Here is a 1133082-nt window from a genome sequence, read left to right on the forward strand (position 1 = left end):
TGAGTCAAACTTTATTCTGAAAGCTAGTTAAATAATAGTGAATAACACACACAAAATTCTTTCTCCTAACAGAGCATACACAGAAAGGAATAACAGTAAAATTTCGATAAGTATATAATTTGAGATAGTAACAAGTCCTAAAGGAAAAAACAAATCAAGGACAAGGCATACAAAAGTACTGGGTGATATGTAATTTGAGAACAATTCTAGGGGTTCATGTAGGATCGTAAAGTTTGTGCTGGCATTAGTCAGAGTGAAAGTTCTCATAATACACAGGCATCAAGAAGAAAATACAGAGAAGCACTGCATTAGTACTATAGCTACATTAGCTCTAACCTAAAGGTTGCTCTGTACCCACACTAACAATGTTCAAAACAAAGACTTTAAAGGATCCAACAAATCTCAAGTATCATAGTTTACTGAATATTTTAAGCCCACTATTGGAGAACCACTGTTTAGAAAAAAAAAAAAAAAGATTATTCAAAATATTACTGCTCATTGAAAATGCACCTTGTTACCCAAGAGCTCTTAATGGAGATGTACAAGATTACTGTTGTTTTTATGTTCTAACACAACACTCATTGTGCAACCCATGGACCAAGGACTTATTTCAACTTCCAGGTCCTATTATTGCAGAAATACATTTCATGTGACTATAGTTGCCATAGGTAATGATTTCTCTGATGGATCTGGGCAAAGTCAATTGAAAGCCCTCTGGAAAAGACAAACCATTCTAGATGCCTTTAAGAACATTTGTAAAAAAGGAAATATCTTTTATATTTTTTATGTAAAAAAGAAAGTGAAATCACTCAGTCATGTCCAGATCAAATATATTGTTATGTATATCACTTGAGAAGGGATCAGGACCCTGCCCCAAGGCTGCACTTGCTCTCTTGACTGCTCCTCCCTTGTCTCCACATCCCCTCCCTTCCCTGATTAACAACTGTTTGAACTTGCCCTTTGAAACTCAGGAAACATCCTGGAAGCTGAATGAAGCCTGATTCTTGCAAATGAAATACAGGGGATACAGAAAGATTTTTGTACCCAGGAAACCCACAGGGTCCTACTCAGGTTCCATAGTCCTTATGGTATAATAAAAAGTATATCCCGTTTTTAGTCTCACTTTCTTGAAACCAGTGAAGTTGCTCAGTCATGTCCAGCTCTTTGAAATCCCATGGATTGTAGCCTACCAGGCTCTTCCATCCATGGAATTTTCCGGGCAAGAGTACTGGAGTGGGTTGCCATTTTCTTCTCCAGAGGATCTTCCCGACTCAGGGATCAAACCCAGGTCCTCTGCATTGCAGGCAGATGCTTTACCATCTGAGCTACGAGGGAAGCCCCAAAGAGCTTCTAAAACCCTTGGAATTCCATGAGTTATAGGAGTCTCTTTTTTTATCCATAATGAGTTCTTTCAACTGTACTGAAGTTTACACTAAGGAGGTTATGAGGTGCTCAAAATAACTTCAAGATGGGGGCTGGTCACCAAAGAAACCAACCACACGATGAAACAGTTAGAATATTCAACTCTGTCTCCAAACTTCTTCTATGGGACGATTCAGTAAGTTCAGTTCAGTTCACTCTCTCAGTTGTGTCCGACTCTTTGCGACCCCATGAACCGCAGCATGCCAGGCCTGCTTGTCCATCACCAGCTCCCGGAGTTCATCCAAACTCATGTGCATCGAGTCAGTGATGCCATCCAGCCATCTCAGCCTCTGTCATCCCCTTCTCCTCTTGCCCCCGATCCCTCTCAGCATCTGAGTCTTTTCCAATGAGTCAACTGTCCACATGAGGTGGCCAAAGTACTGGAGTTTCACCATCAGCATCAGTCCTTCCAATGAACACCCAGGACTGGTCTCCTTAGGATGGACTGGTTGGATCTCCTTGCAGTCCAAGGGACTCTCAAGAGTTTTCTCCAACACCACAGTTCAAAAGCATCAATCCCTCAGCGTTCAGCTTTCTTCACAGTCCAACTCTCACATCCATACATGACTACTGGAAAAACCATAGCCTTGACTAGACAGACCTTTGTTGGCAAAGTAATGTTTCTGTTATTTAATATGCTATCTAGGTTAGGTCATAACTTTCCTTCCAAGGAATAAGCATCTTTTAATTTCATAGCTGCAATCACCATCTGCAATGATTTTGGAGCCCCAAAAAATAAAGTCTGACACTGGTTCCACTGTTTCTTCATGTATTTCCCATAAAGTGATGGGACCAGATGCCATGATCTTAGTTTTCTGAATGTTGAGATTTAAGCCAACTTTTTCACTCTCCTCTTTCACTTTCATCAAGAGGCTCTTTAGTTCCTCTTCACATTCACCATGAGGATTGTGTCATCTGCATATTTGAGGTTATTGATATATTTCTCCCGGCAATCTTGATTCAGCTTTGATTCATCCAGTCCAGCGTTTCTCATGATGTACTCTGCACAGAAGTTAAATAAGCAGGGTGACAATATACAGCCTTGATGTACTCCTTTTCCTATTTGGAACCAGTCTGTTGTTCCATGTCCACTTCTAACTGTTGCTTCCTGACCTGAATGCAGGTTTCTCAAGAGGTAGGTCAGGTTGTCTGGTAGTCCCATCTCTTTCAGAAATTTCCACAGATTGTTGTGATCCACACAGTCAAAGGCTTTGGCATAGTCAATAAAGCAGAAATAGATGTTTTTCTGGAACTCTGTTGCTTTTTCGATGATCCAGCAGATGTTGGCGATTTGATCTCTGGTTCCTCTGCCTTTTCTAAAACCAGCTTGAACATCTGGAAGTTCATAGTTCACGTACTGCTGAAGCCTGGCTTGGAGAACTTTGAGCATTACTTTACTAGCATGTGAGATGAGTGCAATTGTTCAGTAGTTTGAGCATTCTTTTGGCACTGCCTTTCTTTGGGGTTGGAATGAAAACTGAACTTTTCCAGTCCTGGCCACTGCTGAGTTTTCCAAATTTGCTGGCATATTGAATGCAGCACCTTCACAGCATCATCTTTCAGGATTTGAAGTAGCTCAACTGGAATTCCATCACCTCCACTAGCTTTGTTTGTAGTGATGCCTCCTAAGGCCCACTTGACTCATAGTCCAGGATGTCTGGCTCTAGGTGAGTGATCACAGCGTCTTGATTAACTGGGTCATGAAGATCTTTTTTGTACAGTTGTTCGGTGTATTCTTGCCACCTCTTCTTAATATCTTCTGCTTCTGTTAGGTCCATACCGTTTCTGTCCTTTATCGAGCCCATCTTTGCATGAAATGTTCCCTTGGTATCTAATGTTCTTGAAGAGATCTCTAGTCTTTCCCATTCTGTTGTTTTCCTCTATTTCTTTGCATTGATTGCTGAAGAAGGCTTTCTTATCTCTCCTTGCTATTCTTTGGAACTCTGCATTCAAATGGAAACGTCTTTCCTTTTCTCCTTAGGGCCTAGAAATTGAGTGCAATTACCTGGCCAAAAATTTGTTCAGTCATACCCATGTCATGAAACTCCATATAAAATCCCAGGAACAATGAGGTTAAGAGAAATTCCTGGTTGGTGAACACATTGGTGTGTTGGGACGTGGAGTACCCAAAGAGTCATGGAAATTCTATCTCCTTCCCCCAGAACTTGCCATAAGGATTTCTTCATCTGGCTATTTAATCATTCCTTTTATAATATACTGGCAATTATTAAGTATAGTGTTTTTCTTCATCTTGTGAGTCATTCTACTACATTATCAAACCTGAGGTAGAGTTGGAGAAGAGTGTGTACTGTGCTTAGTCTCTCAGTCATGTCCAAGTCTTTGCAACTCCATGGACTACATCCCAGTAGGCTCCCTTCCATGGGAGTTTTTTTTTTTTTTTCATGGGAGTTTTCAGGCAAGAATACCGGAATGGGTTGCCATTACCTCCTCCAGATGATCTTCCCGACCCAGAGATCGAACCCACATTCCCTGTCTCTTGCATTGTAGTCATTCTTTACCCACTGAGCCATCAGGGAATCCCAAATTTGTAGCCAGCCCAGAAGAAGCACAAGCAGACTGGGGATACCTGAGACTTTCAGCTGGTGTCTGAAGCGGGGGCAGTGTTGTGCCCTTTAAACTGCAGGGTCTGTGACGACCCCAGGTAACATCAGAATTTAACTGAATCATAGGACACAGGGATAAGTGTCACAGAATTTTTGTTGGAATGGAGCTCTCTTCTCAGAACAATAGATTGCTCAATTGGGCAAACTACTTACTTGCTAAACTACTGTTTATTCATGAAAATGCACTTCAAAACCGTCCCTTCCCTATGTCCACCAATTCAAAACTACACTTGAACTTCATCTAATCTCAGGTCCAAGGTATTGAAATACCAATAACCCCTAGACATAAATATCTGTCTTTATCCTTCCCCAGATGTTGACCACTGAGTCAAAGTGGTGTTCTTTCCCCTTGCAGTGGGTAAATCACTTGGCTCTGCTCAATCTGTGGGTTATTTTGGTGGTATTTTTAGAGAGTTAGCAATCAACAAATCCTCTGAAGAAAGTATTATTACTATCCTCATTTTAAAGATATGAAAGCTGAGTCAGATATTCATTAGGAACCTTGCCCAAAGTCATATACCCGCTAAATGATAAAATCCTGCCTCCAGTTCAGGCTAATATGGCTCTAAATTCCAGTTTTTTAACCCTTAAGATGCTTGCCAAATCTCAATGCACCCTTAGCTCTCTGCCATAGGGAACTACACTATGTGTCTTCTTACACAATAACTTCTGACACTGAGAAAAATCTCACTGTTTGGAGATTACAGTTAGAAAAGAGGATGGATAAGGGGCAGGATTCCATAAAGATGGTGTAGACAGTGATAACCTAGCTATCTAGAATAGTCCACCTGACAGTAGTTCACATGAAGTGGAAGTGAAAGTCGCTCAGTCCTGAACGACTCTTTGCCACACCATGGACTGTATCCATGGAGTTCTCCAGGCCAGAATACTGCAGTGGGGAGCCTTTCCCTTCTCCAGGGGATCTTCCCAACCCAGGAATCAAACCCAGGTCTCCTGCATTGCAGGTGAAAACTTTAACAGCTAAGCCACAGTGAAGCCCAAGAATACTGGAGAGGGTAGCCTATCCCTTCTCCAGAGGATCTTCCCAACTGAGGAATTGAACTGGTGTTTCTCACATTGCAGGCAGATTCTTTACCAACTGAGCTATGAGGGAAGCCCATAGTTCACATTACTTGCTGGCAATTCATTTTCAAAAGATAGATGAAAGCAGAGATAAATTTTTATCTTTTCTTAATTCTAACTGCCAAAAAGGAGGCACTTGGTAAAATAGAAGTGTCAGAGCTATTGCTTTTCATTAGTTCCTAGCTTTTTGTGTTCCCAGTTACCATGGATATTAATAAGTTTTATCCTTGCCATTCCAGGTAATACAAGATAACTCCCTAATGGCTTAAGCTAGTTCGAGTTGAATTTCTGTCACTTGCAAACCATAAGAGTCTTTAACTAATTCAGGAGATAACAGAAATTTTGAAAGAAAATTGATGGATGAAAAAAATTATTTTGCATTATTTTGCGAAGATGAAAAGAAATTACTCATTACCATTTTACTTTTTAATTGTCCACTAGACAAAAATGACCTTCAAATTAACATGATCCAAGAATATGTTTTTAATTGATTTATTTTTAATTGGAGGATAATTGTTTTATGATATCGTGTTGGTTTCTGCCATACATCAACGTGAATCAGCCATAGGGATACATATATCCCTTCCCTAGTGAATCTTGCTCCCACCTCCTGCCCCATCCTACCCCTCTAGGTTGTCACAGAGCACTAGGTTCTAGCTACCCACATCACACAGCAAATTTCCACTGGCTGTCTATTTTGCATGTGGTGATATACATGTTTTGATGCTACTTTCTCAGTTTGTCCCACCCTCTCTTCCCCCCTACCATGTCACAAGTCTGTTCTCTATGTCTGCATCTCTTCTGCTGCCCTGCAAAGAGGTTCATCAGTACCATTTTTCTAGATTTCATCAGAAGTATTTAAAATTCAAAATACTGAGGTGATAACGAGACAGCACTTAATTTCTTTATCTAAGGGTAGGAATCCAGATCCAGACAGAATTCACATTAGGACCCTGAAAGTAATTGTAGACCGATTTATTATTGCCATCCCCAGAAGCATCATTTCAGCAATGCTGGAGCAAAAAGAAACTTGGGCATAGCCTGACCCTTACACTTGGCTGCAGAAAAGGTGTTTGCAGACATTTCAGAAAAACACTGGGCATACTCTTGTGGTCAGAGACTCTAAAAAGGCAGCATTTCAGGGTGAATTTGAAACCCTAAAGTTGGTTGATTCTGTGTCTATTTTCCAAAGTATCCCAATGGAGAGAAAAAGAGTTTGATGCTAAACTAGAAAATGATTTTTATACACAGGTCACCCTGTTCCTTTTGTTACATATTTTGGTTATTGATCCAAATGAAGTCATCAGAGACAACATATCAAGTTTGTAGATGACATATAGCTGATATCTGTCAGCATTTCATAGGACAGAATTAGAATTCAAACTGACAAGTCAGTATTAGGAGCCTTAATCAACAAGATGACATATTTAAAATCCATTGCCCATTGACATTATCCTAAATTATACCCTCATTATCTCTCATTTGGATGACTGCAACCTCTAGTTGTTAATGAACCAATTTCAGATTTGCTCACCTGATATGGAACAAAGCCAGTCTACAGACACCAGGTTATGGTAAAGCAAATTACAGCATTTATTTGCAGGGTGCAAAGTAAGGAGAATGAGTAGCTAATGCTAAAAAGATCTGAACGTCTTCATGGCTTTTGGGAAAGGTTTTTATTTTTTAATTTCATTTCTTTATTTTTAATTGGGGGACAATTACTTTAGAATGTTCTGTTGGTTTCTGCTGTACAACAACATGAATCAGCTGTAAGTATACATATATGCCCTCTCTCTTGAGGTTCCCTCCCTCTCCTTCTCCAGTCCCACCCCTCTAGGTCATCACAGAGCCCCGAGCTGAGCTTCCTGTATTACACAGCTGCTTCCCACTAGCTATCTATGTTACACATGGCAATGTACATACATCAAAGCTACTCTCTCAATTTTTCCTACCCTCTCTTCTCCCTGCTTTGTCCACAAGTCCATTCTGTACATCTTTGTACAGAATGCACATTCCAACCCCGCAAATAGGTTCATCAGTACCATTTTTCTAGATTCTCTATATATACATTAATATATGATATTTGTTTTTCTCTGGGAAAAGACTTTTAAAAGCAACATTAAATGTGAGGTTGAAGAGTACATGATCAGTTCATTGACATTTTCTGATTGGTTGTTGAGGTGATAGGGTAAGGTTTTGGGTATCTTAATCATCAGCGTCTGGTTCCAATCAGCCTGGAGTCTATATGTTTGTGGTCAGCAATTTCTATCACATAGGGTCCTGGTTTCTGTAAAACAAGTCAAAGATATGCCTCAGACCATTATCTACATCTGTTGAGGGAGAACTGGGGGGCCTCTGACCCTGTTTTATGGCTGAACTATTGTTCAATCTATTATTACCTTTCTTGCTTGACCACTTTCTTTTATTTTGGCATTTTCTACCACTCTAATTATTAATAGCTTGAGTCTGCCCTTTGTAACTCAGAGAAGGTCTTAGAGACTATAGCTTTCTCTATAAACAAGCAGCAAGGGGCATAGATGGGGTCTGTCCCTGGGAGGGCCCTGCAGGCTCATGCTCAGTTTCATAACCTCACTCCATCCTTACCTATGGCCTATACCTTTATACCTTACTCTGCTGCAATCCCAGAAAGTTTGTTTGTTTGTTTTTAATACAAATCTGATTATGCTTCTCTCATACTTTTGAAACTTCCTGTATGCCACCATTTCCTACAGGCTAAAATCTGAAGCTCATTTGCACAAGGTAGTTTAGTCTAATCTATCATTCCAGTTTTGCACTAAATGACTCCTTTGAATGTCTCCTTCTGTATAACCAACCAGGCAACTCCTCAAACAGAGTTGCACTGGCATCACTGCAAGTTTTTGCACACTTTGCTTCTGCAGCTCAGAGTCTCATAGCTTTCTCCACTTGGGAAATACATTCATCCTTCAAAATGGGACTGGCTGCCTCTGCCCAAGGGCATTTCTTTGCTCCTTCAGCCTATTGGCCGGCCATGCCTTCCACTCAGCACATTTTTTAGTCTATATTTTCACATTTATGCATGGTAAGTCTATTTTCTTGCCTGCATCATGAGTTCTTCCAGGAAAGGGATTAAATGATTTTTATATGACTCAAGAGTCTAAACACTTGGATTTGACTTCTAATTCTTCCATTTTTTAACTGCTTGACCTCAGTCAATTTACCTAATCCTTCTTTGCCTCAATTTCATCATTTCCAAAATGGGACTAACTATATTTCCTAATTCATAGGATTATTATATGGATTAAATGAGCCAGTATGTATCTGACTTTGCTGAAAAGTGGCAGTGTCAGTCACTCAGTCGTGTCCAATACTTTGCTACCCCATGGACTGTAGCCACACAGGCTCTTCTGTCCATGGGATTCTCCATTCAAGAATACTGGAATGAGTAGCCATTCCCTTCTCTAGGGATCAAACCTGGGTCTCCTGCATTGCATACAGATTCTTTACCATCTGAGCCACCAAGGCAGGAGACCTGGGTTCAATCCCTGGGACAGGTAGATCCCTTGCAGAAGGGAATAACTATCCATTCCAGTATTCTGGTCTGGAGAAAGAATTTCATGGACAGAGGAATCTGGTATGCTACAGTCCAGGGGGTTGCAAAGAGTCAGACATGACTGACTTTGCTGGCATGCCTTCAAATCCTCTTTCACTCTCTGACCAAGGGCTTCTTTGAATCTTTATCTGTGTTTTGGTAGGGGCTGGGAAAGTGCTAGTAAAAATACCTCTCAAAGTACTAGTGAGAAAGCAGATATGGGAGAGATTACACTCTAAAGAAAACTTATAACAAAGACTTTGATATGTAGCCTGCCCATGAAAGAATGAATAAAATTAATCAACCATCTAATAAGGGCATGCATAGAGGAAAGAACATGATGAAATAGATATGAATATGAAAAAGCCTGAAGATGCAAATGACTCAAGTTTCAGCAAAAATAACAATATAATATGCAAGCATCATTTCAAAATTGTGACACTTTGAGTGTTATGTAGAGTCAGTTATTTTACTTTATAATAGAAATATAAGCTCATGTTTATTGAGCACTTATCACACATAGAAGCATTCCAAATTCTCTGTATTTATTATCTCATTAAATCTTCACAACAACTCGGTTTCAAATGAGGAAATAGCATCAAGAGATTAAGTAAATTGCTCAAGGTCATACAACTGGTTAGACGCTGAGTTGGGAGTTGAATCAAAGCAGACTGGGCTCTTAGGCACTAGTTGCAATTCAAATGCATGCGAATCATGTATTCACTAAGAAATTTCAAATGCTTCAGAAAATGCACAGTGGTTAATGAGTAGGTGCCAGCCCCAAAATATGCAGCCAAAAATTCTCAGGCTTTAAGTTAATATGAGCCTCAAATGAAACAATCTATTTCCAAAACTCTAAGGTCAAATCATGTGAAATATCAGTATTCAGGTATACTTGGAATTTTCTGATGGTCATTGTGTGTAATAGAGGAGGAAGGGGAAGTGAAAGGGAGGGAAGAGAGAACAAAGAAGATTCATAATCACAACATAATTCTTCCAAAAGCTGCCTCCTATCTGATACAATAAGAAGCCTCAAACTAAGCAGCAGCCATTAAAACTAAAGTTGTTTCATTTCACCAATTCACTTCAACAAATGCTAATTGAGCATTATTAAGCGAATAAGTACTGCTGATTTGGGAGCACAGAGACTCTCAGTCTTCAGAAAGGGAAAGGAGTGAATAGAACAAATGGCACTCTGGCGAGTCCTGTGATGAGGGGACTGGAAGGAGAAGGAGCAGATGAAAGGTCCTGGGCTCCTGGAGATCTCCCTGAAGAAGCTTATCCCTGAGCCGAAACTTTGAGCCTGTGCTGATGGAGCCAAGGAGAGCTGGGCAGTGGCGACACTGGTCGGGTCGGGTTTCCTTCAGGGCAGAGGGAACAGAGCAAAGGCCACCAAGCTCTGTGACGCAAAGTGTTCTGTAGCAATACCTGATCTGCCACAGGCTCGGGGGCCTGCTGATCTTGCACTATACCCAAAGCTCATAGAAAGAAGGGGATGAGCTTGTTCGGGGGTTACTCCCACTTGAGCATGGAGAAAATATAGCTTTGCATATTTTCTCTTATTTTGTCCTCTTCTCATCCTCTCCTCCACTGCTCCACGCAATCTCTGTCTAAACCAATTATGGAAGAAAACAAATTTTTGTATAAGGTGGTTCTGGACTTTTTCTATTGCATATTCATTAAAATCCTTCAGAGAGATTTTTTTTGTAACTGGAATATGCATACTTGATCTGCTCTAACCTTGTGAGTGCTATTTAGGGTTACACCAATGGCTTCACATTTCTTTCCTGAAGGACTTATATCTGCAATAGAAAACTTAATTCTGGTACGAATTATCCAAGGATCTTTAGGCGCTTATATATTTTTAACAACAAAATTCATAATTCTCTTCGTTGGTCCATAAGTTTTTATATTTCTATATAGAAATAGTATTTAATATTCTAATATTTCTATATAGAAATACATATTATAAATAATATATTCTATAAAAATATTTCTATTTTCTGTGGAATGTAACATTTGAGACAATTCTTGAAATTCTGTAGAATCGTTTGTTCTGAAGTTGGGCTCATCTAAAGCAATATATACTCATATCCAGTGTAATCTCTGGCAGAATTATTAAAATACTAAACTGTGTTTTTATGAGTGTAGTGGACATTTGTTGGTTTGCTTCCCTCCATCCTTTGACTGCGTGGATCACAACAAACTGTGGGAAATTCTTCAAGAGATGGGAATACCAGACCACCTGACCTGCCTCATGAGAAATCTATATGCAGGTCAAGAAGCCAAAGTTAGAACCAAACATGGAACAACAGACTGGTTCAAAATTGGGAAAGGAGTCCTTCAAGATCACATATTGTCACCCTGCTTATTTAACTTCTATGCAGAGTATCATGAGAAACGCTGGGCTGGAGGAAGCACAAGTTAGAATCAAGATTGCTGGGAGAAGTATCAGTAACCTCGGATATGCAGATGACACCACCCTTATGGCAGAAAGTGAAGAAGAACAAGAGAGCCTCTTGATGAAGATGAGAGAAGGAGAGGGAAAACTTCATCACAGGACTCGCCAGAGTGCCCTTTGTTCTATTCACTCCTTTCCCTTTCTGGAGACTGAGAGTCTCTGTGCTCCCAAATCAGCAGTACTTATTCGCTAATAATGCTCAATTAGCATGTGTTGAAGTGAACTGGTGAAATGAAACAACTTTAGTTTTAATGGCTGCTGCTTAGCTTGAGGCTTCTTATTGTATCAGATAGGAGGCAGCTTTTGGAAGAATTACGTTGTGATTATGAATCTTCTTTGTTCTCTCTTCCCTCCTTTTCACTTCCCCTTCCTCCTCTATTACACACAATGACTTAAAACTCAACATTCAAAAAATGAACATCATGGCATCCAGTCCCATCACTTCATGGCAAATGGATGGGAAACAATGGAAACAGTGACAGACATTATTTTCTTTGCCTCCCTCCAAAATCACTACAGACGGTCACGGCAGCTACGAAATTGAAAGACGCTTACTCCTTGGAAGAAAAGCTATGAAAAACCTAGACAGAGCATTAAAAAGCAGAGACGTTACTTTGCTGACAAAGATCCCTCTAGTCAAAGGTAAGATTTTTCCAGTGATCACGTGTGGATGTGAGAGTTGGACCATAAAGAAAGCTGAGTGCTGAAGAATTGATGCTTTTGAACTGTGGTATTGAAGACTCTTGAGAGTCCCTTGGACTATGAGGAGATTAACCAGTCAATCCTAAAGGAAATCAATCCTGAATATTCTTTGGAAAGACTGATGTGAAAGCTGAAACTCCAATACTTTGGCCACCTGATGTGAAGAACTGACTCATCAAAAAAGACCCTGTTGCTGGGAAAGATTGAAGGCGGGAGGAGAAGGGGATGACAGAGGATGAGATGGTTGGATGGCATCACCAGCTTAATGGACATGAGTTTGAACAAGTTCTGAGAGTTGGTGATGGACAGGGAAACCTGGAGTCCTGCAATCCATGGGGTCACAAAGGGGCAGACACAACTGAGCGACTGAACTGAACTGAACTTTCCTCCATCCGTTTTGCTCATCTCCTTTCATAAGAGCGCTGAGATCTTTATTTCGATATCCCTCAATATACAGTGACTCAGCAGTAAAAAATCTGCCTGCAGTGCAGGAGACACAAGAGATATGGTTCCATCTGTGGGACAGGAAGATTCCCTGGAGGAGGAAATGACAACCCACTCTCGTATTCTTGCTGGAAAATCCCATGGACAGAGGAGTCTGATGTGCTACAGCCCATGGGGTCGCAAAAAGCTGGACATGACTGTGAGACTGAGCACACATACTACACACACAAAATACAATATACTTGACATGCAGTTGACTCCTTATCCAGCTTTAGAAATGGCCTTGATAGTTGTGACCTAATGAAGGTGATCTATTCTCCTTGTCACCAGAAGCCCAGACTTAAGCAAGTCAATGTATGGCATCCCTTGGGGTAGAATAATTGATTCACAAAAGGGCATATCGCCAATTTATTCCATAAAACTTAAGAGAAGTTTTCTGAGGGGATTATGAGAAAGAAAATGCATTCCTCTTCTGAGAATATCAGTAGAGGAGATAGCCTCTCTCCTTCTGATTTATATAGGATAGGAATGCAAATCCTTAAACTACAGCAGCTACTTTGCCATCTTGAGGAGAACTGGCCTGAGAATGATGATAATATACTGAGGCGAGCAGAGCTGAGAGAATCACCACAGGCAAATAGAGCTGGTATCAAACCATGCCTGATGCCCAAATTAAATCTGATTTTTTTTTCTTTTGTGAACTATTATATCTCTTCTCAAAAATTTTGTTAGTTTTAAAAAATGCATTTTACTTGTAACCAAAAGCACGTGCTATTCATAAGAAAAATGCCTCAATTAATTATAGCCATCACAAAATGGCAGGTTCTATTTGAGCAAATGATAATGGGTTCATATGTTTTATTACTTTATTTCACAGAAAGTAGCAACTTTCTGCGAATGAGAAGGGTTATTTTTATTTTCACCTTATAGACAAAAAATAGCATCCATGACTGTCACAAACTAATAGTAACAGCAAATTTTAGGTTTTCAAATTTTAGTATGAGAAATATTTCTTAAAAGTAGGTGTACATGAAGTTGAGTTTTGGGGCAATGAGCATAGAATCTGGTAGTCCAAACTTCCTTTCACCACACTCCTTATTTGCATGATCCCTGAAAAAGTTATACTGTAACTCTCATCTCTGTCTATACATGTTTTATTCCTCCCCACCATCCACTCCTACTTCTTTTAAGATTTTTTCTGTCTGATTTTCTGCAGTTTGAATACGATGTTCCTAAGTGTGGGCTTGCTTTTGTTTGGCTATGTTGTAGGTGTTCCTGTTTTGTTTGGGGTATTTGTCCTGAGCTTCCCAGGTCACTCTTGTGTTGTCTGTTATTAATTTTGGAAGGTTTCTGGCTGCTATTACTTCAAGTATCTCTCCTGTTTTGTTCTTTGTTTCCTCTTAATTTTAAAATTGCATGTTGGGCAGAGAAACCCAGAAGCTAGTAGATTTATGTTTCAGAACAAAACTGATGCTCACAGGAGCAGAGAATATGAAAGTCAGACCCAGGACCAGTGATGCTCCATTCAATCAACATCTTAGAGTGTTTGGATAAAGTTACAGTTAGCCATGTATCTATGGAAGAAATTACCAAAACCTTTCCTCAAAAAAATTATAGAGCCAATTGTTTTCAGTGGTAAATTTCAATTAAGAATTTAAGGAAGACTTGTATCCATCTTTCGTGACTCTTAAAAGAAAATAGAAGAGGAGAAGGTACTTTGTATTTATTTTATGAGACTTACTCTGATATCAAAATCAAAGATTTTACAAAAAAAAACTATAAAATCAATATTCATCATGAACATAGTAACAAATATTCTTATCTATGAGGAAATCAATACCGATGATATCTATAAATGGTAGTATGTCATGACCAAGTGACTGTTATGGATTTTCATGATTTCACTGAACACAATGGACTAAATACAGGCCAAATGGAGCTGGATATTTGTAGGATGCAAGGTGAGCTGGTCTATAACAAGCACAAGCCCTAAGGATGCCTGAAGTGCTCTGTATTTTCATTATTTTTTCTCTTTGCATTATAATTAGGGGTATTACTATTGACCCATTTCAAGTTGACTCGTTCTTTCCTCAGCAATCTCAAGTCCACTGAAGAGCCCATCAAAGGCATTCTTTGCTTCTGTTACTGTTCTTTTTATTCCTAGCATTTGCTTTTAATTCTATCTTAGTGTTTCCATCTCTCTGTTTATATTATACATCAGTTTTTGCATGTTATTTTTTCCATTAGAATCTTTAACATACTAATCATAATTATTTTAAATTCGATATTGTAAATGGTCTGATAACATTAACATTTAATACTGCTAATAAATATCTCATAAATCTGGTAATTGCAGCCTGCTTCTGGTTCTGATGATTGTTTTGTCTTTTCAGACTTTCTCTTTTGGCCTTCGACATGACTTGTCATGGTTGTAAGCTAGACATGCTATTTATGTAATAGAGGCTGAGGAAAATAGACCTAGTACGAGAATTTGTGTTAATCTGATGAGGAGTGTGGCTGTGTTTGATATCTGCTGTAGCTGTAAATTTTAAAAGCTTTAGATCCCTCCAGTGGCCTTCTTTTTGTCTCCTGCCTAGGTTCTTGGACCTTCCTGCGCTCTCCACTCAGAGGAACTCTGTCCTGCAGCCCTTTCAGCTTAAATCCACTGTTATTATACAAGAACCAACATGGTATGATGGTACAGTATGAAGGAGAGGGAGTATTCTATCAGCTTTTGACTAAGTCTCAGCTTTTCAGTGGGTCCATCTCTGGGCTGTGGCCTCCAAAGCATTTTTCATCCGTGTCCAGAGGAACACCTCTCCCCACCCGTCTCTCCACTACCCTCCTTGTCTGCAGGGTTCCCAGACGACTTCCTCAAAGACGTGCCTCTTTGGACAGTGTCTCCACAGTGCTCTCCCAACCTCCTTCTATGAGGCACAAAAGCTGGATGGGGTCAGAAATATTCCCTCACTGGTTTGGTGAGAACTGGAAGAGTTCCAAGCTCATCTTCTTGCTCAGCAAGTCCAGAAGCAGAGTAGTCACCACTTTAACCACGGAGATGCCTATTCTCCAGGTTAGGCAGGTTTCTCTGGGGCTGTGTCCCAGGTAAAGAGGTGTTTCGGAGAGGTGATGCCAGAGCGAGAAGAACACTGATGGAGATTCTGATTCAGGAAGTGACCACCTTAAGCCTCTCCCTTCAGGAAATCCTGGTTGTAAGTATTGGTGGTTTAGTAGCTGCTGAGTTCTCAGGGAAAGGCTGGGAAATACACTCATTGTGTGTGTATTCAGTCACTCAATCATGTCCAGCTCTTTGCAACCGCATGGACAGGCTGTTCTGTCCATGGAGTTTTCTAGGCAAGAATACTGGACTGGGTTGCCATTTCCTCCTCCAGAGGATCTTCCCAACCCAAGGACTGAACCCGTGTTTCCTGCATCTCCTACATTGGCAGGCAGATTCTTTACCACTGAGCCACCTGGGAATCCCAATACACTCATTAGGCAAACATTTAATGAAAGCCTCTACCTTTCAGATCACCAGTGAGGAACCAGAAGAGCTGGGTCCTACTACTTGGACAGGTCCTTGATGGAGCATCTCTTGAAGGAGGTGTTATGTGAACTACTTGATAGCTCAGTTGGTAGAGAACCCACCTGCAATGCGGGAGACCTAGGTTCAATCCCTGGGTTGGGAAGATCCCCTGGAGAAGGGATAGACTACCCACTCCAGTATTCTGGCCTGGAGAATTCTGTGGACTGTATAATCCATGGGACTGCCAAGATCTGGACATGACTGAGAGACTTTCACTTTCAGCTAAAGCTCATTAAGCACTTGCTAGAAAGGGATGGATATAGTTATATACTTAACAGTTGTTCTTAACCTGACCTTGGCTATTTGAGTTGTTTACTAGCTTTAATCACAGAAAGTTAAAATGCAGATTGCCACATAGCTGAGCCTGAATATGTCAACTGGGTAAAAATCCATAAACTGTTTTTGTAAATTGTAAACATAAATCCTTACCATCTAAATTCTTGCAAGGAGGGCATATGGTTTATGGTGAATCAGAGCTCTGTGACCTCTAGTACTTTCATTTAAAATAGTGTCCAGTGGAATGTTTCTCTTGGGCAAACTTTCACAACATGTGAGGCTCTGATGAGACGCAAAATGACTGGAATAGAGTATGCTGGAAATAGTCATTGTCTAAAGAAACTAAATAGTGGTTAATACAAATGTGCTCTCAATTTATATGCTTTTCAGACGTCTGAAATTTCTTACTTCCCTATGCTTGGTGCTCCAGCATGTGTCACTGATGTCCTTTGACAGACTCAGCAGTGCTAGACTGTCACATATGTAACCACGAGGTCAGGACAGGTAGGAGGGATCTGGGGTCCTTGCCTCTTAGGAAATATCTGAAGAATGTGTGGAAGAATCCCACTGCAGGCTGTGGCAAAGGCAGAGAGAATGGCTTCCTTTTTCTATTCAAAAAAGCAAACAAAAATGATGCTGGTCACGGTTAGGGATGGGAGAGAATTAAATATTGAGAATCTGTTCTACCATCAGCTTCGTTCTGACCTTTAAATAAGTCAAGCACACTGCCTCCCTTCATTTTTCCTTGACCCACTGCCTTCTCCAGTCTGCCAGGACCAGTGGCTTTCACCCTTGCTGACTGCAGGCTGCTCCTTGGAATTCTGTCAAGTATCGCTACCCCTGCTTACAGTCCTCCAGTCAGCCCTCTTTTAAGACAATTTAAATTCATTTTGCAAATAAGATTTCACAAAACACTGCATAATTGGCTTCAATAGAATCAAAACATATTGCATTTACTATATAGCAAATTAGCTTTCACACACATTATAAGTTTTTGTTTTACTTACGCACTTCATACCCTCTGCGTCTGTCTCTCTCTAACTGCACAAAGCTAGTGGCTGCTGAATAATACAACATCTTCTCTTGTTACAACTCAGTAGAAATTTTTCAGACACATGCTGCGTGGGTAATATTGAGCTATGCAATTTTACAGGAGTTCATTGAAGTCAAACTTTCAGAAGCAGTCAAGAAGGAAAATCATGTTTTATGAAATATACATGTAGAGTTCTGGGCTCAAAATCTAGGAGGGAAAAGAAAAAACCTGAGTCTTAGGCTTGTAAGAAAATTTTCCAAGGATCTTTAACTTACTTTGATGCTTATGACATTCTCATGCCTAAAAAGAAACTGGTGTCTTATTCTGGTTCAAATAAAATGATTTCAGTGTGCGAAAACCAGAACGTGAGCTACAAAGGACTGCAATGGTGCTCCAAGGAGCTGGTGCTTGCTGTTAGGCCTGCGAAGTTGTCCTCACCACAGCAGAATCAAAAAAAAAAAAAAAAGCTTCAGAGAGGAGGCAGCTTCCATCCCTGTGATGTCTGTAGCCACTCTGTGCTACGTGAGCATTCATGGAGCTTCTGAGCCCGACAAGTGGGAGCCGTATGACCTTGGTTTGCTACGTCTCCGTGATTTTGTGCTGTCCTACTTTGCTGTTGCTTCAACTCAGCCATAGATGTGGTCTGTCACCTCCAGGGAAGGGCAGCAAGGTTGCTTTCTGAGCACTGGACTTGGATGACTCATATGCAACCTAGAAAAGAAAGGTGAGTTAGGAATGGCAGATAGAGTGAGAAGTAACAGCACTTCTGAGTTATCTTTTTATGCAAGTGTCTGTTAACATACCAGATATCAGCGACACAGCTGCCTCTCTTGGCACTCCCTGTGGCTTAGAGCTAAGCGCTGGTGGGAGCAGGATGATGCAGGAAAACAGTCTCGCGTGTATGATCTCTTCAGCTCATGAAAGGTACTTATCCTAATTTACTGATGCAAGATGTCTCAAAATAACGTAACTGGCAGCAGAACAGTGAGGTCTGAATCCCTATGGAAAAATCGCTTGGGCTGTTTGGGAGGTTGTGTGGTATGGAGAGAAAAATTACCCACCTCCTCCTTTTTTTTTTTTTTTAACAAATCTTAGATTTATTTACTAGTTATGAGACCTTAGGCAAGTCATCTGAACCTGATGAACCTGTTTCCAATGTGTAAAATGGAAATAAAATGAGTTACTTTTCTAGGATGTTGTAACATTTGATAGATGCTGAAAATAACTGTTGCCTTCTTCTTGTCCCAGATACCAAATAATCAGCTCTTGAGGAACCTCTGCAGTGAATGTGGAAACAGATGCACCTGCTGGTCATTCTGTCTAGTCCTTCTGGAGCAGGGCAAGCTAACTCTTCCCCATGGGCCTGGAAATGCAGCACTGATTATTGACCTAATGAATATTTAACTCCTGTGAGATGAGAGTTACCTGAGTAGATGTTATGCATCATGAATCCTGGAAAATCTTTGTAACTCATTCTCTGTAACCTTCTTTGAAACTGTACTCATCTTCAGAGGAGATTCTACGTGAATCTCTTGGGATCCACCATCATCTTGTCCTAGGTACTCTAGAGGTACCTCAGGATGAAACTTTGGTTCGTGTCCAATCTTGGGAGTTCCCCAGGTGAAATCCCAAACTGGCCCCATACACAGAGGTTAAGGAGAGAGAGAAGAAAGAGAAGACCACTCCAGATTAGCAGGTGGCAGTTCTAACAAGCACGGGAACTTGGACACAATGCTTGTGTTGGTGGTACAAGATGAGGAGCTCCCCGCAACTGCTGCCAAAATCTTAAGAGTTTGGACAAAAGCCTTAACTGGGTTCAGCCACACATTCAGTTTCGAGAGTCTCAACTCATTGTTCTCTCAGTGCTTCCCCCTTGAAATCAACTCAGCTGTGGGAGCAAAGGGCAGAATATTTCAAGGTCAGAGGAGAGAGAAGCCTCTGACTGCCCAGGTCCAGCTCACAGGTCCAGCAACAGTCATGTCCTCTCCATGACCTCCTCCAACACCTGCCTGTCATGCAGTCAAACTGTAAATAAAAATAATAGAGAAACAGATGCATCATTGTGAATATTCTTCTTTTAAATGTAACATTAAGCAATGAAAATAAATTAAAATCACTGCCTTTCCTTCTCATTTTCTTTGATCTTTATAATGCCTCTGTTAGAGAAATCTAGAAATAATTAGATCCACCTAGTACTGAGCCCTAATGAATGGTGCTCTTGACTACAGGTATAATAGAATCTTCTGCAGTGATGGACTGTTCTAATATTTGTGCTGTCCCGTGTGGTAGCTACCAGCCATGTGTAATTGGTGTCTACTCTATTGGACAGACTGGGTCTGCACTGTAGATGAGGTTTGCCTTGAAGATTGAAACCCTAAAGCAAAGGAAGACTATTGATGCTGAGAAAGAATTCATGTATTGCTTCTACTTTTATTTATTAAATTGCTCTAGACTTCAAGGTTTCACAGACAAAATATGGTTATTGTTCAATACAACCACCACATTTCTAAGCAGAAATATCCCAAACAGGATCATGTCATTTTGCCATGTTTACAAGATTTCACATCAATATCAAGACTTCAGAATCAAACTTACTAGAATTAAGTTTCATTTTCACTTTCATATGAGAGTGTTTGCTGGTAGAAGTAAGGTGTACATAAATCACTGGGTCCAAGTGACTGAATTGGAAAAATAAATTCTTGCCCTTACCCTTCATCCTTTTCCTGATACACCACAACTACCACTGTTGTTCCTTAACCATAACTCACTATCTTAATATTTTCTTAACTTGACACATATATAGCACTTACAAGGTCAGGTACTATTTTAGGACAAATGCCTTAGCTACCCATCATCACACTGTTAAAGTGAACATACAAGATTGCCCTGAACTTTTTGTTGATATGCAAAATGTATGTTTTATTACATTTGAGAAAACAACAACTGAGGAAACTGCCTGTCATGGTGAAACCTGTGAGACAGAGCATTAGACTAAGTATCTCATGAGGCACGGGAACTCCTCAGGTTAGTAGGTGCCCAATATGCTACTGGAGAGCAGTGGAGAAATAAGGAAGAATGAAGGGATGGAGCCAAAGCAAAAACAGCACCCAGTTGTGAATGTGACTGGTGATAGAAGCAAGGTCCGATGCTGTAAAGAGCAATATTGCATAGGAACCTGGAATGTTAGGTCCATGAATCAAGGCAAATTGGAACTGTTCAAACAGGAGATGGCAAGAGTAAACATTGACATTCTAGGAATCAGTGAACTAAAATGGACTGGAATGGCTGAATTTAACTCAGATGACCATTATATCTACCACTGCAGGCAGGAATCCCTTAGAAGAAATGGAGTAGCCATCATGGTCAACAAAAGAGTCCAAATGCAGTACTTGAATGCAATCTCAAAAATGACAGAATGACCTCTGTTTATTTGTAAGGCAAAACATTCAATATCATGGTAATCCAAGTCTATGCCCCAACCAGTAATGCTAAAGAAGATGAAGTTGAATGGTCCTATGAAGACTTACAAGACCTTCTAGAACAAACACTCAAAAATGATGTCCTTTTCATTATAGGGGACTGGAATGCAAAAGTAAGAAGTCAAAAAACACCTAGAGTAACAGGCAAATTAAGCCTTGGAGTACAGAATAAAGCAGGGCAAACACTAATAGAGTTTTGCCAAGAGAACACACTGGTCATAGCAAACACCCTCTTCCAACAACACAAGGGAAGAATTTACAGATGGACATCACCAGATGGTCAACACTGAAATCAGATTGATTATATTCTTTGCAGCCAAAGATGGAGAAGCTCTATACAGTTAGCAAAAACAAGACTGGGAGCTGACTGTGGCTCAGATCATGAACTCCTTATTGCCAAATTCAGACTTAAATTGAAGAAAGTGGAAAAAAAAAAAAACCACTAAACCATTCAGGTATGACCTAAATCAAATGCCCTATGATTATACAGTGGAAGTGAGAAAAAGATTTAAGGGACTAGATTTGATAGACAGAGTGCCTGATGAACTATGGATGGAGGTTCATGACATCATACAGGAGACAGGGATAAAGACCATCCCTATGGAAAAGAAATGCAAGAAAGCAAAATGGCTGTCTGAGGAGGCCTTACAAATAGCTGTGAAAAGAGAAGCAAAAAGTAAAGCACAAAAGGAAAGATATACCCATTTGATTGTAGAGTTCCAAAGAATAGCAAGGAGAGATAAGAAAGCCTTCCTCAGAAATCAATGCAAAGAAATAGAGGAAAACAATAGAATGGGAAAGACGAGAGAACTCTTCAAGAACAATAGAGATACCAAGGGAATAGTTCATGCAAAGATGGGCTCAATAAAGGACAGAAATGGTATGGACCTAACAGAAGCAGAAGATGTTAAGAAGAGGTGGCAAGAATACACAGAACAACTACACAAAAAAGATATTCATGGCCCAGTTAATCACGATGGTGTGATCACTCACCTAGAGCCAGACATCCTGGAATGTAAAGTCAAGTGGGCCTTAGGAGTCATCACTACAAACAAAGCTAGTGGAAGTGATGGAATTCCAGTTGAGCTGTTTCAAATCCTGAAGATGATCCTGTGAAAGTGCTGCACTGAAAATGCTAGCAAATTTGGAAAACTCAGCAGTGGCCACGGGACTGGCCAATCCCAAAGAAAGCCAATGCCAAAGAATGCTCAAACTACTGCACAATTGCACTCATCTCACACGCTAGTAAAGTAATGCTCAAAATTCTCCAAGCCAGGCTTCAACAATATGTGAACCATGAACTTCCAGATATTCAAGCTGCTTTTAGAAAATCAGAGGAACCAGAGATCAAATTGCCAACATCCGCTGGATCATCAATAAAGCAAGAGAGTTCCAGAAAAAAAAAAAAAAAACATCTATTTCTGCTTTATTGACTATGCAAAAGCCTTTGACTGTGCAGATCACAATAAACTGTGGAAAATTCTGAAAGAGATGGGAATACCAGACCATCTGACCTGCCTCTTGAGAAACCTGCATGAAGGTCAGGAAGCAACAGTTAGAACTGGACATGGAACAACAGACTAGTTCCAAATAGGAAAAGGAGTACATCAAGGCTGTATATTGTCACCCTGCTTATTTAACTTATATGCAGAGTACACCATGAGAAACTCTGGGCTGGATGAAGCACAAGCTGAATCAAGATTGCCAGGAGAAATATCAGTAACCTCAGATATACAGATGACACCACCCTTATGGCTGAAAATGAAGAAGAACTAAAAAGACTCTTGATGAAAATGAAAGAGGAGAGTGAAAATGTTGCCTTAAAGCTCAACATTCAGAAAATTAAGATCATGGCATCTGGTCCCATCACTTCATGGCAGATAGATGGGGAAACAGTGGAACCTGTGTCAGACTATAATTTTTTGGGCTCCAAAATCACTGCAGATGGTGATTGCAGCCATGAAATTAAGAGATGCTTACTCCTTGGAAGGAAAGTTATGACCCACCTAGATAGCATATTAAAAAGCAGAGACATTACTTTTCTGACAAAGGTCCATCTAGTCAAGGCTATGGTTTTTCCAGTCATCATGTGTGGATGTGAAAGTTGGACTATAAAGAAAGCTGAGTGCCTAAGAATTAATGCTTTTGAACTGTGGTGTTGGAGAAGACTCTTGCGAGTCCCTTGGACTGCAAGGAAATCTAACCAGTCCATCCTAAAGGAGATCAGTCCTGGGTGTTCATTGGAAGGTCTGATGTTGAATCTGAAACTCCAATACTTTGGCCACCTGATGGGAAGACCTGACTTATTTGAAAAGACCCTGATGGTGGGAAAGTTTGAAGGTATGAGGATATAGGGATGACAAAGGATGAGATGGTTGGATGGCATCACTGGCTCAAAAGACTGAGTCTGAGTGAGCACCGAAATTTGGTGATGGACAGGGAGGCCTGGTTTGCTGCAGTTCATGGGCTCACAAAGAGTCAGAGACGACTGAGTGACTGAACTGAACTGATTCTGACAAACGTGAGGTGATATTTCATTGTGGCTTTGATTTGCATTTCCACGATGATTAGTGATATCGAGCATCTTTTCATGTGTCCCTTGGCCATCTGCATTTTCTCTTTAGAAAAATGTCTGTTCAGTTTTTCTATCCACTTTTTTTTTTCCAATCCACTTTTTTGTTTCTTTTGTGGGAGAGATTTGACTTTGAATTGCATGAAGTGTTTAAATATTTTGGGTATTAGGCTCTTATTGGTCACATTATTTGCAAATATTTTCTCCCATTCAGTAGGTTGTCTTTTTATTTTGTTGATGGTTTTCTTTGCTATGCAAAACTTTCAAATTTAATTGTCATATTTGTTTCTTTTTGCTTTTGTTACTTCTGCCTTAGGAGACTGGTTCAAAAAGGTACTGCTACGATTTATATCAGTGTTCTGCCTTGTTTTCTTCTTGGAGTCTTATAGTTTTCAGTCTTATATTTAGGCATTTAGGTCTTTAATCCATTCGGAGCTTATTTTTATACATGGCATGAGAAAATGTTCTAATTTCATTGTTTTACATGTAGCTGTCCAGTTTGAGTCCTCCAGTTTTGATGCTGGAGCTGAGATCAGAAAGCCACATTTCTGCTTTGCCATCTGATGCCCTGCTAGACAGCTTCAGGGAGTGCTGGTGGAAGGGAAGACATGCTGCTTTCCGCTTGCTCCCCGAGGGTTCTGCAGCCTTCCTGTTACTATTAGAGTCACCTCAGGAGTGTTCTTCAGTATAGCAGCAGTTCCCAGCAGCAACTGAATCTGTTTTGGGTTTTTCCAAATTTTCAGGATCAGCTTCACCATGCTCTCCCTCTGCCTAGAGAAAAGAACACCAGCTGAGCTGCAGATCCAGAACTGAGGTCCGTAGAACCGCACTTCTAAGTTTCTAAGTTCTAATAGCTACAGCCTTTCTGTTCCAACAGTGCTAAGGGTTGTAGTTCCTTCTTGCAGTTGTCATTTCCATGACACCCGAGTTTCTTTTTCACTCCTCCAGTTACCCATTAACAACTTTACGTTAGTTAACCATTCTTTATGTTAAATTCTCTCTTATTCAAATAACCGGTTTCTCTCTCTTGACTGGCATACTTAAGAAGTGGTTATGACAATGAGCAAATAGACACAGGATGCACCAAAAGTTATTGACACACTTTTTGGAACTATGAACGTGGTGATTTTACTAGGCAATGCCATGCCTGTGAGTCACCAGCAGTGCAGTACCTGAAGAATTTCATGGTAAAATGCAGTCAAGTCAAAGAGCTGGGCAAAAGCCTCCCAAACCATATTCTGATGAATTATCTAGTGAGTTACCTGTACTCTGGGATGAGGTTTTATGAGGGCCGGCATGGTGTCTGTCCATTCATGGTTTTATCTCAGTGCTTGTGTGTATTTACTGAATAAATGAATGGATGGAAATTAAACACAATGCAATACGGGGGAACCTGGTGGGCTGCCATTTATGGGGTCACATAGAGTCGGAAACGACTGAAGCGGCTTAGCAGCAGCAGATTTAACAAGTTCAAGGATATTCCTCTACAATAAAGTGAACACAATAATCCTTTTAAAAATTAAGGACGGATCCTCCACAGTCCCTTCTCTGTCTCCAAAATTTCCACTTCTCTGTTTGCAGGCATCTTTGTGAGTTCTTTAGGACCTTTGTTCATGTCGTATTATTAATTACCTTAAAACATCATTCAACTGTAGCAGTCTTGGCAATCTTATTATCTCAGAGGGACAAGGAGCAAAGATTAGTTAGTTTATCATTTAAGTAATGAGAATTTTACACTTCTCTAAAGAGATTTATGAGAGTAATTAGTCTAAGAAGAAGTTTCCAGCATGAGTATTATTAGGTGTAATAATTAACCCTAGTGGGGTGAGGTACTGACTAGCAACTTAGCAATCACTGAATTTCAGTTTCAAACATTCATGAAGTGAAGTGAAGTCACTCAGTCATGTCCGACTCTTTGCTATCCTGTGGACTGTAGCCCACCAGGTTTCTCCATCCATGCGATTCTCCAGGCAAGAGTACTGGAGTGGGTTGCCATTTCCTTCTGCAGGGGATCTTCTCAACCCAGAGATCAAACCCAGGTCTCCCGCATTGCAGGCAGACGCTTAAACCTCCGAGCCACCATCAGTTCAGTTCAGTTCAGTTACTCAGCCGTGTCCGATTCTTTGCAACCCCATGAATCGCAGCATGCCAGGCCTCCCTGTCCATCACCATCTCTCGGAGTTCACTCAGACTCATGTCCATCGAGTCAATGATGCCATCCAGCCATCTCATCCTCTGTCGTGCCCTTTTCCTCCTGCCCCCAATCCCTCCCAGCATCAGAGTCTTTTCCAATGAGTCAACTCTTCGCATGAGGTGGCCAAAGTACTGGAGTTTCAGCTTTAGCATCATTCCTTCCAAAGAAATCCCAGGGCTGATCTCCTTCAGAATAGACTGTTTGGATCTTCTTGCAGTCCAAGGGACTCTCAAGAGTCTTCTCCAACACCACAGTTCAAAAGCATCAATTCTTCGGCGCTCAGCTTTCTTCACAGTCCAACTCTCACATTCATACATGACCACAGGAAAAACCATAGCCTTGACTAGATGGACCTTAGTCGGCAACGTAATGTCTCTGCTTTTCAATATACTATCTAGGTTGGTCATAACTTTTCTTCCAAGGAGTAAGTGTCTTTTAATTTCATGTCTGCAATCACCATCTGCAGTGATTCTGGAGACCCCAAAAATAAAGTCTGACACTGTTTCCCCTGTTTCCCCATCTATTTCCGGTAAAGTGATGGGACCAGATGCCATAAATATATATAAATGTGAATTACTAATAATTATTTAATAAAACACTAAATTTAATTATAAAATTATCCATATAAACCATGATATATCTGCAAACTTTATATAACCTTAGCTTATTTTTTCATGTTTTTTATATTTTTTCATATTAAAAACTTATAACAAATGATAAGCATGATACACTAGCAGAGCACTGGTCTTGGAGTTTGCCCCTCGCTCTGCCTTTTACTGTGTCCATGACACTGGGTATGTCATTTAACTTTCTAAATGTTAGTCACTCAGCCATGTCTGACTCTGCGACTCCAGACTTTAGCCCACCAGGCTCTTCTATCCATGGGATTTTCCTAGGCAAGAATACTGGCATAGGTTGCCATTTCTTTCTCCAGGAGATCTTTCCCACCCAGAGACTGAACCCACATCTCCTGCATTGCAGGCAGATTCTTTACCATCTGAGCCACCAGGGGAGCTTCTAAATCTTGGGTTTGTTCAGCTGCAAAACAAAGAGGAGAACTAGCTATAAGGCCCCTTCTAACCCTGGCCATCAATAGCTATTGAAGATACAGACATTGCTTAAATCAGGCAGCAATAGTTAGTGCCTAGGCCATCCAGGTTATGACTTGAGCTCTTGATCCCTAAAGAGAAATTAGGACTTAATGCCTACTATGTTGAGGGTAAGAGAAGAAGGGGGCAACAGAGGGTGAGATGGTTAGATGACATCACCAACTCAATGAATATGATTCTGAGCAAACTCCTGGAGATAGTAAAATACAAGGAAGCCAGGGGTGCTGCAGTCCATGGGGTTGCAAAGAATCAGACACTACAGAGAGAATGAACAACAACAGCGTAGTGTCTACCTTAAGATCACTGGGAAAAAAAAAATAAAGCACGCATCAAAATTTCCTAGCAAAATATCTAGCCCAGAATAAATATTCTATAAATGGTAGCTATTACAATCATTACTGTGATTAATTTTAATGTCATACCAACAAGATGTCAGTCAAATTTAGAACCTATGTAATTTTGACTATAAACACCATAGACTCAATTAAAGCATCTTGACAAACTCTGAGAAATTGGAAAAGTTTTCTTAAATTACTATCCATCTCTCTATCCTATTTTGAAACTCAACTAATACTATATGCTTTAACCATTTTACAGTCATCAAATTTATTGTTAGTTAAAAACTACAAGCAAATCTCTCTGTGCTACTTCATATTCCATTAAATTAGGTTCTATAACTGATAAAATTTTTCAGACTTATTAAGGTTAGTATTTTAAAATATATTTTCAAGTAATTTAAATCTGGAAAATAATTTAATTTTAGTTCTTTGGTGTAATTTAACAAAACACCATAGATAACACCATAGAAATGACAGGACTTAATCAGTTGGCAGAGGAGGAATCTAGTGAGTACCTGCTGAATATTAGGTATTGTGTCATTACTTTAGCTAAGTCTAAGGCATTTGCCTTAATCTTTCCTATTGTAGATTCCTTATCTAAGCCACAAAATGCAGAAATTTATTGGAGTCCTTATTATCTCCACCTTCCAAAAGGTGGTACATAATTAGTAGTATAAAAGATTATTTTATTTTCCAGGGATGGAAAAAATATATCCTATCCTATATGCATTTTTTATAATGTGACAAGGCTAAGTCATAAAACCATTCTTTGCCTTCTCAGCTAACTTCTCTGTCCTCTTGGAAGCCTGCCCTTGGAATCCAATCACCATGTAGTGAGGAAGCCAAGGAACCATGGAAAAGATCACAGGTATGTGTTCTGGTTACAGTCTCAACTGAGTTTCCAGCTGAGATCCTGGCCAACAGTCAGCACTGAGCCCCAGACACGTGAGGGCTTAAGAAGTTTCAAATTCCAAACTTTGAGCTTTTGCAGCTGATGCTGAGTGGAGTAAGGACAAACTGTTCCCACTGAGCATTGCCTCAGTGCAAATTTGTGAGTGAATGTATGTCCTTGCTTAAAGCCAGCAAATTGTCAAGGGGTTTATCCTATAACAATGATAATCAGAACAAATACCATTCAAGATGCATTGAGATACATATAATGGATACCTTAGGGCAGTAGAACTCATTTTTCATTAAAAAGTAGTTGAGTAAACCTTAGAAAAATGATGGTTCTGAATGAACACATTCTTTCCTTTTGCAGTGATCTTACTCTTCATACAGATATTCATGTGGCTATGAATATTAAAGGTATAAAGTAATACTGTGAGAGAATACATTCTATAATTGATGTAATTTTTAAAAAATAGAAGAAATTGAATGTTTTTAAAAATATTAGAGACTCTTAGCATTTTTGTCATCTTCTAAAAGAAAAAAAAAAGATAGAATGGTAGGATACATGGAAGCCAATGAGAATTTACTAAATAACCTACAAGATTTCTCTGACCACTGATGTGGAAGAGTCCAGGGAGAAAGGTGCTCTGCAGCTACCTGACAAGATCTTTTATTCCCAACACTCAACTGTGAATTTAAAACAAACCAACCATCTTTCAGGTATTTCCATTTAATTCTTTTTCTTGTTCTCACAACAGAAAGTAACTTTAGCCTAGATATATATTTTTTTAATTTTTCCCTACCTCTTTTGGCTTTAATCAGTGTTAACCTTAGATAAAAGTCTTTACCTATATCTAACCCCCATGCTCCAACTTAATGCATGCCATTCCCCTTGGTGCCATCTTTGGCATTTCATCTCATTCCCAAATGTTGTGCAGTTTCCCTGGACAGATTCAGTTAGTTCAGTTCATTTCAGTTGCTCAGTCATGTCTGAATCTTTGCGACCCCATGAATCGCAGTACGCCAAGCCTCCCTGTCCATCACCAACTCCCGGAGTTCACCCAGACTCACATCCATCGAGTCAGTGATGCCATCCAGCCATCTCATCCTCTGTCATCCCCTTCTCCTCCTGCCCCCAATCCCTCCCAGCATCACAGTCTTTTCCAAAGAGTCAACTCTTCGCATGAGGTGGCCAAAGTACTGGAGTTTCAGCTTTAGCATCATTCCTTCTAAAGAAATCCCAGGGCTGATCTCCTTCAGAATGGACTTGGTGGATCTCCTTGTAGTCCAAGGGACTCTCAAGAGTCTTCTCCAACACCACAGTTCAAAAACATCAACTTTTCAGTGCTCAGCCTTCTTCACAGTCCAACTCTCACATCCATACATGACCACTGGAAAAACCATAGCCTTGACTAGACGGACCTTTGTTGGCAAAGTAATGTCTCTGCTTTTGAATATGCTATCTAGGTTGGTCATAACTTTTCTTCCAAGGAGTAAGTGTCTTTTAATTTCATGTCTGCAATCACCAACTGCAGTGATTTTGGACTCCCAAAAGATAAAGTCTGATACTGTTTCCACTGTTTCCCCATCTATTTCCCATGAAGTGATGGGACCAGATGCCATGATCTTCGTTTTCTGAATGTTGAGCTTTAAGCCAACTTTTTCACTCTCCTCTTTCACTTTCATCAAGAGGCTTTTTAGTTCCTCTTCACTTTCTGCCATAAGGGTGGTGTCATCTGCATATCTGAGGTTATTGATATTTCTCCCAGCAATCTTGATTCTAGCTTGTGCTTCTTCCAGCCCAGCGTTTCTCATGATGTACTCTGCATAGAAGTTAAATAAGCAGGGTGACAATATACAGCCTTGATGTACTGCTTTTCATATTTGGAACCAGTCTGTTGTTCCACGTCCAGTTCTCACTGTTACTTCCTGACCTGCATATAGGTTTCTCAAGGGGCAGGTCAGGTGACCTGGTATTCCCATCCCTTTCAGAATTTTCCAGTTTATTGTGATCCACACAGTCAAAGGCTTTGGCATAGTCAATAAAGCAGAAATAGATTTTTTTTTTCTGGAACTCTCTTGCTTTCTCGATGATCCAGCGGATGTTGACAATTTAATCTCTGGTTCCTCTGCCTTTTTAAAACCAACTCGAACATTGGTGTGATGGCACATATAGCACGGGTGGCTGCGACGGTGCACATAGCATACCCAAGAGGAGCTACCCCATGTCTGAGGTCAGGGGCAGAAGCCAGGAGGACCCCATGCCCGAGAGGCAGGGGCGGCGGCCGGGAGGAGCAACCCCATGTCTAAGGAGCAGTGGCTGCATGGGCACAGGAGGGCCTAGAGGAGCTATTCCATATTCAAGGTCAGGAGGGGCAGCAGTGAGGAGATACCCCTCGTCCAAGGTAAGGAGCAGTGGCTGTGCTTTGCTGGAGCAGCCATGAAGAGATACCCCACGGCCAAGGTAAGAGAAACCCAAGTAAGACAGTAGGTGTTGCAAGAGGGCATCAGAGGGCAGACACAATGAAACCATAATCACAGAAAACTAGTTAATCTAATCACACTAGGACCAGAGCCTTGTCTAACTCAATGAAACTAAGCCATGCCCTGTGGGACCACCCAAGACGGGCGGGTCATGATGGAGAGGTCTGACAGAATGTGGTCCACTGGAGAAGGGAATGGCAAACCACTTCAGTATTCTTGCCTTGAGAACCCCATGAACAGTATGGAAAGGCAAAATGATAGGATATTGAAAGAGGAACTCCCCAGGTCAGTAGGTGCCCAATATGCTACTGAGATCAATGGAGAAATAACTCCAGAAAGAATGAAGGGATGGAGCCAAAGCAAAAACAATACACAGTCGTGGATGTGACTGGTGATAGAAGCAAGTCTGATGCTGTAAAGAGCAATATTGCATAGGAACCTGGAATGTTAGGTCCATGAATCAAGGCAGATTGGAACTATTCAAACAGGAGGTGGCAAGAGTAAACACTGACATTCTAGGAATCAGCAAACTAAAATGGACTGGAATAGGTGAATTTAACTCAGATGACCATTATATCTGCTACTGCAGGCAGGAATCCCTCAGAAGAAATGGAGTAGCCATCATGGTCAACAAAAGAGTCCAAATGCAGTACTTGGATGCAGTCTCAAAAATGACGGAATGATCTCTGTTCATTTCCAAGGCAAACCATTCAATATCACAGTAATCCAAATCTATGCCCCAACCAGTAACGCTGAAGAAGCTGAAGGTGAATGGTTCTATGAAGATCTATAAGACCTTTTAGAGCTAACACCCAAAATGATGTCCTTTTCATTATAGGGGACTGGAATGCAAAAGTAGGAAGTCAAAAAACACCTAGAGTAACAGGCAAATTTGGCCTTGGAATGCGGAATGAAGCAGGGCAAGCGCTAATAGAGTTTTGCCAAGAAAATGCACTGGTCATAGCAAACACCCTCTTCCAACAACACAAGAGAAGACTCTACACATGGACATTACCAGATGGTCAACACTGAAATCAGATTGATTATATTCTTTGCAGCCAAAGATGGAGAAGCTCTATACAGTCAACAAAAACAAGACCAGGAGCTGACTGTGGCTCAGATCATGAGCTCCTTATTGCCAAATTCAGAATTAAATTGAAGAAAGTAGGGAAAACCACTAGACCATTCAGGTATGACCTAAATCAAATCCCTTATGATTATACAGTGGAAGTGAGAAATAGATTTAAGCGTCTAGATCTGATAGATAGAGTGCCTAATGAACTCTGGACGGAGGTTCATGATATTGTACGGGAGACAGGGATCAAGACCATCCCCATGGAAAAGAAATGCAGAAAAGCAAAATGGCTGTCTGGGGAGGCCTTACAAATAGCTGTGAAAAGAAGAGAGGTGAAAAGCAAAGGAGAAAAGGAAAGATACAAGAATCTGAATGTAGAGTTCCAAAGAATAGCAAGAAGAGCTAAGAAAGCCTTCTTCAGTGATCAATGCAAAGAAATAGAGGAAAACAACAGAATGGGAAAAACTAGAGATCTCTTCAAGAAGATTAGAGATACCAAGCGAACATTTCATGCAAAGATGGGCTGGATAAAGGACAGAAATGGTATGGACCTAACAGAAGCAGAACATCTTAAGAAGAGGTGGCAAGAATACACAGAAGAATTGTACAAAAAAATCTTCATGACCAAGATAATCATGATGGTATGATCACTCACCTAGAGCCAGACATCTTAGAATGTGAAGTCAAGTGGGCCTTAGAAAGCATCACTACAAACAAAGCTAGTGGAGGTGATGGAATTCCAGTTGAGCTCTTTCAAATCCTGAAAGATGGTGCTGTCAAAGTGCTGCACTCAATATGCCAGCACATTTGGAAAACTCAGCAGTGGCCACAGGACTGGAAAAGGTCAGTTTTCATTATAATTCCAAAGACAGGCAATGCCAAAGAATGCTCAAACTACCACACAATTGCACTCATCTCACATGCTAGTAAAGTAATAGTCAAAGTTCTCCAAGCCAGGCTTCAGCAATATGTGAACCGTGAACTGGACTGTTTACACCTGTCCAAGAGATTTAGCCTAGGTCTGTTTCAAATCCTATTATCAATGCTGCAGAACATCCTCTTTTCAGTATTCTAATGTTTTGGTGTTGTTGAATTTCAGGGAGACTTAAGACCTCTAAGAGACTCATTCTGTTCTCACTAGGGGCTGGAATTTTGAAATATGAAGTTGGATAAAGGGTAAAGTGAAAGTTGCTCAGTCATGTCTAACTCTTTGTGACCCCTACAGTCCATGGAATTCTCCAGGCCAGAATACTGGAGTGGGTAGCCTTTCCCTTCTCCAGGGGATCTTCCTAAGCCAGGGATTGAACCCAGGTCTCTTGCACTGCAGGCAGATTCTTTACCAGCTGAGCCACCAAAGAGTAAAGGGTAAACAATAAAAGAAAAGGCCATGTGAATTGTGTGAATGGGAGGGGGGGGAAAGGCCAACACAAAAGTTGTGAGTTAAGTTTTATTGGGGGCAAAATGAGGACTATAGTATGGGAGACAGAATTTCAGATAACTCTGAGATACTGCTCCAAAGAGGTTGAGGGGAAGGTCAGTACATTTATGATTTTGGTGAAAGAGGAGTACATACAAAAAAGCACATATTTTTTTTTGCAGAAACTTGCTGCTAGTCTCATGGAGGTTTCTGCTACTGATGAGGACCAGACATTACCATGAAGGATTTTAGTGCTTTTCTAGTCTTGACTAAAAAATATACCCTCAGCACAGAAGTTGAGAGTTAGTTTTTATTTGGTGGGAATGTTAGGACTAGAGCCTGGGAGACAGTATCTCAGGTGATTGCAAGAGAGCTGACTCCAAGGAGGTGGGGAAGGAGCCAGGCTATCCACAAATTTGCGGCAAGGGCAGGTAATCTGAATATTAAAAGATTACTCTTAATTAAGAAAAACTAAATCTCTCACATGAAAAGATGCAGTGATCTTCTATGTATGGGAAGATATAAGCATCTGGGCTTGCTGAAATCATTTCTCTCATATACATCTAGCTATCTGGGGCCAATCCTGCTTTCTTTATTGTTGACATCCTACTTTCTTGCTTACTGTAAGAGATGGTAGATGTAGTGGATGGCCACCTCTCACATCCCCCTAGTCCTCGCACTTAACTTGGCTTAGCTGATGGCTTTGTTTCACCTGGGCTCAGAAATTAGCATTTGGAAAAGGTTTGTTTTCTGATAGAGTGCAGAGCAGAAAACACTTCATTTCACACTAAATATGAGGAGATGCAAGATTTCGGCTCATAAGATCGTCTCTTGAAAATATCTAACTATCTGAAGACTTGTTCTGCTATTTTTTCCCAGAACACAGAGGGCCTCATTCCTGATCTCCATCCTGAACTCCTGTTAGGGGGAATTGAAGGTCAGCAGCTGCAGCAGCTCATGATTTAATCCTTGATCTAATCACAAACATCACTAAAATATTATGGTATCATTTTCTGCTAAGCCCTGATTTCCCTAAAAATGCTTCCTAAAAGAGTACTCAAGCAGCCATGACCAACTACCTAGAAAGAGAAAAGAGAAGAAACCTTCTTGCCAGCTTAACATGTAGCCACCAACAGACCATCACATGTTAGTATTTCTCCACTGAGAAAATTTTCAGTTTTGAGTGGTGCAACCAGTCCAATAAAACTAGCAAAATGATTGAGGTTTCTTTTTATTACCCTTATCCATGGACAGAGGAACGTGGCAGGCTACAGTCCATGGGATCACAAAAGAGTCATACACAACTTATGGACTAAACAACGATTTCATTTCTTACTGTTTTTCAACCTCCCACAAGTGCAGAATCTTCCTGATATCAGCATCCATCAAGATAGGTCCCACAGAAACAGAGATGTGAAGGAAAGAGGAAAAAAATTAACGTTTAATCTCTGCAACTATATTCTAACCCAATAAAATGACATTTTCATGCATTAAGAGTAACTTAAGAAATTATGGTTAGAAACCCCTCACATCTTACTAAAGCTCTGGGTGATAATAGTGCTCCTTGATGGTTGGGAAAATTTATTGGGCTGTAAGGGGGAATATGCTACCTGAACCCTGATACTGATTGTTTCTGATTAAGGGTATCACTTGAACATCTCTGCGGAAAAAACATTAATATGGAGTTTTTATCCCTCTCCATTCTGTATGTCTTTATTTTTAATGAATTTTATTAAGCAGAATATTCCCATAATGATTGCTGTCCAAAATTCAATTTACAATCTCTTTGAAGAGAGTTTCTTGTCCTTGGTGATATGTACATCTGCAATCCTTTCAGTAGGCATCTGTGCAGCTGCTTTTAGTTTGATATTTCATATCAGGTAGAATTGCCTGCCATCCTGCACCCCTAGTGTCTGATTAAAGTTACTCCATGGAGGAGAAAGAGAATCTATAATGTGAGCAAAATCATCATCTATCATCACCTGCAAACATTACGCTCTGAATAATTAGTCACTGCCAGACCTGGAAAACATAGTTATGATGTTTAGTTAAATGGGCCATTCTGAAAGTAAAATGATAAGCTTTCTGTAAGATGTCTCCTACATAGACACCAGCTCCGTCAGTAATGAAGCAAGCAGTTTCATCTACCCTAATTAATTTAGGAATAAAAGGTAGAGGGCACATCCCAAATGGTACTAGTCTGAAGAAATTCAGCAGCTGCCTTTGTTTACAGATTTGTAAACAGAGTGAGACAGAAAGACTTTTAAAAGAGCAGTAAATGGCAATCCACACGGATAATGAGTTGAATTAATGTAGCAATTAAAGTTTATTTAAATGAAGCATTACCCTTATAAAGAAGCTGACAATGATGTAAAAGCTGAAGATCTGCTTTCAAAAACTGAGGTTTAGCAAAGGAAATTTAAATTCACAAGAGGTTATAAGGTCCATTCTGAATATGAATGGCTATGCAAGACAAGACAGTTGAGGTTTAAGAAGTAATCTTAAAAGAGTGAAGGACTTAGAGCAAGGATAATTAAATATTACTCATCAGGAATATAGGTTTGCCTTAGACAAAGGGTACCAACATTTCTGCTGATAAAAGAATCTCTGGAGGTGTGGGGATGGGGGAATGATGCTTTTTTCTTAATGTGAAAAAGAAACCTGTGAATTATAAATATTTCACCTGAAATGCAAAAAAAAAAAAAAGGAAAATGGAAGTGTAACTAGGAAGAGTGATAGTGTGTAAATTATTTTCCAAATGTAAAATGAGGCACTGAGAGGTGAAGAAAAGCTAACAACAAAGCTAACCTCATTCTTAAGAGGCAGCTGAACACACAGATTATGCTCAAAACAAAAAGTGAATCCTGAATTGTGTCTATTGCTCATTGGCTCAAAATTTGGGACTCGGGAGGAATTTACTCCAGAGAGAATGGCATAGTCCCTTAAGTTTTACTATTACAATGTATCAGAATTTCACTATGGAATTTTCTTCTCTGCTCAAGATTATTATTATTATATCTATTATTATTATTATCTATTATACTATCAGTGGTACACAAACATGAAGCAGTTTTATTTTTCTCTAATGACCATCCCAACAAATGCTGTGTTAATTTTTTTTTTCTTGTCATGGTTGTAGACCTTCCAACAGTGTCCTGTATCCCTGATCCTGTCTGTGTGGCCAATTGTCTTGCTGTTCACACTGTTCACTGAACCCAGAGTAGGCAAGGCGCGAGCTAAGACCCTGGAAGGAGACTCAAGGAGCCAGCCGTAGGAACTGCAGACCCGTTCATTGTCTCCTGGCTGGTGTGGCAGCCATAACACAGCCTCTCTCCTGGCTGATGCCGTAGCTGTAGCAGCAGCCACAGCATAGTCATAAAGCAGCCATAACATAACCATGGCATAACCTCACATAACGTAACCATGATGTCACTGCAGGGTAGCCCCCGTGCAGAAGCAGCCAGGGCTCTCATGGTGGAGCTCCTACAGACATACTACACTAATAGCCCGTGACCAAGTGAGTGCTTCGTGACGTGCATGCACGGTGCTGTAAGTGACCTCAGCCTTTACTTAACTGTGCAAAGTGTTTGCAGAATGTGGGACGTGAGAGTGTGGTGCGAGGGAGCCTGACTGGTGCCATCTTGTTAATTTCCCCCAGATGTCTTACATGGAAAACATCAACTTCCAAGTTATTCTAGGCTTAATTTAAAATCTCACTGATTCAAGCCTTCCCCTGTGTGTCCAGACATGTGGTTTGAGGACCATGAGCTGGTAGTGGGGCGTGGATCTGCTTTTTGATTCTTCCTGTCCGACTGTCACCTTGAAGTAGAAGAGGACTTTGGTCTACTCCTGAAACACCTCTTGTATCCCCTCCTAAAGGACTTCAGACATTATTAACTCTAGTTTCTCACTAGCTTTATCAAGGGCTCTCAAAAAAATATCCATACCAGGGCTTGTCCTTGGTCTCACAAATAATTTTAACAGTGACTGAAAACAAAAGGGCAAGTGTCCATCATTTTAAAAGCCACTGGTTTTGTCCTCTATATTAGTTTTGACTGGCTTTGGTTTCCATGGCGGTATTGACTAACTGTTGATATCCTCTTGGAGGCAGGCATGCAAATGGCATGGCTAAGGAAAGCGGTAGGTATGGAAAAGTACTTCAGCAAACTCCCCGTTATACACAGAAAAGCATACAATTTCAAGCTTCTTCTCCTACCCTTCCAGAGTATAATCATTGACCTTTTTGGCACTGGGGCACAAAGACTTGCCTCAAGGCTGACTCTCTTGAAAAGCGTAATGACTCTTCATCAGCTACATCCGATACTTCTAACTGAACCTCAGGTTTCTCTGTGTACACACCAAGTGGTGAGGTGATAAGCAGACAACCCCACTGAGGCCCTTGCTTCTACTCTGACAGCTCTCTCCAAGTCTCTTCCCATTGTTCAAATAGTACCAGTGTCTGTCAGCGTAGTGTCTATAGCTTGCACAGATGAGCCAGTGATGCTCTGCTTTCTGGTGTAGCCCACTCTTTACAACTGATTTAGTCAATGCTATCTTCAGTCTCCTAGAGGGGAGTTCACGCCATGCTGACTTTACAGTTCAAGAGCTTTCCGCTAGGCATTAATGGAGGTTAAAGGAAACCAAGAACGCAGGAAGTAAGATGATGGGAATACTTAGGTTAGTAATCCCATGTTGGAAGCACACTCCAGGCATGGCCTTGTATTTATAGTCTGAAGGACTTGACATGTCTCTACATGTGCTCTGAACATTCTCTTGTGTTACATGAAAATATGGCTCAATGCAACATCTTTGAGCATAGCAACAATGAATAGTTTAGGCATAACACAAAAGTAGATACAGAAATCCCCTATCCAAACAATTACAGAATACTTGATAAAGAAGGAAAATGCATAGTTCCCTTCTCAGATGCACAAGTAGTGTCATGAGCATGTCCTGTAGGGGAACTTTAACACACACAATTTTTAAGCTTCACAAAGCTAGTAATCAAGTATGATGTCACAGTGACAGATTCATTTCAATTTGTTTTAAGGAAGAAGAAAACTTCAATAAGTTGATTATGAGAAGATTTATTTACACTGATGAGAAATTTTTACCTATGCAGCTTGGCACTGGATTCTAAAATTGTCCAAATATACAGACCCGAGAGAGACTTTTAACCGACATCTCCTCAGGGACATAGCAATGCTTTTGACTGAGATAGTCACCTAGAACTGATTATCTATGTATGAGAAGTCAGTGATTCCACTGTGAGGATGGCACAGATATATAGGAAATCAAAATTTTAAATTTAAGGAATAGGTATCAAATCAGTAAGTAGTTGACATATATACACTACCATGTGTGAAAAATAGATAGCTAGCGGCAACCTGCTATATAGCAGAGGGGGCTGAGCTCAGTGCTCTGTGGTGACCTAGAGGGATGGGATGGTGGGGTGGGAGGGAGGCTCACGAGGGAGTGGACGTGTGTGCGCGTGTCGCTGATTCACTTTGTTGTATAGCAGAAACTAGCAAAACTTTGCACAGCAACTATACCTTAATTTAGAAGAAAACAATGAGTAGAATCTCAAATATTAGAACAATTTTCCTTTTAAAAATTAATGAGGGTACTTCTTCTTTCAGTAATAGCAGGCTAGACTATTTAAGTCAACTTTCCCAGCAAAACAACTGGAAAATAAGGAGAAAACGTTTTAAATATTTTAATACATTGGGAATAACAAAGCACACAAAATTGACAGTGACAAATTAGAAAAAAGAAGAATCTAGAAAGATGGTATGGAGGAACCTATTTGCAGGGCAGCAGTGGAGATGCAAACATAGTGAACAGACTTCTGGACACAGTGGGGGAAGGAGAGGCTGGGTCGAATTGAGAGAGCAGCATTTAAACATATACATTACTATGCGTAACACAGATAGCTAGTGGGAATTTGGTGTATGATGCAGGGAGCTCAAACCCAGTAATCTGCGACAGCCTCTAAGGGTGGCATAGGGTGGGAAGGGGTAGGGAGGTTCAAGGGGAAGGAGACATGTATACCTAAGATACACCCATCTGAATGCAGATTTCCAAAGAATAGAAAGGAGAGATAAGAAAGCCTTCCTCAGTGATCAATGCAAAGAAATAGAGGAAAACAATAGAATAGGAAGGACTAGAGATCTCTTCAAGAAAATTAAAGATACCAAGAGAATATTTCATGCAAAGATGGGCTCAATAAAAGGTAAAAATGCTATGGAACTAGCAGAAGCAAAATATATTAAGAAGAGGTAGCAAGAATACACAGAAAAACTATACAAAAAGATATCAATGACCCAGATAACCACAGTGCTGTGATTACTCACCTAGAGTCAGACATCCTGGAATGGAGGCAAGTGGGCCTTAGGAAGCATCACTACGAACAAAGCTAGTGGAGGTAATGGAATTCTAGATGACCTATTTCAAGTCCTAAAAGATGATGCTGAGAAAGTGCTGCACTCAATATGCCAGCAAATTTGGAAGACTCAGAAGTGGCCACAGGACTGGAAAAGGTCAGTTTTCTTTCCAATCCCAAAGAAAGGCAATGCCAAATATATTCAAACTACCACACAACTGCACTCATCTCATATGCTAGCTAAGTAATGCTCAAAATTCTCCAAGCGAGACTTCAACACTATGTGAACTGAGGACTTCCAGATGTTCAAGCTGGATTTAGAAAAGGCAGAAGAACCAGAAATCAAATTGCCAAAATCCGCTGGATCACAGAAAAAGCAAGAGACTACCAGACTACTATATTTACCGCCTGAGAAATCTGTATGCAGGTCAAGGAGCAATATTTAGAATGAGACATGGAACAATGGACTGGTTTCAAATTGGAAAAGGAGTACATCAAGATTCTATATTGTCACCCTGCTTATTTAACTTCTATTCAGAGTACATCATAAGAAATGTCAGGCTAGCTGAAGCACAGGCTAGAATCAAGATTGCCGGGAGAAATATCAATAACCTCAGATATTCAGATGACACCACTCTTATGGCAGAAAAAGAAGAATTAAAGAGCATCTTGATGAAAGTGGAAGAGGAGAGTGAAAATGTTGACTTGAAACTTAACATTCAAAACACTAAGATCATGGCATCCAGTCCCATAGCTTCACGGCAAATAGATGGGGAAACAGTGGAACCAGTGAGACACTTTATTTTCTTGGGCTCCATAATCATTGCAGACAGTGACTGCAGCCATGAATTTAAAAGACTCTTGCTCCTTGGAAGAAAAGCTATGACCAACCTAGACAGCATATTAAAAACAGAGACATTACTTTGCTGACAAAGGTCCGTCTAATCAAAGCTTTGATTTTTTCAAGTAATCATTTATGAAGGTGAGAGTTAGACCATAAAGAAAGCTGAAAGCCGAAGAATTGGTGCTTTTGAACTGTGATGTTGGAGAAGATTCTTGAGAGTCCCTTGGACAGCAAGGAGATCCAACCAGTCCATCCTAAAGAAATGAGTCTTAAATATTCATTGGAAGGACTGATGCTGAAGCTGAAAGTTCAATACTTTGGCCACCTGAAGTGAAGAACTGACTCATTGGAAAAGACCCTGATGCTGGGCAAGATTGAAGGCAGGAGGAGAAGGGGACAACTCAGTAGAGATGGTTGGATGGCATCACCAGCTCAATGGACATGAGTTTGAGTAAGTTCTGGGAGTTGGTGATGGACAGGGAAGCCTGGCATGCTGCAGTCCATGGGGTCACAGAAAGTCAGACATGACTGAGGGACTGAGCTGGACTGATGGCTGATTCACATCAGAGACCAACACAATATTGTAAAGCAATTATCCCCTGATTAACTTTAAAAAAAAGAAGAAGAAGAAGAAGGAAACTGAGAGAGGAACACTCTGTGGTGGAGACTGCTTTCCGCACAGAGATGACTCAATTCTGGAACACGTGGCTGAGGATGGGAAACTAAGTAATACCTGTGATGGTCAAACAGAGCATGAGGAAAATTTGATATCCCAGTCCACTATCCAGGAAGGACTCTGGTACATTCCTCAGGCTTTAGGTTGGGACCCAGAAGGGCATCACCTAGAAATAAGGGGAAATCATATGTCTCTACTATGACTGAAGCCCAGTCTGAACCATCTCAAATTCCTGCTGCTGCTGCTAAGTCACTTCAGTCGTGTTCAACTCTGTGTGACCCCATAGATGGCAGCCCACCAGGATCCCCTGTCCCTGGGATTCTCAAGGCAAGAACACTGGACTGGGTTGCCATTTCCTTCTCTAATACTCCAACTTACCTGACCAAAGTAAATGTAAATCCTACATAGAGGAAAATTATATCATTCAGAATCTTAAATTGTGTCTTGAATTATGAATGGTACCCTATTGAATACAAATCACATAAAAATGTAAGAAATTGTAAACAAAAACAAGAGAAATACATCAGAGACTCTGATTAAGGGTTACTAAGTATAGCTTTTAAAACAAGTATGACTTCAAGGAAATGAAAAAGAAAAGATGAGAATTAGGAAAATAAATCAAGAATTTTTCTTAAAAAATCAAGTGGATGTTTTTGACCTTAGAAAAATGCAGTAACTGAAATTAAGAATACAATGCTTGCTCTTGGAAGCTTGTGCTCACTCAGTCATGTCAGACTCTTTGTGACCCCATGGATTGTAGCCCAAATTTCTCTCTGTGAAATTTTGTAGGTAAGAATATTGGAGTGGGTTGCCATGCCCTCCTCCAGCGGATCTTCCTGACCCAGGGATCAAACCCACATCTCTGGCACCTCCTACACTGCACGTGAATTCTTTACTCTGCACCACCTTGGAAGCCCAAGAATACAATGAAAAAAAGTGAAAGTGAAAGTTGCTCAGTCTTGTCTGACTCTTTGTGACCCCAAGGACTATACAGTCCATGGAATTCTCCGGGCCAGAATACTGGAGTGGGTAGCCATTCCTTTCTCCAGGAGATCTTCCCAACCCAGGGATCAAACCCAGGTCTCCCACATTGCAGGCAGATACTTTACCAACTGAGCCACAAGGGAAGCCCGAGAACACTGGGGTGAGTAGCTTATCCCTTCTCCAGCGGTTCTTCCCAACCCAGGAATCGAACTGCAATGCAGGTGGATTCTTTATCAACTGAGCTACAATGGATGAGTTTAAAAACATTGTTAGACACAGCTGAATAGAGATTTAGGGAACTGGACATGAGTAGGATGTAAATATCCCAAATATTAAGTACAGAAGCACAGAGAAATCAGTGAGTAAAATGCAGAAAGAACACAGAGTAAAGAGGATATAGTTAAGTCTAACATAAAGGCACTTGGGGTTCTAGATAGATAGGAGAGAATGAGCATAGCAATGCTTAATGTGATGTTGAGAATTTTCCAAACTGACAAAAATCATCAAATCAGATTCAAGAAGAATTTTAACCCTAAGCAAGATAAATCTAAGTGGGATTAAACCTGCCATGGTACATTGTGGTAAAAGCACTGAAACTCAAAAATAGAAACGTAATTTGTAAAACAGTCATGGTAAAAATATAAATTAGCATAAAGAAGCAATACACTCATTCTTAGGAAAACCTATTAAAGATACACTGTATGAAAGATATATCTTATGCACGAAGTTATTCATTGTGACATGATTTGTGACAGCAAACAATTGAGAATAAAATACAAATGTCTACCAACAGAGCACTAGTTGAATAAAGCAGAGTGCCTCCACAAGACACTACTCTGGGACATTCAGACACTGTATGCTTCTCAATATTATGTGACACAAAGTATACAGCACAACCTGTGAAATATCCTTGCCAAAAATAATTGACCCTTTCTTGAGTCTGTGGAATCAACTTCCAATTTATAGGATATACGGGGCTACAGCAACAAACAAATGACACTTCAAGAAAACAGACTAATCCAGACTATGGGACATCCTCCAGGACAGTAAATTCAGCTCTTAAAAGTGCAATGGCATGAAATGAAAAAAGTGATAGGAGAGAATTAAAAACAGTGCTTTTACACAATGAAGGAAACTATAAGCAAGGTGCAAAGACAGCCTCCAGAATGGGAGAAAATAATAGCAAATGAAGCAACTAACAAAGAATCTCAAAAATATACAAACAGCTCATGCAGCTCAATACCAGAAAAGTAAACGACCCAATCAAAAAATGGGCCAAAGAACTAAACAGACATTTCTCCAAAGAAGACATACAGATGGCTAACAAACACATGAAAAGATGCTCAACATCACTCATTATCAGAGAAATGCAAACCAAAACCACAATGTGGTACCATCTCACACCAGTCAGAATGGCTGCCATCATAAAGTCTACAAACAATAAATGCTGGAGAGGGTGTGGAGAAAAGTCAACCCTCTTACACCGTCGGTGGGAATGCAAACTAGTACAGCCACTATGGAGAACAGTGTGGAGATTCCTTAAAAAACTGGAAATAGAACTGCCTTATGACCCAGCAATCCCACTGCTGGGCATACACACTGAGGAAACCAGAACTGAAAGAGACGCATGCACCCCAGTGTTCATCGCAGCACTGTTTACAATAGCCAGGACATGGAAGCAACCTAGATGCCCATCGGTAGACCAATGGATAAGAAAGCTGTGGTACATATACACAATGGAGTATTACTCAGCTATTAAAAAGAACACATTTGAATCAGTTCTAATGAGGTGGATGAAACTGGAACCTATTATACAGAGTGAAGTGAGACAGAAAGAAAAACACCAATATAGTATATTAATGTATATACATGGAATTTAGAAAGATGGTAACAACTTATATGTGAGACAGCAAAAGAGACACAGACATAAAGAACAGACTTTTGGACTCTGTGGGCGAAGGCGAGGGTGGGATGATTTGAGAGAATAGCTTGAAACATGTATATTACCCATATGTGAAATAGATCACCAGTCCAAGTTCAATGCATGAAACAGGGCAACGAAAGTCGGTGCACTGGGATAATCCAGAGGGATGGGATGGGGAGGGAAGTGAGGGGGGTTCAGGATGGGGAACACATGTACACCCATGACTGATTCATGTCAATGTCGGCAAAAAACCATCACAATATTATAAAGTAATTAGCCTTCAATTAAAATAAATAAATTAATTTAAAATAAATAAATAAAATAAAAACAACTACCCAGTGATTCATGGGATTTTTCCCCTAATTGGAATAAACTAATTATAAAGATAGGGAAATCCAAATAATGGCTAAGCAATCAACACTAAAAGAAAGTGTGGTATTGTGCTTACATAGGAAAATAATCGTGATTTTAGAACTGTGTCCTAAAATATTCAGGGGTAAAATGTCATGAGTTCTGGGATTTGCAACAAAACTACAAAAGAGGAAATATAAAGCAAAGGTGACAATATTGATCTTGATCATTGCCAAATATGTGTTATGACTATATGAGATTTCCTTATAATCTTGTGTATTTTTCCTAAAGTCTCACAGTGAATTTTTTAAGTGAATGGGTTTCCCAGAGGTGAGACCTCAGAGTGCCATAACAATTAGATATACATTCAGACATGACTTCCCACACATCCTGCAAGTCAGGCTCTATTCTAGGGAACAGAGGCTGGCCCAGGCCCTTGGTGTCACAAGCTCACAGTTGTGCAGGAGTGGAGATGAGAGGGCAGACAACGACAGAAGAGCATAAAGAGTTCAGCGGTGGGCACGTTCAGGATGCTTTGGGCTCACACAGTAGCAAACACCCAGCCCAGAACTGGAGTGGACAGCGGGGTCAAGATAACTTTCTCAGGGTGTCACCTACGCCGAGATGTGAAAGATGAGCAGAATCTGGCCAAAGAAGTAAGTGGATTTTTTCTAACTACAAGCCAAGAGAAACTCAGTCCAGACACAAGGGATAGAAAGAATGCCACGCCTTGTCTTCTGTAACCAAGGCCATTGTAGTGCAAAAGGTAGATCCTGCCCCTACTCACTCTTCACAAGGATTCTAATAGCGCGTGGGCAATGAATCCCTGTAACCTGGAGCACCTGCCCTCAAGACTTGTATAGTGAAAGCAAAGTCGCTCAGTTGTGTCCAACTCTTTGCAACCCCATGGACTGTAGTCTAGCAGGCTCCTCGGTCCATGGGATTTTCCAGGCAAGAATACTGGCGTGGGTTGCCATTTCCTTCTCCAGGAGATCTTCCCAACCCAGGGACTGAACCCAAGTCTCCCGCATTGTAGGCAGATGCTTTACTGTGTGAGCCACCAGGAATGGTAGGTGAGCTCTTATTTGAAGCTGATACTCTGCTTCAATGTACAAATAATATGTCTTCATTGAACCTCAGTTTCAGCTATTCTGAAAGAAAACTGACTCTGGGGTCACCTCTGTGGGGCCCTCCAAGTGAATTTTGCTTTATAGAGTTTAAGCACACCTTTCCTGAACATACACCCCATCTTGGGTTATAATCTGCCTAACCAGTTTCACATGATGTGGTAACAAACTAACCAACACAAGCTTCATTTTCTTTATACAGTTTTGACCCTAGTAACAATCCCCTGGTAAAGTACTAACAGCCCTATTTTATGAATAAGGAAATGATGGGGAGACAATAGTTCAAGAAGATCAAGTAACTTGTTGGCAGTAATGACCTGAAATTCTTGTGAGTGAATTTAGTTATCCACTCCCCTTCACCAACATCCTAAAATGCGTCCCCTTAGCTTAGGGTTACATCTGAAATAGTAGCTGAAGCAGAAATTGCGTTTATAGTTTCCAGTATTAGCTATAGTGCTTGATGAGGGGCTAGTAATTCTCCACTAGTTGGAGACCAAATCTGGAAGTACTGGTTGAAGTGAAATGTCATCATGATCAGTACAAGACACTTTCAAGGAATTATAGTGAACAAATTAGCAGTTTTTATTGAATTTATGTTTACTTTCCTTATAAAAATGTGCTTTGTGAGTTCATACTACAATTTTTTAAGAATTGTAAAATATGTGAGAATATCACCTTTCTTTTCTCTCTCAGCTTCAGTCATCCTTATGTGCATCTCATCACTGGTCCTTGATTGGACTTAAATCTCCAACATGGTCCATGAAGGCATGAAATACCATCCTAGATAGAGACACGTCCAATTCCTAAGAGCAGAGAGAATGGCAAAAATGAGTATGTGGCTTAAATAAATTAAGCAACACAATCTATCCCCACGGTGAAAGTAATTAAGTATCCCTGTTCAGATAGCTCCTATTCTCCATCAGTTACCAGATCAGCAAGAAATCACATATTCCAGCTGAGCCACCTGGATCACTGTGGAAAGCATCTACACTTGTTTAACCAGAGATGCTGGGAAGAAGGCAGGGTCAAGAATGTTCCACTGAAGCAAAACAAACTTGCTCCTGGTTTTATTATCATTCTAATTCTGATGCAGTAAAGCGTGAACTATGTGGCATTTTTGTTTTATTTAAAATGTGGAAGGAAACAGGGTGGGATGAGTAAAATAAGAGATGGGGATTATGAGGAACAAACCTCCAGTTATATAATAAATTATAGGGATGTAATATATGGCACAAAGACTAGGTCAGTAATATTGGAATAACTTTCTGTGGGGACAGATGGTAACTAGACTTCCTGGTGATCATAATGTATGCAAATGTCAAATCATTGTGTAGTGTACCTGAAACAAGCATGATATTATAAGTCAACTATATTTCGATTTAAAAATTTAAATGAAATTAAAATGCAGGAACACTTCTTCAAATCAGAGTGCTGCTATGCTAACAACAGCTTCTACACCAGGGTGAAACTAGAATATTCTTTATCAGTAAGGTAATAGTGAAGAGCTGTTGTTGTCTAGTCACTAAGTCACATTCAGGTCTTTTGCAACCCCGTGGCCTGTAGCCCACCAAGCTGCTCTGGGCTGGCCCTAAGACCTTGCAGTGCTATCTGGGGTCCGGGCCCGCTCCAACTTTCTGCTTTGTCGTCCAATGGAGCCGCCGGATGATGGCTGCCGCAGACTCTGTCCTCACACAGAGCCTTCCAGACACCGAAAGAGGCGGGAGGAGGGTTTCTCCATGCACTATCATTTTTACAGGAAGGAAAGTCCTTTCAAGTAGCTTCTCAGGAGCGTTTCCTTGCTGTTTAATTGATAGTGCAGACACAGCCCAGGCTTCAACTGATGACTGTCGCTGATAACGACTGATTGGCTTTCTCTTGTCAATCCCCTTGAAGGCTGAAGAGAAGCCCCATGAACCGCATGCATTCTTAATGCTCGACGGAAATTGAAGTCTTTGAACAAGGCAGTGTGTAGTGGGAGCCAGGAAGCAGAGAGAGCTGCTAAGTATTTAACAATAGTTCACACCTTCCACTCTGGGCACCCGATACCCATATGTGCCATCTTTATGCTAAAATAGCAGCCTCACACTTACACGGTACTCATTCTTTCATTTCTTAAAGAAAACAAGCCTCAAGGATCCTCCAGTCTCTGGCTCCAGGTCTTGGACATCTGGGTGAGGCACAGTTTTCTTCACTGGGTCCATGTTTGCAAAAGTATGGTTCAAAGACCAGTTACCTGCCCATAACATGACAACGTGCACTGGAAGAAAAGGAAGAAGGTAAGTGCCACAGCAACATGTGTGTGGACAGAGTGGAAAAAGAGGCAAAGCAGAGAGGTGCAACCTCCTCCCTAGTCAGCTGGACAAGAAGGGGGAAGACTCCACTCCGGTGGCACAGTCAGCCCCAGGACAGCCAGCTAGAAGTCCAGGTTCTAGCCTGGGAAGATGCCCTTACTCGCTGTCAGTGGACTGACCTGTTTCTGCCCCTGGGGACCTGCCCTTGGCCCCTATCCTCCACAGACCTGGTTCTGCCTCACAGAGGGTCTCCCTGTCTCTTGTCCTCCACAAAACTGGTCCTGCTCTCCGGTGGTTCATCCTCCCTGACTACATCTAAGATGGACAGTGTGAAACAGCTTTTCTGAAGTATGCACTGAGTTAGCCACCCCATTCTTGTTGGTCCAGGTGTACAAACCTGCAGTTTCCCTTTGGGTTTAGTCTTCCAGAATCTGTGCTTGGCCAGGATCATATTTTCCTTGGCAACACAGTGATGCACAAACTTGTCACACCTGTCCAGTCATTCTCATGGTTTAGTAACTACAGGTAAAGTGTCTGATTCAATGTGGTCTTTCAAAACTTGCATTTGAACAAGTGCAGAGGTCTATTATTTGACCTCTGCCCTCTGACTTTATTCCTCTTCCTTAGGTTAATGATCCCTACCTTAAGACTTTTGAAAAGTATAGTCTTTGTTGGAGAAATTGCCAATCTTTTGATACAGCCTTGCCTCTCCTTCACTAAGAAATAATTAACAATGGGGGATATCTGCAAGTGGCCTGAGGCACCCAGCTTATTAATTTTATCTTCTGATAAATCCCCTGTTTCCCTGCTGCTTTATAAACTAGCTTTAGCTTGGAGGGCAGAAACTGACTTTTCCAGCACTGCAAGACTTCAAATTAAAAGACTCTCAGTCAACTCAACTTTCAGCCCATGCTCAAAAAGTGCCTCTCTTAGCAAAGCCTGTTTTCTTTTTCCTTGTTCTCACAGAGGCCACATGCAGACACTTTGTCTCTTATAGAACCTTAGTGGAGGAGTCTATAGACAGCCAATAAATCTCCATGCACTGAATTTTTCCTTCTCTTTCTTCTAAATTAGATCAGAATATAGTCTGAAACCCAAGAAACAACTGGTAGTTGAATCAAGTATTTTGTGCCTGCATAACAGGTATTACCTACTTCCCAAATGGGAGAGCTCTAGCCGCACTGTCGTTCTGTCGACTTAACTCTGCAAGTTTTACATTTTATGGTCTGTTCCTTATAGCTCTGCGGAACAAAATTTGTGTCATATATCTGCTCCAAGCTTTAAATTACAGGGTACCTAATTAAAAGGAGTTTAAATTATATGAGACATATTATCTCAACAAACCCAGAGACAAGATATTTCACAGGTTATTGTGATCATTAGCAATGTTACCAAGAGCTCATAGTTCTTCTCCATCATCCTCAGTGTGCTAGCTACTCTCTTTATGTTAGTATCTAGCTTTAGGGGCTCCAAGTACTATCTCCCACACAGCTTCATCCCACAGGCAGAGAAAATAAAAGCATTGGAGTATTTCTCTCTTCAATCAAAGTGAAAGTCTTTCCCAAAAGGCTTACCGTTTTATCATATTGACCAGAGTGACATCTCATGTCTATGCCTGTCAAGTGAATGCAATTACAGTTACTGATTTGAGCAAATCAACATTCATCCCCTTGAACTGAGAAAAGGCCTATAATACTGAAGAATCTTTGAGTTAAAAATACAGCTGGGAGTTGTTTGATAGGTAACTATGTATGCCAATAGCCTAAACTCTTATTTGAGAACAGTATTCCTCAAGGTCAGTCCAGAAATCTGTGCTCTGATTAATACAAACACATGCCTGGGCCTCACTCAAACCTAAATTAGCAGACTCTCCCAGGTAAAGTCCAAGAACTTGCATTTTAACAAGCTCTTGGATGATTCTTTAGCATATTAAAGACTGAGAGCTACTGCAAAAATCTTTGGGACCTCATCTGATGAAAATTCATATTCTAATGTCATCTGTACTTGGTAAATATTTAGCTGAGTATAATTACTGTCATATTCGGAAACTGATGAACTTTTCCTTCTTTTATTTTTCTTTCTCTTTTTTTCTATTTTTCTTTCCAGAAAGAGTCATCTAATTACATCATTATTTCCTGTAGGATTAAGCACTTCTCTCTGTGCACTGTGGAAACTCAATTTGTGTTACTCCTTCTTCTACTAATTTTATTCCCTGAAAAATCACAAAGAGGAAATGTAATTAAAACAAAGATAAAACTAGAAAGAAAAAATCCAAATGAGAAATCAGTTACTTCTTTTACTTTTCTCTGGACTCCCCTTGATGGAAATTGAGGTAGAATCTAGATTGGGAGTGAAATAGAGGTAAAAACATCATGAAACTTGGTCATTTTTAAACATTAGTCATTTGATGTCCACATAGAACATTCTTCTCCAAGGAAGGTTAACTTATTTCCTACTTCGCTTACCACCCAGATCCGTGCAAGTTTCTCATCAATTGTGGACAGTTGATTTCATGTCATGGGGCAGAATGATAATAAGAACTAATAATAAGTTCCAACTAGTGCTTACCATGCCCTGGGAGCACATGTTCAGGAGCTTTATCTATATTAACTCATTCAATCTTCATTCAAATAATTCAAGTCACATGTATGTGTGCTGAATTGCTTTAGTCTCTTTGTGACCCTGTGGACTGTAACCCACCAGGCACCTCTGTCCATGGGATTCTCCAGGCAAGAATACTGGAGCGGGTTGCCTTACCCTCCAGGGGATCTTCCTGACCTAGGGAACAAACCCAGGTCTCTTTCATCTCCTGCATTGGCATTCGGGTTCTTTATAACTAGCATCCCCTAGAAGCCCAAGTTGAGGCACATATCCTCATTTATGTCATAAGCCTGGTTTTACAGGCAAGGAAACTGAGGCGAATGAATGACTTACTCCCTCATGAGAAACGAGATGGGGTTTGAACTCAAAGTGTAGCCGCAGAGACTGTTCTTATAACCACAATGCAGTTAACACCTCTCAACCAACACCACAAACTTGTTCTATGAATTCCTGATAGCTTGTTTTGAGTTCTTAAAATTTTGTAGTTAGTTTGAAGCATCTGAAAATCAATAAAATACATTTAAAATTTTGAGTTCCAGCTTTTGTTGGAAAAATCAGAAAACGTGTGCTGACAAGATTAGGTCAGGGCCTTCCCTGGTGGCTCAGCGGTAAAAAAAAAAGAAAAAAAAAATCTGCCTGCCAATGCAGGAGACACAGGATGCAGGTTCAATCTCTGGATTGGGACATTTCCCTGGAGAAGGAAATGGCAACCTGCTCCAGTATTTTTGCCTGTAAACCAGGCAAGAGAAGCCTGGAGGGCTAAAGAGTCACAAAGAGTAAGACCCGACTGAGCAATGGGGCATGGACGTGATAAGTCATACAATGACCGTACAGTCATTTCCCCATTATTAGTGAGAAAATGAAAGATGGACCAAGAACACCTGGGGCTTCATGGAAAATGAAAGGGTACATATTGCTTCAGATAACCGAGGAATCTTCCTAAGTGAGGGTCAATGTAAAAAGACTGCTATTAATGTGGTGTAGGTGGAGTGGCCTCATGTCACTGCATGATCCCTGATTAATTTCTAAAAGCAGGGAGCAGGGGGACGTTTCCCCATCAGTCTCTAAGAGCACCCTGTTGAAGAAGCATTGTTTTAATCCTCTTTTTACATCTGTGGGACCGGCCACTCCCTCCAAAAGCCAGGCTTCCTCCCAACAAACCTCCCAGTCTCAAGTCCTACCACGTCCATGGTATGTCTGATAAAATGAATTCAAAGCATTAAAGTCAAGTTTGGTACTTTCTGTGTCCCTGGAACTCTAGTTCACTTGAAGTGGAAGAACCCCAGGGTACTTTAAGCTATTTGTTCCTGCGTCCATTTTTATGTCAGTAATTAAAGGTGAGGTGACTTATTTTTGCAGGGGGAGGATAAACTTTCACTTCAGTTCAGTTCAGTCACTCAGTCATGTCCAACTCTTTGCAACCCCATGGACTGCAGCATGCCAGGCCTCCCTGTCCATCACCAGCTCCCAGAGTTTACTCAAACTTGTCTCCATTAAGTCGGTGATGCCATCCAACCATCTCATCCTCTGTCGTACCCTTCTCCTCCTGCCTTCAATCTTTCCCAGCATCAAGGTCTCTTCCAATGAGTCAGTTCTTCACTTCAGGTGGCCAAAGTAATGGAGTTTCAGCTTCAGCATCAGTCCTTCCAATGAATATTCAGGACTGATCTCCTTTAGGATGGACTGGTTGGATCTCCTTGCAGTCCAAGGGACTCTCAAGAGTCTCCTCCAACACCACAGTTCAAAAGCATCAATGCTTCAGCACTCAGCTTTCTTTATGGTCAAACTTACACCCATACATGACTACTTGAAAAATCTTAGCTTTGACTAGACAGACCTTTGTTGGCAAAGGAATGTCTCTGCTTTTTAATATGCTGTCTAGGTTGGTCATAGCTTTTCTTCCAAGGAGCAAGTGTCTTTTAATTTCATGCTGCAGTCACACCTGCAGTCATGTTGGAACCCAAGAAAATAAAGTCTCTCACTGTTTCCATTGTTTCCCCATCAAGTTGCAATGAAGTGATGATGCCATGATCTTCATTTTCTGAATGTTGAGCTTTAAGCCAGCTTTTTCACTCTCCTCTTTCACTTTCATCAGGAGGCCCTTAAGGCCTCTTTGCTTTCTGCCATAAGGGTGGTGTCATCTGCATACCTGAGGTTATTGCTATTTCTCCCAGCAATCTTGATTCCAGCTTGTGCTTCATCTAGCCTGGCATTTTCCATGATGCACTCTACATGTAAGTTAAATAAGCAGGGTGACAATATACAGCCTTGGCATACTCCTTTCCCAATTTGGAACCAGTGTGTTGTTCCATGTCTGGTTCTAACTGTTGCTGGTTGACTTGCATACAGATTTCTCAGAAGGCAGGTAAGGTGGTCTGGTATTCCCATCTCCTCAAGAATTTTCCACAGTTTGTTGTGATCCACACAGTCAAAGGCTTTGGCATGGTCAATAAAGCAGAAGTAGGTATTTTTCTAGAACTCTCTTGCTTTTTGTATGATCCAACAGATGCTGGCACTCTGATCTCTTGTTTATCTTCCTTTTCCAAATCCAGCTTGAACATCTGGACGTTCTCAGTTCACATACTGTTGAAGCCTTGCTTGAAGAATTGAGTGTTACTTTGCTAGCGTGTGAGATGAGTGCAATTGTGTGGTAGTACAGGCATTCTTTGTCATTGCCTTTCTTTAGGATTGGAATGAGAACAAACCTTTTCTAGTCCTGTGGCCTCTACTGAGTTTTCCAAATTTGCTGGCATATTGAGTACAGCACTTTGACAGCATCATCTTTTAGGATGTGAAATAGCTCAACTGGAATTCCACCACCTCCGCTAGCTTTGTTCATAGTGATACTTCCTAAGGCCCGCTTGACTTCACACTCCAAGATGTCTGGTTCCACCATAATCACACTGTGGTGGTTATCTGGATCAGCAAATCTTTTTTGTATACTACTATGTATTCTTGCCACCTCTTCTTAATATCTTCTGCTTCCGTTAGGTCCATACTGTTTCTGTCCTTTATTGCGCCCATCTTTGCATGAAATTTTTCCTTGGTAGCTCTATTTTTTTAAAGAGATCTTTCCCATTCTATTGCTTTCCTATATAGTCTTTCCCATTCTATTGTTTTCATCTATTTCTTTGCACTGATCACTGAGGAAGGCTTTCTTATCTCTCCTTTCTATTCTTTGGAACTCTGCATTCAGAGGGGTATGTCTTTCCTTTTCTGCTTTAACTTTCCCTTCTCTTCTCTTCTTTTCTCAACTATTTGTCAGGCCTACTCAGACCTTTATTTTGCCTTTTTGTATTTCTTTTTCTTGGGGATGGTCTTGATCACTGCCTCCTGTACAATGTAAAGATAAACTTTACTGGGCCTTAAAATGTTATTCTTTTTTTTTTTTCAGCTTTATCCAGAAATTTGAAAGCTGACTGGTCATGCTAATTTCCATGTGAGGCTTCTATTGGCCATATGAAGCAGAAGGTCACAGGTCCTTCTAAAATGGGTAAAGAGGCACATTTTTAGTGACTCAAATACCACCATTCCTGATTAGCATATTTCTGATTGTTTTTTTTTTAATCTCAACAGTCATCTTATTTAAAACATTACCACTCTCATTTTTTTAAATATACTGAGAATCTAATCATTGGAGGAAAATGTCAGGATACCTAATACATCCTCACAGCATATACATTTTCCAAGTAGTGTTTGGAGGAATGAACTCACAGACTAAATAGCAAAGCCCTGACTTCTGATATGATATTTAAGACTCTCCACAATCCAGTACCAACATATGTCACGCTGGATGTCACACACATCCCTCACGGCCCTGTGCGTGGGGTTTCACTACATAGTTACGTGGAGACTTTCTGCCTCCAATGACCTCCTGCTCTGAGCTGCAACCCCACAACCATTATTGCTCCTCTGACTACATCTCAGACATTATGGGTTCTAGGGACTATTTTAGGGCATTTCCTTCCTACTCCGATAGGGTTCATCCTTCCATCCTTTGTTCTGGCTATTACTAACTACACTTACATTTGTTCCCATAATTATGTCTCTTCCACCAGGTCATAAGGTCCCTGAGGGTGGAGACTATGTCTTTGGTTTGTGTTTAAAATTATTTTTATTTAGTAATTTCATTTTTTACTTTACAATCTGTACTTATCACATTCTTTCAAGATAAATTGAAAGATCCCTTCCAATCCTTTCATATTAATTAAAGTTATTTATTTTCCATTGGACTTTTTCACTTCATTCCAAGTTTTTACTAACTTTACAATGTTATATATTGTCTATTATACAGATACCACACTAATAGTTGATATATGTAAAACTACGGGCCATGTGTTCTCTGAAGCACTTTATATTCTTTTTCTCATTGAAAAAAAGAGAACTGGAGTTCAAGTGAGTTATATAATGTGCCAAGATAAGTGGTGGGGTAAGAATTCATACTCCAAAGCTGTGTTTACTCATCCACTGATCTACACAGCCTCTCAAATCTTTGTAAGCTGCTCCTTTGATGCCTGACATCATCAACATCGCCATATCATTATCCCTAAAAAAGGAGTTTTTACTTATAACAATATAAACCATTTCAAAATCCAAATAACTATTCAAAAGGAGCAGTAATAGGGAATGTCTTATTCATTTCCTTCTCCCAAAACCTAACATGATGCTTTTTCCTGGAATTGTTGAATCTGTTGATTTGGTTTGATCGACTTCCTTAGATCTCTGCAGAAAAGTACAGAATCCTTGCCTAACAGGAAGTATTTTTCCAGAGACTGATGCCCTTCACAAGAGCAGGAAGCGTGTTTCCAGAGCTTGAGTGTCTACTTCATGCAACACTGCAGGACGTGACCTGTAACGTGTTTGATACACGTTCTTCTTCACCCAGCTGGCCAGCTGAATCAGTGTTGGCAAAGATTCTGAAATTTTGGACTGATTACATCAAAACATTTGCACTGTAAACAAATAGCTTGCAATCATGCATATTGATGGCCTTGGATGAGTCTCCCACTGTCTCTTGCCACATCTCCCTTCTTCCTGAATGTCATCTAAGGTGACAAGGAGACATGAGGAGAGGGGGCTCCTGATTTGCTGACAGGGCATTCAGTCAGGACTGTGTTGCTAAAATCCGGTTTTATCAAGTTACAAGTAACAAGTAATTATCATGCAGCACATCACCTAGAGTGCCATTATGCAAATTTACATATGGCTCAGCTGCGCAGTTTAGACAAATATTTATCATCATCCTAAAGCCTGCCTTGCAAAGAGGAAACAGGCCAAGTGGCATTCTATCATTGTGCATCTCTTATTTTTTGTACACCAAAAATTAACTAGGCTGTTTTTATCTAGGACACTAAACCATTATGGAGGAAATATCCTTTTATTAGTCTTTCACGGAGGAAAGAAGTTCTAAAGAAACTTTGATTAACCTGAAGAAGAGACAATTCAGAGAGAACAAGAGAGCTATTTTTGAATATGTGAAGACAGTCATTTAGAAGAGGGAACACACTTGACTTCTATTGCTCTGCAAGGTCATGTTTGAAAACATAGTTCAGAATCTCAGAATTACAAGAAGACAAGTCTCAATCCAATCTAAAGTGGAATTTAAAACAGAGGAATCTGTTCTTCAAAAGTTGAACTTTTTCTTACTGGTTATATGCAAAGTTTTATAGCATTGACTTTGTAGATTTGGAGGATTTTTTTTACCAAATAAATCAAGCATTCAGCTGAATAAGTTGCTTTTAAAATGGCCACATTGGAAATTTACAAAGTTATTCCAGGGAGGCTGCCCTTGACCAGGAAGAGATCAGAACACCTCTTTGAACTGTGGAGCATTTTCTCCTAAAACATCTTTGTGATGGCCAGTCCACCACTGTTGATTCCTGAATTAGTCAAAAGGAGCAGAAATGCTCTCCCACAAATGAAGTGAACAATGCGGGTGATGAGACTTTTGAGGAATCAGAATTTCAAAATCGAAGTGGTACTTTCACATTTGAGATGGAAGCATGTAAGATATTTCTAAAATGAATTCTTGCTGAGGCCCCCAAAGGTCTCCTGAATCCTTGCTGACTAACTTGGGGGATAGTGGGTCAGCTATTACTTAGAAGGAAAAAAAAATCAATACGTTCCTCTTTCATGACTCAAACCAAGACAGAACAAAAGAATCTGGAGACTCCTACCAAAGATGCTCTTTGAGCTGCTGGGAATAAAACGAGGGGAAATGTGGCAATCATGGCTCTGCGATCACCCGCCGGTCACAGGGACACACTACGCAGCGCAACCTCCTGGAGACTGTTGCCTTATCTGTAAACTAGAATGATGACAAATACCTCAGAGATTGTTGTGAGCATTTAAATATATAAGTGTTCAACATAATGCTAAGCCATATTAACTTCTCAACACATTTTAGATGCAACCATTACTATCACCATTGTTATTGTGGTTTTCGTTCTGAATCATCCTTCTCATTGCACTTCCTCACTTCTTCCATCCTGCTTTGTATAATTTTGAAATTAGTTTGCATAAAATACATTTTAATTATCCTACCAATTTTCAGCCCCCTATACTCTTTGAGGGATTTTGTTAAATCATGTATGATACCATTTTTATGCATAACATGACAATTTGAAAACAAAGCTGTTTTTAAAATCTTTTACCATTCAATTATACACAGACTACACTGAGTTTTTCAATGTCATACGGTTTCAAAGCTAGTGAAAATGTAAAGATTTGGGGCAAGATTACTGGGTTTGCTGTGAATACAAGACCAAGAGTGGGGACACTGGAACAGCTGACCCGGGACAAAACCTCTTTGGTTGTTCAATCTGTAAGTCATGTCTGACTGTTTGCAACCCTATGGAATGCAGCACCCTATGGGTTTCCCTGATAGCTCAGTTGGTAAAAAATCTACCTGCAGTACTGGAGACTCTGGTTCGATTTCTGGGTCAAGAAGATCTATCTGCTGGAGAAGGGACAGGCTACCCACTCCAGTATTCTTGGGCTTCCCTTCTGGCTCAGGTGGTAAAGAATCCTCTTGCAATGCAGGAGACCTGGATTTGATCCCCGGGTTGGGCAGATCCCCTGGAGAAGAGAAAGGCTACCCACTCCAGTATTCTGACCTGGAGAATTCTATGGACTGTATAGTCTATGGGGTCACAAAGAGTCAGACACAGCTGAGCAACTTTCACTTGCACTGTTTCAGTCTTCCCAATCCTTCACTATCTCCCTGCATTTGCTCAAACTCATTCCCATTGAGTCAGTGATGCCATCCAACCATCCCGTCCTCTGTCACCCCTGTCTCCTCCTGCCTTCAATCTTTACTCACTTTCTAATACTGGACAAGTTGCTTAATCTTTGTGTGTCCAGGCTGAGTAAAAACATTTTACTCCTGAGTAGAAAACACTTAGGAGACTGCCTGGCACAGAGTGAGAACTTGATGAGCTATGCTTACTGTTGCTCACAGTCCATGGTAACAGAGACACGGGGTTCAAAGTTATGGAAGAAAAAGACAGAATCAGAATAGTGGATGGCAGGCATGGTCTCATAGAAAATGGTGGTATCCAAATTAGTTGATAAAAGTTCTCTGTCCTCAGTTAACTGTGAACTACAATCCAAAGAGACTGACAAGCATGCTAGAGAGGGTTATACATGCTACAAGACATGAAGGGAGCAGAGGCCCTTGGACTTCACAGCCACGTTGTTAAAATCACTTTTCAATATTCATTAGATACTACATTGAACATTTTTGCAAATTATATTTTTATGTCTGATGCATTGAAATTAGATGCATGTTTTAGTAATACAAAAAAAAATTGAATTTGTGGTTATAGCAAAGAACACATTTATAAAAATGAAGAAAATGGTGAAAGATGAAGAGTTTCACATCCTGGGTTTAACCAAGTCTTACAGACATAGAGAATGAGTGTGGGGACACCAAGAGGGAGAAGTGGCTAGGATGAACTAGGAGACTGTGATTGACAGACATACACTATTGATACTACGTATAAAACAGACAGGTAGTGAAAATCCCGTGTATATCTCGGGGAACTCAACTCAGTGTTCAGAGGTGAAGTCGCTCAGTCGTGTCCGACTCTTTGCGACCCCGTGGACTGTAACCTACTAGGCTTCTCTGTCCATGGGATTCTCCAGGCAAGAATACTGGAGTGGATTGCCATTTCCTTCTCCAGGGGGTCTTCCCGACCCAGGGATCGAACCCCGGTCTCCCGCATTGGAGACAGAAGCTTTAACCTCTAAGCCACCAGGGAAGCCCCAGTGTTCAGTGGTGACCTAAATGGGGAGGAAATCCAAAAAATAGGGCATATATGTAAAAGTATAGCTGAGTTACTTTTCTGTACAGCAGAAACTAATACAACATTGTAAAGCAACTATACTTCAACAAAAATTAATTTTAAAGAAACCCGAGTCTACTAGGAATTAGCTATGCAACCTTAGACTAGTCACTTGTCTTCAGTGTCTCAGTTTCCCCAGCCATTGAAAGAAAGAATAGACATGTCAGTGTTCCCCAAACTTTAGTCATTCCCAAGAACCTTACAATTATTGACATAGCCATATACATATTCATCCTATACCATGGTATCCTTGAAATCATGGTTTCCTTGTACTTTATTAGTGCATATTTAAAACTTTATTAGTGCATATTAAAATAAAATTTGTGAAAATTTTAAAAACAATTCCTTCTTGTCCAAGCTAGAATCATACTGCCTATTCTTTGGGAAACATTAGACTAAATGACCACTGAGTTAGTCTCTGAATCATGTCTGACTCTCTGTGACCTCATGGACTGTAGTCCGCCAGGGTCCTCTGTCCATGCGATTCTCCAGGGAAGCATACTGGAGTGGGGAGCCATTCCCTTCTCCAGGGGATCTTCCAGACCCGCGGATCGAACCTGGGTCTGCTGCATTCCAGGCAGATTCTTTACTGTCTGAGCCACCGAGGAAGCCCAGTGACCACTTAAGTTCCTTATAATTCACAGATTTCAGCTATGTCTGAACGAAAAGAAAATAAATAAACAAAAGACAGTATGAAATAAGCACTCTTTAGCTGTTCAATCTCTTCATGACTTCCTTTTCAGTTAGAGGAGCCAGAAAGAACAACGTAAACTTTTATCTCCCAGTATGGAAGATTTCCTCTAATATCAAAGTCAGTTCTTTGACCAGCATATAATAGAGACTATTATTAATAGCTACAGCAAGGAAATTGAAACTACAAGACTATTAAGAGAACTGAATCACACCCTTCAGTCCAAATGAAGGGCAAGACAGCATGACTCAATTTCAACCTGGAAAAGAGTCAAGGCATACATCATAGGAAAGGGTAGGAGTTTCCACCATAAGAAGCAGGGAAGGCGTAATGTGAGGACAAGGAGAAAACAAAATGTTTGCTCCTTTGCTTCTCCACTTATTTTTCCCCAATTGTCATCTCTGTCACATAAAATTTCCTGTCTCAAGTGAATCAGAACATTCTAGTAGGTTGATAATGACCTTCATAAATCAGGTAAATTAGTTATTTTTTTCTTACAATTTTTCTTCTTCGATGATTTTCTGATCAATTTCTGTTGCCTCTCATTCAAGGGGCCCAGCCTTCTCTGTGCGTGGAAAAGGCTGGTGGAAACCAAGGGGCTGGCCTCACCCAGGGGCTGCTTCTGTGCTAAACTCAACGGTCTCTCCTTCCAGGTTGAAAGCTATACACAGGATGGCCAGAGGGAGAAATGGACCTTCTGTCTGAGAGCTGAGTCTAAGGTCCTCTGCTCATGTGAAATGCAGAGCTCGCACTGTGAAGTGTGAAGGAAGCCAGCAAGGACGGGCTGTGGTGTCCTGCCTGCCGTGCGGATTGAGGGGCCCTGGCTCTCTGCTTCCTTCCAGCCCACGTCACCAGCCATCGTTGAACAGGACCCTTGGATTCTCCCATGAGTTACTTTGTCAGACCTTTTGGGATACTTCAGTTACTTACAGCAAGGAAACCACGGTGCAAAACAACAGCCTCTAGCCAGTGTCACAGAAAATGCAGGAAGAAGCGTTGGAAAGGGCTCATGATTTCACTTGGTCTCTAGCTTCCTTTTCTTGTTCTTTTTCTTCTTCTCTCCCCTCAAGAGAATCACTTATTCTTTAGCATAAAATTCACTCCATCTAACTCATAGGTTATCTGTTTATAAAACACTGTGAAGACGTGTGGGTGTATTTTCCTGATGGTTTTCTTTCCTAAAATTAGTGACACCAAATCCCCTGTGACTGCATGAAAAAGGATAATATAGACACCCTAGACTTCCAAGGGGCTCCAAACACTTTCCATGTGGATGGGTTCCCCACACTTTGGGGAAAGGTACAGTCTGTTTTCCCAGAGCAGTGAGGTTTCTGATGTGAGTGTACACTCCAGAGCACACGTAGATCGTGGGTACATCTCAGAGAGATGGCAGTAACGACTCCCGTCACCTCTCTGCCTCCTCTTCCCCCAGAAACACTGACAAGCTGCCAGGTCGGGCGGTCAGTCTACCGACTGTGGGTCCATCACGTTTTACTCAGTGATTACCTTCCGACAGAGGGTGGTTGATACTTTTGGTTTATTAGTGGGGAAAATGAGTCCCAGAGCAGGAAGAGAATTCATCCCCAATCTCAAACCTCACATGGAAGTCGCTTCTTGCTCTTTGTAAGCCTCAGGCTCCCTCAGTCCCAGTACGCACCTTTCCATAAGTACTGTAGAACTATCATCAGGGTTTAAGCGACGCATCGAATTCCACGTAACTCAAGAAACAAAGAGCTCCAGCTAGAGAGAGAGTAACACGATAAAGATGACTGCTGTAACACAGCAAACTGATCACCATTTTCTAAACAGGGCTTGCCGTGCCATATGGCATTTTCCACCTGCCATTCATGCTGTTTAAAACATGTGTCTCTCTCCCTCTTTTTGGCTTGTCAAACTCCTGCTCACCCTTCAGGACCCAACTCAAGTGTTTGGTCAGAGAAGTTTCTATTGACTTCCACCTGGCTTCCACTGCCCTCTGTTGGTACAGCTACGGAAGCAGTTATGATACGTGTGAGAAATCCATAATGCTGAGAATATTCAAATTCTGTCATCACCAGAGGCACAGCAGCAGACCCAAGACCTTGTTGAGAAAACATAATTCTGCACTGATGAGCCTTTCATCTCATAGTAATCTAGCAGGGATAGGAAGCAGATTGTGTAAACGTGCACAATTAGAAAACCAAATCATACTTCACACGGGATTTGTAAAGAGAATTGGTGTCAATCACCACCCTCCTCCTCAAACAAGATTATAATAAATGCAACCGCAGTGCTGGGGGAATAGAGGGTAGAATGTACAATTGATGGTAATTAGAGAAGGATGTAGCACCTGAAAATGATTTTGGAGGCCAGGTCCACCCTTTTTTACAGAAGACCTCTGCACTGCTTTGATAACGCAAAAAGAGGCACTGTTTTCTACCTGTGAATACTAATGTGTCACACTATTATGTTATTTTCAAAATCATCACACAGAGTGACTTGTGAAGCTTATTTTTTCCCAGTTTATGGTTTGGCCAGCAAGAGCTTACAACCTCAGGAAAGGGCAGGCTACCTTTACAACAGTGTCATTGTGTGTGGAATCACGAAGTAGATGAACAGCACCCTGTAAAAGAGATAAGGTTATTATGTGACTTCAAAGAAGCTGTGTGGTATGACCCGAGGTGACAGTCCTAGTTATGAGTGGGCAGGATCAGTTCCCCATGATGGGTGAGGCCCGTGGGACCTTTAAGAAACACAGCAGGGCTGTGAGCAGTGCAGCGGGGGCAGGAGCACCAAGGCGGAGGATGCGGCTTTCCCCTCACGCTGTCAGCGTCCTGTCCTCCCATGCTGATGCAGAGCCCCGGTGCTGATGCAGAGGCTGTCAAACCCAGGCTCCGGCTGCTGCGGGCAGGACGGCCGTCAGCACTCATCACTCATACACAGGCAACTAGCTTCCTCTCGCTTCCTCGACCTGCGGCTTCTGCAGAAGCTCCGGGTGGAGACAGGTCACCGGCTTCTCGCTGTGATGCCCTGTGTTGTCCACTCTCCCCTCTCTGTGCTGCCAAAGGCCGCCTCACTGTTCCAGATGAAAGATCGTTCTATCATCATGGTAATTGCTGATCATTAGCCTGCACATAATCCCAGACAAATAAGCTTAATGGCATGCACAGTCATAGAAATGGTGGGCCCTTTTAGTTCCCAATATAAGAAGCTATCCCACTATGGTCCTTTGAAGGGCTTTTAAGATAATTTTCAAACAGCGCTGCAGATAGTTTCCCAAAAGGCATAGGCTGCCAACATCCTTTTGAAGACAACTGTGAATGCAGCCTGCTATAGCAGAAAAAATCTAGTTAACAATCCCAGCACAGCCTCTTATTAAATCTCTGACTTTTAATCATGTTAGTAATGACTCAGGCCCTGGATTTCTCATCTGGGAAACAGAGGTACTATTTTCTAGGGCTGTTGCGAAGGTAATATACACAGGTTTGGGGACAAAGTCAGCACACAGTAAGTAATAACTCTGAACATGATTTGTTTTATTATGATTATTACCTCTTTTCTTTCTTCAAATCTAGACCTACATCTAATAAGCCAGGTTCTCTGTCACATTCTTTGTAACAAGCAGTTCTGGGAATTCTCCTAACCTTAAATTTTAGTTAAATCTTTAAAGTAATGACAAATTTCATATACTTTGGAATTTGCCATATTAAAGTACTGTTTTCTTCACAACTCACATGGCAAAAGGGCTTCCCCGGTGGCTCAGATGATAAAGACTCTGCCCACAACATGGGAAACCTGGGTTCGAGTCTGGAAGATCCCCTGGAGAAGGGAATGGCTATCCACTCCAGTATTCTTGCCTGGAGAATTCCAAGGACAGAGGAGTCTGGTGGACTACAGTCCACCAAGGAGTGGGATGTGACTTAACGACTAACACTTTAACACTTTCAGGTGGCAAAATAAACCCACAGAAATGTAGAGGAAGCTCCCTGAAAGACACTGGACAGTCCTGCTAGGGCCATCAAACAGAGGGACCCAGGGCAGGGAGCAGGAGCGAAAGCTGAGCTGCAAAATCTAATGGACTTCTCTCACATCACAATCTAAGCAATGTAGTAGAGACGTTATATCAACAAATGTGCGGAGTGCTCTCTCCACGTCAGGTGCCATTCTAGGCACTGGAAATAAAGTAATTAACAGAATTAAGTTCTTGACATTATAGCTCTTGCCCTTCAGTTGAGGAAAGAGGCAATGAAGAAAGAAATGCACAGATCTGTGAATGTAAGTGCGACAAAGAGAAGTAAAATGGAGCAAGGAATTTCAGTTGTTGGCAGGGGAAGCGAGGAGCATGCCATTTTAAGATGACCTTTAAAATGGATAGAGAAAGCCTCACTACATGACGATACTTGAGCAGAGACCTAAAGAAAGTGAGGGAACAGCCAACAGCCATCTGGGGGAAGAGGATGCCAGGCAAAATAGCAAATGCTTTTGGAAAATTTTGAACAGAAGAGTAAATGGTGTGACGCGATGTTTTTAAAATCTTTCTAGATGATGTCTTAAAAATCTCTCTAAATGCTATATTGAGAGTAGATGTCTATATCAAGGTCAGAAACAGGGAGACCAATTGCGAAGCTAATCCAAGAGAAAAGAGACCATATCATGGACCAAGGTAGTAGTGGGAAAGATGTCAATATGTACAGAGTCTGGAAGAATTTTTTAATTGAAGTATTGATTGACAATATTATTAGTTTCAGTTGTACATTATGTTGATCCAATATTTTTATAGCTTATACACCCCTTAAAGTTATTATAAAATTGTATAATATATCCTTGTTGCTCATATTTGATATACAGGAGTTTGTACCGCTTAATTGCCTCCCCCTATCTTTCCCCTCCCACTTTTCCATTCCCCAGTGTAACCAACAGTTTTTTCTCTGTATTTGTGAGTTTGTTTACATTTTATTAAATACATTCTTTTGTTTAATATTTTAGATTCTATGTGTAAGTAACATCATACAGTAATGTCTTTGACTTATTTCACTAAGCATAATACCCTTTAGGTCCATCCACATTGTTGCAAATGGTAGCATTTCATTCATTTTAATAGTTGAGTAATATTCCATTGTATATCTATAATATCTCTTATTCATTCGCCCATCAGTGGGCATGTAGGATGCGTCCATATTTTTATTGTAAATAATTCTGCTATGAACTTTGGGCTGTATGTATCTCTTCAAATCAATATATTGCTTTTTAAGGAAATTCCATACTTTTATCCATAGTGATTGCACCAACTTACATTCCCACCAACAGTGTGTTATGGTTTATTTTTCTCCACACTCCCTCCAACACTTGTTATTTGGGTTCTTTTTGATGATAGCCATTCTGACAGGTGTGAGGTAATATCTTATTGTGAATTTGACTTGATTTCTCTGTTATTAACGATGTTAAACATCTTTTTATGTCACTGTTGGCCATCTGTATGTCTTATGTAGAAAAATGTCTATTCAGATCTTCTGCCAACTTAAGTTGTCTGTTGTTTTTTCATGTTGAGTTTATACGTTGTTTATATATTTGGATATTAATCCCTTATCAGTCATATCATTTGCAAATATTTTCTCCCATTCTGTAGGTTGTCTTTTCATTTTGCCATTGGTTTCCTTTGCTGTACAAAGGCTTTTAAGTTTAATTAAACCCTATTTGCTTATTTTTGCTTTTACTTATTTTGCCTCAGAAAGCTGATCCAAGAAAATATTACTAAAATTTCTGTCAAAGAGTGTTATGCCTAGGTTGTCTTCTAGGAGTTTATGATTTCAGATCTTTCACTTAGGTCTTTAATCCATTTTTACTTTATTTTTGTATTTGGTATGAGAAAATGTTTAAATCTCATTCTTTTACATGTAGCTATCCAGTTTTCCCAGCAGCACTTATTGAAGAAACTGTCTCTCCTTCACTGTGTATTGTTGTCTCCTTTGTTGAAGATTAACAGCCCATATACGTGCGGGTTCGTCTCTGAGCTCTCTATTCTGTTCTGTGTGTCTGCTTTCATGCAAACACTATGCTGTTTTGATTACTGTAGCTTTGTAGTATCAAAGCCAGGGCGTGTGATACCTCCAGCTTTATTTTTTGTCTCACGATCACTTTGGCAATATGGGGGGTTTTGTGGTTTCACATGAATTTTAGTTTTCTAGCTGTTCTAGTTTTGTGAAGAATGTCTTGGGTATTTTGATAGGGATTGCATTAAATCTGTAATTGCTCAAAGATTGCTTTGAGTGCTATGGACATTTTAACAATGTTAATTCTTCCAAATCTAAGAAAACAGAATATATTTTCATTTCTTTGTATCATTTTCAAATCTTTAAGCAGTGTCTTATAGTTTTCAGAGTATAGCTCTTTCATTTCCTTGGTTAAGCTTATTCCTGGGTATTTTATTCTTTTTTGATGTGATAGCCTTGGTTTATTTTAAAGAGAAAGTCAGAGAATGTCCCAATGGATTGGGTATGGTTGTGAGAAAATCATGGATAATGCTAACATATTATGCTGAGTATCTGAAAGAGTGATGATGCTATTTAATGAGTTGAGGAAGACTGATAAAGGAGAAGTTTGAGAGGCAGAGAAATAGTTCCATCTCAGACATGTAAGTTTAAAAGACCTATTAGACAGCTAAATGGAGATGTTGAGTAGGTAACTGGTTATTCGAATCTAGAATCTGGCAGAAGGTCTGGGATGTAGACACATATTTGGGAACCATTAGCTCACAGATGGTATTTACAGTTTTGGTGCTAAAGAAGATCTGGGAGTTGGTGATGGATAGGGAGGCCTGGGGTCACAAAGAGTCGGACACGCCTGAGTGACTGAACTGAACTGAACTGAACTGAAGATCTCCAAAAGAGTGAATACAGGATGGCAAGAGAAGAAATTTGAGAACTCAAATTTTGTTAAGTAGCTGAATGAAACAGAAGTCTGACATAATTAGAAAATCTTTAAATCCTATGTGATGTAGAAGGGCTTCCAGAATTTCTGCATGTTCTGGGGCAGACTTGGAGAGTAGCTGATGATGCTGGTTGGTGAACTTGTAAGGAGAGTAATTGATGATGCTGATTGGTGAACCTGTAAGGAAAGTAGTCAATCATGCTGGCTGGTGAACTTATACGGAATTGTGACTACACTGGGAACAAGTGGTCCCAAGGTGCAAACTATAGCAAAATGTTAATATCAATGAGACACTCAGCCTAATCCAGGACCAAGCTGGGGAACTGAATCCTTAGTCTCTGACTTCACCAGGATCTGACTTAACCAAGAAAGAAAATTTCCCCAGTTTATGAACTGTAGACTTAACAGCAGATGCCAGCAAGGCACCACTGACCAGAGGAAACATGGCATTGCCTGGGTCTAGAGGAGCCACAAAGATGCTCCAAGGACTTAGGCACTTAGCTCTGGGACGTCTCCCCTTCCCTCCCCCCACGTGCTCACCTAATCTCCGTCCTGCATATTCCAAGATCCATATTGGAGAGAAGCAGAAACTGGGGAAATATAAAAACAAATCTATCCAAAAGAGACTGAATTTTGCAACCCCATGGACTGTAGCCTATCAGGCTCCTCCATTCATGGGATTTTCCAGGCAAGAGTGCTGGAATGGATTGCCATTTTCTTCTCCAGGGGATCTTCCCAACCCAGGAATCGAACCCGGATCTCCTGCATTGCAGGCAGGCAGTTTACCGTCTGAGCCACCAGGGAAGCTCCAGGAGTTTTTATAAGATGGAATTATATATCAGATGCTATTTAAATTAGCAACTGAGTTTACTGAATTGGACTAAATTTAGTATCCTCTTGCACCTGCTACCAAATAAGGAAGGGCCTCTTTTGAGATGATTAGACGAATTATGAAAAGTACAGAAGCTATACTTTCTCTGCATATTTGAATGTGCTATGTAAATTTACAATCAGAAAAATTTATAAATGCATCTTGTCAACTGTGAACTACTTAGTCTGAGACATGTAGGAGTGTGGGCTGAGTGAAGAAACTCCGAAAGTTTCAAGAGGTTGGAACACAGGACACATACTCAGAAGTTTCTATAAGCTGGTGATTAGGTAAAACTATTAATATGTAAATTAGACTTCAGTGCCTGGGAAGATAATGGAATCAAAAAGGAAATAGTAAATATCTCAGGGAATTAACACAGTCACATCAAATAGTATTATAAATTATATGGTGTGCTTAGGGTTATTCTTTAAGAAGCAAAAATTAATTTACAGACATCTCCTCAGTTCAGTGAATCTTTTTGGATCACCTTGACACTATGTCACAACAAGCCTCCCAGCATTCCCACATGGCAGGAAAGAAGGGGTATGCCAAATATTTAGCCTCTTTTCAATTTACTAATGGAGCCACAAGTCAAAGGGCGGTAGAATACCATGGGTCAGTCTCTTCCGCTTCCCTACTCCAGCGTTCCCCTGTGCTGGGAAAAAGCATGAGAATATGCTCACAGGACTCTAACTTGGAGGCTTTTCAAACCCAGCAGGATCTGAACTGCTACTTAACACTCATTTTAAGCTTTAAGGAATAAATGTTACAAATATGTAAAGCTCGTATCAGTCCCACTCACCACACAAATACACACACACACACACACACACACACACACTCATGCACACATACACACAATTCTCCTTCACTTTTGTTCATTCTTTCATTTCCAAATTTCATTCAACAAACAGATAGTGAGAACCTACTCTAACATTGACCATGATGTCAGGTTCCAAGTGTAAAACAATGCCTCGCACCTGACCTTAAGCTGTTCACTGTTTAGTAAGAAGAGTCAAACACACCAATGACAAAAGATAATTCATCTAAATGTGATGGAGATACAAAGGAAAGAACAGTCTCTCTCTCACTTCATGCCTAGCCAAGGACAACACTTATTTTACCCACAGCCTGCCTACAGCTTTGTAACCACTTCCAAGATTTATTTTATCCATCATCTATTCCTTCCTATTAAAACCAGCTTGCTCTCTCAATTTCCCTATTTTTGTCAGGGTTATGGCCATTTACAAGTTGCACAAAATCGAATAACTTGAGTATCCCTCAATCTTCCTTACCTTTCATTATTTTTAATCAAAGTCAAACTAATCAAAGCCTCATAGGTCAAATTAGCAGAAAATCCAGGATCTCCCTTAGCAATTATGCAAGGACTATGGGAACCTGATGAGCTTCCCTGGTATCTCAGCTGGTGAAGAATCTGTCTGCAATGCATGAGACCCCAGTTCAATTCCTGAGTCACGAAGAACCCCTGGAGAAGGGATAGGCTACCCACTCCAATATTCTTAGGCTTCCCTAGTGGCTCAGACAGTAAAGAATCTGCCTGCAATGTGGGAGACCTGGGTTTAATCCATGGATTGGGAAGATCCCCTTGAGGAGAGCATGGCAACCCACTCCAGTATTCTTGCCTGGAGAATCCCCATGGACAGAGGAGCCTGGGGGGCAGAAGTCCATGGGGTCACAAAAAGTCCGACACGACTGAGTGACTGAGCACAGCCCAGGGGAAGCTGGTCCGCAGGAATGACAGACCCTGACCTGGCACCTGGCCTGCTGACAGCAACACAGGCGGTCTGGAAGTCAGAGCACCCGCTAGACACCTGGATGCTGACAAGGTGACTGGACCCCGTTCCCAAGCTGAGTGTTCCTCCCCTGGGGCAGAGTGCCCCCCACCCACCCCTGCCCAACACTTAATGTCCAAGCCCAACTATCAGCACACAGTCAGCGGCACAGACCTCAATCACTCTAATATCAGACACGGAGTGCAGTGGCTGACCTGCCATGTAGCCTAGATGTCCCTATTCTGTCCAAATTCCCCGATTTCCCTAGCTACCCAGAGTGCTGTCTGCTGAGGGCTCTTGATTGAGTCCCTGCCCAGGAGGAGCATGTCTTCTCTCTTAGCGCAGGCACTTTCCTCTCTGGTAACCTTGCACTCAAAGAGGCTTTGACCAGGCAAGGTCAAAGATCCAGCCGCCAGGGCTAAATTCAGGACATCTCCGAGGGGCAGCTCAGTTTTTAAGTCCCTGCATCACAGTTCACCTCCCTCTGTTCACTCCTGTTGGCTTGTGTTGCTCTATGGCCCTGAACATGAATCTCTGTCTCAGACCGCTTCCTGGACAAATCAACCCTGGCAGGTGGTAGGCGACTCAACTTTAGAAGACCTACCCAATCCCCCACCCTGCCAAACTCATCTTCCGTCGCCTAGACTTTGTGTTGAATTGGACTGACTTTTCAACAGTAAAATTTCTCCCATTCAGTGTTTCATCTCTGGCCTCTTAATCTTTATTTTGCCTTTATGAGGAGGCTGTTCTATCTGCAAATGCTTCTGGGAGCTGGAATATAGACCGAAGCCACCTCTTTCCACCTGCTTTCCCTTCTGCCACTTTCTCATGTTGTCTCTGTGAAAACTGGATCATTGAACCTTCAAAATTTCCATCCTTACTGTTACGTATTCAGGCACAACTCACAAAAAGGACCCCAGTTCCAGGATGGCTGGGCCTACTGAGCACAGTCACCAATACTAAAAGTAAGCCTTTCTGGTTAGCAACCCAGCCAAGATACTGAGGCCAAGGAGAGTTTCCTCTTGGGGCTCCATCTTTTTCTGTCTTTCAACCTCACCAGGAGCTTCTAAACTCAAAAGACTTTCTTCTAGCATTAATTTCAAGCATTTCAGAGACAAAGACCGTGAGAGTCTCAAATGTACTTCTGGCAGGAAGTTTCAAGAACCTGTATCAATTTGCCTATTTCCTAAGAATTTATGAGTGTTAGGAACACAAGAGCCTATTTATCTCACATTTGCCTCAACAAGAGGGCCCTGACCAGGACTCTAGAAACAGCACCCAGATGATAATGCAGCTGGCAACTTTTGCATAGAAGCTTTATTTTAAAAAAAAAAATCGTAAAAATCCATCAAATCAGGCAGCCCATTACATTACTCAATACTGAATTCTTGGTAATAATCAAAGTTTTAAATGGTAAATAATAAATCCCTTAATCCATTGCTTATTCTTATTTCCAATTTTTAAGTCATTTTCTGTCTTCTTCAGGAGTTTCTGATAGAAAATGTAGGCAGAATTTCTTTCCTCTGGTAAAATTAAAGATTTACAGAATATAAACATAATTTAACTGAGTAATAGACACTCAGTGGCCTAAAATAAGCTCATAATCTCTTCCACTGACAATTGCCTAGTTTGACTTGTACACAACAGTTTGTAAATGTGTTTATCATTGTTCCCTGCAGAGGATATTAACCTATCCTTGGACTTGGCCTGAGTTTTCCATTTTAGATCACTAAGTAAATACATGAGCAATAAATAAGGAAAGAGGGAAGGAAGATATGATAATAGATTTTTTGCTGCAATTCTTCTTTTGAGGCAAGAGACTCAATTTCATATCCTACACCAACTGCATAAATTTGGACTTTTCTTGCATTCTCCATCTTGGTAAATAGCACCATTTATTCCTAGCAAGTAATCAGGCTATTATTCTAGCCATCTCTCCCACACACTAAATCTTCCACCAAGGCCTGTATATGCCACATTCTGCAGAGCACTTAACACGTTCCCTCCTCTTATTAACTGAATTAAGCCATATGGACCCTGCTCTTGCAGCCTAACACAGCCAAGGCTCTCTGCTTTAGTGGGGAAGAGTTCTTTTCCCTTTCCATTGAAGCAGCTGAACAATAAAGCTGTAACTGACACAGCACAAGCTTTATTCAGTGTCCAAAGAATGGAGAAGCTGTAACAAAGTTTATAGATAAACTCCTCACTCACCTTGCAAGAGGGACTTTATTTTTAAGACTAAAGACAAAGGGAAGAGGAATGGGGTTAGTGATGGGGAGGCATGACCATTAATCTACTGGAGAAGGAGCAGGGCTTGTTCTAGAGCTTTGTGAAGAGAGTAAACTAGCCAAGACGACGTGTCCAGGCTCTCCCCCCACGTTTTGTAAATAATGATCATGTAATAGCTGAGGTCACTTGCAGCGCTGCAAGCACGTGCTTCATGAGGCACTCACTTGGCCAAGGGCTACTTTGTGCAGCACACTTGTGTAAGCTTCACCTGGAAAAGCCTGGAAGGCTTGTGCGCGGTTATGCTGTGTTATGTTGTGTTATGTTGTGCCTGCTGTGCCCACCAGGAGAGAATAAACGCGTCTGCCGTTCCTGTGACTGGTCAAGTTTTCTTCCAGCGTCTTCACTCACACCTTGCCTACCGTGCATTCAGCAAGCAGTGCGCTCAGGGAGGAACAGGGAGACACCTGGCATCATGAACAGAATCGGCGATACAATTGGCAGAGTCATTAGGATGCCCAGCAGCTAGGGGAGCCTGAGGCTCCGCTGGATGGAGGGAGCCAGTGGCCACCTCATGGCGTGTGGTACCACGCGGCCATGATCCTCTCAGCGTGGGCTCCAGTGGAGGTCTGAGAGGTGGTGGACACATCCCTGGATGGCACTGAAAATGTATTGCAGGTGGTGAGTTCCCATTTGCCGAACAAGGTGGCACGGTCTATCACTGGCACCACGGGCTGGGTTTTCCTGATTGCCCTGAAAGCAAATATGGATAGTGCCCTACATGATGCACCAGGGCATAGAGTGTAGAGATGCTTGGAAGAACTAGAGCAGCGTATATTGGTATTAGGGCAAGAACCCCATGGCCCTGGAGAACCCAGCATCTCAGTGAGGTGGTAAGTGACGGTGATGATGAACATTATGAGAACAAAGATGATGGTGGTGAACATTATGAGACTGCGGGTCCCTGCTTGGCAGAGAGGCCTGTTGTGAAGTGGAAAGTTAAGCATGAGTAGCCTATGGCCCAGTGGGGGACATCTTCAAGGGGCCCTCAATGTGACTGAGTTCATGATATATCAACCATATATTCAAGCGGAATTGGTCAACTTGTGTAGGCAATTTCAGCAAAAGCAAGGTGAATGCTTGGCAGCATGCCTCTTGCAACTTTGGTACCCAGGGGTGGACAGTATCCTGTGTTCTGGGGGCAAGGTGGAATGGCTGGCATCGATAACCCCTTGTTGAGACAAAAGTGAACCAGTGAAGTTGCTCAGTCGTGTCTAACTCTTTGCCATCCCATGGACTGTAGCCTACCAAGCTCCTTCATCCATGGAATTTTCCAGACAAGAGTACTGGAGTAGGTTGCCATTTCCTTCTCCAGGGGATCTTCCTGACCCAGGGATCGAACTCAGGTCTCCTGCATTGCAGGCAGATGCTTTACCGTCGGAGCCACCAGGGAAGCCCTTTGTCATTGAGACAAAGGTGCAGAATGCTAGGCGACTTCTGCAGGGGGCTCTCAGCCAAGCACACAACCTCATGGAATGGATTAACTCTGCCATCTGCACCGTGTGGGCGAACACAGGAGAAGTCCTGGGTACTGTGAGTGAATGGTATGCCTATGCTGAGTTGACCCACATGGTGAGGAACTGGGCATGAAGCCATCAATGTTTAACCCAAATACCTGAGGCCCAGATGATAAGCATTTTACTGGCAGCATTTGAGATGCCAGTTTGAACAATGCCCCGTCTACCACTTTCGGATCCCGGACTTATATTCTTGCACCCTATGTGGGGCGCCCCATCTATGAGGTGACCTCGGTGGTGGCTAGCTTGGGAGAACTCAAGGGATGGTGGCAGGCAAAGGGGATTAAAAGGGTGAAGACCCTGAAAGGCGCCTGAGCTGGTGAAGGCTGCATCTGGGTGATGAGAATGCAGATGTGGGCTGGTTTGCTGGCAGAGGGAGTAGGCAAAAATAAAACTTATAGACAGCCCAATGCTCTGCTGCTAGAGCTGTGGAGGCAACTGAGACCACAGCAGCAGTTTACCAAGCTTGGGCAGCACCCACAGCAAGAGGTAGAGGTGATTCAGTGAGCAGATTGCATGGTGCCCAAGGGTGTTCCTTTAGATCCAAAGCCCTTTTCTGCTTTGAATGGGCTAAGGCCAAGGTGTCCTCCTGAAAAGCCCAAGCAGGGACAGGAGGCCCACGTGGACCTTGCACTTCACTGGTCACTTGCTGATATACAGAGGGGAAGGGCCCTGGCTGACACCGGCGACGAATGCAGCCTTGTTTACAGCGAGCCGAAGCCGTTTCCCGGTCCTAGTGTGTGCTCTGATGGCTATGGCGGCCAAAGGATGTAGATGCAGGCTGTGTCCTATGGTGTAGGTTTAGAACAGTGTCCTATAAAGGCTGTGGCCTCAGATTTAGAAAAGTGTGACCATGTGGGTGGGCTGTGAAGGCTGCAAAAATCCCCTCCTGGAAAGGGTGGACTTGGCACCTCTGGGCACTTTTGCGGGTCCTGAATAAAACCACGCAGGATTGGAGCTGCCTCTGTGGAGGCTTTCCTGCAGTCTCACAAGGTCAGAGAGTGGACTTGGTCAAGGCAGATAAAGGCACTGCACATGCGGTGGGTGGCCCTTCTAGCCCCATGAAGGCGAGGACCACAACATGAGTTCCAGGGGATACCTGGTGTTGGGTTTTGCCGTGTGTTGCGGATGTGACTGTTGTTGTAGCTACCGCTGTTGCAGGATGTAAATCCATGGGTCAGTGTTACTCACCAAGGGAATATCACGGACGATGGACTGCACACAGAATGTGAGGTGAGAGACCCTGCAGGAGTGGAGTGTGGGGAGAGCAAATTGGCCAAGATGGCGTGTTCAGGCTCTCCTGCCCCACATTTTCTAAATAATGACTATGTATCAGCTGAGACCATTTATAGCACTGCACATGGTACTCACTTGGTCACGGGCTACTTTGTGTGGTACATCCGTGTAAGTTCCACCTGGAAAAGCCCAGAAGGGTTGTGCGTGGTTATGTTGTATTACGGCTGCCGCACCAGCCCGGAGAGAATAAACTCATCTGCAGTTCCTATGGCTCTTTGCATTTTCTTCCAGCCTCTTAGCTCATGACTTGTCTACTGTGGGTTCAGTAAACAGTGTGCACCATGAGATACAGTGAGACAGTTGGCGCTATGAGCATGATCAGCGATACAGCTTTCTATCCTTTTTTGATTCTCAATGTCTAGTCTAGGCTGCTGGTAGATGTGTCGTTTAATATGCTGATGGGCTTCCTCGGTGGTGCAGCGGTAAAGAATCTATCTGCAATGCAGGAGATGCAGGCTGGATTCTTGGGAAGATTCCCCTGGAGGAGGAAATAGCAACTCACTCCAGTAATCTTGCCCAGAAAACCCCATGGGCAGAGGATTCTAGTGGGCTATAATCCATGGGGTTGATAAGAGTTGGACATGGCTGAGCCCTGACTGCAGATAGTAAAAATCAGTGTATAACTCAGGGTCTGTTGGAAGTCAGAGTCATTGTCATCTTGGTCCTTAGCCGGCTCCATTTGAATTTTTTTGTTTATAGCTTCCTTTCTTGTCTCTGGACTCTTTAACTTAAAGATTTATGCTGAAAAAGTGAAGTGTAAGTGTTAGCCACTCCAGTCGTGTCCAAATCTTAGTGACCCCATGGACTGTAGCCTGCCAGGCTCCTCTGTCCTTGAAATTCCCAGGCCAGAACACTCGAGTGGGTTACCATTTCCTTCTCCAGGGGATCTTCCTGACCCAGGGACTGAACCCAGGTCTCCTGCATTGCAGGCAGATTGTTTACCATCTGAGCCACTAGGGAAGCCCTAAGATTTATGCTAATCCCTGCTAAAAGTGGGAGTTGGCAGATTCTGAGCAAGGACCTGGGGCAGCTCTGACAAGACTGTCATCACCTACTTCAGTTTCTTTCCTTCAGGCCCACTCTCTTCCTCAGTGACTTAGATTTTTGCAGTTATTTCCAAACTGATCTCCCTGCCCCTAATCTTATCTGCCTCTGGTATTTCCTCTACATTGCAATTAAACTGATCTTTCTAGAGTGAAAATTTGATCAAATCACTTCTTCCCCTTCCTTCTGTATAATATTTCAGTGGGTTCATCAGAACAAAATCTGAAATGATTATACTTAATTGTCCTTACTAATACTTACTCACCTCTCTGGTTTCATCTCTTGAAAATTTGCATGTCATGTTCTAGCTCTCCTGAATTTCTTACACCTCTCTGAATACTCTGTCTTCTCTCTTCACTCTGTGTCCTTGATATTCCTCAACCTTTGATTGAAAGTTTAAAAATGCCATCTTCGTTATAAAATCCTTTACAATACACTCCAATCTTTAACCCTTTAGGGCAAATACTCTCTTTCTATGTATTATCACAGTAGCTATTATAGTTCATTGGTCACATTAGTTACATTACACAACTATGAACCAGTTATTCTTGTCTTTGTCTTTAGGTTCTAACATCCTTAAGGATGAGGAAACATTTTCAGTTTTGATCCCTAGTGCTCAGTGAGAGCCTAGTATTTAATAATTTCTCAGTCAAAATTTATAGAATTGACTAATTCAACAATACGTAAGAAAAGTCTAGGCTCCCCAGATGGTGCTAAATCACTTCATGGTGACATCAACTCTTCACGATTAGCAGAAAATTTTGTAAAGATAAACGCTTAGTTGCATGAACTCCTCTTTCACCAAAATTACATATATTGACCTTTCCTCCCTAACTCTTTGGAGCAGTATCTCAGAGCTATGTGAAATGCTGTCTCCTGGGTGATGGTCCACATTTTGCCCCAGATAAAACTTAACTTGTGACTCTGATGTCATGTGTCTTTTTTAAGCTGACAAGAAGAAAAGAAAGAGTTTGCATCTTCCCTTTGAAAGCATCCTTCCAAACATCCCACTCAACATTTCAACTTACATCTTATTAGCCAGATCATAATAACCTAACTATATTCAGTGATAAGATAGAAACTAGACTTAGTCATTCTGGCACATGGCACATTGCCCTAAATGTCTATTTTGTATCATTTTAAGTAGGAAATACAGTATGCTGCATTGTTTTATTTCATAACACATTTAATACTCACAGCAACCTTGTGAGATATTTATAAGAGTAGTTCCACTTTAATAGGTGAGCTTAGACATCAAATACAAAAGGTGAAGTAATTTCCCCAAGGTCATGCAGCTGAATTTGTTAGAAATGTTGACTCAGGGATGCATCTAAGGAAAAAAAAAATAAATGTTAGTCCCTTGTCTAAAGGGATCCTTATTTCTTATTTAAAGACTATGTTTATTAATTGAACAAATATTTACTGACCTTTCACTGTTTTCCAGATAATATCTTAGGGTCTATGGAAATATCAATGAATAAGAGAGATAAGGTCCCTATCCACATAGAAGTTCCATTTCAAGAGCAAAAAAATCCATAAAGAGATTACAAATTATGAACTACAGTGTAAACAAACAATTTAATTTGCTATGAAGTGTGTCAGTCAGGATAGGCTAGGAGGTTATGCTACAGTAACAAACCAGCTCCCTCTTTGTTCACAGGGAGCCTGGCTCACGGTGTTATTGTGGGAGAGCCTTAGAGAGACACCATCTCTAAACTCCAACATCAACTCAGCAAGAGAATAGTGTCAACTTCACTGGTCATTAAATATTTCCTTTCAGGGGCAACATATCAACACATGTCATTTTGGCTCACATTTCGAATCATGTAAGTTCCTTAAGCTCATGTGGAAGGGGCCATGCTCCAGGCATGGGGACAGAGTAGGAGAATGGCCTGGCCTGATGGAAGGGCAGAAGTACCCTCTGTCTGCAGGGAGAGAGCTTGGGAGCTGCTCTTTCCTGGGCACCCCTCTAAGGTCACCAACACTTTTCATCCCCAGATTGGGTCCACTGATTAGGGCTTTGTTTGGGTTATTTTAGTATAAATACAGAAACAGGCAGTCATGCCCAGAAGTCCATCTGGTCTCCATTCTTTCCTTTACCATGAGGGCTTTTTATTATAGCCCATGAATTTGTCCAGTCATATCTCCATAATCTTGGCAGCACTGTTCTTCTGCCCCTAAACCCAGCCATGAGAATCTGGAAGAAGAAATTCACCAGTCTCTCAACCATTTTTGCTGAAATACAGAACAGAGAAGTCTGGTGTCACAGTGACCGCAGTGCTTCCTACAGCTGCAGTGTCAATAAAGTTTGTTTCACTGTGTATAACTTCAATTGATTGAGTCTCAATCAAGCTCATATTTCATTCTGAAGAACATTTTATAATCACCATTCAAAGTTTTCACTAGCAGGATGTGTCTATGTTCTACAACATTCTTTAAATCCGCTAAGAGGGAAATGACTGTGTCATTTCTTTGGAGGCACAATTGGTCCATACCAATAATTTAACTAAATGGCTTCAGTACCTGGTAGATTATTGTTATATTTTTTGGAAACTGTGATAAAAATGTTAGAGCCATTCATCTTGCCTTGGCACATTTGCACTCTTTGAGTCTCTAATGGTTTCCATTATTTCTTCCCTTATAATATACCTCTCTAATTTTTCTTTATTGCTCTGTGGTTACTGGTGCATTGCTATTTCTGTAAAGAAACTTTGAAACCTGCTATATCCTACAGGTTTTGTTCTGATTTATATTCATTTTTGTGAAATGTTACTAAAGCAGAATTAATTTAAAACTTGCCAATTCAAAACATTCCAAAGACCCACCTTCTAAACCTGTAATGGAGCCAATTATTTCATTTAAACAACAGAAAAGAACAGTAATTTCCATGTTCCATTAATGAAATGACAGTAGATTAGTTTTGTTCTTAAAAAAACTACTTTGGCTTTCAATATCTGTGGTGTGACTCACTTTAGCTGATGTCCCTGGTTCAGTAAGGTTCAATAATATGGTTCAGTCTGAACCGAACACGTGTTGTACCAGACACTATTTGCCCACCTAATAGTTATCCTCCCCTTTTTAGAACGACAGAATGTACTTGCACACTGGGAGGCAACATGCCTGTCTAGGAACTGTGTTTCCTGGCTTCTTAGTTGCTGCTGAATAGCCAAGTAACCCACTTTGGGTCAGTGGGAAGTAAGTGATAGTCACTGGACAGGAATTCTGGGGAAGGTACTTAAAGAGTACCTTAGATGGCTCACAGATTTGCTTTTTTCTCACCCCTCCTTCTTTTGTGAATTTCAAGTATGATGATGGATAAAAAACATCTCGTGTTAATGGAATTGTATCAGATACTAAACTGGTTTTTTTTTTGTTTGTTTTGTTTTGTTTTTTAAGCAAAGGCAGAAAAAGACTGGTCCCTGATGGCACTGTGGAGTTGCCATCAACCCTGGGCTGCTCATTTCTGGAGTTCTTATTCAATGAGATAAACAAAGGAACTAATTTATTTCAGGTACTGCTTTTCAAGTTTGTTACTCAGAATCTAAAAATCAATTGAGAAAAATTGCCATCTTAATAATATTGAGTTCTCCAGCCCATAAAAATGGAGTACCTCTTTGTTTATTTGGATCTTTAATTTCCATCAGCAATTTTGTAGTTTGCAGCATACATACCTTGTACTTATATTTGTTAAATTTATTTTTAAGTATATTTCTCTATTTCTCTCTTTGACACTATAATGAATAGAATTGTCTGCTTAATTTCAATTTTGGATTGTTCGCTAAAGGATATAGAAATACAATTGATCTGGATATATTAATCTGTTTGTATGGAGTATTACATTAATTGATTTTCAGGTGTTAAACTGACTATGGTGGACATAATCTTAATGTGACCCCCATGGCCCCTATATCCTGATACTAACCACCATCCCCTGAGTATGATCAAAACTTGTGGCTTGCTTGTGATAAATAGAATACAGTAAATATGACTGAATATATGAAATTACATGATTACATAAGATTGTAATACCTTGAGTCTCTTTGTACCTTGTGGGCTTTGAAGAAGCAAGCGGCTACACTGAGGAATTTCAAGTAGTAAGGAAATGGAAGCAGTTTCCAGAAGCTTAGAGTGGTCTCCAGTCAATGACCAGGAAGTAACTGAGGTCCTATAGCCATCAGGAACTGCCAGAAGCCTAAGTGAGCTTGTAGGAAGATCTATCTTTAGCTGGGCCTTGTGCAGCTCCGGGTATTTACGGATTGCAGCCTTGTGGGATGCTAACCCTGGGGCCCAAGGAAACTGTGCCTTGGCTCCTGACCCACAAAACCTGTGAGATAACAACTCAAACTGGGATAATTAAAATAAACTGCTGCTAAAACTATGGTAATATTCTTACTTGGCAATAGGTAGTGTACCAACTTTATGTCCTGAGATAAATGCTACCTCACCATATGTTTCTGGACTCCATTTGCTAATATCTTTTTGAATGTTTTTGTGTCTGTTTTTACATGTGACATTGATCTGTAGAGCTGGCTTTGTTATTAATGGCCCCAGAGAATTAATAGAAAAGTTTTCCTTTTCTATTTTCTGGAAGAATTTGTGGAGCACTGATAAGATTTATTCTTTAAGTGTTTGATATAATTCACCAATGAAACACCATTTTGGTTTCAGACTTCTCTGTATCTTTCTAGAAAGTTCATCTAAGTTGTCAAATTTATTGATATTAGTTGTCTGTGATATTCCATTTAATTTTAATTTTTGTCAGTAATTATGTCCCCAGTTTCATTTCTAATTTTGGAAATTTGTGTCTTCTTTTGTTTTTCTTGGTCAGTCTTGCTAATATTTGTTCATTTGAAAAATATTTCCAGAGAATCAACATTTAGTTTAGTTGATTTATCCATTGTTTTTCTGTTTTCTATTTCATTGATCTGTACTCAGATCGAAACTGTTTCCTTCCTTTTGCTTGATTTGGATTTTATTCGCTCTTCTTTTTCTGCTTTCTCAAGGCAGAAGCTTGGGTTATTGTTTCAGGATCTTTCTTCTTTTCTAATAAATGCCTTTAAAGCTATAAATTTCCTTTTAGTTACTGTGTCAGCTGCATCCCATAAATTAATATGTGTGTCTTCATTTTTGGTCAATTTAAAATATTTTCTAATTCTCTTGTGATTGATGCTTTTGAACTTGGTGTTGGAGAAAATTCTTGAGAGAGTCTCTTGGACTGCAAGGAGATCAAACCAGTCAATCCTAAAGGAAATCAATCCTGAATATTCATCAGGACTGATGCTGAAGCTGAAACTCCAACACTTTGGCCACCTGATGCGAAGAAATGACTCACTGGAAAAGACCCTGATTCTGGGAAACATTGAAGGCGGGAGGAGAAGGGGACAACAGAGGATGAGATGGTTGGATGGCATCATCGACTCAAGGGACACAAGTCTGAGTAAACGCCAGGAGTTGGTGATGCACAGGGAAGCCTGGCATGCTGCAGTCCATGGGGTCGTAAAGAGTCAGACACGACTTAGTGACTGAACTGAACAGATCTTCTTTGAGAGTATGATGTTTAATTTTCAAATATTTTGGATTTCACAGATTTTCTTCTGGTATTGATTTTTAATTTAATCCCATTGTGGTCAGAGAATATACTTTGTATACTTCCAATTCTTTTAAATTTATTGAGAAATTTTATTGCCAAGCATGTGGTCTAACCTGGAAATTGTTCTGTGTATGTATTAAAAGCATTTGCATCCTACTGTTGTTGAATATTCTATTGAGCCATGTTGAGTGAAACTATTCAGGTTTTTTATATATTTTTTGTTTATCCTGCTTGGAGCTCATTGAATTTTGTGAATGTGTTGATCAATGTTTGCATCAAATTTCAGAAGTCTTCAGCCATCATTTCATTGAATGTTTTTTCCATTTCCCTCTCTCATCTTCTTCTGTGATTGCCACTATGTGTTTGTTGGGATGCATCATGCTGCCCCCTATTTCGCTTCATTTTTCCTCAATCATTGTCTTCTGTGTTCTTAAGTTACATGGTCTTGATTGATCTGTCTTCAAGTCCACTGATTCTTTCCTCTGTCATCTGAAATCTACTGTAAAAACCAGGGTAGTAAATTTTTCATTTTTGTTATTTTACTTTTTAATTCTATTTAAAATTCAGAATTTCTATTTGCTCCTTTGAAAAATAATATCTCTTAGTTGATATTCCCTATTTGTAATAATATTTTTTTAACTTTAGAATGTTTTTATTTAGTTCTTTGAGCATATTTATTATACTACTTTGAAGTCTTTGCTAAGTTGAATATCAGGGGAAAATCAGAGATAATTTCTATTTTCTGCTTTTATGCTGGACACTCACTCGTGAGATTTTTTTCATACCTTGGTGAAAACTGGACCTTTGAAAAATATCATAGCAACTGTGGAATTTTATCACCTGCTATTTATTTCTTTGGTGATTTAGCTGAACTAAGTCTCTAGATTCTCTGTCCCACACTGTGTATGGCCTCTGAAGCCTCGATCAGTTTTGTAACTCTTTTGTTAAGATTTTAAGTCTGACATTCAAGTGGTCACTGTAGGGCTAGCCTAGCTGAGTGATCCACAATGATTGGTCAGATTGTGTGCTTAAACACTTTGAACCAGTAAACCGTCCACTCTTCACTAGTGGATCTGTGTCTGGGTTGAATACATTCAGAATTCAAACAGTCTTCAAGTTTCCTCTATTTTTCTGTTTTCTTTCTGTGCTTGAGCCATCGCACTGAGCCAGGGATACATAAGTATCTAGAGACCTCTTCAGTCCCTCCTGTGCATATATGCAGCCTTGTGCGTATTTTCAGCTCCCAGACCACCAGGGATATGTAGGAGCTTATCAGAGCTCAAATATTGCTGTTTAATTTTTGGCTGGTCTTCAATCTGCTGCTTGTCTCAAAGTATAAGAGTCTCAGGTTAGCTGCAATATTATAGCCTTGATTGCCATCTAAGATAAAACTATTGTTTTTAATAATGTCCGAGTGTGGGTCTTTTTCCAAGTCAATCCTGCAGAGAAGTGAAGCTGCCGTGCTCATGGCTTGCTCTTCCCTGGTTACAACCACTGCACCGTGGAGCTGGAGGGAGGAGAATGAGGATGAAGCCATCCTTGGTTAAAACAGCGCAGATTCTCATTGTTCTTACCAAGGTTTACTATTTTTTCTTTAAAATTCTTTCAACTTGTTGTATGATTGATTCAGAGGATATTCAGTGTCCTTAAGGACATTCAGAGTCCTTAAATGATTATTTGTATCTATTCCACTTTATCATTGCTTTTTGGTGAGTAAATGTACAGAACTCCTCCTTCAGTCAATCCAGAAATTATCCTTAAAATTTTCCCTCATATAACTAAAAGCTATCTACTTGTGCTACTTTTGAAGAGAATTCCTTAGTAGCCAGGTCTATTCTTTTTACATCCTTTGTTTGGGCTGTTTTGTATAAATGAGTCTGGGGTGGGGTGATGGGTGGCAATTGTGTATGTGTGTTAAATTTTCAAGTTTTTCTCTAGAGTTTTCCTTCTTATGAAGTCTTATTCTAATTTTATGATGAAATATCCTGTTGACATTCTCCAGGTAGAATTTTTAATTTCTCTGCCATTTTTTGCACTTTATTTCCTTCTGTCTTTTAGATAATCCATTTGCTGTCTCTGTGTTAATGGCAATAATTCTAGTGGCCTACTCCAGCCTCAAGGAGACAATTCTATTCTTCACTCATACACTGTTCATGAGGCATAGCAACTACCATCCTAAGAGCTGTTCTGAAAGCCTGTACTACAAGAACCAACCTCAGACTTTATTACTGAGGGGCTCCTTGCATGGCCAAACTTTATATGGTAGAGACAAGTTATCTAACAACTTGCTAAGATTTCAAGTATAAATATAATTAGCAACTACACTTGTTTAACTGCATAATTAAAAGGAAGTGCAGGTGGTAAGTAGTTTTCAGAATAATGGTAGAGCCTTTTTGGAAGCAGAACCTGTTCTAGAACTTTTTCAAAGTTTTCATGAGGAGTGGGAGGGGAGAAGAGTAGAATTGACATGTAGGTGTCAGTTCAGTTCAGTCGCTCTGTCATGTCCAACTCTGGACAGCAGCACACCAGGCCTCCCGGTCCATCACCAAACTCCTGGAGCTTGCTCAAACTCATGTCCATCGAGTTGGTGATGCCATCCAACCATCTCATCCTCTGTTGTCCCCTTCTCCTCCTTCCCTCAATCCCTCCCAGCATCAAGGTCTTTTCAAATGACTCAACTCTTCGCATCAGGTGGCCAAAGTACTGGAGTTTCAGCTTGAGCATCAGTCCTTCCAATGAATATTCAGGACTGATTTCCTTTAGGATGGACCGGTTGTGTCTCCTTGCAGTTCAAGGGAGTCTCAAGAGTCTTCTTCAACACCACAGTTCAAAAGCATCAATTCTTTGGCACTCAGCTTTCTTTATGGTCCAACTCTCACATGACTACTGGAAAAATCATAGCTTTGACTAGATGGACCTTTGTCGTAAAGTAATGTCTCTGCTTTGTAATATACTGTCTAGGTTTGTCATAGCTTTTCTTCCAAGGATCAAGCGTCTTTTAATTTCATGGCTGCAATCACCATCTACAGTGATTTTGGAGCCCAAGAAAAGAAAGTTTGTCATTGTTTCCATTATTTCCCCATCAAGTTGTCATGAAATGATGGGACTAGATGCCATGATCTTAGTTTTTTGAGTGTTGAGTTTTCAACCAGTTTTTTCACTCTCCTCTTTCACTTTCATCAAGAGGCTTTTTAGTTCCTCTTCACTTTCTGCCATAAGGGTGGCCTCATCTGCATATCTGAGGTTGTTGATGTTCTCCCGGCAATCTTGATTCCAGCTTGTGCTTCATCCAGTCTGGCATTTCACATGATGTACTCTGCCTATATGTTAAATAAGCAGGGTGACAATATACAGCCTTGATATACTCCTTTCCCAATTTGGAACCAGTCCATTGTTCCATGTCCAGTTCTAACTGTTGTTTCTTGACCTGCATACAGATTTGTCAGGAGGCAGGTAAGGTGGTATGGCATTCCCATCTCTTGGAGAATTTTCCAGTTTGCTGCAATCCGCACAAAGGCTTTAGCATAGTCAATGAAACAGAAGTACATGTTTTTCTGGAATTTTCTTGCCTTTTCTATGATCCACTGGATATTGGCAATTTGATCTCTGGTTCCTCTGCCTTTTCTAAATTCAGTTTGAACATCTGGAAGTTCTCGGTTCATGTGCTGTTGAAGCCTGGCTTGGAGAATTTTGAGCATTACTTTGCTAGCGTGTGAGATGAGTACAATTGTGTGGTAGTTCAGGCATTCTTTGGCATTGCCTTTCTTTAGGATTGGAATGAAAACTGACCTTTTCCAATCCTGTAGCCACTTGTGAGTTTTCCACATTTGCTGGCGTATTGAGTGCAGCACTTTAACAGCATCATCTTTTAGGAATTTAAATAGCTCAACTGGAATTGCATCACCTCCAGTAGCTTTGTTCACAGTGATGCTTCCTAAGGCCCACTTGACTTTGCACTTCAGGAAGTCTGGCTCTAGGCGAGTGATCACACCATCGTGGTTATCTGGGTCATGAAGATCTGCAGCACTTTAACATCATCATCTTCTAGGATTTGAAATTGAGAGCAGAGTCTTAGTGGCAGCCCAGAGTCTTAGCCACTGGTTAACCAGGGAAGTCCCACATATACACACTACCATGTGTAGAGTAGATAGCTAGTGGGAAGCTGTTGTATCACACAGGGAGTTCACCTCAGTGCTCTGTGATGACTTAGAGTGGTAGGATGGGGAGTTGGGAAGGAGGTTCAAGACGGAAGGCATGTACGTATACACATAGCTGATTCACTTTGTTGTATAACAGAATCTAACAACATTTTAAAGCAATTATACTTCAGTGAAAAATTAAAATTAAAATGAAAGACAGTCAATGAGGTATAATATATATTTCGTGACCTTTCTTAGGGGGCATTTCAAGAAATAGTTTTATGTAGAATGTATTCTGGACAAAGTTTATATATGCAATATGTAGATGTTATATTCATAATATAAAGAACACTACCAAGAATTAGATTAGTACTATTATTATCAATAGTCCTTATTAGATCAAAGGTAACAAACTACCTCTCTCCATAATAACGATTGTGATTAGATAAAATAATGCTTCATACAACATTAAAATTGACTAGCAATTATAAATTTAAATGTAAACTTTAGGTATAGTGGAATTATACAGACTTAAATTTTAATTTCTCAATGAAAGAGAAAAGTGGTTTTGCCTGACAAAGGTACATTCTGATGATGCCTAGTAAAATGACAATTATAAAGTTCCATAGTCTATACTTTAAACTATTTTTCATACTTGTTTCAAGATTCCTGAATTCCTTGGAGAAATAAAACCCAATTTCAAAAATAAACTTTGCATTTTAAAGCGAAAGCAGGCAAGTTTTCCCTTGTGTAGAACAAGCTATTTCTGAGCTGTAGTGAAATTAGTCAGCTTGTCAAAGGGCAGCATTAACAGGCAATGCAAGACATTTGTTGAACAAATAACTATGTAGACCTCTTCTATAAGAGAACCCTGACCTTAAGAATATAGCTATCTTATTGGGAAATTGCAAGAAAAACTCAAGAAAGTTTTGGTAAATGCCATATGACTCAAAGAAGCTTGGCAAGAATATTTACCTGAAATGAGTAGGAAAACTTCCTCGTAGATTTAGCACTTGGACAGAATTTTGAATCAAGGCATCAAAGAATGAAAGAATCTTGGATCTGGAGATCCAGGGTGCAAACTCAGATTCCAGGCAAGCAGTAAAAGTTAAACATGTGAGCTAAAGCCAAAATAATGGGGAATATTGGGACTGTGGTGAACTAGGAGGTGCTTGACCTGTCTAAAGGAAGTAATATGTTCTTTTGTTTGTTTGTTGGCTTTATTTTTTGTCACACTCTGTGGCAAGCGGGATCTTAGTTCCCTGTACATGTTCAGCCATATCCAGCTCTTTGTGACCCTATGGACTATAGCCCACCAGGCTCCTCTCTCCATGGGATTCTCCAGTCAAGGATACTGGAATGGGTTGCCATGCCCTTCTCCAGGGGATCTTCCTGACCCAGGGATCCAACCCACATCTCTTAAGTCTCTTGCATTGGCAGACAGGTTCTTTATCAGTAGGGATACCTTGGAAGTTCTATTCTTAGCAGCACCAACTACTGACAAATGAGAGTGCAGGCCCAGTGTTGTAATTTCTGAAAAATTTCCCCTAGAAAACCTGAAATATCAGGTTTTTCATGTAAATCTTGTATAAATCTTGAATCATAAATATTCACAACTAAACCCATCTGTTACAGCATCATGTAGGCCAGAGTGGCTGTGAGCTGTTAATCTGGTTTAACAACGGATTACTTCAGAATCCTTGGATTTCCTTCATAACTCTCCCACCAAGTGGTTATCCAGCCTCTACTTAAACTACTCCTGAAATGGGAATCTCAATGCCTGGCAAGGCAAACTGACTGCTAGAACTTTCTTTCTTTCATTTGTCCCCAAAATTATGCTAGTTTTTTTCTGTGCACTGTGCATTTTTTTCTACATAAGACTTGATGTATTTGAAAATAGCCTTTATGTTCCTCATAAATTTTGTCTAGTACCTTCCACTTTTGCTCAACTGGCACTATTTCAAGTTTCCTACCACCTTCAAGTGAATGGATTCAATGATCCATTTTCCTCAGTACATAATACCCAGAACTAAAAGAGGTAGTCTAGGCAAAGAAATGAATATTACCACCCTAGTTCTAGGTATTACAGCTAATATCACTCAGGTATCAAGTGCATGAAACTAAAGATAATCCCATATAGTTTAGTAGAAAGGGATTTACATATTATGAAATCACTAGAACTGTTGAAGGAGAGTGAGCTAGAAGGTCATTCCTGGGCTTCAAGTATATAGAACTGTCAAACTTTTGCAAAGCAACTCCACCTTTTTCCATTACACAGCACTGATGAGAACTCATTTCTCTACATTCTCAACAGCATTTTACATAGTCCATCTTTAGTTTCAACTCTTATGTTTTTAAAATAGTTAAACATGTTTCATTTAGATTCCACCATAGGAAGAGAGATGTGCACAATTTTTCTTTACTATTATTTTTTAAGAGTTAATCAATATTGAATTGATTATTTCATTACCATTACAAAAAAGCAAAAGTAATTTATTCCCTTTAAGCTAGAGAGAATGACCTCATCTGAGGCTTTGCCCCATCCAAAAGGCATTGTATGGTCCCAAACTGTCATATATAGATATTTTACTTAGCCCCCTTAACTATAATTTGGAACAATTCTGTTGTCAACCTAGCAATGGTGTTCCCTATAGATCTGACCAAGGCCTCAATCGCACTGAGGCATTGAAAGTTACCTTTTCCCTCAGCCCAATTCTGCTCTTATTTCCTAAGTGAAGTATATTCTGAAAGCACTCTCTAATCACCCTTCTACACAAAATTTTCCATCTTAAAGTTGTTTTAAGAACCCAATCTAAAATAGTCTCTGAATCTTAGTCCCACGATCCATTAAAGTGAGGACAGCAAACATTTCCTTGTAAAATTACTATACGTGCACGTTTGTCATTCCTCTGAACTCCTTTTCATGTTTAATAAATTGGTAGGAAATAAAGACTGTCCTCTGGGTAGGAGCTGAAAATGCTAGCTAGTTATTTTTCTAAACATCTTTGCTGCAAGTTTAGAGCCAAATGATGTCAGCTCTTCAACATAGTTCCATTGTCTCAAAAACTGGTAATGTAGCAGCAGTACAACAGTTAAACCTTCACGGGGGCAAAAATGGCAGTAATATTAATGGTACAAGCATCTGCTATAAAGTTTATTTTCTGGCATAGAAGGTGATAGTGGTGCACCACTCTAGTTGGTGGTAGAAGCTGTGATTTTTCTCATCAGACCAGTTTAGGTGGTAGAGGTATTGCCCTAGATAGCTCAGTCTTGAGCTTTGTTTTCCAGCCCTCCAAACATCTCTATGGAATGGCCAAAAAGGTGGACCTCTATATAATGGCATCCTTTTTGCAGAGTCAGTCAATTAGCATCTGCTGTTTGCAACTAAATACCTCACTGAAGATTAAATAGTGTAATGTGTGTAAAGCATGTAACATAATATGTAAAGAAGAACATAGTATGTATTAGTTCACTGCAAGTATTATAATTTGATAGCCTTTCTGATGGCTGTGTGCGGTTTTCAAATCATGGCTTTGGTATTGTGAGGAACAACTATGTTAATAAATGGAAAGCTTCTAGAAGAATGGCTTGCACATAATAATCATTCAGTACATGTTTACTCTTAACACTTTTGCCCTTTAGTCACACAATCATCTCTATATACCAAATTGTTAATTCAAGCTGGATAAGGAATTTGGGAACTTGGATTGAATCAAGATGGCTTTGTGTTGAAAAGGTGTCAGAAGCAGGACCTGAACCCAGATCTCCTTAGGAAGACCTGATTCCCAAATGTGCAGTGTTCTCTGATTAACTGATATTCTGGGCCAAGTCCTACCATCTATCCCATGTATTTGAAGCTAAAGGCTTTATGGAAAAGAAAATTAATCTCTCTGTTTACTCTCAAGCCACAATTGTAATGTCATTAGTTGCCATGAAAGAGAAGCCAGTGTTTTCAAAGGGCATTCACATCAGCATTTGTCAGAAAACTTTATATACTTGCTATGCTCGCAGTGTTTCCAAGAAGAACTGAGCATTTTTAACATTCTTTATTTGCCACAAGAAAACTTAATACAATTTTTTTGCAAAAAAAATGTAAATCAAAGATTTGGGAGTTGTCTCTTTGATGACTGATTTCCTAGATTTCACTAAACAAAACCTTTCTGTTTTCTATAAAAGAATATACATTTGGGCTTCCCTAGTGGCTCAGTGGTAAAGAATCCACCTGCCAATACAGGAGATATAGGTTTGATCTCTGATCTGGGAAGATCCCACATGCCATGAGCAACTAAACCTCTGTGCCACAGCTACTGAGACTGTGCTCTAGAGCCGGGGAGCTGCAAGTACTAAATCCACGTGGTGCAATTACTGAAGCCCGTGTGCCTTAGAGCCCATGCTCTGCAACAGGAGAAGCCACTCTAATGAGAAGCCCATGTACCGCAACTAGAGAAAAGGTCATATGCAACATGACCCTGTACAGCCAAAAATAAATAAGTCAATAAAAAATAATAAAATTATTTTTTAAAAAATATATATTTATTTTCCCTTTGTTGAGACTTGAATTTACACAGACTAAGTTTCTTAAGGTCAAGGCAACTATTTCCGACATGGGTCTTGATGAGAAGACATGATTCATTAGTCTTCATTTTCAATTATGTGAACAGGAAAAAAATCCTCAATTAAGTGGAAAAAGAGAGCCTCTCCAAATTTAATCTGTTTGTCTCTAGCACTCAAAGAGAGGATATGAAGAAAGAAGTGGTCTTGAATGTGTTCATTCTGCTTAGAAGTAGAGATTTTAGGAATCCAGTGTGTTTTCAGAAATAAATATTAGTATACTGAAATACAAAATAACTAAATATCTCAATTATACTTCTCCATGTAAGATGATGCATATGCTTTTAATAAGCTCTGATTATTTTTTCCAAGCAAATTAATTTTTGAAATTACAAAGTAATGGGACATACTTCTCTGCATTCTCCTTTTGTGAGGTGGCCACTCTTGGAGTCACAGCCTGGGCTTCTTCAGGGAACGTTGGTAAGGCCATCTTATCAGTGGCCACTGTTGAGAAATCCACAATAGTCTGAATCTAAGGCACATTCAACACCACTAATACTAAAGCTGAAATTTGATCTTCATTAGCCCTACTCCCAAGTATATCTCTATCAATTAAAAACTCAATAAGGAATAAAGAGGGCAATTTTTGTTTTCCCCACAAACCCCAACACCAAGGACCTTAAGGACACCATTGAAATGATGAATTAATCAGCCTCACTCCTATCACTTTGTTATGTGAGAATAGGAAGGTCTGCACTTAGAGCTAAAAGCAAGTGAATTGGTACACATAGCATTTTTTCTCCATACCTCTCCATGCCCTCCTCACTTATCTAGTTTTAAAATACCCAACATAGAGCTCCACCCTTCTTTCTTTTTCATCCACCCGAATACTTATTGAGCATCTTCTCTGTTTCAGGCATAAGGCTTCCTATGGGAAGCTACTTCATTAGGAATCCTGTCTTTCATCTACATTTTCTGCTTTCCCTCTTAATAGTTCCCTTACCTTCAAGCCAAGCAGCCACTCTCTGGTGGTCTTGCTTGCACCCCTGTGCTGTCCCCGGGACTCATCCTCACAGCGTCCTCCTCCACTTAGCATACTGTAAATGTTGGTGTAACACTGTAAATGTTGGTGTAATACCATAAATGTTATACTTAAATTTTGGTGTACCCCATTCCCATCATCCACAGTTACACTGCAGGCTCCTCCCATTTTCATTTCCATTCACATGAGAATTAAGAGACCCACCAAATCTCCCTTGTCAGATTAACAAATATAATGGTTTTGAAAGTGCTTCCAATTAAGAAAAGTGATTTATAGACTATTGTGGAGAAATATCAACAACTTCAAATATGCAGATGATACCAATTTAATGCCTGAAAGTGAGGAGAAATTAAAGAGTCTCTTGATGAGGTGAAAGAGGAGAGTTTTAAACTGGCTTAAAACTCAACATTCAGAAAACAAAAATCATGGCATGGTCCTATCCCTTCATGGCAAATAGATGGGGAAAATGTGGAAACAGTGTCATATTTCATTTCCATTGCTTTTGTGGAGGAACCCCTTAAGTAATGGTGTGGGGAAAATAAAAGTGGTCAGCAAGCTTATTTTGAATGTTTTAATATCTAACGATTGTATAATCAGAGGGTACTCCAGTCAGTTTGGGAGGCTACTGTAATGTAGAAACATATAATAACTATGAATAAAATATAACCCTCCCCTCTGGTGGCTCAGAAGGTAAAGAATCTGCCTGCAGTGCAAGAGACTTGGGTTCAATTCCTGGGTCAGGAAGATCGCTAGAGAAGAGAATAGCCACCAACTCCAGTGTTCTTGCCTGGAGAATTCCACGTACAGAGGAACCTGGTGGGCTACAGTCCATGGGGGTCACAAGGAGTGGGACAAGACTGAAGTGACCAACATTTGCACTTTCACTTTCTCTCAGTTAAATATAGCACTGAGTTTCCCTGGTGGCTCAGAGGATAAAGCGTCAGCCTGCAATGCAGGAGACCCGGGTTTGATCCCAGGGTTGGGAAGATCCCCTGGAGAAGGAAATGGCAACCCACTCCAGTATTCTTGCCTGGAGAATTCCATGGACAGAGGAGCCTGGTGGGCTACAGTCCATGGGGTCGCAAAGAGTCGGACACGACTGAGCTACTTTACTTACTTCAAACCAAGAAAGGGAAATTCCTAGTTTCATAGGTAAAGGAGAAACTCAAAGCCAGAGAAATGAGTGGCATCCAAGTTCAGATCCTCACAGAGGTTTTAGGCATAAACACTAGGTTGTGCAGGTGGTAAAGGATTTGGCTGCCAATACAGGAGAAACAAGAGATGCGGGTTCTGTCTCTGGATTGGGAAGATCCCCTGGAGGAGGGAATGGCAATCCACGCCAGTATTTTGCCTGGAGAATCCCATGGACAGAGGAGACTGGTGGGCTACAGTTCAAGCAGTCCACAAAGAGTCAAGCACAACTGAAGTGGCTTAGCACACGTACAGCTATAATGACCATAAAAGTAGGGGCATGTGGCCCTTGCTTATGGACTATATGTGAATCCAGCAGCCCTGTAAGGCTGATCCAAATGTGAATTGAGCTCTAGAAGACTTCTGTTTACCACCCAAGAAAGCAGATTGGATGTTTGTTAGTTTGCTAACAAATCAGAGTCCTAATAGGAAAAAAAAAAGTTATTTCTGAGATATTGTAGAATATTATCTCTTGAAAATAGCTTGCAAATTTAAGGCTTATACTTAATTTTCACAGCCTCAATACAGATAGATAAAAGGTCAGAATTAATTCTTCTCTTTTGCTACGAAAGTAAAGCATGGCCCGAGTCTTGTGTGTTCCACAGGTCCCAGAGGCAAACTCAAATCTTTGAGCATACTTTCAGCTTCACAACTCCAGAGAAGGTAACTAGCCTGAACAGGAGATTACAGATTTAAATAAAAAGTTGTAATGCACAAAAATAAACTACTATGACCAGAGAATTTGTACCATAAGATCTGAAGATGGTAAAATTACCTGAAAGAGACTTTAAAATAAGCATGATGAAATGTTCAAAGAGATGAAGGAAAAAATAAAAATCAATGAGAGGAAAGGAAAGTATGGGAAAAAAGAACAACTTGAAAAATAACAAAATAGAAATTTTATAAATGAAAAATAAAAAAACAAACTTCAAGTGGTGATTATTGTAATACAATTCAAGAGAAATAATGAATTAGAAAGAAAAAAATAAAGAGCCTAACATAAGATTGTGATAACAAATCTGAAAGAGAAGCTAAAAGACTAAGAAAATGTGAGAAAGGTTAAAAGACATGTGCACACACACACACACACACACACACACGGAGCTCCTGAAGAAGAAATAGAGAAAAGATATGAGAGGTGATATCCAAAGAGATACTAGCTAAGAAATTTCCAACAGTGATAGAAAACATGAGCAGAAATTATCAAAACAAATATACATCTGGACTCACGGTAATAAAGCACTAAATACTCTAAGTCAAAGTAATGAAAGCTACCAGAGAGGATAAACTCTGAAACATTGATTGTCTTTGCTAATGAAATAATGCACTACAATGAATTTTACAAAAATCCTTCTTTGTAGTTCAGGGTTATATTTAGTATTATATTAGAGTATTTCTGGGTTTCCCTCTTGGCTCAGATGGTAAAGAATCTGCCCAAAATGTGGGAGACCCAGGTTTGATGCCTGGCTTGGGAAGATCCCCTGGAAAAAGGAATGGCTACCCACTTCAGCATTCCTCTGGAATTCCATGGACAGAGGAGGCTGGCGGGCTATAGTCCATGAGGTCACAAAGAGTCAGATATGACTGAGGAACTAACACTTTCACTTTCACGGTACATCTAGTAAATGAGGAATTAAAAAATGAAGTTTTACTGTGCATTTACTAATTGGTAGCAACCCATTCCAGTGTTCTTGCCTGGAGAATCCCAGGGTCGGGGGAGCCTGGTGGGCTGCTGTCTATGGGGTCTCAACAGAGTCAGACACGACTGAAGCGACTTAGCAGCAGCAGCACCAGCAGTTAGGTCTTGGTATAATTACAGTCATTTTGCCTCACTTTTTAGCAAATCTCTCTTTTGCCCCTAAACCCATGCTGTGTGGTTTTATACACTCATCATATGGCAATGTTTCTTAGTTAAATTTACCCTCACTGTATCTCTGTCTCAACTTATTAGATCCTTGGCTAAGAGCTTCCTCAGAGAAGGTGAGGCAATTCAGTGTTCGAATTTAGAAATAATATTAAAATTTCATTTAGAGACCAGTGCTTGTCTATTGGGGTGGCAGATGCATGGCGCTGGAGTGACTTTGAGGAGATACTCCATATCCAAGGGCAAAGGAGAAGCCCCAGCAAGACAGCAGGAGGTGGGGGTGGGGAGGGAATCGTGTTTAGAATCAAACCCCATACCAGTCAGAGACGCTCAGAGGGCCCAAACAAACCTTGTGGGCACCAGGACCCAGAGAACCCAGAGAGACTGAGACAGAACTGTCTCTGAGCATCTCGTGCGTACGGGTCAGCAGTGGGCTACCACAGGGAGAGGGGCTGTGTGCAGCAGACCTGGGTATGGCATAAGCTCTCTTGGAGGAGGTCGCCATTAACCCCACCATAAAGCTGCCAGAATTTACACAGGACTGGGAAACAGACTCTCGGAGGGCACAAACAGAACTTTGTGTGCAGTAGGACCCAGGAAAATGGAGCAGTGACCCTACAGGAGACTGACCCAGACTTGCCTGTGAGTGTCCAGGAGTCCCTGGTGGAGGCATGTATCAGTGGAGGCTTGCTGCAGAGCCGGGGGCCCTGAGTGCAGCACCACCTGCATGGGACCTTCTGAAGGAGGTGGCAATTATCTTCATTACCTCTCCCATAGTTTGGCGTCAGGTAAACATCAAGGAGGGAACACAGCACCACCCATCAATAGAAAATTGGATTCAAAATTTACTGAACATGGCCCTGCCCATCAGAACAAGACCCAGTTTCCCCCTCAGTCAGTCTCTCCCATCAGGAATCTTCCATAAGCCTCTTATCCTTCTCCATCACAGGACAGACACTATGAAAGCCACAATCACAGGAAACTAACCAATCTAATCACATGGGCCACAGCCTTGTCTAACTCAATGAAATTATGACCCATACCAGGTAGGGCCGCCCAAGATGGACGGGTCCTGATGAAGAGTTCTGACAAAAGGTGGCCCACTGGAGAAGGGAATGGTAAACCACTTCAGTATTCTTGCCTTGAGAACCCCATGAACAGTAGGAAAAGGCAAAAAGAATGGACACAGAAAGATCAACTCCCCAGGTCGGTAGGTGTCCAATATGCTACTGGTTTTCAGTGGAGAAATAACTCCAGAAAGAATGAAGGGATGGAGCTAAAGCAAAAATAACACCCAGTTGTGGATGTGACTGGTGATGGAAGCAAGGTCTGATGCTGTAAGAGCAATATTGCATAGGAACCTGGAATGTCAGGTCCATGAATCAAGGCAAATTGGAAGTGATCAATCAGGAGACGGCAAGAGTGAACATCAACATTCTAAGAATCAGCAAACTAAGATGGACTAGAATGGGTGAATTTAACTCAGATAACCATTGTATCTACTACTGCGGGCAGGAATCACTTAGAAGAAAAGGAGTAGCCATCATGGTCAACAAAAGAGTCCAAAATGCAGTACTTGGGTGCAACTCAAAAATGACAGAATGATCTCTGTTTGTTTCCAAGGCAAACCATTCAATATCACAGTAATCCAAGTCTATGCCCCAACCAGTAACGCTGAAGAAGCTGAAGTTGAACAGTTCTATGAAGACCTACAAGACTTTCTAGAGCTAACATGCAAAAAGATGTCCTTTTCATTATAGGGGACTGGAATGCAAAAGTAGGAAGTCAAGAAATACCTGGAGTAACAGGCAAATTTGGCCTTGGTGTACAGAATGAAGCAGGGAAAAGGCTAATAGAGTTTTGCCAAGAGAATGCACTGGTCATAGCAAACACCCTCTTCCAACAACAGAAGAGAAGACTCTACATATGAACATCACCAGATGGTCAATACTGAAATTAGATTGATTATATTTTTTGTAGCCAAATGGAGAAGCTCTATACAGTCAGCAAAAACAAGACCAGGAGCTGACTGCGGCTCAGATCATGAACTCCTTATTGCCAAATTCAGACTTAAATTGAAGAAAGTAGGGAAAACCACTAGACCATTCAGGTATGACCTAAATCAAATCCCTCATGATTATACAGTGGAAGTGACAGATAGATTCAAGGGATTAGATCTGATAGAGTGCCTGAAGAATTATGGACAGAGGTTCATGACATTCTGCAAGAGGCACTGATCAAGACCACCCCCAAGTAAAAGAAATGCAAAAAGGCAAAATGGTTGTCTGAAGAGGCCTTACAAATAGCTATTAAGAGAAGAGAAGCCAAAGGGAAAGTAGAGAAGGAATGATACACCCATCTGAGTGCAGAGTCCCAAAGAATAGCAAGGAATAGATAAGGAAGCCTTCCTCAGTGATCAATGCAAAGAAATAGAGGAAAACAATAGAATGGGAAAGACTAGAGATCTCTTCAAGAAAATTAGAAAGACCAAGGGAACATTTCATGCAAAGATGAGCACAGTAAAGGACAGAAATGGTTTGGACCTAACAGAAGCAGATGGTATTAAGAAGAGGTGGCAAGAATACATAGAAGCACTACATAAAAAAGATCTTCATGACCCAGATAACCACGATGGTGTGATCACTCACCTAGAGCCAGATATCCTGGAATGTGAAGTCAAGTGGGCCTTAGGAAGCATCACTACAAGTAAAGCTAGTGGAGGTGATGGAATTCCAGGGAAGCTATTTCAAATCCTGAAAGATGATGCTGTGAAAGTGCTGCACTCAATATGCTAGCAAATTTGGAAAACTCAGCAGTGGCCACAGGACTGGAAAAGGTCAGTTTTCATTCCAATCCCAAAGAAAGGCAATGCCAAAGAATGCTCAAACTACCACACAATTGTACTCATCTCACACGCTAGCAAAGTAATGCTCGAAATTCTCCAACCCAGGCTTCAGCAGTACATGAACCATGAACTTCCAGAGTTTCATGTCAGGTTTAGAAAAGGCAGAGGAACCAGAGATCTAATTGCCAACATCCACTGGATCAATGAAAAAGTGAGAGAGACTTATAGAAGAACATCTACATCTGCTTTATTGACTCTGCCAAAGCTTTTGACTGTGTGGATCACAACAAACTGCGGAAAATACTTAAAGAGATGGGAATACCAGACCACCTGACCTGCCTCCTGAGAAATCTGTATGAAGGTCAAGAAGAAACAGTTAGAACTGGACATGGAACAACAGACTTGTTCCAAATCAGGAAAGAAGTACATCAAGGCTGTATATTGTCGCCCTGCTTATTTAACTTATATGCAGAATACATCATGAGACATCCTGGACTGGTTGAAGCACAAGCTGGGATCAAGACTGCTGGGAAAAACATCAATAACCTCAGATATGCAGATGACACCACACTTATGGCAAAAAGTGAAGAAGAACTAAAGAGTCTCTTGATGAAAGTGAAAGAGGAGAGTGAAAAAGTTGGCTTAAAACTCAACATTCAGAAAACTAAGACCATGGCATCTGGTCCCATCCTTTCACAGCAAATAGATGGGGAAACACTGAAAACAGTGTCAGACTTTATTTTGGGGGGCTCCAAAATCACAGCAGATGGTGACTGCAGACATGAAATTAAAAGACGCTTACTCCTTGAAAGAAAAGTTATGACCAACCTAGAGAGTATATTAAAAAGCAGAGACATTACTTTGCCAACAAAGGTCAGTCTAGTCAAGGTTATGGTTTTTCCAATAGTCATGTATGAATGTAAGAGTTGGATCACAAAGAAAGCTGAGCACTGAAGAATTGATGCTGGAACTATGATGTTGAAGAAGGCTCTTGAGAGTCCCTTGTACTGCAAGGAGATCCAACCAGTCCATCCTAAAGGAAATCAGTCCTGAATATTCATTGGAAGGACTGATGCTCAAACTGAAACTCCAATACTTTGGCCACCTGATGTGAAGAACCGACTCATTTGAAAAGACCCTGATGCTGCGAAAGATTGAAGGTAGGAGCAGAAGGGGATGACAGAGGATGAGATGGTTGGATGGCACCACCAACTCGATGAGCATGAGTTTGAGTAAGTCCAGGAGTTGGTGATGGACAGGGAGGCCTGGCATGCTGTGGTCCATGGGATTGCAGAGTCGGATATGACTGAGCAATCAAACTGAACTGAACTTGTCCGTTTTAGGTTCTAACACCCATTCTAAGACTCTGCTGCTGCTGCTAAGTCGTTTCAGTCGTGTCTGACTCTGTGTGACCCCATGGACGGCAGCCCACCAGGCTCCCGCATCCCTGGGATTCTCCAGGCAAGAACGCTGGAGTGGGTTGCCATTTCCTTCTCCGTTCTAAGACTATCTTGTCCTTTCCCACTGAAACTTTGTGATACTCAGCACACATGATCACTCTCCAACGTGGTTTTCTTTCTCTCCTTTGCTGTCTCCTCTTGCATCAGCATCCCTGGCTTCTTCCTTGACTTGCTTCTTTTCTCACTTCAGACACACTCGAATGCTGATCTCCTCGACCGCCTCAGTGTCAGTGTTTCCACACTAACGTCACCAGGCCAGCTCATTCCCTGGGGACCAGACCAGCATGTCAAAGGCAGCAAACCGAAAATAACCCTTTCTTCCTTCACTTTTCTCTGTGTGAAGCCCCTGCTTAGGGAGGACACCAGCCCCTTTCCTGGTTCATGAGGTGGATTCCAAGGAGCTCACGGTGGAGCAAAGAGCCCCCCTAAGTAGAGTGGGATGGGAAGACGCCAGAAACAGAGCCAGGACGCAGCCCTCCCAAGAGCACTGAGAGACAGTCGGGTCTGCAGGCCGTGTCCAGAGCGCCAGGGGGCTCCAGCATGGACGTGCACGTTCAAGAAGACTGCCACCTGTCACAAGTGGGGCACCTAGTTCTGGAGTCGGTTGGGTAAAAGTGAAATGGGTCCCAAGTGGGTGCCTTGGACAGCCCTTGGGTGTTCTGTCGGCCAGAAAGAGTGTGATCATGAGGATGTTGTCTGGCTGCTCAAAGCAATATAGACTGAGAGGACAGTCTCAGCCTCCTAGATTAGAAACTAGGAAGTCATTGGCTTCCTCCCTGTCATTCCAAGTGCCCTATCTGTCAATTTAAATTTTGTTATCTCCCTACCTCAGGCCCTTCCTTCTCATTTGACCATGTTCAGAGTTGGCCATCCAGATCTGCTGCGTCTAATCTGGCAGCCTCTCATCCATTCATCACACCAGTCCCAGAATATTATTTTCAAATTACTATGTGATTGTGTCATTTTTGTGGTTGAATCCTCCAGCAACTCCACCCATGACCCATATACAACCTTGGTGGCACAGTAATGGGATATTAGAAACTATTTTTGGAAGAAAATGTGGTTGAAAAGGTGGAAAGAAAAATTATATCCAAATTCTAAATTCCTTAGCATAACATATAAGACCCTGCCTAATTTCAAACCTTATTTCCTGCCTATCTTTCTTCTCCATGAAGATTAACCGCACAAAACTTTGTTTTTCCCTGTTAATGATGCTGACATAAAATAAATGGTGGTTGGATGAACACTGTCACATAAATAGTTGCCTGGGCCATGAAGCCTTGTGCTCCAGCTATGGAAAATGTTCTGTGTTTAAAAGAGATACCATTGAGCGCCTTTGCATGGGCTGACCTGCCTCACCCTTCAGAATTGCGGGTCCTGCTTTTGGTGCTGGAGGGATAAGCCTCACATCTAGCACAGTCTGTGTGTTGACTGTGGCAGGAAGCAGAGAAATACTTTTGTAAAAGATTGCAGTGTACTTGCTCGACAATATTAGTTTCTGCTGTACAATGAATTGAATTAGCTATATGTGTACATATATCCCCTCCTTCCGGAACCTCCCTGCCACCCCGTCATGCCATTTCTCTAGGTCATCACAGAGCACAGACCTGAGCTCTCTGCGCTGTACAGTAACTTCCCTCCCACTAGCTGTCTGTTTTACCTCTGGGAGTGCACATACATCGATCCCAGTCTCCCAATTCACCCCAAACACTGCATCTCTATTGCTGCCCTGCAAATAGGTTCATCATCATAATTAGAAGCGCTGTGGTTCCAAATTTCTGGTTGAGGTTTTGTGTAAAGATTTTGAGTGGATACTGTGACACTTCCATTTAAGAGTTGGAAACAAACAGACAAAAGCTGATTTTCCTCTTCTTTCCTTCCTCTCCTCCTTCCCTCCCTTCCATTTCCCTTTTTCTAAGTTTTATTTTAGAATTGTCAGGATAGAGAAAGCACTTTACAGTGATTTTTGAGCTCCCAGACATTTCCAGACATCCCTGCACTGATCGCAAATCCCTGGACACCCAACTGCTTTATTCTCCTTTTGCATGTTTCTACTCAGTCATTCGTATTCCACACAGGTTTCTTTTGCAGCACCTTACTCTTGGGTATAGCCAGCAACCTTCTTGTGTCTGCCTACCCAGATGCATAGAATGCAGAAAGGTGAGTGATTTAATTATGTTCTGTTTTGAAATCTGATTTGGGGAGTGACATTGGCATTACTAAGATCATGGCATTCGGTCCCATCACTTCATGGCAAATAGATGCGGAAACAGTGGAAACAGTGAAAGACTTTATTTTGGGGTTCTCCAAAATCACTGCAAATGGTGACTGCAGCCATGGTATTAAAAGACACTTGCTTCTTGGTAAAAAGTTATCATCAACCTAGAAAGCATATTAAAAAGCAGAGACATTACTTTGCTGACAAAGGTCCATCTAGTCAAACCTATGGTTTTTCCAGTAGCCATGTATGGATGTGAGAGTTGGACTATAAAGAAAGCTGAGCACCGAAGAATTTATGCTTTTGAAACGTGGTGTTGGAGAAGACTCTTGAGAGTCCCTTGGACTGCAAGGAGATCCAACCAATCCATCCTAAAGGAAATCAGTCGAATATTCATTGGAAGGACTGATGCTCAAGCTGAAACTCCAATACTTTGGCCACGTGGTGCGAAGAACTGACTCCCTGGAAAAGACCCTGATGCTGGGAAAGATTGAAGGCTGGAGAAGAAGAAGACGATACAAGATGAGATGGTTGGATGGCATCACCAACTCTATGGACATGGGTTTGAGTAAACTCTGAGAAGTGGTGATGGACAGGGAGGCCTGGTATGCTGCAGTCCATGGGGTCGCAAAGATTCAGACACAACTGAGTGACTGAACTGAACTGATGATGTTATTCCATAACACAATTGTAAGACAAACTTTAAAAATTAATGGACTCAAGGGAACTCCATTTACCTTCATCACCAGAAAGGCTAGGTGAACTCACCGAGGCTCCATATGGCTGGTGTGACTTTCCCAGGGCAGAAACAGAGAGCAGGGCCAGGAAGTCCTCAAAGGGGAAAGAGTCTTTTCCCCTCTATCTTAAGTTGCCATAAATCAGACAAAGATTATAGCTTGATAACGAAGCTATTTCTTCCTGACTCATGACTTTCTTTTAGGGAAAACAATCACAAGAGTCACCTTCTTTCCATGAGTCTGATGGTCCCATATCCCAAATCACACAGAGGAGACGTTCTCACCTCTCCTCTCACCCTCACACCGCCGGCCACCTGCTAGGGAAAATGCTCAGTGTCACCAGTGACTTGGAGAAAGAGAACGAGTCAGCTGTGCCTAATGACATGGACCCGTGACAGCAAATGCCCTATGTCCCTGGGGTCCGCTCCTAGTGAAGGCCCTGCTTCTAACAACCACTGCCCATCGCCAGCCCTCCCCAAACCAGTCACTGTTTTCTGCTTCCCCTGACATCTCCAAGTTTCTCCTGAAGCAAAACATGAACTTGAGAATGCTTCATGTAATGTGCATTGCCTTGGATTTTGCAACCAGAGCCTCCTCTTATGTTTGGGAATTAAGAAGGCAAAGAGCAGGAGGGAATAGGTTATGCAAATTTCCTGGGTAAACTGAAGACTCTGCAAATTTCTAGTTTAAGTAAATATGCAGAATATAAGATTCGCGTCAAAGGGATACTGAAGAACAGGAGGCTTAATGCTTCCCAGTACAGCCTTGCTTGTAGGAGACCCCTGTTTGGATGAAAAAGCGTTACTTAATATAGCTTCTCAGAGAAAGATTCACTGCAACCGTGGGAGCCACGGCACAGTCGATAAGGCTGGTGTGATCAGTGATGAAGAGTCAAGTCCCATTAAGAGCCGAGGTAGGAAAAATGCTAATGTAATTGCTTTGCAAAACAATACCAACTAAGTGAAAAGCCTTATCTCTATAGACGGTATTGCTTCTGCTTCCAGACCCCACGAATATAGCCAGACTCTCTGCTGATGCAGCCTGGTGCAATTTCCTCCCTACTAGCTTAGCAAGCACTCTGGCCGCTGCAGCTTCCAGCTCCTGGGAATCTGTTTTGACATTGCAGTTCCCAGTTTACAGCTAGGAGCTGTTCTTTTAGCTGGAAGTGTTCCAAATACCATCTTGTTCTTTTCAAGAAAACACAGTGTTGAATCTTCTCTTGCCTCCTCTGAGAAAGGAAGGAAGGAACTTCTATAGTCAAGGATACCTGGGGGAGCATGCAAGCGAGAGGATGCTTCGAGGAAATTCCAAAATAAGGGGGAAAGCCCACTGTGCTCCTAAAGAAATGCTAGTTCTAAGCCACGTGGCTGCAACTCACAAGGAGCAGGTCCTCTCCACTCCCAGCCTCTGAAAGAGGGTCCGCACTCCCACCTCAGCACCCCTATTCCTCAAGCGCCAGACTAGATTCCTCTACAGTCCAGATGGGGTTTGCTTTTAGCCTCTATTATAACTGTTCCATTGCCTTTCTGTGTTTTCTATCTTGTGTAATTTATCCATATCCATGCTGTCCATTTGACACTGAAACTAATTATTTTATTCATTCTTGCCTTCCATTTCTTTTTCAGAAAGTAATAGTCATTCAGAAAACTGGATTCCAATATTTCCAAAGGCAGGACAACATTATGTTTGGCTTTCCTGCTCCCTAGACAGGGTCAGGCTGACATAGATAGAGTGGTATGCTGGTAAATTCACTCTCCAGAGAGAAAAAAACTCCTGATTTGCAGAGTGTGAACGGTATGTACTCTCTGCAGTATAAGCACCACATTCACAACTGGAGTCAGCTACAAGCGTGACATCCCTGAGTGCGGAATTCAGCAGCAGTGTACACAATCAGCTCTCACAAGCTGACTGGTGCACACCACGTCTAATATATATACCACTTCCAGTGGCATTTCTGTGATCAAATTCTCTCATAGGAATGTAAGGAATTCAATTTCTAGGTGTCTTCTCAAACTTGATTAAACAATTTCCCTCCCTTCCTTCATTCCCAGCCCTTTGTGTGTGTGTGTGGAGGGCAGGGATGTAAATAGAAGGGAGAGGGGTTGACCATAAGAATAGGAGTAACATTAATTTTATTCTGCCTTTTTTTTTTTTCTCTGTTAAGAATGTACCCTCTTGGTGGTGGAGCCGAATCTTGAGAGTGAACTCCCCCACTCCGCCCCCACTATTTCAAGTTATTATTTTAAGCTTCAAGCAGTAAAGATGGCCTGAATTTGTCAGCATTCTTCTTACTGAGAAGTGGGATCTATGACGCATCTCCTCCCTCCTCCGTAACAGCTTAAGCACAGTATATGGTAAAAGTGAGGCCGTGCCAGCTTCCCAGCCTGAGCTGTCAGAGAGGAACAGCTCTCATTTCCCGGTTTTGGAAACACTTGGTCTTGCACCCACCTGCCATGTTGTGAGGGAGCCCAAGCAGCCCCAGGAAGAGCCTCCTCGTAAACCTGCCAGACAGCCCTGCCCGCCCACAGCCTCATTCAGCAGCCACCTCCGTGCGGGCTTGCTGCTGCGGCTGCTAAGTCTCTTCAGTCGCGTCTGACTCTGTGCGACCCCATAGACAGCAGCCCACCAGGCTCCACCGACCCTGGGATTCTCCAGGCAAGAACGCTGGAGTGGGTTGCCATTTCCTTCTCCAATGTGTGAAAGTGAAAAGCGAAAGGGAAGTCGCTCAGTCGTGTCTGACTCTTGGCGACCCCATGGACTGCAGCCCACCAGGCTCCTCCGTCCATGGGATTTTCCAGGCGAGAGTACTGGAGTGGGGTGCCGGCCTGCGGGGACTCCTGATAGAAGCAGCTTCCCCAGCCCCAGGGAACTGCCCCAGCCATGGCCACGTGACACAGAGATGAGCCATCCCCAAGCCACCCTCACACACATGAACAAAGGGAATGATCGTCGTTTTTCGACAGCAAGTGTGGAGATGGTGTGTACGCAGCAGTGAATAATCAGACCTTCTCCCTGCCCCTTCCCCACAACCTCACCACAGTTAGCGCCCAAAGTATTATCGGGGCAAGTGCACCTCTTCCCCTTCACATTCTAAGTCTTGCAGATCTTAAAGAGACCTCTACAGTGTCACTTTCTCCTTCTCCCCAGCCTTCTCCCTGCCCCATCTAGGATATATATCTGTATCTCCATTCTCTGTTCTGTAACACTATGTGAACCACTTATCATGTTTTGGATCTTTAAATCTTACCCAAAATTTTCAGGGCCAACTGTGTTTTGGCACTTACAATTTTTTCACATTTTAGATGGGTAATGTGGTACTATGATTTTTCCTGTAGTCATGTATGGATGTGAGTTGGACTGCAGAGAAGGCTGAGTACTGAAGAGTCGATGCTTTTGAACTGTGATGTTGGAGAAGACTCTTGAGAGTCCCTTAGACCCCAAGGAGTTCAAACCAATCAATTGTAAAGGAAATCAACCCTGAAGATTCCTTGAAAGGACTGATGCTGAAGCTAAAGTTCCTTTACTTTGGCCACCTGATGCAAAAAGCCAGCTCATTGGAAATGACTCTGATGCTGGGAAAGATTGAGGGCAGGAGGAAAAGGGGACGACAGAGGATGAGATGGTTGGCTGACATCACCAACTCAATGGACATGAGTTTGAGCAAGTTCCAGGAGATAGTGAAGGACAGGGAAGCCTGGAAGGCTGCAGTTATAGGGTCACAAAGATTCAGATGTGACTTAGCAACTAAACAACAATAGCAAAATATGGTACATATACTGGTTATTATATAAAATTTGCAGCGGTATCTGTAGCAGCACCTTGTAATTAACACAGTAATATTTTAGCAATAAATTATATAAATATTTGCCTTAATGTGATAAATTCATAAATAGAAAAAAATCTACCATCTTTCAGAGGCTTTGTCTTTAAGAAGTACAGAAAAGACACTGAAGACTACTACTCTAGATTGATCATCCATGTCCTCCACTAGGCACTGATACACGACATGCTGCTCATGATGTATCCTTTCTGCCTTGAAAGTTATAGATTCCAAAGAAAAGCATGCTGATTCACCACACACACACCAACACCTTTGGGTTTCTTGACAAAGCCTATAATTCTGGAACCATTTTTGTTTCTGAAAAGACTTCTTAACCAGAAAACACCTTGAATCTCCTTGTCATAAAACAGTGAATGATAACATGGAAATCTAAACACCTAGAAATACAATTCATGATGTTTCTACAGGATATAATAGTCTTGTTTACATTCCATAAGCTACTTAAACTACCTTTGGTTTAGAAAATAATGTCAAATCAGTAAGCATGTTCCAGTTAACTTAGTCCTGGAATTTGCAAGATCATCAAATGTTTAAATATTAGCTTTATTTACTCATCAAAAAGAATTCCATTTCAATAAGATAGATACTTGAATTGTTCAGTAATGACCAAAGTAGTGCCAAACTTCCAATTAAATTCATTTCTTTGAATTATCTGAAGTACAAACAAGAGGTGATATAATAAGAATAAAGAATTTATAGATCCTGAATGTTTCTAAATTCTAGTTATGTCTGAGTAAATTTGAAGAATGAAATGGAAAGGAGACAGTGCATACTACCATAATTCAAATGAGTTCCATTTGAGCTTCTTCTGACATAGGGCAGATCACTGAACTAAGGTAGATTTCTTTTTGCAGTCTTTACGTAAATTGTCAAAGAGAGTCACTCATAACCCATGCCTGGCTTGCAAAACTGTGTTAATTAAATCAGCATCCTTGGTACACTGTCAGTTTCAGATACTAATAAATTTGGATGTTTGACAGAGCTTTGGATTTCATTACAATCATATAAAACTCAAGTGGCTTTTTTATGATTTAGGGATAACTTTTAAATTTACACCAAACATCTGCTATAGGTAGTATTATTTTTCTATACCACTTGAATATTCAGGTTTTCAGTTTAGTTTAAAAAAAAAAAAAAAACAAGCCTGGAAATGGTTTCTATAAAATCACCAGCACTGACTCTTAGGCCTTCATCATTGTCAAATGAGGACAGGTTATATACAAACAGCACAGAGCAAGAGAGTTTATAGTGAGTCTTTAATGTGTCGCCCTACGCGCTAGATGGTATACCAGACATAAAAAGTGATTTGGGTCTTCAGGAGCCTTTGTGTTTTAGTGAGATTATAGCATTTCTTCCTTTTTCTGCTTCATTTCATTTTAGATCACTATTTGTAGGATTTCAAAAGCCTAGAGACAACTTGGAAAACCACAGAAGTGGGGTTGGTTATTACTCTGGAAGCTATAATCCGAAGCCATAGTTTCCTATTGAAAGTATTCTAGAATGAGGAACTGCCTATGTGACTGGGTATAGCCATTTACCAGCAAGGCACACAGCTCTTCACATCCCGGTTCCCAAACCCATCCCGATTTCTGACAAGAAGTAAAGCACAGACAAGTTCTCTTGCGCTGGTCACCCCAGCTCCCTGGCCACTGGTCATTCTTGCCCTTAGTCTGATCTGAGGTCAGGGTACCCAGGGAGTCCTTGCTCTGTTCCTGAGTTTCAGTCTCTCAGTAACCAGAAGGGAACAGCTGGATTCCTTTCTATTCTACTCTATACGTGCATTCACAACCCCCCCCCCCCCGCCCCTCCCCACACACACACACATACTCAGCTCACTTTCTTTTTTTTTTATTTTACTTTACAATACTGTATTGGTTTTGCCATAGATCAACATGAATCTGCCACGGGTGACCACGTGTTCCCAATCCTGAACCCCCCTCTCACCTCCCTCCCCATACCATCTCTCTGGGTCATCCCAGTGCACCAGCCCCAAGCATCCTGTATCCTGCATCGAACCTAGACTGGAGATTCTTTCACATACATACTATTACACACGCTTACCCTGGTTCACACACGCCCTCAGACATACTCTCAAGCATACAAATACTCATATCATACCTGCCCTGTGGTGCTCTGGAGGCATGGGCTTTTTGACTCAAGTCTTCCATAAACGAAATGACCTCAGGAATGTGTCCACAAAGAAGTTCAGTTTACTCATCCATATAATGGACTCTCTACTCTGGCCTTTGCAAAGATCAAAGAGGCTAATATACGCAAAATACTTAGCGTGGTGGCTAGCACATGATAAACATACAAGAGACAGCAACTGTTGTTAATAGGCTCTCTAAGCACACTTGAACCTCAGACTAACTTGGCCTGGTCCCCAGCAATGTGCCTTGGTTCTATAATTGGGTTTTTCATTCCATTCAAAAAAAAAAAAAGAATTATTTCCTCATCCAGTTCTGGTTATGGCCTGGAGCCCCGCCTTTGTCTGGGTGACCTCTTCCTCTGTGGATGTGCTTCTCATATCATTTTCCTTACTTACCTTGCAAATGTCACCTGCCACCCCTACTGGCAGCCCAGGGCCTGTCACTCAGGAAAGAGGACAAAGGGCCTGGACCCACCTCCGCCTACTGTAGCTTCTCTGGGCCAAGCCATTACCATTAAGCTTTGCTCTTAATGGTGTAGTCAAAAGGAACTTTATTTCTATGATGCATTTTTATTTATGAACAAATATAGGATCTAATGATTTGGATGAGCAAAGAAACATACGTATTATAAAAAACTCTATTTTGTCCAGAGAGATTTAAGAATGAGACACCCAGGAACATTCTTTTTAGAGACAATCCATGCAAGCTAACTGTAGGTTCCTAATTTTCTGAGAATTCTAGTGCATAAAAAAATGAAATTAAAACTCAATTAAGTCTAAATTGCCTATTAAACACAATTGTATTGATCGCTAATGACTCAAGAGGTGCTTTGTGATTTTAAAGTGACCATTACTTATCATCATTAATTTATAAGTGAAATATTTAGTTCAGTCAGACCTAACCATTACAAATTAGAGAGCATTAGATATTTTTCTTGGAGAAGGAAATGGCACCCCACTCCAGTACTCTTGCCTGGAAAATCCCATGGACGGAGGAGCCTGGTGGGCTGCAGTCCAGGGGTTGCTAAGTGTCGGACATGACTGAATCGATTTAGCAGCAGCAGCAGCAGATATTTTTCTATGTGATTTCTAGGCCCTCTGTCTCATAATTAGGCAGGCCTCACTTCAGGTTCTTTAGATCTGGGCTTACTGCTTATGTAATGTATTAACAGAACTGTGGGTCTAGTGGCTATTTTAATAAATCTCTAAAGTAATTTTTTTTTTAGTTTTTATGGTGTTCTAACCATGTAATCATCAATGTGATGCGGGAGACCACACACACACACACACACACACACACACAGCTTATTGTGTTTGGCCTCACCATTCTAACTCAGGATCTATTTGTCTGATACACTTTTAAACCGTTAATCCACCAGCACTCATTGCAGAGTCAAATGGAATAAAACGAGTCACTTAAAAGACAGAAAAATCAATAGAACTGATCATGTGAGGGTTGAATCAAAGACAAAACTAAGGTTTCAAAGTTAAGTTTAAGAAACATTTACAGTGAGGGGTATTTTTGAGTCTGAGGCAAGAAGCTGGAGAAAGATACTCATATCTCAATGAACCTGTAACATACTGTTCCACAACAGTGACACAATGTGGACATTATGTGGCTAGAAAGATTAGATATTAAGCTTGATAATTTGAAAACTGTAAACAATCCTTAGAACCTTAAAATTTTATGTATTCAACCTTCCTCCTTGACAATCCCAGGCATCTACATGTGTTCCTCTCCCAGAGAATTCTAATTTCCTTTTCTGGTAAAAATATAGTAATGCCTCAAAGTCATGACAGCTACTTCAGAGATCCCAGGTGTAAAAAGAGAAGTTAATAGGAGGTGGGTCCCGTGATCACTCCCAGGCTAGCTCTAGGCTGAAATGCGGCAGATCTGCTCATCAAGACAAGGAAAGCCACTTTCTTGTTTAAAAATGAGAGCCACTGAATAAGGCTCAGGTGTTATTTTTTGAGGCTGAAAATGATATAGAGTGTGGCCATGTCCACAGTAGCAGCTGTAGTAGCAGGGGGACTCGTCACATGCTTGAAGAAGAACTTTTAGTGGAAATAAATGTTTACTATCATCTTCAAGTTGTCTGGTCTTTGGATTTGAAGACAGTTTCTGAACTAAAAAAAAATTGTTCATATCTGCTGATGTTACAGTATTAGGATTCTCTAGAGAAACAGAACCAATAAGACGTATAATATGTAGAAAGAGATTTATTATGAAGAATTGGCTCATACGATTAGTGAAGTAAACAAGTCTCAAGACCCAGGAAAGCTGATGCTTCAGTTCAAGTCCAAAAACAGGATACACTGATGTCTCGGCTCAAAGAGGAGGAAATTCCCTCAAATTTGAAGAAAGAGTCAACCTTTTGTCCTATTTAGGCATCCCACTGATTGGATAAGGCCCAATCACCGTAGGGAAGGCAATCTGTTTTACTCAGCCTGTCAACTTTTAATGGTTCAACTCATTCCAAAACTCCCTCACAAAATAGTGTCTGACCAGATATCTGACACGCTGTGGTCCAGGCAAGTAGACACCCAAAAGTAACAATCATTTTCCCATTTGATAAGTACTTTTGGTGACTAAACACTCTTCTCAGTCAATGTCAAAACCACAGTCTTCCCACAGGAAAGCCTCTAGAAACCAAATCCATGAATTGAATTGTTGAAACTGTTAGTTCTGATATTGTGATTAGGAAGAGTTAAGGACCCAGATCTCCTTCAGAATGGACTGACTGGATCTTCTTGCAGTCCAAGGGACCCTCAAGAGTCTTCTCCAACACCACAGTTCAAAAGACCCAGAGAGATGTTATGGGGAGGGAGGTGGGAGGGGGGTTCATGTTTGGGAACGCATGTAAGAATTAAAGATATTAAAATTTAAAAAATAAAAAACTAAAAAAAAAAAAAAGCATCAATTCTTCGGCACTCAGCCTTCTTCACAGTCCAACTCTCACATCCACACATGACCACAGGAAAAACCATAGCCTTGACTAGATGGACCTTCATTGGCAAAGTAATGTCTCTGCTTTTGAATATACTATCTAGCTTGATCATAACTTTTCTTCCAAGGAGTAACCCTGGGATTTCTTTGGAAGGAATGATGCTAAAGCTGAAACTCCAGTACTTTGGCCGCCTCATGCAAAGAGTTGACTCATTGGAAAAGAGTCTGATGCTGGGAGGGATTGGGGGCAGGAGGAGAAGGGGAAGACCGAGGATGAGATGGCTGGATGGCATCACGGACTCGACGGACGTGAGTCTGAGTGGACTCTGGGAGATGGTGATGAACAGGGAGGCCTGGGGTGCTACGATTCATGGGGTCACAAAGAGTCAGACACGACTGAGCGACTGAACTAAACTGAAGAACCCAGAACTTAGAGAACATGCAAGACTGTATGGCGATGAAAAGACAGAGGCAGAAGAAATAGCTTCTAAGAAGATATTTCCTGGAGAAAAGGAAAATATCATAACCTCGTTATTCTCTTAAACAACCAAATTGTACAAAGGGAAGAGAATCCTTTCAAGTGGTATCAGTTCAGTTCAGTCACTCAGTCGTGTCTGACTCTTTGCGACCCCATGGACTGCAGCACACTAGGCTTCCCTGTCCATTACCAACTCCCAGAGCCTGCTCAAACTCATGTCCATCGAGTCGGTGATGCCATCCAACCATCTCATGTCACCCCTTCTTCTCCCACCTTCAAACTTTCCCAGCAGCAGAGTTTTTTCCAGTGAGTCAGTTCTTCCCATCAGGTGGCCAAAGTAGTGGATTCTCACCCTCAGCATCAGTCCTTCCAATGAATATTCAGGACTGATTTCCTTTAGGATGGACTGGTTTGATCTCTTTGTAATCCAAGGGACTCTCAAAAGTCTTCTCTAACCCCATAGTTCAAAAGCATCAGTTCTTCGGTGCTTAGCTTTCTTTACAGTCCAACTCTCACATCTATACAGGACTATGGGGAAAACATAATGTCTTTGCTTTTTAATATGCTGTCTAGGTTTGTCTTAGCTTTTCTTTTAAGGAGCAAGCATCTTTTAATTTCATGGCTGCAGTCACCATCTGCAGTGACTTTGGAGCCCAAGAAAATAAAGTCTCTCACTGCTTCCATTGTTTCCCATCTATTTGCCATGAGGCGATGGCACCAGATCCCATGATCTTTGTTTTTAGAATGCTGAGTTTCAAGACAGCTTTGTCAGTCTCCACTTTCACATTCATCAAGAGGCTCTTTAGTTCCTCTTCACTTTCTGCCATAAGGGTGATGTCATCTGCATATCTGAGGTTATTGATATTTCTCCTGGCAATCTTGATTCCAGCTTGTGCTTCATCCATCCCGGCATTTCACATGATGTACTCTGCATACAGGTTAAATAAGTAGGATGACAATATACAGCCTTGATGTACTCCTTTCCCAATTTGGAATCTGTTGTTCCATGTCTGACTCTAAATGTTGCTTCTTGACCTGCATACAGATTTCTCAGGAAACAGGTAAGGTGGTCTGGTATTCCCCTCTCTTTCAGAATTTTCCACAGTTTGTTGTGATCCACACATTAAAGGCTTTAGTGTAGTCAATGAAGCAGAAGATTTTTTTCTGGAATTCTCTTGCTTTTTCTTTGATCCAGTGGATGTTTGCAATTTATTCTCTGGCTCCTCTGCCTTTTCTAAATACAGCTTGAACATCTGGAAGTTCCCAGTCCAAGTGTTATAGCCAAAATTACAGCAACTAGATTGAAAATGGCAACTTCCTGTAACATAGACTTGATTTGAAATATTTTCATCTGGTAAAGAACCATACACAAAACTCTTAGCATACTTTTATAGTATTTATTGAGAATATAGTGAATGCAATAATTATATTGTGTCTTTAAGGATATTTGTAAGATATCAATATACCATAGTATCACCTCAAGGAATGTCTTCTCTCCAAATCAATAGAACCATAGAACCAGTATGAGTGTATCAGTTGCTAAAAACACTGAATATCACTTTTGGCAAGCAGAAGATACAAGTGTTGAGATCATCTATTTATTTATAGTGTGTTCTGCAACAGATACTCCTACACCAAGCACACAAATTAGGTTGTGATTTTTTTTCCAGACTAACTTTTAAAGAGAAAAATGTACAAATAATTCCTATCTTTGGTATGCGATATGTCCTTAAAATATATTTTAAAAGTGACTTTTTGAAAGTTAAGGGGAAAAACTTGGTGTGCGTGTCTGTGGGTAGGGGTGCACATACGTGTGCTAAGTCACTCAGTCGTGTCCGACTCTTTGCCACCCCACGGACTGCAGCCCACCAGGCTCCTCTGTACCTGGGATTCTCCAGGCAAGAATACTGGAGTGGGTTGTCATGCCCTTCTCCAAGGAATCTTCCCAGCCCAGGGATCAAACCCGCATCTCTTGTCTCCTGCATTGGCTAGTGGGTTCTTTACCACAAGTGCCAACTGGGAGGCCCCCTGGGTGGCCCCCTGGGTGGGGGAAGGTGTGTATTCCATTGAAACTAAACATTATGAAATTCTTAATAATACTTTGCTTTATAGAAATAATCATCAATAAGTATTTCCAACAATTCACTTTTTCTAAATTTTAACTTTTTTTTCCTTTTTTCATAATTAATATAGCCAGCCAGCTTAATTCATTAAGCATCTAATTGAGGCTAAAAAGTCACAGCTTCAGCTCATCTAATAATGGCCTCAATTAGGTTGAATGTATAAGTTCCGTGCTGTTTAATGCTGGTGTAAGAACTTTCATTTCCCCCATAATCACTTATGTGTATAAGTTAATAAGGGTAAAGACATTGAAATATCCAGCAAATACACAAACACTACTAAACAAAGACAGCAAACCATGTATAGCTCAAAATGTTCATCGACTCAGGGCCAAAGTTGGAATTTCAGCAAGAAGCAGGTGGGTATCAGTGTGCATGTGCGAAAGGGCAGGTGTTTAAAAGGCCATGACAAGGAGGACCCAGGGAGCTGCTCCATCATAGGCCACAATCTGCATTTAGTCCACGAGGAAGGTACACCTGCTGTTGGGGGGATATTCAGGGAGTACCAAGTAGTTTTACTTCAATAGCACAAACCTCCTCCAGCCATGATTAATCAGAATGACAAAAACATACTTTAAGGAAAACATCAGAGCTGTACACATTCAGAATATAGTTTTCTTTTAAAAACCATATATTGATCAACACAGGAAAGACCTAGTATGGAATCCTGAACAATAAATTGTAAAAAACAAAACAAAACATATATACCTTCATTGGATGCCTTGCGTATTAATCCACTGGATTTTGAGTCAAGCTGTTGGGCTGCTGGGGGTAGGTTTTGAATTACCTGTGTAGAGGGACATACCCGAACTTAGCATTAAGAACTGCTGAGAAACACTGCTGCTGCTGCTAAGTCACTTCAGTCATGTCTGATTCTGTGCAACCCCATAGACGGCAGCCCACCAGGCTCCCCTGTCCCTGGGATTCTCCAAGCAAGAGTACTGGAGTGGGTTGCCATTTCCTTTTCCAATGCATGGAAGTGAAAAGTGAAAGTGAAGTCGCTCAGTCGTGTCCGACCCTCAGCGACCCCATGGACTACAGCCTTCCAGGCTCCTCCATCCATGGGATTTTCCAGGGAAGAGTACTGGAGTGGGGTGCCATTGCCTTATCCCTGAGAAACACTACTCCTATGTAAATATTATCAAACAATGACCCTTTGGGAGGTGTTTCTAAGTTGCATAAAATTTGATAAGGGCACATTTTATGTAATATACAATGTAAGGGCAAGAATAAAATGCAAATGTCAAATAACCTACTTTAAATCTAGTTCTGCAGCCAACTTAAGCAGAGAGATTGTTTAAATGAACCAGGATTCTAACCCAGTCTTTGGCATAAAAACAGAAATTCAGGGAGTACAAGGATGAGAAGGAATCATCATAAAATACAGAGGCACTTGGGTTATATTTAGACTAAAGTGCCCTCTTCTACCACATTCTAAACAAAGCCACTCAAATGAGCTGGGAGTGGGTTGGGAGTAGGGGAGTGTCCATTGTATAAATGCCAAAATATTGCAACAGAGTCGTAAATATTTATGTCTGTCTCCCTCTTTTCCTGTTAGTCCATCTTGATTTTTTTCCTTGTTTTTAGGCTTTTTTCTTCCCACTTGTGAAAGCACCTATTTGTAACTACTGAACCTCACAGCCTTGCTCTCTCTCTGCCTGTATGCTGCTGCTCTAGCTCTGCAGTCTTCATATCTAAAACCCCCTTGTGTGTGTGTGTGAGCCCCTCAGCCATGTCTGACTCTGTGCGACCCTATGGACTGTAGCCTGTCAGCTCCTCTGTCCGTGGAATTCTCCAGGCAAGAATACTGGAGTGGGTTGCCATTTCCTTTTCTAGAGATCCCCCTGGAGAGACACAGATAGAGCCCATTATCCCTCTTTTTTCCTGTCACATTTCTGCAGAGAAGTTTCCCCTGCCCTGATGGTCCTGGTAGTGCCCCCCAACTGTGTCCCTAGCTGGAGGCGACACACATTAGACACAGACTTGAGCAGCACAGTCCTGATCCTCACCTCACTTGAGGCTGCATTAGCAAAAACAGATGGTCTGGCTGCAGAGCCACAGATGCCAATCAGGTACACTGTTGGCAAACATGTTCTCTAATCAGGCCCCTTTCAGATGGCATCTGCTGCTCTCTCCCTGTAGGCGTAGGGAGAGATTCAAAACCTTCTGTGCATTTTCTCTTGCACTTGGTGTCTATCAACACACTTACATAACACTGTTATCAGTTTAAGAAGGGCTGGCTCACCTAGGCTGAGACAGAAAGGACTTAAGACCAGAATTTTGTGGTCTGGTCTAAATCACCAGAATCTAAATTTGGCCTCACCCTGAGGGTGTGGAGCTGGAGTCTGGGAAGAAATAGTGTGAAGCAGAAAGAAGGAGCTCTAGGACTGGATGCTTCTAGTATTACAGAGGCCTGCCTACCAGCTTGAGGGAAAGAATAAAACTGTTATGCTGGAAGACAATGTAAGAGATTATACCCATTCATATGGTGTCTAAAGGGCTTCCCTGGTGGCTCAGCTGGTAAAGAATTTGCCTGCAATGTGGGAAACCTGGGTTCGATCCCTGGGTTGGGAAGATCCCCTGGAGAAGAGAATGGCAACCCACTCCAGTATTCTTGCCTATACAGTCCATGGGGTCACAAAGAGTCAGACTTTCACTTTTCACATGGTGTTTAAAAACAGATGAAACTGATCTAGAGTTATAGAAATCAAAAAGGTCATTACTTGCATGAAGTCAAGGCTGACCAAAGAGGAGCTTGAAGAATTTTCTGGGGTAATAAAATGTTCTGTATCTTGACAGCATATGCTCAGATGGCTAAATGCAATTGTCAGCCTCATCAAAACAGACATTTAAGACCTGTGTGTTTCAGAGCATGCAAATTTTACAGTATGATGCTTTCAGTATGAATGTTTATAGAGAATTTATAATGATACTAGGAATATCTCATAGTGTTAAAAAAGAAAGGCAGAAAATTTGTTATTAAATAAATCGTATAAACACAAATTTATTTTTTAAAGATTCATAAAATAAGATTTTGCCAAAATTATAATGAATTATTTTCTCTGATTTTTTTTCAAAAATGTAATGATTTATTTAGGAATAATTGAGGTTCAAATCCTTCACATGTTTAAAGTGTATATAATTTTATAAGTTTTGATGTATTTATACAATTGTGGAACCAAAACTATCAAAATAATGAACACACGCATTACACTCAAAAGCTCCCTCTTGCCCATTAAAGTCCATTCCTTCCTATATCACTCCATGCACCACTACCCCAAAACTACAACTGTCTATTTTATATCACTGTAGATTAATTTATATTTTTTAGAATTTTATATAAATGAAATCACATAAATGTATTTTTGTTTGATTTCTTAAATCCGTGTAATTATTTTGAGATTCATCTATGTTGTTGCAAGTATCAATGGTTCATTCCTATTTATTGCTGAGTGTTACTCCATTGTGTGGATGTATCACAATTCACTTATTCATTCACTATTTGATGGACACTTTAGATGTACTTATTGCAAACAAAGCTGCTATAAAAATTTTTGTACAAGTCTATATGTGGACATGTGTTTTCATTTTCTTGGGTAAATACCTAGGAATTGAATGGCTGGGTCATTTGGTAGGTTTATGCTGAACTTTTTAAGGAAAAGTCAAAATGTTTTCCAAAATGGTTGTACCAATTTACAACCTTGCTAACAATTTGTAACAATTTTAGTTACTTCTCATCTTCAAATCATTTGTTGAGTAGTCCTTATAAGTTGAGACTTTCTAATGTAGTCTCGGTGTCTCATTGTGAATTTAATTAAAATTCCCTGAATAACTAAAATGCTGAATATCTTTGTATGTGCTTATTTGCCATCTGTATTCTTAGGGAAGTGTCTATTCAAATAGTTTATCTATTTTTATATTCTTCCTTCAGTAAGAAAACAAGAAAAGTTCTTCACATAATGTTTTAAGTCCTTTTTCAGATTAATATTTTCCAAATATTTTATCTGAGGTCTCAGTTTGTCTTTTCATTTTTATAAGGATGTCTTATGACAAGCAAAAGTTTTAAATTTTTATGAAGCCCAATATAAGGCTTTTTTGTCTTTTACAGTTCAAGATATTTGTGTCCTTTTTACAAAATCTTTGTCACACTCAAAACTACTGGGAATATCTTCTGTTTGTTTTATTATATAGCTTTATAGTTTCAGAACTTACATCTCAGCCTATGATTTCTGGTTAGCTTCTGTGTTTAAAGAGAAGATCTAAAGATCAAGACTATGTTTGGACAAGGCTGTTCAATGGTCCCACACCATGCATTAAAAAGACTTTTCTTCCTCACTGAATGACTCGATGACTTTGTCGAAAACCTTTTGGCTATATAATTGTGTGTCTATTTCTGGATCTGTAGTTTGTTCCAAAGATCTCTCTATATATAATGTATATATATATATATATATGTGTGTGTGTGTGTGTGTGTGTGTGTATGCATGGAGAAAGAGACTAATTCTGTGTATCTAATGTATAGATCATTGGAACAAACTACAAATCCAGAAAGTGCTAGGTCACTCCAGTCCTGTCTGACTTTGCGATCCTATGGACTGTAGCCCAGCAGGCGTCTCTGTCCATGGGATTCCCCAGGCGAGAATAGTGGAGTGGGTTGCCATGCCCTCCCCTCCAGGGACTCTTACCCTCCCAGGGACTGAATCTACATCTCTTATGTCTCCTGCATTGGCAGGTGGCCACCTGGGAAACCCTAAAGCTTCATAAGTCATCGTAAAAGTGAGTAATACAACAGGTCCAATATGATGTTTTGTTTTTCTTTTCTAATTTGTTGAAACTGTTATAAGTTCTTTGATTTTCTACACAAGTTTCAGGATAAGTTTTTAAATTCCTACCTTAAAATGTCTACCAGTATTATAATTAGGACTGCAAGTTTCAGTTTGGAAATAATCAATATCTTCAGATAAAAAATCTTCCAATCCACTAAGCATAGTAATTGCTCTGTTTTAGGGGTGTTCTTCAGTTTCTCTCAAGAATCTTTTGTATACTTGTGAAAGTATCTTGCACATATTTTGACAACTGAGCTGTTAAATGGGGATCATAAAAGTCCACAAGGTTATAAATTAAGGGGATACATACAGAGTGTATCATAAGTATATAGTAATATGCTTACTATACATATACACCAATAACACCAATAGCACCACCTGTCAAACAACCAGACCATCAGAAAATGAAGGGGCAAAAAGCCTTAGTTCAGTTCAGTTCAGTTCAGTCATGTCTGACTCTGCGACCCCATGAATTGCAGCATGCCAGGCCTCCCTGTCCATCACCAAATCCCAGAGTTCACTCAGACTCACGTCCATTGAGTCAGTGATGCCATCCAGCCATCTCATCCTCTGTCATCCCCTTTTCCTTCTGGCCCAATCCCTCCCAGCATCAGAGTCTTTTCCAATGAGTCAACTCTTTGCATGAGGTGGCCAAAGAACTGGAGTTTCAGCTTTAGTATCATTCCTTCCAAAGAACACCCAGGACTGATCTCCTTTAGAATGGACTTGTTGGATCTCCTTGCAGTCCAAGGGACTCTCAAGAGTCTTCTCCAACACCACTGTTCAAAAACATCAATTCTTCGGCACTCAGCTTTCTTCACAGTCCAACTCTCACATCCATACACGACCACAGGAAAAACCATAGCCTTGACTAGACGGACCTTTGTCAGAAGAGTAATGTCTCTGCTTTTGAATATGCTATCTAGGTTGATCATAACTTTCCTTCCAAGGAGTAAGCGTCTTTTAATTTCATGGCTGCAGTCACCATCTGCAGTGATTTTGGTGCCCCCAAAAATAAAGTCTGATACTGTTTCCTCTGTTTTCTAACTATTTGCCATGAAGTGATGGGACCAGATGCCATGATCTTCGTTTTCTGAATGTTGAGTTTTAAGCCAACTTTTTCGCTCTCCTTTTTCACTTTCATCAAGAGGCTTTTTAGTTCCTCTTCATTTTCTGCCATAGGGGTGGTGTCATCTGCATACCTGAGGTTATTGATATTTTTTCCGGCAATCTTGGTTCCAGCCTGTGCTTCTTCCAGCCCAGTGTTTCTCATGATGTACTCTGCATAGAAGTTAAATAAGCAGGGTGACAATATACAGCCTTGGCGTCCTCCTTTTCCTATTTGAAACCAGTCTGTTGTTCCATGTCCAGTGCTAACTGTTGCTTCCTGACCTGCATACAGATTTTTCAAGAGGCAAATCAGGTGGTCTGGTATTCCCATCTCTTTCAGAATTTTCCACAGTTTATTGTGATCCACAAAGTCAAAGGCTTTAGCATAGTCAATAAAGCAGAAATAGATGTTTTTCTGGAACTCTCTTGCTTTTTCCATGATCCAGTGGATGTTGGCAATTTAATCTCTGGTTCCTCTGCCTTTTCTAAAGACTGGGTATTTCTCCTAAGGACTATTTAACCAAAGAATGATTTGACAAGTCTAGTTTGATTTCAAACCAGCTTTCTTAACCACTATGCTAATCTGTTTCCCAGTCAAAAACAGTGCTGCTTGTAGGATTTTTTGGTAATGGTTTCAATGTAGGAAATAATTTTAAAATATTTTTAATATACATAAAATTAATCCCATGGGCTTCCCCACTTCAGAACTCTGTTACTCATACCTTCCACTTCCCTACTCCCTCCATCATATACCATGTCGTTGTCCTTTATATTAAAACTCAGTGCTTCTTTAGACAATTAGTCTTTCTTTCAAATTAATTCTAAATGGAATTGCTAACATATAGGATACCTTGTAGGACCTTCAAGGGCCTAAAATAAAATACCTTCAATTTTTAAACATGAAAAGGTTAAAAGATGATCTATAATAAACTTTGTGTGATGAATTTCTAACAATACTTTCATAACTTACATAAATTACTTACCATCTGCTATAGTAATTTAGGATAGAGCTTGTTTAGAATAACATAGTTAATGCTCTGGATTTCATTGCATGAATAAAACACATTCTACTCTTTTCCGTGGTATACATTTCCTCCCCTGTGTGGATTCCCTAGGGTCCAGCCCAACAATGGTTGTGAGCACATTTCTAAGACAGGGCTCGATGCAAGATTCTCCATTTTGGAATTTTTTTTAAAAAAATGTCATCACTGCTGCTGCTGCTGCTGCTAAGTCGTTTCAGTCGTGTCCGACTCTGTGTGACCCCATAGTCGGCAGCCCACTAGGCTCCTATGTCCCTGGGATTCTCCAGGCAAGAATACTGGAGCGGGTTGCCATTTCCTTCTCCAATGCTGCTGTTGCTGCTGCTAAGTCGCTTCAGTCGTGTCCGACTCTATGTGACCCCATAGAAGGCAGCACACCAGGCTCCCCCATCCCTGGGATTCTCCAGGCAAGAACACTGGAGTGGGTTGCCATTTCCTTCTCCAATGCATGAAAGTGAAAAGTGAAAGTGAAGTCGCTCAGTTGTGTCCAACTCTTAGCAACCTCATGGACTGCAGCCTACCAGGTTCCTCCGTCCATGGGATTTTCCAGGCAAGAGTACTGGAGTGGGTTTCCATTGCCTTCTCCAATGCATGAAAGTGAAAAGTGAAAGTGAAGTTCCTCAGTCGTGTCCGACTCTTAGTAACCCCATGGATTACAGCCTACCAGTCTTCTCTGTCCATGGCATTTTCCAGGCAAGAGTACTGGAGTGGACTGCCATTGCCTTCTCTAATGTTACTTATTTATCTTGAATATTTCTTATGAAACAGAAGGTAACCCGCCCATTCCTGGCAGCTGATAAAATTTCATGCATTGTAAAAACTATGGCAATTTCTATTTTAGCTATTCAACAAAAAATGAATTGTTTTCTCTTTTTCTTGATGTCTCCCTCAGCTTTCTCAAATTCACTATGCTACTTTTCAGCCTTTAAGAAAGATAAATTGGGAAAGAAGGGAGGGGCCCTCAGTGGTCCACTTTTCAGCCTCTCTTAGAATTAAGCAGGTCCCCAAGGACATAACTTGAGAAACGTTGGAGCACAAACTGGAATCAAGATTGCTGGGAGAAATATCAATAACCTCAGATATGCAGATGACACCACCCTTATGGCAGAAAGTGAAGAGGAACTAAAAAGCCTCTTGATGACAGTGAAAGAGGAGAGTGAAAAGTTGGCTTAAAGCTCAACATTCAGAAAACGAAGATCATGGCATCCGGTCCCATCACTTCATGGCACATAGATGGGGAAACAGTGGAAACAGTGTCAGATTTTATTTTTTGGGCTCCAAAATCACTGCAGATGGTGATTGCAGCCATGAAATTAAAAGACGCTTACTCCTTGGAAGGAAAGTTATGACCAACCTAGATAGCATATTCAAATGCAGAGACATTACTTTTCCGACAAAGGTCTGTCTAGTCAAGGCTACGGTTTTTCCTGTGGTCATGGATGGATGTGAGAGTTGGACTGTGAAGAAAGCTGAGTGCTGAAGAATTGATGCTTTTGAAGTGCGGTGTTGGAGAAGACTCTTGAGAGTCCCTTGGACTGCAAGAAGATCCATCTGGTCCATTCTAAAAGAGATCAGTCCTGGGTGTTCTTTGGAAGGAATGATACTAAAGCTGAAACTCCAGTTCTTTGGCCACCTCATGCAAAGAGTTGACTCATTGGAAAAGACTCTGATGCTGGGGTGGATTGGGGGCAGGAGGAGAAGGGGACGACAGAGGATGAGATGGCTGGATGGCATCATTGACTCGATGGTCATGAGTCTGACTGAACTCTGGGAGTTAGTGATGGACAGGGAGGCCTGGCGTGCTGCGATTCATGGGTTCGCAAAGAGTTGGACACGACTGAGCAACTGAACTGAACTGAACTGAAGGCTTTAACAGGACACCTAATCTGAAACAAAACCTTAACAAGTTGACTATCAACCAAGACACATAAGACTTGTTCGTAGTGAGTTTACAATACAAGGGAAGTGCGGATTCTGGGTAAAGCTCACTGCTCAGTTGAATCCATGCCTCATTTGAATCCTACATTCAACTAAGATTTTAAGTTTTGTTCGAATTATGTTTAAGCAACTAAAAAACCATTATGTGGATGTACAAATACCATGTGTTTATAAGGTAATGTACACTTGCTTTCAAAGAAGTTGAGGTATTTGCAAGTGTTGGACAGTATTATTAGGAATATCTGGGTGTAGCAGTTTTTGTAAGTGAAGTTTAACTCAAAGTAAACTTTAGATTTAATTAGGCCAGGAACAAAAAGATGTTTGTTGTTTTCCCAAAACACGCATACTATGAATAAGTGTCAGGGGAGCAGCGGGTGTTGCTGGGGGGTGAAGGCTTGATAGGTATCCTGCTATAAGGATCAGAAGATTCATTCTCTCTCCTGACACATATTTAAAAGAAATACTTCTCTCCAAACCACTTGACTTCGATAACCTTGGTGGCAGCCTTACCAGGTCTGATGGAACAAGAGGCCAGGACACTCGATGCCACAGCTTTGCTTGTCATCTCCACCAGTTACTGGGCTGCACAAATCTGTCATGCACTAATTTGCTTGGAGTGTCAAGGAAAGCAGAGCTGAATTCTTGACATATGAATCTCCTGTCCCCAAAGCTCTCTGCTGGGCTCTGCCAAGTGCAGAAAGAGCTGGCAGCTGAGTGGAATTTTGATTAATTGCGCTGGTGTGTACCCACTCAAGCTTCAGCGAGATTGTGCATTGTCAGTCAGCTGTCTCCTGGGTGCTGAATTTTCATTTAAGCTTTTGTATTTAATGGAAGTTCTCCCACACTCTAGAGTTTCAAATGAAGTTCAAATCAGATGTAATTTACAATTTTATAACGGTCATGTAATATTTTCTGTCTCTGTAAGTAGCTCAGAAACAAAATTGCCTTTAGTGATTATAACTTCTCATTCTCAAATTTGCATTAATTTGAGCTCCCTAACAAGCTAAAAACATTTCTCCACCAAATACATCCATATGGGGGGTTATGGTTATGCATATTAGTGTTCCCAGTATACCTGCCACATTTTAGCTGCTTTGACTTGACTTCTATTGTTTGTTTTTTTTTTCTTGACTTCTATTGTTTTAAGGGCAATTTGAATGCATGGGATTCATTGAAACACAGATGCACTCTCCTTATCCTTTCAAACAATCAGCAGTTAGATTACAACAGGCTGTGATTTATGAGGGACTTGCATGGAAATACATTCCAACATGTGCCTAATTGTTTAGCAACAAACATAGACCCCATATAAGGCTCTGAAAGTTAAAGTTCTCATTAAAAGCAAAAGCAAATATTGCATTCTGGTCCTATAGAACACAGGTGTCTAACAGTCTACAGGTACTAGTGTTTCCCTATGGAATAACAGTGCTGTTTTAACATAACAAGATTTTTGGTGCAGATTTTAGCAAAGTCTTTAAAAAGTTTGTAGTGCTGCTGGCCTTATGCATACACTGGAATGTAGTATCAATACCACTTAATCAAGAACAAAGTCTCCGACTGGATAGAACAATTTCTGTAGGAAATGCACGCTAACAGAATACTAAAATCTGAACTAGGTAAGAGCAAGACAGTATTTACATTCTACTTTTTAACTGTTTGAACATGTCTCAAGATATAAGTTTCTGACTTTGACATTCTGACTTCCTTTCCTTAAAAAAACAGCTGGACTTTCCTGATATCCCCTGAAAGTCAAGACAACCCTAATAAAAGGGTTCCTGCTTATACAACTGCTAATATGAGAGGTCAGATAAGTCTCACAAGAAATTTAAGAACAATCAGTCAGAGTTCACTCAGGAAAAAGAGAAACCACACCTGTTATTGTAGTAAACATTTAAACAGGTACTGGAGAACAAACCAGCGAAAAGGGAAAGACTAAGGTAACACGCAGCAGTACTTACCAAAGGCAGCTAACTGTTTCATAGGGTCAGGGGAAGTCAGGGAAGAAGCTGGGCTCATCAGACCTGTTCATTCCAACCAGGGCTTCGTGGGTAAACTTATGCAGCCACACAGCACCCCATGGTCAGAAGGGCGCCAGGTGTGGTTACTGCTCTGCTCTCACCATCTTGTAATCCTTAATAATTTTTCAACAACCTCCTCATTTTCCGTTTGCACAGGCCTCCTCGACTTATAGAGTTGGTCTTTTTTAAAAAAAAAATTAAATTTATTTTAATTGGAGGCTAATTACTTTACAATATTGTATTGGTTCTGCCACACAGTTTGAATATTACAAAGTCAGTCTGTTTACAGATAAAAATGTTCATATCTCAGCAATTTCCTGTGGGTCAACACAGTACAGTTTATAGAGGCACCCTGAGGAACTCAGACTCAGATTGCTGAGAGAAGAGCATTATGGAGCTAGTACTGGAATCTCTGAGGGCCCATGAGAGTGTGGATGGGAGCGTGAGTAACTGAAATCTGAAACCAACCTTCTCTGCTGGGAAAAGGGGGGCTCCAGCCCTGAGAGAAACAAGGCAGCCACAGGAAGGAGGGCATCCACCTGCCTACTCCACTCTTCCTGTCTCCCTCTAGGGTCCTGTTGGCAAAACTGCACAGTGAGCCACCTGACAAAGAAGAAAACGTGGTTTGCAGAGGCCCACCAGGCCCCAATTCACAAAGAAATAATAGAAGGCTGGAGTCTACAAACAATAGCTGAGTGATGATAGTAAAGAGAAGAAAGCTCAAAGGATGCTAAGCCAAATAACAAGGAGGAGTGGCTCCTATGAAGTCAGAATCAAGAGAATAAACAGCAAGTAGACACACTGAAGATATTTACCTTAAGGTTCTCAAATAGAGAACACAAAAGACTTTCTGAGAATTTTAAAATACTTTATAAATTTTTAAAGATAAAGAGATTTAAAAAAAGAATGATCACTGTTGAAAAACTGCTGTATTATTCTGAAAGGTCAAACAGAAGAAATATAGCACAACAAAGATTATAAATTAAATGTCATAGAAAGCATGAGTGAAAAAGATAAGGAGCATAAAAAACAGATGGTCCAAATAAATACAATCAGAAGTGCAAAAGAGAACTAGCAACCAACACCACAGATATGCATAGGATTATTATATGCCAAGAAAATGAACAACCTAGAAAAAATTGACAAACTGCTAGAAAAATACAATCTACTAAGATTAAATCAGAGAGAAATAGGAAATATGAGCATACTGATTTCTAGTAATGAAATTGGGTAAGTAGTCTAACAAAAAATTTCCAACAAATAAAAATATGAAACCAAGTGCTTCACAGGTAAATTCAATCCAACATTTTTTTTAAAGTTAATACCTATCCTTCTCAAACTACTCCAACAAATTGTGGAAAAACACTTCTAAATCCATTCTATGAGACCAACATAATCCTGATACCAAAGCCAGAAAAACTATCACAAAAAAAGAAAATTACAGGACAATATCACTGATGAATACAGATGAAAATCATCAACAAAATATTAGCAAACTGAATCCAACAGTACATTAAATGAACCATACATCATAATCAAGTAGGATTTATCCCAGGGATGCAATAATGAATGATTTAATATCCACAATATAGAAAGCCTATAAATAAAACAAAATAACTTTGCATAATAGGGCTTCCCTGGTGGCTCAGAGGTTAAAGCTTCTGCCTGCAATGTGGGAGACCAGGGTTCAATCCCTGGGTTGGGAAGATCCCCGGAGAAGGAAATGGTAACCCTCTCCAGTATTCTTGCCTGGAGAATCCCTTGGAAGGAGGAACCTGGTGGGCTACAGTCCATGGGATGGCAAAGAGTCAGACACGACTGAGCAACTTCACTTCACTTCGAAGGGAATATAGGAAATAAATACACCAGTATGTTAATTGTAATTTTGTGTTTGATTGTGATTTGAGTAGATATGTAGACACTCTCTCTTCAAAAAGATTAAGCTTAATTATCCTCCTTCCCCCTTGGCTGTGGGCTGGCCTTAGCAACCTCCATCTAAAACAAACAAACACAGTGTATGGAAAGAGGTGAAGGGAGAAACCTGGTAAACACTGTCTCAGCCAGATGATCAGGATCAACATCAGCAGCAATATGTCACGTTGACAGCATGTACCTCCCCACAGGAAACGATCAGAAGGGCACCAACCCCAACCTAATCACGACAAAAACATCAGACAGAGGCACACTGAGGAACATTCCAGAAAATACCTGACAAATGCTTCTCAAAACAAGAAAAGAAGGAGAAACACTTACAGACCAGAGGAGACCGGGAACATGACATCTAAGCATGACATGTTATCTTGGATTAGCTCCTACTGCAGAACAGGACATTCATGGAAAAACTAGTGAAGCCACACAGAGTCTGTATTTTGGTCAATAATAATGTCCCTATGTTAGTTTCTTTATTGTGACAAAGTACCATGGCAATATAAGCTATTCACAGTAGGATAAACCACATGTGGGATGTGCGTATTTTCTGTAAACCTAAGGGTATTCGAAAATTAAAAGTTTATTTTTATAAAACCTATAAGAACTAATAAAAAACTGCTAAGGTGGATGAATATAAGTGTAAGGATTTAAAAATCAAAAGTTTTAATAATATTAACAATAAAAATAAAATCCACATACAATAGTGGAAATAACTACTAAAAATGTCCAGGAAAAATTATGAAATCTGTAAAACTAGGAAGATCTGAAAATATTGACTATTGTCCATATTTCTGAAGGGGAAGCTTTAACATTAAAAAATTATTAAGCCTTTCTCAATTAATAGATAAAATTAACAATTTCAAAACATTTTTTATATAACTACAAAATATTACTGTCTCGTGCAGGGACTTCTATTCAATACTCTGTAATGGTCTATGGATATATTAATATGTAAAACTGATTCACTTTACTGTACACCTGAAACTAGCATAGCATTGTAAATCAACTATATTCTAATAAAAAATTTTTAAAATGACACTAAAGACCATACTTGATAATTAATATGGAAGAATTAGCAAGAAAATTTATAAAAACACAAAGAGTCAAAGGAGAGTTATTATGTCAAATATTAAAATTTACTATTATTTTTCAGTAATCAAAAGAATATGATCCAGAAGTAGAAATAGATCAGTGGAACAGGTCACAATATCCAGAAACATACCTAGGTAACTTACTGGATAAAAAAGGTGACATTTGAGTTAAGTAGCTAATCAGTTATGCTGTTGTTGCTCAGTGGCCAAGTTGTGGCCTGCTCTTTGCAACCCTGTAGTCTGCAGCACACCAGGCCTTCCTGTCCCTCACCTCCTCCCAGAGTTTGCCCAAGTTCATGTCGATTCAATCAGTGATGCCATCTGACCATCTCATCCTCTGTTGCCCTCCTCTGCCTTCAGTCTTTCCCAGCATCAGGTCATGATACAAATAGATATACAAAATACAACCAGGCAGTGCTATGAAGGAAAATAGAGCATGTTAAGACAATTGAGAGTAACAAAGGAGTCAGAATGGTTTCTCTGAGAAGGTGACATATAACAGACCTGAGTAAAGAGAAAAGTTCATTCTTACAAATATTTGAGCAAGAAGTATATTTGAAATAGAATAAAGTAAGTACCATAACCCAGAAGGGATGAAGCTTGTCATGCTCCAGGAAAAGAATTAAAAGCAGGCAGGAATCATAGGAGATGAGATTGAAATGTTGCCCAGAATCAAAAAAAATGTCATATTTTCTTGACTTTTACTCAGAGTGAGATGGGAAGCTTCAGGGGTGGTTTGAATACAGGAAATTTGATATTTTGCAAAAGAATCAGTTTGACAGCTCTATGGCAAATAGACGATAGGAAGTCAAGGGCATAAATGAGGAGCCAAGTTAGGAATTTAATGCAACGTTCCAGGAGAAAAAAAGAGTGACATGGGTTAACTGCTAGAAATTGTGAAAAGTGGTTGGATTTTTAATATATTTTGCAGGCAGAGCCTCCTGGACTGCTTATAGATTGGATGTGGGATTTGAGATGTGGGATAAAAGCCCAGAGCCTCCCTCTACTATTCCTCAGGCCAAGAGAATAAAAGAGAAAAGGAATGATTAATCTATTAAATGCAGAAGACTGAGCAAGAAGCAGTCTTAGGATTTTGCAAAGTTGAAAAGTTGAACATCTTTTTGTTAACACCAGCACAACCTATTAATAAGACAAAGCTGAATTGATTGCTTGCTGGGTAAAAAAGAATATCACCTAGAAAAAAATAAAAATTAGACAGGTAGTCCACATCATATAAAACAATCTGGTTAATTATCTAATTGTAAACAATCAAACTAAAACAGTATAATGTTTATGTTACTATATTCTTGGGGGTTGAAGTGCAGAGGGAGAGTAGTCCTTAATTTACACAGGGAGCTCAGAAACCATTAAGGAAAATATTGATAGATTTTATCTCACGAAAACTGAAGAATTTCATAAGGCAATAGACCACTGAAAGTGAAAGTAAAGTGAAAGTGTTAGTTGCTCAGTCATGTTCGACTTCTTGCGACCCCCATGGACTGTAGTCTACCTGGCTCCTCTGTCCATGGAATTCTCCAGGCTAGAATACTGGAGTGGGTTGCCATTTCCTTTTCCAGGGGATCTTTCTGACCCAGAGGTCAAACCCAGGTCTCCTGCATGGCAGGCAGATTCTTTACGATCTAAGCCCACAAACCAAGAACAAAAGAAATAATGAGAAAAAAAAAAAACAGTTGGAAAACAAATGGCAGGGAAAGCGTGAATAGCACGACCATACAGTGAAGCCCTTCATATAAAAACTTGGCAAATTGTTGGAAAGAAAATAAACAAAAGGTTAAATTCAAATACCTAATAAATATATGAAAATGTGCTTAATCTCACTAACAGTCATTTTAATGCGAATTAAAACAATAATGACTGATTGTTGTTATCTCCATATTTGCAACAGTTAAAAAGATTGATTGCATTCAGTGCTGGTGAGGCTATAAGAAAATGAATTGTCTCATTTACTACCAGTAAAAGGATGAATTTATTTTCTTTTCATAAATTTATCTAGCAGCATCTGTTAACATTAAATGGTACACGTAATTTGGTTCAACAATTTTATCTGTAGTTATCTAACTTAGAGAAGTAAAAACATATACTTAGAGTAGTATTTAGTAGAGTATTATTGTTAATAGTAAAAAAAAATAACTGGAAAAATATGAGTCCAATCAAATATGAATGATGAAGTAAATTAGGCCAGATGCAGACTATGAAATGTTGTTTGTAACTACATGAGTTTTGTATGAAATGATCTGCAAAATGTCCATGACACATTTTAAGCAGCTTTAAACCACAAAGTTCACCCATTTAAAGTATACAGTTTAGGGATGTTCTGTATTTACAAACTTGTGCAACCATCACCATTAATTCCAAAACATTTTTATCATCCTAAAGAGAAGCCTTGTACCTATCAGCGGTCACTCATCACTTTCCTACCCTCCCAACATGGTTGAACCCCAGACAATAACTAATTTACTCTGGTGCTGGGGTCTGAATGTTTGTGTTGCCCCCAAATCCATATGGTGAAATCTTAATATGCAATGTAGCTGAATTAAGTGGAGTCCATGGGGGATGCTTAGATCATGAGCCTGGGGCCCTATGAATGGGTTTTGTGTGCTTGAAAAAGAGACCCCAGAGAGCTTTCTAGCTGCTCTCACCATGTGAGGATGCATCTAGAAGTGGTGATCCTGAAACAGTCAGGGTGCCCTGACCTTGGACCAGCTTCCAGAACTGTGAGGAATAAATAGCTATGGTTTATAAGTTTCCCAATCTGTGGTATTTTGTTACAGCAGTCCAAATGAATTAAGACTTATGGGTTTGTTGATCCCGGGCATTTTATGTAAATAGTTGCATAATATGTGGCCTTTTGTGACTGGTTTCTTTCATTTAATATGCTTGTTTTCAAGGTTCAGTCGTGTGATAGCCTACATCAGCTCTTGGTTCCTTTATATTGCTGAATAGCTCCAGAAAGAATGAAGAGGCTGGGTCAAAGCGGAAATGATGCTCAGTTGTGGACGTCTGATGGTGAAAGTAAAGTCCAGTGCTATAAAGTACAGTATTGCATAGGAACCTGGAATGTTAGGTCCACGAATCAAGATAAACTGAACATAGTCAAACAGGAAATGGCAAGAGTAAACACTGACATCTTAGGATCAGTGAACTAAAATGGAGGGGAAGGGTGAATTTAATTCAGATGACCATAATATCTACTACTGTGGGCAAGAATCCCATGGAAGAAATGGAGTGGCCCTCATAATCAACAAAAGAGTCCAAAATGCAGTACTTGGGTGCAACACCAAAAACAACAGTATGATCTCAGTTCGTTTCCAAGGCAAACCATTCAATATTACAGTAATCCAAGTTTATGCCCCAACCAGTGATGCCTAAAAAGCTGAAGCTGAACAGTTCAATGAGACCTATGAGAACTTATAGAACTAACACCAAAAATAGATGTCCTTTTCATCATAGGGAATTGGAATGCAAAAGTAGAAAGTCCACAAATATCTGGAGTAACAGGCAAGTTTGCCCTTGGAGTACAAAATGAAGCAGGGCAAAGGTTAACAGAGTTTTGTCAAGAGAATGCACTTCTCATAGAAGACACCATTTCCCAAGAGCATAAGAGACAACTCTACACATGGACATCATCATATTGTCAATACCAAAATCAGATTGACTACATTCTTTGCAGCCAAAGATAGAGAAGTTCTATACAGTCAAAAAACAAGACCCAGAGCTGACTGTGGCTCAGATCATCAGCTCCTCATAGCAAAATTCAGGCTTAAACTAAAGGGAGTGAGGAAAACTACTAGGCCATACAGGTATGACCTAAATCAAATCCCTTATGATTAGGCAGTGAAGATGACAAATAGATTTGATGGATTAGATTTGGTAGGGACAGAGGACAATGTCAGAGGCTCTAAGGCCTATGGGCAGGGGTTCATTATATAGGAGGCAGTGACCAAAACCATCTCAAAGAAAAAGAAATGCAAGAAGGCACAGTGGTTGTCTGAGGAGGCTTTACAAATAGCTGAGGAAAGAAGAGAAGCAAAAAGCAGGGAGAAAGGGAAAGATATACCCAACTGAATGCAGAGTTATAGAGAATTGCAAGGAGAAATAAAAAAGCCTTCTTCGATGAACAATGCAAAGAAACAGAGGAAAATAATAGAATGGGAAAGACTAGAGCTCTTTTAAAAATTGGAGATACCAAAGGAACATTTCATACAAGGATGGGCATAATAAAGCACAGAAGTGGTAAGAACCTAACAGAGTCAAAGCAGATCAGGAAGAGGTGGCAAGAATACAAAGAACAGTACAAAAGTCTTATCATCCTGGATAACCACAACGGTGTGGTCAGTCACCAAGAGTCGGACCTCTTGGAGTGTGAAGTCAAGTGGCCCTTAGAAAGAATTTCTACCAACAAAGCTAGTGAAGGTGATTGAATTCTAGCTGAGCTATTTTGAATCCTAAAAGATGATGCTGTTAAAGTGCTGCACTCAACATATCAGCAAATGTGGAAAACCCAGCGACGGCCACAGGACTGGAAAAGGTCAGTTTTCATTCCAATTTCAAAGAAGGGCAGTGCTAAAGAATGTTCGAACTACCTGACAGTTGTGCTCACTTCCCGTGCTAGCAAGGTTATGGTCAAAATCCTTCAAGCTAGGCTTCAGCAATAATTGAATTGAGAACTTCCAGATGTACAGTTGGGTTTAGAAAAGCCAAATGAACCAGAGATCAAATTGTCAACATTCGTTGGATCTTAGAGAAAGCAAGGGAATTCCAGAAAAACATCCACCTCTGTTTCTTTCGACTACTCAAAAACCTTTTACTGTGTGGAATGCAACAACCTGGAAAATTCTTAAGGAGATAGGAATACCAAACCAATTTATTTGTCTCCTGAGAAACCTGTATCAGGTCAAGAAGCAACAATCCATCACCAACTCCCAGAGTTCACTCAGACTCACGTCCACATTAAAAAAATCCCCATACATTAGCTGATATAAAATAATTTTGGGGGGGAGAGCTGTTATGAATAGTGCTACTTTGTTTACAAGTTTTTATGTGAACAACTTTTTCATTTCTCTTGGATACAAGTCGAATTGCTAGGTCATGTTGAAACTCTATATGAGTATATTGAGGAACTGCCAAATGGTTTCCAAAGTGGCTGCATGATGGTACACCTTTAAAAATGAAAATAAACAAGTTACTCTAGTAGTCAAATCTCACTTTTGTTGAAAAATGTAAATCTGTATATACAAATGTGCATATGGGCTTGTATATCTCTCTATTTAAAATTACACAAATATAATGCTGAGGGAAAGCATGGGAAAGTCTACTATATAATATAAATTATATTAGGAAGGAGGTAATCTCTGAATGGTTTGAATTGTTACAGTGAACGTCAATTTACTTTTACAATGAAAAACACTTCATAAAATATTTTGAAGTAGGAAAATACTTTAAATATTACCTAAATACACACCAGCAAAAGTCATATTATTGTAATCATTTAAGGGTTTTGTGCATAGGTAGTTTATAGTCTTATAAACTTCAGTTCAGTTCAGTCGCTCAGTCGTGTCCAACTCTTTGCAACCCCATAAATCGCAGCACACCAGGCCTCCCTGCCCATCACCAACTACCGGAGTTCATTTAGACTCACGTCCATCGAGTCAGTGATGCCATCAAGCCATCTCATCCTGGGTCGTCCCCTCCTCCTCCTGCCCCCAATCCCTCCCAGCATGAGTCTTTTCCAATGAGTCAACTCTTCTCATGAGGTGGCCAAAGTACTGGAGTTTCAGCTTTAGTATCATTCCTTCCAAAGAAATCCCAGGGCTGATCTCCTTCAGAATGGACTGGTTGGATCTCCTTGCAGTCCAAGGGACTCTCAAGAGTCTTCTCCAACACCACACTTCAAAAGCATCAATTCTTCGGCGCTCGGCCTTCTTCACAGTCCAACTCTCACATCCATACCTGACCACAGGAAAAACCATAGCCTTGACTAGATGGACCTTAGTCAGCAAAGTAATATCTCTGCTTTTGAATATGCTATCCAGGTTGGTCATAACTTTTCTTCCAAGGAGTAAGTGTCTTTTAATTTCATGGCTGCAATCACCATCTGCAGTGATTTTGGAGCCCCTAAAAATAAAGTCTGACACTGTTTCCACTGTTTCCCCATCTATTTCCCATGAAATGATGGGACCAGATGCCATGATCTTCGTTTTCTGAATGTTGAGCTTTAAGCCAACTTTTTTACTCTCCTCTTTCACTTTCATCAAGAGGCTCTTTAGTTCCTCTTCACTTTCTGCCATAAGGGTGGTGTGATCTGCATATCTGAGGTTATTGATATTTCTCCCGGCAATCTTGATTCCAGCTTGTGCTTCTTCCAGTCCAGCGTTTCTCATGATGTACTCTGCATATAAGTTTAATAAGCAGGGTGACAATATACAGCCTTGACGTACTCCTTTGCCTATTTGGAACCAGTCTGTTGTTCCATGTCCAGTTCTGACTGTTGCTTCCTGACCTGCATACAGATTTCTCAAGAGGCAGGTTAGGTGGTCTGGTATTCCCATCTCTTTCAGAGTTTTCCACAGTTTATTGTGATCCACACAGTCAAAGGCTTTGAAGTAGCTAGGAAGAACAGGATATTGATTATGAGTTCACTCAGCGCTAAAGTACGAACACGTATTGAGTCCTAAGTCAAACACACCTGCAACGTGAGATCTATTCAGCCCTGCCTGCCTTTGTCCTGCTGTTCCAGATATTGCTACAGGTGCCAACTCCCAGCAAATGGCACAATTGACAGCGCTGTGCAGTAGGCCACTTGCCTCCCTCTGAGGCATCTCCACTGGACCTATCGGTGGGACTCCCCAAGTCCTGCTCAGTGCCTAGAAATGTGAAGCCAAGAGTTCAGAGCAGTTTACATCCTGAAGATTGCACAACTTTTTATAAATATGTATATTCTGTTGAAGTATAGTTGACTTACAATGCTTCAGGTGCACAGCAAAGTGATTCAGTTATACAAATACACATATATTATTTTTGAAATAATTTTCTGTCATAGATTATTATAAGATATTGACCACGGTTCCCTAAACTATACAGTAAACCTTTGTTGCTTGTTGCATATCTATTTTTAATTAGAAATCTAACATTCTATTCATGCTAAGTCAAACAAGTGGAATCAAAATGTCATAATTTTATTAATTGGGCAAGAATTCATGTTTTCTAAAATATAATATTATACATATTTATATACATTTGTATACAAAAGCTTTTCTAATACACTTGATAAAGGCTTGAGAAAGAACATAAAAAAAGGATGGAAAAATTGGAGAACATAAATGAAATGGGAGCACTGAATATGAAATAGAAAAAGTAAAACTAGAAAAAAGTGAATGATCATCAAATCATCCAGTTGTTTTCAAACATGACTGCTCATTAGAAACATATCTGGAGCTTTGCAGAAAAAAAGTAATACCTGAGTATTTATATTTTCCAAAAAATTTCAAGCTAATTCTGATATGCCTCTGGATTTTAAAAAGTGATTACAAGTTTTCCTATTAGATCCTAGTTCTGGCGATGTAGAGTTCTATTATTTTTCTGTTGACCAATCATGGTACAATGGTGTTAAGAGTAATAGTTACATAATCACAATAGTAAAAGGTGTTTATCAGTTTTCACAATCAATATCTAAACAAAAAATAACAGACAATTACGATTGCAAGCCATAATGGGAACATGATTAACTTAACACTATAAAACAATTACATACAGATCGTGGGTTCAAGCAGAGTGATGTGCTTAACTGGAAGTGCATACATCTACATGTTTTCATTCACCCAGCCAGTTTATGTCTTTTCATTGGTGCATTTAATCCATTTACATTTAAGGTAATTATTGATATGTATGATCCCATTAACATTTCCTTAATTATTTTTGGTTTATTTTCAGTAGGTCTTTTTCCTCTCTTGTGTTTCCTGCCTAGAGAAGTTCCTTTAGCATTTGTTGTAAAGCTGGTTTGACAGTGACATTGACATTGAAATCGCTCAGCCATGTCCGACTCTTTGCGACCCCATGGACTATAGCCTACCAGGCTCCTCTGTCCATGCAATTTTCCAGGCAAGAGTACTAGAGTGGATTGCCATTTCCTTCTCCAGGAGATCTTCCCAACCCAGGGATCAAACCCAGGTCTCCCACATTGTAGGCAGACACTTTACTGTCTGAGCCACCAACAAAGCTGGTTTGGTGGCGCTGAATTCTCTTAACTTTTGCTTGTCTGGAAAGCTTTTGATTTCTCCATCAAATCTGAAGGAGAGTCTTGCTGGGTAGAGTATTCTTGGTTGTAAGTTCTACCCTTTCATCACTTTAAATGTATCATGACATTCCCTTCTGGCTTGTAGAGTTTATGTTGAGAAATCAGCTGGTAGGCTGATGAAAGTTACCTTTATGTTGTCATTTTTCCCTTGTTGCTTTTAACATTTTATCTCTGTCTTTAATTTTTGTCATTTTGATTACTGTGTGTCTCAGTGTATTCCTCCTTGGGTTTATCCTTCTTGGGACTCTCTGTGCTTCCTGGACTTGGTTGACTATTTCTTTTCCCATGTCGGGGAAGTTTTCAGCTATTATCTCTTCAAATATTTTCTCAGGTCCTTTCTCTCTGATTTCTCCCTTTGGGACCCATATAATGCAAGTGTTGGTGCATTTAATGTTGTCCCAGAGGTCTCTAAGGCTGTCCTCCTTTCTTTTCACTCTTTTTTCTATATTCTGTTCTGTGGCAGTGATTTATAGCCTTCTATCCTCCAGGTCATTTATCTGTGCTTCTGCCTCAGTTAATCGGCTATGAATTTCTTCTGGTGTATTATTCACCTCTGCTTGTTTGTTCTTTAGTTCTAGGTCTTCAGTAAACATTTCTGGCATCTTCTCAATCTTTGCTTCGATTCTTTTTCTAAGATTCTGAATCATCTTCTCTATCATTATTCTGATTTCTTTTTCTGGATGGTTGCCTATCTCTACTTCATTCATTTGTTTTTCTGGGGTTTTATCTTGTCCCTTCATCTGGGACATAACTTTCTGCTTTTTCATCGTGATTAACTTTCTGTAATATGTTTTTTGTTTTAGCCACTGTGAGATTGTGCTGCTTCTTGCATCTTCTTTCCACCCTCTGACGGATGAGGCTAAGACACTTGTGTAAGCATCTTGATGGGAGGGGCTGGTGATGGGGAAAAACTGAGTCTTGCTCTGGAGGGGGTCTGCCTGCAATGCAGGAGACCTGGGTTTGATCCCTGGGCCAGAAAGGTCCCCAGGAGAAGGAAACGGCAACCCACTCCAGTATTCTTGCCTGGAAAATTCCATGGATGGAGGAGCAAAGAGCATCTTGTAAGGGGTCATTCAAATGGTTGTCCAGGGAAGGGATAAAAGAGAAAGCCTTAATCAGCTGAACTGCATCTCCCAGTAGTTACTTATTTGTAAAATTTACAACCTTCATTTAAGCTGAAGATGGTGGAGTGAAGGACATGCACTCATCTTCTTCTGTGAGAACAACAAAATTGCAGCTGGCTGTTGAACAACCATTGATGGGAGGATTCTGGAACCCACCAAAAATAGACACCCCACATCCAAAGACAAAGAAAAAAAGCCACAGTAAGATGGTAGGAGAGGTCCAATCATGATAAACTCAAATCCCATACCCACCATGTCGGTGACCCACAGACTGGGGAACAATAATATCAAAGAAGTTCTCACACTATTGTGCAGGTTCTGAAGCCCACATCAGGCTTCACAGCCTGGGGATCCAACAAAAGAATTGAGAATGCCCAGGGAATCTGCCTGTGAGGGCCAGCGGAGTTTGGTTTTAGGCCTTCCAGAGGACTGAGGGAAACAGGGACTCCAATCTTGGAGGGCACAAGCAAGATTTTGCACACATTAAGACACAGAGGAAAAAAAAAAAAAAGACACAGAGGAGAGCAGCAGTGACCCCAGAGGAGACTGAACCAAAACTACCTGCTAGTGTTGGAGGGCATATCATATAGCAAAGGGGTGTGGGCACATGATCCACTGACGGACACTGTAAAAATAATCTAATCCAAATCCTCTCACCCAAAATCAATCTTCTGATATATTTTTCCTGAATAAAATTTATTTTGAGAAAGCCATTCCCCACGATAATTATGCAGCTTCTGTAGGAACACGTGAAGCAGGAGAAGAGGATGGATCACCTGCTCAGCAGCCAGATCTGTCAGACCAACCCTGGAAGCAGATGGACAGGAGCTCTCACAGCCACATGACTCACAGCTGCATCCTACAGTCTTATCGTGAAGAGATTTAACCGTGCAGAAAGTGATATTTTTTTTTGAATGCTCCTCACAAAGCTATGATTTTCCAAGCAGTCATGTACAGATGTGAGAGTTGGACCAAAAATAAGGCTGAGCACTGGAGAATTGATGCTTTCAAAGTGTGGTGTTGGAAATGACTCTTGAGAGTCCCTTGGACTGCAAGGAGATCCAACCAGTCAATCTTACGGAAAATCAACCCTGAATATCCATTGGAAGGACTGATGCTGAAGTTGAAGCTCCAATACTTTGGCCAGCTGACTGAAGATCTGACTCACTGGAAAAGATTCTGATACTGGGAAAGACTGAGGGCAGGAGGAGAAGGGGGCAAGAGAGGATAAGATGTTTGGATGGCATCATTGATTCAATGGACATGAGACTGATTAATTTAGGGAGATAGTGAAGGACAGGGAAACTTGGCCTTCTACACTCCATGGGGTCACAAAGAGTTGGATTCAACTTCAGTTCAGTTCAGTTCAGTTGCTAAGTCGACTGTTTGTGACCCCATGGACTGCAGCACGCTAGGCTTCCCTGTCCATCACCAGTTCCCGGAGCTTGCTCAAATTCATGTCCATCGAGTCAGTGATGCCATCCAACCATCTCATCCTCTGTTGTCCCCTTCTCTTGCTGCCTTAAATCTTTCCCAGCATCAGGGGCTTTTCCAATGACTCAGTTCTTCCCATCAGGTGGCCAAAGTATTGGAGTTTCAGCTTGAGTATCAGTCCTTCAAATGAATATTCAGGACTGATTTCTTTTAGGATTGATTGGTTTGCTCTCCTTGCAGTCCAAGGGACCTTCAAGAATCTTCTCCAACACCACAATTCAAAAGCATCAATTATTCTGTGCTCAGCTTTCTTTATAGTCCAACTCCTACATCCATACATGACTGCTGGAAAAACCATAGCTTTGACTAGTTCTTCACTTTCTGCCATAAAGGTGGTGTCATCTGCATATCTGAGGTTATTGATATTTCTCCTGGCAATCTTGATTCCAGCTTGTGCTTCATTCAACCTGGCATTGTGCATGATATACTCTGCATATAAGTTAAATAATCAGGGTGACAATATACAAACCTGATGTATTCCGTTCCTGATTTGGAACCAGTCTGTTGTTCCATGTTGGGTTCTGACTGTTGCTTCTTGACCTGCATACAGATTTCTCAGGAGGCAGGTAAGGTGTTCTGGTATTCCCATCTCTTTAAGAATTTTCCACAGTTTGTTTGTGATTCACACAGTGAAAGGCTTTGGTGTAGTCAGTAAAGCAGAAGGAGATGTTTTTCTGGAACTCTCTTGCTTTTTCAATGATCCATAGGATGTTGGCTATTTGGTCTCTGGTTCCTCTGCCTTTTCTAAATCCAGCTTGAATATCTGGAAGTTATTGGCTCACTTACTGTTGAAGCCTGGCTTGGAGGATTTTAAGCATTACTTTGCTAGCATGTGAGTTGAGTGCAGTTGTTTAGTAGTTTGAACATTCTTACTTCCCTGGTGGCTCAGACGGTAAAGCATCTGCCTACAATGCAGGAGACCCAGGTTTGATCCCTGGGCTGGGAAGATCCCCTAGAGAAGGAAATGGCAACCCGCTCCAGTACTCTTGCCTGGAAAATCCCAAGGGTGGGGGAGCGTGGTAGGCTACAGTCAAGTGACTTCACTTTCACTTGAACATTTTTTGGCATTGTCTTTCCTTAGGACTGGAATAAAAGTTGATCTTTTCCAGTGCTTTGGCCACTGCTAAGTTTTCCAAATTTGTTGGTATATTGAGTGCAGCACTTTCACAGCATCATCTTTTAGGATTTGAAAGAGCTCAACTGGAATTCCATTACCTCCACTAGCTTTGTGTAGAGATGCTTCCTAAGGCCCACTTGACTTTGCATTCCAGGATGTCTGTCTCTAGGTGAGTGATCTTTTTTCTATAGTTCTGTGTATTCTTGCCACCTCTTCTCAATATCTTCTCTGGTTCATTCATACCATTTCTGTCCTTTATTGTGCCCATCTTTGCATGAAATGTTCCCTTGGTATCTCTGATTTTCATGAAAAGATCTTTAGTCTTTACCATTCTATTGTTTTCCTCTACTTATTTGCATTGATCACTGAGGATGGCTTCTTATCTCTCCTTGCTTTTCTTTGAAACTCTGCATTCAGTTCAGTACAGTCGTTCAGCCGTGTCCGACTCTTTGCAACCCCATGAACTGCAGCACACCACACCTCCCTGTCCATCACCAACTCCTGGAGTTCACTCAAACTCATGTCCATTGAGTCGGTGATGCCATCCAGCCATCTCCTCCTCTGTTGTCCCCTTCTCCTCCTGCCTCCAATTCCTCCCAGCATCACAGTCTTTTCCAATGAGTCAACTCTTCGCATGAGGCGGCCAAAGTATTGGAGCTTCAGTTTTAGCATCGGTCCTTCCAAAGAACACCCAGGGCTAATCTCCTTCAGAATGGACTGGTTGGTTCTCCTTGAAGTCCAAGGGACTCTCAAGAATCTTCTCCAACACCACACTTCAAAAGCATCAGTTTTTCTGTGTTCAGCTTTCTTCACAATCCAGCTTTCATATCTGTACATGACCACTGGAAAAACCATAGCCTTGACTAGATGGACCTTTGTTGGCAAAGTAATGTCTGCTTTTGAATATGCTATTTAGGTTGGTCATAACTTTCCTTCCAAGGAGTAAGTGTCTTTTAATTTCATGACTGCAATCACCATCTGCAGTGATTTTGGAGTCCCAAAAAATAAAGTCTGACACTGTTTCTACTGTTTCCCCATCTATTTGCCATGATGCCATGATCTTAGTTTTCTGACTGTTGAGCTTAAGCCAACTTTTTCACTCTCCTCTTTCACTTTCATCAAGAGGCTTTTTAGTTCCAGGCCAGCGTTTCTCACGATGTACTCTGCATATAAATGAGTATATCCCTCCTTTTCTCCTTTGCCTTTCACTTCTTTATTTTCTCAGCTATTTGTAAGGCCTTCTTAGACATTTTGCCTTTTTTATTTTTTTTCCTTGGGGATGATCTTGATCACTGCCTCCTGTACAATGTCATGAACTTCTGTCCATTATTCATCAGGCACTCTGTCTAACCCCTTGAATCTATTTCTCACTTCCACTGTATAATCATAGGGCATTTGATTTAGGTCATACCTGAATGGTCTAGTGGTTTTCCCTACTTTCTTCAATTTCAGTCTGAATTTGGCAATAAGGAGTTCATGATCTGAGCCACAGTCAGCTCCCAGTCTTGTTTTTGCTGACTGTATAGAGCTTCTCCATCTTTAGCTGCAAAGAATATAATCAATCTGATTTCAGTATTGACCATCTGGTGATGTCCATGAGTAGAGTCTTCTCTTGTGTTGTTGGAAGAGGGTGTTTGCTATGACCAGTGCGTTCTCTTGGCAAAACTATTAGCCCTTGCCCTGCTTCCTTCTGTACAGGCCAAATTTGCCTGTTACTTTAGGTATCTCTTGACCTCCTACTTTTGCATTCCAGTCCCGTATAATGAAAAGGACATCCTTTTTGGGTGTTAGTTCTAAAAGGTCTTGTAGGTCTTCATAGAACCGTTCAACTTCAGCTTCTTCCACATTCCTGGTTGGGGCATAGACTTGGATTACTGTGATATTGAATAGCTTGCTTTGGAAATGAACGGAGATCATTCTGTCGTTTTTGAGATTACACCCAAGTACCGCATTTCAGACTCTTTTTTACTATGATGGCTACTCCATTTCTTCTAAGGGTCTTGCCCACAGTAGTAGATATAATGGTTATCTTAGTTAAATTCACCCATTCCAATCCATTTTAGTTCACTGATTCCTAAAATATCGATATTCACTCTTGCCATCTCCTGTTTCATCACTTCCAATTTGCCTTGATTCATGGACCTAACATTCCAAGTCCCTATGCAGTATTGCTCTTTACAGCATCAGACTTTGCTTCTATCACCAGTCACACCCACAACTGGATATGATTTAGCAACTGAACAGCAACAGCAACACATTTCTTAAAACAGACCCATACCTCAAAGTGTCTTCTAGAGTAAAATCTGCCAGAAGTCACTGAATTGACAACAGAATAGGTTGACTCAGTGGAAGCGAATGGCTGTCTTGCATTATCCTGGTCATTATGAAGCTACAAAGTTTGTAGGGGTGCTCAACCTTGGATGCACAGAGTCCTCTACTGACAGCAAAAGACCAGAATATAATGTGCAAGCAGCTTTCCAAATGACCAACAGCAACGACTGCTGGTACTTGCAACAATTGGAAAGATGTGTCTCTTTCTCCAGGGGCTGCAGTTCAACCCTAGGGTGACAGGTAAGCAGGGTGCAAGCTGGATACCAGGCCTCACCCCTCAGCCAGTACAGTCTGCACAGTCAGAGGCAGTGGCCCTGGCCGGTGGCCACAGATTGTCAAAGCAAGCGAGAGGGAGTGTGAGCAAGTAAGGAAAAGTAGTCCAGATGCAGTGGTGCAGAGGAGGCAGAAGATGCAGTAACAAACCTGCATTTCTGCCAGTTCTGATCCATCACATAGGTTTTCCTCATGAAATGGAACAATAAAAACATCTAATCTAATGGAAATATCTACAATCTATATTTAGGGAGACAGAGAATAGCAACAAAGTTATGAAACAAGGACAAATTCTCTGATTAAACAAATGCTCATTGGAATTTTGAGTAGTAGAATTAATAAAACAAAAACAAATTAATAGAACAGAAAATAGACTGGGTAAGCACACACAAAACCACAGAAGAAAATAACAAAAGTGACAATTCAAGAGAGGATGACAAAATTATAGACGACAGTACACGAAGAAGCAACGTAAGATTAATTAAATTCCCTAAAGGAGAATACAGAATAAGTGGAAGAAATTTGTCAGAGTGTAATTGAATAAAACTTCCCAGAACTTAAAAAAACCTGAAAAGTTAAAAACTTAAAATTGATATCTAGGTTCCAGTAGAAAAATAATAAGCAGACTCTAGCATCAGAACACAGTATACTGGCTTTCTTAATCTTTAAGAAATAAAATCCTTCTTATCTTTGAGCTAAACGGAAGGAAAAAAATTTACAAAAGTGCCTTTTTTAAAAGAAATCTTAACATACCCAGCTAAATTGCTAGAAGAAACAGATTTGACATTTCTGAGGAGAGACTGTGACACCGCAGTGCTATAGAAATAAAAACAAAGACATTTCTCAAAGTAGCAGAAAGACATAGATTTGCCAAAATATCCAAAAAAGTGAGTTACAGTCTAGAAACAATGTAGCATTTACATGCACTGTTTTACAAAATTTGTTCTCACTAAGAAGAAATGATGCTAAAGCTGAAACTCCAGTACTTTGGCCACCTCATGTGAAGAGTTGACTCATTGGAAAAGACTCTGATGCTGGGAGGGATTGGGGGCAGGAGGAGAAGGGGACGACAGAGGATGAGATGGCTGGATGGCATCACCGACTCAATGGACATGAGTTTGAGCGAACTCTGGGAGATGGTGATGGACAGGGAGGCCTGGCGTGCTGTGATTCATGGGGTCGCAAAGAGTTGGACACAACTGAGCGACTGAACTGAGCTGAACTGAAGGACTCCAATAATCTCCTAAATGTAAAATCCAGTGGTCAGTTTTTACTCCAGGGTTTGACTTTTTAATGGAATTTGACTCATCTTTATAATTTGAAAGTATTGCTCACTTGTTTCTTGAGAATATTTTCTGCCTTAGATTTATCAACCCTTCTTCCTACTATCAATTCAGTTCAGTCACTCAGTCGTGTCCGATTCTTTGTGACCCCATGGACGGCAGCACGCCAGGCTTCCCTGTCCATCACCAACTCCTAGAGCTTGCTCAAACTCATGTCCATCAAGTCAGTGATGCCATCCAACCACCTCATTACAATAGCGACTGTCATAAGAATAACCTGAGAAATTCATTAGGAATTATTGATAAATTCCTAGGTCTCACTCGCAGAGATTCTGATTATGAAGTTCTGATCAGGACCTAGGTATCCAAGTTTTTAAATGAACAGGCACATCTGCGACCATGGACATTCCTGCAGATGCCCTGCTGCACTGCTACTTCTCACTCCATTCTCTCCTGGGCTCCTCCACACCAGCCTCCTGAACACAGGTTGTCTTTGGGGTTCAGTGCTTACCCCACTGAGACTCTCCTCTCTTCAGTGGGACTCCACCGACTCCCTTACAGTCAATGGCTTCTTGTGTTTTGGACATTTATACAAAAATATCCTGCTGTAACCTCAAAATCCCTGTATCCAAAGCCAGATTCATTAATATCACTCCTTTGAACATGCTTCTTCTCCTGTATGCTCTGTCTCAAGCAGAAACAGCACCTGTCACCCAAGATGGAAACCTCAGCTTCCTCCCCATCCAGCAAAGCTATCATCATATAAATTGCTCTTTGCTGTTGCATAAGTGCTACAGTGAATTATGCACATGGGAGACCGTGTGATACAAGGAGTCTAACTGAGGCTGAGGGGCTATCTGGAAACATCTCACCAAGGAAGAGAGCTTGGGTGTGACTTTCACGCCTCTCACATTGCTGGTGCCAGGATGCCACGTGCCCGGCCCCACTCTGCCCAGTGCCTTCCACTCCAGCACACACCCACTCGGTCCACAGAGCAGACTCGCCCTGACTCGAAGGCCCCCTTGACCGTGAAACCGTTCCTGCCCGCTGTGGACGTGTCTTTCCCTACCTTTGACCTCTTCTTCCCTTGCTCTCCCTTTAGGCTTTAGCGTCCTAAATTTTTTTTTTCCAATATGGTCTGAATCCACTGGTTTTGATTTTCTCTTAGTTACACTGCTCACCTTTTCTCATTTAGTCTCCCTGTCATCTTCATTAATGCTCACTGCTTTCCACTTGAAAAGATATAACCTTTTGACATGAAAATTGTTTGATTTAACCTTATGACATGAAAATGCTTAAGTAGTATCCAAAAAAAAAAAAAGTTTTTCTTGTATTTAGAGAATTTTCTTTGTGAACTGTGGGCCAAAGAGCTAATTTGAAGTAGTTTGGTGACAGGCATGACCAATCGAACCCACATTTGTAATAGACACATTTAATAATATTGTTTTGCTGTAGCTCTCACCACTATTGTCCCTGGAGTTGAACCTTGAAAAATCGATGTTTCAGTTGAGAAAGTTGTATTAAGTTTTAAGAAAATATTGATTTTAATTTGACCTGGACTGACATTCTTTGCATTTTGGCTAAGGCTAAAATAATTTTCCCATCAGTTTTTTTTTTCTTTTCCATTTTTTTTTTCTTCTGGACAGAAAAAGTTAAAATGCTTTAAAGTATTTTCTAGTTGTTATTTCAATTGTGAAATATTTTGAAAGTTTATTGCTGTAATAACTGAAAAGTCGTTCTGAGTTAGGCTGTTCACTGACATTGAAATAAAATATGCTTTCTAATCAGTATTTCTGGGTATTCCTTGGGGATAAAAGGAGGTAATGTGGAAGGCAGTTAGACTTCCTGTCTCCTCTAATCCAAACTCTTGTTTCTTTTGACTACAGCTTCTATGCTTGGTGTCTGTTTTCTATATCTTGTCACCCTACTGGGCAAACCTTTGATCTTCACTCTCTTAAAAGTATACCTACTAAAAGGAACGTAGCAAACTTTGCTAAAGTTTTGGGTAGGAAAAGAGTGAAGGGGAATTACATAACATTGCAACACGGGAAGAAAAAAAGACTTATGGGTGAAATTCCTCAGTCTTTATTTCAAAGGTATGGACATGTCCTATTTTCTACTTAGGTTATTTAGTGTGACCTAAGATAAATTTTCCTACCACTTACTTTTAAACCAGTGAATTTTTGATCACCATTTGAAGTCAAGTGGGCCTTAGAAAGCGTCACTATGAACAAAGCTAGTGGAGGTGATGGAATTCCAGTTGAGCTCTTTCAAATTCTGAAAGATGATGCTGTGAAAGTGCTACACTCAATATGCCAGCACATTTGGAAAACTCAGCAGTGGACACAGGACTGGAAAAGGTCAGTTTTCATTCCAGTCCCAAAGAAAGCCAATGCCAAAGAATGCTCAAACTACCACACAATTGCACTCATCTCACACACTAGTAAAGTACTGCTCAAAATTCTCCAAGCCAGGCTCCAGCAATACGTGAACCGTGAACTTCCTGATGTTCAAGCTGGTTTTAGAAAAGGCAGAGGAACCAGAGATCAAATTGCCAACATCTGCTGGATCAGCAAAAAAGCACAAGAGTTCCAGAAAAACATCTATTTCTGCTTTATTGACTATGTCAAAGCCTTTGACTGTATGGATCACAATAAACTGTGGAAAATTCTGAAAGAGATGGGAATATCAGGCCCCCTGACCTGCCTCTTGAGAAATCTGTATGCAGGCCAGGAAGCAACAGTTAGAACTGGACACGGGACAACAGACTGGTTCCAAATAGGAAAAGGAGGACGTCAAGGCTGTATATTGTCACCCTGCTTATTTAACTTATAAGCAGAGTACATCATGAGAAACGCTGGGCTGGAAGAAGCACAAGCTGGAATCAAGATTTCCAGGAGAAATACCAATAACCTCAGATATGCAGATGATACCACCCTTATGGCAGAAAGTGAAGAGGAACTAAAAAGCCTCTTGATGAAAGTGAAAGAAGGAGAGTGAAAAAGTTGGCTTAAAGCTCAACATTCAGAAAATGAAGATCATGGCATCTGGTCCCATCACTTCATGGGAAATAGATGGGGAAACAGTGGAAACAGTGTCAGACTTTATTTTTGGGGGCTCCAAAATCACTGCAGATGGTGACTGCAGCCATGAAATTAAAAGACGCTTACTCTTTGGAAGGAAAGTTATCACCAACCTAGATAGCATATTCAAAAGCAGAGACATTACTTTGCCGACTAAGGTCCGTCTAGTCAAGGCTATGGTTTTTCCAGTGGTCAGGTATGGATGTGAGAGTTGGACCATGAAGAAAGTTGAGCGCCGAAGAATCGATGCTTTTGAACTGTGGTGTTGGAGAAGTCTCTTGAGAGTTCCTTGGACTGCAAGGCGATCCAACGAGTCCATTCTAAAGGAGATCATCCCGGGTGTTCTTTAGAAGGAATGATGCTGAAGGTAAAACTCCAGTACTGTGGCCACCTCATGTGAAGAGTTGACTCATTGGAAAAGACTCTGATGCTGGGAGGGATTGGGCATGCTGGGAGGAGAAGGGGATGACCGAGGATGAGATGGCTGGATGGCATCACCGATTCGATGGACCTGAGTTTAAGTGAACTCCAGGAGTTGGTGATGGACAGGGAGGCCTGGCGTGCTGCAGTTCATGGGGTCGCAAAGAGTCGAACACGACTGAGCGACTGAACTGACCTGAAATGAACTGAACTGAACACTCTTAACTGTGATCCCTATTTATTCAATACTCTGGTGATTCTCAACCCCTGCTGTACATTAGAAGGACTTACTGAGCTTTTTAAAAGGTATCAGTGCCTGGGGACCATCTCTACCGAGCTGAGTTGGGTACAGGAATATAGGACTTTTTAAAAAGCAAGTGATTCTAATGTGTAACCAATGCTTAGAGCCACTGTAGTATTCCTTCTTGATCTCTGAGTTTATAAAACTTTCCATTTCTTAGTCTTGGTATTTGTCAACTGTGGGCACCAAATAGCTAAAGAAAGCTAGTCTTTGTGACTAAAGTGACCACCTCAGAAGTCACCTGTGATTGTTATTGTTGTTTGGTTACTAAGTCATGTTGATTGTGACCCCATGGGCTTCAGCACATCAGGCTTCTCTGTCCTTCACTGTCTCCCAAATTTGCCTCAAATTCATGTTCATTTAGTTGCTGATGCTATCTAACTATCTTATCCTTTGCCACCCTCTTCTCCTTTTGCCTTCAATCTTTCCCCACATCAAGGTCTTTTCCAATGAGACCTACTCTTTGAATCAGATGGCCAAAGTATTGGAGTTTCAGCTTCAGCATCAGTCCTTCCAATGAGTATTCAGGGCTGATTTCCTTTAGGATGGACTGCTTGGATCTCTCAGGAGTCTTGCAGTCCAAGGGACTCTCAGGAGTCTTCTCCAGCACCGCAGTTCAAAAGCATCAGTTCTTCAGTGCTCAGCTCTTCTTATGATCCAGCTCTCATATCCATACCTGACTACTGGCAAAACCATAGTTTTGACTATACAGACCTTTGTTGGCAGAGTGATGTCTCTGCTTTTTAATACACTGTCTAGGTCTCTCATGTTCTTTCCAGGGAGCAAGTGTCTTTTAGTTTCTTGGCTATAGTCATCATTTGCAGTGATTTTGGAGCTTAACAAAATAAAATCTGTCAATGCTTTCACTTTTTCCCCTTCTATTCACCCCTTCTATTTTCCCCTTCTATATCTGTCATATATTGAGAAAAATATATAATCACTATGAGTAGCAAAACTAATAAAATGGACCCAGTACAAACCTGATGTGGGTTTCTCAAATGGTTCCAGAGGACAGGATTCATTTGTAGCAGATGAGTGATCTCACAGCAGCTTTGTATGAATTCTGTGCTTCAGCTGTGTTAGTGTTAATTCTCCTATTTTAAATATTTCTGTCACTCTTTTTGGTAAATAAAGAATAATCACAATAGAAGTTAACAGTCCACAGTGAATTATCTACTACCAGGCCAGAAGTCCCAAGTAGTATTTTTCCCCTCCTTGCACTGAACAGAATATTAAAAGCCCTTTTACGTTGGTGTGAGTGTTTCCCACCAGCCCCTAGCTTCAGTCTGCATAATGCATTTCTATTTTCTGTGCTGTTCATACTTGTCCTTAGTTAATGATGCCTCTTTCATCTTCTGGGTTTATTCTTGTTTGTTTGAGTTTATGGGGTTTCTAAAAATTGGGTCTCTAAAGATAGTTTGTAGAACATTCAAATAGTGCAAATAGGTATATCTGAACTGAGAGGTATATCTGAATGTGTGAGTTCTGAGGGTCACCATGGAGAACCGCAAGCAAGCAGTGCCTTAGCTGACATTCAATTATGAGCACCTTCAGGTCTAACACTGCTTATTTTTTTAATTTTATGTTCCCTTTTTGAAATCTTTCCTCTGAATATTTACAAGGAAATGCGACTAATTCATTCTCATTTTGGTAAGGGAATCAAAGAATCAAAATATTGGTTATCATATTATTTTTTAGTTATTTTTTGAAAAGATTTTCTTGGTTCTCATCTGTGATTTTGCTACTTCAAACTAGCAAATTCTAAGTCTATATGTTATTTCTTAAGACCATAATCTGAAATTTAGATTAGATTAAATTTAACTAGATTTGAGAAAAATGTTTTTTCTATATGTTTTATGATAAATTTATCCAAAACCACTTCTATATGTTAGCATGCATTTGTGACTAGGTATACAATGTGTCAAGAGTGTTGCCTCAATATTCAGGGTGAAGAATGGGGTGGCTGTGGCAACTTCTTAAAATAAGACAAAAGTGAAGTTTGCTGTATTGATTGACTCTTTCATGAAAATTTTCTCTATAGCTTGCACTCCTATTTGATAGCATTTTACCTACAGCAGATTCATTTCAAAATTGAAGTCAGTCCTTTCAAACATTGCCAATGCTTTACCAACTAAGTTTATGTAATATTCTGAATCATGTATTGTCATTTCAATAATCTTCACAGCATCTTCACCAGGAGCAGATTCTATCTCCAGAAGCCATTTTCTCTGCTCAACCCTAAGAAGCAACTCCTCATCCATGAAGTTCATATCATGAGATTATAACAATTCAATCACATCTGCAGGCTCCCCTTCCAGTTCTGGTTCTCTTGCTATTTCTACCACACTGGCAGTTACCTTCTCCACTGAAATCCTGACCCCTCAAAGTCATCTGTGAGGGTTGCAATCAACCTTTTTCAAACTCTTATTAAAGTTGACATTTTGACTTCTTCTCATGAATCACAAATGTTCTTAATGACATCTAGAATGGTGAATGCTTTCCAGAAAGTTTTCAATTTATTTTGCCCATATCCATTAGATGAGTCACTATCTTCAACCCTATAGTCTTATGAAATGTGTTCCTTAAATAAAAGGATTTGAATGGTGAAATTTTTTCTTTATCCATGCGATGCAGAACAGATATTCTGTTAACAGGCAAGAAAACAACCCAAATCTCATTGCACATCTCCATCAGAGCTCGCGGGTGACCAGATAGAATGTCAAGGAACAGTAGTATTTTGAAAAGAATCTTTTTTCCTGAGCAGTAGGTGTCTAGTAAACTGTGTTGTAAACAGCTATGCTGTCATCCAGCCTTTGTTGTTCTATTTATAGAGCACAGGCAGAATAGATTTAGCATAATTCATAAGGGCCCTAGGATTTTCAGGATGGTAAGTGAGCTTTAACTTATAGAAGTTACCAGCTGCATTAACCTTCAACAAGAGAGTCAGCCTGTTCTTTAAACTTTGAAGCTGGGTATTGACTTTTCTCTAGCAAAAGAGCCCAGCTTCTTCCAACAGAAGACTCTTTCGTCTATGTTAAAAAATCTGTTGTTTAGAGCAGCCATAGCCACCTTCATGAATTATCTTAGCAAGCTTTTCTAGATAACTTGCTGCAGTTCCTACTTTCCTATGTCAGCACTTGCTGCTTCACCCTGCACTTTTAGGTTATAGAGATGGCTTCATTCCTCAAACCTCATGAACCAACCTCTTCTAGCTTCAAACTTTTCCTGCCACTTCCTCACCTCTCTTAATAGTCACTGAATTGAACAGTCACGGTCTTGATTTGGATTAGACTTTGGCTTTAAGGGAATGTTGTGACTGGTTTGAACTTCTATTTAGACCTCCAAAACTGTCTCCACACCATAATGCTATTTCATGTTCTTATCATATGTTTGCGGATGAGAGTAGCATGTTTGACTTCCTACAAGAGTTTCCCTTTGCACTCACAGCTTGGCTAACTTGGTGTAAGCAGCGCAGCTCTCATTCTGTCTTAGGTCTCTGACATTCTCTCCTATTATTTCTCACTTCTGATTTAAAGTGAGAGACCTGTGACTCTCCCTTCCTCTTGAACATGTAGAGGCCATTGTAGTGTTATCAGCTGGCCTAATTTCAAAATTCCTGTATCTCAGGGAATAGGGAGGTCCAAAGAGAGGGAAAGAGGTGGGACAGCTGGAAATGGAACAGTCAGAACACACATTAATTAAGTTCGCCAACTTACATTGTTTGTCGCACCCCAAACAGTTACTACAGTAACATCAAGTGTCATTAATTACAGATCACCATGACAACACAATAGTAATAATAATAAAGTTTGGAATATTATAAGAATTACCGAAATGTGACACAGAGACTCAAAGTGAGCAAATGTTACTGGAAGAATGGAGCAGATAAACTTGCTCAATGGATGGCTGCCACAAATCTTCAATTCGTGAAAAATGCAGTATATGCAAAGTGCAATAAAACAAGGTTGCACTCAGCTCACACGCTAGCAAAGTACTGCTCAAAATTCTCCAAGCCAGGCTCCAGCAATACGTGAACCGTGAACTTCCTGATATTCAAGCTGGTTTTAGAAAAGGCAGAGGAACCAGAGATCAAATTGCCAACATCTGCTGGATCAAGGAAAAAGCAAGACCATTCCAGAAAAACATCTATTTCTGCTTTATTGACTATGCCAGAGCCTTTGACTGTGTGGATCACAATAAACTGTGGAAAATTCTGAGAGACATGGGAATACCAGACCACCTGACCTGCCTCTTGAGAAATCTGTATGCAAGCCAGGAAGCAACAGTTAGAACTGGACACGGAACAACAGACTGGTTCCAAATAGGAAAAGGAGGACGTCAAGGCTGTATATTGTCACCCTGCTTATTAAACTTATATGCAGAGTACATCATGAGAAACGCTGGGCTGGAAGAAACACTAGCTGGAATCAAGATTGCAGGGAGAAATATCAATAACCTCAGATGTGCAGATGACACCACCCTTATGGCAGAAAGTGAAGAGGAACTAAAAAGCCTCTTGATGAAAGTGAAAGAGGAGAGTGAAAAAGTTGGCTTAAAGCTCAACATTCAGAAAACAAAGATCATGGCATCCGGTCCCATCACTTCATGGGAAATAGATGGGGAAACAGTGGAAACAGTGTCAGACTTTATTTTTTTGGGCTCCAAAATCACTGCAGATGGTGACTGCAGCCATGAAATTAAAAGACACTTACTCCTTGGAAGAAAAGTTATGACCAACCTAGATAGCAAATTCAAAAGCAGAGACATTACTTTGACGACTAAGGTTCGTCTAGGCAAGGCTATGGTTTTTCCAGTAGTCATGTATGGATGTGAGAGTTGGACTGTGAAGAAGGCTGAGCACCGAAGAATTGATGCGTTTGAACTGTGGTGTTGGAGAAGACGCTTGAGAGTCCCTTGGCCTGCAAGGAGATCCAACCAGTCCATTCTGAAGGAGATCAGCCCTGGGATTTCTTTGGAAGGAATGATGCTAAAGGTGAAACTCCAGTACTTTGGCCACCTCATGTGAAGAGTTGACTCATTGGAAAAGACTTTGATGCTGGGAAGGATTGGGGGCAGGAGAAGAAGGGGACGACCAAGGATGAGATGGCTGGATGGCATCACTGACTCAGTGAACGCGAGTCTGAGTGAACTCCGGGGAGACCTGGCATGCTGTGATTCATGGAGTCGCAAAGAGTCGGACACGACTGAGCGACTGAACTGAACTGATGTCTATACAAGTGGTTGGAGCTTCCCTGGTAGCTCAGTTGGTAAAGAATCTGCCTGCCATGCAGGAGACATTTGTTTGATTCCTGGGTTGGGAAGCTCCCCTGGAGGAGGGGATGGCAACCCACTCCAGTATTCTTGCCTGGAGAATCCCATGGACAGAGGAGTGTGGGGGGCTACAGTCCCTGGGTTGCAAAGGATTGGACATGACTGAGCAACTAAGCACAGCACATGTAAGAGTTTAGCTATTTTTCAATTAAAGATATGTGATATCTAGTAAAGTTCTTTGATAACCCTATTCATACTCTTAGTTCAGTTCAGTTCAGTCATTCAGTCATGTCCAACTCTTTGCGACCCCATGAGTCGTAGCACGCCAGGCCACCCTGACCATCACCAACTCCTGGAGTTTACCCAAATGCATGTCCGTTGAGTCAGTGATGCCATCCAACCATTTCATCCTGTGTCGTCCTCTTCTCCTCCTGCCCTCAATCTTTTCCAGCATCAGGGTCTTTTCAAATGCTTAACATAGCTGCTATTTCTTCAGCTCCTGATATGTACTAGAGACTTGTCACAATATTATGTTATACCAACTGCAACCCTGAGCTGAGGATATTTATCTCCATATAACAGATGGAGAAACTTAACAGATGCAGAAACGAAGAGCCAAAATGACCATCCTGAGGCATACAGCTGTCACATAACAAAGCAAGAATTTGGATTTATGTTCCTAACTAAAAACAAAAAGTGGATACTTTAGATCTGAAACCTACATGTTGTAAACATGTTTTTGTTACAACATTTTATAAACATTTTTTAAAAAGACTAGTATTTATTTCATTTTCTTTTCAGCTTTTGTCTGGGAGAAAATATAAAGCAATTAAAATTTTTAAATTTAATTCATCTACAAAGTTGTGCTGGTTTTTGCACACTTATGGGAGGTATTGGTGGTGGTGACATCAGTGGGAATCAAAGTCAGAGACTCTCAAAGGGGAGGCTACCCTCAGTGGGATGATGTCAATGAGTTAAACTCTTAACTTTTTTTTTTTTTGAAAAAATAAAATGATTATTTGTTCAATGAAAGTTACAAAAATGATAAAGAATGCGCTATTTTTTTTTACCCAGATTCATCTATCATTAGTATTTTGTCCCATTTCCTTTCTTTGTATGTAAACACATGTTTTTCTTTTTCCTGAACATTTGAAAATAAGTTGCATACATCATGGTTTTTTACTCTTAGACAATTCTATGTGAATTTCCTAAGAAAAGTAATGGTCTTTTATATAGCAATAGTTTGGTCATCAACTTCAGTGAATTTAACTCAGTAAAATTATCAAATATAATTGTCTACTTCACTTTTGCTTGTTTACCTACATGGGAATGTCCTTTCTAGCATTGTTTTCCCTCCAGAAGAGGATGCAGCTAAGAACACACGTTGTATTTACCTCTTGTGCCTCCTTTAATCTGGAAGAGTTCTCCAGCTTGCTCTGTCTTATAAGACATTAATATTTCTGAAGAATACAATCAGTGGCCCATTTTCTAGTAACCCCTTATTTTCAAGCAGAAATTCTTTTTTCAGAGCTTATCTTTGCTTAAACTTTACAGTGGTTTTACATATGGCAGGTTAGGACTGGAATCAAGCCATGTATGTCAGTGCCGGAGATGCTAAGATGTATGGAGAATTTTTTTTTAGTTGCTTTTTTTTTTTCTTTTTAAAGAAAGATAATTGCTTTACAGAATTTTTGCTGTTTTCTGTCAAACCTCAACATGAATCAGCCATAGGTATATACATATCCCCTCCCTTTTGAACCTCCCTCCCCATCCCACCCCTCTAAGTTGATACAGAGCGCCTGTTTGAGTTTCCTGAGCCATATAGCAAATTCCCATTGGCTATCTATTTTACATATGGGAATGTAAGTTTCCATGTTACTCTTTCCATGCATCTCACCCTCTCCTCCCCTTTCCGCATGTCCATTAGTCTATTATCTATGTCTGCTTCTCCATTGTTGCCCTGAAAATAATTCTTCAGTACGATTTTTCTAGATTCCATGTATATGTTAGAGTACTATATTCATCTTTCTCTTTCTGACTTACTTCACTCTGTATAATAGGCTCTAGATTCATCCATCTCATTAGAACTGATTCAAATGCATTCCTTTTTATGGCTGAGTAATATTCCATTGTGTATATGTACCACAACTTCTTTATCCATTCATCTGTCGACGGGCATCTAGATTGCTTCCATGTTCTAGCTATTGTAAATAGTGCTGCAATGAGCAATGGGATACATGTGTCTCTTTCCATTTTGGTTTCCTCAGGGTATATGCCTAGGAATGGGATTGCTGTGTCAGATCATAATAAACTGTGGAAAATTCTGAGAGACATGGGAATACCAGACCACCTGACCTGCCTCTTGAGAAACCTGAATGCAGGTCAGGAAGCAACAGTTAGAACTGGACATGGAACAACCGACTGGTTCCAAATAGGAAAAGGAGGACGTCAAGGCTGTATATTGTCACCCTGCTTATTTAACTTCTATGCAGAGTACATCATGAGAAACGCTGGGCTGGAAGAAGCACAAGCTGGATTCAAGATTGCAGGGAGAAATATCAATAACCTCAGATATGCAGATGATACCACCCTTATGGCAGAAAGTGAAGAGGAGCTAAAAAGCCTCTTGATGAAAGTGAAAGAGGAGAGTGAAAAAGTTGGCTTAAAGCTCAACATTCAGAAAACAAAGATCATGGCATCCGGTCCCATCACTTGATGGGAAATAAATGGGGAAACAGTGGAAACAGTGTCAGACTTTATTTTGGGGGGCTCCAAAATCACTGCAGATGGTGACTGCAGCCATGAAATTAAAAGACGCTTACTTCTTGGAAGAAAATTTATGACCAACTTATATAGCATATTCAAAAGCAGAGATATTACTTTGCCGGCTAAGGTCCGTCTAGTCAAGGCTATGGTTTTTCCAGTAGTCACGTATGGATGTGAGAGTTGGACTGTGAAGAAGGCTGAGCGCCGAAGAATTGATGCGTTTGAAGTGTGGTGTTGGAGAAGACTCTTGAGAGTCCCTTGGACTGCAAGGAGATCCAACCAGTCCATTCTGAAGGAGATCAGCCCTGGGATTTCTTTGGAAGGAATGATGCTAAAGCTGAAACTCCAGTACTTTGGCCACCTCATGCGAAGAGCTGACTCATTGGAAAAGACTCTGATGCTGGGAGGGGTTGGGGGCAGGAGGAGCAGGGGACGACAGAGGATGAGATGCCTGGATGGCATCACTGACTCGATGGACGCGAGTCTGAGTGAACTCCGGGATTTGGTGATGGACAGGGAGGCCTGGCGTACTGTGTTCATGGGGTCGCAAAGAGTTGGACACGACTGAGTGACTGAACTGAACTGATGGTGGTTTTATTCCTAGTTGTTTAAGGAGTCTCCACACTGTCTTCCATAGTGGCTGTATCAATTTACATTTTCACCAACAGTGCAATAGTCTTCCCTTTTCTCCACACCCTCTCCAGCACTTATTGTTTGTAGATTTTTTGACGATGGCCATTCTGACTGGTGTGAGGTGATATCTCATTGTAGTTTTGATTTGCATTTCTCTAATAATGAGCAATGTTGAGCATCTTTTCATGTGTTTGTTAGCCATCTGTATGTCTTTTTGGAGAAATGTCTGTTTAGGTCTTTTTACCACCTTTTGATTGGGTTGTTTATTTTTCTGGTATTGAGTTGTATGAGCTGCTTGTGCATTTTGGAAATTAGTCCTTTGTTAGTTGTTTCATTTGCTATTATTTTCTCCCATTGTGAAGGTTGTTTTTTCACCTTGTTTATAGTTTCCTTTGCTGTGCAAAAGCTTTTAAGTTTAATCAGGTCCCACTTGTTTGCTTTTGTTTTTATTTCCATTACTCCAGGAGGTGAGTAATAGAGGATCTTGCTTTGATTTATGTTATGGAGTGTTCTGCCTATGTTTTCCTCTAAGAGTTTTATAGTTTCTGGTCTTACATTTAGGTCTTTAATCCATTTTGTGTATATCTTTGTGCATGATGTTAGGAACTGTTCTAATTTCATTCTTTTACACGTAGCTGTCCAGTTTTCCCAGCACCATTTATTGAAGAGGCTGTCTTTGCCCCATTGTATATTCTTGCCTCCTTTGTCAAAAATAAGGTACTCATAAGTGCATGGGTTTATGTCTGGGATTTCTATCTTGTTCCACTGGTCTATATTTCTGCTTTTGTGCCAGTACCATACAGTCTTGATGTCTGTATAATCTAGTATAATCTGAAGTCAGGAAGGTTGATTCCTCCAGCTCCATTCTTCTTTCTCAAGATGCTTTGGCTATTTGGGATAATTTGTATTTCCATATGAATTATGAAATTTTTTGTTTTAATTCTGTGAAAAGTACCATTGGTAATTTTATAGGGATCATATTGCATCTGTAGATTGTGTTTGGTAGTATAGTCATTTTCACAATATTGATTCTTCCTACTCAATAACATGGAATATCTCTTCATCTGTTTATGTCATCTTTGATTTCTTTAATTAGTGTCATAATTTTCTGTGTACAGTTCTATTGTCTCTTGGATAGGTTTATTCCTAGTTATTTATTTCTTTTTGTTGAAATGGTGAATGGAATTGATTCCTTAATTTCTCTTGATGGTTTTTCTCTGGAGATTCAGTCACTCCCCTTTTAGGTATGGCCCTAGAAGAAGTCTTGTAAGTACATGTCAGGAGACATACTAAGAATTTTTACAGGAACATAATTTGTCATAGTAAGAAAAAAATGACAATTAAAATGTTCCAGAAGAGACTGCATAAGCAAATCTGTTCAATTCATATTGAAAAAACAAAGGCCACAAGATAGATGTCATTCATATAAAAATAAAAAACAAAGGAAGGCAATGCCAAAGAATGTTCAAATAACCATACAATTGCACTCATTTCACATGCTAGAAAGATTATGTTCAAAATCCTTCAAGCAAGGCTTTAGCAGTATGTGAACTGAGAACTTCCAGATGTACAAGCTGAATTTAGAAAAGGCGGAGGAACCAGCGATCAAATTGCCAACATCCACTGGATCATAGAAAAGGCAAGAGATTTCAAAAAAACATCTGCCTCTACTTCACTGACTATGTTAAAGCCTCTGGCTGTGTGGATCACAACAAACTGTGGAAAATTCTTAATGAGATGGGAATACCAGACTACCTTACCCACCTTCTGAGAAATCTGTATGCAGGTCAAGAAGCAACAGTTCAAACCAGACATGGAAAAACAGACTGGTTCCAAATTTGGAAAAGAGCACGTCAAGGCTGTATATTGTCTTATACTCTGCTTATTTAACTTATATGCAGAGCTATTGTTGTTCAGTCCCTCACTCATGTCTGACTCTTTGTGTTCCCATGGACTGCAGCATGCCAGGCTTCCCTGTTGTTCACCATCTCCCCAAGCTTGCTCAAACTCATGTCCATCGAGTCTTTGATGCCACCCAACCATCTCATCCTCTGTCATCCCTTTCTCCTCCTGCCCTCAGTCTTTCCCAACATCAGGGTCTTTTCCAATGAGTCAGCTCTTTGCATTAGGTGGCCAAAGTATTAGAGCTTCACTTATCATCAGTCTTTCTAATGAATATTTAAGATTGATTTCCTTTAGGATTGACTGGCTCCATCTCCTTGCAGTCCAAGGGACTCTCAAGAGTCTTCTCCAACACTACAGTGCTCAAAAGCATCAAGTCTTCTTTATCGTCCAACTCTTCCATCCAAACATGACTACTGGAAAAACCATAGGTTCAGCTATACGGACTTTTATTGGCAAAGTAAAGTCTCTGCTTTTTAATACACTGTCTAGGTTTGTCATAGCTTCTATGCAGAGTATATCATGCAAAATACCAGGCTGGATGAAGCTCAAGCTGGAATCAAGATTGCCAGGAGAAATACCAACAACCACAGATATGAAGATGATATCGCTTTAATGGCAGAAAGTGAAGAGGAATTAAAGAGCCTTTTGATGAAAGTGAAAGAAGAAAGTGAAAATCTGGATTAAAGCTCAGCATTAAAAAACAAAGATCGTGGCATCCAGCCCATCACTTCATGGCAAATAGTTGGGGAAAAAGTGGAAACAGTGGCAGATTTTCTTTTCTTGGGCTCCAAAATCACTACAGATGGTGACTGCAGCCATGAAATTAAAGGATGTTCACTCCATGGAAGAAAAGCTATGACCAACCTAGACAGCATATTAAAAAGCAGAGATATCAATTTGCTGACAAAGGTCTGTCTGGTCAAAGCTATGTTTTTTCCAGTAGTCATGTATGGATGTGAGAGTTGGACATCCATGAAGAGTCTCAAAAGAATTATAAAAAACAAAGGGTTATTTTTCTTGAATGCAGAGTAGGATATGAGATCCTGAAAACATATGAAGGAGGTTAAGCGGTGCTAGTTAATGTCTTTTTTAAGCTGTGTTAGCACAGGCAATCATTCTGTTATTCTTTATGCTGTATACACACACTGTGCATATCTGTATGTTTGACATATTCACAGGGTTCTTTATAAGAAAAATAAAAGCATGGTCTTGATTTCATTATATCATGAAGGGAAAGCCCTCAAGGCCCCTTGAACTGTACGGTGCGTGCAAAAGACACTCTGAATTTGGAGTGTAGACTGAGAGTTGAGTTCTGGGAGCTGAGTTCACAATTCAAAATATTTCCTCCCCATATTCTCTTCCTAAGTTTTATGGAGGTGACTTTTCAATGAAAATACATAATGTAACAAGTATTTTGACTGGTACTGTCAATTCTTATCTTCTTGCCAGAAACTCTGCTGTAGTAAATATTTGTCAGGTTGAAGAACTGACCAACCTGTGGTGCTGAAGTGGCCCTGCTCATTTCCTTTTTTAGCAAACTCGCCAAAGAATGCAACTTTGCTGACTTTGTTCTTTCCTTGAGGGGAGGGAGTGCTGAGTGAGTTTTCTCCCTTGTATTTTACCAGTTTGTTAGCTGAGCAAGTCACCCAACCTGGCCTTGTTTTTCTCATTAGGAAAATGTTCATCATAAATGAATATAATTACCTGTCTACTTCTCTTTCATCTATCAATTATTTGGAGCAGTGCTTAGCTTGCAGTCAGTGCTAAGTCTTAGTTATTGTTATTATATTGATACATTGGTCATATACAGACTTGGTTTTGAACAAAATGCTACAGATGACAATATCTGGTAAAACTTTGGTTTATCTTGTGAACACAAAATGGATTTTTAACACTGGAAAAATAGTCACAAATAAGCCAGATAGTGGAAAACTTGAGAATACTACAATTAAATCATTCTCAGCTTGTTATTTCTAAATAGTGAATTAATGGTTACATAGATTGTGATTTATAATTTATTTTAGCATTTAAATTCACATTCAGCATCAAGATATTAAAACTGTAACTCAAAGTTAAATTTATACTAGTTTATATAATGTTATGATGTGACATTTCATTTGCTCTCCAAATTACACTTTGGAATGGGAACAGTGATTCACATCTCATAAATGAAGAAACCTAAGCTCAGAAGGATCCAATATCTTGGCAAATCTGGGGTAACATTAAGACTGGGAGCCTGGGGTCCTAACCCCATGTCCAGGACTCTTGCCACTCTGTAGTTATATATATGCCTTTAAATTGACTTCAGTAAACTCTCCCTTGACTCACTACTTCTCTTACCGCTGTAGATATTAAACTTTAAAGTTACATACATATCTGATTGCAGCTATATGCAAGGTAGAAATGTCCTGTTTGTTTTTGATTTAAAATAATTAATCACATACCAGTTATATACAAATCCCAATGAACCTATACTTGAGGTTGTAAAAAGTTGAATGAAATAATTTCTATAGCAACAGTACTACAAATAGACTAGAAAGCTTGCAAATAAAGGGACTCTGAAAGGAATGATCTCAGTATGTGAAAAGTTAATGTTCACACATTGTTTCAAGTTTATATTTTTATTTCCTTTCATTTAAAAAAACCTAGTGTTTTAGTTATGAAAGCAATACAGTCTCAGAGCATTTGAAAAATGTAAAAATATACCCAGTGTAAAGCAAAAATTACCTATCATTCTACTCAGAGATAAATATAATTAAATATTTTAAATACCTCCCTCTCAATCAGAGATATGCCATATACGTTTACTCATTAAATTATACGATATAACATATGGTATATCTTTTCCCACTATCATTATGTCATAAACATTTCTTTTTAAAATCATTATACGAAGGCCAAACACAATTTAGTCCAGGGATGCTTATCACAGTCACCACGGATGGTGAGTTGAGGCTGGTCTGAATGCCTTCCGGGGCCAAGATGGATGGCATTGATCACTTCAGCTGAAGATAGAACATATTTCCTACCACCATGTAGTTAGATGACTCCCCATATAGGCAAAACTGTCCACAAGGAGCACATAAATAATGAAGCAGTTATTCTCCACTAAGTAACCCTAGGCAGTCTCATTTTGGAAAGATCCACAAAGATCTTGTGGATCAGATAAAGATAAATGACCTATAGGTAGTGCTTTTCTATATACTTGTAGTTCTTCTAGGCAATGGCACCCCACTCCAGTACTCTCGCCTGGAAAATCCCATGGACAGAGGAGCCTGGTAGGCTGCAGTCCATGGGGCCGCTACGAGTCAGACAACGACTGAACGACTTCACTTTCACTTTTCACTTTCATGCACTGGAGAAGGAAATAGCAACCCACTCCAGTGTTCTTGCCTGGAGAATCCCAGGGACAGGGGAGCCTGGTGGGCTGCTGTCTATGGGGTCGCACAGAGTCGGACACGACTGAAGCAAATTAGCAGCAGCAGTTCTCCTGCGGCCACCCAGAAAGTGGCCAGAAGTGCAAGTGCCTTTGGAGGGAGGCAGGTTAATGTCTGCCTTTCACATGAGGACTGCAGTCCCAAAGGTACCCCTGGTGTCACTGGAAAAACAGTTTTTGTTTACAGCCATTGTCCACCCAGCTGGGTCCTGCCTCAGTCAGAGAGCTCAGGTTGTTAAGTGCTTCCAACTCAGGGTTCTCAGTTCAGTTTGAGAGTTAGAGTTGAGCCCTTGTTTTTGGAGGGACTGTCTGAGCCCTGTTCTATTTGTCCATGCCACTGATCAAGTGGTTTTTATACACTCCATCGAGGGTTTGTAGTCTCTCTTGATAAATGAAGTCAATGAAGTGCAGAGTGAAATGGTTCAGGGAGAGCATCTCTGCTCCAGTAAAAGAACCAGGGTCCTTCTGTGTTGCTGCTCTGCCTGTTGTGGCCATAAACAAGTCTCAAGATGACAGTGGCCTCATGCCCGGCAGAACAGAGGAAGAAATGAAGCGAGAGAATGACATATTGATTGTGTCCTATGAGGAGGGCTCTTAGAAGTTGCCATCTGATATCTGTGCTCACAATCTTTTGGGCAGAAGTGAGTCATATGGTCACACTTGAATCTAAGAGAAATTCGGAATTTATTTTATTCTGAGTACCCAGATAAACATTGCATTATGGCAATCAGTTCAGTTCAGTTCAGTCACTCAGTCGTGTCCGACTCTTTGCAACCCCATGAACCGCAGCACGCCAGGCCTCCCTGTCCATCACCAACTCACAAAGTCTACACAAACTCATGTCCATTGAGTCAGTGATGCCATCCAGCCATCTCATCCTGTCATCCCCTTCTCCTCAGGAGAATAAGTAGCAGTCTCTAACATGGGAAGAGTTGTGACTGAAATTATAAACCAGTTAGCAAATGCAGCATTGTTGAGGATATAGCAACTACAGCAGAACCAGCTCTGTTCAGCCAAATTCCTATTTTAATAACTGGTTGATATTTCAAATGGAAATAAAGCAACTTTCAAATCATATGGGTGTCACTGACTTTAATAAACATTCAGATTCTACATTTAGGCTATGATGTGATTCCATGATTCTTTCTGTGTGGTTCAAGTCAGTATCTTCGTTGCCATGTGAGCTTTCTATAAAATGCAAACTTCATGTTTCATTCTCTACCCTTACTTTGCTAACCAATAACTAGTCCCCTTTGAAAACAAGGAGAAATCAAACATTATCTATCCATCCACCCTCCTTTTCTTATTTTTCTACTGATTTAAAATCTTTTTAAATGGTTTTCAGGAACCGTTTTCCTTCAGGAAAAGAGGGAGGAGGATAAATTAGGCATAGAATAATCAGAAGTAATAAGGCCAACACAGTACTTTGGCTGATACTTGCTTTTCCCCTTTCAGTTAAAAAAAAATGCTGATCATCATGTCTACATGCATGGAAACTACCAGCATAAGTAGAGATGTTGACTCTATCTCAACAGGCTCTTTTTTTTTTTTTTTTCCCCCTTAGCTTAGGCTTATTTTTCTTGTCCTTCTACCAATGACTTACTATTTGAATATGTCTTGTGTGAGAGGCTTACAGTATTAACATTTGGAAGAGCTTCAGATAAACTAAGAGGTGATCTGGTTTGAGCTTTTGGACCCTGACAAGTATACCTCTACTCCTGATAGCACAGATTCTCTGGTGCCAATCACAGAATCCACCTCATTCATGATACTAATTTTCCTCCTAGCTGCAATGTTAGAAAATCTCAAGTTCCCAATAAACGAAAAGCATTTAGGAAGGTAGGACTATGAAGCAAAAATAAAACAGCATAAACAAAATTCCAACCAGTCTCTATCCAACCAGTCTTACCATTTCCGAAGAATTTTGATTTAAAAACTACATATCCAAATAAGTTATCTTCTTCATAGTTATATAGGGAAATTGAGGCTACCCTTGCTCGAATATTTTTAAAACTTCTCTCTCAAATTTCCTTAAGGACTTTTTTAACTATCCTTAATGATGGGAAATACACCAGGTTTGAGCATGCATTTGATTTTGGGAACAATCTAAACTTGAGACATACCTGATTATTAAGTTGTCTGGAAGTGGTTTTAGTCACTGATCTAATAAATATGTATTGAGCTCCAATGTAAATAAACCCAGCAATGTATGAAAAGTACACTTCCTACTCTCGAGATGCTTAACATGTAAGACGGCCAAAACCAAGGGGCAAGGTGGTGGATTTTGAGTCTAATGTACTTTATTCTGTATGTTTCCGGTGTGTCCCTGGGGCCCTCTGCAGTCTTGTCCTGGGCATGTTTGGGAGTTTACTGGTCAGATCCCTTTGTACTCACACTTTCCAGAGGAGATGGGTGGCAAGTAATAATTTATACACATTTTATTTTGGCAAATGGAAATGAGTGAACGGAAGTCAAATGTTAGAAACTCTCCACATGTCTCAATCACGTGGAGTGATTGTCATTTCTGTTTCCTTACATCAGTCTCTCTTTCAGGACTTACAGCACAAAGTCTCAGAACAAAAAAATAAAACGTTCACAGATTTCTGGAGAAACGCTTAACACTGTTAAACTCACAGTTTCTGCGCTTAAACTTTGTATGTCCAGGTGCTAAAAATTACAAAAATTAAAAGATGAACAAAGGACTGATGGGAGGGAGGGAGTGCTGTCTTCTTCCTGAGCATATTTTTCTTACTTGCTTTTGCCGTTTTAATTCTGCCTTTATTTTCATTTCTGCTAATGTCTTCTTTCTAAACATGGTTTTTTTTTTTCTTATTTGCTTTGACTTTTCAATTCCACTTTTATTTTTCTTGTCATTCTGTGCTGGTCAGGATCTCTGAAGAATTTTGAATAGATGTGATAAGCTGTATCTTCTTCATTTTAAAGAGAATGTTTCTATTTCCCCATTAAGAATGACCTTTGCTGTTTTTTGTTTATTTGTTTGTTTTCCCCTTAGAGATTCATTATCCATGAAAAGAAGTTCCTTTCTATTCCTGGTTTACTGAAGTTTTTATTTTTAAAATCATTGTCCCGATTGGGCCATTCCACCATCTCAGGGCCCGGAGATCTAAAACTATTGTTTGTTGCTTCTACTAATGAGAATTTCACTGTGTTTTTCTGAAGTTTCAGAGTTCCCATTCATTTAAAAAAACAAACAAAAAACTTCTCCTGTACTGTTTTTGGCCATACATTTTGTCATAATACTAATGGCTTGCATACACAGCAAATCCATTCCTCTGAACTGGGAAAGATGAAAATGTGACTGTAAAAGGAACATGAAGGGTTTCACTGGTTTAGAACTTGTTTAAAATTTTAAAAAATTCTTAAAAAAATATAAACACCAGAGCATGCTAATATTTGTTCATTTTGGAAGACCAATAAATGTATTTTCTATCCTTTGTAACTTAAATTTTCAAAGTTAGTTTTCCAGAAAGAAAGGAGCTAATTAGCCTACTCTTGATAAGCTTTGATTAAACAACATATACAGAAGTGGAATTAGTCACTCTGTCCTCTGAAATTCTACAGCCCTTTGCTGGTATGTCACATAATAGATTTCATTGTACTATAATTTTTTTTCTATATCTTTTTATGTAATATATATCAAATACAAGATATGACTGGGGAAGGAAATGGCTACCCACTCCAGTAGTCCTGCCTGGAGAATCCCATGGACAGAGGAGCCTGGTGGGCTGCTATCCATAGGGTCGCACAGAGTCGGACACGACTGAAGCAACTTAGCAGCAGCAGCAGTAATATGACTATCATTAAAAGAATTTACAGAGATATTGTTTTTACCTCTCACTGTCTTATTAGGTCTTAAATCTCTCAAAAGCATGGACAGTGTATTCAGCTGTGTATTCCTGGGATATGGCCAGTGTCTGGATCATGTTATTTTATTGCTCAGTGTTACAATTCACAAGCACAAGGTTTGGAATGAGATCAATTAAAGGCCTTATGCTTCTTTAATGTTTTTTCAGTCATTTTATGCCTTGTCTTGAAGGCATTTTAGGAGTGAGCTTTTGCTGCTGGATAGGAGGGGCAAGGACAGCTAGCGAGCCCCTCCCTGCTTCCATTCTCTGAGCTCCCCAGCTAGACCACATTTCCCATGCCCTAGAAAGCAGGTGCAGCCATGCGATTCAGTTCTCTCTAATGGAATGTAAACATAAGCTGTGTGTTACATTTCTAGACACAGCCCACAAAACCTTCCCTGTATACTCCCTCCTGCTTTTCCCTTTCTGTTTATTTAAAACTTTCAGCCATTGTAGAATTTTACTGTTCCACAGAAACACAAGGGAAAGCCATGTACTGGAGAAATTACAACTTTTCATCATTTAATTATTCTATTTGTAAAATTCTTATCCTGGATTCTGTGCAATTATTCCCCATTTCTTTTGCATTACTTTGAGATGCTGGGTTAACTAAAATATAATGCATCCTTCAATGTTTAAAAAGACATTTTACCTGTGACGGATTCATGTTGATGTATGGCAAAATCAATACAATATTGTAAAGTAATTAAACTCCAATTAAAATAAACATATTTTTAAAAAAATAAAGAAAAAATAAAAAAAGACATTTTACATATATATATGTACATATATGCATGCTGCTGCTGCTGCTAGGTAGCTTCAGTCACGTCCAACTCTGCGCGACCCCATAGACAGCAGCCTACCAGGCTCCCCCGTCCCTGGGATTCTCCAGGTGAGAATGCTGGAGTGGGTTGCCATTTCCTTTTCCAACATATATGCATATATATATGTAAAACCACGAAAGACTGAAACATTATATGTCATTAAATAATGATGATATAGAAATGATAGCCAAAATATTAGATTCCTTAAATAAATATTTTAAAACTCTTATTAACTTAAAACATTAAATTTTTGAGCCAGTGAAAGTGCAGTGCCTCACAGAAACAATACAGTAAGTCTTCTGCACGTGAACCTTCAAGTTGCAAACTTTTAAAAGAGAGAACGTGTGTTCCATCAACATCAGGCGTGAGTGAAGCTGCAGTTTGCCCTCCGCCTCCTTTGCTGATGATCCTTCAGCTCTGTCTCTCCCACCTCCTCTTCCTCACCTGTAACACAGCTTGCTGGTTCACTTGATGCCAGCCCTGTAAGCCAGCCATCATGATGGACTACTGCGCTTCTCAAGGTACTACAGTATATTAAGAATGTCTTATGTTTTGTTTTTATGTATTATTTGTGTGAAAGTATTACAAACCTATTACAGTACAGTACTATATAGCAGACTGCGTTAGTTGGGGACCTGTGCTGTGCACTGAGTCGCTCAGTCGTGTCTGACTCTTTTTGACCCCACGGCTGCCAAGCTCTGTCCATGGGATTCTCCAGGCAAGAATACTGGCGTGGATTGCCATGCCCTCCTCCAGGGGATCTTCCTAACCTAGTAATCAAACCCACATCTGCCACGTTGCACGCGGATTCTTTTACCAACTGAGCCACCCAGGAAGCCCAAGAATACTGGAGTGGGTAGCCTGGGCAAACTTTGTTGGACTTACGAACCAACTGAACTTACAAATGCACTCTCAGAATGGAACTTGATTGTATGTAGGGGACTTACTGTATTATATAAGGAATACTCTATTCTAACCTTGACTTAAGTTATTACTTTAAAAGGTACAAGGTGCTATCGTTATCCATTAAAGTAAAAACTCAAGATAAACAATACAGGACAACTATATGCTAATATTGTGAACCATGACTCATTACATATTTTATTCAAAGCTTAATTGATAAATGTTTCTTCTTGCTAAGACAGCTTTTATTGACATTAGGTTCTACTGATTTTTGAGAAATAGAGCTGCTCCACACTGAATCCACTGGTCTTGGTTGCCTCCACACGGAATGTTGATATTGATCACCACACGATCCCTTTCAGCACTTGTGTAAATAGGCAAAGATATGCACTCATCAGGGGAATATGGACCATATGCAGCCTGTTTAAAAGAATTAATTTTGTTTTAAAATACAGCAATATACTGTATTGAAGCAGATTATTAGATAACCAAAGATATAAACATAAAACCCTCCCAAATAATATGATTTATTTAACATTTTATTACAAAATAAAGATTAGCATAATAAACCCCATCATTCAGCTGCAACAATTATCAACTCATTGTATTTCATTTCAACCTTCCCCCAGCAACAAACATTACAGTATTTTGAACCAAATCCTACACAAAAATTTCCTTAAATATTAAAATGTCTATAAATAAAGTATAACTAATCACAGTATTATCACATAAAAATACTAACAATAATTCCTTCCTTAATATCACCTTATATCCATTATCTCATTAACCCATTCTTAAAAAAGATTTTTTTCTAAGAACAGTGGTTCAAATAGAGCCTTCATTTTGTGGTTTGCTATGTCTCTTACATCTCCTAAATTTACAAGTTTCCCTCCTTTATTCTTTGCAATTTGTTTGCTAAAGTACTATACCAAAGAGTTTCCCATATTCTAACTTTTGTTGGCTACATCCCCATGGTATCTTGTTCTTTTGTTCTCTTTATTCTTGTAAAGGGGATCTGGAGGTGAGTTCAGGTTCAGATTAAATTTTTGGTAAAAACACTGCATAGGTAATAGTGTATACTTCAATCAAGAAGCAAATAAAGTGTGGCTGTCTCTTTTATTTTTTATTGAAGGTTAACTGCTTTACAGAATTTTGTTGTTTTCTATCGAACCTCAACGTGAGTTAGCCATAGGTATACATATGTCCCCTCCCTCTTCAACCTTTCTTGCATCTCCCTCCCCATCCAACCCCTCTAGGTTGATACAGAGCCCCTGTTTAAGTTCCTGGAAACATAAAGCAAATTCCCATAGATATTAGGTGCCATTGATGATGATATAAATCTTGTTTATATTTAAGATTACAAAATGATGATCTAGTTACATTATTTCTTCATTTCCAAACAGAAACATATCTATAAAGAGGAAATTCCACTTGTCAATCATTTGATTACCATGAGGGAGGAAAGGCTAGATAAATGCTATCTAATTTCCCTTTATTTATGTGCTTTTAGAACAATGAATTTTTTTCCTGTTATACTGAAAAGGTGATCAGTGACTACCTATTTTTGAAGTATCATTATGAACTGGTAGATTTAAACATATTCAATGTGTTTCAATGTAATGTAATCATTATTTTATTGGTGTTCAAATTGTCAATCTTTGTGCAGTGGGAACTCATTAATTTGGCCCCTGAGGGTTTTGTTTCTACATGTATCTAATCTTAGGAAGCATCCCTAGGGCCATAGGAAGCATCACTACAAACAAAGTTAGTGGAGGTGATGGAATTCCAGTTGAGCTATTTCAAATCCTAAAGATGATGCTGTGAAAGCACTGCATTCAACATGCCAGGAAATTTGGAAAACGCAGTGGTGGCCAAAGGACTGGAAACGTCAGTTTTTATTCCAGTCCCAAAGAAAGGCAATGCCAAAGGATGTTCAAACTCCTGCACAATTGTACTCATCTCACACGCTAGCAAAGTAATGCTCAAAATTCTCCAAGTGAGGCTTCAACAGTATGTAAACCGAGAACGTCCAGATGGTCAAGCTGGACTTAGAAAAGGCAGAGGAAGCAGAGATCAAACTGCAAACATCCACTGGATCAAAGAAAAAGTAAGAGAGTTCCAGAAAAACATCTACTTCTGCTTTATTGGCTACACCAAAGCCTCTGACTATGTGGACCACAATAAACTGTGGAAAATTCTTAAAGAGATGGGAATACCAGACCACCTTACTGGCTTCCTGAGAAATCTGTATGCAGGTCAGGAAACAACAGTTAGAACTGGACATAGAATAACAGACTGGTTCCAAATAGGAAAAGGAGTACATCAAAGCTGTATACTGTCACCGTGTTTATTTAACTTCTATGCAGAGTACATCATACGAAATGCCGGGCTGGATGAAGCACAAGCTGGAATCAAGATTGCCTGGAGAAATATCGATAACCTCAGATAGGCAGATGACACCACCCTTATGGCAGAAAGTGAAGAAGAACTAAAGAGCCTCTTGATGAAAGTGAAAGAGGAGAGTGAAAATGCTGGCTCAAAACTCAACATTCAAAAGAAAGAGCATATCATCCAGTCCCATCACTTCATGGCAAATAGATGGGGAAACAATGGAAACAGTGAGAGACTATTTTCTTGGGCTGCAAAACCACTGCAGATGGTGACTGCAGCCATGAAAGGAGCCATTAGCTCCTTGGAAGAAAGGCTATGACCAACCTAGACAGCATATTAAAAAACAGAGACATTACTTTGCCAACAAAGGTCTGTCTAGTCAAAGAATTGCTGCTTTTGAACTGTGGTGTTGGAGAAGAATCTTGAGAGTCCCTTGGACTGCAAGTAGATCAAACCAGTCAATTCTAAAGGAAGTAAGGCCTGAATATTTATTGAAAGGACTGATTGATGAAGCTGAAGCTATAATACTTTGGCCATCTGATATGAAGAACTGACTCACTGGAAGACCCTGATTCTGGCAAAGACTGAAGGTAGGAGAAGAAGGGGATGACAGAGGATGAGATGGTTGGACGGTATCACCGACTCGATGGATATGAGTTTGAGCAAGTTCTGGGAGATGGTGATGGACAGGGAAGCCTGGCGTGCTGCAGTCCATGGGGTTGCAAAGAGTTGGGCACGACTGCTGACCTAACTGACTCTGTCCCTAGTCATCTTCAAAAGCTTTGTTTCTTTCTAGTGTCTCAAGACACTGTAAGTTCATCTTGTTTATCTGCTGTCTCAGAAATAAAGGACAGTCATTACTCTGAGGATCCTCAGATCCTTTAATGAAAAAATGGTGCCTGCATGCATGCTCATTTGCTGAGTCCTGTCCAACTCTTAGTGACACCATAGACTATAGCCTGCCAGGCTCCTTTGTCCGTAAGATTTTTTTCCAGGCAGGAATACTGGAGTGGGTTGCCATTTCCTCCTCCAGGGGATCCTCCAAACCTAGGGATTATTTCTGCATCTCCTCCGTTAGTAGGTGATTCTTTTCTACTGAGCCACCTGGGGTGGTACTAGGGACCACAGTCTGAGTGCTAGAAATGACCTATCATTTTCCTTCTAGGATTTTTTAGTGACTGAAGCTCAGAAATATGTATTTTTTAAAGAAAATCATCAGAAGTTCATAATAATTCCAGTTCAAATTTAGGATTAATATTGTTTATTGAATATATAATTTTATTTAAAGTATGGACTATGTTTTAGAGTTAGAATGAAACATAAGACAAAGTTGGACTCATCCTAGAATTTTACAAATGATAAATTAGAAACTTATGGAGAATTTTTCATGGTGACTTAGTTAAGCAAGTGGCAACGTTGTCATAGGTAGTACAGTTGAAAAAAAAAATTGGTATTTGAATATTAGCTTGTCTAGGAGCTCCTGACCGTAGTGTAGATAGATTATTCTCTGAGTATCAGTTTCCCTATCATAAAAGGGACATAAACAACACTTGAATCCAATGATGTATTTAGGAGTTTATTATTTATCCACATATCTTCAAATCTTAGGACTACATATGCATACATTTTCTTTAATTCTTACTAATTCTAAAATCAATTTAAGAAAAGTCCCAGCTTTTTACCATCTGCTACATGTCATGGATGGTTCTAGGATATAGAGAAATAAAAATATTTTTTGCTTCATGAAAAAATTTAAAACATTCTGTTTTTAAGAGTGGGATCATATGGAGTTTTGATTATCTTTTTCAAGCCTCATTTCTATTAAACAAACATGAAAATAATGTTCTAACTTTTCTAAGTCTTTGATACAAATCAGTTAAGTCCCTTTAAAACTCATTCATTTCTAAACAATAACATAAGAAATGTACATGAGAAAATGTATTCTTTATGAAGAATCATTATCTAAATAGATAAAAAAGCCATCTGCCTTGAATCTTTCTAATTTTTCTCTCTATGTTTGTATTGATGATTCTGTCAGTTACTTATCCACTCATTTACCAGCATTTATCTGCTAACATTGTCCTTGGAATTATAAAGATTAAGAATTTTACTATATATTCAGATAGGGAAAAGAATAATCATCTTTGAAACTTATAATTTAGTTTAGGAAATAGCATACACATCAAATATTAAGAATGCAATTTCTGGAAAAATTAGTACTTTACAAAATAAAAGTAAACTACTACTCTGGGATACATTAACCTAACAAGGATTAAAGAAGAGAATGAACCCTGAGTGGGGCCTCAGAAAAAATATGGAACTTGGAGTAAAGAGAATTTTCAACCATTATTAGTCACTGCCTAATCTCTTCCCTCTTTTCCAATTCTGCTTAAATGGCAAAGCTTTAGGATTCAGAAATTCCGGTAATTTTCATAACACCTTAGCCATTCCTAAAGTTAGTAACCTAGTGCAGGCTTTCTTTTGGTATTGCCTTTAAATTCTTTAGCAAAGAGCAGACAAACATTACATATTTGTTGAACAGAAATGATGTGAATCATTGAATGTCTATTTATAATCCCAGGAAAGGTCTTAAATTATCTTTCTCTGCCACCCGATATTTGCTTTGCTTCATCTAACTTCTATGGTCAAAAATGAAAATAAAACATCACATTAAAATGTTTTATAATGCTATCACTTTCTATTCAGAAGATTTCTTTATATCTCTTCATTTTAACACCAAGCAATTTTCTCTTTAAATCAAGAATCTAAGAATAAAGCAAAGTTGATTCTCTGAATATTCACTCTCAATTTACTAGTGTTTATATATATTTCCAAATCCTTCCTAACCTGCTTTTGGTTGTAGGCTTTATGTTTAAGTGAGGGTGCAAATCTCCCCAGCAAAAACTCACAGTGTTTTAAAAGCAAAGTACCACAGTTGCTTCTTAACATTTAACTTCTCAAAATCTCATAAATGGTAAATGTTAAAACCTCCTGTAGAAAAGTTAAATGGACTTGCTCTTAGGTAACCAATAAATAAATGATCAAAGTAATAGAGCTAAGTGCTTTGTCATTCTCACTCAGCATATCTTATGCAGACAGAAGTTTCATAAACATTGTTAACTGAATTAAATTCTTACGGCACAACTCCCTCTTTAATATGTTTATCTTAATAGAAAAAGCATAAGACCCTGCTGGGCAGAAATATTTGGATGAAACTAAAAGTTTATTAATTATTAATAAATATACTAAGAGCTCAATGCAAAAAAAAGAGATATATTAGAAGGACTTCAAATATTTCATATTATATTATATAAACAAGTTAGTTTATATAAAATTAAACATATAAAAACCTATATATTGTGATTACTCACACTCATGCCTAGGCCCCAGGGAAAGTGACTTAAAAATATATATGTACTGCAAATAGAAGGCAACATGCTAATAAGTGAAAGAAGCTGTTTATAATCATTTAGCCAACAAACCAAAGAAAATAACAAAATAAAATAACACCAGAGAACAACAACAACAACAACAAAAAAACCAAATTAACCCCAGGTGAATTACGATAAATATTTTGCCAATATCAATTCAAATTTCACTATAATAAAACATGTGAGGGCAAACTTCACATGATGAGAAATAGCTTTAGGCATAAGGTCCAACTTATTTATGCATAAGGTCCAACTAACTTCTTCTATTATGAACCAAGTCAATGAACAGCTATTCGCTTTAGAAAAGAAGATGTGAGAAAATCAGAAGTTAAGTGGCATACTTTTAAAGTAATGCAACCCTGAAAAAAATAACTATTTCATAACAGGAAATTAAACAACATGCCAACAATAAATATGTTGAAAGACTCTGTTCTATCAAGAATGTCTAGCTACTCTTTAAAATGTATTTTGGTGGAGAACTACTTCACTGTTTTTCAATAATACAATGCTAACAACATTGCTTTCAGAGTAAGTCCTTAAGAAAAAAGAGTCACATAGAAAAAATAGTAATACTTAATATTTTTAAATCAGAGTATATAAAAGGCAGCGTTTTCAGCATATATCATTTCATACTGTGAGTGGCATGTGTAATCATTTTATAGTCATAATTTCCCTGGGAATGAAACTGTTTCTAAAGTTGAACTGTCAATTGTGACACCTCTTGGAAGGTATAGGCCTGTGGGGTTCAGGCTGGTCCAGAATTTCTGTTACTGTGCGGCTGATAGACCCTAAGTAATGCTCTTCACTGGGAAAATAGATCAAAGGCAAACTGACTTCCTATGGAATGTAAGAACAGGGCATTATAAAGGCTGACCTACCTCAAAAGGTAGTATTGCCCTAACTGTTATGTGGAACACTAGATCCTCATGGAGGTGGGGTGCAGGTACAGGAAAAGGGTTGTGTGTTAGGAAACTTTGGGGAATTCTCAGTTTTTAACATTCTCAAAACCACTATAAATTTCTAAATTTAAATTTGTATACTGAACAAGTTTTCTGAGAACCATTATGGAAAAATGCAGTGTAGAACACTTTGGAGAAAGTGAACGCTTTTTGGGGTAAAATCCCTTAGGGGAATCTTAATTTGGACGTATGTTATTTTAACCCCCAGTACTGAGCTGTAACTGGAAGAACCTTAAGAATCTGCATCATGAATGAATGAGTCAATGAAGGCATAAAGGAATCATGTGAGTGTAGGATATATTACTTGCTGAACATAGACAATGGTAAACAGAAACACTAGGAAACTAGCACCAGCATTTTACCACCTTTTAATTCCTTTGGACATTTCTAATTAGAATTTTGTTGGCTGACAAAGTACATTACATATAACAGTTCAGTTCAGTTCAGTTCAGTCGCTCAGTCATGTCCGACTCTTTGCGACCCCATGAATCGCAGCACGCCAGCCCTCCCTGTCCATCACCAACTCCCGGAGTTCACTCACGTCCATCGAGTCCGTGATGCCGTCCAGCCATCTCATCCTCTGTCGTCCCCTTCTCCTCCTGCCCCCAATCCCTCCCAGTGAGTCAACTCTTCTCATGAGGTGGCCAAAGTACTGGAGTTTCAGAAGCAACAGTAAACCTCCCATTTTCCTCAATTAAAGTCTTAAGAATTAGCTGTTCATGTCCTTTGTTAAGTATTACCATGTAAGTTCTTCGGTCTTTCACAACCTAAAATGCTCTTTTACAATGAAAACACCATGCACCTCACAGCAATGCTGTGCGAGTGACTGGGTTACTGGGCCTGTTTCCGCTGAAGTAGAGTTGTTCAGGACCTTCAGGTGTCAGATGCACGTGTGCATGCGCGCTCAGTGCTGCCCGACTCTGTGCGACCCCAGGGACTGCAGTCCGCCAGGCTCCTCCGTCCATGGGATTCTCTAGGCAAGAGTACTGGAGAGAGTTGCCATGCCCTCCTCCAGGAGATCTTCCCAAACCAGGGATCAAACCTGATTCTCTTGTGGAACCTGCACTGCAGGCAGGTTCTTTACTGCTGAGCCATTGGGGTAGCCCTTCTTTCTCCTTAGGTATCAGATAATATGATGCAAATAATTTGTGGAATAACCTTATTCAGGCCCAAAAGGAACTAGTTACCAAAGTTCTGAACTTCATTATTTTATTTAAGCTTACTAAATGATTCTGCACTTTCTGCAATAAAGTAGCTGTAAGAGTAAGTGGAAAAGGAACTCGTTTACTTGTTTATGTAAGTTGATGTTGATGCTTCCCTCGATTTTATGTTGGTTCCTACCCTCCTGGTAAAAATGCATTAAACTATGATGATCCCCACCAAATTCTACACAGCTTATTAAAGATGGATATAGCTGGAATAAAAAATAATTTCTTGAACAAAATAATATTTAACTCAAGCAGAAGTTGGAGAGTTTGACAGTTTATACAGAGTCAGCAAACTTTTCCATAAGAGGCCAGATAGTAAATAATTTCAGGATTTATGGGCTATATGTCTGGGATGTAACTGCATCCTTAACTCTGCTGCAGCAGTCTGGAAGCGTCTACATAAATGAGCAGATCTGTTTTCCACACAAAATTTTCTTCATGGACACCAAAATTCACTTAATTCATTTCGGTTAACTTTTACATGTCATAAAATACTATCCTTCTGAGTTTTTCATCTGTTTAAAAAGATACAAGTCATTCATGATCACATTACTGTGGGCTGCACAGAAATAAGCTGTGCCCTGGATTTGGCCTGTGGACTGTAGTTTCCTAAACACTAGTTTATACTATAGGTTGACTCAGTATCAGGCCCAAGATTTAAGAGAAATAACCTGAATTTGAAACTTAGTTGCCTACCTTGATCAAGCTACACAGTCTTTTAAACTTATGTTTTCTGAGTTTACAAGGGAAATGATAACATTTTTAATGTTTTTAAATGTTTTTATAACATTTTCCTATTTCAGTACTTCCTATTTCAAATATTTTTGGAAGGCCTAACTATCTTATTTCTAAACATTCTGTACAGTGTTTGACACATAATCAATACAGATAAATATTCATTGCTATTATTCAAATACTAATGCTACTACTGGGGGACCCATAACAAGTCACTTAGTTTACCAGATTTGCAGTTTCTTCCTCAGGAAAACATAGAGAAAAACTGCTCTCCCAAACTCGGAGGATTACTGTGAAAACATATGTGATTGTATTTCACTCTATGTCAATCTTCAGTTCTCTCAGTGCTAGACCAATTTTCTAAAACTAAAAATCTGATCTTACCACACACCCGTTCTGAATTCTTAATGACTTTCTATTGATCATAAGACAGGCTCAACTCCTTGGCATGGCTCCAAGGCTTGTCATACTTGGGCTCAGCCTTTTTTTCTGACTACATCCCCTATCATTCTTCGGTTTGAACCATTCCAGTACATTTGTACTATATTTGCAGTTCCCAGAACAATCTAAATTCTTCTCCTATCTCCATGCATTCAAAACTACGTCCCCTTCTGTACGGAATGCCTTGGTCCTACCATTTTTGAATTTGTCCTTGAACTTTTCATACTTCTATTGTGAATACAGTTTGGGGAAGATGCTTCCTTTCCCTGTGAGATCATCAGACTTTCCCACTTCTGCTTACACATGACAGAGCTGAGGTCTCCTTCATCTGCCAAAACATTTTATCTAATCCTCCATAAATGCACTTCTGTAATTTTGAACTGAATGGTTTCTTTTCCCCTTTGTCTCTACTCAACAGAAGACTCTCTGAAGGAAGATATTTATTTTGTTACCCCACTGTTCAGAACATGGTATATAATAGGGACTTACGTATTGAATGATGATTGAAAGCACTCAGTGTACTGTAAAGTACCACATGAAATAATTATTATCATACTATTATAAAAACGTTTTAAAATGTTCACATCAGGATAAGTTAGACTTACCATGTGTACTAACTAACCATGTAAGTTAGTACTTACCCTGCTGGGTACTTCACAGATACAGGGCCTTAACATGGTTCTATAGGAAACGCCAGTCTCCACTTTCAAATGAGGCTCATTGAGACCGGGCAATTAGCCCCAAATCACCCAGATCTTAAGTCTGAGAGCTGGGAATGGGATTTAGTCTGTTAGACTCCAAAATTCTGTGTTCTGAAACATTTAGCAACATGCCCCATATTCTCTCCCCTCTTAGTTGATCCAGGAGAGGCAGTCAAAACAGGAAGGTTATATGGGAAAATGAGCCTCACTTAAGGAAGGCGGGGGAAAAAGAAGTGGGGAAGCACCTTAAATTCTTCCATTATGTGTCAGGAAAAAGTGAAAAAGCCTTGGAGGAAACCCCTTTTACAAAAATAATAAATTCACCTTATCTCTCAATAATCACTTTTATTGACTAGGCCAATCATTTTATCTCTCTTTACATGAGCTATTTTTCAAATTAAATTATTTTTAGCTTTCCATTCCAGTCCTGTTTTTTAAAGTATGGTAAATAAAATCGTATAGAAAAGATACTCAGAGCAAAATGTTGTAGAAGGATAAATTCCAAGTCTCACAAGGTTATGCTGCTTTTTATACAGCCCAGTACAGCACTGCATTTTTGGTTTGCATTCAGTTTATGGTCAGTTATGTGGGTACTGCTTGAGGTCATTGTCTTCTGCATTTATGCTCACTCAGGTAGTCTCCATGCTCTATTTTTATTGCTGGGATTTCTCCATAAGTGAGGAGAAGGCAATGGCACCCCACTCCAGTACTATTGCCTGGAAAATCCCGTGGACGAAGGAGCCTGGTAGGCTGCAGTCCATGCGGTCGCGAAGAGTCTGACACGACTGAGCGGCTTCCCTTTCACTTTTTACTTTCATGCACTGGAGGAGGAAATGGCAACCCACTCCAGTGTTCTTGCCTGGAAAATCCCAGGGATAGGGCAGACTGGTGGCTGCCATCTATGGGGTCGCACAGAGTCGGACACAACTGAAGCAACTTAGCAGTAGCAGCAGCTCCATAAGTGAACCAGTTTATACATGTCCTACCTTACCTCTTCATCAAGGTCACTATATGGCTTTTAATTTTGTTTGCCAAAGAATTAACACGTTACATAATTAAAAAATTGGCATCATATACAACTTTATATGTTACCTTAACCTTAACTTTTATATGTAACTTTCAATCTGGTTCACACACCTAATGTGTGTAATCCATAATTGCTTGATACACCAATTTCTTACATGAATCAATAGCTTGAGAAAAATAAAATAATTTCACCTCTCATTTCATGAAAGAAAATGAAGCTTATATGGCGGGGGGGAATGGAGAGTTTCTCAGAAATGTATGTTCTTTTAGGTCAGAGGATGCTCTTATATATCTCTGAGCAGTAACTGCTACGGTTTTATTAGTTTCTATTTTAAAATACATATTCTGATTTTTAAATTTTTTTACTTTACAAAAGGAATTATAATAATTGGAAAATTCAATAAAATATTTCCCAACTAGAAAATTATTTTTCTTATAGTAAATGGTATAAGAAATTGTTTTGTTGGTGACTATATATACAATCAAAACTTTAAGATTACATGTATTCATACTTACATTTAAAAATTCTGTTGTTAAGTAAGAGTTTCCCTCAAGTTCCATTGTTAAAAAATTGAAGGTTTTAAAAGGGAAAGTGAAAGTGGCTCATTTGTGTACGACTCTTTTGGAACCCATGACTACACAGTCCATGGAATTCTCCAGGCAAGAATTCTGGAGTGGGTAGCCCTTCCCTTCTCCAGTGGATCTTCCCAACCCAGGTATCAAACCCAGGTCTCCCGCATTACAGATGGATTCTTTCTTTACGAGCTGAGCCACAAGGGAAGCCCCTTAAAAGGGAAAAGTCAACTTAATAAGTCTCTGTCAAGACAGTTTTCTTCATTTGCCAAACAGGAGCATAATGACAAGGTATGATATAAAAGCCAGATGTGTATTAACATCATGCTGCTTTCGATTTCTGCATGCTTAGCTATATGAAACACATTTAAGTTATGTGACCACATATTTCCTCATTTACGCTATGTGAACACATTTCCATATTTGAAAATAGGAATAATAATTCCACCTTGCAGGGCTACTCAGAAAAGTATAAGGTAAAGTATATAAAGCATTTAGCACATTGCTGAAAATAACAGGAACATTGGTAGTCCACATAACCATTTAGCGTTTTTTTTTCTTTTTAGACTAAAGCTTATTTAGAAATTAAAATTATGATGTTATTCTTTCATAATAAAATAAAGGCTTTAAAATGTCCTATCAGTTCAGTTCAGTTGCTCAGTCGTGTCCGACTCTTTGTGACCCCATGGACTGCTGCATGCCAGGCCTCCATGTCCATCACCAACTCCCAGAGTACACTCAAACTCATGTCCCTTGAGTCAGTAATGCCATCCAACCATCTCATCCTCTGTTATCCCCTTCTCCTCCCACCTTCACCCTTTCCCAGCATCAGGGTCTTTTCAAATGAGTCACCTCTTCACATCAGGTGGCCAAAGTACTGGAGTTTCAGCTTCAACATCAGACCTTCCAGTGAATACTTAGGAGTGATTTCCTTTAGGATGGCCTGGTTTGATCTTTTTGCAGTCCAAGGGACTCTCTAGAGTCTTCTCCAACACCACAGTTCAAAAGCAGCAATTCTGCAGCATTCAGCTGTCTTTATAGTCCAACTCTCACATCCATATATGTGGTGAAAAACCACTAGAAAAACCATAGCCTTGACTAGACAGACCTTAGTTGGCAAAGTAATGTCTCTGCTTTTTCATATGGTGTCTACGTTGGTTACAGTTTTTCTTCCAAGGAGAAAGCCTCTTTTAATTTCATGGCTGTAGTCACCATCTGCAGTGATTTTGGAGCCCCAAGAATAAAAGTCAGCCACTGTTTCCATTGTTTCCCCATCTATTTGTCATGAAGTGATGGGATCAGATGCCATGATCTTAGTTTTCTGTATGTTGAGTTTTAAGCGAACTCTTTCACTTTCATCAAGAGGCTCTTTAGTGCCTCTTCACTTTCTGCCATAAGGTGTCATCTGCATATCTGAGGTCATTGATATTTCTCCTGGCAATCTTGATTCCAGCTTATGCTTCATCCAGCCCAGCATTTCTCATGATGTACTCTGCATAGAAGTTAAATAAGCAGGGTGACAACATACAGCCTTGGCATACTCCTTTTCCTATTTGGAACCAGTCTGTTGTTCCATGTCCAGTTCTAACTGTTGCTTCTTGACCTGCATACAGATTTCTCAGAAGGCAGGTCAGGTGGTCTGGCATTTCCATCTCTTTCAGAAATTTTCCACAGTTTGTTGTGACCCACACAGTCAAAGGTCTGGCACAGTCAATAAAGCAGAAGTAGATGATTTTATGAAACTCTCTTGCTTTTTCGGTGATCCAATGGATGTTGGCAATTTGATCTCTGGTTCCTCTGCCTTTTCTAAAACCAGCCTGAACATCTGGAAGTTCACAGTTCACGCACTGTAGAAGCCTGCCTTGGAGAATTTTGAGCATTACTTTGCTAGCATGTGCAATCAGTGCAATTGTGTGGTAGTTTGAGCATTCTTTGGCATTGCCTTTCTTTGGGACTGGAATGAAAACTGACCTTTTCCAGTCCTGTGTCCACTGCTGAGTTTTCCAAATGTGCTGGCATACTGCACTTTCACAGCATCATCTTTCAGGATTTGAAATAGGTCAACTGGAATTCCATCACCTCCACTAGCTTTGTTCATAGTGATGCTTTCTAAGGTCTGCTTGACTTCACATTCCAGGATGTCTGGTCCTAGGTGAGTGACCACACCTGGGTCATAAAGCTCTTTTTTGTATAGTTCTTCTGTGTATTCCTGCCACCTCTTCTGAGTATCTTCTGCTTCTGTTAGGTCCAGACCATTTCTGTCCTTTATTGAGCCCATCTTTGCATGAAATGTTCTCTTGGTATCTCTAATTTTCTTGCAGAGATCTCTAGTCTTTCCCAGTCTATTGTTTTCCTCTATTTCTTTGTACTGATCACTGAGGAAGACTTTGTTCTCTCTCCTTGCTATTCTTTGAAACTCTGCATTCAAATGGGTATATCTTTCCTTTTCTCCTTTGCCTTTCATTTCTCTGCTTCTCTCAGCTATCTGTAAGGCCTCCTCAGACAATCATTTTGCCTTTTTGCATTTCTTTTTCTTGGGGATGATCTGCTCCCTGTCTCCTGTACAATGTCACAAACCTCCATCCATAGTTCATCAGGCACTCTGTCTATCAGATCTAGTCCCCTGAATTTATTTGTCACTTACACTGTATAATCATAAGGAATTTGATTTAGGTCATACCTGAATGGTCTAATGGTTTTCCCTACTTTTTTCAATTTCAGTCTGAATTTGGCAATAAGGAGTTCATGATCTGAGCCACAGTCAGCTCCCGGTCTTGGTTTTGCTGACTGTATAGAGCTTCTCCATCTTTGGCTGCAAAGAATATAGTCAAGCTGATTTTGGTATTGACCATCTGGTGATGTCCATGTGTAGAGTCTTCTCTAGTGTTGTTGGAAGAGGGTGTATGCTATGACTAGTGTGTTCTCTTGGCAAAACTCTATTAGCCTTTGCCCTGTTTCATTCTGTACTCCAAGGCCAAATTTGCCTGTTACTCCACACATTTTTTGATTTTCTACTTTTGCATTCCTGTCCCCTAGGGACGGGGGAGCATGATGGGCTGCCATCTATGGGGTCGCACAGAGTCAGACATGACTGAAGCGACTTAGCAGCAACAGCAGCCCCTATAATGACTGTGGGCAAGAATCCCTTAGAAGAATTGAGTAGCCATCATAGTCAAGAAGTGTCCAAAATGCAGTACTTGGATGCAATCTCAAAAACAACAGAATATCTCTGTTCATTTCCAAGGGAAACCATTCAATATCACAGTAATCCAAGTCTATGCCCTGACCAGTAATGCTGAAGAAGCTGAAGTTGAATGGATCTGTGAGGGCCTACAAGACCTTCTAGAACTAACATCCCCTCAAAGAAAAAAAAGTCCTATACATCTTAAATATAATAAAGGACACAGTATTTTGAGTATAAATTTGTTCAAATGCAGTGAGATTAAAAAGTAAATAAAAAATTCATAGGCCAAGAACATCTTATTTAAACTATATAATCCAAAAATGAATTGATTAAAGTTGTCCCTGTTAAAAATGTATTACCTGTGGAATCCAGCCCATAAAACAAGGGAGAACTGACGATACACTAGGAGAATCATGCTGATTTTCACAAAGTCGATTTCCATCAAAACTGCATCCTTCCAGCAGTAAGCCACTGATCTGCCATAGAGATATACAAACCATTAAAATACATATTACAGTCTGAAATGACAGGAGTTACTCTGTTGTATCTTCAGAAGGAAGGCAACAATCTCCATTGTAACTACACATTTCAAACAGTGTTAAAACAAAGACTATGGTATTTTATCTGAGAATAATGAAGGAGAAGGCCTGGACCAGTGTTCACTGTGAGCTTCCTTCAGGCTTAGTCCTGAATTTTAGCAAATATTTGAGAAAAAAATACTTACAAATGTCATCAGTTATACAACTGCACGTGCTTTGGCACTAGAATAATAGAAATATAATGACAAAAGCCAAAATGTTACTCTTTTTACAGGAGGGGGAAAGACAAGCACACTAGAGAAAAAAACAAGTGCTCCTTGCTTGGAATTCTGACATTATTTTCTAAAGAACAGAACAACGTTCAGAAAGGTTAATGCAAAGTAATTTTTAACATGTCACACACAGCTGAAAGAATAATAAAAAAAAAAGGAAAAAAAAGAGTTCATCTCTTGGGGACTCCCCTAGTGGTCCACTGGTTCAGAACCTGTCTTCCCCACTGTAGGTTTGATGTATGAAGCAGGGCACCCAAAGCCAGTGCTCTGGGACCACCCAGATGGATAGGGTGGGAGGGAGGGGTTCAGGATGGGGGACACATGTGCACCTGTGGCCAATCAATGCCGATGTATGGCAAAGCCACCACAATATTGTAATTATCCTCCAATTAAGATTAATTAATAAATTAAAAAAAATCTGTTTTCCATGGGTTCAATCCTTGGTCAGGGAAGTAAGATTCCACATTCCACAGGGCAACTATACTCACTTGCCTCAACTAGTGTGGGTGACAGTAACTCAGTCATGCCCGACTCTTTGAGACTCCATGGACTGCAGCCCACCAGGGTCTGTCCATGGAATTTTCCAGGCAAGAATGCTGGAGTGGGTTGCCATTTCCTTCTCCAGCCACAACTAGAGACACAGCCAAAAATAAATATATTAAAAAAAAAACAAACAAACAAAAAAGGAGTTCCTCTCTTACTCTAAATTAACCTTAGTGTAAATTTATGAAATTATGAAAATAAAAATATAAATAATTTGGTAATGTTAGCTTCATATTTCTTAAGTTCATTCTTTCAGTTTCTGATAATAAATGTAGAGTCTGCATTTTGAATTCAGATCCATATCTATATTCTCACAATTTGAACTTGATAGAAAATAATACAATCTTATATTGTTTAGTGCCTTTGAAGTTTTAACATACTATAGAGTTTTAGAGGTAAGGGAATGCATGAAGTTGAAAGAGCTGAAATCATTTTCAACTACATTATAGTTAGGGGATGGTTATGGGACGAGTACTAGTAGAGTATGCCTTGACAAACAGTTCTGATTAGTTGCTTTACCATGGAAACATGAACAACTTGTTCGTCAGTGAAAGAGTTGGGATAAAAACAGAATTACTGAATTCCTAAGTTCAATATTCTTTCTGTACCACTGATATGATGTTATAAGGCCACTTTAAGGGTTGCTTAAGTATAGCCTTGAGGAAAAGTAAATTAAAAAATTTTTAATTAATTTTAATTGGAGGCTACTTTACAATATTGTGATTTTTGTCATACATTGATATGAATCACCCACAGGTGTACATGTGTTCCCCATCCTGAATCCCCTCCCACCTCCCTCCCCATCCCATCCCGCAGGGTTGTCTGAGTGCACTGGCTTTGAGTGCCCTGTTTCATGCATTGAACTTGGACTGGTGATCTATTTCATATATGGTAATATATATGTTTTAATGCTATTCTCTCAAATCATCCCACTCTTGCCTTCTCCCAGAGTCTAAAAGTCTGTTCTTTACATCCGTGTCTCCTTTGCTGTCTCGCATATAGGGTTATCATTACCATCTTTCTAAATTCCAAATATATGCATTAATATACTGTATTGGTGTTTTTCTTTCTGACTTACTTCACTCTGTATAATAGGTTCCAGTTTCATCCACCTCATTAGAACTGATTCAAATGCATTCTTTTTAATAGCTGAGTAATACTCCATTGTGTATGTGTAGCACAGCTTTCTTATCCATTCATCTGCTGATGGACATCTAGGTTGCTTCCATGTCCTGGCTATAGTAAGCAGTGCTGTGATTAACATGGGGGTACATGTGTCTCTCACAGTTCTGGTTTCCTTGGCGTGTATGCCCAGCAGTGGGATTGCTGGGTCGTACAGCAGTTCTATTTCCAGTTTTTTAAGGAATCTCCACACTGTTTCTCCATAGTGGTTGTACTAGTTTGCATTCCCACCAACAGTGTAAGAGCGCTGACTTTTCTCCACACCCTCTCCAGCATTTATTGTTAGTAGACCTTTTGATGGCAGCCATTCTGGCTGGCGTGAAATGATACCTCATTGTGATTTTGATTTGCATTTCTCTGATAATGAGTGATGTTGAGCATCTTTTCATGTGTTCGTTAGCCATCTCTATGTCTTCTTTGGAGAAATGTCTGTTTAGTTCTTTGGCCCATTTTTGATTAAAATTTAAGTGCTTCCTAATTTCAGTGCTAGAAAATCCCTATCTAGCCTATCCCTTCTCCAGGGGATCTTCCCAACCCAGGAATCAACCTGGGGTCCCCTGCATTGCAAGCAGATTCTTTACCAACTGAGCTATCAGGGAAGCCCTAGAAAGTCCCTAGGCAACATAATTCTTCTACGGCCTCTTTCAGAAATTTCACTGAGGTTTGAGCTCAAGTGGTCTCTATAGCAATTTGTAAAAGCAGTCCCCACAGATAGTGTCACAACTTGACTATGTAATATGCATAGTATATACGCTATTGTTGTGTTCCATCAGTAAGTCATGGTCAACTCTTTGCGACTCTGTGGACTGCAGCATGCCAGGCTCTTCTGTGTGTTACCTCCCAGAGTGTGCTCCAATCCATGTCCATTGTGTTGGTGATGCTATCTCTCATCCTCTGCTGCCTCTTCTCCTATGGTCTTCAATCTTTCCCAGTGTCAGTCTTTTCCAACGAGTTGGCTCTTTGCATCAGGTGGCCAAAGTGATGAAGCTTCACCTTCAGCATCAATCCTTCTAATGAATATTCAGGGTTGATTTGCTTTAGGCTTCACTGGTTTAATCTCCTTGCTGTCCAAAGGACTCTTCTCTGGCACCACAATTTGAAAGCATCAGTTCTTTGGCGCTCAGCCTTCTTTATGTTCCAAGTCCCACATTTGGACATGACTACTAGAAAAACCATAGCTATGACTATATGGGCCTTTTGTTGACAAAGTGATGTCTCTGCTAATACTGTTTAGGTTTATCATACCTTTCCTTCCAAGGAAGGAATTTAATTTACCTTTAATTTCATGGATTCAGTTACCATCTGCAATGATTTTGGAGCCCAAGAAAATACAGTTTTTCCCCATCTATTTGCCATGAAGTGATGGGACCAGATGCCATGATCTTAGTTTTTTGCATGTTGAGTTTTAATCCAGCCTCTTCACTTTCTTCTTTCACCCTCGTCAACAGGCTCTTTAGTACCTCTTCGCTTTCTGCCATTATAGTGCTATCATCTGCATATCTGAGGTTGCTGATATTTCTCCTGCGATCCTGATCTCAGCTTCTGACTCAGCCAGCCTAGCATTTCACAAGATGTACCTTGAGTGCATGTGTGCTCAGTGGCTCAGTCGTGTCTGACTGTTTGTGACCCTTTGGACTGTAGCCCACCAGGTTCATCTGTCCAAGGGATTTTCCAGGCAAGAATACTGGAGTGGCAACTGGACAAGGGGACAAGTGACAACTGGAGTTGCCATTTCTTATTCCAGGGGCTTTTTCTGACCCAGGGTTTGAGCCCATGTCTCCTGCATTGGCAGTGGATTCTTTACTGAGCCACCTGGGAAGACCGGATGTACTCTGCATTTAAGTTAAATAAGCAGGGTGATAATTACAGCCTTGTCATGCTCCTTTCCAAATACTGAACGAGTCCGTTGTTTGATGTCCGTTTCTATGGCTTCTTGACCCGTATATGGGTTTATCAGGAGACATGTAAGGTGGTCTGATACTCCCATCTCTTTAAGAATTTCCACAGTTTGCGGTGATCCACACAGTTAAAGGCTTTACGGTAGTCAATGAAGCAGAAATAGACATGTTTCTGAAATTCCCTTGCTTTCCCCATGATCCAACAAATGCTGGAGATTTAATTTTTCAATATGCATATACAGGGATATAAACTGAGATATATATTGAGCTTTCAGCTCAACTGGTCTCTACAGAAATTTGTAAAACTAGTCTCCACTGATAGCATCACAACTTGACGATGTAATATGTATATCGTTGTAGTTATGTCACTAAATTGTGTCCGATTCTTTGCAACCTCATGGACTACACAGCATGCCAGGCTCCTCTATCCTCCACTGTCTCCCGGATTTTGCTCAAGTTCAATTGAGTTGGTGACACTCTCTAACCAAGTCATCCCTACCACCCGCTTCACCTTTTCCTCTTTTAGAGGGTTGGTGGGGTGTTAAATACTGTCCTTTAGAGCCTTATTTCAATAACTGAAGCTACTGATCATGTAGTTGCTTGATCTGACACATGGGAGACATTCTTGGTCCCATCTCCTGAACTTCCGATATACTATCAACTACCAATGGCTGCCACCACCTTTAATCAAATCCTCTAAATTTGTCCTTTTCTCTCTCATCCTCTATCATTCTCCAACTGCAGAATTTAAAGAAAATTAAAACATGGAGTTTCAAAAAACAATATCTATTGTTTATATAATAAAATGATAATATTGATACATCAGAGATTGGAGTGGTATCAACAAATGGTACCCTGTTTCATCTGCAATTCTGTATCAGTGGAATGAGAAAAAGCACAGAGGCCTAAAATACTACTTTTTTTTCCTAGAAAAAGATAGTTTGATGGATGTGATAGATCTCCAGGCGAATGTACTTGCTGATATTAAACACAAGAATTTTGGAAGGCTTAACTCCTAGTTATGACAGTACTACGCTAAGGAGCCAGCTACACCAGATGCAGGGACTACCTTGAAGGGGCGAAGCAGAATATGTAACCCAAGAGAAAAGCATAGGAAGGCAGAGTATTCAGCCCTGGGTTCCTGACTCAAACTCATAATCAGATAAAGTGACACCTTTCCTGGAAAGGGAGGAGTCAGGTAGAAGGTAGAGAGCGTCTAGGAGTATGAACATTAGTAAGCATTCCTCCATACGGAAAAACTACAGGAAAGGGAAATAAAAGTTTTCCTCTAATATCATATTTAAAATACTTGGAAAATTGCCTGATATACAATAAGTGCTCAATATGTATTAGCTATTACTGTTCATTTAAGCTAATCCATCTACTAGTTTCTAGACACTGAGAATTATTTTATATAGTGCATCCATTTAAATAAGACAAAATAAAGGTTTTATTGGAAATTATTTGGATACCAGCAAATCTGGAAAACTCAGCAATGGCCACAGGACTGGAAAAGGTCAGTTTTCGTTCCAATCTCAAAGAAAGGCAATGCCAAAGAATGTTCAAACTACCACACAATTGCACTCATTGCACATGCTAGCAAAGTAATGCTCAAAATTCTCCAAGCTAGGCTTCAACAGTATGTGAACTGAGAACGTCCAGATGTTCAAGCTGGTTTTAGAAAAGGCAGAGGAACCAGAGATCAAATTGCCAACATCCGTTGGGTCATAAATAAAGCAGGAGAATTCCAGGAAATCATCATTCTACAGCAGAGGTGACCTTGATTCTGTAACAAACAGTGGTATGAAATAAAAAGATGAACTTGATTTAGATGTGAAGAGACATGAGGCACACAATAACCAAACACAGTGTCTGGACTTGGACCTGAATTTGAACACACTATTGGAAATCATTTTTTTTTTTTTAGACAGTGGTAAATATTGCTGTAACTGGCTATTAAATGATGCCAAGGAAATATTGTTAATTTTTTATGTGTGATAATATACTACATTTATATAAGAAAGTTTTTTTTGAGAAACGGAGAAGTAAAATACCTGGACTTTGCTTCAGCAAAGACAATAAAAAAAGAGAAAAAGAAGAAATATCTCTAAATTTTGAAAACTTTGAATATGGAGACTCATTTTACTATTCTTTCCTCTTCTGTATTTGTTTGTAATTGCTTAATAAGAAAAATAACTAAAAATGATTGGGAATAAACTTGAATGCCAGAAAATATTTAATTTTCTCTAAGGAATTACCTTCTCTGTCTAGAGCTACTGTCCAATACAGTAGCCAAGGTCACATATGTTATTGAGCACTTGAGATGTTACAAGTCTGAAATGAGATGTGCCATAAATACAGAATATATGATGGATTTCAAGGACTCTGTATAAGAAAAGAGAAAGTAATATGTTATTCATAATTTTAAAATATTTATTACATTCTGAAACAACAATATGTTGTATATATTAGGTAAAATAAAATAACACTAAAAATATTTTTATGTTTCTTTTATATTTTTAGTGTCACTACTAGAAAATATAAAATTATGTATGCGGCTTGATGTAGGTTGAAGAAAGGAGCATATGCTAGGGAAAGTTATATTCCAGAAAGAAATACAAACAGGTTTCTTAGAAGTTTTTGAAAGCTGGGGAAGGACTAGAACAGTTAATGGAACTTAGCACACAATCCCAGCACTTGGAATTTTTTTCAATAAGGTGTCAAGTAAAGTCAGAGGTTTTAGAGTAGAGACACATCCCAAACAGGAAATTGCAGCCAGTTCTCAGCCTCCTGCTATATTTGGAGGGCATGAGAAGATAGCATTAAGTTGGCCAGGCTATGAAACAGTATAGTCAACGACAAATTAAAAGCCTTTTACTTTTCTTTCTGAGAGTTTGTATCTATTTAGTTCTTTTTGGCAGTGCTGGGTCTCCGCTGCCGCCTGGGCTCTGCTCTAGCTGTGGCAAGCGGAAGCCACCCTCTCCTTGTGTTGTGCAGGCTTGTCACTGCAGCGGCTTCTCTTGTTGCAGAGAATGGACTTGAGAGAGCGTGGGCTTCAGTGGTTGCGGCACGTGGGATCAGTAGTTGCAGCTCCCAGGCTCTGCAGCGCAGGCTCAACAGTTGTGGTGCATGGGCTTAGCTGTTCTCTAGCATGTGGGATCTTCTGGGATCAAGGATCAGACCTGTGTCTCCTGCACTGGCAGGCAGATTCTTTATCACTGAGCCACGAGAGAAGCCTCTGAAAGCCCATTAAACTGGCGTAAATATAATAAGACGCTCAAAGCACTTAATGCTATGAGAATATCAGATTTAAAACCATTGATTGCTGCAGTCACTTGAATTTCTAAGAAAAATAATTTTTTGTTGACCTAGTTTTATATCACATTATCTTGGAAACACCAAATCATTTTAGAGATTGACTTTCAGAGAAAATCATATTGCTAAGCATTCTTAAAAGTTCCCCCATGATTTAAAAATAATATCTACTTGATGATGACAATATAAGGATATTCACATTAAGTGCTCAGTTTTAAAAATGAAAACTATCAGAAATATATGTCTTAAAATGACAAAAGTAAACAAGTGGGACCTCATTAAACTTAAAAGCTTTTGCACAGAAAAGGAAACTATAAGCAAGGTAAAAAGACAAGCCTCAGAATGGGAGAAAATAATAGCAAATGAAACTGACAAAGGATTAATTTCCAAAATATACAAGCAGCTCATACAACTCCATACCAGAAAAACAAACAACCCAATCAAAAAGCGGGAAAAAGACCTAAAGAGACATTTCTCCAAAGACATACAGATGGCTAACAAACACATGAAAAGATGCTCAACATTGCTCATTATTAGAGAAATGCGAATCAAAACTACAATGAGATATCCCCTCACACCGGTCAGAATGGCCATCATCAAACAGTCTACAAATGATAAATTCGGGAGAGGGTGTGGAGAAAAGGGAATGCTCTTGCACTGATGGGAGGAATGTAAATTGATACAGCCACTATGGAAGACGGTATGGAGATTCCTTAAAAAATCTAGGAATAAAACCACATGTGACCCAGCAATCCCACTCCAGGGCATATACCCCGAGAAAACCAAAATTGAAAATGTATCCCATTGTTCACTGCAGCACTGTTTACAATAGCTAGAACATGCAAAAAACCTAGATGTCCATAGATGGATGGATAAAGAAATTGTGGTACATATACACAATGGAATATTACTCAACCATAGAAAGGAGCACATTTGAGTCAGTTCTGATGAGGTGGATGAACCTAGAACCTATTATACAGAGTGAAGTCAGTCAGAAAAAGAAAGAAAAATATCTAGATTCTGTATATATTCTAATACATATATACAGAATCTAGAAAAATGGTACTGAAGAATTTATTTACAGGACAGCAGTGGAGAATCCCAGGGACGGGGGAGCCATCTATGGGGTCGCACAGAATCGGACATGACTGAAGTGACTTAGCAGCAGCAGCAGCAGTGGAGAAACAGACATAGAGAATAGACTTAGGGACACGGGGAGAGGGGAGGAGAGGGTGAGGTGTATGGAAAGAGTAACATGGAAACTTACATTACCATATGAAAAATAGATAGGCAATGGAAATTTGCTGTATGTCTCAGGAAACTCCAACAGGGGCTCTGTATCAACCTAGAGGGGTGGGCTGGGGAAGGAGATGGGAGGGAGGTTCAAAAGGGAGGAGATGTATGTATACCTATGGCTGATTCACGTTGAGGTTTGGCAGAAAAGAGCAAAATTCTGTAAAGCAACTATCCTTAAATTAAAAAAAAAAGAGGTCCTGTCACTGAATACTGGTTGGTCTATTTGAGTGGAAAGATGAAGAGAGAGAGGTTGTATTTTGTATTTTCTTCTGGACTGTAATTATCATATTTGGTAGACATAAGGCTATAGTAATGCTAATAAATGATTTCAAAATGTCAGTTAAAAATAAAAGAATTATTTAAAGGTTTTTTTTTTTTTTTAAAGTTTTCCACTGCTGGACTGATAAGCTACAACTGGCAGCTCACACTCATTTGGGGAAGATGTGTCTGAAGCTTGTAACTCCTAATTCTAATGAGCCCATTCTCCTCATGAAACCTCAAATGTCTAAATCTCCAATTTCCTCATTGTTTTAACTTTTATTTCCTGGTAAGCTCTAAAAGAGAGGGAGTTGAAATACAAATAGTAGAACCACCTGGTAAATGGGCCAACCCTAGCCTGGCATGAAGCAGCCAAATGACCTGGCAAGCACAAGTGGCTTTAATATGCTACTAGGTCCCAAAGTAGCAGCAGCTTTCAGGCATCTCAGAGAACCATGCATTATTAACAAGTGTATAATGTGTTTAATAAGCCTGATTTGCCAAGGTAGAAGACTTGATTTTGCCCTTTGTGTTTGGCGGCATTGGCAGTCAAGGAGGGAACTGGAAGTGGCCCAGGTCTGCCAGAGCCAAACTTTCACAGCCTTGGGCATGCAGGCTGAACAGGTGTGTGATGTGATGCATTTTCTAGTACTAAGTTTCACAACTGCTGTTAACAAATAACAAATCAATAATGGAAGTGAGGAAATTTTAGAGGGCCATGTTCAGGATCTAAAAAAATCAATATACATACATATTATCTTAAGCAGGTCTAAGGGGTTTGAGATATTGATTGATGTGGGAACTATAGCCTTGCTTAAAGATTTCACTAGTTGAATTCAGTCTAGGGTGGTAGAGACTGAAAAAATATAAAGCCAGTTAAGTTTTACAGTGACAATAAAATTTAAACATAATTCAAATTCAAAATTTTCCTCTCAAAACAATCCTTTCACTGAAAATTTAATTAAAAGGAACCTAAATCAATTATTTAAAACTTACTGATTATGCCAACTGCAGTGAGGGGCTGCAGTTATAACTATAAAAAGTTATAAAAACTTTTTATCTGAGAAATATAAACTGCAGGTAAGAAATTAGGAAATATGCTCCTATTGTTTACATGAATGAGGGGACAGAGAGGAAAAATTCTGTTGAAGCAACTCAAATCCCGTATGAAAGGATGTTTTTCTTAACTTAAAGTTTAAGACATAATTCTATAAAACTTATTCCTAAACATACTGACCAACAAATATTTTAGTTTTTAACAATAAAGTTGCTTTTATAAATGTCAAATGAAAAATGAAAGAATTCTGCTTCACTAGATAAAAGCAGAGAACTTTATACTAAAACATACTTTTGTTTCTGATTAAAAAAAAACACATACTGCCTAATAAAACCTAATCCAAACTAGAGAAATAAATAAAAACATACACACAAATATAGGTTTTCAGAGACCTTGTAATAAACATGTCAAGGAAATTATTATTTATATCCATGATAAAAAAGACAACAAAGGCTCAGACTGCTCTATTAGTTACTTTAAAAAGTCACATGGCTCTGTTGGGTGACTTAAGATCAGAATTGTGTTTTACTATCAACCTTCCCCCCTCCCATTTATAAAAGAAAACATATACACTTGGGATTTTCTGATTGTAGATAATTTTATTTCATTTTGTAAGAACAGGGGGATAATAGTTCAGGAAATATGAATACACCTTGACACAGAATTAAATAAAATTTGTTTCTCTTGTTTTTTATAGCAGTCTACCTAAATAATGATGCTACATTCTATGTGTATGCTAAGAGACCACACAATCAGGTAAGTGCATGATTCATGGGTTTCCTCCTTCTCCTTACTGACCAGGCCACAGTTTATGTGTACCAATAATAATTAAGGTAGCTTTTCTGAGCTACAGGTTAAGGTTAAGATGCAAAGGATGAACAAGAATCTGCTAATTCTGCTTCAAGGGAGAATGTTTTTGTAACCTATAAAGCCAAAAGGGAAAGACCTAACTTATTGTCAATGATCAAATTTCTGGCTCACTATACCATTACAGTTGATTTTGCTGCTGAAGGCAATGGCACCCCACTCCAGTACTCTTGCCTGGAAAATCCCATGGACGGAGGAGCCTGGTAGGCTGCAGTCCATGGGGTTGCTAAGAGTCGGACACGACTGAGCGACTTCCCTTTCACTTTTCACTTTCATGCAGTGGAGAAGGAAATGGCAACCCACTCCAGTGTTCTTGCCTGGAGAATCCCAGGGACGGGAGAGCCTGGTGGGCTGCCGTCTATGGGGTTGCACAGAGTCGGACAGTTGGTGTTAATAAGGCCTACTACAGTATCTCTCCTATTGTTGGTCCGCCACTCAACAATCCAACTAGAATATAATTGAGTATTTATTATGTATGAGGTATTGTTGGAGGTATTTGAGAAACAAGAAAACTGAAAAAAAAAAGACTATTCTCATGGGGCTTATATTCTAGTAGAGTAAGACAAACAACAAATATAATAAATTATATAGTATGTTAGAAAGTAGTAGTGATATGAAAAGAAAATCATTGACCTGGAAACTAGGATTATGAAACAGAATTTCTGATAGGTCAGTTGCCTAAGGTTAACTAAGTTAAAGAAATATAGTCTTGCATTAATTGTGTGTGTGTGTGTGTGTGCGCACGCGCGCGTGCACATGCTCAGGCATGGCCGACTCTTTGTGACTCCATGGACTGTAGCCTTCCAGGCTCCTCTTGTCCATGGGATTTCTCAGGCAAGAATATTGGAATGAATTGCCATTTCCTCCTCCAGCGGATCCTCCTGACTCTAGGATCAAATCTGCATCCCCTGGGTCTCCTGTGTTGCAGGCAGATTCTTTACCCACTGAGTCATCGGGAAAAGCCCTTACATTAACTTTAACTATATGTTAAAAACACTGAACTAGATGCGGAAGATCTGAAAATAGATAAGACAGTCTTTGCCTCCGATGACATTACTCTCTCAGATGACATTACTCTCTCATAAGACAGACCAATATAGATATATAGAGATAACCACACTAAAACATGCGGCATCACGTACTGCTGTTCAGTCACTAAGTCGTGTCTGACTCTTTGCGACTCTAGGAACTGCAGTGTGCCAGGCTTCCCTGTCCTTCACTACCTCCCTGAATTTGCTCAAACTCATGTCCACTGAACCAGTGATACCACCCAACCATCTCATCCTCTGTCGTCCCCTTTTCCTCTTGACCTCAATCTTTCCCAGCATCAGGGTCTTTACCAGTGAGTCAGTTTTTCACATCAAGAAGGCAATTCTATGTGTGAGAATGTGAAAGGGGAATGGTAGAGACGTGAAGAAGACAACGTGGAAGAAGGCTGGAGTTGCTGGGGAAAGGATTTCATTAGTTTTGTCATTATATTTGAATGGATATTATTATCTATTATTGCAAGAGTAATGAATGTACTTTTAGCAGTAAAGCTGCTATGAAAATTTATATGGCAAAAGATGGTTTAACTTTTTTTACTATGGTAGGTTTGATTTTAGCAGACACCTAATGCATTAACAAACTGTAAACTATCTAAGGACAAGATTTAATTTAAAATGTTAATATACATTTACACGTACTTTGAAAGTGAAAGTGACAGTAGCTCAGTCATGTCTGACTCTTTGCGACCCCATGGACTATAGTCCATGGAATTCTCCAGAACAGAATATTGGAGTGGGTAGCTTTTCCCTTCTCCAGGGGATCTTCGCAACCCCACATTGTGGGTGGATTCTTTGCCAGCTGAGCCACAAGGGAAGCCCAAGAATACTGAAATCGGTAGCCTGTCCCTTCTCTAGTGGATCTTCCCGACCCAGGAATCAAAGTGGGGTCTCCTGCGTTGCAGACGGATTCTTTACCAACTGAGCTATCACATTCTTTATTGTACAGCAAGTATTTATTAACTTGAATGTTAGAAGAGGTAATATAACAACTTCAAGATTCATATCATTTTTTAATGAGTTATATTATCAGATATGTTATATTCCTAATATTCTTATTTTGTATTAGAACAGGTTGTATTTTGTACAGGTTCATGTTAAATCTTAACTTACTTTGATTTTTCACATCACAGGTAATACAATCTATCTCTGGTGACTTTGAGACTGGAGGAGAATTTTTTTTATCATAGGTGGTACTTATATAATCTTTGACTCAGATAAATATCTAAATTCAGTCTCATACCTTAATTTGAAGCTTTGCTTCTTGTAGGCGACCTTTCCATGATGCCACAAATTTGAGGCTATCCACAGAACAGACCATAGCTCTGTAAAAGTGAAATGTCAAATGTCAGAAAGCAATAATTTTCAGGAGCTATAGAATATATTGACTATCACCCTTAATGCAGCTATATGAGGGGGTTTCAATAAATGTTTACCAGCTCAACTGAAATATTGATATTTATAATAAGATCTCAAGGTGAAACCAATCTGAAGATCCCCTAAAGCACAAAAAACAACTACATTTTTTCCCAGTGTATTTTTGGAAGTGTCTCTTTCATTACATTCCAACTTAAAAATTACAGACTATATATGACATGATAATCCATATTTGTTTTAAAACAGTTTGATATTAACCATCAAATACTGTTTTCCACCAAGAAGCCTAGTCAGCATTGTCTAAGAGGAATTTCATCTACAAAAAAGATGAAAATATTTTCATTCAGTTCAAAATGGCAGCCACTACTCACATGCGGCTTTTGAGAACGGCAATTGTGGCTAGTATATTGAGAAATCATATTTTTTCTTTGACCTCTTTCTTATGGGATTGTTTATTTCTTCTGATATTAAGCTGAACAAGCTGTTTATATATATATTTTGGATACTGACCCCTTGGCCATTATTTCCCGCATTCCATTTTGTTGATGGTTTTCTTTGTTGTACAAAAGCTTTTAAGCTTAACGAGGTCCAACTTGTTTGAGACCGTCTGTGCTTCCTATACTTGGATATCTATTCCCTCTTTCAGATTTTTGAAGTTGCAGCATAATTTCCTCAAATACATTTCCATTCTTCTCTCTTCTTCTGTAACTAATATAATGTAAAAGTGAGGATACAATGTTCTCAGGGATATTTGTTTCTTGAATTGCTTTTTTGTTTTCCTTTCTGATGTTCTGAATGAATGATTTCCATTATTCTATCTTCCAGATTGCTTATTTGTTCCTCTGTATCAGTCTGCTCTTCATTCCTTTTAATGTTTTTTTTTTTTTTAATTTCAGCTATTTAATTATTTATTTTTGACTGGGTCTTTATATTTTCTGGTTCCTAGTGAAGAAGCTCATCTTTTAGATCAATTCCTTTTCCTAATTCAGTTAACATTTTCACTTCCAATATTTCTAATAATTTATCTAATCAATTGTTTATTTCTCTTTCATGATCTGTTTTTTCAGGGGTTTTCTCTTGCTTTTTTCAGTTAGGAGTAGCTCCTCTGGCTTTTTCATTTTACTTACTGTTCTCTGCCTCTATGAATTTAGGTGAAACAGTTATTTATTACATCTTATAGGGGTATTCTTATGTGGGAGTATCTTGATGTAGACCCCATGTGCTCAATGCATTTGATGGGAGAGCTAGATCTGATGTGGGTGCCAGTCACGTCTTTCCTCAGAGTGTGCTGTCAGCTATCACTTTGGTAAGGCTTGAATCTGAAGACAGAGTTGGCCCGGGGTGTGAGGCAAAACTTCCTCTCTGGTCAGTGGCCATCCCCGCCCTATTAAAGGAAGGGTCTGATCCTCTGTGGCTGGAGTGGGGGATCTGTGCGTCAGGCATGAGTTGGCTCCATTTTCCATTCAGTGTATGTCTTCCCCTCTCCCCACACCAGGAATTTTGTCCCCGGAGGGGAGTGCTGAAGCAAGTGAGGTTCCTGTGCATAAAGCTGCCCAGTGTGCTTACTGTGTAGGCATCCGTGGTTCCGCTCAGATACAGCACACGGTCAAGTCTTTCCCTGCCCACATCTGCCCAGCTCCAGCGCTGTGCTGAGGCATGGACTGAGTGAGGCCAGAGTGTTTGCTTAGCTTGGGCTGTGGCGTGTGATGGGGTGGTCACAGCAAACCATGCATCCGCTACAGCAGCCCTCTCTTTGCCCCGTGGTGGGGGCAAGGCCTCTGTGTCTCTCACAGCTGATCACATCTTCAACACCCTCTATGTTCCACAGGGGAGGCGGGCCTGTGTGGTTTTCCTTCACCTCTGTGGGGTGGGAAGTTAAGCTGTAGGATACAGTAGCCACTCTCATAAATTCGGGATGCTTCTGGGGCGCCACTTGAGTCGGTGCCAACAATGGCCACCAAAGACCCCCCAGGGTCCAGCTCAGGACCGAGTCCCCTCTGCCTCCTAAGGCACAGTCTTTTCCCAGGTCCTGGTCATCTCAGATCCAGGGCCACACTGTGGCATGGAGCACGTGGGGCCAGAGATTTGCTTGCCTCGGGCCGGGGCGTACGATGAAGCAGCCATGGGAAGCCCTGCAGCTGCTCGAGCAGACCTCTGTCCACCCTGCCTCAGGGCTAACCAGTGTGCACACACTTGTCTTGCGTGGAGCCCCGCCTTCCTCATGCTTTCTGTCTGTCCCAACAGTCCTCCAACCAGCAAAGAGGGTTTGCCTCCTCCATGCAGGACCCCGGGAATGGGATGCCCAGTCTGTAGTTTGATGTAGTATGAGGGTCTGCCCATAAAATCCCCTTTTCCCCGAGTCTCCTTTTCAGGGTCACAGGTCCTGACTTGATTGCTTTTCCTTCCTTCCTACACAATTATACGTTTTTGGTTTTTTTTTTTCCTTATAGCCTTGATTATAAAGGAGTTCTTCTATCAGTTTCCAGTGAGTTTTCAGTGAGAATTGTTCCACACATAGATGTATTTTTGAAGTGTTCATGGGGGGATGTGAGGTCCACATCCTCCTACTCCACCATCTTGGGTCTCCTTGCTGCTGCTGCTAAGTCACTTCAATTGTGTCAGACTCTGTGTAACCCCATAGATGGCAGCCTTAATCCTATTTAATTTTAATTCATTAGAATTTAAATAGCTCTATTTGACTTCCGCCTACCATACTGGACACAATAAGTCTAGAAAGATAAATGACCAAAATGTTAAAAATTAGAGTTTGTTTATTTGAATTCTAATTAAAAAATCACTTCATTTTTCAAAAGCAATGCTCTCTAAAAGTTAACTGTTATTAACAGTAAAGTACTACGAAATAACACAACTATTTGGATTTAACAATAAATTTATTTCTTGACAATCAAGCAAATGTGATCAGAAGTGAACAAAGCGTACAATTAACCTCTCAGACAAATAAGTACTTCACTCTATTTACCTGGCAGTTTCCTGGCGAAGAGCGTTGAGAAACGTGTCTGGACGGAAAAGTTCTGATAGGTCAAGTGTGTCAGAGAGAAGAGTCTGTTTTTCAGCTCTCTCTACCCAGTTCTAGAAGGAGGGAAATACACAAAAACACGTTTAAAAACTTTGCAGATTTGAAAGATAAAGATCTATTAAAGAATAACTATGCAGAAATCATTTTCAATGAGGAAGTTATGTAATTTCCAAATGCTCTGAAATGATGTGTAGGGATAAACTTCCACTGTATGTTATGAAATCTACTGTAGCTTTTGGCATAATATCCATCTATCACACAAAAAAACTTCTCTGCACAACCTTTTGTCAGTACTTAGTGTTAGTTGCTCAGTTGCGTCCAACTCTTTGCGACCCTGTGGACTGTAGCCCACTAGGCTCCTCTGTCCATGGAATTCGCCAGGCAAGAATACTGGAGTGAGTTGCCATTCCCTTCTCCAGGGGATCTTTTTGTTAGTAGAGATCTACTCAGAATAAAAAGTGCAAAATATGACATTTAATCTTATATATGGCATTTAAGTCTGGACTAGTACTTCTACTGATGACTCACCTTTCAAAGTGTGCTCTGGAGATACTTAGTATCTAGGTCTAAAACTAGAGTTCCCAAGGTTGCTAATTCTTGGCAAGGCAAACTGGATTTGTGTTCCAGATTTAACTGTAAATTTGCCATTTTACTAAATCAAGTATTACAGTGGAGAGTAATGTCCAAGAAAAAATATTTTTTTTTTGTTTAAACAGGTTTTTTTTTAAATAGTCTTCTCTACTTATCTGCCACTTTGTAAATCAATTTATACTCCATTTGGAGAAAGAAACATTATCATAAAGTATGTTTGATAAGTATAATGAAAGATTGATATTTGGAACAAATAAAAACAACAAAGCCATGTCCAAATTTGTTATATTCTTTCCATGTATTGGCCAATTTTGTGCTTACCAAAGTCCTGAAATTGGTTAATATCCCCATTTTACAATCAGAAAATGGAGGCATGGTGAGGTTAAGGGTCTTGCCCAAAGTCATATAGTGTTGGAGTCAGATAATAAACTCAGATGATTTGTTTCTCTGCAATATTTCCTGGTGGTACTATTGTACCTTAAGAGATAGAGAGCTTTACTGACAATTTCTTAATCAGTTTGCTATTTCAGCTGGTACACAGAGATGGTACCACAGCAACTTTCAGAACTCTCATTTACTTAGTAATTAATTTTGCATGATTTATAAAGTCTAAGAAAAATAATTTAATGTATCACTGTGTAGTGGAGAAGGGACTCCTCCACTGGGACCACTCTAGTATTCTTGCCTGGGAAATTACATGGACAGAGGAGCCTGGTAGGTTACAGTTTATGGGGTTGCAAAGAGTCGGACATGACTTCGCAACTACAAGATTATTGTGCAGTCAGGCTGTGTTTCATGTCCTATAACACTCTGTTATCCATATAAGCATTTATATCTGTCAGCAGGTCTAGAATAGGAGAAATTAAAATCTCCAAAGCTAGTGTGCTTGCATTAATTAATATCTTATGCATTTAACTACTATTCCCACCTTACAACAAGTAGCAAAAATGTTCCTATGTCCATCCTACCAATTGATACTATGTTGATTTTATAATTAGAAAAGACTGTATTTTTCTTTTAAATTTTTGTTGGAGTATAGCTGATTTATAATGTATAATGTTGGATTAGTTTTAGGTGTACAGCAAGGTGAATTCTTACACATATACTATGTATATCCACTCATCTGTTTTTAGATTTAAAAAAACATAGACTTCACAAGTTATTACTAAAAAAGACACATACAGAATATCTGATGAAAATATGTTCAGAACTAATTATGTTAATGGTTAAATTTATGATTTTGGACTACTACTCATATAAAGTTAATTATGAGGAATTATTTAAAATTTCAAAACATGTGTTACTAAAATAAATCATTCAATCAAGACAAATTTACAGATAAATCAGTTACCTATTTGGGAGGAAAACATTCTTAATTAAAATAAAGCCTAAAACCTAGATTCATTTCTATTCTATATTCCTCAACTCCCCAAACTATAAATAGATATATACATATTTTTTAAAATATAGAAATGATTAAAAAGATATCTCTTTAACAAAGTATAATTACTTTTTCTTAGATATTATCCTTTTAATAATGACATTTTAAAATAACAGTCCATAAATTGGATATACCATAAAGCATTTATTTTTTCAATAAAATAATTTATAATTACATATAACAAAGATCATTTATTCCTTATCAAATATTTTATATCTGCCTTCTATTTTCATTATCTAACCACAGACAACAAATTATGCTTCCATGACCCATTTTTATTGTAAATATTAATTTCTATTATCTTAAAACAACTATTTAAAAATAATCACTTACTGTATAAATATATCAAATTATACTATTATTTCAAAAAATCCTTTAATTTTGAATTCAAAAACTCCAAGAGTTGTTGCTAACAATGGATGTGCATATGTTCAAATTAATTAAAATTTAGAGTGTGGCTGATAATCAGAATTTTACTTCATTAAAGTTTCAATTAAAGTAATTAGTCAAGAATAAGCTTCTTTAGTAAAAAGTTTTTATTAATCTATAGTAAAAATAACCTGTTAGTCTATTAAACTTAAACTAAAGCAAAAGTATATTTGATAAGATAAAGTTTAAATAAAAAAGATTCTTTTAATGTATAATATCTTTGAACAGGAAACTACACAAAATAAAGAGCCAGTACTGGAGTGAGTAGCCATTTCTTTCTCCAGGGCATCTTCCCAACCCAGGGACTGAACTCAGGTCTTCCGCATTGTAGGCAGATTCTTTATCAGCTGGGCCACTGGGAAAGTCCTTTAAATTTTTAATAACTACATTAAATCTGCTCATGTATGTTTATAGAAGCTTTTATTCATAACCACCAAAACTTGGAAGCAACAAAAATATATCCTTTAGTAGGTGAATGGACTAATCAACTCTGGTATATTGTGACAATCGAGTATTATTCAGTACGAGAAACAGATGAACTATCGAGCCATGAAAAGCCATGGAGAAAACGTAAACGCATACACCTAAGTGAAAGAAACAATTCTGAAAAAACCTTTACATACTATATGATTCCAACTATATAACATTTTGGAAAAGGCCAAGTTGTGGAGACAGTAAAAAGATCAGTGGTTAGCAGGGATGAGGGAGCAGAGAGAGATAATAAACAGGAAGAACAGAGAATTTTTAGGGCAGTGAAAACACTCTGTATGTTATTAAAATAATGGGTATATGCCACTGCATGCTAACCATCGTGTGAACCCTAAGGTAAACTATGGGCATGGGTGATTAGCTGTGTCAACAGATTCACCCTTGGTAAAAATGTACAGTTCTTCAGAGTTGATAATCAGGGAGTCTAGCATGTGTTTATGCAGGGAATATATGGGAAATCACTGTACCTTCATCTCAATTTTGTTGTAAGCCTAAGATTGGTCTAAGAAATAGTCATTTTTTAAAAATGACATTTATATTCATTTAAAAGAACAGAAATAAAGACAATTAAACAGCATAATCTTTAATGAGCTTTGGACTGAGCTTTCAACAAAGTTACAGACATTACTGGCAGTTGTTTTTCAGTAAATGTTTCTCCTTTATTCCACTCCAGATTACAGGCCAGGCCACAGTCCTTTTTAAAGGACTACACTAGAGACTAAACAGAAGACGTGTCCCTCTCTTATGATTATGAGACTACATCTCTATAATTCTTCAAATGCTATGTAATAGAGGTAATTATGGGTGTAAACAACCAAATAATAGAACTGAACAACTTAGTGGGGTTGGACAACTTCTTAAATACTCTAAACACACACACACACACCCCCCAAGATTCACAGACAGAAAAACTTCCAAGCTAGGATGAACCACAGAGATCATCGACATTTCCTTACTATAATATACAGAAAATGATTTTTCCCAGGTGATACAAGACAATTTAAAAATACTGCAAGATTTTATTTTAAAAAGGCTAATGATGAAGTAGAATGCATAAACAGAAAGGGCATTCCTTCACTCATTCAGAAACACTTGCTGAAGGCAAGGAGCTTATCATCTAGTTAGGAGAGACGAAACATGCAAAAATCACTGTGCTAAAAGAGGTAAGGGGAAAAATCATACTAGACATGAATAATGTGTATCATGAATGATCTGCTCCTATATGGACCAAAATATATACAATTTCGAAGGAAAATGACTGTTCTGCTAAGAATTTAACATCTAGTTAACTTACTGTTCATTTGTAAATACAGATGAGTATCATTCTTTATGCCAGAGTTCAGAAAATAAACAAACCATACCTCTGTATCTTTTTTCTTGTAAATACTACTCAAAAATGTTTTCCAACTATTTTATATACTACTCAAACCTAAGATTTTTAAAGATGTAGGAGTAAATTAAATCATTTAAATATAGAAATACATCTAAATGGTAGTGATCATAGACCACTGGGGAATGGAAAAGTTCAATAAATGGTGCTGGTGGAAAATGATTAACTTTTTAGAGGAAAAAAGTTTAAACTTTAATTCTTATCCAGCCTAAATTTATGTTAATTGCATTCAGAGTTGAACTAATATTGAAAAAGAGAAAGCCAATTCAAAACAAAGGAAAAATAAGATTATGTCTGATTAGAAAAATATATTAGATTATAAAAATTATCATAAAAAAGATAAAAGCCACTGAAATTAAATTTGGAAAAAAATTTCCACAAATATGGAAACGAATTAGTAACATTAAAATAACTATAGATTGCATACATGCTTAGTGAAACATAAAAGATAATACCATCCTTAATAGTTATGTTAATTTTAAAAAGTAAGATATGCTTTTAGTCCTTTAGCAGAATGAGAAATGAAAAGCTCAAATGTTGGTAAGTATACTACACGGACAAAATTTTTGTAGAGTATACACTGGTGCAATATTTTTATAAGTAGTTTGATTAATGTGCCAAAAGCTTTAAAAATATTCAAGCCATTTACTCAGTAATTCCTTTTATTGGGATGTAATTAAGGAAATTATCAAGAGATTATTAAGGTTTGCTCATTTAAGATTATTTGCAGTATGAAGAAATTCGTTGTTGTTGTTCAGTCACTCAGTTGTGTCTGACTCTTTGCAACACCATGGACTGCAGCAAGCCAGGCATCCCTGTCCTTCACCATCTCCTGGAGCTTGCTCAAACTCAAGACCCTTGAGCTGGTGATACCATCCAACCATCTCATCCTCTGTCGTCCCCTTCTCCTCCTGTCTTCAATCTTTCCCAGCATCAGGGTCTTTTCTAATGAGATGGCTCTTTGTATCAGGTGGCCAAAGCATTGGAGCTTCAGCATCAATCCTTCCAATGGATATTCAGGGTTGACATCCTTTAGGATTGACTACTTTGCTCTCCTTGCAGTCCAAGGGACTCTCAAGAGTCTTCTCCAACACCACAGTTCAAAAGCATCAATTCTTCGGGGCTCACCTTTTTTATAGTCCAACACTACATCCATACATGACTACTAGAAAAACCATAGATTTGATTAGATGGACTTTTGTCAGCAAAGTAATGTCTTTGCAGTGATTTTGGAGCCCAAGAAAATAAAGTCTGTCACTGTTTCCATTGTTTCCCCATCTATTTGCCATGAAGTGATGGAACCGGATGCCATGATCTTTGTTGTCTGAATGTTGAGTTTGAAGCCAGCTTTTTCACTCTCCTCTTTCACCTTCATCAAGAAACTCTTTAGTTCTTCTTCGCTTTCTGCCATAAAGGTGGTGTCATCTTCATATCTGAGGTTTTGATATTTCTCCTGGAAATCTTGATTCCATCTTGTGCTTCATCCAGCCTGTCATTTCTCATGATTTACTCTGCATGGATTTAAAATAAGCAGTGTGACAATATGCAGCCTTGACGTACTCCTTTCTCAATTTGGAACCAGTGCATTGTTTCATGTTCAGTTCTAACTGTTGCTTCTTGACCTGCACACAGGTTTCGCAGGAGGCAGTTAATGTGGTCTGGTATTCCCACCTCTTGAAGAATTTTCCACAGTTTTCTGTGATCCACATAGTCAAAGGCATTAATGTAGCTAATGAAGCATAAGGAGATGTTTTTCTGGAATTCTTTTGCTTTTTCTGTGATCCAAAAGATGTAGGCAACTTAATCTCTGGTGCCTCTGCCTCTTCTAAACCCATCTTGAACATCTGGAAGTTTTCAGTTCACATACTGTTAAAGCCTAGCTTGGAGAACTTTGAGCATTACTTTGATGGTATGAAAAATGAGTGCAATTGTGTGGTAGTTTGAACATTCTTTGGCATTGCCCTTCTTTGGGACTGGAATGAAAACGTACCTTTTCCAGTCCTGTGGCCACTGCCATGTTTTCTAAATTTGCTGGCATATTGAGTGTAGCACATTAACAGCATCATCTTTTAGGATTTGAAAGGAATGTATGTACACCTGTGGCGGATTCATGTCAATGTATGGCAAAACCAATACAATATTGTTAAGTAATTACCCTCCAATTAAAATAAATTTATACTAAAAAAAATAAATAAAAATAAAGATAGTAAAGTTAAAAAAAAAAAAAAGAAATACCTCAGCTGGAATTCCATCACCTCCTCTAGCTTTGCTCATAGTGATGCTTCCTAAGGCCCAGTGACTTCACACTCCAAGATATATGACTCTAGGTGAATCATATGACTCACATATGACTCTAGGTGAGTAATCACACCATTGTGGTTATCTGGGTCATTAAGACCTCTTTTTGTATAGTTCTTCTGTGTATTCTTGCCACCTCCTCTTAATACCTTCTGCTTCTGTTAGGACCGTACTGTTTCAGTCCTTTATTGTGCACATCTCTGCATGATATGTTTTCCTTGGTATCTCTAATTTTCATGAAGAGATCTCTAGTCTTTCCCGTTCGATGTTTTCCTCTATTTTTTCCCTTTAATTAAAAATAGAAATTATATATAACATATATGTGCTGTGCTGATTTGCTCAGTCATGTCCGACTCTTTGTAACCCATGGCCTGCAGCCCGCTAGGCTCCTCTGTCCATGGGATTCTCTAGGCAAGAATACTGGAGCGGGTTGCCATACCCTCCTCCAGGGGATCTTCCTACCCAGAGATCAAACTCAAGTCTCCTGCATTGCTGGTAGATTCTTTACTGACTGGGCCACCAGAGAAGCCCCTATGATAATGTACATAAAATAATATAAATTAGCTAATTAAATTGTGGGACATGAGTACAATAAAACATTATATAACAATAAAAACTAGTATTTGAAAAATATTTGATGACATTGGAAAGTGTACACTACTTAATATATTTATCAGAATGTATACACAGTAATTAGCCTAATTATGTAAAAATAATTGGACATATAAAAAACATTGATGAAAGTCGTTATCAACTTACATCATTTCAACTGGGTCTGGTCTAAACTCTACTAATGACTGTCTTCATTGATATTTTATAGCAATTATTTAGTATAAGATGAAATACATTAATAAACTGATAACATTTTTATTTTGTTTTAATGAACTGTGTTTCCTCAAAAAGTGGTTTAAGGCAAATAACAAATAATTCAGGCAATCATTTTTCTCAGTGTGACATCTTTTATGTTTCTTCATCTTTTGTCAAAATTACTTAGTATAAATTACAGATTTCAGAATTTGAGAACAAATTCATCTAGAATTAAAATCTAATATATCCAGATTGAAATTAAGTACATCCAGTCATTAACTGGAGTAAACAACACATTAAAAGTGATTAGCAGGTTGACAACTCTGAACATAAGAAGTTTCTCAGTTTATTGGACAAAAAGATAGTAATAAACTGCAGCTCATCAACAGGTAGATTATCAGGAATTATACTGGAACTAAAACTTCAGAATTAGTATTAAAGACAAATAACATAGTTCTTCCTAGGGAAGCCTTGCCATACCAACTTCAAAACAGTGGGTGTACTACTAGATATTTGCCGTTCTTTAGTCTAAATTTTTCCTAAATGCAAACCTAGGTTTACATCAACATTGATCAAATCTTGTACATTAGTACCAGTAATATAAGTAATATACTAGTAATATAAATAACTAGTACTAGTAATATAAGCATAGGAGAAAAGATAAATTAAGTAAGCTCCCCAAGTTTCAATTTCAAGTCATTACTTTAAGCAGCCTTGTGAGACTGAGATGTAAAACCTGGAGTTCAAGAGAACAAGACTGATTTGGACAAGCTTTCTGGAGATCTAATCATTTTGAGTTATGATCCTTAGAAAGATAATTTCTTGCCTCATGTACTCCACAAATAAAGTTACCTTGCATAGCAACTTTAGAGAACTGTTTTTCTAAAAGTGTATTAAATGTGCTGCAGTTAGATTCCATCCATTTATATTCTTCTAACCATTTAAATTGATTTTAACTCTTCATAGTAGCTCAGAATTTTGATGTGCTGTGTCTTGATTTTTACTCAGCTAAATTAATTCCTAATTTTCTTTTTGATATCCTATTCTCAAATCAGTTTAGTTCAGTTCTGTCACTCAGTCATGTCCAACCTGAGATCCCATGGACTGCAGCATGCCAGGCTTCCCTGTCCGTCATCAAATCCCAGAGCCTACTCAAACTTATGCCCATCGTGTCAGTGATGCCACGACATGATGGCATCCTTTGTCATTCCTTTCTCCTTTGTCATTCCCTTCTCCTCCTGCCCTCAATTTTTCCAGCATCAGGGTCTTTTCAAATGAGTTGGTTCTTTGCATCAAGTGGCCAAAGTATTGGAATTTCAGCTTCAGCATCAGTCCTTCCAAGGAATATTCAGGAGTGAATTCCTTTAGGATGGACTGATTGGATCTCCTTGCAGTCCAAGGGACTCTCAAGAGTCTTCTCCAACACCACACTTCAAAAGCATCAATTCTTCTGTGCTCAGCTTTCTTTATAGTTCAACTCTCTCATCCATACATGACTACTGGAAAAACCATAGCTTTGACTAGACAGACCTTTGTTGGCAAATGTCTCTGCTTTTTAATATGCTGTCTAGGTTGGTCATAGCTTTTCTTCCAAGGAGTAAGCATCTTTTAATTTCATGGCTGCACTCACCATCTGCAGTGATTTTGGAGCCCAAGAAAATAAAGTCTCTAACTGTTTCTATTGTTTCCCAATCAAGCTGCAATGAAGTGATGGGACCAGATGCCATGATACTAGTTTCCTGAATGCTGAGTTTTAAGCCAACTGTTTCATTCTCCTCTTCCACTTTCATGAAGAAGCTCTTTAGTTCTTCCTTGCTTTTTGCCATAAAGATCATGTCATCTGGCCATGTGAGGTTATTGATAATCCTCCCAGTAATCTTGATTCCAGCTTGTGCTTCATCCAGCCCGTTTCTCCTGATGTAGTCTGCATATAAGTTAAATAAGCAGAATGACAGCATGGACGTACCCCTTTCCCAATTTGGAACCAGTCTGCTGTTCCATGTTCAGTTCTAACTTGCTTCTTGACCTGCATACAGATTTCTCGAGAGGCAGGTCAGGTGGTCTGGTATTCCCATCTCTCTCAGAATTTTCCACAGTTTGTTGTCAAAGGCTTTGGCATAGTCAATAAAGCGAAAGTAGATCTTTTTCTAGAACTCCTGATTTTTCTATGATCCAGCGGATGTTGGTAATTTGATCTCTGGTTCCTTTGCCTTTTCTAAATCCAGCTTGAACATCTGGAAGTTCATGGTTTACATATTGCTGAAGCCTGGCTTGGAGAATTTGGAGCATTACTTTGCTACTGTGTGAGATGAGTGCTATTGTGCCATAGTTTGAACATTCTTTGCCATTGCCTTTCTTTGGGATTGTAATGAAAACTGACCTTTTCCATTCCTGTGGCCACTGCTGAGTTTTCCAGATTTGTAGGCGTATTGAGTGCAGCACTTTTACAGCATCATCTTTTAGAATTTGAAATAGCTCAACTGGAATTCCATCACCTCCTCTAGCTTTGTTTATAGTGATGCTTCCTAAGGCCCACTTGACTTCACATTCCAGGATGTCTGGCTCTAGGTGAATGATCACACCATCATGGTTATCTTGGTTATGAAGATCTTTTTCAGATAGTTCTTCTGTGTATTTTGTCATCTCTTTTTAATATCTTCTGCTTCTGTTAGGTCCATTTCTGTCCTTTATTGTGCCCATCTCTTTGCATGAAATGTTTCCTTGGTATCTCTAATTTTCTTGAAGAGATCTCTAGTCTTTCCCAGTCTATTGTTTTCCTCTATTTCTTTGCATTGATTGCTGAGGAATCCTTTCTTATCTCTCCTTGCTATTCTTTGGAACTCTGGATTCAAATGGGTATATCTTTCCTTTTCTCTCTTGCTTTTCTTTTTTTTTTTTTTTTAAAGCTTCCATCTTGCCTAACTCCCTCCATCATCAAACAAGAAAAAAGGACTCGGAAAATAATCAGTGACTTGTTTGAGGTCACAGTGTCCTTGAGCGTAACTTGTTGGCATGTTGGACAGTTCAGAGAGAGAGACAGAGAGACAATGAACAACAGAGAAAGAACTGAGACGTCTACCATATGGTTTGCATGCCCAGGGCTGGTGAATTCTCCATCACCTGGGACACCAAACCCATCTCTGGCTGCAAAGGACTGTGTGACTATGATCATAATATGTTCTGCTTTTATTTTTATTTTTTGGGTCTGCCAAAGGCTTTATTTATTTTTTCCTTTTTAAACTTTTTTTTATTATTTATTTATTTTTACTTTACAATACGGTATTGGTTTTATTTTATTTTATTTTTTATTTTTTATTTTTTTTAATTTTAGTTTTTTATTTTTTAAATTTTAAAATCTTTAATTCTTACATGCATTCCCAAACATGAACCCCCCTCCCACCTCCCTCCCCATAACAACTTTCTGGGTCATCCCCATGCACCAGCCCCAAGCATGCTGCATCCTGCGTCAGACATAGACTGGCGATTCAATTCACATGATAGTATACATGTTAGAATGTCATTCTCCCAAATCATCCCACCCTCTCCCTCTCCCTCTGAGTCCAAAAGTCCGTTATACACATCTGTGTCTCTTTCCCTGTCTTGCATACAGGGTCGTCATTGCCATCTTCCTAAATTCCATATATATGTGTTAGTATACTGTATTGGTGTTTTTCTTTCTGGCTTACTTCACTCTGTATAATCGGCTCCAGTTTCATCCATCTCATCAGAACTGATTCAAATGAATTCTTTTTAACGGCTGAGTAATACTCCATTGTGTATATGTACCACAGCTTTCTTATCCATTCATCTGCTGATGGACATCTAGGTTGTTTCCATGTCCTGGCTATTATAAATAGTGCTGCAATGAACATTGGGGTACATGTGTCTCTTTCAATTCTGGTTTCCTCGGTGTGTATGCCCAGCAGTGGGATTGCTGGGTCATAAGGTAGTTCTATTTGCAATTTTTTAAGGAATCTCCACACCGTTCTCCATAGTGGCTGTACTAGTTTGCATTCCCACCAACAGTGTAGGAGGGTTCCCTTTTCTCCACACCCTCTCCAGCATTTATTGCTTGCAGATTTTTGGATCGCAGCCATTCTGACTGGTGTGAAGTGGTACCTCATTGTGGTTTTGATTTGCATTTCTCTAATAATGAGTGATGTTGAGCATCTTTTCATGTGTTTGTTAGCCATCCGTATGTCTTCTTTGGAGAAATGTCTATTTAGTTCTTTGGCCCATTTTTTGATTGGGTCGTTTATTTTTCTGGAATTGAGCTGCAGAAGTTGCTTGTATATTTTTGAGATTAGTTGTTTGTCAGTTGCTTCATTTGCTATTATTTTCTCCCATTCAGAAGGCTGTCTTTTCACCTTGCTTATAGTTTCCTTTGTTGTGCAGAAGCTTTTAATTTTAATTAGATCCCATTTGTTTATTTTTGCTTTTATTTCCAGAATTCTGGGAGGTGGATCATAGAGGATCCTGCTGTGATTTATGTCTGAGAGTGTTTTGCCTATGTTCTCCTCTAGGAGTTTTATAGTTTCTGATCTTACATTTAGATCTTTAATCCATTTTGAGTTTATTTTTGTGTGCGGTGTTAGAAAGTGATCTAGTTTCATTCTTTTACAAGTGGTTGACCAGTTTTCCCAGCACCACTTGTTAAAGAGATTGTCTTTACTCCATTGTATATTCTTGCCTCCTTTGTCAAAGATAAGGTGTCCATATGTGTGTGGATTTATCTCTGGGCTTTCTATTTTGTTCCATTGATCTATATGTCTGTCTTTGTGCCAGTACCATACTGTCTTGATGACTGTGGCTTTGTAGTAGAGCCTGAAGTCAGGCAAGTTGATTCCTCCAGTTCCATTCTTCTTTCTCAAGATTGCTTTGGCTATTCGAGGTTTTTTGTATTTCCATACAAATCTTGAAATTATTTGTTCTAGTTCTGTGAAAAATGTGGCTGGTAGCTTGATAGGGATTGCATTGAATTTGTAAATTGCTTTGGGTAGTATACTCATTTTCACTATATTGATTCTTCCAATCCATGAACATGGTATATTTCTCCATCTATTAGTGTCCTCTTTGATTTCTTTCATCAGTGTTTTATAGTTTTCTATATACAGGTCTTTAGTTTCTTTAGGTAGATATATTCCTAAGTATTTTATTCTTTTCGTTGCAATGGTGAATGGAATTGTTTCCTTAATTTCTTTTTCTACTTTCTCATTATTCGTGTATAGGAATGCAAGGGATTTCTGTGTGTTGATTTTATATCCTGCAACTTTACTATATTCATTGATGAGCTCTAGTAATTTTCTGGTGGAGTCTTTAGGGTTTTCCATGTAGAGGATCATGTCATCTGCAAACAGTGAGAGTTTTACTTCTTCTTTTCCAATTTGGATTCCTTTTATTTCTTTTTCTGCTCTGATTGCTGTGGCCAAAACTTCCAGAACTATGTTGAATAGTAGCGGTGAAAGTGGACACCCTTGTCTTGTTCCTGACTTTAGGGGAAATGCTTTCAATTTTTCACCATTGAGGATAATGTTTGCTGTGGGTTTGTCATAGATAGCTTTTATTATGTTGAGGTATGTTCCTTCTATTCCTGCTTTCTGGAGAGTTTTTATCATAAATGGATGTTGAATTTTGTCAAAGGCCTTCTCTGCATCTATTGAGATAATCATATGGTTTTTATTTTTCAATTTGTTAATGTGGTGAATTACATTGATTGATTTGCGGATATTGAAGAATCCTTGCATCCCTGGGATAAAGCCCACTTGGTCATGGTGTATGATCTTTTTAATGTGTTGTTGGATTCTGATTGCTAGAATTTTGTTGAGGATTTTTGCATCTATGTTCATCAGAGATATTGGCCTGTAGTTTTCCTTTTTTGTGACATCTTTGTCAGGTTTTGGTATTAGGGTGATGGTGGCCTCATAGAATGAGTTTGGAAGTTTACCTTCCTCTGCAATTTTCTGGAAGAGTTTGAGGAGGATAGGTGTTAGCTCTTCTCTAAATTTTTGGTAGAATTCAGCTGTGAAGCCATCTGGACCTGGGCTTTTGTTTGCTGGAAGATTTCTGATTACTGTATCAATTTCCGTGCTTGTGATGGGTCTGTTAAGATTTTCTATTTCTTCCTGGTTCAGTTTTGGAAAATTGTACTTTTCTAAGAATGTGTCCATTTCTTCCACGTTGTCCATTTTATTGGCATACAACTGCTGATAGTAGTCTCTTATGATCCTTTGTATTTCTGTGTTGTCTGTTGTGATCTCTCCATTTTCATTTCTAATTTTATTGATTTGATTTTTCTCTCTTTGCTTCTTGATGAGTCTGGCTAATGGTTTGTCAATTTTATTTATCCTTTCAAAGAACCAGCTTTTGGCTTTGTTGATTTTTGCTATGGTCTCTTTTGTTTCTTTTGCATTTATTTCTGCCCTAATTTTTAAGATTTCTTTCCTTCTACTAACTCTGGGGTTCTCCAACTCTTCCTTTTCTAGTTGCTTTAGTTGTAGAGTTAGGTTATTTATTTGACTTTTTTCTTGTTTCTTGAGGTATGCCTGTATTGCTATGAACTTTCCTCTTAGCACTGCTTTTATAGTGTCCCACAGGTTTTGGGTTGTTGTGTTTTCATTTTCATTAGTTTCTATGCATATTTTGATTTCTTTTTTGATTTCTTCTGTGATTTGTTGGTTATTCAGAAGTGTGTTGTTCAACCTCCATATGTTGGAATTTTTAATAGTTTTCCTCCTGTAATTGAGATCTAATCTTAATGCATTATGGTCAGAAAAGATGCTTGGAATGATTTCGACTTTCTTGAATTTATCAAGTTTAGATTTATGGCCCAGGATGTGATCTATCCTGGAGAAGGTTCCATGAGCACTTGAAAAAAAGGTGAAATTCGTTGTTTTGGGGTGAAATGTCCTATAGATATCAATTAGGTCTAACTGATCTAATGTATCATTTAAAGTTTGCATTTCTTTGTTAATTTTCTGTTTAGTTGATCTGTCCATAGGTGTGAGTGGGGTATTAAAGTCTCCCACTATTATTGTGTTATTGTTGATTTCCCCTTTCATACTTGTTAGCATTTGTCTTACATATTGTGGTGCTCCTATATTGGGTGCATATATATTTATAATTGTTATATCTTCTTCTTGGATTGTTCCTTTGATCATTATGTAGTGGCCTTCTTTGTCTCTTTTCACAGCCTTTGTTTTAAAGTCTATTTTATCGGATATGAGTATTGCCACTCCTGCTTTCTTTTGGTCTCTATTCGCGTGGTATATCTTTTTCCAGCCCTTCACTTTCAGTCTGTATGTGTCCCTTGTTTTGAGGTGGGTCTCTTGTAAGCAGCATATAGAGGGGTCTTGTTTTTGTATCCATTCGGCCAGTCTTTGTCTTTTGGTTGGGGCGTTCAACCCATTTACGTTTAAGGTAATTATTGATAAGTATGATCCCGTTGCCATTTACTTTATTGTTTTGGGTTCGGGTTTATACACCCTTTTCGTGTTTCCTGTCTAGAGAATATCCTTTAGAATTTGTTGGAGAGCTGGTTTGGTGGTGCTGAATTCTCTCAGCTTTTGCTTGTCTGTAAATCCTTTGATTTCTCCTTCGTATTTGAATGAGATCCTTGCTGGGTACAGTAATCTGGGCTGTAGGTTATTGTCTTTCATCACTTTAAGTATGTCTTGCCATTCCCTCCTGGCCTGAAGAGTTTCTATTGACAGATCAGCTGTTATCCTTATGGGAATCCCCTTGTGTGTTATTTGTTGTTTTTCCCTTGCTGCTTTTAATATTTGTTCTTTGTGTTTGATCTTTGTTAATTTGATTAATATGTGTCTTGGGGTGTTTCGCCTTGGGTTTATCCTATTTGGGACTCTCTGTGTTTCTTGGACTTGGGTGATTATTTCCTTCCCCATTTTAGGGAAGTTTTCAACTATTATCTCCTCAAGGATTTTCTCATGGTCTTTCTTTCTGTCTTCTTCTTCTGGGACTCCTATAATTCGAATGTTGGAGCGTTTCATATTGTCCTGGAGGTCTCTGAGATTGTCCTCATTTCTTTTAATTCGTTTTTCTTGTTTCCTCTCTGATTCATTTATTTCTACCATTCTATCTTCTATTTCACTAATCCTATCTTCTGCCTCCGTTATTCTACTATTTGTTGCCTCCAGAGAGTTTCTGATCTCATTTATTGTGTTATTCATTATATTTTGACTCTTTTTTATTTCTTCTAGGTCCTTGTTAAACCTTTCTTGCATCTTCTCAATCCTTGTCTCTAGGCTATTTATCTGTGTTTCCATTTTGATTTCAAGATTTTGAATCATTTTCACTATCAATATTCGGAATTCCTTCTCCGGTAGATTCCCTACTTCTTCCTCTTTTGTTTGGTTTGGTGGGCAACTTTCCTGTTCCTTTACCTGCTGAGTATTCCTCTGTCTCTTCATCTTGGTTATATTGCTGTGTTTGGGGTGGCCTTTTTATATTCTGATAATTTGTGGAGTTCTCTTTATTATGGAGCTTCCTCACTTTGGGTGGGGTTCTATCAGTGGCTTGTCAAGGTTTCCTGGTTAGGGAGGCTTGTGTTGGAGTTTTGGTGGGTGGAGCTGGGTTTCTTCTCTCTGGAGTGCAGTGGAGTGACCCGTAATGGGTTATGAGACATCAAAGGTTTTGGGATAATTTTGAGCTGCCTGTATATTGAGGCTCAGGGGAGTGTTCCTGTGTTGCTGGAGAATTTGGGTGGTATGTCTTGTTTTGGAACTTGTTGGCCCTTGGGTGGAGCTTGGTTTCAGTGTAGGTATGAAGGCATTTGATGAGCTCCTATTGCTTAATGTTCCCTGAATTCAAGAGTTCTCTAATGTTTTCAGGCTTTGGGTTTAAGCTTCCTGCTTCTGGTTTTCAGTTTTATTTTTACAGTAGCCTCTAGACTTCTCCATCTATACAGCACCTATGATAAAACATCTAGGTTAAAGATGAAAAGTTTCTCCACATTGAAGGACACTCAGAGAGGTTCACTGAGTTACAAGGAGAAGAGAAGATGGAGGGGGTAGTTAGAGGTAACTGGAATGAGATGCGGTGAGATCAAGAGAGGAGAGAGCAAGCTAGCCAGTAGTCACTTCCTTATGTGCGCTCTATAGTCTGGACCGCTCAGAGGTATTTACAGAGTTATACGGGGAAGAGGAGAGGGAGGAAGTAGACAGAGGTGACCAGGAGGATAAGAGAGAGGAATGAGTAGGAGAGAGACAAATCCTGCCAGTAACCAGTTCCTTAGGTGTTCTCTACCGTCTGGAACACACAGAGATTCACAGAGTTGGATAGAGAAGAGATGGGGGAGAAAAGAGACAGAGGCCACCTGGTGGAGAAAAAGGAGAGTCCAGAGGAGGAGAGAGTGGTCAAGCCAGTAATCTCGCTCTCAGGTAAACTTGGGTAGTGAAGTTTGGGTTTTTAAATGTACAAAATTGACAACAAAAACCTAAGAGCAAAGATTAAAAATCTGGAGTAGAGGTTGGATTTTCAAAGATACAATATTAAAGAAAAGCAGAAGGAAAAAGGAAGAAAGAAAAAAAAAGAATTATTAAAAAACAAACAAACAAAAAAAAAACAAAACAAAACACCAACAACCATCCAAAGAGTATATATGGTGTTTGCCTTAAAAAAAAAAAAAAAAAGTCTTTTTTTTTAAAAAAAAATAGTAATGCTAGGTTATAGAAATAAAAATTAGAGGAGAAATAGAAGACTTAACAATTAAAAAAAAGCTCGGAAAAAAAAGGGAAAAAAAAAGCAAAAAGCAAAAAAAAAGAATGATTTTAAAAATATTAAAAAATTAAAAATATATCTGGCTCTTCTCTGATGTTATGGGCCGTGTGGGCTCACTTCCAAGGTGGTTCCCTCTGATTAACTTCTTCTGTTTGCTGGTTTTTAGGCTCACTAGTTCAGTCGCGCTGTGGGGAGGGGGGATGCTGCAAACAAATAGCACTGTCGTGTGTACACAGTATCTCTGCCCCGCTTGACCTGTCCTTTCTCGCGGCGCACAAACCGCTCCAGCTCTACGATGCTCAGCCGGGAACCGTCTGGGGCCGGCCCTAGGCTGCGCGCACTTCCCCCGTCCAAGCCGCTCAGGTTCGGCCCTCAGGCAGCCCTCAGAGGCACAAATGCGGCTGGGACTGTGCTTTGTGCCCTTCCCAGGTCCGAGTAGCTCAGGAGTTTGGCGAGCGCGATCGCCGGGGCTTGTCACCTTTTCCGCCGCTGCTGCTCAGCTTTCTGGGTGGACCGCTGGCGCACCCCGTGAGGCAGACTGTGACTGTCCAGCACCCCCAGAAGTCTTAGCAAAGGAGCCTGCTTGCAGTTAGGTAAGTAAAGTCTCTCCGGGTCTGCAATTGCCCCTTTCCAGTCCTTACGGCTCTGGCTGCCTGTCCCCGGCGGGGAATGGTCTGCAGCCGGCTTTTTCCGCTCCGTCCTTTGTTCTGTGCTCAGTCCTGGCGGCGTCTTATGTTCGAGCTTTTCGCGTGGTAGCTATCCCACAGTCTGGTTTGCTAGCCCAGGTTAGATCGTTCTGGTTGCGCGTGGGGCATTCCTGCCCGATTCTTGCAAAGCTCTGCAGCCCGCGCCTCCCGCGCGTCCCTGCCCTGCCCCCACTTCCCAATGGCGGATGCAGGCGTCTGTGCTGCTTTTCCGCTGGGGGAGTTACTGGTGGGCTTGTAATCTCTTGGTTTTAATTATTTATCTATTTTTCCTTCCTGTTATGTTGCCCTCTGTGTTTCCAAGGCTCGCCACAGACTCGGCAGGGAGAGTGTTTCCTGGTGTTTGGAAACCTCTCTTCTTAAAATTCCCTTCCCGGGACGGGCTTCCCTTCTCGGGACGGAGCTCCCTCCCCACCTCCTTTGTCTCCTTTTTCGTCTTTTATATTTTTTCCTACCTGTTTTTGAAGACAATGGTCTGCTTTTCTGGTTGCCTGATGTCCTCTGCCAGCCTACAGAAGTTGTTTTGTGGAGTTTGCTCGGCGTTGAAATGTTCTTTTGAGGAATTTGTGAGGGAGAACGTGATCTTCCCGTCCTATTCCTCCGCCATCTTTCCCTTTGTTCTTCTCTCTTGCTTTTCATTTCTCTTCTTTTCATAGCTATTTGTAAGGTCTCCTCAGACAGCCATTTTGCTTTTTTGCATTTCTTTTTCTTCGGGATGGTCTTGATCCCTGTTTCCTGTACAATGTCACGAACCTCCATTGACAGTTCATCAGGCACTCTGTCTATCAGATATAGTCTCTTAAATGTATTTCTCACTTCCACTATATAATTGTAAGGGATTTGATTTACACTGGACTGGGAAACAGGCTCTTGGAGGGCACAGTCAACCATTTTGCCTTTTTGCATTTCTTTTTTTGGGGATTGGTCTTGATCACTGCCTCCTGTACAGTGTCATGAACCTCCATCCATAGTTCTACTCCCATATTTTATTTAAAAGTAGATATTTTTTAAAAAGTAGATGTTTAACTTCCAAGTATTTTAAGTTTCTTAAAATCTTCTTGCTATTAATTTCTAACAATTATAAATACTTATAGATTATTTGAGACAAGTTTGATCTATCTACCTTAGTATAATTCTGTGTGCACTTGAAAAGATGTGTACTATACTGTTGTAGAATGTAATCAAGTGATTTTATAATTAAGTTATTTAATAAAGCTGTTTAAGTTTTCTATATTGCTACTGCTTTTCTGTCTAGTATTCTGGCAACTGTTGAGAGATACATCATATATTTTTAAACTCTGCTTTTAGATGTATAACAGTTTAGTATTGCTATATTCTTCTGATGACTTGATAACTTTATCATTATAAAATAACCTTCATTATCTCTTGTTATATTCTATGCTTTGAAACTTGCTTTCCCTGATATTAATATAGCTACACAATCATGGCATCTCTTTTTCTATTATTTTGCTTTCAACCTATCTCTGCCTTATTTAGAGTGCAATGCCTGGATGCGTAATGGCACCTTAGCTGGATTTTGTTGTATGCAATTTGACAAATTTTGCCAAAACGTTTCATTGGTAACTTTGAATATTATTTAATGATTTATTTTAAAATTATTTAGGGAATAAATGAGCTTATAAACAGCTACATATTGTAAATATAAGAAAAGTTTAGGGTTTAGGCTGAGCAAAAGAATTCCGTGAGTAAAATGATGGTGCTTTAATAATAGCAACTGTCACATTGGTAACATAATAACAAACATAATATTTATCACACGTATCTCACTCACACAAGTTAATGCCTTTAAAACAGCATACAAGGTCCTCATTGTCTGTCCCTACCCCAAGTCCAACGTCTTTCTGCCAACCATATCATTCTAACTTTTTACTTCTCTGACCACCTTTTCCTTATTTACCAGCCTTCAGTCACACTGGCTTCTCTTTCTCAAAATAATCTTTTGCCTCAGGGTACTTGCTGTTTCCTCTGCCTGAAACTTTCTTCTAGTTGATATCTTATCTGCAGGGCAATTCCCTCAACTTCTTCAGGACCTTGTCAAATACCAAAGATTTCTTCCATAATTCTACCATTTTAACACAAGAAATTTTCATATACATTTTACATTTATATATAGTGTTCTATATGCTATTAATAGAAATTAATGCCACAGCAAATGACTTGTAGAATCTCAGTCACCTGGCCAGAGATTAGGCCTGAGCCTTTGGAGTGGAAGCACTCAGTCCAGGACCCTTGGCTGCTGGAGAACTCCTGAGCCCAGGGAGTACTAGTGAGAACTCCCAGAAAGGGCTCTGTCTGTATATAAGACCAGCATCACTGGACTGCCAGTAGCACCCAGCGTAGAACGCCTCACTCAAACAAGCAAGATAAAAACACAAACCCAATTATCAGCAGACAGGATTTCCACAGACACTCCAAAACATACCACCTCACACAACCCTGTTCATCAGAGGGGGAAAAAAAAAAACAAAACTCACCTCCTCCAACCAGAATGCAGGCACAAGTCACACCCAACATGAAGCCTACAAAAATGACTAGACCAACTTTACCCACAGAGGGCAGAAAACAAAAGGAAGAAGGAATATGGCCCTAATGCCTGTGAAGAGAAGACCTCAAACCAGTAAGTCAGAAAAAAATGAAAAGAGAAACGGTGCACAGATGAAGGAACAAGGGAGAAACTCTCAAGCCCAAATAAATGAAGAGGGAATGGGCAAGTTATCTGAAAAAGAATTCAGAGTAATGACAGTAAAGGTGATCCAAACTCTTGAAAACAGAATGGAGAAAATGCAAGAATCAATGAACACATTTAGCAAGGACCTAGAAGAAATAAAGAATAAACAAACAGAAGTGAATAACATAATTACTGAAATTAAAAACACTCTGGAAGGAATCAATAGTAGAATAACTGAGGCAGAAAAATGGATACATGAGCTGGAAGACAAAATGGTAGAAATAATTGCTGAAGAGCAGAATAAAGGAAAAACAATGAAAATAATTGAGGACAGTCCTAGAGACCTCTGGGACGATATTAAATGTACCAACGTGTGAATTACAGGGGTCTCAGAAGAAGAGAAAAAGAAAGGGTCAGAGAAAATTTTTGAAGAAATTATAGATGAAAACTTCCCCAATATGGAAAATGAAATAGTCAATCAAGTCCAAGAAGCACAGAGTATCCCACACAGAATAACCCCAAGGAGAAACACGCTGAGATACACACTAATCAAACTAATCAAGGTTAAACACAAAGGAAGAATATTAAAAGCAGCAAGGAAGAAGCAACAAGTTAACATACGAGGGAAACTCCATACCATTAACAACTGAAATCTTTCAGCAGGATCTCTGCAGGTTAGAAGGGAATGGCAGGACATAAATTTAAAGTACTGAAAGGGAGAAATCTACAACCAGGATTACTCTACTTGGCAAGGATCTCATTCAAAACTGATGAAGAAATCAAAAGCTTTACAGACAAGTAAAAGTTAAGACAATTTAGCACCACTAAATCAGATTTCAAGAAATGTTAAAGGGACTTCTATAGGCAGGAACAAAAAAGAAGGAAACTATTTTCAAAAACAAACCCCAAACAATTTAAAAAAATATCAATAGGAACATATATATATATCAATAATTATTTTAAATACAATGTATAAAATGCTCCAACCAAAAGACAGACTGGATGAATGGATATAAAAATAATAACCATATACATTTCTGGCACAAAAACAAAAATTCTGATCAATGGAACAAGATACAAGGCCCAAAGATAAACCCAAGCACCTATAGGCAACGTATCTTTGACAAAGGAGGCAAGTATATACAATGGATAAAAGATAGTCTCTTCAGTAAGTGGTCCTGGGAGAACTGCATAGCTATGTGTAAAAGAATGAAGGTAGAACACTTCCTATCACCACACACAAAGATAAACCTAAGCTAAATATAAGACCAGAAATTAGAAAACTTTTCGAGGAAAATATAGGCAGAACTCTATCTGACATAAATTACAAGATCCTCTATGACCCATCTCCTAGAATAATGGAAATTCAAAAAAAAAAAAAAAGGAATCTGATGAAAAGTTTTGCACAGCAAAGGAAACTATAAGCAAGGTGAAAAGACAACCCTCAGAATGGGAGAAAATAATAGCAAAGGAAACAACTGACAAAGGATTAATCTTGGTGGGGAATGTAACCTGATACAGCCACTATGGAAGACAGTATGGAGATTCCTTAGAAAACTAGGAACAAAACTACCATACGACCCAGTAATCCTATTACTAGGCATATACCTTGAGGAAACCAAAATTTAAAAACACGTATGTACCCCAATGTTTACTGAAGCACTATTTACACTAGCTAGGTCATGGAAGCAACCTAGATGTCTGTCAACATATAAATGGATAAAGAAGCTGCGGTACATATACACAACAGAATATTAGTCACAAAAAGGAATAAATTTGAGTCAGCTCTAATGAGGTGGATGAACCTAGAGCCTGTTATGCTCTTCTACCTAGAGCTGTGGGAAGGGGTGGGAGGTGGGACGGAGGTTCAAGAGGGAGGGGACACACGTATACCTGTGGCTGATTGATGCTGATGTATAGTAGAAACCAACACAATATTGTAAAGCAATTATCCATCAATTAAAGATAAACAAATAAAAGAGTACATAACATGAACATTATGAAAAAATAAGTGGAAAAATTGTGACAAAAATAAATATACAACCTGAACATCCACATTTATTCTAGTGGAAAATCCTTCAGATAACAGAATAATCCAACCAATCCACCCTAAAGGAAATCAGTCCTGAATATTCACTGGAAGGACTGATGCTCAAGCTGAAACTCCAACACTTTGCCCACCTGATACAAAGAACTGATTCACTGGAAAAGATCCTGATGCTCAGAAAGATGGAAGGCAGGGGAAGGGGACAACAGAGGAAGAGATGGTTGGATGGCATCACCAACTCAACAGACATGAGTCTGAGTAAACTCCAGGAGTTGGTGATGGACAGGGAGGCCTGGTGTGCTGCAGTCCATAGAGTCACAAAGAGTCAGACATGACTGAGCGACTGAACTGAACTGAACTAAACTTTCTACCATGGAACACTGCTGGGAGGCTCCATATTGGAGAACTCTATCCCACCCATTATTGCTACAAGGTTACATACCATCTTGGCAAATAAATGGCAATGAAAACAGTGACAGACTTTATATATTTTGGGGCTCCAAAATCACTGCAGATGGTGACTGCAGCCATGAAATTAAAAGATGCTTGTTCCTTGGAAGAAAACCTATGACCAACCTAGACAGCATATTAAAAAGCAGAGACATAACTTAGATGACAAACGTCTGTCTAGTCAAAGCTATGGTTTATGCAGTAGTCATCTATGGATGTGAGAGTTGGACTATAAAGAAAGCTGAGCACTGAAGAATTGGTGCTTTTGAATTGTGGTATTGGGGAAGACTCTTGAGAGTCCCTTGGACTGCAAGGAGATCCAACCAGTCCATCCTAAAGGAAATCAGTCTGAGTATTCATTGGAAGGACTGATGCTGAAGCTCAAACTCCAATACTTTGGCCACCTAATGCGGAGAACAGACTTATTGGAAAAGACCCTGATGCTGGAAAAGATTGAAGGCAGGAGTAGAAGGGGATGTGAGATGGTTGGATGGCATCACCGACTAGATGGACATGAGTTTGGATAGACTCTGGGAGTTGGTGATGGACAGCGAGGCTTGGCGTGCTGCAGTCCAGGGGGTTGCAAACAGTCAGACATGACTGAGCAACTGAACTGAACTGAACTACATGCCATTGGTGGCTGGCACCAGTTCTAGGACCCACTGGCTAGTGCAGTCACCTGTGCAAGGTCCATTTATGGCCACCACCAACTAGGCAACTACAGTCTGAGATAGGACCTGGCAGCCAACCAGGCCAGAGCCACTCCTGCACACCAGCATGTCCACAGTAACTGGTCCTGACACAGTGAAGGACCCGGCAGCCCATACATGGGGCAGCCTAGAGCATCTAACTCTGAAGACCAGAGAGGTATCTGTTACTAGGCCCCACAGAACATCTCCTTTATAAGGCCATGTCTACAAGATCAGGAAATGTAACCAGCATACCTAATACACAGAAATAAGCACAGAGAATCAGGTAGAATGAGGAGACAGAGGAACATGTTCCAGATGAAGGAACAGGGCGAAACCTCAAAGGATGTATCAATAAGCAATTTAGGAAAGGATTCAATGTACCAATCACAAAGATGCTCAAAAAATGCAGAAGAATGGAAGAACACAGAAGTTTAACAAAGAGTTGGAAAATATAAAAGGGAATTAAACAGAGCATAAGAATACAATGAGTAAAATAAAAATGAGTTAAAAGGAGTCAACAAAAGATAAATTGATACATAGAAACAGAACAGTGAACTGTGAGACAGAGTAATGGAAATCAAACCATCTGAACAGAAAAGAAGGAATTAACAAAATGAGAATAACTTAAGACACCTCCGAGACAACATCAAGTATACAAGCTTTCATATTACAGGGGTTCCAGGAGTAGAAAAGAGAGAGAAAGAGGCAGAGAACTTATTTGAAAAAATAATAGCTGAAAACTCCACTAACATGGCAAAGGAAAAAAGCACCCATATCCAGGAAGGACAGAATCAAAAATAAGATGAGCCCAAAGATAGCCTCAGATATGCAAATGACACCACCCTTATGGCAGAAAGCGAAGAAGAGCTAAAAAGCCTCTTGATGAAAGTGAAAGAGGAGAGTGAAAAAGTTGGCTTAAAGCTCAAAATTCAGAAAACGAAGATCATGGCATCCGGTCCCATCACTTCATGGTAAATAGATGGGGAAACAGTGGAAACAGTGTCAGACTTTATTTTTGGGGGCTCCAAAATCACTGCAGATGGTGACTGCAGCCATGAAATTAAAAGATGCTTACTCCTTGGAAGAAAAGTTATGAGCAACCTAGACAGCATATTCAAAAGCAGAGACATTACTTTGTTGACTAAGGTCCGTCTAGTCAAGGCTATGGTTTTTCCTGTGGTCATGTATGGATGTGAGAGTTGGACTGTGAAGAAGGCTGAGTGCCGAAGAATTGATGCTTCTGAAGTGTGGTGTTGGAGAAGACTCTTGAGAGTCCCTTGGACTGCAAGGAGATCCAACCAGTCCATTCTGAGGGAGATCAACCTGGGATTTCTTTGGAAGGAATGATGCTAAAGCTGAAGCTCCAGTACTTTGGACACCTCATGTGAAGAGTTGACTCTGATGCTGGGAGGGATTGGGGGCAGGAAGAGAAGGGGACAACCGAGGATGAGATGGCTGGATGGCATCACGGACTCGATGGACGTGAGTCTGAGTGAACTCCAGGAGATGGTAACGGACAGGGAGGCCTGGAGTGCTCCGATTCATGGGTCGCAAAAAGTCGGACACGACTGAGCGACTGAATTGAACTGAACTGAACTGAAAGATAGCCATACTAAAAATTAATGCAAAATGGCAAAAATGAAGATAAGGAGAGAATTTTAAAAGCAGCAAGAGAAAAGCAGTTAGTTATACAAAAAGAACCCCCATAAGTCTATTTGTTAATTTTTCAGCAGTAACTTTGCAAGCCAAAAGAGCTTAGCATGATGTATTCAAACTGATGAAAGAATAAAACCTACAATCAAGAATACTCTATCTGACAAAGTAATCATTCATTACAAGGACAGATAGAGTTTTATGGAAAAGCAAAAGCTAAAATAGTTCATGCACCACTAACTCAGTGTTACAATAAATATTAAAGGGACTTCTCTAAAGAGAAAACACAACTGGAAACATAAAATTATGAAAGGAAAAATCTCTTTGTTAAAGGCAAACATGGAATAAAGGCAGTGCATCCATCACTTATAAAGCTAACAGGAATGTTAACAGACAAAAGAAGTAAAATCACCTATATCCACCAACAGACAGCACCACCAACTCAATGGACATTAATTTGAGCAAGCTCTAGGAGTTGGTGATAAACAGGGAAATCTGGCGTGCAGCAGTCCATGGGGTCACTAAGATTCAGACTGTGTGACTGAACTGAACTGAGAGGCAAATAAAAACGGAAATCCAAAATCTATTAAACACAGCTAAAGTAGTTCTAAGACAGACAAGTTTATAGCAATACTAGCCTACTGCAGGAAACAAGAAAATCTCAAATAAACAATCTAATGCCACACCTGAAGGAACTACCTAAAGGAAAACAGAAATCTAAAGTTAGTAGAAGAAAAGACATCACTAAGATTAGAGCAGAAATACACAAAATGAGACTTAAAAGAAAACAATAGAAAAGATTAACGAAACAGATGGTTCTTGGAAAAGATAAATTGATAAATTAGCCAGAAGTATCAAGAAAAAAGAGAGTGTATAATCAATAAAATAAAAAACAAAAATAGAAAAGTTACACCTGACACCACAGAAATACAAAGGATCATAAGAGGTTACTAGAAACAATTTTATGCCAATAAAATGAACAACCTAGAAGAAATGCACAAATTCCTGTACTCTGTAACCCCCCAAGATTGAACCAGGAAAAACAGAAAATATAAACAGACCAATTTCCAGTAAATGAAATGGAATCAGAAAAAAAAAAAAAAATCTACGAAAACAAAACTCCAGAACCAGAAGTTTTCACAGGTGAATTTTACCAACCACGTCAAGAAGAGTTAACACCTATCTTTCTCAAACTATTCCAAAAAATTGTAGAGGAAGGAACACTTCTGAACACATCATAAGGCCAGCATCACCCTGATACAAAAAATCAGACAAAGATACCACAAAAAAAAAGAAAAAAGAAAATTACAGGTTAATATCACTAATGAAATCTGAGGAAACCAAATCCAACAATACATTAGAAGGGTCATACAGTATGATCAAATGGGATTTATCCCAGGATGCAAGGGTTTTCAGCATCTGCAAATAAATCAATGTGGTACACCACATTAACAAATTACAACAAAAAACCATATGACAATATCAGTAAACCAAGAAAAATCTTCTGACAAAATTCAACATGATAAAAACTCTCAACAAAGTGGGCAAAGAGAAAATACCTCAACATATTAAAGGCCATATATGACAAGGCCACAGTTAACATCATAGTCAATGGTGAAGATTTGAAAGCATTTTCTCTAAGATCTGGGGCTAGACGGCAATGCCCATTCTCTTTTATTCAATATAGTACTGGAAGTGCTACACACAGCAATCAGACAAGAAAGAGAAATAAAAGGAATGCAAGTTGGAAAAGAAGGGAAACTGTCACTGTTTGCAGATGTCATGATACTATATATAGACTATGTTATTAACACCCAATAACAACACCAAAACATTGCTGGAAGTTACCAATGAATTCAGTAAAGTTGCAGGACACAAAATTAATATGCAGGCATCTATTGTGTTTCTATGCACTTATATAAAGTATCAGAAAGAGAAATTAAGAAAACAATCCCACTTAAAATTACATAAAAAAGAATAAAATGACTAGGAATAAATCTAAGGAGGTAAAAAACTTGTACTTGGAAAACTAAGACACTGATGAATGAAACTAAAGACAACAGAAACAAATGGAAACAAATATTGTTCTCATGGATTGGAAGAGTTAATATTATTAAAATGATGACAAAACCCAAGGCAATCTTCATATTCAATGCAACCTTATCAAAATCCCCATGGCATTTTTTTTAATAGAACTAGAACAAAAAATTCTAAAATATGTATGGCAACATAAAAGATCCTGAGTACTCAAATCAAGCTTGAGAAAGCTTGAGAAAGCTGGAATGACACTCCCTAATTTAAAACTACACTACAAAGCTACAGTAATCAAAACAGCATGGTACTAATAGAAACCAGACACATAATTCAAATGGAACAGAATAGAAAACCCAGAAATAGAACAGAATAGAAAAATCCAAAAACTCACACTTACATGGACAATTAATCTATGCCAAAATAAATGATTGAGAAAAGACAGCCTCTTCAGTAAACAGACAGCTACATTCAAAAGAGTCAAACCAGACTACTTTCTCATACCATATACAAATATAAACTAAAAATGGATTAATAACTTAAATACAAAGCCTGAAATCACAAAACATAGAATAATACATAGGCAGTATGCTCATTGATATTAGTGTTAGCAGTATTTTCTGGGTCTTTCTCCTCAGGGCAGGGAAAACAAAACTAAATAAATGAGACTATATCAAGCTAAAAAGCTTCTGCACAGTGAAGCAAAGTATCAGCAAAACCAAAAGGCAGCCTACAGAAAGGAAAGAAAATATTTGTAAATGATACATCTGATAAGGGATTAATGTCCAAAATATACAAAGGACTCATACAACCCCACACAGAAAAATTGTTTTAGAGAACCTGAATAGACATTTTCCCAAACAAGATACAGAGATGGCAAGTGGACATATGAAAAGATGCTCAACATTTCTAATCAGGGAAATGAAAATCAAAAAACTACAGTAAGAGACTATTGCACACCTGTCAGAAGAGCCTCATTAAAGAGATACTGACTGGTGATGAGGAATGGAAAAAATGGGAGCACTCGTGCACTGTGGGTGGGATTATAAATTGATGCAGCCATTATAGAAACATATAGAAACAGTGTGAAGATTCCTCAGAAAAGTACAAATAGAACTGCCACGTGAAAAAGTGAAAATGTTAGTTGGTCAGTCATGTCTGACATGGCCTGTGACCCGCCTGAATCCTCTGTTCATGGAATTCTCCAGGCAAGAATACTGGACTGGGTAGCCATTCCCTTCTCTGGGGGATCATCTCAACTCAGGAATCAAATTGCAGGCAGATTCTTTACCATCTGAGCCACCAAGTAGCACCAGAACTGCCATATGATCCAGCAATTTTACTTCTAGGTATTTATTCAAAGGGAACAAAATGCTAATTCACAGAGATATTTGTACTCTAATGTTCACTACAGGAATATTTACAATATGGAAGCAACCTAAGTCCATCAAGAGATGAATGGGAAAAGAAGATGTGGTATTTCATAAAAAATGAAATTTTGCTATTTGCAACATGGATGGATTTAGAAGGCATTCTGCAAATTAAACATGTCAGATTAAGAAATATAAATAACCACATTTTCTCAGATGTAGAATTTAAAAAGTAAAACAAATCCAAACAAAATAGAGCCATAGATACAGAGAACAAGTAGGTGATTGTCAGAAGGGCAGGGATGAGGTAGTGTATAAAACAAGTGAATGGAATTAAGTGGTACCACCCACCAGTTATACAATAAATAAGTGACTTCTCTATAATATACACCATATGGAATATATGGTCAATAATACTGCAACCATTTTGGATGGGGATAGAGGATTACTAGACTTATCATGGTAGTTTCATTATGTATACAAACATATAATACATGAAAATAACATTATATTGTATGCCATCTATATTTCTTTTTTTTTTAATTTAATTTTAGTTTTTTATTTTTTAAATTTTAAAATCTTTAATTCTTACATGCATTCCCAAACATGAACCCCCCTCCCACCTCCCTCCCCATAACATCTTTCTGGGTCATCCCCGTGCACCAGCCCCAAGCATGCTGCATCCTGCGTCAGACATAGACTGGCGATTCAATTCACATGATAGTATACATGTTAGAATGTCATTCTCCCAAATCATCCCACCCTCTTGCCATCTATATTTCAACTAAAAAAAAAAAGAACTTAGCTACAATAAAACTTTTAGAAAAACAATATCTGGCCATGTAGTTTGGTAATGGATAAAGATTCAGGGACAAAGTACTTTCAAACATGAATTTGCTAAGCGCATAATGGGGCTTCCCTGGTGGCGGTCATAAAAAACCCGCCTGCTAGTGCAGTAGACACAGGTTCGATCCCTGGGTCCAGTAGATTTCCTGCAGAAGGAAAACGCAACTCCCTCCAGTATTCTTACCTGGGAAATCCCATGTACAGAGGAGCCTTGAGTGCTACAGTTCATGGGGTCACAAAAGACTTAGACACTGCTAAGTCACTTCAGTCGTGTCCGACTCTGTGCAGCCCCATTGATGGCAGCCCACCAGGCTCCCCTGTCCCTGGGATTCTCCAGGCAAGAACACTGGAGTGGGTTGCCATTTCCTTCTCCAGTGCATGAAAGTGAAAGGTGAAAGTGAAGTCGCTCAGTCGTGTCTGACTCTTAGCGACCCCATGGACTGCAGCCCACCAGGCTCCTCCGTCCACAGGATTTTCCAGGCAAGAGTACTGAAGTGGGGTGCCATTGCCTTCTCCATAGACACAGTTAGTGAATAAACAACAGCAGCAAAAAGAATTGCATGATAGGCATCTAGAGGCTTACTTCTAACTCTATAAAGTTAACCAGTCTAATTTTGAAAATCTGAATTGCTTTCTAACTGGGTTCTACTAATGATCCCTCACATGTATATGTGATTTAAAAAAAAAATTCAAGGTGCATAAACATGTAAATGAAACTAATCTCTATAGTCATCTTGAATGAAATGATACCACTAGCTTTTTAAACTTCATTGAGTTAATAGACATGGTCCATCAGAGAGTAGACAGAATGAAAAACACAATCACAGGAAACTAACCAAACTGATCACATGGATCACAGCCTGGTCTAACTCAATGAAACTATGAGCCATGACATGTAGCACCACCCAAAATGGATGGGACATGGAGTAAAGTTCTGACAAGTCATGGTCCACTTGAGAAGGGACCACTTCAGTATTCTTGCCTTGAGAACCCCATGAATAGTATGAAAAGGTGAAAAGATATGACACTGAAAGATGAACTCCACAAATCAGTATGCCCAATATGCTACTGGAGAAGAGCAGACAAATAGCTTCAGAAGGAATGAAGAGGCCGAGCCAGACTGGAAACAACATCCCAGTTGAGGATGTGTCTGTGGTGAAAGTAAAGTCCGACGCTGTAAAGAACAAACACTGCATGGGAATCTAGAATGTTAGGTCCCTGAATCAAGGTAAACTGGAAGTGGTCAAACAGGAGATGGCAAGAGTGAATATTGACATTTTAGGAATAAGTGAAATAAAATGGATCAGAATGGGTGAATTTAATTCAGGCGACCTTTATACCTACTTCTAAGAATCCCTTAGAGGAAATGGAGTAGCCCTCATAGTCAACAAAAGAGTCCTAAATGCAGTACTTGGGTGTAGTCTCAAAAACAACAGAATGATCTCCATTCATTCCGAGTCAAATGATTCAACATCACAGTAATCCAATGTCCCAATCACTAATGCCGAAGAAGCTGAAGTTGAATGACCTACAAGTTGAATGACCTAAGATGACCTACAAGACCTTCTAGAACTAACACCAAAATATGATGTCCTTTTCATCACAGGAGACTGGAATGCAAAACTACAAAGTCAAGATGTATCTGGGGTAACAGGCAAGTTTGACCTTGGAGTACAAAACTGAGAAGAGCAAAGGCTACCAGAGTTTTACCAATAGAATGCACTGGTCATAGAAAACACCCTCTTCTAACAGCAAAACAGATGATTCTTCAAATGGACATCACCAGATGGTGATTACTGAAATGAGATTGATTATATTCTTTGCAGCCAAAGATAGAAAAACTGTATACAGTCAGCAAAAACAAGACCAGGATCTGACTGTGGCTGAGATCATGAACTCCTTATTGCCATCAGACTTAAATTGAAGAAAGTAGGAAAAATCACTAGGCCATTCAGATATAACCTAAATCAAATGCCTTATACAATACATATAAAATATGTATACTGTATATATACATATATTGTATATACAATATGTACAATACAATACAGTGGACAAACAGATTCAAGGGATTAGATCTGGTAGACAGAGTATCTAAAGAACTACGGATGTAGGTTTGTAACGTATAGAAGGCGGTGATCAAAAATATCCCCAAGAAAAAGAAATGCACAAAGGCAAAATGGTTGCCTGAGGAGGCCTTACAAATAGCTGTCAAAAGAAGAGAAATGAAAGGTAAAGGAGAAAAGAAAGATACAGCCATCTGAATGGTTCCAAACAATAGCAAGGAGAGATAATAAAGCCTTCCTAAGTGAACAATGCAAAGCAATAGAGGAAAACAATAGAATGGGAAAGACCAGAGATCTCTTCAAGAAAATTAGAGATACCAAGAGAACATTTCATGCAAAGATGGGCACAATAAAGGACAAAAACAGCAAGGACTAAACAGAAGCAGAAGAGATTAAGCAGAGGTGGCAAGAACACACGGAAGAACTGTACAAAACAGATCTTAATGACCCAGATAACCACAACGGTCTGATCACCCACCCAGACCCAGACAGCTTGGGGTACAGTCAGGCGGGTCTTAGGAAGTATCACTAAGAACAAAGGTGGTGGAGCTGAAGGAATTACAGCTGAGTTATTTCAAATCCTAAAAGATGATATTGTTAAAGTGCTAAAGTCATTACACCAGCAAATTTGGAAAACTCAGTAATGGCTACAAGACTGGAAAAGGTCAGTTTCCATTCCAGTCCCAAAGAAAGGCAATGCCAAAGAATGTTCAAACAACTGCACTCATTTCACACGCTAGCAAGTCAGCTAGCTCATTTCGCATTTCTCCAAGCCAGGCTTAAACAGTATGTGAACAGAGAGCTCTCAGATGTTCAAACTGGATTTAGAAAAGGAAGACGAACCAGAGATCAAATTGCCAACATCCGTTGAATCACAGAAAAAGCAAGAGAATTCCAGAAAAACATTTCCTTCTGCTTCATTGACTATGCTAAAGCCCTTGACTGTGTGGATCACAACAAACTGTGGAAAATGTTAAAGAGATGGGACCACTTGACCTGCCTCTTGAGAAATCCGTATGCAGGTCAGGAAGCAACAGTTAGAACTGGACATGGAACAACAGACTGGTTCCAAATCAGGAAAGGAGTATGTCAAGGCTGTATATTGTCACCCTGCTTATTTAACTTCTATGTAGAGTACATCATGAGAAACACTGGGATGGATGAAACATAAGCTAGAATCAAGACTGCTGGGAGAAACATCAACAACCTCAGATATGCAGACAACACCACCCTTATGGCAGAAAGTGAAAAGGAACTAAAGAGCCTCTTGATGAAGTTTAAAGAGGAAAGTGAAAAAGCTGGCTTAAAACTCAGCATTCAAAACACTAAAATCATGGCATCCAGTTCTATATTTTCATGGCAAATAGATGGGGGAACAATGGAAACAGTGACAAACTATCTTCTTGGGCTCCAAAGTCACTGCAGATGGTGATTGCAGTCATGAAATTACAAGATGCTTGCTCCTTGGTAAAAAAGCTGTGACAAACCTAGGTAACATATTAAAAAGCAGACTCTTTGTCAACAAAGGTCAGTCTAGTCAAAAATATGGTTTTTCCAGTAGTCAAGTGTGGATGTGAGAGTTGGACCATAAAGAAGGCTGAGTGCCAAAGAACTGATGCTTTTGAACTGTGGTGTTGGAGAACATTCTTGGACTGCAAGGAGATCAAACTAGTCCATCCTAAAGGAAATCAGTGAAGCACCAATACTTTGGCCTGATGCACAGAACCAACTCATTGAAAAAGACCCTGATGATGGGAAAGACTGAAGGCAGGAGGAGAAGGGGGCAAGAGAGGACGAGATGGTTGGATGGTATCACCAACTCGATGGACATGAGTTGGAGCACTCTCAAAGATGGTGAAGGTCAGGGAAGTCTGGTGTGCTGCTTCCATGGGTCACAATGAGTCAGACACGACTGAGTGACTGAGCAACACGCAGACCAAGGACTCCCTGATGTCAATGGCTAAGACTCTGTACACACAGGGGCTCTGGTTCAGTCAGGGAACTATATCTCACATGCCACAACTAAGAGTTTGCATGCCACAACTAAAGATGCTGCATGCTTCATGAAGAATGAAAGCTTCTGTGCATCGCAGTGAAGACCCAGCACAGCCAAATAAACAAATTAAATTAAAAAGAAATAGAATAGACCTCCCCTTGCCTTTAAAAAGGGATTCCCTGGTGGCTTAGGTGGTAAAGAGTCTGCCCTCAATGCAGGAGACCTGGGTTCGATCCCTGGGTCAAGAAGACCCCTTGGAGAAGGAAATGGCTATCCACTCCAGTATTCTTGCCTGGAAAATCCCATGGATAGAGGAGCCTGGTGGGCTATAGTCCATGGGGTCTGAAAGAGTCAGAAACAACTAAGCGACTTCACTTAAAAAGGGAAATCTTTACTCTTCCTCTGGTGACTGCAGCCATGAAATTAAAAGACGCTTACTCCTTGGAAGAAAAGTTATAAGCAACCTAGACCGCATATTCAAAAGCAGAGACATTACTTTGCCGACTAAGGTCCGTCTAGTCAAGGCTATGGTTTTTCCAATAGTCATGTATGGATGTGAGAGTCGGACTATGAAGAGGGCTGAGCGCCGAAGAACTTTTGAACTGTGGTGTTGGAGAAGACTCTTGAGAGTCCCTTGGACTGCAAGGAGATCCAACCAGTCCATTCTGAAGGAGATCAACCCTGGGATTTCTTTGGAGGGAATGATGCTTAAGCTGAAGCTCCAGTACTTTGGCCACCTCATGAGAAGAGTTGACTCCCTGGAAAAGACTGTGATGCTGGGAGGGATTGGGGGCAGGAGGAGAAGGGGACGATAGAGGATGAGATGGCTGGATGGCATCACTGACTTGATGGACGTGAGTCTGAGTGAACTCCGGGAGTTGGTGATGGACCGGGAGGCCTGGCATGCTGCGATTCATGGGGTCGCAAAGAGTTGGACACAACTGAACAACTGAACTGAACTGAACCCTTAAGATATCTATCTTTTAGAATACTGGGAAGTCTATTTAAATCTATAGTATTTTTTAATTTGAAAAAATAGAAACCATAAATCTAAGTTTCTAGGCTTAATATTTGATACAAGGAAGTGTTGTTTTTCAATAAAATCTCATGGTTTTCTTTTATACTCTTGTGGAGAAAATTTTGGAAATTATAGTTTGATTATCTAACATTTTTTCAATCACTGATGGCTTCCCCTGACTCTTCCAAAGGCAGGGCCGAGTCAACTCTTACAGGATTCAGGCAGAACCTGAACTACTGTGAGAAACAAGGTCATCTTTTACATATACTTATTTTTTAGTGTGGCAAGCCAGGAATTTATATAGTATATCCTATTTATAGGCCCTCTCTTAATAATCAATTATAATTTCTGATTATTTTAAGTTCTTATTAAGACCAATCCTTCACATATACACAGCAATCGATTTCCTCTTGTCTTTCCAAGAATTTTACTTCTTATATTATTTTCTTCCTTCTTGCACCATTATTTTTCCTCTTATATGGGATACAGACATGGTGATACAGGTCCCATTAAAAACCAAACCAAAAAACACTCCCTTGGTCCTTTTCCTTATCAGCTACTATCCTATTTATCTGTACCACTTCATAACAAAGCTCTTTTAAAAAACTGTCTAATCTCCTCTATAGTATTTGAGATAGCTGAGGACTTGGACCTTTTTAAACCACCTATTTTTTGGCTTCTGGATCACCTCAAGTGCTTCTTTTTCTGTCTTCCTGACTGTCACTTCTTGGTGTCATGATTGGCTTCTCTTCCTTTCCTGGACTTGCTGATACTGGAGTGTTCTAAGCACCATTCATTCTACAGTCGTAAAGATCAGCTGTCTATGCTCATGACTCCCACTCCTACCTGTTTCCTGTCACTTACTTTTCTGACATTTCCACCAGGATGTTTAAAAGGTATCTGCTGCTGCTGCTAAGTCGCTTCAGTCGTGTCCGACTCTGTGTGACCCCAGAGACAGCAGCCACGCAAGACCACCTTCCTCTTCTCTAAGGTATCTCCTCTACCACCAGAGTCCTTCAGCTCAGTGAAAAATTCAACTGATTGTTCAGGCCAAAACCTTGAAATCACTTTTGCGTCTTTCTCCCATGTCCCACAGACAAATTCACAGATCTGATGTAAAAATCTTAGCACGTCTTCATTTCCACAGCCACCATTTTGATCCATAACACCAACATAGTATCACTGGGATTATTGCAATAACTTCCTAACTAGCAAGCCTGTTTCCTGATTACAGTTGATTTTCCCTTAGATATGTTCATGGTTTGCTTTCTTAACTTCATTCAAGTCTCTAATTAAACATCACCTCCTAAGAAAAGCCTTACCTGACCACTCGTGCTGAAGTCTCACCCTCTTCAACCTACTTCCTTTCTAAGATCTTTAATCTTTATCAATTTACTCTACAGCATCTTGATACTTATTAGAAATAAAGTTCAGTTCAGCTTCAATATTTAGCCAGGATCTACTAGTTGCCTTCATCTTTTGGTAGGCTCAATAGACAGATGCTTACTTTAAAACTGTCTTGATATTTCCAGAAATGAAGAATATAAACAGATGTTACTACCCTATCTCATAAGTATAACAACATTACAAATGCTAAAAAGGTATGATATCAAGATAAATATTAGATTACATACTATCACATATAAATGGGCATTTTATATGCCACTTTGAGTGAAAATAACTCTTTATGTGCTCTGTAGGTTGAAATTCTCTTAGTCTAAACTGCAAATGTGTATTTGTTATTGTTAAGAGTTATGTTTTACAAATAATCAAGAAAACTGTAAATTTAAAATAAAAAGTTAAGAACTCTGAAGTGAAGTCGCTCAGTCGTGTCAGACTCTTTGCGACCCCGTGGACTGTAGCCTACCAGGCTCCTCCCTCCATGGGATTCTCCAGGCAAGAGTACTGGAGTGGGTTGCCATTTCCTTCTCCAGGGGATCTTCTCAACCCAGGGATCGAACCCGGGTCTCCTGCATTCCAGGCAGACACTTTAACCTCTGAGCCACCAGGGAAGCCTATAGCTTAATAAATAGAGAAATTGAAAACTGCAAATATTAAGAGAGAATATATTAATAATAGCTAGAAAAGTTTAAGGAAAAATGTTGAAAACATTTTCATCAAAACACATTAATAAAAATCAAACTAATATAAAGTATATTATACATATTTGACTATCTTAAAATCTAAACCTTTGTAAAATTGTTTGGGCTTCCCTGGTGGGTCAGAGGTTAAAGCATCTGCCCGCAATGCGGGAGACCTGGGTTCAATCCCTGGGTCGGGAAGATCCCCTGGAGAAGGAAATGGCAACCCTCTCCAGTATTCTTGCCTGGAGAATCCCATGGGCGGAGGAGCCTGGTGGGCTACAGTCCATGGGGTCGCAAAGAGTCAGACATGACTGAGTGACTTCACTTTCACTTTCTTTGACATATTTGCTTTTGCACACTAAATAAAATTATTTTTAAGAACAAAATTTAATTGTAGGTTATTTAGTAGTGTTTAAAATGAGTCCAAGAGAAGTCCTACTTGGGAATACTTTCTATCTTGTGAGAATGGAATATCATCTATGCCATCTTGAATTTTCTCAAGGAAAAAAAATGCCCTATTATCATTTACAAAAAAATTCAATATAAATCATCTTTAATTAGACAAATTTTTTAAAATATAGAAAATAAATTATATAATCAAAGATTTTTCACTTATACAGTTTCAAAACAATAGACAGTAAAAGAAATATTTATTTAGGAACAATTTTTCATTGAGGTTTTGAATTTGTGAAGTTTAAAAAAAGCTTGACAAAGTCATTAATATAGAGTAACAATCATTTTCAGGACATGAAGGACAAGGGGTTTTGAGATTTCTTTAAGCTGTGGATCTTACTTTCAAGGTTCTTCCTAAAAAACATATTACTGAAATATATTTTCCTAAACTATTTTTCTTTGCCAACAAAGGTCTGTCTAGTCAAGGCTATGGTTTTTCCAGTGGTCATGTATGGATATGAGAGTTGGAACTGTAAAGAAAGCTGAGTGCTGAAGAATTGATGCCTTTGAACTGTGGTGTTGGAGAAGACTCTTGAGAGTCCCTTGGACTGCAAGGAGATCCAACCAGTCCATCCTGAAGGAGATCAGTCCTGGGTGTTCACAGGAAGGAACTAAAGCTGAAGCTAAAGCTGAAGCTCAAATACTTTGGCCACCTGATGCGAAGAGCTGACTCATTGGAAAAGACTCTGATGCTGGAAGGGGTTGGGGCAGGAAGAGAAGGGGACGACAGAGGATGAGATAGTTGGATGGCATCACTGGCTCAATGGACATGAGTTTGAGTAAACTCTGGGAGTTGGTGATGCACAGGGAGGCCTGGTGTGCTGCGATTCATGGTGTCGCAAAGAGTCGGATACGACTGAGCAACCAAACTGAACTGAACTGAAACTATTTTTACTGTTCACAAACAAGCTAATATTATTAGAAGTATCATTAAGTATACTTTAATATTATGTTCAATAGACAAGTTAGTACATATATACACAAACATATGAAAGTTCTTTTAAAGTATGACAATATGTAAATTAGCAATGAAACCAATCACTGCTTTTCTTGTTCTTGAAAAGTTTTCCAGTTGCAGATAGCTAACAGAAAAGTGAAGCTGATAGAAGATATACTACCGAATGGAAAATCAGCATGCAATTATCACTGACAATGGAATACATGTGGTGAAGACTATGAATGATTTAGGAAACAAAAGTATATGTTTTGTTTGTAATTTTCCACTAGGTTTTCAGAAATAATACCAGTATTTGACAGGACAGACATTAACTACAGTAGAAAAACTGTCAACTACTTTTATTGTTCTTTAACCAAAGAATGATGCTAAAGCTGAAACTCCAGTACTTTGGCCACCTCATGCGAAGAGTTGACTCATTGGAAAAGACTGTGATGCTGGGAGGGATTGGGGGCAGGAGGAGAAGGGGACGACAGAGGATGAGATGGCTGGATGGCATCACTGACTCGATGGACGAGAGTCTGAGTGAACTCCGGGAGTTGGTGATGGACAGGGAGGCCTGGCGTGCTGCGATTCATGGGGTCGCAAAGAGTCGGACACGACTGAGCAACTGAACTGAACTGAACTGAACCAAAGATAAAACTGTATGACATAAAAAACATTTTGCAACTGTCTTACTATATATTACTAAACTCTGTTCAAACAAGATGTACTAGCACTCTTTAAATAGTAAAAATGGCTTCATGAACCAAGGAAAGCCTTGAAACATTGTTTTGAAGATAAGGGTACCAAGAGAGCAGATATTACTATCACTGGTTACTTGCAGAGAACGTAATTTGTTTGCTAGAACTTGCCAATTCTTCAAAAAATCAAATGTGTCTTCAGATTTTAAATTCTCTGCATGTTTTCATCTGTAAAGATCCTCCTACTATGATGCTCCAGGAAGATGCTGAAATTGGTATGCATGTAATAAAAGCTGAGATGCAGATAAAAATTCAGGGAAGATTCTGTTATCTTGAAAGCCAATTATATTGCTATATTATCACACGGTTTATAGGACTGCTTCTATAAAACCACAGATCATCATAGACCACTGTTTAGTATTCCAAATGTGCAAGACAGTTGACTATAGGCAGAATTTATCAGATGACAACACTGAGAAATTACTGTCCTCTACAAAATTTGACTCCTAAAATTCTATAATTCTACTGCTACAGTAACAGCTATATTTTAGTGGATAAAATTTCAGGTATACTATATCCTAAATTTATTCTATAATGGTCATAAGCTAGTTTAAAGTTTGACTGTATATTAATCTTACATCTCAGAATTTTGGCAAAGGTACATTTTTCTATGCTATTAAAATTTAATGTAATTATTTATTATATATCTCCTTCACTATGCAGAGATTCTTACTGGCAGAACAGTAAATGGCACATAATAAAGACTCAGTAAGTTCTCACTGAATGATGAACAAATTAATGAATATGAATAAAAAACACCCATAAGGTAGCTCTTTTAGGTGAGTATAGTACATAAAAATAAAGATGCTGGAGATTTTTGACCACATACAGACTACGTTTTCAATTTTGTTCACGTTAAGTCTTACTGAATACCTAGAATGTGTAAAACACTATAGAAACGGCTGTGAAAGTTCCTGGGTTAGGAAAAAAATAGTTTCCCTTTTCAGGAATGAGATGGATTCAGGAATGAGAGGATGAGATGGCTGGATGTCATCACCGACTCAGTGGACACAAGTTTGAGTAAACTTTGGGAGTTGGTGATAGACAGGGAGGCCGGGCATGCTGCAGTCCGTGGGGTTGCGAAGAGTTGGACACCACTGAGCGACTGAACTGAACTTTTCAGGAATGCAAAGCAGGGCAGAACCTTACAAAACAGATTAAGACATCTCAGAAAATGAATAAAAAGTAAACATGTAATTCTAATAAGATTACTTTTAAAGTTCAGGATCTTAGGAGAAAGTGAAACAAGTCTTCAAATGTTAGATGGTGGAGTAGAATTAAAGTTAAACTATAGTGTTTATTGGGTAGATTTAGACAGCTAAAATCTCAGAAATATATCATGGGTACTACAAAAATACATCTCTGCAGGGTGAATCATGATGGTTGGGAAACATGAAAGAGATTTACGTCACTTTGACTAAGGATAATCCAAATATTGACTGAATCAGTCATTTATCCAGCAGATATTTACTGAAAAAACCTACTTGTGTAAGCCACTATTCTACATGCTTGGACAGAGCAGTAAACAGACAAATAAATATCTCTGTCCATATCAAGTTTCCATTTTCATGGAGGGGTACAAATAAACAAATAAATAACCAAGTAAATATACAGAACACCACATGAATATATACGCTATGAAAAAAAAATCTGAAAGGGAAACAGGATGAAAAGTATCAAGGAAGGGGAAGGTTATGATCTGAAATAGCATGTCAGGGAAGGCCTTACTGAGAAGGTGATATCTGAGCAGAGACCTGAAGGAAATAAACTTCCTTCCTCATACACACACACATACACACACAAAAAAAAAAGAAAGAAAAAGAAAGAAAGAAAAAGGAGCTTCCTTGTAGATATCTGAGAGAGAGCATTCCAGAGAGAGGAAACAGCAAGAATAAAACTCCTTTGGGGGAGTGTGCCATGCTGTTCCCTGAAAAGCAATGCGACCAGTATAGTTGGAACAGAATAAATTAGGGGGCAAAAAGTAAGAGACGAAATCAGAGAGGTAACAGGCCAGATCTTGCCAGGATTTTGTTTCTCTGAAAGAGATGAGCAATCATGGGGAAATATCGAAGAGAGGAGTGATATCATCTGATACATTAGCCAGGATATTTAGACCGCTGGGTTGAGAACTGACCGGACAGGAAACTCGGGGGGCAGCAGGCCTATGCAGGAGGCAGCTGACATCAGTCGAAGCAGCAGCAGCCAAAAGTGGAGAGAAGTATCTCTGAATGCATTCTGAATACATAGCCAAGGTGACTTTTCTGACTGCCTGGATGCAGTGTATGAACAGAGTCCTCGATGATTCTAGGACTTTGGGCCTACGCCACTAGAAGGGGGGAGGTGCCATTTACTTTTAAGGAATGACTGCAGATAGTGCAAGCTTTGTAGTAAAGGGCAGGAGTTCAGTTTTGAATATGTTAAGTTTGAGATGTTTATTAAACATCCAAGTGAAAAACTGAGAATAACCAAAGTATAGATGGGATTCAAAGTCATGAGATCACTCTGGGAGATGGAAAAGGTCACAGGGCGGTGCTCTCCGGAATCCAGTTAGGGATGAGGAAAAGGAAAGCCAGAGAAGCAGACAGGTAAGGAAAAAAGAGAAGTGTGTGGTGACCCTGGGCCTAAATTATAAAAAGGTTTCAAGGGATAGAGTGATGATCTTTTAAAAGTGTTGCTGATAGGTGTGATCAACAACTTTGGATGTTATTATAGAAAGGGAACTTCAGTGTAAGTTCTGCCATTAATCATATAAATTTTGTAAATTATTCTAGAATATGGGGCTTACTTTTCCCATCTTTAAAACTGGAAATCAAAGTATCTACCACATATGTTAAATATTTCTGCTGCTGCTGCTGCTGCTGCTGCTGCTGCTGCTGCTAAGTCGCTTTAGTCGTGTCCGACTCTGTGAGACCCCATAGATGGCAGCCCACCAGGCTCCCCCATCCCTGGGATTCTCCAGGCAAGAACACTGGAGTGGGTTGCCATTTCCTTCTCCAATGCATGAAAGTGAAAAGTGAAGTCGCTCAGTCACTCAGTCGTGTCTGACTCTTAGCGACCCCATGGACTGCAGCCCACCAGGCTCCTCCATCCATGGGATTTTCCAGCCAAGAGTACTGGAGTGGGGTGCCATTGCCTTCTCCATTAAATATTCCTAATTCCACTTAAAGCACAAGAATGCCTGACAAGCAAAATGTGCTCACTTCACATAAATCTTCATTTCTCTTTCTATCCTTCACTGGATCCCTTAAAACGTTTGAAAATATGTTTGAAGTGGCACACCAAAAGGAAAGAAAGTGATCTGAAGCTCAAATACAGTTAAGTAGTATATGTTAATGCTAGGGAAGTGAGAAGAGCTATTTAGATGAATTCCAAAAGGGTGTAAAGAGCCACATTTCTAGATTTAGAAATTGTAGTCTGACATATTAAAGGAAATTCCAACCCACTACAGTGTTCTTGCCTGGAGAATCCCAGGGATAGGGGAGCCTGGTGGGCTGCCATCTATGGGGTCGTGCAGAGTCGGAAATGACTGAAGCGACTTAGCAGCAGTAGCAGCAGCAGGGTTAAAGGGGAAGAAATAAGAGCAAGAGGCTCACAGATTTGTTTCAATGGAGAAGTAGTTTTCTTGAAGTGGGTAGAAATAAAATATATGTGAAAAGTTAAAGTAATCCATGTTGTCAAGGTAACAACAAGCATTTTTACAGACATGCAAGAAACTACGTATCTATATCTGTTTAGTAATCTTCATTTGTTGGCTGTGCTGAGACTTCTGGGTTTTCTCCAGCGAATCTTCCTGTATCAGGGATCAAACTCAAGTCCCCTGCACTGGCAAGTGGATCCTTAACCATAGGACCACCAGGGAAATCCTATGTACCTGTATATTTGAAAGAAAGATGGGAAGTAGCATCTAAAATGATTTTCAGAAAAACACACAAGTAAAGGAAGTATAGGAGCTGATGCCTATAATAGGGAAAATTACGCTTCCCAGCATTCCATGGTGGAAGGGGTTGGAAGGAGAAAGAATTTTTAATTGCTAAATGAATGAATGTAAGAAATTTAAATTCTGTGAGGCAGAAACTGCACCTATTTACCAACCATTGTATCTCCAGTACTTCACTCAGAGCTTAGCATAAAGTTGCTGCTTACAATATGTTCAAGTCAGAATAAATGAATGCCACCTTGACCCTAGTCACTCTCACCTTATTTGCACAAAACCCCTGTAATGAATGGCATTATAAGTAACACTCAGAGAAGGCAATGGCACCCCACTCCAGTACTCTTGCCTGGAAAATCCCATGGATGGAGGAGCCTGGTAGGCTCCAGTCCATGGGGTCGCTAAGAGTTGGACATGACTGAGCGACTTCATTTTCACTTTTCACTTTCATGCATTGGAAAAGGAAATGGCAACCCACTCCAGTGTTCCTGCCTGGTGAATTCCAGGGATGGGGGAGCCTGGTGGGCTGCCGTCTCTGGGGTCACACAGAGTTGGACACGACTGAAGCAACTTAGCACCAGCAGCAGCATATGTAACACTTGCAGTAACTTCTTCTGTTTCTTATGTTATGCCTGAAATTAAAGGCTCTGGGATTTTAATCTATGGTTGGAACTGAGCTCAACCTGCTTCATACCTGTTTGGAAGCAGTCTGATCACTACAATTGCACAAAAAGACAAAAGCTGCCTTTTTCACAGATATCTGAAAATAGTACTTTGAATTTTCCCTGCCCTCCCAAAATTCTCAGTCCTTTCTTCCTCACCTAGGGAGCCATACTGTTCCTCTCAACTTTGTGAGTTGCTCTGGTTATTTCTCTGTGAAAAATAAAGGGCACAAATAAAATCAAAGAACCTAGAAGACCCTTGGAAAAACCAGATGGAAAGTGGATCCCAACATTAAAGTTTATCTCAGGGAAATGGATATCTGTACATTTATAACAAAAAACAAAATATTAAGGCAGAAAAACCATAGAAAATATATCCTTAAGTGGTGATACACTTATTATTGTTCCCTGCATAGGAAGATAAGATAAGCTATGGCCAAGCTGGAAAATTATCCTGAGGGTTAGAAGGATATTTCATCATTATAATTAAGGCTAAATGTATACAAAGCTTTTAAGAAAATCACACAGTGAAAAAGTTTTCAGTTTTGACGATCAGGAGATGGGAATACCAGATCACCTGACCTGCCTCTTGAGAAACCTACCTGCAGATCAGGAAGCAACAGTTAGAACTGGACATGGAACAACAGACTGGTTCCAAATAGGAAAAGGAGTACATCAAGGCTGTATATTGTCTCCCTGCTTATTTAATTTATATGCAAAGTACATCATGAGAAACACTGGGCTGGAAGAAGCACAAGCTGGAATCAAGATTGCTGGGAGAAATATCAATAACCTCAGATATGTAGATGACACCACCCTTATGGCAGAAAGTGAAGAGGAACTAGACAGCCTCTTGATGAAAGTGGAAGAGGAGAGTGAAAAAGTTGGCTTAAAGCTCAACATTCAGAAAACGAAGATCATGGCATCTGGTCCCATGACTTCATGGCAAACAGATGGGGAAACAGTGGAAACAGTGTCAGACTTTATTTTTTGGAGCTCCAAAATCACTGCAGATGGTGACTGCAGTCATGAAATCAAAAGATGCTTACTCCTTGGAAGGAAAGTTATGACCAATCTAGATAGCATATTAAAAAGCAGAGACATTACTTTGCTAACAAAGGTCCGTCTAGTCAGTCAAGGCTATGGTTTTTCCAGTGGTCATGTATGGATGTGGGAGTTGGACTGTGAAGAAAGCAGAGCGCCAACGAATTGATGCTTTTGAACTGTGGTGCTGGAGAAGACTCTTGAGAGTCCCTTGGACTGCAAGGAGATCCAACCAGTCCATTCTGAAGAAGATCAGCCCTGGGTGTTCTTTGGAAGGACTGATGCTAAAGCTGAAACTCCAGTAACTTTGGCTACCTCATGCAAAGAGTTGACTCATTGGAAAAGACTCTGATGCTGGGAGGGATTGGGGGCAGGAGGAAAAGGGGATAACTGAGGATGAGATGGCTGGATGGCATCACTGACTCAATGGACGTGGGTTTGGGTGAACTCTGGGAGTTGGTGATGGACAGGGAGGCCTGGCGTGCTGCAATTCATGGGGTCGCAGAGTCGGACATGACTGAGCGACTGAACTGAACTGAACTGATACAATATACTTAATATTAATCATCAGGCCAGAAATTTGTAATAAAATATGTAAATTGTTTTAAATGATATTAATTTCAGTATCAATGAAACATTTATTGTCCCATGTACATAGTATAATTATTAAGCACACTTATACATACAGTATAATAATAGCTACCAATGCAGCAAATAACAGAAACAATCTACTGTAAACAATGCATATACATAATATATACATAATACATAAAATAATAACAAATACATGAAATGATAAAGAATCACAGCCATGCAATTACGACACATCAAGGACTTCAGGGCATTTCCATATCTTTACGATAGCTGTGATGGGCTATCTGCCCTTCCTCTCCTGCCTTCTCTATCATTCCCTCCATTCTCTGGGCTTTTATTGATAGATCATATAGGTAGACAGACAGAGCAGCACACAGAAGACAAGTAAATCTGAGTCCCTGCCTCATTCTTCTCTACCTGCTAATTTTAATTTCACTTTCAGATCCTGTAATTTCTTCTCCAATGATCCTACAGCTGACAGATGGATTACACTAGAAGCCAAACCAACATTCAGACGAGCCCTGACCCCTTCAAAGGAGTACCATTTGCAGACCCGCAGGACAGAGTAAGAGGAGATGAAAACACAGAACAAGGCAAGGCCCCCCTAGAGGAAGTGTCTAAAGACACGAGAGCAGATGAAATCAAGTAGAAACCGCTAGGGATGAGCCTCAACAGCAGAAGGTCAACTAGTTTTACATTAGAACAAAGATGATGGGTGTGAGTTTAGTGGGTTAGGGTGGGCATTTGGAGAAGGAACTGGCAACCCACTCCAGTGTTCTTGCCTGGAGAATCCCAGGGCCAGGGGAGCCTGGTGGGCTGCCGTCTGTGGGGTCGCACAGAGTCAGACACGACTGAAGCGACTTAGCAGCAGCAGCAGCATATTCCATAGCTTGAATATTCTCTGCAAAGTGAAAAGCAGGGTGTTCTGCTAAGGGAAAAGTTACAGATGTGGATAGGTATGTGCACTACTGAAAAAAAGTAAATGAAGATTACTGTATCTAGAAGGACACTGATCAAGTTTCTCATAATAAGTTGTAATAAGTTGATGTGACAAAGAAGGTTATTTTTGAAGCAGTGTAATAAGCAAAGAAGAAGGCAGTAAGACAGTGCAAAAGCCACACAGGAAAAGGGGTACACCGCATATAGCAACTATTTATTATTACTTAAAAAAAATCACCCTGTCTTTATCCTTCTATCTCATTCCTTATTCTGTTCAATTTTCCTTCAGTTATTTGACTGGGTCACTCTGAAAACATTTGATCAATTTGGAAAAAAACAAACAAACAAACAGAAAAAGTAGCTCCCTATAAGGGGGGCACACCCTAAAGCAATTAGTCACAGTTATGAAAGAGTTTCAGTTGACATCTCTATGTTCCATCTAAATTAAAACTGTAGGCTTTTTCTCTAAATTCTCAAAAATTATGAAAACCCACACTACACAGAGAGAAGACAGTTTTTTGTTTTTTTTTTTTGAGTGCTATATAAAATCACAGATGACAGAACAAGGAAGGAATATATGGTGCTTTGTGTACAAAATCATAATACTCTCACTAAGTTGCTAGCAGAATGGCTAACAATATGAAAGTTTATAATGCAACTGTCATATAGTCATATAATACAATTACTAAATAATTTCATCTTACCTGTATTGCAAGGGCACGAGCTACAAGACCTCTAAGGTATTGTAACGGGTCTTCAGGACCTTCCCATTTGTTTTGCCATGTGAGAGGACACTGCAATTTTGAAAGGATAAAAATTAAGCTTACACATTATAATATTATATATAAAAGACCTTTCAACATTTGTGTGATGGGGAAAATATTTTGGCATAATTCACATCATGTGTATCATGAATTAATTTCAATAAGATATGTCTGTTTCTTTGATTTTATATCATTAAAACTGAATAATATATAGAGTCAGAACAAATTAATCTGTTTTCCAAAAAGGAAATATTCTTAAGTAAAAATTCTTGAAAGAATAAACAAATAACTTAAATGAGTATATTGAAAGCAGCAAATCATGTTTTCTTAAAATAATATTTAATGCATAATAAAATGAAACTAAATTTGACAAGTGCATTTTATAAGTGATAAAAGGCAAAAAACAACCAGTCTTGTGTCGCTACAGAATTTAAATTACAACTAAAGCATTGTAATGGAAATTTTATCTTCCAAACCTCACCAAGATATATTATAAAAAGAGAATAAAAAGAAAATAAATATTATAATTAAAAGCTTTCTGAAAAGTTATCTTTTAAATATCTGATCTTCTTTTAACTGACATTCTCCATGAATACATTCATTACAACATACCTTCTTTGCGAAAGCTTTACGTTAGTCACTCAGTCGTGGCCAACTCTTTGCGACCCCATGGACTGCAGCCTACCAGGCTCCTCTGTCCATGGGATTCTCCAGGCAAGAATACTGGAGTGGGTTGCCATTTCCTTCTCCAGGGGATCTTCCCGACCCAGAGATCAAACCTGGGTTTCCTGGATTGCAGGTGGACTCCTTCTCATAGTTTGAGCCAACAGAGAAGCCAATGAGAGTTTTATATATTATACAAATATTATGAAATGTCATTCAAACTTAATATTTACTTTTCTGAAGTGGAAATAATGAGGAGGAGCCATCAATTTCTTAACCCCAAACACTGTCTGATTACATAGCTGAACAACAAACCCACACTACAGTATATCAACAATGTATGGAAAATAGAAATTATAAGATAACAAATCTTACAGTGGAAAGCATCTTAGAAAACATCTAGTTCAATACTCTCGATGAGTGAAGTAAGCTTTCTTAGGAATATGTAGCTAAGTCCTGTGAACTGAAACAGGTGTGGTGATTTTATTTATGTTTATTTTAAATTTTTAAAATTTATTTCTAATCAGAGGATAACTGTTTAATAATGTTGTGTTGGTTTCTGCCATCACTTCCGCTACATTTACAGGACTGTATATAGATGTGGTAATTTTAAGATATGACCCCAGAACCTCTGACACTTTGCCCGTGAAGATGAAGTTTGCTCTCCTGAAATAAGAGTACTATGAATGTAACAGAAGTGATGGGGTACCAGTTTCCAGGTCCAGGTCTTAAGGAATTGGTTTCTTATTATTTTCTGTCTTTTGAGACTCTTGACCCTGAAATCTGTCCAGCATACTGTGAAGCCCAACTTTTGGAGAGTCCCATGTGGAGATGAACTGAGCTTCCCACCTCTTGGGCAGCACTGATTTGCCAGCCCATGAGTGAGCGGAGTGGAAGACACAAGCGTTCTCTACCAAGGTGTACCCAAATTTCAGATATGGAAGCTTAAAATAAATGACTTTTTGAAAATTATGATGTTTTAATCTACTAACTTTTGGTAAAATCTGTTATACAGTAAGACTTAACTGCCAAAGTTCTTTGGTCTCCAGAAGTAGGATCCTACCTTAACAAAAACCTAAAACACATGGCTTTGGATTTGAGACTAGGTGGTGGGCTGAAGCTGGAAGGACCTTCAGAAGAATGTAAGTGGAAACCTAAAGGACTTCTAAGAGAATAGCGGAGGCATAAGGGACTTTGAGAATGTAAAAGGAGGAAACAATCTCAGACAGACGGAAGTACTCTCAGCACCTAAAGGTCATGCCCTGCACACTCTTAAACAAAAAGGTTTCAGCAAATCTTAAGGGTGTTGTGCCACAGCCAATGCACAAGAAGCCTAAGGTAGAAAGAAAGACTTGTCTTGATGAGATTTATGGTCACAGCTTTTGTCTAATGTTGTGAATCTCAAGTGAAAGTCAAACTCTTTAAGATTTTAAGAAAACTGTTCTGTTTTAAGCTTCATCTGTGTGGGATTAATGATGAAAAGAGAGCGCAATTAAAAGAGAATTTAGAACCCCAGAATTGCTATAGGCAAGAAGCAGACTGAGAAAACCATTCAGCTGCAAACATGGCTCCATCTTACTGAAACATATGCATAATTAAGATGTGAGGATCAGCAGCTTAAAGCCAAGAGCCGTGGACAATCATAGCCAGTGAGCAACATGGAATCCTAACAAAACAACTGAAGACATAAGCTTGCTTGGATTTCTGAATTGTTAAGGACACATGAGCCTCCTATTTCCTCACTTTTTAAGTGGGAATGACTATTGCAGTTACCTATCCTACCACTCCAATACTCTTGCATGGAAAATCCCATGGATGGAGGAGCCTGGTAGGCTGCAGTCCATGGGGTTGCTAAGAGTTAGACACGACTGAGTGACTTCACTTTCACTTTTCACTTTCATGCATTGGAGAAGGCAATGGCAACCCACTCCAGTGTTCTTGCCTAGAGAATCCCAGGGACTGGAGAACCTGGTGGGCTGCCATCTGTGGGGTTGCACAAAGTCAGACACGACTGAAGCAACTTAGCAGCAGCAGATCCTACCATTTTATATTGGATTTGTAGGGGACAGATAACTTATCTGTGCAGTCCACAGGTCCTCAGGTGAGAACCATACTTGAGAAAGAGCTTTTGAGGAACCATACCTAAGAAGCCTCATCCATCCTTCCACCTGATCTAGATGACGTTTGGCCTGAGGCTGGAATGGAATGAGACATTTAGGGAAACTTAAAAGGAGATGACTGCATTTTACACGGAGGAGAAAGGCAAATAATTTGTGCCCAGAGGGCAGACTGCAGCAGCTTCAAAATATGGCCCCAAATAACTTGGCACTCTTCCCATTGAGAGGTGAGGTCTGTGTCCCCTTGCCCTTGACAACCTAACCAATACAATGAGGGGGAAGTGGCTCTGTGTAAGTTGTCAGATCTAGGCCTTAACAACTTCACATCTTTCATTTCCTCTTTCCTGGGGTATCCACTGTTAGAACCAAGATATGTTGTGAGGTAGCCAAGCAGTACATACAGAGAAGCCCAAGTGAAGACATCTAGAGAGCAACCAAAGCCTCTAGTCATCAGTCCCGATGAATACCAGCCAATAATCGGCACCAACTAGCCACTGCTGTGACTGAGCGCCTGGTAAGTAGATCCTCCAGCTCTACGATGAGCTTTCTCAGCTGGTGTCACATGGAGAAAAGACTAGTCTACTGCACCAAATTGTGCCCAAAATGCACACTCATGAGCCAATAAATGACTGCTCTTGTTTTTAGCGATTAAGCTTCAGGGTAGTTTATTACACAGCAATAGACAGCTGATAGATCAGGCTTTCACATTCTCAGTTTTATGCTTTTCCTATTGTAGAAAGATAGCTCCTTTAAATAGAGTTTATTAGAGACAATAAGTTACTGTGGTGCGCAATTGGTCCCAATGATCCCTGCACTTGGTATTCATGTCCGTCCTTGTGAAATTCCCTCACGTTGAGTATGAACTGCTTCTGGGACTTGCTTCTAGTGAAAGAATATGGAAAAAGTGATGAGAAGCCACTTCTGAGGGTAGATAACAAATACTGTAATGTCTGTCTAGCTCACTTTCTCTGCGTTTCTTCCTTGTTCACTTGAAGTGGAAAAGTTGTATGCTGTGCGCTGCGTTATGGAACGCTCATGTAGCAGTGAACTGGTTTGTCCAGTCAACAATCAGTGAGGACCCAAGGGCTGCCAACAGCCCTCCCATATGTGCTCCAAGATGCTCCAGCAATTGCAGCCCTGGTGACACCTGACTGAAGGTTTGCGAGCGACCCTAAAACAACATGCCCAGCTACATTACACCTGGATTCCTGACTCACAGAAACTGATGTGATAAAGCTTTGCTGTTTTATGTCACTAAGTTCTAGGGCAATTCATTATGCAGCAATAGTTAATAACAGAGCTATCATATATTAGTGTCCAATGTAATACATTCATTCCATAAATATTTAAATCCTCATTGTCCATTCATTCAGCATTTACTGAGAGCTTATAAGGTGCAGGCATCATAAGGTGCTTGCAATTACGGAACCTACATTTTACTGGGGGATAAAGGCAAAAATGTGTTATAAGAAAAAGATTACATAGTGTTAAACTCTATGTACGCAATATAATGTCTCTGCTTTTGAATATGCTATCTAGGTTGGTCATAACTTTTCTTCCAAGGAGTAAGCGTCTTTTAATTTCATGGATGCAATCACCATCTGCAGTGATTTTGGAGCCCAAAAAAATAAAGTCTGACACTGTTTCCACTGTTTCCCCATCTATTTGCCATGAAGTCATGGGACCAGATGCCATGATCTTCGTTTTCTGAATGTTGAGCTTTAAGCCAACTTTTTCACTCTCCTCTTTCACTTTCATCAAGAGGCCTTTTAGTTCCTCTTCACTTTCTGCCATAAGGGTGGTGCAGAGACATTACATTGCCTACAAAGGTCCATCTAGTCAAGGCTATGGTTTTTCCTGTGGTCATGTATGGATGCGAGAGTTGGACTGTGAAGAAAGCTGAGCACCGAAGAATTGATGCTTTTGAACTGTGGTGTTGGAGAAGACTCTTGAGAGTCCCTTGGACTGCAAGGAGATCCAACCAGTCCATTCTGAAGGAGATCAGTCCTGGGATTTCCTTGGAAGGAATGATGCTAAAGCTGAAACTCCAGTACTTTGGCCACCTCATGTGAAGAGTTGACTCATTGGAAAAGACTTTGATGCTGGGAGGGATTGGGGGCAGGAGGAGAAGGGGACGACAGAGGATGAGATGGCTGGATGGCATCACTGACTCGATGGACGTGAGTTTGCGTGAACTCCGGGAGTTGGTGATGGACAGGGAGGCCTGGCATGCTGCAATTCATGGGGTTGCAATGAGTCAGACACAACTGAGCAACTGAAGTGAACTGAAATGAAACCCTATGTAGAGAATTATAACAGGATCTGTGATATGAGATTCCTTGAAATTCCCTTGGTCAGCAAGGAGATCAAATCAGTCAATCCTCAATGAAATCCTGAATATTCATTGAAGGACTAATGCTGAAGCTCTGATAATTTGACCACCTGATGTGAAAAGCTGACTCATTGGGAAAGACCCTGTGGCTGGGAAAGATTGAAGGCAGGAGAAGGGGATGACAGAGGATGAGATTGGATAACATCACTGACTCAATGAAAATGAGTGTGAGCAAACTCCAGAACACAGTGAAGGATAGGGAAGCCTGCTATGCTTCAGTCCACAGGGTCCTAAACAGTCAGACATGACTTAGCACTGAAAAACATGTGGTATGATGGAAGAAATATGAAATGATAGTGATACGATAGAAGATTATAGGGAATAAAAAATGAATAAAGTATATTCTTTATCCTAAAGAGTATTCAGTTCAGTTCAGTCGCTCAGTCGTGTCTGACTCTTTGTGACCCCATGAATCGCAGCACGCCAGGCCTCCCTGTCCATCACCAACTCCCGGAGTTCACTCAGACTCACGTCCATCGAGTCAGCAATGCCATCCAGCTATCTCATCCTCTGTCGTCCCCTTCTCCTCCTGCCCCCAATCCCTCCCAGCATCAAAGTCCTTTCCAACGAGTCAACTCTTCGCATGAGGTGGCCAAAGTACTGGAGTTTCAGCTTTAGCATCATTCCTTCCAAAGAAATCCCAGGACTGATCTCCTTCAGAATGGACTGGTTGGATCTCCTTGCAGTCCAAGGGACTCTCAAGAGTCTTCTCCAACACCACAGTTCAAAAGCATCAATTCTTCGGTGCTCAGCTTTCTTCACAGTCCAACTCTCACATCCATACATGACCACTGGAAAACCAGAGCCTTGACTAGACGGACCTTTGTTGGCAAAGCAATGTCTCTGTTTTTCAATATGCTATCTAGGTTGGTCATAAGTTTTCTTCCAGGGAGTAAGCATCTAGCAACCAATAAAAGAGGTAGATGGCTAAAGTCCCTAATGGTGTTTTAAAAATCACTTATATAACACGTTTCTGGAGCTTAGTGGAACAGTGATTTAATCAAAGAAGTATCTGTTAAGTTTTGAAAGTTGTACTGAATTTTGACAAAGGTAGACAACTGGACGGGACTGTCTAAACTACCATTAATGTGTTAGTATCTGTGCTAAGTGCTGGATGTGCATCATCTCATATACTCCTCACAATAATCCTCAGAAGCAGATACTATTATAATTTCCATTTCACAGAGGAAAAAATACAGAAACAAAGAGAATAGCCTGTCCAAAATCACTGAGCTGGTAAATGACACGTCTAAGATTTGAACCCATGTAATCTAACTCTAGTGTCTGTCTGCAGCATCAATACTGCCTCCAACGTACTTTATATTTCTATACTGTACACATGCAACATTTGAGATCTGTTGACTGAATAAGAATACACCATGTGAGAGTTGTGTGTTAAGCTTTACTTGTGACAAAATGAGAACTATAGCCCAGGAGACAGCATTTCAGGTAGCTTTGAAAAACTGCTCCAAAGAGTTAGGGGTGGAAGGTCAGTATATTTCTGAAATTGGTGAAGGGGGAGTACATGGAATCAAGCACTTATTTTGCAAAAGGTTGCTCCTAGCCTCAGGAAGATTCAATATAAGACAATCATGTATTGGGAATTAATGTTCTAATAATGGGGAAACTAAGGCTCAGAGTAGTTTTAATTAACTAAACTTTTTAAATAAATCTAAATGGTATAGAACTTGAATCAAGGTCTAACTCCAAATGTAACATTTTTTGTTATCCCATGTTTTTCATGAAAGATGTCATAAAACCAAAACAGGATAAGAGCAGACTCTTTCAAGCATCAATCAATTAATTGATAACTCAGCAATCATCTGTTAAATAGCTGCTATTTGTCAATCATTTGTTAGGTGCTGGGGATACAGATATAACAGGATCCTAGTGCTAGAGGTGGAGATGGATAATAAAAGAAGGCAGCTACAGACAATACAGTGAGCTCACTGATAAAGATAAGCACGGTGCTTGTGAAACACGGATGTGTTTGGTGAGGCACACCAAATCTACATTGTGCACAAGGGCAAGTCAGGAAAGGCTTTCTAGTGGACATAATGCTAGAGGTGAGACTCAAAAGATAAACAGCTTACAGTAGAGAAAGACATGGAAAGCAGGAAAAGGAAGGGGCACTAATAAAAAAGACATGCACGAACTGGGCTGATGGCCAGAAGCTTTTGAATACTAATACTGAGGAGCTTAGTCTAGAAAGCGATGATAAAACTGAACATTAATTAGGGAAGTGACATAATCATATTTGGATTTTAGAAAGATTATCCTAGTAGAAGTAGGGACAACAGGCACTAGAGTGAGGAAACTGCAGTCAGAGAATGAATTTGGAAGGTACTGTAACACAGGGATGAATCAAAGGGGACATGCATCAGTGAGAATAAGGATAACAACAGAAACACTTCTGCAGCACTTACAAGTGCAGACCTGTTCTCACCATTTTATTTACATTAACCCTTTAGACTTCACATGGGCCCTCTGATATGGATACAGTTTTAGTATTCCTACTAGGAACATTTAGAAACTAAGGTGGTAGTGTTTAATTGCTAAGTTGTGTCTGACTCTTTTGTGATCTCATGGACTGTAGCCCGCCAGGCTCCTCTGTCCATGGGATTTCCCAAGAAAAAATACTGGAAAGGGTTTCCATTTCTTTCTCCAGGAGGGCGTTCCTGACCCAAGGATCAAACCCAAGTCTCCCGCATTGCAGGCGGGTTCTTTACTACTGTAAATCAGGGTAGAGAAAGCTTAAGTAACTTGGACCAGAAAACATTCCAGTACGTAATCCTGGATGTCTGATTTCCATTCTGCAATCTTAATATGTATATTATATGAACTTTTTAAAAAAGGACCACCGTTAGTAACTCTTTTCCCTTTTCATTTAATAATGTTAACTGTCTCTCCTACTGACAAACTCTACCCTACAGATTAAACTGATGTGCTGGCCCTCATACCTGAGTGGGACACTGGTAATCCATCATCTGCACACTGCTGAAGTTAAGCCAACACTGGCTTGTAGTGTACAGAAATGAACTGACTCTCACTTGATTCAAGCTTACTGCAGTGTCTGATACAGGGAGCAAGCTTTGTAATTGCTATTTATTTTGAGCACTATAAGTTGCATTGGGATTTCACAGTATGTGGAAAGAAAATAATTCAATTTACATATTTTAATGAAAAGGAGAAAGAAAAAATGAAAAAATATAATTCACTTCGATTTCAATTTTATAGGAAGTGCTTAACCCATATGTACAGTTTATCACTAACTCCTAAACTAGCCATAACTTACAACTTTCTACAATTGATTAAATTAGCTAAAATCCATTTCATACACATATACATCATGAGAGAATATTTTTCAGAAGGATAAATATAGCTTCAGAGTAAAGCACTTTAATGATAGAGCCCTTACCATCTATACAGAAGAGAAAGTACAACTCAGAAGATAGCTTGTGATAAAAGTTAGAATACATTCTGATTTAATCTTTCTAAGACCTTTATTTAGCTCCAAGGATTTCAATTTTCTTACCAGAGGAACAATTTATAAACCATCACCAGAACCAACTAAGGACTTTCAGATCCAAGAGATTTAATTAATTGAACTACTTTCTTTTCAAATATGAGTATTATTTCAAAAATCTTTTTATTTGTGTCTTTTCTTTTAAAGAGACTCATATTATTTGTTTTCTCAGGACACGTAATTTCAGTTTCCCATTAAAAATTCCCTGATATCTCAGTTGGTAAAGAATCTGCTTGCAATGCAGAAACCCCAGTTCAATTCCTGGGTTGGGAAGATCCCCTGGAGAAGGCTACCCACTCCAGTATTCTTGGGCTTCCCTGGTAGCTCAGCTGGAAAAGAATCCACCTGCAATGTGGAAAACCTGGGACTGATCCCTAGGGTGGGAAGACCCCCTGGAGAGGGGAAAGGCTACCCACTCCAGTATTCTGGCCTGGAGAATTCCATGAACTATATAGTCCATGGGGTCACAAAGGTTCATACGTAACTGAGTGACTTTCACTTTCACACTTTCATTAAAAATTATAAAATATGTATAAGAGATTACACTAAGTTATATACAAAGTTTGGAAAGGTAGAAGCAATCCACTGATGAATGAATGGATAAATAAAATCTGACACAGAACTAACTTGACCCAAAAAGAGTCTTGTCCAAATAAACCCACTCCAAGTTGAAAATATCCGGTCGAAAACACAATCTAATGGACCTGACTTACGGAACATCATAGCTTTTATCCCAACCTATTTTAAAAGTGCTCAGAACTCATACGTTAGCCTTCAATTGGGCAAAGCCATCTACACAAAGCCTGTTCTATAATAAAGTATATAACATCTCAAGTAATTTATGGAATGCTGCACTGAACGTGAAAATAGGATGGCTGTATGGGTACAGAATGACTGAACTGTATCGGTTGCTCACCCTGATGACTGTATGGCTGAGTGAGAGCTGCAGCTCACTGCTGTCGCCCAGCATTTCAAGAGAAAGGTACCACATAAGATCAAAATTCAAAGTATGGTTTCTATTGAATATATCACTGTTGCACTATCCTAAAGTGTAAACCACCTTAAGTTAGGGATCATTTTCATATATGTACAATGGAAAATTTTTCAGCATTAAAAAGAAGGAAATATACATGCTACAAAATGAATGAACCTTGAAGATAATATGCTTAGTGATACAAACCAGTCAAATAACTAAGATTCCACTTATATGAAGCACCTAGAATATTTAACTTCATAGGGATAGAAAGTAGAATGGTGGCCGTTGGAGGTGGGTGGTGGGGGAATGAGAAGGTATTCAGTGGGTAGTGTTTCCATTCCATTTTGTAAAATGAAAAAGAGTTCTGGAGATTGGTTGCACAGCCCTGTGAATGTACTTAACTTTACTGAACTGTACACTTAAAATGGTTACAATGATAAATTATGTACGTATATTGCCACAATTTAAAAACTTCATTAGAAAACCTGCAAAAAGAAAAGAAGAAACCAGTTTCCTTCCTGAGACTATGGCAGTATTGCTGCTATTGCTGCTGCTAAGTCGCTTCAGTTGTGTCCAACTCTGTACGACCCCACAGACGGCAGCCCACCAGGCTCCCCCGTCCCTGGGATTCTCCAGGCAAGAACACTGGAGTGGGTTGCCATTTCCTTCTCCAATGCATGAAAGTAAAAAGTGAAAGTGAAGTCGCTCAGTCGTGTCCGATTCTTACGACCCCATGGACTGTAGCCTGCCAGGCTCCTCTGTCCATGGGATTCTCCAAGCAAGAATATGGGATTGGGTTGCCATTTCCTTCTCCAGGGAATCTTCCCAACCCAGAAATCAAACCTGGGTCTCCTGCACTGCAGGCAGATTCCTTACAGACTGAGCTACCAGGGAAGTATTTTAGGTTGAACTGATACCCCCGAAGATTGGACCTGGTGTGACTCATGCACGCATGCTAAGTTATTTCAGTCGTGTCTGACTCTTTGCAAGCCTATGGACTATAGCCTGTCAGGGCCTCTGTCCATGGGATTCTCCAGGCAAGAATACTGGAGTGGGTTGCCATGCCCATCTCCAGGGTATCTTTTCAACCCAGCAATCAAACCCACATCTCTTATGTCTCCTGCATTGGCAGGCAGGTTCTTTACCATTCGTGCCACCTGTGACTCAAGTATTTTGGAGTGGGTAGCCTTTCTCTTCTCTAGGGGATCTTTCCAATCCAGGGATTGAACTCAGGTCTCCTGTATTGTGGGCAGATTCTTTACCAGCTGAGCCACAAGGGAAGTCCAAGAATACTGGAGAGGGTAGCCTGTCCCTTTTCCAGCAGATCTTCCTGACCCAGGAATTGAACTGGGGTCTCTTGCATTGCAGGTGGATTCTTTACCAACTGAGCTACGAGGGAAGCCCATCCAATGGATGTTGGCAATTTGATCCCTGGTTCCTCTGCTTTTTCTAAAACCAGCTTGAACATCTGGGATATCTTGGTTCACATACTCTTGAAGCCTAGCTTGAAGGATTTTGAGTATTACCTTGCTAGCATTTGAAATGAGCACATGATAGTATACATGTTAGAATGTCATTCTCCCAAATCATCCCACCCTCTCCCTCTCCCTCTGAGTCCAAAAGTCCGTTATACACATCTGTGTCTCTTTCCCTGTCTTGCATACAGGGTCGTCATTGCCATTTTCCTAAATTCCATATATATGTGTTAGTATACTGTATTGGTGTTTTTCTTTCTGGCTTACTTCACTCTGTATAATCGGCTCCAGTTTCATCCATCTCATCAGAACTGATTCAAATGAATTCTTTTTAACGGCTGAGTAATACTCCATTGTGTATATGTACCACAGCTTTCTTATCCATTCATCTGCTGATGGACATCTAGGTTGTTTCCATGTCCTGGCTATTATAAACAGTGCTGCGATGAACATTGGGGTACATGTGTCTCTTTCAATTCTGGTTTCCTCGGTGTGTATGCCCAGCAGTGGGATTGCTGGGTCATACGGTAGTTCTATTTGCAATTTTTTAAGGAATCTCTACACTGTTCTCCATAGTGGCTGTACTAGTTTGCATTCCCACCAACAGTGTAGGAGGGTTCCCTTTTCTCCACACCCTCTCCAGCATTTATTGCTTGCAGATTTTTGGATCGCAGCCATTCTGACTGGTGTGAAGTGGTACCTCATTGTGGTTTTGATTTGCATTTCTCTAATAATGAGTGATGTTGAGCATCTTTTCATGTGTTTGTTAGCCATCCGTATGTCTTCTTTGGAGAAATGTCTATTTAGTTCTTTGGCCCATTTTTTGATAGGGTCGTTTATTTTTCTGGAGTTGAGCTGCAGAAGTTGCTTGTATATTTTTGAGATTAGTTGTTTGTCAGTTGCTTCATTTGCTATTATTTTCTCCCATTCAGAAGGCTGTCTTTTCACCTTGCTTATATTTTCCTTTGTTGTGCAGAAGCTTTTAATTTTAATTAGATCCCATTTGTTTATTTTTGCTTTTATTTCCAGCATTCTGGGAGGTGGATCATAGAGGATCCTGCTGTGATTTATGTCTGAGAGTGTTTTGCCTATGTTCTCCTCTAGGAGTTTTATAGTTTCTGATCTTACATTTAGATCTTTAATCCATTTTGAGTTTATTTTTGTGTGCGGTGTTAGGAAGTGATCTAGTTTCATTCTTTTACAAGTGGTTGACCAGTTTTCCCAGCACCACTTGTTAAAGAGATTGTCTTTACTCCATTGTATATTCTTGCCTCCTTTGTCAAAGATAAGGTGTCCATATGTGTGTGGATTTATCTCTGGGCTTTCTATTTTGTTCCATTGATCTATATGTCTGTCTTTGTGCCAGTACCATACTGTCTTGATGACTGTGGCTTTGTAGTAGAGCCTGAAGTCAGGCAAGTTGATTCCTCCAGTTCCATTCTTCTTTCTCAAGATTGCTTTGGCTATTCGAGGTTTTTTGTATTTCCATACAAATCTTGAAATTATTTGTTCTAGTTCTGTGAAAAATGTGGCTGGTAGCTTGATAGGGATTGCATTGAATTTGTAAATTGCTTTGGGTAGTATACTCATTTTCACTATATTGATTCTTCCAATCCATGAACATGGTATATTTCTCCATCTATTAGTGTCCTCTTTGATTTCTTTCATCAGTGTTTTATAGTTTTCTATATATAGGTCTTTAGTTTCTTTAGGTAGATATATTCCTAAGTATTTTATTCTTTTTGTTGCAATGGTGAATGGAATTTTTTCCTTAATTTCTTTTTCTACTTTCTCATTATTCGTGTATAGGAATGCAAGGTAGTGATTGCCTTTTAGACCCTCAGCCTCACTCTCCATCTGAGGCAGTTGTTTTCAAAAGTGAAAAGGATGGCTAGAAATCAATGGGCAGGCCTTTGGGGAATGTAAAAGTGATCAATGTGGACACAGTCCATATCAGCAAAGCCTCTGATTGCAGAAGGAAAGGGTTCCTGGGCTTCCTTCAATTTGATCTGTGTTTCCAAACTTGAACAGGTAAATGCTTGCAGAAATTTTAACTTGTACAAAAGGACTTGTGATGTTAGCGTAGTACCTTGAGTTCTCTGGAGTCAAGGCAATGGCTAGATTTTCCTTGCTAATAAATATTTTGGTCACAAAGTCATATCCAATTCCATTGTCTGTTCTATGCATACAACTTTTTTTGGTTTATAGCAGACTATTTTGTATTAAAGTTGTTTACAAATCATGATCAGGGCTTCCTTGGTGGCTCAGTGGTAAAGAATCCACCTCCCAATGCAGGAGACACAGGTTCGATCCCTGGTCGAGGAAGATTCCACGTTCCATGGAGCAACTAAGCCCGTGCACCACAACTGTTGAGCCCGTGCTCTAGAGCCTGTAAGCCCCAACTACTGAAGCTCATGGATCACAGAGCCCATTCTCCACAACAGGAGAAGCCACAAGAATGAGCAGCCTGCACACCACAACTAGAGAGTAGCCTCTGCTCACCACGACTAGAGAAAAACCTGAGCAGCAGTGAAGATCCAGCACAGCCAGAAATAAATAATAAATTAGACCAGAGTCTCTGCTGAATTTAAAAGAAAAGATGGTGGATAAAATCTTGATTTGTTAATTTATCTCAATAAAAGCCCACTGGAACTCCAAAAAAAAAATCATGATCAATTGCTAAGATGTATCCTCATAAGCAATAAATCCATGTTGTGACCATAGAGATAAACAGGTTGTTAAAAATAACTTGACCATTGAAGTAAATAGACTATTCAAATTAAACCTTAGGAATAATTTAATCTAATCTGGTCATTTGACAGATGAGAGTACTGAGGCCCAAGCCAAGCCATTCATATGATTTGGTCAGAGAAAGTCAGTAGCAAATAGTATTAGCATAGAAGTGTTCTGAGGTCTGCTTGAAACCAAGATATTTTTTGATGTGATAATACTTGTACACCACACTGGAATAAATTGGAGGGGACTTGAGGACATCTGCATGGGCTAGGTGAAAATATTTATTACATTTTCTTTATATTTTATTACTATGATAATAAAAATAAAATGCACAGTGTTAGAGATGGATGTTAAATATTGAATTTGTGTAAAAGCCTCAAATAAAATTTTTTCCAAGAAAAAAAAAAAAAGAAATGAGCACAATTATATGATAGTTTGAACATTCTTTGGCATTGCCTTTCTTTGGGATTGGAATGAAAACTGACCTTTTCCAGTCCTGTGGCCACTGCTGAGTTTTCCAAATTTGCTGCCATAAGAGTGCAGCGCTTCTAACAACATCATCTTTTAGGTTTTGAAATAGCTCAGCTGCAATTCCATTACCTCCACTAGCATTGTTTGTAGTGATGCTTCCTAAGGCCCACTTGACTTCACATTCCAGGATGTCTGGCTCTAGGTGAGTGATCATACCATCGTGGTTATCCCAGTCATTAAGATGTTTTTTTGTATAGTTCTGTGTATTCTTGCCACCTCTCCTTAATCTCTTCTTCTTCTGTTAGGTCCATACCATTTCTGTCCTTTATCAAGCCCATCTTTGCATGAAATGTTCCCTTGGTATTTCCAACTTTCTTAAAGAGATCTCTAGTCTTTCACGTTCTATTGTTTTCCTCTATTTCTTTGCATTGTTCACTTAGGAAGACTTTCTTATCTCTTCTTGCTATTCTCTAGAACGCTGCATTCAGTTGGTTATATCTTTCCTTTTCTCCTTTGCTTTTTGCTTCTTTTCTTTTCTCAGCTATTTGTAAAGTCTCCTCAGATAACCATTTTGTTTTTTTGCATTTCTTTTTCTTAGGGATGGTTTTGCATAGCATACCAAAATAATTTTAAAGGCACATTGAGGAAAGAACTGATGATCAAAAATGGCTAGTGGTGGAGAACGATAAACTCTATTCAAAATATACATACATTTTAAAACAAATGTTGTTCAATGTCTGTCATTCCAATATGTAACAGACTCACAGTATCCACAGCATGTCATACACATATACTTGCAAGTATTAAAAATATTTATAATGAAGTTTTGGGAAAGATGATTAAGCTTATCTTCAAGTATGTTCAGTAATAAAGTTATAGTCTAAATTTTTTTTCATCTAATAAAATCTAATAAAAGCAGATCAAATGTATATTTACTTCTGTGAAATTTATTTCAAAATAATGTTCAATAAAAAACTCTATGCTTTTACATTCATTAAGATTTTATGACTTCATGGATTCTTTCTTTCTGTATTGTTTTCTGTGATAAATTCATTTAGGCCAATGTCATGTTGGTATAAGTAAATATATGTATATTTTCTTGATAAAGTGTCTATTCAAATCTTTTTTCTCATTTATAACATTGGGATGTTTGTCTTTGCATTTTTGAATTGATTTCTTTTTAATATTTCCATACATATACATGTTCTTTGGTTGGATGTATATCTTGCAAATCTTTTTTCCTAGTCTGTGGCTTATTTTTCATTTTCTTAACAGTGTGAACAATTGGGGGATAATTTTTTTATATGTTTGGAGATACAGGTGTATGCATTATTATTATTAGGCTTTTGGCTATTTAATTGTTCTTACCATTTGTTCTTACCATTTACTATTTAATTGTTAATACCATTTGTTAAAGAGATTTTCATTTCTTCATTTAATTGAGCTAGAATATTTGGTGAAATCAATTGATTATCTCTGAGTCTATTTCTGGGCTTCCCTGGTGGCTCAGAGTCTATTTCTGAACGCCTTATTCCATTTTACTGAGCTATGTATCTATCTTTATACCATTAGCACACTGACTTGATTATAATATCTTAATTAGTCTTGAAATCATGAAAAGTAAGATCTTCCATTTTGCTCTTTGTTTTCAAAATTGTGTAGACTACACCAGGTCTTTGCATTTTATTTGAATCAAATTCTCTATCACCAAAAAAAATGTTCTACACAGGTTATTTAAATTTTTTTTTTTTTATTGTGTCTGTGTGGAATCTCAGGATCAGTATGGAAAATACTAACATCTTAACAGCACTGGGTAACCTGGTGTGTGAGCACAGCACACCTTTCAGTGCATGCTTCCCTTTATTTAGGTCTTTTTAAGTTTCACTCATCAGTGTTTTATAGTTTTCAGTGTGTACAGAAGCTTTATAAATCTTTTGTCAATTTTATCCTGATATGTCATCTTCCTGTTACTTTTACATTTCAATTTTCAATAGTTTTTTTTTTTCCAGGATACACACTACATTTTTAATATATTTACTTAAACTCTCTTCCTAGCTTTTTAGATGGCTTTTAGATTTCTTAAGGTCTTAAGAGTAGTTGATCATATCCTCTGCAAAGAACAGACAGGTGTCCTTCTTCCTTTCCAGTGTGCATGCCTTTTATTTCTTTTTCTTAGTGTGGTGCACCAGGCAGCCCCTTCAATATAATGCTGAAAAGCAGTGAGACAGGACCTCAATATCCTATGCCCAATCTTTGGAGAAAAACACTCAGTCTTTTACTCCTATATTAGCTATAGTTTGTTCATAGATGCCTTTTCTCTGGTTAAGAAGGTTCACCTAAAATTCCAGTTTGGTGACAGGTTTTGTCATGACTAGATGCTGAATTCTGTCAAATGCCTTTTCTGCATCTATTAATAATGATTTCTAAAATTAGTTATTAAAATGGTAAATAATATTGATTTTTCATTAACTCAAATTTAAGATAAACTCCACTTGGTTATCCATTATTTTGAATTCAATTTGGTAATATCTTGGTGACAATTTTAGTATCTATATTCATGAAGGAACTCAGTCTGTAGATTTCTTTTATTATGATGTCTTTGTTAGGTTTTATTATCAGGTAATGCTAGTCTCACAAAAAAGCAGGGAAGTATTCCTGCCTCTTCTATTTTCTGAAATGGTTTACAGAATTGATATTATTTCTTCCTTATCTTTTTGTTAGATTTCACCAGTGAATTCTAGGTGTTCTCCTTGTGGAAAGGTTTTTAATAACAAATTTAACTTCATTAATAGAAAGATACATAAGTTACTATTTTTTCTTGACTGAGCTTTGGTAATTTGTATCTTTCAAGGAATTTCTACATTTCATCTAAGTTCATCTAAGTATAGTCTATTATGGCAAATGAAGGTTATAAGTTAAGGACGGGGTGTATGAAGGCCCCTTTGTTATTACATACATCAATAGGAACTGATTTCCATTTATTAATATAAGTACATCTAATTAATTTTTGATTATAAGTAAAGCTAGAAATGAGGAGATGGGGCAATTCTATGCTAATATTTGGTAGGCCTTTGGAGATGAGTATGTGGAGTTCGTTCTTCATAAAGCTGATCACTGCCTCTCATAATAAAGACTACCATTTAGCTGCATGGTCAAATTAACAAAACATTCAATGAGAGATGAAAAAGAAAGAACACTGAGGGGGCGGTCCTAAGATGGCAGAGGAATAGGACGGGGAGACCACTTTCTCCCCCACAAATTCATCAAAAGAACATTTAAATGCTGAGTAAATTCCACAAAACTTCTGAATGCCGGCAGAGGACATCAGGCACCCAAAAAAGCAGCCCATTGTCTTCGAAAGGAGGTAGGAAAATATATAAAAGACAAAAAAAGAGACAAAAGAGGTAGGGACAGAGCTCCGTCTTGGGAAGGGAGTCTTAAAAAGAGAGAAGTTTCCAAACACCAGGAAACACTCTCACTGCCGAGTCTGTGGCGAGCCTTGGAAGCACAGAGGGCAACATAACAGGGAGGAAAAATAAATAAATAATCAAAACCCACAGATTACAAGCTCAATGGTAACTCCCCCAGTGGAGAAGCAGCGCAGACGCCTGCACCCGACACTAGCAAGTGGGGACTGGGCAGGGAGGCTCAGGCTGCATTGCTTAGAGTAAGAATCTGGCCTGAATGCCCCGAGGGCAATCTGAGCGAACTATCTTGGGCTAGCAAACCAAACTGTGAGATAGCTACCACACGAAAAGCCCTAAGACACTGCCAGGCCTGAGCACAGAACAAAGGACTGAACAGAACTAGCTGGCTGCAGACCATCCCCCTCCGGTGACAGGCAGCCAGAGCCAGAAGGGGGCAATCACAGCCCCAGAGAGACATTATCTACCAAACTGCAAGCAGGCTTTTTCGCTAACTAAGGCTTCTTGGGGTTCTGGACAGTCAACATCTGCCTGAGAAGATGCGCCGGTAGTACACCCAGAAAACTGAGTGGCAGGGACGAGGGAGGCGATAAGTGGCAGCGACTGCGCTTGCCAAACACCTCATCACCTGAGCTGCCTGGACCTGGGAAGGGCATAAAACACAGACCCGACCGAGTCTGCGCCACTGAGGACTACCTGAGTGCCTGAACCTGAGCGGCTTAGACCTGCGAGGTACATGCCGCCCAGGGCCAGGCTCGGACAGTTCCCAGTGAAGCAACCTAGAGCCTGAGCAGTATGGGCAGGGAGGGTACACGTGCCGTGAGCGGGGGCAGGCCCAGTGTGGCTGAGGTACTGCGAGCACACGCCAGTGTTATTTGTTTGCAGCGTCCCTCCCTCCCCACAGCGCGACTGAACAAGTGAGCCTAAAAAAAGTGTCCACTACTGCCCTCTTTGTGTCAGGGTGGAAATCAGATACTGAAAGTGAAAGTGAAGTGAAGTCGCTCAGTCATGTTCAACTCTTTGTGACCCATAGACTGTAGCCCACCAAGCCTCTCCGTCCATGGGATTCTCCAGGCAAGAATACTGGAGTGGGTTGCCATTTCAAGAGACCAGCAAACAGAAGAAGCTAAAACAGAGGGAACCACCTTGGAAGTGACTGGTGCAATAGATTAAAACCCTGTCGTTAGTACTGACTACATAGGAAGGGGCCTATAGATCTTGAGAAATATAAGCCGGACCAAGGAACTATCCGAAAATGAACTGACCCCACAATACCCACAACACCACCACAAAAAGTCCTAGATACTATTTTTACGATCATTCTTTTTTTTAATTTTTAAAAAATTTTTAACTCCTCTATTACTCCTTTAATTTTCACTTTTATAACCTACTATTACTTTGCAAAAAAAAGACCCTATTTTTTAAAGCAAACTTCATATATATACATTTTTTATAATTTTTTTCTTTTTTTCCTTCTTTTCTTTAATAGTGTATTTTTGAAATTCCAAACTCTACTCTAGATTTTTAATCTTTGTTTTTTGGTATTTGTTATCAATTTTGTACCTTTAAGAACCCAATCTTCAGTACCTATTTTCACTTGGGAGCAAGATTACTGGCTTGACTGCTCTCTCCCTCTTTGGACTCTTCTTTCTCTCCACCAGGTTGCCTCTGTCTCCGCCCTACCCACCTGTCTTCTCTACCCAACTCTGTGAATCTCTGTGTGTTCCAGACAGTGGAGAACACTTAGGGAACTGATTACTGGCTGGATCTGTCTCTTTCCTTTTGATTCCCCCTTTTTATCTTCCTGGCCACTGTTGTCTCCTTCCTCCCTCTTCTCTTCTCTGTATAACTCCGTGAACATCTCTGAGTGGTCCAGTTGTGGAGTGCGCATAAAGAAGTGATTACTGGCTAGCTTGCTCTCTCCTCTATTGATTCCACCTCATCTCATTTGGGTCACCTCTAACTCCCTCCTCCTTTTTCCATGTAACTCTGTGAACATCTCTGGGTGTCGCTCACTGTGGAGAAATTTTTCATCTTTAACCTAGATGTTTTATTAATGGCGTTGTATAAAAGGAGAAGTCTTGAGACTACTGTAAAAATAAGACTGAAAACCAGAAGCAGGAGGCTTAAGTCCAAATCCTGAGAACAGCAGAGAACTCCTGACTCCAGGGAACCTTAATCGATAGGAGCTCATCAAACACCTCCATACCTACACTGAAACCAAGCACCACCCAAAGGCCAACAAGTTCCAGAGCAAGACATACCACGCAAATTCTCCAGCAACACAGGAACACAGCCCTGAGCTCCAAGATACAGGCTGCCCAGAGTTACTCCAAAACCACTGACATCTCATAACTCATTACTGGACACCTCATTGCATTCCAGAGAGAAAAAATCCAGCTCTACCCACCAGAACACTGACACAAGCTTCCCTAACCAAGAAACCTTGACAAGCCACCTGTACAACCCCACCCACTGCACGGAAAGTCCACAATAAAGAGAACTCCACAAACTGCCAGAATATAGAAAGAACACCTCAAACTCATCAATATAAACAAGATGAAAAGACAGAGGAATACCCAGCAGGTAAAGGAACAGGATAAATGCCCACCAAACCAAAGAGGAAGAGATAGGGAATCTACCTGATAAAGAATTCCAAATAATGATAATGAAAATGATCCAAAATCTTGAAATAAAAATGAAATCACAGATAAATAGCCTGGAGACAAGGATTGAAAAGATGCAAGAAAGGTTTAACGAGGACCTAGAAGAAATAAAAAAGAGTCAATATATAATGAATAATGCAATAAATGAAATAAAAAACACTCTGGAGGCAACAAATACTAGAAAAAGAGAGGCAGAAGATAGGATTAGTGAAGTAGAAGATAGAATGGTAGAAATAAATGAATCAGAGAGGAAAAAAGAAAAACAAGTTAGAAATGAGGACAATCTCAGAGACCTCCAGGACAGTGTTAAATGCCCCAACATTTGAATCAAAGCAGTTCCAGAAGAAGAATACAAAAAGAAAGACCATGAGAAAATACTTGAGGAGATAATAGTTGAAAACTTTCCTAAAATGGGGAAGGAAATAATCACCCAAGTCCAAGAAACCCAGAGTGTCCCAAACAGGATAAACCCAAGGCAAAACACCCCAAGACACATATTAATCAAATTAACAGAGATCAAACATAAAGAACAAATATTAAAAGCAGCAAGGGAAAAACAACAAATAACACACAAGGGGATTCCCATAAGGATAATAGCTGATCTTTCAATAGAAACTCTTCAGGCCAGGAGGGAATGGCAAGACATACTTAAAGTGATGAAAGACAATAACCTACAGCCAAGATTACTGTACCCAGCAAGGATCTCATTCAAATACGAAGGAGAAATCAAAAGCTTTACAGACAAGCAAAAGCTGAGAGAATTCAGCACCACCAAACTATCTCTCCAACAAATGCTAAAGGATACTCTCTAGACAGGAAATGCAAAAAGGGTGTATAAACCCAAACCCAAAACAATAAAGTAAATGGCAATGGGATCATACTTATCAATAATTACCTTAAACGTAAATGGGCTGAATGCCCCAACCAAAAGACAAAGACTGGCTGAATGGATACAAAAACAAGACCCCTATATATGTTGTATACAAGAGACCCACCTCAAAACGAGGGACACCATACAGACTGAAAGTGAAGGGCTGGAAAAAGATATTCCATGCAAATAGAGACGAAAAGAAAGCAAGAGTAGCAATACTCATATCAGATAAAATAGACTTTAAAATAAAGGCTGTGAAAAGAGACAGAGAAGGACACTACATAATGATCAAAGGATCAATCCAAGAAGAAGATATATGCACCAACATAGGAGCACTGCAATATGTAAGACAAATGCTAATAAGTATGAAAGGGGAAATTAACAATAACACAATAATAGTGGGAGACTTTAATACCCCACTCACACCTATGGATAGATCAACTAAACAGAAAATTAACAAAGAAACACAAACTTTAAACGATACAATAGACCAGTTAGACCTAATTGATAGCTTTAAGACATTTCACCCGAAAACAACGAATTTCACCTTTCTCTCAAGTGCACACAGAACCTTCTCCAGGACAGATCATATCATGGGTCATAAATCTAGCCTTGATAAATTCAAAAAAACTGAAATCATTCCAAGCATCTTTTCTGACCACAATGCAGTAAGATTAGATGTCAATTACAGGAGAAAAACTATCAAAAATTCCAACATATGGAGGCTGAACAACACGCTTCTGAATAAGCAACACATCACAGAAGAAATCAAAATATGCATAGAAACCAATGAAAATGAAAACACAACAACCCAAAATCTGTGGAACACTGTAAAAGCAGTTCTAAGGGGAAAGTTCATAGCAATACAGGCATATCCTCAAGAAACAAGAAAAAAGTCGAATAAATAACCTAACTCTATACCTAAAGCAACTAGAAAAGGAAGAAATGAAGGACCCCAGGGTTAGTAGAAGGAAAGAAATCTTAAAAATTAGGGCAGAAATAAATGCAAAAGAAACAAAAGAGACCATAGCACAAATCAACAAAGCCAAAAGCTGGTTCTTTGAAAGGATAAATAAAATTGACAAACCATTAGCCAGACTCATCAAGAAACAAAGGGAGAAAAATCAAATCAATAAAATTAGAAATGAAAATGGAGAGATCACAACAGACAACACAGAAATACAAAGGATCATAAGAGACTACTATGAGCAATTCTATGCCAATAAAATGGACAACGTGGAAGAAACGGACAAATTCTTAGAAAAGTACAACTTTCCAAAACTGAACCAGGAAGAAATAGAAAATCTTAACAGACCCATCACAAGCACGGAAATTGAAACTGTAATCAGAAATCTTCCAGCAAACAAAAGTCCAGGTCCAGATGGCTTCACAGCTGAATTCTACCAAAAACTTCGAGAAGAGCTAACACCTATCCTACTGAAACTCTTCCAGAAAATTGCAGAGGAAGGTAAACTTCCAAACTCATTCTATGAGGCCACCATCACCCTAATACCAAAACCTGATGAAGATGCCACAAAAAAAGAAAACTATAGGCCAATATCACTGATGAACATAGATGCAAAATTCTTTAACAAAATTCTAGCAGTAAGAATCCAACAACACATTAAAAAGATCATACACCATGACCAAGTGGGCTTTATCCCAGGGATGCAAGGATTCTTCAATATCCGCAAATCAATCAATGTAATTCACCACATTAACAAATTGAAAAATAAAAGCCATATGATTATCTCAATAGATGCAGAGAAAGCCTTTGATAAAATTCAACATCCATTTATGATAAAAACTCTCCAGAAAGCAGGAATAGAAGGAACATACCTCAACATAATAAAAGCTATATATGACAAACCCACAGCAAACATTACCTTCAATGGTGAAAGATTGAAAGCATTTCCCCTAAAGTCAGGAACAAGACAAGGGTGCCCACTTTCACCGCTACTATTCAACATAGTTCTGGAAGTTTTGGCCACAGCAATCAGAGCAGAAAAAGAAATAAAAGGAATCCAAATTGGAAAAGAAGAAGTAAAACTCTCACTGTTTGCAGATGACATGATCCTCTACATAGAAAACCCTAAAGACTCCACCAGAAAATTACTAGAGCTAATCAATGAATATAGTAAAGTTGCAGGATATAAAATCAACACACAGAAATCCCTTGTATTCCTATACACTAATAATGAGAAAATAGAAATTAAGGAAACAATTCCATTCACCATTGCAACGAAAAGAATAAAATACTTAGGAATATATCTACCTAAAAAACTAAAGACCTATATATAGAAAACTATAAAACACCGGTGAAAAAAATGAAAGAGGACACTAATACATGGAGAAATATACTATGTTCATGGATCTGAAGAATCAATATAGTGAAAATGAGTATACTACCCAAAGCAATCTATAGATTCAATGCAATCCCTATCAAGCTATCAACGGTATTTTTCACAGAGCTAGAACAAATAATTTCACAATTTGTATGGAAATACAAAAAACCTCAAATAGCCAAAGCAATCTTGAGAAAGAAGAATGGAACTGGAGGAATCAACCTGCCTGACTTCAGGCTCTACTACAAAGCCACAGTCATCAAGACAGTATGGTACTGGCACAAAGACAGAAATATAGATCAATGGAACAAAATAGAAACCCCAGAGATAAATCCACACACCTATGGACACTTTATCTTTGACAAAGGAGGCAAGAATATACAATGGATGAAAGACAATCTCTTTAACAAGTGGTGCAGGGAAAACTGGTTAACCACTTGTAAAAGAATGAAACTAGAACACACAAAAATAAACACAAAATGGATTAAAGATCTAAATGTAAGACCTGAAGCTATAAAGCTCCTAGAGGAGAACATAGGCAAAACACTCTCAGACATAAATCACAGCAGGATCCTCTATGACCCACTTCCCAGAATGCTGGAAATAAAAGCAAAAATAAACAAATGGGACCTAATTAAAATTAAAAGCTTCTGCACAACAAAGGAAACTATAAGCAAGGTGAAAAGACAGCCTTTAGAATGGGAGAAAATAATAGCAAATGAAGCAACTGACAACAACTAATCTCAAAAATATACAAGCAACTCCTGCAGCTCAATTCCAGAAAAATAAAGGACCCAATCAAAAAATGGGTGAAAGAACTAATAGACATTTCTCCAAAGAAGACATATAGATGGTTAACAAACACATGAAAAGATGCTCAACATCACTCATTATCAGAGAAATGCAAATCAAAACCACAATGAGGTACCATTTCATGCCAGTCAGAATGGCTGCAATCCAATAGTCTACAAGCAATAAATGCCGGAGAGGGTGTGGAGAAAAGGGAACCCTCGTACACTGTTGGTGGGAATGCAAACTAGTACAGCCACTATGGAGAACAGTGTGGGGATTCCTTAAAAAAACTGGAAATAGTACTGCCTTATGACCCAGCAATCCCACTGCTGGGCATACACACCGAGGAAACCAGTACTGAAAGAGACACGTGTACCCCAATGTTCATGGCAGCACTGTTTATAACAGCCAGGATGTGGAAGCAACCTAGATGCCCATCAGCAGGCGAATGGATAAGAAAGCTGTGGTACATATACACAATGGAGTATTACTCAGCCATTAAAAAGAATACATTTGATCAGTTCTAATAAGGTGGATGAAACTGGAGCCGATTATACAGAGTGAAGTAAGCCAGAAAGAAAAATACCAATACAGTATACTAACGTATATATATGGAATTTAGAAAGACGGTAATGATAACCCTGTATGTGAGACAGCAAAAGAGACACAGATGTATAGAACAGTCTTTTGGACTCTGTGGGAGAGGGAGAGGGTGGGATGATTTGGGTGAATGGCATTGAAACATGTATAATATCATATATGAAATGAATCACCAGTCCAGGTTTGATGCATGATACTGGATGCTTGGGGCTGGTGCACTGGGATGACCCAGAGGGATGGTACAGGGAGGGAGGTGGGAGTGGGGTTCAAGATGGGGAACACATGTATACCTGTGGCAGATTCATGTTGATGTATGGCAAAACCACTACAATATTGTAAAGTAATTAACCTCCATATAAAATAAATAAATTTATTATTAGAAAAAAAAGAACACTGAGCTAGGAAATACATTAGGACTGTAGTATGGGCTCTGATGCTTTACCAGGTTAGCAACTCCTTTCAGCTTTGGTTTTCTAACAGAAATAAAAGGGAGATGATAAGGGCAGAAAATCAGATGAGGGGACACAAGGGCTCCATAACTGGCAGTGTTACATGAAACATAAGCTACTACTCTCTTCTAATGGACAAATGCAAATTATTCAACATGAATAATTATCATTGGGTAAAATAGTTTGTATGTGACTTTTCTTAGAACTTATTTGTATGAAGGTAGGTAAATTTGAAAAGGGGGGCCTTTAAGAAAAGATGCGGTCTTCAACCATTTAATCTTTTCTTTTCCCCCAAAGACTGGAAGATGGATAATGGAGGTCGCACAGATGGTGACAGAGGTATGGGGATGGCACAAAGGTGAGGCAGCAGCTGCTGCTGCCCTTTCTGATGAGACTGTCTAAAGAGCAGCGTTTCTGAAACCTCGGCATGCAGCAGGCCCTCTCAAGGGACTGACAAAACACAGACTGCAGGGCGACATGTTCAGAATTTGTGACCAATTAGCCTGGGATGGGGCCTGAGAATCTGTAACTTTACCAAGTTCTCAGATGATACTGATGTTATTGTCTGGAGAACCTACTTTGAGAGACACTGCTTAAAGAAGACCACGGCAGAGAAAGGGGTGAAAGGAAAAACGTGTCTATCAGAGGAGCTCAGAGGCAATCTTAATAAAGCTCGTGTGTGTGTGTGTGTGGGTCTGTGTCTGTGCACATGCACGCATGCACACGTGTGTGTGTGTGTGCATGCGTATTTTTTTAAAGTGTAGCTCTTTCCTTCAAGTTTCAGAAGTGTCACTAATTTGATAAAAGGTAAAAAAAACAGTTGTTTGGAAACTTAATGACTCAAGATCTATTAGCAATTTTGCTGTACTGTTGAGTGACTCCTGTGATTTTTACAAAAAAGTTTCAGTAGATCACCAGAAATGTGTCAAGGAAAAAGTGTGATAGTTCTCCCTAGGAAAATTCTTACTCCAATCATTTCAGAGACTGTAAAGAAAATGTCAAGTACTGAACTATTTCCTAAATTAAATTAAGTCAAATCACATAATTCAGAACTTGTCACATTCAAATGTAATAAAACATTAAATTTTTATCCTGAAATAAATGGGATAGTACTAGATTCAAATTTTTGGTAAAATGCATTAGAAAGTAAATGTCAGAAACTATTTTACTGATCTTATCCCGGTGAAAGTCAGCCTTGTCTTATTTGAGTTTTACCAAACACCCTGAAATATTTCCAAAGATACTATCTGTGATATAATTTAAATGTGCTTCACAAAGCACATTTTTTATCCTTAGAAAGAATTTTAACAAATTCACTTTCAGGCAAATTATACAAATATTTTGAAAATAGTGATATTTTAGAGGCTATATTTCTTAAGTCAAAGTGTAATGTAGAATATAATAATTAACAATGAGATTGCACATCTTATATAAACATATTTTTAAGAAATAAGTCATCAGATCCTATATCAAGGACAGAAACACTTAGCAGAGCTTAATGGGCTAAGGTGAAGATAAGAAATGTTATAAACAATTAATACTTTAGAACCCTTCCCTAAAACATCATTCTTTGGTCTTATTCAAGAACCATGTTTCATATAACAAAAGCATTTAGGTTTTTTTTGTTATCTTTCAATAAGATCTATTGTAAACCATATTTTATTACAGTCATAAAAATAATTTATCCATTTTTTTTCAAATGTGTATGTCAAAGATTACCCAAATGGTTAATAGCAGAAACAAAACAAGAAATCACATTTGTCATTACCTTTCATACTTTTCATTAATATGATATAGAATTCTCAAGCACTTTATCCATGGTAACAAATTAACTTTCACAACAATCACATGATGTAGGTCCCTTTATTACTCTGATCTGACGCAAGAGAAAGTTTAAGAGGTTTAAGTGACCTGTCCAAAGTCACACAGCTATTAAATGGCAGAACAGAATGAAACAGGCAGACCTATTCTGGAAGCCACATTCCTAGCTTCTTTATTACATTATATTTACATGAAAATATTCTTATTTCCTATAACATTTAATACAAACTCTTTTCTTTGGCTTTAAAGACCTCAGAAATCTGATGTAACCTTAGTTTTACTACACTTCGTGGTACACCAGCTCCACTGGACTTACTATTCTCTTCTACACAAGTCGTGTTCTTCCAGCATCACCAGTCTCCTCTTACTCTTGATGCAACTGTAACTGTCTATACCATACATTTTATCCATATACAGCATGTAATTGGATTTAAAGATATACACTCTCATGAATATTTATATTTTCACAAATAAATTTAAATTCATTTACATTTATTTTGACAATCAGACCTGTCTAGATTCAAATCCTGACTGTGTAAATTACTCATTGTGTGACTGGTTAAATTATTTAATGCTCCTCTGCCCCAGGTTCCTCACAGTAAAATGGGGCTAACATAGCACCATCTCGTACTGTTAATGTGGTGATTAAATGAGTTAATTAATGTAATGTTAAAGTTCTTAGAACACTTTGCCACTGGTTCCTTCACTGTGTCATGAAGCTTTCATGATTGATAATATATCTACTTTAAATTGGTAACTAATTAGTTACAATTTGTCATACAGAACAGTACTACACCACTCTGATAACCACAAACAATTAATAGAGATAGTAATCTACAAAAAAAAAATGCAAAGCTGAGACTCTTTTTTCCAGGGTAAAGAAAAGAGGAACATACAGTTGCTACGTGTTTTTTTGAAATATTTTTAAAATTTTATTTAATTTATTGATTTCTTATGTTCAATTTTTGGGGCCATACCCTGTGGCATGCAAGATCTTATTAGGATCAAACTTGCCCCCATTTCAGCAGAAGTGGGGAGTTGTAACCACTGGATCTCCAAGAAAGCCCCTGGAATAGATCTTTTTATATATGTGAATAAAGAATATTAAGATGGGCTGAAAATACATATGTTGAAACCCTAAACCCTGCTATCATGGTCCTGAAGCTAAGGTCTGGGAGAGGTAATTAGGTCACATGGGTGAGGTCTGGGGGAGGTAACTGAGTTGTAAGAGTGCATGGAGACTTCATGATGGAATTAGTGTCCTGAGAAGGAGAGACAGGAGAGTTTGCATTTTCTCTCATTCCTCTATACCCTGCAAGGACACAGCAAGAAGACAGCCATCAGCAAATTAGGAAGCAGGTCTCACCAGACGCCAGATCTAACAGTAACTCAGTCTTCAACTTTCCAGCCTCCAGAATTGTGAGAAATAAATATTTGTTGTTTAAGCCATCCATTCTATGTTAATTTGTTATAGTAGCCTGAATTAAAACAGAAATCTTTTTTATGTTAGGGAGTGAGATACAGGCAGTTCTAGGAAGCCTATCTTTTATTTTCAAACACAGAAGACTTTTAGGTTGACTATCATTTTCTCTATATTGAGGGTAAACAGCAGGAAAAAAAAAAAAACCACATACATACATTTTTTCTTTCTAAATTCCTATAGAGCCCTAGTGACATCTTTTCCAAACGCCAGGTTCTGCAAAGTTTATATTCTCCAAATTAGCTAAAGTGAATCTACATAAGATACTCTAAATGCTTTGTTTTTATCCAAGAGATATGAAATAACATGGATTTTAATGTCATTTATAATGGTCCAATTATTCATCAAGAGATGTGTTGATTTCCTTTTCCTCTGCTTATGGTGTTTCTATTTGTTAAGTATCCTTCCCTTACTTGTAGTATATGAATTACAGATGGAGCAGAATCTCTCCCCAGATTCTGGGAGATGCATCTGGCTTAAGCCCCAGCCAGTGAGACCTCCGCACAAGCTGCCCACAGAACTAGTAAAGGACTAGGCACAAAACACAAGCCATTCAATTTGAAGCAAAGTTAATCCCAAGATTTTTGCTTGAGTTGCCAGGAAACGGGTACTCTCTCTTGGACTTAGACAACATAAGACTTGAACTCCTGGGAGACCACCATGTGTAGACGACCCATCCAAAAGTGAAGTTGTATGGAAGATGCATACACACACATACACACAGACACACACACTGTGACTAGAGGGGTAGATAAATAACACAAGCTGAGATCCTAATGACAATTTTAAGCTGCATCAAGCTGATTTAATGTGGCTACCCTTGGATCCTTCAGTTACAACAGCCAATTAATTCTATGTGGCTTAAGCTAGTTTACCCTGGAGGAGGGAAAAGCCACCCACTCCAGTATACTGGCCTGGAGAATTCCATGGACTGTATAATCCATGGGGTCACAGAGTCGTACACAACTGAGAGACTTTCACACTAAGCTACTTTAACTTGGATTTTCTGTTACTGTAAATTGTAAGACTTCTAACAAAGGTATACAAGATGGAGGAGTCATTTACATTAATGAAAATAAAACACATATATTTAATATTGGCTTACCTTTTGGTTTAATAAAGCACTTGCCAATTTTTGTACTTCTGAACTCAATAATGTGGTTCCTCTGATGACTTTGCTGAGAGCAGCAAGAGACTGATGGACACTCTGTACTAAGCGGATGGCGTTAAATTGTTCAAGAATGATGAAGGATAATATTGGAGATCCTTGTCGATCATTAGGAGGCAACAATTTCTGATGAATCAGGTTTGAATTCTAAAAGAATAATGTATCATGTAATATTTGCTGAAAAGTAACGCAAATGTATCAAAACATTCAAAAGTTATTTAAAGCTTTTGTTGGTATACCTGTTTTGAAATATTCTCTTATGAATGGCCAAATTTATTAAACCCATAAATACACAGGAAAAGAATTCTGGACTTCACCAACTTAAATGGGGTGAGAGTGGGAACTGAAAACGCAGCAGTTGATACAGCTGGAAAGTGTAAGAACAGCACGCTGTAAGCCAATGCAGAGAGAGCAGCACGGCTAAACTACCACTTGACCGCTACAGGGAAAGCAGAAGAAATCATGGCTTTGAAAAATATCCAAGCAAATACTTCAATTTGAAAATTACCTGTATGTAAACTTTAAAAAGTACATTAAAGATCTGTACCAGTGAATATTGTATCTTAGTATTTATTTCTACATCTACACTTTAAGAGGCTCTGATACATGGAACTTGGGGCTTCTCAAATTGTTAAAAAAAGAGTCAAGGAATCCCAGCCGTATCTAAACAGTCTACATAGCTAAGGAAAAAAAAAATCACCTCATTAGTATTCTTTAAGTGTCAAAAACCTGTCAAAGAGACAGCACTGGGAAGTCTGCACTCTTAGCTACTATCCATTTTCCTGACTTCCTCTGTATGTTCTGCTTACAGTCCTAATGAAGGGTCCCCTCTTCTTGTTCTAGTGGTTGTCACATTCCCATATTCTATGAGAGCACTGTCTGTTTTTCATGTTTTTGGTATGATGATTTAATATCATAATATGAAAATCTAGTCATTAAATAACTATGAAATAAATTATACTGGCATGAAGTCATTCCTGAAAATAGATTCAGACTATTGAGTTCAAATTTAGGCATTTTATTTGTATTAATAGTACATTTAATATATTAAAGCTGTTGGAGTCATCTTTGATAGACAAAAAAATGCACATAAATGTGCCTATAAAAGTACACAGTGGTAAACTCTAAATCTAGAAGAGAAAAAGAGTATATTACTAAAATTAACTATAAATATTATCCCCTAGATTGGAATTGGCATAAGGCAGTGGCACCCCACTCCAGTACTCTTGCTTGGAAAATCCCATGGACGGAGGAGCCTGAAAGGCTTCAGTCCATGGGGTCACTGAGGGTCGGACATGACTGAGCGACTTCACTTTCACTTTTCACTTTCATGCATTGGAGAAGGAAATGGCAACCCACTCCAGTGTTCTTGCCTGGAGAATCCCAGGGACGGGGGAGCCTGGTGGGCTGCCATCTATGGGGTCGCATAGAGTCGGACACGACTGAAGTGACTTAGCAGTAGCAGACTGGAATTATTTGAACCACAGCATGACATAAATAATACTTAACACACCTCCAACCTTAATCAAGTTATAAAACTGACATAAAATTTGGATTATAGACTTTCCATAATTCCTCATATTAAAAACCATTCCTGGAAGTGAATAATATGTGGTACTTAAATCTTTATCAATCTTACACTAAGACTGACAAAGATTCAGTTCAGTTCAGTCACTCAGTCATGTCCAAAACTGCAATCCCATGGACAGCAGCATGCCAGGCCTCCCTGTCCATCACCAACTCCCAGAGCTTGTTCTAACTCATGTCTGTCGAGTCGGTGATGCCATCCAACCATCTCATCCTCTTTCGTCCCCTTCTGCTTCCACCTTCAATCTTTCACAGCATCAGGACTCTTTTCCAATGAGTCAAATCTTCGCATCAGGTGGCTAAAGTATTGGAGTTTCAGCTTCAGCATCAGTCCTTCCAATAAACATTCAGACTGATCTCCTTTAGGATGGACCAGCTTGATCTTGTATTTCAAGGGACTCTCAAGAGTCTTCTCCAACACCACAGTTCAAAAGCATCAATTCTTCAGTGCTCAGCTTTCTTTATAGTCCAACTCTCACATCCATACATGACTACTGGAAAAACCATAGCTTTTACTATATGGACCTTTGTCAGCAAAGAAATGTCTCTGCTTTTTAATATGCTTCCTAGGTTGGTCACAGCTTTTCTTCCAAGGAGCAAGCATCTTTTAATTTCATAGCTGCAATCACCATCTGCAGTGATTTTGGAGCCCAAGAAAATAAAAGTCTGTCACAGTTTCCATTGTTTCCCTATCTATTTGCCATGAAGTGATGGGACCGGATGCCATGATCTTAATTTTTTGAATGCTGAGCTTTAAGCTGACTTTTCACTCTCCTCTTTCAGTTTCATCAAGAGCCTCTTGGTAAAGATTACTGAATAATAACTTAGTTTATAGATTTTTATCCATCCTATTAAACTGATTAGTCAAATTTGCACTGTCCACACTGTTACTTTATAGAAGAACACACAAAAAGGGAATCTCAGATCACTCAAACAAGATTGCATTTATTTATGATGCAAGAAAATAGAAAACTTAGTGTACTGAACTTTTTAAAAAGTTGATTTAAGAGAGTACCTGCCAAAACTACTTAAAATTGAGAGTTCAGATAAGAAGTATGGTCTAGAGACATGTAGTAAGTGTAAAATACCAACTGAATTTCAAAGACTTAATAAGAAAAAAAGGATGTGAAATACCACATTAACAATTTTATATTGATCATCTGTTGAAATGCTAATATTTTGAATATATCAGGTTAAATAAAATATATTATCAATTTTATTTCTTCATACTTATTTGAACATGGCTACTAGAAAATTTAAAATTACAACTATGGCATCTATTTGTGTTTTACATTATATTTCTATTGTATAGTGTTGGTCTAGAAACTATCAAGTAAAATGATATAAGTTCAGGAATAAGAACAGAACAACATGGGAGAAAACAGCACACAGTGGGGTCTTAAAAAAAGTGTTTGATTAATGAAAGATGAAAAAAATTATGAAAAAAATTAACAGTAAGAAGCCCCAAAGTGATATAAATTGTGATAAATGAATGACTGAGAGAAATACAGCAGAAGACATCAAAGAATATTATATTTTATAACAATTGATTTCCTATAAGCCTTCATAAAGCTTTATTAAAAAATTAATACAACTTTAACTATAAAAATATAGGTATTTTATACATTCTGAAAGAGTTAAGTATAGAGATTTATAGCAGTAGAAACATGTTAAAGTGTTACATTAATCTTAAAACAACCTCAAATTAAGTATTATTTATAATTCAAGTAGCTAAAATTGCCATGAACAAATTACATCACTGTAAAACATTTTTCAATGAAACTATCTAGGGATGGCAGTCATAGCTTTAGTAAGTTGATTATAAGAAAAACCTTTTTATGAACAAATATAATTGGTTGAATCATGTACTCTGGAAGGACATCTTTGACATTTTAAAGTTCATCTTATCATTAAAAAACTAAGTGTTCATAGGATATCACTATCTAATTATGAAGCTGCTGGAGAAGAAATGATTGTGGATTTTTAAAAACTTAACTATAAAGCAAGAAATATCTTTTGGGCAAGAAAAAAACTAGTCTAATTTTGGTACAATTTATGTATTAATCCAGAATTTTTGTGTTTTAACTAGAATAGTTTCTAAAGCGAGATAATAATTTAGACATAAGTAAAACAGATGACACATAGAAGTACTATTCTCTGTTGTTTTTTTTTTTAACAATTAAAGCTTTTTGAAAATGATTCCTTCTCAGAAAGAATTTTTGCCACTAAAGGAAATTCAAGCAATGAGTAAAGGTTAGCAAGTTTTTCTATAAAGATTCAGATAGCAAATGTCAGACTTTGTGGGACATAAATCTGTTATAACAAACCAACTCTGGCTGTTACAGTGTAAATTTAGTAACATACAATATATAAACAAACAGGCATGGATGACTTTCAATAAATCTGCATTTACAGAAACTGACGACAGTTTAGATTTGGCCCATGTGCTGTAGTTTGCCAACCACTCAGGTACACTACCACTTATTCAAAGCATTATGGAGATTCACATATTGCTCTAGATAACATCATAGTCCCTTCCAGATCTGCAGTTCAATGAAATTAGTAAGATGTGAACTGTAGTTTCTATGTGTGTATTTACCCATGACTCATCGAACAATAATCAACAATTGGACAGAAGTATTTTTCCTCTTGTCATATGATCATGTCTTTGTTGAAGATATATTTTTTATGATAAAAAAATACTAAAAGACTTAGCACAGTCATTTTAAAAAGCAAAAATGTAAGTGAGAGACATCAGAAAGAAAGGTGGGGTGGCTTGGAGTTACAGAAAAGGGGGCAATATCTTCATTTCCATGTGGCAGAAATTCTACTATGCCCTCCAGTAATCCTTCATTCCACTTCAGATAATAATTTCCTAATATCTCTCTGGGAAGAAACAAACTTTCCCAACTCTAAGTCCAAATGGTTCTGGTAGAGCTGACTCTGGTATATGAGTTGTGTGCACACTAGGTCCCTTCAGTCGTGTCCAGCATTTTGTGACCCAATGGACTATAGTTCACCAGGCCCCTCTGTCCATGGATTTCTCCAGGCAAGAACACTGGAGTGGGTTGCCATTTCCTTCTCCAGGGGATCTTCCTGATCCAGGGATTGAACCCGGGTCTCCCACATTACAGGCAGAATCTTTACCATCTGAACCACCAACTTCTTTAGAAGTTAACTAATCAGAGCATTCCATTCCTGACCATAGCCACTGGTTGAGAGATGGGCAGATTACCAGAGATAATAAAACATGGTAAGAATCTTGCCTGCATCTTCTGATAAACAGATAACTCTTCCTTTTCACTACATTTGAAAATATATATATTTTATATATAATTATATATATATATATATATAGAGAGAGAGAGAGAGAGGGGGAAGGAGAGAGAGAGATGCTGCTGACTAGCAGAGCCGGTAGGGTCAATGCCGAAAGACAGAAGAGGGGAGTACTTTGAGCTGCTACACTGAAGCTGATACTGTAAGCTATTATACCTTTCTAAAAGAAAAACTGAAATGAAGCTAGAGAGTGCTAATAGAAAGAAGCTTTTGTATTAAATACAAATTACTAATTTTACATGCCTGAGAATTTCATAACTTTTACTTATAATACTGTGATATTAATATACACCAAACACAGTACCCCTAGGGAGACAAGTACAGGATTGACAGCCATCACTCAACAGGACCTTTAGATCTGTCTGTATCTCTTGGGTTTCTAATAGAAAGTCATTATTCATTCATAACTTGGGTATGTAAAACAAAATGGCAATTTAAAAAAAATATGGATTAATATAGAAATGGCATATTATTAAAACCACATTTATTTCTAGGGAAGAACTTTAATAGGCTATCTGCTCCATAACTCCCACTCCAGTATTCTTGCCTGGAGAATCCCTTGGACAGAGGAGCCTGGTAGGCTGCTGTCCACAGGGTCGCACAGAGTCAGACATGACTGAAGTGACTTAGCACGCATGCATGCATTGGAGAAGGAAATGGCAACCCACTCCAGTACTCTTGCCTGGAGAATCCCAGGGGCAGAGGAGCCTGGTGGGCTGCCATCTATGGGGTCACAAAGAGTCGGACACAACTGAAGCCACTTAGCAGCAGCAGCAGCAGCTCCATAACTTGATTAGAGGAATGATTCTGCTGCTCTGTCAAACTACCAAGAAAAGAGGTAATTTAGTAGCATAAATTCTTCCTGGGTTTGGAAGATCCCCTGGAGGAGAGCATGGCAACCCACTCCAGTATTCTTTCCTGGAGAACCCCCATGGACTGAGGAGCCTGGTGGGGCTACAGCGTCCATAGGGTCACACAGAGTCTGACACGACTGAGCTAAACACACAGCAGAATAACAGAGTAATAACAAAATCTCAATTTAAAAGATCTACACAGATCATGATACTTAAATGGAAAAATGAATAACATTTGAGAATGCTACTATGTGCCAGGCACATCATGAATTTCATATGGAGCTTTTTTTTTTTTAACAGTTTCAGCAGTATAAAGAAAGGGAGTAAGAAGAGCAGATTATGAAGAATGTTAAGAAATGTCACAAATTTGAAAACTTATACCTGTTTAGAGGAAACACTAGAGCACATTTTATAAAATGGACCCACAATGAATAGTTTATTTTTCCTTCCATGTCATCCTTAAAAATGATGTATGTATTTTCATGACAGTGGAATGCTTTTTGGCATTCTTGTGTGTTCAGCTAACTGTTAGAAACACAATAAATACAACAGCATAAAATGCTTCTGTGTATTTATTCGTGTGCAAGTGTGTTGCTTAAAAGTTTGAATTGTTCTAATATAGTGAGCAAACTGGTTCATAATTTTAAGACTAAAAGGAACAGTCAGCATTTCAACAGTCAGTGCAGATATTCACTGAGAAAAAAAAACAAAAAACTTTGAAGTGCAACATTGCATAATATTACTTAATAGAAAAAGAGAGTCTACAAAGCATAATCACTTAAGAGACACACGTTAACTTACCATATTTTCATAATCAGAAGCAGATTTTCAGCTTCTGGTTTTAGCAGAGTTAAGATACTGCTGAAAACAACTAAATATGTTGAGTAAAATAGTAAAGCAACATCTTAAATACACTCAATTACAACTATGATCTGAGAAGAGATAAATATTCAAACAAGTGAGTGTTGGATTTTTAAACTTCATCTTTATTAATTACATCCTGAATGTTAACACAAAGTTAACATTAGTGAGATTATTTATCAGCTCACAGCAAATAATGTGCTGCTCCTACACCTTTGCTCCAGGTCTTACCTTTGGGGTGACTGAATGACAGCCAGATCAGTTATCGTATGCAAGCAGCCACACACTCAGTGAGCAAGGTGTGCAAAGGATGGGTGAAGAGGTTATTCTCTGCTTATAAAGAGGAAGAAGGACGCTGCTATGTTCCCCTCCAAAGAGGATGTCCTGGGAAATCTAACCAACCCTGTAGTATGTAAATAAAAGTCTCTTCTGGAGCCAAATGGTCTACTTGTTACTCAGTCGCTCAGTCATGTCTGACTATGCTATACAATGGACTGCAGTACCCCAGGCTTCCCTGTTCTTTGCTATCACCAGAGTTTGCTCAAACATGTCCATTGAGTTGATGATGGCATCTCATCCTCTGCTGCCCCCTTCTCCTCTTGCCCTCAATCTTTCTCAGCATCAGGGCTTTTCTACTGAGTCAGTTCTTCACATCAGGTGGCCAAAGTATTGGAGCTGCAGCTTTAGCATCAGTCCTTCCAATGAATATTCAGGACTGATTTCCTTTAGGATGGACTGAGTGGATCTCCTTGCAGTCCAACGGACTCTCAAGAGTGTTCTCCAACATCACAGTTCAAAAGCATCAATTCTTCAGTGCTCAGCTTTCTTTATAGTCCAACTCTCACATCCATACATGACTACTGGAAAAACCACAGCTTGGACTATACAGACCTTTGTCGGCAAAGTGATGTCTCTTGTTTTTTAATACGCTGTCTAGGTTGGTCACAGCTTTTCTTCCAAGGAGCAAGCGTCTTTTAATTTCATGGCTCAGTCACCATCTGCCCCAGTTATTTTGGGGCCCAAGAAAATAAAGTCTGTCACTATTTCTGGTTTTTCCCCATCTATTTGCCATGAAGTGATGGCACCAAATGCCATGATCTTAGTTTTCTGAATGTTGAGTTATAAGCCAGCTTTTTTCACTCTCCTCTTTCACCTTCATCAAGATGCTCTTTAGTTCCTCTTCACTTTCTGCCATTAGGGTGGTGTCATATGGATATCTGAGATTATCAGTATTTCTCCCAACAATCTTGATTCCATCCTGTGTTTCATCCAGCCTGGATTTTGCATGATGTACTGTACATACAAGTTAAATAAGCAGGGTGACAATATACAGCCTTGACAGACTCTTTTCCCAATGTTGAGCCCATCCATTGTCCCATGTTTGATTCTAAATGTTGCTTCTTGACCTGCATACAGTTTTCTCAGGAGACAAGTAATGTGGTTCAGTATTCCCATCTCTTTAAGAATTTTCCACAGTTGGTTGTGATCCACACAATGATCTAGAGATGTTTCCAAGTTTGGGCTTTATCCTTCTGTCATGGAAATACCTATGAAGATAATGCTCTAGTCTTGCCAGTGCCCTGAGGCTTAGAAGGAATTTACAGCTGTCACATATGTTGCTCTCAGAGAGGTAATACAAGTTTTATTATCCTTTTTTAATACAGCATGTAGCTACATAAATAGTTACAAAGTTAATTTCCATAGTATATGAAGAGTCACGTAAGGCTGGGTTGTTTTTTTATGAGAATACAAGACATCCAGAAAGGTTTTTATTTCTCCATACTAAGAATGAGAGAGTAGCAAACAAGCCACTGAAGTTCAAAGACACTGGTGAACCTGAGCTTTGGTATTCATATACACGGCTTGGGAGACCAGGGATAATGTCCAATATCCGCTCAAGGTGGAGAGGTAAAAATGATACATCCAAAAAACGTGAAACCCCAAATGATTACATCCTCGATAGAAGACTGAAATAGAAACCACCTGCCTTCCACCCATCACTTGTGTCTCAGGGACTACAGGAAAACTGCCTACACTGAAATCTGGTACTAACTGGAGTGAGGAGTTTATGTGTCGGAATCTCTTGTCAAAAAATAGCCACAATCAAAACATTAATGTTAGTTTGTATGCACTCCCTTGGAATTTCCAATAAATTTCAAGAAGAAACTTTAATTTATATGGTTCCAAACTAGTGCTATCGCCAAGTATTTGAAAGAAGCATGATCCTTATCTTAATACAAACCAAAGCCTACTCCTACACTCTAAATTGAAAAGGAGCCTGGCAGGCTACTGTCCATGGAGGTCACAGTCAGACATGACTGGGCGACACGACTTTCACTTTTTCTACTCCAAATAAGAGAACACCTATTCCTCAGTGCCCAATCTTAACTTGCTTAGTTTAAAATATGATTTTTATGGGAATTATTATGCAAATGATAAGTCTATACTACAGAAACATGAAGAGGGAAATGAGCAACAGCTGAGCAGGCTTCTGGAAGCTGCTGGGACTTTACCTGCCCATCCCTGGTTTAGCATAGCCAGGAGATTCCAGTAGAAGGAAACAGCATTTGGAAAGTCCTCATAGACAGAACCACTGAGGTCTGCCTGTCAGGCTTACAGGTTAGGTTGGATATGGAGCCATGTTGTGGAAAACAATTTTCTTTAGGAAAATTAATGTAATAATCTGAAATATGACTTCGAGGATGGACATATTATAAGGAGAGTCAAATTTGTTGTTTTCTGCAATAATATGTATGAGAAAGAATAAAAGCCTCAATTATGGCAATAGCGTTAGGAAGGAAATGGGAGAGAGAAAAAATAAAACATTATAACAGGATGAAGCACAAGATATTTGAAAGATTAATTTGACTATAATATATTATATGAATATAATATAATAACAACTATCTTTTAATGAATCTATAGTTATCTTACAAATAAAACAAAATGACATTTTAAAAGTTATGCTCCCACAGCTGGGCATACACACTGAGGAAACCAGAATCGAAAGAGACATGTGTACCCCAATGTTTGTTGCAGCACTGTTTATAATAGCCAGGACATGGAAACAACCTAGATGTCCATCAGCAGATGAATGGATAAGAAAGCTGTGGTACATATACACAATGGAGTATTACTCAGCCATTAAAAAGAATACATTTGAATCAGTTCTAATGAGATGGATGAAACTGGAGCCAATTATACAGAGTGAAGTAAGCCAGAAAGAAAAACACCAATACAGTATACTAACACATATATATGGAATTTAGAAAGATGATAACGATAACCCTGTATGTGAGACAGCAAAAGAGATACAGATGTATAAAATGGACTTTTGGACTCTGAGGGAGAAGGAGAGGGTGGGATGATCTGGGAGAATGGCATTGAAACATGTATATTATCATGTAAGAAACGAATTGCCAGTCTATGTTCGATATAGGATACGGGATGCTTGGGGCTGGTGCACAGGGATGACCTGGAGAGATGATATGGGGTGGGAGGTGGGAGGGGGATTCAGGATTGGGAACTCATGTACACCCATGGCAGATTCATGTCAATGTATGGCAAAACCAATACAGTATTGTAAAGTAAAATATAGTAAAAATAAAAATAAAAAAAAAATTCTGGACAAAATGGGCAACATATCTCCCACTTCTGCATTCTGTCTTGGACAAAACAAGAGGACAACGAACCCAGAAAATGGCACAAAAAGAATGTAAAACATCTGGGAGACAGAAAGGGTCTGGGTAACAGCCAAGTAGAGAATATAGTAACCTATGGCTGAGGGCTGGATGCATGGGTGGGGTCAAGCTAGGAGAATCCTGGGTTGCAAATTTATCTTTTCATGTTTCCCTGGAAAGAATACTGCTCACCATCTTACCATTTCAGGGCTGAAAATAGCAGTATTAAGCACCCACCAATGACAGCACAGTACTCGATATTTCATAGCATGCAGCCCAGCTATGTAAGGAATACATTGAAAAAGGTATAGCTAGGAAGGCTGGCTTTTAGAATTCCAAGTTCTCAGAGTATCAAACAGAATGGATGCAAAACAAAACAAAATCCACACCTGTATTTAATGTGGTGAAATTTAGGGAAAATAGAGACAAAATATTCTGCTGCTGCTGCTGCTGCTGCTAAGTCGCTTCAGTCATGTCTGACTCTGAGCGCCCCACAGACGGCAGCCCACCAGGCTGCCCCGTCCCTGGGATTCTCCAGGCAAGAACACTGGAGTGGGTTGCCATTTCCTTCTCCAATGCATGAAAATGAAAAGTGAAAGTGAAGTTGCTCAGTCATGTCCGACTCTTAGCGATCCCATGGACTGCAGCCTACCAGGCTCCTCCGATCATGGGATTTTCCAGGCCAAGAGTGCTGGAGTAGCGTGCCATTGCCTTCTCCGCGGGCAAAAAACTAATGAGTTACAAAGAAATAAGAATCAGATTAACAGCAAATTTCCTCAATAAATTTGTATAAATTTGATTTTAATGTATAGCAAGGGTTGGTTTAAGAAAAAAAAGGTTAAAGAATAATAACTTCAATATGAACTGATACGAAGAATGGAAATCAGGTCCATGACTTCATGGTCAGGAATCTGTGCAATGGGGTTACCTGTATGCCTCAGGCACTAGTGGAGAGTCTGGGTTTGGAACACCAAGGGATGCAGTGTATCTTTTCACTCTCTAATTCTTCCTCAAGCTTTATCAATCTGATGGTCTAAATAAAGTGGCAATTCCAGTTAGCTGAGGTCATTATTTATTCAGACTCCCAACAATCACCAATTGTTGACACTAAGAATAACTTGAAAACTAAGATTTGAGGGTTTGAAATTTTATAGGTTCTGAAATAAGCCTAATTTGACTTCCCTTATTGGAGAAGGCTATCGATATATAAACATTTTTATAGCATTACTAAACATATGAGTTGTAAAATTATATTTTTTAATTTCAGAAAGTAAGTCCTTATTCAATTAGAATAGTAACCATTAATACTGTAATGGTTTTGCCTAGTGAACAAGCAACCATCTATAATCTATAACTGTTCTGCAATATAGAAATAATTCTAGTCGATGAATTGCTTTTTCTTAGCACTTGGATTCCTTTGAAAATTTTCACATTTAAGAGAAGTCATTGACTTTACAGAAAGAGGGAAGAGAAGACAAAAAGTGAACAAAATATGTATCAGCCACAGAGGATGTCACAGTACATTACCAGGATAAGACAAACTACACTGGCGACACTACTTCTTGGGCTGATGTACTTCTATTACTATTATTTCCTTCATCTTTTTCCAGGATACTGCATACATTAAGGGCGCATCAATACCAAAATTTACCAACATACTTGGAGATAAAACTGGAAAAAGAAAAGGATATGGAGGAAAACAGAAAAAAACAAAGGAAAAATGTTCCACTACTAACCTGATTTAATTTCTTCCAGAGATTGAGGACAGGAGAAAGTTCATTAGACCAGATTTCTCTATCAAATTTGCAACCAGCTGTTACAGATCTGCCTAAGATCTTCAACTGTGAAATAACCTGAATGAAGAAAATAAAAAGCAATAAATGAACACGACCATTCAGTAGGATACAAAAACAGCCATATTTAACTTATAAAGACTATGTGTGTGTGTGTATATATATATATATATATATATATATTTATGTACATATTATAATGACTTTTCATTTGAAAAGCTACTTCTTTAGTTAGATCCATTCTTAATAACCTCTTTGCTCACTTCTGAAATAAAAATATTTTTCAATTGGAATGATTTAAATTGCATAACCTCAAAATACTGACATAATTTTTTGAAAAGATGAAACGACAGAAAAGATAGTAAATAGTATGAAAGTGAAGTGAAAGCGTTAGTCGCTCAGCTGTGTCCTACTTTTCATGACCCCATGGACTGTAGTCCATCAGACTCCTCTGTCCATGGAATTCTCCAAGCAACAATACTGCAGAGGGTAGGCAGTCCCTTCTCTAGGGGATCTTTCCAATCCAGGGATGGAACCAGGGTCTCCTGCATTGCAGGTAGATTCTTCACCATCTGAGCCACCAGGGAAGCCCAATAAATAGTATAGCAAACTATGAAATAGTAAAACAATTTTAAGTAACTGTTGGTACTCATTACAATAACTCTAAGCTTTTAGGATTCTATATTGATTTTAAGTTGCCATCTCAATGTTTCTTCTATATATATGACTCAAATGAAAGAAGTTATAGATCAATTAGTAAAAATCAAGCAAAATAAATTCTTTCCTGCTTAGGGCTTACACTTCTGTGAAAGGTGTCTGATGGCTCAGACAGTGAAGAATCTGCCTGCAATGCAGGAGACCTGGGTTCAGTCCCTGGGTGGGGAAGATTCCTTGGAGAAAGGAATGGCTACATACTCTAGTATTCTTGCCTGGAAAATTCCATGGACCGGGGAGCCTCCTGGGGTTGCAAAGAGTCAGACGCAACTGAGCAACTTTCACTTTACTTTACTTCTGTAACTTTCAAGTTATCAGCTTCTCTGTCACCATTCTCTGGAGAAGAAAACAGCAGCCCACTCCAGCATTCCTGTCTGGAGAATCCCATGGACAGACCATGGGGTCACAAAGAGTTGGACTCGACTGAGCGACTAATAAACACACACAACCTCATTCTCATCAAAATCAATTCACTCACATTTTCTTTTCAACATAGTGTATAATGGCTTCCATTTCAATAATATCAATGTCTTCTTAATCATTTACTAAGAATGATCCAGGATATCACTGAGTATTCTATATATTATATTACAGATATTAGACTAGGTGTATAAAATCAGTTAAGCATCTTTTGATGGTTTTTCATAAACATGTCAACTGAATATTAAAACTGTGCTAACTCACTGCTTATCTGACAGAAACAAAATAAATCCCCAAATCCAAACTATATGTTTCCTAAGCTAATATTTTATACAACAACATTTGCAGGGTATCAACTATTTCTTCTGTTTTACTTTTTGAGAGAAATAAGCTGCTTTTCCTTTTTAACAGATTCTGAGGGTTCTTATACTATTAAAGTTCGCAATAAAATAAGGACCATAAATCTTTCAAAATAAATGCACTAATTAACTGATAAACATACAGATTCCTGCTGTTAAACTCAAGTTCCTTATAGAGTTTTTTATTGATTCTCTAATCTAGAAAAAAGTGTGGTGATTCATTGTTTCATTTTCTTTGTTTTTCTGATAAATTATTTTCATTTGCTCTAGCTGAACCCTACAACAGCATCTAATTCATCAGCTCTGCTAGACCACAAACATCACTAGTTGGTAGTCAGAAGAAGTGCTATTTTGACTCTGGTAACAATTGCTATCACCTATTTGTGTTTAAAATTTGTCAAACATGACAGAAAACAAAATAAGAATGCAAAGAGATGTCTAAAGGAAAAAAGGTTCAAGTATTTTTCTACACATGATGTTTTTTACAGTTGATGTTAAAAACTATTTTAAAATAAAATGTTTACCAGCCCAAAAAGGTTTTCTTCCCAGAAAAATAACATATGAGCACTGTTATGAAAAGCAGATTTATATTTCATTTTCTTTGTTTTTCTGATAAGTTATTTTCATTTGCTCTAGCTGAACCCTACAACAGCATCTAATTCATCAGCTCTGCTAGAAAAAGAAAACACAATTATAATCTTTATTGAACAAATAGTAATGAAAAGGGATTTCAAATGCATAATAAAAATATTGTATAATGAGGACGGGATTATAACTTGTAACAATGGATCATCTTTTGTTTTTATAAAATCTGACACATTTATCTTTTTACAAAGTACAGATGATAAAATATCTTTTCAATACTTATGTGTTAAACCAATTAAAAATATTTTTTTCAATGATAATCCTTTAAAATGGTGTCAAAGGGAATGAAATTTCCCATGAAAAGCACATCACTTCTTCCATGTGCTAACCGTACTGCACAGCTTGCACCATGCCCCTGGCACGCTCCAGGGCAGCGGCAACGCTGTAGGGCCCACAGGAGGCACCACCACTGCTCTCCATCAGCGCTCACTAAAAACGACGAGAGACACCTAGGGAACGCCTAGGCTTCTCCTGAGCAGCTGTGTCTTTATTGCAGTATACTAAATCTTACAACTTTATTTTTCCTTTCTTTTTGATGTTGTAAAGCACACAGGAGAATTTCCAATCTAACAACAGCTTTACAGAACCTGAGAGTATGAGTTGTTGTTTGTCTTCTTTTGGCATAAACTATTTCCCTAGTTCTCTTTTCCTAATTTTCTCTTTGATTTCCTCAACTATTGATTTTACACAAATAGATTATTTTTATTTCTGTAAGTCACCTCCAGTAAGGTCCTTCTTGGAATGAGAAAGAATATAGACTTTACAAATGAATGCTCATTCTCAAATTACAGGTGAGAAAATGGATTGTCAAACAAATTAAGCAAATTACATGTTTGTCTCGGGGTATATGGCAGTAGATTAAATACCTGGAGAAAATTTTATAACAGTGCAATTTAAAATTATGCATAAATAAAGATATTAGCAACAAAAATCTTTTAAAATTTATCACTCAAATGCAAGGAAAATTGAGTTTGGAAAGCGTTAAATCGTAGAGCCAAAGAGGCAGAGTGGACCTAGAGACCTGGTGGGCTCGTAGGCCAGCATATGCCCTGGTCTATCTGCCTAAGGGGCCTACAGCTTGGTTGGTTTGTCTGTTTACTTTTTACTGTGAACTATTTTGAGATTTATATAAAAGTGGCAAAAATAGTACAGAAAATTCCAATTATACAGTTAATGATACTAATGATAGTAACATCTTACATAATCACAATATAATTAACAAAACCAGGAAATTAACACTGTACAATACTATTAACTAATCTAGCACAAACTATGTTCGAATTTTACCAGTTTTTCCACAGATTTCCTATTATTCTCTCAGGAAAATAACACATTGCATTTAGCTGTTATTTATCATAGTCTCACCCAAAACTGTGACAGTCATTCTTTTTCCTTCTGACCTTGACACTTTTGAAAAACACTGGTCAATTACTTTGTAAAATGTCCCTCGTTGAGTTCATAAGGTTCAAATTTTCAAAGAGAGAAAACAGAACTCCAGAACTTTCAATAAAAGTACTCAATAGGCTAGTTAGAAAACAAACTGCCTTGCAGAGGGAAAGAGCAGGGGCACTTGCTGTTTGTTACCTTGGCTTTTGGGTGATAATGTGATATGTCTAAATACAGTGATCAAAATTCAAACTACACACCATACACTGCAATCATGAAAATTATACAAATCAAAACTGATAGAACTACAGTGAATGAGATTCATAGAGGAAAATTAAAACAGAAACCACTTATCTTCAAACAGAAGCAATACTGAAAACCAAGCCAAACATAACAACTTATAAAGTTGAGAATGTAGATGGAAGAAAAAAGTAAGACTATAATTAATAACATAGAAAACAGATATAAAAGAGATCAGATTTTTAGAAGTAACTAAAATTATGAGACTTCTAACTAGATATATAGCTACATGATAAAACAAGAGAAGGCAAAAATATATTTAAAATTCTAATTTTACAAGGAATATAATTAGACATGTTGTGTAGGGTGACCCAAGATGGGACGGGTCATGGCGGAGAGTTCTGACAAAAGCTGGTCCTCTGGAGAAGGGAATGGTAAACCACTTTAGTATTCTTGCCTTGAGAACCCCATGTACAGCATGAAAAGGAAAAAAGATATGATACAAAGATGAACTCCCCAGGTGGGTAGGTGCCCAATATGCTAGTGGGGAAGACTGGAGAAGTAACTACAAAAAGAATGAAGAGTCAGAGCCAAAGTGATAACAATGCCCAGTTGTGAATGTGACTGGTGTGGAAATAAAGTCCGATGCTGTAAAGAGCAATATTGCAGAGGAACCTTGTATGTTAGGTCCATGAATCAGGGTAAATTGGAAGTGGTCAAACAGGAGATGGCAAGAGTGAACATCAACATTTTAGGAATCAGTGAACTAAAATGGACCGGAATGCTTGAATTTAATTCAGATAACCATTATATCTTCTACTGTGGGCAAAAATCCCTTAGAAGAAATGGAGCAGCCCTCATAGTCATCAAAGGAGTTCAAAAAAGGACCTGGGTACAATGTCAAAAATGACAGAATGATCTCTGTTCGTCTCCAAGGAAAACCATTTAAAATCATAGTAATCCAAGTCTATGCCCCAACCGCTAATGAAGTTGAACAAAGAAGCTGAACAATTCTATGAAGACCTACAAGACTTTCTAGAACTAACACCAAAAAAGATGTCCTTTTCATTATAGGGGACTGGAATGCAAAAGAAGGAAGTCAAGAGATACCCGAAGTAACAGACAAGTTTGGCCTTGGAGTACAAAATGCAGCAGGGCAAAGAGTAACAGAGTTTTCCAAGAGAATGCACTGGTCACAGCAAACACCCTCTTCCAACAACACAAGAGAAGACTATACACATGGACATCACCAGAGGGTCAGTACAGAAATAAGACTGATTATATTCTTTGCAGCCAAAGATGGAGAAGCTCTATGCTGCTGCTGCTGCTGTTAAGTCACGTCAGTTATGTCCGACTCTGTGCGACCCCATAGACAGCAGCCCACCAGGCTCCCCCGACCCTGGGATTCTCCAGGCAAGAACACTGGAGTGGGTTGCCATTTCCTTCTCCAATGCATGAAAGTGAAAAGTGAAGTCGCTCAATCGTGTCTGACTCTTAGTGACCCCATGAACTGCAGCCTACCAGGCTCCTCCATCCATGAGATTTTCCAGGCAAGAGTACTGGAGTGGGGTGCCATTGCCTTCTCCGGGAGAAGCTCTATACAGTTAGCAAAAACAAGACCAGGAGCTGACTGCGGCTCAGATTATGAACTCCTTATTGCCAAATTCAGATGTAAGTTGAAGAAATCAGGGAAAATCATTAGACCATTCAGATTGACCAAAATCAAATCCTTTATGATTATACAGTGGAAATGACCAACAGATTCAAGGTATGAGATCTGCTACAGAGTGCCTGAAGAACTATGGACTGAGAGGTTCGTGACATTGTATAGGAGGCAGTGATCAAGACCATCCCCAAGAAAAAGAAATGCAAAAATGCAGGCAAAATGGTTGTCTGAGGAGGCCTTACAAATAGCTGAGAAAAGAAGAGAAGCTAAAGGCAAAGGAAAAAAGGAAAGAAATACTCATTTGAATGCAGAGTTCCAAAGACTAGCAGGGAGAGATAAGAAAGCCTTCCTCAGCGATCAAACCAAGGAAATAGAGGAAAACAACAGAATGGAAAAGACTAGAGATCTCTTCAAGAAGAGATCTCTCTTTAATTAGAGACACCAAGGGAACATTTCATGCAAGGATGGGCACAATAAAGGACAGAAACGGCATGGATCTAGCAGAAGCTGAAGATATTAAGAAAAGGTGGCAAGAATACACAGAAGAGCTATACAAGATGGTTGGATGGCATCACCGACTCGATGGATATGAGTTTGAGCAGGCTCTGGGATTTGGTGATGAACAGCCTGGCATGCTGCAGTTCATAGGGTCATAGGGTCACAAAGTGTCAAACATGAATCAGCGACTGAACGGAACTGATCTGCACAAAAATATCTAGTAATCCCAAAACACGCTAAAAGCAATTAAATGTATACATATCAGAAAGAAAAATAGCTAAATCATCTTTTCTTCCAATGACAATTTACAGAAAAAGAATTTATAATACATTTCATATAAAGTATAACATTTTATATGCATACATTATATCTTTCTATTTGTATTTGAAATAAATATAAATTCATTAAATAATATTATTTTTAAAATTTCAGCTCAAGTATTATTAATATTTCCTTTTTCAATAGCTATTTGGGTGCCCGTAAAAGTTTACTTAGTCCATATTCTCTCTTCACTCACTCCCTGCCGTTGTCATCTTCCCTCTGGGTGCCTGGCTACGTACAATATGTTTCACTGTGTTACCAAAAGTATCAGGATGTAAGAAATTATATTAAATCTTGCTACATACTGTAAAACGAAAACAGTAGGCTAAGCTGTTAAAGTGAGATATAGGAGAAAATGCAGAGGTTTATCTTTCTACTGTTAAAAAATGCAAGATAAAGGGTGGAGAATCCTTTCTCTATGCCCCTCTTGTGCTCAATAATAATATTTATGCCAGTCACATTCAAGCCCAAACTGTAATTTATGTTGGTGATTTGACAGATAAGATTGCACTCAAGATCAAAAGTGAAATGTGCAGGCAATCTACCATATCAAGTACTCATATCACCATTTTTCTCTCATATTTCTAAGCAATATGATATTTAAAGCCTGAAAATGAATAGGAGGAGATCATCTAGCTTTTTCCATTTTAACAAGCAAATTAAGAATGAATTTCTCATCAAAAGATGTTTAAGTATTACTAAAACTAGTGAATATATCAGTTTTCAAATACTGAGGTATATATTATTTGAAGTGATAGCCTGAACACTTCAGTATAAATCATAGATATTGATGTTTTATGTGTATCTCTGGTTAATATTAAATAACTCAAATCTGCAATTAATCATTAGACTATATGAAATGTTTGGAACCATCTCTGCCTTGTGGAGATATATATAATCATGATGTTTTATAGAGTGATAATTTTTTGTATAATCATAAATTTTCATATAATTAGTGGCTCTAACAATCCAACTTGCTAGGAGTAAAACTGTACTTTGTTATTTTTTAGACAGACACAGAATATATGAATGCTTTACATGACATATACATACCTACACACACAGATATAAAAGACTTCATGTTTCCTAATATTTTCATATATTTATTATGAAAAATTTATTAACTGACATTTAAAAACAGTTTGGCAGTTAATTAAAAAGTAAACATATACATATCATATGATCCAGCCATTCACTCCTAAGTATTTGTCCAAGCAAAATAAAAGCATATGCTCACAGAAAACATAAAAGGTTCAAATGTTCAAAACTTAACTTAATCTTAGTAGCCTCAAACTGGAAACAATATAATGTCTTTCAAGAAGTGAATAAATAAGCAAGCTGTAGTATATCCATACGATGGTGTGCTGCTGCTGCTAAGTCACTTCAGCCATGTCCGACCCCATAAATGGCAGCCCACCAGGATCCCCCGTCCCTGGGGTTCTCCAGGCAAGAACACTGGAGTGGGTTGCCATTTCCTTCTCCAATGCATGAAAGTGAAAAGAGAAAGTGAAGTCACTCAGTCGTGTCCAACTCCTAGCGAAACCCATGGACTGCAGCCTACCCGGCTCCTCCGTCCATGGGATTTTCCAGGCAAGAGTACTGGAATGGGTTGCCACTGCCTTCTCTGTACGATGGTCTACTAATCAGCAATTTAAAAACCCATGGTCCCAATAATATCACACAGATGAATCTTAGAGTAATAATGTTGAATGAGAAAGAAACTAAACCAAAATGAGTACTTAACTCTTACTCTTATGTAAAACTCTAGAAAATGCAAACCTCACTCAAACTGACAAAACAGAAATCAGAGTTGCCTGGGATAGGGGAGGGAAGAGAAGACAAAGGGACTGTAAACTGTGAGGGAAAACTTTGGGGGTGATGGAAATGTTTGCTATATTGTGATGCTCTCACAATGCAACAATGCCAAACTTCATCAAATCATAAAAACCAAACGTGCAGTTCATTAAATTAACCACCATGGATTACACACCCTCTTCAACCAACACAAGAGAAGACTCTACATATGGACATCACCAGATGGTCAATACTGAAATAGGACTGATTATATTCTTTCAGCCAAAAGTGGAGAAGCTCTATACAGTCAGCAGAAACAAGACCGGGAGATGACTGTGGGTCAGATCATGAACTTCTTATTGACAAATTCAGACTTAAATCGAAGAAAGTAGGGAAAACCACTAGACCATTCAGTTCAGTTCAGTTCAGTTGAGTAGCTCAGTCATGTCCGATTCGTTGCGACCCCATGAATCGCAGCACGCCAGGCCTCCCTGTCCATCACCAACTCCCAGAGTTCACTCAAACTCATGCCCATCGAGTCAGTGATGCCATCCAGCCATCTCATCCTCTGTCGGCCCCTTCTTCTCCTGCGCCCAATCCCTCCCAGCATCAGAGTCTTTTCCACTGAGTCAACTCTTTGCATGAGGTGGCCAAACTACTGGAGTCTCAGCTTTAGCATTATTCCTTCCAAAGATCACCCAGAGCTGATCTCCTTTAGAATGGACTGGTTGGATCTTCTTGCAGTCCAAAGAACTCTCAAGAGTCTTCGCCAACACCACAGTTCAAAAGCATCAATTCTTTGGCGCTCACCTTTCTTCACAGTCCAACCCTCGCATCCATACATGACCACTGGGAAAACCATAGCCTTGACTAGACGGACCTTTGTTGGCAAAGGAATGTCTCTGCTTTTGAATATGCTGTCTAGGTTGGTTATAACTTTTCTTCCAAGGAGTAAGCCTCTTTTAATTTCATGGCTGCAGTCACCATCTGCAGTGATTTTGGAGCCCAAAAACATAAAAACTGATACTATTTCCCCATCTATCTCCCATGAAGTGATGGGACCAGATGCCATGATCTTCGTCTTCTGAATGTTGAACTTTAAGCCAACTTTTTCACTCTCCTCTTTTACTCTCATCAAGAGGCTTTTTAGTTCCTCTTCACTTTCTGCCATAAGGGTGGTGTCATCTGATTATCTGAGGTTATTGGTATTTCTCCCGGCAATCTTGATTCCAGCTTGTGCCTCTTCCAGCCCAGCATTTTTCATGATGTACTCTGCATGTAAGTTAAATAAGCAGGGTGACAATATACAGCCTTGAAGTATTCCTTTTCCTATTTGGAACCAGTCTGTTGTACCATGTCCAATTCTAACTGTTGCTTCCTGACCTGCATATAGGTTTCTCAAGAGGCAGGTCAGGTGGTCTGGTATTCCCATCTGTTGAAGAATTTTCCACAGTTTATTGTGATCCACACAGTCAAAGGCTTTGGCATAGTCAAGAAAGCAGAAATAGATGTTTTTCTGGAACTCTCTTGCTTTTTCCATGATCCAGCAGATGATGGCAATTTGATCTCTGCCTTTTTAAAACCAGCTTGAACATCAGGAAGTTCATGGTTCACATATTGCTGAAGCCTGGCGTGGAGAATTTTGAGCATTACTTTACTAGCGTGTGAAATGAGTACAATTGTGCGGTAGTTTGAGCATTGTTTGGCATTGCCATTCTTTGGGATTAGAATGAAAACTGACCTTTTCCAGTCCTGTGGTCACTGCTGAGGTTTCCAAATTTGCTGGTATATTGAGTGCAGTACTTTCATAGCAACATATTTCAGGATTTGAAAGAGCTCAATAGGAATTCCATCACCTCCACTAGTTTTGTTCATAGTGATGCTTTCTAAGGCCCACTTCACTTCACATTCCAGGTAGTCTGGCTCTAGGTGAGTGATCATACCATCCTGATTATCTTGGTCATGAAGATCTTTTTTGTACAGTTCTTCTGTGTATTCTTGCCACCTCTTCTTAATATCTTCTGCTTCTGTTAGGTCCATATCATTTCTGTCCTTTATTGAACCCATCTTTGCATGAAATGTTCCCTTGGTATCTCTAATTTTCTTGAAGATATCTCTAGTCTTTTCCATTCTGTTGTTTGCCTCTATTTCTTTGCACTGATCACTGAGGAAGGCTTTCTTATCTCTTCTTGCTCTTCTTTGGAACTCTGCATTTAGATGCTTATATCTTTCCTCTTCTCCTTTGCTTTTCTCTTCTCTTCTTTTCACAGCTATTTGTAGGGCCTCCCCAGACAGCCATTTTACTTTTTTGCATTTCATTTCCATGGGAATGTCTTGATCCCTGTCACCTGTACAATGTCATGAACCTCAGTCCATAGTTCATCAGGCACTGTATCTATCAGATCTAGTCCTTAAATCTATTTCTGATTTCACTGTATAATCATAAGGGATTTGACCATTCAGGTATGACATAAATCAAATCCCTTATGATTATACAATGGAAGTGACAGATTCAAAGGGTTAGATCTGCTAGACAGAGTGCCTGAAGAACTATGGACCTAGGCTCATGGCATTGTACAGAAGGCAGTGATTAAGACCATGCCCAAATGAAAGAAATGCAAAAAGGAAAAATGGTTGTCTGAGGAGGCCTTACAAATAGCTGACAAAGGACAAGAAACAAAAGGCAAAGGAGAAAAAGAAAGATATACAGACATGAATGCAGAATTCTGAGGAACAGCAAGGAGAGATAAGAAAGCCTTCCTCAGTGATCAATGCATAGAAATAGTGGAAAACAATAGAATGGGAAAGACTAGAAATCTCTTCAAGAAAATTAGAGACATCAAGGGAACATTTCATACAAAGATGGGCACAATAAAGTACAGAAATGGTATGGACCTAAGCAGAAGATATTAGAAGGGGTGGCAAGAATACACAGAAACTATCCAAAAAAGATCCTTCATGACCCATACAACAATGATGGTGTGATCACTCACCTAGAGCCAGACATCCTGGAATGTAAGGTCAAGTGGGCCTTAGGAAGCATCACTACAAACAAAGCTAGTGGAGGTGATGAAATTCCAATGAGCTATTTCAAATCCTAAAAGATGATGCTGTGAAAGTGCTGCACTCAACATGCCAGCAAATTAGGAAACCTCAGCAGTGGCCACAGGACTGGAAAAAGTCAGTTTTCTTTCCAATCCCAAAGAAAGGCAGTGCCAAAGAATGCTCAAACTACTGCACAATTCCACTCATCTCATACACTAGCAAAGAAATGCTCAAAGTTCTCCAAGCCAGGCTTCAACAGTATGTCAACCGTGAACTTCCAGATGTTCAATCTGGATTTAGAAAAGGCAGAGAAACCAGAGATCAAATTGCCAACATCCTTTGGATCATCAAAAAAAAAACAAGAGAGTTCCAGAAAAACATCTACTTCTGCTTAATTGACTGTGGAAATTTTTTACAGAGATGAGAATACCAGGCCACCTGACCTGCTTCCTGAGAAATCTGTATGCAGGTCAAGAAGCAACAGTTAGAACTGGACACGGAACAACAAACCAGGAAAGGAGTACGTCAAGGCTGTCCATTGTCACCCTGCTTGTTTAACTTATATGCAGACTACATCATAGGAAACGCTGGCTTGGATGAAGCACAAATTGGATCAAGATTGCTGGGAGAAATATCAATAACCTCAGATATGCAGATGAAACCACTCTTATAGCAGAGAGTGAAGAAGAACTAAAGAGCCTCTTGATGAAAGTGAAAGAGGAGAGTGAAAAAGCTGGCTTAAATCTCAACATTCAGAAAACTAAGATCATGGCATGCGGTCCCATCACTTCATGGCAAATAGATGGGGAAACAGTGAGAGACTTTATTTTGGGGGCTCTAAAATCACTGCAGATGATGACTGCAGCCATGAAATTAAAAAAACACTTGCTTCTTGGAAGAAAAGCTATGACCAACCTAGACAACGTATTAAAAAGCAGAGACATTCCTTTGCCAACAAAGGTCTGTCTATTCAAAGCTATGGTTTGTCCAGCGATCATGTATGGATGTGAGAGTTGGACTGTAAAGAAAGCTGAACGCTGAAGAATTGATGCTTTTGAACTGTGCTGTTGGAGAAGACTCCTGAGTGCCCCTGGACTGCAAGAAGATCCAATCAGTCCATTCTAAAGGAGATCAGTCCTGTGTGCTCATTGGAAGGACTGATACTGAAGCTGAAACTCCAATACTTTGGCCACCTGATGCAAAGAGCTGACTCATTAGAAAAGACCCTGATGCTGGGAGGGATTGGGGGCAGGAGGAGAAGGGGATGACAGAGGATGAGATGGCTGGATGGCATCACCAACTCAATGCACATGAGTTTGGGTGAACTCCAGGAGTTGGTGATGGACAGGGAGGCCTGGCGTGCTGCAGTTCATGGGGTCACAAAGAGTCGGACACGACTGAGAGACTGAGCTGAACTGAGATGAACCTGAACCATGATAATCATTAAAACAATGTTGGGGAGTTCACATAACAAACAGGAAAGTAGAAAAGTGGGCATTTAGGGCCAGTGAAAACACGGGTTGTTTCAGTCAGAATAAATAAGCAAAAGCTGACTCTTCTGGTGCACACAGAGGATGTGACTTTTCTCACTCTCTTCTCTGGCCTTGGCTCAGGAACCAAAGCTTGTCTCAGGTGTCCCTGCCTCCTTGATTCACTAGATCTGTGCTATCAGGCAGCTGCTGGTGCCTGTCATGCCGAAGGAGAAGTGGGCTCAGAATATTTGCTTTTTCCACCATCTACCATGGAGTGACCTGCTGCCTACTACCAAGAATTTTTTGGAGGTAAGTACTGAAAGCTGTCTCCATTTTAATTGGGTGACAAGGTGAAGAAGACCCATAAATATCTATCACATTTATTGTAACTCTGTACAATTAATTTTACTGTGGACCTTTTCAAAGATATACAGAAGTTGATTTTACTAAGAATATTTTTAAAGATACCTATCCAGATTCAACTATGGTCAAGATTTTCCTGAACTTACTTCCCTAATCTCTTATTTTCTTTCACTTTGGCATTTTTCCTTAAGTGTTTACAAACAAATTCAAGGACTTCCCTGGTGGTCCAGAATCTGCTTGTCAATGCAGGAGACCCATGTTCAGTCCCTGATTCAGGAGGATTCCACCTGCCACAGAGCAACTAAGCCCACGAGACACAACCACTGAGCCCACGTGCCATAACTCCTGACAGCTGCTCACCCTAGAGCCGTGCTCTGCAACAAAAAGCCCGTCACTGTGACCAGAGAGGGCCCCCAGTCCCCACAGCCAGAGCTACATGCCCAGGTGCAGCAACAAAGACCCGGCAGAGCCGCAAAACAAGACCCAGGGCATGTTATTTACTTCTCTTATTAGTAATACGCAGCTCAAAAAATAAAAGAACATAACCAGAACACTATTATTTCACCTAAAATGTTAATAAAAAATCATGGGTGTGTATCATACACAGCCTATATTTAAATATCCCTGACTGGTTTCAAAAGTTGTTTAAATTGTATTGTTCAACTCAGTATCCACAGAAAAGGTAAGCAGTTGTTCTGTATTTTGAGTCTCTTTAATGCAGAGGAGTCTCTGCCCTTCCTCTTTTGCATGCCCTCAACTGCTGATAAAACTGAGTTATCCTGCATGATGTCCCACATTCTGGAATGAACAGTGTCGTTTACATTGTTCCTTTACCCTCTGTGCTTTCTGTTAGGTAGCAATTATTTCTAAAGGCTTGATTAAGCTCAGGTTCACTTTGCTGAAAGAATATTTATGGAAAGCACTCTTCACAGTGCATCACATCAGCAGGCTCAGAGTCAGAGAACTTCCTGTGATGCAAAGACTGGTCGCTGGGGACCCGTGGTGAGAGCTGTTCCCTCGTGCACATTTCCCCATCAATTTTCCATCTAATGGTTTCAACCTTTGATAATAATTTTCTGAATCAGTTATTAGGGTTTGTAAAATAGTGACTTTTCAACTTCTTCATTCCTTTTATATTCATTATGTAGAATTATTCAATAAAGAAAAATTTTCTATTATCAACTTTTCTTTCATTGCCATAAAATATAATTTACAAAGGAAAGATGAAATAATGCTTAATTATTTCCCTTTAATTGCCAGCTTTTCAAACTAAGAGACATTTTTGCTTTTTAACTAAATGATCAATTATAGAAGTAAAAAATTAAGTATACAATATTAGTGACCTTAGTATTTCCTTATAAGCACTCAAAAGTAATAAATACAAAATCATTGCATATGCTACAAAATTAAGCAGACTGATAAAGTCTTCCAATCCACTTGTTTTTGTCTTGCTATGGTCATAAAACTCAAAATGTTACAAGTATTCAAACTCAGATTTGCTTACAGTTAGAAGCCAAAAGGTTACACATACATGCTGTATAAAAGTACATCTGTATTACTTCTTTTTGCCGGTGGTGCTACTGGCAGAGCTATAAATCATAAATGCTCCTGACATGTGAGTTAATATATTCAAATAGAAGGATATCTGCAAGAAAAGATTATCTTAAGCTTCCTGATTTCAAAAAATGAATTTACCAGGAACTTGTGACTTTTCTAATAACTGATGCAAAACCATTTGAGTCAGGATAACTGCAGCTGCTGAGTCTGAGTAACCACAGCTGCTGAGTTGATAAAAGCCATTCAACACAACGTTGCTAAAATTATTACACTGGCAATTAATCCTCCATCTTTGGCGACAGAAAAGCCATCGTTACATTTTAAGAATAAATATAACACATTTTAAGAATTTTGCTGTGAAACTACTAGTGAGTCTGTGAAAAAAAATAATAAACTTTTAGAACTTCAAAGCATGGTTTTTAGAAAAAAAATAAGTGAATACGTAGCTTTAATAGAAAAATAAAAGTTACTCTTACAGAACTTCTTGTTTACAGAAAAATTAAAGCAAACAAGGAAAATGATCAATAATAACTGCTTCTACAAATTCGCTACCATTTTCGAGCAATACAGCAGCCTACTGCAATTGTTTCTAACTTGCTTCAAGTCTTCAACCCCTTGTCGATTCTCTGTAAGTCACACAGCCCCAGACTGACCTCGTCATTACCGCAGCTCACTCATGAGGCTCGGCGTTATCCAGCGCCCCCTACCCCACCGACCCCACCCACATCATACCCACATTCTGCGTCTCCCTCACTGTGCTTCAGCCACAGCTCTCACTGTTGTCCCTCCAATTAAAACAGCAGGGATGGCCCACAGACGTGTGAAAGGATGTTCAATCTCATTAGTTATCACAAGTGCAAATTATTACTGTGGTGAAATACCATTTTAACTCAGTAGATTGGTAAATATGAAGGCACATCAAAATATCTAGCACTGGAGTGAATAAAAAGATGTAGGTATTACCTACTTCTGGTGATAGAGTAAATTAGTACAGTTACTGAAGACAGTTTTGACACAATTCTTTTCCTAAGTATTAACATAAAACCAAGAGAAACTCTTTCCCAGACATTCCAAGAGACAAGCACACAAATGTCTACAGTAACAATATCTGTAATAGCCACAACCCCCAAATTGTGTTATATTTACATGATGAAATATGAGCTAAACCAGCAACATGAACAATCTTAGAAAAACAAAGTGGAATGAAACAAAACCCTAGAATATCTAGAATAATATACTGTTTTATAAGGTTCAAAAATGAAACAATGAATTTTTAGGCACAAATGTGTCTGTGTAAGAACATGCATGGAACACAACTATTAAAACAGTATGAAGCTATAAAAAAGTTGTAAATAAAAGTCTGCTCCTTTAGCAGGAAGGTGGGGAAATAGGATTGAAGAGATTAATTTGATACAAGTTTCTATATCCTTGAGTCATTATTGGCTCAGTTTTCATTGTATCATCATGCTCTTGATGTTTACAAATATTAATATTTAAATTTTATATCTGTCATCTCTTATATGTATCAAAGACTGCATTTTGAGAGACAAATATGTAAAAGTCCCATTGGATCAAAATCCTATAGCACATTAAGTCTTAAGAAGAAAAACAGGTTAAGGGAATAAGCAATAACTGTTGAGGGAAATGGCTGCTTTATGTAAGTGGTCAAGAAAGGCCTGTTTGATAAGTTAACACTTAGGGAGTTAAGAGTAAGCCAAGCAGATATCTAGGGGATAAATGCTCCAGGCAAAGGAAACAGAAGGCAGAAGCTCAAGAAAAGTGAGGTGAGTGTGGCGGTCCTTGAGTGAGCAAGGAACAAAGGATTCAAAGACAAGGCAGAGAGGGAGCAGAAGGCCTGATCAAGCAGGTGCTGGGAGACCTTTGTAATAAATGTTTTTCTTCTGAGTTAGGTGGGAAGTGACCATAGGAAAATAACTATTGCTATCACCATTCATAAAATAGGAAAATGTCCTTCCTTTTGTTCAGTTCAGTTCAGTCGCTCAGTCGTGTCCGACTCTTTGCGACCCCATGAATCGCAGCACGCCAGGCCTCACTGTCCATCACCAACTCCCGGAGTTCACTCAGACTCATGTCCATTGAGTCAGTGATGCCATCCAGCCATCTCATCCTCTGTCGTCCCCTTCTCCTCCTGCCCCCAATCCCTCCCAGCATCAGAGTCTTTTCTAATGAGTCAGCTCTTCGCATGAGTTAGCCAAAGTACTGGAGTTTCAGTTTTAGCATCATTCCTTCCAAAGAAATCCCAGGGCTGATCTCCTTCAGAATGGACTGGTTAGATCTCCTTGAAGTCCAAGGGACTCTCAAGAGTCTTCTCCAACACCACAGTTCAAAAGCATCAATTCTTCGGTGCTCAGCCTTTTGTAAGAAGGCCTTATTTTCCAGCTAGAGTTGGATTGGCCTAAAATAAGGAAGTCTTTTTCCAGAAGCCAACCCTTATTTGACCATATCTAAAATCCCCATCCTGGAGGAGAGCATGGCAACCCACTTCAGTATTCCTACCTGGAGATTCCTCATGGACAAAGGAGCTTGGCGGGCTACTATTCATGGAGTCACAAAGAGCTGGACATAACTCAGCGACCTAGCACACACACATAAAATCTCCATAGAAAGATTCAAGAGTTTGTGTAAACGTGAATTCAAATGACTTTTAAAACTTTCTGAATCATGTAGGGTATTGACTAGATGTATAAAAGTGAGAATTATTTGCACCAAAATTTTACATGATTGCTCTAGAGATTCATTGATTTCTAAAGAAATTGATGGAGTGGTTTTGCTGAAGACTACTCTAAGAATTGCACTTTGCCATTTCCCTGAGTTTATTAATTCTATAAATCATAGCTTAAAATTGTTGAAGAGGAAAGTCTTAAATACCAGATTCAATAATGACTTTTTCCATTATAGCCATGGAATCGAACCACAAACTCAGCAATACTTTTATTTATCTATTTATTTTTTTGGCTTTAAATAGAAGAATGAAATTGGCAGTTACCAAATTTAGGAATTCCTATGCTTAGCAACTCATTTCAGAAAAAAACATTCCTAAAGAACTGAATTTTTGAAAACAAAAGTTTCCCCTAAGAGGGGAATACAATAATTTAAGAAACTTAAAATTAGAGTACTGGGTATACACTGCTTACCAATGTATAACAATAAGAACTCAATATGTCTCTAAACAAGTTCTGAATAAGTTATTTCTAAAGTCTGTTCTACTAGTATAAGGCCTTAGCATCTGTTTTGTTTTTCAAATTCTGAGTTTATAGTCAAGTAAGAAATGTGACATTGCATTGATCAGCCTGTAAAAAAGAAGTGATGTGCAGGCTTCAAGTCATTTAGGATACCAACGACCACACAATTACTTAACAAGTAAGATAAGAAGGAAACTTTCTCAATCTGATAAAGGACATCTATGAAAAACTCTCTGCTCACATAATATCTAATGGTAAGAATGCTTTTCCACTAACATATGGACAAGGCAAAGTCTATTCTGCCTAATCAACACTTACTGGCAACCCCTGTCACATCTGAAAGGCAAAAATTAATAATAAATAAAATACATAAGAATGAAAAGGAAAAGTCAAGCTGTCCTTATTTGTAGAAAAGATAATTGTTTACATATCAAAAGCTAAGTGTTAGTCACTTAGTTGTGTCTTTTTGCGACCCCATGGACTGTAGCCCGCCAGGCTCCTCTGTTCATAGAATTCTCCAGGCAAGAATACTGGAGTGGGTGAGTGAAGTCGCTCAGTCGTGTCCGACTCTTTGCGACCCCATGGACTGTAGCCTACCAAGCTCCTCTGTCCACGGGATTTTCTAGGCAATACTACTGGAGTGGATTGCCATTTCCTTCTCCAGGGGATCTTCCTGACTCAGGGATCGAATCTGGGTCTCCCGCATTGTAAACAGACGCATTACCATCTGAGCCACCAGGGAAGTCCTGGAGTGGGTAGTCATTCCCTTCTCCAGGGGATCTTCCCAACCCAGGAATCGAACACGGGTCTCCTGCATTGCAGGCAGATTCTTTACCATCTGAGGTGCCAAGGATGCCCATTAAAAGCTAAGGGAGCTACAAAAGAGCCTGTTAAAAGGGTGGGATGACTTGAGAGAATGGCATTGAAACATGTATATTATCGTATGTGAAACGAATCGCCAGTCCAGGTTCGATGCAGGATACAGGATGCTTGGGGCTGGTGCACTGGGATGACCCAGAGGGATGGTATGGGGAGGGAGGTGGGAGGGGGGTTCAGGGTGAGAAACACATGTACACCTGTGGAAGATTCATGTCAATGTATGGCAAAACCAATACAATATTGCAAAGTAATTAGCCTCCAATTAAAATAAATAAATTTATATTAAAAAAGAGTTGTTAAAATGAGTAATTTAGCTTTGCAAGGTTACAGAATAACAATATCATTTAAAATCACATCAGAAAAGACAGATAAATTCAAAAAGATCACAGAAATATATTTTAAAAGACCTAAAACTTGAAAGATTCTCTATGTTTAGGTCAGTAAAACTGAAGAATCAATTCGATTCTTCCTGAATTGATCTCATTTCAATATAATCCCAATCAAAATTCCAGTAAGGTTTTTTGTGTGGAAACTGACAGTAACTGATTCTAAACTTTCTATGGAAGGTCCAATATTATCCAAAATAATATTTGAGAAGAAAAAACTTAGAAAACTTTAGATTATCAGATTTAAAGACTCACTGCAAAATTATAATAATCAAGAAGTTGTTTTAACATACCAGTAGACATATAGATCTACTGAACAGTATAGTACTGAGTTCATTAAATATATGGTCAACCACCTCCCAGAATATTGGAAATAAAAGCAAAAATAAACAAATGGGACCTAATTAAAATTAAAAGCTTCTGCACAACAAAGGAAACTCTAAGCAGGGTGAAAAGACAGCCTTCAGAATGGGAGAAAATAATAGCAAATGAAGCAACTGACAAAGAATTAATCTCAAAAATATACAAGCAACTCCTGCAGCTCAATTCCAGAAAAATAAACAACCCAATCAAAAAATGGCCCAAAGAACTAAACAGACATTTCTCCAAAGAAGACATACAGATGGTTAACAAACACATGAAAAGATGCTCAACATCACTCATGATCAGAGAAATGGAAATTAAAACCACAATGAAGTACCATTTCACACCAGTCAGAATGGCTGTGATCCAAAAGTCTGCAAGCAATAAATGCTGGAGAAGGTGTGGAGGAAAGGGAACCCTCTTACACTGTTGGTGGGAATGCAAACTAGTACAGCCACTATGGAAAACAGGGTAAAGATTCCTTAAAAAACTGGAAATAGAACTGCCATATGACTCAGCAATCCCACTGCTGGGCATACACACCGAGGAAGCCAGAACTGAAAGAGACACGTGTACCCCAGTGTTCATCGCAGCACTGTTTATAACAGCCAGGACATGGAACGTAGATGTCCATCAGCAGATGAATGGATAAGAAAGCTGTGGTACATATACACAATGGAGTATTACTCAGCCGTTAAAAAGAATACATTTGAATCAGTTCTGATGAGATGGATGAAACTGGAGCCGATTATACCGAGTGAAGTAAGCCAAAAAGAAAAACACCAATACAGTATACTAACACATATATATGGAATTTAGAAAGATGGTAAGGATAACCCTGTATGCGAGACAGCAAAAGAGACTCAGATGTATAGAACAGTCTTTTGGACTCTGTGGGAGAGGGAGAGGGTGGGATGATTTGGGAGAATGGCACTGAAACATGTATAATATCATATATGAAACGAATCGTCAGTCCAGGTTCGATGCATGATACTGGGTGCTTGCAGCTGGTGCACTGGGATGATCCAGAGGGACGGTATGGGGAGGGAGGAGGGAGGGGGGTGCAGGATGGGGAGCACGCGTATACCTGTGTCAGATTCATGTTAACGTATATTGTAAAGTAATTAGCCTCCAATTAAAATAAATAAATTTATATTTTAAAAAAGTAAAGACTCCTGAAACCCCCCCAAAAAAAGTCATTATCGTAATAATATGGAGAGACTTCATAATAGAAACAAACTCTGAGTGCATACAAGTATAAGATCTTAAATAAATAAATAAATATATGGTCAACTAATTTTGTACAAAGGAGCCAAAGTAATTCAATGGGGAAAACAATAAAGAACACTTACAACTCAATAGTAAGATAACTGATAACTGAATTTTTTAAAAACATGCAAAAGATTTGATCAGACATGCATATTAAAGTAAGCATATTAAAAGTCTCTCAATATTAGTTATCAGGAAAGTATAAATTAAAACAATATTGTAATATCATTTCACATTCACCAGAATGGCTAATACTAAAAAGTAGGCAATACTAGTACATTTAGAGATGAAATTTTAATACATCTCAGTAGCAAGATAATTCACATGAGCACTAAAATTGTCTATATATAAAATTAAAGCTAATGATCCAAAAAGATTAAAAATATCTTTAGCATCCATTAAGTACTAGACAAAAAGTAGACGTTACCAACAACTAGAAAATAATTAGATATTTAAGAAAGGAAACAGGATAAGACATTTCACTACAAATTCATGCTATCCATTCTCACTGAACATTATTTGACGTATCACTGATTCTTTCTGAAAAAACCCTGAACACAGACACTTATCTAAACTTTTCCCACTTTCCTAAACTTCTAACCTTACCCTTTAGTGTAAAGATTCAGAAAACCAAGGACACGAGAATCCTCAAATTTCTCCTCTCTGCTTCAAAACACCTCATTTTGTGACCTGTGTTCTTTTTCATCTCATCTTTAAGGAACAATTATCCTTTCTGTTTTTACAAGGCTAGCATACCTGCCCAAGTCTCCCTGTTTGCATGTATCAACCCATTTCTTGCACATCCAATCTCCACCTCTACATTGGTTGCTTTATCTCAGTCATCAAACATGTTTAAGTTGCCCATCACCTTAAAATTTGTCATAAACGCATAGCTTACTCAAGACACATTCACCACTAATACTAACAAAAGTATTGCTGGGATTCAGGACACTACCCCTAAATATGGCACCTTGGCATATCGGGTATTATAAGTTACAGGCACAGCCAGTACAGGAAGGACCTTCTTCTCCTGAACAGTGATAACACCCTCAAGTGAGAGGTATCCTCACTATAATCTGGAGGAAAGGTGTATATTGATCTTTAAAGTCAGAAGAACACAGAGAAATCTTAACAAGCAGGCCATGCTTAATTTCCCCCAGCTTGTAATTCTTAGCTCATACCACTCTGTCCTATTCACATTTTTCCATGACCTTCCACCCTTCATCAGACCTGGCCTAAAACTGCTCAAGTTTAACAGCTTCTTTGTTTTCTTGTGAAGGTTCCTATGGTATGCAAAACATGAATTTGCAGGCTTTTCTCTTGTTAACCTGTTTTTCTAATAAAGTCACAGAAGAGAATCTAGAAGATTTGGAAAAAAAAAAATTTGTTTCCTCCCCTATAGTATTATACTTACAGTTCATTCTGTACATCACATTATTTGCACTCTGGATAAAAATATTCTGTTCTCAATGGTCATAAAATATGCTAATATCTAACTCTAATCTTCAATTGAGCACTTTTGTTAATTTATCTCCATATTACTTTATTATTTACAACTTGTTTAAAAAATAGTGGTTATCCTACAGTTTATACTCTACACCTTTAATTAATCAGTGTCAGCCTTCAAATATTATTATACTGCTCCACAGGACTTCCCTGGTAGCTCAGTGAGTAAAGAATCTGCCTACTAAGTGGGAGACCTGGGTTTGATCCCTGGGTTGGGAAGATACCTTGGAGAAGGGAACGGCAACCCATTCCAGTATTCTTGCCTGGGAAATCCCATGGACAGAGGAGCCTGGAGGACTACAGTCCATGGGATCACAAAGAGTCAGACACAAGTGAGCAACTAACGCACATATTGCCCTACATGTTCTAAGGAAGTTAAACTGTATACTCTAAATTCCTTCCTCCTAACTTCTGTGCTTTTGTTATTGTCTGATTTTTACATATACTATAGACCCACAGGAGTCTGAAACTATTAGTACTTTCTGTTTTAGGCTGTTATCTTTCAAAGAAATCAAATAAAAATTTAGTTTAACTCACTTTATTCCATGTCTGCTGCTGCTGCTGCTAAGTAGCTTCAGTCGTGTCCGACTCTGTGCGACCCCAGAGACGGCAGCCCACCAGGCTCCCCTGTCCCTGGGATTCTCCAGACAAGAACACTGGAGAGGGTTGCCATTTCCTTCTCCAATGCATGAAAGTGAAAAGTGAAAGTGAAGTCGCTCAGTCATGTCCAGCTCTTAGTGACCCCATGGACTGCAGCCTACCAGGCTCCACCATCCATGGGATTTTCCAGGCAAGAGTACTGGAGTGGGGTGCCATTGCCTTCTCCGTTATTCCATGTCTAGAGCTCTTCATTTGTTTGTATTGAACCAACATTCTGTCTGCAACCACAGCTCTTATGCCTGAAAAACTTCCTGTAACAATCTTGTAGAGTAAATCTGCTGGCAATAAATTCTGGTTTTATTTAAGAAAAACTTCAACACTTCAGTTTTGAAAGATATTTTGCTAGGCATTGAACTCAGGGTTGAACGTTTTTTCATTCAGCACTTTAAAGGCACTATTCTACTGTCTTCTGCCTTGAATAGCTTCTGAGAAAAAGGCAGCTCTATTACTTGTCTTTGTTCGTTTGTATGTAATGTGTCTTCTCCCCCTCTCACTGTCTTCAGTATTTTATACTTTTGTTTTCAACAGTCTAAATAGTCTATGCTTAGGTGGGCTTGTTTTTCTTGGTGTTAGTAGGATGGGGATTTATGCAGCAAGGTGCTCTTTGAACTTCATGGATTTGTGGATCCCAACTACATAATTGTTACACTGCTCCATATTATTCCACAATATTGGATGCTTTCTTCCATGTTTTTTTTTCACTCTTTTTTCTCCTCTGTTTCAGTCTGGGTAATTTTTATTGATTTACCTTCAGTTTCGGTGATTCTCCCCACGGCTGTTTCAAGCCTATTGATTATCTTGTCAAACACATCCTACACCTCTGTTAGTGTAGACTGTATCTCTAGCACTTTCATTTTATCCACGTTTATAATTTCTATATCACAGCTGAAACCATTTGATCTTGCATATAAATAAGTACAACTAACAGTCTTAGCTAGACACTGTGTCCCTGGGTCTTAGAGACGTGGCCTTCTCAGAGTCCCTTCCCTTGTCCCAGCTGTAGATCTGCACAGATTCCCGCCCCTTCCCATAGGGGTGGAGGATTTTTTCTCTTTGCCAGTGTGTCTCAGAGAGGGTCTGCCTGCACTGATGATAACCCCTGGCACTGAAATCACTGCCACTTCTTTCTTGATGGTGGCGAAGGGATGACAGCATTCTTGTCCTGATTTGCCTTCAGTCATAGGTGGATACTGTGCCCACAGAGCTCAGGGATGTGGCCCCTCTGAACTATAACTCAGGCATACATTCCTTTCCCTAACAGAGGGGTAGAGAGTTTTCCCTACTCCATTTTCCTAGTTGAGTTTCATTCAGTACTATAAGGTCAAGAGACTTTATTGACCTCTCTCCCCTTCCCTCTCTCTTTCCTCTCCTTAACCCTTCCTATCCTTCCCTGTGTTTCTAGTCCCCCGGTCCTGGATGCAGGAATCTGGTCGAAGGGCCCTCAGCCTGAGCTGAGGATTGGAGGCTGATCACCTCCTCTTGGCAGAGAACTCAAATTCTGGTTCTGGTCTGGTATGATTTCTGGTAGGGCCAAGTTCCAGTCCTCCCTTCTCTGGAGGCCCAGGGAAAAGTCCCATAACGCCTGGGCATCTGTAGGTGGCAGGAGACGTCTGTAAGGCCACCCCTTTCGCCCCCCTCTCCCGCCTCCTCCCCCTTCTTCTTTCAACCTGGCTTCCTTTCCTCCCTTGAAATCTTTGATGTCAGTACTTGGATTCTTGTATTTAAGGGCTTCTCTGGTGGTGCAGAGTTTAAAGCGTCTGCCTGCAATGTGGGAGACCTGGGTTCGATCCCTGGGTCGGGAAGATCCCCTGGAGAAGGAAATGACAACCCACTCCAGTATTCTTGCCTGGAGAATCCCATGGATGGAGGAGCTTGGTGGGCTACAGTCCACGGGTAGCAAAGAATCGGACACGACTGAGCGACTTCACTTTCACTATAAGGTCAAGAGCGGCTTTTATCCTTCTCATTGTGTTTCTTCGTATCTCTCCACAGATAAGGCTTCTGCCCAATGAAGTATACAGGGACAGAGTTCCAGGCCTCTCCTCCTTCCCAAATGACACTCTTCTCTGCCCTTGGGCCACCCACCACAAAGGAAGCTTTCTAAGTACTCTCACCATATAGAGGACCATGAGTAGAACTCACTGTTATCTGTGGCCTTCATTCTCTACCAGTCTGCCTGTGGCCTTGACCAATTCACTAAGCTTAATTCCTACCAGTGCCTGCTTGCACCTGCTCCAGGTAGACAAACCCTTCTATCTTATAATCACCTGTAGGCACCTGTCTCTCCTTAGATTTCACGTCATTGTTCTGTGAAGTCATCTTTCCAACAGGTTCAAGAAAAGTCATGAACTTGGTTTGGACTCTTTTATTGTAAGCATAGAAATAATGCTCTTTTCATCGCTCTATCTGTCTCTGAGGTTAATCTATTATTGATCCTTCTTTCACTCCAAGTATGGCCATAATCAAGAACAGATTTCTAACATTCCCATTTATATAATCCAATGAAAAGACAGCCTGTTTGGTCTCAGCATCTAAATATTAATCCAGGGAAAAAATTAGTGACTTTGCTGTTGTACTTCCACCAAGGATGTAAGAGAACTGCTTCCTGCTCAGTTTTGGTTGGAGGGGATAAGGGATGTGAAAGAGATGGATGGAGAAATGGCACTGTCATTAACAGTTCTACCAGAACCAAGCAAAATAATGGATCGACAATTTCCTGAGTGCTATTTTAAGTGTATCATGTATCTGGACAGACAAAAATCAATATATGTCCCCAGAAGATATTGCCTCACCTTGGTAAACAAGGACACACACTAATGATAACAATTTAGGGACTTATTGACTAAAGAACATCATTTTAAATATTTATTTGTTTGACTGGGTCAGGTCTTAGTTGTGGCACATGGGATCTTTCACTGTGGCACATGGGCTTTTTAGCTGTGGTGCATGGGCTCTGGAGTTGCCGCCCACGTGCCCAGCTGCTCCACTGCATGCGGGATCTTAGTTCCCTGACCGAGGGTCGAACCCACATCCCTTTCACTGCAGGGCAGATTCCCAACTAAATGGACTATGAAAGAAGTCCCAAGAACATGATTTTAAATATTAAACTTAATTATGTTTAGCTTTCATTTTCTTATATAAAAAACTTTTAACAAAACAAGGTGTATCAACTAGAACTTATTTTTAACAATAAAAAAGATAAAATTCAGCCATAAAAAGGAGAAAATAATGCCACTTGTAGGAACATGGACCTAGAGATTGTCATACTGAGTGAAATAAGGCAGACAGAGGAAGATAAATATCATATGATATCGCTTATACGTGGAATCTTAAAAGGGTATAAATGAACTTATCTATAAAACACAAATAGAGCTACAGATGTAGAAAATAAATTTATGATTTCCAGAGGATAACGGGGAGGTAGGGATAAATTGGAAGATTGGGGTTGACATACACTATTATTTATAAAATAGATAACTAATAAGGACCTACTAATATATTAACAGCACAAGAGCTCTACTCAATACTCTCAGCTTTTTCACTCTCCTCTTTCACCCTCATCAAGAGGCTGTTTAGTTTCTCTTTGCTTTCTGCCATTAGAGTGGTAACATCTGCATATCTGTTATTGATATTTCTCCCTTCAATCTTGAGTCCAGCCTGTGAGTTTTCCAGCTTGACATTTCCCATGATGTACTCTTCATATAAGTTAAATAAGCAGGGTGACAATATTCAGCCTTCTACTCCTTTCCTGATTCTGAACCAGTCAATGTTTCATGTCTGGTTCTAACTGTTGCTTCTGGTCCAGCGTACACATTTCTCAGGAGGCAGGTAAGAGTGAAAAAGTTGGTTTAAAACTCAACATTCAAAAAACTAAAATCATGGCGTCCGGTCCCATCACTTCATGGCAAATAGATGGGGAAACAACGCAAACCGTGACAGACTTTGTTCTTGGGCTCCAAAAACTGCCAACAGTGACTGCAGCCAAAAAATTAAAAGATACTTGCTCCCTGGAAGAAAAGCTATGATAAAGAAAACCTAGACAAGCATATTGGACTTCCCTGGTGGCTCAGACAGTAAAAGCGTCTGCCTATAATGCCAGGGACCCGGGTTCGATCCCTGGGTCAGGAAGATCCCCTAGAGAAGGAAATGGCAAGCATATTAAAAAGCAGAGACATCACTTTGCCGACAGAGGTCTGTCTAGTCAAAGCTGCGGCTTTTCCAGTAGTCATGGATGGATGTGAGAGTTGGACCATAAAGAAAGCTGAACACCGAAGAACTGATGCTTTCCATTTGGTAGTTTCAGGTATTCACTCAGTAAGTGAATGTTTGTTGAAAGCCTACCACATTCCTGGCAGTAGCTAGCAACCTAATCTTATACATATATCCCTCTGTTCTTGGGGAAATACACATGGAAACAGTTAAAAATCAATATAGAGTAAGAGCTCTATTGAACTAAGAACAGTATACCACAGAAACAAGTGAAAGTGAAAGTGAAGTCACTCAGTCGTGTTTGACTCTTTGTGACCCCAATGACCTGTAGCCTGCCAGACTCCTCCATCATGGGATTTTTCAGGCAAGGATGCTAGAGTGGGTTGCCATTTCTTTCTCCATGGGATCTTCCTGACCCAGTGATTGAACCGGGTCTCCCACACTGCAGGCAGACTCTTTACCATCTGAGCCACCAGGGAAGCAAGTCCAGATTTGAAGGGATAAGGAAACATCTTGTAGAGGAAGGAAAATCTCAGCTGAACCCTAAATTTAAAATAGGAGGCTGCTAGCTGAGTGCCACAGAATAGATGCCTTCAAATAGTGGTGCTGGAGAAGACTCTTGAGAATCCCTTGGACTGCAAGAAGATCAAACCAGTGGATCCTAAAGGAAATCAACCCTGAATATTCACTGGAAGGATGGATGCTGAAGCTGAAGTTCCAATAATTTGGCCACCTAATGCAAAGGGCTGACTCACTGGAAAAGACCCTAATGCTGAGAAAGATTGAGGGCAATCTTTGAGGAGTACAAGAACGTGGCAGAGGATGAGATGGTATGACAGCATCACCGACTCAATGGACTCGAGTTTGAGAAAACTCAGGGAGGTAGTGAAGGACAGAGAAGTCTGGTATGCTGCAGTTCATGAGGTCACAGAGTCAAACGCTACTTAGGGACTGAACAACAACAACAATATTCACTTGCACAACTTCCCCTCTCTCCACTTCCCCAAACACTGTAATTTGATATCTATCCTCTAAATTTCTACAGGAAGAGGCTGTAGAAAGTCTTGAAAAACTGGTCAAAGCCCGTGTGTGTGTGCATGGTATGTGCTCAGTCATATCAGACAGACTCTTTGTGACCCCATGGACTGTAGCCCACCAGGCTCCTCTATCTATGCAATTTTCCAGGCAGGAATATTGGAGTGAGTTGCCATTTCCTCCTCCAGGGGATCTTCCTGACCCAGAGATCACACCCTCAATTCCTGCAATAGCAGGCAATTCTTTATCACTGAGCCACCTGGGAAGCCACATGACTTACTCTCAGTTCTAATCAACCTTTAACACTGATAACTCCTCCTCCATTCTGGTTAAAACTCTTTGCCACACACTACCATCACCTTGGAAACTGCCTTTAAAATTCTGATTGTCTTATTTTCCGACTGCAGTTTACTCTTGCTAAAACCTTTCCAGGTTCACATATACGTTAAATGTAGGTATTTCCCAGGGTTCTATCTTCAGGTATCTTCGCTTTTTGCTCTGTCAGTGTTTTCTAATAATCTCTGATTCCCATGACTTTCTCTCCCACAAATATGTTGCTATTTGTCAACCCCTTTTAAATCATATCTATATCTGAATTCTCTCCTGTGTTTAATTAGTCAAAATTCCCAGTAGACATTTCAAACTAGATATTTTACATGGACACTTCAAATAAATATTAGAAATAATATTCATTTATATATCAAATTAATATATCAAGATGATATCTCCCCCTCCCCATCATCAAAAATAAAATGGTATGATCATATATGATCATCTATATCACTTTTCTAGATTCCACACATAGGTGTTAATATACGACATTTGTTTTTCTCTGACTTCACTCTGTATGGTAGTCTCTTGATCCATTGCTATACAGTAGAAACTAATACAATATTGCAAAGCAACATTATTTCAATAAAAAATAACTTTAAAAACAATGTAAACTAAAACCCATAGTTTCTTCCTTTTGGGGTTTCCCAGTGGTCCAGTGGTAAAGCATCCACCTGCCAGTGTAAGGGACTTAAGTTCGATCCCTGGTCCAGGAAGATTTTACATGCCATGGGGCAACCAAGCATGCATACCACAACTGCTGAAGCTGCCTGCACACCCCTACTCCCCAAGACAGAAAGCCAGGGCAATGAGCAGCCCGCACATGGCAACTAGAGGAGCCCCGCTCACCGAGGTGAGAGCCCACACAGCGACTGAAGACCCGAGGCAGCCAAAATCATTAACCAATTGAAGAATTTTCTTCCTTTTGACATTCACAATTTGACTACTGCTACAACATCCGTACAATATTTATAACATGGTGGAAGAATCGAAGGAAAAAGGGACAGTGTAATAGCTAGTGGCGATGAAATACCTTATTGTGGAGATACTGCAACAGATTAAAACAAAGAATCAGAAAGGTGACCACCAGCCTCATGGAAATATGAATCACTCCTTTTTTTCTCTCCTTTTTGATTTACAACTAACTGGACATCTCTAAATGGGGAAAAAAAAAAAAAGCAACTCTGCACGTCACACCGTGACACCTATGAGACCCACACACCTGCACCAGAAGGGAGCAGACAGCAGGAGAGCTCGGCTGCGGCGCTGAGGGGCCGCTGAGGGGGCGGAGGTGGCCTGAAGGGGCAGAGGTGGCACGGAGGTGGCGCGGAGGTGGCTGAGGTGATGCTGAGGGGGCAGAGGCGGCGCTGAGGTGGCGGAGGTGGCAGAGGTGGCGCTGAGGTGGGGCTGAGGTGGCGGAGGTAGCACTGAGGTGGTGGAGGTGGCTGAGGTGGTGCTGAGGTGGCAGAGGTGGCGCTGAGGTGGCAGAGGTGGCGCTGAGGTGGGGCTGAGGTGGTGGAGGTGGCTGAGGTGGTGCTGAGGTGGCTGAGGTGGTGCTGAGGTGGCAGAGGTGGCGCTGAGGTGGCAGAGGTGGCGCTGAGGTGGGGCTGAGGTGGTGGAGGTGGCTGAGGTGGTGCTGAGGTGGCTGAGGTGGTGCTGAGGTGGCAGAGGTGGCCCTGAGGTGGCTGAGGTGGCATGGAGGTGGCTGAGGTGGCGCTGAGGGGGCAGAGGTGGCACTGAGGTGGTACTGAGGTGGCTGAAGTGGCACTGTTGTGGCAGAGGAGGAGCTGAGGTGGCGGAGGTGGCGCTGAGGGAGAGGAGGTGGCGTGGCGGTGGCACTGAGGGGGCGCTGAGGTGGCTGAGGTGGCGGAGGTGGCGATGAGGTGGTGGAGGTGGGCTGGAGGTGGCGGAGGGGGGCAGACGGGGTGGAGGTGGCGCTGAAGGAGCGGAGGTGGCACTGAGGTGGGAGCGGAGCATCAGGCAGTGGAACTGCACGACATTCCTGGTGGAGCAGGCGGAGCGAGCAGAAGGCAAGGCAGAGCGTGCCTCACGCTCTGCAGCAAGGGCTCACTGCTGTCTCTGAGAACAGAGGGCAGTGACGGGGGAAGGGAGAGGGAGGCAGCTGACAAAAAGAAAGGAGGGAAGAGCTTCCTACTGTCTGTCCCAGGATGCTGGCCCTCCGACTGTTGGAAGCCCTCCGACTGAAACACCCCCTACTGGGCCATGGGTAAGCCAAATACACAAGTGCTAAGGACACACTTCCTCCAACTTAGCTGCCACCTTTTTACATTTTTTTAACGCATGCTCTTGTCCCCCAGCTTAGCAGCAGTCAAGTCCTCTCTAATAAGAAAAAACAAAAACTTGTGCTATACTGCCACCTTCTGGGAAACAAAAAGGCTCCTAATTACCAACCTATTGAACAGTTAGAACCACAGTAAACAAACTCTTTGACTAAGTGAGAAAGATATTCACTAACTCAAATGCGATGGCAAAGGCACTTTTCATCAAACACCATGAAAAATTCCAGCAATAAAGTATTACAAAAAGAAAACAGCAATTTTCTAGCAGTCAAACCTAAAGACACAGAATATTGCAATAATTGATAAAGAATTAAAAATAGCTGTTATGAAGAAATTCAGTGTGCTACAAGAAAACTCAAAATGACAGTACAATGACCTTAAGAATAAACTAAGGAGTATTTTACCAAAGGCTGAAATTCTAAAAAAGAACCAAACTGTATTGTACTCACACAAAAACAGACACATTGACCAATGGAACTGAATAGAAAGTCCAGAATTAAATTCCAGTAGATAAAGTCAACTAATATTTGACAAGAGAGCCAAGAATATGCAATGGGGAAAGAGTAGTCTCTTCAACTAATGGTGCTGGAAAACTGGAAAAATACATGCGAAACAATGAAATTATACTATCTCACATCGATCACAACAGTTAACTCAAAAGAGATCAAAGACATAAGACTTGATAGCACAAAACTCCTAGAAGAAAACGTAGGGAAGAAGCAATGTCTTGGCAGTGATTTTTTAATATGACACCAAAAGGACAAACAACAACAAAATCAACAAATGTGACTACGTCAAAATCAGAAGTTTCTGCACAGCAGAACCAGCAATTAACTAAATGAAAAGATAACTTACAGAATGTGAGACAATTTTTTCAAACCATATATCAGATAAAGAGTTAACATTCAAAATGTATAAAGAATTTAGTCACCTTCATCACACACACAAAAAAAGTCCAATTAAAAAATAGGCTGAAGAACAAGAGGCAAAGAGTACATCAAAATGGTCAACAGACACGTGAAAAGATGCTCATCACTGATCAGAGAAATGGTAATGAAAGCCACAACGAGATATCACCAAACGCCTGTCATAATGGCTATCATCAAAGGCAAAGAATAACAAATGTTGGGAAGGATCCAGGAAAAGGGAATCTTCATGTACCACTGATGAGAGTGTAAACTAGTGCAGCCACTGTAGTAAACAGTACGGAATTTCCTTAAAAAATTAAAAATAGATGTATTATACAATCTTGAAATTCCACTTCTACGTATATACCCCAAAAATGAAAATAGGATTTCCGCAGAATATATGCACTCTCATGGTGATGGCTGCATTGTTCCCAACAGCCAAGATATGAAGACAACCCAAGTGCCCATCAATGAATGAATAAGTAAAAAAGATGTAGAACATATACACAGTGGGATATTATTCAGGCACGACAAAGGAGGATAGCCTTCCATTTGTGACAACATGGATGTACATTAAACACATTATGCTATGTGAGATGGGCGTACCAGATGGTGCTAGTGATAAAGAACCTGCCTGCCAGCGCAGGAAGCCTAAGAGACACGGGCTCAATCGCTCAGAGTCAGACACGATTGAAGCAACTTAGCATGCACACATACTATTTGAGATGAGTCAGACAGATAAAGTTAAATGATTGAATCTGAAAAGTCAAAATGAAACACAGAGTAAAATGACTGTTACCAGGGGATGAGGGTGGTGGAGATAAGAGTGTTTAAGGGTACAAACTTACAACAAGTAATAAATAAGCTATAGAGATCTAATGCACAGTATAATGAATATAAGCAATAATGTGCTAAGTCACTTCAGTTGAGTCCAACTCTTTGTGACCCTATGGACGGTAGCCTGCCAGATGCCTCTGTCCATGGGATTCTCCAGGCAAGAATACTGGAGTGGGTTGTCATTTCCTCCTCCAGGGGATCTTCCCAACTCGGGGATCAAACCCACGTCTCTCATGCCTCCTGCATTGGCAGGTGGGTTCTTTGCCACTAGCACCACCTGGGAAGCCTCATAAGCACTAATATCATACTATAAATATGTAATATAATAAATATCCCTATCAGCAAGAAAGAAAAAAGGCTAGTAACAGCTGACTCACAGCACCTGTAAATACGCATCACTAACACTGTTATAAACCAGATGTGGTAACTGCCTAGGAGGGATGTACTCAGTTCATTTAAAAATGCCAAATCATCAAATACCTGCTTTAATATCAGTTCCATATCCCTGAGCTTGTATATGATCAATAAAGGAATTCTATTCAGTGTCAGTCAGGCTTCTTCATATCTGAACATTCACTTTCAAGAAGAACAAGCATTCTCAGTGTGGCTACAAATGTGACTTGCACTCTAAAACCTCTAAATATGCTCTAAATATAGACATTTTTATCAGTTTATATATAAATGTTTATAATTATGAAGAAGAGATGTTGCAGTAATTGATGTACTCTGAAAGCTGTTTAAGTATAAAAATTATAATTAAGAACTGTTAAATAGTTAAATAAATTAACAGTAAACCAGACTGACAGTTAAAATATAAAAAGAGTATGTCACCAAAAAACATCAAGGAAGAACATGTTATCCTTTTTTCACTTAATAAATATTTATCAAAACACTCTCCGACATACATCATAGCAGGATCCTCTATGATCCACCTCCCAGAATTCTGGAAATAAAAGCAAAAATAAACAAATGGGATCTAATTAAAATTAAAAGCTTCTGCACAACAAAGGAAAATATAAGCAAGGTGAAAAGACAGCCTTCTGAATGGGAGAAAATAATAGCAAATGAAACAACTGACAAACAACTAATCTCAAAAATATACAAGCAACTTATGCAACTCAATTCCAGAAAAATAAACGACCCAATCAAAAAATGGGCCAAAGAACTAAATAGACATTTCTCCAAAGAAGACATACGGATGGCTAACAAACACATGAAAAGATGCTCAACATCACTCATGATCAGAGAAATGCAAATCAAAACCACAATGAGGTACCACTTCACACCAGTCAGAATGGCTGCGATCCAAAAATCTGCAAGCAATAAATGCTGGAGAAGGTGTGGAGGAAAGGGAACCCTCTTACACTGTTGGTGGGAATGCAAACTAGTACAGCCACTACGGAAAACAGTGTGGAGATTCCTTAAAAAATTGCAAATAGAACTGCCATATGACCCAGCAATCCCACTGCTGGGCATACACACCCTGGAAACCAGAATTGAAAGAGACACATGTACCCCAATGTTCATCGCAGCACTGTTTATAATAGCCAGGACATGCAAGCAACCTAGATGTCCATCAGCAGATGAATGGATAAGAAAGCTGTGGTACATATACACAATGGAGTATTAATCAGCTATTAAAAAGAATACATTTGAATCAGTTCTGATGAGATGGATGAAACTGGAGCCGATTATACAGAGTGAAGTAAGCCAGAAAGAAAAACACCAATACAGTATACTAACACATATATATGGAATTTAGGAAGATGGCAATGATGACCCTGTATGCAAGACAGCAAAAAAGACACAGATGTGTAGAGCGGACTTTTGGACTCATAGGGAGAGGGAGTGGGTGGGATGATTTGGGAGAATGGCATTGAAACATGTATACTATCATGTAAGAATCGAATCACCAGTCTATGTCCGATGCAGGATACAGCATGCTTGGGGCTGGTGCACAGGGATGACCCAGAGGGATGTTGTGGGGAGGGAGGTGGGAGGGGGGTTCATGTTTGGGATCGCATGTACACCCGTGGTGGATTCATGTCAATGTATGGCAAAACCAATAGAGTATTATAAAGTGAAATAAAAATAAAAATTTAATAAAGAAAAAAAATTTAAATACTAACACAAGAAAAAACACCAGAGATTAACTCATAGTAAAATAACTTTTGGAGAACTATTTGTCATACTAACTAGAATAAGTAAAAAGCAAAAATGAAGCCTATGTTGTCTCAGGACTATCTGGGAAAATGAGATTGAGGTCTATCTTCCTACAGTGCTGTGCTAAGTTGTTTCAGTCATGTTCAACTCCGTGCAACCTTATGGACTGTAGCTGGCCAGGCTCCTCTGTCCTACTTCCCTAGAAACCACAGAGTTAACATAAATGTAAAATGTTTGTCTGCCTAGTTTGCTTTGAAATCCCTAATCTTGAGATTCCACTTAGACTGACGAACTTCAGGTTAGCATAACATGCAAACCCTGGACCTATGTGACTAAAATGTAATAGAAGATTTGTGGAAAACCAAGGCTATGATTGGGCTTCCTTGGTGGCTCAGATGGTAAAGTGTCTGCCTGCAATGCAGGAAACCCAGGTTCAATCCCTGGGTCAGGAAGATCCCCTGGAGAAGAAAATGGCAACCCACTCCAGTATTCTTGCCTCGAAAATTCCATGGACTTAGGAGTCTGGTAGGCTATAGTCCATGGGGTCACAAAGAGTTGGACACGACTGAGCAACTTCACTTTCACTTTTCAAGGCTATGATTTAGTGCCAAGTCCATACACTCTGAGCTCTCTTCAGTGGCAGCCATCTGTGGTCCAGGAGAAAAAGAAGGTACAAAAAGAAGGTGGTTGGTGGGCCCTTCCATATGATAAAGATGCTCAGTATTCTCTATTTCTTGTCTTCTATCCTTCCCTGATGTCTCCAAGGCTATATCTATCCTACTTTACTCTTTCCCTTCATTGGCTAAATTAAATTCTTTCAGAAGCTGAATGATACTGAGAAGTTGTGAAAGCCATGTTATGTTAATAACAGGAAGTTAAAGACAGACTCTTGAACTTCTATTTATAAGGTTCCTAAAGTAAATACTCCCTTGGATTCTATAAAATAAACTTTTATTCTTTTAATGACTTTTTAATTCTTTTAACCTTTTTGCTTAAGCATTGTAAAATTACACACAAACACATATACAACACACACACAGGCTCAAATGTACACATTCTTATGTTATTGGTGGACTTATTAAAAAATAACTATTTTAGGTCAACAAAAAGGATGGAGGGACAAGAAAAGAGTGTAATCAAATATGTTATGAAGCTAAGGAACACGTAGGAGTTTATATTCTCTCGTGGACTATCTGACTTAACACTTTGGATGACAAAGGGAAAAGGAACCAGAGAGTGTCTTCAGCTAGCACAGGTGAAGAGAGGTTGTTAAGATCTCATTTGTTCCAGAAAACAGTTATACATATTTATATATTATGCAAATAAGCATATATTTATATACTCGAACATTGTTTACAAAGATGTGAAAATGAACATTAAAATTCCACAAGGAACATTTCAGCAAATAATTAGAGGAAAAAATTAGTGAATAATAAGAGAGAAAACTATCAATTTTATAAATGTTGGCTGAAATAGTAAACAAATACAGAACTGTGGAGCTAAATATGATAATCTAGCTAGGATGCCCATAAATTACCAAAAGTAAATTGTTAAGAGCCTTAATAATTTTCCATAAGCTGACCCACAGTGAACCTATATATCAGTTCACAGTTTGGTACACATAGCTTAGCAGTACATTCATGCCTGAGGAGCAGCTGGAGAAGCCATGTCTTTACTCAGACAATTTAAATATCAGTCCTGCCTCTTACTGGCTCTATGGTCTTCGGCAAGTAAACTTAACTCTCTCCACCAGTTTCTTCACATACTGTGAGGGAAAAGTGACAGATCTTACCTCACAGAGTTTATGAAGACTAAAGTTTCTGAGTATAAAGCACTTAAAACACCAGGCACACAGTTAAATGTCAATAAATGTTAGCTCTTAATTACTTGACCAACTTATTCTTGGTCCAAACAGAAGCTAGAATATATACTGTTCTTGGCTTATGTTTTTCTGTATCTCAATAATTTAAAAATCCATACTTCCCTCAATGTTTTGCAATATTCAATCATTAAATAATTAAATATTTATCTTTTATCAAACAATACACAAATGAAAATATTAAATTTAATGATATATTCAATTTCTTAAACTAAATTTAAAATACCCTTAAGAAGATAAATTACAGGAGTAAAACCAATATATTTTGGATAAAATGGATCGTATTCAGCATTATTTTACTAATTTTAACAAATGTATTAAAATAGAAACATTTTAAATTCATTTAAGACAGAATCTATTATATTACATAAAGTTTAAAAACTAAATAAAACATATGGATCTGTACTATTAAATAATTTGTAATGTTTCTTTCAGGCTCAGTAGCAACATTTTTTCTAAAATGTTACCTGAGAACTGATCATGCGCTGAGATGAGCGAGCAATGTTAGCAGGCAGACCAAAGAAACTAGGTTTGTCATCCTCTGGAAGTTTCTCAATGACGGCACGATAGTCCTAAACATAGAAAAGTAAAAAACAGTTTTTCACCAAAAATCAAGTTTACAACCACTGAAATCAGAAAGAACCAGAATACCACTAAGTATGACTAGTATCACTAGTTATTGATGTCACACTGTCTAGGTAAACCTCACTTTCAGTGTGTATAGTATTAACTCAGTTATCTAATGGAAATTCTCTTTGTCGTGGCTTCTTCATACTTAAATTAGGTAATATTATACTTTCTTATCTGGCATTTCTCATAATTGAAGGGACCCTGGATTGATTAAAGCAAACATGTATGAGTGGCTATGTCTGTTGTTGTTCAGCCATTAGGTCGTGTATGAATCTTTGTGACCCTATGGACTGGCACGCCAGGCTTCCCTGTCCTTCACTATCTCCCGGAGTTTGCTTGAGTCGGTGATGCTCTTACCATTTTTCTGCTGCCCTCTTCTTTTGCCTTCTGTCTTTCCCAACATCAGGGTCTTTTCCAATGAGTCAGCTCTTCACATCAAGCGGTCCACATATTGGAGCTTCAGCTCCATCATCAGTCCTTCCAATGAATATTCAGGGTTGATTTCCTTTAGGATGGACTGGTTGGATCTCCTTGTAGTCTAAGGGACTCTCAAGATTCTTCTCCAACACCATAGTTCAAAAGCATCAATTCTTCAACACTCAGCCTTCTTTATGGTTCAACTCTCACATCCATACATGACTACTGGAAAAACCATCGCTTTGACTACATGAACCTTTTTTGGCAAAGTGATGTCTCTGCTTTTTAATATGCTGTCCAGGTTTGTCATAGATTTTCTCCCAAGAAGCAAATGTCTTTTAATTTCATGGCTGCAGTCACCATTCAAGGTGATTTTAGAGCCCACAAATAGAGAATGTGTCACTGCTTCCACTTTTTCTCCTTCTATTTGCCAGGAAGTGATGGGACTGGATGCCATGATCTTCGTGTTTTTGAATGCTGAGTTTGAAGCCAGGTTTTTCAATCTCCTCTTTCACCCATATCAACTGGCTCTTTAAACTGGAAAGGCAGTCACTCCCTCCCCCATCACAAATGGTATATGGGGAAGCTGGTGCTAAACTATTCCTAGACAACCTGTTTTTAGGTCAGGGTTTCATAGGCAGCAGAGCAGCTCCCTTGCTGCAATCTACTGAAAGTCAACCCTCAACACAAGGGTTTGTAGAAGAAAAAATTTATTCTTTAGAAATGAAAAATAATTTAAAAACAGCAAAATAAAATGTAAAAAAGAGGTTCTTTAATTCCTCTTCACTTTCTGCCATGATATCTGAGGTCGTGGATATTTCTTTTGCAATCTTGATTCCAGCTTATGCATCATCCAGCCTGGCATTTTGCATAATCTACTCTGCATATAAGTTAAATAAACAGGATGACAATATATAGCCTTGTTGTACTCCTTTCCCAATTTTGAACCAGTCTGTTGTTCTATAGAAGGTTCTAACCTGCATACAGGTTTCTCAGGAGACAGGTAAGGTGGTCTGATGTTCCTATCTCTTTAAAAATTTTCCACAGTTTGTTGTGATCCCATATAGTCAAAGGCTTTTGCATAGTCAGTGAAGCAGAAGTGGATGTTTCTTTTCAAATTCCCTTACTTTCTCTATGATCCAATGAATGCAATTTGATCTCCGGTTCCTTTGTGTTCAGTTGCTTCAGTCATGTCTGACTCTTTGTGACCCCATGGACTGTGGTCCACCAGGCTTCTCTGTCCATGGAATTTCCCAGGCAAGAATACTGGAGTGGGCTGCCATTTCCTTCTCCAGGGAATCTTTCCAACCCAGGAATCGAACTATAATCTCCTGTGTCTCCTGCACTGGCAGAATCTTTACCACTGTGTGGTACCTCTGCCTTTTCTAAATCCAGCTTGTACATCTGGAAGTTCTTGGTTCATGTACTGCTGAAGCCTAGCTTGAAGAATTTTGAACATAACCTTTTTAGCATGCAAAATGAGTGCAACTGTATGGTAGTTTGAGCATTCTTTGGCACTGCCCTTCTTTGGGATTGGAATGAAAATTGACCTTTTCCAGTCCTGTGGCCACTGCTCAGTTTTCCAAATTTGCCGACATATTGAGTAGCACTTTAACAGCATCATCCTTTAAGATTTTAAATAGCTTAGCTGGAATCCTGTAACCTACCAAAGACTAATCAGCAGAGTATAGCTCTGCTTATAATGAAATAAATACTCTAACAATCTTTTTTTAAAAATACTTATAGAACCCTCAGAAACATATACATACACAGTCTGATGTACAAGAACTACTTTGTAAATTGCTTTACTATAGAGCAGTTCCAGTTAGTCATCACTGGTGAGGTGTGATGAAATGCATTGATAATCCTATCCTTTCATCCCAAGACTTACTGTAAGCACTACAAAGGCTTGATTGTCAAGCATTCACCCGAACAGTTTCTACTTCAGAAGCTAGATAGGAAACTAAGAGTAGACCAAGATGATTTATTCAGTTTGGTCCAAAGATGGAAATTATTTTGTTTGTTTTCATGAAGAGACAAGTTTATTTTAAGGCAGGTATTCTATATGCATCTAAACTATTCTTGCTGAAGTGGGATAAATTGTTTTTAATGGAGCAGCCTCATCTTCTGCCCCCACCCCCTTCATCCTTTCTCATCCTTCGCAGCTGCCTCTCAAGAATTTCCAAGACACAGGTGCTGGAGTTAAACTCCAGGAAGTACGTCAAAGCTTGAAAAGAAATGCTGTTCTCTGAAATTTTTTCTCTCCTATAGTGCAGTAAACTTCCTTAAGGTGTTCAGTCACATCATATTAGTAGATATGCATAAATATATATGTATTATATGTGCGTGTATACTTGTGTATATGCACACATTTGTGTGTGTGTGTGTGTGTGTGTGTGTGTGTCTAAGTGTTCTCTCCTGGGAAACTTTGGCTTTCTCCTTCTATGTAACTCAATTAAATAGAAAGCTAAACATTGACTCTAGTGAATCATCTTATAATTTTTAAATTAAAAAAATTTTTTTTCTTGTTTTTTCTTTTTTCTTTTCATCATCTTTTTTGGATGTGCCTTGCAGCATGTGAGATCTTAGTTCCCTGACCAGGGATTGAACCCATGTCCGCTGCCTGTGGAAGCATGGAGTCCTAACCACTGGACCACCAGGGAAATCACATACTATCTTATAATTTTAAAACAACTGTTTTCTTTGTATTTATACATTTGGTTCATTTTTAAATATCTGTGAAACTTTCTCATTGAGACTGGGGAATCGTCTCTACTTTGGACATGTTTCCTAAGTAACAGACTTCTACGTATCCAAACTGATTTATTCTCACTTGGACACAAAAGAATGTATACCAAATGATATCCTTTACATGAAACAGAGAGGCAAAACTGAACACAGGTTTTTGGAAATTAGGTTAATGTATCCTGTGTGGGGAGACAGTAACTAAAAGTGGAAGGACTTCCGGGGAGCTGATAATGTTGTTTCTTGACTCCAGTGCTGGTTATACTCATGTGTTCAATGTACAAGTATGCACTGAATTGTGCACTTATGACATCTACTTTCCTATATATATTTCATTTTTCAATTTAAACTTCAAACAATAGAGACAAAAGTCTTGTCAGGGTATGCTAACACGTGTACTATGTATTTATCAGAAATAAATATGTAATAATAAATATCTGTGATATTTCTGTCTGCACACTGACTCCAAGTTTCTTCTACTAAAAAGTAAACTCTACCAATGCATCAAGAGATCCACAATTCTTGAACAGGGTTATTATTGAGCAAATGTTCAATAAGTATTGTTGAATGATTAAATGAATGGAAGATACTGAAAAATAAAATAAGATGGAATACTCAAAAAAACCAGATATCAATAAGAGTAACATATTTAATATTGGTAGTCAAGATTTTATTTTTTGATTTATGCTACTAAAACAAAGGCATTTTCTTGAAAAATATTTGAATGAGAGAAAAGGCACAATACTGAAAGAAGTATATAAATATATGTATATTTGTAATTCATGAAGAAACATGTAATTTAAATACTCCAGGCAATAAAAACATTTTTCGGGGGCATTTACACAAATACAAATTGGTAGCAAAATAACCGAAATCTTTGGGCTACATTTTGTACTATTTTTTGGAAAAGATGACTGCATTCTAGGAAACTTCTATAAGATGACTCAAAGCAAAAAGCTACAGTCAAATAAAATAAATTCATATAAACAAAAATGTTTCTATGAAATCTTTTTAGGTTAATATCTCTTGTAGCTTTAGAACTACTTTAAATTTATAAACCAGAATATGAAATAGATATCTGTTGAATAATATTTGCTTTTTTCAAATTTACTGTATCAGAGCACTATCATAATTACAAACAAGTAGTATATCCTCCCATTCCAGATCTTCACAACTGCCCTACAATTTAGAAATTTTCCTAGGCCACCGCTTTTAAGATTTATCTATCTATCAATACTATTATCATCAATCAGTGCTCAGTAAGTATCCAAAAGCAATAGGACACCTAACTAGAGTTTAGAGAATCAGGCTGCATATTGGCATAATAAATAATAATCTGTATTTGTGAGTGAAGACTGCTTGTACTTGTGAAAAGAAGCAACATATTTTAATAATGTAAGAAATTATGCAAGTTTCAATCTGGTAATAAATTGAAAACAATTAATTTTACCTACCAAAATGCTGCAGGATTTTGGCAGAGATATGGAGTATGGAAAAATGCTTTTCTTATTCCTTTGGCTTAATACATCAATTATTGAAGAATTAAAAAATTGCTTCAGGTATGATTGAAGAACTCTAAGGTCAAAGTAGTTATCTATGCGTCCTCCATAAATAGCATTTTCAAGCAAACCATGTACAAATTCCCACTGTACATCTTTGGAACCTATAATTTTAAAAAAAAAATTGTTTCATTTCTAAGATATTAGAAGTTTTCTAAAAATATTCTAAAATATTAAACAAATTTCAGGCTCTAGCTGTATTTATAGACTATAATAATACATATTTAAAGCATTTAAATTATTCCTTAAGGCTTGATATTAATATTAATGCTCATCAATATTAGGGCTTCTCTGGTAGCTCAGCTGGTAAAGAATCTGTCTGCAATGAGGGAGGCCTGGTTCAATTCCTAGGTTCGGAAGATCTCCCGGAGAAGGGACAGGCTACCCACTCCAGTATTCTTGGGCTTCCCTTGTGGCTCAGCTGGTAAAGAATCCACCTGCAATATGGGAGACCTGGGTTTGATCTCTGGGTTGGGAAGATCTCCTGGAGAAGGGAACATCAGCTGGAGAAGGAAATGGCTACCCACTCCAATATTCTGGTCTGGAGAATTCCATAAACTGTACAGTCCACGGGGTTGCAAAGAGTCAGACATGACTGAGCAACTTTAATTTTCTGGCCTTGATATTAACATTAATGCTCATTAATATTATTAATATAATCATAGAGGACCAATTCCAGGAAGGGAGTTATCACCATAGATAAGTACAGTATAAACTAGATATGGTGGTCAGGAAGGAACGTGGCAAAGTCTTTCAAATTTCCTCTCTGTTTCCCACTGCATAATCCAGAGATTTCCTTCTAAACATTTGCTTTTTTGCATCTCCACATAAACTGCCTTCCTCCCTTTTGAAGGCTAACACCACTACCCCCACTTCACTACTTTTTTGTCTTTAGTTGAAGATGGTATCTAGGGTGAGAGCTTCGGCCAGTATACAGGTTACTTAGTTTTCTTGACTCTCTCACATATACAAATATTATTATTTTGTTGTTGTTGTTTATTTGTTGTGCTGTGTTTACTCACTCAGTCATGTCTGACTCTCTGCAAACCCATGGACTGCAGCCCAGCAGGCTCCTCTGTCCATGGGATTCTCCAGGCAAGAATACTGGAGTGCTCTGTCATGCCCTTCTCCAGGGGATCTTCCCAACCCAGGGATCAAACCCAGGTCTCCTGCATTGCAGGCAGATTCTTTACCACCTGAGCCACCATCTTCCCTTATTAATTCATTTCATGTCAATTTAATTCTTTGACCAGCCAGAAGAACCTAGAAGGGTAGAGGAAAATTTCTTCCTCCACGACAGCAATAAATGCAGAAACACTATTTTAATCTACCTACTTAAGATCACTGATAGCATTACTAGCTTAGTTCTATTCTATTACTATAAAATTCAATGAACTTTTCCCCATTTTTGCATTTAATTCTCCAGATGTGGAAGTCCCTTAATATCAGGAAATTTTGTAATCATAAGGTTATACAGCAAAGACTTTTATCATGAGATTCAATATAATTTTAAAGCATCTTAATTTTATAATAATTTCAGTGGTATAATATATTATATATAAATCATGATGTTATTAATTAATTCCATCATAAGCTGGAAACATAATGAAATCATTCACTTTCTCTATGCTTTGGTTTCCTCATCTTAAAAGGGTGCTAATAATATATGCCTCATAGTGATATAATAAAAATAAATAAATGTTCAAAAGCCTTTTGGAAAATTACCAAGTTTCTAAGCAAGACAAAATACCCGTAAATATCCTCAAAAATATGTTTTAAAATAAACCTGAAAACAACTTAATTATAAAATGAATTGCCCCTTAGCACAAAATGGGGAAATGCTGTATCATGTGGAGAAAGGAATGGGGGAGATGCTTCCAGAATGCTGGTAACATTCTTTTTATTGATTCTGGACTAGTTACAAAGGTTCACTTTTTGAAAATCTATTGAATTGTACATTTATGTGTACTTTTCTGATGTATAATTTAAAAAAATTTAAATAAGCAAGAAAATCACCTGGAATACTATTTGGCATTAACTAGCAATGGGGAACAAATAAATTAATATCCTATCTACTGCTAATACATACCTGACAAATATATTACACCTGACAGAAGACATACAATCTCAGGATGGAATATTATATAGCACTGAGAATAAATGGACTATAATTGATATGTAACAATTTCTCAAATACAACATTAGCTGAAAGAATCTAAATATTAGAGTACATGATGTATGATTTCGATTTTATAAAAACAGGCAAACCTAGTCTATATACGTAGGTACCTGGTTTTATCACAGGAATAAGGGTGAGGGAACTTGGAGAACAGTACCGACTGAAAGGCAGCACTAGAGTATAATCTAAAGTATTGGTAATGTTTGTTTCTTGATTGGACACTCTCACCTCTTTCATACAAAACAGCTTAGAAATTCATAGCCACAGAAAAGAGAGAAGAAAAAGAAAAAAGGAATTCAAATTGTAAAGGATGAAGTAAAACTGCTGCTGCTTCCACATTGCATTCTATACACATAAAATCCTAAAGGTGCCACCAGGAAGCTACTAGAGCTCATCAGTAGGTTTAGTCAAGTTGCAGAATACAAAATTAATATATAGAAATCTGTTGTACTTCTATAAAATAACAAAATATCAAAAAGAGAAATTAAGGAAATAACCCCATGTACTATCACAATAAAAAGTATATATCTAGGAATAGACCTACCAAAGAAGGTGAAAGACCCATACCCTGAAGATACAAATGAAGGAAACTGAAGACAGCATAAACAGAAGGAAAGATATCCTGTGTCTTTACACTGTAAGAATCTATATTGTTAAAATGACCATACTACCCAAGGCAATCTATGGACTCAATGCAATCCCTATCAAATTACCATTGGCATTTTTCAGAGAACTGGAACAAAAACAAAATGTTTAATTCTGTGGAAACACAAAAGATCCTGAATAGACAAGACAACCTTGAGAAAGAATAATGGAGCTGGAGGAATCAAACTCCCTGACTCCAGACTATACTACAAAGCTATAGTAGTCAAAACAGTGTGGTACTGGCCCCAAAACAGACACCTAGATCAATAGATCAGAATAAAAAGCCAAAGAGCAAATCCACACACTAAGGGCCAATTAATCTATAGCAAAAGAAGCCAAGAATATACAATGGAGAAAAGACAGTCTTCAGTAAGTGGTTCTCAGAAAACTGGATAGCTATATGTAAAAGAATGAAATTGGAACATACTCTAACATGAAATACAAAAATAAGCTGAATATGGATTAAAGACTTAAATGTGAGACTGGATATTATAAAACTCCTAGAGGAAAACATAGGCAGGATACTCTTTGACATAAATCATAGCAATATTGTTTTGGACCTGTCTCCTAAAGAAAAATGAGTAAAAATGAAAAAGTGAGACTTAATTAAACTTAAAAGGTTTTTTATAACAAAGAAAACCATTAACAAAAACAAAAAGATAACGTATGGAATGGTAAAAAATATTGGCAAACAGTGAGACCAACAGGGGATTAACTTCCAAAATATACAAATAGCATTTTGTATACAAAATATACAAATATAATTCAATATAAAAAAAAAAACTGAACCAAAAAAACAGAGAGAAGACCTAAATAGACATTTCTCCAAAGAAGACACACAGATGGCCAACAGGCACATGAAAACATGCTCAATATTGCTAATTATTAGGAAAATGCAAAAGAAAACTACAATGAGGTCATAATGGCCATCATTAAAAAGTCCACAAACAATAAATTCTAGACTGTGTGAAGACAAGGGAAGCCTCTAGCACTGTTGGTGGGAATGTAAATCGATACAACCACTATGGAGAACAGTAAGGAAGTTCCCTAAAAAAACTAAACATAGCGTTACCATATGATCTTGCAATCCCACTCCTGGGCATATATCCAGGGATGATGAAAACTCTAATTAAAAAAGAAACTTGTACTCAACATTCATAAAGCACTATTTACAAGAGCCAAGACATGGAAACAGCCTAAGTGCCCATCAAAAGATGAATGGATAAGGAGGAAATGGTATATGTGTAAATATATATATATACCCACAGGCATGTGCGCACGCGCACGCATACACACACACACACACACACACACACACACACACACACACACACAGAGGAGAATACTACTCAGCCATAAAAAAGGATAAAATAATACCATTTGCAGCATATAGGTGGACCGAGAAATTATTATACTAAGTCATACAGGAAAACAAACAAACAAATATCATAAGATATCATTTATATCACTTTGCTGACAAAGGTCTGTCTAGTCAAAGCTATGGTTTTTCCAGTAGTCATATATGGCTGTAACAGTTGGACCATAAAGAAAGCTGAGCACCAAAGAATTGATGCTTTTGAATTGTGGAAAAGACCCTTGGAAGTCCCTTGGACTCAAGGAGATCCAACCAGTCCATCCTAAAGGAAATCAGTTCTGAATATTCATTGGAAGGACTGATGCTGAAGGTGAAGTTCCAAACTTTGGCCACCTGATGTAAAGAACTGACTCTATGGAAAAGACCCTGATGCTGGCAAAGATTGAAGTCAGGAAGAGAAGGGGATGAAACAGTATGAGATATTTGGATGGCATCACCGACTTGATGGACATGAGTTTGAGCAAGTTCCAGGACTTGGTGATGGATACGGAGGCCTGGCATGCTGCAGTCCATGGGGTCGCAAAGAGTCGGACATGACTGAATGACTGAACTGAACTGACTGATCACTTATATGTGGAATCTAAAAAAATGATGAACTTATTTATAAAACAGAAACAAACTCACAGACACAGAAAACAAACTTATGGTTACCAAAAAGGACATAGGGGGTGGGATGAATTTGGAATTAACAGATACACACCACTACATATAAAATAAACAATAAAGATATACTATACAGCACTGGGAACTATATTCAATATCTTGCCATAATCTATATAGAAAACAATCTGAAAAAGGACACATACACACACATATATATGTACAACAGAATCACTTCTCTGTACACATGAAACACTGTAAGCCAACTATACTTCAATAAAATTAAAACAAAAAGAAGAAAACTTCAAAAAAGCATGGCCACATGCTAGATGTCTATCCTTATTCTTTCGTGGAAACAAGTTACATAATAAATTCTCATGCCATTAATTTAACAAACAATAACAGTGCCTACTACCATGGGATATGCTCTGCTGCAGGTGTTAAGGACATAAAGAGCAAAAAACATAGTCAGAGACCTTGCTTAATATAGATTAAACTTAGTTGAAAGAGATGAACAAAATTTTAAAAATAAATGAATGAATAAGAAAGCACCTCTAATGTATTAAAACAATAAAGCAGAACAAGGGAATAGAGAACAATTGGAAGATTACTTTAGATTTGGCGGTAATAAAAAACTTTTCTGAAGAGGACACCACTCAGACAAGATGCGGATGAGAAAAGGAGAAAACCACATGAAGATCTGGAAGAAGAGCATTTCAGACAAAAGGCAGGAGACCTATCAAAACCTTCAGGTAGGAACAAGCCTGGTTTGTTCAAGGAACAGAAAGAAGCTAAATGTGGCTATAGGCTTTAAAAGGAAATTGTCTGCTTTACTTTACTTTTGGCCTCCCTGGTGGCTCAGCTGGTAAAGAACCAACCTGCAACACGGGAGACCTGGGTTCAGTCCCTGGGTTGGAAAGATCCCCTGGAGAAGGGAAAGGCTACCCACTCCAGTATTCTGTCCTGGAGAATCCTATGGACTATATAGTCCATGGGGTCACGAAGAGTCGGACACAACTGAGCGACTTTCACTTTCACTTTAATTTTCTAAAAAATAAATTTGGTTACTCTGCGGAGAATTTTTGAAAGAAGCTATTGCTTGGACCACCAAGGCATTGATGAAACTGAAAAAACTGAACAGAATCTCGATGTGACTTGGACATGAAGGGGACAGAAACTGCCAGAACACTGGATATCTGAGGATTAAAAAAAGAGAAGAATCCAGGGTGACTGATGGGTTTTGAACCTGAACAACGACATGGATGGTGGTACCACTTACTGGAATGTGGCAGACTCAGGGAAGAGTACTTTGGCAAGGCTGCAGGGTGGGAGGGAAAGACAAGAATCTAGAGTTCTGTTTGGGATGGTTTTAAGCTACATACTCTTCTCTTCCTCTACACTCTGGTGTCCCCTTGAGTTGGCCCTGAACAGTGACCCTCAGGGATTGGACCAGTCCTGTCTTCCAGAGGCAGCAAGTTAGGTGGTCTCAAGGGATCTTACTGTATGGTTTTGTTTGCTCTCCTATTTTACTCTATTATTTGTACCTTTATTCCTGATTTCACTTAATCACGCAATTATGATTCCACAGATTCTTAGTCTACCATATTCCTGAATTTTAATAGCTCCTTTAAAAATTATTAATAATTCAGTTATAAATAATTCAGTAGAAGCCTGAAACTGCTGAAGGCCACAAAGTAAAGACAAGGTCTTTCTAGCTTTCTGCTTCCTGGGAGCTACAGATCAATCAGGAATCTAACAGATTATATCAAAGCTAATGACCACAATCGATAATTTTCACAAGCATAGCATTCAGAACATAAAATACAAAATATAAAGCAAGTTTTATAATAGGAAGTCAAGTCACTCTTGAAAAAAACATATTTTTAATAAGACCTCAAGTTTTTCCATTGACACCAGAGATCAAAGTTTTCATCATGAGAACTTACCATCAAAGAGCCTGTCAATAATGTTGTACCCAGCTCGAAGATCTGATAAAGAAAACTCATAAAACTTGGTCCAACCCTATCAAAACAAATTTTAAAATGTTAAAGAACTATAAGCAGTATTCAAAGATATATATGCATGTATAACTGTCCTTATACTCTTTAAAAGAAAATTCAATATAGGCTAAAAGAAAAAATACAGCCCCTGAGAATTAATAAAAATAATAAGATAATACAGCTAAACTTTATTAAATATTACATAAAATATGTAAATTTATATAGCATTTTTGAAGGACATCCAAGAAATGGTGAAGAGTTGGTGTCTTGGGAATATAAACTGAGTAGCAGGGGATAAGGAAGGAGGAGACTAAATTTTAATTTGGAAGCATTTTCATTGCTTTTAAATTTATACTATGTATCACAACAAAAAAATGAACTCTAACTTTGTTTTTAAAATGTAAGTTTTGCTTTCTCAATAAAAGTGCATCACTATTTTTCATGTATCCATCAGGATTAATTGGTACATTAAGCTAATGACAATCGTCACAGAAATTAGGGAAAAAGGCTTTAGGGGAAGGTAAGCCTGGCCACTTCCAAACTCTACAGCTTTTTAGGAATGATTCCTTCAGCAAGTTAATTATCATTGAAATTCACTGTCCCACCTTTGTAAAATGAAAATAATAAGCATACCCTTTGATAAGTATCATACATAACTGTATGAAACAACACGCTGCTGTTATTATTTACTCTTCCACTGGTCTGACAAGTGTTTATTGTCAGGCTGTGTGCTAGGCACTGGGTTAAGCACTTCTAAACACACATTTATCTCATTTAATCCTCACAATGAAGGTAAATATGATCATTGTACAGTCAAGGGAACTGTTGCTAATCAGGAGTTAAAGTAATTTACTGAAGCAAGGAAATTCTAGAGTCAGGACTCAAACTGCAGAACCTTTGCTCTCATTTTGACATGTAACTGAAATATAGAGAAAGGCTCAAAGGTGGGCAGATGAGGAGGGCAGTTTGGGGAAAGGGTATCCCAACATAAGTAGACAAAGTTTAACAAAGAAGACAGGAAAAGTTTAAAGATGGAAGAGCAACAAAATTTGGGGCTAAGATAGGCATTTGGAGAGAAAGTGAGAGATTGGTACCAGGTAGGACTGCCATAGCAATGAAAAAACGTGGTCTATCGGTAGTTTGGGGCTTCCCTGGTGGCTCAGAGGTTAAAGCATCTGGCTACAATCTGGGAGACCTGGGTTCAATCCCTGGGTTGCGAAGATCCCTTAGAGAAGGAAATAGCAACCCACTCCGGAGAATCCTATGAACGGAGGAGCCTGGTAGGCTGCAGTCCATGGGGTCACAAAGAGTAGGACACGACTGAGCGAATAGTTCATTGGTGGTTTAGCAAAAAAAGCCAGAGGCTATAGTGAGAACACTCAATGGACTCAAAGACAATAAAGAAGTCTCGTGTGACTGTGGTGTCGAGTACAAATGGGAAGTGTAGGGAGGCTATGGATAAAACACTGTATCAAGAATAACTCCCATGCTTCTAACGTAAGTAGACAGATATTAATGCCTATTATTGAGCAGGCTATACTGAAGGAAAAATAGGTTATGAGAATTCAGTTTTTGAACACTGAGATGACCGTGAGAATTTAACCATAAAAACAATACCTTAACAATGATGGGTTATGATGGTTCACACATCGTTCTCAACACTTTAATTCAAAATGATGTAAACTAGATAGCCATACACAGTCCAGAAGATTAACAGAAAAGACGGAATTAGACATATACATTTATAAACCATGGGGCCTCCCTGGTGGCTCAGATGATAAAGAATCTGCCTGCAGTCCCAGGTTCAATTCCTGGGTCAGGAAGATCCCCTAGAGAACACAACGGCTACCCACTCCAGTATTATTGCCTGGAGAATTCCATGGACAGAGGAGCCTGGCAGGCTGCAGTATACGTGGTCACAGTCAGATACAACTAAGTGATTAACACTACACAAATCATGAATCAAATTAAGACATAATAGTTAGCTACTTACAATAAATTGTAAAAATATTCTAATAAAAAATGTTCTCCTTAGAATATATCCAAGACATGCTCTTACTCACCTGTGGAATGTAATTCCTTCTTTCTTGGCAAGCAGCATGAAACCATGCAAAACTAAAGAGAGCATGAGCCCGATGTATGTTATCTTTTTTGCTAATTTGCTCAGGAGTCCAAGATTCATAAGTACGCATTAAATTCTTCTTTAAACCTGGAGGTGACTAGAGAAAAAATAATGAATCTATTGTTTAAAACCTTACAAATAAATCAGTATTTAACATACTTGAAAACATATTTTAATGAAGAAATTTTTCATCATTACCAAGATTAATAAACTATTTTAATGTTAACTTCAAAATGTAGAAATATAAAACAAGTTTTAAAATCCTTACACCTAATAGCCCATCTCAAAATTTTAACCTAATTTTTTAATTTTAAAAACCTACATAACCAAATTGGTTCCAAATACTGTCACTCTGCTTCTTTAATTTATATGCAGAGTACATCATGCAAAATGCCGGGCTAGATGAAGCACAAGATGGATCAAGCTTTGCCAGGAGAAACATCAATAACCTCAGATACGCAGATGACACTACCGTTATAGCAGAAAGTGAAGAGGAACTAAAGAGCCTCTTGATGGAAGTGAAAGAGGAGAGAGAAAAAGTTGGCTTAAAACTCAACATTCAAAAAACTAAGATCATGGCATCCGGTCCCATCACTTCATGGCAAACAGATGGGGCAACAATGGAAACCATGACAGATTTTATTTTCTTGGGCTCCAAAATCACTACAGATGGTGACTGGAGCCATAAAATTAAAAGATGCTTGTTCCCTGCAAGAAAGGCTAGACAGCATATTAAAAAGCAGAGACATTTCTTTGCCAACAAAGGTCTGTCTATGGTTTTTATTGAAAAAAACCACAGCTATAGTTTCTCCAGTAGTCATGTATGGATGTGAGAGTTGGGCCATTAAAAAAAAACTGAGCACCAAAGAACTGATGCTTTTGAACTGCGCTGCTGAAGAAGACTCTTGAGAGTCCCCTGGACTGCAAGGAGATCCAACCAGTCCATCCTAAGAGAAATCAGTCCTGGGTGTTCATTGGAGGGACTGATGTTGAAGCTGAAACTCCAATAGTTTGGCCACCTGATCCGAAGTGCTGACTCACTGGAAAAGACCCTAATCCTGGGAAAGGTTGAAGGCAGGACGAGAAAGGGATGACAGAGGATGAGATGGTTGGATGGCATCACTGACTTGAGGGACATGAATTTGAGCAAGCTCCTGGAGTTGGTGATGGACAGGGAATGGTGATGGACAGGTGACGGACTGCATGCTGCAGTCCATGGGGTCACAAAGTCAGACAGGACTGAGCAACTGAACTGACTGACATAACCAGCAATATTCAAAATAACCAAATAAGTTTTATATGACTACTGAACTATTTTACTGAAACATTCATTTACATTACAAATAGGATACTGATTATTACAAGGCAGGTGTTTTACAGTTCAATATGTCAGTTCTTTCTCTCTAGTACTATTTAAAATTCTAGGAGGATTTCAAATTACTCTTTATAATATCAACTAATCTTCCTTGAATATTAGTCCACTTTACTAAGTGCTTATTACCTGGCCTTGCTAGGCTTATAACACAAACCAAAACCCAGGAACTGAAACTGTACATTAGACAAATACTACTCAAAAACACTTGTCCACATGTCCAGAATCCATTTATATTATATTGTTAAATTATAAAAATGAAAGAAGAAAAATTATATGAATTCTTAGAAAAAGAACAAAATAAATTTGTTTAATTTGTTTAACCCATTTCAAAAATTAGCTTGTTTTAAAAGTAAATTTTCATTGCATTTTTTCTTAAATAAAAACTTTTCTTAAATTAAAAGAAAAAATACCCAAGTACTTTTATTAAGTACATTTTCAAATGTACACTTTTAAAATGAAAATGTTTTGTTTATGAAACAGCTTCTAAAAATTCTCATAGAATAAACCAAATTTCTTGAGCACTAAGGGAACTGAACAATCACCTAGGGTTTTTAAAGCCCTATACTAAAGATTATGCAAAATGAATAAACCATATACAATTTCAGAGAAAATCATACACAAATAAAGACTATCAGAAAATGACAAAATGTAAATGGCAACCCACTCCAGTATTCTTGCCTGGAGAATTCCATGGACAGAGGAGCCTGGTGAGCTCCACAGGGCAAAGTTAAGTCCATGGGGTCACAAAGAGTCGGACATGACTGAGCAACTAAACAAAACACCAGTATGTCAAATTATAAGATAAATTAAAATATATACTCAACTGAAAATTCACAGGCTTAAAATAACTGAAATTATTTCAAGTTGATATAAATAAATTAAGCATTCCACATAAGAAATTAGAAATAACAGAAGCCAATACAAATCTAAGGAAATTATAACAAAAAAAGCAGGAAATTCAGTGATTAGAAAATAATAAGAAAAAGTAAATCAGTAAGTATGACATTGATTATTTGTAATAAATTTTAAAACAACTCATCAAAAAGATTAGAGATAATAAAATGATATTTAGCAATTTTTAAATATAATAATATATGTGTATACATATATGCACATATACAGTAATAATTTTGAACACAGTGAACTACACTATTTCTGGGAATAATTAAAATCTTTTATACTGATTTAAGAAATACAAAAAAATTCACCAATAATTTACATGAATCTGAAAATCTTCATAAAAATGTGATCAAATTACTTCCTAAAAAAGGATACCAGAAGAGGCTGTAGAGTAAGTTAAAATAGTCAAGGAACCTCTGATATACTGCATGCAGGCATGCTAAGCAGCTTCACTCATGTCCATCTCTGTTTGACCCTATGGACTGTAGCCACCAGGCTTCTCTGTCCATGGGATTCTCCAGGCAAGAATACTGGTATGGACCATGCCCTCCTCCAGAAAATCTTCCCAACCCAGGGGTTGAAGCCATGACTCTTGAGTCTCCTGCATTGGCAGGCAGGTTCTTTACCACTAGCGCCACCTGCGAAGACCTGATACATTAACTCTTCATTTATTGAAATATTACTGCATTCTTCCTACATGCCAGGTATTATATAAGTGAAAAAAAAAAAAGGCAAGAGAAACATAGCCCTTGCCTTTATGACTTGAACAATATAGTTCTTCAATATAGTTCAGTAGAAAAGTATACTGAGAGAGCGGCTGGAGAAGATCCTGGAACCGTTCTTTCTTATTAGATATTATAATTGACATTCATTCAATTAACATATTTTCAAGTATTAAATCATTTTTGCAGTCTCTGGATTCTTAGCCTTTTTCCTCCCTACATAAGGTTTAATGCCCTCAGGTGAAAAGCAGAAGTACTGATATAAAATAGCAAGTAGTTATAAACACTAAGAAGACATTTTTCATCTGAAAAGAGATTATATTCTACAAATTGAGAGAAGATGCAAGTAGAACATTTCAAACCAGTTTTCTTTAAGATTTAATTCAGTTTATTATTTTATTTATGATTTTTATCAGTTACATCATACCATTACTAACACATATAATTTTGGCTATATCATGTTCGGGGGATCTGTCAAAACATGTTAGAAGGATGGATGGATGGATGGAAGGAAAGAAGCAAGAAAAAAACAGAAGGAGACAAAGACTGAAAATCCAACTTATATATTTCAAAAAGCAAATGATATGAAAAATGGATACCCAAGTACAAAAGAATGAAATTGGACCCTTTACATCAAATACAAAAATTAACTCAAAATAGATTTAAGACCTAAACCTAAGACCTGAAACTATAAAATTTCTAAGAAAAGGCTTCATAACACCGGATTTGGCAATGACTTTTTCTGGGACGTGCCATGAAAAGCACAGGTAACAAAAGCAAAAACAGACAAATGGGACTATATTAAACTTAAAAATATCTATGCAGCCAAGAAAACAATCAACACAATTAAAAGGAAACCCTATGGAATGAGAGAAAATATTTTTAAGCTGTATACGTGATAAGGGGTTAATATGCAGAAAACCTAAGAAACTCGTAAAACTCAACAACAATAAAAAAAAAAAAATCCAATTAAAGACGGGCAAAGAATTGAATAGACATTTCTCCAAGGCAGATATACAAATAGCTGACAAGCACATACAAAGATGTTCAATAGTATTAAACTGCATAGAAATATAAATCAAAACCATAGTGAGTTATCACCTCATACTATTAGGATGGCCCCAATAAAAACAAAAACAGCAAATAACAAGTGCTGGTAAGGATGCAGAGAAATCGTGTGCTATTGGTGGGAATGTTAAATGGTACACCACAAGGAAACAGTATGGATGTCCCTCAAAAAATTAAAAAACAGGATTACCATATGATCCAGAAACCCCACTTCTGAGTATATGTCCAAAAATACTGAAAATATGATCTTGAAGAGATATTTGCCCACCCATGTTGATTGTGACATTATTCATAATAGGCAACAGGTAGAAAATCTAAATGTTTGTGGATGAATGGATAAAGAAAATGTAGTATACACAATATCATTCAGCCTTAAATGAGAAGGAAATCCTGTCATATGCTACAACGTGGATGAATCTTGAGGACATCACACCAAGTAAAATAAGCCAGCTACCATAAGATAAACACTGCATGGTTCCACCTATGTGAGTTATCTAAGTAGTCAAACTCATAGAAACAGAAAACAGAATGGTGGCTGCAAGGGTGGAGCAGGAGCAAACAGGGAGTTCTCTTCAGGAAACACAGGGTCAGTTCTGTGAGATGAAAAAATTCTAGAGACAAGGTACATATGGTTAACACTACTGTACTATACACTTACAAATGGTTAAGACAGTAAACTTTATGTCTTTTACTACAACAAAACACAACATTAAATAATATTTAAAAGAAAAAGGTAAATGCATTTTTGTAAATGTTGTATTAGAAGGTTTTGAATGTTTGTTATAGTAGACAGTTGTCTACGGGACTTTAGAAGGCTTGCAAAGGTTACTGCACTTACACAACTAGTGATTCAAATTTTAAACCTTCATACCTCGTATGTTATCTTCAAACTTGACTGTAACAAAATTGGAGTAAAGTTGGGATGGACTTCCGCAGTGAGCCAAAGACGAAAGGTATCTTTAGGTTGAAGAGTATTCAATTCCTTGTTTTCAAAAACAAGAATAAAATTCAACTTAAATACACACACGAATTTCCATTTTATAAATAAATATACTATTGATAAGTAAGTATCTTAATTAAATCTTTCTCTGACATTCTGATATGTTTCTTAATGTTCTGATTATATTCCCTTTAAATTTTCATCTTGTCTGTTACTAGCTCAGTGGAATAGGTAAGAACTTGGATCTAGAACTGGGTGAACTGGATTGAAATCCAAATTCTGCCACTTACTTGCTGTGTGACTTTGGGGGATTCTTTGATTTACACTCTCTAAACAAGGATAATAATAGTACCTACTCTCATAGGATAGTGTAAAATACTTAAAATAGGGCCCAACACAGAGTAAATACAAAATAAATATTAGTTGTAATCACTATGCCTAAACTACAAGCCATCTTCAGGCCTTCAAGTCCTTACTGCTTCCATTCACACTTTCACAAAGATATATAATGATATCAATTCCTTTTCAATACAATTTTTAGTATACCATATTGCCTATAATACTCAAAATTCACCATTCAAATTCACTCAAATTCTTCTGCCCGTGCTGTATGCTTTAGTCACTTATTCAAATATTTGTCTCTGTGTCTTTTTTCCTCAGATTCTTTCTGCCTGATAGGTGAATTTAAAAATAACCTGTAATTTATATCCATACAATTCATCCAAACTTCCCAAAAGAATAGCAAAACATTTAAAGTAATTTTTTAACTTTTATAATCTACCCTATATACACTGCAAAAACTTATGCAGCTCAATGCAAGGAAAACAACCAACCCAATGAAACAGTGGAAGAACTAAACAAACATTTCTCCAAAGAAGACACACAGATGGCCACCAAGCACATGAAAAGATGCTCAATATTGCTCATTACTAGAGAAATCACATCACTTAGAATGGACATCACCAAAAAAATCTACAAAAATAAATACTGGAGAGGGTGTGGAAAAAAGGGCAATGCTTTTGCGCTGTTGGTGGGAACGGAAATTGATACAGTCACTATGAATTTTAAGGAATCTCCATATTTTTCTCCATAGTGAAAACTACCATATGACCCAGCAATTCCACTACTGCACATACCCCTGAGTAAACCATAATTGAGAAAGACACATCTACACCAGCCCTGGAATTTCTTTGGAAGGAATGATGCTAAAGCTGAAACTCCAATACTTTGGCCACCTCATGAGAAGAGTTGACTCATTGGAAAAGACTTTGATGCTGGGAGGGATTGGGGGCAGGAGGAGAAGGGGACAACAGAGGATAAGATGGCTGGATGGCATCACTGACTTGATGGACGTCAGTCTGAATGAACTCCAACAGTTGGTGATGGACAGGGATGCCTGGCGTGCTGCAATTCATGGGGTCACAAAGAGTCGGACACGACTGAGCGACTAAACTGAACTGAACTGAACACCAATGTTCACTGAAGCACTATTTACACTAGCTAGGACATGGAAGCAACCTAGATATCCACTGGCAGATGAATGGATAAAGAATTTGTGGTACACATGCTGCTACTGCTGCTAAGTCACTTCAGTCGTGTCCGACTCTATGTGACCCCATAGACGGGAGCCCACCAGGCTCCCCCGTCCCTGGGATTCTCCAGGCAAGAACACTGGAGTGGGTTGCCATTTCCTTCTCCAACACAATGGAATATTACTCAGCCATAAAAAAGGAACAAACTGAGTCGGTTCCAGTTAGTTGGCTGAATCTAGAGCCTATTATACAGAGTGAAGTAGAAAAACAAATTTTGTATATTAACACATATATACAAAATCTAGAAAAAAATGGTACTGATGAGCCTATTTGCAGGGCAGGAATAGAGATACAGACATAGAGAAGAGACTTTGGACCTAGCAGGGGAAGGAGGTGGGACAAACTGACAGAGTACCACTGCCATCGACACACTACCACGTGTAAAACAGATAGCTAGTGGGAAGCTGCTGCACACACAGACAGCTCAATCCAGTGCTCTGCAACAACCAAGAGAGGTGGGGTGGGTCGCGGGAGTGGGGAGAGGTTCCAGGGGAGGGGACTTATGTGGACCTGTGCCTGATTCATGTTGTTCTACGGCAGAACCAACACAATACTGTAAAATAATTATTCTCCAGTTAAAAATAAATGAAAAAAAAACAAAACAAAACCAGAAACAGACTCATAGACATAAAGAATCAGACCTGTGGTTGCCAAGTGGGAGGGAGAGAGAGAGATGGATGGGGTCTTTGGGGCCAGTGGATGCAAACTACAGTATTTAGAATGGATAAACAACAAGGGCCTACCGTATAGCACAGGGAACTGTACCTAATCTCCCGGGATAAACCATAATGGAATGTATGCATGTACAACTGACTCACTCTGCTGTACAGCAGCAGAAATTAGCACATGTGGACAAAAACTAATGCAATACTGTAAAGCAATTATCCTTCAATTAAAAATAAATAAAGTTTTTAAAAGAAATTAGCACCACATTGTAAATCAACTATACTCCAGTTTTTTTACTTGTCTGCAGAACAGAAAAAGTTCCAATTAAGATTTGTTTCCAAAATTACAATTGTATTTTACATAGATTAATAGCTATCAATCTATTATTTAGAACAAAAAGCAGGATTCAAGTATTCACTAGTCTTCCTTATATGTTTTAAAACATGTATCATTCACCACACATGAATTCTATATTTTATACATTAGTGTTACATAAACCTGTAGGAATTACTTGAATATTTATATATACCTTCTTTTGACTATAAATAATGAGTCATCATGGTCTATCACTTCATTCACTCAATCATTAACTCATTCATCAAAGATTTATTTAATCTACCTATTTAACTACCTATTTTATCTAAATACATATTTTACATAGTTTAGGTAGCTTTTAACTACCTATTATTATAGCTGCCCATTTATTTTCAACAGATTATACAAATTTTCAACATTATACAACTAAGTGCTCATGGAACCTTCTCCAGGATAGATCACATCCTGGGCCATAAATCTAAACCTGATAAATTCAAAAAAATCGAAATCATTCCAAGCATCTTTTCTGACCATAATGCATTAAGATTAGATCTCAATTACAGGAGAAAAACTATTAAAAATTCCAACATATGGAGGATGAACAACACACTTCTGAATAACCAACAAATCACAGAAGAAATCAAAAAAGATCAAAATATGCATAGAAACTAATGAAAATGAAAACACAACAACCCAAAACCTGTGGGACACTATAAAAGCAGTGCTAGGAGGAAAGTTCATAGCAATACAGGCATACCTCAAGAAACAAGAAAAAAGTCAAATAAATAACCTAACTCTACAACTAAAGCAACTAGAAAAGGAAGAGTTGGAGAACCTCAGAGTTAGTAGAAGGAAAGAAATCTTAAAAATTAGGGCAGAAATAAATGCAAAAGAAACAAAAGAGACCATAGCAAAAATCAACAAAGCCAAAAGCTGGTTCTTTGAAAGGATAAATAAAATTGACAAACCATTAGCCAGACTCATCAAGAAGCAAAGAGAGAAAAATCAAATCAATAAAATTAGAAATGAAAATGGAGAGATCACAACAGACAACACAGAAATATAAAGGATCATAAGAGACTACTATCAGCAGTTGTATGCCAATAAAATGGACAACGTGGAAGAAATCGACAAATTCTTAGAAAAGTACAATTTTCCAAAACTGAACCAGGAAGAAATAGAAAATCTTAACAGACCCATCACAAGCACGGAAATTGAAACGGTAATCAGAAATCTTCCAGCAAACAAAAGCCCAGGTCCGGACGGCTTCACAGCTGAATTCTACCAAAAACTTCGAGAAGAGCTAACACCTATCCTCCTCAAACTCTTCCAGAAAATTGCAGAGGAAGGTAAACTTCCAAACTCATTCTATGAGGCCACCATCACCCTAATACCAAAACCTGACAAAGATGTCACAAGGAAAGAAAACTACAGGCCAGTATCACTGATGAACATAGATGCAAAAATCCTCAACAAAATTCTAGCAATCAGAATCCAACAACACATTAAAAAGATCATACACCATGACCAAGTGGGCTTTATCCCAGGGATGCAAGGATTCTTCAATATCCGCAAATCAATCAATGTAATTCACCACATTAACAAATTGAAAAATAAAAACCATATGATTATCTCAATAGATGCAGAGAAGGCCTTTGACAAAATTCAACATCCATTTATGATAAAAACTCTCCAGAAAGCAGGAATAGAAGGAACATACCTCAACATAATAAAAGCTATCTATGACAAACCCGCAGCAAACATTATCCTCAATGGTGAAAAATTGAAAGCATTTCCCCTAAAGTCAGGAACAAGACAAGGGTGTCCACTTTCACCGCTACTATTCAACATAGTTCTGGAAGTTTTGGCCACAGCAATCAGAGCAGAAAAAGAAATCAAAGGAATCCAAATTGGAAAAGAAGAAGTAAAACTCTCACTGTTTGCAGATGACATGATCCTCTACATGGAAAACCCTAAAGACTCCACCAGAAAATTACTAGAGCTAATCAATGAATATAGTAAAGTTGCAGGATATAAAATCAACACACAGAAATCCCTTGCATTCCTATACACGAATAATGAGAAACTAGAAAAAGAAATTAAGGAAACAATTCCATTCACCATTGCAACGAAAAGAATAAAATACTTAGGAATATATCTACCTAAAAAACTAAAGACCTATATATAGAAAACTATAAAACACTGATGAAAGAAATCAAAGAGGACACTAATAGATGGAGAAATATACCATGTTCATGGATCGGAAGAATCAATATAGTGAAAATGAGTATACTACCCAAAGCAATTTACAAATTCAATGCAATCCCTATCAAGCTACCAGCCACATTTTTCACAGAACCAGAACAAATAATTTCAAGATTTGTATGGAAATACAAAAAACCTCGAATAGCCAAAGCAATCTTGAGAAAGAAGAATAGAACTGGAGGAATCAACTTACCTGACTTCAGGCTCTACTACAAAGCCACAGTCATCAAGACAGTATGGTACTGGCACAAAGACAGACATATAGATCAATGGAACAAAATAGAAAGCCCAGAGATAAATCCACACACATATGGACACCTTATCTTTGACAAAGGAGGCAAGAATATACAATGGAGTAAAGACAATCTCTTTAACAAGTGGTGCTGGTAAAACTGGTCAACCACTTGTAAAAGAATGAAACTAGATCACTTTCTAACACCGCACACAAAAATAAACTCAAAATGGATTAAAGATCTAAATGTAAGATCAGAAACTATAAAACTCCTAGAGGAGAACATAGGCAAAACACTCTCAGACATAAATCACAGCAGGATCCTCTATGATCCACCTCCCAGAATTCTGGAAATAAAAGCAAAAATAAACAAATGGGATCTAATTAAAATTAAAAGCTTCTGCACAACAAAGGAAAATATAAGCAAGGTGAAAAGACAGCCTTCTGAATGGGAGAAAATAATAGCAAATGAAGCAACTGACAAACAACTAATCTCAAAAATATACAAGCAACTTATGCAGCTCAATTCCAGAAAAATAAACGACCCAATCAAAAAATGGGCCAAAGAACTAAATAGACATTTCTCCAAAGAAGACATACGGATGGCTAACAAACACATGAAAAGATGCTCAACATCACTCATTATTAGAGAAATGAAAATCAAAACCACAATGAGGTACCACTTCACACCAGTGAGAATGGCTGCGATCCAAAAATCTGCAAGCAATAAATGCTGGAGAGGGTGTGGAGAAAAGGGAACCCTCCTACACTGTTGGTGGGAATGCAAACTAGTACAGCCACTATGGAGAACAGTGTGGAGATTCCTTAAAAAACTGCAAATAGAACTACCTTATGACCCAGCAATCCCACTTCTGGGCATACACACCGAGGAAACCAGAATTGAAAGAGACACATGTACCCCAATGTTCATTGCAGCACTGTTTATAATAGCCAGGACATGGAAACAACCTAGATGTCCATCAGCAGATGAATGGATAAGAAAGCTGTGGTACATATACACAATGGAGTATTACTCAGCCGTAAAAAAGAATTCATTTGAATCAGTTCTGATGAGATGGATGAAACTGGAGCCGATTATACAGAGTGAAGGAAGCCAGAAAGAAAAACACCAATACAGTATACTAACACATATATATGGAATTTAGGAAGATGGCAATGATGACCCTGTATGCAAGACAGGGAAAGAGACACAGATGTGTATAACGGACCTTTGGACTCAGAGGGAGAGGGAGAGGGTGGGATGATTTGGGAGAATGACATTCTAACATGTATACTATCATGTAAGAATTGAATCGCCAGTCTATGTCTGACGCAGGTTGCAGCATGCTTGGGGCTGGTGCATGGGGATGACCCAGAGAGATGTTATGGAGGGGGAGGTGGGAGGGGGTTCATGTTTTTGAACGCATGTAAGAATTAAAGATATTAAAATTAAAAAAATAAAAATAAAAGCACATGCATAACTGGAAAAAAAATAAATAAAATTTAAAAAAACACACATTATACAACTAGGCTACAGCCTCCCACTCTGTTCCGCTTGGCTCTATTTCTCCTGCCAGATTAATTGATCAATTAATTAATTATTAACTCCCCTGCTAAGAAGCTCCTTTGATTCTATGTTTAGGACAAAAATTCTAAACACTTGTGCAGGATTTCCAGGGTATTCCACAACCTCGCCCCTTCCGAGCTGTGTAACTCCATTGCCCCACAGCACCCTGCCTGGCCTTCCAGTACAGTTAAGGACGTCTCCATTCTTGTACTAGGAAGCCACACTCCTGCTATTATGTTTCTACTTGTGCTGCTAGAATCAACCACAAACTTTCTCCCCCTACATTCAGCTAAATCCTATATGGCCATCAAGAAACATCTTGTCTTAGGAGTCATCTCTAACTACCCAAGACCAGATTTATCTTTCTTTAAAAAGTCCTAGACTTAATTCCAGGTTTTCATTTAAAAGCAATCTATCAATTAGTTCTGTCTTAAGGTTATTCTCATGCTGGGGCCATTTTAGTTAAATAAAATGAACTGCTTAGTTAAATAAAATTTTATTTAGTTAAATAAATATTAAAAATTAATATCAAAAATAATTTTAAATAAAATTTAGTTAAATAAAATGCAAACTGCTTTAGTTTACACCCCAGCTTCCTCAGCAGCAAGGAAGTTCTGCAGTTCCCTCTGACTCCTCTATATCTTTTCTCCCTATACAGACACAACAAAACAAAAGCATAAAGAGAATTTAATGTTCAAAACAGTCTTCTACAATTCTTTAAAGCATTTCCCTAATTTTCATCTGAAAGATTTCTCTAAGCCTCCATTCAGTCCTGATTAATTTTTTGACTCTCCCTAAATGCCTTTTAAAAAGGAGACTTTTATAGATTTTTTACTAAAAAATCCATTTTGGTTTGTACAAATGTACATATATTAAAGAAAATATAGATTTTAAATGATTCCCCATCAAATACTAATTCTTTAAAAACATCATAAATAATGCACAACATATCTTAATACTGTTGGTCCTTGGAGACTACTGAATTTAGTATGTGAGAAATTAGTTTGTGAATTTAGTCTGTGCCACACTGATCTAAGTCTACCTTTTCCAGAACTGGCAGCCAAGATACCACAAGATGTAAGTTCTTCAAACACAGCCAGTCTCCATTGCGGGCACATTCTTTTAGCACTTGAACCGCTAAATCAGCTTGACCTTGACCCATGGCAATCTGAAAAACAAAAACAAATTAAAAACTAAAAAAAAAAAAAATTCTGATAACATGTTGTAACATAAGCGTTTCAAACTATCCTGCCATACATACTGAACTAACTCAAGTACTGTAATAAAGCTTCCAAATTTTTACTAAGAAATATCAGACTCTGTTGCTGTTTACAATTGTCTTGCTTTTGTCCTTATATCAATGGCAGATTTATAACATTCTTCTGTTTAGGAGAGATATTATCATTACAAGTTTTCAAGTTACAGAATAAAGAATTATTCAACAGTGTGTTCATTCCTCATCTCACCATTTCCTGTAATTCTTACTCTGAAACATGGGCCTTAAAAAAAAAGTAATTTTTTATGACTGTTGTTGAACTCCTTGAGGGATTAAACATTAACAATAGCACTTCTTTGAATTCATTTTCTCTTTTTAAAAAACTTTCTCCAAAGTTGCATTTATTTGGCTCTCAAGCTACTTGGTCTATTGAACTGTGTCATTTCCCAAGCCCTTCATCATCTAGAAAATCCTAATATGTTGTTGGGCCTCAAGACTCTACATTTAACCCTCTGTTTTTCTATTCATTTTTAGAGAGAAGAGGCAAAAAGAGGCAGGAGAGAGAGAAGATGAGAAGGGAAAGGGAGGAAAAGAGGAGAGGGGAGAGGGAGGGGAAAGGCAGACCTGATCTCACTGGACTTCCACTCCAGAACTTCTGGTCCCTATCGTCTATCTGCACATAGGACACTGACGCAGTATGACAGGTCACGTTATAAAGCAGAAACTTCCAAGCAGAAGCCAAAGACCCCAAAAAATGGCTTCAGTGTGTAAGGCATCTGTATCTGAATGGACAGGTGACCACCTGGCGGCTCAGGTAGTAAAGAACCTGCATGAGGCCCGGGTTCATCCCCGGGTCGGGAAGGCCTCTGGAGGAGGAAAGGGCAACCCACGCCAGCATCCTTGCCTGGAGAATCCATGGACAAAGGGACCTGGCTGCTCCAGTCCATGGGGTCACAGAGGTGGACACGCCTGAGTGACTAGCACTAAGTCTAAGATTCTATAAAAAGTTTTAGTCAAGAATCTAAATGGTTACATGCTTAAACTCCTCGATATGGTTTTTTATGGATAATTTATGTAATATTTATGTATCAGTACAGCTGTGTCTGTCTTTGTATATATGACAGATATACGTGTATTGAGAGTCCTAGCTCAAATATTTTATTGAGTACGTGGTCAAAACACTTTGAAGAGAATTGTTACAGACTACTTCAAACCACAGTGATTTCTCTTTTCATAAAGAATACAAGACAGCCTTTCATTGTTTCTTAGATGACTTTCATAAGCATTGATTTTGTTTCTCAATTAGACTATAAAGTCTTAGAGAGTGGGAACCGTGTGTCTTAAGCAGGTAACAAACCAGGTAATAAATACTAATATATATTTCTTTTTAATTTTCAAGATCTAACCCAGAACTAAGCAAATATAAGGGATAAAAGAAACACTGGTTGAAATATTTAGAGACACATATTAGTTTGCCATTATTAAAATACAAAAATCCCCAAATGGAAGGCATGTACAAGAAAATCAGAGGGGGGGAAAAAATGTTTGCTGAACTGAAATGGTAGCTAAAACTAGGAACTCAAAATTTTCTATAAGGTATAAACTGTGTGAGAACAGCTTAAAGGTTCATGAAATCTTAGAAGAAAACATTTACTATAAGAAAAAACATTTAAAAAGCACAATAGGAAAGTGTCAGGAAGATGGTTAACCCCCACATTAAAAAAGTAAGACACATCAGACTTTCTTGAAATAAAAATTATTTTTTACATTAAGAATATATTATTATTATTATTAGCACATATATTCAGCATAACAACAAAACTTTTAAAGTAACAGATTTATGAATATCTGTATCTGTATTTAAAGGTTTTACAGTATTAAAAAATTGTGTAACACAAAACTCTAGAAATTTACATAGTTAAACTTACAATGAGTATAAGTGGTTTTATCTTTTTGCCAACATCAGAGCTAAGAGATACAGCCCATAGAACAGAGCTCCCTTTCCCCAAGACATCTCACTGACAACTGAATACTGTCCTGATGTATTAACACTATAACCAGGATTGAAGGAAACTCCCTAGAGTTAGTGCAACACCTAAATGCAACTAAGCCAAACTCGCTGCTATTTTGCTATCTTCCACTTACATTCCTCATAATATTCTCTTTTCAATTTTTGGTTTATTTTAAAGTAGTTTGCTTTCTTAATCATTATTATTTTCCCAATGAAAAAGATTTAAATTTTGATGTCAAAAATTGGGGATAAATTAATACACTTTAAAATGTGTATGCAAACTGAACTGAAAAAAACGGTGCTAATCTGAATAAACTAAAACTCAGAAATTTAGCTCAGGAAAAAAATCACATTATATTAGACAAGTTTATTATCTTATTAGACTTCTGCAGTTCAGAATCCCAGTAATCTATTGCTCTAAGGTGATACTACAGGGCTGTTCTTTCTAGGGGCTGTAGGAGAGACTCCTGTTATCTTTTCTACCTTCTGCGTTTCTCTGCTTGTGGTCCCTTCTACCATCTTCAAAGTCAGCAGCACAGCGTCTCCTCACCTCTTTGACCTATGCCTCATCACATCTGCCTCTTCCACCTACATTCTGCCTCTTCTACCTCCTTCTTAAAAGCACCTTTATGATTATACTAGGCTCAACTGAATAATCTCAGATAACCTCTCCATCTCAAAATGCTTAATTATATTTGCAAAGTTCTTTCTTCCATGTAAAATAACAAATTCACGGGTTCTGGGGATCAGAATGTGGACAATTTTCAGGGACATTAGTTGCCCTACCATAAAAACAAAAAACTGTTTTACTAATACAGTCAAGTATTCCAGTATTCTTGCCTGGAAAATTCCATGAACAGAGGAGCCAGGCAGGCTAAAGTCCGTTGGGTTTGTAGCCACAAAGAGGAGGACACAACTGATCGACTGAAAGCGCACACAAAGACACATACATACACACACACATACACACACACACACACACACACACACAGAGCAGGAAGATCAATAGCTGAAACAGAAACAGCAGAGTAATGTGCACTGACCTGGTGATAACACTCTCCACTTCTCTCAGCATTTGCAAGCTCTTGGAGTTCCTGAGAAGGATCAGCACCCGGGGAAATGATTATCAAGATGGGTTCAATTTCTAGTGTCTCTTTGTATAATCGTTTGAGATTTAGAGGAGGTGGGGACAACTCCTTTAGTCCTAAAAGATATATTAAATGCATTAAAAAAAAATGCAATGTGAACCAGAAGAAGTCTATTAAGACTAATTACATGAAACAGAATAACTAGGTGAACTACAATCCCATACATATTAAAGCTTTTTCACTCTAAAATCATTCACAGACTAGTAAGAGCTAACATTTATTGAATGCTTAAAGTGCCTAAAGTGCCAGGCATTTATCTAAATGCTTGGTATCTATGATATCATCTAACCCTAATAAGAACGTTAAGGAGTAGGAACTCTAATTACCATATTCAACAGATGAAGAAGCACACAATCAGCATTGTGTTAATATATAATTCTCTCCCTACAAGAGAAGACTGAACCCAACAATCTTTCCATACAGGTTTTCATTCATTTATATGATAACTGAGTGCCTACTCTGTGCCACATATTTGGGGAATCAGATTTCCACAAGATCTAGTAAACAATATCACTGTCATGATAAAAGATAAAAAAATTATTATGTCCATGCATTAAGAGGGAAGAAAAAGTAGTACTGAATGAAAAAAATGCTTAGTCTGGAGACAGAAACATATAGATCTCAGTTTATGCTTATTAGCTAAGTGATGCTATGCAAATCACTAAAATGTATTATGCCTTGATTTCCCCAACTGTAAAACAGGGATACAACAATTCATAGCTCATTTGGAGGCAAAACAGGATACAAAATAAAAACAGATTCCACTTATTTATCATCTACTCTATGCTAAGCATACTCAAGGAAATTGAATGCCTTCCCAAAGACCACCCAGTTGCTAACTAACTGTATTCAAAATAATTCATCTGTTCTTTTTTCTATTCTGAAGCTTTTTAAAAAATATAAAGTCCCATACACATAAGACTTCTGCTAAAATTTTAATGTTTCCATTACTGTATTTAGCAAAAACCAAGACAAAGACGACCAACTTTAAATAAAAATAAAAATATACATGTCTGAACTGAGCTAAAAAGACTATGACACAAGAGTTTAAAAATAGAGGATTAGAATGTAACAGAATGAGAACAGAGAAAGGAAGGCTTCCTTGTACTTTCTACTGTGGAAAGGAATAGATAACATTGCACCTCAGAAATCCTAAATATAACAGGAAGAGATATTCTTAAGGACTTCTGTAATGATCACATTAAAATACGAATCTGATGCCACAAAAATGGGCTAAAACAGGCATTTCTAGATGAGCATCCTGAAAAAACAAATTTCACACCTGAACTACTCCCTTCTAGTCTTCACAACAGCAACCAATAATATTATGAAAGCATTCTCAAAGGCATAAATATTCCTAATACTAGGTGATATTTACCCTAAAAACGGGTCAATTGCTTCTAGAGGTATATTTTATGAATTTTGCTTTTAACTAAACTTAAATTGGTACCACTCATGCTTCCTAATAGAAAAGAATTCTTATATACTTGTAGCAATGTAATAAGCATTTTATCTATTCAAATATTCCTTTACTTATTCATAAACTCTCATAAGCACTCTAGGCCAACCAAGTGTATTGTGATGTCATAAAATGCATCAAAAGTCTAAAATGCACACTGCCTTTGACTCAGAAATTTAAGTTACACTTAAGTTAAAAAATAATTCAGAAAATAAATGTAGAAGTATACAAAATTATTTTCATTTTAGCTGTTAATTTTAGTTTTAAAACCTGGGAGAAATAAATTATTTTAAAAAACAGTAGTCTGAATGAGTAATTTCTGAGTGATATAGCAGAAGTTACAAAAATGGTGAATTAAAAGAAAATTTACTTAAAAGCAGATTAGCACTGCTTGAAGAGAGCATCCTAGGATGCTCTCATCCATTTTCAAGTTGCTTTCTGCAACTTCCTTGGTGGTGGAGTGGATAAGAATCCACCTGCTAGTGCAGGGGAAAGGGGTTCAATACCTGGTTTGGGAAGACAACACATGCTTCAGGGCAACTAAGCCCATACACCACAACTACTGAAGCCCGTGTGCCCTGGAGCCGGAGCTCTTCAACAAAACCATGCACCGCAATGAAGAGCAGTCCCCACTCAGTGCAACTAGAGAAAGCCCTCACACAGCAGTGAAGACCCAAAGCAGCCAAAATAAATGAATTCAGTCAGTTCAGTTCAGTCGCTCAGTCGTGTCTGACTCTGCGACCCCATGAACTGCAGCACGTCAGGCCTCCCTGTCCATCACCAACTCCCGGAGTTCACTCAAACTCATGTCCATTCAGTGATGCCATCCAACCATCTCATCCTCTGTCATCTCCTTCTCCTCCCACCTTCACCCTTTCCCAGCATCAGGGTCTTTTCAGATGAGCCACCTCTTCACATCAGGTGGCCAAAGTATTGGAGTTTCAGCTTCAGCATCAGTCCTTCCAATGAATATTCAGGACTGATTTCCTTAAGGATGGACTGGATGGATCTCCTTGAGTTCAAGGGACTCTCAGGAGTCTTCTCCAACACCACAGTTCAAAAGCATCAATTCTTTGGTGCTCAGCTTTCTTTATAGTCCAACTCTCACATCCATACATGACCACCACTGGAAAAATCACAGCTTTGACTAGATGGACCTTTGTTGGCAAAGTAATGTCTCTGCTTTTTAATATGCTGTCTAGGTTTGTCATAGCTTTTTTCCCAAGGAGCAAGAGTCCTTTTTAATTACATGGCTGCAGTCACTATCTACAGGTTTTTGGAGTCAAGAAAATATAGTCTCTCACTGTTTCCATTATTTCTCCATCTATTCGCCATGAAGTCATGGGACCACATGCCATGATCTCCATCTTCTGAATGTTGAGTTTTAAGTCAGCTTTTTCACTCTCCTCTTTCACTTTCATCAACAGTCTCTTCAGTTCTTCTTTACTTTCTGGCATAAGGGTGGTGTGTCATCTGCATATCTGAGGTTACTGATATTTCTCCCGGCAATCTAGATTCCAGCTTGTGCTTCATCCAGCCCAGCATTTCTCATGATGTACTCTGCATATAAGTTCAACAAGCAGGGTGACAGTATACAGCCTTGATGTAGTCCTTCATCAATTTGGAATCAGTCCATTGTTCCATGTCCGGTTCTAACTGTTGCTTCTTGACTTGCATACAGATTTCTCAGGAGGCAGGTAAAGTGGTCTGTATCCCTATCTCTTTAAGAATTTTCCACAGTTTGTTGCGATCCACACAGTCAAAGACCTTAGCGTAGATAATAAAGCAGAAGCAGATGTTTGTCTAGATTTCTCTTGCTTTTTCTATACCAACGAATGTTGGCAATCTGATCTCCGGTTCCTATGCCTTTTCTAAATCCAGCTTGAACATTCAAAAGCTCTTGGTTCACATACTGTTGAAGCCTGACTTGGAGAATTTTGAGCAGTACTTTACTACTGTGTGAGATGAGCACAATTATGCGGTAGTTTGAACATTCTTTGCCATTGCCTTTCTTTAGGGTTGGAATAAAAACTGAACTTTTCCAGTCCTATGGCCACTGCTGAGTTTTCCAATATGCCAGCAAACAGAGTGTAGCACTTTCACAGCATCATCTTTTAAGATCTGAAATAGCTCAGCTGGAATTCCATCACCTCTACTACCTTTGCTCGTAGTGACGCTTCCTAAGGCCCACTTGACTTTGCATACCAGGATGTCTGGCTCTAGGTAACTGATCAGACCAATGTGGTTATCTGGGTCATCAAGATCTTTTTCGGATAGTTCTTCTGTGTATTCTTGCCACCTCTCCTTAATATCTTCTGCTTCTGTTAGGTCCATACTGTTTTTGTCCTTTATTGTGCCCATCTTTGCATGAAAAGTTCCCTTGGTATGTCTAATCTTCTTAAGTGATCTCTGGTCTTTTTCATTCTATTTCTTCCTCTATTTCTTTGCATGGATCATTGAGGAAGGCTTTCTTATCTCTCCTTGCTGTTCTTTGGAACTGTGCATCCAGATGGGTAATTTACTGCAGCTTCTAAATCAGCATTTGCTGCTGTACTCTGCACATTTATGTTTAAGGTTAGCCTCTGTCCTTAAAGTTCATTAACCGTTCTCTGCTAGCTTCACACTGTTCTCCGGCAGCATCCTCATCTCTCAGCCTTCACGGAATTGAAGAGAGTTAGGGTGTCTCTTCAGATTGTCGCTGTTTAGTCACCAAGTTGTGTGGGACTCACTGTGACCCCACGGACTACAGTCGGCCAGGCTGTCCCTGGGATTTCCCAGACAGGAATACTGGAGTGAGCTGCATTTCCTTCTCCAGGGGTCTTCCCAACCCAGAGACTGAACTCAAGCCTCCTGCACTGGCAGAAGGTTACTTGACTCGTGAGCCACCAGAGAAGCCCTCTCCTGTTTAGGTTTCAGCTTAAGAGAATGTCGTGGCTGATCTGGTCTATACAGACCTTTAAAACTCCCTCCATATCAGTAATAAGACTGTCTCACTTTCTTATCAACCACGTGTTCACTGGAGTAGCACTTTTTTAAAAACCTCTTCCTTGGTATGGGGGTATCGCTGACTAGCCGTACTGTGACAGCACTGTGACAGTTTCCGGTGAACAGTGAAGGGACTCAGTCACACACACATGCATCATTCGCCCCCAAACCCCCACGCCACCCAGTCTGCACATGGCACCAGGCAGAGCTGCACGTGCTGCACAGTATGTCCCTGCTGCTTGCTCATCTTATACACGGCACTCTGCACATGGCAACACCGAAGTCCCTAACTAGCCATTCCTCTGGCAACCATGAGTTCGTTCTCCAAGCCTGTGAGTTGGAGGAGCACTTTCAATGTCCTTCAAGGCTTGTTCCTCTCTAATCACAACTTGGCTAACAATTTGGCACAAGAAACCTAGCTTTTAGTCTGTCTCAGCTTTGGACATGACTTCCTCGCTAAGCTTAAGGAGAGACCTGTGACCCTTTGCCTTGAGGCCATTTTAGTGTTATTAACTGAACTAACTTAAATTTGTTGTTCCATATGAATGATGCTCAAGAAATTATACTTGAAATCAAATCTCTAAAATTTGATTTAAAAGATAAGTGCTTGTCATTTTGCAGAAGTATGAACTTTTAAAACTTATTCATGAAATAAAGTGCCCCATTTTACATAAAAACTGCATTAATAAAACCACTTGACCAAACAGTCACCCAGCCATACACCAGTATATATAACTTCTGCTTAGAAATAGAGTATAACTTTAAAAGTATATTAAACTTTCAAACAATTTGAATATGTGAATATTATGAGGTTTTTCACTTCATGACATTAAAACTTAAATATCATTTAACCTAAGATGACATAGTACAATACAGAAGTACTCCAGAGGACAGACAGAGGGTCAAACAACAGATTCAGTGAGAAAGGTCACGTGCATCGGGGCACAGAGAGAATACTTTCAATGACTAAACGGGCGAGGGAAGAAGAGTCTACTGAGAACCTTTCTGCAATTGCCTCATTTTACTTAAACCTCCATTTCACTTATACGAATAGACAGAAGTATATAAATGAGCAAGAAATATGTCAGTTAGTGTTAAGAAGTGGGTAAACAATTAAAGCAGGTAGATATGTTGGTACTGATTAGATGACCTAGAAAAGCCTCTCTGGAAATGTTAACATTTGAATGATACAGAGGAGACAACCATTTAAAAGAAAGGAAAAAAGCAGCAAGTAGGTAGGACAACTAAGATCAAGGCAGCACTTCATGGCAAATAGGGAAAACATGGGAAACATGGCAAATGGGGACACAATGGAAACAGTGAGACTATTTTGTTGAGCTCAAAAATCACTGCCGATGGTGACTGCAGCCATGAAATTAGAACATGCTTGCTCCTTGGAAGGAAAGCTATGACCAACCTAGACAGCATATTCAAAAGCAGAGACATTACCTTGCCAACAAAGGTCCATCTAGTCAAATCTATGGTTTTTCCAGTAGTCATGTATGGATGTGAGAGTTGGACTGTAAAGAAAGCTGAGTGCCGAAGAATTGATGCTTTTGAACTGTGCTGTTGGAGAAGACTCTTGAGAGTCCCTTGGACTGCAAAGAGATCCAACCAATCCATCCTAAAGGAAATCAGTCCTGAATATTCATTGGAAGGACTGATGCTGAAATTGAAGCTCCAAATACTTTGGCCACCTGATGTGAAGAACTGTCTCATTTGAAAAGACCCTGATGCTGGGATAATCACGATGGTGTGATCACTCACCTAGAGCCAGACATCCTGGAATGTGAAGTCAAGTGGGCCTTAGAAAGCATGACTACGAACAAAGCTAATGGAGGTGATGGAATTCCAGTTGACTTCTTTCAAATCCTGAAAGACGATGCTGTGAAAGTGCTCCACTCAATTTGCCAGCACATTTAGAAAACTCAGCAGTGGCCATAGGACTGGAAAACGTCAGTTTTCATTCCAATTCCAAAGAAAGGCAATGCCAAAGAATGCTCAAACTACCACACAATTGTACTCATTTCACATCTAGTAAAGTACCGCTCAAAATTCTCCAAGCCAGGCTTCAGCAATATGTGAACAGTGAACTTCCTGATGTTCAAGCTGGTTTTAGAAGAGGCAGAGGAATCAGAGATCAAATGGCCAACATCCACTGGATCATCAGAAAAGCAAGAGAGTTCCAGAAAAAAAAAACAACACATCTATTTCTGCTTTATTGACTATGCCAAAGCCTTTGACTGTGTAGATTACAAGAAACTGTGGAAGATTCTGAAAGAGATGGGAGTAGCAGGCCCCCTGACCTGCCTCTTGAGAAACCTATATGCAGGTCAGAAAGCAACAGTTAGAACTGGACATGGAACAACAGACTGGTTCCAAATAGGAAAAGGAGTACGTCAAGGCTGTATATTGTCAGCCTGCTTATTTAACTTCTATGCAGAGTACATCATAAGAAATGCTGGGCTGGAAGAAGCACAAGCTGAAATCACGATTGCTGGGAGAAATATCAATAACCTCAGATATGCAGATGATACCACCCTTATGGCAGAAAGTGAAGAGTAACTAAACAGCCTCTTGATGAAAGTGAAAGAGGAGAGTGAAAAAGTTGGCTTAAAGCTCAACATTCAGAAAACGAAGATCATGGCATCTTGTCCCATCATTTCATGGGAAATAGATGGGGAAACAGTGGAAACATTGTCAGACTTTATTTTTGGGGGCTCCAAAATCACTGCAGATGGTGACTGCAGCCATGAAATTAAAAGACGCTTACTCCTTGGAAGAAAAGTTATGACCAACCTAGATAGTATATTGAAAAGCAGAGACATTACTTTGCCAACAAAGGTCTGTCTAGTCAAGGCTATGGTTTTTCCTGTGGCCATGTATGGATGCGAGAGTTGGACTGTGCAGAAAGCTGAGCACCAAAGAATTGATGCTTTTGAATTGTGGTGTTGGAGAAGACTCTTGATTGAGAGTCCTTTGGACTGCAAGGAGATCCAACCAGTCCATTCTGAAGGAGATCAGCTCTGGGTGTTCTTCAGAAGGAATGATACTAAAGCTGAAACTCCAGTACTTTGGCCACCTCATACGAAGAGTTGACTCGTTGGAAAAGACTCTGATGCTCGGAGGGATTGGGGGCAGGAGGAAAAGGGGACAACACAGGACGAGATGGCTAGATGGCATCACCGACTCGATGGACGTGAGTTTGAGTGAACTCCAGGAGATGGTGATGGACAGGGAAGCCCTGCATGCTGTGATTCATGGGGTCACAAAGAGTCGGACACGACCGAGCGACTGAAGTGAACTGATGCTTTGAAAGATTGAGGGCAGGAGGAGAAGGGGACGACAGAGGATGAGATGGTTGGATGGCATCACCGACTCAATGGACACGGGTTTGGGTGGACTCGGGAGTTGGTGATGGACAGGGAAGCCTGGCGTGCTGCAGTCCGTGGGGTCGCAAAGAGTCGGACATGACTGAAGCCACTTAGCAGCAGCAGCAGAACTGATTTATAACTCTTAAAGAAGCCATATTCTCAAAATGTACTTTACAAATTAATGGCTCACTATCAAATTACTTAAATATGAAAATCAGCTAAAACAGATCATATGCAGTTTGACTATGATGGGTACCTACTGTTTTGTACCTTCACCCCTTCCCCTCATTTCTGAGTACAGCCCCACTCTACCTGTGACTTCTTTGGGGGGAAAAAATCTTGTTTCAGATATTACTGTTGGAATTAGCTGCAGAGGTGGATATGTTACCCAAGCAAGAAAATCAGAGTCCTTCTATAGAGTTTTTTATAGTAAAATTCAGAAAGTTTCTTTCACTACAAGCTTTAAACTACATGATATGATATCAGTAGCCTTATCCTTCAGCATATATATGAACCATGAGATTAAGGGCAACACATAAGCAGGAATCAGAGAGACAGAAAAAAAAGAAAAAGGAAAAGACAAAGATAGGGAGAGATAAAGGGGCAGAGATGTGCAGAGAGAAACTACAAGGCTGGGACAAAGGAAGGAAACCTCCTGCTGTTATCGGAGTCCAAAAAACCAACTGGCCCAGACGCCACCCCTACTTTTTCTACCCAAGAGTTTGGTGGATAAACACTCTATCAGATATGAGTAAAAAGTACCTAGCAAATAAACATTCAACAGGGATGCATACATAGCGATATTTTCTCTCCATGCTAAACAAAAGGAAAGCAAAGAATATATCCATAGACATACTTTGACATACTCTTCACTAACCAGACAAGTGACCATTCTAAATGGAGCCTCAAAAATATGTGCGGGCATATGTGTGAACATGTGTGCAAGTACGCCCACAGGGAAAAAGGACATCTTGTCAAAACAGAAAATAGCTATTACGTGAAACACTGGATTAGTGAGCATAATGGGCTGAAATGCAGCCCCCAAAAGAGACATGCTGAAGGCCTAACCTCAGGACCTCAGAAGATGACCTTACTGGAAACAGGGTCATTGTAGATATAATCTGTTAACTTCAGATGAGTTCACACCGACTAAGGTGAACTCCCAATTAAATACGACTGCTTTCCTTATAGGAAGACAGCTGTGTGAATTCTGAAACACACAGGGCAAATGTCAAGTGATAATAAAGACAAATATTCAAATTATACACCCTTACGTGCCAAAAAACATGGAAGATTGCAAGCAAACCACCAGGATCTGTGAAAAGGCAAGGAAGGATTCCTCTACAGGTTTCAAAGGGAACATGGCCTCGCAAAAATCTTGATTCAGACTTCGAACTTCCAGAATTATGACACCATACACGTCTGTTGTTCTAATCCACCCAGCTTGTGGTCCTGAGGGCAGCCTTGGAACACTGATACTGGTAAGAGTGGAAATGGAGGTGCATATGGAAAAATTTCATCGAAGGTTGAGGCAGATTTTTTTATGTTAGCATCTGCCAAGAACATCTCTCTAAACTGAGAATAAATCTTGAGTCCTTCAGTATTTAAAGAGCACAGACTTTGGAGCTGGGTTTGAATTCTATCATTTAGTTGTGTGACCTTGTTTCCTCATTTTTAAATGGGTGTAAAAATAGCCTCTCATATGGTTGCTGTGAGGATTAAATTATACACCACTTGTAACTAGTACCTGGCATACAGTAAAAGCTATTAAAATATTAGCAGTGATTATTATTGTGATAAACATTCACGTTTAAGGGAAGAATGAGTTCACTAGGGCAAAATTAATCCTTTGAGTTAAGAGATAATTTCTCAAATAATACCCTGATACATGTGAATATAATAGTTTTGCATATTAAAAACAGAATGACTATTTGGTACTGTGAAGTTTTTCTATGATAAGCATGGAAGGCCCAGTATATTTTTCAATTTCATCAAACATTGTGCTACCTCATTTATATGAGAAATTCAAATATAGAGAAAAACATGCATATGTTAGGTTTACTTGATTGAAATATATGTAAGCTTTGATTAAACACAGTTTATATATAATATTTCATATATATTATGTGGAAATATTAAATATAAATTGTCAGCATACTATTTTAATTGTGCCAACATATTTCCAACATAATTCTATAACCTCCTGTGGTTTAGAATAACAAAAATCTATTATTCTTGGATGACTGAGCTTCAAGTAAAATTCTTTTCATATTCTCTTTGACACAGTTTTTCCAAACTTTTCTAGTACAAATGTTAATACAAATGTTCAAATGAGTGATAACTTTAAATGCTTCCTTTAAGACTAATTAAAAGGCTTAACAAATACGTATTGCACAGATGTTTACAAACTAAAGATATACAAATTATTTTTGTTTCACAGCAAAAATAACTCATTTTGAAGGCTTTATTATCTAGGACTCTGGGACTTCTAAGGCGGTGCTAGTGTTAAAGAACCCTCTTGCCAACGCAGGAGCTGCAGGAGACGCTGGTTTGATCTCTGGGTCAGGAAGATCCTCTGGAGAAGGAAACGACAACCCTCTCCAGTATTCTTGCCTGGGAAATCCCATGGATAGAGGAGTCTGGCGGAATACAGTTCATATGGTCACAGAGTCAGATACTACTGAAGCGACTTAGCACATACGCATGGAATCTGTATATTTAATTTTATCTAAATCATACATCTGATGCCCTACTTTGAAATTCTGATCATAGATGAATATCTAAAAACCTAAAGTGTTTTCATAAGAAAAGAATTTTTAAAAGTTCAAACATTCTAGCTAGGTATAGGACGTCAATTATGCATCAAATTTAACACAGAATTAATTATGGTCATATCCAACACAAACAAATATTTCTTTAAACCAAGTAGAGTTGTAAGACAAATAGGATACAGGAGGAAAGTGTATAATCTTTCTAAACTAAGGTCAGCATAAAATAAAATGTAAATTAAAAACAAATAATTTAGATCTTCTGCCCCAAAGAAAACATACAGATGGCCAAGAATCATATGGAAGATGCTCAGCATCACTAATTATTAGAGAAATGCAAATCAGAACTACATAAGGTATCACCTCACACCAGCCGGAATGGCCATTATCAAAAAGTCTACAAACCATCAGTGCTGGAGAGAGTGTGGAGAACAGGGAATCCTCCCACACTTCTGGTGGGAGTGTAAATAGATACAGCCACTATGGAGAACAGTATGGAAAGACCTTAAAAAACTGAAACAGGGCCACAATATGATCCAATTACCCCACTGCTGAGCATATGCCCAGAAAAAAAAATTCAAAAAGATATATGTACCCCAGTGTTCAATGCAGCACTATTTACAATAGCCAGGACATGAAAGCAAGCTAAACGTGGATCAACAGAAGAATGGATAAAGAAGAGGTGATATATATATATATATATATATATATATATATATATAATTACTTAGTCATAAAAAGATGAAATAATGCAATCTGCAGCAACATGGATGAACCTAGAGATTATCATACTGAGTGAAGTCAGACAGAGCAAGACAAATACTGTATGATATCACTTACATGCGGAATCTAAAGAGAAAAAAATGGCTTAAATCTACTTATTTACAGAGCAGAAACAGAGCTACAGGTGTAGAAACAGAAAATTGTGGTTGCAAAGGGGGAAGGGGGGGGTGAACTGGGAGACCGGGGCTGACATACACGCTGCGCATGTGTTCCCCTCATGTCTGACTCTTCACAGCCCCATGGACTGTAGTCCACCAGGCTCGTCTCTCCATGGGGTTTTCCAGGCAAGGATACTGGAGTAGCTTGCCACTTTCTACTACAGTGGGTCTTCCCAACCAAGGGGTCAAATCAGTGTCTCTTGCATCTCCTGCGTTGGCAGGTGGATCATTTGCCACTAGTGTCACCTGGGAAGCCCATATACACACTACACGTATGAAATATACAACTAATAAGAACCTACCGTAGAGAACTGAGAACTACTCAGCACTCTGCAATGACCTATACAGGAAAACAGTTTTTTAAAAAGTGGATATATGTTTAACTGGTTCACTTTATTATACAGCAGAAAGTAACACAACACAGTATATCAACTATACTGTAAAAAAATTAATTAAAAAATAAAAACAAATAATTCAGGTCAGTGGTCTAGGTCTAGAAAAGAAGTGTACTTACCCAGAGTTTTACATGCAAATAGGGCCATGGCACTTTGCAGTCTGTCTGGTCTGAGCGCCTGTACCACAAGAACCTTAAAACGTAAGCGCAGAGAATTTTTACATAATAAAGTTCCCACAACCACTGTAATTGAGCAATGATGCCAATTAATTTAAAAAATGCTTACCACAATATTTCCTATGCCTAAAACTGTCATAATAGGTACATAAAAATACATTTCTTTAACAGCCAAAATATTACTAAAATCCATCAGATCTATTGCTGTTATTTAGTCTCTAAGTCGTGTCCAACTCTCGCTGCCTCTTGGATTGTAGCCCGCCAGGCTCCTGTCCATGGGATTTCCCAGGCAAGAACACCAGAGTGCCATTTCCTTCTCCAGGGGATCTTCCCAATCCAGGAATCAAAACTGCATCTTCTGCTTGGCAGGCAGGTGCTTTATCGCTCAGCCACCTGGGAAGCCCTCAGATCTATCGTCAAAGGTAAACATCAGCATATACCGGTCGCAGTGCTAGCTGTCTTCAGCAGCTAACAAAGGGCCTAGTGACAATGAAAATAAGAGTCTGTAGCTGAGGCATTCCTGGTGACAGCAGTGCAGAGACATAAAACTCCTAAATTTTTCAAATCACCGATTTTATGCTGAATCACGTCTATCTAGTTTTAGATGTTTAAGTTTTCAAATGAAGTCTTTCTTTTTTTTTTTTTCCTTTTTCTTAAACACACCTGATGAAACAGAACTTCAAAAGGAGAAAACAAAGAGGACAGAACAACAACCAGCAGCACAGTGGAGAGAAAGGGCAGAGTGATAAAGAAGCCGCCTGCCGATGCAGGAAATGCAGGAGACGAGGATTTGATCCCAGGTCCAGAAGATCCCCTGGAGAAGGAAACTGCAACCCACTCCGGTATTCTTGCCTGGAGAAACCAGTAAACAGAAGAGACTGGCGGGCTGCCATCCATGGAGCCGCAGAGTTGGCCACGACTCAGCACTGAGGATGCGCGCACACATAAACGGAACGGTCATCTCCTGGAGCATCAACTCCTCCATCCTCTCCAACGCTAAGGTTTGGTCTAGCCAACAGGGACACAAGCTCCCCATTCCTTAGCATAAGGTCTTTCTTTTCCTTAGACAGAACCCTGGGAAATGTGTGAAGAACCTGAACAATAAATACCTTAATCGCTTTCTATACGGATACTCTATTCCAAGATCCCCGTTGGGTCAGAGGCAGGGGGAGTAATAAAAGCTTGGTGGGAAACACGCTGCCCAGAAACACTGTCTGGGATTTCCCTGTTTGGATAGGGTGGCAAGACCAGAGAGCCCTTTCCCACATATGCCCCAAGGTTAAGGGACACCCTATGGACAAAGCTTTCATTTAAACGGCTTCTGAACAACAAGAGAAACATTTAAAACTTTTATGCATTTAGATAATTTACCTGCTGAAATAAAGAAACTTTCTTTATAAGAATAGATGGAAACTCTTGCTCACACATTGAATTATGATAATAGGTACGCCACAAAGCTACATCTTCAAAGCACAGGGTCTGATAAAGACTGGGAAGAGCAATCTAAAAAATAAAAATAAACATATATAATGAGCAACAAACAAATATAAATACATACATACAAACATACATACTAAATACATACACACACACGCATACTAGAAAACAGTAAGCGGAATTCCTGATAGACACTATGTTTTCTAACTCATGTTGGCTTATTCAATCACGTCTAAGTCAGAAATAGTATGGTGCATGTACCTAATCCAGAATTAAAAGCAAGTATTTCTAAAGTAATACGACACCAACTTTTGTACATTAACAAATCTTTTCTCTATGTAAAAACATGTGTACCTATCTCCCCCTTGTGGAGAAAAGAATACTTTCACTAAAACCAAGTAGCAAATTTTAAACACTGCCACAAGAGTTCCATGTTAGAGTGTAAAAATATGCCTAGTTACAACTTCAACTCTTTATTTTCTAAGTAACCATAAGTGACTATTATCATTTCATGCCTTAGCTACTTCATCTGTGAAATGGGTAGCAATGTTGCAAATATCTAATGAGAACATCCATTTTTAAATTCTGCATAATACCTCGAACATAAGAAGGTGGGAAGGGGAAAGAAGAGAAGGATAAAAGAGCGGGAAAAACCCCACTAAATTTGGAAAACATATATCAAAGGCATGGACTGTGGTATCAAAATGCTCAAATTAAAATCACAGTTTCAAAACTTCCCAGCTATTTGATCTTGGGTAAATTATTTAACTTGTCTATACCTCAGCCTGCCCTTCTCAAAAACAAGCATAACTATGACCTTTTGAGTATGTTATTGTGATATTAAGTAAGATAATACATCTGAAGCATTTAATATGATGCCTGGCACATAACAAGTCCTGAAAAATATGTGTGAAATTTAAGTGGAAATTCAGGTTCAAGCATTTAGCAATTCACTGCACAGATTCTCATTTCTTATCCATAAAAAGAAAGTTAATAATATCTCCCTTTTAAGATTTGTGTGATAATTAAATAGTTCATTTGAAAATGTTTTATAAACTAAAATGATAATAAAACATTAATATATATTATAAACATTCTCTGAAGAGGAAAACTGCCTTTCCTCAATGTTTTGCATTTCTTTTATGTGAAAAAAAATAACTATACTTTTATACGTTAATACAGTTAAGATTTTTTGCCAAGAATAACCTCTCAGTAGATCAATTGTTCAAACAATTTTAACTGTACCATAATGATTAATATTAATTTTTCATTAGGAGCTCATGAAATAGTTCACAGGTCCTGCCCAATAATCCAGAAATACCTTCAAATTCTCACTATTTTTTATAATTATTGATTTTTTGCATTTTAGTAAAGTTGTATAAAAAAAATGTTTCTTACCCTAAGTGAATAGTTGAGTGTGAAAGATATTAAAAGGTGAATAGAAGTGAGAGAAATAATTTGATTTTGAAACCTTTTCAACATAAGTATCATACTGTATTTTATTACTGATCCTAAATTACTCTATTAATAAAGCATTCACATACCATATTAGAGGACATTTCATTTACTTATCTTTCTATTCTCTATAGGTATAAAGCACAGAATCTTGACCATGTGGAGATTCAATATGTTATACAATGAATGAAAGATTCAATTAATTAATTATTCATTACAGAGCCAATCAGAATAATTCTTGGATATTCTTTTACCCACGGATTTTATGTCATTTTCACAGAAATATCAACACCGAGTATGAAGTGGTAGAACATAAAAATATAAACAGAATTAATGTAACTACTAAAAAATTAAATATCCTTCAAAGTAAGAAAGGAATACCTTTAATGTTGCCACTGCCCAGCTTCTTTCCTGATCTATCCAAGATGGAAGTTGATCACGTATTCTTTGTTGAGAGTCCTTTTTAATTAGAGCAATTATTTCCCTTAGTACATTTGGTAAAATTCAGACTTTAAAAAATTTTTGTTAAACTGACCAACTAATTTTATGAACACTACTTTGGTTTTTAAGAAGAACTTCATTCTATGTATTTTTCATTTATATCTATTTTACAAATCAATATGGTAAAATTCTACATAAGGTATAGATAACAATTTAGAAAAATGTAACATTTATTTTCATAATGTTTATTCCTTTGTAAAACTTCAGAAAAACTCAAATGTAATATGAAATTACCATAAGACTGCATTATTTTTTATTATATCTTGCATTTCCAACATAATCTAGGTTTTGCATTACAGTTTGGATAGACTGCTTTGAAGAATAATTTTATCCATTACCTATCGAGGTAGAAAATTACTGGAAAAAAAAGCTAATTTGAATAAAGTTTCAAAAGATAAGTGAAGTAATTTTTAATTTCACTTAGTTAAGAAAACTTTCCTAGCTATCCTACAAGATTTAATTTTCTTAGAGTTTCAAAATACATATACTGAAAAAAGAAACCATATTAATTTCGTATGTTTAATTAAATATTCTCAAAAAAAATATGTCCTCAAGGACAAAAAATATATATCAGTCCATTTTATATTAGGGCAATAGAGGGAAGGACATATTCCTCTAATTAAAATATAATTTCAACAGTAACTTAAAACTACTTTGAAGCAAATTATATTTCATGAAGTCAAAATCAGAATTACTTTCCCTAGGAATGAAATAATAATTTTAATTATTCTAACTTACAACTTTCCGCAACATGTCTCCAACCACCACACCTGTAAATGTATCCCATTCCTATTTAACAAAAATATGAGAAAGACAAAAAGATAAATATTCTAACCATTTAACAAATCTTTTTAAATTTCCCCATAAGACAGCTTACAATTTAGCTTTCTAAAAAACATGGAGGAAAAAACTCCTTTCATATCTTCCCAACTCTTAATATATTATGAGTTTATGTACCTTGCCAATATAAAACATTATGTTGGTAACATACCAACATTAAAATGAAATCTATTAGAATAATTAAAAGAAAAAATAGAACCACATTAAACACATGTGAGTCTCAACATCTAAAAATTAAAATGTCTATACAGTTAGCAGTCATTATCTTTAATTTGTCCTATTACATGCTATTCTTCACTAATATATAAGCAGTAAGATGCATCAGAAGTTTAAAAATTGTGTATACTGGGAAAAATAGAGAAAAGTCCCACCATTAACCTATCTTTTCCAACGTATAGGGAGAAGATGGCCATTGCTACTTTTTTTTCCTAATTAACTCACGGAATCAAAATTGATCAACTGTTGCAGAATCTAGAGCTCTTTGAAAATCTATGTCTTCACTCTGGGTTACCCGATCAGATAATTATGGGCACTACCATATTATTTGTTATACATTGGCCAGCATAAGAATAATAGTATTTGAGTGCAATATGAAAAAAATACCAAAGCAACATACTGCCTCTACTCACTCTTCCTACTGGAGTTATACAGTCACAAATAAATAAAATGCAAGTTATTATTACTATTTTATGTGAGTCAAGGAAAAGTGTTCTCTTTTCCCAATGATAATTTATTTATACTTCCACAGAGAAAACTAAGTCTCATACAACAGAGCTTATTGATCATGATGAAAAGTATACAGGAAGAGGGAAATGCATCAAAGTAAATGGTATAAATAAAAGTAGCCAAATCAAAATCAGGAGAAATTTATACAAGTCAACCAGAGTATTTGGAGTTAGAAATAAATAGAGAGAGAACCGTCATATGGAATGGCACGTATTCAAATGAGGAGAACCCAGAGCGTAGTTAAAATCTGATCATAGACTGTTAAAGGTTACCAGGTCACTAGGTCAAAGTGCACTGTCCATATACCATTCCCTGCCACTCTGGCTACTGCAAGCCCACTTTAATGAAAATGGCAGAATAATGAGGAAAATCACTTACAAAGAATTTTTTTAACATTAGAAGTAAATTAGAGATGGATTACTTAGCCCTATCTTAAAGGACATTTCTTTCAAGTCTGAGAGGGGGTTATATGGCAGAGCAGAAATGAAGACATAAACAAAATAAGATAAATTATACATTAAAAGATTAATATAAATCTTCAGACTCAAGAAGGAGGTTTCTGAGAATGACTCACTCTTGTTTCACATGCTGATTCTAAGCATGCCAATGTAAATGATAAACAATGTACTGCTTTACTCATATAGCTTCGTATTTTTATATATCAGCCCCCTGCTTAGATAAGGAAAATAATAAGGCTGATTCTTCTGGTATCCTGGAAAAGTACACTTGTGCTCAGAAAAATCTTGGTAGTACGGCAAGTTAGGGAGAAGGCAATGGCACCCTACTCCAGCACTCTTGCCTGGAAAATCCCATGGATGGAGGAGCCTGGTGGGCTACAGTCCATGGGGTCACTAAGAGTCAGACACAACTGAACGACTTCCCTTTCACTTTTCACTTTCATGCATTAGAGGGGGAAATGGCAACCCACTCCAGTGTTCTTGCCTGGAGAATCCCAGGGACGGAGGAGCCTGGTGGGCTGCCATCTATGGGGTCGCACAGAATTGGACACAACTCAAGTGACCTTGCATGGCAAGTTAGAGTTCTTTCCCTGCCTTATCATTCCTTCAGAATATGTGGCTCAACCACAGGAGAGTAGAACTGGAAATCAGCATCATACACTAAATTTCTGACTAAGTAAACAATGAATAGGCCGATATGGAATTTCCAGCCTTAAGCAATTTCTAATCTAACTAAAAGTCCACCCGTTACCAAATTTCTATGCAACTCATACTATTTTCCTCCTTTTCCTCTACTTACATTTTCTTGAAAAAGTTCAGGATGCATGCCTCGAATGAAATGCAAAGCGAACATCAACTGATCAGCCTGAGAAGAATAACAGATATTATTTTGCTTTTTCTAAATGTCTGTTTTTGGAAAAGCATAGTCCTTAAATTCTGGTTCATAAATTCTGTGCTCTATCATCTAATAATCTACTTTGATCAATATAAAAATGACTATTCAGATGGCATCTACATAGGACAATTCTTCTAAGTTGGCAGTGGAAGTATAGAGAGAGACCTAATATTTAGAAGCAGTGCTAAGGCATAATCAGTGTATATATCTCATTAAAAAAGACAAAAACAACAACAACAACAACAAAACAGATTTAACTATAAGGTTTAGATTAGACATTATTAACCACATCAACCTCTTGCATTAGTAATCTCCAATTTGTCATTGTGTACATTATATGCTCATGAACATCCTATATCCCCATAGAATGCAAGAAATTGCATTTCTAGAAATTTGTGCAAAGAGATTACAAATGTACTCTAAATAAGAGATGAGGGTGCTCATCGCAAGGCTTTTTACAGTGGAGGGGCGAACTGAAACAACATGAATGTTCAAAAGTCTATCATGAAAAGAGTCAAACTGAAGTACACAGCATGGTTCATAGTTTATTTAAACAAATATTCTTATATAAACAGACATGCATATATATCTGCAAAAGAAATTAGAAACAGATAATAAAGTTTTTATCAGTGATTTGAGATTACAGTTTAGTTTTGTTTCCTTATTTGATGTATTTTGCAAATTTTATAAAATAAGCTTCGGTCATTTCTGTCAAAGAAAGTAATGAGTTTACCAATATAAACAAAACCATCTGCTAAAGCACCATGTTTCCTACTGAATTCTAATATAAATTTTATTTAGCTTTTTCCATACTGTAAATCATACTTTATATCTAGTATTACAGGTATGTATGATTATAAACCTACAAATAGAAGGATATTATGATACAATATATATATATGATACATTCAACAACAACAACAAAAACAACACTCTCCTGTAATCATTACCAGCAAGTAATAGGAAGACTCTACACATGGACATCACCAGATGGTCAACACTGAAATCAGACTGATTATATTCCTCGTAGCCAAAGATGGAGAAGCTCTATACAGTCGACAAAAACAAGACCAGGAGCTGACTGTGACTCAGATCATCAACACCTTATTACCAAATTCACACATTCAGATATGACCTCAATCAAATCCCTTATGATTATATAATGGAAGTGAGAAACAGATTTAAGGACCTAGATCTGATAGAGTGCCTGATGAACTATGGAATGAGGTTCGTGACATTGTACATGAGACAGGGATCAAGACCATCCCCATGGAAAAGAAATACAAAATGCAAAATGGCTGTCTGGGGAGGCCTTACAAATAGCTGTGAAAAGAAGAGAAGTGAAATGCAAAGGAGAAAAGGAAAGATATAAGCATCTGAATGCAGAGTGCCAAAGAATAGCAAGAAAAGATAAGAAGGCCTTTTCAGAGATCAATGCAAAGAAATAGAGGAAAACAATAGAATGGAAAAGACTAGAGATCTCTTCAAGAAAATTAGAGATACCAAGGGAACATTTCATGCAAAGATGGGCTCAATAAAGGACAGAAATGGTATGGACCTAACAGAAGCAGAAGATATTAAGAAGAGGTGGCAAGAATACACAAAAGAACTGTACCGAAAAGATCTTCATGACCAAGATAATCATGATGGTGTGATCACTCATCTAGAACCAGACATCCTGGAATGTGAAGTCAAGTGGGCCTTAGAAAGCATCACTACAAACAAAGCTAGTGGAGGTGATGGAATTCCAGTTGAGCTATTTTAAATCCTGAAAGATGATGCTGTGAAAGTGCTGCACTCAATATGCCAGCAAATTTGGAAAACTCAGCAGTGGCCACAGGACTGGAAAAGGTCAGTTTTCATTCCAATCCCAAAGAAAGCCAATGCCAAAGAATGCTCAAACTACCACACAATTGCACTCATCTCACATGCTAGTAAAGCAATGCTCAAAATTCTCCAAGCCAGGCTTCAGCAATACATACCATGAACCTCCTGATGTTCAAGCTGGTTTTAGAAAAGGCAGAGGAACCAGAGATCAAATTGTCAACATCCGCTGGATCATGGAAAAAGCAAGAGAGTTCCAGAAAAACATCTACTTCTGCTTTATTGACTATGCCAAGGTCTTTGACTGTGTGGATCACAATAAACTTGGAAAATTCTGAAAGAGATGGGAATACCAGAGAACCTAACCTGCCTCTTGAGAAATCTGTATGCAAGTCAGGAAGCAACAGTTAGAACTGGACACGGAATAACAGACTGGTTCCAAATAGGAAAAGGAGTACATCAAGGCTGCATATTGTCACCCTGCTTATTTAACTTCTATGCAGAGTACATCATGAGAAACGCTGGACTGGAAGAAACACAAGCTGGAATCAAGATTGCTGGGAGAAATATCAATAACCTCAGATATGCAGATGACACCACCCTTATGGCAGAAAGCGAAGAGGCACTAAAAAGCCTCTTGATGAAAGTGAAAAAGGAGAGTGAAAAATTTGGTTTAAAGCTCAACATTCAGAAAATGAAGATCATGGCATCTGGTCCCATCACTTCATGGGAAATAGATGGGGAAACAGTGGAAACAGTGTCAGATTTTATTTTTGGGGGCTCCAAAATCACTGCAGATGGTGACTGCAGCCATGAAATTAAAAGACGCTTACTCCTTGGAAGAAAAGTTATGACCAACCTAGATAGCATATTCAGAAGCAGAGACTTAACAATGACTTTATAAAGAGGAAAACAATAATTCAAGAATGAACTTAAAAATATAGTTTACTGACAGAGAGAGAACACATTATTTCCAATTATACAGAAGCAAAATCAAGAATGAATTTAATCAAGCTTAAGAATTTTCTGAATATTTGTTTAAAAAAAAAAACCTGTCAATAACCAGGGTTTAAAAATAGTTTGTACCTACAATATCCTTGGATCTACACAGCTTATGAGTCAGAAAATGTGGGTATTTTACTTTAAGTTAAATTTATATCAGTCTGCTTGGGATCTGTTACAAAATAATTAAATATCAAGAGAATACATAATAAGGAAAATTTCAACTGATCATCTACATAATTAACTAGCTGAAAGAAAAACAGTAAGAAAAGTAGGCCACTGGATGATACCACCATGCCAGCACACACTCTAGTCAAAATTCCAAAAGAGCCTATTAGAACAGGATAAATACGAGGGAATCTCAAAGTTTACTTTACAGCTGATAAAAGAAAAATCACATTTCCAGATATAATGGTTTGTTTTAATGACATCCTATTACCAAGACATCTTTGACATCATGAAAAATGGGTTTGAATTGTAGCTACAACACCTACTATATCTGAGCACCCTAGAGAAAGGTTAGATCTCTATATCTTGGTTTCCTCCCTTATAAAACAGAACTGCTGAAGGAATCAATTAACACTATGTTAAAGGCACTCAGTTCCTGGAACACTGTAAATTTTAAAAAGCGACAGGTAAAAGCTACCTGCTTTACAGTAATAAGATATACTACATAATATTGGAAAGGAAATTTATTTCAAAAATATTTCATAAATCCCATAAATCTCAGAGACTAGTAAGAAGTGAAAAGTATTATTCATTCATTTGATTTATATTTTATAATATTCATTTTTTTCAAATATGTTTAATGAATAGATGTTACCATATGAAGAAAAGTCTTATTTCAATCTCAAAGAAGTTGATACAGGATAGATCCTAGGCACTCACAAGTGCCTAAGTTTGTGCCTGAACCTAAATCATGCATTTTTATAAAGCAGTCCATGCACATTCACCTAGACTTCCAGAAATTCTAAAGTGTTATATGTAATACTAAAAGTTTTTAGTTTATCAACACAGAAGTATCTAAATTATCAAGTCATTTAATAGTCACAGGTTACATAGTTTCTAAACATGCAACCAGAGAATTTCCACATTTTAAGAAAACTCTTTTTAATAGGAAAAATGCAATTCAAATTAAATGATATGTAAGATAAATACAATCATGACATGCTGTCAATATTCAAAATCAATGAACTAGCAAATTCATTTGAAGAAAGAGACGAGGTAAGCTGTATAAGCACAAGCTTAGAAGCACTTTCCTTGAAAAATTTTCTATTCACTCATCACCAGACAGTCTTCCCATACCACTTCAGATCTTACAGACATACTTCCACGAGGACAGGGAAACACCAAAATTCATATACTCCCCGCAAATTTCCTTAAACTCTTTTCCCTACTCTTGCCCAGTAGAGTTGGAAATTATTTAACCTTCCTACAAATTCCATTATTTTGTATCTATTCCAAGCAATAAACTGAGATGAAGAAATGATGTGTAAAGGTATTAACTTGGACACAGTTTTGCTATAATCATCATAAACACATTTGGCGGAGTCAAATGTGTTGCTTATCCTAGAATTGTCTAAAGTACTTAGGTTACTAAAATAAACACTTTTGACCTCATGAAGAAAAAAAAAGAAAGATACAGCAAATAATCAAAACTGACAATTTTCTCCATTTGGCTTATAGTTTATTAAAATTCTAAATTTTCTACTACAAGTCAATCATTTTTCTGTTCCAGGTCAAAATGCTTTCAATTCACTGTGATGTGAATACGAACAATCCTCTATTTCAAGAGTATATTGTTGTCACATTACCACCACTAACACGACAGCAAATGAGCATGAGAGAAGCTCTGGCACTCAGTTTAATGTGACGCTGACTGCTAAAAACCCCCAAACTTTCACTCAAATATGAAACTGTTTCCATCCTATGTAAGCTTAGAGTGCTAAATCTTGAGAATGTTTTACCACCTCATTTTTGTAATTGCCGTGCTTTCTGCATTTTTATTCACCACTGAAACTATGGAATGCTGAATTCACTATGAATAGATTTAATATTATTCATACAAAAATAAGGATTTTACAAAACAGATATTCCATCATCAATTAAAAACCTGTCTTAAGAATTACAAACTATAGCCCTTTTTAAAATAATTTCAACTGCTCACAACAAAAAGTATTATCAAGACAGCTAATGAAAAATTCCAGTTGGGTACTAAATGTTGAGGATAGTAAGCCTATAACCCCTCTCTTAGTGCAACAAAATGCTGGCTTTAAATCATGTTGGCACTGAAAAGCTTACTGCATCTAATTACATTATTAAAATAGGACAAAAAGGTTCAGATCTCATCAGTAAATATAATGCATCACTAAAAGTAAAATAAGAACATATATTCCCTGGAAAATACAAAGGATTACAGCTACACTCAGGAGGACTTGCTGGGCCCAGAGCCCAAGGCTGCTGCGGGCGCTGGCCCTCTCTATCCCTCAAGTGCCCTTTAGCTTTTTCACACTCCCTCCTAGGGTCAGACACTACAGCATGAAGTGCTGTACCAGGAGCCCCTACCCTCTTGGTGACAGCATCAGCAGCAATGAAGTAACTCCACGTTTCACTATCCCCGATCAGTCACCACTCTAACCACCCCAGGCCATCCCGGGGCCGCCCGCAGCTTGGGGCTCCCGTGTGCACTGCAGCAAGGCCTCTGGCGGAGTCAAGAGAAACAAGAGCGGCCACAGCAGGAAACCTCAATGCACATCGACTGCTGAAGGGCAAGTGTGTGAGCACAGACATTCAGACCAGCCCTGCTGGACATGAAACTGCATTGCATTTGGCTCTGGTTCTGAGATGAATCATTAAGTGAATGAGGATGGCAGAGTCTCTGGGAAAAGTCCTTCTGCTTAGGGAGGAAGAGAGGTAAGAGGAGAGAACACAAGTTCAGGGTATTCCTAAACTTGGTCAGGGGAAAGGGAGGGGAGAGGGCCAAGGGAGGAAGGGGGACAGAAGAGGCATTTTAAAACACACAATGACAACATGCACAAACCTTGAAAACATTATGCTAAGTGAATAAGGCAGTTACAAAACACAAATACGTACCTGACTCAACTTACACGAGATACTAAGAGCAGTCAGAGTCATAGAAAGAGAAAGTAGGCAGTGGTTGCCAGGGGCTAGGGGATGGGCAATTGTTTATTGGGTAGAGCATTCCAGTTTAAGACAAAAAGTAATTATATAAATTATATAATACAGAGATCAAAAATAAATCAATGATTAAAAATAAAATATTAAAAGTAATTAAAGTAGACATTCTATAAAGCAAAACTTATTCTTTAAAACACAAATAGGCAAATATGGCAAGTAAGGAAGGTTAAAAAATAAACAACTTTAAAAATAAAAGGACTCTCAAGAGTCTTCTCCAACACCACAGTTCAAAAGCATCAATTCTTCGGTGCTCAGCTTTCTTTACAGTCCAACTCTCACATCGATACATGACTACTGGAAAAACCATAGCTTTGACTATAGGAGATTTGTCGGCAAAATGCTGTCTCTCTTTTTTAATACACTGTCTAGGTTGTCATAGCTTTTCTTCCAAAGAGCAAGCATCCTTTAATTTGGTGGCTGCAGTCACCATCCAAATTGATTTTGGGGCCCAAGAAAATGAAATGTGACACCGTTTCCACTTTTTCCCCATCTATTTGCCATGACGTGATAGAAGCAGATGCTATCATCTTCATTTTTTTAATGTTGAGTTAGTTCTAAGCCAGCTTTTTCACTCTCCTCTTTCACCTTAATCAAGATGCTGTTTAGTTCCTCCTCACCTTCTGCCATTAAAGTGAATTTTCTAGCTTTTTCTATGATAAGGCAAATGTTGGCAATTTGATCTCTGGTTCCTCTGCCTTTTCTAAATCCAGCTTGAACATCTGGAAGTTTTCAGTTCATGTAATCCTGAAGCCTAGCTTGAAGGATTTTGAGCATAATCTTGCTAGCATGTGAAATGAGTGCAATTGCATGGTAATTTGAGCATTCTTTGGCATTGCCTTCCTTTGGAATTGAAATGAAAATTGACCTTTTCCATCCTGTGGCCACTGCTGAGTTTTTCAAATTTGCTGGCATCATGAGTGCAGCACTTTAACAGCATCATCTTTTAGGATTTGAAACATCACAGCTGGTAATCCATCACCTGCACTAGCTTTGTTCATAGTGATGCTTCCTAAGGCCCACTTGACTTCATACTCCAGTATGCCTGGCTCTAGGTGAGTGACCAGACCATCATGGTTATCTGGGTTATTAAGAGCTTTTTTGTTTAGGTCTTCTGTATATTCTTGCCACCTCTTCTTAATCTCTTCTGCTTCTGTTAAGTCCTTGCCATTTTCGTCCTTTGCATGAAATGCTTCCTTAAGTATCTCCAATTTTCATAAAGAGATCTCTAGTCTACCCTATTCTACTGTTTTCCTCTATTTCTTTGCGTTGTTCACTTAAGAAAGCTTTCTTGTCTATTATTCTCTGGAACTCTGCATTCAGTTTAGTATATCTTTGTTTTTCTCCTTTGCCTTTCAGTTCTCTTTTCTCTGCTATTTGTGAGGCCTCCTAAAACAACCACTTTCCCTTCTTGCCTTTCTATTACTTGGGGATGGTTTTGGTCACCGCCTCCTGTACAATGTTACGAACCTCTGTCCATGACACTTGACAGGCACTCTGTCTACCAGATCTAATCCCTTGAATCTATTTGTCACTTCCACTGTAGAATCAAAAGGGATTTGATTTAGGTCATACCTGAATGGCCTAATGGTTTTCCCTACTTTCTTCAATTTGAGCCTGAATTTTGCAATAAGAAGCTGATGATGTGAGCCACGGTCAGCTCCCAGTCTTGTTTTTGCTACTGTATAGAGCTTTTCCATCTTTGGCTTCAAAGAATATAATCAATCTGATTTTGGTACTGAGCATCTGGTGATGTCCATGTGTAGAGTCTTCTCTTGTGTGTTGGAAGAGGGTGCTTGCTATGACTGGCGCATTCTCTTGGCAAAACTATAATTACTTTAAATGTAAGTAGACTAAATGCTCCACTTAAAGGCTGTAGAGTGGCTGAATGAATAACGAAACAAGGGCCATGTATATGCTGCCTACAAGAGACTCACTTAAGAACTAAAGACAAATAGACTACATTGAAGAGACAGAAAATCTACTCCATGAAAATAAAGCTGAACTATCTTTAAAACATAATTTTACAGACTTTAAAACAAAGACTGTAACAAGGGACATAAAGAGACATTGTATGTGCATGCTAAATCTCTTCAGTCAGGTCCAGCTCCTCACGATGCTATGGACTGTATGTAGCCTGCCAGGCTCCTCTGTCCATGGGATTCTCCAGGCAAGAATACTGGAGTAGGTTACCATGTTCTCCTCCAGGGATCGAACCCACATCTCTTATGTCTCCTGCATAGCAGATGAGTCTATACCACTAGCACCACCATAATGATAAAGGGATCAATCCAATGAGCAGACATAACAACTTTAAATTGTTATTTAAAAAATGGACAGACGATTTAAATAGACATTTTTCCAAAGAAGACAAACGATTTCAACAGACACATGAAACGATGTTCAACATCACTAACCACTGAGGAAAGACCAATTAAAACCACAAAGAGGTACTACCTGACATCTGTCCAGAATGGCTATGATCAAAAAGACAACAAATAACGAGGGTTCACAAGGATGTGGAGGAAACAGAACCCACACTGTTGGTAGGATTGTAAATTAGTACAGCCACTATGGAAAATAGTATGGAGGTCCTTCAAATGCTAAAAAATAGAACTGTCATAGGATAGTGCAATTGCACTTTGGGGATATTTTTCCAAAAAAAATAAAAACAGTAATTTGAAAAGATGCATGCTTCTCTACGCTCAGTGCAGTATTATTTACAATAGCCAAGACATAGAAGCATCCTGAAGCATCCTAAGTGTCCATCCAAAGGTGAATGGATAAAGAGGTGTTGTATATATGGGGTGGGGGGAACATTCTCAGTTATGTCCAGCTCTTTGCAACTCCATGGACTGTAGCCCATCAGGCTCTTCTGTCCATGGAAATTTCCCAGCCAAGAATACTGGACCAGCTTGCCACTTTCTTCTCCAGAGAAGCTTCCTGACCCAGGGACTGAACTTGTGTGTCTGTTGCATCTCCTGCATTGGCAAACAGATTCTTTACCAGCTGAGCCACCATTTGGTATATATGTGTATGTATGTATACATATTTGCATATATGAATATGAAGAGAGAAGAAACAGACTATAAGGACATATCGAACGTTAAAGTGATTTACTCTAATGAAGGACTGAATTGGAGGAGAGTGCCTGGTGTGCTGCGATTCATGGGGTCGCAAAGTCGGACATGACTGAGCGGCTGAACTGAACTGAAAATAAGTGTTTACAGATTTTTCTACATGGCTCATTAAATTTGAAACATTTTATGACAATATTTTTAAATTTTGTGTAATTAAATTTTACAAAGTTTTATATGAGGCAGTGGATTATAGAAAATGTTTCAATATCTCGTGAACCTATAACCAATGAAGCTACTGACATATCATCCTTATATCTAGGATCATAACCGGTGACAAAATGGGCTTTGAGATTATTCTCTTACAATTCCTCCTTTTATACAAACTAAAATTGAAGGCTGAATGGCTGATTTTTAGAATGACAGCAAGCTATGAGTCCTTTCAAAAATATATATATATCCCCCATTTTCATTAGAGAAGGAATTCTGCAGAAATGCTCAACTATAATTCTTCGAATTTCCAATAACATTCCTTGTCAATAAACTCTTTGAAGGGTTTATTCTCTGTCTAAAGTAAACATCTTCAATAAACTCACTCTAATCATAAAAACTACTATCTCGTGCTAGAAAATATAAAAAGTATATCTTTTTCAAGATCTTCTAAGAAGTCTGTATAATTGGACCATAGTAACTCTATTTCTCTCTCATAGTTAACTGCCTTTACAAAGTGCTTTTTTAAAAATCATGTCTCAAGCTATTCCCAAGAACTGATTTTTTTTGATAAAATAGTCCTATGTGAAAACCTTCTGTATTTTCTATAATATTCTAAAATTTCTAAAAATGATTCGTTGTTTATTCCTCTGGTTGCCTTGCAATTTGAAGACGTCTATGACAGATTTCCTTCAAAACACAGAATCATGCATTAGTTTACCTTGTAACGCAGGGAAAGTTTTGTTCCCCAGCCCAGGCGACATCCGGCAGTGTTGAGGTATTTTTGATTGTCATAATGGGGAAAGGGAATGCTAATGGTACCAGAAGGTAGAGGCCAGAGGTGACATTAATACCATAACATGCACAAAATGACCCCCCACAACAAATAACTATGTGGCCCAAAATGTCCTGAGTACTAAGACTGAGAAACATCTGCTAGAAGATGATCTCCCTAGCCCACCCTCGTTCCCTCCCCTCTGGTCACTGACAAGTGCAGGGCTAAGCCAGCTAGTGAAGCTGTCACTCTTCTCTCCACTACATCCTGAGTACTCGAAGACATTCTGGAAAAATATCAGAAATGTCAATTCTAATACCTTTCCAGTAGGTAAAAGGATGTACAATTTAATATAATTTAACCTAATACTGTATTAAATAAAGGTTCAGGTAATATTTTATAAATGAAAGACAATATTTCTTACCTTAAATAGACAACGACATATATATTCATAAACCATATGTTTTAATGAGTTGATAAGAGACTTAATCCTCTGTTCTGTATTTTCAGAATCCTGCAGATGACAATTTGAAAATTGAGAAACCATTAGGAAACTCATGAACATTTAAAAAGTACCTTACAGTTTAACCATGCTTATAAACTGCTGTTCCACACTCAAAACTGATTCTGGAGCAATTATCTTCATCAGTCAGACTCAAGGGACTAAACAAATAAATATACTAAATTTCTACATTAACACAATAAAAAACTGATATTTTTTTAATGTATAGAGTTGAAGCTTTCAATAAATGAAAATTATAATCAATTATAATATGAATTGAATTTGGCCTACCATTTTTAATTTCTACTGGCATTAAAAATACTGCATCAACCTGGGTTAAACTCATTTAATGACCTGTATTATAATTACCAATCCAGTCTCAAAATAGTATGACCAGAACCATACTATAAAGAATTTTCTTATCCCCAGCATAAGAACCTAAATAATCTTAAATCTTGCTCATCTTTCATGAATTTGAAATTTAAGGTGTCAAAATTCATATAAGTTTTAGTTTTTTACCTATTTCTGTACTTTCACTATATATGATTGCCATAATTTGAAAAATATCACTAATGGCTATTTTATTTGATTAATGAAAAATGGCTTGGGTTAGGAATAGTGGACAAGGATGGTATAAAAGCTGGCCTTTTCCCTAACTGTAATACGAGCATTACATCTCACTTTATTCAGGGTACATTTGGAGACTACATGCCTTGTAAAATTCAATCCTGGTATAACATTTAGACAAAATTTGCTTACTTCCTTATGATGATAACAGACAAGAAAAATAACCAAGCAAAATATTTAGAGAAGTACACCCAGAATGAGAAATAAAATGTGTGAAATTAGCAGAAAATATTGTGACCTGGGACATAGATATAGCAAACATAGGTTTCTGACCTTGGTTTCAAGCTTCTGGTTAGTAGCATGTTCTAACCAAGAGAGCTCATTATTCACAGCTCACATCACAAACACTCTTGTTAATTCTACTATTTAATAACAAAGATCATATGTGAAATTAAAACTGGGATCCACTAAAAAACAAGCTAATGTGAGACAGAATACAGTACCTACAAGACAGAGCAGATTTTCAAAACAATGGAAAACAAAATTTAAGATTATATTACTTTTTTAAGTAAACTCAAATGCCCACCTAAACACACAGGTGCAAATACACATACATACATATTCAAAGGTAAATGTTATTCAACAGCCATATTATCACAGAACTATTGTCACTGACAAAATACCAAGCTATAAGCTTTTCTAAACAGTATAAAATAATCAGTATTTTTATTAAATTTAGACCTTGCAATGTGTTTTTCAGTTGTTATATTTTATGTGATCACTGAATTTTAACATAAATACCTTTTTACTAAAAAATAAAAATCAATTTTAAATGAACTTTCTACTATACACTCTCAAGTTTTATAAAAAATTATTAATGGAAAAGAAGTATAATATAGATGACTCTTTAGTTTCCTTGTTGACACAGTAAATTAGAAATAAGGTCAATATGTCATGAATGAGCTCTCACAAACTTCACACTATTGTTTTTGTAAAACTCTTCTACCAACACAATATTATAAACGGTATAACTAAAGTTAACAATTAAAACTCAAAATTCTTTAACACATTTAAGTATTCTGCAGCACAACCCTGCAACCTGAAACCTAGTCTTTGTCCGAAGGACATTATGAATATATGTGGGAGAAATGCTTATCTTATTTTCCAGGAGTGATACAATAGATTTGACTAAAAACGCCTACCTCCAAAATATAAGTTCTTTGTCAGCTGTCATTTTATTTCCAATCTGAATGTAAGAACTTTAGACGATTTATTTTAGTGGAAAAGACATTAGTAAACCTTAATCACGTACTCAAAGATTTTCTGAAATAATTTATTAATGAAAATGTTAATAGTCCCGCCAATGAAGACAATACTTTTTCTTGATTTATGCTCCAGTATATCACCCGTGCAACTAGAAAATGCCTGCCATATGCTAAGTTTGCAGTAAATATTAATTGAATGTCTTTCCTCAGAAAGACAGACTTAAGTAAACCTACTTGGATATGAAAATCTGCTCCCTAATTTATCTAAAAGAATAAACTATTTGCACCCAAAATATAATCCTAAAAATACTTATATTAGTGTTATACCAAACATAAAAACTATAAAAAACAATTTGTGAATTTGGTTTCATAAAAAATATTATTGAAATAAATTAAAAGCAAACAATAAGCCTTAAATATTAGTAACATATGACAAAGATTTAATGTCCTTAATATATAAGAATCTCTTATAAATCAAATTTCAAAATACTAATATAACAGAATATTAAAAAAATCATAATTCAGCAAAGAAAAAACACAAATAATCTGATTTCTACAAGTGATTTTACCTTACAAATGGCTAAAGACTTTCAAATATAGTGAAATATTTTTCAATTACCTAATAGGCTAATTATTAAAAGATATATAATATCCATTTTTGCTTAGTGAAAGTGTTAGTCATTCAGTCGTGTCCAACTCTGTGCAACCCTATGAACTGCAGCCTGCCAGGCTCCTCTGTCCATGGGATTCTCCAAGCCTGAATACTGGAGTGGGTTTCCATGCCCTTCTCCAGGGGATCTTCCCAACCCAGGAATTGACCTGTATTCTGGTTCTCCTTATTGCAGGCAGATTCTTAATCATCTGAATAAGGAATGATGGAAAAAGGTCCCTGTTGTTGTATTATTTTAATACACCAACAGCATATATTTCCAAAGGATGATTAGACACTATTTGTCTAAAGACTTACGTATATGCATTTTTATCCCAACTATCCAAGTCCAGGAAGTTAACTAGGAAAATAATTAGAGAAACAAAACACTAGGGAAAAACAATCCTATAAGTGTCTAGCTATTTTAAACATAACCCACAAATTCTCTGATGTCTGTCAGGAGGTGAAGTCCCTCCCTTTCCCCTTCTTAAATCTGGGCAGGCTCTGACTGCTTCAACCAAAAGAATACAGCAGAAATGACCCAAGGTTGGGTTATAAAGTGGGAGGTGGGAGGAGGGGTTCAGGATTGGGAACACGTGTACACCCGTGGCGGATTCATGTTGATGTATAGCAAAATCAATACAGTACTGTAAAGTAAAATAAAGTTTAAAAAAAAAAAAACCCACAATTCAGTTTCTGCCTTTTCCACTGGAATTCATGTTTGGTATCTCAGTGTGCACTATGAGAAACTCACCTACTCTGCACTGTGAGAAAACCAAGCCTCACACAGAGGTGCCGCAGTCTGCAGCCCGCCATCAGGTCCACCCGCCCCCGCCCCAGGGGCCTCTCTGAACCCACTCCCTCTCAGTTCCTCCCAGCCAGCCCCAGGCCCTGTGAGGCAGCCGTAAGCCAGCCCTGCCGGGCCCTGACCAAATTCCCCACAGAATCGATTAGCATAAAAGGAACACTGTTTAATCTGCCAACTTTAGATGTAAACACATATTCAGCAGAGATAACCAGAACACTCCACAGGAGGTAGTTAAATAAAGGATACAACTTCAAAGGAGATGGAAATGGCAACCACTCCAGTACTCTTGCCTGGAAAATTCCATGGATGGAGGAGCCTGGTAGGCTACAGTCCATGGGGTCGCACAGAGACAGACACAATTGAGCGACTTCACTTTCTTTCTTTCTATCTCCTTTGGAGAAGGAAATGGCAACCCACTCCAGTGTTCTTGCCTGGAGAATCCCATGGACAGAGGAGCCTAGTGGGCTACAGCCTATGGGGTTGCAAAGAGCCAGACGACTAAGCAACTAACGCACACACATACAGCCTCAAAAGTTCTCAAAAACATCGTGTAGGTTTATATTTATGGACATGAAAATTGTGTACAATATATTTTTAAAGCACAGTATTATCCCTTTTGGGTAAACTTATGTGTATTTTTTAACATATTCCCTCCAGTAGAATACAAACTTGATAAAAGAGTGTATATTCCTGTATTTCCATTTTCTAGAACAATACCTGTAACATACTACAGTCTCAAACATCAAGTGTGTGCTCAGTTGCTCAGTCGTGTCCGACTCTTTGCAACCCCATGGACTGTAGCCCATTAGGCTCCTCTGTCCATGGAATTCTACAGGAAAGAATCACTTTGCCATGCCCTCCTCCAGAGGATCGTTCCAACCCCAGGATCAAACCCAGGTCTCCTGAATTGGCAGGCAGGTTCTTTACTGCTGAGCCAAATGGGAAGCCCTCAAACAACAAGGGTATATTATGAAATTTTAAATGTTGTTTTCCCCAGGTAATGAGATTATGTTGTTAATTTCTGATCTTCCAGGTTTTTTTATGATCATCTTAGAACATAATCATTTATTAATTTATAATCATAAATCATTTCCATTAAGAGGGCTGTCACATTGGGACAGTTTGTTAAAAACACAAAATGCAACTAAGGAACCAACTTCTTTTAAACATAGTTTAAAGGTGTTATATTTGGTCTTGTGAAATGTAATTCTAAGCAACTTCACTCAAGAAATTATTATAAATTTAGCACCTAATAAAGCGATCTCTCTTATTCAGTCTCAGCTATAGGGTAACCACCAGCATACCTGTTTGTTTTGCAGAGCTCGCTGGAAAAGTCGGAGAAATGAAGCCAAGCTAAAGCGATACATGTTGTTAATTTTGGACAAGTCAGAGATAATGAAGTACATTTTGCTGGCACTCTCAGCCAGAGGGAGATAGGCATCCCGCTCCTGTGAAACAAGGCGGGGTGGAGGGGGGGATAACACCTTAGTACCAGTGTTCACAGCCACCTGCAGGCTCCTGTGCACATCCTTACTCTGCCAACACAGAGACAACGAATACAGATGAACCACAGAAGCCTACAACTCAGACATCATAATCCAGCTTTTATAATTTTTACACTTTTATACTTTTATGAAACTACACATCAATGTATTCTAAATACATCTCTACTCTGATTACAGAGCAGTACAAGGGATGGTTTTACTGAAGACCAAGCACACTTGCATTAGGAGAAAGAGGTAAACACTTGTATTGGGGTAAGATGAAATGGTAAACAGTTGTGATTAGAGGCCACGTCGGTCATGTGAGACAGCATGGCACTACGGCTATCCCTGAAGTGGATAAAAGTCAGAGCAATGAATGTAGCATGTGGGACTGGTACCAAAAGGATACTGATGGACGCAGAGTAGAGAAGAAGACTGCAACTGAGGGCCCACATTAAGATAATAGAGCACCTAGCACTGTCCAACATAAGCATAAAACGAACCAATAAGCACAAGGGCTTTCGTTCTGACTGAAGGTAAAGGATGATAAAGATGAAAGAATCATAGGATTAAATGGCCTTGAGGTTATGAATGGAACTCTGAGAAAGTTATCTATGTCACTCTGATCAAAGAAACAGGATTACAAATATGATATCGGCAAAATTATGTGCGTGAGTCAGGGATGCTTGTTCAGAAAGAGAATGCACAGAAAGGTCAAAATCCTTCTGGTAGAGAGTGACAGTTATGACATCTGCCATTTTAGTAGTGGTAGAGAAGGTGGGATGATTAGTTTGAAAAGAGGCTCTAAGCCTGTTCTAATTCTGGTTTCAACAGAGCGCTTTCTCAAGGGAAGAAAGAAATCTATGAATGTGCACAATTTGAGCAAGAACTGAAAAACACCTAAAATAAAATTTGGAAAAGTCGTTCAAGGAAATAGGAAAGAATTAAAGGATGTCAGCAAGGGACCACGTCAGGTTGGAGACTGAGAATTCACATTATCATTCACCTTTATTGCTTTTCCTCAGCAGATCTGTCGCCAAATGTAGGAGAAAAAAAGATACATTGTACTGATACAGGGTTGAAATTTTACTCTAGGAAATGTTAAAATAATGAAGTAAAAAGGATTTTAATTATTTATAAGAAAAGAGTTCATTTTAACAGCTGAGTAATACTCCATTGTGTATATGTACCACAGCTTTCTTATCCATTCATCTGCTGATGGACATCTAGGTTGTTTCCATGTCCTGGCTATTATAAACAGTGCTGCGATGAACATTGGGGTACATGTGTATTTGAATCAGTTCTGATGAGATGGATGAAACTGGAGCCGATTATACAGAGTGAAGTAAGCCAGAAAGAAAAACACCAATACAGTATATTAACACATATATATGGAATTTAGGAAGATGGCAATGACGACCCTGTATGCAAGACAGGGAAAGAGACACAGATGTGTATAACGGACTTTTGGACTCAGAGGGAGAGGGAGAGGGTGGGATGATTTGGGAGAATGACATTCTAACATGTATACTATCATGTGAATTGAATCGCCAGTCTATGTCTGACGCAGGATGCAGCATGCTTGGGGCTGGTGCATGGGGATGACCCAGAAAGATGTTATGGGGAGGGAGGTGGGAGGGGGGTTCATGTTTGGGAATGCATGTAAGAATTAAAGATTTTAAAATGTAAAAAATAAAAAACTAAAAATAAAAAAAAAAATAAAATAAAAAAAAAAGACAAAAAAAAAAAAAAGAAAAGAGTTCAGTCATCACATTCGTAGGGTAGAGGATGAAAAGGGAAGAAAGATGTTTTAATGTAACAATAACTTTTAACTCTTTTATTTATATACTTAATTTGCCTTAAGAAAAGTTTCAGGAATGGCAAAGATGCTCTTTAACAGCCAAAGAACTAAATAGACATTTCTCCAAAGAAGACATACGGATTGCTAACAAACACATGAAAAGATACTCAACATCACTCATTATCAGAGAAATGCAAATCAAGACCACAATGAGGTACCACTTCACACCAGTCAGAATGGCTGCGATCCAAAAGTCTGCAAGCAATAAATGCTGGAGAGGGTGTGGAGAAAAGGGAACCCTCCTACACTGTTGGTGGGAATGCAAACTAGTACAGCCACTATGGAGAAGAGTGTGGAGATTCCTTAAAAAATTGCAAATAGAACTGCCTTATGACCCAGCAATCCCACTGCTGGGCATATACACCGAGGAAACCAGAACTGAAAGAGATACGTGTACCCCAGTGTTCATCGCAGCACTGTTTATAATAGCCAGGACATGGAAACAACCTAGACGTCCATCAGCAGATGACTGGATAAGAAAGCTGTGGTACATATACACAATGGAGTATTACTCAGCCATTAAAAAGAATACCTTTGAATCAGTTCTGATGAGATGGATGAAACTGGAGTGGATTATACAGAGTGAAGTAAGCCAGAAAGAAAAACACCAATACAGTATACTAACACATATATATATGGAATTTAGAAAGATGGTAATGATGACCCTGTATGTGAGACAGCAAAAGAGACACAGATGTGTAGAGCGGACTTTTGGACTCTGAGGGAGAGGGAGAGGGTGGGATGATTTGGGAGAATGGCATTGAAACATATATATTATCATGTAAGAAACGAATCGCCAGTCTATGTTTGATGCAGGATACAGGATGCTTGGGGCTGGTGCATGGGGATGATCCAGAGAGATGATATGGGGTGGGAGGTGGGAGGGGGGTTCATGTTTGGGAACTCATGTACACCTGTGGTGGATTCATGTCAATGTATGGCAAAACCAATACAGTATTGTAAAGTAAAATAAAGTAAAAATAAAAATTAAAAAAAAATAGTCACTAAACACAAAAACACATTCAGTTTCAATTTCAGTACAAATTTATAGCAAAGGTCCGTCTAGTCAAGGCTATAGTTTTTCCAGTAGTCATGTTTAGATGTGGGAGTTGGACTAAAAGAAAGCTGAGCACTGAAGAATTGATGCTTTTTGAACTGTGGTGTTGGAGAAGACTCTTGAGAGTCCCTTGGACTGCAAGGAGATCCAACCAGTCCATCCTAAAGATCAGTCCTGGGTGTTCATTGGAAGGACTGATGTTGAAGTTGAAACTCCAACACTTTGGCCACCTGATATGAACAGCTGACTCATTTGAAAAGACACTGATGCTGGGAAAGGTTGAAGGTGGGAGGAGAAGGGGACGACAGAGGATGAGATGGTTGGATGGCATCACTGACTCAATGGACATGGGTTTGAGGAGACCGGGAGTTGGTGATGGACAGGGAGACCTGGAGTGCTGCAGTCCATGGGGTCGCAAAGAGTTAGACATGACTGAGCAACTGAACTGAACTGAACTGAGAACCCTAGTGTGCATGAGTGCTCAGTCATGTCCAACTCTTTGCAATCCCATGGACTGCAACTCACCAGGCTCCTCTATCCAAGAAATCCTCCAGGCAAGAATACTGGAGTTGGGTGCCATTTGCTCCTTCAGAGGATTTTCCCGACCCACGGACTGAACTTGTGTCTCCTGCATCTCCTGCACTGGCAGGCTAATTATTTACCACTGCACCACCTGGGCTTCCCTACGACTCTAGATAACGTGCCAGAAATCAGTGACATTCAGCAGGGGACAAAAATGACCAGCACTCTTTATCCTTGATACGCTCAACATCTACCACCCTCTCCATAATAACAAGAATTAGACCCAAGACCTGGCATTTTTGAATAGCTTTTTTTTTTGCAGTCATCATTCCACTGAAGTCTTGATACTATGATTTTTATTATATTAACATGAACATTTAAGAAAACAATATAAGATCATAAAGAAAATATTTACTTGATCAAGAGAAATTTGGAGTTTGTAAGATTCTTTAAGTGACTCCTGAATAAGTGCACTGCTTGCTTTTGTCTGATTCAAAGATTCAATCAAATCTTTATTTTCCAAAATATTACCTTGAGACGTGGCAAGTGTCTGTAGAAAAATTAATAAAATAATATGAACATTATTATATATACTAAAATGATCAATTAAAGGAAGTCCAAGTTAACTACTATTAATTTGATGATGTTTATGGGAACTTATGTACTTTTAAAAGAATTTCAATATTTTACAGGCTTGTATATGAAAAGATATTGCAAATCACTAGATGATACTATATCATTAGAGCTTTATATATATATTAACTTTATCAATTTAATAAAAATAAAAACCACTTAAAGTTACAGATCAAATCATAATCTCATGCTACTCAGAATGTTGTTCTGAGCATATAATTAAACATTCATGAAATACAGTATAAAGACAGTATTAGTTAAAAATCATTTGTCTTAAACATTACTTCCAAGTCTCATATTCCAAGATAGCTACCCTTTTTCTGTTTGAATTTTGATTTTAATATATATATAGATATTCTTCTGCTATAACCAAAAACATGCTGAAGGTATTATAACCTTTAAAAAAACAGCATTTGATTATAATCAAAATAATGTAATATGATCAACATCCTGAATAACTAAATTTTACCTCTAAAAGAGATTCTTCAAGCTTAGCTAACTGTATTTTCTTATCTTCTTCTTGTTGTAATAGTTTTGTTTTCTGTTCCTCTAAATCAGGTTTCTCATGTTGAATAGTTAATGCCAAAAGCTATATAAAAAAATTAAAAGGGCCAAGGTTATTTTAAGAATAAAGATTAAGCAAGACAAACCAAAGTGAAAACTTCCCATAAACAGACGTTATGTTTGATTGGATATTACAAATATGCTACTCTGTACACTTCATTCTTTCTGGTTAAACATATGAGACACTACCACAATTATTTCTGACAAAAAAGGCAAAAGGAATAGTGAAGCTAACTGATAAAATGTTACATATTATAAAAACAACTGTAAGAAATTACATCACTTAACGTATCAACATCTAATATTCAGTTCTTAGATTATATATAAAAACTATAAAAGCTAACTTTTTCCTGGCAATTAGTCACAAAAACAGATAAAGAGATATCTTACTTAAAATCAAAATCACAATGAGATACCATATCATACCTATTAAGATGGCTACAATTAAAAAGATGAATAATAATAAATGTTGTAACTATGTGTAAAAAGAAAAACCATTATATACTACTAATAAGAAACTAAAATTGTGCAGCTACTTTGGAAATTTTTTTCTATTCCTCAAAAATTTAAACATATTGTTACCATAGTGAAAATCACTCAGTCGTATCCGACTCTTTGCAACCCCATAGACTATACGGCCCATGGAATTCTCCAGGCCAGAATACTGGAGTGGGTAGCTGTTCCCTCCTTCAGGGGATCTTCTCAATCCAGGGATTGAACCCAGGCCTCCCACCTTGCAGGCAGATTCTTTACCAGCTAAGCCACGAGGAAACCCCAAGAACACTGCAGTGGGTAGCCTATCCCTTCTCCAGGGGATTCCTTCCCAACCTAGGAACTGGACTGGGGTCTCCTGCATTACAGGCAGATTCTTCACGAGCCAGACTACCGGGCAAGCACTGTTACCATGAGACACTGATACCATAAGACCCAGAAATCCCCCCAAAAAACACTGAAATGCAAACTTCCAAGGGCCAATCATATGCTACATGAGCTGAATCTTAATAAAGTTGTTGAAGACTGCTATGTCAAAGTCTTAAATTTAAAACTTTAAAATAGGGAATGACATTTGCATGTCATAAAATATGCTAATTTAAAATCTATTGTATAAACATGTTCAAATAGTTCTCATTAAAGTAATACCTAAATAGCACCTTTTAGCAATTATGGTGGAGATCTTTTATATAGAGGAAGCCATTCTGTCAAATTCTGCCAACCTTTGAGTAATTTGGACTTTGTTTTATTTATGACAAGAATCATCAAGGCTATCAAAAGACACTGTTGATGAAAACATGCAGTGAGTCATCTAATATGGTAAGAATAATATTCAAAAGGAGAGCTTTAAAAAATACAATAAAATAAAAAATCACAGCAAATATATATGCTACCATTTCAATCAAAAGAAAAAATATATACTATTGTTAAGTGAGTAAAAAAACAAGATGGCACTAAAAAATCAACAGGATATTTTTAAAAAGGAAATAAAATGAGTAACTGAGTGTGTAAGCAGAAGTCTGTACATGAAAATTATTTTGCAGTTTATGCAGTAATGATAAAATGTAATAAGCTGTATGCAGAAAAAGAGCATTCAAAGATTTTCCAGTCAAAAACAATGACATTCTAACATGTATACTATCATGTAAGAATTGAATCGCCAGTCTATGTCTGACGCAGGATGCAGCACGCTTGGGGCTGGTGTATGGGGATGACCCAGAGAGATGTTATGGGGAGGGAGGTGGGAGGGGGGTTCATGTTTGGGAACCCCTTTTAAGAATTAAAGATTTTAAAATTTAAAAAATAAAAAACTAAAAAAAATAAACAAAAACGTGAACAGCAAAAAAAAAAAAAGTTACTGCAGAGGTAAAGGAACAAAACAAATTTTCATTAAAGAAAGCAATTAATAAGAAAAAAAAATGCTGGATTTGGAATCAAAGATACTCAACTAGCTGAATAAGTCAACTAAATGAAATTTTAACACTAAAACTTCAGTTTTCACAATTAAAAAAAAATAAAGTTACTAATCTTAACATGTATGATCCCTCCATTTCTCAAATTCTAACAAATATAAGTAGACTGTAAAATAAAAGCTTTACTGGAAGAAGCAGCAATTTGACATTAGCAACAAATACATAATTCTAACACTAATGGACATACATTTCCAAGTATATTTTCAAAATCATGAGTTTAAATGCCAATCAGTTTAACAAAATAGCTTCTCACTCAAAGTATTTCACAAGTATACAAAGAAGATTTCTAAGATTTCTGAGGCAAATTATGACTGTCCACATATACCTGTCCTCGTAATCCACTTCTTGTTGTAGTAAAGTTAACCTCAGTAACAATGGAAGCCGCATCCGGTGGAATAAAGGGATTTGGGCTTCTTGTTGACAAAAACAGACGAAACTCTTCATTATAGTCGATAATTTTGTCACCTATTTGTACCACATAACGTGGTCCTATTTTTTAAAACGACATAATTAGCTGGTCTGAATATGCAGTATTTTGCTACATGACATTAAAAAAGACAATTTTTTAGTACTTCTAAATAGTTTTTACTACAGGCTTTTCAATACAGTCCAAAAGACAGCAACAGTGAGGCTACCCAAAAGACCGTTAACAAGAATGCTCTACTAATCAGTCAGCACTTAGGCAAACAAGGATAAATAATACTTATTAAGACAATCCTAGGATACTGAAGCATCGAAAGACTATCTACTTATATCTAATATGTGCTCAGTTATGTACAACTCTTTGTGACCCCCATGAACCCTCTGTCCATGGGATTTTCCAGGCAAGAATACTTACTGAAGTGGGTTGCCATTCCCTTCTCCAGGGATACAGTTTTAACATTAATTATATGTTTCATACTATCAAATTTTCTGAAATGTTTGATTATAAATGACAAAAATGGAAATGCTTAATTATTGTCTACTTCAAATTTTATCAGTTTCAAAGTATTTATTGTGCTAGTATTTAAGATGTAACACTTAAAAACAGAATGACTGGTAAAACCTGGAAAAAACAACATATCAGTAATTGCAAAGAATCCATTATTAATGTCAAAAAGAATTTATTCAGACTATCATGCACAGGAGCTTTGCAACAAGTGAAACTGAGAAAAAGTAAACTTCTGCCTCATAAAGAAGCTTTTTATATTCTAATATAAATAATTATTTTAATTATATATCATATACAGAAAAATCAATCAAATATTACACCCATTATTTATGATTTCAACTGATAAAAGTAATTTTTTAGGTAAAAAAACACACATTAGCAAAGATTATTTTCTAATGTTACAAAAACCAATGTAAAGAATTTTTGAGAATCGTAGAATAGATTTTTAAATTTTACTTACCTTTCTAAACTTAACATGAAAAGAATTCAAACATACTTTATGAAAGAGGATACTCAAAGGATCAAAAAAATCAAAATAATATTGAAAGAAATATACAAATTTAAAGAGTCAATGTAATAACTATATACCAAATAGAATGATTCAAAACAATACAAGCAGAATGCAAAGAAAACTAATCTAAGGACATCAGAGTAAAATCAATGAAAACCAATTACAAAGAAAAGTTATATATTATCCAGAGAAAAATGATGTATCACTTACAAAAAAGCAACAATAAACCAGCAGGCAATTTCTCAATAGGCATAAGCTAGAATAAGATGCAATAAAAACCTTAAAGTGCTACAGAAAATAGCTGTCAACCTAGAATTCTGTTAGATACAGAGAAAAAAATATCACTTAAAAATGAAAAAAATGCTTGTTTCAATAGATCTGCACTAAATGAAATGATAAAGGAAATTCTTCAGACAGAAAATAATAATCCCAGCGGAAATGAGACAATGGAAACACTGGGAGAACACCCTAAAGGTTAAACATGTATAAATACAGATCTTAAAATCAGTACTTATAACATCATATGGAGCATGATAATGCAGCGCAATAATGATGCAAAAGCAAGTATGGGGTGTATGGAATTAAAGATCACAGAAAAGTGGCCATCATTCATCTATTAAAGTTAAGCCACAGGTGCATATTGTTATACACAGAGTAGCCATGAAAAACAAACATCTGATTAAAAATCAATCAGGCTCCTTAAAAAACAGTATTAGTTATTGCAAGAATTGGTTAGCTAAATTATACATACAAAAAAGTAAGACTGTCTCATGAATAGAAATAAAAAACCAAATGATACACTATTTATGAGAAACACATTTTATAAAGAAAACCAATAGAAAGCTAAAATAAAAGAATTCAAAAATATTCTAATACCAATCTTCAAAATTAGTGTAATTATTCTAACACCAAATTCTAAAACTTGAGATATTTCTAAAGTCAAAGGACAGTTGATAATGATAAAGAAAATAACCAAGCAGAAAGACAGCACATATCAAAATATGTATGTATACAAACACGTAGCTTCAAAATATTTAAAATAAAAATTGACAGAACTGAAAAGCAAATCCAAAATCATAAGAGACTTTTTTTCTCAATACATAATAGGGCAAATAGAAGTAAAAAGTAAAGATAGAGAAAGTGTAAGCATTACAATTAACAAACATTTATGAATATGAGCCAATGCCAGATCATAAAGAAAACTTCAATAGGACTTAAAAAACTGAACACTTCAGAATAAGTTTTCTGACCACAACGGAGTTACGCTAGAAACTGATCACAAAAGAATACCTAGCAAATATCCAACTCCCTGGACATTAAATAAAAAAGCATTATGTAACTTATGATTTTTAAAAAAACACATATCCAAACTTGTGGTATAAAGCTGAAGAAGGACTTAGCAGAAAATTTATAGATAGAAATGACTATGTTAGAAAAAAGAAAATATTGAATTATCAATGCTTTTTATTTCTATTTCAACAATCTAGGAAAAAAGACAACCAAAAAAAATCTAAGGTAAATATTAGGAATAAAATCAATAAAAACAAAAATTGAAAATACAATAGAGAAAATTAACAAAGTTAAAAATTGATATCTGAAAAGTCAATAAAACTGATACACTGTTATCAAGACTAACCAAAGAAAAAGAGAAACAAAATATCATTTTTGATAAATGACACATTATTGAAAACCTCACTGAAGTTTTAAAGTTATAAGAATATTATATACAGATATAGCAAAACATTTGACAAATTAGATGCAATAGACAAATACCTAAAAAAAATTAACCTAAGTTGACATAAACATAATACAAACAAAACAACATTAACCCAGGGATAAGAAATCCAAACGGTAAAGGAGGAGGATGCAGAAAACATCAAAAATATGTCTACATGTGAAACAATCCTCACTGAAAACCAAATGCAGCAGCACTAGAAGATGTAAAAACACAGGTTTGTGTAAAAAGGCATGGGAAGTGATCAGGTCTATAGCTGTGCCCCTAAGAGATGACTCAGAAGAAGAGGGATCATACAGGCAGAGCTCCTCCCAAGGGAGTAGGTGGTCTGAGTCACAAACCATGCAAAGGTCTTGTCCAAAGGTCTGACACTGAGAAATGAGTCTCCGTGCTACCTGCTGGGACTAACGGGAGGACCGTGAGCAGCCTGGATGCTGTTCACAAGGAGCCACAATACATGCCTGCTTACTGCTAAACCAGGGGGAGAGAAGGGATTAAAGCTGCACGGGTAGCTGACTCTGTTCCTATGAAGGCTTCAGCACATACCCCAATCCAAGCCTACAACCGCTCAACTGGGGTAAGGGCTGCTACAGATGAGCAGAAAGCTCAGCTGGGAAAAAGAAAACTCAGACCTAAAGAAATGTCTGAGCAGGGTGCTATTGCTGCTAAGTCGCTTCAGTCGTGTCCGACTCTGTGCGACCCCACAGCAGCCCACCAGGCTCTCCCGTCCCTGGGATTCTCCAGGCAAGAACACTGGAGTGGGTTGCCATTTCCTTCTCCAATGCATGAAAGTGAAAAGTGAAAGTGAAGTCACTCAGTCGTATCCGACTCCGCGACCTCCTGGACTGCAGCCTACCAGGCTCCTCCATCCATGGGATTTTCCAGGCAAGAGTACTGGAGTGGGGTGCCATTGCCTTCCAGCTATTACAGGTACTTACACAGGCAGCACCTCAGAGCAGCCACAACTTCTGTCTCTGGTAAGACATCCACAATTTGCACCCAGGCCAATACCAAGGGCCCCATCCAGCCCCTCTTATCCAGGCATGGCTCCCTTCCTGGGAAAGGAGGCTGGTGCCGATCAGGGAGGGAACACACTTAAAGGGGATGGAACCAGCTCAGACCCAACCTTCAAAACTTCTGCTCCAACCACTTGGGAACAGGCCCTTTCCCCTCCAGAGCCAGTGATGGCCACCGAGCAGAGGACAAGCCCCAGAAACACCTGGCTGTGAATGAACAACTCCATCTCCAGCCTAACCTACAAGGCGACAGCTGTCAGCAAACCAGAGGAAAGGCAGGTCTGGGGTTTACATCAGTTTCAGCGCTCCCACGGAAGCCTCTAGGCACAAGCAGACTGCAGAGGGACACTCCTGCACAAAGGCAGCCACTAGAGACCGCAACAGAAGCAATGCAAGCCCACCTCCAGAAACAAGAAAAATCTGAAATAAGCAACCTAACCGACCATCTGGAGCACTTAGAAAATAAAAAACAAATAAAGCCCAAAGGCAGTAGAGACTTTGAGGAGGAACTATACCTTATTCTTCTTTTGGATCAATACATATTTGAAGCGATTTTTGAACTGCATAAATTTGAGGAGAAGTACATTCTATTCCTATTATTTGTACCTGTTTCAACATCACTATGCAGAAATGCAGTTATTGCTTAGATTAAAGCTTTGCTTTATGTCATTTTAGGACAACCATCCTCTGTCCTCAGCGGAAATGTACAATAACAAATGACTATTCACGAGGAACTCAAAACTGTGGAAAACGACAATGTGAAGTATAATTAAAGGGGATAACAGACTTCAGCTGAAGTCATATGAACACATCCAACTCTGGACTGAAGGTGGAAAAAGTAAGGTAGGGTCAAGACTTTTAACTGCCTTTTTCTCAATGAAATGAATAGAAATTAACAAATTCACCCAATCAGCCCTGAACAACTATCTGGAATAGTGGTTCATCACGTGAACCAATCATGACATAGAATATTATCATTTTTCAGCACATTCGATTTTAGGGGACCTTGTCAAACTCCATTCTCAGACAGTGAAGCAGATACAGTTAAGACCTAACACCAGTCAGAGCTCATTAAGACAAATTTAATGACCCCAAGGGACAACATATAAACTATAAAGAGAGTCAAATTCAGATGATCAAAAGATTCCTTTCCACTTCCTTGAAGATAGTATAGCAAGAGGTGGTTCAACAGATCTGAATTAGCTCTAGTAAAGAACAGACTGAGACCAGAGACTGCACTCTGGGAGGTAACTCCAGGTTACATCAGAAACCGTCCCACTCCTAGAGTTCTTTCCATAACTCATCAACCACTGCCTGCCAAGCATAACTATTAGTGGGATGAAAGGCGATCAGTAGATAGTGCAGGCTTTGCGATTCCATCACTTTGCCCCCCCAAAACTCCAATTTTCTAAACTCTGTGGTGCTAGCAAAGTGTGTCGTGCAAGTAACTATGTATTTATATATAAGTACACGTCTATGTATGTCCACATATACACTTTGCACAACATGCAAAGCTTAAGGGCATTATTTCCTAATATCAAAGTGTGGGTTAGGTACCTGCACAAAGAGGTGATGTAACATTCTAAGACCTGTATTCTCAGGGTGACCAGCTTGCAAGGCCCTTAACCACTGTCTGGGAATTGGGGATTTTGTTAAGGTTCGTATGTTTACCAGAACAGGAAAGAGTAGCTCACTGTGCTTAAACTGTTGTACAAACAAAATGGTGTATGCTGAACACCTGCTTTCCTTTGGGAAGTCTGGAATTTTGCTCCCTGCTGGGCAGACTATGCTTACATAATCAGCCCCCTTGAAATCTCTGGACACTGAGTCTTCCTTGGTGTGTAGACAACTTACACATGTGTTATCACAACTTGTCCTGGGGGATTTAAACAGAGCCTGACTGCGATCCAAAAATCTGCAAGCAATAAATGCTGGGAGGGTGTGGAGAAAAGGGAACCCTCCTACACTGTTGGTGGGAATGCAAACTAGTACAGCCACTATGGAGAACAGTGTGGAGATTCCTTAAAAAATTTCAAATAGAACTACCGTATGACCCAGCAATCCCACTGCTGGGCATACACACCGAGGAAACCAGAATTGAAAGAGACACATGTACCCCAATGTTCATCGCAGCACTGTTTATAATAGCCAGGACATGGAAACAACCTAGATGTCCATCAGCAGATGAATGGATAAGAAAGCTGTGGTACATATACACAATGGAGTATTACTCAGCCATTAAAAACAATTCATTTGAATCAGTTCTGATGAGATGGATGAAACTGGAGCTGATTATACAGAGTGAAGTAAGCCAGAAAGAAAAACACCAATACAGTATACTAACACATATATATGGAATTTAGAAAGATGGCAATGACGACCCTGTATGCAAGACAGGAAAAAAGACACAGATGTGTATAACGGACTTTTGGCCTCAGAGGGAGAGGGAGAGGGTGGGATGATTTGGGAGAATGGCATTCTAACATGTATACTATCATGTAAGTATTGATTCGCCAGTCTATGTCTGACGCAGGATACAGCATGCTTGTGGCTGGTGCATGGGGATGACCCACAGAGATGTTATGGGGAGGGAGGTGGGAGGGGGGTTCATGTTTGGGAACGCCTGTAAGAATTAAAGATTTTAAAATTAAAAAAATAAAAAACTAAAAAAAAAAAATTAAGCTCAAGAGAAAAATAAAAAATAAAATAAAATAAATAAACAGAGCCTGAGTGACTCCAATGAAAGAAGACTCGGAATTTGCACCTAGTTTCCCGACTCCTGACTTCACCCTACGTGCCTTTTCTCTTTGCTGACTTTGCTTTGTAGCCTTTCCTGCAATTAACATAAGCCATGAGTACACCCATGTGCTGAGTCCCTTGAGCCTTCCTCGTAAGACACTGTACCTGGGAATGGTGTGGGAGACCCTGATATGGCCCTTCTTGTATAAATACACGTTAATTAAAAGTTTTTTAACTGCTATTACTATTAGATTCTGACATTACTATCATCCACCTCCAAAAAGTTTTCATATCCTCAGATTCAGTGGAAAGACAAAAAAAAGTCAAAGGTAGTTGTAAAGTTGAATATTTTATATTTAAAAAATAGTTACTCTTTGGAAACTGTCAAATATTCATTTACCTTGAGCAACCAGATCTCGTCTCAATAGTGGATAAAGTACAGGTTCTACACCATCCATTTCTTGTATAATAAGGGTTTTCCCAAAACGTACTGCCAACTCAAGAGCTGTGATAAAGTTACTATCCTAAGAGAATAAATAAGAATACATATGAATTCCTTTATTACCTTAGATTTATAAAGGTCATATATATATTGAAAATATTAACAGGAATAATACAAACATTTTAAAATCAATATGTTAATAACATAAATTATTCATAATTGTCTTCATCAGCTTATAAGTATTTGATGATGAACCAAGTTTACTGGATAAATTATCAAATAAATTCATAAATAATTTAAATATATATATTAGAAAAATAAGAATTTTAAATTAATAATAAAAACAGCCTTTAAAATTTTCTAGAATTTCAAATTGACGCAGAAAAAAATTTTCAAATTCTATATGCAATAATTTACTCATCTAGTTATTAATAAAAACTATTTATATTAAATATCAAACATTGAATGGAGTAACAAAGACAAGCTGATGAATTCTAGTAAACTTATCTTGCTGTGATAGTTCTAATTATTTTGAAAAGAAACGTTTAGACAAAATTTTATAACCAGGCAAGAATTTTTAGTCTTTCTGAGTAGGCAAAAAGTCACTTTAAATACCACTCCAATTCTCCAACTTTGTTTAAAAAAGTTAAATATTTGGATTTATTATAATAATCATTATCTAAATATCCTACTCTCAGAGGTTAAAGCATCTGCCTGCAATGCGGGAGACCTGGGTTTGATTCCTGGGTTGGGAAGATCCCCTGGAGAAGGAAATGGCAACCCACTCCAGGACTCTTGCCTGGAGACTCCCATGGACAGAGGAGCTTGGTGGGGTACAGTCCAAAGGTCGCAAAGAGTCGGACACGACCGAGCAACTTCACTTTCACTACAACCCCCATAAGTGACATTAAATATTTTATATACTATATAAATAATTACATATTACAATTATTCTTAAACACAAATGAGTTAGATATCCCAATTTCATAAGTGAAGAACATTTTAAAGAGGTAATTTTTCAAGCATCTGAATTAAAATGATTAAAAACTTGATTAAATTCAAAAATTGATTAAAAAATTAATCATGCATTAAGATTTTCTCAAAAAACATGAAAAATAATTTCTCTGGCAAGATAAACATGACAGTGAGAAGTCACTACACAAAACACTATTACACTTCATTGACCAATTGTCAAATCTCGAGACACAACACAGACGATCACTGCTGAGTTACATGAAGAGGAAATTTAAAAATCCAGGGGATTTTCCTATCCCTAAGTAACTTACTTCTATAGCATCCTTCTATAGCACTTAACTTTAATCATAATTTAGTATAAATGCTTATTTGTTTAGTGGAACTAAACAAATTATTATCTCCATAAGGGCATGAACTGTGACTACTAACATAAATTCCTGGGGCTTAGATCAATACTTTGCATATAGAAGGAATCAAACAAAGATTCTTATTCCTTTTTACAAATTATAAAACTAAAGCTAAGAAAGCTACATTTCTTTCCCCAGGACCCATGCCAGGTTACCTTATAAGAACTCGGTTTGAACCTATGTTTTCTGATTGCAGACCCAGAGCTCTTGCTACCATAAGATGTCGTTACTCCATTACTACTTGGTACCTACATTATAAGTAACACATACCTGTACCTGGTATCTAGATTATAAGTAACACATACCTGCTGGTTAATAACTTCCAAGCGTGAGTCTTTCAAATGCGTCTTTAACCATTCTGTAGCTTGGGAAGAAGGGTCGATAAGAAATGGGCATACTCGACTCTAATTTAAAGAAAAAAATTATAAGCTTTCATTAAATGAAAGTAATTGCCTAAAAATTATTAAACAATTAATGAGTGAGCTTTTCTCTCAGGTTTTGAAGAACACAAATATACAACTATAATGAGGAAATGAAGGCAGTTTTTAGCTCCACTGGAGGCTAAATAAATTTTACCAGAAATTAATATTAGGTTATTAAATTTAACCAGAGTAAAGTTAGAACATAGTCTTATTTACTACTCAATAACACAGAAAATGTACATTAACAACACAGCAAGCGAGCATTCTAGTCCTAAGTAGATGCCATTTGCACTTCTCTTTTTGGTTTTAAAATATACAAGTCATTCCCTAAACTGTAGATGTTCTTTGGTTGAATAAACGAAGTAAGAGCTAATCATAAAAGTATTGCTGAAATAATCAGTGATATAATTATTTATATTTTAAGACTAATTTTTCTAAAGTAGTGTACATAATTACTATTAAAAAAGGATTATCCTAGAAGAGAAATTTACATAAGATGATTGGTTAAGATCTAACAAACTATGAACCAAATTCATTACTTCACACCTTGCACTAATTAAACTCTGAAACAAACATAAAATTAGAAAACTACATACACATGCCATTCAGAAAACGAAAGGAAGCCAATTATATATTTATATATCTTTACATATATACGTACCTATATAAAGCCAATTATATATTTATGTATATTTACATATATTTAAGTTGACCATATGTCATAAATATATGATAAATTTTAAACCATCTAATAGTCATTGTTACCTAGCAAATCAGATTTAAATAACAACTGACCCAATTTTTCTTAAATTTTCACATTTATTTGAAAAACATGCAGTTACAGGATATAAGGATAAGATAACACGTGAGGGCAACAGTGAAGTGAAGACTTAGAACTGGGGTAGATCTAATAAGGCCACGGATGTTACCGTACTGGCATCTCAAAAGGAGGGGGATGGTGGGATAACATGTCCTGGGGATCAACAGCATTTATCTGCAAGGATGCTGAAAACTGCCAACACCCGGTTATAATAAAGAGCTGACTGACTCTAAAACAGCTTTATTACTGTTTTAAAATTCTCTCTAAATATTGCAGCCTCTTTTTACCTGTATCTAGAGGAGACCACTAACACCACAAATCCCCCAGTGTTACCCCACTGTATGATCTTCACCCAGCATCTACTTCTGGAGGCTTCACTTACTGCTCCACCACATATATGTGCTATTGCAAGCAAAATAACATGGCTAGCAAACCTCCTAAGTATTATCAAAGTATTACACCCTAGGTTTTAGATCTTATTTTATGCCAGCATTCAATAGCCAACATTCCACAAGTAAACCAGATTTTGCTTAACTACAAAAACAATTATTTTAAATTTTAAAAAGTTCTTACCCATGATTTCAAGCCAATGATCTGAAGCAGTTAAAAAGAGAATAAGATAATGTTTCAAAAAATCATGTATTTAGCACAGAAAATATGCCTAAAAATTTCAAAGAATACTTACAAGTTTGTGTTCATCTTATTTATACTTCTCCAGAGACACAGAGAAGACCTCTAAGGTATACTTTAGGTGTGTGTTCCATGATTAAATGTGGTCAAATTCTACATTTAACAAATTATAGATCCAAAAATGTTGAGCTTTCATTCATTCATGCCATTCATTCATCTACCATACAATGCAAGGGATACAAAAACTAACAAAATACATTCCCTCACCCTTACTGGCCACCATCCAATAAAGAAGCAAAAAATGAAAAATTTTTTTAAATCAAAGATAACTCAAAATTATAAGTGGATCATAAGTGGAGTTAGGGGAAGCTGCTGGGAAGCAATTCAAGTCTAAATAGATTTAAAAAGATAGGACTTTGCCAGGGAAAGAAGCTAAAAAATAAAAGCAAATTTGGTCCAGACAACAGCATGATTGAGAGAAGAGTAAAAAGCCTGGGAGTATCTGGAAAACCACCAGTGACTTAGTATAGTTGGAGTAAAAGTACAGGCAGTTTTGTTATTTTTGAAATTTTATACATTGATTCTTTTGGCTCTTTGCAATAAATTATCAATATAAATAGTGATGGCCAAAAAAAAGTTTAGGCAAAGATGATGCATATAAAATGGTAGGAGTAATCAGAGGTCTTTCTGATCATAAAGAAGCTTTCATGCCATGTTTAAGGATAATGAAATTTTTCTTTTCAGGTGATGAGCAGTCACTGAAATATATTATTCAAGGAATTGTCATGATCAGATTAACATTTTAGGAGAATCAGTCCAAAAACAATAAAGGAACTGATACTGGGGGCAAGTGACCAGCTGCTGTGATGATGTATTTACCACAACATGAGGTAGGCCTCAGTGAAGCCACTGGCGGCAGGCACGGTTGGAACAGAATGAATTGAGGACACATTTGAGAAACAGATTTGAGAAGACTGGCTGAATAATTAACTGAGAGAACAATTAAAGAGACATAGCCAAGAATGAGTTGCAGTCTGCATTACTAGACCAAAACAGTGACATCTCCAGCATTAGGAAACAGAAGAGAAGCAGGTTATAATAAGTCAGAGGGAAGAGAAACAATTACTAGAGAACACAGCTACCTTTGCCTAACATGCATGCCCCAATCATACATTTCTCACGGGATTATCAATCCTCCAGAACTGCATACAAGGGGTGAGCAAGTGACCCAAACTAACCAATAAGAAACTTTTGTTGAGGACTGACATAAATGATGGAAAGGATGAGAAGCGATATCGTTAGTCCGAGAACAGAAACTGTGATACTGGTAAAACTCACAAGTCACCAATGTCTATCAATAACACATGGCAGAACCTATCGAAGAATAAATCCATCTAAGAATATGGAAGAATAAATCCATCTATTAAGATGGAGGAAAGAGAGAGAGAGATGTCCTGGTAATATCATTTGAATCCTGAAGCTAGTTTAAACCATTTGAACATCTCAGTTACTTTAAAGCATAAATTACTTTTTAAAAAGAAAATGTATTATATATACTTGGCCACTGATTCTAAACTTAAAAAAAAATTTTTTTTAATGATTAAAGACAAAGTTTGAACTGCATACAAAGCTCCAGAAAATAATATCTAATAGGAAATTAGAACTACAGATCAGGGGCTCAGAACAGACGTCAAACGTTAGAGTCAAACATGATATCAATTGTAATTCTTCTCTCCTTGGGGGGAAAAAAAAGATTAGTTAGGGGACATTTTTGAAAGCGATTTTTTTCTTCCACTTTTACTGAGATATAATTGACAATCATGTGTAAGTTAAGATGTACAAAACAGTGATTTCACTTACATGTATCATGAAATGATTGTCATAGTAAATTTAGTGAATATCCATAATATCATACAGGTGCAAAATTCAAGAAATAGTTTGTTTGGTTTTCTTCTTGCAATGAGAACTCTTAGGATTTCATCTCTAAGCAACTTTCATATATAACATAGAGCAGTGCTAATAATATTTATCATGTTGTACATAATGTCCCTAGTGCTTATTTATTTTATACTTGAAAGTTTGTCCCTTCTGACTTTCATCCAATAAGAAAGAAACTACTGTTTAAAACATTTATAAAACTACAACTTTATTTTTATTTTTAATAACCACAAGTGGGGTAAGGGTAGAAATATTTTGTAAATACAACTAAAAGTCATCTTTTGATAACATAAGGAGAATTACATTGATGGAAATAACACAAAATAAAAAAGTTAAAACATATACAGAACCATAAACACATGTCTCTCAAAGGCAGTCTTACAGCACAGACTGGCTAGGCAGCAATGTTTGAATCTTGGCTTTACCTTTAGACAGCTCTGTGACCTTCAACAAGAAACTTAACCCTTCTGCATCTCAACTTCCTTATCTACAAAAGGATATGTGTACCTAAAGGACAGAAATGGTATGGACCTAACAGAAACAAAAGATATTAAGAAGAGGTGGCAAGAATACATGGAGCAACTGTACAGAAAAGATATTCACAACCCAGATAATCACGATTGTGTGATCACTCACCCAGAGCTAGACATCATGGAATGTGAAGTCAAGTGGGCCTTAGGAAGCATCACTATGAACAAAGCTAGTGGAGGTGATGGAATTCCAGTTGAGCTATTTCAAATCCTGAAAGATGATGCTGCACTCAATATACCGGCAAATTTGAAAAACTCAGCAGCGGCCACAGGATGGGAAAAGGTCAGTTTTCATTCCAATCCCAAAGAAAGGCAATGCCAAAGAATGTTCAAAGTACCGCACAACTGCACTCATCTCACACACTAGCAAAGTAATGCTCAAAATTCTACAAGCCAGGCTTCAACAGTACGTGAACTGTGAACTTCCAGATGTTCAAGCTGGATTCAGAAAAGGCAGAGGAACCAGAGATCAAATTGCCAACATCTGCTGAATTATCAAAAAAACAAGAGAGTTTCAGAAAAACACCCACTTCTGCTTTATTGACTATGCCAAAGCCTTTGACTGTGTGGATCACAATAAACTGTGGAAAATTCTTAAAGAGAGGGAATACCAGAACACCTGACCTGCCTCCTGAGAAATCTGTATGCAGGTTAAGAAGCAACAGTTATAACTGGTCATGGAACAAACAACTGTTTTCAAATAGGGAAAGGAGTATGTCAAGGATGTATATTGTCACCCTACTTATTTAACTTATATGCAGAGTACATCATGAGAAACGCACAAGCTAGAATCAAGACTGCCTGGAGAAATATCAATAACCTCAGACATGCAGATAACACCACCCTTATGGGAGAAAGAAAAAGTGAAAGAGGAGAGTGAAAAAGTTGTCTTAAAACTCAACATTCTGAAAACTAAGGTCAGGCATCTGGTCCCATCACTTCACTGGAAATAGATGGGGAAATAGTGGAAACAGTGACAGACTTTACTTTTGGGGACTCCAAAATTACTGCAGATGGTCACTGCAGTCATCAAATTAAAAGATGCTTGCTCCTTGGAAGAAAAGTTATGGCCAACCTAGACAGCATATTAAAAAGCAGAGACATCACTTTGCCAACAAAGATTCATCTAGTCAAAGCTATGGTTTTTCCAGTAGTCATGTATGGATGTGATATTTGGACTATAAAGAAAGCTGAGCACCAAAGAATTGATGCTTTTGAACTATGGTATTGGAGAAGACTCCTCAGAGTCCCTTGGACTGCAGGAGATCCAACCAGTCCATCAAGGAAATCAGTCTTGAATATTCATTGGAAGGACTGATGCTGAAGCTGAAACTCCAATACTTTAGCCACCTGATGCAAAGAACTGTATCACGGGAAAAGACCCTGATGCTGGGAAAAACTGAAAGTGGGAGAAGGGGACGACAGAGGATGAGATGGTTGGATGGCATCACCAACTCAATGACATGAGTTTGCGTAAACTCCGGGAGTTGGTGATGACAGGGAGGCCTGGTGTGCTGCAGTACATGGGATCGCAAAGAGTCAAGATGCGACTGAGCGACTGAAATGACTGACTGACTAAATAGGGTTGATTTGAAAAGTAAATGAGTTAAGTATTTAAGTGCTTTACTTCTATTAATTTTTAAATAATAATATATGAACAAAATGGACTTCCCAGGTGGCTCAAAGATAAAGAACCCTCCTGTCAATGCAGGAAGCAGAGGAGACGCCAGTTGGATCCCTGGATTTGGAACATCTCTTGGAGAAGGAAATAGCAACTCACTGCAGTATTCTTGCCTGGAAAATCCCATGAACAGAGAAGCCTGGCAGGCTATAGTTTATAGAGTGGCAACGAGATGGAAACAACTGATCAACTGAGCATGCACAAACAACATAGTAAGTATACAAAAGCGTTTAATATTATTATGTATTGGGGATTTAATGACAAAGATATGTCTCAATGTAATTTACCTTCACAAGTCTATATTCTTTAGACTAATACCAAATTAGCTTGCATTGCCTCAACACACAATAAATGGCAGGAGGGAAAAACATTCTCAGATACGTGTGGGTGGTTTAAAGAAAACTAATTTGACACTGAACTGTCCATAAACAACAAAAAACAAATAGCTAGTACATGTCTTTACAAGAAAAATTTACAATACTGTGAAGATTAAACCAAGAAAAACTTATAAACTGTGAAATTTAAACGAATCATAGTTTCCATCTTCTTTCTGGATGCTCTTTACTCACACCTCTCCATAGTGTCTAACAGACATGTGCACGCATGCTCAATCGCTCAGGCATGTCCAACTCTTTGCAACCCCACAGACTAGCGCACCAGGCTCCTCTGTCCATGGGATTCTCTAGGCAAGAACACGGGAGTGGGTTGCCATTTCCTTCTCCAGGGGATCTTCCCAACCCAGGGACTGAACCTGCATCTCCTACATCTCCTGAACTGGCAGGCGGATTCTTTACCACTGTGCCACCTGGGTCTCATACTCTCCATTTATCCCCTGAGTTTCACAAAAGCAGGAAGATCATAAAATCACCCAAAACAAAATTTTTAATAATTACATCGGGATAACAAGTGTAACGGAGAAGGCAATGGCACCCCACTCCAATACTCTTGCCTGGAGGATCCTGTGAATGGAGGAGCCTGGTAGGCTGCAGTCCATGGGGTCGCTAAGAGTCGGACATGACTGAGCGACTTCACTTTCACTTTTCACTTTCATGCATTGGAGAAGGAAATGGCAACCCACTCCAGTGTTCTTGCCTGGAGAATCCCAGGGTTGGGGGAGCCTGGTGGGCTGCCATCTATGGGGTTGCACAGAGTTGGACACAACTGAAGCCACTTAGCAGCAGCAACAACAGGTGTAAATCATAGTCCAAGCAATCCAAGACATATGGTCACTGTGGCCAAATTTCTTCCCCCTCCTCAAGGACACAGTCATAGAAGCTTTCTGCTTATGTAACAGAACTAATGGCTTGTGTTACAAGGCCAGTGGTAGATAATTATTTGACTATTTCCTCACCCAAACAACACATATACTTCAATAGTTAACTGAACACAAATATGAGAACTCCAAAGCACCCTTTGTGATAATACAAAGGAATAATTTTGAATATACAAGGCACAAATAAGTAGTTAGCTTATAAGTGACAGAGTGGCTATAGGCCTTGAAACTGGGAAAGACTGCACTATGAGAAAGAATCTCTGAAATGCTTTATTATAGTTAAATGATACATAATTCATCACACCTTGTCATTTTTTCTCAGAAAATAATCCCAGAACCACATATTGTAAACATATAGACATCTAATTTCATATCATGTGGTAATGTTAATGAGTAGATGTTATAGAATTGCGCTATCCAACCACACCCTCAACTACAAAGTTTATTTTAGAACTCAGACAGAACGTTGAACACAATGGTAAACCCATTTCAACAAAATATTTAATTAATTACTCTAACAAAATCTTCCAGATGGTTTCATTTTGTCATGCTGTTTTAGTTGCTCAGTCGTGTCCGATTCTTTGTGACTCCATGGACTGTAGCCCCCCAGGCTCTTCTGTCCACGCCCCCCTCCAAGGTGTCTAGCCAACCTAGGGACTGAACCCAGGTCTCCTGCATTGCAGGTGGATTCTTCACCAGCTGAGCCACCAGGGAAGACCAAGAATACTGGAGTGGGTAGCCTATCCCTTCTCCAGAGGATCTTTCTGACTCAATAATCAAACCAGGGTCTCTTGCATTGCAGGTGGATTCTTTACCAGCTGAGCTACCAGGGAAGCCCTTTGTTTTGTCATATAAATGCGCATGTGTCTATAAGAAAGCTGGCAACATTAAATACAAAGTGTACTAAGCTTGTTATGAAAATGAATTTCAAAGACAGTATTTCCCAAATTCATCATGAAAGACAAATTCAGAATAGAAAAGTAAATATTTCACTTACTATTATTAGAAAAACAAAAACAATTGTGATAAATTTTTTTCTAAAGGTCTCTGATTTCTTATGGAATAAGAAAGAAAAATCTTAAACTAATCTTTTTAAATCTTCAAACAACTGCTTTCTTGGAATACTGAAAATGAAGAAGCAACTATGAAACCTTAGGAAAAGAATAGCAAACATGAGAAAAAGTACTAGGCTGTACTGAGTATATACACATTTAGAGTTCCAGATTTGTAATTCTAGTGTGAAAAATGATAAAAATGTTTAAAAAGTAAAGCTTAGGCCAAATCAAATTAAAAGAAGGTAAAATTGTTTAATCTTTGTTCAGTGACTCTTACACTAGTAACTCTAATGTAATGAGTCAAAGTAGAGTCAATTGATAGTTGAATAAAACAATAAATTACATGGGAATAAACAGGGACCCCAATATGAATCTTATAATAATATGACTTACACTCCCTAAGGAGAAGCATTTAGAATAAAGAAATGGTGTGTGGACAGAGAAAAGAGTTGTAGAGATAAAAGAAAATACTAGTAATATAAACTATTCAGATAAAATGAAGAGAAAAAAATGAAACATATTTTCAAGAGGTACAAGTTATCTTTCAAATTCTATATCAGAAAGGTAAATTAAATTAATGGTAAAAATTCAACTTCATACAAAGAAATGATTTGCTTGTACACAAGGTTTTGAGTTTAGTTTTCACATTCACTGCTAATTAAGGCATAATAGTTTCAATTCTAAATAATGACTTCTGGGAAACACATACTATGGAAAAGGAAAATTTTCCAAAATACACACATGGTCATCTTCAATTTATAACCCAAACTTACCTATCTTCATTCTGCATAACATTGTTTATAAAGCAAAATGAAATAAAAGTATAAAATTTTTTTAAAATATACTTTAGATGGAAGAGCTATATAGCCAAATAAATCAAGTATCCCTAAAATGTTTCTATTCATATCAGGAAGTTCAAATAATAATATCTGGCCATCAAAATAATACCATTTTAATTTATAATTTTATATGAAGGTAAAAATAAATTACACTAAAATTGTAGAGTTGCTAACTGAATCTTAAATGGGTTTTTGTTAGGAAAATATTTTTACTTTTAGATAACTAAAGACTAACTGTGAAAGCCTAAGGATTTTAAGAAGGTACTTCCTGCAGCAAGCTTCAAAAGAAACATTTCTAATGAGAAAAGTTAAGTAGATTAATTACCTGTAAGATAACAAGAGCATTTTCTATGGAAAGGTCATCTGATGGTAGGCCCTCACTTTTCCAAATTAACTGTTCACTTTCAGTACAAAGAAATCTCCTCAGATCAAATTCTAAAAAATTAAAGATATCAATGATAATAATAATCTTGTGATTGATGAAGAAAAGAGAATAAAACTATTTAAAATATACTCCAACAAAAGTCCAATGATCATTCTTAATATTCAATCCATCCTTCTGCATTTAGTACCAGAAGTTAAAGAGAAAAAAAAAATTAACGATGCAAAGAAATGAAACAACTGAATTAGTTTTCTTCTATTAAATAAATGTTTCACAACTATAATAATTCATTAAAAAACACAAAATTCACAAAGAATTTTGGGATTCCTACATCGCATTTTACCATATGAAATCAGTGTAAAAATTAATAAAATGTTTAACTGCATTCATACAATATCAAAATAATTCAGTGGTCTCAGTTTCAAAAGTGGTTTTAGGGGGACAAGAGTCAACATAATAGATTGATTCTCAGAACATTTGTAGAATTTAGCAAATCTAAGCACTTATGGTATCCATTAACTTACAGAAAGTTTTCCTAATCCTAAAAAAGTAAAATAACAAAAATCAAAAGATATGCTTTTCATATACTAAAACTTCAAATTTATGAATTAACTAAATACAAACTTTCAAGACCAGCGAACTTGGTCCATGCTTCCAAACAGGTTTTTCTCAGACCCTCAGGAGCAGCAGAAAGATATGTAATAAATGCAGCAGCTAGTTGAGCTCTTTTAGGAAGAGTAGCTAATTCCTCTGTCATCTCTGCAACCTGAAAAAGCGAGAGAGTGAGAGAGAGATGGATATGTCCTAAGAGGAAAAAAAAAAAAAGCTTCACAAATTCAAGCTTTGTTTCTAGGAAAAAATCATTCATTGGTTTAAAGTAATTACCTATCTTGAATACAATTTTCAAAATGTAGAAATACTAGCAAGACCTTAGATCTTGCTGTGATATTAAAACAATGTATGATATCCCAACATATCTATAAAGAAGAATATATTCTTTCATTGAAATTTCCTAATGATTATAATAAACATTGTGAAAATACCATCACTTTCTAAAATATGATTAAGGCACAAAGAGTAAGAACAAAGCCAAAAAACAAACATTAAGCAAGGAGACTTTTTTAGAAGCATAGGGGGCCTAAAGCATAAGCCTGCACAGAAAGATTACCAATAGAGGAATAATAAAAAGAGAAACAGTTGGCTAGAAGAAGGGGGATTTTAACATTTTCCCATGCCATGCAAAGTTGCTTCAGTTTTAACCTGTGATTAATAGTGAGCCACTGAAAGTGTTTAAACAGAGCAATGAGTGGTATAACGAGCCTAGGTTTCGGAAAGATTTCAGCTGACAAAGTATCAACTAGTTTCAGGGTCAGAGAGAAGAAAGACAAGGAGAATTCAGGTGAAAAAAAAAAAAAAACAAGAGCATTAAGGATGGAAGACAAATATGAGGAATATATGCAAAGGGATACAAATTAATAAAAGGAGTCTAAGAAAATCACATATTTTTCATTTTGATACATAGAAGAAGGATGCCTTACGACACTGGAAAAGAAAAGAGATTTGATATGAGACAAGAAAAAAATTCAGAGGTGTCTGAGCTCCTGAGACAGTTGAAGGCCAATATCTAAGTATAGTTAGAAATAGGAATTTAAAAGTCAGCATTCTAGAAATATACATCTGATCAAATATCATCATATGGGTTAATATTTTAAAGACTATATGAGAAACCCCAGAGTTTCTCTCTATTTGCTGAGAAGGGATCTGACAAGGAGAATACTAAGAGGCAATCAACATTACTGGATGAGCAGATGAGGATCACCCCGTGAGGGAAGGAATCTAACTGGTTAAAGAAAAGCAAAATCAAAACAAATGAGCAAAGTTGAAATAGAGGATTTCAAAAACAAATAAATGCCCAAAAGTGTCAAATCCTAAGAGGACTGTCTTGGTAAAGGAAATCCAAAAAAGGCTCTAAAGAGTACTAAATTTTCCATCTACTCATTTTCATTCCTATCCTTGATGAATGTGGAGAATGAAAAAGTTGGCTTAAAACTCAACATTCAGAAAACTAAGATCATGGCATCTGGTCCCATCACTTCATGGCAAAAAAGATGGGGAAACAACAGAAACAGTGACAGACTTTATTTGGAGGGGCTCCAAAATCACTGCAGATGGTGACTGCAGCCATGAAATTAAAAGACACGCTCCTTGGAAGAAAAGCTATGACCAACCTAGATAGCATATTAAAAAGCAGAGACATTATTTTGCCAACAAAGGTCCGTCTAGTTGAGGCTATGGTTTTTTCTAGTAGTCATGTATGGATGTGAGAGCTGGACTATAAAGAAAGCTGAGTGCTGAAGAATTGATGCTTTGAACTGTGGTGTTGGAGAAGACTCTTGAGAGTCCCTTGGACTGCAAGGAGATTCAACCAGTCCATCCTAAAGGAAATCAGTCCTGAATATTCACTGGAAGGACTGATGCTAAAACTGAAACTCTAACTTTGGCCACCTGATGCAAAGATCTGACTCATTTGAAAAGACCCTGATGCTGGGAAAGATTAAAGGTGGGAGAAGGGGACGACAGAGGATGAGATGGTTGGATGGCATCACCGACTTGATGGACATGAGTTTGAGTAAGCTCCAGGAGTTGGTAATGGACAGGGAGGCCTGGCGTGCTGCAGTCCATGGGGTCGCAGAGTTAGACACAACTGAGCGACTGAATTGAACTGAACTGATCTCCCCTAACTAAAAGAGAAATAGGTTGCTTTGTCTAAAATCCATTCATATAAAGATATTGTGCTTAAAGATTAATTCACAACAGGGCCATTAATATCTAGATCATTTATCCTAAGCCGGCTGACAGTTAATGGATATTTTGCCTTTCATTTTTGTTAACAAATACATCATAGATTTCCTGTCTTAAACAATGCCTCTTTATGGCCATGGACTGTATAGTCCATGGGGTTGCAAACAGTGCGACAGGACTGAGTGACTTTCACTTCACTGTGTGATCTCAGACAAACCTGTGCATTCCATCTCCTGTGTTCTCTATCGAGCTGATTAATTAAGACTTCTGCAGCTTTAATTGTTTCTTGTGCTTTGCTTACTTCAGCTTCAAGTTTGGCAGCTTCTGAAGTCCTGCTCTGAAATCTATGAAAACATTAAAATTTAATTAAAGACAATCAGATTTAAGATAGATTTAATACATTATGCTTAGGTAGTAAACTTTTATACTAGAATTTTAATTAACTATAATATTGATAATATTTACATATAAAATACCATTATTATAATAGACACGATCCCAATGCTTACATTTAAAGGGGAATATTCTCACAGGGCTGTGATATCCTACTACATTATGTATAAACATCAATACGACATTCAAAGTTCCTGTCATAAGATTGATCTAATTTGTCTTTTCAGTTTTATTTAATTTTATTCAGTCCAATAAAACTAGATGTCAACATCAGCAGAACTGTATATTTTCAAACAATGCACTGTCTTTCACCTGCCATGACTGTCAATGGGCTGCTCCATTATCCAGCTTCTTCCTTACACCCACCTCACCCCTCATTCTAACTCCCACAAATACACACCTATGAAAATTACAAATAAAATTTTTCAACTCACATCAAATAGTCATCCCATTAGATATATTCTCTCCCTATGTGCCCAACTGCCAAAGTTTAAAACTCCTTTTTAAATTATTTTCCTTAAAAATGCTTGTACAAATTTATTATTTTACTAAATATAATAGCAGATTCCATATGATTACTTAGTCCTTCAACAAATATGTAAGTGCCTTCAAAATGCCGAGGACTGGGCTTCCCTGGTGGTCCAGTGGTTGAGAATCTGCCTGCCAATGCAGGGGACACAGGTTCAATCCCTGGCCCAGGAAGATCCCACATGCTGCGAGGCAACCTGTGCACCACAACTGCTGAGGTCCACACACTCTAGAGCCCACAAGCCGCAACCACATCACAACTAGAGAGCAGCCCTTGCTAGCTGCAACTGGAGAATACCCACGGATAGCTACAGAGACCCAGCCCGGCCATAGATAAATAAATACATAAAAGAGAACACATAGGATCGTGCTGATTCTAGGAACAGTTCAAAATTAGTGCTATAATTCTCATTTTATAAATATGGAGACTTGGGTCCAAACAGACCTTGCCAATAGTAAGTCGAGGACCTGAAATTCATATACGGGTGTGCTATTAAGTTGCAGGCCCTCTATTCTTTATTGCCTCTCTAACTGCCCTGTTCTTCCCTCCCCGAGACATAAGACTCTAGGAGTCACTTGTCCAATATGGCAGCCACATGTGGCTATCTAAATTTAAATTAATTAAAATTAAAAATCCAATTCCTCAGTCACATTCTCCACAAGTCCTCAATCATATTATTCAGAAGGTTTTCATAATAATCCTCCCAAAATACTAGTAATATGATGCAGTGACTAAGAAAAGGAACTTAAACGAGCCAGACAAATATAGGATCTAATGCTTGCTTACTCGTTTACTACTTGTTCAACTTAAGCAAACCTTTCTAATCCTTAGCGTTCTAATTGCAAATAATGGAAGAATATCTGCCTCTCAATATTGTTCTAGATGCTAAAAACATGTATTATGTAAAGTGCCTAGGACAACATCTGACACTTGCAAACGGCTAATAAATGGAGTTAAAACACTGGCACTATAAAGCTAACTGCTCAATAAATATTCGATAATTACTTCAGTATGAGGAAGTGCTGATTCTGAGCATGTAATATTGAAAAGAATATATCATTTTCCTTATACTACTTTAATTAAATACCAGGAGGGAAATGATGTGATTTCATATCTATATGTCTAATATAAAAAAATTCAAGAATATTAAAAACATTGAATCTATAGCTTTCACTATATCTTTAATTTATGTATATTAAGTAAATATATAAAAATGTAAATAGAGATGATTGTTTCCTGACTATATATAGAAAAAACAATTAATAGATTTTAGTCTAATGGAACTTTTTCTTGGTACAATAATGTGCATTTCTTCCATAAGAAAAAAAGGAAATGTAATACATGACTTAAAGAAAGTAGCAAGTGATAACATATGCTATATTTAATGACATGTTCTCCAGTTTTCCAATCTTTACAATTCTTAAATGAAAATGTTTCCATATTTGTAAGTTCCATACCAGCATTTTTTTTTTGTCCTATATTAAAAACAATCACAGGAACAAAGAGGTACATGAGGGCTTTAAGATTAATTCCTTTTATAAAGAGATTTTAGATTTGAGCATATTTGCATGAAGGAACATTTTTAATACCAAAAAGAGCAAAACTAAAAAGATAAAACATTTTTAACATGATCATGTACCATTCACAATTCCAGACTATGGAATAAGTAGTACTGTAGCATCATCAGCAATACAGAAGTCTAAGATGCTGAGGTCAAAATAATAAAGAAGTAGGAATAACAAATGTAAACACTCCCAGCATTAACACGTACATTCACTTCTTCCTGCTCAGTTTTCCATTGCTTGGAAATATACACAGTGATAGCTATACAAATGGAAACTTATAATATTTTTGTTTTATTAAACTTTTTATGAAGGTATACAGTATGATTTTATATCATTCACCATTTTAAAGTGATAAATCAAAAAATCAATATATTAATTATAACAGTTTTTTAAAACTTAAGTATCAATTGCAGTAGGTTTTCAAATACTCAAAATATATTTCAAAACTTAACTTACTTTTCTTTGAGTTCTGATACTTTTTGACCAACAGAATTAAGAAGCTCTTCTAGTTTCCTTTTTCTATCTTCAGTTTTCCGCAAATTTCTAAAATATAATTCAATTTCATAGAAGTCACTCTAGTTATCAACAAAAAGCAGGAACGGCACTGTAATACATAATCTTGCAGTAAACAAATAACAACGAAAATTGTCAATAATTCATGAGTTTTAATACCTTCATTTAGCATTTTATTTGAAAAGCAATGCTAAAATTAAAAGTGTATTCTCTGACCTAACCACATCACTTCCAGTAATCTACATTTTAAAACACTTGTGCAAACAGATTTCTGGATAAAAATGGCTGTATGGTATCACCAACTCGATCCACATGAGTTTTGGTGAACTCCGGGAGTTGGTGACGGATAGGGAGGCCTGGTGTGCTGCGATTCATGGGGTCACAAAGTGTCGGACACAACTGAGCGACTGAACTGAAGAGAATGTTAAAAAGAACACAGATTCCAAATACGTTTTAGCTTCTGATAGACTGTGGATAAGTATGTGACACAAAAACAGAAAAAAGAAATCAACTGAAGAAAAAGGCAATTATTAAGAATCAAAAATGGTATACAAGAAAGGAAACATACTCATAAAATAATATTTAAGCTATAAAAATGATCACAATAATATAAACAGTATGATTTAACATGAAAATTTCATGCATTATATTGAGAAAAATAAGAAACTTAAGCAGCTAACATCTTCTTGTCTAGAGTAAGAAAGAAAAGCTAATTTCAAAAGTAGAACAATGAAAAACATGACGTACTTCTTAGTTCAAATTCAGAACAAATGAGATAAAATATAACACTAACTCAGTAGCAAATTGAAATTTAAGCCCCTAAAGTCATTAAATTTTTCCCACACCTGCCAGATAATATTTTAGAAAATATATGCTAAAAATTTTCAAAAACTTAGAGAAAAACAAAATATTAGCACTAAAGTTCTAGACAGCTCTTTAAGAATATTAGAGATACCAAAGGAACATTTCATGCAAAGAAGGGCTCTTTATTTCATGCAAATAAATGATAGAAATGGTATGGACCTAACAGAAGCAGAAGATATTAAGAAGCGGTAGCAAGAATACATAGAAGAATTATGCAAAAAAGATCTTCATGACCCAGATAACCACGATGGTGTGGTCACTCACCTAGAGCCAGACATCCTGGAATGTGAAGTCAAGGGGGTCTTAGGAAGCATCACTACGAACAAAGCTAACGGAGGTGATGGAATTCCAGCTGAGCTATTTCAAATCCTGAACGATGATGCTGTGAAAGTGCTGCACTCAATATGCCAGCAAATTTGCAAAACTCAGCAGTGGCCACAGGATTGGAAAAGGTCAATTTTCATTCTAATCCCAAAGAAAGGCAATGCCAAAGAATGTTCAGACTACTGCACAACTGCACTCATCTCACACACTAGCAAAGTGATACTCAAAATTCTCCGAGCCAGGCTTCAACAGTATGTGAACTATGAACTTCCAGATGTTCAAGCTGGATTTAGGAAGTTAGAGGAAACAGATCAAATTGCCAACATATGATGGATCACTAAAAAGCAAGAGAGTTCCAGAAAAACATACTACTTCTGCTTTATTGAGTACACCAAAGCCTTTGACTACATGGATCACAACAAACGGTGGAAAATGCTTAAAGAGATGGGAATACCAGATCATCTTACCAGGCTCCTGAGAAAATCTATGTAGGTCAAGAAGCAACAGTTAGAAGTGGACATGGAACAACAGACTAGTTCCAAATTGGGAAATGAGTACATCAAGGCTGTATACTGTCACCCTGCTTATTTAACTTCTATGCAGAGTACATCATGAGAAACGCTGGGCTGGAAGAAGCACAAGCTGGAATCAAGATTGCTGGGAGAAATATCAATAACCTCAGAAATGCAGATGACACCACCCTTATGGCAGAAAGTGAAGAGGAACTAAAAAGCCTCTTGATGAAAGGGAAAGAGGAGAGTGAAAAAGCTGGCTTAAAGCTCAACATTCAGAAAACTAAGATCATGGCATCTGGTCCCATCACTTCATGGCAAATGAATGGGGAAACAATAGAAAAAGTGAGAGATTTTATCTTCTTGGGCTCCAAGATCACTGCAGATGGTGACTGCAGCCATGAATCACCTTGCTTGCTCCTTGGAGGAAAAGCTATGACAAACCTAGACAGCATATTAAAAAGCAGAGACATTCCTTTGCCAACAAAAGTCCATCTAGTCAAATTATGGTTTTTCTAGCAGTCATGTATGGATGTGAGAGTTGGACCATAAAGAAAGCTGAGGGCCGAAGAACTGATGCTTTTGAACTGTGGTGTTGGAGAAGACTCTTGAGAGTCCCTTGGACTGCAAGGAGATCCAACCAGTCCATTCTAAAGAAAATCAGTCCTGAATATTCATTGGAAAGACTGATGCTGAAGCTGAAACTCCAATACTTTGGCCACCTGATGCGAAGAACTGACTCATTTGAAAAGACCCTGATGCTGGGAAAGATTGAAGGTGAGAGGAGAAGGGGACAACAGAGGATGAGATGGTTGGATGGCATCACCTCCTCAATGGACATGAGTCTGAGTAAGCTCGGGAGTTGGTAATGGACAGGCAGCCTGGTGTGCTGCAGTCCATGGGGTTGCAAATAGTCAGACACTATTGAGTGACTGAACTGAACTGAAATTTCTAGAATTTATTTTTTGTACCTTAACACTATTCCTTTACAAAATTTTGCTCTTTCTAAAGGAACTTCTCCCACTTTATCTATCCAACAACTTAATAGTAGGAAAAGAATGAGTGCATTCTGCTATCCATCTTTTAATTGCTTTTTCTTCATATTTTTGGTCTATTTAACTCTTCACTTATTCATTTTTTTCTTTTTTCTCTAATGATAAACAGTAACAATACTGTGTTACTTTCAAGTGTACAGCACAGTGCTTTCTCTAATGATATACAGCTAAAATATTGTGTTATTTCAGGTGTATAGCACAGTGATCCAGTTATTTTTTGCAAATTATATTCCATTTTAAGTTTATATGATATTGAATAAAATGTCTTGTGCTATATAATAAAACCATTTGCTTCCCTATTTTATGCATAACTGTTTGTCTTTTAATAATATACTCCTCATCTGTAAATAGTGCTGCACCCCAGTGCTAACAGGACCAGACGCATGATCCTACATGATCCTACGTGCATCTGGTCCTGTGCATGGAGGACAGGCATGGCATGTTTCTACATGTTTCTACTGCCTGGCAACAGAAAGGGAGAAGGTGGAAATGGTGACAGATTTCCTCTTCTTGGGCTCTAAAACCACTGCAGATGGTGACTGCAGCCATGAAATCAGACGACGTCACAGCTCCTGTGATGAGAAACCTAGGCAGAGTGTTGAAAAGCAGAGACATCACTCTGCCGACAAAGGTCTGCACAGTCAAGGCTATGGTCTTCCCAGTGGTCGTGTACAGCTGTGAGAGCTGGACCATAAAGGCGGAGCACCAAAGAATTGATACCTTTGAACTTTGGTACTGGAGAAGACTCCTGAAAGTCCCTTGGACAGCAAGGAGATCAAACCAGTCAATCTTAAGGGAGATCAACCCTGAATACTCGTTGGAAGGACTGATGCTGAAGCTGAAGCTCCAATATTTTGGTCATCTGATGTGAACAGATGACTCACTGGAAAAGTCCCTGACGCTGGGAAAGATCGAGGGCAGAAGAAGAAGAGGGCGCCAGAGGATGAGATGATTGGATGGTGTCGCTGATGCAACAGACACGAACTTGGGCAGACTTCAGGAGAAGATGAGCGACAGGGAGGCCTGGGGTGCTGCAGGCCATGCAGTCACAAAGCATCGGACATGACTGGGCTACTGAAAAGCAACAACCCAATTACGTACAGATCTTTCTTGCAAGTTTTGTTATCTAGCTCTTCTGCCAGTTTCTAATTAGTTTTCCATGATAATCGTTCCACACGGAGATGTGTTTTTGATGTGTCTGTGGTTTAGGCGAGGTGAGCTCTACAGTCTCCACTCCATTATCTTGATCTACATTCGTAATTTGTATTTAAATGACTCAGTGTTGTCAGCTGCCTTTTTAGATACAGACAATAAATAAATCCTAATAATATGTCATCAATTGATAAAAATGAAGGTTAGGGTTGTTTATATTTTATATTTAACTTACGATTCTAATCCTGCCTGTTCAGTTTCCAAAGGCTGAATTCGTTCCAAGACATGGGAGTACTGGACATTGGCTTTAACCCAGGCAGCTAAGGGAGCAGCTGCAGTACTGGCACGCTTAGCATTCTGAAAAAACACATCGGAAATCATCCCACATCCTAACTCCATTTGAAATAAAGGTAAGGTTAATTCCAGTGTGTTTTCTTTAGGATTTGTTTAATAATTTAACCCAAATAATGAAGTTTTTGGTTTACAGCAAAAATAAAAATAAAGTGAATTGCTGTTTTAGGTAAAAAATATATAAACTATTTTCCTTAAGAACAAATCTTTTTGAACCACATACAATCTTTAATAGAAATCTATCATTCTATTAACATAAATAATTATTAGACACATTTGTAATGAATACATGTGCCATCCACAACAATCTTCAAGCATCATTTCTCTCTCTTCAATACAAAGAATAGATCTTTATTAGATAAAAGCACTGTTGAAACAATTGCTATTGGCATCAAAGAAGTACATGACATTTTAAATAAAAGATCTAAGAAAGATAAGAATCATGAAATTGAAACTGTTTGCCGAATTAGATATAAGCATTCCAACAGAGAGATGTGTTATTATATGACTAATATACAAGAAGAAATAAAAGCATACAGGCAAATTGGAAGTTATGACTGTTTAGGAACTTACCAATGAGAGCAGATCGTAAGACTCAAACACCACCTAAGATAATAAACCTGTCTCCAACCCCCTAGATTCCAGTTTACCCAATTCTTCTGGTAAATACCTCCCAGCTATAATAGTTACAACTTATTATAAAAAACTTTTACTTTTTTTAAATAAAGTAAAAAACAAATAATGTAAACCATCACATTAAGACAAGAATAATATAACAAGAGTATGGAAAGGGAATTTAAGGTATCTGTAAATTACCTTTGGATCAAAAGATCCTTTATTTTTAAGTAGAAGTTCTTCAACACTCTCTCTTATTTCCTTTGGAATATTTCGTGCATCAAAGGTTGCTATGTCTTCTCGCACACCTCTCTTTGCAAGGAAGCTAGAAATAAAGCATATTAATTCAAATGAGGCTAAATATAGTTTGCTATTTTTAACAAAAATATCAATTTAACAGAGTGGTATATACAATACTTTCAATCTATTAGTTAACCAATAGAGTACTTTTAAAGTACTTAAGTTTCTAAAGTAACATTTCTTCATCGTTTTTTATAGACAAGGAGCTCCAGAAAGATGCACAACAGCTTTACTAAGGTTCTGTGAATACACTGAAGCAATACAATTAAGGAATTATAACACTGAACTCCATCCACATCCCTTTATGTGAACTCCTGAGTAACTAACACATTATAAGATATGCAAGAAAATATTCTGACTCCTTTATAAGAAAGATATTTTAAGTGCTCTCTCAATTTTAAATCTCCTCCCCCATTTCAGATTGAAAAAGAACTCTGCTATCAGAATGAATACCAGCACAAACTATAATGCCATTGCTATACTGTGAAACTGAATGTTCCACATTATATACTGAGTTAACAGTCAGCCTTTTCTCCTCTAGTTTACATCCCTTTTATATTTTCATGGAGCTCTCACTTGCTCTCTGTATCTCTCTGCCTCTGCCAAGAGTGAAAAACTCTTTGAGAACAGTGACTATATTTTCTCCATCAGCACACCACAGTAAATACATTACTCTGCACCATGTAAAGACTAAATCAATATTTATGTTTACTAAGATGTTCTTAAACACTTTAAGGCATTCGTCTTCTCCTTTGACACTTTTAACAATCACTTATAGAGGAAGAAAAATATAGTTCTTGAAATATGACTACATAGACCATCCTGAAATATTAGGGGAAAGTGTGTAACCCCTACTTAGATGAAGTTCAGTTTGAGAAACAATATAAGAAATTATAAAAATATGAAACAATGTATAATTTACTCATGAAATAACATTTTTCACAAATTAAAAAACTTACCTTTTCATGCTCACCCAAGATGTGTCAAAGATACCCATTAATCTCAAAACGCCTTCAAGAATGTCTCTGATTACATCAGGAGGCATACGCAGGGAACGGATTTCTGAAAGAGATTCTGGCTTAATGTTTCCGACTGCTAGTTTAGCTTCATTGACTAGAGGCTAGAAAACAAAAACAGTATTTAAACATTCAAAAAATATATATGGAAATATGCTAACTCTTTACAAATTATCTAATATTGTCATTTTATTTAAAACAACTAGTTATTAATACCCTTTCTCTTCCAATATAAAAATGCTCTAAAACACACAAAGTACAGAATGTTCAAGTGGGGAAAGCTAGAGTTTCTGGCACCATAACTTCCACAGTCTAATTTGGAAAATCTAATCTTTTTTGAGACAATCTGCCATTTTCAAGAGGTCCTTTCTTTTCTAAAACTTGCTTGCTTATTTAATCAAGCCTCAAGGGGAAAAAAGAAAAAAAGCCTAAGAGTTTGTCTTAATTTATCTGCAAAATATTTCTTCTTCTTACAGTGTAAACAATATGATTCATGGAAAACAAAGATTATTTTTAGCAACCATTAGCTAATTTGGTTACTTCTCATAGCAGACTTTCCTTCCTATTTCTCTTTTATAAACAGTATTAAGTGAAAGCCACACTGGTAATACTATTAGGAAATAACTTATGAAAATAATGTTTAAACTCCAATGTAAAGTTGAAAATCAAAACTATAAATGGCTCTTACAGTGTTTCCTGTTTTTATCTTACCTGTACTTCTTTCAATTCATCATCAATTTTGTTCTTCCTTTCTTCAATTTTAATGACTTCTTCTGCTATTTTGTGCTTCAGTCTTTCAAGTTCTGTCTTCTGCTCACTAGCATCCTATAGGAATATTTAAGCAGTATTCCAATTGATTTTAATGCACTCAACATTTAAAAGCATAATACCAAAAATTTTATTTTAACAGCACTATTAAATGCTTTTCTAATATTAATTGACATGAGAGTTTCTAACATGCCTAGGAAACTGATGCTATAATTTATAGTAATTTATATAATTTATAATTTACTCTATATTTCTATTAGGAAATATGCTTTAGTTTTTCTGAATAGCAAAGCAATAAATGTTTACTATATAAAAATCAAACTGTCAGAAATGCGTAATTTAGAAAATGATCATAATAATATACATTTAACACTTGTAACAACCCCAGAGAAATACTATTATGCTCATTTCATAAACAAGAAAACTAAAAATAGAAGTCTTCTCTAATTCTAATAGTAGAATAGTAATAATTCTTAGAGACAAGCTATAGTATTCTAAAACTTTGTTTCTATATTTTAGACAAAAACTAATTGAAATTATTATACAATAATATGCAAATATATGAACAAAAATTAGTTAAGATTAAAAGAACACAATGATATATTAATAACACATGATGTTTTTACTCATATATTCAAAAATCAAGAGTCCCACATATATAAACATGCTTAAACATTATGAATGTTTGTATTTATTTATACTATCAAAAAACCAAGGAGGAAATCTGTCAAGAAATCTTCCAAAGTTCTAATAACAGAAATTCTCAACCATATTATAATCATCCAAGGAGTTTTAAGACTAATGTTTGGTGTCCTTTCTACACCTATTGAGACAAATATATCACATTACATACATAAACAGAATCATTATCTTGTACACTTGAAACTAATAAAGGGGTGTGAGTCAATTAGATCTCAATTAAATCAAAAAGAGACCAGAGTCCCCTCCCTCTCTCTCTACCTGAACTGAAAGAAACAAATTTGCTGTTTAAGCTGGCAACAACAACAAAACTAATGCCTTGCGTCCTATTACCATATCCCTCAGGCACCTGACACATGAACTCAATTAAAATATTCTACATTCCACAAGTGTTTCTACCTGTGTTTCTCTGCTACCAGTCCTCAAAGGGGAAAGTTCTTTTCTCAAACTCCACAGTATCAAAATATTCCCTAAAGGCCCTACTCACGTGCTTCACGTTTTATTAACTTACTTTTCCAACTATAAGTTACAACTATTCTGAATATGTACAGCATTTAATATGTGTGTTCTTTCCTTATGTCGCAAACCTGGAGCAGCAGGCTTTAAAAGTCACACAGTTTGGTGAACTTATGAATGAGGCGGAGAGGGACAGACAGGGACTCTGGAAAGATCATGATACACTGCTATATTTAAACTGGAAAACCAAAAGGACCTAGTGTAAGCACATGGAACACTGCTCAACGCCAGCCTGGATGGGAGAATGGACACATGTATATGTATGGCTGAGTGCCTTTGCTGTTCACCTCAAACTACAACACTGTTAACTGGCTACATCTCAATACAAAAGGCCTTTTGGTGTCAAAAAAATTAAAATCAAGAGAAAAAAACAAGAAGTTGCACAATTCAGTATTTGTCTCTCTATGCCATCAGTTCAGTTCAGTTTAGTTGCTCACTCATGTCCCACTCTTTGCAACCCCACGAACCGCAGCACACCAAGCCTCCCTGTCCATCACCAACTCCCGGAGTCTACCCAAACCCATGACCACTGAGTCGGTGATGACATCCAACCATCTCATCCTCTGTCATTCCCTTCTCCTCCTGCCCCCAATCCCTCCCAGCATCAGAGTCTTTTCCAATGAGTCAACTCTTCGCATGAGGTGGCCAAAGTACTAGAGTTTCAGCTTCAACATCAGTCCTTCCAATGAACACATAGGACTGATCTCCTTCAGAATGGATTGGTTGGATCTCCTTGCAGTCCAAGGGACTCTCAAGAGTCTTCTCCAACACCACAATTCAAAAGCATCAATTCTTCAGCCCTCAGCTTTCTTTATAATCCAACTCTCACATCCATACATGACTACTGGAAAAACCACAGCCTTGTCTAGACGGACCTTTGTTAGCAAAGGAATGTCTCTGCTTTTTAATATGCTGTCTAGGTTGGTCATAGCTTTTCTTCCAAGGAGCGTCTTTTAATTTCATGGCTGCAGTCACCATCTGCAGTAATCTTGGAGCCCAGAAAAAATAGTCTCTCAATGTTTCCACTGTTTCCCCATCTATTTCCCATGAAGTGATGGGACCAGATGCCATAATCTTAGTTTTCTGAATGTTGAGCTTTAAGCCAACTTTTTCACTCTCCTCTTTCACTTTCATCAAGAGGCTACTTAGTTCCCCTTCACTTTCTGCCATAAGGGTGGTGTCATCTGCATATTTGAGGTTATTGATATTTCTCCCAGCAATCTCGATTCCAGCTTGTGCTTCTTCCAGCCCAGTGTTTCTCATGATGGACTCTGCATATAAGTTAAATAAGCAGGGTGACAATACACAGCCTTGACACACTCCTTTTCCTATTTGGAACCAGTCTGTTGTTCCATGTCCAGTTTTGTTGCTTCCTGACCTGCATACAGATTTCTCAAGAGGCAGGTCAGGTAGTCTGGTATTCCCATCTCTTTCAAAGTTTTCCACAGTTTTTTGTGATCCACACAGTCAAAGGCTTTGGCATAGTCAACAAAGCAGAAATAGATGTTTTTCTGGAACTCTCGTGCATTCTTGATGATCCAGCAGATGTTGGCAATTTGATCTCTGGTTCTTCTGCCTTTTCTAAAACCAGCTTGAACATACTTATGTATAAAATAATAAACAGAACTGTCGTCTATTTATCACTGAGCAAAATTATTAACTTATAATACAAGATGCAGAGTTATTTTTCTAGGTCTAATCTAGGTAATCTAGGTAGCTACAGTCTTAGAAATCTCTCTTCCCAGAACAGCCCAGAGAAAAGAGTAGCACAGTACACTATGTATCTCAATAATATTCACTAGTGTGGAAGTGCACAGGCTCACAGAGTACTGAATATTTTCCTTTGTTAATATACAGATATCAATGATATTATCTTTTATGGGTTTTTTTTTTTACTGTTTTTCAAATTACTAGTTAAAAGGTAAGTAACCCAAAAGTGTTCCAACTGCAACAACAGAAGTTAGAAGAATATGAAACAAAGCTTTCAACTTCCTGCAGAAAAAAACAATATTTGATAGATATTTTTACAATAAAAATGACTAGCTGCTTCAGATAAGTATTTATATTATTTTGTTTCTAAAATTCCTTGAGAAAAAGTATGCTAAAGTTTTACAGTATAAAAATTAAAATGATTTTCTGATCTGTTACTTCCAGGCCAGGTAGTCCATAAATGTATATTGTAAACACCGAATGTGAACATAATCATCAGTTATCTGAAAATACTATTGCTTCTGAAGATTTTCCATCTGCCAATGAATTAATTTTGACATGACAGGTGAAATCTTTTGCTTATGCCACCCTCAGTTCAGCCCAGATAACTCTCTTGTGAAATTTACAGACAATAAACTTCCTTTCCATGCTCATAAAGCTTTGGTGCAAAGAATTATTCTTTAACTAAGTACAAAGAATCATGTAAGAAAAAATAATAATGAAGCATGTTCAAGAAAAAGAAAACTTCATTAAATTCCCTCTGAGAGCTAGTTGTAGATGCTGCAACAAATGAAATACGACAGCAGGCACTACAGCCAAAAGGAAACACCTAGAGATTGTTTTACATCTTCTGAGAAACAATATGATAAAGGTGAAACACTGAATAGGAGGGTTAAAAGACAGACTAGGAAATTTTGAAGAAAGCAGAACAAATATAAAGTGAGAAAATATAAGAAAGTTAGAGAACCAGTCTAGTAAGCCCAAAGCCCAAATAAGAATTCTAAAACGCAAGAACAGAGAAATAAAGGAAAAGGAATTATCAATAAAATAATTTAAGGAAATTTCCCAAAACTGAAGGAGGCAAATTTCTAGGTAGTAAGAACTCACACTGGACACAGTGGATGAAAACAAACCTAAACCAAAGCAAATCACTGTAACTTTAAAACAATGAAAACCAAGATCTAAATGATTACAAGAGTGGGGGGAAAAAAAACCAAACAGGTTATCCAAACACAGATCAGAAATTAAAACAGTGCTTTAGTCACCAACAATGGAAGCTAAGAGAAAATGGAACAATGCCCTCAAACTCATGAAGAAAACATAAATATTCCACCCTAGAATACTATTCCTATCACACAACCAACCAACCAAGAACACAGCAGAACATTCATATACTTGAGATCTCAAAACTTATCTTCCATGTACCCTTTCTCCAGAAGCTTCTAGGGCCAAGCTCCAGACATGAGGCAGTAGACCAAGATGGTAAAGAAGGATTGCAGGACAGCAACTGAGACCAGGCAGAGAAGGAGGCAAGCCACAAGGCTCCAGGAGAGAACGCTACAGGGGGCTGAGGAAAACCATAAAACAGCAGAGGCTTCAGGAAGTCTTCACAGAATATTTAGAACACATTTTTAAATAGGCACTTTATGGAGTCATATTACCACTTCCCTTCCCAACTATCAGAAGTCAGGGGAAAAATGGTTATTCGTCTAACAAATTAAGTCAAAGAAGCTCAGGATTTGGAATCACCAGGCCAAGGACTACAAAGCTAAGGTTGAGAACAAGATTTTCAGATGAAAAACAAGGGCATCACATTTATTTGCTAATTAATGATGTTGAGTATCTTTTCATATATTTGTGAAACATATGACCCCTTTATATAAGTCTTTTTTCATGAAAGGCCAGTGCAAATCTTTTGCCTATTTGCAAACTGAATTGTTAGTTTTATTAATATTGAGTTGTAATCATTTCTGTACATGTTGGAAACAAGTTTTTTTTTTTTAAATCAAATACACATTTGTCAATATTTTCTCCCAGTCTGTGACCTGCCTTTTCATTTTCTTTTTTAATTTCTATGAGGTCCAATTTGTCATTTATTTTCCTCTTCTTCTTTGGTATTATATCTAAGAAATCCCTGCTTTACCCAACATCACAGACATTTTCTCCCTAATTTTCTTCTGAAGTTTTATAATTTTATGCTGTACATTTAGGTCTATGTTTCATGTCAAGTTATTTTTCATATGTCTGAGGTTTTTTTCCTCTCTTCATAGATATCTAAATATTCCAGTACCACTTCTTAGAAGAATATTCCTTTCCACATTTAAATAATATCATTGTATGAAATTAATTGACCACGTATGTTTGAGTCTGTTTCTGGATTCCATAGTGTTCTGATAAACACTATGCTTACCACACCAGTGTTACCCTACCTTGACTACTGTAGATTTATAGTAAGTCTTTATATATTAAGACTTTCTAAAAGTGTCATTTACTTTTACTGAGATATATACTCTAGTCTGAAAAACCCTGAAATTAGTTTAAATAAAAGAGGCATTAGACTTGAAGTAAGGTTAAGATCACCCACATGGAGATGGTGAAACATATTTAAGACACAATCATGGATGTAAAACTAACAGAATTTAAGGATCCTTTAGATGCATGGGTTAAGGGAACAGAAGTCTAACACAATTTATAAATTCTGTTTTGAACAATTAGCTATATTGTAGTGCCATAACTAAGAAAAGGAATACAGGAAAGGAAATAATGAGTTTAGTTTTGAACTGTTTTGAATTGTAAGGCTTACAGGACTTTCAAAAAGACCTATCTAACAGATTACTGATTATGTAAGTCTGAAGCTCAGAGGAGGAATAGGGCTAAAGGACAAAAAATTATGGACTTAGTGGCAGTAACTAATCAGTACCAAAAAGCAAGGTAATGGGCCGAAACACACAGAAAAGGTAGGCAAATGTGAAAGGATATCCTGGCAAGGGAGAACAAGATGGCAGAGGAGTAGGTGGACGTGGAGTACGTCTGTCTCCATGGACACATCAGGAACACACCTTCAGACACAGAAGTGCATGCAGAACACAGACTGAGAGTGGACAATAGTACCCAACCAGCAGAAGAGAATACATAGAACCACGCAGAACTCAGTAGGATGAAGGAACTAGGGAGGAAAACAGGACTGGACCTGCCCTCTGCAGTGAGGGAACTGAAGCTGGGGTCTGATGCCCACATCGGGGCAACTGACTGGGTTAGAGGAGAAACATTTAAGGCTGAGAGTGAAGCAGCTGATCTGTGGCAACCTAAATGGAATGGGAATCAGACAGTCCTTACCACAGCCATATATCCCTGGACAGGGACACAGGTCCCCTAGAAGGAGCAACAGCTAGGACCTGGAGCTTAGGGATTGTAGAGCAATCCCAGGGTGAGGGCTGCTGTTGACTAAAGAGAGACGGATCAAGAAAATGTGAGGGAGGAGACTGGTGGGAAATGCCCGTGGAGGAAAGCCAGGCAGCCACGGAAGCAAGGAGATATGCTGAGTCACATATATGGGGTGGAGCCATCACCCTAGCCTCTCTCTCCTGACACGCCAGTATCAGCAGCTGAACAGTAGAGAGGCTGGCCCACCTGATACCATGAACTACACAGTGGGACCCCACACAGGGTGCTCCTTTAAGTGTCTGACCTGTCAATCTACAGAGTAGTATCCTAGCCAAGGGGGCCCCTCTATGTGCCGGCTACTGCTGCTGCTGCTGCTAAGTTGCTTCAGTTGTGTCCGACTCTGTGAGACCCCATAGACAGCAGCCCACTAGGCTCCTCTGTCCCTGGGATTCTCCAGGCAAAAGCACTGGAGTGGGTTGCCATTTCCTTCTCCAATGCATAAAAGTGAAAAGTGAAAGTGAAGTCACTCAGTCGTGCCCAACTCTTAGCGACCCCATGGACTGCAGCCTACCAGGCTCCCCAGTCAATGGGATTTTCCAGGCAAGAGTACTGGAGTGGGTTGCCATTGCCTTCTCCGCTATGTGTCTGATGCCCTGAAAAACAGAGAAGGTCCTCAGGCAAGGAGGACCTCTAAGTGCCTGAACAGGCAGAGCTACAGAGAAAGACGGGCCAAAGAGGCCTTCTAATCGCCAGCTATAAGAAGCTCAAAAAAAGACTCTGACAGGGCCATAACTCCTGCAGCTGAGGTGGGCCATAACTCCTGCAGCTGAGGCAGCCCAAGTCTTTGAACACTTGGCGCTGCCAGGGTCCCCACAGGCCAGGCAGCTGTGCCAACTTCACGTTCAACCCTCACTGGGGCAGAGCTGCCATAGGCAAAAAAGTCTTTCATCTATGCACGCAGGGTCACTTCGGTCCTGTCCAACTCCGCAACGCTGTAGACTGTGGCCTGCCAGGCTTCTCTGTCAGGGGGGTTCTCCAGGCAAGAATACTGGAGTGTATTGGCCAGCATTGGTTGCCATACCCTTCTAGAGCACTGTATTTCCTGCTGCCCTAGCCACCAACTCTCTGAGTACCTGGTGCTGCCAGAACCCCTGCGACCCAAGCAGCTGCACCACCTCTGCACCTGGCCCTCACTGGGGCAAACCCAAGTCCTCCAGGGCAGCCTCAGGAGCAAACCCCAGTGGACGGACCCACATGCAGAGGTGGAAATAAAACCACAATTGAAACCCAGGGGCAGTGTGGCTAAGGAATAAGACCTAAAACCTTCCCATCAGCTGTACAAGCTGCAGATTAAATCCACACAAATAGGTAGACTCTGTCTATGGAAAATATAAAGGCCATTGAGAGCTCCCACAAAAGAAAACACACTAGTCTGAGAGCTGTGGACATTGGAGACAAGAACACACAGAAGTAGGACCAGATTCGAATCTGAGCTGCCCCCACAGCAGGTCGAGAGACCAGCAGAGTGTTGGAGGGCATTCTAGGGAGGTGAGGTGGACTGTGAGTCCCAGGGAGGGAAAGGACCCTGACAGCAGTGACTCAAAAAAAACATTTATTACTCTTATCTTTTCATTGTTCTGTAGATGCCTCTGGATTTTTTCTTTTTTATTCCTTGTTTTATGCTCCCCTCTGATATAACTGTCCATTTTATTGGCACTGTTCAGTTGAGTTCAGTCGCTCAGTCGTGTCCGACTCTTTGCAACCCCATGAACCGCAGCATGCCAGGTCTCCCTGTCCATCACCAAATCCCGGAGTTCACTCAAACTCACGTCCATCGAGTCAGTGATGCCATCCAGCCATCTCATCCTCTGTCGTCCCCTTCTCCTCCTGCCCCCAATCCCTCCCACCATCAGAGTCTTTTCCAACGAGTCAACTCTTCGCATGAGGTGGCCACAGTACTGGAGTTTCAGCTTTAGGATCATTCCTTCCAAAGAAATCCCAGGGCTGATCTCCTTCAGAATGGACTGGTTGGATCTCCTTGCAGTCCAAGGGACTCTCAAGAGTCTTCTCCAACACCACAGTTCAAACGCATCAATTCTTCGGCGCTCAGCCTTCTTCACAGTCCAACTCTCACATCCATACATGACTACTGGAAAAACCACAGCCTTGACTAGGCAGACCTTAGTCAGCAAAGAAATATCTCTGCTTTTAAATATGCTATCTAGGTTGGTCATAACTTTTCTTCCAAGGAGTAAGCGTTTTTTAATTTCATGGCTGCAGTCACCATCTGCAGTGATTTTGGAGCCCAGAAAAATAAAGTCTGACACTGTTTCTACTGTTTCCCCATCTATTTCCCATGAAGTGATGGGACCGGATGCCATGATCTTCGTTTTCTGAATGTTGAGCTTTCAGCCAACTTTTTCACTCTCCTATTCACTTTCATCAAGAGGCTTTTTAGTTCCTCTTCACTTTCTGCCATAAGGGTGGTGTCATCTGCATATCTGAGAACAAATACATGGCAATAAAATGGATAACCTGGAAGAAATGGATCGATTCTTAGAAAAATTCAATCTTCCCAGATTGAACCAGGAAGAAATAGAAACTATGAACAACCGAATTACAAGCACTGAAATCGAAGCTGTGATCAAATATCTCTCAAAAGACAAAAGCCCAGAAACAGATGGCTTCACAGGTGAATTCTATCAAACATTTAGAGACAAGCTAATGCCGATCCTTCTAAAACTCTGAAAGAACTGCAGAGAAAGGAACACTTTTCGAACTCATTCTATGAGGCCACCATCACCCTGATACCAAAACCAGACAATGACAACACAGAAAAAGAAAACTTCAGGACAATATCACTGGTGAATCAAAAAGATCCTCAGCAGAAGTTTAGCAAACAGAATTCAGCAACACATCAAAAAGGTCATACACCATGATCAAGTTGGGTTTATTCCAGGGATGCAAGGACTCTTCAATATATGCAAATCAATCAATGTGATATACCATATTAAATTGAATGATAAAAATCATATGATAATCTCAACAGATGCAGAAAAGCCTTTGACAAAATTCAGCACCCATTTATGATTAAAACTCTTCAAAAAAAGGGCACAGAAGGAACCTACCTCAACATAGTAAAGGCCATATAGGATAAGCCTACAGCAAACATTATTCTCAATGGTGACAAACTGAAAGCATTCCTCCTAAAATCAGGAACAAGACAAGGGTGTCCACTTTCACCACTATTATTCAACATAGTTCTGGAAGTCCTAGCTACAACAATCAGAGGAGAAAAAGAAATAAGAGGAATCCAGATCAGAAAAGAAGAAGTAAAGCTCTCACTGTCTGCAGATGACATGATACTGTACCTAGAAAACCCTAAAGATACTATCAGAAAATTACTAAAGCTAATCAATGAACTTCACAGTGTTTCAGGAAACAAAATCAATACACAGAAATCACTTGTATTTCTATATACCAACAATGAAAACTCAGAAAGAGAAATTAAGGACTCAATCCAATTCACCATTACAACAAAAAACAAATATCTAGGAATAAGCTTACCCAAGGAGACAACAGAAATGTACACAGACAATTATAAGACACTGATGAAAGAAATCAAAGATGACAAGAACAGATGGAGAGATATTCCATGTTCCTGGGTAAGAAGAATCAATATTGTGAAAATGATTATACTACCAAATGCTATCTACAGATTCAATGCAATACCTATCAAATTACCAATGGCATTTTTCAGAAAATGCCAAAAAACAAAAAATTGTATATTTCATATGAAAACACAAAAGATCCTGAATAGCCAAAGAAATCTTGAGAAATAATGGAGCTGGAGAAATCAACCATCCTGACTTCAGATTATACTAAAAAGCTACATTCATCAATACAGTATAACAGAAACAGAAATACAGATCTATGGAATAGCTACATGTAAAAGAATGAAATTAAAACACTTCCTAACACCATTCACAAAAATAAACTCAAAATGGATTAAAGACCTAAATGTAAGACCAGAAACTATAAAACTCTTAGAGGAAAACATAGGCAGAACACTCGATGACATAAATCAAAGCAAGATCCTCTATGACCCACCTCCTAGAGTAATGGAAATAAAAACAAAAGTAAACAAATGGGACCTCATTAAACTTAAAAGCTTTTGCACAGCAAAGAAAACTATAAGCAAGGTGAAAAGACAACTCTCAGGCTGAGAGAAAATAATAGCAAATGAAACAACTGACAAAAGATTAATTTCCAAAATATACAAGCAGCTCATACAACTCAATACCAGAAAAACAACCCAATCAAAAAGTGGGAAAAAGACCTAAACATATTTCTCCAAAGAAGACATACAGATGGCTAACAGACAAATGGAAAGATGCTTAACACGACTCATTATTCAAGAAATGCAAATCAAAATTACAATGAGATACCACCTCACACCAGTCAGAATGTCCATCATCAAAAAGTCTACAAAGAATAAATGCTGGAGAAGGTGCGGAGAAAAGGGAACGCTCTTGCATTGTTGGTGGGAATGCAAATTAATACAGCCACTATGGAAGATGGTATGGAGATTCCTTAAAAAGTCAGGAATAAAACCACCATATGACCCAGCAATCCCACTCCTAGGCATACACCCTGAGGAAACCAAATTGAAAAAGACACATGTATCCCATTGTTCATTGCAGCACTATTTACAATAGCTAGAACATGGAAGCAACCTAGATGCCCATCGAAAGATGAATGCATAAAGAAGTTGTGGTACATATACACAATGGAATATTCAGCCATAAAAAGGAACCAATTTTAGACAATTCTAATGAGGTGAATGAACCTAGAACCTATTATACAGAGTGAAGTGAGTCAGAAAGAGAAAGATGAATATCGTGTTCTAACACATATATGAGTGAGTGAAGTCGCTCAGTCGTGTCCAACTCTGCGACCCCATGGACTGCAGCCTACCAGGCTCCTCTGTCCATGGGATTTTCCAGGCGATAGTACTGGAGTGGATTGCCATTTCCTTCTCCAGGGGATCTTCCCAACCCAAGGATCGAACCCGGGTCTCCCACATTGTAGACAGATACTTTACCGTCTGAGTCACCAGGAAGTCCAAACACATATATATGGAATCTAGAAAAATGGTACTGAAGAATTTACTTACAGGGCAGCAATGGAGAAGGAGACATAGAGAACAGACTTATGGACACAGGGAGAGGGGAGGAGAGGGTGAAATGTAGGGCAAGAGTAGCGTGGAAACTTACATTTCCACATGTAAAATAGCCAATGGGAATTTGCTCTATGGCTCAGGAAACTTAAAACAGGGCTCTGTATCTACCTAGAGGGGTGGGATGGTTCAAAAGGGAGGGGATATATGTGTACCTATGGCTGATTCACGTTGAGGTTTGACAGAAAACAGCAAAATTCTGTAAAGCAATTATCCGTCAATAAAAAAATAATTTTTTTAAAAAAAGAAAACCCTGGCAATAAAGAATGCAGAGAAATCTCCCTTGGGATGGTTCAACCAAAGAAAGGCAATGTAAAAAGAAGATACAAAATATTAAAAATATCATGAAAGTATAAATAGAATAAATAGACATTTTATAAATCCTAAGAATATCAAAAACAGGCTTGAAGCCTGAAGAAGATAATATTAAGAAAAATAAAAGAAAATATTAACTAACAGAGGGTAAGCTAAAGCATTTACAGACAAATCTATACCAATCAAAATGTTTATACTTTTATATTTATAGGATTTAGATAAATTAGTGTATGAACAACTGAGGAGACTACAGTTGTGATTTTAAACAATATGGGAAAATAATACACTCTTTCCAAAAGTTCAAGTACACAACACTATCAATCTACTCAATATACACAAGCGATACTTTTTAAATCCATTTAAGTAAAATCATTATTTTTCACACTGAACCACAACCAGGTATAAATGGCCTTCCTGTTGTTTGCATCTCTGTGCTTCCTCTAAATGTTACCTGCATTGATACTGTGATCTCTTGAAGAGCAGCATCTGCTTCGTCTTGCTTAGTTTTAAGTAATACACTTTGTTCTCCAGCTGTTCTGTTCAATTCAGCCACAAGAGCTTTAGCTTCATTTAGTTTGGATACACCAGCCTACATTAATAGAAGAGACTGACAATATTAAAAGAAAAGGAATTTTACATACATAGGGTAAACAAAGTCTATAAGAATGAATGAAAAAAATATAAATGTGTACAAATACCATATCTGCAAGTGAACTTGGGTTTTTTCTTATTGCTAATTATAACAATTTAGTCAACTTTTTACCCATTAAGATGCAGAAAAAGACTCCACAAAGGCTTTAGAGGAAAATGGATCTTAAAGCATCACAGTAAAGCTGAATACATTAACATATATTAATTAGCTTAACCAGTGGGGTTTTACTCAACTGCATTAGACAGGAAAGAAAACAGAAAGAAAAATATTCAGTAAACCTTTCTAATTCTTCAGTCTCATTAATTGAACAAAAGGACCTCAGGGACCACTCTTTTTATACTGGACATGCCTTGGTTTTGTTTGTCCATTATCCAACTATTTTATAAGAGACTGCCTTACATAGGGTGCTGGTTAGCAATCACTCCAAATGCTTAGGCTATTCTTTGGGCGGGGGGTGGGTGGGTGACCCTGGTCTGGCCATTTTAACACTCTATTCCACTGTCCATCAATAATCCAAGGAATGAACATGAAAACTATTCTCTCTGTTCTTCAATACAATTGCATTTTTGCCACAAAACGAATCAGAAGAAAGATAGCAATGGCAAAAAAAGGGAATGTAAACTTGGTGGCTCAGATGGTAAAGCTTCTGCCTACAATGTGGGAGACCTGGGTTTGATCCCTGGGTCGGGAAGATCCCCTGGAGAAGGAAATGGCAACCCACTCCAGTACTCTTGCATGGAAAATCCCTTGGACCAAGGAGCCTGGTAGGCTACACTCCATGGGGTCGCAGAGTCGGACACGACTGAGCAACTTCACTTCACTTCACTTCAAACAGTATTTATTGAGCACCCAGTACAGAGGACAGGCATCATGCTGGTTCTTTACATTAGCATTTCATCTAACGTACACAAGACATTGACCCAATAAAGCTATAACTCAGTAAATTTACCTCAAATACAATAGAGAACTAAATCAGGAAATTAACTTTTCAAAGCATGTGCAGTTAGTGGCTTAATATAAATGAAAATAAATCAGTAGAAAGAAGGATAAAGATAACTCTGTCAATTAATGCTCCTGGTTTCCTACCCTTACAAAGAGAAGCAAGAACTCTGGAGACAGAATGCTCTCTGACAGAATCTGAGGTTAGCATTCTAACAGCACACTTAAGCTGAAGCTCTACAATTACAGAAATACAAAGAGTTCCAAATGTACTAAGTGACATAAATCAGAATATAATAAATTATACATAATAATGAAATAAATATAATAAAATATACTTTTAAGAATGTTTATAAAATATAATTATAAATATAGTCTACTATAAAACATAATATCATATATTATGTTTTAATTAATAATAGGCACTTTTGATTTCTAAAATAAGTTCATGTAAAAAAGACATTTAAAACCAGCACAATCAGCTATCAAAAGCACACAAATAACATGCATAGTGAAGTAAAGAAATAATTATTCAACCAAAAAAAATACAAAACCATTACTATAAGCTAATGGGCAATATAGATAGGTGAGACAGTTTTCCAGGAAACTTAATACAGTACAATATTTATGGCATGTGATTTATATAATCCTTGTCCCTTACACATAAATAAAATAATTTTAGATCACCAATAATGTACCTGCAAATGACTTTGTCTTTTTAATAATTCCTCTTTCTTGCTGCTACTAATGGCAGAATATACACGTAAAAAGGTCATATATCGGCTTGGTGTAGCACCATATGCTTTACAAGACTCATGGATTAATAAAAAAGATTTTAGAAAATCAGGATCAACTAGAAAGAGGAAAAAAAGATGACAATGTAAGTATGGTCCATTAAGAATTACAGAAAATAAATTTAACTATATCTTTTTCTACGCAAAGAAATTATGAGATAATATATTTGCTTAAAGGTGAACAGGTATTCCTAGGTATCCATGCATAGCTTCCATTTTCCTTATTAATTTGCATTATTTTTTCCAGTGGTCTCTACACTTCAACTGTATGTATATACCTTTCCCTGTATTTGCCCTAACAAGTTTTATTGCTGCAAGAAAGATAAATCTACAGTTTCCCATGTCAATTAATTGGGACTACGTAACAGGTAGTCTAAAAGTAAGCTTACTAAAAGCTGTATGAGTGGAAAAGATACACCAAACCAAATAACACCTATTCCCTCCTATGTACATGGGAAGAAACAGGGCTTCAAAAGTCAAAAAATTAAGAACAAGCTCTCGTTGGCTTCAATATACACATGTGTGCTCAGTCATGTTCCACTCTTTGCAAACCCATGCACAGTAGTAGCCCGCCAGGCTCCTCTGTCCATGGAACTTTCCAGGTAAGAATATTGGAGTGGGTTGCCATTTTCTCTCCAGGGGATCTTCCTGACCGAGGGATCAAACCACATCACCTACACCGGCTGGCAGATTCTTTATTACTTGAGCCACCTGGGAAGCCAACATATACATGACCAAATACATTCTCTCTCTCTTGTTGTCTCAACCTATTCCCCTTTGTATTCTCTACCCCAGTGAACAAAATCAACTTCTAATAAATTTTTCCAAGCAGAACCCTGAGAAATATTCTTGCATCCTTCTTCTTCCTTGCATACAGCAGCCATTATATAACCAAATCCTCTTTAGATTACCTCCTGATACCACCCAAGTCCATTCCTTCCTCTTGGATTAGAAGGCAATAGCCTTCTACACTGGAGAAGGAAATGGCAACCCATATACTGGTCTATAGAACCCCTGTTTCTCTGTATACCAATCTATTTCTAATATCTGAAAAAACAGGTGGATGCAGAGACTTTTCTTTCTAAAACAAGACTCTCGTTACATCTCTAACAAAAACCTGTCAATTATCCCAAATCACTAAGAAGTCAGAATCAAAATTCCTTCCGTAACATGACATGGAAGGCTCTTCATTACTGACCCTGCTTACCTTATGACATTAGAAAACGGCAATTATTTCATCAATAAAAGCCTGGTAAAATCAATTTCATTAAAATACTACCTGATTTCTTTTTCTTTTCTTCTTTTCTTTTTTTGTCACTATATCTTTCTTCACCACCCATTTCACTGAGCAACATTTCAGGTATCTAAAACAGGAAGAGCATTTCTTTAAACTTCAATTCAGTATGAAAAATGTTTAAGTAAATCCAGTATCAGATGTAAAAAAACACTTAACGTAACACATAAAAAGTATCAGTTGGACTTTTCTTCTAGGATTCCTTCCAGACTAAGGAAAAAAAACAGTATATCAGTCTTCGGAAAACATTTCCTAGCTGATGCTTTGACACATACATCAACCATTGACTGGAAATTAATAGCACACAGGAAAAGCTTCAATATCTCACTTGAAAAATGATTAGATTTATGAAATGAAGAAACTAACAATTTGACTGAATTAGAAAATAATCACAGATAACCATTTAAAAATCACAAAGTAATAAAATCAAATGTTTTATTTGGTTTCAAACTAATAAAATGCCTTCATGACATAAAGGAACAGGAAGGATTCTTAGATTTCTTAAACGAGAAATAAGGAAAAATAAATAAAAGTAACTTCATAATTGATATCAACATAATTGATAATGCTAAAAACTATTGTCTAGTCATAGCAACGTTTTTGCCATTATCCCTTAGGACAGAGTATTTTAAGGATAGCTTGATTGTGCTAATCATTTCACAACATAAAATAAAAACAACATGATGTACACCTTAAACACATACAATTTTTATGTGTCAATTACACCTCAATAAAGGTGGGAAAGAATCTATCCCTAAATAATATCCCACGTTAGGAAAGTTTTCTTGCCTGTTTTCAACCACATTCCACTTTGCTTCCACTCTACCTCCCAGGAGATCTAAACAGCACTTTGGAATTGAATGAGTATATTAACACTATTCATTCTTACTAATATCTTGACCTCTCAATTCCTTGAATTCTTCTCCTTCTGTTATCTATCACCTTTTTCCCAGCCACTCTCCCCTACCATGTCAAATGGTCACATCCTAATACCTTGTCATTAACAATAACTGCAATCATTTCATAATCTCACTTGTAAACATCCCCCTCATTTACCATTACATTCCTGTCTAACCAGCTCATTCCTTTTGTATGTTAATCAATGTAATTGGAATGTAGAAAAAGAAATATAGTAATTTTTATGTTAGCAATACTAGACTTTTGAGTTAATGAATTTTCTCTTTTGTTATAGATCACTGTACTCCTCTTTCTTTGTTATAAATCACTGTGTCCTTGCTATGTAAAAATGTAACTTTATCACTATCTTAGACTAAATAGATCTTAAGGGGAAACAAGTTTTCTGATCAATTAACCTTTATCAATAGAAAGAAAGGTGAGGCCATAAAATGTTAATCGGTCTCCAGACTAGAAGATATTGTAAAACAAATGTAAGACCTTTCTAAGAACAAAGATATGCTGAGAACACTGTCTTTAGATAAGGGTCGGAGCAGCTGACCCTACTTACTCTGTTTCTTACATTTATCTCTATGTAAAACTGAAAGTATAAAAGTGGACCTGGAAAATAAAGAAATGGACCAGTTCCTAGAAAGACTCGTTTCCCCCGTGTGGTCTTTGCTCGTTCTCTTCTTTTCTGGCTGAATTCCCATCTGGAGCGTGGAGGCTCGCCAAGCCTACTAATTTTGCCGGGGCTTCTAAGATCTCACCAGGGAGGCCTTTGTGTCTCCTCTCCTTCGGGAGAACGGGAAGGCACCTGGGGCCTACATAGGTGGTGCAAACTCCTTGTCTTGGAGTTTTATTGGTTTTCCACGTAAACCAAGTTATTCAGCCTCTTTTCTCCACTTATTTTCCTACTACACTATTCTTTCCTAATCTCTCTTTATATTTCTAATTAAATAGTTCTTTCCTAGGACGCCGACGCTGTCCCCTCTTCAAGCTACCCTGGATCCACCGGGGGTGGACCCCGGCACATGACTACTGGAAAAATCATAGCTTTGACTAGACAGGCCTTTGTTGGCAAAGTAATGGCTTTTTAATATGCTGTCTAGGTTGGTCATGGGTTTTCTTCCAAAGAGCAAGTGTCTTTTAATTTCATGGCTAGAGTCACCACCTGCAGTGATTTTGAAGCCCAAAAAATAAAGTCTCTCACGGTTTCCATTGTTTCCCCAACTATTTGCCATGAACTTAGCTTTTCGAATGTTGAGTTTTAAGCCAGGTTTTTCACTCTCCTTTCACCTTCATCCAGAGAAGGCAATGGCAACCCACTCCAGTACTCTTGCCCGGAAAATCCCATGGATGGAGGAGCCTGGTAGGCTGCAGTCCATGGGGTCACAAAGTCGGAGACAACTGAGCGACTTCACTTTCACTTTTCACTTTCATGCATTGGAGAAGGAAATGGCAACCCACCCTAGTGTTCTTGCCTGGAGAATCCCAGGGACGGGGGAGCCTGGTAGGCTGCTGTCTATGGGGTCGCACAGAGTCAGACATGACTGAAGCAACTTAGCAGTAGCAGCAGTAGCAGTTCACTTTCATCAAGAGGCTCTTTAGTTCCTCTTCACTTTCTGCCATCAGGGTGGTGCCATCTGCATATTTGAGGTCATTAATATTTCTCCCAGCAATCTTGATTCCAGCTTGTGCTTCATCCAGCCTGGTATTTTGCATAATGTACTCTGCATATAAGTTAAATAAGCAGGGTGACAGTATACCGCCTTGATGTACTCCTTTCCCTATTTGGAACCAGTCTGTTGTTCCATGTCCGGTTGTAACTTTTGCTTCCTGACTTGCATACAGATTTCTCAGGAGGGAAGTCAGGTGGTCTAGTAATCCCATCTCTTGAAGAATTTTCCACAGCTTGTTGTGATCTACACAGTCAAAGGCTTTGGCGTAATCAGTAAAAAGAAGTAGATGTTTTTCTGGAACTCTCCTGCTTTTTTGATGATACAGCAGATGTTGGCAATTTGATCTCTGGTTCCTCTGCCTTTTCTAAATCCAGCTGGTACATCTGGAAGTTCACGGTTCACGTACTGTTGAAGCCTCACCTGGAGAATTTTGAGCATTTCTTTGCTAGCATGTGAGATGAGTGCAATTGTGTGGTAGTTTGAACATTCTTTGGCACACACTCAAGCAGCAAAGCAAAGCCCCAATCTTGCTTAAATGCAAGTCACCACTATTGCAGGTCTGTAACCCTGAGTGCACATGTGACTGGAGAAAAAGCACACAACTATACTGAATGGCCTCAGCTGAACTTTACCATCACTAGCCTCATGTGAACCCGTAATGCTATCTAGCTATTACTGTCATACTCCACTCTCCTAAGCCTTTCACTCCTTCCTTCTTCCAAAACTATTTTGCACATCCTCTTACATCTCTTCAAGATTCCAAAATCTCTTTCCTCAACTTTTCTCTCAAGTGATTAATCTTAGTTCTGATTTCACTTGGAAAACAGAAACAACCAGAAGTGTCTAAAACTTCCCAATGCTACTCCTGCCCACCTGCATGGACCCAGATCCCTGTACTCTGCTTCCTTTCCTGTTGCTACAGATGACACTTCCGTTCTCCAAGCAAAGTGAAGTGAGAGTCGCTCCGTTGTGTCCAACTCTTCGCAACCCAATGGACTATACAGTCCGTGGAATTCTCCAGGCCAGAATACTGGAGTAGGTAGCCTTTCCCTTCTCCAGGAGATCTTCCCAACCCAGGGATCAAACCCAGGTCTCCTGCATTGCAGGCAAATTCTTTACCAGCTGAGCCACAGGGAAGCCCAAGCAAAGGCTTGTCCTCAATCCTTCCATGTGTGTAGTAGACCCATATGGTGTCTAGACCCAAGGACATTGCTCTACCAATTCGCCCCTTTCATATAAAATACATGTTTTGTTTCCTTTCTTGCATTCCCAATGGCATATGAGCATGCTCCAGTTTAGCCCATCTTAAAAATTTTTTTAAAGAAAAGAACTATTTTATTCCCACTTCCTGCAGTTACTGATCCATTTTATCTTCCACTTTATAACAAAATTCTTCAAAAGAGGTGACTATATTCACTCTCCACTCTTCTCATTCTTCCCAAAACACATTTCAATACAGTATTTTTTTCCACTACTAACTGAAACTGCTTCATTAAAGTCACTAAGGGACACAAGTTGCTAAACCCAATGCTCCGTTTCCAGCCTTCATGGGCTTCCATGTGTCACAGCTCATCCTTCCTTGCTCCTTCAGAATGCTATTTTCACTTGGTTTCCAGGCTTCACTTGTACTCACAACTCCTGTTTCCTATTTCCCTAGCGGTTCCTTCTCAGTATCCTTTGCTGGTTCCTGTTCATCTCAGCCTTTTAATGCCGAAAGTGCCCCAGGGGTCAGCCTTTGGATCTCTTCCCTTTCTGCCAACATTCACTCCTTCAGTAGTATTTGTTCTCAAAGCTTTAAATGCCACTTAAACTCTGATAATTCCCATAATTTTGCCTGTATGCCTGACCTTTTCCCCTGAACTTTTCAATCTTCCAATTCGGATGTCCGACACACCTCTTATTTAATAGATCTAAAGCTGAAAGCTTCATCTTCTCTTCTCAAAATCTTCCTCTCATAGTCTCCCTTCAACTGACAGGTATTCCAGTCTTTCCAGGAGCTCAAGCCAACAGACTGGCAGGTATCATCAACTCCTCACTTCCCCTAATAACTTATTACAATCTGTCAGCAAACCCTATCATTTCTACTGCAAAACATACCAGTATCTACCAGTTCTCACCACCTCTACCACTATACCCTGAGAGCAAGTCATCCTTGTCTTTCACCAAGATTACTGCAATAGCTTTATAACTGCTTCCTCCTGGTCTTCTACGGTCTATTTTCAAACAGAAGCCAGTGTAATCCCATAAAACATCAGAACAGTTTTGCTCACACGCCTCCAAGGAGTCCCTTACTGGTTTCCAGAAAAGTTGAAATCCTTATAATAGCATCCAAAGCCCCACCCTAACTGTTCTCTTAATCCCCCAACCTCATCTGCAACTACTCTCCACCTTGATCACTCTGTTACAAATGAACTGGCCCTCAAATCACCAGGCCTGCTCTCATTTCAGATTCTTCCTGTAGAAAGCTTTCCCTCCAAATATCCCCCAAAAGAATGTAAACTCCATGAGCGCAGGGACTTATGTCTCTCTTTTCTCTGCTATATCCCCAGTATATAAAAGAGTGACACATATTAAGCATCTAATAATTACTGCTTCTTAATGAATACTTCTTGTTCATGTAGCCTCTTCAGACTGGAATAACTTTCCTCTATCTACTTACTGAAATCTATTTAAAGGATCATCTCAACTGTAAAATGTTGTCTATTATCTCAAATTGCGCTCCTTTCTCTGAATCATGATAGGCAATAGTTTGCACATCTACTATACAAAAATAAATCAGTGATTGGAAATATGAGCATCATTCAAAGAGACAATATTGAAAATTATTATTTATTCAAATTAAGCAATGTAAAAGGCTTCCAGTCGAGATAGTTTTTGAGTTCACACTTTACATTCATACTCTTCCAAACACATATCATAACAATGAAAATTTTTTCTTAAGGCACCTAAATTTTAATTGAAACAACTGCTAAAATTATTGCTGTGATATTTTAATCATAAGCTAGTCTATAACAGACTAAGTAATGAAATTTATAAAATTTTTTAAATATAATAAATATCTCTGTGGTCCTTAATTAAGAACATAATCTTACACCTAACATTTTGTAGTCAACTAATCTGTCAAGTATAAGAGTATGAAAAAAAGACATTTATTTTCAGATATATGAGAGATGCTCAGTGCCACAATTAAGGATTATAATAAACACCAAGGGGAAGTTGTGACAATTAGTAACCTTAAAAAGAAAGTGAAACTGAAGTCGCTCAACCGTGTCTGACTCTTTGTGACCCCATGGACTATAGCCTACCAGGCTCCTCCATCCATGGGATTTTCCAGGCAAGAATACTGGAGTGGGTTGCCATTCCCTTCTCCAGAGATCTTCCCAACCCAGGGACTGAACCCAGGTCTCCCGCATTGTAGCAGACGCTTTACCATCTAAGCCACCAGGGAAGTCCTTGGTGTCTTAAAAACAAAAGGTGCTTATTTTTTATTTCCATATTTAAACATTAAACTTACTTTCTTCATACTGCTATCTGACCAAGCCTCCATCCACAACACCTGGCACTTCTTATGCAAAGCAGGATTGCTCTCACAGTTTATTATGAAGTTTAAATTTGAGGAATCCATTATCAAAACAATATGCAAGTTTTGTTGCACTCCTAAAAAAATAAGATAAATATAGTCATGGAATATTACAATAACAATATTTGAAGAAATCCATATATGGTCCGGTTTTATGAAATTAAAATTTTCTGAAATTGGATGGCAGAAGCTCTTTAACAAAAGAGCAATCTATGTAACAGAATTATACTCTAAGTGAAAAATCTGCCTGCAATGCAGGAAACAAGAGATGCATGTTTGATCCACCTCTTGGGAAGATACCCTAGAGAAGGAAACAGCAACCCATTCCACTATTCTCACCTGAAAAACCCCATGGACAGAAAAGCGCAGAGGGCTATAGTCCAAAGGGTCACAAAGTCGAACACAACGGAATGGACGAACATGCCTGCAATGCACATGATGTGCTGTTTGTGCAAGCTGAGATAAAATGTCCCAAAAAGATACGCTACTGCTGTTACTTTTCACATGTCATACCAGATTCTATTAAGTAATATTTTTCTTTTTAGGATTTTTGTTTCAATGTTCAGAAGCAAAACTGATCCCTGGATTGTTTTAGGAGAAATATTTTTCCTTGTTTCAATGTCAGTATCATTTTCCCTTCATAAAAATGAATTTAGAAACTCTCCTTTATTTTCTATGTTCTGAAGTAGTTTTAAAATAGCATTGAGATGATCTCTTTCTTCAAGGTGTGGTAGAAATCCCCTCTAAACTTAAAACAGAGAGAAGGGAAGGTAGCTCTTTAACAACTTTCTTTGTTCCATCAATAATAAACGTTCTTGCAGAAAAATAAAGATGATCACTGTAATAGCAGTGCCTGGGTGGTATCACTATTGCCTTATTTTTTGCTTATCAATTTTAGATATCCACTGTGTCCACGAAACTGCTTCTATAATAATATGTTTCTTTAGTTTCAAACAAACTACAGAATGTGAAGTGAAGTGAAAGTCACTCAGTCGTGTCCAACTCCTTACAACCTCATGGACTATACAGTTCAGTCCAGTTCAGTCGCTCAGTCGTGTATGACTCTTTGCGACCCCATGAATCGAGCACGACAGGCCTCGCTGTCCACCACCAACTCCTGGAATTCACTCAGATTCACGTCCATCGAGTCCACGATGTCATCCAGCCATCTCATCCTGGGTTGTCCCCTTCTCCTCCTGCCCCAATCTCTCCCAGCATCAGTCTTTTCCAAGGAGTCAACACTTCGCATGAGGTGGCCAAAGTACTGGAGCTTCAGCTTTAACATCATTCCTTCCAAAGAAATCCCAGGGCTGATCTCCTTCAGAAAGGACTGGTTGGATCTCCTTGCATTCCAAGGGACCCTCAAGAGTCTTCTCCAACACCACAGTTCAAAAGCATCAATTCTTCAGCGCTCAGCCTTCTTCACAGTCCAACTCTCACATCCATATATGACCACTGGGAAAACTAAAGCCTTGACTAGAAGGACCTTAGTTGGCAAAGTAATGTCTCTGCTTTTGAATATACTATCTAGGTTGGTCATAACTTTCTTCCAAGGAGTAAGCGTCTTTTAATTTCATGGCTGCAGTCACCATCTGCAGTGATTTTGGAACCCCCCAAAAAATAAAGTCTGACACTGTTTCTATTATTTCCCCATCTATTTCCCATGAAGTGATGGGACCAGATGCCATGATCTTCATTTTCTGAATGTTGAACTTTAAGCCAACTTCTTCACTCTCCTCTTTCACTTTCATCAAGAGGCTTTTTAGTTCCTCTTCACTTTCTGCCATAAGGGTGGTGTCATCTGCATATCTGAGGTTATTGATATTTCTCCCAGCAATCTTGATTCCAGCTTGTGTTCCTTCCAATCCAGCATTTCTCATGATGTACTCTGCATAGAAGTTAAATAAGCAGAGTGACAATATACAGCCTTGACGTCCTCCTTTTCCTATATTGAACCAGTCTGTTGTTCCATGTCCAGTTCTAACTGTTGCTTCCTGACCTGCATACAGATTTCTCAAGAGGCAGGTTAGGTGGTCTGGTATTCCCATCTCTTTCAGAATTTTCCACAGTTTCTTGTGATCCACACAGTCAAAGGCTATGGCATAGTCAATAAAGCAGAAATAGATGTTTTTCTGGAACTCTCTTGCTTTTTCCATGATCCAGCAGATGTTGGCAATTTGATCTCTGGTTCCTCTGCCTTTTCTAAAACCAGCTTGAACATCAGGGAGTTCACGGTTCGAGTATTGCTGAAGTCTGGCTTGGAGAATTTTGAGCATTATTTTACTAGCGTGTGAGATGAGTGCAATTGTGCGGTAGTTTGAACATTCTTTGGCATTTACTTTGGAATTGGAATGAAAACTGACCTTTTCCAGTCCTGTGGCCACTGCTGAGGTTTCCAAGTTTGCTGGCATATTGAATGCAGCACTTTCACAGCATCATCTTTCAGGATTTGAAATAGCTCAACTGGAATTCCATCACCTCCACTAGCTTTGTTCGTAGTGAGGCTTTCTAAGGCCCACTTGACTTCACATTCCAGGATGTCTGGCTCTAGATTAGTGATCACATCATCATGATTATCTGGGTCGTGAAGATCTTTTTTGTACAGTTCTTCCATGTATTCTTGCCACCTCTTCTTAATATCTTCTTCTTCTGTTAGGTCCAGACCATTTCTGTCCTTTATTGAGCCCATCTTTGCATGAAATGTTCCATTGGTATCTCTAATTTTCTTAAAGAGATCCATGGAATTCTCCAGGCCAGAACACTGGAGCTGGTAGCCTTTCCCTTCTCCAGGAGATCTTCCCAACTCAGGGATGGAACCCAGGTCTCCCGCATTCCAGGCGGATTATTTACCAGCTGAGACACAAGGGAAGCCAATAGCACTGAACCAACGTTAATTTCGCTGCCAGACAAATGTACTGTAGCTGTTACAGTAGGATGCTAACATGAGGGGAAGCTGGGTGAAGGCTACACAGGGACTCCCCCGACCATCTTTGCAACTTTTCTATAAATCTAGAAGTTTTCTTTAAAAAAAAAAAGATTATGAAGAGGTGACATGGAGCAGAAAGCTGAGAGCAGTGAGGGGCCTGGGCTGATGGAGTGAATATATGTTCTGTATTATGTGAGTCTAGGATGGGAAGGGGGAAGGCCACCCCTCCCGCACACCAGGACTCAATAATAAGGGCTTAGCTGATCACTTGCCTTCTGATGTGGCTTCCTGGGAAAGAGGAAGGACTCATGTGGTTGGTTTCCCTGGCAACCAGCCTCCACCCCTAGATGCTGGCCAAAAGTCATCTCATTAACAAAAGTCATCTCATCAACAGAATGTGAAGTCGCTCAGTTGTATCCGACTCTTTGTGACCCCATGGACTGTAGCCTACGAGGCTCCTCTGTCCATGGAATTTTCCAAGCAATAGTACTGGAGTGAATTGCCATTTGGCACAATCTAAATAATTCACTAACTCTCTAAGATAGGTACTAAGTTTACCACATGGAAACAAAAGCAGCAAAGTAAATATCCCAAAAGACATTACCATACTTTCATCCTTACCTTTTCCTAAAATTTTACTTAACATGCTTTTATTATAGGTTAGCCTTTAGTCTACTTAGCGGCTATTTTCTAAAGTTCTTTAAAAAGGAAAAAAATATAAATTACCAAATGGACCCCAAATTTAAGATACCTTTGCAATCTAAAGAGAAAATAAGGTAGATTCAATGGCAACTATTTCACATGAAGCACAGTTAAATTAATAAGTTCTATGGCACTTACTATATGTGAAGTAGTTGAAGACTGGTCCAAAAAATCCATCCTGCGAAGCCTGATCTTTAAGAGGCAAGAGCAAGGGCTCTAATTCTTCAAGAGTGTAGAGTCCAGGAACTTCACCTGCAGAACATTATATTTCTTCTGAGATTTAGCTACATTACACTAAATTCAACACACATTTTACATACACGATGCTTCTTCTATTTTTATATTAAATAATCTGCTGTTATTCAATCTTTGTTTCCAAAACCAGAAAGCCCTATCACCTCTAACCTGTAACCTTCATTCAAAAAAATTCAAACTCTTCCCACTAACCGTTCATCTACCTGCCTTTCCAAGTCCTTCTCTACCCTCTTCCAAGACTCTGTATTCTAACCTCAGTGAACTTTTTTGTGTTCTAAAACTTTAATGAAATATTCCCTCTTCCTGGAATACATCATACCACAGTCTTGCTCTGCCCCAAATCTTCCACTAAAAATACTGTTTAACCCTCAAGACACTACTTTGCCAACTGCCACGCCCATGAGCCTTTCCTGAATACCAACATGTTAGGGAAAGTACTCTTTTCTCTTGAATATAATATCCAAACATCACTGTTTGGCATTTATCACATCATTTAATAATAAATGAATTACTTCTCCCTGCCCACTTAGATTCTAAATTCCCAGAAGGCAAATATTTAATTATGATCAATGTTAACCTTAGGACATTCCTGGCAAAGAATCTAAACCATAAATACTTGTTAAATAAATGAATAAATTAATGAATGAGCTTGTTACTGGAAATCAGGAGAACTAGTCATGGGGTGCTACTATGCAACAGAATGATGAAAATCAAATAAAGGTGGTAAGACTATAAGAACTTGATAGAGGGCTTGCTCACCACCATAAATTCAGTTATTTAATAAATATGTATTAAATCAATATATCTGTAGTTCACAAGAAACTGTAAGATTAAATGAAAAGTTTTTTTCTGCATTCATGAAAAGTCCAACACAGTCTAAATTACTACTTTTCTTTATGTTTATCTCAGAGGTACCAGATCATGACCCAGCCATCAGTCGTGTACATATTCAAACACAAGCACATACATGTAAATATGCTCTGTCTTTCTATAAATTTGAGCCGTACCAAGACACCCTTGTATCCTTAAATTTAATAAAGAAAGTTAGTTCTATTTACATACTCTATAGAGAATAAGAATTTTAAATATAGAAAAGAGACCAAAGGGCCGATTAAGTACTTTCTCTGAAAGTATTTTTCACATAAATATTTTTGCAAAAAAAGTTAGAAAAATTAACAACCAAAATTTAAGTTTATTATTTTTGCTGTTATATGTTGATAATAAAGACCAATTTATCATATAATAAGTACTGGGTTAATGCTTATCTGAATGTTTGCTTTCACAAATTAAAACAAAAACCCTGAATATCTGGCCTACTACTTTACATCAGCCAAAAGGAACAAAGTCGCCATCTAGTGACAATTTAAGCAATATGCAGAAATAAGAACTTTAAAAATCAACATGAAGTGAAAGTGAAAGTCGCTCAGTCTTCGTGACCCCTGTACTATCCATGAGATTCCCCAGGCCAGAATACTGGACTGAGTAGCCTTTCCCTTCCCCAGGGGATTTTCCTGACCCAGGAATCAAACCAGGGTCTCCTGCATTGCAGGCAGATTCTTTACCAACTGAGTTATCTGGGAATCCCTAAAAAAATAGGTTATTTACAAGAGAGGCCTAGTACTTTCACTATAACATTACCTCCACTTTGACAAAAGTTGATCTTCTACTTGTCTAACTAGAGTCTTTCTCATTTGGGCACTAAAGTGTAGACACCTTACTTTAAAAACAAAATGATTTCTTCAACCAAAGCTATTAAATTTTGAAAACAAAAAGACTACTTCATGCAGAGTCTACGTAGCAGGATTAAAAACATGTATTATATAAAACCACAATGGCACAAGAGCATCATGTACATTTGTCCTCAGTCCCTGGAGTGGAGCAACTAAGAGAGCTGAAACTAGATTTAACAAAGTTTATTTTATACTTAAGTACCAAAACACTCTTGGTCCAAGTTCAAAGCAAAGCTGTGCCATGCTTAGTTGCTCAGTTGTGTCTGACTCTTTGTGACCCCATGGACTGCAGCCTACCAGGCTCCTCTGTCCACGGGGGATTCCAGGCAAGAATACTGGAGTGGGTTGCCATAACCTCCTTCAGGGGATCTTCGAACCCAGGTCTTCCACACTGCAGGCAGATTATCTACCGACTGAGCTACCATGAAAGACCCAAAACAAAGCTATCTCACACTAATTCTACTAACAACGATTATACATTACAAGCAGACTCTAATAACCACCATAAAGTCTGCAGGAAAGGAGAAATATAGGAAACTGCAGGTATTTTCCTCAGGGACTCACCAAAAAGATAAGCTGGCTCCAGAGACAAGAGTATACCACAATTCAAGAAATATGAGATCTAATATATCTGAAATATATCTGCTATTATATAGCCATATTTAAGGCCATATTACAATTATTAAATTATTCCACTAATGATGGACAGTGAGGTTCTAGGATATTTCTTATTTCTTACATATTTCTTTACAGTTCTTTTATTTCTACAAACTAAATTTCTATAATTTAATATAATGTTTATATCAGAGGGTATAGCACATTTTTAAAATAAATACTGGTTGATAACTTTCCTAAAAGGTGATATATATTATCTAATAGTCCTACCAAAAGTGTATAAGAAGGCAAATTATTCAGTATATTTACCGATATCAATATTTAATCATCATTTTTATATAATTCCACAATCTCTTGGTTTCATAAAAACAGGATTTCTCAGTTATCCTGCTCTGACCATATTTAATGTTTAACCTTCTATCACTTTAGTAGAAGCTATGCCAAATATTTTCTGAAACATAATTTCATATAAGATAACTTCACTTGAATAATATTTACATTATTTATTTTTCTTTAAATAAAACCCATTCACTTGCCTGAAGACAAAAGGCTATTGATCATCTCCAGAAATGTAGGATGTACAAACTGGTAATCCTCAAGAAGTAAAACTACCTGCTGGGCTTCAATACCGGCAAGATGCAGCACCTGCACAAAGAGAAAGTACATTCTGGAAACCGCTAAATATTTTTTGGCAAATATTGGTAAAAATGTTCATTCTGTAGGTAAACTAAGTTATTTTTATTGACTGATACTTTATTGAGTAATCAAAATATAGTTTGGAAAGTAAATTCAGTTCATAAGCAAATACTACTGGGAGAACATTTAATTGTTTTATAGCTAGAACATTAAAAGCTAGAGGATTATTTTTAAATACACCCACATATGTCTTAAATTCTACTTTCTGTTTATCTTACCAAGCCATATAACATCCCATAATCTGAGGTACTGAGAGCTAAAAACATAATTTTGCAAAATCATGAAGAAAACAATCATAAAAATAAAATAAAGACTATATTGTATATCAGAGACTTAAAGGCCATTAAAGCCTTTTAGAATAATAAATAATTAGGATTTAAAACCAAATAAAGTAAAAGACTGTGAGGCACTTACATGTTTGAGATCGTTCTTGAAATGCTTCAGTTCATATCCCCTGGAAATCTTCGGTGAAAACAGCACTGCTCCATGCATGTGACTGACTAAAGAAGTGATGGTCCGACGACCCACACCGCTGCGTCCTGCTAGCAGAAGTGAACCTCCAGGAACACTCAGCACTCTGTCAATTCTAGACATATATTCCAGGACTTCTTGGAAAAGCAAAATATCTAAATTCTGGTTATCTCGTCCATAATGAATAAGGCCCTTTAAAAAAAAACCCCAAACAATATTACATAATTAATGTAAGTCTCAATTATATAACAAATTGTTAATGATCTAGATTAAGATATTATATTTTTGGTGCACTCAAGAAAAGAGGTTAAGTAAATATGTGTTGTCTCACACTCTCTTATCTATTCAATAATCCAGCTGCATGGCACTTTCTAGGGAAAAATTTACATGATGTCAAACAAGTGCATGAGTCCACAACAGTCAGTTACTTTTGAATATCTTTAATATAACTAGTAAAAAGCAGTGTAAGATAAGCAGGTTGTATAAAGACTTCAAACTATCCAATTTTTGCCACTTGTTACCGAGGGAATATTTCATGCAAAGATGGGCACAATAAAGGACAGAAACAGTATGGACCTAAGAGAAACAGAAGACATTAAAAAGAGGTAGCAAGAATACAGAGAAGAAACTATACAAAAAAGATCTTCATGACCCAGATAAACACGATGGTGTGATCACTCACCTAGAGCCAGACGTCCTGGAATGTGAAGTCAAGTGGGCCTTAGGAAGCATCACTACGAACAAAGCTAGTGGAGGTGATGGAATTCCAGTTGAGCTATGTCAAATACTAAAAGATGATGCTGTAAAAATGTTGCACTCAACATGCCAGCAAATTTGGAAAACTCAGCAGTGGCCACAGGAATGGAAAAGGTCAGTTTTCATTCCAATCCCAAAGAAAGGAAATGCCAAAGAATGCTCAAGCTACCGCACAATTGTACTCATCTCACACGCTAATAAAGTAATGCTCAAATTCTCCAAGCCAGGCTTCACCAGTACATGAACTGAGAACTTAAATATGTTCAAGATGAATGTAGAAAATGCAGAGCAACCAGTGATCAAACTGCCAACATCCACTGGATCATAGAAAAAGCAAGGGAGTTCCAGAAAAACAACTACTTCTGCTTCATTGAATACACTATAGCCTTTGACTGTGTGGATCACAACAAACTAGAAATTTCTTCAAGACGTTGGTAATACCAGACCTCCTCACCTGCCTCCTAAGAAACCTGTATGCAGGTCAAGAGGCAACAGTTAGAACTGGACATGGAACAACAGACTGGTTCCAAATTGCGAAAGGAATACATCAAGGCTGTATATTGTCACCGTGCTTATTAAGCTTGTATGCAGAGTACATCATGTGAAATGCAGGGCTGGATGAAGCACAAGCTGGAATCAAGATTGCTGGGAGAAATATCAATTACCTCAGATATGAAGATGATACCACCCTAACGGCAGAAAGTGAAGAGGAAGAGCCTCTTGATGGAGGTGAAAGAGGAGAGTGACAAAGTTGGCTTAAAATTCAACCTTTAAAAAGCTAAGATCATGGCATCTGGTCCCATCATTTCATTGCAAATAGATGGGGAAACAATGGAAACAGTGAGAGACTATTTTCTTGGGCTCCAAATTCACTACAGATGGTGACTGTAGCCATGAAATTAAAAGACACTTGCTCCTTGGAAGAAAAGCTATGACAAACCCAAACAGCATATTAAAAAGCAAAGACATTACTTTGCCAACAAAGACCCATGCAGCCAAAGCTATGGGTTTTCCAGTAGTCACATACGGATGTGTGAGTCGGGCAATAAAGAAAGCTGAGCCCGAGGAATTGATACTTTTCAATTGTGGTATTGGAGAAGATTCTTGAGAGTCCCACTGCAAGGAGATCCAACCAGTCCATCCTAAAGGAGATCAGTCCTGGGTGTTCACTGGAAGGACTGATGCTGAAGCTGAAACTCCAACACTTTCATCACCTAATGTGAAGAGCTGACTTATTAGAAAAGACCCTGATGCTGATCGAAGGCAGGAGGAAAAGGGGACAATAGAGGATGAGATGGTTGGATGGTATCACTGACTCAGTGGACACGAGTTTGAGTAAGCTCCAGAAGATGGTGAAGCACAGCCTGGCGTGCTGCGGTCCATGGGGATGCAAAGAGTTGGACACGAGTGAGCGACTAAACAACAGAACAAAAGCCATGAAGTCAGTGTGCACAGAGTATAAGACAATTTCCAAACTCTCAAAACACAGTGCCTAAGTGAAAATATTTTGTGAACCCTCATTTTTATGTACTGCTTGGATATGAATCAAAAGCCTATAAAGAGGTAGTATGCCCTGCCAGGAGCCACTGATAGAGGGAAGGGAGAGAGAGAGGACAACTTTCGCACATTTAACAACATCTGCATATTCCCAAACTGCAATACCCATTCCAGTCAAATAAATCAGTTTACCAGACCATGAAAAGCTTTTCTTGGTATAAAATCCGTACTAACTTCCATACAAATATTAATCTTTGAAGCAATCATATGCAATACGGTTGCTTCTTATTACAATTAATATCAAAAAAAAACCACTCTGTAGGACAGCGCTGTTAAAAGTTTCAGTGAAACAGCAACATCAATATCATTTAGGAGCCCATCAAAAATTTGGATTCTTTTCTGACTTTTTTAAGTTCAGATTAGCACCTACTGAATCAGACTTCCCACGATGGGATCCAGTCATCAATATTTTCTAGTACTCAAAGTGATTCTAATGTTCACTAAAGGCTAAGACCACTGCTCTAGGGTGAGCAGTCAATAGTACATTAACTGCTACTAGCATATTAACAGTGGTATTTCCCAAATAATATTAAGTCTTTTTAATAGTTCCAACCTCAGATACCTTTTCCCAGCACGTATCTTAGCAATTTTAGACTTATCTCTGTAAGTACGTGTGCTTCTGGTTAGATCTGACACACTGGGCTGTCTTCTGTGTTTCTTCACAAACCAGTTTCTCCTGTTCTAAGATCTTTCACTTCATGCCCTCAGAAAGCTTGCAACAAATATTTTGAAAATGGCTTTAATCATAATCAAATCCCAACTCAAATTCATGATTCATATCATACCTTTTTAATAACATCCTTAAGATCTGAAGAATTTAGTTTTCCAAGTGGTTTTCCATGGGGAGGCAAAGGTTGTCCTGGGACTGACCTTGTTCCTGAATTATGTTGGGCTCCCCACGTAACGTAGAAATTATCTGTACAAATGAAAGATATTTTTTCTTCATATGTGTTATTTCTAATGGGAGTATCAATAAATATATTTCATACTAAACCATTTTTAACTTTATTAGTCCAAATAAGAATATCCCCCAAAAGGCAAAGATTACTTTGAAATGGCAAATAAATAAAACAATCTCAAAATTATTCTTGAAAAAGAACACAGATTTATAAATAATATCAAGAGCCCTATCTTTTAAAATGAAAGAAAAATTAATCAAATTGTAATTAGAAAAAAAAAACACCACAACTTTCCTTAAATTTATCTATAGCAGTATTCCTGTTACCATATAAGGAAAATCTGTTCACCATTATTGAAACGTCCCCTCCCAATTCCTCAGGGAGACTGTTCCATCAGTCTTCTTCTCATATAGTGCGTTCAGCAACAGACCTCCCTTCCCTAGACTCATATTCTTCAATCTTTCTCCATCACATTTCTCACATTTTCTACTTAGCAAAACCACTATCTAAACTCTTATTTGGGAACAACAATACTGCCATAAGTGCCCAACCCAAATCTTCCTTATAGTCATTATCCTAACATGACTTGTGTGCATCTCCTTAACAGACCTTTTTTCCTTGAGTCTATACTGGGCTCATCAAGTCACTACCACTATTCCTTTTCAGCTGTCCATTTATCACTCATATTTTTTAGTTTCATTGGGATCTAAAGTCACCCTGTTGTGCTTTAATTTTATAACAAATACTCCCTTAGAATTTAATCTTATTCTGTATATTAAATTATCAACTATCTAAATATATACCAAAATCTGATTCATGATCTATAGGCAGGCCTCCCAGCTCTAGTCTAGTCCCATATATCCAATTGCTTAACAGACATATAACTTGCAGATTCATTCATTAAACACATATCTATCACAGATCTGTATTTAAACACTGTACTTTGTTAGAAATAAGTAATGAATAAGACAAATCGAATTTCTCCCCTCATAGAAAGGGTAAACTTTATGTAGACTCCCAAAAGACACTTCAAAAACATTCAAACACATGTGAAAAACAGCTCATTGTCTTCATATCTCATCATTTCTCAACTTTAAGAGCATGCTCCTAACTCGTTTCCCTGCTACAAGCCTCTGCCCCATCAAATGTATCCTCACTGCTACTAGCGCAACAACACACAAACAAAATCTGGCAGTGCCACTGCCTTAAAAAATTATCCTCATCAAGGCAATCTGGCTAAAATTTGGCTTCACCGACTGCTTGAATCTCTTATCTTCCTCTGTATCCTACGACATACTCTGGTTTTCTCAAACGTTTGATTCTTTGCATATTCTTTTTCCTTTGTCTAGAATGCCTTTCCTCTCTTCTTCACTTAATAGAGTCATTCTTTAAGATACAGCTTGTGTACAGCTTAGTCGCTAAGTCACATCCAACTCTTGTGACCCCATGGACCGTAGCCTGCCAGGCTCCTCTGTCTATCAGATTCTTCAGGCAGGAATACTGGAGTGGGTTGCCATTTCCTTCTCCAGGGGATCTTCCTGACACAGGTATCAAACCTGGGTCTCCCGAATTGCAGGCAGATTCTTTACTGAGTGAGCTACAAGGGAAGTTCATGATAAAACTTCGTTTTCTGCAATCTGCTCAAAAAAAATTAAAATCTTAGGTGTTAATCTAACAAATATGTTACAGGACATATGCTAAAAGTTATACAACACTAACGAAAGAAAGCAAAGAGTAAATAAATGAATAAATATATTATGCCCATGGATTAGAAAAATCAACATAATAAAGAGATCAGTATTTCCTGAAAACAATATACAGAACTAATACAATTCTTACCATAATCCACAACACTGTATATAAAGACAAGATTATTCTAAAATTTATATGGAAAGGCAAGGGAACTGAAATACCTAGAACAATTCTGAGAAAGGAAGAATAAATAAGGGAACAGTCAATTGAATTTTAAGACACTAAGCTACAGCAATCTCAAAATGACAGAATGATCTCTGTTCCTTTCCAAGGCAAACCATTCAATATCACAGTAATCCAAGTCTATGCCCCAACCAGTAATGCTGAAGAAGCTGAAGTTGAATGGTTCTACGAAGACCTTTAAGACCTTTTAGAACTAACACCCAAAAAAAGATGTCCTTTTCATAATAGGGGACTGGAATGCAAAAGTAGGAAGTCAAGAAAGACCTGGAGTAACAGGCAAATTTGGCCTTGGAATACGGAATGAAGCAGGGCAAAGACTAATAGAGTTTTGCCAAGAAAATGCACTGGTCATAGCAAACACCCTCTTTCAACAACACAAGAGAAGACTCTACACATGGACATCACCAGATGGTCAACACCGAAATCAGATTGATTATATTCTTTGCAGCCAAAGATGGAAAAGCTCTATACAGTCAACAAAAACAAGACCAGGAGCTGACTTAGGCTCAGATCATGAACTCCTTATTGCCAAATTCAGACTGAAATTGAAGAAAGTAGGGAAAACCAATAGACCATTCAGGTATGATCTAAAACAAATCCCTTATGATTATACAGTAGAAATGAGAAATAGATCTATGGGACTAGATCTGATAGATAGAGTGCCTGATGAATTATGGAATGAGGTTCATGACATTGTACAGGAGACAGGGATCAAGACCATACCCCTGGAAAAGAAATGCAAAAAAGCAAAATGGCTGTCTGAGGAGGCCTTACAAATAACTGTGAAAAGAAGACAAGCAAAAAGCAAAGGAGAAAAGGAAAGATAAAAGCATCTGAATGCAGAGTTGCAAAAAATAGCAAGAAGAGATTAAAAAAGCCTTCCTCAGTGATCAATGCAAAGAAATAGAGGAAAACAACAGAATGGGAAAGATTAGAGATCTCTTCAAGAAAATTAGAGATATCAAGGGAACATTTCATGCAAAGATGGGCTCGATAAAGGACGAAATGGTCTGGACCTAACAGAAGCAGAAGATATTAAGAAAAGGTGGCAAGAATACACAGAAGAACTGCACAAAAAAGATCTTCATGACCCAGATAATCACAATGGTGTGATCACTCACCTACAGCCAGACATCCTGGAATGTGAAGTCAAGTGGGCCTTAGAAAGCATCACTATGAACAAAGCTAGTGGAGGTGATGGAATTCCAGTTGAGCTATTTCAAATCCTGAAAGATGATGCTGTGAAAGTGCTGCACATAATATGCCAGCAAATTTAGAAAACTCAGCAGTGGCCACAGGACTGGAAAAGGTCAGTTTTCATTCCAATTCCAAAGAAAGGCAATGCCAAAGAATGCTCAAACTACCACACAATTGCACTCATCTCACACTCTATTATAGTAATGCTCAAAATTCTCCAAGCCAGGCTTCAGCAATACGTGAACCGTGAACTCCCTGATGTTCAAGCTGGTTTTAGAAAAGGCAGAGGAACCAGAGATCAAATTGCCAACATCAGCTGGATCATGGGAAAAGCAAGAGAGTTCCAGAAAAACATCTATTTCTACTTCCTTGACTATGCCAAAGCCTTTGACTGTGTGGATCACGATAAACTGTGGAAAATTCTGAAAGAGATGGGAATACCAGACCACCTGACCTGACTCTTGAGAAATCTGTATGCAGGTCAGAAGGCAACAGTTAGAACTGGACATGGAACAACAGACTGGTTCCCAATAGGAAAAGGAGTACGTCAAGGCTGTATATTGTCACCCTGCTTATTTAACTTCTATGCAGAGTACATCATGAGAAACGCCGGGCTGGAAGAAGCACAAGCTGGAATCAAGATTGCTGGGAGAAATATCAATAACCTCAGATATGCACCACCCTTATGGCAGAAAGTGAAGAGGAACTAAAAAGCCTCTTAATGAAAGTGAAAGTGGAGAGTGAAAAAGTTGGCTTAAAGCTCAACATTCAGAAAATGAAGATCATGGCATCCGGTCCCATCACTTCATGGGAAACAGATGGGGAAACAGTGGAAACAGTGTCAGACTTTATTTTTTTGGGCTCCAAAATCACTGCAGAAGGTGACTGCAGCCATGAAATTAAAAGATGCTTACTCCCTGGAAGAAAAGTTATGACCAACCTAGATAGCATATTGAAAAACAGAGACATTACTTTGCCAACAAAGGTCCATCTAGTCAAGGCTATGGTTTTCCCAGTGGTCATGTATGGATGTGAGAGTTGGACTGGGAAGAAAGCTGACTGCTGAAGAATTGATACTTTTGAACTGTGGTGTTGGAGAAGACTCTTGAGAGTCCCTTGGACTGCAAGAAGATCCAACCTGTCCATTCTGAAGGAGATCAACCCTGGGATTTCTTTGGAAGGAATGATGCTGAAGCTGAAACTCCAGTACTTTGGCCACCTCATGTGAAGAGTTGACTCACTGGAAAAGACTGTGATGCTAGGAGGGATTGGGGGTAGGAGGAGAAGGGGACGACAGAGGATGAGATGGCTGGATGGCATCACAACTCGATGGACGTGAGTCTGAGTGAACTCCGGGTTTGGTGATAGACAGGGAAGCCTGGCGTGCTGAGACTCATGGGGTCGCAGAGTCAAACACGACTGAGCGACTGAACTGAACTGAAGCTACAGCAATCAAAACTATGTTATTGGCAGAAAGACTGACATACATCACAGAACAGAACTGAGAGCCCAGGAACAGACTTACACAACTTATTTTTGAAAAATGTGCAAAAGCAATTCAAGGCAGAGAGGTAACTACTCAACAAACAGTGCTAGATCAAGTAGATAACCACAGGCAAAGAAATGAACTCTGACCCAAGTCTCACACCTTACAGAGAAATTCACTCAGACTGGATCACTGATTTAAAACATGAAACTGTAAACTATTTAGGGGAAAACGGTAGGGGAAAATCTTCAAAATCTAGGACTACACCTAGTTCTTAAGTTTGACACCAAAAAAACCTTTGAAAGATTATTAAATTGAGCTTCATCAAGTTAAAACTTGTTATCTATAAAAGACTCTATTAAGAAGATGAAAATACAAGCTACAGAGTGAGAGAATATATTTGCTAGTCACTAAAAGAGCAGTATCTAAAATACATAATGAACTCTAAAAACTCAGTATTTTAAAAATCCCATTAGAATGTGGGCAAAAGACACAGAGACATTTCACTGAAGAGGACATGCAGAAGACCCTCAATGCTCAACCTCATTGAATGACTTCATTTCCAAGACACAAAACAAAACCACCACGACACATCAATATACATTTATCAGAATGACCAAAATAAAAAACAGTGATGACACCCAATGCTGGCAAGGATGTGGAGCAATTGGATCACTCATATATTGCTGATGGGAATATAAAATGAAGTACAGCTACTCTAGAAAAGAGTGTGGCAGTTTTGTTATTTGTTTATTAAGCATACAAGTACCATTCAACACTGCAACTGCATTCCTGAGCATTTATCTCAGAGAAACAAAAAAGTCCACAGAAAACCTGTACATAAATGGCTATACCAGCTTTCCTCCTAAGAGCCAAACACCAAAAACAATTCAGATGCCCTTCAGCAAGTAAACAGTGAAAGAAATGGTAGCATTTCAAAATACCTACTCAGCAATAAAAAGGAATAAACCACTGAAACACCTGAGAATCTGCACATATCTCCAGAGAATTATCCCGAATGAAAAGTAAGATACTTGAAATGGCAAAATTAAATACTGAAAAGATGGTCGTTTCCAGAGGAGGGGAGAGGAGTTGATCCATTTTAACCGTACCGATGTTGATACCCTGGTTGTGACCTTGTACTATAATTTTGTCAGATGCTCCCACTGGGGGAAAACAAGTACAAAGTTCACTCTCTCTCTCTCTTTCTCTCTCTCTCTATTAGTTCTTACAACTGTATGTGAATCTACAATTATCTCAAAATAAAAATTATTTTAAAAAATTTCAAAGTAACTTCCTCAAATAAGGAATTAGTCTCTAAACAGCTATACCCTAAATTCCATCATTTATCCCAAATATATTCAGAATGTATCTAGTTTATTTTTAAGTATCTAAAATTAATTTTTTCTTAATAAACTAATATTCTACTATGTGAAAATCCTATTTGCCAAGATCTAACAGATATCAAGTCTGTTTTTTTTTTTTAAAAAAATACAATCCTTTATTTAAAAGTAAAATACTGAGAAAAGACATTATGTACTGAGTCCTACATGAGACTCTAAAAGACACAAACTGTAGAGAAAAACACACTAATACTATCTAATGTCCAAAGGGTATATCATTTTCTTCACAGGAAGAGACATTATTAACTCAGTTTTCTGACTGAGAAAAGTGGTAGTATTTGAGAACAAAAGTTCTCCATGCTAAGCCATGAAAGCTACAGTATACAATGAATAAAACCTCACTCAAAATCAAGTCTACTTTGAACTATTATCAGGCTTCTCTTAGCATTTTATATTGTCTTATTTCCTGATTCTAAAACTCAAGCAGCACCTAGAAAATTCCTTCTATCAATCTTAACATCCCTTTCTTCTTTAAGACTCCCCTTCACTTATGTTATTATGACCCTGGAACCAATATCAAATGTAGAAAGATACAATATAATGTACTATATGTAATATTTTTGAAGCCTAGCTTTACACTCTAATACAACAGAAACTCATTTTGTAGCTTAAAAGCAGTTTTATTACGGAATAGATTCAAATGATAGTCTTCTTCTGTCAAAGTCCTTTTCACCATGTTGATTTTCCTATTACATGCATCACTGCCACAGCATTTTCATAATACAAATTGGTCATTAAGCAGTAACAGTTGCAAATGTAACATAGCTCCTTTGGTGCTATGCTTTGTTTATTATAACAACGGGTAAAGCTGCTAATAGGGTACCCGTTCTGTGCTAACGACACTAATAGAGACAGGAATGAGAATTGCCATTATTCTCAAATGAAAGTGCATTATAATTAAATATGGATCTTCACTATGACCTTTTAAGTATCACACATATATCGTTATTTTTATTAGTAAAAATCCTTCAGGAAATACAATTTTGAATTGCAAATATAAAACACTTGCAGTCTGAACAACTGTTTCCAAGAAAAAAATTACCATCATTATTTTGTTTGGAAAATAACTACTGAAATCTAGCACAAAAGACAAAGCAACTTCTTCTGGTTAAAACATTAAAATTATCCAAGGTTTTAGGGCTTTTCATTTTATTTTACTGAAGCACAGTTGATCTACAATGTTGTATTAATTTTTACTCCACAGTAAAGTGATTCAATAATACCTCAATTATCCAAAGTTTTCATTTGTTTAGACATATGAAATCATACTATCAGAAAGAAAAATAACTTGAAAGTTCTCATAAGATTTATATATTTACAAAAAACTCTGTAACTATATTACCTGCCATGTTATCTAGTACATCTGAGCCCCAATCTCCTTGAAACACTGATGTTAAAATGCTGTCAAATAAATGAAGTTCCTTTGCACCAACAATTTTGTCACGGAATAAGCGCCGTGCTTCATATGCTACAATTTCTAATACATAATCTAGAGGATGGTTTGAGGATCCTAAAAGAGACAAAATTTTCTTTAATTATAGTAAAATTCAAATGATTTAAAAATGGGCTATTTCAACATAATGTTAGAAAGAATTAGAGAATGAGAATCTACATACCATAATTTTGGCATCAGATAAATAGGAAAAAAAGGAGAAAAGAGTTAAAATTCATTTTATGAATGAGTAGTCAATTTTTTTGATTATTTAAAGGATATGTTAAACACTATTATCTCTATTAGTTTAATAAAAATATCAATCCCTAAAAGCATATTAAACTTGTTTTGGCTATAAAGAATAATGATTACATTTTTTCTCAAATCAAGTTTTAATAGTGACAATCATAGTTTAGAAAAGGAAGTGTACTAAAATATCACAATTTTCATACCATGTTTAAATTTAATATCAACATTATTTCAATTATAATTTTTAAAATATTATCATTACAATACTCATTTATCTATTATAAATATAATATACAGCATATATACACACAGAGAGACACACTACGACATTCTAAAGAAAGATAAGTGATTTGAAATCATAAAAGCAAAACTTACCTCCTTCTAAATCATATCTGAATAAGCCAAGAACCCATTGGGTAAGGATGCAAGGAGTAAAGAAATAATGACTATAATCATCAACTGTAAATTTGGCCCGCACCTGAAAAAAAAGGCAAATGATTTGTCCTATTCTTTTAAATTTATAATCATGATGTAAATTTTTCAGTCACTTTAAATTTACAGGAATGTCAGTTTCTACCAGTGAGTGGAACCGTATTTCAACATTACTGATTTCCTTAGTTATCTTGTATACTATATTTTATGCACCTAAAAAACATTATCTAAGGTAAGTTGTTCATAAACTTCAGTAAGATGATAAAAGGTTGTCCATGCAAGAAAACAAAATAAAAAGTTAAAAAGTCCTCCTAAAGAAAGGATTTCAAGGAAAGCCAGTTCAGTTCAGTCCCTCAGTCGTGTCCATCTCTTTGAGACCCCACGGACTGCAGAACGCCAGACCCCACGGACTGCAGAACGCCAGGCTTCCCAGCCTATCACCAACTCCCAGAGCTTACTCAAACACAAGCTCATCAAGTCAATGATGCCATCCAACCACCTCATCTTCTGTCGTCCCCTTCTCCTCCGGCCTTCAATCTTTCCCAGCATCAGGGTCTTTTCCAATGAGTCAGTTCTTTGCATCAGGTGGCCAAAGTATTGGAGTTTCAGCTTCAGCATCAGTCCTTTCCAATGAATAGTCAGGACTGATTTCCTTTAGGATGGACTGGTTAGATCTCCTTGCAGTCCAAGGGACTCTCAAGAGTCTTCTCCAACACCACAGTTCAAAAGCATCAATTCTTCAGCACTCAGCTTTTTTATAGTCCAATTCTCATATCCATACATGACTACTGGAAAAACCACAGCTTTGACTATACGGACCTTTTTCGGGAAAGTAACGTCTCTGCCCTTTAATTCACTGTCTAGGTTTTTCATAGCTTTTCTTCAAAGCAGCAAGCATCTTCTAATTTCATGGCTACAGTCACCACAGACAATGATCTTGGAGCCCAAGAAAGTAAAGTCTGTCACTGTTTCCATTGTTTCCCCACCTGTTTGCCCTGAAGTGATGGGACCAGATGCCAAAGGAAAGCCAACCTAAGTGTAAAATGGGAGCTATAATTCCAAGGTGCTCATGGGTGTAAGATAGACCCACTTTGTAACAGCAGGACAGAGCTATCTTATGTTCAAGAGGTCACAGAACTTTGAACAAATCAAAGTGCCACAACTCATATATTTCAGCAACGAGTGTACAGCCTGTGCCCTCCTCCCTACAGACGGGGCCACTTCTCTTGCTCTGGCCCTGATCACCTAACATATGAATTAATTTATAAAAACATAGTTTTTTCTTTCCTTATTCCTACTGTGGGCTTTCTGTGTGGTGCTAGTGGTAAAGAACTTGCCTGCTAATGCAGGAGATATAAGAGACTCAGGTTCAATTCCTGGGTCAGGAAGACTCCTATAGAAGGGTACGGCAACCCACTCCAGTATTCTTGCCTGGAGAATTTCATGGAGAGAGGAGCCTGGTAGGCTACAATCCATAGGATCACAAAGAGTCAGACATGAATGAAGCAACGGAGCATTCACGCACTTCTACTCGAATACTATAAAAGAGCATCTTCCACAAACACTTTCATAACTTTCACATGCTATTCCCTTTACCCAGGAAGACCCTCTTTCATCTTAGGTCACTTTGTGAATTTCTCTTCATTTTTCAAAACTTAGACCACATTTCCTCTTAAAAATATACCACACACAACAAAGTTACTCACTCGCTCTTTCATGCTGTCTCTGGAACTAGTACATACTGCTAATGATATACATATTGTGTGCTCAGTCACTCAGCTATGTCTGACTCTTTGTGGCCCCATGGATTGCAGCCTGCCAGGCTCCTCTGTCCATGCGATTTTTCAGGCAAGAATACTGGAGTGGGTTGCCATTTCCCACTGCAGGGAATCTTCCCGATGCAGGGATTGAACTCACATCTCTTGTGTCTCCTGCATTGGCAGGTGGATTCTATACCAATGTACCACCTGAGAAGCCCCTGATATACTTACTACACCTTATTAATAGTTTATTTATATGATCAGGTCCCTCATCAATGTGTGCACTCTCGAGGAACAGTGACGCAGTTATCTCTGTATCCTTAGGACCAGCAATGGAAACAGAAGGTACTCAATACATATCTTCTACATCCTTACTTTATCAGAGTATTTTAAACATTTCTTCACAGACAGAAGGAAAGAAATAAACATCAAAAATTACTCTCAGGTTTGAATCCCGGAAGACAGAAACTGACAGAGGTCAGGAGAAAGATCTAGTTTTAGAAAGAAAACAAACTCCATTGTAAATATGCTAAATTTGAGCTCAAAGCAGAATAACCACTGACCCACTGATTTGTTTTTTCAGTATTTGTTGGGTGTCTATTAGAAACTGTACCAGAAGATGTAATAGTGAAGGAGGTACACACAAACATCTACCCTTGCGAGTTACTCTCTAGGAGAAAAATATAAATGACAGGAAAATAAAGCCTGAGCATCAACACAGGTTAGGATTAAAGGCAGCCCTCTGGAAGTGATACTAATAGACATGAAAACTACAATATAAGTGAATATATACCTGTTCATACACTTGTACCATAGATCCTGCTAAGAGATAAATTTTTGAAGCAGAACCCCAAATAGAATGATTCTTCAGATTTTTATGTAGAACTGGTTCCAAATATGCTCCATAAATTGTCTGTAATTGCTCTCTTTCAGGGTAACTAAAAAAAAATCATACAAGAAGTTGAAATAAATATTCTAAATTATTATTTTAATGTTAAGGTATAGAATTGGTTTCCAAACTGCGTGGTTTTCAAACTGGGAGGCCTAGCTACCTCCAAGGTTTACTCAAAGGCTTAAGCCAGGCTCACGGCCCTTATTCTTACTTCAACTCAATTAGATTCCTAATTATCTGTTGTCAAAAACTAAGGATTCTAATAGAGGATTGTAATGAAATCACTTAAAAACATAATTGTTTAAAAGACCACTGATTGTTGGAAAGGGCCAGAGGAAAAGTTTGCTTAAGAAAAAAGCATTTTCAATTAAGTATAGTCTACACAGAGAACAGTAATCCACCTTAGAACTATGGAAGTAGAAAACATCAAATAAAATCAACCTTTCCTCCCAAACCAAAATCTATTTCAATACAGCTTAATTGGTGGCTCTAACATTCTAAAAGAAGAATGTTAATGGATGGGAGCAGTTTAGCACAACAGCATAAAAAAGAGTTGGAGGACGTCGCTGGTGGTCCAGTGGTGAAGACTCCATACTGTGACTGCAGAGGGGCTCAGGTTCAATCCCTGGGCAGGAAATAAGATTCCATATGTCATGTGCTGTGGTCAAAAAAAAAAACCTAAAACAGTACTGTGGTTACTAGAATATATACGGTTAAGTGTTATGGCATGTAAGTTATACCTCAGTAAAGTTTTTTTTTTTTAATTAAAAAAAGGTTTTGTAAAGCAAAATATAACCAAGGATAAAACATCATAAAATTCCAGTTCATGTAACAATCATGGACCATGGAAATGGATGGGTATAACAGGATTAATATCTGTTGTTGCTGTTTAGTTACTAAATCAGGATTAATATTATAGGACACTAAATGATCTAACTCTACCTTGCTCAGATATAAATTCTCTTTTTAGTTATCTCATAAAATTTGATTGTATTTTTGCTTTATATAACCCATAAAACAGTTAAGCCTAAAACTCATCATTCAGATTCCTGACACTGACATTTAGAGACAATACAAAGTCCCCACCTTATTTCTACTACATAAGAAGCATTGATTAAAGCCTTCGCCACCCTAACTTCTTACAGTTTAGGAAGGGTAGGAAAAAAGTAATATCAGAGCTTAAGTTGGACTGTTTTTATATTCTGTATTTTGAAGTAATATCATTAAGACTTTCATAAAATGCAATATATGTCTCTTCACATCAAAAACAAAATTTTAATACAATAATACATACTCTATAGCACAAAGACGAACAATAGAAGTAAATCTGGTAGTAAGCTGATGTCTTCCCAGTCTTCCTCCAGCTGACATAGAAGCCACAATTTGAATATTTTCTAAACCAACCCATTCTAAATTTTCATCATAAAATCCTTGATATGTCAGTACCTATTTAAAAATAAATATGTTTAAATGTTTTATGCTTAAGATTTTATAATCATAAGATATTTTGCGTAAAACAATTGTTTCTGAATGAAATCATCCTCTAACTCAAAAATTTGGCTGATATATACTTTAATTACTTATTTCATTAAAAATACTACTCTTCAAGATTCTGTGTTCAATGTCAAAAACAAATTTATGGTTACTGGCGAGGTGGTGGGATAAACTGAAGGTTGGAATTGACATATATACACTATATACCTACAAAATAGATAACAAGTAAGGATCTACTGCCTAGCACAGAAAAGTCTTCTCAATACTCTTTAATGACCTGTATGGACAAAGGATATAAAAAAGAGTAAATATATTCTATATGACAGATTCACTAATGCATAGCAAAAACCAACACAGCACGTCAGTCAACTATGAGCCAATACAAATTTTTTTTTAATTAAAAAAGACTCTGTTCAGTTAATGTTAGCTCAACTATGCTCACTTCTAAAATGCTTTTCAAAATAAATATTAAAGTCCTGATCATACTATTAATATAAATCTACTTGCAATTATCAAAAAAAGTGAAAAATAGGGGAAAATATAAGGAAAACAGTTTGGGTTTTTTCTATACATGTTTTAATATATTCAGCAGTTACATAGAAAAGCAAAATGTGAACCTAATTATCAAGCTTGAGTTCCCAGTGTGATATAAATCACATAAAGAAAACCTTCCCCAATGACTGAGGCATGCCTGAGGAAATATACTAATATTAATACAACTGCTTTTGGAAGACTGCACACGTAGAAGAATGAAGCCAAAACTTGTGCAACTCTAACACCATCCTCAGTTTCTGTTTTCAGGAATGAAGGGCAGGTAAACAGTGTGGGGTAACAGCTGTTTTCATTCTTTTGAAATAGCGTCTCTATGTAATACTAATTTTTAAATGTAGGAAGATCAAAGAAAGTAGCCCTGGGACAGGAATAAGGTGCTTCAAGTTTAATTTCCATTTAATTCCCACAATGGTCCTAAGGAGGGAAGCAGATTTTCTATCTATAAGAAAAGTTAGTGAAATTAAATTGTCTCCAATTATATCAAAACACTTCAAGGGATACTACCCACCTGCTGCAGGAAAGCTATCAAAGTACTGGTGCCCCATTTGTCCAGCCTGGGTAGGTTGATGTCTTTTAAGTACAGAACAAGTCTCTCACAGTCTCTCGGTCTATACACTCGGCCAGTGTTAGTACTGATGACCATGCAAGTCTGGCTCAGTTTCTGCAGGAGATGCTGGGAAGTAGTCTGTGTGCTACAGTGAACTGTGGCGATGTGAGTAGACCGGAGCTGGGAAAATGCATACCTGAGCAGCATCCTGTGAAAGGCAAACACTCGACCTCATAAATGCAACCAGAGAAATACTCTTCATACTCAAAATACAATTTCTATTGTTCAGTACATAAGTCCTTTTGGCTGTGCCGGGTCCTCACTGCTGCATGTCCTTTTCTCTAGCTGCAGCAAGCAGGGACTACTCTAGCTGCGGTTTGCAGGCTTCTCTTCGTGGGGGCTTCTCGAGGCTGAGCACAGACTCTAGGACACACAGACTCAGCAGCTGCGGCGCAGGGGCTCAGTAGGTGCGGATCCCAGGCCCCAGAGCCCAGGTTCAATAGTTGTGGCACACAGGCTTAGCTGCTCTGCGGCACGTGGAATCTTCCTGGACCAGGGATTGAACCTATGTCTCCAGCACTGGCAGATGGACTCTTTACTACTAAGCAAGCCACCAGGGAAGCCCCCAAGATTTCTAATTCTAAATATTTCCATTTCTAAATTATTTACAATGTTGTTTAAGGAAAAAGTAGTAACAACAGATATGATTTCTACAACTATCAATAGCTAGTAAACAAGATTTCTAAGTTTTAGAGTGGAAAAAAAAATAAATTCATATTTTAAGGCATTCTTGAGACTCAGCCAAAAAAATTATCAAGGTTCACAAAAAATAACTTCATTTGAAAAAAAGTATACATAAAAACCATTTATGTATACATAAAAAGTATACAAAAAATTTGTGATAGATTTTCATATACTCTAGAGTATGTGAAATTTTAATTCTTTAAAGTAAATGCTCCAAAGAGAATCATCTTACCTCTAAAAAAAAAAATGCTCAGTTCAGTTCAGTTGAGTTCGATCACTCAGTCGTGTCTGACTCTTTGTGACCCCATGGACTGCAGCAAGCCAGGCCTCCCTGTCCATCACCAACTCCCAGAGTTTATTCATAATCCATTGAGTCGGTGATGCAATCCAAAAAAATGTTCACATGCACTAATCATTTTGTTGTGATTCTATGCACAGATTTTTTTAAGGGTATTTTCTCAGATTTCTCTGATTCCATCAGGAAACACTTAACTTGGTGGGGAAAAAAGGGCATATTTTTCTCTATAGTAATATTATTTTTACAAATAGTGATAATAAAGAGTCCTTCATGAAAATGTACCTGCCACTTTAACCAAAAACATGTAACAAAATCTGTTAAATCATTTTAGAACAGGAGAGATGCATAAATCCATTACAGGCATATTGATTATTATTTTTCTGCTCTTACCCTTTGCCACATCCTTCTGGTCCAACAAGAATAAACGGCTGCTTAGTATCAGGACTTAACCAAGGTTTGAAATAGTCTAGACCTCGCTGCATGTCAGGAGTCTGAATAACTGGAAGAGTGTGGCTATTACTGAAATCATCAGCAGTCAAGTTTTCTGGCTTCTTCAGCACATAAGATGCTAATCGTCCTCTACTTGAGTCATAGTACGTGTCCAGTGGTTTGTGAGGGTCTGGAGGAGATTGTCGTGCCCAGTTAAAAACCTTAAGAAGAAAAAGTTTTGAGAGATTTTCATATACTCCAGACAGAATATGTGAAGTTTTAATTCTTTGAAGTAAATGCTCCAAAGAGAATCATCTTACTTCTTAAAAAAGTTCACATGCACGGCTGCTGCTGCTGCTAAGTCACTTCAGTCGTGTCCAACTCTGTGCGACCCCACAGATGCCAGCCCACCAGGCTCCTCCATCCCTGGGATTCTCCAGGCAAGAACCCTGGAGTGGGCTGCCATTTGCTTCTCCGTCACATGCACTAAACTTACTAAGTATCCTTAATAATTATAGTAACATTTTATCTCACATATTATTCTCTAAATGATCATTCAAGCAAATAAATAAAATTCATCTACGGCTGCCGTCTATGGGGTCGCACAGAGTTGGACACGACTGAAGTGACTTAAGAGCAGTCCGCACATATATTGTATAAACACATTCAATTTCCAATTGAGTTCTTATGAAAACTAAACTACAAATAACACAATGTAGGACTCCTAAACCTGTCATTTCCAGTATAACTGTCCACTACACTGTCACCACTACTGCTCCCAACCTGTTCCTCTTTCAAAAACTGTCATCCATACAGATACACAGCAGGGAGGAACCCTAATGCAACTCAATACCTTTATTGACTTTGTCAATAAGATACTGAGTGGTAACAAGAAGCAGCATCTGGCAACAGATGGGCTACGGAAAGAAAATCACAACAGAGAAAGTAATAAACGGTAGTATCAATGAAACAAAATAACAAAAATGCAGAAACATAATGTTGGAACCAACCTCAATGAATATGTGTTCAATTATTTCAGTGGAAGTCAATAGGAAGAAATTCCTTAATATATAGAATTTGGCTTTATAAACAATGTAGCTGAAACGACTTTTGCACTAAATAAAGAAAAGATCTATAATGATTGCTCCATCTAAGCATTTATAACTGAAAAACTCTTCTGGTTAAAAAAATGACTAAAAATATGCTACTTTAAGATTAAAATGAATAAAATAACTATATTTATTTATATAGCTGCTGCTGTTGCTACGTTGCTTCAGTCGTGTCCAACTCTGTGCAATCCCATAGATGGCAGCCCACCGGGCTCCCCCATCCCTGGGATTCTCCAGGCAGGAACACTGGAGTGGGTTGCCATTTCCTTCTTCAATGCATGAAAGTGAAAAGTGAAAGTGAAGTCGCTCAGTCGTGTGCAACTCTTAGTGACCCCATGGACTATAGCCCATCAGGCTCCTCCATCCAGGGGATTTTCCAGGTAAGAGTACTGGAGTGGGGTGCCATTGCCTTCTCCATTTATATAGCTAAAAAGGTACAAAAATATCTAACAAAAAACATAGTCCAATGTAGGGAACAAGGTATAAAGAAGGTTGAGAAGTGCTTGCAAACGAGACTCTCAACCAGGGCTGAACATTCTTGCAAACGAGATGTTCAGCTAAGAATCCTGTTTGTTCCCATGGGAAAAGAACATTTCTTGCACACAAGGATGTTTCTCTGATTCCTCAAAAGGAACAGACCCTGGGACAAAACGGATTCTAAGTTGATAAGGAAGTTCCCCAAAACAAAGTCTTAGCTGCAGTAAATAAGTCAAGGTAAAAGTTATCTCGCCCTGCGCCTGCGCACTGTATAGTCTTTGAATCATAGTGCTTGGCAACTTGCCCTGTAGGTTGTTGTGCAAGGGATATAAAATAAAGCAGCTGTAAGAAGCAAGTGTTAAAATATAAAGATTCAAACCACTCTGCAGTGTTGGTGTTTCATTCCGTCGCCAGCAGTCCAGACTTTAGCCTATTAAAAAATCTTTCATAATTTTATTTTTTAATCAAAGGATAATTGCTTTACAGAATTTTGTTTTCTGTCAAACCTCAATATGAATCAGCCATAGGTATACATATATCCCCTCCCTTTGGAACCTCCCTCCCCATCCCACCCCTTTAAGTTGATACAGAGCCGATGTTTTGAGTTTCCTGAGCCATACAGCAAATTCCCATTGGCTACCTACTTTACATATGGTAATGTAAGTTTCTATGTTATTCTGTCCATACATCTCACCCTCTCCTCCCCTCTCCCCATGTCCCTAAGTCTATTCTCTATGTCTGTTTCTCCATTACTCCCCTGAAAATAAGTTCTTCAGTGCCATCTTTCAGTACCATCTTCAGGATATATGCATTAGTATACGAAATTTATCTTTTTCTGACTTACTTCACTGTGTATAATAGGCTCTAGCTTCATCCATCTCATTACAACTGACACAATGTGTTCCTTTTTATGATTGAGTAATATTCCATTGTGTATATGTATTACAACTTCTTTATCCAATCATCTGTCAATGAACATCTAGGCTGCTTCCATGTTCTAGCTATTGTAAACAGTGCTGCAGTGAACAATGGTATACATGTGTCTTTTTCAATTTTGGTTTCCTCAGAGTATTTGCCTAGGAGTGGGACTGCTGGGTCATATGGTGCTTTCATTCCTAGTTTTTTAAGGAATCTCCATACCATCTTCCATAGTGGCTGTATCAATTTATATTCCTACCAACAGTGCAAGAGGATTCCCTTTCCTCCATACCCTATCCAGCATTTATTATTTGCAGATTTTTTGATGATGGCCATTCTGACTGGTGTGAGGTGATATCTCACGGCAGTTTTGAGTTGCATTTCTCTAATAATGAGGGAGGCTGAGCATCCTTTCATGTGTTTGGTAGCCATCAGTATGTTTCTTGGGAGAAATGTCTGTTTAGGTCTTTTTCCCACTTTTTCAATGGGTTGTTACTCTGGTATTGAGTTGCATGTATATTCTGGAAATTAATCCTTTGTCAGTTGTTTCATTTGCTATCATTTTCTCCCATTCTGAGAGTTGTCTTTTCACCTTACTTATAGTTTCCTTTGCTGTGCAAAAGCTTTTAAGTTTAACCAGGTCACACTTGTTTACTTTGGTTTTTATTTCCATTACTCTAGGAGATGAGTCATAGCGGATCTTGTGTTGATTTATGTCGAGTGTTCTGCCTATGATTTCCTCTAACAGTTTTACAGTCTCTGGTCTCACATTTACATCTTTAATCCCTTTTGAGTTTATCTTTGTGTACAGTATTAAGAGGTGTTCTAACTTCATTCTTTTGCCCGTAGCTGTCCAGTATTCCTAGCACCAATTACTGAAGAGGCTGTCTTTGCCCCATTGTATATTCTTGCCTCCTTTGTCAAAAATAAGGTACCCACAGGTGCATGGGTTTATGTCTGGGCTTTCTATCTTGTTCCATTGGTCTATATTTCTGTTTTGTGCCATTACCATACTGTCATGATGACTGTGGCTTTGTAGTGTAATCTGAAGTCACAATAGTTGATTCCTCCAGCTACATTCCTCTTTCTCAAGACTGCTTTGGCTATTCAGGGTCTTCTGTGTTTCCATATGAAATGTGAAATTTTTGTTCTAGTTCTGTGAAAAATGCCATAGGTAATTTTCATAAGGATCACACTGAAACTGTAGATTGCATTTGGCAATATAGTCATTTTCACAATATTGATTCTTCCAACACAGGAACATGCAATATCACTCCATCTGATTATGTCATCTTTGATTTCTTTCATCAGTGTCTTGTAATTTTCTGTATATATTCTTTTGTCTCCTTGGTACAGTTAATTCCTAGATATTCTATTCTTTTTGTTGCAATGGTGACTGGGATTGATTCCTCAATTTCTCTGATTATTCAGTTAGTATATAGAAATGCAAGTGATCTCTGTGTACAGATTTTATACATGTGACTCTGCTAAATTCATTGATTAGATCTAGCATTTTCTGATAGTATATTTAGGGCTATCGACTTCCCTGGTGGCTCAGACGGTAAAGCGTCTGTCTACAATGCAGGAGACCCAGGTTCGATCCCTGGGTTGGGAAAATCCCCTAGAGAAGGAGATGGCAATCCACTTCAGGACTATTGTCTGGAAAATCCTCTGTCCATGGAGCCTGGCAGGCTACAGTCCATGGGGTTGCAAAGAGTCGGACACAACTGAACGACTTCATTATATCCCTAGAAGTATAGTATCATGTCATCTGCACACAGTGACAGCTTTACTTCTTTTCTGATCTGGATTCATTTTATTTATCTTCTCTGGCTGCTGTGGCTAGGACTTCCAAAATTATGTTGAGTAACAGTGGTAACAATGGACAACCTTATCTTGTTCCTCATTTGAGGGGAAATGCTTTCAGTTTTTCACCATTGAGAATAATGTTTGCAGTGGGCTTATAATATATGGTCTTTACTATGTAGATTCATTCTATGCCCATTTTTTAAAAAGTTTCAATCATAAATGGGTGCTGATTTGTGTCAAAGGCTTTTTCTGCATCTACTGAGATTAAGCACAAGCTAGAATCAAGATTGCCTGGAAAAATACCATTAACCTCAGATATGCAGATGACACCACCCTTATGGCAGAAAGCAAAGAAGAACTAAAGAGTCTCTTGATGAAAGTGAAAGAGGTGAGTGAAAACGCTGGCTTAAAACTCAACATTCAGAAAATTAAGATCATGGCATTTGGTCCCATCACTTCATGGCAAATAGATAGGGAAACAATGGAAACAGTGACAGACTTTATTTTCTTAAGCTCCAAAATCACTGCAGATGGTGACTGCAGCCAGGAAATTAAAAGACGCTTACTCTTTGGAAGAAAAGTTATGACCAACCAAGACAGCATATTCAAAAGCAGAGACATTACTTTGCCAACAATAGGCCGTCTCGTCAAAGCTATGGTTTTTCCAGTAGTCACTATGGACATGAGAGTTGGACTATAAAGAAAGCTGAGTGCTGAAGAATTGATGCTTTTCAACATCACTGGTGGTGTTGGAAAAGACTCTTGAGAGTCACTTGGAGAACAAGGAGATCCAGCCAGTCCATCCAAAAGGAAATCAGCCCTGAATATTCATTGGAAGGGCTGATGCTGAAGCTGAAACTCCATTACTTTGGCCACCTGATGCAAAGAACTGACTCCTTGGAAAAGACCCTGATGCTGGGAAAGACTGAAGGCAGGAGGAGAAGGGGACAATAGAGGATGAGATGTTTGGATGTCATCACCAACTCGATGGACATGAGTTTGAGCAGCCTACAGGAGTTCGTGATGGACAGGGAAGCCTCGAGTGCTGCAGTCCATGGGCTCACAAAGAGACGGACACGATTGAGTGATGGAACTGAACTGATAGGTTTTGAGTTGTCGTGTTTTCATTGTTATTTCTAGGAATTTGTTGATTTCCCTTTTAATTTCTTCAGTAACCTGTTTATTATTTAAAAACACATTGTTTAATCTCCATGTCTTTGTGCTTCTTAGTCTTTTTTCTTGTAATTTATGTCTATTCTCATAGCATTGTGGTAGGAGAAGACACCTGATACGATTTCAATTTTCTTAAATTTACTGAGTTTTGACTTGTGACCCATGATATGGTCTATCCGGGAGAAAGTTCCATGGTCACTTGAGAAGAAGGTGCATTCTTCTGCATTTGGATGGAATGTCCTGAAGAGTCCAATGAGATCCATCTCATCTAATTTATCATTTAACACTTAATGTTTCCTTATTTTGTTTTGATGATCTGTCGATTGGTGTGAGTGGAGTGTTAATGTCTCCTACTATTATTGTGTTACTGTCAACTTCTCCTTTTATGTCTGTTAGTGTTTGTCCTATGTACTGAGGTGCTCCTATGCTGGGTCCATAGATACTTACCATTGTTGTATCTTCCTCTTGAATTGATCCCTTGATCATTTCGTGGTCCTTCATTCTCTCTTGAAATATTCTTTAAGTTCTACTTTGTCTGATATGATTGCTTCTCCAGCTTTCTTTTGCTTCCTATTTGCATGGAATAATTTTTTCCATCCTCTCACTTTCAGTCTATATGTGTCTTTAGGTCTAAAGTGGGTTTCCTGTAGACAGTATATATATGGGTCTTGTTTTTGCATCCATTCAGCCAGTCTGTGTCTTTAGGTTGGAGCAATGAATCCATTTTCACTTAAAGTAATTACTGATATATATGTTCCTACTGTCATTTTCTTAATTTGGTGTTTGCTTTTGTAGATCTTTTTCTTCTATTTCATGACTATATAAGTCCCTTTAATATTTGTTGTAAAGCTGATTTAGTGGTACCGAATTCTCTTAACTTTCCTTTGTCTGAAAAACTTTCAATTTCTCCATCAATTTTGAATGAGATCCTTGCCAGGTGCAGTAATCTTGGTTGTAGATTTTTCCCTTTCAGTACTTTAAATATATCCTACCATTCCCTTCTGGCCTGCAGAGTTTCTCCTGAATGATCAGTTGTTAAATGTACAGAGTTTCCCTTGTATGTTACTTGTTGTTTTTCCCTTGCTGCTTTTAATATTCTTTCTTTGTGTTGAGCCTTTGTTAGTTTGATTGGTTTGTGTCTTGGCATGTTTCTCCTTGTGGACATACAGTTTATACTGTAGAGGACTCTTTGCATCTCTTGGACTTGATTGACTATTTCCTTCTCCATGTTGGGAAAGCTTTCAACTATAATCTCTTCAAAAATTTTCTCACACCCTTCCTTTTTCTCTTCTTCTCCTGGGACCACTGTAATTCGAATGTTGATGCATTTGATATTGTCCCAGACATCTCTGAGACCATCCTCAGTTCTTTTCATTCTTTTTACTCTGCTCTTCAGAAGTTATTTCCACCATTTTATCTTCCAGCTCACTGATTTGTTCTTGTGCTTCAGATATTCTGCTATTGATTCCTTCTAGAGTATTTTTAATTTCAGAATTTTGCTGTTTGTCTCTGTATGTTTACTCTTTAATCCTTCTAGGTCTTTGTTAATTGATTCTTGCATTTTCTCCATTCTGTTTTCAAGGTTTTTGATCATCTTTACCATCATTACTCTGAATTCTTTTTCAGGTAATTTGCCTATTTCCTCTTCATTTACTTGAACATCTGTGCTTTCAGTTTGTTCCTTCATTTGTGCAGTATTTTTCTTCCTTTTCAGTTTTATTTATTTTAATTGGAGGCTAATTTACAATATTGTAGTGGTTTTTGCCATACACTAACATGAATCAGCCATGGGTGTATATGTGTTCCCTATCCTGAACTCCCCTCCCACCTCCCTCTCCATCACATCCCTCTGAGTCATTCATCCCAGTGCACCAGCCCTGAGCACCCTGTCTCATCCACTGAACCTGGACTGGTGATCTGTTTCACATATGATAATTTACATGTTTCAATGCTATTCTCTAAGATCATCTCACCCTCGCCTTCTCCCACTGAGTCCAAAAGACTGTTCTATACATCTGTGTCTCTTTTGCTGTCTCTCTCACATAGAGTTATCGCTACCATCTTTCTAAATTCCATACATAAATGCATTAGTATACTGTATTGGTGTTTTTCTTTCTGGCTTACTTCACTCTGTATAATAGCCTCCAGTTTCATCCACCTCATTAGAACTGATTCAAATGTATTCTTTTTTTTAAACTTATTGTGTTCGAGGTCTCCTTTTCCCAGGCTTCAAAGTTGAATTCTTTCTTCCTTTTGGTTTCTGCCCTCCTTGGGTTGGTCCGGTGGTTTGTGTACACTTCATTATACAGTGAGATTTGTGCTGAGTTTGTTTTCTCCCTCTGATGGGCAGGGCTGAGTGTGGTGGCAATCCTGTCTGCTGATGATTGGGCTTGTATTTTTGTCTTGTTTTTGTTTGCACAGGGTGTTACTTGGTGGTTAGTCTTGTATTCAAGTCGTTTCCTTTGTGGAAGTTCTTAATATTTGATACTCCCTAGGGTTAGGAGTTCTCTGGTAGTCTAGGTCTTGCAGTCAGCGCTCCCACTCTAAAGGCTCAGGGCTTGGTCTCTGGCTGGCTGTCTTCTTCCCATTGATCCTCACTCACTTCCTCAGGGTTTGAGGTGTGTGTGTGGCTACAGGAAGGTCTGACATGGTTGGGCTCTTTGGCTCTTCTGGATTTCTCCTGGCAGCCAGACTTGGATTCCTCAGCTCCAGACTGGTGGTTTATGATCAAGGACATAATCCAGGAACAGACGGTCAAGTGGAAAAGACGTACAGGGCAGGGTGTATGAAAGTTCCACTTTTGTCCAGGATACCAACCTCCTTCCACTGCCACATACTCAAGAGAGCTGCTCACCAAACACCACCCCCAATTATTTTATAAAATGTTAATAACACCATAAAATACCATAAACTAGTTCAAAGAAGAAAATAAATATATATGTATATAGGTACATATATATTTAGGCACATACATATATAGGTACTATATATATGTACATACATAATATAGGTACATAGGTACATACATATAGGTACATAGGTACATATATATTTATTTTCTTCTTTGAACTAGTTTATGGTATTTTACGGTGTTATTAACATTTCATAAAATAATCGGGGGTGGTATCAATAATCTCAGATATGCAAATGATACCACCCTTATGGCAGAAAGTGAAAAGGAACTAAAAAGCCTCTTGATGAAAGTGAAGAGGAGAGTAAAAAATTTGGTTTAAAGCTCAACATTCAGAAAATGAAGATCATGGCATCCAGTCCCATCACTCCATGGGAAATAGATGGGGAAACAGTGGAAACAGTGTCAGATTTTATTTTGGGGGGCTCCAAAATCACTGCAGATGGTGATTGCAGCCATGAAATTAAAAGACGCTTACTCCTTGAAAGAAAAGTTATGACCAATCTTGATAGCATATTCAAAAGCAGAGACATTACTTTGCTAAGGTCCGTCTAGTCAAGGTTATGGTTTTTCTACTGGTCACGTATGGATGTGAGGGTTGGACTGGGAAAAAAGCTGAGTGCCAAAGAATTGATGCTTTTGAACTGTGGTGTTGGAAAAGACTCTTGAGAGTCCCTTGGACTGCAAGGAGATCCAACCAGTCCATTCTGAAGGAGATCAGTCCTGGGTGTTCTTTGGAAGGAATGATGCTAAAGCTGAAACTCCAGTACTTTGGCCACCTCATGCAAAGAGCTGACTCATTGGGAAAGACTCTGATGCTGGGAGGGATTGAGGGCAGGAGGAGAAGGGGACGACAGAGGATGAGATGGCTGGATGGCATCACGACTCAATGGACGTGAGTCTGAGTGAACTCCAGGAGTTGATGATGGACAGGGAGACCTGGCATGCTGTGGTTCATGGGGTTGAAAAGAGTCAGACACAACTGAGCGACTAAACTGAACTGAACTGAACTTATGTACTTATACAGATGGTCCCCAACTTACAATGGCTTTACTTATGATTTTCCATGTTTACAACAGGGAAGAAGTGATAAGCATTCAGTAAAAACCATACTTTGAATTTTGATCTTTTCCCAGACTAGTGATATGAGGTATGATACCATCCTATGATGCCGGGCAGCAGCAGTGAGTGGAAACAAACTGCAGCTCATAGGCAGCCATACAATCACCAGGGTAAATAACTGATATACTTAAAACCACACTCTTTCACTTTCTGCATAGTAGTTGAGAAATTACACACTATTCAACACTTTATTATAAAGTAGACTTTGTGTTAGATGATTTGCCCAACAGTAGGCTAACATTCTGAGCACTTTGAGACAGACTGTATTAAGTCATGATATTTGATAGGTTAGAGGAGGTAAATACATTTTCAACTTAGGATATTTTCAACTTATGATGAGTTTATCTGGCTGTAATCCCATCATAATTCAAAGAAAATCTGTACATAAATGTATTCATGCATGCTCAGTGTCTGTTGTGTCTGACTCTTTACGACCCCATGTACTGTGGCCCGCCAAGCTCCTCTGTCTGGGGGGGCTTTTTCAGGAAGGAATACTGGAGTGGGTTGCCATTTCCTCCTCCAGGGGATCTTCCTCATTCAGGTATGGAACCCTCATCTCCCACATCTCCTGCATTGGCAGGCAGATTCTCTATCACTGAACCACCTGAGAAGTCCATACTAAACAGAGTCTGAGCCTTCTCAATCTAAAACTTCATTCACATTTGACAGGCCAAAGTGCAAATGTGGAAGAAGCAGATTTCAAAACATGCAGTCAGAGAGCTAGCGACTGAGGTTTGAGGTTTCTCAGAAGTGACAGCAGCAGTGAGAGAGAGAGACTTAGGAGCTTCCTACTCTACCTGGAGCATGTCAGTTTGCTCTGTTTTATTAAATATTGTGCTTCTAAGAATAATTTCTTTTGAGAAAGAATCCCACCACTTAATCTTATTAAACAATGGTTTAAGAGAATCAAATAATACATAGTATTTTGGCTTCATAAGTTTTAATTCTCTTTCTCAAAAAAAAAAAAAAAGAGTCCTTCCTATGAAGTCAAATTGGTCCACTTTTTTTTTAACTTTTTATTTTATGTTGGGGTATAGCCAATTAACAATGCTATGATGGTTTCAGGTGAACAGTGAAATGATTCAGCCATATATATAGATATACCCATTCTCTCTCAAACTCCACTCCAATCAAGGCTGAAAATTAGGCTACTTTTAAAGACAGGTACAGCAGCCAACATTGCTGTTTATTACTTGTTTCCAAGTGCACTTTACATTGATCATCTCATTTAGTCACATTTAACATCCCTCTGAAGAACCATTTCACTATAATACTGTCATTGTTTAATCACTAAGTCATATCTGACTCTTCTGAGACTCCATGGACTGTAGCCCACTAGGTTCCTCTGTCCACAGGATATCCCCAGCAAGAATACTGGAGTGGGTTTCCATTTCCTTCACCAGAGGTTCTTCCCAATCCAGGGATCCAACTAGCTTCTCCCACACTGGCAGGCAGTTTCTTTACCACTGAGTCACCAGGGAAGCCAAATATAAATGTATTATTATTGTATTAAACGTGTAACTTCCAAATGCTATATCCAGGTCTTCCCAGGTGGCACTAGTAGTAAAGAACCCACCTGCCAATGCAGGTAGAGGTAAGAGACGCAGGTTCGATCCCTGGGTTGAGATGATCCCCTGGAGGAGGTCATGGCAACCCACTCCAGTATTCTTGGCTGGAGAATCCCACAGAGGAGCCTGGCAGACCACCACCAATGGGTTGCACAGAGTCAGACACGATTGAAGCGACTTATTAGAACGCATGCATGCACATACCCAGGGTCAATGAAAATTAACAAAAAATGTTGATTAAACATGGGCTTTAAATGTGTACTACCTCTTTGGTGAATTCCAGACGTGACTTCAAGTTCAGATTTCCACCAAGACCCCTTATGAGATTAATAATAAATTGATCGTGATCTCTGCATCCATGTAGATGTGACAATCCATTCATCACAGTTCCAACCAAACTTGTTTCTACCACATAGTCATTCTGTTGATTAAAATCCATATTACAGACAAAGGGAAAATATTAACAAGCAAATTAACACCATACACAGATTGTTTACTCATCTTTTCAAGGATCATATTTAAATTTATCCCACTACTCAAGTTGTAGAAAATTTAGATTTCAACTTATACATAAACATTGAAAATAAAGAGTAATAATAAAAATACAATTGTGTATTTCTAGCTGTAAGTGTAAGTCCTCAAATAAATACACAGTTTGTTTACTTCCTAAACCTGAAAAAAAAATTTTTAAGGTAAATCAATGAATATCAGTCTAAATATAACACTTCCTCATTTCTTCTTGATAATTAAAAAAGAAGCTAGACACCTCAACTACAGAGTAGCCCCTGCTCACCACAACTAGAAAAAGCCCATACACAGCAATAAAGAAACAGCACAGCCAAAAATAAAAATAAATTAACTAATTTTAAAAAAAAGAAGCTAGAGGCAAAGGCTAGGTTAATGGTTCTGGACCAAAAAACATTAGTAAAGGCAGCTTAAAAACAATTTGGAGCTCTTCCTCTATACAGAATTTTAAAATGAAACTTTTGGACTCAGGTGGTATAGATTATTGAGATCCATGGGCCTCTGGGGCCCTGTGTAGTTAACAGGGAAAACCAGTAATGGTTAGAATCTGTATGTAGTGCTAGGTAGCTTTTTTTAAAGGGAGAATTAAACAGAGCACTTGTTTTAATTGGAGAAGGCGATGGCACCCCACTCCAGTACTCTTGCCTGAAAACTTCCATGGATGGAGGAGCCTGGTGGGCTGCAGTCCATGGGGTCGCCAAGAGTCAAACACGACTAAGCGACTTCCCTTTCACTTTTCACTTTCATGCATTGGAGAAGGAAATGGCAACCCACTCCAGTGTTCTTGCCTGGAGAATCCCAGGGACGGGGAAGCCTGGTGGGCTGCCGCCTATGGGATTGCACAGAGTCAGACACAACTGAAGTGACTTAGCAGCAGCAGCAGCAGCTTGTTTTAATGGAAGTCAACTCTAACAGACATACTATGCTATGTTAAGTCGCTTCTGTCATGTCCAACTCTTTACAACCCCATGGACTGTAACCTTCCAGGCTCCTCTGTCCATGGGATTTTCCAAGCAAGAATACTGGAGTGGGTTGCCATTTCCTTCTCCAGAAGTCTAGTAGAGAAAATAGTTAATTCATTGTGGTAGAAGTTATAGAGCAGAAAAAGAGAGTGTTTTGAGAAAGGATAACTCAGGCTGAGGACTCAAGGTGTCCTTAAGGAAGATGACAATTGTTAATATTTGAAGAGTGAGACCTATGTGGCATACAGAGAACTCAGCATATGCAATGGTAAGCAATGGGCACACTTAAGGAATTAAAAGAAACATATTCCTGAACAAGCAAAGCCAGAGTGATTCAAGACAGAGAGGCAGGCAAGGGCCAGAGCATGTGGAACTGCATAGGCCATGATAAGGAGTGCAAATTATATCTTCAGTGCCTTTAAACTTTAAGAGAATAAAATGACTAAATTTACATTTTAAAAAATCTCTCTGCCTGCATAATAAATAATTTTCAAAGAACAGAAATAGGATGGGAAAAGGGGGGAAAACAGAAGGAGATGGACAGAAATCCAGCGCCTTAGGCCATACTGAGTCCTAAGCTTTAAAGGCAAGATAAAGGAAAAGGAAACTGACATATCTTCCTCTAGATTGTCTAATTTGCTAAATATAAGAAAGCAAAGCTCTACTTATAAATAAAATCAACACTTGACTAGAGCATTCATTATGGTATCTCTCTCAGAATCTCAACATGGTAAACAAAGCACAGAATCAAGAAAGAAGGAACACTCAACACATAAACTCAAACAAGAACAAGGACCTGAGAATAGAATCACTTTATTTTCTAACTAAATCTTTGGTTATCCACTCTATAGTTTAAAAATATTATCCTGTCATCGTGTCTGTGTCACAAATCCCAAATAGGGGAGAGTCAAACAGCCAATACATTCTATGCAGTGCTACATCGCTCATTCCAACGCTTGACAGCATGCAAGCTGATGACTTCAGGGCACCTGTCCTGGAAAGCATGGTTAGGTTTGTTTGTTTTATACTCACAAAATAACAACACACCTACTGAAAAGGTGCTGCATAGGCATCAGTTATTTAACTAAGCTCATATATTCATTTCTCTAAGTTTTTTTTTTTTTTTAATGTGGACCATTTTTAAAGTCTTTATTGAATTTGTTAAAATACTGCTTCTGTTTTATGTTTTTTGGCCATGAGGCACGTGGGATCTTACTTGGGAAGCCGAGTAAGGAAATGGCAGCCCACTCCAGTGTTCTTGCCTGGAGCATCCCAGGGGCGGGGGAGCCTGGTGGGCTGCCCCACCAGGAATCACAAGTATACCGCTTGCACGGGAAGGTGCAGTCTCAACCACAGGACTGTCAGGGAGGCCGCAAGCTTGTACACTCTTATTCACCACACTGTTATTACCAGACTCTGCCTCTGGGGATACAATAAGGAGTATAACGGGCTTAATCTTTGCCCTCAAGGTGCCTGCAGTTGCATGAAAGCAATTATAGTTGAAAGGCGTAGTACACTGCTGCAGAAGCACAAGGAGGCAGACAGCTCAGTCAGACTGAGGGCTGGGGGGAGTGGCTCTTCCCTGAAGTCTCTTTAGTTTTCTAAATATTTTTCTTTCCTGACTTTGTAAAGATGAATGGTGGAGGACTAGGGACTTGGGTGAAATGACACAAATGAGATAAGTTTCATCAAGGACATCTATTTGAAAAGCAATAAATTTTTGCTAAATAAACAAATGTTTCAATAATATTATAAATAACTCATCATGTTTCTCCACTTTAATACTGTCATTATATTTAGCATGATATATAGGCAAGTACTTGTTGACATAGTAAAATGGGGCAGAAAGATCATTTTGCTAGTAGAACTTCAAAAGGCATGCCAGTTTTCAAGATTTTTAGATAAGTGTTGCAAGGTATCAGGGATGGAAGAATTAAAGTATTTTAAGATGTAACACAATAGAAGTTATACCATGAAATACAGTGGGAGAGCAGTGAAGACATCTACCCTTCACTACACCCCCACATTCTGTCAGAATGCCACTAAAAGGCGGTTGAATGTAACCAACAGTCAGTCATTATACTTTCTGCCTAAATAATTATGAAATATTATAATTATCTTACCTGTTTTAGAACCCATTGTAATGCCTTTTCAAAATAATCCCCAATCCAGTTTTCAAGATTATTCCTATATGTAGGAGGCTGATTCCTCAACCAAGATTTTATCAGAGAATTAAGATCTGTCTCTTCATCACTGAAACATATTAACAAACATTAAAAACTGTTTAGTTTCCTTTGTTGTGCAGAAGCTTTTAATTTTAATTAGACCCCATTTGTTTATTTTTGCTTTGATTTCCACTATTCTGGGAGGTGGGTCATAGAGGATCCTGCTGTGATTTATGTCGGAGAGTGTTTTGCCTATGTTCTCCTCTAGGAGTTTTATAGTTTCTGGTCTTACATTTAGATCTTTAATCCATTTTATTTTTGTAAATGGTGTTAGAAAGTGTTCTAGTTTCATTCTTTTACAAGTGGTTGACCAGTTTTCCCAGCACCACTTGTTAAAGAGATTGTCTTTAACCCATTGTATATTCTTGCCTTCTCTGTCGAAGATAAGGTGTCCATAGGTGAAAAGTCTACAAGCAATAAATGCTGGAGAGGGTGTGGAGAAAAGGGAATCCCCTTACACTGTTGGTGGGAATGCAAACTAGTACAACCACTATGGAGAACAGTATGGAGATTCCTTAAAAAACTGCAAATAGAACTGCCTTATGACCCAGCAATCCCACTGCTGGGCATACAAACCGAGGAAACCAGAATAGAAAGAGACACATGTATCCCAATGTTCATCGCAGCACTGTTTATAATAGCCAGGACATGGAAACAACCTAGATGTCCATCAGCAGATGAATGAATAAGAAAGCTGTGGTACATATACACAATGGAGTATTACTCAGCCATCAAAAAGAATACATTTGAATCAGAGCAGACTTTTTGACTCTGTGGGAGAGGGAGAGGGTGGGATGATTTGGGGAATGGCATTGAAACATGTATACTATCACGTAAGAAACGAATTGCCAGTCTAGGTTCAATACAGGATACAGGATGCTTGGGGCTGGTGCACTGGGATGACCCAGAGTGATGATATAGGGAGGATGGTGGGAGGGGGTTTCAGGGTTGGGAACTCATGTACACCCGTGGTGGATTCATGTCAATGTATGGCAAAACCAATACACTATTATAAAGTGAAAAAATTTAAAAAAATAATAAACTAAAAGACCAAAAAAAATTGTTTAGGAGTAAATCATAAATTTACTTTCAAAATAAATTTCTGCTCCAATAAACATTATTCTACATATCCACTCTATCTGCTAGTATACAAGAGTTCATTTTTTAGTTACTTCTATATATGTAAGTGTATATACACTACTTCTACTTACATAAGCATATATAAGTGTGTGTACATATATAATGTTATTTTCTATAAAACAAACCAAATAAACCTCACCTCTATCATTGTAAGTATAAATTAAAGAAGAATTACACATCTACAAGTTAGCCACAAAGTGATCTAAACCATTTCTACCCAAAGTGGGGTCTACAGAATCCCAAGTACCATCCTGGACCTAATGAAGCAAAATCTTTGCTTTAACAATATCCCTAGGTGATTCAGATGCACATTAGACAAGCTGCACTGCATCTTAATGCAGATCTTTAAAAATACTTTTTCTTTTTCTCTATCTCCAAAAAAGCTGACCACCTAAATTCCCATGCCACTACTGAAACTTGAAAATCATGCTAAAGTAAAATCTAATTTTTTTTAGCAAAGCACTTAATTATTTGAGTAACATCCAATGTTTGAAATTATACATAATATTGACATCTTATTCAAAATTACATGTTGCTGCTGCTGCTAAGTCAGTTCAGTTGTGTCTGACTCTGTGCGACCCCACAGACAGCAGCCCACCAGGCTCCCCCGTCCCTGGGATTCTCCAGGCAAGAACACTGGAGTGGGTTGCCATTTCCTTCTCCACTGCGTGAAAGTGAAGTCGCTCAGTTGTATCCAACTCTTAGCAACCTCTTGGACTGCAGCCTACCAGGCTCCTCCACCCATGGGATTTTCCAGGCAAGAGTACTGAAGTGGGTTGCCATTGCCTTCTCTGAATTACATGTTATGCATTTATAGAAATCATAGTAAAAACAACTTGTAGACTAATAACTTTAGAAGTTACAAGGGCCCACAATTCTGTCATTTCTCCTGTCCTTTTCCAGTGCTTCACAGTAACACGAGTAAATACTGAGTCCTTGAATTTCTCCTCCCACATTTCTATCCAGTTTAATAAGGAAAAGAAATAAAAGATCAAAGGTAAATATGTAAATTACATTAGATACACTCAAAACAGACAAAGGAAAGCTGCTAAACACTTTTCAGCATAAAGTCTTTGTTGTCAGTGGTGGTTTAGTGGCTAAGTCGTGTCTGACTCTTGCAAACCACGGACTGTAGCCCACCAGGTTCCTCCGTCCATGAGATTTTCCAGGCCAGAGTACTGGAGTGGTGTGCCACTGCCTTCAGCTTTAAATTACTAGCCTCCAGCTCATAAGTAGTATGTTCACTTCTCTGAACTCATTCATAATATTTAAAGAAAAGTTATAGAAAAAAGAAAAAACAAATATTAATACTTGCTGTTTCATTTATGCAAACAAAAAATAATTATTTAGTAATTGTGATACCACTATTGCTGCTGCTGCTAAGTCACTTCAGTCGTGTCCAACCCTGTGTGAACCCAGAGACAGCAGCCCACAAGGCTCCTCCATCCCTGGGATTCTCCAGGCAAGAACACTGGAGTGGGTTGCCATTTCCTTCGCCAATGCATGCATGCTAAGTGCCTTCAGTCATCTCCAACTCTGTGCAACCCTGTGGACAGCAGCCCACCAAGCTCCTCTGTCCATAGGATTCTCTAGGCAAGAATACTGGAGTGTGTTGCCATGTCCTTCTCCTGTGATACCACTATACTGCTGAAATAATTCAACTAAATAAACAGGAACTCTGAATGAATAAAAACGTAACAAAGAAGTTAATAAACAATGAAAAAAACAAATATTCACATATTACTCATGTATCACTTATGTCACTTAGCTATGAAACCAAAATAATAATTGAAAATATTCTAACACAATGTATACAAGTGCACTTACCTAAGAAAGATCATTCCCATTCTAGATATGGTAGCTGGTGAGGCACAACTTAAATCATGAGTTTCAAATACGAAGTTAACATTTTGGCCAAACTGAATCCTTTCTCCACTGGGCATAGTGAGTAGTCGATTATCATCCAGAACAGAATTCAGAGATTCTATCCATTCAGGATCAATATCACCATCACAGATTATCCACGAGCTAACATCTATTTTCAAACAAACATCAGAGAGAGCAAAATAACCATAAGGATAATAATATTTAAAATTAAAGAATAAAAAAATTTATTATTCTTTAGAAGCAATTTTCATATTATTTTATATTTCTGAAGCCAAATATAAAGAACAAAGGGTTGAACAAGTTGAAGTTTTTCATGTGAATTTATACTACAAATGTGTGGAGAACCCATAGGCAATCCTGGCTCAGCTGGACAAAGACCCAATGATATACTCCATGGTAAAGGCTGAGTGACTGAACTGAACTGAACTGAAGGTTCTATTTATTTAATGAACATACAGAACTGAAATCTCAATAAAAGAAAACATGGTTTGCAAGACCTTCAGTTCAGTTTAGTCACTCAGTTGTGTCCAGCTCTTTGCGACCCCATGAACCACAGCACACCAGGCCTCCCTGTCCATCACTAACTTCCGGAGTTCACCCAAACCTATGTCCATTGAGTCGGTGATGCCATCCAGTTATCTCATTCTCTGTCGTCCCCTTCTCCTCCTCCTCTCAAACTTTTCCAGCATCAGAGTCTTTTCAAAGGAGTCAGCTCTTGGCATCAGGTGGCCAAAGTATTGGAGTTTCAGTTTCAACATCAGTCCTCCCAATGAACACCCAGGACTGATCTCCTTTAGGATAGACTGGTTGGATCTCTTTGCAGTCCAAGGGACTCTCAAGAGTCTTCTCCAACACCACAGCTCAAAAGCATCAATTCTTCGGCGATCAGCTCTCTTTATATTCCAACTCTCACATCCATATATGACTACTGGAAAAACCATAGCCTTGACTAGACAGACCTTTGTTTGCAAAGTAATGTCTCTGCTTTTTAATATGCCATCTAGGTTGGTCACAACTTTCCTTGCAAGGAATAAGCATCTTTTAATTTCATGGCTGCAATCACCATCTGCAGTGATTTTGAGCCCCATAAAATAAAGTCAGCCACTGTTTCCCCATCTATTTGCCATCAAGTGATGGGACTGGATGCCATGATCTTAGTTTTCTGAATGTTGAGCTTTAAGTAAGACCTAGGTATTTCTATTTCCACAGGCTTGTGAGATATTCTTTGCATTTTGTCTTCCACCATGTCATTAGAATGTATGAATGCTTTCCATGTAATAGTGCTTTAAAGAAATATGAGAAAGCTACACTTCAGTGTTCCACATGAGAAGTAAAAAATACACCACTGTCAAATCTCTTTTATATATAAAAGGGTAACTTCAAAGGGGAGAAGCAGTGAGCAAGTTGTTAAATTGTGACCTAACAAAAAGTAGGGAGTATTCTTAGATTAGGACTAAAAATTCTGTTAAATACCAAGCCAAAAATTTAGACCAGAAGCTTACAATCACATGACTTAAATTTTCAAAATTCTTGAAAGTGCTGTATTCAAAGTGGTAAGTTCGTGTACACACACAAATTTTAATCCCAAATAAAAATTTGTCAATTTGCTTATTTATGAGGCATTACAATATCAGTTAAGCAAAGATGTTATATTTATTCAATAGATCTAGTTATGAACTACAATTTACCCAGATTACTTGGAAGTTTCTATTATAATAAAAGTTTTGCTATAGAGTACAGATAAAAACAATAACATGTCTTTTACTCCAAAGTGAAATATCAATGTAGATCACAATACAGCAGGTTATGGTCATGTACAAGACTCAAAAAAGACAGAATTACAGACAAGTTCTAACATCCTCTAAAATAAATCAATGAGTCACACAACAGAGACCAACCTTGAGGTTCTCGAACTACTTGACGAGCACTATTTGTCAAAACACCATCAGACCATTCCCTTGTATCCATGTCAATATGGCCTAGTAACTGATGTCTAGGCATAGCTTTGGGATTCATGGTATACTGTTTTACCACTTTGCCAGTTTTACAAAGTGCTGCCCTTAACATTCTCCAAAGAGTAGATTTTCCAGCACCACTTGGGCCAACAATAACAACTCCCATCCTCTGGCGTAACTGTTCATACAATTCTAAAGCCTTCTTGATCTAGTAGAAAAGAAATATATTCATATATGATTTACCATGTACAATCATACACAATTTCACTTTCAATCTGTAACAGTTGTTCTATTTCAAACATATAAATTAAACCTTTTATTTCTTCAATGGAAGATAAAGTCGTAAATAAAAGAATCATGAAATAAATCTGAACACACAACATGATCTTTAATTTCATACTTCTTTAAAAGAAGCAAGTTATCAAATGTTCACGGTTGTCTTCCCTCATTTAATCATTCAAACAAAATATATTCAATATTTTATTCACTTTGCCAGTTGATTCATTCATTTATATCCTGTCTCTCTCCAAAAAAAAAAAAAAAATTCTGAGGAAAAGGTATTCATTTTGAACATTCATTTTTGCTTCATAAAAAGACCTACTAAAGTGAAGTTCTCCTAAGATACTGTCGAAGTTTAAATCATACATAATCAACTATCAAAAATACATATGACAGATCTATTGATATTAGTGCCAGACTCCATACAGGCACTGGGAATAAAACAGTAAAATAGACATGGATCCCACTTTTCGTGGAGACAACTATCTGGTGGGAGAGAATCTATATTAATCATCCAATTGAACATTAAAATGTATATATTACAAAGGTAAAGAAAGCACACAGCTAGGGGATCTAATTTAGATTCAAAAATTAGGGAAGGCTTCAAAGAGTGAGGAAGATTTAAACTGAAAGGTGAAAGATAAGCTGAAAAATAAAGGATAAAGGTAGTTAATAAAAATTAACCAGGAGAAAGGATCAATATATTATGAAGTATTCTCAACAGTTACCTGATTGGGTATGATTTCATAATTGGCCTCCTCAAAGACCTGCTTTAGTGCAGCACTCAGTTCATCGTATTCTACTTCTTTAAAGTCGATTCCAGGAAACACATCTTTAATCAGTGCATCAAACCGAGTGCAATCAGCAAATGTAAACTTTGACATTGTATTAAGTCTCAGTGCTTGTACCACAATATGACTTTCATTAACTAGAAAAAAAGTTTCATTTTAAAACTAGTTATGAATCTAATGACTGTAAAGTTGTTAAGTGCCTTGATATGCACTATTAGTAAGTAACTTACATACTAGAATTTAGTAACATTTATGGCATATGCTATTATGTTAATTAGCAAGCTTACTCAACTATCTTTTAACTGCTGAAAAACAAGTATTACTGAGTTCTGAACACTTTTCTATAAAATCTGAATTCCAGGGTACCCAGACTTTAATTAATAAAAACAAAAAGTGACTGAGAGACTGTCACAGAGCAGAGTACACCAAGGGGACATGGCAGCTTAACACAACACGGCACCCTAGAGCCGACCTCGGAACAGAAAGAGGACGGCAGTGACAGAACAGGTGAAATTCAAACGAAGTTTGGACTTTAGTTAATACTCATGTATCAGCCTTAGCTTCTCAGTTTTGACAAATGTACCACAGTAAAGGGGGCATCCCTGGTAGCTCAGTGGTAAAGATCTGCCTGTAATCCACCTGCCAGTGCAGGAGACACAGGTCCAATCCCTGGGTCGGGAAGATCCCCTGAAGAAGGAATGGCAACCCACTCCGGTATTCTTGTCTGGAAAATTCCACGGACAAAGGAGCCTGGTGGCTACACTCCACAGGGTCATAAAAAAAATCAGACATGATTTTGTGACTAAACAACAACAAATAAGATGAAACAATGGAAATGCCAACTTTGCAACTTTAATAAATCTAAAATTATTCTTAGGTTAAAAGGCATTTTTTTGAAATCTTAAAATATCTCTTTAAAAGAATAATTTTGTTTGGTATACTATCTCCTTGAAAGAGAAAATCTCCATGTTTTTCTAAGGTTTCTGTTGCTGTTTTAAGACTATATAAATTTTCAGACACCAAAATCAGGAACTTTTGAGGGTAGGATCCAAAAATCTGTGTCCTAACAAGCCTCTAGGTGATTCTAATTCACATTAAGGATTGAGAACAAGTGGACTACACTATATACCTCTACATACTGCAAATGTTTAATATTTAATGCATGTTTAAAAGTTATGATTGGACATTAAGAAAAAATTATGAAAAATCTGGATAAATTATGGACTTTATCAAAAAATAATGAATCAACATTGGTTCATTAGAATTAATAAATGTATCATACTAATATGTTAACACAGGAGAAACTGGATGGGCATAACATTCAGAAGCCCTCTATATTATATGTATACCTTTTATATAAATCTAAAACTATACTAAATTAAAACTTATTTTAAAAAGTGAGATTATAATTGAAATAATGAATCATACCATTTTGTTTAACACTAGTTTTCTTCAGCTGTCTAAGAAGATTTCCACTTCCTCTTAGAACTGTTTTCAAAGCTCTCAACCCCCAATCATAATGTTGCTGAGGTGTCAAAAGTTCCCTTAAGTAAAGACATGGAAATCATAAAGCATCAAATAGCTGTAAGAAATTCATTTAATTATCATACTAAAAGATACAGAATCCAGCTACTAACACAGAGAAATCAGAAAATTAGTTTCATAAATCAGAAATTTAGTTTAGTCTAATAAATATCGTTTAGCTAGAGTACTCCATTAAATATGTTTTACAGGAAAAAAAAAAGTGAAATTAAATCAATAGTATTTAAAAACAAGTACTTTTGAGCCAGACATTTTTGTTATTCAAACTAAAATCTGTCCTATCTATACCTGAGGTACAATATAATTAGACAAATGTGGAAAATGGTCATTAATAGCCAGGACAAATCATTGGAGACACAAAGTATTTCAAAATTTAAAACAAGAAAACTCACCTGGATAGATTGAAGATAGCTACCAATTTTCTGCCCAACACTTTAGCATCTTTAAAGCCTTCTGAATAGAGAATAACTTCTGCAATAAGCTCATTGTCTGGACGGGACATGGCTACTGGCCTAAAAAGTTGTTTAAGATTATCAGGCAGTTTCTGTCTTCCACCATAGCCTTTTCCAGCAGGATTCATAGTGATAAAGATTCCAGAATTAGAATTTATTTCTACCTGAAATATTAATTTAAAACACAGGCATCAAGTATTTGAAACTATAACTATAAGATATATTGCCAATAGAAGTTTTACTGTGACATATTTCTAAACACACATCTTATACCTTAGCAAAAAGTAACCACTAGGGTGCTAAGCATCTACTCAACATATAATCAACTCCTTATGAACTATACTACTTCATAGAGATTCTTTATGCTCAGTTTTTTGAGGCTGAAAGTTTCAGTGACAGTAACCAGTTTGACTGTCCATTTATTCAATATTAATGTTTATTAAAAGCCTTCCTTGTGTTAGGTGCTTTCTTAAGTATACAGAGACAACACAACTCTGAATTAAAGTCAGTAATGGTTCATGCTCTTTTGGAATTTATAGTCTATTGAATACTACAGTCAAGCAATTATAGTTAATAAACGCTATGACAGTGAAGAGTAAAATATCTTGAGAGTTATCTAGTGGGAGTATTTTCAACAAAGCAGTAAGAATAGAAAATTAGAATTATAATGTGTAAACAATGAATGAACAACAATGAAGCAGAAATACCTAGAGTAAAAACTCTGGCTATAAAGGAAAGAAAAGAAAAAAAGAATGGTGGAAGAAAAGATGAATTAAGGGAAGGTTTGCTTATGTTTTGGGCTTCCCTGGTGGCTCAGATGGTAAAGCATCTGCCTGCAATGCAGGAGAGCTGGGTTCGATCCCTGGGTCAGGAAGATCCCCTGGAGAAGGAAATGGCAACCCACTCCAGTATTCTTGCCTGCAAAATTCCATAGAGGAGACTGGTAGGCTACAGTCAATGGGGTCACACAGAGAGTCAGACAAGACTGAGCAATTTCACTTTCACTTTCACTTTGCTTATGTTTTAATTATACTAAATAGTATACTACAGTATTAGTATATATAATATTGTACATCATTTAGAAGGAAAATTATGTGATTATGTTTAAAAGCCAGTGAGAAATGGGAAGAAAGAGGACAGGAATAACTCTGAAGAGAAAGTCCCTGGGAAGCTGATCCCAAAGTATAGATGGAAAATTTAGCTTGGGTTGGCAAAAAGGACAATTTTTCTTTCTAAGAGGAGGAAATGACAAAAATGAACAGGGGAAAAAATATATTTTGATGGTACTTAATAGTTTCTCTTTTCTTTGTGAAGAAAGAGTTTAAACATTTAAATTTTACTCAGGTAAACTCAGAAGTTACAAGAAATCTGGAATTGGTTCTACTTAGCCTACCCTGAAAAACTCGTATTGTGAAATGTCATTATGGAGAAGAGAATAATTTCACAGCTCTTTCTACTTCCAGTGTGCTCACCATTACATATATAGAGAGAAATCTATATTTTATATACAAATAAGTTTACATTCTAATGACATGAATGTATATTTCCTATGTGGAGAAGTAAGCAGCAGTAGAATAGCTAAATGTTTATGAAGATTCATATAGAATAGTGATTAAAAACATGAATTTCAGAGTTAGACACACCTGAGTTCAATTTCCAACACCACTACTTATGCTAACTTACCAAGCTGTAGTTTCCTCATCCGTAAAGTGAAAAAAAATATAACAGTACCTAACTCAAAGGAGTGTGGTGAGTATTAAGTAAAACAAAATATAAAAGCATTAAGCACAGTGCCAGCATAGAGTGTTTGATAAACGTTAGCAAACATTATAACTGGATTATTCAATACTGAAAGTTTGAAAACGAATAGTGGAAATGGGACCAAAAAAAGGTGAGAAATTCAGAGACAATTCACAGGTAAAAAGGTTTAACACACTGGTCACAAATTAGAAACAAGGGCGCCAGAAGCAATAAAGATAGACTATTTGCCTGAGCATGAGTAACACAAAGTTTTATAAAATATTTTAATTCTTTAAATTTCCGATGTAGCTATACCTCCTTGCCAAGCAGCTCACACACAGATCTATGATTCTTCAAAGCATCTTGAATTGTCTGGATTTGCATAGAAACTGCAGACAGTACGGATTCTTCCAATCTATTGAATTCATCAAAACAACCCCAGGCCCCACACTTTACCAAGCCAACAAATATTCGTCCCATTGACTTCACATCGATGCCCTTAAAAATAACAATTAAAATTATATTCATTAAACATAATTAAAAACTCTAATAATAATCTAATACTTTATATCATTTAGTGAGAAGATAATCATTTCATCCATCTATGCCCTTTGGTTCTTTATTAATAAATAGCTATTCTTTTAAAAACTAGGGTGGTTTCAAGGAATAAACAAAATAATTCATGTGAAAGCATTCTGAAAAGCACAAGAACTAAAGATTTTGTTTTAGTTATTCTCTAAGTCAAAATATAAATCCTACACATAATGCTCTGAAAATGGTACTTTAAATGAATTTAAGATTTTCTCCTCCTATCTTCACTATTCTCCTTACAAAAGTGTTTTTCTACACTCTAACATAAATCTTCATTCAATATTTAAAATTATGTCTTATAATACTTATCTTTAGAAAAGCTTTTAGACTATACTATATGCAACCTCTCTCCATTTTACTTCTCAAAACAAATTTCATTTTGAGAAGTAGAGTGATTTAAACGATAGCATTTCATATATATAAATATGTAAAAACTATTTCAAACATCTAAGACACTATTACATAGTTAGATAATTATTTATTCTACCTCATCACAATTGAAAACTAAAACTTGTCTTCCAAGAAGTCCACCTAAAGCCTTTACTGATTCAGTTTTTCCAGTTCCAGCTGGACCATAAGGATTTCCTCCAAGTCCCATCTTCATGGCTTGAGTGAGAGTTAGGTAGCACTTGTCCGTCAGAGGAGTGTAAACCAGCTTGGGAGCATTACCCTATATGAGAAATATAAATTTCAAACATTCCTATTCTATTCAACATTACAAATATCATATAGTGAGAGATTCTAGTTAAAAAGTCTAGAAGGCAACAAAAGTTTAAAATTGTTTACTAAAACATACTTTAGTAAAGAAACTTTCTAAAGCACAAAAGAATTAAACTTAGTTATTTCTTAAGCATACATTTTATTCTATCCTCAGTTGATAAACTGTTAGGTTTTCCATATAGTCCCTCAAGTTCTTTTTTGTTTTTTAACATCAAAAAATTTTGTATTGGGGTATAGCCAATTAACAATGTTGTGACAGTTTCAGGTGAACAGTGAAGGGACTCAGCCATATATATATATATACACATATACATATATATATACATACACACATATGTATATATACCCCAATCAAGTTCTTGATAATGTCACAAATATATACCTCGAAGACAGATAAATTCAAAACCTGTATACAATTATACACTTTCCAATACAACTAAATACAATTGTATACAATAATTCTATTTTGTATTTTAAAATTCCTTAAATTTTACCATCTTCACAAATCAGAACTACTTTGGAAATATCAAAGTATAATTAATTTGGAAAATTCCTTATGAAATTAATAATCTTAAATTACCAAATAATTCTCAAAAAACAGATTCAAATTGCATTTTATAGAGTTTTTTCATCAATTTAAGTGGACAGATTTGGGTCTCAAAATTCATTTCCTTTTTGAAAGAGCCAGCAGGCAATTCTCCTGACATGCTTATTAACATAAATGTCAAACATATCCTGATGACTGATTCACTATGATGGAAAAAGGCAAAGAGCATACAGGTGGATTTTTTGAGAATAGATTACATTATTTGCTTTAAAATTCTTTTACCTTGCAAACTTAAGATATTTAACAAACATACTTTAACATATCAACTAATTTTGGCCTTGTAAAAGGAGACACAAACCAAATTGTTTCTACCAAGGTTGCCTAATATTCACTTCTCTTTGGATTAGAGACATATTTCAGTCTACATAAATAAATACTACTTCAAGAAATGGCACATTTAAAGAATTCAACACAACACTGCCATTATTTTAACTTTTTTGTAAATAGAATTTTTCCAATATAGCATCTTTCTAAGTATGATGAAACAGAAGACAATAACACAAACAAAACTCTTAAAAAGTTACAACTAAAATTAAAATAACTCTTTCATTCAATAGCAAATTTCCTTTAAAGTAAATAATTTCTAACTGGAAAAATTAAACATTTCTGCCACAAGGCATACCTGGTATTCATAAGTATACTGAAGTTCAGAATCCACCATTTGAACATAACATGTGTCATCACTTTTCATATAGAACCTAACTTGTTTTTTCCAAGCCCAGTCTTCAGTTGTATGAATTTGCACTTGGTTTAACTGCTTCACCACATCAATATTATGAATAATATCAAGAATAAGTGCTTTAAGTTTAAGCTCCAGAATGCCAGATTCTGTATACAATTAAAATAATTGGAGAAAATGTTAGCCTGTGATTTATGTACTTTAACATTTTATATGTATATATATGAATGATTCCTTAGCAAATTTATATATATATGATTCTTTAGTGCATTTAATTTCATAATCCATCTTAACAGTACAGTAACATACATCATGCAACTCAAAAGAACGTCAAATGCACCAATAAGAACTGTGAGTGTAAAAACTAAAAATTCAATGAAACAGGGGTTCTAGGTCCTTCTCCAAGGGAGTAAGGACACTCAGCCTGGCTCTCCCTCTGAATGCAGGTATAAAACACAAGACAACCTGCATTAAACAGCTATTTAAGCAAAAGTAAAGAGTATCAGGCAAACTGGGGAAGCACAGAATCAGAAGTACAACCAAACCAGTGCTAAGTTTACCTTTTTCCTTTTTTCTCTCTTATATGCATGGACCTGGACTCAGTGTTGCCAGAAACCATAGTGGTGTTACCAGAGAGAGTTCAAGGACAAGGCCTCTACCTCCGAGTTGAAAAGCAAAAAAGGAGTCTCCCCATAGCCACAGTGCTGGCAGGGGAATCCCAGAAATGCCTAAAACTCTGAAGGAAGAGAACCGCCCTCTCAAATTAGAGGAGCCATGACCCCAAGAAAGGGAGACAAACCCTTACTGCTCTTCTCTCTTCTCTCCATCAGATGGCTTAAGACACGGGCCCCGTCACAGGAAGTGTGCGGGAGAGCACATGGAGCCCCTGCTCTCTGACCGGAAGTCAAAAGGGTAGCCCGAGGGAACCACAGAACCCGGGGGAGTTCACGGAGCAGGAGGAGCCTGGGAAGACATCCTGGAAACTTCTTCATGAAAGAACTGAACCTAGCCTGAGGTGCCGACTAAATCGGACTTTAATGACTGGCCACTAGGCGGCACACATGTGGGAAAGGTCCGAGGATCTGAAGAACACAGCACAGACAGAACAGACGTGGGACCCACAGCCCACAGAAGGCTGACTGGAACTTGGGGCTGAACCTAAAGAGAGCACTTGCTCACAGAAAAATATCAACACTATCCGGAAAATTTAAATAAGATTTAGATTATTGTAACACAATATTCAAAATGTCCAGGATACAATCTGAAATCATTCGACATGAAAAGAACCAAAAAAAAAAAAAAAACCTCACATCAGAAAAGATAATAAAGGTGAAATGCAGATATTCTCAAGTGAAGGAAATCTGTAAGATTCATATTCAGCAAGTGAGTGAAGTGAAGTCGCTCAGTCGTGTCCGACTCTTTGCAACCCCATGGGCTGTACCCACCAGGCTCCTCCATCCATGGGATTCTCCAGGCAAGAATACTGGAGTGGGTTGCCATTTCCTTCTCCAGGGGATCTCCCCGATCCAGGGATCGAACCCAGGTCTCCCGCATTGCAGCAGACGGTTTAACCTCTGAGCTACCAGGGAAGCTCTAAAAGAAACACTAAACGAAATTCTTCAAACAAAGATAATGACACCGGAAGAAACCAAGATGAAGGATCGGCAACAAAAATGGTAAGCATCTAAATACAATAAACTATTCTCAGGTCCTCTGAGATACAGGTGATGGTAAAAGGAAAAGTTAGACTCTCATGGAGTTTTCAATGTATATAGATAAATATCTATATATATACACACATAAATATATATCTAATATATAATATATAGATAAAGGTAAATATCTATACACATTGAAAACAAAGGGGGAGGATAAAGAAATCTATACAATGGTAAGGTTTCTACATTCCATTAAAAATAATAAATTATTGATTCCAAGTACAATATAAAAGTAAAGTATATCTATTATAATTTCTAAATTAACCTCCAAAATAGACAGATTATTGATTGATTGACAGACAAAAGCACAATAGATAAATTAAGATAGAATACTAAAAGAAATGTTCAAATAACAAAAGTCAGCAAAAAATGGAACATTTTTCCATACCAGTATTCCCTGGATCCTCAGAACTTGTATCAATGTTAGTATAGCGCTCTAACTTATTTACCAGCTGTGTTTCAATCTGATGAAGACTATGATCTTTGATAGCATTTTCTACATCTTCAGTGAATTTAATCTGTTCTGCCAAGCATAATATCTAATGAATAAAGAGAAAAATTATTTTTAAAAGGTGAATTTATTTAGAAATATTTTATAAACGTAAGGAAAGATACCTCTCTCCAAATTTCCAATTACATATTGGATCTCCCTACGTGAATGTCTTACTGGCACCTCAAATATTAACAGAGTAATACATCTGTAGGAAAAGCATTGTGTGATGCAGCTGAAGCCTACTTCTCAGAAATCATCTCTCACTGTTCTTCTACAGGCCTATTTTTGGGCCTTTGAGCGCACTAAGCTTATTATAACCTCAGTGCCTTTGTACTTTCTTCCCATGACTCGCTTCATAGATGGCTTCTGTTAACCAGCAAAGATATCAGAATATTTAACCCTATTTAATAAAAAGAGTAATCTTGTAGCATTCGAAAATAATCTCTCAGTATACCACTGAAGTCTACAATTTCAAAATACCAATTTTATCTTAAAGCAAGATTTGTATGCTCAATCTAATCCCCATAAATAGAGACTAAATATAGATTATCTTCATGTTCCCATAAAATATGAAATATTAATGCTGTTTGTGAGGATTTCTGTAATATAACCTATATAGCAAGGTTACTGATAAAGCAAACGATACATTTAAATACCAGATTTTAAAAACATATTTTAAAATACTTTGAAACAGTTCTTAGATGGAAAAGGACCCTCCTTTAAACTAAAGACCATCCATCATCATATAAAGATGGACCATCTATCATCATATAAAGCGCTAAAGCTACTGACCAATTACTACTGAACAGATCGTCTTTTTCTTATATTTACCTTTTAGCACCCAGAAAAGATCATTAAATGCCTCTATTTCTCAGATGAACTCATTATCTATACAGACATTTTAAAACAATATAGCAGGCTAAGGGGTTGTTTGCTCTAAGTCAGAACATTATATAAGTACCACATCAAGTTCTTTAACAAAAAAGAAAATAAATTAGTAACTTTCCAAGGCAAAGTCATCTCTCATACTTTGTAGTACAAAACTCACCAGATTCTTTAATCAAGTATATGGTAAAACATTTAATTCATCAAGTATATGGTAATGTATTTACTTTGGCCACCTGATGTGAAGAACTGACTCATTGGAAAAGACCCTGATGCTGCGAAAGATTGAAGGAGAAGGAAAAGGGGATGTCAGAGGATGAGATGGTTGGTTGGCATCACCAACTCGATGGACAGGAGTTTGAGTAAGCTCTGAGAGCTGGTGATGGACAGGGAAGCCTGGCGTGCTGCACTTCAAGGGGTCGCAGAGTCAGACATGACTGAGTGACTGAACTGAACTGGAAAGTATTTCAACAAATCCAAATTTGCTTTGTAAGAAAAGACTTTGCTCTTTAATTTTCATATGAAAATGTTCACATGCCACTTCGAAACTAATATGTACATATGTGGAGTTTCATTCAGGCGGTACTACTGAATTTCTGTGTTATAAATAAGTGCACATCAATATCTCAATTTTTCACAGTCTGCTATACTTTCTATGAGAGACTAACAGAAATGATACTCAAGACATTAGTCTTGACTAATTCTCATGTCACATTACCATTCAGATACCTGAACAGACACTAAGATTTTAATTGCCTAAAATATAATGGTCATTAAGGGTGCTGCTCCACTAATAAAATTTAACCTTCAAATGAGTTGCCATGGAGGTGTTATTACACCCTCTTAACTAAGTGGCCCAAAGAATCACTCCAAAGATAGGATGTGAACCAAGGTAAGTCAGAATCTTTCCACTTTATTATGCTGCCTCCTTCCCAGATGGGAAAGTGCCTTCCCCACCTTATTTCAGGTCCTCACAAAGATGTCTTTAGAGAACTGAATAACAGCACACAGTAACCTGTTTCAGACATTCATGTAGACAATTATACTATTCAATCCATTTATATATGGTCTCTTGAGATAATTTTTTCTTAACATTAACTGCTAGTAAACTAGAATTATTTTCTAGATACAGTTTAGTAGTTCACATTTTTACAGAGCTAATGAACTATTTACATTTATATTTTTAGTAGTTCACATTTTTACAAAGATAATGAGCTATTTCAGTTCGGTTCAGTTCAGTCACTAAGTCGTGTCCGACTCTTTGCGACCCCATGAATTGCAGCACGCCAGGCCTCCCTGTCCATCACCAACTCCAAAAGTTCACTCAGAACCATGTCCATCGAGCCAGTGATGCCATCCAGCCATCTCATCCTCTGTCATCCCCTTTTCCTCCTGCCCTCAATCCCTCCCAGCATCAGAGTCTTTTCCAGTGAGTCAACTCTTCACATGAGGTGGCCAAAGTACTGGAGTTTCAGCTTTAGCATCATTCCTTCCAAAGGACACCCAGAGTTTCAGCTTTAGCATCACTCCTTCCAAGGAACACTCAGGGATGATCTCCTTCAGAATGGACGGGTTGGATCTCCTTGCAGTCCAAAGGACTCTCAAGAGTCTTCTCCAACACCACACTTCAAAAGTATCAATTCTTCGGCGCTCAGCTTTCTTCACAGTCCAACTCTCACATCCATACATGACCACTGGAAAAACCATAACCTTGACTAGATGGACCTTTGATGGCAAAGTAACATCTCTGCTTTTGAATATGCTATCTAGGTTGGTCATAACTTTTCTTCCAAGGAGTAAGCCTCTTTTAATTTCATGGCTGCAGCCATCATCTGCAGTGATTTTGGAGACCCCCAAAATAAAGTCTGGCACTGTTTCCACTGTTTCCCCATCTATTTCCCATGAAGTGATGGGACCAGATGCCATGATCTTCATTTTCTGAATGTTGAGCTTTAAGCCAACTTTTTCATTCTCCTCTCTCACTTTCATCAAGAGGCTTTTTAGTTCCTCTTCACTTTCTGCCATAAGGGTGGTGTCATCTGCATATGAGGTTATTGATATTTCTCCCAGCAATCTTGATTCCAGCTCGTGCTTCTTCCAGCCCAGCGTTTCTCATGATGTACTCTGCATAGAAGTTCAATAAGCAGGGTGACAATATATAGCCTTGACATACTCCTTTTCCCATTTCCTGTTGTTCATGTCCAGTTCTAACTGTTGCTTCCTGACCTGCATATAGGTCTCTCAAGAGGCAGGTCAGGTGGTCTGGTATTCCCATCTCTTTCAGAATTTTCCACAGTTTATTGTGATCCACACAGTCAAAGGCTTTGGCATAGTCAATAAAGCAGAAATAGATGTTTTTCTGGAACTCTCTTGCTTTTTCCATGATCCAGCGGATGTTGTCAATTTGATCTCTGGCTCCTCTGCCTTTTCTAAAACCAGCTTGTAAATGAGCTATTTACATTTTAGTAATTCATATTTTTTCTTGACTGCTCAGAACCCAGAACTGTTTCATGCTCAATTCAGCAACCTTCTTTAGACTGTAAACCCTAATACATCTCCTGGTAAAACTCTCACTTCCTCAATCTAATTGCAATTCTTACTTTTGTATATTTTTTAATATTGTGTCTTTTATTCTAAGTCAATTTAAATCCTACCTGGAAATTGACAGAATACTAGGAAAGATTTCCAGAGGTAATAAAACACTTTAATTCTGGCTTTGCAATGGCATTATTTTACTCATCAATGATTATTTTTATTTTTCTCTAAGAACTTAAGATTTTTTTAAAACATATTTTAACTTGACTTAAACTGCTAAAAGTTGCAACTGATACAAATGGTAAAATAGCTAACAGTCTAAAATGTTGCAAGTTTCCTATCTAACTTCTCATGCTTTACAAGAACCAGTATAAAAACCTGTTCCAACAGCTGCTAAATGTTTTAATTTGAAAAACAAAAAACAGGTAGATTTTCCTGTGAGAAATCACAGATTATCTCAATGCCTACCTTTCATAGTCCCTAAGAACTAAAGTTCCTGATATCCTACCTGTATAGTGTTAGTCTCAACCAGTAGTAAAACTAATCCTGAACAAGGCAGGATATTTAATCCAAGTCCTAGTGCTATACTTTAATATGTCTCAGAACAAGTTTTGTGAGAACAAGTTTTGTGATACATATCCAACATCCAGTGTTTCAGAAATAAGTTGCTATAAACACTGACCTGCAGCAATATCTATATCAACCTTGCAACTTAGCTCTGCTGTTAAAGTTCTAGTTCAGGGCTGTGATTGTTTCAGACCTACACTTCAGTTCAGTTCAGTTCAGTCGCTCAGTTGTGTCTGACTCTTTGTGACCCCATGGACTACAGCATGCCAGGCCTCCCTGTCCATCACCAGCTCCCACAGTTTACTCAAAATCATGTCCATTGAGTCAGTGATGCCATCCAACCATCTCATCCTCTGTCGTCCCCTTCTCCTCCTGCCTTCAATCTTTCCCAGCATCAGGGTCTTTTCCAATGAGTCAGTTCTTCATACCAGGTGGCCAAAGTATTGGAGTTTCAACTTCAACATCAGTCCTTTCAATGAACATTCGGGACTGATTTCCTTTAGGATGGACTGGTTGGACCTCCTTGCAGTCCAAGGGACTCAAAATAGTCTTCTCCAACACCACAGTTCAAAAGCATTTTGAGGTTACCATTATCTTTATTACCTCTACCATAGTTTGGCCCCAGGTAAATAGCAGGGAGGGAACACAGCCCCACCCATCAACAGAAAATTGGATTAAAGATTTACTGAGCATGGCCCTGCCCACAGAACAAGACCCAGTTTCCGCCTCAGTCAGTCTCTCCCATCAGGAACCTTTCATAAGCCTCTTATCCTTCTCCATCATAGGGCAGACAGACTGAAAACCACCATCACAGAAAACTAACCAATCTAATCACATGGACCACAGCCTTGTCTAACTCAGTGAAACTATGAGCCATGCTATGTGGGGCCACCCAAGATAGACGGGTCATGGTGGAGAGTTCTGACAAAATGTGGTCAACTGGAGAAGGGAATGGCAAACCACTTCAGTATTCCTGCCTTAAGACCTACAATAACACTCTGCTAAACTTCTGCCAGCTCCAGTCTCCTATATTAGTTCATGGGAAGGGTGAGAGACAAAGTTATAGAGCCTGTGACTCCATCAGTGAAGGACTAAGCATCTGGAACCAGGAAAGTACTACATCACTGATTCTGCCTCCCAATTCTACCCCCCACTGGCTTGATAGCTGCAATGTCAACAGGTTTCTGCTTTGAACGCATCCAAATTATAGCAAACTAATGGAGCTGGAAGGGAATTTCACTATCGTGCAGTTCCTACCTCACATTTTACAGTTGAGGGACTGAGGAAGGTAAGCAATTTGTCAAATGTTCACTGCTAGATAAAGGGACAACAAAGATCCCAGTTGTTTAAGCCTCCTGACCTCTAGATCAGGGCTCTCCCAATGATACCATGCCTACTTCTAACGAAAACATTCCCTTACCTGTGAAGGGAAAAAGGATGGGTCAATTGCACCTTGAGAACTTCGACCGGCAGTAACACATTCTATCAACAACTCTTTCAAAGTTTGCTTCATTTCCAAGGATAAATCATTTAACCAAGTCTGAAAATAAGATTAGAAAATGTATTTCTTATTACACAGTCATAAAAGAAAAACACAACCTAATGACTCTATTTTTTATTTCATGAAGGTTATAATTTCTTACTGACTCTCACATTCCAAAAATGTGCTAAATGGCATATATTTTTAAATAAATTATTTAAATAAATTGAAAATAACTTTTTTTCACCTCTTGGGATAATGCTAAGTGTGAAACTCAAAAATTTGTAGTTAGTGATCACTATCATCATCCATACAAACCAAAAAAATATGAACATTTAAAAAGTAACTCATTCATTTCGTCATTATGACAAACCAAACTAGACAGCTGGGCCAGAAAATTAGAGCCACACTGACGGGCTAAGTCCCTTGGCTCATGCTAACCTGATGATCTCATATTTAGAAAACTGTAACTATAAAAAGAGACTGCTTCATTAAGGTGAACTATATTTTTTAAGGAGTTAAGCTCCCTCTTCAAACAAAATTAATTCTGTTCCAAGGTCAAAACAATTTTTCAATTATTTGATTATAGATAAAAGAATAAAAGTTAACTAAGGTCAAAATAAGAATGGTAACTGATCAAAAGAGCAATGAATATTTAAGAATCGGTACTTAACTTTAAAAAACTACATCATTCTCAACAAAATATAAGGACAAAACTGCAAGCTTCAGCAGCTTTTCATCATTACCTATTTTAACTCTAAGTTCTAGCTTTCTACTGTTTATTTTTAGAGTGTTTTCCAGTATTAAAAAGAGCACAAGCTTTTGCCCAGTTCAAAAGCCACTGCAGCCAGAGAGTAAGAGCTTTCGGTGCGAGGCTGCAGACACCTCCTCTGCAACCATCACAGGAGCTTCCAGAGTTCTGTGCTACCTCAGCTGCTAACAGCTTTTTCTCTGTGTGTTCCACCAGTCCTAATAAAATTACAATAAAGGAAAACAACAGCAAAAACAATAAAACCCTTCACCAAACATGATATCTACCTAACAAATCTATGCTTACAGCCACCTGATTGATGATACACTCCATATCCAATAAGATGTAGAGGCCCAACCACGAATGGACATTTTATAAACTGTACAGACATATATATGATAAGGCATGGACCTGACTTGCAGTTGGAAGATAACTTTGGAACTTAAAAATTATAATTTGATGCATACATCCTAATGCTGTTGGCTTTATCTGTGTAACTGTAATAGACATTTGACAGTTCACTTCTAGTCCAATAGAACAAATTAATCAATAGTTGTAGTATAAATGCACTAGTTTCAAGTTTACTTGTTCACTTAAATCATCTTATACAACTCAGATCCTGAAGGAAAAAGGAACAAAGACTTATTGAGAACTTATATTCCAAACACTATAGTGTGCATGCGTGTGTGCGTGCTGAGTTGTTTCAGTTGTATCTGACTCTGCGACCCTATAGGCTGTAGCCTGCCAGGCTCCTCTGTCCATGGGATTCTCCAGGCAAGAATACTGGAGTAGATTGCCATGCCCTCCTCCAGGGGATCTTCCCGACCCAGGGATCAAATTTACATCCCTTATGTCTTCTGTATTGGCAAGTGGGTTCTTAACCACTGGTGCCACTGGGAAGTCACACTATAGTGTACCTAACACCAATTATCTCGTTTAAGTTTCAATGAAAGGCTTTGCAATAGCTAGTAGGACTTCTCATTTAATAGTTAAGAAAACTGAGACTCAAAGTTATTTAGCTAATAAGTTGTGGAGCTACAATTAATATCCAAGTCTCTTTGACTTCAAAGCAAAAGTTCTTTTCAAAGTTACATGCTCCAATTCCAAAAACTAAAAATTCATATTCTCCTTAATATTAAATCATTGTGAACCTAACAAAAAAAAATTATTTTTAAGATATGAGAAAGGTTCCTAAAAGGCCTAAATTAACCAACATACTCTACAAATTGACCAAATTACTTTTGATACAAAGTTCATACTGTTAATTTTTTATACTTTCACATTTGAAAAGAATTACTTACCTCTACATTATTGGACAGAAGAACTTTATTTTTAAAAGGTACAACTTCTCCTTCTAAAGATTTCATTGCAGTTATATGTTTTAATTCCTCATCAAAACAGACGCTGTGTATGCCTATATTACAAAACAATTTAAATGCAAAGCTTCCTTAAACACAGTTATTAGATATTATATATGATTACAAAATGGATACTTCATAACATATTTATATATTAGAATTATATTAGTTCAGTTATATAATAAAAAAGAACAGCTTTTCATCACCAAAAACTAGAAACAAACCAAATACCCAAAAGGTGAATGAGAAACTGTGATATATTTGCACAACTATTTTCAGCAAAGAAAGGAATAAAATATAGTTGAAAATATTATGATGACTGAAAAAAGCCAGGCACAAATGAGCGCATAAGAATACATACTGATGATTCCACTTATGTGAGATGAAAAGATAAGAGCAAAGGGGGAAAGCAAACAACACTTCATTTTCCCAAAATTTACACTCACTTTATGGTATAAAAAACAGACATGACCTAGTTTGTATCTTCAGAAAAACTCCATAGATTACTATTTACAATTTAAAGAAAGAAACTAGATTTCAGAGAGGTATACTAATAGCTAACATATAGTAGAAGTAGAACTTGAAAGCAAACTTTGTGATTAGAAGAACTCTTTCTACTATCTCCATAGGCCAAGTCAGTTATAGATATAAGCACTTTAAAGCTTAGGATACACAATGGTTAGTAAATACTTCTGTAAAACAACGAAGAGTAATTATTTGAGGTTTTTACGGTCCTATCTCTTTGTCAATCACTCAACTCTATGCTTGTAGTACAAAAGCAGCTACAGACAATAATGGGCATGGTGGTATTCCTTTCAACAAAAGCTTCTTTTAAAAAAAAAAAAACAGATAGTAAATTAGATTTGGCCTGTAGGCCTATAGTCCGCTAATCCCTGAATATAAGTGAAGATGAAATTTCTTTTTCCAACAAATAATATTTTAAGAAAATAATAACAATCATTGTTTGTGTAGCAAACCAACTCCAAATGCAATTACTCAACTTAAATGATTCAACAACATCAAAGCATCTGGCACTGTAACTCTCCACTTTACCAGGTAATCTCTCCTATTCCTATAACCTAATCATCATTTATGGGCTTCCTGGTCACTCAGTGGTAATGAATCCACCTACCAATACCAGAGACTCAGGTTTCATCCGTCGGTGGGGAAGATCCCCTGGAAAAGGAAACAGCAACCCATCCCAGTATTCTTGCCTGGGAAACCCCATGGACAGAGGAGCCTAGCGAGCTATAGTCCATGGGGTCACAAGAGTCAGACAGAACTTAGCTAGTAAACAATTATCATCTCTACACAGATGACTCCCAATTTTACATTTCCATTCCAGGTACCCCTGCTACTGGGATGATACTCTGGAGACCTTTAAACTTATCTTCCTCACTTCCAGACCTTATATTGGGCTTCCCTTGTGGCTCAGCTGGTAAAGAATCCACCTGCAGTGCAGGAGACCTGGGTTCAATCCCTGGGTGGGAACATCCCCTGGAGAAGGGAAACGCTACCCATTCCAGTATTCTGGCCTGGAGAATTCCATGTACTGTATACAGTCCATGGGGTTGCAAAGAGTTGGACATGACTGAGTGACTTCCACTTTCACTTTCAAGACTTATGTTTGCAGAAGGAAATGGCAACAGACTCCAGTATCCTAGCCTGGAGAATTCCATGGACAGAGGAGCTCGGCAGGCTATAGTCTATGGGGTCACAGAGAGTCGGGCACGATTGAGTATCTAGCACTAAGACATATATTCTTTAGATCTCACTCAAGATGTCATCTCGACATATGCAAAACTGAGCTAAATGACTCACAGATGTTTCATGGACGCAGCTATAATACCACTGCTTATGTTGATCATAGAAATTTGTCAACTTACTAGTTTGCCTCACCCACTAAACTGAGTTCTTCAAATACATGATCTGCATTTTATTCAACAGTCTGCCTAAGAACCTAACATTATGCTTGGAAGATAGCTGAAACTCAATAAATATCTGCTGAATAAATGTTGAATCTTACCAGCAAAAAGCTTCTTAAGGTGAGACTGAATCACTGATGGATTAGTAGACTGGCCCAGTATTTCTAATAAGTCATCATCACCAATAAAGTAAAATCTTGGGAATGCTGAGCGTTTTTCCTTAAAAATTAAAAACAAAAAGAAAAAACTTATCTTTTCAAATAACTAAGATATTAAAGCACTTTGCAATTTATTATACAAGGATTAAAAAAAAAATACCTCCAAAAATTCATTTAATGATTTCTGACATCTTTGAAGCTGATCAAGTATCGTTAATAGAGAGTTTCTGATTCCTGCATGAGTAGTTAATGTTGTGACTCTATTATCTTTCTTGATGTCAAGCATTATTGATCTGCAGAAGAAAAACACTTACTTTCACATCTGTTTTAATAATCTTTGGCTGAAAAAGGGATATGGAGGCTTTTCTTTGTCTGCTTAAAACAAACTAGTAATACCAATATAACAGTAATACATTATTATAAATCTAATACACAATCCTTAAAGTTAATAATAACCCATTACCATTTTTAATCTCCTTTACTGCATATTCTCTTGTTTTATCAACTCACTAAACAAATATTAAGCCTTACCTCATAGAGCTAATGGCCCAGTGACAGATAAAGAGATTAAACAATTTCTCCAAATATTCAAATAAAGTTATGATAAATGCTAAGAAAGAAAAGTACAAAAACTTGTTAAAGTGGTTAATGGGAAAACCCTTAACCTATGACTTATCTGAGAAAGTAATTTAAGCTGAGATTTAAGTAATAAAGAAAAAGGCAATGAGTAGGAGGGAAGCAGTTTCTGGCAAAGATCATGAGAAAGAGCTCAGTATTTTAGAGAAATGGGATAGAAGTAGATCCTCAGATATGTTTTATCCTTAGAGCAACAGAAAACCATTTTAAAGTTTTACTTAATAAAGGAAGCAAGTAATGCAACTATTTTTTTAAGATTACTCTGGCTTCTGTGTGAAAAACTTATTGGAGAAGAAGGGAACAAGTCAAAAGATTATGCAGTAGTCTGAAAAGTTTAGAATACTTTAGAATAAAACCAAAGAAGTAGAGATATAAAAGATGTAATACAACAGGTAAGTATGTTACAATCAACAAAATTTGGTAACAGTGCACTTGGAAACGGAGAGAGGAGTCAAAGATATCCATTATGCTTCTGCTCTCAGCAGTTAGGTGGTACCATTTATTGGGAAAGAAATGACAGAGGAAAATACTTGTGGGAAAGGGATTTGAAATAAAGTTATGAATTTAATTTTGACATGTTGAGGATATTTAATATATTTGGAGATCAGAAAAGAAAGATAGGCTTAATAAACAAGTTGAGGAGACCTCAGCAACTAGATGTGAATTGACTCTGAAAGAAGTTCAGCTCATTAAACAGAGAATATGGAGAGAGAAAACCTACAGGCAGAAACCTGGAGAATGTCTGCATCTAAATATTTAGAGAGAGCTGAGGACTAGGAACCAGGAGGAGAACCAGACAGGCAGGCCAGATGGTCCAACCAAACAGGACAGGATCACAGAAGCCAAAGGAACAGACTTTCTAAGAAGGAGGAAATGCTCCACTCTATTAGATACTAGTCAGAGATAAAGTAAAAACCAATGTCCATCAGATTTACAGTGGGAAAGTAACTGGCAATTTTAGGAAGTGTATATTAGTAATTTTACCATTGCTATAATAATACAGTAATATTATTATAATAATATTCATATTGTTGTTGTTTAGTCCCTCAGTTGTGTCTGACTCTTTTGTGACCCCATGGACCACAGTCCACCAGGCTCCTCTGTCCATAGGATTTTTCAGGCAAGAATACTGGAGTGGATTGCCGTTTCCTTCTCCAGGGGATCTTTCTGACCCAGGGATCAAACCTGCATCTCTTGCTTTGGCAGGTGGATTCTTTATCACTGAGCCACTTCAGAATCCCCAATATTAATATTATATAGATAATAATATTACCTATACAATTATACAATACAATTATACAATAATATTACCTATACAATTAGACTTCTCTTGTGGATGACAGTTAAGGATCTGCCTGTAATACAGGAGACCCAGGTTCAATCCCTGAGTCAGGAAGATCCCCTGCAGAAGGAAATAGCAACCAACTCTAGTATTCTTGCCTAGAGAATTCCATGGACAGAGGAGCCTAGAGAGCTACAGTCCATGGGGTCACAGACATGACTGAGCGACTATATACACACACACACATATAATATTAATATAGGTAAAGTGGTAAAGATAGACACCACATCAAAATTATTCAAGAAGTAAACGACTCAATGAGAGAAAATAGTTTCTCAAAAGGAACCAAGAAAAAAAAAAGTTGAGGACACAGATAATACTAACAACGTAAAAAGTAATTAGCTTGTATTAAGTACCTCACAATATGAATAAAAACTCATCGCATGTGTCCTCTTTTTTATGTAGAGTACTGACCTAAAATCTTCATCAACTCTGTTGAAGCGTGTCTGTTCTTTTGGCAATGCTCCATGGCCAAAAATGGGTTCCAAATATACCCACTTCCTCTGAATGTGGTTTAAATTCTGTAGATACTCATCTAACTCTGCAAGTTTTCTTTCCCAAATTGACACTTTATCTTCAAACCCTTTATAATAAGGGGAATCCTTTAAGGATTGAAGAAGGCATCTATTATCTCCAACTTGATTTACTATATCTTTCCAGTCTTTAATCAGCTTGATGGTTCGACTTTGGCTGTCTTCATAATCAACCAGTGTAAATACTGCTCCAACTCCCCACAGATCAAGTTCACGTAAAGCTTCTCTGATTGTAACTTCACCTTGTGCCCGACTATTTAAATCCTATTTAAAACAAAATATCCATATTTACTATTTCAACATACAAAATAGGTAAGCTATGTCTATTTTATAAGAAGATATATTTTTACTTTTCACTGTAAAGCAAAAAAACAAAAAGGTAAGTAGATATATTTTAGATGCAATCCAAAGAATTACTGGCTAAAATATGAAGGGATGTCTGGTTCACATAGTCAAAATATATACAAAGTTCTGCCTCATGCTTTTACTTGTAAAAAAATTTAAAACATCCATTGCAAACCAAACCACAAAAATATTTAAATTTTGCAGAACTCAGCAGTATTTTTGGTAACTTAACCGGAAGTTCCAATACATCTAAAATGATTAACAATCATCTAGAGTTACCTCCTACAGAAGTCATGCTTTATAATCTTATGATTATCTTCATATGTGCCAGGGTAATCAGCAAAGATGAAAACAGATGTATTAGAAAAATAAAACAACTTAACATCAAAAGTCCTTTTACAGGCAGAACACAAAACAGAGAGTCTACTACTTACGACATAATTGTGCAAGTTTTACTTCTACCTGAGACTTATGCTAAAACTGATCAGCAAATTGGTTCCTTGTTTAGTTCTCTGGATTTCTGTATCCCTGAGCTTCTGTTTATAATATACCCTATGATCTTAAGTGTACTTCATGTAAAATGCTTTGTGTCTGCTGACTTCTATCTTAAAGTAAGACATATATTATTTCAGATTTTTTTCTCTTTCTCAAGGAAGGGGTTTATATCGTTTCCATAGCCCCATCTATAGATTCAGATATACTAATGAAAGAACAAAAGAATAGTGGAACACTGTCACTTTAAGGGAAGAAAGAAATCTAACTTGCTGTTTTAAATAAAATATAAAGCAAAAATATCTGTTAACAAAGGTCAGATCTATGGGATATTTATAAAAATGATTCTTACTTTAAGGTCTGAAGCTTTGGCAACAACTGTATCAGCTACTCTAAGCAGATCACCAAATAGTAATTTCTCTAAACTAGTCCCCCTCGGAAGGCCAAGAAGACGAAAAAGGTCAAGCCAGTGATCTGGAGAAAGATGCTCCCCTCTCACATATTTCAAGACCGGAACAGCAATCTGTTTAAAAAAAAAAAGGATATGCATGTATATATATATTAGCAAAATGCAAATTACTATTTAATTTTATTACAGTTATGTATAAACATTTTAATAACTATATTATCTTAATCTTGAAATGATTAAAAAGAATTGTATAATACTTTTTATTAAACATTTATGTGGATACATGCAAAATTCCCTTTGTAACTTGATATATTTTAAAACATGACCTAAAATATTTCTATTTTTATAAATTTAGAAAATGACCTATATCCTAAATATGCTAAATGGCCCACATCCTAATTGCTAAGTTTCAAATACTCCACTTTATAATAAATTTAACCATAAATTTCTTACTTTTAACTTATTTCACACTGAAGCAAAAATATTAGTAACTTTTCTGACTTACTCTATACTTTGTATTTTTTGTGTGTAATGGAATAATTAAAAATAGATAAACTAAAATTACAGTTTGGGCTTCCCAGGTGACATCAATGCATAATAAAAACATACATGAACACTGCAAACATCATTTTTAAACAATAGCATAAGTAAAACTATCTTACTTTATATTTGTCAACCTCTGATTGTAACTTCACTGTCATTACTGAATGTTCTTCAACCTTTCTTAATCTGTCATGCCAATTCATCAAAAATTCCTCAAACAGATAGGTCTTAGTCCTGTAAAACAGTAGAAAAATATCTTAAAGTTTACATCCCAAAAAATACCACAAAACTATCAGAATGTAAATATTATTTATGAATCAGACCGAAAAGTAATCCAGTCCTCATTGGCCATTTCTTGAAATCCTTGCTGAAACTCTTCATAAAGCGCCCAAATTTGTGCACAGCTCTCAATATCCTTAGAGATGCTATATGCCAAAGAGAAGTTGGGCTCTTCTAGGCCAAAATGATGGCAATCATCACTGCAGAAACAAGTAGTGAAATATCAGTAGATTTTTACAAAAGAAAAACTGTTAAATGTCAGTAAGTTAAACTAACAACTTAACTGCATTCCCTGTGTATGTTTGTGTGTGTGGATATGACAGTGGAGGTAGACAGTAGGAGGCTATGGCTACTTAACATGAGAATTTTACTTTAACTACTTACCAATGGGCTCCTCTAAATTCATTAATACGCACTTTTCCCAAAGGAATCAAAGTAAAATTCGTAATATATCAATATATATTATATACATAATATAGATCATATATAACAAATGTTGAGAATTACACAAATTTGTGGATAAATCTGAGAACAGATTAAAGAATATCCATTAACATTCTTCTTGGTTGAAAGAATTAGTTTCTAGAATGCAAGACTGTTGTTGTTTAGTTGCTACGTTGTGTCAAACTCTTGCAACTCCACGGACTGAAGCCCACCAGGCTTCTCTTTCCATGGTATATCCCAGGCAAGAATGCCATTTCCTCCTCTAGGTGATCTTCTTGACCTAGAGATTGAACCTGCACCTCCAGTACTGACACGCAGATTCTTTACTGCTTGAGCCAACAGAGAATGAAAGATATTCCTCTCCTAAAATGTCACTTAATAAGCATGGTACTAAAGCCTCCAATCATCTATGAAAGCAATTAATTTATGGATGCATTTGCCTAAACAGACCAAACATATCAATTTTTATGAACATTTAATATTTTAATTCCTTTTTATTGGACTATAGTTGCTTTACAATGTTGTTAGTTTCATTGTACAACAAAGCAAATCAGCTATATGAATACATATGTCTCTACTTTATTGGATTTCCTTCCCATTGCAGTCACAACAGAGCACTGATGCAGTTTCCTGAGCTGTACTGTAGGCTCACTACAAATAAAGCTAGTGGAGGTGATGGAATTCCAGATGAAGCTATTTCAAATCCTAAAAGATGATGCTGTGAAACTGCTGCACTCAATATGCTAGCAAAGTTGGAAAACTCAGCAGTGGCCACAGGACTGGAAAGAGTCAGTTTTCATTCCAATCCCAAAGAAAGGCAATGCCAAAGAATGCTCAAACTACCACACAATTGCACTCTTCTCACATGCTAGCAAAGTAATGCTCAAAATTCTCCAAGCCAGGCTTCAACAGTACGTGAACTGTGAACTTCCTGATGTTCAAGCTGAATTTAGAAAAGGCAGAGGAACCAGACATCAAATCACCAACATCCACCAGATCATCGAAAAAGCAAGAGTTCCAGAAAAACACACTACTTCTGCTTTATTGACTATGCCAAAGCCTTTGACTGTGTGGATCACAGCCAACTGTGGAAAATTCTTCAAGAGATGGGAATACTAGACCACCTGACCTGCCTCCTGAGAAATCTGTATGCAGGTCAAGAAGCAACAGTTAGAACTGGACATGGAACAACAGACTGGTTCCAAATCGCGAAAGGGGTACATCAAGGCGGTATATTGTCTTATTTAACTTACATGCATCGTACATCATGAGAAATGCTGAACTGGATGAGGCACAAGCTGGAATCAAGATTGCAGGGAGATATATCAATAACTCCATGACACCACCCTTACGGCAAAAAGTGAAGAGGAACTAAAAAGCCTCTTGATGAAAGTGAAAGAGGAGAGTGAAAAAGTTGGCTTAAAACTCAACATTCAGAAAACTAAGATCACGTCATCTGGTCCCATCACTTCATGGCAAACAGATGGAGAAACAGTGGAAACAGTGACAGACTTTATTTTGGGAGGCTCCAAAATCACTACAGATAGTGACTGCAGCCATGAAATTAAAAGACGCTTGCTCCTTGGAAGGAAAGTTATGACCAACCTAGAAGTGAAAGTGAAAGTGAAGTCGCTCAGTTGTGTCCGGACTCTCTGCAACCCCATGGACTGCAGCCCACCAGGCTCTTCTATCCATGGGATTTTCCAGGCAAGAGTACTGGAGTGGGTTGCCATGTCCTTCTCCAGGAGATCTTCCCGACCCAGGGATTGAACCTGGGCTCCTGCACTGTAGGCAGATGCTTTACCATCTGAGCCACCAGGGATGACCAAGCTAGACAATACTATAAAGTAAAAAAATAATAATAATAATAAAATAATTTTTTTAAATTAAAAAAAAAAAAAAAAGCAGAGACACGACTTTGCCAACAAAGGTCCATCTAGTCAAAGCTATGGTTTTTCCAGTAGTCATGTATGGATGTGAGAGTTGAACCATTGATGCTTTTGAACTGTGGTGCTGGAGAAGACTCTTGAGAGTCCTTTGGACTGCAAGGAGATCCAACCAGTCCATCCTAAAGGAGATCACTCCTGAGTATTCACTGGAAGGACTGATGCTGAAGCTGAAACTCCAATACTTTGGCCACTTAATGTGAAGAAATGACTCGTTTGAAAAGACTCTAATGCTGGGAAAGATTGAAACTGGGAGGAGAAGGGGACGACAGAGGATGAGATGGTTGGATGGCATCACCGACTCGATGGACATGAGTCTGATTAAGCTCCAGGAGCTGGTTGGTGATGGACAGGGAGGCCTGGCATGCTGCAGTCCATGGGGTCACAAAGAGTCAGACATAACTGAGCGACTGAACTGAACTAACTGACAGTACGTTCTCATTAGGTATCTATTTCATATTTTATGGTATCAGGAGTGTATATATATAAATCCCAATCTTCCAATTCATCCCAGCCTCCACCCTTTCCCTCCTTGGTATCCATACATTTGTTCTCTATATCAGTGTCTCTAGTTCTGCTTTGCAAATAAAATCATCTATACCCTTTTTCTCTTGCCTGGAGAATCCCAGGGATGGGGGAGCCTGGTGGGCTGCCGTCTATGGAGTCGCACAGAGTCAGACACGACTGAAGCGACTTAGCAGCAGCAGCATACCCTTTTTCTAGATTCCATGAATATGCATTAATATACAATATTTAATGCAATTATTAAACTTAATATTTTATATTATTATAACATAAAACAATGAATGTTTTTAAGTTTCATCTTTTCACTAGGTTCATTTTCCAGAAGCTCTAAAAGTAATTTTCCATTAATTTTATATATTCCATTTTCAAATACAATGAGATCATATAAAGCAAGTATATTCCAACTCCTTAATTTAACTTTCAAATAAATTTAATTTTCTATTATTATTTAATTTGCTATTATTACTTCTATTATTTCTATTTCTAGGCCCAACCAGAAACTTGGTTTTATTTGCTTTTCTCTTTCCTAATATTATTCAACAACTCCTAAGAAAACAGTAGCATGAGCACTTAATACTGGTATTTTTAAACCTGGTGAAGCTTATAAAAAGACATTAATATAACAGATACAGGTACATTATTAGCTTAATATATAAACATAAAACTTTTTTTCCAAAATGAGCACTGTCAGTTTTAAAGAATAAACATACAGCAGCTTTTTTCTTATGACTTCAAGATCATCAAATTCAACTTTCTTCTCTTTTATTGACTTTGCACTTTTATCAAGAGTATTCGGCTGGCCTGTTTCAATGACATCATCACCAGGCTTTAGTTGGTCCCAACGAGCTTTAAATTTTTCAAGTTCTTGATAATAAATCTGAAGACGTGATTTGACGTGTCCTTTCATCACTTCAATCTGTAAGTCAAGAGTATACATAATTTAACTCAATGTAAATTTCTACTTTATATTCACATTTTTACTTCCAATATTTTCTATTTAAAGGTCAAAAAACATCAATATCAACTTTTCTAAAGATTCTTCTTCATTATTTATTTCAAGTACAATAAAGTAACTCAAAAATAAATTAGACACTAAATTTACAATAACAAAAGATATACTGCAAACATCAACATTACAAAACCATTCATGTGACTAACAGCATCTGTGATAACTATCAACAAAATTAATTAATATGATGAAAAAATTTTGAGTAAACTTTTCTGAGTAGTGACATGCAGTTGTTCTACTTGATTATACAGCTGCTTAATAAAGAAGGGCATCTCCCAGTCTCCCATGCAGCTCACCACCGGAACACTAGGTTCTGGTCAGTAGGATATGAGCACAATCTTCCAGACTGCACTCTTACAGGACACCACATACAGTAGGTAAGAAACCATTCATAAGCAAGTCTGATAAGACTGTCACATGTATTCTTGGTGTGGCATAAAGTGAAGGTAAACTCTATGACATGATCATCATTTATACAAAATATCTTATTATATAGAAGTACTGAGGGAGATCAATTCCGTCAACAATATACAATTCTTATAAATGTGAGCTATAATGGAATAAAGACAAGAAATTGTAAATGAGGGAAAAAACTGTTCTCATTTTAACAAAGAAAGCTTCTTACCTGGTCTTTAATCATAAGTTGGTGACTTTCCATCATCAACTCAAATTTATCCCACTTAGCTTTCAGATTACTAATTGTTTCTACACCTCCACCTGCCACAGTCCGTAAAAGTCTGTTTTTATCTTCAGCCTCTTGAAATAAGGGCAAAATCTAAAAGTAAAAAATAATATGTGAAAAACAACATACTTTATCAAATTTATTAAGATTCCATTTATCTCAAATTGTTTTATGATTTGCTTTTTAAATCAGGATTTTTGCTTTTATATAATTTGTTAAATTTCTAGATATAAAGTTTCTAATATATATTATTACATGCAAACTCAAAGCACTCAAACATCAGTTAAAAAGGATAATAAAAATGGTAATATGAAACTAAATTAAATCATGATTATAGAAAGACAATACTATACCTGCTCAAAGTAACATTCCTATTATACAGGTTCCACTCAAAGAAAATGCTGGAGACTTTTATGGTTTGCAATTAATTATCTTTTTTGTCTGGCTATTGATTGTGAAATCTGAGAAACATCTTTCACTATTGTGATTATGTAGCAATTACCCACTTAATGTGATTGTATCATGATTGGTCAACAAACAGAAAAATTATAGAATTCTATATCACCAAAACTACCATTTAATAGAAAAATCTGTAATCACTTTTTACGATCCAGACGCATATCAGAATTATCTTGAAATTTTCTGAAAAATGCAAATGCTCAGGTATTGCTTTTTTTCCTCCAAAGTTCAGATACGTTTCTATTGAGCAGTCATGTTCAAAAACAACTGGACTATATGATGATCTTTTACTTTTATCTAGTTTGTTTCACTTTTTCTATTTCATATTCAGTGCTCCCATTTCATTTAGTTTATGTTTTCCAATTTTTGTTGCAACAAGCAACAAAGGTTTACTGCATAGCACAGGGACCTACAGTCAATATCTTGTAATAACTTATAATGGAAAATAATCTGAAAAATAATATATGCATATAAATGAATCACCTTGCTGTATACCTGAAACACTGTAAGTACTATACTTCAATAAAATGTATATATATTAAGAAAAAAATAAAGAGAAAGAAAGGAAAAACTGAAGAATCAGAATCAAGCTTCTGTATTTAGCTTCTGCCTGAAATGCCCTGAGTTGTATATAATGAGCAGTCCATTAAACAATCCAGGTATAGGTCAATAAGTGCTAAACTGCTCAAATTGTTTCTAGATCTTTTAAAGCACCATAAAACAATAGTGTCCTATAATTTATAACTGTACTTTTGCTACTCATCAAAGCAGTAAAATCCATTGAAAGATATTTTAAAATCATTATGCTTATATAACAGACAACAGCAACACAAAATCAAATATATCTCAATGGCCAGTTTGCAATTCCTGAGAAACAGAGAAACAATTAACCAAGAACCCATGTTGTACTAGGAACACCAGTGAGAGAGAAGACAGAAAGTAAAAGTTGCATCCAACTCTTTGGGACCCCATGGACTCTACAGTCCATGGAATTCTCCAGGCCAGAACACTGGAGAGGGTAGCCTTTCCCTCCTCCAAGGGATCTTCCCAACCCAGGAATTGAACTGGAGCCTCCTCCATTGCAGTCAGATTCTTTACCAACTGAGCTATCAGTGAAGCCGTAAAGAGTAGGATTCTCATTTCCACTGTGAAAAGAACTTAAGCCTGTGAAGACATTACAAGTTTCCAAGTTTGTGTCATGCATGTAAGCGAGCCAAGTTGCTTCAGTCATGTCCAGCTCTTTGCGACCCCATGGACTGTAGCCTGCCAGGTTGCTCTGTCCATGAGATTCTCCAGGCAAGAATACTGGAGTGGGTTGCCACTTCATATTCCAGGGGATGTTCCCGATCCAGGGATCAAACCGATATCTGTCTCCTGCATTGGCAGGAGGGTTCTTTACCATTAGTGCCACCTGTAAGCCCGTTTCCAAGTCTATCTGCATGCAAAGCTACTTATCCACACACCAAGAGAGATACATACCAAAACACCCTTCTGTAACATCTTGCTGCTGAAAACTCAGCAGTGACTCCTCAGTGTCCATAGAATCGTGTGGCTCACATGACCTGGATTCTGCCTAGCTCTTTATTCTGTCTCATGCCACACCCTGCCTCACATGTAGTTCCTAACATACATCTATTTCCCTTAGTTTTTGTGATGATATGCTTCATGTCTTTCATTCCATGTCATTATCAATCTCCTTTGCTGCCTCCATCTATACTTGAACTCTAAATTTTGAAATGCTCAAACCTGATTCTATACACTCAAGTTTGTCAATCAGATGAGCTAATTCAATTCCATGGCTTTAAACATCATGAATATTAAAATGATTTCCAAATGTATATCTTTAAGCTTCACCTTTACTTTAAATTCCAAATTCCTCATTTTACATGACACGTCAATCCCTGCTACCTCCAATCCCCAAACAACTCCTCTCTAGTCATCTTCATCTCAGCAAATGGTACCATTAGCTCCCTAGCTGCTTAAGCCAAAAACCTAAGAGATATGTTTATTTCTTTTCCTCTAATCCCCTGACAACTTCTAACGCATCAGCCTTGGTTCTAACTCTAAAATGCATCATCACTTTTTCTGGTTCTCTCCATCTCCTATGCTATTCAATGGTATAAGCTTGGATCACCCTTTGTACACCAACTGAAGTATCCTACTAACTCTCTGCTACTATTGTCTCCCTTCAATCCATTCTCCACGAAGCAGCCAGAGTAATCACTTCAAAATGCAATCCACATTTGTCTTCTCATTGCTTAAATCCCTCTAAAATTTTTCTACTACTCTCAGAAAAGAACTCGAACTCCTTAGGACTGTCTGAAAGTCCCTTCATAATCTGGCCCTTGCCTACTTCTCTAATTTCACTCAAACCACTTTTTCCTTGAATAATATGGCTTTCTTGATAACTAAGTTTCTTGACAATATTTACACCTATCTCACTTCCTTAAGTATATCAAGGTCCTCTACCTTAAGATCTTCGTATTCACTGTTCCATCTGCCCTCTAAATCTCGGAACAGTTACCTCCTTACCCTGCAGGTCCCAGTGCATACAGACGTCATCTGTCTGATACGGTCTCCAGGATCACCACCCTGAGAAACATCGCGCAGCTGGGCACGCTCATCCTCTTACTAATCTAGCTCCTCATGCTCCTTTCTTTCTCTCCGTCTCCATCTCTCACACACACACACAACACACACTTACACACGAATGCAGATTTCAGTAACACAGAGCAACCATACTTGCAACCACAGTGCCTAGCACAAAGCCTGCAATATATCAGGTGATCTGTAGTCTGTCCGACTCTTGGCGACCCCATGGACTGCAGCACGCCAGGCCTCCCTGTCCATCGCCAACTCCCAGAGCTTGCTCAGACTCACGTCCATCAAGCTGGTGATGCCACCCAACCATCTCATCCTCTGTCGTCCCCTTCTCCTCCTCCCTTCAATCTATAGTATTTGTCAAATACATATCTTCATGATTTAGCTAACTGCCACAGTTCACTATGCTATTCTTTCTTTAGCTACTTCCTTCTACTAGACAAGTACACTATTTTATTTGCCTTTAAACCCTCTTTATACCTTTAAGCCTACCATATAAAATTTATAATTCATTCTACCATGAAGGTATATTATTTCTCTCACCTCTAATCTATCTTGTAATTTTCAACCTATCACGTAAGAGGAGTACATAAAAGTTTGTATCTGTTTTGAATTATTTCTCTTCTTTCCTCCAAATAGTTAAGATCACCTATAACATGTTCTATAAATTTTGGCTTTTTTATTCTAGGTTCTAGCCTTCTGGATACTGTTTTTATGACTCTTTAACCACCTTTTTATCTCTGTCTCTAATTAAGGGCTCTTCCATCGTGTGTGTGTGTGTGTGTGTGTGTGTGTGTGTGTACTCCTAATTCAGCACTAACTTCATATTTAAGCATCATAAAAGTACAACCTTGGAAGTAACAGCATGAACTATTTAAGTTTAGCCTTATTCTAATAAGCCACATCGTAAAAGGTCACAAATACTTCTGAAAGCAATATATATTGTGGTTACTGTTTCATTACAACAACATAACATCAAGAGTCCAGTCATAAGCAGACTAATTTTATAGACTTCCTTATATTATTGTAATTATATGATATGCGCAATCACATAATATTACATGATTTAATCATTCCAGTACAGTTAAAAGCAAATAAATGACTTTGTGATTCTCACCTCTGGCTTCCGTTCTTGTAGCTTACTATATTGTAAATTTGCATTACCTATCTCTTCCACAGACTGGGGCATAATTGTTAAGACTTCCATAGCCTCAGTAACGAACGTGTCAATTTCATGTAAATGAGCTGAAAAGGAAACACTGAAATATAAGAAATATCATCATCAAAAAAATTCAGTTACATAATTTCTAAACCAAGTAATGTTAGAAGCAATCACTATATGAAATACAGTAAATCCTAAGTTGTCATTTGCTTTCATAAAGAAAAATTCAAAGTATAAAATAAGCAAAAAGAACTCTTCTCATGAAATTGTTTTATATCACATTTAAAAATTGTTAGAAGAAAGTGAAAATGTATTTACTCACTCTTAGTAAATTTTACTATAAGTTGGCAACTTTTTCAGTCTTTTAAATAATATGCTAGAACATATTTCAATTTAAATAAAAAAGAAACACTGATATTTTGGAAAATAGTACAGGCATTCCTCGTTTTATTGTGCTTCACTTTATTGTGCTTTGTAGTTACTGCATTTTTTACGAATTGAAGGTCTGTGGCCACCCTGCATGGAGCAAGTTTATCAGTGCCATTTTTCCAACAGCATTTGCTTGCTTCATGCCTCTGTATCACATCTTGGTAATTCTCCCAATATTTCAAACTTTTTCATATTGTTACATTTGCTATGGTAATCTTTAATCAGTGATCACTGATGTTACTACTAATTGTTTTAGAGTACCATGAACCACACTCACATAAGACAGCGAACTTATTGATAAGTGTTGTATATATTCTGACTGTTCCACCTCTCTAATTCCCTCAGACACAAAAATATTAAAATTGGGTCAATTAATGGCCTCTTAAGTGTTCAAGTTAAAGAGTGACACATCGCTCACTTTAAATCAAAAACTAGAAATGATTAAGTTTAGTAAGGAAGGCATATCTAACGATGAGATAGGCCAAAAACTAGGCCTCTTGCACCAAACATTTAGCCAAGGAAAAGATCTTAAGGGAAATTAAATGTACTGCTCCAGTGACTACACAAATGCTAACAATGTGAAACAACATTATTGCGGATCCAAAGAAAGTGCCAGTGATGTGGGCAGAAGATGAAACCAGCCATAAGCCCCGTATGCCAAAGCCTGATTCACAGCGCGGCCCACCCCTCTTCAGCTCTGTGAAGGCTAAGAGGCGAGGGAGCTGCAGAGAAGCCTGAGCCAACACAGGCTGCTTCATGAGGTTAAAGGAAGAAGCATCTCTGCAACATGAAAAGTGCCAGATGGAGCAGCAAGCGCTGATGGGGAGCTGCAGCGAGGCACCCAGATGATCTAGCTGAGACAGCTAATGCAGGCAGCTCACTAAACAGCACACTTGGAAGGCAGATGAAGCAGCCTTTGATTAGAAGATATCATCAAGGACTTTCACAGCGAGAGAGAAGTCAATGCCTGTATTCAAAGCTTCGAACGACAGGCTGACTCTTGTTAGAGGCTAATGCAGGTAAGTTGACACCAATGCTCATTTACCATTCCAAAACTCCTAGTACCCTTCAGAATTATGTTGAATCTATTCTGCCTGTGCTCTTGAAATAGAACAAAGGCTGATGGAAACACACACACACACACACACACACACATACACACACACAAAGCCTGACAACAGCACATCTGTTTACAACATAATTTACTGAATATTTTAATCCCATTGCTAAGACTTACTACTCAGAAAAAAAAGATTCTTTTCAAAATACACCTGCTCACTGACAATGCACCTGGTCACCCACGAGCTTTGATGGAGATGTACAAGATTCATGTTGTTTCCATGCCTGCTGACACAATGTCCATTCTTCAGCCCATGGATCAATAAGTAATTTCAACATTCGAGTCTTATTATTTAAGAAATACATTTCGTAAGGCTACAGCTGCCACAGACACTGATTCCTCTGATGGGTCTGAGAAAAGTAAATTGGAAATCTTCTGAAAAGGATTCACCATTCTAGATGCCATTAAAAACATTCATGATTCATGGGAGAAGGTCAAAACATCAATGTTACCAGGTGTTTGGAAGAAGCTGATTACAATCTTCCTGGATGATTCTGAGAGATTCAAGCCTTCAGTGGCAGAAGTAACTACAGATGTGGTTTAAAAAACAGCAAGAGACCTAGAACTGGAGGTGAAGCCTAAAGATGTGAATGAATTGCTGGAATCTCATGATAAAACTTTCACAAATGAGGAGCTGCTTCTAATGGATGAGCAGACAAGTGGTTACTTATAATTTTGAGACTTTAGTCCTGCTGAAGACGCTATGAAGATTGCAGAAATGACAGCAAAGGACTTGGAATATTATATAAACTTAGTCAACGAAGCAGTGGAGGGTTTGAGGAGACTGACATCAATTCTGAAAGAAGTACTACAGTGGGTAAAATGCAATCAAACAGCACTGAAAGCTCCAGAGAAACTGTGCATGGAAGGAAGAGTCAGTCAATGCAGCACACTTGACTGTGTTATTTTAAACAACTGCCACGGCCACTTCGCCCTTCAGTAACACTACCCTGATCAGTCAACAGCCATCAACATCCAGGTAAGACTCTCCACCAGCAAAAAGATCATGACACACTGAACTCACATGATGGCTAGAATTTTTAGCAATGAAGCATTTTTCAGCTAAGGCATGTATATTGTTTATTTACACACAATGCTTCCTGCACAGTTAATAGACTACAGTATATGTAAACAAAGCTTTTATATGCACTGGAAAACCAAAAAATTCACATGACACTTTCACAATAATCTCTTTACTGCAGTGGTCTGGAAATAAACCTGCAATATTTCTGAGGCATGCCTGAAGTCCTTTGAAAAGATAAGGACAAATACATTATACCAGAATTACCCCCTTTTTCAGTTAAATATGCAACAAACTGATACTAGCTCACACTGCAAATAATAAAAAGTCTTCAATTTTTAGACCTCATGGAGGTCTTCCTACTTTACTAAAATTATCATCTTAAGCTGATTTTTAGTTCATACTTTTCTCTAGATTTTAAACATCATTGAGACTCATATTCATAACTAAAAACAATTAACAAGTATATTTACCCTGGATGGACTTCTTCAAAGAAAGAACAAGCAAGTCAAATAACTTCTGGATGAAATCATCAATCACAGTCTTCACAGGGTTACAATTAATATTTAAGCAATCTACCTTGACAGCACTGAAAAATGCCAAAGGACATATTATGACATGAAAAAGACTAAGTGGAGGAAAAGAGTGTCATTATGATCTTGTGTAATACACCCAAAATTATCATTGTGATCCTTAAGCCCATTTAGATTTTATATAATAAAAATGCCTTACACATATTCACACATAATAGCTTTTCATTAAACAATGGTTCTGTTATAATACTACAGTTTTTAATAATCCAATGTATCATTTTTTAAAAAGTAGCACATTATAACGGAGAAGGCAATGGCAACCCATTCCAGTACTCTTGCCTGGAAAATCTCATGGATGGAGGAGCCTGATAGGCTGCAGTTCATGGGGTCGCTAAGAGTCAGACACGACTGAGCGACTTCACTTTCACTTTTCCCTTTCACGCACTGGAGAAGGAAATGGCAACCCACTCCAGTGTTCTTGCCTGGAGAATCCCAGGGACGGGGGAGCCCGGTGGGCTGCCGTCTATGGGGTCGCACAGAGTCGGACACGACTGAAGCGACTTAGCAGCAGCAGCAGCAGCAACACATTATAAAATACTAAAGTATCAACATGAATATATTCAAATTTTGAAATGTTTTACTTGTCACAGTATGTAACATACTTATTTAAAGATTTATAAAATAAATTATTATCCTGGACTCAAAGCACAAACAACAATAGGAGAAATAAAACAAACACAGAAAGTGAAGATAGATTCAGTTCAGTTCAGTCACTCAGTCGTGTCCGACTCTTTGCGACCCCATGAATGGCAGCACGTCAACTCCCGGAGTTCACTCAGACTCACGTTCATCGAGTCAGTGATGCCATCCAGCCATCTCATCCTCTGTCGTCCCCTTCTCCTCCTGCCCTCAATCCCTCCCAGCATCAGAGTCTTTTCCAAGGACCAGCATCAGAGTCTTTTCCAAGGAGTCAACTTTTTGCATGAGGTGGCCAAAGTACTGGAGTTTCAGCTTTAACATCATTCCTTCCAAAGAAATCCCAGGGTTGATCTCCTTCAGAATGGACTGGTTGGATCTCCTTGCAATCCAAAGGACTCTCAAGAGTCTTTTCCAACACCACAGTTCAAAAGCATCAATTCTTCAGTGCTCAGCCTTCTTCACAGTCCAACTCTCACATTCATACATGACCACTGGGAAAACCATAGCCTTGACTAGATGGACCTTAGTTGGCAAAGTAATGTCTCTGCTTTTGAATATGCTATCTAGGTTACCAGTTATAACTTTTCTTCCAAGGAGTAAGCGTCTTTAATTTCACGGCTGCAGTCACCATCTGCAGTGATTTTGGAGCCCCAAAAAATAAAGTCTGACACTGTTTCCACTGTTTCCCCATCTATTTTCCCATGAAATGATGGGACCAGATGCCATGATCTTCGTTTTCTGAATGTTGAGCTTTAAGCCAACTTTTTCGCTCTCCTCTCTCACTTTCATCAAGAGGCTTTTTAGTTCTTCTTCACTTTCTGCCATAAGGGTGGTGTCATCTGCATATCTGAGATTATTGATATTTCTCCCGGCAATCTTGATTCCAGCTTGCGCTTCTTCCAGCCCAGCGTTTCTCATGATGTGCTCTGCATACAAGTTAAATAAGCAGGGTGACAATAGACAGCCTTGAGCACTCCTTTTCCTATTTGGAACCAGTCTGTTGTTCTATGTCCAGTTCTAACTGTTGCTTCCTGACCTGCATACAGATTTCTCAACAGGCAGGTCAGATGGTCTGGTATTCCCATCTCTTTCAGAATTTTCCACAGTTTATTGTGATCCACAAAGTCAAAGGCTTTGGCATAGTCAATAAAGCAGAAATAGATGTTTTTTTGGGAACTCTCTTGCTTTTTCCATGATCCAGTGGATGTTGGCAATTTGATCTCTGGTTCCTCTGCCTTTTCTAAAACCAGCTTATAAATGAGCTATTTACATTTTAGTAATTCATATTTTTTCTTGACTGCTCAGAACCCAGAACTGATATGAATTTCAGAGAGTAAAGAGGATATTCTGGGTTATGAAATGCCCTTCAGAGGGTTTTCTCCACATTTAGGGCACTACCTAGATGCAGCACTGCTTTGTGTGCTTCTCGGGACATTCTGAAAGGCAGAGCCATACAAAATTAAGGTCAAATATCCCCCAATGAAATTAAAAGACACTTACTCCTTGGAAGAAAAGTTATGACCAACCGAGAGAGCATATTCAAAAGCAGAGACATTACTTCGCCAACTAAGGTCCATCTAGTCAAGGCTATGATTTTCCTGTGGTCATGTATGGATGTGAGAGTTGGATTGTGAAGAAGGCTGAGCACCGAAGAATTGATGCTTTTGAACTGTGGTGTTGGAGAAGACTCTTGAGAGTCCTTTGGACTGCAAGGAGATCCAACCAGTCCATTCTGAAGATCAGCCCTAGGATTTCTTCAGAAGGAATGATGCTAAAGCTGAAACTCCAGTACTTTGGCCACCTTGTGCAAAGAGTTGACTCCTTGGAAAAGACTCTGATGCTGGGAGGGATTGGGGGAGGAGGAGAAGGGGACGACAGAGGATGAGATGGCTGGATGGCATCACTGACTCGATGGACATGAGTCTGAGTGAACTCTGGGAGTTGGTGATGGACAGGGAGGCCTGGCGTGCTGCGATTCACGGGGTCGCAAAGAGTCGGACATGACTGAGCAACTAAACTGAACTGAACTGATGCTCCCACTAGTAGTAGCTTCTCACAGTTCTTAGACTATGCCCGGGCACATCAAATGTTAGATCTGAGAGAAGCCTCTTCCCCAGTCTATTCTATCCAACTAGGTCTCAGCCAGCGGAACCTCTAGAAGAGGCTCTCTCAGTCTCAGCAATGCTCTACTCACATGACTCTCAAGCATTATAGCTGAGCTCTGGAGAAGGTAAGACAATGACTTGTCTTCAGTACCACTAAATGAAGAGTACCTGTCTATACCCATGGTGAAAACTGCTACTATATTAAACATTACTTTAACTTCTTTAACTTCTGTATTATACCTTGGAAGCCGTTCTACTTCTTTCCCTTTTATTTTCAGTGCTTTAAAATTTTTCTCCCAATCATGTACTGTAGAAAGATGCTTTTCCACTAGAGCTTCCATATCAACTTGCCCAATTACAATCCACTCCTATTTAAATGAAAAACATATTATTTTAAAAATTAGAACTAATAAATGAACATTTAAAAGATTAGAGTCCAAATATTAAGAACAATAAAAAGAGGCAAAAGAGAAGTTTTAGGTAAATTTCAACTTAAGTTATGTACATATAATCATTACCATAAAGCCTAAAAAATGAACAGGGAAAATATATATATATAAAAGTACAGTAATCATAAAACTTTTTTGAAGAGATTGCAAAAAAAACTTTGCTTTACATTCTCAAGTTTGATGTATACAAACACAAAACCACTTCTACCAAGCCAAGAGCTACTATAGGTTACAAATCTGACATTGTCCAGATTCAATTAATCCTAGAAAAATAAAATGCAGAAGCAGCACTGCAGTGGCAGTTAAGAAATTTACTGAATTCTCAGTCACTCCTCAGGATCAATAAAATGAACAATAAAAACAATTAGAGTTTATTTCTGAAGAGTTAGTATGATGCACCCATAGCTCAGTTGGTAAAGAATCTGCATGCAATGCAGGAGACCCAGTTTGATTCCTGGGTTGGGAAAATCATCTGGAGAAGGGATCGGCTACCCACTCCAGTGTTCTTGGGACTCCTCAGCAGCTCAGTTAAAGAATCCACCTGCAATGCGGGAGACCTGGGTTCGATTTCTGGGTTGGGAAGATCCCCTGGAGAAGGGATCGGCTACCCACTCCAGAACTCTGGCCTGGAGAACTCCATGGACTGTATAGGCTGCAAAGAGTGGAACATATTGAGCAACTTTCACTTTCACATTCGACTACACAAAAGTAAGAACTTAAATCATGTCAATTTCATTAACGCAGAAGGCTTCCCGCCATGGCATATTCTCAGTCCAAAGAATGAAGAAAAGGATACATTTTTCTATATATTTTTCTGAAAGGAACTAAAAATGACACAAGAGAGTCATATCAAATTGCAAGCTGATATATCATTCAAAAGAAGAAAAGAAAGAAAAATTCGTTTCTCAAATCTTCAAATAATCAAAGAGAAAAAAATTAACAGTAACTTTTTTCTCATCTGTAGCATAAATCTAGATTTTTAACAGAATCCTCAACTTTGGCCCTCTGGTTTGCATATTTTTATTTTATGCCACACAATATCAACTATTGAGTTGTACATTTGATACTAATTCAATCAGATGAATATTATAATAGGACCGACAAATTCATGTCCCATACCTTATGCTGATGTAAAACAGCTGACAATCTCCTAAACAGATCTTCTGCTTTGCTGAAAATAGTCAGAAATCCACTTGCATTTCTATCAATCATAATAGAAAAAATAGATTCATCTCCTGCTTCACCCACTCCCTTAAACTGATTAGGAATGCTGATGAATCTCTTCATTTCTCTATAATATTTAGTTCGAATTTCTTCAAAAGGAGGCTTGAATTGCAACCGTCCTTGTCTGAAAGCAAATAAATAACCTTAAAATATAAATTATTGAAAAATTATAGACTGAAAACTAAATTGGGTTTTAAAAATCTTACTTGTATATTAAATCTATATTTATTTCTGGCAGATTCTCATTAAGCGCTTCTAAGCCCATCTGATACTGATGCTCCAGGGCTTTGTACAGTTGATGATTCCAGTGCTGTTTCCACGCATGCATGTCACTTGCTTGAAATCCCTAAAGTTATAGTCACATTTTTTTATTTAATAATTAGGTGGTAGAACGGGTTTCCATTTAATGCTTTTACGTAACATTTGGTAAAATTATAAGCAAAAAATCCCTCATCTTAAATATCTTAAACATATATTAATTGCTACTTGTATATCTAAAGTCAAATATGAAAATCTCTAATCTTTGTGTTCATAAAAAGTATACAAAAAGACCAGCAAAATTTTAAAAATCAAGTTACTAGTAAATGAATTTTATACGTGGACTTTATTTTATGATCCTATAAAAACAACAGTAATAACAGAAACCATATCTTATAAATTTCTTAGCACTTTTTCAAAATTCCCATCAAGTATACTCTTCTATTCCCTTCCCACTCCCTAAATATTTTGCACATTAAAAATATGATAAATTTAAAATATGAGAATGCTCAGAATACTTTACATACTTTTTCTGCTTCCATATAACCATAAACATATAAATTCTAATACTTAAATTTTTATTAATTTTTTAACATTTGAACCAAAAAATATAAATGTTTAAAACACCTAACTCATATTCCACCAACATCTCAAGGTAGATTCTGTGCTAACTACTTTTACACAGATCATCTAATATCAAAATATATGTGGAAATGACATTTACTAAAATATAACAAAAAGAAATTCTGAAACAGTTATTTCAGTAATTTGACTTCTGCCTACATTTAACTTTGTCACAATAGACGTATCACCTTTTAAAAGAAAACTAACGAATGATAGATATTTAAGCACCAAGTCAGAAAACCTGTTTACAGAGTCTAAATTAAGGGATTTGGCATTCCATAAGACAAACAAAAGCTTGTACTTTTACTTGTAAAAGTGCTGCTAATTTATGGTCTTTATATATAATTCAGTTAAATCCTAAATGTATTAGAAATTCATTAGCAAAGATTTACAGATAACCTTCATGAACTTTTCATCAATTCATACATTCAAACCCTGAAAATCTCATATTTCTGAGTGTAGACATAAAGTAAAGCACTTTACCTGCGCTTCTACACTTGCTAAGCCAGTTCTCAATTCTTGTAATCCATCTTTCCACCGCTGTTGCTGCCGAAGCAAATCAATGTTCATAAGAACTACCACCTGTCAAAAATTAGAACACAAAAATTTCAATAGAAAAACCTGACAGGCACCACCTTACCCAAGTGATCAAAATTAACTCCACCTATAATAACACATATCAATATCTGATCAATGTACTGAGAAAGGCAAAATATCACTTTTGCGGTATTCCTATTAAAACCATATAATCTCAATCTAAAAAATGAGAAGGCATCATATAAAATCAAGTCAACAGACAAAATAATTGATCAGTACTCATCAAAAGTATCAAGGTCATGAAACACAAGGTAAGACTCAGGGAGAAGAGGCTACAGAGCCTTCAAATGTAAATACAAGGTGGGATCTGGGATTGGACCCTTGAAAAGGAAAAGGACTTCAATGAAAAAGTTGTAAAATTCAAAACAGTTTATTTCCTAGTTTTGATAAATATACTATGGTTACATGGGCTTCCCTGGTGGCTCAGAGGGTAAGGCGTCTGCCTGCAATGCAGGAGACCTGAGTTTGATTTCTGGGTCAGGAAGATCCCCTGGAGAAGGAAATGGCAACCCACTCCAGTACCCTTGCCTGGAAAATCCCATGGACGGAGAAGCCTGGTAGGCTACAGTCCATGGAGTCACAAAGAGTCGGACATGACTAAGCGACTTCACTTTCACTTCACTTATGGTTACATAAGTTGTTGACAATAGGGGAAGCTGGGTGAAGGACAACTGTGAACTCTCTATTTTCAACTTTAAGTCTCAAATTCGGAGAAGGCACCGGCACCCCACTCCAGTACTCTTGCCTGGAAAATCCCATGGATGGAAGAGCCTGGTGGGCTGCAGTCCATGGGGTCGCTAAGGGTGGGACTCGACTGAGCGACTTCACTTTCACTTTTCACTTTCATGCATTGGAGAAGGAAATGGCAACCCGCTCCAGTGTTCTTGCCTGGAGAATCCCAGGGACACAGGAGCCTGGTGGGCTGCCGTCTATGGGGTCACACAGTCGGACACGACTGAAGCAACTTAGCACCAGCACCAGCACCAGCAAGTCTCAAATTATTCCCAAGTAAGAAGTTATTTAAAAGTATATCCAAATTACTTTTTAAATAATACTATTCATAACTTATTAAATTTTATATATAATATATACCTTTTCACAAAATGTAGTGTGCCATTTTCTCAGTTTCCTGTTTTCAGTGGCAAGTCGTTCAGCAGCATTTTGGAGTTTTTGGATGTAGCCTTCTAATTCTTTAGGATTATCCCAGGTAATGTGTGACTTTCCCCCACTTCCTGCTTTTGAATTCTAAGGTAGAACAAATGACAGTGTTCAAATATAGTTCTTTTTTTTTAAAGATTCAATATTTTACATCATTAGTACAACTGTCCATAACACTAACCTGCAATAAAAAAGCACACAATAGTTTTTCCATTTTATAAACAATAAGGCATTCTGGGCAGGATTGAACAGCTCCATTACATCCAAGTTGTCCCTCTTATAACTAAAACACCCAGGCATAACACACCAAACAAGCATAGGAAGACTAAAAGATAGAAATAAGGGGGTGGACAGCCTAAAAACATTGGGAATTAAGGAACAACACACCAGGATTTCCTTAGTGTGTCTTATATATCCCAGACAGGATGCTGGAGAAGTCTACAACCTGGAAACACCCCGAGACAGACAGAAAAAGGCTCAGGAAGAAGCCTGTTCCCTCTAGTCACAGGACCAGGAAAACAGTGGCCGAATGATGGGAAACCTTTTTAGGGTACACACCCTACTCCTGGTGGGCGACAGTCCATGGGGTCGCAAAGAGTCAGACACAACTGAGCGACTAAGTACACACAAACACCCCCTACTCCAACCCAATAGAGTAGAAACCCAGCCATTTCTGCAGTTTCAGGGGACCAGGAGAGGCGCTTCTCTTCCATCCCCTGCTAGGTCAGTGGCGCCACCTTCACCAGCCTACAACAGCGCGTGTGCACCACCCTCCACATCCTCCCACCAGGTCCCAGAGCTCAGGGGGTAGCAGGGCAGATCCTCTGCATGGAGGCAATAAGACACCGCCAGCTGGTATCCCGCTTTGGTGGGAAGTCTTCAGTAGGGCAAAAGGGGGCACTAGACTTCCACTGCACCCAACTAAAAAGGAAGCAGTGCGAGGCAGTACTCCACTTCTGTCAGGATGGCATCTGCAGACACAAGCAGAAATTTAATATATACACTCACCCTGTCCTCCAGCTGTACCTCACTGTGTCAGAGAGAAAGTGTCACTGAGAAAGGAATGAAAATAGCAGTAGGTTTCTTAGCTGAAACCATGACGGACAAGAGGAAGTGGAGCGACACTTTCCAAGTTCAATGCATGAAGCAGGACACTCGAAGCCAGCGCTCTGGGAAAACCCTGAGGGGTGGGGAAGGGAGGAGGTGGATGGGGGGTCAGAATGGGGGACACATGCACCCGTGGCTGAGTCATGTCAATGTATGGCAAAAATCACAATATTGTAAAGTAATTATCCTCCAATTAAAATTAATTAATTAATTAAAAAACAATAAATGATAGTATATGGAAAGAAAAGTGCTAAGAAAACCCTGCCTCCAGAAACAGGAACTGCCTTAGGATTGTAGGTCCATGGCCTCACTACAAATGACTCAAAGTTTAATTATGAAAAACATGCTGTAATGTACTAATTGCTGCTTATACTATAAGGATATATGAATAGATTAGAACAGCAATTCTGGAAAGGTGTTTTTTGAAATGTAGCATCTGAATAGTCAATTGGGGGTAGTGTTTGAACATTTGAGTTCTGAGTTCAAGTCCTACGTGTTCTGCTTGCTAGCTACATCAGTAAGCTTGTAATTGAACCTCTTAAAGGCACGGGTTTCATGTATGAAACAAATGATGATGATATGATGAAGTTATAACATATACCAAAAAACCTATAAATGTATGTGTATGCATATCTATGTATGCATGTATATTCATACAAATAAAGGACTACCTAATAATTGAGTTATTTTATACAAGTCATTTAGCATAGTATGTACTCCACAAATGTTTGCCATTATTACTCATGTGTATTTGATTCTGACTTATTTCAATATGTTAACTACTTCCTAGTATCTATATTTTTAAAAAAAAAACAAAGTCAAAATATAGTGCTAAAAGAAAACAACTGTCAGCTGTGAATTTTACACTTGCTGAAAACATCCTTCAAAAATGAGGTAAAATAAAAACATTCTGAAAGGAAAACTAAGAGAATTTGTCACCAGCAAACCTACTCAAGGTATGGATAAAGAAAGTTTTCTCAATAAGAAGAAAATGATTTTTTAAAAAAGCATAGAACTTTAGAAAGGAAAAGAGAACGTTAGGATGCAGAAAATGCAAATAAAAAAATAAACTATCCTTCTTCTCATAAATTTCTTATTGATATTTGATGACTGAAGCAAACCCCATCTGATACAGTGTTCTTTGTGTGTAGAGGATACTAAATAATTAAGAAGAAATAAGTGAACGGAGTAAAGAGACCTAGCTACAAGCAAAGTTTCTACACTTCAGTTGAACTGGCAAATGGTAAGACAAAGAAAGTCTCTGCCATACAGTGACCTTCAATAAATAGCTAATGAATGGTGAAACTAAGCAATTATAATATTCAACAGAATATGTAGCGAATCCGTTCAAAAAGTATTTACTGAGCAGTTACATGCACTGCTTACTGTTGTACCGATAGAATATAAAAGTAAATAAATTAGAATCCCTAGAGCGAGTGGCACGGGGAGTACAAGGAACTTTAGTATTCCTTTTCCTCCCATCTCAGTTTTTGTGCCCTTCTGTGTCTCATTTAACATATGCTAAGTATAATTATTTCACCCTCATGGAAAACAGCCTTGTACTGGCTTGCAGAACTCCATGAAGCTATAAGCCATGCTATGCATGGCCACTCAAGATGGATGTATCATACTGAAGAGTTCTAACAAAATGTGGCCCATCTGAGGAAGAAATGGCAAACCACTCCAGTATTCTTGCCAGAAGCCCATGAATATTATGAAACGGCAAAAAGACAGGACACCAGAAGATGAGAAACCCCAAGTTGGAAGGTGTCCAAACTGCTACTGGGGAAGCGTAGAGGACAATTACTAATAGCTCCAGAAAGAATGAAGAGGCTGGGCCAACGTAGAAATGACACTTAGTTGAGGATGTGTCTGGTGGTAAAAATAAAGTCCAATGCTATAAAGAATAATATTGAATAGGAATCTGGGATGTTAGGCCCACGAGTCAAGGTAAATTAGACGTGGTCAAAGAGGAGATGGCAAGACTGAACACTGACATCTTAGGAATCAGTGAAGTAAAATGGACAGGAACAGGCAGATTTAATTCAGATGAACATTATACCTAATGCTGCGGGTAAGAATGCCTTAGAAGAAATGAAGCAGCGCTCAATAGTTAACAAGAAAGTCTGTTGCATTATTTGGGTGCAACCTCAAGAAGAAAAGAATGATCTCAGTTCATTTCCAAAGCAAACTATTCAACATCACAGTAATCCAAATCTATCTCCCAATCACTGATGCCAAAGAAGCTGAAGTTGACCAGTTCTGTGAAGAACACCACCTTGTAGAACTAACAACAACAACAAAAAAAGATGTCCTTTACATCACAGGGGGTTGGAATGCAAAAGTAGGAAGTCTTCCCTGGTGGCTCAGAGGTTAAAGCATCTGCCTCCAATGCAGGAGACCTGGTTTCGATCCCTGGGTCGGGAAGATCCCCTGGAGAAGGAAATGGCAATCCACTCCAGTATTCTTGCCTGGAGGATCCCACGGACGGAGAAGTCTAGTAGGTTACAGTCCATGGGGTCGCAAAGAGTCGGACACGACTGAGCGACTTCACCTTCACCAAGAGATAACTGGAACAACAGGCAAGTTTGGCCTTGAAATACAAAATGAAGCAGAGCAAAGGCTAACAGAGTTGTGTCAAGAGAATATGATGGTCACAGCAAACACTCTTTGCCAACAACCCAAGAGACAACTCTACACATGGACATCATCAGATGGTAAATATAAAAACCAGATTGACTATGTTCTTTACAGTCAAAGATGGAGAAGCTCTATACAGTCAGCAAAAACAAGACCTGGAGCTGACTGTGGCTCAGACCATGAATTCCTTATTGCAAAATTCAGGCTTAAATTGAAGAAAGTAGGGGAAACCACTAGGCCATTCAGGTATCAGTTCAGTTCAGTTCAGTTCAGTTGCTCAGTCGTGTCCAACTCTTTGCGACCCCATGAACTGCAGCACGCCAGGCCTCCCTGTCCATCACCAACTCCTGCACTTTACCCAAACTCAAGTCCATTGAGTTGGTGATGCCATCTAACCATCTCATCCTCTGTCATCCCCTTCTCCTCCCACCTTCAATCTTTCCCAACATCAGAGTCTTTTCAAATGAGTCAGCTCTTCGCATCAGGTGGCCAAAGTATTGCAGTTTCAGCTTCAGCATCATTCCCTCCAATGAACAGCCAGGACTGATCTCCTTTAGGATGGACTGGTTGGATCTCCTTGCAGTCCAAGGGACTTGCAAGAGTCTTCTCCAACACCTCAGTTCAAAAACATCAATCAAATCCCTTATAATTATACAGTGGAGGTAACAAACAGATTCAAGGGACTAGATCTGGCAGACAGAGTGCCTGAAGAACCATGGACAAAGGTTTTTAAAACTGTTTAAGAGTCAGTGACCAAAACCACCCCAAAGGAAAAAAAAAATTCAAGAAAGCAAAGTGGTTGTCTTAGGAGGCTTTACAAATAGCCATGGAAAGAAAAGAAATGGAAAGCAAGGGAGAAAGGGAAAGACATACCCATATGAATGCAGGGTTACCATATGAATGCAGGGTTACTGAGAATAGCAAAGAGAGGTAAGAAAGCCTTCCTCAGTGAACAGTGCAAAGAAATAGAGGAAAACAATAGAATGGGAAAGACTAGAGCTCTCTTCAAGAAAACTGGAGGTGTCAAAAGAACATTTCATGCAAGGATGGGCATGATAAAAGAGAAATAGTTAAGGACTTAAAAGAAGCAGTAGAGATTAAGAAGAGGTGGCAAGAATACATAGAGGAACTATACAAAACATTTTAAATGGCCCAGTAACCACGATGGTGTGGTCACTCACCTGGAGCCAGACATCCCAGAGTGCAAAGTCAAGTGGGCCTTAGGAAGCATCACTACAAACAAAGCTAGTGGAGGTGACGAAATTCCAGCTGAGCTATTTCAAGTTCTAAACGATGATGCTGTGAAAGTGCTGCACTCAACATGCCAGCAAATTTGGAAAATTCAGCAGTGGCCATAGGACTGGAAAAGGTCACTTTTCATTCCAATCCCAAAGAAGAGCAAAGTCAAAGAACATTCAAACTACTGAACAACTGAGTTCATTTGACATGCTAGCAAGGTTATACTCAAAATCCTTCAAGCTAGGTTTCAGCAGTACACAAACCAAAAATTTCCAGATGTAGAAGCTGGGTTTCAAAGAGGCAGAAGAACCGGAGATCAAATTGCCAACATCCATTGGATCATAGAAAAAGCAAGGGGATTCCAAAAAAAATATCTACTTCTGCCTCTTTACACTAAAGCCTTTGATTATGTGGATCAAAACAAACAGTGGAAAATTCTTAAAAAGATGTGAGTACCAGACCACCCTACGTATCTCCTAAGAAACCTGTATGTGAGTCAAGAAGCAACAATTAAAACTGAAATGGAACCGGTTCAAAATTGCGAAAGGAGTACGACAAGGCTATATATGGTCACTCTGCTTATTTAACTTACATACTTACTGTATCATGTGAAATGCCAGGCTAGAGGAATCATAAGGTCAAGTCAAGATTTCAGGGAGAAATATCATCAGCCTTAGATAAGCAGAGGATATTACTCTAACAGAAAATGAAGAGAAACTAAACAGCCTGTAGATGAGGGTGAATGAGTGAAAAAACTGACTTGAAACTCAGCATTCAAAAAACTAAGATCATGGCATCCAGTCTCATCACTTCATGGCAAATAAAAGGGAAAAAAGTGAAAGCAGTGACAAATTTTCTTGAGCTCCAAAATCACTGTGAATGGTGACTGTAGCCATGAAATTAAAAGACCCTCCTTGGAAAACTGGACAGCTACTTGTAAAAGAATGAAATTAGAACACTTCCTAACACCATACACAAAGATAAACTCAAAATGGATTAAAGACCTAAATGTAAGACCAGAAACTATAAAACTCTTAAGAGGAAAACACAGGCAGAACACGCGACATAAATCAAAGCAAGATCCTCTATGACCCACCTCCTACAGTAATGGAAATAAAAACAAAAGTAAACAAGTGGGACCTGATTAAACTTAAAAACTTTTGCACAGCAAAGAAAACTATAAGCAAGGTGAAAAGACATCCCTCAGAATGGGAGAAAATAATAACAAATGAAACAACTGATAAAGGATTAATTTCCAAAATATACAAGCAGATTATACAACTCAATACCAGAAAAACAAACAATCCAATCAAAAAGTGGGAAAAAGACCTAAACAGACGTTTCTCCAAAAAAGACATACAGATGGCTAACAAACACATGAAAACAAAAAAATTCTGCAAGGATGTATAGAACAGTCTTTTGGACTCTGAGGGAGAGGGTGGGATGATTTGGGAGAATGGCATTGAAACATGTATAATATCATATATAAAACGGATCGCCAGTCCAGGTTCGATGCATGATACTGGATGCTTGGGGCTGGTACACTGGGATGACCCAGAGGGATGGTACAGGGAGGGAGGAGGGAGGGAGGTTCAGAATGGGGAACACGTGTATACCTGTGGCGGATTCATGTTGATGCATAGCAAAACCAATACAATATTGTAAAGTAATTAACCTCCAATTAAAATAAATAAATTTATACTAAAAAAAAATTCTGTAAAGCAATTACCCTTCAATAAAAAAATAAATTAAAAAACAAAGACACTCCTTGGAAGAAAAGCTATGACCAACCTAGACAGTGTATTAAAAAGCAGGGACATCACTTTGCCAACAAAGGTCCATCTAACCAAAGCTATGGTTTTTCCACTAGTTGTGCATGAATGTGAGAGGTGGACCATGACGAAAGCTGACTGCCAAAGAAATGACACCTTTGAATTATGGTGCTGAAGAAGACTAGAGCCCCTGGACAGCAAGGAGATCAAACCAGTCAGTTCTAAAGGAAATCAACCATGAACATGCATTGAAAGGACTGATGAAGCTGAAACTTCAATACTTCGGCTACTTAATGCAAAAAGCCAACTCATTTTCAAGATCCTAATTTTGAGAAAGATTGAAGGCAAAAGGAGAAGGGGGTGGCAAAGGATGAGATGTATGCTACAGATAGCATCACCAACTCAATGGACATGAATGTAAGCAAGCTCTGCGGGGAAAAAAGAGTTCTTGTCATGCTGCAGTCCAAGGAGTCACAAAGAGTCAGACACAACTCAGTAACTGACCAAAAAACGTAATTGTTTACTTCTCATTATTCAAATCCTCAAAATAAGCTTTGTCTTTAGAAATATCAACAGATATAATTTTGAATATATTTATTATAGAAGAGTTCTAAACACTTGATTTAAAACATTATCTATGAAAAGGTTAGAAATAATAAAGTAATATCCTATTCTCAAAAAGTACACTTGTAAATATGCACAGGAAAAATTTTAAAAGGGTATAGACACCAGACTGTTTAAGAATGGCCAAGTCTCAGTAGTACAATACTGAAACATTTTTTGTTTTTGTTCACCTACATTTTTGAAATTTTCCACCATAAACTCATATTGAACTCTGGCAATAGAAAAAAATTATAATAACATGTACAATATGAATTATGTAACTTCTAGTAAATTTTAAGCCTGAGTACTAGTGTGCAAAAAAATAGCTAACTTAGCAGGTCTGACTGCTGTCCCTTAAAAGGTTTGCTTAAAAGATTGGCCCTTAGCTGGCATCTGAAAAGCTGGATTTTGCAAGAGTTCCTAACACTCTAATTTTTAAGAGTGGTTCACTACAACTAAAGAATGTGGTTTATGCTGAACACTTGACTGTCTTCTGGAATTCTGGAATTTTGGCACGTGTTAAGGAGGAAAATACCTACATGACCAGTAAAAGTCTGGGCAATGAGTCGCTAATGATCTTTCCTAGGAAGGCAACAGCTCACATGTGCTACTTGTTGCTGGAGCACTTCAGCATGCCCTGGGTGATTCGACAGGGAAAGGACTCTTGAAAACCTGCACCAGGTTTACCCAGGCCTTCAGTCCATATACCTTTCCCTTTGCTGATTTTGCTTTGCATCCTCTCACGGTAATAACTCATAAATAAATTAGCTGTGAGTACAACAATACCCTGAGTCCTATGAGTCCTCCTATAAATCACCGAACCTGGGAGTAGTCTCAAGAACCATGACACCAGCTATCCACTGTAAAAACAAGAATTATAGGGTATAGTCCTCTCCTACTAATTTTTTAAAATATTTCATGTCTATGAAGACTAAAAATGTGTATTTCAAAAAGTGAACAGTCACATACTAACAGTTTAAAAACTATTGTGCATTTTCCTAATTTCATATGTGTGGATATTTAAATAAGTATAAGTAAAGAGCAAATAAAGTAAATTATAAAATCAGGAGAGAACAGAAAAGTACTAGAGAGTCTTGTGTATAAGGACCTCACACTTCAGTGAAAAAGTAAATGTAACAGCATATAAGCTAGTATAATATATATATATTCAATTGATCAAAATAAGCACCAAAACATGTGAAACATTACAACTGTTTAAATACAGCTGTAAAAAATATTACTTAATAAAACTGAAGGAAGTCATTGGGGAGCAAAATATAGCCTTAGATCAATGGCTATGGTAAGCTCGGGGTATACTAAAAACCAACAAATAAGAAACACTTTACATGTAAAATCTAATTATAATAATACAAAAAGTCCATTTACCTTAATTATCTGTTCAAATGCTAAGGCAGATTGTAACATCATTGGTCTCTGACTTTGAATCATCTGTTGATCAATAGAATTGTAAAAATGTGCCACCTACAAAGAAAAATTCCAATTAGCAATAATTAATAATAAATAGCACACTTAATTTTCAAGTCTTCATTTTTAATTATTTGAATGGAAATATTAACCCTTCTCAAGTATAAAATTTAACAAAAAATTAGTTTATCTCCAATAGAGCATTTATGCATGTACTAATGTACAAAAGCAACAAGTTTAAGTATGTGCTGAGTTCCTCTAATTCGCCAAGTCCTGTTCTAGGGGCTGATTAAACAAAGACTATAAAACCTAGTCCCTGAAATCAAGAATTTCACAGTCTCACAGGGAATCAGAGGAAACCATTAAGCATGCTAAAGTGCTACAAAAAAAGAACTCTTCCTGCAATTCTTGAAACCAATTCCCTTGTCAGTATGTAACACAATGATTTATCCATTTCTCACACCAAAAAAATCTTTGAGTTGTCCTTAATTCTTCTCTCACATCCCATATAAGTAGAACTCTATACTTCTACTATGAGTAGAAGACTATACTCAGAATATATGTTTTGAACATATATTGAATTGAACCCCTTCCCCACCTCCATCAGTATCACCCCATTTCAAGCACCCTCATCTCCTGGCAAGACCAGTACAACAGTTTCCTAACTGGTCTCTCTTTCCAACTGCGGCCCGACGGTCTAGTCAAAGTATTCAAAGTAGCCAGAACAGTCCTTTAAAATGAAAATCGTATCTTTTACTTACTCAAAATCTTCAAATGAATCCCCAATATATTTGAGAATAAAATGCAAAATCCTAAAATTCTTACCTTGAAACTTACAATGGTTTGTCAACACACCTAAGAATGAAACCTAAATCTAAAATCGTACCCTGGTACATTATACACACACTGGCCTTTAGTCCTGCACAGTCCCCTCCTGAACTGCACTGTTGCCAAATGAGCCTGCGTGTTGTCTCTCTAACTTTGGTGAGTCTTCCCTAAGCAGCTCTCCATGCCCTTCATCCCCTCCGCCTGCAGCAGTCTTCCTCCAGATATCTGCATGGTTCTGTCCCTCATTCCATGTCACGTCTCCTACTACCCTTTCGTTAAGGTCTCCCCTGGCCACGCTGTATAAAATGGCAGGATTTGTCTCAATCCTCTTACTATGTTTGCTTTTTCTTCAATTATGTGCTCATCACTACCTTATACTGTATTACTCAAGCATTTGCTATTTCCCATAATAGTGTCACAGGTAATAGTGTCACATGTTTGTCACATGTTTGTTGAATTAATCCATGCAACAATAGTGTCACGTTTGTTGAATTAATCGATGAATCAAAAAAAAAAAAATAGAGATACCTACAAGGAACAGTGGTGGACAAAAGAGGACACTGCTAACTCTGTGAGGGGCAAAAGTCAGGTTCGGGGAAGAAGATCAGGGAACGCTGTGGAGTGAATTTAATTAAGGACTTTAAAGACACTGTCTTAATTTTTGTATTCCCAGTATGTCACAAAATTCTTGGCACACAGCAGGTGCTTAAAATATATTTAACTAATTTTATAGCAGGTCACTTCTTTCTTCTAACATGCATAAAAATGTACTTGGTAGGGAATACTCACTCTACTTATTCTGTATCATAATAGTAGTTCCAGAAAAAAACGAGTCAGGAAAAACAGAAGCAATTTAAAACATAAAATTACAGCAATCTGGCCAGACTGTTACCTGTCAAATATCCTACTGCATACTCCGCACTCTAGCTAAATGTGTGCTCACAAGTAACGGTATATCTACAGGGGACTTTCCAGTGGCCCCATGGTTAACAATCTACCTGCCAGTGCAGGGGACACTGGTTCTATCCTGGGTCTGGAAAGGTCCCACATGCCACAGAGGACTAAGCTTGAGTACCACAACTACTGAGCCCACAAGCTCCAGCGCCTTGCTCCACGACAAGAGTGGCCCCAGCTGGCCAGAAACTGGAGAAAGGCCACAGGCAGCAACAAAGACCCAGCACAGCCAAAAATAAGTGAATAAAGCTAAACACAATAGATTCCCGTGGTTGTTCTAGGAGTAAACATAAATACCATATGACCATTCACTCATCCTGAGATTTTATTTTGTTACACTACTTAGGATAGAGAAGTCAGTAAGCTTCTCAGCTTTTAGAATATAGAGTCCCTCTCTCTGAAATGATCATTCACTCCACCTTGTGCTCCTGAGAAAACATATGTATACTCTTTCAAACTCACATCAAACATCATCCCTCTGTAAAGATTTATCTGATACTATCCCTACCCTGGGCTTCTCTGGTAGCTCAGCTGGTAAAGAATCTCCCTGCAATGCAAGAGTTCCCGGTTTGATCCCTGGGTTGAGAAGATGCCCTAGAGGAGGGCATGGCAACCCACTCCAGGATTCTTGCCTGGAGAATCCCCATGGACAGAGGAGCCTGGCAGGATACAGTCCATCGGGTCACAAAGAGTTGGACATGACGGTCAGACTAAGCCCAGCAGCACATCTCTACCTTACCCAGGAAAATAAATAAAAATCCCCACCTCTATTCTTTCACAGGAGTTTCTGAATTCTATCTGTAATACTGTTGCTGTTTTCTAGTCACTAGTCGAGTCCAACTTTTTACAACCCCATGGACTGCAGCTCGGCAGGCTCCTCTGTCCATGGGATTCTCCAGGCGAGAATACTGGAGTGGGTGGCCATGTGCTTCTCCAGGGGATCCTTCCCACCCAGGAATCAAACTCGTGTCTCCTGCGCTGGCGGACAGATCCTTTACTGCTGAGCCACCTGAGAAGCCCATCTGTAATACAGCACTCAGTCTCGTGCACATGTCATCACTGCATGAATTGCAGTGGAATAAATACCGGCTTTGGAGTCAGGGAGACTTGACCTCAGATTCTAGCTTCATAACTCACTAGCAAAGTAGCACTAGAACACTGCCTTACAAATCTGACCCTCAACTAGATCAGTAAAACTGGGAGTGGGAGTAAACTGAAATAACATAAATACAGTATTCACCAGAAGGCCTGATATTTAAGGAGAACTCAATGTTCAGTTTGCTTTCTCCCACTAGACCGGTGGTTCTCAACTGCGGATGATCTGCACCCAAGAGGACATTTGGCAATGTCTGGAGATATTTTCAATTGTAAGGACTAAGTAGGTGCTACTGACCAGAGACGCCACTAAACATCCTACAATGCACAGGCCATCCCTCACCAAAAGAAAAAAAAAAAAAAAAGTAGTCCAAAATGTCAAAAGTGTCAAGGTTGAGAAGCCCTACACTTGAGTATGATAGCAATATATTCATTTTTATATACTCACTACACTGCACCTGGCAGTACAAGTGCTCAATGGATCTTTGTTGGATGAAACACTAAATGAGAAACTAAATACACAAAAGATACTGTTCCTGTCCTCTATTAATCAAATGAGAGAAAAAATGTAAAACTCCAAAACTACATAAAACTGTTCTAAGAATGACTTACACACTGCATACAAAATAAACAACCATCGATTAAAAGAAGACAAAACAAATAAAGTGTTGAGCTGCAAGTTAAAGGATTACTTGGAATTCTTCGACCAGAGGGAATAGGAATCAGTGCAGAGAGACAGGTTCAGAGGAGAGCCAAGGTTCATATTACCGAAGCAAGCATGCAACATGAGGGGGTGAGTATCCACCACGTTCAGTAACGTCAGCTAGGGCACGATTAAGAGAGGCCTTGGATACTATGCTCAGGAGACAGACAATGAGGTAATAACAGCTGATTTTAAACAGGAAAATGATTTGATGACAATGTGCTTCAGGAAGACTAAGAAAATGAACAAAAACAGAAACCTGTCCATCAGCTGGATAATTTTCTAAGAATCGGCCCCTAGCAGGCAGACAGAGGGCTCTTAATTAGAAAGCCCTTTAGGGTCCATGATAGTAACATGAAAGAAAAAAGAAAAAAAAAGAGAAAGAATAATATTCTATTTTTCCAAATGCTTTAAGAATGAAAAGCAGTAACTAATACCTCAAGCTAATAAAATTCCCACATAGAGGATTACAAAGCAAAGTTTGTAATGCGGTCATTTACAAACTATAACTTCATAAGACTTAACGGTGCTATTCTATTAGCCTAATAAAACCAAAAGCAGAAAACAAAGCCCTTAAAATATTCCAATGTAATAAACTCAGAATAGCCATGTTTTCAAAAATATCATTTCATACTTGTTTCAGAATAATTGCTTGCTTGCAGAATTTCTGTGCAATGTTTGCAACTTGCTGTATTTTGGCAGGAATAACAAAACCAAGTGCAGAAAGCTGACGGACTTCTCTCAGAAGAATCACCAACCGATCTGAATAATGCACTTTTAATGATCCATCATTAGGATCCAACTCCATAATTCGGCTATTAGCCTCAATACTACAAAACAAAATAAATAACTTTTTGAATTACACAATTTCATGTTCTCACCCTTTTGACTGATTAAAAACATAACAGTTTTTACAACTTTGCTGTAAAATTGTTGCTCTTTAGTCACTAAGTCCGGAGAAGGCACTGGCACCCCACTCCAGTACTCTTGCCTGGAAAATTCCATGGACGGAGGAGCCTGGTGGGCTGCAGTCCATGGGGTCGTGAAGAGTCAGACACGACTGAGCGACTTCACTTTCACATTTCACTTTCATGCACTGGAGAAGGAAATGGCAACCCACTCCAGTGTTCTTGCCTGGAGACTCCCAGGGATAGCGGAGCCTGGCGGGCTGCCGTCTATGGGGTCGCAGAAAGTCGGACACGACTGAAGCAAATTAATAGCGGCAGTAGTCACTAAGTCATGTCCAACTCTTTTGCAACCCCATGGACTCTATATAGCCCATGAGGCTCCACTGTCCATGAGATTTTCCAGGCAAAATTACTGAAGGAGGTTGCCATTTCCTTCTTCAGGGGATTTTCCCCACCCAGGGATTGAACCCACATGTCCTGCATTGACAGGTGGGTTCTTTACCACTGAGCCACCAGGGAAGCCTAACAAACAAAATTAACTCAAGTAAAAAAACAGTTTTTAATTATTTTTCAAATTACATTTATTTCACATAACATTTCACGATTCAGATCTTGATAACAAACTGTAATATCCAAAATATACCGTCATATTAATATTTCAACCAAGCAGTCTTTGAACTCAGAAGTCAATCTCTTAAAATTCAGCTAAAATTCAAAATAGACATCAAATCCATCATAATTTGATTCACTTTCTAAAATATATTTTAGATTTTTAGTCAGTCTGATTCTTTAATACTTCTATTAAAGGATCAATAATAAAGAATATTAAAATATTAGGAGTTCAGTTCAGTTCAGTCACTCAGTTGTGTCTGACTCTTTGTAACCGCATGAACTGCAGCACGCCAGGCCTCCCTGTCCATCACCAACTCCCAGAGTCCACCCAAACCCATGTCCATTGAGTCAGTGATGCCATCCAACCACCTCATCCTCTGTCATCCCATTCTCCACCTGCCCTCAATCTTTCCTAGCATCAGGGTCTTTTCAAAAGTGTCAGCTCTTCACATCAGGTGGCCAAAGTATTGGAGTTTCAGCTTCAACATCAGTCCTTCCAATGAACATAGAGATATTCAAATACTTTATCCCTCTACTCTTTGTTTCACTATGTAAAGACTGTTTTTTTTCTGATTCTTCTAAAGCCACAATAGCAAAATTTACATTGGGACACTCAAGTCTCCCTGGATTGTGAAAACACTGAGATAAATTTAAAATACTACCTTTTTATGATCCTTCTTTCAGGATCAGGTTTATATAATACTCTTTCTTTCAAATCACTTTCACAATTAGAAGAACTTGCAGGTCTTAGAAAGTAAGCTACTGAAAAGCAAAGAACTAATCTTTCAGTCTTCTTAATAACACATAAAACGAAGTATAATAAAAAGCAGATATTTTTAAATGGCTTAAAATAATAATTTAGCCCAAACTGTCCAAACTTCCCAGGTGATGCAGCTGTAAAGAATCCACCTGCCAATGCAGGAGACACAAGAGACGCAGGGTCAATCCCAGCGTTGGAAAGATCCCCTGGAGAAGGAAATGGCAACCCTACTCCAGTATTCTTGCCTGGAAAATTCCATGGACAGAGGAGCCTGGTGGGCTACAGTCCGTGGGGTCTCAGAGTTGGACATGATTGAGTGACTGAGCACGCACACACACAAACTGTCCTACAAGAACATAAAGCCTCTCAGAATATTATAACAGTGACACTTTTTGCCTTTGTTTGAAACTAATATTCAAAGTTAGTTTCTACATTCCAGCATATATTGAAATATGTTCCAAAACACACTTATTTCTATGTGACAATGATGGGTTTACCAAAAAAAAAAAAAGTGAGAGTTTGGAGTTTCATCACCAAATAAGAAACACATAGGTTGAACAAAGTTAAATATGGTTTTTTATTGCAGATCTCAACCCTTTTGATACACTATCTTACACAGTGGATCTCCACCAGAGCTGTAGTGATAAACGTACTAATTCTCCAAAACCAAATGACCAAAGAACTCTTTACTTTGGGTGAAGGGGGCAAGGTAGAACCACCTCTCATATTTTAGGTTCAGGGTAGAAAAGGAAAGAATTAAATGGCATAAAGTTATAATCATTATGCTTTAGCACCTTTAGTTCTTTAATTCTTCTTCCAAAGCCAAAATGTAAGATAAAAGAAAAAAAAATCATTCATTCAGTTTAGGAAGCTACCACTTTGGCCTAATTATTTGTTGCAGCAGTATAGGTGAAACAGAATTTCATATTATGCCAAAGTTAGTTTTAAAAAGTACCAAGTTTCTAAAAAATGAAAACGTGGCAAGTTTCGTTTTTAAAACTTGCCACACTAGGGAACACACTAGGGAAAGTTGACCTGAACAAAGAAACAATGGTGTTTTTTAGGCCATCCATTTTAGATACCCACTAGAATAATAAGGTTAACCAATTAAATTACATTCAATATAGCTTAATAAATATTTATAAACCCTTACTATATTAGACACCAAAAAGAAACATTCTTCATCTCAAGGAGCTTAGAAAAATGAAATTTTCATTTACAGTGTCTGTGTGGGGGATATATAATATTAATATAAAAAGGTAGGGAAACATTCATATACCAATAACAAAAAAACACGGAGCATGCAAGCCTAATTTCAAATTAAGAATCTGCTGTTCTGGGGAACAGGTAATAGAAGCAAAGGAAAGGGGGTCAGTTTCCAACTTCAATGACTTAAAAGCTGATCATCAAAAACTAACCAAACAGAAAACAATCTTGTCACTGAATTAATAACATAAGAAAAAAGATTCTTATGTAGATTTCACTGTGTAGTATACTTATACTTACCACAAACCAGATTTGGAATCAGACAAACCAGACTGAATATCCCTGGACCAATCATCAAATTGTTCTTGTTCATATAATTTAAACTGGTCTAAGAGATCTTCAGCACTTCGATGGAAAGATCGAAACCCTGACAAGTCAGATAAAAGAGCTTCTGCAATCTTGATAGTATCATCCACCTTAAAAAGCCAAATTACAAGAATATTTATTATTTAAATTCCAAAAAAATTAGCATAAAATCAGCACCCTTCTCTGGTCTGTGATACAGAAACTATTTTCCCATTTTTCCATAAACAGTAAAATAGGAGATTTTCCAGTGAATTTAAGAATATCAGCTGCTACTGTGCTTCTGAATTACACCACCTCAGAACAGCAAAACACAGACGATAACACATACAAGGCATAATTTGAAGGGTATGATAAAGGAAATTTAGAGGAAACTCCAAGAACTCAACAATAGTCTTAAATATGTTATGTAGTACTTTAAGCTCTTTATTAAATGCTCTGGTTAAGAGCTCAAACAATAATTAGGCCAATGTGGATGCAATTAAAGAAGAATGCCTTTCCTCCACAACTATACAAAGAACAATGCAGCATTTTGGAAAGCTAACTGACAAAATTAAGCAGAGTATTAGAGAAAAAAACATCAAAATATAAACTTGAGTAAGTAGAATTCTCAAATATGCCAGCCTTTATAATATTGTTACTAATAATAATAATTTGCTCGCTCTTAATCATATAACCAACAAATATTTATTACATGAGTCAAATGCAAGATATTGTACCACACACGAATTAGTAAACATATAAGATTCTTAGATCAACTTTGAAAATATTAAAATAATAGTCCTTTAAATCTATAAATTGCTGACACTACCTTAAGCAATACTATAATTATCTTTCTCTATCTCTTTAACTTCCTTTCCACCTAGGATGATTTATTTATATAAACATACTTATAGATACATACTTTGCACCTACCAGGATCCTGTAAATATACACTTCAAATAATTTAAAAATCCTTTGAAAATTATCAATTTTTCATATTTTTCAGTTTCTCAGAATTCTAATTATCACACGAACTTAGATGGAAATATTTTCTTAATGTTTTCACTACAGTTCTAGATTGCCTTTACATTAATTTAGCACATTTCACAACTTGTGTCCTTCAACTTTTATTTAAATAAATACCTTCAGTTCCAGCTGGCGAACCCAAACTATATTATTGACAACTTCGGAAAGGTTTTTGCCAGCAAGTGGTCCCGATGCATCACCAGGAATCCCACGGCATCGATTTTCAAAATCTAATCGAAAATCTGTAAACATTTAAATCATATAAATGATTACATACATTCAGCAAAGTTTTCCAAAATGACTTCTATGTACCAAACACTATGTCAAATATTGTGTAGAGAAAAATAGTAATAGTTGGTCATCCTCAGGGACCTCATCATGTATCAAGTGAGAGAAAGGAAATAACCAGCTAAATTCTAAAAGCCTGTCATCTATTACAGAAACAATAAATTAATCTTCAACATATAGATGTCATAAAAATATCTTAATCAAAAATGGTATACAACAAAAGAAAAGTAATCTACAAAAATAATTTTCAAGCAAACACTATAATCTCTGATAACTTTTACCTTTAACTGAGTCCATAAGTCTTGCCAATAAAGTTTCTCTTTCTAGCATCAATTCTTTGCTTATGGTTGGACGCTTCACCAACTCTTTATATTTCAGAAATGCTTGAAGAAGCTAATATAAAACAAAATAAGTATATGTTCATCCCAAATGAATCAACTAGGTAAAAATACGCATATCTCCTCAAATAGCTTAAGAGAAATGTTAAAAATTAATTATTTCAATATTCTACCTGCTGTGGACTGTCCTGAATTTCTGAAATATAGTTTTTCAATTTTCCTGCTATTTTTTGTTCTGCAGGTGCAATAATTTTTTCATACTGAGACACTGCAGCTTTCCATAAAGGCTAAAAAACATAACGATACAGTTAGACTTTAATATTTTCAAAATCTGCCTTTAAAAAAAAGAACAACACAAATAGGAACTTATGCAGACAAACATATATATACTCAACCTCAGTATATGGATTATATTGCACAGGATTCAGGCCAGCAAAAGGTTCAAATACTCGAGCCAGGCATATGATTTTCTCATCACTGGCAGGTGAAAAATAGAGAAGTTTCTCATGAATTGTTCTAATAGCCAAGACCTAAAACATAAAATATTAAAACAAGAAATTTACTCATATCAATAAATCAACACAACTAATCCAAAAGCTAAAGTTATTGGGCAAGAATTTCTTTAACCTCGGTTTCTTGAAATGAAAAATAAAACTGAAACTATAAACTTGATAATTACTACTCATCAATACTCAAAGTGACGCTCAAAGACACACTGTGCTATCAATCAGTGTGCTCAAATCTAGTGAATACATATAAAATCTAAAGATTTTTAAACTGACTTTAATACTTATTTTAAGTAAAGTTTTAGTCTCTCCTCACTATAGCAAACCTTCTGATTTTCATTAGTCTGCATTAAATTTGCTCTTCTAATAAAAAAACAATCTGTTAACAACTCCATTATGTATAACTTACAAACAGTTGGAAAACATTTCATTTTTATTTAAATTTTCTACTAACCATCAAAAGGAATTAAAAGGCTAAGTAAAAATGCTATAAGCTTTCATTTGTGTTGAAATTATCAGCACAAATTCATGATTTATTTTTCTCTTCATAAAAACAAAAACACTGATTTAACAATGCTGTCTACTGAGAAAGCCTAAAAGCATTGATAGTTAAATGTTTACTACTTCATCAACCAGAGTGTTGTCACTAAACTCTATTTTCCTCTAACAAGACCTTTGGAGAAATGACTAATTCCACATACAAAATGGAAAATGTAGAAGATGGGTAGGTACATTTTGAGAGGTCTGAATGTAAAAACGTTACCAAAGAAATACTGGCTTCATATCAAAATGATAGAGACACAACTTAAAGGGGTATTCTTTGTACAAGGTGGGACAAATTGAGTATAGTAATAATAACTACAATAATAAATATAACAGGTTGAAATATTTAAAAAAATCATAGGTTCATAATGGTATTATTTTAAAAATCATTGACTGCCTATGAAACCTACTATGATACTTACTATGCATTGTTCTAAAAAGTGATAAACAAAAGGAAAAAAGTAATTGTCTATATTGCCATTCCTATACAAAATATATTTCAGGTACCTAAAAAACTGATAAAAAGTTCTTCCATCATCACTAATAAACGCAGAAAGAACAGAATTAAAACACCATCTCACAATCAATCATTAAGAAAAAGTTGGTGAACAGCATTTTAACAGATAAATCAGATTAATCGTACATGAACCAACCCACAGATCAAACTTAACTCACGAAAAGCGGGAAAACCAGACACTACTTGCCTCCTTTAATGTATGAGAACTACATGCTACTGCCTACGAAGCAACTTGGTTCAAGTAAACTAACATTTAACAACTAAAAATATTTCTGAGATAATCAGTAAACTTGTATATTGATTACATAAATAATGATATTAAGAAATTATTCTCATTTTGTTGGGTGTGATATTGATATTATGATTACCTTTTAAGAGTAAAAGTACAAGATTTCATGGATTGGCTTTAAAAATATTTCAGCAAAAAAAAAAAAAAAGGAAGGCAGGGAGGACAAAGACGGAACAAGAACTAAAGGACGCCAGTGGCCGCTGAAACTGACACTCATTATACCATGCTGCTTTTATGTATGCTTCAAGTTCCTCCTAAGAGGTTAAAAACAACAGCAGCAGGAATTCCCTGTCAGCCCAGTGGTTACGATTCAGCACTGTCACTGCCTGGGCCTGAGTTCAGTCCCTGGTCTAAGATCCTCCAAGCCACACAGCACAGGCAGGAAAAAATGAAATAAACTACCCAAACAACAACAAAAAATCCCCAAAGGACAATAATTCCCTTAAGCACAAAGGGAAAAAGTCAGCTCTGCAATCTCTGCCTGCCTCTTCAAGTTAAGTATGTAAGTTCTATACTGAAACTCTGATTTACATAAATGAAGCAGCTATTTCAAATATTACCACTGCATACTCCCTAAAATACTGTCTCTGCTTGCAAAATAATTTCAATAGCCAAGGGAAACTCTGAAAGCTTCCATACGTAGACGAGTGGGTTATCTTTTTTATAACAAAGAACAACAAAATAGAAGTTCATGACTTAAAACCTGAACAGCCACACACCAAAGAAAAAGGAAGCATGTGGACACCACCACTCAGCACCCCCTGGGCACCCGATGTTGTGTCACACAGCCGCACAAATCATCTCACGTGAACGTGAGCGCTTCTTCTCTCCCGAGAGTTTAAAGAATTTCCATCCGATGTGTAGTTCTTCATGATTATAAAATGCATTCTCAAACAAGTGAGAACCTACTTCACACTTAAAAACAAAAACCCAAATGAAGATACCTCTTCCAGGCGTTTGCCAAGCTTGTCAAGTGTTTCAGGAAAATATTTTTCATTTCTCCACGGGTGAGGAACATAGCGCTGCCACACCTGACCTGTCAGATGACTACAGGCAGTCACCCACTGTTCACAAATCGAAATACCAGCTTTCATATTTTCCTTCACAAGGTAGTAAGGATCTTCCCAGAGGTTCAACGTTCCCAACTTCTTCTGAACAAATCTTCCAAATGAGCCACCTAATAAGGTGCAAAACGAACGTTTAATGAACATATCTTTTTAGCAAATAACTATGGAATACATGCTTTTTATTAAATTAAAATGATATATAAATTAACAAGTCAACAATCTATGAAATACCACATCCACACCTTTAGACAAGCACTGTTAATAACAAATATTTTTTAAAACACACATGCACACATGTATTTATATATTTGCATCTTTCATTATATCACGTATATCTTTGAAGCGCAGAAATATACACAGAATTTTTTAAAGGCCTCAGTCGCACAGTATGGATACGACACTGCTATTTGTTTCTACTCTCATTTTACAAACAATGCTGTAATAAATGTCCTTTTATGTACTTGTCTGATAGCTCCTTAGGATAATAATGAGAAAGGTATATTCTAAGTCAAAACTTATATTTTTTTTATTGACACATAATCCAGTATACATTAAACTTTTCAGTTGGTTAAAAATAAAGTCTAAACTAATACATGCATTTTTTACATACATAAAAAAATCTATGTTAATTTGATTATCAAGGAAATTGACACTATGATTAATATAACTATGTACCAATATCTACTTAAATAATCCTATGTAATTTGCTCTAAGAGTCACTTTAAGCAACAATTACTCTATTAAGGAGCATTTCAGAGAAGGACTTAAAGGAAAAAATAGAAAATAAAATAAGGCAAGCTTCCAAAATTTCACAAGTGTATTTCTTTACTAGTACCTATAATATCTAAGAGATGTAACATTCGTGATTCAGGATAAGGATCATGTTCTGTTTGTCTCCACACATCATCTACAACATCCCGAGTTGTCTCCACCAAGTCAACCACTTCCAATAAGGACAGACCATCCAAGTTATAAAATTCCTAAAACCGAAATGCATTCATTTTTAAACATAATCGTATTTGCACCGAGGGCAATATTAACAAAATGTTGCCAGAAGTGCTACAATTCTAATATCTGCCATTATTTTCTCCTCTTCTTCTATCAGATGCTATATAACTTCTTTATGCAAATACCCTATCTGATCCTTCACAAACATAAATTCCATAAAAGCAAGAAGAAAAAATAAGAATTGCATAAACCCTATAAACTTATTTTTACCCTTGGCCTACTTTCCTCTAAATTTGGATTCATTTCTTTTATTTATCCAATAGAGTGTTTATTTAACACTATTTATACACTACCTTTTTCACTTCATTTATTCTTATTCATTCATTTCCTGGGTTGCACAATGTTACCAACAGTACAAATCTAGTACATGGTATATTATTCTAAATTTCATCACTGCCACAGAAAAAGCTTTAAACCACTTCAAACACTTCATTCAAATGGCAATAATGAAATAATACTTAGAATGAATTAAAAAATTACTAAATATTTTGAAAAGAATAGATTTTTGTAAAACAAAATGGTCACTTATTTAACCTCTCCATAGATATATCAAGGAATAATCAATAAATAATAATCAAATAATAATCAATAATCTAATAAAGTATAAAACTAAGACTTTTTATATTTCAGATTCCTCCAAACTGCTAATATGAAAAAAGTGAACAATTTTCCAAAAGAACATATTATCTCCACATGGACAAACCTCTTAATACTGGGCTTCTCATTTTTTTCTATATACCTGCATAAAAGTAATTTTATATATATATATATATATATATATATATATATATATATTCTTTTTTACTTTACAATACTGTATTGGTTTTGCCATACATTGACATGAATCCACCACAGGTGTACATGAGTTCCCAACCCTGAATCCCCCTCCCACCTCCCTCCCCATATCATCTCTCTGGGTCATCCCAGTGCACCAGCCCCAAGCATCCTGTAACCTGTATCGAACCTTTAGAAAGATGGTAATGATAACCCTGTATGTGAGACAGCAAAAGTAATTATATTTTTGCAAAAAATACTTTCTAGTGATTAGAATTTAACTTTTCAGAAGTTTGGACTTCTAAGTTGTACTCATTTTAATCACATATCTTAAGTAAACTCTGCTACATCTGAAGAATATATTTTGTCCAAAGCCATCAAATAATGATTTTAAAACAGAGATAAAGCTAATAAAAAATTGAATGCTACGGTATTTCTATCAAAACCTGATATATAACTATATATGAATCACATACTCTTGCAATTGTTTCAAATAATTCTTTAAAATAACTGGCTCTTTCTTTGGTAATCTGTTTACTTCCACGATGAGCTTGTTCTATCCAAAACTGGAACTCATCACTTGGTGTAAGAATACCTGAAAAGTGAAAGGGAAAAATAAGAAATATCAACTATTACCATGGTTATCATTTTGAAATGTAAAGAAAAAATGAAATACTATATTTTGTATACCAGGAACTAATATATTATTATAAGTCAATTATAACTTCAAAATATCACAAACAAATAAACTAATAGAAAAAGAGATTAGACTGTTGGTTACCAGAGGTGGGGAAGGAGGAGGGGGGAAGTGGATGAAGCTGCTCAAAAGGTACAAACTACTAGTTGTAAGATTAAATAAGTACTAAAGATATAATGTACAATATTGTAAATAGTGCTGCTTTATGTTATATGTAAAAGTTCTAAAAAGAATATATCCTAAGGTTTCTTATCATAAGGGAAACTCTTTGTTTAACTTTGTATCTACAACATAATGGATGTTCACTAAACTTACTGTGACAACCATTTCATGCTGCATGCAAGTCAAATTATTATATTATATACCTGAAACTTACATAATGCTACATGTCAATTATCCCAAAAAAACTAGGAAAAAGAAGGAAACAATTAAAAATGAAAAGCCAGAAAGTAATTGGCTTCATTTGCTGATTTCGCACATTTCTGTATTATTCACAAAGTACAGAAAATGAATTTTACAATTTCTATGAACAAAAACAAACAACAAAACAACCCCTAAGCAATTAACAAAATGGCAATCAGTACACACTTATCAATAAGTACTTTAAAAATGACTGAATGGATATGAAAACAAAACCCATATATATGTTGCCTCCTGGAGACTTGCTTTGGATCTAAAGTCACACTGAGACTGAAAGGGGATAGGAAAAAGTATTCAAAGTAAATAGAAATCAAGAAAGCAACACATGTCAAATAAAAAAAAATAAAGACTGTCACAAATGATAAAGAAGGACATTACATAATGATTAGTGATCAATCCAAGAAGATATAACACAACGTAAGTATATATCCAACCAACATAGGAACGTCTAATACATAAAGAAATATTAAGACATAAAGGGAAAACCTGACAATAATAAATTCATAGTAGGGAACTTTAACCTCCCACTTACATCAATGGACATCTTATTCAGACAGAAAATGAATAAGGAAACAATGGCCTTAAACAACACATTAGACCAAATAAACTTATAGATATATATATAGGACATTACACCCACAAGCAGCAAAATATACATTTATTTCAAATATATATGGTACATTCTCTAGGACAAATCCCATGCTAGGCCACAGAAACAAAACTCAGCAAATTTTAAAACCTGAAATCAGATCAAGCATCTTTTCTGACTACAATGCTCTGAGACAAGTAATCAACTAGCAGGGAAAAAATTGCAAAAAAACAATCACAAACAAGGCTACACAACATGCTATAAACAAACAATGGATCATAGCAAAAAAAATTTTTAATACCTGAAGAAAAATGAAAATAAAAACACAACAATCTAAAATCTACATGATGGAGCAAAAGCAGTTCTAAGAGGGAAGTTTATAGTGATACAGCCTATTCCACAAAACAACAAAAATCTCAAACAACCTAACTTTACACCTAAAGTAACTAGAAAAAAAGAATAAATAAAGCCAAAAGTTAGCAGAAGGAAAGAAGTCATAAAGATCAAAGCAGAAATAAATGAAACAGGAACTAAAAAGTAATAGAAAGATCAATGAAACTAAGAGCTGGTTCTTTAAAAAAATATAAACATCATTGATAAACTTTGCCAGACTCATCAAGAAAAAAGGACAGAGGGCCAAAATCAATAAAATCAGAAACAAAAAAGGAACTGACACTGCAAGAATTCAAAGAGTCATAAGATACTATTAAAAACAAGTATACACCAATAAAATGGACAGCCTAGAAGAAAAGGACAAATTCCTAGAAATGTACAATTTCCCAAGAATGAATCAGGAAGAAATAGAAAAATATGAGAACAACTACCAGTAATGAAACTGGATCAGTAAAAAACAACTCCCAAGTACTGCAGTCCAGGACTAGATGGCTTCACACATCACATGGTTTGGTGAAGTCTAACAAATATTGCAGAGAAAAGTTAACACCTATCATTCTCAAATTATTCCAAAAAACTACAGAGGAAGGCATCCTTCCATACTCATTTTCCAGCGCCAGCATCTCCCTAAAATCAAAACCAGACAAAGAATCACAAAAAAGGAAAATTAAAGGTCAGTATCACAATAAATATGAGCACAAAAATCCTCAACAAAATATGAGCATACCAAACTCAACAATACATTAAAAGGACCATACACCAGTCAAGTGGGATTTATCCTAGAGATGTGGATGATTCAATATCCAAAAACCAATCAATGTGATACCACATTAACAAACTGAAGAATAAAAACCACAAGATCACCTCAATAAATACAGAAAAACTTTTGACAAAAGTAAGAGTCCATTGATGATTAAAAACTCTCAACAACAAAGTGGGGTATAGAGGGAACATAATCAAGGTCATATGTGATAAGCCCACAGCTAACATCATACTTAAGGGTGAAAAGCTGAAAGCATCTCCTCTAATATCAGAAACAAGACAAGGATGGCCACTCTCATCCACTTTTATTCAACATAGTATTGGAAGTCCTAGCCACAGCAATCAGACAAGAAAAAGAAATAAAAGGAATGCAAATTGGAAAGAAAGAAGCTCAAATGTCATTGTTTGCACAATACTGTACATAGGTAATCCTCACAATGCCACAAAAGGAAAAAAAATTAGATCTCATCAATGAATCTGGTAAAACCACAAGATACTGGCAACACCATGGACTGTAGCCTGCCAGGCTCCTCCATGGAATTCTCCAGGCAGGAATACTGGAGTCGTAGCCATTCCCTTCTCTAAGGCATCTTCCTGACCCAGAGATCAAACCCAGGTCTCCTACACTGCAGGCAGATTCTTTATAGTCTGAGCCACTAGGGAAAACCAGTAAGGTGGGGAAGGGGGGTTAATATTCATAATAAACAAAAAATTCATATAATTCTATATCAAAAAATAACATTGCTTTGTTATTAAAACTTCTTTAAATAGCCAGAGGATCTGAATAAACATTTTTCCAAAGAAAAGAAGCAGATGGCCAACAGGCACATGAAAAATGGAAGGGAAAGTAGAGCAGCCATTATGGAAAGCAGCATGGAGATTGCTCAAAAAATTAAAACTAGAACTATCATATGATCCAGCAATTACACTTCTGGGCATTTATATGAAAAAAACAAAAACACTAATTAAAAAAGATTTATGTTCTCCTATGTTCACTGCAGCAGTATTTACAATATCCAAGATACAGAAGCAAGCTACATGCCTATAAACAGATGAATAGAAAAAGATGATGTAGTACATATATACAACGGAATATTATTACTTAGTCATAAAAGAGAACAAAATCTTGCCATTTGTGATAACATGTATACGCGTAGATGGCATTATGCTAAGTAAGTCAGGCAGTGAAAGACAAATACTGAATAATCTCACTTATATGTGGAACCTAAGAAACAAAACAAATGAACAATAAAACAAAAGCAGAGTTATAAAGAGTTGGTGCCACCAGCTCATGGCCAGAGTGAGGCACAAGCTATAGGGCCACCATGTGCTTACCAGTGCCCAACCACCATGCCTGGCTTCAACTACAAGTTCCTGGAGAAACCTAAGCTTTGTAGCCGTCAGTTACAAAATAAATGAGCCACTGGTATCAAATGTACCCTGTAGGGAATATAGTTAAGAAATATGCAATATCTTTCCATGGTAACATATTATAACTACACTCATCATAGTGAATTGAATGAAGGTGGTTAAAAGGTACAAATTTCAAAAGATAAATTAGTAGGGATGCAATGTTGTTGTTGTGGTTCAGTCACTCAGTCATGTCTGACTGTTTGCAAACTCATGGACTACAGTCCTCAGGATCCTCTGTCCATGAGGTTCTCCTGGCAAGAATACAGAAGTGAAGTCGCTCAGTTGGGTCCGACTCTTTGTGACCCTGTGGACTGTAGCCCACCAGGCTCCTGCGTCCATGGGATTCTCCAGGCAAGAATACTGGAGTGGGTTGCCATTTCCTTTTCCAGGGGATCTTCCCGACCCAGGGATCGAACCCAGGACTCCTGCATTACAGGCAGATGCTTTAACCTCTGAGCCACCAGGGAATCCCGATAGAATACAGAAGTGGGTTACTATTTCATTCTCCAAGATATGTTCCCAGACCAGGGATAGAACCCATGTCTCCTGCACTGGCAGGTAGATTCTATACCAATGAGCCACCAAGGAAGCTATAACATGATAAATATTAAACAGCACTGATATGTTATACATGAAAGAGATAAGATAGCAAGTAAATCCTAACAGCTCTCATCACAAGAAAGATTTTTTCCTGTTCCTTTAATTTTGTATCCATATGAGGTGATGGATATTCACTAAACTTATGTGATAATCATTGTTTGATGTATTTTATGTCAAATCGTTATACTATACACCTTAAACTTTTACACTGCTGTATGTCAATCATATCTCAATAAAACTGGAAGAAAAAATAAATTAAAACAGTTTTAATTAAAACAGTTTTCTTTCAAATTTGCATTTAAGCTTCCTAATGAAATGGACAATCTCTAGTTGCTTAATCACGTGCTGGAAATAAATTCACTAATCTTTCTGGTTGTATGAGATTCTGAAAGGATTTAGAAAGGATTTATTTTACTATTCAAGCAGAGTATAAAACTACATCTAATATTTTAAACCAATGTATTTCTGTATGTCATGAATTTCATCTTAATTGTTCTTAGGAAATAATTTATCTATGGCCACAAAATTTTAATCAGCTTCAGAAAAAAATACATTTTAAAATAATAGTCACTGGTTTATTATCTTTGCAAATAAACAATTAGTATCAATCCTATTACTCACAGATTCTGTATTTATGAAGTCACCTACTCATTAACATTTATATGTATCCAAAGTCACTACTATCAGAGCACTCATGGTCATTTGCAGACACACAGAGCTGTGAGAAATTTTAGTTGCCCAACGCCTTTGTTTCCAGCTAAGGTTGCTTGGACTGCAAGGAGATCCAACCAGTCCATTCTGAAGGAGATCAGCCCTGGGTGTTCTCTGGAAAGAATGATGCTAAAGCTGACTCCAGTACTTTGGCCACCTCATGCGAAGAGTTGACTCAATGGAAAGTGTCTGATGCTGGGAGGGACCGGGGGGCAGGAGAAGGGGACAGAGGATGAGATGGCTGGATGGCATCACTGACTCGATGGGCGTGAGTCTGAGTGAACTCCGGGAGTTGGTGATGGACAGGGAGGCCTGGCGTGCTGCGGTTCATGGGGTCACAGAGTCGGACACGACTGAGCGACTGAACTGAACTGAAGGTTGAACAAAGCAACACTGCTTGTCTTTTTTCTATCTCCTACTGTAAATAAATGTGTTTTTCATAGTCTATGTAGTGTCATAGTTTCACATTTTCTGCTTTTTGTGGGTGGTTTTGCTATTTAAATTGACCTCGAGCACAACAGTGCTGTCTCCTGTCCCGAGCACTACAGCACTGTGAGGCGCCTTAAAGAGAACGCGCTTCTGTGAGATGAACTTCATACAGGCATGAGCTACAGTGCTGTTGCCCACGAGCTCAATGATAATTCATCAACAATATATATTAAATAATGTGTCTAAAAAACACACCTAAAATAAGTTGTATGTTGAGCAGCTGGTGAAAATGTTATGACCAGAGAGGCTCACAGGGTCCTAGGCACAATATTTCAGTATTTGCTAACTCAGTGTTCACAGTGACCTAATAAAACAGAACTACTGAAAACAATGAGAATCAACCATATTATTTCCATAAACTGCACATTAAAAAAGATTACACTTTCCCCTTCTCCATATCCATACATAAATCTATTCATTTAAAATCAGCTCAAGCTCAAAGACGATCCAAAGGTGCAAAGAAATATTTGAAAAAGTATATTAATTTACTATGTACTAATAAGGCAACAGTTTTGACTTTCTTTGATAAAATTATGGCTAAATACCTCGTGTGTCATCTTCCTTAAATTTCAGTTTTGATAAGTTAGTATCTGATCTTCGTAGAACTACACCCAAACCAGCTTCTAGTTCACTCAAAAGGTTCTGAAGTTTGGGATCAAAGTTTCTGCTCCATTCCTGATCCTAAATAAAATCAGACAAGAGCACATGATGATCAATATCTTGCCAAACAGCTTCCTAAAACCTTGTCAAAAACTAAGTCCAAATATACCAGTTTCACTCAAAGCCTGGCACTACCTCCATCTCTTAAGAGAGGGATAGAAGTCCTTTCAACAGTTAAAACTTTATAAAGGTCATTTACTATCACAATTTAAGAATGGATGTAGATTGCATTTTACATCTTTTTCCAATTTCTCTATTTGTCAACAAAGCTTACATTATTTTTTAATTAAAAAAATATTTTAATTTATAAACTAAAATACTAACATTACCAATAAATATTTATATTTGTGTGTATGAAAGCATTTATCCAAAGACTTAGGCAAAAATCAACAATCATGCAAGCTACTTTAATTTACTCACCTTTAGTAACATTGGTGCAAATACTTGCCGAACAGCTTGGTAAAGGGAATTAATAGGTGATTCTAACATAGATGAAACCAGAATATTATTATGTAGATTTTGATCAGTAATTACTTCGGGTCGCAGCTTGAAAAACACCAGCACTTTATCTTTTGTGTCAGCAAAATCAATCTAAAGTGATAAACAAATGATTTTTAATGTTATTTTCATAAAGTTAATATTTGAAAATATTATCCTAAAATGCTGTATCTATAATTTTATCCCTTGGTATAAGTATACTTTAGAAATAATTATAGTATATTATAATCAGTCTGTCTTTGCTCTGTAAGAAAACCTGGGTTTGAAAATTGTATCCCCACTTATAGGTGATTGTATCATAAAGCTACTTTGGTAATTGATAAGTGATTATTAACAAAAGCACTACAAAAATATTGTTGACATACACTGCTAACTACTCCACTCCAGCCAGATTCATTAATACTACAAATCAAAACTGTGTGCCCAGGTACATACTGGTGAGTAGTATAATTTTCCACCCTACTCCAGAAACTCCGTAACAAGGACGTGTATTGCCCTCTTGCGTGCATATTAAGTCACTTCAGTCATGTCCAACTCTTTGGGACCCTATGAACTGCAACCTGCCAGGTTCCTCTATCCACGCAATTCTCCAAGCAAGAATACTGGAGTGGGTTGCCATGCCCTCCTCCAGGGCATCTTCCTGACCCGGGGATCTAATCCACATCTCTCACATCTCCTGCACTGGCAGGTGGGTTCTTTACCACTAATGCCACCTGGGAAGCCCAACTACCCTCTTACGCAAAACTAAGTTCTATATAAACAGACAACCTAAAAACCAAAAAAAAAAAAAAAAAGGTTGTCTATCGCCTAAAATCATCTTTACTTGAACCAATGTTTTTTGCATAAAGTATTTGAGCATCAAACTCTATTACTAAATTGTCATACACCTAGATTATTTAAAATTAAAACTGTCTGAGCTAAACTGGAATTCACTAACCCAATCATGCTTAAAATAGGCCAGTTTACAGCAACTAGTTCATTAGCTGTAAACTATACTGCCCAAAAGAAGTTTTTGCATTATACACATATTCACAAAATTGTTCTCATTTCTTTTTCCAGGAAGAGAAGTCTATGCTGTAAAAAAAAAAAAAAAAATGCCATTCTCCCAAATCATCCCACCCTCTCCCTTTCCCTCAGAGTTCAAAAGTCCGTTATACACATCTGTGTCTTTTTTGCTGTCTTGGCATTGTAACACGTATACTATCATATAAGAATCGAATTGCCAGTCTATGTCCGACGCAGGATACAGCATGCTTGGGGCTGGTACATGGTGATGACCCAGAGAGATGTTATGGGGAGGGAGGTGGGAGGAGGGTTCATGTTTGGGAACGCATATACACCCGTGCTGGAATCATGTCAATGTATGGCAAAACCTATACAGTATTGTAAAGTAAAATAAAGTAAAAATAAAAATAAAAAATCAAACAAGTTCACTGCTGTGCGTGAAGAAACACACTAAAGATGAGTGAGCTTCTGTGCTACTTTTATCCTAATCATTGTATCTGTTTAGCCACTAGGAAGGACCAGTCATTTACTTGGCATTACTGCTTTTCTCAGACTCTCATTTTCACCCATTAGAGTTCTATATAGTATGATCATTTTATTCCCATTACAAGCAAGTGAGAACTGCAGACTGCAGATAAGTAATTTGAAAAATTCATTTCTTAGTAATTAAATAGACCATACACTTGAACTTTTCTACTCCCACCTATGTGAAGAAAGAATATTCACAAAATACACATTTTAATATCATACTTTGAAAACAGTAACTATGTCACTGGCCAAGGTGCTGTGGGGCATCAGGACAATGAGCTTTGCCTTAACCAAAGTCAGAGTTAAAGCAAAAGGTAAGGTGGCTACAGCTGTTCATCCTTCCCTGAGTAAAGAATCAGCACTTCTAGCCTAATCTTCCAGTTTCCCTATCATCAGCAACTGCTATCTACTCTTAACTTACTCTAATCTGATAATTACTAAGGTATACATTGGGCTTTCTAGGTGGTGCTAATGTTAAAGAACCTGATTGCTAATGCAGGAAACATAAGAGATGTGATCGATCCCTGGGTCAGGAAGATCCCCTGGAGAAGGAAATGGCAACCCACTCCAGTATTCTTGCCTGGAGAATCCCATGGACAGAGGAGCCTGGAGGCTACCGTCCATAGTGTCAATGGACATGACTGAAGCACTTAGCATGCAAGCAAGGTATAATTTCTTTTCTGAGGTTGCAAAATGTCTCTGTCACCTTCTGGGATCCATCAGGGATCAGCAGACTACAACCTTCTGCCTGTTTTGTACAGTTCACAAGCTCAAAATTATTTCTACATTTAAAAAAAATCAAAAGAATAATATTTCAAGATATGAAATTCAAGCTTCAGTGTCCATAAATGAAGCTGAATGCAGTCACACTCAGTCATTCACATATTGTCTAGGTTGCTTTCTCACGGCAATGGCCAAGTTGTAACAGAGACCTTACAATCTACCCAAGCCCAAAATATTTGTTATCTGGCCCATTATAGGAAAAAAAAAAAATGCGCCAGCTTCTATCCTACAGCATAAACCAGATCACATCTCTCTTGCTTAAAACTACCAACAACTTGGTATTTCAACCTAAATGGTGTATAAGGTCCGAAATGCTCAGTCCATATTTTAAACTTCCACTCTTTGGTTATTCATTAAACTTCAGCAATGACTGTGTAATTTTTTTTTTTTCCCAGCCCCCTGAAACCAAGATGAGATCCAGCTCAAGTCATGTTGGAATCTTTGCAACCCCATGGACTATAGCCCTCCAGGCTCCTCTGTCCATGGAGATTCTCTGGGCAAGGATACTAGAGTGGGTTGCCATGCCCTCCTCCAGGGGATCTTCTCAACCCAGGGACTGAACCCAGGTCTCCAGCATTGGGGACGGATTCTTTATCCTCTGAGCCACCAGGGAAGCCCCTCTCTAAATCTGCCTACAACTAATTCACATTCAAATCTCATTTCAAAGGGCTCCAATCCAAACAGGCATTCCCTCCTTCCCTATTTTAATGCAGTTCCTCACCCCACCCCAATCACTACTTTAAGATTACTCTATTTTTACTGGCAGCACTTATCAATACCTAACACTATGTTACATTACATATCTGTGTGGATGAAGTGAAGTGAAGTGAAAGTCGCTCAGTTGTGTCCGACTCTTTGCAACCCCATGGACTTGTCCATGGAATTCTCCAGGCCAGAATACTGGAGTGGGTAGCCTTTCCCTTCTCCAGGGATCTTCCCAACCCAGCAATCGAACCCAGGTCTCTCATATTGCAGGCGGATTCTTTACCAGCTGAGCCACAAGGGAAGCCCCACCTGTGTGGATGTGTTTAACCTATTTTTGTCCATTCGAATGTTACTCCTTGAAGATAAACTGACATATTCATGGCTTTATCCCTAGCACCCAGGACAATGCCAGACCATAGTGGGTGAATTAATATTTGTTAATTTGTTAAATCATGCTGACTCTCAGACATCTAAAGTACAACTTAAGATACAGAAAAACATTTTCAAATATGACTAAGTATCTGTACTGTGATGTATGACTGTATATAAAATACACTGTTGGGCTCTACTAGCTTAAGTATTTAAGTAAAAAAGTTATAGATTCAATTTTCATTACCCAACCCAAGATATATGTTTTACAAATCCAAACCCCTCATCTTGTTTTCCCATTACACTCTATCTAAACTTTCAGATCCTAAAGGAAATCAGTCCTGAATATTCATTGGAAGGACTGATGCTGAAGCTGAAACTCCAATACTTTGGCCACCTGATGCGAAGAACTGACTCACTGGAAAAGACCCTGATGCAGGGAAAGACTGAAGGCAGGAGAAGAAGGGGACGACAGAGGATGAGGTGGTTAGATGGCATCACCAACTGGATGGACATGAGTTTGAGCAGGCTCCAGGAGTTGGTGATAGACAAGCAAGCCTGGCGTGCTGCAGTCCATGGGGTCGCAAACGGTCGGACACGACTGAGTGACTGAACTGAACTGAAACTTTCAGAGGCATTTACAGCAGTGTGCTTGATTTTATCATTTGTTGAGTATACGTCATTCTAGATCATCCAGAGTGAAGCTCCAGAAGGCAGAAGCAGGGGGCCTTATTGTGAATTATATAATACTAACTTATCAGAGCTCCTGGTGGCTCAGACAGTAAAGAATCTGCCTGCAATGCACAGGTTTGATCCCTGGGTTGGGAAGATCCACTGGAGAAGGGAATGGCAGCCCCTTCCAGTATTCTTGCCTGGAGAATTCCATGCACAGAGAAGCCTGGCGGACTACAGTTGTCAACTATGATTATCCATGCTTTTTACATCTTTGTAAACTTACTAAACCAAGGAAAGTGCCTTATATATAGTGAGTTGGAAATACAGTGATTGAATAGAATTGAGTCAAATCCAAGACTAAAGATTCATAACAGGGTGAATAATTCAATCATCCTACAAAAATGCATTCAATGTTTGCTGTGTATCAAATACTCTGCTAGACCTAGGGATATGGATGAACACCAGAGGAAGAGGTTTAAAAATATGACTGTTATTTGTTAACTTTCATCCATTTACTGAGCCCCTTTAACATGTGAGGCAATTGTTTCTCTACATTACTCTGAGTGCCTATGCGTGTTTATCTGCTGGTTGCAGGTACACCCATTTCTTAAATAATCCTGCCAGAAGCAGGAGCAATGAAATAAATATTAATGTCAATACATCACATGTTGTACAACAAAAAAGAATTTAAACAAAGACTTTAATTCCTAACTATTCTTTCCCTCGAGTACATTTAAACTCAGAATATATATTTTTTTTAAAAAAAAAAAGATACACCAGAATTTGCCCCCAAAGAACCTCAAAAGGGAGAAAGAAAAAAAAAGTTTAAATAAATAAGATAAATTTAGTGTTTTTAGTTATAACGTAAATGTATTATTAAAAAAAAAAAAACTAGAAAGACTGTTATTGTTCTCTGCTGGTGAGCGGACTGGGAGCTTCCTCCGGCCAGGCGGGATGCAAGCTTGGAAACGAAGTGAAGCGAGGGGCCCGCGCAGCTCGTCCGGAAGGGATAGCCACGGGCCCTGGAGGAGGACCCAAGCCAGGAGGCTCCCAGGGACCCGGCATCCGTCCGGCTGAGCCCGGGACAGAAAGGCAGGCCGGGGCGGGGCTGCAGGCAGGCATACCACGTTGGAGAAGGCGATGTCGGAGTCGGATCGCTGCACTCTGAGGAGCATCTGGTTCCCGTCGTCCAAAAAGTTGTTGATTTCGGGGCCGTTGCCCAGAAGCGCGTGGTCCCAGGATTCCGACACCAGCCCGAAGTAGTTCCGAGTAGTGGCGAAAATGAAGAGCTTCCGCACGTCCCCGGGCACGCCAGCCATGACTCCGGAGAGGAGGACCGGGGAGGGTGGGCAGCAAGAGCGAACGACGGAGAGAGCAGGCGGATGAACGTGGAGAGGCGCGGACAGCCCCAGCCGCTAGCTCGCCCGCGGCCTGCCGGGCTTCGCCGTTGCCAGGGGCAGTCGCTATGGCGACGGCGCACACGTCCTTGCGTGGCGGCATTACCGCCTAGGGCACGCGCACGGCAAGCTCACGGGCCGATCGACCACCTCGGCGCTCCTTAGCTGCTCGCCGCCGTCATCGATTGCAGGGGATTAGGGCAAGTGTGGGTCAGGTGGCGAAGTCCGCATGTAGTGCTTTCTGCTGACTTCTTCCAATGGCAACCCAGGCCAGTAATCTTGCCTGGAAAATCCCATGGACGGAGGAGCCTGGCAGGCTGTAGTCCATGGGGTCGCTAAGAGTCGGCCACGACTGAGCAACTTCACTTTCCCTTTTCACTTTCATACATTAGAGAAGGAAATGGCAACCCACTCGAGTGTTCTTGCCTGGAGAATCCCAGGGACGGGGGAGCCTGGTGGGCTGCCATCTATGGGGTCGCACAGAGTCGGACACGACTGAAGCGACGCAGCAGCAGCAGCAGCAGCAGCAGCAGCAGCAGCAGCTGACTTCTTACGACGCATTACTAGGAGACATGGAACTAGTCTTCAAGGGCAACAGGATGGCGTGGATTTAGGAAGGCTGAAGGAGTTCTAGGGCTCCCTTTTCCCCAGCACTCATTAGCAAACCATTCTGTCAGCATCAAGTTCCACATCTGTAAACTGGGGAAATATTATCTAGGTTGTAGTGAGGATTTTAACAGAATATTATTTAAACATCGCTTTTTGCCAAATTCAGACTTAAACTAAAGAAAGTAGGGAAAACCAGTAGACCAATCAGGTATGACCTAAATCAAATTCCTTATGAGTATACAGTGGAAGTGAGAAATAGATTTATGGGACTAGATCTGATAGATAGAGTGCCTGATGAACTATGGACAGAGGTTCCTAACATTGTGCAGGAGACAGGGATCAAGACTATCCTCATGGAAAAGAAATGCAAAAAGCAAAATGGCTGTCTGAGGAGGCCTTACAAATAGCTGTGAAAAGAAGAGAAGCAAAAAGCCAAGGAGAAAAGGAAAGATATAAGCATCTGAATGCAGAGTTCCAAAGAATAGCAAGGAGAGATAAGAAAACGTTCCTCAGCGATCAATGCAAAGAAATAGAGGAAAAGAACAAAATGGGAAAGACTAGAGATCTCTTCAAGAAAATTAGAGATACCAAGGGAACATCTCATGCAAAGATGGGCTCCATAAAGGACAGAAATGATATGGACCTAACTTTAAGAAGCAGAAGATATTAGGAAAAGGTGGCAAGAATACACAGAAGAACTGGACAAAAAAGATCTTCGCGACTCAGATAATCACGATGGTGTGACCATTCACCTAGAGCCAGACATCCTGGAATGTGTGGTCAAGTGGGCCTTAGAAAGCATCACTATGAACAAAGCTAGTGGAGGTGATGGAATTCCAGTTGAGCTCTTCAAATCCTGACAGATGATGCTGTGAAAGTGCTGCACTCAATATGCCAGCAAATTTGGAAAACTCAGCAGTGGCCACAGGACTGGAAAAGGTCAGTTTTCATTCCAATCCCAAAGAAAGGCAATGCCAAAGAATGCTCAAACTACCACACAATTGCAATCATCTCACACACTAGTACAGTAATGCTCAAAATTCTCCAAGCCAGACTTCAGCAATACGTGAACCATGAACTTCCAGATGTTCAAGCTGGTTTTAGAAAAGGCAGAGGAACCAGAGATCAAATTGGCAACACCTGCTGGGTCATGGAAAAAGCAAGAGAGTGCCAGTAAAAAAAATCTATTTCTGCTTTCTTGACTATGACAAAGCCTTTGACTGTGTGGATCACAATAAACTGTGGAAAATTCTGAGAGAGATGGGAATACCAGACCACCTGACCTGCCTCTTGAGAAACCTATATGCAAGTCAGGAAGCAACAGTTAGAACTGGACACGGGACAACAGACTGGTTCCAAATAGGAAAAGGAGTATGTCAAGGTTGTATATTGTCACCCTGGTTATTTAACTTCTATGCAGAGTACATCACAAGAAATGCTGGACTGGAAGAAGCACAAGCTGGAATCAAGATTGCTGGGAGAAATATCAATAACCTCAGATATGCAGATGACACCACCCTTATGGCAGAAAGTGAGGAGGAACTCAAAAGTCTCTTATGAAAGTGAAAGAGGAGAGTGAAAATGTTGGTTTAAAGTCAACATTCAGAAAACTAAGATCATGGCACCTGGTCCCATCACTTCATGGGAAATAGATAGGGAAAGAGTGGAAACAGTGGCTAACTTTATTTGATTGAATTCTGGGAATGGAAACTAAAGAAACCTGAAGTTCTTTAAATTATAAAAGGAAATGAATTAGATTCTTACTAACAGTTTGAAATGTGGGAGAGAAGTCAATGAGGTAGAATGCTGGCAACTCCAAATAGGAACCCAGGGTGACTGGGTAGCCAAAAAGGCCTTTGAAACAAAAATGACTAATATGGATACAGAGATTCTTGCTCTGCAATGGGCATAATGACCCTTCCCAGGATCTTAAGGAAAGCTTCCATAACTCACAAATGCTTAGTCTAGATGAGTTATTTTGGTGGAAATGTATAAAATGTCTAAGTATCCTTGGCACTGTGAATTAAAATGAATGAAAAGACAATACGTGTAGGGACATGAATATAGAAAGCTGTTGAGATCATGAGAATCTCATCCTCCCAGAAATATTTAAAATCTTGATGCCCTTTGGACTTCTGCAAGATATGAAATTTGAGTTTTCAATCCATTTTAAGCCAGATGTCAAAAAAAAAAATTAACCTAGGTATCCAGCTGACACGTAAACCCAATGAGGGTAAGGATGTTTTGTATCTTGTTCACAGCTGTTTACCCAGACTTAAGCCTAGAGTGGAAAACAAGACAATGTCCCTGGACTCAGGAAGCTTGAATAAAGAATAAAGAATCTTACAGACAGTAAGTTACGGAATGAAGATTTATTCCAAATCCTATTGACTCATTCTCCAGACACTCTATCACAATGGTAGACAGCAGGTTAGCCCCTAACATCATGTCTCCCCTTTCACAGCTAAGAAGTACTTGCCATCCAGATGGCCATTAACTAATTCTCACAAATGAAATGTGGGCAGAAGTAATGTGTGCCACTTCCAAGGCAAAGTTTCAAAGAAGTAACTATAACTTTACCTTTTGCCAGCTGGATGGAGCTAACAAAGCAACAAGAAATGGCAGAACCATGAAAAAGTCAGAACCAGAGCTCCTGAGTCAGTGTGGAGTAGAGCCAGAAATTGTTAAGCAAGGAATAACATTTATTGTGTTTGAACCATTTTATATTGTGTGGTGTGGGCCTATTTTTTAATAGCAATTGGACCCTGCCCTGGGATTTCTTTGGAAGGAATGATGCTAAAGCTGAAACTCCAGTACTTTGGCCACCTCATGCAAAGAGTTGACTCATTGGAAAAGACTCTGATGCTGGGAGAGATTGGGGGCAGGAGGAGAAGGGGACGACAGAGGATGAGATGGCTGGATGGCATCACCAACTCGATGGATGTGAGTTTGAGTGAACTCCGGGAGATGGTAATGGACAGGGAGGCCTGGCATTGCTGCGATTCATGGGGTCACAAAGAGTCGGACATGACTGAGCAACTGAACTGAACTGAACTGAAGAGTAGGGCTTCCCAGGTGCAGCTAATAGTAAAGAATCTGGCTGCCAATGCAGAAGGAATAAGAGATCATCCCTGGGTTGGGAAGAGCTCCTGGAGGAGGGCAGGGCAACGCACTCCAGTATTCTCACCTGGAGAATCCCATGGACTGAGGGCTGCAGTCCAGGGTTGCAAAGACTTGGACACTTCTGAAGCGACTTAGCACACATACGCAACCAAAGAGTAATTGATATCAGCCATAAGGGGTAGGAGGTGGGAGGGGGGTTCAGGATTGGGAACTCATGTACACCTGTGGCAGATTCATGTCAATGTATGGCAAAACCAATACAGTATTATAAAGCAAAATAAAGTAAAAATAAAAATTAAAAAAAATAAAATTAAATTTAAAAAGTTAGTGTGGAGCATTGATTTAGAAGTTAGCCAGCAGGTAACATTCAAACAGACAATGTGAACCAGAGATCAGGGGCCAAAATCTTTCTGAACCAAGGATTCTAATTTTTTAAAATATTTGCATTTCTCAAAACTGTTGGTCTCAGGACTTCTTTATACATTAAAAATTTATTGAGGCCTTTAGAAAAAATTTGTTTCTGTGCATTATTTCTGTAAAAATTTACTATAGTAGTCATTCAAAGTGAGACAGATTATAAAATATGTATTTATTCATCCAATTAAAAATAATAAGCAGGACTTTCCCGGTGGTCCAGTGGTTAAGAATTCACCTTGCAATGTAGGGGACACCGATTCAATCCCTGGTCAGGGAACTAATTTCCCATGTGCCCTGGGGCAACCAAGCTCAGACAGGGCAACTACTGAGCCTAAATGCTCTGGAGCCTGAAAGCCACAATCAGAGAGAAGCCCTCAGAACTCAACAAAAGAGCTTGCATGCTGCAACTAGGATCTAATGCACCCAAATAAATAAATATTTTTAAATATAAAAGTAATAAGTTAACATGACTTGTTAACATAAATAATATATTTTGATGAAAATAATTATAATTCCCAATATAAAAATAAGTTTGGTCAGAAGAGTCATATTGTTTTACGTTTCCACAAATTTCTTTAGTATATATATGCCTTAGTAAGAGGCAGTTATTTAACATATCTTCTATCTACTATTGTATCCATCCCTTGCAATATGTTGTTTTGGTTGAAGTATGTGGAGAACACTACAGATATGTAGTTAGAAAACAGAAACATGTGTAGCTGGAAAACAGAAAGAACTTTATGGTCTTTTCAGATAACCGTGATATTAAACCAAAACTCCACAAATGGTAGTTTCCTTCTTTGTGTGTGTTTGTGTGTGTGTGTGTGTGTGTGTGTGTGTGGGCACTTATTTTGGCCATGCGGCATGGCCTGTGGGACCTTAAGTACCAGACCAGGGGTAAAACCCATGCCCCCAGCAGTGGACGCACAGAGCCTTAATGACTGGACCACCAGGGAATTCCCCACAAACAGCAGTTTCTTGAAGGACAGTTGAAATTTGGAATCTGGAACCATATCAATAAACATTTCATACTCAGTTACATTAAAACCCATTGGTTATCTTGCACTCTGAATGGATATTTTGCCCGTACATAATTTTGTAACTTCATGTATTGGTCATTTGGAAAACATTTGAGCTATGTAGATCTTCCAAATGTTAATACATTTCATTATACAATGTTATAAAATCACATTGATTGATAAACCACTGATACCAGAAGAAAAAGTCTGTGTATGGAGAGGTTGTCAAGCTTAGAGTAGTAGAGAATTTAAGTTTTCCAAAATTCTAATTTTTCATGAAAGCCTGAATTTCATCATTGGCAACAAATATTGTTCATTTTTTTCTTGAAATGATAGACCTATTTCATTCATTTTTGAGGGGAAAAAATGTCTGCCAAATACCCAAGTCTTAAGAGTAATTGTCATCTGTTTAAGTAAAAATTGTCTTCAGTGATAAAAAGCTGCTAGTTTTGATCAAAACTCAAACAGTCACACAAGTTCCTGGTTGTTTTTGTTTTTTCTTTTCTTTTCCTTAAGGCAACCATTGTACTTCAGTATTCAGCATAAATGCGTTTGGTGTTTCATCCATCAGAACATTAAACTGACTTGAACTCAAGATTTGAGATCTGACTAAATTATTTACTCTGTCTTTGAAGACATTCTTAAATGAAACTGGTATCTTTTCCTTTGAGTACATGGAGGAGAAGAAAGGATGTCTACTAGAATATTTCAGTGTCCCAGCCTTGATTTGTGCAAAGGTGCCAGCAGTTTAGCCACACTGGGTTAGTTTTCCAGGGCTGCAAACTCAGTGGCCTAAATAACCCTCCTTTATTAGTGTTCAATTCTGTCCATTATTAATCTGGGAACTGCACCTCAGCCTCTACTAATAGTATCACAAAGTTGAGTTCAATATATTGGCCAGGTTGAGTTCTAATCTGGACCTTAGGGTCCTTTTCCAAGCTCGTTTTGTTGTTGCTCAGTTGCTAAATCGTGTCCAGCTCTTTGCAACCCCATGGATTGCAGTATGCCAGGCTCCTCTGTCCTCCACTATCTCCTGGAGTTTGCTCAAACTCATGTCTAATGAGTCAGTGATGCTACCTAACCATCTCATCCTCTGCTGCCCCCTTCTCCTTTTGCCTTCAATCTTTCCCAGCATCAGGGTTTTTTCCAATGAGTCAGCTCTTCACAGCAAGTGGCCAAAGCATTGGAACTTCAGCTTCGATATCAGTCCTTCCAATGAATATTCAGGGTTTATTTCCTTTAGGATTGACTGGTTTGATTTCCTTGCAGTTCACGGGACTCTCAGCAGTCTTCTCCAACACCACAGCTTGAAAGCACCAGTTCTTCAGCACTCAACCTTCTTATATTCACATCCATACAAGCTCATATAGCTGAGACAATTAAATTCCTTGTGGCTGCAAGACCAAGGTCCCCACTTTTTTGCCAACCATAAGCTGACATTCTTTACCTTCATCTTCAAAGCCAAGGATGGAGAACTTTCTCACACAACAAATCTCTCTTGTGTTTCAATTCTTTAAGAGCCCCATTCCTTTCAAGCATTTACCTAGCCCAGAGGATAATCTCCTTTATTAACTCAAAGTCAACTGAAGCATGGAAGTGATAGCCCACCATATTCACAGGTTTTGCCTACATTCAAAGTTAGAAGGTTATACAAGTTGTGCCCACCAGGGAGTGGAAACCTTGGGGCTGTTTTAGAATTCTGCCCACCATTACTTTTACACCATCAAGGGTCAAGCACAATGAAAGAGGCACAAAACATCTATTATTGTGGAAATAGTTTGACATTAGAGACCCCTGAAAATATTTCAAGTTTCCACTGGGGATCATTTGTTCTAGATGGTCTCTACATTATCTATATCTATTTAAGAAGATGAAGATAAGAAAAGGCTTTTTATGTTTTATCCATTATGGTTGACAAATATTGGCAAATTACATTAAAAACAAAATGCCATAGGATTGTTATAATATCATTTTTATATTAAAGTATAATAATCATCTAGTTACTATCCTTGGACAATGTTGGGAGAGCTGTACATGAAAGGATGTAATTTCAGAACCTCTTCTTCAGACTTAGAGAAGCTGAAACTTACTCTGAGGCATAATTATTTACAGATTTCAATCACCAGCACAGTGAAATGTACATTCTCACATGACATTTAATGTTCAACTCAAATACTTCAATATATTTACCTCTATACATTTTTATGTGTCCCCATGGAATAATAGGAATTCTATTTCTTCAAATTCTGTTCCTAAGTCATAAAAGAGTCTCTAACCATTACCCTGGAGTCTAGTAAGAAGTCGATGCTTCCTGTAGTCATTTGTGTTGAAAATATAGGGAGTGAGAGGAAGGAGCCATGTGAGTAAAGGAGTTAGTATTTATTGGGTCATCGTATAACTGAAGTTTATTCTTTCATCTGCACTTCTGTCTACCTCCACTCCCACAACGAATCCTGGGCATGGTGGGGGAATAGCAAGAAATGTGATAATGTGGAGTTGATTTTTTCCTGTCTCCACTAACAAAAACAATCAAAAGCTGACATTTGGAGGAGAACAAAGTCAAAGTTTGGAACTCCTTGCAGATAATACTTTTGGATTTCACCATGAGAAAATGCAGACACTATGATTAAATAATTTAGATAGTTTGAGTCTTCTGTCAGATGTTAACTACTATTTACTTGAATGCTAGTGCTTTATTACATATTAAAAATTAAATGTGAAAGTTAATTGTAAACTTTGTGGTAACTTTTGGCTCTACCTTTTGAACTTCGTTATTAATTACCTTATATAAGTGTTCTCTTGAATAGTCACAATTTTTTTTAATTGACAATATATCTTATTGGCATTGAGGAGAAAGAAAACTTGAGGCTCTAAAAATTTATCTGAGAACAGTTCTAATGACTATCATACATTCTAACATCTTTCAAATTAAGAAAAAAAAATGTTGCTTAGACTAAGCAAAATAAAATGTCTTCTTTTTCCTCTGCCATAGTAACCAATAATGTTCTAGACATCCAATGACATTCGTGACTTTTGATGGATATATCAAATCTGGATAGATTTGTTCTAATGACAAAGAACAGGGTCCCCAGCTGACCCTTGACCAACTCATGAGAGCAAGCGAACACATTTTGTTGTTTTAAACAACTGAGTTATTGACTTCTTTGTTGCTCTGTGCTAAGCTAACTTATCCAGACTGCAGATAGGGTATGTACTCACCCACCCCATAGTCTCACACCCAGACCAGTTTAATTTATATAGCCTGCTTTACCCTGTAGGTAAAGCTGTTTTACAGAATGCTATGTTAATGAAGCCTGTTGCATATACACCAAATTATGTGATAAATACTTGTCTAATAAATATGGAGTTTTTAATTTTGCCTTTCAGTGTAATGAGGTATGCTAGTGAAAAATACTGTTTATTCTTAGTATAAAAAACTTTTAAAATGCATTCATAGGTAATCTGTTCCTCTATAATTGTTGTAGGAAAAAGGACCCCTTCCAGAGCACAAGATTGCTGCTGCTGCTGCTAAGTCTCTTCAGTCATGTCCAACTCTGTGCAACCCCAGAGATGGCAGCCCACCAGGCTTCCCCATCCCTGGGATTCTCCAGGCAAGAACACTGGAGTGAGTTGCCATTTCCTTCTCTAATGCATGAAAGTGAAAAGTGAAAGTGAAGTCGTTCAGTTGTGTCCGACTCTTCACGACCCCATGGACTGCAGCCTATCAGGCTCCTCCATCCATGGGATTTTCCAGGCAAGAGTACTGGAGTGAGGTGCCATCGCCTTCTCTGAGACCACAAGACTAAGCTCCTGTCTAACACTTAGAAATGAACTGTGAAGTCACACATACTGACAAAGCAAAAGACTGTTGGGAAGGGGCACCTTTGCAGAGAGCAAATAAGGTAAGGGAGCCCAGGAGAGACGCTCTGCCATGTGGCCTGCAGTTTGAGGTTTCAAGGTAATAGGGTTAGCTTTCCAAGCTGTCTTTAGCCAATCACCTTGCTTGTTGCCAAATTTGGTCTGGCTCGGGGTCTTTCCTAGTGACATGCACATCTCTCAACCAGTATGGATTCCAGCGTGAGGGTTTCTGGGAGGCTGATGGGGCTGGCATCTCCTACCTACTCCTTTGTGCACCTCCTGAATTCTTTCCAGCTATTTTCATAAGACATACCTGACTTAGCAACTGAACAATTCTAGACTGATATCTCCTCCTTCCTTTCAGCCCCTCTCAAATTCTCCTGGTTAGTTTCCAATGTTGGTACTACATTCTTTATCTGAACCTCCTGTTGTGAGAAAGCTCAGGCAAGCAGTTATCATCATATCTGGCTAAGGTGGACAGTTTCAGTCAACAGTTCCTTAACATGATACTGATTTTTCTTTTAGATGCTTTGGTGCTTACTGTGTGCATGATCTAGCTTAAAAGGAAACAGTCTTACTCAGATTTGCAGCTGAATGCCCTTTAATGTTATTTTTAAATTATGCATAACCACTGCTGTAAAGTGCTAAAGGGAAAAGGAAGTTTTATACCATGGTAACTATTAATTTAAAATGTTCACATAAACTATTATTTTGAGTCTTTTATTTTCCATTGCTATTTCCATTTTTATTTACATAAAATGATTGTTAAATAACATGCAATTAAATCAGAGCTTTCTGCTTCAGAGCCTAGCATCTTTTTTAAAAATAAGTTCTATGATAGAATAACCCTCTAATATCACAGCTTTTTGCCTAAAGAATAGAACATCAAAACATTGGCAGCATCAGTTTACTCAGCAAGGTGGCTTCGGATAAATTTAAAGAAAAGAAAGTGAAAATGTTAGTCGCTCAGTTGTGTCTAACTCTTTGGGACCCATAGACTGTAGCCCACCAGTCTGTCCATAGGATTTCCCATGTAAGAATTCTGGAGTGGGTTGCCATTTTCTTCTCCAGGGGGTCTTACTGACAGAGGGACTGAACCCAGGTCTCCCGCATTGCAGGCAGATTCTTTACTGTTTGAGCCACAAAGCATAGGGTAGGGGGTCCCTGGCTTTCATGACAGAAGAAACCATTTTGCTGTAAGCCATTTTGTGATCTAAGCCTGGCTACAATGCTTGCCTGTGAACATGTCACATAATTAATGATCTTAAGGGAAGGAAGGCAGAAAATAAGACACAATAGTCAAGACACAATAATGTAGGCTTGAGCAAGGTCCTGTTCCTCAATAATAATATAGCTAAATAATATTAATATTAATAATATTCCTAAATAATAATATAGCTTTGAGTTATGCAGAAGCTAAGGCTAGTGCTGAGGTGGAGGATGGAATGACGATGTTGACCTTCCAGACTTCAGTCAATTAAAGCTTGTCTGTCAACCTCTGCCCCAATTCAAAGCTGAATTTTCCTCCAATAAGGCCCTTCATGAATATGCATGTACCCTTAGCCTAAAACTTCCTTGAATTTTGCTGTTAGGGGAAAGATCCCCAGTGTTCTCCTTACTTGCTGCAAGTAGTATATCTTTTTTTTTCTCCTGATCTTTGGCTTGCTTTTACCTAATGCCTCACACTCACCAGAGGTGAATCCAGTTTTCGGGCAATAGTAGCAAGTCCCATTTTTTCAAGCATTACCTTGATTGACATTGTTAATCACTAAAGATAGCTATCAATGTAAAATTTGAAATTTTACACCACTGTGAAATATATTCACTGAAATGAGAGGGAAGGTGGCAGGGCACAATCTTTAAAAGATTGGCATAGCCATTGAGGATATCACAAAAACTGGTTAGAACCAACTAGGTCCAAGATGGTGGAACAGTTGACCTCCAGCTGACCTCAAGCTTCATTATATACTCATTGTAATACAGCGGCACATGTAATGCTAATGACACAGCACACTAAATGATACACCCAGCCATGACATATTTCCAAGGCCAGCCATAAAAGGCCAGAAAATGGGAAGTGGCCAAAATCCTGGAAATCCTCACCCTTTCTCCAAAATAGTTGGAATAATCTTTCCACTTATTAGCCTATGAAATTAACCAATGCATCAAAACTAACCACCCCATGTTTCAGGGCCACACTCAAGCCTTTTGAGATGGACTGTATTCTGTTCATGGAATGTGTATCTCTCTAAATAAATCTACTTCTTACCTACCACTTTGCCTCTCAAGTTCCTGAATTCCTTCCGTTTTGACCCTCATTAAGCTTCATTAGATCTGATAGACAGAGTGCCTGATGAACTATGGATGGAGATTCGTGACATTGTAAGGAGACAGGAATCAAGACCATCCCCAAGAAAAACAAATGCAAACAGGCAAAATGGCTGTCTGAGGAGGCCTTACAAATAGCTGTGAAAAGAGGAGAAGTGAAAAGCAAAGGAGGAAAAGAAAGATATAAGCATCTGAATGCAGACGTTCCAAAGAATAGCAAGGAGAGATGAGAAAGATTTCCTCAGTGATCAATGCAAAGAAATAGAGGAAAACAACAAATGGGAAAGGCTAGAGATCTCTTCAAGAAAATTAGAGATACCAAGGGAATATTTCATGCAAAGATGGGCTCGATCAAGGACCTAACAGAAGCAGAAGATATTAAGAAGTGGCAAGAATACACAGAAGAACTGTACAAAAGAGATCTTCACGACCCAGATAATCACAATAGTGTGATCACTCACCTAGAGCCAGACATCCTGGAATGTGAAGTCAAGTGGACCTTAGAAAGCATCACTATGAACAAAGCTAGTGGAGGTGATGGAATTCCAGCGGAGCTATTTCAAATCCCGAAAGATGATGCTGTGAAAGTGCTGCACTCAATATGCCAGCAAGTTTGGAAAACTCAGCAGTGGCCACAGGACTGGAAAAGGTCAGTTTTCATTCCAATCCCAAAGAAAGGCAATGCCAAAGAATGCTCAAACTACTGCACAATTGCACTCATCTCACACGCTAGTAAAGTAATGCTCAAAATTCTCCAAGCCAGGCTTCAGCAATATGTGAACCGTGAACTTCCAGATGTTCAAGCTGGTTTTAGAAAAGGCAGAGAAACCAGAGATCAAATTGCCAACATCCGCTGGATCATGGAAAAAGCAAGAGAGTTCCAGAAAAATATCTATTTCTGCTTTCTTGACTATGCCAAAGCCTTTGACTGTGTGGATCACAATAAACTGTGGAAAATTCTCAGAGAGATGGGAATACCAGACCACCTGACCTGCCCCTTGAAAAACCTATATGCAGGTCAGGAAGCAACAGTTAGAACTGGACATGGAACAACAGACTGGTTCCAAATAGGAAAAGGAGTATGTCAAGGCTGTATATTGTCCCCCTGCTTATTTAACTCCTATGCAGAGTACATCATGAGAAACGCTGGGCTGGAAGAAGCACAAGCTGGAATCAAGATTGCTGGGAGAAATATCAATAACCTCAGATATGCAGATGACACCACCCTTATGGCAGAAAGTGAAGAGGAACTAAAAAGCCTCTTGATGAAAGTGAGAGAGGAGAGTGAAAAAAGTTGGCTTATAGCTCAACATTCAGAAAACTACGATCATGGTATCTGGTCCCAATACTTCATGACAAATAGATGGGGAAACAGTGGCTGCCTTTATTTTGAGGGGATCCAAAATCACTGCAGATGGTGATTGCAGCCATGAAATTAAAAGACCCTTACTCCTTGGAAGAAAAGTTATGACCAACCTAGATAGCATATTCAAAAGCAGAGACATTACTCTGCCAAAAAAGGTCCATCTAGTCAAGGCTGATTTTTCTAGTGGTCATGTATGGACGTGAGAGTTGGACTGTGAAGAAGGCTGAGCACTGAAGAACTGATGCTTTTGAACTGTAGTGTTGGAAAAGACTCTTGAGAGTCCCTTGGACTGCTAGGAGATCCAACCAGTCCATTCCGAAGGAGATCAGTCGTAGGTGTTCATGGAAGGACTGATGTTAAAGCTGAAACTCCAATACTTTGGCTACCTCATGTGAAGAGTTGACTCTTTGGAAAAGACCCTGATGCTGGGAGGGATTGGGGGCAGGAGAAGGGGACGACAGAGGATGAGATGGCTGGATGGCATCATCTACTTGATGGACATGAGTCTGGGTGAACTCCCGGAGTTGGTGATGGACAGGGAGGCCAGGTGTGCTGTGATTCATGGGGTCACAAGGAGTCGGACATGACTGAGCGACTGAACTGAACTGAACTAAAGCTTCATTAATATAAGACTCATTAAGTCCTGAGACCAGGTGTGTAATTTCAATTAAAAGATAGTGGGTTCAAGTTTCAATTTGAGATATGCAGTTTCCACATTAATGAAGTTATTCCTATTATATATCTAGGTTTCTTGTCAGGAATTTAGATTTGCATGACACTCACAGTTCTTTCCAACAGGGTGAGATGTGGCTCTTCCCAGCCCCAAAACCTATAAATCAAAAAGGTAAGACAGCAGAGCTTCCCGTTGGGGAAACTGTAGGAGCTTGATAATGTTTTAAGGCTCAAGGTCTTTCTTAGTCCAGGCAGATAGTTTCTTTAACAACACATTTCCTCTAAACTTAGTAGACTTTCAAACATATTTACTTTTATTTCCATATTCTAAATGCCACTTTTGAGTTTTTTCTTATACCTGTATAATTCTCAAGAATGATTTATTTCTTTGTTTCCTCATACACATCACCCTCCTCTCAACTTAGTTAAAGATGGCCATCTTGAGACTGTAAAGACTGTGTCAAAGACTGTAGTCATTAAGTCATAAATGAAAAACAGTTTAATTTTTTTCCCTTTGAAAATATGCTCTTGAAACTTCATGTTGGTAAAAAATAAAATAAAACACAACTGAAAGTCAGCACTTTTAATTTTTATGAGCCATATATTATCCTTTTAGAGACAAGAAGCCCCTTTCAAATCAAAAGTCCAGGTCTGTAAGAAGCAAAGTATAAAGTTTATGCTGCAATGAATGGCTTGAGAGATATTCAAGAAATGAATAGGGCTCAGTCTTGGAGGAGGTCTCTGAAAGGCTAGAGATGAGGGAGTGGATCTGTGAGGAAAACCAGAGAGGAACCGACTCAGCATTAAGGGACACCAACACTGTCAATGCCAGTGAGCAGAGCAGTGTGGGGGCCAAGGAAATGTCTGAGACTATTTCAGATCATGTACGCCTTTCTAGGAACCGCTGCCTCACCTGACTTTACTACACAGTCATGTCAACTCATCTGCTCTGTGCTGAGTTGTGAATGCTGTCAGTAGCTGCCCATTTGTTGCCTATGGATTTTCCAAAGAAGTGATACCTAACCAAAGCCGAAGAATTTGCGAAGTCGTGTTCAAACTACCCTATGTAGACAACCCTATTTTTGATGGCTGAGAACATGGTTAAAATTCTGGTAACTATACACAGGTGATATTCAAAATGGGATAGGAGAGGGAAAGCACCACTACCAGAATTTGGGTGGAGGAGGAAAATAGATCAACTGACTACTTTCATGAGTTTTCTTCTTTGAAATCCCTTCCTTGGAGTCTGTGGACTACCTTTATTTATTTATTAAAAATATGCTTTCTAGACTAGTAAAACTTGATTATTGTTGGGTGTGCCCTAAGAACTTCAGCTGATATATAATTATGTACCCCTTAGTAGTTCTGATACAACCTTCATATTTTTTATTTATTATTATTATTACTTTTTATAGACTGCTTCCCTACCACAGATGAAACCTGCACCCCTTGCAGTGAAAGCATGGAAACTTAGTCACTGGACCACCAGGAAAGTCTCTTACTTTTTCAACAATACAATGCTGTGATGTCTAGATAAAGCATATAGTATTGTTTTATTACACAGATGGCAAAACTGAATAACAAATCAACTAAATGTATTATTCAAGGCTGCAATGTTTAAAAGGGCAAATACATCAGTTTAACGGTGGTTCTCCTTTTAAGAAACCATTTCCAAATCATTTCCAATATATGTCAACTTTCCAAAATATCAAGTTTGGAAAGTATATAGTGTAACAAAAACACAACATCCATCTATGCTTAAGACTGTGAAAATGCACATAAGAACATACCTAAACACAAGCTGCCTACACTCACGTGTGATTTTCTGTGCCATTCATCCAAAACCATAGGTTCACTATGTTTTCCTTTCCCTCTGTTGTCATAAGAAGGAATTTTCAGATAGATAGTGGCTACTCTTGCAGTCTGAGCCCTGGAGTGGATGAGAGCTTGTGTCAGGCTGTAATTGATCTGCTCAGGCACACTGCTTTTAATGGTATTCTTGATGGTTCAGTGGGTGAATTCCCGCCTGCAATGCAGGAGACATAGGAAACTCAAGGTTGATCCCTGGATTGTCAACATTCCCCTGGAGAAGGAAATGGCAACCCACTCCAGTATTCTTGCCTGGAGAATCCCAGGGACAGAGAAGCCTAGTAGACTATCATCGATGGGGTCACAGAGAGTCAGACATGACTGAGTGAGGCCAGCACAGCTCACAGCACACTGCTTTAGGATGTAAGAGGGTACAGCACGTGCTACATACTTCTGCACTGCAGGGCCTCTTGGAAACACCAGAAGTTCTTGTGGGTTTTACTAAAGCTCCAAAATAGGAAGTCCTATTTTATCATCCAATTTCTACCATTTTCTTTTTCATTTTTTTCCTTATTGGAATAGAGTTGATTTACAATGTCATGATAGTTTCAGGTGTATAGCAAAGGAAATCATTTATACATAAACACCTATCCACTCATTTTTAGATTCTTTTCCCATATAGTTCATTACAAAGTACTGAGTTGAGTTCCCTGTGCTACATAGTAGGTCATTATTAGTTATCTATTTTATATATCAGTTCAGTTCAGTTCAGTCTCTCAGTCGTGTCCAACTCTGCGACCCCATGAATTGCAGCACGCCAGGCCTCTCTGTCCATCACCAACTCCTGGAGTACACCCAGACTCACGTCCATCAAGTCAGTGATGCTGTCCAGCCATCTCATCCTCTGTCGTCCCCTTCTCCCCCTTCCCCCAATCCCTTCCAGCATCATACTCTTTTCCAATGAGTCAACTCTTAGCATGAGGTGGCCAAAGTACTGGAGTTTCAGCTTTAGCATCATTCCTTCCAAAGAAATCCCAGGGCTGATCTCCTTCAGAATGGACTGGTGGGATCTCCTTGCAGTCCAAGGGACTCTCAACAGTCTTCTCCAACACCACAGTTCGAAAGCATCAATTCTTTGCTGCTCAGCCTTCTTCACAGTCCAACTCTCACATCCATACGTGACCACAGGAAAAACCATAGCCTTGACTAGACGGACATTTGTTGGCAAAGTAATATCTCTGCTTTTGAATATGCTATCTAGGTTGGTCATAACTTTTCTTCCAAGGAGTAAGCGTCTTTTAATTTCATGGCTGCAGTCACCATCTGCAGTGATTTTGAAGCCCCCAAAAGTAAAGTCTGTCACTGTTTCCACTATTTCCCCATCTATTTCCCATGAAGTGATGGGGGCCAGATGCCATGAATATGGTAGTGTGTATATGTTAACCCCAAGTTCCCAATTTATTTCTCTCCTCCTTATCGCCTGGTAACCATAAGTTTGTGTTCTACACCTATAATTCTATTTCTGTTTTGTAGATAAGTTCATTTGTATCCCTTTTTTTAGATTCCACACATAAGTAATATCCTATGATATTTGTCTTTTTATGTCTGACTTACTTCACTCAGTATAACAATCTCTCAGTGTGACTCAGCGAGTTTATCCATGTTGCCGCAAAGTCATTATTTCATTCTTTTTTATGGCTGAGTAAATGTTCCATATGTACCACATCTTCTTTATCCATTAGTCTATTGATGGACATTTAGGTTGCTTCCATGTTCTGGCTATTGTAAATAGTGCTGCATTAACACTGGGATGCATCTATTTTTTTGAATTATGGTTTTCTCTGGATATATTGCCAGGAGTGACATTGCAGGGTCAGCTGGCAGCTCTATTTTTAGTTTTTTTTAAAGAACATCCCTACTGTTTCCCGTAGTGACTGCACCAATTTATATTTCCACCAGTAGTGTAAGTGAGTTTCCTTTTTTCCACACCCTCTCCAGGATTTATTGTTTGTGGATTTTTTTAATAATGGCCATTCTGACTGGTGTGAAGTGATAGCTCGTTGTAGCTTTTATTTGCATTTTTCTAATAATTAGAGCATCTTTTCATGTTTTTTGGCCACCTCTATGTCTTTGGAGAAATGTCAGGTATTTCAATCTTCTGCTTATATTTCGATTGGATTGTTTGTTTTTATATTTAGCTGCATAAGCTGCTTTCAGATTTTGGAGATTAATTCCATTGTTGCTTGCTTCGTTTGCTAATATTTTCTCCCATTCTGAGGTTGTCTTTTTGTTTTGTTTTGGTTTTCTTTAACATGTAAAAAGTTTTAAGTTTAATTAGGTCCCATTTGCTTATTTTTTAAAAAATTTTCATTACTCTAGGAGGTGCATCAAAAAAGATATCTTGCTGTGATTTATGTCAAAGAGTATTCTGCCTATGATTTCCCCTAAGAGTTTTATAATATTCATTCTCACACTTAGGTCTTTAATCCATTTTGAGTTTATTTCTGTGTATTGCCTTAGGGAGAACTCTAATTTCATTCGCGTAAGTGTAGAAGTTCAGTTTTTCCAGTACTACTTATTGAAAAGACTATGTTTTCTCCATTGTATATTCTTGCCTTCTTCAGCATGGATTAGGTGACTGTAGGTGCTTGGGTTTGTCTCTGAACTTTCTATCCCATTCAGTTGATCTATATTTCTGTTTCTGTGTTAGCCCCATACTGTTCTTTTTTGTGTGTGTTTTTAGCTATGCAGCATGTGGCGCCTTAGTCCCCCATGGGTGGCATGGGATCAATTCATGCCACCTGCAGTGCAAGCATGGAGTCCTTACCACTAGACCACCAAGGAAGTCCCAGTACCATACTGTTTTTATGACTATAGTTTTGTGGTATAGTCTGAAGTCAGGGAGCCTGATTCTTCCAGCTCCATTTTCCTTAAGATTGCTTTGGCTATTTGTGACCTTTTGTGTTTCCATACAAATTATGAAAATTTTCTGCTCTGGTACTGTGAAAAATGCCGTTTGTAATTTGATAGGGATTGCACTGAATCTGTAGATTGCTTTGGGTAGTATAGTCATTTTCACAATATTGATTCTTCTAACCCAAGAACATGGTTTATCTCTCCATCTGTTTGTGTCATCTTTGATATCTTTCATCAGTACCTTTTAGTTTTCTGAGCATGGTCTTTTTGCCTCCTTTCAGTTCCATTCAGTTCAGTCACTCAGTCATGTCCGACTCTTTGTGACCCCATGAATCGCAGCATGCCAGGCCTCCCTGTCCATCGCCATCTCCCGGAGTTCACTCAGACTCGCGCCCATCAAGTCCATGATGCCATCCAGCCACCTCATCCTCTGTCGTCCCCTTCTCCTCCTGCCTCCAATCCCTCCCAGCATCAGAGTCTTTTCCAATGAGTCAACTCTTAGCATGAGGTAGCCAAAGTACTGGAGTTTCAGCTTTAGCATCATTCCTTCCAAGGAAATCCCAGGGCTGATCTCCTTCAGAATGGACTGGTGGGATCTCCTTGCAGTCCAAGGGACTCTCAACAGTCTTCTCCAACACCACAGTTCAAAAGCATCAATTCTTCACTGCTCAGCCTTCTTCACAGTCCAACTCTCACATCCATATATGACCACAGGAAAAACCATAGCCTTGACTAGACAGATCTTAGTCAGCAAAATAATGTCTCTGCTTTTGAATATGCTATCTAGGTTGGTCATAACTTTTCTTCCAAGGAGTAAGCATCTTTTAATTTCATGGCTGCAGTCACCATCTGCAGTGATTTTGGAGCCCCAAAAAATAAAGTCTGACACTGTTTCTCCATGTATTTCTCATGAAGTGATGAGACTGGATGCCATGATCTTTGTTTAGGTAGGTTTATTCCCGGGTATTTTATTCTTTTTGATGTGATGATAAATGGGTTTTTTTCTTGATTTTTCTTTCTGATCTTTCATTGTTAGTGTATAGGAATGCAAAAAAAATTTTCTGTGTATTAAGTATCTTGCAACTTTACTAAATTCAATGATGATCTCTAATATATTTTAGTATCATCTTTAGGATTTTCTATGTGTGGCATGTGTGGCATATGCAAACAGGAACAGTTTTACTTCTTCTCCCATTTGGATTCATTTTATTTCTTTTTCTTCTCTGATTGCCATGGCTAGGACTTCCAAAGCCATGCTGAATAATAGTGGTGAGAGAGGATATCCTTATCTCGTTCCTGATTTTAGAGGAAATACTTTCAGTTTTTCACCATTAAGAATATTTGCTGTGGGTTTCTCATATATGGCCTTTATTATGTTGAGGTATGTTCCTTCTATGTTCACTTCCTGGAGAGTTTTTATCATAAATGCAGGCTGAATTTTGTTGAATAGCTTTTTCCGCATCTATTGAGATGGTCATATGGTTTTTAATCTTTAATTTTTTAATATGGTGTATCACATAGATTGATACAGGTATATAGAATAATCCTTGCATCCCTGTGGTAAATTTCACTTGATCATTTTGTATGATCCTTTTAGCATATTGTTTGGTTGTTTCAAGGTTTTGTTGAGATTTTTGCACCTATGTTTGTCAAGGATACTGTTTTGTAGTATCGTTTTCTTGTGCGTGATATCGTTGGTTTTGTTGGCCAAAGGTGAAGGTGATGGTGGCCTTGCAGAATGAATTTGTGAGGGTTCCTCCCTCTGCAATTTTTGGGAGAGTCTGAGAAGGATAGGTGTTAGCTCTTCTTTAAATGTTTCATAGAATTCTCCTGTGAAGTCATCTGGTCCTGGACTTTTGTTTGTTGGAAAACTTTTCATTTTGTTTTGTTTTGGTGAAATAAGTAAACTGGTTATTGGGGGGAAAAGGTTACGAGAGAATAGACACACAGGCAGACTTGGAGAAAGACTGTTGGAAGATTTTCAATCAGTTTCAATCTAAGTACTTGTGTCTGTTCATATTTTCTATTTCTTCCTGGTTCAACCTTTCAGTCAGAAAGGTTGTACGTTTCTAAGAATTTACCTATTTCTTCTAGGTTGTCCGTTTTATTGGTGTACAGTTATTTGTAATAGCCTCTTCTATGAAGACCTACAAGACCTTGTAGAACTAACACCCAAAAAAGATGTCCTTTTCATTATAAGGGACTGGAATGCAAAAGTAGGAAGTCAAGAAACACCTGGTAACAGGCAAATTTGGCCTTGGAATGTGGAATGAAGCAGGGCAAAGACTAATAGAGTTTTGCCAAGACAATGCACTGGTCATAGCAAACACCCTCTTCCAACCACACAAGAGAAGACTCTACACATGGATATCACCAGATGGTCAACACTGAAATCAGATTGACTATATTCTTTGCAGCCAAAGATGGAGAAGCTCTATACAGTCAGGAAAAAAAAAAAAAAAAAAAAAACGACTGGGAGCTGACTGTGGCTCAGATCATGGACTCCTTATTGCCAAATTCAGACTTAAATGGAGGAAAGTAGGGAAAACCGCTAGACCATTCAGGTATGACCTCAATCAAATCCCTTATGATTATACAGTGGAAGTGAGAAATAGATTTAAGGGCCTAGATCTGATAGATAGAGTGCCTGATGAACTATGGAATGCGGTTCGTGACATTGTACAGGAGACAGGGATCAAGACCATCTCCATGGAAAAGAAATGCAGAAAAGCAAAATGGCTGTCTGGGGAGGCTTTACAAATAGCTGTGAAAAGAAGAGAAGCAAAAAGCCAAGGAGAAAAGGAAAGATATAAGCATCTGAATGCAGAGTTCCAAAGAAGAGCAAGGAGAGATAAGAAAGCCTTCCTCAGCGATCAATGCAAAGAAATAGAGGAAAACAACAGAATGGGAAAGACTAGAGATCTCTTCAAGAAAATTAGAGATACCAAGGGAACATTTCATGCAAAGATGGGCTCGATAAAGGACAAAAATGGTATGGACCTAACTTTAAGAAGCAGAAGATATTAGGAAAAGGTGGCAAGAATACACAGAAGAACTGTACAAAAAAGATCTTCATGACCTGGATCATCACAATGGTGTGATCACTCACCGAGAGCCAGACATCCTGGAATGTGAGGTCAAGTGGGCCTTAGAAAGCATCACTACGAAAAAAGCTAGTGGAGGTGATGTACTTTCAGTGGAGCTATTTCATATCCTGGAAGATAATGCTGTGAAAGTGCTGCACTCAATATGCCAGCATATTTGGAAAACTCAGCAGTGGCCACAGGACTGGAAAAGGTCAGTTTTCATTCCAATCCCAAAAAAAAGGCAATGCCAAAGAATGCTCAAACTACCACACAATTGCATTCATCTCACATGCTAGCAAAGTAATGCTCAAAATTCTCCAAGCCAGGCTTCAGCAATATGTGAACCGTGAGCTTCCAGATGTTCAAGCTGGTTTTAGAAAAGGCAGAGGAATCAGAGATCAAATTGCCAACATCCACTGGATCATGGAAAAAGCAAGAGAGTTCCAGAAAAACATCTATTTCTGCTTTATTGACTATGCCAAAGCCTTTGACTGTGTGGATCATAATAAACTGTGGAAAATTCTGAGAGAGATGGGAATACCAGACCACCTGACCTGCCTCTTGAGAAACCTATATGCAGGCCAGGAAGCAACAGTTAGAGCTGAACATGGAACAACAGACTGGTTCCAAATAGGAAAAGGAGTGCTCAAGGCTGTATATTGTCACCCTGCTTATTTAACTTCTATGCAGAGTACATCATGAGAAACGCTGGGCTGGAAGAAACACAAGCTGGAATCAAGATTTCCGGGAGAAATATCAATAACCTCATGGCAGAAAGTGAAGAGGAACTGAAAAGCCTCTTAATGAAAGTGAAAGAGGAGAGTGAAAAAGTTGGCTTAAAGCTCAACATTCAGAAAACAAAGATCATGGCATCTGGCCCCATTACTTCATGGGAAATAGATGGGGAAACAGTGGAAACAATGTCAGACTTTATTTTTGGGGGGCTCCATAATCCTTGCAGATGGTGATTGCAGCCATGAAATTAAAAGACGCTTACTGCTTGGAAGGAAAGTTATGACCAACCTAGATAGCAAATCCAAAAGCAGAGACATTACTTTGCTGACTAAGGTCCGTCTAGTGAAGGCTATGGTTTTCCCTGTGGTCATGTATGGATGTGAGAGTAGGACTGTGAAGAAGGCTGAGCAGTGAAGAATTGATGCTTTTGAACTGTGGTGTTGGAGAAGACTCTTGAGAATCCCTTGGGCTGCAAGGAGATCAACCAGTCCATTCTGAAGGAGATCAGCCCTGGGATTTCTTTGGAAGGAATGATGTTAAGGCTGAAACTCCAGTACTTTGGCCACTTCATGCGAAGAGTTGACTCATTGGAAAAGACTCTGATGCTGGGAGGGATTGGAGGCAGGAGGAGAAGGGGACGACAGAGGATGAGATGGCTGGATGGCATCACGGGCTTGATGGACGTGAGTCTGAGTGAAGTCCGGGTGTTGGTGATGGACAGGGAGGCCTGGCGTGCTGCGATTCATGGGATCGCAAAGAGTCAGACAGGACTGAGCGACTGAACTGAACTGACTGACTTATGGTCCTTTGTATTTCTGGCGTGTGTGTTATAGCTTCTCCTTTTTAGTTTTTAATTTTATTGATTTGAGTCCTCTCCCTTTCTTTCTTAATGATTTTGGCTAAAGGTTTATCAGTTTTGATTTTAGAACTTCAGAGAACCAGCTTTTAGTTTCATTATTCTTTGCTATTGTTTCTTCATCTCTTTATCATTTATTTCTGCTCTGATCTCTATGACTTCTTTCCTTTTACTAACTTTGGGTTTTTTTTTTTGTTGTTGTTGTTCTTCTGTCTCTAGCTGCTTTAGGTTTAATGATAGGTTGTTTATTTGAGATTTTTTGGTTTCTTGAGGTAAGATTGTATTGCTATAGACTTCCCACTTATAACTTCTTTTGTTACATCCCATAGGTTTTGGATTGTCATATTTTCATTGTCACTTGCCTTTCTATTGTTTTCTTAGATGTTGTTTTCTGTTGTTGATGCTGCTGCTGCCCTGTTTCATTTTTATGGGATCTTAGTTCCTAGAGGCAAGGATTGAACCCATGCCAGAGACTGAGCAGTGTAAGTGACAAGTCCTAACCACTGGACCACCAGGGAAGTCCCATAGTTTTCTTTCTCTAGGTTTATACATACAAAAATATTTTAGAAAATTTTTACTCATAAGGTTGTTTTGAATGAATAAATGCTAATGTATGGGAAGGAAAGTATTTGTATAGAACCAGGACCACAATAAAGTGATACCTCATAAATCACTTAATTTCTGTATTGTTTATTTTTCTGGCAAGTTGAAATGCTTTATTTCAAATAAGGATTAGGAAAAAATAGACTAAGTACAGGATATATGAATTAACACATTTTAGGACACTATTTTTAGCTGCTTTGATATAGACGCAACCATTTAAAAAGATTTTTTTCATGGCTTCATTCTATAACCCCAAAAACTAAGGGATGAATTTATAACCAGGATGTCAAATAGATCAAAGCTATGGCTCAGTCTCGGTCCTTTTGCCTACTGCCCTATTTGGCATAAATATATGCCCTCTGTCTTTATATATGGATAGTATTCAGTAGCTTTTTTTTTTCTATAGCCTTCTATGTAACAGTAGAATATGATGAAAGATAAAAGAAGTCGTGTCTTGCTTAAAGTCACTTAGTGTCTTCTTTGGCTCTCAAACCAGAACACATGAGTTCCTATTTAAGATAAATGCTTCAACACACCCTTTCCTTATCACTGACTCTTATTTTTTAAAAAAACATAGTACACAACAAAGAACGATAGTACTGCCATATTTTGTATATCCATTCTAAGTGCCTTCTTAATGAAAAATAATGTATATCTGTATATTTGTGAACAGCGAAAAAAGATAAAAACTACATAACTAGGCAATTCTATACCGCTCACAGACAGTGATGCCATCAGTATGCTCCATCTGTTAACTGTAATTGGAGTAAGGGAATACTCCATTTGAGAATGGAGGTACAGTGGTGGTATTAGGTACTGATCAGGGAAAGCAATGAAGAAAATGACCTAAGTGATTCCCAGGGAAATCACCTTCCCTTTCATATAACTGACAGGCATAGATTATTGACCTCATTTGTTCATAAAGTTCTCTTAAATGCAAATAGGCTACCTATATTTCCTCCTCCAAACTGTAAGCTTCATAAATGCAGGAGTCATGCCTTCCTTTTATATCTCTAAATTCAGTAATTCTTGGGTTAAGTGATCGCTTATTGTTTGAGTAACTGACTGAATGAGTTGATACTTTACATGGACCCAGACTTGTGTCTTTTCCTCAGAGAATTCTATAGATGCAGGTAGTCTCCTAACTAGTCACTACATTCTGCTGAATCTCCAGAATCTCCAAGAATGAAAGGACTTTCTTCCTTACATAAGGAAGTGGTTCTCTATCATCCAGTGACATGTAAACTCAGAAACGATTGTCTTTCCCCACTGTCACGCAACAAATGACAGCGGAGAAGGGACACAATAACCACAATAAACATTCCTATTTATGCCTCTCTATGTGCCTGATGAGGTATACATTTTGAAATGCACATTTCAGTGAGTTTTAACAAGTATATACATCACCACATCAATCAAGACACAGAATATGATAATTACCTAAAAAGTCCCCTTGGAATTCTGCTCACTGTTATGTGGCAGACTGGATGGGAGAGGAGTTTAGGGGAGAATGGATACATGTATATATGTGGTTGAGTCCCTTTGCGGTCTTCCTGAAACTATCACAATATTGTTAATTGGTTATACTCTAATTAAAAGGTAAAAAAAAAAAATTCCCCTGGGCCTCTTTGCAGTCAAGTTTTCAACCTCCATCACCACCCCAACCCAGTTCCCAAGCATCACTGATACCTGTCCTACACACAATTTTGACTTTTCTAGAATTTTCTGAAATATCAGCTCATGTTCAAGTTTCCAATTGTCCCATACATTGAGACAAATATAGGACAAAATATTGTTTATGTCATTTGAATAAAGACTCACGTAAGAATCACATGTGAAAAATGATTGATCTTTTTTTAAAAAATCTTTTACAATTTCCTTCTTTTTCCTTCACTCTAATACTTTGTTGTTGAATCTCTGTCATTTTCTTGTACATCTTTTGGTAATCTAGATTTTGCTGATCACACTGAGTTTTAACATGTTTCTCTACTTGCCAAAGAATACTAAAACTACCACACAATTGCACTCATATCATGAAAGCAATGGCACCCCACTCCAGTACTCTTGCCTGGAAAATCCCATGGATGGAGGAGCCTGGTAAGCTGCAGTCCATGAGGTCGCTAAGAGTTGGACACAACTGAGCAACTTCACTTTCACTTTTCACTTTCATGCATTGGAGAAGGAAATGGCAACCCACTCCAGTGTTCTTGCCTGGAGAATCCCAGAGAGAGAGAAGCCTGGTGGAAGGCCGTCTATGGGGTCGCACAGAGTCAGACACGACTGAAGCGACTTAGCAGCAGCAGCAGCAGCAGCACATACTCGTAAAGTAATGCTCAAAATTCTCCAAGCCAGACTTCAGCAATATGTGAACCGTGAACTCCCTGATGTTCAAGCTGGTTTTAGAAAAGGCAGAGGAACCAGAGATCAAATTGCCAACATCTGCTGGATCATGAAAAAGCAAAAGAGTTCCAGAAAAACATCTATTTCTGCTTTATTGACTATGACAAAACCTTTGACTGTGTGGATCACAATAAACTGTGGAAAATTCTGAAAGAGATGGGAATACCAGACCATCTGACCTGCCTCTTGAGAAATCTGTATGCAGGTCAGGAAGCAACAGTTAGAACTGGACATGGAACAACAGACTGGTTCCAAATAGGAAAAGGAGTACGTCAAGGCTGTATATTGTCCCCCTGCTTATTAAACTTCTATGGAGAGTACATCATGAGAAACGCTGGGCTGGAAGAAGTACAAGCCGGAATCAAGATTGCTGGGAGAAATATCAATAACCTCAGATATGCAGATGACACCACCCTTATGGCAGAAAGTGAAGAGGAACTAAAAAGCCTCTTAATGAAAGTGAAAGAGGAGAGTGAAAAAGTTGGTTTAAAGCTCAACATTAAGAAAATGAAGATCATGGCATCTGGTCCCATCACTTCATGTCAAATAGATGGGGAAACAGTGGAAAGTGTCAGACTTTATTTTTTGGGCTCCAAAATCACTGCAGATGGTGATTGCAGCCATGAAATTAAAAGATGCTTACTCCTTGGAAGGAATGTTATGACCAACCTAGATAGCATATTGAAAAGCAGAGACATTACTCTGCCAAGAAAGGTCCATCTAGTCAAGGTTATGGTTTTTCCAGTGGTCATGCATGGATGTGAGAGTTGGACTGTGAAGAAAGCTGAGCACTGAAGAATTGATGCTTTTGAACTGTGGTGTTGGAGAAGACTCTTGAGAGTCCCTTGGACTGCAAGGAGATTCAACCAGTCCATCCTAAAGGAGATCAGTCGTGGGTGTTCTTTGGAAGGAATGATGTTAAAGCTGAAACTCCAGTACTTTGGCCACCTCATGCAGAGTTGACTCATTGGAAAAGACTCTGATGCTGAGAGGGATTGGGGGCAGGAGGAAAAGGGGAGGACACAGGATGAGATGGCTGGATGGCATCACCGACTAGATGGACATGAGTCTGAGTGAAATCCGGGAGTTGGTGATGCACAGGGAGGCCTGGAGTGTTGCGATTCATGGAGTTGCAAAGAGTCGGATACGACTGAGCTGAACTGAACTGTCCTCTACTTACAAGTGGTATGTCTTTATAGAAACTTGATTTTGTTCTAATTTGGGTTAAAAAATAACATTCTTTTGGTCTACTGACAGAGAACTTAATTGCATAAGCAAAGCAGTGAGATTTATTTGCTCAAGTATCTGAAAATTCTAGGGTACAGCACAGACTCATATCATACAATGTCTTCTTGATTTTTCTTTCTGCTTGATTCAGCTCTCTTCTGAGTTTTGGCTTCATTCTCCACCTCCTCTAAGGTTCAAGTCCATAGGAAATAAAGTTGCTTCCGGATGCTTCAGTTTCAGGTCTTTGGCACTGATTGGCCTGCCTAGAATCACATGTCCATTCTGAACCAATTAATGGCATTCTGCAGAGTATTAGTGGTTTCCTAAGACATTTTTGGGGGGATTACCATCAGTATTAAGGTAGATTGGAAGCTTCGTGAGAAAAGTCGGGATAGCTTTGACAACTAAAGGCGGTCAACGAGTCAGCAGCGCCCAACTTCTTCATTGGAGGCGCCCTCACAGACTAACCAGGCCAGGCAGAGTGGAGCCACGCAGAGAGGAGCCACGCCCCTCCGGGAGCCACGCCCCCGGCGGCCCTCTCTGAGACGCGTTACTTCCGGGCTCGGGCGATCCGCATCCGGGTCATGCTGCACTTCTGCCTGTAGTAGTGTGTGACTGGCGGCGGTGCGGCGCCGTCAGCGTTCTCTTGCCGGTGTGATCCGCCGAAGTGCCTGCAGGCGGGGAGCCCCCGCGGCTTTGCGCTGAGAAGGACGGGCAGGGAACCTGGGAGCGAGCGGCGGCAGGGCTCCGCCGTTCGGGGGCGGGCTGGCAGCTCTGCTCCTTCGCTTGCTGCTGTCTATGGGAAGCGGGAGCCAGCCCTGAGGAGTCCTCAGCGGGTAGCGACCCCCTTCCCCGGCTCGCCTGCCCGCCCCGCCGGGGAGGGCGGAAGATGCCGGTGAAGAAGAAGAGAAAATCTCCTGGGGTGGCAGCGGCAGCGGTGGAAGACGGAGGCCTCAAAAAGTGTAAAATCTCCAGGTACCGCCGCCCCCTGCCCTTCAGTCTTTTCTTTTTGCTTCAGGACCGAAAGAGGAGGCGGCCGGCCAGGCCTCGGGCCGGGGAGAGGCGAGCCCCCTCTGATAAACTGGGGTGGCAGGCGCCGGACCGCGTGAGTCTGCCGGGCTCCACCTCGTGTTGGGTTGTGTGCTCAGCGCCGCTGAGGGACTCTTGAGAGTCGCTTCCCGTCCGACTCTGCGTGCCGGGGAGGGTGGGGGAGACGAGTACCCCCCGTTCTCTAAGCCTCCCCCGCCCTCAATCCAGACCTGGCAGTGTACAGATCCGTGCAAGGGTCACTTCTAGAATTTCTCTGTAGACTGTGAAGAAAGGAGCAGAGCGCGAGGAATTTCGTCCTGACTGCTGCGTTGGGAGTCATAGAAAGAGAAGCTCCTTGTGCTGGAATTGGCCTCCAGATTTAGTATTTGGAGTGATCTAACCCGCACCATCCCAGCAGGAGCCCCATTTTCTGGAAGCATAGTGCCTCCACCTGCCAAATAAAGTGCCTGGCTATAGTGCCTCCATAGCCAAGTCGCTGGGTGCAAAGTTGAAAAGGCCCTGCATGCATTTTGTTGTTTAGCCATCAGGATACTGTTAGCTCTCAACATAAATGTTAATAATTTGAGAGCTATTATACTCTGCATTTCTTGGAGAAAAAGCAAGGCAGAGTTGTAGTTGTATAGTGCTTTGGTGCCGTTGTAGCATGTCATTAAGGCATTACAGCAACACTGTATGCTGCAAAAAAATCATTGCAATTTACGTGTCGAAATGGGTTTCTTAAATCTCCTTATTGGGTGTCTTGACTGTCTTACTGGTTGGCACTTAATGTAAGAACTTAAGATGCTACCATTTAAAGTAGCCAGCATTATTAAGAGAAGATAATGATAGAGCTCTCCTTAAAGAGAAATCTGCTTAAAATGTAAGGTAGGTGACCTCTTTAGTCTGCTTCATCTTTTTGTAATTAGTTGGATTTTTCCTCTTATTAACCGTGGTTGGCGGAAGAGCCCGAGGGTATTTGACTATTACTGTGAAAGATACTGCTGTATTCTTATACCTCTTAATAACTCATACTAGAATTTGACATATACTCATATTTGACATATAGCTCATATTTGTATGAAGCATGCAAATTAGATTTCTTTTACTTTAACTTGTAGCAATCTTAAAATGTATAACGTATTAAAAGTATTTAAATTAAGCACATTAAAACAGCTGAGCCGTTAGTATTAGCACTCAGGTGATACTTTGCTCTGTCAACTTAAAATTTGTATTTGGCACCCTTATTTTATATTACATTACTATTATATAGTTGCAGAAGTTATAGCATTCCTGTCACTGTGGTAGTATAACTGAGCTCCTTGAGAAAAGTTTCTCTATTCGTTAAATCTTAGAGGCCACTTACAAACTTGCTAAATTTTAATTATTTTATGAAAAAGATAGATCCTGGGATTAAATTGCTTTGGCTCAATTATTTGAACTGGTATGATCTATTTTCTTTCTTTTTAATCTGTGGAATCTAATTATACCTTAAGTCCTATATTATCTTTTATCTTTAAAATGTTTGTTTAAGCTTGGTAGATGGTAAATAAACAACTCCTAATATATAATATTCTGAAATATTGATTCACTGGGTATCAAAATATACTTTGTAAGGTTCATTTTCAAATTATACACATATAGAATTTCTATGCAAATCAGCAGAATCACTGTAAAGATTTATATTTTCCCAACTATCAGTCCTGCATTGAGACCATTAGGTTGAACTTCTGTGTGGTCTTTTGAAATCTGGGAGGAATAATTTTAGTGATATTTTTGGTATTTGATAGTGAGCAAAGTAGCATTTGGGCTTTGTTAGCCAGAAATTTTTATGTGTAGATTACTGTTTCAAATTGCATATATTTAACAATTCCAGTTTTTCCCTGTAACACCAACTGTAAAAAAAAAAAAAAAAAAGAGAGAGACTTTGGTTTGAATTGAAGTAGTTCATATTGAACTTAGCTTTTCACTAAAAGTTGAGACTTGATGAAATTCTTAGGCATTTGTGTGTTTTCTAAGCTATTGCAGATCCCAACCCCCTGCTAGACTAATAAGTGGAGAGGAACATTTTTCAAGCAAGAAGTGCCTGGCTTGGTTTTATGAGTATGCAGGTAATGAAATTAATATAAGAAGATATCAGTCACATGCTTTAAAACTTTTTTTTTTTTGGTTCATTCATTTGACAAATATTTATTGCAGGCCTGCTGTGTGTTAGTGCTGTGTGATGAGATCAGGGTCAAGACTGAGGATTATGGTTAGGCTAAGAATTTCGTGCCCTTTCAGGCTGATATCTTTTTAAATATGTAATTCAGTATATGTTTAGTGGGTAGGGTGAAACTCATTTACTGTTAGTAAAATTTGTAAATAGATTCATCATTGGTTTATGTCCATTGGCTACAGTAGAGTTAGTATTCTGGAAAACAGTGTGTAATAGAACATTTTATACTTTATATGGTTCTTGTTTTTCTTTTCAGTTTTCTTTGAAGTTTTTCTGAACCATAAGCTTGTATTTTCTGAAACTTTTTTTGGTGAAACTTTTGGGAAGACATAGTAAAAGATTTAAAACTCATATGTCATTCCATGACAGTTTTCCTGTTTAATGCTGCCGTCTATGGGGTCACACAGAGTCGGACACGACTGAAGCGACTTAGCAGCAGCAGCAGCACAGTCATTTATTTAGCCATTCACTTCCACTGGAGATGCAATAATAAATAAGGAAGTAAACAGACTGATGTTAGTATAGTATTCTATATGCTATTAATATATGAGGAAGATGCACTGTGAGAGTTCATAGGAGGAGTATATAACCCAACCTTGAAAGTGTCATTGAAAATTTCTTGAAGAAGCTAGTTTAACCTGCACTAAATCCTATAGGTGGTGAATGAACAACTCTAGGTCTAGGATGAGACTAGTTCAGAGGTAAAAGTCAAAAGCCTGGGATGAGGCCAGAGTTAAGTATATGAAAAATAAACTTGTTTCTCATTTATTATTAACTTCTTCATAGCAGTTAAAGGGGAGATTAATTCATATTAACTTTTATACATTTTTCCCCCCATAGAATCATTAGAATGATTTAGTTCTTTTTGGAATTATTGGTTTTAAATCTGCCCTCCACCCCCAACTGTTTCCTTCTTTTACCTGCCTCCCTGTTTGGGTTTTTTGGAGATTTTTTCCCCCCTTTTACCTATCATCCTCAGAGTGTTTGTTTAGAATAAAACACTGTATATGCAGTCATTGTCTTATATTTAGTGATAATAAGGCTTAGATCTCAAGGGAATTTTGAACTTAAGATTTAGTTTTTTAGGTTATGTATGGAAAAAGACTATTTTGAGAGACAGTAGCTTCACTGTTGGTATCCTCTGAGCAATCTCAACAATATAATTTAAAAATTGTTTAGTAACAGAACAGATTCTTTATAGACCAGAAAAGCTGCTATTACTGGCATCCCAAGACAACCACTAACCCAAATTAAATAGAGGGAATTCATTTTCTTTTTGACCTCCATTTGAAATGTTGACCCAGTATTCAAAATGCCAGTTTTACTGGTATGCATGGGAAGATATAGAATCAAAGGCTGGTCATCTTATTTCACCTATAAAGGGTACTAGATACATAAAATTAATTAGTCTTTTTTTTTTTTTTTCTTTCTTTCATGCTTGATTGTTTTACTTCTCATAGGGACTTTCCTGGGTAGGGTAGGATTAGATTTAGTTAACCATTTATTTTCTATGCCAACATTTTTTGATAGCCAGCAAACTAATTGCTATCTTTATTCTTTATTATCTAATTTTTTTCCTGTGACCATTCTGCTAAGTAGTTGGTGGTATTCTTGTTTTATAGATGAGAAACAGGCTTAGATCAAGTAATTTGCCCAAGATCATACAATGACAAGAGGCTGGATTCAAACCCCGGTCATTCTGACCATGTAGCCTATGCTTAGCTGCTACTATCTTGTTTTAAAATTTGTACACGGCAGCCAGTTTTCTTTTTCCAAAAAAAATATTAGTAAGTATACTTGAGGTTAACTAATATTCTGTCATTCATCTAATGATGCATATTTATGGAGCACTTGTATCCATGTGTCAGGCACTGTGCTGAGTGCTGGGAATATAGTGGTGAACAAGTCAGACAAGATCCCTGCCCTTGGGGGACTTGCCCTCTAATGGGGAAGACACAGTAAGTAAGCAAGATAATTACACATGGTGGAAGATTATAAAAGTAATGTGGTGTGATGCAGGGATGGAAAGTAGAAAGTTGGGATAGACTTTCAAATGAACTGACTAGGGAAGGCCTCTCTGGAGATTACTTCAATCAGAGACCTAAACGATGAGGAGGTGCTAGTTGTCTGTCAGTTAGAGTAACTGAGATGTCCTTGTTTAAAATGGAGGCAATAATTGTGCCTTCTGAGATAAAACATGTAAAGAAAACACTTAGTACTGTACCTGGTATGTAGTTAGAACCCAATAAATGTTAGCTATTATTAAAAGAGTGATAGTATTGCAGCATCAGATTTACTGGTTGTATATTTTTACAATACTGTTCCAAAAAATTAACAATGTAGCTCCTATGTAGCTTATGTTTAAGGTGCTGTGTCATGCTTTGAGCAGATTTTTTTTTTCCCCTGAGCATTTGCTCTGGCTGGTATTGTTTTAGACCCTGCAGATATAGCTGGGAACTATATGGTTATTAAACCATCAGAAAATTGATTTTCTTTTAAATTTTAAAAGCGTTTCCTGGAGGAGGACGTGGCAACCCACTCCAGTATTATTGGCTGGAAAATCCCATGAACAGAGAAGCCTGGCAGGCTGCAGTCCATGGGGTTACAAAAGAGTCTGACACAGTTGAGCGAAACAACTGCAACAAAATGTTTTACCACAAATCTTGTTAATAAGATATTGTAGGTCATAAGTGGTGTGTGAAAAGCCTGATAGTTTTTCCCTTTCATAAGACCTCTCATTTTGAGTGATACTTGCATTGGCAAGGATTCAGGAATATATTAGGCCTGTTGTTGAAGAAAGGTGTTGGAAGTGAAAAGGCATTTTAAAGTCTTAAAAAGAATAAAAAAAAGGGGGATATAATTGCTTAGTGCTAGTAAACTGACTTAGCAGCAGCAGCAGTAAAATTACCAGCTGGTAGAGTGAACTAAATCATTTTCATAGCTTCTTAAGTTGAGTAGAAACCCATATTGTGCCTGAAATAGTTAAATTCTACTCCAGAGGTTTTACCCTGGAAGTAGTTTTATTGGAAGAGTTTGTTTGAAGAAGTATAATTGATGTTATGTGATCTGGGGAAAAGAACATTATAGTATAGACTTGGTTTTAGATTTAGATTGTTGTTATTTGTTTTGTGAAAGTCACTTGACATTTACAAAAAGGTCTTATATGTATCTTATGTATCTTTATATAACACAGTTTAATTTTATTTTTATCAAATTTTAATCAATAGTCTCCCATTTTCCAAGGAGGCTATTTTTTATGACAGTAACTGATATTTCTTGATATGACTCTTCAGCTTTCTCTTACAATTACTAGTGATGGCAGTGTGGAGGACAAGTTTGCTTTCTTGCTGCATTAGAAAAGTTTAAAATATATTTCAATCATGACTTAAAAAAACTTTGTTTTCTTCCATTCAGTTCTTTATCTGGTTTTTATTTTCATCCAAACCACATATAAGGATGCACATTCGGTTATTTTTTTAACACCTTAATTATGTATGTGTGCTTTTAAAATAATGTAATTAACACATTTTCATAAAAAAAGTCTCCAAATGTATATTAGGAAGTGAAAGTTTCCTATAATTATCACTCCTTAACCTTTTAACATTTCACTGTATAAAAAAGTACAATACTTATTTAGACCAAAGAATTTTTAAAACATTTAGTTTCAGATCATGTGTTAATATCATCTTAGCAGTCTGGACCTCATCTGAGACAATAAAAGCTTAACTGGTCCCATACTGGGTAGTTACATTTTTCTACTAAGAAAAGCCATAGGACATTGGCCCCACGTTGTGCTTATGAACTAAAGAGGGTGATATAAAATGCCACCTGAGCAGCCTTGGTCTAGTCCATGACATATAAGCTGGAGTATTTTTAGTCCTTAAGAAAGGAAACAAGTTTCTCTTAGCTACTTTAATGTTTGAAGACTGTGTTTTCTTTCAAAAACCAGGTGTGGTAAACATATTTGTATCATATCTAGTTTTAAATTTTATTTTAGCCTCTTAAATTGAGGTATATTATTATATTAATTTCAGGTATACAACATAATGATATATGATTTTATCACAAAATTATTACCACCTGTCACTATGCATGGCTAGAAATTTTGTTTCCTTGTGATAAGAACTTTTAAGAATTTACTGTCTTAGCTACTTTGAAATACTCGAAATAGTATTATTAACACTATAGTCATCCTGCTCCATGTTACATCCTCAGGACTTACTACGTTTGGAAGTTTGTGCCTTTTGACCACCTTCACTCATCTTGCCCACCCTTGCCTCTGGCAACCACCAATCACTTCTCTGTATTTGAGTTTGATTATTTTTGGTAGATTCCTTATGCAAGTGAGCTCATGTTGTATTTCCCTTTCTCTGACTTGTTTCACTTAGCAGAATGCCCTTGAGGTTCATCTATGTTGTCACAAATTTGTTTTACTCTTACTAAGCAAAAGATAACATAAAAAATAGGAAAATTGATGTACTGACTTATGTCTAGTGTTACTAAGGGAAAAAATAGGAAAAATGTCCTTAATTTTTGAACTAATGATAGACATAGCTAATTGAGAGATTAAGCATTTATTTCTACATTAAGATTACATAGTATTCATGCTTTACTTGGAAAATTTCTCATTCTGGAATCTCAATGTAGCCATTTTCTTATATCATTATTGTTATATCTTAAAAAATATTAAATTTTTATGGATATATTTCAGAAGGTTAATGAATGACCATCTGGTTTAGTAAGAAACAGATATTCTCCTTTGTTCTCCTCTGTTTACTGTCTTGAATTTTGGGTTGTTACTGGCACATTCTAGTAGAATAAGGAGCTCAAACCTTCTTGTGCTTTTTTATATTGATGCATTGTCAGAAAATTTCTTCAGAGGAAGCTCTCAGTAAATGTATTTTTAATTGTACAACCTAGTGATTGTCATTAATGTTTGTTTTTATGTCCTTTATTATATTTTATAATGTGTTCAAAGAGGATTTCAAAGTTAAAAAAATTTAATCTGTACAAATATTCATACTTTATCAAAGGCATGTAAAAATTCAAAGTCAGTTATTCACAAAAAAATGTTATGTATTCATAAATTCCTTTAACACAGTGGCTTCTGTTTTATGTTGATATAAAGTTATAACAATAAAATGTATAAATTATTTTTGTCTTTGAAGGTCCTGATGAAGTTGTAGGGCCAGAAGGAATGGAAAAATTTTGTGAAGACATTGGTGTTGAACCTGAAAATGTATGTTTTATTTTTAAGTAGAATGGAATGCAAGTGGGGTATAGAATATTCATAAATTTCTAAAAATTGGAACAGTTTAATCTTATAAGAAAATTTTGTTTCTTCATGAATATTGCAGATTTTCATTTAGGTTTTTTTAAGTGAATTTAACTTGGGCATGTATTATCTTTCTTGATATAAATGTCTTTTGTAATAGAGTAAGAGAGATTCTACCTTCAGAAACTGTTAGAATATTTTGCTTTTAAGAAATTGACCCATCTAAATTTCTTTACAGTTAATAATTCCAGAGATTGTACTCTTTAATAGTTGAAGGATGGAAATAGTTGTATAAAAATGCTCTCCATGATAAATATAGACATGATAATCTCTGTGCTGACTTCTCCCCTATCCTTTATGTTCTGTTCTTTCCAGATTATTATGTTAGTTTTAGCGTGGAAATTGGAGGCTGAAAGCATGGGATTTTTTACCAAGGAAGAATGGTTAAAGGGGATGACTTCATTACAGTAAGAAATTTTTTTAAAAAACAAATTTGATGGCCTATTTGAAAATCTTAATTGATATTTTGTGCTTCGTAATTTCAGCAGTAAGTCTTCACCTTAAATTAGTTTTATCTATAATAATCAGTTTAGGATTGAAAAAAATTATATTATGGTCTTTGCCAAATGAGCAGTTACTCCATTTTTCATATTTTCTAAGAAAGAATCTTTAAGAACAGTTCTGTTAAAACCCACCTATTCTCCTGATGCATGAACTAGAGCTTTATGATAGAAGTTATTTATTCATGGAATGTTTGAGCAATGAGGGACTTCCTTCTCAGAATACAGAATTCTACTACGTGAGTAGTTTGTTCTTCAGCAGTTCTGAGCTCTGGGACCTCCTCTCTCTTCAGTTTTATACTTAACTTAAAAAAGAAATTTGAAGTGACTTACATGACAGTTTTAAAGAATAAAAGAAATATTGTTTGGCGTTAATAAATAAGTGTGCAACATTTAGCCATTTTATAGTTGTATACTTTCATATTGTATGCTGCTTTTGAATGCTTTTATAAGTTACAAAATTACTTCTTTTTCACAAAATTGCTTCTTTATAAAAATAATTTGATTTTGGCTTTCCAGAGTACAGTGTGCTTAGTTTCAATTGGTAATTGTGTGTTAATTTTATATTATGTCATATTCCTGATGTTTATCCAGGAAGTAATTAATAATCAACATTCTAAAATAGAGCAAGCATAAATTTATAATATTTTTGGAGCCCCAAACTGGAGGTTAATTAGTTTCCTGTTGTATGATTTTAATTAACACGCTTAACTGTTGTTTACTCCTTGTTTGCCTATCCTTAACTTTCAGGATACCTGATTTTTCAAGTGTATTTGTTCATATGAAACTTAAATATTCTTGAATTTTCAGTGTCTAATGTTTCTTAAACCAGGATTAACATTTAGATATTTTATGTGTGTATATACAAACACACAGATATAAAGAAAAGAGAACACAAAGTCAACTCTCTCACTTTTATTATTTCTTGATGAGATGAGGAGTCTGAAATTCAGAGAGGTGAAGAACATTTTTGCCAAAGTTTACATAGTTCCTATGGAACTAAGGATAGCAGAGCTAGAATTTTAATTTCCTGATGACCAGTCTACCATACTGCAGTTCCTATTGTGGCATTCCTTTGTGTTTTCCTTTGTTAGCAGTCTTTATAAAATAGAAGGCCATTATTAACTTTTAAAATCATAGTGTTTCTAACCAGGACTGCAGATTCTGCCATTCATCTAGGTGTCATAACATGGCAGATTAAAATAATGTTGCTTCTGAAATTCTTTGAGCTGTTTGCCACCATTTAATTAACTTTTTAGAGAAAGATAAATATACAGGAGTATGCAAAGAATATAAAGAATTTTATACAGCTCAGTCTGTTTTATTAAAACCTGTATTGGTTGTCACATAGCTCGTTAATTGTGAGACCTTTTATTTGGCATTACAGTTGCTTTTTGTACTCTTCTGCTGCTGCTTTTGTCCTACTTTTTTCAATATCTCAGCTAACAAGTGTTTGCATATTTTTAAACCAAAAGTTTCTAATTGCTTTTGAATAACTTGATATTATATAAGGAGCCTCTGTATAACATATATAAACAAAAATGTTTCTAGTATTTGCATATGACTTTAGGTATATGCTAGGAAAATTGATGAACCCATGAACATGTTGATTATTAGCAAATCTTTCCAGCAGGAAGTTCACAGGCTTTAAATAATAAAAGCAATATTTAGCACTTAAAATTGACCTAGAGGTTTTTGTTTCACTCATGTGTTATCCCCTACCCATTTGCCTAGAGCTCTATAGTGTAGAGCCTTGAAGTTACTAAAATTAGGCAAGCATTCTTGACTGGGAAAATAGTTTTTTTCCTCTGATGATCTAGATTGCTATGTGATGTACAAAGTATCTTTTCTTAGTTGGGTAAGTCTTATTAGCCCCTGAATACTCTTACAAGGAACCTGTATAAAATAGTTTTCAAAGTAAACCAAGAGAGACAGAGCTCTTAGTTTTTTTAAAAATGTATAGTTTTCTAGTATACTTGGTTTTTACAATTATGAAGTATAAAATTTTACAGACTTCATTCTTTTTATAGTTGTTTCTATTTTTAGGATTTAACCTGAACATGGTTATTTGATGACTCCTGAATCACTTTAATGTAATTATCAGCTGTTTCAAATTAATTAATTTTAACCCTTAGAAAACTTGAGTACAGCTCTGCTAAAGAATAGAAACAGTCTGATAGTTAAGACATACATTATGGTCATGAATAGTAGAATATCATAATCATGGTTAATTAAAATCTGTAATTGTGTAATACTTAATTGTTTTCATAATACTTTTTTTGAAAACATTTATTTATTTTAAAGCTGTTATTCACATAGACTTTCCATAACTGAATTGTTGTTTTCTCTTGTTTGAAAGAATTTATGGGTGTGAATTTGTACATAATTGGAGTAGAATGGTCATTTTGTAAGTTTTGGGGATGTGATTGCCATATCCTTTCCAGATATTTTGCTTTATTTTGTTTTCATTGTTGTTTATTAATAGTCAAATTTCCCTTCAAGTCAGATTTAATAGATATTTACCCTTATTTTATCTAAGATACTGTGCTGCTTACTGGTGATCACAGTGAGGCATGGGACACAGCTTTTACTTAGTTACATTCTAGCAGGGCGGGAGAGTGTTACAATACTGTAAATATAAATAAATCCCCAGTGGCTCAGCGATAAAGAATGTGCCTGCAATCCAGGAGATGTGCGCTCCATCCCTGGGTCAGAAAAGCCCCCTGGAGAAGGAAGTGGCAACCCACTCCAATATTCTTGCCTGGGAAACCCCATGGTAGAGGAGCCTGGTGGGCTACAGTCCACGGGGTCTCTGAAGAGTTGGATACGACTGAGAAACAAACCATAGATCCATGTGGGATGGGACAGGTGCTGAGTAAAAGTAACAGATACTGTGAAAGCACAGCTGCTAAGGAGATTAATTACCACTGAGTAGACAGGCAAGTCTTCGCTATGGGTGTAGCGTTTGAACTAGACCTTTGAACAATGATTAGGATTTTAATGGTTGAGGATATAGAAAAATGTTTCAAGAGAAAACTGTAAGCAGAGCCTCGAGAAGGAAAAACATATGTCTAGTTTGCTGGAATCAAAAGGTACATAAAAGAAACTGACAGCAGTTTTAAACTCCAGATAGTTGAGATATGGCTGCATTATGCAGGACTTTGAGTAATATGTTGAGAGAGTTTAAACCATATGTTTTAGATTGGGAAGGCACCAGGTTATTGAGCACAGGAATTATCAAAGATTTGGGGGATGATTTCAATAGAGTTGATTTTTTAAAAAAATGTTTTAAGATCATATACTCTTGAAAATCTTAAGGAAAACTGTGAACCTTATCCTCGTTATAATGCACATATGTTGCTACACACAAAATGTTGCATATGGATCTTCTTCCTTGGATCTATAGCGGCAAGATTCCAAGGATACTTGAAAATTTTATTCTGCCATACTTACTGGAGCAAAGGACTTTTCTCACATGTACCAGCTGAAAGTTTGTTGTTGGAGCAAAGATGAATTACCATGCTGTTAGAGAAAATTGTGGGCATAGATCTTTGAAAAGAGTATACTAGATTATGATCATGAAGAAAGAAAGAATAGGATCTGATGAGAACGGTAGTACATTAAGCTGTCTTCCAGTAGACTACAAATTGTATACCCTCTGGTCTCCATGTTGAACTCTGTACTTTGAAGAGTAAAGGCTTGACAGACTTTACTTTCCTACAGGAGAGATGAATGGGGAACATTTATATAATTTGTTTTGGTGAGAGTAGAAGATTTGAGTAGATTGTATGCTATACTGTGTGTGGCATATGATTTATCATTCACTTAGCATTTGGGGCCCAAGTACCAGTTGTCATTGGTGTGGTTCTTCCCTTTGCTCTGCCGCAGAGTCACCATGACTGTTTCAGAATGCCCCCTCTCCACATTTCCAAATGCCTCCAGAGGTGGAATTTTTGTATTGAGGTCAATAGACCTGATTCAGAGAATGTTCTACATCCATAACTTTGTGAATAAAATTCTTCCTATTATAGCATCAGTGTGTCACAGCATTCTTATTAGGACTTGAAGATTAAGGAAGAAAACCTCACTTAGACCTAAATGAAAATTTTCTCTCATTTTAATGAAGCCGAAATTCAAGTCTCTCTTGTTAATAAAATGTTTAACAATATTTAGGAAATTAATCCCTAAGCCTTTATGTTGAAATTTAAACCCATTTCTATTCATTCTAACAGCAGTGACTTTGAAGATGGTTATTGTATTGTGCCAGTGTTCCCTGAAAACTGTAGTTTTATTTGATATTCAAAAATAGACTATTCTTATTTTCCATGCTGTACTACTTATAGTACGTGTTTCTTTTTAGTTCAGAAGAAATATTCTTCCTACACTTGCTGAGTTAAGAGGTATCAAGATTATTAACTCCTGTGAGTCTATTTTGGAGCTAGATTAAATATCAGAATTGTCTGTTAATAACAGCTTGGGCGTGTTTACTGGTTTTGCTGGCTTCAGCCATGTCTTTATGATGTTCCTGATAAATGTGGAAATTTGTGTTTAACTCAGCCTGTCAAGCTAAAATTGTGTTACACATTTAATACATGATCCTCATTAGTAACCTTATGGCTGTCTCATTGTTTTTGTGGTTTTAAAATGCGAAACAGACTGGAAAAGATTAAATAACTTGCTTAAAGCCACATGGCTGGAAGTGGAAAAATTGGAATTTCAATTCTCTGTTTGACTTGAAACTTTGTTCTTTATCTCTGTATTATTGAGGTCTCATTCTAAGTAATATTGTTACTTTGTGTACCTCCCTGGAGCAGAAAATGGCACCCCATTCCAGTGTTCTTACCTGGAAATTGCATGGACAGAGGATCCTGGTGGGCTACCTACCATCCATGGGGGCACAGAGTCGGACATGACCAAGCACACACAACTGTGGAATGTAAAATATTTGGAAAGAATTGTAATCTCTTAGATTATCTCCTAGAGAGACTTGTTAGTCACTACTTACACACTTAACAATTCTGTTTGAACTATAGTTTTCCACTAACTTTTTCCCAGATGGGAATTTTGAAACCTTTTGTAATACATCATCTACTTTGTGTTTTATTTTTGATACTCATACCTTTATTTAACAGACAGTTTTGGAATGCTGGGGCCTATATGCCAGGCCCCATGTTAATACTATGAGGACGATTTTTGAATTCTGGAGGTATTGAGAGAAAAAAAGCTTTTAAAGTAGGGAGGTATCCTTTAACTTGTTTTACCTCCTGAATCTCAAGTCTGTTAAGATTTTGTGAGTCATATCATTAAAAAAAAATGTGAAAAGCTGCTGATGAAGCTCAAAGATGTAGAAAACGAGGCCCCTACTTAAAGGTAGGTCCTGATGGGAACGGGAGCACCTGTGACTAGTCATACTAGGACCTTTGGAACATTCTCAGTTGACAACTCTGGAGATCTCAAGTTTTGAGATGTCCCAGTTTTCAAACACTATTATAATAGCATATAATCTGAGAATTTGTTTCTTTTGCATATTCTTCTGGTAGAAGTTAACTGCATTTTCAACTTTCATTAGAACTTTGAATGTTTGCACTAGTAGAAGCCATTTATTGAAATAGTAAATAATAAATTTCTCATAAATGATAAGAATAAATTTTTTTTGTTTCTTCTTGAAACATTTTGTGTACGTATTCATATGTAAGGAAGTAGGCCCCAGACAAATTAAATGATTAACTTATCTAAACTTTGATTTCCATTTCTGGCAGTTACAGCATCCTAAATATGCAAGCAAATCATTTCCCATTTTACACACCTAAATGTTAGTTAAAATATAAAACATCTTTTAAAAAACATACTTGTACTTGACTATAGAAAAATAAATCAGAAGCCAAAAATTATGAGAGATGGTAATTCCATAGGGCTCTATGGAGCTGGCATTTCTCCTGAGGATACCTGCCTATTCTTAGTCACTTGGATTAACCTTTTATGCCTATTGGGAACTGTAGACAAATTGCAATGAGAATCATGTTAAAACCTCTCACATTTAGTTATTGATGCCAAATCTATCCAATGGAGGGAGACTTGTTTGCTTGGGCTTGGTTTGACATATGCAGTTGGAGACAATGGGCTTCTAGTTGAGAGAATTCCTAACTAAAAGTGCTTTTTGGGGAGTTCCCTGTTGGTTAGGATCTCAAGACTTTCACTTTCATGGTCCTGGCTGGGTTCAGTTGCTGATTGGGAACTGAGATCCTGCAAGCTGAGAGGCATTGTCAAAATAAAGAGCTCTTTGTCATGAGGATGTAGACACAATCCAAAAATGCATTTTACTGTTGTCTCAGGTAATTAGTACTCCCATGGGTTTAGTGGAAGCAGTTCTTCTGTACAGGAAAGCATTTTAAACAGAAGCCTCAATTTCTTCAGAGAAAAGTTCAGTGATCGTTAACAATCAGAAATCACTAAACAAGTTGGGAAACAGATCTTAAACTTCAAAATAAGACTCTTTAAGGTTAGTATTTTGAGTTACTACAATCTCAGTATAAAATAACTACATTAATGTGTATTAAAAAAAAGAATGGTCTCAGATGATCAGATTTCAGATAATTTCTAAAAGCGAAATATATAAAAGATTTAAAACTCAGTAGAGAACTAACTGCAAAGGAGATGGATATAATAAAATGGTGATGTACCATATTTGAGGAAAATAGAAAAGAGACTAAGAGCTATAGTGGATTAATTTTTTTAAATTAATTTTGAATGTGTTCTGTGAATTTTGAGTATGTCCTCTGTATTCTAGATTTAAGTCCTTCATTGAATATGTGGCTTGAAAATGTTTTCTCTGTGTCTGTAGCTTGTGTTTTTATTCTCTTACAAGGACTTTTATACAGAATAAAAGTTTTAAATTTTGATGATGTCTGGCTTATTAGTTTTTTCCTTCTTATGTGTTTTAAGTGTCAAGTCTAAGAATTCTTTGCCTAGCCATAGATCCTGAGGATTTTTCCTAATTTTTTTTTCCTAGAAGTTCTATATTTTTACATTTTACTTTTAAATCAGTGATGCATTTTGAATTGATTTCTATCAAAGGTATGAGACTTAGATTTTTGGTTTATTTCTTTATCTGTGGATGTCCATTTGCACCACTACCATTTGGTGCAGAAACTCTTTCTCCTATTGAGTTGCTTTTTACCTTCATCAAAAAGCAACTGGACTTAACCTTGTGTGGTCTGTTCTGGGTTCCCTGCTCTGTTCTGTTGATCTTCTTCCAATACCACACAGTCTGCATTACTATAACTGTGTACTCAGTCTTGAAGTCAGGTAGGCTGATTCATCTTTTCTCGAATTTTTTTTTAGCTACTACAGTTTTTTTTAACCTCCTTTTTCTTTCTTGGTCACACTGTGTGGCGTGTGGAATCTTAGTTCCCCGACCAGAGAGTGAAACCTATGCTAGGAATGGAGTCTTAACCACTGGACCACCAGGGATGTTCTGCTATTACAGTCTCTTTGTTTTTCCAAAAATTTTAGAATAATCTTACATATTTACAAAAAATCTTACTGAGATTCTTGTTAAAGTGCATGTGAATTTGAGAACTAACATCTTTACTCTTTGACTCTTCCAAGATAGATATGTCTCCATTTACGTAGGTGCTTGGTTTCTTTCATCATTTCTTTGTAAAACATGGATGTCCTGTACATGTATTCTAAGAATTAAACCTAAATATTTCATCTTTATTTTGGTCACTATAAATATTGTATGTTTAATTTTAGCATCCATATGTTCATTATTAATATATAGAAATAGAATTGACTTTTATATGTCCTGTATCCTATGAACTTGCTGAACACACTTATTTTAAGATTTTTGTGTGTGTGTGCTTTGGGTTTTCCACATGGACAGTTGTGTCATATGATTATGATGCAAAATAAGGACAGTTTTATTTCTTTTCTGTACATCTTATATTTCCTTTCCTTGACATATTGCATTGGCTAGAATGTCTACTACTATGTTGAAAAGTGTGGTGATAGTGGACATGCTGTTTTGGTTCCCTATGTTACAGATAAAGATATCAGTTTTTCACCATTAAGTATTGTTACTGGTGGGTTGTTTGTAGGTTTCTTTCTTTTTTTTTTTTTAATCAAATTGAGCAAGTTCTCTATTTCTGTCTTTTTTGTGAATTTTAAGATGAGTAGATATTAAATACTTTAAATACACATTTTCTGCATTAAATCATAATCATGTGGTTTTTCTTCTTTTAGCCTATTAATGTAATTATGTTGATTTTTTTTGTAAGTACTGAATCAATCTTGCATAGTTAGAATAAATCCCACTTGATCATGGTATGTAATTAATTTTATATATTGCTTAATTTCTATTTGCTAATATTTTGTTAAGGACTCATGAGGGATATTGGTCTATAACTTTATTTTCTTTTTCTTATTTATTGAGTTATATTGGACATAAAATGTTATATTAGCTTCAGATGTAAAACATTCAATATATGTATATATTACAAAATTAAGGGCTTTCCAGGTAGCTCAGTGGGTAAAGAATCCATCTGCAGTGCAGGAGACATAGGTGACACGGGTTTGATTCCTGCAATACTGTCACCATAAGTCATTAACATTCATCAGTATATATAGCTGTAAATGTGTTTTCCTTGTGATGATTTTTAATTGTCTTTGATTCTAGGGTAAAGGTAATACTGGCTTTATAAAATAAATTGGAAAGTTTTTGCTTATGCTTTATTTTTTGAAGGAGGTTGTAGAATTGATCTTCAAAGATGGTGAAATTCTCCAGTAAAACCACCTGAACCTGTATATGTCTTTCATAGATGTTTCTAACCTTTGCATTCAGTTTATTTGTTTAATAGTTACACAACTCAAATATTGGTCCATGTCACCTGTTTTTGTTTTTGGCTATGTTGGGTCTTTGTTGTGTTGCATGGGGGCTTCTCTTGTTTCAGAGCATGAGCTAAGTCACACTGTAGCATGTGGGATGTTAGTTTCCTCACCAGGGATCGAACCGGCCTCCTCTCCATTGGAAAGTGAATGCTTTAAATGAAATTTTTTTTTCAATTTATTTGTTCATTCATCCATGTAGGGCAGTGCTGGGTCTTTATTACTGCAAGGACTTCCCTCTAGTTGGGAGGAGCAGGGGCTGCTCTCTAGTTGTGTGTGGGCCTCATGTGGTGGCTTCTTGTGCAGAGCCCATGCAGGTACGGCTCGTGGGCTAAGTAGTTGCAGCTTCCAGGCTCTCAAGTTGTGGCACATGGGCTTAGGGCTCTGAGGCATGTGGGATCTTCTGGATCAGGAACCGAACCCATGTCTCCTGCATTGATCAGTGGATTCTTGACCTCTGAGCCACCAGGGAAGTCCTGGAGAGAGAATTCTTAATCACTGGGCCACAGGGAAGTTCTGAGTCCGTTTGATAACTTATTCTTCTTAAGTTATCAAAGTTATATCCTCTTGATATCTGCAGGTCTAATGATGTACTTTGTTTCATTCCTGATACTGATAATTTAATTCTTTACTTTTCCTACTTTCCATAGGTTTAATCTGGTCTTTTTCAATAATCTAAGCTCCTGTTTTTGGAGTCTAGATAAGATTTCAAAGGCAGGAGCTTAGATTGTTGATTGAGACTGTTTTCTTCTTTAATGTTTGTATTTATATTTAGTGCTATAAATTTCCCTCTTAGCACTGTTTTGTATCTCAAAAAATTTGATATATGTTTTCATTTTCATTCAGTTCAGTATATTTTTTGGTTTCCATTCCCATGGACTATTTAGGAGTTGGCTGTTTAATTTCTAAGTTTTACTTTCTAGTTTGGTCTCCTTGTGGTCAAAGAACATATTCTCTGTGATTTCAAGTATTTTACATCTGTCAAGATTTGTTTTTTGGTTTAGGATTGAAAAGAAGTATTTTGTTGCCATTGAGTAGAATGTTCTTTCCATGTGCATTGGATCCTGTTGATTGTTGGTGTTGAATTCTTCTACACATTTACTGATGTTCTGTGTTGTTCTGTCGATTGCTGAGAGAGAGAGATTGAAATCTAACTGTAATTGTGAATTTGTTTATTTCTCCTTATATTTTGCAGCTCTTGTCTGGTGCACACATTTGGGATTGTTGCGTCTTCTTGGTGAATTGACCTTCTGTCATTATGTAATATTCTTTTCTAGTTTGATAAATTCTTTGCTCTGAAGTCTACACTAGCTGATACTAGTTTGGCCACCTCTCATTTCTTTTAGTTGTTTGTACAATATATCATTTTCTATTCCTTTACTTTCAGCCCACCTACATTGTTATGTTTAAAGTCAGTTTCTTCTGAACAGCATAGAGTTTACCATGTTTGTTGTTGTTGTTCTGCTCTGTCAGTCTCTAATCTTAAAATTGGTTTATTTAAAACACTTATATTTGATGTAATTACTGATGTATTAGGGCCTAAGTCTGCCCTGTATTTTATAGTTCAAGAATTGTGGTTCTTTTGTTATATATTTCTTTTCTTAGACTTTCAGTTTCTTTGGTGATAGTTTCTATCTTTTCATTTATTTTAATTTCTTTTTGATTGCTTACTGAAGCATTCTTATAACTGCTTTAAAATCCGAGTTGAATGATTCTAAACATCTTTATCATTTTAGGGTTTGCATCTATTGATTGCCCTTTTGCTGTTTGAGATCTTGGTTCTTGCTGTGGCAGGCTTTTTTTTTTTTTTTTAATTGAAACCTGGAAGATTGGAGTATTATTTTGTTATGAAAGTCTGGATCTTATTTGAGGCTTCTAGTTTAGCTGGCTTCCTCTAATACCACTTGGGCAGGAGAACTGAGGGCTGTTGCCTCATTAGTTTCCAGTGTCCATAGCAAGTGAAGTTCCTCTCTGCATCCTTGACGTCTGGGGAGGAGTCCTCATTACTGTCAGCAGAGGTGAGAGGCCTCTACAGATGCCTTCTCTCCATTGACACTGCTGGAGTGACGGCCGCGTTCCTGGGTAAAGCTGAAAGCCTTGACTCGAAATCCTCCTCTGACACTCCCAAGAGTGGAGGAGGAGTGTCTGCTTTTCACTGCCTGGTGGGAGTTGATGTACCCCTTGTGGTTTCCACTGACACTGCAGAATTTGAGAGGGCAACCTGCTTATATCCTAGTGTTTTGTTTGTTGTTTAGTCCCTAAGTCGTGTCTGACTCTTGTGACCCCATGGACTCTAGCCTGCCAGGCTCTCTGTCCATGGGATTCGCCAGGCAAGAATACTGGAGTGGGATGCCATTTCCTTCTCAAGGGGGTCTTCCCAATTCAGGGATCCAACCCGAGTCCCCTGCGTTGGCAGGAGGATTCCTGACCGCTGAGCCCCCAGAACGCCCGCATTTCCTGGTGAGGGTGGACCATTCGGTTCCCCATTCAGCCTTTGCTGGCGTTGGTAGGGATTGAGCCAGTTTTCTCTTTGGTGTTTGACTGGAGAAGAGTGGTTTGTTGTTTTTTTTTTTCCCTTAACGATTTCTGTCTTGCCAGATTGCTTACTTTGGGCCAGAGGGGGAGAGCAGGCTTCTGTATGTTTATTTTTTGTCTGCCCTCGTTGGCATTTCTGTTTTGCTGACTCCTTCAGCTCCAAGCTGGGATAGATGAGGCAAGAAAAAAAAACCCCAGGGAACATGCTACTGTATTGTTTCTCAGATTCTTCAGAGTCTTTTTTTGTTTGTTTTGTATATAATGTATAGGGTTTTAATTGAATTAACAGGAGAGACGTGAAATAACACTTCACTTGTTTTTTCTTAAAGTGAACTTTCTGCCTTTCTTCCCCATTGCACTCTACTGCCTCTTTCCTCTGCTCCATTTTAGAAACAGATTCTTTGAAAGCAATTGTCCAGGCTTCTTTTCTCTAGTTTCTCCTCATTTGCTCTTTTAAACTTATTCTAGCAAGACTTTATCCTTACAGCTCCTCCGAAATCACACTTGTGAAGGCCTTATTTACAAGTGACTAATCAGACCAATTAATACTGACAAAGCTTTGGGTGAAGCTAAAATTTTACTTAGAGGGAAGTCTGTAGCATTAAATATTATATTAAAAGGGGAGGGAAAAATCTAAAACCATATGAACTGGTATCTAATTTAGGAAAAGGATTAACCCAAAGAAAAAAGAAAGGAGATTAAAAGTGTTAAAACCCTGGTAAAATAGAAAAAAGATACAATTGAGAGAATTAAGAAATTCTCACAAGGTAATCAAGAAGAACAAAGAAAAGGCAAAAATATATAATAATCATGTTAGAAAATATAAATATTTTAATTGGCATATTTAAGTAAAATTATATGTGAAATAAGTAATCAGAAATGTGTATAAATGACCAAAACTGATTCAAAAAGACATTAACAAATCGAAATGGTCTAATAACCATTTAAAATGCTGATTTAGTAGTTTAAAGGTTTTCCTTTTCTTAGTAAAAAGGCCCAGGTGGTTTTTCAGCTGCTGAGTTTGTTCATATCCTAAATCCAATGTTGAGTAAACTTTTTTTGGAAAATAGAAGAAAGTGTACCATTTTTCATTTTGGTTTTTTGAGGTTTATGCTATAAGCTTGTTACAAGGCTAGCAAAAAGAATGTGAAAGAATGAAATTTACAGTATAAATACATAAATACATACATAAATTTCATTTATGAACAAAGCAAAATATCCAGCAGTGTATAAAACAGGTAACATGACCAAGTTTGGCTTATTCTAAGAATGTAAGCGTTAAGCAACACTAGAAATTTATTCAGATATTTTACACATTAATAAAATGATAAGTTACTACACGTCACATTGTTGATTTAGAACAGTGAAAGTCTCACTTAAATCTGAGAATGCTAGGTGTGTTGTCATGAGTACTGAAATCAGTTTTGCATGTAAAAGTATTGGTCACAGTAGATGGCACAACTAATTTGATTGAAGGGAATCAGATGATCTGAGAGAGGACAAACTGAGTTAGTTTTGATGAGTAATTTTTTGACAAAATATTAGAAGGAACAGCATATCAAGTAGATAAAATAATATGTGCTTAAAGCATAGATATGGCATTTGGGAACGGTAAGTGAAATATAACTAGAGCACAGTTACATTTTAAGGATATTGGGCTCTGGTTGGAGATGAGATTGGAGCTTTGTGCCAATTGTTAAAGGCTTTATCTTTTATCTGCCTTGTTTCTTGCTAAATAGTGGAGTAAGTCAACCCAGGTAAAATCAGAAAGCCAGTAATACTTTGGAGCATCCCATCTCTTTAGTTCCTTATATTTAGTTAGTCGTACCTTTAGAGATAACATCTGTTACTTGTTTGCATTCTTTTGTATATGTACCTTATGTAAAGTTAGGTGCTGTCACTGATATACTTTGATTTTTTGTTTACTAAAAATGTAGTAGGAATCTGAGTTTATGACTGAATCACTAATATATTTCCTCTGGATTACCTACTAAACTTTAAAAAGCCATCATGGTTAGTCTCTTTCACCAAGATGGTGCCTGAGAATTTGTGTCAGAGGCCTGATTAATTTTATTTGTTCTGTCATTTTAACTTTATTTGTGGTAAAAGCATATATCTTAGTATGTTTCTTTTTACCAAATGTTTGTGATTTTATTCGAGGTTATGCTTGAGTTGTGGGTGTCTTTTTTTAAAGAAAAGTTATTGGAGTGACCTTTCATAGATTGCTAGGTTTTCTTTTCCCTTTTTCCCTTTTGCATTGTATTGGTAGATAGAAGGCAACAGTTATTCTAAATTTGTGAATGAGAGAATTTAAGCCTAAACTAACTTCATAAATGTGCCTACTTTTTTATTTAATGCATTCATTCTAACCCCCAAAGATACTTTTATTTAATTTTCTTAATTATATAACATTTGATTTTTTAATTTAAGGTGTGACTGCACAGAAAAGTTACAGAACAAATTTGACTTTTTGCGCTCACAGTTGAATGATATTTCTGCGTTTAAGAATATTTACAGATATGCCTTTGATTTTGCAAGGGTAGGTGGAATTTCCATGTTTGCAATTTTAATATTTTTTTATTATCTTGAAACCACACTTAGGAGAACTTTTTTATCTTTTGTTTTAGGATAAAGATCAGAGGAGCCTTGATATTGATACTGCTAAGTCTATGTTAGCTCTTCTCCTTGGGAGGACATGGCCACTGTTTTCAGTATTTTACCAGTACCTAGAGGTATGTGTATGTTTTTATTTTTAAAATAATATTTAAAAACTTAAGCTGAATGAACAGCATACCTTTAAATGAATAAAAACAAAAAGACTGTAGCTTTTAAAAAAAATCTGTATAAGTGGTTGAAAATTTGTTTAAATGTATACCTAACTGCTCTCATTTAGACATGAGTTCATGTTCATTAATATATTTTGTGCATAAGCTATGTGTACTCTCTTCCTCATAGCTCTTCTCCCTTCAAAAAAAAAAAAAAAGATAAATCTTCAAAAAATATATTTTATCACAAATGCCCTTAATGTAAAATTAGTTTCTTGGGATTTTTCAGGAGAGAATTGATGCTAGTGTACAAATCTCAAGCTTTTAAATCATGTTTCTTGCTATATACAGAATATTAGACTGAAAAACATCAATGTAAGAGAACCAATTTTAGTATTAAAGCTTAGGCTCAATCTAAAGAATTAGAATAAACTTTAAATATCTTGTTGTTGTTCAGTTGCTCAGTTGTGTCTGACTCTTTGCAACCCCGTGGACTGCAGCACGCCAGGCTTCCTTTTCTTCACCATCTCCCGGCACTTGCTCAAATTCACGTCCATTGAGTCGGTGATGCCATCCAACCATCACGTCCTCTGTTGTCCCCTTCTCCTCCTGCCTTCAATCTTTCCCAGCATCAGGGTCTTTTCCAGTGGCTCGGTTCTTCCCATCAAGCGGCCAAAGTATTGGAGCTTCAGCTACAGCATCAATCCTTCCAATGAATATTCGGGATTGATTTCCTTTAGGATTGACTGGTTTGATCTCCTTGCAGTCCAAGGGACTCTCAAGAGTCTTCTCCAACACCACAGTTAGAAAGTTTAATATTTTATGTCCCCAAATATGAAAATATACTTAGAGTGATTACTGAGACATGTATGCTGAATTTATAAAGGAAGTATTCTTTTAGAAGAAAGGCTTTATTCTTGTACCTGTTGTTCAACGTGATTCTAAGAAGAGACTGTCCTTTTTTTCCATTTCTTTCTTTGGTAGTGTTTTTTTGTTTTTGCAATTTTGGCTTTTATTTTGGTGTACTTCTTACCATTTCTTGAATATAGATGCTTTTGCTTTGAAAATAATTTCTCATGAAGCTGATTGTTTATCATAGCAAGTTTCCCAGATTAGTTTTGTTTAAAGCTTGTGATAAGAGACAGTATAAAATTGGTTGATGGACATTATCTATCTTCCTCATATTAGTAATTTGGGGACAGAGATAAATATCATTCCTTGTAAAAATATTCCCATGTAAAGGTTGCTGAGAGAACTAAATATTTTCAAATGTTTGTTGTGTGGAGGGTGTTTAACATACATTATCTTTTTAAATCTTTATAATACCATCTTGAATTATGTTTTATTTTTACTTAGCCAATGAGTAACTTTCCCAAGGTCACTCAATTAAGTAACAGAAGTAAGATTTGAACCCAAGCCTGAAAAATGCCAACTTCAAATGTGGCTAAACAGTAAACCTTATGCAAAGAAACAATTTAATGAGAAGCAGCAGGAGGGAGTTTACTGTGTTTAAGAAACATTATATAGCTTGATCTCACTGGTGATTACACGGCATATACATTGGTAAAAATTTATTAAGCTTTACCCTTTTTGTTAGTGCCCTTGATGCTGTGTTATTCCTCAGGAATAAAAAGGAAAAAAATAAATGTGAAGATGTTAACATCTAAATGACCCTGAAAATTCTCTTAGAAACACAAATAATTAAAAGAGGAATAACTGTTTTAGGAAAGACTAAATCACAACAAAGTTACAACTATGTTTATTGATGTCAAATCCTAATAGATATTGCTTGGTCTGTAATCCAAATGTTTATATCATTTTCTACAGCAATCAAAGTATCGCGTTATGAACAAAGATCAGTGGTACAATGTGTTAGAATTCAGCAGAACAGTCCATGCCGATCTTAGTAACTATGATGAAGATGGTGCTTGTAAGTATATAATACAATGTTTTCTTATGAAAATATAGTTCTTAAAGCTATTAAATGAGAACATGGATTTATGTAGCATTACCATAAATAATTTAAACTTCCTAACAGAGCTTCTTGTTTTAATTGTGTGGGAAGTGTGGGGGGGGAGGCAGGTATAGAAGGCAGGGAACTTAGATTGAGCACCATTATAAAATCTGTGCTGGTAAATACAATATTTTCAATTACTTGGTAGCAGAGCACTATAGCTAAATTTAGAATATAATTTCTGCAGCTAGAAGCTAAAATTCTGCTTTATTCCTGTCTTTCCTGGCATTTTACTATGTAAGGAAAGTGCAGTCATGATTTTAAAAATAGGAAAGCAAAACAGCTATAGTAGCAAAAGCTTTAAATTTAATATCATAATATCCATTCACGTAATGGCAAATAATGTCAAAGTAACTTCCATCAGAAATTATTGAGTGAAAGTGAAAGTGAAGTCACTCAGTCGTGTCCGACCCTTTGCAACCCCATGGACTGTAGCCTACCAGGCTCCTCCATCCGTAGGATTTTCCAGGCAAGAGTGGTGGAGTGGATTGCCATTTCCTTCTCCAGGGGATCTTCCCGACCCAGGGATTGAACCCGGGTTTCCCGCATTGCAGGCGGATGCCTTTACTGTCTGAGCCACCAGGGAAGCCCAATGATTTCTAGTTGTTCAAATTAAAATATCTGTCAGTCCCCTTGAATGGAAAACCCAGGATGCCATAGGTGTTGGAGGCAATGATGACTTACTTAGATAAGCCAGATGAATTTTCTAGAGCTGTACGTTTTTCACTCCCATCACAAGTTTGGCTGCATGTGGTGTTTTCATGTTGCAAAGCATTGTATAGAAAAGATTGTTATTGTTGTTTAGTTGCTAAATCATGTTGAACTCTTTTGTGACCTCATGGACTATAGCTCTCCAGACTCCTCTGTCCATGGAATTTCCCAGGCAAGGATCCTGGAGTGGGTTGCCATTTCCTTCTCCAGGAGATCTTCCCAACCTAGGGATTGAATCCAGGTCTCCTGCATTGGCAGGCAGATTCTTTACCACTGAGCCACCAGGGAAGCCCACACAGAAAAGATACCTTCCTATAAATGTAAACTGAGGTTAAGGGACTTTTGTGACACTGAGGAAACAAAATACTGAAGAAAGGATAACTTTATTTCTTTCTGTATATATTGTGTCTTTCACTTACAAAATAGTGTAAAATTTAATATTTTTATAAATAATACCTTACAGCAGTAAACTGGCAGCTCAAGGACTGTATCTGGCCTGTAGATATGTATTTTCATGTGCATTTGAGTCAACGTTTTAACTGAGAGGTTTTGAATAAAAATATAGCTTCTAGATTTGTTTGAAAAATTACAAAATCTGACAGAACTGTTCCTGTGTTCTTCTATAGGATGTAGGTTGGAACCAAATAGTGGCTTATGTTGCGCTTGCTTTCTGGTGTGCTGGTCCACAGTATGACAACATCTAGGTTGCTTTTCAGTTGTCATTTATTATTATGCTAGTCTCCTGTTTTTCTTACAGTACAGAAATATCCATTAAAAGTGAGAGAAAAAGTGAGTTCATCAGAGGGTTGTAAGAAGAATAGAGCAAGCATATTTCTTTATGGCAGTGAGTTTTCCCTACATTTCCAAACAGTAAACAGGGAGGTTATTTAAATTGCCTATCTGATTTATGTAAGTAAGTAAATTTGAACTCCTTGTAATATAAAAATATCTTTCTATAATAGTTCTTAAGGCAGGTGTTGATATTTATTAGGTACTTGCTTTGTATTCAGATTTATAGTAGGTCCTGTACCTGGAACAGTATATGGCCACACCTTCAGTAAACTTACACACTTCTTGGTGAGGTGACAGAAATACTATGTTAAACACTTTTCAGATTATTTAATAATTAATTAGCAGAAAGCCATGGGCAGTTAGAAAAAGGGAGAGGTTAATATTGACTGAGTTATCAGAGAGTTCATGAAACACTTAAATCTTGAGAACATGGTTTTCTGCAAATATCCATTGTGGAAAGTCCCTTATGTTTTTTATAAAAATAAAAAGGCCAAGAAAGCACCTATTAAGTAGAAGAGGGAGTCTGGAAGGAAAATACCTAAAGAAGGGAAAGGTCAGTTCCCTATTGTCACCATAGAGTTTGTTTTATATAATTTAAGAGATAAGTTCACTGAATTCTAATAAAAGTTGTTTCTTTTATTTCTAGGGCCTGTTCTTCTTGATGAATTTGTTGAGTGGCATAAAATTCGTCAAGCATCATAGCAAGAAGTATTGTGAAGAAAATGCAAACCTTTTGATCCTGATGTGTGTACAGGCTAATGAGATGAGGGGGAAAAAACCTAAGGGTGCATTTTCATTCATACGAAAGACTTCTCATAGTACTTTTTTTCTTTCCTTTTTTTTTTAAAGGAAGTTTTCTTGTTACGTGTTATGGGCATTGAGCCACACCTCTTCTTAGACTGAATATTGAAGTTTTTGTTTTGAGTTATGTTTATAACATTTATTTCAGAACAATAAAGATTCAGATTTGTGACAAAGGCCTTAAAGTGAAGATGTCCGTTGAGTGTCAAGAGTGGTATTTATTTTTGTAAATTTTAATTCTTGAATTTTAGAAGCCTGTCATACCAGAAGTTTGTGGAATTTTAAAGGTTTTAAACAGTCTTAATGTTTGGCAATATATAGCTCATGGTATAGCTCATATATTCATCTCTGCACAATCAGAAAGAATATTTATTGGCCTTGACTTCTTGGGTAATTTCTGATGCAGCTAATAAAATACATTTCTGGATATTGGGCAAATTTAGCTGTGGTTTTCTGTGAAAGTTGCCAACATATTATGCATATTCTCTATCTGAAAAGTTTACAGTTGTAAAGATTATTGTCTTATTATTTTGTTTTCTAACCATTAAATAGTATTGTCAATAAGTATAAATTGGCATCGTATGTATACTCTTAATGTGAATTTTATGTTTTCTGTATTTTATCAGTTTAAAATTCTATTTATATTAGAAAGAGCAAGTTTCGTATATTAATTGTCTCAAAATCAGTTAGCCTTATGAGAAAATTAAGACCATTATTGAAGCTGTATATCATCATTATTGCTGTTCGTGACATATATGTGATCTTTTTAACTATCATTTTGTGATTTTGGGAGTTGTGTTGAGGACCACTCCATCCCAATCCCCCTTCTTCTTTTTGGTTATGTGAGAACCTTAGGTCTGATGTTGTGGATTTAGTTAAAATATATATTAGAAAAAGAATATGGACTCATGGGAGAACTCTGGATGTAATTGTACACAACTCAAGGGTACCATTTACATTGGTACACATTACGTTGCTAATTGTCACAATTCTCTGACTGTTGGCAGTGAAGTTTCCTGAAGACAGGACAGTCTTTTTTCTAATTCACACAAAAGTTGTCTTTTTGGACTAGCAGCAGGGCTGTTTTTATATTCCTCTTAAACCATCCAATATCCCAGTGAAATGAAAACCGTGTGACAGTCAAGTCACAGATTCAGGAATGTTAATTCCTAGTTATATTATATGGAGAAAAGTAAAAAGGTTGCTTTTCCATAATAAGGACATTTCTATTGGGATTTAAGGTAAAGGTTGGTTTTTGGTGGTGAATTTATTTAATGAGTGATTACAGTAGTGATTACTTAGGCAGATTAGCATTTTAAACAATTTTATGGTTTTCGCTCTTTTTTTTGCTTTTTGGTTGAAGGACTGAGAAAGAATGATTGCCATTTTTATTTCTTCATGAAATCACTATGTACAACTTTGTGAAACACTGATATAATAATGGAAAACAATTTTTCCCTTAAATGTCTGATAAGGATTTTCCTGGAATACTGTGTCAAATATTAGAATCATTGAATTATTGGAACTGAGCATACTGACCATGAGTTATGGAATTATGAATGGTGTTTTAGTATTAAATGTATTATAAGTACAGTCAGTCCTTGAATGACATGGGTTTGAACTGTGTGGTTCTGCTTATAGGCAGATTTGTTTTCAGTAAATATGCAATCAACCCTCTATATATATGGACCCTGCATCCATGGATAACAGTACCTGTGGATATAGAGGACCAACTATGGGGCTTGAGCATCTGCAGATTTTGGTAAACTTGGGGGCTGCTGGAACTAGTATCCTTTAGGTCCTGAAGGATGACTGTAAAGCACTTAGATTTTTAGACATTTGAATCTTTATGATATGACTCTTCAGGGAACAACTTATGAATTTGAAGAATATTGCCCATTTTTATTTAATTCTAAAATATATAATTTAAATGAAATTTAATAAGTTGTCAATTTATGGCCTGAACAAAACAGTTTTGTCTTTATAAGGAACATTTAAAAATTATAGATGCCCTTTAAAGAAATAAAATATATGAAACAATTTACTTTGCTTACTTATCCAAAGATTCCTTTAAGACTTTGAATCTGGAAATTTAAATGAAACTTACTTTACCCTGAAGTCAACAGCACCGTTTTACTCAGGCCGTGCTTGGTTTACCCTCTTGCTCTTTCTAATTCTCTAACCTTCTTAGAGTCATAACTCACTTATTTTGGAAGCAAACTTAACTCTGCCTCATTCATCTCAGGATGTGGGCTTGTCCCTTTTGGTCATTTCTTTTTTAGTTTGTATTTGAACATCATTTAACTTATTGGAACTAATGATCAAGAGGTTAAGTAGTATAAGTAAAGAGGATAATATTAAGGAGCCAGCAGTATGAAAAACAGTCTTCTGTTGGGGCTGTTCTTTTAACTAGTTAGCTTTAAGTGCCTTCCCAGGAATCCTGTTGTAAAACTTCCTTTAATGTGGAATAAAATTCACTGGTGCTTTATAATTAGAAACTACTTTCTTCTTATAGAATAACATACAGATGGAATACTACTGGAAGAAAGAGCCAGGTGTTGATTCTGAACTGGGAGAGGATGGAGAGGTTGTCCCCCAACCCCTCAAAGCCAGTAATTTTTTAACAAGGCATAGTATCTTTAGGAACTTGCCAGTTATTCAGGTAACTTGTTTGAGTAGTAGATAGAAAATGGTGTGTTGTGGGCTTATCTGACTTTATTGCAATGTTATCTCTTATTGTCTTGCAGTGTCTTCTTTTTTGACTGCTTACAGTAAAATTCTTGATGTAATCCATTTTTGGTTATAATCATATTCTTATGTGTAGTGTACAGGTTTTGTTGACTTGAGTTTTACTTTGAGGTACTCTAGTGTTTCTTAAAGGGCTCCCTGGTGGCTCAGTGGTAAAGGATCCGCCTGCCAAGTAGGAGATGTGGGTTTGATCCCTAGGTTGAGAAGATCCACTGGAGAAGGAAATGGCAACCCACTCCAGTATTCTTGCCTGGAGAATCCCATGGATAGAGGAGCCTGGTGGGCTACAGTCCATGGGGTCACAAAGAGTCAGACACAACTTAGCATCTGACTGCACGCAAGTATTTCTTAAACTGGAATTTGAGGGCCTTCTTGGGAATGTTAGATTGACCGTGAAGAGTACTTCTCTTAAATTCAAATGCCTTTTTCATCTAGTGAGCCAAAAATTTATCTTTAGTAATATTAATGCCATCACTTTGTGTGGGGAGGTGAGTAGGATAGTAGATTTTTAAAGCATACTAGTTAATGTAGCGTATTAGCAATGAAACATTTTACTTCGAACTAACGATTTCTTTGTCAAAACATGTCCCTTCTCCTTAATTGATGATGTGAAGTTATGAAAGCATTTATTTGAAATATATTACATACTCAGCTTGATAAACAAGAATACTGATTTTTTTTTTTTAAACTGCTTTCTTGAAGGGTACTTAAAACTGTTGTGATCATTCCTAATTCAATAAAGTTTTGTTTGGGCTCTCAAGGCTCTTATAGCCTAAAGTTTTGTAGCGTATCTCATGTGCTTAGTAAATGTCTAAAGCATCAAATAAGTTGAAGACACTTTAATTTACTAATTTAAATGCATTTCTCGGTTAAACTAAGAGAAAAGGCAAAGCTATCTCTTAATTGTACTTCTAAAGAATTCATAAAGAAGAATCCTCTTTCTTGAGATAATATATTTCTTGAGTGATATTGGGAATCGTTACGTGGAAACATTTCAAGGTTGTGCTTATTTACTCTTCAGGAGAAAAGAGAAATAACAGCAAAATATCTTTGATTTTGTCAGGAAAGGCTAGTCTGGATTATTAAATATTCTAGATCATATAATTTTTTAATGAATATAGTTTTATAAATATTTGTTAACAACCAGACAAGTTACTTAAGATCTGGTCTTTTTTGTTGATAAACCTAGTTACCTATAAGTAGTAATGTGGAAGCCTGAAAAACAGTCTGACTTTTATGGTCAAATTTATATAGATTACAGATTATGAAAAGGTAAATTCCTGCCCCAAACCTCAGGTGAATTATTTCTAATTCACTGTTTAATTGTAGAGGCTTTTCTAGTGAACTTTACTTCACTGAAGCAAATCTTTAGCTCTTTTAAAGCACAATTTATTTCCTTTTTCTCAAATACCAGTCTTAATAAACAATAAATTTGCTATGTCCACCTTACAGTCTTTTGTATCCTGTACAGATTGTGCTTCCTTTGTTCCTAGACCAGTTGTTCATTTGATCATTTTCTTTTTATTTTGTGTGTTTTGACTGTAATTTATTAAACCTTTTATAATATGGCTTATTTTTGCATAGGTTCTGGTTTATCATGTGTCAAATATTCTTTAAAATACATCCACTAAAAGGATTAGACTTTAACATGAGTATGAATTCTTACCTTAGAGTGCCAGTTTTTTTGGAGCTTTGTTGTATTTTATGGATCTATGGTCCACAAATGTAAAACATACATTAAAATTTTCTTAGTTTTCCCCCAAATTATATCATGTCAAAGAAGTTTTATCACTTGCAATTTTGTTTTTCTCAGCTTTAGAGTAATAAGGAAAACTACCATATATGATGGATTATTTTAAGTATGAAGTAAAATGAGACAGTTATTTTTAAAAGCTAACAAAAATAAGCAAAATGGATATATATAAAACCAGCTTTACCCAAATCGCTATGTGTGTGTAAGTAAATTGTGTATCACCCATAATTTGTTTTTTCATGTAGAAAATAGCTTGTGGATAAAAGCTTCACATATTTTGGTGAAAAGAGAATTTGCTTCCATATGACTGCTATCAGTTGCATTTGAAGAGGAAATGTGCATGTGAAAGAGGAAAGATAAATTATTTCAATAACTTGTTGTTAGAGACTTAGTATTATTAACGTACTAACTTACCAAACTTAGCAAAATTATTTTTTATGAATATTAGATTAAGTGCAATTAGCTCACCTTTAGTTCTTTCCTTGTATTATTCTATCATACAAATCAGATGACTTATAGCAAGTTTATGCACTTTTACTTTTATTTACAAATGCAGAAACCTTACCTGTTTTTGGATTTATATCATTTCTTGAAACTACTATGAATATTGAGAGAGTTTATAAAAGTAACATCAGAGAAGCCTGATTTGATTTCCTCTTTGCCACATCCTTGTTATGTCAATTTTAAACAAGTTACTTTACTTCTGTCATCTTTAGTTTTGTTGTCTGTAAAATAATATACTTACCAGTACTGTTAGGAACTTCAAAGCAGTGCCCTATCCACAGAGCTAAGTAAATGTTGAATGAATACACCTAGATAATTAAATAGAAAGCAATTTGTTGTTGTTCAGTCGCTCAGTCATGTCTGACTTTCCCCATAGACTGCAGCACATCAGGCTTCGCCCAAACTCATGTCCGTTGAGTCAGTGATGCCATTCAGCAATCATCCTATGTCGTCCCCTTCTCCCCCCGCTTTCAGTCTTGCCCAGCATCAGGGTCTTTTCCAATGAGTCAGTTCTTCACATCAGGTGGCCAAAGTATTGGAGCTTCAGCTTCAGCATCAGTCCTTCCAATGAATATTTGGGATTGATTTCCTTTAGAATGGACTGGTTTGATCTTGCTGTCCAAGGGACTCTGAAGAGTCTACTCCAACACCACAGTTCAGAAGCATCAATTTCTCGATGCCCAGCTTTCTTTATGGTCCAACTCTTAACATCTATACACGACTACTAGAAAAACCATAGCTTTGACTAGATGGACCTTTGTCGACAAAGTAATGTCTCTGCTTTTTAATACACTATCTAGGTTTGTCATAGCTTTTCTTCTAAGGAACAAGCATCTTTTAATTTCATGGCTGCAATCACTGTCTGCAGTGATTTTGGAGTCCAAGAAAATAAAATCTGTCACTGTTTCCATTGTTTCTCCATCTATTTGCCATGAACTGATGGGACTGGATGCCATGATCTTCGTGTTTTGAATGTTGAGTATTTGAGTCAGGATTTTCACTCTTTCATCTTCATCAAGAGGCTCTTTAGTTCCTCTTTGTTTTCTGCCATAACAGTGGTGTCATCTGTGTATCTGAGGTTATTACTATTTCTCCTGGCAATCTTTATTCCAGCCTGTGCTTCATCTAGCCCGGTATTTCGCATGATGTACTCTGCATAATTTAAATAAGCAGGTTGACAGTGTACTTGACATACTCCTTTTCCAATTTTGAACCATTCCATTGTTCAATTAACTAGTTGTTCTTTTTAAACAGGTTTTCCCATCCTGTGTAAAGTGGAATAGCTGAAATTTTTGTTTTATTTTACCACTAATCTGACTTTCTCATATTCCTCTTGAACTAAATATTGGGTTGGCCGTAAAGTTCATTCAGGTTTTTCCGTATCAGAAGAAAAGCTCGAATAAACTTTTTGGCCAACCCAGTGTTTCAGAAAATCTCAAGCATCTAGTATGGTTTAGGCTTGGATACAGCAGGACACAGAATAGACAATTATTTTTGAGCTTTATGGGATTTGGCTTTTAATTGATAAAATATGTAGTTTATCATATGGTTGCATGTTATTAAGGGAAAATAAGTTGAAGAAAGGGTCTGGAGAGAGAATAGGGTTGCTATTTTAAATAGTGTATATACTGATAATGTGGTTCTGAGCAGAAATCTGAAGAAAATGATTAAGCCATATGTATAATCAGAAGAAGAGCATTCCAGGCAGGACTTCAAATTCTACTGTTGTGAGCTAGTAGTCTGCTTAGTATTTATAAGAAATGGCAAGGAAGTCATTGTGACAGTAGTGAGGAAGACAAGCTATTAGCCGGATTAGAAGTGAGGTTAAGAGAGCCTGGGAGTCCAGTGCCTGATTCTAGTTAATCATTGAAGGGCGTTGTAGACCTTCCTGCAGACTTAGACTTTGAAGTGGGAAACAGAGTGCTGATTAAAGCAAAGATGAAAATCTGTAGACTGAGAGTAATCTACATGAGAGTTGATGTAGTTTGAATTAGAATGAAGGCAGTGGAAGTAATTGGTCAGATTCTGAAAATACTTTGAATAAAGCCAGTAGTATATGCTGATGGATTGGATGTGGGATATGAGAAAGTAGAAGCAAGAATGGTGCCAAGATTTTTGACTTGAAGAATGCTAAGAATGAAGCAGCCATATTTGATACTAAGGTGAGGAAGACTCAGAGGAGCAGGTTTGAGGGGGAAACCAAGAATTTAGTTTTGGATATGCTAGGTAGGCCTTTCAGATGTCACTTCCCACAGGAAGTGTCAAGTAGGCAGTTGGGTACTTGAGTTTGAAGTTAAAGGGACAGCTGAGCTGGATATGTGTATGTGACTGCAGTATATAGCCTTAGTTTTAAGTCAGGATGGGTGAGATCTTAGTAAGGATAGCCAGAGAACAGGACTGGATTGAGGATATGTGATTTGTGAAAATTTGAGCCAGCTTTTGTGGTTTTTCAAGTAGAAATGTAATATTACCATTTTCTACTACACACAAAATCATTACTTTCTACAATGTTACGGAAGCTGAGATTTAAGAAATAAGATTAATAATATATAAACGTGGCAAATTTAAAAGGGGAATGCCATTTTATTCTCATAATGAGGCTATTTTGGGATGATACAGTTTTACTTTTTTTTAATATAAATTTATCTATTTTAATTGGAGGTTAATTACTTTACAATATTGTATTGGTTTTGCCATACATCAACATGAATCGCCACAGGTATACACGTGTTCCCCATCCTGAACCCCCCTCTTCCCTCCCTGTACCATCCCTCTGGGTCGTCCCAGGCGCCAGCCCCAAGCATCTCTGAAATGCTAGTTCTTTTTTTCTGGTAGTTGGAACTTGCTCTTCTGATTGAATTTGTGAGTTTTAGCAGCACTAGAGGGCAGACTTGCCTCTAGACTATAAGGTGCTGTGAATGGATTTAGCCAAATGTCTTCACTATATTCAGTCCCAATTAATGGATAGGTTTGTCTTGCAAGTGACTAGTGTCCTATCTACTATGTTTTTTCAGCTCCTGGGAAACCATAAAATTATGATTTTATCCTATGATTGATTTTAATATCCTAGATTTTAATCTAGAATCAGTAGTTGATATTAATATGTATTTGCACATGAAGTCCCAAGAAATATACCTGTAGCTTACTACAGTTATATTAAGATCTTATATAGAGCATCCACACATACATTAACATAAGAGACTTTGAAGCCAGTCAGAAGAAATACTGGTCATGAAAACATTTATTCAGGAAATGTATTGAGCTATTAACTTTGTGCTATCAATTGTGATAAAGAGTTGGGACTACAAAAATAAGTAAAATACAGTCCCTGCTTACATAAGTTTTGGTGTAGCATATTATAGCACTTAATATCTTGTGTTTATTTAAATATCTTGTTTCTTCAGTGATAGAAGTCCTGACTCATTTATTTTTGGTACTTCCAAGTGCCCATCACAGTGCCTGGTACTTAAGTTAGTTCATAGTGTATGGATAAATTAATGAGAAGAGACAGAAAAAGAAAAAAAACAGAGGGCTTTTGGAAAAATCGATTGTCTTTTCATAGTTTTTTCCTTGCAGAAAAGACCGCCTGTTAACAACAAAAATGGTTATGGAGATTATTCCAACACTCCATCTGCTCCCACTCTTGCTAATAGTCTTCATCTCCACCCATGGTCAAGAGCTATGAATAAAAATATTAATTAAAAAAATGACATTCATAGAGGTCTAGCCTTTTTATAGTCCCTGAAGTGGAAAAGAAAGAAAAATGCGAAGATGGATGACTCCAATCTGGCTCTTGTCAGTCTGAGAAGTTTGAAGTGAAACGGTTTTCTGGAATGAGGGCACTCTTCACCCAGTAAGTTTGCCCACACATGATCCTGCTCTCTAGACCTTTTAGGGTCCCTACTTCTACATGCTAGTTCCTCAGTTTTCTTACCGAGAACAGAATAATATTCCTTCCCTCATAAGATTATTTTGAGGGTGAAATTAAATAATGCATACAGTAAACATGAGTTACTTTGGTATCTGGACAGCAGACCAGTTGGACTTGGTAGGATGGATTCGTGTTCTTTAGTGTCATTCATTACATAGTAGAATTAAGTCATGGTTCTCAGACAGGAAAGAATCTGCCTGCAAATGCAGGAGACTGGGTTTGAACCCTGGGTCAGGAAGATCTGGAGAAGGGACTGGCTACTCACTCCAGTACTCTTGCCTGGAGAATCCCATGGACGGAGGAGCCCGGTGGGCTACAGTCCATGGGGTCGCAAAGAGTCAGACACAACTGAGCAACTTCACTTCACTGACACCAAGTAGTAAGCACTCAGCAATGTTAGCTCCTTTAGCTGTCTTTAAAAGTGGACCAATTTGATCTTACAGGAAGGACTCTTTATTCTTTTTGAGACAAATAGTTAAAAATTATAAAGCCAAAATACTATGTATTATTATTTGACTCTCTTAAACAATTGTTTAATTAAGTAGCAGGATTCTTTTTCAAAAGAACTTTCACTTAGAAGCACAATATTTAAAGCAGAGCAAACTGATATGCTCTGGTTGAAGCAGGAAAAGTCCTCTCTCACCACCCCCACTGCCGCTGTCACTTCTGAGAAACCTCAAAGGAACTCCTAGGTCTCTCACTTGTGTATTTTGAAATCTACTGTGCCCGCATTTGCATTTTGGCCTGTCAAACGTGAATAAAGTAATAGAATGAGAAGGCTCAGACTCTAGAAATTTCTGTTGTCTGCATAAAAGTAAAAATGTGGCTGACATTGTTTTAGGATGTATTAAGATGAGATGTATTTTAGCGTCATTGGAAATGTTTATGATAAAGTGTATGATCATTCTGTTTTAGGTTCCTTATCTAGACTTCATGGCTTCCCAGGTGGCGCTAATGGTAAAGAACCCGCCTGCCAATGCAGGAGACTTAAGAGACACGGGTTCGATCCCTGGGTCGGGAAGATCTCCTAGAGGAGGAAATGGCAACCCACTCCAGTATTCTTGCCTGGAGAATTCCATGGACAGAGGAGCCTGGCGAGCTACAGTCCATGGGGTCACAAAGAGTCAGACCTGACTGAACGATTTAGCATGTGCGTATCTAGAGTTGGTCTAAAATGAAGTGATGTGTATGAACTGTCAAGAGAGATTTGCAACTGATATACGCACGACTGGCTGAGGCTTCATTCACTGTGGTCCCTTATTACATATAAAAAAGAGTTTAATTCCTACTCTCTACTTTTGAGAATTATAATCTTAAAAGGAAACAGCTCTGTTAACAGGGACAGTTAGTCATAAGTGTTCCTCACTCAATGTCCATACATAATAAGGGCTTAATAGATGTTTATTGAATGAAAACAGTTACATGTCTGTCTGCTTTCAAGTTACTTGAAAGGCCATATTTTATCTTTTTTGTGCCCAGTGGTAGCACATGGCCAGTAAATGAGTGAATGTACACATGAAAACATAAAAATTTTACATATCTATATTCCCATTAGACTAAGGCTCTTGAGGGAAGAAACCATGTCTTAGAATAGCGCCTCACTAATAGCAAGTTGTCAAAAATGTCTGTAGAACTGACTAGAACTTAAATTTGAATAGTATCAGAGTAGGTTCACAAAACCTGACACAGTGCCTTCTGAATACACGCTAAAACTTTCATAATTGAAGACAGAGATCCCACTAAGCATTTTCTGAGTTAGGGCCAGTTGGATGACATGAGCAAGCTATCAGAGCTCAGAGGAGTGAGAGTTCTTCTCAGAGTCGGTACGATTTGATAAAGGTGGATGTCCTTTGGTTTCAGACAGCTGGAGAGGAGAGAGGCTAGGAACAGGGAGACCGGTAAGGAAGGCATGATGTGGCAAGAGCCCTGGGCTCGAACAGAAAAGGTCTGTATTCTCAGTTCCCACTTTGCTGCTTACTGGCTGTAGAGCCTTGAGATGACTGTAGTTTCCTTTTCCTCTTCTGTGAAATTCTTGTCCTTTTTGATATTGTACTTCAAAGTGTTTGTAACATGCTAAGTAAGACATAATGCTGTGCTTTGAATGCAGTGGGTTCGAAATAAACGTTTGTTGAATGACAAAGAAAAAGTGGTGTTGATTAATGAAAAGAATGGAAGCCCTGGAACCTCAGCCCCTGCAGTCTGCCAGCGATTTGTTGACTCTTATAGGAAGAAAAGTAAATATCCGAAGCCACCAAATCTCATGATCAGAAGAAAGACTTTCTGGATCAGTTGGAAACTCCTAGGGGATGCTAAAGTTATATCAGAGGTGAATAAGTCATGAGGTTTTCATGCTGACATTATTTCTAAGATTGCTGCCGTACTGAGGAGATAAACCACAAGGTACACCATCCAGAACTTTTATGAAAAAAAAGCTTCCTGAAGGATGAATGCTTCATTTGCTTTAACTGCTTGCATATGTACTTACTAATGAGTCATTTTTTTCTTAATTGGTAATATGCTTTAAATTGGTCATAAGATATTACATCAAGTAGTCTAATGTTACACAACAGTTGAAAAAAAGTTGACAGGCCACCAGCTGAATAAAGGAAAATGTGATTCTTTTTGAGCTTAAAATGTATGAATCGGTAATAGTTACCTTGGTCTTTATGTTGTAAGATTGGATTTATTGAAACTTCTCCCTTATGTTCAAAAATCAGAGCCCCTTTCTTTGCCTCTGAAATCTCTTCTGCCTCTTGTACTCATTGAGAGTTCCACTCCTTATTTGGGGTCTGCTTACTTTTAAGATATATCTGTTTCTCCCTGTTTTTGAACTATTATAAATTTTGTATATACTTTTATTAGAGTATTGATAACACCTAGTTTACATGTTTGTTTTCTTAACTAAGCTGTGATCTGGAGAGCAGGGATTATGTATTTTTGCCTTTTATTTTTCCAGTGTTCAGAACTATCCACAGTATAGGAAAGCACTTAATAAATGGAACAAAAGAATAAATCAAGATGGATAGATAAATAAATGATTTTGCTTGCATAAGGTATCTGTCTTTTGTCTGTCTTTTTCACTGTATGGCAGAAATTCCAGTACAGCCCTATTTTTAATGTTTATCTACTATTAAAGTTATTAAGCAAATGTAAATTGAAATATTAAGTTCATCTTAATACAATTATAACACTTTTGCCTACTAAATAGATACAGATTTTTAAACTGATAAGACTCATTGTGGATAAGAGTACAGGGAAATGGAAACTTTTATATTTTGCTGAAAGAAATGTAAATTGGCAGATCTTTTCTGGAAGGTATTTATTTAGGAAAATATATTCAAAAGCCTTAATAATGTTCATATCCTTTCAACAATTCTATGCCTAGGAATTTATCCTGTACAATAAATTAGACATTGGCAAAACATTTTAATCATATTTTACTGATAGAAAAAAGGAAATAAATGCTTAACCATAAGAAATTGGTTATATAAATTACAATGTATTCATAAAATGGAGTGGGTTGCCATTTCCGTCTCCAGGAGATCTTCCTGACCCAGGGATAAAACCCATGTCTTCTTCATTGGCATTTGGATACTTTACCATTGAAACACCTGGGAAGCTCAGTGATAGAATTACCATGAGGTTTTGTTTTTGCTTCATTCTTTCTATTTTCTGCATTGAATATGTTCAATTACTTTATTAATTTTAAAACATTATAGAAAGAAGCACACTTTCTCCTTTGCTGACTATACCCATCCTCCCAAGGAAGAAAGAGAGACTAATCTTGTAACAGGAATTTCCACCAGGACCCAGTGTGGCAAACCATTTTCTCTACCTGTTCTGCCCTGATGCGCTGTGCATGGTAGTCATAGCTTACAGTTGGAGCCAATACAGAAGTAACATTGATTGATTCATTCAGTTAGGAAATATTTGTTGATACTACTGCTGAGCCTCAGCACTTGGGATAAAAGGGTAAGTATCAAATCCTTGAAATCCTTGAATCCATTGTATTTTGAGGTTTAATTTTTAAACTAGGAATTTAATAAAGAGAATCTAGTTCATTCCTTTCTGTTTGGAGACAGAGAAATGGATCCTAACAAAATTTGCCCAAGATTGAATGGATATAAGTGGCACATGTAGACTTGAATCTAAAAATTCTCTTTCTACTCAAGTGTTCTTTCTGGTCACTTAGGCCCTTCATTTTATAGAACTCTGATCTTTTATAGATTCTCAAAAAGAAATCTTATACTTGATGCTTGTGTATATTCTACAAAATCTTTCATTGGTAGCCTTAACTTGTTTTGCTTTGTTTCATAGAATTTGTAGTTAACAAAAGTTTCATATCTGAAATTTCTGAATTAGTCATTAAGTTTTTGCTCATGTTATACTTTCATTTTTAACCTCATCAATAAATTTGGATAAAGCCAATTAAAATCTTTTGCCCCATCTTTATAAATGCATTGCTCCTTACTCTTGGGGAGAGGCCATTCGACTGGTCAGTAATCCATCTACCTGGCATATTATGCACAAAGATTATCTGTGATATGGATTTTGTCAGCTGGTGAAATATAGATATAGCATGGTTATAGCACACCACTGTATGCCTGGTATTTACCAAATCCACTGCTTCACACACTGCTCTCACCGTCTTGAAAGCATCCCCTGGCTGACACCCATCCTTTGAAACCCCCAATCCCAGGGTAGGCATTGCTTCTTCTGGGAAGGCATTGCTCACCTGTACCTGCTCCCCAGTATTCTCTTACCTTCTGAATATAGCATTGGTCATGTTACGTTGTATTATCTTTAGCTCCTTGAATCCAGGGATGTGGTCTTCTGTATTCCTAATGGATTTAGTTCACCACGAGACCCATAGCAGGTAGTCAAGCGTATATTTCCTTGTTGATAAGATGAAGAAGTGAATGATGGCATTAACAAACGCATTTCCTTACCATGTTAAAAAGTAAAGAAAGCTTACTTTGGATAAATTGTTCTCCATGCTGGTTCCTTGTGGTCACCTCTTCTTTATTCTTTAATCCAGTGTATTTTTCTCCTGAGTTGAGATAAAGATCTCACAGGGGTGCAGCTGGGAGAAGCCACCATCTTTACTTCTGAAAACTCAGGAAAAAGCATGCCCTTCCCTAATTCAGAATTTGAGCCTCTTGTCCCCCACCTTTACCATAACATCAGATAGTGCTTTGGTTATCACACTGTGTATTCACTGAGAATTCTGTGTCCATATATTTGGATTCAACTGAGAATAGCAATGTGATGTGATGGGATGACCACCACACAGGGAGATGAGATGATTCTAGTCCAGATGGAGCCCCTGATTTGCTAGGTGATCTTAAACTCCCCATTTATTTTCCAAGTGTTAGACTGGTTTATTTCTCTTCCTTGGTTCTTGTCTCATCACAACAAAAATTTGGAACAACAGATGAAAGGGTTAAAACAACAGACAAGTTACAGCTCAGTTTAGCTCAAGCAGACAGATTTCTTACTAGACAACTCCCAAGACATGGGAGCAGGCGGACCCCAAAGGAGTCCTCCTGATCCCTCTTGGCTTCCGCCTGTTTGTATGTCCTGTCTCCTCCTTTCACTTGTGCCCTGTGCAAAACAGAGCTTGTACCCACCACCAATCAAGAAAGAGAATGCAAATGGTCATACGCTTAAGGCCGTTTGACAACTGCAAGTTATATAACAGCAGAGTGTGTTGTATATATCTTCCTATAATTCAGTCTGTTATAATCAGATGTATATATGTATAGAATATGAACTCTTAATGGGCTCCTAGCAGTAAGGTTACTTGAGAAAGCCCCTGCGGTTATTTTGTATCCACCGTGTGCCTAGGGTGCATGTGCCGGAGCTGGAAAAGTCTCTGTGGTTATTTTTGCAGTATATCCTGGAGCTCTCTTGGGTGTTTCTGGGATGGGGTTTAGAGATCAGCTTGCATCCTTTCCGGCTAGGTCTCCCCTTGCTCCTCATGCCTAACTTCTACCTAACACAAGGTTTCAGTTTCTCATTTGTCAAGAGAAAGTTCTGGATTCTATAATCACGGGCTTGGAAGGACCCTTTGCTGCAGTGCTTGCCCCTGAACCAACATCTTGAGTTCTGGATTCTATAATCAAGGGCTTGGAAGGACCCTTTGCTGCAGTGCTTGCCCCTGAACCAACATCTTGAGTTCTGGATTCTATAATCACGGGCTTGGAAGGACCCTTTGCTGCAGTGCTTGCCCCTGAACCAACATCTTGAGCAACAAATATTACAAAGAAAAGGACTGAAAATCGCTGCATGCTTGTGCAATTGGGCAAATTATGGACAACAAGATAGAAGAAGAACAACCTCCCTCCCTTTACCCACTCTTCCTCACCAACTGCCACTTCTAAAGAACTGGGAATAAAAACAGCACGTCCAAGAAAAGCAGGGCACTGCCCATGCCCCGTGCACTCAGCACCACCAGAGGGGTGGGCAGACCACCTAAAGCCGTAATTCTGGCTGGACTCCTGGACTCGCCCCTACCTTCACCCCGTACAGGAAACAGGCTTGCCCCCACTGCAGGGAGCAAACAGAGGAATTTTATTTGTTTTCACTCCCACTTGCCGCAGCAGTGGTCCAAGTAAGCCTTGCCTAAATTTCTTCTCTATCCTCTTAATTTCTATTGATTGGGGAAGGCCAAGAACCCTGGTCAAAATCAGTTTTCCTCTCCAGGATTCTCAAAATCTAGTATGCTCTCTTACAGTATGGTGATATGATCCTTTTGTTGTTGTTCAGTCGCTCAGTCATGTCTGACTCTCTGTGACCCCATGGACTGCAGCATGCCAGGCCTCCCTGTCCTTCACAATCTCCCGAAACTTGCTCAAACTCATGTCCGTTGAGTCAGTGATACCATCCAACCATCTCATCCTCTGTCATTCCCTTCTCCTCCTGCCTTCAATCTTTCCCAGCATCAGGGTCTTTTCTAATGAGTTGGCTCTTTGGATTAGACGGCCAAAGTATTGGAGCTTCAGCTTCAGCATCAGTCCTTCCAATGAATATTCAGGATTGATTTCCTTTAGGATTGACTGGTTTGATCTCCTTGATGTCCAAGGGATTCTCAAGCATCTTCTCCAACACCATAGTTCAAAAGCATCAATTCTTCGGCACTCAGCTTCCTGATGGCCCAGCTCTCACACCCATACATGACTACTGGAAAAACCATAGCTTTGACTAGATGGACCTTTGTTGGCAAAGTAATGTCTCTGTTTTTCAATACCCTGTCTAGGTTGGTCAGAGCTTTTCTTCCAAGGAGCAAGCATCTTTTAATTTCATCACTGCAGTCACCATCTGCAGTGATTTTTGAGTCCAAGAAAATAGTCTGTCACTGTTTCCACTGTTTCCCCTTCTATTTGCCATGAAGTGATGGGACCGGATGCCATGATCTTTGTTATTTGAAGATTGAATTTTAAGCCAGCTTTTTCACTCCTCTTTCACCTTCATTAAGAGGTTCTTTAGTTCCTCTTCACGTTCTGCCATAAGTGTGGTATCATCTGCATATCTGAGGTTATTGATATTTCTCTGGGTGATCTTGATTCCAGCTTGTGCTTCATCCAGTCCAGCATTTAGCATGATGTGATCTTAGCTTTCAAAGAACGTGAAGTATTGGACTTGACTTTGAAGGTGTTATCTCTGTATATCTCTGACTTATTCAGGCTCTGCTTGACTATTTTCTGTAGTTTAATCTTACTCCACAAAGGACATCCCATTCTGTTTGAAACAACAGTCACTGCAAATGTCATTGCATCCTTTGCAAATACTTTCTACCATTCTGTAGGTTATTTTTTCATTTGTTTGTGGTTTTCTTTGTTATTCAGAAAACTTACATTAGGTCCCATTTGTTCATTTTGCTTTTATTTCTTTTGCCTTAGGCTACTGATCCAAGAAAATATTCATTTCTGTGATTTATGTCTGAGGATGTTTGCCTGCGTTCTGTTCTAGGAAATTCATGGTGTCATGCCTTATACTTAGTTTTTTAGACCATTTTGAGTTTGTTTTTGTATATGGCGTAATGGCGTGTTGTAATTTCATTCATTTACATGTAGCAGCTCAGTGTCCCCAAAACAACTTACTAAAGAGATTACCTTTTTTTCCATCGTGTTTTTTTGCCTCCTTTATAATAGATTAACTGATATCACTATGTGGACTCTAAGAAATAATACAAATAGCACTATGTAGAAAATAGAAACAGACTCACAGACAGAAAAAAACAAACTTTTGGTTACCAAAGGGGTAAGTCAGGGAGGAGGGATAAATTAGGAGCACGGGGTTAACAGATCAAAGTACTTTACAAAAAATAGATAAACAAGGACTTACTGTATAGCACAGGAAATAGCATTCAATATCTGACAATAATCTATCATGGAAAACAATATGAAAATATGTATGTATGTAATAACTGAGTCACTTTGCTGTATACTTGAAACTAATACGATATTGTAAGTCAACTATACATCAATAAAAATTCTAGTTTAACACTTCTCATATAACAGGTTCTGTTATGAGAGGTGAACTTGTCTTTCGTTCCTGATGCAGCGCGTTGGTACATTTACACTTCAGTGACTTTGCACAGGCCATTCTTCTGCCTGTGTTACCTTCATTCATTTTTCCATACACTGAATTACTCCCTCTTTAGGGCCCAGTTTACACCCTTCTTTCAGTCAAAATTTTCACTCTGTCCTCTGTGCTTCATAGATGCTTTGTTATATTTTACAGACTTTTTACTACAGTGAATTTTACTCTGTATTCTAAGTGTCTTACATATCCGTGTGTTCTGTTATAGCTGAGACCATAACTGATTTATCCACAGTGCCTGGTACATGATGAGCATGCATGAATGAGTGAGTGAGTGGATGAATATATTTTCTAGCATATAGTTCAGGTTCTTATATATAGTAGCTGCTCAAGAAGTATTGAAGAGTAAATGAATTTATAGATGAACAGGTGAATATACATTGATTGATCTTTGAGTTATCATAAAATATTGAACCTAAAAACAAGCATAAAACTCCAGCTTGATACAACCAGCTCAGGGTGTAGAGGATTGTCTACTCACCTCATTCTTCAAACTATCTTCTTTTTATGTCAGATGCACATTCACATCAACAGGAGAGAAACTAAACTGGGAGCTAAGCAATGTGTTTTCTCTCTGTACTCAATGTGGCATTCCTGCCTTTCCCCATTCTCTTCACCGGAACCTAACTGAAGAAGTCCCCAGCAGTTTCCACTGTCTGCGTGTTACTCTGGCACTTCTCTTTGCTCTCTGAGACATTCTTGCTTTTGTTTTTCATGTTTGTGCTTCCTTCTGTCTTTCGTGCTTGTCAATGCAAAACATTCTTGCCTCTTTGTCTTTAATTATAACTGATTCTGCTTATAGTGCAGTAACTTCATTTTTAAGATTGTAATATTCATCAAACAGCTTTCCTTAACATAAGTATCTGTATGGTTTAAAAAAAAGTGGTTATTTAGAAATCTGGTTATGTTTAGAAGTGATATAAGCTTCCTCAAAAACAAAAGTTATGGTTAAATACAGTCCACAGTATAGATTTATAAACAGTTTGCCGAGAACTTCATAGAATGTTATTTCCATCCAGTTATTAAAATACAGATGTCTTCAATAGCTTCCATATGTTGTCTAAGCAAATGCCTAAGGATACAGGTGGCAGTCACTGATTGGATCAAGATACAGGAGAAGCAGAAGTATGGACTCTAGGTTTACGTGTGGAAGTAATGGAAAAAGGCAAAGTGGTGAAGTGACACCAGCTGCTGCTGCAAGTGCCTTGAATTGTCTGTCCTGTGTCTTTGGGGGGGAAAGCATGAAAAGAAGCCAAGAAGGCTAAGGGAAAACAGGAAATTGTTCAGACTTCTTATATATGTAAATAGAGAGAATGGAAAAAAGCAAAACAGGAAGTACTTCAGAAGCATAAACAAATACTTACTGTATTACTTCATTGAGAAATTGTAGATTCTCCACAATCCAATAATCAGAGAGTACCTAAATGGAAACAGTGGCCACCAGGAGGGAAACCACCATGAGCCAGATTCTAACCATGAAAAGGCCTTCAACCTCTTAACATGTGAATTTAGAAAATTACTCAACCTCTGAAAAATAGAAATGGTCAAGAAAAATCCCAATAATATTTAAAAGTAAATGAGAGATCAGTGGAAATCAATATTCCATTCAGTAACTACTTATAAATATAAAACTCTATGTACTTCTAGGAGAATGGTCTGTCCATGGTGAATGAGATAAGTATGTTGGAGAATTTGTACATCCATTTTGTGGAGTTGGTCTTACCCTTCTAAAAATCAAGTTGAAGAAGACCAATTCAGTATAAATTTAAAAACCTGTATAAATTTAAAAACCAGCATAAATTTAAAAACTGAGAGTTCTTTTCGTTGCAATGGTAAATGGAATTGTTTCCTTAATTTCTTTTTCTACTTTCTCATTATTCGTGTATAGGAATGCAAGGGATTTCTGTGTGTTGATTTTATATCCTGCAACTTTACTATATTCATTGATGAGCTCTAGTAATTTTCTGGTGGAGTCTTTAGGGTTTTCCATGTAGAGGATCATGTCATCTGCAAACAGTGAGAGTTTGACTTCTTCTTTTCCAATTTGGATTCCTTTGATTTCTTTTTCTGCTCTGATTGCTGTGGCCAAAACTTCCAGAACTATGTTGAATAGTAGCGGTGAAAGTGGACACCCTTGTCTTGTTCCTGACTTTAGGGGAAATGCTTTCAATTTTTCACCATTGAGGATAATGTTTGCTGTGGGTTTGTCATAGATAGCTTTTACTATGTTGAGGTATGTTCCTTCTATTCCTGCTTTCTGGAGAGTTTTTATCATAAATGGATGTTGAATTTTGTCAAAGGCCTTCTCTGCATCTATTGAGATAATCATATGGTTTTTATTTTTCAATTTGTTAATGTGGTGAATTACATTGATTGATTTGCGGATATTGAAGAATCCTTGCATCCCTGGGATAAAGCCCTCTTGGTCATGGTGTATGATCTTTTTAATGTGTTGTTGGATTCTGATTGCTAGAATTTTGTTGAGGATTTTTGCATCTATGTTCATCAGTGATATTGGCCTGTAGTTTTCTTTTTTTGTGACATCTTTGTCAGGTTTTGGTATTAGGGTGATGGTGGCCTCATAGAAAGAGTTTGGAAGTTTACCTTCCTCTGCAATTTTCTGGAAGAGTTTGAGGAGGATAGGTGTTAGCTCTTCTCGAAATTTTTGGTAGAATTCAGCTGTGAAGCCATCTGGACCTGGGCTTTTGTTTGCTGGAAGATTTCTGATTACAGTTTCAATTTCCGTGCTTGTTAGGAACATATCTACCTAAAGAAACTAAAGACCTATATATAGAAAACTATAAAACACTGATGAAAGAAATCAAAGAGGACACTAATAGATGGAGAAATATACCATGTTCATGGATTGGAAGAATCAATATAGTGAAAATGAGTATACTACCCAAAGCAATTTACAAATTCAATGCAATCCCTGTCAAGCTACCAGCCACATTTTTCACAGAACTAGAACAAATAATTTCAAGATTTGTATGGAAATACAAAAAACCTCGAATAGCCAAAGCAATCTTGAGAAAGAAGAATGGAACGGGAGGAATCAACTCGCCTGACTTCAGGCTCTACTACAAAGCCACAGTCATCAAGACAGTATGGTACTGGCACAAAGACAGACATATAGATCAATGGAACAAAATAGAAAGCCCAGAGATAAATCCACACGCATATGGACACCTTATCTTTGACAAAGGAGGCAAGAATATACAATGGAGTAAAGACAATCTCTTTAACAAGTGGTGCTGGGAAAACTGGTCAACCACTTGTAAAAGAATGAAACTAGATCACTTTCTAACACCGTACACAAAAATAAACTCAAAATGGATTAAAGATCTAAATGTAAGATCAGAAACTATAAAACTCCTAGAGGAGAACATAGGCAAAACACTCTCAGAAATAAATCACAGCAGGATCCTCTATGATCCACCTCCCAGAATTCTGGAAATAAAAGCAAAAATAAACAAATGGGATCTAATTAAAATTAAAAGCTTCTGCACAACAAAGGAAACTATAAGCAAGGTGAAAAGACAGCCTTCTGAATGGGAGAAAATAATAGCAAATGAAGCAACTGACAAACAACTAATCTCAAAAATATACAAGCAACTTCTGCAGCTCAACTCCAGAAAAATAAATGACCCAATCAAAAAATGGGCCAAAGAACTAAATAGACATTCCTCCAAAGAAGACATACGGATGGCTAACAAACACATGAAAAGATGCTCAACATCACTCATTATTAGAGAAATGCAAATCAAAACCACAATGAGGTACCACTTCACACCAGTCAAAATGGCTGCAATCCAAAAATCTGCAAGCAATAAATGCTGGAGAGGGTGTGGAGAAAAGGGAACCCTCCTACACTGTTGGTGGGAATGCAAACTAGTACAGCCACTATGGAGAACAGTGTGGAGATTCCTTAAAAAATTGCAAATAGAACTCCCTTATGACTCAGCAATCCCACTGCTGGGCATACACACCGAGGAAACCAGAATTGAAAGAGACGCATGTACCCCAATGTTCATCGCAGCACTGTTTATAATAGCCAGGACATGGAAACAACCTAGATGTCCATCAGCAGATGAATGGATAAGAAAGCTGTGGTACATATACACAATGGAGTATTACTCAGCGGTTAAAAAGAATTCATTTGAATCAGTTCTGATGAGATGGATGAAACTGGAGCCGATTATACAGAGTGAAGTAAGCCAGAAAGAAAAACACCAATACAGTATACTAACACATATATATGGAATTTAGGAAGATGGCAATGACGACCCTGTATGCAAGTCAGGAAAAAAGACACAGATGTGTATAACGGACTTTTGGACTCAGAGGGAGAGGGAGAGGGTGGGATGATTTGGGAGAATGGGAATTCTAACATGTATACTATCATGTAAGAATTGAATCGCCAGTCCATGTCTGACGTAGGGTGCAGCATGCTTGGGGCTGGTGCATGGGGATGACCCAGAGAGATGTTGTGGGGAGGGAGGTGGGAGGGGGGGTCATGTTTGGGAACGCATGTAAGAATTAAAGATTTTAAAATTAAAAAAAAAATGAGAGTTCATTGTTCTCTTGCCTTCCCATAACACTTATTTATTAGAAGTAGAAAGTGTAGAAATATAGCAGTAGACTGGTAGACTAGAAGCCAGATGCTTGTATAGATGATTTCCAGGGTTTGTCATAAGGTTCTAGTAAGATAAGTATGACAAAGCACTTTATAGATCTAAAAGGCTATTCAGTAATTTCAAGTGGTATGAACAGCATCAATGATTGCGATTCATGGGGTCGCAAAGAGTTGGACACGACTGAGCGACTGCACTGAACTGAACTGAACTGAATAGTAAATTTATAGAACTCAAAATTACATGATTGGAAACTACTCCAATAAATGTCACCTTAAATTTTTATTGGACTTCCCTGGTGGCTCACACAGTAAAGCGTCTGCCTGCAATGTGGGAGACCGGGGTTCAATCCCTGGGTTGGGAGGATCCCCTGGAGAAGGAAATGGCAACCCACTCGAGTACTCTTGCCTGAAAAATCCCTTGGACGGAGGATCCTGGTAGACTACAGTTCATGGGGTTGCAAAGAGTCGGACACGACTGAGTGACTTCACTTTCACTTAAATTTTTATACAACTATGATTAACACATTACTAGCTATTTAACTGCCTTTTAAAGCCACTTGGTGGTTTGAGCCTATTTAGTCGATGAAGAGACAACTTTCTCGGTGTATGGGTGTGTGCACTTGCACCCACACTGGCTTGCTCAGTCGTGTCTGATGGGGAAACTAAGTTTTCAAGAACGCATTCTTCCTAAGGTTGAAGGGAAGCTTATAATTGCTAAACAAGGGTGGACTCTGCATTTACATTTTTAAGTTTTGCTCAGTAAATTTGGGAGGAGATCAGAGATGTTTGAAATTTTAATTTTACCCAGAAGAGTCACCATAAAATGGTGCAGTTGCAAAAGAAATCTATTGAGTTTCCTGAGCTGCTGGGAAGTTTAAGCAATAGAAACTGTAATTCTTATACCACTTGACTTGTTGCTGATAGAATTGGTCTGTTACCATAAATGCAAGATTACAGTAAATACATTTTTCCATTAGGTCACTTCTTTACTCTGTTTGGCCTTGTTTATTAAATTCTTAGGTGACTTTCTTCTGATATTGCCCTTTGTGCTTCCTCTGTTCACATTAATTGACTCCTCATTCTCTTAGACTGAAGTAAAATTCATGAACTTATGTCCATAGTTTAAAGTGTATACATAGTTTAAAAATGTGTATGTAAGGCAAATATATGTAAAGTTTGATTGAACACTCAATGTAAATTTCCTGATTTTAACTCTTAAAATTCACATTTCAACTAAGTAAATATACTGATTTGCAGAAAATAAAGGGTATTTTCCTAAAGCAAACTTCTCTGAGGTACAAAAATTAGAAGTAATGAACATGAACAAATTAAATCAATCTTTGATTTAAAACTCCTTGTTCAGGAAGGTGATGGGCTAAGAATTCTGGTGCCATAGTGAAAGAGTTGCTACCTCACTCTTGGTTCTTAGGAGGACTAAATGAACTCATACAGATAATTATTTGGAACAGTGTCTGATACATGATAAGTGCTCAATAAATGTTTGCAGTTTTCTTTGGATTATTACTTAAAAAAACCCAAAAAACAAAAACAGGGATATTCAGTGAAGAAATGTGTTGTCTGCCTAACAACTGAAGTTATTCTTCTTAATTGGAATTTAGTTTCCCCTTTGTCCCTATCTTATTCTTCTTTCTCTTCCTGCCTCTCTTTGTTTTTGTTGTTTAGTTGCTAAGTCATGTCCGAGTCTTTTGAGACCTCATGGACTATAGCCCTCTAGGCTCCTCTGTCCATGGACTTCTCCAGGCAAGTATTCTGGAGTGGGTTGCCATTTCCTTCTCTAGGGCATCTTCCTAACCCAGGAATTGAACCTGTGTCTCTTTCATTGGCAGGTTGATTCTTTACCACTGAGTCACCTGGGAAGGCGCCTGCCTTTCTTTACTGGTTTGAGGACCTCAAAATGACTGTCAAAGTCCGTTAGCCAGCATTTTGTATCCCTGTTGAGCAGCCTAAACAAAATAATTTGCTATGCTTTTGCTGATACTATCTTCCTCTAACAATCCAATATCTACCCCTTCTTCAGACTCTAACCCCTTGTGCTTTTCCTAGATCCATCTAAAGTACATTAAGTTTAATTGAGTTAATCCAATGTGCATAGTCTCTACCATACACTTATTGCTTTGCATACATTGCTTTATGTATTTTTATATTTTCTCTTAAGTAATATTTTAGGTTTCTCAATGGCTTACGTTTCACTTAGGCAGTATTCCCATCTCCTTTCTTCATAAGGTTGTACACATGGCAGAGTCTCCTAAGCAAATACTCAATGAGTAGAATCACCTTTCCTCATTCAGATGGTTATTTTGATATCATGTGGTTATAACCTTTGATACCAGGGAGAAACTTTCATTTAATAATTCATTCTAAGATCCAAACTATACTCTTTTTATCAGAAAATTTCTCCTGGAAATGATCCTAATTCACTCCTTTTGCAGTTGATATTATCATCTGGATGAAATGAAAGGAGGAAATGTGATAATAATCATAGTTAATTATTTTGATTTAAAAAAAGTTATTTCTTTCTTTGAGATATTTTCTTAAAAGAAATTTTTCTTGGAGTATCGTTGATTTACAATGTGTTAGTTTCAGATGTATAGCAAAGGGAATCAGTTCTACGTATACATGTATCCACTCTTTTTTAGATTATTTTCCCAGATAGGCCAATGGAATATTTCTCAGCCATAAAAAATAATGCAATAATGCCATTTGCAACAACATGGATGGACCTTGAGTTGTTTTTTTTAAGGAATTTATATTTTTTGTTCAAGGGGTTTTAAGACCTTGATGTCTGTGATTGAAAAAGCTGTATCCCATTCTTTCTAATTTTTATTCCCTTGGTAGAATAATTCAAAATGGGACCTGTATAACATCTGAATCAGAATCACTTGGTTTGTTTAAATTGAAGAGTTCAGTGCCCCATTCTAGAACTACTGAACCAGAAGGTCTTATTGTGAAGCCAGGAGCCTGCTTTTGGCATGCTGCCAGGTAACTCTTATATAATTAGAAGCTGATAATTATTTTATTTAGTTTTCAGTATGTGATAAAGTGAATCTCTGTTTTGCTTTCCTTGTTAGACTTTTCGTTATGTAATTTTAAAGCTATTCAGTTAGGGTGTTTTGTGGCTTAAGACAACTTTTTGTGAGGGCTGGAACCTTCTCTCTCTACTCTGTACACAGACACACAATCTTATCTTCTGATAACCTCCTAAATAGTACCATAGTCCTAAGCACTAGTGAAGCTTATACTGTTATTACCAGTTTGTCTATATATGAGACCCTCCACTTCCATCAGATTGTAAGTTTCTTAAGCATGAGTGTGCACAGTATATAATAGGTTTGTTATACAATAAATGTTTCTTGTTATGAATACCAAATACATTTTATATTGCTATTTAACTGCTTCATATCTGTTAAACATATATTCTCAACATGGGAAAACACCTAAGCATAGATTTATTTATATTTTCTTGGTATCCTTTACACTTCTGGGTACATAGTGAGAGATGAATGTGAGTAAACCACTTCACTTTACTCACAATATGAGTAAATAAGAATTCATACTTTTAAAAATAATATAAAACTGAGCAAATTTAATTTATATATTGAAGCAAAACAGGAAGGAAAAAAAAACCCAAGCCTTCACTTAGTCATTTCTGGAAGAATAGCTCAGCAGGGCTGAGTGACATTGTGTTTACAAACATGGTTTCCATAGCTGAGTAAGCTTTTGCAGTGACCAATAATCTCTCATAACCAGCTGAGCCATTGTCTCCTGATGCGTTCTTATTTCTAGCAAGAGCATGAGGTTGGCAAAATTATCCAAAATATTACATCCCAGATCATTCTAGATACAGCCAAGAAGCTTGGGTTTTAAAACAGGAATGTGTAACTAGTAAATCTAAGTGGAAACTTTCTTAATTTTAGGCAGATGATTTCTTTTTCTCTAATTAAAAGCAGGTTTAGATGGATATTGTTTGGGGATATATGACTCTCTTAAAACAAGTTTCCTGTTTCTGTTTCATCTCTGAAACAGACAGAACTTTTCTCCAGTTCTGTCTGAGAATAAGTAACTAATGCCATTCGTTCAACCGTGTACAAAAATCAATGAAAAGAAATAAATCTTAGACTGAGAAAAATGATTTGGAGATGTTGTGCTTAGGCTTCTGAATTAACAAGCTATCCTATTCTTACAGGGTTAAGCCTGAGCGATCACCCTCAGACCAGCTTAAAGTGATATTTTGTTCGCACCCCACTTTCTCTATATCCAGGTTCTTTCTATTGTCATATTCAGTTCGTAAAACTATCTCATAGCAGCTTCATGGCACCCCTCCTACTTAATGGAAAAAAGGGAACTAATGTTTTGAGATTCTGTTATGTGCTTAGTACTCTAAAAATGTTATCTCATTTAATCCTTAAAATTCTTGAGGTGGATTTTATAATCCTCAGTTGACAAATTTAGTTTCAAAAAGTCACACAGATGATAACTGAGTTAACTAATGCTTAATACCAAGATTTTTATTTTCAGGTCTGGTATTCTCGTTACTGTTCAAGAAACTAGTACTGTGTAGTAAATGGTCAGTGAACTTTGCTGAGTTAATGAATGGATTCCATGGATGGCTAATATCATTTGAATATCACCTTGAATCTCTCTGATGCTTCTATTTTCCCTCCTCCCTCCCACTCCCACTTTCTCTCTCTGGCTCTCTTTCTTTTCCCCATGGTAAACATTTATTTGAATGAATTTGGGGGTCACATGACCCACCCTCTTCCATGAGTAGAAGTCACCTCCAAAATATGTCCTTGACACAAAGCCCTCCATCTCTTGTTGGCCTTGTTCTGGAAAACAAAGCTCATTAATTTGTGAGGCAGCCTGTTTCATTCTTGTGTGGTCCTTATTAGAAAAACTTTCCTTGTACTGAGATAAAATCTGATTCTAAGTGGGAAAATAGCATGGCATTACAGGGAAAGCATAGGTCTTGGGTCAGAAAATTGGAATTTGGACCCCAACATTTTCACTTTAGGCAAGAGCCAACTTTTCTGGACCTGCTGCCTCACCTACGAAATGGTGATAGTTGGTAGTGCCTGCATGCCTAACTCTCGGGGTCATTATGAGAGCCACATTTTGTGGTTCACAGAACTTGGGACCATTCTTTCCAAAGAACGGAAGTGAAGTGGAAGTGTTAGTTGCTGAGTTGTGTCCGACACTTTGTGACTCCACAGACTGTAGCCCACCAGGTTCCTCTGTCCATGGAATACTCCAGGCAAGAATACTGGAGTGGGTAGTCATTCTTTTCTTCAGGGGATCTTTCCAACCCAGGGATTGAATTTAGGTCTCCCTTCTTCATTGCCGCGGACTCTTTACCATCTGAGCCACCAGAGAAGCCCCGATAAAAAGTTAGTTGTTCCTGTTTCACCCTTAGGGACTTCATAAAATAATCCTACTCATTTTTAATGAAAACAATGATGTGTTTCACTACATCTTCCTTTCTTTAGACTAAAAAACTATTTCCTTACACATTTTCAAATATACAGGATGAATGGGTTTTATATTAAAAATCCTTCTGGTTTCCTCCTGCTGAATTCTCTCTGTTATATCACATGCTTTCTCAAAGGGTGCCACAGAACTGGATCCCACGCTGCAGAATCATCCTTACTAGCACAGAATGCAGTGTCGTAACAGTCCTTGGCTTGGATATGCTGCTTTGATAATGCAACCTCAAATTACTCAAGTATTTTCAGTCATTACATTTCACAGCTAAGATATATTGAGTTTGTGTTTGAGTAAGAGTCAAGTTTTATACTCAGTTCAGTTCAGTTCAGTGGCTGTCGTGTCTGACTCTTTGTGACCTTATGAACTGCAACACGCCGGGCCTCCCTGTCCATCACCAACTCTCGAAATTCACTCAAACTCACGTCCATCGAGTCGATGATGCCATCCAACCATATCATCCTCTGTCGTCCCCTTCTCCTCCTACCCCAGTCCCTCCCAGCATCAGAGTCTTTTCCAGTGAGTCAACTCTTCGCATGAGGTGGCCAAAGTACTGGAGTTTCCGCTTTAGCATCATTCCTTCCAAAGAACACCCAGGACTGATCTCCTTTAGAATGGACTGGTTGGATCTCCTTGCAGTCCAAGGGACTCTCAAGAGTCTTCTTCAACACCACAGTTTAAAAGCATCAATTCTTTGGCACTCAGCTTTCTTCAAGTCCAACTCTCACATCCATACATGACTACTGGAAAAACCATAGCCTTGACTAGATGGACCTTTGTAGGCAAAGTAATGTCTCTGCTTTTGAATATGCTATCTAGGTTGGTCATAACTTTTCTTCCAAGAAATAAGCGTCTTTTAATTTCATGGCTGCAATCACTATCTGCAGTGATTTTGGAGCCCCCCAAAATAAAGTCTGACACTGTTTCCATTATTTCCCCATCTATCTGCCATGAAGTGATGAAACCAGATGCCATGATCTTCATTTTCTGAATGTTGAGCTTTAAGCCAACATTTTCTCTCTCCTCTTTCACTTTCATCAAGAGGCTTTTTAGTTCCTCTTCACTTTCTGCCATAAGGGTGGTGTCATCTGCATATCTGAGGTTATTGATATTTCTCCCAGCAATCTTGATTCCAGCTTGTGCTTCTTCCAGCCCAGCATTTCTCATGATGTACTCTGCATATAAGTTAAATAAGCAGGGTGACAATAAACAGCCTTGACATGCTCCTTTTCTATTTGGAACCAGTCTGTTGTTCCATGTCCGGTTTTAACTGTTGTTTCCTGAGCTACATATAGGTTTCTCAAGAGGAAGGTCACGTGGTCTGGTATTCCCATCTCTCTCAGAATTTTCCACAGTTTCTTGTGATCCACACAGTCAAAGGCTTTGGCATAGTCAATAAAGCAGAAATAGATGCTTTTCTGGAACTCTCTTGCTTTTTCCATGATCCAGCAGATGTTGGCAATTTGATCTCTGGTTCTAATGCCGTTTCTAAAACCAGCTTGAACATCTGGAAGTTCACAGTTAATGTATTGCTGAAGCTTGGCTTGGAGAATTTTGAGCAGTACTTTACTAGCGTGTGAGATGAGTGCAATTGTGTGGTAGTTTGAGCATTGTTTGGCATTGCCTTTCATTGGGATTGGCATGAAAACTGACCTTTTTCAGTCCTGTGGCCACTGCTGAGTTTCTCAAATTTGCTGGCATATTGAGTGCAGCACTTTCACAGCATCATCTTTCGGGATTTGAAAGAGCTCAACTGGAATTCCATCACCTCCACTAGCTTTGTTCGTAATGATGCTTTCTAAAGCCCACTTGACTTCACATTCCAGGATGTCTGGCTCTAGGTGAGTGATCACACCATCGTGATTATCTTGGTTGTGAAGATCTTTTTTGTACAGTTCTTCCATGTATTCTTGCCACCTCTTCTTAATATCTTCTGCTTCTGTTAAGTCCATACCATTCTGTCCTTTATCGAGCCCATTTTTGCATGAAATGTTCCCTTGGTATCTCTAATTTTCTTGAAGAAATCTCTAGTCTTTCCCATTCTGTTGTTTGCCTCTATTTCTTTGCATTGATCGCTGTGGAAGGCTTTCTTATCTCTTCTTGCTCTTCTTTAGAACTCTGCATTCAGATACTTATATCTTTCCTTTTCCGCTTTGCTTTTTGCTTCTCTTCTTTTCACAGCTATTTGTAAGGCCTCCTCAGACAGCCATTTTGCTGTTTTGCATTTCTTTTCCATGGGGATGGTCTTGATCTCCTGTACAATATCATGAACCTCTCTCCATAGTTCATCAGGCACTCTGTCTATCAGATCTTGTCCCTTAAATCTCACTTCCACTGTATAATCATAAGGGATTTGATTTAGGTCATACATGAATGTTCTAGTGGTTTTCCCTAATTTCTTCAATTTAAGTCAATTTGGCAATAAGAAATTCATGATCTGAGCCACAGTCAGCTCCTGGTCTTGTTTTTGTTGACTGTATAGAGCTTCTCCATCTTTGGCTGAAAAGAATATAATCAATCTGATTTCAGTGTTGACCATCTGGTGATGTCCATGTATAGAGTCTTCTCTTGTGTTGTTGGAAGAGGGTGTTTGCTATGACCAGTGCATTGTCTTGGCAAAACTCTATTAGTCTTTGCCCTGCTAGATTCTGTATTTGCCCAATTTGCCTGTTACTCCAGGTGTTTCTTGACTTCCTACTTTTGCATTCCAGTCCCCTACATTGAAAAGGACATCTCTTTTGGGGTGTTAGTTCTAAAAGTTCTTGTAGGTCTTCATAGAACTGTTCAACTTCAGCTTCTTCAGCGTTACTGGTTGGGGCATACATTGGATTACTGTATTGAATGGTTTGCCTTGGAAATGAACAGAGATAATTCTGTCGTTTTTGAGATTGCATCCAAATACTGCATTTCAGAATCTTTTGTTGACCATGATGGCTACTCCATTTCTTCTAAGGGATTCCTGCCTGCAGTAGTAGATATAATGGTCAACTGAGTAAATTCACCCATTCTAGTCCATTTTAGTTTGCTGATTCCTAGAATGTCAACCTTCACTCTTGCCATCTCCTGTTTGACCACTCCAATTTGCCTTGATTCATGGACCTGACATTCCATGTTTCTATGCAATATTGCTCTTTACAGCATCGGACCTTGCTTCTATCACCAGTGACATCCACAAATGGGTATTGTTTTTGCTTTGTCTCCATCCCTTCATTCATTCTGGAGTTATTTCTCCATGGATCTCCAGTAGCATTTGGGCACCTCCGACCTGGGGAGTTCCTCTTTCAGTATCCTATCCTTTTGCCTTTTCATAGTGTTCATGGGGTCCTCAAGGCAAGAATACTGAAGTGGTTTACCATTCCCTTCTCCAATGGACCACATTCTGTCAGACCTCTCCACCATGACCCACCTGTCTTGGGTGGCCCCATGGGCATGGCTTAGTTTCATTGAGTTAGACAAGGCTGTGGTCCTAGTGTGATTAGATTGACTAGTTTTCTGTGAGTATGGTTTCAGTGTGTTTGCCCTCTGATGCCCTCTTGCAACACCTACTGTCTTACTTGGGTTTCTGTCTTGGACATGGAGTATCTCTTCACGGCTACTCCAGCAAAGCGCAGACGCTGCTCCTTACCTTGGATGAGGGATATCTCCTCACCGCTGCCCCTCCTGACCTTGAACGTGGAGTAGCTCCTCTCAGCCCTCCTGTGCCTGTGCAGCCACCGCTCCTGGACCTGGGGTTGCTCGTCTCAGCTGCCACCCCTGACCTCGGATGTGGGATAGCTCCTCTCGGCCATGCTTCTGCAAGGTCTGTCGCAGCCAGCGCACTTCTAAGTTTTATATTAGATGCTGTCAATTTAAGTCTTTCAGGTCTTGTATTCATGTGATTGTGTTTTTTAACCTAAGTGTAGACCGCTACATTTATTTATATTTAATTCATCATGGCTTTAGTCCATTATTACAGCTATTGTAACTTTTTTGACTTCTTACTTTTACCTACTAATGTATAGCTACCTCTCCAAGTTTTATGACATCTGCAAAAATGATAAACTAGTCCTTTCTGGTCTTAGCCACATTATTGGGAAAAAAGTTCAATAATGTAAACTTGAGAAGAAACCTGTGTGTTTCCACTAAAGATTCCCCTCTAATTTTAGTTACTGAACAGTTTATTGTAGTTATCTGTGTTAGATTTGCTTCTCCCTTTAGACCATTCCTTGGTCTTCTTAATGTACCTAAAGCTGTCAGCTACAAACTGGCACTTGCCGAGAGGCATTTGCCAGCGACTGAACAACAGCAAGGGCATTTGCTATCTGCCTCTGTTGAGACTGAACCTTGTGGTGTGCAGCTGTTGGCCTTCAACACCCCTTGAGGGAGTTCAGGGTGGAGTGAGGCCCTCTCTGCCCAGGGAAGCTGGTGGGACAGGTCTTTAGATAGTTAGGTATTTTCAGGAATTGATTTCATGATCCCAACTCTTGCATCTCTTCATATCTAGAAAAATCACTAAATCCCTTCATGGTGGCATTAGCTCCTCTTGACTAGCAGAAAACGTTTTGCCCTTCACCAAAATCTTATGTATTGACCTTCCCCACTGCCACTTTGGAGCAGGCTCTCTGAGGTGGCTATCTGAGGTGCTGCCTCCTGGGCAGCAGTCCTCATTTTGCCCCAAGTAAAACTTAACTCACAACTCTCAAGGTGTGCATCTTTTTTACTTGACAGGCTTAACATAGTGCCTGGCAAATAGAAGCTGCTCTAAGAGTTTATAATTGGAGAATTAACAGGTGAATGAATTAACATACTAGGCAGTATGCTTTGAGTTAGGTTATTCAGCTAGATATCTACCCATGTAACCTAGCCAACATCCAACTTACATTTTCCTTTTTTTAAGTTCACAAATGTACTAAGACAGAGTTTGTCACATAGGCCCTAAATCAACAGAAATCTTTCCTTGATCTACTAATTTAATAATCCTATTTTAGAAGGAAATTAGATCTGCTGACAAGACTTCATTTTGGTGAACCCATCCATACTTCCCAGGACAGGGAAGCCTGGCATGCTGCAGTTCATAGGGTTGCAAAGAGTCGGATAGGACTGAGCGACTAAACAACAATAATAATCCACACTCATTGGTGAAAGTGAAAGTGAAGTCGCTCAGTCGTGTCCAACTCTTTGCGACCTGTAGACTGTAGCCTACCAAGCTCCTCCATCCATGGGATTCTCCAGGCAAGAATATTGGAGTGGGTTGCCATTTCCTTCTCCAGAGGATCTTCCTGACCCAAGGATCAAACCCAGGTCTCCCACATTGCAGGCAGATGCTTTAACCTCTGCACTACCCGGGAAGCCCTTAAATACAAGAATATAGTCTCTCAGAAAACCTCCTATAGAGACACAAAACTTCAGATCCAAGTACTAACATCAAAGATTTCAAGGGAGGAAAGGAAGCCAGGTTGAAAGAAGAAGGGGATGGAGGCAGGGGAAGGAGGGGTGCGAAAGGGGTGGCCTTACAGATGTCTCCTGCCACCTACAAATACCCAGGCGTTATGGGACTTTTCCTATAGTTAACGCCTATTTGTTCTTGCTGCTACTGCTGCTGCTAAGTCGCTTCAGTCGTGTCCCGACTCTGTGCGACCCCATAGACGGCAGCCCATGAGGCTTCCCCGTCCCTGGGATTCTCCAGGCAAGAACGCTGGAGTGGGTTGCCATTTCCTTCTCCACTGCATGAAAGTGAAAAGTGAAGTCGCTCAGTCGTGTCCGACTCTTAGCGACCCCATAGACTGCAGCCTACCAGGCTCCTCTGTCCATGGGATTTTCCAGGCAAGTGTACTGGAGTGGGTCGCCAGAAGTATCCACATAGTTTCTGTTCACTTCCTCCAGACTTTGCTTCGTGGTCTCCTTACCTAATTACCATCTGTTGTAGGATGTACATCTGGGCAAGTACTGCTCCTCCATCACCTTCCTCCCCCTTCCCTGCTCCCTATTTTTCTACTTTCTCTGCTCAATCATTTCAAGGCACACAGTTTTCCTTAAGTGCATTATTGAGAATAGACTCCTCTTTGCCTTGAGTTCTCCTATTTATCCCTCTCCTTTCCTACCTGAATTCTTCTCTTTAGACTGAAATTGTAAAAGGGGGGTTCAGGATGGGGAACACGTGTATACCTGTGGCAGATTCATGTTGATGTATGGCAAAACCAATACAATATTATAAAGTAATTTACCTCCAATGAAAATAAATAAGCCTATATTTTAAAAAAAGTAAATTTAAAACTATGTTGAAAACAATGTTGTATCCCAAGATTGCATTTTTAAAAACAAATCTGAAAGAAACACATTTTATCTCTACCTAAACAAAACTAAAATTCATGCAACCAATACAAGTACATTAAAAAAAATCTACTGACAGATGAGTGGCTCAGTGGTGCTCAGATGGAGAGGAATTATTGCAACTTGGGTGATCAACAAAGATCAAAATAGAAACCTTCTGAATAATCATGATGTGTGGTATTTTATAAGGCTAGTTCTGATTCCTTCAGAAGACTAAAATATTCCATTACGTCGTTGTGAATTCTGTTTTACTTACCAATCTAATTTACCTCTTGAGTCATAGTTTAGATTTTGTCATAAGGACAGGTTTGGCTTAGGTTGGTTTTCTGGGAATAGAGTTAAACGAGGCCATTGATGTGTATTTATGTTCAGCTTAAGGAAATAGCCTGTTGTTTGCTGAAAGCATATACACAATCCTCTGCTATTTCCTGTATTTTGATAACAAGTAATATTTTCTGGAGTGGAAAATATGTGTTATTCTCATAAAGGTTTATTGTAATCTTAATCTGAAATTAATTAGTAGCTGCATTTCTTTACATTTATTCACATATTTTGCCAATCCTTTTTACTGCCAAGTTCAAGGGTATCATTTTGTTCCACATGCCAGCTTTTCCAAAAGTTTATCCCTAATGCTACTATCTTTTATATTTGAGTTATTTTGAAGGCTGCTTTTTATTTTTTATGTAAGAATTGTATGATTTTATACTTAGAATGTTGGTTTACCCCATTTCGTAGTTATCATGTAACAAGATATAATCTCTGAGCTTTCAATTAGTAGGAAAAAATATACAAGTCAGAAAGCCTAGGAAGGAATGTAAAAGAAGTCTTAAAATGCAGTCCCATAAATACTGTCTCAATCAGGAACTAAATTACCATGTGATGTAAGGATTGTGTCTATTTCTTATTCAGTTGCACAGTCGTGTCTGACTCTTTGTGACCCCATGGAAGCAGCATGCCAGGCTTCCCTGTCCTTCACTGTCTCCCGGAGTTTGCTCAAACTCATGTCCTTTGAGTCAGTGATGCCATGCAATCATCTCATCCTCTGTTGCCCCTTTCTTGTCTTGTCTTCAGTCTTTCCCAGCATCAGGGTCTTTTCTAATGAGTCAGTTCTTCGCATCAAGCGGCCAAAGTTTTGGAGCTTCAGCTTCAGCATCAGTCCTGCCAATGAATATTCAGGGTTGATTTCCTTTTGGATTGACTAGTTTGATCTCCTTGCAGTCCAAGGGACTCTCAAGAGTCTTCTCCAACAATGCAGTTGAAAAGCATCAATTCTTTGGTGTCTAATTCTAGGGGCGCACTGAGGATCTCAGTGAGTACTGACATAACTACAACTCATGTTAACTACTGTACTTCCTCTAGGCTACCTCTGAAGCTTTATTAAATTCATTTATTTATCTATTTTTCCTATTAGACTATGTGCTCCTTGAGTGCAGGGTCTGTGAAAAGTATTTAGAAGCAGAGTAACTAAAAGTATGGCTTAAAAAATGCCTCTGACAAACTGTAATTTTGAAAAATTACTCTTTTGATATCAGTATAACAAGCTATAGAAGAGTAACAGCAGTGTCCTCTTTGTAGTTTTGTAGTTATTGTAAAGATAAAATGAAATACTGTAGGTAAAGATATGGAGAAGGGGATGGCACCCCACTCCAGTACTCTTGCCTGGAAAATCCCATGGACAGAGGAGCCTGGTGGGCTGCAGTCCATGGGGTTGCAAAGAGTCGGACACGACTTCACTTCCACTTTCACTTTTCACCTTCATGCATTGGAGAAGGAAATGGCACCCCACTCCAGTGTTCTTGCCTGGAGAATCCCAGGGACGGGGGAGCCTGGTGGGCTGCCGTCTATGGGGTTGCACAGAGTTGGACACAACTGAAGCAACTTAGCAGCAGCAGGTAAAGATAAAGTAATTTGAAATTTAAAGAATTTGTCTAAAAGGAAGAACCATGAATGAAAAGGCTCAAATATTTGCCCATAAACAAGATTAAAATGTAGATGGAAAATTGGGCAAAAATGTTGGTAATATACAGCCAGATGAAGCATTGTTAAATAAATAAAATATGGAAATTGCAATTTGGCTTTCCTAGTGACCCAGATGGTAAAGAATCTGCCTGCAATGTGGGAGACCCAGTTCAATCACCCAGACGTTCACTTTCCCTTTTTCACAAGGTCGCAGTGCTGGTAGGCTGGTTTCACTGCAAGGAATGTATGGCATTAAAGGTTGGCATGGTTCTTTTCAGGATTTAGCACACTTGAAGCAGTTACATCCAACTCTCAATGGCATATCTCTTCATCAGTTTCATTTAAGAAGGATCCCCTTGGCCAAAAGCCCATCTTCATCCAGCCTCTAGCCAGCCTCAGGGTGCACCGCGGGGGGACAGTCTTCATGCCAGGGTTTCTGGAATTCCCAAGCCAGAAATCCAATGGTTTCATAACCAACAATATCAATCCCGCCAACAAAAGATGTAGTTTTCCACTTTGAGGAGTCCACAGGCTTGGCTTTAATGCTTATAGTTGATGCTTACTCAGAGCATGCCGGGCAATACTGTTGCAAAGTAGCCAATAGTGCTTGGGAAGCCACTTGTGCAGGTACACTCACAGGGACTCCAAAAGGTAAAGGAAGCCCAGCTTGCTGCAAAGACTTTGACCTGCTGCAGCCCTGCTCCTCCCACTGTTACTAATGAGAGTCTCTGCTGTGTGTCTCAGTGCATACTGTGGCTGGTCCATCATTTACTAACAGTTTCCCCTAAGTCCTCAACTATCATTTAACCAATATACTTGAAATCTCACTGAAGTATATGTTTAGGGCATTACACCAGTTATTATTCGGAAAGATCCCCTAGAGGAGGGCATGGCAACCCACTCCAGTATTCTCACCTGGAGAATCCCATGGACAGAGGAGCCTGGTGGGCTACAGTCCATAGGGTTGCAAAGACTTGGATATAACTGAAGTAATAGCATACACAATGAAAACATACGTCTACACAAAAATTTCTATATGAATATTAATGGAAATTTTCTTTTCAGTCATTATCATCAAAACCAAGAAATAATAAAAATTTACATCATCTGGTAACTGGATAAAGACACTGTGGATACGCATAGAATGAATACTATGAAAGGATAATAGAAAGGAAAAAAAAAACACCGTGATACATGGATATATCTGAAATGTATTCAGTTCAGTTCAGTCACTCAGTCGTGTCCTACTCTTTGCAACCCCATGAATTGCAGCAAAACAGGCCTCCCTGTCCATCACCAACTAACTCCTGGAGTTCACTCAAACTCATGTCCATCGAGTCAGTGATGCCATCCAGCCATCTCATCCACTGTTGTCCCCTTCTCCTCCAGCCCCCAATCCCTCCCAGCATCAGAGTCTTTTCCCATGAGTCAACTCTTCACATGAGGTGGCCAAAGTATTATGCTAAGTGAAAGAAGTCAGTAAAAAGGTTAAATACTGTACAATTTCATTTATATGATATTTTGGACAAGGCAAAACCACAGGGACAGAAAAGAAATCAATGATTACTAGAGAGAAGAGTTAGGGGGAAAGAAAACAAGATGGAACTCCCCCCCCCCCCCACACACACACACTATGCAGTATATAGGATCTTAGTTCCCAAACCAGGGATCAAACCCATGCCTCTTGTATTGAGAGCATGTAGTTTAACCACTGGACTGCCTGGGAATTCTCAAGAGAGAATTTTTTAGGGTGATAAAACTACTCTGTATTTTGACTGTACTGATGGTTGCAACAACAGAATGGGAAAGACTAGAGATCTCTTCAAGAAAATTAGAGATACCAAGGGAACATTTCATGCAAAGATGGGCTCGATAAAGGACAGAAATGGTCTGGACCTAACAGAAGCAGGAGATATTAAGAAGAGGTGGCAAGAATACATGGAAGAACTGGACAAAAAAGATCTTCATGACCCAGATAATCATGATGATGTGATCACTAATCTAGAGCCAGATATCTTGGAATGTGAAGTCAAGTGGGCCTTAGAAAGCATCATTATGAACAAAGCTAGTGGAGGTGATTGAATTCCAGTTGAGCTGTTTCAAACCCAGAAAGATGATGCTGTGAAAGTGCTGCACTCAATATGCCAGCAAATTTGGAAAACTCAGCAGTGGCCACAGGACTGGAAAAGGTCAGTTTTCATTCCAATCCCAAAGAAAGGCAATGCAAAAGAATGCTCAAACTACCACACAATTGCACTCATCTCACATGCTAGTAAAGTAATGCTCAAAATTCTCCAAGCCAGACTTCAGCAATATGTGAACCGTGAACTCCCTGATGTTCAAGCTGGTTTTAGAAAAGGCAGAGGAACCAGAGATCAAATTGCCAACATCTGCTGGATCATGGAAAAACCGAGAGTTCCAGAAAAACATCTATTTCTGCTTTATTGACTATGCCAAAGCCTTTGACTGTGTGGATCATAATAAACTGCGGAAAATTCTGAAAGAGATGGGAATACTAAATCACCTAACCTGCCTCTTGAGAAATCTGTATGCTGGTCAGGAAGCAACAGTTAGAACTGGACATGGAACAACAGACTGGTTCCAAATAGGAAAAGGAGTACGTCAAGGCTGTATATTGTTCCCCTGCTTATTTAACTTATATGCAGAGTACATCATGAGAAACACTGGGATGGAAGAAACACAAGCTGGAATCAAGATTGCTGGGAGAAATATCCATAACCTCAGATATGCAGATGACACCACCCTTATGGCAGAAAGTGAAGAGGGACTAAAAAGCCTCTTGATGAAAGTGAAAGAGGAGAGTGAAAAAGTTGGATTAAAGCTCAGCATTCAGAAAACAAAGATCATGGCATCTGGTCCCATCACTTCATGGCAAATAGATGGGGAAACAGTAGAAACAGTGTCAGACTTTATTTTTTTGGGCTCCAAAATCATTGCAGATGGTGACTGCAGCCATGAAATTAAAAGAGGCTTACTCCTTGGAAGAAAAGTTATGACCAACTTAGATAGTATATTCAAAGGCAGAGACATTACTTTGTTGACTAAGGTCCATCTAGTCAAGGCTATAGTTTTTCCAGTGGTCATGTATGGATGTGAGAGTTGGACTGTGAAGAAGGCTGAGCACTGAAGAACTGATGCTTTTGAACTGTGGTTTTGGAGAAGACTCTTGAGGGTCCCTTGGACTGCAAGGAGATCCAACCAGTCCATTCTGAAGGCGATCAACCCTGGGATTTCTTTGGAAGGAATGATGCTAAAGCTGAAGCTCCAGTACTTTGGCCACCTCATGCGAAGAGTTGACTCATTGGAAAAGACTCTGATGCTGGGAGAGTTTGGGGGCAGGAGGAGAAGGGGACGACCGAGAATGAGATGGCTGGATGGCATCAGTGACTCGATGGACGTGAGTCTGAGTGAACTCTGGAAGATGGTGATGGACAGGGAGCCCTGGCGTGCTGTGATTCATGGGGTCGCAAAGAGTCGGACACGACTGAGCAACTGAACTGAACTGAACTGATGGTTGCATGAATGTGAATGTGTGCATGCATGCTGTTTCTTGAGTTGTGTCTGACTATTTTCAACCCTATGGATCATAGTCCACTAACTTCTTCTGTCCATGGGATTCTCCAGGCAGGAATACTGGTGTGGGTTGCCATGCCCTCCTCTAGGGGATCTCCATGACTGGGGGATCCAAGCCCTGTCTCTTAAGTCTCCTTCATTGGCATTGGGAGGCAGGTTCTTTACCACTAGCACCACCTGGGAAGCCCTGCATGAATGTATCCTTTGGTTAAATTCATAGAAAAGGGAAATTATCACTTTAAAAATATAATATCTTAATTACCCTGACTGTGTGTGTGTGTGCTTAGTTGCTCAGCCATGTCCAACTCTTTGCAATGCCACGAACTGCAGCACACCAGGCTTCCCTGTCCATCACCAGCTCTGGGAGCTTACTCAAACTCACATCCATTGAGTCAGTGATGCCATCCAACCATCCCATGCTCTCTCATCCCATTCTCCTTCCGCCTTCAATCTTCCCCAGCATCAGGGTCATTTCAAATGAGTCAGCTCTTCGCATCAGGTGGCCAAAATATTGGAATTTCAGCTTTAGCATCAATCCTTCCAATGAATATTTGGGACTGATTTCCTTTAGGATTGACTGGTTGGATTTCCTTGCAGTCCAAGGGACTCTCAAGAGTCCCTTGAGAGAGTCACCATTCAAAACATCAATTCTTCGATGCTCAGCATTCTTTATAGTCCAACTAGCTCAGTTTGTAAAGAATCTGCCTGCAATGCAGGAGACCTGGGTTTGATCCATGGGTTGGGAAGATCCCATTGAGAAGGGAATGACTACCCACTCCAGTGGCCTGGCCTGGCCTGGAGCATGCCATGGACTGTATAGTCCATGGGGTCCCAAAGAGTCAGATACAACTGAGCAACTTTCACTTTCACTTTCTCACATCCGTACATGACTACTGGAAAAAGCATAGCTTTGACAAGACAGACCTGTGTCGGCAAAGTAACGTCTCTGCTTTTTAATATGCTGTCTACATTGGTCATAGCTTTTCTTCCAAGGACCAAATATCTTTTAACTTCATGGCTGTAGTCACCATCTGCAGTGATTTTGGAGCCCCCCAAAATAAACTCTCTCATTGTTTCCCTGTCTATTTGCCATTTAGTGATGGGACTAGATGACTTGATCTTCGTTTTTTGAATGTGTAGTTTTAAGCTAGCTTTTTCACTCTTCTCTTTCACTTTCATCAAGAGGCTCTTTAGTTCTTATTCACTTTCTGCCATAAGGGTGGTGTCATCTGCGTATCTGAGGTTATTGATATTTCTCCTGACAATCTTAATTCCAGTTTGTGTTTTATCCAGGCCAGCATTTCCCATGATGTACTCTGCATACAAGCTAAATAAGCAGGGTGACAATATACAGCCTTGACATACTCCTTTCCCAATTTGGAACCAGTCTGTTGTTCCATGCCTGGTTTGAGCCACAGTCAGCTCCTGGTCTTCTTTTTGCTGACTGTATAGAGCTTCTCCATCTTTGGCTGCAAAGAACTAATCAATTTGAGTTCACTATTGACTATCTGGTGATATCCATGTATAGAGTCCTCTCTTGTGTGTTTGGAAGAGGGTGTTTGCTATGACCAGTGCATTCTCTTGGCAAAACTCTGTTAGCCTTTGCCCTGCTTCATTTTGTACTCCAAGGCCAAATTAGCCTGTTACTCCAGGTATCTCTTGACTTCCTACTTTTGCATTCCAGTTCCCTATTATGGAAAGGACATATTTTTGGGGTATTAGTTCTAGAAGGTCTGGTAGGTATTCATAGAACCATTCAACGTCAGCTTCTTTGACCTTAGTGGTTGGGGCATAGACTTGGATTACTGTGATATTGACTGATTTGCCTTGGAAACGAACAGAGATCATTCTGTCATTTTTGAGATTGCACCCACGTACTGCATTTTGGACTCTTTTGTTGACCATGATGGCTACTCCATTTCTTCTAAGGGATTCTTGCCCACAGTAGTAGATATAATGGTCATCTGAATTAAATTTGCCCATTCTAGTCCATTTTAGTTCACTGATTCCTAAAATGTTGATTTTCACTCTTGCCATCTCTTGTTTGACCACTTCCAATTTGCCTTGATTCATGGACCTAACATTCCAGGTTCCTATACAATATTGTTCTTTACAGCATTGGACTTTACTTCCATCACTAGTCTCATCCCCAGCTGGGCGGTGTTTTTGCTTTGGTTCTGTCTCTTCATTCTTTCTGGAGTTATTTCTCCACTCTTCTCCAGAAGCATATTGGCACCTACTGACCTGGGGAGTTCATCTTTCAGTGTCATGTCTTTTTGCCTTTTCATACTGTTCATGGTGTTCTCAAGGCAAGAATACTGAAGTGGTTTGCCTTCCCTTCTCCAGTTAAAATGTTATTTAATATATGCAAATTTTTATAAATATATAAGAAAAAAGCAAACATACTAATTTATAAACATGCAAAGGACTCACACTAACAATTTACAAAATAAAAATACAAGCAGCCCATTAACTTAAAGATGCCTCACTAATATAAAAGACTGTGGAGGGAAATTGGCCAAAACAGTGGAGTAGAAAGATCCTGATCTCACATTCTTGCCAGGCATACCAAAATCACAACCATTTGCAAAAAAATGAAAAAAAAAATCAACAAAAAAGACTGGAACCTACTGGAAAAGATCTACAACTAAAGATACAAGGAAGGCACCATAATGAGATAGATAGAAAGGACAGACTTTTGATATAGTTGAGTCCCATAACCGTGGGTGGATAAATAAATAGGAGAATATTTACAAGAGGTTCTCCTAAAGGAGTCCCAAGTCATGCTTCACAACCCAGGGAACTGGCTTTGAAGGGGTTTTCTTTCAGAAGGCAAGAGGGCTGGGACAGTAGAAACTTCACTTTTAAAGGGCTCATACAATATCTCACACACTCTAGGAGCTAGGGCAGAAGCAGTAATTGGATAGAAGCACAAGTCAGACCTACCTGCTGATTTTGGAGGTCTCTTGAGAGGCAGGAGGCAACTGGAGCTCAAACTGGGGACATAGACACTAGTCTACCACCAGGGGGCAGGCACCAGCTCCAGAATTGCCCTGGGCTCCAGCCCTGTCCTCCAGGAAGCCTGTTCCTTGGGACCAGACTCACCTATAAGAGCACAAAGACAAGCCACAAAAAACCTCAGCCCTGTAGCCTGCAGACCTAGACCACACACTAGCAAGCCAAATCCTGCCCTGTGACTAGCTAGGCCCTGGCCCCACCTACTAGCAGGCTAACACAAGCTTTGGGACAACTCAGAAAGCTGCATACAACCTGGTCAGGAACTAGCCCCACCCACCAGTGATCCAACACCAGCTCTGGGACTCCTGGGCCCTGCAACCAGACTTCAGGATGTAATTCTGCCTATCAACACTAGCCCCAGGAAATAGCTTTACCCACCAGTGGGCATTCTTGCCTGAAGAATACCATGGACCGAGGAGCCTCATGAGCTACAGTCCATAGGGTTGCAAAGAGTTGGACATGACTAAAGTGACTTAGCATGCATGTACTCACACCAGTGAGCAAGCAACATCCCCAGGGTCTCCTGGACCCTGACTCCACCAATCTGAGCCAAAACTAGCCCTGGGGCCTCCTAGGGTTCCATAGTCAGACACCACGTGACCTGTCCTGACAACTTGTGGTCAACAGCCTTTGCACAAGGCAGGGCCTGGCAACCAAGCATACCAAACCACTAACATAGTCTGCCACAACAGAAGGACCCAGGCAGCCCCCATAGGGGGATGCCTAGAGCATACAGCTCAGCTGACTAGAAGGGAGTGTGCTGCTGTAACATATAGGACATCCCCTACAAAAAGTCACTTCTCTAAGGCTGGGAAATGTAACCAAGTTACCAGATACATAAAAATAAAAATAGCAACTTAGGCAAAATGAGACAACAGAGGAACATGTTCCAAAGGAAAGAAGAAGATAAAATCCCATGACTACTGGTTTTTCCAGTATTCACATACAGATGTGAAAGTTGGACCATAAAGAAGGCTGATTGTTGAGGAACTGATTCTTTCAAACTGTGGTGCTGGAGAAGATTCTCAAGAGTCTCTTGGACTGCAAGAAGATCAAATCAGTCAATCCTAAAGGAAATCAACCCTGAATATACATTGAAAGGACTGATGCTGAAGCTGAAGCTCCAGTATTTGGCCACCTGGTACAAAGAGCTGACTCATTGGAAAAGACCCTGATGCGGGGAAAGGTTGAGGGCAGGAGGAGAAGGGGGTAGCAGAGGATGAGATTGTTGTATGGCATCATTGACTCAATGGACATCAGTTTAAGTGAACTCTGAGAGATAGTGAAGGACAGGGAAGACTGGCATGCTGCAGTCCATGGGGTTGCAAAGAGTCGAACAACTTAGCAACTGAACAACAACAACACAATTCCAGGAAAAGAGCTAAGTGAACTGGAGATAGACAACCTACTCACATAGGGGTCAGGGCATTGATCATCAAGATGACCAAAGACCACAGGAAAAGAACAGGTACACAGAGTGGAAACCTATAAGTGTTTAATAAAGAGCTAGAAAATATGAAGAAGAAATAAACGGATAAACAATACAAAAACTGAAATTTAAAAACACACTGAAGCAATGAAGAGTAGATTAAATATATCAGAGGACTGGATCTGCAAGCTGGAAGACAGAGAAGTGGAGATTATTGATACTGAACAGAAAAAGAGAAAAAATAATGAAAAGAAATGAGGACAATTTAAGAGGCTTCTGGGGCAACATGAAGTTTGCAAACATTTATATTATAGGGGTCCCAAATGGTAACCCACTCCAGTATTCTTGCCTGGAGAATCCCATGGACAGAGGAGCCTGGCGGGCTACAGTCCACAGGGTCACAAAGAGTCGGACACGACTGAGTGAGTTCACTTTCACTTTCAGAAGGATAAGAGAGATATAAGAGGCCAATGAACATATTTGAAGACAAAGTAGCTGAAAACTGCCATAACTTGGGAAAGGAAACAGACATTTAGGACCAGGAAGCAAGGACAGTGCCAAACAAGATGAAGTCAGAGAACCACATCTAGATACATTGTAACTAAATGTATCTAACTAAAATGACAAAAATTAAAGAGAGATTATTAAAAATAACAAGGGAAGAACAGCTAGTTACAGGATTTCCCTGGTGGAACAGTGGATAAGAATCAGCCTGCCAATGTAGAGGGCATGGGGTTTAATCCCCGGTCTGGGAAGATTCCACATGCCTCAGAGCAACTAAGTCTGTCTGCCACAACTACTAAACCCATGTTCTAGAGCCCACTAGTCAGAATTACTGACTCTGCATAACACAACTAATGAAGCTTGTGCCCCTAGAGCCTGTGTTCTGCCACAAGAGAACCCATGGCAATAAGAAGCCCTTGCATTGCAACAAAGAGTGGCCCCTGCTCCCCACAACTAGAGAAACCTGTGTGCAGCAACAAAGACCCAGCACCACCAGAAATAAATTAAGAAAATAAAATATCTTTTTAAAAAAGCTTATTACAAACAAGGAAACTCCCATAAAATTCACAGCTGAGTTTTCAGCAGAAACTCTGTAGACCAGAAGGGAGTGGCACAACCTATTTGAAGTGATGAGTGGGAATAATGTACAACCGAGACACTCTACTCAGCAAGGATCTTGTTCATATTTGGTAGACAGATCAAAAACTACAGACAAGCACGAGCTAAAAGAATTCAACATCACCACATAAGCTTTCCAAAAAATGTTAATGTAAATTTTCTAAGCCAAAAAAGACAACAACTAGAAACATGAGTAATACAAAGGGACATATTTCATCAGTAAGGGCAAACATAAAGTGAAAATAGGCAATCATCCATGCAACGCTACTTGGAAGGTTAAAAGGCAAAAGTAGTAAAATCAGCTAAATCGACAATAATCACTTAGTTCAGTTCAGTCACTCAGTCGTATCTGACTCTTTGTGACCCTATGAATTGCAGCACACCAGGCCTCCCTGTCCATCACCATCTCCCGGAGTTCACTCAGACTCACGTCCGTCGAGTGAATGTTGCCATCCAACCATCTCATCCTCTGTCGTCCCCTTCTCCTCCTGCCCCCAATCCCTCCCAGCATCAGAGTCTTTTCCAGTGAGTCAACTCTTTGCGTGAGGTGGCCAAAGTACTAGAGTTTCAGCTTTAGCATCATTGCTTCCAAAGAACACCCACGACTGATCTCCTACAGAATGGACTGGTTGGATCTCCTTGCAGTCCAAGAGACTCTCAAGAGTCTTCTCCAACACCACAGTTCAAAAGCATCAATTCTTCGGTGCTCAGCTTTCTTCACAGTCCAACTCTCACATCCATACATGACCACAGGTTTTTGACACTGTTTCCCCTGTTTCCCCATCTATTTCCCATGAAGTGATGGGACCAGATGCCATGATCTTCTTTTTCTGAATGTTGAGCTTTAGGCCAACTTCTTTACTCTCCTCTTTCACTTTCATCAAGAGGCTTTTTAGTTCCTCTTCACTTTCTGCCATAAGGGTGGTTTCATCTGCATATCTGAGGTTATTGATATTTCTCCTGGCAATCTTGATTCCAGCTTATGCTTCTTCCAGTCCAGCGTTTCTCATGATGTACTCTGCATAGAAGTTAAATAAGCAGGGTGACAATATACAGCCTTGACGTACTCCTTTTTCTATTTGGAACCAGTCTGTTCTATGTCCAGTTCTAACTGTTGCTTCCTGACTTGCATATAGGTTTCTCAGGATGCAGGTCAGGTGGTCTGGTATTCCCATTTCTTTCAGAATTTTCCACAGTTTCTTGTGTTCCACACAGTCAAAGGATTTGGCATAGTCAATAAAGCAGAAATAGATGTTTTTCTGGAACTCTCTTGCTTTTTCCATGATCCAGCATATGTTGGCCATTTGATCTTTGGTTCCTCTGCCTTTTCTAAAACCAGCTTGAACATCTGGAAGTTCACAGTTCACGTACTGCTGAAGCCTGGCTTGGAGAATTTTGAGCATTACTTTACTAGCATGTGAGATGAGTGCAATTGTGCAGTAGTTGAGCATTCTTTGGCATTGCCTTTCTTTGGGATTGGAATGAAAACTGACCTTTTCCAGTCCTGTGGCCACTGCTGAGTTTTCCAAATTTGCTGGCATATTGAGTGCAGCACTTTCACAGCATCATCTGTCAGGATTTGAAGTAGCTCAACTGGAATTCCATCACCTCCACTAGCTTTGTTCGTAGTGATGCTTTCTAAGGCCCACTTGACTTCACATTCCAGGATGTCTGGCTCTGGGTGAGTGATCACACCATTGTGATTATCTGGGTCGTGAAGATCTTTTTTGTACCGTTCTGTGTATTCTTGCCACCTCTTCTTAATATCTTCTGCTTCTGTTAGGTCCATACCATTTCTGTCCTTTATTGAGCCCATCTTTGCATGAAATGTTCCCTTGGTATCTCTAATTTTCTTGAAGAGATCTCTAGTCTTTCCCATTCTGTTGTTTTCCTCTGTTTCTTTGCATTGATCGCTGAGGAAGGCTTTCTTATCTCTTACTATTCTTCGGCACTGTGCATTCAGATGCTTATATCTTTCCTTTTCTCCTTTGCTTTTCACTTCTCTTCTTTTCACAGCTATTTCTAAGGTCTCCTCAGACAGCCATTTTGCTTTTTTGCATTTCTTTTCCATGGGGATGTTCTTGATCCCTGTCTCCTCTACAATGTCATGAACCTCTGTCCATAGTTCATCAGGCACTACTGACTATGCCAAAGCCTTTGACTGTGTGGATCACAATAAACTGTGGAAAATTCTGAAAGATATGGGAATATGAGACCACCTAACCTGCCTCTTGAGAAATCTGTATACAGGCCAGGAAGCAAGTTAGGACTGGACATGGAACAATAGACTGGTTCCAAATAGGAAAAGGAGTACATCAAGGCTGTCCATTGTCACCCTGCTTATTTAACTTATATGCAGAGTACATCATGAGAAATGCTGGGCTGGAAGAAACACAAGCTGGAATCAAGATTGCAGGGAGAAATATCAATAACCTCAGATATGCAGATGAAACCACCCTTATGGCAGAAAATGAAGAGGAACTAAAAAGCCCCTAATGAAAGTGAAAGTGGAGAGTGAAAAAGTTTGCTTAAAGCTCAACATTCAGAAAACGAAGATCATGGCATCCGGTCCCATCATTCCATGGGAAATAGATGGGGAAAAGGTGGAAACAGTGTCAGATTTTATTATTTTGGGCTCCAAAATCACTGCAGATGGTGACTGCAGGCATGAAATTAAAAGACGCTTACTCCTTGGAAGAAAAGTTATGACCAACCTAGATAGCATAAGACGTTAGTTTGCTGACTAAGGTCCATCTAGTCAAGGCTATGGTTTTTCCTGTGGTCATGTATGGATGTGAGAGTTGGACTGTGAAGAAGGCTGAGCACCAAAGAATTGATGCTTTTGAACTGTGGTGTTGGAGAAGACTCTTGAGAGTCCCTTGGATTGCAAGGAGATCAACCCTGGGATTTCTTTGGAAGGAATGATGCTATAGCTGAAACTCCAGTACTTTGGCCACCTCATGCAAAAAGTTGACTCACTGGAAAAGACTTTGATGCTGGGAGAGATTGGGGGCAGGAGGACAAGGGGATGACCGAGGATGAGATGGCTGGATGGCATCACTAACTCGATGGACGCAAGTCTGAGTGAACTCTGAGAGTTGGTGATGGACAGGGAGGCCTGGCATGCTGCGATTTTTGGGTGCAAAGATTTGGACACGACTGAGCGACTGAACTGAACTGAACTGAACTGAACTCTATCTGTCAGATCTAGGCCCTTAAATCTATTTCTCACTTCCACTGTATAATCATAAAGGATTTGGTTTAGGTCATACCTGAATGGTCTAGTGGTTTTCCCTACTTTCTTCAATTTAAGTCTGAATTTGGCAATAAGGAGTTCATGAAATGAGCCACAGTCAGCTCCTAGTCTTGTTTTTGTTATACAGTGCTTCTCCATCTTTGGCTGCAAAGAATACAATCAGTCTGATTTCGGTGTTGACCATCTGGTGATGTCCATATATAGAGTCTTCTCTTGTGTTGTTGGAAGAAGGTGTTTGCTATGATCAGTGTATTTTCTTGGCAAAACTCCATTAGTCTTTGCCCTGCTTCATTCCGTATTTGCCAAATTTGCCTGTTACTCCAGGTGTTTCTTGACTTCTACTTTTGCATTCCAGTCCTCTATAATGAAAAGGACATTTTTTGGGGGTGTTAGTTCTACAAGGTCTTGTAGGTCTTCATAGAATCGTTCAACTTCAGCTTCTTCAGCATTACTGGTTGGGGCATAGACTTGGATCACTGTGATATTGAATGGTTTGCCTTGGAAACGAACAGAGATAATTCTGTCATTTTTGAGATTTCATCCAAGTGCTGCATTTCAGATTCTTTTGTTGACAATGATGGCTACTCCATTTCTTCTAAGGGATTCCTGCCCACAGTAGTAGATATAATGGTCATCTGAGTTAAATTCGCCCATTCCAGTCCGTTTTAGTTCGCTAATTCCTAGAATGTTGATGTTCATTCTTGCCATCTCCTGTTTGACCACTTCCAATTTGCCTTGATTCATATGGACCTGACATTCCAGGTTCCTATGCAATATTGCTCTTTACAGCATTGGACCTTGCTTCTATCACCAGTGACATCCACAGCTGGATATTGGTTTTGCTTTGGCTCTTTCTGGAGTTATTTCTCCACTGATCTCCAGTAGCATTTGGGCACCTACCAACCTGGGGAGTTCCTCTTTCAGTATCCTATCCTTTTGCCTTTTCGTACTGTTCATGGGCTTCTCAAGGCAAGAATACTGAAGTGTTTGCCATTCCCTTCTCCAGTGGGCCACATTCTGTCAGACCTCTCCACCATGACCCACCCATCTTGGGTTGCCCTGTGGGCATGGCTTAGTTTCACTGAGTTAGACAAGACTGTGGTCCTAATGTGATTAGATTGACTAGTTTTCTGTGATTATGGTTTCAGTGTGTCTTCCCTCTGTTGCCCTCTTGCAACACCTACTGTCTTACTTGGGTTTCTGTTACATTGGATGTGGGTTATCTCATCACGGCTGTTCCAGCAAAGTGCAGCTGCTGCTCCTTACCTTGGATGAGGGGTATCTCCTCACTGCCACCCCTCCTGACCTTGAACGTGGAAATAATAATAATCAGTTGAGGGAAACACAAAACAATTAGATGAAAAATCTAATCAAAACAATAATCTTGAGGGGAGGAGAGTACAAAAACAGAATTGGCAAAATGCATCTGAAATTAATAGGTTTTTATTTATAAAACCTATTTATTTATAAAAATTAATATAGTTTTATAAACCTCATGGTAAACGAAAAATCCATAATAGATACATATACCAAAAAGAAGAAAAATGAACCCAAATATAATACTAGGGATAATCATCAAATCACAGAAAAAAGAAGCAACTGCAAAACCCCACAAACAACCCCAACAGAAGTAACAAATGGCAGTAAGCACATATGTATTGATAATTAATTTAAATTTAAGGTGAATTACACTTAAATATAAACAGATTAAATGCCCCAATCAAAACACATAGAGTGAATGAGTGTATACAAAACTCGTATATATGCTGCTTACCAAGAGATTCACTTCATAGCTAAAGTCACAGACTGAAAGTGAAGGGGTGGAAAAGGTATTCCATGCAAATGGAAATGAAAAGAAAGCCAGGATAGCAAAACTTACAGAGTTTAAAATAAAGACTGAGAGGACTTTCAAGATAGCAAAGGGATAAGACAGTGAGATCACTGTCCTCCCCACAAATATATCAAAAATATATCTGCATGTGGAGCAACTCCTACAGAACACTTCTGGATGCTAGCAGAAGACCCGGACTTCCAAAAAGGCAAGCTAATCTCCAAAGAATGAGGTAGGGCAAAAGATATAAGAAAACAATAAAGGATTTGGAATGCACCGGTGTCTTGGGAAGAGAGTTGTGAAGGAGAAAAAGTTTCCACACACTCAGAAACCCCCTCACAAGTGGGGACAGAGGAGAGCTTCGGAATTTCAGAGAGGAACAGAGCAACAGGTGTTTGGATGGAAGCAAAATGGACAGAATTCATCACAGAAATTGTTGCCAAACCACACTTTCCCAGCGGTGTCAGTGTTTGCATGCCTGCCATGATAAGTGGGGGTGGGCGGCTGAGGCTCAGGCTCTGAGAGTTGGAGCCCAGGCAGAAGACCGGGATCGGCTGTGTACTCTGTGAAAGTGGCAGTATGGCACGGATGAGGGGGCCAGGGAAAAGCCTGGCCCTGCCAGGAAGGCAGGAGATGATTGTCACTGGAACCCTCTAACTCCACAAGCTCGAAGGGCCCCTCCTTCACGCGTGCCATAGGTAGTACAAGCCTTGGCTGTGGACTGCGACCCCAGAGGTTGATATGCTGCTGGCTATTACCAAAGCCTGTGCGAGTACCAGAGGCATGGGACAAAACACCAACGTGGTCCCAACCCCAGAGGTAGCAGCTGCCACCAACCTGTGAACAAGCACAGGCCACTGCCCACAGCTCCCTGGGAGCCCGAGCAGCTTGGCTCTACCAAGGGACTCACAGTCTGGGGGCAACTCCTCTGAGGGTTGCAGCAACTTCCCATAGGCCTCGGCTGCAACAGGCAGTCCCCACACCCCACAGCTGTTGCTGCTGTACTCCCCCCTCTCTCCAGCCCGACTGAGCAAGTGAGGCCTAATAAACTGCTACTTTCGTGCCCTTTTGTCTGGGCAGGAACAGATCTGGAGAGCAGCCTACAAACAGAAGGGAGGTCAGATCGAAGCTGAGCATCGGCTGTGTGACCAAAGAAGAGGAAGGGAGTTGGCTCCTGCAGTCATAGGCGTATTGGTTAAATCCCCACAATTTGCCTGAGACTGTGGACTTTGGGGGTAATTGTGGACTTTGGAAAAAACTACAAGCTGAAGTAAGGCCAGATCTGAGTTTGAGCTGACCCCACAGCAGCTGCAGCAGGTCCAGAGACCTTCTAAGAAATATTGGAGGAATTTTGGCGTGGGCAGATTGGCTGGGGCCTGAGGACACAGCCAAGGACAACGGAGGACATTCTTCTTACTACAACTCTCTCTCTCTTTTATTTATTTTTTTTTTGTATTTTTTCATTTTCATATTGTCCTATTGTTCTTTTTCACTATTCCTTTAATTTTTATAATTTACTTTTTCTTTTTAAAAAGTTTTATTTTAAATAAATTTATTTTATTCTGTTTTTTCCTGTTTTTACAGTACTCTTTAGTTATTTTGCACTTTTCCATGTTTTTAATTTTGTATTTTGATAGTCTAGTTTTCAGTATGAGTTTTCCCTTATAGGTTTGTTTACTGGCTTGACTGTACTCTTCTTTTTTGTTTCCTGTTTTTATTCTTTTTTTTTTTTTTTCTTTTTTTCTCTCTTCATTTCTCTCTATGACTGTGTGTTTCTTTGGGTGTTCTTGTCTGCTGAGTGTTGCTTTCACCATTTGTCTTGGGGTTTTATCTGTCCATTATTTTGTTTGTTTGTTTGTTTCTATGTTTGTTTGACTTTCTTTTCTTGTTATTATTTTTAAATTCTTTTTTCTCTCTATATATTTTTTCTGTCTTTCTTTTTCTTTCTCTTCTTTTCTGTGTGGCTTGAGTAGTCTTGGTGATACAGTAAGGGCTCAGGCCTGAAGCTCCAAGGTGGGAGACCCAAGTCCAGGATGGTGGACCACCAGAGAACTCCTGACCCCATGAAACATTAATCAATGAGAGCTCTCCCAAATGCTGCCAACTCAGCACTAAGACCAGGCCCCACCCAAAGGTCAGCAAGCTACAGTGCCAGACGCCTCGTGCTAAACCTTGCAGCAAAACAGTAACACAACACTGCCCACTAGCAGATAGGCTGCCCAAAGCCATAACAAGCCCACAGACACCCCAAAACACAGCACTGGACACAGCACTGCCCTTCAGAGAGAGAAGATCCAGGTCCACTTATCAGAACAGAGTCACCAGTCCCCTCAACCAGCAAACCTTCCCAAGGCACTGGTCTAACACCATTCACAGGGAGGACTGTGAATAAGAGGACTACAGACCTGAAACATGCAGAAAGAAGACTTCAAACAGTAAATTAAACAAAATGAAAAGACAGAAAAACATGTAACAGATAAAGCACATGTGTGGGTGCTAAGCTGCTTGAGTTGTCTGACTCCATGCAACCTTGGACTGTAGCCTGCCAGGCTTTTCTGTCCATGGAATTCTCCAGGCAAGAATACTGGAGTGGCTTGCTATGCCCTCCTTCTGGGGGTCTTCCTAATCTAGGGATCGAACCTGTGTCTCTTATGTCTCCTGTATTGGCAGGTGGGTTCTTTACCACTAGCACCACAAGGGAAGCCCAACAGATGAAGGAACATGGTGAAAACCTAAAATATCAAACAAATGAATAGGAAATAGACAATTTATCTGAAAAAGATTTCACAGTAATGATAGTAAAGATGATCCAAAATCTTGGAATTAAAATGGAGGCATAGATAAATAGAATGGAGGCACAGATTGAGAAGATATAAGAAATATTTAACAAGGACTTAGAAGAAATAAGACTAGACAACCAGCAATGAGTAACACAATAAGTGAGGTTAAAAATACACTAGAGGGAACCAACAGCAAAATAACTGGGAAAAGAGGAAGCTGGAAGATAGAATGGTGGGAATAATTGAAGCAGAGCAGAATAAAAAATAAAGAATGAAAAGAAATGAGGACAGTTTTGGAGACATCCAGGACAACATTAAATATTCAAATTATATGGGTCCCAGAAGAAGAAGAGAAAAAGAAAGGGTATGAAAAAGTATTTGAGGAAATTATAGTTGAAAACTTCCCTAACATGAGAAAGGAAATAGCCATCCAAGTACAGGAAGCCCAGAGAGTCCCATACAGGATAAACCCAAAGAGGAACACACCAAGACACATAGTAATCAAACTAATGAAAAATAATAAAAAGAAAAATATTGAAAACATCAAGGGAAGAGCAAAAAATAACATATAAGGGGATCCTCATAAGGCTAACAGGAGATCTTTCAACAGGAATTCTGCAGTCTAGAAGGGACTGGCAGGATCACTTCAAGTGATGAAAAGGAAAAAACCTACAACCAAGGTTATTCTACCCAGAAATGATCTCATTCAGATTCAGTGAAGAAATCAAACGCTTTACAGATAAGTAAAAGTTTAGGGAATTCAACACCACCAAATCAGCTTTACAACAAATGCTAAAGGAACTTCTCTAGATAGGAAACACAAGAGAAAGAAAAGACCTATAAAAACAAACCCTAAACAATAAAGTAAATGGTAATTGGATCTTTTATATCAATAATTAACTTAAATGTAATGGATTAAATGCTCCAACCAAAAGACACAGACTGGCTAAATGGATACAAAAACAAAACCCCTGTATATGCTATCTATAAGAGATCCACTTTGGACCCAGGGACACATACAGACTGAAAGTGAGGGGCTGGAAAAAATATTCCATGCAAATTGAAGTCAAAAGAAAGCAGGAGTAGCAATACTCTTCAGATAAAATAGACTTTAAAATAGAGACTGTGGCAGGAGGAAAAAATGGCGGAGGAATAGGACGGGAAGATCACGTTCTCCCTCACAAATTCCTCAAAAGAACATTTCAACGCCGAGCAAACTCCACAAAACAACTTCTGTAGGCTGGCAGAGGACATCAGGCAACCAGAAAAGCAGACCATTGTCTTCAAAAACAGGTAGGAAAAAATATAAAAGACGAAAAAGGAGACAAAGGAGGTGGGGAGGGAGCTCCGTCCCGGGAAGGGAAGCCCATCCTGGGAAGGGAATTTTAAGAAGAGAGGTTTCCAAACACCAGGAAACACTCTCCCTGCCGAGTCTGTGGCGAGCCTTGGAAACACAGAGGGCAACATAACAGGAAGGAAAAATAGATAAATAATTAAAACCAAGAGATTACAAGCCCACCAGTAACTCCCCCAGCGGAAAAGCAGCACAGACGCCTGCATCCGCCATTGGGAAGTGGGGGCAGGGCAGGGACGCGCGGGAGGCGCGGGCTGCAGAGCTCTGTAAGAATCGGGCAGGAACGCCCCACGCGCAACCAGAACGACCTAACTTGGGCTAGCAAACCAGACTGTGGGATAGCTACCACGCGAAAAGCTCGAACATAGGACACCGCCAGGACCGAGCACAGAACAAAGGACGGAGCGGAAAAAGCCGGCTGCAGACCATTCCCCTCCGGGGACAGGCAGCCAGAGCCGTAAGGACTGGAAAGGGGCAATTGCAGACCCGGAGAGACTTTACTTACCTAACTGCAAGCAGGCTCCTTTGCTAAGACTTCTGGGGGTGCTGGACAGTCACAGTCTGCCTCACGGGGTGCGCCAGCGGTCCACCCAGAGAGCTGAGCGGCAGCGGCGGAAAAGGTGACAAGCCGCGGCGATCGCGCTCGCCAAACTCCTGAGCTACTCGGACCTGGGAAGGGCACAAAGCGCAGTCCCAGCCGCATTTGTGCCTCTGAGGGCTGCCTGAGGGCCGAACCTGAGCGGCTTGGACCGGGGAAGTGCACGCAGCCTAGGGCCGGCCCCAGACGGTTCCCGGCTGAGCATCGTAGAGCCGGAGCGGTTTGTGCGCCGCGAGAAAGGACAGGTCAAGCGGGGCAGAAATACTGTGTGCACACAACAGTGCTATTTGTTTGCAGCATCCCCCCTCCCCACAGCGCGACTGAACTAGTGAACCTAAAAACCAGCAAACAGAAGACGTTAAACAGAGGGAACCACCTTGGAAGTGAGCCCACACGGCCCATAACATCAGAGAAGAGCCAGATATATTTTTAATTTTTTAATATTTTTAAAATCATTCTTTTTTTTTTTTGCTTTTTGCTTTTTTTTTCATTTTTTTCCGAGCTTTTTTTTAATTGTTAAGTCTTCTATTTCTCCTCTAATTTTTATTTCTATAACCTAGTATTACTATTTAAAAAAAAAAAAAGACTTTTTTTTTTTTTTTAAGGCAAACACCATATATACTCTTTGGATGGTTGTTGGTGTTTTGTTTTGTTTTTTTTTTTTTGTTTGTTTGTTTTTTAATAATTCTTTTTTTTTTCTCTCTCTTTCTTCCTTTTTCCTTCTGCTTTTCTTTAATATTGTATCTTTGAAAATCCAACCTCTACTCCAGATTTTTAATCTTTGCTCTTAGGTTTTTGTTGTCAATTTTGTACATTTAAAAACCCAAACTTCACTACCCAAGTTTACCTGAGAGCGAGATTACTGGCTTGACCACTCTCTCCTCCTCTGGCCTCTCCTTTTTCTCCACCAGGTGGCCTCTGTCTCTTTTCTCCCCCATCTCTTCTCTATCCAACTCTGTGAATCTCTGTGTGTTCCAGACGGTAGAGAACACCTAAGGAACTGGTTACTGGCAGGATTTGTCTCTCTCCTACTCATTCCTCTCTCTTATCCTCCTGGTCACCTCTGTCTACTTCCTCCCTCTCCTCTTCCCCGTATAACTCTGTAAATACCTCTGAGCGGTCCAGACTATAGAGTGCACATAAGGAAGTGACTACTGGCTAGCTTGCTCTCTCCTCTCTTGATCTCACCGCATCTCATTCCAGTTACCTCTAACTACCCCCTCCATCTTCTCTTCTCCTTGTAACTCAGTGAACCTCTCTGAGTGTCCCTCAATGTGGAGAAACTTTTCATCTTTAACCTAGATGTTTTATCATCAGTGCTGTATAGATGGAGAAGTCTAGAGGCTACTGTAAAAATAAAACTGAAAACCAGAAGCAGGAAGCTTAAACCCAAAGCCTGAAAACATTAGAGAACTCTTGAATTCAGGGAACATTAAGCAATAGGAGCTCATCAAATGCCTTCATACCTACACCGAAACCAAGCTCCACCCAAGGGCCAACAAGTTCCAAAACAAGACATACCACCCAAATTCTCCAGCAACACAGGAACACTCCCCTGAGCCTCAATATACAGGCAGCTCAAAATTATCCCAAAACCTTTGATGTCTCATAACCCATTACGGGTCACTCCACTGCACCCCAGAGAGAAGAAACCCAGCTCCACCCACCAAAACTCCAACACAAGCCTCCCTAACAAGGAAACCTTGACAAGCCACTGATAGAACCCCACCCAAAGTGAGGAAGCTCCATAATAAAAAGAACTCCACAAATTATCAGAATATAAAAAGGCCACCCCAAACGCAGCAATATAACCAAGATGAAGAGACAGAGGAATACTCAGCAGGTAAAGGAACAGGAGAGTTGCTCACCAAACCAAACAAAAGAGGAAGAAGTAGGGAATCTACCGGAGAAGGAATTCCGAATATTGATAGTGAAAATGATCCAAAATCTTGAAATCAAAATGGAAACACAGATAAATAGCCTAGAGACAAGGATTGAGAAGATGCAAGAAAGGTTTAACAAGGACCTAGAAGAAATAAAAAAGAGTCAAAATATAATAATAACACAATAAATGAGATCAGAAACACTCTGGAGGCAACAAATAGTAGAATAACGGAGGCAGAAGATAGGATTAGTGAAATAGAAGATAGAATGGTAGAAATAAATGAATCAGAGAGGAAACAAGAAAAACGAATTAAAAGAAATGAGGACAATCTCAGAGACCTCCAGGACAATATGAAACGCTCCAACATTCGAATTATAGGAGTCCCAGAAGAAGAAGACAGAAAGAAAGATCATGAGAAAATCCTTGAGGAGATAATAGTTGAAAACTTCCCCAAAATGGGGAAGGAAATAATCACCCAAGTCCAAGAAACACAGAGAGTCCCAAATAGGATAAACCCAAGGCGAAACACCCCAAGACACATATTAATCAAATTAACAAAGATCAAACACAACAAATATTAAAAGCAGCAAGGGAAAAACAACAAATAACACACAAGGGGATTCCCATAAGGATAACAGCTGATCTGTCAATAGAAACTCTTCAGGCCAGGAGGGAATGGCAAGACATACTTAAAGTGATGAAAAACAATAACCTACAGCCCAGATTACTGTACCCAGCAAGGATCTCATTCAAATACGAAGGAGAAATCAAAAGCTTTACAGACAAGCAAAAGCTGAGAGAATTCAGCACCACCAAACCAGCTCTCCAACAAATTCTAAAGGATATCCTCTAGACAGGAAACACGAAAAGGGTGTATAAACCCAAACCCAAAACAATAAAGTAAATGGCAACGGGATCATACTTATCAATAATTACCTTAAACGTAAATGGGTTGAACGCCCCAACCAAAAGACAAAGACTGGCAGAATGGATACAAAAACAAGACCCGTCTATATGCTGCTTACAAGAGACCCACCTCAAAACAAGGGACACATACAGACTGAAAGTGAAGGGATGGAAAAAGATATACCACGCGAATAGAGACCAAAAGAAAGCAGGAGTGGCAATACTCATATCCAATAAAATAGACTTTAAAACAAAGGCTGTGAAAAGAGACAAAGAAGGCCACTACATAATGATCAAAGGAACAATCCAAGAAGAAGATATAACAATTATAAATATATATGCACCCAATATAGGAGCACCACAATATGTAAGACAAATGCTAACAAGTATGAAAGGGGAAATCAACAATAACACAATAATAGTGGGAGACTTTAATACCCCACTCACACCTATGGACAGATCAACTAAACAGAAAATTAACAAAGAAACACAAACTTTAAATGATACATTAGATCAGTTAGACCTAATTGATATCTATAGGACATTTCACCCCAAAACAACGAATTTCACCTTTTTTTCAAGTGCTCATGGAACCTTCTCCAGGATAGATCACATCCTGGGCCATAAATCTAAACTTGATAAATTCAAAAAAATCAAAATCATTCCAAGCATCTTTTCTGACCACAATGCATTAAGATTAGATCTCAATTACAGGAGAAAAACTATTAAAAATGCCAACATATGGAGGATGAACAACACACTTCTGAATAACCAACAAATCACAGAAGAAATCAAAAAAGAAATCAAAATATGCATAGAAACTAATGAAAATGAAAACACAACAACCCAAAACCTGTGGGACACTATAAAAGCAGTGCTAAGAGGAAAGTTCATAGCAATACAGGCATACCTCAAGAAACAAGAAAAAAGTCAAATAAATAACCTAACTCTACAACTAAAGCAACTAGAAAAGGAAGAGTTAGAGAACCCCAGAGTTAGTAGAAGGAAAGAAATCTTAAAAATTAGGGCAGAAATAAATGCAAAAGAAACAAAAGAGACCATAGCAAAAATCAACAAAGCCAAAAGCTGGTTCTTTGAAAGGATAAATAAAATTGACAAACCATTAGCCAGACTCATCAAGAAGCAAAGAGAGAAAAATCAAATCAATAAAATTAGAAATGAAAATGGAGAGATCACAACAGACAACACAGAAATACAAAGGATCATAAGAGACTACTATCAGCAGTTGTATGCCAATAAAATGGACAACGTGGAAGAAATCGACAAATTCTTAGCAAAGTACAATTTTCCAAAACTGAACCAGGAAGAAATAGAAAATCTTAACAGACCCATCACAAGCACGGAAATTGATACTGTAATCAGAAATCTTCCAGCAAACAAAAGCCCAGGTCCAGATGGCTTCACAGCTGAATTCTACCAAAAATTTCGAGAAGAGCTAACACCTATCCTACTCAAACTCTTCCAGAAAATTGCAGAGGAAGGTAAACTTCCAAACTCATTCTATGAGGCCACCATCACCCTAATACCAAAACCTGACAAAGATGTCACAAAAAAAGAAAACTACAGGCCAATATCTCTGATGAACATAGATGCAAAAATCCTCAACAAAATTCTAGCAATCAGAATCCAACAACACATTAAAAAGATCATACACCATGACCAAGTGGGCTTTATCCCAGGGATGCAAGGATTCTTCAATATCCGCAAATCAATCAATGTAATTCACCACATTAACAAATTGAAAAATAAAAACCATATGATTATCTCAATAGATGCAGAGAAGGCCTTTGACAAAATTCAACATCCATTTATGATAAAAACTCTCCAGAAAGCAGGAATAGAAGGAACATACCTCAACATAATAAAAGCTATCTATGACAAACCCACAGCAAACATTATCCTCAATGGTGAAAAATTGAAAGCATTTCCCCTAAAGTCAGGAACAAGACAAGGGTGTCCACTTTCACCGCTACTATTCAACATAGTTCTGGAAGTTTTGGCCACAGCAATCAGAGCAGAAAAAGAAATCAAAGGAATCCAAATTGGAAAAGAAGAAGTAAAACTCTCACTGTTTGCAGATGACATGATCCTCTACATGGAAAACCCTAAAGACTCCACCAGAAAATTACTAGAGCTCATCAATGAATATAGTAAAGTTGCAGGATATAAAATCAACACACAGAAATCCCTTGCATTCCTATACACGAATAATGAGAAAGTAGAAAAAGAAATTAAGGAAACAATTCCATTCACCATTGCAACAAAAAGAATAAAATACTTAGGAATATATCTTCCTAAAGAAACTAAAGACCTATATATAGAAAACTATAAAACACTGATGAAAGAAATCAAAGAGGACACTAATAGATGGAGAAATATACCATGTTCATGGATTGGAAGAATCAATATAGTGAAAATGAGTATACTACCCAAAGCAATTTACAAATTCAATGCAATCCCTATCAAGCTACCAGCCACATTTTTCACAGAACTAGAACAAATAATTTCAAGATTTGTATGGAAATACAAAAAACCTCGAATAGCCAAAGCAATCTTGAGAAAGAAGAATGGAACTGGAGGAATCAACTTGCCTGACTTCAGGCTCTACTACAAAGCCACAGTCATCAAGACAGTATGGTACTGGCACAAAGACAGACATATAGATCAATGGAACAAAATAGAAAGCCCAGAGATAAATCCACACACATATGGACACCTTATCTTTGACAAAGGAGGCAAGAATATACAATGGAGTAAAGACAATCTCTTTAACAAGTGGTGCTGGGAAAACTGGTCAACCACTTGTAAAAGAATGAAACTAGATCACTTTCTAACACCGCACACAAAAATAAACTCAAAATGGATTAAAGATCTAAATGTAAGATCAGAAACTATAAAACTCCTAGAGGAGAACATAGGCAAAACACTCTCAGACATAAATCACAGCAGGATCCTCTATGATCCACCTCCCAGAATTCTGGAAATAAAAGCAAAAATAAACAAATGGGATCTAATTAAAATTAAAAGCTTCTGCACAACAAAGGAAACTATAAGCAAGGTGAAAAGACAGCCTTCTGAATGGGAGAAAATAATAGCAAATGAAGCAACTGACAAACAACTAATCTCAAAAATATACAAGCAACTTCTGCAGCTCAACTCCAGAAAAATAAACGACCCAATCAAAAAATGGGCCAAAGAACTAAATAGACATTTCTCCAAAGAAGACATACGGATGGCTAACAAACACATGAAAAGATGCTCAACATCACTCATTATTAGAGAAATGCAAATCAAAACCACAATGAGGTACCACTTCACACCAGTCAAAATGGCTGCAATCCAAAAATCTGCAAGCAATAAATGCTGGAGAGGGTGTGGAGAAAAGGGAACCCTCCTACACTGTTGGTGGGAATGCAAACTAGTACAGCCACTATGGAGAACAGTGTGGAGATTCCTTAAAAAATTGCAAATAGAACTCCCTTATGACCCAGCAATCCCACTTCTGGGCATACACACCGAGGAAACCAGAATTGAAAGAGACACATGTACCCCAATGTTCATCGCTGCACTGTTTATAATAGCCAGGACATGGAAACAACCTAGATGTCCATCAGCAGATGAATGGATAAGAAAGCTGTGGTACATATACACAATGGAGTATTACTCAGCCGTTAAAAAGAATTCATTTGAATCAGTTCTGTTGAGATGGATGAAACTGGAGCCGATTATACAGAGTGAAGTAAGCCAGAAAGAAAAACACCAATACAGTATACTAACACATATATATGGAATTTAGGAAGATGGCAATGACGACCCTGTATGCAAGACAGGGAAAGAGACACAGATGTGTATAACGGACTTTTGGACTCAGAGGGAGAGGGAGAGGGTGGGATGATTTGGGAGAATGACATTCTAACATGTATACTATCATGTGAATTGAATCCCCAGTCTATGTCTGAAGCAGGATGCAGCATGCTTGGGGCTGGTGCATGGGGATGACCCAGAAAGATGTTATGGGGAGGGAGGTGGGAGGGGGGGTTCATGTTTGAGAATGCATGTAAGAATTAAAGATTTTAAAATTTAAAAAATAAAAAAAAAAGGGAAAAAAATAAAATAAAATAGAGACTGTTACAATAGACAATGATAAATTTTACAACATGAGGAATATAGCCAATACTTTATAATAAGTAGAAATGGACTATAACTTTTAAAATTGTGAATCACAACGTTGTACACCTAAAATTTCTGTAATAATGTACATCAAATATATCTCAAGAAAAAATATACAAAGGACTGTGAATTCAAGTGCTGTATCATTTTTACCTATTAAATCAGCAAAGATTATGGAAGGAAATAATAATTCATGACTGAGGGTATAGGGAAATGCCACTCCTACAAACTGTTGATGACAGTATAAACTGATACTTCCTTTTTAAAAAATTTACTTATTTTTAATTGAAGGATAATTGCTTTACTGATACTTCTTTTTGAAAGCTAATTTAGCAATATGTTTTCAAAACCTTAGTTTTACAACCATTTTGGCAAGAAAGTTCACATCAAAATTTTAAAATATTAAATATTAAATTTAAAATATTAAGAATGTTTACCAAGATTTTCTACAAGATTTTTCATGAAACCTAGTAATTGGTTGAAATCTAATGCTGACCAATAAGGCACCAGATATATAAATTGTTTATTGGTACAGTGGATTACATTTTAGTCATTAAAAATAATGTTTTAGATAGATAGTTATAGGAAGATCTTCACTCTATATTTTTAAGTTTAAAAGGTGAATTATAACACAGTCATGGAGTTACCATGACTCCATTTTTATAAACTGATTTATGTAAAGACCTAAAACATATGTATATATATCACTAGTTGTTTCTAAGTAGTGGGATGACTATGACTTCCATGACTATGATTTTTAAGGTTGCCTTCTTACGTAAATTTTAAAAATATACTATTTTTGTCATGAGTTCAGTGGAACTGGCACTTACATACACTAACAGGAATGTAAATTAATACATTCAAGGGAGCCAATTGGCAATATGTTTTATAATTATTAAATTGGGTGTATATTTTGGCCTAGTCATTCTAATTCTTGGAATTTATTCTAAGAATTAGTCATAGCTATGCATAAAGATTTATATGCAAAAATTTTCATTGGATTTTATTTATAGTGCCAGAAAATTGGAAATAGCTTGAAAATTGAACATAAAAGGGTTGATTAAATATGTTATGGCACCGGAATCTGAAAAAACTGGCATAGATGATCTTCTATACAAAGCAGAAATAGAGACTCAGATGTTGAGAACAAATGCATGGATGCCAAGGAGGAAGGTGGGGATGGGGTCAATTAGGAGATTGGGACTGACATGTATGTACTATTGATAATGTGTATAAAATAGATAACTAATGAGAACCTGGAGTATAGCAAAGGGACTCTGCTCAGTGCTCTGTGGTGACTTAGATGGGAAGGAAATCCAAAGAAGAGGGGACATATAGTGGTATACATGTTTCTATGCCATTCTCTCAAATCATCCCACCCTCACCCTCTCCCACAGAGTCCAAAAGTCTGTTCTTTACACCTGTGTCTCTTGCTGTCTCGCATATAGGGTCATCATTACCATCTTTCGAAATTCCATACATGCGCATTAATATACTGTATTGGTGTTTTTCTTTCTGACTTACTTCACTCTGTTTAATAGGCTCCAGTTTCACTCCCCTCATTAGAACTGATTCAAATGCATTCTTTTTAATAGCTGAGTAATATTCCATTGTGTATATATACCACAGCTTTCCTATCCATTTGTCTGCCGATGGACATCTAGGTTGCTTCCATGTCCTGACTATTGTAAACAGTGCTGTGATGAACATTGGGGTACATGTGTCTCTTTCAATTCTGGTTTCCTCGGTGTGTATGCCCAGCAGTGGGATTGCTGGGTCATATGGCAGACACAGATGTAAAGAACAGACTTTTGGACTCTGTGGGAGAAGGTGAGGGTGGGGTGATTTGAGAGAATACCGTTGAAACATGTATATTATCATATGTGAAATAGATCACCAGTCCAGGTTCGATGCATGAGACAGGGTGCTCAGGGCTGGTGCACTGGGATGACACTGAAGGGGAGGGTGGTGGGTGGGGGGGGGGTGTTCAAGATGGGGGACACAGGTACATCCATGGCTGATTCATGTGAATGCATGGCAAAAACCACTACAATGTTGAAAGTAATTAGCCTCCAATTAGAAGAAATAAATTTTTAAATATATATATATATATTAGAAAAAGAAAAATGTAAAAAAGAAAGAGAGGATATATGTATCTGCATAGATGATTCACTTTGCTGTACAGTAGAAATTAACACATTATTGTAAAGCAATTATACTCTAAAATTTTTTAAAATATTATGGCATAGAAATTGGTACATATATTATGGCCACTATAAACTGCATTGTATGTTCATTGCAGCACTGTTTACAATAGCTAGGACATGGAAGCAGCCTAGATGTCCATCAGCAGATAAGGAAATTGTGGTACATTTACACAATGGAATATTACTCAGCTATAAAAAGGAACACATTTGAATCAGTCCTAATAAGCTGGATGAATCTAGAAACTATTATACAGAGTGAAGTTAAGTCAGAAAGAGAAAGACAAATTCCGTATGTTAACGTACATATATGGAACCTAGAAAGATGGTACTGACAATGCTATGTACAGGGCAGCAAAAGAAACAGACGTGAAGAACGGAGTTTTGAACTCACTGGGAGAAGAAGAGTGTGGGATGATTTGTGAGAATAGCACTGAAACATACACATTACCATTTGTAAAATAGATAGCCAGTGCGCATTTGATGTATGAAGCAGGGCACCCAAAGCCGGTGCTCCGTGACGACCTGGAGGGATGGGGGCGGGGAGGGAGGTGAGTGGGGGATTCAAGGTGGAGAGAACATATGTATACCTGTAGCTGATTCATATGAAACATGGAAGAAGCCATCACAATCCTGTAAAGTAATTATACTCCAGTTAAATAAATACATTTTAAAAAGAAACCGCATTGTAGAAGACTTTTTAATGTCACAAAAATGTTAGTGGTATATATGTGTTATGGTAAGTAGAAAAATCAGATTTCAAAATGATATGCATATACAGAATGATTCTGATTTTGAAAAATAAATTATATTATTAAAAGTAAAAAAAAATTCCTTATGATTTATCTGTATTTTATGCTATCTCTTCAGTGAACTGGAGATACTTTTGTATAATATATTTAATTTAAACAATATGAAGAATTATAAAAATGCAGCATATTTATGTTAACATTTTCTAAAAAGACCACTTTAGTAAAGTTGAAGTCATGAGGCTAAAATTTTTTAATAATAATAATTGCTGCTATGAATTTAATAGTGACTGCAGTCCAGACACTGCAAAATTCTTTGTATGTCCTTGTAGTAAAACTATCAAATGGGAATCACTGTATCCTGAGTTCAAGGATGGTGGGAGTGAGGCTCAGAAAGACTAAATGACTTACTCATGGTCACCCAACCAATAGAGGATGGAGATAGGATTTGAATGCTGATTTGTCTTTTAGATTCGTGCTCTTGACTTTATACTGCCTTCATTCTCAGTTAAGCAGTTACAGATTATTTTAAAATCAGTTACTTTAGTGCCAGTTATGTAATTTGGTGGATTACCTAGACCTCTTTCTTTGTTCTTTCTTCTCTGCTATCTTTTTACAAATCTTACTCTCCATGGTTGGAAAATTTGTTCCATGCTTGATATACTCCTGTGAAAGATTTGATGCAGATACGTGTCAAAACTATTTGTATTCAGGGTTTGGGTTATCCATTTATATTTGAATCCAGGTTATTCTTATCTCCTTTTATCAGTAGTCACTGAGAGCACTCTTGTATCAAAAGCCTGAAAACACTGTCTTTCTCTTACATCTCTTAGATCTATGTGATGCTGCTGCTGCTGCTGCTGCTGCTGCTGCTGCTGCTGCTGCTGCTGCTGCTGCTGCTGCTGCTGTCGCTCCAGTCGTGTCCGACTCTGTGCGATCCCACAGATGGCAGCCCACAAGGCTCCCCCATCCCTGGGATTCTTCAGGCAAGAACACTGGAGTGGGTTGCCATTTCCTTCTCCAATGCATGAAAGGGAAAAGTGAAAGTGAAGTCGCTCAGTAAGTGTCCGACTCTTCGTGACCCCATGGACTACAGCCTACCAGGCTCCTCCGTCCATGGGATTTTCCAGGCAAGAGTACTAGAGTGGGGTGCCATTGCCTTCTCTGAGATCTATGTGATAGATTCTGATTTTTTCTCTTTTACATAAGCTTGATTTTTTTTTCCTTCTGACTGTAATAGGGAAGAACAAATCTGACTCCATATTGGATCTGTTCCTTTTACTTTAACCTTTGTATTCTATTTTGTTACAAGTTAAGAATGTTGCCTATAGCTTGAAATATACATGATAGTCTTTCCTCAAGGCTTTGATCTTTAAAGGTATAATACTTACCCACTCATATAGAGATAAAGAGTTGCAGAACAGAGAATAACTTTGTCTTTCGGGAGGTTTACAGGAATATCATGACATGACCTACCTAGTCGGTTGCAAGAACAAAGGATTCTGACACCAAAATATTTGCAACCAACCACTTCCCCTCCACTTTTAGTATAAAAGAAGCCTGAATTCTAATTTGAGAAAGATGGTTCTTCGGGACACTAGTCCATCATTTTTTCAGACTCTGACTTTCTGAATAAATCATTATTCCTTGCCCCAACTACTTGTCTCCGGATTTATTGGCCTGTCGTGAGATGAGCAGTATGAGCTTGGCCTTTGTAACATCTAATATGTGTTTACTTGTTGAAAAATTCCCAGCCCTCATATCAGTTGGAATTAGCTGAAATCGAGTGGCAGTGGAGAGTAGGGACGTCAAGCCATGCATTTGTAAGTTTTGGCTGCAATCCCTTGCAAGTGTTGACAGGGCAGTGAAGCTTGGGGCAGTCTTATAGTCTGGAGCATCTGGAAGTCTATAGTGTGATGCTAAAGCAAGTAGCCACATCCTAGTTACTCTATACCCCTTGCTTTATTTTTCTTTGCAGCACTGATCATTACCAGTAACTATAGTTCCATATGTTTGTTAGTTTATTCTCTGTCCCCTCTCTGTCTCCATGGAAGCAGGGACAATCTTACTCATAACTCAATCTTCAGTAGGATAAGTAGAATCCTACTAGGATTCAGCTAGAAGAATGTCCGGAATATAGTCTAGGCATTTAGTAAGTATTTATTAAATCAACAAATAAAAGAACTGTGACGATGAACGACACAGAGAAGAGATAAGAAGAAAGATTGTGAGGGGAGAAAAATTAGGTAGGAAGGTTCTGGAGGTAGGTTTAAATGAAAGTTTTCCCCCAAGTGACTGTTCTGTCCATAAACTAGACTCCTGCAATATTTTCCCTATTTAAAAGCAACAAAGTCTCTATTAGCAAAAATGTAGTTGTGAAGGTTAAATGAACACAGTCCACAAAGATTTTACACAATTATTGTATCCACAAAATTGGAAAAAAAAAATCTTCAAAGTCCTTAGGTGACCTCAGCTATTGTATCACCAAATTCCAGTTAAGGCAAACAATTCCACAGCATGCCTCTGCCTGCAGGGTGGAATTCTCTTCTTCCTTCCCTTGTTGAGAAGTTCTAAAAATATGTGATTAGCAGTCAAACTTCAAAGCAGAGAGCCAGAGGAGGGCTTGACAGGAGTAACTTGAAAGGTATTTGAAATCTCTATGCCAGTAACTAGTTAGTATTTTACTCAATTAAGCTCTTTTATGTTCCTATTATCTGCATTTATCCACAAATTGCAAGCATCATTTTAGTTCCATTCTTTCTGTGTATCGGCTTGTTCAGCTTCCTATGAGTCAGTTTACAAAGGGAAAGGGGGAACCAACATTTATGAACTCCTATTATGCCAGGTATGGTACTGAAAACTTCATATGGATCATCCCATCTAATCTTCACAATACTCTGAGAGGGAGATGACATTGAATCCATTTAAGAGATAAAAAAATTGAGGCTCCAAAGGTAACTGTCTTCCCTAAAATCACACAAATAATGACTGGCAGAGGCAAGATGCAAACGAATTCTGCCAAAATATCACCACAGTTCTTATTGGTGGTGGTTGTGTTCAGATGCTTCAGTTGTGTCTGACTCTTTGCAGCCCCATGGATTGTAGGCCACCAGGCTCCCCTATCCATGGGATTTTCCCAGCAAGAATACTGGAGTGGGTTGTCATTCCCTTCTCCAGGGGATCTTCCCAACCAAGAGATCGAAACCGCGTCTCCGGCATCTCCTGAATTGCAGGTGGATTCTTTACTGCTGAGCCACCAGGGAAGCCCACAGTTCTTATTGGTTTGTGGCTATTTATGGGCTCTGTGTTGCACATCAGCCTTGCTTTGTTAAATGTTTTCTTTCTGAGTAAATAGTTAAATTTAACAGAGCATTATGGTAGGTGTGCCATTTCCCACTCTTTTGGTAATAGTTTTTTCTCCCCGTTTATCATATACATGTGTAGTCAGTCCTTTTCCTCCAAAGAATTCAGTGATCTTTGTACTTTTAAAATGCCTGAAAGTTCCAGACCAAATATGATCAAATTATGAGACATTGTATAGTCTAAAATGGCATTTCTGTCCAGTCTCGTTCTTCCCCAGGTATGTGGGCCCGTGGGTGGCAGTGGTACTGTGTAATGTTAGGGTAGCAAGGATGTAAGTAGAGAGAGCTATGGATGGTTCTCTTGGGTAAACCTCAGTGTGGGATGAGGGGCGCTCTGAAGGACATCGCTATCTCCCTACCTGCCCCCACACTGGTATTCCTCTGGTACCCCTGAGCAAACCCTAGAAGAATCTTCCCTGGGCTCAAGGACTGATCACTGAGAGAGTTTTCCTGACTGTGCTCACGCACTGTGATGCTCTCCTGCCTCTTCTGTGCTGTGTGCTCCCCCAGCTCCACACTTTTATGTCAGGGTGGCAGGTTTATTAAAATATTTCTTACCTCCCCAAACCAGCACATCCTTTTTGTACCCTCTATAATCTGTGTGAGAAGCCTTCAAGTCATCCTGGACTTACCTAATGTTCCAATATTCAATTAGTCACTAGCTTCTGTCATTTGTATTCCATTTTTTACTTTTTATTTTGTATTGCTATATAGCCAATTAACAATGTTGTAGTAATTTCAGGCGAACAGCAAAGGGACTCAGCCATACATATATATGTATCCATTCTCCCTCATCCAACAACACAAGAGAAGACTCTACAGATGGACATCACCAGATGGTCAACATCGAAATCAGATTGATTATGTTCTTTGCAGCCAAAGATGGAGAAGCTCTATACAGTCAACAAAAACAAGACCAGGAGCTGACTGTGGCTCAGATCATGAACTCCTTATTACCAAATTCAGAATCAAATTGGAGAAAGTAGGGAAAACTGCTAGACCATTCAGGTATGAACTAAATCAAATCCCTTATGATTATACAGTGGAAGTGAGAAATAGATTTAAGGGCCTAGATCTGATAGACAGAGTGCCTGATGAACTATGGAGAGAGGTTCATGACATTGTACAGGAGACAGGGATCAAGACCATCCCCATGGAAAAGAAATGCAAAAAAGCAAAATGGCTGTCTGGGGAGGCCTTACAAATAGCTGTGAAAAGAAGAGAGGCGAAAAGCAAAGGAGAAAAGGAAAGATATAAGCATCTGAATGCAGAATTCCAAAGAATAGCAAGAAGAGATAAGAAAGCCTTTTTCAGTGATCAATGCAAAGAAATTGAGGAAAACAACAGAATGGGAAAGACTAAAGATCTCTTCAAGAAAATTAGAGATACCAAGGGAATATTTCATGCAAAGATGGGCTCGATAAAGGACAGAAATGGTATGGACCTAATGGAAGCAGAAGATATTAAGAAGAGGTGGCAAGAATACACGGAAGAACTGTACAAAAAAGATCTTCACGACCCAGATAATCATGATGATGGGATCACTCACCTAGAGCCAGACATCTTGGAATGTGAAGTGAAGTGGGCCTTAGAAAGCATCACTACGAACAAAGCTAGTGGAGGTGATGGAATTCCAGTTGAGCTATTTCAAATCCTGACAGATGATGCTGTGAAAGTGCTGCACTCAATATGCCAGCAAGTTTGGAAAACTCAGCAGTGGCCACAGGACTGGAAAAGGTCAGTTTTCATTCCAATCCCAAAGAAAGGCAATGCCAAAGAATGCTCAAACTACCTCACAATTGCACTCATCTCACATGCTAGTAAAGTAATGCTCAAAAGCAATACGTGAACCCTGAACTCCCAGATGTTCAAGCTGGTTTTAGAAAAGGCAGAGGAACCAGAGATCAAATTGCCAACATCCACTGGATCATGGAAAAAGCAAGAGAGTTCCAGAAGAGTTCCAGAGAGTTCTATTTCTGCTTTATTGACTATGCCAAAGCCTTTGACTGTGTGGATCACAATAAACTGTGGAAAATTCTGAAAGAGAGGGGAATACCAGACCACCTAACCTGCCTCTTGAGAAATCTGTATGCAGGTCAGGAAGCAACAGTTAGAAGTGGACATGGAACAACAGACTGGTTCCAAATATGAAAAGGAGGACGTCAAGGCTGTATATTGTCACCCTGTTTATTTAACTTCTATGCAGAGTACATCATGAGGAACGCTGGACTAGAAGAAACACAAGCTGGAATCAAGATTGCTGGGAGAAATATCAATAACCTCAGATATGCAGATGACACCACCCTTATGGCAGAAAGTAAAGAGGAACTAAAAAGCCTCTTGATGAAAGTGAAAGAGGAAAGTGAAAAAGTTGGCTTAAAGCTCAACGTTCAGAAAACGAAGATCATGGCATCCGGTCCCATCACTCCATGGGAAATAGATGAGGAAACAGTGGAACCATTGTCAGACTTTATTTTGGGGGGCTCCAAAATCACTGCAGATGGTGACTGCAGCCATGAAATTAAAAGAGGCTTACTCCTTGGAAAAAAATTTATGACCAACCTAGATAGCATATTCAAAAGCAGAGAGATTACTTTGCCGACTAAGATCCATCTAGTCAAGGCTATGGTTTTTCCTGTGGTCATGTATGGATGTGAGAATTGGACTGTGAAGAAAACTGAGCGCCGAAGAATTGATGCTTTTGAAGTGTGGTGTTGGAAAAGACTCTTGAGAGTCCCTTGGACTGCAAGGAGATCCAACAAGTCCATTCTGAAGGAAATCAGTCCTGGGTGTTCTTTGGAAGGGATGATGCTAAAGCTGAAGCTCCAGTACTTTGGCCACCTCATGCGAAGAGCTGACTCATTGGAAAAGACTCAGATGCTGGGAGGATTGGGGGCAGGAGGAGAAGGGGACGACCAAAGATGAGATGGCAGGATGGCATCACGGACTTGATGGATGTGAGTCTGAATGAACTCCGGGAGATGGTGATGGACAGGGAGGCCTGGTGTGCTGTGATTCATGGGGTTGCAAAGAGTCGGACACGACTGAGTGACTGAACTGAACTGAACTGATTCTCTCCCAAACTCTCCTCCCATCCAGGCTGCCACATAACACTGAGCAGAGTTCCCTGTGCTACACAGTAAGTCCTTTTTGGTTATCCTGTTAAAATAGAGCGGCATGTACATGTTCATCTCAATTCCCTAACTATCTCTTCTTTTCATCCTCCTCCCTGGCAATCATGTGGACATTTGAAATTCTAAAGCTTGTACTGAGTCTGTCCCATCCATACATCCAACCATCCATCCATCCAACCATCCATCCATTCTTGTGTGTGTCTGTTCTAGATGTTGTATAAGATGCTGTGAATTCAGAGATGATTGAGATGTGGACCTAGTTTTCACTTTTACGTTATAGCTCAAAACACAAGCCAAAAGTTCATTACCTAAAAATTAAGTTTCTACACTTCAATATGGTGGTGTTTAGGGTTCTCTACTACCAGGACTCCAGCACCTCTCCAGCGTCTAGTCCCATACCTGTCTACCCTCATGCGGTGTTCCCATCAGACTGTTCTGTGACCCTCCACACCTCTACCCTTTGCCTGTGCCCAGACTGATTCCCCAAGACATTACCTACTGAAAACCCTACTTATGCCCTAAAGCTCAGCTCAAAGGCCTGCACTGCTTTGAAGTCCTCTCCATCATCTACTCAGAGTTAGTAATTTTTCTTCTTGTTCTCACAGTGCTTGTGCCTCAAGAATAGGATTTACTTCAATTAGCCTGAGATAAAGCATCAATGTCATTGTTGCTCCCCTACTAGATTAGAGACACCTCTAAGGCAATAACTTGATTCATTCCACTTACATGGCTCAGTAAATCTCTTGTTGGCTACAACTGTTCAGCAAAGAAAAAATTATGGTTATATGATATTCATATTGAATTATCTGATATAATTCAACTTAATTCTTAATTCTATTGCCTTTTCCTCTACCTCACTTTCTTCTTGGTCCCTAGTTCCTCCATTTTTGGTGTATAAATTTGTCCTCATCAAGTGATTGTATTGAGAGAAATATTTGTCTGACTGCCACCGATGCTTTGAAGGAGGTACCTCACATCATGTGAAAAGCAGATTCAGCCTGGATTCAAATCCTGACCCATCATGTGACCTTGAGACTATTAAGTTATCCTTTCCATACCTCAGCTATAAAAGCAGTAGTTAATAAGGCTCACAGTATCAGATGGTTGCAAGAATTAACTGAAATATATATGAAGAATGTAAAATAGTGTGTGGAACATAGAAAGCACCCAATAAAGGTTAGACCTAATACAATTTCCGAAAAAAATGCTGTGATGACATTTAGATTTTGTAAGAACACAAGGCAGAAAAATAACATTTAGTAAGTTCCTTTGAGTGTATAAAAACATTTCTTGGGTTGTATGATTCAATTAGTGAATCATTTGTGAATTAATTTTCTCAGTATGTTATACTTCAAACTAAATATTACTTAAGAATGATGACAATGTTTGAAGCGTTTGGCATTAACTTTAAGGCTTATTAAAAGAAAACTTACATACTTTCTACTTACACCCTGTAGCTCCTCTTCCTCACTTGGCATTCTCATACCTCTACATGCCTTAGTCATTTATCCTAGTGAGAAAGTTTTTACTTTCTTTGCTGAAACCTATATTCCCTATCTTTGGAACAGCCTGTTCAAACATGCTGTTGCTCCCAGAATTCTTTTCTGACTCATCCTACCTGACTCTAAAGGCCCAAAAGGTGAAAGCCCTAAGGAGCTTACATCAGTTGTCACATTATTTAGCATTTGTTTGTCATACTATTTATAAATATTTTATATCAGTCTCATGTATGTTTTCCCTGCAATTAGACATCCAGTTCTCCAAAGGCTATGTTATTTTCCCCCCAAGATTTTTCATCCCACTCTTTGCAGTGAGAAACTCTTGATGAGATTCCAGTTAAGAACAGAAGATGCTGAAAAAACAAAAATTGTTTTTTCATTTTGTTTTGTTTTGAGTCTAAACTTTAATTATTGCCTCTGTTTATAGTTATTTAAGGGTTGGTCCACAGGACTTTAGATGGTGAGACAAAAAATTTCTTCTCTTCTTAAAACACTCCTGGGAAGGCTCAGAGTTGGCCAGAAGCATGAAGAAGACTCAACAGAGTCAAGCGCCCACTGGGGAAATGTGGGGCCGTCTGTTGGTCTCCACAGTGTTTGTAATGTCACAAGGAAACCACCTGGGGTCTGGCATCCTCCCCTTCTCTTCCTGGGAAAGGATCTGGTCCTAAAACCCAGAGATGGCTCCAAGGAAGGTCTGAGATTGGAGTAATGCTCGTCACAGAAGAGTCCTCTTCCAGGCCTGGTCCCAGATAAAGTAACCATTCGGTATCAGTGAACTGAAGAGGACTCTTCTTGATTGGGGTTTTATATTTCTCTTGCAACTTAGTTTCATCTCATCTTTGCTCTGTTGCTCTGTGGGTACCAACAGCCTTGGCCAGCTTTGAGGAAGTGCATAGTACTATTATTTGCTCTGACTATTCCACACAAAGATACCAAATAAAGATGAAGCAAAAACTTTGGCAATTATTCTTGCCTGAGACAAATGAATGGCTATAGTCCCCCTAGTCCCTTGATTGCACCTGTCTGTATCCCAAGCACTATGAACACAAATGTTCAAAATATATGTTCAGGGAGAGAGCAAGTACCATGGTGGTGGAGTTCCTCGGTTGGCTGACTTCTGTCTCCTCCACATCGGCATGTCCGGTCTGTCTCTACTCTTATTACATGGCTTCGGTTCAGGATGATCATGCTGTGCCTGCTGTCAACCATGTTCACTTCCCAGCTTTTCTTGTCAAAGAGGCCTGTATGCCTAACGCAGTGCAAGTAGGTCTCATTGTCCAGATTCCTGTCCTTGTAAAGGGAAAGGTCAGCATTGGTGATGACAGATGCCTGTTTAACTTCAGGTTATACATCTGTATGACAACAACAAGGGCATACCTGTTGGTGGCCGCCAGAACCTTCTCTTTACCATCTCAGGCACTCAGTTATGGCAGCCTTCTGCTCCACCATCATCTCACCACATTTCACCTGGTTGCCTTCTTTGGAGAGCCCTGCTGTCAGCCAGCCACGTGTTTTAGGGGACTGGCAGCAGACGGTAGCTTAAGCAATGGTGATGGGCCATAGAGGCTACACAAGGCCTGCAACTTTCCATTTCCATTGCTGCACAGGATGTACTACTGCTGCACGAGGTCCACTGTCTCCTCCTCCCGCTTCAGTTGGATGTTTGATTCTGGGACAAATTTCCATAGAGTCTTCAAAGGTTTTAGGGGAAAGCAGCATCTGGCAGTTGCTGGGTAGCATCCTATGGATGCAGGTGCTCTGATCTTGATGGTGGTGAGTAGCTATCATCAGGTCAGCTTCATCCAGATCAAACCTTGATCTTCTTGGAGTCAATGAACTTGAGCTTGGAATACCAATCCAGAATTGTCCCAGGGGTACCAAAGATAAGGTGCTCCCTTATCTCTGACCTTGGTGCCCAAATTATTGCCTTGCACAGCATAAGCTATCTTGAGTTCAGGGTAAAATTTTTCCTTCTGCTCAATCACATTTCCTATTTGAAAGACCAGCTTATAAGTCTGGGAGAGGCAGACAGTGGGGTATCCAACTGCACAACTAATACAGAGGCAGCTGTTTTACCTGCTCCAGACTAAGACAGGGCAACTAAGTTCTGCAGGGCTTCAGCAAATACAAAGGCAGCATGTTCACTTGCATTTTGGATGGATAGATGAAACTCATGGTATAGACTCCTCACAAGACTTACCGAGTGTAGGGAGGAGTTTGGATCTTGTTGTAGGTTTTCCACCTGGTTTGTGTTTTCAGTAGAGCTGCTTCTGATCAGCTTGTTGAGTAAAGAGGACAACTCTGTCCTCTTTCTCTCCTTCATCTGTCTCCTCTGCATCAGCGTTGCTCTCGTTCCCTGCTTGTTCACTGCTAGGGCCCTCAAGGAGGCAGCACGGCCCAGGCCATGAGTGGGACGCTGGTGCTGTGAACTCACCAGCTGACACTGCCTGATTGCCATATGGGGACAACAGAAATTGTTTTCCAACAGAAATGGGAGAATATTATCACACAACTACCATTAGAATGGGTGATGAGGAGGTTTCTCACCAAACATAGTTTGGTTTATATATGACACAGAAGTAGAGAATATGAACTGAACTGAGGATGGGGGATGAAAACCAACTAAACTCTTGAGAGCCAGTTGTCTGTTGTATTCATAATTTGCTCACTCAATCATTCAGAATGTTTTCAGAACATAGGACCCTAGGTTCTATAGCAATTCAAAATGAGTTAAGGCATTGTATACCCCTATAAGAAACATAATCGAGTGATGTTGGGTAGGGAAAGAAAAACCAAGGGCCCACCTGGCAGAAAGAAAGAAACACTGTAAGAAAGATGCAACTTGACATACTTTTACAACAGCTGAGACTGATAAACCTGCTCCCGACACCAAACCTACTGCCTGCATTTGCGTCTGTATTCTTTGACTTACATCCATGTTACTATGGATGAATTATTCACATTCCTGTTTAAGCCAAGCTCCTTCATGTAGTAAATCGCATCTTTTCTTGCCTACACAAGGACAGGACTCTAGTAATTTTCACTGTGTACTGTATCATTACTTTTTTAAACAACTTTATTGAGATATAATTCACATACCATATAATTTATCCATTTTAAGTATATAATTCATTTTTTTGTATATTACATTATTAATTTTTAAAATTGTGGTAAGATATATATATATTATATATATAATATGTGTGTGTGTGAAGTCACTCAGTCGTGTCCAACTCTTTGCGACCCTGTGGACTGTAGCCCGCCAGGCTCCTCTGTCCATGGGATTCTCCAGGCAAGAATACTGGAGTGGATTGCCATTTCCTTCTCCAGGGGATCTTCCCAACCCAGGGATCGAATCCGGGTCTCCTGCTTTGCAAGCAGACGCTTTATCCTCTGAGCCACCAGGGAAGCCCTATATATATTATATATATATAACAAATTTGTCATTTTAGCCATTCAACTCAATGGCAGTAACTATATTCACAATGTAGTGCAACCATCCTCACTCTCTATTTCCATGAATTTCCATCACTTTAGACAGAAACTCTATAATTTTGAGGCAATAACTCCTCATTTTTCTCCACTCTCAGCCCCTGGAAACCTCTAATCTATTTTCCGTTTCTATGAATTTGACATCTATTCTAGATGTTTCCTTAAAAAGGAATTTCACAATGTCTGGCCTTTTGTGTCTTGCTAATAGTGAGATGTTTTCAAATTCATTCATGTTCTAGCATGTATCAGAACTTCTGTTTTGTGACTGAACAATAGCCCATTATATGCATAAGCCACATTTTCTATATCTATTCATCTGTTGATGAACATTTGGGTTGTTTCTACTTTTTGGCTATTGTGAATGTTTGACTTCCTGTTTTTAATTATGTTGGGTAAATGGTGAGGAGTGGAATTGCTAGATAGAATATGGTAATTCTATGTATAGCTTTTTGAGGAACCACCAAACTGTTTTCCATAGTAGGTGTACCATTTTACATTTCCATCATAAATGCATGAGAGTTCCAATTTTTCTCCATCCTTATAACACTTATTTTTTTGTTTTATTGATTGTAATCATTTTAATAGCTATAAAGTCATTCTGCTTACATTTCCCTAATGACCAGTGATGTTTAGAATCTTTTCATGTACTTATTTTCTATTTCTATCTTTGGAGAAATGTCTACTCAAGTCCATTATTTTTCAGACTGAATTGTCTTTTTATTGTTGAGTTACATGAATTCTTTATATATTTTAGATATTAAACTTTTATCAGATATATGATTTTAAATACTTTCTACCAACCTTTAGCTTGTTTTTTTTTTCACTTTCTTGATAATACTTTGATACAGAAAATTTTTTAATTTTGAAAAAATTAAATTTATTTTTTCTTTTTGCTACTTCTGCTTTTAGTATCATATCTAAGAATCCATTACCAAATCCGAGGTAATGAAGATCTACTCCTGTTTTTGTCTAATAATTTAATTATTTTTATGTCACTGATCAATTATAAATTAATTTTTGTATATGATGTGAAGTAGGAGGTTCAACTTTTTTTTTTTTGCATAGGGGAAGTCCAATGTCCCGCAACATCTGTGAAGAGACTGTTCATTGCCATTGAATATATTTGGCACTCTTGTCAAAAGTCAGTTGACCATAGATGTATGGGTTTATTTCTGAACTCTCAGTTCTTTTCCATTATGTCTAAAAGTGAAAGTGAAGTCGCTCAGTCGTGTCTGACTCTTTGCAACCCATGGACTGTAGCCCACCAGGCTCCTCCGTCCATGGGATTCTCTAGGCAAGAATACTGCAGTGGGTTGCCATTTCCTTTTCCAGGGGATCTTCTTGACCCAGGGATCAAACCCAGGTCTCCTGCATTGTAGGTAGATGCTTTAACCTCTGAGCCACCAGGGAAGCCATATGCCATAATCATCCTGCTGCAATTACTGTAGCTTTGTAACAAATTTTGAAATTGGAAAGTGTGAGTACTCCAACTTAGCTCTTTTTCAGTTTTTTTTTTTTTTGCTATTTGAGGTTTTTTTTTTTCCACATGAATTAAAGGAATGACTTTTTAATTTCTGGAAATAGGCTGTAGGAATTTTGACAGGAATTGCATTGCATCTGTGGATCACTTTCTCTAGTGCTGACATTTTAACAATATTAAATTTTGTACCATGAACATAGGATGCATTTTTGTTTATTTAGATCATCTTTTACTTCTTTCAGCAATATTTTCTGGTTTTCAGTGTAACACTCTTATCTCCTTGGTTAATCTATTCCCAAATATTTTACTGTTTTAGATTAATTGTAAATGGAATTGCTTTCTTAATTCTTTTACAGATTATTGCTGGTATATATAAACACAACTGATTTTTTGCACATTGATCTTATACCCTGAAGTTTTGCTACATTCCTTTATTAGCTCTACTAGCTTTCTTGTGGATTCTTTAGAATTTTCTCTATATAGGATTGTGTCATATGTGAATAGAGATAATTTTACTTCTTTCCTTCCAGTTTGGATGTCTTGTACTTATTTAATTTTTTTCTTCTGGCTACAATTTCCATTACAACATTGAATGGCTGGTGAAAGAAGGCATCCTTATTTTGTTCATGACCTTAAAGTAGGAAAGCTTCTAGTCCTTCAAAACTTTTTTTTTTTTTAACCTATGGGTCTTTCATAAACGTGCTTTATCGTATGGAGGAAGTTCTACTCTATAATTCACTCCCATTCACTTCTTATCATGAAAGGAGGTCGGAGTTTGTAAAATGCTATTTCTGTGTCAGCTGAGATGATCAGGTGGGGTTTTTTTTTTCTTTCATTCTATTAATGTGATATATTACATTGATTAATTTTCTTTTGTGGAACCACTATTGAGTTCATGGAATAAATTTCTTTTGGTCACAGTATACAATTCTTGTAATAGGCTGTTTGATTCAATTTCCTAGTATTTTCTTGAGGATCTTTGCATCTATATTCATCAAAGATATTGATCTGTAATTTTCTCTTTTTCTGATGTTCTTATCTGTGTTTCACGCTAGATAAAGACTAAGGTAGTGCTGTCTTCATAGTACAAGTTAGGAGGTGTTCTCTGCTCTTCTACTCTTTGCAAGAATTTGAAAAAGATTGGAGTTAGTTGGAGTTAGTTCTTTTTCAAATGTCTGGTAGAATTCACCAATAAAGCTATCTGGTCAGATTTTTCTTTGTTGGGAGATTTTTTGATTCCTGATTCAATCTCTTTACTTGTTATAAGTGTTGAGATTTTCTATTTCTTCTTGAATCAGTTTAGGTAGATAATTTGTGTGTATGTAGGAATTGGTCCATTTTATTGAGGTTATCTAATTTGTTGGTTTACAGTTGTTCACAGTAAAGGATAATGATCATTTTTATTTATAATGACTGACAGTAGTGTCCCCATTTCCATTTCTGATTTTGGATATATACTTCTCTCTTCTTTCTCAAGATGCTATTAATTTTTACTCCTCCTCCTCCCCTGCACCCCTTCCTTCCCTCCTCAATCCTTCTCACCCCCTCTTGCTCTCCTTGTTCTCCCCATCTTCCTGTATTTGCTCTTCTTCCTCCCTTCCTTTCTTTCCTCTTTTCTTCCCCCTCCTTTATTATTCTATCAGAAGGCAAACATACTGTAGAGTAGCCCAGCTTCAAAATTTAACCCTCGCTCTTGCCTGGAGAATCCCAGGGATGGGCGAACCTGGTGGGCTGCCATTTATGGGGTGGCACAGAGTCAGGCACGATTGAAGCAACTTAGCAGCAATAGCAGCTCGGCAACTTTGCCCCAAGTCCAGATCTGCCTCATGTCTCAGCTTTGCTTTACAACAGAAACCCCTGAAAGAGTGATCTATACCAGCTGTCTCCAGTTTCTTTCTGCCAGTTCTCTCTTGAAGCCATTTCAATTAGGTTGTCAGTGAAGCACCTCTTGTCTATTTCCCTAACAACCTCCGCGTTTAGTCATCATTTGACTGGTCCACACTCAGTTCTCTGAACTCTCTCGTAACTCCTTTCCTTCTCAGTGATCTTCTCTGACCTCATCACTTGAAACACCACTGATACACAGAAGACTCCCAGATGCCATATTTTAGTTCTGACAACCGCTGTTTTGAACTCCAGGATAGTAAATCCAACTCTTTGCAACATCTCTATTTGCATGTTTAACGTCTCACACTTAATAAGCCCCAATCTTTTTCTTCACACCTCCTCTTCCTGCGGTCTTCCTCATTTCAGTAAATCCCAACCTCAGGTTTACAGTTATTCTTGCCAAAAAAATCTTCAAGCTGTTCTTGACATTTTTTTCCCCTCAGAATCTGTATCTAATCCATTAGCAAAATCCATTTGTCTTTTTAAATATACAGAATATGACCTTTGTCCCCATCTGGACTGCTATCATCTTGATCCCAGTTATCATCATCTCACCTTATTGTAATAGCCTCTTTATAAAATAATTGATTGGGCTGGATTGGGACCCTTGTTCCATCGTGCAGCATCTTTCACTGTGGCATTCTAGCTCTCTAGCTGTGGTGCCCAGGCTTCAGTATTTGTGGCACACAGGCTCAGGAGTGGCATCACACCGGCTTAGTTGCTCCATGGCTTGTGGGATGCTAGTCCTCAACCAAGAATTGAACCCTCCTCCCCTGCACTGCAAAGTGGATTCTTAACCCCCAGACCACCAGAAAGTCCCTGTAAATAGCCTCTTAACTGATATCCCTGCTATAGCTTTTGTGTTCTTTTCACTGAACCACAGTGTTCTTTTTGAACACTGAGTTGATTTATTCCTTTGTTCAAAATCCTCCAGTTTGTCCTATCCCCCCTGAGTAAATGCTAAAGTCCTACAAAGCTTTATACAATCTGTCCTCTGTTAAATTTCTGAGTTTATTTCCTGCTACTCACCACCTAGCCTGCCAGCTGTGGCCCTTGAGTGTTTCTATGGTTCGTAGTGATGTTGGTGCTTGCTGTTCCTCTGCTGGAGGGCTCCATCTCTCACAGCCTTGGCTCATTCCTTCTATTCAGGAATGTCCAACACCCACCCTCCTACCCCCCACCCGTTCCTGAGTGCTCTATGTGTCGTGCCTGCACTTTTTCTCTACAGCATTTGTCACCATCTGTCACATAACTGTTGTTGTTCAGTGGTTCGGTCGTGTCCGACTCTTTGTGACCCCACAGACAGCAGCACACCAGGATTCCCTGTCCTTCACCATCTCCTGGAGCTTGCTCAGACTCATGTCCATTCAGTTGGTGATGCCATCCAACCATCTCATCCTCTGTTGTCCCCTTCTCCTCCTGCCTTCAATCCCTCCCAGCATCAGGGTCTTTTCTAATGAGTCAACTCTTCACATCAGGTGGCCAAAGTATTGGAGCTTCAGCTTCAGCATCAGTCCTTCCAATGAATATTCAGGACTGATTTCCTTTAGGATTGGCTAGTTTGATGTCCTTGCGGTCCAAGGGACTCTGAAGAGTCTTCTGCAACACCACAGTTCAAAAGCATTAGTTCTTTGGAGTTCAGTCTTCTTTATAGTCCAACTCTCACATCTGTAGATGACTACTGGAAAAACCATAGCTTTGACTAGATGGATCTTTTTTGACAATGTAATGTCTCTGCTTTTTAATATGCTGTCTAGGTTTGTCATAGCTTTTCTTCCAAGGAGCAAGCATCTTTTAATTTCACGGCTGCAGTCACCATCTGCAGTGATTTGGGAGCCCCAGAAAAGAAAGTGTCACTGTTTCCATTGTTTCCCCATCCATTTGCTGTGAAGGGATGGGACCGCATGCCATGATCTTAGTTTATTGAAGGCTGAGTTTTAAGCCAGCTTTTTCACTCTCCTCTTTCACTTTCATCAAGAGGCTCTTTAGTTCCTCTTCACTTTCTGCCATAAGAGTGGTGCCGTCTGCATATCTGAGGTTATTGCTATTTCTCCCAGCAATCTTGATTCCAGCTTGTGCTTCATCTGCATAAAGTTAGATAAGCAGGGTGACAATAAACAGCCTTGATGTACTCCTTTCCCAATTTGGAAAGAGTCCATCATTCCATGTCTGGTTCTAACTGTTGCCTCCTGACCTCCATACAGGTTTCTCAGGAGGCAGGTGAGATAGTCTTGTATTCTCATCTCTTTAAGAATTTTCCACAGTTTGTTGTGATCCACGCTGTCAAAGGTTTTATCATAGTCAGTGAAGCAAAAGTAGATGTTTTTCTGGAATTCTCTTGTTTTTTTTTTCTATGATCTAATGGATGTTGGAAATTTGAGCTCTGGTTCCTCTGCCTTTTCTAAAACCACCTTGAATATCTGGAAGTTCTCAGTTCACGTACTGCTGAAGCCTGGCTTGGAGAATTTTGAGCATTACTTTATGAGCATGTGAGATAAGTGCAGTTGTGTGGTAGTCTGAGCATTCTTTGGCATTGCCTTTCTTTGGGGTTGGAATGAAAACTTACCTTTTCCAGTCCTGTGGCCACTGCTGAGTTTTGCAGATTTGCTGGCATATTGAGTGCAGCACTTTCACAGCATCATCTTTTAGGATTTGAAATAGCTCAGCTGGAATTCCATCACTTTCACTAGCTTTGTTCCTATTGATGCTTTCTAAAGCCCACTTGACATCACATTCCAGGATGTCTGGCTCTAGGTGAGTGATCACACCATCATGGTTATCTGGATCATTAAGATCTAATTTTTGTACAGTTCTTCTGTGTATTTTTTGCTACCTCTTCTTAATATCTTCTGCTTCTGTTTGGTCCATAACATTTCTGTCCTTTATTGTACTCATCTTTGCATGAAACATCCCGTTGGTGTCTCTTTCTTGAAGAGATCTCTAGTCTTTCCCATTCTATTGTTTTCCTCTTTTCCTTTGCATTGATCACTGAGGAAGGCTTTCTTATCTCTCCTTTGTATATTCTTTGGAACTCCTCATTCAGATGGATATATCTTTCCTTTTTTCCTTTGCCTTTCACTTCTCTTCTTTTCTCAGCTATTTGTAAAGATTCCTCAGACAACCATTTGCCTTTTTGCATTTCTTTTTCTTGCAGATGGTTTTGATCACCACCTCCTGTACAATATTATGAACCTCTGTCCATAGTTCTTCAGGCACTCTTGTCTATCACATCTAATCCCTTGAATCTATTTGTCATTTCCACTATATAATCATAAGGGATTTGATTTAGGTTATACCTGAATGGTCTAGTGGTTTTCCATACATTCTTCAACTTAAGTCTGAATTTGGCAGTAAGGAATTCATGATCTAAGCCACAGTCAGCTACAGGTATTCTTTTTGCTGACTATATAGAGCTTCTCCATCTTCAGTTGCAAAGAATATATTCAATCTATTTTGGTATTGACCATCTGGTGATGTCTATGTGTACAGTCTTCTCTTGTGTTGTTGCAAGAGGGTGTTTGCTGTGACCAGTGCATTCTTTTGGCAAAACTCTGTTAGCCTTTGCCCTGCTTCACTTTGTACTCCAAGGCTAAATTTGCCTGTTACTCTAGGTATCTCTTGACTTCCTACTTTTGCATTCCAGTCCTCTATGATGAAAAGGGCATCTTTTTTGGTGTTAGTTCTAAAAGATCTTGTAGGTCATCAGAGAACTGTTCAACTTCAGCTTCTTGGCATTAGTGATTAGGGCATAGACTTGGATTGCTGTGATATTGAATGGTTTGCCTTGGAAATGAACAGAGATCATTCTGTCATTGTTGAGAATGTACCCATGTACTGCATTTGGACTCTTTTGTTGACTATGATGGCTACTCCATTTCTTCTAAGGGATTTTGCCCACAGCAATAGATATAATGGGCTCTCCTTTCAGCTGATAAAGAACCCACCTGCAAGGTGGAAGACCTGGGTTTGATCCCTGGGTTGGGAAGATCTCCTGGAGAAGAGAAAGGCTACCCACTCCAGAATTCTGGCCTGGAGAATTCCATGGACTATATAGCCCTCATCTGAATTAAATTCACCCACTCTGGTCCATTTTAGTTCACTGATTCCTAAAATGTCAGTGTTCACTCTTGCCATCTCCTTTTTGAGCACTTCCCATTTACTTTGCTTCATGGACCTAACATTCCAGGTTCCTGTGCATGCTATATATTTCACTTATTTGTCTGACTATTTACTGTCATCCCGACAGAAATTTGCACTCCAAGAAAGTAAGAATATCTGCTTTATTTTTGTTTCTACTTCCATACCCACACCTTGAATAATACTTGGCAAAAGAAATAAACATTTATTCAGCAAATGACTAGAAATTACATCTTCATGACATAATCTCGTATATTCTCCTGTTGCCTTTAGTGATTTTCTATTCCCTGCTTTTCACATATGACTTTATTACTTATTATTGCTAAAACATTTATTCATTGCTCAAGTCAACCATTTTACAATAAAAAAAAAAATGAGGCCTTGTGGTTTAAGAGACTCGCCTAGAGTTATGGGTGAATTTGGTGACAAAGCCTCAAGTACAAGCTGAAGCTCTTGACATTCGTCTTCCAGGTGGTCTGTGTGACTCTTTCTCAAACTGCTTGGCTTCTAACCTCAAAAGAGGAAAATTGTTTGGGTTTGGCAGTTCAGACTCACTGCTCTGGTCTGATTCCTCACCCTCTGTCTTCTTTCTGTGTCGGAAGTGTTGTGTTTTTCCAGCCACAAGTAACAGGCCCATCTTTATATTTCTCAATGGGGCATGAAACCACTTTATGCTCTGCTAGTTTTCAGGAACACTTAGGCAATGCTGGGATGTTCGGTCCCAGGTCACTTGGGATCATGGAACTGCCCAAGTGAAAGGGAACAAGAGTTTCTCCCAAGCCAGCTTTTATAGCTGAGGCTCCTGAAGCCCAGAGTTAGGGTATGGGGAGGCAAGATGACACAGGTTTGTATGACCAACGTGGTTTCCATATGTTAAGCTTCCTGCCAGTGACCCAATGACCACTTTTGACTAAATGTCTTTTCAAACTAGAGATTTAATTTTTAATCTTCCAGTTGCAGGTTATACATTTCTTATCTAGGAAGAAGGATTTTGTTTCCCTTGAGGTATTCCTCCTATGGCCAAGTCTTCATTAGTCCAGAAAGAATGGTGCACTTTAAGGGTTTGGGGTTTTCCTGTACCCTTTTCCTCAGGCCCTCACGTAAAGGAGTACAGGCCCCACTGCCAAGGGAGAGGCAGGAACAGTAGGACCTCAGTGAGGCCTTCCTCTATGGTCATCATCAACAGAGCTACCATACAACCTACATAAATGGAACATGAAAATGTGCTATATCAAGCAATTGTCTGGAGTCACTTAGCTAGAGAATAGCAAAAGAAAGACTATAACTAGGGTTTTTACTCTAAGTTCCATTTTTTATGCAGAATATTTTATTTGTGTATTTAATAACTGTACAGATATCTCTGCCCTCATCTTTATCTCTGTATTCTTACTGAACCTAAAGAATGAGACTTGTATCTGTTTAACTTCATTTGTGCACTTTCAGCAGAATATAAATATCAGATGGTCCAGGTTTCATTTTTGTTTCCATTGCAGTGGAATTGTATATGTTTTGGACAGACTAATAGCTGGTTACCACAATTGACCAGAGAGCTGCAATATCAGTAGAGCCTTGTCATTCTAGACATTCATTTAGTCAAGTTTATTACATCCATTCCATTGGCCAAATGTTTGCTAGATCTGGAGATGTAAAATGTATATAAGCCTTGCCTTGCTGACATTATTAAAGACAGACGTGACAACAAGTAAAAACAGCAATGTGTATTAAGTACTATCACAGAGAAATTATGGGAAAGAAACCCAAACCTAGGTAAGAACAAGTATGCATTCTTTAGATGAAATTGGAGTAATCAATAAGTGAGGAGAAGGAAATATAATCCAAATAGTAGGAATTGCACATTCACAGACAAGCAGGCAAGATGAAGCCTGGCATTTTACCCAGAATCACATGTTATTCAGGTGGGAGTTCCACAGGGAGGAGGACGTGCTGAAGATCACAAGTGAGGTTTTAAGGAAATTACTTGTGCAGTACCTCATTAAAGACTTTGGGAAAAAAAAAAAAAAGGACACAATTACTCACCAGGTTGGGAGATGGAAGGAAAGTCCCTAAGACAGAGACCAACGGAAGATTGGTCAGTGATCCACAGTTTGATTCAATTCACTCAGTGCTGTGGGCACCGTGCTGAAGATCCAGGATATGTTCTAAGACGGATGAAAAGTTCTGAGAAATGAAAAGAAAAGGATGTTCTCTAACATATGAAAAACTGCAGAAATAAAATTTCATTTGCTGAATTAAAACCTCTAAAGAATGTATGTTGTGTCAGTGGCAAAAATTTGTTTTCAAAACAATGATTTGAGTAGGTTTTCTCACTTTGCAAGAGTTGCAAAGAATGCAAAATTTTGCTGAGAAATCAGAGCCAACCAAAAAGTGTTACTCCAAGGTAAATATTCAAAAGAAAATTTAAAAACTCTTGGTACATGAAAAGAAATATTAGTTTATGGAGTGGTAGGTGGATTTTAATGTTTTTCACATGGTGTGGGATAGGACCTCTGAAAGTCAGAATTCACAGGATTTCTGAGGTCTTAAAATGGCCCTGACCTTCAGCAGACGAGCTGTGAAGTCATATTTAGGAGGTAGACTTGGCAGTGTAGGATGATAGAGAGGTTTTTTGGTGCAGTGTTACTGGGTGGAGAAGAAAGTTTATTCAGGCAGAAAGAACCAAGAATTCATAGCCTGCTCTGGTCTCAGTTCTGATGCTGGTTGGCAGGGATCTTGGGAAAACCACTTCAGTTCCCTGTGCCTCATTTTCCTCCTCTGGCAAATGTGTAGTTGGTCTAAAATCAGCTGTCATGTGGCCCGCAGAAATAGTTGGCTGACACAATGTATTTTTGATTTAATTTTTAGTAAGGTAACACATAGATTCAGTTTCAAAAAAGTCAAAAGTATATCAAGACTTGTAACAATAGAATAGTGGTTCCCTGCTTTAGCCCTCCCTAACTTTGAATCCTGCTTCCAACAAGCAATAACTTTTAATCCAATAGTTTCTCCTAGTAGTCCTTTTTTTTTTTTAAAAAAAAAAGTAGTGTGTTTATTCCATAATGCTTTAATTTTTCAGTTTTAATTCTCATAAGAGCTGGAATTAGGGTGAAGCAAGTATGGCTCTCACCTTCGCAATATTTACTTCAGGCAAAATATTTGTGGGGGTGCCACAAAAGTTAGAAATCAAAATAAGTAAAATTTTAATGCAATATTTGAAAAAATGAAAATTATGCAAAATTTTTTTGATGAGTAAAATATCAAAATTCACAATAAAGGTAGGATCTGACAGGGCTGCGAATAGGAGGAAATGAGTGATGCTGAAGTGTACAGCATAGAATAGGATTCTGTCTGTCCTTACACTCTTGCTATTGGCAAGTAGGAATTCCCACCCTGCAAAGTAGAATTTAGCTCTTCTTTGTCACACCCTGGCTCCCCTATTTTCCTCCCTCATCCCCTTCCACCTCATTAGGAATCACCTGGGGGCTTCTAAAAATTGTCATGGCCCAGTCTGTGTGCCAAACCAATTAAACCAGATTGAGATGGAAGGCTTCAGTGTTTCTTTAAAATACCCTTGCATGGTTCTACTGTGCAGCCCAAATTGTGAACCACTGCAATAGAGTGACATCACAATTTCAACTGAATGACTGCAAAGTGCTTACATCATTTCAACAATACACAGTTGTTCACAGTTGAGCCCATAATGTATAATATTTATGTTTTGATATTGCATAAGTTTTCTTTTATCCTTGTTTACTTTTTGTATATTGATCACTAATTTATCCCAGAAGTCTAGCAGAACTCTGAAATGATTCTCAATCAAACACAGCATTTATTAAGTTCAGTTCAGTCGCTCAGTCATTTCTGACTCTTTGTGACCCCATGAACTGCAGCACGCCAGGCCTCTCTATCCATCACCAACTCCCAGAGCTTACTTAAACTCATGTCCATCAACTCGATGATGCCATCCAACCATCTCATCCTCTTTCATCCCCTTCTCCTCCTGCCTTCAATCTTTCTTAGCATCAGGTCTTTTCCAATGAGTCAGTTCTTTGCATCAGGTAGCCAAAGTATTAGAGTTTTAGCTTCAGCATCAGTCCTTCCAATGAATATTTAGTACTGATTTCCTTTAGGATGGACTGGTTGGATCTCCTTGCAGTCCAAGGGACTCTCAAGAGTCTTCTCCAACATCACAGTTCAAAAGCATCAATTCTTTGGTGCTCAGCTTTCTTCACAGTCCAACTCTCATATCCATACAAGACTAATGGAAAAACCATAGCTTTGACCTTTGTTGGCAAAGCAATGTATCTGCTTCTTAATATGCTGCCTAGGTTGGTCATAACTTTTCTTCCAAGGAGCAAGCATCTTTTAACTTCATGGCTGCAGTCACCATCTGCAGGGATTTTGGAGCCCCCCAAAATAAAGTCTCACCTTTTCCATTGTTTCCCCATTTATTTGCCATGAAGTGATGGGACTGGATGCCATGATCTTGGTTTTTTGAATGTTAAGTTTTAAGCCAACTAATAAAAAGGTAATATATTAGGGGCATACATTTTCTTGGAGACATCCCCCTTGGAGTTGTTCTCATGGTCTGCTTTGGCCTGCTGTGCAGCCCTCATCCTGGGACCTCCCTTTCACCTTTTCTAGGTTTGGTATCCATTTTCCTGGTTCCCATGTCATATTTATGCATAGTTGTTCAGATCCTCCTGTTCTGGAACGTTTCCCTGTACTAATTCTTTGATAATTTTCACCTTTTCCTGAAACTGCTATGATTTAGTTGTCATATTAATCCTATAATTTTCTTATATTTATGATATTCTGTTGTTGTTCTAATTCCTAGAAAAGTCCTCAAATATTATCTCTTAATACTTCTATTGATTTTTAAAGTTATACTTTAGTATATTTTTGTGTTCTGGTTTTCTTTTTTTTTTTTCTGAATGCTTCTCCCCCACCTCCACACCTAGTGTTCACACCTGTTTCATGACTGTAATAGCAACTACTTCTACACTTCTGAGGATGTTAATATTCTCATTATAGTTTTTCAAGTTCTCTTCTGAACTGCCTCTGTCTCCTCAATGTGCTTGTTCTTGTTGGTAAGTTTTGGTTTTTAGCTTTCACATTAGACCCTTTCCTTGAGTTTTGGGAAATTCTTGGCTCTGCATTAATTTTTAAGAGTGAGGCACTCCCACAGCCAATATCAAACTTAATGGTGAAAAACTGAAAGTATTTCCTCTAAGATCAGAAACAAGACAAGGATGCCCACTCTTACCATCTGTATTCAGCATAGTATTGGAAGTCCTAGTCATAGCAGTCAGACAAGAAAAATAATAAAAGGAATCTAAATTTGAAAGGAAGAAGTAAAACTGTCATTGTTTGAAGATGAAGAAAATCCTAAATATGCTACCAAAACTATTAGAACTAATAAATAAATTCAGTAAAGTTGTAGGATACAAAATCAATATACAGAAATCTGTTGTATTTCTATACAAGTATAACAAACTATCAGAAAGAGAACTTAAGAAAATGATCCATATACAATTGCAATAAAGAGAATAAAATATATAGGAGTAAATTATACTCAAAACTCTAAGACACTGATGAAAGAAACTGAAGATGACACAGACAAATGGAAAGATATACTGTGCTCATGAATTGGAAGAATTAATATTGTTAAAATGAACATTTTACCTAAAGCAAGATACAGATTTAGTGTAATCCCTATTAAAATACTAGGGGCATTTTTCACATAAAGATGTGAGAGTTGAACTGTGAAGAAGGCTGAGGGCTGAAGAATTGATGCTTTTGAACTGTGGTGTTGGAGAAGACTCTTAAGAGTCCCTTGGACTGCAAGGAGATCCAACCAGTCCATTCTGAAGCAGATCAGCCCTGGGATTTCTTTGGAAGGAATGATGCTAAAGCTGAAACTCCAGTACTTTGGCCACCTCATGTGAAGAGTTGACTCATTGGAAAAGAGTCTGATGCTGGGAGGGATTGGGGGCAGGAGGAGAAGGGGACGACAGAGGATGAGATGGCTGGATGGCATCACTGATTCGATGGACATGAGTCTGAGTGAACTCCGGGAGTTGGTGATGGACAGGGAGGCCTGGCATGCTGCGATTCATGGGGTTGCAGAGAGTTGGACATGACTGAGCAAGTGAACTGAACTGAACTGAAAAAGTAATTTTAAAATTTGTATGGAAACACAAAAGACTGCAAATAGACAAAGGAATCTTGAGAAAGAAAATCAGAGTTAGAGATATTACATGCTCTGATTTCAAACTAATTACAAAGCTATAGTAATCAAAACAGTATGGTACTAGCACCAAAAGCAGATACATAGATCAATGGAAAAAAATGGAAAGCCCAGAAATAGACTCATGCTTATATGGCCAATTAGGCTATGACAAATGAGGTAAGAATATACAATGGGGTAAAACAGAGCCTCTTCAATAAATAGTGTTGGGAAAATTGGATGGCTACATGGAAAAACTGACTGAATGGGAAAAGATAATTGCAAACAGTACATTCAGTCAGGGGTTAATGTCCAAAATATACAAAGAACTCATATACCTCAACATCAAAAACCCCCAAATAACTCAATTTAAAAACAGGCAGAGGACCTGAATAGACATTTTCCCAAAGAATATGTACAGACAGCCAACAGAAACATGTGAAGTTGCTCAACATGACTAATCATGAGGGAAATGTAAGTCAAAACCACAATGAGACCATTTCACATCTGTCATTATAACTATTATTAAAAAGATAATAAATAATAAAAGTTGGCAAACTTTAGGAAAGGCGGATCCTCGTGTGCTGTTTGTGAGAATGTAAATTGTTACAGCCAATATTAGAAAACAGTATGGAGGTTCTTCAAGAAATTAAAAATAGAACACCATATGATCCAGTAATTTCACTTCTGGTAATTTATTTGAAAAGAACAAAAGTACAAATTAAAAGAGATGAACACCAATTTTCATTGCAGTATTATTTACAATAGACAAGATGTAGAAACAACCTGAGCATCCATCAACAGATGAATGGATAAACAAATATGGTAATATATATATACAATGGAATATTAGCCATAAAAAATAAAATTCTGCCATTTTGACAAATGGATGGGTGAATCTGAAGGGTGGATGAATCTGGAGGGTGTTATGCTAAGTGAAATAAGTCAGAGAAATGCAAATACTGTATAATCTCACTTATATATGGAATCTTAAGCACAAAATGAAAATAGATTCATAGATACAGAAAACAAATTGGTAGTTGACAGAAGGGTGACAGTAGAGAGTGAAATAGGTGAAGGGATTAAGAGGAACAAAATTCTAGTTATAAAATAAATAGTCTACTGGGGTATAATATGATCAATAATATTGTAATAAGTTTAATTGGGACAGATGATTATTAGACCTATTGTGATGATCATTTTATAATATATGCAAATATAAAATCATTCTGTAGTACAGCTGAAACTAACATAATATTGTATGTGAACTAAATTTTAAAATCAATTAAAAAATAAAACCCTGTTCCCCTTAGAAGAAGATATTAAAATAATAAATTGAGCTATTAAAAAAAAAAGAGTGAGGCACTAAGAAACTGCTTGAAAGCTCTATGTGTGAACAGGTTGGTGTGTAGACTGCAGGGTGCTGACCTAGCTACATTCTTTATGTGTGTGTCTGCCCCCTCCTGCCTCTCAATTATTAGTATCTGTAGACCTTTTCTCTTAGTACTTGAGGGGATACGCCTGATTGCTCGGTTGCTTAGAATTGAGGGTGATGGTGGGAAGTAGGGTGGATGGAGGAGCCTGTATAGTTCACTGTTCAGAATATAGATGGTTTATTTAATCTCTTTGTTTTCACCAAAACATCAATATCAGGGCAGGCTCTACCCACATAGACTGTAATTTCATTGGTCTAGGGCTCTTAATAATCTCTCAAAGCTCATCAGCTCGCTCTAAGTCACAGTTAGGGAGGATGGAATCTTCACTGTGGTACAATAGCTACGACAGAAGGAGAGGCAGAAGAGACAAGTCCTTGCCCGTGTCAGCGGAGGCTTCAGAGAAAAGTCACCTTCGAACAGGGTTCACCTGGTGAATTTAGATATTCCAGTTCCTAGAAAAAGGCAACTGGATAGATATACATACATACATACATACATACATACATACATATATAGTCTGTGAGGGGGTGGGGAGGTGGTGGTGCCCTCCAGGGGTGAAAAGCCGATTTGTTGCGCCAGTGTCGCTGGAGAAACACCAAGAACGTGGACACCTTCTGACTCTCCTTTCCTCACAAGTCATCAGAATGGTCTCTCACTGTTCTGTAATTCCCCACGTTGTGCCTTATGGTCTGTCTATATGTTGAATTCATAATCTCCCAATTAAGTTGTATGCCTTAGTCTTACTGGCAACATGTTTGCAGGTCATCTGAAAAGGTTTCTGCAGGAAACACAGCCCTCTGACTGCGGTTATCCATCTTCTCGGTCCCCAGCAGCACCTCCTTACCTCACCTGGTTATGGAGCTGGGCTCTCCCCCTCTATTACACTGCCAAGCATGACTGGGTCCTTCATTGCACCCGAGGGACCAGCGCTAAGCACAGGGTCCAGCCTGTGTGGCTCACTTAATATGCCTCTTATGTCCTAGGCAAGTGCTCCCTGTTCATAACCTCCTTTTTGAGGAATAAATTCTAAATTGCAAGAATTCACCTCACATCTCCACTTTGCCCTTTCTCTTTTGACCTTTTGAAAGCCTTCTCAGTTACCTTTCTGATCACCCACTTTACTCATTTTGACTGGTGGAAGAGGAGTCAAACAGAGAAAAGGAACATGTCAGATCTTGTCTTCACCAGGGCAAGAGAAAACAGGGAGAGGAAAAATCGAAACTGTATTTACCTTCAAAAACAAATAGTACATCAAAGCATTCATATGTGAAGAATGGTCTGGGCAAACATAAAAATGTCTTGTCTTATCAGTGGGTGTGGCAAGGCAATTACAATCAATCCCTTCGAAAGAGCTGCTTACCTACATTTGAAGGCAGCGCCTTCGTGAATGGGCTTCCCAGGTGGCTCAGTCATAAAGAACCTGCCTGCCAGTGCAGGAGACATAAGAGATGCCTGTTCGATCCCTGAGTTAGGAAGATTCCCTAGAGAAGGGCATAGCCACCCACTCCAGTATTCTTGCCTGGAAAATCCCATGGACACAGGGGCCTGGTGCGTTACAGTCCATAAGATCACATGGACATGACTGAAGCAACTTAGCACACAGGCACGCCTTTATGATTAGCCAGACCCTGGGTTAAAATATCAGAGGTGAGGGGGGAAAAAGACAGGCATCACATGGTTTAGTAAGTGGGAAATGTCATCAGAACTTCCCAGGAGAGAAACCTGTGGTTTCATGATATGCGATCGCTTTTCTCTAGTGTTTCTCCAATTGGCTGGTCATCTCACCTCTCTATATCTCTGTTTTTCTCATCTGTAAAGTTCAGAGGTTGGACTTGAGGTCTGTACTGCTCACCAGGGTATCTACTGCTGCTGCTAAGTCACTTCAGTCGTGTCCAGCTCTGTGCCACCCCACAGACGGCAGCCCACCAGGCTCCCCTCTCGAGAACACTGGAGTGGGTTGCCATTTCCTTCTCCAATGCATGAAAGTAAAAAGTGAAAGGGAAGTCATCTCCGACTCTTCACGACCCCATGGGCTGCAGCCTACCAGGCTCCTCCATCTATGGGATTTTCCAGACAAGAGTATTGGAGTGGGGTGCCATCGCCTTTTCCAAGGGTATCTTCTAGCCACATGTAATTATTGAACATTTGAAATTGTGTTGTAAGTATGAAAGACATGCTGGATTTTGAAGACTTCATGCAAATATAGAATGTAAAATATCTTATTCATAATATTTTATTGAATATATGTTGGGGTGATAATATTTTGGATATATTGGCTTGAATAAAATATGTATCAAAATTAATTTCACTTTCTTTCCCCCAGCTTTTCCAGAAAACTGGAAAAAGTAACCATTGCATATATGATTCTCATTGTGGATCCTGTCATATTTCTATTGATTAGCACTACCCTAGATAGTATTTAAGGCTCCTCTTAGCTCTCCAATTCTATGACTCTAAATGTTCTTTTAAGTACTGATTCCCTGCTAGTTACTCAGGAGCGAAAACAATTCAGAGAACATTTAAGATAATTCTTGCCATCGTGAAGCTCAGAATCTCACTCTAGAGGATGAGCTTAGGTAAATGGAGAGTTCTTAGACTGGCCTTTGAATCATTAGCACCTGGTATAATCCTTAATCTAATAAGCAAACATGGGAAATTAGAGAACAGTTCGTTTGGATATATTTAAATTAACAAGATTTAAGTAAAAGCAAGGTAGCTCCGAGTGAACTCAATGTTTTATTTTAGGGTAAGTCCTAATATACCTTGCATATTTAAGCATTCTTTTACCAAGAAAGTGAGACAATTTCTTTCCCTGCCATTGTCCTCTATATAAAGCTGTTGGTTAGTATGCTGCCTCCTATTTGAGAGGAGAAGAATCAGAGAAATTTAGAAGTATGAAGATGCAAAATGCTAATACATTAAGGATGTATAGCAGATTAATGTTAACCTTTAAAAATATTACCAATACTTAAGAGGCATACATTTAGAAATTATTTTGGTAGCTTTTTGCTCGTTGATATTCAAATACTGAATGGCTCAATTAATTTGGGAGGGAAGAAGAAACACAAGAAAAACTGCTGGTCTAGACATCTCAAAATGACTGATTCTAAATATTATATGGCAAAGTGAAGATGCACAGTAATTTCAGATTTTGAACTATTTTCTGGTAAATTTTTGGACTCTGTTGAAAACATCAAACATATTGGAGAAACAGTGTGATTTGACAGATTCCCTTAGCTTGAAACTTTCCCTCAGGAAGTAGGGAAAATAAAGTCATTGCTGTAATTGAATTGAGTTCTTTCATTTAGAAACAGGAATAAATTTGCTCATTTAGATAAACCGTTTGAACCCCTCCTCTCCCTTTAATGATCTTCCTTTTCTTTTAGAGCAAATCATAGTTGTGTTCCCAGGAAGCAGGAGAATATCATTAATACTCACTCCAAGGTGGAAAGAACAAGATGGCTCAGATGGTAAAGAATATGCCTGTAATGCAGGAGACCTGGGTTCAATCCCTGGAGGAGGAAATGGCAACCCACTCCAGTATTCTTGCCTAGGAAATCCTATGGACAGAGGAGCCTGGTGGGCTATAGTCCGTGGGGTCGCAGAGAATTGGACATGACTAAGCTAATAACTCTTTTGCTTTCTTTCACTGAGTCATAGTGCTATCCAGGTGAAAGAATGTTTTTGCCTTTAAAGAGCCCTTTGCTCTTCACCCTAGTCCATGCCCACTTATCAGTCATAATAACAAAGTAATTTTCAGAAAAGAGCAATGCTGTTCAGTTTCCCTTCTGGCATAGAGTATATTTTTGCCTTTTCATACTGTAAAACCGTTGATGACAAAGGTCTGTATAGTCAAAGCTATGGTTTCTACCATAGTCATGTATGGATGTGAGAGCTGGACCATAAAGAAGGATGAGAGCTGAATAATTGATGCTTTCAAATTGTGGGGCTGGAGAAGACTCTTGAGCGTCCCTTGGACAGCATGCAATATCAAACTAGTCCATCCTAAAGGAAATCAACTCAATATTCTTTGGAAGGACTGATGCTGCAGCAGTAGCTCTAATACTTTGGCCACCTGATGTGATGAGCTGAGTCATTAGAAAAGACCCTGATGCTGGGAAAGATTGAGAGCAGGAGGAGAAGGGGATGATAGAGGATGAGATGGTTGGATGACATCACTGACTCAATGGACATGAATTTGAACCGACTCTGTGAGATGTGAAGAGCAGGGAAGCCTGGTGTCCTGCAGTCCACGGCATTGCAAAGAATCGGACATGACTTAGCAACTGAACAACAATACAGTCAGGTCCCTTATGAGCTCTCCTGTGATAATCTGAGCTGGGACTCTTAGCAGATCTTCAAATCTACTCTTCTTGGAAGTCACTTCTTCTGTCATGGGAGAAAGAGAGTACATGTTAGCCTCAGCTGACATGTGAAAGCTGAGGCCAGGGTGTCGCTCATTTTTTCAGAAACCAGCATAATGTTTGGCTCACATAGAATTCACTAAATGGCGAATTAATGGTGACTTTTTAATAGAGCTTTGGACACAGCTCCTTCATTGCCTTGAGTGAAAGCTAGGAAATAGGTATTTCTGAGTCCTAAGTAGTTTATACAGAAGTTTAGAATGAACGGCGGAGAGTATAGGTGTTTCCTAAAACTTTAATAGCTTATGAAGATGTAGCTGGAGAGTTGGGCTATTTCAGGCCTGAGTTCCCTAAAAGTGAGACAGACAGGAAGAAAGCAGGCAGCTGCTTTTATGCTTGTTGCAATGACAGCATGAGCACATCATGTAGGAAAACAAATAACTGCAAATATTCTTCTGAATAAGCAGGAATGGAAGATGGGAAAAACTTCTGAGAATATTTTATATTGGGATTTTTTTTCACAGCTTTCCCAGTCTTGGAGGTTGTAAGAGAATTGTTTTCTGTGGTTTTGGTCTGTGCTTGCAACATACGGCAGCCTATTCCCGAACACAAAGAGGTATTTCAGGATGTCTGGTGAGTGAACAGTGGTTTGCCTTTTTAACTCTTCAAAATATAAAAATTAAACTGATTACTTAACACCATTTTTGTTTTCAGGGGTTAATAATAACCTATTCCTTAGCACTAGCTTCTCTGGTTTTTATGCCATCTTATGTTCCAGTGAGGCTCTCTGAGAAGTCAAGAATGATATTCTTATTATTTTTTACCAAGTCCAAAAGCCCTCTCTCAGTCTTTGTTTTCTATAATCTGTGTGGCCTCCACTTGGTATCACTGACCACCTGCTCCTTCTTGAAACCTCCTCTGTTCTTATTTCTAAGACATCATGTATTCCAGACCCTGCCTAGTTCTTTGATAGTGCCTCTGTCTCTTCCACAGCCTCTCTTGGGTCGGTTTAATGGGAGACACAGGGATTGAATGTGCTACCAATTTCCTGTGGGTAAGGGGACCTTCAATGGGTCCTTTGCCTGGAATCACAAATGCCAACAATTGAATGAGACTGGGTTTGGCATAACAGAGCAGAAACTTTGCTCATTGATCCAAGAATAGAGAAGGGAGAGTTCCTGCTCTAAAAATACCTTCTCCTCAAAGGAAGGGGACAAAGGAATTTTAAGGGATAGGAGGCAGACACATCATCAGGTTCTAGATTTTCAGGGTTAGCTGGGACATGTGCAGTCTTCCACGCTCCTTTGCAAATGGCACAAATTGTGCCTAGCAGAGTACAAATCCTCCTCTTGAGTGGTGATCTTAGCATGGTAGTGAAGCAAAGGTGACTTTCAGACCCTTCCAGGTCTCATTTGCACAGGCTCATCCCTGTGGTGAAGTCAGAGCTGGTTCTGTACAACTGTCAACTGTATATCTCTCAAAGGACGTTAAAGCTTCTCTGCCAACCATCAGGCACTTTTGAAATGAGCACAGAGATAAACAAGGTTAGTGTCCTTCAGCTCTCAGATACTGGTTTGGAAATGCAGAGGTAAATCAAGGCACAAGTCCTTCAGCTTGGAGAGGCTGTTATGGGTGACAAATGTAGTCGGCTTTTCAGGATTAGAATAAGGAGGAGGGAGGGAACATAAGCATGAAATGAGACCTGAGGGAGGTCCTGAGGGCCATGAGGGCTGTGCTAAAGGTTCTGACTTTATCCTAAGGGAAGTGTGGAGCCACTAACATAAGAAATGTAGGGTCTCTCTATCTATCTATTTTATACATACATATGTATATATTATATATATAAATACATTTACATTACTTTATGTTTAAATGAAACACTCCAAATTCAGAGGAAGACTGGGAGTCAACAGTGGAAGCAGAGAACCTGGTTGGTCAGGAGTCTATGGCATAATTCAGGGAAGAAGAGATGCTGACTTGGGTGAGTGCGATGGTGAGGGGTATAGAGCATGCTTGAAGAATTGAAGAGTTATATTAAAAGATCAGTTTCAAGGCACTTACAGCTTTTCCTCTTTCTATGGCCGCTCCAAGCAGCTTGCAGGACCTCAGTTCCTCCACAAGGGACTGAGCCCAGACCCATGGCAGTGGAGCGCTGAGTCCCAGCCACTGGACTGTCAGGGGATTCCTGCCATACAGAGTTTAGAAAGAGACTCTGACATAAAAAATGACAGTACTTGAGGAATGGCAGAAAGCAGCATGTGAATTTCACCAAGGGGATAAAGGAAGAAGTCATCACAGAGACCCTTCTAAGTATTTAAATTTGGCTGATATTGGGGTTGTAAGGGTGGGGGTGGGGTGACAAAAAGTGGCTGGACAAGAATTAGCGTGCATTTCCTGAAGGGCCTTGTTTGGACTTTATTCTATGGGGTTGGGAGTCATTTAAATGTTTAGAACACTGGAGGGTGGAAACGTTTGAATTTGAAACCATCATTCCAGTGGCAGTGAAGAGACTGGTTAGAGGAAGGGCGGACTGCAGCCAGGAAACCAGCTGGGGAGACTCTTGTGGTTGCCTGGGTTAGACAGGATGATGTCAGGAATTAAGGCAGTAGCAGAGAGGGCAAGGAAAGGACAGAATAAGGAAACACGGAGATGATAAAATTGACAGGTTTTCTGAATGATACAAGTGGGCTGTTAAGGATAGGGAGAAATCCAAGTCCCATTCCATGCTTCTGGTGTGGGTAACTGGGCAGGTAATGGGGTCAATGACCAAAACAGGGACACACTTGAGGCAAACCATGATGGATTTCATTTGGGACTGGTGAGGCAGATGAGCCTCTGGAATGCTGCATGGAGATAGCCAGTAAGTAGGTGAACAGAATGATCTGGGCCAGACTGGAGACACATACACACAGTAGTTGTCATGACATAGACGCTGAGTGAAGAAGCTTCCTGCAGGTGGGAGTCCCACTTCTAGTAGATCCCCTAGTGTATCTGTTTAGTAGTTTGTACAAAGGGGATTTCATAGCTTTGTACAAAGACATTTTAAAGTCTACTGTTAAGTTATCATCATGAGAGTAAGTTAAGTGAAAATGTTAGTTGCTCAGTTGTGTCTGACTCTTTGTGACCCCATGGACTGGAGCCTGCCAGGCTCCTCTGTCCATGGAATTCTCCAGGCAAGAGTACTGCAGTCGGTTGCCATTCTCTCCTCCTGGGAGCTTCCTGACACAGGGATGAACCCTGAGTCTCCTGCATTGCAGCAGGATTCTGAGCCAGTAGGTAAATTCTATGTAGATTTGGAAGCACTTTAGGACAGTATCAAGTTTTTAACCAAAGAGGTAATGTAACTGACAAGCCAGCAATGTAAATTTTAGGGCATTCAGAGGCAAGATTGTATCTCATGAATTCCTCACCTAGGTTTACAGGATATTGGATGACAAACCCTTAGGGAGTGATGTACAGTTTGTCATTAAAATTATTCACACTTGATTTACAGGCACTCTGCGGCCTTATTCGCTTATTCTGTGCAGTACGTGACTATCACCATGATTTTAAAAGCCTTGAACAGACACCCTAGGCAAAATCAGAATACATACATTAAACAAATAAAGGTCCCTTGCTTTCTTCTGACTGTGCTTGGTAGATTTTAGATGCCAGGGTGTGAGTCACGAGATTAAAGGAAAAAAATCTAAACACTCAGTTATGGAATCTCAGGACTGGCTTTTCAAACATGAATGTGTGCGTGACCACATTCTGCAAGGAGATTTTTCTAGAGCTAAGAGGACCTGGGTATATAATAAGAACTCAGGATGATGGTGATGATGTAATAAATTCTCATAGCAGCTCTATAAGGTAACATTTGTTACTATGTCCACTCACAGAGGTGGAAACAAAGTATAGAGAACCGTGAAACATGCCCAGGGTCACACTCTTAGGAAGAAGTAAGGAAAGAACAAGAAATTGGATCTGTTGGCTTCTAGAACTATACGTAAAGCCACTCACTTGACAAATGTTTCCTGGGCACCTACTAAATGCTGCTGCTGCTACTACTGCTAAGTCACTTCAGTCGTGTCCGACTCTGTGTAACCCCATAGACGGCAGCCCACCAGGCTCCCCCACCCCTGGGATTCTCCAGGCAAGAACTGAGGTAAAATGTTGAATAAAACAGATTTGTTCTAGCTTTCAGGGATTTAGTCTAATTTGACAGAAAGAGAATTCCAGATAAACACTACTTCTGCTTCATTGACTATGCTAAAGCTTTGGACTCTGTGGATCAAAACAAATTGTGGAAAATTCTTCAAGAGATGGGAATACCAGACCACCTTACCTGCCTCCTGAGAAATCTGTATGCAGGTCAAGGAGCAAATTAGAACTGGACATGGAACAATGAACTGGTTCCAAATTGGCAAAGGAGTACGTCAAGGTTGGCTATTGTCACCCTGCTTATTTAACTTATATGCTGAATACATCATGTGAAATGCTGGGCTGGATGAAGATTGCAGGGAGAAACATCAATAACCTCAGATATGCAGATGACAATCCTTATGGAAGAAAGCAAAGAGGAACTAAAGATCTCTTGATGGAAGTGAAAGAGGAGAGTGAAAAAGCTGACTTAAAACTCAGCCTTCAAAAAACTAAGATCAGATGTATTCTTTTTAACGGCTGAGTAATACTCCATTGTGTATATGTACCACAGCTTTCTTATCCATTCATCTGCTAATGGACATCTAGGTTGCTTCCATGTTCTGGCTATTATAAACAGTGCTGCGATGAACATTGGGGTACACGTGTCTCTTTCAATTCTGGTTTCCTTGGTGTGTATGCCTAGCTGTGGGATTGCTGGGTCATAAAGTGAAGTGAAGTGAAGTCCCTCAGTCGTGTCTGACTGTTTGCAACCCCATGGACTGTAGCCCACCAGGCTCCTCCATCCATGGGATTCTCCAGGCAAGAATACTGGAGTGGGTTACCATTTCCTTCTCCAGGGGATCTTCCCGACCCAGGGATTGAACCTGAGTCTCCTGCATTGGAGGCAGACGCTTTAACCTCTGAGCCAACTTGCCCTGCTATCACTGATCACTTAAGGCAGTTCTATTTCCATTTTTTAAAGGAATCTCCACACTGTTCTCCATAGTGGTTGTACTAGTTTGCATTTCCACCAACAGTGTAAGAGGGTTCCCTTTTCTCCACACCCTCTCCAGCATTTATTTCTTGTAGACTTTTGGATCACAGCCATTCTGACTGGCATGAAATGGTACCTCATTGTGGTTTTGATTTGCATTTCTCTGATAATGAGTGATGTTGAGCATCTTTTCATGTATTTGTTAGCCATCTGTATGTCTTCTTTGGAGAAATGTCTGTTTAGTTCTTTGGTCCATTTTTTGATTGGGTCATTAATTTTTCTGGAATTGAGCTGCAGGAGTTGCTTGTATATTTTTGAGATTAGTTGTTGGTCAGTTGCTTCATTTGCTATTATTTTCTCCCATTCAGAAGGCTGTCTTTTCACCTTGCTTATAGTTTCCTTTGTTGTGCAGAAGCTTTTAATTTTAATTAGGTCCCATTTGTTTATTTTTGCTTTTATTTCCAATATTCTGGGAGGTGGGTCATAGAGGATCCTGCTGTGATTTATGTCGGAGAGTGTTTTGCCTATGTTCTCCTCTAGGAGTTTTATAGTTTCTGGTCTTATGTTTGAATTAGTTCTAATGAGGTGGATGAAACTGGAGCCTATTATACAGAGTGAAGTAAGCCAGAAAGAAAAATACCAATACAGTATACTAACACATATATATGGAATTTAGAAAGATAGTAATGATAACACGGTATGCAAGACAGCAAAAAAGACACAGATGTATAGAACAGTCTTTTGGACTCTGTGGGAGAAGAAGAGGGTGGGATGATTTGGGAGAATGGCATTGAAGCATGTATAATGTCACATATGAAATGGATCGCCAGTCCAGGTTTGATGCATGATACAGGATGCTTGGGGCTGGTGCACTGGGATGACCCAGAGGGATGGTATGGGGAGGGAGGTGGGAGGGGGGTTCAGGATGGGGAACACGTGTACACCCGTGGCAGATTCATGTTGATGTATGGCAAAACCAATACAATATTGTAAAGTAATTAGCCTCCAATTAAAATAAATAAATAAATATATATGTAAATATATATATATATATATATATATATATATATATATATATGATCAAGGCATCCAGTCCACCACCTCATGGCAAATAGATGGGGAAACAATGGAAACAGAGACAGACTTAATTTTTTCGGGCTCCAGAATCACTGCAGATGGTGACTGCAGCCATGAAATTAAAAGATACTTGGAAGAAAAATTATGATAAACCTAGACAGTGTATTAGAAGCAGAAGCATTACTTTGCTGACAAATATCTGTATAGGCAAAGCTGTGGTTTTTCCAGTAGTTTTGTATGAATGTGAGAGGTGGACAATAAAAAAGACTGAGCACTGAAGAACTGATGCCTTCAAACTGTGGTGTTGGAGAAGACTCTTGAGTCCCTTGACTCAAGATCAACCCATTAAATCCTAAAAGAATTCAACTCTGAATATTTATTGGAAAGACTGATTCTGAAGCTGAAGCTCCAATACCTTGGCCACCTGATGTGAAGAGCTGACTCGTTAGAAAAGACCCTGATGCTTGGAAAGATTGAGGGCAGGAGGAGAAGGGGATGACAGAGGATAAGATGGTTGGATGGCATCACCAACTCAATGGACATGAGTTTGAGCAAACTCTGGGAGATGGTGAAAGACAGGGAGGCCTGGCGTGCTGCAGTTCATGGGGTCCCAGAGTTAGACATGACTGAGTGACTGAACAACAGCAACCAGCAGACAGCATAATTAATACTGACAGTATAAAAGTATTGTTGTTCAGTTGCTCAGTCATTTCTGACTCTTTGCAACCCCATGGGCTATAGCCCTCTAGGTTCCTCTGTCCATGCTTCCCAGGCAAGCATACTAGCGTGGATTGCCATTTCGTCTCCAGGGGTTCTTTCCAACCCAGGGATTGAACCCACATCTCCTTCATTGCAGGTAAGTTCTTTACCACTGAGATACCTAGGAAGCCCATATAAAAGGGCAAATTATAGTAAATGTTATGAAGAATATGTACATTGAGATATTAGAGCACTTAAAAAACTTCTTATTGTTAAAATTGGACTTTTTTTGTTTTTTCCTTGGTTTTCCAATTTTGATTGAAATATAGTCATTTTACAATGTTGTGTAAGTTTCAGGTGTACAGAAAAATGATTCAGTTATACATGTCTATATGTCTATTCTTTTTCTGATTCTTATTGAGTATAGTTTCCTGTGTTATCTGATTATTTGTTTTACGTATAGTAATGTGTGTATTTTAATTCTACACTCCTAATTTTAGAGCACTTCTAATGCATGTAAAGAATTACTGTAGCACTTGGTATTATGACGTGATTCGAAATATAAAACAACCTATATAGCTCTAGTGTTGATCAGTTAGAATATATGAAGCTCCATCATCAGAGTGGAGCCAGCTGGTGCAGTTTTTCTGGTGTATCTATGCCTGAGCATCTGTGACTCCTGGCACATGCAAACTATGATTGCGGTGCCTTTATCCCACCAGATGACTGATCAGATCCAGCCTTTATCCCACTTCCCTAGTGCAAAGCCTTGTACTCAACAAATACCAACTGAACTACTATTTATTCATCTGCAAATATCAATAAATTGTTTTAACTAATAAATTGTTTTAATTCCTGGAACTCTTCACAGCTCCACTGTAAAAATGAGGAATTTTGTTTTCTGCTTTTATATATAGTCTAACCTCTTGAGAAAACTGTATGCAGGTCAGGAAGCAACAGTTAGAACTGGACATGGAACAACAGACTGGTTCCAAATAGGAAAAGGAGTACGTCAAGGTTGTATATTGTCACTCTGCTGATTTAACTTATATGCAGAGTACATCATGAGAAACACTGGGATGGAGGAAGCACAAGCTGGAATCAAGATTGCTGGGAGAAATATCAATAACCTCAGATATGCAGATGATACCACCCTTACGGCAGAAAGTGAAGAGGAACTAGACAGCCTCTTGATGAAAGTAAAAGAGGAGAGTGAAAAAGTTGGCTTAAAGCTCAACATTCAGAAAATGAAGATCATGGCATCTGGTCCCATCACTTCATGGCAGATAGATGGGGAAACAGTGGGAACAGTGGCTGACTTTATTTTTCAGGGCTCCAAAATCACTGCAGATGGTGATTGCAGCCATGAAATTAAAAGACACTTACTCCTTGGAAGGAAAATTATGACCAACCTAGACAGCATATTAAAAGGCAGAGACATTACTTTGTCCACAAAGGTCTGCCTAGTCAAGGCTATGGTTTTTCCAGTAGTCATGTATGGATGTGAGAGTTGGTCTATAAAGAAAGTTGAACACCGGAGAATTGATGCTTTTGAACTGTGGTGTTGGAGAAGACGCTTGAGAGTCCCTTGGACTGCAAAGAGATCCAACCAGTCCATCCTAATGGAGATCAGTCCTGGGTGTTCATTGGAAGGACTGATGTTGAAGCTGAAACTCTAATACTTTGGCCACCTGATGCAAAGAGCTGACTCTTTGGAAAAGACCCCAATGCTGGGAAAGTTTGAGGGCAGGAGGAGAAGGGGACGACAGAGGATGAGATGGTTGGATGGCATCACTGACTCAATGGACATGAGTTTGGGTGGACTCCGGGAGTTGGTATTGGACCGGGAAGCCTGGCGTGCTGTGGTTCATGGGGTCGCAAAGAGTCGGAGACAACTGAGTGACTGAACTGACCTGAACTGATAGTGTAACCAGTCCATCCTGGAGTGCGGGAGGGATTTGTCTTGCATCAGTCATTGTAGAGAATCTGACCTGTTCTTAGGCTTAGAGATAGTCATCTAGTAGTATTTTTGTAAAATGCTTAAACCTGTGCTTGGCACATACTAAGCACCATGTAAGTGTAGCTAGTATTGTTACTGTTTCTGTTATTTTTATTGCTGCGATTGTTATTGGGCCACTATGCACATGCTACTCTTGTAGAAACTATGAGCTCAGAATTATGAACTTCATCTATTATCTGTATTCAATAAAACATGTTGGGTAGCCATCTGGAAAAAAAACACTTGAATTCCCACCTCTGCTTAAATAAATTCCAGATGGTGCAAGATTTGAATGGGAGAAACAAAATCATAAAAGGAATAGCACATACAGAGGATAATTTTTAATTTGATTCTGGAATAGAGGAGGACTTTCTAAGTCGAACAAATTTCAATGGCATAAAAGAAAACATTGATGTTTAATCCAACTACATAAAACAAAGAGTGACTTCATAAGGGAAAAACATAAAGAGAAAATACAATTAGAATCTAGGGGAAAACTGCAATCATAACATAGGCAAATGACTATTTTCTTTAATGCATAATTTCCTCAATATATTAATACCAGAATAGTCACTAAGAAAAAGGCCTATAACCTTATCTAGTAACAAATTAGATAAGGATATTTTTAAAAAATTATAAAAGTAACTCTTTAACATGAAAAGAAGCTCAACCTTATTCAAAATAAGAGAAATGAAAATCATGATATTAACAAAGATAAAAAATGAGACCATTGAATTGAGTTGGGGTTGAGGGTGAAGGGAAATAAATATCGTCAAACATTTTTGGCAAAAGGGGAAATTGCTACAACTCCAATGTAAAGCTATCCAGCTATCTCTATCTAAAACAAAAATGCAAATCCCTTGATTCAAGCAATTATATTACTGATTTTTCCTAAAGATGATTGTTTTTACAAACGTGAAATGAGGACTGCATAAATGTATCCACTGCAGCATTGTTTGTAATAGGGAAAAATAGGAAACCACATAAGTATCCATCAAGAAGGGTCAGGTTAAGTAAATTGCATTAGTTCTATGCTATGGTCTACTATATAGCATTTAATAGAAGTAAAATTGGTTTTTATGGACTGATATAATCTGCACTCTGCAACATAAATTTTTAAAGTGAAAAATTCAAGATGCAAAACATGTGTACCAAGCTATCATTTTGTAAAAATGTATTTTCATATATACTTTCCCAAACAAAATATCTCTGGATAAGAAATGATAACAGGGGAGAACAAGATGGCAGAAGAGTAGGTGGACGTGGAGTACATCTCTCTCCACGGACATATCAGGAATATACCTTCAGACACAGAAGTGCATGCATACCATCAGCTGAAAGCAGACAGGAGTACCTGACCAGTGGAAAAGAATATATAGAACCATGCAAAACTTGATAAGATGAAGGAACTAGGGGGAAAAAACAGGACTTGACCTCCCCTCGGCAGTGGGGGAACTGAGGCAGGGGTCTGATCCCCACATTGGGGCAATTGTCTGGGTCAGAGGAGAAACATTTAAGGCAGAGAGTGAAACAGCTGATCTGTGGCAGCCTAAATGGAATGAGAACAGACAGTCCTTGCCGCAGCTATACATACCCTGGGTAGGGACACAGGTCCCTTGGAAGGCGCAGCAGCTGGGAGTTGGAGTTAGGGATTGTGGAGCAATCCCAGGGCGAGGGCTGCTGTTGACGGCAGAGAGACAGACTAAGGGGGTGTGAGGGAGGAGACTGTGGTGGGAAATGCTTGTGGAGGAAAGCCAGGCAGCCATGGAAGCAAGGCAATACTGCTGAGTCACGTGTAGGGGGTGGAGCCATCCCCATAGCCTCTCTCCCCACACGCCAGCATCCACAGCTGACCAGTAGAGAGGCTGGCCCATCAAACGCCTTATGCACTGAACTAGAGTAGGACCCCACCCAAGGGGTGCCACTCTATGTGCCTGACATACTGGACAACAGAGAAGAATCCCAGGCAAGGGAGCCCTCTAAGTGCCTGAACTGGTGGAGCTATGGAAAAAGACTAGCCAAAGAGGCCTTCTGATGGCCAGCTACAAGAGGCTTGAAAAAAAACTCTGATAGGGCCATAACTCCTGGGGTGGAGGCAGTCCATGTCCCTGAACACTTGGTGCTGCCAGGGTCCCCACAAACCAAGCAACTGTGCCAACTTCATTTTCAACCCTCACTGGGGCAGAGCTGCCACAGGCAAAAAAAGTCTTGCGTCTATGCATGCAGGGTTGCTTTGGTCATGTTAAACTCTTTGTGACCCTGTAGACTGTGGCCTGCTAGGCTTCTCTGTCAGGGGGGTTCTCCAGAAAAGAATACTGGAGCATATTGGCCAATCCCGGTTGCCATACCCTTCAAGAGCGCTATATTTCCTGCTGCCCTAGCCACCAGTTCCTGAGTACCTGGTGCTGCCAGAACCCCCGTGACCCAAGCAGCTGTACCACCTCCACACCTGGCCCTCACAGGGACAAAGCGAAGTCCTCCAGGGCAGCCTCAGGAGCAAACCCCAGGGGACGACCCACATACAGAGGTGGAAATAAAACCATTGAAACCCAGGGACAGTGTGACTAAAGAAGACCCAAAACCTTTCCACCAACTGTACAAGCTGCAGATTAAATCCGCATGATCAACTTGGCAGACTCTGTATCTGTGGATTATATAAAAGGGCATTGAGAGTTCCAACAAAACAAAAGACACTAGTTCTGATAGCTGTGGACATTGGAGGCAAGAACACACTGGAGTAGCACCAGATTAGAATCTGAGCTGCCAGGTCTCTGGACAACAGGTCCAGAGATCAGCGTAGAGTTGGAGGGCATCCTAGGGAGGTGAGGTGGACTGTGACTCCCAGCAAGGGAAAGGACTCTGACAGCAGTGACTCAAGAGAAACATTTATTATTCTTATGTTTTGACTTGTTCTGTAGACTCTTTCGGATTTTTTTTTTCCTTTCCCCTCCCCCTGTTGTAGTGGTTCATTTTATTGGCACTATAACAGCTAATTAAGCTTTGAAGCTTCTTTTTTTTTCTCCTCAGTCACATTTTTTATTGCTTTACCAATCTCTGCTTCTACATTGGGCTTTTGCAGTTCTGTGGAGTTCTCTTTTTTTCCTCTCTCTCTCTTTTTATAGTTTTAATTTTTAAACTTATGATTATTTTTTCTACATTTATTCCTTTGTTTGTTTTTCCTACTGTTCTTTTCCGCTTGCAGTTAATTTTTAATGTATATAAATCTTCTTTACCCACCTCTATTTAACATTGCATATCTATTCTTTCCTTTCCTCTCAACATATATTTGTTAGTTTTATTTTCATTGCTTTATTCCCCAATTGGCACCTTGCATTAGTTTTATTTTCTAGTTTGTGCTTTAGTTAGTTTTGTTCTTAACTGGTAGATATAATTTTTGGTTTCCTTTGTTTGCCTGGTCAGTCGATTGTACTTTATTTTAGTCGTACTGTTTTCACTTTGCTTATGGGTGTATATGTATATGTGTATATTCCATTATTTTTGCTATTATTTGCCTTATTTTCTAACACCATTTACCTGGGGTTCATCTTTGGTTTCTCATTTTTGGGTATTTGTTTTAATCTCACTTAATGCCATAACAAACCCCTTGTAGGATCTTCGTTTCTGACCAGATATCAAGCCCTGAGCCTTTGGAGTGGGAGCACTGACTCCAACACCCTAGACTACCAGAGAACTAACCCTAGGGAGTATCAAATAGTGAGAACTCACACACAGGAAACCACTTGAATACAAGACCCAGCATCACCCAACCACCATCTAAACAACAAACAAAACAAAAATACAAACCAAATCAAGAGCAGACAGGATTACCACCTCACCCAGCCTTGCCCATCAGAGGAAAAACAAACAAAGCAGCCAACAAAAGCTCAGCACAAATCTCATGCTGTATGAAGCTCACATAAACTACTGGACCAACCTTAACAAAGAGAGAAACCAAAAGGAAGAAAGAATTAAACCTTGAAGCCTGGGAAAAGGAGACCTCAAACACAATGTTTTTAAAAAAACAGTGAAAAGGCAGAGAAATACTGTGCAAACGAAGAAACAAACTAGAAACACAGAAGTCCAAATAAATGAAGAGGAAATAGGCAAAGTCCCTAAAAAAAAATTCAGAATAATGATAGTAAAGAAGATCAAAAACCTTGAACACAAAATGGAGAAAATGCAAGAATTAATTAACAAAGACCTAGAAGAATTAAAGAATAAACATACAAATAACACAATTACCAAAATTAAAAATATTCTAGAAGGAACCACTAGCAGAAAATCTGAAGCAGAAGAACGAATCAGTGAGCTGGAAGATAAAATGGTGGAAATAACTTCTGAAGAGCATAATAAAGTAAAAGGAATGAAAAGAACTCAGAATAGTCTCAGAGATGTCTGAGACAATATCAAATGCACCAACATTCAAATTATAGGGGTCCCAGAAGAAGAAGAAAAAAAACAAAGGGTATGAGAATATTTTTGAAGATATTATATTTGAAAATTTCCCCAGCATAGAAAAGGAAATAGTTAAATCCAAGAGGTGCAAAGAATCCCATACAGGATAAACCCAAGGAGAAACATGCCAAGACACATACTAATCAAACTAACAAAGACTAAACACAAAGAAAGAATATCAAGAGTAGCAAAGGAAAAGCAACAAGTAACATACAAGGTAAACCCCATACATTTAACAGTGGATCATTCAGCAAAAACTCTGCAGGCCAGAAGGGAATGGCAAGAAAAATTAAAGTGCTGCAAGGGAAAAATCTACAACCAAAATTACTGCACCCAGCAAGAATCTCATTCAAAATTGATGGAGAAATAAAAAGCTTTTCAAATAAGCAAAAGTTAGGAGAATTCAGTACCACCAAACCAGCTTTACAACAAATGTTAGAGGGACTTACATAGTCAAGAAATACAAGATAAGAAAAAAGATCTACAAAGTCAATCCCAAACAATTAAGAAAAATGGAATAGGAACATATATATCAATAATTGCTTTAAATGGAAATGGATTAAATGCTCCAACCAAGAGACACAGACTGGCTGAATGGATACAAAAACAAGATCCATATATGTGCTGTCTACAAGAAACCCACTTCAGATCTAAAGACACATATAGACTGAAAGTGAGAGGATGGAAAAATATATTCCATGAAAATGGGAAACAAAAGAAAGCTGGAGTAGCAATCCTCATATCAGACAAAATAGACCTTAAAATAAAGAAGATTACAAGATACATAATGATCAAGGGATCAATCCAAGAGGAGGACATAACAACTCTTAATATCTATGCACCCAACATAGGAGCACCTTAACAGTAACAGGTATAAAAGGAGAAACTGACAGTAACGCAGTAATAGTAGTAAACTTTAACACCCCCACTCACACCAATGGGCAGATCATCAAAACATAAAATTAATAAGAAAACACAAGTCTTAAATGATACATTAGATGAAATGGATCTCATTGGAATCTTCAGGACATTCTATCCAAATGCAGAAGAATACACCTTCTTCCCAAGGGCAAATGGAACATTCTCCAGGCTAGACCACATCTTAGGTCACAAATCAAACCTCAGTAAATTTAAGAAAATTGATATTGTATCAAGCATCTTCTCTGACCACAACACTATGAGACTAGATATCAATTACAAGAAAAAAACTGTAAGAAACACAAAGACATGGAGATTAAATAATACATTTCTAAATAACAAACAGGTTACTGAAGAAATCAAAAGGGAAATTAAAAAATTTTTAGAAACAAATGACAATGAAAACACAACAACTCAAAACCTATGGGATGCAGCAAAAGCAGTTAAGAGGGAAATTTATAGCAATACAATCCTACCTCAGGAAACAAGAAAAACATCGAATAGACAACCTAACTTTACACCTAAAACAACTGGAAAAAGAAGAAGAAGGGAAAAAATTAGTAGAAGGAAAGAAATCATAAAGATCTGAGCAGAAATAAATGAAAAAGAAATGAAAGAAATAATAGTAAAGATTAATAAAACTAAAAGCTGGTTTTTTGAGAAGATAAACAAAATTGACAAACATTTAGCCAGACTCATCAAGAATATAAGAGAGAAGAATCAAATCAACAAAACTAGAAATGAAAAAGGAAATGTTACAACAGATAATACAGAAATACAAAGGATTATAAGAGACTATTATGAACAACTATATGGCAACAAAATGGATAATCTGGAAGTAATGGACAGATTCTTAGAAAGATTCTGTCTTCCAAGACTGAAACAGAAAGAAATATACATTATGAACAACCCAATTACAAACAATAAAACTGAAGCTATGATCAAAAATCCCCCCAAAAAACAAAAGCCCAGGACCAGATGGCTTCACAGGAGAATTCTGTTAAACATTTAGAGAAGAGCTAATGCCTATCCTTTTAAAACTGTTTCAAAAAATTACAGAGGAAGGAACACTTCCAAACTCATTCTACGAGGTCACCATCACCCTGATACCAAAACCAGACAAAGACAACACAAAATAAGAAAACTACAGGCCAGTATCACTGATGAACATAGATGCAGAAATCCTCAACAAAATTTTAGCAAACAGAACTCAGCAACACATCAAAAAGCTCATACACCATGATCAAGTTGGGTTTATTTCAGAGATGCAAGGATTCTTCAATATACACAAATCAATCACTGTGATACACCATATTAACAAATTGAAACATAAAAACCATATGATAATCTCAATAGATGCAGGAAAAGCCTTTGACAAAATTCAGCACCCATTCATTATTGAAACTCTTCCAAAAATGGGCATAGAAGGAACCTACCTCAATATTGTAAAGGCCATATATGCTAAGCCTACAGCAAACATTATTCTCAATGGTGAAAAACTTAAAGCACTCCCCCTAAGATCAGGAACAAGACAAGGGTGTCCATTTTCACCACTATTATTTAACGTAGTTTTGGAAGCCCTAGCTACAGCAATCAGAAAAGAAAAAGAAATGAAAGGAGTCCAGAATGGAAAAGAAGTAAAGCTCTCACTGTCTGCAGATGACATGATACTGTACATAGAAAACCCTAAAGACAGTATCAGAAATTTACTAGAGCTAATCAGTGAACTTAGCAAAGTCACATGATATGAAATCAATACAGAGAAATCACTTGCATTCCTATATACTGACAATGAAAAACTAGAAAGAGAAATTAAGGAATCAATCCCATTCACCATTGCAACAAAAAGAATAGAATATCTAGGAATAGAATTAGCCAAGGAGACAAAAGAACTATATACAGAAAATTACAAGACACTGATGAAAGAAATCAAAGATGATATAAACAGATGGAGAGATATTACATGTATGTTCCTACGTAGGAAGAATCAATATTGTGAAAATGACTATACACCAAATGCAATCTACAGTTTCAATGCAATCCTTATGAAATTACCAATGGCATTTTTCACAGAACTAGAACAAAAATCTCATATTTCATATGGAATCTCAAAAGACCCCAAATAACCAAAGCAGTCTTGAGAAAGAATAATGGAGCTGGAGGAGTCAACCCTCCTGACTTCAGCTTATACTACAAAGCTACAGTCATCAAGACAGTATGGTACTGGCACAAAAACAGAAGTATAGACCAATGGAACAAGATAGAAAGTCCAGAAATAAACCCATGCACCTATGGGAACCATATTTTTGAAGAAGGCAAGAACATACAACGTGGTAAAAACAGCCTCTTCAGTAAATGGTGCTGAGAAAACTGGACAGCTACATGTAAAAGAATGAAATTAAAACACTTCCTAACACCATACACAAAGATAAACCCAAAATGGATTAAAGACCTAAATGTAAGACCAGAAACTGTAAAACTCTTAGAGGAAAACACAGGCAGAACACTCGACATAAATCAAAGCAAGATCCTCTATGACCCACCTTGTAGAGTAACGGAAATAAAAGCAAAAGCAAACAAGTGGGACCTGATTAAACTTAAAAGCTTTTTCACAGCAAAGGAAACTATAAGCAAGGTGAAAAGACAACCCTTGGAATGGGAGAAAATAATAACAAATGAAACAACTGACAAAGGATTAATTTCCAAAATATACAAGCAGCTCATACAACTCAATACCAGAAAAACAAACAACCGAATCAAAAAGTGGGGAAAAGACCTAAACAGACATTTCTCTAAAGAAGACATATAGATGGCTGACAAACATGAAAAGATGCTCAACTTCACTCATTGTTAGAGAAATGCAAATCAAAACTTCAATGAGATGTCACCTCACAACAGTCAGAATGGCCATCATCAAAAAGTCTACAAACAATAAATGCTGGAGAGGGTGTAGAGAAAAGGGAACTCTCTTGCAATGTTGGTGGGACTGTAAATTGATGCAGCCACTATGGAAAAGGATGTGGAGATTCCTTAAACAACTAGGAATAAAACCACCATATGACCCAGGAATCCCACACCTAGGCATATACCCTGAGGAAATCAAAATTGAAAAAGACACATGTATCCCATTATTCCTTGCAGCACTATTTACAATAGCTAGAATATGGAAGCAACCTAGATGCCCATTGACAAATGAGTGGATAAAGAAGTTGTGGTACAGGTAATGGAATATTACTCAGCAATAAAAAGGAACAACTTTGAGTCAGTTCTGACGAAGTGGATGAACTTAGAACCTATTATACAGAGTGAAATAAGTCAGAAAGAAAAAGATAAATATTGTATTCTAATGCACATATACAGAATCTAAAAAAATGGTCCTGAAAGATTTACTTACAGGACATCAATGAAGAAACATATATACAGAATAGACTTATGGACATGGAGAGAGGGGAGGAGAGGGTGATATATGGAAAGAGTAACATGGAAACTTACATTAGTTCAGTTCAGTTCAGTTCAGTCGCTCAGTCGTGTCCGACTCTTTGTGACCCCATGAATCGCAGCACGCCAGGCCTCCCTGTCCATCACCATCTCCCGAGTTCACTCACTCACGTCCATCGAGTCCGTGATGCCATCCAGCCATCTCATCCTTGGTCGTCCCCTTCTCCTCCTGCCCCCAATCCCTCCCAGTATCAAAGTCTTTTCCAATGAGTCAACTGTTCGCATGAGGTGGCCAAAGTACTGGAGCTTCAGCTTTAGCATCATTCCTTCTAGATAGCCAATGGGAATTTGCTGTATGGCTCAGGAAACTCAAACAGGGCTCTGTATCTACCCAGAAGAGTAGGATGGGGAGGGAGATGGGAGGGAAGTTCAAAAGGGAGGGGTTATATGTATACCTGTGGCTGATTCATGTTGAGGTTTGAGAGAAAACAAAATTCTGTAAAGCAATTATCCTTCAATAAAATAATTTTTTAAAAAAGAAATGATAACGGGGTTTACTTCTAACAAAGACTCTGGGTGGCTGAGCTAAGATACAGGGATGGGAGAAAGATCCAAGTTTCGTTATATTCTCTTCTTACCTTAAATTTTTCCTTGTGAATACATTCCTAGTTCAAAATTAATTTAAAAATTTGAATCTTTATCAATAGCTACCTGATATGTTTTTTTTTTTTTTTAAGTGAAGGAGTATGACTTGGAAAGGATTTTACAGGTGATCTTATCCAATCTTTTATTTTAACAATGCAGGAAACTTTTGTACTATAAGAAGAGCACATAATAGTCTTTTACTTTCTTAAACATTTTGTTAATGGACACCTACTCTTTGTTGAACTTCCCAGGTGGTTCAGTGGTAAAAGAATCTGCCTGCCAATGCAGGAGATTCAGGAGGCTCAGGCTTGATCCCTGGGTCAGAAAGATCCTCTGGAGTAGGAAACTGACCACTCCAGTATTCTTGCTTGGGAAATCCCATGGACAGAGGAGCATGGTGGGCTACAGTCTATAGGGTTTGCAAAGAATCAGACACTATTGAGTGAAATGACTGACCATGTATTTCTTGTTGAAACAGCTTGTTGTATTTTTGTATAGGTCTAATCCATTTATTCTTGATCAGTCTAGTATTTATTTAGCAAAATAAATATTTAGCATTGTGTGTTTGTTGCAATTCCTTCATTATGTAAACACACAGTATCTTTGGCATCCATTTATTTTACTTTGGGTTTCCAGAGGATTACATGAGTATCTTTTAGTAAGTGAAGAACCCTTCAGTTCAGTTCAGTTCAGTTGCTCAGTCATGTCCAACTCTTTGTGACCCCATGAACTGCAGCATGCCAGGCCTCCCTGTTCATCACCAACTCCCGGAGTCCACCCAAACTCATGTCCATTGAGTCAGTGATGCCATCCAACCATCTCATCCTCTGTCGTCCTCTTCTCCTCCTGCCCTCAAACTTTCCCAGCATCAGGATCTTTTTCCAATGAATCAGCTCTTCACATCAGGTGGCCAAAGTATTGGAGTTTCAGCTTCAACATCAGTCCTTCCAATGGCCAGGACTGATTTCCTTTAGGATGGACTGGTTGGATCTCCTTGCAGTCCAAGGGACTCTCAAGCGTCTTCTCCAACACCACAGTTGAAAAGCATCAATTATTCGGTGCTCAGCTTTCTTTATAGTCCAACTGTCACGTCCATACATGACTACTGGAAAAACCATAGCCTTGACTAGGAGGACCTTTGTGGACAAAGTAATGTCTCTGCTTTTTAATATGCCATCTAGGTTGGTCATAACTTTCCTTCCAAGGAGTAAGTGTCTTTTAATTTCATGGCTGAAATCACCATCTGCAGTGATTTTGGAGCCCACCCAAAAATAAAGTCAGCCACTGTTTCCACTGTTTCCCCATTTATTTGCCATGACTTGATGGGACTGGCTGAAACTCCAATACTTTGGCCACCTCATGCGAAGAGTTGACTCATTGGAAAAGACTCTGATGCTGGGAGGGATTGGGGGCAGGAGGAGAAGGGGATGACAGAGGATGAGATGGCTGCATGGCATCACCGACTCGATGGACATGAGTTTGAGTGAACTCTGGGAGTTGGTGATGGACAGGGAGGCCCAGCATGCTGTGATTCATGGGGTCGCAAAGAGTCAGACACAGCTGTGACTGAACTGAACTGAACTGATAGGACCGGATGCCATGATCTTAGTTTTCTGAATGTTGAGCTTTAAGCCAACTTTTTCACTCTCCTCTTTCACTTTCATCAAGAGGCCGTTTAGTTCTTCACTTTCTGCCATAAGGGTGGTGTCATCTGATTATCTGAGGTTATTGATATTTCTCCCAGCAATCCTGATTCCAGCTTGTGCTTCTTCCAGCCCACCATTTCTCATGATGTATTCTGCACAGAAGTTAAATAAGCAGGGTGACAATATACAACCTTGACGTACTCCTTTTCCTATTTGGAACCAGTCTGTTGTTCCATGTCCAGTTCTAACTGTTGCTTCCTGACTTGCATACAGGTTTCTCAAGAGGCAGGTCAGGTAGTCTGGTATTCCCATCTCTTTCAGAATTTTCCACAGTTTATTGTGTTCCACACAGTCAAAGGCTTTGGCATAGTCAAATAAAGCAGAGATAGATGTTTTTCTGGAACCCTCTTGCTTTTTTGATGATCCAGTGGGTGTTGGCCATTTGATCTCTGGTTCCTCTGCCTTTTCTAAAACCAGCTTGAACATCTGGAAGTTCATGGTTCATGTATTGCTGAAGCCTGGCTTGGAGAATTTTGAGCATTACTTTACTAGTGTGTGAGATGAGTATAATTGTGCAATAGTTTGAGCATTCTTTGGCATTGTCTTTCTTTGGGATTGGAATGAAAACTGACCTTTTCTAGTCCTGTGGCCACTGCTGAGTTTTCCTAATTTGCTGACATATTGAGTGCAATAAGAACCCTTATTCTGTACTAAATATACTCTGCTTCTTATTTTGTTCCTCATAAGAAATGTGGAATGGTTTTTAGGTCTCCGTTTAACCCTGGAATATCTTATCTATTTTTTGGTATGCTTTCTACATTGTGGTGCTTTGAATGGATTCAACATTGCAGAGTAGTCAGACAAGCACAGAGCAGATATAGTTTGATCAGGGTCCTATAGTTTTATTAATACAGCTTAATATTATGTTGATTTTTTTGGCAATGTTGTGAAAAGTGTCAATTGATTTTATAGTCAAGAAGAGTGAGTAAAAAGAAAAAAACCACTGATTGGAAAAAATATTTGCACATCATATATTTGATATATATCAAGTATATATATATATATATAATATCAAATATATATATCAAGGGGCTTATATTAAGATTCTGTAAAGAACACTTGCAACTCATTAATAAGTAGACAAATAACCCAATTTAAAAAATGGTCAAAGGGTTTGGATAGACATTTCTCCTGAGGCTATATAGTGGGCCAATGAACATGTGAAAATATTCTTGATATCATGAGTCATCAGTAAGGTGCAAATTAAAACTATGAAATACTACATCATACCCACTTGGAGACCTGTAATAAAAAACATAGACAACAACAAGTATTGTTGAGGAGGTATGGAAACTGGAACCCTCTATATGAAGGTAGCATGTATAATCATGTTTTCATGATTGCAAAATGGTTCAGTTACTTTGGAAACAATCTGCCTGTTCCTAGGAAACTAAAGCTCAGTGGATAAAGAATCTGCCTGCAGTGTTGGAGACACAAGAGATGAAGCTTCAATCCCTTGGTCTGGAGGATCCTCTGGAGACGGGCATGTTAACCCACTCCAGTATTCTTGCCTGTTGAATCCTGTGAACAGAGGAGCCTGGCAGGCTATGGTCCACAGGGTTGCAAAGAGCTGGATGTGACTGAAGTGACTGGGCACACAGGAAACTAAAACATAGGCAGCAATTCTGCTCCTGGGATTTGTTCAAGAGAAGAGAAAACATATATCCACACAAAAATTTCTACATGAATTTTCATACTAGCATTATTCAGAATGACCAAAAAATGAAAACAAGTCAAACATTCATCAACTAATGCATAAATTAACAAATAGAATTTACTCATACAGTAGAAAATTATTTGGCCATAAAGAGGAATGAAGTACCAATGCACTCTACAACATGGATGAAACTTGAAAACGTTATATAAAATCCATTCACAAAAGATTGTATACTGAATAATTCCCTTTTTATGAAATGTTCAAAACAAGCAAATCTTTAGTGATAAAAAGTAGAATAGAGATTGCCAAGCAATGGAGGGGCCTGGGATGGGGAATGACTGTTCATGAGCATGGAGTTTCTTTCTGGTGTGATGAAATAAATGTTCTACAATTTTATTGTGGTGATGACTGCAAACTCTATATGGGAATGTCCCTGATGGTCCAGTGGTTAAGACTTCACCTTCTGATGCAGGCAGTGTGTGTCTGATCCTTGGTTGGGGAGCCAAGATCCCACAGGCCTTGGGACCAAAGATCCAAAACATAACACAGAAACAATACTGTAACAACTCAATAAAGATTTTAAAAAATGGCCCACATTAAAAAAACTACTTGTAATTTGCTGTATGATGCAGGGAACTCAAACAGGGGCTCTGTAACAACCTAGAGAAGTAGCATCAGAAGGGAGATGGGAGGGAGGTTCAAGAGGGAGGGAACATACGTGTACCTATGACTGATTCATGTTGATTTCAGCAGAAAACAACAAAATTGTATAAAGCAATGATCTTGCAATTTAAAAAATAAATAAATTAAAAAATTACTACTTGTAAAAAAATACCTCTGTTAATATATCTAAAATCCACTGAATTTTAGACTTTATAAGGGTGTAAGTTATAATACATGAATTATAGCTCAATAAAATTGCTATTTGTAAAAGTAGAGCCTATAAATTACAGATTCCTACGGCTATCATTGGAAGGACTGATGCTGAAGCTGAAGCCCCAGTATTTTGGTCATCTGATGTGAACAGGGACTCATTGGAAAAGTCCCTGATGCTGGGAAAGATTGAGGGCAGGAGGAGAAGAGGGCAACAGAGGATGAGATGGCTGGATGGGACCACTGATGCAATGGACATGAACTTGGGAAGACTTTCAGAGATGGTGAGGGACAGGGAGGCCTGACATGCTGTAGGCCACAGGGTCCAAAGAGTCAGACACAGCTGGGTGACTGAACAACAACAACATGGATATTTTGCCATGAAATTCCACTGGCGGTCTAGAATTGGATCTTTTCATGGAATGTTTTCAAATGCAAAAATGAAATACAGAGGGCTGCAAACTGAAGGCAATTAACTGAAATACAGTTATACTCTCAGGTGCACCTTTTGAAATATTGTCAAATCTTGTCTCCATTATTGCTGTTGATTTTGAACTTTAATGCAGAGGCTTATATTTATTTTTTAAATGTCATCTTGATTGCTTTTCATCTTTGCAGCTTGTCAAGGCCTTTCTGATATCTGCTTCCCCGGTGGCTCAAATGGCAAAGAATCTGCCTGCAATGTGGGAGACCCAGATTCAATCCCTGGGTCAGGAAGATCTCTTGGAGGAGGCCATGACAACCCATTCCAGTATTCTTGCCAGGAGAATCCCAAGGACAGAGGAGCCTGGAGGGCTACAGTCCATGGGGTTGCAAAGAGTTGGACACGATTGAGCGACTAACACTTTCTAGTTTCGCTTTCATTGTTATTCCACATGTGCCCCTTCAGCTTTGTTGGAGGGACAATGAACACTCCTCCATTTCCTGTTTGAATTATTGATAGAAATGTTGAATCATTGGGTTCAGAACTTATAGCCCTCAACATGATGTTACTGCATGAACCTAAACATACTTCTAATCTAGTTGCTTACAAACAAGAGCAAACAATCAAAATCTCACTCTTACTTAGCCCACAGAATAACATCATTTTCATTTATGAAATGTTATTCATTCATTTATTGATTATATACATTTGTTAAATGCCTGCTGTGAGCCAGGATTTTGGCTAGACGCTGGAAGCATGATGGTGACAATGTCCTACTCTTTCCCCTCCCATTCAACTTACAACCTAACTGGGGAGACAGAGGCACTCACTGCGATGGGAGCAATAGGAGGAGCAAAGAAGACTGTTGGAGCAGCTTCTGGGGCCACATCATGGAATGCATAAGACAGCAAAGTAGATATGGCATATATACAGATCACATAAAACTTCAGTGCCCTAAAGTATTTTTCTAATAATAATATTGCAATTTAATAACCGTGTTAAAAAATAAAATGTCCTGGATATGGCATGACTTTTCTCTGTGAACCCACTTTTGTCTCCCAGCCAACTCTCCTTTCCAAGTGCTTACAGGGGATCTCTTTTTAATAATTTCATAGATAATTTTGCAGGAGCTTAGCACATGGATTGAAGACCAGAATAAGCTGTGAGCAACAAGAAAAAAGAATGAAGCCAACTCCCAAAGAGGAACTGGTAGGATAATAGAAGTGGGCCAGGCAGTGTTCAAAACTGAGTTCAAATTTGCCATGACAGCAAGCTCATTTTGGACTCTATGAGATAGTAACGCTGTATTGAGTTCTTTTTCTGCTTAAAATGGTTTGAGTTTCCTGAGATTTGTTATTGAAAGAATTCTGGCTAACATAGAAATACTGCCTTCTCTGCTTTTCTGAAAATGTATGTGCTTTCTCAAGATACAGCATGAGGTCCCTTTCTCTACTATTAGCTCTATTACTTTTGAGCCAGATATTATTTCTTGTTTGCCATTGCTATCTTTTTTTTTTCTTTTTTTATTGTTCACTCCATTTGCAATAAACTCTTTTTGAAAAATCCTAACCATCTTTCAAGGTTCACATCAAATAGCTAAATACACCACAAAGTCATTCCTAAAATGGCCCAATAAAATTTAATGTTTGCTGTCTTTGACCTCCCCTGGTACTTTTGTACTTCTCTGTTAGTTCTCACTTTAGAAGTAAATATTTTGAAGACAGGCACAGCACCTTCATTTTAAAAAACTTCTCCCACCTCTATCAATCCAGGCTTAGCTTCTTGAATATAGTTCTTGATCAAGTTCATTTTTGTTGAGCTGATGAATTAAACTGATTTTGCTCCACACCATTATTATTCAAGTGGCCAAAAATAAGCACCCCCCAAATTAATTAATGATTTGCCCTGGGATAAATAGCTATTGAGGACTAGAAATTATGCCTGATACTCAGTAGATATATAATAAGGATTACTGATAAACTCATTCTTTCATATCAAAACTACTTTTCTGAGTCCTTTCCATGTGTCAGGCATTGTTCTATGTACTGAATATTCAGCAGTGAATGAAATTGCCAGTACAGAGCTCATGTTCAAGTTGAAGGATAGGGAGGGATAGGGTGTGTGTGTGTGTGTGTGTGTGTGTGTGTGTGTGAAGTTTGCAATTTTAAAACAAGATAATCAGAGAAAATCTTCCTTAGCTGCTAACATTTGAGTAAGACCTATGGCTTAGTGGTGACAAATCCACCTGCCAATACAGGAAACACAGGAGACATGAGTTAGATCACTGGGTCAGGAAGATCCCAGAGAGGAGGAAATGGCAACCCACTCTAATATTCTTGCTTTGGAAATCCCATGGACCCAGGAGTCTGGTGGGCTGCAATCCATGGGGTTGCAAAGAGTTGGACACATTTGAGCATGCATGCATGAAAGAGTTAAAGAAGCAAGTCATGTCAGTATCTTAAGAAAGAGTGTTGTGAGCAGAGGGAAAAACAAGAGCAAAGTCACTAACCAGAGGCTGTGTTCTAGGAACCGAAGACCTGAGTGGCAGGGAGTTAAAATTATGGTGGGGAAAACAATAGGAGACAAGATCAAAGAGGTACCCATGGGCCAAATCAATGAAAACTTTTTAGCCCATTTTATTGCTGATCCTGTTCACACTGCACTGTTCACAAATCCAGGGTAGGCAAGGCACAAGCCAAGAAGCTGGAAGAAGATGCAAGGAGCCATAGGAACTGCAGACACATTCTTTCTCTCCTGGCTGGCATGGCAGCCATAACACGGTGTCTCTCCTGGCTGACGCAGAAGCTGTAGCAGCAGCCACAGATAACCATAACGTAGCCATAAGGTAGCCATAATGTAACCTCATATAGCATAAGACCATAATGTTGCTCCAGTGTAGCCCCAAGACAGCAGCTTCCAGGGCTTTCACGGTGAAGCATGTACCACTCACAGTCCCCAGGGATGGTCCAAGTGGAGCTCATATGACAGAAGTAGCCCATGTCCAAGCTAGCATCTCATGACAGGCATGCACAGTGATCCTCGTGAGCTCAGCTGTTACATAATCATTATGTACAAAACACGGGGCAAGAGCAAGAGGCTGTGGAGCAAGAGAGCCTGGCCACGCCATCCTGGCTAATTTGCTCTCCCTACACCTATTAAATACTTTGGCTTTTACTTTAGTGAGATGGAAAGCCATTGAAGAGTTTGAACAGGAGAGTTTTGTGTTATGAAGTTTTAAGGATCTTTCTGGGAAACTATATTGTGTGAATAAATTGAAGAGGAGGCAAGAGATAAATTCAGAAAACCAGTTAGAATGCAGTAATCCAGGAAAGAGAGAGGATGGAGGCATGGTCCAGGGTAGTGGGAAGGGCAGTGATGAAAAGCGGTCTGATTCTGGACATGGAGTTTAAGATAGAGCTGAATGAATGATCTGCTTATATTAGTTGCCCAAATTCTTAACCCTAAGGTTAATAAGCAAATTATAAAATTCAGTGGAATTGATTTTAAATAGCCCTTGTAAATTGTACTTATTTTTTTTAAAATAAAATTTTTAACATCAAAGAGTTTTGTTAATAAATAGAAATCCCCTTTTCCAGATGAGGTAATCAGTAGCATGAATCAGTGGTTAGTAGAACGAACATGGGCTTTCAAAATAGGGTAGATCTGGGATTTTTTGCATCCTTATGTTTCATTTATGAGCAGTGTGACTCAGCCCAGTAACTCAGAGGCTCTTTGTTCTCATGTGTAGGAGCATTCGAGCAATTAAATGAAATAATGGGTATAAAATATCCAACATGATACCTGGCACATAGTAAATACACATTCAAATTAGTACTGGTTCTTTTTTTCCTTTCCAACATAGCTCTCTGCCCAGACTGGAAAATCCAAATCTTAAATGTGCCTTATGTCACTCTATAATTAAGGAAAGGCATTCCAGAAACAAGAGAATACCAAATAAATGTTTTCATGATATACTAGGAAATAATTTTCATGATTTCTATGAAAAGCACTAGAACTATCCTATTTAATTTCTTATCAAAACTAATCATTTTATAAGGACTTCCTATTGAAATAGCCCTGCTGTTTTCTAATGACTAAGAAGTAGAGCTAGCTTACATAGAATTTCAGAGTTTAATTGATTTTATTCTTCTCAAATAAAGATTCTTTTTCATGAATACAAAGATCTCCGAAAGGTAAAACAAAGTTTAAGGGACTTGTAGTGCATTTGGGAAGTTAGGCAAAGTCGTTTTTCATTCTGGGAATAAATTAAGAAAACATGCCAGCCATAACTCAAAAAAAAAAAAAAAAAGAAAGAAAGAAAGAAAAGCCAAACCCCTAAGACGCAGACCTCAACAATTTCCTGCTAACATTTATACATATACCACATTCAGATACCTCGCTCCCCAAATCCGCCCCCATTCATAACCATTTCTCTGAGGAAATGTAACTCTTATATCACCAAACATTTTATTTGGCTCAGGTGATTTTTAGAATGTCATGCCAGAACGACTTTTTATTCTACACTTTTCCTTTTCAAAAGCTCCTGTGAGGTAGCTATGTTCCTGTTATGCTCAGAAAAAGAAATTAATGGATGAAAAAAATTATTTATCTGGTCTTTTTTTTTTTTTTTTTTGCCTGCAGACACTCAAAAGGCTTGGACAAAGATTTCTGCTCCAGTTAGTAATTTGTGGACCTCCAAGCATCACTCTCAAGATCGTTCACCACTTTTAGTCCTCTCCTGACTAAGCATTTCCGTTTCCTGCTGTGATTATGCTCTCCCCCTCGAAGCCCGGCGAATCTGCTAGCTATCGTGTACACAGGCATGACTCATCCCCTCTTTCCTTTTACTCATTTTACTGACGATACCTTAGCATGAATTTTTCCCCGATGTCTCTACTTCATGTCATTTCTTTCCTTGTTTCACTCTCAAAGCTCCATGTGACCTTTCCATTTCCCAGATCTATCTGCCCCAATACCTCCAATAACTCCTTAGAATATATACATCTATATTAAAAATGATGCTAGTAAGTCTCTTATCATATCAAGAAATTGATATTTCTAGTACAGAATTTTGAGGCTGGGATACATTTTAGAAGTTACCCAACCATAACCCCTTCATTTCCCAGGAGAACAAAACTGAGGTCTAGAGATCTTAACCTGCTCGGGACCAAAACTTTGGTCTCCTGACTCCTAGCCCAGGGTCTTTCTGCCACCCCTTGCTCTATTTTAGAGTTACCTCCTTCCCTCAACACAGTTATTTTAATCTGGTTACTAGCATAACTCAACTACATTAGTGTTTCCTATTATATTAAAGTTTTCATCTTCTGCCACTTACTAGCTGTTAATATCTGGATGCTACTTAACCTCCTTAAGTCTCATTTCTTTCTGGGAAATGGGGACCTTATCAGGTGATTCTGAGGTTTAAATAAGATGACCCGTGTACCTGGCACTTGGTAGATGCTCAATAAATGTTAGTGGTGGTGGAGATGATGATGAATATAGTGGTGAGCACAAAATATTTGTACTAGGTTGATTTCGTTTATTCTTTGGAGGTTGCTGCCTGGTTCTCCTACCTTTTAAAAAACATACTCTCTTCCTTACGGGATTCTCATGAGTGACAATTTGCATCTGGTGATTGTATGAAGGTTGAGAACAAAGGAAGTCATCAATGTTAGGTCGCAGAAGCAGTGAGTAGGAGTAGGTTCGCTGGCTGGGATGGCGATAGAAAAATAGGGGAGATTTTGTTCTCTTCTTCAGAGGACAAGAAAATTTAGTCAGCAAGTCAGACCTAAAGCCCCAGGAATGAAGTATAACTAAGTACCCAACACTTAAGTGACTTGAGTGCAGCAGCTGACTAGAGAAAGAAGAGCTAAACCTGGGCTTGAGTGGTCAGGGAAGACTTCTGATGACAAGGGACTTGCGCCAAGCCCGGCCGTCTCAGCTTAGGAAAGGACAGCCCGCACCTCGCGGGAGTGCTCTCTGCACACAGAGGAGGGTGGCTTGTCACCGTTCATTTCTCACTCACTGAAAGCAAAGCTGTGTCTCCACCTCGGACCCCATCCCTCAGCCTTAAGTCTCATCTTTCAGCTTTTTCCTTTTCATTTCCCTCACCATTTCCTGCACTGAGACTCTTAATGCTCGCTCTCTCTCATGAAGAGTTGCTCAAATATCATCTTGTCAGTTTCTCTTGGCTTCTGTTCACTTCTTCCCAGCAGATGTATCTGAACTAAAACACAAGACTGATGAAAATAACAACAGTTGTAATGCACTAAGCACTTAGGTAATTTTTTCAGTAATCCAGAGGTATCCTCTTTATATAGTCAAAGGCTCAGACTTGGAGGAATTAAACGACTGGCCCAAGGCTACACAATTGATGAAAGTTGGATAGAAGGTTGAAACTCACCTCATTCTGACTCTAAGGTCCACGCATTACCCCAAGCCATATGCCTGGATTACTTCACATAAACCATACACTGGAAATAGTGACAGTTTATTTGCTTATGGTCCCTAATGTCTGCAGCTCCAACTCCTTTCATGCGGTCTCTGTTTGTCCCTCATCACTGGACATAAACCCATGTGCCTTTCCCAGATTAAACCCCTCCTGTACACACTTATGCACCAAATTCAGTAGGATTTGAAGTATTAGTAGAAGTTTCACAGTGAACACCTTCAGCTTTCTGCCAACTCCTGGCTTACCTTTGCTTCCCTCCCCGTTTGAACCTTCAGTACCCATCTATTCCAATATTGTTTCTGGAATCAACAAGAAATTCTGTCCTTTGTCTTGCACAGACCAGTGCTGCTCACACCCAGGCCACAAAGTGGTCTCTGCTTTGACCCCAAGAAGAATGTCAAGAAACAGCATTTTCTCCCTCTGCTGGCATTGGGAAGAACAAACCACTCTGTGGTTATTGAGCTACAAGTAGAGAGAAGCATCAGACTTTGGACTAAAATATAATCACTTCCTGTATTCTGAGAACTTTATCTTTAAATTAGTTTATTTGAAAAGTTCAACAAGGAACATGCTAGGAGGTATGAAGATGAGTAATTCCCATTCTGCCCTTGAAGCACTGAGTCTTGTGGAGGTGACAGATATATCCACAGAAAGATGGCTCAGTGGGAAAGAATCTGCTTGCCAGTGCAGGAGACACAAGAGACGCAGGTTTGATACCTGAGTCAGGAAGATCTCCTGGAGGAAATGGCAACCCACTCCAGTATTCTTGCCTGGAAAATTCCATGGTCAGAAGAGGCTCGCAGGCTACGGTCCATGGTGTTGCAAAGAGTCAGACACAACTGAGCACACACACACATGGTAACGTGATGCTGTGATTTGTTCTATATTGTTGTTCTGTTGCTCAGTTGTGTCCAACTCTTTGCAACTCCATGGACGTCAGGCTTACCTTCCTTCACTATCTCTGGGAGCTTGCTCAAACTCATGACAGTCGTGTCGATGATGCAATCCTACTATCTCATCCTCTGTTGCCTCCCTCTCCACCTGCTCTCAATCTTTCCCAGCATCAGGGTCTTTTCCAATGAGTCAGCTCTTCGAATCAGGTGGCCAAAGTATAGCGCTTCAGCTTTCGCATCAGTCCTTCCAATGAACACCCAGGACTGATCTCCTTTAGGATGGACTGGTTGGATCTCCTTGCTGTTCAAGGGGACTCTCAAGAGTCTTCTCTATGTTAGGAGTATGCAAAGAGGAGATGCATTTAAACAAATTTGAGAGATTATATTCCATGAAAGAAATGGTACCCAGGTTGAGCTGGACAGATATCTGGAGTTAGTTGGACATAGATTTGAGGCTGAGGGGATGGCATGAGCAAAGGCAAGGAAGAGTGAAATGACATGTTGTGTGTTGGAAAGGAGTAATTAACTGTTGAGAAGAAGACATGGGTGGAGAATTTGGAAGAGGTCAGGTCTAAGGGGACTTGTTCCTCATGCTAAAATGCTTGGACAGTGTCCTAGAAGTGATGATGAGACAGTGAAGCATTCTAAGCCAGACAATACACTGTCAGGTTTGTGATGTAGATACAAGATTTTCATTCGTGATCTCTGATGCAGAGGATAGATTTCAGAAGGGCAAGTCTAGGGGCAGGGAGTTCTGGGTGCTAATGAGATTGTGTAGATTGAGACGGACTTGTGTGTCACCAAGGGACAAATAGGAGAAATGTTTCGGAGGTAAAACTGATAGGCCTTCGTAACAGACTGAATGTGGGAGCTAGTGGAAGGGACCAGGTCAAGATGACTTGGGCGACCAGTGTGTGTTGGTACCATTCACTAACCCGGGAAACATAGTTCACTAACCCTGATTCTTCTCATTGAGAAGAAAGATGATGAGCAGTTTTGAGCATGCTGATTGTTGGGTCCTTGGACATTCAAGTGGAGAAGCATTAATTGTTCAGTCTCTCACTTCCTTAGGGCCTTTGCCCAAATGTTAGTTTCTTAGTGAAGACTTCTCTGCACACCCTGAGCCCCAGCAATAACAGTCCCGTCCAACCTTCCATGCTGTTTTCTCCTTAATAGTTATCATCTAACACACTATTAATTTCCCACTTATCTAATTTTTAGTTATCTGCCTTCTCTCACTAAAATGTAAGCTCTACAAGGCTAAGGTTTTTTTTGTTTAATATACTTAGTACTATACCCTCTGTACCTAGAAGAATGCCTGGCTCATAACAGGCATTTAATAAATATTTGAGAAATGAATGAATGAATGGCAGTGTAGGCAGCTGATTTTACGAGCTCTTCAGGGATAGCTGAACAACTGCCTGTGGACAGTAACCTCTTTGTGAGTGTCCACTGCCTGTCACCTTGGATCTGCTCTCATATGTGCCTCTTCCTGCTGTCTTCTCAAAAAGAGCTTCTTACTTTCTTCACTATTTGTTTCATAATTTTATAATGACTGTGGTTTTGATTCCTGGAAAAATAATAACCTCTGGGAATCTAACCTATAGTTTTCTAAGTGTACAAACAGACACCGAGGTCAACTCTTGATTATTTTTCTACAGCTGAACCATGAAGTTAAATAAACAAAAGTCACTGCTTGTTGGGAATCTGAGTAATTGGTCTGAATACTTTCCATCACAGCTGCGGAGAGAGACCCCGTTGAATTAAAATGCAAAATGATTGTTAAATCATGAAAATCTAAAATCTAATATTTTGTATCTTTACTTGTACTTGTTTTTTCATCTGTTTCAGAAGTTCCTTTTTCTGAAATGAATGCTTCTGCTGTGTGCTAGACTTCATTTCCTCCTGGTAACTCAGTGATGGTCTTGGTCTCTTCTTACCTGGACGTCATGTTGCTTTGTAACTGGAGTCCTTGCCTCCAGTCTCTGTTCCTCCTCCACCCAGTATTCACACCATTGCCAGAGAGATATTTCTGACACATGACTCAGATAATGTCACCCTATCTTTCTGTTTGCTTGTACGGAATTTATCCACCTGTTGATCTCATTGGAATGAACTCTTGGAATGCTAGTCTCGCTTCATATCAGTGATTAGTGTACACCTGCCAATAATAACTCTATTAAAAAATCTTTTATTGGTTCCTACTTCCTACGAAACAAGCTCACTAAAATGTTATTCCAAGTCCTTTACAATTTCATTCCCTCTGCATTAAAAAAAAAAAAAATCTCCGTCTCTTACTTTCCACCCTCCATACTACCCAGGATTTGAACAGAGTATTCTGGGAAATGAGAGACATTTTCACAAATATCTTTTCAAAATGGCCACATCATAATGTTAATCACTATATTTTTAAATCACCCAATAACCTGGGAAACAGGTATTCTATCCTTTTCCCCATTTTTGTCACCTGTCCCTAATTGAATTTCCTCTTACCTTGAACTTCATCATATTCTGAGCCATGATAAAATGCATTTAAACGTTGTGGCTTGATAATCTAAAATGTGGAAAAATGTTTGTGCTTAAGGCCAAGTCAAAAACTCTATAACCAAATTGGTCTCCTAAGATGACCACGTTCATACTGCTGTATACTTTTTGCTTCTTTAGGTCAAACATGAATGTTCACATTTGTACCTAATGTTTTTCTCTTTTCCTTACACTCCACTGCACACCCCACTATTCCCTTCCTGGTTTGTTGTTGTTTGGTTGCTATCTCATGTCTGAATCTTTGTGAGTCCATGGAAGGGTTGATTCCCTTCCTGGTTCAGTTCAGATCAATTCAGTTGCTCAGTTGTGTCCAACTCTTTGCAACCCCAATGGACTGCAGCACCTCAGACTTCCCTGTCCATCACCAACACCCAGAGCTTGCTCACACTCATGTCCATCGAGTCAGTGATACCATCTAACCATCTCATCCTCTGTCGTCCCCTTCTCCTCCCACCTTCAATCTTTCCCAGCATCAGGATCTTTTCCAATGAGTCAGTTCTTCACATAAGGTGGCCAAAGTATTGGAGCTTCAGCTTCAGCATCAGTCCTTCCAGTGAACACTCAGGACTGATTTCCTTCAGGATGAACTGGTTGGATCTCATTGCTGCCCAAGGGATGCTCAAGAGTCTTCTCCAACACCACCTTTCAAAAGTGCCAGTTCTTCAATGCTCAGCTTCCTTTATGGTCAAACTCTCACATCCATCCATGACTACTGGAAAAAACCATAACTTTGACCATAATGACCTTTGTCGGTAAAGCAATGTCTCAGCTTTTCAATATACTGTCTAGGTTTGTCATAGCTTTTCTTTCAAGGAGCAGGTGTCTTTTAATTTCATGGCTGTACTCATCATCTGCAGGGATTTTGGAGCCCAAGAAAACAAAGTCTGTCACTGTTTCCATTGTTTCCCCATCTATTTGCCACGAAGTGATGGAACTGGATGCTATGATCTTTGCTTTCTGAATGTTGAGTTTTAAGCCAACTTTTTCACTCTCCTCTTTCATTTTCATCAAGAGGCTCTTTAGTTCCTCTTCGCTTTCTGCCATAAGGGTGATGTCATCTGCGTTTCTGAGGTTATTGATATTGGTATTGATATTTCCTGCAATCTTGAGTCCAGCTTGTCCTTCATCCAGTCCAGCATTTTTTATGATGTACTCTGCATATAAGTTAAATAACAAGGTAACAATATACAGCCTTGGCATACTCCTTTCTCAATTTGGAACCAGTCTGTTGTTCCATGTCCAGTTCTAACTGTTGCTTCTTGACCTGCATACAGACTTCTCAGGAGGCAGGTCAGGTATTCCCATCTCTTTAAGAATTTTCCACAGTTTGTTGTGATCCACATAGTCAAAGGCTTTGGCATAATCAATGAAGCAGAAGTAGATGTTTTTCTGGAACTCTCTTGCTTTTTCTATGATCCAACAGGTATTGGCAATTTGATCTTTGGTCCCTGTGCCTTTTCTAAATCCAGGTTGAACATCTGGAAGTTCTCAGTTCATGTACTAATGAAGCTTAACTTGGAGAATTTTGAGTGTTATTTCTCTAGTGTGTGAGATGAGTGCCATTGTGCGGTAGTCTGAACATTCTTTGGTGTTGCCTCTCTTTGGGATTGGAATGAAAACTGATCTTTTCCCTTTCTGATTAGACCTATCCTTCTCAACTTTTCAGTATAATGCAAGAGCCACCTCCTCCATACATCACTGCTTCCTCTTGGCAGCTCTTTTCCACTCCTGGTTTCCACAAAGAAAGTTTTTCCTTTATCATTGCTGGCCTCTTTTCCCTCCCCGACTCCCCTCACAGAGTAAGTGTGCAGTCAGTGGGTGACAGCTTTTGGGCCACGTGTCTGAATTGCATGGCATTAATCCATCAGTGGTCCTGAGGTGGCACGTTTGGTCTCTGTTCTCATTGCCTCGCTGCTCAACCAGTGGGAGGGAAGACCTGAGGTAAGAGTGTCTACTTCACAGATTTAAACTTTCCATCTGTTGGGCTGTTCCAAGATATAAACTAGAGGATAAAGGAATAGCAAACCCGATTTGATTTTCACACTAAGCTTTGTCCTTCAATCTAGTTTCTGTTGCTAATAAAGTTGATATACTACTTATATAGCTTTTTTTTTTTTTTAACCTTACCTCTGAATTTGGTCTGAATTTTGGTGGAGAAGGTGTTACTTTTTGAAAAGGTCTCCCTTTATTCCAGCCTCCTTTATATTATTCGTTAATCTCCTAGAGCTGAGACCATGTCAGATTCATCTCATATCTAATGTGTTTGGCTCAAGGACACATGGTTGGTACTCAGTATGTGTTTCTTTGATTAAATTAAGCAAATGTGCAAATGGGGACCTTAAAACTGTGCTGAAGCAGACACGATGGGGTCTTCTGCTGCATGTAAAGAGCACCAGCATTTATTTGTGTAGTTTCTGTGTAATTTTGACATTAATTAGCAACAACGAGCCTGAGTGTTACCTGAAGTAATCTCTGTGTAATGCAGTAATCGACAGGCATTGCCCATTGATCTGTGATGTTCTCTGCTCTAGAGAAGTATGGATCTGACACCATCATGAAGGCCCAGGCTTTACCAACTTGTGAGAATACAAGAGACTGCATTCATATTAATATTCGAATATCGCCAGCGCCTGACCCCTACCTGTTGGCAGCCTCCTCACCTTACTCTGTGTGTTCTCCGAGGGGTTGGATATCATTAGTGCATGCGTGTGTTCTCAGTTGTGTCTGACTCTTTGCGACCCCATGGTCGGTAACCTGCCAGCCTCTTCTGTCCATGGAATTTTCCAGACAAGAATACTGGAGTGGGTTGTCATTTTCTACTTCAGGGGATCTTCCTGATCCAGGGATTGAACCTGCGTCGCTTGCGTTTCCTGCCTTAGCAGGCAGGTTCGTTACCACTGAGCCACCTGGGAAGCACGGGATCAGGTTCACAGGGATAAATCCGCTTTGTGGTCTTTGACCCAGTCATTTGAAAGCTACCTTGGCACGTTCTCTGCCATCCCAGCCTAGTGTGAAAACACATGCCGGAGTGGTTCTGGTTCTGTTTGCATTTCACAGGGAAACAGTATAGAGAGGAGCGCTGAGGCCACAGGATTGTCTGTTCTTTGAAGAATGGCTGCACCCAGTGAAGGAAAGGGAAAGTAGAGGAAGACGATCAGTGACAGACAGAACTGGTAAATTTCTACAGCTAGTTTGGCAGAAAAGCTGAAATATGTTTAAAAGTATTTAGCGATTTTTTTTAAAATTGAAGGATAATTGTTTTAGAGAATTTTGTTGTTTTCTGCCAGTTATCAACATGAGTCAGTTGTAGTTGTATATATATATATGTCCCCTTCGTCTTGAAGCAATTTGTTTTTAAAGATATTATCAGAGATTCTCATCAGCTTCCCTGATAGCTCAGCTGGTATAAAGAATCTGCCTGCAATGCAGGAGACCTCGGTTCACTTCCTGGGTCAGGAAGATCCCCTGGAGAAGGGAAAGGCTACTCACTCCAGTATTCTGGCCTGGAGAATTCCGTGGACAGTCCATGGGGCTTCGAAGAATTGAACAGGACTGAGCGACTTTCACTCTCACTTTCACAGAGATTCTTATAAAGATTTAGCCTATGGATCTAGCCAGCATTATTCCTGAGTCACTTCCACAGTGCAATTTTCATCAAGTGGTAGAACAAAGTTCTGATTGCAGTGATAAGTGAGTGAGGAGGAAATGGAGGCAGTAAAAATCTGAGGAGAGAGATTGGAAATTATAAGACACTTGCTCCTTGGAAGAACAGCTATGACCAAAATAGATAGCATATTAAAAAGCAGACATTACTTTGTCAACAAAGGCCTGTCTAGTCAAAGCTATGTTTTTTCTAGTAGTCATGTATGGATGTGAGAGTTGGACTATAAAGAAAGCTAAGCACAGGAGAATTGATGCTTTTGAACTGTGGCATTTGGAGAAGACTCTTGAGAGTCCCTTGGACTGCAAGGAGATCCAACCAGTCAATCCTAAAGGAAATCAGTATTGAATATTCTTTGAAAGGACTGATGCTGAAGCTGAAACTCCAATACTTTGGCCACTTGAGGTGAAGAACTGACTTCTTGGAAAAGACCCTGATGCTGGGAAAGATCGAAGGCAGGAGGAGAAGGGGATGACAGAGGATGAGCTGGTTGGATGGCATCACCGACTCGATGGACATGAGTTTGAGTAAACTCCAGGAACTGGTGATGGACAGGGAGGCCTGGCGTGCTGCAGTCCATGGGGTCTCAAAGAGTTGGACACGACTGAGGACTGCACTGAGATGATCCTGTTGTAAAATATTTATTTAAGCTATATTTGAAGGATAAATTTTAAGGGAAAAAGTGGAGTTAGTGGGAACCAATCCACAAGTTACAACAAAAGATTAAAGAGTGGACAGCTAGCCATCAGTGTGAGCCTTACTAATCTGTATTGTTTTTCCCAATCACACTGATAGCTTTGAAATAAACATAAGATGTAGATTTTCCCATATTTTAAGTTTTTCCCTTCAGAGAGGATTCCTGCATTAGAATGACTGAATAAGAAACGCAAAGTTTTTTCTTAAATATGGTCTGTACCAGGACTGCTCCCAACAGCCAAAAGATAGACACAACGGAACTATCCATCATCAGATGAATGTGTAAGCAAATCCTGCTGTAAACCATGTATACAGTGGGGTAGTATTTAGCCATACAAAGGAATGAAATACTGATACATGCAACAAGCTGATGAACCTTCAAAACATCACGCTAATTAAAGAAGCAAGACAGAGAAAGATAGCATATTTGATGATTTTATTTACATGAAATGTCCAGAATAGGTAAATCCTCAGGCTGGTAAATCCAAAGGCTGGTGGAGGGGAGGCATATGGAGTGTTGGCTTAAAGAGTCTAGGGTTTTCTTTTGGGAAGATGAAAGTGTTTTGGAACTCAGTATATGTGATAGTTGCCCAACATCGTGAATGCACTAAACACCACACAATTATACACTTAAAGGTGCTAAATTTTGTTTTATGAGACCTTCATCTCAATAAAACTTTAAAAAATTCATCGGAACATTTCGTAACTTTGAGAAATGTGATTTGCAGTGTTTCCAATAGTGCTTTCTGAAAGGGTGGTAGAGTTTCTCTTGGTGCCAGCAAGATGCAAGAGCCCCAGTTTCAGCCTGTGTGCCTGTCTGCATGTGTGCAAAAGGCATTTCAGTTAAAAATTCCCATTTCCTTGATTGTTTCTGAGTTACATTTTCTCTTTTTAAAAATTGTCTCTTTTTGTCCTGTACTTATTTACTGAGGTCCTATGTTTCTGTTGTTGTTTTGTATGTATCTTCTGAAATAAACATATTATTCCCTTTTCTGTTTTGTTTTTTATGGTAATTTTTTCATAGTTTGCTTTTTTTAAGTATATTTTTTTTAAAAAAGCTTTTATACCATTAAGCTTATTTTTTTCCATTGTGATTTCTTCTTTTACCTGTAGACTGAAAGACTCACCTCTTTCAAAAGGTCTGACTAAATATTCATTGTGTTTTTATCTAGATTTTTCTATGGTTTGATCTGTCAGAAGTTCATTTTTAATAGTTAAATGTTTTTATGATATTTTCTATGGGAAAATGAAAAGTTGTAAATTCTTACCAGAATGATGTAACTTTCAGCATGGCTTCTTAAAATTGAGCATTCTGCAGACCACTTCTAAAGGAAGAAAATGATCTTGACTTGACAAATGACTTTTATTATGTTATTTCTTATAATGGATTGAATTGTGTTCCTTCCAAATTTATATGTTGAAGTCCTAACCTTAGTACTTCTGAAAAATGTGACCTTATTTGAAATTGGGTTGTGGTAGATGTAATTTGTTAAGATGAGGTCACACTAGAGTAAGGTAGGTCCCTAATCCAGCGTGGTATCCTTATAGATGGAGAAGGGCATAGCAACCCACTCCAGTGTTCTTTCCTGGAGAATCCCATGGACAGAGGAGCCCGGTGAGCTACAGTCCATGGGGTTGCACAGAGTTGGACACGACTGAAGCGACATCACATAGAGCACAGCACATCCTTATAGAAATGGAAAATTTGGATGCAGACATGTATGTGGGCTAGCGGTTCCATGGCGGTTCAGAGGTAAAGAATCTGCCTGCAGTACAGGAGATGCAGGAGCCTTGGGCTCAGTCCTTGGGTTGGGAAGACACCCTGGAGGAGGGCATGGCAACCCACTTTCTTGCCTGGAGAATCACATGGACAGAGGAGCCTGGCGGGCTACAGTCCACAGGTCACAAAGAGTTGGACCCGACTGAAGTGACTGAGCATGCGCATATCTGCAGGCACCAAGGAATTACTAGGGGTTAAGAGAAGGACCTGCAACAGGTTTCTCCCTGTTGCCTTTGGGGAGAACATGGCCCCGCCAGCACCTTGTTTTTGGACTCCTAATCTCCACAATTGTGAGATATTAGATTTCTGCTATTGAAGCCACCCAGTATGCGATGCTTTATTACAGCTACTCTAGCAAACTAATATACTTACGTATGTATCAATACCCTCCATAAACTTACAGTTCTTTTACAGCTATCAAAGCAAAGCAAATTTTTAAAATATACATATTTAAATTTATAAACCCCCCAAATTTTGCATGAGTGACTCTAAGTTAATGATTAGTGTGACGATTAGTGTGACGATTAGTATAATTTTGCTACAACTGCATCATGGCTCCCACTATGAATATATTTTTGACTACATGTTCCTGGATGCAATTCTCCCAGTTTTTCTCTACTCCAGAACTTTCCTTTATACAATGCTCGTGACATTTTCACTGAGCATGTTCAGCTCTCCCCTGTTCTTGATAATTTATAAACACAACTGCAAATATGGGCCTGGGAACCACGGCACAGTTCCTGGTTCCAAGGTGGTCATCCAAACAACCCAGGATATGGTTATGCTGATCACGTTTTAGAAGACCATTAAAATCAAAATGAAAAATTGAAAATTCTCATGGGAACCTTGTGGAGGCCTAAGAACACAAGACACAAACTACCAAGCATGCAGGGATTTCAGTTTGAGAAAAGTTTAATCCTAAGGGATCCTCCCATCTGGCGAGGTTTACACTGGAAATGATTTGTCCTGCTCTTTGTTTATTCACTTAATGAATTAGATCATTGGGACAGAGATGCTTTCCTGGTGACCTCATTCTGGTTTGATTTTCTATGCTTTGTTGACTTTTTCAGGTCATATTCCCTTTTCAGAGAATCCTGGAGATGCTGTGCTTGCTTGTTTCAAAGTCAGCTTCCTTGCTGCCACTGGTCATTATAAAATGTGAGTTGTGAATATGGTTTGATACAATGTTATCATGATCTAGTGCAAAAGTTTCTGTTTTATTTTTTTTTAACAACTTTGGTTCAGCAGAAAATGTGAGATGAAAACAAATCAGTCAAAGACCAACAGGAAAGGATGAATTTGCATAAGCATTTACTGAAAAAAAAAAAAAAAATCCCAGCAATGTAAATCTAGACTGCTGTGGTCTAACTTCCCAAAATGCCCAGGGTAGGAACCGGAAAGCCAGCAAACCATTTCTCACGCTCTATAATTTGGAAGAGGAGAGAACTAGATTTCACAGTGTTTGGACACCTTTGCTCAACTATATTCTAAGCACATTTCTCTTCAAATTTCTGGGAAAACTAGTGTTCCTCTAAAATGCAAGATTTTGCCCAAATCTGGGCCAACAAAATGGCTCGAAGAATTTATTCAAGGTTTTTTGTAGAAATAAGCATGACACTCATTGAAACATTCTAAATTAATTTTACCAGTGTTTGCTAATGGGATAAACCGACACAGAGTATGCTGATCACCTCCCTAGTGCAGTGCCACAGCCTCAGACCGGATGAGAGAAAGGATGTTTGCAAGCTGGGAGCCCTCAGCTGTGTCTCTTCCCAAGGTAGCTGTGAAACCAAGGTGATTCAGCCAACCAAACAGTCTTCATAATGGGGAGCCTGGAGAGAGTATGTACCACAGGGAAAGAAAGCTAAATCTGAATCCTTGAAGACCTTAGATAAATTGCTATGCTTTCTTACCTTTTGTTTTCACATGTGTACCTTGAAGAAACAGGCATCTCACAGAATATTGTAATAATTACTGAAGTAAATAAAGTATGTAAAGTGCTTATACCTCAAACACACACACACATACAGACACAAACATTACATAATACATACACATACACACAAATATTAGGTTGAACTGTTTGAAATTGCCAGTATCGGCCATTTTTTATGTACACAAATGGCAATTTTATATGGCTTGACCTAATATGTATATTACAGGGTAAGTGACTCAGATGGTAAAGAATCTGCCTGCAGTGCATGAAACCCAGGTTTGATCTCTGGGTGGGGAAGATCTCCTGGAGAAGGAAATGGCAACCCACTCCAGTATTCTTGCCTGGAGAATTCCATGGACAGAGGAGCCTGGTGCGCTGCAGTCCATGGGGTCGCAAAGAGCCTGACACAACTGAGCAACTAACTCACACAGACAGTATATATATAACGAGTTGTAAACAGCGGCAAAAAAGCAAGAAGCACTGCCTCTGTAGGCTAAAAAAGCATACATCTATACTTAAAGACATGATGGAAGATTCCTGACCCAACACAACATCCAATACACAGTACAATGGGAGAAGAGAAAAGCAAAAGACAGTGTGGTAGATGCATGAAAGTGAAGAAAGAAGTCGCTCAGTCGTGTCCCACTCTTTGCAACCCCGTGAACTGTAGCCTACCAGGCTCCTCCGTTCTTGGGATTCTCCAGGCAAGAATACTGGAGTGGGTTGCCATTTCCTTCTCCAGGGGGACTTCCCGACCCAGGGATCGAACCCAGGTCTCCCGCATTGCGGGCAGACGCTTTAAACTCTGAGCCACCCCAAAATATGTTTAAGAAAGAGCACCAAAAGAGAACCAAACTGGTAGTAAGGCATATAGAGGCTACGCTAACATTAACTCTTCAAAGGATGCAGTTTGTGAGCTTACTAAAGAATATGCCCAGCTTTCCAAAGCAAACTAAAAATTAACCTTGACATTGCCCTGATATTTATTTTTTATTTCCTTCATTAACCCCGAGGTGTTGTCTAAGGCCAGGATGTGAGTCATAATGTTTTGCTCACTCACCTCTCTCTACTAGCACCGTGCACTGAGCTGGCCCTGAGATAGCCTGCAACAGTTACAATGGTTTGTCAGCTTTCCAGACTTGCCATGAGCAATGTCCTATCAATTTGCCACCCCCACATTCAGTCTCCTGGGATGACTTGCCACCCCCAGGTTTTGTCTCCTGATTAATGGTTCAGATCCTAACTTTCCAGCTATACAAACTTCCCACCCAGTGGCTGGATGGATTCCTGTGGCTTTGTCCATTGAGGAGACAGAGTGACCACTAATAGGAACTGGGTGGGAAAGGTGAAGGTCCAGGTGTGGAGTGCTTTATTAATTGCAGCCAGCAGGACTAAAATGAGGTCAGGAGGTCAATTCAGTGTCTGTATTGAATTCTTACCCTTTAGACTTCAAAAGTGAAAAGCCCAGGACATAGGTGTTGTGATGAGGGGAGAGCACTGTCAGCAAGGAGAATTTCAGAGCAGTGTATACCCCAATTTCCATTAATTTCCTGAGTTTTCTGGAATTAGGAGTTCAAGGAAACCCTCCAGTAGTTTAGCAAATACAGAAATTTCATCACATTTCTTACCAGACAAACACAGACCCAATGCATTGCTCAATGTTTCTATGGCAAAAATTATATGCTGTGGTGTATGTAAAAGAGGAAAAACCATAAGTGGAGGGCACCTCACCCCACAGTAAAACAGTGCCAGTTTCGGAGGGCAGCACCACAGTGGCTTCCAGTAACCTAAAGAAAAATATTATGTTAAACTGTTTCCCTAATGTGATACTTTCTTCAAACCTGAAACAGTAAAACATTTGACTCAATAACAATATTCTAGATCTTAAAACAGAATCTTGATCAATGTTTACTTTTTTGCTTGTTTTTAATCTTTTTTTACCTGGTTAGTTTATTGTTGGTGATTTTTATAGAGATAGAATCTGAGCAACGACCCTCTTTAGTTTGACTTACAATTTTTTTTTCTGCCCCAAATCGTTAAAACTCTGTCCCAGTAATTATATAGGACAGATTAATCCAAAGGCTAATTAAGAGTGTTATGTGGAAATTTCATATGTCAAATATAAGTCAATATTCATTTGGGGATGTTATTTTTGATCTGAAGAAAATTGGGTTTATATAGGACAAAGTTTATAGTAGTAAAGATGTGATCAAATTGAGAATTATGCAGTACAATTAAGTGTACAGTTTGTTTTCAAGATGTTTATTCAGTGATTACTGTAAAATGCTTTAGTATGCATCGACAGGTGAAAAATATTAGAGTAACACCTTAAGAAATCACCAGTCTAGGATAACTCTCGTGTTTCTCCCATCTTGGTGCTTAGGAACTCTCGCAGACTTGTCTGGTCTCTGTGCCCTAACAAATTGATGGTGGTGATCAAGGGCTGTAGAGAGATCTTTTGTATCTTTCAGTCTTGAGTGGTTAGCTCTTGATATTCCCAACCTCCATTTTGACTCTAGCCTCAGGTTTCTTCTGTGAGATATGCTTCTTTTTTTCCTCCTCAAAATCTTTTTCTTAGTTGACTAACAATTCAGGATAGCGGTTAAGAGCATGGGCTTTAGTGCCAGAAAGAACTAGGTTTAAATTCTTCACCTACCATATATTGGCTTTAAGAAGTGTGACTTTTCTGAATTTGTTTCCTTGTCTGTAGGAAAGGAATAATATAATTCTAACATGAGGTATGTATTATTACATAAATGAAATAAGGTTATTTGGCCTAGTTACTAAACAAACATTAGGCGTTATTATCATTTTTCTCATTTAACTTCCGTATCATTGTGCACAATGCCGCAGAGTTGTATGGGGACAAACTAGTCAACATAAATTTTCTTTAACATGACAGTTATTAATTTAAGGAATATTCTTTGGGAAATTGTTACCCCCCACCCGAGGCCAGGGCAGCGGCCATGAGGAGCAACCCCATGTCCAAGGAGCGGTGGCTGTGTGGGTGCAGGAGGGCCTAGAGGAGCTATTCCACATTCCAGGTCAGGAGGGGCAGCAGTGAGGAGATACCCCTCATCCAAGGTAAGGAGCAGTGGCTGCGCTTTGCTGGAGCAGCCGTGAAGACATATCTCACGTCCAAGTAAGAGAAACCCAGGTAAGATGGTAGGTGTTGCAAAGGGCATCAGAGGGCAGACACACTGAAACCATACTCAGAGAAAACTACTCAACGTAATCACACTAGGACCACAGCCTTGTCTAACTCAATGAAACTAAGCCATGCCCATGGGGCCACCTAAGAAGGGTGGGTCATGGTGGAGAGGTCTGACAGAATGTGGTTCACTGGAGGAGAGAATGGCAAACCACTTCAGTATTCTTGCCTTGAGAAGCCCATGAACAGTATGAAAAGGCAAAATGATAGGATACTGAAAGGGGAAATCCCCAGGTCACTAGGTGCCCAATATGCTACTGGAGATCAGTGGAGAAATAACTCCAGAAAGAATGAAGGGATGGAGCCAAAGCAGAAACAATACCCAGTTGTGGATGTGACTGGTGATAGAGGCAAGGTCCGATGCTGTAAAGAGCAATATTGCATAGAAACCTATGCCAGGTCCATGAATCAAGGCAGATTGGAAGTGGTCAAACAGGAGATGGCAAGAGTGAACGTCTACATTCTAGGAATCAGCAAACTAAGATGGACTGGAATGGGTGAATTTAACTCAGATGACCATTATATCTACTACTGTGGGCAGGAGTCCCTTAGAAGAAATGGAGCAGCCATCGTGGTCAACAAAAGAGTCTGAAATGAAGTCCTTGGATGCAATCTCAAAAATGAAAGAATGATCTCTGTTCATTTCCAAGGCAAACCATTCAGTATCACAGAAATCCAAGTCTATGCCCCAACCAGTAACACTGAAGAAGCTGAAGCTGAACGGTTCTATTAAGACCTACAAGACCTTTAAAACTAACACCGCAAAGAGATGTCCTTTTCATTATAGAGGACTAGAACGCAAAAGTAGGAAGTCAAAAACACCTCGAGTAGCAGGCAAATTTGGCCTTGGCATACAGAATGAAGCAGGGCAAAGACTAATAGAATTTTGCTAAGAGAACACACTGGTCATAGCAGAAACCCTCCTCTAACAACACAAGAGAAGACTCTACACATGGACATCACCAGATGGTCAACACCAAAATCAGTTTGATTATATTCTTTGCAGCCAAAGATGGAGAAGCTCTATACAGTCAACAAAAACAAGACCAGGAACTGACTGTGGTTCAGATCATGAACACCTTATTGCCAAATTCAGACTCAAATTGAAGAAAGTAGGGAAAACCACTAGACCATTCAGGTATGACCTAAATCAAATCCCTTATGATTATACAGTGGAAGTAAGAAATAGATTTAAGGGCCTAGATCTGATAGATAGAGTGCCTGATGAGCTATGGTCAGAGATTCACGATATTGTACAGGAGACAGGGATCAGGACCATCCCCATAGAAAAGAAATGCAGAAAAGCAAAATGGCTGTCTGGGGAGGCCTTACAAATAGCTGTGAAAAGAAGAGAACTGAAAAGGAAAGATATAAGCATCTGAATGCAGAGTTCCAAAGAAGAGCAAGGAGAGATAAGAAAGCCTTCCTCAGTGATCAATGCAAAGAAATAGAGGAAAACAACAGAGTGGGAAAGACTAGAGATCTCTTAAAGAAAATTAGAGATACCAAGGGAATGTTTCATGCAAAGATGGGCTCGATAAAGGACAGAAATGGTATGGACCTAAGAGAAGCAGAAGATATTAAGAAGAGGTGGCAGAAATACACGGAAGAACTGTACAAAAAAGATCTTCACGATCAAGATAATCACAATGGTGTGATTACTCACCTAGAGCCAGACATCCTGGAATGTGAAGTCAACTGGCCTTATTGTTTTTTTTTTCTTTTTTACTTTATTTTACTCTACAATACTGTATTGGCTTTGCCATACATCAACATGAATCTTAGAAAGCATCACTATGAACAAGGCTAGTGGAGGTGATGGAATTCCAGTTGAGCTAGTTCATATCCTGAAAGATGATGCTGTGAAAGTGCCACACTCAATATGCCAGCAAATTTGGAAAACTCAGTAGTGGCCACAGGACTGGAAAAGGCCAGTTTTCATTCCAATCCCAAAGAAAGACAATGTCAAAGAATGCTCAAACTACCGCACAATTTCACTCATCTCACACACTAGTAAAGTAATGCTCAAAATTCTCCAAGCCAAGCTTCAGCAGTACGTGAACTGTGAACTTCCAGATGTTCAACCTGGTTTTAGAAAAGGTAGAGGAACCAGAGATCAAATGGCCAACATCTGCTGGATCATGGAAAAAGGAAGAGAGTTCCAGAAAAACATCTATTTCTTCTTTATTGACTATGCCAAAGTCTTTGACTGTGTGGACCACAAGAAACTGTGGAAAATTCTGAAAGAGATGGGAATACCAGACCACCTGACCTGCCTCTTGAAAAACCTATATGCAGGTCAGGAAGCAACAGTTAGAACTGGACATGGAACAACAGACTGGTTCCAAATAGGAAAAGGAGTACGTCAAGGCTGTATATTGTCACCCTGCTTATTTAACTTCTATGTAGAGTACATCATGAGAAATGCTGGGCTGGAAGAAGCACAAGCTGTATTCAAGATTGCCAGGAGAAATATCAATAACCTCAGATATGCAGATGACACCAGCCTTATGGCAGAAAGTGAAGAGGAACTAAAGAGCCTATTGATGAAAGTGAAAGTGGAGAATGAAAAAGTTGGCTTAAAGCTCAACATTCAGAAAACGAAGATCACGGCATCTGGTCCCATCACTTCATGGAATATAGATGGGGAAACAGTGGAAACAGTGTCAGACTTTATTATTTTGGGCTCCAAAATCACTGCAGATTGTGACTGCAACCATGAAATTAAAAGAAGCTTCCTCCTTGGAATAAAAATTATGACCAACCTAGATAGCATATTGAAAAGCAGAGACATTACTTTGCCAACAAAGATCCATCTAGTCAAGGCTATGTTTTTCCAGTGGTCATATATGGACGTGAGAGTTGGACTGTGAAGAAGGTTGAGCACCGAAGAATTGATTCTTTTGAACTGTGGTGTTGGAGAAGACTCTTGAGAGTCCCTTGAACTGCAAGGAGATCCAACAAGTCCATTCTGAAGGAGATCAGCCCTGGGATTTCTTTCGAAGGACTGATGCTAAAGCTGAAACTCCAGTACTTAGGCCACCTCATGCAAAGAGTTGACTCATTGGAAAAGACTCTGATGCTGAGAGGGATTGGGGGCAGGGGGAGAAGCAGATGACAGAGGATGAGATGGTTGAATGGCATCACTGACTCTATGGACGTGAGTCTGAGTGAACTCCAGGAGTTGGTGTTGGACAGGCTTGGCGTGCTGCGATTCATGGGGTCACATAGTGTCGGACACAACTGAGCGATTGAACTGACTGACTATCCGACTACTTGGACTGCTAACTCATCCTCTTTGCTCATTCTGCACTATCTTTTCCATTCTAATAGGATTAGCCAACCCTAGGGAAGCCTGGAAAGCAGCCTCAGAATTTTATGGGAGTTAATGCTTTTCTCTATACACACCATGCTCACAGCTCCCTGTCCAGGAGTGACTCCTCACACATCTGTCACCATAGTTAATGTGGACCACAACACCATCATGCCCACCAAATTTAACCAGGACCCTTGCAACCAAAGGTAGCCTTTCATATGCTTGCCAGAAAACTCTGTGCAGGACGAACAATTCTATATTGGAGAGGATCTAAGAAATCAGTCTGATTTCCTTTTAAGGGTGTGTCAAGGAGAGAGAGAGGGGGGGAGAGACTGCAAAGCCTGCAATCAGGAAGGTAAGAAGCAGACTCTGTCAGAACACAGTCTCAGAAGCTCTGAAAACAGGAGGACGGAGAGAGGCAGGCTTAGTGCTGTCAGCAGAAAGGAAAGCAGGAGCAGAGTCAGAGAGGAGAGGAGAGATTCGAGGCCAGCAGGCCCTGAGTGAGGGCCAACTTTGGCGGGGGCATCAGCAGAGCTGCTGCTGGACAGCTGGAACTGCTGCTGAACTGGGAGAGCAGTCGGTTTCTCCTCAAGGCCTGCTAGATAATCAGAAATATGTTAGAGGTAACAGCCATCCATGAGTCCTTCAACTATTCTGAGAGAGTGACCACTAGGTGATCAAGTTCTGATTTCTTTCCATTTCTTCCTTTCTGTTTTGCTAGCAGACACCCTGTCAACACTGAACGCTTCTGTATTCAGGCATCCCAGGAGCAGGTGTTTCACACTTTTGGTCACCTTGCAGGTTGGCCTTGATTTCGAAATGCCATGCACCATGTACTTGAAAGTAAAAGCTGGTGATGAGAAAGCTCAAGGAGAAGACTTCTGTGAATGCATCAAAATAATAAAGAACATGATTTATCTACAGAAACCAGATTATTTATCTCTATATATCTGCCTCCTTTGTCCTCTCCCAAAACACCCCTTGCCCTTTTCTCCACCCACCAGTGCAAGCCCCTCACCAGAGCCCTGCAAGATCTAATGAGAATTCACAGCCTCCAAGAAGTGTTTTCCAGTCGACAGACTTCCACCAGATCTGCCCTAGCTCTTGATCATTTCTGTTTTCCCTTGTTAGAATGCAATAAGAGCAATAAGGTCTTCTCCAATGGCTCAGCTGTAAAGAATCCACTTGCAATGCAGGAGCTACAGGAGACACGGATTCAATCCCTGGGTCAGAAAGATCCCCTGGAGAAGGGAATGGCAACCCACTCCAGCATTCTTGCCTGAAGAATCCCAGGGACATAGGAGACTCGTGGGCTACAATCCACGGTGTCGCAAAGAGTTGGACATGGCTGAGTATGTACGTGTGCATATTAGTATTGTTTATTACCTGAAATATGAGTTTTGCAGTTGTTTATTTTGAAAATAATTTGCTCTTCTGAAAGACTTTTCTTCCTTAAATGATTTATGAGAAAATGAAAATCATTTATCTGTTGTCTACAATTCTCTCTCTGTCTCTTCCTCCCTCTCAGTTATGGAAAATCCAGTGGTGATTCACACATAAAAAAATCAACTTCAGTTTTTGCTAAAGGAATGCAGCACCCTCTTTCCTGCCCCAAGGGCACGGCTCACAAACTCTTCATATCATTTATACTTTGATCTGATGTAAGCCACAACTGTTGTCTGGAGTTGAAGCCAGACATATGACTCACAGTATTTAGTGACTCTTGGTACCTTACAGTCTTACTAACTTACAAGAGGTTGTAAATAGCTTATTTAAACTGTATGTATGAATGTCAATAGTATAATAATAATATTTAGCTCACTAATATTCCAAGTGAATAAGTCAACTTACAATTTTTTAATATGCTGTCTAGGTTGGTCATAACTTTCCTTCCAAAGACTAAGTGTCTTTTAATTTCATCGTTGCAATCACAATCTGCAGTGATTTTTGAGGCCAAAAGAATAAAGTCTACCACTGTTTCCACTGTTTCCCCATCTATTTGCCATGAAGTGATGGGACTGGATGCCATGATCTTAGTTTTCTGAATGTTGAGCTTTAAGTCAACTTTCATAAAGCTGAGTGATGAAAAATTGATAATGTTGAACTGTGGTGTTGGAGAAGACTCTTGAGAGTTTCCTGGACTGCAAGGAGATCCAACCAGTCCATCCTAAAGGAAATAAGTCCTGAATATTCATTGGAAGGACTGATATTGAAGCTGAAATTCCTATACTTTGGCCACCTGATGCGAAGAGCTGACTCATTTGAAAAGACCCTGATGCTGGGAAAGATTGAAGGCAGGAGGAGAAGGGGATGACAGAGGATGGGGTGGTTGGATGGCATCACTGACTCAATGGACATGAGTTTGAGTGAGCTTTAGGAGTTGATGATGGACAGGGAGGCCTGACATGCTGCAGTCTATGGGGTCACAAAGAGTCAGACATGACTGAACAACTGAACTGAATTGAACTGACTTACAGTTTAAACTGAATTTGGGCATAGGTGACTTTTCTGTTAATTTATCCATCAACCAAGAGATTTTTGAGCACTAAATTCATAAATAACAATAATTAATAAATATTTATATATAGCATTCAGACCACAGAAAAACTGTCAAGAATTATGAGGAAGATAGGTTTACAGAGAGTTATCTTCAGACAACTTCGAAAATCTCTAAAGCACCTCCTGATTAATTATATCCTGATCAAGGTGTTGCTTCTATCATGTTTTGCTGTATTTGTTTTTCTGAAACTCAAACATGTGTTTATCAAAAAGGCAGCTGCATTTCTATTGCAGAGCAAAAAGCAGATAAATACACTTTATAACAGGTAATCTGGGTTAGGCTGGTCTGGGATGGAAAAGTAGTTACAAAGCTCAGCTAGGTTAGCATCATCCATCTTCCTGTATCTCTACTGCTCTAACATCCTTTGCCTAAAAATCATCTCTAGATCATGGCAGTTTAATACAGACTAGAGCTCTTCACAAGAAACCAGTGCTTCCATGTTAATTTTGACTGAGGAATAGTTGTTAGATAAAAATATGATGACTAAAGAATTGTATCCAGTAATCTATGCATTCTTTCCCACTGACAGATACCTATATGAGGATATAATCAAGAGCAGGGTTTTCCTGGTTTGTTTGGAGACAGAGCAAAAGGCCCTGGGTGATCTTAAAGGGTTGTTTTTTCAGATTTTGCTGGTTCCTCTTTTCTCCTGCACAGATAGTTACTGCTGCAGACAAAAGGCCTATATGTCAATCCTCACTCTGTTACAATTATATGAAAGAAATAAAAGTTACAAAGCTCTGCTGCTGCTGCTGCTAAGTCGCTTCAGTCGTGTCCGACTCTGTGGGACCCCAGAGATGGCAGCCCACCAGGCTCCCCCATCCCTGGGATTCTCCAGGTAAGAACACTGGAGTGGGTTGCCATTTCCTTCTCCAATGCATGAAAGTGAAAAGGGAAAGTGAAGTCGCTCAGTCGTGTCCGACTCTTTGCGACCCCATGGACTCCAGCCTACCATGCTTCTCTGTCCATGGGATCTTCTAGGCAAGAGTACTGGAGTGGGATGCCATTGCCTTCTCCTACAAAGCTCTAAAAGAACCCAAAGAATAGGAGAGTTCATTAGCAGTTGAGAGATTTCAACAAATTAACAAAATTAACAAATGATATTACCAGTGTTTCATCACTTGTTTTACAAAATTCTGTGGTTTTTTTTTCTTAATTCTATTTGGAAGCACCTTTTTAAATTAATTAATCTGGCCCATGACACGGTATGCAGGATCTTAGTTCCTCAACCATTGCTTGTGTCCTGGCAATGAAGTGTGGTGTCTTAGCCACTTGACTGCCAGGGAAGTCCCTAAAATTCTAGGGTTGATACTCATATTTTATTTTTGAAAACACACTAGTAATTTTAAAAATTTGAAAAATCACTGAAATTAAGTAGTTAATACACTTTAAGAATTTATAAGCATATTCTCAGATATAACATTTATTGTTGTTGTTTAGTTGCTCAGTCGTGTCCAACTCTTTGCCACCCCATGGACTGCAGCATGCCAGGCCTCTCTGTCCATCACCATCACTCATGTCCATTGGGGTGGTGATGCCATCCAACCATCTTGTCCTCTGTCGTTCCCTTCTCCTCCTGCCTTCAATCTTTCCTAGCATCAAGGTCTTTTCTAATGAGTTGGCTCTTCTCATCAGGTGGCCAAAATATTGGAGCTTCAGCTTCAGCATCAGTTCTTCCAATGAATATTCAAGATTGATTTCCTTTAGGATAAAATTTATTAGCACTTGTCAAATAATACATATTTGACATTCTAAAATAAGTTATAAAAATAAATTGCTGAAATAAAAATCATTATTTTCACAGTCTTTAGTTTCAGCATTTGTAAATGAAATCTTCCTCTATATGAATTAATTTCAATATTTTCAACTTCATATCTGAAATTTTGGGGAAAACCTCCACTTTGCTTTCATAACTCAATAATTTGTCTCCATTGATAGTGCGATGTCAGACATGAGCAACAATAAAGTGCCGGGTTTTTCAAACAATTTATACTTTTACATTTGTTATTTCATTTTCTGGGCTCTCTGTTTTGATACTGTCACACTTACCATTTTCTAGTGTGTTTCCTTGAGTTGGGGAGAAAAAGGTAGAAACTCACTGGTGCCCTGTGCAGTTCAAGAAAGTGTGTGCTGCATAGGAATGGCACCTATTGCTGAGGACCACAGAACATGGCGAAGAATGGATGCATTTACCTGGATCTCACCTGCAAGCCATTTTTCACCTCCACTGGTTTCTGGGAACCATCTCTGATTTAGGGCCTAAATTTAGGGGGTAAGTCATCTTATTTTTTGAGATTGTGACCTATCTCCATTCCCATTAACTGACTAAGTTCTTTAAGATAATGAAAAATGGCAGAACAAATTGGTTCATTTAATCTGGATATGGCAGAATACCCTGGGAGCAAATGAAATATTAGGATGAATGCCTTTTATGCAATGTGCTTTCCTCTTCAAGCTGAAAGCACTCTGAAGTAACCCATAAACTGGTGGGTGTAGGACTTTCCAAGATGTGTAAATTGTTTATCACTGGAGGAAGAGCAGAGCAAATTCTGTTTTTAACCTCTTGCTTGATGAGTTTCATCAGCTTGAATAGTTGTACAAGAAGAATCAAGATCCACTTAATCATTTGTGTTTGTCAGTGTTTTGGAAATTTTGAAAAAAAATTTTTGGTATTGGAAAAAGCTGACACATATCCTCAATGATGCTTTACAAGAAAATGGCTCATTTCCTAACATCTGGATTCTATCAATCCTAACGTTGGACTTGGTTAAAATGGTCCTGGCAGCAGGTGGTTAGATGAGTTCCCCAAATGAGGCAAATTAGCCTTGAGGGTCCTTGGGTTATAATCTGTAGGGAAAATTCTTCCCACCCCTATAGTCCTGTCTAGTGTTAGTATCTTTGGATCAAGATGTCTGGAACAGACTCACTCAGATTCCTGGCCATTCTCTAGTGAATAAGAGTCAAAGCAAAAGGACAGTGCTTGGCTCTGACTTGTTTCAGAATAAGTGTCATTTTCTTTCTAACCCACTTCCCATCGTCCCCCACCTTTTCTCCGTCCTTCTTTTTCTGCTTTCTCGCATCTTTCCCCCTCCTGCCCTCCCTTCCTCCCTTCCTTTCAACCTTCCCTTTATCACTCCTTCCTTCTCTCCCTTCCTTCTTCTCTCCCTCCCTCCTTACCTTCCTTCCTATGTCAGAGGGCAAATTACAAGATCCTTCTTGCTCAGCCAGTTTTAGGGATAAAATCCTCAAAAAAAAAAAAAAAAGGGAGAACGTACATTCTACATTTAAGGTCATTAAGCAAAGAATGAAGCCTTTACTTCTATCCATAATCTTTTACTTTGGATCAAAGAATGTGCTATACTTGCTCTGTCACTGAACAGACAGCAGTGCAAAAAACAGTGATAAATGAATTGTACGCCAAGATTTTTATCCTATAAAAGATCAATGGTAGTGCGGAACAACAAATCATTATTTATTTTTTTGGGGGGGGGCGAGGCTAATTACTTTACAATATTGTGGCGGTTTTTGCCATACATTGACATGAATCAGCCACGGGTGTACATGTGTTCTCCATCCTGAACCCCCCCCCCCCCCCACTTCTCTCCCCATCCCATCCCTCTGGGTCATCCCAGTGTATCAGCCCTGAGCATCCTGCCTCATGCATCAAATCATTTTTCTGAAAATTTAGAGAGATCAAAAGTAACAAATTTTGAAACTATATTATTGGGCAGAACTGATTTTTTCTCAAGTAAGATTGCAAATTATAACTCAAGTAAAGAAAAGGATTAAGACATAATTCTGGCATGAATTTTTTATATCCATACAACACATTTTAATTGAGTGACAAGTGTGGGTTGAATCTCTAGTGTTATAAAAATGGGTAAGAAGCACTTTTTCACTCAATCTCTAGGACATCGAAAGATATTTCTCCACTACTGAATGCCTTTTAAAGTAAAATTTAATTGATTTAAAGGCTGCTGATATAGTTAAATATTTTATTTAGTATATACAAATCTCATTTAGCAATATGTTGGAGGAAAAAAAACCACTTTAACATTTTCTGGGCTAATGTTTAGTTTTACTTGGAAGGCAAATTAAGTTAGAATGCAGCAGCTATTTTTTCCCCAAGAATCTATGAATTTGATAGTTCTTTAATACTTTAAAAATGTTTTTAATTTTAATTAGGTCCCATTTATTTATTTTTGCTTTTATTTCCAATATTCTGGGAGGTGGGTCATAGAGGATCCTGCTGTGATTTATGTCGGAGAGTGTTTTGCCTATGTTATCCTCTAGGAATTTTACAGTTTCTGGTCTTCTGTTTAGATTTTTAATCCATTTGGAGTTTATTTTCGTGTATGGTGTTAGAAAGTGTTGTAGCTTCATTCTTTTACAAGTGGTTGACCAGTTTTTCCAGCACCACTTGTTAAAGAGATTGTCTTTTCTCCATTGTATATTCTTGCCTCCTTTGTCAAAGATAAGGTGTCCATAGGTATGTGGATTTATCTCTAGGCTTTCTATTTTGTTCCATTGATCTATATTTCTGTCTTTGTGCCAGTACCATACTGTCTTGATGACTGTGGCTTTGTAGTAGAGCCTGAAGTCAGGCAAGTTGATTCCTCCAGTTCCATTCTTCTTTCTCAAGATTGCTTTGGCTATTCGAGTTTTTTTTGTATTTCCATACATATTGTGAAATTATTTGTTCTAGCTCTGCGAAAAAATACCTTTGGTAACTTGATAGGGATTGCATTGAATCTATAGATTGCTTTAGGTATTATACTCATTTTCACTATATTGATTCTTCCAATCCATGAACACGTATATTTCTTCATCTATTAGTGTCCTGTTTGATTTCTTTCACCAGTGTTTTATAGTTTTCTATATATAGGTCTTTAGTTTCTTTAGGTAGATATATTCCTAAGTATTTTATTCTTTTTGTTGCAATGGTGAATGGAATTGTTTCCTTAATTTCTTTTTCTACTTTCTCATTATTCGTGTATAGGAATGCAAGGGATTTCTGCGTGCTGATTTTATATCCTGAAACTTTATTATATTCATTAATTAGCCCTAGTAATTTTCTGGTGGAGTCTTTAGGGTTTTCTAAGTAGAGGATCATGTTGTCAGTAAACGGTGAGAGTTTTACTTCTTTTCCAATTTGGATTCCTTTTATTTCTTTTTCTGCTCTGATTGCTGTGGCCAAAACTTCCAAAACTATGTTGAATAGTAGTGGTGAAAGTGAGCACCCTTGTCTCGTTCCTGACTTTAGGGGAAATGCTTTCAATTTTTCATCATTGAGGATAATGTGTGCTGTGGGTTTGTCATATACAGCTTTTATTATGTTGAGGTATGTTCCTTCTATTCCTGCTTTCTGGAGAGTTTTTATCATAAATGGATGTTGAATTTTGTCAAAGGCTTTCTCTGCATCTATTGAAATAATCATATGGCTTTTATTTTTCAATTTGTTAATGTGGTGTATTACATTGATTGATTTGCAGATATAAGCAAGGTGAAAAGACAGCCTTCAGAATCGGAGAAAATAATAGCAAATGAAACAACTGACAAAGAATTTATCTCAAAAATACACAAGCAACTCCTGCAGCTCAATTCCAGAAAAATTAACGACCCAATCAAAAAATGGTTCAAAGAACTAAACAGACATTTCTCCAAAGAAAACATACAGATGGCTAACAAACACATGAAAAGATGCTCAACATCACTCATTATCAAAGAAATGCAAATCAAACCCAAAATGAGGTACCATTTCACGCCAGTCAGAATGGCTGCGATCCAAAAGTCTACAGGCAATAAATGCTGGAGAGGGTGTGGAGAAAAGGGAACCCTCTTACACTGTTGGTGGGAATGCAAACTAGTACAGCCACTATGGAGAACAGTGTGGAGATTCCTTAAAAAACTGGAAATAGAACAGCCATATGACCCAGCAATCCCACTGCTGGGCACACACACCAAAGAAACCAGAATTCAAAGAGACATGTGTACCTCAGTGTTCATCACAGCACTGTTTATAATAGCCAGGACATGGAGGAAACCTAGATATCCATCAGCAGATGAATGGATGAGAAAGCTGTGGTGCATATACACAATGGAGTATTACTCAGCCATTAAAAATAAAACATTTGAATCAGTTCTAATGAGGTGGATGAAACTGGAGCCGATTATACAGAGTGAAGTAAGCCAGAAAGAAAAACACCAATACAGTATACTAACGCATATATATGGAATTTAGAAAGATGGTAACTATAACTTTGTATACAAGAGAGCAAAAGAGACACAGATGTATAGAACAGTGTTTTGGACTCTGTGGGAGAGGGCGAGGGTGGGATGATTTGGGAGAATGGCATTAAACATGTATAATATCATATGTGAAATGAATCGTCAGTCCAGGTTCTGTGAATGATACAGGATGCTCGGGTCCAGTGCACTGGATGACCCAGAGGGATGGTATGGGGAAGGAGGTGGGAGGGGGGTTCAGGATGGGGAAGACATGTGCACCTGTGGCGGATTCATGTTGATGTATGGCAAAACCAGTACAATATTGTAAGGTAATTAGCCTTCAATTAAAATAAATAAATTTACACTAAAAAAATAAAGTGCTTTTCTCATAGACAAAAAATGTTTTGTCTCCAAACTTTGGGACCACCAATTCACTCATTTAGTATATAATTTATTGATACATAGCATGCTGCTGCTGCTAAGTCACTTCAGTTGTGTCCGACTCTGTGCGACCCCATAGATGGCAGCCCACTAGGCTCCTCCGCCCATGGGATTTTCCAGGCAAGAGTACTGGAGTGGGTTGCCATTGCCTTCTCTAGATACGTAGCATAGGCTGAATGTTAATTTATTAGTTGCATTGAGTTACCCCTTGCTTTGTGCTTCAATTGAATTTTTAAAAATCAGATATTTTATATCATGTAGAATTTTGGACCCTTATGCAAAATGACTAATACCTTATAGGAATTTTAAAACAATACATGATTATAGTGCAGTTGAGTTTTTCTTAAACTAAGGATACTTGTAAACACATCCAAGTTGAAGCTATTTCTAAACAAATATTAATATACCATCAGTTTAGTTCAGCCGCTCAGTCGCATCCATCTCTTTGCGACCCCATGAACTGCAGCACACCAGGCCTCCCTGTCCATCACCAACTCCCAGAGTTCACTCAAACCCAAGTCCATCGAGTCGGTGATGCCATCCAACCATCTCATCCTCTGTTATTCCCTTCTCCTCCTGCCCCCAATCCCTCCCAGCATCAGAGTCTTTTCCAATGAGTCAACCCTTCGTATGAGGTGGCCAAAGTACTGGAGTTTCAGCTTTAGCATCATTCCTTCCAAAGAAATCCCAGGGCTGATCTCCTTCAGAATGGACTGGTTGGATCTCCTTGCAGTCCAAGGGACCCTCAAGAGTCTTCTCCAACACCACAGTTCAAAAGCATCAATTCTTCAGCGCTCAGCTTTCTTCACAGTCAGACTCTCACATCCATACATGACCACTGGAAAATCATAGCCTTGACTAGATGGACCTTTGTTGGCAAAGTAATGTCTCTGCTTTTCAATATGCTATCTAGGTTGGTCATAACTTTTCTTCCAAGGAGGAAGCGTCTTTAATTTCATGACTGCAATCACCATCTGCAGTGATTTTGGAGCCCCCAAAATAAAGTCTGACACTGTTTCCACTGTTAACCCATCTATTTGCCATGAAGTGATGGGACAGGATGCCATGATCTTCGTTTTCTGAATGTTGAGCTTTAAGCCAACTTTATCACTCTCCTCTTTCACTTTCATCAAGAGGCTTTTTAGTTCCTCTTCACTTTCTGCAATAAGGCTGGTGTCATCTGAGTATCTCAGGTTATTGATATTTCTCCCAGCAATCTTGAATCCAGCTTGTGTTCTTCCAGCCCACCATTTCTCATGATGTATTCTGCATAGAAGTTCAATAAGCAGGGTGACAATATACAGCCTTGATGTCCTCCTTTTCCTATTTGGAACCAATAGTCTGTTGTTCCATGTCCAGTTCTAACTGTTGGTTCCTGACCTGCATATAGGTTTCTCAAGAGGCAGGTCATGTGGTCTGGTATTTCCATCTCTTTCAGAACTTTCCACAGTTTCTTGTATTCCACACAGTCAAAGGCTTTGGCATAGTCAATAAAGCAGAAATAGATGTTTTCTGGGACTCTCTTGCTTTTTCCATGATCCAGCAGATGTTGGCCATTTGATCTCTGGTTCCTCTGCCTTTTCTAAAACCAACTTGAACATCTGGAAGTTCACAGTTCATGTACTGCTGAAGCCTGGCTTGGTGAATTTTAAGCATTACTTTACTAGTGTGTGAGATGAGTGAAATTGTGCGGTAGTTTGAGCATTCTTTGGCATTTGCTTTCTTTGGGACTGAAATGAAAACTGGCCTTTTCCAGTCCTGTGGCCACTGCTGAGTTTTCCAAATTTGCTGGCATATTGAGTGTGGCACTTTCATAGCATCATCTTCCAGGATTTGAGATTGCTCAACTGGAATTCCATCACCTCCACTAGCTTTGTTCATAGTGATGCTTTCTAAGGCCCAATTGACTTCACATTCCAGGATGTCTCACTCTAGGTAAGTGATCATACCATCGTGATTATCTTGGTTGTGAAGATCTTTTTTGTACAGTTCTTCTGTGTATTTTTGCCACTTCTTCTTAATATCTTCTGCTTCTGTTAGAGCCATATCATTTCTGTCCTTTATTGAGCCCATCTTTACATGAAATGTTCCCTTGGTATCTCTAATTTTCTTGAAGAGATCTCTAGTCTTTCCCATTCTGTTCTTTTCCTCTATTTTTTTGCATTGATCACTGAAGAAGGCTTTCTTTTCTCTTCTTGCTATTCTTTGGAACTCTGCATTCAGATGCTTATATCTTTCCTTTTCTCCTTTGCTTTTCGCTTCTCTTCTTTTCACAGCTATTTGTAAGGCCTCCCCAGACAGCCATTTTGCTTTTTTGCATTTCTTTTCCATGGGGATGGTCTTGATCCCTGTCTCCTGTACAATGTCACGAACCGCCGACCATAGTTTCTCAGGCACTCTATCAGATCTAGTCCCTTAAATCTATTTCTCACTTCCACTGTATAATCATAAGGGATTAGATTTAGGTCATCCCTGAATGGTCTATCGGTTTTCCCTACTTTCTTCAATTTAAGTCTGAGTTTGGCAATGAAGAGTTCATGATTTGATCAACAGTCAGCTCCTGATCTTGTTTTTGTTGACTGTATAGAGCTTCTCCATCTTTGGCTGCAAAAAATATAATCAAATTGATTTTGGTGTTGACCATCTGGTGATGTCCATGTGTAGTTTTCCCTTGTGTTGTTGGAAGAGGGTGTTTGCTATGACCAGTGTGTTCTCTTGGCAAAACTCTATTAGTCTTTGCCCTGCTTCATTCTGCATTCCAAGGCCAAATTTGCCTGTTACTCCAGGTGTTTCTTGACTTCCTACTTTTGCATTCCAGTCCCCTATAATGAAAAGGACATCTTTTTTGGGTGTTAGTTCTAAAAGGTCTTGTATGTCTTCATAGAACTGTTCAACTTCAGCTTCTTCAGCGTTACTGGTTGGGGCATAGACCTGGATAACTGTGATATTGAAAGGTTTGCCTTGGAAATGAACAGAGATAATTCTGTCGTTTTTGAGATTACATCCAAGAACTGCATTTCAGACTCTTTTGTTAACCATGATGGCTACTCCCTTTCTTCTGAGAGATTCCTGCCCGCAGTAGTAGATATAATGGTCATCTGAGTGAAATTCATCCATTCCAGTGTACCTTATTGACCTCTATTTCTATAAGGAAATAAGAATCACGAAAAGGCTAGATTCAAAAAGTACTACAATTTTCAAAAGGTCACATTTCAATGCCTCTGTGTGTTAATCAGGATAGCAAATTTTATTTCAACTCTTTCCCCTGAAACTGTGGACCATTCTGTCCAAGACCACGCCTTCCAAGCAGCATTCAAGGTTCAAAGGGATAAGACCCAACTCAATTTCACTAGAGTTTTCTGGGACACTCCTGACACACGATCTTCTTCAAAAGCAGAGGCAATGGTGATGGGAGACCTGGATTCAATCACTGGGTTTGGAAGATCCCCTGGAGAAGGGAACGGCTGCTCACTGCAGTATTCTGGCTTGGAGAATTCCGTGAACTGTATAGTCCATGGAAATCACAAAGAGTCGGACACTACTGAGTGACTTCCACTTTCACCAGAAGTCATAGGTTTTGTTCTTGTCTTGACAATTTCCCCACAATTATTTTCTGAGTTGTTTCCCTTTTGGAGTATGGAGATTTCTTTCCCCATTTGATGGGTGCTTTGGACAACTGGCTTATGCTTTTTCTCTTAGTAAGGGTCTGGGAGCCAGTGTTCACTTTGATGATGATGAACTCTGGACAAATGATTCCAAAGGTAAGGGTGAAAATCCTTCAGTTACAATTCATGTAACTGTTCATTAAACTTGTGTAATCATTGACCTCAGAGAGTGGTGAAATTACAGAAAGCTCCCATTTCAGAGAAAATTGCTTTGTCCATTTGATGTAAATCAAGATGTCAAAACATTGAGTTTTCCATCTCCTGTCCCCAACAGCAATTAAGGCAATAAAACAGAATTAACCAAAATGCTTTTTGAGGTCTTGGAGGGTTAAGCTGATTACAGGGATTATGTGGTAACTCTACAAAGTTTGACTTTAACCCAGGATTTTCTCCCGTATGTTCGAAGAAAGTGTAACATAATTTACTAATTGCTGACCATTAAACTTCAGTCAGCTCAGTTGCTCAGTCGTGTCTGACTCTTTGCGACCCCATGGACTGCAGCATGCCAGGCCTCCCTGTCCATCACCAACCCCCGGAGTTTACTCAAATTCATGTCCATTGAGTCAGTGATGCCATCCAACCATCTCATCCATTGTCGTCCCCTTCTCCTGCCTTCAATCTTTCCCAGCATCAGGGTCTTCTCAAATGAGTCAGTTCTTCGCATCAGATGGCCAAAGTATGGAGCTTTAGCTTCAACATCAGTCTTTCCAATGAACATTTAGGACTGATTTCCTTTAGGATTGACTGGTTTGGTCTCCTCGCAGTCCAAGGGACTCTCAAGAGTCTTCTTCAACACCACAGTTCAAAAGTATCAATTCTTTGGCGCTCAGCTTTCTTTATGGTCCAAATCTCACATCCATACATGACTACTGGAAAAACCATAGCCTTGACTAGACAGACCTTTGTTAGCAAAGTAACTTCTCTCCTTTTTAATATGCTATCTATTTTGGTCATAACTTTCCTTCCAAGGAGTAAGCGTCTTTTAATTTCATGGCTGCAGTCACCATCTGCAGTGATTTTGGAGCCCCCAAAATAAAGTCTCTCACGTTTCCACTATTTCCCATCTATTTCCCTGAAGTGATGGGACCAGATGCCATGATCTTAGTTTTCTTAATGTCGAGTTTTAAGCCAACTTTTTAGGTGGTAGAATTAGTTTACAGTGATTAGCAAATGAAACAATAAAACATAATATATTTAAATATAAAATAATGATCTTTGTTTCATGTTTTGCTGATTTATATTTCATTCCTATTCTTCACTAATGTTTTGACTAAATATCATATTAAGAGGTAGACAACACAGGTATTAAGGACTTCCCTAAGTGGCTCAGATGGTAAAGAATCTGTCTGTAATGCATGGGACATGGCTTTGATCCCTGGGTTCCCCTGGAAAAGGGGATGGCCACCCACTCCAGTATTCTTTCCTGGAGAATTCCATGGATAGAGAGCCTGGCAGGCTACAGTTCATGAGGTTGCAAAGAGTTGGACAAGACTGGGTGACTAACACTTTCAATTTCAATACAGGCATTGAATATTCATCTACAATCTCTCTTCTTTCCTATTAGAAAAACATGTCACTCTGTTTTCGAACTGGCATGGAAAATATATCCTTCATAATGAACTAATGAACATTAGAAAAGCTTGCTATAAAACCTTCTCTAGCTTGGACAAATGTGGAATTAGGAGAATGTGTGTTTATATCAACTACATACTAATAGTCATGTTTGCCAAGTACTTTCTGCCAGAAGGCTTGTCTGAATCAACAAGAATTAGTGTAACTGGCATGCATCTTGTTTTTATGCAAATGTTGCTAAATGCTTTAAAACAACCTAAGGCTTCAAATATGAATTTCCCTCCTGTGTCCATTATTGATTGCAACTCAGCAACTGTTTTCATAGTGACAGAATAAACTCCAGATAAACTCCATTATCATTAATTCAGATTTTAATCTTTGTAGCTACTGTATGGTAAGCATTTATCTGTTGGGTTGGCTTACCTGGTGGCTCAGATGGTAAAGAATTTGCCTGCAATGCAGCAGACCTGGCTTCAAACCCTGGGTCAGGAATATTTCCTGGAGAAGGGAATGGCAACCCACTCCAGTACTCTTGCCTAGAGAATCCCATGGACAGAGGAGCCTGGTGGGCTACAGTCTATGTGGTCACAAAGAGTTGGACACGACTGTGTGACTAACACTTTCTCTTTCTTCACTTTGAATATTAATAATATAAACAACAAATCTAATCTCTAATACAGTGATTGAATTCCTATAATGTGCCATGTGCTTTACAATGAAATTCTCTCACTAACGCTGTAAGAATGATTTCATTATCCTAGCTTCATAGATAAGGAAATGAACTTTGGTCTGTCTGATTTCAGGGTCCATATGCCCTACCAGTACAGGATTTGCTATTTCTTTTATTTTTTCCAAACTAATTATTTTTTATATAATTGTACAGCTGCTGGTGCCCACATATTCTTTTCCACTGAAAGTAAAGTGATCATAAATTTTCTCTTATTTATTAGTGCCTGACAACCAAGAAGTCAAGGGGCACAACGAAATCAATTATAGAACCTCAGTAGCTCCAACCGGTCCCTCTGGGCACTGGCTGTGTCAGGGTCATTGGCCCCAAACAACTTATAGAGGTATCTTGGTGGATTTTGGATTTTGTTCTTCTTTACTAAATATGCAGCAAGGAAGGGACATAATTAATAAAGCTCAAAAAATCCATCTCACAAGTCCTTTAAAAGAACTGATTTTGTGTGATTCTCCCTAGGTCATCAATGCTGTGTCTTTATTAACCTCTTTCCTGTTTTTGCACATGAATTTGGCCACACCTTGGGCCCCCATTGCTCCAGTAATCCCAAGGCTCTGATACACAGCCACTTTAGCCAGAGAAAGAGCTTCTCCAAGGATGTTGGCAAAGACATCGAGGCTCTGTTATTTGCTGAAGTTTGGTTTTCTTCACATTTGAGAAGTATTCATTCACCTTGCTAATCTCCTAAAATAGCTTTTCCCAACCTGTTTACTCTGGACCTGTAATGCTGTAAGAAGCAACTGAAAAGAATGTTCCAAGCTCAATCACTCTAACCTCTAGCCCTTTTCTTAAATTTTCATGATGTTATGAAGTTCTGAGAAGTTGTTCAGGCATGAAACCAGTTCGCAGTTGCTTAACCCACTCTCTCCCAAGTTTTTTTGACCATGGATATCTCTCTCTTTTCCTCATTCCTTCCTTTAATAGCTTTTTTCCTTCTTACCATTAATATTAGTGGAACACCTCTGATATCTTGTATAGTAGGGTTTCATAGCACCTCCTTTGAAAAATGCGTTCCTAAGACATAGTAGTGAGGAGTGTTCTTCTCCATGAGTTTGTGGAAGTCTAGATCTGAGAGAATCAAGATTATCAGGTTGGTCTCCATTTATTTTTCATCCAAACTTTTAATCATATTTCAAAAGGCACATTTTATAATAATTTGTCAGTCTACCGCTGGTTTAAGATTCTCCAGATCTTTTTCCCATCACAGAACAGAAGTTCATAATTTTATGTTACACTTTAGCAAATGCATGGCTGGTACAGACTACAGAATACCATTTTATAAAACACATCCTGTTAAAAGTCACATAATTTATATTAACTTCATTTCAAATTTTGTGTGAGAAAAGAAATTTCTGAGAGTTCCTTGGTGGCATAGCGGTTACGATTCCAGGCTCTCACTGCCATGGCCTAGGTTCAAACCCTGGTTGGGGAACTCAGATCCTGCAAGCCAAGTGGCTTGGCCCCCGAAAGGTAATTTTTATTAATGGTGGGCTCTTTATTAATTGGGCTTCTCAGGTGACACAGTGGTAAAGAATCCACTCGACAATGCAGAAGATGCAAGAGATGTGGGTTGGATCCCTGTGTCGGGAAGGTCCCCTGGAGTAGAAAATGGCAACCCCACCCCAGTATTCTTGCCTGGAAAATTCTGTGGACAGAGAAGCCTGGTGAGCTACAGTCCATGGGGTCATGAAGGGTTAGACATGACTGAGCACCTTAGCATGCACATATACATGCAGATTTTTATTAACTGAAATATATAATCTAATTAATATAAAACAACATATCAGTTCAGTTCAGTTCGATCACCCAGTCATGTCCGACTCCTTGTAGTCCCATGAACTGCAACACACCATGCTTCCCTGTCCATCTCCAGTTCCTGGAGCTTGCTCAAACTCATGTCCATTAAGTCAGTGGTGACATCCAGTCATCCCATCCTCTGTCATCCCCTTCTCCTCCTGTCTTCAATCCTTCCCAGCAACAGGGTCTTTTCCAAGGAGTCAGTTCTTCACATCAAGTGGCCAAACTATTGGAGCTTCAGCTTCAGCATCAGTCCTTCCAAAGAATATTCAGGGCTAATATCCTTTAGGATGGACTAGTTGGATCTCCTTGCTGTCCAGGGGACTTCAAGAGTCTTCTCCAACACCACAGTTCAAAAGCATCAATTCTTTGGTGTTCAGCTTTCTTTATGGTCCAGCTCTCACATCCATAGATAACTATTGAAAAAGCCATAGCTTTGACTAGACAGATCTTATTGGCAAAGTAATGTCTCTGCTTTTTAATATGCTGTCTAGGTTTGTCACAGCTTTCAAAGAGCAAGTGTATAATCTAATTTAAAGAATATTATTGGAGTATAGCTGAGTTGCAATACTGTGTTAGTTTCAAGTGTATAGCAAAATGAATCAGTTATACATATACATATATCCACTCTTTTTTAAAAGATTCTTTTCCATATAGACCATTACAGAGTTCTGAGTTGAGTTTCCTGTGCTGAACAGCAGGTTATTATTAGTTAATCTATTTTAAATATAGTAGTGTGTATAGGTCAGTCCCAATCTCTCAATTTATCCTCACCCAATCCACTTGTAATCATTAATTAGTTTCCTACATACCTGACTCTACTCTTGTTTTGTTAGTAACTTCATTTGTATTCTTTTTTTTTTAATTTTTAGATTCAGCATATAAGCAATATCATATGATATTTGTTTTTCTATGTCTAACTTAACTTCACTCAGTATGACAATCTCTGGGTCCACCCACGTTACTGAAAATAGCATCATTTTGTTCTTTTTTTATTGCCGATTTGTATTCCATTGTATACCCATACCACATCTTCTTTATCCCTTCCTCGGTTGATAGACATTTGGGTGCTTCCATGCTCTGGCTGTTGTAAATAGTGCTGCAACATTGGGGTTCATGCGTCTCTCTGAATTATGGTTTTCTCAGGATTTATGCCCGGTAATGGGGTTGCTGGGACATATGGTAGTCCTCTTTTTAGTTTTTTAAGGAACCTCCATATTGTTCTCCATAGTGGCAGCATCTTTTTACATTCCCACCAACAGTGCAAGAGGATTCCCTTTTCTCCACACTCTCTCCAGGATTTGTTGTTTGTAGATTTTCTGATAAGGGCCATTCTGACTGTGTGAGGTGATATTTCACTGCAATTTTGATTTGCATTTCTCTAATTGTTAGTGATGTTGAGCATCTTTTCACATGCTTTTTGGCCATCTGTATGTCTTCTTTGGAGAAATGTCCATTTAAATCTTTCACCCATTTTTTTTATGGAGTTATTTGTTTCTTGTTATATAAATATACACACATTGAGCTGCATGAGCTTTTTGTAACGTAATCTAATTAACGAAGGACATGGCATCAATCTTTGGCCAGATCTAGGAGAAAATGTTCCTTACCTATGGGTCTTGGGGACAGGGTAACATAATTATTACATTTGTTGTCAAAATAAAACTTTTATTTCATTTTCTCACTCTGTGAAATTTGAAAACAGAGAGCTATCATCATTGTATCTGAGAATAAGTGTGTAATTAATACATGAAAATATACATTAAACTACACGAGAAGGAACAGTAAGTCAGGGCTGAAAATATATTATAGTTTGCTCATTTTAATCCTTATGCTGTCAATTGTATCAGTTAGGATCCAATCAGGAACCAGAATGGGTATTTGGGTATTTAATATCTTTGGGTATTAAAACAGGATTAGAGGATAAACAGAAGCATAGCTGCTGCTGCTGCTGCTGCTGCTAAGTCGCTTCAGTTGTGTCTGACTCTGTGCTTCCCCATAGACAGCAGCCCACCAGGCTCCCTCGTCCCTGGGATTCTCCAGGCAAGAACACTGGAGTGGGTTGCCATTTCCTTCTCCAATGCATGAAAGTGAAAAGTGAAAGTGAAGTTGGCTCAGTCGTGTCTGACCCTTCACGACCCCGTGGACTGCAGCCTCCTAGGCTCCTCCATCCATGGGATTTTCCAGGCAAGAATACTGGAGTGGGGTGCCATTGCCTTCTCTAAGGAGCTTAGAAAATCCCACAAATTCAGTTCAGTTCAGTTCAGTCGCTCAGTTGTGTCCAACTCTTTGCAATCCCATGAACCACAGCACACCAGGCCTCCCTGTCCATCACCAGCTCCCAGAGTTTACCCAAAATCATGTCCATTGAATTGATGATGCCATCCAGCCATCTCATCCTCTGTCATCCTCTTCTCCTCCTGCTTTCAAGTTTTCTCAGCATCAAGGTCATTTCAAATGAGTCAGCTCTTCACATCAGGTGGCCAAAGTATTCGAGTTTTAGCATCAACTTCAGTCCTTCCAATGAACACTCAGGACTGATCTCCTGTAGGATGGACTGGTAGGATCTCCTTGCAGTCCAAGGGACTCTCAAGCATCTTCTCCAATACCGCATTTCAAAAGCATCAATTCTTCAGCGCTCAGCTTTCTTCACAGTCCAACTGTCACATCCATACTTGACTACTCGAAAAACCATAGCCTTTTACTAGCTGGTGGAGAAGGCAATGGCACCCCACTCCAGTACTCTTGCCTGGAAAATCCCATGGACGGAGGAGCCTGAGAGACTGCAGTCCATGGGGTCGCTGAGGGTCGGACACGACTGAGCGACTTTACTTTCGCTTTTCACTTTCATACATTGGAGAAGGAAATGGCAACCCACTCTAGCGTTCTTGTCTTGAAAATCCCAGGGACGGGGGAGCCTGGTGGGCTGACATCTATGGGGTTGAACAGAGTCGGACATGACTGAAGTGACTTAGTAGTAGTAGTAGTAGTTACTAGATGGACCTTTGTTGGCAAAGTAATGTCTGCTTTTTAATATGCTGTCTAGGTTGCTCATAACTTTCTTTCAAAGGAGTAAGCGTCTTTTAATTTCATGGCTGCAGTCACCATCTGCAGTGATCTTGGAACCGCCCAAAATAAAGTCTGACACTGTTTCCACTGTTAACCCATCTATTTGCCATGAAGTGATGGGACCAGATGCCATGATCTTCGTTTTCTGAATGTTGAGCTTTAAGCCAACTTTTTCACTCTCCTTTTTCACTTTCATCAAGAGGCTCTTTAGTTCTTCTTTACTTTCTGCCATAAGGGTGGTGTCATCTGCATATTTGAGGTTATTGATATTTCTCCCAGCAATCTTGAATCCAGCTTGTGCTTCTTCCAGCCCACCATTTCTCATGATGTACTCTACATATAAGTTAAATAAGCAGGGTGACAATATACAGCCTTGATGTCCTCCTTTTCCTATTTGGAACCAGTCTGTTGTTCCATGTCCAGTTCTAACTGTTGCTTCTTGAACTGCATATAGATTTCTCAGGAAGCAGATTAGGCGGTCTGGTATTCCCCTCTCTTTCAGAATTTTCCACAGTTTCTTGTGATCCACACAGTCAAAGGCTTTGGCATAGTCAATAAAGCAGAAATAGATGTTTTTTTCTGGAACTCTCTTGCTTTTTCCATGATCCAGCGGATATTGGCAATTTGATCTCTGGTTCTTCTGACTTTTCCAAAACCAGCTTGAACATCTGGAAGTTCATGGTTCACGTATTGCTAAAGCCTGGTTTGGAGAATTTTGAGCAGTACTTTACTAGCATGTGAGATGAGTGCAATTGTGTGGCAGTTTGAGCATTCTTTGGCATCGCCTTTCTTTGGGATTGGAATGAAAACTGGTCTTTTCCAGTCCTGTGGCCACTGCTGAGTTTTCCAAATTTGCTGGCATATTGAGTGCAGCACTTTCACAGCATCATCTTCCAGGATTTGAAATAGGTCAACTAGAATTCCATCAACTGCACTAGCTTTGTTCGTAGTGATGTTTTCTAAGGCCATTTGACTTCACATTCCAGGATGTCTGGCTCTAGGTGAGTGACCACACCATCGTGATTATCTTGGTCGTGAAGATCTTTTTTGTACAGTTCTTCCATGTATTTCTGCCACCTCTTCTTAATATCTTCTGCTTCTGTTAGGTCCATACCGTTTCTGTCCTTTATCGAGCTCATCTTTGCATGAAATGTTCCCTTGCTATCTCTAATTTTCTTGAAGAGATCTCTAGTCTTTCCCATTCTATTGTTTTCCTCTGTTTCTTTGCACTGATCACTGAGGAAGGCTTTCTTATCTCTCCCTGCTATTGTTTGGAACTCTGCACTCAAATGGGCATATCTTTCCATTTCTCCTTTGCTTTTCACTTCCCTTCTTTCCACAGCTATTTGTAATGCCTCCTCAGACAACCATTTTGCTTTTCTGCATTTCTTTTTCTTGGGGATGGTCTTGATCCCTCGCTCCTGTAGAATGTCATGAACCTCCGTCCATAGTTCATCAAGCACTCTATCTGTAGATCTAGTCCCTTAAATCTATTTCTCACTTCCACTGTATAATCATAAGGGATTTGATTTAGGTCATACCTGAATGTTCTAGTGATTTCCCCCACTTTCCTCAATTTAAGTCTGAATTTGGCAATAAGGAGTTCATGAAATGAGCCACAGTCAGCTCCTGGTCTTGTTTTTGTTGACTGTATAGAGCTTCTCCATCTTTGGCTGCAAAGAGTATAATCAATCTGATTTTGGTGTTCCAAAATGGGTCTCCATCTCCATCTGGAGATGTCCATGTGTAGAGTCTTCTCTTGTGTTGTTGGAAGAGGTTGTTTGCTATGACCAGTGTGTTCTCTTGGCAAAACTCTATTAGTCTTTGCCCTGCTTCATTCTGCATTCCAAGGCCAAATTTGCTTGTTACTCCAGGTGTTTCTTGACTTCCTACTTTCGCATTCCAGTCCCCTGTAATGAAAAGGACATCTTTTTGGGGTGTTAGTTCTAAAAGGTCTTGTAGGTCTTAATAGAACCGTTCAACTTCAGCTTCTTCAGTGTTACTGGTTCGGGCATAGACTTGGATTACTGTGATATTGAATGGTTTGCCTTGGAAATGAACAGAGATCATTCTGTCATTTTTGAGATTACATCCATGTACTGCATTTCAGACTCTTTTGTTGACCATGATGGCTACTCCATTTCTTCTAAGGGATTCCTGCCCACAGTAGTAGATATAATGGTCATCTGAGTTAAATTCACCCATTCCAGTCCATCTTAGTTTGCTGATTCCTAGAATGTCGACATTCACTCTTGCCATCTCCTGTTTGACCACTTCCAATTTGCCTTGATTCATGGACCTGACATTCCAGGATCCTATGCAATATTGCTCTTTACAGCATCAGACCTTGCTTCTATCACCAGTCACATCCACAACTGTGTATTGTTTTTGCTTTGGCTCCATCCCTTCTTTCTTTCTGGAGTTATTTCTCCACGGATCTCCAGTAGCATATTGGGCACCTACCAACCTGGAGAGTTCCCCTTTCAGTGTCCTATCATTTTGCCTTTTCATACTGTTCATGGGGTTCTCAAGGCAAGAATACCAAAGTGGTTTGCCATTCCCTTCTCCAGCGGACCACATTCTGTCAGTATTCGCCACCATGGCCTGTCCGTCTTGGGTGGCCCCACACGGCATGGCTAATAGTTTCATTGAGTTAGACAAGGCCATGTTCCATGTGATCAGATTGGCTAGTTTTCTGTTATTGTGGTTTCAGTCTCTGCCCTCTCTCAGCGCCTACTGTCTTACTTGGGTTTCTCTTACCTTGAACGTGGGGTATCTCTTCACGGCTGTTCTAGCAAAGTGCAGCCGCTGCTCCTTACCTTGGATGTGGGTTGCTAACCTACCAATTAGCAACACTGAAAACCTCTACCACCCCCTGGGGCTAGAGGGACACAGGAAACAGATGAAATAAGCAGTCAGGAAGCCTGAGTGATGGGGAATTAGAATCCACGGTGAGCTGCCTGGGGGGAGTTAGACCACAGAGGGAGGGACTGTCTGCAGATAACTGGAGACAGCCACCACACCTCCTGAGGAAGAGAGAAGAGGGTAAGAAATCCTGGCTTTTCTCCTGCTCTCCAGGGCCTCCCTTTGGCTGAACCAACCTGGAAGTCATTTGGCAAGAAGGCCCAGGAAAAGTTATTGATAGCTATCAACAGCAGAAGAAGTGTTGAGGAAAGGAAGTTAAGAACATTAATTTCACCTTAAAGCTAACAAGTGACCCCCTTACACAGGGAAACATAGGTCAGTATTTGAGAGTAAGAATTAGGAATAAGCCACAATATACAATCTGAAGATGTCTACCTATATCGTTTTAATCCAGACACAAAACTAGAATGTTAATGGCTATTTTGCTTTTGAAAAGAATCTGGAGACAGTATGAAGCAAATCAACAGCTCAAGTTGGGTCATTATTTTCTAACTTTTAGGTCCAAGAAATAGATCATTCAATGGGCAAACCCCAGAGAAATGTGATCTAGACTTCACATTTGATGCCGTGACACAGTCCAAGGAGAAAAAGTTACCTCTAAGGACAAAATTTGGGAGAAAAGTTATGACCAACCTAGATAGCATATTCAAAAGCAGAAACATTACTCTGCCGACTAAGGTCCGTCTAGTCAAGGCTATGGTTTTTCCTGGGGTCATGTATGGATGTGAGAGTTGGACTGTGAAGAAGGCTGAGCACCGAAGAATTGATGCTTTTGGACTGTGGTGTTGGAGAAGACTCTTGAGAGCTGCTTGGACTGCAAGAAGATCCAACCAGTCCATTCTGAAGGAGATCAGCCCTGGGATTTCTTTGGAAGGAATGATGCTAAAGCTGAAACTCCAGTACTTTGGCCACCTCATGCAAAGAGTTGACTCACTGGAAAAGACTCTGATGCTGAGAGGGATTGGGGGCAGGAGGAGAAGGGAATGACAGAGGATGAGATGGCTGGATGGCATCACTGACTCGATGGACGTGAGTCTGAGTGAACTCTGGGAGTTGGTGATGAACAGGGAGGCCTGGCGTGCTGCGATTCATGGGGTCACAAATAGTCAGAAACAACTGAGCAACTGAACTGAACTGAAGGACAAAATATTCAAATTTGTGGCTGGTACCCATGGAATAGCCTGGGAAACCCTCCAAACTGACAGTCTGCAAATCCCCTAGTTCAGCTTTTCCCACCACTCCACTCTCTTGTGGTATTCCGGCACAGAATTCTTCCTGTTCCCTGGACAGAAGCCTGCTTGCACCCCTAGTGCCTATGTGCTGTGGTTCTTTCTGACTAGACTAACCCTCTGCTCCTAGATGTTTGCATGGCTAAACCTCTCTTGTCATCTGGTCTCAGGGTTTTTTATTATTATTAATTAATTTTTTATTGAAGGATAATTGCTTTACAGAATTTTGTTGTTTTCTGTCAAACCTCAACATGAATCAGCCATAGGTATACATATATCCCCTCCCTTTTGAAACTCTCTCCCATCTCCCTTCTATCCCACCCCTCTAGGTTGATACAGAGCCCCTGTTTGAGTTTCCTGAGCCATACAGCAAATTCCCCTTGGCTATCTACTTTACATATGGGGATGTAAGTTTCCATGTTACTCTTTCCACGCATCTCACCCTCTCCTCCCCTCTCCCCATGTCTATAAGTCTATTCTCTACATCTGTTTCTCCATTGTTGCCCTGTAAATAAATTCTTCAGTACCATTTTTCTAGATTCTGTATATATGTGTTAGAATACGGTACTTATCTTTCTCTTTCTGACTCACTTCGCTCACATGTATCCCACTGGTCTCAGTTTTAAATGTTTCTCCTTTGATTGAACTTCCTTGACATTCAAGAGAAAGTATCTACCCCCTGAGCCCTGTCTCTGGTCATTCTATATCATCACTTCATTTTATATTCATAATAATGTTTCTAACTAGCCAGAATTGCCTCTTTTTTCTTGCAATGCCTACTTACTCCTCCTTCTAATATCCGAGGGTTCTTGTCTGGATTGTTTATGCACTATCCCGTGTGCCTACAAGAGTGCCTGGCACAATGGTTTTGCTGAGTGCTGCGTAGGTTAGTTGCGCTGTGCTCAGTTGCACAGTGGCATCTGACTTTTTGCGACCCCATGGACTGTAGCCCACCAGGCTCCCCTATCCATGGAATTTTCCAGGCAAGAATACTGGTATGGATTGTCATTTCCTATCCCAGGGGATCTTCCTGAATTGTAGATTGGTTACTGTGAATCAATGATATGTATCAGGCAGTTCCTATGTATCAGGCACATTAGTCCCCATATAACCTATAGCACAGGTTACTGTGATGATCCCATTTGCATAGTTAAAATTAAGTAACTTTTCTCCTCACTCTGCTTCCTGCAGAGCGCTGGCCTCCTTGCAGCTTTCCTCAAATCCACCGGCACACTGGTGCCTCTGGCTGCCTCCTTTGCTGTTCTCTCAGCCAACAGTGTTCTTCCTCCAGACAGTTTCAGAGCTCACGCCTTCCTCTCCCTCCAGTCTTCACTCAAATGTCACTTTCTCACTAAGCCCTTCCCTGCTGTGTGTATAAATTACAGCAGTCCTCCCCAAGTCCTCTACTCCCTATCTTGCTCTATTTTTCTCCTTTTCTCTCAAGGACCAGGATTTTGATGTGTTTTGTTCACTGTTGTATCACTAAGGTTAGGGAGCTAATAAATGACAAAGTTGGGATTTCGGCCGGTGTAGCTGATTCCAAGAGGCTTCCCGAGTGACTCAGTGGTAAAAGAACCCACCTGAAGTGCAAGAGATGCAGGTTTGATCCCTGGGTCGGGAAGATTCCCCAGAGAAGGAAATGGCAAACCACTCCAGTATTCTTGCCTGGGAAATCCCATGCACAGAAGACTCTGGTGGACCACAGTCCATGGGGTTGCAAATGAGCTGGATGGGACTAAACAACAGCAGTGAGCTGACTCCAAACTCTGTGCTATCTATCTCTGCATGAGCCCCACAGACTTAGTACAGGACCGGATCACTGGAGAGGTAAACGAAACACATATCTTGTAGTCCATACCTTTGGAGGATTTCTTTGTAGTTTAGCTTGTATTTAGCCAATTGATTATGTTCTTTGCCTTAGATGTGTCCCTAGCTTGGTCATAACTTTCCAACCAGAAATAAGGTCTTTCTTTGACTCATGATTAACAGGAAAAAGCCTTAGGGCCTTCACGTCATGCTATATGAATATTCCAAGGAAATTAGTGAGCTTGGATTCCCAGGAAAAACCCAAGGGGCTGATGCCGCTCCCCATGAGCCTAATACTGAGATGACCACCTTTTTCACTGCAGATGGGTACTGAAGGGATGAAATCATCTAGTAGGCAGGCTGAGGTGGAAGCCTTTGTTGGTCATTCATGGTTGCAGTGAATTCCTGTCTTTAATCTTCTGAAATAAACTAACTAGAACATACAGAAAAATTTAAATATTAACCTCTTTCATGTATGGTGTTATTAAGATATATTTTGTGCAATTTTGAGTTCATTCTCAATTTTATGGTACATTCAAAGAAGAAAAGCAAACTATGGAAGATGGCTACTCCAAATTTATTAAAGGTAACTTTCCTAGAATTGAAAATAAAATAGATGTAACATATGACTAACCTGGCAGGTTTTCTATTATAGAAAGTACTGTTTTTAAAAACCTTCAAGATTGACCATCATCTAAATAAATCAATTTAAAGGATATTCTTAAAATTTATAAGTATATGGGGCTATCTAAGAAATCTTGGGGTAATACCTCAAGTAATTACCCAGTAATTTTTTTCTTTTCGTTTTCTCCCTATTTTCCAGTCATTATGCAATGTGGTTTTTTTTTTTGTATATTAATTTTTGAATCAAAAAATTTGTCTTTTACAATATGTAACAACTTCCTGAGACTTCCTGGCTATCCTGGGGTTAAGAGTTCATGTTCCAATGCAGGGGGCACAGTTTTGATCCTTGGTCAGGGAACTGAGATCCCCACATGTCCTGTGGTGCAGCCAGAAGGAAAAAAAAAAAGGTAAAGTTATGCAACAACTTCTCCATTAGGAAATCGAGGTAACAAGGTGTTTTAAAAATAGAGTTTCTGCCTCATTGTTTAAATATTAGGGATTTTAAAATACACTAAAAGTGCTTGTTGTTAAACCCACTCAGGCCCCATTTCTCTAGCTTGTTTCCATCTCTATTATTTATTGTCAAATAAACTTTTCAGAGACATTTGAGCAAGAGGAGGCTAGAATGTGTGTTCTGTTCCTGGTTGTTTTCTCCTACAGTATTTGGTTAAAGCTGTCAGAGGTGGACATTCAGGAACCACTCTTTTTAACAAAAACAATAAAAATTAAAATTTATTAGGAACAAGCCCAGGAAATTGTGTTTTGAATTTCAGATGTCATACTCAAATAAGAATTGAAAAGAATTTCACTTTTTCTTACAGATACTAATTATTTCTTTCATGGGCCAATCCAGTATGAATGCAAGATCTCTGAAGATCATGCAGTTCAGATGTTAAAAGAAAATGACCTCCTGAATTGCTGACCTTCTGTTTTGCAGTTTCAGTATCTACAATAGTGGATTATGTCATGATTGTGCATAAGTAAGTTGGATGGGACACTCTTACACCTTAATCTAGAGTATAAACATGATTAAGCATTTAAATTCTAGCTTCAGTTCAGTTCAGTTCAGTCTCTCAGTCGTGTCCAACTCTTTGCAACCCCATGGACTGCAGCACGCCGAGCCTTCCTGACAATCACCAACTCCCAGAGTTTATTCAAACTCAAGTCCATTGAGTCAGTGATGCCATCCAACCATCTCATCCTCTGTCACCCCCTTCTCCTCCCACCTTCAAGCTTCCCCAGCATCAGGGTCTTTTCAAATGAGTCAGCTCTTCACATCAGTTGGCCAACATATTGGAGTTTCAGCTTCAACATCAGTCCTTCCAATGAATATTCAGGACTGATCTCCTTTAGGATGGACTGGTTGGATCTCCTTGCAGTCCAAGGGACTCTCAAGAGTCTTCTCCAACACCACAGTTCAAAAGCATCAATTCTTTGGTACTCAGCTTTCTTCACAGTCCAACTCTCACATCCATATGTGACCATTGGAAAAACCATAGCCTTGACTAGATGGACCTTTGTTGGCAAAGTAATGTCTCTGCTTTTTTAATATGCTGTCTAGGTTGGTCATAACTTTCCTTTCAAGGAGTAAGTGTCTTTTAATTTCATGGCTGCAGTCACCATCTGCAGTGATTTTGGAGCCCCCCAAAACAAAGTCTGCCACTGTTTCCACTGTTTCCCCATCTATTTACTGTAAAGTGATGGGACCAGATGCCATGATCTTCCTTTTCTGAATGTTGAGCTTCAAGCCAACTTTTTCACTCTCCTTTTTCACTTTCATCAGGAAGCTCTTTAATTCTTCTTCACTTTCTGCCATAAGGGTGGTGTCATCTGCACATCTGAGGTTATTGATATTTCTCCTGGCAATCTTGATTCCAGCTTGTGCTTCACCCAGCCCAGCATGTAAATTCTAGTTTAGTTCTCTCCTTTTTTTATAGAGCACTTGTGAGCACATTTCATGGGGCTGGGGGCCAACCAATCAAACAAACAAAAAGACAGAAGAAAAGAAATTCAGAGACTAGAGCAAAGCAACCATCGGTGAGTGTTTATAAAAATCATTATTTTTGTGTTGGTGTCATTGTTCAGTCACTCAGGCGTGTCCAGCTTTTTGTGACCCCCATAGACTGCAGCATGCCAGGCTTCCCTGTCCTTCACCATCTCCTGGAGCCTGCTCCACTGAGTTGGTGAAGCCATCCACCCATCTCATCCTCTGTCGTCTCCTTCTGCCTTCAATCTTTACCAGCATCGGTTTCTTTTCTAATGAGTCAGCTCATTACTTCATGTAGTTAGAATCAAATCATTTACCTTTTAGAAAAATAAAGATACTACTAAGTGTCATGTCAACACTAATAATTTACATCATGCTAAACTGAAGCAAAATATTTTAACTTGAAGGTTATTTGCTTTATGAATTTTTATAATTTTAACCCAACTCAAATGGCTCATTGTTTCTATTATTTCTAAGCTGGAACACCCCTCTGCTTTACTAAAGGGTTATTCATAGATGTTTTTGGCTCTTTCCTGGGTGATGTTTTGAACTTAGAAACTGATGATGACATATGTTTTAAAAAGTCCCATATTGCTTATGTCTGAATCAGCAGTAGACACATATACCTACACATATCTAATCTCCTCTGCAGTTTTGTTTGCTCATTCTATAGGTTTTCAGATTTCCCAGTGATTCGTCAGCTTGTTAGAACCATTTGTACATACTAGTTCAGCCTCATTGTGTTAAAGGTGACATTTGAAACCACAAACCACTTCACCAGAAGGCCTGTTAAAGTGAATTTTAACAATTAATCTGAGATAAGGACTTGTGTTGACAAGAAGCTTGCCAACACATTTCCATGTGGTGACACATCCTGATTACGGTGTGAAATCATTCCTCTCTGAATGATAGCCTATAGGCAAGAAATTTGATGATTTTCCTAAGGAACTGATTTCTACTTTAATCTGAGGAATTTTTATTTATTCCCCTGAGAAAATTATGAAATGTGCAACAGCATGTTCTCATGCTCTTTCTGTGTCTTATCTTTTGCACTGAAAAATTCGAATAAATGAAATAAGAAATTAATAAACTATTAAAGCTGTTTGATAGTAAGCATTAGTTTTAAAGTTGAAAAATGGTGACATTTATTTTTATTGTCCATTAAAAATGTTTCTTTGTGGAGGAGAGAATGTTGTAATCACCCCAAGAAAAAGGCCCTTATCTTATCCTTCCCTTCATCTTCATAGTGATTAGTGATGTATCCTGCATTGTTGATGCCCAGTCAGTGTTCACTGATTTAATAACTAAAAAATTCTAGTTTAAGATGATGCCATTTCTAGATAAATATGAAGATCTATAAGTACAGTTAGCCTACTTTATTCTTTTCATCCACTTTCAAACATTAAATAAAATACCACTTGGTTTTAAACTTCTTGTTCAAGGACTTCTTTTTTATTATTTAATGTGACTTTATAAAAATGTATTGGTAAAAACAAATGCTTTCTACTGAACTGATTTCCTGTAGGCTTAATAGACGAATCAAAATTTTGGATGATTTTCACTTGCTGTCAAAATAAAATGTTGTACATGGAAGAGGCTTAGAACAAATTATTATTTTGCATTGCTGATTGAGCCTAAATCAAATCTTGAACTCAGGAAATAATCTATTGTGAGGATCTATTTGGCTCTGTTTTGGATAAAAGCATAATACACTTCCCTAGAGTGATTGGCTGCATTTGATAGGTTTTCTCTGAGGTACTGGCTAATATAGATTACAGCATTTTATTTTAAGGATATCCCTTCCCTTCTCACCCTAATCTGTATTCACGCTCCTTCTGTTTCTCTTAGTGTGTTTCTGACTTAAGCCTCCCTGACCCTTAGTCGCTTAAATTAACTTGTGTTTTCAACAATTTGATCAATCTGAAAATCATGGCCCATATTGCTCTATCCATTTACATCTACAAAGAATCAAAGACAGCACTCTGATTTCATTGTATTAAATGTGTGAAGTTCTAAAGGGAATAATAGACTAGAGGCCCCTACAGGACTGCTTTCTGGAGTCATTGGACCAAAGGTACTTCTAGTATTTAAACTTGAAAATGAAAATCAAGACACTTTAGAGTCTTAGTTTTCCTGAGCCCTCCCAGAGCTTTGGGAACCAAGCAGCTTTGAGAAAATATCTGAGAATGGAGACAGTAGAGGTCATACTCCATGGCAGTTAAAAACATGACGTCTTCAACCTACTGGCTGCAATTCAAATGCCAGGTAGTAGCATTTTATTAACCATATCACCTTAAATGAGTATTTGCCTTCTCAGTGTCTCAGATTATTCTTTTGTAAAGTGAAAAACAAGTTTTCCAGCAGTACCTACTTACCTACTTCATAAGGCTGCCATAAAGATTAAATGAAGTAACACCTTTTAAGTCTAGCCTGCAGTAATCCCTCAACATGTTAGCCATTATATTGTATTCCAATATATTGTATTCTAACACATCCTTCTATTTTTGCCTGGACCTGTAGGGAATTTATGCAAGGCTCCATGTTAGTTGAGAGGTCACACCAGTGCCTTTAAATTCCAACCACAGCACTCAATCCCGTGATGAGTCTCTAAGCTTGGTTCTGGTCCAGTTCTGTGGCCTTTGGGTATACATAATATTTACCTCTTAGGTGTGCTGGAAAAAATGAAGTTTAAAACTCACCAGGTTATAAAAGGTTTCTAGGTTTCTCTTTATGGAAGTAAGTGTACTGTCTTGATAGTCTTATCAGAAAAAGAAAAAGTAGTTAATCTCCTGCAAAGGGGAAAGTTTTTTTGCCAAGTGAAGTGAAAATTTTACTCCCTGCTTCTTCCCACAATAGCCATAAATATGCTGAGGCTGTTATTTTGCAAGATGGTTTTTGAGACCCTGCTGAAAGGAGAGAAGCCCTCATATTATATTTCCCTCAAATTCTACCACAAACCACACTTCTTGGGAGGAAAAAAAAAAAGGCGCTATGTAAGCATGTTTACCTTTAACTGACTAGGAAGTTGAAACTTGTCCATAATTGATGACTCACCACCATAGGCCTATAAAAGTAAAGGTAGTTGTCTGGGAAAAGGCAGCTGCCTCCAGGCGTGATCATCCAAGATGCACCCAAGGGCCCTGGCTGGCTTCCTCTTCTTCAGCTGGACGGCTTGTTGGTCCCTGCCCCTTCCCAGCGATGGAGATTCTGAAGACTTGTCCGAGGAAGACTTCCAGTTTGCAGAGGTAAAGTATTTTAACAATTCCAGTGATGTGATATGTCCCATAAATGCCCTTCTCTTTAAAAGAGGGTCATTTTGCTTTCCTTTTTTTAGAGCTACCTGAAATCATACTACTATCCTCAGAATCCTGCTGGAATCCTGAAGAAAACTGCAGCAAGCTCTGTGATTGACAGGCTTAAAGAAATGCAGTCATTTTTTGGCTTAGAGGTGACTGGCAGACTTGATGATAACACCTTAGACATCATGAAAAAGCCAAGATGTGGGGTCCCTGATGTGGGTGAATACAATGTTTTTCCTCGTACTCTCAAGTGGTCCAAAATGAACTTAACCTACAGGTAAATCATAGACTATTCTTTCTTTAATATTTGTTGCTTTTTGTAGTATCAACTGTCTAATTTTCGGCACAAGCTACAGATTACAGAACACGTGTGGTCCCATTGTTTTAAGTAGGCCTTAGATTTTACACTGGAAATTAAGTAGGTCTAGGAGTGACTTTGTGGAGAAGGCAATGGCACCCACTCCAGTACTCTTGCCTGAAAAGTCCCATGGACGGAGGAGCCTCATGGGCAACAGTCCATGGGGTCACAAAGAGTCAGACACGACTGAGTGACTTCACTTTTACTTTTCACTTTCATGCATTGGAAAAGGAAATGACAACCCACTCCAGTGTTCTTGCCTGGATAATCCCAGGGACGGGGGAGCCTGGTGGGCTGCCATCTATGGATGGGGTCGCTCAGAGTCGGACACGACTGAAGTGACTTAGCAGCAGGAGTGACTTTGAGCTTCCTTGGTGGCTCAGATGATAAAGGATCCGCCTGCAATGCAGAAGACCTGGGTTAGATCCCTGGGTTGGGAAGATCATCTGGAGGAGGGCATGGCAACCCACTCTAGTATTCCTGCTTGGAGAATCCCCATGGACAGAAGTGCCTGGCAGGCTACCGTCTTGGGGTTGCAAAGAGTCAGACCCAACTTAGTGATTAAGCACAGAGCACACACAGAGAGATAGGAGTAAGTTTAATACTGTTGATGAGAATATCTTATAATATCTATTATATATTATTGTTGCATTAAGCCAGCATTATTTTTATTGCAAAACTAAATATGTTTCTTTCAGATACAAAATCAAAATAAAAGAGTAGTTACAAGAAAATTTGAAAATGTAACAGTCATATTTATTATAAGAGTGCTAAAAATGGAGAGTTTCACTCTCTCATGAAATTTACAGAATTATTTCATTTGTTTAGACCATAGTGATACAAAACTTTTAGCGTGGCAGCCATATAAGTTTTAGTAAACATCTAAATACTTTAAACTTGAGATGCCAAATATTTGGAGATACTCAAGTGTCTGATCAAATTTTTCACAGCATTATATGGCTTTGTATGACATCATAATTAAGAAGTTATTCGAAACAGTGGACCTCTAGTAGAACTTTTAGAGAAGCAATTGCATTTTGAGTTGAAAAGCAGTACTCCAAGAAAATATCTTCTAAAAGAGTTTTCACTTTCCAAAAATTTGATTCAAGCTTTTTCTGTTAAATAGAATTGTGAATTATACACCTGATCTGACTCATTCTGAAGTGGAAAAGGCCTTCAGAAAAGCTTTCAAGGTGTGGTCTGATGTGACACCTCTGAATTTTACCAGAATTCACAATGGCACTGCTGATATCATGATCTCTTTTGGAACGAAAGGTAATGATGCAGAATAATTTTTGAACATTTTTATATTCTACTATTAGCTCCATTCTTTTATTTCTTCTTTCAGGTACTCATTAGCTTTTACAGAATTCAACAAAAATTCACCAAGCACCTGGGCTAGGCACTACTGGGTATAATTAAAGTCTTAACTCTTTCTTTGTGTGTGTAGAGCATGGCGACTTCTACCCATTTGATGGACCCTCTGGTCTGTTGGCTCACGCTTTCCCTCCTGGACCAAATTATGGAGGAGATGCTCACTTTGATGATGATGAAACCTGGACAAGTAGTTCCAAAGGTAATATTTCTTATAATGATATAATTCATGATTATCAGACCCCATTAAAAAGAGGTTAAGAAGCATACTGTAAATTATATTTGGTATTTGATTATATTTTTCAAAAAAGTTTAATAAGTATAATAATCTTAGTTTCTACAAATGGCATTTCTACAAGCCAATATGCAACATTAAAAATGAGCAAAATCTGCTTAGTCTAGTGGCTTGAGGGATTCTAGCTAACTCTGAAATAGGATCAAAATGCTTTCTGTTCTAAAAACTATTAGTGCTAAATATGTGGATTATAAATAAGTTGGATGCAAGCTGAAATAGTTTTTTTCTTTGTAGAAATATTAACGACACAAATCCAGTCATATTTCTATTCTCAGTTATATGAGTACTTCTTTAGACTTGACTGTTCCACTGATTTTTACAAATACCACTCTAGCAAATCAATATAGTTTCTTACTTCAGAAAATCTGAGACAAACCAGATTAAAATGTATTTATTTACAAAAGCAAAATGAAACTGTTGAGAGACTTCAGTCAGTAGTTGAATCTTAAAGACTCAAAAGAATTGAGAATGCTAATTTAGGCAGAAAAGCCAAATTATTCCAACTAGGATTTAATTTTGGAGCTATATGGACTCTTAGTTGTGATAGTTAGAGGGTAGTCTTCAAAAACATCTAGTCTTTACTATTCATTTAAAAAAAGGAATTATTTTTTCCAAAAAGTAAAACTGGGCCTTGAATAATCAATGTCTCAATGCCTATGCTGCCATCTGTCCTAGGAGGGAAAGGTGGGAGTTTGCATATTTAAAGTCTGAATATTCCACAGATAAAAATGGTTTTAGGAAGAAAGAGCTACACCTAGTATTGTTAAGGCATAGTCACAGTAAGCCTCAGTTTTTGGTTCCTGCATAAACTCTGGGTTTAATGAATGATCATGCTGCAGTCTGCACAGCTCACCAAGTTGATTACATATTTTCTTCATGTATAGCCTATGATAGCAAAGGGTATTTAAGGTCAAACTGAAACCACCGGCTCCAGCTTTCATGTATTTTTTTCTTTCAATATTTTATTTTTTTCCAATATAAAATACCAGAAGCATCAAAAATTTGTGGGAAGAATGACTAAAGGAAATAATGTAAACACAGAGACACAGTGGTCGTCAACAGTAGAGGAAGGTTGGCCAATCGTGTCTACAGTTTCTGCTTCTTTAAATTCTAGAGTATAGAGATATACTGGAAAGGAGCATTTGGTAGGAATTTGTTCTCAAGTAGATTCCTGGAGACCGTATTTAATGTATTCTCTATGCTTGGTCATCATACCTTTGATTGGTGGCTCCTATTTAGATGATTTTCTAGGCAGCACCCTAGATATGTATCACCCTAGGTTTTCCCCCCATGAGTTTCCATTTAAGGTCATCATTCTCTACTTTTCTCACTGACATGAGAAAGCAAAGAGCAAATCAGGATTACTAGTGTCTTCACAATAAAACCTTATTGATTGCTAATCAATCTGTTGAGAATCTGTGTAGGCAGCTATAATCAAAGGATTACCAAATTATTTACAATGATTAAATCAACGTTTTAAATCTTCATTTAAGCAACTGAATATTAACTTTAAAAACTGTGTCAAACAGACAAGGAGAAATGACAACATAATAGATAGACAAAGAAAAGAGTATTCATTCTGTGAATTGGTCACTGGAGGACTTTGTTTTCTCAGTTCCTTTCTTTTCTTACAGGCTACAACTTGTTTCTTGTTGCTGCCCATGAGTTTGGCCATTCCTTAGGTCTGGACCACTCCAAGGACCCAGGAGCACTCATGTTTCCCATCTACACCTACACTGGCAAAAGCCACTTTATGCTTCCTGACGATGACGTCCAAGGGATTCAGTCTCTCTACGGTAACTACTGATATATCAGCTTGACCGCAGAAGACATATACACATTTATTTTCTACATTGTTAATGAATTTACCATTACCAATATTACTGTCCTGGTTTTGCTAGTAACACCTGGAGAAGCATGCTCATTTTTTCTTTAAATATCAATCTACCTGCTCAGGTAGAAAATATTCCATTCCCCAAAGTTTTGTAGAATGTAACTCCTTGTATTTGTATTTTATACATTGCAAGGTACATTTGATATCCCGACGATACCTCTGACATAAGAAATGGCAATATTTTATTCTTCATTTGATGAATGAAGAAACTAAGGCTGTAGAGTTTAAACAGTATAGTTATAGTAACACAGCTGAGTGAAACACAGCTAGATAGGAACACAGCTTTTGGGGTAGCTTTCACAGGGAGAAAGTGAGATCTCAACCAGCTGTTATAAATTGTGGGTATTCTTTCAACTACTCCTGTTTACCACCGTGGAAACCATTCAAGTAGCCTGTGGTAGTTTTTAACCAATATCTACAGTGAACATTGGTAAGAATTTCTTCATTTTCCTTCCAAATTTTCAATAATATTTACAAAATAATTAAACCTCAACCCAAACAAGCAAAAATACCTACCATAAATAGAAGTACAGCCATAGTACACAGTCATCAGTGTAAACACTTCTAGAACACAGAGCTCAGACAACGGTCAGGCCAGCCCCAAGCTATTTTCTCTTCTGGATTTAAATCTATTGCAATAGCTCATGAAGGCAGAGGCAAGAATTTTGCAGTTTTTACTATTTCTACTGTATCTTGGCTGAGGGACTTCATGACAGAACTAACAGGACATAGGTAGTGAAGAAGAAGTTTAGAATTCTTTTCCGTCCTGCAACCCTTTTGCGCTCATGTGAGCTGGTTGGAAAGTTACCAACACGCTGCAAGTCATACTAGAGTGGCTGAAGGCCTGGCTTTTCACTGAGATGCAGACGCACAGTGATAAACTCTAAAGCAAGGTGAGCTGATGCTGGCAGCTGGTCAAGTAGGCTTGAGAAAGAGCCCAAAGGAGGGCTCCCACGGAGATGACACGCCTCCAGAAGTGGCTGTGAGAGCGATGTGTTTCTCGGGAGAAGTCTGTGAATAGGTTGTGCAAAGCACGGGGAAAGTTTCCCCAAAGTCTCTTGCTCCCCCAGCCCGTTTCTATCACCAGCCTCAAGAAAGCTGGATTTGGAGCTGAGATGATTCTCAAGGGTTTTTAAAGTTGGAAACAGAAGGGGAAGTCCCATAGGCAAGAGCGTGGTAGCCCTGGAGGAAAGAGGCGGGATTACAAGTTCTTTGGCGCATTATGTAGGAGGTGGCAGGACCCACCGCCCTGCCTGGATGAAGCCCTTCCTGCTCTCCACTGGTAGGAGCAGGTCATCCTCAGCCACTTCCTTAACTCATTTCATGACTGCAGGTCCAGGAGATGAAGACCCCAACTCTAAACATCCGAAAACGCCGGACAAGTGTGACCCTTCCTTATCCCTTGATGCCATTACCAGTCTCCGTGGAGAAACACTGATCTTTAAAGACAGGTACTTTCGGTATTACTTTATGAAACTTACATGTGACGAACAGTTCTGAACTCACGTCTGAGATTAACAAAACATCTCGTCAGGATTCCAAAGGAGGTGAAGTTAGTAAAAATAACAGACCTTTGGACAGTTTATTTACGTATATCAGATGAAATAAAATAACTGATGGATAAACATTTTACTTTTCAATGGATAATCTTGGCATTGTACAACTTTCTTTACATCTTCTTCTTATAAAAATAACCAAATACATATAGGAATATAATTTATTTATTTAACAAAACACAACAATTGAAATCAATTACTGTATTAGTGAGTTGTTACTCATAATTTCACATGAAATTTGAAAATTCCTTTTGGTATGGGAAAGCTTTGGTTCTGGTAGCATAAGAGCATGTTACAGCCTAAATCTATAGGTGATGAAAAACAAAATACCAATTTTTAATTTTGATACTATTTTAATATCCTTATTTGTTCACCTACTCATTAATCCATTGTTTAATTATCTGTTAATTATCTGTATTATTCTCTCATCTGTGATCCAGTAGCATTCCTTCATCTTCTACTATAGCTCCAATTTCATTTTGCTCCAGTATTTTCTCTTGTCTCAGATTCCCAGGCCATGAGATGTTGGGAGCACAGTCTGTGTCAGTCATGTTTTCTTTCCAGAGCCCGACACAGTGCCTGGCATATTTGCTTGCCACTTCCAAGACAGGCAAAACTGACAAAGAATGATCCCAGCACACAAAGGACCTGGAGCCTTCACAAAGGCTCTGTGAGACTTTTAGACTTCAGTATTTAGGCTAGAGTTAAGACAGACAGAGCTTGTTTAACTGGCTCTTTAAGGGAAGTGGAAATCTTGCCCCTTCACAGGTGGTAGGGAATGGTTGTGTCTGGCTTATCTGTACTGATGTGGAGACAAGTGGCTAGCAGGATAGAAACACTGCACTCAAAGAAATGATGCAAACTCTATGTTTTACTTTTGTGTCAGATTCTTCTGGCGGCTGCATCCTCAGCAGGTTGAAGCAGAGCTGTTTTTAACAAAATCGTTTTGGCCAGAACTTCCCAACCGTATTGATGCCGCCTATGAGCACCCTTCCCATGACCTTATCTTCATCTTTAGAGGTAAGATTTCCACCAGCGAAACTTTGCATATGCCTGGAGCAGGCAGCGATGAACTTTAGCTACCAGAGATTTAATAAAATGATCATTGTCAAAAATATGTCTAAATTAAGAATCAAGTATAACAAAATGGAAGCCAGAAAGCACCTGAAACCTTTCTGAAACCAGGTGTCTAACTGAAACCAAGTGTCCTCAATTTGACAAGTAAAAAGTCAATATTGGATATTACTCATATCCATTCTTTGTTTCTCTTATTTCCTCTTAAAAATTATTTGCTGAGAAAATGTTATAACAATGTACATTTTTAACAATTCAAAAAAAATTATCCATAATTCCTCCTTCTGAAAGGTCAATTTATTTTCTCACTTTATTATCTAGTCCCTAATCATATGTAAAACATATATTAAACATTTCCATTCATAGTATGTATGCCTTTTAATATTTTACTTGTTCCCTTGACACAGGTTCCCAAATTGCTATTCCAGCTGCATGATCATAATTTGTATTAGCTACATAGAGCCTACTAATGCTGTTTCTATTGTGTGACTATTATAATTAGTGCTATAATGAAGTTACTTTTTTGGAGAAGCAGACAACTTTTGTACCAGTATAAAACTTGAGTTTTCAGTCTAATTTCCTCTTTGTACTGTGCTGCTTATTTCTGTAGAAATCTTAATGTATTTTTAACCCAGCTCCAATCTTAATATTCAGAGTTAATAGTCAAATTAATTATAATATTCCACTGGCTATGCTTACATTTAGGAAATTTGGATCTTAATTTTTGAAGAACGCTCATACTTTCGTGTTCCTTAAACATGGTGACCACAAACATTGACTAATTTATTCATAAATGTGTAAAATGATTTTCTCTTTGCTAAAGTAAAGGTCTACATATGTGAGTCTTAATAGATTCCCTTGAATAATAAAACGATTCTTTCACTCATTCTAGGCAGAAAATTTTGGGCACTTAGTGGTTATGATATTCTGGAAGATTATCCCAAAAAAATATCTGAATTGGGATTTCCAAAAGATGTTAAAAAGATCAGTGCAGCCCTTCACTTTGAGGATTCAGGAAAGACGCTCTTCTTCTCAGAAAACCAAGTCTGGAGGTATGGCAGCCATGTTCACTCCCCCATCATCTGTCAGAGGGCGAAGTGAGCCTCAAGCGTCTCCTGTTGCTTAAAATTATTATCTCATGCATTACTTTAAATGTTAAACCAGTCATTCATTTATGTTCCGTGATAGCTCCTGCAAGTAGCCCCTAAGACAGGCATTTGAAAGTCTCAAGCCTTCTTGAAAAATGCACGTATAATTCTCACACCCTCTGGGCCACACTTCTCTTTCTTAGTCATTTGTTGTATGTAAGCCATGGCAAAGCTATCTCTCTTATTTTGGCATGCTCATTTCATCTTTCTCCTGGATTCTCTTTCTTGTCATCCTTTCCTAATTTCCATGCAAGTCCATCTTCTGGGGCCAGAGGGAACATATGAATATGTACAGGGCAAGACTGAGTGAGAGAGGGCCACAATTTCTAGCCTGTTGGTCCAGTGCAGAAGTTGGCCAGGAAGCTGCCAGGTTTATAAAGCCAGACCCTTGTGAAAACCAAGTAGGACTGGACTATCTGAAACATGTGTAGAGCTCAAGGCGGCATTGACATTGGCAATGTTTGTGAACCCAAGTCAATTCAGGGACGATTATCTCATAGGTGTCCAAAACTTGGAATCTTTAAAATGGTAGCTTTACTTCCTCTATACACAGACACACTCCTGTGTATATCATCTTTACCTTTCGACTTCTTATTTCTGATAATGACACTCACAGCTTTAAATACAATTAAATTAAATCCAATACTATTAAATATTACTGTCTAGGTTCTACCTGGTCCAGTGTTTCTGCCCCTTTATCCTATATGAGATCTGTGGTTTGGTCAAGATGGACTGCCTACCATATCTCAAAAGCTTTGTGCTTTTATCTCCATATAACCTTCCCTTATACAATTTTCTCTGCCAGAGGTCTTTCCCTACATTTATCCTCTTGACATTCTATCCATTGTTTAAAGTTAATTTGAAATACCATTTTATGCACAGTCTTTCTTGATCACCCCCATTTAAAGGCTATCTCCCTTCTCATGTAATTCCCGTGACATCTCATGATGTTTAGCCCCTATTGCCTAGTGTTACAATGTCATCTGTGTATGTCTTAGCCTTCTTGATGGTCCAGCTTTTACTTATCGGAATGTACCTCAAGAATATAAAAAACTCTCATCAGCAACAGTAGGAAGAGTGCATCATGGGGGGTTGTTCTCCTAGGCTGATTTCAGAATGTGTTTGGTTGGCTAGAGTGTGAGGAGGTGCTGGGGAAGAGGAGTGTGGAATATATAGTTACAGGAGGAGAAATCGATGCTCCCCACCCTCTCTTTATTACTACCATTTGCCTCTGTAACTTCCTTGTGCAGAAACTGAGCCTTAAATAGTTTAGTATCCACGACTGCCCTTAGCAAGTGGTCTCACACGTAGTGAGAGATCAATAGACAATTGTTCCATCCAGAAACATATTTATTTGACTCTGAAAATGCTTTCCTAATAACATACTTTTATAACTGATATACAAATTTTGAAATGGAAATGAGTTTATAACCATCTTTATAAACAAGGCCTTTAGGCAAGTCAAAATAGTCACCAGGTGTATACTATACACTCAGTATTATAATTCTTAATTTAAAAAAAACTACCAGATGTTTTGAATGGACTTAAAAATTGGAAACTGTCAATTTTGAAAGTTGCCATTATATCCACTGTATTATTTCTAAAGTAATTTACCTACAACCCACTTACGAGCTTCTTTTTCTTATTATATAGCTATGATGACACTAACCATGTGATGGATAAAGGCTATCCCAGATTCATTGAAGAGGTCTTCCCAGGAATTGGTGATAAAGTAGATGCTGTCTACCAGAAAAATGGTAACTATTTCACTGATCTTAATGGAGAGCTTCTGTAGCCCCTCAGTTAGAACTTAGATTCACTAATGAAAACCTTGCATAATTAAAGGATTACTTATTGTGACTACTTACACAGTCAGCAAGCAAAAATTAATATGCTTACAATAAATAAGAGCTTAACATAATGACTGCTAGTTCTATGACTAAAAGATGCCAAATCTTAAACACGACTTTAAATTTAAAGATATTGAGGGCTTCCCTGGTGGCTCAGATGGTAAAGGATCTGCCTGCAATGCAGGAGACCTGGGTTCAATCCCTGGCTTGGGAAGACCCCCTGGAGGAGGGCATGGCAACCCACTCCAATATTCTGGCCTGGAGAATCCCCGTGGACTAAAGTGACTGGCTGGCTACAGTCAATGGGGTTGCAAAGAGTCGGACACGACTGAGCGACTAGGGATAGCACACAAGATGCAAAAAGTATTGCCATAATTAAAATCAAGGATGAATGGGGAGTATGTTATATGTGAAGACAAATAACATCATAAATATAAAATGATTTTGCTTTAATTATGAAAAAGGATATTATCTCTAACTTGCAACAAATAACCAATATCAGTAACTCAAGCACTTGGGGTCATTCCCTGGAGGTCCAGACTGTGCTTTCACAGTTTGGCATGGCCAAAAAAAAAAAAAAAATTCAAACCTCAAAACTGGAACTCATGCCAATACAGCAATTAATTTGAGGTGACATTTTAGGAGAGCTAGAAACCTTTATACATTTCCCCCTCTTTAAATTATAAGCAATAAATTAAAGCATTAGTTGTGTTTATAATGTAAGCATTGAAATGTTTTAAAAAGCGAGTCTAACAGATTGAGATTTTAATGTTAGCTAGAGTAAAGCTTTATTTTCAGACTCTGAAATCTTTTTGGTCTTTTTCTTATAGGTTATATCTATTTTTTCAATGGACCCATACAGTTTGAATACAGCATCTGGAGTAACCGTATCGTTCGAGTCATGCCAACAAATTCCTTATTGTGGTGTTAAAAGTGTTTTTAAAATATTGTTATTTAAATCCTGGAAAGCATTTGAGATAACACTTCCAGACATTTGGGGGGTGAGTTATGGGAGAAGGAGAGGTATCGGGGAAAGCTTAGTTCTGTGAACGAGCTTCAGTAAGTTATCTTTGACTATTTAGTATCTATACAACTGTGCGTGGCTGGAACCACATTGTATTTTAAAGTCATGAAATTCATTATCTCAATGAATCACCTAATTCTTGTGTGCTATGTAGAGGCAGTAGTTGACAACATTCCCATCAAAAATGAGGTATATGGTGTGTCAAAGAGAGTTACTTAACATATTATGCATAAGAAAACTTTGCAAAGACATAAAAGTAAATACATTTATCCAATTAATGATTTATCTTTACTAAATGTTATAAAATAGTATGAAAATGAAATTTGGGGGTAGCATATGACATCCGTACACAAAAGGGAAATGTCCACAGTAAATACATTTTAGGCAACTTTCCAAAGAAATATTTGGATTTGGCACTAAAAATATTTGGAGCTACATGCCCCTTTTCATACAGACATTAAGGAAACATCACAGTCACTAATGATAGGAGACAGACGCTAGCAGTGAGGACGGAAGATGCGGCCTTTGGATTCTGCTTAATTTTCACTTTTGACAGTGACTCAAAGACTGCTCTCAAAAAAGATAGTTATTCCTTTTCATATTTATAGAAGACAAAGTGTTAAAATATTTCAGGTATTAAAATATTTCAGTCTTTCAAAAACATAAAACTGAAATTGTTAACAAAATGATCTAAAGCCATAGCATCACTTTTTAATAAATCATTTGATTATTTAAAACTAAAAGTAGTGTTTTACTTTTATTCTATCTAAAATTGTTTTAATTGTCCAGTTTACCTTGGATATATAAGCTGTTTTTGAAAGAAATAGTCTAAAATACATCTTACAAATCGGAAATGTGTATGTTAAAAAAACAAAGATATCTAAAATAAAGAAAACATGGTCCTCTTGAAGAATAAAATTATTCCTTTTTTCTCCTTTTTTTCCTCCTTAATCCTGTATAACTTTTGACAGTGCCTTTCACTTGGTACTTGTTGAATATATAAATGGCCTTGAAGGGAAGAACCATTGTGTTGAGAAATCATATTCATAAAAATTCAGGCAAAGAAATACTGTATATGCAAAGTGTATTAGGAAGTGTTCATGTTGTTTATAATAAAAAGATATTTTCAACAGACATTGGTATATGGCATATTTTTGTCTTTTGGTATAATTTTATATATAATTATATAAATATGTTTTTATATGTATAATTTGGTATAATTTTTCTTCAAGAATGTCTGTTTAAATTATTCCTTTTTCTGGCCATATGTTTCTTGGTGAATGTAGCTCATTACCGCTTTTGGTTTTTGTTTCTTTGGTTTGTACAAAGACCCTAAATTCAAATTTAGTGTTAACTGTACCAGATTTTGTTAGCTCAGTTTCTGCTCAAGCTTGGCTGGCCTGGCACTGATGAGCCCCCTCTTCTGAGCCAGCTGCCCTAGTCTGAGGCCACGGGTTCCTCAGTCTCTTTGCCGAGAATGCTCCTTGGTCATGAGGAGGAGAGAGCCGTAGGTCTAAGCTCAGAAGACCAGGTCCTGATGCTGACTCTGTGCATCACTTCAGGCAGCTCCTTTGAGCTGTTTGGGCTTTACTTTCCTGATGTGTGAAATGAGAGGCTTAGCCGCTTTGGGGAAACAAGGGGAAGCAGGGAACTCTAATAAGGAAGATGGACACCATCTAGGAAACTCCACTGTTTCCTAGTTTCCATCTAGGAAAGTCCACTGAGCTTAAACACTGGTCTTCTCTGTTTTCTTGAGCACTGTTCATTCCCAAACATTTAATAAGTACCTGTTCAATGTCAGGCACCGAAGATGCTAGAAAAACTTGATCTCAATCTCTGAAGAGTTTCTATCCTACTATGGAAACAATGCAGTTAGAATTGAGTAGATTAAGTGTCTTTTCAAGGGAGCAGTTGGCCACCTGTTGTGAGTGAAGAGAAGACTATCACTTCCTTCCTCCCAGTGAGCCCCAGTGTCAATTTATGCACTTTTCATTTTCCTGGACAATTTAATAGGATTCCTTATTTCTAAGTTTTGCTACCAGAGTAGAACATCATCCATCTACTCATCCATCCAATAAATAAATAAAATGTAGTAAATATTAATTCCTGTCCTGTGTCAGGAACTTAGGTCGATGGTGGGAGTACAGTGAACAGGAAAACCCCATTGCTTTCTTGGAGCTCACAGTGTAGTTGGGGAGACACACATCAATCAAATGAGTGTAACTTAAAACAATGATAAATGCTACAAGGAAAGGAAACCTGGTGCTCCGAGGTCCTCTACTACGGGGAATTTTACCTACTGTGTATATGAGGGGAAGGGCACAAGAGGGTCACTGGGGAAGGGCATCATAAGTGAAGAGAGAGATCCCCAAGCTGTCATGAAAACTGAGGACTACCCAGGCAGTGCAGGGAGTCAGGCGGAGGGCCCCAGGCCACACCTTTGGCCTGGAATGGAACTGTTGGAACCCAGAGGAGAATTACAGAGGGGGTGCTTTTGGCTGCCCTGCACAACCTGCAGGATCTCAATCCTAACCAGGGACTGAAACCTGAGCCACAGCAGTGAAGGCCCAGAATCCAGAATCCTGAATGCCAGCCACTAGGCCCACAGGGAATTCCCCTACAGAGAGTTTTATGACGACGTCGGTCAGGTATGGATGGATGAACTGTACCAGGGAATCCCCCAGTCCAACCATGTTCCTCCCACCCTTCATGGTGCCAAACACAGACCAGAGAATCTCCCTATGATAAACCAGGAAAAACTTTTTCATTTTCAAAGTCTATGAGTTAAAATGTTAAGAAATGGCTAGGTCATTCTAGGGTTGACATGTGAGTATGTAGCTCTTGGTCATCGAGTCAGCTGATGGAAACAGGAACTCTGAGCATAATGGGGGTCCACATGATTCTGGAGCAAGGTGGGGACGTGTCTCCCGCAGAGTAGGGGGAAGCCCCTCCACAGTAAGGCCCCCCGTGGCCAGGGCCCAGTGGGTCGTGCCTCATGCTCCTGTGGTCAGCTCACCGTCCCCACCTCGTCTCAGGCGGATGGCTTGGCTCCCGGGGAAGCTCCAGTGGAGGGCTTCTGGTTCTTCTCTGCAAAGGACAGTTGCTTTAGGACAACAGCAGCATCAGTGGCACCTGGGAGCGTGCTAGAAAGGCCCAGTCTGCGGCACCCCGAGCCAGGAAGTGAAGGAACTGTGTGTTAACAAATCTGATCCCTCACGGCACACAGTCCCTCAGAAAAGGCCACGCAAGGGCTCCCAAGAGAACGACATGGGGGTTCTTGGGGTTCACAACTCCCTGCTATGATCTTGGGGAACCCTTTCCAGAAGATTCATAGCATATGCTAGTATATCAAAGGCTACAAACAGTTCCATGTCAAAGAAGCTGTTTAGCCTGTTGAACAAGGTTTTACAAATATATCAGAACATGAAATTCATTTTCATTCTTTTACTGTTTTTTTCTTTAATAGTGAAAACTTTTATATTTAGAATTAGCCAGCTGGACTCAGTTTAGATGATCCCAAATTTGTTGGCAACATCCAAAGCATCATAGTCGGGAGCCAGTTGAATGTCTGCCTTCTTCTCTCCATCAGGCCTGATCAGGGAGCTGAGCTTAGCCACGTCGAGTTTGTAGAGCCTCTTCACAGCCCATTTAATCCGGTGCTTTGTTGGCCTTGAGGCCCACAGTGAACACCAGCATGCTGTTGTCTCCTATTTTCTTCTGGTGACTCTGCGGGGAGGGGGAATTTGGTGACAGTATAGTGGTTGTTCGTTTGTTTCTCCTAGGCCCGCTCTTCTGAAGATACTTGGGCTGCCTCCCAAGCCGCAGTGCTTTGGGCCACAGGAAGGTGGGTGACATCCGGATCTCCGTTTTTGTGTCTGTGGGCACCTTTCAACCCTGCTTTCCTGGCCCTTGAAGCCTTTGCTTTGGCTTCAGCTTTGGGAGGGGCAGGGGTTTCCTTCTTCTTGAAAAGGCTACTCTATTTTTAAAAAAGATGTTTAACTTGATTTTAGAAAAATTTTCATTTGCTTTCTTATTTGCTTGTGTGGCCTTGCTCATGGAGGGCTAGATTGATCAATAAATAGAGCTATATGGTCAGGATTATTTTCTAACTCCCATCCCTGCTCCAGTCTCGATTTCAAGTTCCCACTCTGACTGGTGTTACCTGGATCAGTGTCTTTCCCCTGTGGCCAGAACACCAAATTCAAATTACACCAAACGTCTATTACACCAAAGTTTCCCCTTGGGAATGAGGGTAGTGTTAAAAAAAATCTCAATACAAGTGGAGCAGTTCATCTTAATAGGCTGTGCTATGAAATATGTTAGTTAAAATATAAAAAGACTGTTCACACAGATATTCATGTGTGATGCGAGGAGACCAGATGAGTGTTTTATGAAAGGTAACACTGCGTCCACGAATAATAGAGTACATTTGCCCAGAGCTAATGCCACGCAGGCTACAGTCCATGGGATTGCAAAAGAGTTGGACATGACTTAGCAACTAACAACCATAACAGCAATGCTCTGCCCTCAAGCTGAATTGCAGCTAGTAACAGCCTCTTCATCACACATAATGAAGGTGAAAAGTTTGAAAAGTGAAGTGAACCGAAAGTTCATATGGTTTTTAAAAAGCGGCAGCCGACAAGATTCTGTGCTGGTGTAACAAATTTTGCCCTTGAAGTGATCCTGGGAGAACTTTCATGTTATTAATAAATTAAAAATAGTGTCTTCGATCTCTGTATCCTCATATCAGAATAAACATGCCAGAACATATAAAGCAGATCTCACAGAAAGATAGTCTCCATACCTCTCCACCAAATTTAGTCCCAGTTGTAGAAAACACCTTGGTATTTACGGGTTGATCGTGAGGCTGTGAGATTCACAATAGTTCCAGTAGGTGGCATCAGCCACACTCTTGAAAAGGTTGAATCAGACGATTTAATTAAGGAGTAAAACCAATGCTTCGTTCTCTAATGCAGGAATGAGGATTCTGGCCAGATCGCTGACAGCTTAATTGCTGACTTTATGCCGCTGACTTTCAAATAGGGTTTAACAAGCTTTCTTATTTCATTCCCGTAAGGAATTCAAGAACAGCTTGCTCTAGTTTTCTTAGTCACAGAAGTCTCCCTGCCATTCATGTCCTCAACTGTGAAAACTTTTTTCACGGAGAGGAAAGGCCGGATGGGGGGGTGCCAGGCCAAGTCACCACGGCCGGGCGTTAAGTGTCACCACAGGCTTCTGGGCGACAGACTCCAGTGGAAGCCGCCAAATGCATCTGCTCACACAGAGAACGGAAGACAAGACACGGGACCAGCTGGCAGCGAGGGGGAAGAAAGCCCCGAGTCACCAGACGTCTCACTGGGGACGACGTCAAGATCAGAGAAGGAGAATGCATAAGGTTTCCAAGGTGTCTCACGTGGGTCAGCTTTTCTAACTTTTTTGGATTTCCTACCTAGCTGATGGTCTAGAGTTCATGAAATGCTCACTTAGGGTTTCTTGGCTGTGTTCTCCCTCGCTGCTCACCAGGCACTTAAATGGGACCACAGCTATTCCGTTAATGACCTCTGGAGAACCAGAGATTTGCTACACTCACACCAACAGCATGACCTTTCTTGGAAGAATTCATCATGGTGTCTTGTTTGCCTTAAATGGTCACAATTATGCCCTAAATTTAGATGACGTGAGAAAGAAAATTTCTCTCCCATACATTTAAAGTTTGTTCTTACCCACTCCAGAAATAACCAGTCAATAATTTCCCTACACATCAACTGAGCAAGAAATGAGCATAAGTACTTGATATCCAGCGCGTCTGTGAGCCTCTCAAATCTTGGTTAAAAAGGAACTGGACTCACGTTAATGAAAATCCACCCGTTATGCTTTACAGTTGCTTACAAGTGAAGGTATTGCTACTTCATCCTCATGGCTTCATGTTGGATTAAAGGGTGTCACCCAAGCATCCTTAGCTGTGGCCCCACTTGCTGTAACAAAAAGACTTCAAAGAAATATCTGAAAGTGTGTTTTGGGTTATTTCCTTGTTAAGGTTTACACAGACCAGTAGCCTTCCCTTTCTTGATAACCTTCTTTTCCTTTAGCAGACTAGGTATTGGAAGAAGCAGAGTGCGAGCTCCCAGAGCCTCCCAGTCCACCTGCGGAGGACGCTGCTGTCTGTGGTGAAGGAGCGGCCTTTCTGGGCTGTGTCCTCTAGCCAGACTTGGCCTAGTGAGTGCCAGTGGCTTGTGACTTTGCTTCCAAAGCAACACAAGGGAAAAGGAACTCTGTGAGTTCCAAGTAACTCGGAGCATGTGGGCACAGTGTGTATGCTTATACTGGCTCTGTCTCTGGCAGATTCTGGTCTGGATCCTTCTGAGTCAAGCAGAAGGCTAAGAAACAGCAGCTGTGCCTCCAGCCAGGCCCACGTTTCTGAATCCACTTATTAGAATTTATCCCACGATAAATAATATACTTCTTAATGTCACGGAACCCGGGTCCAGCTGCTCACTGCTCAAAAGCCAGTAAAAAGGCCAGATTGGTAGAAATGAAAGTTTGCGTTCTTTTGGATGCCAACAACCGGAAGGGAGGGGGTCAGGAGATAGGGTACACTTCTGTCCAAAGGCCAACTCCTCCTCCCTGCAATCAGGGGACAAGAGCTATTAAAGCTCTATTAAAGACAGAAGGGGGTGCTACATGCAGAAACAGCACAGTCAGCTCTGACCGTCATCTTGAAATTGGTCATTGGTGGCCTGACTGGTGTGGTTGTTTGAGGCACAGTTAATCTTCAGTCCCAGGATCGGTTTGTTTCCATTTACTTGAGGCCAATTCTTGGAATTGTGGCAGCTTATGTCACAGCTACAGTCTGTCCATCGGGTAGTTAACTTCTCCCACTTGGTGGGATTTTCAGTATCTGTAAGACAGCTCATAGGATATGGCTCACAATATTCTCTTTAATCCTTGAGAAGGAACTAAAGGTCCCTGAATTTGCTTAAAGACTAAACTATTATTATTTGGTTTCCTTATACGGTTTTCCCTTGTTTCTGCATGTTTTCCCTTCTTCGATTAAACTTACTCTTTGGCTAAAGTTTTTTTCACAGACCTACGGCAGGGTGAGAACAGGACCAGGGGTCCTGCTCCATTTCACTAAGTAGTTGTAATCTCAATTTCTTTTTTTTTTTTAATTTTTATTTTTACTTTATTTTACTTTACAATACTGTATTGGTTTTGCCATACATTGACATGAATCCACCACGGGTGTACATGTGTTCCCAAACCTGAACCCCCCTCCCACCTCCTGTAATCTCAATTTCATTGTTGCTATTGTTGTTTAGTTGTAAGTCTTGCCTGACTCTGTGCAATCCCATAGACTGTAGCTACCAGGCTCCTCTGCCCACGCAATTTTCTAGGCAAGAATACTGGAGTCGGTTGCCATTTCCTTCTCCAGGGTATCTTCCCAACCCAGGACTGGAACCCATGAATCTTGCATTGGCAGGTGGGTTCTTTACCACTGAGCCACCAGGGAAGACCCTCCCAATTTCACAGGGAATGAATAAACTGATTTATGGTTTGAATAACAGAGATAAAATAAAGACCAAGGGAGCAGGGTAATGAGAGAGTGAAACAATGGCAGTATTTTATGGTAGTGGTGATGGAAGCAGAGTACTTGGGCAACAGATCTACTCAGGGATTACATGGAATCAACTGGATTATGAGTGAAGAACTAATATGCTTCTTCTTAATACTTACATTTAAGTTCAAAACATTCCCTAAAATATTTCAATGTGGTAAATCTGTGGGCTGGGGAGATGTGGCAACATTGTATATCCTGTGTTTATTTAAGATGAAAATAACTAGAGGAATTAGATCATCTGATTTATTTTTTTTATTTTTGCAAATGAGAACTGAGGCCAAGAGAAAGGAAATGACCCCTCTAAGACCGTACAGTAATGTTGGAGCCTGGGCCATAAAAGTCATCCCACTTTCCTCCTTATAGCTCCTTAATTTCTCTCCACCTTCCACAGTCCACTGTGTGTTTAGATATTCAGTATTTATCAGGGGTCATGAAATACATTTCACTCTACCGTAAGGGTAGCGCCAATCTGATGATGCAAGGGGAGCTGAGTCCACGCGCCTGTGTCATCTCGGATAACAGACAGGCTCCACCAGGTTCTCAGCCTTTGGTGGTCATCCTCTCCCCACAGCTCAGGTCTCTTGATCCTGACTGACCTTAGGGCTCCGGCTCAATTGTCTGAGACTCAAAAATTTTCTTTGCCAGGACAACTTTGGTTTTGCATCCAGTTCTGACAACTCAGTTTCTGTGATTGTCTCAAGACTGAGTTCCTACCATTGTTACAAACTGTCCCCTCCTTGGGTCCCTGTGCCAGAATCCCTGCTTCTTAATACCCCGTGTCCAGTGGATACTGCCTTCTTTTTTCCAGACCTTGCTGGTTCAAGTTCCGGTCCTTACCTCAGCCCAGGGGCTGGACCCCACTACTTACTGGCTGCCCTCTTCCTTCAATGAAGACATACATATTGGGAAAAACACATACAACTATCTCAATTTTGTTTGATTCATCCTGAATGCTTTATATTTTTCTTCCCCCTCTCACTCTCAGCCATCCAGCGGGCTTCTTCAGGAAAAAACATAGATTCAACTACAAAGACGTGCACCTTCACAGCACCTGAGTGCCCACTCCACCAGCCCTCTGGACATCTCAGCACAAAAGCGAACCACAGCTGTCTGTCGGACAGAAAGGCATTTTCCTCTACCCTTCTAGGTTCTTCTGGCTGGTGTAAGAAGTAAGTTGATGTGAGGCAGATTAAAAGAAAGCAAAACAAAAGCTTAATAACATATACACATGAGAGAGACAACGGAGAACTGAGCAACTCATCTGCAATGACGGAGACCCTGGCTCAGTCCCTGGGCTGGGAAGGTCCCCTGGAGAAGAGACAAGCTACCCACTCCAGTATTCTTGGGCTTCCCTGGTGGCTCATAGGGGAAAGAATCTGATCACAATGCAGGAAACCGGGGTTCAGTCCCTGGGCTGGGAAGATCCCTTGCAGAAGGGAACGGCTGCCCACTCCAGTACTCTTGCCTGGAGAATCCCATGGACAGAGGAGCCTGGCAGGCTACAGTCCATGGGGTTGCGAAGAGTTGGACACAACTGAGTGACTTTCACTCACTTCACATAGCTGCTTTACAATGCTGTGTTAGTTTCCGCTGTACAGAAAAGTGAAACAGCTATCTGTTTATATATATCCCTTGGGCTTCCTTGGTGGCTCAGAGGTTAAAGCGTCTGCCTGCAATGCGGGAGACGTGGGTTCGATTCCTGGGTTGGGAAGATCCCCTGGAGAAGGAAATGGCAACCCACTCCAGTATTCTTGCTTGGAGAACCCCATGGACGGAGGAGCCTGGTGGGCTACAGTCCACGGGGTCGCAAAGAGTCAGACACGACTGAGCGACTTCCCTTTCACTTTCCTCCTTTCTGGATTTCCTTCCCATTTAGGCCACCACAGACACTGACAATGGTTGCCTGTGGGACAATAGTTCTCATTATTTATCTATTTTATACATAGTATCAATAGTGTTTCTATATCCATCCCAATTCCCCAGTTCACCCCTCATCCCCGCACTTCTGCCTTGGTATCTATGTGTTTGTTCTCTACATCTGTGTCTCTGTTTCTGCTTTGCAAATAAGATCACTGATACCATTTTTCTAAATTTCACATATGTGTGTTAATATATAATATTTTTCTCTTTGTGATATTGCATTCTGTATGAAGCATCTAGGTCCATCCACATCTATGCAAATAGCACAGTTTCATTCCTTCTTATGACTAATTCATTCCTCTGCTGATGGACATTTAGGTTGCTTCCACGTCCTGGCTGTAAATAGTGCTGCAATGCACATGGAAGGGCATGTATCTTATAGAATTATGGTTTTCTCTGGGTATATGCCTAGTAGTTGGATTGCTGGGTCACAGGGTAGTTCTATTTTAGCTTTTTAGGAACCTCTTTACTTTTCTCCATAGTAATTTTATCAATTTACATGCCAATGGAATACATTTTAATAAGATTTATGGGAGGAAATACATTTTCTTTACTAGATATATTAAAATGTATCCATATTTCCTTAGTATGCACAAAGCCTGGAGGGAAGACTCAGAGGCTTCTAAGTTGCACAAAAGAGTAGCCAGTCATCAAGGACTTCTCCCATGGAAAGGGAGGTCTGGGGGGGATGGCAAAGGCACCTCACTCTGGGGTGCCGCCCATCTGAGCCTGAAATCCTGCTGGACCCTCAGGGAGGGCTTGAGCAGAAACTGTTGACACCCAGCCCTTTCCTAAACCTATTTCTTCCTGTACTTATACAACTTAACCATCACATGCCCGGTCAGCCGAAGCACAAGGCAGCTAATTTTTCCAACCATGTGCCTGACTTGATTTCTGCATCAGTATTTGAGTCAAGTCTGAACATTCACACTGTAGCTGAACAAGCCAAATCCTCTGGCTTTCACCCATTGTTTTAAAGCCACATGGAGTAGATGTAGTCATCTCATAGACAGCGCGTTGACGTGGCCACACCCTTAGGTTACAGAATTGCAGGTGAGTCTTATACTCCCTGGAGTATATGTTGACCTATTTCTGCCCCCTCCAACCCCAGCTGACAGGTGAGGATATGAACTACCAATCCCTCCTCCTTGGAAAAAGAAAGAAGATGGATTGTGGTATTCCTTTCGGTGATATAATCATTCTTTACTTAGTGAAGATGAATTAAGACTTTTGACCTGGGGAGCAAAACACGGCCTGTAAAAACATGGTTTCATACCAGCTGAATGCTATTACTGAACATGAAATCATGATAATCAGAGTTGAGTCAAGCTTGACAAAGCCTCTTGGATTATGCCCTCCAGTAGAATTCTCACAGTTGAAGCTCTCAAAGATTGGCAAGCTCACCACTGATAAGACTGTCTTCTCAATTTCTTAGACTAAGATTTAACTCTTAGGGTGCATGCCTGCATGCTCAGTCATGTCTGACTCTTTGCAACCCCAGGGACTGTAGCCCGTCAGGTTCTTCTGTCCATGGGGTTTTCCAGGCAAGAATACTGGAGTGGGTTGCCATTTCCTTCTCCATTTACTTCATTACTTCCTCCTAAACTAAACAAAGTAATTTCATATATTTTGCAGCCTAATTTTGCTTACTGAGGTTGTGGGTATATTTCTCAGGAAGGAAATTAAGTTAGATTTAGTAACTGTGCCAAGTTACTTAGGCAAGAAGTTTCACTAGTAAGCGCCAGGACATGAAACAGAGCCCACGTAAAACCAAGTTTTCCTGCAACTTTTATGATTAATCTCTTTATTTAAAACTTAAGTATTCCCTTTCTTGTCTGACCCCTGTTACTCTCAGGATTGAGGAGTATCAAAGGAAAATGTGAATTGAAATCAAGAGGCACCCTGCAGGGCCTTCTTGGGTACAAAAACCCCTCCATGTTCTGCATTTCTTGTTTGTATTAAAAGGTTTTGGTCTCCTAGGCCTTCCCTGAGTTACAGAGAACAGACTCAAGCAGTTAATAATTAGAAAAGAAGAGTCACAGGACTCCTGGATCCCAGGGAAGGGATACAGGTAACAATCTGATGCATGTCTTCGAATTGTTCTGCAGAAACTAGCCCCCACCCCGTGGAACGTGGTGACTACATGCTGGACCCAAGACCTCAGATGGAACTAGAAGACTGATGATTGAGATTCCCAAAATATCACCCTGCTACTTCACCACTAACCAATCAGAAGAAGCGCCACGGTCTGATCAGGCATCCTACGACCCTCTCCTCTAACACTCTTTGAAAACCCTTGCTAAAAGCCATCTAAGGAGTTGGGGTTTTGAGCATGAGCTTCCCATTCTCCTTGCCTGGCACCCTGCAAATGAACCCTTGCTTTGCTGCAAATACCTGCTGTCAGAATTCGACTCTCTGCCCTGTGGGCACAGGCCCCTTGCTTGGCAACAGACACATTTAGTCAATCATGTGAATTGATTCACAGGTTACAATTCTAAAACATCAGGTGATTTGATCTATATAATTTTATGATTAGGAAATTAAACAACTTCCACGGCAGAAGGGTGGTGCTAGTGATAAGTCGCCTGCCAGTGCAGTAGACACAGGAGACAGGAGTTTGATCCTGGGTCAGCAAGTTCCTCTGGAGGACAGCCTTGCAACCCCCTCCAGGATTCTTGCCTGGGGACTCCCATAGACAGACGAGCCTGGTGGGCCCCAGTCCACAGGGTCACAAGGAGTTGGACATGACTGAAGCAAATTAGCATGCATGCATGGCAGAATGGGTCTCTGATCACTGGGAACACAACTGGTGGGGAGAGGGAGAGTAGTTTGGGAAAGAGCATGTCTTTGAAATTAATAGGGTTTCCCTTCTCACTCTCAAAGAAAGGACAAAAAGTTCCAGTGATTTCCCCTACACAGCTCCTCTCTGGGGTGGTATAGTGCCACTGTAATCCCCATGCACTGAATTAAGGAAAGTAAGACAAGTGCTCATCCTCTGTCTGCAGCACTGAGTGATTTCTGTTCTCACCTGCAACAAAGGACAGGGGCTCCAGCGTTTCCTCCCATGGCTGATGGTCCCCACAAGGGGTGGTTCTCACGGCCCTGTCCATGTGAGGAGGGAGCTGGATGGCATCACTTTGGGGCCAGGGCCAACTGTTCAGTCTTGAATGAATTTGGCATTCTGCTTTAGAGATAGTCATGTTGACTACAAAGCTCCCCAGGCTATGGTTATTCTGACTCAGAAACACCCTTGTACATGATATGCTACTCACTGGCCTAGAGGAGGGTTTGCCAAGTAGGAGCAGGGAGTTACAAGGGGCAAGGAGAAATGGAAGGGGAAATGAAAGGAGAGGGGGGGCTTTTGGAAATAGAAACTGTATGTCCTTTACAGCTAGTTACCCTTCCATAATTGCTGCACAGAAAGGACACTTGGGAAATGCATCTGCCCAAAACAGGGCACAAGTTAAACAGTATAGATGTGTAATATTTGTCTGGGGTGTGTGTTCCCGGCAGGGGCAGTGTTGCAAACATCCAGTCTATTCACCTGCAGCGTGGGCCACAGGAAGACTGTAAATATCCTTCCAATCTTTTCCTATCTCTAGGGCTAAGCTCTGTGCAGAGAGGGGTTCGGCTTCCATCGCTGGGGATTATTGGTCAGATTATCTCACTCTGAATGACCCAAGGAATCATCAAGTAACAAAGCAGGAGGAAGAATGCGGGTTCCTGGTAGCTCAGCTGGTAAAGAATCCACCAGCAATGCAGGAGACCCCGGTTTAATTCCTGGGTTGAGAAGATCTCCTGGAGAAGGGATAGGCTACCCACTCCAGTATTCTTGCCTGGAGAATCCCATGGACAGAGGAGCCTGGTGAGCTACAGTCCATGGGGTCGCAAAGAGTCAGACACGACTGAGCGACTAACCACACAGCACACAGGAAGAGTGGAGGCACAGTACGTTCACATATTGCCATTTAGGGCTGATTTATTGCATAGAAAAGCATTTTCCATATCTTTCATACTCAGATATACTTTGTCCTCTGCTTTAGTTTTCAGTAGTCCTTTAAAATCTATTTCTTTACCGCCTGTTGACTTTACTGTACTGATAACTTTAGAAGAGTTCTGTTATTACATGGTGACTAAGCCAGTAGCCATATTGAAAAGCAGAGACATTATTTTTCCATCAAAGGTCCATCTAGTCAAGGCTATGGTTCTTCCTGTGGTCATATATGGATGTGAGAGTTGGACTGTGAAGAAGGCTGAGCACTGAAGAATTGATGCTTTTAAACTGTGGTGTTGGAGAAGACTCTTGAGAGTCCCTTGGACTGCAAGGAGGTCCAACCAGTCCATTCTGAAGGAGATCAACCCTGGGATTTCTTTGGAAGGAATGATGCTAAAGCTGAAGCTCCAGTATTTTGGCCACCTCATGTGAAGAGTTGACTCCTTGGAAAAGATTCTGACACTGGGAGGGATTGGGGGCAAGAGGAGAAGGGGACGACAGAGGATGAGATGGTTGGATGGCATCATTGACTCGACGGACTTGAGTCTGAGTGAACTCCGAGAGTTGGTGATGGACAGGGAGGCCTGGCATGCTGCGATTCATGGAGTCGCAAATAGTTGGACATGACTGAGCGACTGAACTGAACTGAACTGAAGCCAGTACACACTTCATAGAGGAAACATAACGCTTTGACAAATGGATCTTGTATTTCATTTGTAGTTTTTCATATGACCGATTTGGGGAAGAAGAGAAACTAATGTACTATTAGTTCAGTTCAGTTCAGTCGCTCAGTTGTGTCCGACTCTTTGCAACCCCATGAATCACAGCACGCCAGGCCTCCCTGTCCATCACCAACTCCAGGAGTTCACTGAGACTCATGTCCATCAAGCCCATGATGCCATCCAGCCACCTTATCCTCTGTCGTCCCCTTCTCCTCCTGCCCCCAATCCCTCCCAGCGTCAGAGTCTTTTCCAATGAGTCGAGTCTTCGCATGAGGTGGCCAAAGTACTGGAGTTTCAGCTTTAGCATCATTCCTTCCAAAGAAATCCCAGGGTAAATATTATAGAGAAGAGCTTTAAAACAAACACATGGTTAATTAGTAGCCCAGACCTTGCTCTGCTTGCAGCATTTCTTGCGGTAGCATGTTTCATTTATTCACCACCCTGGAAGAAGTTTTGTCATCAAGCTTTAGTTCCAGTAACTATAACATTATCCTAAGGATTCAGAGGAAGATGATGCCGAGGCATATAACCCACTGTCTAGTGTCACTCTGATGCTGCTCCTGTTTTCAGTGGGCATTCACTAAGTGTCCCTTACTTCATCTTTAAGCCCAGGTGAATAAGTGAGACAGATGGGACCCTGCAACTCGTTAGTAATTAGAAAATTATGCTCTATCAGCTTTTAATGACTGAACAGGAGGGCTTGGCAAAGTCCTATCCAACCCTCTAAAAGCAGCTGGAATGTCACTGCTTGATGAATTCAGCTGGAGTTCAGCTAGAATTGAATCCTCCCTCTTCTGAACTTGCAAAGCACATTACTTTCCTTACAGTATTTCTCTCTCTTACTGCCCACACAAGTGGGCATTGGGATTGAGTGTTGTGCTAAAGCGATGCGTTTTGTACAGAAGGTTCTGATTAAATGTTGGTCAAATTGAACTGAAGTCTGACCCTGATACAGTACTAGGGCCTTCACATCACACACAGGTTCTGTAACACAAGGATTGTGCTAATGTTTTGGAACGAGTGAGTGCTGTAACAGAAATCCTGTCCTGAGCAGTGTCGTCACTGACACGCTCAACATCAAACTTCTGTGGGGGCCAACAGTGAAGACACTTGATTCCCATAGATGGTCACACTGTCCTGGGCTACTTACCTCTTCCACTAGGAAATTCTTGAGGGTAGAGAGTGTGTTTCCTTACCCCTTTTCATCGGTGATCCTTTATCTCTATCTCCAGTGCCAAGGCTGCTACAGCACATGTGAATGTACAGCACAGGACTCGTGACTGCACCGAATTGTACTTCCGGTTGAAGTGATTCACGCCTCAAAGGTTTGCCATGTGATTTCAACAGAAATCATGAGCATCCTGTAGAGACCACAATTTCAGGTCCCCTGGACAGCTATGTTTTCCTAGTTGCTCAGCTCAGAGACTTTATCCCTCAGGTCTTTGAACTTTGGGGGGATGGCAGCACTTGACACCGTTGACACCCTCCCCAGTTTTGAAGGTCATGGGACCCGGGATGTCTGTGAAGGTGCGGGTAGCTGGCACTTCTCTTAGCTCTGTTAGTTCTGTGATTTTTTTTCCCTTCTTTCATAAATGTTCCCCAGGTTTCTTTTATCAGCTCTTTTCCGTTTCTCCTAGTAGTCTTGCAAACTTTGGTTGCCTGATGCACTTCTAGAGCTTCAAATGACTCTTCCCTGAAAAGATCGTCTTGTAAACATATATCTCTACCCTAATCTCCATCCAACTTCTCAGTTCCTGCTGGCCCTCTCCATTCAAACGTCCTGCTGGGGACTTTCCTGGTGGAACAGTGGATGAGAGTCCACCTGACCATTCAGGGGACTCAGGTTCAATCCATGATCTGGGATGATCCCACATGGTGTAGAGCAACAAACTGCATCACCCTGACTCCTGAGCCTGTGCACTGGAGCCCACAAGCTGCAACTGCTGAGCCCCCGTGCTGCGACAGCTGAAGCCTGTGGGCTCAGAGCCCATGCTCTGCAACAAGAGGAGCCGCAGCAATGAGAAGCTTGCGCATCACAGCTAGAGAGCAGCCCCTGCTTTCTGCAATTAGACAAAGCCCGTGCTAGAAACCGAGACCCACTGCAACCAAAACTAAAAGTAATTAAATAAATAAAACACTGAGAGAAGTCTTACTGACACACCAAACGTCACCAAGCAAGAGCATGCATGATTGGCCCCAGTTTGCTCCTTGGATGTCATTCACCTTTTACCATTTATCCTCTCATTTATTTACTGCCTTTCAGATATGCGGATGCCTTTCTGTTCTTCAAATACTTCCAGCTCATTTCTGCCGCTGGGTATTTCCAATTGCTCTTCCTTCTTGGAGCCCACTTCCCCTGGATTGTCATACAGCTGGCTCCTTATTCCCTACCAGCCCAGCCTGCTTTCTTCTCCCACAGCAGGCTGTTCTGTTTTCTCCAGAGGATCACCATTCTGAATGAATGTATCACATGTTCATTTAGAACAGAGATTCTGTGAAGACAGACTCTCTTTGTCACACTGAAGCCTTAGCTCAGGGCCAGGCACACATTAGACATTTGTTGGTAAACTGTGCATTAGGAAACCTGGGGTTTCGTCCTAGACCTTTTATTGACCAGCTGTAAGCCCTTGGGCAGTTCATTTTCCTCCAAGGACAGCAGTTTTTTCCATCTACAAAAGATAGAGCACTTTCCCAGCATCTCTCCATGCATTATTAAGATGCCCACTTAGATATGTTAGAAGTGGGGAAGTAATAAGAGCAGGGCAAGTAGGGAAGCTCTGGGAGCCTCCTACCCAAGCCCGCCAAGAATAGCTTTGCTTTTATTTTGCTTAACATATTGATCTTACACTTAAAATTTCATCTGAACAAAGTTTTATGCATTAAAATTAAAAATAAAAAATTACTAACTCTGATCATTGTGAGGCAACTTCTGTCTTGAATTATGACTATGTCCAAAGTAGAATTCATCCTTCCTGTCCTCCTACAAGCCGGTTTGAATTTCCTATTCCTCTATTTGGTATTGTCACACAAATTCAAAGCTTCAGAGTTATTTTTGATGGTTCCTTCTTCTTCCCCTCCCTTACCCAACCTGGTGCCTAACTGTTCTAAATGCCTTTCTCTTTTTAATTTCCATTCCCCAGGGAAGAAGGCCCCGCTTAAGCCCTAGGATCTGATAACTTCTTACTTGGAGTCTTGCACATTTTACTTGGACCTCTGCACTGCTCTCCCTGTATTCTGCACTGACAGTCCTATCCCCGCAGACTACAAACTGATTTTTCTAACTAGAATTCTAGTAGTTAGTCTTTTGAAAACCTTTAGTGTCTTTTTATTGCCCATGAAATGAATCCAAAGAACGTGCCCTGGAGCCTTTCTTGCACATGGCGCTATTCATGTCTGCCTGTCCACAGCCCTCTTCTCCAACACAGGGGCCTCTTTTCCCTGAGACCTGGGATCCCTCTCCTGGCTGAAGCACCTGGCCAGACCTCTAAAAAGTCACCCTGGCAAAACAGCTTTGTCTAAGAGGTGTTTTATTTATTTATTTATTTATTTATTATTTTTTAAATTTTAATATCTTTAATTCTTACATGCGTTCCCAAACATGAACCCCCCTCCCACCTCCCTCCCCATAACATCTCTCTGGGTCATCCCCATGCACCAGCCCCAAGCATGCTGCATCCTGCGTCAGACATAGACTGGCGATTCAATTCTTACATGATAGTATACATGTTAGAATGTCATTCTCCCAAATCATCCCACCCTCTCCCTCTCCCTCTGAGTCCAAAAGTCCGTTATACACATCTGTGTCTCTTTCCCTGTCTTGCATACAGGGTTGTCATTGCCATCTTCCTAAATTCCATATATATGTGTTAGTATACTGTATTGGTGTTTTTCTTTCTGGCTTACTTCACTCTGTATAATCGGCTCCAGTTTCATCCATCTCATCAGAACTGATTCAAATGAATTCTTTTTTACAGCTGAGTAATACTCCATTGTGTATATGTACCACAGCTTTCTTATCCATTCATCTGCTGATGGACATCTAGGTTGTTTCCATGTCCTGGCTATTATAAACAGTGCTGCGATGAACATTGGCGTACATGTGTCTCTTTCAATTCTGGTTTCCTCGGTGTGTATGCCCAGCAGTGGGATTGCTGGGTCATAAGGTAGTTCTATTTGCAATTTTTTAAGGAATCTCCACACTGTTCTCCATAGTGGCTGTACTAGTTTGCATTCCCACCAACAGTGTAGGAGGGTTGAACATAGATGCAAAAATCCTCAACAAAATTCTAGCAATCAGAATCCAAAAACGCATTAAAAAGATCATACACCATGACCAAGTGGGCTTTATCCCAGGGATGCAAGGATTCTTCAATATCCACAAATCAATCAATGTAATACACCACATTAACAAATTGAAAAATAAAAACCATATGATTATCTCAATAGATGCAGAGAAGGCCTTTGACAAAATTCAACATCCATTTATGATAAAAACTCTCTAGAAAGCAGGAATAGAAGGAACATACCTCAACATAATATAAGCTATCTATGACAAACCAGCAGCAAACATTATCCTCAATGGTGAAAAATTGAAAGCATTTCCCCTAAAGTCAGGAACAAGACAAGGGTGTCCACTTTCACCGCTACTATTCAACATAGTTCTGGAAGTTTTGGCCACAGCAATCAGAGCAGAAAAAGAAATCAAAGGAATCCAAATTGGAAAAGAAGAAGTAAAACTCTCACTGTTTGCAGATGACATGATCCTCTACATGGAAAACCCTAAAGACTCCACCAGAAAATTACTAGAGCTCATCAATGAATATAGTAAAGTTGCAGGATATAAAATCAACACACAGAAATCCCTTGCATTCCTATACACGAATAATGAGAAAGTAGAAAAAGAAATTAAGGAAACAATTCCATTCACCATTGCAACAAAAAGAATAAAATACTTAGGAATATATCTACCTAAAGAAACTAAAGACCTATATATAGAAAACTATAAAACACTGATGAAAGAAATCAAAGAGGACACTAATAGATGGAGAAATATACCATGTTCATGGATTGGAAGAATCAATATAGTGAAAATGAGTATACTACCCAAAGCAATTTACAAATTCAATGCAATCCCTATCAAGCTATCAGCCACATTTTTCATAGAACTAGAACAAATAATTTCAAGATTTGTATGGAAATACAAAAAACCTCGAATAGCCAAAGCAATCTTGAGAAAGAAGAATGGAACGGGAGGAATCAACTTGCCTGACTTCAGGCTCTACTACAAAGCCACAGTCATCAAGACAGTATGGTACTGGCACAAAGACAGACATATAGATCAATGGAACAAAATAGAAAGCCCAGAGATAAATCCACACACATATGGACACCTTATCTTTGACAAAGGAGGCAAGAATATACAATGGAGTAAAGACAATCTCTTTAACAAGTGGTGCTGGGAAAACTGGTCAACCACTTGTAAAAGAATGAAACTAGATCACTTCCTAACACCGCACACAAAAATAAACTCAAAATGGATTAAAGATCTAAATGTAAGATCAGAAACTATAAAACTCCTAGAGGAGAACATAGGCAAAACACTCTAAGAGGTGTTTTAAACTGGATGACAGTTGACTGACCAATCTGATACTTTCTCTTCGGAAATTTAAATGCAAGATCGGACAGAATTTCCAACATTAGGATGGAGAAGAGTGAAGAGAAACATAGAGAAGAGGCAATGGACAGAAGCCACGAGGCAGGAAAAGGCATGAGACTGTCAGGCAGAGAGCAAAGGGCCTTGACGGCAAGAGTAGAAGAGGAGATGGAGATAGAACGTGACCGATCCATCTGATGGACCCCTGTTGGATATACCACCTCCACCTCTGCAGCAGCCTGGCGGAGCAGGGACCAGAACCAGCTCCAGGGCCGGGGCTTCAGCGCACTGCGCCCTCCTGACGGCGCATTCTTGGGGCAGGACCGGCTCGCTTCGCCGCCTTCCCCGGCCTCCATCTCCATGGAAACAAACCAAGATGTTCCTGATCAACCGCAGAGCCCTAACTTGACTCCCTCTTTGTGGTGTGCTGATCAAACTCCCCAGGATATTGTTTCCTAAAGATCTGCTGTGACTTCTGCCAATAAAAGCGCTGCCTGAAAGCCCCTTGTCCTCCTGCCACGGAGAGCAGGAGGCCCCTGACTCCCCCGCTTGCCAGGTTGCGTGTGTCTGTCTTTTCATTACGCGCTCGCCCAGTTTCAGGTCTTTCTCACCCGCTGTGCTGGGCGCAGCACACCTGGTCACATCAGGCAAAAGTCATCTCCTTCTAAACCCAGCACTTAGCCCGTCTAGCTTGGCCTTCATTGCACTTTGCGTCTCTCTCGGGGCTCTTTGAGCGTGAGAAATACAGAACTCACCTCTGCCTAAGGGGTCTGAGTAGTTCACAGAACTGAAAGAAATGCTAAACTCCCAGATATCAGAAAGGTCAACTTCTGGCCCAGCCCTGATATCTCAAGAGAAGGAATCCAGGCTTTCCCTAGGCAGTGTCACTGAAATGATTCTCCTTAACTGCTTCCACTGTATGTCAGTCCACTAGAGAGCCGATCTCCAGCAGAAGAGACTCGCCTTCTCCCAGTTCAGGGCCCCTGGCTCCCCTTGGTAGGGGTGAGTGGCGATGGGCTTGGACTGGACAGACAGTTCCACAGCACAATCAGCCCATGTGGGAAAGAAAAGAGAATCTAAGTAAAGGAGGACACTTTTTATTAAAAGAAAGAGGGGAGGATGTTATGCAGGCAAACACACAAAACAAAAACAGATGTGCAGAGCACACACTTCTATTTCACAATTATTTGCAAAGTCGTCTTTGTCTCCTGAATGCAAGTAATACATTTTCCTCTCGAGGGCAGGGTTCATTTATTACTTTTGCTTGATCCTGCAGTAAACACAATATTATTAATGTCTAATATTTATTGAGCACACACAGGGACACTATGTTGAGTGTCTTATGTCCATTATGTGATTTCCTCAGCAGATGTTTAAAGTAGATGTCTTATTAAGCTCACTTTGTAGACAAGAAAGCCATAACATGAAGAGATTTCCTAAAATACAGCCAGTAAGAAATAGAACAGGGTTTGAAGCTTGGTCTGTGTGACCAGCTTGTCTGTGTGAACCCCTAAACTCGGGCTCCTAACCACTCTGACATATTGCCTCTACATTATATGACATGATTGATGCATATTCTTCATAAAAATAACTTCCATGCTTCTATAGAATATCTTTTGACAGTTTATGCAGTCCTGACATAGCATCTCAAGCTAAGACTTCAAAGAGCTGGAAGAGACTTAGAGAAAACCTACCAAGAGGCAGAATGATAGCAGAGAAGTGGCTGGTGAAGGAAAGCCTAAGAAAAATCACGATCCTCATGTGAAAAACTCCAAAGTGCCTGGTCAGGCCAAGCCCAGTGCTTGATAGACTAAGCAACAGCCAAAGTAGGGAAAAATAAATGAGACTTCCTATGAGGACTTTTTGTAGACTGAAAAGTTCTGTGTATAGAGAAGATTTGATTATTTTTTCTCTGTGTACTAAGTTGTTTCAGTCGTGTCTGATTCTTTGCTATCCTGTGGACTGAGCCTGCCAGGCTCCTCCGTCCACGAGATTCTCCAGGCGAGAACACTGCAGTCTGTTGCCATGCCCTCCACTGGGGGATCTTCCCAACCCAGGGATTGAACACGTGTCTCTTATGTCTCCTGCATTGGTGGACAGATCCTTTAGCACTAGTACCACCTGGGAAGCTCCACTTTTATTCTAACCTATAGAAAATATTGGAATGTAAAAGTAAAACCAACAAGTTTTAAATAAGTTTACAGTTCACACAAAGGCCAAGGCATTCTGTGGCTACCCTCGTCCACCAGCAGGCTCAAGTTGGTGGATGCCTGGATGCTGCTGACTGGGCTGGAGGGAACTTCAGCTTGCCTCCCTTTGGCAACAATCCTCATGTTTTCAGTCTGACTACTTTACAAAGAAGAGAAACTGCAGGCACATCTTCTTTTACTGAACTTCACAGATATTGTGCTTTTCATAAATTGAAGATTTGTGGCAGCCCTGCATTAAATAAGTCTTTCAGCACCATTTTTCAAACAGCATTTGCTCATTCTTGTCTCTTTTGGGTAATTCTTGCAATATTTCAATCTTTTTCATCATTTTCGTATTTGCTACTGTGATTTGCGATCAGTGATCTTTTGTTTCACTGCTATGAGTCACTGAAGGTCCAGATGATAGTTAGCATTTTTTAGCAGCAAAATATTTTTATTTAAGGTATGTACATTGTTTTTTGAGACAGTGCTATTGCATACTTAATAGACTACAGTAGAGTGTAACTTTTATATGCACTTCAGCTCAGTTCAGTTCAGTTGCTCGGTTGTGTCTGGCTCTTTGCGACCCCATGGACTGCAGCAAGCCACGCCACCCTGTCCATCACCAACTCCTGGAGCTTACTCAAACTCATGTCCACTGAGTCGGTGATGCCATCCAACCATCTCATCCTCTGTTGTCCCCTTCTCCTCCCACCTTTAATCGTTCCCAGCATCAAGGTCTTTTCAAATGGGTCACCTCTTTGCATCAGGTGGCCAAAGTATTGGAGTTTCAGCTTCAGCATCAGTCCTTTCAATGAATATTCAAGACTGATTTCCTTTAGGACAGACCAGTTGGATCTTCTTGCTGTCCAAGGGACTTTCAAGAGTCTTCTCCAAAACCACAATTCAAAAGCATCAGTTCTTCGGCACTCAGCTTTCTTTATAGTTCAACTCTCACATTCATACATGACTACTGGAAAAACCATAGCTTTGACTAGATGGAAATTTGCTGGCAAAGTAATGTCTCTGCACTGGGAAACTATAAAATTTGTGTGGCTCACTTTAGTGCAGTGGTCTGGAACCACACCCGCAATTATCTTTGAGGCTGTTTAAGTCACTGCTGGACACATCCACTGTAGGGACAAGTTTGCTGCAAGGAGATCTCAAATGAGTCATTCAGGTTCCTAGAATGCAGCGTGGGGACCAGAAGAAGACATCATGGGGAAAACTGGTGTGAAATGAATGGACTCCAAATACTTTTGTGAATTGAAGCGGCCAAATCCTTTGCACTGGCCACTAAAAGAAAGAGTCATGGTATTACTTCCTTCTGTGAACCATCAAGCGAGAGAAGCGAGAGCATCTCTGATGGCAAGGTTCCTCATGTCTAGAAAAGCAGTCCAAGAGAGGAGCACTGGTCCCACGGCAGTCAGTGGTTTTCTCCACATTCTGACTCAGCCTGTGCATATCCTCACTAAACTTCCATGGTGTCTTCAGGTTCTTCTTTGAGCAACAGGAAAATGAAATCATCCCTTTCATCTCATTCCCTGTAACACTTAATAGCAGCTTTCAAATTTTAGCATGTGCCTTAAATGGACTCTCATTCAAAATGCCTTTGGAGATTCTGATTCAGTAGGTGTCAGTGGACCACATAGAAAGACACACAAATTCCCATTCTTGGTTGCTTTGAGCCGTTACTTCTCACCTGCTTGTTGTTGTTGTTCAGTTGCTAAGTAGTGTCTAACTCTTTTGCAACCCTGCTTAAAAGTTGCTTTAATGAGTTGAACTTCCTCCTTGTATTTGGTGCATGCCTTACTTAGATCATAATCTTTGAGATTAAGAGCTGCATATTTTTTTTCTCCAATCCTCCTGAAGGCATATACCTCGCATGTTTACAATATGCACACACGTTGCTGAGTGACCAAAAGTTAACAGAAACTGTTCCTTTATGCCCACCTAACATGTGAATGTCAGGGCTGAGTTTGGGAAAGAATTTTCTTTGAGGCTGAAAGAACCAATAAAGAAAGAAATGAATAACATAGTATGAGTTTATACAGATGATTCAAACCACAATGGAAAAGACCCAGAATTTGAAATTTTAAAATCTGTTTTCTCAGAGGTGTCTTTAATCAGTTACTTTTACTTAGAATATTATCTGACAAGGTCAAAATACTGCTCCTTTCTATTTTATGGGGCACATGACCCCATATTATTACTTTTTTAATTATTATTTTTCATTATTTTTATTAAGAATTAATGGAAAAACAAAATTTCACATAAGGTCTATATTAGTCTGGTGCAAACATATGCTGGAGGCCAAAGTCATGTAGTAGTCACTGCATTTGTTCCTGGAAGAGAGAAGCATCTGGTCAGCTCCTCCTGCCTTAGCAATGTGTAACTCCCTGCATAAAAGCCATCAATGGTGCCAGTTAGCCCTCAGGAGATAATCCCAGCTGCTCAATGTGGCTTACAGATGACACCCAAAACGACCCTATGCCCCTGACCCTCCAGCCTCCCATCTCCTTCTGGGACTTCCATTCCCTCCCACCCCTCCCCCTTCCATTGCCCTCCCTGATCCAACCATTGTTCTTTCCATCCCCTGAAGACAACCATACTTTTTTTCCTCTTTGGCCTTAGCATATGTGTTTATTTCTTCTTCAACTTTCAGATCTACTTTTGTGTCATTTCATCTGGGAAGCTTCCCCTGACCCCAGGTCTGGGTTAAGGGCATGAGCTTCCTTTTTACATCATAGCATTAATGGCTTTTCATTTTTTTCCCTGTATTCTCCACTAAGACTTTAAGCCCAAAGTATGGCAGGAAATGAAAGGCTTATTCACATATATATGCATATATATGTGTACATATATACATGTGTGTATATACATATAAATGTATACTACGTGTGTATACATATCCTTCCTGCTTGGTCCACCACCAATATTCGGAGTAGACTTGCTGTGACACAGTCTTGCTTCAGGAGTGATGAAGGCCCTTGTACTAATTGACTCCTTAGAAGTAGGCATCTTTACTCCTTTAACTTTCTCTTCAAGGAGTGAATGTGTGCTTGCATTGATCCTCCTTCCATCTCTACTGACTAACCAGGTTCTCCCTGAGAGAGGACCCAACTGGTTAGCCAATCACTGCTTTGAATGGAGCCCTTCTATTGAGCAGACCTTTTAACACCATGTCCCAGAGACCATCTACCAGCCCCTGCATGTTTTGGGTGAAGCATTTCTCTCTGAAGTTATCATCTGGGCCCACACTGACAGGTCATGTGGCCCACAGAAGCCTGATGATGGGGGTGAGGAAGCCATCTGGGCCCACAGTAATGGGTCATGTGGCCCACAGAAGCCTGATGATGGGGGTGAGGAAGCCCCTCTGGGCATTGGCTGTGAAGCAGCTGTGAGCAGAGGAGACACTCAGAGCTCCTAGCCCAGGAAATGCTCTTTCCCATCTCCCATGCTGCTTCCCTGGGCCACCGAATGCTACCTTTAAATTAATGTTTAAAAGCCACTTATGTATTTATTTTCATTCCACCTAGACTGTGCCAGCTATGAACATGTGTGACAGTCTAAATTAAATCATTCTGGCTTCTGCAAAAGAGGAAGGAAAATTAAAAACTCTTCAGAAACTTCAAGGCGTGAGTTAGAGCCTTCCAGATTATTTAGAAAGATGTGGTCAGATATTTCACTGTAAATTTCCTTTGGTTTCAGCCTAGGAATGGTTTCATTTCCTCTACAATGGTTAGTAATCATCACCACAAAATTAAGTCTGTAGGAAAAAAAGAAACTTCATCTCTATTTAGACAACAAATCAATTCTTTTTCATTTCACCATAGTTTGGGCAATTTTAGTGACTATTTTTGCATAATTTATATACGTTTAGTTACAGTCTTTATATAACCCACCCATTAAGCTGGCTCAAACATTAGGCTGGCCATTTTTTCAGTCTAGTATTCTGGTCACATAATTAACCACGCTTCATAATATGTGGCTCGTACCACTCTGGATGTTGTGCTCTGCTTAAAAGTAAACCAATAAGTTGACTTTGGTCTCTCCATGCCTGGCATTGGCTCCTTACTGGCCCTCCCTCTCAATGAATGGAGCTTCACATCTTCAATGAATGGAGCTTCGTGGCTTCAGTGAATGGAACTTCATGTCTTCAATGAATGGGGCTTCGTGTCTTCAACAAATGGAGCTGGGGGGATAATGGGTGTCCACAGGACCCTTCCTGGTGCTTCCCTGGTGGCTCAGATGGTTAAGGATCTGCCTCTAGTGGGGACCCGGGCTTGATCCCTGGGTGGGAAAGATCCTCTGGAGAAGGAAATGGTTACCCACTCCAGCATTCTTGCCTGGAGAATTCCATGGATGGAGGAGCCTGGCGGGCTGCAGCCCAGGGGGTCACACAGAGTCGGACACAACTGAGTGACTGTCACTGTCACTTTGGCTTTCGCTCACAGGACCCTTTAAAGTTTAGCTCCTGGCACCCGCATCCAGTTCTACAAAATGTGAGTGTGGGTGTCACCAGCTTCTCCACAGATGACCTGTCTCAGTCTTTGTCTCACACTGGGGAAAAGAGGAGGAAAATAGACGAGCACAGGTGAAGATTGTCTCTTACACCAGACAATTCAAGATCTCAGAAGCAAAGAGACCTTCAAACATGGATTCTCAACTCTGTTTATTCACTGGAGCCAATCCCCATGTTTAAAAGACACACTCTACCACCAGCCTATAGATTCTAATACTGAAGCCAGGAGTAGGGATTAGTATATGTACATGTTTCTAATATGGGGCTTCCCTGGTGGCTCAGGTGGTAAAGAATCTGCCTGCAATGCAGAAGACCCTGGTTTGACCCCTGGGTTGGGAAGATCTCCTGGAGGAGGGCATGGCAACCCACTCCAGTATTCTTGCCTGGAGAATTCCATGGACAGAGGAGCCTGGTGGGCTCCTCATGGGGTTGCAAAAAGCAACATGACTGAGCAACTAACATGCACTCACATGTTTCTAACAGTAATTTTGGTGATTAAGCAGGATTGAAACCAGTGATTTGAATGAGAGGTTTGCAATTTATTTTTTATTTCCTCCTCCACCAGTAAGCAAGAGCTTCATTTCACCAAATGAAAGACTGCACACATTGGTGTTATTCCCGATTTGGGAGGAGAAAAGTTGAGTTCCAATGGTAACCTCCTCAATTCACCATAGGCCTTAAAATAAAGAGAAAATCATCTACCCAAAATCATAAGCAAGAAAGTCTGACCTTGGATGTTTACTTCCCTTTGAACCTGCTTGTGATTCAATGTGGCTTCTGTTTCTCAGGTGTTAGATTTGATTTGGGCACTTCATTGTCAGTATCCTTCGTATATTATTACATGAGGCATTGCAACCAAGTTCTTGAAAAAGTCAAAACAAGCTGGAATACTATTTAGCAACTAACAAAGCAATACATCTTTTGATACATGTAACAAAATAGATAAATCTTAAAAAGTGAGAGAAGGTAAAAGGTTACATACTTCGTTCATTTCGATAATATTCTAGAGAAAACACGAAAGCACAGAGATAGAAATCAGATCAATGGTTGCCAGGGACTGAGAGTGGAAGAGGGGGTTCATGCAAAAGAGAAAAGAAATATTTTGAGGTAACAGAAATGGTTTATGTGTTTTTTATGTTTACTAGAGGACAATATGAACCAGACTTTTGAAGTGATGCTTGGTTGTCACATATAGCTTCAAAACTGGGGTTTGGATTGTATTTCATACCAGGAATAAGGGGTACAACACTCTATATGGAATGGATAGGTTCTATCTCACAGGGAAAGAAAAAATATTGCTGTGGCAATAAATATCTCTAAAGACAAAAATATTCTATGGTGGGAAGAAAGCACACGAGTAATAACCTAATTAAAAAATGGGAAAGGACTTGAGTAGACATTTCTCCAAAGAAGATGTACAAATGACCAACAGATATGTGAAAAGAGACATTAATAATCAAAGAGCAATCAGCATTACCAATAACTAGTGAAGCAAATCAAAGCTACAATGATACATCACATCACACCCATCAGGATGACCATTAAGAACAAAACAAACACAAACAAAAATGAGAAAATAGCAGTTGGTGAGGACGTAAAGTGAAAGCGTTAGTCACTCAGTTGTGTCCAACTCTGTGCAACCTCATGGACACAGCCCACCAGGATCTTCCGTTCATGAATTCACCAGGCAAGAATACTGCAGTGGGTAGCCATTCCCTTCTCCAGGGGATCTTTCCAACTGAGGAACTGATCCTGGTTCTCTTGCATTGCAAGCAGATTCTTCACTGTCTGAAACACCCAGGAAGCCCCAAAGAAGGTTGAGCGCTGAAGAATTGATGTTTTTGAATAGTGGTGCTAGAGAAGACTCTTGAGAGTCCCGTGGACTGCATGGAAATCAAACCAGTCCATCCTAAAGGAAATCAGTCCTGAATATTCATTGGAAGGGCTGATGCTGAAGCTGAAGCTCCAATATGTTGGCCATCTGATGTGAAGAGCTGACTTATTAGAAAAGATCCTGGTCCTGGGAAATAACTGCATAACTTCAAGTGACTTTATTTAAGTTCACTGATTCTTCTGCTTAGTTAAGTCTTCTGTCGAACACCTCTAGTGGAATTTTCAATTCAGTTATTGTATTCTTCATCTCCAAAATTTGTTTGATCCCTATATTTCTATGTCTATTGATATTCTCATTTTGTTCATAAATTGTTTTCTTGAGTTAATGGAGTCTTTGTCAAATAATTCCTATATCTCTGTTTTTGGTCAGTTTCTGAAGGGGTATCATGTTCCTTTGATTGAGTCACATATCCTTGTTGCTTCATATGTCTTGTATCTTTGTATTAGAATCCACATATTTTTTTAAAAAAACTCAAAAAACAAAAACAGCCACCTCTCCTTGTACTTATGGACTACCTTTATACAGGGAAATATCTTCACCAAACAGACCAGTTAGAGATTCTGTGAGCCTTTCAAACCTTCCCTGTGAATGTGCCTTTTTTTGGACTTGCAAATGTAAATTCCCAGTTAGATGGATTTGCTGCCTTCTTTTTTTCAGGAACTATTAATATTTATCCCTTGCCTCCTCAGGCATGTCTGCAGTGATACAGGTTCTCTGGAGCTACCTCAAACCACCAGGGTCTCTCGTTTTCCATGTACATAGGCTTCTAGAGCATGTCAGACTCCATAAGCAGTGAGTCAGGTGAGACAGAACCTAGTCCCTCGGGCAGGTGCCTGAAAAAATTAGAATGTTAGGCTGATGGTCCACTTCTCTTTCTTCCCCCAAAAGAGAGACTGTCAAGCTGTATCAGTCTCTGTCAGCTCTACTGTGGTCTTCCGGATAGTAGTATCCTGCTAAGCGCTCATTTGTTCTCCAAGCTCCCTCTCTGTGTCGCTTGGTGCATCCGCACTCCAAAGCAAGAGAGGTGGAAATGAGTCCTTTAGGCAGACGCCTGAAAGCCCAGAGAACTGGACACATGCTCCAACACTTCCCCTTCCCAGAGAGAAGCCAGGAGCTGGAATGTTCCTCCTACTTGGCTCTGCACTGAGCCAGTGGAAGGGTGTGAGTGAGCGAGTGCTCCCAACCATCGCCCTTGTTCTCAGCAGCCCCCGACCTAACGGCCTTCGCTGTCAGAACTTAGAGTCAGCCAGGACCGAAACTAATTACTTGGACTGTTCCCTGAAAATTCTGAACGTTGGATTTAGTGTCCAGCCTTCCTTTTTTCTCTCTATGGAGAACCATGGAGCTGGGAATATCCTCCCGATCCACTCAACCGAGCCAAGACCAGGCACTAGGGTAAGTGACTGCCACAAATTTTGCTACTAACTTTGGTAAGACTATTTTCAGTCACCTGGGGTATAGGAGCCTTCTAATTTCTGGATTTCTCAAAAACAGAGTTGGTTTATGTATTATTGTTGAGGTGTTGCCATCATAGGGAGGGGGAGACACTATGGTTTCCTATTCAGCCATCTTGCTGACATCACTTTTCAGAATGGTTTGCATTTTGATTGCGGGGTGGGGGGTAGTTTGTATACATTTGCCAAAATTCACCAAAATATACATTTCATCACATGCTATGCAAATTATACCTTAACATAATTATGTATATAAATTACCCCTCAAAAAGATAACTTTAAAATTAAATTAATTTAAAAATTAATGTAATAAATTTAAAAAAGGTTTATGGCCTAAACTACTTCTGGATATTCTACTTCAATACCTAGAAATTTATACACCATTAAAGTCCATTTAGAACATAGGTTTATGTGGGTAAATTTTTCTGATTTTTAGTCTGCTCTTACTTTTACTATTTAATCTTTTCTTTGTCTCTATTCTCAGGACTGATTCACTGTGATTCTTCTACATTTTTCAATGAGATGGATAAGTCATCAAATAGGGCTTATCACTTCTAAATAAAACATCTACTTCTGCTTTATTGACTACACTAAAGCCTTCGACTGTGTGGATCACAACAAATTGTAGAAAATCCTTGAAGAGATGGGAATGCCAGATCACCTGACCTGCCTCCTAAGAAATCTGTGTGCAAGTCAAGAAGCAACAGTTAAAACCTACAAGCAATAAATGCTGGAGAGGGTGTGGAGAAAAGGAAGCCCTCTTACACTGTTGGTGGGAATGCAAACTAGTTCTCCACTATGGAGAACAGTGTGGAGATTGCTTAAAAAACAGGAAATAGAACTGCCTTATGACCCAGCAATCCCACTGCTGGGCATACACAGCGAGGAAACCAGAATTGAAAGAGACACATGTAGCCCAGTGTTCATCACAGCACTGTTTATAATAGCCAGGACATGGAAGCAACCTAGATGTCCATCAGCAGATGAACAGATAAGAAAGCTGTGGTACAAAATACACAATGGAGTATTACTCAACCATTAAAAAGAATACATTTGAATCAGTTCTAATGAAGTGGATGAAACTGGAGCTGATTATACAGAGTGAAGTAAGCCAGAAAGAAAAACACCAATACAGTATACTAACACATATATATGGAATTTAGAAAGATGGTAATGATAACCCTGTATGCGAGACAGCAAAAGAGACACAGATGTATAGAACAGTCTTTTGGACTCTGTGGGAGAGGGTGAGGGTGGGATGATTTGGGAGAATGGCACTGAAACATGTATAATATCATATGTGAAACAAATCGCCAGTCCAGGCTTGATACATGATACAGGATGCTTGGGGCTGGTGCACTGGGATGACCGAGAGAGATGGTATGGGGAAGGAGGTGGGAGGGAGGTCAGGATGGGGAACATGTGTACACCCGTGGTGGATTCATGTTGATGTATGGCAAAACCAATACAATATTGTAAAGTAGCCTCTAATTAAAATAAATTTATATTAAAAAAACAAACAGTTAGAACGTGACATGGAACAATTGACTGGTTCCAAATTGGGAAAGGAGTATGTCCAGGCTGTATATTGTCACCCTGCTTGTTTAACTTATATGCAGAGTACATCATGAGAAATGCTGAGCTGGATGAAGCACAAGCTGGAATCAAGATTGCTGGGAGAAATATCAACAACCTCAGATATGCAGGTGAAATCACTCTAATGGCTGAAAGTGAAGAGGAACTAAAGAGCCTCTTGATGAAAATGAAAAAGGAGAGTGAAAAAACTGGCTTAAATCTCAACATTCGAAAAACTAAGATCATGGGTCTGGTCCTATCACTTCATGGCAAATAGATGGGGAAAAGTGGAAACAGTAATAGATTTTATTTTCTTGGGCTCCAAAATCACTGCAGGTGGTGACAGCAGCCATGAAATTAAAAGAAGCTTGCTCCTTGGAAGAAAAGCTATGACAAACCTAGACAGCATATTAAAAAGCAGAGACATTATTTTGTTGAAGAAGGTCCCTATAGTCAAAGCTATATATGTATATTTTTTCTCAGTAGTCTTGAATGGATGAGGCAGTCGGGCCATAAAGAGGGCTGAGTGCCAAAGAATTGATGTGTCAAATTGTGGTGCTGGGGAAGACTCTTGGGAGTCCTTTGGACAGCAAGGAGATCAAAGCCGTCAATCCTAAAGGAAATCTACCCTAAATATTCATTGGAAGGACTGATTGCTGAAGCTCCAATACTTTGTCCACCTGATGTGAAGAGCTGACTCTGATGCTGGGAAAGATTGAAGGCAGGAGGAGAAGGGGGTGACAGAAGATGGGATGGTTGGATGACATCACTGGTTCAACAGACATGAGTTTGAGCAAACTCTGGGAGTTAATGAAGGACAGGGAAGCCCAGTGTGCTGCAGTCCATGGAGCTGCAGAGTCAGACTAAACAACAACAACAACTTCTAAGTAAAAAGTAAGCTTCATCCTGCCTACCTCACTGCATTCTCAGTGCCTAAAAAATCTGATATAGAATGACATTCAATAATATATTTTGAATAAATGAATAAAAGTTCACAGTCAATTTGGAAACAAAAACTAGGCCTTACATGTCTGGCACTTCCCTCTCAGTTGGTCCTGCCCTCTCCTTCTCCTCCCCTCACTGTCTGCACAAGTCTGCCTTCTGTGTCTGGGTCTCTGTTGCTGCCCTGTGAACTGGTTCATCAGTACCCTTTCCTGCTAAGTCACTTCAGTCGTGTCCTACTCTGTGCGACCCCATAGATGGCAGCCCACCAGGCTCCCCCGTCCCTAGGATTCTCCAGGCAAGAACACTGGAGTGGGTTGCCATTTCCTTCTCCAATGCATGAAAGTGAAAAGTGAAAGTGAAGTCGTTCAGTCGTGTCTGACTCTTTGCGACCCAATGGACCACAGCCCACCAGGCTCCTCCATCCATGGGATTTTCCAGGCAAGAGTACTGGAGTGGGGTGCCATTGCCTTCTCCACAGTACCTTTTACTGTGGATAAAATAGATAACCAGTGGGAATTTGCTGTATGAACAGGGAGCTCAGTCCATTGCTGTGTGACAACCTAGAGAGGTGTAATGGGGTGGGAGGTGGGAGGGAAGCTCAGGAGGGAGGGGACATGTGTATACCTATGGCTGATTCATGTCGTCACATGGCAGAAACCAACACAACGTTGAAAAGCAGTTATCCTCCAACTAAGACTACAATTTTTTTTAAGTTAAAAAAGCAAAAGAGAATAATGGTCAAATTTTCTTCTGATTGTTATTCTCCATAGATTAAAAAAACAACAACTAGGCTTTATAGTTAGATCCCGTTTCTGTTTTTGGATCTTGACTTTGCCAGATATACAGTCTTCTTAGTCTGAAGCTCATAACTGCCGCATGCAGTACCTGATAATAATAACACTTGCATCACATGTGAAATGAGCTTAGAAAGAGCTTAACAAATGACAACTTCGCTTGTCCAACTGTAGTTCCCCCCCAAAAAAATTGCTCATCAGTTCTTTCCTACTCAATAATATTAAATGACTGATAACTGATAATTTGTGTCAATTCTATCAACTTTCAAGAAACTTGAATTGTCAGTTAAACTGTTTCTTTGAAAGCTTATTCTCCCTACCCCAAATCTAATTACATTATTCGTCTTCATTTTTAGTGGTTGATTGAACCTAGTAGTACCTGAAATAAGCTATGCCATCAATGAATTCTGTATTCTTGAATCACGTATTTTTGGCCATTGCTTTTCTTGGTCTCAAAGCTCTGTTCTTGGCCAACTGAGTGTACAAGAACCACACAGAACATTGGTGGAGAGGTCTCATCTATTCATTTCTTAATCAATTTGTTTCTCCCTCCACAATCCTGACACTAACTGTCTGGTGGTACAGTTTCCTCTTATTTCTCTGCTTCTAACATCTTGAAAGTCATTCCTGGCTCCAGCCTCTGGCTCTGTCCTCTTCACTTTCTTATCTTTCTTCTCCTTACAACCTCCATTACTGCCTAGTCCTGGGACCTCTCCCACCCTCCCTTCTCATCCATAAATCTACTATTAGAAAAGGCAAATTCCAGCTGATATCCTACAAATCTAGGTTATTAAATCTCTAGGCTTATTATATTTGCTTCAAGCTGTTATTATTTTATTTTTATTAGCAATAATTTATTATATATACTTATATACCATATACTATCAAATATATATTTAATATACAGTATAATAATTTGTCATATTTACTATTTTTGTAATAATTTTATTTATTCCCCAGATGGCACTGATGGTAAAGAACCCATCTGTCAATGCAGGAGATGCAAGAGACATGGGTTCGATTCATGGATCAGGAAGATCCCCTGGAACAGAAAGTGGCAACCCACTGCGGTATTCTTGCCTGGAAAATTCCATGGACAGAGGAGCCTGGCAGGCTATAGTCACAGGGCTGCAAAGAATTGGACATGACTAAGCGACTGAGCACATATATACATAGAAAGAAAACATTACAGCTATCACTGAAGCTTTTCCTTCACCATAAGTCTAAGAGGTTTCTGAAAAAAAAAAAAAAAAAAGTTGAACCATTGCTTCTGAGTGATTCACACTTGACTGAAAATTACCTGGTAAAAGTTAAGTAATTCCTAAGGAACATGGTTTTGAAGTCAGCCTAGGATTCCTCTTCTCAGTCAGTTCTGAAAAGCCTAATTCAACTCAAATTTTGCACAAATAAAGCTTCAGATTGCTTTTCTGCTGCGTATCTAACAAGACCTGGAGACTGATACTTCTGCATTACAAAAGCCAACATGTGACTTAGGGCTACTGAACTAGAAATGGTGGCCACGGGACTGATTTCCTTCTTACTCAGTCTTCTTTTGAGAAGGCAGATTTTTTGTTTGTTTTATAGTATGGTATTATATCAGTTCTTTCTTGAGGTAAAATCAAAATTAGCAGGAGAAAGTTTTCTTTATCTTGGAAATTCTTCAGCTGAAATGATCCTAAAGCTGGAAGGATCTGACATGTCATTTCTAGTTAGAGAACTGAGCAGGAACTGATAAGGTAAGAAGCAGGGAAAGAGAAAAGTACCCAGGAGATGGAAGGGGTGCTATGCCTTCTCTTCTGCAGGAAATTTCATTTAGAAAGAAAGGGACTGGGTAGGAAAGTGGAAGAAATATTTTGCATCAGTGGGTTTCAAGCTTTAATCTGCATCAGAAGAGCCAGATAATTTATTGAAACACAGATTGTTGGCCCTGTCCTCAGAGTTTCTGAAGCCTTTGATTTAGGGCCACTGGTGAATTAATATTTTAACAGATTGTCAGGTGAGGCTGGTGCTGCTGGTCTGGGAACCACATTTTTTTTTTTTTTCACTTGGTAATATCTTTAATTACAAAGACCTTTCCAATCACATCACATAGCGATTGTTTTATCCACTGCTCTGTTTGGCTGCCAATCTCTTATCTCTCTCCTCAGCAATGGTAAGGCGAATACCCTTTCCACGGGGAAGAGAGATCCATGGTTTGTTGCCTTTGCCAATAACGAAAATGTTCGAGAGCCGAGTGGCAAAGCTGTTGCCGTTTGCATCTTTCACATGAACTACATCAAAAGAACCTGGATGTCTCTCCCGGTTTGTAATCACACCAATTCTTCCCAGGTTAGCACCTCCAGTCACCATGCACAGGTTACCAGTGTCAAATTTGACGAAATCAGTAATCTTGCCAGTCTCCAAGTCAATCTGAATGGTATCATTCACCTTGATGAGGGGATCAGGGTAACGGATGGTACGAGCATCATGGGTTACCAGATGAGGGATTCCTTTTGTCCCCACAAATATCTTTCTTACTTTGCACAATTTATACTTGGCCTCCTCAGGTGTAATACGATGAACAGCAAAACGACCCTTGGTGTCATAGATCAAACGAAAATTCTCTCCAGTCTTATCAATGCTGATGACATCCATAAAACCAGCAGGGTAGGTTATATCTGTGCGGACTTTGCCATCGATCTTAATGAAACGCTGCATGCAAATCTTCTTTACTTCATCTCCAGTTAAGGCATACTTAAGTCTATTCCTTAGGAAAATGATTAGGGGGAGACATTCCCTTAGCTTGTGGGGGCCGGTAGATGGACGAGGGGCAAACACACCAGTCAGTTTATCCAGCATCCAATGTTTTGGAGCTGCTACGCGTTTCAGGTGCTTCTTGGGACCCCGAGCCATGGCTGCGCTAGGCACGAAAAGAGCTGGGAACCACATTTTGAGCAACACAGTTTTTCAACAATCTCAGTACTCTGGGTCGATGGATATACGCCTTTTGTATAGTGCCTAAGTCTCTATGATTCCCAGATATTGTCATAACTAAAGGGTTGCACATTGCAGTTCAGTTCAGTTCAGTTCAGTTCATTTCAGTCGCTCAGTCGTGTCCAACTCTTTGCGACTCCATGAATCGCAGCATGCCAGGCCTCCCTGTCCATCACCAACTCCTGGAGTTCACTCAGACGCACGTCCATCGAGTCCGTGATGCCATCCAGCCATCTCATCCTCTGTCGTCCCCTTCTCCTCCTGCTCCCAATCCTTCCCAGCATGAGAGTCTTTTCCAATGAGTCAACTCTTCCCATGAGGTGGCCAAAGTACTGGAGTTTCAGCTTTAGCATCATTCCTTCCAAAGAAATCCCAGGGCTGATCTCCTTCAGAATGGACTGGTTGGATCTCCTTGCAGTCCAAGGGACTCTCAAGAGTCTTCTCCAACACCACAGTTCAAAAGCATCAATTCTTCGGTGCTCAGCCTTCTTCACAGTCCAAATCTCACATCCATACATGACCACTGGAAAAACCATAGCCTTGACTAGACGGACCTTAGTCGTCAAAGTAATGTCTCTGCTTTTCAATATGCTCTATAGGTTGGTCAAAACTTTTCTTCCAATATAATCCCCCTAAATTATTTTAACCTGTGCTCAATAGACAAAACTCTTGGCATCTAATTTAAGACATCTGAGACTCAGCTCCTCTTAAGACTCACCTTTCCATGGATCATTTTCCAGACATTTTTAGGTGTTTAAAACTACAGTGAAACACCAGTACACCAAGCTACTGGAACAGATAAGATTAAAATGACTTAACAGTTCTGAGGGTTGGCAATATTTTGGAATTTGTTGGAGTCTCATACATTGCTAGTAAGAGTATAGATTATTACCATCAGCTTGAAAAGTTGGTCATGTAAGTAACTGGACATATAAAAAGAAGAATAAGATGAGACATCTGCCCTGAAGAGTTCTCAGGATAAGATGGTATGTGACCAACTAACTGTGGTATCATAGGATGAGTGTTCTAGTCTCCACTAGGAACATGCTATGAGAAGAACACTACAAAGAACTGAAAAATTCTCAGTCAGTCCAATCTTAACTCTGAAACTGAGTAGTGGAGCACACTGGGAGGAAGGCAGAGCTTTGGAAGCAAAGCTGAAGGTGTGAAGCCAGATATAAAGTCTCTGTGTCTATGGAACCATGAAGGGCAGTATGTCTTTGTGATTAAGAACTCAGACTGGATCCAGAATTCTTGGGTTCAAATCCCCACTCTACCACCTACTATTAATAGCTGTGTAAGCTTTAATCCATCCTCAAGGTCTCAGTACACGTTCCTTCCTCTATAGAATATAATACCTCTTCACTAGGTTGCTGGGAAGAGTTTATGTGTTAACATCTGTAAAGCATAGCATACAAGGGTCATTACTATTGCAGGGTTAAGTGTCTACTGACATAGCATGCTTCCTATACAAGTTCAACTTTATCAAAAGTTATAAAATAAGCACATGGTATAATTTTAAAAGATGAAAGAAGTTCTGTGATAAATATGGAAACACAAAAGCAGCAAGTGTGCAGCAGGACCAGGACGCTGTTAGTAAGAAAGAGATTTTATTTTCAACCCTCAGCTCTCTCTGCTGCACTCTGATGCTCCATCAGTCAGTTCATGGGATTTCAGTCTCTTTTTGTATTTCAGTATTATTTGTTCTTTCCCCTTCCTAAAAAATCTCTGGAAAATAATCCAAGGAAAGGTGAGTCTAAAGGGGAACTGAGGCTCAGGTGGCTTAAATTAGGCCAAGAGTTTTGTTTTTCTGAGCACAGATTAAAATATTTGAGAGGAATTATAGGTCAGTTTTCATTCCAATGCCAAAGAAAGGCAATGCCAAAGAATGCTCAAACTACCACACAATTGCACTCATCTCACACGCTAATAAAGTACTGCTCAAATTTCTCCAAGCCAGGCTTCAGCAATACGTGAGCTGTGAACTTCCAGATGTTCAAGATGGTTTTAGAAAAGGCAGAGGAACCAGAGATCAAATTACCAACATCCACTGGATCATGGGAAAAGCAAGAGAGTTTCAGAAAAACATCTATTTCTGCTTTATTGACTATGCCAAAGCCTTTGACTGTGTGGATCACAATAAACTGTGGGTAATTCTGAAAGAGATGGGAATACCAGACCACATGACCTGCCTCTTGAGAAACCTATATGCAGACCAAGAAGCAACAGTTAGAACTGGACATGGAACAACAGACTTGTTCCAAATAGGAAAAGGGTACGTCAAGGCTGTATATTGTCACTATACCTATTTAACTCCTATGCAGAGTACATCATGAGAAACACTGGGCTGGAAGAAGCACAAGCTGGAATCAAGATTGCTGGGAGAAATATCAATAACCTCAGATATGCAGATGACACCACCCTTATGGCAGAAAGTGAAGAGGAACTAAAAAGCCTCTTGATGAAAGTGAAAGAGGAGAGTGAAAAAGTTGGCTTAAAGCTTAACATTCAGAAAACGAAGATCATGGCATCTGGTTGATCACTTCATGGGAAATAGATGGGAAAACAGTGTCAGACTTTATTTTTGGGGGCTCCAAAATCACTGCAGATGGTGACTGCAGCCATGAAATTAAAAGACGCTTCCTCCTTGGAAGAAAAGTTATGACTAACCTAGACAGCATATTGAAAAGCAGAGACATTACTTTCCCAACAAAGGTCTGTCTAGTCAAGGCTATGGTTTTTCCAGTGGTCATGTATGGATGTGAGAGTTGGACTATGAAGAAAGCTGAGCACCGAAGAATTGATGCTTTTGAACTGTGGTGTTGGAGAAGACTTTTGAGGGTCCCTTGGATGGCAAGGAGATCCAACCAGTCCATTCTGAAGGAGATCAGCCCTGGGATTTCTTTGGAAGGAATGATGCTAAAGCTGAAACTCCAGTATGTTGGCCACCTCATGTGAAGAGTTGACTCATTGGAAAAGACTCTGATGCTGGGAGGGATTGGGGGCAGGAGGAAAAGGGGAAAACAAAGGATGAGATGGCTGGCTGGATGGCATCACTGACTCAATGTATGTGAGTTTGAGTGAACTCTGGGAGATGGTGATGGACAGGGAGGCCTGGCGTGGTGCGATTCATGGGGTCGCAACGAGTCGGACACGACTCAGCGACTGAACTGAATTGAACTGAATAATGATTTTTAGTGTTCAGAATGTTAGGATACTATAATATATAAAAGACATTATATATATATATATGTACTTAATTGCCCCAGACTTTCATTCTACTCCTGAGTTCAGAGAAATAAAATGCATAAAATGAACTCCTGAGTTCAGAGAAATAAAATGAGTAATATGATAATTCATATCCATGTATAAGAATAGTCATACCGACTTTATTCCCAATATTCCCAAACTGGAAATAATGAATATCCAGAAGAATGGATAAAAAATGTTGACATAATTATGAGATACCACACGATATTAAGACTATATTTCAGTTACATGCAGCAATATGAACTTCACAGAGAATAAGAAGTCAAACACAAGATAGTACATGTTATGATTCTATTGATATAAAGTTCAACACCTGGTGAAACGAACATGTGTTAGTAGAAGTCAGAATAGTTGTTACCTATGAAAGTTGTTACCTTTGGAGAGAAGAAGAACTAAGAAGCCTGGGAAACTGGAAATTGTCTTGATCTGGGTGGCAGTTGCATTGTATATACATGTAAAACTTAATTGAGCTGTGTGCTTAAGATGTGTGTACTTTACTACACTTGGTACAGCCTGATGGAAAATAAAACTTAAAACTTCTTTAAAAAAAACAACCCTATATTTATGACCTGTTTCCTCCAGCTTGCCCCATAAGAGTAAGAACTTTTATCTGTTTTGTTTGCTGCTACATACTCAGTGCCTAGAATGCACCTGTGATGCGGTAGGAGCTTGATGGTGAATGAAGACTGCATTAATGAACATGTAGTTGCTAAGTTTTCATTTTGAAATAGCACCCTTGGGTAGCCACAAATAAATTTTAATGTTTTATCTACTTTCCTTCAAACATCTTGTTGGTTAGTTAAGTCACATTTAAAAAGGTTTAGCCAGCAGAAAGAGTCCACTTAAAGATGTATGTAAGCAGGAAACCCGCACTGGCGTTATTCTAAGAGGCAGCTGCATAGCAATGTAGCAGTTCTCAGAGCCTTAGGTCGCCACAGCCTATTTCCAGGGAACATGACTAGACAGCAGTGAGTGGCTGAATCATATACAGTTACCAGGACCTGGAAAAATTTTGGCCTGTAATCAAAACAAAGATTTTAACACGAGCTTAAAAATTAATCTGTTAAAAAAAAAGAAAACTAAGAGGAAAAGTTTGATAATGATAAATGACAAAGGTGGGATTTTAATTCTAGTGAGGACTTGAGTGTTGATTTGCAAAATATTACTGGGATAACTGCCTTTGAGAAGAAAAATTTTAGCTTCCTATTCACTTGTATAGAATTAAATTCTGAATTGATTAAAGATTCAAATGTAAGAAAGAAAATATTTTAAATGTTTATAAAAAATTTAAGAGAATGTACTTATAACTTTAAGAATATGCTTAAGAAACATGCTTAAGTAAATCTAAAAACTAAAGGAAAAAAAAGATACACTGATATTGTTACATTGAATATTTTAAAAAAATGTTTAGAATTATAAAAGACTCTAAAGTAAAGTCAAAATTGCAACTGGGATTAAATATTTTCAGTGAATATAATGAAGAGAATCAATATCCTTTATAAATATAAAAGACCTTGTAAAGATTGATAAGTTAAAAACAAAGCAACTCAGTAGAAAAAATTGAGATACTAAAAACTAAAGATATGAGCAAGATAAACATATACATAAAGATGTTGGACTTCCCTGTTGGTACAGTTGATGGGAATCCGCCTGCCAGGGCAGGGGACACGGGTTTGATCACTGGTTCTGGAAGATTCCACTTGTCATAGAGCAACTAAGCCTGGGCACCACAGCTACTGAGTCTGCACTCCTAGAGCGCATGCTCTGCAGCAAGAGAAAGCTGGGCAATGGAAAGCCCAAGCAACAAAACAAGAGTAGCTCCCACTCTTCACAACTAGAGAAATTCTGCAGCAATGAAGACCCAGTGCAACCAAAAATTTTTTAAAGCATCTTCTAAAAATAATATAATTAAGTGACTTAATTTTGATTGTGCTGGGCTTTCATTGCTGCAAGAAGGCAGAGGCTTCTTTTGCTGCAGATGATGGACTCTGGGATCTGTGGGCTTCAGCCGTTGCAGCATGTAGGCTCAGTAGTTGTGGCTCCTGGGCTCCAGAGCACACATTCCACAGTTGTGGCACACGGGCTTTGTTGCTCCAATGCATGTGGGGTCTTCCTGCATCAGGGATCAAACGAGTGTCTCCTACATTGACAGGTGGGTTCTTTACCACTGAGAAACCTGGGAAGCCTGCTCAAAAAAGATATCTTAAAAAAAAATAATAAAGATGCAAAAACTCTCTAGTAGTTGGGAAAACACAAATCAAAGCAATAATAAAATGTCATTTTATTGATAAGATTGGCAAAAATTCACTTTTTCATTTCTTTGTTTCTTTAGTTTTTTTTTTTGAAAAGATATTCCATTAAATACTTTCTGGAGAGTAAAATGAGATAAGGTTTCCTTTGTAAATTGGAGGTCTGCTGGTTGAGAACCTTAAATAAACACTGTAGGTTAGAAAGCAGACAAGAAGGAAGGGCAGCTGCTTAAAAACATGAAATGCTATGCTCACCCTTCTCATATCTTGTAGGTAAAACCCAGGTATCTTTGGCTTTGGCTTTTCTCTGCCCTGCCTCCAAAGCAGACCCAGCAACTCAAGAACATTTTTGCCTTTATCATTTGCTAGGACTGAAATCTTAAATACTGTTTTTTGTCTTTTGTCAAGAAAAAGTAGACAGGACTTATAACTGAGGGAAAGAGAAGACAGAACGCACTTCCAATGTTCTATTGTTGTTGCTTTCAGTCGCTAAGACATGTCTGACTCTTCATGACCCCATGGACTGTAGCATGCCAGGCTTCCCTGTCCTTCATTGTCTCCTGGAGTTTGTTCAAACTCATGTCCATTGAGTTGGTGGCGGCATCCAACCATAGAGCATTTTTTTAACTGGTCCACCCAAGAACTATTTAGTCATGTAGCAGAACATATTTTTGCCTATCTATTCTTGACTATACTCGACTATTCTTGAGTACTTACTTCACTATTGATTAAAAGTCTATATTTTGTGAAGCCACATGTTAATTTATAATTCTTTTGGCCTATCATCAATATCAACAGTTTCTGTCCAATAGTAAAGATACCCCAATTGTTATGGTTTCATTGTCTTGTAGGATATTAACCAGTTTTGTACCCCAACTAAACTTTAACATTCTTTTTCAAATGTCTGTACAAACTTAGTTTTTCAAATACCTTTGAACTAGCTCTACTATCCTGCTGATTCTCATTAATTAATCAAATAAATCTTTATGCATGTTTATATAGTTTTAAAAACTAGTATATTTTGCTATTCTCCTTTTTAAGTTTTATCCAGTTTTCAAAGCCTGACTCTATGCTTGTTTATTTTTTTCCAAGAAGAATTTGCTTGTCTACTCAACATCTCTACTTGTTCTTAGCTACTGTAGCAGTTACTGACTCCAAACAAATACACTACCAGTTACTTCTCTGGCAAAGAAGGATCCATCTGGGATGAACAGAGAATTGTAGGCTGGTATCTGTGACCAGGCTGGAGCCATGTGTAAGTCCTCACACAGCAAGGGAAGGAGAACACTTTTAAAAAAAGGTAAAGGAAACTGAGAGGGCTTTAGTAACCAGCGCCCACTGCTTCTCCCGGGCAGAACCCTGGCCCAGTGCCTGTGGTGCTCTGCTATCGCTGTAAGGCAGGAGGGCTCTCCTTTCTGGTCTCCCAGCTCTATTTAATTAAGGCTTCTGTTTATTAATTTTTTATACTTACCCCTTTTGATCAAGATCTTTGTCTGAAAACAATGCTAATCAAGAAGTCAAGTTTTCTAATTTGAGCATTTCTTTGTCCCTTGGTCTCAGGAAGAATCTCTCCTGAGTTTAGTGTTTCACATTAGAGGTAAAGTTCATATATTGTCTTCAAGGGAAGGCTTCAGTCCAGTGTGAAAACATATAGACATAACTAAAACATAATTGTATCCTCTGTGTGGAGGAAGATGTATGAAGTCCACTTAAGCAGTTTAAAAGGTCTGGGAACAGTATGGACAGGCTTCTTTGGGTTGCTCTTCAGAGGAGTGGGACAAGTGAGGACAGCACCTGTTCAGGTCACATTCAGATGGCAAAGAGGGTCAAGAGGGAGAACTCTCGGGCACTATTTGTCTGACGTCCGAATGTTATCAAGTTCATAGACATTGGGGGATCATCTGATCAGCAGAGGTTTGGTGACAAATTTCCAGCAGGCCTTGTCCGGGTATCCTGGGAAAGCTGTCTCATCAGACATCATCTGCTTCAATGCAGAGAAATATTTACTTTTCAAGTCAACCAGGGATAGGCAGGTCTAGTGAGGCTTGCCAATTTCTTTAGATGTCACGTAATTTCCTTCAGCTTTTGGCAGCACAAGATTTGGTTAACAATGCTTAGTAGGGGACTTTCCAGTCAGGTTGAATAGAGTTCTTCTAGGGGTAATTTTTTCCAATAGATGAAATCTGCAGTTTGAACAGTGTGATGCTTAAGATCTTTGTCTTTCAAGGGTAAACTGTGAAAGGAATGCTTTACCAAAACATGGTTATTTTTAATAGAGGTAATTAAGCCTTTCCAATATTAAGAGCATTTTTCCTTTTATCAGTTGTAGGTCAAAAGAAGTAGGAGATGTCATGATGGTAAGAGTTTATAAGTTTCAAAAGAGATGGGTCTGAGATTTAGAAGGATCAATGGCAATAGTATTGGCCAAAGTATTTAGAGCGCCTCTACAAAGTTTGCCAATTGTCTGAATAATGCCATTATTGTATTTGATTAAACCAGAGGACTGGGGGTAGTAAGCATGGTAAAAAGCTTTTGTAAAACCGGCCAAATAGCACAGACTCAGCAAAGCATCTGGCCAGTAAAATAGGTTCCTTCATCACTATGAGGTTTGAGAGGAGCTTCCCAGGTCAGGATAATCTTTTCCAAAAGGACTTTAGCCATAGAAGAGGTAATAGCCCAAAGTGGGAAACTTAGGACACCAAGAAGTCTATCTGAGTACTGCTGTAGCTCTTGTTCTGATATCCAATGCCCTATGTATCAAACCTGGGTTTGGGCACACTGCAATTTTTCTTTGGTGATCCTGCGCCCTTTAAGGCTAAAAGTGGAGGCTGTCTTCATGTGAGGAGGCTTGGGAAAGACAGCAAAGAGGCAAATCATCTACACAGTGCAAAAAAGTAGAATCTCTAGGGAAACTTTAGGCCTTCCAAGTCAGCCTTAAGGATTCAAGAGAAATAAGAACTCTCACTAAAATCCTGACGTGTTACCATCCAGCTGAATTGTCTTTCTCCCCAAATGAAGGCAATAAAAAAAAAAGTTTGACTAGCTTCACCAACTGGAATACTAAAGAATGCTTATTTTAGTAAAAAATTTACTCCAGTGGGGAAGGATGTATGAAATCCATTTTAGCAGTTTAAAATGTCTGGGATTGTCTTTGGGAATGGATGTTAATAATGGTGTCAAGGGATAATGACATTGTTTATTGCTCAGAGGTCCTGGACAAACCTCCACTCATACCCTGTAGGCTTTCTCACTGGTAAAATGCGAGTGGTACAGGGGCTGAACAAGGGATAACCCGGCTTTGAGGTTCATAATCTTCTGTTACCGGCTTTATGCCTTGAAGGGATTCTTTACTTATAGGAAACTGATTAATTTTGGAAAGAGGTTTTAAGGGATTTATTTGAATCTTGATGGGAGGTGGTTTTGGGTGAATTTTGCCAACATTAATTGCAGATTTTGCCCAGAAGCTAAGTGGTAGCTGATCCAATAGGGATAAACGATCAGTGTTTTCCAGAATCTGTTCTAGTAACATCAGGTTTGGAAAAAATAAAAGACATCAAAAGGTCACTTAAATCACCTGTTGGATTACTTGGGTGACTGCTGTTAAATTCTAGAATTATTCCCCCCTTTGAGAAAGAAGAAATTCTGTCCCGATACTTTTCTAAGAAGTCTTGGCCTAATAAATGGATAGGGCTAGAGGAACTAAGGAGAAAAGGGTAGGAATATCTCAAAGGGCCTAGAGAAGATGGAATTAGTTCAGAGTTGGAAGCCTCTTGGGGATCACCAGAGAGCCCCATTATTTGAACTGTTTAAGTACGCCAAGGCAGGGGCTATTTTATAGTAGTGGAGCTGAGCACCTAGAAGGTGGCCTCCATGTCAAAACTGGAAAAGACTCATCTCCAGTCTGGAGAAATGTTTCTCTAAGTCAGTTAAGAGAAAGGTTGGGAAGAGCCCCAGTAGTTCTTTGGAGTTCCATTGAGAACTGCGAAGATGTTAGAAAGACTGGTTAGTGAGCTGAAGATGCCTAACACACTTTAATTACAATTCCATTTCCAAAGTCTGATCTTCATGATAATACAGAAACTAGGAGGGTTTTGGTTTTGTTAGGAGCCTTCATCTGTTGAAGTTAAGGAATTTTGGTGGTCTTCCTTTTAGGTGACTCATGTAGAGCATAGGAAAGCTGGTTTGCAAGATTAAATCTGGAGTGGATAGTTTCCCAGTCTTTATCCTTTTTACCAGAAAGAAAAGGTCTTGGCTCAGCTCATTAATAAACACAAAATTAAGAGCCACTCAGGTGGAATCAACATCTGGAGGCAGACAAGAATTTTCCTTAGAAACATTCCAAAGTAGATTGTAATATTCATGAGCAGTTTTATCAGATTTTTGTGTGGCAGCCCAATTTTTATTTCAATCAATAGGTTTCAGAAAAGCCCTAGGAATTGCTCAATGAAGTTGCCTAGCAATCGCCTGAGCCTCATCTTACAAGAAGTTAGCAGGCTTATCTCTCTGCTGTAATTCTAGAGACCTTTTCAGATTTTCCCAAGTGTTTTTATCCAGTGCTGGGCCTGGCCTTCTCTGACAAACATATAAACCAACGGACGCAAGCAGGAGAGCCAGGACGATGCTTTAATGACTTTATTCAGTTCCTCGGCAAATCTGTGAGGGCTTTCAGTCCCCTCAGGAAAATCTTGGACTCTGGCTCATGCTTCAGCTTTAGAGTATAAGAAAATAAGAGTTTAGCCTCTGAATCCTCAGAAGATTTAATTTTAAAGGGACAGATTCTGACAAGTTAGAGGAAGAGGGAGTAGGGAGAGATTCCAATAAGAAAAGATGTTTGGTGAGAGAACTAGTACAGAGGATTTGAAGGCATTTATTTGGTTTGCTTTTCTCCAGAACTTGGTCTTTAAGAGGTTTCCAGAAAAACATGAGACATCTCATCTCATAAGCCTAAACACAGGCAGTGTAGGAGGGGAGAAGGGAGATGCCACAGGAGGCGGAGCCTACCCTTGAGGATCTCAGGAAGGGAGACGGGATGGCTCTGCAGGTGGAATCTGAGACAAAGAAGTGAGGAAGCATGTGTTCAGTAACTGAGGCGGGGGTCAGAGCATCATCAGTAAAGTGCCAGATAATCAATACGGTAGACTTTATAGGTTGTATGGTTTTCCTTGGGCTTCCCTGTTGGCTCAGATGGTAAAGAATCCACCTGCAATGCAGGAGACCTGGGTTCGATCCTTGGGTCAGGAAGATCCCCTGGAGGAGAGCATGGCAACCCACTCCAGAGTTCTTGCTTGCAGAATCCTCATGATCTTTGTTGCAACTATTCAGCTCTACTTTTGTATCAAGAAATCAGTTATACACAAAATATAGCTGAAGGAATGTAGTTATGTTCCAGTAAAACTTTATTTATAAATACTGAAATTTGAGTTTCATATAAATTTAGTTGTCAACCTAAAAAAGTTATAAATTTTTCTTTTTAAATGGAGAGAACATTTTTAGCTTGCAAGCTGTACAACCACAGGCAGCAAGCTGGATTTAACTTGGCCCATAGCTTGTCTGTTCCTGTCTTCTTATGTTGTTTCAATAAGTTCAGTTCAGTCACTCAGTCGTGTCTGACTCTTTGCGACCCCATGAATCGCAGCATGCCAGGCCTCCCTGTCCATCACCAACTCCCGGAGTTCACTCAGATTAATGTCCATTGAGTCAGTGATGCCATCCAGCCATCTCATCCTCTGTCGTCCCCTTCTCCTCCTGCTCCCAATCCCTCCCATCATCAGAGTCTTTTCCAATGAGTCAACTCTTCACATGAGGTGGCCAAAGTACTGGAGTTTCAGCTTTAGCGTCATTCCTTCCAAAGAAATCTCAGGGCTGATCTCCTTCAGAATGGACTGGTTGGATCTCCTTGCAGTCCAAGGGACTCTCAAGAGTCTTCTCCAACACCACAGTTCAAAACCATCAATTCTTCAGCACTCAGCCTTCTTCACAGTCCAACTCTCACATCCATACATGACTACTGGAAAAATGTCATACAATTCTTTGTTATGTAGAGCGTATTTTGCTAATTTTTTTTTTTTTTTTGTCAAGGTCTTATGCCATTAACTAAGTCATAACTTTTCTGAGCAGAGATATCTCATACTTTTCTGGAAACCTCTAAAGACCAAGCTTGTTGTTTGAAGACAAGCAAGCAAAATAAATTTTGACTAGGACAAACAGTTTTGTCCAGGATCAGCCTGGATGGAGGAAACTGGGTGATGGAGGATCTGATCGTTTAAGTGTTTGGGAGACTCAGGAAGCATCAAAGGAAACAGAGCCTCAGGGAAATTCTTGAAAGACGGAGTTGGATGCAGTGTTGCATTTTGATTAAGGTCAAGGGGACCTTGATTAATCAAGGGGATCTAGGAGGCAGATACCCCTTGTGCATCTAAATTGTGAAATCAAGCAGGAAAAATGAAAATCCTACCTAGTTTGGCTCTTATAATTCTCTGCAATATTTTTAAGGATCAAGATACCGACAAGGGAGACTTTGTGACTGTCTGCAGCCTGGTTCTTTGCCTGAAGTGCACCTGCCCAATTTTAACACAATTTCCCAACTGACATTATTTCCAAAAAGCCTTCCCCACTTTCTGCTCCATTATCATTTTCAACACAGACAGACAGACACACACACACCAGCTTGTGCAGTCCTCCTCTAGAACAGGAATAATCACTCATCTTGGTACTTACAAACAGTGACTGGGACATTAGAGGTACTCAGTAATTTTTTTTTCTAATGGATCCTTGAAATTGAACCTCTTTAAGTCAACCAATCAAACAGAAACACTTGGTTTTTATTTGTCTTTTTCTTTTTTCCAGGAAGCATCAAAGGGGTGGTGAGGGTGGGGTGGGGTGAGGGGGTCGGAAGAAGAAACTAAACTCAGATTTGAGTGCAGATCTTTTGTAGATTCTCCCTTTAAACTCTAGAGCAGAAGTTTCCAAAGCACTATTGCTGGATTTACTGTTGAGTTTCTGATTGAGTAGTTCTGGGGAAAGAGCCAAAATTTTGCATGACTAATGGAGTCCCAGGAGAGGCTGCTGTCTGGACCATACTTTGAGAACCGGTGCTCCAGAGGATCTGCTCAACTACTGCCTTATACCACTAACAAGTTGCCAAAGCTTGTCTTCTGACTCGGTGGCGTCCATTCTTATTACCAACCATTTCCCTCCAATACCAGACTCTTGGTTTTTCATTCCAGCCTCACATTATTGCTGCTATCTGGCTAAGACAACAAAGAGTCAAACCACCAAAAGAAGATATGAGGTTGTTTCAAATTCAAAAAAATCCACAGACAATAAAAGCTTTGTTTTACATTAAGAAATTAGCCTTTAAGAGGGAGTATAATTTTGTAAGCTAATAAAATGACACTGTAGGAAGAATTACGGGCTACTGGGTGGGAAAAAAGCTTTCCCCACAGGAAATTACACAATCCCAGCCACTCCCACCGTCATCTCAGGGCAGGCGTTAAAGTATTAAAATACTGCTGGGTCATGGTTTTAAATCACCACCGATTGAAGGAAACACATTTTGAGCTCTGGTTTCTGTGTGTGGCTCTGTGGTCTGAATGGTGATAAGGAGAAGGTATAACGCAAAGTCACCATATCCAGGAATGTGGTCTGCAGAGGGAGGGAAGGATATGTTCAGTAGCTGCAAGTATCCATCAAGGGAAGGAAGGCTAAGATTTGGAAAACTCCAGGGGAGATGAGGAAGTGGAAGCTCTCTGCATGGGGGAGCTAACTGCAGCAACAGTAATAGAAGGGCTTGGAGTGTTGGCTGAAGCAGAGTTCTCCTACAGGAGCTATTGAAGAAAGGCTGGAAAAGGAGAGGGGCCAGATTGTAGAGATGTTTTGACTTTAATTAAGTGAAGGAGTCTCGTGGGCTCTGTCCATAGGGCCACAAAGAGTTGGATATGACTGAAGCAACTTAGCACAGCACACGGCCCACTAACCAGATCAGAACCTTGCCCTACTCGCCTATGTTCTATATACACGGCCATCAGGATGGTATTTCTAACTGAAAATTTGCCTCTGTCCTGCCCCTGCTTGAATTCTTCAGGGCCTCCTAGTATCCCCAGGGTTAAATTGGAACTTTTTAGCATAATGCAGGCCCCTGCTTTCTTTTCCAGTTCATTGGGACCCAGATCAGGTCCCCTCAAAATATGCCTCAATGACATATGCCTTTTTTAAAGTAATGGTTACTTAAGAAACAGCCAAGAGTTCACTGGTGGCTCAGTGGTGAAGAATCTGTCTGCCAATGCAGGGAACATGGGTTCAATCCCTGGTCCGGGAAGATTCCACATGCTGTGGATCAACTAAGTTCGCGCTCACAACTACCGAGCCCGCGCGCCTAGGGCCTGCGCTCTGCAACCAGACAGCCCACCGCAGTGAGAGGCCCATTCCCTGCGACAAAGCGTAGCACCTGCTGTAGCAGCTAGAGAAAGCTTCTGAGCAGCAATGAAGACCTGGCACAGCCAAAACTAAATAAATAGATAAGTAAATAAAAAGAATCAGCCAACGCAAGAGGGACTCTGTCTCCCTGGAAGTAAGAAATAAGTCTCTGAAGTGAAAGGGGCCCTCTTGGAGGAGAAGTATAAAGGCATCCTTATCACCAGAGATAGGGAATTCAGGGCCAAGAAGTCTTCACAAATAAATCTTGTCACTTCTTTACCAATTTACTACCCAGTCCCAAGCTTTGCTCAAATCCCTTACTAGTTAAAGTGCTCAAACCTAAGTCTGTCTGTCCTGTCAATTCCTCTCAAATTTATTGTTCCTTTGTCTAAAATCATAAAAGCTGGCTGCTTTGGCCACTTCTTAGGCCCTATTTCTATGACACCTCCATGAGAACCAATTAAATTTGTTTCTTTTCCTCTTGTTAGTCTCGTGCCATTTTTATTATTAGTCTAGCCACAAGAACTCAAGAGAGTTAGACAGGGGATTTTCCCCTCCCACACACACACAAACACCCTTTGCCCCAGACACTCCTATTCTCTTGAGCTTTGCACATTCTCTGCCCGCTTCAACTTCCTTACTCCCTGGCCCACTCTGTACTCTTGTCTGGTCTGAGACTCCCTAAGACCGCCTCTGGAAAACCTTTTCTAACCAGGGGAGAGGATGTGTGCCCCTCTTGTGTGCTTACCTGACCCAGGCTCCCCAGACTTCCCTGTCATTGCTTGACCCTTGGCAGCAATGTGTCTCACATAGAGAATGGAGGAGAAGACAAATTAGAAAGAGTTTAGGTTGTAAGTATGAGATGACAAGTGTACAGATGAGCTGGGGCAGCCCCAAGGGGGACCAAGATGAATGCGATAGGTAGGCGTGAATGACAGAGCCTGAAAGTTATTCAAGTCGGTGGTGAGTGTGGAACAGAGTAGGGGAGGAGAGCCAATTAACCAATGGGTTAAATAGATGATCCCCTGGAGAAGGGAAAGGCTACCCACTCCAGGATTCTGGCTTGGAGAATTGCATGGACTGTATAGACCATGGGGTTGCAAAGAGCTGGACATGACTGAGCAGCATTCACTTTCAATTCTATGCCAGCACTAGTCTAGTTACTGGGGTATGTAGGTGAACAAACCAGGAAAAAGCCCTGGCTCTCCTGTAGCTTCAGTTCTGGTGGTGGGAATTATGCTACCATTGAGGCAGATTTAGACTGGGAGATCAATTACAAAAAGTTAAAAAGTTGTATAAAGAAGTTTTAAAGAGTACAAATATTTCTTTAATTCCCAGAATATAATGATAGTAATAAAGCATATTCAAAGCTGTCATACAGCAAGGATAAAAAAGAAAACCACAAGCCCAAGATAGTGTCACTTGTGCTAAAGTAAAGGAAAATGAAATCACTCAGTCATGTCCAACTCTTTGTGACCCCATGGACTGTAGCCTACCAGGCTCCTCTGTCCATGGGATTTTCCAGGCAAGAATCCTGGAGCTAAACCTAGATGTAATACCTAACCTAACTATAGTTTCACCCTCTCCCAGAAGTGTAATCTTAACCAGCCAGTCTGGGACTTACCGGCCAACACCAGCGAGGTAATCTGTCCTGCAGGTGCTCTCCACCCCCAGGGGAAGAAGAGTTCATCTGTATGATAAAGCTCTTGTTATGCCTTCACTCCAAAAGGATGTCCTGACTAAGAATAATTCTTTTTTCTTTTGCTAATAGCCCTCTTGACCCACCCTTCTTCCTCTGAAAACCTTCCATTTTGCACAACCTCCATAAGTGCCTTCTCACTGCTAGAGGAGATGCACCTCGACTCATGAATCACCTAGTAAGTGTTGCAGTGAAAAGCAAAAAAAGAGAAATGAGTTTCTTCTTTCTCTTTCCTGAGGACAAAGAGAATATAGAAATAGTGAGCAGGCCTAAACATTCCTTTTTTTTTTTTCTGTTTATTTATTTAATTATTTTACTTTACAATGTTGAATTGGTTTTACCGTACATTGACATGAATCCGCCATGGGTGTACATATGTTCCCCATCCTGAACCCCCCTCCCACCTCCCTCTCCATCCCATCCCTCTGGGTCATCCCGGTGTACCAGCCCTGAGCTCCCTGTTTCATGCATCGAACCTGGACTGGCGATTTGTTTCACATATGATCATATACATGTTTCAATGCCATTCTCCCAAATCATCCCACCCTCGCCTTCTCCCACAGAGTCCAAAAGACTATTCTATACATCTGTGTCTCTTTTGCTGTCTCGCATATAGGGTTATTGTTACCATCTTTCTAAATTCCATATATATGCGTTAGTATACTGTATTGGTGTTTTTCTTTCTGGCTTACTTCACTCTGTATGATAGGCTCCAGTTTCTTCTTTTTTAACTTTAACTGCTCCTAACTCTGTATGTCTGTAACTAAGTTTGCTTTTCTGCTCCCTAACTCTGCAGGAGCTGCATTTATCCTTTGCTTTCCCTTAAAACACTCCCTTCTCCTTGCAGTTATAGATCAGAAAGAAGGCCACAGAACCACCCAACTGCAAGACTCAACTACTGGGTTACTGCTGCCAACCTATGACTGTGTTTTGACAAGATCCTAGCACCTTTGATCCTCATCACCGACTCCTGACTGCGAGCCCTCATCTTATATAAGCCCCTAGACTCCTCATGGAGGGGATGGGGCATAGTTCTTGAGGCGTTATTTCCTCTAAACTCTGTCTCCGTATTTTTTTATTGGCTGTGATGGAGAGAGAAAGCCAAGATTTTGGCCAGCAACATAAGGCCCATTAGATTTTCAAATGTATTCTATCAAACTTTGTTTTAATAGTTGTCAACCAGAGTCTTTGGGGGCAACAAAGAAAGAAGACAGTTGCTTCAGAGAGAGGTGTAAAAACCTCTGATAATGGCTGGGTTTTGATGTGTGGGTTTGGAAAAACCACAGAAAATTTAGGAAACTTCTGAAGAAATATTGAATAATACAGCCCAATTACAGTTACATAAGTATGTTCATTTTGTGAAAACACTGAAAAGATCAACATTTATAATTTGCATACTTTTCTGTATGTGTGTGTGTGTATTTGCGCACGTGTGTGTGTATATATATATATATACATATATATATATATATACTTTATTTAACATTGCTCCAGATACAGCTTCTAATAAACAACAACAAATCAAAGCAATAAAACCCTTCTCTGTTTCTGTCTGATAGAGAGAATGCTGGCTATTTTAGGATATGATATTAGGATAAGGCTGAGAGGAGCTCCCCCAAGGCCTCAACACCTAGCATTAGTGAATGTGGACATACCACAATCAAATATCGTCTTGGGAGACTTCCCAGGCAGTCCAGTGGGTTAAGACTTCAGTTTTTAACGCAGGAGGCATGGGTTTGATCCCTGGTCAGGGAATTAATGTCCCACATGTTACAGGGTGTGGTTAAATTGTTTTAAAAAATTAAAAAAATAAAATTAAATCCCTCCTTCTCATAAGCACTGAGGAATAAAAAGAAATATATATGAGGGGAAAAAAAAATCAAATCCCATTTCCTTAACTAGCTGGTGGACTACAGGCAGATTATTAAAACGCTCTGAGCTTCATGTTCCTCATCTAAAAAGTAAGAATAGCACCAACATCTGAAACCCATCATGGACTTGAAGGAGACGATGTGTGTGAGGTGTCTGGCCTGGTGCTTCCCTACAGAACGCTCTCATATGGAAGTACCCCTCATTTTGTCCAGGGGTGTCCTCTTTCATACCTTCACAAGCTTTCCTAGGTCTCAGATCCCAACAAAGTCAAAGGGAGACGCGACTGGATCAGACGTGCAGAGGGCTGAAGGGCAAAAGAGGTCTGAAGAGGCGCCTAAGCCATTCAGGTCCTGGGACTCTGAGGTAACAAGGAAAATGAGAAGGGAATCTGGTCATGACTGAAACCCAGCCAACACTGCTGCTGAGGTGCCAACGATAATAAGGGAGCTTGCAGCTGAAATCACAGTATTTGCTCACCGCAAAGATTTTCCCCACAGAAAAATAAGAGGGGTAAGTCAGACAGCAATATGAAATATCAAAACAGTGGGTTTTCCCATGGGAGGATTATAGCAGGGAATCTGGGTTTATTTTTTGGTACCAGTCTTACAGGAACATTTGGTTGACTCACTAAAATCCAATCCACGTCTATTTTCCTGTGTGCCATCTTCTGACACACAGTGTTGGAGAGCTGAGATATTCTGCTGTCAGCAACACACAGCATTAACTAATTTTCCTTAAAATGGCTTTCCTTGAGGTTTTTATTGTCCCTAGTTTGGTGCCTAAAGAAACTTGATCAAATTCACCAAACAGTAGAATTTGGAAGATCATTGGCTGTAAAGTTTTCCCAGCTCCTCTCTCCTCACCTCGGGGGCCAATCCTGGCCTTAGTCATCTCTGCCCTAGGGTGCCTTCTTCACTTCAGATATAGCCCCGGCATGAGACTGCAGTTTGATGTGCTCATTCAGTGTTTCTCATTAACATCTAATCTCTTTATGGCGAGGAGGTTGTGGTTTCAATGAACACTGTGCTACCTTAGACCCATGCAGGTTGTATTTTCTTCTTTGTGTATTTGCATTTTTTAACATAGAGTAATTACCCCATCTCATCACTTAAACAAGAAGAAATTTGTTATTTAAAACTACACACGGAAACTTCCCTGGTTGTCCGATGGACAAGACTCCGAGCTCCCAATGAAGGGGGCCCAAGGTTCAATCCCTAGTCAGGTAACTAGATCCCACACACCACAGCTAAAGATACAAGTGCTGCAACGCAGACTGAAGATCCAAGTGCTGCAACCAAGACCAGGCACAGCCAAATAAATGAAGAAATATATATTTTTAAAAACTACATGTGATTTTTAACACATCATGATTACCAAAGGGGAGGGGGAGGGAAGGAGAGAGGGAAGGAAAAATGGAGGAAGGAGGGAGAAATTAGGAGTATAGGATTAAGAGACGCAAACTACTACACATAAAATAGATAAGCAACAGGGGCTCACTATATAGTATGGGGAATTTTATTCAATATCTTATAATACCCACGGTGGAATATAATCTGAAAAAAATAACTGAATCATTTTGCTGTACACCTAAAACTAATATAATACTGTAAGTCAATTATAGTTCTGGAAATAAAAAGCTTACATATGATAAAACACAAAGGATACTCCAGATATGTGTCACTGGATAGGACGGTTCCAGCCATGGCTCAGTAAAACACTGGACCTCATCGGTCCCTGATGTCTAGGGTCTTGGGCTGGCCTCTAGTTCACAAGGGACAGATGAGAAAGGCAAAACTGACATAGGAGAGGTGACATTTGGAGTCCATTTCTTTAACCTGAGCATCTCCAACCCACTTCTTTATTTTTACAACAGTAACAGGGGCTGGCACTCAGAAAGGATTTTAGTCTCTCAACCACTAGTCTGAGCATGTGACGAAACTGCTCTTAAAGGGACTGGGGTCTAAGGAATTACTCTATCTATTTTCCCTGTAAGAATGAGAACCAAGACAATATTAACAATGACAAATGGCAACTTCATGGGAATGAAGTGACAAGTGAATGATAAGCACTTAAAATCAGGTTGCATGAAAGACAGCACCTCCACAGTAACCCCTCAGACTTACCCAAGTCAATATGTAGAACATACTGACTTCTACAGAGCAGGTTGGGAGCATTGCTTTCTCAGCGGCCTGCCTCTACTGTGTCACTGTAAAGTCTGTGTGTGTGTTAGTCACTCAGTCATGTCTAACTCCTTGCAACCCTATGGACTGTAGCCTGCCAGGCTCCTCTGCCGATGGGATTCTCCAGCAAAGAAAACTGGAGTGGGTTGCCATTTCCTTTTCCACTGTAAAGTCTGTAGGAGAGCAAAATTTGACACCCCAATTTATGCCTCTCTGGCATGTGGATTATTGTGAGCTGAAAACAATCAAGGCCCAAAAGACTCAAGAAGAAACTTTGACCTTCCCTTTAACTGCCTAAAAAAGTGAGACAGAAGACCTGTTCCAGAAAGGGAGCTACCACCACAGGTAACTATAGTATAACAGGGACTAAGTGTGGTAAACAAGTAGGAATTTAAAAAATGTCTATTTGTTAAAATTCCTTTCCACGTGACCCAGAAAACATTTGTTTACCAATTGCTTTTCCATCTTCATGTGAATTGCCTTCCTCTCCTTTGAAGTTCCAAACCACTTCACTAAAATTCTCTTTCATGTTTAGCTGAAAATTTATTTCAGTATTAAGATTACTAATTATTTGAAGAGAAGGCTTTGCCATTTTGGTGAGTTACTTAGTTCCTCTAGGTTTCTCCCAAGTGTGTGGGGCTTCCTGGGTAGTGCTTGTGGTAAAGAACTCATTGGCCAATGCAGGGGACATAAAAGATGTGAGTTGGATCCCTGAGTTGGAAAAAATCCCCTAGAGGAAGGCATAGCAACCTACTCCAGTATTCTTGCCTGGAGAATCCCGAGGACGGAGGAGCCTGGTGGGCTACAGTCTCCCAAGCATGAGTGTTCTTAAACTTTGGTTTTCTCCTGTTAATCAGTCTCATGTCAGTTTAATTCTTGGATCAGCCAGAAGAACCTAGAATGATAAAAGGAACATTGTTTCCTCCCCAGCAGGTCCATAATCTGTTACAGGTCACCATGAGGAGGAGGAGGTCTGGAGATTTGGTGGTGATTACTAACGTGAGAGAATCCCCTTTGTAACTTTATTGTGTGGTGTTTTCGCATATTCAAGAAATACTCTTCTGGGATCAAGGCCATTAAAATTATAAGCAACTTTAAAAAAGTGTAAGTATGTTTTCCTGGGGAGGTTTTATCATTTTCATGAGATTTTTTTCAAACATGTACAATATCCAAAGTGTTCTGAACCACAGCTTCATTCAAGTTACTAGACTATGAGATAGCAAGAACAAACAGAAAATTTCTTTAAATATGGAATAAAATTACTTTAAATCTTTATAAATCTGGAACAATAAAGAAAGAAAAGTGCTAATGTATAGTAGACTTTAGATTCCCTCTCCACTGTTGTGGAAGTAAAAAACTGGAAACAGAGTATATACAAAATTGTGGTATATCCAAGCTACGCAATACAAGGATTTGCATGGAACAATTTAGATCTGTTTTGGGTGGTTTCCTATCATGTGAAAAAAGCAAGGTTCGGAGAAATGCACATAGTATAATTCCACTTTATAAAACAACTCACGACAAACCTTCTTCCTTACGTATGGGTGTATGTGTACATGCGTGTTTGTATACACAGTATGAGCAAGGAGAAAAAACTGTATACCAGATTATTAAAGAAGACAAACCAGAGAGCAGGATGGGTGAGTTATTCAATGGAAGGAGAAAAAGTGAGGTGGAATACATATGCATGCAAACAAATGAACAAACAAACAGCAACAAAAAGACCCGCTATTTTTAAAAAGAAAGATGTACAGAATAAAAATTGCATGGATTTCCCTGCTGTCAAGTGGTTCAGAGTCCATGATGACAATTTAGGGGACGCGGTTTTTGTCCCTGGTCAGGGAACTAAGATCCCACATACATGCAGCAGGGCACTACCAAAAGATGAAAAGAAAAAAGAAGTCGTAACAAGTTTAAAAAAACTATTTCAATAAAATTGTATGCATGATATGAATTTATGTGTGTGAAATTATCTGCGTGTTCATATATGCATAAAGAGATACATAAAAAATGGTGTTGTGATAGTGAATGAAATATTCATGGATAGTTTATTCTATCCTTCATGTTTTACAAAGCCAGTTCCTTACTCATTTTATTATATCTTTTGCAGTTCAAATGTTTTTATTACTGCCACCTATTATTTATACATTCCATTTAAAAAATTTCATTGTGGCAAAAAGAAGAAAATACTTGCTTATTTTTATTTCAGATGATAATTCTCATGCTCAGTGTATAATTCCAGTAGCAATTAAATTAGGTATTCTCAGAAATTAGACAGAGATAGCACATAGATTATAGTCTCTGTATCATGCATCTTGTTTTATGACAGATTCAACAAGGATATGATATGTGAGTAGGGGTACATGTGGGTGGCAACAGTGGAGAAGATGTGATGAAAAGAATCCACAAGATCCACTTTGGTGATGTAAGGGAGGAAGAACTTTATCACAATTCATTTGAGGCTTTCAGCTTGAACTCTAACTAAAAGACAGATTAACAAGAGAGAGACAGTTTATTAAATGTATATAGTCCACAGTACGAGGGAGAAATCCAAATGAAAAGTAACGCAGAAAGGTGGCTTAGAAATCCAGTTTGTACAGCATCTTCAAGAAAGAACAACAAATTTGTAGAGGAAAGGCAAAAAATAAAAATAAAAAAAGGAAAGCAATTTTAGCCTCCCAAGGGTGGCACACTGTGAGAACGTAACATACAGGAGAAAATTACTGGAGGAAGGCCAGCTTGTGGATTCTCTTGGTGTCTTCCTGGTAGCTCAGCTGGTAAAGGATCCGCCTGCAGTGCAGGAGATTCCAGTTTGATTCCTGAGTCAGGAAGATCTCCTGGAGAAGAGTTAGGAAAGTACTCCAACTTTCCTGGTGGCTCAGTCGATGTAGGAGAACTGGGTTCAGCCCCTGGGCTGGGAAGATCCTCTGGATAAGGGCATGCAACCCACTCCAGTATTCTTGCCTGGATAATCCCCATGGCCAGAGGAGCCTGATGGACTGCAGTCCATGTGGTTGCAAAGAGTCAGACACGACTGAGTGACTAAGCACTGGGCTAAAAGTCTATCTGAAGTAAAAAAAAAAAAAAAAGAATTTATATCTTATTTTTGGGCAAAAAGGGGGAAAACTTTATTTGCTTCTTCTTAATTTTCCTTAGCTCAAAATAATTTTTATGTCAAAGAGACATGCTCTAAGATGACATTCTGATTTCCTTCAGTGGATTTAGGTTCTGGGAAAGAAATCAGAATGCAAACAATCTATTCAGGGTCACAAATGCTGAAGCAAAAGACACAGAACCTGTTAGCTGCTTGAAGAGGACTTGAAGCAAAGAAATGGATTCACAAGAGTCATGTTACCAGAACTGTCCTGGAATACAGGCTGCCCTTCGATTAAAGACAAGCAGGATCAAAGTCTTTCCAAAAGGAGATAAGAATGTGACTAAAGACATAAAGAACATGCTTGAATTTCCTTGAATTACGCCTGAAACAGTTTTTAAGGCACTGCTGTCACTCACTGTAAGATATTTTGTAAAAATGAATTCAAAGCATGATTCATGTTTTTTGGCAGGGCTTATTAATCATCCAATGGACTTGGTATTAGAGAGGAGGAAGTTCCTTGGTGTCTCCACAGAGGATCTTCTTAAGGCTGACTTGGAAAACCCCAAAAGCTTTGTTATTCATAATGAAACTAACACTTGAAACTTGAGTTCATTAATTTCCTTGGTGCTAAGGAAGGCCCTCTCCTCTTCATCCATTTTTGTATGAGATATGTTAGACAACCAGACCCACTTCCAATTTTGTTAAGCAGTGTCCAGGTGTCTTTATTATGCTCCTCCTGTGTGTGTGTGTTTCCTTCTTTTGACCTTCCCTTCTCTGAACTGTCCTTGTAAGGGAGAAAGAAAATTTCCTCTTCTAGATTCATCTAAGGACTAAATTGACATGAGATACATTAACAGGAGAAAAGCAAAGTTAATAGCATGTGTACATGGGAGAGATGCAGGAAAACCTTCACTTAATTTGCTCTATGGCTCAGGAAACTCAAACAAGGGCTCTGGATCAACCTAGATGGGTGGCATGGAGAGGGAGATGGGAGGGAGGTTCAACAGGGAGGGGATATATGTGTACCTATGGCTGATTCATGTTGAAATTTGACAGAAAACAACAAAATTCTGTGAAGCAATTATCCTTCAATAAAAAATAAATTGATTAAAAAAAAGAAGTTAAAAAAATTTTATCTTCAGCTAAAGACGAAAGTGGATTTTAGGAGTAGTGGTTTAGGATTTCACAGGGGGAGGAAGGCAATTCACATGCAGATGGAAAAGCACATGTTTGTTGAATCAGACAGAGGCAAGGCGACAGAGTGGACTCTGATCCCTGGGTCCTCCAGAGTATCCCCCACCACACCGAGTCCATGTTCTTTGCAGATATATTTGGTGACAGCTCTTTTCCAGGAACAGGCTCTTTATCTAAATTATTTTAGATAGTCAAGGGAGAGGAATCGCAACAACAAATCTTGTATTTCTTAAAAATGACTGATGCCACGCAGGGCCCTGTGGGACTCCTGGGCACAGAGGACTTTTTGTCCCCCATTTCTTGTAGGCAAGACTCCAGCCTCCATGACCTTCTCTGAGTTCCAAAGGGCAGAAGAGTTGTTAATCAAAGGAGAAGCAGCAATGAAACCACCTGGGGCAGAGGCTCATCCACACCGGGATATGGACCACCTAGGACCCTATACAGACCCTAATCTTGTCAGCAGCCCCACACTCCAGAAACTGCAGAAGAAAGAATGCAAGACTTTTTCTGCCTTGATCCTCATCACACACTCCAGCCTGACTATAACCTTTCCCTACTCACCAGGGAGTAGGGGCACAGTTCTTGAGGTGCTAGCCTACCGTGGCCCCCCTTTGCCTGGTAAAGTAACGGGCTTCCCTGGTGGCTCAGCTGGTAAAGAATCTGCCTGCAATGCGGGAGACCTGGATTCGATCCCTGGGTTGGGAAGATCCCCTGGAGAAGGGAACGGCTACCTACTCCAGTATTCTGGCCTGGATAAAGCCACTTTTTCTTTCTCCTCCATAACTCTGGCTCCATTTTTCTGTTTGGTATTGGTGCACAGAGAGCCAATATTTTGGCAACAAGTTTGGGGGCTTGTCTGGGGTCTGATTATGGGCAGCTGACCCTGCAGGGCTGCTTGGCTTGGTCGGACACTTGGGGGTTGCTCTCACACTAGCCTCCTTCCCCTGGGAGAGTGGAAGGTTGGAGGATCTCCCAGGTCAGAGCATCAGGGTTCCCCAGCTGCAGGGCTGTGCCCTGATCACACCCTGTCCTCTACTTGGGCTGCAGAACCTGAGGCTGCTGTGGAGAAGAGGGGAGAGGTTGTCCTAGCAGCTGCCGAGGCTTTCTTTGCCCGGAGGATATCCTTTTTTTCCCTTCTCCAAACTGGCCCAGATTTCTCCTCTGGGAAGACTTTGATTTCCGGAGGATCAGAAAGAGGGCCTTTGGTGCACCGTGACACACCCACCAGCTATCTGACGAGTCTCTTGGTTGCACACCAGGGCCTCTTTGACCTTGCCTGTTTGGGGGAACTTCGGTTCCAACTTGGGGAGCTTTGATTCCAGTCTGGGGAGTTCTCTCCCTATGAAGGGCAACTCCATTTGTAAGGAGGGCTTTGGGCAAGGCCACAGGTCTAGTGGGACTGAAAAGTCACATTTGGGGCATTTATGCCATTTGGCTTTTGATATCTGGGCATCTCTTTGCCATTTGTTTTATTTGCAGTGTGACTTTTGGATGGTGAGATTTTGGTTTGGTTGGTTTGAGCCTGCAGACTGGTTTGAGTTTGTAGACATATGGTACAAACCAGTTGATCTAAAATGGGAAGCATTTCCTCCAATGTCCCACACCACAACCCCCCCAATCTGGGAACACCTTTAGAAAAGTTTTAAATGACTGGTCAACCTATAGCTATGATCCAATGCCAAAAATAAACATAAAAAGGCCTAAAAATGTGTCTCTTATAATTAAATCTGTATTGCCACAGGATGAGAATATAAATAGAAGTTCCCTTATTTACAGGACTCTTCTATAATCAACAGTCTGGGGCTGATCTAGCTAAGACCTTCACCTCCCCAGAGAGACAATCCCTGTTGGGACCAGTCTGCCTTTGCTATCAGGGCCAACTTGAGCACTGCTTGGTTTAAATTTTGGCCATGAAACTATGACCACAGAAAAAGACTTTTTGACCATGCAGCCACAATATTCTTTAGACTCCAGAGAACACTGGTTAAAACTTTTTGTTTTAACCAAATTGTCCTACTAGGAGAATATACTTTTCCCTCCTTGTACCTTGAGACCACAGCTCTCAGGGACACATATCTAGATCATCTCTAATTCCTGAAAACGGAGGTGGGGGTGGGAAACACACAAGAAAGAAGCCTTTAAATTTGTTCTTATTCCAATTGTTATTTATCAACTATTGTTTTATATTGTGATATCTGTTTCATGACTAAGTCTGGAAAACAAAGCTATGAGATCTCTTGTTGTGTCTGTTTGGATGTATGTATGTCTCAGTATGTGTCTTTGTCTTTGGATATTATTGCTAAATTTGTCAATGAGCTCTATTTAATTGGCTCAAAGAAAAGTAGGCACTTAAAAATCAAACAATTCTAAGTGAAAGAGAAATTAAGCTAAATGGATTTCAGGTTCTTGTGAACTGGGAAATAGTCAGCTTCAAATTAATACTTGGTATTAAGGTATGTTTTTTGATGTATGTGTGTCGGTACTTACAATGACTTGGGTAAATATTAATAACAGGACAGGGCTCACAAGTGACAACACAAGAGAATCCTTTCCCTATTGCTTCAGGCTCTGCCTGTGGTGGGAAGTTGGTTGAGATTTTAACTCTTGGACTGGCCTTGTTATGGGTAAACTTTATTCCATCTGGTAGAATCCTCCTCACCTAAGTATTTTTACAAGACAGATCTTCAAATATGCTCCCATGAAAAGCAATTGATCTTTCTCTCCCAGCTATGTCTCTCCCAGAGTATTTTTACAATACCAAGAGAACTTCAATTGTGTTCCCATGAAAAGCAATTTGTATTTGTCTTCCTTTGGCAGGGGTTTCTCTCTCTCCCTTGTGTCCAGGCCCTCAGGGTGGCAGGGGAGTGGAGAGTGGTCAAGAGCTTTTTGAACTCAAGCAGCAAAAACTGAGATTTCTGGTTCAGTGTTAATGTAAAAGTTAACTAGTAAATGAACTATCTTAATTGACTTGAAAGTAAGTGCTTACAAGTTAAATCTAAATATATAGAAAATTGGCCAAGATAAATTTTAGGACCCATGATCTCAGAAATATTCAGTACTGAATTGATATCTGCTATTGAAAGTGGCTTAAGCTTGTTGGCTTGATTAATATAGACAATGTCTTTAGAGTTATCAATGGTAACTATAATATTTCTGTTGTACCTAGGTTGCTGCTAAGCTAAGTTGCTTCAGTCATGTCCGACTCTGTGCAACCCCATAGACGTCTGCCCACTAGGCTCCCCTGTCCCTGGGATTCTCCAGGCAAGAACTAGAGGTCAAATAAGGCCTTATTCCACCTGTTACAGATTTGTCAACAAGAAAAGTAACTCAATGTTAAAAAAACACAAAACTTTAAGCAAAGTAAGATATGTGATTACAATAGCAAGTACAAGGAATAAAAGACACTGAATGTCTTATGCATGATCAGGATTCTCTATGACTGGATTGATTTTAGTTGGGTAAATGGATTTTGTTAGAAATGGGCTCGAACAAGACTGGTTATGGTTTCTTCCTCAAGTATTATTGAAATGCTGCTTTTGACAACAGACTGTGTGAGTTTGTTTGCCTTTAAATAATTTGTATTAATATTTGCTTTTGAGATCTATGGTTACTTTGCTTAAGGAATGGGTATTGTCTCACAGTGACTGAGGATCTTGCCTAAGCATTTTAAAACTTTTTGACAAGCTTCCCAAATATCAAATTTTAGTTAAAGTTCTTTTGCTTTCCAGCTAACTTTGGGATAATTTAGAGGGCTCTCAAGGTGTCTTAAAGAGAAATATTTAACTATCATTATTTTGTATGTTACATGTAATCATTCATAATTCTGGTTTATGAATAAATTCATAAATAAGATGTTTTAGTTCAGTTCAGTCACTCAAGATGTTTAACCATGCCTTTTAAGTCTTTTGTCATTTATAGATACTTTTGTGCTCTGATGCTGTTACTAAAAGGGCTTCATTATCAAGGAGATTCATAGGAAGGGCATGAAAGGAGTTACAACAGTTTCACATCAAAATTATGGCTATGCAGAGATTCCAGTCCGTATTGACTTAAAACAAGGAGTAGTCCCGCCCTTGGGTCCCTAGATCAGGTATCCAGAGACATTTACTCCTTGATGGGCAGGTCGATGTTTCCACTCAGCCTTGAAGCACTTACAGAAGATGTATTGTCACCCCTCTGCTTCCCATAAGAAGATGGGAGTAAAATCTCTGAAGGGGGAAATGAAACAGGAGGGAAGGGTCAGGGCATGGACTTCAAAGAGAGACGTAACCTAAGGACATTGTACAGGGTGATTAGAGGCCATTGGGTCCAAGATAGTGACCAGCCCTTGAGCCTCAGTATAAGCTCTTTGGAACAGATCAGCAGGCTAAGTGACACATCCACCTGTGAGTGGTGGTCCAATCCAATGTAAGGAAGCTTTTAAGGATACAAAATGCAAATGAGATAGCTACTAGATAAACTGTTAAGAATGATTATAACATAGTAATGTCTGTCTGCCAGTTGAAGTGATGGAATTCCACCTGAGCTATTTCAATCCTAAAAGATGATGCTGTGAAAAATACTCCACTCAATATGTCAGCAAATTTGGAAAACTCAGCAGGAGCCGCAAGCCTGGAAAATGCCAGTTTTCTTTCTAATTCCAAAGAAGGCAATGCTAAAGTATGTTCAAACTACTCACAGTTGCACTCATTTAACATGCTAGCAAGGTAATTCTCAAAATCCTTCAAGCCAGGCTTCAACAGTACATGAACCAAGAACTTCCAGATGTACAAAATGTATTTTAAAAAGGTAGAGGAGCCAGAGATTAAATTGCCAACATCTGCTGGATCATAGAAAAAGCAAGGGATTTCTAGAAAAGCATCTACTTCTGCTTCATTGACTACGCCAAAGCCTTTGACTGTGTGGATCACAACAAAGTGTGGGAAATTCCAAAAGAAATGGGAATACCAGACCATCTTACTTGCCTCCTTAGAAGCCTGTATGCAAGTCAAGAAGCAACAGTTAAATCCCGACATGGAACAACAAACTGGTTCCAAATCAGGAAGAGTACGTCAAGGCTATATATTGTCACCCTGCTTATTAAACTTCTATGCCGGAGTACATCATGTGAAATGCTGGGCTAGCTGACTCACAAGCTGGAATCAAGATTGCTGGGAGAAATCAACAACCTCAGATATACAGATGACACCACCCTTATGGCAGAATGTGAAGAGGAACTAAAGAGCCTCTTGATGAAGGTGAAAGAGGAGAGTGAAAAGGCTGGCTTAAAACTGAACATTCAAAAAATGAAGATCATGGGATCCAGTTCCATCACTTCATGGGAAATAGATGGGGAAACAATGGAAACAGTGACAGACTTTTTTTTCTTATGCTCCAAAATCACTGCAGATGCTGACTGCAGCCATGAAATTAAAAGATACTTGTCCCTTGGAAGAAAAGATATGGCAAACCTAGACAGCATATTAAAAAGCAGAGACAAAACTTTGCCAACAAAGGTCCATCTAGTCAAAGCTATGGTTTTTCCAGTAGCACTGAAGAATTGATGCTTTCGAACTGTGATGCTGGAGAAGACTCTTGAGAGTCCCTTGGAGAGCAATGAGATCCAACCAGTCCATCCTAAAGGAAGTCAGTCCTGAATATTCATTGGAAGGACTGATGCTGAAGTTGAAGCTCCAATACTTTGGCCACCTGATGCAAAGAACTCACTCATTGGAAAGGACCCTGATGATGGGAAAGATTGAGGGCAGGAGAAGAAGGAGATGACAGAGGATGAGAAGGTTGGATGGCATCACTGAGTTGATGGACATGAGTTTGAGCAACCTCTGGGAGTTGATGATGGACAGGAAAGCCTGGTGTGCTGCAGTCTATGGAGTCCCAAAGATTTGGATATGACTGAGTGACTAAACTAACTGATGAACTCTAGATAAGGGGAAAAACAAGAGGAAATATTTTCCTGAGGCATGAGCTAGTAAAACAAGTGGTCCAGAGACTTTTGGCACGGTTAATGGGGCCTAGTCCAGTAATAGTAGCATATTGAGTGGTCTATCAGAGAAATCTTTGTGATATCTAAGAATGAACCTTCCTAGCACCGTGGGATGAAATGGTCATGAAATGCCCCCAAGCCACGGTCAAATTTATTACCCTGAAGGGGCTCTGCCAACTAAAAATTGACACTTGCCATCTGCCTCTGCAAGGATTAAGTCAATGGCCACAGCAGCCACTGACCTTCAACACCCCTGAAAGAATTCAGGGTGGAGATCAAGAATGAGATACCCTATGCTCTGAGAAAAACTGGCTGGATAGGCATACAGATAGATATCTTCAGAAGATTTTATGAACCCAAATTTACGCATTTTCCCATATCTAGAAAAGCAGTACAACCATTAACAGTGACACTGGCTTTAACATAGAGGAGGAAAATGCACTGGATGGTGAAAGTATGGTAGAACTAGGTGACCACTGTGGATGTGATTTCAGACACATTTATTCCTGTATTGTTACCAGCTTGAATGTTCTGAGCTATGTCAAATCTACAAGGATTAATTCCCCTACTCCCTTCCATGAGTGTTTAGCTAAAGTTTTGAGAGTGCTGAACCGGAATCAAGGTTAAATAGAGGCCTTTCTAACCAAAATGCAAAAAGCATTGGAAGTGACAATCCTTCTTAAGGACATTATTAAGAAACTCTTGTCAAGCTATGCTGGAAAACTCATCTAAAATGGGACAAGGTTTTGCAAATTGCTCTCTGTATACTGGTGACCATTAGAAACACGCTAGGATTGAGCCCTTATGAAATTATATACAAGAGGTCACTCTTAGCTCCTTCAACTGACTAGACTGTTAACTGTTAACAACTAACTGATTGTTAACTGCTGTTCTAAGGTCTCCTCCTCACCTGGAAGCTCCTTCACATCCCTTCACAGCAGGAGACTGGGAGCTGATGAAAGTGTGAAAAAGAATAATGTCCTGAGCAGCAGCTTAAAGAAAAATGGAAGGGATTCTATGCTCCTCAAGACTGAGGAACATCAAAGAAAGGGGGCATTGATGCTGAGCAGGACCCTGTGGGGCTCCTGGGCACAGAGGCATTTTGTCCCCCATTCCAGCCTCCATGACCTTCTCTGAGTTCCAAAGAGCAGAACAGTTGTTAATCAAAGAAGCAGCAATGAAACCACCTGAGGCAGAGGCTCACCAAAATTAGGAGATGGGCCACCAAGGACCGTGCACACTTGTCAGCAGCCCCACACTTTGGAAACTGCAGAAGAAAGAATACAAGACTGTTATTGCCTTGATCCTATGAGACACTCCTGTCTGACTATATAATGTTTCCCTACTCACCAGCAAGTGGGGGCACAGTTCTTGAGGCACTAGCCTACTGTGTTCGCCCTTTGCTGGAAAAATAATAAAGCCACTCTTTCTTTCTCCTCCATAATTGTCTCTGTGTTTCTCTTTGGCATTGGTGTACAGAGAGCCAAGATTTTGGCAACATAAAGTTTAATACCTCTCTTCAAGATCTCTCAGGGACCCTCTGAAAATTCCATAGTTAATCAAAGCTCAAAAGGACTTCATTAACTTGATTAGGGAAGTTTACTGAAGATATCAAAATGGCTTTAAAGATTTGATCAAATAGGATCATAGGTCACTGTGAAACAATACTTATTTATTTAACCAAAATCACAATAAAAGATTTCAAAGGCAAATAGAGAAAGTTACAACAGACTATTTAAAAGGCAAAGAAACTTGTAATCTGTTATGAAAAGTAGATCAATATTTCTAGAAAACTTTGTCCTCTTAACAGAAAGAAAATCAAATTCTAGTTTTGCATAATTTACATTTGATATTAAAATTAAATTAAAATTAATTCATCAATTTAAATTTAATTATTAATTTAAATTTAATTAATTTACTAATTTAAATTTATTAAATTAAAATTAAAATTTATTCACTCAATTAAATTAATTCCAAGTGTAGCCTGTCTTAATCACACACAAAAGTCTTTTCTTAGGGCTCCTTTTCCACAAACTTTCTATAACATCCTTTTTTTAATATTCAGATTTTTGTCCTATGTTCTCTCTTTCTATCTCAACTTCCTTAGGACAAAATTACTTTCTTTCCCCTTAACAAAATGCATTTCTATTCCTTATACCTTTGTCAACTACAAGTTGACACTTACCAAGAGTATTTGCCAGCGACTAAACAACAGCATGTATGGATGTGAGAGTTGGACTGTGAAGAAAGCTGAGCACCGAAGAACTGATGCTTTTGAACTGTGATGTTGGAGAAGACTCTTGAGAGTCCTTTGGACTGCAAGGAGGTCCAACCAGTCCATCCTAAAGGAGATCGGTCCTGGATGTTCATTGGAAGGACTGATGCTAAAGCTGAAACTCCAATACTTTGGCCACCTCATGCGAAGAGTTGACTTATTGGAAAAGACCCTGATGCTGAGAGGGATTGGGGGCAGGAGGAGAAGGGGACGACCGAGGATGAGATGGCTGGATGGCATCACCGACTCGATGGACATGAGTCTGTAAACTCTGGGAGTTGGTGATGGACAGGGAGGCCTGGCGTGCTGCGATTCATGGGGTCGCCAAGAGTTGGACAAGACTGAGCGACTGAACTGACTGACTGACTGAAGCAACAGCAACAAGGGCATTGTCATCAGCCTGTGCTTCTGCAGCTGCTTACCTTTGACACTCCCTAAAGGCAACTCAGGGTGGAGACTGAGTGTGCTCCAGGGAAACTGGTAGAACAGGTCTTTAGCTAGACATTTTTAGGAACTGATATCATGATCCACATCCTTTCATCTTCCTCATATACCTAGAAATGCACTAATCCTTTCACGATGACCTCAGCTGCAGAAAACCTTTGTAAAATGAGTACTCGATTGCTTTGAATTCCCCCTTCACCAGAGTCTCATGCGTTGGCCTTCCCCCACCGCCTCTTTGAAGTAGTCTTTCAGAGGTACCTGAGGCGTCTCCTGGGCTACAGTCCACATGAGCGCATGCTCAGTCGTTTCAATTGCGCCCCCCTCTTTGCCATCCTTATGGACTGTTGACCACAAGGCTCCTCTGTCCATGGGATTTTCCAGGCAAGAATACTGGAGTGGGTTGCCATGACCTCCTCCAGGGGATCTTCCCAACCTAGGGATGGGACCTGTATCCCCTGAATTACAGGCGGATTCTTTTCTACTGAGTCCCCATTTTGCCCCTAATAACTCACATCTCTCACATTGTGCATCTTTTTAATCAACACTTTAAAAACATTTCCTTGTATATGAAATGTTTTCCTCATTAATTTTAGTAGTTTTAATTACATTAGTTAGAATTCTTAACCCTTAGAAACCTTAATTTTCAGTGAAAGCAAAGACAATTGTAAACTGTTTGCTCTACCAGTATATTTTATTAGCAAATTTAGGATTATATTTCATAATTTCTAGGAACATATAGTTCCTCAGTACATATTTTCTTCAATGTGGTTTAAAACATATTTACTGTAAGACCCAAACATCTTCAGATTTTCTGTAATAAGACAAAAATAGATAAATAAACTTTGTTTAGCAATTAATGTTCCATTTGCAAATGATCTAGCCATTCAATGAATTCCCATCATTTAACTTACCTTACTCAGCGAAACTCTAAAGTCCTATTCCATTGAGGTCTACATAAATCCTTTGTCCCCAACAAGTATGTTTAGATCACTCATGAAACTTTCATGAGATATTAGACAAAGCCAGTCACCATCCCAAGCTATTTATCTTGCTGACAAATTTTGTAACAGAGATAATATGAGCTTATTTAATTTTAGGTAAAATAAAAATTTGAAATTTAATCTTTATAAATTTAAAGACCTGCTTATTTTAATTAAACCAAGTGTTTATTTATTAAAGATTAATCCTAGATCATATGAACTTGCAAATTTTGGGGATTAGTTTACATTTTTGAGAATTTTATTTTATCCTTGTTGTTTTAGCCAGTTAAAGTTTTTTTAAAAAGTTAATTTGGGCATTGCCATTCAGAGGCATAAAATTATCATATCTATAACAGATGCACACATTCAGACAGAAACAGGCTTTTAGCTCTTACTTAAAAACTTCTCCCAAATATGAATGTACACCCGTGGTGGATTCATGTCAATGTATGGCAAAACCAATACAGTATTGTAAAGTAAAATAAAGTAAAAATAAAAATTAAAAAAAATTTTTTTAAATTGTCTAGTGAAAAAAAAAAAAAAGCAAACTTCTCCCATGAATCAGGTGCAATACAAAAATTACTAGTGTGAGTAATAATTGGAATAAATTAAGTTTATTCACTCAGATTGCTGAAGTCTTTACCTTTAAGGTCTATATTTCTCCTTGACAAACAATCTTAAGGAAGCTTTGATTTAGAATTTGGACAAGAGAATATTTTCAGCATTTGTATTTTAAAAGCCCCTTTTCCCTCTATATTAGTGTTTTCTTTTTTCTTTTGGGAGAGATGTTGAGGTTCTGTTGATCAAACTAACCAAACTCAGTCTCAGGCAGTGTGGGCTGTGTTTACATTTCTGATTTTGTAGAGCTCTGCAAGGTAAAGACAGTTGCTTGTATTCAACATTAGCTTCTGGCTTCCACCTCACACTGTGGGCTCAAGCAACATGGATAGTTTCCTTTAGCATGTTCAATTAATACTGCCCAAGAGGAAGAGTACATGCCCTGCTTTACAATATCAGGCCAGGGAAAGTTCCCTGGTGAGACACAGTATCCATCCCCACCATACAATCAGGCAAAAGAGATGTAAGCTCTTTCTATAATGCCCATTCAAATTCACCAATTTTCCTACAGTCATGATCAATTCCATCAACTCTTATATGTTTAACCATAGCCTCTAGTAGGGCCCTATCAGCAAATCCCAGTCTTGCAGTTCTGAGTAGAAGTGCTCCCAGCTAGACATAATATTCATTCCCACAAGACAATCAGGCAACACTGACTTACCTCTTCACATAAAATCTGCTCACACATTTCTGCCTTTATAATTCTATAAACCTTGCATTTTTACTTTTTCTTAATTGTAGTTTAAGTCAGAGTTCCACCAATGGATTTTGGTACCACAACTTACAAGGTTCCCACATCAAGGAGTTCTTAAAACCTCTCCACCATCTAAGCCACCAGGGAAGCACCTATGTAAAAAGCCTTTGGCCCCAGTGAAGAGGTCAAGTCAAGGGACACAGACCCTTTTGTCAATCTTTCAGTTCAGTTCAGGCTTTCAGTCATGTCCGACTCTTTGTGACCCCATGGACTGCAGCACGCCAGGCCTCCCTGTCCATCACCAGCTCCTGGAGCTTGCTCAAACTCATGTGCATCAACTCACTGATTCCATGTAACCATCTCATCCTTTGTTGTCCCCTTCTCCTGCCTTCAATCTTTCCCAGCATCAGGACTCTCTCTTTTCCAACAAGTCAGTTCTTCCCATCAGGTGGCCAAAGTATTCAGCTTCAACATCAGTCCTTCCAATGAATATTCAGGACTGACTTTCTTTAGGATGGACTGGTTTGATCTCTTTGCAGTCCAAGGGACTCTCAAGAGTCTTCTCCAACACCACAGTTCAAAAGCATCAATTCTTCAGCGCTCAGCCTTCTTTATGGTCCAGCTCTCATATCCATACATGACTACTGGAAAAACCATAGCTTTGACCTTTGTAGGCAAAGTAACGTCTCTGCTTTTTAATATGCTATCTATATTGGTCATAACTTTTCTTCCAAGGAGCAAGCATCATTTAATTTCATGGCTGCAGTCACCATCTGCAGTGATTTTGGAAACCAAGAAAATAAAGTCTCTTTCTGTTTCCACTGTTTCTCTATTTGCCATGAAGTGATGGAATCCGATGCCAAGATTTTAGTTTTTTGAATGTTGAGTTTTAAGCCAGCTTTTTCACTCTCTTCTTTCACTTTCATCAAGAGGCTCTTCAGGTCCTCTTCACTTTCTGCCATGAGGGTGGTGTCATCTGCATATCTAAGGTTATTGATATTTCTCCTGGCAATCTTGATTCCAGCTTGTGCTTCTTCCAGCCAGTGTTTCTCATGATGTACTCTGCACATAAGTTAAATAAGCAGGGTGACAATATACAGCCTTGATGTACTCTTCCCAATTTGGAACTCATCTATTTCATGTCCGGTTCTAACTGTTGCCTCTTGACCGGCATACAGAATTCTCAGGAGGCAGGTCAGGTGGTCTGGTATTCCCATCTCTTGAAGAATTTTCTGCAGTTTGTTGTGATCCACATAGTCAAAGGCTTTGGCATAGTCAATAAAGCAAAAGCAGATGTTTTTCTGGAACTCTCTTGCTTTTTCTATGATCCAACGAATGTTGGCAATTTGATCTCTGGTGCTGCCTTTTCTAAATCCAGCTTGAACATCTGGAAGTTCACGGTTGACATACTGTTTAAACCTGGCTTGGAGAATTTTGAGCATTACTTTGATAGTGTGTGAGATGAGTGCAATTGTGTGGTAGATTGAACATTCTTTGGCATTGCCTTTCTTTTGCATTAGAAGGAAAACTGACCTTTTTCCAGTCCTATGGCCACTGCTGAGTTTTCCAAGTTTGCTGGCATATTGAGTGCAGCACTTTAATAGCACCACCTTCTAGGACTTGAAATAGCTCAGCTGGAATTTCATAACCTCCACTAGTTTTGTTCATAGTCGTACTTCCTAAGGCCCTCTTGACTTCACATTCCAGGATGTCTGGTTCAAAGTGAGTGATCACACCATTGTGGTTATCTGGGTCATGAAGATCCTTTTAGTATAGTTCTTCTGTGTATTCTTGCCACCTCTTCTTAATATCTTCTACTTCTGTTAAATCCATACAATTTCTGTCCTTTGTTGTGCCCATCTTTGCATGAAATATTTCCTTGGTATCTCTAATTTTCTTGAAGAGATCTCTAGTCTTTCCCATTCTATTGTTTTCCTCTATATCTTTGCATTGATCACTGAGGAAGGCTTTCTTATCTCTCTCTGCTATTCTTTGGAACTCTGCATTCAGATGGATATACCTTTCCTTTTCTCCTTTGCCTTTAGCCTCTCTTCTTTTCTCAGCTATCTGTAAAGCCTCCTTAGACAAACATTTTGTCTTTTGGCATTTCTTTTTCTTGGAGATGGTCTTGATCACTGCCTCCTGCACAATGTCATGAACCTCTGTCCATAATTCAATCTTTAACTTTGTTAATTGGTTAATTGGCCTAAGCATTGCCTCCAAGCAATTGCAATTGTAATTTCATTGTAATTTTTGACTTTCAGCTTCTAAAATTTCTCCAAATTGGGGTAGGAAAAAAGTGAACTTGTTTGGGGCCCTTTAATGTTTCAGTGACAAATAAGGGATCATTTTGACCTACCTAACCTTGGGGAGTGCTATATTAAAACCTTTATTTTAAACCCATCAATGTCTATTATATTCATCCCATTTCTTAATAACCATTTAAAGACTGCCAGCCTGCTGGGAAGTGCCGCATGACCCTTTCCTCTCTGATTCTTCTTTTTGTGCCAGCTCTGAATACTGAAAGAGTATTTGCTTTATTTACCTTAGTTCTTAAGAACCTTTAAAACTTTCCACTTTGTTGGGAAGAATTCCTTGATTTCCCATCAGCTTTGTCCCATTATCTTCTTAATTAACTTAATGTATTCATTAGTACCTTTAAGGCCCACGAGTGGAAGCTAAGACCAAAAATTCAATTAGACTTTTAAGGAATTTCTCAAGATTAGCCATTATATTTTTTTGTATCCACCTTTTTAATTTGATCTTTCTATAGGTACCAATAAGATAGTTGTTTATGATGAGAACTGCCTAAAAAATTACCAATTTTGAAGTTTTTCCAATTCAGAGAATCTATCACCTGGTTATCAAAGAGCAGGATCTTAATATCAATTTAAACCAATCAGGCTTTTTATGGATTATCTGAGGCAGGAGATTGGTGGGCTCCAGTTTACACTTCAAGATAGAAACAAAACAGGAACAGGGTAAACAGGAGACAGACTTTACCTCCTGTGGACACTTTAAGATAATAGTCACGGCAGAGACAAAAAGGGGCTAAACTCTGAGTGAAGGATCAAGAGGTCACACATATGCTCTCCTTGGGGCAAGGGAGACACTGCACACGCACAGAAAGGCTCCTCTGGGATCAAAAGGCAGTGGCTGCTAGACCATGTCTTGCCGTCACTTCCCACCAGGCGCCCTTGTGCTGAAACCTATCTCGGCTGAGGGGAGCATGAGCTCCTAGGGAAGGTCCTGAGACAAATTATCCATGGGGGCAAAGCAGGATGATTGGCCAGAGGGAAGATAAAGACCTGGGAGACTGCCCCCTTATAAGTGATTTAAACTTCCCAAAGGTGCAACTCGTGCTGAGTTTGCCTATTTGTCTTTCTGCATTTACTCTGCTTTTCTAATAAATGCTTTATTTTCCTCTACACTTCCTGCCCATTTTTCTTTTCAAGACAGACAAGGATTGGTGGTTAGACTCTAGCTGCTGGCTCCCCGCAGTCTAGTGGTTAGGATTTCTAGTTTTTACCCGGGTGACCAGGGTTTGATTCCCAGTCAGGGAGCTGACATCTCAATTCTAGCTGCTGCTCACTGCAAGCTATCACTCACTACTGCATGAGTCCAAAATCATAACTACAAACCTAAGAGGCATCCCATAAGATCCAGAAAGCTTATTCCCCAAAATACTTTAAGAAAGCAAAGACCTTCGCAGCATAGTGCCAGCACTAGTTAAGCAAGAAGGCTGAGAGGACAAAGACCCCTTGTGGACTGGGACCCGTGTGACAAACTCCCCTGACAGCTGGCATGGTCAAACAAAGAATGCTCAGGTGCCGGTCACACATCCAGATTATTACCTGTACTCTTGGCCAGTTGCCTGTTCTAGGTTCCATGGGCTTGCCCGGTGACTCAGTGGTAAATAATCTGCCTACAATGTGGGAGTTGCAGGAGACATCGGTCAGAAAGATCCCGTGGAGGAGGTCACAGCAACCCAATCCAGTATTCTTGCCTGGAGAATTCCATGGACACAGGAGCCTGACAGGCTACAGTCCATGGGGTCAAGTCCACGGGGTCATAAAGAGTTGGACATGACTAAGCATGCACATACACCTATAGACTGATTGTCTAGTAATACCATCTCTTTGTGCTCTTTGCAGTCTCAATGAGAACCCACAATGATAGCTAAAACATAAAATTTAAACACTTTGTGGAAAAGTGAGACAAACCTTTTAGAAAATTATATATAAAAAATAACAGCAATAGCAGCAATACAGCACACCCTCTATGTAGAAAGGACCATGTTAGGTAGCCTGTATGTACCTTGTATGAATCTTAGTGCAGCTGTATCAGATGTAACACATATCCTTGGAGGGCTGCTGTGAAGTGCAGCCCAGGTCTTCAAGGCACCTAGAACCCATAGATTCTCCATCACTCCCAGTTTAGGAAAAACCCGTTCTCAAATCATAGCCACTTTAGTGATTTAGGCTCTAGGAAAGATGTCAGAATGTGAATAATTACTCAGGATTATGAATGTTGAGGCTGAAACAGTTGGCTAGTGACTTGAGTGGTGCTTTAAGGGAAGCAGATAAATAAAGGAAAAAACAATTTAGTGATTTGAAAATTCTGTTGCCTCACTCTTGGAAAGAGCTGTGTATATCCTCTCTGATTTTTTCTCATTTTTCTAGCCATTGGTCTGTTTTCTCTGTGAGTTGATCTAACCCATAAATGCATTGGGTCAATCGTTTGTGAGAATGTCACTACTTTTCACTGACACCAAGTTCAGCAGGCTTACCTTTATAGTCTAACAAATTCTGTTTTCTGAAGAGTGTCTCTGAAATCCAGATCTCTTGGCTTTATGGATATCTTCCAGGAGATGGTATTTCTTGTCAACCATCTGGTGAGATGCCAAGTCATACCAGGCAGAACTGGTGTCATGGGTCATTTGTTGACCCAGCTAAGTAGAATATACACCACCAGAGAACATATATGCTCAGTGGGGTGATATCAATCCCGAGTGGGTGGAAATTGGTCACTGGGGACAAAAAACATTTTGTTTTTTAATGTATAAAATATAAATATGTATATGGTCAGTTCAGTTCAGTTCAGTTCAGTTGCTCAGTCACGTTCAACTCTTTGTGACCCCATGAATTGCAGCACACCAGGCCTCCCTGTCCATCACCAACTCCCAGAGTTCACTCAGACTCACATCCATTGAGTCCATGATGCCATCCAGCCATCTCATCCTCGGTTGTCCCCTTCTCCTCCTGCCCCTAATCCTTCCCAGCATCAGAGTCTTTTCCAATGAGTCAACTCTTTGCATGAGGCAGCCAAAGTACTGGAGTTTCAGCTTTAGCATCATTCCTTCCAAAGAACACGCAGGGTTGATCTCCTTCAGAATGGACTGGTTGGATCTCCTTGCAGTCCAAGGGACTCTCAAGAGTCTTCTCCAACACCACAGTTCAAAAGCATCAATTCTTCGGTGCTCAGCCTTCTTCACAGTCCAACTCTCACATCCATACCTGACCGCAGGAAAAACCATAGCCGTGACTAGATGGACCTTATTGGCAAAGTAATGTCTCTGCTTTTGAATATACTATCTAGGTTGGTCATAACTTTTCTTCCAAGGAGGAAGCGTCTTTTAATTTCATGGCTACAATCACCATCTGCAGTGATTTTGGAGCTCCCAAAAATAAAGTCTGACACTGTTTCCACTGTTTCCCCATCTATTTCCCATGAAGTCATGGGACTGGATGCCATGATCTTCGTTTTCTGAATGTTGAGATTTAAGCCAACTTTTTCGCTCTTCTCTTTCACTTTCATCAAGAGGCTTTTTAGCTCCTCTTCACTTTCTGCCATAAGGGTGGTGTCATCTGCATATCTGAGGTTATTGATATTTCTCCCAGCAATCTTGATTCCAGCTTGTGTTTCTTCCAGTCCAGCGTTTCTCATGATGTACTCTGCATAGAAGTTAAATAAGCAGGGTGACAATATACAGCCTTGACGTACTCCTTTTTGTATTTGGAACCAGTCTGTTGTTCCATGTGCAGTTCTAACTGTTGCTTCCTGACCTGCATACAGATTTCTCAAGAGGCAGGTTAGGTGATCTGGTATTCCCATCTCTCTCAGAATTTTCCACAGTTTATTGTGATGCACTCAGTCAAAGGCTTTGGCATAGTCAATAAAGCAGAAATAGATGTTTTTCTGGAAATCACTTGCTTTTTCCATGATACAGAGGATGTTGGCAATTTTATCTCTGGTTCCTCTGCCCTTTCTAAAACCAGCTTGAACATCGGGGAGTTCATGGTTCACGTATTGCTGAAGCCTGGCTTGGAGAATTTTGAGCATTACTTTACTAGCATGTGAGATGAATGCAATTGTGCAGTAGTTTGAGCATTCTTTGGCATTGCCTTTCTTTGGAATTGGAATGAAAACTGACCTTTTCCAGTCCTGTGGCCACTGCTGAGTTTTCCAAATTTGCTGGCATATTGAGTGCAGCACTTTCACAGCATCATCTTTCAGGATTTGAAGCAGCTCCACTGGAATTCCATCACCTCCACTGTTGTTCTTAGTGATGCTCTCAAGGCCCACTTGACTTCACTTTCCATGATGTCTAGCTCTAGATTAGTGATCACATCATCATGATTATCTGGGTCATGAAGATCTTTTTTGTACAGTTCTTCCATGTATTCTTGCCACCTCTTCTTAATATCTTCTGCTTCTGTTAGGTCCATACCATTTCTATCCTTTATCAAGCCCATCTTTGCATGAAATTTTCCCTTGGTATCTCTAATTTTTTTTGAAGATATCTCTAGTCTTTCCCATTCTGTTGTTTTCCTCTATTTCTTTGCATTGATCGCTGAAGAAGGCTTTCTGATCTCTTCTTGCTATTCTTTGGAACTCTGCATTCAGATGCCTATATCTTTCCTTTTCTCCTTTGCTTTTCACCTCTCTTCTTTTCACAGCTATTTGTAAGGCCTTCCAGACAGCCATTTTGCTTTTTTGCATTTCTTTTCCATGGGGATGATCTTGATCCCTGTCTCCTGTACAATGTCATGAACCTCATTCCATAGTTCATCAGGCACTCTATCTATCAGATCTAGTCTCTTAAATCTATTTCTCACTTCCACTGTATAATCATAAGGGATTTAATTTAGGTCATACCTGAATGGTCTAGCGGTTTTCCCTACTTTCTTCAATTTAAGTCTGAATTTGGTAATAAGGATTTCATGATCTGAGCCACAGTCAGCTCCTGGTCTTGTTTTTGTTGACTGTATAGAGCTTCTCCATCTTTGGCTGCAAAGAATATAATCAATCTGATTTTGGTGTTGCCCATCTGGTGATGTCCATGTGTAGAGTCTTCTCTTGTGTTGTTGGAAGAGGGTGTTTGCTATGACCAGTGCATTTTCTTGGCAAAACTCTATTAGTCTTTGCCCTGCTTCATTCTGCATTCCTAGGCCAAATTTGCCTGTTACTCCAGGTGTTTCTTGAATTCCTACTTTTGCATTCCAGTCCCCTATAATGAAAAGGACATCTTTTTTGTGTTAGTTCTAAAAGGTCTTGTAGGTCTTCATAAAACCGCTCAACTTCAGCTTCTTCAGCGTTACTGGTTGGGGCATAGACTTGGATAACTGTGGACTGCAAAGTCCATCCTAAAGGAAATCAGTGCTGAATATTCATTGGAAGGACTGATGGTGAAGCTGAAACTCCAATACTTTGGCCACATGATGTGAAAAGCTGACTCATTGGAAATGCCCCTGATGCTGGGAAAGATTGAAGGTGGGAGGAGAAGAGGATGACAGAGGATGAGATGGTTGGATGGTATCACTGACTCAATGGACATGAGTTTGAGTAAACTCCAGGAGTTGGTAATGGAAAAGGAGGTTCATGTGCTGTGGTTCATGGAGTTGCAGAGTCAGACACGACTGAGAGACTGAACTGAACTGAGGTGATTTTATGTTGGAAAGCACAGAAAATAAACTATGTATCACACATACATATGTGTCCATCATCATATATCTACCTCGGGATGAACACATAGGACCTCTGTTTCCTGCTGCACTTTTGTCTTAGATTATAGCTATTTGCTAAAGGAAGGAAAGGGACAGGGAAAGAAACCACTGTCCTCTTTACCTGCCCTATTTCTTGCCTCTACTTCTCTGGGTGTATCCAGGGCAATCGGCGTCACCCCCTACACATACCATGTTCTTCACCAGTGTTCTGTCCTTTCCCCCTGGGGAGGAATGTCGTGGGCTCAGGAACCCACTGACACAGTTTGGGGCTGAGAACTAGTTTGAAAGGCAGTGGGTTTTCTAACCAGTTACTCTGACACTCTCTGCCTTATGAACAGTCAAGTCACAGTTCCACGTGAGGTTGAGTTCCAACTGATTCTGGAAATTGAGAGAAGACTCTGTGAGCCATCTACACCATCAATATGAGCTCTTCACTGCCTTGTTTACATTTCCTTGCTGGATGTAGATGCACTTGTAATTGACCACTATTATTTAGATTCACTTTTCTAAAAAGTGGAAAAAGTTAGCTGGTCTAACCCAAACATGGCACAACGAACAAAGAGACAGTGGTAAAAGAAGGCAAGGAATGAGGATTTATGGAGGTCTTTTCATGGAAAAGTGGGTGTTTAACAGAGTATGTCATTTATTCTTTATAAAACATCAATACTATTCCCATTTTACATATAAAGAAAATGAAGCAAGGAAAAGTGAACTTGTCTAAGTCCACACAACTGAGTAGGGTGACTCTAAACATTATGCTTTTGAGAGATGCTCTGGGCCAATTCCTGGGAGTCTTGGCAGCAAAGGCAGCTTAGCAACAGGACAATGCCAGGCCCAGGCAGGAAGAAGTGTGCAGAAAGGAGTCTCCAGAGAGCAAAGCAGAGATTCCACTGCCCCGGGATCAAGGTTCACCTGTAACATGCCCGGGACTGTTTGCGGGCTTCTCTCCCCTCCGATGGCAAAGGGGACAACCTGACTTTAACTGAAAAAACTGAGGGTATATAGGGGACTGCCCTGGTGGTCCAGTGGCCAAAACTCTGTGTTCCCAATTCAGGGGGCCCAAGTTTGATCTCTGGTCAGGGAACTAGGTCCTACATGTCCCAGTGAAGATCAAAGGTCCTGAGTGCTGCAACTGAGCCATGGCACAGTCATATATACATATTTAAATTGAGGTGTAATTATTTCATTGTTATAGTGTTGGCAGTAGCAAGTTACCCATAAGGAGATTTCTTGTATATTTGTTGAGATTTCTTGCATATTTTGGGAGCATTTCTCTGCCTTGATCCCTTGCTGATGACCATGCTTTTATTTGCCTCTGTATCCTCAGGGATGACAACTAACTGAAGGTGTTTGAATCAGGAATGTACCTTGAAATGTCCTGGAGTATGTCAAGAAGGAAACAGTGTAAGAAAGCTCTGGATACTTTCGAAAGTTTTGTGCAGCTCTTAGTGCAAGTCATCCCTTGTGAGGACCTCTGACCTTGGCCACTTTCTGCGTTTTCATGGATATGTGCTTTTTCACATGAAGCATTGCCAAAGACTCCTTGATCGTCTCTCATTCAGTGTGTCCTCTGGAAGCCATGTCTGTGTTGGTTCTCTCTGCTTTCAGCCTGTGCCTCGATCATAATCTTATGTGTGTATGTGCTGTGTCCAGCTCTCTGTACTCCACGGTCTTCTTGTCTGTGGAATTTTCCAGCAAGAATACTGGAGTGGATTGCCATTTCCTCCTCCAGGGGATCTTCCAGACCCAGGGATCAAATTTGAGTCTCTTGCATCTCCTGCATTGGCAGACAGATTCTTTACCACTGTGCCACCAGGGAAGCTCAATCTTACTGTAGCTCCTTCTAAATACCGCAGAAGATTAGTCAGGGTATGTAGTTGATCTCCCTTTCATTACCAGTCTCTTTTAAATGTCTTACATAAGGGTACAGTAAAACAAGGAAGGCGTCAAATTACTGAGTCTTCTGTATCTGGCATTAAGCTAAAAAATTTCCCCTATAATTTGAAGTAATTCTTACAACAACTCTTGAGATAGATAATACTATTGTTCTAATTTTACAGAAGAAGTTAAATCTTAAAGAGACGGAAGTGGTTGCACAAGGTCATAAAATGATGGAGCCAAGATTCTAAAGCAGATCAACTTGACCTCAGACTCTCAGTTAATGACGCTAGCAGCAACATTCTCTGGCTGCCCGAGGGGCACAGATTACCCGTCTGTGACATTTGATGAGCAAAGATCCAGAGACCATTAAAATTGGGGTGCGAGTTTCTGTTTTTTAGCAACCTTTTAGTGAGGACATTCTTTCAGTTCCTTTGTATCTTGGGTAATTTTAACCATACACCTTACCTCCTACATTTCTTGACTTCTCAAAAGTCTTCCAAGAACTGGATCACTTCTTGCTGTGGTTGAGACCAGTTTGTGCTTTCAGAGAAGTTTAGGAGCATATCCTTTATGTAATGATTGCTCCCATGAAGGAAATTTACTACTCAAATCTTCAGACATGCTTCTCCAGCTCGATTCCCTCACACATGTTTATTGAGCACCTACTAACTTCCAGGTCAGTTTGGGCACCAGGAAGACAATCATGGACACACTATCCCTGCCCATGCTGGGCAATGTTCTGCTGGTGGAGAAATAAATGCTCCCGTATTTTCTAAAAATCCCATTGTTCTTGATTTATAGCCAAACAGTCAGGTTCCTCTTATAATCCTCTAGTTAAATTCAATATCAGAAAAGATTACCTTACAATTCTTCTGTGTTATCTTCCTCTTCATGAATCCTAGAGCCATGTCTGGCTGCAAACTTACAATGAATGATGTCCTTTGAGGCCAAGGGGAAAACAATGAATATTAATGAGTGCCTGTAATATGCATTGTATTTATTAAACATCATCTCATTTAATCATCACAAAAGCATAAGGAAGCACAAGTTATCATCCTCACTTTCTTTTTTTTTAATTTTACTTTACAATACTGTATTGGTTTTGCCATACATCAACATGTATCCACCATGGGTGTACATGAGTTCCCAATCTTGAATCCTCCTCCCTCCTCCCTCCCCATACCATCTCTCTGGGTCATCCTCACTTTCAAATGAAATGCCTGAGGGAATTCCCTGGTGGCATAGTGGTTAGAAATCTTCCCTTATACTGCTGGGTGCTGGGTTTGATCCCTAACTGGGAAATTAGGATTCCCCAAGTCACATGGCATGACCAAAAAACAAAAAACAAAACAAAACAGGAAGTCCCACAGGTTAGATCACAGAGCTTGAGAAAGTCAGAGTTTGAAAGTAGATACAAGATACAGTGTAGAGGACCCTCTTTTCTTCCCATTTAAGAAGGAAATCATTCACCTGGAGCCATGGCCTCAGGGAATTCTTAGGGAGCAGCCAGCATCTCCCTAGACCTTGAAGATGGATCAGAGTGGTGACTGAATGATAGCACACAATTTTGTGCTGTCAACTTAAAAAGTAGTCACAACCTAAGAGTTGGGAGTTACATTTCATTTGGCGGGAATTTTTAGGAGTTCAAGCCTGGAAGACAGCATCTCAGGTGATCCTGAGAGAACTGGTCCAAGGAGGTAAGGGAAGGAGCCAGATTACATAAAAGATTTGCAGCAAAGGACAGGTAGTCTGAGCATCAGAAGATCATCGCTAATTAAAGAAAATCAGATATACCAGGCTATGGAACTCAGTGCTTGTCTGTGTGTGGAAAGATGCAAGAGTCTGTGTTCACTAAAATCATTCCTCTCATAGGTGTCTCATCTATCTGAGCCAGGATCCTGTGTTTTTCACATCCTGAGCCCCTTGGGGCTCACTGTAGGGAATGGCTGCAGTCTGATGGCTGCTAGATCACAGCTATTCTTCCTCTTCCTGAGTGACCTTAGAGCTCACTAGCTCACAAAGTAGGGCTGCAATCACTGATGACTGTGACACCCTTGTCTACTGATAAGGCAGGAAATATTCCACTCCTCAGTGCACTCTCCACTCCCCCCAGACTCTTCATATAGAATCAGGAGGCAACCCTATTACTTGCACTTCTACCTTTGGAATTTATCCCTTGAGTCATAAACGCTTTCAGTCTTCAAACATTTCCTATTGACTGAGAGGCAGATTCTGTGTTAATGGGACAATTAAGTCATGGAAGGAGGAGGCTGAGTTGATGGGGAGATAGAGAGATTCCAGAGGCAAACTTTTGCTACCTCCCAAAGTTGAAGTGTTGATCTTCATGCTAGCAACATGAAGGATGTGAGGAAATTTGCCCCTGGCATCTCTCTCCTCAGTTATGGAGCTGGGATTAGGAACCTGAAGATCTCAAGTTATAGAAGCAGGATCTAAATCTGTACGATACAGAGAACAAACATCAAAACATTATGATGTTATAAACTTTTCCTTTCTAAACGTGGAATCTCTATACCAGGTCTCTAGGGAGCTAGATTCAGCTTACAGAGTATTCTATTCTAGCAAAAGAATATTATTTATCTAACTTCTTAAATTTAGTTTTTTTAAAAAAGATTATTTCACCTCTAAAGAATATGAGGAAAGTATTATAGTGAAAGTTCAGAACTCCCTAAAAATGCATTTTAAGTTATTTTAATATTTTAGATGCTTATTATTTCTCATATAATGGCTTATTTTATAAGCTGGATGGAAGTTGGAGCTTATTTATTTTGAAGAAATGTACCCTGAATTGTCTGAGTGAGGGATGACTCTGATGTCAATCCACCCATGGATGGGTTAGATATTAATTGACCCATTGTTGGTCCTAGAATAAGGTCATATTTATTTTTGAGGTAAATCAAAGGATGATATCAACTGTGAGTCACACAAAGAATTTCATATTCACAGAGCATGGCTTAAGGGCTATATAAAGAGACACATTTAAGGAACTTGTACTGGAAAGGAACAGGGTAAATCGGGTTAAGCTGTTCAGAAGAAGTATACAATGAAGTTTCTTTTGTTGATACTAGCTCTGCAGGTCACTGCTTCTGGAACTGCTAACTATCCAAGCCCTGAAGAAAATGATGTGGCATTTGCTCAAGTAAGAATTGGCACTATAGGATTTATCTAGCCTGATTTTTGTCTTTAAGATTTATTTCACTGACCTGTTTTATTCTGAAAGTACTAGTTGAAAACTGTTTTAGAGAGCTATTGGACTTTAGCATTGTTTTGTTGTTGTCTTATTTTTATTTATTTACTGCTGAAGCAGAAGAAAAAAGCGTCTGGGAAGAAAAAACTTTCCTCTACTTTTCTAGATTCTTCTGGCTGGTCTAAAAATTAAATTGATATGAGACAAATTAACAAGAGAAAATCAAACAAAAGTTTCATAACATCCATATTGTGAGAGATTCAGGAAAACTGAGTAACTCTCCAAAATGGCCAAACCCCTTGCCTTAAAAAGGCATCAGTGTGCAGCTGAGTTATAAATATAGAGCTCCAACAGAAACTTTTCCACATAAAATGATGTATCAATAAATGTATTTTTTTCCCAGAGATATTTGGCAAACTTTTATGGCCTCGAGATGGAAACAACTCCAATGACAAAAATGAAAGTCAACAGGAACATCATGGAGAATAAAATTCAGGAAATGCAGAAGTTCTTTGGGCTAAAAGTGACTGGGCAACTGGACACATCTACTCTGGACATGATGCACAGACCTCGATGTGGAGTGCCGGATGTTGAAAATTATCAACTATTTCCAGGGCGGCCAGTCTGGAAGAAACGTCTTATCACCTACAGGTAACATTATAGCCAAGTATTTTTCTACTTTCCCCTAGGTCTGTGTTCTAGAAACTTGAGCCACTTAGATACAGCTCTAAGTCTGGAAGTAGATAGGAAGCATCCCTCAATTATTAACACTATTCCTGTGTTGAAATAGTGTTTCTAAAAGGCAAAACCATTCCCTCAATGAAATTGTTGGGCTTACAAGTCCAGAAAGGAAAGCCATAAATAAAAGAAGAATGAAGCTGGATCTAAAAAGAAGCAAGAGAAAGCTTTATAGACTATTTAGATGGATAAATGAAAAAGTCTGGGAGCAGGGGTAAAAGGCATAAGCCTCTACAAATGTAAATCTTTCATAATGGTGGCCTGTAAATCATAAATGAGTAGAAATCAAGTTAGATTCTGTTTAAGGAGTAAGGTGCCGAGGATAAATATTTCTGTAGATGAAGTGGGTTTTTCTCATCTGGACTACCGATTTTTGTAATGATTTATTCCTGAATGATGCTAGCAGAAATGAAGTATTGTAATAAAACAAAATTAACACATGGTTTCTATGTATTTTCCTCTTTTGTTCTGCTGGTAAAGAATCAACAATTACACTCCGGACTTGAAGCCTGAGGATGTTGATGATGCCTTCCAGAAAGCTTTTCAAGTATGGAGTGATGTGACCCCCCTGAGATTCAGACAGATTCATGAAAACGAGGCTGACATCATGATACAATTTGCACTTCGAGGTAGAGAAATTGGACTTACATCATCTGTCTCATTTGGCGTGACCCAGGTGGCACAGTAGTAAAGAATATTCTTGCCAATGCAGGAGGTGTGAGAAATGCAAGTTCAATCCCTGGGTCAGGAAGATCACCTGGAGTAGGAAATGGCAGCCCTCTCCAGTATTCTTGCCTGGAAAATTCCATAGACAGAGGAGCCTGGCAGGCTACAGTCCATGGGGCCACAAAGAGTCAGACATGACTGAGCATACACTCACACACACACACACACGTGTAGATAGACTAATTTTCTTTTTCTTTTTTTTTTAAAACAAGAACATAGAGACGCCTATCCTTTTGATGGCCCGTGGGGAATCCTAGCCCATGCTTTTGCACCTGGAGCTGGTCTTGGAGGAGATGCACATTTTGATGAGGCTGAAACCTGGACTAAAGGACGCAAAGGTAGGCTCCCCAAACCCCCAAAGAGTTAGAAAATCCTAACAAATTCTAAGTTATATCCTGTTTTTCAAAGGCCACATTCTGAGAAAGGATTATAAGGACAGGAAAACTTTTTCTGATTAAAATTTTGACACTGAATAAAATTGTAACACTGTTTCCACTTCACTTCTATAAATGGAGTATATTGAACTAGATTATTTTAAAGTTCATTTCCAAGAATCTACGAAGATAAACTAGTTTATTAGTATACACTCAGGAACCTTAAGAACCATAGTATGGAAAGAAAAAAGCCATTATTTAGGGGATCAGTTTTTGGCAGCGCAATCCATAAACTCGGAAAAATACAGATACTAATGCTGTGTATCCCAACAATCCTAGAACAGGGTTCTAGACTCTATGACTGACTATATGTGGAAAGGAAGGAAAGAGAAATTCATCAAGAGTATGCTCTACTCAGCACCATCATCTCCACCCCCAGCTGATGTTGCTTGCATTGATGGCAATGTTTTTATAGACCAGAAAGGCTATTGGTTTTAGCTTACACATGGCCTAAGGCTTATGAAACCTTTGATTGAGAAGACAACTTTTTTTTAATTGTCAAAAGACAAATGATTCGGTTCTGGCTGAGCCTCAGATCCTCAGTAGACATGTTAAATTTGTGCAAATTTTATCTAAAGGTATTTGGGGTTTGTAATCTTTTCATCTGACAGGAGAAACATGCTGATTAGCCTGGAGAATTTTTAAAATTCTAAAGAAACTTAAGAAAGTAAATTAAATGAACAATTCCCACAGTCTTTACTGAATTTCTATTAGGGTGTTAGGTGATGGGGGTGCTTAGATTCAGAAATGAAAAGGGCACAGTCTTGCCATTGAGAAATACACAATCTAAAAGGAAACAGAACACAAACAAAAGTCCATTATTTTGAGATGAGAACCAATAGTGATCTTTTGTACAAAGTAGTCCAGGAATTGAGAATAAAATAAATTCAGGTTTAGACCAAATTGTAAAAGGTTTTGTTTACTCTTCCCAGTCTTATATGCAGAGTGGAGAGAATTAGTCTTTGTGTCTTCTTTTTCATTGTTTGGTAGAAGTGAAAGCATCTCTGCATTAGTTACTGGACCCATGTGTTACAGGGAGTGCTTGGAGGATCCGTATTCCTTGAGATCCCTCAGAGAGGTGTGAACTCTTTGCTCATCTTGGGTTCTAGAGAGTATTTCAAGATCAGGCTCTGTAGCTAAATGGTGTGTGACTCTGGAAAGTCAGTTCTGAGCTTCCTTTTGCTATAGAGAAAGAGAGAACAAAATGAAGGCATTAGACTATAACGAAGATTAAAAAAAAATCAGGAATTTTCAAATCTTCTGAGAATTAGGAAATCTGAGAGAAAGGGCAAACCCTTGTCTCTTACTTACAAAGGTACAGCCTCTGGGACATACAGGAAAAAAAAAAAACAGTTATAACTATAATGTGGTAGTGTAAATATGTCTAAAGTGTAAATATAGTCTCTTTGATTTCATTGGGAATCATGTTTAGGAAAAGGGTGATCCAAGAAATTTTTAGAGCCAAGAACTTTGGATGTGAATCTTGGCTCAGGCACTTAATTTGTCATTTAATCTTGCTGATACTGTATCCTCATCTGAAAATAGAGAACAAAATGATTTCCTTTTGGTTGTATAAGGATTAGACATAATGTGGTGCTTTTCTCAGTGACTCACAATACTGTACCTAAATATGGACTTAAGATTTGAGTTTCGTAAAGGAAGGTTACCAAAGACTTTTCTATATCCAGTGAAGCCTGATTAGGGGAAAAGCAGAACAAGGTCATGTGAGTTGAGAATTATTTAGGAGCAATGAACACAGCTGTGAGATATTCCTGAAGTTTTGACAATGGAACATATTTCATTTTTCTGAGAGTGCAGTGGTCCTTAAAACTACCATGTGTAAAGTACATAGTTAGTGGGAACCTGCTGTATGGAACAGGCAGCTCAGCTTGGTGCTCTGTGGTGACCGAGAAGGCTGGGATGAGGGGGTGGGAAGGAGGTCCCAGAGGGAGGGGACATATGTATGCATATAGCTGGTTCACTTCATTGTACTGTGGAAACTAACACAATATTTTAAAGCAACTATTTCCCTGGTGGCTCAGACGGTAAAGAGTCTGCCTGCAGTGCGGGAGACCTGGGTTCAATCCCTGGGTGGGGAAGATCCCCTGGAGGAGGAAATGGCAACCCTCTCCAGTACTCTGGCCTGGAGAATCCCATGGATGGAGGAGCCTGGCAGGCTGCAGTCCATGGGGTCGCAAAGAGTCAGACATGACTGAGCAATTTCACTTTCACTTTATATCCCAATAAAAAGAAAAGAAAAAAAATATGTGGAAACATTTTTTTGGTTGTCAGAACTAGAGGGGAGTGGTGCTACTTGAATTGAATGGTAAAATGAGAGCCTTATAAAGATCTGTAATGCACAGGACAGCCTTGCCAGCAAAGAGAGCTCTGTCTTGTAATGTCGACAGCACCAAGGCAGAAAAACCGTGCTCATGAAGGAGGAGGTATTTCTAAGTTTCCCTTTTCACAGTGTCAGATGTTGTGTCATTGTTCTATAGATGCCAATAGATTTCACTGGTTCTCTCTTAGGCCCAAACTTGTTCCTAGTTGCTGTTCATGAGATTGGCCATTCCTTGGGTCTTGGCCATTCCAGCGATACCAGTGCCATAATGTTTCCCAGCTACAGACATATTGACTACAAGATATTTCACCTCTCTACTGATGACATACATGGCATTCAGTCTCTCTATGGTGAGTTGAATTTCTTCACCATTTTGCCAAATAAAGATACTCATGAATAATTTCATACTATCTGCATTTGTATAAACATTAAGATTTATCTTCTCTTTGAACCCCATGAAAATTCTGTGAGGTATAGGCAACAGAGATATTATCTTCATTTAATGGATGAGTACCAGGGGACCTAGTGTGTTAATGCCTGAGCCAGAGGCAAAACCTGAGTCTTCTGGTCTGAAATCTGTTCTTCCTATCCAGCATACCATTGTCTTTTGAAGAAGGCACATGGAGAAATAATCTAACCAGAACAGGAGAACAGAGTGATCAGATTTTTATTCTCCACAATGTTGCAACCACATGGAAGGGGAAAAATATTTGTTGTAGGAAATGTATGTTATAGAAAACATAAATTGCTTTTTAAGTATTTTTCATCAAGAACATTGAATGTTTTAAAGAGTGTTTTTTCATCTTAAAAACTAAAAGACATTTTTTTCCCTAATGCTTCTGGAAATGTACTTTCAGGACGTCCAGAAAAACACCAAGTTCCATCAAATCCTAGCAATACAAACCCAGCTGCTTGTGACCCCAATATGAGTTTTGATGCTGTTACTACAGTGGGAGATAAAATTTTTTTCTTTAAAGACAGGTAAGATCATTTTCATATCTAACAAATATTAAAGGCTGATCCCTTAGATATTTGTGTGTGTGAGAGAGAATGGTGAAAAATGATTTAAAAAATGAAGCAGATAAAATCTGTGAGTTGGAACTTGGACTTGATTCTGAAGGCAATGGAGAGATCTTGAGGATCTTGAAGCAGGGGAGCAGTGTGATTATATTTGTTTGAACTAGAAAACTGAGCTGTAAAAAGAAATGGATCTGTGGCAAGAATCTGGGTTGGGGACAGATAAGAAAGGATGTCAGACTATTTTAATCATACCGATAGATTTAAACTAAGATGGGCAAATCTGAACTTAGAGCTGTGACAGAGTACCAGACTCAATTTTTTATTATAAAAAAGAGAATTCCAGGATGACGTATGGTTTTTGTCTTAGAACATATATTGAACCAGGTATTGGATGGGTGGGGCAGTGGAGAAAATTAGTATTTGACAGATAGAACAAATATTCCCCATTATTGAGATTATGGAACTGAGATGCTTGAGGTTGAGTTGACTTCCTTTAGGTTACAGAACTGGCACCTGGGTTGTGAGCTCAGACTAGAACTTAGATACCTTGGTTCCAAGCTCCATATATTTCCATATGCCAGTCTGCCTGTTAAGATCATTGCTAGTATCGGAGGTTATTAAAATCCTCTGCATGTGATTCTCCTACACAAATGCCCATAGAGTAGAATGTGAAGCTACTGGAAAGAAACACGAAGTTCTCTCACAGGTCCTTCCCTCTTCATGGTTCTTCCGTCTACAGAGATTTTTTAATGTGTTAAATGTTTCTCGTCAGGTTCTTCTGGTGGAAGCTTGCTGAGAGTCCAAAAAGCAGCATTAGTTCAATTTCTTCTTTAGGTCCAAACCTACCATCCCACATTCAAGCTGCTTATGAAATTGCAGACAGAAGTCACATTTTTCTTTTTAAAGGTAATTCCAATGTTTTGCTATTGAGTCTACTTCTAAGGAAGAGAACAAATTAAGGAAATAGTACTACATTTAAAGAACTTTATAAAAGGCACTACAGATTTTTATTAATGGGGGCACTGAAATATAGCCCCAAATAGGGTAAATATACTTAGGTAATATATAAAGCTTATTGCAAAATTTTATAAAATATAAGATGATAATACTTTGGAAAAAAAATACAGAGCTATAGAAGGTAAACCATGTTTAAGAATAGGAGTAATATATTTTGAATCTATGAAATAAGAATGATGTTACTTGTGCTGAGTCAGTATTTCTATTACTCTTTCTGTATGAGTCCAATGTACCCATTCTCTTTGTCTTTACAGATGACAAGTACTGGTTAATGAACAATTTGAAACCACAGTTAAACTATCCCAAGAGCATACATTCTTTGGGCTTCCCCTCCTCAGTGAAAAAAATTGATGCAGCTGTTTTTAACCCACTTTTCTATAAGACCTACTTCTTTGTAGGTAACGAGTTTTGGAGGTGAGCTTTAATGGTTGATGATTTGACCCCTAAGATTTGTGAAACAGTCAATGAATGGGATTTTTCAGAAGACACCTTTTCTATCTAAATCTTGAAAAGCCCTTGATTTTCCTGGAAGAGGGATCAAGATAATATAGCACTGAAACAGCTGTTTTCAACCTAATTCTTTTCTCTGTACTGTTGGTTTATGATAGGAGATGAAAATACCTGTTTTAAAAGGAGCACTTTAAATAAAATGTCATGTTACTAATCACAGTGGAAATGAAAAAGAGTGGTGTAGATGTATGAGACCTAGTATTTGCAGTTAGTTTGTAGGGCGTATGCATTTTCAGATTCCTTTCTGGAACTGTTGGACCCCAAGGAGACAGAATGAGGGAACCATGCTGTGAGTGACAGCAGGTTGCTCCAGGTCTTCACTAACTGGAAGTTAGACAGTCAGGCTCTAGCATGGGTGAAAGCATTCTGGCAGAGTGGGGAGAGTGCTTGATTGGAAGTCAAGAAGCCTAGGGTTCGAGTCCTAATCTGTGAAGGATTTAGGCCCTTGGTTTTCCTATGGGTACAGTTTAAACTCTTTCAGAAGAGAATAAGGCAGGTTTTGTGATTCATAACCATGAAATATCAAGCTTAATGTCATGAAATCCATATTTTCATGTAGTTTCTGCTGGTTATTTCTTTGCTCAGGTATGACGAGAGGAGACAATTCATGGACCCTGGTTATCCCAAGTTGATTACTACATACTTCCCAGGAATTGGCCCGAAAATTGATGCAGTCTTCTATTACAACAGTAAGTGGATTGGGAAACCATGAAAAGAGTGGAAATCCCTTATTAACATACTGGATTATAGCGTCTTCAAGATCAGAGAAAAGGGCTCCAAACTGGAAGAGAAAGAACTCTGCAGTTCTCCAAAGGGCCACAGAGAGAAAATCTGCAATTTTTTTGGTTAAGAATAGGTGGGCCAGAAGAAAGAGTGAGGTGACATCAATGATAGTTTTATACTAGGGTGGTCTGTCAGAGAGGGAGCAGATAATTCTTGCCACTTTTATATGTCTGAGTCTCTGGGATTTCCATCACGTCAAGCTGTACAGTATATGTAAGCGAGTGGATAGCAGTCAAGGCAAGCAGGAATCTTTTATACATTTTTATGTCCTGAGTTTTTTAACTTCCTTTCAGTCCCTTCCACCCTTCATGGGTTCTCATGGACTGAGTCTCAGGATGGGATGAAAGAAGCTTGAATTTATTTGAATTTGTGTTTATGAATGTCTTCCAGCAAGGTCAGGCTAAGCAAGATATCTTTGGGTCAAGATATTTTGGGTTGTATTTCTATCCCCATGTTTTATTTACTTTCCCCATCAACACTTCTATGTACCCTACCTGAGTTCACTCTCCTCTCTTCCACTCTGAATTCTCCACCTGGAGTGTGAATTTTCAAAAACATTTGCATTTTTAAGAGTCAGTCTTAAAGACCAAACAACCTTCTCATTAAAGATAATGAAGATATTTATGACGAAAAGACTAGTAATAGGTAGATACCTGGGGGCAGGATATCTAACTAAGAAATCCAACTTTATAATCTTGAATCTGACCTTATTTAATCTAGGTTATCTTTTTTTATTAAAGAATGCAATCAGAAAATTAAAACATTTCTTTTTTTTTTTTTTTTTCATTTTTAGGACACTACTATTTCTTCCAAGGATCTAAACTACGTAAATATCATGTCCTAGCCCAACGTGTCATTGAAAGTCTGAAAAGCAGTACTGTGCTAGGTTGTTAGTAGTGATATAATTACTGGTGTTTGCCAGTTCACTTCAGTTTAAAAAGTATTTATTACATACTTGCTATGTGCCCAGTACCATGATATGGAGATATGTTATCATAAGGTAAAATCTATGGACCATAGATAAATGACTATATAAGTAAGTGATTATATAATATATATAAGATTCTTTGATTTTGAAAATGCTCATTGTCAGAGATGCCTTCAAAGGCCAAAAGAATATCTTGGTTCCTAATATCCTTGAACTGACCAATTTTAATTATTTCTTTGGCTTAACTATGTCAAGAAATGATTAGTCTCTGTAACCACTGTATGTTTCAGCAAGGGTATTATTTTAATTATTTGGGGCTAAAGGCAGAAGGAGAAGAGGGCAACAGAGGATGAGATAGTTGGATGGCCTCAGTGATTCAATAGACACGTATTGGGCAAACTCTGGGAGTTGGTGAATGACAGGGAAGCCTGGTGTGCTGCAGTCCATGGTGTTGCAAAGAGTTGGATACAACTTGGTGACTGAACGGCAACCACAAAAGCAGACTATACTTAGAACTTTTTAAATGACAATTAATGAAAGTAATATATAAATAAATCATATAATTATGGTGATAATATAATTTTGTTCCATTGTCTGTGTTGATTTTTCTGTTATCTTTTATAATATATGTATTACTCAAATAAAAACTTGAAAGAACGTATTTGGTTTTTAATAATTTTTTTCTTGAAAAACAGGATATGTGTTTTGAAAATAATTTTGGACCTACTATTAAATAATAGTTGGACTTCCCTAGTGGCTCAGACAGTAAAGCATCTGCCTACAATGTGGGAGACCTGGGTTCCATCCCTGGATCCGGAAGATCCCCTGGAGAAGGAAATGGCAACCCACTCCAGTACTCTTGCCTGAAGAATCCCATGGACAAAGGAGCTGGTGGGCTACAGTCCACAGGGTGGCAAAGAGTCGGACCCAACTGAGCAGTTTCACTTTCACTTTCTTTCTTTTCACTTTCACTATTGAATAAAAAAGGCAACCAGACACAGGAAAAACTTATATTCGTTTTGGTCACTTGCCTAAAGCCACCTGAATCCTTGGTCTCAAATCTAGACAGCATTCTCCAGACTACAAACAACGCCAAGGAGCACCTGCAGGGCTTGACTGCAAGCCTGGAGAGAAAAAGGAATGAAATGGGAGCTTCCCACTTCAGTAAACTTTTCATCACAGTCATGTTGGGTTTCTCTTAACACACATTCTCTCTCTCTCTCTCTCTCTCTCTCTCTCTCTCTCTCTCTCTCTGGATTGCATATTTATTAAAATTCTCACTAACAACTTTTGGGTTTGTGGAATGCTCATAGTTTTCTATGTATTTTCACACCATTGCTCATTGATATACTCAAGATCTAAGAAATGGTCAAGCCTATTACAACTCAGGAGGTCTTACAAATAGCTGAGAAAAGAGGAGAAGCTAAAGGCAAAGGAGAAAAGGAGAGATATACCTATTTGAAAGCAGAGTTCCAAAGAATAGCAAGGAGAGATAAGAAAGCCTTCTTTCAATGCAAAGAAGTAAAGGAAAACAATAGAATGGGAAAGACTAGAGATTTCTTCAAGAAAATTAGAGATACTAAGGGAACATTTCATGCAAAGATGGGCTCAATAAAGGACAGAAATGGTATGGATCTAACAGAAGCAGAAGATATTAAGAAGAGGTGGCAAGAATACACAGAACTATACAAAAAGGATTATCATGACCCAGAGAACCATGATGGTGTGATCACTCATCTAGAGCCAGATACCTTGGAGTGTGAAGTCTGGTGGGCCTTAGGAAGCATCACTATGAACAAAGCTAGAGGAGGTAATGGAATTCCAGCTGAGCCATTTCAAATCCTAAAAATATGATGCTGTGAAAGTGCTGCACTCAATATGCCAGCCCATTTGGAAAAGTCAGCAGTGGCCATAGGACTGGAAAGTATCTTTTTTCATTCCAATCCCAAAGAAGGGAAAGGCCAACGAATGTTCAAACCACTGCAAAATGGTACTCATTTCACACCCTAGCAAAGTAATGCCCCAAATTCTCCAAGCTAGGCTTCAACAGAATGTGAATCATGAACTTCCAAATATTCAAGCTGGATTTAGAAAAGGCAGAGGAATCAGAGATCAAATTGCCAACATCTACTGGATCATCAAAAAACAAGAGAGTTCCAGAAAAACATCTACTTCTGCTTTATTGAGTATGCCAAAGCCTTTGACTGTGTGGATCACAACAAACTGGAAAATTCTTAAGGAGATGGGAATACCAGACCACCATACCTGCCTCCTGAGAAATCTGTATTTAGGTCAAAAAGCAACAGGTAGAACTGGACATGGAACAACAGACTGATTACAAGTTGGGAAAGAAAGGACAAGGCTGTATATTGTCACCCTGATTATTTAATTCTATGCAGAATACATCATGCAAAATTCCCGGCTGGATGAAGCACAAGTTGGAATCAAGATTGCCGGGAGAAATATCAGTAACCTCAGATATGCAGATTACACCACCCTTATGGAAGAAAGAGAACTAAAGAGCCTCTTGATGAAAGTGAAAAAGGAGAGTGGAAAAGTTGGCTTAAAACTTAACATTCAGAAAACGAAGATCATGGCATCTGGTCCCATTATTTCATGGGAAATAGATGGGGAAACAGTGGAAACAGTGAAAGACTTTTATTTGGGTGGGGGGGGGGGGCTCCAAAATCACTGCAGATGGTGACTGCAGCCATGCAGTTAAAAGACGCTTGCTCCTTGGAAGGAAAGTTATAACCAACCTAGCCAGCACATTAAAAAGCAAAGACATTACTTTGCCAACAAAGGTCCACCTGGTTAAAGCTATGGCTTTTTTCAGTAGTCATGTATGAATGTGAGAGTTGGACTATAAAGAAAGCTGATTCTTTTGAACTGTGGTGTTGGATAAGACTCTTGAGAGTCCCTTGGACTGCAAGGAGATCCAACCAGTCTATCCTAAAGGAGATCAGTCCTGAGTGTTCATTGGAAGGACTGATGCTAAAGCTGAAACTTCAATTCTTTGGCCACTTGATGAGAAGAACTGACTCATTGGGAAATACCCTGATGCTGGGAAAATTTGAAGGCAGGAAGAGAAGGGGACAACAGAGGATGAGATGGTTGGATGGCATCACTGACTTGATGGACATGAGTTTGAGTAAACTCCAGGAGCTGGTGAAGGACAGGGAAGCCTGGCATGTTATTGTCCATGGGGTTGGAAAGAGATGAACATGACTGAGCAACTGAACTGAACTGAATCTTTATACCCACATTACAAGCTATGTATCAGTACCTTGATCTCACAGATGAAAAAATGAAGTTCAGAAAAGTTAAAACGTTTGTTCAAATTCACATTAGGTAGCAGAAATGTTGCAACTGTGTTCAATCAAACCTATAAAACAAATAGAGACAAGAGTTTGTCGTGTCTTCAAATTAAATTCAATCTCTGCATTTCATTTGTTTTTAACATCATCTTAGCCTGGACTTAACCCTTTCCAAAATTTTTCTTTCTCAAATGTTCATATTCTTGAAAACTGAAACCTGTATATGTCTCTTGTCCCAGCATATGTCTGGTGGTCTTCAATTTGGAGGTGCCTTTCATGAATTTCTGACCTTCTGACTGCCCTCTCCTCTAAGTCCAGGCTTTCCTGTCAATTATCTTCCACTTCTGCTGCCCACTTAGGACAAATGTCTGCACAGTGAATATATTTTGCTGAGATTCCAAAGATCCTAAGTCTTCTTACTCACCAAAGGTGGTCAATATTCCAATTCCAGAAAATTGCCATTGAAAATCTTGCTAGCCATGAATTCATAAGTGCTCATCAAAAAAACCATCTCTAAAGTTCTGACTATAAACACACAATTCAGTACCTTTGTGGCTCAAAACATATTTCACAATCTTTCCTTTCTTTGAAAATAATACTTTATGCATTTATAAAATGGGAACATTTTGTTCCAGGTCATGCATTTAGAGGAAAAGTGGAAAAACTTCTCAAACCTCAAACTTCATTTATATTCACATCTCCCTCAAGATATTTTCTTGTCAACTTGACTGCTCCAAAAAATAACAGAACCTGGGAGTAAGATTCTTGTTGCTATTAATAATTTCTTAACTATTTTATCTTGCCCCTAATTATTGAGCCAACTAGTATCAGATCATGCTCCTTCTTAGTTGAAAGATTATCAGTCAATAGAATCAAAGTGGCAAAGCAGAAAGAGCTTAAGTTTGGGTGAAACAATTCTCAGAATTGCAATATGCACTTACTGGCTCTGTGACACCAACTTGTTTACTTTCTCTCCACCCTTTTTTCTTCATTCTTAAAATAGAAATAAAAATGTCTATTCTACCCCTCCCTACCAGTGAGCTGACACCAGCCCAGAGGGCCTGCAGACCCAGCCTGTGCAGCTAGCCCCGAAGAGACATGACCCCACCTTCCAGCAGGCCCACACTCACTGCACGAGATAAGACCTAGCAGCTATCTGTGCCAGCCCTGCCTTCCAGTGTGCCCGCAGTAGCTGGCCCAACCACAAGAGAAAGGGGTACTTCTATAGCTCGTAGCTTTGGTATCCATAGCGGAGCATGTTGTTGAGCCTCATGATGCCACTTTTCCAAGATCTGGAAATGCAACTGACATACTTAATACAAATACAACACAAAAAATTGGGCAAAATGAGAGGGCAGAGGAAAATCTTCCAATCAAAGGAACAAGATTATATCTTTTTTTTAAAGAGAAGACTGTATTACACACTCCAAGAAAAGTAATAGGCTTTAATTACCTAAAAGCATATAAAATAATGAAAGTTCAGAGTCTTTATTTCTTTCTTCTAATGGTATAATTTTAATGGAGAGTAAGCTGGTACCCTACCACTAGCTCTGTAGGTTTATGTGAGTTAGCCATGCTTTGGTACATAGCCAACTCTACTTTAGCTATTACCACAATACAGTTTCATTCTGTCCTTCTTACATAATGTGACCTATCCAAAAATGTGTCAACATTTACAAATCATGACTCATAAGACGATGAGTTGTCTTAACCATGGCAAAGCATTGCCCAGGATCATTACATGGCTTTGTCAGGGCAATGAATATTACTGGTTACAGATAGCTGACCTAAGCCCTGGAATATAACACTTATAAATTCCAGAATTTAAGTAAATAATATATGGATAACTAAAGAAGTAATTCAGCCGAGTGTAAATACTCCAAACCTTCTTCTTTTACAGAGGTGCCTACAGCACAGAGCAGAGACAACTTTTTCAGTGAGAGACTGAACAGAGAGACAGACAATGATTAAACTATACATGAAAACAGAACTTTGACCCATTATCTGTAGCAGTCTGCCCAGGAAACCAATCCCTTTATGTGCAATAAACAAACCAGGAAAGCAGCTTGTAAGTGCAGGAAGCTAGATTGATATCTCCAGTGACAATCTAGGAGGCTAAAAGGTAGCTTTTGTGGCAATCCAAAATGTCCAACATTTGCTGAGAAACTGACAGACTGTCTCATTTTTGTCTTATTTCCAACTTGGATCAATCAGAAAAATTCAAATACGTACCTCCTAACCAGTAGCACAGCATGCCCACTTCTAGTTAGCCCAGCTACAGTGTCCCCATATCAACAGTTTCCAATCAGGATACATGTAGAAACGTCCTTTCTCCCACCATAATGTTTTCCATGTGTCTGTCTCCTTTGAGTTTGTCTGCCAAAACATGAATTTCAGTGGCTGACTTTCCTCTATAGCAAGCGCTGAATAAATAGACAATGCTTGGTCTCATTTAATCCTTGCCTTTTTCCATACTAGGCACAGACCTGTCAAGTCACAAAGAAAGGAACTATGAATCAATCTTAACTGTGAAAAGTGAAAGTGACAGTCATTCAATTCTGTCCGACTCTTTGCAACCCCATGGACTGTAGCCTGCCAGACTCCTCCATCCATGGAATTCTCTAAGCAAGAGTACTGGAGTGACTTGCTATTTTCCTCTCCAGGGGAATCTCCTCAATCCAGGGATCAAACCTGAGTCTCCTGCATTGCAGGCAAATTCTTTAGCATCTGAGCCACCAGAAAAGCCCTTAACTATAGACTAGTTAGTCTCAGTTCTTCCCATTTTACAAGATTAATGGCATGCCATACCTTCTTCAATAATGGAACATTCTTCAAGAGATGGGGATACCGGACCACCTTACCTGCCTCCTGAGAATTCTATATGCAGGTCAAGAAACAACAGTTAGATCTGGACATGGAACAATTGACTGGTTCCAAATTGGGAAAGAAAGGGATATGTCAAGGCTGTATATTGTCACCCTGCTTATTTAACTTATAGGCAGAGTACATTATGCAAAATGCTGGGCTGGATGAAGCACAAGCTGGAATCAAGATTGCCAGGAGAAATATCAATGATCTCAGATATGCAGATGACACCACCCTTATGGCAGAAAGTGAAGAAGAACTAAAGAGCCTCTTAATGAAAGTGAAAAAGGAGAGTGAAAAAGTTGGCTTAAAACTCAACATTCAAAAATGAAGATTGTGACGTCTGGTCCCATCACTTCATGGCAAATAGATGGGAAAACAATAGAAACAGTGAGAGATTTTATTTTCTTGGGCTCCAAAATCACTGCAGATGATGACTGCAGCCTTGAGATTAAAAGACACTTGCTCCTTGGAAGAAAAGTTATGACCAACCTTGACAGTATATTAAAAAGCAGAGACATTACTTTGCCAACAAAGGTCCATCTAGTCAAAGCTATGGTTCTTCCAGTAGTCATGTATGGATGTGAGAGCTGGACTATAAAGAAAGCTGAGCACCAAAGAATCGATGCTTTTGAACTGTGGTGTTGGAGAAGACTCTTGAGTGTCCTTTGGACTGCAAGGAGATCCAACGAGTCCATCCTAAAGGAAATCAGTCCTGAATGTTCATTGGAAGGACTGATTCTGAAATTGAAACTCCAATACTTTGGCCACCTGATGCAAAGAACTGACTCATTTGAAAAGACCCTGATGCTGGGAAAGAGTGAAGGTGGGAGGAGAAAGGGACGACAGAGGATGAGATGGTTGGATGGCATCAACGACTTGATGGACGTGAGTTTGAGTAAACTCCGGGAGTTGGTGATGGACAGGGAGGCCTAGCGTGCTGCAGTCCATGGGGTCGCAAAGAATCGAACATGACAGAGTGACTGAATAGAACTGATGCCTTCTTCTTATTATTATTTTTATCCTTCCTGTCCCTTTTCTATCTGTATCATCTCTTTCCTTATATGGGACTTATATCTGCAGTCCTCTGGTTCTCCTTACAGCTCACTTAGATTGTAATAGCCCCTATAAGCCAGTCAGCTTTACCTTCTTCTCCTGCTAGTCCAGCTTGTCACTACTACCAGATAAATCTCCTAGAAGCAGTGTTCTCACTTATCAGGCAGAAACATTACATGGGAAAATTTTCAGTCTAAGAAGACAACTGGCCTCAGTCAAAATACCAGCAAGTTGCTTTGTGGATCTCAACAAACTAAGAGCTTCCTTGATAGCTCAGTTGGTAAAGAATCTGCCTGCAATGCAGGAGACCCATATTTGATCCCTGGGTGGGAAGATCCCCTGGAGAAAGGAAAGGCTACCCACTCCAGTATTCTGGCCTGGAGAATTCCATGGATGGAGGAGCCTGGCAGGGGGCTCTCAAAGATTTAGACATGACTCAGCAACTATCACTTCACTTCACTTCATAATTGCTTTACAATGTTGTGTTACTTTCTGCTGTACAGTGAAGTGAATCAACTACATATTTACATATATTCCCTCCCTCTGAGACCTCCCAACTACCACCCTGTCACATCACAGAGTACTGGGCTGAGCTTCCTGTGTTTTACAGCAGGTTCCCACTAGCTGTCTATTTCACGTATGGTAGTGTATATATGTCAATCCTAATCTCCCAGTTTGCCCCACATTCCCCAGGCCCCCACTCCCACACGTCCATTTTGTATGTCTATGTATCTATTCCTGCCCTGGACATAGGTTCATCTGAGCCATCTTTCTAGACTTCATATATATAGATTAATATGTAATATTTACTTTTCTCTTTCTGACTTACATTACTCTGTATGACAGACTAGGTCCATCCATATCTCTACAAATGACTCAACTTCATTCCTCTTTAAGGCTAAGTAATATTCCATTGTATGTGCGTGCCACATCTTTATCTGTTCATCTGTCATTGGACAATTAGATTGTTTCCAAGTCATGGCTACTGTAAATAGTGCTGCAATGAGCATGTACTATGTATGGCACATAAAATGAAAGGGGAAAAGTTATAACATTGAAAACAAAATTGCTTTAAAACATACTTTTCCACTATTTATAGGGTCAGAGAAGCTATATTAGAAAAAAAGATTTGGAGGCTTATCTATGTTTATCTTATAAAGCTTCAGAAACTTGCAGTCATTTTAAAGAACTGGAAAGATATTTCTTCTCCTCAAATGTCTGATCAGGGACCAGGACATTTATTTTTCAATGAGCTAGAAAACACTGAAACCATATCTCTATTGGAGGCATGTTGATTTTGGATGAGAGACAAGAAATTGTGACCTTAGATTTTCATACCCATCCAAGATACCTCCCATAGGACAAGTTACCAAAAGAGGTGCTCAAACTTGCTAGAATTATCAAATTTCTCCTGAACCACCTTGGAAAATTACATAAAGACATACAATTGCCAATTGACCCCAAATGGACAATTTCAGAATGCATAGGTCCAGCTTTAAAACATTTAACAGAGTTCTTGTTTCTCAGTTGGTTTTCAGTCTTCTAGCTGAAAGGTGACTTGTCAGGTAGATTTGGCAGTATGGGGTTATGCCTGGGCCATGCACCTTTTCACACCTATCTCCCTTCTGCTTTTACTCTAATCATCATAGGAGAAAAAGTGCTTCACAAGCAATATTTTGTATCCTATAATCAGATTAAATACACGTCCTATTGGAGTACCCCCCAAATTGTGTGTGTGTGTGTGTGCACAGTCAAATTGTCACACCAAGCATATTACAAAATGCTGTCCTTCCTTCTCTAAAATCAAGTTGCCTGGAGCCACATAAAAGTCATTGTCATTGCCAAGGAATTTGAATCATGGATTTCAACACATTTACTACTCTTGCTGAGTGATCTGAGTCATTAGGCTTTTATAAATGAAAAAGATAGTCACCCCACTTGCAGATATTATCTGTTCCCAACTTCCTTTTTTCCTCTAGTTCACCTTTCAACCAATATGTTTGAATGTTTCTATGGAAATTAGACATGAAAAATAATATATATGATCTGATTTCAACTATGGAAAATGTACATTTTAAAAAACCTGAAAGCAACATGTTTTATTTTTACATGGTGAAGAAGAAATACTTCGCCTTACTAGTACTTCCTTCTGGCAGATGACATTCAAATTCATAGGAAAAATAGATAAAATTTTATAAATTGTCCATGAATGAGCATGATATAAAATGGAATACACAATTATCAAAAATCAGAAGAAAGTACTGCAAAGTACTAATCGTATTTTTTCTCCTAGTAGCTTGACCATAAATAATTTAATTTCCTCTACATTTTTATGAATTTTAAATTTTCTATAGTAAAAATACAAAATTTTATTGAAATATAAAAAGCTTAATTGAAAATATTTTGTAGAACATGGATTTCCATCAATAACAAAATCAAGTAAACATCTGAAATAAACGAAATAAAGCAAACATCTTAGTCGCTAATGGCATTCCACAAAGAAGCTCCAACCTATCTTCCCACAACTTCATTTTTCATTTTTCACTACTCATGTTCATACACTTTTTACGTCAATAAAAAGTCAAACCTTTGCCATTTTTTCATAGAGACACTAAACTTTCTTGAGTTTGTATGGTTGTTTATCCTGTTCCTGGATTTTCCTCTACATCCAAACTATTTCAGTCTTCACTTATTTGTGACTTTATCCTAGGCTTTCTCTCAAGAAAATATCTTTCCTTCTTCACAATTCCTGTACAATTTCTTTACTTCTTATAAAATTAGTTGTGCAGCAATCATCTCCTCTAGTACATTATACTCTTTATTTCCTTCTTTCATCCTTCCCAGCTACTTTGGTCACTTTTTTCTATATTTCTCCTTTAAATGTTATCTTCAAATTTGCAATCTTAATTTGTTTATTCTGAAACATTTAAAACTGTGGCACTTGAGAAACAAGTGAATAGCTAGAAGAATGACTATATAGGTTGGAGGCAGCAAGGATCATGTGCTATCCTGTCTAACTAGTCATGGAGAAGCATGATAAATAGGAAGGCAAAAGTGGAAAGTTATCAGATAGAGTCCTACCCGGACTAACTGCCTGCTTTTAAATCAATTTTGCATCAGATATAGGTATTTCAGATCAAAAGCTCAAAAAGTGAATTTCCCTTTCAATTTTATTCTAGAGTATATTTCTTCTGTTTTTACAGAATTTAACAGTATAGACTGTGGCTATATATATTCAGCTTCACATTCACTTATCTCTTATCACATTTGATTTTAAATACATTTTTCTTAAAACTGCACTTAAAAGTTCTACAGAATTCTGACTTTTCACCAGGTCAACTTACTTCTTCTCTCAATCCCACAAATGTAAACTGTCTAGTAAATTCCAGTCATTTTTTCCAGAATTTAAAAAAAAAAATGCCCCAGTTTTCTTCTTACCAAGACAGGAAGCATTTCCTGGAGATTAATCACTCTTTTGACTTGCAAAATTGGAAACGTTGGGAGAAATTAGTAAAGTAGGTTGTATCATCCTACTTTGGATTCAGAATTTTTGGAAATGGTCCTGTTGCCATTTGAAAGAAAGCAATCATGAGTCAAGCTGCGTGTGATCTAAACAAACACTGTCACCTTATAAAAATCGGACTGTAGACCGTGGACATAGTAGAAGATAGACAGAGAGCAAGCCATTAAGACCACATCAAGCTGAGAAAAGTCAGTGGAAATGAGAAACCTTCCAATTCTGCTGTCGCTATGTGTGGCAGTGTGCTCAGCCTATCCACTGGACAGGGCTGCAAGGGACAAGGAAGACAGCATGGAGCTTGTTCAGGTAATTAAGGGGGGTGGTCCTCACATCCCTGATGGCCCGGTGGGGAAACTAGCTCTGCTTTCTGTTTATAAAGCTTGCACAGAATTGTTGGAACTGACGATGTATGAAGTGCAAACGCAGAGTTATACAGTGTTGCACATGGAAAGGGTCTCAGTATCACTCATCTGGGCTTCTCCTTTTATACTGGAAGGAACAAAAGCCAGAGATATTAGGTACTAAGATCATAACCACCTTAGTAGCAGCAGTGTTTAAGATACGTGAGTAACAAGCAGAGAGTGTATGTAATGTGTCTTATCTTGAAACTTCTGTAGGTATTTTAATCCAATATAATGTTAGCTGGATATTTTTACTGCTGCCGTCATGTTTAGACACAGAGATTTTTCTAAGTTTTTTTCTTAAGCCAACTCCTTATGAGCAGTATAAAGTGGAAAATTGAATAAATGTAGCTGAAATAGACAAATACACACGAGGAAGTTTGATTGTTTAGTTTATCTCCTGTAAGTTCCCTAGGTACTTACCTTGATTTTCCAGGTCATGGCGATTTTCATTGCTCTGGTAGTAAAATAAGCTGCAGAGATTATTCTGTTACAAAGATAAAGCAAAAGTGAAGAAGAGTCTGTAACTGAAGAATTAAACATGACATTGACTATTATTTCAGTAGGCTAGATGACTATTTCAAATAGCTTAAATGAGCAACTGCACAAATTTACTGTAAACCACTAAAAATCATAAGATGACCTGAAACTACACTTATTTTCCGTTAGCAATATCTAGAAAACTACTACAACCTTGCAAAGGATACAAAACAGTTTGTTAGAAGGAAGGACAGTAGTCCAGTAGTCAAAAAGATTCAAGAGATGCAGAAGTTTCTGGGGTTGGAGGTGACAGGAAAGCTGGACTCTGACACCCTGGAGGTGATACGCAAGCCCCGATGTGGGATTCCTGATGTCGGTTCCTTCAGCACCTTTCCTGGTATGCCCAAGTGGAGGAAAACTCACCTTACCTACAGGTAATGGGTCCAAAGAGATTTTGACATGCTATTGAGATTTTATAAATTACTATCACAGGAGAAAATAGCACCTTTATTATTACTTTTTTTCATACAGAATTGTGAATTACACAAAGGATTTACCCAGAGATGCTGTTGATTCTGCCATTGAAAAAGCTCTGACAGTCTGGGAGAAGGTGACTCCACTTACATTCTCCAGGATCTATGAAGGAGAAGCTGACATAATGATCATATTTGCAGTTAGAGGTAAAAACAAACAAACAAACAAACAAACAGAACAAGGTTGGGGGGAAACCCACACAAAATTTTATGTAATGTTGTTTCATTAGAAAAGATTCTAAAGAGATCTTAATTATTGATCATTTAATATTTTTTTTTCCCTCTCTTAGAACATGGGGACTTTTTGCCTTTTGATGGACCTGGAAAAGTTTTGGCTCATGCCTATCCACCTGGATCAGGGTTTTATGGAGATGCTCACTTTGATGATGATGAACAATGGACAAAGGATACATCAGGTCAGTGACACATCCCTCAGAATGATTTTGGTGTTGATTTTTATTTTAACTTGGAGAAGTCTAAATAACTAAGAATATTGGAGAAAAGGAGTGTAACAGATTTCCCAATGGGACAAGAATCAGCAGAGGCAGACTGGAGATGGGAATAATTGGATATGGCTGGATACTTTGTCTCAAAGACTGATTTCAAGAATGAGCCTTGAAAAACACTTGACTTTCCATTAAGTTTAATCAGTCAGTTGATCAATTAACCAAAAAAAAAAAAAAAAGGTGGAGAAGGGGCAAGAAAGGTACTGTGTGCTTCTAGGAAATAAGCGACTATAACAGCTGACCAAATGAACATAATGCACAGCTGACCTGTATAATGTACATGTATTTAAGGAAAAAGTAACTGTTATCTATTTCTTAAATAGGAATCAATTTATTCCTTGTTGCTGCCCATGAATTTGGCCATTCCCTGGGTCTCCAACACTCAACCGAACGTGAAGCTTTAATGTACCCAGTCTACGACCCTCTCACAGACCTCACTCGGTTCCGCCTCTCTCAGGATGATATCAACGGCATTCAGTTCCTGTACGGTGAGTGATGCTGGAAAAATTAGACATGGGAGCTTTGCAATGATGGTCTTCAGGAAAGCTTCCAAATGCGGCATAAAACATTTATAATTTTACTCGAGGCACTTTGAGAACGTGTGGGACGCATATACAGTGACAGAAGCATCATTTCCTGCTGATGTTTGCATCCTCACCTCTGTCCCCTCTAGGGTCTCCCCTAGTTTCCCCTAATGACCCCGTGGTGCCCACGGAATCTGTGCCTCCGGAGCCTGGGACCCCAGCTGCGTGTGATCCTGCCTTGTCCTTCGATGCAATCAGCACACTGAGGGGAGAAATCCTGTTCTTTAAAGGCAGGTCAGTCCAGAAAACTTTATATTCCTATCTATTCTTTTGATGTATCAATACAATGCTTAGAGAGGAAAACAAATAGAAACTTGATAGAGATTTTTAAGTATTTAAAACAAAACAATTTTGCTCTGAGACTTGAAATTATTCTGACTGCTCCACTTTCCATATTTTCCTAAAACTGTCAAGTTCATTTTCAAAGACTTAAGATGATTTTATTTTTATCCTGTAACTATCACTCTCAAATATTATTGAGTCATGGTTACTTTTGAAAAGTCACAAGTAAAACTTTAGAATCTGAATTTTATCTTTACTTCCTTTAAAAATGATACCAGGAGACTATTACATTTAATCAATTAATTTACTCACTGCTGGATAAATATGCACATGATAAAACCGCACAAGTGGAAAGAAAGTTAAAAGAAGGCATCATCACATCACTGATTCAGTTTCTCAGTTCTCCCTATCTCCGTCCTTAGTGATGAATGCTTAAATATCCTTCCAGAATTATTCCGTGACTGTATAAAAATATACTTACATGTACACATACACATCTGCCTTTCTTTTTGAAAGTATAAATGATGGTGTAATATATATACTGTTTTGCATGAATTGTGGGTGTTTAAAACTTACAGTCAGTTGATTAATTTGCATTATAGGATAACTTCCCTTTCACAGAGACATTATTCTGGAATCCTGTGCCAACAGGTCCAATGCAGTCTTCTGGGGGGGGGGGAAGGAAAGATTTTTCCTTAATGGCAACATACCTAATTTCTGTTTGTCATTGATCCTAGAGGATGTGGGAATGGAGGAAAATGGGTGAGGAAGGAGAGTGAGGAAAATATGCTAAAAGGTGGAAGACTTTTTTCAATTTTCATTTCTTTTTGCATGTATTTCAGACATTTTTGGCGGAAATCTTTCAGGACACTCGAACCTGAATTTCATTTGATCTCTTCATTCTGGCCATCTCTTCCTTCAGGCATAGATGCCGCATATGAAGTTACTAGCAAAGACACGGTTTTCATTTTTAAAGGTAATTATTATGTAATAATTTCTTTAATTTGTTGAAATAAAGCCTCTCACCAAAAAATTGATTAAGACTTTAATATTTTTCTACAACAAATTTTGTCTGATTTATTGCTTAAAGGTAACAAAGCTGTAATGGAGACTGGCATTATTTTATTTATATTTTATAGATGATGAAATGAACACAAGAATAGAAATAGCCCAGTTGTAAATTCCCTCATTTGGAATTTACAGCTGTGTTCATTCCATCTGTGTTCATTCATTCAACCTACAAGTTTTTGTTTAATGTCTATTTGGGGCTGCTAAATCTAAAATTCTGGCTTCTTTTCCTACTATGAAAATCAAAGGTGCTAAGAAGTATTTCCAAAACCAAAGACTCAATTGTTTTAGATTCAGTGTGATTGTGGTTTTTTTCTCATAAATACAGGAAATCAGTTCTGGGCCATCAGAGGCAATGAGATGCAAGCAGGTTACCCAAGAGGCATCCATACCCTGGGCCTTCCTTCAACAGTCAGGAAAATAGATGCAGCCTTTTCTGACAAGGAAAAGAAGAAAACGTACTTCTTTGCAGAGGACAAATACTGGAGGTAATATTTGTTTGTAATAACTTTATATGATCCTAGTTAGGGAAATTATCTTCTTTCTCTAAGGAAGTTGCCTATCTTCCTCTTAGACCTTCGTCCCCCACAGGAAGAACGGTGGGGCTCTAGACAGCTGTGGGGGAGTCCCTGTGTCTGTGCTCAGTCCCCCAGTCATGCTCAACCCTTTGCAACCCCATGGACTGTAACCCGCCAGGCCCCTCTGTCCATGATTTCCCAGGTAGGAATACTGGAGTGGGTTGCCATTTCCTCCTCCAAGGGATCTTCCTGACCCAGGGATCGAATATGTGTCTCGTATGTTGGCAGGAGGATTCTTCACTGCTGAGCCATCTGGGAAGCCCCAGTGACAACATATATGAACCAAATATGATAGAAAACTTGAAATTTGTATTTGAAATGAATGATTGGATTCACTCTGTGTTCATATCTTTGTGATAGAAGGATGATTAAGATTCTTTCTCTCCAGACCTAAGAAATATGGTAGCAAACAGCATCTGCTAGATCAAGATGTTGCCTCTCTTTCTGGTAGAGATACAATTTTTAGAACCTAGTTTGCAGTACCATTGAAATCACATATTTCTGTAGCATTAAACATGCCTGACATTTATTTGCAAATTTTGGAAAATTGATTAGAATTTCACATTTTTTGCCGATTTTGATAACACGGCCTCTGTGCAATGCTGAGCTTTGTTTCTCTTACTTGGTACAGATTTGATGAGAAGAGACAATCCATGGAGCCAGGTTTTCCCAAGCAAATAGTGGAAGATTTTCCAGGGGTTGAACCAGAGGTGGATGCTGTTTTTGAAGTATTTGGTAAGAGGATACTCCTTTTGTTGGCAGTGGGGCACTTGAAACATTCTATAGTACCAGAAGAAAGAGGAAAGCTGAAGAATTTGATAACAGTTTTCTTTAACCAGTTCCTCCTCCCAACCCTAAATTACAGCTTACAAATTTCATATCAATTGTATGACTACTTCATATAATAAGCTGTATAAAAAACCCCTCAAGTGGTGTGGCCAAGTTCAACACTGGCCAGCTGTCTTCTCCATCCCACCGCTAATCCCCATGGAGAATTTCTCTGTCTTTCCTGAGTAGTCAGTCAGCTGCCAATATTTAATTTTCCATGAGCCCAAAGTTAAAAAAAAAAAAAAAAAAAGGATTTTCTCCCCCACTTAGTTATAGGTGGGTGGAGGAATAGATGATCTTTATTGAAAGGTAACCTGAGCACCAGGATGGCAGAGTCAGAAAGGACCATCTGGTTCTGAAAGAGTCCCTGAGATTCTCTGAGGCCAAAGAATCAGGCTTCTTTGTCAGCAATGGAGAGGAGGAGTATTCATAAGGAAAAGTGTAAAGATACACAGTTTCTGAAGATGCAGAGAATTTTATCTGATTTCAAGCGGAATAACCTAATAACCCAGAGCCTGGTTCTGCTGTCAGACAGAGCTGGAGTGGGGTGCTGTTCACATCTTTTCCTTATTAAGTGACCTTGGGCAGGCATTTAAATTTGTCTGAATCTCAACTTCCTCTTCTGTAAAATGGAGTTAGATATATGTGCCTCATAGGACTTTTACAGAAAGAAATGAAAATAAAAGTCATGCAAAATGCTTACCATAGTTCCTGGCACATAGTAAATCTCTACAAACACTTTCTACTTTTAAGTATTTGTTATTCTGAGTTCTGTGTGTTGCCAAATTTATTTACTTGAAGAAAAATATCTCATTATTTCCCCTGTCTGCATTTGCAGGGTTTTACTATTTCTTCAGTGGATCTTCGCAGTTTGAATTTGACCCAAATGCAAAGAAAGTGACACATGTGTTGAAGAGTAACAGCTGGTTGAATTGTTAGGAGAGATGTTTAGAAGGCATAACATGGGCATTTTAAGTTAAGCTGATAACTTTTCACCTAAGTCTCCATGAACTGAAATGGTTCGTGTTCTCCTGGGTGTGCAGTGACGGAGACTGAGAGTATGAGCGGTGTGTCTTGCCCACTAGCCTTACATATCACAGGGCATTCAAATGGGCTGTGCATTTGTACTCTGGTCACATGCATTAGCCTCCCATGGGAACAGGGTTAGCACTCGTGCAACAAGCAAGTGACTGTATATAGACTATTTACTTATTATTTAATAAAGAGAATCTGTCAGTTACTTTATCGTGTTGTTTGTTTCAATGAATGCACTTTCCTCACAATCTTGGGTGTGTTGTGGACTGATCAGTCAATAATGGAGATACAGGATCAGGGTCTCCATGGCTGGGACCTCAAAATGGGCTCAATCAGAACTGGAAACAATCTGCTATTTCCCCTCCCCAGGTGCCCTACCAAAGGGATGCTATTTCTGCCAACCAGGCATCATATGTGTTCCTGACACACCCAAGGAGAAAGATCAAGGGAGTTGTCACCATACAGGGCAGGCTCTGAAAAAAGTTGTGAAGCAGAATCCTATAATTAAAACAAATCACCTAGTTCACACACCTCATTTTTTTCTGGTAGGAAAATAAACCTGTTCTTTATCTTCTCCTTTTACTTATATATTCCATCAATGGAGTTCCTTTCCCTGCCCAAGTAAATAATTGTGCTCAGATTGCCTCTATTCACAGATGAAAATGCCCTCCTTTACTCATTTTGTATCTATCCATGCCCATGTAAGCCCCCATGGGCAAATGCTTGTCCTAAAACAGGTTTGCCACTCCTAAGTAATACGTGTAGCACAGTACTGGCTACACAGTAAGAGCTCATTCATGCTATAACTTATTAATTCACTTGAGAATAATTTATTAGTAGTATTCCATGTTTCAGGTATTGTGCTAGGTTGTGCGGAGAAGGCAATGGCACCTCACTCCAGTACTTTCACCTGGCAAATCCCATGGACGGAGGAGCCTGGTGGGCTGCAGTCCATGGGGTCGTTACAAGTTGGACACGACTGAGCGACTTCACTTTCATTTTTCCTTTCATGCATTGGAGAAGGAAATGGCAACCCACTCCAGTGTTCTTGCCTGGAGAATCCCAGGGACAGGGGAGCCTGGTGGGGTGCCGTCTATGGGGTCGCACAAAGTCGGACACGACTGAAGCGACTTAGCAGCAGCAGCAGCAGCAGCAGCTAGGCTGTGGGCATGGGAGCCTGAGGAAATGGACACTGTTCCTGCCTCACTGATATTATAATCCAGCAAGAAAGACTATATGCAAAGAGTGACAAACACGGATACGCAACTGTAATTTTAGTAAGAGTTATAAATGAAAAATTAGGCTTCTTTGACAGAATAACAGGAGGAACTCCTTTGAGCTGGGTGGTTTTAGAAGTTTTGGAAGAATGGCATTGGAGAAGGTTTTGAAGGAAGACAATGAAAGCTAGCTGAGAAGATGGTTTGGACTAAAGTGGTCACAGGGGCAAATCAGATGGGCATATATATATGATTGGCAACAGAACTCTATGATGGCTAAGATATGGAGTTTATTGAACAGACATAAGTGGCCAGAATAACTCCTGGGTAGCTTTGTTGAGCTTACCGGAAAGAGGCAGTTTTGTGAGGAAAGGGCAATAGGAAGAATTGATCAGTTTTGCTAATTTTTGAAATGTCTGAGAGATTCACAAGTGATAACATGAAATAAATCAGCTTAGAACTCAAAAAAGAAGATACAGTGATTATGTTCGGTGATAAATATTAACTAAACTTACTGTGGTAAACATTTTGCATTGTAGTCACATACCAAATCATTATGTTGTACACCTAAAACTAATACAATGCTGTATGTCAATTATACGTAAATTTTCTTTTTAAAAAAGAGAAGATATAAATATGTGGGATTTTTCAGCGTTTGACTCGTCTTATAGTGCAAGAGATATCAAATGAAAGATTTTTATGAGGTAACCTTAATAAATGACAATATTTTGCCAAGGATTGAACATGTCTTTATTTTTAAAATTAACTACATTTATTTGGTTTATTTTTTGATAGATATTATGCATCCACAGCATGAATTTGAAAGGTAAAAAACATGCAATGAAAAATTAATTTTCCTCGCACATTTATCATCACTATCTAGTTCCTTTTTTCAGAAGTAACAAACTAGAATTTTAGGAATCCTTTCAGAACTATTTTATACGTATACAAGCAATAATATTATCTTTATAAGTTAAAGTGTGTGTGTTAGCCGCCCAGTTGTATCCGACTCTTTGCTAACCCATGGACCATAGTCTGCCAGGCTCCTCTGCCCATGGGCTTCTCCAGGCAAGAATACTATATTGGGGAACAATTCCCCTCTCCAGGGGATCATTCCAACCTAGGTCTCCTGTATTGCAGGCAGATTCTTTACCATTTGAGCCACCAGAGAAACCCTAAGTTAAAATGGTAGCATATAAACTCACACTGCTCTGCTATTTGCTGTTTTCACTTACTATAGCCTGGCAACCATTCCACATCAGTATATGCAGAATTTGCTTCACTTTTTCATAACTACATTCTGTGAGAGAAATATGTGATTTATTTATTCAGTTTCCTATTGGTCATTAAATTAGTGATTAAATAAATGCATGCATCAAAGAAATAAAATTTAAATATAAAATCAAAAAAATAAAAATATATTTTAAGTAAATAAAACCATTACATTAAATGACAATTCAGTAATGTGTAATTTGTGGTTGTCATGAGTATCCAAATGGCTCACGTGGTGGAGAACCTAAACAATAGTTTCCCTACCCCTCCATCTCTGCTCAGACTTTGAAGATTAAGCTTTTCATCAGATATGCAAGTGTATTCAAGGATATTCATTGTAGCACTGGGAAAAAATAGTAAATAAATCAAATAAAATTGTAGGCATCAATATACTGTTTTCAGTATTCAGTGTATCATTAGGTGATTTTAAATATTTTACTATTATTCCTATTGTTTGATTGGCATGCAAAAAAAAAAAAAAGCTGCTCTCAGACATTATCTAGTCCAACCGAAAGTCTGACATATATTATTTCTCCTGTTTTAATGCAGAAACAAATACTTTACATACATCACCTCACTTAACTCTTATTTGGGAGGTAGAGATTATTACATCAGTTTTACAAATCTAAAAATTGCTGCTCAGAGACAATAGGCCATATCCTCAAGGTCATGCTGATAATAAATGGCTGAACTGGAGACTTAAGCATCTTGTCTGACACCAAACTTACATATGATCCACTCTGCTGCTTCCTATTCTTTGTATTGACATGAACTGACTATGCTGCTGCTGCTGCTAAGTCGCTTCAGTCATTTCTGACTCTGTGCGACCCCATAGACAGCAGCCCACCAGATTCCCCCATCCCTGGGATTCTCCAGGCAAGAACACTGGAGTGGGTTGCCATTTCCTTCTCCAATGCATGAAAGTGAAAAGTGAAAGTGAAGTCGCTCAGTCGTGTCCGACTCTTAGCAACCCCATGGACTGTAGCCTACCAGGCTCCTCCATCCATGGGGTTCTCCAGGCAAGAGTACTGGAGTGGGTTGTCATTGCCTACATGTGATGAAAAACAAAAGAGATGAAGCAAAGGAAAGACTGACAGAGGTAATAAGTCAAGAGCTGGAAAAGAGATAAAGAAAGGAACTGGCTCTTTATAGCTAGCTGAATCAAAAGGGGAGGTTGGAGTGACCTAGGCATGGATGTGTAATACAGACTTTCAAAAGTCAAAGGTTTGTAACTCAAGTAATTTCTCCAAGTGCTGCTTCATATACTTTTCCATTTAAATACGGAGTATTAACTCAGGTAATAGAATATTTTACGTGCATCTAAGTGTACAGGAATATGGCTTTTTAAAATAAATAGTTCATTCATAATTCAAGAATATTTAATAACTTGTCAATTATGATTTTGCTGGACAGTAAAAAGGGACAGTGGGAAACTCATTCATACACACACGCCACTAATTAGATGATGAGGCATTTGGCTACCTTAAGAGAGTCATAGATTAATCTTAATTATAGATTAGTGGTTTTAAAAAATCACTGCAAAATCTGATACTAAAGGAAAGGACATGGGTGATTCATAAAAGAGCACTGTAGAGGACTCTCACACTCCTGGGACAAGCCGTCTGACACATGAGACCACAGATACATTTTCAAAGGCATGAAAATATTTTATATAGATCTGTTACAGAACATCAAATTAATTTCCCTGACACATTCTGAAAATGACAATTTAATTTTTAAATGTTTCTGCACATTAATTATTAACATAATTGCTTTGAATTTCATTTTCCGTGAAGTCCTAACATGTTACCATGTGACTCTGTAGCAAATGAAAACGTCTTTTTCTCAATGCTTTCAGTCCATGTCAGTTTTGTGATTAATCAGATTCAAATTACATCCTCATGAGCAAGTAAAAACTTGGGAGGAGAGTCACAACCGCAAGACTACAGTTGGCAGAAATCTAGGTCAAAATTCTGCTAAGAAAGGAGAGAAGTGCTTCCAACACATTCGGAGGTCACAATTTGGGGATGATACTGCTGATATGGAAATAAACATAAAGGGCAGACAGGATAGGAGACATTCATTTCTTCCTTTTCTTATTCATTCTCTCTTTGGGCAATAGTTACTAAATGCTCACCATATACTAAGCGCAGTGTTAAAAGCTTGGATACATTTGAATAAATCAGTGAACAAAACAGAGGAAGATTTTGTCTTCTTAAAACTTACATTCATGAGAGAGGTGGACAAGAAACTACAATTAAGAACTATAAATACACTACATCATATGTTGGAAGGAGATACAGGCCCGAGTCCCCCATGCTCAGTGTTCAAGGAACAGCAAGGGGGCTGCTGACGGCAGTGAAGTCAGAGAGGGTGTGAGTCCTAGAAGAGAAAGGCAGAGAGATGCGGGCTGAGGCAGGAGCAAGTCCTGTGGGATCAGACGGGTCGGTTTAAAACTTTGGTTTTTGGGTGAAATGGAAGAACCATAGGAGAGAATAGGTCAAAAGAGTCTCTGGATACTCTGTTAGATTATTAACAGATCAAATGGGAAAATAGGTAGAAGCATAGAGACCTGTTAGGAGGCAATTGTACTATTTTAATCAAGCGAGGATGGTGATTCCAACCAGGTGGGAACCGTAGTAGTGGGTAGAAGTTATTTGAGATATATTTGCAAATAGAGTCAACAGGATTTACGGTGTGAAAATGTGAGGCTGTAAAGTGTAGGAAAAAGAGAAGAGTTTGGAGGACCTTGAGTCTTTTAGGACAAAGCTGTTGAGCGGCCCTCAGTTGAGGCATGAGCAGGCTGTGGTGGAAAGACCATAAATTTAGTTTAGGGCTTGTTGTGTATTTGCGATGTTTATCTTACATTCATACAGTGATGCTGAATTTATGAGTCTGGAGTTTAAGGAAAAGCTACGGATTGGAAATGCACACTTGGGAGTCATCAGCACATAGATGGTTTCACTTTTTTATTAAAATTTCTCTGTTTTACTTATTTTTAAATTAAAGTTTTTAATTAAAAAAATCAATTAATGCTTTTGCAGTGCTGGGTCTTTGGTGCTGCACATGGGCTTTCTCTAGTTGAGGCGGGTAAGGGCTATTCCCCAGTTGTGGTGTGTGGCCTTCTCCTTGTGGAGGCGCCTCTTGTGATGGTGCATGGACTCTCAAGTGTGTGGGCTTCAGTGGTTGTAGCACAGGGGCTTAGCTGCCCTGCAGCTCATGGAATCTTCCCAGGCCAGTGATTGAGCTTGTATCTTTGCACTGGCAGGCAGATTCTTAACCACTGGACCGCCAGGGAAGTCCCACATAGATGGTTTTAAAGTCCTGTAATTGGTTGAGCTTAACAGTGGAGTAAGAATATAGAAGAGAAGTGGGCTCAAAAAAAGAAAGAAAGAAAGAAAGAAAAAAAATCCCTGGGGCATCCCAATATTGAGTTAAAGAACACATGAACAATAAATTTATATTCCACCACTGTTCGATGGTACTGACTTGAAGCATCAGAGTCATTTATGAAACAAAGCAGGGTAGCAAGTTTATCATAATCTACCATTACATATTGCCTCTTTTTTGCTACTTATGAGAGTCCAGGTGTGAATTGTTATTTTTATATAAGCTTGTCTGACAGAGAGAGGAGGGTAGGATATGCTGTTGGCATGGACAGTTTGGGGCAAGAATGTGTGAATCCTCCTGGGTGATCCAAGGATGAGCAGATGATGAGCGAGGAGGAGTGTTTCAGCAGGTCAAGGGAGGAAATCAGGGAGGAGCGAGTGGAGAGGGCAAAGGATTAAGGTGATGAAATATGGAATCACACAAGGAAAGGAATATAGATTGGTCACGTAGGAAGTGGATAGCAAACAAGGAGGCATCTGGAGAGAATTTTCATCCAGAGCCCCAGGGCTGAGCCCAGAGAACCTGTGGGAGAGCCTTCATTCTTCCTAGTCTAGGGACCAAGGAAGGGCCAGTTAGTCTACCTGAGAAGCAAAACCAAGCTTCCCCTTCAAGCAGGAAATGGGTGCTGCTGCGGTCTGACTTATCTCTATCCCATTCATGCCCTGATGAATTCATTCCTTAAACAGACTGCGTGTCTGAGATTGCCTGGCCCTGTGCCAGGAATGAAGATACACTGAGATAAGATTCCTGTTCATATTCTAGTGGAAGAGACAGAATGGGCAACCAGGAAACAGATTGGAATATAAGCACTGCTCAGGCCAAGCCCAAAGAGCTGGGGACACACACAGCAACTAACCCAGTTTGGGGACATCAGGGAAAAATTTCAGAGGAGAAGCATTTAAGCTGAATCCCACAGGGCAAACACTTAGTGAATGAAGGGAAGGAAGGAGGATATCCCCACCAGACAGAAGGCATAACATGTGTCAAGATCTGAAGGGGCGGGATCTTGGCTCTTTATCTGCTTCAACCCCTTAGCATGGTATCAAAGTACTTCATAATTTCAGCCCTGTTTGCGTCTTTATGACAGCTCCCATTATGGCCCACCCTAATGCTACACTCCAGCCACTGAACTACTTGAGGTTTCCTCTCCATGCCAAGCTCTCTGTCCCCTCCCGTCTTTAACTTCAGCTCTTGTGCTTGCTTTACCCATTGTCTGGCATATTGTGGATATCTTCCCAGTTCATTTCCTTTCTCTGGACATATCCTCCTAAGGTCCCAGTAGGTGTGGTTGGGCTAAACAGCCATGCTTGTACCTGCAGTCCCACAGTCATGCAAAAATCTGATTGGATTACAGAAGGAATAAGATAGAGCCAATGAGGTGCTCTCTCCCAGAGTTAGAAACGACCCTTAATACACAGTCAGATCATACTGTGGACAGAATCTATAAGATCACCTAGGGTTGGAACCTGAATCAGGACCATGGTGTGTCAAAGTCCTGCACAGAATTTTCTCATGGGGGAGCATCCTCCTTGAAGCAAAACTGATCTACAGAAAGAGAAAAGAACAGCAAACCTGCAGGCTAAAGCTGAGAACACGAGGGAGAGAGAGACTGAGAGAGGGAGATGGAGACAGAGCCTGTAACTGTCCCATTTCTCAGGAAGGCCGTCCTGAGATTGGATTCCATGAGATTCTTCCATTTCCTTATTATAAATCGACTGTAATCATCCTCCAATGAAATGATTCCTGGCTTAGACATAAGTTGGGAGTGGATTGGCGAGCCACAGGCTTTCAAAGCATATGTGAGATTTGCTGTGGGGTCCCAGCAGGGCAGAGGAAAATGCCATGTCGAGGCACAACCAGCAGTTTATGAAAAGCGAAGAAAGGGCAGCCGGTTCATCTGCTATCTGTGTTGAATTGTCTCCTAAAAACTCAAGCCAGGGCTTCCCTGACAGCAAAGTTTTAGGGGCTTGGGTTGAAAAGCAAGGTGTCTGAAGCTGACAGTTACTCCCTGTCATCTAAATTCTACAAGGAGAGGGATATATTACAGTCTAGGTTTCCTTACTGAAAAAAAAAAAAAAGTAAATAGCTGTTGCCAGAAGCCCTTATAGTCTGAATTCATATTCAGATTATGAAAATGTGTCTGGAAATTAATCATCCACTTGGCTGAACTGTATCCATTTCTTGCTCTGCCCTACTGAGTGCTAACAGTAATGGCAGGGTTCTGAGTGATGGGAAGTGGGCTAGAGACTGTTGAGAAATCCAATGGAGGAGCTGGAGGGATGCAACTCCCTGCCCAACACATCCCTTCAAACTGCTTCTTGCTATTGGCTTCTATATGATTCCTTTGAGTCTTTAAAATTAACGTCATTTGAATTCAGTTTCTTTCTTTCTTTTTTTTTTTTTTTGAAAACTGGGATAAATATATTTGAATTTAGACCTAAAAAATAACAATACAAGAAGGAATAACATGCCCAGCACTATGAAACCTCCATCTGTACTCCAGACCCATCTGACTTGCCTTAGGAGTCAAACTGGGATTGTCTGTTTGTGTGTGTGTATGTGTGTTTTAAGAAGAACCAAGGTTAAGACACACTAAGAATGTTTTACACAAAGTTTACATTGAATGGTTCTGACTAAATTCACTCTTTCACTCAGCAACCATGTTCACAAGTATCCATCCCAATAGGTGGAAGCTTGGGGTATTCCAAAACAGTGTTTGATCCAAAATCTAATCATATTTAATTCTGGGGAACACACTGTGACAAACATTTTTCAAATTACATTTTGCAGACTAGACAAAGAATGAGTCTCTTAGATGTAGTTTATATCACATTAGAAATGTCATGAGTAATGATAAACAGAGGATTGAGGGTTTTTAAACCCTACATTTCACAACAATAAAAATATATCTACTTAAAGAAACTAAAGACCTATATATAGAAAACTATAAAACACTGGTGCAAGAAATCAAAGAGGACACTAATAGATGGAGAAATATACCATGTTCATGGATTGGAAGAATCAATATAGTGAAAATGAGTATACTACCCAAAGCAATCTACAGATTCAATGCAATCCTTATCAAGCTACCAGTGGTATTTTTCACAGAGCTAGAACAAATAATTTCACAATTTGTATGGAAATACAAAAAACCTCGAATAGCCAAAGCAATCTTGAGAAAGAAGAATGGAACTGGAAGAATCAACCTGCCTGACTTCAGGCTCTACTGCAAAGCCACAGTCATCAAGACAGTATGGTACTGGCACAAAGACAGAAATATAGATCAATGGAACAAAATAGAAAGCCTAGAGATAAATCCACACACCTATGGACACCTTATCTTCAACAAAGGAGGCAAGAATATACAATGGAGCAAAGACAATCTCTTTAACAAGTGGTGCTGGGAAAATTGGTCAACCACTTGACCAAGAAAGAATGAAACTAGAACACTTTCTAACACCATACACAAAAATAAACTCAAAATGGATTAAAGATCTAAACATAAGACCAGAAACTATAAAACTCCTAAAGGAGAACATAGGCAAAACACTCTCCGACATAAATCACAGCAGGATCCTCTATGACCCACCTCCCAGAATACTGGAAATAAAAGCAAAAATAAACAAATGGGATCTAATTAAAATTAAAAGCTTCTGCACAACAAAGGAAACTATAAGCAAGGTGAAAAGACAGCCTTCAGAATGGGAGAAAATAATAGCAAATGAAGCAACTGACAAACAACTAATCTCAGAAATATACAAGCAACACATGCAGCTCAATTCCAGAAAAATAAATGACCCAATCAAAAAATGGGCCAAAGAACTAAATAGACATTTCTGCAAAGAAGACATATGGATGGCTAACAAACACATGAAAAGATGCTCAACATCTCTCATTATCGGAGAAATGCAAATCAAGACCACAGTGAGGTACCACTTCACACCAGTCAGAATGGCTGCCATCCAAAAGTCTACAAGCAATAAATGCTGGAGAGGATGTGGAGAAAAGGGAACCCTCTTACACTGTTGGTGGGAATGCAAACTAGTACAGCCACTATGGAGAACAGTGTGGAGATTCCTTAAAAAACTGGAAATAGAACCGCCTTATGACCCAGCAATCCCACTGCTGGGCATACACACCAAGGAAACCAGAATTGAAAGAGACACATGTACCCCAATGTTCATCGCAGCACTGTTTGTAATAGCCAGAACATGGAAGCAACGTAGATGTCCATCAGTTTCTTTTTTTAAATATAAATTTATTTATTTTAATTGGAGGTTAATTACTTTACAATATTGTATTGGTTTTGCCATACATCAACATGTATCCGCCACAGGTATAGTTCCTGAGGAAAACACACATAACCTTCTCTCAGCTGACTTGCTCTTGAAAAGCAATTCTTAGTTCTGGATGTGAAGAGCGAGCAGGAGCCTGTCAGGTCAAGTGTGAAGAGGAAGGGATCTGGATCAGAACCATGTGGAAGGGTGATGATATAAGGGGACATGTCATAGCTGGGGACTAAAGAGAAGAATTTTTTTTTCTGAACTAAATTATAGAGAGATGAATATTAAGTACTCAACAGCTGAGCCACCAGGGAAGCCCAATTATATAATTAAGAACATTAAATTTAAAAAAAATCCATTACATGTTATTTAATAAATGTGACAACCGAGGAAGTGCTCTCCAAAGTATATGAATTAACTCAGTCAGTGAATAATTGAGCAATAAATCTATTTCAGAAATAGTCAGGCTATAAACAATAAATTAAACTACTAATTTACTCAGCTAATGAGCATTACTTCTTGCACACAAAGAAAATTTCTTAAGCATATCTGGATTTGATTAAAAGTTCTTCAGAAAAAAGCAAAGAATGTTGTTACTGTTTAGTTGCTAAGTCATGTCTGACTCTTTGCAACCCCATGGACTGTAGCATGCCTGGCTCCTCTCTCCTCCACTGTTTCCTGGAGTTTGCTTAAATTCATGTCCATTGAGTCAGTGATGCTATTTAACCATGCCATCCTCGCTTCCCTCTTTTCCTTTTACCCTCAATCCTTTCCAGCATCAAGGTCTCTTCCAGTGAGTTGTCTCTTCTTATCAGGTGGCCAAAGTATTCCAACTGTGGTGCTGGAGAAGACTCTTTAGAGTCCCTTGGACTGCAAGAAGATCAAACCAGTCAATCCTAAAGGAAATCAGTCCTGAATATTCATGAAAGGACTGAAGCTGAAGCTCCAATATTTTGGCCACCTGATGCAAAGAAGCAAAGAATATAGAGAAATTAAAAAAAAAAAAAAAAACAAACAAACCTGGCCTTCCCAGCTTTTACTGAAAGAGAGGTACTTGAAGATTCACTTAAGTCATTTAATCCTTGAAAGTGTTAGTTGCTCAGTTGTGTCCGACTGTTTGTGACCCCATGGACTGTAGCCTGCTAGGCTCCTCAGCCCATGGACTCCTCCAGACATGAATAGTGGGGTGGGTTGCCATGTCCTTCTCCAGGGGATCTTCCCAACCCAGGGATCAAACCTGGCTCACCCATATTGCAGGCAGATTCTTTACTGTCTGAGCCACCAGGGAGGCCCTTAATCCGATGGTCATTAGCAAAAAAAGGATGGTTTTGGGGAAAATTCCACTCTGGGGTTTGGTCCTGGTAAGGTCAGGCCACAGAGTAACAGCTGATTCTTAGTATAACCACCTCTATCAGCAAGAGCTCCTCAGCACGATTAAGAGGAAGCTGTTTCACTTTCCTAAGACAAAACTAAAGATGGGTATTTATGATACCTGACTTCCTGGCCATGATTTAAACCACTAAGAAATTTTCCGCCTTGACATTTACTCTTCGAATCACAATTAGCTTATGGCACTGAAGATGATGATGATGTGATCCCTTATAACACGGCTGCTTCCTGAGCAAGTTTCCAAAAATAATAAAAGAGGTAACTCACTGTGCTGTCTTACATGGTGCATTTAACCAAAGTTAAATTCCCTCATTGCATAATAAGACTTTCTTCAATACTTGTATTTAATTTATGTTATAGGTAATTATTTACTATCAATATTTATCTATAGATACATTGTCAGGACTCATAGTTCTAATAGTTCTGATAGCTTTGCTTCCAATGAATTAAAGCAAATGAAATTTGGGGGCATGATTTCATCATCTCAGTGTAACAGGGTTAAGGTAAGTGATTTGGAGTGTCTTTCTAGTCTAAGAGGAATTAATACTTATTGAGCAGCTATTATGACAGCATGGTACATCCTGCCTTTGAGGAATTCACTATCCTACACATTGCTGTGGCATATCTTAATATCACTATTTTCATTTTATATGTGAGAAAATGAAATACCATAGAGGTTAACATCCCTAAGCTTAGTGGTCTAAATTGTTGCAAAACTCTAATTGAGTTTTTAATCCAAATCTTCCTTACACAAAAGTCTGAACGCTGTTTTGGTTCTATATTGTTTCTGGGTACATCTAGTAACTCCACATTTGCAATCAAGCTTTCTAGAGTATCAAGCAGTAAAAGTACATCAAATTTTTATGTACACATATAATTTTGGTTAATATTCTAGGGACAAGTTTACCTTTTTATTTCAAGAAAATACTTATCCAGAAAATGAATCTGGATTTATTTCTGAATCCAGAAAATGAGTTTCATGTCTATGAGCCCCTAGTATTTATCTTGTATTATTACGTAATACCCAATCACAGGGACAGTCTTCAAGGGCAGGAAGTGAAAATTTTAATATGTAATCCTTCAATTTAAAAAGGTACATATCAGTTCAATTATATGGTAAACAAATGGGCTAGGCATTATTATTTCCTTTTTGCAGTTGACAACATCAAAGATTGCTCAGCTGTGATTCAAACCTATGTCATTTGATTCAAAATTCTGAGCTTTTCCTGCCACACCCTTTGCAAGATACTTGAAAGAAAATTTCCTCCCCATATGTAAGGTAACTATCCTCACTCGCTACAATTAGAAAACCACTGTCTTGTGCATAAATCTCAAATATTTCTAACAGAACATGCATTGGCTTCTAGACAGCTCTGGGCTTAAATCTCCACTCTGCCATCTCCTGGTGCCTTGGAGAAGATAATGTCTGAGTTTCAATTTTTGCTCCCCTACACCATGGAAGTCTCCAGCTCTAAAGGATCCAGACTCAGAAGGTCCACCTCCTGGCCACCCCAGCAGCTTCCAAGGAGGGGGAAATGGAGTGTGGATCTTTATTCCTGATGGGAACTGCCCAAATGTCCCATTTTCCAGTTTAAAGAAATCGCTCCTTTCTCTTATACTTCCCTCAAACCTTTTCCCTCTCCCTCTTAGTCGAAGACAACTGACATAGCCTTCTCAAATGATCTTAGGTTTTCCCAAGTTTAGAAAGAGGTACTGCCTTCAATCAAGTAGTGTTTGATTGTAGTCCTGAAGGCACATCTAAGGTCAGGGAACACAGAATCCTTGGCAAGATCAGGGGAAACTATAGAATAGAAAATGCAATTTTACATCTGAATATACTATCTCATGACATATACTGTCTATAGAAATATATGTTCATATTCTTTTGTAGGGACTGTGTTAAGTATATTTGTTTATGTATGTATTGGACTATAGAAGCTTCCCAGGTGGTGCTAGTGGTAAAGATCCCGCCTGCCAATGCAGGTGATGTAACAGATGAGGGTTCAATCCCTGGGTCAGCAAGATCCTCTGGAAGAGGAAATGGTAACCCACTCTAGTGGGTTGTGCCAGGCCCAAGCCTCCCACAGAATCTGATTGGAATTGACAGGCTATGGCTGTGCCTATCTCTGTACTTTACACATGTACCCCAATGTTCATTGCAGCACTATTTACAATAGCTAGGACATGGAAGCAACCTAGATGTCCATCAACAGATGAATGGATAAGGAAGTTATGGAACATATACACAATGCAATATTACTCAGCTAGAGAAAGGGATGCATTTGAATCAGTTCCAAAAAGGTGGATGAAACTGGAGCCTATTATACAAATAAGTCAGAAAAAGGAACACAAATACTTTATGTTGAATTTAATTGGTAGAGACAAATAATAACAAAAACAATAAAGCTAACTCTTCCTTAGCCCTTTCTGTGCCAGAAAATATTCTAATTGTATATGATTTATTTCGTAGATGAAGGAAGAGAGAAAGAAAAAAAAGCAGGAAGAAAGAAAGAGAGAAAGAAAGAAAAAGAATAATAACTAATACATATGTGAATTTTGGTGTATAAATGGTTTGAGAGCCCTTCACTTCCATCAGCTCCCAGGGCCCAGCAGAAAACCCTCCAAGAAGGGCTTATTGAAAGATACTCCAGCAGACTATCCAACCACACAGCTCCCTTATTTCCCTCTCCACTTCCTTTCCAACAAGGCCAATGGAAGTTCCTAATGCCAACAAGACCACATCTGTTGCCAGTACTAAAAAGTACTGAAGCTAAAAGAGGCACACTTATATGAGAAGCAAAAGGAGACTTTGATATAAGTTGTTTCAGCCATTAATAGATTTCTGGATAAATGGACTGGAAAGTACACACTTGTATTTTGATTCTTATTTTTTCTATCTTCCATAAAAAATTTTGAAGACATGTGCCTACATAAATGTTCATTGGTATATTATAAATTACACCTAAGATTTTAACAGCTTCTTGAAAAAAATAGTAATGTGTACAATATCACATTGCATCTAATTCATGAGAGAATTAACCCCCAGAGCAAAATTGATGTCTGACTGTTTTTTGCAATTCCAACCATGTAGCCCAATGCCTTGTGTCAGGTCAGTTCAGTCACCCCAGTCGTATCCGACTTTTTGTGGCCCCATGAACTGCAGCACACCAGTCTTTCCTGTCCATCACCAACTTTGGAGCTTGAAAAACTCATGTACATTGAACCGGTGATGCCATCCAACCATCGCATCCTCTCTTGTCCCCTTCTCTTCCTCCCTTCAATCTTTCCCAGCATCAGGGTCTTTTCCAATGAGTCAGTTCTTTGCATCACATGCCCAAAGTATTGGAGTTTCAGCTTTAGCATCAGTCCTTCCAAGGAATATTCAGGACTGATTACCTTTAGGAATGACTGATTTGATCTCCTTGCAGTCCAAGGGACTCTCAAGCGCCTTCTCCAACACCACAATTCAAAAGCATCAGTTCTTTGGTGCTCAGCTTTCTTATGGTCCAACTCTCACATCCATACATATCTACTAGAAAAACAATAGCTTTGACTAGATGGACCTTTGTTGGCCAAGTTAATGTCTCTGCTGTTTAATATGCTGTCTAGGTTGGTCATAGCTTTCATTCCAAGGAGTAAGAGTCTTCTAATTTCATGGCTGCAGTCATCATCTGCAGTGATTTTGGAGCCCCAAAAATAGACTCTGTCACTGTTTCCATTGTTTCCCTATCTACTTGCCATGAAGTGATGGGACTGGATGCCATGATTTTAGCTTTTTTTCTATGATGACCTCCAAGATCTTCTAGAACTAACACCTCCCCAAAAGATGTCCTTTTCATCACAGGGGACTGAAATGCAAAAATAAGAAGTCAAGAGATACCTGAGGTAACAGGAAAATTTGGCCTTGGAGTACAAAACGAAGCAGGGCAAAGGCTAACAGAGTTTTGCCAAGAGGACGCACTGTTCATAGCAAACCCCCTCTACCAACAACACAAGAGATGACTCTACACATGGACATCACCAAAGGGTCAATACCAAAATCAGATTGATTATATTCTTTGTAGCTGAAGATGGAGAAGCTCTACAGAGTTAGCAAAAATAAGACCAGGAGCTGACTGTGGCTCAGATCATGAACTCCTTATTGCCAAATTCATACTTAAATTGAAAAGTAGGGAAAACCACTAGACCATTCAGGTATGACCTAAATCAAATCCCTATGATTATACAGTGGAGGTACAACAGATTCAAGGGATTAGATCTGATAGACAGAGTGCCTGAAGAACTATGGATGGAGGTTTATGACATTGTAGAGGAGACAGTGGTCAAGACCATCCCCAAGAAAAAGAAATGCAACAAGGCTACAAAGAGCTGAGAAAAGAAGATAAGCTGAAGGAAAAGGAGAAAAAGAAAGATATATGCATTTGAATGCAGAGTTCCAAAGAACAGCAAAGAGAGATAAGAAAGTCTTCCTCAGTGATTAATACAAAGAAATAGAGGAAAACAATAGAATGGGAGAGACTAGAGACCTCTTCAGGAAAATTAGAGATACCAAGGGAATATTTCATGCAAAGATGGGCTCAATAAAAGACAGAAATGGTATGGACCTAACAGAAGCAGAAGATATTAAGAAAAGGTGGCAAGAATACACAGAAGAGCTACACAAAAAAGATCTTAATGACCCAGATAACCATGATGGTGAGATTACTCACCTAGACATTACTCCAGACATCCTGGAGTGCAAAGTCAAGAGGGCCTTAGTTAAGCGGGCATCACTACAAACAAAGCTACTGGAGGTGATGGAATTCCAGTTGAGCTATTTCAAATCCTAAAAGATGATGCTGCTAAATTGCTGCACTCAATATGCCAGCAAATTTGGAAAACCCAGCAGTGGCCACAGGACTGGAAAAGGTCAGTTTTCATTCCAATCCCAAAGAAAGGCAATGCCAAAGATTGCTCAAACTACCACAAAATTGCACTCATTGCACATGCTAGCAAAGTAATGCTCAAAATTCTCAAAGTGAGCCCTCAACAGTACATGAACCAAAGACTTCCAGATGTTCAAGCTGGATTTTGGAAAGGCAGAGGAACCAGAGATCAAATTGCCAACATCCGTTGGATCATCAAAAAAGCAAAAGAGTTCCAGAAAAACATCTACTTCTGCTTTACTGACTATGCCAAAGCCTTTGACTGTGTGAATCACAACAAACTGTGGGAAATTCTTAAAGAGATGGGAATACCAGACCACCTTACCTACCTCCTGAGAAATCTGTATGCAAGTCTAGAAGTAACAGAATCGGACATGGAACAACAGACTGGTTCCAACTGGGAAAGGAGTATGTCAAGGCTGTATAGTATCACCCTGCTTATATAACTTATAAATGGAGTATATCATGCAAAATTCCAGGCTGGATGAAGCACAAACTGGAATCAGGATTGCTGGGAGAAATAGCAATAACTTCATATATGCAGATGACACCACCCTTACTGCAGAAAGCAAAGAGGAACTGAAGAGCCTCTTGAAGAAAGCGAAAGAGGAGAATGAAAAATCCAGGTTAAAACTCATAATTCAAAAAACTAAAATCATGCCTTGTATATCATACCTATTAAGTAAATGGAGTATATTTTCCATATGCATTCAATTTTTTATACAAAGTTCAGGGAAATAGTTAACTAATGTGTATTTGTCCACATATACAACAGCGACATGGTAATTATATTGATAATTTTGGGGAGTTCATTATGATTCCTTGGATTTAAGTAATTCAATTCTTAGTGACTCTGATTCCTTTTAGGATCGCCAATTGAAAGAATTCCTTCTGAAAGAAGAAACACTTTAAAAAGTGTTAACATGCAACATTTTCTAATCTTAAGAATTTTAAGAAAATCTTAAGATTTTCTATATCAAGCAAATTTGTACAAATCCAATATTCCTGGAAAACGATCAGGGACATCATAAACACAGGTGAAACACCAGCCCTTCACCAGAGTGACTTCAAGGTGAGGAAAACGTGAAAAGTGATTTAAGCAAGTGTAATGTTTTATGGAACTTCAGAGTAGACCTATCTCACAGAGGAAGGAAAGAGAAAACTTTGTGAATAAAATAACATTTAGACTGGACTTTGAAGAATAGATAGAATATTAAGTAGAAATAGAGGGGAATAAAAAGTATGACAAGGTAGGGGAACAAAGTGCAAGGTACATTTGGGAAATAATGTAATTTGTTTGGAAGACTGGGAAGTGAAGCTTGGAAGCCATTTTTAAACATGGGAGGTCTTCAGTACTACAGTTGGTTTGTATTTGCTTTGGTAGATTATGTCAGTCACTGAAGGCTTTTGTTCATAAAATTAATTATACACCGTTTGCATGCTATGTTCCAGTTATTTTACCATAACAATCTAGTATTTGTACCTAAGTTTTGTAACCAAAGACCTAATATCAAGATTCCATCTTCAGAACTGCCAAGGAAATCCTGAGGAAAAAGAGCAAAGCTGGAGACATACCTCCCAGACTTCTGACAATTTTTACAAAGCTATAGTAATCAAAAAAGCATGGTAGTGACACAAAAACAGACATATGGATCAATGGAACAGAATAGAGAGCCTAGAAATAAACCCACATACCTATGGTCAATTCATCTTGAACAAAGGAACCAAAAATGGAGAAAAGACAGTCTCTTCGGCAAGTGATGTTAGGAAAGTTGGACAGCCACATGTAAATCAATGAAGCTAAAACGCTCCTTCACATTATACACAAAAATAAACTCAAAATAATACTAATCTTTAAGACAAGACATAATAAAATTCCTAGAAGAGAACATAGGTGAAACATTCGCTGACAAAAATCATTGCAATGTTTTATGTGAGTCTCCTAAGACAGTAGAAAAATTGATAAAAGCAAAAGTAAACAAGTGAGACTTGCAAGCTTTTGCACAGCAAAAGGAAGCATAAAACAAAATGAAAAGACAACTTATGGACTGGGAGTAAGATTTGAAAATGACTCAGTTGACAAGGACTTCATTTCCAAATTATACAAACAGCTCATACAACTCAATAACAAAAAAACCAAACAACTCAATAAAAAAATGTGCAGCTCTAAATAGACATTTCTCAAAGAAGACATATAAATGGCCAATAGACACATGAAAAGATGTTCAATGTGCTGATTATTAGAGAAATGCAAATTAAAACTACAATGAGGTATCACCTCACACTGGTCCGAATAGCCATCATTAAAACATCTACAATATACACTATATTAACCACTGGAGAGGGTATGGAGAAAAGGGAACTTTCTTACACTGTTGGTGGGAGTGTAAACTAGCGCAGCCTCTATGGAAAACAGTATGGAGGTTCCTTAACAAACTAGAAATAGAATTGCCAGATGATCTAGCAATCCTGCTCCCGGGCATAAATTCAGAGAAGACACTAAATTCAAAGGACACATGCACCTAAATGTTCATAGCAACATTATTTACAACAGTCAGGACATGGAAGCAGCTTAAATGTTCATCAGCAGATGAATGCATTAAGACATGGCATATACACACAATGGAGCATTACTCAGCTATAAAAAGAACAAAATAATGCTCTTTGCAACACGGATGGACCTAGAGATGATCATACTGAGTGAAGTACATCTGAAGCAGAAGGACAAATACCATGTGATATCATTTATATGTGGAATTTAAAATATGATACAAGTGAAACATTTTTAAAAAACAGAAACAAACCCACAGGCATAGAGAACAAACTTATGGTTATGAGAGGGGAAAGAGTCAGGGAGGATAAATCAGGATCTTGGAATTAGCAGATACAAACTATTATATATAAAATAGATAAACAACAAGGACCAACAGTATAGCACAGGGAACTATATTCAATACATTATAATAACTTAGAAAAGACTGTGAAAAAGAATTCACACATATATATGTATGACTGAATCACTTTGTTGTATGCCAGAAACTAACACATTGTAAATTAGCTATACTTAAAAAAAAAAAAGACAAAAAGATTCTGTCTCTACCACTTGCTAATGGGACAACCTGAGCTAGAGACTTAGTCATAAAAGTTGCCACAGTTTCTTAATCTATGTAGTAGAAATAATAATATCTGTCCTAATTATTCCACAGGATTATTGTAAAGATAAAATAGCTGTGTATGTTAAAGCTACTGAGGGCTCACTGAACATTAAATGTTGTTTCTCTTGCTCAATGCTTATAAGTGTTGACTAACTCTGAAAACCAGCTGTCATTGCAATGAATTATAGTGGGGGCCTGAGTAGTTGAGAGAAATGAAAAAGAGCTGGATAAAAGCTAGTGGGTTTAGTGAACACTGTACTTCAAAACAAAAAAAAAAAGGAGAAAAGTTCTGAAGGCAGCAGAATACATTCCTCGGAGACTCCCAAACAAGCAAGCAAGTCACAGTCTAGGCATTGCCTCTTCATCAAAATCTCCTAGGGGTGTCCTGACCTCCCTCACATGTCCCACATATCACAGACCAGAGGGCTGGGCGAGAATGGTGCCAACGCGTCTGGGCTGAGCCATGGTACAAGCAGCACGTATTCCCTGCAGGGCCCTTGATTTGAACTTCCTTAGAGGAGAACTACAGCTGCAAAAATCTGTAGGCCACTCTCAAGGATATGCTCATAATAGGCATTTTCCAGAGTTCCTAACAAATATTTAGATGGAGAACTATTACTGGCAAACAAACTAAAATGCTCAAAATAATCAGTGAATAAATGATTATAGCATGACATTCAAGTCACCAAAACTTAATGTGCAGTGGTTTATTCAAAATCTCCACTCAATGGATATGTCCAGGTTTGCCTATGATGCCTTAAATAATTTTAATCTTAGGAGAGTGAAATAAATAAAAATCTAACCATGGATATGAGACTTTTAGCACACAACTGAGCCACAAACCACCTAATGCAGAACAAGCCCTTTTATTTGTGTCATTTAGTATTTATTTGGGCTTCCCCAGTGGCACAGTGGTAAAGAATCCACGTAACAATTATGGAGATTCAAGAGACCTGGGTCAGATCCTGGGTCAGAAAGATCCTCTGGAGAAGGGAATAGCAACCCACTCCAGTATTCTTGCCTGGAAAATCCCAGGGACAGAGGAGCCTGACGCGGCTACAATCCATGACGTGATAAAGAGTCAGACACAGCTGAGCAACTGAACACACACACAGTATTTATTCATTCTTTTATTCATTTACTAGGTCATTTGATAATCATTTTTAAACACCAGCTGAGTTGAGGTACGAACTACCAACAAATTAAGAACTATGTAGTATCAATACAAACAAAGCTAGTGGAGGTGACAGAATTCCAGATGAATATTTCAAATATTAAAAGATGATGCTGTGAAAGTGCTGCACTCAATATGCCAGCAAATTTGGAAAACTCAGCAGTGGCCACAGGACTGGAAAATGTCAGTTTTCATTCCAATCCCAAAGAAAGGCAATGCCAAAGAATGCTCAAACTATCACACAATTACACTCATCTCACACGCTAGTAAAGTAATGCTCAAAATTCTCCAGGCCAGGCTTCAACAGTATGTAAACCATGAACTTCCAGATGTTCAAGCTGGGTTTAGAAAAGGCAGAGGAACCAGAGATCAAGTTGCCGACATCTGTTGGATCATCGAAAAAGCAAGAGAAATCCAGAAAAACATCTACTTCTGCTTTATTGACTATGCCAAAGCCTTTGACTGTGTGGATCACAATAAACTGTGGGAAATTCTTAAAGAGATGGGAATACCAGACCACCTGATCTGCCTCCTGAGAAATCTGTATGTAGGTCAGGAAGCAACAGTTAAAACTGGACATGGAACAACAGACTGGTTTCAAATAGGAAAAGGAATACATCAAGGCTGTCTATTGTCACCCTGCTTATTTAACTTACATGCAGAGTACATTATGAGAAATGCTGGGCTGGAGGAAGCACAAGCTGGAATCAAGATTGCTGGGAGAAATATCAATAACCTCAGATATTCAGATGACACCACCCTTATGGCAGAAAGTGAAGAACTAAACAGCCTCTTGATGAAAGTGAAGGAGGACAGTGAAAAAGTTGGCTTAAAACTCAACATTCAGAAAACTAAGATCATGGCATCTGGTCCCATCACTTCATGGCAAATAGATGGGGAAACACTGGAAATAGTGACAGACTTTATTTTGGCGGGCTCCAAAATCACTGCAGGTAGTGACTGCAGCCATGAAATTAAAAGACACTTTCCCCTTGGAAGAAAAGTTATGACCAACCTAGACAGCATATTAAAAAGCAGAGACATTACTTTGCCAACAAAGGTCCGTCTAGTCAGAGATACGGTTTTTCCAGTAGTCATGTATGGATGTAAGAGTTGAACTATAAAAAAGCTGACTGCTGAAGAATTAATGCTTTTGAATTGTGGTGTTGGATAAGACTCTTGAGAGCCCTTTGGACTGCAAGGAGATCCAACTGGTCCATCCTAAAGGAAATCAGTCCTGAATATTCAGTGGAAGGACTGATGTTAAAGCTGAAACTCCAATACCTTGGGCACCTGATGCAAAGAACTGACTCATTTGAAAAGACCCTGATGCTGGGAAAGATTGAAGGCAGGCAGAGAAGGGGACAACAGAGGATGAGATGGTTAGATGTCATCACTGACTCAATGGATATGAGTTTGGGTGAACTCCAGGAGTTGGTGATGGACAGGGAGGCCTGGCGTGCTGCAGTGCATGGGGTTGCAAAGAGTTGGACATAACTGAGTGACTGAACTAAACTGAACTGAGTTGAGGTAGTAATTATAAGCTGCAATTTTATTAATTTTGTTAAAGGAAATAAGGGTTTTTGAGTGGCAGCTTTAAGGGGAATATTGTTTCAGCCCTGAGGGACAATGGTGGCATGGAGACATTATTGCAGACAAGACATTGCATTAGACAGCCCAGCATCTCAGAATATTATCTCTCTTTAGGGAGGCAAAGTTTCTCCATCTAGAGGGTGTGTATCATGTAGGTTGACAAGAGCACCATGTAGACTGCTAGGAAGTGGACTGGAGTTCCACAGACACAGGTCAGTAAGTGGCTTAGGGCTGTTGTGTCAATTATTTCTACCTGGAGGGTAACCACGAGGCCTGAAGGACCAGAGATGCAAGCGTCTGAGTGTCTGGCACACAGCGGTTATCCATAAAGCCACTATAAGCGCTTGAAGGGAGAATATATAGGGTGGGAGAAATCTTTCCCTCATGTTACTCCCGAAACCAAACAGCATAACATATTTAAGGTTTCAGGCTAAAGGCCATTTCAAGACTTGCAGGACCAAAAAAAGAAAAGAAAAAAACAACTGACACTCAATTTGAATTATAAAATTAAAAAGGCTGAATTTTCCAAGCGTAAGTAATGTGAAACACAATTGAAATTCCAAGATTGACTTTACTATGGAAAAATACAAACACATTTGAGTCTTTCCACAGAGCAGCCAGAGTGGACATAATTGGCCTGTTTTGAAACTGGAGTCATTTGACACAGCCACACCTCTGCAAGCCCTCTTGTGGCTGTCATTCTCCCTGGGGAAAAAGGATAGCAGGATAATTTTCACAAATTTTTACACCCAAAAAGGGATTATGAGGGAAGAAGAAGCTCCCAGAGAAAAAAAAATACTTGGATGTGAAGAGCAATACAATTTTAACACGTTTTGAGTTTCTTAGAAACTATGCTGAGTTTCTCAGAAACATTGCTAGGGTTTTGGTAGGATTTAATCACCAGATCTTTGTTCTAGATTTTTGTGTTCTATTTTTCACTCACAGATAACTCACTAGCATGAGCCCGGAAGTTACGTGTTCTGGTACAAATACCTAACGGGCAATTTCAAAATTCAAGACCATGTGAATCTTGGAGGTTTGTTGCTTAAGCAAAACTTACATAAAATTCTTTGCTAATCTAACAAGAAACATAACAAAAAGCTGTTTTAGGTATCCAGTTTTCAATCCACTTCAACATGCCTGAAATTAAAACACTTAGAGCTTTTAAGTCATGACTCTGGATTCAGACCAAGAGAAAAAGGTGTAAGCGCAGGACCTGTCTTTTCTTTCCCCTTACCTGTGTCCTCCTGCAGAGGTGTGACCTCAGGCCTGTAGGCAACTACTCAGCCCTTTAGTTTGCAACTGAAAAACCAGAGTCCTGGACTAGATGGATGGTTTTTGAGCTTCACTGCACTGGATACTCATTGTTTCCTAGAAACTGAGGGCTTTGCTAAAGAAAGGGGGTATGGGGCAAAGTGGAAGTGATGTAGGTGGAACTTCCAGCCCGTTTTGCTTTTCATTAAAGCACTTCTGTTAACATCCAGTTCACAAATTAGTCTTCCCAAAAATATTTCGTTTGGGACTTCTCTGGAGGTCCAGTGGTTAAGAATGTGCCTTGCAACTCAAGGGACGCTGATTCGATTCCTTTCAGGGATCTAAGATCTCAGATGCCACGGGCAACTAAACCCACACACCACAACTAGAGAGAAACCCACGTGCCTCAATGAAGACCCGGCACAGCCAAATGAATACATTTTAAAAGAAAGAGATTTTGTTTAAGTGAAGTGAAAGTCACTCAGTCGTGTCCGACTCTGTGACCCCATAGACTGTACAGTCCATAGGATTCTCCAGGCCAGAATACTGAAGTGGGCAGGCTTTCCCTTCTCCAGGGGATCTTCCCAACCCAGGGACTGAATCCAGGTCTCCCGCATTGCAGGCAGAGTCTTTACCAGCTGAGCGGTCAGGGAAGCCTGATTATGTTTAAAGCGATTTACAAAGTTTGACAACTTCTAGATCATAGGATGGAGACTGTTGCCGGATTGAACAGCTTATGAGACTCTTCCAGTGTGATGCTTCTATAATTCCTTGCCCGTCCCAGATGGTTACAACGCTGCTCTCTTGAGTCAACCTAGTGACTCCAGTTCCCCAGGCCCTGGCAGAGTCAGGGACAATGTCACACTGACCAGACTCCCTAACAGCCAAGGTGTGTGCCTGCTGCCCGCTGCCTGGACACGCAGCCTGTGCCCAGCCTCTCACAGGGAGGGCCCCTTCCAGCACGTCTTTGCCTGCGCTGGAGCGCCTCTGTTGAAGCTGTCCTCACCCTCCGTATCGTGCTGTGAAGAGGAGAGGAGTTCATCTCCTTGAGGGTGCTTTCCAATCCCTCTCACCGCTGCTCACTCACGGGTTCCTTCACTTGGCTGAGGGACTTGTGGTTAAATGATTAGAGAGGAAACACGCTCTTTCAAATCAATTCAACAAATACTGCAGCAAGATTTACGCATGAGATGTGTTAGCATGACAAGGAAAGCAAATTGGTACAGTGAGAAAAGTCCTGAGAAAGCAAACCTGACGTGGTGGGGAAGGCGGGCGACCCCATCAAGCGCTCACGTGGAACACACGCCAGTGTTTCTCAGCTTTACACTGTACTTCTTTCAAGGAAGAGGGGTGGGGCTCTAAGGAAAGGAAGCTGCAGATTCAGGCCAGCTTGCCTCACCAAGGGTGTAACAGATAGTACTATGGCCCCAAGACACTTCTGTGGAACATGAATAATGAATATACGTTTTTCATTATCTAGCCAGTTATTTATTTTAATTTGCACACAGAAATAACAACCCATTAAGCTATGATTTTATGGATATGACAGACTATACTGAGGCAAAACTTTTAGAGGAAATTTAAAGAAAAGTACAAAAATAATATAAGAGGTGTCACTCATATTTGGCAAAACTCATGATGGAGGTGGAAGGATTAATGGAGATCAGAAAACTTAGGGCTAGACCAGGTACAGATACTCTCCTATCCCGTATTTCTGGTAAAGCTAATCTGTGAAACTGCGTACAGACTTCTCTTAAAGTCATGTTAAGGTGTCCCATGTTTGCTTGTTTTTTTGTATTTTTTGAAATGTGTTTCTTTTAAAAATGTTTATTTACTTTTTAATTTTGTTGCATCAGGTCTTAGTTATGGCATGCAGGTGAAATCTTTTGTTGTCATTTGGGAAGGTCCCCTGGAGAAGAGCCTGGCAACCCACTCCAGTATTCTTGCCTGGAGAATCCCAAGGACAAAGGAGGCTGGTGGGCTACAGCACATGGTCCCATAGCATCAGACATGACTGAATGACGAGTCCTTTCACTTTAGGGACTCTAGCATGGCACGCGGACTTAGTTGTTCCGAGGCCCGTGGGATCTTGCCCTCCCCCGCCCCGCCACCAAAGACTGAGCCTGTGTCCCTGCATTGTAAGGCAGATTCCTAACCACTGGGCCACTAGGGAAGGCCATGTTTCTTTATTAATTACCCTTATCCCACCATAATTGGTGCACAGAAGATGCTAAATAAGGTCTTTGAAATGGATGAATATATAAATACTTGAATGAGTAAATAAAGAAGAAATAATTGCTTTCTATCCCCAAGGAGCAGACGTGTGCTCACACTGAGGAGAATGAGGATGATTAAAAATAAGATCTCAGACTCACACTTGATCATCTGCTAGCTTCTGGCTCACCTGATGGGCCTGACAGTTTTCAGAGAAGGATTCCACTCGTCCCGTGATCCTGCTGGGCAGTGTCTACACCCGGTAGGGAGTTACCACATACCCCACCTGTGGATGGGGGTCTTCTCAGGCCAGATTCTCAAATCCTGGGCCTGAATGAAGATTAAGGGAAACTATGGTGCTATGAAATAGTGTACAAGGCAGTTTAGCAAAGATGGAAAGAAACTCCTCTGAACGCAGAAGAAAATGTGAGTGTTAATTCATGTCCGAGTCTTTGTAACCCCATGGACTGTAGCCTGCCCGGCTCCTTTGTACATGGGATTCTCCAAGCAGGAATACTGGAGTGGGTAGCCATTCTCTTCTCCAAGGGATCTTCCTGACCCAGAGATGGAATCTGGGTCTCCTGCATCACAGGCAGATTCTTTACCATCTAGGCCACTAGGGAACCCAGGAGAGCCACCCACAAATGAATGCCTGTCTGTGCATGTGCCGAGCAGCTGTAGGGCATACGTGTCAGCAGTTTTGCCCTTTGCTTGGAAACCAAGGTGTGTGTGTGTACCCAGAGCACTTTATAACCAGCAGAATCAAGTAGCAAAGCCTGCTATTTATTATTTTTTTTTAAGTCCGTGGAGTACTCTGTGATCTGTGTATATAAGAAGGTCTCTCTCAAACAGGATAGAAATGAATTGGAGAAAACAATTGCTTACATGGTGGATACGTCTCCTTAGCCCACGTCCTGTTTGATAGTAATGAAGATTGCAACACCAAACGACCCCAGATATTCTGCTTGGAGTCACCGTTTGTGATGATTGCTCATAGCTAATCAAAGGATGTTATGAAATATGAGTCAGACAGCTGCTGGCTTCCTGGAAGTTCCAGAACCTGTATATAAAGAGGGAGCTTCCTAGTTGAGACACTGGAGCAGCAGAGAAGTAGGAGCTATCAGATTCCTTAAGCTGAGAAGGAAGGAAGAGACCAGCATGCCCAGACTGCCTCTGCTGCTGCTGCTACTCTGGGGTGCAGGGTCCCACGGCTTCCCAGCAGCGACTTCAGAACAAGATGTGGAGACGGTGCAGGTAAATGCTGAACTTCACATGCCTAAGACGCAAAAGACTTATTTGTGGTTTTCCACAATATAACAGAATAGTATCAGTATGCAGTTCTGGTGGTGATTTAGTAACTAATTCGTGTCCAACTCTTCGTGACCCCATGAACTGCAGACCACCAGGCTCCTCTGTCCATGGGCTTCCCCCAATGAGCATACTGACATGGGTTGCCATTATCTTCCCCAGGGGATATTCCTGACCCAGGAATCGAAGCCAGGTCTCCTGCATTGCAGGTGGACTCCTGCATTGTGGGCAGATTCCTGCATTGCAGCTGGATTCTTTACTGTCTGAGCTATGAGTGAAGCCCCCAGTAATGGTATAATAGAGTTTATTTAAGGATGGATTTCCTACAAAGAGAGATTTTTGCCAGAAAGCGTATTCTCCCCACAGATGTATCTAGCTGTGCATAGACTCTCATTTTCCAGTTAAAAGTGATAGGGAACTAAAGAAATAATATACAAATATGTCTCTATAAAATTGTAATTCTGACTTCATAGTAAATAGTGGTAGGAAGAATTCTACTCCAAAATGAGTTTCCACCAACAATAAGGATAATAAGGACCATGCAACCTAAGTGGAACCTTTAAACGTAGTTCTTTGTGTCAGGTATGACAGTATAAACCATCAGTATTTAGTAAAACTGGAGGATTTCCCACTCAGTGTTTTGATAATTTTATCTTTCATCAGAAATACCTGGAAAATTACTACAACCTGAACAGTGATGGGAAGAAAGTTGAAAGGCAGAGAAACGGTGGCCTCATAACTGAAAAGCTGAAGCAAATGCAAAAATTCTTCGGGCTGAGAGTGACTGGGAAACCAGATGCTGAAACCCTGAATGTGATGAAGCAGCCCAGATGTGGGGTGCCCGACGTGACTCAGTTTGTTCTTACTCCAGGAAATCCTCGTTGGGAGAACACAAACTTGACCTACAGGTAATCAGATTGAGCACCGGAGTGGGAACGCTCTTTCCCATCAGAGCCATGAGAAATGAAATCTGATGGGTCTGTGTTTTATTTCACTTGAAGGATTGAGAATTACACCCCAGACCTGTCAAGAGCAGATGTGGACCAAGCCATTGAGAAAGCCTTTCAACTCTGGAGCAATGTCACACCCTTGACCTTCACCAAGGTCTCTGAGGGTCAAGCGGACATAATGATATCCTTTGTCAGGGGAGGTAAGGTCTTTTTGTAGCACGAAAGTATTCTTACCTTAACTTCCCCTTGCCCTTGAATCTCTTCAGCTTTGTAGATAGATTTCCTTGTTTAAAAAAGAGTGTTGATTTTACAGACTTAAGAAGGAAACAAGATCTCATTTGCTACAAATCTGTTGGCCTCTTAGCAAAGTTAATGCTTACTCTCCTGGGTTAAACTAAGTAAGAATCTAGAGAAACATCTGATGAATTCTGTTTCTTGCAGATCATCGTGACAATTCTCCCTTTGACGGACCTGGTGGAAACCTTGCTCATGCTTTTCAACCAGGTGCAAATATCGGAGGAGACGCTCATTTTGATGATGATGAAAGGTGGACCAATGATTTTCAAAGTAAGTCAGCTTGTTTTGCCTCTCTCAACCCTCCCCTCTCCTCCCACCTTCTCAGTTCATTGTAATATTGGTTGATTTAACTGAAAGAATGCGTTAATAGAAATAGGTACTTTGCTGCTACCACTTGGAAAATTAACAACACATTTAGAAAATATAAGAGAATTACTTCTGTTAGTAAAGCTATCTTATTGGTTACAAATGGGCTACTCTGAAGTTTCTATTGAGAAAGTGTTGAAAATATTAATGTTTTCCTTGTGGGCATCTACACAGAATCTTTTTTTACTGGAAACACACCAAAGTGTAACAATGTTATTAAGATATCTAGAAATTAAGGGAGGAGATACTATATATTTTTTCTAAAATTTCCAGCATTAAGCATCTATCAGTCAATAAGTAGGAAAAAAATTGTTTATAGAAGAATACTGCTTCTCAGTGAAATAATATATGCCATATAACCACTGACAAGATTGACTAATCTGTGCTAGAGCCCTGGTTGGCTGAATTTGCTCTTTAATTGTAATCATAGAATTCAAGTTTTAACTAATCTCTTCACTGGTTTCCCAGATAGCTCAGTGGTGAAGAACCCACCTGCCAAATACAGGAGACTTGGGTTCAATCCTTGGGTCACAGAGATCCCTGGAGAAGGAAATGGAAACCCACTCCAGTATTCTTGCCTGGGAAATCCCAAGGACAGGGGAGCCTAGCAAGCTGCAGTCCATAGGGACACAAAGAGTCAGACATGCCTGAGCATGTAATCTCTTCACTATTAATGAATGTATCCTTCTCACCTTTCAGAAAAAAACAATTTATAGATTTCAAAAAGCTACAGATAAAATAAAACATTAATCCTTGTACAGTTGTAGATTACTTCTTAATTAAATGTCTCAAAACTGAAAACATTTCAAATAATTGCAAATGGGTTTATTGTCCCTTTTAGATTATAACTTGTATCGGGTGGCAGCTCATGAATTTGGACATTCCCTTGGACTTTCTCATTCTACTGACATTGGGGCCCTGATGTACCCCAGTTACATCTTCAGTGGTGATGTTCAGCTTGCTCAGGATGACATTGATGGGATCCAGGCCATCTATGGTGGGTATAAAGAAAAACAGTATGGACAAGGGGTCCTTAGAACATCCATTGCCTTATCTTTTAAGAAGCTTTCATTGGTTATGTAGTTTTCCAAAGCCAGGCAAAACTAACTTCAGATCTCTTGTTCCTTTAGGACCTTCCCAAAATCCTACTCAGCCAGTCGGCCCACAAACCCCAGAAGTGTGTGATAGCAAGCTAACTTTTGATGCTATAACTACAATTCGGGGAGAAGTGATGTTCTTCAAAGACCGGTAAGACAACAGTTCTTTGCATTTTGTATTTGTGATAATAATAGGACTCACTACTATGGGGCTATATGGGCTACTACTATGTTTCACATATTATTTATTACACTTGTTTCTATAAATAATTATAGTTATAATTAAGTATAAACAATAGCTTGCTCTTGCACAACATAATGAATTTTTAACAACTTTTTTTCCCAGTATGTATTCTGTCACTTGATTCTCAGAAAAATTACCACTGAAGTAGCACTCAGTAAATATAATTCCATTTTACAGATCGGTAAAGTAAAGCAGAGAGAAAGAAAGAGATCCTCAGGATACCGAGTTCACTGGCAGCAGAGCAGTAATCAGTCTTCTGACCTCTGCTTCAGGCCTCTTCCCATTTTTGTCACTCTTTGGGATGGTTAATTACATCAGAATTTTGTTAGGAGAAATTGGTCCTTTTCACAGCACCATCATGCTGTGTAGAGCCCTTTTAAGTATCATCTTGGAAGAGATAGCCGTTCCAAAGCCTGTGGTCAGAACAAGTCTCTGTGCCCCCAACCCTGGGAGGGGGCAAAGAGGGGTAGGCGCAGGGAGAACCCCCAGAAGCATGAGGTCCTGGCCCCAGGGGGTGGGGAATGGATGGTCACAGTGAGTTTCCATCCTCAGAGGAGGGTCCCAGAGCTCCCTAGGCAGCATGAGACCTTGAGAAGTCTAGGGTCCCCTTGCATGCAAGGAGTAGGGCTGCTCTGCATACAGTTCTGATTCCTAAAGGACCAGGAAAATAGTAACAGTCTTCTTCTGAACTGCACAGCCCAGCATGCATAGAAAGTAGGGGTGCTTTAAAAGGCTTCTCCTCGCTCTCCTCTTGAAGTGCTGTTCTACTGAGTTACAATCATAGCTACCCCAGAAGGCAGGAGAGTCAGCTCCTTCTGCTTCCTAGCCTGTGCTTTACTATCTCGAGTTTAAGAGATAAGGACGGATATACTCAGGGGGTGGCTCAGTGCTGGCGAGTGCTAGGAAAGATACCACTTTCCTCTCAGTACAGCAGGACATCTCATCAAAGCAAGTACTTGAGGGACGACCCCAAAGAACAAGGATGAGTCTAGTCCGCAAGACCTGAGAGGACACTGAGGTCATTTAGATGTCACCAAGTCGTGGAGACATGGACAGCAAGAAACAGTGACGGCGACTGGCCTGCCCCAGGTCTCACAGGCAGGCAGAGGCCACTGAATCAAGAAGGCCAGAGTCAGCCCTGCGGATCCACATGGCAGTTGATGCTTTGTCTTTACCCCAGTCCCTGTGGACCATAGAGTCAACTTTGTCATTAACAAATAATAGGCAGAGTCGGACATGACTGAAATGACTTAGCACATGTGGGACTGCAGAACCAACTTTGTGAACTGCCGGTCACAGGAGCACACAGGGAATGGCTAAGGTTTAAACTACCCTTTGCCTCTTATCAGTTGCATGGCCTTGGACACCTCCCTCTGCCCCCCTGACCTCAATTTCTAATCTGTGAGATGGAATCTCTTGTAATCTCTTACAGGATTTCTGTGAGGTAGGGCATTAAGTAGGTGGAGTGTGTACGAAATGCAGAATGCTAGTGTTGTGTTCTAGTCAGTTCCATTGGAGAATTTTGCAAGCTGGTTGTTAAACAGCATTATTAAAAGTTTAATTATATTAATTTAAAATTATATTTAAACCAAAGGTACTAAAAATAATTACAACTCATCCCTTTGGGTGTATGTGTGTGTGTGTGTGTGTGTGCATGTGTGTTAGTCACTCAGTCATGTCCAACTCTGTGACCCTGTGGACTGTAGCCCTGGCCTGCCAGGCTCCTCTGTCCATGGAATTCTCCAGGCAAGAATACTGGAGTGGGTAGCCATTCCTTTCTCCAGGGGATCTTTCCAGCCTAGGGACCAAACTCAGGTCTCCTCTGTTGCAGGTAGATTCTTTAGCTTCTGAGCCACCAGGGAAGGCCCCATCCCTTTGTATCCCTTTGCAATTATTTTGCTATATTTTTCTGTTTATTTATATTCCTGAGATGGCTTATGCCTGTATGGGGGAAATACTATACAGTGAGGTACCACTTCAAATCTGTTGAAATCTGCAGTGGTTGGAGTATTTCCACCAAGAAAGTAAGCAAAGGCTACAGACCAGAACTTCTCTCCACCTCCACTTTGGAGAGCTACATGTTAAACACTAACCCACAAGCCACCAGTGCCAGCCATAGAAGGGCCTGGATGACACCAGAACTTGCTATGTATTTGATCAAAATCTTTTTTTTTTTCAAATTAGGTTCTACATGCGCACAAATCCCTTCTACGCAGAAGTTGAGCTCAATTTCATTTCTGTTTTCTGGCCGCATCTCCCAAATGGACTTCATGCTGCTTATGAGGTTGCCGCCAGGGATGAGGTCCGGTTTTTCAAAGGTAATACGTTCAATTTTTGTTGTTCTTTAGTCACTAAGTCACGTCTGACTCTTTTGTGGCCCCATGGATTGTAGTCTGCCAGGCTCCTCTGTCCAGTTAGCTTTCAGTTTTTACCAGTTGGGGCTTCCCTGGTGGCTCAGAGGGTAAAGCATTTGCCTGCAGTGCGGGAGACCCAGGTTCGATCCCTGGGTGGGAAGATCCCCTGGAGAAGCGAATGGCAGCCCACTCCAGTATTCTTGCCTGGAAAATCCCATGGACAGAGGAGCTTGGTGGGCTACAGTCCACGAGGTCACAGAGTCGGACACGACTGAGCGACTTCACTTTCACTTTTACCAATTAAGTTTTCTTCTGCTTTGGGGCTCATGTATGAGATTACTACCAACTTTCTTTCCATGGACTTTGACAAACTGAGCAGTCATACCATATCAGTGGGAGTCCATCACCTTAGCTAAGAATTGCAGAGTGCATTTCTAAGGGAAAAAAATTGAGACACAGATTTCCTGGCTTGTTTATGAATCTGGACTTACGAAAGGATTTTCTGTGCAAACTATGTATTTTAAATCCTCTCCTTCTCCCTGGGCTGTCCAATAACAAAACTGAGAGGAACAGTGGAGTCGCTTGGTTTCCTAGAGCCTGTTTTCCGCAAGTTGCTTTCCTGAAGGGAGAAGCTGCCTCACAACAGCCAGATAGGGGTGCTGCAGCCTTGCCATCAGAGTATGCCTCACAGACCAGCTGTGCTGACGCTGTCCCAGGTCTGTGAGCATCACAGAATCACAGAATAAGGCCCCACAGCATAAGGCCCCAAAGTCCATCTATGTCATCAGATCTTACTCCAGACCTTCTTGAATGTTACCAAGATTCCCAGGCAATACATATGCACATTAAAGTGTGAAAAGTCATTAATTACCGCAAATTGAATGAGGCAAACTTTTTTATTCTATCAAAATAAAACCCCAATCCAATGATCAGCTCCTTACTTTGACAACACTATGCCAAATAACAGTTTTTCTGCAAATATGTTTGGCATAGTATAGACAAACGTTAAGACACCTGACTCAGTAATACTCTCAAGGCAAAGAACTGGAAACAATTCAGATGGGCAATAAACTTTGAAATGCACTTTCTAGCTCTTTTAGAATTAAAATAAATAGGATTTTAGATACACAAAGTTTCAAACTGCCCCCTCCCCCCAACATCGAGGGATAAATAAGATTTGTGCAATAAGAACAATGCTGGCTTCAAGATGTAAGACCAGTTTTATTTGACTTGGGGTTTACTAAGTATTGGAGCAGGAAAAGGCTACCCTTTCCAGTATTCTGACATGGAGAATTCCATGGACTCTATAGTTCACGGGGTCACAAAAAGTGAGACACGACTGAGCAACTTTCGCTTCACTTACTGAGTGAAACGTGCAGAATCTGGACACAGCCTAAATATAAGGATTTGGAACCATCTTCAAGTTAGATGTAATGATTTCTACCCAGGGTCTCAAGTCATTACAGACTGTGAGTCATTACAACCCTCTGGCCTTTAGGATACCTTGGGGTGAACTTCTGCAGCCTGTGGGCAACCTGGAGAAGCAAAGATTTCTATCCCTGTGGTGGCATAATGAACTCTTTAGTTGTTTGAACTTTGGAAAGAGGTCCCCAGCTCCATAAACTAGTCATTCCCAAAGCTCACTACAGATTAGAATCATCCAGGGGGAAAAAAAAAAAAAAACTTAAATATACTAATTTAATTGGTCTGGAGTAGGATATCAGCATCAGTATTTAGAAAAAACATAAAAATCTCCCTAAATGATTCTGATGTGCAGCAGGGACACTGCCCTCGCACATGAGAGCAAGCATTTAGCTGGAGATCTGCTTCCTGTCTACTGGTGCCCTTGGCAAGGGTTTTCATCCCAATTTCTTGATTGGCAGGTAACAAGTACTGGGCTGTTAGGGGGCAGGATGTGCTCCGCGGATACCCTAGGGACATCTACAGATCCTTTGGCTTTCCAAGAACGGTGAAGAGCATCGATGCTGCTGTTTCTGAGGAAGATACTGGGAAAACATACTTCTTTGTTGCCAACAAATGCTGGAGGTAAAGACTGGGTGCAGAACATGGGAGGATACCTGTTGTTTCTATGTAGAAGTTACTAGATTGAATCATTTAAGAGATGAGTCTCATATTGTCTTGGCTGGCTGCCTTTGCTGTGAATGGCAGTAGCTTGTCTAGTTGCAAAGTCTGTTGACCAGTAATGATCATATCTGTCCTAGAAATCCAGGAAGAATGTGAGCCTGAATTGAGAAAGATAATGTGAAGAGAAGGGCATTCATCTTCATAGAACTGCTGCAGCCACCAGGAACTTATCTTCCATTGCATTCAACATTAGTTTGGCACCCACTGGAGAAATTAGAATTAGGTGTTATAATTCAGAGCGACCTTTTAAATTTTCTAGTCCACCCAGCATCCTACTCACCTCATCTCACCTCCCATTTTATACATAATCTGTGAAAAAGTTTTTATTACGTTCTTGCTGATGAATTCCTCATATCTTTAACAAATAGTTCTGACATTCCAATTATTTTTTGACCAGGTATGATGAATATAAACAGTCCATGGATGCAGGTTATCCCAAAATGATAGAAGAAGACTTTCCTGGAATTGGCAACAAAGTTGATGCTGTTTTCCAGAAAGGCGGTAAGTGAGTTTATACATTCCTCTATTTTGTTGCCACAGAATGTCATCAGTATTGTTATTTAGAACAGAAAATACAAAAAATATTTATTCTTACAAATGACTTGGATTTTTTTAATAGTTCAGGTTAAACCTGGAAATCATTTGTATAATATAATGTCTCCTTTGTTTGACTTCTAGGATTTTTCTACTTCTTCCATGGAAAAAGGCAATACAAATTTGATCCCAAAACTAAGAGAATTTTGACTCTTCTAAAAGCTAATAGCTGGTTCAACTGCAGAAAAAATTGACCAATGTTTACAAGGTTAAACAGAAAAATATGTTTCACAAGGGAAAGTGTTTCCTAAAGAGCCGTGTGTTATGTTAGTCGCTCAGTCGTGTCCGACTCTTTGTGACCCCATGGACTGTAGCCCACCAGGCTCCTTTGTCCATGGGATTCTCCAGGCAAGAATACTGGAGTGGGTTGCCATTTCCTTCTCCATGAAGAGCCATATATCTAAATAAAATAAAGTTATTAAGTATAATCTTATTTTAAATTATAATCTCATTTATACCTCATTCAGCACTTTTTTGTGATTTAGAATGTAATTTTTATATACTACTGTAATTTAGTTCCACAAATGAGGCCTAACTAAGGTCAGGTTTATAACTTATGGATTCATATGGGCCAGTTTTACAATGAGAGAAACTCTTCTGGAAAATATAAGACTCTGACATTGATAGTGGAAAACACTCTCAGTGATGTCTTCTCTCAAGAAAGAAAGAGACGAGATATGACCCTTCACCAGAAGAAAAACAATTCAAGAACTATGAGCAACCACTACTACCATCCTGGTATGCAAGGGACAGCTTTGTTATAAAGTGTTTTACGTTTGAAATAAAGCCATCCTTGTCTCTACTATTTCTTAAACTTTCTATTATGTTTGTTATGTTATTATTTCTGATTTTAAAGGCACACGGAGATTTTCAAATTTGAAATATTGCAAATATGCAATATACTCATGTGTGAAATGAGAATAGATGAAAAGTTCAGATATTCCCCCATTCTCATGGAATTTACATCATACAGAAGGGGGGAGAATCAATTTTCCATGCCCTTATAAGGGTTCCAAAATTGGTTTTAGGTAAGCTGAGTGACAGCATGGCGGCGCTTTCTAAGGGCCTGTCCTCTTCTCTCCTTCTGAGTACATGGAAGGATTATATTTTCCACAGTTCAGTTCCCCGCAGATGTGGAAGGGAGGGGTGGGAAGTGGCACCTGGAAAGTCCTGGCCAGTGGAGTGTGCCCAGAAGTGACCACTGTCACTTCCGGATGGAAACCCTGGATGCTGGTGCAAACTTCTCCAGCGCTGTGGGGACTGCAGAAGCATGCGTGCCCAGTCGTCAGTGTCCAACTCTTTGCGACCATCTCCTCCAGGGATCTTCCCAACCCAGACATCGAGCCTGTGTCTCCTGCATCTTCTGCATTGCAGGAGGATTCTTTATTGCCAAGCCACTGGGGAAGCTGCTGAAGAAGCACAGTTTGAGAGAGTTTCCACAAGGTGGAAGAAGCCTGAATTCTTGGGCCAACGCTCTGAACAGTCACGCAAAACCTCAGTAGATTTCACGTAAGAAATAAACGTTCATTGTGCTAAGCTATCAAGATTTTAGATTTTGTTAAAGCTGCACAACTAGCTCTCCCAGAGGAACACTGTCTAGTTTCTCATGCCTGAGCTGGGAGGGTGTTAATGGAGACAGGAGTCCTGTAGGTAGCCTCTGAGCCCTGTGAGCTTCAGGCACACCTCAGAGGGTGCTCAGGGTTTGCATGCTCACTCCCTCAGTCGTTTCCCACCCATTGCAACCCTGCGGACTGTAATCCACCAGACTTCTCTGTCTAGGGGATTTTCCAGACAAGAATTCTGGAGTGGGTTGTCATTTTCGCCTTCAGGGGATCTTCCCAACCCAGGGATTGAACCCATGCCTCCTGCATCTCCGCACTGCAGGCAGATTCTTTAGTGCTGAGACATAGGGGAATTCCAGAATGTTCACAGCCTTCCAAGTACGCAGAGAATCTTGGGAATATTTTGAGGTATTCATGATTCTGAGGCAGGCAGCTAAGTCAACAATTTGGACAGCAGTATAACCTTCCCTTTGGCTAAGTCCCTCTTATATTGAAATACAGCCTAATTGCAGAAAAGTGCAAATGTAAATATTCCCATCAATGTGTTATCACAAAGTTAATAACTCCATGGAACCCTCACCCAGCTCAAGAAACAAAACATGACCAGTGTCAAGGAGGGTGAAATGTCTCCCTTACCCTTCTTGGGCCCTTGTGGCAGCACTAATAATAAACTTGACATGAGGGAGATTAACAGAAGAAAAAGACATTTAATGCATGCACAAGGAGGTGTCATAGAAATGAAACCTCAGCAGGCAGCTTTTTAAGATAAAGAAACAATAAATTTGTGAGGAATTGAGAAGACAAAGAAATTTAGTGAAGAATCTAAGGAGAGTTTGATTTGGAGCAGTGAACTGAAGTCGCGATTTTGTGTATATAGGCTTCTAAGTCCTGCGAGTCCTGTGTCTGGTGATAAGGATATCTCTCCATCTACAGCTACAAGGGTGCCACCTGCTTTCAATTTGATCCTCCCTAAGTGCTGTTATGACAGCTGTTTATGATGAGGACACTCAAAATAATCTCCCTTTCAAATAGTGCCAATTTAAAGGATTGCCATTTGGCCACTGATGAGTAAGATCTTATATTAATTTCAAATAGTGAGTCAAACCAATAAGTGTTTTTATGTCTTAACCAAAGATGCAGGAGTCATCTCACAAGACAGTATGTATCCCTCACACAGTCCTATCATGGCTCAACTCTCTCTTAGCTCGTTCCCCAGAATAAGAGCCTGCAACAGGGATTCTAGGTGCCTTCAGTTGGGGAGGAGTGCTCTCAGGAGGAGGGGAAAAACAGTTTAGAGCAGGAAAAAGCAAAAGAATGCTGAAGAACGCAGTCTCAGACAGAGCTTGCTCTGGTCTCATGGGCAAGGAACTCTGGAGCAAAAACTGAATTACAGTTAGTCCTACCTTGAGGCAAAGGAACTAGCCTTTTGCATCCCTGTGTCAACTGTTTCAGCTGCAGCCTGGTTTGGGGAGACAGGTGTAGCTCCCAGGAAGGACACTGTCATTCGGCAAAGTAACAGGGGACAACTGGGGGCTGTAGCAGCTGACCCTTGCAGTTTCCACCAGGGCGCCAACGGGGAGCAGAGGCAGTGCCAAGAGCACTCTCTACACACTCTCTGTCCCCCAAAGAAACCACTATGCCCCCACCTGCTAAGACCTTAGGTTAAACTCCTCCATTTTTAACTAAATTGATTCAGTTCAGCTCAGTTCAGTTCAGTTGCCCAGTAGTGTCTGACTCTTTGCAACCCCATGCACGCCAGGCCTCCCTGTCCATCACCAACTCCCGGAGTTCACTCAGATTCACATCCATCGAGTTAGTGATGCCATCCAGCCATCTCATCCTCTGTCGTCCCCTTCTCCTCCTGCCCCCAATCCCTCCCAGCATCAGAGTCTTTTCCAATGAATCAACTCTTCACATGAGGTGGCCAAAGTACTGGAGTTTCAGCTTTAGCATCATTCCTTCCAAAGAAATCCCAGGGTTGATCTCCTTCAGAATGGACTGGTTGGATCTCCTTGCAGTCCAAGGGACTCTCAAGAGTCTTCTCTCCAACACCACAGTTCAAAAGCATCAATTCTTCAGCGCTCAGCTTTCTTCACAGTCCAACCCTCACATCCAAACATGACCACAGGAAAAACCATAGCCTTGACTAGACAGACCTTTGTTGGCAAATAATTGATTCAAGCGTATGTTATTTTCTATCTGCCTTATTGTGTTGAACATTATCGCTCTGCACTTTATCCGCTGACTTTGGGTTGTTACCATTTGTTGTTGTTGCTGTTCAGTCACTAAGTCATGTCCGACTCTTTGCGACCCCATGCACTGTAGCTCACCAGGCTCCTCTGTCCATGAGATTTCCCAGGTGAAAATACCGGAGTGTGTTTTCATTCCTTCTCCAGGGGATCTGCCCGACCCATGTCTCCTGCATTGGCAGGTGGAATCGTTACCTCTGAACCACCAGGGAAGCCCTGTTACCATTTGGGGGCTTTTATAAATAATGTGGCACACATGTAGGTGCTTCTGCTGACTGGATACCAAAGAGTACAGCTGCTGAGTCACAGAGATTGTCAGAAACTCTTCAGATTCTTCCCTGGCTTCGTCTTTGTTATTCCACCACAACAGTGGTGGCTGGCTCTGTACAGGTGCTAAACCAGCTTCTAACAGCAGTTCTTGTTGGGTCTGTGCAGGGTGTTCCTAGCTTCCTTCTCTAGAGTTTTCCCCCCTCTTCTGTTGCTGTCCCATCCATCTCTGCTATGGAACTCACTTGAAATTCATGCACATACAACCTGGAATTGAGAAGATTAATTATTTGTGGGGCAAATATTTTACCAATGTGGGAGGAATGGATGAATAGACACACCTCCCTTTCTTTCTTCAGAAGGATATTTCTAAGAAATATTTCCTGTAGCCCCTCAGACAGTCTCATATTAAGCAACACTTATCTTTGTCCAGTTGAGAGTTCATCTGTGTGTTGTCCCTCCTGATTTCCTTGATTGGGTCTCCTCGTCTCTCAATCCAGCCTCCCTGGGTTACCCTTAAACTTTTGTCCCAGGCTCTGCTTCCTAGGAATACTAAATTAAGATAACTTGTGCATGGTATGTAGTGGTATTACAGTTACTAAGACTTTCATCTGGGGCTGATTATGAAAAGATGGAGATGAATGGTGAGGTGTTGGATTGTCACGTGCCTAAGACATTTCAACAGTATGAGAAGAAAGGTAAGAAATGTAGAGCGGGTTGATTAACTGCCCTAGGTATTTATTAAAGTAAGTAATAGGCTCAGAGAAGCCAAATATCTCAAGACACTTCGTGCAAGCTAACAGATATTAATGGCAACATTTTAAAAAACTCCTCATCTATTGTAGACAATGCTGAAAATAAGTTCCAGGCCTAATCACAAAACTGGACATTTTCTAGCTGGAAATAATGGGCAGACAAACCTGAAAACCTTGAACACCTAAATTTCTCTGTAAGTCCACATGTGTAGAAGTAGTATCCCCCTCCTTACAGAGGAGGACAATCTACCCTTGCGTAGAGAATACACGAAGGCTGTATCTGACTCCGTATCTCACAAGATAATTCCTGTCCTCTTCCCAAATTGTCTCCTTCACCCCTCATTGTTTTCAGGCAAAGGACTAAATTTAGGTCTCAGTGTAGCTCAAATCCTACCTAAAGCAGGAAGTTACTTACACACCAGACTTGTGTGGGAGTGATTGAGAGTTTGGAAATGTCCCTCGCTTTCTATAGATTCCCTGGTGGCTCAGATGGTAAAGCATCTGCCCGTGATGTGGGAGACCTGGGTTCAATCCCTGGGTAGGGAAGATCCCCTGGAAAAGGAAATGGCAACCCACTCCAATACTCTTGCCTAGAAAATCCCATGGATGGAGGAGCCTGGTGGGCTACAGTCCATGGGGTCACAAAGAGTTGGACACAGCTGAGTGACTTCTCTCACTCACTCAGATACACTGAAAATTGTTTTTTTTTTTTTTTTACTAAATATAGTTGATGTACAATATTATGTTAGTTTCAAATGTGCTATACAGTGATTTCACATTTACATTCATTTTGAAGTGATCATCATAAGTCTAGCCATCTGTCTCCTTGTAAAGTTATTACGATATTACTGACCCTATTCTTTCTGCTGCATAGTACATCCCTGTAGCTTATTTATTTTACACCTGAGAATTTGTACCTCTTAATCTCCTTAACCTATTTCACCCCTTCCCACCTCCCTCCCCTCTGACAACCACCTGTTTGGACCCTGTATCTCTCAGTCTGTTATGCTTGCTTGGTTTTTTTCACCTTTTTAAGATTCCACATACAGTAAGATGAAGTGGTATTTATCTGTCTCTGTCTGACTTATTCCATTAAGCCATAATGTCCTTTAGATGCATCCATGTCATGGAAAATTGTAAGTCTTTTCTTTATGACTAAATAATACATTTCATCATATGTATATATGCCTCATCTTCTTTATCAATTTATCTATCAGTGGACACCTAGGTTACTTGCCTATCGTACATAATGCTGCAATAAACGTTGGTGTGCATACATCTTTTAGAATTAGTGTGTCTTCTTTCTTCAGGAAAACACCTAGAAGTGAAGTTGCTGTTTTACCTCACTGTCACAGATGGCAGTTCACTGCTTAGTTTTCAAGGAAACTCCATTCTGTTCTCCATAATGGCTACATCAATTTACAATTCAATCAACAGGGCACAAGAGTTGCTTTCTCTCCACGTCCTTGCTGTTTGATAGCCACTGTGACAGGTGTCAGGCAGTGCCTAAGCTTGGCTTCAGTTTACATTACCATAATGATTAGTGACTTTGAGCATCTTTTCATGTGTCTGTGGGCCATCTGCCTGTCTTCCCTGGAAAAATGTCTATTCAGGTCCTCCACCAATTTTTAAATCAGGTTGTTTGTTTAACGTTGAGTTGTAAGAATTCTTTGTAGTTTGGGGATATTAATTCATTATTGGATATATCATTTGCAAATACCTTCTCACATTCAATAGGCTGTCTTTCATTTCATTTCATTTCATTTCATTTCATAGTTTCTTCCCTATTCAAAAGCTTTTTATTTTGATTTAGTCCCACTTGCTTATTTTTGCTGTTATTTTCTTTGCTGAGAAGACAGACTCAAAAAAGTATTGCTAAGACCACTGTCAAAGAGCATACTGTGTATGTTTTATTCTATAAGTTTTATGGTCTTAAAATCATTTAAGATTTTAACCCATTTTGAGCTTATTTTTGTATATGATGTGATTCTTTTGCATGTAGCTGACCAGTTTTTCCAGCACCAGTTTATTGAAAAGGCTCTGTTTTCTTCATTGAATATCCTTGCCTTCTTTGCTGTAGATTAATTGAATATATAAGTGTCAGTTTATTTCTGGGCTTTCTGCTCTGTTCCATTGATGTCTGATCTGTTTTTGTGCTAGTACTATATTGTTTGATGACTGTAATTTTGTAGTACAGCTTGAAATCAGGGGAATATTATACCTCCAGCTTTGTTTCGCTTTCTTCAGGTTGCTTTGACTATTTAGAGTCTTTTGTGGTTCCACAAAAATTTTAAAAGATTTTGTTCAGTTCTGTGAAAAATGCCTTTAATAGTTTGATAGAGATTGCATTGAAAATGTAGACTGCCTTGGGTAGTATGGTCATGTTAACAATATTGACCCTTTCAATTCATGAACATAGTATATTTTCTCATTAGTTTGTGTCATTTTCAGCTTCTTTTATCAGTGTCTTATAGCTTGCTAAGTCACTTCAGTCGTGTCCGACTCTGTGCGAACCCATAGATGGCAGCCCACCAAGCTCTTATAGCTTGCAGAGTACTAGGTATTTACCTTTTTTGCTTATGTTTATTCATAGGAATTTTATTCTTTTTGATGCAATTGTAAATGGGATTATGTTCTTAATTTCTCTTTCTGATAGTTCATTATTAGTGTATAAGAATACAATAGATTTCTAATGTGTTCATTTTGTTTCCTAAAATTTACTGAATTCATTTAGTAGCTTATTTAAGATATTCTACATATAATATTATGTAGTCTGTAAACAATGATAGTTTCATTTCATCCTTTCTAATTTGGATTATTTTTATTTCTTTTTTTGTCTGATTATAGCGGCTAGGACTTTGTACTAAATATAAGTGGAAAGAGTAGGCATTTTTTACTTATTCTTGATCTTAAAAGGAAATGCTTTCAGCATTTCACCATTGAGGATTATGTTGGCTATGGGCTTGTCATATATAGCCTTTATTATGTTGAGGTGTGTTCCAGCTATATTGATTTTGTGGAGAGTTTTTTTTTTTTCAATTGTAAATGAGTTTTAAATTTTGTCAAAAGCATTTTCTGAATATATTGAGATGATCATGTAGTTTTTATTCTTCAACTGTTAATATGGTGAAAGTGAAAGTCCCTCAGTCATGTCTGACTCATTGCGACCCCATGGACTATACAGTCCATGGAATTCTCTAGGCCAGAATACTGGAGTGGGTAGCCTTTCCCATCTCCAGGGGATCTTCCCAACCCAGGGATCAAACCCAGGTCTCCTGCATTGCAGGCAGATTCTTAACCAGCTGAGTCACAAGGGAAGCTCAGAAATACTGGAGTGGGTAGGGTAATCCTTCTCCAGCAGATCTTCCTGACCCAGGAATCAAACCAGGGTCTCATGCATTGCAGGAGTATTCTTTACCAACTGAGCTATCAAGGAAGCCCCAATATGGTATTGAGAGTTAATTCTTAGGTAGGTTGATAGCGAGTCCTGGGCCCTCAAGGAGGAGAAGGAGGCAAACATTTTTTTACATTCCTTCACCTTAGTCATGTAGGACTTTTTTTCCTCAGCTCTGTTTCTATGTCAACAATCTATTTCACTTAACACTCACTTTCTTTAAGCCCAAAGCTAATGATTATACAACAAAACAATATATCTTATGTGGGAACCTGTTTTTCTTCAAAAGTCTATGCTCTTGATTATATGGATATAATATATCCTGCCCAGAGACATCTTGTCCAGAGACCATTCCCCTTGGTTAATCTTACTTTGATGTTGTCTCAAGATGTACATTGTGGGAGAAGAGACTGGTGAAACTTTCACAGCCTTGAGGTATTTCTTTTATCTATGTTTAGCAGTCCACTAAAAAGTACATAATGTCCCACCTAAACTAGCAGGAGTGGGCACTCTTCTACCCCCTTCCAAGTGTCTTTTGCTGGAAGATTTTCTCTATCTTTTCACTTTAATAAAATCTTTTCTGCACAAAGCTCTGAATGACTGAGGCTGCATCTTTGGTCCCAGAGTGAATTCTTCTCCTTTGGAGACCATGAATCTGACACCATTCACTGTAAGCTACCAGCAACACATTGATTTGTGGATAACGTTTGTGGATAACGAGCCATCCTAGCATCCCTGGGATAAATCCTACTAGATCACTGTATATGAGCCTTTTAATGTATTTTGAATTTGGTTTGCTAATATTTTTTTCTAAGAATTTTTCCTTCCATGTTCACTAGTGGTATTGCCCTAAAGTCTTTCTGTGGGTTTTTTGTGTGGTTTTAGTATCAGGATGATGCTGGCCTTGTAGAATGAGTTTGAAAGTGTTCCATCCTTTTTGATTTTTTGGAATAGTTTTAAAAGGATGGGTATTACCTCTTTAAATATTCACCCGTGAAGCCATCTGGTCCAAGACTTTTGCTTTTTGTGAATTTTCTTTGTACTACTGACTCGATTTCATTACTGGTAATTGGTCTCTTTATATTTTCTTTTTCTTCATAATTCAGTCTTAAAAGAGTGCATGTTTTTTGAATTTGTTCACTTTTTTAGATCATTCATTTCATCAGTGTATTTTTGTTCATTTTAACCTCTTATGAATCTTTGTATTTCTGTAGTGTCATTGTACATTCTCCTCTTTCATGTCTGATTTTACTTGTTGAAATCTCTCTCTTTTTCTTGATTGAGAGTCCCTTGGAGAACAAGATCAAATCAATCAATCTTAAAAGAAATCAACCCTGAGTACTCTTTGGAAGGACTGATTCTGAAGCTCCAACACTTTGGCCCCCTGACGTGAACAGCTGACTCATTGGAAAACATCCTGATGCTGGGAAAGATTGAAGGCAGAAGGAGAAAAAGCCGACAGAGGATGAGATGGTTGGATGGCATCACCGATTCAATGGACATTGACTTGGGCAAACTCCGGGAGATGGTGAGGGACAGGGAAGCCTGGAGTCCCAAGGGGTCACAAAGAGTTGGACACAACTTGGTGACTGAACAAAAAAAATTTTTGATGAGTCTAGCTAAAGTTTCATTTTTATCAATTTTATCTTTTCAAAGACCCAGCTCTTGGTTTCATTGATCTTTCTTCTTCTTCTTCTTCTTCTTCTTTTTTTTTTTTTTTTTAGTCTCTCATTTGTTTATGCTCTGCTCTTTTATCTCCTACTAATGGGATTTTGTTTTCTCTTTTTGGAGTTACTTACAGTGTAAGAGTAATTGTTTATTTGAGATTTTTCTTGTTTCTTGATGTAGGCTTGCATAATTCTTTTTTTTTAACTTTTTAACTTAAAAAAGCATTTATTTATTTGGCTGCTTCACATCTTACTTGCAGCACACAGGATCTTTGGGATCTTTTCATTGTGGTGCATAGATTCTCTAGTTGTGGCATGCAGGCTCAGTAGTCGCAGTGCACAGGCTCCAGAGTGCATGGGCATTAGTAGTTGCAACAAATGGGCTCTCTGGTTGTGGCACAGAAGCTCCAGAGCAGGTGGCTCAGTAGTTGTGGTGTGTAGGCTTAGTTGCACTGCCATATGTAGGATCTTAGTTTCCCAATCAGGATCAAATCCTCTGCATTTCAAGGCAGATTCTTAACCACTGGACCACCGGGAAATTTTCTAGGCATGTATCATTCTAAACTTCCCTCTTAGATCTGCTTTATCTGCAGCTCATATAATCATTACATTTTCACTTTCATTTGTCTCTAAGTATTTCTTGATTCTTTCAGTAACTCATTGGTTATTTAAAAGCAGGTTGTTTATGCATATGTTTTTCTTATTACAGTTTTTTCTCTATGGGTTGATTTCTAGTTTCATACCACTATGGTTGGAAAAGATGGTTCATCAAAGCTACAGTCTTTGTAAACTTATTGAGACTTGTTTTGTGCCCTAGCATGTGATCCATCCTGGAAAATACTCCATGTACACCTGAAAAGAATATGTATTTTGCTTTTGAAGGAAAGCGAAGTGAAAGTTTTCAGTCCAGTTCAGTTCAGTCACTCAGTCATGTCCAACTCTTTGTGACCCCATGACTGCAGCATGCCAGGCCTCCCTGTTTGACACCAACTCCCAGAGATCACCTAAACCCATGTCCATTGAGTCAGTGATGGCTTCCAACCATCTTTTCTTCTGTCATCCCCTTCTCCTTCTGCCCCAAATCTTTCCCAGCATCAGGGTCTTTTCCAATGAGTCAGCTCTTCACTTCAAATGGCCAAATATTGGAGTTTCAGCTTCAACATCAGACCTTCCAATGAACACACAGGACTGATTTCCTTTAGAATGGACTGGTTGGATCTCCTTGCAGTCCAAAGGACTCTCAAGAGTCTTCTCCAACACCACAGTTCAAAAGCATCAATTCTTCAGTGCTCAGTTTTCTTTATAGTCCAACTCTCATATCCATACATGACCACTGGAAAAACCATAGCCTTGACTAGACACACTTTTGTTGACAAAGTAATGTCTCTGCTTTTTAATATGCTGTCTAGGTTGGTCATAACTTTCCTTCCAAGGAGTAAGCATCTTTTAATTTCATGGCTGCAATCACCATCTGCAGTGATCTTGGAACCCCAAAAAATAAAGTCAAGAATTGTTTCCACTGTTTCCCCATCTATCTGCCACGAAGTGATGGGACCAGATGCCATGATCTTCGTTTTCTGAATGTTGAGCTTTAAGCCAACTTTTTCACTGTCCTCCTTCACTTTCATCAAGAGACTCTTTAGTTCCTCTTCACTTTCTGCCATAAGGGTGGTGTCATCTGAATATCTGAGGTTATTGATATTTCTCCTGACAATCTAGATTCCAGCCTGCGCTTCTTCCAGCCAAGCATTTCTTATGATGTACTCTACATATAAGTTAAATAAGCATGGTGACAATATGCAGCCTTGACGTACTCCTTTTCCTATTTGAAACCAATCTGTTGTTCCATGTCCAGTTCTAACTGTTGCTTCTAGACCTGCAAACAGGTTTTTCAAGAGGCAGGTCAGGTGGTCAGGTATTCCCATCTCTTTCAGAATTTTCCACAGTTTGTTGTGATCCACACAGTCAAAGGCTTTGGCATAGTCAATAAAGCAGAAATAGATGTTTTTCTGGAACTCTCTTGCCTTTTTGATGATCCAGCAGATGTTGGCAATTTGATCTCTGGTTCCTCTGCCTTTTCTAAAACCAGCTGGAACATCTGCAAGTTCACAGTTCACGTATTGCTGAAGCCTGGCTTGGAGAATTTTGAGCATTACTTTACTAGCATGTGGGATGAGTGCAATTGTGCAGTAGTTTGAGCATTCTTTGGCATTGCCTTTCTTTGGGATTAGAATGAAAACTGACCTTTTCCAGTCCTGTGGCCACTGCTGAGTTTTCCAAATTTGTTGACATATTTAGTGCAGCACTTTTACAGCATCATCTTTTAGTATTTGAAATAGCTCAACTGGAATTCCATCACCTCCACTAGCTTTGTTTGTAGTGATGCTTCCTAAGGCCCACTTGACCTCACATTCCAGGATGTCTGGCTCTAGGTGAGTGACCACACCATTGTGATTATCTTGGCCATGAAGATCTTTTTCGTACAGTTCTTCTGTGTATTCTTGCCACTTCTTCTTAGTATGTTCTGCTTCTGTTAGGTCCATACCATTTCTGTCCTTTCTCGAGCCCATCTTTGCATGAAATGTTCCCTTGATATCTCTAATTTTCTTGAAGAGATCTCTAGTCTCTCCCATTCTGTTGTTTTCCTCTATTTCTTTGCACTGATGGCTGAGGAAGGCTTTCTTATCTCTCCTTGCTATTCTTTGGAACTCTGCACTCAAATAGGTATGTCTTTCCTTTTCTCCTTTGCTCTTTGCTTCTCTTCTTTTCACAGCTATTTGTATGGCCTCCTCAGGCAGCCATTTTGCTTTTTTGCATTTCTTTTTCCTGGGGATGGTCTTGATCCCTGTCTCCTGTACAATGTCATGAACTTCTGTCCATAGTTCATCAGGCACTCTATCTATCAGATCTAGGCCCTTAAATCTATTTCTCACTCCACTGTATAATCATGGGGGATTTAGGTCTTGAAGAAGGCTGAGCGCCGAAGAATTGATGCTTTTGAACTGTGGTGTTGGAGAAGACTCTTGAGAGTCCCTTGGACTGCAAGGAGATCCAACCAGTCCATTCTCAAGGAGATCAACGCTGGGATTTCTTTGGAAGGAATGACACTAAAGCTGAAGCTCCAGTACTTTGGCCACCTCATGCAATGAGTTGACTCATTGGAAAAGACTTTGATGCTGGGAGGGATTGGGGGCAGGAGGAGAACAGGACGACAGAGGATAAGATGGAGGGATGGCATCACTGACTCGATGGACGCAAGTCTGATTGAACTCTGGGAATTGGTGATGGACAGGGAGGCCTGGCGTGCTGCGATTCATGGGGTCACAAAGAGTCGGACAAGACTGAGTGACTGAACTGAACTGAACTGAACTGATACCTGAATGGTTTAGTGGTTTTCCCCATTTTCTTCATATTCAGTCTGAATTTAGCAATAAGGAGTTCATGATCTGAGCCACAGTCAGCTCCTGGTCTTGTTTTTGCTGACTGTATAGAGCTTCTCCATCTTTGGCTGCAAAGAATATAATCAATCTGATTTTGGTGTTGACCATCTGGTGATGTCCATGTGTAAAGTCTTCTCCTGTGTCGTTGGAAGAGGGTGTTTGCTATGACCAGTGCGTTTTCTTGGCAAAACCCTATTAGCCTTTGCTGTGCTTCATTTTGTACTCCAAGGCTTCATTTGCCTGTTACTCCAGGTGTTTCCTGACTTCCTACTTTTGCATTCCAGTCCCCTGTGATGAAAAAGACATCTTTTTTGGAAGTTAGTTCTAAAAGGTCTTGTGGGTCTTCATAGAACCATTCAACTTCAGCTTCTTCAGTGTTATTGGTCGGGGTATAGACTTGGATTACTGTGATATTGAATGGTTTGCCTTAGAAACGAACAGAGATCATTCTGTCATTTTTGAGATTGCATCCAAGTACTGCATTTTGGACTCTTTTGTTGACCATTATGGCTACTCCATTTCTTCTAAGGGATTCCTACCCAGAGTAGTAGATGAAATGGTCCTCTTAGTTAAATTCACCCATTCCAGTCCATTTTAGTTCACTGATTCCTAGAATGTTGACATTCACTCTTCCCATCTCCTGTTTGACCACTTCCAATTTGTGTTGATTCATGGACCTAACTTTCCAGGTTCCTATGCAATATTGCTCTTTACAGCATCGGACCTTGCTTCTATCACCAGTCACATCCACAACTGGGTGTTGTTTTTGCTTTGGCACCATCCCTTCATTCTTTCTTATTTCTCCACTGATCTCCAGTATCATAATGGGCACCTACTGACCTAGGAGTTCATCTTGCAGTGTGCTATCTTTTTGCCTGTTCATGGGGTTCTCAAGACAAGAATACTGAAGTGGTTTGCCATTCCCTTCTCCAGTGGACCACATTCTGTCAGACCTCTCCACCATGACCCATCCGTCTTGGGTGACCTCACATGGCATGGCCTGGTTGCTTAGTCATGTCCAATTCTCTGCTATCTCATGGACTATACAGTCCATGGAATTCTCCTGGCCAGAATATTGGAGTGAGTAGCCTTTCCCTTCTCCAGAGGATCTTCCCAACCCAGGGATCGAACCCAGGTCTCCTGCATTGCAAGTGGGTTCTTTACCAGCTGAGCCACAAGGGAATACCAAGAATACTGGAGAGGTAGCCCTCACTCTCCAGTGATCTTCCCAACCCAGGAATTGAACCAGGGTCTCCTGCACTGCAGGTGGATTCAAAGCCCAAAAGTGAAAGCGAAAGTCATTCAGTCACATCCAATTCTTTGTAACTCCATGGACCATTGAATACTCCAGGCCAGAATACTGGAGTGGATAGCTCTTCCCTTCTCCAAGGGATCTTCCCAACCCAGGGATCAAACCCAGGTCTCCTGCATTGCAGGCAGATTCTTTGCCATCTGAGCCACCTAGAAAGAAGTTTTGGAGGAAACTTCTTTATATATTTGTTAAGTCAATGTAGTATATTATGCTGTTGAAGGCAAGTGTTTCTTTACTGATTTTCTGTCAGTGCGGTGTTAAAATCTCCTACTATTTCTCCCCTTATGTTTGTTAAAATTTCCTTTATGTATTTAGGTGTTTCTTTACGGGTTGCATATATATTCACTGCTGGAGTCCAGCCCCAGCAGCCAGGGATTCAATCTGAAGAGATGAACGGTGCTGGCGAGTAATGAGACAGCCTCTCATTTTTCTTGGACTGCCTATTTATTTCAAGTTTAAGATTCTCTTTTATACTTTTACAAAAACATCAGGTCAGAGGCTTGACATTTTCAGTTCCCCCTCTCCCAGATTTATTATCTCGTAAATCATGTTGCTTTTCAAACAGAGTTCCTCTTCAGTGATTCTCTCAGAATCAGCCTTATCATCTATTATCTACCTCCTCTAATGTGTCCTAGTGATAACTTGTGATTACACTGTAACTCATGCTACATTCCTCAGTTTACTAGTATCTTCCTAAATCCTGTTTGCCAGTAACATCCTGAGCTCACTATCTCTTAAAAAGGCTTCTAGCTATAGTGTTTCTAAAAATTCCTAACTTCGATAAGCTATAGTAAAATATGCTAACTTTATAACATTCCTTAAATCTTTAACTTCTAACTATTTTAATTATTTCTAAGTGCTAAATTCAGTAAACTCCTTTGTCATAAACATTTTCCTCACAAATAGGCTTCAGATAGCAATCCCTCCCATGGCCTCAAGCTATGGCCTGTGTGCTCATCCTGGAACATTCTTTTGTAAGAGTCCTTGAACAAACATCAGTGATTAACTTTATGAATTATTTTCTGAGCACAGCTGCAGAAGGCTTTGTGCCTTCTCATGCTCCTCTCAAGAACAATAAACACCTTAATATTCCTTTTCAGTCAACTCAGCTGAGGAGAGGAAAAGACAAGTCAGAATTACACAGCCTAACTCCTTCATCCTGGGACCATGCCTGTGGAATGAGGAGAGGGTTCTGAGGCCATGCCTCCATTTTGTCAGTAATGCCTAAAGTGGCTCCCAACAATTTACAATTGTTCTTTTTCTTAGATTGATCCCTTGATTGTTATATAATGTCATTCTCTCTTGTTACAGTCTTTATTTTGAAATCTATTTTGTCTGATATAAGGTATTGGTATTGGTATCTTAGCTTTCTTTTTGTTTCTGTTTGCATGTAATACCTTTTTTCATTCTCTCACATTTAGGCTGTCTGTGTTTTCATATCTAAAATGAGTCTCTTGTAGACAGCATATGTGTGGGTTTTGTTTTTGTATTCATTCAGCCATTCTTTGTCTTTTGCCTGGGGCATTCTTTTCATTTACATTTAAAGTCATTATTGATATATATGTACCTATTGTTATTTTGTTAATTGTTTTGAGGTTGTTTATTCTTTTTATCTTTCTTCCCTGTGATTTAATAACTATATTGGTGTTATACTGGGATTTTTTCCCCTCTTTTATGTGTGTATCTATTATAGTTCATCAGGTTGTGGTTACCATAAGGCTCATACTACATATATATATAATATATAGTATATATATAATATATATAGTATATATATAATATAGTATATATATAATACTATATACTATATATATAGTATACTCATACTATATATATATATAAAGTTGGTGATTTTACAAGATGAAATGCATTTTAACCATCCTACATTCTTACCCCCAAACTTATGTTTAATGTTTTTGTCATTATATTTTACATGTTTTTGGTGTCCTTTAACTACCGTTTGTGGATATAAATCATTTTACTATTTTTGTCTTTTAACCTTCATACTAGTTTTTAAATGATTAATCTACTACATTTACTGTATGTTTGACTTTACCAGTGAGATTTTTCCTTTTATAATTTCTATATGTCTAGCTGTTGCCTTTACTTTTCTACTTAGAGAAGTCCTTTTAATATTTCTTGTACAGTCAGTTTAGTAGTGTTGAACTCTTTTAACTTATCCTTGTCTATAATGGTATTTATCTTTTTTTCTAATCTAAATGATAACTTTACTGGGTAGTGTTCTTTAGTTGTAGGCTTTTTCCCCCATCACTTAGTTAATCTTATTTGGGAATCTTTGTGCTTCCTTACCTTGAATGTCTATATTCTTCCCCTGGTTAGGGATGCTTTCAGCTATTTTTTTCTTCAAATAAGTTCTCTGCCCCTTTCTCTTTTTCTTCTTCTGGAATCTCTTTAAAGCAAATTGAGTATGCTTGCTGTCCCAGGGGTCTATTAAACTGTCTTAATTTTTTTTAATTCTGTCATTCCCTTTTTCTATTCAACTGAGGTGATGTCTACTGCTATGTCTTTCAAATTGCTGATTTGTTCCTCTATACCATCTAAACTACTGTTGATTTTTTTCCAGAGTATTTTTTATTTCAGTTATTGGAGTCTTCATTTCTGTTTGGCTCTTCTTAGTATTTTCTAACGTTGCTGATTTCATCCGTTTTCTTCCAAGTTTGAGGAGCCTCTTTACAGTCACTACCTTGAACTCTTTATCAGGTACGTTACTTATTTCCACTTTCTTTAGTTCTTTTCTCTGAGGTTTTTTCCTGTCCTATCATTTACAACATTTAATGTCTCCTCACTTTGCCCAATTAGCTGTGCTTATTTCTGTGAATGAGGTAGGTCAGTGACGTATCTGGACCTTGGAGACTTGGCTTATATGGGAGAAGTCCTATCCATCCTAGGAGCATATTCCCCTCTGGTTATAGAGCTATATATTCTACGGATACCTCCCACGTGGACTCTGTGTGCCTTTCTGTTGTGGTAGGGTCAACCACGGTGGTCATGCTGGTAGGCTGGGCTGCCCCAGGCCTGGTTGGCTTTGAAGTGATGCCTCATGCAGTGCCTATGGGTAACTAGAGGGTTAAGTCAGCTTCCTCTGGGGCCCAGCCCATGGTAGGCAGAAATGGTTCCCTAGTGCTAATGGACAGGAGGGAGTATCCCAAAACTGCCCTTGCTGGTGATAGCGCTTCAGAGTAGAATGAGCCCTCCTTAATGAGTGCTTCTAGCATCTCTATTTCCAGCAGGATCCCTGTTGCCTCTTACTTCTCCAGGAGACTCCAATATCAGCAAGCCAATCTGACTCAGGCTCCTTTTAAAAGCAGAGTCTCTGCTTTCCATAGGCCTTGGTTCTCCCAAACATAGACCCCACTAGTGTTCAAAGCCAGGTGTTCTGGAGGCTTGTCTGCTCAGTGTGGGGCTTCTGGGCTGAGAAGTCCAGTGTGGGTCCTGGACCCTTCATTGTTCGAGGAGGATCTCTACAATTTAGACATTCCCTCTGTTACCAGCCCAGAGGTGTGGGTCCTGACTATACTCCGTCTCTCCCTCTCCCACCCATCCCATTTTCATTCCTTCCTTATGTCTTTAGTTGTGGAAAATCTTCTGCTAGTTTTCTGGCCATTCCTACAGAGTTGCTCTGTAAATACAGTTGATTTTGACTTTCTGGATTTTAGCTTTCTATCTATGATAAAGGGAAAATAATACTAACTCTTAAGAGTTTCATGAGGATGGGCAAAGCTAAATCACTTAGCTTAGAGCTTCTCATGTATACAAAATGTTGAATATTGATAACTGGCTTTTCTTTGCCACATTCTCCTCAGGCCATATTTCTTTATCAGTATCACTCTCCTCCCTAACAAACTTCTCCCTAGCAAAAAAGTCCACCACAACAATGAACCAACCTCAAATGAACTCTAATTCAAATAGAAAACATAGTAACATTACTTATGCATCCACCTAATAATAATAATAATAGTGAATGACTTAGGTTACAATATATAATCATAATTTCTTGTATTTAAAATGAGCACTGAAGCCATAATTCTGAGATATGTCTAACCCCTACATCGACATGTTTGCCTGCTTCAGCTGATAGTCTTTTTTATGGCAAGGACTGGTAACCTAAATATTTAGTTAAAGAATTAGGAGAGAAATAAAATAGGTAAAAATTCAGCAATAAACTGCTTCCATTCTAAGCAGTTAAATTGGTATTAAAGTCATGGAAAAGGAGGTGAACTTCTCATCTATTTTCATTCTGTGACTTAGCCCAATTACCCAACCTAAAATAAAATCAAGAGTTTCCAATGAAAGAAGTTGCAAAATATTGTAATCATGCCATACCCATGGTCAAGTGTTTATATCTATAATCTTAGGTTGTCGGACGTTGAAATTGATAGCTTACCCAATAATTGGACACCTATAAGTAAGAATTTGTTATACATTTCTCAATCTTAGTTACAGGATGTGATGGACTATATTTCTGTCTGTATGGCTTTACAGCATCTGTGCAGCACAGGCCATGAGCTTCAGGTGACAAAGCAAATAGGCACAGATCAGAAGAGGCTGAATGAGCTGTAATGACCAGATGAAGTCAAGTGAAGAGAAAGTTGTCGAGTCGTGTCCAACTCTTTGAGACCCGTTTAGTCCATGGTTTTCTCCAGGCCAGAGTACTGGGGCGGGTAGCCTTTCCCTTCTCCAGGGGATCTTCCCAACCCAGGGATCAAACCCAGGTCTCTCACATTGCAGGTGGATTCTTTGCCAGCTGAGCCACAAGGGGAGCCCATATGATCAGACAGTCAGGGGAAAAAGAACAGAACTAAGGAAGTAAATCAAAGGCAAAATTGGGATCAGTTTCAAAAATGAGAAAAATAAACAGTGTCAAAATATGAGAGAAAACAGTTGGGGGAGAGCCAAGTTTCAAACCAAGAAGCTTTTGGTAAACATCTAAGTTGCAATAGTTAGAATTTTGGGTAATCACTTAACCATTTAATTTTGTGTAATCACTTACCCCTGAGCTTAAGTTTATTACTTAATTTTTTGATCCTAGTCTCTACTCTGTAAGGTTGTTCTACAGATTAGAAATAACATATATTTAGGGCCTGGCATACAGTAATAGCTCTAGACTTAGAGAGGTTTCACCTTTTCTTGAGAAACAATTGCATACTTGGCTGAATGTATACACACACTCCAGTAAGTTTAGTAGGTAATGAATAACTTAAACACAGGATTCTTCTCGTCCCAAGTCATTAGTTTCTTCCAGATGTGATGTTTTAAATTTACACACTAACATTATGCCCAAGATATGTACCGGTTATAATAATAGCTCTTAATATAACTAACTTTCATTGCATCATTACTGCATAATAAGATCCACCAACAGGATATGTAAACACCAATAAAATTATGACTCAAATAGAGATGAAGCATCTCAGAGCTTGCCAATAAGTACCTGAGAACATTGTCAGATATATTTCAGGCCAGCAAGCTTCTTCTAGTAAATATATTGGCGTGAATAATATATACCAGCATAAAACACGTATGATAGCCAGGTGAATGATGTTTTATTCACTGCCTTTTATACAGACAGCAAAACAATGGCCCACAGAAGTGATATACTTGTTCATAGTCCATTTGACTTTCTCTGAGTCTGGGGGTCAGCTCCCCCTACCTCTGATTTTCAGCTAGTGTCCATTTTACTTCATTGTGTAGAGCAAACTCCTTGGCTGCATTAAGACACAGGTTGACTTCACAGGTTCAGTGAGTACCCAAGCTTCTCTCCAGCTCTCGCATGGGGCTCTCAGAGCCTCCAGTTTCTAGAAACCACATCTTGTCCAATCTACTTCAAATAGGGTAGAAGTGGCATGTGGTACTCAGAGGATCATTCCTGCACGCTCATTAATTTAGTCTGCTGTCACTTTGAAGTTACATACTTCAGATAGAGTAGAGTTAATTCATCTTTAGTGAGAGAAAAGTATAATTCTATACTATTTTGTATTAATAAGTTAGTTTGATAAGACAGTTATATGGACTTGGTATGTGAAAAACATTATGATTGGTTGAGGAAAAAAGAGAGAGAGAAATGCAAAAGTGAGAGGTTAGGCGGAGAATATTTTAAATAGTTTCCCATTACAAATCTAAATCCAATTTCCCCTTTTGTACTTGGGGAGAAGGAAAAGATGAAAAGATTTTTAAAAAGCAAGAGGATGGTTTCTTTTTCTTTAAGCAAGCTGGATCTGAATATTTAAATTCAAGTTTCCAGGCTCTTTACTTCATGGAAAATAGATGGGGAAACAATGGAAACAGTGACAGACTATTTTCTTGGGCTCCAAAATCAGTACAGATGGTGACTGCAGCCATGAAATTAAAAGACACTTGCTCCTTGGATGAAAAACTATGACCAACTTGACAGCATATTAAAAAGCAGAGACATTACTTTATCGACAGAGGTCCATCTAGTCAAAGCTGTGGTTTTTCCAGTAGTCATGTATGGATGTGAGAGTTGGAATGTGAAGAAGACTGAGTGCTGAAGAATTGATGCTTTTGAACTGTGGTGTTGATGAAGACTCTTGAGAGTCCCTTGGACTGCAAGGAGGTCCAACCAGTCCATCCTAAAGGAGATCAGTCCTGAATATTCACTGGAAGGTCTGATGCTGAAGCTAAAACTCCAATACTTTGGGCACCTGATGCAAAGAACTGACTCATTGGAAAAGACCCTGATTCTGAGAAAGACTGAGGGTAGGAGAAGGGGATGACAGAGGATGAGATGGTTGGATGAGTCAATGGACATGAGTCTGTGGAAACTCCAGGAGATGGTGATGGACAAGGAAGCCTGGCGTGCTGCCGTCCATGGGATCGCAGAGTCAAACACGACTGAGTGACTGAACTGAACTGAACTGAACAAACTAAATTGCAATAAAATGTAAAAGTAGCACAAAAATAAAATATTAATTAGGGGTCTTCATCAAAAATAACATTGCTTCATACTAACTTTTGTTTCAATAAACTAGATAAAGACTGAAATAAATTGTGAAATTTGGGGAAATGACTAAAAATCATAAAAATTACCTTAAAACTATACTTGTTCCATTAACAATATCTGGAAAGATACTACAATCCTGAAAACTATGTGAAAGAATTTATTAGAGGAAAGGACAGTGGTCTTGTGGTTTAAAAAAAAATACAAGAAATCCAGAGGTTCCTGGGGTTGGAGGTGACAGAGAAGCTGGACTCTGACACCCTGGAAGTGATACACAAGCCCAGAGCTGGGATTCCTGGCATCGGTCACTTCTGTGTCTTTCCTGGTAAGCCCAAAGAGACGGAGGAAAACTCATCTCACAAGCAATGGGTCCAAAGAGATTTTAGACATAATACTGAGATTTTATAAATTACTGTCACAGGAGAAATAGTACCTTCAATTTTTTTTTCATATAGAATTGTGAATTATACACTGAATTTGCCTAGAGACGTATTGATTCTGCCACTGAGAAAGCTCTGACAGTTCTGGGAGGAGGTGACGCCACCTAGGTTCTTCAGGATTTATGAAGGAGAAGCTGACATAATGACTTTGCACTCAAAGGCAATAAACAAAATAAAATGTTTTCATTGATCTGGTGTTGTCTTATTGAAAAAGCCATAAAGAAATTCTGATGGCCTATATTTCCATCAGTATTTTTCCTCTCCTAGAACTTGGAGACTGATCATTTTGATGTACCTGGAGAAGTTTCGGGTCACACCTCTCCACCAGGGCCTGGTTTGTATGGAGATGTTCGCTTTGATGATGATGAACCATGGGCTGAAGACGCAGCAGGCGAGTCATAAACATCTCTGGATGATTTCAGGAATAATGTCCGACACAATCCAAGAGTGACCTGATTATCTAGAATGAGCAGTAAATGGAACATCCTAAGAACTGGAATCTCGGATTATTTGATGGTAACCACTGGAAGCACTCTTTGTTTCAATCATTGTTGAAGAACTTTATGAATAAAGTTGTTTGCTGTCAGCATTTCTGACAGCATTTCAGAAATGCTGAAAGGAAAGAAGCTGTATTTTCTTCTTTGCTGTCAGCAAGCACAATGTTGAAGCATCATTTAATCTTATTTTCACAGTTTAGGAATTTGTGGAGGTTTTAGAATGAGCATGTTAACAATGTTTCTCTTTCCTTTTACTACAGATGATTAAGGAAAAATCAATTACACTGAATCAGGTTTGACCCTAAAATGTGCCCTGGGATTTCTTCTCTTACCACCTGGCTTCTTTTCTTTTAAAAATAAAGATCAGAAAAAAATGCCAGAAAATAAATTTCTAGTTCACCTGTTCAAATAAACATGCCAGTGTCTCTAGTTTAGGAGCTTCCCCTCATTCCAAATTATTTCTAAACAACTTTACTAAACTTTAACACAATGACAAAGATTAACTGTGATTACAATGCTCCCTGGGCATCTGTACAGAATACGTTGCAGGAGCAACAAAGTGTCCAGTAAGTGACTGACTTACTGATGTAAAGCTTGGGAGAGACTTCTAGGTTGAAAATTTAGATTAAGAAGGCACCAGCAATTAGACAAAATAACTAGTACTGGTCACTGTAATTTATTGGTAATAAATGTAAGACCCAGAAAAGGAGTGAACCAGAGTTATCTACTCATTTATTTTTTTACTCGTTCATTCATACCTTCATTCAGGGCCTAAATACCACCTATGAATTGGTTGAAATAAAACCAAGACTGCTGTTTTCCACAACAGTGCTCTAAAAGCATTTCTAAAACCAAAAAACTTCACTCAAATTTACTTGGGCTTCTCTTTTCAATAGGCAATGAGTTCTGGGCTGTCAGAAGAGTTGAGATGCAAGCAGGTTATCTAAGAGACATTCACACCCTGAGTTTTCCTCCAACCATAAAGAAAACTGATGTAGCTATTTCTGATAAGAAAAAGAAGAAAAGATGCTTCTTTGTAGAGGATGAATACTAGAGGTGAGTAGCAATAGGAATGACTTCATATGAAGCCTAATTGAGAAAATAATTTTTTTTTTCTTTAAGGATATCCCCTACTCCCACAATCAAAGTTTCTCTAATTTCAAATGTTCTGATTATGAAGAAGACAGCTAATAATCATTCAACTTCCCAGATATAACCAAGGAATCTCAGAATGGCTGATCCTTGGGTCATATATCCAGACACCAAAAGGCATCAGCAGAGACCAGCTGAGGCCCAGACAATGCGCCATTATAGGAAGCCCAGGTGTATCAGGCTGAAGAGCAAGCATGATAAAGAACTGAAAGTTTACTTTAGCCAATGATTTAATTCACTTTGCATCATTTGTATATACAGTCCTCAAGCATCTGAAGCAAAAAGACACTTAGGCTCCGTGTGTCTAGACTTAGAAAATTGACCTCAGACATAGTGTATGGTCCCTCTATAGAAGAGCATGATGTCCTTGTATCTGGGCAAAGTATTGTTTTATGTACTAAACTTTTAAGCCCAAGAAAGTCACATATTTTTATAGTCAAAAAAATATTTAACACTTCCTTACACCATTTTAGAATTTTATCCAGGATTTCACACTGGGACATTAATATGACATCATACTTTTGCAATGGGGCCTCTGCATAATATTGAACTGTGTTTCTTTCATTTGGTACGGATTTGATGAAAATAGCTAGTCCATGAAGCAAAGTTTTCCCAGACTTATAGCTGATGACTTTCCTGGAGTTGAGCTGAAGATTAATGCTGTGTAACAGGCATTTGGTAAGAGGACACTCATTTCATTGCCAATGGGGACACTTTAGGGAATTTTATGGTGTCAAACTGAAGAGGAAACACAAAACACTTTTCAACTAACTCAAGCTTACATCTTTTTATTCTAAACTCTTGAAAAATTCCACTTTCCAACTTATGCAAATTGAGCTTAAACTTTTTTCTTGAATAATTTCCAAGTCACTGTTTCATCCTGAGCCCTGCATGCATGCTCAATCATGTCTGACTCTTTGGGACCTCATGACTATAGCCCACCAGTCTCCTCTGTCCAGGGAATTTTCCAGGCAAGAATACTAGAGTGGGTTACCATTTCCTACTCCAGGGGATCTTTCTGACACAGTGATCAAACTGGTGTCACTTGCATCTCCTGCACTGACAAGTGAATTCTTTACTGCTGTGCCACCTGGGAAGCCTCCACTGTTTCACACTTGCACATAAAATCAAAGGATACGTCCTCACGTCATAGCCATTTCAAGTCACTGTTTTGGAATAAAAATGCAACCAAGCATGAGCCAGGTCTGCTAGTACCTGCTTTTCTTTCTCCTCCAGCACCTCCTTGTTGGCCATGCTCTGCTATTCCAAGGAGAGATGAGAAGAGTCTGTCTGGCTTTCTGCTGCAGGCTGCCATTGCCTATATTAAATATTATTTGTAAATAAATTATAGCCCTTCCATACACTCAAAAAAGACAAAAGTTGACTGCTGGTAATGAACAGATGAGAAAGCAAAAAGCGTGCTTGCTTTTAAGGAATCTGGAGGGAGCTGCCAGGGCTTGACATCATAAGGCTCAGCCCATAGGGCTATTGATCTTGTTACAGGATAACTTGGCCTGAACATATGCAAAGCAGTAAATGGACCTCCAGCGCATTTTATTGATGGCCTGTTTCTCTTGGGTCCAATTGCTTCCCAAACTGCGATTTAGTACCTCATGGGGGGAAATGGGATTGGATAGAAAGAGGAAAATGAGACAGGCAGTTCCTAAAAAGCAGATGGATAAGAAGTCTGGGGTCCCCGAGGAAGTGGAGGGGAGGAGGAGGAGGAGGAGACTGTAGTCAAAGACTATTGGAGACTTGGACTCCCATGGGAGGACAAGACCAGCACTATGGTGAATTGAGAAGAATGCTCAAAAAGAGGTGCAGAAGAGGTTTCAGTGATTCCTACGTCTGGTCAATATTGGTCCTGGAAATTAGAAAAGGTGATCCTTCAGGAAGGGATCAAGTAGTTTTAGTGTTGGGGAGATGGAGGAAAGTTGGGGTTGCGAATAGATTGGCAGTTGTCAATAGGATGGTGATAATGAGGCAGAAAAGAAAGTGAATACAACCTGAATGAGCTCAGAAGTGGCTAGGTGATGCCCTGAGATCCTATGCAGGAAACCCAGATAAGTTCTTGAAGGTAAAAGGAGAAGAATGCAGCGGAGGATGAAATGGTTAGATAGCATCACTCACTGGTCACAAGCATGACCAATGGTCTGGAATCTGAGCAAACTCTGGGAGATCGTGAAGGACAGGGAGGGAGGGAGGCCTGTGTGCTGCAGTCCATGGGGTCATAGAGAGTCAGACACCACTTAGCAACTGACCAACAACAGCAAAGACCCCCATTCCCACAGAAACTGAAATAGTAAGGTGTGTTGTTTTAACCCACTAAGTTTGTAGTAACTTTAAAATCAGGAATACATATCCAATACAGTAAATGATCTTATGTACAGTCAGAGATACACAACAATTATCCAGATAATTCAGGTCAAAATCATGCTCAAGAAGCTCTGAAATCAGCAATATCTCATCACTTTCTGGAGTTCCAAATCTGGCAGTGATACCCATGACATAGAGAGATGTGTGACTGTGTCAAGGGGGAGGTCAAAGGCAAAATTTTATAGTAGAAAAAAATTGGCCATTGATGACCTCACTTTATTTGGGGTATCTTTCTCTTTCTTTTTCTGTATCTTACCTTTTTATCCAGTCATAAAGTAGCATTATTACACAGCATTTGTAGCCATTAATGAAATAATAAATGATAGCAAATCTGATGTGTTTGAATTATTAAAAAAATTTTTCTTGTCATCGGTAATTGTTAGGGTTCAAATGTTAAATACACTTGAAAGAGACAGAGAAATTGTAGAATCAGAGCAAAAGACGCGCAGAGAAAAGAAAGCAGAGAGACAGAGGGACAAAGACAAAAGGGGAGACGGAAAGAAGGTAACAGGTGACACGGTGGCCGTAAGCACAGGTGTGGGCAGGAAGGTGGAAACCACACTGAAATGCAGGAAGATGACCCGGGTACAAGCAGACCTAAGGCGGAGAAGGGTGTGCACTGATGAAGGGCAAAGGGAAGAAGGAAAAAGCCAAGAAGACATAATTAGGACTACATTAGGCTGTCACAGCTTCCCTGGTGGCTCAGAGGATAAAGCGTCTGCCTGCAATGCGGGAGGCCTGGGTTCAATCCCTGAGTTGGGAAGATCCCCTGAAGAAGGAAATGGCAACCCACTCCAGTATTCTTGCCTGGAGAATCCCATGGACAGAGGAGCCTGGCAGGCTACAGTCCACGGGGTCGCAAAGAGTCGGACATGACTGAGCGACTTCACTTCACTAGGAAGTCACACTGGGGCAGGCCACCCATGAAGCAACCTGGAAATCAGGGAGAGTGGCCTGGAAAGCAATATTATCCCATACCCTGATGTGAGACCGAGAACCTGTTGGGAGCAACTTTGTGCCTCAAGGATCACAAGCAGAGAGTTTGAGTTGGTGACCTAAGAAGCAAGCATTGACTGCTCTTTAAGCGTGAAAAGAGGTGCTTGCATGAAACAGTCCCCTGGAGACTGGCTGCACCGCCTCTGCTCCTTCATTCACTGGCTAATCCACTCGTGTACAGGTGAGTGTAAGGGCTACGGGGTAAAGGACACAGGCACAGAGCTTTACAGACATGGCTCCGCTCTTCCAGAGCTTACGTTCTCCAGAGGGAGGCGGAGAAGTAAAAAGTCTGTGATACTATCCCAAGTGCTTTGGCCATAGCAGGGAAGCACACGGGGCTGTCGGATCACCTAGAAGAAGCTCCATCCCAACCGTAACACTGACAAGTCATGGGAAGCCACAAGTCGTGAGAAGCCTCCTAGGGTTTCACCTAGGAACAACCCCCTAAACGAAAACTCAAAGAGCAGGAATTTAGGAAGCAAGTGGGCAGGAGGTGGCCAAGGTAGAGAGAGAGGGCAGTATCGGAAGGTGTTTAGACCTTGTGGCCTAAGGCAGTGTTTCTCAAACCACCGGTAGTGAAGGACCAGTTTCTTAAATTGCCAATAAATTATGGACTGATAACTTTGTAAAATACAATAAAAAGGAATTACTAGCAAAATGGAATGACAAAGATTTTGAGTGCCCGATTTTTAGACCTGACAGACATAAATCTCTCTGTCAAACTGCTAGAAAAGAGGCGCAAAGCACTTATTCCCTATTTTTGTACTTATTTGGCATACTTCAGGTAAGCACATGGGGTCCATGGGGTCTCAAAGAGTCAGACATGACTTAGCAACGGAACAACAACAATATTGTAGAATAATAGCAAATCATCCCTGGGCCAGCAGAGAGGACACTCTGACTAGCACTGGCATATAATATACTATACAAGCAAAGACTCGCATTAGAGAGAGGGGTAAACATCAAGGAACTGTGCTGCCTGAAGCACTTTCTGGGTGGTGCTGGCGTTCAGACTACTGAAAGTCAGGTCTAAAATGCACCTGACTGTACTGTAACAGTTGAATTCTCAACACTCCTAATTGTTAACACCAAGGCTAATATTCTGGTGAAGATTCCCGCAAGCAGAACAGGGGTAATAGGGAAAACCTGGGAAAGGAGATGGGGAAAACTTCCCTTTCTGTCTGTTCTTCAAAGCAACTTATTTGCTGCCATGAAAGTCTTCCTATAATAAACTTTAGTTCAATTTGATTGACTTGGTTAAAAACACAAACAAGAAATGAAACAAACCACAAAACTCTTCCCACCCTTTCCCCCCTCACTTCACAGCTACCTCCTTGCACTCAGGACTCAGCTCGGAGCTGCGTCTCTGAGATGCTCCCTTTCTTCCCCCAGATGTGCTGCGTCATCTCGGCTGCTCCCAGAACACTTTCACTCTCTGTTACAAGTAATGCCTCAGATTTGTCCCGCAGCAGGCTATAACCTTGAATTATTTTCCACTCTAAATTGCTCAAGGGGCTTCCCAGGTGGCTAAGTGGTAAAGAATATGCCTGCCAATGCAAGAGACACAAGAGAAGCGGGTTCGATCCCCGAGTAGGGAACATCCCCTAGAGCAGGAAATGTCAACAGAGGAGCCTGGCAGGCTATATTGTTCACAGGCTCGCAAAGAGCTGGGCACTACGGAAGTGACTGAACACACAGTCACGCTAAATTGTTCAAGGACGCAATAGTTGACGTGAAGTAGGTGCTCAGTAAATGATTGATGAATGAATAAATAAATGGGTCACTCAGTCTTAGAAGGAAGTCGTGTTTGATGTTAGAATAAAGAAAGAGAAAGAGTTGTCAGGCCACCAGTTTGGAGAGCAAGGGTGTTCTAAATGCAGAGAACCATACGGAGCAATGGTGTGGAGATATTGGGTGACATTGTCATGACTGGGGACTCCCAAATTGTTTGGTTAGAGTCAAGAAAATGTTAGGCACGTTTAATGTATATTTTGGAGGGAGGACTATGAAGCATTCAACTTACAATTAGAATCATGAGATTTTAGTTAATATATATGACAACTGAGTGAAATGCCTCCACAGAGTTCATGTCTAACTTTAACTTGTTTTCATGGTAAACTAATTAACCATATTTTCATAATTCACTTACACATTTATTAATTCAATAAACATTCGATCATGGCATCAAATCTAGTTTTGAAGCAAGCAGGATATAAATGTTTTAAAAATGTACTCAGTCAGCTAAAAACGCCAAATTACCCTGTACTACACGATAGATTTCTTCAGCAACTCAGCAGACAAACACTATTTCAGTAAGTGAGCAGGGGAAGGAATGACTTAGCCCCCCAAAGATTTAATCAAGGAAGATTTTCTGGTTTTTTATTGCTCCATAACAAAAAAAATTCCCAAATTTAGTGGCTTAAACTGACACTCTCGTGTGACTCTCCAGGTTGACTGTTTCCAGCTGTGCAGTTCTTGCTCAGGCTTCTGTGTGGTTGTAGACAGATGATTTCTGGGGCTGAAGTCATTACAGGCTTCTTCACTCATGTGTCTGGTGCCTGGCTGGACGGGAGAAACAGGCTGACCCCACTCCATGCAGCCTCTGCACCTGGCTGACTTGGTCTTCCTAACAGCATTAGCCTCCAGAAAGGTAAATTTTCCCCATGGCTGCCCAGGGCTCCAAAAGCAAGTGTTTTGAGACAGAAAGTGAAGGTGCCAATCTCCTAAGGCACTATGTCACTTTTGCTTTATTTTTATTATCAAAGCTGTCATAGAATTCAGAAGGAAAGGACACAGACCTAAGCTTTTAAAAGCTGCGGGAACAGAATGCCAAAAAATTGACGCTACTTAAAAAAAAAAAAAATCTGTCACGGAGATATTTAAGGATCTGTACAAACTTGATCCTCTCAACTGAGAGGTTAGAAACACAGCTCTTCAGGAAGAGTCTTTCCTGGACCTTCAATATGGCACTGGTGAATCAGCTGGTACCCAGAAGTTGACTTCTAAGTGATTGTATCAGTAAAGCGTTCCCAACAAGATTAATAGGGTGGTATTGCACCGTCATTAGCTAAATCGAACGTTTGGGTATACAAGATACTTGAATTTAGGGCACAGCTTCTCTCTCTTGGAAACATGCCATTTTATCAATTATTCTTATCAACAGAATCACATTTAGCTCACAGCGATGATGACTATGCGGGAACATCTGAGCACATGGTTGTCTCTTAGGCAAGACTCCTATGTTTATAAAAAACATGCATCACTGTATAGTTTATAATGTGAATTCAGCCGAAGATAGTTTTCCCTTTATTCCTCATTGCCCAGAAACAGCTTCCTCAAGCGTTACATCCCTTCAGGAAGCTGAAATCCACTTTGAATGTTCTTACTCTATTCCTTGGATCATTTCCCAGTTGTTTCATTTTTAAGAAATAAAACAACTTAGCATTTCTCAATTTTCCCATCTTTCATGTGGGAGGGTTTAATTAGATGACTTATTTTAAAAGCTCTCTTGCAACTCTAAGAAGAATGAGCATTCGTTGAGTAATGTGTTTCTATGTGACAAGCTTTGAGCTACAGATACATCACACAGATTATTCCACTTAATTCTCCTGAAAACCATTTTTGGAAGATATTGTCATATTATTAGGGCTTCCGTGGTGGCTCAGATGGTAAAGATCTGGGTTTGATCCCTGGGTTGGGAAGATCCCCTGGAGGAGGGCATGGCAACCCACTCAAGTATTCTTGCCTGGAGAATCCCATGGACAGAGGAGCCTGGCGGGCCTGCAGTCCATGGGGTTGCAAAGAGATGGATACAACTGAGCGACTAAGTACAGCACACAGCACTTTATTCTTCCTATTCTCCAGTCAAGGAGACAAATCTCTAGATATTAAATGGCCAAGTTCTACATACCTAGTCATAAAAAGACTTAGGATTCAAAATTTTATCTTCTTTTCACCAAAATCTTCTAAGTGTTGCCTTCCATTCAACATCCTATGAGCCTATGATTTGAAATTATTCAGGGACTTTGAATTATTTTCAGTGAAGCTACTTGGGGTGTCAATTACTTAGGGAGTTCTATTATACATGGTCTATGTTCTTAGTACTCTGGTTTATGTTCTCTCATTTTATGCCAGAAAGGTAGCCTGTGTATAGCACTTCCTCTTTATATACTTGATCATAGAAAAAAGTCTGTTAAGGAAATGATCATTATTACTGCTCTTATTAAAACAACTTACAAAGGATTCATCAATACAATTATGCTTTAAATAATTTGGTGGATGAAGCATTATAATTTCCTTTTTTCAGTTGAGCACAGATAGATTAAGAAACTTCTCCAGGTTTGCAAAGTTTATCAAGGGCAGAGCTGGAACTCAAACCCAGACCTTGGACTCTAATCCTGTGCCTTCTCATGGCTGCTGCTTGGAAGGGATAAAAGAGCCACCTCCATCCTCACACGTGTACAACCCTCCTCAGACCCAAAGTCATTAATTTAGGAAACAAAGCACAAAAACCGAAAGACCGTTGACTTTGAAACACAGTCTGGCTGTGTCTCTCCCACTCTATCTGAGGTGGATAATCTAAGCCTCAGGTTTTCCTCAGCTGCTGAAATGAGCAAATGGTACCTTTCCTCCAGGTGTCTAGTGAGGGACAGGCTTCTCTCATCATGCCACGGTGTCCTCTGGATCTTGGCTTCCCACAGAGAGGTGCCACTGAGCTGGAAAGTGGGGCAGGATTCTCCAGACTGAAGGGGAGCGCCTCCTCCGCTGATGCTTCTCCGGAGCTTTACCTCAGCCCTCCCACTGCAGGACACCAAGGATTAGACATGCAGGCAGTCTTGAGAGGTCCAAAGGCAGAGACATGCTGCCTGGAATGAATTTTACTTTCCATTCCAGAAACTACTCTCAGTCTAGAGCTGACAAAGCATCTAGCTTCCTTCTGGACAAATTTAGAAAAAATTAGAAGGCAAAGGAATCCAAGCTAACATCTCAATAAATTATCTTGCTATTATTCTAAATTCACATTTATTATGTTATTATGTTAAGTTCACATATCCCCCCAAAACAAAAATATATATGCATGAATCAGTTCAGTTCAGTCCCTCAGTCGTATCCAACTCTTTGTGACCCCCTGAATCACAGCACGCCAGACCTCCGTGTCCATCACCAACTCCCGGAGTTCACTCAAACTCATGTCCATCGAGTCTGTGATGCCATCCAGCCATCTCATCCTCTGTCGTCCCCTTCTCCTCCTGTCCCCAATCCCTCCCAGCATCAGAGTCTTTTCCAATGAGTCAACTCTTCACTAACAGATGGGGTAAAGTAGCAGAACAAATGAAATAGCAAGAGCAAGGTCTTCTAAAAGACTGCTGATTCCAGGCACAGACAAGCAACTTGCTTCTTATCCTCATGTGACCTCCCTGAGGAGCAAATGTGAATCCTAGGAGCACAAACGTTTCTGATCTCAGGAGAATTTGAATAGAAATCTCGGACAGCAGGAGACAGCAGAGGGAAGAAGGAGGTCAAGAGGAGTCACACTATGTGGGATAGCAAGGGGGACTCAATGGAAGCTGCTTTGAGTCTCTCGAGTTTGGGATATCGGAGAAGGCCCTGGCACCCCTCTTCAGTATTCTTGCCTGGAAAATCCCATGGATGGAGGAGCCTGATAGGCTGCAGTCCATGGGGTCACAAAGAGTTGGACACGACTGAGTGATTTCAATTTCCCTTTTCACTTTCATGCATTGGAGAAGGAAATGGCAACCCACTCCAGTGTTCTTGCCTGGAGAATCCCAGGGACGGGGGAGCCTCTATCATTTCCCAAGGCTGGCTGGTAATGGGGCTTCCATTCCGTTTCTAGTTTTGGAGACATATGGGTCAGCCCACGTGCACGTCTCTGCTGTGCTGTTTCCTTGTCTCTGTTGACTGCGAAATGAACATGGCAAAATTCTCAACTGAAAGATAATAAAAGAAAACAGCTTAGTCTGAGCAACCTTACAAATCTGGTTTAAAAATTAGACTTTACCTCTCATGAACTGTGTGGCTTCAATTTCTCATCTATAAAATAGGAGCAGTAAGAGCTTCCATGTAGGATGTTTGTAAGATAAGTCATAGTGTAATTCGTAAATGCTTACCACATTGGATGATTATCTTGTGTTCCAGGGAGAGAAGGAATTGAGAGGCAGCAGAGAGTGCCAGTAATTATCTTTTTCTTTTTTTTTAAATTGGTTTCTTTTCAAATCAGGTTCGCCATCACGCTCATCTGTACTACCCAAGGGTCGAAGTCATATTCATCTCTGTTTTCTGGCAAGATCTGTCAAGTGGGGTTGAGACAGCTTATGATGTTCCTGAAAAAAGATGAAGCCCATTTTTTTCAAAGGTAATACCACTGAATTTCCCCTTTTTTATGAAACAATTTACTATTGATTTGGATTGAGAAGCAACAATTCAGTTCAGTCACTCAGTCGTGCCTGACTCTTTGTGACCCCATGGACTGCACCGCACCAGGCTTCCCTGTCCATCACCAGCTCCCAGAGTTCACTCACACTCATGTCCATTGTGTTGTGATGCCATCCAACTGATGCTGCACCAAAGTAACTGGCTGCACACTTTCTCCTCATGGATTTTTCTCTTAAAACTTCAAAGTCCTAACTACTGAATCAAGGAGGATTTGTTATTGTGATTTAAAGTGACACGCTGAGTAATTAGAATAAAAATCAAATAGCTAGCAATTTAACTTTTCCTTTTTTAAAAAAAATTATGAAACTGGAAGTCGGAAATGCTGTATTTGGGCATTCTACATATTTTAAAAATACATATTTCCCAGGATGCTCGGAAAAAAAATATAGAGACCCATATCAGTTTGTCCTTGGGTTTTTTTGATTTTTAAAGAAATCCTCCTAATAGACATTATATTAATAGTTCAAGGGAGGCTGACAGCTTACCCTTCTCATAAACTGCACATCTTTATAGATGGGCCACTGTCCATAAATTCTAGGTGTAGACTGCTTTGATTCTCTTAGATCCAATTATGCTCCAACATTCAGCCATGCTTTGTGTATATACTGCAAACATCTGGTTCTTAGAAAATAATTCAGATGTTTGGTATTGTAAGCACAAAAGAGTAAGACAATTAATCCTAATAGCATTAAGGTAAATAATTGAAACCAGTTGTAATAAGCAAAGAATTTTGCTAAATAGGGTGCATTTATGTAGCATCACCCTGATTCATAAAGAATACTCTGCCAGGAACAGACAAGGCAGGAGCTCAGGGGTGCCGTCCAGTGAGATGTGGAAATGTGCATTACACTTCTGGCCTGTAGGACCACTTGCGCCCACCCACACTCTGTGCAGCTGGAGAAGTGAGCCACTAGAGAAAACTAAACCACACTAGAGAAGTGCCCAACTCAGGGGCACCTCACTTTGGAATAAAGCCCTCCATCCACTTCTTGTAAAGTGAATGTCTGGAGGAAACCCTGCCTACTGACCTCCAGAGTCTCAGGCAAACCATTTCATGGTCACTTGTTTTTGGTTGACAGGCAGTAAATACTGGGTTGCTAAGGCAGGTGTGATGCTGCCCAGTTATCCCAAGGACATCTACAGCTCCTTTCGCTTCCCTAGAAAGGTGAGGAATGTCGATGCTGCTATCCATGAGGAGGAAAGCGGAAAGACGTACTTCTTTGTTGACAATGAGTACTGGAGGTACAGACAGACCCTTGGAGATCTTACACATCAGATCTCTCCTTGGTGGAAGAAGAAAAGTGCCCTTTGAAGTTATGTTCATATTCTGCTGAGATATCCTTCTTCTGTGAATGGGTACAGCCTGGCTGAGTGTCATTTAGTCTGTGCTTGCTGTCATCACACCACATCTGTCCTTGGAAGGCAAGGGACTTGCAGGATTGAGTTCCAGAGGAGATTTTTTAAAGGGCTGGAGCCTGAGGTGAAATTTGAATCAGATTTGTTAGAGCTGATGCCTCTTTAGGTACACTCTAGGCTGTCTCAGTCTCCCACAACCCTATTGAACCAGGAAATTTTCCAGTTAAAAGTTTCTATTATTTTAAACCAATGATGCACCCACCCACAGTTGTTTTAAGCAGCCATTGGATTTCAGTACAGTGGACGTAAGGGTAGCACCTACCTCTTGGATTTGTTGTGAAGATTAAATGAATCAGTACACTCAAAGCACTTAGAACAGTGACTGAAACATGAAAAGTTGTTTGGGAATGCTAAGTGTTATTTGTTGTTATTATATTAATCACACATTCTAATATTTCTAATCCATTTTTTTACCAGGTATGATGAAAACAGGCAGTCCATGGATGCAGGTTACCCCAAAGAGATAGCTCAAGACTTCCCTGGGATTAGCAGAAAAGTTGATGCTGTTTTCAAACATGAAGGTTAAGACTATTCAGTTTCTTCATTTTGCTACCCTAAAAATCAACAACAAAACATAGGCTTTGTTATTTTGATAAGAAACTTTTAAATACATAATTTGGGCATGGAAATTACTGACTTTTCAGGAAAGCTCATGTGAAAAAAACCTAATATCTCTCTCTCTCTGTTTTTTTTTTTTTAGGAAATTTCTATTTCTTTCAAAGATCAAGGCAGTACAAATTTGATCCTAAAACGAAGAGAATTTTAGCTTTCCTGAATGCTAACAGCTGGTTCAAGTGCTGAAATAACTGATCATTGATGATTGCAAAGGAGGTGGAAAAATATTCTCTATACACCTAAAAATAGTCTTTATTTTCTGAGCAGCCACATTTTCAATATTTTATATATCCTCCTGAGCTCACTGAGTTAGAGACATATAAGTATGACCTTACTGTAACCCCAATCTGGATACACATTCTGTGTTACCTAAAGTATACTGCTTCATGAACTTATACAATTTAGCTTCAAGCCAGCACTAAGGAAGTTGAGGTCATGACATCGTTAGGTTTATATAAAATCTCTTTCTGGATTTTCAGATCCTGGCTGTTACAGGGATTCTTATCATATCCTCCCTGAAAGGGTCTCCAGTCTCAGCAAAAGAAAAATAGCACAAAAGTATATGCCTCTGAATGATAATGTCATCCTGATGCGTAGAGAGTTGTACTGTCTCATATTAAAGAAAGTCATGTATTTACTAATTTGTAAAAGAACATAAAATTAGTTGTTGTTTAGATACACACAGAAAAAGCACATAAGTATAAATTTCAATTTTTCCAAAGTAAATGTAATAGGTAATCAATACTCAGATCAAGAAAAAATAATTTTACAAGTATCCCTTATGCATTTATGGTGTTCCCTTACAGAAACCCTGATAGCTCAGTTGGTAAAGAATCTGCCTGCAATGTGAGAGACCTAGGTTCAATCCCTGGGTTAGGAAGATCCCCTGGAGAAGGGAAAGGCTACCCACTCTAGTATTCTGGCCTGGAGAGTTCCATGGACTGTATAGTCCATGGGGTCACAAAATGTTGGACACAATTGAATGATTTTCACTTTCCCTTACAGAAACCAAACCCCCTTGACTTCTAACAGTGTAGCTTACTTTAGCTTGCTTTTGCACTTCATATAAAAGGAATTATGCAATATAAACATATTTGTTCGTGTCTTTTTTTCACTCAGTGCTAATGGCTGTGAGTTTTATCTCTATTTTTGTATGTACTTTTTTGTTATTTTGTTTATGTACTATTTTGTTTATAGTTCACTGTACAGTGAATATACAGAAATTTATTTATTCAGTGCCTTCTTGAAGGAAATGTGGGTAGTTCCCAATTAGAATCCATTAAGTACCATCCTACTCTGAGCATTCTAACACATGAGTTGCTAGTGCTTTTATGCTTTTAAGTGGAGGAAGTGCTAGATCTTAGGATATACATATGTTCAAATTTAATAGATAATATATTTTCCAAAGTGGTTGTATCAATTCCTATGCTATTTTAAAGAAATTATTTTCTTAATATAGTAGCCATAGTTTCCAAGATTATATCCCTATTTTAAAATGGGACTTAGGCAAATTCACAAAGAAATTATGTAAGAAGATACAAAACTATACAAGAAGTGCAAATACTCTTCCTTCTTGTAGAATATATGTCACATGGAGTGAAGGGGAACCGTGGCCGTTGACCTTCCTCATTTATTTTGATTTCAAACTATGCCTTAGATTCTGCAGGGAGCCATCAGACCTGGTGCTTTTATAAGCATCTACCAAGGTTCCTATGGGTGTTTCACATGACTTCAGATGCACAGAGTCCATCTCTAAGCACCCTCAACGGTGGTCCTGACCATCAGTCCTGCATTTGAGGTGCTGAGTGGGCTTTTAATTTTCAACTCAAGAGGCAAAAGCAGTGGGCGCCCATGGACAGTCTTCCTGGGCTGGGACAGCCATACTAGGAGGCACTGCCTCATTTCCAGGGACTCATCTCACACACACACTGGGAGAGCCAATGGCAGGAGAGCATCCCAGCCTGGTCCTTCTAAAAGGAAGAAGCCTGAGAACACCCTCAAGAAACCCTGAATTCACAGGGGCCCTCACTTCCTTCTGAGAGTGTTCTGCCCTCACCAAGTTCCTTCACTTTCCAAGCATTCACAGGATCACCACATTGCTGCTTTAGCAAGTTTATATTTATTCTCAATCAAGCATAAATGGAAGACTGATACATCCTTCAATTTCAAATTTTGTGTTGGAGAAGTTATTATTCAATTCAGTCCAGTCACTCAGTCATGTATGACTCTTTGCAACCCCATGGACTGCGGCACTTCAGGCTTCTCTGTCCATTACCAGCTCCTGGAGCTTGATCAAACTCATATCCATTGAGCCGGTGATGCCATCCAACCATCTCATCCTCTCTTGTCCCCTTCTCCCCCTGCCTTCAATCTTTCCCAGTATCAGGGTCTTTTCCAGTGAGTCAGTACTTCCCATCAGGTGGCCAAAATTTTGGAGCTTCAGCTTCAGCATCAGTCCTTCCAATGAATATTCAGGACTGATTTCCTTTAGGATGCACTGATTGGATCTCCTTGTAGTCCAAGGGGCTCTCAAGAGTCTTCTCCAACACCACAGTTCGAAAGCATCAATTCTTCAGCACTCAGCTTTCTTTATAGTCCAAGTCTCACATCCACACATGACTACTGGGAAAACCATAACTTTGACTAAATGGACCTTTGTCAGCAAAGTAATGTCTCTCCTTTTTAACATGCTGTCATGCTGTCTAGGTTGGTCATAGATTTTCTTCCAAGGAGCAAGTGTCTTTTAATTTCACAGCTGCAGTCACCATCTGCGGTGACTGGAGCCCAAGAAAATAAAGTCTCTCACTGTTGCCATTGTTTCCCCATCTGCCATGAAGTGATGGGACCATGATTTTTGTTTTTTGAATGTTGAATTTTAAGCCAACTTTTCACTCTCCTCTTTCACTTTCATCAAGAAGCCCTTTAGTTCCTCTTCACTTTCTGCCATAAGGGTGATGGCATTTGTGTATCTGAGGTTATTGATATTTCTCCTGGCAATCTTGATTCTGGCTTGTGCTTCAGCCAGCCCGGCATTTCTCATGATGTCCTCTGCATAGAAGTTAAATAAGCAGGGTGACAAAATACAGCCTTGACATGCTCCTTTCCCAATTTTGAACCAGTCCATTGTTGAACCATGTCTGGTTCTAACTGTTGCTTCTTGATTTACATGCAGATTTCTCAGGAGGCAGGTTAGGTGGTCTGGTATTTCCATCTCTTTAAGAATTTTCCACAGTTTGTTGTGATCCACATAGTCAAAGGCTTTAGCATAGTCAATAAAGCAGCAGTAGATATATTTCTGCAATTCTCTGGCTTTTCCTATAATCCAGCAGATGTTGGCAATTTGACCTCTGGTTCCTCTGCATTTTCTAAATCCAGCTTGAACACTGGAAATTTATTGGTTCACATATTGTTGAAGCCTCACTTAGAGAATTTTGAGCATTACTTTGCTAGAGTGTGAGATGAGTGTAATTGTGTGGTAGTGTGAGCATTCTTTGGCATTGGCTTTCTTTGGGATTGGAATAAAAACTGACCTATTCCAGTCTGTGGCCACTGCTGAGTTTTCCAAATTTGCTTGTAGATTGAGTGCAGCACTTTCACAGCATCATCTTTTAGGATTTGAAATGGCTCAACTGGAATTCCATCACCTCCACTAGCTTTGTTGGTAGTGATGCTTCCTAAGGCCTGCTTAACTTCTCATTCCAGGATATCTGGCTCTAGGTGAGTGATCATACCATCTTGCTTATCTGGGTCATTAAGATCTTTTTTTGTATAGTTTTTGTATAAAAATGTACTGCCATTTTATATAAATGTATCAACATTTTAGGAATTGGTGAACAAAAATGGATTGGAAGAGGCAAATTTAATTCAGATGACCATTATATCTACTACTCTGGGCAAGAATCCCTTAGAATAAATGGAGTAGCCCTCATAGTCAACAAAAGAGTCCAAAATGCAGTACTAGGTTGTGATCTCAAAAATGACAGAATGATCTCTGCTCATTTCCAAGGAAACAATTCAATATCACAGTAATCCAAGTCTATGCCCCAACCACCAATGCCAAAGAAGCTGAAGCTGAATGGCTTTCTGAAGACCTACAAGACCTTCTAGAACTAATACCACCAAAATATGTCCTTTTCATCATAGGGGACTGGAATCGAAAGTAGGAAGAGATATCTGGAGTATCAGGCAAATTTGGCTTTGGAGTACAAAATGAAGCACAGCAAAGGCTAACAAGAGTTTTGCCAAGAGAACACACTGGTCATAGCAAACACCCTCTTCCAACAACACAAGAGAAGGTTCTACACATAGGCATCACCAGATGGTCAATACTGAAATCAGATTGATTATATTCCTTGCAGCTGAAGATGGAGACGCTCTATCAGTTCAGTTCAGTTCAGTCGCTCAGTCGTGTCTGACTCTTTGTGACCCCATGAATCGCAGCACACCAGGCCTCCCTGTCCATCACCATCTCCCAGAGTTCACTCAGACTCACGTCCATCGAGTCCATGATGCCATCCAGCCATCTCATCCTCTGTCGTCCCCTTCTCCTCCTGCCCACAATCCCTCTCAGCATCAGAGTCTTTTCCAATGAGTCAACTCTTCGCATGAGGTGGCCAAAGTACTGGAGTTTCAGCTTTAGCATCATTCCTTCCAAAGAAATCCCAGGGCTGATCTCCTTCAGAATGGACTGGTTGGATCACCTTGCAGTCCAAGGGACTCTCAAGAGTCTTCTCTAACACCACAGTTCAAACGCATCAATTCTTCAGCGCTCAGCCTTCTTCACAGTCCAACTCTCACATCCATACAAGACCACAGGAAAAACCATAGCCTTGACTAGATGGCTCTATACAATCCATAAAAACAAGACTGGGAGCTGACTGTGGCTCAGATCATGAACTCCCTATTGCAAAATTCAGACTTAAATTAAAGAAAGTAGGGAAAATCACTAGACCATTCAGGTATGACCTAAATCAAATCCTGAATGATTATACAGTGGAAGTGACAAATAGATTAAAGAGATTATATCTGATAGAGTGCCTGAAGTACTATGGATAGAGGTTCATGACATTGTAAAGGAAGTACTGATCAACACTATCCCCAAGAAAAATAAATGAAAAAAGCAAAATGATTGTCCAAGGAGGCCTTACAAATAGGTGAGAAAAGAAGAGAAGCTAAAGGCAAAGGGAAAGGAAAGATATACCCATCCAAATGCAGAGTTCCAAAGAATAGCAAGGAGAGATAAGGAAGCCTTCCTCAGTGATCAGTGCAAAGAAATAGAGAAAAAAAATAGAATGGAAAAGGCTAGAGATCTTTTCAAGAAAATTAGACATACCAGGGGAACATTTCATGCAAAAATGGGCACAATAAAGAACAGAAGTGGCCTGGACCTAATAGAAGCAGAAGATATTAAGAAGAGGTGGCAAGAATACACAGAAGAACTATTCAAAAAAAAAGTTATTATTGAAAAGGTAGAGATCCAAGCAGCAATAAAGGGGATAATGAAGTGAGTTGGGTTTTTTTAAATAAACATTCAGAGCATGAATCTTCCTAAAGTCTTCCCCAATATACCAAAAAGCAACCTCCTCTTCTATTGAGGCACACATTGGCTCTGAGAGCATCCAAGTGGACTTCCCTTGTCTGACGGACCAGCACATTATCCTGCTGGAAAAGTATCTGCCTTGTTCTGGGAAACCTTTTTTCACCCTACTGCAACCACTTCATTCTATTGCAGGCTGCCTGTTGTGGTCCTGGGGCATTCAATCACTGATACTGGTTTGGGGTTACATGACAAAGACAGGCCAAAGAGAACCCTCCCTGAGATCTTTGAGCTGAAAATTGGAAAACAAGAAGGATTGATTTGGAGAAAGGGCCCTATGTTGGAGTAATAAGCCTAGAAGTTCCCCATAGTACCTTTATTTGGATTATATATGAAAGGTATAAAATGATACCAAGAATCCTTTGTAAGAATCCTTACAAAAATCAAGGTTCTGGCAGGAAACACATGGCACACTCATATGGGTAATTGAGACAGATTTTAGGAAAAGATGACCTATAAAACCATGGGCTGGATTAAAGGAAACCAACAAATCATAGTGAAGAAGACCTAGGTTAAATGCTTGGAGGAACCACCCCCATAAGGTCTGAAGCAGCAAGGATGAAGAATTGTCAAAGACAGAGTTTTAAGCTACTGCAGTAGCTAGGGCTGTGGCTGTAAAAGACAGTCCAACAAAGGCTTTGAGCTTTGGTAGAGAAATGCAGCAGCTGGTAACCCATAGACTTCTGAACAAAAATGGGGGAATATATCCCTTAATGTCTCTCTGGTACTCTGTAATCTCTTGTGGTGACTCCAACTGGCCAAAAATATCTAAAAGTCAGAAGTGAGCCTAGTTGATACAGCCCATGGAGGTCAATTTTCCAACTCTCAGAACAAATGGGAAATAATCAGAATATTTGCTGTTATTGTTGTTGTTCAGTCATTAAGCCATGTTTCACTCTTTGTGACCCTATGAACCACAAACATTCTCACCAGTTTCCTCTGGCCATGGGATTTTCCAGGCAAGAATACTGGAGTGGGTAGCCATGCCCTTCTCCATGGCATCTTCCCAACCCAAGGATTGAACCTGTACCTCCTACATTGGCAGGCAGATTCTTTACCACTGAGCCACCAGGGAAGCCCAATCAGAATATGGCCTCTTATTATGAACTCATAAATCACGCAAAAATAAGTGGAACAGTCAACTTTATGTATTTCAAATTGAGGTTTTCCTCACCTATTTTTCATCCAGTTCTTCTTAAAATGAAAGGCTCCCACACTTTTCACAAATTCCATTGCAACAAATTTAGAGAACAACCGGCTCTGTTGGAGTAATAAATATTCTTCTTCTTATTGTTGTTGTTATTACTGTGCTCAAGTTCTCTGCTCAATGTGAACAGTATCAATTGTGATTTCATCCAGTAATAAGGAGATTAGTGGGGAGAGCAATCAGGAAATCAGATCATTTCAACAGTGGGTTGATATCACTAATTACAATGGCAGTAAGTGGACAGAGAATGAATGCAGCTTTGGGGATGGGTAGGGAGTGTTTTGAAGAAAGAGAATCAAAGATAGCTTCCTGAAGATGGTGGTTGTTTTTGCTGTTTAGCTGCTAAGTCATGTCCAGCTCTGTGACCCCCTGGACTGCAGCATACCAGGCTTCCCTGTCCTTCACTGTTTCTTGCAGTTTGCTCAGATTCATGTCCACTGAGCTGCTGATGCCATCCAACCATCTCATTCTTTGTCATCCCCTTCTCCTCCTGACCTCAATATTTCCCATCCTCAAGGTCCTTTGCAATGAGTTGGCTCTTCACCTCAGGCGGCCAAAGTGCTGGAGCTTCAGCATCAGTCCTTCCAATGAATATTCTGGGTTGATTTCCTGTAAGATTGATCTCCTTGCTGTCCAAGGGGCTCTCAAGATTCTTCTCCAGCAACACAGTTCGAAAGCACCAATTGTTCAGCACTCAGCCTTCTTTATGATCCAAGGAAGTAAAAAACTGCATTCAAATGGCAGACTTTTTTCACTTGCTACCCCTGTCCCTTGGCAAAGTCAGTTTATCTCTGATATGGTCAAGTGAGATGATTCACATACACTGCATAGTTTTGTGGGAAAACACATGAACTTGGCTCTCAATATGTGATCAAAGCATATTGTTGAGGTGGTGACTATGTCTAGGTTGTTCAAGGTCTCGTGGGACAACATCAAGGGCATATCCGTTTTCAACAGAAGTCTACTCTTCCTGCCAGGAGACTGTTAATGCTCTTTTTTCCTGAAGATTTAGGACTCAGAAAAGTGTTGACCCCACAGGACACCTTGGCCAGAGAGTAGACACACTGATAAGAGAACTAGAAATCACTAAACCCACTCTAGGTTTTAGAAAGCAGACTGAGAAAATCTGCTTTTGATAATAAGGACTTTGAATAAAAAGATGACATTTTAACACAAACCAGGTGGTAGAGGGTGGAAACTAAGGTGGATATGTGGCTCCGAATGTAGGGAGGAGAGCATAGAGACTCTTTTCTCAGTCCCTTTAGAGAAAGGCTGTCTCCACTCCCTTAGTGAGGAAAACCAGAGACTGCTTACCATCACCTACTCTGCATCCTCGTAATTTGTGAATAAATGTTTTTTCTTTCAGTAAATTGTTTGGTCTTACAACTATACCCAACACTGTTTAGCTATTTTCATACAGTTCTGGACCTATGCCTGATTTAAAGTTGTGAGTCTTGTACCCCAGGCATTCTTCTTAAAAAAACATTCTGGGTAAATTTCAAGCTATATTACGCAAACGTAGGTTTATGCTACTGTCCTCTGCAAACTTTAATGTTTATTTCTGCTCAACACCACTTGCAAGTTCAGCTTTCTTTCTACTGGGTTTGTGAATAGGAGCCTCAGGATTTCTAGATGAGAAACACAATTTTATTATTAATAAAATCTCAATATCCTTGTCAGTCACTGAGTTGCTTGCTTATTGGTATGGTGCATGACAGATAATATCACAGTTCTGAGATTGGGATCTATCTCTGGTTTTTCAAACCCACTTAATCTTAAAGAATTATACATTAAGAGAAGCACTGAATTTTTGTTGTTTGTCAGTCAACCTCTGTTTGTCATATTGCGGTTAACTTCTTTTGAGTTTTTTCCTCTAAGTTGTCTATGATATCACTGTGATATCAAAGATATAATGATATCATTCCTGGGCCAGGAAGATTTGCTGGAGAAAGGCTAGGCTACCCACTCCAGTGTTCTTGGGCTTCCCTTGCGGCTCAGCTAGTGAAGAATCTGCCTGCACTGTGGGAGACCTGGGTTTGATCCTTGGGTTGGGAAGATCCCCTGAAGAAGGGGAAGGTTACCCACTCTAGTATTCTGACCTGAGAATTCCATGAGCTGTATAGTCCATGGGGTCACAAAGAGACAAACACAACTGAGTGACTTTCACTTTCACTTTTTCATCAATCCTAGTCCCATCTGACTAGATTATGATAATTATGCTGGCAAATTCAAATATTCCAAGAGCACAAAAGTTCCTACCTGGTAGTATTCTGACAATGGATTAAAAAAGAAGAGTTTAGTCAAATATATAACAGTATCTTCCCATGGGTGGGCATACCAACCACAATGCAGTAACTCCCATGCATATTGTGACCTCTGCAACCAGAATGTGCATGTAATTGGGAGGAGGCAAAATGTCTAGGCAAACACCGCAATGAATGTTGAATGCACTGTGAGGCAATACCCCTAAATCTAAAACGGAGATGGCTAAGTTAGTTGGTTTACTATGGAGATTCGGAGGAAAATGTTTGGTTTTTCTTGGCTTTATTTCATTGTGCAGCAATAATTTTCTCAAGACTCATCCCTTGGATAAATTCAAGTCCTCTTAAAATGATCTAACTCTGTCTATTGAATCATAGTCACAATTATTTTGCTTTCCAAGAACCGAAACAACTGAGAATTTCGAAGTCTCAGTTTCCTCATTTCTGATGTGAAGAGGATTTAATTAGGTATTTCAAGGTACCGTTAAAATCTTAGAAGAACCAGTATTCTTGAAACACTATGGAACAAACATTGAAGTAGATGTACAGAGTATACATTATTTTACTTAATTTTCCCAAAATCCATTTTAGAGGAATTTTGAAACTGAGCAGGATGCCATGGGTCCCTTCTGGGTACATGTCCTTTCTCTGAACCACCACACACCAACACACACATTTTTTTTTTTTTTTGTAGGAAATAGGTTTCATTCAACTTCCTTGACCTTCCCTGGATTTCAAAGGATGGGTTCAAACAGTTCCTAAGTCAGGCAAGGGGATCTGATCCCATCACTTCAAGGCAAATAGAAGAGGGAAGAGCAGAAGCAGTGATAAATTTTATTTTGGGGCTCCAAAATCACTGTGGACAGTAACTGCAACCATGAAATTAAATGATCCTTACTCCTTAGAAAGAAAGTTATGACAAACCTAGACAGCATATTAAAAAGTAAAGGCATCAGTTTGCCAACAAAAGTTCATAGAGTCAAAGCTGTGGTTTTTCCAGTAGTCATGTACAGATGTGATAGTTGGATCAGAAAGAAGGCTGAGTGCTGAAGAACTGATGCTTTTGAATTGCGGTGCTGAAGAAGACTCTTGAGAGTCTCTTGGACAGCGAAGAGATCACACCAGTCAATCCTAAAGGAAATCAACCCTGAGTATTCATTGGAAGGACTGATGCTAAGCTAAAGCTCCAAAACTTTGGCCACTTCAAGCGAAGAGTTGCCTCACTAGAAAAAAACCCCGATGGAAAGACTGAGGACAGGAGGAGATGTCCTCAGATAGAGGATGAGATGGTTGAATGGTATCACCAACTCAATGGACTTGAGTTTGAGCAAACTCTGGGAGACAACCAAGAAGAGGGAGGCTTAGTATGCTGCAACCCATGAGGTTACAAGGAGCTGAACAGGACTTAGAGACTAAACAACAATAATAAAAATCAGGGAAGGGAGAGGGTGCAGAAACAAGGGAGGAGCAGTCAAGAAACAATAGTGCAGTGATGGGCAGGGTCCCGGTTCCTCTCCAAGGAATACACATAACAATACCTTTGAAACTTCTGCAGAAACTACAGTTCCCACCCAGATGGAGGATGGTGACTTCAGGCTGAACACAACATTCCTGGAACCCACAGTGGAAGATACTGAAGACTCTGACCCAGTCCCCAAATGATTCTTCCTTTAAAAACTTTCATGGTCAACAGAATTTTTAGAGTTGGCTTTTGGACCCAAGTTCACCTTTGCCTGGTTGCCAGCCTCCTGAATAAAGCAATCTTTCCCTTCCAACAAATACTTGTCTCTCAGACATTGACTTTCAAGTGGCAAATAGCTGAACCTGAGTTCAGTTATAATATTATTATTATTATTCCAATTCTCTAGTCAAGAAACTGAACTACACACCTAATATTAGGGTCAAATTTCAAATCTCTGTCTGCCTCATGTTGCTGTGGTTATTCAGAGCTGCCAACAGCCCATGATTTTGAAATTATACAGCATTTGTTAGGTCTTATATTTTTAGTAGCTTCATTTTATCAGGAGAGTGCATAATTTCCTCAGTTCAGTCTCGTGCAACAAAGATTTAAAACAGTAGGCCAGTGTAACAGTTCATCTCAGAGCTTTATTTGGCAAAACCTCAGAAGGCATGAGAGTGGGCCTACCCCAAAGGAGAGGCCTCAGCCCCTCCTGGCTCTCTTTTTATACTTTTTGTCTCCTCTCCACCTTCCAGAGCCTGCCCTGTGCAAATTAGGGCTAGCACGCCATCATCAATCAGGAAGAGGATGTATTTGTTTCACCTGAGGTTCTTACTTTGTGAATTTCTCCTTTGTTCCTTTTTCACAGGCCTCCCCCTTTCTTTGTCAGTCATTTAACCACCACCATTTTGGACTCCTTTTTCTAGTCTAACTACTGACAATTTATATTCACTACTTTAGAGCAAGAAGAAGAGAAAAAGGAATTTTATTTGAAGCAAATTGAGGATTATAACCCAGAAAGCAGACTCTCTGAGAACTGTTCTGCCTGTTAGAAGTTAAAGGGACAGTCATGTACATTTTTGAGACAAAGAATCATCCATCAAAATGACATACTGATAATTTTACATAAAGTTCACCAAGGATACAAAGGCAAGGTAAGCACATGCAAAGTGAACAGCGAGTCACTTTGATCTCTTATAGGGTTGGGAAAGAAAGCTGTCCTTTTAAGGAGTTACATTGCTAGTGCTGCAGAGAAGAAGCCAGTGCTGACTATGTTGGAAACTGTTTGTTTGACTTGCCTTTATTTGATTTTGTTATTATAACCATATATAATAGCCTGCCTCAGAGGACCCTGCCCCTGTGCCCTGTGCCTGACTGTAAACTAAAGTACCTTTGTTCAGCTCATAGAGAGATAATCTGACTCTGCCTACCTGTGAACAGCTACAACAAAAAGAAGAGATGAACACACCCTTTCCAAAGGCTTGCCATTCCTGGAGATGTTTTGCAAGATGGAGGACACTTTCATTTTGTTTCCCCACTGCCTCTCCCTCTCTATTCTGCCTTCTGACTCAGCTCCACCTTGCTTCTCTCTCTCTGACTGTATAAAAGAACCTGACATCCAGATCCTGACAAGATGGTTACCCTGAAACATCAGTTTGCCATCTTCTTGGTGACCCGGCTTTCAGAATAAAATCATATTCCTTGCCTCAACACTTCGTCTCTTGGATTCATTGGCCTGTCATGTGGTAAGCAGGATGAGCTTGGGCTCGGTAACACTAGTTGCATCAGAAGGAAGGGAACAAAACGGTTTTATGGTCAAACAGGCACTCCCATCTTTGAGAAATTCTGGCTAATGTGAAATGCCAATGTACACTGCACACTAGTGTGAAAGAGAAAAGGCCCAAATGGACACACAGAAATTTATGTTTAAACTTTCTTGATGTGCCTTAAAATATAGATTTTATTTGATCAGCTTGGTTTATATTCCTTACTTTAGCACAAGAAGATATTAACCATGAACCAAGGAAATGGTTTACATTTCCCTAAGTATCTTTTAAATTTTTTTTTAATTTTTAATCAGAGGATAATTGTTTTACTTGTTTACCTTTTATTACCATATAACACCTGATCACAGGGAACTTTTTAAGTATCAGGTAAATAAAATACTATTGTATAGTACAAATTGCAATTTTTAAAAAATGTCTGTAATGGTACATTTATAATAATTTGGTGGTCTAAACAGTACTGTTATGTCATTTTTACAATTGAACATCAGATAGGTTAAGGAACTTCCCTATGTTTGCAGAGTTTACAAGTGATGGAGCTGTAACTCAGTCTAAGCCCTTTGACTCTAATCTTGTGCTTTTTAAAACTCATTGCTTAGATCATGTGAAATAAAAGAAAGTATAGTGTCTCCAACTCCAGTTCCTAGCACAGAGTTCCTAAAATTCTTGTAGTTTCCTAAGTGATCAGAGCATTAGAAGTGTCTTTTGACCTAGTGTTTGTTCTTTGACCCCAGAGTTCCTTCCTTGGTGATAGCTTTGTCCTTTGTTCTAATGAGGCAAGTTTTGATGGACTCTAGCACTGATCACCAAAAAGATGAAGCTGTAACTAGAAAGCCTGGAGTTTCAGCGCCACCCTCATTCTCCAAAGAGGGGAGAAAAGCTAGAAATGAAGTCAATGATTGATCATGCCTACATGATGAAGCCTCCATAAAGCTCCCCCATGTGTGGGGTGAGACGAGCTTCCAGACTGGTGAACACACACACTTATGGAGACGATGACGCACTCCAATTCCAGGGGTTAGAGCTCCTGCACCTGGGAATCTCTCAGACCTGGCCCTATGTATTTCTTCATCTGGTGGCTCACCTGTATCCTTTATCAAGTTCTTCATTTTGTAGTGCACTGGTAAACGTAAAGCTTCCCTGAATTCTGTGACCTCTTCTAGTAAAAAGTCAAATTTAAGAGTGAGAGGTCAATGGGAACTTCTGACCTGAGTCCAAGTCAGACTGATGTCATGAGCAACATGAGGGCCTACTCCTTGCAAGCTGGCATTGGAAACAGGGGGCAGTCTCAAGGGTCTGAACTCTTGACCTGTGGAATCTGGTGCTCTCTCCAGGTGGACAGAGTCAGAACTGAGCTACTTTATAGGACACCCAGCTGGGGTGACAGAGAATTGCTTAGTGCAGAGCCCTGCCCTGCCCCCACACCTGGTGTCTGAAGGGCTGTGAATGTAAAACCGTGTAACTCAGATTGAGACTCAAACCCAACCAAAGCTAGATTGAGACTTGAACCCATGATCTTTTGAAAGCACAGAACTGGACTCAGAAGCTTCCCAGGTCATGCTAGTGGTAAAGAACCCGCCTGCCAATGCAGAAAATGCAAGAGGGGCAGGTTCTATCCCTGGGTCAGAAAGATCCCCTGGAGTAGGAAACGGCAACCCACTCCAGTATTCATGCCTGGAAAGCTCCATGGACAGCAGAGCCTGGTGCGCTATAGTCCATGAGGTCGCAGAGAGTCAGACATGACTGAGCAACTGAACACACACACACACACACACACACACACACTCACACACCTGGTCTCAAGACTTAATGAAGCTCAGGTTCTTGATGTTTCATTGCAAAAGGAATTCAGTAAGAGACAAAGTGATAGGTAAGAAGTGGATTTATTTGGAGAAAAAGCACACTCTAAAGACAAAGCGTAGGCCATCTCAGAAGGCAAGAGCAGCACCAGGGTGTGAGGTTGTCAGTTTCTGTGGGGGTGGGTAACTTCACAGGCTCAAGAGTAGAAGGATTATTCTAGCTATTTTGGGGAAGGGGGAGATGTTCAAGAACTGGGCCACCTGCCACTTTGGGGACTTTATGGTCAGCCTTGGAATTGTCACGGCACTTGTGGGTGTGTCATTTAGCTGCAGATGTGCTACGATGAGCGTGTACTGAGGCTCAAGATCTAGAGGAAGTTAACTCGTCCGCCATCCTAGATCTATTTGGTTCTAATCTGTTTGCCACGTCCTTGAGCTACATGGGTGTTGTGCCCTGACCCATCTCTCCCATTTCCATAGCAATATTGCCTGGGAAATCCCATGGACAGAGGAGCCTGGCAGGCTACAGTCCATGGCGTCAAAAAAGAGTTGGACATGACTTAGTTACTAAACAACAAAACAACAATAAGAATAAAGCAGAAACAGGGAAAAGGCAGTTTTCCTAAAAAGAATGTATAAGAGAACCATCCGCAAACATGTCAACTGGAAAAAAACCATATAACTTAAAGGTTGCAAGTTATGTTTTGTTCTGGGACCTTACTGAGGACTCAAGCCCAGAAGGTGGCCTCTCAGGTAGCTCTGAAGAACTGTTGCAATGAAGTAAGGGAGTAGCCGGGATACACAGGAGTTTTTGCTAGGGGAAAAAAAAAATGTAGTTAAACATCAAAAGACTACTGTGAATCACAAGAAACAGAGTTCCCAAGTTAATAATCTTAGACGTTTCTATATATGGAAAGATGCAAGTGTGTGGACTCATTGAACTTGTTCATTCGCTGCACATCTTCATTACCTGGGCCAATATCCTGTGTTTCCTCATCCTGAACCTCCCTCAGGCTGTACCACCAAGAGTGGCTGCAGTGGTTGATGGCTGGTAACATTTGTTGCTTGCTGAAATGACAGGCAACATATTTTTTTTTGGGTCCACTCAAATGTTCCAAAGTCATTACTTTGGGGGAATAAAGCCTGCATACCAGAAAGAATATTGATTTTTATAGAACTGATCATGAGCTTAAAACAACCTGTGTCATCCTGCCCTGCCACTGGGAGGATAATGTAACTTCCCGTTTTTCCTCACCTGTCGCAGAGCTCAAATGGTGCCTGCTTGCAGAGGTTTTGGGAGGCTGGCCTCCCCTATCACACAGCAGATTGTTCTCCAGGACCTTGACTCCCACATGGTATGGCCAGCGAACTAAGAAGGGAGCGGGACTCCTGATCCCCAACGCTGTTCTTTCTCTAGGCCAAAGGATGCTCTTCCTCCTCTGATGCTCCCTCCAAAGTCTTGCCTAAACCCTCCCCTGCCAGACTAGAGCGCTAGATCCTCCAATGGTGCTGGTTTAAGCCACTAAGCTTGTGACAACTTGTTATGCAGCAGCAGCTAGCTAACAAGCCTGGAGAAACTGCCCCAAAAGCACTGACTTCCATATTCATTATTATTTGTTTCTGTTATGTCTTATAAATAATTTTGGTGATGTATGCCCACCTAAAAAACAATTTCTCTATAATAAGTAGAGTGACTTCTGGCTTCCTAAAAGATATGTGCCTTATAACATATAAAATCGATCTTTTGAAGGAACTTGGAGGCCCATAGTAACACATTCCTGATTGCAATCATTCTGTGAGATATTAAATTTCCCACAACTACAGTCAGAGTCCGATTATTTTTGGAACCCCAACACACAACATAGTGCTTCCCATATGACGTATTCTTACAAATATGGTTTACTAAATCAGTCAGGAAAGTCTATGTTTGTTTATTTTATCTATACAAACAAAAGTTCAGAGGCTCTATTAACCAACTTGATCTTGTCCCTATATTTTATAGCACCTAGATATTTACAACATCACTGAGAGCTCATCATGATTCCTTGAAATTAAACATTTCTGCACTGATATTGACTAAGTCTTTCCCCCAGTTATTTCAAACAATTCTACTTTAATGATCACCAGTGTAAACTAATTGTTGTCAAGCCTATACCAAATATCTCCTAGCTTTCTTATTGTGTGAATCTTTGTTAAACCACAATCATGGTTTCCTGAATTCACAAGAGTCCCCTTTACTATCACTGTGGCTACTGAATGAGGCAGGAAATCTTGTCTAGAAGCACCAGAAGAACTGAGGGGACAGCCCCTCCACTCACAGCACACATACTCTCTCACCTTGGCTGGGAAAATGGCCTGGATGCCACCTGTTCTAGAAAATACCTCTCTTGATATCTGTTGCCTCTGCAAACACCATGCGTACTCTGTAGGAGAGAAAAAAAAGACCTGATTTTTCCTAAGAAATTCATTCCCTTCCCCTTTTATGCTTCCTTTCATATAATTTTCTGTAGAGATGAGGACGTTGTGGTTAAACACTGAATTGACAGGAAGCATAATGAATTCTTACCTATGACACATTGGAAGTCCACATGAGCACAAGTCACGCTGGGGTCACCGGTTTGAGAGCAGAGATTTGTAAAACCCATGGAATTCTGTGAAATCAAATGGACTTAAAGGAAAGAGAAAAGATATCTACTAAAGGGGAGGGACAGCCAGAATATAGCATGAAGGCTCCCTCCACCTTGCCTGTCAAGTTCACTGCCTCAGAGAAGGACACTGGATTGCTGAGAAGGGAGGAGAAACACTCAGGCTTTCCTCAAAGGGTGGAAAGCAAACCACTGTGGCCACTAATGCTTGTATGCAATACAGGGATAACACTGAATGTGAAACAAAATACTAATCATGTTTCCATGGATATTGTTGGTTAGAATGAGGCTGTGTTTTCAAGCAATTGTATTAAAAAAAAAGAAGAAGAAGAAGATTAAAAAAGGGTGTGTAGCTCTGACAAACCTCCAAGAGGAGGAAATGAATGTTAACGCAGGTAAAAACCACTGAGCCAAGCTAACTCTACCATCTCCCCTTCCCCTAGTCTTCCAGGGGAACCAGTGTCTGTCTTCTGCGTAATTGTAGCACTTTATACAAGTCTCTTATAGCATAAACTCAAAGTACCATGGAGAATTTACTGACGCATTTTCCTCTCTCTACCATAAGTGACTGCAATACTGAAGATATTAAGTAGATATCTGTTGAATAGATGAATGTGTATGTGAATGGATAATTAAATGCAGTCTATCCCCATGGATCAAATGTGTTCAAGCATCTATGGGGAAAGTGCAGTTAAAAGTAGTAACACAGGGAAATCTGACAACACTGCCACACATGACCTGGGCTGTTCCCGTGGATTGCTTCACTCTGACAATAGTGGCTCTTTGTGTACCCCAGGCACATCCACCCTGGTGACACCCAGCCAGAAGGACCTCAATACCATCCAGACCATCTATGGTGAGCACAAAGAAAAACGCCTGGCACGGTGACTGCTGTTTATATGCTTTTCAAATAAATAGCTATTCACTGTGTTTTCCTAAGACAGAGCCTTCAGGCAAAGTGTTTTTTATCAACATAATATACCAGTTTAACCTTACATCAGAACGTTTATTTATTTCTTAGGGATCTTCCAAAAATCCCATCCAGCCACAAGAACCACTAGTACCACAAGTCTGGGATAGCATGTTAACACCTGATGCTGTAACCAAAATTCTTGGAGAATTCTCCTTCTTTAAAAACAGGTATAGGATCTTCCCTGGTGGCTCAATGGTAAAGAAGCTGCCTCGCAATGCAGGAGACATGGGTTTGATCCTCGACGCAGGAAGATCCCACATGCCGTAGAGCAGCTAAGCCCGTGAGCCACACTATTGAGCCTGCGCTCTAGAGCCCGGGAGCCGCAACAGCCCATGTGCCCCAGGGCCCCTGCTCTGTGACAAGAGAAGCCCCCTTAAAGAGAAGACCAAGCACCATGGGAGAGGATCCCCACTCGCTGCAACCAGAGAAAAGCCCACAGCACAGCCAGAAAAACACAAACAAAATTATCTAAAAAATGAAAACAGGTATAAAGAAGTCAACACTAATACTGACATATTTTTAAGTTGTTCTGACATTTCATTAAATGTTTTTTGTCACTCTAGTAATATAGTTTTTATATTTAATTTTCATAATAGTGCATTTACCTTAAATGATCTATTCTTCAAAAAAATTTTAACACAGATAGGCCATTAAATCCTTTTAAAAATGCATGAAGTAAAAGATATAATAAGAGCATCACTCAACTATTACCACACATACAAATATTAATATGTAGAGTTAGGCAGACAGGATTTATGTCATTAAAGACCACAGGCTTGTTAGTAAAGGAGCCAGAAATGATTTTCCAATTCCTTTCACTACTTCCCTGTCTAGGATGATAAACATGTTAGTGAGTTAGAGTAAATAGGTTGTTCTGCATAGCTGCTGAAATCAGATCTCTACACTGTGCAAAGGGCAATGTAACCTGGAACCCTGACAGGGAGGGCGTCATTTATGTATCTCCCCTTCCAACCTGGAGAGGACACCTATCCCAAAGCCTATGATCCTGACAGGCTTCTGTTTTCCCATACAGAAGGGAAGGAGAATCCCCCTGAGTTCACGAGGACACCCCTTCAGGCAGGTAAGGGCAGGTACACATCATGCATTTCTCCAGAGAGGAGCAGACATGTCAGAGCTCCTGAAGTGTGTGGGCTCAAAAATGCTGAGGTTTGCTTCACACATGTGGGTCTGGCTTCCTCTCCAGACCAAACTGATGCCTTGAAGGATAAGGAAGCAGATTATGCTTTCTCATAGTTTTGGTCCTCCAAAAGATGAGAAATGCTAGGAATTTGAAGGGAGTCAGAAAGACTCCCTGATCCTATAAAATGTTTGATTCTTTTTACTATCACGTATCAGTACCTACACAAGAAAGAAATGCAAAACAATGATGGATATGGCTACAATATATTTTCATTTGTCTTGGTAAATATAGATATGCATGGATCAATACGAGAAGATGTTTTTCTTTCCTCCTTCCCGTTTTTCTCCCTTTCTCCCAATCTCCATCCCTTTCTTATTTCCTTTCTTCCTCACCTTCTGTTTCAATGGCAGGCTCTTAGGATGTCAGGAAAATCCTCTCTAAAACAATTCTGTGAAGGAAAATTTCCATTTGGCAGGAAGAGTTCAGGTAGAGTTGGAATCTGGCAGTAAAGGAATCACTCAGAATTCCCTGTGACCTTGACATTTATCCTTGAGGGAACTGAAACCTGGATGTGGTCACAGATTTGCACAAGGTCCTTAGCCCCTTGGGAGGAAGTTGAAGCAGGGACTGACATGAGAATTAGGAAGCACGTAGTTGGTCTGGAGGAAATCCCATGAGGCATGGCCGAGGAGTAAGGAACTGAAATAAGTGAGCAGAGACAACAGGGCTGTGCTGTGAGCAATTACCACTCTGGCCAGCAGGGGCCCAGTCCCACTGCAGACCCTTGAAGTCCTCACAGAGTGCCCTTCAGAGCTGTCCCACTGAAGGGCAGGGGACCTGGGGTACCTCCCACCCACATTTCCCCTCGTTTGAGGAGGTCCTGAAGCTGTCACTAGACAGCGCCTTGACAGACACCACCCTGGCCCAGCCTGCCCCTGGGCTGCAGAGAGCTCGAGGCTGAAGGGGATGATGGGGACCACCTGTCAAAGCTGCACTTCTGGTGGTGGGTCCAGCAATGTGGGCATCAGGAGGGTCTGCTCCAGAGACTGACAAGGAGGGTGCTTTCCAGGCATCAGCCTTTGTAGGATCCTTTTTTACTTCCCAAGGCTGGCTGGCTATGGGGCTTCCATTCTGTTTCTGTAGTTTTGGGAACACGTGTGTCAGCCCACATGGAAGTCTCTGCTGTGCTTTTACTCCAGTATCCACGACTGTGAAATGAACACAACCAAATTCCCAGCTGAAAGATCATAATAAAAAAAAGAGTTTAGTCTGAGCAGCTGCTGCCTCTTACTAGCTTTAGACATCTCTAGTGTCCAGGGGTCAACCTGCCCTGGATTCTCATCCACTTCCATGTAGAACTTTTGTAGACAGGATATAAGGCAGGTAAAGGACTTATGTTTGAAGTGGTTACTTTTGTGAACATTAAGCTTGTGTTCCAGAGATAAGAACATCTGTAAATCAGCCAGATTAAGAGAAGCTAGATACAATCTGTTATTTTCTTTTAATATACACACAGATAGATGTCTTCCACAAAATAGTTGACCTAAAATTTATTCCTGACTTCTAGACAGAACTATTAAATGGAGTTGAGATTGCTTACAAAGTTGTTAAAAGAGATACATCATATTTTTTTAAGGTAAAGCTTCTGAGTTTTTTGTCAATATTTTTGTGACTTAGATTTTTCATTAGTTTTTTAGTTGAAAATTAAGGGGGTACTGGATACTTTTTAAGCTGTGGATTTCTCTTGAAAGCTAAGAGTTTCACCTACCAAGTCGGTGACTCCATGATGGTGATTAAAATTCATGGAGTCTGTTTCTCAAAAATTTTGGTTACATATTATATGACTGCAATCATAACTTTTCTTACGGACTGATTGTAATACTAGAATGAAGAAGCTTTGCTCTCAGCGCAAACTGCAAATGTATTTTAAACACATTCCACATTACTGGATGTGTTCAATTATATATATTGTATATGTAATACATAAGTAAACTTGGTCTGGGTCAGTATATACAAATATATCAATATAAATATTGATTATGTTAATAATATATAAAATGAAAACTTGGCTGGGTCAGTATCTATATATCATATGTATAGATACATAAAGATCTCTAAATCAATATATAGACATACAGACATAGATATAGATACTGACTCAGATAAAATTTATATATATTTATAATTTATTATACATATGTGTATTCCATTTCTTGCAAATGTGGCCTGAGTCAATATATATCTTTATATATAAGTATGGAGACTTGTCTTGGGTAAGTATACGTATTTAGGTATTTTTATCTATTTGTGTAAAAAAAAAAAACAATAAAAATATAGCGAGAATGAGAGAAGAAAAGAAAGTGAAGAGAGTGAAACCAACTCAGGACACATTTACAAAAAATATTAATAGAACACATACCTAGATTATATGTATCAATATCTCTAATTCTATATTTACCTACCAACCTATGTCAAGTTTCCAAATCTATAGGAATATCTATATACTACTAAATCTATTAATATATCAACTCAGGCCACACTTACAGGAAGTGGTGTATATACATATACATACATATATATATATGTGTATATGGAAACTTGGTCTGGGTCAGTATACATATCTGTATCTATAGATCTGTATGCAGATATCTCTATATAGATATAGATGTCACATTTATAAGAAATGGAACACAAATGCTTGTTCTTTGGTGTTCTGAGCCAGTCCATAAATATGCATCACCATCTTAAGGGAGGTGTAGAGTGACTCCCCCACCCGCTGCCCACGTGATAGATGAGCCACAGTGAAACGATTGACCAAATGCTTGGATTTTGCCATATCGGTCATTCTAATGACCAACTCCGTGTTCACTATGATAATGTTAAGCTCTTCAAAAACATTCAGGAATTTGGCTTTTACATGCACAAAATATAAATACACTTTAACATGAGTGATTTAATTAGTTTAAGGAAAGAATCTTGGAAAATATAAATTTAAAGTATATATCTTGAAAATAAGGATGTATATAGATGAAGTTTTTGTGAGGTGGTAATGTGTATTTGTGCAGGGATACTCTGCCCCCATGATGTAAGATAAATTACTATTCTGGGGTAACTAAATGAACAAAAAATGAGTTTTTCGCCTGGACCCAGCTGAGTCAAGAGCTGAGCTGCCTTCCAATCAGATGTAGAAGTGTACATTACCTGCCCACATCTGCAAGACCACTTGTGCCAACCCACACTGCCTGTGCAGCTGGAGAAGTAAGCCGGTCACCCTAGGGACGAATGTTCCACTCAAGTGCACCTCACTTTGGATAAAGCCCTCCATCGATTTCTCATCTGGGGGAAACCCTAGCTACTGTCTTCTAGCGTGCATGCTCAGTCGTGTCCAGCTCTTTGCAACCCCATGGACTACAGCCCACCAGGCTCCTCTGTCATGTAATTTTCCAGGCAAGAATTTTGGAGTGGGTTGTTATTTCCTACCCCAGGGGATCTTCCCAACCCAGGGATCGAACCCACATCTCTTGCATTTGCAGGTGGATTCTTTACCACTGAGCCTAATCTATCTTCCAGAATCCCAGGCAAATTGCTTTCATAGCCAGGTTTTTAACTGACAGGCAGTAAATTCTGACTCTTTAAGGGAGATCAGGTGCTGCCCAGTTCCCCTAAGGACATCTACAGCTCCTTTGGCTTCTCTAGAATGGTGATGAGGTAAATCAATGCTCCCATCCATGAGGAGGAAATTGGAAAGATGTACTTCTTTGTTGACAATGAGTATTGGAGGTAAAGAGAGACCCTTGGAGATCTTAGCACATCAAATCCCTCCTTAGTGGAAAGAAAGCTGCCTTTTAAAATAAACCACCACAATATTGTAAAGTAACTAGCCTCCAATTAAAATTTTAAAAATAAATAAAATTACTCTAAAATTGGGATAAAGCTCCATCCTCTTCTGTGAATGGACACAGCCAAGCTGAGTGTCATTTAGTCCCCTAAATGAACCTATGCCTGTTTAGGTATGGTCTAGGCTGTCTCAGTCTCCTATAATCCTGTTAAACCAGGACACTTTCCAGTTAAAATTCCCTATTATTTTACACCAGTGATGAACCCACCCACAGTTGTTTTAAGCAGCCATTGGATTTCAGTACAGTGGACATAGAGGTAGCACCTACCTCTCAGATTTGTTGAGAAGATGAAATGAATCAAGTGTTCAACGCACTTAGAACAGTGATTGGCACCTGGAAAGTTCTTTCTGAAGGCTAAGGGTCATTTGTTATTATATTAATCAAACACTCTGATATTTTTAATCTATTTTTTACCAGTTCATGGATGCAGATTATCCCAAAGAGATAACTCAAGATAACTCATATCCCTGGGACTGGCAAAAATGTTTTCTCCATTTTTTACTGTAGAAATAGCATATGTGCTATTACTTAGATATGAAAGTAAATTGCATTCATGAAAACTTGTATTTTTTTAAGAATTCATGTGGGAAATCATTATTCGTCTAATATGATCATTATCTTTTATTTTATTTCCAAGATTTTTCTACTTCTTTTATGGAAAAGAGAAGTACAAACCTGATCCTAAAAGTAAGCAAGTTTCTGTCTTCCTGAATACTAACAGCTGGTTCAACTGCAGAAGTAACTGACTGATGTCTCAGTTGACTGATTGATTCTCACAAAGGAGATGGAAAAACTATTTCTAACTTAACCAAGGAAGGTGAGTTTTCTGAGAAACCAGATATTTCAGTATTTTATTTGAATCTCTATGTAATAATGAGGCTGCTGCTGCTGCTAAGTCACTTCAGTCGTGTCCAACTCTGTGCAACCCCATAGACGGCAGCCCACCAGGCTCCCCCATCCCTGGGATTCTCCAGGCAAGAACACTGGAGTGGGTTGCCATTTCTTTCTCCAATGCATGAAAGTGAAAAGTGAAAAGTTAAAGTGAAGTCGCTCAGTCGTATCCGACCCTCAGCGACCACATTCACTGCAGCCTTCCAGGCTCCTCTGTCCATGGGATCCTCTAGGCAAGAGCACATATAAACACAACCTTGTTTAACCTCTTTGGAATTGGAATGAAAACTGACCTTTTCCAGTCCTAAAGAAAGGCAATGCCAAAGAATGCTCAAACTACCGCACAATTGCACTCATCTCACATGCTAGTAAAATAATGCTCAAAATTCTCCAAGCCAGGCTTCAGCAATACGTGAACCGTGAACTCCCTGATGTTCAAGCTGGTTTTAGAAAACGCAGAGGAACCAGAGATCAAATTGCCAATATCCACTGGATCATGGAAAAAGCAAGAGAGTTCCAGAAAAACATCTATTTCTGCTTTCTTGACTATGCTAAAGCCTTTGACTGTGTGGATCACAATAAACTGTGGAAAATTCTGAGAGAGATGGGAATACCAGACCACCTAACCTGCCTCTTGAAAAATCTGTATGCAGGTCAGGAAGCAACAGTTAGAACCGGACATGGAACAACAGACTGGTTCCAAATAGGAAAAGGAGGACGTCAAGGCTGTATATTGTCACCCTGTTCATTTAACTTATATGCAGAGTACATCATGAGAAACGCTGGAAGAAACACAAGCTGGAATCAGATTGCCGGGAGAAATATCAATAACCGCAGATATGCAGATGACACCACCCTTATGGCAGAAAGTGAAGAGGAGCTTGAAAAAGTTGGCTTAAAGCTCAACATTCAGAAAATGAAGATCATGGCATCCGGTCCCATCAATTCATGGGAAATAGATAGGGAAACAGTAGAAACAGAGTCACACTTTATCTTTTTGGGCTCCAAAATCACTGCAAATGGTGACTGAAGCCATGAAATTAAAAGATGTTTACTCCTTGGAAGAAAAGTTATGACCAACCTAGATAGTATATTCAAAAGCAGAGACATTACTTTGCCGACTAAGGTCCGTCTAGTCAAGGCTATGGTTTTTCCAGTGGTCATGTATGGATGTGAGAGTTGGACTGTGAAGAAAGCTGAGCGCCGAAGAATTGATGCTTTTGAACTGTGGTGTTGGAGAAGACTCTTGAGAGTCCCTTGGACTGCAAGGAGATCCAACCAGTCCATTCTGAAGGCGATCAACCCTGGGATTTCTCTGGAAGGAATGATGCTAAAGCTGAAGCTCCAGTACTTTGGCCACCTCATGTGAAGAGTGGACTCATTGGAAAAGACTCTGATGCTGGGAGGGATTGGGGGCAGGAGGAAAAGGGGATGACAGAGGATGAGATGGCTGGATGGCATCACGGACTCAATGGACGTGAGTCTGAGTGAACCCCAGGAGATGGTGATGGACAGGGAGGCCTGGCGTGCTTCAATTCATGGGGTTGCAAAGAGTTGGACACGACTGAGCGACTGAACTGAACTGAACTGAACTGTTTAACCTGTCTGGACATATTCCATGTTGACTAGATCGCACTGTTTTGTGAACTTATACAACTTAGTTTTAATTAAGTGCTGAGCACATCAAGGTCATAGTTATCTTTAGGTTTTCACAGAGCAAAACTCTTTACCAATAATCTATGATAGTTCAGTAATTACATTTCTCATAGTAATCACAGTCTCAAATATTATGTCTCTGCGCCTGCATGCTCGGTCACTTCACTCATGTCCAACTCTTTTCAACCCCATGGACTACAGACTGCCAGGCTCCTCTTCCACGGAATTCTCCAGGCAAGAATACTGGTGTGGGTTGCCATGCCCTCCTCCAAGGGATCTTTCTGACACAAGGATTGAACCCACATCTCCTGTGTCTCCTACATTACAGGAGGATTCTTTACTGCTAAGCTACCGAGAAGCCCAAGAACCAAGTAGGTGCTCAATAAAACATTTTAATAAATGTATGCAGAATTGATGCTGGTTGCCAGAAAAACTGGGAAGTCAATAACAAAGTGTGTAGTCAGTTTGACCAACTATGAAAGGACTCCTCTGTCCTTCCTGCCAAGATGCTAGAAAATTACAGACATGACAGCAACCCCAGAAATGCTTAGAAGGTGCGAAAAAATTTCTGAGTGGTCCAACATGGGAGGATCCACTGATGAGAATGAGAAACAAGAGCCGCTGGGTGCAGACTTTATCACCAAACACCATGTTCCAAGCTGCTTCAATTCCATCCCAGTCCCTAAACTGGCAAAGAGAATGAGCCAGGACCCAGGTTTGACTCATCTGAAGAGGCCGGGGAAACTACAATTCATGGAAACATGAAATCACAGGAGAAATATGTACTTGGAATGCATATATATGACAAAGGACTTTCACCTAGAATATGTTAAAGGGCCCTACCAACTGTTAACAAAATGACAAATAATCCACTTAAAAACATACAGGTCTTAAATTAGAATTTTTTGCAAAGAAAGACATATAAATGATCAACAAACACATGAAAAATGTACTTATCATCAGTTATCAAGAAAAAAATTCTCATAAGGTGGTATATAAAGACACTAAGTGAAAGTCGCTCAGTTGTGCCTGACTCTTTGCAAACACATGGACTGTAGCCTGCCAGGCTCCTCTGTCCATGAAATTTTTCAGGCCAGAATACTGGAGTGGGAAGCCATTCCCTTCTCCAGAGGATCTTCCCAACCCAGGGATCGAACCCGGGTCTCCCACATTGCAGGCAGATTCTTTACAGTCTGAGCCACCAGGGAAGCCCAAGAATACTGGATTGGGTAGCCAACTATAACCTGCTCTCTAGCCTGTAGGCTCCTCTGTCCATGGGATTCTCCAAGGCAAGAATACTGGAATGGGTTGCCATGCCCTCCTCTAGGATAAAGCCAATAAAACGACTAATATTAGTAAGACTGACAACACCAAATGTTGGTGAAAAGCCAAAATATCTACAACTCTCATATAACATAGAAATTGCTCACAAATTTACTGAACCTATGATCTTTTGCACATATTTTCCCAAGCTCAATGAACACATAATATGCAAAAAGCTCTTTCAAGAATGTCCGTAGAATTTTTATTCATGATAGCCCAAGTCTGAGTCATACAATAGAATATTACATAAAAATGAAAGTGAATGACCCACTGCTACTACTGGCAAACCTTGTTTTACTGCACTTTGCAGATCCTGTGGTGTTTTTTCTTTCTTTTTTTTTTTTTTAACCAAGTAAAGATCCATTAAAATCCTGAATCAAACAAGTCTATTTTCCAACAGGATTTGCTTACTTTGTGCTGCCATGTAACATTTTGTAACATTTTGGTAACTCTCAAAGTATTTCAAACTTTTAAAGTATTGTTATATGTGTTACAGTGGTCTGTGATCTTTGATAATACTATTATAATTGTTTGGGGATACCATGAACCATACCTGTAGAAGATGGCAAGTTTCATTGATAAATGTTGTATGTGTTCTGACTGTTCCAATAACCAGCTGTTCCCCACCTCCTCCTCTACATAGGCCTCTCTATTTCCTGAGAACAACAATATTGAAACTAGGCCAGTTAATAATCCTACAATGGCCCCTAAGTGTTCAACATGCAAGCCCCTCCCTCACTTCAAATAAAAAGCTAGAAATGATTCAGCGTAGTGAGGAAAGCACATCAAAAGCTGACTTAGATCAAACGGCAGGCCTCTTGTACCAAACAGCCAACCTGTGAATGCAAAAGAAGAGCTCTCGAAGGCAAATAAAAGTGCTACTCCATGAACACACAAATGATAAGGAAGCAAACTAGCTTTATTCTACTGTCACCATACAGCACATGTGGGGACAGTGTGGTCACTTTCCTATCAATTCTGGGAGTAACAGAAGGATGCCTACTATCATTGATATTTGCTCAACATAGTCCTGGGACTCTGTCCAAAAATTAAGACAAGAAAAGCAATGATGGATGTAAAGATTAAAAGGGAAGAGTCCAAGTTACCGTTATTTTCAGATAATTAGATCATTTGCATAGAAAAGTCCAAAGGACCAAAACTCTTTAGGCAGAAATTTCAACATTTTCAAACATACCAAAATTATTCATACTCCTATATACTCACAATAAAAAACTAGGTAAAATGTAGAAAGTAAAAGACTAATGGTTACAGTAAAATCTACAATCTATATAGGAAATAATCTAGCAAAAACAGACCTTAAACTTTTAAGTAAAATTTTAAGAGTTGTTATACAAGAAATCCAAACACCGTATTCATGAATGAATGACCTGATACTCTAAAGATAATCCTTTTGCCCAAATTAACTTAAAAATGCAATGAAACTTCAATTAAATCCAAACCATATTATTTGGAAAACAAAAACTTATTTTGAAGCTTTTGTGAAGGAATAAATACAAACAAAGAGTTACAGATTTTAACAAAGCATAAAGATAGAGTTGCACCAGACATTAAGACATCTCACAAAACCATGATAAAACTAACATAGGAGCAGGGATAGGAGCTTATGGAGCCAGATATGAGTCAAGAAACATATCCTTGATATGATAGAGGAAGCATCACAATTTAGGAAAACAAAGAGTAGTAAATAATGCTTGGAGAAAGCTGGGATACTATATGGAGAAGATAAAGGTGGGTTCTCTCTACCATTCGGTGTTCATGAGTAATGTTCTTTACCATGTATTGGCTTGGCCAAAAAGTTCATTCTGGTTTTTGTAAGATGTTACAAAAAACCCAGACACACTTTTTGGCCAACGAAAAGGTCAGTTTTCACTCCAATCCCAAAGAATGCTCAAACTACCGCACAATTGCACTCATCTCACACGCTAGTAAAGTAATGTTTAAAATTCTCCAAACCTGGCTTCAGCAATATATGAACCATGAACTTCCAGATGTTCAAGCTGGTTTTAGAAAAGGCAAAGGAACCAGAGATCAAATTGCCAACATCTGCTGGATCATCAAACAACAAGAGAGTTTCAGAAAAACATCTATTTCTGCTTTATTGACTATGCCAAAGCCTTTGACTGTGTGGATCAAAACAAAGTGTGGAAAATTCTGAAAGAGATGGGAATACCAGACCACCTGACCTGCCTCTTAAGAAACCTGTTTGCAGATCAGGAAGCAACAGTTAGAACTGGACATGGAACAACAGACTGGTTCCAAATAGGAAAAGGAGTATGTCAAGGCTGTATATTGTCACCCTGCTTATTTAACTTATATGCAGAGTACATCAAGAGAAATGCTGGGCTAGAGGAAGCACAAGCTGGAATCAAGATTGCTGGGAGAAATATCAATAACCTCAGATATGCAGATGATACCACCCTTATGGCAGAAAGTGAAGAGGAGCTAAAAAGCCTCTTGATGAAAGTGAAAGGGAAGAGTGAAAAAGTTAACTTAAAGCTCAACATTCAGAAAACGAAGATCATGACATCTGGTCCCATCACTTCATGGCAAATAGATGGGGAAACAGTAGAAACAGTGGTAGACTTTATTTTCTTGGTCTCCAAAATCACTGCAGATGGTGAAATTAAAAGACACTTATACTTTGGAAGGAAAGTTATGACCAACCTAGACAGCATAGTAAAAAGCAGGGACATTACTTTGTCAGTAAAGGTTCATCTAGTCAAGGCTATGGTTTTTCCAGTGGTCATGTATGGATGCGAGAGTTGGACTATAAAGAAAGCTGAGTGCTGAAGAATTGATGCTTTAGAACTGTGATGTTGGAGAAGACTCTTGAGAGTCCCTTGGACTGCAAGGAGATCTAACCAGTCCATCCTAAAGGAGATCAGTCCTGGGTGTTCATTGGAAGGAATGATGTTGAAGCTGAAACTTCAATACTTTGGCCATCTCATGGGAAGAGCTGACTCATTGGAAAAGACTCTGATGCTGGGAGGGATTGGGGGCAGGAGGAGAAGGGGACGACAGAGGATGAGATGGCTGGATGGCGTCACCGACTCGATGGACATGGGTTTGGGTGGACTCTGGGAGTTGGTAATGGACTGGGAGGCCTGGTGTGCTGCGGTTCATGGAGTTGGACACAACTGAGCGACTGAACTGAACTGAACTGAACCTGCTGGCCACAAAGAAGGATTATGGTGATACTTCTTATCCTACTTGTAGTAGGAGGAGCCACATCACTAGCTCCAGGCAATGAACTGTAAGTGGTGGTGACATGTGGGTCTTCTGGGCTGGAACATTTAATTGCCTGCACAAAACCCTTCAGCTGTCTTTTTTCCATCCAACATAGCAACTGATAGAACTCAAAACTATGGCTCCTCTGGGAATCTGGGAAACGGGGTTACTGCCACAAGCAGAGTCCCTCTGTCCAACCATGATGTTTGCATAGCATGAGCAAGAAGTAAACCTTTGTTGCTTTAAGAGACATTAAAGGATTCCGGGCTTACAATCACAGACTAATTTAACCCATCCTCTCTGGTATAAACCATGTATAAAATTAAACTTTGAATGGATTTAGGAATCTCAGTTTTCTTGCAGGTTCTACTGAACCTCGTTTCTGTTGATGGTAAGTAGTCATCAAGTATTCAACTGTTACTTAGCAGACTTAAAAGTTTTCCTTTTACCAGCAAATTGTGCAAACCGTCCAAAGCAAATTGTGATGTGTGTGACAACCAGTGTGTCCATAGATGACCCTATAGTGGCCTTCTAAACCTGCTCCCCACAACATCACATTAAAATGTTCCTCTGTTAACGGAGGCTGAAACTCTGTGCTTAGGAAGTCTGTGGGGTGTCGCATTCTCTGTTCTCACCTACAGCAGATTACACTGTACTGAGCCTTGGTGAGTCTCCAACTGCCTTGTTCAAACCTTCACTAAAGGAGATAATGGCCACCTGTGTTCACATTTGTTTCAGACTACTGACCTGGTAGCTCAGTTGGTAAAGAATCCGCCTGCAATGCAGGAGACCCCAGTTCAGTGGCTGGGTCAGGAGGATCCCCTGGAGAATGGATAGGCTACCCACTCCAGTGTTCTTGGGCTTCCCTTGTGGCTCAGCTGGTAAAGAACCCGCCTGCAATGCAGGAGACCTGGGTTCAATCTCTGGTTTGGGAAGATCCCCTGGAGAAGGGAAAGGCTACCCACTCCAGTGTTTTGGCCTGGAGAATCCAATGGACTGTAGAGTCCATGGGGTCACAAAATGTCAGGGAGGACTGAGCAACTTTCACTTTCACTTCCACTTTTCACTGACCTGATCAAACAGCTCAGTGCCCAGATGGACTCTGCTTGCCCTCTAGTGGTTTTATATGCACATGACCACAGCTGGCTTGGCTAAGAGTGACAGGTCTGTTTTCCATGACTTTATTAGTCCTTGTTTGCTACTCTACTCTTGATGGTCCAGGCTGTAAAGAATCTGCCTGCAGTGAGAGACACCCAGGTTCAATCCCTGGGTTTGGTAAGATCACCTGGGTAAGAGAGCAGCTACCCACTCCAGTATTATTGCCTGGAGAGTTCCAGGGACAGAGGAACCTGACTGGCTACAGTCCCATGGGGTCCCAAAGAGTCAGACAGGACTGAGCGACTAACACACACGCATTACACCACATAGCCTTGAAGCATTTGATATTTTACACTCGGGACACACTACAGTCCTGGAAACTTCTTCTGTATCTAATAATGATAATTAATCTTTAGAATTAAGACATAAGAATATATCTGGATGGAGACATATCAAGATGTTAACAGTGGTCACCTCCTGAGGAGGGAAGTTGAATGAGTGAGGGGCTTGGGGAGCTCACATTTGCATTTCATATTTCTGAATGTTTTTTATGTTGTTTGTTTGCTTGTTTAAACAAGTGAGCACATGTTCCTGCATTGTTTTTAAGTAAATGACTTTTAAGATAAGTCTTTGGAATAGCCCTTTATGGTTTATAGTCTACTTTAGGTCTGGTACCTCCTTGGAACCCATGGCTATCCTGCGAAGTACTTGCCTATTTAGCTGTCAGAGAACTCTTACTGTGCGACATGTGCAGGCACTTTCCAGGCAAATCTATGCTTAATCTTCACAACATTCGTACCATTGCCACCACTTTACATGGGAGGAAATTAAGGCATAGGGATGTGAAGCGACTTGTTCAAGGTTCACAGCTGTACGTGGCCAGAGGCATGAAATAGAAGCACAGAGATGAAGGAACCTGTCCAAGGTCAAGTAAGTGGAAGAAAGGGATCAAACCCGTGTCTCCAGACTTCCCCTCCAAATCAAAAGATAAACTGGCGGCCTGTGGGGCCCTGAGGCTTCGATTACGCTTCCTCTGAAGTTCTGTCCTCACGTGCTAGGCAACCACGCTTGCATAATTTAGAGGAAAGACAGGTCAAAATATTCCTATGGGGACCTTCAGTTCAGTTCAGTTCTGTCGCTCAGTCATGTCCGACTCTTTGCGACCCCTTGAATCGCAGCATGCCAGGCCTTCCTGTTCATCACCAACTCCCGGAGTCCACCCAAACCCGTGTGCATCGAGTTGGTGATGCCATCCAGCCATCTCATCTTCTGTAGTCCCCTTCTCCTCCTGCCCTCAATCCCTCCCAGCATCAGGGTCTTTTCCAACGAGTCAACTCTTCGCATGAGGTGGCCAAAGTATTGCAATTTCAGCTTCAATATCAGTCCTTCCAATGAACACCCAGGACTGATCTCCTTTAGGATGGACTGGTTGGATCTCCTTGCAGTCCAAGGGACTCTCAAGAGTCTTCTCCAATACCACAGTTCAAAAGCATCAATTCTTCAGTGCTCTGCCTTCTTCACAGTCCAACTCTCACATCCATACATGACCACTGGAGACCTTAGTGTACATTTAAACTAAAGAAGCTACTAAGGTGAAAGGCAATCTTAGGCTATGACTGTTTTGAGCTTTATTGGAAACAGTTTGAAACCAAATTGTTATGAAACCAAAACAGAATTTCCAAATCCACTTACATTACACACCTGCTAGCTATGTGACCTTGGGTAATTCACTTAACCTTTCTGATCTTCAATTTCTATATTGCTTTAGACACCCATATAAATAGATTCACATGAAAGTGATGTTGGAAAAGGAACTGCTATAGCCCCTGATTTAGATTGGGTGTTTAGTAAGTACTCACATGATATATTCTTGGCCCTGGAAGTCAAAACGGGGACCAAGGTGGGTGTAGGTCATCTTGGGGTCATAGGGCATTATCTTCTAAAGGACTTTAAAACCACACGCAGACCCACAATTTCTCAGCCACCCTCCTCTGTGCAATCACCCTCCCCACACTAACCGGCCATTCCCTTCTCTTCCCGTTGAGAGTTGCTGCCTGTGGTGAGCATGGTGACAGCCCCGGATACGTCCACACCTGAATCCCTGGACTTCTGTGACTATGCGAATCTACACGGCAAACGAGGTTTTACACGTGTGACGAAGGTTAAAGGCTTCGAGCTGGGGAGAGTATCAGGGGTTATCCATGCGGGCCAATCTAATCTCAGTAAGTCTCCTACGTACATAACTTCAAGTTGCAAACTCTCAAGAAAACGAACATAGGTTCACGTGTCCAATCACGTAAGTTGGCTCACGTGTCTGGTGTACAGTTTCCCACGCACGCATCCTCCACAGGTGGCTGTGCTTCTGCGCACTGTTTCACACAGCACTGAAGAGCATGCACACTGTGCCGTCTTTGTTGCAGGCCTAGGGCATCTGGACGTGAGCCTAACCGCAGCATGGCGCAGCTGGCACTGCTGTCCTTTCCCAGGTGCTGTACGGAAGATTCAAAGATTTTATGTGTGTTTGTTGTTTTTCACGTACTATTTGTGTGAAAGTGTTATAAACCTATTACAGTACAGGACTATATCACCAAGTGTGTTAGTTGGGGACCTAGGCTAACTCTTGTGGACTTATGAACAAAATGGAGTTGGGAATGCACTCGGAACAGAGCCCGTTCCTACGTAGGGGCCTTGCTGCTGCAGAGAACTCCTGGCTGCCGTCAGGGAAAGATGTTAAAGACAGAAGGGTTAGAGAGGTGTGAAGGGCTTGAAGACGGAGGACGGGGCCACAGCCGACGCGCCCAGGCCGCTTTGGGAAGCTGAAAGCAGCGAGGACCGTGATGCCCCCAGGAGCCCCCAGCAGGAGACAAGAGCCGTGCTGACACCTGGATTTTAGCCCGGGAGACCCATGTCAGACTCCAGACTGCACAGCCGTTAAGAGAATGCACGTCTCTCTTAAGCCGTGGACTGGCGGTGGGCTGTTGCAGCAGCTGCAGGAACCTCAAACGTGGCCGGAGTGGGGAGCGGGTCCCCAGCGGGCGGACGCGCATCCTCCTGAGAGTCCGGCTTTAAACGGGAGACCCCCGGACCAAGGCGTAGGGGAACAGGACCGAGTGAGGGCCTGAAGAGAGAAACGGTTCTTTCAGGGGCGCTCTCGACTCCAGGGGCCGGCGGGGAGGGGAGGACAGGGCCCCAGAGTCTGCGTGGGGGAGAGATGGGGGAAGGCAGCTGGTTTGCTTTGTCTCGTTTCCATTAGGAAGTGTCTGCAGACAGAGGGGAAGGTGTCAAAGCAGGAACAGGAAGAGGGGGGAGAAGGTGTAAAGAGAACCGACTCTGGGGTAGAAACAAGAGATCCGTGGACACGCGGAAAGGCCGTTATCAGGAGTCTGGGATGAGTGAGATCAGCGTGCTTTTTTTTTTTTTGCACAGAAATTGAGCTGACTTCCCTGTGGTAAGAAGTCGTGTCTCTTGATGTAGCAAGATGGGATGTGAGGCCAGACCCCGAGAGCGGAGAAGATGTAGAAGTCACACAGCTCAGGAGTAACAAAAACCGAGACACTCCGATCACAGAGCCGAACTCCTTGAGGAGGGAAGAGAATTTGGGCAAATTCAGTCAGCAGGGACTGCACCGGTGGTGGAGCGGTGGAGACTGTGTTCCCAGTGCGGGCGGTTACAGCTGATCCCTGGTCGGGGAGCTGAGACCCCCGCATGCCACACGGTGGGGCCCAAAACCAGAAACCTCAGTCAGCAGCTTCCCTCCTCCAGAAAAAGAGCCGCTTGGATCAATCGCCTGTCTCCAGCCACGTCTGTCCTCACGAAAGGGAAAGTCGCTCCGATGTGTCCGACTCTTTGTGACCCCATGGACTACACAGTCCCTGGGATTCTCCAGGCCAGGATACTGGAGTGGGTAGCCTTTCCCTTCTCCAGGGGATCATCCCAACCCAGGGATCGAACCCAGGTCTCCTGCACTGCCCGCGGATTCTTTACCAGCTGAGCCATCAGGGAAGTCCAACATGGGTCTCTGTCAAATGGTTTTGTGCAGTTATTGAGTATCATTGGATCATTTTTTTCTCCATTTTGTCTTATCCTCAACACTCTGAAGTTGGGAGGGGATGTGAAGTGGTGGCAGAGTCAGCGAGGTAAATGGGAATGTTTGAAGTTAAAAACAAGACAGAGATTGGATCCTAGTTGCCAACTGTAACCACCCTCTCGTGTGCCTGGGCCGTCTCTGCTGCTCAGCCCGGCTTTAGTGGCCTCATCTGCCTGTTGTGTTCACTTTGCAACCCCATAGACTGCAGCATGGCAGGCTTCCCTGTCCTTCACCATCTCCTGGAGCCTGCTCAAATTCATGTCTGTAGAGTCAGTGATGCCATCTAATCTCTGCTGGACTGTTGGGCTGCAGCACACCAGGCCTTCCTGTCCATAACCAACTCCTGGAGTTTACCCAAACTCACATCCATGGAGTCGGTGATGCCATCCAACCATCTTATCCTCTGTCATCTCTTCCTCCTGCCCTCGATCTTTCCCAGCATCACGATCTTTTCCAAAGAGTCAGCTCTTCGCATGAGGTGGCCAAAGTATTGGAGTTTCAGCTTCAGCATCAGTCCATCCAATGAATATTCAGGGTTGATTTCCTTTAGGATCAACTGGTTTGATCTCCTTGCAGTCCAAGGAACTCTCAAGAGTCTTCTCCAACACCACAATTTGAAAGCATTGATTCTTCGGTGCTCACCCTTCTTTATGGCGTCACATCCATACATGACTGCTGGAAAAACCATAGCTTTAACTACATGGACCTTTGTCAGCAAAGTGATGTCTCTGCTTTTTACTATGCTGGGTTTGTTATCGTTTTTCTTACAAGGAGCAAACGTCTTTTAATTTTGTGACCAGGAAGGATCAAACCCATGCCCTCTGCAGTGGAAGCATGGAGTCTTAACTGCTGGAGCACTAAGGAAGTCCCCCACTTATCTGTGTTTTTAACACAGACTCTGATATAGAGCTGAGACTGAGAATTATTGTCATAATTTGAATTTTTCCTCACTGGGAGGACAAAGGGGAGATTACCAGGTAAGATAAATGGAAAGGAAAGTGTGAATCAGATTTCTGGACCTCAGTTTAGTTACCTTTAAAATGAGGATAATAACCCCTTCTTCCTTGGGTTATGATGAAGCTTAAGGGAGGCAATATGTAGCCAGCATCTAAGACTGACTCCTACAGAGTGAAGACATTTAGCGCACACTTTCTGCTCACTTAATAGTAAAGGCTGCCAGCTTCATGCAGTGTTTAATACAGCTGGTTTGTGTGATCTCTAACTTAACCACTATACTCTATGTGAAGGGTGTGTAAGTTACACCCTGACTGCCCTGAGCTCTGGATGCTGAAGAAAGCTGTATGGAAATTACTTCATCACTCAGTGGCTTAACCTTGAAGCACTTCTCTTTCTGGAAACGTGGAGCTTTTCAACATTGTTGACTCAATTTACAGAATGAGCACAAGAAGAAACAGAACTTAATCACATTTGCAATGCAGAGAAGAGCGCTCAGGAGGGTTTACATGCGACTTTCAAATGCACTGTCTCATCCAATCCCCCTGAAGCCATGTGAGGGAGAAGTTAACGTCCCAGTTACATAGATGTGGAAGTTGAGGCCCAGAAGAACTTAGATGATTTGCTAAAAGTTACCTAAGTAGGAAGTGGCAGAAGCGCAAATTGAACCTAGTTAGTATTAGTATGATTTCATGCCTGATGCTCTTTACCTTCACCACCAATGATTCCAACAATCATCTGTTCATTTGGTCAGAGGGTAGAGACATCCATGCTGATCATCACAGTTCAAAAATGCATGATGCAGGGAAACTTTTTTCCTGTTCACAAACTACTCAAAAATCCATCTGCTTCGCTGGGTAAACTGCACTCAGCTCTTTCCTCTACCGGCTCACATTTCCCATTGGCAAACTCCTACTCAGCCTTGAGGACTCAGGCCTCCCTGAACACCTCCAGGTAGCTTTCCCAGCTACCTGTGACACCCCAGCTAGCCAGAAACATCCTCTTCCTTTTTTCTTTTATTTAAAGCTCAAGGGAAAACAAGCTGTATCTATGCAATCAGTTTCTTCTTGGGCCTAGAAAGCAAAACAGCTATAAAACAACAACTTGCTATCTCTGCAGTGGAGCAGCACATTGGATGGTGAGACAAGGTTGCTGTCTATAGGGGGTGGCAGGATGGAGACAGGATGACCCTTTGCTGCCTTTCACTGTCTCTGTCCAAAACTAAATGTCCACCATCTCCTTTACTTGCTCTGAAACCCACAGGAAACAAAACCTTCATTTTAAAAAATGTCAGCTTTTTTTTTTTATAGTAAGAAATTGGCTTAAAAGGCAAACGGTCCCCAAGTTCACACTAAAGTGGAAATGATTGATAGCTGGTCTTTTCCCAGAAGCAGATTTTCAGAGAGGGGAGGGCCTGAGAGAACTCTGTGTCCTGGAAGGGAGGCGCAGACACCAGGGAAGTGAGTGTCAGTCACACACAGAGGAAGGATTCGCAAAGCGGAAGCCAGAGACCCTGACAAGTGTGGCCTTCTCCACCTCTGTACTGGGGCTGGATCTGTCATCTGGGATCCAAGTCCAAAATTCTGTTTCTTTTTTTTTCTTTTATGTGTATATTTTTTTCTTTTTAATTTATTTTTTTTATTGAAGGATAATTGCTTTACAGAGTTTTGTCATTTTCTGTCAAACCTCAACGTGAATCAGCCCTAGGTATACAACACAACATTTACACAAACACTAGAGAACCGAGTTCACTAAAGTTTGGGATTCTTGTTTAAATCATTTCCCATTATGTTCAGGAGAAAGTACATTGATGAACCTTATAAACAAGACAGTGAATCACAATAACTCAACACAGGGCATTCTCATTTAGAGAGAAAAGTTTTTTTCACTGAAGACCTAATGCACAGAAAGCCACATCATGACTAAGTCGTGTACCCAGGGAGGTTGAGGAGAACAGCTTGAACCACTTGGAAAAAGTTAGAACATGGGGACAAGGACCGGATCCCACATCTCTGCACATCCACATTCTGCTTTCCTCTGAGGACAAGCTCAAAGTCTGCCTCCCTCAGGAAGCCTTCCCTGATTCTACCCACCCTGCGCTTTCCGCCAGACTCCCACAGTATTTCACCTGAACCACTGTTAACTTGTCTCCGATAACCTAGTACTCAGCACAGCACCTGGCACACAGGAAGTGTCAGGAAATACTTCTTGAATGAATGTAAGAATCTACATTGCAAACATTCATCTGCTCTCTAGATGGGTTCTAACCCAAGCCATGTTTCTTCAGCTTGTTTCAAAAGCTGTTAAAAGACTTCAGGAGGGAACTGAAGCGCTTACCAAAGCCTCTCAAATAGAGATATTATTAACACATTAACACATGCTGTGCATGTTGACATATACATTTAAGCACAAGAACAGCCTGCCTTTACAGAATACAGTTGACCCTTGACCAACATAGGTTTAAACTGTAGGCCCACTCACACTTGGACTGTTTTCTTCTTTATCCCTCATTATATTTATTGGGATATAATCGTTTTCCCATGGTGTGTTAGTTTCTGCTGCACAGTGAGATGAATCAGCTTTATGTGCACACATATTCCCTCCCTCTGGGAGCTCCCTCCCAGCCCACCCCCCCTCCCCCACTCCTCTAGGTCATCACTTAGCACTGAGCTCAGCTCCCGCACCAGACAGCAGGTGCCCACCAGGCATCTGTTTGATACACAGGAGTGTATGTATGTTGATCCTAGTCTCCCAGTTCACCCCACTGGATTTCCTCAATAATAAATACTAGAGTATGACAGGATTGAGCGTTGGTTGAATCTGCTGACATGGAAGTGAAGATACAGAGGAACTGAGTAAACAGAGGGCTGACTATAAACTGCATGCAGATTTTCAGTTGCATAGAAGGTCAGCACCCCAACCCACCCCCTTGGTAAGAGTCAACTGTATATATGTATGTGTTTAGTTGCTCAGTCGTATCCAACTCTTTGAGACCCTATGGACAGTAGCCCACCAGGCTCCTCTGTCCATGGGATTCTCCAGGCAAGAATCCTGGGGTGGGTTGTCATGCTCTCCTCCAGGGGATCTTCCCAAGAGGAATCAAACCCAGGTCTCCCACGTTGCAGGCAGATTCTTTACCATCTGAGCTATCAGGGAAGCCCAAGAATCCTGGAGTGGTTGGCCTAACCCTTCTTCATCAGGGGATCTTCCTGACCCAGGAATCAAAATGGGGTCTCCCGCATTGCAGGTGGATTCTTTACCAGCTGAGCAACCAGGGAAGCCGCAACTGTTATATAAACATGTGTGAATGAATCTATTCAGAGTCCCTATGTGGTAGCAGTGGATATGCACATGGAGTCAGAATTAGTGGGACTGAGGGCCATGGTTTGAAAAGCAGGCCCAAGAGCCCCTGCCCAGCACAGCTGCTGCAGAACCACATTGTCTGGGAGTCCTGTCTGAGTCCTTTGGGCGTACACAAGGCATCCTGTGCCCCTTCTTCCTGTCTTCTCCATCCACACAGCCAAGGTTTCCCAGCTGCCGCAGGCCTGGACCTACAGCTCCATCTGGGCCAGCCAGGTGCTGGAGGGGAGACTAGAAAATAAGTCCTGATGAGTCAATCGTAGCTGCCAGTTCAGCCTCTAAACACATGCCCTATGATTGAATCCTGGCTCCTCCACAATGTCAGCACATGTCTTATATAAGCCATATCACATCTCTGGATTTGATTTTATCTACAAAGTGCAGGTAACAGTAACATCCACCCTCCAAGGCCTTGTGAGCATGGGCCAAGTTCATATACATATAGCACATAAGTCTGGGATGTAAAAAATATTTAGCAAACAATCGTTATTATCATTACCATCAGAATTGTTTTCTATGTCTTTCCAAGGAAAATCCAGCTTGTGGACTGGGGTTTTCTATTGCATTGATGCCGAAACCACATCTTCCAGAAACTACTCTAGGACTCCCAAATGCATCCAACTTTGTCACAGCTCACACAAGCCCACATGCTCCTGACCTACCACAGTGGGAGGAGGGGGACGGGGGGTAAGTGCAAAGATTCTCCAGTTAGACTCCTTAGTCCCAAGACACCTACCACTAATCAAAAAATATTCTACTGTTTAAGTTAACACAGCCTCAGCCTCTGACGTATCCAGAAATGCTGTTTATTAACTTCAGAATTAGTCTCCTATTCCTTTTCCTAGACAACTTTGCAAAAGTAAATATGTAAAAGCCCCAAAAGCAGAGTAGCAAATGGCACTTTTTTTCCATTGAAAGGCTCCGCCATTTGAGGGTACTCGATCACATTATAACATTGCAGAACTGTCAGAGTGTAATTAGCCTGCATTGCTTCACATTCCTGATGGGGCAATTGTTTAAGACACAGCTTTATGAGGGACCAAATAAAGCGGTGAGAGACCTGTGATGCTGTGATCTTCAGGGTACCCGTCAGGGGAAGGGGCAGAAGGGAGGCCGGGAGAGGCAGTCTTTGAAGACAAGGCCATGTTCAGCCTGAAGATGCTCCCACTTCTGCTCTTACTCCACATGCAGCTTTCGATGGCCTTTCCAGTATCTTTTGCATCCCTAGAAGAGAAAAATAGAAACATTGTTCAGGTACCTCAGCTATCATTTAGGTGGGTGGTTGATTTGCTGGTGATGAGAAAATTGTTTGGGTCATCTTCTCTTTTTAGTTGAAACCGCCTGAAGGAATTATGTAAATGATTTGCTAGAGGCTGAACATCTTGTTTCAATGATTAGGAGAGTTCCAAACGGGGCTCTCTGAAAGCCGGGCATGCAAACACGCTCAACTCTTCAAACCCTCGGAAAACATGGCTGCCAAGCTGCTCCAGCTGGGAAAACCTTTTAGAAGGAATGGTTTTAATTATAAAATGATTTTCTTTCTCACTTACCTAAGACTTCCTTTCTAGAATGTCTGCAGTGCAGTTAGTACATGATTGGTGCTTTCTATATGAACGTGTCTGTGCAGCCAAATATCGCAGGCATACAAGAGAGTGTGAAGATGGGAAACTGTTAAGAAACCAGAAATCAGTTCATCATGTGGTTTTATTTCCTAAAATCAGACTATGGGGCTGTTTATAAACTCTTGGAAGCATTGTAAAAAGAAAAACTGATAGCTTTTTCCCCATTGTTTAACTGTATGAAAGGGCAAGTCTTTAAAGAAACACAAAGGAATGCTGTCAGAAATTTGACATGCGCAGTTTTCTTAGCATTACAGTTTTAGAAAAGCATTCTTTTCTTGTTGATTCTTTTTGTTTGACTTAAAAAAAAAAATACTTCTTACCATGATACAGTAACCCATGGCTGATAGCCAGAAGTGATTAAGTACTTATTCTGCACAGGGTGTCCTGCTCAGCATTTCTCAAATATTGTCTCATTTCATCCTACAGCAACCCTGTGAGGACAGATTATTAATTCCACTTTAGAGATAAAAGTGAATCTTAAATCATATAAGTGATGTGTTCAGGACACACAATTAATCCATGGCAGAACTAAGTTTTGAACCCAAAGCTATCTGATCTGTGTGAACACAAAATTGCTGTGTCCTGTGTCGCTTGCAAAGTGCCACTTAAGGATGCTTAAGGTGAAAGAAAGAAGTCTCATAATTGGCTCGTTAACAACCTTCAGAACCTTTACTTAATGAGTTTCTGGCCCCTCTTGAAGAGCTACTGTGGTGGATAAAAGGCTAACGAGAGTGATGCTGCTGTTACTCCAAAACATGTTTGGCATTCTTCTCTTAAAATTTTCAGTTCTCATTTGGGAAGCAATGTGGTGAATTGGGACCCGATTATCATCTTGGCAAGCTCCTTATTTTTCTGCATCTTCATGTCTGTGTGAATGATTAACCCTCCTCTACAATAGTGAAAAGAGGATAAAAAAAAGAGAATCTGCGTTGCTGCAACTAATACTTCAAGAAGTCAATAAATGCTTCTGCTGTTTTGTTTCGTTTGCTTTTTAATAAAAATAAGAAGGCAGTCTCCTAACTGTATACTAGCATTTTGCTTGAGATGTCTATCTTACCCCTCATGAAATACCAGTGTTTATGAATAATAGTAACTGTAGCACTGAAGGGATGAACTGTTCTTTCCAGTAGGCACTTTTCTCTCAAAATCAACCAGCAAATTTGTGCTTTTACCTTTGTGGCAATCAGGTTATTGGCCCTGGTTTGACCTCTGCAATACCTTAAAAAGGAATGCAAAACCCCAGAGAAGTGAAGGCAGTTTCACAGCAAATCCCTTATATGTTTGTCTTTTTCCAGAATTACCTAGAGAAGTTCTACCAATTACCAAGGTACAAATATAAGTCTGAAAGAAAGAGCAAAACTAATGTGATTGTTGAGACCCTTAAAAGAATGCAGCAATTCTTCGGGCTGAACGTGACAGGGAAGCCAAATGAAGAAACCTTGGAGATGATGAGAAAGCCTCGCTGTGGAGTGCCTGACTCAGGCAGCTTTATGAGAACCCCAGGAAACCCCAAGTGGGAAAACACTAAGCTGACCTACAGGTGATATTTCTCGAGTTTCAGAGTTTATTCACTGAGCCAGCATTCACTGAACTCTTACTGTGTTAGATACTGATACAGAATTTGGAATCCACTAGAGACAAGTAAATATCCCTGTTCTTACACAGTTTAGATTCTAGTGAATAAGTGAGAGGATAAAGTGGCGAAGATCCTATGGCTTCTCGTCAATCCAAAGCCTGCCATTTTTGGTCTCCTTTCTCTAACAGTCTAAAGAGGACTGTGGCAAAGTTAGGCTGTCTAAGAACTCATGTCAGTCGTTCGTGGTTTAGTCACTAGGTTATGTCTGACTATTTATGACCCCATGGACTGTAGCCCGCCAGGCTCCTCTGCCCATGGGACTTCCCAGGCAAGAATACTGGAGTGGGTTGCCATTTCCTTCTCCAGGGGATCTTCCCCATCCAGGGATCAAATCTAAGTCTCCAGCATTTACAGGCAGTCTCCTGCATTGTGTGCAAGTGAATTCTTTACCACTGAGCCACCAGGGACACCGCCCCCCCCCCACCCCCAAAGACTTAATCATTGCTGGAGAGAATATAGCCTCACCTTTCATCCATTTTGAAGATAATAACAGTAATAATGATACCCGATATTTATTGAAGACTACTATTTGCCGAGTAGTGAACTAAATGCTTTATATATACTTACTCTCACAAAAACTGTATGAGAGGGGTACTATTTTACCATCCTCATTTTATGAATAAGGAAACGGATTTTAAAGACATGTAGTAACTTGTCCAGAACCCAGGTCTGTCTTCAACCCTAAGTCCTTCACCCCCTCCTTACACACTGTTCAGTGGTAGCATGTCCCACGTGCAACAAACTCCAAACTAGAGCAATTTAATCTCCCGAGGGACTGCTGTTCTAAAGACTAATGTGCCTTCTCATTTTGAAGGATTGTGAACTATACCCCAAACTTGACAAAGACAGACGTGGAAGCACTTATTGAGACAGGCTTTAAAGTCTGGAGTGACGTGTCACCCTTGACCTTCAACAGGACCTCGGACAAAGAAGCAGACATCCAGATTTCTTTTGCCCAAAAAGGTGGGCTCAAAGAAGTCAGGCTCGATTTTGCTTTCTCTGGCTAAATTGAAACTTGGCTAATACCTAATACAAATTGTTTTATTTCAGATCATGGGGACAATTCCCCATTTGATGGACCCAATGGAATTCTCGCTCATGCCTTTCAGCCGGGCCCAGGTATTGGAGGAGATGTTCATTTTGATGCAGAAGAAACGTGGACCAAAACCTCTGAAAGTAAGTCAGCCAAGGTTATGTCCACATGCAGCTTCTCACTTAGCTTCCCATAGTAGAATTTGCACGCCTACATGCATACACACACACACACACACACATTATTCTTATTACCTCAAGATAAGTTAATTTAGGTTTAGAAAAAATTTTAAAAGCTAAATCCTGACCTTGTTTCCTAAGGCAGGAATCAAAACAACAAATCATGGCTAAGTCCTTCCTGTTCCTATTTTTATACAAATAATGAAGTTTTATATACCACAGTTTCAGAGCTTATGGCTCACAAAATCTAAAATATTTGCTATCTGGACTCTCATAGAAAAAGTCTGCTTACCACTGATTTAGCACATATCTTTATTTTAATATTGTGAAATTTTATGATGCTTGAAAAGATTTCTACTTTGTGACATTCAGAAAGAATTAGATTTATTTAGAAAACTGACCTACTTAGGAAAGAGCAGCCATCTAGATATTCTTCTTTATCTAGTCATTTCATCTTCATAGAGCTATTTTTTCAAAGATATGTTCCCATATAGCAAACTACCCCTTTCAGGAGAAGACTCAGGGTAAGAATAAGATCACCTGAAGAGAATTGAGTGGTGCTTTAAAAGGTTATAGGGTAACAAGAGGCCATGGGACACTTTTTTGAAAATAATAAGAAAGGAACATTTTATCTTCGCTTGGGACCTGTTCCTCCCACCATTTCCTCAACATCAGTGATCTAAGTATTTATTATACCTAAATCCCTGTGCTTGAAGCTGTGTGTTCACAAAGATAATAAACTCTCCCCATGACTTCAGATTCTTGTTGCCCTTCCCACCAGGTTAGATGGCCACTACTGCTCACCTGATCCAGAGTCCCACCTGGACTGTTCACCTCTGGTCTCTGTCCCTCTGACTCTCCCCAACACTGCAAGGAGTTTTGTTCTTGGAAAGCTCACATCCACATTTGGAAAGCCTGGTATTTACATTTTCTAGGCCAGATATGTGCACTTGACACTGACAGCTCTTGGGGATCGTCCAACATCATCTTTCATGGCTTGTCTTTGCATTTCACACAGAGCAGCCACACTGCAATTCACTGTTCCCAGATGACAGCATCTGCTTTCCAACCATCCTGCATTGGCTCACGTTGCTTCCTCTTCCTGAAATGCCCTTGCCCACACCCAAAGCCCCACCTTTCAAAATCTCTCTTTTTCCATACTATACCAATTGGTATGGAAACACCCCATTTTGTCTTCTTCTCTGAATCCTAGTAGCCTTTGGTTTGTTTTCTCTGACTTCCCTCCTCATTATTCTGCACGTTTAAGTTTCTGCACGTGTCTCCCTGGCTAGTCTATGCATCATGATAAATCCCCCAGAGCCCCTTGCCCAGTATTTCAGGCACGCAAAGATGTTTTTTTAAGCATTCTTGAATGCAAGGTGGAAGGATGTGAGGATCAAGAAAGTAAGTCTTAGAGCATGGGTAGAATATTCTGGGCTAATTATCATCAGGAAGTGTTGAACACTGGAAAGAGCACAGGTCTTGCTATCATAACCGGGTTCAACCCCAGCTCTACCACTTATTAGCTGCAAGACGAATAACAAGGGTCCAAAATCTCTGGGCTTCAGTTCCTTTCCTGTAGAAGTATTTCTAATAATATTTCGTAAGAATGTTACTGATTAAATATTATTACAATGACTAGTATATAAGAAAGTGCTCTACAACTATGATTATTTTTTTAAGTAGGCAGTGTTAGAAAATGCACCATGTGTTTGTGAGATAGCATGTAGACCAGCTGGAGGGAAGGGTTCACATCAGAAATCCAGTCCTCAGACATCTGCCAGAGCCAAACACAGTAGTCTTGGACTTGGCAAAGGAGCTTGGGCTTTGTTTGACAGGAAGTGCAAGCCTTGAAAGTTTTCCAGTTCCTAGTTACGAAAGGCACCGGACTCATGGAAGTCAAAAGACAAGAGTAGGGACCAATACGTGGCACGGTTTGTCTCTTTCTGGTGGAAAATTCCTGATGCTTCCTAGAGAGCTCAGAATCAAGGAAGAGCCGGCACTAGGCTCTGGGTGGTCAGGAAGCCAAAGGGAGTCAACCCCACACAGGAGGCCTGTCTCTCAGGCTGACCGGCTTCTTTTCTGTGCGCCTCTTCACTGCGACTCTGCTCATGGTGCTGTGGGTCTGGGAGGCTGGCGAGGAGCAGGTGTGGGTTAGGGCCTCTGAGAGTCTTGAGACCTGTGATGGCCTCGCCATCATTTCCCTAAACCTCAGGTCTGTGAATTATGAGAACTGGAAGAAAGGCGGTCCTCTTGGTTCTAAGACCTGATGAGGTGATCATTACTTCTAACTGCAACCTATGACTCCTACCTTGTTTCCTTCCAGCCTCTATTTCATCAGATAATGAAGAGGAAAGGGAGAAGTCAGGCAGTTTGGGCCTGGAAGCTGCATTCCTCGAGAACCTATTCCCACTACCCTTCAATCCACTTCAACCCATTCACCACACATGCTTGCATTTCAGATTACAACTTGTTTTCTGTTGCTGCCCATGAATTCGGCCATTCCTTGGGGCTGGCTCACTCCTCTGATCCTGGGGCCTTGATGTATCCCATCTACACTTTCAGGGACCCCAGCAGCTACTCACTGCATCAAGATGACATCAATGGCATTCAGGCCATCTATGGTAAGGTTGTCTGAAGTATGTGGTGACACCTGGGCACGTCAGGGATGCTCACTGCAGTCTGCTGTGATGATGGATGTTGGAGGGTACCTGGGAGCCCATCAGGAGAATACACAGGGAAAATGTGGTGGGTGCAGGCCATACAGTAATGTGCAGCCCTGAAAAACTCTGAATCAGGTGAACACAGATGAGTCTTTCTGAGAAGGAAATGGCGACCCACACTAGTACTCTTGCCTAGAGAGTTCTATGGATGGAGGAGCCTGGTAGGCTACAGTCCATGGGGTTGCAAAGAGTCGGACATGACTGAGCGACTTCTCTTTCTTTCTATAGTTCCTTTTGGAGAAGGAAATGGCAACCCACTCCAGTGTTCTTGCCTGGAGGATCGCATGGACAGAGGGGCCTGGTGAGCTACAGTCTATGGGGTTGCAAAGAGTCAGACACAACTAAGCAACTAACACACACACACAGATGAGTCTTTAAAACATTGTGATTCCTGGATAAGAAACAGAATGATACATGTTACCCAGTGTACAAATTATGCGATATGTTGAAGCCACACAAATTAAGAATGCATACAGACAAAGCAAAGCATTTTCAAGAAACATGCTAACAAACACATATTTACATATATACACATGTTGAACATATCAAGATTGTTGTCTGTGACAGAAAGAAGTGGGATGGAGTATGAAGAGATATAAATGTTTTTTTTAAAGCTGAGACTGACACTTTCCAGGGAGGAATATAGAGGCCTTTGGCTCTGTCTATGTGTGGTCTGTCACACCTCTCCACCATGATCCGCTCATCTTGGGTGGCCCCATGGGCATGGCTTAGTTTCATTGAATTAGACAAGGCTGTGGTCCTAGTGTGATTAGAGTGACTAGTTTTCTGTGATTATCATTTCAGTGTGTCTACCCTCTAATGCCCTCTTGCAACACTACCGTCTTACTTGGGTTTCTCTTACCTTGGACATGGGGTATCTCTTCATGGCTGCTCCAGCAAAGCGTAGCCGCTGCTCCTTACCTGGGATGACGGATGTCTCCTCACCGCCATGCCTCCTGACCTTGAGCGTGGAATAGCTCCCCTAGGCCCTCCTGCGCCCACACAGCCACTGCTCCTTGGACGTGGGGTCATGGTGGAGAGGTCTGACAGAATGTGGTCCACCGGAGAAGGGAATGGCAAACTACTTCAGTATTCTTGCCTTGAGAACATCATGAGCAGTATGAAAAGGCAAAATGATAAGATACTGAAAGAGGAACTCCGCAGGTCAGGAGGTGCCCAATATGCTTCTGGAGATCAGTGGAGAAATACCTCCAGAAAGAATGAAGGGATGGAGCCAAAGTAGAAACAATACCCAGCTGTGGATGTGACTGGTGATAAAAGCAAGGTCCGATGCTGTAAAGAGCAATATTGCATAGGAACCTGGAATGTCAGGTCCATGAATCAAGGCAAATTGGAAGTGGTCAAACAGGAGATGGCAAGAGTGAACGTCGCCATTCTAGGAATCAGCAAACTAAAATGGACTGGAATGGGTGAATTTAACTCAGATGACCATTACATCTACTACTGCAGGCAGGAATCCCTTAGAAGAAATGGAGTAGCCATCATGGTCAACAAAAGAGTCCAAAATGCAGTACTTGGATGCAATCTCACAAACGACAGAATGATCTCTGTTCATTTGCAAGGCAAACCATTCAATATCACAGTAATCCAAGTCTATGCCCCAACCAGTAATGCTTAAGAAGCTGAGTTGAATGGTTCTATGAAGAACTACAAGACCTTTTAGAACTAACACCTAAAAAAGATGTCCTTTTCATTATAGGGGACTGGAATGCAAAAGTAGGAAGTCAGGAAACACCTGGAGTAACAGGCAAATTTGGCCTTGGAATACAGAATAAGGCAGGGCAAGACTTAATAGAGTTTTGCCAAGAGAACACACTGGTCATAGCAAACACCCTCTTCCAACAACACAAGAGAAGACTCTATACATGGACATCACCAGATGGGCAACACCAAAATCAGATTGATAATATTCTTTGCAGCCAAAGATGGAGAAGCTCTATACAGTCAACAAAAACAAGACTGGGAGCTGACTGTGGCTCAGATCATGAACTGCTTATTGCCATATTCAGATTTAAATTGAAGAAAGTAGGGAAAATCACTACACCATTCAGGTATGACCTAAATCAAATCCCTTATGATTATACAGTGGAAGTGAGAAATAGATTTAAGGGCCTAGATCTGATAGATAGAGTGCCTGATGAACTATGGATGGAGGTTCGTGACATTGTACAGGTGACAGGGATCAAGACCATTCCCATGGAAAAGAAATGCAAAAAAGCAAAATGGCTGTCTGAGGAGGCCTTACAAATAGCTGTGAAAAGAAGAGAGGCGAAAAGCAAAGGAGAAAAGGAAAGATATAAGCATCTGAATGCAGAGTGCCAAAGAATAGCAAGAAGAGATAAGAAAGCCTTCCTCAGCAATCAATGCAAAGAAATAGAGGAAAACAACAGAATGGGAAAAACTAGAGATCTCTTCAAGAAAATTAGAGATACCAAGGGAACATTTCATGCAAAGATGGGCTCGATAAAGGACAGAAATGGTATGGACCTAACAGAAGCAGAAGATATTAAGCAGAGATGGCAAGAATACACAGAAGAACTGTACAAAAAAGATCTTCACGACCCAGATAATCATGATGATGTGATCACTCACCTAGAGCCAGACATCCTGGAATGTGAAGTCAAGTGGGCCTTAGAAAGCATCACTACAAACAAAGCTAGTGGAGGTGATGAAATTCCAGTTGAGCTATTTCAAATCCCGAAAGATGATGCTGCGAAAGTGCTGCACTCAATTTGCCAACAAATTTGGAAACCTCAGCAGTGGCCACAGGACTGGAAAAGGTCAGTTTTCATTCCAATCCCAAAGAAAGACAATGCCAAAGAATGCTCAAACTACTGCACAATTGCACTCATCTCACATGCTAGTAAAGTAATGCTCAAAATTCTCCCAGCCAGGCTTCAGCAATATGTGAACTGTGAAATTCCAGATGTTCAGGCTGGTTTTAGAAAAGGCAGAGGAACCAGAGATCAAATTGCCAACATCTGCTGGGTCATCGAAAAAGCAAGAGAGTTCCAGAAAAACATCTATTTCTGCTTTATTGACTATGCCAAAACCTTTGATTTGTAGATCACAATAAACTGTGGAAAATTCTTAAAGAGATGGGAATACCAGAACACCTGACCTGCCTCTTGAGAAACCTATATGCAGGTCAGGAAGCAACAGTTAGAACTGCACATGGAACAACAGACTGGTTCCAAATAGAGAAAAGGAGAACGTCATGGCTGTATATTGTCACCTTGCTTATTTAACTTATATGCAGAGTACAGCATGAGAAATGCTGAGCTGGAGGAAGCACAAGCTGGAATCAAGATTGCAGGGAGAAATATCAATAACCTCAGATATGCAGATGACACTACCCTTATGGCAGAAAGTGAAGAGGAACTAAAAAGCCTCTTGATGAAAGTGAAAGAGGGGAGTGAAAAAGTTGGCTTAAAGCTCAACATTCAGAAAATGAAGATCATGGCATCTCGTCCCATCACTTCATGGCAAATAGATGGGGAAACAGTGGAAACAGTATCAGACTTTATTTTTCTGGGCTCCAAAATCACTGCAGATGATGATTGCAGGCATGAAATTAAAAGACGCTTACTCCTTGGAAGAAAAGTTATGACCAACCTAGATAGCATATTCAAAAGCAGAGACATTACTTTGCCAACAAAGGTCCGTCTAGTCAAGGCTATGGTTTTCCAGTGGTCATGTATGGATGTGAGTGTTGGACTCTGAAGAAAGCTGAGCGCTGAAGAATTGATGCTTTTGAACTGTGGTATTGGAGAAGACTCTTGAGAGTCCCTCGGACTGCAAGGAGATCCAACCAATCCATTCTGAAGATCAGCCCTGGGATTTCTTTGGAAGGAATGATGCTAAAGCTGAAACTCCCGTACTTTGGCCACCTCATGCAAAGAGTTGACTCATTGGAAAAGACTCTGATGCTGGGAGGGATTGGGGGCAGGAGGAGAAGGGGACGACAGAGGATGAGATGGCTGGATGGTATAACTGACTCGATGGATGTGAGTCTGATTGAACTCCAGGGGTTGGTGATGGACAGGGAGGCCTGGCATGCGGCGATTCATAGAGTCTCAAAGAGTCAAACACGACGAAACGACTGAACTGAACTGAACTGAACTGAAGTGTGGTCTGGATCATTCCATCTCTCCTTCCTCTTGCCCTCCTAGCCCCTAGTAGCTGTAGGAACAAGAAGCCAGAGAAAGGTTTGCAACTCTATCTCTAAAAAAAAAGAATTAAAAGTGTTGATGGGACAGGAGTGTTGTGGAGTCACATTGGGTAAAACATTCTCCCTTTCTGGTAAGACAGCTGTATCAAAAGCAAGCAGGCTAGGGTTCCACAACTATGATTTTTTTTCATGACAGTAGAATTTTCAGGAACAATGAGACCTAGTCTAACTGCCTCTACTTCCCAATTCCTTTTCCTCTGAAAACACCTCCTTTCCTCGCTCACCCATATTGTAACTGCTTGCAACCTTTTGTTCTGCAATGAGAAAATACATTACAATTTAAATATTCATAGGAAAAATATTTCTAAAATTAAACTTAGATTTATGCTGTTTGGCAGAAGACTGATAGATAACAGCTTCTTGAAGGTGGATTTTTTGTGGGCAACGAGAAAGTAAATACTGAGTGACTAAACATTCAGAAAGAGGAGCCAATAAGGGAAAGAAACATGGGATTCTGATTTTAAACTGGCAGAGGGGAAGGGAAAGAATCCACATTTCTTTGCTTCACAACTTAACCTGGAACTGTCCCTAAAGTCACAATTACTCTTTTGTTTATTTTTTTATCTAATTCTTCGGGTGTGCTGGGTCTCCGTTGCTGCCCAGGTTTTCTCCATTTGTGGCGAGAGGCAGCCTCTCTTCACTGCGGTCCACGGACTTCTCACAGCAGTGGCTTCTCCTGTCGCGGGGCACGATCTCCAGGGCGCTCAGGCTGCAGTGGTCACGGTCCATGGGCTCTCTAGTGGCGGTTCCCGGACTCTAGAGTGTGGCAGACGGGCTTAGCTGCTTCCATGGCATGAGAGACCTTCCCGGATCAGGGATCAGACCCATGTCTCCTGCACTGGCAGGCGGACTCTTTACCAACTGAGTCATCAAGGAAGACCTGTTTACTTTGTTAATTATATAAAAAGACTTTTAAGAGAGCCTAATGTGTGCTTGGAGAAGGAAATGGCAACCCACTCCAGTATTCTTGCCTGGAGGATCCCAGGGACGGAAGAGCCTGGTGGGCTGCCGTCTAGAGTTGGACACGACTGAAGCAACTTAGCAGCAGCAGCAGCAGCAATGTGTGATTACTTTAACACCTTGTAGGATAGTCAGGTAGCATTTCTTTTCATATGAAGACCCTTCACTGATCTGAGATGTATTGAGTGTACACCCTGGGCTTATGTTTATAGAAAGTCTTTTCTAAATTTCAGGACCCTCAAGCAACCCTGTCCAACCTACTGGACCAACCACCCCCACCGCCTGCGACCCCAGACTGACATTTGATGCTGTCACCACGCTCCGTGGAGAAAAACTTTTCTTCAAAGACAAGTATGAGAATGAAATATTCCTTTTTTTGACTTCTTTTACTGCCTAACTTAAAACTGTTCTAATTAAGTCACAAATTACATATTACTCAACTTTTCCTTTGAAATCTATGCATGTGAATATCATCGGAATTGATAGTGCTTTCTGGGTAACTCAAAACAACCCAGAAAAGAAAAAATAGTTAAAACATTTGTAAATATTCAGATGTTTCTGAAGATGTAAACAAACATGGGCTCTAGCTGTTAGAAACTCTGTGGCTGGGTTTCCCCAAGACCAAAATAGTATTTGGTCCTACCCAAATTCAGTCAGGTGAATGGAACCGGTCACTTCATAAGATGCGGGAAAACTCATCTGACTGAAGTTTTCCATTTTCCATTGGCTATTTTGTGACTGTGTACCCACAGGCTGAGTGTGCTTGTATTCTAAATATCCTCATCATATCCTAGCACCAGTAATGAAAGCCTAACAAAATAAGACTTGTCGGTGTGTGAGAATGGAGGTAGTATAAAACGTAATCGGGTAAGGCCCCTCCGGTCAGCTCCTCTGACACCAGCAGAGTTCTCACCAGATGGATGGGGTCACCGCAAAGGACCGGGCATATGCTGGTCACTGAGCTGCCAGCATCCCCTTCATCGGGTGACACGTCCTCTCAGCAGGCTTACAGGGCCGGTGCCAGCCCCCGACTCGTAGAAACCGCCTTCGTAGACTGTCACGCGTGCATCTCTCCTTGTGTTCCACTAGGTACGTCTGGAGGAGGCACCCTCAGCTACCAATGGTGGAACTCAATTTCATTTCTCTCTACTGGCCGTCCCTGCCAAATGGCATACAGGCTGCTTATGAGGATTTTGACAGGGATCTAATTTTCATATTCAAAGGTAACTGCTTGAGGTTTTCCTCTTCTTTTAGTTCCTGGTGGAGGGAAGGGCAGGACTCCTTTGTGCTCTTTTCCGGGTTCAAAGAGGTGAGTCAAGGAGAGAGTGTTAACGCTGGCTGCGTTTTTGTCGAGAGACCTGGGTTGGGTCCCCTGTCCACCACTAACTGCTGTGTGAACTTGAGCAGGTTGTACTCTCTTCAGGCATTAATCTCCTCATTTACAAAATAAGAACACTTCATTAGGCCACCTTTAGCGTTCTTCCACCCTCATCCCAGGCATAATTCTCTAAGATTCCCCCAAGGTTCTAGTTAAATCTCTGTATAGAAGTCACATGAGATAAGACATTCAAGTGTGGGGCCCTGAATGCCAGGCTAAGAAGTTGGGAATATTTTACAGGTGCTGGGGAACCATGAGGGCTATCATAGCCCAATGATCTTAACTTGACCACCTTTTTCTTTTCAAGACTATTTTTTCCATTTTTATTCCTATGGAGAATTTATGCAAAGGTTAAGAAGTGATATACATTTTGTAGGAATGGAAAAACTTTACCTGACATAAATCTGAATCATTGACAGGCACCCAGTACTGGGCTCTGAGTGGCTATGATACTCTGCAAGGTTACCCCAAGCATATATCAAGCTATGGCTTCCCAAGCAGTGTCCAAGCAATTGATGCAGCTGTTTCCTACAGGAGAAAAACGTACTTCTTTGTAAACGACCAGTTCTGGAGGTAAGATTTTTTTTCCATTAGAGATTGAAATCTATGTTTTTCACCCTGTCTTGAAACCATCGATGATCAGGTATCTGAAGGTTTAACATAACTAGATGGTCTCTGATAAGCATTCTTTTTCACAAGATGATTGATGTTGCTATGGCTTTTGAAATTTTCATAAAGTTAAGACGCCTGCACAATGGTAGTGAGCACTCTATATCCTGAAAAAGAGCTAAATTGAATAGAGCACTAAAGTGAGATGCAAAGAAAGAATTAGGCTAAGTCTCATTTATTCATGAAATTCTAAGAGTTAAATTCTACTACACTCAAGCAAATGTTATACAGAACTTGATTCCCAAGTTGAAATTATTATTTATATTTATCAGATAGAGATGATGAATCAATTAAGTAAAAGCCTTAGAAACATAAGCTCTCCTTTTTGAAAATAACACTGCACCAGCAATCAGAAATCTGTCTTAGTATTAGTGATACCAGTATATTTTATAAATAAGTATGTACCCTTAGGTAGAGAAATTAATCATCATTAGTTCCAATAAATACGATATTGTGAAGAACTAATGAGAAGATACGTGTGAAGGCACTTTTTAAAGTATATACAATTTAAAGAAAATTGTTATCAGTGTATATTATATTGGTCTTAAAATATGGGATGATTTTTTTTTCTCATCAGCTATGATGACCAAAGTCAATCTATGGAACCAGGTTATCCCCAAAGCATAGCAAGTTTCTTTCCAGGAATAGAAAGTAGAGTTGATGCAGTTTTCCAGGAGAATTGTAAGTAGAAAATAAACTTAATAAATTGTTTAATTTTTTTAAATAGCTCATTTGCATTTGATAGTTATAATAAGACTGGAATGGGGTTTTTTAATTGAAAATATCCAAGATCTTTTACAAGCTAATTCAATACATTATATCTTTTTTTTATATAGCCTTCTTCCTTTTCTTCAGTGGACCAAGATATTTTGCATTTGATTTCCATGCTCGTAGAGTTACTAGAGTCGACAGAAGCAATAGATGGCTTAACTGTAGATACAGTTGAAGCAAAATTAAATGTGATTGTATCCACTTTCTGAATATGGAAGGGAAGTCTAATTTTCATATCTATTACACTGTATCCTATTTATATTTTCTCAATAATAAATAATGTTGTTTGCTATCACTGTATTCATTGGACTACTCTTCAGTGAAATTACGTATCCACTGTTTGCAGACGTTGATTTGGTTCTCATACATTCCGTTTCATGTTAGTGAATCCATCACAAGAAGGAGATTAAGTCTTCTTTGCCACCTCAATCAATATTCATTATTACCTTAACTTGTTGATTTGACTTCTAAAATGCCCATTTATTCTTGTCTTTTAAATATGTCTTAAGTGTACCTGCTACATGTTATTTAGCACTGTATTTTGATTAGAAATAAGGATTATGACCCCAGAGAAGGAAATGGTAACCCACTCCAATGTCCTTGCCTAGAAAATCCCATGGACAGAGGAGCCTGGCTAGCTATAGTCCGTGGGGTCGCAAAGAGTAGGACACAACTCTTCAAGTGAATAAACAACAACAAGTACTATGAACAACATAAGCTGTATACATTGCCTTGACAAAAATGTGATGTTATTTTCCACTCTTGGAAAAAAATATTGTTGATACCTGTTGTGGATTGAATTGTATCTCCCTAAAAATGGTATCCAACTAGTCCATCCTAAAGGAGATCAGTCCTGGGTGTTCACTGGAAGGACTGATGCTGAAGCTGAAATGCCAATACTTTGGCCATCTCATGCAAAGAGTTGACTCATTGGAAAAGACCCTGATGCTGGGAGGGATTGGGGGCAGGAGGAGAAGGGGACGACAGAGGATGAGATGGCTGGATGGCATCATCGACTTGATGGACATGAGTTTGAGTGAACTCCGGGAGTTGGTGATGGACAGGGAGGCCTGGCGTGCTGCGATTCACGGGGTCACAAAGAGTCAGACACGACTGAGCGACTGAACTGAACTGAAAAAATGGTATGCTGAAGCCTTCACCCCAGGCACCTATGGAATTAGCATCTCTGTTGATGTAATTAGCTAATATGAGGTTATACTATATTAGGGTAGGTCTAAAAACTGATATTTTTATAAGAAGAGCAGACACTAGATATCCAGTTGAGAAGGCCTTGTGAAGGTGGAGCAGAGTGGGAATGATTTATCTACATGCCAAGGATTGCTGCGACCACCAGAAGCTGCAAAGAGGCAAGGAAGGATATGCCCTAGAGCCTTTAGAGAGAGGGACATGAGCCTCCCGACTCCTTGACTTTGATTTGTAGCTTCCAGACTGTGTTAAAAAAAAAAAAAAAGTTTCTCTTGTTTTAAGCTACCAAGTTTGTGACAGTTACAGCAGCTCTAGGAAGCTGAAATAGTACACCTGCACTTAAGGAAATGAATCAATACAGGAAGTCAGAACTGAAACCCTGGTAGAGATAATTGGTATCTTCCCAGGGGAGAAGCAAAAAGGAGGGGTACCACCTCCTCTCCTGCCTCCTCCTTGGCTTCTAGAGTCTGAGCAAATGGGCAAGTTAGATCTGTTGTTCTTCATTTCTGTTTTCCCTGAGCTCCTCAAAAGGACACCTTCTACAGAAAACTAGGGTTTGCCAGACCAACAGAACTGTGCTGGGCACAAAAATCAGTAACTCTTATTTAATTGAATTAAACTGAGATGAGATGCATGAATTTGCTAATGGATTTTCTATTAAGAACTTTAAGATTTGTGGGATCATAATGGTTAGTCCAGACACTAAAATCATTATAATACCCAGGGAGCCTAGGCTGGTGCTCTGGAATGACCTGGAGGAGTAGAATGGGGCAGGGGAGGGAGACTCAACAGGGAGGGGACATGTATATAATTATGACTGATTTATGTTGATGTACAGCAGAGACCACCATAGCACTGTAAGGAAATTACCCTCCAATTAAAAAATCGTTATAATATATTAGCAGTTGTTAGAATGTAATACAATGCAGCTCATTACATAATAACTATGTGAACTATAAAATATATTTAACACTATCATATAGTTTGTTCTTTTTCAGTTAAAATTTTTAAGCCCAGCAGATGATTAATTTAGTATAATTTGATACTTAATTTTGGTTCAAAATTTATCTATTAAATGAATTTAAAATAAATATTTTAAATGACTGACTTGTGATCTATGATTTTCTTAATATACTACCACATAGTCCATCTAAAGTATAAAGGGAATTTTCAATATATTTGCGGGTATTTTCCCTTATCAGAAATATTATACTATTGATATTAAACTTTTAGATGTTGCTTCATAGATTAATGAAATATTTTGTCAGTATTCAATGTCTTCAAAGAGTCTCTTGAGTATGTCAATACTTTATTGTCAACTTATTTTATAAGATAAAATAAAAACTAGTATATACTGTAATTTCATTTATTCACTTATTCTACAATTAATCACCTACCTGTTCCAGGTACTGTGCTAGGCAAAGTGAGGGAAATGGATAAGCAAGTCATTGTATCAATGTCAAATGGCAAAAGGACCTGTAAGAATTTGAGATTTCATTTTTAAGAGTCAATTTCAGACTATGGCATCTTCTAAAACTTCTTATGAAATCAGTTTTTACAGGCACAAAGATGGGAGATTCATCTCAGAATACCTGCTAGTTGTACCAGCTATTTATGACAGATTCGTGGCCCAAGCCTCATCTGTGCATTTTCAACACAAGACCTGAATTCATGTTATTTCTTTATCCATATTTCACAGGCAAAGAAAGTGAACAGCAATATAAAGTATAGTGAAGAATTTTAAACATTAGCCCTTTTTAAGGTTTTCTTGACAATGTGTGGTATTTTCTGGATGCTGTGTTGAAGTTTTGAGTACAAGAGATGTGAGAATTTAAACTTAAAACTTGAAAGAATGATATTACTTTTATCTTAGGTGGAGCTCCTTCCAAAGCAAAGGCTAAGGCAAGACCTTGGCGCAGTCACTTTATTGGGGACGTGGTCCCAGGAAGCAAGGGTGAGGTTGAGCAAGCAGAGTGAAACAGAAAGAGGGAAAGTTCATTAATTCAAGTATGTATCGCTGAGGTTTCTGCTACAGGAGCTGGGGCTCAGTTCCAGCAGGACTTCCTGAGAAACTTACAGAACTCCTTTCAGTTGTTCACTTGTTCTCCAGTGGGTGGGAGGCTGGAACATTCGTCCTTCAGCTCCCCGCCCCACCACCAGGTAGCTCGAAGGAGTTGACCTGTCAGTTCCCATGGCAGCTTAATGCCCTGAGCAAAAAGCACAAAGATACTCAATGAGTGGTTAAGGGTGGGCTGTGTAAAGTGAGTTACGCAGACCTGTCCACAGCTGCACAGCTAAGCTCGGAGGTATGCTGGGAGATTGTCACACAGGGCTCCAGAGGCACCTCCTATAACTTTGTTGCTGGGAGATTAAAGTGGGAAATTGGAGGTGTCTTCTCTGGGGAAACTTACTCACCTGAGAAAAGGGATTTACAAATACTCGACCTATAGAAATCTCAGTGGGGGAAAGACTTACCAGTTACCTCTGTTAACACGATCCCCCTCTTCCTTTGGGGCAGTAAATTTCATCCGAGGTAGCAATGCAGCTAAAAGACCGTTTTGTAGCCTCGCTTATGGCTAGATATGGCCATGTGTTTAATTTCTTGCCTCAAAGTGTAAGCAGAATACTGTACAGGCTTCTAGAAAGAGACTTGGCATGTACTGTCTCTTCCTTCCTCTTTCCTGCTGCCTGTATGTGCTAAGTCACTTCAGTTGTGTTTGACACTGTGCAATCCCATGGACTGTAGTCTGCTAAGTTCGTCTGTCCATGGGATTCTCCAGGCAAGAACACTGGAGTGGGTTGCCATTTCCTTCTCCAGCTGCCTGTAATACAGATGCAATTGCACAAACTTGAGAAGCCACCTGGACCTTGAGGCACTGGGCCTGAGAGATGGTGTTGCCAGGTGTCTGCTGCCTACATCCCTGATGATGTGGTATTGTCACACAAGCCTTGGACTACCAAATCTGGACTTTTCTCATGTGAGGGAGGAAGAAATGTTTCTTAATCATTTGGTACTTGGATTTTTTCTATTACATTTCAACCAAGAAGTCCAACTAATATATCATATGAAGTGTCTGGAACCCGCCCTACCGCCCTGCAGTAAAGGTCATGGGCCAGCAACCCTGCCAAAGCACACATAGCTTCCACTCAACTTTCTTGTCTCTCAATATTAAACAGATTGCAGATCACATCTCCAGACACTTTTTAAAAAGCTTCTAATATCAAAAACAGACACCAAAACAGAAATTTTGAAGAAATAGAGACAATCCTGGAAGCAAAAGAAAATGTCAAAATAAATGAAAAAATACTTAACATTCTTTAAAAATAAGACATAGCTTACATCCAAAAAAATTAATGAAATACAAAGAAATAAAAGGACACTCAGAGAACTAGAAAAAGCTCTTGGACATTAAAAATATAACTAAGATAAACTCAATAGGTGAGCTGGAAATAAAGTTGATGGAAAGTAATAAAGGGTATATTGGAAACACAGAGATTCAACCCAAGAGTTCCAATAGCTATGTATTCCAGAAAGAAAAAGAGGAAACTAGATGGAAAGAAATTATCAAAGAAATAAGAGAGGAAATTTTCCTTGAAGTTTTCATAATGAAAGAGCTCTCTTATTGCCAAGCAATGTACTGCAAAAAGACTCACATTAAGAGATATCTTTATAAAATTTCAGAATACCTGGGTAAAGAGACTTCCAAAATTGTTCAGAAATAAAAAGAAACATACCAAGAATAAAAGGCTTTTCAACAACAACACTAGATTCGAGAAAACAATGGAACAGAAAATTCAGAATTCTAAGGCAGATTGATTTCAGCCTGATATTCCATAACCAGACACACTCTCTGTAGAGTATGAGGACGGAATAAAGGGTATTCTAGACATGAAAAGACTCAAAACATGCAGCCTTTCTTAGACCCCCACCCCCATTGCCCATGGCTGCCTACACGTGCATTTGCTCCAGTCCAGTCAGACCTCCTGCAGCTCGTCTCTGCCGTGGTCCCTGCTTCCTCTCATTGCACCCTTTCTTAGACATGGCTGCCTACACGTCTATTTGCTCCAGTCCGGTCAGACCTCCTACAGCTCATTTCTGCCATGGTCCCTGCTTCCTGTGGCCTCCCTCCACTCACATGCCTTCTCTTTTCCTCTTTGAGAACCAATCCTACACACTCTTCAAGAGCCAGTGCAAGCTCAGCCTGCTTGAAGCCTCTAGATCACACTCGTCTTCAGTGATCACTCTACATTTGGGGCCATTTCAGTCTTCAGAATCTTTACTGAGCATTTTGCCGCTTTTCTCCGTTTTACCTGGGGTTAGTCTGTGTATATGTCTGAATTTCCCAACAAGTTTGGACCAGTGTCTTATTCTTTCTTCCATTAATAATGACAGGCAAACAGTGAGTGATCAATAAATATCTGGTATTTACCAGGTTAATTAGGATAATCTGATTCCTAAATCAATTGCGTTTTCACAATACCATGTCTTTGAAAACTGTGTTTTTTGAAAAACAGACATGCCTTGTTTATTAGAAGACAAGAAATAAGGAAGTATCTGTATCAAGAGCAAGGCAATGTGTGAAATCACATTCCTCAGAAGAAGCAAAGAAGCAAAAAATTACAATTTTGCAAGCATAACAGGTGATCGCAACAAAAGATAAAAATTTTTACAAAGAAAATTATCTTATTATACAAATATTGTGGGCTTTCATTCAAAAGAAAATTATTCAACTCCAAAGAATTTATGCATAGGAAAGCCTCCAACTTTGCAAGGGCAAAAGTAGCTTGGAGCCTCAGTTCGTATTATTTTTAATTCAATAATAACAGTGACTGTATTTACCAAACAAATTGTAGATCATGATTGTGAAATCAACTCAACCTAAGAAAAAAAAAGCATATCATGACACACTCCATGGCAAATGTCCTTTTCTGTTTTTAATTAAAGGATAATACAAGCCGATTCATGCCACGTCTCACTATTATTTTCTAAATTCTATGCAAACAGAACAAGGCTTCAACTGGAGAGAGAGGAATGAAGAACCTTCTTCTGCTTTTAGTCTTTGCAACACTGTCCTCTGCATTTCCTGCAGACCGAAGGATGGAAGACGAGGAGAACCTGCAACTGACTCAGGCACTCTCAGTAAATGTCATTTGTGGCTATCCATAACAATTTCACTTTACTGATTGTCCGAGGACCTAAAAAGACAGCTCATTCTTACCAAAGAGTCCTGAACTTTTTTGTGAGGAGCTGATTATCCTTTCCTTGGCCCTAAAGACATCAGGAATGGTGGGGCGTGGAGAGTTGGGTGGGCTGGGAGAAAGGCAGGATTTGCTATTTAAGCACTGGATACAAGTGAGGAGAGAGTGAGCAGAGACAGGGTCAGCTCTGTGAGAACGGAGATCTCCATTAAAGCATCTGAAGACCAGCCAGGGGGACCCAAGTGTAGTTTGGAGCTCCTTATCCTACATGTACAAAAACCAGGCTGCTTTGGAGAGTCCCTCTAAAAATCAATCCAGTTACTTCGCCATATTTGATGGAATTCCTTAAATGTGATTACATGTGAATAATCATATTTTCTCCATAATTTACTTCAAGGAAACACCAAATGAAAGTAACAGTAAAAATGTGTGCGACACAAGATCATCCCACACAGAGAAGAAGCATGCTTCTCATCTGTTAAAGTTTGGAGTTCCCTAGCTCTGTGGGTGTAGCCGGTTCTGGTCACACACAGCTCAATGAGCTTTTGGAAACTGAAAGAGAGGGTGACTCTTCTCCTTCCTCTTTATTTTCTTTTTCTTTCCCTTGTTATGTATTTCCTTTTCCCCTCCTGCTGCCGGAAAGGATCTCGGAAAGCTTGCTTATCCTGAGATAGAGGTCTGCTGCCCTGTAGTCCGTGCCTTTTTTTGTCTTTTCGGTCAGGCGTATCTCAACCAGTTCTACTCTCTTGAAATAGAAGGGAGTCATCCTGCTCAAAGCAGTAACAGAAGTCTCATAGATGGCAAAATCCGTGAAATGCAAGCATTCTTTGGATTGACAGTGACTGGAAAACTGGACTCAAACACTCTGGAGATCATGAAGACACCCAGGTGTGGGGTGCCTGACGTGGGTCAGTATGGCTATACTCTCCCCGGGTGGAAGAAGTACAACCTCACCTACAGGTAATGCTCCTGCTCTTAATCTAAATGAATGTGAATATTATCTCTAAGAAGCAAAGATAATAATGGTTTATTTTACCCAGCACTTCCTGTGTGCTTAGCGCTTGATAGGTTTTATTTATTCCACCCTCTCAAAAAACTTGTGACATAGGCACCCTTGTTATTATCACCTTAAACACAGGAGAAACTGGAAGGAAAAAAAGCTTGTTTAGCATAGGCCAGTTTGCACAGCTCTTCTCAGCAGACTGGCTCTGCAAATATGCTCTAATCTCTAGCCTCTGCCACCTCCATAATAACTCAGGACCAGAACTTCTACAGTCTGACTGCAGATGCTTAAAGGTACAATTGAAGTGTGCTCAAGGGAAAATGAGAAAATGGAGTACAACCAGCTCATGTTGGAGACATGTATGAGTTAGATTGTCAAATCTCAGGTGGACCTTGGATATCACAAACAAAGGGGCTGGCTTATCGGCAGAAAGAGGTTGAAGGGTGCCTGTGACCCGAGATAGAGTCAGTGGCCTTGACCACTGCTCCAGAGCCCTCCTGGCTGGCCTTAAAAAGTCTAATAGTCCTTCCTTCTTCTTCTTGAGCCTTAGGGATTGAGGCAAAAGTAGATTTAGCAAAATAGAGAATATAAACAAAAGCAAGAGCTTTTCCTGAGAAACAAACTCTTTGTGGCTCTCAAGTGAGACTTAATATATGACACATGCATAAAACTGATTTCTATAAGCTGTTTGAGAAAATGAATCTCAGTTCTTTTCAGAAGATACCTATCATACAGTCATATGCACAGCAAATTCTGTGCATAAAATGAATGATCTTCCACTTAAGACATGACCTTAGGGAAGTCATTTAACCTCTTTGAGCCTCATTTGTCTAAGTGCAATCATACTACCTGATGAATAGCACAGATGAAAGACTGAATTATTAACATATAGCATATGTAAAAGTACCTAATTTAAATGGTAAAGCATTGTACAAATGTAGCGATAGCACCATACCAAAACTTACTGCAGCATGTGATGGATAAGATAGAAATTGTTTTCTTTTCCTAGTATGTGTGTTTACATGCTTGTATAACAGCCAATTGATATATATCTGTTAATTTGTAAGAATTGTAAACTACACTCCTGATATGGCTCGACCTGATGTGGATGAGGCTATCCAAAAAGGTTTAGAAGTGTGGAGCAAAGTCACTCCACTAACATTCACCAAGATTTCCAAAGGGATCGCTGACATCATGATTGCCTTTAGGACCCGAGGTAAGGTTTTCAGCAGAGAAAGCAATATAGCCATTTTCATCTTGGGAGCTTTGACGAGGCTGATCTTCTTCCCCCGCTGTTTCCCAGTCCACGGTTGGTGTCCTCGTTACTTCGACGGCCCCTTGGGAGTCCTCGGCCATGCCTTTCCCCCTGGTCTGGGACTGGGTGGAGACACTCACTTTGATGAGGATGAGAACTGGACCAAGGATGGAGTAGGTAAGCCCAATTTTCTGTAGGAACAAAATGTTACTATTTATCAAATCCCTAAAAGGAATAGCTTTGCAGTTAGTTGCTTTTTACTTCCCAGTTTCCCTATGATGTTTCATTTTCCAGATGACGCTGAAGAAAGTGTTCAATATCTATACAGACAACTGTGCTTGTACATTTCAGAGCTTTATCCACACAGCACTTTCATAAAGCCACTAATCCTGTTATGATCAGAACATTCTTCCCTTACTCATATGTTCTTTCATACATCTGCAATGCTTGAAGGGCCACTATGTGTCTGGAATTACGCAAGGTGTCGTGCAGACCACAAAGTTGTTCTAGAAAAGTTTAGAGCTTCATGATCTTGGGTGATGTATAAGGCCTAGACCCACTCACCACCATGCAAGGAAGAAAGTACTGTGTATTATACCAATGGCAGAAGTCATCTCTAGCTTGAGGATTGAAAGAAAACTCTGGGAGGTGGTAATTCTAAGTTAGTGATTAAAAGATGCTATGTGGGTACATGGCCCATAGGACGTCCATTTATATACATGAACCTCTTCATCTAACTCTTGCTTGTCTGCCAAAGAATTGGAACCTGGTCTTTATATTTGACTTATTTCTTTAGGCCATGGGCAGTGATTTTATTTTTCTTATTGGGCCTCCCTGGCGTGAAGATAAGAGATATTTTATTACATTTCAAATTTAAAAAAACAAAACTTTTTTATAGTCAAAATGTGTACCTCTAACAAAGGAGCAGTTCAGTAGACTCTCAGGTTCTCCCTACTCTTTTTTTTTTCTGTCGTTGACCACAGTCATCATGTCTCTGGTATCTGGTTTCCAGGGTTCCAGGAAAGAGGATGCTGTGGCTTTCTGGTGGGTGGTATGCAAGGCCACAATTCAGTCCTGACCACACAACTCTATGGAGTCTGTGAGTCAGTCATAGTTTCTGCAGAACTGAAAGCCAGTGACTCAAAATGACGCACGGCCTCTCCTTGCTAAGTCTGAGCACATGATGGAAGTGTTCTTCCAAGAGCTAGGAAACAAAGAGGGGAAAGGACTCCGTGCTGGCTGGACTTCAGGGGAGTTTGGAGGTGGTGGCTGCACTGCCACAGAGGTAACATTACAGCCGAGAAAGTGAAAGAGGTAGGGTGACCCCAGGATCCAAATGACAGAGGAGTTGAAGGGACCGGGTCTGTCTCCTGCTGAGATGTGTTCCAATGTTTTCCTGGATTTGGCCTGAAGGTCATGTGGACACATCCAATCAGGCAGGTATAGGAAATAATTCTAGTGCTCACCAAAGTCAGAATGACTCCCCTCACTCAGCCAGGCTTTACTGGCATATTCTAGAAGCAGAGATTAGTCTCAGGTTACACTATCATTTTTTTAAAAATATTTATCTATTTATATTTAGCTGCATTGGGTCTTAGTTGCAGCAAGTGGGCTCAGTTGTTCCATGGCATGTGGGATCTTAGTTCCCTGACCAGGAATTGAACTCATTTCCCCTGCACTGCAAGGCAGATTTTTAACCACTGGACCACCAGAGAAGTCCCCTCATTATCACTTTATCCCTGTTAGTTCCAATTTGTTGCTGCTTGTCGCTAAGTTGTATCCGACTCTTTTGCCACCCCGTGGACTGTAGCCCACCAGGCTCCTCTGTCTGTGAGATTCTCCAGGCAAGAATACTGGAGTGGGTTGCCATGCCCCTCAGCCAGGGAATCTTCCCAATGCAGGGATGGAATCCATGTCTCCTGCACTGGCAGGCAGATGCTTCCCACCTGGGAAGCCCATTAATTCCAGCATTTAGTGGTAAAAGTACTATTCCCCATACTGCAACTGGCCCCTTGCCAAAGGCAATGTGTGGGATGGGTTATGAAAAAATCCAGAGGGTCCTGGGCCCCAAGTTGGCAAAACTTGCCTGAGCAAAGCAGAGGATAAACATAGCACTCCACCAAGCTCTGGCGATGTGTGGGATGGGTTATGAAAAAATCCAGAGGGTCCTGGGCCCCAAGTTGGCAAAACTTGCCTGAGCAAAGCAGAGGATAAACATAGCACTCCACCAAGCTCTGGCGATGTGTGGGATGGGTTATGAAAAAAATCCAGAGGGTCCTGGGCCCCAAGTTGGCAAAACTTGCCTGAGCAAAGCAGAGGATAAACATAGCACTCCACCAAGCTCTGGGTGGATAGCCAGGTAACAATACTAAGAAGGGGTGTTTTGTAACTGCTTTATTATAATACATTCCCTCAGGGTTGAAATTATTGGACCTGGGGATCCCTGATCTTGTAACTCTCAGCTTTCTGACCTATGCAGGAAAATGTTTTCCTGTTCTCTAATAAAAATGTAAAATCTCAAGCATCTGTAACCTCTAATCAAATGGATTTTTTAACAGAAAATTTGGCAATAATGTATAATATACCTTTTTACATATATGTGGGCTCTCTTTATGCAAAGGGCACAAAAGTCTTAGTGCAACTCCGGTAAAAGCAATAGCCAGCAGTCGTCTGCTAATCCCACTGCTTCCTAAGGGTTTGGAAGTCACTGCATGGTGATATCAGAGAGATCTGAACACATGGTGAGGGTTTCCTGGGAATCTCCCAAATTGAGGCTAGTTTCAAACCTGTACGTGAATGTAAATGCTTCACACACACATGCACTGGCACCAGGCAACTGAAACAGCCCTCAGAGACCACTACAGACGCAGGGCTGGGATGGTGAAGAGCAGTGGTCTGTGGCATGGGGGAACTTACATGCAGGAAGATGACGCAACTTATCTATAATAAAGGCAAAAAAAAAAAAACTTGCAAAGCACCAGTCCTTAGCAAACATTCAGAAAGTGTTTAACACTGATAATTATCTTGGTGATTATTAATACTAATGATAATGGTGATGATTAAGTGATTTCTAGGAGGAAAAAAAAATATTCACAAAGGTACAAACTTATCTATTTAGTTGCATCTCCAAGAAGGCAGAAATGAAATCTTTTTTCTACTGTATCATACAGCCTATAATGTTGTCAGTACATGAGAAATGCTCTACAAATAATAGTAAATGAAGCCTTTCAACAATCCTTCACTCAAAATCTACTCTAATCCACTCTTTGTAATAGAAGTGGAATATACAACAGTGTACAAGACACAGACTCCGCTCTCCAGGGGTTTACAGTCTAGACGGCACACTCTATAAATGGCATTTAAAGTTAGTATGATCAACCTTGGGATAAAAGGAACTATGGCAATGTAATAGGAGCACCTAAAAGAAATTCCAGCCCATAAACAGAGGTCAGGGAGGAAGTGACACCAACATGAGACTTGAAGGCTCTGCAGGAATTCTGAAGCAAAGTAGAGTAAAACGTGTTCTAGACAGAATAACCCAACCAACTCAAGTATTAGAATTGCAATGGAGCAGAAGGCTAAAATGGTGTAGATTAGAATCCTATATAGAGGGTCTTGAGAGCCACAATAAAAGTTTGCACTTCGTTTAGATAATCTGAATTTTAATTACTTTTTTAAAGAATCACTTGTCCTATCCCTGTCCGAAAGCACACACAGTGATATTGCCAGCCAGACAAGGAGAGGCAGCAAAAGCCAGAGCAAAAAGCATGAAAGTCCATGAAAGAATTCTTTGCCTTTCCATGTTTGTTTTATGCAAACATCACTGGACAAGGCTCCATCACAAAAGGCTCAGCATTTTCCTTAGTATCCATAGGTTTAGCTGCAAGTCCAAGGATAGTCTTTCTGATATACTTAGAAGCTTACAGACTGTAGGAGACAAATAAAAAGGCAATTCCAACCATGCATGGTACAACTTCTGGTGTGGATAAGTACAGAGTATTCCAGTCTTGTCCAGGAGGAGCATCTAACCATCCTTTCATCCAAATAAAAGCCTGGATATCCAGCACCCATTACTAAACTGTTATCGGTCCCCAGGAAGATGATTAAGACATGGCCTCTGGACTGAAAGGGTGCACAACTTAGGGAAAGGAAGAAAGAATGCAGTACTTATTTGCAAAGACAGAATTGAGCTCAGTCTACAGAAGTGGAGAGAGGTGCAATTAAGTCAACCTGGATAGGAGCTGGGGGAAAGAAATCTTGTGAAGATGACTCTGGAGGGGGTCCCTGAGGCCTAAGTAGGACAGATGGGTGAAGGGGGTGAGAGAGGTAATACTCCGGGCAGAAGTGACGGAGATACAGAGACAGATGAAAAAGAACATGGCATGGATGAGAAATGCAAGTGATTCCACATGGCAGGCTCAGGGAAAATGAAAATAAAATATGAGGCTGGGGGAAAAAAGCAGGGACTAGTTCATGGAAGGCCATGTTTAGGTATTTGGACTTGGTCCTACAACCAGTGGAGAATCTCTGAAGAATATAAGTAGGGGAAATATGATCATGTACAGATGCCTAACAACAACCCAAAACTGGTGGCTTTTTTTTTGTTTTTTCACTACTATCCATTTCAAGACATCTGTTTTCTGCCATCTGCTTGCTCCGGGTTACATTTCTCCATGATTTGACTAATACCAATTATCACTGTTGAAAAATTTCCCAGATAAATGATGGTTCGTTCATATGTTATAAGAATTGTCTGTTTGACAAGCCTTTTTCTTTTTTTTTCATTTCTCTCAATTATTTCCTAATCTCAGATGCAATCATTCTCCTGATTGACTAACATACTCATGTTCTCCCTGTTTTTGTTAAGGATTCAGCTTATTCCTCGTGGCAGCTCATGAATTTGGCCATTCACTGGGGCTCTCTCACTCCAGTGATCAAACAGCCTTGATGTTCCCAAACTACGTCTCCTTGGATCCTAGCAAATACCCACTTTCTCAGGACGATATCAACGGAATCCAATCCATCTACGGTGAGCAACAAATCTGAATATATGTAAACTGAATTGAAGGCTTTCCAGGAAGGACATTGAGAAAAATCACTTCTTGAAATATTATTATAAGGAAAATATTCTCTTGGGAAAGATCTTTCTGTAGGTATTTCCACATGCCTTCTTAATTCACTGAGGTATTTCTTTTCTCATCAAAGCAGGGCCACCTAAGGTACCTCCTAAGCCAAAGGGACCCACTCTACCTCATGCCTGTGACCCCGATTTGACTTTTGATGCTATCACCACTTTCCGCAGAGAAGTAATGTTCTTTAAAGGCAGGTAAACCCATTCCCTTAAACACCTCAACTTCCTGTGAAGTTTTTCTTTTCAAGAGTTTTGGGGATAAGAGAGTTGTTGGGATAGTGAGAATGTGTCTTTGCTTTTTGTTTTATATCTGTCTACATTGCTTGAATGTTTTATTCTGTGCACATACCTCTTACCTGTTTGATAATTTTTTTTTCAAATGGTAATTATCTGCTTAATTTTTTGAGTAACTGCCATTCCACTTTCCATAGAGGTGGCACCATTTTACATTCCTACCAGCAACAACTAATGTTCCAGTTTCTCCACATCCTCACCAATACTTGAGCTCCATTTTTTCATCCCTGCTAAATGTCACCTCTCGGAGAATGTGTTCTGCGACCTTTCTCTCTACCCTCCCAGGTAGAGGTGAGCCGCTCTTTCCTCTGTGATACCACTGTTTTCATTTACACCCCATCCCATCCCCATCAGTCATTCAGTAGGTCTTGTCAAGTCCTACTGCAGACACATCGATGGTCTATGTCCATTCCCTTCTCCGTCTCCACCACCATCTCCAGCTCATCCAAGCTACCATCATTTCTCATCTACTCCAGAAGCCTGTTTACTAGCCTGCTTGTTTCTGCTCCCATCTTTCATACATGCAACAGCGAAAGGGATCTCACACTGATAAATTAAGATTTAAATGTTTTTAAGCCAATTTTTTAATTGCCATTGAACCAGGGTCTACTTTCAGAAACTTCATAGCTAAAATAATACCCCTATCCCAACGATGTCCTGGACCTGGCTTATACCATTTTGGGATCCAATTATTAAATTTTCAAGAATTTTGTAAACTAGCTCATACTGATTTAGTACTGGCCTTGGTTGGAGTATCTACACCCTGAAAACCACCAAACGATAAAAAGTATGTCTTTTTCCTACCTGGAGAGCCAGTTGTGAAATATGCATCCATGGACCATTCCTTGAAGTTGAATCAACAAAGTGTTAGCTGTGGTAGGAAATCTCTTCTCTAACGATGTAATTACTGCACTTAACTTGCAACATGGTGTGTCAGTTATGTATACCATGGCCACACTTTCAGAGCAAAGTGTCAGGACATGTACCATCTGACAAGGATATAGGGGCAAAAGGAAAGAATATGTGAAATCAGACTCCTTCCACCCATAACTATGTGGCCCTACAGGTCATGGGGTCACAGTGTCAGATGCAACTTAGCAACTAAAAAACAACAACAATGACATGCTGTCATACCGTGCTCCTAATAGCTGAGGCTGAGAGACAACTTGTCAGGGATGGGTTCCCAGCATGGGAAGAAAAATGAACTCTAAGGACTTTTCAGCTCTTGCTCACAGATCTACATCAGAGCTTTACAGCCAGAAGGGAAATCTGAGGAAATATTTAGCAATGACAATAATAACATTTTTAATTCTAGCAATCAATACCAGAAATTTTTTCTTAGAATGCTTGGTGTTGACTTAGAATATTGGGAATTGCTGCTTTGGCAAAAATGAGGTGATCGAGTACACTGAGAACTGTTAATGAGACTTCCATGGGTAGTACTCTAAGTACTACTCTAAGTACTATTCTAAGTACTACTCTAAGTACTACTCTAAGTACCCAAAAGAGTGGGCACAAAGGCATGTCCTGGCTTTGGTGGTCCCAAGGGTAGAAATGAACTCACAACCACCTAAAATTTCTGAGGAAAATTGTGCTAATGCTATAAACCGAGGAAAATATCAACCAATTAGATAAAGTCAAGTCTTAGGTTTGCAGTGGTTTCATTGAAATAGATACACGTAGACTGTATATAAAGTATGGTTTCCTGTCTAACACAGGCACATATGGAGGATCTATTATGACATCACTGACGTTGAATTTGAATTAATCTCTTCATTCTGGCCATCTCTGCCAGCTGATATTCACGCTGCATATGAGAACCCCATTGACAAGATTCTGGTGTTTAAAGGTAACATTGCTTATCATTATTCCTCTTCTCCTTGTGTATGCCTGAACTAGTTAGCAGATATTTTAATTCCAGGAATATAATCTTCATGCATGAGCCAAATGGACAGGGCTTCTGCTCTGACCTTAAGTTCCTATTATAAAGAACAACTATCCAAGGATTCTCTCTGGCTATAAAGATAAACATCATCCCAAGTGCACAGGAGAAAAGAAACCTGTATAACAAAAACTAAAAAGTCTTTTTTTCTGCCACATAAAAGTAACCCATCTCTCTTCTTATATTCCCTTTTTACTAGGGCTGCTAGATGTGGCAAATAAAAATACAAGATGGTTTCAATTTCAAACAAATAAAAAATAACTTTTTAGTTTAAGTATGTCCATTATAACATTTTGGTTATATTTATCACAAAGAGTCGGACACAACTGAGCAACTGAATTGAACTGAACTGAACTGAATAACAAAAATTAATCACTGTTTACTTGAAATTCAGATTCAGATTCAATTGGTATCTTATATTCAATCTAGCAACCCTACTTTCCAGGTGGATTTTATCAGATTACCTGCCTTTGAGAACACTAGGGTGTGGAAATTTAGGAGAACAAATATACTCGACGGTTTTGTCAGAATTAGAAAAGAATCAATATAATGAACTCAGCTGACATGAGTATGCATACTATTAACTATGAAAGTGAAAGTGTTAGTTGCTCAGTTGTGTCTGACTCTTTGTGACCCCGTGGACTGTAGCCTGCCAGGTTTCTCTGTCCATGGAATTCTCCAGGCAAGAATACTGGAGTGGGTAGCCATTTCCTAGGTATATATTATTTGTGTAACATTAATGATATGCAGGTCAGGAAGCAACAGTTAGAACTGCACATGGAACAACAGACTGGTTCCAAATAGGAAAAGGAGTATGTCAAGGCTGTATACTGTCACCCTGCTTATTTAACTTATATGCAGAGTACATCGTGAGAAACACTGGGCTAGAAGAAGCACAAGCTGGAATCAAGATTGCCGGAAGAAATATCAATAACCTCAGATATGCAGATGACACCACCCTTATGGCAGAAAGTGAAGAGAAACTAAAAAGCCTGTTGATGAAAGTGAAAGAGGAGACTGAAAAAGTTGGCTTAAAGCTCAACATTCAGAAAATGAAGATCATGGCATCTAGTCCCATCACTTCATGGGAAATAGATGGGGAAACAGTGGAAACAGAGTCACACTTTATTTTGGGGGGCTCCAAAATCACTGTAGATGGTGACTGCAGGCATGAAATTAAAAGATGCTTACTCCTTGGAAGGAAAGTTATGACCAACCTAGACAGCATATTAAAAAGCAGAGACATTACTTTGCTGACTAAGGTCCGTCTAGTCAAGGCTATGGTTTTTCCTATGGTCATGTATGGATGTGAGAGTTGGACTATGAAGAAGGCTGAGTGCCGAAGAATTGATGCTTTTGAACTGCGGTGTTGGAGAAGACTCTTGAGAGTCCTTTGGACTGCAAGGAGATCCAACCAGTCCATTCTAAAGGAGATCAGTCCTGGGTGTTCTTTGGAAGGAATGATGCTAAAGCTGAAACTCCAGTATTTTGGCCACGTCATGCGAGTTGACTCATTGGAAAAACTCTGATGCTGGGAGGGATTGAGGGCAGGAGGAGAAGGGGACGACAGAGGATGAGATGGCTGGATGGCATCACTGACTTGATGGACGTGAGTTTGAGTGATCTATGGGAGATGGTGATGGACAGGGAGGCCTGGCGCGCTGTAATTCATGGAGTTGCAAAGAGTCGGACATGACTGAGCAACTGAACTGAACTGAACTGAATGATATGTAAGCAGCTGAAGAACGTGGTAAGAATAAATGGAGACATAAGATTACTAAACCTTTAAGATTTGAACCTGAAAGGAACTAGGAATCTAATTATTTTCAAACTTCTTAAGACACCTATTTCTCCCTTTAGGAAATAAATCAGAAGATAATCACTCTCCCTCTCGTCCTAGATGACAACTTCTGGGTGATCAGAGGATATGCTGTCTTACCAGATTATCCCAAATCCATCTATACTCTTGGCTTTCCAAGACGTGTAAAGAAAATTGATGCAGCTGTGTGTGACCGCAGCGCAAGAAAGACCTACTTCTTTGTGGGTATTTGGTGCTGGAGGTAAGTTTGCAGACAATTGGCCCCTTGTTTTAGTCTGGAGAAAAATATCCACAAAGCATCACTTTAACACTGTCTTCCAAAAGTGTTATGTTGAAGACAATCTTAGGTGGATGGCATTCTCCAAACAAAAGAATGTTTCAGTCAGATCAAAGATTTTTCTCCAGCTTATAAAAATAAAGATAGAATAATAAGGCTGGTGGTGCCAACCAAGCTGCCAGTGACAAACATATTCAGTCAAAATCATCGAAACTCCGGAAAGAGCCCTTTGATTTAACAGTGCCTCAGAATAGTATCGATCCGGTAAATTATGTGGCTTTTTCCCCCTCATAATTCCTTGTTTTTAAGACACTGTCAGAAATCTGACCAAATATACTCTTTGCCATTTTTAATTATCGATCCTACTATTTTTCTTCCAATAGGATTACTTTTTTCCTACATATTTGCTTGACTCCAAGTTGTGCAGTAAAAAAATTAATCTTCTTTCCCTGTAACAAAGGTCCCCCGAAAACCTTTCAAATCCATGTCTCCAGGTATGATGAAGTGACCCAAACCATGGACAAAGGGTACCCACGTAGAGTAGTAAAGTACTTCCCAGGAATTGGCCTCCAAGTGGACGCTGCTTTCCAACACAAAGGTAAGCATCAGTGCCTGACTATTAGGATACTTTGGAGACTTTACTGACTGTGAAGGAATTCAGCACAAAAACTTAAATGTGTCCATTTTAATGTCATTTTACTACTTTGAGTACATGTAATAATAAACTTTGAAGAACTTATCAAGATTGAATAGTAAGTTCTGAGTTATATTCTCTGACATACTACTTCGAAACTATGCAAAACGGTACCAAAATTATCACTGATCATGGATGTCTGATAAAGATAACCCCTGAAGAGTTTCAAGTGTGAAACGTGACTGGGCATCTGAACTGAACAATGATTCTCAAACCTCAATGTGTATAGTTTAATAAACACAGTTTAGGATTTGTATACGAAGAGACAAGTTCCTTAGAGTTTCTGAGGCAGTAGGATTGTGGGTAAGATCCAGGAATCTACAAGTTTTAAAAGAACCTCGGGCAAATTAATGAATCGGTCCAGCTACTATATCTTCAAAACAACAAAGCAGACCATGGTGTAAGCAGAAGTCTAAAGATATTTTTGAGTATTGCCATCTTTTATTCTAGTGAAATCTAATATGGAACCTCAGAACTTTAAACAGATAAAGCAGAGCAGCTTTAGGAAAATGAGATAGGGCCCAAGGCCATACTCACAGAGGCCTCTTTCTCCCGCCTCACTGGGACATTTTTTGGAAAACTAGTCTGAGAACCTCTGGTATAAATGACAACCCCTTGAAATTCATGTTTCATACCTTGGCTTTTTCCCTGGGGAAATAAAACTAATATTTTTCATGTGACTGGGTAAAGTAAAATGTATGTATATAGTTACACATTTATTTTCTCTCTATATCAGGTTCAATTATTGTATTCTACATTCATAAAATTGAAAAGTTTGAAACAATTATACAGTTGCATAAGATAACTAATCATAATTCTCTCTCTCTAGGATTCTTCTATTTCTTCCGTAGATCAAAACAGTTTGAATATGATCCTAAGGCAAAGACTGTTACCCGAATAATGAAAACCAATACTTGGCTTCAGTGTAAAGAACCATTAAATTCATCATCTGATTTTACAATCAGTGAGGGAAAAGTATATTCAGGAGTGGAGATGTTTCATTATAAAAATTTAAATTTTCTTATTTTTAGTATTGTTCACATGATGAACAAAATCTACAGTTACCAATAAATTCATAGACCTAAAATAAACCTCAAAGGATCTTTTAATCTGAACTCTGCTTCAAATTAGAACAGAACTGTTCTTTAACGTCAAGTCACCAGGCCTAGTTATAAATATCTATTGAATGAAGAGTGAAACTGCTATTTTGAGCTGCCTGATTCTTTTTACAGGAAGTTACATATAAACAAAACTCTCACTGGACTTTAAGCATATTTTATGTTTTGTAGACTTGAAGAAGTAAGCTATGTGTCTTGTAATAACAAAATACTGAAGACATTTATTAAACCAATCTTTAGCATTCTATTTTGTCTGGACCTTTGGAGTTGGAGAGGCTCAATAAACTGCAACCCATATCCCTACCCATGTTTTGAATCTACTAAGAAATATACAGTTGGGAGAGTACAATACCACCTTTATTACTGAAAAGCTTATGTTAGAGAATGTATCTGTGGATGAGCAATCTTCCTAATATCAAATTCTAGAGTGAGACATACTTACTCACGTCATGGGAAGAACTGGAAAGCACCCTGCCTCCCCAAGGAAAAGTGAGCTACCTATAAACTGGATGGAGCCCAAACAGAAAGAAGTGAGGATGGAGGTACACGTGCCTAGTTTCTGCTCCTAAATTCACCAATCAAATAAGCGATTCTGCCTCCCAAAGAGAGGAGTGAGAACCTAGAGAGACGCAGGAAGTGCTACACTAAAGATGACCCCCCCAACAACTCAGAAACTAGCAGGAGTAAGCAAGTAATGTTCCTGCCAACCCTCACCCTCCAAGCAGAGACCAGTGCATTGAACCATTCCTTAGAAAGCTGAAAAGCAAGTTTTGTGCACACTGTCCTCATGTAGCATATACAAGAAATGTGGAAATTTCTTGTGTTTCCTGTGTATATACGTTGTGTGTGCTCAGTCGTGTCTAACTTTTTGCAACCCAGTGGACTGTAGCCCACCGGGCTCCTCTGTCCATGGGATTTTCTAGGCAAGAATACTGGATTGGGTTGCCATTTCCTTCTCCAGTTTATGGGTCAGCTGTCCTTATACCTATTGGTAGAAAGTTCCTGTCCTATGTTATACGTGTACACGTTGGGTTTCTAAATTCTTATGGTTAAGTTTTGCCTTTACATGCTCAAAGCTGAATGCTTAGCAAAGCTCTACGTAAGTTTCGTGACCCCAAAGATGGGAGGTTGTCAGTTGAACTTGATTCTGATCAGGTGATAGATTGAGTAAGTATCAATCGATAGAAAGTGAGAACAGAAAATCTCAGGAATCCCTACAGCTAGTCCTCGAACTCAAACATTTTTCCTTGAGTTAAGTATTATCATATTCCTAAAAGAATGGGATCTTCTTTTACCTCAAAGAAAAAAGTAGTTGCATGTTTGAAACAGAAAGTAAGTTTTAAGAAGTACAGTTTAATACCTAGCATGTAGGAGATAGTAGGCCAGTCTTTGGGGAAAAAAAAAAAAATAGTGCTGGAATAATCAAATATCCAAACACATAAAAAAAATTTAGATTAACTCACACTGTTCACAAAAATTTACTAAAAAACAGGCCATAGACCTCTAAATAGAAGAATTAAAAATATAAAGCTTCTAGAAGAAAATAGTTTTTAAATGTTGTAGCCTTGGATTAAACAAAGGTTTTTAGATTTTTCAATAGGACATGAAAGTGTGACCCATAAAAGAAAACTTGGTGAATTGAACTTTATGCACATTCAAAAACTTTGCTTTTCAAAAAAATAAAAAAAGAAAGAAACACCACACATTAGGAGAAAATACTTTCAAAATATGTGATAAAGGACTTATATCCATATAAATAATTCTTACAACTCAAAAATAAGAGGACAAACAGCTCAACTTTTCAATGGCTAAAATATTTGCTATGAGTGGCAAATAATACATGAAAGGATATTCAACATCTCAATCATTAGGAAAATGCTAATTAAAACCTCAGTAGGATACTGCTACATGCCCACCAGCATGGTTAAAACTTAAGACTGAAAATACGAAATGTTGACAAGAAGCAGAGTAACTGGAACACTCTTAGAGTGTTGGTGAGAGTCAAAAATGATGCAGCCATTTTGGAAAATGGTCTGGCTGTTATAAGTTAAACACACATTATGTGACCCAATGACCTCACTCCTAAATGCTCAGGAACAATGAAAACACGCTCACATAAAAACGCTCACATATAGTTATACAGAAATGTTTGTGATCGTTTTATTTATATCTAAAACCTGGAAACAACCCAAATGTCTATCAAACTGACAGTAGATACAGACAGTGGAAAACTATTCAGCAATAAAAAACAATAAATGAATGATACATGCAACAATATGGATGCATCTCAAAAGCATTATGGTTAAGAAGACAGACACAGAAGACCTCATATCTTATGATTCCATTTATATGAAAAATATAAGAAAGCAGACTATAGTGATAGAAAACGGATGGCTGGTTGCCAGTGGTCAGAAGTGGAAGAAGGGATTGACCACAAAGGAATATATGTGATAGAAATGTTCAATATCATGATTATGGTGGTGGTGACACTACTGAATATATTTTTTAAAACCATGCACCTAAAATTAGTGAATTTTATTATATGCTAATTCTATTTCAATGTTGCTTATTAGAAAAAATAGTGCAGCTTAGTATTAAACATTGGACTTCTCAGGGTGGCGCTAATGGTAAAGAACCCACCTGCCGATGCAAGAGACATGAGATGGGGGTTGGATCCCTGGGTCAGGAAGATCCCCTAGAGGAGGGCATGGCAACCCACTCCAGTATTCTTGCCTAGAGAATTCCACGGACAGAGGAGCCTGGCGGGCTAGAGTCCATAGATTTTCCGTAGAGCTGGACATGACTGAAGCATACATGTACACAGATTTTCAAACGTTGATCAAACTTCCTTTGTTTCCTTACATCTGTTCTCAATTCTGTGGCATAAACACCTGGGGTATTTAGAGAGCATCTGAAATTGCACTCAGATTTGCTTATAGGTATTTACTTTCTCCTTAATTTTCAACACTAAAAACAGTTTTCCAAGGAATCTATGTTGGCTATTAGAGCTATATTAAAGATTTATAAGTGTAACTCAAAGATCAGCTGATTTCATTCTTCCTTTGAAATATTAATGAACTTAATTTTGAAAAGCCTCTGGAGTTTTCTAAGTCCCTCCACCAAGCTATTGGGGGAAAAAAGTCATATTCTTAATGTCCTTTAACCAACCCACCTCCAGTCATCTCACCAGTCACTTCTCCCCTGGATTCCACCCTCCTGCTCCTCTGTCTGACCCCCTCTCTGCTTTGCCCTCTATTAGGAACCCAAACTCCTCCTTACTGAATTATTTTTCTCTTTAAACATAAAGCAGTTAAGCTATAACTTTGTTTACTGTTTCTTAAACATGCCATCCGGAGAAGGCAATGGCACACCACTCCAGTACATGGACAGAGGAGCCTCGTAGGCTGCAGTCTATGAGGTCGCTAAGAGTTGGACACAACTGAGTGACTTCGCTTTCACTTTTCACTTTCATGCACTGGAGAAGGAAATGGCAACCCACTCCAGTGTTCCTGCCTGGAGAATCCCAGGGATGGGGGAGCCTGGTGGGAGGCCATCTATGGGGTCACACAGAGTCGGACACGACTGAAGCGACGCAGCAGCAGCAGCAGCAGCAGCAAACATGCCATCAGGGCCTCCCTTTACTTGGAAAAGCAGCTTGTTTTTTCTCCTAGGGAAGAGGACCAAAATGCACTTTCACCTTGCTTCATAAAGGTGATTTAGTTTCCCTTTACCAGCTTGGAGGCTGGGGAAGGGTATGCGCTCAGGAGCCAAGTTGCTTAGACTTGCAGCCCACTTCCTCCACATAGCAGCTGTGGAACGTTGGGCAAGTTACTGACTTCTCTAGACCTCAGCTTCTCCATTTGTGAAAGGAGAATAGGAAAGGATCCAGACGCTGAACAACTAGTCACATATAGCATGTAGAATTAGCACTTGAGACACACTGCTTGGTAACTGTGAACTATCATTATTGGAATTAGGCAAATTAAACTGTTTGTCCAACAGTAAGTTAAACAATTTATCCAAAAGTACAAACAGTTGGAAAAACTAGAAGCCTGCTATATAATACACTTACTGGGGATAAATTAACTGGAAGAACAAACTTTGTTCCAGTTTGCTGTGTCCTTTCTGGTTTTCTCAAGGACCTCTGCTCATGTTTTGAAAGAAAGAAACAGCTTTTAAAAACAAGCATGAACAAGACTATGTTAACAAATATTTATTCATTTTGGAAATTTGAGCAGCTGAGATGGAACAGAATTAAATTCATACGCAGAGAATGTTTTGAATTATTCTTGCCTCGGGACAAAGAGAGAAGCTCATCATAATCTTTCTGTTATTCACCATAGATGGACTCTCCTAAGAGTGTCATCTAAATGAATCATTTGTCCCAGAGGAAAACACGATGCTTTGTTGTTTTTGGTTTTGGTCTTGAAGTTATTTTGAACTCATGACATCTCCTTAGGTTAAAATTCAGTCTCTTGTTTGTCTTCAGGTATAGAGAATCTTAAAAAGGAAGATCAACACCTACAAAATATTTCAACATACTGAAACTGGCCACAAAGCCATTCATTTTGGGTCTTTATTCACTCCCCAATACCATTATCTATCTGAAGTTTCCACATGAAGATAAAAACCTACTTTAAATCACTTAGAATTTGATCTCTAGGAACATCAAGAAAGTATGAATAAGATAGTCAACAATGAATTTTAAACCTCCTTACAGTTGTAAGTTCCCAGACCAAAGAAGTGTTTCTGTCTGACCACTATGTATAGTTCCATGCAGTATTTACTGCTTAATTGACCACAAAGCCAGATTTGATTTTAATCTTGAGCTTTGATTAATTAATGATTTTTGTCCGTTTTTGTGAATTATAGTGCTCAATTTCATTAGTAACAAATAGAAGCATTTATTTCAAAGTTCTTACATTTTTTAACAAACTGAGTTCAGAATTTCAAGTTTCTTGAACTATTTGTAAAACTGAGAAGCAAAATACTTCAAATAGGAAATTTCAACTGACAAATTCATGAAGTTAAGTGGAAACAAAATGGGTCTAAAAACCTCAAGAAATATGATACTAAGGATCTGAAGGAACCATGTGAGAAAACACATCTTAGATTATAAGGTTTTCAAACAAACCTGATCTGATCTTCTCAGGAGTCTTGTCTTGGAAAATCTGTTGAGATGGATTTCATCGAAGATAGCACATTGTTATTTTTCAGGTAACACTTACCTCGGTATTATAATTGCTAATGTCTCAATTGTTCAATATATGTTTATCTAATGCCTGCTATAAATCAGATGTGCTGTTGAGGATTATACTTTCATTAAACAATTATTTATTAAGTGCTTACTCTGTGCAGGCACTGTTTTAGGGCCAGGGATAAAACAGTGAACAAAACTGCAAAGCGCCAGGCTTCATGGACCAGTCAAAATAAAGAAACGACAAATAAACCAAAAATTGTAAGTATGTCAAGGATGATGAACGCTCTGAGGAAAAGCAGGGAGCAGACTGTGTGGGTGCTGGGCCTGCTTGCCTCGGGGTTGGATTCCACACTCAGAACTGGGTGCCGCACCTGCAGGCCGAGCTCCGGCCTCAAAGAGTTCATCTGAGGAGAGGCGCTGAGAGCCCTGGGCAAAGGAGGAGAAGCCTCCCCCGACAGTGGGGGCCACCCCAGACTCAGCTCTGCCACAGCCTCTGGGCTGCCTGCTCCCTGCCTGAGATGCGGGGGCTTTCCCCCACCTCCGCGGGGAGACAAGGACTGGCGGCTTCCGGTGTTCCTAGGTCCCGGGTTGCTTCTTTGTCTCTTCCAGATTCCCAGCCATCACTCAAGGAACTAATTTCCTGCGTTAAATCCCTCCTGTTTCAAATGCTTGAGTGATTTCTGTTTTCCAGTTGACACTTGACTTAATTCTTTGAGTAAGGGGACAGAGAGCATGGGGGACGTGGGTGTGTTGGGGAGAATCACGCAGAGCCCTTGATGGAAAGCTGACCCGATATCTACAGGAAGTGAGCCAGCAACCCAACCTGGGCGGCACGGCGGCGCCCCGGAGGAACCGCGGGGCAAGGGCCTGAGGCTCAGCTACAGAACAGGGACCTCCCGTGACCTGGGGAAACTGGGCTAAGGGTGCAGGGGGGGACGGAGATGAAGTTAAGGAAGCGGCAGGACGACAGGCGGTGCACGGTCTTGTGGGGCTTTGTACAGGCTTTATGGAATCGAGAGGATTAAGAGGAGAAACATCAGTTGACTTGCGTTTTAAAAGAATCACAGGTATATGTACCACAGCTTTCTTATCCAAGAATTGAATCGCCAGTCTATGTCTGACGCAGGATGCAGCATGCTTGGGGCTGGTGCATGGGGATGACCCAGAGAAATGTTATGGGGAGGGAGGTGGGAGGGGGGTTCATGTTTGGGAACGCATGTAAGAATTAAAGATATTAAAATTAAAAAAAAAAAATAAAGCTATAGAAACAGAGAAAAAAAAAATCACAGGCTACTCTGAAGACAATAAGCTGTAGGAGCAAAAGAGCAGAAACAGGAGGTGTTTATCTGCCACCGCCGATGGTGGTGGTTAGCAGCGAGAAGCCTGAGGGTGTACTTTGAAGGTAGGACCGCAGAACTTGCTAGCTGACTGGATGAATGGTGTGATGTGAAGAGAGGAGTCAGGTGTCACCCAACTTTGTTTCTGAACAACTGGGAGACTGGAGTGTGTAATCACTAAGGTGACCAAGTCTTGGGGAACAACTCTGAGGAGAATATCAGTGTGTCCAGTTGCCAGTTGGATACACACACCTGAAGTTGAAAGGGAGCCTGAGCATGGGTTGGGGAGGGGTCCATCTGGGGGATACTGTGTAGAGACACCGGATTGGACGAGGTCACTCAGATAAAAAAGAAATCGAGAACTGATCCCTAGTCATTGACAGATTAAAGATAAAGGTAAACTGTGTTGTGCATTTTGATCCCCACAGCAGTTCTATTTATGTACCTGGGCAAGTTCTTCTTGTTGGGTGGGCATCAAGTTCATGCCAACAATATATGTCATCATTATATTTTAGATGTACAGCTAATAAGAGCTTCCCAGGTGGCTTGGTGGTAAAAGAATCCATTTGCCAGTGCAGGAGACAGGATACACGGGTTTGTGCCCTGGGTGGGGAAGATATCCTGGAGAAGTAAATAGCAACCCACTCCAGTTTTCTTGCCTGGAGAATCCCAGAGGAGCCTGGCAGGCCACAGTTCATGGGGTCACAAAGAGTCGGACATGACTGAGCACGCACATACACACATATATGTAATACATTTTTATCAGTGTGGAAAAATCTATAAAATGAGAAAACTGCCACCATGCCATCCTGAGGAGAGACCTATTATCTATGGTGGAGGAGAACTGTGCTTCTTCTCCTTGCTAAGTGGCCTGCAAGCTCAGTTTCCAGTGGACTCTTATGACTTTATTTTAGCAAGCATTATAAACACTGAATTTTTTTTCTTTTTCTATAAGAATGGAACTTGTTTTAAGAAATCACAAAAAGAGTCAATGCAAGAATTTAAGATTAGAGGTAACATTTCTTTAAAAATTCACTTGATCATTTTCCACCTCAGTCATTCAAATCAGGAAAGCATCTTCTTCAACACATATCAGAATGGAGCACACACCTTATTTGAAGCAGATACTCAGATGGAAAATAAGTTTTCTATTTTTAAGCCCTTATCTTCACTGTTAAAAATAGGTTATCTGCAAGCTTATAAGGACTGTTTAAATAATCATAGTAATAGTGACCATGTATTAAACACAATATTAAACAACACTAGTTATTTTATGGAATCTCATTTATCCTTGTAACAATCCTAAAAAATCCTAAAACTCCTATTGCACTTTATAAATGTAGAAGTGGGATTTAAGAGATTATTTTATTTTTCTGTCCAAGGTCATATGATAAATGTCAAAATCCAAATTCTGTCTCATAAAGTCTCATGTTCAATGTTCTCTTGGAATGTGAATGTTTTAACACTCTATTACGTCCAGTACTCACCACCACTCAAAACAAAGCAATACATAATTTCCTTGCACACATTTGTTATTTACCTATGAGAACCTGATTCTCCTGTTCACTCCCCAGACTGCAGCTGCACCCAGCAGGCTCCATTGCAGCATGGTTCCTGGTTCTTCTGTAATACATTTCACCAAAATTCTGATTTCACGATTGCTGTGGTTTATTTTCTCAATATGTATAAAGGAAAAGGAAAGAACACAGTACCTTCCCTGTTAAGCAATCCTACAACACACCAAGTAACCAAAGGCAGTAACCCAGGTTATGGTTACTGGACCCAATGGTGTCTGCATCCTTCCATGAAAACACTCCCGCTGAATGCAGTTATCAAAGAGGCTCTGGGAAACCCAGAAGTCTCAACTCTTCAGCCTCTTGGCCAGGAACTCCCTTATTTTATAGTAATTAAAAAATAACTAAAATATTGACTTGCAAGTGATCTGTACAGAACTGCCTAAGCAAAGTATGACAATATGATGATTGAAATTCTGTATTTCACTAATTATTTCACATCCATGACCTTATTTGGTTCTCAAGATGACCTTGGGAGATGAAAAAAAAAATGGTGGTAATAAGTCTATTTAATGCAGAAAAAAAGTTAAGGTACATACTGAGATAATAACAAAGATGGAATTCATATTAGATACCCTGGCTTGTGGTTCTGTGTTCTTTTTACTAAAACTCTTTTCTGTATAATATTCTTTTCCAACTTCTTTTATGTTGTTCTTAATATTGTTTTGGCCTTTACTGACTCTTTTCCCAAATGTAAGGACCATGCTTTGGGAAGTTTTATATTTAATTCAATGTCTACTACCTAAGAGGCCTCAAGGAATATGTATTGGGTTGGAATAAATGATCTCGTAGTCACACTGTTATGATCTTGTTTAGGCTTTCATGTTCCCTGCATTTATTCCATGAGGAATAAGCCTGCCTGAGGTCTCAGCAGTGGTTTGGGAAATATTAAAATCCAACTCACTGCCTTGCATCATCCAGAGAAGACAAGTATTCAGGAAATTTAAAATTTAACACCCCAAAACATAAATGCCAGTCACCCTAAGTGTTATAAGACAGTGGAAGCAGCCTTAAGTGGAAACAGCTGTTTACAAACCCACAGAGCTGCAGCTTTCTAAAGATGTCACATATACAGACAGACAGTTAGTTAACCTGAATGAACAAGATGCTGATGTTTCTTGGGGAAGCTGCAGGTCAATCCTGATGGTCATCCAGTTGGCAAGCACAGTCCTAACACTCTCCAAATATTGCCTTCCCCTCTTCCCTGAGCTGGCCTCTCTGCTGGCTAAACTCAGCCGGGCCTCAGGCAAAGTCCAGACTGAATCCCATCACTTCTCATGGTGGGACCTGCGCACCTTTCTCCTTGGTTGCAGCCTTTGGACCAGTGATCCTGGGCTGGGTTGGAGTTGGAGTTAGACTGCCAGACCCTCCTTTTCTTATTCCTCATTTTGGTTTTTCATGGCCATGGGTCGTAGCTAGATCTTAGTTCTTTGCTTCATTCCCTTATGGGAACCTGAAATTTTTATTGAATGATGTTGAGCTATTTATAACACCTGGGCTAGAGTCATCATCTAGCGCTGAAACTCTGAAACCTACCCCTTTTGAGAAAAAGCTGTGATAACTGAGCTCTTCTAACTGAGCTCCAGTAAATCTGCAGAGAAAAATCATTTAAATCTCTTAATATCTGTGTGGAAGGGACTACCTTTTCTCCCTCCCCAAAAGCATAAAATACACTTAACAATTTCTTCCTTAGAGCAGTAATTCTTAATTCTAGAGGCATTCCTCAGTCAGTTTGACTGCTGTAACAAAATACCATAGACTGGGTGGCCTAAACATGGATTTCTCACAGTTCTAGTGACTGGATGATCAGAGTGCCAGCATGGTGGACTTCTTGGTGAGAGATCTCTTCTTTGTTATGTCCTCACATGGCATGTTATATCCTTCTTGGTGTGTATGAAAAGAGAGAGAGAGAGATCTCCTGACTCCTCATTTTATAAGGGCACTGATTTCATCATCAGGGCCCCACCTTTATGACTTAATCTAACCCTGCTTATCTCCCCAAAGCCCCATGTCCAAATACCATTATACTAGGTATTATTAGTAGGATTTCAACATATGAATTTTGAGGGGATATAAACATTTGGTCCAAAGCAATGCCAATACACAATTAGAATCATTTGAGGAGCTTTTAAAATTACTAATAATTAGGCTCTTTTCTCGCAGACCAATTACATTAGAATCTCAGGAGAGTGGGGCTTGAGATTGCACATTTCTAAGAAGCTTCCAAATGACTATCAACTACAAATTGGCATTTGCCAAGAGCCTTTGCCACCTGCCTCTGCAGAGCCTGAATCCTGTGCTGCTGCAGCTGTTGACCCTCAACATGCCCTGAAGGCAGTGCAGGGTGGAGAGTGAGGTACTCTGTGCTCCAGGGAAACTGAGGAACAGGTCTTTATAGATAGTTAGATATTTTCAGGAACTGATTTCACAATTCCCGTCCTTTCGTCTCCTCATATCCCGAAAAGCTTTCATGGTGACATCAGCCCCTGGTGACTATCAGAAAACCTTTTGTAAAGTAAGCCTTGATTGCATTGATCTCCACCTTCACCAAAATCTTATGCCCATGTGACACAATCACTAAAGCCCGCAAGCCTAGACCCCATGCTGTGCAACAATCGAAGCTGCCAAAATGAGATGCTCACACACCGCAACTAGAGCATATCCCCCACTCACCACAACTAGAGACTGCCTGTGTGCAGCAATGAAGACCTATCACAGCCAAAAATAAATAAATAAACACATTTTTTAAATTAACTGGAAGGTTTCTAGAATACAGATTGTTAGGCCCCACTTTAGACTTAAGGATTCATTAGGTGATGTTGATATGGTTGGTCTGGAGACCCCACTTTGAAATCACTATAGTGTGCCCTGCCCCCATCAGCACTGCTCCTGCTTTTTTGGTCCTCCTAACTCATTGTGGCTGCAATGGTGAAAGTCTGAGAGGACAGAAAGCACAACCAAGGAAGACAGGTAGAAAACCCCATCCCTCAACTGTGCTTGGATCTGGGTCTATATGTTGTTATTGTTGTTTAGTGTCTCGGTCCTGTCTGACTCTTTGCCACTCCATGGATGCAGCATGCCAGGCTTCCCTGTCCATCACCAACTCCCAAAACTTGCTCAAATTCATGTCCATCGAGTCGGTGATGCTATCCAACCATCTCGTCCTCTGTCGTCCCCTTTTCCTCCCGCCTTCAATCTTTCCCAGCATCAGGGTCTTTTCCAAGGAGTCAGTTCTTTTCATCAGGTGGCCAAAGTATTGGAGCTTCAGCTTCAGCATCAGTACTTCCAATGAGTACTCAGGGTTGGTTTCCTTTAGGATGGGCTGGTTTGATCTCCTTGGTGCCCAAGCGACTCTCAAAAGTCTTCCCCAAAAACCACAGTTTGAAAGCATCAACTCTTCAGTGCTCAGGCTTCTTTATGGTCCAACTCTCACATCTATACATGACTACTGAAAAAAGCATAGCTTTGACTATACAAACCTTTGTTGGTAAAGTAATATCTCTGCTTTTTAATACACTGCCTAGGTTTGTCATAGCTTTTCTTCCAAGGAGTGAGTGTCTTTTAATTTCATAGCTGCAGTCACTGTCAGAGAAGGCAATGGCAACCCACTCCAGTACTCTTGCCTGGAAAATCCCATGGACAGAGGAGCCTGGTAGGCTGCAGTCCATGGGGTCGCGAAGAGTTGGACACGACTGAGTGACTTCACTTTCCTTTTTCACTTTCATGCATTGGAGAAGGAAATGGCAACCCACTCCAGTGTTCTTGCCTAGAGAATCCTGGGGATGGCAGAGCCTGGTGGGCTGCCGTCTATGGGGTCGCGCAGAGTCAGACACGACTGAAGCGACTTAGCAGCAGCAGCAGTGAGTGATTAAAGACAGCTGTGACAAGAAGGAGAGAGCAAAGTAATACAACTCCAGTGTTTGTGACAGCCCAGGCCTTTGTGGCTCAGCTAGTAAAAACTCTGCCTGCAGTGTGGCAGACCTGGGTTTGATCCCTGGGTTGGGACGATCCCCTGGAAAAGGGAAAGGATACCCACTCCAGTATTCTGGCCTGGAGAATTCCATGGACTGTATGGTCCATGGGTTCACAAAGAGTTGGACACAACTAAGCGACTTTCACTTTACTTTCACTTTTCAGGGCAGTCCAGGCAGCACTAACCAATCGCCCCGGCTAGCTGGACTTTGGAATCAGCCATTACTAAGTAGGGTGATTCCATCAGGGAAAGTGAAAACTCGATTTCTAGGGGTTAATAGAAATCAATCAGGTTCCACAAACTTCTGCAGAGTTATTGGAACATATGGGAATCAGCCATTGACAACATTCAAACCACTGACTAGAAGAGAATGAAACAAGATTACAGAACAAGGCACAGACCTGAATTAGCTCCCTCTTAACCTCTGTCTTAACCTCTTTCAACTCTCATAGTTGAGTGGACCCAATAGGTCAAGTCTGGTTTTTACAATTTGCTGAGCTTAATTCTTTAAATCTTGACTATTTAAAAGTCTCCATGTGTCACCTAGTGAAAACCGTTTGAGCTGAAAAATGTGCTATTTCATCTATTCTGCAGGGTCTGACTACTGTTTGGTAGAGGGGAAAATACATATACAGTCTACTCCGGTGCTTCTCTAATGTTAATGGGCATTTGAATCACTGAGGGAGCGGGGTACAATGAGATGCAAAATAGCCTTGAGTACAGCCTGAGATTCTTTGAAAAGCACTTAAATCTATCCCATCTGAACTGGTATTATGGATTATATCACAAATGTCAAATATTGAAAGAAAACATGGGAGAATTTGTTTAAACATTTTTTTCTCTTCTATATAAGTTACAAATGCAAAATCATAATAGAAAAAAACTGAAAAATATGACAAAAATCTAAATTTCCTCAAAGTAAAAAGTACTATAATCAGGGCAACACAGGAAAAATATTTGCATATGGAAAGGGATTGTTTCCCTTTTTAATGTTGAAATTTCTTCACTAAGAAAATGACTGTCAACTTAGAAAAATTGTCAAATGACAGGAACAGTACAAGGTCAATAGAAGGAAGGCTTACATATGAATCTATGCTCAATATCACTCATAGTTGACGAAATAATATAAAAAGTAATTGAGATATACATATGTATATATAGATACAAATAACTTTGATGATCTTAGAGGTAATATGCATTTTACCTCTAAGATCATCAAAGTTATTTGTTTGCTTTTTACTGTGAAACACTGTTGATGGGAGTTAATGAGAGTATAGGATAAAAACCATTACCACATCCTGCTAGTAGACATGTAAACTGTTGCAATGTAGCTGATGGGCAATTAAAATACATACAGCTTATGATTCAGTGAAGACCATGTCCAGAAATTTATCCTAAGGATTTATTTGCCTATATACATATGTGTTCCATGTCTAGTTCTAACTGTTGCTTCCTCACCTGCATATAGGTTTCTCAAGAGGCAGGTCAGATGGTCTGGTATGCCCATCTCTTGAAGAATTTTCCACAATTAATTGTGATCCACACAGTCAAAGGCTTTAGCATAGTCAATGAAACAGAAATAGATGTTTATATGCAGGTCAGGAAGCAACAGTTAGAACTGGACATGGAACAACAGACTGGTTCCAAATAGGAAAAGGAGAACATCAAGGCTGTATGTTGTCACCCTGCTTATTTAACTTACAAGCAGAGTACATCATGAGAAATGCTGGGCTGGAAGAAGCACAAGCTGGAATCAAGATTGCAGGGAGAAATATCAATAACCTCAGATATGCAGATGACACCACCCTTATGGCAGAAAGTGAAGAGGAACTCAAAAGCCTCTTGATGAAAGTAAAAGAGGAGAGTGAAAAAGTTGGCTTAAAGCTCAACATCCAGAAAACGAAGATCATGGCATCTGGTCCCATCACTTCATGGAAAATAGATGGGGAAACAGTGGAAACAGTGTCAGACTTTATTTTTTGGGGCTCCAAAATCACTGCAGATGGTGATTGCAGCCATGAAATTAAAAGACGCTTACTCCTTGGAAGGAAAGTTATGACCAACCTAGATAGCATACTGAAAAGCAGAGACATTACTTTGCCAACAAAGGTCCGTCTAGTCAAGGCTATGGTTTTTCCTGTGGTCATGTATGGATGTGAGAGTTGGACTGTGAAGAAAGCTGAGCACCAAAGAACTGATGCTTTTGAACTGTGGTGTTGGAGAAGACTGAGAGTCCCTTGGACTGCAAGGAGATCCAACCAGTCCATTCTAAAGGAGATCAGCCCTTGGTGTTCATTGGAAGGACTGATGCTAAAGGTGAAACTCCAGTACTTTGGCCACCTCATACAAAGAGCTGACTCATTGGAAAAGACTCTGATGCTGGGAGGGATTGGGGGCAGGAGAAGGGGACGACAGAGAATGAGATGGTTGAATGACATCACTGACTCGATGGACATGAGTTTGAGTGAATTCCAGGAGTTGGTGATGGACAGGGAAGCCTGGCATGCTGTGATTCATGGAGTCACAAAGAGTTGGACACGACTGAAGGACTGAACGGAACTGAACTGATACATATGTGTGTATGTGCACATATACACAAGGTTGAGTTTCCCCAGAAAATCACTGTGGCCATGCTTTTAGTAAATTATTAGAAATAATCAATATGAATAAAGGACCAATTAAATAAATTACTATACATCAGTACAACTGAATACAATGCAACCACTAAAAAGACTAAAATATAACATACCATTGATATTAAAAGATATCTAAGAACTTCATCAAAATTTAAAACCTTTGCCCCATGAAGGGCCCTTTGAAGATGACAGAGAAACAAGCCACATTCAGAATACCCTGGACCCCATAGCCAGCCATATAAAGAACTAGCCCCTATCCACCATCAGGCACAAAATCAGGGCCCTGCAGCCAGAGACCTCAAGAAATGGCTTGATCTACCAGCTGGGTGGCACCAGATCTCAGACAAACCACCCCAGGATCCAGCTGTACTTTCCAGTGGGCCTACACCAGCTTTGGAACACCCTAGACCCCACAGCCAGCAGTGTCAGGAACCAGCCCCACCTACAAGTAGGCCAACACTAGAACTGAGATACCTGACCTTGCAACCACCCACCCCAGAACCCAGCCCCACCCACCAGTGGGCGATCACCAGCCTGAGACCCCAGGTTTCTACAGTCAGCTGCCTCATGATGTGGCCCCACCCACCACCAGCCAGCAGCCTCCTCAGGCCAGGGGCCAGCGGTGCCTACAAGACTTAACATAGTAATCAGCCCTCAACAAGAGAAAGATTCAGAGTTCACATAGAAGGCACCCTTAGAACATATAGTTCTGGTGACCAGAGAGGAGTGCATTTCTGGGATGCATAGGATGTCTCATACCAAAGGCCACTTCTCCAAGATTGAGAAATCTAACCAATCTACCAAATACACAGAAATAAGATTAGCAAATCAGGCAAAATGAAGCAACAGAGGAACATGTTCCAAATGGAAGAACAAGATAAAATCCCAGGAGAAGAACTAAATGAAGTGGCGATAAGCGATCTACCCAATAAAGAGATCAAAGTACTGGCCATAGAGATGACCAAAGAAGTTGAGAGAAGAATGGATGAACAGAACAGAAAAGTTAGAATAAGAACCAGAGATGCAGAATACAATAAATGAGATAAAAATTACACTAGACAGAATAAATAGATTATACAGAGGAATGAATCACTGAGCTAGAAGACAGAGTAATGGAAATCACTGATGTTAAACAGAAAAGTGAAAAGATAAGAGAAATGAGGACCATTTAAAAGACCTCTGAGACAATAAAGAGTAACTTTTTAAATACTAGCATTTGCATTATAGGGGTCCTAGAAGGAAAGAGTGAGAAAGAGGCAGAGAATATTTGAAGACATAGTTGAAGACATTGAAGACAAGATACACTATATTTTAAATGCCAAAAATTAAAGATAAAGAGAGATTATTAAAAGCAGCAAGGGAAAAGCAATAAGTTATGAAAAAGGAAACTTTCATAAGGCTAAGAGCTGACTTTTCTGAAGAAATCCTGAGGCCAGAAAAAAGTGGCACAATATATTTAATGTGATGAAAGGAAAAACCTACAACCAGGAGTATTCTATTCAGCAAGGCTTTCATTCAGATTTGATGGAAGAGATCAAAGATTTACAGACAAGCAACAGCTTAAAGGGTTCCACTCCACCAAACTAGCTTGACAAAAAATGTTAAACTTATCTAAGTGAAAAAGAAAAGGCCATTACTAGAAACATGAAAATTACAAAATAAAAAGCTCATGGATATAGGCAACTATATAGTAAAAATGGTAAATCAGCCATGTACCAAGTTAGTAGGAATGTTAAAGACAAAAGCAGTAAAATTAGCTACATCCACAATAAGTAGCTAAAAGATATACACAAAAAAACAATGTAAAATATGATGTCAATAAAGTAATTGGGGTGAAGGGAGGCAAAAATGTCTAAATGTGTTTGAAACTAAAGATCAGGAACTTAAAATAATCATCCATTACCAAAAATCTATAATAGGTACACATACACACACACAAAAAGGAATCTAAACACAACACTAAAGATAGTCATCAAATAACAAAGGAAGAAAACTAAAACAGAACGACCAAAAAGAACTAGAAGACAACCCCCAATTAACAAACTGGAAATAAGAACATACATCTTAATAATTACTTTAAATTTAAATGGAACAGCACTCCATAACAAACATAGGATGGTTGGATGGATATAGAAAAAGACTCATACATATGATGCCTACAATAGAGTCACTTCAGACCTAAAGATTCACACAGATTAAAAGAGGATGGGTTAAGGTATCTTTTGAAAATGGAAATAAAAAGAAAGATAGGGTAGCAAGACATATCCAACAAAACAGACTTTAAAATAAAGACTGCAATAAGAGACAAAGAAAAACATTACAAAATGATCAAGGGGTCAATCTAAGAAGAAGATATAACAATTTAAAATATATATGCATGAAACAAAGGAGTGCCTAAATACATAAAGTAAATATTAACAGACACAAAAGGAGAAATTGACAGTAACACAATAATAGTCGAAGACTAACACCCCACTTACATCACTGGAAAGTTCATCCAGACAGAAAAGCAATAAGGAATCACTGGCCTGAAGGGACACATTAGACTAAATGAACTTAACAGATACATAAAGGACATTCCATCCAAGAACAGCAGAATACATATTCTTTTCAAGTGCACATGGAATATTCTCCAGGATAATCAGATGCTAGGCCACTCAACAAGTCTGAGTAAATTTTAAAAGCCTGAAGTCATATTAAGGATATTTTCCAATCACAATGCTGTGAGACTAGAAACCAACTACTCAGGGGGAAAAAAAAAAAAACCTGCAAAATACAGAAGCAAAACTTATGGTCCACTGCTGAAATCAAAGAACAAATTTTAAAAATACCTGGAGGCAAATGAAAACAAAAGCACAACTTTACAAACTCTATGGGATAGAGAAAAAGAAGTTCTAAGAGGGAAGTTTATAGCAATACAAGCCTACCTCATGAAACAAGAAAAATCTCAAATAAACAACTTAATCTTGTGCCTAAAGCAACTAGAGAAAAAACAAACAAAACCCAAAGTTAGTAGAAGGAAAGAAATCATAAAGCCCAGAGCAGAAATAAATGAAATAGTGACTAAACTATAATCGAAAAGACAAATGAAACTAAGATATGGTTTTCAAATAAAAGAAAGATAAAAATTGGTAACAGACACAAGACACAAGAAATGAAGACAAGCTCCTCTTGGAAACAATAAAATTAGTAATGAAAAAGGAGAAATTACAACCAGCAGCACAGAAATAAGAAGGATCACAAGAGATTACTGAGAATAACTATATGCCAATAAAATGGACAAACTAGAAGAAATGGACAAATTCCTAGCAATGTATAATATCTCAAGATTGAATCAGGAAGAAATGGAAAATATAAACAGACCAGTTACCAGTAATGAAATTGAACCAGTAAAAAACAAACAAAATTTCCAAAAAAGAAAAGTCCAGGACCAGATGGCTTCGCAGGTGAATTCTACCAAACATTTACAGAAGAGTTAAACCTAACCTTTTCAAACTATTCCAAAAAATTAAAGTGGAAGAAATGTTTCTAAACTCATTCTACAAGGCAAGCATAATCCTAATACCAAAATCAGACAAAGATATGACCAAAAAAGGAAATTTCAAGTCAATATCACTGATAAACATAGATGCAAAAATCCTCAACAAAACATTAGGAAACAGAATTCAATAATAATATTAAAAGGATCAGACATGATGATATAGTGGGATTTATCCCAGGGATATAACGATGGTTCAACATTCACAAATCAATCAGTATGATACACTACATTAACAAATTGAAGAAAAAATAAATATATGATCATCTCAATAGCTTCAGAAAATGCTCTTACAAAATTCAACACCTTTATATGATAAAAATTCTCAGCAAAAATAGACACATAGATCAACAAAATAGAGATTCCAGAAATGAACCACACAATTAATCTATGACAAAGGAGGCAGTAATATGCAATAGGAAAAAGAAAGCCTCTTCAATCAATTTTGGGAAAATGAACTGCTGCAAGCAAAAGAATCAAACTGGACTACTCTCTCACATCATGCACAGAAATTAATTCAAAATGGATTAAAGACTTAAATGTAAAACTTGAAACAATAAAACTTCTAGAAGAAAACCTAGGTTATAAGCTCTTTGATATTGGTCTTGGCAATAGTTCTTGTGATATGTCTCCTCAGACAAGGGAAACAAAAGCAAAAATATACAAATGGGACTACATCAAATTAAAAAGCTTTTGCACAGTGAAGGAAACTATTGACAGAAACAAAAAGGCCACCTACTGAGTGGGAGAAGATATTTGCAAACAATATATATGAAAAGGGTTTAATATCCATAATATGGGCTTCCCTGGTGGCTCAGCTGGTAAAGAATCCACCAGCAATGCAAGAAACCTGGATTCAATCCCTGTATTGCGAAGATGTCCTGGAGAAGGGAATAGCTACCCATTCCAGTATTCTGGCCTAGAGAATTCCATGGACCATATAGTCCATTGTGTTGCAAAGAGTCGGACACGACTGAGTGACATTCACTTATCTCGCTTATCCATAATATGCAGAGAATTCATGCAATTCAACATCAAAAAAGCAGGTAAACCAAATAAAAATGGGCAGATCTAAAGAGACATTTTTTCCAAAGAAGATATAGAGCTGACCCACAAACAAATTAAAAGATGCTCAACATCACTAAACATCAGGAAAATGCAAATCAAAACCAAAGTGATCTTTGTGATCATTTGAATTGTATAGAATACTGAATTACTATGTTGTGTAACAGGAACTAACATAGTGATGCAGATCAATTATACTTCAAAAACAAATAAACTCATAGAAAACAAGATCAAATTTATTGTTATCAGAGATGGGTATTGGGGGAGGTAGACCTGGGATGAAAGCTGTTAAAAAATACAAACTTATAGTTATAAGATAAATAAGTGCTAGAGGTGTAAGGTATAACATGATAAATATAATTAACACTACTGTATGTTATAGATGAAAGCTAAGAAAGCTAAGCTCTCATTTTGGTTTTTTAAATTTTGTATCTATGTAAGATGATGATCAACTATTACTACATATAAGATGGTGGAAACGAAACAGTGTGATAATCATTTAATGATATATGTAAGTCAAATAAGTCAAGTCATTATGCTGTACACTTTAAACTTACATGGTGCTGTATGTCAATTATATCTCAATATAACTGAAAAAAAGTAAGAAAAAGTAATTTTTAAAATTGCTAAATAAACAAGCTATAGACTGGGAAAAATATTTGCAAGCCATATATCTGAAAAAGGCATTTGAAAAATGCCAATTAAAAATGGGCAAAAGACATTAAGACACTTCCTCTCATTTGAAAAACTCCAATTAAGAAATGAGCAAAAAACATTAAGTCTGGAGACCCCACCTCCCATGGGCCTCCATTCTTGAGTGACTGAGTGATGTCGCTCAGTCGTGTCCGACTCTTTGTGACCCCATGGACTGTAGCCTACCACGCTCCTCCATCCATGGGATTTTCCAGGCAAGAGTACTGGAGTGGGTTGCCATTTTATTCTCCAGAGGATCTTCCTGACCCCAGTCTTCCTTATTGTAGGCAGATGCTCTACCATCTGAGCTACCAGGGAAGCCCAAGAATACTGGAGTGGGTTGTCATTCCCTTCTCCAGGAGATCTTGCCGACCCAGGGACTGAACACGGGTCTCCCATACTACAGGCAGATGCTTTACTATCTGAGCCACCAGGGAGTCATGGTTCTTGGTAGGACACAAAGGGGAATCTATAACCACTGTAAGAAAATTTATTGAAGATAAGGAAAGAAAGAACAGAAAGAACACCTCAGGATAGAGGTTGGTCAGGCCAAGAGACGTCATGGCCGGGGGTACAAAATTTTTAAGGCAAAGTCATTTGCATAATCCAGGGGTTGTTGACTGGCAGTCTTCATTGACAGTTGCAGGTTATATAAGAAGATGCTCTACCATGCATATCCTTCCCATAATTCAGTCTGTTATAATTAGATGCATGTATTCATGGAATATTTTTAAACAGTTAATGAGTCCAATGGGCTTCCCTTGTGCCTCAGCTGGTAAAGAATCCACCTGTACTGCAGGAGACCTGGGTTTGGTCCCTGAGTTGGGAAGATCCCCTGGAGAAGGGAAAGGCTATCCACTCCAGTATTCTGGCCTGGAGTATTAAAAAGCAGAGACATTACTTTGCCAGCAAAGGTCCGTCTAGTCAAAGCGATGTTTTTTTGAGTAGTTATGTATGGATGTGAGAGTTGGACCATAAAGAAAGCTGAGCACCGAAGAACTGATGCTTTTGAACTGCGGTGTTGGAGAACAGTCCCTTGGACTACAAGGAGATCAAACCAGTCCATCCTAAAGGAGATCAGTCCTGAATATTCACTGGAAGGACTGATGCTGAAGCTGAAATTCCAATGCTTTGGCCACCTGAAGCGAAGAACTGCCTCACTGGAAAAGACCCTGATGCTGGGAAAAATTGAGAGCAGGAGGAGAAGGGGGCAACAGAGGATAAGATGGTTAGATGGCATCACCGACTCGATGGGCATGAGTTTGAGCAAGCTCCGGGAGTTGGTGATGGACAGGGAGGCTGCAGTCCACAGGATCTCAAAGAGTCGACACGACTGAGCAACTGAACTGAGCTGAATGCATCCGGTGGCACCAAAGGTTACCTGAGTGCCTGATAGTGTGAGATGCGCGCATGTGCTAGAGCAGGGAAGTCCCACCAGTGGCCCAGTGGGGAATGTTTCTAGCCCCCTGACTATTTTGGAGTACTGAGGGGCATATTTGGAGTAGGCCTGGTGAATTGCTTGGTGGGATTAGGCAACCATTGAATATTTAGCTGAAGGGGCTGCCTCTCATTGCTGTTGGCTGCCTTCCTGTCTAACAAGACCACAGTGATATATCACTGCATCTATTAGGACAGCTAAAATGGAAAACAGTGACAATACCAAATGCTGGCAATATGGAGAAAATGACCTCTTATATATTGCTAGTGGGAATGTAAAATGGTACACTTGGGAAATCAGTATGGTAGTATTTTTAAACAAAACGTACATTTATACAACACAGCCATTTCACTTCCAAGCATTTGTATCAGAGAATGAAAACCTAGATTCACCTGAAACCAACAAATAATTGTTATAGCAGTTCTAAGTTTTTTTAATTGAAGTATAATTGACATAGTTTCAGGCATATAATATAATGATTTGGTATCTGCATATACTGCAAAATGATCACCACAATAAGTCTGATAAAAACCTGTCACCATAGATGGTTACAATGTTCTTATTGTGATGAGAACTTTTAAGATTTACTCTTAGCAACTCTAAAATATGTACTATAGTATTATTACCTATAGTTACCATCTGCGCGTTATACCCCCTAGGACTTACTTATTTTACAGCTGGGAGTTTGTACATTTTTACCCTCTCCATTCATTTCATCTACTCCCTACTCCCTTGAGTCTGGTAACTATCCAACTGTTCTCTGTTAGTCAGCTGTATCTCTGAGCTCAGTTTTTTGTTGTTGTTGTTTTAGATGCTACATGAGTATTACAGCAGCTTTATTTGTAATAGGCAGAAAGAGAAACAAACAGAATGTACCTCAATCGGTGAATGGTGAATGGCTAGTGTAAACTGTAGCACACCTATGTTAGGGAAAGCGCACTGACTGAAACTGTCTACCCTGGCCAGACGCCATAGTAACCATTTGAATGGATTGTTTTACAATAGGAGGTCCTGATAAGGAACACGGAACTAATAAGCCACCACCAACAGGGAGAGTTCAGGAAAGTTCAAAAAGTGACACCACATGTCCAACCACCTCCCAGAATCCTTCTTGCTGGCATCCATCTTGTCTGAACAAGGCGTGCACCACCAGGAAGGACTCTGAGTCAGAATGATTGGCTAAAAACAACCCGGAAACTAACCCCATCACCATAAAACCAGACTGCCAGAGCACTTCTTCTGGGTTCCCCTAGCCTACTGCTCTCCACCTGGGCACCCCTTCCCGATAAAATCTCTTGCTTTGCCAGCACCCGTGTCTTCTCGAACAATTCATTTCCAAGTGTTAGACAAGAGTCCACTTTCAGGCCCTGGAAGGGGTCCCCCTTCCTGCAGTACCTATATTGTGAAAATAAAAAGAATTAATTAACTCAGCAATTGGAATGAACTACTACTACACACAAGAATTTGGATAGATTCAGAAAGACTTTATGCTAACTGAATTCTTCCTTTCTTATGTACCTCCACTATATTGGGACAATTCTGTTTCCTTGTTTCCTTCTTGCATCCCCCAGCTCCTCAGCAATCACTGTGGCAAGGGGCAGCATCCGATGGATCGAAGTTTTGGGAGCCCTCATTCACATCTGGAGAACAAAAATCACTGATGGCTGTGACATTTCTTACTAATATGGCAGGACATAGTTTCATTTCACATTTTAAAATGCTGTTAAGCCCATCAAATATATGACAGCACATCTCTTAAAACACTTCTAAATTACTCAGTGATCAACAACCCAGATACCTAATGGGCCAGGCAGGTAAGATGTTTATTAGGCCATGCGTGGTATTTAGGAAATGGCTGAGACTGTGACAAACTGGGAAGAGCTCCAAGACAAAGCACTCAAATGCAAATATTTATATGACTCAGCCTGGGCCAGACAAAACACAGCAATGTCCTGCCAGCAGTTAGGAGCAACCCAACCTCATCTGCCTGCTGTGGCATCCTGTTTCACTGCAGACGAGTCCGATTACCAGAAACGCCTTTATGCTGAGCTGATATTTATCTGTGGCAATTTCTCCCTACGAGCTCTAGTTCTGAGCATTTCCTTCACATGAGAAGTGTGGACCTGATTTCAGAGTACATTAACTGGACTTGGCATGCAGTTAAGAACTAGTTCCTTCGTTAAGTGCCCAGAGATGCCTACACGTAGGCAATGTTTGTCCTCACACAAACCAGGGTAAATGCAAACTCTGTCATTTAACAGATCTAAGACATTGAAAATGTGATTTAATCTTTAGATATCTTCCTATTCAAAATGAGGATAATAATAATGGCCAATTTGCAGAGTTACTGTGAGGATCAAAGATGGAATCATTAAAATGCCAAGTAGATGTCAAGGAAAATGCTTCTGTCAGAAAATGATTGTGACAGAGGACACGCTGGGGCTTATTGCTCAACTTTCTTGGATTTTGTGAGTGGAAAATATGCAGATTTTCAGAATAATTGCATAGCCAAGGATCCAAGGTTGAGCTTCCTCTCTTCCCAATCTACCAGGCTCGTTTCCTCATTTTGCCACTAGATGGCAATTGCTCCCCAGAGCATTTGAGCTCCAAGGATGTAAAATCTCCAAAGCTTCCCAGAGGCTTTCTTTGATGTTACAAATCAGGCCTAGAGCTGCACCAAGTAACAGGGAGGGCTTGTAAAGAGAATTTATTTTACCCAATAATTAAGAAATCCAGGGCCCTTTCCTGAAATTGAACCGGGGAAGGGGTGATGGTCCAGAAGAGCCACGTGTGACTCCCTCACTCCCTCAGCCAGCCTGGGATTGCTCCTGCCGCACACAAGGCCTTTGCACTTGCTGGCCCACCCTCCTAGACCCTCTTCCCACTGCATTTGGACAGCATGCCCCATTATGCCTTTTCTTGCTAGCTCGCAGCCCGCTTACCGTAAGTCCCAGGACAGCTGGGGCTGTGTCCTGTTCCCTAGACCATCCCCAACCTCAATAACTGTGCCCACTACATAATAATAAACATTCGCTCGATAAATACTTGTCAAACGAGAGTTAAAGAGTACCCAAGTTTTCAAACGTTGCTCTTCCACTAGCTGAAAAAACACTCTTTCTCTTTTCCTTACGAAGGCAAATCCAGGTGCCAGAGAATGAGAGAGACACTCCAAACAGCCCGGAACTGGGTGTGGCAATGGTCCCCACCCCCCAGTGATGGAAATCACATCTCATCTCCGACGTATACCTTGAGTCTCCAGTGACAACAGTAAGGCTAATAAACTAACCTGAGATACTGGGGGAAAGTCAGGAATGATGCTTTTCTTTCCGTATCAGTAAACATGGCTTCTAATATAATAGTCATTGTGGAGAAAAAGCTGTTGCCAAAATCTCAGATTCCTTTGTTTGGTTCGTGCCTCAAACTCAAATTAATTCATCCTCTCCTTCCACAGTCTATCCCTGATGATGGTGTCATAGCTACAGGACTTCGGTCATTGCTCTCCCTGGAACCCACAGGTGGTCGTCACCCTCTATTGATCCTGCCTAAACCTAGCCTTGATATCCCCTTCTCCATCCTTCCCTGGGCTGTCACAAAAGACTATTTGATAAAATGCACAGCGTGGACTATGACCCACTCAAAACCGTCAATGGACCCTTTTGGTTTCATCTCATTTGTGAAACCTTTTCTCTCCCTGCCTCTCTGAGTAGAAATGAACCTCTGTTCCACGAGTTTCCACTAGTCTCATGTAGATTTTTCTCAAAGCATCTATCCCCGTTTATTGCAGTGAATTTTTATCTGCTGCTTTTCACTAGAATAACATAAAAGCTGGACCATAGTTTACTCATTTGTTTGCTGTTTTTTATGCCCAGCACCTAAAAATGTATCTGGAGCATTTTGATGTCCACAATTATTCCCTAATACCTACCAAATAAATTCCAACCTCATGTCCTATATCATTCAAGGCGAACAGCACGTCCCTTGGTGACTTCCCCACATGTCCCAGCCACTCCCAGGCAGGTTGAACACCCTGTGTCCATGCTAGCACCTGTCAGTGCCCCAGAGAGAGACCTCTGATAAACTTGAGTGTATGATGGTAGATCTTACACCTGGTGGGATCTAGAGCCAGAATGTGTGCTAAGTCGCTTCAGTCGTGTCCAACTCTTTGTGACCCTGTGGACCATAGCCCACCAGGCTCCTCTGTCCATGGGATTCTCCAGGCAAGAATACTGGAGTGGGCTGCCATGCCCTCCTTCAGGGGATCTTCCCAACCCAGACTGCTTGGGTTCAAATCTCCCTTTCACAATTTACTGACTATGTGACTTGGAAAAGTATTCCATTACCTCTATGGGCCTCTCTTCATTGGCAAAAAGGTGCTAATGTTAGTATGTTTCCCATAAGGCTTTTTTTGGGGGGTGGGGGGTAGTTTTGAGGATTTGATTAATATATGTGTGGAGAAGGGATAGGCTACCCACTCCAGTATTCTTGGGCTTCCCTTGTGGGGAATTCACCTGCAATGCAGGGGTTGCAGAGTCAGACACTACTGAGTGACTTTCACTTTCACTTGAAAATATGTGAAGCTCTGGAAAAATCTTGATACATAGTAAGCATACAATTAATTCTAATTATTATTAAGCACCTACTATATGTAAACCATGGGCTTCCCTGATGGCAGAGTGGCAAAGACTGCCTACAATTCAGGAGTCGCATGAGACGTGGCTTAAATCCCTGGGTCAGGAAGACCTCCTAGAGGAGGGCCCAGCAACCCACTCCAGTATTCTTGCCTGGAGAATCCTGTGGACAGAGGACCTTGGAGGGCTATAGTCCACAGTGTCGCAGAGTAGGACACAATTGAGCGATTGAGCATGCATGCCTATATAAACTATGGTGCTAGAAACTTGACCTATATTACATCCAAACCTTACAACACCAGAAAGAGGGAAATTTTCCTCCTTCAACTGATAAGAGGTCTCCGGCCCATAGAGGTTAAATGTCTTTATCAATTCACATGGTCAGGAAGTGCTGGGACAAGGATATGAACCCAAAATTGTCTCTTTCCTCTCTGCTAACTCTTTCTAAACCCTTTCAGTCAGCTGCATCCCACTTATGAGACTTGTGCCATATGTGTGCTATTGTTTGCTAATTTTCTTTTATTTGGCTCTTTTTCCTATGACTAGAGTGTAAATGTAAACTTCATTTCACTTTCACAAATGAGATTGATGTGTTCACCAATCATCCTAAGTCACATTAAAATAAATACTAAATTATTAAATGTTTATCCATCTTTCACTGAAAAATATAAAATATTTCACACTCCTTGGCCAACACAGTACTGGGCCATGCTGCTTAACCTGCTTGGATCTATATGCGTTTTAGTGTTTGCTTTGGCAGCACATATACTAAAACTGGAACAATATTTGAGTTTTACAAGAATGAAGTAGTTGGTCTTCTGTATTACAATGTGTATATATTTAACAATACTGTACTCTACACCTAAAAGTTTAAGAAGGCAGATTTCATGTTGCAAGTTTTTTGCCACAAGTGAGAGTGAGAAAGAAAAAAAAATTACAAATAAAAATAAGAGAGAGAGCCAGAAATTCATAGTTAAAGTAATACAGGACCTCAATTCTAGACTTCAGTCTACTGCTCGATTAGCTTTGATATGTTCGGCAATTAACTCAATAGTTACTTTCTCTTATCTCTTACATACAGATAATGCCACATGCTATAGATCTTTAAGATACTATAGGAAAAATTAGCAACTTTTGGAGTAATATTGTGAGAAATGTAAAGTACCCCATAAATCAATACTTTAATTATTCCTTTTGCAAAATAATAATAACTTGTATTCACACCAGAATCAAATTATAATAATACAGGACCATAATGATACGCTCTTGTCAACAATCCAGTAGAAATTGTTATTAGATTTCAAACCAATCAACCCTTTCAAGGGAAACTGTGCTTCTCATAAAAATGAAATTTCCTTGACTAAGTTTCTCCAGGAGGCAAAGCTTTCTCTTTATTTTGGGCATATAAATACAGTGAAGATGCAGCTCAAAAATTTTTATTCTGGCAACAAAAGATTGAAAATGATTGTGTTCAGCCCAGAGAAACTGAAAAGTTCAGCATCTGCTTGCCAATTACAAAGTCCTATATGCTGAAAATTTTGAACATGTTCTCAAGTCTCATCTTGGTCCTGCACACAAGATGAGACACAAATTAACCTGGATTTTACACACAATCAGTGCCCTTTCTACACACAAACACAAACAGCTCAATACTGCAGGTGGTATGTTCCCATAAATTTACGTATTTATTCGCATCCACGGAGTCCCTAAGCTAGAGGAAGTTCTGGTGCCATTTTACTTTATTGCATGTTGCTTTCACTTTGCTTAACAAACATAAATAATGCACTTCACACACAAATACTGTTGGTTTTACCATTTCTGTCAACATAGGTGAAAATCAAGCACATTAGAATTTTATTTTCTTAAAAAAGAATTACTTAACTTCTAAATGAAAAAGATCTTGAGGCTATTTATTCTTGGTAGGAGTCAACTTCAATTTATATGCCAATTTTGAGGAACTGGCAATGGCTATCTGGAATGCTCTGTTGGACACAAAGAGAAAACATGCCATAACGCTCTCTAACTGCCAAGGGCCCAGGTGGCAGGGGTGAGGCGACTGGTCACCTACATGCCATTTTTCATCTAGTCCAATCTGAAACTGTCCAGACGTTATTCCCCATCAGCTCTCTTTCTCCCACCACCGTTCCCTTATTGGATAAGCAGTAGAGCCAAGTTTTCCCAGAGACGGTAGTAAGTAAGCAAGGAAGGAAAGTCTGGCAACTCTCCTGACCCCAGAGTGATGATGATGCCTTAGGGGACCCAGAGCCACCGGGAAGGAGCTGAAAGGCTGGGAGATGATGTGCTAGATGGGGCATTTCAGCAAGGAGGGCAAAGAAAGAAACTCAAGGCACGGAACCAGCCAGACACAAGAGGATCCTGGCAGGTAAACACTGTTTAATGTGATGACTGTGTATTAAACCTGAAATCAGCATGTAGCCCCTGTCAGTGAGCCAGCAGGATGCCTCTAAGTGCTTACTCTGGCTCTTGCATGTGTATATTTTCCTGCTCTAACACATACTTAAGGCAGATGCTGGGTTGCGGTGAGGGATCTCATTTATGGTTATTTACTTGAGCCAAGCTGTGATGCTCGTGTGGACAAGTCTCTACTTATTTTGTCCCTTTTGAAGAATTTAAAAAAAAATCCTCCTACTGATTCTCCTGCTGTAATTCTTCCTGTTTTTCCTGGTTCTTAGGAAAGAAGGAAATTTTGTAGAGTGGTGATGCTCACTCCAAAAACTACAAAAGAAAAGCCAGAGGTCCTTCCTTTGCTAGCAAGACAAGAACTCTTTTTCAGAAAATGTTAAAGGACCACTGTGCCTTAGAATTAATTAGCAGACCTGAGGTGCTATCCTTAGAAAGCTCTGCTTGCACGGTTGGCCTTTGGATGGCTTTCAGAAACATGATTTTGGAATAGTTCCCACCATTAACAGATTGAGTGGCTTAATGTGCCTAAACTGCTTGTGCAAACAATGTGGTTTATGTGGAACACCTGCTTTCCTTTTGGAAGTCTGGAATTTGGATTCATGCCTGGCAGAGGCTGGAAGAGGGGCCATGTCAACTGCACCCAATAAAAGCCCTGGGTAGTAAGTTGCTAGTGAGCGTCCCTCACTGATAACGATTCACACATCTCATCACAACTCATTGCTTGGAGATTTAAGAATGTCCTATATGATTCCATTGGGAAAGAGCACTTGCAAACCTGCACCTGGCTTCCCCTAGACTTGGTCTTTCTGCTTTTGCCTTTGCTGACTTTTCTCTGTGCCCCTTCACTACAGTAAATCATAGCCATGAATATGACTGTATGCTAAGTCCTGTCCATTCTCCTACAAACTATGCCACATCTTGGGCGCCAAAATCACTGCAGATGGTGACGGCAGTCATGAAATTAAAAGGCGCCTTCTCCTTGAGAGAAGAGGTATGACCAACCTAGACAGCATATTAAAAAGCAGAGACATTTGCCAACAAAGGTCTGTCTAGTCAAAGCTATGGTTTTTCCAGTAGTCATGTATGGATGTGAGAGTTGAACTATAAAGAAGGCTGAGCACTGAAGAATTGATGCTTTTGAACTGTGGTGTTAGAGAAGACTCTTGAGAGTCCCTTGGACTGCAAGGAGATCAAGCCAGTCGATCCTAAAGGAAACCAACCCTGAATATTCACTGGAAGGACAGATGCTGAAGGTGGAGGTCCAATACTTTGGCCACCTAATGGGAAGAGCTGATTCATGGGAAAAGATCTTGATGCTGGAAAAGATTGAAGGTGGGAGGAGAAGGGGATGACAGAGGATGAGATGGTTGGATAGCAGCACCAACTCAACGGACATGAGTTTTGAGCAAACTCCAGGAAACAGTGAAGGACAAGGAAACGTGGTGTGCTGCAGTCCATGGGGTCACAAGGAGTCAGACACGACTTAGCCACTGAACAACAACAAGGATGAACGTGGGGAATCCTTCAGTACAACCACTTTTACTTTACCATACTCTAGGGATATAAGAAGTGGGATCTGAAACTTAAATATAAGGTGTGAACTCCATAATCCTCAACTAGAGAATCAATCTATGTCTTGGACGTGTGGGGAAACATGATGAACTTTCTGTGGCAATTGCAGAAGCGATATTTTTCCCTTGAAAAGTATCATTTAATTTGTAACCTGATCCTGTATGGAAGAAAAGAAAGTTGCTGCTGTGTAAGTAAAAGCTAGTTAACAGGAATGATCTTCCTTGCAGTAGATCTCAAAGCTAGAAATCTAAGATTCCTCCTTACAAATTTTTTAGGCCCTGTCCACTTTTTTAAAGGCATTTAGGAGTTGGTGATGGACAGGGAGGCCTGGCACACTGCAGTCCATGGGGTCGCAAAGAGTCAGACATGACTGAGCAACTGAACTGGACTGAGAAGACCTTAAATGTAAGGCCCTCAGAGCTCATCACCCCTTTTATGAGAACAGAAATCCTCTTTAGAACTTTCCTCTCAGTTGCTGCTTGAGCATTTCCCTTACACTTAACGGCTTCTCTAGTCTTTCCTCCAAAGTGCCCTAAGGAAATTCTTTTTGGCAAAGAAGTAGTTACAGATGTAGTACAAATCAGAGGCATGCTTGTTTTCATTTAAAACATCATCTGAATTTTCCTTTCTATTTCAATGTGTGCCTGTGTTTGCTTAACATAAAAATAGTATGGATTCAGGCATAACCTGGCACATGCCTGTTTCTACAGAGATTTTATCACCTTTCTAAAAGGCACAGTCTGAAATAAAATATATTTATGTAACATTTTCCTAATTAAAAAATACATAAATGCAAAGAAAAAAGATAACAGTCATACATAAACTCCATCTGTCCTCAAGATAACTACTAATATTTAAGTGCATGTATCAGAAAGAAAAATTTTTTTTCAAGGAAAAAACGAGCAACTACAATATATTGTGATAGATTCTACTTACATAAAGTAATAAGAAAGAAAGAAAAAAGAAATTGGGTATTAAAATTTCAATAGAAGGTAGTGACTACAGATCTAATTTTGACTAGAAGATCTAGTAGTGAGAGAGACAGAAAATTAGATATAATAACCACGTTTCCATTTTAAAACATACCTTTCCAGCAAGGATCTAAATGCTTTAGATCCAATATGGCAAAGACAGAGGCCAGAAACCTGAAGAACGGCTGTCTACACATTTATTTACCTTGATTCTTTGCTAATGTAAGGTTAGGCATCTGTGTACCCTTTAGTTATATTCACTCAGGTGCTGTCAGCAGAATCATTGCACAGGTTCAGAGCAGTGTTGAGAATGTACTTTCCATTTATACATACACATCTTTCTAAGAGGTAGACAACTTGGTCTCCTAAGAAAAATGACTGTTTGCAAGACTATTAATCTCTGTGTTTGGCCAAATAGGAGACCTAGCAAGGTTTCAAGGGCCTAAAATAAGTGAATGTTGTGGGCACACACACACGTGCACACAGATGCACACCAGGGAAGACAGACGGAGAAGTACAGGGAGGGGCAACACTTCTGTTGAACAATAGCAACATTCCTTTAGGCATCTGGCTAAAAAGACTGGATTTGTTCCAGTGTTTGGAAACTTGACGTAGCTACAGTGTTTGAAAGAAACTGAGAACTTGCCCTGTAAAAACTTGTCCAAGTTCCACTTCTGGTTCTGCTATTTACCAGTTGGTGGCATGGTGTGTGTGTGTACCGTCTCTTCAGTTGTGTCCTACTCTTTGCAACCCCATGGATTATAGCCCGCCAGACCCGCTGTCCATGGAATTTCCCAGGCAAGAATACTGGAGTGGGTTGCCATGCCCTCCTCCGGGGGATCTTCTCAACCTGGGTCTCTTATGTCTCCTGCATTGGCAGGCAGTTTCTTTACCACTGAGCCACCTGGGAAGCCAATTGGTGGGTATTGGTGATACAGTAGTGAGCACAACTCCCTTTCAATTGGGCTCCTGCAAGCCATTTCACATCTCTGAGCCCATTTTCCCATCAATAAAATGAGAATCACAGTATCCACGTTAGTATAATTTAGACTGTCTGTAATAAATACTTAATACATGAGTGCTCAGATGGTAGTTATTGCTGATAAAATAAAACAATTTACATAAAAGCACTTTGTAATCTATACAGCTATTGAGAGTAGGAGGAAGCCAAACCTTCAGTTCAGTTCAGTTCAGTCGTTCAGTCATGTTTGACTCTTTGCAACCCCATGAATCGCAGCACGCCAGGCCTCCCTGTCCATCACCATCTCCTGGAGTTCATTCAGACTCATGTCCATTGAGTCAGTGATGCCATCCAGCTATCTCATCCTCTGTCGTCCCCTTCTCCTCCTGTCCCCAATCCCTCCCAGCATCAGAGTGTTTTCCAGTGAGTCAACTCTTCCCATGAGGTGGCCAAAGTACTGGAGTTTCAGCTTCAGCATCATTCCCTCCAAATAAATCTCAGAACTGATCTCCTTCAGAATGGACTGGTTGGATCTCCTTGCAGTCCAAGGGACTCTCAAGAGTCTTCTCCAACACTACAGTTCAAAAGCATCAATTCTTAAGTGCTCAGCTCAACTCTCACATCCGTACATGACCACTGGAAAAACCATAGCCTTGACTAGACGGACCTTAGTCGGCAAAGTAATATCTCTGCTTTACAATATGCTATCTAGGTTGGTCATAACTTTTCTTCCAAGGAGTAAGCATCTTTTAATTTCATGGCTGCAATCATCATCTGCAGTGATTTTGGAGCCCCAAAAAATGAAGTCTGACACTGTTTCCACTGTTTCCCCATCTATTTGCCATGAAGTGATGGGACCAGATGCCATGATCTTCGTTTTCTGAATGTTGAGCTTTAAGCCAACTTTTTCGCTCTCCTCTTTCACTTTCATCAAGAGGCTTTTTAGTTCCTCTTCACTTTCTGCCATAAGGGTGGTGTCATCTGCATATCTGAGGTTATTGAGATTTCTCCCAGCAATCTTGATTCCAGCCTGTGCTTCCTCCAGTCCAGCATTTCTCATGATGTACTCTGCATATAAGTTAAATAAGCAGGGTGACAATATACAGCCTTGACATACTCCTTTTCCTATTTGGAACCAGTCTGTTGTTCCATGTCCAGTTCTAACTGTTGCTTCCTGACCTGCATACAAATTTCTCAAGAGGCAGGTCAGGTGGTCTGGTATTCCCATCTCTTTCAGAATTTTCCACAGTTTATTGTGATCCACACAGCCAAAGGCTTTGGCATAGTCAATAAAGCAGAAATCGATGTTTTTCTGGAACTCTCTTGCTTTTTCGATGATCCAGCAGATATTGGCAATTTGATCTCTGGTTCCTCTGCCTTTTCTAAAACCAGCTTGAACATCTGGAAGTTCACAGTTAACGTACTGCTGAAGCCTGGCTTGGAGAATTTCGAGCATTACTTTACTAGCATGTGAGATGAGTGCAATTGTGCGGTAGTTTGAGCATTCTTTGGCATTGCCTTTCTTTGGGATTGGGATGAAAACTGACCTTTTCCAGTCCTGTGGCCACTGCTGAGTTTTCCAAACTTGCTGGCATATTGAGTGCAGCACTTTCACAGCATCATCTTTCAGGATTTGAAATAGCCAAACCTTACTGGAATGCTAATATTAAGAACTAAGGATTATAATTATTAAGGGCCTCATTAACTAAGGAAGGCAAATAGTTTTCACTTGGAGGGACAGCTCTACTCAATGAGTATCTGCTGAAACAAATGCTGCCTTGTGGGAAAAAAAAAAAATCCAGAAGCCATATCTAGACTCAGAAAGACTTTTTAAGAAATTATATCTTCCATGAATACAGGAAGAAAACGAATTCCAACACTCATGCCTGGCATTGTAGTCTTAGGTCATGGAAAGAACTCTGACCTCAAGCTCACCTCCAGTACTTATGGAAAAGCTCCTGCTTGCATCCTGGCTCCAATCTGCAGCTGATCTTTTTAAGGTAAAGATTTCATGAACAGAAAATATCAGTCATAAATATCAGACTCGTATGGTGTACACATGGGTGAGACCCACAGTATCCTGAACTTTGCAATTTCATCCAAATACATAATCTCAAATTACTGAGTAACAGCAAAAAAGAGCAGGGAATCTTCCCAACCACAATCCAAAGACAATATTGGACATCAGTTTCCACTAACATGAGAGTAATTATAGTGCTACTTTTCAGGTTTTATGAGGAATAAATTAGATGAATAAGTTAAATACCTAGAACAGGATCTAGAACATGACAATCTTTCAATATTATTTAGCTGTTATGACAATGAATATGATTTATTATCTGTTGTTTCAATAATTTATGATGATTTGATTTAGGTCATACCTAGATGGTCTAATGTTTTCCCCTACTTTCTTCAATTTAAGCCTTAATTTTGCAATAAGGAGTTCATAATCTGAGCCATAGTCATCTCCTGGTCTTGTTTTTGCTGACCATGTAGAGCTCCTCCATCTTTGGCTGCAAAGAATATAATCAATCTGATTTCGGTGTTGACCATCTGGTGATGTCCATGTGTAGGTAGAGTTGTCTCTTGTGTTGTTGGGAGAGGGTGTTTGATCAGTGTGTTATCTTAGCAAAATTCTGTTAGCCTTTGTTCTGCTTCATTTTGTAGTCCAAGGCCAAACTTGCCTGTTAATCCAGGTAACTCTCTTTTTAAATTTTTTAAAAATTTATTTGTTTTTTTAATTGAAGGATAAATGCTTTGCAGAATTGTGTTTGGTTTCTGCCAAACATCAACATGAATCAACCATAGGTAAACATATGACCTCTCCCTCCTGAACCTCCCTCCCTCCAGGTATCACTTGACTTCTTATTTTTGCATTCCAATCCCTTATGATAATGTGAAGGGTATCTTTGTTGATGTTAGTTCTAGAAGGTCTTGTAGGTCTTCAGAGAACAATTCAACTTTAGCTTCTTCGGCATTAATGGCTAGGGCATAGACTTGATTTACTGTGATGTTGAATAGTTTGCCTTGGAAACAAACCAAGATCATTCTGTCATTTTTGAGATTGTGCCCAAGTACTGCATTTCAGACTCTTGTTTTGACAAATAGATTAAAGAGATTATTTTTGGTAGACAGACTTCCTGAAGAACTATGAATGGAGGTTGACCAAACTTATCCCAAAGAAAAAGAAATGAAAGAAGGCAAAATGGTTGCCTGAGGGGGCCTTAAAAATAGCTGAGAAAAGAAGAGAAGCAGAAAGCCAAGGAGAAAAGGAAAGATATATCCAACTGAATGCAGAGTTTCAAAGAAAAGCAAGGGGATATAAGAAAGCCTTCCTCAGTGATCAATGCAAAGAAATAGAGAAAAACAATAGAATGGGAAAGACTAGAGATCTCTTGAAGAAAATTAGAGATACCAGGGGAACATTTCATGCAAAGATGGGCACAATTAAAGGACAGAAATGGTATGGACCTAACAGAAGCAGAAGATATTAAGAAGAGGTAGCAAAAATACACAGAAGAACTGTACAAAAAAGGTCTTAATGACCCAGATAACCATGACAATGTGGTCACTCACCTAGAGCCAGACATCCTGGAGTGCAAGTGAGCCTTAGGAAGCATCACTGTGAACAAGACTAATGGAGGTGATGAAATCCCAGCTGAGCTATTTCAAATCCTAAAAGCTGATGCTGTCAAAGTGCTGCAGTCAATATGCCAGCAAATCTGGAAAATTCAGCAGTGGCCACAGGACTGGAAAATGTCAGTTTTCACTCCAATGGAAAAGAAAGGTAATGCCAAAGAATGTTCAAATTGCCATACAATTACATTCATTTCACATGCTTGCAAGGTAATGTTCAAAATCCTTCAAGCTAGACTTCAGCAGTATATGCAGCAAGAACTTACAGATGTACAAGCTGGATTTGGAAAAGGCAGAGGAACCAAAAATCAAATTGCCAACATCTGTTGGATCATAAAAAAGCAAGGGAATTGCAGAAAAGCATCTATTTCTGCTTCACTGACTATGCTAAAACCTTTGACTGTGTGGATCACGATATACTGTGGAAAATTCTTAAAGAGATAGGAATACCTGTCAGGGAATGTTTAACGGGAGGATTCCTACATGCTGTTTCTCGCAAGTCTTTTGTTTCTTTTTAAGCAGAACAGCATGCTGCTCCCAGGAACTGGGGTCATTGTGTGAGACAGGCTTGAATCTCCTTTAGTAAACATTCTCTTTACGACAAAACTGCTTAGTCTTGATCCCCTTTCTTGAGATATGGATTGTCTCCTGACCTTGTGACCATCATCATCCCTTGTTCCCTTGGTAATAGTTACTGTTCATTTGGTTTTCTGATCTTTATCATTAATGAAAGAAACTTCTTGTACTACAGACTATATATACTCACAGAAAAATCATTAAAGCACGTTTGCTCCATCAGAGCTTGTGTCCCCGTGTCTTTCTTTCCTTCTCTCTCTATCTCTCTCTGTTTCTCTGTGTCTCTGTCTCTGTCTCTCTCTCTCTTTGGCTGATTCCTTGGAGCACGGAGACCTGTCTTGCTCACTCTCCTGACTTCACCCCCCATTGAGAGGGCGCCCAGTGCCTTCATGAGAGAAGCTAGTCCTGTGTCAAGGACTTTATTGGTTTTCTGCATAAACCAGGGAGTATCAGCCTCTATCACTTTCAACCTCTTTCACTTTCTTATCATTGCCTCCCGACCACCAGGTCCCAGTCCATTAAAGGACCCCAACAAATACCAAACCACCTGACTTGCCTCCTCTGTTCAGGTCATAGAAACCTGTAAGCAGGTCAAAAAGTAACAGTTAGAACTGGACATGGAACTACAGACTGGTTGAAAATTGGGGAATGTCAAGCCAAAGATGGAGAAGCTCTATACAGTCAATGAAAAAGACCAGGACCTGACTGTGGTTCAGATCATGAACTCCTTATTACCAAACTCAGACTTAAATTGAAGAAAGTAGGGAAAACTGCTAGACCATTCAGGTATAACCTAAATCAAATCCCTTATGATTATACAGTGGAAGTGAGAAATAGATTTAAGGGTCTAGATCTGATAGATAGAGTGCCTGATGAACTATGGAACGAGATTCATGACATTGTGCAGGAGACAGGGATCAAGACCATCCCCATGGAAAAGAAATGCAAAAAAGCAAAACGGCTGTCTGGGGAGGCCTTACAAATAGCTGTGAAAAGAAGAGAGGTGAAAAGCAAAGGAGAAAAGGAAAGATATAAGCATCTGAATGCAGAGTTTCAAAGACTAGCAAGAAGAGACAAGAAAGCTTTCTTCAGCAATCAATGCAAAGAAATAGAGGAAAACAATAGAATGGGAAAGACTAGAGATCTCTTTAAGAAAACTAGAGATACCAAGGCAACATTTCATGCAAAGATGGGCTCGATAAAGGACAGAAATGGTATGGACCTAACAGAAGCAGAAGCTATTAAGAAGAGGTGGCAAGAATACATGGAAGAACTGTACAAAAAAGATCTTCATGACCCAGATAGTCATGATGATGTGATCACTTATCTAGAGCCAGACATCTTGGAATGTGAAGTCAAGTGGGCCTTAGAAAGCATCACTACGAACAAAGCTAGTGGAGGTGATGGAATTCCAGTCGAGCTGTTTCAAAGCCTGAAAGATGATGCTGTGAAAGTGCTGCACTCAATATGCCAGCACATTTTGGAAAACTCAGCAGTGGCCACAGGACTGGAAAAGGTCAGTTTTCATTCCAGTCCCAAAGAAAGGCAATGCTAAAGAATGCTCAAACTACCACACAATTGCACTCATCTCACATGCTAGTAAAGTAATGCTCAAAATTCTCCAAGCCAGTCTTCAGCAATATATGAACCGTGAACTCCCTGACATTCAAGCTGGTTTTAGAAAAGGCAGAGGAACCAGAGATCAAATTGCCAACATCCGCTGGATCATGGGGAAGGCACGAGAGTTCCAGAAAAACATCTATTTCTGCTTTATTGACTATGCCAAAGCCTTTGACTGTGTGGATCACAAGAAACTGTGGAAAATTCTGAAAGAGATGGGAATACCAGACCACCTGACCTGCCTCTTGAGAAATTTATATGCAGGTCAGGAAGCAACAGTTAGAACTGAACATGGAACAACAGACTGGTTCCAAATAGGAAAAGGAGCATGTCAAGGCTGTATATTGTCACCCTGCTTATTTAACTTAAATGCAGTGTACATCATGAGAAACGCTGGACTGGAAGAAACACAAGCCAGAATCAAGATTGCCGGGAGAAATCTCAATAACCTCAGATATGCAGATGACACCACCCTTATGGCAGAAAGTGAAGAGGAACTAAAAAGCCTCTTGATGAAAGTGAAAGAGGAGCTTGAAAAAGTTGGCTTAAAGCTCAAAATCACTGCAGATGGTGACTGCAGCCATGAAATTAAAAGACGCTTACTCCTTGGAAGAAAAGCTATGACGAACCTAGATAGTATATTCAAAAGCAGAGACATTACTTTGCCAGTAAGGTCCGTCTAGTCAAGGCTATGGTTTTTCCAGTGGTCATGTATGGATGTGAGAGTTGGACTGTGAAGAAGGCTGAGCTCCAAAGAATTGATGCGTTTGAATTGTGGTGTTGGAGAAGACTCTTGAGGGTCCCTTGGACTGCAAGGAGATCCAATCAATCCATTCTGAAGGAGATCAACCCTGGGATTTCTTTGGAAGGAATGATGCTAAAGCTGAAGCTCCAGTACTTTGGACACCTCATGTGAAGAGTTGACTCATTGGAAAAGACTCTGATGCTGGGAGAGATTGGGGTCAAGAGGAGAAGGGGACGACCAAGGATGAGATGGCTGGATGGCATCATGGACTCGATGGAGTGAGTCTGAGTGAACTCCGGGAGATGGTGATGGACAGAGAGGCCTGGTGTGCTGAGATTCATGGGGTCACAAAGAGTTGAACATGACTGAGCGACTGAACTGAACTGAACTGAATGTTGTATGTTGTCACTCTGCTTATTTAACTTATATACAGAATACTTCATGCAAAATGCCAGGCTGAATGACTCAAAAGCTGGAATCAAGATTGCCATGAGAAATATAAACCTCAGATATGCGGATGATACCATTCTAATGGCAGAAAGCAAAGAGGAATTAACAAGCCTCTTGATGATGGTGAAAGAGGAGAGAGCAAAAGTTGGCTTGAAACTCAGCATTTCAGAAAACTAGGATCATGGCATTCAGTTCCATCTCTCTCTCTCTCTCTCTCTCTCTCTCTCTCTCTCTCTCTCTCTCTCTCTCTCTCTCTCTCTCTTTCTCTCTCTCTTTCTCTCTAGCCGATAAGTCGTGCCTGACTCTCGCAACCCCAGGGACTGCAGCCTGCCAGTCTCCTCTGTCCATGGGATTCTCCAGGCAAGAATACTGGAGTGGGTTGCCATTTCCTTCTGCAGGGGATCTTCCCAACCCAGGAATCAAACCGGGGTCTCCTGCATTGCAGGGAGATTCTTTACCAACTGAGCTATGAGGAAAGCCCAATGGCAAATAGATGGGGGAAAAGTAGAAGCAGTGACAAATTTTTCTCTTCTTGGGCTCCAAAATCACTGCACATGGCAACTGCAACCATGAAATCAGACGATGCTTGCTTCTTGGAAGAAAAGTTATGACAAACCTAGACAATGTATTAAAAAGCATTGACATCACTTTGTCAACAAAGGTCCATATAGTCAAAGCTATGGTTTTTCCATTAGCCATGTACAGATATTAGAGTTGGAACATAAAGAAGACTGAGAGCTGAAGAATCAATGCTTTTGAACTGTGGTGTTGGAGAACTCTTGAGAGTTCCTTGGACCACAAGGACATCAAAGCAGTCAGTCCTAAAGGAAATCAACCCTGAATATATTTTGGAATGACTGTTACTTAAACTGAACCTCCGAGACTTTGGCCATCTGATGCCAAGAGCCAACTCATTGGATGAGATCCTGATGCTGAGTAAGACTGAAGGCAAAAAGAGAAGAAGGTGGCAGAGGATGAGTAGGTTAGATACCATCACCAGCTCAGTAGGCATGAATCTGAGCAAACTCCAGGAGATAGTGAAGGACAGAGGAGCCTGGCATACTACAGTCCATGGGCACGCAAAGAGTCAGACATGACTTAGCAACTGAACAACAACAACAACAAATGGAGTTTTACACAAAATGTTCATTATAAATTATGAGCTATATTGGGCAGGCCTACAACCAGAACTAATTTAGAGAAATTAAGAAACTGCAGCAGATCTTGCCTGTGATAAGCATGAAACAGGGACTCCATAGAAAGTGAGGTCGCTCAGTCGTTTCTGACTCTTTGCTACCCCATGGACTGTAGCCTGCTAGGCTCCTCTGCCCATGGGATTCTCCAGGCAAGAATACTGGAATGGGTTGCCATTTCCTTTTCCAGGGGATCGTCCCAACACAGGGATCGAACCCGGGTCTCAGACACTGCAGGCAGATTCTTTACCATCTGAGCTACCCTGGGCTCTCTGGGACTCCACATTGGTTCTCAAATTGAAGCAGATTTAGAGTCAGGCCTGAGTTCACATCCCGAAGCTACTTAGTGGCTGTAGCAAGTTGCTTAATTTCTCATTTGTCTGCCTATGTGTAAAATAGACAACAGTAATGCCTCTATTTTACAGTTGTTGTGGAGGTGAACCTAAGTGAGATTGTGAACTTTTAATCTGAATACCCACATATATACAGCCTGCTAATATCAGTGTACAAATTTTTTAAACTCAGGATTTCAGGAGAACCTCAGCCCCTCCCTCAAAATTCTTGTGAATTTTTTTCTTTCTGGTTGGATTTCCCCTTTCCCTTTTGTAATTAAAAAGTATTTCATTTAAAAAGTACTTTGAGACTATGCAAATAACTCATAAACTATTTTTAATTTACATGTTTATGAATTAACTGAGAACTATTTTATTCAATTATATTATACTTCTATAATTATTTTGATACTCAAAGTGCTCCAGATTTGGTCACCAGGACCCCTTAAAGCTAGTTATTCCATCTTTTTGTCAGTCTTTGTTATTATTTAAACAATTTCTTACTTTTTAGCCAAACAAGATATTTCTGGCTTATTTTGTACTTTTCCTTCCCCACCCCAGAAATCAGTCATTTCTCCAAGAAGCCCTGGTCCCTTTGAGGAGAGATTAGTGTTTAGAAACCAAGATCTAAGCGCTAGTTGTGTGTAATACTATGGAGATGCCACAGCTCCAGGACTCCTTCATTGGATAAAGCTAAATGTAGATGTATATACGATCAAATGCATGGATATATCAGCCCACATATGTGTATGTATATACACAACTAACCTATTTCTCTATCTATATACATTGAAAACCATAAGTTCACACCAATATCTCCAATCCCAATCTAACATCTAGTTTTTTCTGTTTCCTTATAATGCTATCTTCTGATGAAAAACCTAGCTCCCATTATCCTTTTTACAATATTTACTGAATTAACTGATCCTCCTGTATGTAACAAACCTCTTCGTATATAACAGACAAACCTAGACCTCAGGCATATGCCCTTTCACACCTCTCAGGCCCCAACACCCCTCACGGGGTTGCCATCACCCACACACTTGCATGGACACCCTCCTCATCTCCTCACGCTCAGGTATGTTGTGCTGGGCTCCCCCACTGACAGAAACCTCCTCATCCCATTTGGGCTTTACATCCTGTTCTGGACCATCATTATTTCCTTAATTTCACCCAATGGCTTCTGGATTAAATTGTTTGAAAAGGAAAATATAGAAAGGAAAAGAGGAAAAATAAGAAATTTTATCTTTGTGATCGTGTTTTGATAAGAAACATGAGCAAGTAGATACTAAAAAATCAAAATTTTTGCTTAAAGGTGGGCAAAATGTTTAGATATTACATCTCCCAACTGCCAGTGAGATGGCCTATATAAGTGGTTATTGTTGCCGTTTAGTTGCTAAGTCATGTCCGACTCTTTGTGACTCCATGAATTGTACCAGGCTCCTTTGTCCATGGGATTCCCCAGCAGGAATACTGGAGTGGGTTGCCATTTCCTTCTCCAGTGGATCTTCCCAACCCAGGAATCAAACTCACATCTCCTGCATTGGCAGGAAGATTCTTTACCACTGAGCCACCGGGGAAGCCCTAGAGAAGTGGACTGTAACATAAATTTTTTTATGAGCCCACTCCCAACCATCCCCCTGCTTTCTCCATCATGATTACCCTCACTCCTATACCCACGGTCACTTTCAGTGCTTCTTCCAAAGAAGGATACAAGTAGGAAACTTAGGACTTCAGTATAGACAAAATCATGACTGATTTTCAGTGAATCCTCATTCTAAGATAGGCTTCTAAAGATCGACCAAAAAAGGATGTGGTGACAACTCAAGCACTAATACAGGAAGTGTCATCGTCATTCATCACATATTTATTACTCATTTGTTATACTTAGTTTAAGTGGCAAGGTATCTCCTACTCTGCTCTGTGCAAGGCCTGTCAGCAGGAGAATGAATGAAGGCAGATAAGCGACTTGGATCTGGAAGGTACTTTTGAGGTCACAGCCTGGTCTGCTGAATATTCACACTGGGAGGGAGCACACTGTCTCCACTTTTCAGTCAACTCCAAAATTTGGATGTCAGGGTGAGAGTCTATTTTCTACCTCCTGGGAACTCCTGTCTTTCCATAGACCCCAGCTCACCCCTCTGAGGTCACACAGAACAAGTTCAAGAACCCTATAGTTATTCAAAGAGAGCTGTTGTGTGCCTCTTGTCTTTAATATGTTTACTTTCTTGACCTATTCCTTATATGATGTGTTTTGAGGGCCTCTTATCTTTTGATTCCTCTCTGTAAAGGTTCCAGTTAGGACCACTTTCAAATGCAGACTTTAGAACCTATACAGTGGTGTAGGTGTGTTCCGATCAGGGCTGAGATCAGTGAACCATCTCGGCCAGCATATCATTCCCGGCATCCAGTCCTGAAATACATGCATGACAGCAATCTGATGCCTATAAGGTTGGTCACTCTACTTCTAGACAGTGCTAGTGAAGCAAGCTGTCATCAAAGAAAACCGGGAAACTCCTGTTCCTCAGTGCCCTGTCTCAAGAGCTTACTACAGCCCCTAATTCCATGGATTACAGTTTAATCTTGTGTAATTTTAATGGCAAATATGATAGAAGTGGCAGGGTATTTCATCTCATTTTCCAATTTTACCATATTTGTAGTTTTCAAATTCATCTAATTTTTTCCCTCCTCAGTTGTAGCCTCCATGCTGTCTCTATTGGGTTATTGCTGTGTCCAGCTATTGGGATCCCATGGCCTCCAATTTTACACACCAAGGCCAGAGTAAGCCCTCTGAAATTACTAACATCATCTTCTTTCTTAAGACCCTTACGTGGTTCTCCATCACTGTTAGCTTTCTTAACATGATTGACAAGGCCTAGCATGACAGAAGTCTCTACCACGCTTTAGTATCACCTGTTACCCACCCAGCCTTGTGTCTAATGCTCAAGCCATGCTGAACTTGCATGTGTTTGCCTAAACATGGCCATGTTCTTTTTCACCTTCAGGCCTTTTTACCTGCTGTTTTATTTTCCTGGAACTCTCTCCCCCTACTATTCCATCCTCTTCACCTGGCCCTCTCCTTCTAAGGCTTCAGGACACCAGATAGTTTCCCTCTCATGGAGACCCTTCCCTGACAACCAGTGGTTTCCCTACCATGCTATTCCCTTAGCACACTGCATGGGGTGTCTATCATCACATTTATTAGAAGTCTTTCTCAAGACTGCAGGCCAGGAAGCCCACAACAAAATGATCAGAGTTGGTACAATCTATATGTGTTGAATTGATCAAAGAAAAATAGTCAGAAAAGCAGCATATACACAATTTGAATCCTTAGAATCCTTTGGCCCTGAAGAATAGGAAAAAAGTAACAACTTTACTAAATCTAGAACAAAATGAGTAGAGTAGAAAGCCCAGAAGTCTGATGGAAAACAAATGAAGATTTAAAAATAACAGTGCTAAAATATAGTTTGACTTGCAAATAGTGGTATTTGGCGAATCCCAGGAACTGAGTCATCAGCACTTTCAACCACCCATGAATGCTACAATCTGGAGTGGTCTGGCCTTTTTTAGAAACTGTAATCAGCTCTGGGTCTAAACCTAGATGATGGGTGTTGACCGGAGCAGAGTACCAACAAAAGAGGAAACAAAGTTGTATTACTTCCTGGAAAGGAAGCACTGTGTTGAAAGAATGATGGGATGGAGTCATTTCTTTAGAAGAAGAGAACATGAAAATGTAACAAGATGAAGAAGAATCTCAGTCACCAAAATCTGTGATAGAAATCTCTCTCCTCTTGTAGCAACTGTCTGAATTAACCATTACTAGACAGAGGTTAGCATCACCTACAAGGTGTAGACGCATGCTCAAGAAACAGAAGCTGCTTGCTAAATTTCTCTGTACAGCAGGAAAGTGAGGGATTCAAAATCCTGTTTGAAAAGAGGAGAAAGAGACCAGAAAAAGGAAAATCTCAGAAGTGGCAAGAAAAGGAAGAACTGAGAACAAATGTATTAGATGTAACAGATGTATTAGATTAACCAAAAGGGCTTGAGTAAAATATTACTTATTCAAACAAATCTTTGGGCCTCTTGGTCCTTCTTTTCCTGAGTATTTTAAAAGAAAACTATAGGGTAAGTAAATGTTTGCAGAAGTTTAAACTCGCATTTCTTTAAAAGACAGAGACTAAAGACCTTTTGAGCCCTCCGTCCTGTGATTCCATGACATTTCACAGAATCAAGAGCATGATTAAACCTGAAGAACTATAATAAAAACAATCCTTAGGTGTAATTATAATATCCAAAAGTGCCTGCTTCGTCTCTTTTGCTGCTGCTTCTTGTATTTTCAACAGTTTCAAACTGCAAATTAGCATTTTAAAAAAGATCCTGGTTTCTCAGGGGGAAAAAAGGTAAATACTTCTGAATTTGGACCATGATTCTGGTTCCAAGTCAATATCTTCGCTGCTGCTATAGTTTATTTTGTACAGTGTATACTTTCTAAAGTGCTCTCTGCCATTTACCTTAGATCTTACAGGGATAGGAAGTCAAAGATGCATGAAATACTGATTTCGGCTTTTAGAGACCTCCTAATATTATATAATGTGGGAATCAGAATATAATAAATAGCGTAAATAAAAGGAGATAAGTACAGAAATGGAGTTCTAAGAAAATGCTATCTAATAAAACTTAATTAAGACACAAAAATGCAGCTGCTGCAAATCTTAAGCATTGTTCTTTGTAGTGCTAGCATATCTCATTATCCTGAGGGAAACACGGCAATGGCCACTATATCAAAGCCTGATAGAGACGAAAAGCAAAACTACAGCAGTGACAATAATCCCAAATAAAGCCAAGAGGCTCTGAACCCAAAGTTAAAGCGTAAGCCCCACAAGGGCTGCCAGCCTGGTGGTCAGGTGATTGTGCATAGAAGCCAAAGTGTGGCCTCACTGTTCAAGAAATCAGAGAATTAGAAGACAGAATACCCCAGGAAGAGCCAGCCCTTAGGAAGAAGGCTCATCACCACCACTGCCGTTTCATGCGGATGGAGTCCGGGGAAGGTGAACATCAAAGAGAGGGAAAGAAATGTAAAAAGGACAGCTTGCCACTTTCTCAGGCTGGTGTACAGAAGTACAGACTGACTTCGACTTGATGATGATGGTCTTGGGGAACGACAAATGCAAATTCTTTGGGTCATTTTAGTCCTACTGCTGAGTCACGGTGTCATGCCCACCACTGCCAGCTTGACCTCGAGTCCTGAATTCCGCAAGGTGGCCACTCTTACTTGCCACTGCCTGTCAATGATTCTAATCTCTGTTCCTCTCAGCGAAAGACTCTAAAACCAAATAAGCATTTACAGATGAAGAAATTAAACTCCTTGATTTAAAATCAGTGGTTAACATTTGAAAGACTTTCTGAGAAAAAAATTAATGTTACTCAATGGTGTGAAAGGGCTTCCCAGGTGGTGCTAGTAGTAAAGAACTCGCCTGCCAATGCAGGAGGTATAAGAGATGCAGGTTCAGTCCCTGGGTCAGGTAGATCTCCTGGAGGAGGGCATGGCAACCCTCTTCAGTTCATGCCTGGAGAATCCCATGGACAGAAGGCCTGGGAGCCTGGCAGACTGCAGTCCATATGGTCTCAAAGTCAGACATGACTGAAGCAACTTAGCAGAAACGAAATAATGCGAAAACACAGCTGAGTTTGCTTTCCTGATTAAAACCACGCATTATAGTTAATGTGTGAAACAACATTATTGGTACCTTTCTTTTTCATTTCACTTTTTACTTACTCCTCTTTAATAAAAATTGGGAGATGGGGAGGGGACATACTTAATTTCAAATGACGTGTATTAGAATTTTTAAAGATTCAATGCTCCAGGAAAAAAAAGAAACAGATAAAATGATAAATTACAGACAAATCCTGTACACCTAAATATATGACAATGGAGCAATAAGTTTTGAGGGAAACAGAGTCAACTGCAATGACAAAATGAAAAACAGAAGCATTAACTAATATTAAATTTCCCTTGAATTTGATCTTTAAGAAGAATGAAAGGAAAGAATCATTTGAATGAGTGATGAATGTTTATGACTTCAGCTAAAGTCCAAGCCATCACTGGTTTTGCAGTGGCCTTACAATAAGCAGATTTATTTTGAGTAACTGTTTTTTTCATTATAATAATAGAATAATCAGAGTTAAAATTCAGAAATTTTCTTTTGAAACAGCAACTGGGAGATGAGACGTGAGAATAAAATCTAGACACTTCTCACTTGAGCAGGAAAAAAAAAATGACATGGTTTAAAAAAAGTAAAATATAGCCTGATGACCCAAAAGAAATCAGCACCTGCCTTGGGAGAAACCAGGAGCATGCTGTAGACTCAGCCCAGTGGCAGGTGGTGATAAGGATGTGCCAGAAGCTTCTTTTTGTTGCCCTGGGACTCCAGTTTCTCAAGAATGCACATTTTCAGCCAGAGCCACAATTCTGTTCTTGATGCTAGGATCAATAGAAGAAGGTACACAGAAAACCTCAGGAAAAAGCAGGAAATTAAAACCGAAAGTACAGGCAGAGTTAAAATCCTCACTTGCACCAGGTAAATTCCAAGTCTGCGACTAGGCCCCAGCCTCTTCTGCCTTGAATCTCACTACTCTGCACAGACCAGGACATCTCAGACATCCCACTTTCTAAAGGGGCACCTTTTTGTTTTCTTTTCACCTAGCTCACTGTTGCCTATACCACCACACCCAGGAAGCTTTCCCTGACCTCTGCAAGAACCCTATAAAAATGACAACCTATATCTGCCCTTGGCCCTGTTTTATAATTGCTCTTTTAAATGCCTATGTCTTCAACCAGCTAGTGAGCTCCCCGAGGGTAGAGCTGGGTCACATTTACTACAGTACCACTAGTGGCAGGGCTGTGGCCATATGTTTTGTGAATGAGTAGCTGGGATAGTCGTAAATCTTGATCGGCTCTTCTTTCAACCTTTGTTGGCAAAAACTTCCTAAGCAGTGTTCTAGGGCTTTTGTGGGGGTGACTGGCAGGGAAGGAGTGGAGGTGGGGAGGAAGGGCACAGTGAGCCCTGGGTCCTTGACAAAGAGGTACTTTTTACTTTTTAATTGTGGAGCAGTTGGGCAGGGGTAGGGTAGATAAGTTTAGGATATGTTTAGAAGATTGGGAAAAAGAAAAGTATGAGAGAAAAGAAAACCAGAGGGTATTCTTATAACCATTTATTAAGCTGTGCAGATTTGCATAGCTGTTCCAAGCATGCTTGAAGGGATTCAGGTCAAAAGGGAGTGATATTAAGAGGCTTTGCAGATAAATTATATCTTAGGATTATAATAATTATGTTAAATTATAATTGGATTATATATATATGACATAATATATAATAATAGCAAACATTTATTCATCACTTTCTACATTTCAGGTATTATATGAAGCCTTTATACACACTGTCACACCTAATTCACATAACTCAGTGAAATAAGTTTCAATATCCTCATTCCTTAATTGCAGAAACTAAACCTTAGAAAGGACTTCCCTGGTGGCTCAGATGGTAAGGAGTCTGCTTGCAATGTGGGAGACCTGGGTTCGATTCCTGGGTTGGGAAGATCCCCTGGAGAAGGAAATGGCAACCCACTCCAGTATTCTTGCCTCGAAAATCCCTTGGATAGAGGAGCCTGGCAGGCTGCCGTCCATGGGGTCGCAAAGAGTCGGACACAACTGAGCTTTGTCATCTTCAAATCTTAGACTTACTTCATCTTCAAACCTTAGAAAGTAAACTACCTTGTAGAAGATCATACAACTATAACTGCCTACTTGTCTTGCATATATGTAAGTTATTAAAGAAATCAGTAACTTAATTAATTACAATTTAGCATCATTGTGCATAAACAGACTTGTCCAAATGGTTTGTTGTTGTTTAGTGGCTAAGCCATGTCTGACTCTTTTGTGATCCCATGGACTGTAGCCCTCCAGGCTCCTCTATTCATGGGATTTCAAAGGCAAGAGGTGAGTTGCTAGTTCCTTCTCCAGGGGATCTTCCTGACCCAGGGATTGAACTGCAACTCTGCTTAAGAGGCGGATTCTTTACCACTGAGCCACTTGGAAAGCAAAGTTTTAAGACTATTGCTACCAAAACATCACCTATGTCTCAAGACCAGTAATTTCTTTCCAAAATGGAATGTTGTCCTTGTTTAGATTCTGGTTAATAACTAGTGTATTGTGTCCTTTGGATTTGTCCTAGATTATTAGAGAAAGATTTATAAACCAAAATAAAGGTTTTATTTAACTATCATTCTGGTCTTGAGAAAGCATTTATTTACATAAATACTTCAGGATTATAGGATGGAGGGATCAGTATTTCTGCCTTCATAGACATTAAAATAAAATTACTTGAGAAGCTTGATATATGCAATATATATTTTTAATTACTAGGAACACTGAACAGGAAACTGTGGTTGTTTTATTGTGTGCTCATGAATTACTATGATTACGTGGTTTAAGACAACTAGCCTCTATTTATATACACTTCCTTTAAATCACTGCTACCCACATTGCACTTTATTCACAATTTTTCCTTATCTAAAAATGTAAATCTTTATGTTTAGTGACTTCCTTATTCTAGAATCCTCACTGAAGATTTTGAAATGAACACATTTTCAGAATCTCAGTATGTAAAATCTGTTTTTCTTCTTAGAAACATTAAACCTAATAAAAGACTAAAATCAAATGATTTTAAGTCATTATTAGCAAATTTATTTTAAATTCAGTTCACAGTGTAAGTTGGAGAAGGCAATGGCACCCCACTCCAGTACTCTTGCCTGGAAAATCCCATGGACAGAGGGGCCTGGTGGGCTGCAGTCCATGGGGTCGCAAAGAGTCGGACACGACTGAGCGACTTCACTTTCACTTTTCACTTTCATGCATTGGAGAAGGAAATGGCAACCCACTCCAGTGTTCTTGCCTGGAGGATCCCAGGGACGGGGGAGCCTGGTGGGCTGCTGTCTATGGGATCACATAGAATCAGACACGGCTGAAACGACTTAGCAGCACAGTGTAAGTTTTATTGAGCTCTGTTTTCCCTCACAGAAATCATGACTGATGGTTCTAGAGCCCTGGAACCTCCCTAACCCCACCTCCGTCCACACACAATTACACTCAGGGTTAATGGAATCCAAACCATCTAGAGCGCCGTGTTTGTGGATGTAGTGGGTGCTGTGCAGCATTGTCAAGTTTCTCCTCTGAACTAAAAGGATCCCCCCAGCTCTTGGGAGCACTGCAGCAGACAGCCCTCAGTTCTTAGCCCTTTTCTGCATTGCCTCTTCCAAGGCAGTGCTCAGTCACTCAGTCGTGTCCGACTCTTTGCGACCCTATGGACCATAACCCGCCAAGCTCCTCTGCCCATGGGATTTTCCAGGCAAGAATACTGGAGTGGGTTGCCATGTCCTCCTCCCTTCCAAGGCAGACTACATCCTTATTACATGCATGGGTTATAATGCAAGTCAATCACAGTTCAACTCAGGACAACTCTGAAGGACCCTGTCAGCTCCTGACACCATTTGGGATGCTGACACCATCCGGAAACTATATCACAGCTGAGATTCTCCATCTACTTAATCCTGCTTCCTCCCCTTCCCTCCCCTCCCCTCCTTTTCCCTCCCCTCCCGTCCCCTCCCCTCCCCTCTCTCTCCTCTCCCTTCCCTTCCCTTCTCCCTTCCCTCCCCTTCTCTCCCCTCCCCTTCCCCTTCTCTCTTCTCCCCTCTCCTCCCCTCCCTTTCCCTCCCTTACCCTTCTCTTCCTTTTTCTTCCCTTCCCATCCTTTCAGTTCCTTGCCCATCCTTTCCACAACTGGCAGTGCTGAGACCACTTCCCAATAACTTCCTACACTCTTGTGTCCACTGTGGAGTGTGCTACCAGGAGAACCCAATCTGTGACCACTGGCAAATTTTTACTTTGTTATATGTATCACAAAAATTTATCTGTTACATATGTCAATTCCATATCATCATTTTTAAACTTTTCCTGAAGTCTGAAGAAAATACTATGTAGTACTATTCTAGAACATCTAAAATTCATTCTAATCCCATTTTTATCAAATAATTTTGTTAATTCATTCAGGAAAATCTTAATTTGTTCAACAAATATATTTTGTTAATTTTTTTTAACATTTTATATCCAATAACCATATTTTCTGGATGTCAAATTTCTTTCCTTAAGGAGCTCAAAGCATAATTAAAGGAGAGACATACAACTTGCTCAACAGCATGAGAAACATTTAACGGATAAATAGATGATCTTTGAGCTGAGTCTAAAGAGACAGGCAATTCAGCATTTCAAGCCCTCTGAGGCAAAGGAGAGGGAAACATACACAAAGAGAACAGAGCCAGCTCTAGCTTGTGCTCCAGCAACTTGGAATCAGGCCCTCTCCTCAGTAAGGTGGGAACAGCTGCTAAGCAGAGGGGGACGTCCCCATCACACCCAGCTCCAGCTCTAGCCACATCCCCTACCAAGGGGTCAGCTGCCAGCACAGCCTGAGGAAAGACATGATTTGTCTCCAAGGCAAACCCAACTCTCCCACCCAAGGCACTGAGCACACAGCCTGCACAGGGATGTTCCCATGTAAGATCACCCCTGTAAGACCACAATAGGTAACAGTTTCTCCTAAAGTAATAGGGGCAGAAAAAGTAAAGCAAAATGAAAAGAGAGAGAAACTGCTCTCAACTGAAAGAGCAAGAGAAGACCCCTGAAAAACTACATAATGAAAGAGAAATAAGCAATTTACAAGATAAAGAATTCAAAGCATCAATAATAAAAATGTTAACTGAACTAGGGAAAAGACCAATGCACACACTTTAACAAGGACATAGAAAATGCAAAAAAAAAAAAAAAGCATCTGAAATGAAGACTTCCACATTATTGTACAGCAGAAACCAACACAACATTGTAAAACAAATATCCTCCAATTAAAAATAAATTTTAAAAAAAGAAATAAAGAATTCAATAGCTGAAAATAAAAACACACTAGAAGGACTGAATAGCAGACTAAGTGATACAGAAAAATGTATAGGTAATCTGGATATTAGCTAACTTCCCTGGTAGCTCAGAGGTTAAAACGTCTGCCTGCAATGCAGGAGACCAAGGTTTGATCCCTGGGTTGGGAAGATCCCCTGGAGAAGGAAATGGCAACCCACTCCAGCACTCTTGCCTGGAAAACCCCATGGACAGAGGAGCCTGGAAGGCTACAGTCCATGGGGTCACAAAGAGCTGGATACGACTGAGCGAGTTCACTTCACTTAATCTGGATATAGTATAACGGGAATCACCCAATCAGAAGAGCAAAAAGAAATACAAATTGTATTAAATAAAACAACTTAATAGATGTCTGGAATAACATTAAACATATATACATTAATATTATAGGGGTCCCAGAAGAAGAGAGAAAAAAAGGCATCAAAAATGTATCTGATGGAATTATGGCTGAAAGCATCCAAAGTCTGAAGAAAAAAACATATCCATGTACAGGAAGTACGAGGGATCCTAAATAAGATGAACCCAAACAGACCCAACCAAGACAGATCATAAATAAGGTGGCAAAAGTTAAAAATAGAGAATTCTAAAGGCAGCAAGAGAAAAACAAAGAGTCACATACAAGGGAATCCCTATCAGCTGATTTACTTATAGAAAACTTGTAGGCCAGAAGGGACTGGCATGATATTCAAAATGCTGAAAGGGAAAAACCTGCAACCTAGGGTACCTCAGTCCATAATGAATCTGTCTAAATGCAGGAGATGCAAGTTTGATCCCTGGGTCAGGAAGATCCCCTGGAGAAGGAAATGGCAATGCACTCCAGTATTCTTGCCTGGGAAATCAAATGGACAGAGGAACCTGGCAGGCTATAGTCCATGGGGTCACAAACAGTCAGACATGACTTAGCATAGCACTAACACCTTACCTTATTTTAGGATACTCTACCTAGTTCAATACTCAGTTCAGTTCAGTTCAGTCACTCAGTCGTGTCCGACTCTTTGTGACCCCATGAATAGCAGCACGCCAGGCCTCCCTGTCCATCACCATCTCCCGGAGTTCACTCAGACTCACGTCCATCAAGTCTGTGATGCCATCCAGCCATCTCATCCTCTGTCGTCCCCTTCTCCTCCTGCCCCCAATCTCTCCCAGCATCAGAGTCTTTTCCAATGAGTCAACTCTTCACATGAGATGTCCAAAATACTGTAGATTCAGCTTTAGCATCATTCCTTCCAAAGAAATCCCAGGGTTGATCTCCTTCAGAATGGACTGGTTGGATCTCCTTGCAGTCCAAGGGACTCTCAAGAGTCTTCTCTAACACTACAGTTCAAATGCATCAATTCTTCAGCACTCAGCCTTCTTCACAGTCCAACTCTCACATCCATACATGACCACTGGAAAAACCATAGCCTTGACTAGACAGACCTTAGTCGGCAAAGTAATGGCTCTGCTTTTGAATATACTATCTAGGTTGGTCATAACTTCTCTTCCAAGGAGTAAGCGTCTTTTAATTTCATGCCTGCAGTCACCATCTACAGTGATTTTGGAGCCCCCCAAAATAAAGTCTGACACTGTTTCTACTGTTTCCCCATCTATTTCCCATGAAGTGATGGGACCAGATGCCATGATCTTCATTTTCTGAATGTTGAGCTTTAAGCCAGCTTTTTCACTCTCCTCTTTCACTTTCATCGAGAGGCTTTTTAGCTCCTCTTCACCTTGTGCCATAAGGGTGGTGTCATCTGCATATCTGAGGTTATTGAGATTTCTCCCAGCAATCTTGATTCCAGCTTGTGTTTCTTCTAGTCCAGTGTTTCTCATGATGTACTCTGCATATAAGTTAAATAAGCAGGGTAACAATATATAGCCTTGACATACTCCTTTTCCTATTTGGAACCAGTCTGTTGTTCCATGTCCGGTTCTAACTGTTGCTTCCTGACCTGCATACAGATTTCTCAAGAGGCAGGTCAAGTGGTCTGGTATTCCCATCTCTTTCAGAATTGTCCACAGTTTATTGTGATCCACATAGTCAAAGGCTTTGGCATAGTCAATAAAGCAGAAATAGATGTTTTTCTGGAACTCTTGTGCTTTTTCCATGATCCAGCGGATGTTGGCAATTTGATCTCTGGTTCCTCTGCCTTTTCTAAAACCAGCTTGAACATCAGGGAGTTCACGGTTCATGTATTGCTGAAGTCTGGCTTGGAGAAGGAAATGTTCAAGGATCTTCTCTAAGCGGAAAAGAAGCAATAATCTTTTACTTATTAGAATGGGAAAATTCTACTAGGAAAGACAAATATATAGTTAAGGATGAAAATCAACCTCTTAAGCCAGTACATAGGTTAAAAGACAAAAATAAAGTAAAAGCAAATTTAATTACAATAAACAGTTAAGGGATAAGCATGAAGATGTAAACTATAACATCAAAACACAAAATGTGGAGGGAGTAAAAAATATAGATCTTTTAGAATGTGTTTGCACTTAAATGACTACCAGTTCAAAATAAGTAGATACCGTTGTAGGTCAAGATAAATGAACCCCGTGGTAACCGCAAAAAAAAAAAAAAAAAAAAAAAACCTAAAAGAGATACCAAAAAAAAACCACCTAAAAAGAAAGAAACACAGCATACTACTAAAGAAAATCGACAAACAATAAGAGAAGAAACAAACAAAAGAAGAACAGAGAAGAAATACAAAAACAACCAGAAAACAAGTAATAAAATTCAACAAATGCAAATCTGTCAGTAATTACTTTAAATAACAGTTTGATAAATGCTCCCAAAAAAAGACATAGAGTGGCTGATAAGATTTTTAAAAAGAAAAAAAAAACAAGAGCCACCCATACTCTATCTATAAGAGACTCAATTCAGAGCTCAAGACACAGACTGAAAGTGAAAGGATTGAAAAAGGCATTTCATACAAACAGAAATTGCAAGAAAGCAGGGGTAGCTATACTCATATCAAGTAAAATAAATTTTAAAAGAAAGGCTATATAACAAAACAGCAGTATAATGGGATCAATACAAGAAGATATGCTTGTTAACATATATGCACCCAATAATAACAATAATAATGCTAATTATTAGAGAAATGTAAATGAAAACAACAATGAAATACCACCTCACACCTGTCAGAATGGCTATCATCAAAATGTGTACAAATAACAAAGGCCAGTGAGGATGTAGAGAAAAGGAAATCTTTGTACGTTGTTGATGGGAATGTACATTCAGTTCAGTTCAGTTCAGTCACTCAGTTGTGTCCAACTCTTTGTGATCCCATGAATTTCAGCACGCCAGGCCTCCCTGTCCATCACCAACTCCTGGAGTTCACTCAAACTCATGTCCATCGAGTCGGTGATGCCATCCAACCATATCATCCTCTGTCATCCCCTTCTCCTCCTGCCCCCAATCTCTCCCAGAATCAGAGTCTTTTCCAATGAGTCAACTCTTTGCATGAGGTGGCCAAAGTATTGGAGTTTCAACTTTAGCATCAGTCTTTCCAAAGAACACCCAGGACTGATCTTGTTTAGAATGGACTGGCTGGATCTCCTTGCAGTCCAAGGGACTCTCAAGAGTCTTCTCCAACACCACAGTTCAAAAGCATCAATTCTTCAGTGCTCAGCTTTCTTCATGGTACAACTTTCACATCCATACATGACAACTGGAAAAACCATAGCCTTGACTAGATGGACCTTTGTTGGCAAAGTAATGTCTCTGCTTTTGAATGTGCTGTCTATGTTGGTCATAACTTTCCTTCCAAGGAGTAAGCGTCTTTTAATTTCATGGCTGCAATCACCATCTGCAGTGATATTGATGCAGCCACTATGGAAAACAATATGGAGATTCCTCAAAAAAACAAAAATAGAACTACCACGTGACTCAGCATTTCAATAAATGAAAACACTAATTTGAAAAGATCCAGGAGCCCAAATGTTCACAGTAACACTATTTACAATACTCAAAATATGAAAGCAATCCAAGTGTCCATTTATTTAAAGGCCTAGGTAAGGAAAAGGAGGGCTTCCCTGCTGGCTGAGAGGGTAAAGAGTCTGCCTGCAATGCAGGAGACTAGGGTTGATCCCCAGGTTGGGAGGATCCCCTAGAGAATGAAATGGCAGCCCACACCAATATTCTTGCCTGGAAAATCCCATGGACAGAGGAGCCAGGCAGGTTACAGTCCATGGAGTTGTAAGGAGTTGGACAAGACTGAGTGATTAACACACTTGAAGGAAAAGAAAGTAGACTAAGGAGATGAGAGAGGAGCCCGAGGACATGGGTATAATGAGGTATAATGTGGCCAAGAAGTTAGGGTGGGGTACATGAACTGAGTTTGATAATGCTAGATCTTTCTATTCAAATACTCATAACTTTTTTATTTTGATTACCTAGCTTGATAAATTTTTTTTAGATATTCATGAATTCAGAGAACAAATAAATTTATAAATTTATTATTTAACATTCCTAATCTAGGATGACTTGTTCCATGTGTATTTAAATGTTATCGCATTTCTGACCATTGTAATTTTTTTCTGGGAATTTAAGAGGTCATATTACTCTCCTTCCTTAATTAAGACTAGACCAAAGCTAAAGCCTAATATTCAGCCTGATAATTTGGCACCTTTCAAATCTATAATCTTGGAAGATTTATTCAATGCTTAGTTAAAAAAGATCAGGGGAAAAATCTTTTCTATTAACAAAGATCATGTGTGTGTTAGTTGCTCAGTCATGTTCAACTCTTTGCAACTCCATGGACTGTAGCTCGACAGACTCTTCTGTCCATGGAATTTTCTGGGCTAGAATACTGGAATGGGTTGCATTCCCTTCTCCAAACAAAGATCATATCTTCTGTATATAAAATGAGATTCATCACAGGCACTTAATGGATCATAAACTTATTTGGACTTATCTTTTATTTCAATTTTTCCCTTAAATATTTAGGCAAAGCTAATGAGTTATTTTGCATTGGTATGGCTTCACAGATTGTTTATAATAATTTTTTTCTGGCTTGAGTGTTCTCAAGATCGCTAGCATTTACTCTTCTCTTGATGGATACATGAATGAAAACTATTGCCTGCCATATAGTAAACAAGGGATGTTGTAGCTATCAAAGCATCACATCATAACCATTCCAAGGGAACTCAGGGTGGAGGCAGGATACCCCATCCAGCAGTCTGCTGCTGCAGCTACCCCTCACCCCCAACCCTACCCCCCAGCGTTGCATCCTGAGCAGACACAGGGTGAGAAGCACAGGATGCTGGTCCTAGATCGCTGAGGCGCCTATCAAAGGGATTATTTCCATAAGTTCAGATTATGTATATACAGAAGCACTAAATTCCTTAACTTGAGATATCTGGGCTTCCTTAATTAGGAATAATCTTGGGATTTCCCTGGTGGTCCAGTGGTTAAGAATCTGCCTGCCAATGCAGGGGACACGGGTTTGATCTCTGGTCTGGGAACTAATATCCCAAATGCACAGAGACAACCAAACCACAACTACTAAGCCCAAGTACTGCAGCTACTGAAGACTGCATGCTCTAGAGCCTGTGCGTGAGCCACAACTACTGAACCCAAGTGCTCGAGAGCCTATGCTCCAACAGAGGAGAAGCCAGCACCATGAGAAGCCTGCACACCGCAACCAGAGAGAACCCCCACTCACCTCACCCAGGGAGAGCCCCCACTCACCACAGCCAGGAGGAGCCCCCACTCACCACACCCAGGGAGAGACCCCACTCACCACAGCCAGGGAGAGCCCCCACTCACCTCAGCCAGGGAGAGCCCCCACTCACCACAGCCAGGGAGAGCCCCCACTCACCTCAGCCAGGGAGCGACCCCACTCACCTCAACCAGGGAGAGCCCCCACTCACCTCAGCCAGGGAGAGCCCCCACTCACCATAGCCAGGGAGAGCCTCCACTCACCTCAGCCAGGGAGAGCCCCCACTCACCTCAGCCAGGGAGAGCCCCCACTCACCTCAGCCAGGGAGAGCCCCCACTCACCTCAGCCAGGGAGAGCCCCCACTCACCACAGCCAGGAGGAGCCCCCACTCACCTCAGCCAGGGAGAGCCCCCACTCACCTCAGCCAGGGAGAGCCCCCACTCACCCCAACCAGGGAGACCCCCCACTCACCATAGCCAGGGAGAGCCCCCACTCACCACAGCCAGGGAGAGCCCCCACTCTCCACAGCCAGGGAGAGCCCCCACTCACCACAGCCAGGGAGAGCCCCCACTCACCAAACCCAGAGAGAGCCTCCACTCACCACAGCCAGGGAGAGCCCCCACTCACCACGGCCAGGGAGAGCCCCCACTCACCTCAGCCAGGGAGAGCCCCCACTCACCACAGCCAGGGAGAGCCCCCACTCACCTCAGCCAGGGAGAGCCCCCACTCACCTCAGCCAGGGAGAGCCCCCACTCACCTCAGCCAGGGAGAGCCCCCACTCACCTCAGCCAGGGAGAGCCCCCACTCACCTCACCCAGGGAGAGCCCCCACTCACCTCAGCCAGGGAGAGCCCCCACTCACCACAGCCAGGGAGAGCCCCCACTCACCTCAGCCAGGGAGAGCCCCCACTCACCACAGCCAGGAGGAGCCCCCACTCACCTCACCCAGGGAGAGCCCCCACTCACCAAACCCAGAGAGAGCCTCCACTCACCACAGCCAGGGAGAGCCCCCACTCACCACAGCCAGGGAGAGCCCCCACTCACCTCAGCCAGGGAGACCCCCCACTCACCTCAGCCAGGGAGAGCCCCCACTCACCTCAGCCAGGGAGAGCCCCCACTCACCCCAACCAGGGAGACCCCCCACTCACCATAGCCAGGGAGAGCCCCCACTCACCACAGCCAGGGAGAGCCCCCACTCACCACAGCCAGGGAGAGCCCCCACTCACCTCAGCCAGGGAGAGCCCCCACTCACCACAGCCAGGGAGAGCCCCCACTCACCACAGCCAGGGAGAGCCCCCACTCACCACGGCCAGGGAGAGCCCCCACTCACCTCAACCAGGGAGAGCCCCCATTCACCACAGCCAGGGAGAGCCCCCACTCACCTCAGCCAGGGAGAGCCCCCACTCTCCACAGCCAGGGAGAGCCCCCACTCACCTCACCCAGGGAGAGCCCCCACTCACCACAGCCAGGGAGAGCCCCCACTCACCTCAGCCTGGGAGAGCCCCCACTCACCACAGCCAGGGAGAGCCCCCACTCACCTCAGCCTGGGAGAGCCCCCACTCATCACAGCCAGGAGGAGCCCCCACTCACCTCAGCCAGGGAGAGCCCCCACTCACCTCAGCCAGGGAGAGCCCCCACTCACCCCAACCAGGGAGACCCCCCACTCACCATAGCCAGGGAGAGCCCCCACTCACCACAGCCAGGGAGAGCCCCCACTCTCCACAGCCAGGGAGAGCCCCCACTCACCACAGCCAGGCAGAGCCCCCACTCACCAAACCCAGAGAGAGCCCCCACTCACCTCAGCCAGGGAGAGCCCCCACTCACCACAGCCAGGGAGAGCCCCCACTCACCACAGCCAGGGAGAGCCCCCACTCACCACAGCCAGGGAGAGCCCCCACTCACCACAGCCAGGGAGAGCCCCCACTCACCACAGCCAGGGAGAGCCCCCACTCACCACAGCCAGGGAGAGCCCCCACTCACCACAGCCAGGGAGAGCCCCCACTCACCACAGCCAGGGAGAGCCCCCACTCTCCCCAGCCAGGGAGAGCCCCTACTCACCACAGCCAGGGAGAGCCCCTACTCACCACAGCCAGGGAGAGCCCCCACTCTCCACAGCCAGGGAGAGCCCCCACTCACCACAGCCAGGGAGAGCCCCCACTCACCACAGCCAGGGAGAGCCCCCACTCACCACAGCCAGGGAGAGCCCCCACTCACCACAGCCAGGGAGAGCCCCCACTCTCCACAGCCAGGGAGAGCCCCCACTCACCACAGCCAGGGAGAGCCCCCACTCACCACAGCCAGGGAGAGCCCCCACTCACCACAGCCAGGGAGAGCCCCCACTCACCACAGCCAGGGAGAGCCCCCACTCACCACAGCCAGGGAGAGCCCCCACTCTCCACAGCCAGGGAGAGCCCCCACTCACCACAGTCAGGGAAAGCCCCCACTCACCCCTAACCAGGGAGAGCCGCTGCATAGCAACAAAGGCCTGGGGCACTGCAGAGAAGACCCAACCCAGCCAAAAATAAACAAACAAACAAAAATCAATAATCTTTTGATGTTCTGACTGGAGTCCCTTGCACTGTTGCCTCTTTGTAGCAGTCTCCGTGAGTTATCTGAGATACTGTGTCCCAGGCTTAAGTCCTTAGTTTTGTCCACCAGATAAAACTTAACTCTCAACCATTAGGCTGTGCATTTTTTTCAGTCGACAGATATAGCAATTTAAATTTGCTTTCACACTCTTATACTAGCTCCTTGGAAAAATACTCCGAAGGAGTTCATACTACATGGGCCTAAGTCCTATTTTTCTGCATCTAAGCCTGAATGACTTAGATGATCATTTTTTAAATGTTTATTTTAAAATGTTTTTCCGTTTTGAAGCAGCTTTAAACTTACAGAAAAGTCGCAAGAAGAGTAACAAGGATGCTCACCCAGAGATGTCATCCGAGGCCTGCTTTATGCTGGTCACGTCCTTTACAGCAGAGGATCCCAAAGGCACCAGGTCATCATGTGCCTCTAGGTTCCTTCCACCTGGAACAGCTCCTCAGTCTCTCCTCGCCAGTTGTCAACTGCAAAAAAAATAAATAAATAAATCATGTGACACATCCAACCCAGAGCTCTTGAGTTCCCTTGCTCCCAAATTCACCTCCCCTAGTCTTTATCTCATTAAAAGGAAAAAAAAAATGATGTCTACTGAGTGCTAACATGAGCTAGGCTGTCTGATACTGTTCCAATAGCATTAAATGTCTTAACATTTAATCCTCAGAGCATTTCTAGCAGGGATGTATAATTACCACCATTTCTCTTTTCCAGATGAGAAAAGTGAGGCACAGAGGGTCTGAGCACAAGCTGCAGACCCCGTCCATAACCTTCTCACAGCCCGTTAGCTAAAGTCAGAGGCTGTGTGTGCTCCGTGTGAGTGTCTGACTCTTTGCGACTCCATGGACGGTAGCCGGCCAGGCTCCTCTGTCCATGGGATTCTCCAGGCAAGAACACTGGAGTGGGTTGTCATTTCCTTCTCCAGGAGATCTTCCCAACCCAGGGATCAAACCCCAGTCTCCCGCATCGTAGGCAGACGCTTTACCGTCTGAGCCACCAGGGAAGTGTCAGAGCTTATCTACAGCCAATTCCTCTCTCTTTATGGGGACATTTACTGTTTGGATGCTCCTGAAAAGGAATGGTCCAAGAGTAACTTCAACCAGTGAAGACAGAAATTACTAGATAAATAACTCAGTTTCCTCCCACTTCCTGGGGAGTTCTGAAGTACGCTCTACATAGGGTCTCAGGGGTCCTCAGTGGGGCTGAGCCCTCTGTGGGTACACAGCAGTAACTTTCCTGTTATTATACCCTTTATTGGCTTTCTTCCCATCCCTGGGAAATGACTCAGGATGCCCCTCTTGGCACTTCTGAGGATCACTGCACCTAAGTCATTCTTTCAGTGTCTACTTCTGCAGGAGACCTTAATTCCCCAAAGTCACACAGATACTTAGTGATGGAGTTAGGATTGAAACCCAGACAGACTGTCTCAAACTAATGTTCAAAATCCCCATGCCTCACTGCATTCCCTCTCCGCTTGCTCAGACATAACAAGATTCATTTTGGATTCTTGTCTGATCCATACCAGATCCATGCCATCAGCAAGCCCCAGAAACTCTCTTTGGGTATACCCCAGATCTGACATGTTCTTCCCACCAGTGCCCCAGACAGAAGGCATATATCAGAGTCTCCTAGCAGGCCAGTTAGAACACCGCTTTCTGGGCCCCCAGCCCAGAGTTTCTGATTCAGTAGGCCAGGAATTTAGAAACCCCACAATGATGCTGATGTGGCTGGTTCAGGGACCAACTTGGAGAACACTTCTCTAGCCACCACCACTTTTTGCCCAGACACCAGGCTCCCAGCTGGTCTCCCAGCTCGGACTCACATGTCTCCAGAGCGGCCAGTCACCCCTATAGATGCGCTGGCTACACAGAGAGGCATCTGCTCAACCCACCCTCCAGGCCTCCCCTTCCCGTGGAGAGCCTGAGTGGGACCCAAGTTTGCCGGCTCGCCTTGCAGCCGCCCTGCCCCCTCCGCCACACAGCCCCCACCCCCTCTGCTCTGGCCTATGACTCTTCCTGGCTCTACCTGAGTCGACCATTGCTCTACCCGAAATGTTCCTCCCCCTCCACACAGAAGAGACTCACTCCCTCCTTACATTTAAATCTCTGCTTAAATGTCTCCTTCTCACTTCTGCATTCCCTGCATCCAGAACAGTACCTGAAACAAGTACAGGATACTCAAAAACATTTTTGAACACATATTGAAGAGGGGGGCTTCCCTGGTGGCTGAGAGGGTAAAGCGTCTGCCTGCAATGCAGGAGATCCAGGTTTGATCCCTGGGTCGGGAAGATCCCCTGGAGAAGGAAATGGCAACCCACTCCAGTGTTCTTGCCTGGAAAATCCCATGGACGGAGAAGCCTGGTGGGCTACAGTCCACAGGATCACAAAGAGTCTGACATGACTGAGTGACTTCCCTTTCTTTCTTTCTTTCTTTCTTTCTTTCTTTCTTTCTTTCTTTCTTTTTTTCTTTCTTGAAGAAGGGGATGGTGGGAGATATGTATGGTAGATCCCTCAAAGTGATTGAATTTATTTTACACACAGATAAAACTCTAAAGGAAAACAAAAATGGAGATTTCAAAAGAAACTTCTGGGCCAGCTATCACCTTCCAGGAACTGCTGGTTTCTCCACTGAAATAGATCTGTAATTTAAAGAATTGACTGCTGAAATGATTGGGCACGTGGTATGTGGTCTCATGGAACTTTTGACATCCCACCCGTCACACAGGCCACGGTAAACACACTGACTATCTGAACTCAAACGCTGATATTTTTGCATTACAGGCCCGGGATTTTACAGAATAAACAGAACGCTAACCATGCTGACATGCGTGTCTCCACAGTACTTGATCTAAGATAAACACAGCTGCTGGCACTCCGCCCAGGCCTCCTACAACCCGCCCCTCAGTGACCCCTTCCTGCCGTCCTTGGTCCCCTCCAGGCTGAGCTGTGCGCTTCAGAACAATCTTTTCTGGAAATGCAAACCCCCTCATGTCACGGGGCAGAAATGCTCCCCTGGCTTCCCATCACAAACCCTTAATGTCTAGATGCCTTAGCCTGGCGCACAGGGCTCCATGACGTTGCCCAGTCCACCCCTCTCTGTGCCCTTTAAATAAACCGAGCAAGCTCTCCAAAACTGTCCAAATATCCAAAGCTCTCCAAGCTCTCCAAGCTCCGCTGTGGCGGCCCCAGGCTGGTGCTGGGCATTCTGTTCACCTTCTGCCTTCTGGGTTTTTCCCACACTTGGCAGATCTGTGCCCTGCACAGATCAGTCCTGCCTTTGGACCCCAGCGTGGGGCAGAGCTCGCTCTCTGGGCTTGCATCGTGGCCCGCAGCTCCCCCAGTAAACTACCCCTGGCCTGCCTGGCTGCTGCAATCATCAGAACTGGGGGTGAGAGCCGTCCTCCAGCAGACAGGTCTCTGCTACCCTTCCTGCTGCGTCTCCTGATGCTGCTCCCAGACAGACTCGTGCACAGAAATGCCTCCAGTCTCCTGAAGGAAATATGCCTTTTGATAGCTCCTCGCCCCCCATTCCTTCCCCTCAGAATTTCCCTTTCCTGCTTCCCTGGCCCAATCATCACCTCACCGGTCTTGCGCGTGGACTCAGCTGAAGCTCCACTCTGCAGGGAGCCCACTCTGACCCCCTCCTCCCGTCCCACTGCCATTCTCAGGAGCCCTCTTCCTCCCTCATCTGGACCCTGAGATACTTCTATTATCCCATTAATTATGCCACAGGACTCAGAGTTTACCTCTGATTCGCTCCCTGGAGACCCAGAGACCCTGGTGGGTAGGAACAGGTTTTATTTACCTTTTGTACCTCAGCCCTAAGCCTAGTACCAGCACATAGATTAAATGCAAAAGCTTTAGACTGGGAAAACAAATGAAGAATGCGCAAATAAATGAATAAGTAAAATATGCCATTGAGTCCATCATATAGGTTTTCTCAAATACAAACGGAAGGAGTACATGGATGTAGTCTTAGATGGTCCACTGGTTCTTTTTTTGTGGCATACAAACATCATACTTGTTTCAAGTATAGTTGATGTACGTTATAAGTATAGACATACAATAGAGTGATTCACAGTTTGTAAATGTTTAGTTATTACAATATACTGGCTACATTTCCTGCGATGGACACTACTTCCGTGTTGCTTATTTTTTCTCTGTAGATTTATTTGCTCTTTGGCTGTTGTGGGTCCTTGGCTGCACGCAGGCTTTCTCTAGGTGCGGTGCGCAGCCCTCTCACTGCAGCGGGGCATGGGCTCTAGCTGTGCCAGCGTCCTAGGTGTTCAGTAGTTGTGGCCTTCAGGGTTAGTTGCTCTGGTCATGCGGGATCTTCCCAGGCCAGGAATCAAACAGTGTTCCTTGCATTGCAAGGCCGTTTTTCCTCTTTTCTTTTCACTAATTTATTTATTTTAATTGGAAGCTAATTACTTTATAATACTGTGCTGATTTTTGGCAAACATCAGCATGAATCAGCCATGGGTGTACATGTGTCCCCCATCCTGAACTCCTCCCCCCCCAACCTCCCTCCCCATCTCATCCCTCTGGGTCATCCCAGTTGCACCAGCCCTGAGCGCCCTATCTAATGCATTGAACCTGGACTGGCGATCTATTTTACATATGATAATATACATGTTTCAGTGCTATTCTCTCAGATCATCCTACCCTCGCCTTCTCCCAGAGTCCAAAAGACTGTTCTATACATCTGTGTCTCTTTTGCTGTCTCACATATAGGCTCATCATTACCATCTTTCTAAATTCCATATATATGTATTAGTATACTGTATTGGTGTTTTTTCTTTCTGACTTAAACCACTGGACCACCAGGGAAGGCCCCCTTGTAGCTTATTTTATATCTAATGGTTGGTACCTTTTAGTCCCCTCCCCAAAACAGCCCCTCCCCCTTCTCTCTTCTCACTGATGACCATTAGCTTGCTCTGCATATCTGAAATTTTCACTATTTTTTTAAACGTATGGTCGAATTAGAGGAAGATTTACAAACACAGTTATATATAAGACCTTCCACCTTAACACTACTGCTGCCATTTCTCCAGGTATTCTCTTTTGCCTTTATGTGATGATGGCACCCTACTCCAGTACTCTTGCCTGGAAAATCCCACGGGCGGAGGAGCCTGGTAGGCTGCAGTCCATGGGGTCGCTGAGAGTTGGACACGACTGAGCGACTTCACTTTCACTTTTCACTTTCATGCACTGGAGAAGGAAATGGCAACCCACTCCAGTGTTCTTGCCTGGAGAATCCCAGGGATGGGGGAGCCTTGGTGGGCTGCCGTCTATGGGGTCGCACAGAGTCGGACACGACTGAAGTGACTTAGCAGCAGCATATACATATTTTTTAGCAGACCAAAACAAATTTGCCCAATTTTGTGATTTCCTTTTTTGGTTGAAATTGTTTCTTTAATATTTTATGCATTGCTGTTTCCTTTCTAATGACTAAATTATACAATCTTGAGTTGCCATCACTTACATAACCACTTCCCTATTTTTAGACATTTAGGTTGTTTCCAAGTTTTTGCTGTTATCACTAAGAATAAAATAAACACTTTGGATTTTATTCTTTTAAATTATGTTCTCAATGAGAATTCTGAGGATTACACAAAATGTTCTAGAAAGTATGAACCCTTATATGGTTCTTGATACATAGTCATTTTAGGATTATATCAGTTTGCAGCATTTTTACAAGTCAGACATTCAAAGTGGAGTGTGTTTATCTGAGAAGTATGAAAGACTATGGTAATGCTGGTGGCTGACTTGCTAGGAGCCTGTCTCCCTTGCAAGGCATTCTCGCAGGCAGTGCCTGAACCCCTCAGAAGTCCAGAAATCCAATCATTTATCAAAGCTGAATTCACTAGAGACTGAGATGCAGGAACCAGGAATGTAGAAACCACGCCTGAAAGTGCTCAGGAGCTGCCTGGCAGCTGGATTCAGCCAGGCAGTCCTCTCCTAGCCAGCTCAAGCCCAGTGCTCCCAAGGACACTGCCTGGCCCACACACACATGTATATAGGCTTCCTGTAACTGTCAAGAACACAGGGATTGAGCTCTGACAAATTTGGATTAAAATCATGGAGTCATCAATTAGCATCTATAGATACTCCAACTAATTACTTACCCTCCCTAAGCCTAAAGTATCTTCATTGGAAAAATGGAGTGTTCTACACTTTTGGGGGAAGTGTACAGAGGGTGCTTGGCTCAAAGTGTGGTGTCTAACAAGGGTTTAATAATACCTTAGGGTAATGTTACACATGTTTGTTTGATTCACCATATGGGTTAAGTAAAATTTATCACTCTGAGGACAATCATTTCTCTTATTCCTAGCTTTAATCATTAATCATTCATTCATTCATGCAATCCTTTATTCAACTATTTATTGAATACCTATTTTGTGCCAGACACTGTTTTATGTACTAGAGATATTGTTGCAGCGAAAATATAGAGTCCTTATCCTTATGGAGCTTACATTCTATATTGAGTCTCAAACAAAACATACTTAAACAACATATAGCATAGCCATCTGTGAGGTCGCACAGAGTCGGACACAACTGAAGCGACTTAGCAGCAGCAGCAGCAGCAGCAGCAGCATATCAATATATACATTTAATGATGTGATGCTTTGTTTTTTCCCACAACTGTTATTTTAATCAATGGTCAATTCAATAACCAATGGTATCTTAGAAGTTAGAAAATGACATATGTTCATTTTTTTATTAATTAATCACAGTATTTCTGGGGAATTTTTGCAAATCATGGCAAAAAGCAATTCTGAAACCTCCTGTTTCAGAATTGGACTGAATACTAAGCTTCCATAAGCTATTTTAATCCTCTCAACATCCCTCTGAGATAGATATTACCCCACTCCCTGATTTTATAATGCAGGAGATAGTTTAGGAGGGTTCATAGATTGTAATAGACATTTTCTGGGTTTGGTTATGATTTGTTCTTTGACTGCCCAGCACCAGTGTTCTCTCCGGGGGATATTGCCATTATATACATTTTATATATATATATATATATATATATATATATATATATATGTATAATCAGTGATCTCTGTGGAAGGTGTCCTGCCTCTTAGTGTGGAGACATGCTTGTTGACCCTGAACGTCAAGGTAAGGACACTGACCCAACCTAAACAACAGAATCTCTCATTAAAGACTCTGAATGCTGTGGGAGAGAGAAAAAAATAATCAGAAACCAGAGCCCCACAGCATGGCCTTGACTGTCAGCTGGGCCTGTGCCCGGCTGTAAGATGCCCGGGTCCCAGCCACAGAGCACTCCTTGGCTTTGGTTTCTGCTGCCCTTATTTCTGCTTGTTCTCCCAGCCTGATGTGCCAGCCTTCCTGGAAGTCCTCTCAGATGCCTGATATCCTTTAAAAACTGAATTATCCAAACAGATTTTCATAGCTTAAAACTTAATAACACTAACTAATAATACATTTAGAAAGTGACCAAGTCAATATTTAATTTTGTCTGTCTAAAAACAGAACCCCTTAAGTAAGTCAACTGGGCAAGCAGTAATTTATTCAACAATTATTCATCATATGCACAGCAGGGACCATCTCAGCAACCTAAATGCTGAGGATTTACTAAAGCCCTATGGAATCAAGGGCTTCCCAGGTGGCGCTAGTGGTAAGAACCTGCCTGCCAATACAGGAGAGTTAAGTGATGTGGGTTTGATCCCTGGGTTGGAAAGATCCCTTGGCATAGGAAATTACAACCCACTCCAGTATTCTTGCCTGGAGAGAGAAGACAAGAATCCCATGGACAGAGAAGACAAGAATCCCATGGACAGAGAAGCCTGGTGGGCTATAGTCCATGGGGTCACAAAGAGTCAGACATTAGTGATCACACCATGGAATATAATTCAGCAAGAGTCTAAAAAAGAGCAATTATTTGCAGTGAACTTGATTCTATAATTTGAAATACTTAGCCCCTTATATTAGTGGTATTTGGAAACCTAAGTTCTGTATAAACTTTCTACAATGTCTGCAGGATCCCAAAACATCAGCCCAAACATCAGTAAACATGAAACAGATTGTCCGCCTCCAATCTTCATATTATTTTTATCACCCAATTTTTCTACAGATACTGTGCTTTCCACATTTCTCTGTGATATGGTCTCTCATTTCATTATGTTTTAGTCATTGACTTGCTTTGATATGACCTTTTTAGGTTGGAATGATTTGGATTTAACTTAGGCTTGACACAAACATGGTAGAAAGCAAGTTTTTTCTCCCTTGTGAAGAGAGAAAATACCTAGAAATTATCAGCTTTTGTACTTAACAATCAAAGGGTCATACTTGAGAGTATTGAGATTTATTAAGCTCATGCAAATGAAAACTGGATGCTGGAATCTTCTAGAAATATCTAGATCATACCCTGTATTAGTTGCTCAGTTGTGTCTGATTATAACCCCAGGGGCTTTGGCCCACCAGGCTCCTCTGTCCATGGAATTCTCCAGGCAAAAATATTGGAGTGGATAGCCATTCCCTTCTCCAGGGCATCTTCCCAACCCAGGAAATCGAATCCAGGTCTCCTGCATTGCAGGCAGATTCTTTACCATCTGAGCCACCAGGGAAGCCCAGATCATACCTTATACGCAGTTATTTTCCTCAATTTGCATCCAAAAATGGAATTTCGTGAACTCTTTGGAGTTCTGGAAATGAGAGCATTTTTTCTCAATTGGTCCAGAATTTCTCGCTGCCATTCTTCCACTTCCTGTCTGCAGTGGACCATCATGGTAAACTGGAACAGTAGTGTGGGGAGAAAACAGGCGAATGAGATGATCAAATGGAGGGAAGTTTCAAGGATTCATTTATTCTTTGTTCTTCAATTGTGGCAGC

At 39.3% G+C, this 1133082-nt stretch overlaps 9 protein-coding genes, 3 long non-coding RNA genes, 2 other non-coding genes and 1 pseudogene across 22 annotated transcripts; 10 read left to right on the forward strand and 5 right to left on the reverse strand.

Moving 5' to 3' along the window:
• Positions 1–18270: 18270 nt before the first annotated feature.
• Positions 18271–48744, reverse strand: LOC138421067 (uncharacterized). Its single transcript, XR_011249403.1, has 3 exons — positions 47140–48744; positions 45725–45852; positions 18271–19227 (listed from the first exon to the last, which is right to left on the reverse strand). It is a non-coding gene; the product is annotated as an uncharacterized lncRNA (long non-coding RNA).
• A 27158-nt stretch (positions 48745–75902) lies between these two features.
• On the reverse strand, positions 75903–569068 carry DYNC2H1 (dynein cytoplasmic 2 heavy chain 1). Of its 4 annotated transcripts, none has more exons than XM_069554796.1 (89): positions 568442–569068; positions 563175–563345; positions 562640–562775; positions 556497–556615; positions 555074–555218; positions 554116–554348; positions 551712–551846; positions 551490–551603; positions 551260–551371; positions 550808–550932; positions 549620–549795; positions 546468–546663; positions 542215–542310; positions 533402–533554; positions 532196–532294; positions 531037–531176; positions 530726–530954; positions 529398–529525; positions 526294–526409; positions 523206–523333; positions 518972–519121; positions 518048–518253; positions 514467–514622; positions 514263–514377; positions 513544–513714; positions 512236–512618; positions 510004–510136; positions 509787–509904; positions 507704–507816; positions 505592–505711; positions 500080–500230; positions 497917–498122; positions 496455–496637; positions 495692–495874; positions 493577–493800; positions 493071–493186; positions 491580–491779; positions 490516–490780; positions 488558–488765; positions 485489–485618; positions 482144–482299; positions 470753–471012; positions 469282–469528; positions 468022–468173; positions 466629–466773; positions 464019–464121; positions 463305–463472; positions 455828–455958; positions 452673–452921; positions 452099–452207; positions 449101–449214; positions 445269–445411; positions 439164–439248; positions 437789–437943; positions 435951–436088; positions 423580–423693; positions 422812–422972; positions 421754–421877; positions 420822–420943; positions 416623–416709; positions 413897–414023; positions 411502–411643; positions 410821–410930; positions 401613–401711; positions 399884–400007; positions 392877–393040; positions 390493–390612; positions 389806–389940; positions 385771–385914; positions 381100–381189; positions 370497–370562; positions 368412–368462; positions 367554–367631; positions 365652–365783; positions 364224–364296; positions 352078–352238; positions 348850–348975; positions 341102–341212; positions 336107–336262; positions 333990–334065; positions 327140–327348; positions 322361–322465; positions 285430–285546; positions 273313–273522; positions 243343–243432; positions 196435–196544; positions 193321–193402; positions 180167–180283; positions 75903–76020 (listed from the first exon to the last, which is right to left on the reverse strand). In XM_069554796.1, exons 1-89 carry the CDS (start codon positions 568634–568636, stop codon positions 76009–76011), a joined length of 12777 nt encoding a protein of 4258 aa, XP_069410897.1. In that variant the 5' UTR covers positions 568637–569068; the 3' UTR covers positions 75903–76008. The 4 variants fall into 4 exon arrangements, with proteins under 4 accessions (XP_069410897.1, XP_069410895.1, XP_069410894.1 ...); XM_069554794.1 differs by lacking the exon at positions 75903–76020 and adding an exon at positions 165331–165578 and having other exon boundaries at positions 463305–463451; XM_069554793.1 differs by lacking the exon at positions 75903–76020 and adding an exon at positions 165331–165578.
• On the forward strand, positions 137621–137692 carry TRNAC-ACA (transfer RNA cysteine (anticodon ACA)). The gene has a single exon. It is a non-coding gene; the product is annotated as a tRNA-Cys (tRNA).
• Positions 474839–474910, forward strand: TRNAC-ACA (transfer RNA cysteine (anticodon ACA)). Its single transcript has one exon. It is a non-coding gene; the product is annotated as a tRNA-Cys (tRNA).
• Positions 569069–596037: 26969 nt separating the features above from the next.
• Positions 596038–623500, forward strand: DCUN1D5 (defective in cullin neddylation 1 domain containing 5). Of its 5 annotated transcripts, XM_069554801.1 has the most exons (8): positions 596038–596713; positions 598784–598875; positions 604151–604221; positions 604633–604724; positions 618669–618777; positions 618866–618970; positions 620831–620933; positions 623167–623500. In XM_069554801.1, exons 1-8 carry the CDS (start codon positions 596628–596630, stop codon positions 623220–623222), a joined length of 714 nt encoding a protein of 237 aa, XP_069410902.1. In that variant the 5' UTR covers positions 596038–596627; the 3' UTR covers positions 623223–623500. The 5 variants fall into 5 exon arrangements, with proteins under 5 accessions (XP_069410902.1, XP_069410903.1, XP_069410906.1 ...); XM_069554802.1 differs by lacking the exon at positions 598784–598875; XM_069554805.1 differs by lacking the exons at positions 598784–598875; positions 604633–604724.
• A 6561-nt stretch (positions 623501–630061) lies between these two features.
• Positions 630062–635311, forward strand: LOC138421074 (uncharacterized). The gene is made up of 2 exons (XR_011249404.1): positions 630062–632179; positions 633173–635311. It is a non-coding gene; the product is annotated as an uncharacterized lncRNA (long non-coding RNA).
• Positions 635312–697229: 61918 nt separating this feature from the next.
• LOC138421055 (ATP-dependent RNA helicase DDX19B pseudogene) lies at positions 697230–698518 on the reverse strand (annotated as a pseudogene).
• A 99914-nt stretch (positions 698519–798432) lies between these two features.
• Positions 798433–810344, forward strand: MMP13 (matrix metallopeptidase 13). Its single transcript, XM_069552972.1, has 10 exons — positions 798433–798583; positions 798673–798914; positions 800122–800270; positions 800446–800571; positions 802299–802460; positions 803892–804009; positions 805001–805134; positions 806081–806240; positions 807990–808093; positions 809017–810344. Exons 1-10 carry the CDS (start codon positions 798464–798466, stop codon positions 809115–809117), a joined length of 1416 nt encoding a protein of 471 aa, XP_069409073.1. The 5' UTR covers positions 798433–798463; the 3' UTR covers positions 809118–810344.
• Positions 810345–844577: 34233 nt separating this feature from the next.
• LOC138421071 (small ribosomal subunit protein eS4, X isoform-like) lies at positions 844578–909926 on the reverse strand. Its single transcript, XM_069554800.1, has 2 exons — positions 909814–909926; positions 844578–845648 (listed from the first exon to the last, which is right to left on the reverse strand). Exon 2 carries the CDS (start codon positions 845419–845421, stop codon positions 844594–844596), a length of 828 nt encoding a protein of 275 aa, XP_069410901.1. The 5' UTR covers positions 845422–845648; positions 909814–909926; the 3' UTR covers positions 844578–844593.
• On the forward strand, positions 893385–901991 carry MMP12 (matrix metallopeptidase 12). Its single transcript, XM_069554807.1, has 10 exons — positions 893385–893480; positions 893932–894179; positions 894747–894895; positions 895205–895330; positions 897956–898117; positions 898625–898748; positions 899560–899693; positions 900059–900218; positions 900900–901003; positions 901891–901991. Exons 1-10 carry the CDS (start codon positions 893385–893387, stop codon positions 901989–901991), a joined length of 1404 nt encoding a protein of 467 aa, XP_069410908.1.
• Positions 909927–912745: 2819 nt separating the features above from the next.
• LOC138421070 (stromelysin-1-like) lies at positions 912746–919283 on the forward strand. The gene is made up of 10 exons (XM_069554799.1): positions 912746–913089; positions 913854–914098; positions 914196–914344; positions 914488–914613; positions 915027–915191; positions 915377–915521; positions 916412–916545; positions 916966–917125; positions 917847–917950; positions 918882–919283. Exons 1-10 carry the CDS (start codon positions 912985–912987, stop codon positions 918980–918982), a joined length of 1434 nt encoding a protein of 477 aa, XP_069410900.1. The 5' UTR covers positions 912746–912984; the 3' UTR covers positions 918983–919283.
• Positions 919284–943644: 24361 nt separating this feature from the next.
• Positions 943645–955104, forward strand: MMP1 (matrix metallopeptidase 1). Its single transcript, XM_069554798.1, has 10 exons — positions 943645–946198; positions 946916–947160; positions 947254–947402; positions 947644–947769; positions 948707–948862; positions 948996–949113; positions 951391–951524; positions 953444–953606; positions 954103–954206; positions 954384–955104. The coding sequence occupies exons 1-10, from the start codon at positions 946103–946105 to the stop codon at positions 954491–954493; spliced, it is 1401 nt and encodes a 466-aa protein (XP_069410899.1). The 5' UTR covers positions 943645–946102; the 3' UTR covers positions 954494–955104.
• Positions 955105–1004040: 48936 nt separating this feature from the next.
• Positions 1004041–1009294, reverse strand: LOC138420574 (uncharacterized). Of its 2 annotated transcripts, none has more exons than XR_011249243.1 (4): positions 1009127–1009294; positions 1006313–1006398; positions 1004946–1005043; positions 1004041–1004789 (listed from the first exon to the last, which is right to left on the reverse strand). It is a non-coding gene; the product is annotated as an uncharacterized lncRNA (long non-coding RNA). The 2 variants fall into 2 exon arrangements; XR_011249244.1 differs by lacking the exon at positions 1009127–1009294 and adding an exon at positions 1006542–1006820.
• Positions 1009295–1030329: 21035 nt separating this feature from the next.
• Positions 1030330–1044774, forward strand: MMP8 (matrix metallopeptidase 8). The gene is made up of 10 exons (XM_069554830.1): positions 1030330–1030505; positions 1032169–1032413; positions 1033324–1033472; positions 1033560–1033685; positions 1036184–1036345; positions 1041890–1042007; positions 1042746–1042879; positions 1043454–1043607; positions 1044281–1044384; positions 1044540–1044774. The coding sequence occupies exons 1-10, from the start codon at positions 1030395–1030397 to the stop codon at positions 1044647–1044649; spliced, it is 1413 nt and encodes a 470-aa protein (XP_069410931.1). The 5' UTR covers positions 1030330–1030394; the 3' UTR covers positions 1044650–1044774.
• Positions 1044775–1050712: 5938 nt separating this feature from the next.
• MMP27 (matrix metallopeptidase 27) lies at positions 1050713–1064657 on the forward strand. Its single transcript, XM_069555242.1, has 10 exons — positions 1050713–1050811; positions 1051601–1051839; positions 1052950–1053098; positions 1053186–1053314; positions 1058005–1058166; positions 1058343–1058463; positions 1060281–1060411; positions 1062405–1062564; positions 1063095–1063198; positions 1064124–1064657. The coding sequence occupies exons 1-10, from the start codon at positions 1050713–1050715 to the stop codon at positions 1064363–1064365; spliced, it is 1536 nt and encodes a 511-aa protein (XP_069411343.1). The 3' UTR covers positions 1064366–1064657.
• The last annotated feature ends 68425 nt before the right edge of the window (positions 1064658–1133082 follow it).

The sequence above is a fragment of the Ovis canadensis genome, chromosome 15 (genome assembly GCF_042477335.2).
Source record: "Ovis canadensis isolate MfBH-ARS-UI-01 breed Bighorn chromosome 15, ARS-UI_OviCan_v2, whole genome shotgun sequence".
Taxonomy (NCBI): Eukaryota; Metazoa; Chordata; class Mammalia; order Artiodactyla; family Bovidae; genus Ovis; species Ovis canadensis.

Bases quoted from the DNA above. Each gene is read 5' to 3' on its own strand.
- DCUN1D5 (XM_069554801.1), top strand. From the start codon at position 596,628: ATGCCGGTGAAGAAGAAGAGAAAATCTCCTGGGGTGGCAGCGGCAGCG. The intron at 618,971-620,830 runs GTATGTGTATGT...CATTTTCTACAG, and splicing joins TATTTTACCAGTACCTAGAG to CAATCAAAGTATCGCGTTAT. The intron at 620,934-623,166 runs GTAAGTATATAA...TTTTATTTCTAG, and splicing joins CTATGATGAAGATGGTGCTT to GGCCTGTTCTTCTTGATGAA.
- MMP12 (XM_069554807.1), top strand. From the start codon at position 893,385: ATGAAGTTTCTTTTGTTGATACTAGCTCTGCAGGTCACTGCTTCTGGA. The intron at 894,896-895,204 runs GTAGAGAAATTG...TTTTAAAACAAG, and splicing joins GATACAATTTGCACTTCGAG to AACATAGAGACGCCTATCCT. The intron at 898,749-899,559 runs GTAAGATCATTT...GTTTCTCGTCAG, and splicing joins ATTTTTTTCTTTAAAGACAG to GTTCTTCTGGTGGAAGCTTG.
- LOC138421070 (XM_069554799.1), top strand. From the start codon at position 912,985: ATGAGAAACCTTCCAATTCTGCTGTCGCTATGTGTGGCAGTGTGCTCA. The intron at 914,099-914,195 runs GTAATGGGTCCA...TTTTTCATACAG, and splicing joins AAAACTCACCTTACCTACAG to AATTGTGAATTACACAAAGG. The intron at 915,192-915,376 runs GTGAGTGATGCT...TGTCCCCTCTAG, and splicing joins CGGCATTCAGTTCCTGTACG to GGTCTCCCCTAGTTTCCCCT.
- MMP1 (XM_069554798.1), top strand. From the start codon at position 946,103: ATGCCCAGACTGCCTCTGCTGCTGCTGCTACTCTGGGGTGCAGGGTCC. The intron at 947,770-948,706 runs GTAAGTCAGCTT...TGTCCCTTTTAG, and splicing joins GTGGACCAATGATTTTCAAA to ATTATAACTTGTATCGGGTG. The intron at 953,607-954,102 runs GTAAAGACTGGG...TTTTTTGACCAG, and splicing joins GTTGCCAACAAATGCTGGAG to GTATGATGAATATAAACAGT.
- DYNC2H1 (XM_069554793.1), bottom strand. From the start codon at position 568,636: ATGGCTGGCGTGCCCGGGGACGTGCGGAAGCTCTTCATTTTCGCCACT. The intron at 554,349-555,073 runs GTACTAGTAAAG...GCACCTTATTAG, and splicing joins ACATCTCTTAGATATTATAG to GTGGCTCATTTGGAAGATTT. The intron at 507,817-509,786 runs GTAAGATTCAAC...TTTGTAATATAG, and splicing joins CCTTAAGAAGCTTTTTGCTG to GCATACACAGCGTCTGTTTT.
- MMP13 (XM_069552972.1), top strand. From the start codon at position 798,464: ATGCACCCAAGGGCCCTGGCTGGCTTCCTCTTCTTCAGCTGGACGGCT. The intron at 804,010-805,000 runs GTACTTTCGGTA...CTTTTGTGTCAG, and splicing joins ACACTGATCTTTAAAGACAG to ATTCTTCTGGCGGCTGCATC. The intron at 806,241-807,989 runs GTATGGCAGCCA...CTTATTATATAG, and splicing joins TCAGAAAACCAAGTCTGGAG to CTATGATGACACTAACCATG.
- MMP27 (XM_069555242.1), top strand. From the start codon at position 1,050,713: ATGAAGAACCTTCTTCTGCTTTTAGTCTTTGCAACACTGTCCTCTGCA. The intron at 1,053,099-1,053,185 runs GTAAGGTTTTCA...GCTGTTTCCCAG, and splicing joins GATTGCCTTTAGGACCCGAG to TCCACGGTTGGTGTCCTCGT. The intron at 1,062,565-1,063,094 runs GTAAGTTTGCAG...CCATGTCTCCAG, and splicing joins GTGGGTATTTGGTGCTGGAG to GTATGATGAAGTGACCCAAA.
- MMP8 (XM_069554830.1), top strand. From the start codon at position 1,030,395: ATGTTCAGCCTGAAGATGCTCCCACTTCTGCTCTTACTCCACATGCAG. The intron at 1,033,473-1,033,559 runs GTGGGCTCAAAG...GTTTTATTTCAG, and splicing joins GATTTCTTTTGCCCAAAAAG to ATCATGGGGACAATTCCCCA. The intron at 1,042,880-1,043,453 runs GTAACTGCTTGA...AATCATTGACAG, and splicing joins TCTAATTTTCATATTCAAAG to GCACCCAGTACTGGGCTCTG.
- LOC138421071 (XM_069554800.1), bottom strand. From the start codon at position 845,421: ATGTGGTTCCCAGCTCTTTTCGTGCCTAGCGCAGCCATGGCTCGGGGT.